The 1,153,433-nt window shown below is 44.2% G+C and overlaps 2 protein-coding genes and 1 pseudogene across 8 annotated transcripts; 1 reads left to right on the top strand and 2 right to left on the bottom strand.

The window, feature by feature from the left end:
• Positions 1-93,451: 93,451 nt before the first annotated feature.
• LOC146789231 (TIP41-like protein) lies at positions 93,452-94,277 on the bottom strand (annotated as a pseudogene).
• A 120,039-nt stretch (positions 94,278-214,316) lies between these two features.
• On the top strand, positions 214,317-812,341 carry CACNB2 (calcium voltage-gated channel auxiliary subunit beta 2). 6 transcript variants are annotated; one of them, XM_085630831.1, is made up of 13 exons: positions 214,317-214,499; positions 537,916-538,035; positions 676,189-676,311; positions 688,044-688,180; positions 710,357-710,433; positions 715,423-715,556; positions 730,076-730,156; positions 732,790-732,848; positions 747,634-747,743; positions 759,517-759,668; positions 762,303-762,398; positions 789,148-789,333; positions 808,271-812,341. In XM_085630831.1, the coding sequence occupies exons 1-13, from the start codon at positions 214,419-214,421 to the stop codon at positions 808,751-808,753; spliced, it is 1,839 nt and encodes a 612-aa protein (XP_085486957.1). In that variant the 5' UTR covers positions 214,317-214,418; the 3' UTR covers positions 808,754-812,341. The 6 variants fall into 6 exon arrangements, with proteins under 6 accessions (XP_085486957.1, XP_085486961.1, XP_085486959.1 ...); XM_085630835.1 differs by lacking the exon at positions 715,423-715,556 and adding an exon at positions 715,702-715,721 and having other exon boundaries at positions 214,318-214,499; XM_085630833.1 differs by lacking the exon at positions 214,317-214,499 and adding an exon at positions 397,089-397,351.
• Positions 812,342-837,548: 25,207 nt separating this feature from the next.
• On the bottom strand, positions 837,549-963,274 carry NSUN6 (NOP2/Sun RNA methyltransferase 6). 2 transcript variants are annotated; one of them, XM_085630829.1, is made up of 11 exons: positions 962,949-963,230; positions 946,746-946,901; positions 932,441-932,520; positions 928,349-928,458; positions 923,170-923,326; positions 903,338-903,419; positions 897,322-897,441; positions 882,848-882,992; positions 864,973-865,121; positions 850,384-850,509; positions 837,549-838,057 (listed from the first exon to the last, which is right to left on the bottom strand). In XM_085630829.1, the coding sequence occupies exons 1-11, from the start codon at positions 963,021-963,023 to the stop codon at positions 837,848-837,850; spliced, it is 1,410 nt and encodes a 469-aa protein (XP_085486955.1). In that variant the 5' UTR covers positions 963,024-963,230; the 3' UTR covers positions 837,549-837,847. The 2 variants fall into 2 exon arrangements, with proteins under 2 accessions (XP_085486955.1, XP_085486956.1); XM_085630830.1 differs by lacking the exon at positions 897,322-897,441 and having other exon boundaries at positions 962,949-963,274.
• Positions 963,275-1,153,433: the final 190,159 nt, after the last annotated feature.

Raw genomic sequence — 1,153,433 nt, 5'->3', positions numbered from 1 at the left:
GCAGTAAGATAATACTTACTCCTCTACTATATTTGTTTAAAAGAGGTTCTCCTTATCCCTTGTTTTTAAATCCTACTACCCGGACCCCTGAATAAAAATCTGTTTTTGGGTACCATGGGGGAACTTTAATTCACTCACACAGCTTTTAGACCCACACGCACAACTGTGGCGTCTCTCCTAAAAGATCTCCGACAAAGAGCCCTCTTGCAGGGTCCGTGGGGGACAGCAGCGTCACCCCCACAAGGAGCACATGCCTGATGATGAAGCATGACACCCGCAAGGGTGCGTGAGGGCACTTTTTCTAATAGGAGAAATTCCCCCACCTACATCGACCACACTTCTAAATCTTTCTCTCAGCAACCCGAACAGGCTGCCTCTTGTCTCTCTCCATTAGGAACATTTACCCCCTAGTGACTACTACGCGATTCTTTGGGAGCACCGGTACTGGACCTCTCTTTCCAACTAGCTCCTGGTCCCCCCCTCTACATTGTGTTGTGGCAAATCTTCAGGCCCTGACGGAGTCCCCATCAACTTCATAAAATGTAATTCGGATCTATGGGCTTCCCTCCTGACTTATGTTTTAATAGCATTACGTCTTCTATCATCCCAAGTTCTTGGGCAAACTCTATTATAGTTCCCCTTTTTAAAAAGGTGATCATACAAAGCCCCATTGCTTTTGTCCAATCTTCTTGCTTATGTAGTAAGGAAAACAAGGGTACCCCAATACTAGAACCTGGGGTGAAGTAATGTTTTTAAAGACAATGATTCCTATGTGGCCAAAATGGTCAAGAAAGACGCAAGAGTTGCATCAGAATTGAGAACACTAGGCCTGAGTCTAGGTAGGCAATTAGTGCCAGAAGGAGCAAGAAAAAGAGTAGCCAGGGACACGTTCCAATCAAAATAACATTTGATATTTATTTTCAATAATATGCAAAAAATGGTTCAGGTGCTCACATAGAAAAGTGACATCAAGCGTGATGTGATAAGTGAGGGTGACTTTAAAATACATATATCGCATTAACAACACACAAGAGAACTCCTCATGAACAAATGATAAAGAATGCATGGGAGTTCTTGTTGTAGGGGATCGACGGTGTTTCGATCTCAGTGACTTGAGATCATCTTCAGGACATAGCATATGTGAGCAAACTGAATAAGGAAGTAATCAGCGCGAGTATTACGATCAGTTCTTAATGTGAATGCAAGGAAGGAGCACTCGATATAACTCCATCCAGTCAATTTTCAAAATATGAGATGCTTGGTTAGCTGGTTAGTCAAAATAGGTGCAACACGGCGGTGTTGACTGCGAAGGATAGTTAGTTTCCTTCCTTGGTTAAATTGCTTTCTGTACCGACCGCTGAAGTTAGTCTGTCTAAGAAGAGTGGGCTGCGTCTCCAGGTTCTAGAACTGGTGCACTGAGTAAATCTCCTTGCTTGACAAACCGGCCAATATTTTTGGTTGAGTTCTCTATAGCAGGATGCAGGATGGGTACCTGAAAAGAATATCCTGGATCCATGTGAATATGGTTTTCGGGCTGGTATTGCCACTGTGGAGCAGTGCCTCAATCTGAACTTGGTAATTGGCAAGTATACAGAAGCTAAACAGTCTCTTCTGTATCTAGGATTAATGGATTTATCGATGGCCTTCGATTGCATAAACCGAAATATGCTCTGGCAACACCTTTACGAAATCGGATTAGATGTGGCTTTAATACATATATTGGCTGCGCTTCCCTCTAACACCTCAGCAAGGGTGTAGTATGGACAAAAAGGCAAACTTTAAGGTATTATTGAGACCCACCATGGAGTTCATCAAGAGTGTATACTTGCTCCCTTTTTATTTATTCTTTATATTAACAACTTAAGTCCCCAGTTGGCAGCCAGTACCGCAGATGTCCCAAAAATAAATGGCACTTTGTATCCCGCACTCTTGTACGCAGAAGATGCAGTCTTAATGGCCTGCACACCTAAAGCCCTGAGAACGCTAATTCACACGTTTGTGTCTTTTGTGTCAAAACTCGATCTTTTAACACATTTTCTAAATTGTTTATAATGACCTGTGGCGCCAAAAGACCTCCAGACATTAGAATTATAATAGGTCCAAATACCTTAAAAAGCACAACATTTTTTTTCGTATCTAGGTATAACCTTTAGCGTGACATGCTCCTGGGCTCTGCACATTTCGCAAAGTAGGGCAAAATTGTCGGGATCAGCGGGTTCACTCCTCAGTTTCCCAAATCCCCTTAATGGATGGCCTTTAACCCGGGTTATAAAATGTATAATGCACAGTGTTCTCTAACAGCCTCTTACAGGGCAGGGGTTTAGGGTACTGCTGATTGTATGGCACTATAGAGGGAGGAAAACAACTTTTGCAGGAGAGCTTTGCCTGTTCCAGGATCCTCTTCACACTTTATATGCCATAGCGAACTAGGTCTTGTTCAATCAGAACCTCTTTGTTGTGGCTTTCCAATTGGCGCAATGAGGAAGCCTCATTGACTGACTGACTGCCTGGCCTGTGATTTGGGCATTTCAATTCCTTGGTTGTCGTATGTGAAAAATGCGTTTGTTAAGGTTTGCCTTTCTCAAGTTTTCTACAACACCGCTTCATGTGCATCTATCAATGAAAGACAGGCGTCTGCATTGCTGCTAGCTCAACTGCATGATACGAGGGTCAAAATTGAGTCACAGAAAGTAACCATTGGAAAGTTTGTCCCTAAGTGTGGAGTCTTCTCCAATTAGCTATGTGTGGAAATCTAGAAGGGCCAGGGAGCGTTCCTTATTATTTAGGTTTCAAGCTGATACAGTGAAGTAGCTACTTTGTTTTCCTCTAGGGTATCAGCTGAATCTAGATGTGATTGCTTGTCTGTGTATTAGTGGGGCTAACCAATCTATGATTCATTTTCTTATTTTTTTTGTTCAAATTCTATGCATTATATACCGAATTTTTCTTGGTTCCATTTCTGAGATTTAGAAATCTGAGACATTGTGCTTTGGCCTACCTCCTTAAATGTCTTTCAGATGAAGAAACTTGTATTGCTGTAACTTGTTTATTACGAGCTGCTGTTCGCTCACGTGGCACCATGGACCGTTTTTAAACGATGTGGCACTGTAACACGTTATGGGTTGTTGTTTTAAATGTAGGGCACTGTGCACTTTCTTTACTTTGCAGGGTTTTTGGGGGATTTTATTGTATGTGGCTTTAATTTTTAACACTTATCAAATAGGAATGCATTTTTCCTGTTTTTATACTTGCATGCTTTTACGGTTGTTTTATCAACCGAATAAACGTTTTTTGAATTTGAATTGAATTGAATGTTCCAGTGACCAGGACGTGCTTCATTACAAGTAGTAAGGGAGAATTAAACACAGGGAAAACCTTATAATAAAACACATTTTTTTTTTTTTGCAAACCTTGCAATTCCTAAAATCATAGGGTTTTTGACCGCAATTTGTTTCCTGATACCTACTAAACCACTTCTGCAACTGCAATTGTGGTCATCAACCACAGAAAAAGTAAAAAAAAAACCTCAAGGTAACTCTGTGACCGTCTTGGAATGGTAGCTTTGCCGTGTTACGTGTTAGTTCATAGATTGTATAGAAATATTACAGTAACTCCTGAAAAGTTATTGCGTGATTTGCATCCGCATCTCAGTTTATCTGTCTCTACGTCCTGATATCAATGTAGTGGTTGCTCTGACACAGTTCTTTTTGAGACTTAGAAGAGTCTCTCACAGGTTGCTTATCCTTAGCTGTCCTGAAATAGTTGTTCTCCGTCAACATTTTTTAATGTAGTTTAAAAAAGGCTAAAAGTTGTGAAATTCTGAATCCAACCTTAAAGAGAGAACCCAACTATGAGCACTTCTGGAGACTCCTAAAAAACGGAACTATTCGAAATAGACTTTATCAAGACTATGCAACTGACGGTATTGAATGAACCGTATATGATAGAGTTCCTGACCTGCTGTTTTACAATCCTAGAATTCAATTTGAACTGTGTATCTTTATGAAGCATCCATGAGGCAATGTGTAGTGCCATAAAACTTACAAATAAATGATCTAGTCCACAATTGTTTTCAACTTGGCACCAGCTTCTGTTGGTGGTAATATGGTCCCCCCTGAGGATTCCTTGTTAGTGTCATGAGCAACCGCCCTAAAAACATAAGGAGCAGTACTGTGAAAGGTATTTTACTGGTGTACTTAAGTTAAAGATGATAGGATCTCTTTAGTCCCATGTCTAACAAGGCTGGGCCCCGCTAAAGTGCCAAGTATGATTGTCCAGAACATAGCTACCAGCTACAGGCTCTCAAAAGCAGCTTAGATATTGCTGCAAAGGGTCAAACCAATCTTGATGGCCAGGCCAGGGAATGAGCCTGACTCATTTTATTCATTTATTTATTTAGTGCTGCTTTAGTATTTGCAATTTGTATTAAAGTGCTTCTCATAGAACTAGAATCATTTCTATTAACATAAGCCAATCTGCATGTCAGGGCAAAAATGAAGGGTTAGCTAAACTCTTGTAACCCTGAATATTGACTCCGAAAATATCAACCTAGCAAAATACTGAGGTGAAAATATTGACTACCACAATATGGTGAATCCTATACTTAAACTTACAAAAACTAAAATATTGATTCCCAACTAGTGTCTTACAAAATATATAAAGCAAAAATATGTCTACTATAACATGATAGAAGACTCTAATACTGAGGTTTAAAACAGACATCAGAATTAAGAAAGAATACAATGTATAATATTAATTGCATGTAATGCAAATTAATTTTACATTTCAAAAATGTATATTACATAATTAAAATTAATGTATTCTATATTTTCCTTCATAACTATTTTTTAAATATAATTAACCAAAAAACAATGTAACTTTTTGTTGTGATTGAACAAAGATGAGACTGGCAGTAATCGTCTTTCGATAGGTTTATTACTCAACAGGGTCCCTGAGATGCTCTGTGGAGCCCAGATAAGAACAAAGGTCTGCCAGAGCACTCTGCACCAGTAAACAACATTCCATCATAGAGAATTCCATGAACTCTTCAAGTCATAACACTTTTTTACATTACAAAATATTTTAATTTCCATAACGTAAATCAATTATAAACACTTTAAAATATTTTATTAGGCATCTATTTAACAATAAAATAAAAAACAATATCTTAACAAATATATGTATTAATGTTGTAGAAATGTATACAAATATAAATGTTTTAATACATGTATTTATTATTAATCAAATATTTTTAAAATATGTAATAAATAATTAAAAAAAAACTATCTAAATAAAAAACAGCAAAACATAAAACAACCTGTAAAACAAAACAGTTAATAAAAAATATACAAAGAATAAAATTTACTTGCGGGTGTTAATGTACTATTCTAAATTCAGTCCAGCTAACACTGGGGCAAGTGCATATATTTGGGTAATCAGATATTCTCTTTTAACTCTCATGCAACTAACATTGGTGAAAGTGATTATATTTGGCTATTTGGGTGGGCAGATTTACAAATCTAAGACCACTCCAATTAAAATTGGGGAAAGTTCATATAGTTGGGGGAGATAGAGATCAGATTCAATATTCTAACACCAATCCAACTAGGTTTGGGGAAGGCGCGTGTTTTTGGAGGGGGGCAGATTTACTATTCAGAGAGTCCAGTCAAACTAACGTTGGAGAAAGTGCATATATTTCTGGTCCAGACCTCATCTCTTTTTGGCGGGTCGCAGGATGGTGAGATTTATGGATTTATGATTATGGGTTCAATACAAGTAACAATGGAAAAAGTGCTAATGTTTATGGGGATCGGATTTAAATTTTTATTTTCAGCCCAGCATACATTTTGGTATGTATATATAATTGATGGAGTTGGGGCATGCTTACTATTATAACGCCTGCACAATAAAAATTGGGCTAGGTGCATCTAATTGGGAGGAGGCATGTTTATTCAAACTTTGGTCCAACGCACATTGGGGTAAGTGTATATATTTAGGTAGGGGGCGTATTTACTATTCTAACCCCAGTTTAGCAAATATAGGGGTAGATGCATATAAATGAAAGGAGGCATTTTTACTAGTCTAACTTCAGTGCAAAACACATTAGGTTAAATACATATAATTGGTATTGCAATTAATAATAAAACTACATTTCAATAAACTTTACTTATTTAAAACATATTTTGAAAACTTTACTTTAAAAGTTAAAAATCTAATACTACATATATTATAAGTAATTCTAAACTATAACACGATTGTTTCACAAATATGTAAACGATTGATAATAATATTTCATGTGGCTTTAATATATTTTGTTAAAAAATCCTTCTAAAATGAAATTAATTGAAAACATTAAAATACTACTAAAATTAAAAAACTGAAATATGTGTCATTCTTAAGGTAATTATGTATTATTTAATAATAAAAGAAAACATTGAATATTTTTCTTTATTTTAATATCCATATTATCAAATATATTTTATAAAAATCTAATGATTTACTATAGCTTTTTTTCATTTTAAACTATATATCTAATCCTGCATCAAACCAAATAACCCTTCAACTAAAGCAATAATGAAAAGTACATATAATCAAAGACTTCAATTAGCCCAGAATGCTGCAGCGCACCTCCTTTTTGCCCTTCCAAAGTTCTGTTCAATCTCTAGTTTTATCCGCAGGCTACATGGGCTCCCAGTGGAGGATAGAATCCTCTTAAAAGCCCTATGTATCTCTCACAAAAATATTACCTGTCATGGTCCCCCCATTCTAGCTAACTTGCTCCGCCCCAATGCTCGTTCTCATGCTTTGGACTCGGCTAAGCTCCATCTAGCCTACGTTCCTCGAGTGAGAAGAGCGAGGGCCCGAGGGCGCTTCTTTTCGGCGAAAGCTCTCTCCCTCTGGAACACTCTGCCTCTATCTATTAGGTGCCTCCAGGATCACTGGACCTTCAGAAGGGCAGGGAAGACCTGTCTATTTTCGGTTTAACTTCTGTCTCATCTGTTGATCTTGTTTTTTTCCGAACTAGTGCAGTGACTCCCCGTGGCTGGGGCAGCCATCCACTTTTCAAATGCTCTAGCATAACATAACATAATTACATATATTCGCAAAAAATATTATTTATGTTACCCTGACAAGATCCTTATGTTTTCCGCTTATGTCTTTTCTGCTTCTACAAGGGACCTCAGTACTTAAGACGTAGACTTCAGCCCTACCACCAGAGCAGATCCCTCAGGTCTAACTCCCAGAGGCTTCTGCATATACCGAGGATCCATAGGGCCATATGAGGTGAGAGGTCCTTCACTTTCCTGACAGCTAAGCTGTGGAATACGTTTCCATCCAGCCTTCGCCTTGTGCCCTTAGAAAAGCTCTTCAGGAAAGGCCTAAAAACCCACCTCTTTAATGCTTAACTCCTTTCAGTACTTTAGGGCCGTCCTGCTGTTAACGATGGGGCGCTCCCTCGGAAATAGCTGCACGCCCTGCGAATGGCTTTTAATTGTACTGTATTGTTATGCATCCCCATTTCATTTAATATATTCATGTATATGAGTACACATTTTTGATTTAGAATTGTGTACTACATATAGGCCCAAATTACAATGTCGGTTGACATCATAGCAGAAACAGACCGCATGTCAAGGAGTTGGTGGTCCCACTTCCACAGTTATGATGCGACCACTTTGACAGCAGTCAGAACGTGTATATTTTCTATTGAGGATTGTGCTGCAGGTTGCAGCGACAGCCTCAATAAAAAAATATACACTTAAAAAAAATCACTGCACTGTATGGCAGGCACCATGCAGTGCCTGTCACTAGGTGCAGGGATGTTTAGGGGGCACCACAGGTGCCCCACAGCAAAGAGCCAGGGGAAAAGGGGGCCCTGCTAGGGGCCCCAAAAGTCACTTTCCTACAGCCTTTCCATGTCGGAAAGGCCGACATGGAAAGGCTGTGGGAAACGTATATCATAATCCTGACGGCGGTGACTGAGCAGGCACCGCCACCATTTGGGGATTATCTGTCCTTCCGACGGGCTCATTGAGCCCTTCAGTGGCAGAGCGAAATTCCCCCGCGGGTTTCCCTGTGACCACCAGTATCGTAATATGGCGGTCGGATGGAAACCTATGATGTCAGATAGCTTTCTGCCCAACATCATAATCAGGCCCTAGGTGTTGATTGCACACCCAATGCAGAATGATATGTAATGTTCGCTTTATAATATTTAATAGGCCATCAATTATGTGTATAGGTGTATTAATGTGATTAATAATATATGATTAAATTTAGTGACTGTACAACTGAATTCAAATGGCAATTGTTGCATTTTATGTCACTCAGTATGTGGCCAGGTCTCTTAAAAATAATAGAAAAGTGTTTTTGAGCCTGATATAGACATGTATTAGACAGAGTGGAATCTTTAGCTTCCTGGGAGTCTGTGAGTTTATGCAAGCTCTGCTGAAAACATCTTCAGCAAAGACCATCAGCTCTAAGGAGCCAGGAGGGCCTTATCAGCTTAGAGTGTGAAGACTGAGAGAGAGAGAGAGACCTTCTCCAGGCACAGGCACTAAGAGCAAGCCTCTTATTTAGCTAAGGTAAGAGAATAGAGGCCAACTAAAGAAGCTCAGAAAGGCGCTTTTGGTGCTAAGCAGCAACGCTGCGGTCTAGATGGGAGGGGTTGATTACCAAAGATCAATTTTAGGTGAAGGAATTATTGAAATACTCTCACAGTGTTACAAGTCTTTTTAACGTTTTGCTTATAGTAGCTTTCATTGTTACAATTGTGTTTATTTTCATAGTTGCACCTATACAAATTTGGGGCTATTCACAAAGCTAACTTACACCTGTGCGTAAATTGCATGTGTAATGTTATGCTTAGGTTTTTGAGTAACTTTACCGCTTTTGGCTATTCACAAAATCTCAGTGTAAAGTTGCTCAGATCTGTAGACTTACACATCTCCAGCCATTGAAACAGGTAGTGGAGCCACATTTATGGTGTAAGTTACTGCTGCCAAAAAGAAACAGTCATAAGTCCAGCACGACATATGGCCAACCTTAGGAAAACCCTCCCATAAAAAATAATTGGGTAGGGTCTTAAATTAAATCCCTGTACAAAATTACATTAAATTAATTGAAATAGTTAAAGGTATAAATGAATATAATTTAATGTTAATATATACATAAAAATAAAATATATATGGGGCGGAGTCAGGCCATGGCGCAAGATGGGTGCTTTCGTGTAGAGCTCAGGCAAGTAGAGGGGGAGTGCTTGACCCAGCTTGCTGATACCATGCAAGACTCTCAATTTTCATTATGTGAAGGACAAGGTTTCCCGGACTCCTGACATTGAAGCAATGAAATAGGCCACAGCAAACAAGTCAGCCCAGAAAACCCCTCCCTACCAGCGAATCACTTGGTTGCTGCCAGAGGGAGGCCAGCTCTAATTCACTACACACATTGGCCCTCTTTCTCTATCCCACGGCCCTGAGGGACTGCCAACAAGGGAGCATTGGAATGATTCATCCATGCCCCCCTACCTACCTCAGAGCCTGGAGCTTTGATTAAAACACAGATGAGCCCTTCCTGTATGTTGGTGCTGGGGGATTGCAGCCACCTCTCTAGTCCTAAACCAGCCCTTCTAGTGCTGTGTTGCGAGACTGTTGACTGGAAAGCAACTGCTGATGGGGCGCCCTTGCCCCTAGGACTCTGAATAAAGGCTTGGTTGGGACCTTCCAATACGAACAGAGAAACAGCAGGAGCTATGCTCCCAGCAAACAGTAACCCATATATCATGGGAAAAGCTCTCTACTCCCTCACATCACTATCTGCCTTCCTGGCTCACATTCACTCACTATCTTAGGGGGTTTTGAAAGCGCCTCAATTTGATGTTGAGTGAGTACCTCTGCCCCCACTACTTCTCCTATCACAAGTGTCTTTTCATGGCATCACCACTATATGTGATTCTGGGTCAGAACACTTCTCTCCATGAATTATGTATATCTTCCTCACTTTCCACCTGGCTTGCTGTGCCATACAAACGGAGCAGCTGCACTTAAGATGACTTGAATGAGACACCATCACGACAATTGGGACATAAAGGCATCTTTGAACCAGGATTATATGGTAAAGTTATGTTCTATAAGACGCCTCTGGCTCTTGCCCATAACCCTTTCTAAAAGTTGGACTGCCACATATGGCATCACCTATTGGGTCACTACCTCTGTGGTAAATTCCTTCTGCCACTGTGGCTTATGGTCTGTCCTCATTTTTAAATGTACACCCCACAGGTATGTTCTGAAATAGTCCGCTGACCAAGCTGCCTCATGCTCAATGACCGAGTTTTTTTTCTCAGTCAGAGTCAGTCAGAGTCAGTGAGCATGAAGCAAAGGCCGCAATCTTCTCTACTCCATTATGGATTTGGGATAGAACAGCACAAACTCCTGATGCACTTTCATCAACAGTATGAACAGAATTCAATGATTTATCAAAAGGTACTAAAATTCCGGCATCACACACATCTTGTTTAATTTTGTCAGAACAAGTTTGTTGATCTGCCTCACTCCACCTGAAAGTAAACCCCTTTCTCAACAAGACTTTCAAATCCTCTGTCTTAGATGCAAAGTTATCCACAAATTTGGCATAGTATTCTATGAGTCCCATAAATGACCTTAGCTCATCTTTGTCTGTGGGTTGTGAAGCTAACTTTATAGCTTTCAAAAGATCCGTTTTCAGTTTCACCCCTTCACCAAAAATAGTGTGGTCCAAAATCTCTATTACTTCACACAAAAACACATGTTTCTCTCTGCACAGAGTAAAACCCACATCCATCACTCTCCTGAGTACCTTTTTCAAAATGTGGTTGTGTTGCTAAATCAAATTGTCATTTTGAAAGAATATAACATTTGTCAAACCCTCAAATATTTGCGACATCTTTCTTTGAAAAATGCTAGCTGCAGAAGACAGTCCAAATGGCATTCTTGTGATATGGAATGTCCCATCCATGGTGATAAAAGCTGTAACATCTCTTGAAATTCTCATGCAATTTAATCTGATTGTAAGCACTTTTCAAGTCTAACTTTGAAAAGTACTTACCACCACTGAGCAAAAGACGCAACTTTAACGTTTGGGAGTAGAAAGTTGTCTGTAATTATATTCTGCTTCACACTGCAAAGGTCCACACAAAACCAGAAGCGTCCATCAGATGTCTTTACTATACCTACTGGTGAAATCCAATTTCGAAGCCTCCACAGGCTCAATTATGGCTTTCTTCACAATTTCACGCAGCATTATACTGAACTCATCTCTCACGACTATAGGAACCTTCTGAACCTGGTGCTTTATTTGTACTGCACCTAGTTTCACTCAGCTCTTGTGCACATACATACCCTTTCAAGACTCCAAACTCCGAAATATTACTTTTACTTCTTCCAAAATCCCTTCAACATTCTTTTCCTTCACAACCATGACCTGTTTTGAAGCCCTCGTATTTACAATAATAATAAGATTGTACTGATGCATCCACCCTAGAATAGGTGGTCCATTGTTAGCCACATATATTTTCCCTTGTGTTTTGCGTCTCTTGAGTTCTATCGATGAAATGAAATACCTCAAAATATCAATTTATTCCCCCCTGATACCCTCCTGGACAAATATCTTTGGGCAGCAAATCAATATGTGGCTATGTCTCGTAGAAAATGTATTTTAGAAGAATGGTGTACTTGAACCAGTGTTAACCATAAGTTCCAATTTAGATTTTCCTATAGAAACCATGCTTTAGGCCTATTTTTCCTCCTCTCTTTACCCTCGTCATCCCCTAAACTCAAAATACGGTCACTGCAGTCTCCACTGTCACAAACAAGCTCACTTCCCTCATCACTTGTTACAGCCACTTTCAACTTTGGCCATTCTTTACACATGCATGCGAAATGGCCCTTGTGTCCGCATCTACTACAACCTTTTCCAATGGCAATAGTATGTCTTGGCCTCACTTCTGTGAAAATTGCTTCCACACCTATTACATCTATTCGTGTTAAACTTTTTACCTTACATTTTTCATGTTTTTTGTTTAAATGTTTGCTACAGCCCCTAACTTACTGCTCATTCTGTCAACCTCTCCAACATCTGAAACTCCATCATTTTCACTTAAACTGGGAGTTGGCCATTTGCTAATCTCCCGCAGACAAAATTCAGACTCTACCAAAACCTTTGTCATGTCAATGGCATCCTTCAGAGTAGGTTTTTTTGCTGCCCATAGACACTCTTTTATTTTTCTACTCTTACACTGCACAACAAGTTGATCCCTTATTATTTCATCCCATGCCACCCAATTGACATTTGACCGACAACTCTCTTCATCAATCAATTTTCCCAAGAGCTTTGGTTGCGTATAAAACTTGTACCTTGCCATCACCACATTACTTTCCTTTGCAAACTCTAATCTCAGCCTCCCTATACACATCGGTAATCCTTACACCAATATCCAGTGCTGGTAGCAAAAATGTAAACATGCTTTGCGCTTCAGGACCTAATGAATTGAAAATAATTGACTTTTTCCTTTCAGAACTAAAGTCTTTACTATCTAAAGCCAACAAATAATTGTCCAACATATCGATCCAGTATGCCCATTGAATGACTTGTTGTCCCTTGATGCTGTCAAAATGGAGGTGGCGCTGTAATAGACACCTGCTCCTTGTTGCCCAAGAATCAGTCAAGTGTCACTAATGCGTATTGCAGGAATGTATACTAAGAAACCTTCACTCCTGATATGATTATAATTTAGGATTAATTTTCGATGATATTATAACTCAGGGTTTTATTATTTTTTTCTTATGATTCCATGTTTCTTTTATTTTACTTTGGAAGCAGTAGCACCCACCTCCACTGTACCATGCACTATACTTGGGGTATGTGCATCACTTTGTACCTCACCAGTTCCTTAATTACACTACCATGCTACATCTCAGAAGCCAAACACCAGTGCATGGTTTACCTTTTTTTTTTTTTTAAAAGATAAACTGGGATGCTGTCACAGTGCCATGTCAAAACTGGTCATGAAGAATGCCCAGAAAGAGAATGAGGTTCCCTTAAGAGGGAAGGTGTGCACACCACAGTATTTACGTGCAGAGAATTCAGCCAAGAAGAGTCACACCACACAGCAGAAGAAACGCGCTGAACAGTCTGGAGCCAGAGAGCGCACTGTAGGAGACGCGCTGGATTAGCGATAAAATGTCTTGTGCCTGATAGCGTGCTGGGTACTACAGTGAGCAGGTGTGCTTGCACATGCCCGTGCTAATCAGCCTCAGTGCCTGCTCATTTGCACACCAGAAAGGTGCTGTAATACAGGCTTGCTACGTTCATCATGTAAGACTCTCCTCACAGCTTTATAATGGCCCTCCATACACTGCAGAACACACGTAAATAGCCTTCCTTAAACACTCCATGAAAAAATATACAGTACCTTATAAAGGGTTGAAACCCAACCCTTAATTGAAGCTGCGATGTCAACACTCACGATCTCCGTCACCTGGCAGGCTGACACCTGTAGGCAGGCAAATCATCACCAAAAACTGTGGTAAATGAAGATAATTCACTCACAGGATGTCTTTAAGCTTTTCTTTATTCAGCCTGCCATGACATGACCTTCCCCTACCAACCTTAACATAAACTGACCTGGAATTCAAATAATGACATTCCAACAGAACCTTGGTTCCAAGGTTCCACTACATTAACATGAATATGACAGTACTCTACTCCTAAAATGAGAGATACTGAAGGATGAAATATCACAGATGATTTTTAATCTCTTTTTTAATGAACCCTTGGGTGAAGATGTCTATCCAAGCAAGTTGTCTAAGTGGGCCAAAGAGGAGCTAATAAACGCCCTATAGGAAGGATTTAAGGCGGATATACCCTATTATGAAGCCTTTAAGGAGGCCATGGAGGAGCTAATAGACACCCTGTATGAAGACTTTCAGGCTAAACTGTCTAACAACGCTTTGATCACGATTCTTCCAAAAACAGTAAGAAATCTACTGCATTGTGAGAGCTATCTTCCGATATCCCTACTCAATGTCAATATAATAGCAGTAATCCTGGTTGCCCGTCTCAAGCAAGTCCTCTGTACCCTGGTTCACCCCTCACAGGTAGGCTTTGTGCCATGGTGAACATCGGGCAACCATTAGGAAATGCTCACACATCTGGTGTGGATTACTAATGTTATAGTGTTTTGGAAAATATTCAAAATGTGCAAATTTCATGCGAAAATTATTTCTCATAATTAGTGTTTTTAATAATGCAAAGAGTTGTAACTGATAAACTAATGAAGTTGCACCTGCAATTAATTACCTAAGTCATTTAGAAGGGTACATATTGAGACAATAGTTATGCCGCATGTTCATGCAATACGTATACTTTTCAAGGACTTCTGCTGAAAGTGTTATTGTGGACATGCAGATTCTATGAGCCATTGTTAGAGGGATGTTTCATTTTGTTTTCATTGTCTCTGGAGGTTGGTTGCTGAGGAAGGAGATGGAAGATTTCTCTTACCTAAAAAAGTGGGTACATGTAAATGAATTTTTTTTAAATATGTGGATGTTTCTGATTTGCCAATGGGAACCTAACCTTGTTCATACTATGCTGAATTTGCAGTAACTATTTTTAGAAAGTATGATTTGCGTATAAAAGTTCTTGAACTTTAGCTGTTCAATCTTAGTTTGACTTTAATCTTAGCTGATCCTTTTGGTGTTCTGTTGGTTTTCCAGCTTCTATTAGAACTGCTGTTACTGGAGACTTTATTTTTCTATGTCCATTTGACTTAGACTTTCTATGAGATTTGCCCTTACTCTTTAAGAGTTTAGCACTTAGTATGATTTCTTGAATTCTGTTAACTATGAACTAATGCATTATATGGTTTTGCATTGCATTTATTTTGTAATTGTGTGGTTTGAGTCTTTATGGCATTTCATGCATATTTTCACAGTACATCATTTAACTTTTTTAATTGAAAATTCACTTTTTACTTTATTTTGGGCCTAGAACTTTCTTTATTTATTTCTGTTTAACTCTGCTAGATTGTGGTATTCTGATGAGGAGTGCAGTCTGTAACTGTTGATCAACTGGAGACAGTGGAGATGAATTACTTAAGTAAATTTCGCAGTGATCAAATATTGGGGATCATATAATTATTATTGTTCGGTTCCCACACATACGACTCACAGGATCAGTCCTTAACCCTATCACTACAGGCATAAAAAGTATTTGATTGTATTGAATGGGAATACATGTTCAATACACATAGGTGACTGGGCCTGAGAGAAAACTTTATTGCTAAATGTAAATGGCTTTTTGAACTGCTCACCGACCAGGTCCACTGTTTGGAGCTTTCTCTCTGACCCATTACTCATTGTCAGAGTAACATGCCAGGGTTGTCCCACTTCTTCATTATTGTTCCTGCTAACATTCTAGCCCCTGGCACCCACTATCCATCAGTCCTCTGGAATTAAGGGAATTTACACCTGGCAGTCCCCTCCAAGATATTACTATATGTGGGTGACATCCTGCTCACTCTCGGTCTTAAATAGCTTCCTCCCAGCACCAATGTTAACCATAGGGGAATTGTCCATATTTTCTGGTCATATAGTTATCCGGGATGAGAGTGAGAAAATGGTCAAGTCATGTGGAACAACAAGAGGTGTCATTGAGGGATATAAATTTCAATGGTAATCCAATAAACTCAAATACCTGGGAGTCTATATCACCAGGGGCCTGGACAATATGATAGCCACTAGCTTAGACCCACTCCTTGCTAACAAACACAGACAGAATATGTGAAGTGCTCCCAGTTACATCTCTCATTATGGGGCAGGCTTTAAGCTATTAAGATAGTGGTAGCCCCTTCGTTCACATATGTACTCGGAATGCTACCCCTACTCAGCCGGAATCCTTTATTATGTCTAAAAGTATCAAGGGCTTCATCTGAGGCACACCGAAACTAAGACTCTGGATTTCAAAATTGTTAGCCCACAGAAAAAGTGGAAGACTTAACCTCCCATACACTGACCACTACTACACAGCTCTGCATTAATCACTACTGGTCTGCATATGGCCTAGAACAAGAGAAACTTGTTTGTGGGTCCTCATAGAACATAACAGTCGTCACAGCTGTCAATTGTTTTACAAAAATAAGACACCCACCACACTGACTTCAAGCCTGATAATACAAACAGTGGTACAATTTAGGACCGCTGCCCTGGCTTATGCCCGACTCCCCAATACAACAATACTTGATGCATTGGGTCCTCTGTATGGGGGCAAAGTCAGCACTTTTAGCTTTCAATCCATCACCTACACTCAAAGCCACTCCTCTTACTCCTCCACACTAAATGGCAACGGACCCTTTTAATTGATAGTGAGGAAAATGAATAGGAACAGGTGTTAGAGAATCTGGACAAAGGGGTGAGGGAGTCCAGAATTAAGTTTTGTCTCTTCAAAACACTGCAATACTGGTGCTAGACACCCAAGAAATGATTGAAGTATATCCCATTCAAACTGTTGGAAATGTGGTCAGACAGGTTACAACACATCTCGCGTCCTCTTTCATTGCCTAGACATCTGTCTAGTCTGGTCCTGGATCTGAATCATTTTAGGCAGATCAGTATATGTAACTATACCTTTAATGAAACAAATGGGTTAATTACATGATCTGACAGACTCACCCACACTCACAAACCACGAACAATGACTATATGCCATTGCAATGAATGTCGACTGTCAAACTATATCTCTTGTGACACTGGTGGTCCTCAAGACACCCCACCCATGAAGAATGGTTCACTGAGATGTATAAGTCTTGTATAAGAGACTTATCTATGACTGCAGGACTCCATACAGACCATCCAACTTATCTGGTCCCCATTTACCAACACTCTGCGTGAAAAGCAGTGAGAGAATAGCCCCTGAATACGCATTATTCAGTATATGGTGAGGGCAATTCTCAAGAACACTCTTTTACCCGCAAGGGGAGACATGGCCCTTCTGCCTCAGCATCCCTTTCCCCCTTCTCTCCCTTTTATACTTGTGGGACTAATAGGACCCATAGCACTTTCGGTAGATGTACACAGACATCCTTACCTTACCTTTCCTCAGAAAAAGGTGATCTGCCTTACCAATGATGACTTCTTCAGGATACCTGAGCCCTAATAATAATATAATATAACACACACCTCAATACACTGAGCCATTGCAACAACTAGTTTGTGGAAACTGTTAGGGAATAACGGTTTAACATGAAGTCATTATATCTCTACGTTTACATGTTAACTTCTTTTTTTGCGCAGTATACTATTGTTATTATTGTTATGTCTTTGGAATATTTTACACTCTGGGTAGTTCTACAAGAACTTGTAACTTCTGGATAGTAGTTATGGCTACTGCCTCCCCTTTTCTTTATATCATTTATAACTAATAAAAGTATAAATAAATACGGGGGAAAAAAATTATATTTTGTTATAAAATATTTAACAACCGTTTATCAATTTCAAAACTAATGTAACATTACATTTGAATACATTTCATAAAATTACTTTAATTAATTGTAAAAATCTATTTATTTGATTCTTAATGCATAATAGAAGGTTTTTTACTTTAGGTGGGCATTTTATTTTTTTAAATAAATATAAAAAGTTAAGGTACATTAATATTTACCATAAATATGTTTACTACCTTTTTTAAAGTTTAATATACTATTTTTACTTTTCCCTGTAATGTATCATACAGAGATCTCTATGTGGTAAGGTATAGGGAAAGGTAGTAAAAATGTATTTAACTAGAAAACAATTGGTAAAAATGTTTGTGCTTGACTAAGAAGGGGATGATGTGTGCTTGACTGGGAAGATGTGACCTGGTATTCATGACATGACACACTTTGCACTGTCTTTAAGTGAAAGAAAGTATATGATTCACATGTTTCTATATTCTTCACAATTAGTTTAAATTTTTAACCAATACACCTTTAAAATGAAATCATGATGCACCTGTCAGTAGACCTACCCGAACACAAGCTCACTGACCACTGAATAGAACCGTCTTTCCAGTCAGAGTTCACAATGTTCATAATATTTTTTTCAATAAGATTTTTTTACAAAAAGTACTTTGTCTCCACTGTAAAAGTATGTAATTTCAGCACCCATAGACAAACTAGTAAAGAAAGCATGCCATATATGCATCACATTCCTCATATCATAAACATTAGTCAGTTGTCCATTTGCGTACTACAACTGGAACATCACAAGAACCATAATCGCATGTGCTTTATGAGGAAAGCGGTGAAATAGTAAGGTCCTCCTGTAATTGTGAGATGGTAGAGTCTACTTTTTACCAATTTCATGTCATGTCATGTGAGTATACTCAATAGGTACAGAAGGTGGGCACGTACGGAAGTGATAGGAAAAAACTGCGTAAGCAGGATAAACTGGGAAATACCTCAACTCTGTGATAAATAATTTTGTAGGACATAGTTTTAAGTTCCATTTGAAAAAAAAAGTGATAAAGAATTGTGGAGGACATAGTTTTAAGTTCCATTTGAAAAAAAAAGTTATGTTGTTTCTAGATGGTGGTAATAGCATAAAAAAGATGTCCGACTGATTGACCATCTTATATTCTGCAAGATTCTATCCGGTGGCTTTGGCTTACCTGTACACTATGATAGGCATCTGCAAAACAAGACGCAATGGATCACATGAAATAATACATTTTGAGACAAACATTATAGATCTAGATGTGTAGTTACCTCTTGGAGCATAATCACAAACACACTACATAGTGTGATGAGCTTTAAAATTCAGATCTAGATTTAGAATGAGATCTTGGTGTCTGGGCATTCTCATAAGTGATAGAGAAAAACATTATTGTGCTGAATGTATAAGAGATATGGAATGTTATGTTGTACCCATAGCAGGAAGGCTGCTGAGAAAGATGTACCTATGGCTTTGTGACATATGAATCAACAATCTAGTTTGAACCTCTAAATAGAAGACAGGATTCATATAAGTCCGGATGCATCTAAGGGCCCAGTATTAAAAACACTGTAAGGCTAGGCCACAAGACTAGAGGCCTAAGAAAGATTAAGATGTTTAGAAATGCAGGTAAAAAGAAGGGACTTTTTTTGAGCCTCAAAGCATCCAAGGTGTATTGTAGTCGAAATGATGCACCGAACAATTAGTAGATCCTAAAGGTAAGGAATAGTGAGCAAGAGCATCTCTGAAAAGGCAGACTGGATTGCAAGATGATTCTAAATATTTAAAAGCTGCATTATAGAAACAGTAGTTAGTGAGTAAAAATAGAACTAGTATTTGGAGCAAATGTACTAGATATTCGAGCATCAGGATCAAGAAAGCAGCAAGCTAAAGTTCTGCTCACACACCACTGTACTCCTACTGCATACTTACAAAATGTTATGTGATTCGTTTTCGTTATTTCAGAGCAGTGATGGAGGAAAAAAGAAAAAGCACATTTCCTTAATATGATCAGGAAAATATGGGTTTAGTAGGAGTGTGTTCCATATTTTCAAGCCCAGCCACAGAAAATCTGCTTGAGGATATATTTCTTCCTTGGAGACTTTGAAATCCCAGGCATAGTACTTCCTTGCTAAGGAAGACATTGGTTGCACCTAAAATGAAGATTGCGTTGGCTAGTTATCCATGGGAAGTTAAATAAATGGCTTATGAGATAAAGGACATTGTTGAAGCCAGATGGATCTGGCTAATATGACTGAAACGAGGAGCTTGCTTATCAATCTAGCAACTGCATCAAAGGAAGGAGAACCTGTTTTTAAAAAAATCTGGCCACACAAAGCTATAAACTTTTTGAATACCTCATGGGGTCAATTGTTATTAAATAGTACAACAATAATTAGTAAAGAGAGAGAGTGGGCTGTGGGTCAGCCATTATTTTCATGTGTTGTTATGCTTTACGATTGCTTGAAAGGTCTGTCCACCTAGTCTATGGAATTTCAGGAAATGGTTACATCGATCCATTTACGTCCGCATTAGGTTTTGGTGATGAGATCAATTAGTCCTTTAATTAGACTACAGGGCTGTATAGTAGGTAATGGGTAATGGGAAAATAGTGATTGTTTGCTGATGAATTTGCTTTGCTGACATGGTGATGTTTTAATTGCTGATTTATGGATTCTTTGTTTAGGATGTGTTTGCAGTTTGGATATCTCAGCCTGTCAAATTGTCATGGTGCTATTGTCTAAGGTCTATGCTTGTGATCATTTGATGTACTTTGTTGTCAAGATAACACATTGTTGGATTTATGACTTTTCTTAATTTAAAGTCATGCAGAAAAACAGACTTTCTTAATGATGCTATGTAGGAAATTGTATTAATAAATGTGTGGCCTGCACTACACAAAGGTCCACAATCCCATTACAGGGAACCGAGCACCCCATTGTTGATAATAACAATAAATTATAATAACACTCAATTTAGTGATTGTCCAGTCAGTACTTTTTCTTTAGAAAAAGGAGAAGAGCACATTTCTTACACATACTACTAAATATTATGCAATAATTTACAAATATGTACATTGGCAGATGGAAAATATCATATATGGCATTGGGTAATCACCTGTGACCCCTTAGATCGGTCACTCAAACAGATCAAATGAGTCTATTGGTTTTGTAAATGTTCAGAAGTAACAAACCACATGTTGATAGCATCATTGTGTACCTAAATGTAATTATCCCAAGTTATAATCCAGCATGAGTGCATCTATTAGTACTGAAAAAACATAGATATTGTGAGCAGAAGTCATTGACATTATTATGGTGAACCAATAAAGCTTTTAGAGTTACTGTACTTTTTATACATTTTTCACCATAAAACTGAAATTATAAATACATCCCCTAGAGAACATCACATTATAACAACATTAAATTGCAGCCATACACTTGCCCGCTAGAGAGCACATCAATACATGTATTGCCTTTAACAACTTTTAGGCCCTTCAGGCCATATTGAATGTAACCATACATATAGCCCCTAAAAGCACATCACTCCCAGCTGCAGAACAAAAGCTCCAGCCTTGGGAGTGCTTGAAATCATAAGGAATATCCACGGTTGGTGAATGTTTTGGAGGCCCCCTAACCTTAGTTGGAAACTCCTGAAATCCATTGAGGGGAAGAGGCTACACTTTCCTGAGTTCATTGTGGTGACCCGGTCATCCTGGCATCCTGGCACCACCAAAATAGGAGAAATGACTGAAATTATGTCAGCAAATTACCAGGTCCGCTCAGCATTATGGGGCACTCTTCCGGGAGAAGTGAATATCATTGTATCAGCTTTCCTGCAAGCCGGGAGAGCAGCAGTTGTGGTTAGCTTTGTGTTTTTTTTAACAGGGGTACCCGGTCCCACCCAGGCACCCTGCACTGAGTTCACATTGGCAGGGGCCCAAGGAGCCTACCCCTGGCAGCCCATACCGGCTTCCTGCCCGGGCAGCAGTGTCCTGTGCTGCCGCAGGAGCCAGCAAGGTATGTCAAACTACCCATTCCTGAAGACAAGTGCTGGAATCCGTGGCAGCCTCTCGCTCCCCCAGACATTAAACAGGCTCCTCATTCATTGTTTTTGGGGATGGGGTTCCAGCCCCTCTGAAGGAGGTGCACCTGGGGGATAAAGAATAAAGGGAGGAAGCCCCATGCAAGTCTCCCCTGAGGCATAAACATAGAGTATATTTGTGCTGATCCCTGGGCACTGGCCCACCGCGGGGATAAAGGAAGACACGGCGAACTCCACACAATCTGTTGCCGGAAAAAGGTCAAAGGTCACAAATTTTAAAATACCATAACTGGATCCCGTTTGGCTGATTTGGATGATCTTAGGCTCATTTTGCTCCTGGGGACAAGCCCTATCCATCAGGGGCAGTTGTAGCAACCCAACCCTCACCTCCAAAGCTGTACGATCCTTAAAGAGCTGGTTCTCCTGGCTGCCTGCGCCAGCTGTCCTCCTGATCTTGCTTTCTCCACACAAAAGTCCAGAGCTTTCTCCCAACTGAGCCTCAATGGTCCTGGGGTCAACTGGGAAGAGTCCTTGGTCCTGAGTGGTGGGTCAAGGGGATCCTCCTTCCAGTTCTCCATGGTGATCCCAGGATCCAGCAGAGAAGTAAAGAAAAATCGACAGGCAAGTGAGCATCCTCCTTGTACAAGAGTTTTTAAAGGGGAAAGGAAGGTTCCAGAAGGAAGCCACCCCTGGCCAATCCTAGGGTGCCAAGTGATCTCTCCACCCATTTCCCAACCCTGCTTCTCAGCATTCCGGAACAGTCCAAAACCGAATCGTGCAGGAGTCATTGGTCACATCAGCTCCTGGGGTCCCAGCTCCACCCCACGCTGACATCAGTGCCAGGGACTTGCACACTAGGGGGCAGATTTACAAGCCCCTTGCGTCCCGTTTACGCCGCTGTTGCGTCACTTTTGTGACACAACGGCGGCATAAAAAATGCGTCACATTTACAACGTGACGCATCTAGGGAGATGTGTCACGTTGTAAAGCCCTATGTGACTTTATACATGCATCAGGTATAATGCATGCAAGGTAGGCGTTCCCACGCAGGTAAGCCTCGTAAAAGTGATGCAGTGAAATCTACAAGATTTCACTGCGTGACTTTTAGGATGCCACTGCATCAAAACCTTACGCCTGCTTGAAGCAGGAGTAAGGAGTGACGCAGTGTATTGGAAATAGGCCACAACACGCATTGCTGGAGTTGCGTCATGCTTGGGACACAACTCCAGCAATGCCTGACTTTAACTGTAAATACGGCGCATCTATGGTGGCGCAAGTGTTTTTCACTCAGGCACAGGGAAACTGACGCATCTATATAGATGCGTCAGTTTCTGGTAAATCTGTCCCTAGAAGTTCAAAGAGCCCTCTGGGTCGGCTCAAGTTGTCAGGGCTCTTTCCTTTGTTCAGTGGGCTTGGGCAGACCCATCCCCCGTGCTGAATGACAGCTAAATGATTGATGCAGATCATTCCTCCCCACCCCTTTCCTCCTCAGGAGCTAGGTGAAGTTCTGTTAATTACTCCCTTTGTGTGGGGCTGCCTTTGTTCTTGCTGCTGTAGATCAAAGTAATTAACTGGACACAGCAGGTTGACAAAAAGCCTGGGCTCTGATCTTGAGCTGATCCAGTGAAAGATGACAACTATGGATGACACATAATGTATACAGATATCATTTTGGAAAATACACAGTTGATTTTCTCACACAGGTTACACTCCAATTCAAGATGTCAGTGGTATGTGTAGACAAAAGGTGAGTGAAACTTTATTCTAAGGCAGTTCAATCCTTATGTGTATAACAGTGTCACTATAGAGAAAACAGTAAATCACACTAACTTCCCCTGTTAGAATACACTAACATTATAATGCCTATCCGAAGTGAATATCTAACCCTGCTGAGTTCCCTTTGAGCCAGGCTACCTGTGTGCAATTACTGGGCTGTGCACCACAGTAGTCTCCCACAAGCAGCCCACACATGTAACAAGCCAAGTGCCTCTCATCCTTGCTGCGTTGCAGCGGCCTTATCTTAAAAGGTGGACACTGGCATTAAACATGTTTGTTTGCCATGTGATTACCGTGGTTGAAGCACATGTAGTAAGTCTCACCAACAGTAAAAAGTCCAAAACTGGGTGATCTATAACGCAAAAAATCTGGGCATACTAATTGGGTGGATCCCAACTGCAGCGTGCAACAAATACAGTGGCCCTTTGTCAAAAGTATCTATGTAATATATTGATGTTTATGCCTTTTAATTTCTGCACTTAAAACACAAACATTCTCCTCATTCCTTTTCAAAACTCTCTTTGAAGGGTAGTTTCCTTATGCCAATGCAGTCTGTTCAGCGAAGGGGCCCTATTCCCAGGTTCCATATTGTTGTATACCAAGATGTTACTTCATTGAATGATTCTGTGGGTCTCACACAAAGTCACTCAATTATTATTATCAAGCACTTTCCCTTAGCAAAGCCAGACCTTTTGGTTTTGCAAAAGATTTCTTCTACATGGGAATTTGAATAAGGAACAGGGGAGAGTCGAGTGTTTTAAATTATTACATATGAGTAGACATGATGACTTCGCCTATTCGAAATTAGGGCTATCTGTAATAAAAGATGACTGTTCAGATATATGTCCAGCTGTGTTGTGTGTTTAGGGCTGACACCCCCCACCCTCCTCGAATATAGCTTTCCTAAAGTCCATTTCCTTTCAATTCTATAGAAAAATAAAAACTAACAAAAACATGCATATCCGACTGCTATTTATTTAGAAATATGTTAAGGCTACTTTAAAAAATGTGGACAAAACCAACATGTTAACCATTCATTTAAATGCATTTAAAGAGGTGTACCCACACCTAGGTATCCACTTCAACAATCATTTATTTTTCTGAACAAGCACGTATGTGCACATTATGCATTGTGCACTTGTTAGTCCATGAACCCCTTTATGATTGTATTTTCAGTATCACGCCCACTGTTTGTCAAAAGCTTGTTTGAGGTATTTAATCTCATTAGGTATCATGTGTAAGTGTGCATTTGTTTATAATAGTAAGGATTTACAAAAATTTGAGTGGTATTCGCAAACCTTTTATAATGCCCTCGAAAATTAAATTCATGTTTATAAAAGTCACAAAATACTTATTTTGTGGGAAATAGGACAGTTAAAGCACTGCAAAGCAGAATAGTGGTCATCCTGTAGAGCCCTGTGGCATGGTTCTCTTTATTGTACCGGAATGCAGCGAACTGGTCGACATAAATACCAAAGGTCAAATGAAGTTTAACAATTTGTTCCAGTTAGAAAGTGCACCCTGCCAAGTTCTCATGATAGTAAGCCTGTAGGTAAAATGAAGGGAATGCTCTCTGAAAGCATATTCATTTGACAGCATTGTATGACCCAGCACCCTAGATGGCATATATTTAAATGTTTTGCCATTTAAGAAAACATTTATTTTTTTCATTATTCATATTATTCTCTTTGGTCACCTTTGTCCAACGCTGAGAGGGGTGAAGAGCGGCCAAAAACGTTGTGTGTGCCGAGAATAAACTCCCTTTATAGAGGGGCAAAAGGAGATTCATTAGAATAATCTTTTGACTAAGCCGCTAGCAGTGTGTGTGGGTCGAGCTTCAGACTTAGGGGGCATTTAGACCTCCCTGAGGCATAACCTACGCTGGCCCATACACAAACCGTTGCCACCGACCTGCCACACCAGAGCTGCCCTGCAGAACAAGTCGGCGTTTTCATATTTTCTCAAAATAAACCTCCAACTCAGGTTTTGTTTTGGGAAAATAAAAAACAAAATGCCCCTGGTATCCTGGGAGTTGTCTTACTGTGAATGGAAGGCACTGCGAATTTCTCACGGTGCACAACTCGAGACAGGAGTGACGGTGAAAGGGATGCCGTAAGAAGGGCCGTTCGGTTTTCCTGGTAGGAAACCCTATGGTGGCAGTACCGTAGGCAGTGTGCTATGGGCCCCAGAGCAAGGAAGCAAATGGGGCCCCTGAGTACGGCTTGAGTTATAAAATGCATCAATAAGCGGGCTTCACTGGCCTCCCCGCAGTGCTTTAAGTGGGCCGGTACTCACCGGTAAAGAGTACTGCCACTTTCTAATTTTCTCCCTTTGAGTACCGGAACTTTTCCTTGGCCAAGGAGAGTACAGGTACTCTTAGGTGGAAGTCAGGTGGGGCAGGCTCGATGGCAATGGGGACTCTGCAGCTGCACAGAAAGTGCTTTGCTCCACTGATGCCGAAAAAGAGAAGGCAGAATGGAGGGAGGGGCTAGTGTACACCCCTGAATGGGGCCGCTGCTCATCAATCCCGCAGCGGCTCATTTGAATCACTTAAGGGCTTTTTAGAGTTTTGGATTCCCTGCGGCCCTCTGTGAATGAAAGTGAAGATTCCAATCAAACCCTACCCAGTCAATCACACTGTAGGTGTGTGTGACTCTGAGCCTATCCCTACCCCACAAATCTAATTTACTTACCGCGTGACACCCAAGATGAATGCACCTCTCAGCACCCTTCAGCAGGTGGTGTTGGCGGGAGTGTATTACAGCTACCCGGCATCAGATTGGGAAGTCGGGCATTTGGACTTTGTCTAAGGGTCTCGTGTGGGCCGGTTTTTGTCAACCGGCCGACAGAGCCCTACTGTCTTGCCTAGCAGGCCACTGTAATGTGGCGCCAGCATCATGCAAGTTTGCAGCAGCGTCTCTAGGCCAGTATTGTTCTGGCCACTGAATTCTTTATCTTGCCCCCTCCCTCCACCCAGAAGCAGTGTTCCACACCCCTGTCGTGCTGTTAAACTGAGGTGAGGCATTGAGAGTGCAGCTGGGTGCAGGTGATGTGGCTGTTGAGCCATCAACACCTCAGCTCCCTTGGAGCAACAGCAGCTCTCTGCTCTTCTTCACTGCTCCGCGTCCAGGCTAGCACCCTGAGGCTATAGTTGGCTGGGAAAGGGGGAGAGGAAGTGAATTGGCCTCACTGAGGGCCTGTTGTTAGCACCTTGGCTCCAGTGTCTTTCATGCCTTGATGGGGGTTTATGTTTGCATAGGCTGTGAGGCATCTTTCCCAGATAGGAAAATTGAGAGGATGTAATGTTAGGGTCAGAGCTGCCGAATGAGGAACTATGGAAATAGGCTTGAGTCCCAGCTTCAGCTCAACATCCTGTGATTCTGGGCAAATGACTTAATTGTCCAAGGCCTAAAATAAAAATGATTTTGATTTTCTGTAATGTATCTGGTGCTCATGTTATCTCTGCCCTTGGGCCTAGTTCACCTTACATAAATAAAAGTACAATACAAAAATAATCTTCTGTTTGCTCATGCTTTCAGAGTCTGCAAAGGCTACAACATAACAATTAGAGAGCAGATTCTTTATACAATAATACAAAAGTTTGTATTTCTTCAACATGACTTTTCTTCCTTTTTTTAGTTTTAACCATCAGTCAAGGGTCATTAAAACAGCTATACACCACATTTTAAACTGCTTTCATCCTATGTTTATTGTTTAAACTGCATATCGATCAGAGGAGAAAGTACCAGCTTTAGGTGATTTTCTTCATTTTCATACCGGCAAGGACATTCGAACACTGGTAATGCCGGTAAAAAAATGGCCAGGTGTCAAACATAGCCAGATCAAGAGTTGTGGCTTTATTTCACCTCGCCCGCCTGGACAAAATGTAGTGCTACTAGTTTTCGCCAATATTTCTGGCTATATGAGCTTTAAAATAATAATTTATCAAACATTAGTCTAAAAATGAGCACACTGTGATTTGTTGTTTCAGGAACAGGCGTGACCCGGGAATGTGGGCCACTTTTTTGTTGGTGCCTTGGCCGAATTGTGATCCCAATCCAACCCTGTCACTACCATATAATAGGCGATTATCATTCAGCTAGGCAGTCCATTGTAGGGCAGGCAGACAGTCCTTCAGCATGCACACTACTCTCTACCCATCCCAGCCCACCTGTGTCCATTTGACAAGTTTCACATCAGTATTACTCTGGTTAAGTAATGTGCACGCTCCAATTGTTCCATTGACTTTTGAAGGTGCAGAGTGCGCTAAAGCAAGAAAACTGGGAATCCACCACATATTTCTCTAACAGAACTTTGGGATGGAGTATTTTAGACAGACTTTAGGTTCGGAGAAAAAACTGATTCTACAGTTGTGGGTTTAATCCTTTTTATTATCAAAAGATTTGAAAATATCAAAAGGTCCCCTAAGGGCAGCGAGTACTCTACCAACAATTAATTAAATTCCCCTGCCCTTAAGATCAGGGTTGAATGTCTTTAGTTTAGTTGTCCATTAAAAAATGAACTCCATCATCTGTTTTGTTTTGTAATCTGTAACCTCGTCTCATGTTTGCATGCCTTTTATTGTGTGCATGAATATGACTTTTTCTGACTTTTGAGAGATTGTTGTGGACAAGGGGTGTCCACCATAGGTTCAGAAGGGCCAGTTCGAGTTCAGGTTTTCTGGCTTTTAACATAAAGTAAATGTGCAAGCTAATTATCTGAATCAAATTGTGTGTAAGTGGTCGTGAATGTGTGGGAGTTTTTTTATGTAATGGGTGAGTATGTGTGTATAAACGTGTTTAGTCTGGGAAGACGAGGTCATAACCACCTAATGGAGTCCAGCCGGGTCTGTGTAAACCAGATGCAGCATAAGTCCATACTACAGGGTTTGCCAGACTGAGCGTGAGAGGCAGATGACCCACAGAACACAAGATAAATATCATCCAGGCATGGGTGAGCAGGCAGTCAACGATTACTGCACGTGAGAAAGCAAGAATCTCGGAGGGTGTTCAAGCATGGATGCTAGGGTTTAACAGACTGTGGTTAAGAACCAGGTTTCCTTGGCACTAAAAAAGAGGTGTTGATTACAAACTCATAGATTTTGAGACGACGAAGGAGATGAGCAAGAAAAGGGAAATGAGTGACTTGAAAAAGAATGGTCTTCAAAATAACGCACACTCTCATGAGACGTACTGACTTTAATCTTTATGACTAGTGTGATTGTGTCCTGGTGTAACCTCCTCACATTCTGTCTTCTTGTTCAAGCACTTCCTCAAACCCTTTTTAAAAAAAAAATGTTGTCTTTACTGAGCCTCTCACACCATAGGTGATCTTGAACAGTTGTGATTATGCATTAAGCGTGGTGTTGTCCTATTTTTGAAAAACTGATGAACTCATACCCCTTAAAGGACTCTCCAGTCTAAGAAAAAATACAATTCCCTTAGCCCAGGCCAGCATCTCTCTAAAAAAAGGTACTATAGAATGTTTGATGATGTCAGACTGTGTTTTGAGATCTAGTGTGACAGTATTCAATGGCTGGCCTCTTTAATTTGTTTGTCAATGAGAGGTATCAAGACACAGAGGTGAGTGTGCCCGTGTTTCATATTGCAGTAAAGCAAAGCTTTAATTACATTTAGTTAAAAGTCTGCCTCTAAGCTCTGCCTCTAGCCCCGCCCACAATTGCCCCTCCTCCATTCACTGCTTAAATTGAGGAGTACCTGCACTTATTTTTTTCCCATTTAAAGCACTGCTCCTCGGACCTCTGAGCCCTGGTGCTGCTGCACCTGCTGCACCAATCGAAGCTACGCCCCGTCTGCCTAAAAGAAGCAGGGAATAAGAAGGGCTGGTAGATGGGGCATCAGCATATTTATGGCGGACACCCTGTTGCTACTGATCTCGAAGTAAGCCCGATTCTCTCATGAAGTGTTAAATACTCTCTTCTTCCGTGGTGGGCGTCACCTGTTTCTTCTGTAATTTTATGTGTAGTTGGTTCTGCTGTTCGTGTCAGTACTCTCAAGTTGCTGTGTTTGAAATACAGTGCTGACGTCACTGCCACATCATCTTCGTCATCATCAAATGTTCTTTATTTGGTTGAAAGAAATAACCATAAAGCAAACATAAAAACAGTTAAAATCCAGAACACCGAATACAGTTCAGTGATATTAATCATCGTGAAAAATGTCTTCATAATTCGTAACCTGCTAGTGAAGGCCAGCATAAGGCAACAGTTTGTACTCCAGGATACTGCGTGACTTGCAGCAGGGGGTCTTGTGCAGCTGACATAAAAAAAAAACAGCAGCTATGCAAATAAACTAAACCCGCACCCGCCCTGTTATAAAGGGCTTCTAATACCAATAGAGTGCTGAATATAGGCTTGAGGGCAGCAATTGCGGATAAAACAGGGCAGGGGTGAGGTGTCTGTAATGTGGTGCTGGTTTAGACGAGCACTAGGACCGCCTCGGATAGGAGGCGTGGAGGGGCGGGACTGAGGAGGGGCAAGGAAATTCCCGGGAAAGGATGTCAGTTAGAGGCAGGCTGTCGACGAAGTAAGTCGCAGGAAATAAAGAGTTAGTGAACCCTCACACGTGTCTGCGTCGTACCTCTGCCGACACTACAACTGGCGACGAGGGTGGGCCACGAAGCGCGTGGTGCATGCCCGGTAGGAGAAGCTGCCTGGACCTGTTACGTGAGCGTGGAGCACTCTGGGCGGCGGTTCGGCGCGAGTCGGGAGCCTACCCCGATCGCGTCCGTGTGTGAGGGCCACGACGCGGGTGTCTACCCCAGTCGCTCATGGACAGCTGCCTGCAGTGACGGCGCGTGTGGAACCTGCAGCCGGCCTGCGTGTGAGCGGCCGCAGTGCCTCCCCTCCGGGTGAGACTCCGCGTGGTGGTCCCGCACGTGGAGAGAAGCACGACGATCTGGGAGCCCACCCCAGTCGCGTGCTGCCCGCTCCGAAGTGGCTGTCGAGTGGAGGGTCGTTGAGGTGCCCCCCCCCTTCGGTGGAGTCGCTGTGTGGAGGTCTGTCCGGAAGAAGAGATAACGATCTGGGTGCCCACCCCAGTCGTGTGCTGCCTGCACTGGGGACTCGTGGTGAGTGCCTTCCCCGAGAGTGACACGTGTGGAGCATTTTGTGGACTGGCTGGAGAGCTGTGGCCTGCGTGTGGAGATCGAGCCTGGAGGGTGTGAGCAAGTGAGGCGGCCATCTTTAAGTCAGGCGCCTGCACCAATCCCCTGCGAGGCTACCCCGGCGGCCATCTTTAAGTCAGGCAAAAGTTGAAACTGGCAATAAGCATTGCCGCATGCAAGTGGCAGCCTAATAACAAAAAAAATAAATGAATAAATAAATAAATCGGTCATTGAAGGGTGTCAATCCGAATCGCTGAGAAGGAAATTGCTGAAAAAGAGTTACTCCCTCGATGAGATCGAAGAGATGACGCGTGTTCATGACCAAGCGGAAGACCATGCCAAAAAAATGGAAGCTGGGAGAGGGGAGAAGCGCGAGCAAGCCTTCAGAATTCAGTCCCACAATGGTCGGAGACGCTCACCGGCGAAACACAGGTCATCAAGAGCCAAGAGGGATCAACAGCCAGTGCGTCGGAGACATCGCAGCTCCAGTCGCAACAACAGACGGAGAGATCGGCATCTCAAGTGCTATTGCTGTGGGTATGATTTTCCTCACACCGATGAGTGTCCCGCCATGGGTCAAGAGTGCCGTAAGTGTGGAGGGGAAAATCACTTTGAAAAGTTCTGTGGAAATCACAGACGAAGCACACCAAGAGATCATGACAGGAATTCTCGATCGGCTGGCACAAGACATCAAGCCAAAGCAGTACGGGATCGCCGGGACTCTTCAACGGGTTAATCTCATTCCAGCTGTCAATCATACAAAAGCCACAGACAAAGGCACACGTCATCTCAAGACTCCAGGTCACTATCGCCCATCTCGCAAGATAGTGACGAGTATGTCTGCATGGTAGCGGATCCGGACCAACTCAGAAAGTACCCCCGACTCCGCATACAAGTAGGAAGACACCAAACGAAGTTCGTCATGGACAGTGGAGCTTCCTTAAACTACATGCCAGTGGCAGAATACCAGCAAATTAAGCCTTGTCCATCACTGCGCCCTACCCATGTAAAAGTATATACATGGATGTCGAGAAAGCCACTCCCATGCTTGGGGAAATTCTCAACGCAGCTTACATACAGAGATCGGACCATTCCCGCGTACATTCACGTCATCGAAGGGCCAGAAGCTGACTGCCTCCTGAGTCTTCCAGCTGCGGAACGACTACACCTGGTGGATATCCTGTATCGCGTGGATGATGAACTTGACGTGACACTGAAATTTCCGAAGTTGTTCACTGGCCTGGGGAAGATGACTCGCTGCCAGATTCGATTACATATCAATGAACAGGTAGCCCCCATAGCCCAACATCACCGACGGATTCCTTCCCACTTGCAACAGGCTGTGGAACGAGAGCTACAAGATCTGCTCGATGCGGACATCATCGAACGGACAGCGGGACCTACACCATGGGTCTCTCCGGTGGTGGTAGTGCCAAAGAAGGGCGAACCTGACAAAGTCAGGTTGTGTGTCGACATGAGGGCGCCCAACACCGCCATTGAGCGAGAGAGACACCCAGGGCCGCACATCAGTGACATGATTGCATCACTTAATGGAGCCACGATATTCTCCAAATTGGATCTAAACAAGGGGTATCATCAACTCGAGTTACACGAAAAATCACGATACATAACAACGTTTTCTACTCACGTCGGCCTTTTCCGGTATAAGCAGCTCAGCTTTGGCGTTTCATCCGCGGCTGAAATCTTTCATGAAGCCATCAGGAGGGTCATTCACCACATTCCCAACACTCTCAACTACAGCGATGACATCCTTGTATATGGGTCCAACACACGCATGACACTGCGTTGGAGCGAGTTTGCCACGCGTTGCTGGAAGCCAATCTCACCTTAAACAAAGCTAAGTGTGAGTTCCACAAATCCACGCTAAAGTTCTTTGGCCATATCTTCTCGCAAGCTGGAATGAGACCGGACCCCGAGAAGGTGGCGGCGCTGAATGACACTCCCAGCCCTCGAGATGTAGGGGACGTTCGGTCCTTTCTAGGAATGGCCAGTTACTGTTCGCGTTACATCCAAAACTACGCGACCATCAGCTACCTCCTGAGGCAGCTCATGAAACAAGGTCATCCATTTCAGTGGTCAGCAGAGTGTGAACGAGCTTTCAAGGACATCAAAACAGCTGTGGATTCTGCCGACAACATGGCATATTTTGATCAAAAGAAGAAAACAGAGATCACGGTGGATGCCAGTCCAGTCGGGCTGGGAGCAATACTCGCTCAATATGAATCAGAGGGTGACCAACGGCATATAATCGCGTACGCGAGCAGCAGTCTGACGGAGGCAGAGAAGGCGTACTCACAACCCGAGAAAGAGAGCTTAGCCGTTGTCTGGGCCTGTGAACACTTTCACATCTTTGTGTATGGCAAGCACTTTACGTTAATTACTGATCACCAAGCCCTCATCACCATCTTTGGCAATCCACGGGCCAAAATGCCCCCCAGAATAGAACGTTGGGGCCTTCGCCTTCAAGAGTACACATATACAATCGTGCACAAGCCGGGAAAAGCGGAGAATCCCGCCGACTACATGTCACGGCACCCCAAGGTAACAACACGGTGTAAATCATCTGTGGCAGAAGAATACATATGCTTTGTGGCAGATCAAGCCCGGCCACCCGCTGTCCCGGTTGACGCCATCATAGATGCTACTCTGGAGGATGCCACGCTGGTGGAAGTGAAGCAACGAATGCAAAACGATGAGTGGAGACATCTGGAAGTTGAGGATCCTACCAGTGCGGTCGACAAAAATGATCTGGCTGCCTTCAAGCACGTGAAAGAGGAACTGTCAGTGGCCCCCAACGGGATATTGCTAAGGGACAATCGACTCGTGATCCCCAGACGTCTATGTCAGGGAGTAGTCAATCTAGCCCATGAAGGCCATCGCGGAATCGTGGCCACCAAGAGAGCTTTGAGAGAAAGAGTGTGGTTCCCGGGTCTCGATCAAATGGTAGAAAGCACGTTGAGAGACTCTCCGCAATGCCAACTAGTCAACAGGCCTGATCCTCCCGCACCCCTACAAATGTCCAGACTATTGGAGGGTGAGTGGCAGCAAGTGGCAGTAGACTTTTTTGGTCCCTTTAAGTCAGGACAGTACATCCTAGCCATAATGGATGAATACTCTCGTTTCCCTATTGCTCACATCATCTCATCCACCCGAGCTTCCAACACGATACCTGTACTGGATGAAGTATTTGCTGCCTGGGGCATCCCCAAAACAGTGAAAACAGACAATGGGCGCCGTTTAATAGTCAGGACTTTGCGGAGTTTGCCAAGCACCTAAACTTCAGACATCGCAAAATCACGCCTCTATGGCCGCAAGCCAACGGGATGATTGAGAGATTCATGTCCACCTTAAAGAAGGCCATTCAACAAGCAGAGGTGGCACGGCAAGACATCCAGACAGTGCTAAATGAAGTCCTACGGGCATACCGGAACACAACTCATTCCACGACGGGGAAATGTCCCACCACGCTAATGCTGGGCCGGCCCGTGCGCACTCGGATACCGATGGTTGATTGGTCTAACAAAGCAGCGTGGCCAGAATCGGACACTGATGACATTGTTCGCAGGGATCAACTCAAAAAGGAGAAAATGAAAACGTTTGCAGACCATCGCAGGTGAGCTGCTCCATCTGGGATTCAGGAAGGTGACTGGGTCTTGGTGAAACAGGAGCAGCAAAGAAAAACTGACTGTCGCTTTAGCGAGACTCCACTGGTGGTTGTCAAACAAAAGGGGACAATGATCACTGCCGAGTCAGATGATAAGAGACTAACCAGGAATGTGACTCACTTTCAGAAATGTAGCCCCAAGGTCAAAGAGTCTCTCGGTATTTCCATCCGAAGGTAAACCAGTCCCCGTGAAACAGAGACTAGTATTCTGACACCAAGAGCAGACTATAATGAAGGCGACAGTGATCATCCTGAAGTCAACAGTCGCCTCCGTCGGCACATCAAGAGGCCGAGTCGCCTGATCGAGGAACTGTAACTATGTTGATGTTATTTGGGTATTCACATAAAGTATCATGATGAGCGTTTGAATTTTGTTAAGAAAGGGGGAGATGTAATGTGGTGCTGGGTTAGACGAGCACTAGGACCGCCTCGGATGGGAGGCGTGGAGGGGCGGGACTGAGGAGGGGCAAGGAAATGCCCAGGAAAGGAAGTCAGTTAGAGGCAGGCTATCGACGAAGTAAGTCGCAGGAAATAAAGAGTTAGTGAACCCTCACACGTGTCTGCGTCGTACCTCCGCCGACACTACAGTGTCTATATTAACAGACCTCAGAAAAGGCAGCAGAAGACGCATCCTCGGACCGATTAACGATTTACCAACATAAAGTGAAAGGTAGACTGGGACGAACCAGGGAGACAAGGGCACGGGCAAGATTGTCAATTGATGCTCAGTATCCTACCATCATCTGGTTTGTAAGTGGAGTTTAACCCTTCACATCTCCCTGTATGAGTGAAATTGGTTGATAGTTTTCGTATCAGCTTCAGGATTGATGAAATGATTACTCTCCAATACATTCTTGTCTCTGTCTTTCTAAATACCGTACAAAGCAGGAGTGTGGGGTGGTTTAGCCTGTTGTGTGCAGTTGAATAGGAAACTGTCTTTGCATGAAGATATCCCAGTATTCAGGACTTCGACGACTGTATTCCATATTTCCTCAGTTATGTCTTCTTCTAAGGAAGCCTTTGCCTCTGGCTCTCTGACCTTAGTAAGGACATATTTTTCTTTTATGCCTTTGCCTTCAAATGTGCGTAATATAACCACTTGAAGGATGCAGTAAAATATTAGTATTAATTCCGTTGCCTTTTCTATGAGCTTACTTTCATCATATATATTAGTTTACATTCTGTACATTACTTCCCAGTTTTTATTTTGACCGGCAGTAGTTTACTCGCCTTTTCCCTTGTTTGTAGTAACTGAAACAAAGTCAGGACAAGGTACGTTATTCCTCTGCTGTTAATGATGAACCCAATTTCTACTTTACATTCTTATCCAAAGCAGCTGTGTTTAAGTGGGTTTTAACAAATATTCATTTGACTTCTCCCTGTTTGGTTTCCCTAGCACAATATTACTCTTTTTTCATTTTCATAGTTACAAGTCTGTGACATTATCTGTTATTTGTGTCAGAAACCTGCTCACAGATGACATTGCTGTGACATTTCTCTTAGTAATGTTTACACTGTTATAAAGGCGTCAGTCTTCCTACACATGCCATGCACGCATGAGATGAATATGTAGTTAATAGCACATTTTTAGGGCTTCCGCTGTCATTGATGCTTCCTGAGTCCCTTTTGCCTGACCTATGATTGGATCAAGTCACCATGTTCTAGTTATCTCCAGTGTTCTACCTGCTTCTGCAAAGATGCTAGACAAATTTCCAAAGAATTCAGTTTTCACTCCTTTAGGAGTGTAGATTGACTTTTTTTTTTAGTAAGTATTTGCCCTGAACAGTCAATTTAAAAAATGCCAAGCAAACCCAATCACTGGCACAAGATATCCTGTAGGTTAGAGTATGACAAACCAATATCAGTACTCCACATTTCTTGTTTGAACTACATTGAAGATGTATCTCTTTGCCATTTTCTCAATAGCTTCTGATCATCTTTCCCACCCAGTGTCTCTCACACTTCTATGCTTCTGTTTTAGTCTGCTGTATTTCCTATCTGGAACTTTTGATGCCAGGTTAGTAAGGCTCTTCTTCCTTTTGATGTTGTGATTCATCTCATTGACAATTGGAAAGATGAAACGTTAGACATTGGTTGTGAATTATTGCTCTCTCTTGCAGCTCGCTATATATGTTCTAAGCATCTATCTATTGCAGCCTAGTTCTTTGTACCTCATTTCTGTGGGTCCAACGTGGGGGGAGGGGGGTGGTGGTGAATATGCTTATTGGATTTAACAATGTAATGCCTTTCTATTTTGATTCGCCTTTCTTATATATGGGTGAATTAGCTTTGAATTAGTCTTTATATGGAAGGCTCCCTGTATCCCTCTGTTCCCTTGCTGCTCAGATTAGTGTGTGTGAGTGTGTGGGGGTGTGTGAAGGTGTATCTGTGTGTGGGGTGCGTGTGTGTGTGTCTGTGTGTGTGCGTGTGTGACAACTACGAATTTTCCCCGTACATTGTCAGTTCTATGCAGCTTTGCTGTATAACATTATTATTCTATTGATTGTATAATACAAACTTGTGCATCTCTCATTTTCATTCTGCACACCTTGTCTCTGTTTCCTCTTCATTAATTCCCCTTATGCCTATACCTTTCCTTCATCCTCTGAATTGGTCCCCTCAATCATAGCTTTTCTAGGTATTTGAGTACTGCAAATTATGTGCTTTATTTATTGCAGTATACTTCTTCCTTGTTTTTTGACATCATATGTACTTGTGGGCTGCCCATTTCTGCTTTCTCAAGCATGTTGTAATGTGTCCAACACTGCAATTTCCTTCAAGAAATTCGTCACAGTTGTCACACTTGCCAGGGTCAGGGAGCTGCATTTCCAGCAGCTTCCTGTGTGCAAGAGCAATGCTGGCTCCCACAGGAGGTTGGGAGCTGGCTGGGATCACATATATATATAAACAAGCATTGGCATAGCCAATAGGTCTCGCTTTTGGGATCTTATAAGTATATTTACTTTTGCTATAATCGCGGCACGTAAAGCGAGGGTGCCGCGATTATAGCAAAAGTAAAGAAATAGAAAAAAACATCTATTTCTTTACTTTTGCTATAATCGCGGCACCCGCACTTTATGTGCCGCGATTATAGCAAAAGTAAACATACTTATAAAGTCCCAAAAGCGAGACCTATTGGCTATGCCAATGCTTTTATACTTTTGCGCAGGGGAGGGGGCCTGCGAGATTCCCTTGCGGGAGCGTGCGACCATATGGCGCCGCGCGCTCCCGCAAGGAAATCGCCAGACGTGCACGCGTTGCCATTGCAAGCAATGCAACGCGTGCACGTTTTTGCCCCCAAAGCTGTTCCGATGGCATTAGGTCTCTCTCCTATGCAGCGCATGCGCACTGCGTAGGCGAGACCTAAAAAGGGTTATACTTACCTGCAAAATACAAAGGGTTATATTTACCTACAAAATACTTATGTTTTCATGATAAAGGCATTCGTGGTTAAGGCATACTTGTGGTAAAGAAATAGTTGTAAAGACTTCTGTTGTAAAGACTCTGTTGTGGTTCCAGTAAAGGCAGGCATTCGTTGTAAATGCCATTGTGGTTCCGTCATACAACCCTCAATTAAGGATGCATTTGGAAGAAACGGTTCCATAACAATGTATCTGTATGAGAGGAGGTATAATGGGTCACACGGGAATAGGCCAAGTTACAACGAATGCAATACATCGCATGACATTACAACAAGGTCTTTACAATGACCGCATTGTTACATCGCATACCATTACAACACAAGTCGTTACAATGACTTGCTGTAGGGGGCAGGCTGGATCTTGGAATAGTATCAGTTACTATTCCAACTCCAGTCTGTGCAACAGTAGGGACGGTGTTGGGTTTTAAATTTAACACCTTCTACCCCCTACAGCAAGTCATTGTAACGATTTGCGTTGTAATGGTTTGCGATGTAACAACATGGTCGTTGTAATGACCGCGTTGTAATGGCATGCGATGTAACGCATGCATTGTAAACTATGTATCCCGTCACACTGTGGCTTCCCTGCATCAGTTGTCCCCTGCTTGTAGGGTAATAGCAAGCATGCCACCAGTTATTACAGTGGTTGCCAACTGCTAAATGATACTTTCAGAGGAAATTTTATCAGGCTGTGAGTTATTCAAACTCAAGGACAAGAGCCCATATCAAGTGTTAACCATGATCCACCTTCTGTCTATTTTCCATTGCGAATTGAGTACATTTGATGATTACATCACCTTTTAATCTGTTATTTTGCATAATAAATGTGAACAGTTTTTGTAACTTTTAATTTAAGGAAACACAAAAACATTTCCCTCACCCTACCCACTCTACCCCTCACCGCCGCTGTCCCCTCCCAACTCCTCTTCTTTTTGTATCCCTCCCCCCTTCCTGTTCTTATATTCTCTGCCTCTTTGCTTCACAGAAAATCATACATGCCAGCTCATTAGCTGGAAGTCATTGTTCACTAGTTTTTGATGAGGGAACTTTGCTATTAAGCGACAGTCATTAGTTTTGCAATCCCGTATCATTGGTGCACCTAGAGACAAGAGAAAAAACCCAGCAGATTTGTATCTTTTCTCTACATAGAAGCTTACTCGGTCCTACTTGCTTTGTAGCAGTCAAGGCTTTCCTCACTCCAGAAAAAAGTGAAAGCATGTTTGCAGATGTTCGAGACCTAGGAGCTTCTTTATGAGAGCCCTGCATCACTTTTGCACCACATAAAGTGATACATGCATGAGGCATGGCTCACATGAAGATTTATGAAGCCGCGCAAAGCCACCCTGTGTGGCTTTGAGTAGCCGCATAAATTATGAGTAAGGCAACGCATCGCAAATCGCTGTGTTGTCTTACTCTGTGCCTGGGAGGCATTACATGGGCATTGCATTGGGTTTTCCCAAGGTACACCCATTTAATTAGAGGTTGCCCTAGAATTTCAAAGTAATGTAAGCCTGGGGAATCGTCAAACCCAAACGCCCCCTAGGAGAGGCATGATGAGGAGAAATATGTTTATTTCTCCTTATTTTTCCCTCTTACCATGTGTGCTGCATTTTGCTTTCTGCAATACACATTGAAAGAGGAAAACGCCTTGTAGGATTGTTTTTGAGCAGGAAGGTGCTCCTCCCTGCACAAAAATAATCCTGAATGCAACGGAGGCACCCTTGTACCATGATGCAAGGATGCCACTGTTGAAGCTAGATTGCCAAAACGGTGCCCATAGAAAGGACAGGAATGCACCGTATTGCTTAAAAACAGTGCATTCCTGTCATTTCACTTTGGCGTAGGGCAGCGCAGCAAGGTGCACTGTCCTACCCCAAAATTTCATAAATGAGACCGTAATTCTATTGAAACTGTGTAATATAAACTGTGTAATACAATTGGATGTCATCTCTCTAATGTGCACCAACATTTTGCAAATCCAATAAGATTTTGTGAACCAACCTATGTTAATAGGTCAGTTCACAAAATCACCATTTGTGTGTGTCCTAATAGAACCTATTTAATTACTAATCATGAGGACCACTGCCTCCTACACAAAAACATTTTTTACATTCACAAATGGTCCTATAGGGACCAGTTCCCATTTGAAACTGTGTTACTACCGGCTGCTCCTCCAGATCCCTTACCGACAATCTGCACTAAACCTGCACTGAGGAGCATTTACTGTCTGCCTATCAGGGAGAGAATCAAATTCAAGGCTATGTGTATCACTCATAAGTCCTTATGGGGGAATGTACCGAAAATCAGTCGATCTATGATCACCCCTTACCGCCCACGCAGAAACCGCCGTTCGGTGTCCCTCTCTCTCGCCATGCTCCCAAAAATAAAGAGAGCTAGATGTGGCGGGCGTTCCTTCTCCTACAACTCTGCTAAGTTATGGAACGTTCTCCCCCCCACATACGGGGGGAGCCCAACTTGCTGCCCTTCCGGAAAATCCTCAAAACCTGTTTTTTTCCAAAACTCCACTTAATCATGGGCCCTCGCTGTCTGTGTCTGACATCAGCGCTGGGATGCCTCAGGGTAGCTATGCGCTCTATAAATGCTTTTTTATTCATTCATTCATTCATTCTTTGAGGAGTCAGCTATCTATACATGGTTTACGACCAAAACGGTGGGAGGGAAGCCTTAATACATGCATTCCGAATCACAATATTATGCCCTTAACACGCTCTTTCCAAGTTGCGCTTTGTATGCATTTCTAGACTCATTTAGCAATTCGGATCGCACTTCGTAAATCACAAAATGGGTTTAGTACACAATAAAAATCAATTTAGGAGTCACAGACCATGTGATTTATAAAATTGCAGGGTTTGCAACTGCTAAATATCTTCGGCTTGTCTGTCCCATAGTTTTTAAGTTTCTCTGAAGGTAGAGTTGGAATTGAGCTCCATATATCCATTCTACATCCCACAGATTTGCGATAATACCTCGGGTTGGTCAGCAGACGGGTGACGCTCTGCTCTGATTTGACCCTGGGCGCAGTGTGATGCCATGTCCTCTGGAGTAATGCAACAATGAAGAATGGAAATATGCGTCGGAGCTCACAACATAATGCAGCAAGGAAAGGATATAGAGGATGTTATCCCATTAAATACATTTATATACCATAGTCTATGGCATTGTTTAGGTAATTTAAAATTTAAGAAGGGATTGAAATTAGAGAGGTTTCTTAATCAAGAAAAATATACAAAATCGGCAAATCCCGATTGCTGTTCTCCAAGCACTCATATTTTGAGTGTAGAAACACATCTCATGTGCACACGTCTCTGAGTACAAGTTTTGTATTCTAAATATCCCTGAAATGTTTTAGAAACATTTTCAGGAACTCAGTTTTCGGTCTGGTCTGCATTTTCAACATGGTAGGTCTAGAAACCCTTCTTCTCAGTAGCAACCAGTCATGATAAACAGAATGTCACTGAATGGAGGTATCCGCCAGCCTCCCATTAGGAGGAACTTTAAGATTAGCGAAAAAACCGACAAAGCCACTCAAAAGCTTTAGGATTTTTCTAGCACAGAGTGTGCTCTTGATTTAATTAGTTTTTTTCAGACAACTGCATTGTAAGAGCGAAATTGCATGAAAAGTAAAATATATAATTTTCACACAAAGCAGGAATTATCCTTTCAGGGCTCTTTGAATAACGTTTGAATCTGTAAGGCGACTGTTTCCTGCTGTTGAACAAAGACCTTTTCAGAATCAATAAATATGAAAATTAATACACCAATCATCAGGTGAAAGGTGACCATTTATCGACTTGAAGCACCAGGACCTGGGCTGCATTCAATCTGCAGTGTCTTTAATAAAGTATTTGGTTGAACTTTTCGAAATATGCAGTAGCTGGTCGTTATAGTGGCAAGTGCGTTAAATCAAAAAATATGTGGTCATTGGCTCTTTACAGCCATGATTTTCATTAGTGTGTTAAGTTACTCGATATGGAAGCTGCAGGACATGGACTTTTGTATCTTAACAGACTCCACAGGCATCTGCATAGAACATAATTCATTTCGATTTTAACAAAATAAATTTAAGTGAACAAGAAAGAGAAAAATCATGTAAAAATGTAAACTATAACACCAGGCCAAGGCAAGTGTTTATAAGCAGTGCTAAGTGATCAACAGGTCACACATTGCTGTGAGGTCCATCCGAATGAGTAATCACACGCTGCACCATCACTTTAATGCACAGACAACGTGGGCAAATTCCCATGCCCCCCTCTAGTACATTGATCAGAAGGGGACAGTCAGAAGTCTATCTTTAAACTTAGTTTGCGTAAATAAACACAATTGTTGTTCATCAGTGCCCCCACCGGCCAACTAAACTAATTTCTGACTGAGAAGACTGTTTTAACCCAGTGAGGATGAAGGTCCGGGTGGTCAGACATGCAGAGTAAACCTCTGTGTGAGCATGCTCAGCAAACAAGGCCAACCAGGGTTTACCCTTTAGAGCAGAAGCGTAGCACAGCAGCAGGACTAGGTGCGCCGCACACGTGGCACCTCTTGTCAGTAGAAGTATCACAGTGTGGTGCGTATCCTGCAGATATAAGAAGACTTAGACTGGCTATTTGTGCCTTAGTAACCAGTTGCCAGCATACTACCCTTTGACTGAGATCGGTCCTTCTGAGATACCTTTGCCTTTGCTCGCTGCTGCCAATGCTCCATGTGACCTAGTGGCCAGATGTATCAAAGGGTTTTACCCATTCTGTGCCTATGGGAAAATGTGTTCATACATATGACCCCTAGTGGCAAGGCTAACAGGCCAGCAGGCTCAGGCAGGCAGGGGGCAGATCAGCTTTAGCTTTTTGCTTTGCATGCCACCGCCTAGTAGGTAAGCACCTGCTTGAGCCACGCTCACGAGTGCCAATCAATCCAAGTGAAATAGTTCATACTTTAGTAATGAGTAGCATTCAGGCCTCGCTTGCTAACCCCACTATGGTCACTCACTCATTTAGAGTGCTTGCTGCAGAAGATAACTCAGCAAACAGTTACTACTCCGGGCAAGGGTGGGATGGCTGCCAAAGTCTGCCACCGCAACAAGCCAGCTGCTTCTGTCCAGTTTTAGCAGTGTCTCACTCCTCCAGACCAGTAGGGGAGTGGAAGAAGGGCGGAGAGAGTCAGCTGCGCGTCCTGGACCCTCCCACTCCCAGTGGGAGGATAGTTCATGCTTCTCGCGGGGTTGGACAGCTGCCACCGGAGCTAGGCCTGGGTGCAGAGTCGCATGGTAATAAAGTATCGAACTCACTGTTTGCTGGGTAGCACTGCTGAGTTCTCTTTAGAACTTGTGTCTTAATCGACCAATTGTGTACCTTCTGGAGAAGGCAGTTTAATTTCAACAGGGGTACCTAATGTTGTGGTCTGTCCTGAAAAGGAGCGCTTATGACAGGGCAGCCCTGAGGCCTAGACTTCTTTCATGCTCGTTGACAATGAATAAAGTAGTGACATGATAGGGACCTGATTACATGCCAATCTGTTTCGTTTCCATATTTTACTTTGGCATAACTAATTTACCTACACTAGAGAAAACAAAGCCCCAGTTCTGGAGTTTTAGGTACCGGCTTCAGATTTATACAAAGTGCCTATTGGTTTCTAATGCCAAGATAGCTGAGTAGGTAAACATAAACTCTTCTGCAGCGATACACACAGCTTCGTGATCAAGTGCCTGCATTAACTTACATTTTCCAAATTTACTTTAACATTTCTGTCCCAGAAAACAATCTTTGTCAAAGCAGGTCTGGTCAAGGCAAGCTGGTGTGATGGCTATTATGATTTTTATTGCAAGCTTATGCCACAATGAGTCGAATATACGAAAGAAAACATGGCATGGCCTAAAAGTGGTATCCATATGTTTATTATTAAAAAAAAATTAGAACATTAACAATCACATATAATTTAAATTTAATAATTTAATTGGACATCACAGAATTTTTATTTGTGCAAAGAAATGATGCAATTCGTTTTAAACTACTTTAACTCGAAGTCTTCATTTTAACACGAAAGGATGAATAAAAAAGAAAAAAAGGAAATAGAAACGTTTTGGCAAACTAAAGTATTGAAATACCAGCCCTGCTCTGAAGTGTATTTCATTTTAGGTGGACATGCACGTGATGAGGAAAAAGGCCATCGCTTCAAGGGAGACAAAGCCAGTGTCTAAAGTGGTCTGACTGTATGTTGTAAGAATGACAGTTGAACAGAGCAATGGATGACTAGGTCTAACCAAAGACCTTCAATTTATACATGTATGCATGTATTATTATTTATGTGTTTTTGATTATGTGAGCAGGGTGAGACAGATAATACTTTATATAAGTCAGACAGTTCGGGCTGGACTGTTCCCATGAGGCACAGGGTCAAGACTGATTTGCATATGGCCATGTCTAAACTGGGGTGGTGTGGTGGGCAAAAGAATGATGGATTTAACCCAGATCTCTTGACTGGGGGAGAATGTCTGCATTGTCAGCATTCCGTCCATCAATTGTTTGTTGTAAGACATAAAAGTAAAGCAGCTTTTATGTGAGACCGGTTTTCATACACATTTTTATGAGTTCTTCAGAGTTTTGCTTGTGTTTAGTCCCCCTACCTTGAGAAGCACACTGTAAAGTTATGGATTATTTTAGTCTGCGAGAGGCATAGCATACCTTGAAATGCAAATGCTTATACAATATGCGGATATATTTGCAAGACGATAGACCCCCCACCACCACCACTATGCTGCATGAGATGCAAGATCAATTCGCATGCATTTGTTGTTGATCGAATCTGAAGTAATTGCCAAAACGGTCTATGTATAAATTGAAGAAAAAATAAGGAAAATTAAAAGGTCAGATCATATTCTCAGGAGAGCACAGGCACAGTGAAAAAAAACTCCTTCTGACTAGCTCTTGCTGGACGTAGACAGGGCCTTGCTTTCTGGGAGGAGGAATGTTTGGCATTTCTCAGTTTGGAGAATAGCCCGGAAACAAATCTCCAAAATCTGCATGCAAGCATCCTAGCTCAAGAAACATGTAGATGCGTTTCAACCCTATGAAGCTCCTCAAAGGGGTCTCATCAGAACGAGGCCTGAACCGTCATCTTCTTCTAATATGCTGGGTATGTGCCAAAGCTGAGGCAAGCAGCCATCAAAGGGGTCACACAGAGTGTCCGCTCATCGTTGATTGCTGCATTATTAGGACATGTGCGCCTGGTGTGGCGGCGGCTTAGCAGGCAAGGGTGGAACGAGTCCACGTCAAAGAAACGATGGCGTCAAAGCTTGGAGCAGGTGGTAAATGTTATAGGGGCTTTTTCTGTGCCTCAGAGGGTGAAGTGTGGTAGGGGGCAGTGTGAGGGAAGCATTCTTTTTGTTCAGCGGTGGAAAGCTTCTTCTACTCCCTCCATGCTCAAGGATGAAGTGAGGTAGGGGGCAGTGTGAGGGAAGCATTCTTTTTGTTCAGTGGTGGAAAGCTTCTTCTACTCCCTCCATGCTCAAGGATGAAGTGTGGTAGGGGGCAGTGTGAGGGAAGCATTCTTTTTGTTCAGCGGTGGAAAGCTTCTTCTACTCCCTCCATGCTCAAGGGTGAAGTGAGGTAGGGGGCAGTGTGAGGGAAGCATTCTTTTTGTTCAGCTGTGGAAAGCTTCTTCTACTCCCTCCATGCTCAAGGATGAAGTGTGGTAGGGGGCAGTGTGAGGGAAGCATTCTTTTTGTTCAGCGGTGGAAAGCTTCTTCTACTCCCTCCATGCTCAAGGATGAAGTGAGGTAGGGGGCAGTGTGAGGGAAGCATTCTTTTTGTTCAGCGGTGGAAAGCTTCTTCTACTCCCTCCATGCTCAAGGATGAAGTGTGGTAGGGGGCAGTGTGAGGGAAGCATTCTTTTTGTTCAGCGGTGGAAAGCTTCTTCTACTCCCTCCATGCTCAAGGATGAAGTGAGGTAGGGGGCAGTGTGAGGGAAGCATTCTTTTTGTTCAGCGGTGGAAAGCTTCTTCTACTCCCTCCATGCTCAAGGATGAAATGTGGTAGGGGGCAGTGTGAGGGAAGCATTATTTTTGTTCAGCGGTGGAAAGCTTCTTCTACTCCCTCCATGCTCAAGGGTGAAGTGAGGTAGGGGGCAGTGTGAGGGAAGCATTCTTTTTGTTCAGCTGTGGAAAGCTTCTTCTACTCCCTCCATGCTCAAGGATGAAGTGTGGTAGGGGGCAGTGTGAGGGAAGCATTCTTTTTGTTCAGCGGTGGAAAGCTTCTTCTACTCGCTCCATGCTCAAGGATGAAGTGTGGTAGGGGGCAGTGTGAGGGAAGCATTCTTTTTGTTCAGCTGTGGAAAGCTTCTTCTACTCCCTCCATGCTCAAGGATGAAGTGTGGTAGGGGGCAGTGTGAGGGAAGCATTCTTTTTGTTCAGCTGTGGAAAGCTTCTTTTACTCCCTCCGTGCTCAAGGATGAAGTGTGGTAGGGGGCAGTGTGAGGGAAGCATTCTTTTTGTTCAGCGGTGGAAAGCTTCTTCTACTCCCTCCATGCTCAAGGATGAAGTGAGGTAGGGGGCAGTGTGAGGGAAGCATTCTTTTTGTTCAGCGGTGGAAAGCTTCTTCTACTCCCTCCATGCTCAAGGATGAAGTGTGGTAGGGGGCAGTGTGAGGGAAGCATTCTTTTTGTTCAGCGGTGGAAAGCTTCTTCTACTCCCTCCATGCTCAAGGATGAAGTGAGGTAGGGGGCAGTGTGAGGGAAGCATTCTTTTTGTTCAGCGGTGGAAAGCTTCTTCTACTCCCTCCATGCTCAAGGATGAAATGTGGTAGGGGGCAGTGTGAGGGAAGCATTATTTTTGTTCAGCGGTGGAAAGCTTCTTCTACTCCCTCCATGCTCAAGGGTGAAGTGAGGTAGGGGGCAGTGTGAGGGAAGCATTCTTTTTGTTCAGCTGTGGAAAGCTTCTTCTACTCCCTCCATGCTCAAGGATGAAGTGTGGTAGGGGGCAGTGTGAGGGAAGCATTCTTTTTGTTCAGCGGTGGAAAGCTTCTTCTACTCGCTCCATGCTCAAGGATGAAGTGAGGTAGGGGGCAGTGTGAGGGAAGCATTCTTTTTGTTCAGCTGTGGAAAGCTTCTTCTACTCCCTCCATGCTCAAGGATGAAGTGTGGTAGGGGGCAGCGTGAGGGAAGCATTCTTTTTGTTCAGCTGTGGAAAGCTTCTTCTACTCCCTCCATGCTCAAGGATGAAGTGTGGTAGGGGGCAGCGTGAGGGATGCATTCTTTTTGTTCAGCTGTGGAAAGCTTCTTCTACTCCCTCCATGCTCAAGGATGAAGTGTGGTAGGGGGCAGTGTGAGGGAAGCATTCTTTTTGTTCAGCTGTGGAAAGCTTCTTCTACTCCCTCCATGCTCAAGGATGAAGTGTGGTAGGGGGCAGTGTGAGGGAAGCATTCTTTTTGTTCAGCGGTGGAAAGCTTCTTCTACTCCCTCCATGCTCAAGGATGAAGTGTGGTAGGGGGCAGTGTGAGGGAAGCATTCTTTTTGTTCAGCTGTGGAAAGCTTCTTCTACTCCTTCCATGCTCAAGGATGAAGTGTAGTAGGGGGCAGTGTGAGGGAAGCATTCTTTTTGTTCAGCTGTGGAAAGCTTCTTCTACTCCCTCCATGCTCAAGGATGAAGTGTGGTAGGGGGCAGTGTGAGGGAAGCATTCTTTTTGTTCAGCGGTGGAAAGCTTCTTCTACTCCCTCCATGCTCAAGGATGAAGTGTGGTAGGGGGCAGTGTGAGGGAAGCATTCTTTTTGTTCAGCTGTGGAAAGCTTCTTCTACTCTCTCCATGCTCAAGGATGAAGTGTGGTAGGGGGCAGTGTGAGGGAAGCATTCTTTTTGTTCAGTTGTGGAAAGCTTCTTCTACTCCCTCCATGCTCAAGGATGAAGTGTGGTAGGGGGCAGTGTGAGGGAAGCATTCTTTTTGTTCAGCGGTGGAAAGCTTCTTCTACTCCCTCCATGCTCAAGGATGAAGTGTGGTAGGGGGCAGTGTGAGGGAAGCATTCTTTTTGTTCAGCTGTGGAAAGCTTCTTCTACTCCCTCCATGCTCAAGGATGAAGTGTGGTAGGGGGCAGTGTGAGGGAAGCATTCTTTTTGTTCAGCTGTGGAAAGCTTCTTCTACTCCCTCCATGCTCAATGATGAAGTGTGGTAGGGGGCAGTGTGAGGGAAGCATTCTTTTTGTTCAGCTGTGGAAAGCTTCTTCTACTCCCTCCATGCTCAAGGATGAAGTGTGGTAGGGGGCAGTGTGAGGGAAGCATTCTTTTTGTTCAGCGGTGGAAAGCTTCTTCTACTCCCTCCATGCTCAAGGATGAAGTGTGGTAGGGGGCAGTGTGAGGGAAGCATTCTTTTTGTTCAGCTGTGGAAAGCTTCTTCTACTCCCTCCATGCTCAAGGATGAAGTGTGGTAGGGGGCAGTGTGAGGGAAGCATTCTTTTTGTTCAGCTGTGGAAAGCTTCTTTTACTCCCTCCGTGCTCAAGGATGAAGTGTGGTAGGGGGCAGTGTGAGGGAAGCATTCTTTTTGTTCAGCTGTGGAAAGCTTCTTCTACTCCCTCCATGCTCAAGGATGCAAGCGGACAGGGGAGGCCACAGCAGCTGCCTGCAACCCTCGCAGTGCCTCAAATAGCTCCAGGTCTGATGCCTCCGGGTCCATGATTATCAGATTATCAGGTTTTTGGACCCAACAATTTCAGCCCCAGGGACTCCTGAGGACACTGCTCTGGGCAATTCGTCATGGGGTTGTAAATGAGGTCCAGTGATTTTTGCAAATATTGCAATTATTGCGATGTTTGTCTTTTTGTGATTGTTAAATTATTTAATTATATGAACTTGTCTTTCAGTGTCGTCCCTTTCTATAATTGTCTGTTGGTTTATCTTCATGCAAAAGTGTGAAAGTGAACACACTGCAGTTCGTTCAGTAGCTTTTGGAACGCTCAATAATGTAGGCAGCCAATAGGGAAGTTGATTGGAACGTAAACTTAGATAATCAACAGGTGTTATTGTACAAATAGGCAAATCTCATAATATCCGCTTCTGCTTTTTTTCATTTGGACGCAGAAGGTAGATGCAACCGTTGCCATGGAAACCAGACATTTTCTCCTTAAATTATCTCCTGTTGATGTTGCCATGGTGTTTTAAGAACTGCAGTTGAGAAGCATGAATAAAGAGCTGTCTTTTACATTCCTTATCCCAGATGCTCAAAAAAAATCTTGATTGTGGGTTACCTAGATATGTGATATTAGTAATAATAATACTTGCAAGGACTGACTATATAGCTGCTAAATCCCAGGCATTTTACATTTTCGGTGAATATCTCATTTATTTCCCCCTTTTAACAACGTTTTAAGGACCCTTAATGACAAAGGGCCCCTACAGTTCAGATCTAGTGATCATTAGCAGGATTCTTGCTGTACCTAAATTTGTCTCTTTTCTCTAACCTCTCTGGAAGGTAGGACCCATTACTGGTATCCCAGACCCTGGCAGGTGGCAGAATTAGTATAGTTTTTGAGGTGGAGCGGCTGCATCAGAGAGTGATGCCTAGTTACATATTCGTGTAAATTAATTCTAATTAGCCTCAGGTAAATAAAGCCTCTATCCTTAATTGTGTAATCTCTGTGATTACTGCGCCAGTAAGTTTGTATGACGTACAACACATTTCGTTGCAACGCATGCCTTTACCGCGCATGCGTTACAATGCGAATGCCATTACCACACATAACCTTTACCATGAATATGCCTTTACCACGCTTACCTTTACAGCGAATTTCGTTGTAAAAGCATGAATGTTGAAGGCACATTCGTGGTAAAGGTTTTACCTGACCCCTGCCCTGAGTCCTAAAACTGGTCCCTTGCGCCCCCCACTTAAAAAAAAATACCCCTCCTCTGCCCTGAGCCCTAGAAGCAGCCCCTGCGCAACCTCCTGTGTCAGCCCCCAGTACCTCTAAAAACGACCCCTCCCCTGAGCCCTAAATGCGGACCCCAGAGCGACTCCCCCTAAAAAAATTAAATTAACCACACCCCAGCCCAAAACTTGTAAATCCATAGCCCCTTGCCCAAAGCCCAATCCCCCTTACCTCTCCACGACGTCACCTCCACTCCAGCTCTTCTGAGGCGCGGTGCACGTCCTTTCTCTGTTTCCTCTAACGACGCCGCTAGCCTTCACCACACTTACCACACATACACCTTTACCCTACATACCTTTACAATTAAATACATTGTAGAGGCATGCATGGTAAAGGCTGTGCGTGGTTACTTTGCACATCCTTACCACATATACACCTTTACCATACATACCTTTACAACCTAATTAGTTGGTTGTAAAGGCATGCGTGGTAAAGTCTATGCGTGGTAAAAGTGCATGCATTGTAACACATGCATGGTAAAGTCTATGCGTGAAAACAGTGCAGCATGCATTGTAACACATGCATGGTAAAGTCTATGCGTGGAAACAGTGCATGCATTGTAACACATGCATGGTAAAGGCTATGCGTGAAAACAGTGCATGTATTGTAACACATGCATGGTAAAGGCTATGCATGGAAACAGTGCATGCATTGTAACACATGCATGGTAAAGTCTATGCGTGGAAGCAGTTCAGCATGTATTGTAACACATGGATGGTAAAGTCAATGTGTGGAAACAGTGCATGCATCGTAACACATGCATGGTAAAGTCTATGCGTGGAAACAGTGCAGCATGTATTGTAACACATGCATGGTAAAGTCAATGTGTGGAAACAGTCCATGCATTGTAACACATGCATGGTAAAGGCTATGCGTGGAAACAGTGTATGCATTGTAACACATGCATGGTCAAGGCTATGTGTGGAAACAGCCGCGTTGTAATGGCTGTTCCCCCGCTAGTAATGATTACAGACTTCAGAACAAGGTTCCATGGAAGGTTAAGTGCAATCAACTTCATTGTACCTGTGTTAGGGTTGCCCTTATATGAACCTGCGTTGGATGATCTTTTGATATTAACGGTAAAGGGAACGTGAAAGAAGCCTGAGGCTCTCAAAGACAACCCATCCAGATTTTATGACATTTTGTGTTTCGTTGACTCCCAGCTCCTTCTGAAGGAAATAAACAGCATTTCCCAATGAAGCAGGCCACTGGAGAATGTACTGGCATGGTCCCACATAGGTGCCAGCCCTCACAGTGCCAGGCGTGCTCTACTAGTGAAAGGGAAACTCTGGCCCAACCTGATTGGTTTAGGAATTGAACATATAGAAGGCACTGCGCACTAGCTAGCAGTGGGCTGCTGCTTAACAACCTAGGACTTCATATAAGCTGAAGACCCATTGCAGTATTTGAAAGACTTGTAAAAACGCAGAGCTGTGTATACACTGCTGTTGTACTTCCTAAATATGGAAGCCTTTTTCATAAAGGCTTTGTTAGAAACAGGGTCTCTAGTTGGCAGGGGTATGTTATCCTAGTCCAAGTAGGGACCACCGGTTCCAACAAGGTAGGTCCAAAAGCACCCAGGACCACCCTCTGGTAGCTTGGCGCAAAGCGGTAAGGCCTAACTCAAGAGGCAATGTGTAAAGTATTGGTGTAACACCCACACACCCACCACAACACAGTGAAACACCACAAATAGACACTACACCAGTTATTTATTAAAATCTTTGGCTTTGCCCAGATGTGGTTCCCATGCACATTGTGTCACTGGAACCAAGCTGTACCCGACTGATGAGCCTATAACTGGGGTGAATCCAGTTCTGAGTTGCTTGTGTTCTGGTTCAGGGAGGAACTGGCTTGGACATTTGGGCTGGGCTGTTCCTATTGAAGCAGGATCAATACTCATTTGCATATAGCTGGGTTCAAACTGAGGTGGCATGGTGGGCAAAATAACGATGGATTGGGATGCAGCTTGAGTGATTACCAGTGGCTGAGATTAATTCAAGCATTTCATCCGTCACTGTTTTATATTCTTATTATGTCACCCTAAGTGGGACGGGTATGCCCAGGCATGGGCCCCGTGCACACTGTGTCACTGGAACCAAGCTGTACCTGGCTGATAATCCCATAACTAACGAGAAACCGGTCCTGGGTTGCTTGTGTTACGGTTCAGGGAGCACCTGGCTTGGCAGATTGGGCTGGATGGTTCCTATTGGGACAGGGTCAAGACTGATTTGCGTTTAGCTGGATCCAAGCTAAGGTGGCATGGTGTGCAAAATAAAGATGGATTGGGATGCGGTCCCGAGTGATTACAAATGGTTGAGATTAATACAAGCATTCCCTTCCATTTAGCACTGTTTTTTATACTTAGATGGATTTTCTATCAAAAAGCCTTGACAGGAGGGCAGTCCACCACAGGACTGATAAGTCACAGTGGCAGTAGCCACGCTCTGTTTAGGACTGAGCTATCATCACTAATTTTTCTCTCTCTGGAAAATCGAAAAATGATCCTGAGGTGCATATTTCTTTTGCTTTTCAGCCACAAATTCCCACTTCGAAGTGTGACAAGTCTGTAAAGCAAAAAGAGCCTTGGCAAACACAACAAGAAAAAAATGGGGGTGACGTGGCGAGAAAAACAATAATAGATTAAACCCAGATCTGTCACTGGGGTGAGTGTTCGAAAAGTTTCAACACTCCAGCCATCATTTTGTTTTGTGAGGTTGCTATGTGCGCCCTAAATGGCTAAAGGTATGCCCAGACGTGGGTCCCTTGCTTGCTGGGCCACTGGATTCAAGCTAGCCTGGCTGATGAGGGGTGATACCTAGGAATGTTTTTTTCCAGTCCAGGGAGGACCAGGCTTAGCAGTTTGGGCTAGACTGTTCCCATGGGGAGCAGGGCAAGACTGATTTACATATGGCTGGGTCCAAACTATGGTGGCGTGCAAGCAAAAAAATAATTGATTAAATCCAGATCTGTGACTGGGGGTGAGTGTTTGAAAAGTTTCGACACTCCGTCCATCATTTTATTTTGTGATGTTGGCTGAAAAAACAGGTCATCCCCCTTGGCATTCAACTGTGGGGGAATTGCATCTTCCACATGGTGGATGCACACTCATCACAGAAATCCTAGGAAGGCACGTTGGGATCTCTACATATAGCGGGCGCTCCTCCACTGATGGGCTGGGTGATGGCCGCTCCCAACCTGCTAAACTGGCAGGCAACCCAGCTAAAAGTAAATGAGCAACTTTGTCTGATGGCCCTGCTGAAACTTTACTGGCTTACCCTGCTGCTTTTAATCTTGCCTGCAATTATGTCTTCTGCCAGCTCAAGGCCTCCAAGGTCATCAATACAGAGTGCCAAGTAGCCCTTTCCCTCACAAGAGACTGGAGAACAATTGTTCAGAGATTATGTGGCCTGACAGTTTGGACTGGACTGTTACTGTTGGACAAGGACCAAAGTTCATTTGAATATGGTTGCTCCCTGTCTGGAGATTCAAAGTGCGCAAACAAAATGGTGGTCTGAAATGAGCCCAAACAATTTCCATTGACAAAGAGTTCTGTAAGCATTTTACCATCACCAATTGTTATGACGTCAGAGGAGAACTACCCAAAAACATCTGCAAACGTGTGTGTACGATTTCTGTTTGGACTCATAGAATGTTTGGTGAACTAGTCTTCAAACAAAGAATACTGCAGCTCTCTGTGTGATCTGCATTCATTGGACCGGTCCATAAAATACAAATCCTTTTCTGTTTGTAGTCCTGTCTGATTTCTTGTTAACATGGCAAGAAAATGTATTCCATTGCAGCTTCAGGATGTGCCATATGTTTTGTGAGATGTCCTACCAAATCAGAACTGCAGCAACTTGGTACCACTTTGTGGGAAATGCCAACTCAACCCTTTTGTGATTGCAAGCTACATTTGTTAGATCACCTCCTGCTTATGCTGGACCACAGACATAAACATGTGATATCATTAGGTATCCCCAAACTTCATCATTAGAAATGAATCATATGGATGGAAATACTCTTTAGCTGGGAATGATATGATTTCCTGCTTAGTGGATGTTTTATTACATGTACAAAGATCAATGGTATTACTCAAAAAAAGGCTCTAGCGAAGCTGACATTAATGTTATAAGGCAAAACTGCACAAAAAGCGTAAAATACCGAATGCACTGCACATTACATTATAGATGAAATTGCAAATGATATTTTCAATGACATGACACAGAAGATCACATTTCCCAAAAACATTTTTGCAGTATCTGAGCAGATAGGATGGGGGAGTTTTTCTGTTTGCATACAGGAAGTGGTATTGTGGTTTTCGTACATCACATGTGGACCTGCATCAGTAATAAGTACTCCCTAATGAAGGTTCAAACCACAGTTAGATTTTAACGGAACCCTCATGTGGCTTATGTGTTTGGTCCTTTGTGATCAGTCTACTCTACACGAATATTCCAAACAATATATATATGTTTGTATGTATATAGTATTTCTATAGCATGATCCTAGCCAAAAGGCAGTGGAGTGCTGTACTGGGTCAAGGACAAGCAAAGAGTCAACTAGTGATAGGAGAAGTTGCTGAGCTGTGGCAGGTATAGGCACTGTGATGTTGTGTTCTTTAAAAAGGTGCAGCTTGAAGTCCTTCCTAAATTGGGGCAATTTTGTGGTGGTCCTGATGTGGACGGGATGCTGTTCCTGATCCTGGATGCATAGATGGAAAATACCTGCTGCCTTGTGTTTTTCTTTTTTAACACTTCTTAGTCTGCAGTCTGATGGTGTCCTGGCTGTGGGTGTGATGAGAACCACCAGAGATGGTGAGCTTGCCTGCAAGATAAGGGGGACTGTTGGTTAAGATAACTTTGTAAATGATGCAGCTGGTTTTGAAGATGGTGTGGGCCAGCAAGGGGGGGGGGGGCAATAGAGTTGCATTAGGATGGGGTGAGGTGATCATATTTCTTCAGGCCCTGGATGACACATGCTCTAATGTGTAGGATGCCCTTAAGGGGTGTCAGTGGGGAGCTAGTCAGGCTATATAGCAGTGCAGTACCACCATCAGGATGTGACAGTATAAGGGCTTGAATAGCAGTTTTGAAGTCACCTTCTGAAAGAAACGGTTTAACTTCCTGATACCAGGCCATCTTTGTGTTTACCAATGAGGTTGGTGTCCAGGGTAATCCAAGTGCCTTGGCATTTGATGGAAGTTGGAGTTCTAAGCCATCATGGTTCATGTCATTGAGCCAAGTTTGTAATACTTCTTGTTTCTTATCTTATTCATGGCAAATAACAGGAATTCTGTCTTGGTTGGATTGAGTTGCAGGTAGGTGCTTAACATCCAGGTATGAATGATGTGCAAGCAGTGTTTGAGGCATGGGATGTCTGAAACTGAGGACATTTCAAGTAGAGCTGACTGTGTTTCAACTGAAATAGTGTACAATGGTTGATGAGGAACTGTGTTTGAGAACAGACGTTTTCAGAGAACTCAAAACATTTTGTCCATTCATCTCTCAGTTTGAACAATTGGAAAACAATACCAAAAAACTGAAAACAAGAAATTCACAATTCGCAATTTGTGAGTCACCAATTGGTATGTACAATAGTGTCGGCGACACTGATTGTGATTCCCAATGGGGTCGCAACTTGCATTCCTCATACATATTTATGAGGCACTCGCAATTTGCGACCCCATTGGGAATGGCTGGCCCTCCCAGGTATGGTGGCCTGCTGGGACGCATTGTTACCTTGCTCCTGTGCTATCATTTTGTTCCAAATGCCAGCATAATTACACAATGTGCAGTAATTGTGTAATTTGGGGAATTTCATGTAACAAGCACAATTCCCAAAATTACATCAGAATAATTTAAATTTCAGTCCAGCCTAATTTTATTCTTTGCACTACCAAGTGATTCCAGAATTTACCCACTCTTGACTATTTTCTTGCCTATGTCCGCCTCCTATTGCAGCACTTCTTTCTTCCTTTACTGTAAATATTCCCAGAACCTCTAAATCGAAGATGGCTGAACCCGTCTTCCCTCTGTTGGAACTCCAGGCAGATGCCTAGCCACACCCCCTATTTAGATGATCTCCACCAGAACTGGTTCTCTCTCTTTTTAGGGTTGGAGCCAAGTGTTCCAGGAGGTCTCTGGGAATAAATGGGAGTAGATGCTGTCATCCCATTTGAGATCAGCAACTCAAAGGAAAAAGTGCTAAGGCTGTCCTTTTGTGTGCCAGCTGTCATACACCCTTCAAGGTTGGCTAATCACTTCTAGATTGCCAGTTGTTGACACAATTTCTGCCTTCTTGGGTCCACAAGTCAGACTAGTGTCCTCCGGCCGACGGAATCATCAACTCCAACAAGGAATGGGTAGTTGGTTCTGGTGTTGGGATGTATGACAGAATGGTTTTTAAGCTGGTTCTGCCTCAAGCATCTCAAAATTCATTTTTAGGTTGAAGCTTGCAAGACAGAGCAGCTGTCAGGTTCAAAAGACTTATTAGGGGCATATTGATAGCTGACATGGAAAGTAATTCTGCCCATTCATTTCCACCGGCTTTTTGTTTTGTCACTCTTATTTTCTTGCTTTCTATTCAATGGTGTTATTTGTTTTAGCCCATCCATCTAGTCTTTTTATTTCTTGTGGAGAATAGTCTGTTTACCATCTCCCTGATTGGTACCTTTTAGCCTTCCACAAGTGTCTGCTTTTAAGGAACTTTTTTCTTTTTCTAAAAGCACTTCGTAAGAGTGCACATGTTACCTCCTTCTAGCAACACGTTTTTTTCAAAATATTATGAAACTTCTACTTTCAACAACTTTTTCCTTTGAGATGCTCTCAGTGCATTTATAATTTTATACACATTTGTCCTTCCAATTGCTCTCCCGTGCATTAATATTTTACACCATTTCTTCTATGGACTTTCCTATATTCTACATGTGCATTTCATGTCTTACCATTAACACTATCATAATTTTAAAAACTAAACCCACGCTTTTCTTAAGTATTCCATGACACTGCATGTGTTTTTATCATTCAGTGTGTTCAAATGAAATGAAATCAAATAAACTTTACTCGGTTTCATGGAAATAAAACCATAAAAGTTGCAAAACATCCAAATGACATCAAAATATATGATTCCATGAAATAACAAGCCTAACAAACATGATTAAAATACATAGCACAGCCTCCCATAACAATCTCTGACAATAAAGGGCAAAGTTCAAAGTCAAATAGTATCCCCCTTTAATCTACACTTCCCCGTAAAATTATCCTGACCCTCTGAAACATTTATCTCATCAGTGTGGACTAAAATCTTCATCCTAGGCAGCTATTATTCAAGAAAAGCCCTGGTCTTTACTGTGGATTTCAGATAGCCAACAATCAAAAAAAAAGTACAATCATCCTTCAGCAGTTGGAGGTACAGTGGAGCTGGACGAGCCTGATTAAAATTCATCTTCTTTAAAAAAGGGACTAGAAAGTACTTCCTGGGTACCTCATAAAATTTACAAAAAAACATAAAATGTAGTAAATCCTGCGGAGACTCTCCGTCGCAGCCACAGGGTGCTAACAACTGGCCTCTACTGCTCCCTCTGGGCATGGCAAGCAGGAGGTGAAAAAGATCCAGGCGAAACCTGGTCAATAGAAACCGCTCATACGTGGATAACAACCCTAGAAGATAAGGCTCAGCTGATGGAATTGTCTTTAACATTAACATTCAGTGTGTTTACCCACTTCTCTAAGCACATTTCTTTTCTTATGTTTATGAAAATTTCATTTTCCACAACACTGTCCTTTGAGCCAATCTTAAATATGCTTTTGCTTTTATTCAGCTGCTACCTTCAAGCTGCTCCTGAACGTTAACTGCATGTTGCACTCTTTTTCTTCATTCACTTCCAACGTCTACGCGTTGTTCCATTTACTTCCTTCCTTGTGCCCTCCGTGTTGCTTGCCAACACCTGCGCCTTCCATGTTACTGTCCACTGTGCACCCCCGTATTGCTGACCCTCTATCTTGCTTCTTACTCACTCGCTGATTTTGCTGTCTGTTTTGCTTCCCCATTTTGCCTGCTAGCGTTCTTTCCCCCACATACCTACATTACTTTTTTTGAATTAACACAACACAGATCGATAAACAAAAAGAAAAAAAGAATGCTTACATCATTTTGTTGGTGTGTGCATGCGTGATGCGTGTGCCTACAAAATGGCGCAGCTAGCCAAGTAAGTTTTTTTTCCCTGCTCTACGGTGCTGGGTAGCATGGCTAAAACCATTGTCAGCGACAATAGTTTTGCAAAGTGAGACCTATTTGCTTTGCCTATGCTTGTTTACAATGGTATGTTTCCTATTAGTCTTTAGAAAAATTGCATAAGAATTGTAGAAAATACAACAACGATCTTCACAGGCTACTATAATGTCACATGTATGTAGAGATAAGCGAGACCGATTGTCATTGAAAATGCTTGTTTATATTTAAGGTCACCTGCCTTGTGGGCTGACAAAGCACCTTTTTGGGGAGACATATTAATATATAGAAATAGATTTCAGTTATCTTAAATGGCTAGGGACTTTTATTTAGGTGTTACTGCAGTGCATTTAAACTGCAGCCCAATCCGAACTAAATGGTTTCTGAAAACCATATATTTTCGTCATGTATTTGTTCAGTGTAAATACGCACTGCAGCCCACATATGACATTTAGCCCCCATGGTTTTGGTGCACTTTCAGCACCCTTTGTTTTGGCCTTACAAGGAAGTTAAATAGACCAATTGGGTAAAATCAACGTTACCAATATCATTGCAGGGCTGGAGCGAGTGCAGAGTGGTGCTGAACTGCAGTGTCACAGTGTGCAGAGTCCCAACTCCAGCAAAAATATGGTCCAGACAAAGAGAAAAACAATCCGGGGTGACCCTGTAGAAAGGGCAATCTTCCTACGGATCTGTATTAACATTCCCTTCAAGTGAGGAGTCCAACCAAGGAAAGAACTAATTAGGAACTAATTGGCTTTACGCCTGTCATCTATGTCATGTTGCCATTTAATCACACTAATAAACTAACAAAACCTTTCCAATTGATTAAAGAGTGACATCAAAACTGGCAATATAATTTTCAGGGAATAAAACGCATCCTCTGTGAAATAATCAATAGGAGTATAGGACACAGAAAGAGAAATAAAAAGCCTAAACACCCCAAAAATACCCCAAATTGTGAACATTTTGCAATGTACCTGACGTAACATGATATTGCGCTGTCTATGGATATGTAAAAAAATTGAATCTGCCCTCTATAAAAATGCAATACCACACCCTGTAGAAGTAACACATATTTTCCAGAGTAATTTTGCTGCATCAAATTAACAAAGTTACATCTTCTGATTGCCCACACTGTATCCAGGGAAGAAGGATTTTTAGCCGCATTTACTGTAGTTTTCCCTTACATTCATGTCACTTTGTCCTGCCAGCTCAAGGTTTAGAATGGTATTTATGTTTGGCAAGATGCAGAGGTCGCTCTTGACATGGTAATCATTGATATAACCTGCCAGGGAAGCATGTTGGGAAAAAGTCTTCCAAGATCTTTCTTGAATTGATATGGTGTACCTTCAGCCTCCCATTGGGAGCTCATCTTACCCCATCTTTCCTGGTCTGCTGCTTCCTCTCGCTGTAATCATTCTGCTCTTTTCTTCCTTCCAAATGCCTGCAGGTAAGGGAAACAAGCACACTGAGAAAATATGAAAAAGTAAGGGGCATGTCATCAAGGGCTGAAGATATAATTATCGATGCTTTAGCGTCTGTTTTCGGGCGAAAAGCGGCGATAATTATATTGCATTATTTGCAAGGACACGCTAGCGTGTGTTTCTTTGTTTCAGCTCCCGTTTTGTTCACGCCTCGCTTTGCATCTCTAATGAGATGCAAAGGAGGCGTGCCTAACAAAACACCATGGGAAAATATCGCTACCCCAGCTTCGTGATATCATCAACGAGGGGTAGCGATATTTTAAATCCCATTAACTATGCCTTAACGCAGGAATTTAACGTCTGTTAAATTACTGACTAAGGCATAGCTAACATGGGAGGTGGATTATGGTGATACGACCACAGGGTCGTATCACCAAGGCTATCTCCGTTTTGGGTGCAACATCGCTGGTTTTCCAGCGATGTTGGCCCATTTCCCTGGAATATTATCGCCCTGGAGTAACGCGTTGTTAATAACGCGTTACCAGGGCGATAAATTCCTGCGATAGACGGCGATAAATAAACAAGCGCTAAGCGTGCTTTGCGTTTATTTATCGCCGTCCTAGTAAATATGCCCCTAAGTTCTGCAAGCAGTTCCACACCTGGCAGACGGCCTTTCTAAAGATACGTGTGCTAAAACCATGTTGCAGTCAGGAGAGTTCTGAATAAACAGATTGGATCACTCCCAAAAGTCATCCTCAAAAGGAGGATCAGCAATGCTGGAGGCAAAAATGTTTGATGCGGGTGCATCCCCTACTGCGGTGAATGGCAATAAGGAAGCATGTATTAGTGCCTGAACCCAAAATGGCGCTCTTTGTGGTCTGCACCGAGAAGGTCCAATAGTCCAAATATCTCTTCCCAAGCAAACTAAAAGCTCCCGCTGACTCCTTGCAGGGCTTGAAATCATGGAGAAGTCTGGCACTAAACGAGGCTCAAAAGCGCTCCTCACTGAAGTCTATGTCATATAGTGCACCATCACAAATGATAACATAATGTGGTACCAGGTGCTAAATGCAAAGAAGGAATTCATATCCAACAAGGTGGGAATCTCCAGCGAGACGACTGAGGTATTTTGACTTGAGTCGTCATGTGGGAGTTTATTGCTGTCTTTTGCTGTATTATTTTGGCTTGCTGGGGAATTCAGTTTTGTGTTTCTTGAATATCCATATCATATAGAGAAGTAGCGAGAAAACATAGTTGAAGACACACGGAATACAATAAATTGAAGAGGCAATGTTATAAAAAAAATGACATGTCAAGTTAAGTTGCAGTGCAACTATCTAGAATGCGAACATTAAGTAGTTGATTTTTTCAAAGTCAATACAAATTAGGTAAAGTGTATAATTAAATATACATTTATTCATATCATTGTCGCCAAACACTTTTCTAGTATTCGATTTATAAAAAATAAAGAAATAGTTACAAATCTGAATATATCCATCCCAACAGAGCATGATACGTTCATGATGTGACACGTGGTTATCACAGAGACATTTCTTGTAACCTCCTGCGTCACCTCAGTCCGAGAAACGTAAGCGGATGTCCCTACATCACTCTCTTGGTGAATGAGGCCTGTAGGGAAATAGCTCTGAAAAGTCTTACCCAAGAGTCCAACCCAGGAACCTCTCATGGGAAGTCGCTAAAATATTATTCATGCTTACTCTGATTTCTAAAAAAGGAAATCTTTTTATAGCTTTGTAGATTACTCATGTTTACTTTTTCCGAGTGCTCGTCTGAGGTTTCCCAGTCTCTTCTTAATAGCTTGAAATGCTTGCACAAACATTGGCTGAGAAGGTTCCTGCTGCTTTTATTTTTACATAAATGCACTGATGTTACCTTTCAGGGGCAGATTAAGTGTTTCAGAGTCTATTTTGTAATTATGACAGGCATTCGCAGTTTCACAAATAAACTGTGATAGAAGCATTGAAAAAGGAAGTGTGTTCTACATTGGGCATATCTCATTCACTCCACAGCAAGGAAGGGAGTTATGTTATGCTAAATAATTTATAAAGCGCCTGGTTATTTCAGACCGAAGTGTCCCTACGCTAAGAATTCATTTTCAGGTACAACTCATTTATTTATTTTATTTATTTATTCGAAAAGTTTTATATAGCGAGATCATCAGAGGGTATCAGAGCGCTGTACAAAGGAGCAGTAGCGATAAGGAGGTGATAGCTTAAAATACAACAACATAAAGGAACAAGCACCAATACTAAAGAAGAGCAACCCACCTTGTGGTACATATAAAGTAACAAAAGAGCAACCAATCTAATGGAGCCTGCAGTGTGACAAAAATTGCAACGCTGAATGAGAGATCAAAGATGTCAATAAGAAATAAAAGTTAGCTATGGTGACTTCGCTACTTTTGTTGTAAGTGATTATTCAGGAGTAACCATTTGACTTGTTTTTTGAATGAGGAGGTCGAGGAGTTAGATCTGATCTTGGCAGGAAGAGCATTCCGTGTTCTTTGTGCAAGACCAGAGAAAGCACGGACCAGAGAAAACCCATGCAGACGCCCAAGACAAGAAGCCATTACGGGAGTGGTTGAGATGCTGCGCTTAGGACCGGTTGCCCAGGGTTCTGGTTTGCACATGACCAAACTTTTCTGTGGTTCTGGGTGAGCAGTAAGGACATAGAACTCGGTAGAATCATCAATAAGGAAGATGACAGCAATGATCTGCCAAAGGGTCCTTTTTAGGTCTCGCGCCTAGCGTTGCACTGGGCAGCAGTGTCCGCGCAGCGAGAGTCCTTTTGTCCGGGGTTCAGAAATGGACCCTGGAATCGTACACGCTTGTGCGTGTGTTTTTTGTTTTGTCTTCTATTATTGGGCTTTTAGTGGCTGTATTTTTTAGACAGAGCACGCAATAGGCCAAAGGCGGGCACATCGCTCCGAACACGGCCTATTGGTGTCTGTAACGCGCACTAAAGCCTATCTGGTTTCAGTTAGCGCAATAATTGAAAGCATATGGCTGTCTGTGGCACGCGCGAGCGCACCATTGGCGGCTGTCTCTGCTTCCAAACGTGATTGCTTTCGGTTTCGCGATCGCTTTACTTGTGGCTTTGCTTTCAGTTTTGCGATCACTTTACTTGTGGCTTACAGTTTGTTGCTTAATTGGGAGGAATGCGTGGCTAATCTTTACGCGGTTACAAGGTAAAATAAATGAAGGCAGTTACAAGGCAAAGTAAATGAAAATGCACGGCAAATATTTACTTCGTTACAAGGTAAAATAAATGAAGGCGGTTACAAGGTAAAAAAATGAAAAATGTGCGGAAAATATTTACGCGGTCACAAGGTAAACAATGCGTGCCTAATAATTGCACTATACTTCTCTTTTTCTAATGCCACGTCAGGCACCCTGAAATAATTGACTGTATCTGCTTAACTACAAAACAAGGACTCATTGGGGCTAAGTCATACTTTCTGACTGGACTGAAAACGTGTGATTTTGGATAGAGTTCTTTCTCTTTCCGTTACCCGATTCCCTTAATCTAAAATGGTGCCTGCTAACAAATAGAGTTATAGACATATAGACAGAAATACACAGAGCTAGACCTAGGTACAGGAAAACAGACGTACGCACATATAGAAAAGGAGATTTACAAGCAAAAAGATATACATAAACAGAGGCACATACACAAAGCTAGAAACTGAGACAGATAGACAAAGAGGAACAGAGGTAGAGATAAAGACAGAAACTTATAAACACTAAAAGACACATATAGAGTTTGATACATGTACGCAAATCCAGTGTAAACATAGGTAGACACATATAGCAGAGCATGATGGACACAGAGGAGCATATACAAAGACAGAGACACACAGATAGACTGAGAGAGAGATAGAAACGCACAAACTAAGAGAAAGATGAATACACTTTGAGAGAAGAAACAGACAGTAATATAAATACAACTTGTGGCTTTGCTTTCTGTTTTGCAATCACTTTATTTGTGGCTTTGCGGCTGCAATACAGTTTGTTGCTTAATTGGGAGGAATGCATGGCTAATCTTTACGCGGTTACAAGGTAAAATAGCGGTTACAAGGCAAAGTAAATGAAAATGCGTGGCAAATATTTACTTCATTACAAGGTAAAATAAATGAAGGCGGTTACAAGGTAAAAAAAATAAAAACGCGCTGCAAATATTTTCGCGGTTACAAGGTAAACAATGCGTGCCTAATAATTGCTCTATACTTCTCTTTTTCTAATGTCGCGTCAGTCTTACTGAAATAATTGACTGTATCTGCTTAGCTACAAAACAAGGACTGGTTGGGGCTAAGTCATACTTTCTGACTGGACTGAAAACGTGTGATTTTGGATAGAGTTTGTCTCTTTCCGTTACCCTATTCCCTTAAGTTGTGTGTGGTTGTGTGTGTGTGTGTGTGTGGTTGCGTGGGTGGCTGTGTGTGTGTGGTTGTGTGTGTGGTTGTGTGTGTGGTTGTGTGTGTGTGCTTGTGGTTGTGTGTATGGTTGTGTGTGTGGTTGTGTGTGAGTGTGGTTGGGTGGTTGTGTGTGTGGTTGTGTGTGTGTTGTGGTTGTGTGTGTGCGTGGTTGTGTGTGTGGGTATGTGGTTGTGTGTGTGTGTAGTTGTGGGTGTGTGTGTGGTTGTGTGTGGTTGTGTGTGGTTGTGGTTGTGTGTGTGGTTGTGGTTGTGTGTGTGTGGTTGTGTGTGCAGTTGTGTGTGGTTGTGTGTGTGCGTGGTTGTGTGTGTGTGTGGTTATGTGTGTGTGGTTTTGTGTGTGGTTTTGTGTGTGGTTGTGTGTGTGGTTGTGGGTGTGGTTGTGGGTGTGGTTGTGTGTGTTTGGTTGTGTGCTTGGGTGTGGTTGTGTGATTACACATCACATAATTACACTGTATTCAATACAACATAAATACACTCCACATACCACTCAGTACTACATAATTGCACATCACATAATTACTCTCTACTTAATGCAAGATAAATACACTCCACACAATACTACTCTGTGCCACATAATAACACAACACATAATTACACTGTACTCAATGCAACATAAATACACACCTTTCACTCAAGTTCGTTCTATATAAAAAAAACAACAACAAAAACAATTGCAATGAAATAGGTCTCACATTACTGAATCTTTGAGCTGCTATTGGTGTTGTATTATTATTAGCAATGCCAACAGCTCCAACTTTAATAATACGGGACCTATTGCATTGAAAATGCTTGTTTGTTATACCACCACTAACGATAACACCAACACATTATCTGATTTATATACAGCCCTGCCAAGAAGCATGCATCAAGAGTTAGACTAATGCATATCAGTGAGGTGTTCCTCATCACCGCACTGAAATACAATGCCACGCACTATAATAGCGCCTCCTCTGCTGTCATCCTGGAGCACTGCTAGAGTAATGCAGTATACAAGCTGCAGTGGCAGCACGCTGCTCCTGGCAGGCTTGGGGGCCCTGGCTGAGCTCAGCCTGCACAGTGCTATAATTTAACACTGTTAGAACTGGGGGTCTCTAGTTGGCTGAGGTAGGTACCTTAGTCCAAATAGGGACCCTTGCTTCTAAGTCAGGGAAAGGTAGGGCACCTTCTCAGATAGCCCCTGCTCACCCCCTCCGTAGCTTGGCACGAGCAGCCAGGCTTATCTCCAAGCGAAATGTGTTAAGTATTTGCAACCACGCTCTCAGTAACCCAGTGATAAAACCACAAATGGACTCCACACGAGTTTCATAAAAAAACAATTATATGTTTATTAAAAAAAAGATATACGTTGAGACCACACGATAAAAATCCAACATACGCGTTATTATAATATTTCCCGTTGCAGGTTATTAGGCCAGCATGCCGTTGTAGGTTCTAGCAGTACTAATGAGCAATTCTCGAAGATCCAATGCAGTCCTAATGCAATGCTATGCAGTTCGTAATGCAAGAATCAGGCACTTCGTAATGTAAAAAGAATGCAGTTCGTAATGCAAGAATCAGGCAGTTTGTAATGCCAAAATACTGCAATTCGTAATGCAGCAATCAGGCAATTCGTAATACAAATATAATGCAATTCGTAATGCAACAATCACGCATTTTGTAATGCAAAAATAATGCAATTCGTAGTGCAACAATCAGGCAGTTCGTAATGCCAAAATAATGCAATTCGTAATGCAACAATCAGGCAGTTTGTAATGCCAAAAAAATGTAGTCCGGCACCAATCGTGGTGCTCTGGACCGTCTCTATGCCACTCTTACTGACTCGCGGTCAGCTACTGCCAAAATATGCCCCCAGCACTGTTATGATGGAAAACAAAGTGCAGCTCCACACTCCAGCTCCGGTACTGCCACTCCTCGGCAGGTACGGGCCGTGATGCAGACTTGAGCGGAGGCTCGCGCTGCAAAGATGGGAAGGGCCGAGAGCGTTTCTGTCGTAGCCCGCACCCCGCCCCAGGCGGCAGCACACGCACTCTCGCTGAGCGTTACCTGGGGAGTACGATCTCACTCTCCTCTCCTCGCGGCTTGGGCCTCCGATGCGACTTTGTTGATCTTGGGCAGTGGAACTCGGACCCCCGACATTAATGGTTCGAGGTCTTTCCTTGGCAAAGGCAGGCTTGGTCCGGGTGCGGTGAATCCCCACAGCTCCTCTGGGGATGCCAGGTTTGGCCGATGGCAATGACGATCGCAGCACTTCTGGACACGCTGTCGATCGAAACAGAGAACAAGAACAAGACTGCTCCGGGACACACAGTCATGGGGCAATTTCTCACGAAGGTCTCAGGCTGCAACAGGGCACACGCACACAGCGTCGCTGAGACTCACTTGAACTCCAGGTGCACACGATCACAGAGCAATCCTCATGAAGGTCTAAAGCTGCACGAAGCACATGCACACAGCATCGCTGAGACTCACTTGGACTCCGGGTGCACACGATCACAGGGCAATACTCACGAAGGTCTCAGGCTGCACGAAGCACACGCACACAGCGTCGCTGAGACTCACTTGAACTCCGGGTGCACACGATCATGGGGCAGTTCTTATGAAGGTCTCAGGCTGCAAAAAGCACACGCACACAGCGTCGCTGAGAAACACTTGGACTCCGGATGCACACGATCACAGGACAGTTCTTACGAAGGTCTCAGGCTGCACGAAGCACACGCAAACAGCGTCGCTGAGACACACTTGGAAACTTTTATGTTCCTGAGTTTCCGCAACAGGGAGCCAACTCTCCTCTAGCCCTTGGAGACACGTTACTTTGGGACACAGCACACAGCAAAGTCCTTTTAAGCAGGGGGACACAGCACACAGCAAAGTCCCTTAGCCTCTCCTTAGTTAAATTAGCAAACTGCAGGCCAGCCCCAGAACACACAGCAAGGGTCAGTCCTTCTCTTCAGTCTCTTCAGCTGCTGTTCCTTGGCAGAGATTCCTCTTGACCACAAAGTAGTTTCAATCCTTTTCAGTCTTGATCAGTCCAAAGTCCAGGGGTTTCAGCTCTCATAGTTATACCCGTAAATGTCTTTGAAGTCTTTGTGTTCAGTGGGGGTCTGGGTCCTCAATCACTCAACAGGAGATGGAGCCATTGTTTTATGGCAGCAGCCCAGGCCTCTTCACTCCTCCCCCTACACTCCAGATGCAGGTCAGCCCGTTGCTGTCTCACCTCCTCCCCTGAGTCAAGACATTTCCCAGATCCTATCACATGCAAATCTAGACAGTCAATCCACAACCAGGCAGAGACACACAGAATTGTTAGAACAAAGAAACCAGCCGCTTCTAAAAGTGTGGTTTCTAAACACACAATTCAAAAACCACCTTCACAAAAAGATGTGTTATTAAATTGTGAGTTCAGGCACACTAAACTTCACCTCTTCATCTTAAGCCTTTGGCAAGATACGCTGGAAGCATATTACACAGCCTCCCCATTTCTGTCCTATGGGCAAGATGGCCTTGCAACAGTGAAAAACGAATTTGGCAGTTTTTCACTGTCAGGACATGGTACACACCTTAGTACATGTCCTACCTTTCACATACACTGCATCCTGCCCAGGGGGGTACCTTGGGCCTACCATAGGAGTGTCTGATGTGCATAAAACGGGAAGGGGAAGGCCTGGCAAGTGGGTGCACTTGTCAGGACAACAAGGCAGTTTAACAAACTCCGAGCAGGCACTGCAGTGGAAGGCCAGAGTTCTCTCTTTAGGGCTACTTGTGTTGGTGGCACAATTAGTTTTGCAGGCCCACTAGTAGCATTTGCATTACTAACCCTGGCATACATAGTGCACTTTACTAGGGACTTTACTAGTAAGGCAAACATACCAATCATGGACAACCAATTACCATTACACTTTACACAGGGAGCACTTGCACTTTGACACTGATCAGCAGTGGCAAAGTACCCAAAGCATCTAAGCTGGCAACACCATGTCAGAAAAAAGGTCTACGGGAAGGCAAAAGGTTTAGGGAACTTTAGCCAAAAAGGGCCAAGTCCAATAAACACTATGCACCCAACACCGGTGCAGCATTAGCAATCATGCCACGATGATCAGAGTCAGTGCCCAATGGCAATGTGAGCTGTTTGTGAGACACACTAAATAGGCGGGTCAGTCCTCTCCTACTGTCTTCTGCAGTGGGAATGGGCATGCAGTGGCAGTTTTCATAAAGGTTTGTCTGCTGCTGCACAGTGTAGCTGCTGGGCAAATGGCAGTGCATCCCACCACTTGCACTGCAGGCGGTAGTATGATCCTGCGATGGACCCGACCCCACCACCTTGTTGTGAACCACCTGCTGGCCGCACTGTGGCAATCATGAAGAGCTACAGGAGCTCGGCTCAGTACGCACTTGTCTTCTTTACTTTCTAGGTAATAGGGTGCGTACGCCATACTTGATGGTTCAGGCGGCTAGTTATGTTATGTTATGTTATCTGGTGTTTTATTGAGTGCTCAGCTACTCAAGCAGAGTGTCCCGGCGCTATCAGACCCATAACCGCAGAGCTCCGGCAAGATAGAAGAGACTTATTGGCCGAACAGCCATGTTTTGAGCTTCTTTCTGAATGACAGTAAGCTCTCGCTCTTTCTTAAGGACAGTGGGAGGGCATTCCAGGCCCGGGGTGCAAGATATTTAAAAGACCGCCCACCGATCCGGGCACGCCTAATTGCTGGGACCGTGGTCAGAGACGATGACGCCGAACGCAAGGCTCTGGAAGGCAGATGAAAGCCAATTCTCTTCCTCAAATAGAGGGCACCAGTGCCATGAAGGGCCTTAAACGCCAAAGTGAGAGCCTTGAATTCAATGCGTTTCTGAATTGGCAACCAATGAAGGGACTCCAGTAGTCCCGTAGCATGGGAACGATGGCCGAGGCCAAAGATAGCCCGAGCGGCCGAGTTCTGCACCACCTGCAAGCGTGAGAGAAGGAACTTCGGAAGACCCAGGTAAAGGATGTTGGCATAATCCAACCTTGATCCTATCATAGCCTGCACCTTGATTTTCCTATGGGCAATAGATAGGAAAGGAAGGAATTTCCTTAGCATTTTCAATAACCCAAAGCACTGACCGACCAGGCTCATAATCTGTGGTTTAAGAGTAAGACAATTGTCCATCTTAACACCAAGATTCCTAGCCACCGAGGCCACTGCGGAAGGAGGAAACATGTCCGCCAGCCACCAGGACTTCCAACAGGGGTTCGGAGGACAACCGAAGAAGAGAACCTCGGATTTATCAGAGTTACATTTCAACTGGTTACATTGAAACCAGGCAAAAACCGCACCCAGACAGCTTTTAATGCGGACACCGTTAAAGTCCATGTTTTTTCCACATGTGAAAAGAAGCTGAGTATCATTAGCATATGAGACAATCTGGGCGCCAAAAGACTCAACCAGTGCCGCCAAAGGGGACATATATATGTTGAAAAGAGTGGGGCTTAATATCGACCCTTGTGGTACTCCCACCTCCAGGGGCGGCACTGCCGCCGAGTACGGAGGAGCCCAGACTGTCTGTTGCCGATTGGCAAGAAAGGACTTAAACCATCTGAACACCGTTCCCCCCACGCCAATCTCCGCGAGTCTGGCCAATAGGCGATCGTGTGGAACGGTGTCAAACGCCGCCGAAAGATCAAGCAACACCAGCAGTGCCTTCCCATCGGTGTCTTGGACCTCCTTGATGGCCTCCACCACCTCCAACAGTGCCGTTTCCGTGCTCATATTCGCGTGGAAACCGGATTGGGAATAGTGCAAGACACCGTGTGACTCAACAAAATGTGAGAGAACGGACTGTACATGCTTTTCTGCCACCTTAGCCAGGGCCGGGAGCAAAGAGATAGGCCGGTAATTAGCATGGATGGCAGGGTCCAGAGAGGATTTCTTCAGAAGAGGAAGGACCATTGCCATTTTCCAGGCAAGCGGCACTATCCCTGTCTCCAGTGAGCGGTTTAAGATTGGATTAACCATAGGGTTAATAATATGAGCCACTTTGGCGAGAAACTTAGTGGGGCAGGGGTCCAGCGGAGAGCCAGATCTCATTTTAGAAAGAAATTCCAGTGAGACTTGAGGCTCAATAGGTGGAAAACTCGTCAAACTGGGCTGTCCCGAGTCAGACACAACGGCAAGGGGTTCAGGATAAGACACTCCCACAAGCCCACCAGATGCAAAAGTTGCCTGGATGCTTTTGATCTTGTTGGCAAAAAAACTTGCCAGTTGCGAAACCCAGGGTTCCGAGAAGGAGCACTTCTGCGTGACGGAGGCAGGAGATGTGAATTCCTTCACAATCATAAAGATTTCTTTGCTGGTGTTGGTGGCCTCCTCAATCCTTTGAGCAAAGTAGGCTTTCTTGGCCAGATAGATTTCCTTGTGATAGGCCTTGGTGCAACACCTATAGGCCTCCCTCAATGGTTCCAGATAGTTTGCTCGCCATGTTCTTTCGGCCTTCTTACAGAGCCTTCGACTGGTATTGAGTGCAGGCGTGAACCATGGGGCAGACGCTCGCGTAGATTTCTTATAAGTCCGCCTAGGCGGAGCCAAATCCCCCAAACACTGCATGAGCCAAGTTTGAAAGCGGACTAGGACTATAATATACAGTATCCCTCTAGACCTAAATTGCTTTAATTTTTTTGGGGTTTACATGGAAAAAGATCACCACTTATGCACGTGTATTTTGTCTGATTTGTTTATTTTTTAATTTATTTTACTTTTTTTATAAACTTTCATTCATACATTGTTCTTTTGTCTGCATAAAATTCATTTCTTGTTGCAAAAACCAAGCTATGCACAATTAATTATTATTTCGCTATACATGCACAAACCTATTTTCATAATGTATACAAGTATAGCCAGTTTTTACAAGTGTTTTGGAATGAGAAAGCAAAAGGTTATACAAAAATTGAAAAAAGGTTTTATCAAAAACATACAAGTCTTAACTTTTATTTAAGACAAATCCCCACACCAGTCACACCTCTGGGCATACTACATACATATCACTTTCACACATATCTTTCATACCACACCCCAGAAAGAGAAGCACCAACGTTCTCGATACTAGTCAGGCGAGGGTGGACTATTCAGCCCTCTGACATAGGGATGGATACTGGGGTGTATCACTCAAACTGGTCAAACTGGTCGACGCACGTTTCGGTGGCTTAATATTCTTTAATTGCCACCTTCCTCAGGACCTGTTGCTGTGGGTATTTTATCGCGGGCAGCGATGGGGGAAACTTGTTTTCTGTTCTATGTTAATATGTAGATGGCAATGCTCATATTCAATAGTAGTTGGTCGTACGACTACTTATTTGTAGTCCTGATTTGGCTGGTGCTCTTGGTCGGACTTAGTCTTGATCTTTAGTTCTAACACTTGAGGACATCATACGGCAGGTATTCCGAAACCTTTCCCAGGGGAGCACACTAGGAGTCAGCCTTCATATATTCCTAGTGCACCTAATAGTTCTACACGTATCCTGTTGGCTTTTCCTTACAACATCTTCTTAAATCTTTTTTCTTCCTTCGCAAATCACAGCTTTGTTAGTTTGCTGTGTGAAAGTTCTCAGAACTCTTCTTATTGGATCCCCTGTCGTTTGTAGCGTGTAATCACCCGTCAGGATGTCCAGCGTGAACCGGCTCCGATAAACAGCGGACCACCTCTAAGTCACCCGTCGACGAGCAGGGGTGAGTTAGCAGATATTGATCAATCATTTCCGGTGTTACACGATGGAGTGCACGTGACATCAGGGGTTGACCCCCATTGCCTCTCATAGTCACAGTGGTTTTAAACTGGATATTAAAGGTCACCAGCAGGTGGTCAGACCATAACACGGGAAAGGGGGGCGCCACTGTAGTAGGCGAAGTAGAAAAAATCTGATCAAATATATGCCCTTTATTGTGAGTAGGGGACACTACGTAGGGTAACAGGCCCAGAGGAGTAGTAATGTCTAAGAATTTGATGGTATCTGCAGCATCCACTGTATCAAAGTGAATGTTAAAGTCGCCCAGGAGAATGAAGTGCTTAAATTGTACACTCATTGCCGAAATCACTAGGTCCAACTCCTCGTTGAATGATCCAATAGGACCAGGGGGTCTGTAAACCAACAAACCCGCGCAAGATTGAGCGGGTGAAAGTGTCAGACAAAAGCCCAATGCTTCTGCCCCACGAATGTCTTCTGTAGGTACGATGGAACACTCAAAGTGTCTATCTATCACCATAGCTACACCCCCTCCTTTAGCAATGCGCCGGTCTTTTCTTAGCATAAAGTAGTTAGAGGGCAGGGCATTCGCTACATCTGGGCTTGATGCTTCGCCAAACCACGTTTCCGTCAGGAAAAGGCAGGCAGGATTAGAATCAGATAGGAAGTTAAACAGATCCTGAGCATATTTGCTTGCAGACCGAGTGTTTAAAAGGGCGCCGCTGAAAAAACGTTCAGAAGGACTCCGCCCCGCCGTCGGAGTGACGTGGTGCCCAGACTCCGCGGGGCCAGTCTCTGTCCACCCTTCCATTAATGACCATCCACAACCAGTGCAGAGGAAATTACCCCGAAATGAGTGGTCATGGATACTGCAGCCTCTATTCATAAACGGTCTTAAGGCCAAGAGCTGTACAGCAGAGTAACCTTTGATTCCTCCATGGTACTGTATCCCGAGATTGCCGACACGTCCGCATCCGTCCGCATCCGGGACGCTGACGGGCGCAGACGGGCTTTCCTTAGGCGCTCCTTTGGCGCGGGAAAGGCACATCCGCTGCTCGCGTCCGCTGCGCAGAGCCATCCCCATCTAACTTTATACTTCCCGCCCGTGAGGCAGAAAGCCTAGTCCGCCGACTAGCAGGCCTGCCTCACCTAAGATGGCCGCCGTAGCAGTGCGTCTATCCCTCCTCTCCAAATCGGCTGAGAGGGGTGCGCCCAGAAGCACGGCAAGAGGGAGGCAGGGGAAGAGAAGCACGGCCCTACGAGTAGCAGCGAGGTACACAACTGCCCCCCAAAAGGTGAGAAGCCGAGTCCCCCACACAATAGAGTGAAAAAGTACAGCGAGAGATCTCCCGGCTTTCCGCCTCAGGAGAGAAGAGCAATGCGCAATTACCAACAATGGCACAGTACAATACAATTTAAAAAACTATTTAAAAAAACGGCGCGCAAAATAGTGCAAAAATACAATTTATAGAAAAAGCTCTGTGAATATAACTCACTCCATCAGGCATCCGCCACGGGAGTCTCATTAGAATAGGTCTGACCAGAGCCCAGAAAGGAAGCTAACTTTATACTTCCCGCCCGTGAGACAGCAAGCCTAGTCCGCCGACTAGCAGGCCTGCCTCACCTAAGATGGCCGCCGTACCAGTGCGTCTATCCCTCCGCTCCAAATCGGCTGAGAGGGGTGCGCCCAGAAGCACGGCAAGAGGGAGGCAGGGGAAGAGAAGCACGGCCCTACGAGTAGCAGCGAGGTACACAACTGCCCCCCAAAAGGTGAGAAGCCGAGTCCCCCACACAATAGAGTGAAAAAGTACAGCGAGAGATCTCCCGGCTTTCCGCCTCAGGAGAGAAGAGCAATGCGCAATTACCAACAATGGCACAGTACAATACAATTAAAAAAATTATTTTAAAAAACGGCGCGCAAAATAGTGCAAAAATACAATTTATACAAAAAGCTCCGTGAATATAACTCACTCTGTCAGGCATCCGCCACGAGAGTCTCATTAGAATAGGTCTGGTCAAGGCTTTCATCTCCTACCCTGCCATTCCACGTGAGCCTCAGTGGTTAAAGTGGGGCTCTGTACATGGGGCGCAGTACAGCAGGATATCAATGCCCATGATGCCGCCACTTAATAGTTCCAATCACATGGCTGAGCACTTTAGGGGCCCACCTGCTGCTGCATCAGGTGCCAAGCATCAAGTTTTAGCCAGTCCTTCCTGTCTCTTCTAAATGGCACAGGCAGGCCAAGACACGCGTATTCTCAAGACAGGTCATCATCAACTGCCTGGCACCAGTGCAGAGGCACCAGATTTAAGTTCCGAGCACAGTGTCAGGTGAGTGCTCTAATGAAAGTATTTTATTCCTCATATAATGATTATCATGATAGTGAAAATATGGTCTACAAGTCGGGAAATATTTAACTGCTTTACTAAATATTTTATAGTATTGTATCATTATTTTATCATGTGGATAGTAATTTGCTTCCTATTAGGTGCCTGAGAGAGAGAGAGCTTGCATATGGAAGCTTGACCTGGTCCTGGCTCATGAAGAGGTGGCCGGTTGCTATGGAAACTGGCCTGGACTCGGCTAAGTTGTTTGCTGTGTTTCTGGTTACAATAACACAGAGCTTTCTCTGGGTCACGCCAGCACGTGCCTCAGGTGCCATCAGATCCGCCACTTTAATCCTCCTGCAGTGTAACAGCCTCACCGCCCTCTGAATTTAGAGACAGTCCAGACTTCACTCTTATAAGCACTCAGTCCAGTGCAGAGGAATCGAAACAGAACATCTTTCTAGGTAACATTTTTTTGACAATTCGATATGGCACAAACTCAAATCGAAGGTATCAGAAATCCCAAGTTGGCTGTGCTGCTGCGGATTTTTAAAAGTGTTGCCAGCCAGTAGCAGCAGCAATGGATCGCCGTAGAGGCCAAAGCAAGGCTGGCCAAGCCAGGCCTGGCCTCTCTCATGCAGTATTCAGCAATGCAGAGCACTGCCTGGCCACCCCCAGCTCCTCCCCGCCAAATGAAGACACTGTAGGTAAATTAGGAATGGAGTTAAAATGGACTGGGATAGGCCAGTAGGGATGCCACCTCTCCCAGAGAATCATGTTTTAAGATTAAGTTGCCCAAACATGGTAATCAGCATTCATTTTTAACACTGCTTTTCTGCCTTTGTTTATGTTACTATATCCCTCACTGATCATTAAAGCAGTACTGGAACACATTTTAAAGTACTTTACTCTCATGTTTGCTATTGTAGATATGCACTAATAAGAGGAAACAATACAGTCTTTCAGTGATTTTCCTAATTCTTGTGCCAACGGGGACATTAAAATACTTACTAGTCTGGTTAGTGATAAATGGCCTGGTAGCAACCCCATTGGCTGGGTCTGGTTGAAGTACCTGGGGTTAGAATGGCTTGAACTGAATGGGCCAAATGGCTATTTTCAGTGTTTAAGTGCACTGGGCGGGGCTGACTAGTTCACGTTGGGAATGGAGCTACTAGAGGTGACTGCCTGGTCAGGACCAGGCTGGCTCGGATGAGTGTAATGGGGCTAGAATGGACTTGACTGAGCCACACTGGTTCTGGTGGAAGCAACTGGTGCTAAGATAGTTTCAATTGGCTGGGCTAGCTCTGAGGGATGTAAACAGGGTTAGAGTGCATTGGCATTAAGATGTGTATAGGGTTTAAAGACCATCTCTAGGGCTGGCTGCTTCTGATGCTCTTAATGGAGTTAGGAAGTCCTGGATTGGGTTATGCTACTTCTCATGGGCGTTGATGGTGTTAGAATGGACCATATATTCTGGCTAGTGCTCAAAATGTCATACTTTGTGATACTTCGCATTTTATATATACTTCATTGCTTAGTGTTAATGGCAAGTAAGTGTCACTCAATGAGTCACACATAAGGTAGTAGAGTGTCACTCACGAGTACACTGAAAATATGGAAATGCCACATATAAGCAATCTGAAAACTTGTTACCTATGCTTATGAGTATGTGACTTGTGGGTCAGTCAACAAACTGCTGAACCAGCGACAGAACGGAGTGAGGCTGCACTCCCACAACATCAAGAATGGCTCAGTATGGTGGCTGGCACACTGACTGGTTACACATTTGTTTAACAATATGATCAGGTTACAAGGGCACTAGGTTATTGCCCTTCCATTTCTGGTGTTTTGCTGCAATTTTAAGATCTTCTAAGAGTTTCTTATTTCTTAAATGGGTAAAGTTCCTGATATTTATATATGCTTCCCTCATCTTCATTGCTTAATTTTGCTTGCGACTTTAATGATGGCCGGTCAGCTGTATCTACAGTGGCGGCTCGCAGTGGGAGTGCTGCGTGGCGGTGGGGCGGGGGAGGGGCAGGGTGAGGGGGTAGTGGAATCGGACATACTATGTCTATGAGTAAAGTAAGTAAATAAATAAATAAAACTATTTACCTTGCGCTCACTGCATCGCCGAGTTGGCGTATGTCCGACTCCACTACCCCCACCCTGCCCCTCCACCGCCCCGCAGCACTCCCACTGCGAGCCGCCACTGTGTATCTAAGGCATCCCGTCTTGACTTCCAAATTATGCCTAAAGATGTCACTTATGGCAGAAGAGGCAGTGGTTTGGCGATTATCATCAAAGTCTGCATATTGATGATCCTACGTACAGCCCCACCGCAAACATTGAATGCCCCAGGTGGCTCTGTCACCTAGCCTCATTTTCACCTTGACAGTACTATATCATATGCTTAGATCATGGGTTTTTGTTAATCCTTTCTAGAATTATTTTCGCTCATTACCTTGAACAGGAGTAAAGTTATCACTATAGTGACAATTAAGCAATTTAAATGTCTAAATTTCCAGTCTTGGATAAACAAATCCGCTAACACTTTAGGCCACATTTTGAACACAGTTTTTTCTAACTGCAATGAAGTTGCAAAGTGTTAGAAATGGGAGTTCTGGTTAGCTAGGGTATGCCCATTAGCCAGGAAGAAACCACAACTCTAGTCAGGGCAAGGGAGTTACAAACTGATGATGACCCCTGCTCACCCCCTTGGTAGCTAGGCAGAGCAGTCAGGCTTATCCCAGAAGCAATGGGTAAAGGCCAAGGGTTTGCGCAACACACTCACACAGCAGCGACCCACTAGGCACACCACAAAAGAAACTCCACACAAGGTTATATAAAAATAGCCTTTGTATTATCCAAAAAACACATTAGAACACCATCACATATATACACTGTGCCACCAGGCACTTGTCATAACTTTACAGGGATTACGTAAATCATTAGGTCAATCGGGCCACTGTCATAAACAGAACAGTTAAGTACCAGTAGCTACTGGTAGGAGTACACTTAGCATATGCAGAACATAATTAGCAGTGCACTATAGTAAACACTTGCAGTGTGTACATATTATCAACACATCCCCTCACTGTACAGGTGGTGCCACCCTGGCAATGTAAACATAATCACATGAGGGCATAACACATCACAGTATGGCACATAAAGCACCCCAAACAATGCAAATTATCTCTTTAGGCAATAATCCCATAGGTCGCTGTGGCTAAATCACGCCACTGCGTAGGCAGACCCAGCTTCTCTCCAAGTGAAGCAACCTCTGCATCTTTTGGGAATGCAGGCCCCCCACCATCAGGGAATGGGGAGTGCAGTACCCCCCTGCACTCCTGTTAGGGGCAATCCCGGTAATTCCCCCACATCTGCAAATGGCACCAAGTACAGCTGCTGGTGACCAGGTTATGGAATCCCCAAAGAAATACCCCCACGATACCTCAACGCTTCATGGGCCTAGGAGAGTTCACGGTCAGTCCAGCCACTGCGATGCACGGGAGCCACGCGGATTCCTACCTTTCGTCAGCTCCCTTCTCACCTTGGTGGCTGCCATCTCGTCAGGCAGCTCAGGTGTAGGCCTCAAGCCCCTCTACCAAGCCTCGCCCCCGGGGACTCCTCCTTTCGCCAGGGCACGCAGGGTCCGGAGCTCTCAATGAACTCCCAACATTACTAACTGCTGTAGGCACGCTTCTGGCTCCGCCCCTCACGAGACAGAGCTCTTCTCTTCCTGGCTGCCTAGTCGCTACGGCAACATGCGGGGGCCACGCTGACTCGGATTCCCACCGCCACACAGCAAGGGAAGCAGCGGGGGTGTGGTCTCAGCCCGGAACTCTGGAACCAGCAGCAGCGCTTGCTGGAAAGAGAGGAAGAGGGCGGTGGGCTTCCACGCAGTAGAGGCTCTATTTCGGGGCCACAGCCATCTCTGCCCACAGCAGGCAGGAGAAAAGCGCTTACCACGCGCTTAGCACACCGAGCAAGACATGCACCTCCAGTATGAATCCAGTGCTCGCCCCGCGCTGGGTTGCCAACTTGGCTGTGAGTGCCCTCACTCCTCGTTCTGATCACGCTGCTGACGGACTCATAGAAGAAAGAGTCCCACGACAGAGATGCTTAAGGTGGCACTTCTCCAGGTCCCCTCTTTAGAGCACTGGATACACATGCACAAGAACAGCAGGCAGGCAGGTCAGCATGCAGGAACCCTTAGCAGAGGGCAGTCCCTTCAGCCACCCAGCAGGCAGCAGCTTGGTCCCAAACTGCGGGTCCTCCTGGCACACAGCAGTCCATGCTGTGTCTTCTCTTCAGTTCCTCCAGTGGTTCAAGAAGTTCAAAATCATGGGGTTACAGACCCAATATGTATAGTCCATAAAGTCTTTGTCCTTCCCTGATACAAGGGCCTGGACCTAGTCCAAACCTGTTCTGGGGTCACTTAAAAATACCTTTACAGTGCACACCACTCCCCATTGTACGTGTAAGCCCTGGCCACAGACACACCCACAGGGGGGCGGAGCCATCATTGTGGAAGGCAGGCACAGCCCTATTCAGGTGCAGGTGCTACTCCTCCCACCATTCCAAATGCAGACCAGTCCTATTCAGCCTAGCGCTGATTCATCCAGACTCTCTGGAGCCACTGTACCTCCCCAGCCGCTGTCACTCCAAGGCCAGACAGTAAATACACAACAGGCAGGCACAAAGACACATAACACACAGACATGCCTACTTCTAAACTGTTATTTCTAAAATAGTGATAATACATCCGCGAACACCAATAAGCAGCATTTATCACCACTATTCCAAACATACCAAACTTGTCACGCTAACCCCTCGCATGTCAGGATTTACCACTGAAGCACATATCAGGGAATCGCCAATGCATCCCTATAAGAGGGCAGCCTCACAGCGGTGAGAAACCAAAATGGCTGTTTGTCACTACAAGGACATGCCGCACAGTTAAGGCGCATGTCCTACCTTTTACCTACACCGCACCCTGCCCATAGGGCTAGCTAGGGCCTACCTTGGCAGTGACTGATATTTAGTAAAAGGGGAGTCACAGACGTGGCAATCACTTTATGTGCCACATCTCAGCAGCAGTAAACTGTGCGCACAGGCCCTGCAGTAGCCGAGGCCTGAGACAGATTTGAAAGTCTACTTTGGTGGGTGGCGCAAGCACCAATTACATTTAATTTACTGGCCCTGGGTATATGTGATACCACTGTACAAGGGACTGACAGGTAAATTAAATATACCACGTTTACCATAGAGAGCACATGCCCTTTAGCACTGGTCAGCAGTGATAATGTGCCCAGAGTACTAAAACAACAGGTCAGAAAAAATACAGGAGGAAGGCAACACAAAGGAATCAAAAGGTTATAATAATAACATACTTCTGCTTTGACAACAAATCCAATGTGAATACTGAATATAGAAATGTTGCAAACACAAGGAAATGATGGACGGAGTGCTGAAACTTTTCAAACACTCAGCCCCAGTCACAGATCTGGGTTGAATCCATCATCATTCTTTAGGTCACTTTGCTACCCCAGTACAGACACAGCTATATGCAAATCAGTCTTGACCCTGTGCCTCATGGGAACAGTCCAGCCTGAACTGCCAAGCCATGTCTTCCCTGGACCGGAAACAAGCATCCTGGGACTGGTTTCGGGCTAATAGCCCTGATCAGCCAGGATAGCTTGAATCCACTGGCAAAGTGAGCAAGGGATCCACGTCTGGGCATACCCTGCCAACTTAGGGCGAACAAAGCAAACTCAAGGAAATGATGGATGGAGTGCTGAAACTTTTCAAACAGTCACCCCCAGTCACAGATCTGGGTTGAATCCATCATCATTCTGTAGCTCACTTTGCCACCCCAGTTCAGAAACAGCTATATGCAAATCAGTCTTGGCCCTGTGCCTCATGGGAACAGTCCAGCCCGAACTGCCAAGCCATGTCTTCCCTGGACCGGAAACAAGCATCCTGGGACCGGTTTCAGGCTAACAGCCCTCATCAGTCAGGCTAGCTTGAATCCAGTGGCATAGAAATGTTGACAATAAGATATTTGTAAAGACAACTGCCATTGATGCTAGAACTAGTACTTCCCAATCAGGTAGTTTAACCCTATTATCTTGACAGGATAGTTGCGGTGATTTATAAGATTAACCCAGTGCTCTCAGGTGTTACAGTAAAACTACATGCCGAAAAGTCATTCAGATCGGTGCATTTTTTCCTCTTTGAAGTACTAAACAGTTTGGGATTTTGCCGAGTACATAGAGAGTGTGATCTTCCTGCTACTGATCCAATCACAATCATACGCACCTTTGATTTCACAATACAGCTCATCACTTCCACTAGAGGCAATAGGCAGGATTATTCCATCTGCTTTCAGCAATGGCAATAGAGCCACTGGTGTGACCTTTGCACAAGAAGTATTGTGGAAGTGTTGTCTATAATTGTCTCCAGAGAACTGTGATTAGTTTAGATGTTGTTAACCCCTTGTGTGCTCATGATGGGCTTCTGCGGAGGACGGCCGGGGGCCGTTCGAACTCCGCCCACTCAAAAAAACACCTGCACAGCGTGAAAAATCGTGCAGCGCGGAAAGGGTTAATATTGTGCTCTATGGCCGCCACAGAGGTATATTTACATCCACTCATTGAACAGTGAGCACTGTGGTGTGAATGTCAGCTGCAGTAAGTCTGAGGCATTTGATTAATGGATGCAGTTTCTGAGATTGATGATGGGTTGGTTTGCAATGTTGTCTGAATCTGGCCAAATACCTGAGGATCTCAATTAATAGATGCAATGATGCTACGATACCCCTAAACTATGCCTGAAAATTATAATTCAGGGTTAATTAAATGTTACTTTCTGCAAGAGCTTTTGATCCAGATCTCAATGAAACTGATCTAGGCTTCATTCCCTGCTAGAGATAAACGAAAACCATGATTCTGTATGATTGAGGGCTGTTCCTTATTTGGTATAAAACCACTGGTCTAGCGCTCCAGCGCAGAGTACAAAATCCCTCCTTCCGTCACGGACCAAAAGATCTCACATACACACACTATCCATACATTCGCTGGTGGGGCCCATAACACCAACATTCACTCACCATCAGTCCGTGTGGGAGGCAATTATCTTTCTAAGCGCTGGAAAATGAGAGGGAAAATACCACTTCTTCCCTAATGAGCGACAAATCTACACAACCTTCTGATACTCATTAGGCCCTAAACTTCACCTTTAGTATTCCTCTCATAAAACGGGACGGATCAGTTAGTTATTGGTTTAAGTGAATTTCTAATTCTCTAATTAACCTTTTCATTAACACATTTCAATGAATAAACAACCCAACTCATTTCTGTAGATATTCAAATTCAAATTTATATTAATATTGCAAATTAAATCATTCATTTGATCAAGTTGCCATTCATATTTACCTATTCTGGCTAAATGTCGTCCTCTATGTCAAATCTGGCAGTCTCGCAAATCTATGCCCATCAATTTTGTAGGTTCAGTTCATCAGGAGTTTGGGCATTAATTCAGTCCATCAAAGATTCAGGCTAACAGCTGTCCTGCAGTGTCACCGTCCTCTCCGTCAGCAGAACGTCAGGAAATCGAGAAAGGCCAGAAACGAACCCGCTACTACCTCTCTATTCTACCATAATTTATAAAAAGGGTCTTCAAATGTTCTGATTGGTCCATTGAAATCGTCTGACAGGATTCTCATCAAAATAAAGTCTCTGATGTCATTGAACTTGAATTATCCGGTTTTTAGTAGCACATTATTGTTCTTTCAGAAAAGCTGGCTTGCATCCCAGAGCAACCTTGAAGGGTACATGTTCTTCTGGGGTCAGGACGAGGCCACTGTGTATCTGTTGTCAGCGCAGGCGCACTTCCCCCAAAGCCTTGTTCAGCGTTGGCAGTTGGGTTAGGCACCAAAGGCAGCCATCTGTCGATAGGCCAAAATGGTCAACTTAAGCAAAGAAACACAAAAACGTACTTAATACATGGAAATGACTAATTAAATGTTATTCCCTCGCTAATACCCATATGTGTATGTATTTATCTAGCAAAAAGCGACACTCAGTGCGGTTTATACTTACTAAATAATGCACGAATTACAATTACATCACAAAAGCGACATATATCATGCAATATTCTGATTGTCTATCATTAATATGTGTACAGGGTTTAGTTTACGTAATTAATTAAGCCATGGAGATTCAAATCCCACGTGTAATTCGTATATTAGTAAGGTTGGTAAATATTTTCCACATCACTCAAATCCATTAGTTCGATTATAATTAATTAATTAATCTAATTAATAAAACAACATGCAAAATGGGGTGGGTATGCATTTTTAAGCATTACCCGCTCCAGCAGTGACAATATGCATCTGTTTGATTATCTCTTGTATCCAAGCAACCCCACATTTTAATTGAAAAAGCCTTGGCCTTGCCAGCTTCCATGAACTCTGTCTTATGGTTCCAAAATAATAGAAAGGCAAAGATAGTAACGCTTGAGTAACGGCAGTAAACACTTGCTAAGCTGTCTTATATAGAGGTACCATTCTCCCAACTCATTCCTACAGAGGCCCTCAGATTACTGGGACCATGCAGTCAAGTGGGCATGTTACACACTTGTAGGTCTTTAAAGTGTCTTACATAGTTTGTGCAGTCATCACCCTCCTCCCCCTGGTATTCAAGCCATCTGGTGTCCTCCACTTGTGCCGCATCATGTGGGATGGGTAGTGAGGAGTTTAGAGGAAGATGAGAGAAGGAGCAGGGCATGACCCAAGTGGATAAACAGCAGCTACATATAATAAAGTCAGTATGACTTTGTTTTAAATATATGCTTTTTCACTTAATGTAGGTTTATCAGTTCTACTGAACCACGCATCAGCTCCACAAATCTCATCCAAGCATACTTAATAAACGTACCTTGAGTAGAGCGCAGTCTGAAGATTTTTTCCCTTAGTCATGGATATGCCATCTGGTACAGGCATACTGGCTGGACATGTTTTTTAGGGGAGATGATTTGATGTAATTTCCAAGGCCTTCTCTAAGTGGTCCAGGAGACTCCATAACCTCATTATATTTTTAGCCAATTGGTGTGTTGCTATCTCCTGGGGAAAAGGTAAACCTCCACGTATGGTTGCATGGCTAAAATACATTTACTATTACAATGGAAGTGATGACTCCCACTGGAACCTGATTTCATGGAAGTTGATTCATCAAAATGTCTGGGGTAGCCGAAGTGACATCACATGCCATGTGACCCCCGACTGATGTTACAGTAAGATACATCACACAAACTATGACCTGGTGACATTGTCTGCCCTTTGACCCACCCCAATGATGTCACAGGAAGCGACATCGCAAGGCATTTGACCTGATGACATCACACAAAGTGACATCACATGTCCTTTGGACCCCATGAAATCAAAGGAAGCAACATTGCATTAAATTTTTCTTGGTGCTATAATAGGAAGTGATGCATCTAATTTTTGGTTACTCACATCACACACAGAGGCTGGAAAATACTCTACAGAAACAAAAGAAGTATCCTATAAACAGACATACTTCAAATCCTGTTGAAAATGCAGCTACATACACATTGTCTCAGGTCGTATCTTCAGATATAGAATTAAGATAATGTAGCATTGATTAAGAACCTATCAAATAGTGTACAACAATGGAAATATGTCAGTCAATTTGAAATCAGCCATTATCAATATCAAATAACTTATGAAATGGAAAGATTGATTGCCTATATTATTCAAAACAAGTTCACTTTATCATTTGTTTTAGAAACTGGGCATACCATGATTAAATGTTAGTCTTGGAACGTAGAGAACAGTGCTATTTAATGCAGGTCAAGTTTTCCCAGAAACCCTAATTTCCATGACATTGTATACATACTTCTAAACCTGTGGAGCCATTGAACCTTTCCAGGTTTACTACAATTAATTTATTTTACAGAAAACATGCACAACACTGGTACAGTACTTGTGTGGATCAATAATATGCTTATTCTGCATTAGCTATCTTACCAGAGACAAACATCTTATCTAACAGCCAGAATGCCCAAGGGAATGAAACATTGCTTTGCAAATGCAGATGTTACAGTGCGCATTTAAAAATGACTCCATTAATCACTGCTCCTAAAGCAAAAGTTTCCACAATTTCCAAATCCATCACACACACATACAGAGACAATGAATTATGTGTGTGTAAATCAGTGTATAGAAAATGTTACACAAGGCAAAGTAGACTACAAGGTGTAGGATTCACATGCCATCCATACTGCTAGCTAGTTTCTAAGAGTGCATAGTCTGGAGAAGTGCAAACCCAGGATTCAGAACATGGCACAGTGGTTAGGGTTGACTTTAATAATAAGAATGTATTTCTACCCAAACAAAACTTTCTTAGCAACATCAGGATGGTAAGACTGGGAAGAAACATAACTTTCTAACCTGTAATATGCATCTTGCATGTAGCTCTTAGATGGCAGTTCATGGATCACTGTGCTAGATTGCGAATGTAAATTATGAGCTACACAGTAACAACAATCTGTGACAAAAGCAGTAACTCACTGAGCTATCCACATAAAATATTGTTCTTTGCTACGCATGGTACATGCACTTTGCAGCAGGCATATTAACCCTCTGTGCTACCTTAGATAAGTGAAAATTGCCACTAGACAAAACTCCCATCTATCTCCAGCAGGTACATTAATAAATCACCAAAGTTAACTTTACACTTTAATTGTTGCCCGAAAACTGCTGAATATACAAGAAACTTTGCATTGCTTTCAAAACTGCTGCACTGCTACAAAAACGGCCCCCACTAACAAAACGTGACCCCCACCCTTCCAGGGAAACACCCCCATCACCTGCTGCCCAGGACGGCCATTCTGGCCTTAGTGGTGTGCAAAACAGACAATGCCTTGTTGGCCAGTCCACCAGCACTCACTGACCAGTGTGTGCATGTTGTGGCTTCACAGATGCAGTATTTGACATAAAACAATGGCAATTAATGTGTTATTCAGATTACCTTAACGACAACTAGACTGCTAGAAGGGTTGAAGCTGAAATGTGTGCTCTTCAGCAACCATTTCTGAAGTTTTGCAGGGCATTTGAAAATCTTGTATCATCTCCAAAACCAGATATTCTTGTCTTAATTTACTTGCTGGTAGAGGTTTGCCCAGGTCCTTCAGCTCACAGGAGTCAAAATGACTGGAACCACCAGAAGGGGAGTCGGAGAGTCAAGACTCTAGTCGAGTCGATGTGATGACTCAGTCAGTCTCACTCTCACACAACCTCACCTACCCATGGCCTGCCCGAGGTCCAACCGTCTGACTCAGTCAGAGTGACAATTAAGTGAAGCAAGTCACTCACCGCCCACTCCTGAACTTGCTTTGATTCTAGTCAGTCACTCTATAGTCTTGACACCCAGCACCCACGCAGCAGGCATGAGTCTAACTCCACTCCGACTCCAAGGCTGTGATGCATCAATGCGGCTTTTACTGCTACGTGGAGGTTGACCAATAATTTTTGCCAGGGCTATCATTGGTATTGGTTTCACGCTAACAAATTGAAGGCCTTGGGACCTGGTCGGCGGTCCCAAACACAGTGATACACATACCGCACCAGGCACCATATCCTCAGCTAGGGTAGGGGGAAGAAGGTGCGAGCTTGCACTTACACACACATGCTGCTCGCTGCAGCACGTGCAGTTAGTCTCTGTCCAATCATTCCCAGCCATGCTGTGCGCGCTTTGTGCTCTTTCACTCAGCGTCCTGGCCCAGGACCCAGCAGATATATACAATATATCAAATCAAGGACTGTGCCTGCCAGCCCGGCCCTGGGTCACCATAGCAACAAGCAAGATGAGTTCTTTACCCCACACAGGCCCAGCTTGCAGGCCATCATGATTTCTCTGCAGGCATAGCTTCAGTACAGCAGTGCAATCAGGTGCGGATCACACTGGGGCTGATTATTTGCCACTGGAGCTTGCCAAGGCCAGGGGTCGCAAGCGATCTGACAAGGGTCTCAATGGGTGGCTTAGGGGTCTAACCTCTAATTGAAGTCCATGCCTGATTTCCGCTACTTTCAGGAACAATGATATCTAGGTATACTGAATATACTACATTTCAAACTGCAGAGATACAGATGCGTTCTTTGCGTGCTTGGGGGCTTTAGAATTTTTTCATCTGAATAAAACACTTAACAGATTGACCTGTTGCTGAAGCAGTGAGTTTCAATTAAATATAGGTTTATGAGAGAATAAAATCACCTGATGTGGGAGAAATCCCGGTTGTTAGGTCGATATACCTTTGAGTTTGAATGAGATTAACCAGGAGCTGTACAACACAAAATATCTTCACAATCGAAATATTATTTCAGTCAATGATGAGAGTTTTTTATTAGTTAAATGCTTTTATTAATCAGTCTTTTAGTATTTCATCTTTATTACAATCAGCAGTATAAGTTCCTCGAATTATTTAATCAAAGCCATTATATGCATTTAGCATGTTCCATAAAGGAAAAAATCCCTATTCAAACACGGGGAAGAAAGGTGTTCGTCAGAATCCATGAAGAGTTCTTAAATAGAATGAGAAAGTGCGTTAAATCAAATATCAAAAGCAGAACTTCTCATAAAGAGAGGGTCGACACCTATGTAGCGTCGTAGATAAAAGATCTGTGGTGTGGCTGGGAAAATGGGAATCTAAGAACTGATTGTGAAATCCTCTCTTAAGAAAGATAGCAGGAAACAGGCAGGTAAATAGTAGTAAGTTTAATCCATAGAAAAGGATCCCATCCATCCAGAAGCTGGGACAAACGATCTCTGAACCAGTTTACATATGAACTTTACACATAGAGTTCTGTGAGTTCTGTGACATCACAGATGACACAGCTAACACTCTTAACCTATCAACCAATAGAAAACTGAGAGATTAAAAGAGTATGTCATGATCTTGACATACTACACACCTCCCTTCGTTACACAAAATTAAATTACAATTGAAACACTTGACAATGCAAAACATATCCATGCATGCGCTCTGCCGACTACGCCAGTGTGAAATCCTCTCTTAAGAAAGATAGCAGGAAACAGGCAGGTAAATAGTAGTAAGTTTAATCCATAGAAAAGGATCCCATCCATCCAGAAGCTGGGACAAACGATCTCTGAACCAGTTTACATATGAACTTTACACATAGAGTTCTGTGAGTTCTGTGACATCACAGATGACACAGCTAACACTCTTAACCTATCAACCAATAGAAAACTGAGAGATTAAAAGAGTATGTCATGATCTTGACATACTACACTGATCCTACTCTAGGAACATGCAATAATATAGACATCACATGTTATCAATGTTTCCATTCACAGAGTCTTCTTTCCTCAGCCAGTCAATCATCCTTCGATGCTCTTCATTGGAATAAGACCGCTCCTCGCCTTCTCATCAGGCACACAATAGTTACAAACTTATCAACTATGTTCAGTTTAAACTTTTTGGCAGTTATTCTTATAGTCAAACTACTTCCCCATGAGGAAGCTTCATCTCTATCATTCTAAACTATATTTTAATAAAAACATTTAACAATGATCATTCTGTAAGTAGAAACATTAGCTGAATTTACATGAATATGTTATGTTATGTTATGTTATGTTAATTTATTTCTTCTATAGCGCTCGGCTACTCCCAGGAGCATCCCGGCGCTTTGCTGAAGAACATTGGCAGACACAACAGAACACAACCACAAAGAGGAGACAGAAAAAAGACCAGATTATCTGAAAAAAATAAAGTTTATTTAGTGAAAAGCCACGTTTTAAGCTCCTTTCTAAAGGCGAGGAGACTGGGAGCCTGTTTAAGAGAAAATGGTAATTGATTCCACTCCTTCGGGACTAGGTAGCGGAAGGAGCGACCACCCATCCTTGTGCGCCTAATGACCGGGACTGTCATTTTGGATAGCGAGGATGATCTCAAGGCTCTGCCCGGTACATATCGGGAGAGACGTTTCCTTAAGTACTTAGGGCCAGAGCCTTGTAGAGCCTTAAAGGCAAGAGTCAGGCACTTAAAGAGAATTCTTTTAGCGATCGGCAGCCAGTGTAAAGCATTCAATAGGGCCGTAGCGCCAGCTCTTCTCGGGAGCCCGTAGATAGCACGGGCTGCCGAATTCTGGACCACTTGCAGACGGGTCAAAAGATATTTTGGTAGACCCAAAAAAGCGCGTTTGCGTAATCCAATCGCGATCCGATCAAAGCCTGAACAATAGTCTTCCTATGCTGAAAAGACAAAAGAGGAAGGAACTTTCTCAGCATCCGTAAGATGCCAAAACATTTACCTGAAAGGCACTAAACATGTGGCCCAAAGGACAATTCACTGTCCACGATCACTCCCAGGTTTTTAGCCTTAAGGGACACACTGTCAGGTGGAAACAAATCTTGAGGCCACCAGGCTTTCCAGTCTGGCTCAGAGGTGCAACCAAAAAAGAGCAGCTCCGACTTGTCGGGATTGCACTTTAACCCATTACACCTAAACCACTCAAAGACCGCCCCCAGACAATCCTTGATCTGTACGCCATCGAAGGTCCCGCCCCTGTCACAAGTGAAAAGGAGCTGGGTATCATCGGCGTAAGATATGATCTGGGCGCCAAAAGACTCCGCGACTGCCGCCAGAGGGGCCATAAAGATGTTAAATAGCATGGGGCTAAGGATGGAACCCTGTGGTACCCCTACCTCTAGTGGAGCCATATCCGCGGAGAAAGGGGGCGCCCAGATCATTTGTCGGCGGCCGCCTAAAAAGGATTTAAGCCAACTCCACACCGTCCCCCGAATGCCGCACTCCCAGAGTCTTACAAGGAGGCGATCATGAGGGACTGTGTCGAAGGCCGCCGATAGATCTAACATTACCAGCATGGCCATTCCTCCAGAGTCGAGTACTTCCCTGATGGCATCCGTGACCTCTAAGAGGGCAGACTCTGTGCTAAAATTAGCACGGAACCCAGATTGCGTGTCATGCAGCAAATCGTGCTCCTCGATGAAATTAGAAATCGTCCGATGTGCAAATTTCTCGGCCACTTTTGCCAGAGCAGGGAGAAGGGAGATGGGCCTATAGTTGGCATGGATGAGGGGGTCCAAGGTGGGCTTCTTGATCAATGGCAGGATCAGAGCATGTTTCCACGCTTGTGGGACTACTCCCGTTAGCAATGAAGAATTCAAGAGTGGATTCAGCAGGGCATTCAAAGCAGGTGCCACTTTCCCCAGATGTTTAGCTGGGCACGGATCAAGTGGAGAGCCTGATTTCAAGCCTGACAAAAGCTCCAAAGAGGTGTCAAGGCAAAGGTGTGGAAAAAGTGAAAGAGAAGGGCCTAAACTCTCCCTAAATACAGGGGGGGATGAAGGACCCGCGGCCAACTGAGAGCTAGAGTGGAGAAGGGAGGCTTGAATAGCTGTAATTTTGCTGGTAAAGAAAGTTGCAAGCTGTTTTATCCATTCTTCAGAATGAGTATGAGATACAGTACAGATAGCAGGGGACGTAAAATCCAAAACTACTTTAAAGATTTCCTTGCAGCCATTTTCGGCCTCATCAATTAGTCGCTCAAAATAAGCTTTTTTTTCCTTCCAAATTGACTGATGATAAGCTTTAGTTATTGCTCGGAATTTCGCTTTCTCAGTCAAGTCGTAGGCCCGTCGCCAAACTCTCTCCGCCCTTTTACAGCCCTGCCACTGCTCCCTTAACTGAGAGGTGAACCAAGGGGCCGACGCTCTACGTTCACCTTGTTTAAGCTTAGTTTCGGGAATTAAGGTCTGGAGTCTGGCTGTCAGCCAATTCTGAAAGAGACTAAGGTTCTCTTCCAAAGTACCCAAAAGAGGACATGGAAAGATAGCAAGGGCCTCAGATAGCATTTCCGCCGAAAGTAGATGGAAAGGGCGCGAGGTTCGCATGGTCTCTCTAGATTCTCTCACCCGAATAAGAGCAGTGGCAGGTACCGAGAAAGAGACCAAAATATGATCCGACCACAGTACAGGTTGTATAGATTTAATCACAATAACTTTTGTAGAAAAGATCTGGTCAAGAATATGGCCTTTATTGTGCGTCGGCTTCAGTAGAAACGGAGATAGTCCTAATGTAATTGTAATGTCACTTAATTTTATTGCATCGGGGTCCTCTACAATATCCATATGGACATTGAGGTCCCCAAGAAGAATACAGTGCTCTGATCTAAGACAAGGGACAGAGAGAGCGACTTGTAGTTCATCAAAAAAAGACCCTACCGACCCCGGGGCTCTATACAAGAGGATCCCGGTACAAGCCTGGAGGGGGGAGAGCTGAAGGGTGAAGCCCAAGGCTTCGCATCCCTGAATATTTTCAACTGGAAAGGTTGAGCAGGGAATGTTTTTATTAACCACAAGAGCAACCCCTCCCCCTCTGCCAGATATTCTGTCCCTCCTGAAGATGTTATATTCCGGAGGGATGGCATTGGCTAAGTCAGGTACAGAGCAATCACTCAGCCATGTCTCAGTAAGAAATAGGCAAGATATATCGGAATTATGTAATAAATTCCAAATATCAAGAGAGTGACCGATCACGGATCTAGTATTGAGAAGAAGGCATTGGTACGGGGGCGGAATATTGTCCGGCGCAGTTCTGATAATACTTGGAAGCCGCCACCCACAAGTAAGACAGCCTTTCCGAAAAGCACGGCTGCCCGGAAATGAAGGATGACATTGGCCACTAGGGGGGCGTAGGGCAAGTAAATCGGCCGTACTGTAACCTAACATATCCGTGACATAACACAGGCGTATTACCTGCAAATACAGCTATAGACACCTCTCCGTCCTGCCCCGAACACTCCAGAGACGCGGACGAGCGCAGACGGGCAGGACTCAGGCACGACTCCGGCGCAGGGAGGCGCACACCACTGCGCGTCACTGCTGCGCGTGCAGAAGGCTGGTTTAAATACACCGTCGGAGCCTGCACTGCCCGCCTACTCCCCCAAAATGGCGCCCAACATACACTTGGCAGTTCCCAAACCAAGATGGCTGTAAAGATCTCCCACACTTCCTAATGACGTGATCCGCCAAAGAGCGGTGTTAATGCAAGATTTTTATAGTGCAGGTAAGCGGGTTCAAAATGTGAATAAAATCAGGGAATAACAAAGAATATCAAATCAAATAGAGTACAAAAGGATTCGTATTTTAAAATAGCGCTAACGCGTTCAAATCTGCAACAGGTATTGGTTCTGTCAGCTAATCAGCTGACGCGTGCAGCTGCCCGGTTTAAATACACCGTCGGAGCCTGCACTGCCCGCCTACTCCCCCAAAATGGCACCCAACATACACTTGTCAGTTCCCAAACCAAGATGGCTGTAAAGATCTCCCACACTTCCTAATGACGTGATCCGCCAAAGAGCGGTGTTAATGCAAGATTTTTATAGTGCAGGTAAGCGGGTTCAAAATGTGAATAAAATCAGGGAATAACAAAGAATATCAAATCAAATAGAGTACAAAAGGATTCGTATTTTAAAATAGCGCTAACGCTAACGCGTTCAAATCTGCAACAGGTATTGGTTCTGTCAGCTAAACAACTTTTTTTTTTTTTTTTTTGCAGAGCTTTATATAGCGCGAACATGACCCGAATCCAATCAGGTATCAGAGCGCTTTACATAGCACCAGTTACATTACATGAGGACACACATTCCGTTATTTTTTGTGGTTTTTTTTGGTTAGGCACGGGGAAATTAAGTGATTTGCCCAGAATCACAGGATGTTTTTTAGCGTTGTTACCGAGATTCAAACCCGGTTTCCCCCAGGTCCAGGGTCGCGCGCCTAGCCGTTAGGCCAACTTCTCTCCTCTCCCAAGCCGTTAGGCCAACTTTGTATTCATTAAAAGAACACATGCCCATAGGAAGGTCAGAGAAATAACATTTTCTACTGTGCACTTTCAGCATCTTCAGTCGGGTCAATATGTCAAAGGAACATATTACTGCATCGGTTATTTAACCCTAGCACTGTCAAGTAGAACTGCATAGTATATTTTCTGCATTTTAAACACACTTTTTTATTCTTGTTTATGTCTATTCGTAATTTCTACACATTACTATAGCTACATTTTTGTCTTAATATTGTTAAACACACCTCCACTGTAAAAGTCAGAAGAGTTCTATGCCTAGAAATATGTGATACACAGCTAGTTTGTTTCTACCCCAATGCATAAGTTGTGTTTTTGCCCCTTCAACTACTCTTCTTTTAAATTCCCCATGTACAAATGACATTGTTAAGACTCTATGGTTCTCTCTCTGACTATGTAACATCCAACAGAGTGTATGTATGGTTAAGATTTTTTCTCGAGAAAATGGCAAATAGTTAAAAAGACAAAGCAACGAAGAAAGTGCAAATGTCTATAAAAATGATTCTGCACCACTGGTTTCGTCTTTAGATTATCATGGCTTTAATTACACACGGGTTATCTTTGACCCCAAATATTAATATCGCAAACACCACCATGATTGCAGACGTTTTTACCATGATGCTGCTGTCAGGTTCCAATAAGGGGCACCTACATCAGTAGGCATAATAGCCAGAAAAGAAATTCACAAAAGTCCCTGATTTCGACTTCGTGCACAGCTACTTGACTTTCAAAAACACCAACTCTGCATATGTGAGGGGGATCTGTGTAGTTATGCATGGCAGCACAGTATGCAAATCATCTTTGAGAACCTTGGATGGAAGTACCTGAATCAACACATGGTAAACCCGATGCTTAATTTGAGCCGGTAGTTGCCGGTGGGGCCCACTGGCCCTTATTTGATCTCATCACAGTTTCTCAGAGAACAAGAGAGAGAAAAACACAAAAGATGGAAAGAAGGAGGAAGAGAAGGTTTAAGGAAAAGGGAGTGTCTGGTGGTGGACTAAAAATGCATGTGTGTCAATAAGGTCTATATAGGCAGGCCATCATGCAACTAGGATTCATTTCTTTTGCTGAAAACACTGGTGGCAGAAGAGCTGCAAAAGAACACTACTTAATTTTCAGAATCTTATGTACAACACAATAGAAAGAACATAACTGGCTTCAAGAAGCTACTGTTGGATTGGAAGAAAGTAAGCACAGACACTAGTCTTGTATTAATTCCATTGGATTTGTCGAGATTGGTACTGTGCCAGACACATCAAGGTATACAATGAAGGCATTAATCTTAAGGCAATAAGATACTGTGCAACACAGAATATCATGCATCACGAACCAGACTCTTAGTAGCATGCCTCAACTTATATCTTACCATCTCAAACAATAACCCATACTGCTTTAAAACACTTGGGCAGCCTTCGACTGGATATTTATTTTCAGGCACAACATTGGTTAAAATACAACGTTAAGGTATAAAAAGCAAAATGACAGAAAACAATCATTTTTTCCAAGCAGTGTGGGAAAGTGTACCTCTCGTCAGTGCTTTTAGACAGAGCTTAGACTCCGTTTCTACAAAACATTACCTAAAAGGGAGACAGGCAGATTCTCAAGACTGAATGAAAATTGTTTACACTTTTTGGTAGGAGAAAAGTTACTGCCTTTGTTCTTAAAAAAATGATTTAATATGCTTTATACTGCTTACCAGGTAGAGCTCCACTCAAGAAACATTTATGCCCACACTAAATATTTACAGTTTCTGCAGAAAGACTAAAGAAATCTTTCTACTAGAAGCTTTTAAGATCACTTTGCATTGGGCTAAAATAGACAGCTGTGAAATCCACCGCGATATGTCCGTGGCACAGGTTACTTGAGAATGAGTCATGATGGTCAAACCCCTACAGACCAGAACATCAGCCCTGCTGTGGGTGAGTGCTCGAGCTTCCCAGCAAAGCATCTGGTTTTGAATCTAAAAGCTGTGAAAATTCCGGTTTTACACAAACAGTCTTTCAAGTGGGTAAAATTTGGGCGATCTCATTGGGCTCCGTGAACAACGGAGTTGCACGTTACTCAAGCTGCTTACTTTGCTTTCTTTAGATGTATATTCTCTTAGCATGAAGTTCTTTTCAGTATCATAGTATAAACGTGTGTCATTCATCCTGATGAGTACACCATCGACACGGAGAAAGAATCTTAAGAGCAAGAAAAGGCTGGAGGGCATTACACGAATCTTCAGACTGAGACTAGGAACTCCATGATCGCGGAGCTCATCTTCAAGCAGAAGAACTTCTTTCAAAAATATAATCTGCACTCTAGATTTTAATCTTTCACTATGCGTTATGTTGTAGGGACAACGCTGAACGTTACTGTATCCCCCAGTAACGTTCCCTTGTAGTCTGCGGGGTATGTCCAGTCGTAGGGTTCCACAATTTCTTTGGAGTGCACCGATTCGGACCTACTTTCCTGCCACTCTTCGGCACAAGCCACTTTTAACATACCCCGATTCTTGTTGACACATTTAAGTGCATCTATGGCATTGAACTCAATTCCCAAACCGTATCCGTGTTTAAGTCCTAAGTTGTTGTCCCCAAACATCTTCTCAGGAAGGCAGGGCATGTACATTTCCTCGGCCAGCTTTTCAACATCAGCTGGTTTAATTGTGTGTGTCTTCGCTGCGGTCACTTTCCAGGGTCCAAAGATGAAATCCTGCTTGCTGCTCTTAAAACCGTGGGTCATCATGTCTAACTGAAAGTATCGCGTGCTACTTGCACAGGTTAATAAAGTGCTGAAAAAAATGGCTTTAAGAAAGCATGTTCTGACAGTAAAGAAAAACTATATTATTCGAGGATGATAACATCCAATCAACACTAACCCTCCCTGGCCTAAACAAAAGTGTGATACATCGCTACAATCGGGATGGAGTCAACTATGATATACTCTAAATTAGAACATTAGAATGTTGAGCACTCCATTTCAGACAACAGAGTTCCAAGGGCTTGTACGGTCCAGTAGAAACCCTCAGAACAACATTTTAATGTAGTTTTTCTTTCACAGAAGCTTCTGTGAACAAAGGCCTTGCGGGGCCTGAGGGGATTTAAATCCCCTCGGGCACCGAGAGGCCTTAGTTTTTACCAATTAGAACATTCTTCCCTCTGGGGCGGAATGTTCTAATAGTCCTAGAGCCCTCCTAGTGGGCTCTACCGGCCATTAAAGGCCCGCTTCCATGTTAAAGGCCCTCGCCTTTGGCCTTTAACACTGGAGCGGGCCTTTATTGGCTGGTAGAGCCTGCTAGGTTGGGCTCTAAGGCTATATTACATTGGGTCCCTTTCTACTCCCTCCAAATATGTACAGACTCGTGTAAACCTTCGAGTTACTCCAACCCTTTTTGCGTAGGCCCCTTCAATTTTCCTTGTGCAAGTCATTTTATTGTACCATTGTACATATGTAGGTACTCTGGTTGTCCTCCAATTCAACAGAACCAAGGACGTGCTAGTAAGGAGGCTATTGCAATAAAAACTTCCCCCACTTTTTTTACTTTTAAAACATTTTGACTCAGTTTAGAGAAGCCAAAGAGCGCCTCGGCAGCCTCTGGCTCTCATTGGATCTGCAGGCCATTACTAAGAGCCCCAAATATTGTATCCCACAACTGGGTCAACATTGAGCAGGTGAAAAAAGTTAGGCCCCAGTCACTTGCTCCTAATTGCTGGCAGCAAAAACATTTGCCTTCCAAGTCTGGAAACATTTTGTGGAGGGCATTCGAAGTATAATAAGCCATCCAGCGTGACAAGAATGACATTCGCTTAAATTTGGCAGCCCTTTAAGACTTGTTGCCAAGTTGTGAGATCATCTGCCACTCAGCCTCAGAAAAGAAGCATTGTGATGTCTCGCAGATTTTAACCCAAACATTTTTTATTAAGTGACTTTCAACTTGATTCCGCAGAAGTCTCCACCAATTGCCGACCCCTCTTAACTTTGCTCTAAAGAGAGAAACCGTTAGTGGTGATGAGCCTGCACTAGCCACAAGACAACATTTCTTCACTAGATGCGTTATCTGCAAATATCCCACAAAAGATCCCGTACAAATATGACCGCACAGAGGTTGGATTTCCTGCCAGGTAATGCATCTCCCTCCCTCCAAAAAATGACCTGATTCTCTGAAGCCAACATTATTCCAAATCTTAAATGACTGGACTGGATATGTAGCCCCACAACTTTACATTCCCTGAGCTGCAGATATTCATATCCAGAAGCCATAGCATGCATGGAATATAGAGACTGAAGTCGCATGCGTAATTCTTATAGTTTTTACCTAGTTTTCATTTTGGGAGTTTTGCTGTCTTTATAAAGACCGGGAGCTGGGACCCTGCTTACTTTACCATTTTCTCAAAAAAAGAAGCAATCTAAGGATGCCCGGATGTCAATTATGCGAACAAGTATATGTATAAGAGAGGCATCCTAATATGTTCGGATCTGGGGCAGAGCCAGTCCCCCCTGAGTAATTTCCATTTGGAGTAATGGATGTTTAACCCTGGGTGCCCTTTTTGTTCTAAATATATTGCCAAAATAGTGTTTCAAGTTCTTTAAAATATGTGGTATTTACTTTTATCAGGATGTTGGTAAAAAGAAAAATTAATAGGGGTAAAACTTATATTTTAATAAGAGAAACCCAACCAATTAAGGTGAGAGGCAGAAGTGACGATCCATCAAAGAAATCTCTAATTTGAATTATACAGCTCTGCATAAGAATTAGTTACGTATACTCCGAGGTACCAAAGTGGATTTTTGGATAGAGCATGAAGTGGAAGAGGAGCGGGAAGGTGTTAAACATCAAAACTTTTGTTTTCATAGTAATTTAATACTCTCCAATTGATTGAAATTGAGCAAACTCAGCAAACATTGTTCTTAGATTGTGTTCTAGCGGCTTTAGGTATAGAATCATATTGTCCAGAAACAGCTTTGATTTGGTCATACCCTCTATAGGGTCTTCTATAACTACATTTGCCCTAATCCTGGCTGCCAATGGTTCAATAAACAAGTAAATAAAACAAGTAATAAAGGACAGCCCTGCCTAGCTCTGCAATTTATATCTATGATTTTGGCTAAGTTAGAAAACCTGAGCTCCTTGATATATATTTTGTAGCATGTTAGTAATTGAGTTAGAAAATCCCAGCTTATTAAAGCCATAGAAAAGGGTCTCCCAATTGATATGGTTCAAAGCTTTCTCAGCGTCTACCATCATTATAAATGCAGGTATCTGATTGACATTGAGGATATCTAATGCATGAATTAAACAAGCATTGTCATAGCCAATAGGTCTCACTTTTGGGACCTTATAAGTATTTAGTTATGCAGCACGATATCCTTGGTGCAACAACATCAACTGTTGCATGGCTAAACACTTATAAGGTCCCAAAGGTGAGACCTATTGGCTATGCCAATGCTTGTTTATATGTAGGCACAGTGCAGGCCCGATTAATTGTCTTCTTATCTATGTACTGTGACCTGTTATCTTGGTATAACCCAAATCAGCATCCAATACTAGACATACCTTAACGCTGCTGCATTTCAGAAGATTTCTTATAAACAACATAATAAGCTAAAATCTCAGCTTTGGCAAGTTGTCAGTAAAACAGATGCAAATGTACAATTTTATTTCCCATTGACCATTAGGTTGTTGGCTACAACCCTTTTTGTGTTTTAGTTTGCAACTATTTAACTTCTTGACCTTTGTGAGGCATCAAACGTTGTATTAATGTACAATCCTTCATGTGTTTTAATTTTATTTCAATTCATTCGAAGCAGGGGCCGCAAGTTAAATATGTGCAAAAAGTGACAAATGTAATTCTGCAACCTATTCCTGTTGTAGTAAGGGTTACAAATGAAAACACGTTTTAATATGCGTTAGCTGATTCTAGTACAGCTGTAAACATTTCTACACATAAAAAATATATAGGAAATCACAGTTCAAGGGACTTCTAATAAATCCAGTCTTTTTTGCTCTGACGACAGTTTTCCCTTTCCCTCATTATCTGTTGCAATGGGGGGTGCTATAGTTAAAATCAAGAGCGTTCTTGACTTTTTTTCTTTCCAGTCATCCTGACTGCCACAAATAAACCCTTGTTTGTTTTGTTTGCAAGCAGCTTGTTAAAATGCATCTTAAACCTGAGCCTCAGTGCTTCTTTTTGAAGTCTAATGAATCCCAGCCCTTCTGTCCCACTGCACCCCCTGATGCCTACATTCAACCCCCAGTAATCTGACACACCCCTCAAGCAGACCCTTTCTCCTTGGCATGTCACATGCTCCCCATCCCCTGCACCCCTCCAAGCCGCTGGAAGTAAGCTCCTGGGCCGCGTGCCTCATCTCTGCCCCTCCTATTCCCACTCCTCTTGCCGGTGGCCAACTGACAAGTTCTGGGGAGGGGGCAAGAGGGGGAGTGATGAGGAGCAGGCCCATGTACAAAACACGTGCTTGCAGAGTCAGGGATTCTTTTTTCTTGTGACATTTTTGTGGGTTTCTTCAGGGCTGTGTGGCCAGGAGAGAGCAGAACACGTTTTCCTCCTCAAACTTTCCACGGGCTCTTTTGCAGGCTTCCCCGGGAAAGATAGCAGGGGAGGGAGAGGGGAGGAGAGCCCAGGACGGCAGACCATGCCTTGCAGGGAGTGAATGGCTCTGACATTCCGCAGGTTGCGTATCAGCCATCTGCTGAGCGAGAGCCGATGAAAACAGAAATGTAGGGACGCGCCTTCTAATAAAAGCGGCAAGGAAACATGAGCCAAAACAGATGGCGCCTGTGTGCCGCTGCTGGCTCCAGAGAGCAAAACGCTCTGGGAGTAAACATTTTCCAAAAAGCTGGGACGTCCACACGCCTTTGGCCAATTGCGTGCTAAAGCCAGACGCAAAGGCCAAAAGCGTCTGAGCACCAAATGCACGAGCTTCTACAAAAGCTGAAGTGATTCCAAGAGGCCACTTTCCTAGCACAGCGCATGTGCGCTGCACTAGGCTCGACCTAAAAAGCAGTATTAGATGACATTTGCCGACCTGCTAGAAAACCAGTCTAGTCATTATGAATAACCTTCTGGGCATTGGGCGTAATTCAATTGGCCCAGATTTTCATTAAAATTTTATATCAGAATTTAGTAAACTGATTGGTCTGTAAGAATTTACATCTCTGGGATTCTTCCCTTGTTTAACAAAGCTAACTAGAGGTGGATTCCTTAAAAATGTATGGAACCTCACCACCTGCTTTTACAAAATGAAATAGCTCTACTAAAAAGGTATGAACTCTTTTTGGAACTCTTTGTAGAACTCAGTTGGAAGGCAGTCGTTTCCGCAGGCCTTGCCAGATGGCATTGAAGCTAAAGCCTGCCAGATTTCTAATACACTGATATCAGCTACTAATTCCTCTGCCTGAAAACATCTGCAGTAAATACATTTTAAAGAACTACTGGCATATTGCTTCCCTCGAAGCTGTATATATAGTTGCGTAGAGGTTATTATAGAGCTCAAAAAATAAAATTGCTATTCTTTCCTTTTCAGAGACCAAAACCCCTGTTTCTGGTTCCTTAATTTCCGTAACTAATGCAGCCTCCTGCTTCACCCATATTGACCAGGCCAAAAATGCATCCATCACCTGATTTTCTTTATACATCCGTAGGTGAAACGTCCGCAAATGATTATCAATTATAAAAAAATCCCTTGGCTCTTGTTGGGTTACAGCCAAATATCGGTCAATCAAAATACGATCTCCCAAGGAACTAGTCCTTGCCTGCACGGCAGTGTCAACTGCTAGTTGAAGTAAGGCAATGATCTGGCCACAGATTGATGCTTTGAAAGGCCCCCGGACTGCAAAAGGTGTTGCAGTGCCCTTATTACCCTGAAAAAATTCTTTAATCCAATTTTTCGTATTTAACAGCCACTTTTGATTAGAGAGCAAGAGGCGGTCCATCTGCCTCCAACTGGACCTGTCCCTTCGCCTAGATTCTATTTCTATCTTTACACTAATCAGTTAATGATCTGAAAAAGAATTAGCCCATATTTGAGAGTCGAGACACCTAAGAGAGCGAGACATAAGGAAATATTCCATACGAGAGGCAGACTGGAATTGTCGAGAATAGAAAGTGTATTGAGACATGGCCAGGTGAGCTCTGCGCCATGGGTCAATCAACTAATGATCTTGTATCAATACATCTAGTACTTTTTAAGTAATTGGGTTCATCAGTGTTTTTTGTTTCATTCGAAGTGTCTCGTGCTAGGTCCTGATTGTAGTTAAAATACCCCCAAAAAATGATGGCGCCAACAGCTACGCTAGCCAACTCATTAATCTTAGAGATAGACCTCGGGTCATCCACAACCAGTGCTTAATAGTTCACAAAACTGAATAAATAACCATTTACCCCCAACTGTCATACAAATCCACCTACCTTTGTGGTCGCTCTGAACTTGTGTGACCTCCCATTCTATTCCCTGTCCCAGATAGATAGCGACGCCCCTTATGGCCAGTCCGGAGGAAGCAAAGTATTCCTTCAAATAATATTTATGAATGAAAAGCTCAGGGGTATTTTTCTTTAAGTGAGTTTCTTGAAGAAAAAGAATTTGCGGTGAAAGAGAGGTTAGCAATCTAATTAGACCGCCGCACTACTGCTTATTGGATACGCCATTAACATTTACCAATATATTACGTATTTCAAGCCACATCTCCCCAAATATGTTGCCTTGAGTTAAAACTTCGAATCTGAAAAAATTCTCTCACTATTGCATTCTTATCAATGTTTCTGCTCTTTTTTTGATGACTGTGCTTCCCACCACCAACACTAACCCCTCACTTCTCCTCCCACCCCTGGGAGAAGGGGTATTGCCCACAATACCCCTCTCCAGCCTCCCTAGAATGGCGCCTACATGGACGCCTGTGCTGGGTGCCATTATAGTGTACCCGTGGTGAGAATCCTAACAACCTCTCCCATCGCCCTAACAGATCATTATACTTGATTTCTCTTTTCTTTTTACTGTCTAATTAGAAATTCTTTGCAGTAATTCTTGGACTTCTTCGAGATTGGTAAACATGAGAAGCTTCCCTTTCACTAAAACCCTAAGTATAGACTGTTGCGCTATTGCTGCCTGTGCACCTTGAGCCTTAATTAAGTATAAAAGCATAACAAATACCTTTTGACGACGTGCAGCTGGGGTGCCGACATATCACAGAAAATTCGACAGCAAGGTACTTTATTAGTAAAAAATTGTTTCTTCTGGATAACCTTAGATAGCATCTGTTCTTTGATGCGATTATCTGCAAAGTTCACCAAGTTTGTGCTTGGCAATTCTGAGTTCGGATATGGATGGGCCAGCACCCTGTGTGCTCGAGTAATTGACAAATCCTCGGAGACTTCCAGTAAACCAGTGTTTTTAATGAATGTCTCGACTCGACCCATTGCATCGTTTTGGTCCCTTCACAGCCTTCTGGTACTCCTACTAATAGAAGGTTGGAATGTCTCGAGTGGTTTTCCAAATTTGTCGATCTTTGTCTCCATCGATGATTTCTCTTTCCGCACTAGATCCACTTGCTGCTGCATTCTATTGATCTGATCCTCGACCTGCAAAATCCTGGACTCTGCCGCCTGCATTCTGGCCGGAAAGCATGCCACTGCTTCCTCAATTTTCGCTAGAGGATGATGCAGAGAAGCTATCTCAGTTGCTTATGTTATGTTCAGTTCTCCTATTTTGTCCAGGAGGAGTTTTTACATAGTTTTTATATCCCGTTGTACAGCTGTCTTGCCCCCTTGACGCATCTCGACTGATCTTCCTAAATCAGCCTGGCTTTGTTCTTGTGGAGCGACATCCTTGCTTATGAGGTGACAGCTGCATATTGATGAGTGTATTTTGTTGTGAAGGACCTTGATGGGTATCAGTTTCTTTCGAAAGGGCCACCTGATCTGAGCTGGGAGTGAATAACTTAAGTCCTGAGAATAACCCTGGTTGCGTGTTAATGGAAGTCCCCAGCAGCCTGGCTGTAGTAGTTTTAGGTTTGAGGAACAGTGCATACTCTTCAATTGTTATTAAAGAAGAACTGGCTTCCTTTTTCTCTTCTGCAGTAAGTTCGCTTGGTTCCGCCTCTTTATCATCCCCAGCCCTCTTATTCGCGCTAGTGTGGTTTGAGGATGCGTCCTGTAAAACAGGATTCGACTCCAGTCCTTCTAGGTTTCCTTGGTCCGCCTGCTGAGTGTTCTCCATATCTGGCCAATTAATTCCAGTCTCGATTCCACGGTCCAAAATATCTTCTTCTGAACTTAACGGGCTTGATACTGTAGCAGACCTACGCATTGATTTTAGACTGCAGTCTGCCTTTTCTGCTGCAGATGCAGGTTTTACTTGGGCAAAGTGTGCTTTTGTTTTGAGGCAGCAGTATCCATATTCATCATCATGCTGGAAATTTTTAAATGCTTTCCCATTGTGTTAGGTTGGAGCAGTCACTCTCATTATCTTTAGAGTAGATTTGGCAGGGGGATCCATCCAGCGACCCACTCCCAAGGTGCCTTTCTGGGACAAACCATTGGGAGGGTGCCTGTAGTGAAACCTGGTGATCCCCAGGACGCTGATTAGGGGTTCCGTGTCCCTCTCAGTAATATCCTAGAATGAGTTATACCAACACCCCTAGACTATGTAGTGAGCCGCCCCCAGAGTAATAGACACAGCAAGCCCAGACTGTAGATATAAAGCTCATTTCATAGAGAGCACAGGAGACCAACAGATGCCAAAAACTTGTGTGGGGGTGCTCTGATAACTATCAAGGGCTTACCGCTTTTGGCTTGTGATTCAAAGTCCGAAGAAACACAGCGTCCTCCACAATTTTTTTCCCCTTTTTTAGGTCAAGCCTAGTGCAGCACGCATGCGTTGCTCTAGGAGATGACCTTTTGGAATCGGTCAGCTTATTTCAAGCGCTCGTGCTTGTGGTGGCATCCACCTTGCGGGAGCGTGCAGCAGCGCACAGGGGACATCTGTTTCCAATTAGCGTGGCCGCGCACGCGTCTACTCGCTCCCGCAATTGGATGCCGTCACAAGCATGAGTGCTTGAAAAGAGCTGACCGATTCCAAAAGGTCACTCGTGCTTCTGTTAGCTTTGCTGCTAGAGAAGAGCGCTTTCAGAGGACGTCTTCAGAAAACCTTTCTTCAGGATCGGCGCCCTGCTTTGAAGAATCACTTGTGGTGCTTGAAGCTGTGACCATTCTTTTTTGAACTGTTGGGTCTTTGTTCTCGGTCGGGCAGGGAGGCTGAGTAATTTTCAGTTCAGTGACGCAATTTTAGGAGATAAGGAATGTCGAGCACACCCAGTCTACCTCTTTACTGCTTGCTGTAGCAACAACACAGGGTTATGCTAGCTCCATGCCCGTACTCTACTGCTACATAACTGTCCTCTGAAGCTTTTCTACATTTTGTATTTACATTTTCCCTCTCTCTATCACTCTTGCTGGATTGCAGTGAATGTATTGGCACCCTTTTTGTGAAGCACTTCTCAAGTTAATATTTTATTTTCGGTGTACTGCGTAGTTAAGAAAATCTCTAATTCCACTAACGTTCTTCATCCAAGCCCCTCTATTGAAAAGGTGACCTTGTTTTTGAATGGTTGTCCGCTGCATGCCATTTGCATTACTGACGCCTCTCCTTGGTTCTCAAAGAGCTGCTCCCAGCAGAAGGTCGAGTGCTGCGCTGTCACATGGGCGCGCTGGAGAAACTGCAAATGTTCTGGAATATTTCGCTTTAAAAACGCCATCACCCCACTTTGTTTCTTTCATACACGCTCCTCCTCCATGTCGGTTTGACATGTTGATGCTGCGTAACTGCTGTACACGAAACTCAGAACTTTTTGCATGAATGTTTGAAAACAGGAATTTGTTGAAATAAATTTAAAGTGGTGGGCACTCCGGAAGTGGTGGCAGCAGCCTGTCTAATCCAAAGGGTCCTGTTTAGATATTGCCTACAGACTGCTTTAGCCAAGGAAGAAGCCAGACAATTCAAATATCCCCCACTCTGAACCAAGGCTGTTATGGCATTAAGCAAACGAAACAAGTCATTACGATCCTCCCCAGAAGAGCTCTCTTGTCATCCATCCAAGCATCTATCCGTTCATCCACCTGCTGATATCCACAATTTCATCTTTACATTCTGCTCTCATTAATTCTTTAATCTATAATTCAGTTTTTCACCATTCCGTCCTTCTGCCCATCCATATTCACACCTATGCATCCATCTCCAAACCTATCCATCCATCAATCTATCCAGCCATCCATCCTTTCAATCATCCTTCTCTTCGTCCACCCTTTCACTCATGCATCCTTTCAGTCATCTATCCTTTGTCATCCATCCTTGTACTCAATCTAGCCATTTTTCCTTTCACTCTTTCATCACCCATTCTTTCACTCAGCCATTCATTCATCCATCCTTTTGCTCTTCCTTCCACCCAATCACTCAACCATCCATCCACCCTTTCACTCATCAATCCTTTTTCATTCATCCATCCACCCTTTCATTCATCCATTAATCCATCCATCCTCCCTTTCACTCACCAACCAGTTTCTCATCCATCCGTTCCTCCAATTATCCTTTCACTCATCCATCCTTTCCCTCATCCATCCTTCCATCCACCCACACTTTCAATCCATCTGTCCATCCTCCCTTTCACTCACCCACTAAGGATAGAATGTTCTAAACTAAACAAGCATTGGCATAGCCAATAGGTCTCACCTTTGGGATCTTATATGTGTTTAGCCATGCAACAGTTGATGTTGTTGCACCAAGGATATTGTACAGCATAACTAAATACTTATAAGCTTCCAAATGCGAGACCTACTGGCTATGCCAATGCTTGTTTAGAGCATCCTGCAGGAGTAAGGACAGTCCCGATGTCCCCGCAGTAATTCACTATGCCTATCCGCGGAGCAGCCATGAGGATCCAAAGCAGCCAAGGCTCAGCCGGCGCACCTCCGGGCAGCCACACCCCGCAGCAACGGGAGTCATAAGAGGTCGATTGGTCTGGGTCAGCAAGACCTACCCTGCAAAGCAGCCCCTGCCGTTGCAGCGCGTCCTGACGCGTCGAAGTGTCCCTCGGTGGCTCAAGCGCTGGCAGCAGCTGCAGCATCAAATTCCATGCACCTGGAAGAGGAAATCTCTGCTCAGAGAGTATGAGGCAGGGAGGGTGGCCAGGTCACTCAGCGGCAGCGCATGTGGGATTGCCTGCCGCTTCCCCATGTGCTCTCATGTTCTCAATGCCATGATTCGTTCCCTCAATTGAAGCATTGATATGCACTGCTAAAAAGAGACCATGCATTAGGAGCTACAATGACACAGCTTCATATCGCTTTGTCTTTTAAAAATAAATCCACATTTTGAAAAGCTCCTACCTTCCAATTACATTTCCGATTTTTGTATACATTTACTTATGAGTTAAAGAAATATTTCATAGTTTGCGCATTAGTTGATGTATGCTTGCTTCTCTAGTTGTATGTATTTCTTACAGATTCAAATTGTAGCAATTGATTAGGGGCGGGCCCCAGCTTCCACTAGTGATCACTGGAGGTCCACAAACGTCAGAAGGGGGGGAATCACTGATGCAAAGCATTAACCCCACTAAAAACCACCATCTGCAAAGCTCCATCCAGGCTGATAGTGGACGAAGAAAACGATGGAAATCTTCAAACTTCCACATATTATATATCACGCATGCAATATGCAACCCCCATTCTTGTCTTCAAATCACTTGTCAGTGAAACTGTGTCAACAGTTTAAATACTCACAAAAGTAGGGGTCAAGCGATATGGTTACAACAAATGCAAACCTGTTTTCTTTTTTGTTTGCAAACTTAAATATTTGCATCAAATAACGCATGAGCACAGTCAAAAGCGTGGGCAGTTTCAAAGCCAAAACGTATTTTGATCTTATCCACTCAAAAAATAGACCACTGCCTAGAAAACAAAAGGGAAGACAAAACAAAAACTTCAAACACAATAAATCGTCGCTGATGTAAAGAGAAGGACTAAACATGATTTGCTTTTGTTGGAAAGTATTTTTCCAGAGCAATGCACAGAATAGAGCAAGGATGCGTTGCTACCCTTGAGCATAACAAGCCTTGGTAGCGTCGACAGGGCTGGCCTTGGTAAGCTGGTAAGCTGATGGGGAGGTTACTTTTATTTCTCAATGCAAGAATATGCCGCAAACAGAAAAAAAGAAAGATGCACGTATCTACCCCCGAAGGACAAATGTTTCCAATAAAAAAATAATGAAAAGGTAATTTAATTGTAATGGGCCATTACAGGTGCTTTTAAGAGGGAAAGATGATGTAAACTGATACACAAACCCGTTTGACCTTTAATGAACATCACCAGACAATATGAATATTATTTGTATAAAGAAAAGGTTCTAGTGGGTTTAAATTGCTGTAACCCAAAGACGTACTTTAAACACAAGAGTATTACTTTAAACATAAAAAAGTATAAAGAATGAAAAGATAAAAGCAGTACTGTAGTAAAATATTGCCCAATATACCTTGAACTGAAGTGTCCCTCTTTTTATTCAGATGTACACACGTGAGCAGGCAAATGCGATGACTCTTGGGTTCAAGAGAGCTCATGCCATGACCCATGCTGTATGTTGTGGGGCGTGGACACAAAACGTGGATGACAGTTCAGTAGTTCAATACATTAAGCGGGCTTCCTGAAAGCCTCTGTATGTGTGCGTGTATATATGTACCTATGTATTACTAGTAATATTTTTTATATACTGGATTTGGTGAGACAGCTAAAGCTGTTTCTAAACCAGACCTATAAATGATATAGTCCTCAATAACAGCTCAGTTTAAAATGAATTTGGTTTCATGTCATAATAGGAACAGCATTTCTTATATTTCATACTTCAGTTCAGTGAGTTATATGCATGAATGCTTTGACACACCCAGCTGGGATGAAAATGCATAAAGTTGTGTCCAAGGCAAGTGCTTTCATACTCATATGTAGTTTTGTCAAGCTATCACATCACCCTTAGAACTTGACATGTGGGGGTCATTAGATACAAATTATTAAATGCAGGGCACTAGAGCGCCACTAAAACTACACCTACACCCTCCTGTGAATGTGTCCTTTGATACTAGCGGTGAGCAGTTACAGGTGGTATTAATTATTCTTTGTTGTATAAATCCATCCGGTGCAACAGATGTTTTTTCTGCATTTGCATTTGCAGCGGCCAAGCAACTTGCATTGGTGGCAAATATTTTCAAGTAGTGGGAATTTGAACATCAGGAGTAAAATGGGGTGTGGATTGTATTGCTCGATATATTTCCCCCTTATTTAATGAGTGCTAATCTACTGATGATATTGATTCATTAAAATTAATAGAACCTATGAAAGCAACGTCTCTTTCTCAAATGCACTTTGCTGTTGATCTTGTTGTTCGTGCGGACGCAAACATATTGTAATGCTATTCTGCCATCTAGTGGCACAAACATCAAACAGTGCTCTTATTATTATTATAGCTACAGATACCTGAATCGATGTTTTAATTTCAAGACAATTGTGCAAGCCCAATTGAACCTCTCATGATCAGAGGAAGGATAGATTATCATTTAAGACAGTCGCGATGGCTGAACATGTGTACTTTGTGAATTGATATATTTTAGTTTCAGGTGAGGCAAAGGAATGGGTTTCCGCCAGCACAGAAAGTAGGGATTTCTAGAGCGTTTTGACCACTTTCGTTTCTCTTAATATTCCATCTAGTTAATGTTATGTGAGCTGAAATCGTGCATTCACCATGTTTCCAAGCCTTTCTTTACTTACTTTATTTCGGTCAATGGCTATAAAAGTAATACAATTAGCAAATTAAAAAAGCAGATACAATGTCATCTAAAACCTGTGCGGATGCCATGCATATATTTTTCTCAAAAGGGACCACAATGGCTTTGAAACTAAGCCTGGGCGGAGTACACGGAGTTCCGCTACGCGGAGCCCCGCAAAGTGCAAAAAAACCACAGCTGAGTGCGTTAGATAAATTCAGTTTCCGGTGATTTGCAGAGCCTGGTGCTAGTCCGCACTGTTCAATCATCGCGGATTGAACCATGCACAGCGCAAGCGGGCGCTGCTTCCTTTCTGCCGCTCGAGTAGATTTTTACTCGAGCGGCAACTTTCTCAACACGAACAGACGGCTTCTCAATGCGAGCGGTCGGGAGGTTGATTTTGCATGCTCGCCAACTTGATGTTGACAATCGCTAATGAGGAAGAATCTCACCTGGAGGTGGATTTAACTCTCTCGCGCTCGCCAACTTGACGTTGACGAAAAAGAAAGCGAGGAAATAAACTCAGCTCCGCAACACGAAGCAGAGTTTTTCTGAACTCCAAAAGCTCGGCGTAATGCAGAATTCAGAAAACTCCGCAAACACCACGAGCGGAGCGGAGTTCACCACCCAGACTTAATAGGGACACGAAGACAAGTACACAAGTACTGACCATAGACAAAAACCTAATATGGTCCATCGTGCCTAGGGTACTGATTATACATATCGATATGTAACATTATATATGTGTTAAAAAAACAAACCAGAAGCAGCAAACCCCAGGAAAAAAATACATTTCTAGGTATGCAAATACTGCATTTTATATATAGGGCATATATATATATATTTTTTTCAATGAAAAACAGAGGTGGTATAAATATAAAGAAAAACTAAGGTTACTCTCTATACCCTGTCATTAATGACATCCTAAAAAAGGGGCAAGTGCTCCAAATACATTATAAAAATAAAATCAGATGTTCTAAAAACAATAAAGACATAGTTTACAGTAAAAAAAGAAAATCACAATAAGGGTTGGCAACGGCTGTAGTAAAGGTAAAAGGACCAATTTTTGATTAATTGGCAATATGCTTTCCAGATATTTGGCAATTAAAAAGACAATGACCAGTGACTTGTGCGCTCCAATAATGCTAAATAATCCTAACTCTACCCTATATTGGGTTACACCTAAAAACGGCACAAGGGAACAATCCAATGCCTACGTTGCTTATAATACCTTGGACAAAAAAAGAGGAGATGGCTGTCTGTCTCTTCAGCACTTCCACATGCAAGATGTATTTTACTACCTTCCTGATTACAATTCCATCTGGCAGTAAAGGTAGCAAGAGGTAGTGTACCTAACCTGAGCCTTATTTAAAGAGCATTTGTGAATGGGGTTGGGGGTCGATATCATTAAAATAATTTTCAAAGTACGCGGTCAGCTTGAATACTATAAAACAACCAGTCATTTGGCCCAAACCTACCTGTTTGAAAAATGTAGCCTCCTCAAGCTCACAATAAATGACCTTCAGTTTCTTTGCTACGAGGATGTAATAGTTTCAGGGGACACCAATATTCATGTAACTTAATAGAGTACAAGGCCTACTTTATATAATCCAACCAGGGTGTCAGAACTCTTCCCTGTGCTCTGTATAAAACATCTCTAAGCTTCACCCTGGAGTCTGCAAACTCAGGGGTGGACCACATCCAAAGCCACTACAGGATAGGTTTCAGATGTGCTAGGGGGACAACAGGCGGATGACCTAGGTTATGCTTAAAGATCAGTGGCGTACCTTGGTGCAGTTTAAGGGCTGCTCTTAGAAATGTATTCTTAGCTACCTCCAAAGGTTTTTAATTGACATGGCCCCAAAGTTATGCCCCATACATAGCGGAAGCTACAGTTTTTTTTTTCCAAACCTCAAGGAGGGGGAGATTGGGTGGAACACGGTCTTGTTTGCAAAATCCTGGATGGCTGCCACCCTATGTTTTAATATAAGGGTACTTTTGGTGACTTGAGGAGTCCAAGTATTTGCACTAGTGAGGCGATTGGCAAGATAATCAAAATCTAGTACTTTCTCCAACTCCTCCCCTTCCAGATTTAGTGATCCTCTGAAGGCTCCATGAGGATGGATGGCCATGAATGTTGTCATTTTGTCATTTCTCTGACTTACTTTTATAGGTGGAAATGTAATATTGTTCCAGTGAAGTAAAACAATGTTTATGGTCATAAGTGTTGATTGCTATCTTTTCACTCAAGTCATGTTGTAGATAGATGGTTGTTAAATAAAACTTATCATCTGTTTTTTTTTTTAAACCAGTTTATATTTAATACCCAAATCACATCCCTTCTGGACATGGGTTATCCACCATTCCCTAAATCCAGAATAACCCCTGAAGAGATGTCCAGAGGGCGGCAGTTAGGCCCCACAGGGTTAGAGAAAACCTCTCTTTGGAAATAATGAGGGTAAGCTGTGTGTCCCATATGAATGCAAATTAAATGGGCCTGAGACAGACCAAGCTATATTTGCCCGCCCATGCACTCCCTAGTCAATGCTACCCTTCTCAACTAGTTATTCTCTTGCGTGTTTTATTTACAGTGATCCTGGGAACATTTTATTGCATGAGCAAAGTATCCCGTAGAACCCATTTACTGGGCAACCTAACACCCACAGAGTGTTCTGGGTTTCCATTGTTGTCCTAGTTTTCCTCGCACTCTGGCAGCATTTCCTTGCGAGTGCAAGATGACATTGGATCTGCTGTTTTCTTGTAGATTAACTGTAAAACCCTTGCCTTTGTGACTTTGAAAATGGACTGTGGCTATCGTACAAGCATCTAAAGTCCAACCTTTCACATGAAACCCCATATGAAGAGAACTTTATGACCTTTTGAGAGCAGTGGTGGCTGGTGAGTTTGAAAGTGGCATAATACTTGACAAAGGTTTATCCTATTTTTTAAACTTTGTCTTGGGTGTTCCCTAACTGTTAAGAATTACCTCCAGTGATGATGCCAGTATTTTTCCATTGACCCTCCCTTGTGCCAACATACAATATGCAGTGCCAAAATCTTGCCATTGTTTCTACCCTTAAACAATGGGTGACCCATATGTCAGAAATTACCACTCGCGTGTCAGAGCTATCATTTTATCATGGTTTGCTTCTTCCAAACTGATCCCCAGTCCCAAAACCATGACTACTCTTCCTGGGGCTAAGAATTACCTCCAAGATACCAGAACCAGCATTTTGCCACGGATACCCTGTATTATTGCCAGGATTTCACGGGCAGCATTTTGCCATGGGTGCCCTCCCTTTTCCCAAGAATTACCTCCAATGTGTTAGCACCAGCATTTTGCCCCACGTGCCCCATGCCAAGAGTTATCGCTCCAGTATGTCAGCAGCAGCATTTTTCTCTATGGCTGCCCCTATGCAAGAATTACTTCCAGTATGTCAGAGCCTGAAATTGGCTAAATCCACAACAAAGAAGGGATGAGAGATTGCGCCTTCCCTCGTTCTCCCGTCAAACCTATATAACTCACTAAACGAGAAGAACCTCTACTATGGGGTAATGAAAAACTAGAATAAATTCCCCATTTTCCAAGTGGGCCGGCTGGTCCCACATGGGATAGAAAGACAAAAAGATAAAATGACCCTGGAAGGGGGCTGGAAATTATAGTGTTGGAGTTACCTGCGGAGGTAAAGATCCGGTTTGGGAATCCCAAAGTGTTGTAAGTACTGCCCTCACCCACTCAATGAGTGGCATTCTTCATCATAGGGCAGCTATGACAGCCTGACGCAGACCAACATCCAGGGGGGAGAACAAGGAAAAATACAAAATATAGAAAAGCAAGAATTTTAAAGGTAGGAATCCCTATTGCCGAGAAAAATCTAAAACTGTCTAAGTGGATATCCAAGACCTTTATTATGGATCCCACTTGGCAGGATGAAAAAGAAAATTAATACGAGTATATGGGAAAAGTAAAGTCACCATTACCCTGTCTGCTGTATCACTATGTTTCTGCCGTAGATTGCCACCCGGTAGGGTCGATGGCTTTCGTCAGGATACAGAACCCTAGAAAAAGTCCAAGTAATGTTCCCTCCTAGTCTAATCACCAGCTGGTAGGGGACCAATTGGTGGCAATATTTGCCCTTTTTGTAGACACACATCATCTGCATACCCGAGTTTCATCAATGATGATCCTAACTCGGGGACAGAGTGGTAACACCGTCCTATAGTCACACTTACATCAAGGTACGGGTGTTTCCAAATTGGCCACTCTGCTCCCTCTGAACTGGCCTGAAATCTGCTGTAAATGCTATCCCTTGTGCCAAGACCTTTTGCCTAAATGCCCAGCAGCAGCATGTTACAGTGAGTGCCCCCATAAGCGAAGAATTATCTCAAGTATGCCAAGACCCGCTACAAACTCCCTGTCACAAAACATGATAACAAACACACTCATACTCACTCACTCACACTCACCCACTTTCATGCATACTCACTCCCTCATTCCCTCTTTCATTACCTCTCTTCAACTTCACTCACTCTAATTCACTCAGAATATATCACTCATTCTGACTCATACTCACTGCCACTCATACACAAATGTACTCACATGGTCTCACTTATTGGTCCTCGCTCTCCCTCACATACATACTTACACAAACTCACCCTTTAAAACTCACAGATTTTCACCCAACTCCTAATTTTCAGGCACTCTGCATCAATAAATAAGATTCAGTATGCATGGGTCTCTAGGCCCTGGTGCAGCTTCACCTGCTGCAATGATTGCTACACCCCAACTCACTTCCACTCCTTCTCACAATCTCCTATCACTTCTTCTAACCCACACTCCTTTACACACTTCCTCGCATACACTTTCACTCACTCACTGATTCTTACCCACTCTCATTCTGACTGACAATCTCAAACACACATTCACTCTCACTCAATCACATTTACGCACATTCACAATCACTCACAAACACACATTCACACATGCACAGAGACGCAACTGTGTTTTTTAATTACCTTGCTTGCTTTGCTGGCAACCCAGAAGGTCCATGGGTGCACCAGAACAGGAACGTGGCGCTGGATATTGGTACCAACCTCATTGATGCACTGATATGTGCCTTGACAGCCTCCTATTAGACGATGTACTATGCTGCCTGAGGCACGCATAGCATGTCAGCTAAATAAAATGGATTGCATCTGTGTGAGGAGATCATAGTTGTATTTTGCCCCGTAGACAGTGCTGTGACTTTAAACAGTACTATGTATATGGATCATTCCTCAGCACCCTTAGGCCTCCTCTTGTGCCTGTCATCAGGAGCCTGAAGACAAGGCCGAGAGGGCTGTTCTGTGCACTGACAGCGTTCATGAAAACACAAAAGTCACATTTTCGAAAAATGTGCAGGTATGGACAGAGGCAAGGAACAGGAGGTGGTGGCTTACAGGAGGCAGGCCTGCACACTGAAGCCACTGTTAAGGAACCAACCTGTTGGATAGCAGTCATAGTATTCACAATATGTATGGGAAGTTTGCAACACTACTTCTCAAACATCACAAGCCCCTAGAATAAATTGAGGTAGAACTTTTAATTTAGCTTGTGCTACTGCTTGAAATGAACATTGCAGACTGGCTGTCAGTGAATTCTGGGGATACATTCAGTGGCTTAGCAAGAGTACAGTGGGTCCTAATTAAAGCACAAAAATAGGGGCTGCTTCCTCCTTGTTGCACAGTGAAAAGCAGCCATAATTGGAGTGCTTTTGGTTCTTCATACATTATTTTATATTAATAAATATTTGTAAAATGCAACATCTAAGGAAACAGTCTCTTGGTGCTAAGGATGGATAATACTAAGAAAGGGAGAATGAAATACACTAAAAGAAGAGAATGGTTTTTAATTTTTTCCTGAAAGAAATGTTAGAAGAGATGCTTGGGGTATTTCAGAAAGCTTTACCGCCTTAGCTGGATTTTTTGAAGGAGGGTTGTAGTAGCATTCTAGATGAAGAGGATCACAGGGAGTGTGTTAGAATATTTTTACACACTTTCGTTTTTAGGAATTTTGGTGTGTCTCCTTATAAATATTTATGAAGTAAATTGAAGACTTTAAAGGATATTCTGCCTTGAGTAGGCAACCAATGCAGTTGAGCAATAAGAGAGGGGGCTGATGAAAAGCATGACGGAAGGATGACAAGCCAGGCAGCTTGATTTTGAAGAAGATATTTAGAGATCCCAAAATATAAAGAGTTACTGTAATCAAGTCTTCAATGACTGTTGCATATAAATATTTCCTGCTTTCTAAGGAGAGTAAATGCATGATGGGTCTTAAACTCAGAAGGTGCAGCAGGGTACAACCAAGGAGATTTGGATATTCATCGCCAGCTTCCAGTCTAACTTCATACCAAGGCTCTTGACGCAGGTTTTAGAAGCAGGAAAAACGTCAAAGGGATGAGGTCCGAAGGAAGGCCACCAAAGCAAAGATCCAAGTCCTAATACTGCAATCAGTAAGGGCAGTTAACGTGATGGAAACTCCTGTTACGACGTAATATTAGTTGGTTATCATCAGCATAAGTATAGAACCTACGGCCATTGAAACAGCTGTATGAAGAAATATTGGGAACAAAAATATTGTGATACACAAATATTGCAACAAAAATATTGGGAAGAAAATGATAGATTTCACATACTTTGTATATCTTTTCTTATAAAATACAAAAATATTGAAAACCAAATATCGTGACCAGAAGAATATCATCAAGGAATAGGTAAGCATATAGGTGTGTGTGTGTGTGTGTGTGTGTGTGCACATCTAATCACATACACACGCACACTGGGTAGTTACAGTTAGGTCAGTGTTTACATAGGAAATGTGTCTTTTATGTTGCTACCAGCTTTGGCACCATCTGATGAATTGTCATAAATCTTTCTAGAAAGGTGCTCTTCTTTTACCTAGTTTGTGCATGGAAAGTTTTGTGGTGATCCGTCAAGGATGGGACGGGATAAAGGAGGAGAACCAAAACACAAAATCCCCTAGGCATTTTCAAAAGACTTCTTTAAGAAGCACTACTGCAAAAACTACTAAACGGAATTATACCAAAGTTGGCAGGAAGCTAGATCCTGATCCGCGGATTGTGCTTTTTGGGATTCAGTAGTTTTTGAAAACTTAAGGTACAAAAATATTTGTATATCTGGACAGTTGGGTCAGAAGGAGCCCCGCAAGAGACTCACGAGAGCATCAATTAAAAAATAGAGCGTTCTGATTGGTCCAGAGAGAATTTTTTCCTTTATGCCATTTCATTCCAGCTGGATTAAGACTCGCGTTAAAGCAAGAGCTCTGATTGTATGCCAGCAACATGAGAAAAATGTTGCTGGCAGCCATTACAGGACTCTGGGACTTGGTCCCCTGTCCTGAAGTAAAAAAAATAATATTAATGTAAGGGGGTAGGGTAGGGGTACCCTACCCCCCTAGGCCCTGTGGAGGGGAACCAGAGAGACTACCCCCTCCCACCACCACCCTCCAGCAATCCCATGGGACTCCTGTGGAATTGCCACAAAATATATATGGGGGGCGTGAGTAGGGCTCCCACCTGAGCCCATTTTAGACTCCATCCCCAGGGATGCAATGTATTAATTTAAGGGAGGAAGGCACACGTCCCCAATTCTTTTTAAATGCAGTAGGTCCTGGGAGATGTGGTAAGAAAGTATTGGAATGTGGAGGGGTTAGATTTACTATTCCCACTCCAATCTAATCAACAGTAGGTAAAGTGTTGTACTTTGAAAGGGTTCAATTTACTATTTACACTCCAATCTGAGCAACAGTAATGGAAGGGTTTGACTTTGGGTAATTCAAATTTACTATTCCCACTTCAAAGTATGCAAAAGCAGGGAAAGTGTTGGACTTTGGAGAGATTAGATTGACTATTTCCACTACACTGTCAGCAAAAGTAGTGAAAGTGGTGGACTTTGTGGTGGTCACATTTGCTATTTCAACTCCTAAATGTTTTTACATAAAAATAGCTAAATATAGAAGAAAAAAGAAACATTTAAAACAATGTGTTCATTAAATATAAATCAAATTCAATGTGGATCTAAAAGTACCATTTTTATATTACAAATAAATTCAAATATATATATATAGTAAAAATCATAAATATTTACAATAAATGCAGTTCCCTCCCAACTAAAACAACACCAACAAACAATTGAAATTAAATTAATAAAATATAATGAAAACATTAGTAATATTAAACTATTAAATATAATTATTACAATTAAAACAATTAATAAACATAAAATTAATATAAACAATTTTATATTTAAATGAACTGATCCACCAATTAGCAATGAATTAAAAAGCAATGCCTACTTATAATACCAGTCAAGTGATTTACACAATTAATTATCATTGAATAAATTAAATTATATTACAAAATGAATTCCAAGTTAAAAATCATAATTTACATTTTGAAACACTTCTCACCCAAATCCCCCACAACCCCAACAACCCGCTACTAAATTAAAAATGTCTAATATCATTTTTTTTTTAAATCCTTTGTAAAAATTACAAACTATGTTTACAAAAATGTAAATACAAATATTGATATAATATAAATACCTTATAATGATAGAATAACTAATATGTATCAAATTAATTAAAGCACAATATTTTATACAACTATATTAAATCAAATAATACTAAATACGACAATATATGTAATTCTTACTTTCGATATTCTGTCTTATGATATTTTTGAGCTGATAATATTTTTGATAATATAATTTTGTCTCACAATACTTTTTTCACAATATTTAGGTGGAATACCTTCGGAAATAATCAGTTCAATGACTGGATGCATTTATATATCCCAAAAAAGGGAAACAAAGGACCCTGAGGAACACTAGTACTTATTGGTTTGAAATCAGATGAAAAAGTGCCCAAGAACTCTTTGAGATCTTTTTTTTTTTTTTTTTTAAATGAAAACCAGGCAAGAATGGCACCATTAATCCAAAGCTCCTTAATCTTGGAAAAAAATGGTATTCTCCACAGTATCACAATCTGCAGATTAGTCTTAAAAATGCAGGAAGTAGCTTTACTGCCATCAGTACCCTTCAAAGATCATCTAGGACTGACACTAGGGCAGATGCGTTGCTTTTATTTGGGCAGAAGCTGACCTGTGAATTTGTGAGTAAATAGTTTACCTCCAGAAAAATGGGCGATTTTCAAGCCATAACACTTTCCAAAATGGTGTCAGTGGAAGGCAACATGGTAATGAGTTGGGAGTTGTATGGCAGTCCAGGATCAAAACTATATATTTTTAAGAATAGGCCTAGCCACACCTTATTTTAGTTTGATAGGAACTATACATCAGTTTAAAAAGATGTTAACAATTTGGCATAAGGGTTCATTGATGACCGGCTTTTCAAGATGCATAAAACAAAGTGGATTTGGATCAGAATGGATGTCTTATGTATACTTCATAATCAATGAGGGTATGTAATTGGTGCTGAATTGAAAACAGTATTCAAAAAGAATGTAGGCAAATCCTTCTTTGTAAGCTATTTTATCAGTGATAGAGAATGGATTTAATTGCATAGATGAATTTTAGTGAGGGAACAAAGGAAGTGCAAGAGCATTAGAAAGTGTTTAACAATACTTATTCTGTTGCTTTAATAATTGGAAAGTATAGTATTAATCTCATGTTTATAAGCAACTAACTTGCTTTCATGTTGATATTTACATTCTTCTGCAAACTATGAATGTTCCACCTGCCTAACTTTCAATCTAAATTCCTTCAAAGCATGAATAAACCAAGGGAAGGATGGTTTTCCCCTTATACAACCTTTAAAGGAGCTAATTGTTCTACTATGGAAGGGATCCATTAAAGTGGATCGAATAACTGGACGCTGGGCAGTTAAAAGTGGGGGGAGGTGGGTTGTTAGACCTGACAGCCTTAGGGTGATACTTCCCAAAACGTTTTGCCTTCACTCCTCCTTTTAGGTAGAATTAGTTTTTATTCGACTTAGGACTCTGTACACTTTACCTTTGCTAACCAGCACAAAAGTGTTAGTGTTCAATCCTTTACACATGGTAAACTTTGCTTATACCAAATTGGTACACTTAATGTACTTATAAGTCCATAGTAAAGTTGTACTAGATGTACCCTGGGCCTGTAAACTAAATGCTACTATTGGGCCTGAAGCACTTATTGTGCTACACACATTACATAGGCAGCCCTTTTCAATCATGTCTGAGGCCTGCAATTCCATCCTGTGTGCTGTTTTAAACAGCCATTTTGACCAGGCAAAATAAACCTTTTGCCAGGCCTAAACTTCTCTTTTAATAAATATAAGGCACCCCTAGAATAGGACTTAAACAGCCCTCCGGGCAGGGGGGAGTGTATTTAAAAAGTTAGAGTTGTACTTTTAAGTGTTACATGTCCTGGTAGTGAAAAACACTTGAATACATTTTTTACTACTACAAGGACTACCTCTCCTGTAAGATAACATTTGTTTACCTTATTACATTTAATAAGTAACAACTTTGTTTGGGAACAGGTAGAAATGTCATGTTTGCACTCAAATTGATTATAATTAAAAAACCCTCGTTGATGTTATCTTCGGAGTTTAGTCATAATTCTGAAAATGTCACTTTTAGAAAGTTGGCATTTTCTTGTCCTAACCATTTGGTGCCTGTATCCTAGATCACATTCCTAGGTGGGGTTGGCAATTCAACTTTTGTATTCTTCTCAGATAGTGGCACAAAGTGGCACCAGGTATTGGCTGGGGAGAAGCAGAGCTATGCACAGCCCACTTGCATTGCAAAAGAGCTGCCTCAGCACATTCACTAAGGAATTCACACTAGCTTTTTTGTCACCACAGACCTCCTGGGACCAGAGCAGGGAAGAAATAAATTCCATACCCATCTGTTGGGGGAAAATGGCAGAAGTTTCATCCACTTCAAAGCTGGCACAAGTTATAAAAAGAGGACCCCCTGATCCATCTTGAGTAGACTCCGGGACCTGTGAATACTATAGAAGTAGAATTGCCCAGTTGCCAGAGGACTTCCCTGATGCTTGAGGCCAGCCCTTCATCCCAGGCAGAGTGACTCCAAGGGTAAGGTGTCTGACCTCCTTCTGAGCTACATAGATACAACAAGCTCCAGAGGCCCCTCTCCAACTGCCCAGCTGATCAGCTGCACTGGACCTGCTTGACCTGCAAGTGTATATGACAGATCGTTGCTGGCCTCTGCTTGAATGAGTCTCTGATCCCCAAGAGGCTCCTCCCTAGATCCTGGGCTCTTGACTGATATCAGAGTGCACTCCTCTGAAGACAAAGGAGAAATCATGAAGTTTTGAGCTCTTCACGTCCGTGAACAGGCCCATTTGCTCAAAGATCTCTCCACCCATGACGACAACCAACGTGAAGCTCCTTCAATGACTGTTTACGATGCCTGACCGTATCTTCATGCTCCAGTGATGACCATCTGAAACATTCAGTCTGCTTTTTCGCCAAGTGTACGACCATCTGGAATGCTCTCCCCACTCCTTACTACATCCTCCATCGCGAACTGAACTCTTCGTGCTGGACTTTGAGAAGGTAACTTTTTCAGCTGGACTAGTCTGGTCCCTATATTCGAACCGTGCTCCATCGCGGTCAGCCTGAACTTGTCAATTTTTCCTGGTATAGCATGACCAGATAACCGCGATTGACTCTTTGTGCTTTTGGCCGCCATACTTATGTAATTCTTTGAAATTGCATATCTGTGGGTCTACTTATTGGATTTTTGTAATTTCCGTCTTATTTATTAAATTTTACTCTAGTTTCCTAAATTGTTGAGGAATTTTTCCTGTGTTGTGTTTTCTCTTTATTACTGTTTCTGTCCTCATAAATACTTTACACATTGTCTCTAAGTTAAACCTGACTTATTTTATGCCAAACTACCAGAAGGTTAAGCACAGGTCAATTTAGTGACTTTTGTGGTTTACCCTAACAGGGACTGTGGTTGTTTCCTGAGAAGGGTTTTCACCTCCTCAATCAAAAACACAATTTCTCACTGGAGTCAAAAGCTTTATTAAGTTGGCCTAAATCCACTTTCTGCTAAGGTCTAAAAAAAATTGTGTAATTTTTTGTCTTACAAACAATTTTAAGTTGGTAGGAAATTAGGTGCTGGTCTATCCAAATGCAAAAGGACCAATTAATGGACAGAATGCAGAACAATGTCATACATTCACTCCAGTATAGAGATCTGGGCCTAAATCCTTCGTTTTTTTGCTCACCAGCCATATGCAAATCAAATATGACCCTGCGCCCAATAGGAACAGTCCAAATCCTAGGCAGAACAGGGATGGAGTCAATCACGTTAAGGAAGCAGCATCAAGTGTAACTAAAGGGAGGCTGGCAATATGTGTAGGGACATCATATATCATCTAAGCAAGGCCACAGCCCAGCATGTGCTAATAGTCGCATTGTATTGGCTTGCTCTTTATTTGCAAAAAAAGTTAACATTACCAAGTATTGAACAATGACCGCCGCTACAAACAAAAGACAAAAAAAAGTCGCAAAATACTGCGGGTTACTTTAGTTTAAGAACAAAATAACCTAAATATTAAGACGAGTAGTTCGTTTTCACTGTAACTTTGCACTCATTTTCTTTTCTTTCATTTGAAATAAGAATTGTTATGTAAAAATGTCGGAGTGCATCGGAGTATCTCTGTTCTCTGGGCATGTGCAATTTGTACAATGGCTATTTTTAAGCCGCAAGAGAAGTGCTGGCAAAATATGGGGCCTTTAAGTTTAGACCTTTGCTTACTTGGGGTATTGTCTTCTAAAACTATTGTGTAGACAAGAGCTCATGTGAAAATTTACCAAAAATGGAATCATAGGCTGAAACAACAGCCTACTTCTCATATGGAAGAAGAAAAGAACGTGACGTTAGGGACATGAAATGGTTTGTTGACTGCCCTTCTGGAGTTTCAGGGTTGTGCAGTAGTTTAAACTTGTGACTGACGCTGTCCCACCCCAAATGGCCTGCTAGAGGTGTGTATTGCGTGCCATTGACTCTGTCCCAGTTGCCTGTCAATCATACTTGGACCAGATATTGTTCCATTTCTATTGATTTTTCAGAGGTCCAATTGGGATGGCTTACTCTCTCCTAGCTCTGCTGGTCTTTCTTGTATGTGTCTAATGTGGGGCTGAGTGCAACAACCTACAAGCCCTTCAGAGGTACACATGGCATGTAGTTGCCTTTGTTCGCCCACACTGTCTGTAAAATGTTAAGGTGGCATGTGACTTACTCTGTTTCTACCATACTGGCTTGTCACAATATAACTATTCTGCCACTGTCTGTTACTACACCCTATATGCCGACCAAAGGTGTACCTTGCCTATGGCTGACATCTCTTCACTCCTACCAGCCGTTCATGATTGTGATGTCTTATGATTGACTCTCCCCATCCCGACTGACCTTCCAGAGGCTTTCTTGACATGTGAAGGACTTTGTCCTATCCTTACCACTCTGTTAGGTCTGCATCTGGTATGTGACTAACTCTGCTCCAGCCCTACTGCCCTGTCACTGTTGTGTTTAACATGTGACTGAACACCCTGACCCTTTTGATCTATGTAGAGGCTTATGTACATATGCCTGCTGATGCCATAGTCATTCGTGCTTGTCAGAATTGCTCCTAACATGTGACTGCCTCGGCTTCATCTTATTGTCCTCCCGCAGGAACTGACATGTTGGGAATTCTCTCCCTGAACCAGACGCAGTCTCCCACCCTTTAGGTTTTGCCTCATGATCTCCATTCTAATTTGTAAAGTTAACCACATAAAGGCCTATGTACAATCACTACCATGAAATGTACCTTCCACAATTCTGAAAGTGGCTGAGCGTTCTCTGAGTTTGTTGCAAATAGAATCAAATTTCAGACATTACAGGACAAATACGGGGGTGTTGGCAAAGCACTTGTGTGTGATTTACACATGTAAGTTTACTTTTACACCTTCTGCTATTCACAAAATCCAAGTGTAAAGTTGCTCAAACGTGTAGACCTACACATCTCCACCCTCTGAAAAAGAGGGTTGGGTCAAATTTCCAAGTGTAAGTTACTACTGCCCAAAAAATAAAAAAAACAATAGTAAGTCCAGTAGTGCACATGGCCAACCACTGATTCTACAACACCCTCTCATAGAAAATGATGTTCAATTCAATCAAATTATTTAAAATAATTTAGTAACTTTGTCAACGTTTAATAAATCTTTTTTTTCCCTATACAATACCATACAGAGATCCCTGGCCCAAATGTGGAGTCTCCCTGTGATATAGTATAGGAAAAACTGAAAAAGGTTTTTGGGGAAAAAAAACTGCCCCAGTACTAAGTAGTATACTTGCATGTGTGAGGAGCTCCCCATAGAAAAGGTAGGAGAGGTGGAGATTTACACTTGTAGGTTTGCTAGTAACAGTTTATTTATTTATTTTTATATAGCGGGAACTCGACCCGAAGGTGTCAGAGCGCTTTACATGAGCACCAGTTGCATTACAGACGGACACATTCATTTTGTTAGGCTCGGGGAGATTGAGTCTGTCGCCCAGAATCAACGGATGAGCGTCCTTGCCGAGACTCAAACCCTGTACCCCAGCTTCGAGGTCGACCCTCTAAGCATTAGGCCACATCCTCTCTCCGTGGCACTTTAGTAGTACTCCTGTATTTCTACTAAAAGTGCTACCAGTGCAGTATGTGAACAGGTCTCATTGTGCTTTTGTCTGATCGAAGTAGATTCCGGAAAATGATTTCTCAACAAGGCAAACAAAAGGCCTCTGAGCCATAGAAGCATTCGGATGTTGATTGCAGAGGGACGCATCTCATTTCTGCAGCAAAGAAAGGAATTGTGCAATGCTAAAGCTCAGAGCATCATGAATAAAACTTTCAATCCAAAAATGGCTAATGAGTGTGATGAATGATACATCAAGCAGCGGGTGGGATCAATTCCGTTCAGTGTGCGGATTGCCAGAGCTGTACAGGCAGATGATGCTGTTCCTGCCAGCCCTCTGCTGTCCCTAAAAACTGAAGCTCCATGCTCGCTGACAAAGAACATTTTATTCCAAAGACAATTTCTTGCTGTGCCTGAGCTCCAACAAAGTTCAGCTACGGATTTAGCCCGCTTTCTGTGATGAATCACAGGTTAACTTCGGTAGCTTGGCTCGAACAGCAAGGCCTTCTTCAGCTAAATTCGTAAATATGTTTATAACAACGGGTCAAAGAACAGTATAGATGAAATATAAAGGACTGTTCAAAATAAGTTAGATTGAAAGACACATATTTAACGAAACAAGTAAAATGATACATTAGGGAGAGAGATCAAAGGGAGATGGCAAAGGCCTATTGTAAAAATATCGAAAAATACCCAGAGTGCAAATTGTTCCAAAAATATTCTGCATTAATCTAGAGGTCGAATTGAGTGGGAAGTCTAGTTAAATCCAAGTGGTTCCAATCGCGCTGTCTCACCTGTCAGAGTTAGTATCAAGATCACGTGAAGCAAGGGCTGAGTCAAAGAGGCGACGGTGTCAAACCCCTGGATTGAAAGCGCTGAGTCAAAGAGGCGACGGTGTCAAACCCATGGATTGAAAGCGCTGAGTCAAAGAGGCGACCGTGTCAAACCCCTGGATTGAAAGCGCTGAGTCAAAGAGGCGACGGTGTCAAACCCCTGGATTGAAAGCGCTGAGTCAAAGAGGCGACGGTGTCAAACCCCTGGATTGAAAGCGCTGAGTCAAAGAGGCGACGGTGTCAAACCCCTGGATTGAAAGCGCTGAGTCAAAGAGGCGACGGTGTCAAACCCCTGGATTGAAAGCGCTGAGTCAAAGAGGCGACGGTGTCAAACCCCTGGATTGAAAGCGCTGAGTCAAAGAGGCGACGGTGTCAAACCCCTGGATTGAAAGCGCTGAGTCAAAGAGGCGACGGTGTCAAACCCCTGGATTGAAAGCGCTGAGTCAAAGAGGCGACGGTGTCAAACCCCTGGATTGAAAGCACTGAGTCAAAGAAGCGACGGTGTCAAACCCCTGGATTGAAAGCGCTGAGTCAAAGAGGCGACGGTGTCAAACCCCTGGATTGAAAGCGCTGAGTCAAAGAGGCAACGGTGTCAAACCCCTGGATTGAAAGCGCTGAGTCAAAGAGGCAACGGTGTCAAACCCCTGGATTGAAAGCGCTGAGTCAAAGAGGCAACGGTGTCAAACCCCTGGATTGAAAGCTCTGAGTCAAAGAGGCGACGGTGTCAAACCCCTGGATTGAAAGCGCTGAGTCAAAGAAGCGACGGTGTCAAACCCCTGGATTGAAAGCGCTGAGTCAAAGAGGCGACGGTGTCAAACCCCTGGATTGAAAGCGCTGAGTCAAAGAGGCAACAGTGTCAAACCCCTGGATTGAAAGCGCTGAGTCAAAGAGGCAACGGTGTCAAACCCCTGGATTGAACGCACTGAGTCAAAGAGGCGACGGTGTCAAACCCCTGGATTGAAAGTGCTGAGTCAAAGAGGCGACGGTGTCAAACCCCTGGATTGAACGCACTGAGTCAAAGAGGCGACGGTGTCAAACCCCTGGATTGAAAGTGCTGAGTCTCTTGGGGGGAAATGTGACAAACGCCAGGTGAGGTTGTCGAGTCCCCCGCTAAAAGGGTTTCAATATGTTGCACTACTGGCAAAGAGATGTCAAAGGTGGGATACATCAGTGAGCAGCAGCTGGGTGAGGCATCATTGACCTCAGGCACAGGTGGCTCAAAAATCATGGGGCTACAGCTGATACTCTGCGGACCTTCTGACCGGCTGTAGGTAAATCCTTGTATTTGTAGGTTCACTGGTTGTGCCTCACATATCTACCACTTTCTATTTCACTGTGACAGCGTGCAAAGTATGGCAGTCATTCCCCACCCACGCCGAGAAACAGAGGCCAAAGCGCCTGCCCAGCTGACAGCCGTGAACAGACCACGACAGGGTAGAACCATCGTTCGCTCTCATCACCGGAGGACCTACTCCATAAAGCTGCACAACTTCTCTCCCATTCATCCCTCCCTCCTTCATTCCTTCCTGTACAGGGTAGTGAGCACCAGCATAGCCTGACCTGCCCCTCAGAGACTATTAATGCCCAGTAAGCAACTAACTCAGCTCAGCAGCAGTCCCAGCTAAAGCCGGCTGTCTTTAAGATTGTGGCCTGCCGCCCGCCTGGACGTGGACGGGTTGGACAACTGCTCGTGCCAATCACCACTTCGGAATTCTGTATGGTGTGCAAGGAATGGCTGGGGTTCCCACAAGCTCCAATCCTACTTACTTTAGACATTGGCAGTACCACCCACTCTAATACCACTCCCAAAATATGTTCTGCGCTGTGACTGGATGTTATACGACCCAAAAGTGCTAATATTGCAGACAAATGACTTCTCTTTAAAAAAGATAAGCAGATACGGATGACGGTCATGAACCTAAATTCACAGAGGGTTCGCATAAGTAGCTGACAGGTGATCACAATATGCATAGTTTAGACTCTAAAGGTACATCGTTCGGCTCAAGTATTCCTTCGTAGGGCCCGATTCACAGAACTAACTTAAGACAAAATCCTAAACTTACTACCATTTTGGTATTCACAGAAGGCACTTACTCATTTTGGTATTCACATAAGGCACTTACTCATTTCTCAAGGTTTGGATTTTTCTCAGTTTAGGAGTAGTAAAGTTAGGACTCTTAACTTTAGGACTCCTAAATGCCTTCTGTGAATACTGAAAGTCTTAAAGTTAGGATTTTTCTCAGTTTAGGAGTCCTAAAGATAGGACTCCTAACTTCTGTGAATACCGAAATGAGTAAGTGCCTCTGTGAATACCGAAATGAGTAAGTGCCTCTGTGAATACCAAAATAAGTAAGTGCCTTCTGTGAATACCAAAATGGTAGTAAGTTTAGGATTTTGTCGTAAGTTAGTTCTATGAATCGGGCCCGCAGTGTTTGGAAGTGATCAGACGGGGAGCCCTTGGGCGGTCTGCTGGATGTCTCTCACACATCGCTGTACTCTGAGAGCATGATCTGCGAAGAGGTGCCTGCGTTTGTTTACAAGGTGACCTTAAACCAGCAGGAGACCTGTTCTCCTTTAATGCAGCCGCCTTTCGTGGCTCACCAGATTTAGGGAGAAATTATAATAGTTTGCAAGGAGAGGACCAGGGGACATTTTTTTAGGATTACAGGTGAAAGGTCGATACCTTTCACTAAAATATCAGCTCCTAGCAACATTCAGTCTCCCTGTTGCTAGGTAGACGGTCAGTAGCTTTCTTGTGCTAAGAGTGAGGATAGAGAGGGGCTGTGCTGTGCAGTCTAGCAGAGTTTTGTATCCTACTGGTGAATCAACACTAAATACATGGAACTCCTCCTGTGGGCTCACTGATGTTGAACCCACCGGGGGAAAACACGGGTTCGGCTAGATGGTTTAAACAACGGGCAATATGGCATATCTGTTTGCACAGTAGAATGACTTTCTTCGGTTTATACAAAAATGTATTAGAGAGAAATGTGTGTCTTTGCAGACCGTTAGCATAGATACATATTACAAATGAGTTTCCTTATTTTTGTAGGAATTGTTTGAAAGCGTATTTTCGTGGTTCCATGCAAATATCTTGTGTTCTGAGTTATTGGATATGTTTGAGAGCGTATCATAAGTCTGTTCTTGAAACATTTATTTTTAAGTTATGCACTGCTTAGCAGTGTGTCTTTCACTGGGAAGGCAATAGTTACCTTTCACTGCTCACTACTAAGCTTATGCATGGTGATTTGCTGTGACAGAAGAGTAAGGCCTGTCTTTGCCTTAAAGATGTGCAGCCGGGAGTTGCAGGCCTGCCAACTTGAAAATAACATTCACCAAATGAGAAGTGGGACGTTGCTTGATAGGGCGGGGCTTTATGCCAAGAAGTGCCCCAGAGACCCATCTGGCGCTGTCCCCTGCCACCATCAACCTCCTTCCCCCTCCAAAACAAGCATTAGAAAAGGTAATAGTTTGGTGTTGGCTATCAACATTTTGTCTTTACCAGTGCTTTTTTTGTCACAGGTTGTGCAAAATTGTTGTTGTTGGGGAAGTTGGTGGGCCCTCGTCAATCTCAAAAAAGACTTTAGCTAAAAGCAAAAAGCACATATTAAAATAAGGGTGGTCCCTGACGCAAGTGATCAGCTTGGTGTGTGGGTTTGCTCCTTGTAAGGGACAGTATGCCATGATGTACAGTGAAGTTAACCAGTGGCTGAAGTGAGCTGACCCACGGTGCCATGCTGTATGCTGTAGTGGGCAGAAGAACCATGTGAATGGCAATACTAGAGCAACAGATATACAAAGCTGGCTGAAAGTCCATATAAGTATGCATATTATCCATATTTTAATGGAATCAAAGGCCAATAGCATGGCCTTTTCAGTGATTACGTTTGTGTAGGTGGAGGCATGACCATGAATATGAATAGATGATTGTCACGAATGCATGCATACATCCACCAATGTAACCATTCATTCATGCACTTGGCCATACGCTCATTTATTCATCCATTCTTGTAACCATTCGTTCTCTCATTAACCAACTCGCTTATCTATTAGCCCAAATTTGACAATCCATGAACGAGCATTTTTACTTGTGGAAATAGCCTTGCTTTACTAAGAGAATTGTATCACATTCTTCTACTGACCTTTCCCAAAAATATATTTTCAAATGTTTTTCCTAAGCCTGCTTTCCTCCTGTCTCGTACCAAGGCCTCCGACTCGAATAATGTTTCCCTACTACAAAATGTTGGCATTGTGAATGCACTTATTGCTTTTGGAATTAGCTTGTCTCCTCAACGGCCCTCGAATAGCCTTCCTTTAAGGCACACTTGCTTACAGGATTCAACTGCCCTTGATAGGGCCTTAATATTTTTGATATATGTGTTTTCAAACTGCTTGTCAGCGGGCTGAAGACCTACACCGGGGAGCAGTTTAGTAATAAAAAAAATAAGAAAAAGGATGTTCAGATTAATGTTCAGGTCAGAGTTGTGGTGTTTTTAGCTGGTTTGAAAATGATAAAGTAAGTCTCCCATACAAGCACTTGATTTAGGTTTGTGTATTTCACATATCATTGGGTAATGGATTCATGGCCAAGTGAGGTATATGTTTATTGATGATGATTCTAGGCCCTATCCTCAGTGGTCCTGAATGGGCCATATCTAAAGTGTCTGCCCAGAATGCAAGCAGTAAAAGTGGGAAAACGGGATAGGCTACATCAGTGTAACGTACATGGGTTCCCCCTGTGTTCTTGATCCACTCACTGCCGCGCCCCGCGGGGTGGGGAGACAGATAGGTGGTACAGGAGTCATATTTGCCTTCTTGAATATCTTAGAGTCCGGCGACATGCTTGGGAGGGTGGTTGGGGTGGGGGGTTTCTGTTGGGGGAGTTTTGGAAGTGAGAGGGGTGGGAGGGGGTAAGGGGTTCTTCTTATTGCGCCACACCACTCGACTGGATCATGCATGCAGACGGACTGCGCTGTATCACGGACGCCTTGTGGGACGATGGGTGAGACTCTGTAGTCAGATTGTTATGGGGTCCGTTGTATTTCATGCTGGTTTCCTCCATTGCGCATTCAGTGGGCAGCGAGATTGAATGTATATGGTCATGAAAATCAATAAAAGTCTGTTTAAAAAAAAAAAATCAGTGTAACGTACATGGGACCATTCTTTTTATCTGATTCAGAAATTAATTTTGCAATACGGAAAGTAGTTCTTAAGTAGTACTACTTGCTACAGAATGCAATTCACAAACCTTCAGGTGGAAATCTGCACCTCCACATTTCCCATCTCTTTTGTGGAGAGATCCTCATACATCTGAGTTTGCTACTTATTCGTAAATGTGGGAGAGACCGCTATGAGTGGCTGGATAATTGGGAATTCTTCCCTACTAAATGGAAAGGGTTTAGGGATGGACAGAATCCCACCTAGAAAAGAACAAAGACTGAGACCTACCTGCTTTCCAATCTGCGCGAGGTGCATTGCCGCTCAGCCTGACTTTATTGTAGCTCCCGCTACATTATTTTCTGCAACAGCAAATCCTGTTCAGTGGTTCCTCTCAGAAGGTGTGTCTGGTTCGTGGAGCCCTCGCCGACTACAATGTGCAGCTTCATCTTGCTGTAGGGTTTTGACTTCCAAAAAAGTGACTAGGTTTGAGTGTAGAAATCTTCAACGTGACCATGTCCAGCGCCAACCCGAGGATATTGCCTCCCCTCCTCGGACACAAACGGCTGCCTTGCTTCATGAACTTTACTTTTTCATCAACTTTTTCTCCAAATTTCATCTAAGACCAAAGGTAAGGTGAGACCGGGTGCAATCCACTCTGTGTAGCCAAACTGCACTCCATCAGGTTCAACCTTAACTTCTGACTTTGCCCCGGTCTCGCACAACCAGATTCCTGTGGTTGGTGCTTTGACCTTTCAGTAAGTATTTTTTGTCAAAAATTGAAATTCATAGCTCCGGTTCTACTTGTTTAATATATTAGTTTATGTCTGTTTATTTATTTAAATTATTTTTATTTTTCTAAATAGGTGTAGGATTTTTCTTGTATTGTGTTTTCACTTTATTATTGTTTGACTGCACAAATACCTTATTTCTACCAAATTTAAGTTACCTCACTTCCCTTTTGCTTACATTGAAGATGGAGCTGATCAATTCGAATGACCTCAGCAAGGCAGAGCTGCAGAAGCTTTGCAATCACAGCCTTTGAGGAAGTCAAAAGGATGCAATACACCAAAGAGGATCAGGAGGAAGATGACCCAGCAAAGGTTGAAGGAAGAGGGTGAGGAGGTGCGCTTGGTCGCAGACCCTGAGCTGCAGCACCCTGAGAAGAAGGAGTACAACTTGTTCTCAGGAATGAAGCCCCTGCCAGGGCAGGAAGCAGTGTGGCCTCCCAAAATCTGGAGAGTTCAGGCTGCAGCTGACCATATTGTAACTTGACACAGCCAAGGAGGAGGCTGCTGCGAAGAGGGCCCAAGAGAAAACAAGGTTGGCCCTAAAGGAGAAAATTTCTGAGGCAGAGAGAGCCTAGGCTGAATGGAAGTTGGTCTTGGCTTATGACTTGAGTCTTAAGAAGGTGGAGCTTAAATCAAGATAGGAAGCAGAGTTCAGCAGCAACCCAGTGTTCCATTGAGAGGTGAAAGTCTGCATACCCCAAGGCCTGCTGCCAAGCTATGTGGTGGGGGGTGAAATAGATAAATGTTTTTCTGCTATGTGATAGCCCTCAGAATGCACAGGGTACCAGAAAGAGGATTGGGTGGGGCAAACCGGTGGAAACACAAGGCCACAATGGGGAGAGATACCCTTCTTACACTAGAGGTTGGGAATCAAATGAGGTATGCCCCTATAAAGGCCATTTTATGCACCAAGTGTGGGCTTGCCCCATAGAAATACCACATAAAGTACAGGGAAAGCCAGAAGTTGACAAACCAATCTTAGGTGAATTTCTTAGACGACTCCAGCAAGGCACCTAGTGGTTAGGTTATGGGCAATAAAGTAAATCATTTTAATGCACTTGCTGTACAGAGTAGTTCCAACACCTGATTGATTGTAAGCTAACTGACCCCCCAGTAGCATGCGAAGGATGTTGACCACTGAATTAGTACCAGAGCATCGATGAAGTTACCTGGGAGTGATCCCAAGATGGATGGTTTAAGCCCCCCCCCCCCGAAGAGTGATGGGCAGGTCAGGAGTGACACAGACAAGTCCCAGAACAAGGTAGTTAGGAAAGGGTTCCCAAGCTCCCTCTGAGAAACAGGGAGGAGGTGCTGGTGGGCGGGAGCCCAGTGCGCTCAGTTCCAGTCGCAGTGCTTTGATTGTTCTGAGTTAGGACACAAGCAGGAGAACTTTGTCTTAAGAATCCACCCACTGGTGGGATCTTTAAGAGGGTCGCCAATATGGCCTCCAGGGGAAGTAGCCCCCAGGGGCAGGTGGTAGAACATGCCATAGTCACCCTTTGCTGGAAGGTGGACTCAGAGGGTAGACGTACGGTTACTGAGAGTGGATGCCATCACTTCTACCAGGTAATAGTGATTGGGATCCCTATCACCATCCTGAGAGACACTGGTCCAGCCAGCCCATGGTAGTGGAAGGATTGGTTTCCCCAGAGCAGTACACTGGACAGGTATGTAGGGTAACCCGACTCCAGTGGTAGGACTTTTTCTGCCCCATGGCTCTGGTATCCATGGAATGTGCTGGGGAGGAGACCCAGAGGAGGGTCATAGTTAGTCCCCAGATACCCATTAACTGCATTCTGTGAAATAAGTTTCCACCAGTGTTAGAAGCGCTCGGAATACATTTTTCCACAATGAAATAGCAGTACATCCGTTATAGCCCAAAACTTTAGTCGGGCCCCATCGTAGATACTGCACAAAAATTGTGTTCAGGAGGTTTATCATACTGGATTATTAACATTTTGTCACTTAGAAATAGAAATAGTTAAACATTCAGTGAATTTCTCTGAGAAAACAATTATTCAAAATGAGAATCTTGCTTTGAAAAGATTGTAATTAGTAGAAAGGAAGCATAATTTATATTTGAGAAATCCCGATTTAGAGTTTAGCAGACAGGCTGCTTCTTCTCAACTCTACAGGGCACTTTGTCCACAAAACCCTCAGTATGCCTGCCTCATTTAGAGACAGACCGACCTCAAGATTTCCCTCGATGGAGACCCTGTTGTCTCCGACAATGAAAACTTTCCTCCAACAGCCCGACTCAATAGGGGCTATAAGAGGAAGGACATCACACCACCAACCCTATTTAGGCTGAACAGTGTAATGGATTTTTTGCTTATCCATCACCATCAGGAAAAAGCAGGTGGTCAGGGGAAGAAAAAACAAAATTACCCCCACACCGAGGAAGGAAGCTCCCAGGAAATAGGGTTAAATCGTTTTTTGTTTTTCTAAAACACACTCTCACTTTGGGAATTTGTTTCAGAAAAACACATCTTTTGAAAAGTTAACCCCTTCGGTGCTCATGACGGAATGGTTCCGTCATGACCCACGGTTGAGCTGTGCTCATGACGGAACCATTCCGTCATGACCACGCCCGCGCAAGATTCCGTCAGCACAGCGGCGGAATCTGCGCAGCATCGAAGGGGTTAAGATGGTCAAGCAAAACATTTATTATGAAAGTACATTGAATTTAAGAAGGTTATATTATTTAAGATGTGATGGAGTTAAAATGTGCTGGAGTTAACATTGATATTAAGGATGTAATGCAAAACTTCATAAAAGACTTAATGGTTGGATCTTTGCATTCAAGTTTAATGCTAGCCTTAAATGTGAGACACAATTGTGCCTTGAAAACAAACAAAAAACACCCTGATGTGTAGGGAGTTTTCTCCCTACAAATTGGGCTGGTGTGCTAGTTCTATACCTGGGATCACCATGCCTGACAAGGGAAACTGAGGGTCAAACATCACTGTGCTCCGAAGACCTCATGATGGACGGGCATTCAGGTTAAAGTTTACGTGAGCGAAGTCAGCTGAGGTTGTGCTGGTGTAAATTAATAGTGAGTTTCGTGGCGTGGGCAAACTGCTGATTTACAGTGATGTTCCCACTCGACTAAACTCTAGATACCCTCCGCTCCTGGTTCCCAATTGTAATGTTTTGAATACATTTATAAAATGATGCAATTTATTTTTATATACACAACAACAAATCCACCAATCTACTACAAGATGTTTCTGTATTGTACATTATTCAAATGAACACAATTATTTCCAAAGAAACTGGGTGTGATGGCAGGTGAAAATCTGGTTTTTCAACTCCCTGGAGGAGGCTCAAAACTGGCTGGATGGTTGGAGAATGATTGGGGGAGTGGGTCCCCGAACTTGTCATGTAAGACAACAGTCTTTTGTGGGCACTCCAGTAAAGACACAAGACTCAGCGGGATAACTGCAACGATATCACCAGCCAAGGAGTGGGACTTTGCCTGGGCTGTGGTAACACTTTTCTTCTCATTAATGGGGTGGTTGGTGGGTTGGCACATTGCCGGGATCCACAGCCTCCTTTAATTTGTAACATGTTTTGAGGTGACAGCCACTCGGCACAGCTGAGGGTGGGCAGTTTTAGGTCCCTCATGCAGGGAGGCAGGGTGGGGGGATAAAGTTGGGGTTTATGTTGACTTGCTTATTTTTTTTTGATTTGTCAGTATTATGGTGATGCTATCCCACTGACAAGGTGCCAGCATACACCGAGTGCTCTATTGTTTTTTCCATTGCTCGCCCTAACAGTTGGGGGGGGGGGTGGCTCCCACCCACACATATGGTCCACAATGGAGGTCGAAACAAGGTTACTGATACCACTACCGCTGATAGCACAGCCCAACATTATGTGGGGAGCCTTTATTCACTCTGACTTCCCAATAACTACCTATGGCTGCCACCTTTCTGACTCCTAGCTTCAAGATCTTCTCCTGTAATGTTAATGGGCTAAGAGTTAAAATTAAGAGAGGTGTAGTACCGCAATACCTAAAGAGTCACTCACCTGACGTAGTTCGCTTACTGGAGACACACAAGGAAACACACATCACAGCCTGGATAGGAGGGGCTATAAAATGGTTGCCCATGTGGGGTACAAGGCCGGCTCTAGAGGGAGAGGCATCCTACTGCGAAGATCACTCCCATTCACAGTACAGAATGTCTGGCCTGACTCCCACAGGAGATATGTAGCGCTTACAGAGCAATGGGTGGGTACCAACTTCAACATCATCTCACTCTATATACCCCCAAGAGTTCTCGACGCAGCATTCTCTTACCTTAGTGCTCCTCCCCTCAGACTTCATGAGGGAGGCCTGTTGTAGAGAGGGGGAATTTTAGCACTGCCCTCTGCCATGTCAATGATCGCTGGCCTCCTTGCAAATCCAACAGGCTCGTCGCCTCTAGCTGACTTCCTGTTGGTGATCGGCCTTGTCAATGCAGGCTCTGTCTTCAGTTCCCCAGAACAAGAGCAAACATACCTTTTGGGGGTCCATGGGAGCCTTTTGTGTATCAATTATATCAATTATACTCTTACATAGCTCAATACCTTTCACATATTAGTGAGGTTCACTACCTTGCCAGTGGCATCTCTGAGTGTGTGCCACTTGGCAGAGAGATATGGACTGGTGTATGTAGACGGAGAGGGTAGAGCAAGTGGGCTAAAATATGGGGGAAATGGAACACGTTCCTGGGAGACTTATGTGCTCCTACATCTGCCATAAACAGTGATGGTCAGGCCAACGACACCTGGACATTATTACTAATTTGTGACTGTGTGGGGGGGAAGGAAGGGAATGGGGGGTAACCTAGTTGGATGGGATTTCACCACTAAATGCTTATGCTTTATCATTGCACAGCAAGCTGCTGATTGCCACCACGTTTTTCTTTGTTTTTTATGCAATAAAATAGATATTTAAAAAAAAATGAAAACATTTTAACCAATATGTCACATAAAATAAAACATGATTGAGATGGGACATAGATTCATAGAATTAGACAATAAACACATGAATACTATGAATAACAGGTGAATGGTCATAAAGCAGTCTGAGATGTTTTCATTCAAAAGTTGGAATGCTGCTTGTGTGAATCCGGGTGTAACAGATATCTCTACACAAAGGATATTTTTACTGGTGAAATGTTGAATTCTGCTTCTTATAACTTTGCTTTTATATAATTGGGGGGGAATTTAGTTGTATTGAAATTCATGGGGGATGTAAATAACTGTTTACCTTGAATCTGTTTGAATTTGTGCTGCTGAGACAACAACACACGTTGTCCTCGTGTGGTGGACGCTCTGTTTGTGCATTTTAGGTCCCGCATAGCGTTGCAGCGCAACGCAGCGGTCTCACTTTGCGAGACATGCAGTATACACTATTGTGGGGGGAAGCTCCTCCCACTTTCCGGCCATATTTTTGATTGGGTTGACTCATAAATGCTGCCTTTTGATTTGTTTTCGACTTCTTAGTCCCTCCTCCTGACGGCCATGTTGTCATTTATATCCTTCCCTGGCTATTGGCCCCTTAACTCCAAAACTATTTTTGCCCTGTGTTCCCCCACCCCCTCCCGCATTCCATGACTTTTTGGCCACCCCTCAGCCCCCCTCACTGCCCTTCGTGCCTTCCTGGACCCCCACCCTCCCGTTTCCAATGCAATAGGACTCAAGTAAATACGAGTCCTATTGCATTAAGAAATGCTTGTTTGTTGTGGGATTGGCTGGCTGATTGCACTCTTTTTTGATGTCGCGCTGCTGACGGCTTTTTTTTGCCTGACTCTATAACACATGTGCAATACACGCAGGAAGAATAAAAAATTAGCTAGCATTCGCGCCAAGAATTTTCAATTCTATTAAGGACACGGAGGCGAGGATTATGCTATCTCCTTCTTTACTGCGTAAATCACAGCAGCCAGTAAAACATACAATTTAGTAAAACAAACTACATTGTCCATGGTACTTTGCGTCAGCCACGCCTCCTTAGCCCTCCATAAGAGCCCTGGTTACTGTCCCAGCATCCTCTTTCTTTGCTCGAACTGTATAGATGTCCACTAAATCTATAATACTCCACGAACATCCTCCAACATGGAAGTTAACAGGAAACCAAATTCCACCGAAAGGCTTCAACTTGAAGACATCTCTTATTCAGACTTCTTGTCTGCACCTAGGAAGAACCAAACATGAATAACCCGTAATTTCTGCATGGTACCATAATTCAGTACAATATCAACGGGTGGGTAAGCATGAACAATCATATTGTAACATAGCCGGGTGGGATAATCCTCGCCTCTGTGTCCTTAATAGAATTGAAAATTTTTGGCGCGAATGCTATCTAATTTTTGATTCTATTACAGGACCGGAGGCTTCGGATTATGCTAGTTTAACGCTTATTAAAAACAACAGAGGTTATATCTCTCACCGGCTTGTAATAAAATTGCTTGAAAGTTGATTCTGATGACCAATCAGCACAACGCATAATGACCTGAATGCTAGAACCCAACATAATTGATTTTGCTGCCATGGCACCACGCACAGAATGTGCACCAAACATTTGGATATCAACGCCAGCTTCCTTCATGATATAACAAAGCCATCTGGCTATGGTTGCAGCAGACACTGGTTTAAAAGGTTTTTGCAAAGCAATCAAAAGTTGAGTAGAACCCTCAGGCCTCAATGATCGAGTACAATCCTCATAAGTTTTCAAGCATTGGACAACACACAATTTCTCATTGCTAGGAAAAGCATTATACTCTATATGTCTGGAAAGTGTCTTGGTACGGCCTGTAATAGGAAAAGAAACTCCTTCCGGAGTAAATACTCTACCTCTAATTTCCAGTGCCCGCACATCCGATGAACGTCTACAAGCTGACAAACAGAGAAGCATTGCCAAATTTGCAAACAACTGTTTTCTTGATAACAAAGTATTCACCGGCCAACTATTGACATGGACCCCAAATTTCCAGCAGCCATTGAAATACGCTCGACAGTAACTTCCAATCGCTATAATCCCTGAGGTGTCTGAAATTCCAGTCCGCTATGAGGTTGGACTGCCCCGGAATATATTCCGCTATTACAGTTATCTGGCGACTCAGGAAGTAATGCCAGAAATCCTTGGCAATCTCCACCAACAGGGATGATCTCGTTCCTCCCAACTTGTTTATGTATCTCACTGCCGATACGTTGTCCATCCGTAGAAGGATGCAACAGGAGGTCTGCTTGGGGGAATCGCAAAGGAACCCGCTAGGAGTTCCAGGCAATTTATGTGTAGAGATAGTCCTGGTAAGACCATCTTCTGCCTGTGGAAATATCGCCGCAACGCGCTCCCCAACCCCAACTACTGGCGTCAGACTCGATAACCACCTCGGAAAGGGAGCCGAAAATGGCTCTTCCGTTCCACGCTTCCACGTGGCCCAGCCACCATTGTATCTCGTCCCTCACTTCCTGTGAAAGGGGAACCAGGTCTGTGTAAGCCAGACCCTTCTGTAGGTGTTGGATTTTGAGTCTCTGTAAAGCTCTGTAATGTAGTGGTCCCGGGAAAATCGTTTGGATGGACGATGCCAATAACCCCACTACTCTGGCAATGACCCTGAGAGAAACCACCTGTTTGCCTAGCATTGCCACTATTTCTCTCTGCAATTGGGCCTTCTGGGAGTCTATCACAAAACCCAGAAACTTGGTCGTCCGTGACGGTATCAGAGCCGATTTGACATGGTTGATTACAAACCCCAGACTCAGCAAGAGAGAGAACGTCATTTGAAGGTGCTGTGAAACCAGTGCTGGACTGTGGGCCATGATTAGGAGATCGTCCAGGTAGATAATCATGCGCACCCCTTGCTCCCGCAAATGTGCAACCACCGGCTTCATCACCTTGGTGAAACACCAAGTAGCTGAGGAAAGCCCGAAAGGAAGGGCCAAATACTCGAACCACCGACCTTTCCATTGAAATTGCAGGAAGCAGCGGTGTGGAGGAAAAATGGGAATGGACAGGTAGGCATCCTTGAGATCTAATCTGACCAGCCAATCCCCTGGTTTCAACAGATCCTCCAAAAGGTGGATCCCTTCCATTTTGAAATGTTTGTAAATGAGGTAATGGTTGAATTCCCTCAAATTCAGGACCAGTCTGTGGCCACCGCCCTTCTTCTGGACCAGAAAAATATTGCTGCAAAAACCGTGAGGCTTGTTGTTGCATAAAGCTATTGCGTGTTTTTGCAGCAAATTCTTCTATTTCTTTGTCAATAAAATTGCATTCTTGTTGGGAAAAATGGAGAGGTTTCGGAAACGTCTCCTGACAGGGTGGTTGTAAAATTCCAATTGGAATCCTTGAACCGTCTGAATTACCCACGCATCCTGGGTAAGGTTGCGCCAATTGTGTAGAAAAAATTGAGTGCGACCCCCCAACGGTAAAAGAGACAAATTTGGCACACTCACCTGCTGAACTCTGTGCTTGGAAGCCTGCTCTGTTGTCACCTCCGTGGAATCTGCGCTTGTTGAATCGGCGACGAGTGGGATAGAAGGTTCCCCCTCTAGTAGAATCCCATTCACCTCTTCCGCGACCATAGTCACCTCTGGGGGGACCTTGATTGGAGAAACGGCCTGACGAGCATCCCCTGCCTCGTCTGGCCCTGTTGAAAAGGCCTTTGCGTAAATACTCATTTTATTCCTGATTGAGCTTTATCAAGGGATGTAAAAGTCCCCACGTACTTTGACACATCATTCACGAAACGGTCTCCAAACAGGTTGCCCTCTGCCAGAGGCCCGGGTTCAGCGGCTGCCAGATCGGTCAGATTAGTGTCCATACGCATAAGTAAGGTCTTATGCCGCTCTGTCGATATGGCACAGTTGGCATTGCCCAGCAGGCAAATGACCCTCTGTGTCCACCCTGCGAGGATGTCCGGATCCACCGCAGTCGCTGTTTCTTAGGCCACTAAGGCCATTTCCAGTATTTTTGCGAGGGGTCCAACAACGTCAAGGAGCTTGTCTTGACACCCTCTCCAGGCTCGATCTATCCCTTTTTTGGGATCTCTGGCGAATTTCTTTAAGAACGTAAGCAAACTTACGTCAATCTCAGGAGTCTCTGCGACCTTATCAGGTAGATCTGGCCGAGGGCATTCCGACCTAAGCCGGTTCCGGACTTCCTTATCAAACCCTTTACGAATATTCTCATGCAAGTACTCAATGACTTCGGGTGCCGGAGCCCAGTCAGTAGATCTAGGATGTACTATTTCACTAGGATTGAAGGTGAAAGGGGTATTAGTTGGAGTCTACGAAGGGGAAGAAGCCACTTTCTTGGCCTTCTTCCTGGGAGGGGTCTCATCGTCTGTTGTGGTATTATCAGTATCGGTATTCGTGGTATCGGTGTCCACATAGACTTTTTGCTTACTCTTTGCCTTGCCCCCAGTGGAGTACTCGTGGTCACCAACCAATGGTGGGGGAAGCGAATCCAGGGCCGTAGCATGCGGCCAGCAGCGCACTTTGACTACCTCAGTATCCGGACGCACATTGCGCTTGTCTTTAGTGAAACCGTGCCGCTTGGCAAAACTCTCAAGCTGCTTGGTGATTGGTTTCAATGCAGCTGCCAATGCTTGTTGTACAGTAGTGGGTACTGTCGTCTCCAGGGCCCTGTTCACAGAGGATTGGACAGAGGCGTCCAGAGCCTCTAATATATTATCTTCAAGGACAGTCTCCTGGTGTCCCTCATAATAGACATCCTCCTCATAGCGCACCCACTCATCCATGATAGTACAATAGTGGGGCAATTTAATCAAAGTCACACCAACTGCCAGAGATATATATGTATATAGGTTGGAGGAGTAAAGGGGGGGCAGCCCACGTGCACACAAGTTGTTTCCTGTACCAAGCCCCCTCAGCAAAGCTGTATTCAGTTATTATTGCAGCCTATAAAGGCGTTGGAGCCGAAATAAAGTTATATAGGAGCGTGTGCTCACTCCTTCAGGGCGACTACTATTACAGCCAGTCAGGCGTCCTTCCTGTCGTCCGTGTTGCAGCGAAATGCGCTCAAAAAACAAAAATCGGACCGATCCCGGCGTGTGCAGCCCAACACGAGCCCAAAACAAGCCCAAATGTAGCCCAATTGGCTCGCGTGATCTGCACACGTCGGCCGGAAACCACCCAGCTCCTGCGGCACGTATAGGCGATGAGGGGAGCCCAGGCACTGGTGCCAGAGGCGCTACGACCAAAAACGGTCTTTGTTCACCACACCGCGGTGTGGTACATCGCACCGAGAGGCGCGCCAGTAACGAGCAAGCTAGCAAGCTGGGAAGCAGAGCAGAGCTCCCTCATGCGGCGCGAAGCGCCCTGTCAAACCCTGGCTAAAACAACAACTGTGAGTAAATCCCCTCTAAATTAACAGATAAATGCACATATAATCAATATCATAAAGCCAAGCGCAGCGCGCTTCATCAAACTAGGACAAACCAAGAAGGCAACGTTCAAAGTAATCTGAGGGGTACTTATCTCTTGCTGTGAGCAGCAAAGAAAGAGGATGCTGGGACAGTAACCAGGGCTCTTATGGAGGGCTAAGGAGGTGTGGCTGACGCAAAGTACCATGGACAATGTAGTTTGTTTTACTAAATTGTATGTTTTACTGGCTGCTGTGATTTACGCAGTAAAGAAGGAGATAGCATAATCCGAAGCCTCCGGTCCTGTAATAGAATCGGCGATGCCCACGCAATACTATCCCTGCATTCCCATACCCAGCGCAACGCGTGTCTTTGGCATTGCTATGTTGTGCCTTGCACTTTATAGTGCCCCGGGGGCACAAGCAGGGACCGACTACAGTGCTCCTGTACAAGCACATAGTCTACGGTCCCCCCGGGGCACAAGCAGGAATCCACTCAGGTGTGCCTTTCTTGTTAAAACTGGAACGCGAAAAAAGTGAGCTCGGCAGATGTGTACACCAGTAAGGTTTACTAGAATGGGTTAAGCACTCCAGTTTACCGATATCTGCCTCGTGAACTTCTCTCCCCTCCGTTGCTTTATTATTAGCCAATAAAGATGGTTGTTTTCCAGTGACCTGGACTTCAGTCTAACCCTTAATGGTAGTGCGGCTTCCTGCCTTCGCCTCGCGCACCTGAGCTGCTAGCTGCAGTTGTTCTCGAAACTTTAAAATGACCGCTATAGGGGTGCAGCAGGTAGGCATATGTTTGCATGTCTATAAACAACCGCAATGGAGCGCACACCGCTAGCTCCTCCTCGGGGTCCTCTGACATACTTGGGGGACGGAGAGGGGCGACTGACCCACGTTATTTAATCCATTTTTGTGCAAATGGCCAATTTCCACTAATTCGTCTTGTTTTAAAGTGTTGCAGTTTAAATGTGAAAGTTTCACATATAAAACGGGCTGTGTCCCATTTGAGAAAAGTTGTTTTTTAGGCAATATTGAGTAAATCGGCCTTTTCTTTATTGATTTTTATGTAAATATAAGATTCATTTTGTTTAAAATTTACAGATTGTTTGTTTATTTGGCCTGACAATGCGAGGGGTTTTATTATCTTTATTCGGTTTTAGGGGATGGGATCCAAGGGCCGTCCAAATGGGTGGACTTGAGTAGATCTATGTACACATTAAGCATTTATTTCACGGTCCTTCCTGATCTTGACTGGATGTTTTCAACTTTGTATTTGTTTACTGCACTTCTGTTTGCTTATTGAAGCAAACACTAGTCTAACCACACTTAAACAGTTCTGAAACGTACAACCTGCTTTTCTTCAGCAAAATTCAACACACGGGTTTATATTTGAATGCTTATTTGAGGTCGCGCGTCAGTTGTTTTGGTGTGGGATTAAATGCTGAAAAACAAGTCAGTTAACGCCTAGCGGCTCCTACGTAATCGCAGCATCGATGTGATTACTCACAAAACACGTGATTTTTCAAATATGGAATAACAAAATGCTTTCCCAAAAGCCTAGTAGGTAGTTATTGTTTTTGTCACATTTTAAACCATAAACATCTAGGCGTAGTTCATGCGTATTTGTAAATCCGAAGGAGAGCAATTCTAGCTGTCTCATGGCATACCGTTTCGTGATTAAAATAGAAGAGGGTATGAAAACAATTCAAAGGCATGTATTGTTGTGACTTGCAAACCATTGCCTAATATACAGTTGTTCATTGGTAGGTGAGTGCAACACTTTTTCTCATTGGTGGATCAGTGCAGACCATACATTAATTTGAGTGTGCGCGACTTTTGCCCAGAATGTGCATTAGCTGACCAAAATTTGTAGTGTGTCAACTCCATTTTACTCCATACCGTAATGCTTTGTAAATTTCAGCTCCTAGACCTCAGTGTGATCATAGGAAACCTTGCCCGCTGAGCCCAGTTCTATCTCTGTGTAGCTTTTGTGTTGGTTTTATGTTTGCAGCCACATGGGTGATAATGTCTTTCCTCTTAATAGCCCTGCACCTAAAAAGGAATGTATACAACTTGCCTTTTTTGAGAAATGTGTGACTCGCAGGCAAAAAGACATCATTTACAACGCCAAAAGAACGCTTACAAATGCGAGACCCATTGCATTGCAAATGCTTGTTTTCCTTGCGATTTACTGGCGCTCTGCACTTTACTTCCCCTCCTTTTCCGAGAGGAGAAAGGCCTGTTCTTGAGCCACCATTTTGGGGCTGCAGCGTTCTAGTGGTTGGCAGGCTCCAGTACTTAATGAGCCTGCCAACGTGGACGCGCACAGTGGGCGCACCACCAGCACGTCAAAGGCAAGTAAGTCTGCTCCCGTCCCTGTCCGGAACTAGGCCAGCGCCAGCCACGCTGCCCTATCTCCCCCAGGTCCTGGAATGACAATAGACCTTTTAAACATATTTAACACAGGAGTGAAATGTGAATGCGGTAAAATTAGAGGGTCACTAACAAGTCTCAAATGCAGAAAGGAACTAAACTTCACAGAAATCAGATCCAAAATATTGATTGGTACATCACTGAAAAAACAGTTAGGGGGGGGCTCATCAAGTCATATTCTCTGTGCAAACACGCGTTAGACATCAAAGAAATGATTGTCGAGTTACAATTCGACTTCCTTTTTATTACTGAAACATGGCTCAAGGAATGGTGCAATCTTGACATTGCACTAGCAGTCCCCTATAAATACACTATCTGTAGACAAGACAGAAACGACACTAGAAGAGGGGGAGTGGCTATTATTTTCCATGATTGCTTCCAATGTATAACCTTTGAGCTTGCCAACCTGAAAGGGACAGAAAGTCTGGGTTTTTGTTTTAAACTGAATGGCTTTACCTCCTTTACGGGTGCTCTGATTTACTGCCCGCCTGGCACTAGCCTGGAATTTTGTAAAAATCTAGGAGAAACATTAGGCCACCTCACACTCCAGTACTCTAATTTTACACTTTTAGGGGACTTTAATTTCCATTTAGAGTGCAGGAATGAACCAGGACTAGTCAACGTCTTAGAAATTCTAGAAACCCTTGGAATTCATCTGTTGGTCCTAGCACCCACACATCAGGCTGGTCACACCCTTGACGGAGTCTGCTCTAATTTTACTTTGCTAACTTAACTCTCCAGTTCCCCAAATCTGGTCGGACCACATGCTAATCCCCTTCAATATTAATACCTCAGCCGCAAATCTTTCTCCCAATCAAACATCGGTCCAGCCACCAAGTCGCAATTGGGCTAGGATGGTAACAAACACTGAATTGCCACACCAGGCAAGCACATCCTTCCCCATGCTGTCGGGAAACACCCTAAATGACGCCAAACTCTTCCACACATGGATCACCTTGACAAGTAATGAGCTAGCTTCCTTAAAACAAAAAACATAACAAAAAAATAAAACTCCAGCACCCTGGACCACGCCTATATTAGCAGAGCTCCACCTCCAATGCAAACAACTGGAATGAAGGAGGAGAAGAGCCGACTCCTTAGAAGAACTCAGCCTCTTTAAAAGAAGTAGAAAAAAATCCCACCTTCATATTAAGTTAGCAAAAGAAGAGTATTTCACAAAAAAGATCCTAGATGCACAACAGGATCAGCAAACCATTTTCACAATAGTAAAGTCCTTCACCCACCCAAAAATGTTAGTCAAGGAAATTCCCACATCACAGACGCTATGCGATCAGATCTCTATCTTCTTTGAGCAAAAAATTCTCTCCATCCAAAAAGAAGTTTCCACTCCACCCACACAGGACCCAGGTTCAGAGCCTGATTCTACTTATAAAGGTCCACTCCACCAGGTCTTTGAGAAAATCTCACTTGACCAGTCATATCAAGCCATTATGGCTTGTAAAACTGGCTCTTCCTGCAATGCATGCCCCCCGTGGTAATCGAGATCATCAACCCCGTAATTAACAATATAGTTAATTCATCCCTGGCCACAGCAACAGTACCAGCAGAATGGAAACTGGCAATCGTCAAACCCCTTCAGAAAAAACAGACCATGGACCCATCCACGCTTTCCAACCTTCCCCCGATTTCTTTACAACCTATTCTAAGCAAAATCACAGACAGACTGGTCTATAGACAGCTAAACAACTTTCTTGAGAATGCCAAGATTTTACATCCCCGCCAATCAGGATTTCGCCCTAAGGATTCAACTGAATCAGCACTACTGGAAATAGCGGAAACTCTGAAATGCACCCTGGATAAACGGAAAAATTCAGTACTGATCTTATTGGACTTGTCAGTCGCATTCAATACTATTTCACATGACAAACTCCTAACCCGGATAAAAAATTGTGGCATATCTTGCACCGCGTTCGCCTGGATAAAATCCTTTCTTACAAATCGCAGATAAGCGTTGGCTCTAGGACCATTTCACTCAACTGAATGCTCCATCACTTCAGGCATCCCACAGGGCTCATCCCTTAGCCCTCTTTTGTACAATGTTTTCATGGCCCGCTTATCTTGATAATATCCTGTTTTAACATCGCAACAACATCTTATGCGGATGACACAATTGATCCTGTCCTTAGATAAAGACGATAATAAAGCAGAGTTTACCTTTAAATTTGCCTCAAAGAGGTTCTCAGTTGGATGAAGGACAATTATCTTAAATGCAATACTGATAAAACTGAGATCTTGCTAATAGGGGAGGACAATCCCTTTAAGCCAATCCGTTGGTGGCCAGAAGACGCTCCGTCCCCTGCTAACACAGTGGAACTGGCTAAGAACCTGGGGGTAAAATTTGATACTTCTCTTTCATTTTGACCTCAATCTCTCGCAGTTGTTTCGATGTGCTTTAACCTTATTAAAACTCTTAACAAGCTCTTTGACTACATTCCCTTCTCTGCGAGGAAGACAGTGGCGGTAGCTCTCAGCTCATCCATATTAGACTACTACAACAGCCTACTTGCAGAAGCCAATAAACAAGTATTAAAAAACTACAGATAGTACAACATGCAGCAGCACGGCTAGTGCTAAAACTGCCTTGGCAGCCCTGAAAACCTTACATTGGCTGCCCTTTCATAAAAGGATCCTGTTTAAGGTACTATTAATTACTTTCAGAGCTTTCTCAGGACCAAAATACCTATCAGCCAGATTCTCCTCTTACACCACTGTCAGGGCTCTTAGATCTTCCTCAGCCAACTTCCTTAAGACCTCTACCTACAGGTTCAAAAGAAAAAAGGAGGTAAAACGCTGGCAGTCCTAGGAACCCGTGCATTGAACCTCATGCCAATTCAACTGAGGCTAACAGAATCAGAAACACACTTTAGAAAAGCCCTGAAGACCTGGATCTTTGGGTCCACCTATGCATTCTGCCTCTCACTAATTTAACTAAGACACATCATGTCTTTCCTATGTCTTCCTGTTTCTTCTTTACCTTCTCCGCCAGGATGCTCCCTCCAGAGTGACAGTTGCGCTTTACATATAATTAAATCAAATCAAGACAAAATTGAGTTGTCTTTGGTCAACTGATGCTCTAAAATGTCCAATGGCGGGGCGTGGTCAAGATGGCGGCGAGATAGGACGTGGATTCCTGTCCCTCCGGCGCCGCCCGCCAAAAGCTTTTTAATATCGCTTACCTCGGAGGCCATCCACGGGCCCATGCAGGCGGGGAGACATTCGCAGGCGATCCTCTGCCTGTGACTTGCTTCTGTTTGGCAGCAGTCTCCTGTGTGTGGCGTTCTGCCTCGTTGCTGGAGCGTGGCCTATCGAGCCTAGAGCGGCACGCAGCCCAGCCAGGATTTCAACTGCGGCCGGCTTTGGGAGCTGCCCAGCGTCTGGGAGTGGCAGCACGAGTCATGGCAGCGCCCTTCTACGCAGAGCCCGGGCAAAGGGAGGAGCCGAGCCTGCTGGTGAGGTCGCGGTGTTGTGGAGACCGGCCCGGCACCATTTTGGGGCTCCCCTGCTGAGGCCTGGTGTAGTGGCGGGAGTGTCCTGCTGATCTGCGGGGCTCGGTCCGGACAGTGCAGCGAGGTTTTCCGGGCCCGGCCCATCATCCAAGACTTGTGCACGGACCCTGGTGTGCCTGAGGCCGGTAGTGGTGCAGTGTCCCAGCACTGCTGCTGGCCGGAGGGATCAGCGACGACCCATGAGGTGAGGAGCAGGGGGGCCTGAATTGTGAGGGGCGGCCTGGTGGGAGCGCCCCTGGTCCGCGGATTGACGGACGGCGCAAGTGGAGGGCCGAGCCTGCCCCACTCCCTGCGGGCAGTAGCGAAAGCGGAGCACCCCCGGTGAGGCATTTCAGCTGCGTTTGGGGTATTGGAGGGCCGTGACGTGCCCTTTTGCTTGCTGGGCATACTGACACCTGGGGGGATGATCTACCCTCACCCCCGCCTGGAGGACTGTCTGCGCATCGGCTGGGTTGATAGCGCTTTGAGGTACGGCGGCAGTGCTTGACATTCCTGAGGGCCCATGTGGTGTTTAGCCCTAGTGCCCCCCCCTTGCGTGCTGATAGTGTGCCTCCCCAAGCAGCGCTTTGAGGGCCTCCATTCTGCATGGTGGGACAGGAGCGTCTTGAGGTCCGGTGCAGTGTACGCCCTGCTGGGACCCTTGACAGGAGGCAGCGCTGAGGGAGATTTTGCAGCGCGAGGGGCCGACAGTGGTCCAGATCGGTCCGCAAGTCGGCTGACGGCGCGGGTCGGGGCGGAGTCCCGCTGGTGGTGGTAGCCTGGAGGAGGCGGCGGCGGCAGCCTTGACGGAGGCCCAAGGGGGCTGCTCCACCGCTGGGTACTAGGGAGGCGGCCAGACCTGAGAAGCCCCTCGGCGCTGAGAGCTCAACATGGCGACGGCTAGGGCCCACAGGGAGAAGTCGCTGAAGGAGCTCCTCCAGAAACAGAATGGCACATTGCCCTCTCAAAGTGGGAAGAGCGCTGAGCAATTGGAAGGCGGTGATGCTCCAGCGACCAAAGCGTTTATGGTGGAACTTTTCACAGCTATCAAGGAGGACATTCAGGAGCTCAGATCCCAATTAGCTGCCGATCTCAAAGAGTTTAGATGCGATGTGGAAGACATCGGCGAGAGGGTTAAGGAGCATGATGTCGGCAGAGAAGAAGATCTCCATTACCTGCAACCGGAGCTGCTGCGCCTCCGTGACCAGAACCTTGACCTTCAGGCCCAAGCGGAGGATCTGGAGAACCGTTTCAGATGGAACAACGTGCGGCTCAGGGCCGTCCCATGGAAGTCAGAAGGTGACGAGCTTCAGGCATACATGAGCGCCTTGTTTCAACAGATCCTCGGGGCGGAAGAGGACTCAGCCATCCAAATGGACCGGGTTTATCGGGTGGGCCTTCCTCGCGGTAACAAAGCCCCCCCTCCCGATGTCCTTGTGTGTGTTGACGACTTTCAAACAAAGGAAGGTATCCTCCGGAGGGCCCGAGAGCAGCAACCCGTGCAGTTACGCGGTCATCGCCCAGCTCTTTTTCAGGACCTAGCGGTTTCCACTCTCAAAAAGCGCAGGGCGTTTAAACCTGTCACCAATTACCTGCGGGACAAGAGCATTCCTTACTCCTGGGGTCACCCGTTCTGCCTGATATTCAAACACCAGCGGAAGCTCTTACAGCTTAGATCACTTGAGGAGGCGCTGAAGACCTTGGATATTGACGCTACCCCATCTGCGGACGGAGTGGACCGACCGGATCCCCGGTGTCACCCCCATACTTCAGAGTGGCGGCGGGTCGGCAAGATTTCACCAATCCCGAAGCCTGACCAGGCTGCAAGCATCCAGGAGAGGGAGGCGGTCCTCGCCTCGCTGTCGCAGGTTACGGATCAACCCGTCACTCCATGACATTCCTTGCTGATGGCTTCCAAGGATACTTAATGCTGGTCGCCTGAGGGGCGGAATGGACCCCTCGACTTGGATTGTTGCCTTTCTCCCGGTGGCGCAGAGGGTGAGAGAGACCTATCCTGCTGAGTGGATGGAATTCCCACCACGTCCCCCTGAACGTGGACTATTGGGGCATACTTTAGTCATGTTTATGGCCTCGGCTTTGGTTATGTTCTTCCTGTTACACTCTGACAGACTTTTGTCATGTTCTTTCACTACTTTCTTTTTCATTTGTTGGGTTTGGGTGGGTTTTCTCCTCGGTGAGCTCTTTTACTGCTGTTGCACCCGCTGCTTGCGCGCTTGGGCCCTCATTTCCCTTCCTCTTCCAGCACCCGGCGCGTGCCCCTGCTTCGCTTCCTGGCGTTCCACTTTTCCCTCTTGATCTTATAATTGTCAACCTCAACGCCCGGGGCCTTAACAACCCAGTTAAGCGGAGAGCAGTTCTGGCCTTACTGGAACACTCGGGGGCGACGTATGCCTTATTCAGGAGACTCACCTCTTGCAAGCAGACACCCTCCGTATGAGGCATGGCCACTTTCCATACCAATTTTGTTCCTCGGCCTTTAGTAAGAAGGGAGGAGTAGCCATCCTAGTGGCCAAACATTTCAGGGGGACGGTAGTGGGGACTGTTTCTGAAATCAAGGGGCGCCTTCTTGCACTGCAACTACGGGTAGGGCCTACATCTTGCACTGTGGCTTCCATCTATTCCCCTAATGACCGCCCAAGAAGTTTTTGTTAGATGCTTGCGCCGCAGTACTGCACTCCCCAGGCCATGCGGTTGTCATTGGGGGCGACCTCAACCTTGTGATGAATGGGGACCTAGACCGCTCTGGCTCGCGTATAAGTAGTACCGGCGCTCTAACTGCAACGGGTGGGGAATGGCTGTGGGAGGTTGGGATGAAGGACGCCTGGCGCTGCTTGCTCCCAAATGAGATCGACTACTCCTACTTCTCTGCCGCCCATAAAACATATGCTCGCCATGACCACTTCCTAGTCACCCCAGCTGCATGGGCCCTAGTCACAGACTCCACGATTGAAGCAAGGTCCCTCTCTGATCACGTGCATATTACCTTAGCATTGCGTTTCCCCCCTGTGGCATCCTCCCCTGCCTTGCGCTGGTGCCTGCGTGATTCCATGCTCCGTTCCCCGGGTGTGGTTATGGATATCAGGTGGTGTCTTACGGACTACATAGCTAATAACGAGGGTGTAGGTGTCCCGCTTTCCTCAGTGTGGGAAGCGCTGAAACTGGTAGTGCGCGGCGCCCTCATCGTTAAAGCTGCATATGACAACAAAACTAGACGGGCGAAGCGTGCGGAACTTGAAGCAGTCGTCCTGGAATTGGAGGCAATACATAAGAGGACGGGTGCACATCGCATCTGGCGGCAGCTGGAGAAAGCGCACCTCCAATTACGTCGGGTGGACCTTGATCGAGCTGAGCTCGCTGTGATTCGCCTCAAACACAAATATTTTGTTGGTTCCAACAAAGGGGGCCGCCTGTTGGCACACTGCCTCCGTAGCCAACAGGAAGTGCATGCGGTGAAAGCGGATAGGGATGAGGCCGGTTGTCTCTCCACGGACGACGCTCAGATAGTCTCGTCCTTCCATTCCTTCTATCGTACATTGTATGAGGCTGATCCCTCCTTGAGTTCTGACCCTTTCGAGTATCTGGGCGAGGCGGCGATAACGCCTTTACCTGAGGCTGAGGCCATGGCTATGGACTCGCCTGTACGCGTCGAGGAAGTCATCTCCACCATCTCTAGGTTGAAGTTGCATAAGGCACCAGGGCCAGATGGCTTTGGCGCTCTTTTTTACAAAACTTTGTGTGCTGAACTCGCCCCCCCTGCTCACTTACCTTTTTAACTCATTTTCGGACTCGGGATCCGTCGCCCCCTCCATGCTACAAGCGAATATTTCCGTTATTCTCAAACCGGGCAAAGACCCGGAATCCTGCAGCTCTTACCGGCTGATTTCCTTGCTGAATATCGACGCCAAGCTGTTCTCTAATGTCTTAGCGCACCGACTAAATCACCATATGCCGGGCTTGGTTGACCCGGACCAGTCCGGCTTTATCCCGGGGCGGCAATGTGGAGATAATACTAAACACCTTTGTCACCTGATTGACAAGGTCCAACGCTCTAAAGAAGAAGCCCTGTTCTTGGCAATTGACGCGGAAAAGGCCTTCAATCGCGTGCATTGGCCATATCTCTTTGCCGCCCTAGAACGTTTCGGATTGGGGCCCCGATTTCGAAGCTGTATAATGCGTATATACAACGCCCCACAAGCCGCGGGGAGAGTCAACGGTATGCTCTCTGAGTACTTTGAAGTAGGGCGGGGGACGAGACAGGGGTGCCCCCTGTCCCCCCTGCTTTTCGCATTATATATGGAGCCCCTGGCCCAGCGTCTCCGGTACAACCCTGTTGCACGGGGAATTCCTTTTGGTCGGGATCACCATCTCATTAGTCTGTACGCTGATGACATTATTTTTACAATCGCTCATCCCCTAACCACACTGCCAGCTATTATGCAGGACCTGCAGACGTTCAGTCGTTTTTCAGGCTTTAAAATTAACATGCAAAAATCCCTGGTTCTCAACGTCACTGTCAGCCAACACATTGGGGTGGCCCTTCGGGCTTGTTTCCCTTTTGAGTGGGTGTCTGCGGGACTTCCCTACCTGGGCCTGACCCTCCACAAGAGTCTGTCGAAAATGGAAGGGGGTGAATTGCTCAAGTCTGCTCTACCGAATCCGCGCGGATCTTCAACGGTGGCGTCGCCTGCCCCTGACATGGTTCGGACGGTTAGCCGCGATTAAAATGAATGTTCTGCCGCGCCTGCTCTTCCTGTTCCAGACCCTGCCATTGTTACCCCCGCTGACTGTCCTTTGTCAAATACAGAAGGCGATTGAGGGCTTTGTTTGGGGCCCGATCTCCCAGCGACTGGCATGCACCCAACTTGACAGGGTGAATAAGCATGGAGGTTTAGCTCTCCCTAATATTATCCGATACTATCTTGCATCCCTCATCCGCTATCTCGTCGAATGGAACCGTCCCTTGAGGGAGCAATACTGGGTCTTCATGGACCAAACCGTGGCTGGCCACCATATTTGGCGCGACGTCTGGCTGCCGTGGTCAGCATGCGTTTGGGAGCTTTACTCCTTTCTGGTCACACGATCCACGATGCTAGCATGGGACAGAGTCTCAAGGAGAGCGGACTTGACCTCTTTCCCCTCTCCCCTGACTCCGCTTTTCTCGAACCCTGCTTTTCCACCAGGGATGAGCAGTAAGGCGGCGACACGTTGGGTCACGGAAGGTTGTAAATGCATAGGCCATTTATACGATATTAAGGGCCTCATCCCCTTCAAGGAATTACAGAAAGACTACAACCTGCCTGACTCAGACATTTATTTGCACTCCCAGATGACCCAAGACGCGTCCCCTAACTCATCGGCCCATGAAACCATTTGAGAAGTTGTTACTAACTAAGAAGGATGATAAGAGCCTTATCTCTGATCTCTACTCCTTCCTTAACGCTGCAACCCTGAGGGCGCGTACCGCCGGCCAGAAGCACTGGGAAGTGGAGCTGGGGCGCACATTGTCACACAAAGAATGGGAAGACATTTTCTACCGTGCGCACCACTTAACATACTCCTCCAGCCACACAAGACAGCTTTTAAAATCGCTACTTACTACACACCTGAACGGCTTTCCAGGTGGCAGTCCCAGTGCATGGGCCTCTGCTGGCACGGGTGCGGGAATCCCGGGTCGCTGGTTCACTTACTCTGGCACTGCCCCAAACTGACACGGTACTGGGAACGCATCTTGGATGACATTGACTCAGTTTTTAACACATCCATACCCCGGCTCCCGCATACACGCTACTAGGCCTTCCTAATGCGCTTATATTCCCCCTGCGCTCACTTAGGGGGCGGCAGATGGCCTTGGCTATGAACACTGCGCACAGAGTGATCTTAGCATGGTAGAAAACCGATAAAGTCCCCGACCACACACATTGGCTCCATCAACTGTGGAATTTGTTGGCGATGGAGAGACTCTCCATGGTTGCGATGGGGAAGGACAATGATTATCCTAAACTCTGGGCGCCTTTCTTGACTCTTCTCTCCGTGGAATTCCGCGAATTGACATGCCCGCAATATCTCCGCCTCCTGAAGTTGATACTCGACACCACTGCACTCGCCACATAAGATAAGGTCCTGTCAGTTTCAATCCCTTCCCAGTAGGAGAAGGCCCTCCTCCAGCACAGTCACTCAGGGATTACTGCATGTGCAACTCCTTATATCAACGCTCACTGTGGGGAAGGGGTGGAGGGAGGTTGTTTTTTTTGTTGTGTTTTTTTGTGGGGTTCCCTTGGTTCTTGTTGTTCCTCAGTTTATTGTCTTAAATATGGAGCACATCTCGGAGCCTACGACCGTAGTGGGCCCCTCTCCCAAGGACTAGGCTTTCCATATCCAGCCTGTTCGCCTACCTGCCCCAGTCTCGCGTCACAGTTCACATCCCAGCGTTCTCCTTTTTCAGACGCGGCCGGCCTGACTGGGTTGTAGGCAGCTTGCTGTGTTCAATAGGCTATATCCGCACTGCTGTTGGTTTAGTGTCACTATTCTGTTCTATCTATTACGCACCACGCCGGCCCACTGGGTTGTAGGCTTTTGGTGGTTGTATCCTTGCTGTTGCTCCTCAATACAAACAGATTTAATACTAAAATGTCCAATGGCTACAACAGCGGCCCAAAAACCACATGTATCTAGCCAGAAGTGTCCCTATCACCAATAGCTTAAAATGCTAGCCCATGTTCTTTTAGACCTGCAAACTTCCAACATGTGCTCACCTTTCATGCAGCTCCAATTTCAACAATTTCACTTATGTCCAAACACCCAATACCACACAGCCCACCCAGGGAGAAAATACTCGAACTTGTGTTCATCAGTGCCCTACCATCCCCTTTCAGTGCCAGAGAATACACTAACACATCACCATTAAGCTCACTCTGTCATTACTTGACTCCTTTCATTACAGTCAAGGTGCCCAGTTGAGCCCCGGCCTACAATGCTGTCCTTTTCAGGAATGTAAATGCTTGGTGTGGCTCATCTCAGAGTGATAGGGAAATCCATGGTTTGCCCATTTTGTGTGCCATTCTATCTAGAGCATGCCCCGTGATATTTTCTGTACTCTTTACTGCTGATAGATGTGGAAAACATGGCCATCAGTGGCGTAACATAGGCTCCCGTAGCCCCTGCACTGCAGGGAGCCTCCGAGCTCCAGGGCCCCCCTCAGCACAGTACCCTGGACTGAGACCTCTTGACTGAGTCCAGAGGGGGGCCCATCCCAGCACTTTGCAGGGGGGCCCCCTCAAATTTCATTACACCACTGGTGCCCATGTTAACTCATGCAGAAGAGAGGAGAAGCAAGACAGAGACCTAGACTTGTGTAAACAGAGGATCATGTGAACCTCCTCTTTAACTATATATTTTAATTGGTTGGATATTTGCCAGGCAAAAGGGTGGTTCCATGAGCTTGAGCTTTAAAAATCTTCTCATTCAGTTATGCACTGAATCACACTCTCACTCATTCACTCACATTCTACATTTGTATAATGATTCTAGCCACAAAGGTTTCCAACACAGTTGTTCAAGGTCTCTAGTAATAATGCTGCAATTTTTTCCCCAGTCAAAGTACTGTGATTAGGCCTTTATACCCAAATCCTATTGGGTTTATACCAAAGATACAGCACTGTATCTATAAAGAGAGAAATAAGCTCACTCTGGATAATAAAACCAAGCCAATCCACAGGCCCATGAATAACCCCCATTCTGACACACATTAACAGAATACCACATGACAGGAATACCATATCTTAATGGATGCATACATAATAAAAAATAAACTAAGAGAAAGATGAAAACAAGATTTGTGAAACCATGACCTCCAACATCTAGCTTAAATTACAGATCCCATTTCCTGAGACCTAGCTTTTTGTTTTTACCCAATTTGAGACGGGCTTGCAAATGTGCATGCATACACATTTGTTGCAGGCAAAATAAATTAGTTTGGGAGGGAGGGAGACAGACCAGACTCAACGCCATTTTGTGTGTGGAAAAGCCACTTTATTGAAACTGGTGCACATTACAATAACATGACTGTCAACTGCCTTACAAAACAAATCTCGCTATACATCCGATAACTGACACCTGATCCCACCCCTACGATCCCCTCAACATGCCCCCACCCTGCCATTCACATATTACCAATGTTGCAGGAATTCTGCGCAAACACAAAACTATGCGTAGGATTATGGGACCTTAGTATATAGGAACTGAGTCATCCTACCACCTTAGTACCCATGAGCCAGTACCGGCTAGCTGAAGTGTCTCACTTGCTCTCTTACTCAGAGAAACAAGTGCTTAGACACCTCAGAACACAACACTCCCGACTCTCAGGAATCGCGGTTGCAAGACACACCTTTTCGCAGGCACTCTTGCACTTGTCCACAATAAGATCTGACAGAGACGTGTACAAGTTTAAAATATTTATTTTAACTAACGTTCTCTAATATGCAGTATATGTGCCACAACAAGCAGGAAAATGCATAACACCAATATGGTAAGCATAGCAATTAATACGAGAGTATTTGGGTATCTATCCTCCTTTGAGACCCCTTTGTGTGAGATTTATTTAAGTACAGCCATTCGGTCTGTGGGTCAACCTTTTAATTTAATTTTCTTTCTGCATATTAGTTGACACCCTAGTGTAGATCCCACCCTGTTTATAAGCCAACCATGACTGACAACACAGGCCTAGCATTTGACGAAGAGATGGTACAGGCCATTTTACAGACACCAAGCATTTTAGACACGCACATTTCCCAAACATTATCACAATCTGAGGATTGGACTAAACTGACGAATTTGAAGAAACAACATTTTAGAACAGCCCTACATGAGGCCATACTCACTGACAATCTGAGAGCCAATATTGCTCCACAAGGCCTGATTGTTGCCAATGCCCCTAAACTTTTCCTGGACAATAAACCTTTTAAAATCAATTGGTCAAACATTGCCTGGAGATGCACGAGAGATTGGCTGATCTTATTGATTAATACTGCCAAAGAAACAGCAGATCCCCTTATAATAGAGGTTCAATCTCTTGAGAATCAACTGAAAAGCTTGAGACGGATCACGGCTTACAAGAAGTTGGAGGATATTACCAAGACATTGAATGAGACCAAAGATGCTCTTCTCAAGTATAAAGTGAATAAACTTAAAAAAGATCTTGATAGGATCTCCCAAGATAAGGTTTATCCCTATACATCGGACAACTATTCTACACAACCACCCAAGACATACAATCGTAGAAGGACCAAAGGATGGCACCGTAATACAGATGAGTGGACATCGAATTCAGAGGAGTGGAGCAACACTGACGAATCAGGCTCCAGTGTTTCGATCACCTCTTACCGAACTAGAACTTGGCCTCCAAGAGGACAAGGCAATTACACACCACCACCCCAACATGCTACCTAGTGGCCACCCCAACCTTGGGGTTTCCCATCCTACCCATTTTAACCTATGCCATTCAGTTGACCAAGCTATCAGACTTTTTTTGGGCATGACTGGGGACAGAGAGGTCAAAGAATAGGCAACAAGAACCATTCCCAAGAGACCCAACAAGGACAACAGAGACCTCACGTACAATGAGATCCGTCCCTGGAACAATGGATAACCAGGAGTATGACGAGTGCGTCAACAAGCGGAGCGACGACTTAGTAGTTAACTTTAGCAGTAGACCCCTGACTGACCTGTAAATGAAGGTTTTGGAACAGGGGTTGGGTTTTGTGCCCACCTACTTGGGAGATGATTTTAAGACACATCAAGAACTAGCCCAATTTTTTAGAAGGTACCGTTATCCATTTTCTTTGATGAACAGAACAAAATTACACTAGCTACCCCTTCTAACACTGGCTTAAAAAAGAAGTCTAAATTCCTGCCTTCATTATAACAGGTACCATCTGAGGTGGCGACCTTTGAAAAGGCTGTTTTGAACGATTTTTCAAAATGGAAGGGCCAAACTAGAAGACCCTTCTTCAATCTGACAAAAGAAGAGGAACTGTGTTTAAACAGATTAGGATCTGATCCGACCATTGTACTGAAGCCTGCTGATAAGGGTTGGGCCACTCTGATTTTGGACACCTTTACTTACTGCAATGAGTGCCTCCGACAACTAAGCTATACTAAATATTACAGACCCATCCGACGTGATCCGACTCAAAGACTACAAAAGGAGATCAATGCATTGGTACAGCGGCGGAAATAATCGTGATGGATCACCAAAGGCAAAGCTGATTTTCTCATTCAAACACATCCGAGAATATCAGCTTTTTACATCTTACCTAAGATCCATAAAACCCAGAGACTTCCACCGGGGAGGCCAATTGTCTCCGGCATTGGCTCTGTTTTAGAACCCTTTTCCCAATTTGTCAATTGGTTCCTCAGACCACTGGTGGCTGAGATGCCCTCATATTTGCTTAACACAAAACACTTCTTGTCCTTTCTGACCACCGTTCAGTTTAATCCGGTAAAACACTTTTTGGTTTCGTAGGATGTGGAAGTATTATACACAAACATTCAGCAAGAGGATACTCTATGAACTGTTGAACACCTGCTTCAACAACATCCATGGGATGATTTAACCCCTACATCGTGTGTCATGGATTGTGCTTCTTTTTCCATGAAAGAGAATTTTTTCTCCTTTGAAGACCAACTGTATTGGCAAGTAGCCGAGACATCCATAGGCAGTACCTGTGCCCCCAGCATGGCCAACCTATTTATACACTGGTTCGAAAGTACCCACATATACCCCATGGACAACCCTTTCCAGACTAACTTAAAGCTGTGGAAGAGATACATTGACGATATCTTGGTCATCTGGGAGGGTGACCAAGCGCCTTTTGGAGGCTTTCTCACAATGGATGAACACCTTGAATACCCATTTGAAGTTCCCTTGTGAGTACAGCAAGAAACAACTCCCATTTCTTGACCTCAATCTATACCCCAAAGAGGGAAGCATTTATACAGAACTGTACCAAAACCCAATGGCTCGTAACTCATTGCTGAGTTACTCTAGTTTCCATCCACCAGCACTTCATGATAACCTGCCAGTTGGCCAGTTCTTACGTTTGAGGAGGAACTGCATGGAAATGATCAAGTTTAAAGAACAGGCCAAAAATTTGGGGGAGGATTTGCTGGCACGACAGCACCCGAAAGATCTTGTTCAGAGAGCCTCCAAACGGGCACGGATCAGCAATCGTTAGGCATTATTGGAAACCTATTCCAAGCCGAAGCTGGATAGATTGGTATGCGTTAGCACGTTTAGCCATCTAACTGAGACCGTTAAAAGAGCAGTTAATAAGAACTGGCACATTTTGAATAAGGGTGACAAACACTGTGAAAAACACTCTTTGCCCTAAAATGCAGTGGCAATCTAGGCAACATACTAGTCCATACAAGACCACGCCATCCTCGCACGTCTGACACTCCACACACATTATGGACGGGGGAACCCGTCAAGGGCCATTTCCCATGTGGCTCCTGTGTTGCCTGCCATACGTACAAAAGAGCTAGATTTGGGCTTTGAGACCCCATGAGTCCTATATACCTGATCAGATGTCCTTTTGACATGGTATATGTGGGTATGACTACCGGGAAGGTCAAAACGAGGATTATTGAACATAGAAGTTCAGTAAAATGTAGGAAAACCAATACTAAACTCACTAGACACTTCCTGGAGGCTGGCCATACCGAGGACAACATTACGTGTGTGCTCCTAGACAAATCCCCCAACTGTAGGGAGATGGGCCCACTAGATAGAGTCCTGTTCCAGAGGGAACAGCGCTAGGTGTTTAGACTGGGCAACCATTGTAGGTGTCTGAATAATGACATTCCCAGGTGCACATTATAAGACATGAGCCCAGATGATACACCTGTTCAGCCCAGAATTAATAATCAATGCTAACCAACACATGTGCCAGCACCCTAAACATGTATGTATTTATAATACACGAACAAAGTCTGGTTCTTAGACTGTATTCAATAAGCTTTTTTCATCATTTTTGCTCACTAGTTTGAAGTAGGCATTAGTAAGTAATAAGCGCTAGCGAACATATTGTTTGCCTACTTTATGGGTTATCACCTCACATTTTTACATATTTATACAATATCAACTATGTCTGGTCCATAGATTATATTCTATAAACTTTTATTCATATAGCGCCAACTAACTTGAAGTAGATATAAGTCCCTACTACCTCCGTGCTTGCTTTTACTAAGCAACGGAAATTAGACGCTGGGGTACTAGTTTTCAATCGGAATCAGGATGGGAACTATGATTCCCAGGTACCCCCCGCTTCTGTTTCGGGTTCTGGAGCAAAGGGCTAAAGAGCTGTGCGTGAACACTTGCGCCAGACTTCTCCCGTTGCGTTCACGGTACACAACAAGTAAGGTGAGCGGTGCATGTAACATTGATACAGTTGCTTTTTGGTGGAATTAGTTAGTTAGTCGAAGTGTTTAGGTCCATTAGTTCAGGATGGGTTAGGTTTCTCAGCGTCGTGCAGTGTTTATGCACTGACTCGCTTCTAATAGCTGTCTGCAGCGCGGTAGCGCTATTACTAGGTGCCACACGCAACCGAGACACAAGTGGCAAAGTTGGAGATCGGTGCATTATAGTTTACATGATCTGCTCCCTCTCTTCGTGGGTTCTGTTTTTTGCATAAGTAGGTATAGTAACAGCCACTGGAAGCGCAATTTGGCTGATAGCACTTAGGGAGCATAGCTACCTTCGCAAGCTTGTTTCAGTTAACATACAGTCCTGAAGTCAATGGGATGATGTATATGGAGATGTGCTCTAGAGGCTGTGAGTTGATACCACAGAGCTATAGTAGTATGGCACATCAATGGACCACCAGACCTGGCCATTTACTCATTACACATGCTTACATGGTCCGCTTCAGAATGTTTTATTGAGGGGGCCCGAATGTGTTATTCGTGGGCGGACGTAACAAGGGAACATGTCAGGTTCTATGCATCGTACAAGAGCTTTGAGGTATGGGTAGCGGCAAACGACAAGTTGGAGGGGCTGATATGTCCTGATGCTGTCTATACCTTGAGTTTTGATAAACACATAATTTTTTGTGTATTTATCCAGAGTTCTACTTATAAAGAGAGCCTGTTGACGGTCGAGTCATATTTTGCGTACATAATTACGGTAAGGCTGAGAGACACGTTTTATGAGCACATAATACACATGTTTGCAGTGGTCGTGGCAGACACTGGTGTTGCACACTGATTCTGAGGCACCAATATCAACTTCTATTACATTTGTGTTTTTGTGTATTTTCAACAGTGCCACCTGAAGATACTGGAGCTACAAGTACAGCTGGTCAGCTTACTGTATGGTCTAAATATATTATTTTGATTGTTATTACCGAAGTTTGCACACACAATACATAGCGGAGTGACTTACATCCCTGGTCCTGATGAATGCCTTAAACTTTACAGTCATACATGGCAGAAACATGTTGACCATAAGATAGCACAGCAAAACCAAAGGGGATGATGGACGGAGTGTTGAACATTGCAAGCACTCCCCCCCCCCCCCCCGAACCCCCCCCCCCAGTCAACTGATCTGGGTTTAATCCATCATCATTATTTAGCTCACTCCGCCACCCCAGTTCAGACATGGCTATATGCAAATCAGTCTGACCCTGTGCCTCACGGGAACAGTCCAGCCCGAACTGCCAAGCCATGTCTTCCTTGGACTGGAAACAAGCATCCTGGGACCAGTTTCTGGCTAATCAGCCGTCATTAGCCAGGCTAGCTTGAATCCAGTGGCAAAGTGAGCAAGGAACCCACATCTGGGCATCCCCTGCCAACTTAGGGCGAACAAAGCAGAAACATGTTGACCATAAGATAGCGCAGCAAAACCAAAGGGGATGATGGACGGACTGTTGAACATTGCAAGCACTCACCCCCAGTCAACTGATCTGGGTTTAATCCATCATCATTCTTTAGCTCACTCCGGACCATAAGATAAGGTTATATCTATATCCCAATTCCACTATGTTTCTCCCTCTATCCATTGGGGCATCTGAATAAAGCTTGCTCGCCACTAATGAGATAGCTTTAACCCACTTTTTCTTAGCACTCTGCCCCTCACTCTGCCCTTTTAAGTAGCAGTACTATTTGTGCTATAGAACATCCCTGCTCATTTTCTACGGGAAAGTCGTAACCCACACTGGGAACCCTGCGGTACCAGTGTGCGGAGGGGACCCTATGATGAAGCATGTCACCCTCGAGTGAGTGAGGGTTCTCGTCCGAACACGATCCGTGCCCCCATTACGTATGTATTTTTCAAGTTTCTACCCCGTACATAGTGTGAGTTTGGGAAGCATAGCAATTAGTCCATGGATCATGAAAGGAGCTGTCATTATAAAAAGGTGGTGTAGCCTAATCTCCCTCCCCTTGTAAAGAAGGAGAATGATTATATATTAGAAGATCTCTGGGCGTTATCTGCAGACCCTGTACCTCAGTCTATAGATAATAGATCCACAACATAGGTGCTGTCTTGCTCTTCTCCCTGGAAAGGTCCCTATCCAAGTGTGTGCTACCAATTTGTTTATTCCAATAAGACCAACATACGTATTCCCAAACAACAGCTGCATCGGTATGTTTTGTCTAGGTGCTAGGGCCTGACCAGAACAGACTAACAAGGGGCATTGTTATTTGACCTTGCTCACAATGTTCAGACTAAATCCCAGGAACCTGCAGAGTGTGAACACAGCAATGAGTTCTCATGTGAAAACAGCAAAAGAGGCAGTTGTAAAATAAACATAGGTAGGAACGTGTGCAAAGCAGAGGACAATCTGCAGAGTGTTCATACTAACTTAGAGAAGACGACAATGTCCGCATGGGCCATGTGACACCAACATTACAATGCATTGCAATTAAAATATATAATTCTATTAAACCTACATCCTATGCCTGCTTTTCTGAAACTGTAAATAACCAAACGTCTACAACTGAACCTTAAACTACCTGCCTACCCTTTCCCTGCCCATGTTCCCAACTTTTAACGCCAACCAAACTTCTGCCAACCCCTGGCAAACTTTGCAAACCCCCACCAAGCAACTGTTCCAAATAACTATACAATTTACCCTTTGCACACTTGTCCCAATGAAAGCCAACCGTAAAAAACAAAACAGTCTCTAAATAATACACCATGAATTCAATTAAAATTAGGGTCAGGAGGAAGGGGAAGACTATTCTCAGCTATACTGCCCTGCTCCCAGTTACCAGGTCACCAAACCTAAAATGGTGGCTGGGAGCCCAAAGCACCCTACCCGTATAGCCCTTGGGCTACAATTCGGCTGCACCTGAGCAGCCCAATACTTCAAAATGGTGGGCCTCCAGCCTGCTTCAAACCTCCCAATCTGCCCGGGGGGCAGACCTCACTCCGGACCGCTGCCCCCCAAGCTCCCCTGCTATAATTTGAACAAACTCATTCACATCTGGCCTTCATGGATGCATGTGCATCCACTATGGCAATCTATGAATGGACATGTTCAGATTTTACAAATGCATTCAAAGATGGCCCCCATGAATGTGCATGCATCCAATGCGGCCATATAAGAATTAGGTTTTTTTTAATAATACAAATCCATTCAAAGATGGCTGCCATTGGTGTGCTGACATCCATGGCAGCCATCTTTGAATACATTTCTATTCTTTTAACAACACTCATTGCAAGACGGCCACTGATGTGCGGATGCACATGTAAAAAACTAAATTATTGGCAAAGCCAAAAGGTTTCACTGACAGGAGCTATTGGCTTTGCCATGTTTTTCTTTTTTGTGCACCCTGACTTCTCATCTGGACAAAACCTTCAGCTTCAGATCATTTGAGATACAAGTTCACAGTGGGTACATGTTTTGCTACACCATGTCTTTTAGTTTCTTCGGTCTCTTTGATTAGTTGGAATAAACAGCATAATGGGTCTTCCTTGTGCTTCAGCTCGTACACGAGAAATGCCACTAGGATCAAAGCTGTGGAATCCCAAATGAGGCTGCAGGGCGGATTTTAGACGGACATCTGTGCCCTCACGTGCATCTTTAGCAGGCTCTACTCTAATGTATTCTACCTATTACCTGTGCTTGTATTTGTTGTTATGGTAATTGGGTTTTGACCAAGCATAATATTTGTCTTGAAATGCTGTAAAATAGAGCTTTTCCATCACGCGCTTAACAGAAGAGAAGTTTTAATTACTAATGACACAAAGATGCACAATGGTCCCTCATAGTTTTACCTTTCACTCTTGCACTTCACTTCTCGTTTACTGATTTGGCAGCTGTGCTTTCTGGGTTTGAAGGTGTGGTCTAGTGACTGTCTAAACCTGAGTTCCTTGTTGACGTGCAGTAAAATCTTGTAGTCAAGAAGACTCCTGAATTTGACAGGTTATTACCACCTGCCCAGGTAGGGACTACCAGAAAAGCTGATCGTTTTACTTAAAATGGTTATGTTTATGAGTCAGCACAATATTCTGTGGGGCTTATTTATGAGCCCTTTGCACCGCCGTTGCGTCACATTTGGTGATGCTGTGTTGGCGTAAAGAATGTGCCACATTGCACCATATTTACAAAGTGACGCATCTAGGCCGGTGCGTCACTTTGTATAGCCCTGCACTACATCATACCTGCCTCAGGTATAATGTATGCAGGGTGGGCGTTCCCTCGCAAAAAAGGCTCATAGAAGTGTTGCGGTAAAATCTATGAGATTTCACTGCGACACTTCTAGGACGCCACTGCATCAAATCCTTACGCCTGCCTCACAGCAGGCGTAAGACTGATGCAGGCCCATTGAAAGGACACTGTTGGAGTTGCGTCTGCTTTTAGACACACCCCAGCAATGTGTCCCTTTTGCGCCTACAGATATGTCAGGAATACTGACGTATCTGTAAATCCTTGTCACATGGAGCTTCGTACAGTAAGTATGGTGCATCCATGGTGCCGCAAGGAGGGTGCACTGAAAAGTTTTGCATCGCTGTTATCACTCAACAATGTAACACTTTTCATAAATTAGGTCCTGTATTTCTCTAATTAATAACATTGTGACTTTGCTTTAATATACATTCATTCCAGGATTTTAGTAGCTTGTTGAGGCAGCTACATTTACCTGGTGTATGATGTACCACTTCCTATCAAAATAAAGACTCACAAGAAATGGCAAAACATGCAGAGAGGGTAGCTAAAATTCTTGTTTTAAAAAAGTAGAGGACTATGGACAGTTATAGAGCTGTACAATACTAGGTCCTTCATTATCCAATAGGAAGAGTTCTTCATTGGACCATTGGGCCGGTAACATGAGTTACTCCAAAGCGAGATTGCATGCAAACAGGGGAGTAAAGCAGATCCCTGCAGCCCTCGGGGTGTTTGTGTGAGTGTGGGGCAGGGGTGGCGCAGGAGGGGGGGGGGGTTTGTTGGCGTCCTTCCAGAGGCCCAATTCAACATACGTCCTATGAATGTCTGTAGGATGTGGGGATCTCAGGAGCCCTTCCCCAAGTTCTGCAAATGTCCAGTTATTTTGTGTTACTCCACCCCATGCAACACATTAAAACCACCATATTGAGAATTTCTCCATTCACATTTTGCCAGGTTTTACCTGGCAAAATATGAATTACGAAAGTCATAGGAATGGGGAGAAAATTTAGAAATCGAGAGCAGAAACACCAATCTCTACAATTATTCCCCAATTCTTAGTTGAAAACAGGTGGCTAATATCTATTGAAAGAAATACCACACCCTGGGGTATCATATTTCCCTGGGTAAGAATTATTCCACTCGTTACAGGCACACTCATAAAGAGTCATGTCTGAGTCTCCGGAGGGGACAGGGGTGAACCAATTACCTTATATGCAGTAAGCTGGAGAAGGCACGATAAGATGTCACTTTGCCTAGGGGCGCCTGGGGGCATCTGCTAGGGCGTCGATTTTTTCAGAGCCTAAAGGTGAACTTGCATTTTTGCTGCCTTCTTAGGGCGCCTTGAGCTCATCTATTTTCATGTACGTGGCCCCGTTACCATTCTCTGTTGATGGGAATGCAAGGTGAGGGGTATTATTGTTTTTGTAGCAGAAAGAAAAAGAAAAGAGAAGTGGGAAGCACAACACGGGAAAAGGGTATTATTGATAGGGAGCATAAATAACTGCAAAATCTGCAAAACCAAATGAAATTGAGAGGATATTTATAAAAATGTCACAAGAACGACTGGTGAAATCACTGTAATCACATGTGAATTAAGCATGGTTCGAGAAGGGATTTCATTTTTTTACAGTTTAATAGCACAACATAGCGCCTTCTGCATTCTGTAGTCGCAGAAGGCACTGGGAGCTGTGCTTCAATCAATCATCCATGGAGCCGAGACCCTTGGAGTTGTCTATATTCACGTGCCATGTGTCCTTCGTCATTCACGTTAGTAAACAGCAGAACTGGAGGAAAGAAACCTGCGCGACTGCAGCAGCAAAGCGAGTCAGGTAGGAAGGCCACCGACACCGCTGCATACAAATGCAAGCAGACGCGCGAGACAAAGCGCTGCCACCGAGAGGCGGGTCGGGTCGCCACTGCCAGTCCAGGGAGCCCAGACCAAGTGCACGTCTGGACCGTCACCTCCCAAGCTGCCAGGACCAAGGGCGAAATAGATGACATGGATTCACCAGGGAACCCTGGATGTTGGTGCTGATTTCTGCATTGTAAGGAGAGCTGACGGGGGAGCAACGGGACCAGCAGCCGAGCTAGCAACACCAGCAACAGGGGATTCTGAAACATGCCCTGCGGCTCAGTGACGCGCAAGGAATCTGGAATTGAAACGCTTGATCATCCTTTCTTATTCCCCAGAGGCTCGGATGGGTGTTTTTAAAGGGCTTTTTTTGCAATGCCCAGTTCAGTATCTGCATTGATGGTTACACTGATCAGAAGCTGCCACGTTTATTCTGTTGGAACATCTTGGATACTTTAGCACGATAATTCCCAGAAGAGGGGTTTGGGTGACACAATCCCAGAGAGGAAGCAGAGGACATTTTTCTGCTTCTGGAGTAAGGTGAAATATATAGGACATCCGAGCCTAGCATGCAGTTGCATCTGGTGCCCACCATGGGACAACGCGCAAGGAGTGGCGGACGCTAGTACCACAGTGATGGCATGTCAGACCGGATCTTAATGAAGACAGATGCACATGCCCATCCCGTCCTGCTGCCCTCTTCATGCAGTGCTGTGGGCTGGGCCACCGCCGAGGAGTACGAGTTTCATATGTAAGTCCATGGTTGAAATTCATGCCCACCTCCACCTGTGCGCAGTGAGGCGGCGTGGCGTTTCATCGCTGAGGGATGAATTTGCTTGGACCCCTCCAGGCTCTGTGTAGGAAAAGGTGGCAGCATAATACAGAGTAATAAGGTGTTTTAGAGGCAAAAGGCACGAAATAAAAACAGTTTCCTACTTTTAAGGTGAAGGGTTATTATAGTGACCTTAAGACAAAGGCACTATATAGCATCGTTGTGTGTGCAATCAAATTGATCAAAATCATTATTTATTCAGTGTTTTCCTGGCCTGTGCAGTAATATTTTGAATAACGGATGGTTAGTTTGCTGTTGACAATGATGAGATTCATAAAAATGTATTCAGGGGCATTTGCATTCAGAATCAATAAGAATGCCATTCCTTCTTCTTGAATGAGTCACATCTGGTTAGCACAATGCTTACAATGTGCACAATACTTTGCTATTTTGCATTGTATGAAGACACTTTTTATTACGTTTACTTTTGAGCATACAAGGTGGCACAAGTGCTAGTTTGAATGAACATCAGTAATTGTCAAAGGCATTAGTAAATATGGTATTTTACAATTTACCAGACCTAAAGAACGTTTCATATGTCAAGTGTTGGCATTGTTCTGGCTGCAGAGGTTTGTTACTGGGCTACGGCTCAAGCTTTGGAACATTTTGTTATTATTTAGTCACTACCCCTTGCCTTACCATTCAGTCGAATGATACAGCCATGGTTGCCCTGTGTGCTGCAGAAATACTTTACACGTTGCCTCTAAGTTAGGCATGACTGCTTTTGTGCCAAGCTACCACAGGGGTAAGCACAGGTTTATTTAGAGACTTTTGTGGTTCACGCTTACAGGGATTGTGCTATTTGAGTGGGGCTTTCACCACCCTCCACTAATAACACCATTTCTTATAACCTATGTCTCAGTATTCGTTTGCAGCCATCTTTGTTGAGGCCCAAAGTTAATGCATGATTCTGCTCGTTGTAGCGTGCCACGTCTGTCTATTCGCATTCCATCGCTTGGATCTAGCTTCAGTTCCCCAACAGAGCCACCTAATGTTGCAGCAATTCTTCACACTTGTGAAGAGTAGGAGTTTTATGTTGACATTGTTCAGACTTTCACCTGTTGTTGAATGTAAAAGCAGTTGAGTTTGAGGTGCTGTTCTCCCAAATGTAAAAAATATCGCAGACATCAAAAGTGTGGTCCCAGCATGCAGCGTCTGAAAAGTCTACACAATTCATAGTTCTGTGGCAGACTTATTTTTACATTTCTTTGGTCCCCTTTAGGCAAACACACATTTGTATTGGCTCTGATTAGGTCACGTCTCTTTGACCTTCAGCACAGACTTATCCCACAGTTCAGAGCCAAGCCAATTTAATCGCTTCTGCTCTTTCTTATTTTTCACTGTTTGCAATTTTTGCATTATACTAGCTGGGGCACAACCATATGCAGGAAATGCATGTTTTTTCAGGCTAGGTGCACTTATCACATCAGGTGACACACTAAGCCCATTTCCATGCCACAGCCACTTTGTCAGTTTCTTCCACTATGCCCATTTCCATGCCACAGCCACTTTGTCAGTTTCTTCTACTATCCACTTTGCGATATTTACTTATTGCCAGCTTAAGCACTTCCCACACGCCGAAAAAGGAACATTTTCAGGACAGTTGCAATTCATGGCCCCTCACTTTGTGAACCTTGATAAGTGTGTTATGTTGTGGCCTATCACAGTTTCCAGCCACTGACAAAATAGATTGCATTTGCAAAAATCGAAAGATTTTCTTTCTCATGGATCTTGGAAGATTGCCTTTTTTCAGTAAAGAATACGTTTTAACAAAATGTGTTGACATGTTCTAATGGCGGGTCACATTTGGTGAAGGTGTTTTGAAAGCGGTGCAAGGGTTTTCAGGGTTTTTGGCAGTTATAGCACTCCCCATATGCAGAAAAAGTGTTGAGGCCGCCATTTGCAGTGATATGACATCACCAGAAGGGGCCGCCTAAAACATAAGGTGCCTTATGAAAACACTTTCTTACTGTCGTCACATTGTACTGTGCACCACCATAAAATGAAAAAATGTAATTCCTGGATTTATTATTTCTCTACAGATATGTCTTTGGGAAATCCACCAGGATCGGCGGTACCGCAACGCTGCAATCACCAAATATGTTCCTCTTGCTCTTATTTACACAATCGGGCTTGCCTGCATCTGTTCAAACAGTGGTATCTCAACACTTCTGGCACCCATTGACATATTTCTGTGCCCCTGCTCATTGTTTCCCAGCTGACAATAATAATTATCACTATTTCAATATAACAATATTTAAATAGCATCTCCCTGTTTAGCAAGTCTCCAATACTTTAACATGTTTACCCAAAAAGATGAAAAGAATGAGGAAATAGAAAGTGAACTATGAGGGAGAGACAGAGTGAGAGAGAGACCTTTTTTTTAGGCCTCGCCTGACCCAGCGCATGCGCTGGTTTGGCGAGACTTATTGAGAGGGCTCCAAAAAGTGCTACCAGGCCAGCCTGGAGCTACAGTGCATGTGCGCGGGCGCGCGCGCCGCGCTTTACCGCAATTACTTTCACTTTAGCGGCCGCACAGCCGCTTTGATGTTTGATCGTGATAGCGATCACTTTTACTTTCGCGGCTTTGGGGCTGCACGGCCGCTTTGCATAGCCAATAGGTCTCGCTTTTAGGACCTTATAAGTATTTAGTTATGCAACTGTTGCATGGCTAAACACTTATAAGGTCCCAAAGGCGAGACCTATTGGCTATGCCAATGCTTGTTTTACTTTTAATGTGTTTGGTCCAGGTTCTCCATAAAATGAACACCGAAGTTGTAACCCCCTGGCTGTCCTTGTCATGAGGACAGCCTCCTCTGCATAAAGGAGGACCCGCAGGCTACGCTTACCCACCTGTGGGCAATCGGCTTTTGCATCCAATGTTGACCTTCTCCAGAGAGTTAATATATAGGATAAAAAAGGAAGGAGGCCAGGATACACCCCTGACGCACCCCTCTCCTGATGTCAAACTTTTGGTTTGCTTAGTGGTCATTAAAACAAAGTGATGCAAATATCAATGTTTCATATACAGTTTCACATCAGTTTCTATTCCTGATCCCCAGCACCTTATATTGTTTTGTCGTGGTATTCCCATATTTGTTCCATGGATATTGTTCTGCTATATTTGTCGACAAGTTTCTGCCCATCGATCACTTCAAGGATGCATCAAAACTAGCTTGCTATGAAGTGGATAAGACACCTGTGTGGTCATATATTCATGTGCTAGTTCAAAAGTGTAATTTTAGTATTGTGCATCTTCCTATAATTTATGGCGTTTTTGTTGTCTCAAGCATTTATTCCATACCTGTTCAGGGCTACTTCAGCACTCCGTTAATTTGCTGTAATCTTAGTTGTTTTCAGTTGCTGTAGGAATGCCCGAGATCTTGCTAATATATTTACAATACATTTATTTGTATTTTTTACTTTCTTTCAAATCAAATCAAATATCTTTATTCGGTTATAATAGACAATAACCATAAAAGCACAATAAAATTCATAATTAGAAATAGTTTCTGTGCCACCAGAGTACATAATTACGGGTCACATTATAATAGATTTCCGAAAGTTAAAAACATTTTTTAAAAACACAATTACAGATGCAATACCAAATTCATTTTCTAAAAATTGCAGTACTAAAAATGCAGGTCAGCATTGTCTCAGACCGAGGTTCTTTAAAACAGGAATAATCCATCTCTTTCTTGGTGTAACATAATATTTACAAAAAAATATGATATGGATAGTTGATTGTACTGAGACGTCGTCACACGGGCACTTACACAGATCTCTAGACCAATCGTTTACTGGGGGAAAGCTTAGAGATCCATATAATATATTCAATCTAAAACGTGTCAACAAGAAACGGTCAAAATCGCCATCTATTAAAAATATATACAGCTGTATTGTTGGAGTCAGCATAGTTAAATGATGGGCTTTTACCATACACTTTCTCATTTCATTAGTGGCTCTGATTTCCCCCAAAAGACACATACAACTGGCTTTAAGATCTTTTCTGGGCACACTGCTCATAGAAAGAGGCTCAGTAAAATATTCCAGGTGTCCTAATTTTAAAAGAAACAGTTTCACATATTCCAACCATCTTATATGTTTGTCACCATCAGACCCTAGCACATCTGCCAATATATAACGATTACAACCAGTTTCATCTGATGTCCAGATTCTATGCCAAAGGAGGACAGGCTGAATCTTAATTGTGTCCTCCAGATATGGCATACCCATTTCCAAGTGACAGATATAGTTTGAAGTGCTTTCTGGTAGGGCCAGGAGAAATTCTTTGTACCTTAGATGCTGTTGAGTACTTCCATAATTTATTGCTGTAGTAAACTCCACCACAGTTGGGCTTCTCATGCCGGAGTCCTAAAATTTATTCTTTCAGTGACCTTGACTTTTCTGAGGGCTGTCTTGCTCCCTTACCCAGTTTCTCTCTCTGTTACCTTGATCTGTAGGGTCTCACTTATGTATTGGTTAAAACATTCTTACCTTTTAGTAGCAATATCTTATTCATGCTGAGCTTCACATTACACCATTTTTATGATATGGTTTCTGATTTGGAAAACTATTAGGTGTCACGTAGCGTTGTGTTCTCAAAGACGCTAAAGTACTCATTATTTTATAACCAGTTTTCTAACAAAAATATGTTGTGTTACTTTGACAACCTGGTGTAGGTTTTAGGTCAAGTAGTGTCCTCTACTAGTGTTTGTGTTTTTGTTTAATTAAGGACTCTTGGCATTGTACTTACCCCACCAGCAATGAATGGTGACGCAACATTACTGGAAAAGAAGGGAAAATATATATTTTTCTCTCGTAGTTATAGGTTCAGCTGAAAAATTACATTTTTTTGAATGGAGCTCTGAAAAACAACTGAACTCTTCCACAGTATACTGCTCGAGTCAAGTAAAGCAATATTCTAGAGGTTTATTTGAAGTAGTTAAAAAAATAGAAAATTAAATACTAAGGGGCATATTATCAAGAAACGGCGTTAAAATTATCGCCGCTTTAGCGGCAGAAAAGTGCAGCTAAAGCGGCGATAATGGGCTTGACAATATGCCCGTGAGAATTTCCATAGAAGCCCAGGTTCTGGTGTCAACATGGGCTTCTATTGGAATTCTCTGCGGCATATTATCAAGCCCATTATCGCTGCATTAGCGGCAGTTTTCTGCTGCTAAATCGGCGATACTTTTAACGCCGTGCTTGATAATATGCCCCTCAGTCAATATAATTGGGTAGACAAGTTATTTTAAGACCAATTTGTTGGTGATATTTGTGCCAAGAGACTATTATTACTAATGATCAATTTAAAAAGCTAAGTTACAAGGCACATTCGGGTCCACGGGGGGGTGGCGACCAGGTCTGGAATGGCCATAGCGGGCACCGGGCAATACCCCGGTGGGCTGCATGGGTGGGGGCAGTTTTGGGCCCCTGGGGCTGTTTTTGTACAGGGCCGTTTTTGCAGCATAACCTCTTTCTCAAACCTGAAAGAGAATACCATACCAAACATTTATAGAGTGCTCGGCTACCACCAACGGCGGTGTCCCATGCTAAATGGTCAGATAGGGGGAAGAGGGACGAGCTAGGGCAAGTCAAACAGCCATGTTTTCAATGCCTTCCTAAAAGTGGATTCTGATTCTGCTTTACGCAGGTGATTAGGCACAGCATTCCAAAGAGCGGCTGTTCTTACTGCGAAGGCTCGCCCGCCAATCCTGGCTTTAGAAAAGCGAGGGGTGTGGAGAAGCATCTGAGAGTTAGATCGCAGGGTACTGTTCTGATGGTATTTCTGAAGTCTCTGTTTCAGGTATCCTGGACCTCTATCTCTTGTGGCTCTAAAGGCAAGAGACAGTGCCTTAAATTCGATTCTCCTTTTTACTGGGAGCCAGTGAAGGCTACGCAAATGAGGGGAAATGTGGTGTCGGAGGGGTACATTTCTGATGAACCTTGCTGTGGCGTTCTGGACTGTCTGTAGCCTATGGGTAAGATAAGCAGGAAGACCCAGGTACAAGCTGTTAGCATAGTCCAGCTGAGATCTAATAAGGGCATGGTCTATTGTGGCCCAACTGTCCAATGGCAGCAGATGGAGAAATCTTCGCAGGGTTTTGAGTTTCCAAAAACATGCTCTGGAAACTTGACTGATCTGGGCCTTGGCCGAATTTGAAGCGTAAATTTCCAACTGAGGTGACAGGGATGGGAAGGGGATTCCGCTGCATCAGCCACCAGAGATCTGCCGGTGGGGGTGATGGTTGATTAAAAAATATCACCTCTGTTTTGTCAGCGTTTAATTTCAGGCAATTATCCGTCATCCAGGAGGCGATCTTGGTTAGGTCATGCCTGAAGCTGTCAAACGCAGCCTTTGCAGTGTCTTTAAAAGAAAACACAAGCTGCATGGCATCAATGTATGATATTATTCTCACTCCACAGTGCACAGAACACACATTTCACATTTTATTCTGAGGCGCACTCCTCCTCATCTTGCCTAGACTATATTTTCCTTGTCAAGACAGAAACGCATAGAATTCTACACACACAAATCCTACCGCGGAGTATTTCTGATCATTCTCCCATAATGCTTAGTTTAGGAGTGGCTCCACGCCGGCCCCCACTGCGGTGGAGCCTTTCGGCATGGCCCATTAGGGACTCTGAGCTTACCTCACACATAGGGGATGTGATAGAACAATACTTCACACGTAAAGGGGACACTGGAGTCCCCTGATGTTTTATAGGAGGTTCTCCTGGTGACCGTTAGGGGGGAAATTATCAGCTACCTGACTGCAAAAAATTGCAAGAAGCACTACGCGATACATGGCCCGGAAATACAAATTCAACAGCTGGGGGGACAATACACTGATGATCCCAATTCAGAGCTGTGCAGTGCTATTGACCTGGCCAAGGAATAGCTGCACAGCTTCTTCTTGATGAAGCCAAGGCAATCTGGCTGGCCTCGCAATTGCACCTCTAACAGTGGGGCAACAAAGCTAACGAACTTCTGCACTATCTAATATCTCACATCATGGCCTGTAGCCTATTTGACCAGCTCAATGGGACAAAAAATTACCGGGGACACAGACATTGCCCACCATTTTATACAATATTATTCAGGAGTGTATGCTTGCAGTTACACATAATCTGAATCAGTGATATATAATTTTACTACCAGGTTACCACTTTGGACACTTTCCGAAACTGAAACTCACTCACTTGAGAAAGACCTAACTAGTGGAGAGCTTGTCACGGCTCCAGATTGGTATCACACCGTGAACCATAGGGTATCCTAGCAAATTCTTTAAACTATATTCACATAAGCTCAGTGAGTCCCTGGAAGAAGTTATCAGAGATGCATCTTAAATGCGGTACAATCCTGCCTAATTTCCATGGGGTCAAAATAGTAATAATCCCAAAACCAGGGAATCCCCTGGACCTATGCTCTTCCTACCGACCCATTTCCCTTCTGAATATTGAAGTCAAGATAATGCCCAAACCGCTGGTCATAATTGTTCCCTCTTTGATACACCCAGATCAGGCAGACTTTATGCCTCAGTGAGCCACACGCCACAATATTAGATGATTAAAAAATACCATAGCCCTAACTGGCAGGTACACCAACAACTGTCTGATATTGGGAGGGCGTTTGATTCCGTCAGCTGGACCTTTTTGTTCACTCTCTTAAGATGGCTCAACTTAGGCCCAAAGTTGATCACATATACTAAGCTCTGTATACCGACCTGACAGCACATGTTAAGGTGGAAGCAGCGGCTTACAGGCTGTTCCCCATCAAAGGGGATATGAGGCAGGGGAACCCATTCTCCCCTCTGCTGTTTGCCATAGCCATGAACCCTTGGCGGATTGGCTCCGAATTGAAGCGCAAGTGGTGGGGTTCAAATGGCGCCTCTCAGACAGTATTGCCTTGCATGCGGATGATGCAGCAATTTTCTTGAAAACCCCAAAATTTCAGGACCAAGTGCACATCAGATACTTAGGGTTTTTGGAGAAACGTTAGGCCTTACAATTAACCTTAGCAAATCTACCATTTTACTGGTTTCTCCTCCCGCGCATAACCCTCGATGGGCACAAGATATACCGGTGGCATCCCAGGGATTGAAATACCTGAGAGCATTTGTCACTCCTGATACGGTGCTCGCTTGGGCAATGAACTTTCAGCCACTGCTAGGGGTGTTAGCTGTCGTCATCAAGAAATAGTCTACACTCCTGCTGTCTCTGATGGGGAGATATGTCATTTTTTAAATGGTATCACTCCCTCGCCTTATATATCGCCTACAGGATTATCCTTTCCCTCTGCCTAAATCCTTCTTTCACAAAATCCAGTCCATACTTAGGACCTTCCTGTGGGATCAGAGAATACCCCAAATTGCTCTTGCTAAATGTTGGAAATCAATATACGAGAGGGGGCACAGCCACGGCAGATGTTGAAACATATAACAGTGCTTCTCACGTGATGATCATCAATGAGTGGTGGTATGGCACCCAAGTAGACCCTGCCAACACCTCTGAGAAATGGGCACTCCATGGCACATATTTACAACACTTGTATTATATTGTATTGTATTTTATATTTGTAAAGCGCACAGTGACCAAAATGGTATCCTAGCGCTAGCTAGACCAGTAAGTGAAGGCCTAAACAGGGTAAGTCTTAGAAATTTAGCCTGACTATTAGTGAGGGAACAGCCAGGTTTTCAGAGACTTTCTGAAATTCAGCATGTCAGTTTGAGACCTTAGTGCGTCTGGCAGCTTATTCCATAGCTGAGCTGCTTTCACGGTGAAGGCACGTCCTCCTTGTCGGACTTTGTAAAATCTTTAGTCTTGTACATAGTTACAATGTAGCTGATCGGAGGGTTCTGCCAGGGCTATATTTTCTTAGTCTGGCTTGTAAAGGTTTTAGTCATTTATTATGTAGTGCCTTGTTAACGATACAGAGTGATTTAAATATAATCCTCTGTTTGATAGGCAGCCAGTGAAGATCTCTAAGGGCATTTGAGGCAAAAGAGTGTTGGGATCTGTTCAGTGTTAGTTTCGCTGTGACTATCTGGATGCGTTACAGTTTCTTTAATAGAAGGCTGGGAGCTCCTAATAAGAGGGCAATACAGTAGTCCAACCTACTTAATATGAAACCTCTAGAGATCAGGGATCTAGCTGGAACATCAAGCAGTGGGTACAGTTTCCTGAGGGCACAAATCAGTGCGAAGCAAGTCCCAGCAATCCCATTCACTAGCTTTTCCATAGAGAGGCCCTCATCTAGAACTACCCCCAGATTCCGTACCGCAGTTGAATTGCCCAACGGAGTTTCCGTGGGTAAAGGCCAAATATTTGGGGTAAGGATGTAGGGATTTTGCTGACAGGACAGTAAAGGAGCTCCGTTTTACTTCCGTTCAGCTTGGGTGAGTTTGCAGGCATCCAGTTAGATATATCCACAATACAGGCATGAAAGTTGTAAGGAGAGTCAGCCTGATCTTCATTTAATGATAAACTCAACTGGGTGTTATCTGCACAGTTGATAAACTTCATCTTGTGGGACTCAATAAGGGAGATTAAATGTTTGATATAAATATTGAATAAAATTGGGCTAAGCGAGAAGCCCTGGGGGACGCCACTTGGAGTCGTTCTGAAATTAGAAAGAAATGGGGACATAGATACAGCCTGACAGTGGTCAGTCAGATAGGATTTTAGCCAGTTTAACATCGGGCCAACACCCACTGACACAATTCAGGACAGAAGAGTGCGGTGGTTAACCATGTCAAACGCGGCTGACAAATTGAGAAGGACCAGTACTACTGGATGTCCGTTTTCAGTTATCCTGCATATATCGTCAGTAGCGCAGATCAGTGCAGTCTCGGTTCCGTGACCAGGACGAAAGCCAATTTACTCTTCTTCCAGCCACAAGTGATCCTCTAGCTATTGAGACAAGATTGTACTGACATGACCCTCTAAAATTTGTATTGGGAAGGGTAGAAGGGAGATTGGTCTAAAATTAGCGAGGACTAATGGGTCAGCCGAGGCTTTTTTCAACAGCGGCTTAACTATAGCCCTTTTCCATCAGTCAGGCACTGTCTCAGTTCCAAGGGAGTGATTACAAAGTTGTAAGAGAGGGTCTGACAGTTCATCTTTCCATTTTGTCCATTGCTTTGGTGGTAGGGGATCAGAGGTGATCCTGACTTAACGGATCTATACAGTATTTTAATTGCCTCAACAGAGATATGGTCCAGCCTGGTCAGATACACCAAAGTGAAATCCAAAAGGTGTGGCATGGCAGCTTGAGGAGGACTATTGATGTTAGGGGTAATTGTATTTAATTCACTGGGTTTGTTAATGCCTTCTAAGACTATTTTCATCTTGCTTTCAAAGAATTCAGACAGGTCGTCACATAGTTTCTGCGACGGTGTATTATCTTGCTTGAAGCTGGAGGGATTAGGGAATTCATTGAGTATTTCAAAAGTCTTTTTTGCTCTATTGGAGGCCGCGGTGAACAGCTCACAATAATAGTTAGTTTTATCTTTTTTTATCTTATTTTGATAGTCATTTAATGCAGATTTTAGACAGAGCTTGTCTTTGTTAGGTAATGGTGCCTCCATTTCCTTTCTAATTGCCAGCAATTTAGTTTGGCTTCTATCAGAGTAGCATCGTACCAGGGGCAGATAAATGTTTACGGGGCTTCTGAATAGTCAGGGGTGTCATTTCATCTAGTGTTTTAGGATCTCTTTTTCGAACTTTTGATAACTCTCTTATTATATGGGGGAAAGGTCTCACGTGTACTCTCACCAGCCATGATGATGGTCCTCCAGCCATGGTAAATGGCCTTAAAGTTCATGGGATCAGGCGGGAGTCTCCCAGTCCCAATAGCTCTGTGGGCAGGCAACATGCTTCCCCAGGTGGCAGCCTTGGAGGGGTTCCATGACTGGGATACTTTTAGGATTTCCACACTAGGTGACCTGATGGTCAGCACAATACTTAAAGCATACCACACACTACAAAGCGATTATGCCCTACATCACAGCCAATTTTATCGATACCTGCAACTACGACAGTCCCTCATGCACTATATTGCTGACGTGGAAGACCTTCCAGAATTTAACGCCTTCAGACTAAACTGCTTCTGGAGGAACTATGCAACCAGAAAATATCCCAAATCTATTGTTCCTTGATCTGCAACAGACTGGACACTTTTGCAGTGTTAAGAGCTGCTTGGGAACTGAGCTTATGTGGCACTGTTATTGTGTTGTTACTTCATGTAAGACTCAATAAAATGTGTCATAAAAAGGTTACAAGGCACAGAAAGAGTAGTAAGGTAATTTATGGAGGGTTATTTTCTATAGAAATTACTATTTCACCATGCAATAGGAAATCAACTGAAGCCTCATTAACCATAATGGGATGGAACACATTTAAAACTGTTAGGAATGTAAATATTATTCAATGTAAGGTACTAGATTTGGACTTATGTTATGACTTTGGTATGTTATTAATTGGTAACGTTTTTTTCAAATAAATGTAGATTCTTTTAATGAGTTAATGAATCAAAATATGGTGTTTGACATTAGAATGTGGTATATGACATTTCCAGCATTGACTGCTTTCAAGTATACCAAACTCTCTCAAAAAATACCTTCTTCATCAGAGCTATTTTAAGTCTGATATTTATATTATAAACATGCGCTAGATAAAAGGTTGAATCTGGGTCAGAACACAGTTCAATTATTTTTAATTGTCAGAAAGCTGAAATCTCATACTCAGGATCCAATGGAAGCTTTGCATTCTTCCATTTCTCACCATCTCCACTAATGACTTCACATAACAAGCATATGAGGGCCGGCACTAAAACTTGGAAAGAGGAACGGGATAAGAGTAAAAATAGAGACAATAGACACAAGCACTCTGACCCATCACTTCTGCTGGACACTAGTATGAGCAGGCAGAGGTGTGCATCAATAAGCAATAAGGTATATCTTAGTAACCTGCTTTGGAGCTCATTCATCTAACTGCAGCATTGATATGATGTACCTTAGCTGAATCTCTGTGTAACTAACTTTCTCTGTGTTCTGACTTGAAACTTATTATTACTGAAAGTAATAGAGATGAGTACTTCGGATATATGTTCAGCGTTTCTTCTCCCTATAGTAAGATAACCACATTAAGCTTCATAACTATGCACTCTTTCTTGAAAATGAGCTTAGTTTAATTTGATTAATTGTACAACAATAACATTCATTAGGACTCATTCATTAATATGCTATAGTTCCTATCTTGGCAATTCAGATATTTCTTACTTAAAAAATCTTAATGGGATACGGAATATTTTTCCTTTTCCATCACCGGATTAAACTCCAAGTTTAAATGCATTCTTTACAGTGGAGGCTCGCACAGGTAAATGCTGTGGGGTGGTGAGGCGGGTAGGGGGCAGGGCAGGGTGGGAGGGTAGTGGAGTTTGACACGTGATGGGAAAGGTGAAAGTAAATAAATAAAACCACTTACCATGCGCTCGCCGCATCGCCTACTCGGCAATGCGGCAAGCGCAAGGTGAATGGTTTTATTTATTTCTTTAGTTTCATCTTTGCCTTTGTATGTCGAACTCCATTACATCCCCACCCCGCCCAGCCCATGCCCCGCCTCACTGTCCCACAGCGTCACCTGTGCAAGCCGCCACTGATTCTTTACAGTCCTTAGTAACATTCATAGCTATATAGAAATATCTTAGTAACCTGCTGTGAAAGTCATGCATCTAACTGAAACAGTGAAAGGAATTTATGGCAACATTAGATCTGTGTACTAATTTTAAGAAATCATTTCTAATGTCATGTGGGACTAAGAAGTATTTTAACCTTTCTATTGTATCTAACTCTACCAGATTGTCTAGCACCAGCACTTTTCCGTATCTGGGCCAGGTCTTTGCATCTAACGGTTTGTGGAATGATCACATTGCCCATTGCAATAGGAAATTTATTAATTCTATTAATACAATTCTCAGGCTACCCAAACCCAAAAACATAGAGGTAGTGCCTGCTATTGTCAAAATTTACAGACAACAATGCATTCCAACCGTTACGTACGGTGCAGAGGTATGGGGGAACACTGCCAGCTCACCTATCCAACGAGAAGAGAACAGGTTTTGTCGCAAAATATTGGGTGCCCCATTTTCCTCATCTACATATGCTTGTCACGGCGAGCTTCACTTATCCTATATAGAGGATTTTATTAAGGCACGCCCGACATTATTCTGGCTTAGGATTTGGAAAAACCCGGCCGCACAACTGACTAGGGAAATTATCCTGGATTGTTTAAAATGTGACAGAGGGCTGGTCATATCATGGTTGGCCGGAGTCCACAAAAGCTTAATTAGCCTGAATTTGGAACATCTTTTTATAAACCCTTTAGCCCACAACCCCCCAAGCATTAAAACTGTGGAAAAACTACTCTATGCATCGTATAAAGAAACTAGGCTAGCAGCTGAACGTAATAAAACCTCCGTTGCTAGATATATGCGAATAGAGCATGTATCCACAGTAATGCCTACATATCTCTTAAAACCTGTTGGCTGTTGGGAACGGGGTCTATTCTTCAGGCTAAGGACCGACACCATGAAATACTTACTGTCTTTTCCAACTGGCTATTCTCTGAACCTTGATCACACCCCCTGTCCATGTACCCACAATCTGAAACAATCAATGTTACATTTCTCATTCTTTTGTTCCTTCTATTTACCGCTCACGAAAAAATTTCTGATTCCGTACTTTAAATCCCGATGCGTAACTGATTATAAAATAGCCTATGAATTGATGCTTGCAATTGATAATGATGAATTATGTTTCCGAGTTGGATCCTTTTTAAAAATGGCTGTACGTTTTCGTAATTCTATGATTTCGGACTAATTTCTTCTATGTCCAACTGTAAATAATGTTTTTTAACTGCACTTTTATGGATACGTTGTTTTTATCCGAATAAAGTTCATATTGATTGATTGATTGATTGAAAGGATATAATCTGTGCAACAAGCTCTCTCTTTTTCTGACATGAAACTTATTATTACAGAAAGTGAAACATTCAGAAGATGAGTACTTGAGATGTATGTCCAACAACATGTCTCCCTGTTATATGATGAACCCCTCAAGCTTAATATCTATGGACTGTCTTTTGAAATTAAACCTAGTTTCTATTTGGCACTTTGGGCCTTATTACGACCTCCGGTTGGTGGTCCTGACCGCAGTATAACCAAGAAACCGCACATGGTGTAGTCTCAAGGTGCCTGCCACACAGTGCAGGGATTAACAGAGGGCACCATAGGTGCCCCATTGGCCCCCAAACGGAGGCCGCAGTGAGAAGGGGGCCCTGGTAGTGGCCCTCAAAACTTTGCATGTCGGAAAGCCAGACATGGAAAGCGTGTCAGAAATCAACATCGTAATCCCGATGGCGGAAACGCCATCCATAGGGATTATAGTGAGGCCTCCGACTGGCCGTTGGGCTCCTTGAGCCCGTCGGGCTCCTTGAGCCCGTCAGAATACAGTCGGTTTCACTTTCGACCGCCTGCCTTGTAAGGCGGCAGTCGAAATTGAAACCCACTATGTGACTCGGAAAGCTTCCGACCTGCAGTGGTAATGAGTCCCTATGTGTCACAGAAAATGTAATTAGCAGAAAACAATATTCTGTGATTCCTATTTTAGCAATTTCCATATTCCTTTCTTAAAAAATATTAAACCTTTTTTGAAAAGTCATATGCATATCTTGTGTAACATTGTCTTATAACAAGAATTCTACCAGTTCTGTCACAGGATTAAAACATGCATTTATACATTTAAATTCACTCCAAACATTCCTTAGTAACTTTTAAAATGAAGTGTATAAAAATTATTCAAAGTGGGTCTCTTAATACGACTTGACTATCTTTGTGTTCCCAAATCTGCTCCATCAAACTCCAAAACAAAGCAACTGTTCTATCAAGTTACACTGTCCATTTCCAACAGGAGCTAGGATATTTTACATACTTCACCAAACCCACAGTCAGCCAAAATACTATTGTGAAGGTATCCAGGAGGCCAGAGGAAATGGGGATGAGATAAGTGAAAGAAACACAGACATCAGATATTATCACATGCCTACTTGCACACCTGAACCTAATCTGCACTACAACAGCATTAATGTCTACAAAGCAAAGGAGAGATTTAGTATAACTAATTTTAACACTCATGTTTTAATATGAAGTGTTGCCAATGATATACCTTGTGACATTCTTTGTATTTGTATTCACTATTACAGTTTTAAACTTGATTTTGAGCTCAAAGACAATTAAGATTTGACATAGTAACTGAATAAACACCAGGTGTACATTAAGTGTGTTTACCAATGAGACCTACCATCAACATTAGGAAATATATTTTTGTGCATTGATTGCATACAATATGAAAAGTTGATAACTGTACCACGAAAGCATTTGTTAGGATTGCATGTGTAATTATTAACCATGATCATATATGTATTCACTATTTGTGATAACAGGAAACCATGAAAAAATACTTCTGTGCTAATATACTTCCATTAGAGTAACTCACACTGCTGATTTCTTGTGCAGTAAACAGAGCCAAAGAGTTCATAATACTATGGATGTCACTTGTGAAACAAAAAATTAATACAGAACATATCATTCCTATGGACAACTCCTTTAGAATCATATTCATACTATAAAGTTTATAATCTTGCAGAACTTCTCTCTTTAAAACAAAGAAGTGCTATGAAGTTTATGGATCCAAATGGTCGAGTCCTTCCAAAACAAAAAAGCCTGCTTGACTTTGTAATCCCTATGTATGACTCCTTGTGAAACAAACAAGTGCAAGTCAGTCCTTTAAAAGATATTTCTCTGGGTCTCAAATGTCTTTATCAACTTCATGGAAGACCAGATAACAGGATTCCAATAACAATAGCAAGCTGCCACAGTGTGTGTCATGATTGCCTAGCAAGGACACTGTGAACCACTAGGAACTTATACTCTATGCTTAAAGATGGCTACCAACTTCAGCAAATCTCAGAAAAGTCCTACAGGCCCAAGGGAAATGTAGTCCTTCTTGTCTTTAATCAGGTGTTTCATCAAATGTGTCCTTCTAAAACATGAGGCTTCTGTTAAGACAGCACCCAAACTCTGTGCATCCTTGCATCACCCTCTGCTCCTGAAGATGTGCAAGCTTATTAGCCTTGGAGTAGCCATCACACTGAACCACTGCGCAATGGTAAGCATGTCCAACTCTGCATCATGGCACATTCTTTTCAAATGAAAATCCAGAATTGTCGTAACAAGGTCCAAGCTGCAGCAACTTCGTATAACATTTGCCTAGCAAGGACACAGTGAAACATGAGGAATGTTATACCCGATAATCCAAGATGGCTGCTGACATCTCCATACACCTTTAGAGCATGCAACTGTTGAGAAATGTTATTCACCCCCATGCCATTGTGTGGTGTGTTCACCTCAAACATGAAGCCTCACATTAGACACCGCCGACAATCTGTGAAGACCACTAGTCTTCCTCCACTGAGATAGACTCAGTAGTCTCAGATTTGGAGTATCGTTCTATTTTCTTTTACTACATCATTAAGTTGAATAATAGTCAATTTTATTTATGCATTCCAGTATTCATCTGCCTCTTGCAAAACTATTTTTTTTATTGTCCAAAATTGGAGCCTATAGCAATGTTAGTTGTTTTCAATTACATGCTTAAATGAAGTTTTAGCAAAGGTCAGGGTAGGTATATTTAGATAGCAGAATTTTCTACTATCTAAAAAAAAAATATTGCAAATTAACATTATTTATTGAATGTTTTTCAATCTCATTCCAATTATGAATCTTAGATGAGATATTGTCTATGGTGGTTAAAGGTAAAGCTCAAATGATACCATTATAAATTTGGAAAACATTCCCCCTTTCCTAAAAGTGATTTTAGGTTTGTTTTTGGAAATTTAAGTTCAACATTTGGCGCCCAAATGCATTTTTTCTATATACTTTCAAGTATTAAATAAATGTTTGTTTTTTCAGCTGGACATATTTTTTAAAACATGTGCACAATCTTTGGTAACATATTCTTTTTTTTGTTGCCTAAATACTCAAATGTATTTGTGGCATCCAGTAGCAGAAATTTGTTATATTATCTGATCTTTGGGGAAGCTCTGTATATCTGGTTAAAATGTTTCTGTTGTCTTTTGCTGTTATTTCCTTTGGAATGAAAACTTCTCATACCCTTCTCTGTGTACAGTTTTAAGAGATAGACATCATCATAGTTTTTAGCCAATGGATTTGGTCATCCAAAGGAGCGTGCAAATATTTATTATTAACTGAAACACACAAGGAGTGTATGATTTGGTGATGATAAGATCAATAAAATATTGCTAGAAATATAAGAGATGTATATATGTGTTTGTTTATTTTAAAGTATTTTGTAGTTTAACTGTATATAGTAGATGTCATCAAAGGTTTGAATGGCAAGTAAAATAGTAAAAAGAATAACGGATACCCATTTCTGGGTTATTTACTCCGCATTTACCAAATATATTATATAGTGCTATTGATTCCTCATAGAGAGCCACCACACTGCTACAGAACACTCAATAGAAATTAATTATTTCTAGGTTTTGAAATAAATAGTGCCTATATATTTGCAAAAGCATTATCAGCATCTACATCTAAGGATAAATGATGGTTTATTTAATTATGGATAAACACACACCATCTCTGATCTTTCCATATTTGGAAAAATAAAATGTAAAAAGTACATAATAGTGCAGAGTGAGCCTTCCCTGGCTGATGGTTCCATGTTTGGGGACCCCAAGTAGACCTATCTTGGCATTAGAATAGATATCTAAAAACATATATTTTTATGATGTGATGTGTGAATCATCAGCTAGGCTTGCAAATGGTACTCTCTTCATGGGTCCTACTGACCCTCCTGGGTTTTAAAGATTTGTGAACCATGCAAAAAATAATTTTCAAAAGAATGTGATGCACTGGAACTAGTCTTGGCCAACCCTTTGGCCGTGGACAGCAGGGGTTGGCTCAGGGCAGTGGTTTCAGGGACTGAGCATTGCCGAGGGCCTGAGCAGTGGGGATTGTCCACATGCAAATGATTGGGTGCAGTGCCTGGCCAAAGTCTACCTACATGGTTTTAAATTCTGAAGGAATATATCATACAAAACACAGAAATGCACTGGAAACTGCAGTTAAAGTGAAATTATGGCTAGGATTAGTTATCACATTATGTGGTTAAAAACTATGAAAACTATTTAAAAATACCCACAGTTAACCATTGAAACCCACAAGCCATGGTTAGCTCAACAATCCATATTTCGCACAACAGCCATACAACTATAGTAGCACATCAAATTCAATGAAAGCCTCAAGGGGAGGTATTGAGGTCACGGACACCAATTGAGTGAGAAATGATGGAGTAATTTCTGACCACTATATCAGTAAAAAAGGACATCATTTTGAACTTGTCATGGGACACAACATTACATCACCTCAGAAATATACAAAATAACATTCCAACATGGATGCCCAACACTATTGACTTAACTATCACTTGTGATCTAATCCAATAAACTCTGGCAAAGCCAATAGCTTTGATCAATAGGCAGAGGTGGATGGAGGGATGTGAACAGCCTCTCATGGAAACAGAGTGAGGGAAGGGACAGGGAAGGGAAGAGTCAGAAACAGAGCAGCAGCAGTGCTTGATGTTGACAAATGGAGTAGACAGTGGGAGAGAGAGAGTGTTGCAGAGGCCGTGAGTGTGGATAAGAAATATAGAGATACTGAGGAAGCCTTTTGAGGTGGGTCTGGAGAAAGAGAGAATAGGGGGAGAATACATCCACTCCAATCAAGTGCCAAAGCTCAAATGGCAAAGAACATGCAGAAAGATAAATAGATGCCTGATATAATTAGTGAAAGGATGCATTAAACCAATAAAAAAGCACAGTAAAACTTAAATGCGCCAGGGAGAGGACAAACATAAGAATAGGGAAGAAAGCCACTAAATCAGGGGCAGGGAACTGAAATAAACAAAAGGTCACCCAATCACAAGCAAGAGGCAGACCCAAAGCCCTCTCTTAGTATTTCTTACAGTGCTGTTGGTGACAGACACCTAAAGCGTTCCGCAACAAGACTGAAACAATTCCATCAATACATTGTTGTATCAAACTCAATACATTGAACTGGGAAAATTTACTGAAAATACCTTGAATATTAGCCTGGTGTCAGTGGGTCAGACAGTGTTAATCTAAGGCCCTTTCATCAAAAAGGGTCACATGGAATTCAAATGAAAAAATGTATCTGCACTTTGGCAGTGACAAAGAGGAATTGCAGTAAAATTGCTAATAGCTGATTAAAAGATACAATGAAAAAATGGCCAAAATATCCTGGCAGAAGACACCTCGATAACTAGAGGGGGTCACTGATTTCCTGGACATCTAGTGAAGGCTCTCCTAAATGACATCAAATCGTATGTACACTAGTTCAGGCTTTCCTTGATTTCACTCATATATACTGCTATAGTTGGTCACAGAACATGGTGATTAGGAGCACTTGCACATCTTGTAGTTTGTTAATGTAATGTGGTAGGGTTTATTGGGACAGGTCATGACAGATTCTCTGTTGTGGCCTGACGCAGACAGTTTCCACAACAGATACTTCCAGTTTCAAAGTATGGAGTGGGGGGAAGTCTTAGTGATAGGTATTCTTTTCTATTCAGACACAAATGCAATGTTCTGTGATATTGCCATTATTATGTTTACTTTTGATTATGCTTTCTTTTCAAGGCCCACCTGTTCCTCATGCCCTCATCTGCCCTACATATAGACATAACAACGTGACTCTGGCATGAGTGCCCCACTGCAGAAAAGTTCTGTGGATCACCTCCAAATAATGCCCTGGAACGTGAATGGCCTTCTAAATAGTGTAAAGAGAGGGGCGGTCCTAAAGCTACAAGAAACGCACCTAGTCGGAACAAAACTCCCATTGCTGGCATAGATGCATGGATAGACAGGGGGGCAGTAACACAGCAGTGACTGGGTCGCTATATGGGGAAACTCTTAGATTATTAAGTATATCCGCTCCTCCTTCCCTGGGATATTCTTTTATTGGAGTCTTTAAGGTGAGCTACCAGATGGTCTACTGGTGCTGGGTGGTGATTGGAATGGTGTGGTGGTCCCAGCAGTAGATAGATGGCACCCACAAGGATCATTACCGGTGACAGGGCATATGCCCCTCTCCAACTTTATAGCCGCTCTGGGTCGTACAGATTTATGGCGAGCCCACCACCCTGCGCCGAGGGGCTAGACTTTCTTTTCAGCGACCCATGGCTCATATTCCCATCTAGACTATTTCTTAGTCTCCCATAATTATCTACCCAGAGTGACGGATGATACAGTACTTCTAAGGGGCCTCTCGGATCACTACCCGGTGGCCTTGGGCTTTTGGGTGGGCCCCAGTGCCAAACATTTCATTGGTGGTTCTCACCTTGGCACCTCCAGAACCATGACTACAGCAAATATATGGAAGATTCTCTGGATGGTTATGTTGCATGTTATGAAGGTTCATTTACATCTCCCCTGACACTGTGGGTGTCCATGAAGCCCAAACTTCACCGGGTGTACATTAGCTATTGTACTGGCATAAATTGAGACATATATTAGACCTGGAGACTGAGATCTCTGACCTGGACATGGGAGGGGGGATCACCAACAGGACAGCAAACATGCATGTAGGCAGCTGGTCCTGGTACAGCAACAATACCACCAAGTGCTGATTGGATGAAGCACGGTTGACATTGCAGGTATCTAAAAGCCGTATTTACCAGTGGGGGCGACAATTCAAGTCAGAAGCTCCATAGACTATGCCAGTGTATCCCCAAGACACATCCCTATCTTCTAATTAATATTGACTCAGGCATGCTACTTACAGTCCCAAGAGAAGCGGTATGTGGCTTTACCTCTCATTTTAAAGAAGTTTATACCAAGCGAGAACTGGTGTCGACCACACAAATCGAGGAGTTTGTGTGGGCTCTTCCGCTCCAAATTCTTTTGCCTGAGGCCAGTGAGGCACTAGACACAACACTTACAAAAGAGGAACTTGCCTCGCCCGTCATGGACATGAACCCAGGCAAAGCTCTCAGACCCAACGGATTCCCCTGCAAATTTCTCAAAACCTAAATGAATAAACTCCAAGATCATCTCCAGGAGGCAATTTTGACCACCTCGGATGTGGTAGTGATGCCGCCAGATTGGCGACATGCGCAAATAGTAGTGGTCCCCAAACTGGGCCACCCAGTGGATGATGTCACCTCATACCATCCTATTTACTTACTGAAGCCTGGGGTAAGGATATTGGCAAAGGCATTAGCGAATAGACTCATCACATTCACACCATATCTGGTTCACTCGGATCAGTCCAGCTGCATGCTCCATTGTGCAACTTGCAACAACTGCCACGTATGCAATGAGATTGCTATTGCCGATAGGTTACAGGGGCCAGAGATAATTTTTCTAGCCAATATAGACAAGGCATTTGACTCTGTCAGCTGGGAGTACCTATTAATTCTTCGCCGATGTCTCAATTGTGGCCCGGGGTTTACTTCATATATCCAATTGTTGTACACAGACCTGGCTGCATCAGTCAACGTGGCCAGAGCCCGTTCAGACCTCTTCCGCACACAGCAGGGAACACAGCAGGGTGTCCCCTATCTACCCCTCTGTTCGCTCTTGTAATAGAGCCACTAGTAGTATTTGTAAGGATGGATGCACAGGTACAGGGATTTGAATGGGGGAACGGATTATCAGATTGAATTGTCCTATATGCTGATGATGTTCTCTTTTTCTTTAGGTCGCCGAACACGCAGGTCCCAGACTGCTACTGATCATGCATATATTTGGAGAATCCTCAGGCCTATACATCAATACATCAAAGTCTACGGTCTATGCAGTGGGCCCCGGGCCCCATGAACTGCAGTGGGCATCAGGTCTATGACTCGCCACCAACGGGTTTAAATACTTGGGTGTGTTTCTGTCCACGATGCGAGGGTAGCTTGCAATGCCATTATTGAGCCGGTACTCGCCCACCTCAAAAAGGTTATTAAAATTTGGTTGGTGCTCCAGCTGTCCATCCTAGGGCGGTCAGCGATCTTTAAAATAGTCTCCCTCCCAAATTTCTCTATCAATTACAGAATTTCCCATGTGACATCCCAATACTCTGGTTTCATACGTTGAATTCTGTCCTTTCTACCTTTCTGTGGGATGGAGATTCCCCTCGCATTTCTCTCGCCAAATGTTTCCTGTCCACCTACTGTGGGGGCATTGCAGCAGCAGAATCTTATTATCTAGCAGCTCATTTCCTGATTATAAATGACTGGTGGTATGATACACAAGGTGACCCGGCATATGTACTAGACAAATGGGCAATGGGTACTACATCACTAGTAGGATATCTATACAGCAGTAAAAGAAATACTGATCTCCCCCCGGTGAAACACACTGTCCTTAAATCTTGGCATTCAACACTTTGCCATATGAACTGGGGAGCAGATTGACGGAACAGACACCACTATGACAGGGAAACCGGCTCTTGCATGTAGCTGAATTATCAGGATTCTAAAAGTGGGATCTCATAGGAATCTCCACTCTAGGGGATGTCATGCAAGGCACGTTTCTTAAATCCTTCCAAGATCTCCAAAGAGATTTCCATCTCCATCACAGCCAATTCTACAGATATCTTCAGCTCTGACATGTGTTGACCCCTTACATAAATTCTCTATCGGACCTCCTTGAATGTAATCCCCTTGAGGGTAAAATCTTCATGGGGGACCTAGCAGACCATAAAATCACAAAACAACTACCAGACACTCATATCTAACCAACCAGACCGGTTTGCTACCCTTCGTGCGGCCTAAAGATTTGAGGATCCCCACAAGCGGCGGCAATTGCAGCCAGGCTTTGTCTGATTCAATCAGCGGCAGCCAGCACAGGTAAATGTGGTGGGGAGGGGGCGGGGCGGGAGAGGGGTAAGTCAACTGACGACGGAATAGCTATCATTAAATAAATAAATAATGCCTATTCCCTCATCTGTTGACTTCCCCACTGCCGTGCCCTGCCGCCGCCCCACCACCTCACCGTGCTTACCTGTGCCGGCCACCACTGGATTCAATTCAAAAACATACACTGATTATATCTCACAAGTCAACATCTCTGGTGTATGGAAATGATCTCTTCCCCGAACTGCCTCCTTAGTAATGTGGACAAAGGTACTTTCATTCACACTCTATGGAGTTGGCCGATGCTAGACAGATTTTGGCAGGAGGTGTTCACATACCTACGTGAAGTCCTGTCCTGGCAGATCCCACAAAATCCACGGCTGGCCCTTCTCCATCTTACGGAAAATGTGGGCGGGAAGAGTGATAAATTGTCCGTACTCTGCATGGTCCTGACGCTGGCCAAACGAGATATTGCCAGAGAATGGAAAGTATTGCCCCCCCATCGCTGATGGTGTGGAAGAAAGTCATGGATTTTTGCACGGGCTGGAAATAGCAGTGTTTGAGGCAAGGGGCTGCCCCTAAAACACTCAAAAATATGGCAGAGATGGGCAACGTACAGGGAAATCGAGCTGCCACTGGTGCGTCCGATATGCAACTGAAGAGATGACGAAATAAAAATCTTCCATGGCAGGGAGACGACCATATTGGGATGAGCGCACTGGTCAAGTGTTATGCAAAAACAGATTCAATCAATCAATCAATCAGGGATTTGTAGAGCGCACTACTCACATGTGAGGGCCTCAAGGTGCTGGGAGAGGCAGGGGGGCTTCAGGCAGCTCTGGTCATCCAATGAGCCACGTCTTGAGGCTCTTCCTGAATGCTTGCAGTGTGGGGCTTAGTCAGATGCTGAGTGGGAGTCTGTTCCGGGTCTTGCCTGTGATGTAGGAGAACGATCTGCCTCCTGTTGTGGGGGATTTCAGCAAAGGCTAGGTCAGTGGAGCGGAGGATCTCTTGGGGGCGTAGAACATGATACTTTCCATGAGGTATTTGGGTCCCGTGTTATGGAGGGTTTTGTAAGTGTGTGTGAGCAGCTTGAAGGTCACTATTATTTCGACGGGGAGCCAGTGGAGGTTTCATAGGTGCTGGGTGATGTGGTCTTGTCATGGGATGCTGAGGACGAGTCTGGCTACAGCGTTCTGTATGGTCTGGAGTTTGTGGAGTAGAGATTTGTTGATTCCGGCATAGAGGGCGTTCCCGTAGTCCAGCCTGCTGGTGAGGAGTGTGCAGGTGATGGTTTTCCTGGATTTGGGGGGATCTATTTGAAGGTCTTGCGGAGTGTACGGAGGGTGTTAAAGCATGTGGAGGAAACGGCTCTGTTGGTTCATGGTGAGGGAGGAGTCGAGTATGATGCAGAGGTTGTGTGTGTGGTCTGTGGGTGTGGGAGGATTTTCTCCGAGTTGAACTTCAGGCAGCTGCTGCTCATCCAGGATGCGACGTCCTTCATTCCTTCCTGGAAATTGTGCCTGGTGATGTTGGGTTCCTTGGTGAGGGAGAGGAAGAGCTGGGTGTCGTCGGCATAGGATACAATGCTGACCCCATGTTTTCTGACGATGCTTGATCTTATATCATTCTGTGTCAAAGATTTGGGGTTGGGCTTAAAAATCTTTATTTTTCTCTCATTTGTTTATCTTTATGGTAACTAATTTATTAGTCCACTAAATATTTTTATGCACAGGTATTTTGTTAATCCTGCCATGTTGGCCATGTTGATCTTCTCATCTGCTAACTAATATAATATATTAAAAATAGCCAAAATAAAGATAAAAACATTCTTTTCATGAGAGATCCACTTACCAAGCAATGCCTTTGGTATAAAATTAGCTTAAAACATAATATGGTGAGGCAGCATTGACAAGGGAAAGCTTAGATAGAGATTCCTAATGAAATGTATTCTCCTTTTCAGTCCCATTGGAAGGGCCATTATCATTGCAGTTATTTATGACAACATTAAAGCAATTTAAGACATTGAATGCCACATGTCCTAATAGATGACCAACAATATTTTGTAGTAAGTCATCAAGGCTGGGCTTTCTTGTTGACAGCTCTGTTTTGCAACCTGCCCCCCCTACAGTCCATTCAATTCTTTTTTTAATTACCATTGAAATACCCATGAAAGCAGACACGTGTGACTCTGTTGGAGGCATAAGCATCATTTATTAGAAAGCTGCATCTTGAGCATTTAATGCTGTGGGTGGAAGAATAATAACAGTATGGTTGGGATATTGCTAGTACATGGGGTAATTCCCAAAGTGAAAGGTAACCTATATATATATGTCACATAGTTCATTTGATGGCGTTTAACTAAAATGACATGAAAACGCTCTCTTGCAAAGACACATTTACACACTGTCCTTAATAACAGATCTTCAACTGGCACATGTTTTACAGTTACATTAGACCATGATGAGCATATTTTTTCTAGTATTAACACATTTAATGGCCTAAAAGAGAGCTATCTATTAATGTAATTCTTGTATTGGTCATATATGTCAAAGTTAGCTGAGACTCCAAGCTTAGTGACCTATTATCCATCACAGATTGATGGCACTACTATCAACTCAGGCATAAATGAATGATCTAGTTATCACTAATTCTACGCTCATAATTCTACAGAAGTTAGCCACTAAACTAGGGGAAATTAATAAATTGCATTTTATAGTGGCTTCATGCAAAAAAAATTAAACAATGACGTTTGGTTAAAAAAAGGTTATGGTCTTTGGTGGTTGGGTCAGATAAGTATAGGTCGTTCTGTTACATGTGTATGGGAGTTAGTATTGCTAAGTGTTTGAATTGATAATTTCACTTATGGCCCCCGAGAAAATGATTAGAATATTAGGAGTGGGATATTTTTATAGCGTACATTTCAGCAGAGGTTTCTTCGCACTAGGGGACAATAGAGGAAAAGGACAACTTTATATTTACAAATTAAACAGACATGCTTTAAGAGATTTTCTAAGCTTAATCAATGCAGGTTGACTACAAAGGTTAAGCCCCAGTGTGTTCCTGGTTTCAGCTGCCAAAGGTCTTTAACCCAATGTTGCTATACACACATTGGGCAGTTGCCAAAATATTGTTTGGTTGGATCTTAATTATCTGGTAGTTTTATTTCAGGTGAATTTCCTGCCAAAAAGTAAGGGGTGTTGTTGTAAACTGCTTTGTATATAATGAACATTGCTTTGATTGGGATCCTCTTATGAACCAGTAGACAGGGAAGCTGTTTCGAAGTGAGTGTATACAACTTGCATTTCTTTACCCCACATATAAGATGTGTGGCTTCAGTTTGTATTAATTGCAGCAGGGCAGTAGCGGCTCCTGGAGGGAGTGCTGCGGGTCGGTGGGGCAGGGTGGGGGGGGGGGGCAGGGTGGCGAGGTAGTAAACTCCGGCATACAGCCGAACAGAGGTAAGTAAAGAAATAAATAAATAAAACAAATTACATTGCGCACGCTGCAATGCCAAATGGCGTGAAATGTTTACGTTTGGACTTAGACTCTGAAATGCAACCCAAAAATCTTCAGCGAGTCGAGGCAGAGATCTGTAGCCAAAGACAGTTCCATGAAGTTGGATACCCTTATGGCAAAAGACCACTGAAATGGATTTGCTGCTGTGGAGAACAACGTAGCGGGATGAGCCACTAAGTCAATCCAACCGGCGATGCAAATCAAGTCAGTACGCTTTACCACTGGGGAAAAAAGTGAAAGGAAATAGGATTAGCTTAAAAGGAGATTATTTTTAAATGTGTATAAGCTTCAAGCTTGAATATTTGTTCCCGCTGGTCAGCAACCCCCGTATGTATTACTAATACAACTACAAACTGAGAGGAGTGTTGGTGTGTAAATATTGACTAGTTGAATATTGGAATTTACTTTGTAACTGATTTATTGTCTTTATTTTCAATGTTCAGTGTTTAAACAAGAAGTGTTTTCCAAATCAGTGTTCCAAAAATCTAATGAAATGATTTTTCTTGAAACAAGTCAAAATAACTAACATAATAAATTATGAACACCGAGACATCCTTGAGCTTGGTCGCAGCCTGTTGAAGTAAAAAACAGCATCATAAACTGTTAGCTAGATAATTTGTTCTGTTTCATTTATCGGCCCATTCTGGCAGTGTGAATTAGGGCCAACCCCTCTTTGTAGTAAACTTTATAAAAGTAGCATTTTCAAAATTGTGATCAAAACCCCGACATGATCATTAAATAGGGCTCTTTACCACAATTGCAAAGACAGCAAACATGACATAACTATCTACTCACAATTGGAATTACAGCTTAATAAATGTAATAAGGGATCCTCTCTGTTAACCTATGGGAGAGGAAGGCGTCACAGTAATGAAAAATGAATTTAGGTGTTTTTCACAACCAGTGATAAGTACAGGCCCCAGCTAGGCCCGCAAGTACAAAGGGTCCGCCCTTCTGTGTACGAAGTACTAGAAGGAAGTTGGCACGGAAACTGCAAATACAAAGACAAAGTTTATTAACCTTCAAAGGTGGTTCTACAACCTACGCAACACTCTACAGTATTCCACAGAGTAGCACACAGAACTTGTGCACATGGTCCCCTTTTATACACAATAGGGGGGCTCGTAAGTAGGCGGATACAACATGAAGCAAGATTTATGGTCTTATATGGACATGTTCAGTGCATAATCAATACATGGGTGGAGTTAACGTTTCCTGAGACCCGTAAAAACACATTCGAGCAGAGCCTAATTAGTGACAGATGTGGTCAGTTCTGAACATGCACCAAACGCACAAAGGAGTTATTTATAGACTGTTGCTAGGCAGATCTCGGGAGTGACTAATGAAGAGGTAAGACTCTTCTCGTGCAGAGCACGTGGTTTCGTGGCCATACAATATGGCGGATGGCTAAGCAAAATGGAGTCTGAACATTAGTCAATATAAAGCAGAAAACGTAATTCAGACATGAAGAGCACATGTCTTCAGTGAATGCTTAATCATATCACTGTTTTATTTACAACAGACGACCCTTTCAGCATTTGCTGAAGACATTCGGCTTGCTAGGATAATCAAGATAATCATCATTTATATCGATTCTCATCATCTCAGTTATTTCTTTGTTTATGCTCTTTTGATAGGTGGCATCAGCAACAGCTTTCTTATTGGGGATACAGAATGGAACACATAGAGAACATATCATAGGACCACATTGAATACACATACAACATGTGAACAAAATTGCTACAATAATACATAGACCAGTAAGAACTTTCCATCCCCATGTAGTAATTAAGGTCCAAAACCATCCAGAAAAGGTCCAAGTGCCATTTTCTGTATGAATGTCAGCAGCAATTTCATGCAATTTATTAATAGCTTTATAAACTGATGGTGTGTGATCAGGGATGAACACACAACAACTACTTCCTATAATTCTACATGCTCCACCTCTATCTGCTAACATAACATCTAATACCATACGATTCTGTAATGTAACAATTCTAGTGATCTGCAATTCTTCCGTAATGTTCCCGAGAGCAGCAGCAGTTTGATTCCTCACAGCCTCTACAACCCTAGTTAATCGTCGAACCTTCCTACTATTCAGGGCAGCTCCAACAAAGAAAAACAGTCCTAGATTAAAATCAATATACTGTTGCAAACTGGTATCCGTCTGGTCAACGTCATCAACAGATAGAGTGCGTTTATACCTATTTACGGTTACGTTGTTTAATAACTTCAAGTCTTTATGATAAGACGCTGGTGCTAAGAATACAGGGGGTAATAAAAATGCCACATAACATACCCCGGACCATCCGGCAGGCAAACGATAGTAACCTTTATTACCACACACAAAATAGGTATTGTGGGAGGCCAGAAATGTATTGTTATTTAATCCATCTATATTTAGTACAACAATGCAATCACTGACACCAACAGGAATATGACCAACGCTTTGGATACACATGTCCGCTTGGGCTTGTGCCACTGAAATTACAAATTTCTCGTTCCCATTAGTCTCTCTAGTATTCGTAAAGATGTAGGGAATTGATTCATTGTCTGGTCGATATTCTTCCCATTCCCATATTGTTCCATTGGCTTGTGGGTAGCCTTCTTTATCCTGATGACACTCTTTGTTAAGTCTGAAGAGTAATCGTCCCACTGTAGGTTTTCGTGTGGCAAAAAGCAAAGTGTACCATGCTCTACAAGAGCCATTATGGGAGAAAGGGAGAGGTATAAATGGTGTTCCCCCTTTCTTCTGATGGGCTGGCATCATACCACATATCCAACAGTTTGTAGCATTTGTAGCAACGTGGGTATGATGCAGCATCTGGATGAAAGTATTATTCAGATAGGACTGGCGATGCTTCAATTCTTGTTATGGAAGGGTGTAGAAGTAGTGCTCCTCAGGCACTGGAGTAGACACAACAAGCAACTCACGGGCAGGAATTACATCCTCAACAAACCACGTGGTTGTAGCAGCAATTGCCATAGCAACAATGAAACCTATCGCACAAAAAATTTTCTTCTTCTCCATTTTCAAACAAATGTCAATATCTTCCCGAAACTAAAAAGGTTGTCAGAACTCTTCCCCCTAGGCAGCGGTTGATTTCTTCACCATCGGGCCAAGACGGGTGTCGCTACACTAATGCAGGGCTGATCCCCCCCCCCCTTGCCTCATCGGCTCTCCGTTTCACTAACCCAGGGGCTGCTCTGACAACGTATTCCGATACTCAAAAATTCACTTCCTCGGTCTGAGGTGATATCTTCTTACTCCAGGGGTCGCTTGGTCCGGGAAGAGCTCCTCAGTGTCGTCCGGTTCCACAGCACGGCCTTTCTTCGCAGTCAGGATTTCTCGATGGTCGGTCAATACAGCAGGCTCCACCAATCCGGGTGGCACTCTACGACAATGTATAGAGTGGATCCAATTTTTGCGGTTGGAGACCCGGACAGCCGTTCTCGTTTCAAGCAAGACCTGCTCGGGACCGCACCACCTCGGCTCTAGACTGCTCGTCCTCTCAAACGATTTCACCTAAACAAAATCTCCGGGCCGGAGATCATGCCCTTCACCTGTGGACCGGTCAGGGAGCGCTTCTCGAACCTGTTGATGAATAGAGACCAACTTATCGGTTAACTGTGCCAGATAATCACTCATCATTACACAGGGTACATCATACACTGACTTTGGTTTCGGTGGGCCCCAAATGTTCATCGGACGTCCAAACACGATCTCATATGGCGTGAGACCGGTTCGAGAATGCGGCACTGACCTGATTGACAATAATGCCAGAGGTAAAGCATCCGGCCAAGTCAGAGAAGTGGAAGCTTGTATTTTCGCTATCTTAAGCTTCAGAGTGCCGTTGTACTTCTCAACCAATCCCGCAGACTGAGGGTGAAACATTGCGTGGAATTTCTGTGTGATTCCCAATCCTTTCAGGACATACTTGATAACGTCTGCTATAAAATGAGGTCCGTTATCACTCCACAACAATCTACAAACACCATATCGAGGGAAGAACTCCTTCAATAACACCTTGGCTGTAGTAATTGCAGTATTGTCTTTCGTAGGGTATGCCTCAATCCATTTGCTGAAGGCGCAAACCACTACTAGGACATACTTCAGATTATTACAGCGTTCAAGCTGAATATAATCCATTTGCAAAACTTCAAAAGGTGCAGTGGGTGTTGCAAATCCTCCTGCTGGAGTTCGTGTCCCTTTCCCTGGATTGTACTTTAGGCTAATCGTACAAGTCTGCACCACTCTCTTTGCCGTGCTTGCAATCTCTGGATGCTTCCAAACTCGTGTGAGCAATTTTACAATTGCGGAAGCTCCAACATGAGCTAGCCCATGTGCCATCTGAACCATAGGTTGTACAAAAGCTATGGGTAACTTCCATTTATCCATCTGCTTATTTCTCCAACAACCTTCATTGTCCAATTCTCCGTCATTAGACCATTGCTCCCGTTCTTTATCGGAAGCTGTCCTCTGTATCTCTAACACTTCTCTCCTAGCATCGTGCCATCTTGCTGCCTGCGACTTCACAACATACATTGCAGTGGAGTCAGGCTGCATCGCAGTGTCTCGTGCTACTCGATCTGCCAGAGCATTCCCTTCTCCCACTTTATCTATCACCTTTTTGTGTGCATTGCATTTAACTATGGCAATCTTCTTTGGGTATGTTAATGCAGTCAAGAGGTTGTGAACTAACTCGTTAGAAACCCTCTCTCCTTCCAGAGTAGGCCAAAGTCGTGCGCTACCCCGAAGGCATAGCGGCTATCTGAATAGACATTCACACACAATCCTGCACTAAGCTCACATGCTCGTGTTAATGCTATCAGTTCCGCTGCTTGAGCTGATTTCTATGGTATGTGTGCTGTCTCCACTACTGTTTGTAACGTGGTGATTGCATACGCCGCTGAAGTCGTACCATCTGGTAGCTTCAGGCACGACCCATCCACCCACAGTTCTCCATCTACATCTGTAAAGGGCGTATCCTGGAGATCAATACGACCCTTTGTCTGTTCCTCAGTTACAAAGATGCAATTGTGTGCTTCTTGTGCCTCAGGCTGAGTCTCCAGAAATGGCAACAATGTGGCTGGGTTTAGTGTTGCGCATCTCTTCAATGTAATATGAGGAGCCAACAGCGTCAGCTCATATCCTGTTAGACGAGCACTAGTTAAGTGCTGCGTCTTTGTCTGATTCAACAGGGCATCAACAGCATGGGGGACCAGCACCAATAACTTATGAGATAACACAATTCCTTCGCTTTGGCGTATTGCCACAGCTGTCGCCGCAACCGAGCGAAAACAACCAGGCAACGCTCGGGCAACAGGATCAAGTACTGCCGAGAAATATGCACAAGGGCGCTGCTTGTCGCCGTGCATCTGCACTAAAACTGATAACGCACATCCATCTCTTTCATGCACATACAATGTAAAGGGCTTCGTATAATCAGGGGTGCCTAACACTGGTGCTGAACAAAGGGCTTGTCGTAATTGTTGAAAAGCATTTCCACACTCGTCTGACCAGGGAAGGGGAATTGGAGTGTCTTTCGTCAAAAGTGCCAACAGCGGTTTAACCCCTTCAGTGCCACGCCCTTTCCCCCTCCTGTGCCGGGCGTTGCACTAGTGGGTGGGGTTCATGACGAGATAGTCTCGTCATGGGCACAGCGCAACCGTGCTCCATGACGAGACTATCTCGTCATGGGCACTGAAGAGGTTAACTATGTGTGAAAAACCTAGTATCCATTGCCTACAAAAAGAAGTGAGGCCCAAAAATGCACGCACGTCCTTCTGCGTGGAGGGTACTGGCGTGTCCAAAATTGCTTGAATGCGATCTAATGTGAGTGCACGCCCCTCCTTAGACAAAAGGTGACCTAGGTAGGTTACATTTGGTCTGCAGAATTGTAATTTTTTCTTCGATACTTTGTGATTGTGCGATGCCAAAAAGGAAAGCAAGGATAACGTGCACTTCTCACATTGCTCAGGAGTATCGGCCGCCAACAAGATGTCATCGACATATTGTATGAGGGCCACCCCTTCAGGTAAAACAAAGGAATCCAACTGTTGTTTCAATGCTTGACTGTAAATGCTAGGACTTTCTGGGTAGCCTTGAGGAACTCTACAAAATCGATATGAACGATTATTCAAAGTGAAGCCGAAAAGGTATCGGCTATCAGGATGAATAGGAATCGAAAAGAAAGCATTTTTCAAATCAATAACAGAGAACGTGGTCGCCGTTGGCGGGACCAAAGTAAGCAATGTCGTGATGTCAAAAACCACTGGGTATTGAGGTATCACTATCTTATTCACCTCCCTCAAATCAATAATAAAACGATAAATCCTAGTATCAGTGTCTTTCTTCAAAATCGGAAGGATAGGACTATTGCAGACATTGTATGGAACTTCCTCCACTACCCCCACCTTAATGAGATCCTGCACTATCTGTGTGAGTGCCTCCTCCCCCTCCTGCGAAATGCAATATTGAGGTAGGCGTGGTAACACAGCTCCCTCCTTTACCCTAATGTGTACCGGGGGATAACCATCTGTCCCACATCAGTATCCGAGGTGGCCCACAGAGTGCGGGGTAGAGAAGCCAATGCGGTATCCTCTGCAACCACACACATCCTTCCTGTCATTGGATAGTTATCGTTTAAAATCACACGCACTCCTTCAGGGGAGCAACGGATTGTGGCTCTGAAATGTTTGAGCATATCCAGACCCACAATGTTATCAGGCATGTTCGGGGAAAGCAAAAACGGACAGGGTGTAGAAAACTTATTAACATGAAATGCAAGGGGTTGTGATAATGGGCTAAGTGAAGGTGTGCCATCGAACCCTATCGATGTAACCGTTAAGCCAGACAGGGGAGCCCTCGGAACCAATTGTTTGGACAGAGCGCTACGAGTAGCTCCTGTATCAACCAGAAACCGATCAGTAGAACCCAAAACATGTGCTGTAACATAAGGACCCCTCTGATCTACTGGCACTTCAACTGATTCCTCCCCCCATCCTACGCAATCCTATGCATGTTGTGAATCGTGATACCCAGAGTGTTCATAATCGGACATTTGATACTGGTTTCGTCGATCAAACACATTAGGCCCATCACGTGGCCGCATATTAGAATCAAATCGAGCACGATCAGTTAAATGTCCTCTAGGGCCTGAAAAACCTCCTCTACCTCTCATTGGCCCCTGGCCACGCCCCTGGCGCTGTGCATGTAATACCGGACAATCCCTGGCCCAATGACCCAACTGTTTGCAATACGCACATTGATCCTTAGTTACATCTGGGCGACCAAAAGGGGGACCATAAAATCCTCTTCCGCCTCTCTCAGCACCCCGGCGAGGCGGACCATACACTTGCACTAACATCACCTTTGTTTTTAAATCTTTTGACTTTTTCTCTTCGTTACCCTTCGCTTCTTGTTCCTGACGCTCGTAATACTGAGCCATCGTCAGGAGGGATGCCGGAGACGATGTTGTCCAAGAGCTTTCACTCGCTTTTAATCGAGCTGCTACTCCTGGCAATAAATTCGACACATATTTATCAACAAAAAGATGTCGACCCGTATCATCCGTAAGTGACTGACCGCTAAAATCATGAAATGTTTCCTCAAATCGCGTAAAGAAATCAGAAACGGATTCATCAACCTTCTGTTTGCATGAGGCTAACATATTCCAATCAATCTTTTTAGGGGGGATAATCGTTTTTAACTTAGTCAAAATAGCAGCTGGGAGATCTAAAATAATCTGAGGCGGCTTTTGCGCGGGTTTTCTTTCTCTATCCTCATCTTCTATGTCAGACCATTTCGCCTTAAAAACAGCTTGATCATCTACTTTCCGTACGGATCTCCACATATCCGGTGGTAAAATAAGCCCAAAGAACAAATCTATATCTGCTAGGGTCATAGTACAAGAATTTAAAGCCCCCTCAACTTCCTCATAAAAGGCGGCAGGATTCTTTCGGGGATCGGGTAGTGCTTTCTTCAATGCCATAACATCAGCCCCATGCCAAGGAGTATAAACCCAATTGTACACAAAATATCCTCTAGCATCGGGGGAAGACATATCCGAACTAGTTCCCGCTCCCTTAGGAGGAACGTACAGAGGCGCTGCCTCTCGCATCAGCTTAGCATGCACTAATTCAATCTTATCTGAATGAATGATAGACTGCTTTCCGCCTGCATGTGGATTCGATTGCTCCTCCTCCTCTTTCTTTTGGTGCGCTTGTTCTTTGAGTTGAAACATCGCGTCCCATAACGCAAACAGCCGTCGAACCGCATCGGGTACCTTAGAGGGAGAAAGGACACCGTTACGTAATGCTTTAGAATCTGATACTATATCATCAGGCTCAAAAACATCGGAGTATTTCCGAAAAGCAGTAACCACTTCATCAGAAAAAGTTTCAGCAAAGTATAACTTTTCCCTATCCTGCCATCCTTCCAAAGACGACAATAATTCAGCGAGAGATAGTTTATTTTTAAGCGCACGAAAAGAAACTTTCCGAAGCTCACCCATGCGATCAGTTGATAACATGGACCGCGTGTCTACCTTCTCCTTGAGTAATCCAGGATCCTTGACTCCCGGAGCGGACGGGCCAACATAAGGTGGCGGAGAACGATCTAATAGAGAAAAATATCTTCAAGATTAGTAAGGACAGGATAAAGAGGCTGCCGAACAGCATATTGACCCGATATTTGCAACCTGTGCTCTTTCTCCTGTTTTTCCGCCAGTTCTTTTTCCTCACGCTTTTTCGCTTCCTGTGCTTTCACATGGTCATTTTTCCGTTGTTCTTTTTCAATCAGTGCTTTTTCACGTTTCTCGCGCTCACGCACTTCTTTCACCCACAATCGTATACATTCAAACATGTCTTGTCTTGCACGCCGCTTACATATACACTGTTTCACATACTCAATCTTACGCATATCAAACGATCCATACAAAGGCCATCGCAACTCAGGATCCTTCTTGGTATATTTCCTCCACAATGTGCTGTACATTATAGGGGAAAGACCGTGCTTCACGTACATGTCCCTATTAGGAGTCCCCTCTGGGGGGGCTGGTTCAGATTCCTCAAGACTTAACCGGTTTCCAAAACAGCAGCACCACTTACGGAGGGCGCTCAAAGCAGGCATGTTCAAGAATAGTGCAAAATATGCAATATTATCCAAAGATGGCACTTAAACGTTGCGCCGTTCAAATTCAAACAACCCTGGAGAAATATCTCCACATTACCTGCCTATATGTGTTGCAACGCATATATTTTCACATTACTTATTTCAAAATATGACCGGTCATCACAAATCAAATCAAATAGCCAATCCTTGCCAACCCAGGCTTCAAAAGCTCGCAGCAAGTACCGTACAACGGTTCTTACCAATCAAGAGCGTCCAGATTCCAACTGCCAAGTTCCAAATTCGCCCAAACGGCTATTGCACGGCAAAAACCGACAGAAGGGGTCTCAGTCGAGGACCGGCGCCACCCAGATGGTCAGCTCGGAAGGGAAGGAAGAAAGCCTCGGGAAGCCAGGACTAAAGACGCCGCTGGCAGTGATCACGTCCCCGGCAAGGTTCCACTCCTTCGTCACGACCAGTCCTTCGAGCATCCGAGTCGCCGATGAGCCCCACGTGACGGGCGCCAATTGATGAGTACAGGCCCCAGCTAGGCCCGCAAGTACAAAGGGTTCGCCCTTCTGTGACGAAGTACTAGAAGGAAGTTGGCACGGAAACTGCAAATACAAAGACAAAGTTTATTAACCTTCAAAGGTGGTTCTACAACCTACGCAACACTCTACAGTATTCCACAGAGTAGCACACAGAACTTGTGCACATGGTCCCCTTTTATACACAATAGGGGGGCTCGTAAGTAGGCGGATACAACATGAAGCAAGATTTATGGTCTTATATGGACATGTTCAGTGCATAATCAATACATGGGTGGAGTTAACGTTTCCTGAGACCCGTGAAAACACATTCGAGCAGAGCCTAATTAGTGACAGATGTGGTCAGTTCTGAACATGCACCAAACGCACAAAGGAGTTATTTATAGACTGTTGCTAGGCAGATCTCGGGAGTGACTAATGAAGAGGTAAGACTCTTCTCGTGCAGAGCACGTGGTTTCGTGGCCATACAAGATGGCGGATGGCTAAGCAAAATGGAGTCTGAACATTAGTCAATATAAAGCAGAAAACGTAATTCAGACATGAAGAGCACATGTCTTCAGTGAATGCTTAATCATATCGCTGTTTTATTTACAACACCAGGACTCGTAAAACTTAAAAGTACATGTCCAACCTTTTTATTACACAGCACCCTGCCCTATGGGCTGCCTAAGGCCTCTCTTAGGGGTGACTTAAATTTAATAAAGGGTGTGTTTACCGAGAGCGTAAGCAGCACCGGATTATGATCTGAAGTAATCTTGGAGAAGACTTCCATTTCCGCGCCTTGAAATAGCCTTGACAAAGCAAAAATAATATCAATTTTGGAGTAGTGCTTGTGGAGAAGGAGTAAAAATTGTCAGGATTCCTGCCACAGCTCGCCACTCTTGACTATCACAATATACCGGTATGGCTCATACTATTCCTCCCAACAGTTATGAATAAGCAAACATCTTGTACCCAGACTTTTGACCATATTACATGATGTTGGTAATATCTAGCTGCAGCTCTTGTTCGCCTGTTTGTTTGAAAAGTCTAATAGCTTTAACAAATGGTTTACCATGCATATGCAAGGTCAGGTTTCAGGCGCCACGAAAACATCCAGAAAATCTACCAGAATAAGCAACCGGCATAGATGACCTCAACGTGAGCCTTCTGGAAGACAGCCCTCATCAAATTAATCATCTGCACCTGTTCCTTGCTATAAGCAATTAAAAAGCGACCTTTGTGAACATTCTGAAGCACCTTCTAGAAGGCAGCCTCATCAAGTTAATTTTCTGCACCTGTTCCTTGTTCGAATTAGAATATGACCTTTATGAACGTTCTAAAGCTGTCTTATTTAAAGACCATCCACAATCCTCCCATCCGCTTAGCCTCTTCACTTTCCACTTACCTGTTTCCCGGCTTCCAGGACTCTGCCTTGTCAGCTCCCTTGTTCCTTCCACTTTGACCTCACCGCAAAGGACGTCTTGCATCAGTGTCGTACCTGCATGGAAAAACAAGAAGAAAAGGAGAGACACATTAGCAGATTTGATTTTGCTATGCGCTGAGCTCAGCTGCAATATTGTGCTTACAGACAAGGTAACCAAAGTTTTTGTTCAACTTGCATTCTGTTGGCAGGGCTCTGCCTGAAAGCACTTGGGTGCAGCTAAACCCGTCCAAATTAGCTTGTGAGTTTGATGCTGGAATCATACTCACTACAGTTTAGAAACTTTGATGAAGGAACCTCTAAACACTATCTAAAAACAACTGACAACAAAACTAAAGATGACATATCTGCCGGTACCATTCATCAGACTGGTGTGAATGCCTGCTGCAGTGCTGCAGTTGAGTAGGCCAGCCACAGCATCTTTTTGACTCCACACTCTCTCGATCCAAACGCTGTTCCCCCTGGGATTTGCCACCAGAGCAGTATCTTCTCTGTAAACTGAGGGAAAGTCTTGAGAGGATTCGGAAACTAGTGTTGCTGCCCCATTGAAATCACTTGGGATCCAGGTAGGTGGCTAATGAAAAAAAGAATACCTTGCTCAACAGGAGTAGAGAGGACTTCATATGTCAACCAAACCATGCAGTCAAGCAATTTCTAAAATAGATGCCCTTGCTTTGGGCATGCTAGGGTGAGCAGAGTGATTAGTGGTATCTATCCTATAATCCATTACACAATTAAAATCACCCATTATTATTAGATCCCTCACACAATCTGACAGCTTGAAGCCTAGCTGGTCAAAGATCTGTGTTAGAGCCATATACTATGCAAATAACATATTCTGCCCATTAATGAGGAGCTGAGCAATTGCCCACCTCGCCCTAGAATCAGTAACAGTTTTAAGGACCATACGCTTAGCATGCTTGGCAGACAATATAGCAACACCACAAATTGATACAGACTGGGAAGTGCTTATGATAAAAGTATTGCGAAGCTGTTTTATTCGTAAGAAGTCATTATACGCTAAATGAGATTCCGTTTTGAATGTCAAATTCTGTTACGGCTTTGCTGCACTTTGTGAGGGACGCCATGAAGGCATTCATTTGTGGGGTGTAGGAAGGTAGGATCTACTTTCATGGCCACCCCCACTTTTTGCTGGTGTCATTATGTTTTCTGACTAGTCTGACTGGGATTCTGCTAATCAGGACCCCAGTCTCTGTGCTTCTTCCCTAAATTGGACCTGGTGAGTACTTAGGTACACCCCAGATTGGCTACCTATGTACCTTTGTAAGTCCCTAATATATGGTACTAAGGTACCCAGTGCAGAGGTACACCAGGGGTCCCCCATGGGCTGAAGCATGTATCATGCCACCCATGGGAGAACACTCAAATTGTGACTACAGGCCTGCCATTTCAGTCTGTGTAAGCTGGTGCTCGCACCACTTATGACAGATATACGTTTCCTTGTAACTGAGGTCACTGCATTTAAAACCTATAAGTCACCCCTAAGGCAGGCCTTTCAATCTTGATGGCAGGGTACTCGGTTATAAGTGTGAGGGTGCACCTGCATGAGCAGGACACCCCTACAATCCTCAGAATCCCTTCTCCCGGATTGAAAGTGCATCAGCCATTACGATACATAGAGTGCCCATGTGTCGATACACGATCAATCAATCAATAAATCAGGGATTTATAGAGCGCACTACTCTCCCGTAAGGGTCTCAAGGCGCTGTCGGGGGGTTCGGGGTTCACGATGGCTAATTCTAAACTGACTGTAACGAACCCTGTCATGTTTGGTATCAAACATATTGGAATCATACCCCAACACCATAAACGGTGTTGGAGGTATGATTCCATGCACTGTAAAGCTCCTCCGGGAGGCCCTCAGTGCTCCCAGTACAAGTCTTCTATACCCGGACAGCACACAATGGCTGCAGGCGACCAGAGACACGTTTCTGCCCTCCTGCTGCTGAGCTAAGCTCATGCAGGGTAAGACAGGACAATAGGTCTCCTCTCACAGGCAAGCATATGTGAATTTGAATTGGCTATATCTAAAGCTGGAGACCCCAATGTTCTTAAACGCTTTCAAAGAATCTGGCCTACTCTAACTGATTTTGAATACTTTTGTTCTTTAAGTGGCTACCTTGTTCCCATCCCTAATGTCTTTTGATTTATTTTCTCTTTTTCTATGGCATTTTTTGTTGCTCTTATGACATTGCATTGTCTTTGTATACTTTTGATTTTTGGTAGTAAGTTTGTAATGCTACTTTTGTGATCATGACTGACTCTAAATAGAAGAGAGAGAACGATTTACAAGAGATTTATTATGGTACCCTTTGCTAAACAGTAATACTAATTTTAACTCTAAACCCCACCAATTTCTTTCACACCACTGAATTCTGATAAATTCTTCACTTCGGATGGGATAGGAGTGGTTTTGAAATATGATTATTTATCAACCTCACTGCCATGCACCCACTTGCATGGGCGAGTGTGGTATGATGAGATTCTCTTTTTGAACAAATTAACAAGACGATAAATGAGGCAGTATCAACCATGTGAATAAAAACGTAACACAAATGTATTTGCTTGAGCGCCTAAAAGGAAAAAATAAGCCAACAACCATCTATAATAAATAGACCCCTTTTAAAGTAAAGTAAATGGGACAGTGTGAGTAAGTGGTTTATTAGTTGGAATGTGTTGGTGCCCACCTTAAGAAATTAAGTCATTATCATGATAGGTCCTTATTTCACGTTTGGTAAGATTCAGGTACTTATATTGCACCAGATAAATAAAAATACCCTGGCATGCTTTATGCATCAGGCGCAACAAATAGCACCTATTATGAGTTTCTGGAGAAATAATATGTAGATTTTTGTGTTAATGGTATGGTAAATACATACATTTCTCCTCTGTTGAACTAGCAGGTTTGAACTGCTGAAATGTAACAAATGCGGGAAATATCACAAAACTCGTGATTGTCACCCTGCATGAACAAGGGTGTACACAGGTCAGGGCTTGAATGGTTAGTTACCACTTTCTTCGAACATGAAATGTTAGCCGGTAACAACCCATCAAGGCAGTGTGGCCTCGATAGCATCGCAGCAACATGATGTAGATTTATTTTCTTAATCTCGCTTCCTTTATTTGCACTAGTCTCTGCAGTGAGTTGTCAAAGTAGCAAGTGGTACATCGACGTTTTGACTTTTCACAGCACTTCACCATGCGCCGCAGATGCCACTGTGCTCAGCAAGGTACACTTTATCTTAGACTTCAAAACCAATTTAAGGGAGAACCGTGCCAGTTTCATGCTTGCAATGCAGTGAAGCCGGCAAGATTTGAGAAACTGCTCCTTTGAGCGCCTCTCTATGTGGATGCTGGGGAAGGTGATCTATTGTTTTGTACATTTTTGCTCAAACATTCATCTTAATGGCTTGTGCTTTTGTTTGGAGTACAACACAAGTGGAGAGAGATGTTCACCACCTGCTGAATCCTAGGGTGCTGATGATGATGTTGGAGGTTCAAAATTATAGCGAGTAATGGAAACTTCAGGAGTAATAAACTCTTCTTTGCTTTGAAATCTGGGCAAGTTAGGTTTTTTGTACTGCTTGAATTAACATTGCAACAGCAAAATCATTCTACTTAGAAAGGTGATGGCATTGTCCCCAAGTGGGCTTTCTTGACAGTAATTGCTGGTTAAGGAGAGACTATCTCAAATTGGTTCAGATTTTACAGCTATTATTACATCTATGCATAAGTATGATTTTAGCTTATAATGGAACTTTTATCTTATTAATATTTTAATAAGGAAAATTTGTATTTTAAATTTGTATTGCTTGATTGTCGAAACTTTTATGGCTGTGTGCCGAATAAAGTTAATTTGACTTGACTTGACTACAGAGCTATTGATCCCATTAACGTGGTGCACTGGTCTTGATCCGTCTTGCAGAAAACACAAAGAGATGCAATAAGTATTCTGTAGTTGTAGGGTAGACCTGATGAGCCTTCCCAGATACAAATATCTTACATGGAAAGAAGCTACTAAATTATGAATTCTGATAAAATAGAGGGTGTCTTTTCATAAAAGGAACTACAGAAGAATATATGTTCTCAAGCAAATTGCATCAGAATTTAAAAATAGCTATAACAAATTAATTTCAAATTACATTTTAGACAATACAAATATATAACGTTATTACATAGCAAAGCCATTTATTTCCTCATGGAAGTAATAACTGGGCAAAATACTTCTAATAGACCCTCTGCATAGATGAGTAGAAACAAGTCCTACTGTTTTCAGTAACCCCTAAACAGATGCAGACTGATGATGTTACTTCTTGTAACCTGTCCGCCTTTTTGTGCCAAACAGGTGCTTCCCCCACCCCAGTATTTACTTTTGTACCCTAACTAACTCATTTTCTTGATTTATAACCACTCATATATGTAATATGCTTGATAACTTTATTTAATATACATTTTTAACAATGTCTGTTTAACGTAAATACATTTACTGAAAAGGTAATGCGCACTCTCACATACAAAATAGTACTGAAAAAATGTTTTAGGAATGCGTAAAATGTAATCTCCACCTCCATTTTGACTGTGACATAAGCATATCTTTATCTAAACATGTTTTGTTATAGTTCCTTGCTTTGTTTTTCCAACCGTCTCTACAGATGCATTCTTTTGGTATGTGTTTATAATAAATAATAAGAACTATGATGAAAGTGTTTTTGTTATAAGACATGGTATATTACTATGATACTACCCACATTTTAAAACAAATCAGAACATAAAACTGTTGGAAAGTGGGTTTTAGTAGTGGCAAATGTATATCTACCACTGGTAATAAGGCCACTAACACAATATAGGGCTTAGTACCGGTCTTAGGAAATTATTCCCATGCTCAACCCTTGGAAGCTTGGCTGCGAGTAGGCAGGCTTAACTTCAAAGACAGGTATGTAAACCATTTAAAAACACCAATTCAGTAAATAATTAAGACCCATCTCAAAATACAAATCCAACCCCAATTTATTAAAATATGAAATACTTTTATCTTTAAAATGACACCAAAACGAAAAAAATCCAATGTAGGGAACCGGAGATATGATTTTGAAAAATCTCGAACTATATAGCACATAGAATCCTATAGCACTGGTCACGCTAGACCGGGTCAAAGTCAAAGTTTCAGGCTAACCGCGAGGGAGCCCTGTGCGGTTACCACTAGCAGTAGGTCTCCGTCAAAGTTTTTACCTTCTGACTTAAAAACCTTTTGGGAACTTCTTCCTGAAGTTCCTCAATGGGTCCCAAAGTGTCCAAAACTTGCTCCAAGGGTCTGGAGGCTCCAAGATGCTTGAAATGTTGGGACTCCAGTTTCCACAATCCACTTTGACATAACCCTTACAAATCCACTGGTAGTACTCCAGGCTGAGGATTCTTGGTGGTGATGTTCCAGGTGAGCTCTATTAACCTGTAGCTTGCAGGGAGTCCACTCTTTAGTCCTTTTGAAGCAAGTTAGGTCCACACTGCTGTAGTTCAGGTTGTGCAGCAGGCGTAATCTTCAGAGTGCAGGGCCTGTTTGGTGCCAATCAAACTCCTCAGCATGGACCCTTCTACTCTCTTAAGATTAAGCAGCAGATCTGAGAGGGTCTGCTCCTCATACATACTTAAGCCAAGTTCTCTGGGTCAAGCAGGAGGGCACTCCTGTTCAATGAGGTGCAGGGCAACATCCCAGGGTATGACCACATCCTCCAAAGTGTGGCAATGTTTTCTCCCAGAGAGCACAATTTCTTCAAAATTCACGATGGCTGATTTTCCAGCAGGGAGAGAAGAGCTGGCTAAACACACTACCACGATGGCTAATTTCCATAGTCTCCCCCCCTTGCATCTGCTCTTTCCTTCCTTAATCCTGGCATCTGGTTGGGTTCAAAGAGGAGAATTGTAAATGAAACTGGTGTCTTCTGCCTGTCTCCTCCTTCCATTGAAGTATATTGTTTATGACCCCTCTCACCTGCTCTGGCATTTCCATGTAGCAGAACCCTGCCCTCCCAGAAGGGCCGGCTAGATCCAGTGGCTAATTATCACCTCATCAAAGGAGCCTGGCTAATCCACTTAACACAGGAAGGCTGAATTTTGGCTTACAGACAAAGTCTTATAACTTCTTGTCTGTACACTGTAGGAGAAATTCAACAATACCATGTTGTTGGATTTATCAATACCATTATAGGAAGTCTTTGAATGGCATTTTCATGAATCCCCTAGCGGAAATTACTAGTTAATAACTTTTTGCCATGTTAACCTATGTGGCAGGGTATTTGCAAAGGAAACCCGCTTCAAACATACATTTGAATCACCAGTAATAAGAGGCAGCTAAAAAGTTGGTTTAATCATGACTGCACTCGGGCTAAGCAAGAATGAAATAAAGCCCTACACACAACACCTAGAGATAGGATAGAAATCAGGTGATGTAGACTAATATATAATTAGTCCTTAAAAAGAAGGAAAAAGGAGGTACAGGAGCAGGCTTGGTCTAATTTGAACCAGGTAGCAGAGACAAGGGATTCCACTTTATGTTGGAAGGTGATAAACTCACCAATGTGGAAATAAGAACAAGATCCAAAAATTCAATCAGTTATTGCTCCAAGTGATTGGCTTGCACACTTCAGTGGAATATTTAACGCATCCCCTTATAATATAGGAGATTCAGCCCCTATGGTCCCTATACCCCTACAACAGATCAGGCTAGATGAGGTAATATTGACAATTAACAATGTGAAATGTGTTAAGGCTCCAGGACCCGATGGGGTGCTGGCTGATGCATACAAAAATATACGCAGCTGTAGGCACCCATATTAACTCAGGTATGCAACGCAGCTGCTATAGGCTGCATACGGCTCCGTACCTAACACCTGGACTGATAGTATAATTGTCCCCATATTTAAAAAAGGGCATAGGGGGGATGCAAGATGCTACCGTCCCAAATCCCTTCTAGATTCATCAGTAAAGATCATAGAGGGAATAGTACTCGGGAGATTGGAGGCATGGGCTACTGACAATAACATCTTGACAGAATCTGAATAAGGCTTTAGGGGGGAGATGTTGACAGTACAACAGTGTATAAATATGAATGTAATCATTGATAAATACACGTTGGCCAAGGAAGAACATATCCATTTTTGCTCCTAGAAAGCCATAGAAGCTTTGGGGCAGGAAAATGGCATCTTTCTAAAAGTTATAAAAATTGTACTCTAAAATTTCACTTTACAATTGAAGAGGATTTTAAATTACAATTAATTTGAGTCTAAACATGACATGTCCCCATAAAACGTGAGCACATATTAAATGTTATAATGTAACCCATTGTTATCCTGTGGGAGAGATAGACGTTACAGTAGTCAAAAATTAATTTAGGAGTGTTGCACTACTAGGACATGTAAAACTTAAAAACACTTGTCCCACTTTTTAAATACAATGCAATCAACCATGTGGGCTATTTTAAGGCCTACTTTAAAGGTGACTTATATGTATTAAAAAAAGGAAAGTTCAGGCCTGGCAAAAGGTTTATTTTGCTAGGCTGAATTGGCAGTTTAAAACTGCAGTACAGTCTACAATGGCAGGCCTGAGACAGGTTTTAAATGGCTACCATAGTGGGTGACACAGTGAGTGCTGAGGACCCACTAATAGCACTTAATTTACATGCCCTGGGTATGTGTGGTAGCATATACTAAGGACTTATAAGTAAATTAAAGTCACCAATTAAGCGTATGTAAATTTTACCATGTTTTAGGGAGAGAGCACAAGCACTTTAGCTGTGGTTAGCAGCGGTAAAGTGCACAAAGTCCTAATGCCAATAGAAAGGAATTCAGAAAAACCGGAGTGAAGGCAAACGGTTTGGGGGTGACACCACAGACAAAGCCCAGTCCAACATGACCCCTTCCAGCAAAAAGCCTGGGTACATTTATCAATTCTTTGATGGGCTTCCATTCTAAGAAGATAGAACTTGGACAGTGGGCCCCTTCTTAAGGGCATTCATCAGTTTTATGCCCCTCTGAGCTCAGTGGGTTTCCTCTGTCAACCCTCTCTCCGGAGCCACTGGATTGACTCATAGGAAACCCTTCTCCTCACTTGTGGACCCCTTCTATGAAGTACCTAAACTTAATTTGTTCACAAATGCATCCCAGTAGACTGCCAGTACCACCATGGCCAACAAAGTGTTGTGGCCCACTCCTTTCCTTGGATCAGGCTTTTGTCCCCAACCCAAGGGAATCTCTGCCCATATGGACAGCAACTACCAGAGGCCACTGACAGCTGTCAGTGTCAAGAGCCAGGCCCTGAGCCATCCAATGCTAGGTGGATGCTTCCAGTGGGGGCCTGGGGTCGGCCTCGCTTCCAGCTTCAGGCCTGACAAGGAATTCCCTTACTGGTCTTGAGGGTTATTTGACTCTGCGGTTTCTCAGAGTGGGGGTAGCAGCCCGGGGTGACAGGCACCCTACTAACCCTCTCTCTCCCACCACACCAGGTATGGTAGCTTGAGACTGGTTCTCCAGCCCAGAGTTAATACCCTAAGGCTAAACAGGGGTCGGGGTGAGCCTTTCCAGAACTTCTCCCTCCATCTGGGCCCCGTACCCACTGTTTGGGTGTAGTATCCCAGAAACCTGAGCTTAAAGGGTGCCCTGGGAAGCATCCTTTCCAGCTCTTTCTACACCGGTGACAACTCATTTCCCGGGATGCAGACAATAGGCATCTGGGAACTGGTTATGACCCTTCTCCGGGTCCCCTCCTCACCCCACTCCATGGACACCAGGGCCATAGGGTGGAAGAAGTCCAGCCCATGGGCCTGAGTTACCCTACACACCTGTCCTGTGTACAGATGTGCATAAACCAGTCTTTCCACTACCATGGTCTGGCTGGCACCAGTATCCTTCGGAGCACTGTCAGGGATCCCATTTACTGTGACCTGGTGGAAGTGATGACTCTCACCCTCAGGGATCACAAGCTCACACTCTCAGTCTATCTCCCAACTAAGGAAGATTAGGCATAGTCTACCACCTTCCCTGTGGCTACTTCCCCCTAAGGTTGCATTTGCCACCCCTGTAGAGTCCCAACAGTGGGTCATTTCTTAGGACAGACAGAGTCCCCCTGCTCGTATCCTAACTGGGACCACTCAAAGCAAAGGGGTTGGAAATGGGGCGGCCAAAGTGCACAGAGTCCTAATGCCAACAAAAATGAATTTAAAAAGCAGGAGGGTGAATAGAAAACGTTTGGGGGTTACCCCACAGAGAGGGTCAAGTACTACAGGCGATGACAGTGTTGGCTTTTAAAAAAATATATTTTATTGTTTTTTTTATAATCATATAGCATATTGGTATTGGCAGGAACAATGACAGATTTTGCGACATATTTAGCAGAGTAGCACAGTTTTCTAAAATATAAGCAGTAAAAACTCAGTAGTGATCCACATATATTACAGAACATCAGTGTCATGTGTTATTAAAAACCAGAATAAGAGAAAAGCAACAAAAAAAACCTGTAACATAGCTACCCACCCACCCCCAACGTTGGTGTAGTGTAAGTTGTCTGCTCCCATCAGTAGTCATGAGAGGCAACATACAACATCTAAAATGGATAATAAGAGAACGTCAAGAGGCAGGGACCCAGAGAGAGCGCTGTTTACTCTTACCACTTATTGTTTTTATCTGGTGTTGCCTAGTGCCTGATGTGCTTTGATTGGGATCACCATGTAAGCTCAGTTGAAGCCCTTTTACTCCTCTTTTGGTTTCCAAGAACTTGTCCAACACGTTTGTGATATGGTTTGACCTCTTAATTGACAAGTTTCTCCTTTAAATCCCAGGTGGGTTTATTTCCTTCAGGTCGGTCTCGCCTTGAGCCTGTCAGTTGGTCCCTCTACATTCTGTGGTTTCTCTTTCCTGGTCTCCATACATTTGTGGAGTCTTTTCCTGGTGGGGCTTTCTTCTTCCCTCCACGGATACTGTAGCATACCCACGTTAGCTTGGCACTTTGTGCGTGGTCAGTTGATGAGTCCGTTTGTCTTATCTGATTCCTTCAAGTGGGTTTTCCAGCATTTCTCAGTGGGTTGTGTGTGTCCGGTATGTGGCATGGTTGGGTTAGTATGCTTTAATAGTCTTGAAGACTTCTGTCTGGAAGCTGATCAGCCTGTCTGCCCTGTTGCTAGTGTTTGACTCCTGCTTTTGTTGGATCAGGGAATTTGGTGGTCTCCAAGTAGTTGGCTGATATACCTGCAACCTCTCTTTCTCACCACATCTCGTCTGCTCCAGCAGAGTTTCTTTTGGTAGCATCTTCTGTTCCCTGGCAGTTTTGTGTGGGTAGATATGGATCAGATCATGAACTTTTAATGTAATTACCATTCCTTGTCCCAGTACTTATGTCCCTCCCTCTCTTCCTGTTGTCAAAGCGTATATCCCTAGTGCTTGGGAATGTCAGGAATTTCTGAGGGCAGGCTCCTCTCAAGATAGGAGGGGCCTGATGAGGTTGGAAGAGGAAGTGGAAGGAAGGGAAGGAGGATATTTTGATTTAGCTAAGTCACTTGTTGTCTGGGGGGTTTTAGGCTCACCTCACTAAAGCAAGTACTGGAGCAAAGAAGGGAAAATGGAGTAATGAAGATTACCAATAAGTAATGGGTGCATTATATAGTAGTGTGTGTCTCTTGACACATGGGCCACTTTATACAGTGAGTTGTGCACTAAATTAGGGCCAGTGGTGCTTTCATTCACAAAAAATATATCCGCATAGAGCTAATACATTCTGATCCAGATTAACAAAAAACTAATGCAATACAGCGCAGCAACGAAAAATGCTGCTCTACACTGAGCTGCGTTGTGTGAAAGAGAGAGACTACAACCGCGGCATATACACTAACATATGGTGCCGATTTGCGTTGGATGGGAAATTCCATCATAAGGCTTTGGTGCAAAGCGATAGGAAATGTGGGCCTCTGTGTCTTGTCCATGAAGTTTGCAGTCAGCACAATTCCGAGGTTGCATACAATATCAGAGAGCAGAGCAGCAAATTCCACGAACAGTCAGTATTTGAGAATTGTAGGATTAATTATGGCCTCATTTCCAGCAGAAATGCAGCATTGCATTATTAAAAGCCTATTATAGCTTGTCAATCAACTTTATGCTCATAGGCTAAATTTCCTTCCATGTGCATACTTTTTTTGTCTGTTAGTGTTACTTGTTTTTAGGCTTACATTTATTTTTCATGTGTAGCAGAGGAAACGCAAAACATTGCATTGTTTTGTGTTTTTTTTTCATCATCGTTGCATAAACCTTTCCATTAAAATGGTCTGTTCCAAGTGCCGTAATCCCGTCAGAAAAAAATCTGGTTGTTTTTTTTTCAGATGGTACTGGCCCGCCCGCCGCGGCCCTCATGTATAATCCGATTTCAATCAACTTGCACTAATCACTAGTGATAGTTGCAAAATCTAGCCTGGATCCTTTCTAGTAATCTAGATTGACAGGAAGTAAGAGTAAAGGGACAGGAGGCCAGAGAAACAAAGGGAGACAGGCGAGCGAGAGGAGTTCAGTCTTTGCTCACGCTCCGGGGCTCGCGCTCTGTCTCTCGCGCACTCTCGCAGGCGAACGCCATTGGTTGTTAGGATACCAGGCTCTAATTGTGGAGTCGCATCAACAACAGGTGCAGCGGGAGTCTCTGAGGCAGCAGTGAGGGAAGGTAGCAGCGTGCACACACCCTCTACCTGTGTGCCTGCATTATTCATTGGCCTTATATGAGACGCCTTGAAGCTTCTAACAGAGACAGCCCTGCGAGCCGGCCTTTCTGCAGGGCAGCAAGCTGGTCACATTCAGCCGCCAGCCAACCTAACTCCAAGGACCTCTGAATTGCTACTGTATTTGCTCCCAGTATTTATGTCTTAATTCTCTCATAAGCTCTGCCCTCAAAGCTTTTATTAAAGCCGGGCGAGTAATCAGGTTCCGCGGTTCTGCAGCAGAGGGGGTTGACGCACTGGTGACATCAGGCATCCATATTTCATTTTGGATTTTGCTTTTTTCGAGCAGAGGCGACTGGATTTTGGTGGCTCTGTTAAATCAACTTATTCAGTTTTTGGCGCCTAAAACTACAGGTTTATTTATTTATATATTTTTAAAAGATGGAACCCTGTTAAGGATGCAGATGACGTTTCCCCCTGCAACTTGGGCTGCCGCTAACTATGACTGTGCGAGTCGGAAAAAGGAACTGTACATTTTTGGGTAACGAAGGCATCTGGACCAGCCCCCCATCTGATTTTCCATGCTGGTGGGGCCGCTGTTAATCCTCTCAGCACTGCATGTTGCCATGCTCAAAGCACCCAAGGGTAAAAATGTGTCTTGGGTAAGTAATGCAACTTTACCACACTCTCCTACAAATTATATTGTCAGAAATCAAATATGCATCTGCCACAAAGAATAGACACTTTTGAGCTACATAAAACGTAAAACAAATGTCATATTTGAATTAACATTTTTAGTAGTTTTTTTCTTGAAATGTCATACCATATATTTAATTAATTATGCTTTCTTTCAGAGAGTTATTAGTGCCTAAATTTCATCGTGATTCGTGTTTTCCTCTGACATTATTTTATTACATTTTAACGCACACATTAAGATGCAAGACGTCATTACTGTTTCTGTTCGTATTTGCTCTGTTTTAGATCCGTGAGTGCAAATATAATAAATTCAGATCTGTAGCGTACAAGGATGCTGACTCAGAAAGCTAGAGACATACATCTCTAAAATACAGCATGCACGCTGTGTGACTGGCAGTGTCCATAGTGTGATACTCTGTGGTCTGGCACATACATTATTGTTCTGTACACGCCTAAAAAGTGGAAAAGTGTATTGGATTTATGTGCATATCGATTTTTTTTAATCCAACATTAAGTGCACTGCGTTTGATGTTGCGCGTGTCTAGGGTTTGGAAAGGTGTGTCAGCTGTAAAGCTAGGTGCAAGGAAGTGTATTGCTACATATTAGCGAATATCCGTATTGGCCCTATACACAGAGATGTTGGGCCTGATGTGCTAAGAGACAGGGCGCCAAAAACAGTGATGTGGTGCGATGTTTAGAGAAGGGATACTTGCTAATAATGCCACTTCACGAAACGGATCGGGGGTATTTGACAGTGTTTCTTTGAAAACAGAAAAATGCTGCCGCCAGAGGAAATCTATACAGAGGGCCCCTTTATTACACATTCTCCAGCTCATCTCCCTCAAGTTTTAGGGGGGGGGGGTGCTGCAGCAACCCCTGCATCCCCAGTGGTGTAGTTAGACCTATTGCCGCCGGCGGCGAACCCTGAGTTTGCTGCCCGGTGCAGGTCAGAGCAGGGGTTTGGGGGTGGCAGCTGACAGACGGCTTGTTCTGGGGGGATGGTAGTCGACAGATGACTTGCTCACCCCCTTTTGCCCCCCAGCTGCGCCACTGTGCATCCCCACTTGCAGTGCCACTGGCAAAAGGTGGTTGCAATTAACGCACCAACTTTTTATGACTTATCTCTGATTTTAAAATGTGGCCTTTTGGACCAATAGGTCACATCCCAAAATCTCCAGTCAAAAGGGGGGTGGGGAGGGGGGGGTAGGGGTTGCAGAGCGACTTACATAATGAATATTAATTAGGTAGGTCGCTCCTTACGACCCCATGGAATGTCTTTAAACACATGGTGTGTGGCCTGCAAGGAACAGCAGACCATCAGAATGCCTAAACAGTTTTTTGTAACCAGCATCTGGTCCTTGAAGGAACAGGTACTGCTTCAAAAAAATATTTCCTATTTAATAAAAGATTGGGAGGAGTAGGCACTGGTCCCTTGAACCATTAGCTGCCCCCGATGTACCCACAACAACATATACATGGGGGATGGGAACACGTTCCCCATTGTGAATCAGCTACTACCTCTTTCCGAACTGATTAATGGTTTGCAACCACAATTGCAAACTATTTATGCACACTATTGCAACTCACAAATAAGAGGTGGGGTCCTTTCATGCCCCCTCCAAATTGCAATTTTGAAAGGATTGCAAAACCCATATTCTGAGATGGAAAGACTTTTCCGTAAGTGCTGTGTCTCAAATAGAATGTGTGCATGCACAAAATGGGATACACGTTCACAAAGACATCTTGCCCCACACAAATTTTGCTATCCGGAACTGTGCGTCATATTTTTTTTATATCCACCATAAGCGAAAATGTGTTCTAGGGCGAATCTGCTTTTTAAGATGTCCACTTCTGCATTCAGTCAGTGTACATAAATAGAACACACAACAAGAGTTATCTCACAAATTATACATACCACTTTGAAATTACTAGCCCACACAGTGAGTCACAGGTCAATTTGTTCATGGCTATTTTGGTTTGGTGACAAACACCAATCATATTGGTTCTAAAGAGACACTATTCTGCTTGGCCACTCTTTGAACCAATAAGAAAAGTTTCTTATGTTAAGAATACTATGATTGGCTTCTGGAATCTAATCAGCAAATATGTCCTATCTCACATCTCCCAGAACTTATATTTTAGTGGTCCAGAAAAGCACAGGCAGCCACAACATAAACTGTTTTCGGAGTTAGAATATGGAGTGTTCCCAGGTGCCTAGGATGACTACAGAGAAGATTTTGGTCTTTTTAGCAAAGTAAATTCTGCTCTGCAGGTGCAGATTAGATCCGCACCTAACATACCACCCCTTGCCCTACAGTGTCCTGAACCGTTGCAATGCTGGCAGAGGACATACCTTTGCCCTGTATGCATTGCAGGTTCCACAGTACACCATATGTTGTATGTCGTATTTCCATAACTTTTTATGGGTAAAAGGAATGTAGGCATTGATATGTTTGGGCCCTGCAGGGCCTGTACATGTCAGCGTACGCTCTTGGGAGGCATGATCGTGGGGTATGAGCTCCTGAAATCACAAGCCTTCGTCGCCATGGCTATGTGGCTCCTTGGAGCCAGTGCATCACAGAGCAGGGAACCTGCCGCTTCTGTTCTGTTCATGAAGAACTAAAGAATCAGGCAAAAACTGCGAGAACAGCATCTGTACATCTCGCATGGCCCTCATCGTGCCCGTCAGTTCGGATTGTGAAGCTTAAGAACTGTGAGTCTTCACTTAACAAGCATTTGCAATGCAATAGGTCTTGCATTTATGAGAGTTTGAGCTCACACTCTCAGCGCGGGGACACGCCGTTGTGCGTCACCATTGCGCTCTACAAGACCCATTATTATTATTATTAAATGACAATGCCTTTTATTTAAGTGTTGTTTTGAAAACAGAGAAGTAAAAGGCATTGTCATTTACAATGCCAATAGCTTAAATTCTCGCAAATGCAAGACCTATTGTATTTGAAATGCATACTATAATTTTTTTTAAAGCATTAGAAGAGAGCGTGTGTTGCAGGCAGGACAACGCTATTTCAGAAAATAGTGCTCGGAGGCTGTAATTAAAGCCTACCAAGCAACAACACACGTAACAAGAGGTGTCGCCATGGGAGATTACAAAATGAGACAAGGCAGTACTAAGGAGGGACTACTAAGCCTTTTGACCAATGAACATCCACAGTTCACAGTGGACAATCACACAAGCCAATGAAAAATGTGGGTGGAGAGTGGGCAGTGCTTCGAGTCCCTACCTCAATACAGCATGCCTTGCAGAGCAGCGCATGCACTGCCCAGGCTGGACCTAAAAAGGGCATTTGAAAATGCGCGCCTATCATTTCTAGAACTGGGCCCACAGTTACTACTATATGGAAAACCTAACTTGTGTTTCACTAGATATCAACTCCACTAACACACTTTTGGACATACCCACTTTTGTCACCTAAGTCTGCATTCCCATGAAAGTAACGTATCCAACTTGTTTACAGAAAGCACATGCAAGTCCCACGCATGTGCATAGAGTACACATCTGGTACATTATTTGTACAAGATCATTGCAACTTTTTCCAGATGCATGTATAACCCATACCTGGGAACAAACTGTGAAAAGTCCTAATATATTTTAGTGAATAGCATGTGACTGAAACGCCATAGTTCCTCTAAAAGTGCGTTTGTGTGAACAATTAAACATAATAGAAGGGTGATAATGGTTACATACATTTTGCATAACCGGTTTCTATGTACTTACATAATAATATGTCAAATAATATGGTCCAAATACAGGAACAAAAATACGGAAGGCAGCATATGAAACTGAAGTACCCTGCTTTAAAGGCAGTCACAATTACAGACAAGTAAGAATGTGGAGCCATTGGAAGTGAACGAGCAGAGTCAGTTTAACAAAACAAGAAAACATGGGGACATTTACCACAAAAGCAATTTGTAGAATTATTCCATCACAGAACAGTAAGGTAGACATGCAGAGAACACCTGTCTGACGTGTCTAACTGGGCCATCAAGGTAAGATGAGCAAGCTAACCCCTAACACAGAGGAAACACTAGACTGTCAGTTAGAGCAGCCTCATATAACCACGAACGAGTCATTCTGTACCTGGCAGTCCGGTGTGATTAGGAGAGGATTGAATGTCATGGGCTGCAAATCAAAACACAGGGGAACAGAGACCTTCATGAGAGAAGGTGCCAATAAATATCACTGCATTGTGTTTTTTAAAGAATGCCATGTGCCTACATTTCTGCAGTAAATACTGTGATGAGTACCATTAAATGGAACAATATTAACACCTGATATTTACAGAGGTGGAAGTATGCTATGAAAAGCAATATCGATGGTATTGTTATTATTATTGTATTTATATATATTATATGTCTATTCCAATAGTGTTTGGCGTATTTCGACCAATAAGAGCGTACGCACTCTGAATCTGATGTTTCATATCATAATGATCCCAAACACAACGTGTTTCAGCTGTGACTCAGCCTTGATCACATCTATCTATCTATTTATCTATCTATCTGTCTCTGTCTGTCTGTCTGTCTGTATCTATCCATATATATTTTCTGCTCTGCATATGTATGTATATATTGATAGACAGACAGACAGACAGATAGATAGATAGATAGATAGATAGATAGATAGATAGATAGATAGATAGATAGATTTTTTCCCCACACATACATATGCAGAGCAGACAAAAATGCAAATTCTACTGGATAAATTACCTTACCATTGATGGTGATGCCACCACACAGCATCTAGAACCTGTTCCAATATACAGCACAGAAGATCATTAGATGATCCGAACTCATTAGCTACAACCCAGTGCAATAGAAATCAGTTGCATCTGGTAACTTGCAATTTGCAGTCAGTAGAAAAGGGGAAAACCAACAGGGGTGTCTAAAGAGTGTGTCCATGTGGACAGACTACTGGACCATACAGAATACTGTATGTGGGAAGAGGATTGTCATCAGTTGTGGGATGAGGTTGCCTGCAGGAGCAGAATTAAGTCCACAGGCGCATGTTACGAGAAATGTAGCATTTACTTAAAAAATATATATTATTTTTTTTCCTTCGCATACATTTTTTTTTGCCTTAAGAAGAAATCCATTCCCCTGTATTAAATACATTAGAAGAGCAGTAATTTGGGAAGGTCACTGCAGTTGTTTACAGTGCCTAATTTGTAAAACAATAAGTGCCAGGTCCACAGTTGTGCTTAGAAAGCCACTGCCGGCGCTGTGGTCCACCACATACCTTTGTCATCCACCACCATACACTCGCAGCCCTGTATCCTACTCTTCCAGGTTCCTTTTCACTCTTGCTTTCCCCCTTTGCACTGTTTTATTCCCGTCCTTCTGTCCCTCTTTCTTTTGTCCTGTTGTTTTTTCTCTCTTGCTCTGCGTGAAAGTTTCACTCAATCAATTAGTATTTGTTGAGCGCGCTAATCACCCCAAGGGGTATCCAGGCTCTGCGTAGGGAGGGGCTACTCGAACAGGCAGATCTTGAGGCCACTCAACAACGAACTCTAACAAGGAACAATAAGTGTTGGTTGTGCATGACTACTAATGAAGGCGTAGGTGTGCACTGTGTTTTTTCACTCTATAGTCCCACTTTTTCCAGCGCTTACCAGACCAACAACTGTGGATAGAACTGCCATGTTAAGTATATTCTGCAGGTTCATACGTAATTCTGTTACATAACTTGCAACATAACCTGCTTCAGTGCATCCGGATCTAGGTTTTCAACAGAAATAGTCCACTTTTTGAGCACACAAGTGAGACTTATATAAGGAAAATATTTGTACACCATCACCAGATTTCTTGTGGAGGATGTCTTCCCTTTGATTCAATCAAGAAATACTAGAATGTGAATGTGTACAATGAAATCGAACTTCTGCTAAGACATGTTCCTTGCCCTGGTGGTTTAACTAGGGGCGTGCAAAGTTGAGTGACTAGGAACTTCACATTAAAAAAGAAAACAAATTGCGAGGTTTCAAAGTGCAAACCATAGAAAAGGAGGGTGGTTGGTCGTTGTTAGGGTTGGTAAACGGTTCCCGCTGCAATCAAAGACCCATGTAGAGCAGTATCTGGGCTGCCGGACCCAATCCCAGCACTCCAGGCAAAATCCCTCATCCCACCCTTTTCATTGCCCCTGCCTAAGGCTGCCTCCTGCCACCAAAACTATTCCCTTCCAAAGCACGCCATGTTTCTCTGCCATGGTATGTGTTTTGTCCGCCATGTTTCTCCGCCATGGTACCTGTTTCGTCCTATCCTATTCTCGCCTCACAAATCTGTGCAAACTTAGAGCTTGATGCAACTGCCTTAGGATTTCCCAGGACAGGGTGTCCAAACACTGAAGCGTCCTGCACCAGGAAATTCTGTCCTGCAGCGAGTCGACCGGTATTACAGCGGGCGAGGGCGGGTTGGCTTCAGGGGATGGGGAGGGAAAAAAGGGAGAAGAAAGACTAAACGAGAAAGACAAAAGAGAGAGGAGAAAGGGGGCAGGGATCTAGGGCTGCCTTTTGTTCCCAGTCGACCCTGTTCACAAGCTTCAACCACCAGACCCTAAATATAACCTTGGTGTCACATTTACCCACAATGAGTGAGATACAAAATAATCCATGGAGCCGTGGGGAATGGTCCTACGTGAATGGGTAACAAACTGGAGATGTTCCGTCATTCACATTCACTTTCGATCTCTCTCTCGCTCTTTCTCTCTCACACACACATGTACGCGCACACACATGCCCACGCACACACTCACACATACACAAACACATGGTTATGCGATGAGTTGTTTTCTTCCATATTAGCCCAGCCCAAATGTCCAAGAAAGATGGGTTTTGATGTTTTTTTTATAGACTTAATCACACATTGTGTGCTACAATGACACAGTTTAAAATCTCGGGAGTCCGCCCAGACCATATTAAAAAGAAGACTTTACAAATCTATCCAGTCAGTGCACAAACGACCAGCCTGTTCGGTTTGTATACTGAAAGGTAGTAAGTGGAATTTGTGTCTTGCATTTGCTCATTAAATTCAGTGCGTGCGTTTCTGGGAGGATGAACATCCTGGCTTGGGAGCAGGACCGGAGCTTCTAGAAGTCTAGGGTAGGCTGTATCATGGTGTCACATAGGGCAACACGAAACTACGGGAAAAAGCCGGAACACATTTACTTTTTAGTTTATATTGAGCTCTCCAGGAGGCAAATTTCTAAGTTGCATGGAGCTGAATGGACTTCCTGCTCGGGAGAACCTCATTCAGGGGCACATTTATCATAAATTTGCACTGCAACAAATTCTCACAAAGTTACACTAAAAGTGTTGTAAAGTTTTGACAGGGTATTTAATTTCCAGCACAAAGCATCTTTTGCACTGGAAAAGTTTCTGCGCAAATATCAAATGTATTTTGTAAAACAAAATTCTGTGGTTAATAGTGAATTCAGATGTTTCTACTTGATAATGGGAATTTGTAAGATTCAAGTAGTACTTCATGGTCTTCATGAGTCAAACCTGCCTTGCATGAATATGACCTGTGGGATCGGGTTAGCTGATGGCGGACTTCACTTTCAGGGCTTATAATGCACAGTGTCCCAACATTCCTGTTGTCTTCTCTACTCTCTGTAGCTTCTCAGGCACTTACTGCATGCCAAGCTGGGGTATGCGGGTAGGCCCTGAACCTATGGATGCTCATCTAGGACAATGAATAGAAATATTGTTAGTTTAATAATATAGCCCTGGCATGTGTGATGTGTGTTGGAGCCAGCCGGGTGGAGTATATTTAGCCCATGTTTCTGTCTTTTCCATCTACATGTGCTTGACCTTGCTGTGTAGGTGTACCTATGGCAATAAGCTTACTTGTGTTATTATAATTGTATTTTTTATTGTTGATTTGCAGCTCTTTTACCAGAAGTACTTAACATAATAACATAGTGAATTAAGAGCTGATATTAAACAGTTTGATGACTTACAAAAATATGATAGAAAGTTGAGTAGTGAGACTCATGCACGACAATACGTGTGACAAACTCACATACGTAGTGCACATGCCTACAGTAACAAGCTGTGAATCAAAGGTGTAGTAAAATCACGAGCAAATGTGGGTGGTGGTGGTCAGCTGACCATATTTACAATACACTGGATATGCACATCTCACTGATATGTGTGCCACGCCTGGGATGGAGCGGTGGAGAGATATGACCGGTTTTGGAAACTATTTTCTTGAAGCAGGATTTCATTCCTCTGCCGCCATGGCTTTATGTGGATGGACGTTCTATTTGATGACATATGCATGAGTTAAGGATGTTTGAGGAGCTTTACCTGAACCGTCATAGCAACAGCTATCCGAGTGTTACTTAACTTTTTCTAGATCATGATGTGCAGAGGCGCCATTTTTTATTTAATTTTTGGGTGGGAGCGATGTTTGGCTGTTCAATTTTATTGATTATCTCATGACGTCACTGCTGCTTTCCAGTCATGCACAAACATTCCTCAAATCATTCACTGAGTAGTTATTGAATACTTCTCTGGTGTATTGTAGTCATTTATATGCAGCTCTCGGTGATGGACAAACAAGATATCTGTGCGCAGAGTTTCAGAGATTGAAAGCACGCCTCATACGCTTCAAGGACAACAGCTATTCAAAAGGCGAGAGATTAATTGACATTAAACCAAGGGTCAAGTGCAGTGCTGCTATATCTTCATAACAGGCAGCGTAGTTGGGGGGAGCAAAATAGTTCAACTATTTCCTTAGAATATGAACTTGCAAATTCAAGATGTTAAACTCAACAGAAGATTACAGGACAGGGGCGCAGCATTTGGTGGATTACAACACAGATGTCAAATGTAGCTCAGTCCCTGTGCTGGTTGTTCAGCCACTAACACTGGCCATTCTGGCAGTAAACTCATACACGTAATTGGAAAATAAATCCCAAATACTGCCAAGCTTACTATCGAAAATCCTGTCGAGGCCTTCAACCCTTACTGTAATAAGAGTTGCTTATGTTTAATGAAACTCAATATAATATGGGAGAGGCTCCAATCGAATTGGTGTGGGATGCATATAAAGCCTACCTGAGGGGGAGATTGCGGAGTTTAGTGGTCTCCTCGAATAGAAGTGAGAGGCAGGAGATGAACCAGTTAGATAGTTGAGATGGAGGGTGCGTGGGATTCAGTAACAATGGAGGAGAGGCATAGATAAAAGGCTGAACATATACTCTACCAATGGTGAGCAGAATTTAGGGCAAGGATGGAAGATAAGGAAAAGCGGCAGTGGGAAGTGAGTAAAGTAAACAATTTTGAGATGGAGAAAGGTGTGGGAAGTTAATTGCTTGGAAGGCTACAAAAGATAGAAGTAGGAATTACATCAAAGGGGTACTGGATGGTAGAACAAAATCACTATAAGAGGACAACCAAGGGATCAAAGAAGCAGTTGTGAATTTTTTCCAAGAGTTATATTTAGAAACGTCCACCCTAGACTTAGTACAAGTGGGAGATTGGTTGGAGGCTAAGGGGCTGAGTTCACGCTCTCTGGAGTAGCAGACTTTTTAAAACTAGTAAGTAAGTGGGTCAGAAGTATTAAGGGCAATTAAAAAAATATAGAGAGGGAAAGCAGCTTGTACAGATAGGATCCCAAATTAAATTTATACTATATTGAATGACAATGTGAACCCGTTCTGGTTAACTTTGTTTCACTCAGTACTGATGGGGGCTCTCTATTGACACTATCCTGGAGGGAACCATCTCCCTGATTTTAAAGCCAGGCAAAAACCCTTGTGAATGTCAGTTGTACCACTCCATTTCACTATAAAACTGGGACTATAAGGTTTTACAATCATTTTACCGCTCGACTGAGCAAAGTGATGTGTAGTGTGGTACACCAAGGCCAGAAGGGGTTTTTACTGGGAAAGTATTTGAGAGAACTAACGCACAGTTTGATTGGCACCATCAATATAGCGACTGCACACTCCCTTCTTTTGTGTATTCTCACTTTAGATACAGCCTAAGCCTTTGACCGGGTCAACTGAGACTATCTCATGTTAGTACTTGAACATCTGGGGTTTGGAGTAGCATTCTGTAAGGTATTATAGAAGATCTATAGCACCGCCACGGTGAGGATACTGATGAATGGGTCTCAATCTACAGTGGTTAAAATTATGAGATGGTCCAGGCAGAGGACAAAAACAAGATTCATTGTGCCATCGATCGAGCTGACCAATCCAACCATGTTACCTCTGGCAGAACCTTTCAGTGCTTCCACTGACTGCCCAAAGGGACTCAGATTCATAGTGGCCTGCAATGTTTTCTAGCCATTCTCACACCTTCGGTGACATAAATTAGTCCTTAGCGTGGCTCACATTTACACTGTTTCCCCATGCCTTTCAAAACACCTATACAGCGTGTCCTTACAAGCTCTAAATCAACCCAATTTGCACATGCAGGCCACATTTTTAGCTATCTAATGCACTAATGTGAGGCACTTTTATTTTAGTGCCTGGGCCTATTTTCTGTTCCAGTCTGACCCTGGCAGTACAAGAGACCCCTGGATGAGAGAATACCTTGGACCTTCATTATGGAGTGCTGCATCCTGCATGCTCACACTCAAAGCACGCTGAATTGCTCCGTAGCAGTCTCCACAACCACACAACACACCAGAGTGTTCTCTGGCACTGCTCACATTCAAGGGGTCCTGCTGTGTGCTCAGTGGCAATGCTTCCTCATGTTCCAGTGCCATCTGTTAGCATTCTACAATGCCACCCCTTATCAATCAATCAGTATTTGTAGAGCACGCTAATCACCCTGAGGGGTATCCAGGGGCTGCGTGGGGAGGGGTTACTCAAACAACCAGGGCTTGAGGCCACTCCTGAATTCGGCGAGGGAGGTACAGGTTCGTAGGTGGATGGGGAGGTCGTTCCATGCGTTGGGAGAAGGAGCATCCTCTGGCTTGAGTACGATGGATGCAGGGGACGGTGGCGAGGGCCAGGGAGGCCGACCTCAGGTGTCGGGTGGGCTGGTGTAGTAGGCAGTAGGCATAAGGGCAGTAGTACCTAGTCAGGCACCTCTTGGCAGGACCCTACTTTTCTCTCCCTGAGAGGCCATTGTCATGCACCCCTTGGTGGCACTCTACCATGCCGCCCCATTGGCAGAGCTCTACAGCCCCTCTGTTGGCAATGTTCCCTCTAGGTGTGCCATCTGGTAGTGTACTGTGGCTGAGAGTCCTCCAGCAGGCAAGTGTCTGCAAAGAGATTTGGTCCCAAGATGCTCACTTTTGGCAGTGGTCCTGCAGTAGTATCTTCAAGTAGGAGCCTCTCTATGCTGCCTTCTGGCAGTAGCTCAGTGGTATTCATTTCTGTCAGTGGCTCTGCAGTATTGCGCTTAGTGAAGTTCTTCCTCCTGATGCTTTCCTTTTAAGTGTGCACCTCTGCACTCCACCGTATCTCGTTTCATCTACAGAGCTTCCTCTGGTGTGGCTCTCCATGACAATGCTCCTTCTGGCAGTACACAGCATTAGTCCTTCTGGCTCTGAGCCCTGTCAGTGCCATCTTTTGGTACTGAAGCTTCTGATACCGACTGACTGATGCTCGTCCTGATAATGCTCCCACCTGAAATCTTCCCTCTTCTTGCCCTAGAGGTCTTCTGGTGAAGGTCCTCACCATCTGAGTCTTCTCACTGACAGCCCTCCATCTCATAGTGCTCTGTAGTTCTCCCGTTAGTCGCAAGGCTTCCTCTTGGCAGGCCCGCTTCCACCAACACCTCATTCCAGGGCTCTCCTCATTCTTCTTACACATAACCCCTGATGTACAAGTTAGCTCTAAGATGATGCCATGAACCAACCCACAGCAGAAATCCCATGCATGGAATCGTAGTTTCAATGCACCTGCTGCCGGCTGCAGCTAAGCCCTGGATAGCTCTGATCGCCAGTTTCTTTGGATGCATTGAAAGAAACTAGCACTCCCCCAGCCACCACGGTGTGATGTGACTTCACTTTATTGCATATGGAATCCGAATGTCAAGACAGAAGAACAAAACGATACGAGATCACCTCTTTCACCAGAAATGTAAATGGTCATTAGCTTCGAAGACTTCTGCTGTGGTGGTCAACTGGTCTGTGCAAGGTTCTGCTAAGCCCTGCACTGCTGTCAGTGCAGCGTTTTCCTTGTGGCCTCTTGGCTTCATGTATGCGCGCATCATTCAGTTTTTTTGCATTTTTATAAAGCTCAGACTCGACCAGAGGTACTGGAGCACTTTACATGAGCACCAGTTACATGACACAAGGACACATTCATGTTTTTTTAGGCATAGGTAGATTAAGTGATTTGTCTTGAACCACAGGATTTTGCTTCGACGCCGAGACTCGAACCTGGTTCCTAGTTCCAAAATGGGCATCTCTGGACATTAGGCCACATCCTCTGCCATGAGGGAAACTGGTGTAAGAGCATAATAATTTCACATATTCACACAAGCAGCTGTCTGTCACTGCAATGTTGTACTTGGTTGTCTAGTGCTCATTTACGAAGTGTAACTCAGGTGCTGGTTTGTAGTGGACAATATGGTGGAGTGGGTTATATGCATCATTTTGGACGGTGCCCTCTTGCTTGGAGGTGCTGCATTTTGTTATAGGTTGGGATTTTGCCTTTTCCATGTGAAGCCTGCAGTGTTCGTGTGTGCAGCTTTACCTGAGACTGCGTGCTTCTGCCGAGCTGCTATGTTTGGGATTATGTTCCTCCTGATGAATTGTAGGGTGCTCTCCCATGCACTGATTTTTGGGGTTTTTGTGCAGAGTTTTATATAGTCTTAACAGGACCCGAAGGTCTTGGGGCGCTTTACATGAGCACCAGTTATATTACACAAGAATACTTTGATTTTTTTTCCCCTTATTTTTTAGGCACCAGGAGATTAACTGACTTGCATAGAATCACAGGATGTTGAGCGATGCCGATGCTCAAACATGGGTCATTAGGTCCATACTCGGCAGCTCTGGCGGTAACGCCACATCCTCTCCTCATGCCCTGCTTACTCAAGTCGTCTCCTTCAGTGGTCGGTCGATGCTGTCTCAGCTGCCTTAGAGCTGTACGACGCTCTCCAGTGCCGTATTCCCCGCGTCATCTTAAACTTCTTTGGCTGACCTTAAATGTGCATGTTGTGGAGTGGAACAATTAGCTGTATGCTTGTCGGAGTGGGTGGAGAGGTTTCCGTATTTGCTGTCTGCAAGGTCTATGTTGATCATTAGTGTGGTATGTAAAATGTAGTCTCCGTGGAGATGCAGAACGCAGCACTCCATACATAACAGGGTCGGACTGGGGCAGAAACCAGGCACAGGCACCAAAATAAAAGTGGCCTCCATAAGTGAATTAGATAACTAAAAAAGTGGCCCATCTTTGCAATTTGAGCTAGTTTTGACCTTGTAAAGACTCTCTAAATAAGTATTTTGAAAGGTATGGAAGACTGCATGGATTTGAGCTTGCTATAGGCAATGTTTCTTATATTATCAGGGAATTTAACAGTAAAACCCAGCCCAGCAGACCATAAAGCAGGCCCACAAACATCCAAACCTGCCAGACCAACCCTTATGGCTAAAATGTGAATGACCCTCCTAAACAAGCAATGGCTGGAAGGGGCCGACTCATTTGTATAACAGAATATTATAAAAAGAAAGTTTAACATAAATATCTTGCTTTAAGTATCGCTCACAAGCATATTGTCCCATTGGGTGCAGCTTTTCTTTCACTAACTCCAGTGAGGCGATATTTCTGCAAACAATATTTAGAAGACAATATTTCTGCCCTAAGATATTCTGAGTGATATTTAGGTGGTACTGCACTAACCCACTGCACCCCCTTTGTATTTTTTGTGCATCTGAGAGCTCTGAGAGACTGGCAAAGCTCTTTTCAAAAACGTAGATCAACAAAACCAACTTTACATTTAAGTTTACTTATCATTTTGTGACTGGCTGAAGTGACCTCTACCACTGATAATACCACAACACCAACTACATTTCCCAACTGTATCCACATGAAGACAAGACTCAGAACAACCAATAAGTTGGCGAGAATGCAGACATTAACACAAAAAAACAAAATGTCAAATGCATCACTGGATGACCATAGCTGCCTGCGGTTGAATGGCATAAAAACTTACTGGCACATGCATCAAAAATGTCATTTGCGATTCCTTATTAGCGAAAAATAAGGATTCGCTAATAAGGAATCGCAAAAGCCTATGCATGTAGGAATCGCTAAAAAAATAGTGATTCCTACAAATTCCTTAATTGCGACTCACAAATTGCGAGTTGCAATTAAGGAATGAATGGGAATTGCATGCGCAATTTGCGAGTACCCATTAGATACTCGCCAATTGCGCATGCAATTTCAAGGATGCAAGGGTGCCAAAAGGACACCCTGTTGCACCCCTGAAATTGTAATGCTAACCCATGTTGCACACACACAAGGGCATGTGTGTGACTTTGAAAAATGCTCTTTTTGTGCATTTTTCTAAGTTTTCGCTAATTACCATCAGTTATAATTTTACGGTAATTAGCGGACCCTAATAGCGAAATCTTGCATTGCATTCAAGGCATCACAATTTGCGATTCCTTAAATGCAATCGCAATTTGCGATTTTTGCATGTGGGATGATGCATCCCAAATGCAAACATACCGTTCGCAAAGGGGCAGATTCTGAGAATCTGCCTGTTTGCGACCGTTTTTTTCCTTGATGCATGTGGGCCTAAGACATTTCTGATGCCCTTACCCAAACAAAATCACACAACCATCCCATTGCACCATTAAGTGAGAGTGGCATTTATTTACGAATTAACAAAAAGTTGATAAATATTTTATCATATATAGTATTTATTATCTATATATATGAAACTTTTTGATATTAACTTAAATGTATATTTAGTATTAAAGAGTCAAAATAAATGTATTTATTTTAACATTATTTACTGTGGGATTCAATATTAAGTCCCTGTCTCTATGGGGAGCTGTTGCAGTATCGATGGATATGTGGTGCTGTACTCACTCCTGGTCTGAACTGCAGTACAATTACTACTGTTTTGGGTCCTTTTGGCTGCAATAATTTTAGAAGCGCGGTCTGTCAACAGCAGTGGGTTTACTCTTTTGTGGGTGGGTGTATGTCCCTCTCCAAAATACTCCTTAGTACTCTGTACACCCCTCCCATTTAGTAGTAAGCATTCCCTTGATTTTATTAGTAAGTATTCCCTCCCACATTTAATACCAAGAACGGAGAGCTGGAGATCTCCACTGGTAGGTGTGTGAATTGCACTTTGTAGGAAGTAGTACTATTATAGTACTACTTTATGTGCTACAAAATTAAGCTTGTGAATCCAGCTTTTAATATAGCCATATAGCCCGCCGTAGCGGGCTATACCGGCTATTAAAGGCCCGAGCCGAAGGCGAGGGACTTTAACAAAGCAGAGGGACTTTAAAAGCCGGTATAGCCCTGCTACGAAGGGCTATAAGGCTATTAGAACCTTCTGCCACTAGAGGGAAGAATGTTCTAACAAAGCCTTCAGGGAGTGCGAGGGGATTGAAATCCCCCTCAGGCTCCCTGAAGCCTTTGTTCACAGCCAAAGCTGTGAACAAAGACACATTGGAATGTTGGAGCTCCGGGCTTATACCAGCCATTATAAGCCCGGAGCACTCCATTGTTTTCAATGGAGCTTCCAACATTCCAATGTTCTAATATAGCCTTATAGCCCGCAGTTACCGGCTATTAAAGGCCCGATGCATCGTTAAAGGCCCGAAGCTGTAAGGCTATTAGAACATTGTACCACTAGAGGGCAGAATGTTCTGACAAATAAAACAAAGCCTTCAGGGAGCACGAGGGGATTCAAATCCCCTCAGGCTCCCTGAAGCCTTTGTTCACAGCCATAGCTGTGAACAAAGAAACATTGGAATGTTGGAGCTCCGGGCTTATACCAGCCATTATAAGCCCGTAGCACTCCATTGTTTTCAATGGAGCTTCCAACATTCCAATGTTCTAATATTTTATCCAGCATGCATGCAGATGTTTGAGAGGTGAGAGCGAGAAAGAATCGCCATTGCCACATGCTGGCGAATTTGTTGTACAGAAGACAAGAACATTCACAGAAACCATCTCTCGCTCTCTCGTCCATGAACTGCTGCTTTACACTCTGGAACATGTTGGCCCTGCACCTCTTTTGAGATGGAACAGGCATTTGTTTAATACATGTTTTGAAGGGGCACCCCTCTCTTCATGCCACTATAGCTGTAGACAAAGATAAGGAGTTTTTCCCAAGGAATGTTTTTGTTGGGTTCTTGATTGTAAATTATCTAGCAATCTAAATCCAATATGATTGAACTGTTTTCATTCAAAGCTGTGTGTGAATATTGATTAAGATGCTGTCAAGCTACACTAATCATTACATACACTAAATCCTTTACATTTGCCTCTCTTAGCTACTCGATGAGTAGCTGAAGTGGGGGAAAACATACAGTATCTAGAACTGAACCGATTTCTGTCACTCCAGTTGCTCTCAACTGTTCCTAATATCATCCATTATATGGAGCACTAACCAGCTGCACCTGGTAATGCCGTGATAACGTGCAGTTTAACCATATATCAAGCATGGGTTATATCACGCAGTTTTATATTACATAAAAAAATGTGGCTAACCGTTTCCTCAGTTTCTTATTTCATAATTGCATAATTGGGAAGACATATATCAAAAAATGATGTGCAGAATGCTTACTTCACTCTGAGCCAGTGATTACTACGGCCTAAATTCCAGTCAATCGGTTTCTACCCACTGTGCCAGTACAGACAAGGGGTAATAACAAGTGAATCAATCATACTTCTGCTTCCATATGAAGAGTAAAGTCCAGGCTGCTAGGTGACATTCCATCTGAAGAGGAATGCAAGCAATCATAGACCATGTCAGTCTTTCGGACAACATCAGTGAGGCCTCTAACATAGGAGCTGCATGATCCATGTCTGGCAATTTAGACAAACATGTGTCTGCCTAATGCCAATAGATAATGGGTTGAATCTTTAAATTAATTTCAGCAACTGGTGGTTTCTGTGGGATGCATTCCATTCCAATACATTTTGATCAGTGTGCCACTATAAGACAAGCAATAACCAAATGTAAATCAGCTACAGGCCTGCTACCAGAGGAACAATTCACACCAAACTCCTAGGCTACATCCCTCCCAGTGCAAGTGGCACCAGGGATGTTTTGCTGTTATAGTGAGATGCAAAGTTAACCCTGTGGTACAGTACATGATTGTAATTATTGGGTAATGTGCACAGCAAGCAGGTATTGCGCCACATTTCGTGTGTACCGCACTGCATACCATTTTATACAGGAGTGACGCATTAACAAGTTGTGTTTCTATTTTTTTTCTTTAAGGAAGTGAAAAAGGGCAAACTAATGTTTTACTCTTTCCAAATGTGAAACTTGACGCAAATGGGCTGACTGGTGAAGTTTTTGTCTGTTAGTATGGCAGATGTGCATTATTTGCCACATTCTTGGTGGAAATTCCCCCTGCATTTTGCCGTAGCTGCCTTAGGGTTAGAGATGTTTTCACCAATGTTGCTATCTTTGCCAGGAGAGGAACTAATTTGCTTGTGGAAACTCTGGTTGAAATACTGCCAATGCAAGAAAGAGATGGTGAAGCTTTTGCCACCTACTGTGGACACAGGAAATGTACACCCAGTGTTGGGATACATTGTAAGTACCTACATATCTAATCTGCCTAGGTGAGAGGCAAGACTTCCGAGGGGCATGTCCAGTTGGAAAAGTCCACCACAATTTCCGTGGCCGTCATTTTTCTGATGGAATGGCCCCTTCATCATAGTGGATCCACTGGTGCGGCCGGAGAAGACTTCACCACAGGGACACCATTCATTAAGCAAAATCTAAATAGAGCAGTTGGTAAATGGAAATGCAGATGGCGATTCTGCTACTCTTTGTTAAATCACGGATTCGCTCCTTAAAGAAGTCCCATAATTCTGAAACTGAATCAGTGTGTCCTAATATCATATCACATAAACAATCAATCAATCAATCAATCAATCAGTGACACTTATAGAGCGCGCTACATACCCGTAGGGTCTCAAGGCGCTGGGGAGGGGTGGTGCCGCTACTGCTCGAACAGCCAGGTCTTCAGCTTCTTCCTGAAGGAGAGGTGGTCTTGGGTCAGGCGCAGGTCGGACGGGAGGGAGTTCCAGGTCTTGGCGGCCAGGTAGGAGAAGGATCTTCCTCCTGTAGTCGCTCTTCGGATGCGGGGGACAGCGGCGAGGGCGTGGTTAGCTGATCGGAGGTGGCGTTTGGGAGCGTAGAAGTTGACTCGGCTGTTGAGGTAGCTCGGGCCTTGGTCGTGTAGGGCTTTGTGTGCGTGGGTGAGGAGGCGGAATGTGATTCTCTTGTTGACGGGGAGCCAGTGAAGGCCTCTCAGATGTCCGGAGATGTGGCTGGATCGTGGGATGTCGAGGATGAGTCTGGCTGAGGCGTTTTGGATCCGCTGGAGTCTCTTCTGGAGCTTGGCGGTGGTCCCGGCGTAGAGGGCGTTGCCGTAGTCCAGTCGGCTGGTGACGAGGGCCTGGGTGACGGTCTTCCTGGTCTCTGTGGGGATCCACCAGAAGATCTTCCGTAGCATGCGTAGGATGTTGAAGCACGCCGAGGAGACGCTGTTGACTTGTCTGGTCATGGAGAGGGAGGAGTCCAGGATGAAGCCCAGGTTTCGTGCATGGTCAGTTGGTTTGGGTGCGGTGCCCAGGGCGGGGGGCCACCAGGAGTCGTCCCAGGCGGAGGGTGAAGGGCCCAGGATGAGGACTTCCGTCTTGTCCGAGTTCAGTTTCAGGCGGCTGGTCGTCATCCACTCGGCTACCTCTTTCATCCCTTCGTGCAGGTTGGCTCTGGCGGCGGCGGGGTCGTTGGTCAGGGAGAGGATCAGCTGTGTGTCGTCGGCGTAGGAGATGATGCTGAGGTGGTGTTTGCGTACGATGGCCGCGAGGGGGCTCATGTAGACGTTGAAGAGGGTGGGGCTCAGGGATGATCCTTGGGGGACGCCGCAGATGACTTCGGAGGCCTCTGACTTGTACGGTGGTAGGCGGACTCGCTGTGTTCTTCCGTTGAGGAAGGAGATGATCCATTCCAGCGCCTTGTCCTGGATTCCGATGTTGCTGAGGCGCCGTATTAGGGTGCGGTGGCAGACCGTGTCGAATGCCGCGGAGAGGTCTAGGAGGATGAGGGCCGCTGTTTCTCCGTTGTCCATCAGGGCTCGGATGTCATCTGTGGCGGCGATGAGGGCGGTCTCGGTGCTGTGTTTGGCTCGGAAGCCGGACTGTGAGGGGTCGAGGGATCCGTTCGTCTCGAGGAAGGCGGCCATCTGCTTGTTGACGGTCTTCTCGATGACTTTGGCTGGAAACGGGAGAAGCGAGATGGGGCGGTAGTTCTTGAGGTCGGTGGGGTCCGCTGTTGGTTTCTTGAGTAGAGCGCTGAGTTCGGCGTGTTTCCAGCTTTCAGGGAAGATGGCGGTGTCGAAGGATGTGTTGATGATGTCTCTCAGGTGGGGTGCGATGACAGCGTCGGCCTTGTTGAAGACGTGGTGAGGGCAGGGGTCGGTTGGTGATCCGGAGTGGATGGAGTTCATCGTGCGGATGGTGTCTTCTGTGCTGATCGGGGTCCAGGCGTGGAGGGTGGTGGTGGGGGGGGGTGGCTGGTCGGCCGTGGTGTGCGTTGGTTGGTTGTTGAAACTGCTGTGTATGTCCGTGATCTTGTTGTGGAAGTATGAGGCGAGGGAGTTGCAGAGGTCTTGTGATGGGGTGATGTCGTTGTTTCCTGCGCTGGGGTTGGAGAGCTCTTTCACGATGTTGAAGAGTTCCTTGCTGTTGTGTGCGTTGTTGTCCAGCCGGAAACATATGTATAGTAATAAGTAGTATTAAGTTAGATTACTATATATTGCCCAGTGCAAAATGGTCATATAATGTGTTCCAGGGATGAACCATTATTTTTTAATGCCTTCTAAAGCGGAGAGGAGTTGGCCTAACGGCTAGGGCGGTCAACTTTGACTGTTGGAAACCAGGTTTGAGTCTCGGCAATGACGCTGAACATCCTGTGATTCTGGGCAAATCACTTAATCTTCCGGTGCCTAACAAAAATGAATGTGTCCTCATGTAACGCAACTGGTGCTATGTAAAGCGCTCTGATACCCAATACCTTCGGGTCAAGTTTGCGCTATATAAAACGCCGTAAAAAGAAAATACAAGCCACAAAATACTGCAATATTAAATTGTTCCCCCTCTTTCAATGACCAAACTTTCAATAAGATGGTTCTTGCCTTCTGAGTAACTTCTTCTTAGCATCATTATATGTATAACTGCCAGGTGTTTGGTTTACCCGTTCACAGTTGCGGATTACCAAATAGGCAAAGAAGGCACCAGCCTATGGGCCCTGCAACAACGGGTCAAAATAATATTGATTTGATCTTGAAAGAAAATTACAATCAAGCTTTCTTAAATTGTTTCCAATTAATGTTTGTTCAATAACATTAATAAATGTTAATGTTTCGTTTTGTGTAATAAAATTGGTTTATTAAAATTGTTTGTTGATAAAATTAAAAACATATTAGAAGATAATTTGCGAGGGGGCCCCTGAAATTTTGACTGCCTAGGGGCCTCCACAGAGTTTAATCCAGCACTGCCAATTCACCATGGTAGGATGTATTTGTACTACTGTTTCACAAACAGAAATGTGTGCACACATAAGCTGCTTCCAGGTATTCCAATATACTTTAAAAACTGCCATTTTTCATGATACTTTTTAACAATTAACAATTTTTTAAAATAGGGAAATAAGATTATGAAGATTCAATTTGGAAGAAAAATGTCTCTGCATTGATATCTTTGAAGAAAACATATTGAAAAGTACCATAATAAAACCACATGACAATACATTCTACCCCAATTGTAAACCGACCCGTTACCTTAAAACTATACTTCTCTTTAATCCAAACTACAACTCTATCCTAATTCTAACCATAGCTCTCAATCTAAATCCATCCTTTCCCATAACATTAAATGTGACCCTAAGCACAAACCTAACTGTAAACTCAAGCTCTGCACTTAACAGTATGCTGCCCTAATTTAACACAATCATGACACATACGCTAACCCAAAACATAACCATAACAACAGCCCTAAACCAAGTGATACAGATAGCTAAAATTCAACATGATGTTAAAAATGTACATTTAGGGGCCTTTTATTAGCAATATACTGTTTATGGGCTGTATGGGTGTTCACAAGGTTATCCTGTTAACCAATACTTACAGGTGGCATACACTTCTTGTAAAAGCCGATTGTAGGATTGACTGAATGTTGAGGCTCGAAGTGAAGTGGAATTCTATCTTTATTAGTAACATTTATTGAATTGTATTAGCTTTATTCCTGTTCTTGTGATCTTATTTATTGACCATATAGACACAGGTGACTAATGTCATGATTCACAGTAGGGTAGCAATGCAAAGTTCTCACATTTCAGGAGTAAGTGCTAAATCAAGAGGGTAATTCCATGAGTTGGATTTTCTTCCCATACTAATTAATGTATTAATAAATGGCAAACACACTTTATTTCATGAAATTAGCACACCAATAAACAGAAAGGGGGATAATCATTAATACCGAAAATGGTAAATAAGCTTTTTGTACTGCTATAAGCTAAACTAAAACTAAAACTGATTATATCCTGGCATGGCTAGATACGTTTTTCTTAAACATTAAGTTCAATCCATTGAAGAGAAATTGCGACATCATCTGAAAAGTCTGCTCCTTCAATCTGCAGCTTGGCATTCTGGAGTTACCAGGGGGCATATGTATCAAAAACCGTATTTGCGATTCTCAAATAGCGATTTTTTGAGAATCGCTATTTGAGAATTGCAAAACGGGATGTATTTAAGAATTTGCACATATTTTGCGAATTCTTAATATTCCTTAATTGCGATTAGCAAATTGCGATATCGCGATTAAGGAATACCTTCCCATTCATTCCTAAGGGCCAGGAGGCCCATAGGAATGAATGGGAAGTAATTCTCAAATTGCGAATTGCAATTTGCTAATCGCAATTTGAGAATAATTTCAAAGGTGCAAGGGTGTCATGATGACACCCTGATGCACCCCTGAAATGAACATGTGTGCGCATATGGCGCACATACATGCCCTAAAGGCATATATGTGCGCCACATGGCACTTTGAAAAATGCCAAAATTTGCATTTTTCAAAGAAATCGCAAATTACCACCAACTTGAAGTTGGTGGTAATTTGCGATTTCTTAAATGCTTACGCAAAATTAAGGAATCGCAAAATTAGCGATTCCTTAATAATGCGATGCGAAAATGTCACATACATCGCGTTTTGCGATTTTGTATTCGCAAACGCTGTTTTTTTGCGATTCACAGCGTTTACGAATACAAAATCGTTTGATACATATGCCCCCAGATGCTGAGAATTTTCGCCTAATCTATTCTTGACATTCTGTGTCTTCGGCGTGTCTTCAGTGTGTATTCAGTGCATCAGTCACTTTTCAGGGCATTCTAGAAACCATTCCTGAGTCTCTTAAGGATTTGCCAGAGGAAATAGCCCAGACAAATCCCGCATCACATTATCCTCTGAACGTTCTCTCTGTGGCCCCGATTCCAAAAAAGATGGAGTTGGGAGTGGTATTAAGCAGAACTGTTGAGATCTGATAGGTCATTGAGGTATTTACCAGCTGCTGTAAATACTTCTTATTCTACGTTGTGATCCTGAGAATGAGGTATAATTTGAGGAATCATTGTTTCTCACCCTAGTATATGCATGTTTTGCCTATTTGCTGAGCATTTTCGCCAATAAGCTTAGCCACATTTTACCTGGCTAAATCTGTCAGCATGTGCGTGATAAGTATCGCTCAAATCAAAACTCCGATTCTTGACAAAAATCTAGTTTTTTGCAGGGATCAGAATTTATCATTGTCGTAATAATCGGAGCCCCCCTGAAGGTTTTACATAAAGACCCTGATTATGAGTGGGTCGGGAAAGGGTGTCGTCACTGACACCTCAGGACGTGGTATTTATAAAGTGTGGTAAACACCCCTTAGTTAGAGTTTTCCTTAGAAAATTTGGGATTCAGTGCAGCATTTAGGGCGTTTGCTTCCACTTTTGTATGGATCTGAAGATACTGCATGTTTTTCACCTGTTAAATGTTTGCAGGTTTGCCCTGTTGAAATTCCCCAGTTCTTGGAATCCCAATCCCTGCAGAAGCATTTGTTTGAGCTGACATTGGGTTCCACCACCCCACATAATCGGGGTCAAAGACTTTGACAAGGTCGAGGAGCTCTGGCAGTCACAGAGTTCCTAGTAAACCATTTCTGCATGTTTGATGAAGGTAGAAAAGAGCTTGCTTTTTGTCACTGCTGAACCTTTGTAATCTCTTCAGCTCACCGTTTTGTGTGTGTGGCCAGCCTGCACAGTGCCGCTTGGCCAAACGTAGCCACGTGCGATCATCATCAGCAACCAGGTAACGCCAGCAGCCAGAGCCCAGATTACTTTAATAAGAAATATGCAGAAAACATAACTCCCATTGCTTGGTTAAAATAACATTAGTTGGCAATAAATATGATACTAACTTTATTGTGATTTTGGAAATACTGAAGGGTGATTAGGCTGTTTTGTCAATTTATTGCAACAGTCTTCCAAAGTTATCTTCAGCCATTTTATCATAGTATTTTACTAAGAAATACTTTACTAGGATGTTTCCTGGTTTTGTCGTCGGATGGGGACATGCACGCCCCTTGAGAGTTCTGGTATGTTCCCACAGCAAGGCTGAGGATCCCATCTTGCTGTGTGTGGGTCTGAAGGACACGCTTCTCTTTATGGTTACCTAACGTCTGGCATGTCCATGAGAATGAGAGAGTTCTTAGTCCAAGTTCATAGGGGCTTATTCATGAGCCCTTGCGTCACTTTTGCTCCGCCTGTGCATCACTTTTTGTGACGCACCAGCGGCGTAAAAAGTGAGCCTTGTTGCACCATATTGACAAAGTGATACATCTAGATAGATGCGTCACTTTGTAAACCCCTGCGTCACATTATACCTGCGCCAGGTATAATGTATGCAGGGGGGTGTTCTGACGCAAGAAAGGGTCATAGAAGTGATGCTGTGAAATCTATAAGATTTCACTGCGCCACTTCTAGGACGCAAATGCGTCAATATCTTACGCCTGCCATGGCAGGCGTAAAACTGATGCAGGCACATTTGACATGGGGCTTGCCCATGTGTCATGACCCATTGTGGAGTTGCGACACTTTTGTGACACACTCCAGCAATGCGTCATTTTTGCGCCTACAGATACGTCAGCACGAAACCTAGTATCAGATGGGACTAAAAACGAATGTTCCTGTGTAAAATGCAAAGCACAAATCTTAGTTTTGTGACTATTTCTTGTGAGTGTCCTAGGGCTTGATGACACGTTGTTGCCTGACATAGGAAAGAGCAGAAACGAAAGTATACTTGTAAATACCATTATCTGTCTGTCTGTCTGTCTGTCTGTCTGTCTGTCTGGAGCACATAAAAGCCTCTGAGCAACAAGTGGATCTTTTTTGTTTAATATTGTTTTGTGTTTCTAAGGAGGAGGGCTGTCTTTTTTTCCTGTTCCCCCGCCCCTGTCATTTTCCCTTTATCACTAAAGTGGTGTTTCGTTATCCACTTCCCATCCTCCCCCTTCACTACTGTTAGGCTCCATTCTGATCACCTACTCTTTCATCCAGGCACAGGCAGGAGTCATTAGCTTTGCATTTCCCCTGTCGATTCCCATCAATTTTAGTTTAAAGAGGACATTCTAGAAGCTGTATCTATGAGGGCTCTGCAGTGGGATTTCAGGCTACAACGTTTTGTATGGTTGCTCACGAGGCTTGTTAGTTTTTCAACTTTGTTGAAGATTTGAACATTAGGTTGGTGAAGAAGAAAAAGTAAGCATTGTCAAAGCCAATCAGTCTCACTTTGCTAATTGTGTTTGGAAAAACACACACATTTCCTTGGAATGCTTAAAGAAAAAGAAAAAATAGCCCCCTGATAGTAAGCAGCACAAACATAATCGAATCCAATAAGATATATTGTAAAACTGGTATACTCAGTAAAGGGACACAGGTAAAAAGACAAAGGACAGCCACCAAATAAGAAGCAAGGAAAGGAATTAACAAGAAAGATAGCCAATGATCAGCGATGGAGTGACGCAAAGTCCAGTGTAGTTATCAGTCCTGAACACAGTAGGGCTTTCAACAACAGACAGATGAAGATGTCTGCATTGGAGACCGAAAATGTGAAACACATTTGGTGCTCTATGCATGTGATACACATTCTGCAAATAAATCAAGCATTTGTAAATAGGCATATTGACATGATGGAAACTACGAAAAAGCAGGTTACCTGCCCTCACACATACACTTCAACTCAACAGGACAAATCGCACCCATGAACATGAGTGAGTAACAACCTATTTCAACGGGGAGCATACATTTAAGTAATGCATGAGGACGCTCAAAATTATCTAAGTTATGCAGGGATAATCCGCATATGTATTGTGTAATTCACTCAACCACAGGATGTGAGGAGATGAGAAGGGTTAGAATTCCAACCCTTACGACAAAGGAGTATGGAGAGTGTCAAAGAAGTGATCAAAGGCAAACATAAGGTAGTTTTGCAACTGTCCAGATAGTTGTAGAGCTGAGTCATTATCCCTTTGGACAGCACCCATTTTCTATGGCATTGCTTATCTAGTGGTAACTGCCTAACTGAGTAACTCTATGAGTTAGTGCGTGGGCATCAGGCAACATAGCCCAGAGAGATGTTGTCCACGCTGTCTGTCCAAGCTGTGCTTTCACTGCTCATGCTGGAACTCTCACAGTTACCTAGTAAGTGTATATATCAGCGGCGGCTCCTCTGCAGTGGCGGAGGTGCATCAACCCACTGGCTCAGAGCCAGCAGCTGAAAAATAAAATTATATTTTATTATCGTTTTATTTTTTTAGCTGCTGGCTAAGCCAGCATGTTTAGAGAGGGGGGTGCAGGGCCATGGCAGATGGGGTGGAGTGATGTGCATGATAAGTGTGCATGTCGGTTTGGCTGGCTGAAACAGACATTTGCAGTTAGGATACTCCAACCCAGCTGTATTGCACAGCCATGTTGGAGAAACAGCACAGACTCCTTGCGCCTGAGCAAGCGTTAAACCGGCCTGCTCAGGCTAGTTCCCCGACACTGCTCTCATGCTTGGTAATAGCATGAGAGCAGCGTGGGGATTCTATGGGGAGTCTCTGATGCTGTCCGAGTGACTGCTAGGAGCAGGAAGCAGAGGAGCGTGAGGCGGGCATCAGCATCAGGTAAGTTGTATTTATTTATTATTACCCTCCTCCCCTGGGCTCACCCCTGCTCTCCCATGCTCCCTCCACCTGCCCCACCACCGTATATTTGTGTCGGCCAACACTGGTGTATATGACTTCCGTATGCGCCTTGGGCATTGTGATTTTGTATAAATCGTGCATCAGGCCCTTCTGCACCTTGTACGCATGTAGAATAGGGTCATGCTGTGAACCATATATTCCAAGGGCATTTACAAACGTTTTAAATCAACTTGCAAAAGTTCGGTAAAATGCAACATAAACCTAAACGGGCCTCTGGAGTGAGAAGTGAAAAGTGATGTGAGCTGCATCAATGAGTCCAATGGAAGCTAATCCACTAAAGTCCACTAAAAGCAAATGAATGAATGAATGAATGAAAGCAAATCGGAAAAAGAATCAGCAGGATAGATTTGGTTAAGATTTTATACTGAAAACGTATTTATTCATTCTCTATACATCGAATATATCAAACTATGGATTACATCATTACTTTAGAAAATTATGTATAAAAAATTATTATTATGAAGGCATCGTTGCAGTGCAGTCAAGTAAGCAACTAACAATGAGCAACACTTGAGGCTTGTATAACTCTTCTTAGCCACCACGGCAGAGCTTTGAGCTGTGTTTGACTGTCCCTGGCAAATACATTGGAGTTTTGAAGGGTTTTTACTTGTCATGTTTGGGATCGTGTCTACGACCCAAGTCATTGATTGACATCCCGCACCTCTCGGTAGCTCCAGATAGGCAAACTGTCCGCTTATGCTGGGTGGTAGCATTTGATGCTATGCTCTTGGCATGTATTTGAGTCTGTTGAATTCCCCCGGGTCCGCTCAGAGATATATACGTAGTCAGCGGCGTCACTAGGGTTGGTGTCACCCAGTGCGGTAACTCATGGTGTCACCCTCTCACAACTTACCCCATGATGGACCTCCTCCGAGTCCACCAATGCCAAATAACGGGACCATACGTGGGCAGTGGGCTGATGAAAACGGCGGGTCCGGGAGCCACGTGAGTGACGTTTCAAACGTCGTCGACGTCTGGACGGCGACGTCGTATAGCTAATTGGACAATAATCTTGGCCGGCGGCCGGGTAACGGGTTCCTCCTGATTTATAAAGCGATTTAAAGCAGAGGCTCAGCAGCGGCGTCACTAGGGTTGAGGCAAAACAAAACTATAGCACGTTTTTGTGTTTATAACTAACAGACCAGAGATATTTTTATACATTTCTGTCGCTGGGCTGAAACAATGCATAAGAATAATTTCATAGAGTGACATAGAATCAAAGACAGACAGTAATATTTTGCATTTTGGTGTCACGGTGTCACCCCATGTGATGGTGTCACCCGGTGCCGTCCGCACACCCCGCTAGTGATGCCATTGTACGTAGTAGAGTGGAATGCTTACCTACGCTGTCTTGTGGTTCTCTGCTGTGACCCAAGACATTCTCCCACAAGCTGCCATTAAAATTTCCATTATAAAATATGGCATTCTCTGTATTTTTAAAGTGACGACGTAGCAACTTTTTATATTGTGGGGGTTTGATCCATTGTGATATGCTATGGTGCTCTTTACACATTGTCCTGAAGAGGCCTGAAAGTATAAGGCCGTAGCGCATCGATCACCTATATCCAGGATTTTCGCCATTCAAAGAATTTAAAGAACGGTTGACCTCGAAGCTGGGGAACCGGGTTCGAGTCTTGGCAAAGATACTCAACATCCTGTGAGTCTGGGCAAATCACTTCATCTCCCGTGCCTAACAAAAATGAATGTGTCCTCATGTAACGAAACTGGCACTCATGTAAAGCGCTCAGATACCCGATGTCTCAGGTCTAGTTTGCGCTATATAAGACTCTAAAAAAATAAAAAAAACAGTTCTGCACTTAAAAATTGGCTTACATATTAAAGCACAGCCCTTGTTTGCCGTGGACTGAATATTTGTGAGCATTTTTAAGGATTAAATCAGTTCTTTTTGGTATTGCCGAGTATTTTGAATTGTAGTAACTTGTTACATAAACGCATCCAACTTCTGATACACAGGCCTAAATGTACAAGGGAGTAGCAGGTGGGAACCATCACAGCTTTAAATACAGATAGCACTGCTCAGTTGTAATTAGTATACATTTGCTGATTGTGTTCGAGCCTGCTTGAGATCCCGAAGAAAATCAACAAAGAAAGAAATACATGTTTTTAGACCTCATTTCACACCTGTTCCAAAATCTTCTCCCCCAGCGGTTGCACACACGGACCCGGGCAGAGATACATAACTAAGATGCGTCATATTGAAATGAAAACCAGACGGAATTAAGCTGTGAGACGAGGGGAGGGAGTGCTGGCTTGCAATCTCCCCGACTGCGCTGCAGAAGTGAGAGCAGTTTAAAAATAGAAACAATACTGGGAATTGCACTGTAAGCCCTAAGGAAGGTTTACCAGGCATTACCGAGTAAGGGGATTGCCCCACTCGTGAAAAAAGAGGAGTGGGAAAGCGTGTGTGATCCTATCGATGATAAATGAATTTAAGGTATGTAAAGACATTTATAGGTGGAAAAAAACATTCCTCGGTGTTTATTCGTATGGGATAATGCCGGTGGCGTCTGCAGCGGAGATTCACAACACAGCAGAGTTTTAAGTGGGCCGGGTCCCGCCGGTGCTGAGCACCGGCAGTTCTAAAAAGCAGGTCCCTGTCGGGCTCTTCATTTTTGGCATCACCCTCCGAGTGAAATAAAGTCTTAACTCTGCAGTAGTACCCCCCTTCACTACCTTTGGGGTATCTTCGAACAGACTCGTTAAAGTTCTTTCACAGTCTCATCATTTCAGAACTAAAGAACGGTCATGTTATATTCAACGAAGAGTTGTTGCTTATGCAACTAACAACCATTGACCAAGCCAATAGTCCTGGCTTGTTGTAGGTGTAGTGTTGCTTGTATTATGTATCTGGATGCAATGACAGAAGCAGCAAAATACCAGTCGGGCGGCACACTATGCTAAGCATAGCTTTTAAGACACTCCCTTAATTACATTGGCCACGCCCCCTCGAGAGACCCTCTCGTTTTTAGGTCTCGCCTGAGCCAGCACTTTAGCGCTGCTCTGGCGAGAGCTATAGAAAACGGGAATTTGGAAGTGCAAACGAGTGCTTTTCAGGCCCCCAACTACAGTGCATGTGCGCCGGGCGCGCGCACCATTTGGCTGCCTGCATGTACATTTCGCGGGCCCTTTGATGTTCTCAGTGAGCCGCGCGGCCACTGCGAACATCAAAGCGGCCGCGAAATGATTACTTTCACTTTAGCGGCCGCACAAGTGAAACATACCCTCTAATTCTTCTTTGAGCCACACCTAACCAACCCTGTCATCCTTACAATCTAACGTTCGCACCTACTTGGCAGACAAGGGAACATTAGCACCCCATCTCTACCTCACGTACATGTTTTTTTAACTAAGGCCATGTGCTATACTTTTGTGATTTAAAATAGGGTTCCCTTTTTTAAAAACTATTTCAGTACTTATATGCACTTTATACTGTAGTATAATCCTACACACTTCACGGCTTATTAATATGCATCCAGGCGAAATTAATTATTGTTTACATTGCTTCGCCGCGCAAAACAAAAGGAGCGTTTTGAATCCTCCTTTACCAGCATTGCAAGTCTTATCACATCAGCCTGCGTTACACATAATTGGCACCATCCCACGCATGCTACAGTTTCTAAGAGCAGCCTCTGGTGTTCCTGGTGTGCATCTCTTCTCTGTTCACTGTCAGTGCACATCGCTTGCAGTTCACTTTAGTGCGCTTTCTTTATGTACACTTTTTAGTGTAGTCTAAACATACACACTTCAAGGCCTCCTAAAATGCACACTGCCGCCGTTATTTATTTAATCCCTTACTTTTTCGCACGCCTTCTCTGGACATGGAACTTTTAAAACATCAACTTGCATAATATGTGTTACACATAATTGGCACCATCGCAGGCATGCTACAATTTATATGGACAGACTCTCATGTTTCTTAATGTGCATCTTTTCAGTGTTGACTATAAGTGCACTTCACGTGCGGGACACTTAATGTGCTTCCTATATGTACACTTTTTAGTGGAGTCTAAACTTACGCACTCTCTCAAAAAAGAGAGTTTCCCAGGGACCAGAAAGGACTGGGTGTCAGATATTTATCAAAAAAGATTCCTTTCTGTGTATTACTCTTTTAGTTGGTGACCATGAGGCCTACACATTTAGATCAATAACCTTTGATTTTTGACTGTGACACTGGACAAATATTATTACTCCAGACTAGAATATACTTTTTGTTACTCTCAAAATTTATTTTTCATAGGAAAACACGTATATTCAATAAAATCATATTTTAAAATTGCATTCAATATATACTCTGATTGGGTGCTCTGGTACAATCTTATATATGCTATCTAACAATTCCGTATTACGGTATCTATCTCAGAGTCACACACAGTTCAAATCATGTACTTTCAAAATTGCAAATTAAATACTACTCAAATACATTTCATATGCTTTAAAAAGTCCCACTGTCGACGCGTTTCGGTGCATAGGTTACAATAGTAGCACCTTCCTCAGGACGGACGAGAATTTAAAACCAAAGTTTTGTTCTTCTTTCTAAAAAAGAGAATGCATATAATTAATACCATTTCCCTATGGAGAGTTGATTCTAGTTCTGGGCTATGCTGTTAGTGTCACTATTACATGTTGTCTGCCCTTACTTTAAGTGTAGGGGTTGAAGTCCTTCTGTGGGTGTTCAGGACGACTTTATCACCTCTCAACTTTTGTGATTTTAGACCACTTGCATCATAGTCAGTGGAGTCATAGAATTCTACAAAAAGAGCATGGAGTTATTTCACCATACTTTTTGAGCCTATTAGCCTATTCTCATGCTGTTAAGCAAAACACTTACTTTTAAAAAGTCACGTTGACACATGTTCAATGGTGTCTTAAAGCAGATACGTCTTTCGATATGCTCCGCCTGTATTCAGTTGTTTAGCTGTGCCTGTAAGGTACATAGATAATGCTATATACTTCAAATAATGATGTCATGGCACTGGTGTTTATTCTCAACAAATACATCCATATACCTACCAATAGGTTTTTCGCCTAATGTTTAAGTTCAGGCTGTCCTTCCCTGCACCTTTTCAAGTGGTGTCCTGATACCTGTACCGGAATAACATGACGTTCAATTTAAGTGTACAGTTATCTATAGATCATGGCTTTAGACATCTACCTATCTCCTACTCCTTCTAAATTAGAAAGGGGTTCAGTACATACCAGTTAGAGCCTGCAATATCTTGTGGCAGCCTGAATCTTGACAATGCTATCTTCTTTTCTTTAAGCGCTGTCAGCCACACTGTAGGTTTTCTTGGGGGTGTTTTTACTTTTGCTCCCAACCTGTGTATTAAAAGTCATATTGGAGGAGGTTTTATTTAGATCCTCGCATAGAAGAATCTTCTTATCGCATTCCCCAGATTTTGCCAAATTTGCTAATTACAAGTATGTCCTCTACTCTCATTGTCACTTATGCTGTTTTAAAGCAGTGCTGAGGTGTACTTTAATATTTCTTTATCACAGGTAACTAACAGAAACCGTGCCCTGTTCACTTTGCAGTGCTACAGCGTTAAAAGCGATTGTCACAAGCAGCCCCTCCCTAGAGCACTTGCTTAATGACCCTCCCTAGAGCACTTGCTTAATGCAAGCTGCTAGACTATGGTCTTCAGAAAAGGAGTACCACAACTTTCCCCCTTTCCTAGGATTTCATTCTTGGAATCCTGCATAGGAGAAAAGATTCTCTCCCTCACTCTACATACATTCGAGTGCCCAATGCTTACTCAAGTCTTCTATCCATCTAGTTTGCAACAAAGCGGTCCTTACCTTTAAAAATCGGCGAGCCTGCTTGTCACAACGTCCTGCTTCCACCGCAACTGGTGAATGCAGTCGTTTGTGCAGGCTTTAAATACCCCTAGGCATACTTAATTGGATGCCTATTACCTGCCAAATTGGTATTTAACATTCAATTAAGGTAGCCGTCTATCGGCGCCATTTTAGTAGTTTTTTGCATCAATCCTTTAAGGACTACAGGTCCATGGGTTCAATCCCGGGTCCTCCTGTTTGCCGAATTTTAAGCTGGTGACTATTATTATTTCTAATTTATTTATAACACTGTCCCCTTTTCTTTTAATATTGTAAACTTCCTCCTGGGCACACCGGTTTGTTCAGACCGAGTTTCGATCGTTTTCGGCCGCCATTTTCGTAGTTTTTAAGTCTTATTTGCGAACTACAGAACCAGAAAGCGATTGTCACAAGCAGCCCCTCCCTAGAGCACTTGCTTAATGACCCTCCCTAGAGCACTTGCTTAATGCAAGCTGATAGACTATGGTCTTCAGAAAAGGAGTACCACAACTTTCCCCCTTTCCTAGGATTTCATTCTTGGAATCCTGCATAGGAGAAAAGATTCTCTCCCTCACTCTACATACATTTGAGTGCCCAATGCTTACTCAAGTCTTCTATCCATCTAGTTTGCACCAAAGCGGTCCTTACCTTTAAAAATCGGCGAGCCTGCTTGTCACAACGTCCTGCTTCCACCGCAACTGGTGAATGCAGTCGTTTGTGCAGGCTTTAAATACCCCTAGGCATACTTAATTGGATGCCTATTACCTGCCAAATTGGTATTTAACATTCAATTAAGGTAGCCGTCTATCGGCGCCATTTTAGTAGTTTTTTGCATCAATCCTTTAAGGACTACAGGTCCATGGGTTCAATCCCGGGTCCTCCTGTTTGCCGAATTTTAAGCTGGTGACTATTATTATTTCTAATTTATTTATAACACTGTCCCCTTTTCTTTTAATATTGTAAACTTCCTCCTGGGCACACCGGTTTGTTCAGACCGAGTTTCGATCGTTTTCGGCCGCCATTTTTGTAGTTTTTAAGTCTTATTTGCGAACTACAGAACCACGGGTTCGATCCCCGGTCCCCCTGGTTACTGATTTTCGAATTTATCCATATTTGCCGAATTTTCAGCTGGTGACTTGTATTATTTCTAATTTATTTATAACAATATCCCATCTTATTTTGATATTGTAAACTTCCTCCTGGGCACACCGGTTTGTTCAGACCGAATTTCGATCATTTTCGGCCGCCATTTTTGTAGTTTTTTTAGTCTAGTTTGCGAACTACAGAACCACGGGTTCAATCCCCGGTCCCCCTGGTTGTTGATTTTCGAATTTATCCAGGTTAATATTTCTACCTTGCTGGTTACAAGTTCACATTAAATTCACGCCATTTTTGCAGTTCGCTATGCTGCATTGTTAAGGAACTACACGGTCACTGAATTGGTCCCCAGCCCTATATTTCACAGAATTTGAGTATTAGTCTCTCCAATTACACAAGATACTGTTTAATTGATTTGCAACTGGCATCTTGGTATTATGCCATAGTTCTCTTTGTGCACAGAAGTACTAGGATGCAATGCTCATTAACTGCCTCATTCTGTGCTCAACTGTTTCTCCTCTACTCGGCTGGTGGTTCCATGGTCACATATTTCAATAAACCTGTAGGGCATGCCAATTTTCACACATTTCTTATTGTGAGGTGTGTCCCCTTATCCCACCCTATGGTCGTAGGTCAAAACAATTTATACTCCACAACAAATGTCATACGGTTCACTATTGCTATTCACCATATACTACATTTCATATCATTTGTGTATTCTTCTATACAACAAGAAAAAAAACAGTTACCGTAAAATGAATGGGTATAAAGTTCAACCTTGCTATTGGACATCTTCTACACTGCATGTCTGCTTTATTCAGTTATAAAAATAAAATAGAACAGTCACCGTGTTACATTGGGTATACCTGCATTGTGCTTTTTGTTAACAATGTCCAATACAACATGATTCTTTTGCATAGTCTTTACAGAAAATACTTGCATTATAGCTACAATGCCATCCTAAATACATAATACCATTTTCATTGCCTATACTTGCTTATTTCTCCCCATTGGGGCCAGCCTTAATTTGGGTCGTGTTAATCCTGATATTTATTAGGGAGATGATTACAGACTTTCATATTACTATCCTGTATTTCTTGGATGTGGTGGGGCAGAAATCTGCAGCACTATCTAATCATTCTGTCCCATTCCTCTCGACCGTTAAGTCCTAGATAATAAGATTTAAATTTGGACATATAAAACTGTTCTCTCTGTTTACGTTTTTTTTTTAACCCCTTCGCTGCTAGGCCTTTTCCCCTCCTGTGCTAAGCCCTTTTTGGGCTATTTGAGGTAGTGCGCGCTTAGGCCCCTGTAACTTTTTGACCACATTAGGTATCCACGCCAAATTTGCGTCCTTTTCTTCCAACATCTTGGGGATTCTAAAGGTACCCAGGGTTTGTGGATTCTCCTAGAGGGGTCACAGAAATTAGTCAAAATACAGCAATTTTTTTTTTTTTTTGTGAAAAATGTGAAAAACGGGCTGCAAATGAAAGCTTCTGGGTTTTTCTCTGCAAATGGTATCAAAAAAGGGTTTGTGGGGCTGAAATCACAATTTCTCCAGCTTTTAGGGAATGACAGACTTTTGTTAGAAAACCAACATTTTTTACACAGTTTTGGCATTTTTCTGGGACATACCCTATTTTTGCTATTTTTTGTGCTTTCAACCTCCTTCCAGTTAACGGTAGAAAAGGGTAACAAAACAATAATGGATCCTGGAAAGCTATACATTTTTGAAAAGTAGACAACATTCTGAATTCAGCAAGGGGTCATTTGCGTAGATCCATCAAGGTTTCTTTATAGAAATTTACAGGCAAATATATGAGAAATTAAAAATTTGTTGAAAAAAGCAGCCTCTTGAGTCAACGTTTTTACCTGTAACTTCTTCGAATTATGACATCTCTTTGAAAGCAATGTACCGTTACATCCGGTAGACCTTCCTGGTTGTGTGGACATATAGGACTTGTAGGTTCATCAAGAGCCCAACGAACCCAGAGTAGAAAAATGAGCAGCATTTTGTAATGTTTTTTTTTTTTGGTCCGGGTATATAGCAATTATTGTGGGAAAATGTATACTTGGAAAAATCGGTATGAAAGTCACCTATGTATTTCTGAAATGGGAACAAATTACAGAGTTCAGAAACAGTGCATATTTGCACATTTTCGAAATTGGGAATACTCATATTTGCATGACAATTATTGGTCATTTTTCAAAATGACTTTTTTTTTACACAATGTCTTTCATTTGGAAGGGAGAAATGCATCAAAAATCAACAGGTAATAACAGTAGCTTTACAAATTTGAACTACCCAAAGTCTCCCGAGAAAAATGGTACCTCACTTGTGTGGGTAGGCATAGTGCCCACGACAGGAAGTGGCTCAAAACCTAAGGTGAACACACCACATTTTCACACTGAAAATTTACACTTTTTTTGCAAAGAGTCTAGCTGTAGTTTTTGAACCCTAGCCCTGCCGGCACCTAGGGAAACCTAGCAAACCTATACATTTTTGAAAACTAGACACCCAGGGGAATCCAGGATGGGGTGACTTGACTGCCTCCCACCATGGTCTGTTACCCAGAATCCCTTGCAAACGTAAAAAATTGAAAAAAAAACCACATTTTCCCCACATTTCTGTGATGCAAAGTTCTGGAATCTGCGTGGATCCACAAATTTCCACCCACCCCGCGTTCCCCAAAGTCCTACGAGAAAAATGGTACCTCACTTGTGCGGGTCGGCCTAGTGCCCGCGACAGGAAACGGCGCAAAACGCAACGTGGTTTTGGAGTGAAAAATGACCCTTTTTTTGGCAAAGTGACTAGCTGTAGATTTTGTACCCTAGCCCTGCCGGCACCTAGGGAAACCTAGCAAACCTATACATTTCTGAAAACTAGACACCCAGGGGAATCCAGGATGGGGTGACTTGACTGCCTCCCACCATGGTCTGTTACCCAGAATCCCTTGCAAACGTAAAAAATTGAAAAAAAAACCACATTTTCCCCACATTTCTGTGATGCAAAGTTCTGGAATCTGCGTGGATCCACAAATTTCCACCCACCCCGCGTTCCCCAAAGTCCTACGAGAAAAATGGTACCTCACTTGTGCGGGTCGGCCTAGTGCCCGCGACAGGAAACGGCGCAAAACGCAACGTGGTTTTGGAGTGAAAAATGACCCTTTTTTTGGCAAAGTGACTAGCTGTAGATTTTGTACCCTAGCCCTGCCGGCACCTAGGGAAACCTAGCAAACCTATACATTTCTGAAAACTAGACACCCAGGGGAATCCAGGATGGGGTGACTTGACTGCCTCCCACCATGGTCTGTTACCCAGAATCCCTTGCAAACGTAAAAAATTGAAAAAAAAACCACATTTTCCCCACATTTCTGTGATGCAAAGTTCTGGAATCTGCGTGGATCCACAAATTTCCACCCACCCCGCGTTCCCCAAAGTCCTACGAGAAAAATGGTACCTCACTTGTGCGGGTCGGCCTAGTGCCCGCGACAGGAAACGGCGCAAAACGCAACGTGGTTTTGGAGTGAAAAATGACCCTTTTTTTGGCAAAGTGACTAGCTGTAGATTTTGTACCCTAGCCCTGCCGGCACCTAGGGAAACCTAGCAAACCTATACATTTCTGAAAACTAGACACCCAGGGGAATCCAGGATGGGGTGACTTGACTGCCTCCCACCATGGTCTGTTACCCAGAATCCCTTGCAAACGTAAAAAATTGACAAAAAAAACACATTTTCCCCACATTTCTGTGATGGAAAGTTCTGGAATCTGCGTGGATCCACAAATTTCCACCCACCCCGCGTTCCCCAAAGTCCTACGAGAAAAATGGTACCTCACTTGTGCGGGTCGGCCTAGTGCCCGCGACAGGAAACGGCGCAAAACGCAACATGGTTTTGGAGTGAAAAATGACCCTTTTTTTGGCAAAGTGACTAGCTGTAGATTTTGTACCCTAGCCCTGCCGGCACCTAGGGAAACCTAGCAAACCTATACATTTCTGAAAACTAGACACCCAGGGGAATCCAGGATGGGGTGACTTGACTGCCTCCCACCATGGTCTGTTACCCAGAATCCCTTGCAAACGTAAAAAATTGACAAAAAAAACACATTTTCCCCACATTTCTGTGATGGAAAGTTCTGGAATCTGTGTGGATCCACAAATTTCCACCCACCCCGCGTTCCCCAAAGTCCTACGAGAAAAATGGTACCTCACTTGTGCGGGTCGGCCTAGTGCCCGCGACAGGAAACGGCGCAAAACGCAACATGGTTTTGGAGTGAAAAATGACCCTTTTTTTGGCAAAGTGACTAGCTGTAGATTTTGTACCCTAGCCCTGCCGGCACCTAGGGAAACCTAGCAAACCTATACATTTCTGAAAACTAGACACCCAGGGGAATCCAGGATGGGGTGACTTGACTGCCTCCCACCATGGTCTGTTACCCAGAATCCCTTGCAAACGTAAAAAATTGACAAAAAAAACACATTTTCCCCACATTTCTGTGATGGAAAGTTCTGGAATCTGCGTGGATCCACAAATTTCCACCCACCCCGCGTTCCCCAAAGTCCTACGAGAAAAATGGTACCTCACTTGTGCGGGTCGGCCTAGTGCCCGCGACAGGAAACGGCGCAAAACGCAACGTGGTTTTGGAGTGAAAAATGACCCTTTTTTTGGCAAAGTGACTAGCTGTAGATTTTGTACCCTAGCCCTGCCGGCACCTAGGGAAACCTAGCAAACCTATACATTTCTGAAAACTAGACACCCAGGGGAATCCAGGATGGGGTGACTTGACTGCCTCCCACCATGGTCTGTTACCCAGAATCCCTTGCAAACGTAAAAAATTGACAAAAAAAACACATTTTCCCCACATTTCTGTGATGGAAAGTTCTGGAATCTGCGTGGATCCACAAATTTCCACCCACCCCGCGTTCCCCAAAGTCCTACGAGAAAAATGGTACCTCACTTGTGCGGGTCGGCCTAGTGCCCGCGACAGGAAACGGCGCAAAACGCAACGTGGTTTTGGAGTGAAAAATGACCCTTTTTTTGGCAAAGTGACTAGCTGTAGATTTTGTACCCTAGCCCTGCCGGCACCTAGGGAAACCTAGCAAACCTATACATTTCTGAAAACTAGACACCCAGGGGAATCCAGGATGGGGTGACTTGACTGCCTCCCACCATGGTCTGTTACCCAGAATCCCTTGCAAACGTAAAAAATTGACAAAAAAAACACATTTTCCCCACATTTCTGTGATGGAAAGTTCTGGAATCTGCGTGGATCCACAAATTTCCACCCACCCCGCGTTCCCCAAAGTCCTACGAGAAAAATGGTACCTCACTTGTGCGGGTCGGCCTAGTGCCCGCGACAGGAAACGGCGCAAAACGCAACATGGTTTTGGAGTGAAAAATGACCCTTTTTTTGGCAAAGTGACTAGCTGTAGATTTTGTACCCTAGCCCTGCCGGCACCTAGGGAAACCTAGCAAACCTATACATTTCTGAAAACTAGACACCCAGGGGAATCCAGGATGGGGTGACTTGACTGCCTCCCACCATGGTCTGTTACCCAGAATCCCTTGCAAACATAAAAAATTGACAAAAAAAACACATTTTCCCCACATTTCTGTGATGGAAAGTTCTGGAATCTGCGTGGATCCACAAATTTCCACCCACCCCGCGTTCCCCAAAGTCCTACGAGAAAAATGGTACCTCACTTGTGCGGGTCGGCCTAGTGCCCGCGACAGGAAACGGCGCAAAACGCAACATGGTTTTGGAGTGAAAAATGACCCTTTTTTTGGCAAAGTGACTAGCTGTAGATTTTGTACCCTAGCCCTGCCGGCACCTAGGGAAACCTAGCAAACCTATACATTTCTGAAAACTAGACACCCAGGGGAATCCAGGATGGGGTGACTTGACTGCCTCCCACCATGGTCTGTTACCCAGAATCCCTTGCAAACGTAAAAAATTGACAAAAAAAACACATTTTCCCCACATTTCTGTGATGGAAAGTTCTGGAATCTGCGTGGATCCACAAATTTCCACCCACCCCGCGTTCCCCAAAGTCCTACGAGAAAAATGGTACCTCACTTGTGCGGGTCGGCCTAGTGCCCGCGACAGGAAACGGCGCAAAACGCAACGTGGTTTTGGAGTGAAAAATGACCCTTTTTTTGGCAAAGTGACTAGCTGTAGATTTTGTACCCTAGCCCTGCCGGCACCTAGGGAAACCTAGCAAACCTATACATTTCTGAAAACTAGACACCCAGGGGAATCCAGGATGGGGTGACTTGACTGCCTCCCACCATGGTCTGTTACCCAGAATCCCTTGCAAACGTAAAAAATTGACAAAAAAAACACATTTTCCCCACATTTCTGTGATGGAAAGTTCTGGAATCTGCGTGGATCCACAAATTTCCACCCACCCCGCGTTCCCCAAAGTCCTACGAGAAAAATGGTACCTCACTTGTGCGGGTCGGCCTAGTGCCCGCGACAGGAAACGGCGCAAAACGCAACGTGGTTTTGGAGTGAAAAATGACCCTTTTTTTGGCAAAGTGACTAGCTGTAGATTTTGTACCCTAGCCCTGCCGGCACCTAGGGAAACCTAGCAAACCTATACATTTCTGAAAACTAGACACCCAGGGGAATCCAGGATGGGGTGACTTGACTGCCTCCCACCATGGTCTGTTACCCAGAATCCCTTGCAAACGTAAAAAATTGACAAAAAAAACACATTTTCCCCACATTTCTGTGATGGAAAGTTCTGGAATCTGCGTGGATCCACAAATTTCCACCCACCCCGCGTTCCCCAAAGTCCTACGAGAAAAATGGTACCTCACTTGTGCGGGTCGGCCTAGTGCCCGCGACAGGAAACGGCGCAAAACGCAACGTGGTTTTGGAGTGAAAAATGACCCTTTTTTTGGCAAAGTGACTAGCTGTAGATTTTGTACCCTAGCCCTGCCGGCACCTAGGGAAACCTAGCAAACCTATACATTTCTGAAAACTAGACACCCAGGGGAATCCAGGATGGGGTGACTTGACTGCCTCCCACCATGGTCTGTTACCCAGAATCCCTTGCAAACGTAAAAAATTGACAAAAAAAACACATTTTCCCCACATTTCTGTGATGGAAAGTTCTGGAATCTGCGTGGATCCACAAATTTCCACCCACCCCGCGTTCCCCAAAGTCCTACGAGAAAAATGGTACCTCACTTGTGCGGGTCGGCCTAGTGCCCGCGACAGGAAACGGCGCAAAACGCAACGTGGTTTTGGAGTGAAAAATGACCCTTTTTTTTGGCAAAGTGACTAGCTGTAGATTTTGTACCCTAGCCCTGCCGGCACCTAGGGAAACCTAGCAAACCTATACATTTCTGAAAACTAGACACCCAGGGGAATCCAGGATGGGGTGACTTGACTGCCTCCCACCATGGTCTGTTACCCAGAATCCCTTGCAAACGTAAAAAATTGACAAAAAAAACACATTTTCCCCACATTTCTGTGATGGAAAGTTCTGGAATCTGCGTGGATCCACAAATTTCCACCCACCCCGCGTTCCCCAAAGTCCTACGAGAAAAATGGTACCTCACTTGTGCGGGTCGGCCTAGTGCCCGCGACAGGAAACGGCGCAAAACGCAACGTGGTTTTGGAGTGAAAAATGACCCTTTTTTTGGCAAAGTGACTAGCTGTAGATTTTGTACCCTAGCCCTGCCGGCACCTAGGGAAACCTACCAAACCTATACATTTCTGAAAACTAGACACCCGGCGGTTTCCAGGGAGGTATGGCTTGCGTGGATCCCCCAACGTTTCCTTACCCAGAATCCCCTGCAAACCTCAATTTTTGCTCAAAAAATCACTTTTTTAACACATTTTGGGGTGGGAAAGTAGTGGCATCACCGGGCTCACACAAATTTACCACCACCCAGCGTTCCCCCAGGTCTCCCGGTAAAAATGGTGCCTCACTTGTGTGGGAGGCCCAAGTACCCGCGGCAGGCAAGGGCCCCAAAGGTAGTGAGGCCACCTCAAGATGGCCTATCGCCAAACCACCTGGTTTTGCAAGGGGGGTCACTTTGGTTTTTGGCCCGGTGCGCGGCGGCCATCTAGGGAAACCTACCAAACCCAGGCATTTTTGAAAACTAGACACCCGGCGGCTTCCAGGGAGGTATGGCTTGCGTGGATCCCCCAACGTTTCCTTACCCAGAATCCCCTGCAAACCTCAATTTTTGCTCAAAAAATCACTTTTTTCACACATTTTGGGGTGGGAAAGTAGTGGCATCACCGGGCTCACACAAATTTACCACCACCCAGCGTTCCCCCAGGTCTCCCGGTAAAAATGGTGCCTCACTTGTGTGGGAGGCCCAAGTACCCGCGGCAGGCAAGGGCCCCAAACGTAGTGAGGCCACCTCAAGATGGCCTATCGCCAAACCACCTGGTTTTGCAAGGGGGGTCACTTTGGTTTTTGGCCCGGTGTGCGGCGGCCATCTAGGGAAACCTACCAAACCCAGGCATTTTTGAAAACTAGACACCCGGCGGCTTCCAGGGAGGTATGGCTTGCGTGGATCCCCCAACGTTTCCTTACCCAGAATCCCCTGCAAACCTCAATTTTTGCTCAAAAAATCACTTTTTTCACACATTTTGGGGTGGGAAAGTAGTGGCATCACCGGGCTCACACAAATTTACCACCACCCAGCGTTCCCCCAGGTCTCCCGGTAAAAATGGTGCCTCACTTGTGTGGGAGGCCCAAGTACCCGCGGCAGGCAAGGGCCCCAAACGTAGTGAGGCCACCTCAAGATGGCCTATCGCCAAACCACCTGGTTTTGCAAGGGGGGTCACTTTGGTTTTTGGCCCGGTGCGCGGCGGCCATCTAGGGAAACCTACCAAACCCAGGCATTTTTGAAAACTAGACACCCGGCGGCTTCCAGGGAGGTATGGCTTGCGTGGATCCCCCAACGTTTCCTTACCCAGAATCCCCTGCAAACCTCAATTTTTGCTCAAAAAATCACTTTTTTCACACATTTTGGGGTGGGAAAGTAGTGGCATCACCGGGCTCACACAAATTTACCACCACCCAGCGTTCCCCCAGGTCTCCCGGTAAAAATGGTGCCTCACTTGTGTGGGAGGCCCAAGTACCCGCGGCAGGCAAGGGCCCCAAACGTAGTGAGGCGACCTTTGGGATAGGCAATGTTGATGTTGCCTCACTACGTTTGGGGCCCTTGCCTGCCGCGGGTACTTGGGCCTCCCACACAAGTGAGGCACCATTTTTACCGGGAGACCTGGGGGAACGCTGGGTGGTGGTAAATTTGTGTGAGCCCGGTGATGCCACTACTTTCCCACCCCAAAATGTGTGAAAAAAGTGATTTTTTGAGCAAAAATTGAGGTTTGCAGGGGATTCTGGGTAAGGAAACGTTGGGGGATCCACGCAAGCCATACCTCCCTGGAAGCCGCCGGGTGTCTAGTTTTCAAAAATGCCTGGGTTTGGTAGGTTTCCCTAGATGGCCGCCGCGCACCGGGCCAAAAACCAAAGTGACCCCCCTTGCAAAACCAGGTGGTTTGGCGATAGGCCATCTTGAGGTGGCCTCACTACGTTTGGGGCCCTTGCCTGCCGCGGGTACTTGGGCCTCCCACACAAGTGAGGCACCATTTTTACCGGGAGACCTGGGGGAACGCTGGGTGGTGGTAAATTTGTGTGAGCCCGGTGATGCCACTACTTTCCCACCCCAAAATGTGTGAAAAAAGTGATTTTTTGAGCAAAAATTGAGGTTTGCAGGGGATTCTGGGTAAGGAAACGTTGGGGGATCCACGCAAGCCATACCTCCCTGGAAGCCGCCGGGTGTCTAGTTTTCAAAAATGCCTGGGTTTTGTAGGTTTCCCTAGATGGCCGCCGCGCACCGGGCCAAAAACCAAAGTGACCCCCCTTGCAAAACCAGGTGGTTTGGCGATAGGCCATCTTGAGGTGGCCTCACTACGTTTGGGGCCCTTGCCTGCCGCGGGTACTTGGGCCTCCCACACAAGTGAGGCACCATTTTTACCGGGAGACCTGGGGGAACGCTGGGTGGTGGTAAATTTGTGTGAGCCCGGTGATGCCACTACTTTCCCACCCCAAAATGTGTGAAAAAAGTGATTTTTTGAGCAAAAATTGAGGTTTGCAGGGGATTCTGGGTAAGGAAACGTTGGGGGATCCACGCAAGCCATACCTCCCTGGAAGCCGCCGGGTGTCTAGTTTTCAAAAATGCCTGGGTTTGGTAGGTTTCCCTAGATGGCCGCCGCGCACCGGGCCAAAAACCAAAGTGACCCCCCTTGCAAAACCAGGTGGTTTGGCGATAGGCCATCTTGAGGTGGCCTCACTACGTTTGGGGCCCTTGCCTGCCGCGGGTACTTGGGCCTCCCACACAAGTGAGGCACCATTTTTACCGGGAGACCTGGGGGAACGCTGGGTGGTGGTAAATTTGTGTGAGCCCGGTGATGCCACTACTTTCCCACCCCAAAATGTGTGAAAAAAGTGATTTTTTGAGCAAAAATTGAGGTTTGCAGGGGATTCTGGGTAAGGAAACGTTGGGGGATCCACGCAAGCCATACCTCCCTGGAAGCCGCCGGGTGTCTAGTTTTCAAAAATGCCTGGGTTTGGTAGGTTTCCCTAGATGGCCGCCGCGCACCGGGCCAAAAACCAAAGTGACCCCCCTTGCAAAACCAGGTGGTTTGGCGATAGGCCATCTTGAGGTGGCCTCACTACGTTTGGGGCCCTTGCCTGCCGCGGGTACTTGGGCCTCCCACACAAGTGAGGCACCATTTTTACCGGGAGACCTGGGGGAACGCTGGGTGGTGGTAAATTTGTGTGAGCCCGGTGATGCCACTACTTTCCCACCCCAAAATGTGTGAAAAAAGTGATTTTTTGAGCAAAAATTGAGGTTTGCAGGGGATTCTGGGTAAGGAAACGTTGGGGGATCCACGCAAGCCATACCTCCCTGGAAGCCGCCGGGTGTCTAGTTTTCAAAAATGCCTGGGTTTGGTAGGTTTCCCTAGATGGCCGCCGCGCACCGGGCCAAAAACCAAAGTGACCCCCCTTGCAAAACCAGGTGGTTTGGCGATAGGCCATCTTGAGGTGGCCTCACTACCTTTGGGGCCCTTGCCTGCCGCGGGTACTTGGGCCTCCCACACAAGTGAGGCACCATTTTTACCGGGAGACCTGGGGGAACGCTGGGTGGTGGTAAATTTGTGTGAGCCCGGTGATGCCACTACTTTCCCACCCCAAAATGTGTGAAAAAAGTGATTTTTTGAGCAAAAATTGAGGTTTGCAGGGGATTCTGGGTAAGGAAACGTTGGGGGATCCACGCAAGCCATACCTCCCTGGAAGCCGCCGGGTGTCTAGTTTTCAAAAATGCCTGGGTTTGGTAGGTTTCCCTAGATGGCCGCCGCGCACCGGGCCAAAAACCAAAGTGACCCCCCTTGCAAAACCAGGTGGTTTGGCGATAGGCCATCTTGAGGTGGCCTCACTACCTTTGGGGCCCTTGCCTGCCGCGGGTACTTGGGCCTCCCACACAAGTGAGGCACCATTTTTACCGGGAGACCTGGGGGAACGCTGGGTGGTGGTAAATTTGTGTGAGCCTGGTGATGCCACTACTTTCCCACCCCAAAATGTGTGAAAAAAGTGATTTTTTGGGCAAAAATTGAGGTTTGCAGGGGATTCTGGGTAAGGAAACGTTGGGGGATCCACGCAAGCCATACCTCCCTGGAAGCCGCCGGGTGTCTAGTTTTCAAAAATGCCTGGGTTTGGTAGGTTTCCCTAGATGGCCGCCGAGCCCTGGGCAAAAAACAAAAGTAACCCCCCTTGCATAACCAGATTACCTATTGTTACTACAGCGTGAGAATTTAGGAATAATACTGCAAAGAAAATGTGGCAGACAATTTGAGGTTTACAGGACAATGGGGATAAAAAATATTTTTCAAATCACTAGAGAGACATCACCATGAACTCCCAAAGGTTTTCGACAATATCTACAGTTGGTGGGTTATTCTTACATGGAAAGTGTACCTTGGCAGAGAAACAAAAAAAAAAGATTCCTGCACAACCATCTATTCCTCAAACACACACACATACTGGTTGGATTTGGCACGAGGGCAAGTCATGGTTCAGTGTATTAAATTTTATTAACAAGAGATTTCACAAATATGAAATGCACTGTCAATAATTAAATTCACAAAAATCCAAACCAATGACTTGCAGCTCGTGAGCTGTAAAGCCACGTCAAGGCACCAACCGCTTTACAGGCCATTCACACACCTTTCATACGTGATACAAACAAGACCATTCGCACCACCAGGTACAAAAGCAACACAGTACAAAAATCACCAAAAAGGGACAAGGTACACCCTGCTTCAAAAAAACAAATATTACTGCACAGTCATCTAACCCGCAAGCACACGCACATACTGGTTGGATTTGGCACGAGGGTGAGTGATGGTTCAGTAGATAAAATTGTATTACCAAGTGATTTCACAAAAAATGAAATGCACTGGTAATAATTGAAAGGGCAAGAAACTGAACCATTGACTCACAGCTCGTGAGCTGTAAAGCCACGACAAGGCACCAACCTCTTTACAGGCCATTCATACACCTTTCATACGTGTGAGACATACAAAACCATTCACACCGCCAGCCGCGGGCCCATCACATAACAAAACTCACACCGGCACACAGCGCCATTCAAGGGCCCATCACTTTCACACGCCCACAATCCAGACACAGCAACTACACAGGCAGAAGGATTGCGTGGAGTGGCACTCAGCTAGCAGTGTGTGTAGTGACCAGCAGAAAATCACTACTCACACACAGCCAGCCAAGCACCGGTCGACACACACCGCTAGCCAAACGCCAGTCCACGCACACCGCTAGCCAAGCGCCAGTCCAGGCACACCACCATCCAATCGCCAGTCCAGGCACACCGGCAGCCAATCGCCAATCCACCTACACCGCCAGCCAAGCTCCAGTCCACGGACACCACCAGACAAGCACCATTCCACACACACCGCCAGCCAAGCTCCAGTCCACACACACCACCAGACAAGCTCCAGTCCACGGACACCACCAGCCAAGCTCCAGTCCACGGACACCACCAGCCAAACACCAGTCCGCACACACCACCAGTCCACACACACTGCCAGCCAAGAACCAGTCCACGCACAGCGCCAGCCAAGCACCATTCCACGCACACCACCAGCCAAGCACCATTCCACGCACACCGCCAGCCAAGCACCATTCCACGCACACCACCAGCCACGCACACCACCAGCCACGCACCAGTCCACGCACACCGCCAGTCCATGCACACCGCCAGTCCACGCACACCGTCAGCCAAGCACCATTCCACGCACACCACCAACCAAGTGCCAGTCCACACACACCAACAGCCAAGCGCAAGCCTACACACACCGCCATCACATTTTGGATTTTTTTAGAAAAAAATAAAAACACAAACAAATCGCAAATAGATACAAATTTTCTAACAGAAAATCAGCAACTAAATACATTGCACTAACACCAACCTTGAAACAGAATCAAATTATCCAAAGAATACAGACCAGCCAGTTCACTTTACCACTCAAGAATCCTCCCAAAAATTTTTTCGCGTGTGGTACGCTCTAAAACAAGCAGAGAGACACAGTGCAGGATGAGAGGGACAATCGGGGCAGTACATACGACACTCCTTCCGCGTACCTCTTCGCCAACAGACTCTACATCTCCTACTGGGAAAATCTTTTGCGGGTGTGGGAGGAATGTGATCTGGAAAGTGGCGTTCTTTCAATCTAGCAACATCCTCCACCAGTCCAACTCTAGGAACACTTGCCTGTTCCACTACAACAAGGCTGCCTATTACAGACTCCTGAAACTTAACAAAAGTCATCGTTGACTCAGGGCAAGAATCCTGGAACACAACAAAAGCATTAAACATTGCCAAGTGGAAAAGATGGATAGCCAACTTCTTGTACCAAATGTAAGCCTTACGAAGAGCAGTGTAAGGTTCCAACCTCTGATCTACTCTGTCAACACCACCCATGTACCTATTATAGTCTAAAACACATACAGGTTTGCGCGCTTCAGCGACCTGACCCCAAACAGTCACAGGTGCAGTGCTTTCATCATGGATGGAAGTCAGCATGTAGACATCTCTCCTGTCTGTAAACTTCACAGCAAGAAGCTCCTGGCAACGCAACGCACTGCACTGTCCCCGCACAAGCTTTTGACAAACAAGTTCTTTCGGAAAACCTTTACGGTTACAGCGGACTGTGCCACAAGCAAAAGTGTCCACTTTGGCCAATTCCCTGAACAACCGTACACCAGTGTAGAAGTTATCTACATATAAATGGTGGCCTTTGTTAAAAAATCCTCTTCCAAGTTCCCAAACAATTTTCTCAGTCACTCCAAAAGTGGACGGACAACCAGGGAGGTTAAACCTAGATTCCTTACCGGTGTACACCCTGAAATTAGAGACATATCCAGTCCTACTGTCACACAGCATATACAGCTTTATTCCATAGCGTGCCCTCTTACTAGGAATGTATTGCCTAAAAACCAAGCGGCCCTTGAACAACACCAAAGACTCATCCACTGCAATTTCTCTACCAGGGGCATAAATCTCAGAAAATCGATCAACAAAGTGATCAAGGACAGGCCTAATCTTAAAAAGACGGTCACAATCAGGGTGATCTCGTGGCAACGCTAAACCATTATCTACAAAGTGCATCATCCGAAGCAGAAGCAAATACCTGTCACGACTCATGACTGCCGGAAAAATAGACGTTGCCATCAAGGGACTGCTAGACCAATATGAAGCCAATGATGGCTTCCTTAGCAAGCCCATCAAAAAAGTTAAACCCAAGAACTTCTTCATCTCTTCGACATTTGTGGGAGTCCACCGGGTAGCTCTAGAGTGTGGCTTAAGACTGGCACTGTTGTCCCTCAAAAACTGTTCGGCATACAAATTAGTCTGCTCAACAATCTCTGCCAAAAACACATCGTCCATAAACAACTGAAAAAAATTTACAGGCAAAAAGTTCTCGGTATTCACTCTAGACCCTGGAACACCAGTAAACTCAGGAAATTCCGGCTGCACCATGCCAGGGGCAACCCAGAGGTCATCACTTTCAACGGGAAGACTTGCAGCCCCAGCCTGCAGCCCAGATGTCTCTTGCCGCACTACACCAACGGAAAGGCTTGCAGCCCCAGCCTGCAGCCCAGATGCCTCTTGCCGCACTACACCAACGGGAAGCCTTGCAGTCCCAGCCTGCAGCCCAGATGTCTCTTGCCGCACTACACCAACGGGAAGCCTTGCAGGCGCAGGCTGCAGCCCAGATGCCTCTTGCCGCACTATCGGCACATCAGTCTCCTCCTCTAACACAGGCACTTCATCCGCGCTAAGAGTATCTTCATCATCCGATGACCCCATACGGAGAGAAAACTCACTGCCAGAATCGTCCCCTGCCCCCTCTCCCTCAGAAGCAGAGTCAGTCTCTGACCCAATATCAGAGGAAGACTCAAACAGCAAACCAACAACCTGCTGAGCAGTCATCCTGCGGCTAGCCATTATACCTACTAAGATGGAAGACTGCACAAACAAGTCAACAACAACCAACAATGTGCAAACCAAGTAAGTAAAGAAATGTGTACCTTATATCAATAAGATCAATGTACTCAAAAACTATACAATCCAAAATCAAAAGAGACAGCTACACTCACCAGAAACAAACTCTGCAGTGACACAGCAAAGACCAACGATATCAAACTAGAAAGAAGAAAAAAAAACAAATTACTCACAAGACAACAAAATACACATCATGCACCAATGCAAAAAGTTTTTTGAAACTCAAAAACCAAACATACTGCTATTATTACACCATTTGCAAAAAAAAACAGGCAGAGAAATCAAACACATTTGCATTGTACAAAAAAACAGTCTCTTACCAAACTACACAAACAGCAAAACCACCAGAACCAAAATGTCACCGTGAACAGAAGAAAAGCCTTCACCTAGAACAAAAAAGTAAACAAAAAAAACATTACAATTGGAAATCACAAAACATATAACAATAAACATTATAACATGCCATGTCACTACCCAAATGGTCAATCGGTTTGTGTGCCAGGTCAGGCAGAAAACAGCAGGAAAAAAAAGGCTATTCAGTCCCGGGGCAGGTGACCCAAATACATATAACAAATTGCACCCTGGAAGCGAGGGGTCACTTCTATTTCTAATTGAACTAATTCCCTGGTGTCTAGTGGGCTTTTCTGCCTCCAATGGGAGCAGAAACGGCAAAAAAATAAAACCGATCTGCCCACAGAGGGGGCAGAAAAGTCTTCAAAACATTTAGGGGCCCAAGGAAGCGACCCTTGCCCAAGGGGTCGCTTCCTACAATAATATTTATATCCCTGGTGTCTAGTGGGCTTTTCTGCCCCCCCCCCAAAGAGCAGAAACGGACAGAAAGACGACCAATCTGCCCCCAGGGGGGGGCAGAAAAGTATTCTAAAAAATTAGGCCGCAAAGGAAGCGACCCTTGCCCAAGGGGTCGCTTCCTACATAAAGAAAAAGACATCCCTGGTGTCTAGTGGGCTTTTCTGCCCCCCCTGGGGGCAGAAACGGGCAGAAAGACGACCGATCTGCCCCCAGGGGGGGCAGAAAAGTCTCCTAATCACTTTACCACCCTAGGAAGCGACCCTTGCCCAAGGGGTCGCTTCCTACATAACGAAATAGACATCCCTGGTGTCTAGTGGGCTTTTCTGCCCCCCCTAGGGGGAGAAACGGGCAGAAAGAAGACCGATCTGCCCCCAGGGGGGGGCAGAAAAGACTTCAAATTATTTGGCCCCCAAAGGAAGCGACCCTTGCCTAAGGGGTCGCTTCCTACATAGCATAACCAATATCCCTGGTGTCTAGTGGGCTTTTCTGCCCCCCCCGGGGGCAGAAACGCGCAGAAAGCGGACCGATCTGCCCCCAGGGGGGGCAGAAAAGACTTCAACAAAATTTGCCCCCAAGGAAGCGACCCTTGCCCAAGGGGTCGCTTCCTACATAGTAGGAACAGCATCCCTGGTGACTAGTGGGCTTTTCTGCCCCCCCCGGGGGCAGAAACGCGCAGAAAGCGGGCCGATCTGCCCCCAGGGGGGGCAGAAAAGACTTTGCAAAATTTTCGTCCCCAAGGAAGCGACCCTTGCCTAAGGGGTCGCTTCCCAAATCCAAATAAACAAATCCCTGGTGTCTAGTGGGGCATCCCTACTCCACGATCGCGACGCTGTGCGCGATCGTGGAGCAGGAATGCCCTGTATTGAGACATCGGGGGAGAGGAAATACTCTTTCCTCTCCCCCGATGCCTCAATACAAAAGAAATCACCCCCGCGGCCCCCACCGGACAACGGAACCTACCTCTTGCTGCCTTGGACGCGCTGGAAGAAATGGATTCCAGCGCGTCCAACGCTTCCTGATGACGCCGGCGCGCGCTGTGCGCGCTGACGTCATCAGAAAGCGTGGGGGGGCTCGGGGGGGGTCGGGGGTGGCAGCGGAAGCTCTTCCGCTGCCACCCCCGTAAAGGGGGGCAAGATCGAGGCAAAAGGGGGGGAGCGCCAGCGCTTCCCCCGGGGGCTGTCCTCATGACGGAACGGTTCCGTCATGAGCACAGCCCAACCGATGCTCATGACGGAACCGTTCCGTCATGAGCATCGAAGGGGTTAAATCTCCTCCCCTTACTAAAATCTTGATCTTTTCTAAAATGAACCACATGATGTCATCCATATTGTGGTTTTCAGATGTCCAATGTTCAACCAAAGGAGCATTCTTTCTTTGGTTTCTTATTGCGGATCGATGCTCCGTGAGCCGTAGACGCATTTCACGTCCGGTTTCTCCAATGTAACATTTGTTACAAGGACACAGCAATAGGTACACTACATTAGATGTGCGACAATTAACATGTTCGTTCATCCAATGAGTTATACCGTTGATTTCCAGTTTGTCGGTCTTAATGATGCTCTTACAGTGTGAGCAAGACCCACATGGCAGGTTTCCCCTAATAGGAGTATTATTTGCAATATTCCTTAGTCCCCCACTCTTTGGTTCTTTAAAGGTATGCACTAAATGATTCCTGATGGTCTTGTTCCTCCTGTATGCATATGTTGGTTTAGCCATTGGTTTCACTCCTACCTTATTCAATATGCCCCAGTTCTTGTTAATCAGGTTTTTTACCTTATTACTAAAGCCGTTGTAGTCTGATACCATTATAATTCCATCATTACGATCATTCGTTTTTGTCGATGTCTCAAACAGACTATCACGGTTATAGTACTTGGCGCGCTTATATGCTTGTTTTATTAAGCACTTAGGGTATCCTCTCTGTGCAAGCTTAACTCTAAGGATGGCTGCGTGTTTTTCATAACTGGATCTATCGCTGCAGTTACGCCTGATCCGTAAGAATTGGCTGAAAGGTATCCCATCTTTCTGGCATTTAGGATGGTAGCTGGTATGGTGAAGCAGGGTGTTACGGTCTGTGGGTTTTACGAACAATTCTACATTGAGGACTCCTTCTTTTTCATGGATCCTGATGTCTAGGAAGTCTACTGCTGATTGACTTTTATTTGAGGTAAACTTAAGATTTGGATCCCCACAATTGATCCATTCAAGGAAGGTGTCTAAATCCCTTTCTGGACCGTCCCAAATGAAGAAAATGTCGTCTATGAATCTAGACCAGCACTTTACATTCTCAAAAAAGGGACACATTTCGTTGTAGATATGTTGGGTCTCAAATCTCCCAACATACAGGCATGCCAGGCTGGGAGCACATGTGGCTCCCATACTGGTGCCCTTGATCTGGCAGTAGTGATCTTGCTTGAATAAGAAGATGTTGTTTTTTAGAATTATATCAATGCATTCTATGATGAAGGTGTTTTGTGAAGTAAGATCCCCTGCCTCATTTCCCAAAATGTCCTCCATCATAAACTTACGCACTTCACAGCCTACTTACCTGCGCACTGCCGCCCTTATTTATTTATTACATCGATTTTCCGTACAGAACAAACAAAGCTTTTGAAAGTTAATTTTTCCGGACATGCAAGCCTTATCGCACCCACCTGCAAAACATGTTTTACGCAAAACTCATCAACCCAGGCGCGCTGCAATGTTTGTGGGCTGTCTCTGGTGCTCTCACTGTGCATTTCTCTACGGTTAACTATAAGTGCACCTCCACTGCAGTTCACTTCAGTGCGCTTCCTGTATGTGCACTTTTTAGTATAATACAATCCTACGCACTACATACTCCTAATATACAAACTAGCTTTCGAGCTGTGCCTGTACATGCTGCTACCATAGCTTGTATAAGCGCCAGCCTTCAACATGTTGCGGATTAAACATCCAAGTGGTGCCTTCCCTTATTTAGACATTTTGGCAAAGCAGCTACTTTAACCGCACTGGTGGCTTCTTTTATTTCTGAGGCCCATCTTCTTTCTTACAGTTCGCTAGGCTGCAGTGTAAGCTCGTACAGTTAGTGTTAATTTCTTTATATACAGGAATAGAATACTGCATGCACTTAAAATAGTGACTACACTTACAGGCTCATATACATCATTGTTTCGCACACACGCTACTTTGAAGAGCACTTTGCATTACTTTTTAATTTGCGCACTAAATGTCACTGCGCTTGCAAGTGTGAGATCGATATCACTGTAGATATAGGTGTGATATCACTATTACTGCAGATGTAAGTGTGGAATATCTATTATAGCAAATATTGATGTGAGATTGCCATCACTGCAGATATTGGTGTGAGATCACTATTGTTGCAGATATAGGCCTAACATCACTATCACTGCAAATATAGGTGTCAAATCACAACAAGCATTGGCATAGCCAATAGGTCTCGCCTTTGGGACCTTATAAGTGTTTAGCCATGCAAAAGTTGCATAACTAAATACTTAAAAGGTCCCAAAAGCGAGACCTACTGGCTATGCCAATGCTTGTTTTTTATCTCACTTAAGGCCATGCATGCAGCACAGCAATTACAACACTCTTCCAAGCAATCACTCCCTCATGGTGTAGCACGCACCCGCACGATAACGTGCTTCAGCGCCCCACAGTGCTATGTAAAGCGCTATGTAAATACAGTTACAATAAAATGCAAAGTACAGAGTACAGAGTAAACAGACTACAAATATGCTGGGGTTTCAACTGTACCATTTACGAAAGCTCTTAGAATGGAATTTTTTAAAGAGTCTGCAGCCTTTTTTTCAGGGCCAAGTTTATTTATTTGTAAGCGGTTTTGCTTAGCGCGGAAAAGACCCAAGGCGGAAGAGCGCTTTACATACCAAATGTTGCGTGCAATCTGATATAAATATATATTCCAATACCTAATTTAAGATATTATGGCATAATAAAGTAGAATATAGAAGGAAAATAATCATATACGGAATTATAAAGGCTGAACAGAATATGGAGTTTGAATATTCCATAATAGAATACAAATTATGGCATTGAAAGGAATCGGCGGTGCCTTCTCAAATAAAGCACCGTTCGTTTATTCAAGTATTATAATTCCCAATATGTGTGATGATAGAAACGTCGAAAGGGGAAACTACAGCAAAGGAGGAGCAGAGGTTAAAGTATTAATTATATTAATATTAAGATTTAATTTCTAAAGGTCAGTTTGATCCAGCGACTGGGTGTCCTGGAGCTAAGTTGGCTGAGAAAAAACTAGAGATGAAATGTGCTGCGAGAGTGCCAAAAACATCAGGAAGACAGAAGAGCACTGAATTCTTCCTTTCTTAAGGGATGATTATGCACGGATCTGACATGGATAAGAAGGGCATTCAAGGATTCGAGAACAGCACATGAGCAAGGCTCGGCCGTCCATCACAGGACGACGAAAGCTCGCGATAGTGTGAAGGCTGGGCTTCCATGACCCTGAGGTCCAGCTGAGAAGTACCGTAAGAAGTGCTTTGAAGAAACAAGGGGCCTTAGTAATAGAAGGAAATGCAGTGGCGGGTCCTCCACAATGGTGGAGGAGCATCGCCTCACTGCCTAGCTCAGAGACAGAAAATGTAAAATAAAACAATGGTCTTGCATCCTTATTTTGCATTTGATGGCTCTTAGCCAGCGGTGTTGGGAGGGGCGGGGCCTAGGCATGGGAGGGGGGAGGATGAGTGCTAAGTGCATTCCACTCCCTAAGTGCGCATATGTGTTTTGGCCGGCCGTCTCAGGCTGACCAAAGCACACATGCGCACTTAGGTTTTCTCCAGCCCAGCTGCATTGAGCAGCCGGGCTAGAGAAACCCCACAGACTCCCGGGTCAGAGCAGTGCATGTTTCCTGCCTGTTCAGACCACTCCCCACACTGCTCTGCAGCACGGGATTGGCTGGGAGTCTGAGTGTCAGGGGCTGCTGGGACCCAGGAAGAGGAGAGTCGGCCGGCAGCCAAAGTTATGTTTTGTTTTTAAAAAAAAATTATTTCAACCCCCCATCCCACACGACCCCACCCGCCTCACCACCCTATGTTTATGGCAGCCGCCGCTGCTATTATGTCATAAGGCCTTGAGAATGGCTCTTGCTTCCAGTAGGAGTCAGTAAAGAGACACACGAGGAGAAGTGTGCACATCTGTTGAGTTCTATCGTCTAGCTGCAGAGTTTTGTACGAACAGAACTGCAAGTCCAGATACTTGTTCAGCAGTTTACTTTAAGGTTGGCGGCGTAAGGTTTCTACCTACTTTTTTTGAATTTGTCTGGGTACCACTGTAGACAAAGGAACAAATGACACTACCACCTCCTTTCTCATCCTCGTCATAGTCCTGCTTCTAAAATGATGACTTCACACCACTTTCTGCTTTCCCCTTTAGATTTTTTCCAAAAATTGAAGTTAAGAAAAGATATACGGGATCTTGTATTGTGCAAGGTTTCTATTTAGAAAGTTTATATTGAGAATGGTGAACCGGGCAGGAACTTTGGTATAAAAAAAAATACCTTTGGCCACTCTGGCTCAAAACATACTAAAACTAATACAGAAAAAAAACACAAAGACCGACACAATGAAAAGTCTCAAATAACCCTTCACAGGCAATCTATACGCCCAACAATAAGGAACAAATATTTTAAAACACATGTGGGACCTGTTTGGCATAGGTGCTAATCTGTCAGTCTTGTAGGGGAAGTAATCGAGATTTAGCAGGGAGCGGTGAAGAACGAAGAGTGGGTTAAAAGCGAATAGCATTGTTTTAGATGATGGTGATTTGAAGAGCATCATATAGTGAAAGGAGCACAGTATGTTCTATTACTTCACCCAAACACCTCACAAGTAATCTCATTTTTTATAGTTTTGCTTCCGGTTGGACATAATTGTTTTAACACTAGGCATGGAAAGAGTATCCAGTCGAAGAACATCCTAATTGATGGCATCAGACTAAGTCACAAAAGTATATCAAAGAGTGAATGCTTGGGTTAATCTCAGCCACTGATCCACAAGTAATTACTCGGGGCCACATCCTAATCCATCGTTATTTTGCACACCATGCGACCTCCATTTGGACCCAGCCATATGCAAATCAGTCTTGACTCTGCTTCAATAGAAACAGCCCAGCCTAAACTGCCAGGCCAGATCCTTCTCGAACGGAAACTGTATTTAGTGGCGTAGCGAGGGGGGGGGGGCAGTCCGCCCCTGGTGGGATGAGTTTTGGGGGCGGGGCCTCCTCCTCTTACCTGCAGGAATCAGCAGCACCCCCCCCTTCTCACATGCGGCCACTGAGCAGCAAACTGAGGGACTGCCACAGGTGGCAGAATGGCTAGTTACGCCACTGACTGAATTGTTTATGTTCCGGTTCAGGGAGGACCTTGTTTTGCAGTTTGGGCTGGACTATTCCCATTGGAGCAGGGTCAAGGCTGATTTGCATATGGCTGGGTCAAACTGAGTTTGCATGGTGGACGAATAACCCCCATGCATTGTAGTAAGACACCTGTTTCCAAAATAGATTGGCTCTGGTAATGAACTGTCAGCATTGTCTCTCACCAGACCTCTAACCTCTGCCAAATGTGTTTTGATCTCTCATTTAAAATATTATATGCAATAAGAACCCTTTTTGCAGCTTTTCTTTGCCAGCATTTTTTGGATTCATCATGCCTGCACTGAAGCAATGGTGCTGGAATAATTTTCAGAGCGGGGGAGAGTGGAAACCGTGTAGTATGTAGCCTTTGGTGCATTTTGATGTTGCATCAGACACGTAGTTTTACTGATAAGCCTATATATAGTTCACACACACTAATATGTGGAAATCGGATTTTAGCAAGTATTTATAATTTGGGAATCACACAAGTAAGTTGCCTAGTTTTTTTGGTCCTATTAAATTCTTTGTTTCCATCATACTTTAGAGTTACATAAAACAGTGAGCATCTTTTGTGCTTTCCTTGCTGTTGATATATTTTGAAATAGTTTACAGTTTATTTACAGGTATTTAAATAATGTTGAGTGTTAGAAAACATTGCCACCTGGCAGTCTTTTCATTTAAACTCCCTGTACCTCAGCAAGATTGTCACAGAGTTCACCTTACAAAGTTCTTTCATTTTGCAGTGAAAGAAAGAAAGAAAGAAAGAAAAGAAAACACAAATATTCAATTTGCTAGAAAATATTGCCTGGCATTTGACCTCTGTCTTTGAAGGCAGAGCAAATGTAAAAAGATAAAAACATAATGGAAAGGCCTCTTTATTGCTCGTTCACTTTCTGAACTCCAGCATGATTACTTTGGGGTGCTACAGCATCTCTCGCACCCCTTCTTCTAGCGCCTATGAACTGAAGAGATGACAGGGTGAAGTAAAACGATTGAAGTATCCTTAATTTGCTTTATGGGCACCCTCATTCACAATTCTGTATGCGAAAATGTGCCTCTTGGTATTTCGTAACAGAATGACTTGTTCTGTCAGCACTTGTTCTATCTATATTGCCTATATAAAGAGGGTTCCATGTAATATTAAAGCCATTAGTTAAACACCCGATAATCAATGCCTCAGTAACATTAAAATACCTTCAAAACAGGTAAAAATATCCCACTAATATATTAGGCCTCTCACAAATCTGATGAACTAACTAACTATTTACCCATCACCTACTGGATAGAAAAAGTCAAAGAACAAGCATATAATCACTAGATATCAGACCTTGTTGCAGCACAGACTGCCGCCTCCCAAGTTGTAGACATATAAACAAAAGACAATTGGCCCACAAGGGATAGATTGTATTTAATCTTTCCACATCAATAGTCTAATAGTTGGTAAACACAGGATCGATGCAGGCTACCGGCTGAGCACGACGTAGCCACCCCCCCCTCCTTCTTCCGATGCCATATCTCGGCAGCTGACGCCGGATGCCTGCAGAGGCTGGGACCAGCTGAGCTCCACGAAGCGGACGCGCACGAACCCGCCAGCGGGAGCCGGGAACAGGAGCGGAGCAGCAAGAGCGCCAGTGTGCCTTTCCCTCGCCGTTGGGGTCCCGTTCCTGAATAATCCAGTGCAATGTGCCTACACTGCTGTTGTGGGTCTTTACGTTGCTGATACCATATCAGCTCCATATTGACCTAGAGTGGTTCAACGGGTGGCCTTCATGTTTCATGCTTGTGCTCCTTTGAGTTGCAGGGAGTGACTGCCTGTGGGGGAATTAGACTCACCTCAGGACTACGGCCCTCAGGCAATCAGGCAGAGAAAGGAGATTTGAAGTTTGTACAGCTTTTTCTTCCTCTATGTCATTGGGACCGCCTGGTTTCTCTCCAAGAGTGGGTAAGTGCATGTGTTTTTCTTACCCGCCGGTGTAGGGGGGTTCCCTATGCCACTTGGTTGAGGGTTGCTGGGGGGTCCCAGGTATTAATTTTGGCTACCTTGTTACGGGATCTGCTTGACAACTGCATTATGCGAAATCTCACCAAAGGCACTAAAGGTACTGTAGCAAACCTGGGTCAAAGGGTGAAAAAACAAGTTGGCCAGGATGCTGACCATGCTGCGGCTCTTAGGAAAGATCTGGATTTGAACACTGAAAACGCTGAGATGGCTGGTTCTGAGTTTGCCAAACAAGACCACCTTGAAGGTGCTTCTGCGGACCGGGATTCCAGCATTAGCTCTTTCTCTATTGCCTCTTCTAGGGCAGGTACCTCCACTTTATCCGATCTGGCCAAGTTAAAGACAGCGACGGTGGTCGATTCAGTTGGGGAAACCAAGGACCTCAAAAAGTATCCTTTTTTTTTTCAAAGCCAAACCTGCTTTATCGTCTGCGTAGCCGGAGGGGACAGGGAATGTGCTCCCTCTAGTCGACAACCCTATGGATCTTAGTAAAGATGGGAGTCCTAGGGATCCTAGGAATGGCAGCCACTCTCCTTCTCAATCCCATTCTTTGCCCTAGCCTTCTTCTGGGGGGAGCTCATCTGAACTATCTACTCCCGTGGACGCCGGCTTGACCATCCCGGTTAAGTCTATATCCTCTGACCTACAGGCTTCGCAGTTTGAAGCTAGGCCAGAATTGACCCAGGATAACTCCTCCCAGGATAACAGACTCTTCTCTATGCAATGGGACGCCAAGAGCCTCCTTAACTTGATTCTGGGGGAGATTTGAGATCTGAAAGCCTCCCAATTTGCTGAAATCTCTATAATCCACGCCCGTCTAACCAAAATTGAAGAAAACATGGCTAAGGGCCCAGCACGTCTTCTTGAGGCAGAGACTAGGATTTCACAATTGGAGGACCAAGTTTCAAGTATGAATAATAAAGTTGCCACCTTTCAGAGCCAAAAACAGCATTGGAGTTCAAACTGGAGGTATTAGAGAATCATTGTAGACGCTCCAAACTCCGCATTCTTGGTATTCCGGAGGGCCTAAAGGGCCAGCAGACTCTACAATGGGTTGATTTGTTTATTTAAAAAAATATCCTCCTGGAATTTAATGGTGATCTGACTCTTATGCGAGCCCATCGGGTGCCAGCACATATTCCTTCCAATGCTAAATTTCAACAGACAATCCTGTTTAATTTTGGGTATTTCAGGGTCAAGGAACAATTAACCAAGGCCATAAAGCAGCGACAGTTTACCTCGTCGGATGTTCCACTTTGTCGCATCTTCCCGGACATGTCGGCTTCCGCAGCCAAATGGCAGAAAGAGTTCGTTAAAATGCTACATCTGTTTAAGGAACAGGGGGCGCAGGCAATGATTGCCCAACAGAGCAAGTTAAGAGTACATGTCAAAGGCAGATTTCATGTATTTTGTAATGTTCCGGAAGCGCAGGAATTACTGCAACAAATTTCTTTGGATAAGTCATAATGGCCTGTAGACTCCAAAATGTTAATATAATGTCAAAGTGTTAATGTAATGAGTTTACAAATGTTTTCAATCACTTGTTTTGGCCTCTTATCCTGATGTTCTTCCTTTTCAAGCATATCTTCTTAGGCAGTTTCTTTTCTATTGCCTTTTGTTTTTTCTCTACTTTCTCTTTCTCTTTTCTTTTTTCTGCTTTTTCTTCTTTTGAAGGGGGTGGGGGTAGGTAGACTGGTAGCATTTGGCACCAAGTCATAGTGCCAGTTAAGGGGGGGGGGGATAGCCTGTCAGGTGTGAGCAGGGATGGTGCTCTGCACATGGTGGCTTTGGGAGGATGGTGAGGTCACGGGGGTGGAAAAGGGAGCATGGGGAAAAAAGAAATCAATTTTTTAAATCCAGAATCATGCATTCATTATTACTCATAGGCTTAGAATGGGGCTATTGACTGATACCGTCGTTTTCTAGAATACTTTTGTCTATGTTGCTAGGCTGTCCGGATAATGTCCTGCCGTCTGCTAATGGATAAAAAGGAAATTTTGAAAGTGGTTTCCATCAATGTCAATGGCCTCAACAATAAGAAGAAAATGCGGGCCATTGAGGCAGAGATTAAGACAGAAAATCCAGTGGCCATTTTAATACAAGAGACTCATATACCGGCGAGGAAACTAGTAGACTTTCCAATATTTAGGTCCTGGGCAGCTTATAGGGGCTTCTCTTCCTCTTCGGTGTCCCATCAGGGTACAGCTATCTTCCTTAGCAAAAAACTTCAGGCTGAGGTAGTTAATTTTGTAAGCGATCAGAGCGAAAGGTGGTGCTGGGCCACCTGCAATCTTGGGAATAGACTTTTAACTTTTGCCAGCATATATGCCCCAGTTGAGGATAACCCTATGCCATACGAAGAGTTTTTTCAATCTTTAATTCGAATACCTGGTGCATTGATCATAGGGGGAGATTTTAATTTCTTAATGAACGCTAAAATAAACTCCTCAGCTATATCCAAAAGACAGCTAAAACCAAAAACTTTAAAAGTTTTACAAAACTGTGGCAAGACCTTGGACATATCTGATCCATGGAGGGCAGTATTTCCAACTAAGATCGCCTATACTTGTTTTTCGTGTATATGTCGCATTTCCTCACGCATCGATTGTTTCCTCATTTCTAGGAGACTGGTCTTTAGCCAGCAGAGAATCCTTCCGAATGGATTTTCGGATCATGCGATGGTCATTATGGAGTTAGAGCTGGGCAAATATATTATGACTCATAAAAGATGGATGTTAAATAGGCAATATCTATCAGAAGAGAGCTGGGTGCTTGAGTTTCTTGAGCGAAATCATGGCCCGGCTCCACCATACGTGGTCTGGGACTTGCTTAAAGCTTATGTCCGGGGACTAGCCATCGTAAAAGATGCCAACAATGCAAGGAAAGTTAAAGAAGAAAAGCAAATTTTAGAGCAGAAAGTGCAAAGGTCTTTTGATATCTTTCTCGGTAGTCCCTCTGCTTTTAACCAACGGCAATTTGATCAGGCTAAACAAGATCTTAGTGAAAAATATTATGTTAAAAGTGAATCCTTTTATCAACACCATAGGCAAAAGGTCTATGAACAGAGTAATTATACCCGGACGTTTCTCGCCTGGCAAGCCAGGAAGCAGGCAGTAACCAATCAGATAAGCGCACTGAGATGTCCTATAAGCGGTATCTGTTCTGATGACCCGGGAGTCATAGGGGATATAATGTCACAACATTATAGGAATATATATGGCTGACAACAGCCCATTGACAGGACCTCTCTAGGAGAGTTCCTTCAGAGATATGAATTGTCTGTACTTTCAGATGCCGATTAAATGAGTATGGCGAGTCTTTTACAAAAGAAGAATTGGGGGATGTTATTAAAAAACTCCAGAATGGTACAGCCTGTGGCCAGGACGGCCTCCCGGCTGAATTTTTAAAAACCTTTTTGAGCACCATTTCTGAATATCTTTTGCTGATTGCTAACTCAATTTTAGAGGGTGGTTTAATACCATTTTCTTTTAGAAAAGGGGATATAGTTAGCTTTTTGAAAAAAGGAAAGGATTGTGAAGACCCGAATTCTTATCCTCCCATCACGCTTTTAAACTCTGACTATAAAATTATTACTAAATTGTTAGCTGATTGATCTAATGGAATTGCCTCGCACTTGATCCATCCTGACCAAAATGGTTTTATCGCAGGGAGGCAGCTCGGGACCAATACACACTATCTCACTGAAGCACTGGATTATTTTGAGACTCTGAAGATACCAGCTCTGGTCCTCTTATTAGATGCCGAGAAGGCTTTTAACCTAGTTGTTTGGGAGACCTTATTTTTTATCCTGTCAAATTTCGGCATACCTCCCAAAATCACTGGGCTGATTCAGAAACTGGACTTGAATGTAGAAGCCAACATTATCATCAATGCCTCGGAGGTTGGCCAAGTCAGTGTTAAACGGGGGACTAGACAAGGCTGCCCACTGTCTCCGGTGTTATTCGCCTTTTTTTATCGAACCTTTGGAGATAGCCATTCGGAATAGTTTGGATATCTGTCCTCCTCTACCAACTATGGCAAAATTGAAATTATACGCCGATGATATCATGCTCATAATAAAGCCTGAGAAGGAGGTGCAAGCAAAAGCTTTTGAGATTTTTAAACAATTTGAGTTGCTTGGCGGTTATAAAATCAATAAAAAAAACCAGAAATAATACAGTGTAACTGTGAGCCTACAGATTTACATCCTGATATTCTTCCTTGCTTAAATACAAAATCGAAAAAATATCTGGGTGTTAATTTTACGGCTCGAATTTCTGAAATATATGATTTAAATTTTGTCCCACTTCTGCGAAAAGTTCAGGACTTATTCTGTCAATGGAATTCTCTTCCATTAACCATTTTGGGCAGGGTCGCATTGATTAAAATGTCTGTTCTTCTGCTATTTAATTTCTTATGTTCAACGATTCCCTATGTCTTAACGGCCTCTTTCTTTGCTAAATTAGAGTCTATGTTTACATCTTTTCTCTGGGGCAAGGAGTTCCCCCAAATTGCACTTAGCACTTTATATGAGGAGCTGGAAAATGGTGGATTAGCTCTCCCTAACTTTATGGATTATTATTCTGCATATTTTGCATAATATATGTCAAGGTTTAAGCCGGAATTACAAACAGGTTTATTTACTAATTATTTTATGAACCTAATTTGTAACGAGAATCAGAGTCACTGCCCACTAACAATCGTAAAATCTCCTAAATTAGTACGTTATAAGTGTATGCAGTGGTTTTTCTATAAACGTCAGGCTTTTATAGAAGATATTCAATCCCTGTGATTAACTCCTCAACTCCGTTATCTGGCCTCATTTCACTATCTGGGATTAGAGATTCGTCAGCAATTATACAAAAATGGGTTAAGGCTGGCTTTGGGAAAATCTCCGTTTTCCTAAGGAATAATAGATGGCTTAATATAGTTGAAATGTCTTATTTAATTCTAAATGATTTCCTTCTCCTTCGGTCATATAACATTTTTAGTACATTTTTTAGTAAACTCGATTTGATTCAGATAATTGTACGGAAATGCTTAGTATATGAATTACTAGATGAGCCCAAAGTTAAGAAACAAGGGAAATGGAAAAAAGTGTTCAGCCTCCATTAAGGGTAAGGATCTTGTTGAGAAAGTAATAACCAAAATGGGGAAAACATGAGGAGATGGAAATCACAGCGAGTATGTGGTTAGTAGTCAATAATCTCAACTTTTGCACGTTAAGGGGCGCCAATTGGCGAAGGACGTTATTTTTTAGCAAATGGCTACTTTATAGAACCCCACTTTTTTGATCTAAAGTTTATTCCAACCATTCTGGGCAGTGCCATTGTTGCCTAAACCATCCTTCAGCCAATTGGAAACATATCATATCACAATGCCCCTTGATCTAGAGTTTCTGGAATGACATTTTTTGCTATCTTGAAGCCGAATGCTTAATTACAATAGATTTGAATATTTGGCTGATGGTGTTTGGCTATGACCCAGATATTCATCTTTCTGACAAGGTGATCAAATATTATATATCGCAATGGCAGTCGCTAGATCATTTTTGCTTCAGAGATGGCGATCAGATCTTATAACACCTAAAAATGAATGGGTCCAGAAAATGAAGCAGGTTAAAAAAAAAGCGAACAAGCCTATGCACAGCGAATTGGGGGGACTAAAAAGTCTGAGATGGTTTGGGCAGCCTTTTTCGATTAAGATCTTAAAATTGAGCCTATATCTCAGGAGGTATTTTCAGCATGTTCGAATCCTATTTATAGTAATATTAGCATTTATTTTACTATACGACACTCTAGGTTTTATTGCTACATAGCTGTATTGATTGATATAGGATCAAATGCTATTCTGGATATACTTGCTGATTTCTCTGCATATGCTTTAAGGTACCTAAGGTTCAATCAATTGTTTAGTCTGTGTTAATATTGTTAGTGGATGATGTTCCAAAATATTACGTGTTTCATCTGTCGAACGCTGGCTTAAATGCATATATTGTCTTTCTTTTATTGATTTTAGGATCTACTGTTATCAGGCCTACTGGTGTTGTTTAATGATTTTGTATTATTCGCCACGTTTAATGAATTATATGGATGTATGTATGGATAAAAAGTTTCTTTTTATATGGATCTAAATAAAAAATAGAAAAAAAATAGTCTAATAGTTACTATTGGACTACTTAACTTACTTCACCTATAGGTTTTAATAGTCATACAAAACAATTACTCAAGATAACTGTCAGGATTTATTTTATTTTATTTTCTCTTGTTACCAAAAATGGTGTCAATATCAAAATCATTTATTGATTACAAAAGTTATTCAAGAATTACAAAAAGCATACACACTTTCCTCATATATTCTTCTTACAAAGAACACCCTTTTTAATGCTGGGTCCGTCTTATAGGCTGTCCACATGTATATACAATCAACAATGCAGTCTAATATCCAAAACCTATATAATGCAGTACTTAAACTGGTGTTTCTTGTATCAATGTTCCTTTACATTTCTTGTGTCCACCTTTATAAAAAAGAAGACATTTTGACCTAATAGACTCTGGAAGATGGTAGGTAAAGATTCCCTACTATAATCATCCGGTTGTCCTATACGAAACACGGGCACAGTAATAGTCCTGTCTCTTGTTGGCAAGGGCACAGGTGTTAAAGAAACCTGGACGAAGTCTCTCGATCATTCGTCTATGGAGATGGACACTTACTCTCCAATGACACTCCCTTTACCTTTACTAGATGTGTCTCCAACTGAGTGTGATAAATCAGCGGTGGCATAAAACCCTGTTATTCTTCAAATAATTAATGGCGTCAAGACTGCACTCTACTTTCAGCATGCAAAGTTGATTGATGTCTCTTCATTCTGCATGACCTCTGATAAGTCTTTGAGAATTTTTGCTGCCAGGCCATCATCACCATCCTCTCATTAAATCAATATTCAAATGGTTATTTTCCTATCTTTATGATTTCTCACAGTACAACAGATGAACATAGACAATTCCAACATTTTGCCAGTGACTAGCAGATTTTCTCATAACTCCATCTTCTTTCCAGTCACCTTTACTCAGTACCTGGAGCCCCTCAGAGACCTCTTATCCAACTATTTGATCAAGATGTATAAGTTTGCTGAGGACACCTACCCAAGCTCCCCATGAATCACCAAAACATAGATGGTAAATGCCTAACTGAAGTAAAATCCTACCAATACAGGCCTCATTGACATTTTCAGTGCCTACTAAGCAAATCTACTAAGGTCCTGGACCACCATTTGTATTAATACCAGTCACACTTAGAGCATCACATTAAGATAAAATTGGACGGCAACTGAACCAGCGTTTTTGAGCCTACATTTACTATGTCTACTTACTCTTGGTCCTCCAATTGACCTTTCTTGTTGCACAGAGGGGAGAGAGAGTTAGTATTTAATGCCAGTGAAACCCATTTGGCTGCCCAGTGAAGACCAGGAATCAGTAGCCAAGTTTAAGAATGTTTATTACAAATTAGTAATCAAATTCCAATAGATCACTCTCAAGACCATACTATAAAGATACAAATTACAACTGGAAATCCAAGCCTCCTAAAGAAATTGAGGGGGACTAATATTAAACAGACAAGCAATTCAGTTACTGCAATGTAGAATATTAGCATTAGAATGTGGCGCTCAGAAAACAATCTTAAATTCGCTAAACTAGTAATCCTAACCTTCCAAGCACAGTCCAAACCAAGGAATGGTTAAATTATCTAAAGAATGTCAAAAATCAAAGAGTTAAATGTAGGGAATGGGGACAAGTCAAAGAAACTTAAGTAGAACGAGGGTTTGCATCTGAATAGCTCAGTCAAGAGTTTACAGTAGGTCACTTATAAGTGTTAAACTAAGCCACACGTAGGACAGGATTCAAAGGGAACATAGAAATCTAAACCTCTTAAAGTACATTCAAGTGGTAGTTGGGAACCATGAAAGAGATCTGCAAGGAGGCCAAGGATAGTTCTGCATAGAGCCTGTAAAACAGGGGGCTCACCAAAGAAGTCCAGCAGAAGTCCGGAAAGGATCAGTTGAGTTAGTCTCCTCAAAGAGGAAAATGTCATCTTTTCTTCTCCAACAGGTCTGTCGGTATATTATAATTAGGGCTCCTGGTTTTATGGTATTTATTATTTTAACATTTCCATCTGTATTTACCCATATTTATTTTTGGCCATTTTATCTGTATTTATCTATATTCATTTAGTGATTTGCGGATAAATGAAGTTGTAAAATTGTACATTTCCATATCTATTTAACTGATAGACACGCAGTCATACTTTGATGTCTGTCGTGTTTTAGCTGTTTGTGCTGCCAAATATTATATAACAATACATCCACTGGTAAATATTAGCATTATACCACAAATGTATGTTGACATATATAATTATTTACAGAAATTTAATCCTGTTTTTAAACTTCCAATGCTGTCCATCTGCTCAGCTGTTGGGCTATAATTCATGAAAGACAGCATGGAGAGTCACTTAAAAGAAGCCCAGTTTTCTGCATTTATCCACTTTTAAAAATAAATGCATACAGAAAATATATTGCTTTCTGTCTGTATCTATCTGTAAAAATCTGTAAAAACTGAAAAACCGGGAGCCTTAATTATAATCCATAAAGTCCATAGATGACACCCCTATGGTCACGCCATCATAAAGTGTCCATTCCCTTTGTTCCATTTTCCATGTTGCAGACTGCAACATCTTGTAGGTAACAAGGACCCCCTGATATAATAGAAATAAAATTCCTAGGACAGGGCAATACACAATAAAAAATAACTGGATACGTCTAGAAATCTGATATAGTTTCTTAAATATATTGGTTGCCTCTAACCTTCCGGCAGCCACCCTAACGCCGGTAACATGTCGGACCGACGCTTCCAACTCAAGGGATAGACACCAAAAGGAAAAATAACCTATTTTTATCAGAAACCCACCATCTATGCGGATTGACATACTGGGTTTCAATCCTCGTGATTTATAAATTATAAATCAGATTCTTATCATGCCACAGAGTGCTGCCCAATATATTTAAGAAACTATATCAGATTTCTAGAAGTGTCCAGTGTCACTACATCCTATTTGCATTTGAAAATAAAAGAAAAGGTTTTAAACTATATCTGATCATTAAACAGAACATACTGCTCCTTGGCATACTAATTCTATGGCCACAGGACATAAAGATTTGTGGCTTTTCCTGACGAAGGCGTACTTTACGCCGAAACGCGCATTGAAGATTAAGTATTCTGCCACGAGATTGTCTCTTTTAATAATTGTTATTTAATGAGAACTTTTTAGAAATGAAGAAGAAGGGTTGATATGCGCACTATCGTTGTTGTTCGTTGTACCTCATTCTTTTAATAATTGAAGAACTTTCTACAGTATTGGAAGACCTCTCCAAAGACATTTCACAAATCAAAACAGAATTGACAGACATGATGAATGCTGAAGATTTTGCCAAGATGTTAAATGACATCAATACACAACTAGATAAATATACACTCGAAATCAATGAGAGAAAGATCCGTAAATCTAAACGTGACACAATAGATTACAAGCTAGGAGAAGTGTACACATGGGCTGAGGTCTTTGCTAAACGAAGACAAAACCGGCCTCCCGGTCACAACACTGAAACTGACACTTCCTCATCAGAGAGTGACACCAGATCCAGATCATCCAACCAGTCCACAAGCAGACACAGCGTGGCTACAGTCAGTACAGACCTAATACAAACTCCCAGTGTTTCTTTTTTAGAGGACACCGGAGACAAAGACGACCCCGGAGGAGCCAAAGAAAAAGAAAAAGACAAAGATCAGCCAGAACTGAAGATGCCTCTGACAACCAGCAAACGACAGAAAGGGGGAAAGAGGACCTAGATGAGAACAATCTTGTAATTAACATTTCTTCTTACACATTAAGCCCTATGGAAATCAAAACCCTCCAGAAGGGAACATCTTTTGTACCTACGTGTCACACCAACTCCCTCGAACTAGAAATCAGTCTATTCAAATTGATGCACAACTTACGTCTACGCAATTTTTTTTAAAACATCGTAGAAACTCAGGAACCCAAGGAAATAGCCATTCTGAAAGGTTTAAAGCCCCGAAGCACTTTTTTGGCCCCTGTAAGCCACAAAAGTTTTGACACATTTGAAACATTAGTGAAACAAGATTTACAGACTTTCAATTTTGTCAAGAAATCTAAACACCGCAACCTTACGGTCAAAGAATTGAACATTCTCACTCAAATTGCCAACAATTCCACCATAACATGCCAAAACGCTGATAAAGGAGGAGCATTAGTTATAATGGATACTGACTTCTACAACAGGTACTCAACCATGTGTCTGATATTAAAACATACATGAAGCTGGACAACAATCCCACAGAACAATTTTTATCTATTCTACAACAGATTCTGAAAAAAGCACTTGATGAAGCTGTGATCTCTGTAAAAGCATACACATTTCTTCTGAATAGCAATCCAAGATCTCCTTCTCTTTATATGCTTCCTAAAGTACATAAGAACATGGATAATCCACCGTTTCGTCCCATCGTTTCTACCAGAGGAAGTCTCCATGAACCGGTTGGAAAGCTTCTTGACAGACACCTACAACCGTTTGTATTAAAAATGAATACTTATGTCAAAGACACCACAGACTTCATCACCAAAATTAACACCATCACTTTGGATGAAAACAATGAATACTGGTTATGTACGGTTGACGTGACAGAGCTATACACCTCTATTCCACACGATCTGGGCATCGCCGCCATTTAAAACACTCTGCTGCAATCGGATTTGGATCCTCACCTTCAAATATTTCTGATGGAATTACTGTGTTTTACACTCTATCACAGTTACTTCAAATGGGAAGATTAATGGTACCTTCAGCTCACTGGTACTTCCATGGGCAATTGTGCCACACCGGCATACGCGAACATCTTCATGGAGAAATTTGAGAATGATCACATCTTGAATGAGAATATTTGGAAAGAACATGTTATTTCATTTCTCAGGTACATTGATGACATTTTTTTCATATGGAAAGGAACACAAAGAGAACTTATGTTGGCTCTCAACTCCTTGAACTCCATCAACGAAAGGATACAATTCACATTTGAGGTTCATCCACACACCATGACATTCCTAGATGTCAAGATCAGCCGTATCTATAATAAACTTGAAACCACCATCCACATAAAAAAAACGACCATAACAATCTCCTACATTTCAACAGTTTTCATCAACTATCTCTCAAAAAGCATTTACCCTACTCACAACTGTTACGAGTAAAGTGGATAGTTTCACGACCTGATACCTGTTCTGAACAAATTGAAATCATGATAAAAAAGTTTGCTAAACGTGGTTATCCACAACAGGTTTTAGACCAAGCCAAACAACGCTGCACCATGAAGTCTCGTACAGACCTATTATCTAAAACTGTTAAACCTACCAGCCAACGAACTGTGGTAGTTTCCAAATTTTCCACAATGAGCAACCGCTTCAAAAAAACCATTTTACGACACTGGTCCATCTTAGCCCTGAAACCGGATTTCAAGGGTCTATTCACAGAAAAACCCATATTTGCATTCAAAAGAGACAAGAACTTGAAAGAAATACTTACTCAGCCCATCAACCAGACACCCCCCATCATATACAAAGGGACCAGACCTTGCTACAACTGTAGCAACTGCAACAATATCATCACTGGAACCTACATCAACCACCCCATGAAAGGCACTAAGATTAATCTCAAAGTCAACGCAACGTGTAAAACCTCCAATGTAGTCTACCTCCTCAAATGCCCGTGTGGGTTCGTCTATGTTGGGAAAACAGAAAGGAGAGTCAAGACAAGAATCCTAGAACATAAAAGCACTATTCGAACAAAAAACACTAAGGTGCCGATCACGATCCGGCAAAAACCGGGTACGAACCGTCGGACGGAGCATATTCTCCGTCCGACGCGTACCCGGTCGTCAAAATATACAAACATGGAATTACGATTCGCACGGGTACACCATTACCGTACGAATCGTAAAAAAGACCGACCGAACAAAAAACACCTACCAATGCGATCCGGGAAAGCGCCGACCTGACGTCGGGACGCACGCAGCCAGCCATTCACGACCCAGGAATCACGATTCGCACCGACGTCACCCCGCACGGTGAATATTTTGCGGCAGCCAAAAACTGCCGGGAAATCAGGACGACGCGAACAAGGACCACCAGTACGCGACGGACAGACGGCGACGCGAACAAGGAGGACCAGTACGTGACGGACACACAGGACGACGCCACCAAGGAGGACCCGTACGCGACAGGACGACGCGATCAAGGAGGACCCGTACGCGACAGGACGACGCGAGCAAGGAGTACCAGTACGCGACGGACAGACATGGACCCGAACCTACGAGTCATCCCTGCCCTCATAGCAGTACACCTCCTCTACAGGTTACGACGCAGACGCCGCAGAAGGTCAGAATAACTAAGGGAGGGGGGAAAGTGGGGTGGGGTGGGGGTGGCACGACCAGGGCAGGCCACAAAACAACCACATGAGTGACACACTACACATGGCCTGGACATACCTGACTCCCATGCCCTGGTCACCACGAGGGGGTGGGGAGGTGTCCTGATAAGCCAGCGACCGCCACAACGGAAGTCCGTCACCACGCGAACCGGCAACACAACCAGACAGGTACGTCCCGTACCCACGCCTGAAGAGCGTGGGTACGAGTCGGACCACGCCCACACACGTCACCCCAACAATGGCGGGACGGATCGCACCCACGTGGCAAAGGCCTGGGTACGGGCCGCACAAACATCACATAGCGTGGGGACGGATATGTACGGACCCTACCCCCACCCCGTATGCAAGGAGCGTACCCCCCAGCCCAACAGTGCAAGTACGACCCGTACCCCCACCCGCGGACGTACGGAGCGTACCCCCAGCCCAACAGTGTAAGTACGACCCGTACCCCCACCCGCGTATGCATGGAGCGTACCCCCCATGCCAACAGTGTAAGTACGACTCGAACCCCCACCCACGAATGCAAGGAGCGTACCCCCCTGCCCAACAGTGTAAGTACGACCCGTACCCACACCCGCGGACGTACGGAGCGTACCCCCAGCCCAACAGTGTAAGTACGACCCGTACCCCCACCCGCGGACGCACGGAGCGTACCCCCAGCCCAACAGTGTAAGTACGACCCGTACCCCCACCCGCGGACGTACGGAGCGTACCCCCAGCCCAACAGTGTAAGTACGACCCGTACCCCCACCCGCGGATGCACGGAGCGTACCCCCAGCCCAACAGTGTAAGTACGACCCGTACCCCCACCCGCGGACGCACGGAGCGTACCCCCAGCCCAACAGTGTAAGTACGACCCGTACCCCCACCCGCGGACGCACGGAGCGTACCCCCAGCCCAACAGTGTAAGTACGACCCGTACCCCCACCCGCGGACGCACGGAGCGTACCCCCAGCCCAACAGTGTAAGTACGACCCGTACCCCCACCCGCGGACGTACGGAGCGTACCCCCAGCCCAACAGTGTAAGTACGACCCGTACCCCCACCCGCGGACGCACGGAGCGTACCCCCAGCCCAACAGTGTAAGTACGACCCGTACCCCCACCCGCGGACGCACGGAGCGTACCCCCAGCCCAACAGTGTAAGTACGACCCGTACCCCCACCCGCGGACGCACGGAGCGTACCCCCAGCCCAACAGTGTAAGTACGACCCGTACCCCCACCCGCGGACGCACGGAGCGTACCCCCAGCCCAACAGTGTAAGTACGACCCGTACCCCCACCCGCGGACGTACGGAGCGTACCCCCACCACACCAGTGTCAGTAGACTCGTACCCTCACCTCTAATGCAGTGTGCGTAACCCCACCGTGTATGTGCCAAGCGCACATATCCAGAAATCGGAGGTGTGTGTGCAGAGTCCACCCAGCAGTGCCCTGAGACAGGAGGGGTGGGTGCCCATCACTCCCAGCAGTGCCCAGAGACAGGAGGGGTGTGTGCAGAGTCCTCCCAGCAGTGCCCTGAGACAGGAGGGGTGGGTGTGGAGTCCTCCCAGCAGTGCCCTGAGACAGGAGGGGTGGGTGCAGAGTCCTCCCAGCAGTGCCCTGACACAGGAGGGGTGGGTGCAGAGTCCTCCCAGCAGTGCCCAGACACAGGAGGGGTGGGTGTGGAGTCCTCCCAGCAGTGCCCTGAGACAGGAGGGGTGGGTGCAGAGTCCTCCCAGCAGTGCCCTGACACAGGAGGGGTGGGTGCAGAGACCTCCCAGCAGTGCCCTGAGACAGGAGGGGTGGGTGGTGAGTCCTCCCAGCAGTGCCCAGAGACAGGAGGGGTGGGTGCAGAGTCCTACCAGCAGTGTCCAGACCCAGGAGGGGTGGGTGCAGAGTCCTCCCAGCAGTGCCCAGAGACAGGAGGGGTGTGTGCAGAGTCCTCCCAGCAGTGTCCAGACCCAGGAGGGGTGGGTGCAGAGACCTCCCAGCAGTGCCCTGAGACAGGAGGGGTGGGTGGTGAGTCCTCCCAGCAGTGCCCAGAGACAGGAGGGGTGGGTGCAGAGTCCTCCCAGCAGTGTCCAGACCCAGGAGGGGTGGGTGGTGAGTCCTCCCAGCAGTGCCCAGAGACAGGAGGGGTGTGTGCAGAGTCCTCCCAGCAGTGCCCTGAGACAGGAGGGGTGGGTGTGGAGTCCTCCCAGCAGTGCCCTGAGACAGGAGGGGTGGGTGCCCATCACTCCCAGCAGTGCCCAGAGACAGGAGGGGTGGGTGCAGAGTCCTCCCAGCAGTGCCCAGACACAGGAGGGGTGGGTGTGGAGTCCTCCCAGCAGTGCCCTGAGACAGGAGGGGTGGGTGCAGAGTCCTCCCAGCAGTGCCCTGACACAGGAGGGGTGGGTGCAGAGACCTCCCAGCAGTGCCCTGAGACAGGAGGGGTGGGTGGTGAGTCCTCCCAGCAGTGCCCTGAGACAGGAGGGGTGGGTGCAGAGTCCTCCCAGCAGTGCCCTGAGACAGGAGGGGTGTGTGCAGAGTCCTCCCAGCAGTGTCCAGACCCAGGAGGGGTGGGTGCAGAGTCCTCCCAGCAGTGCCCTGAGACAGGAGGGGTGGGTGCAGAGTCCTCCCAGCAGTGCCCTGAGACAGGAGGGGTGTGTGCAGAGTCCTCCCAGCAGTGTCCAGACCCAGGAGGGGTGGGTGCAGAGTCCTCCCAGCAGTGCCCAGAGACAGGAGGGGTGGGTGCAGAGTCCTCCCAGCAGTGCCCAGACACAGGAGGGGTGGGTGTGGAGTCCTCCCAGCAGTGCCCTGAGACAGGAGGGGTGGGTGCAGAGTCCTCCCAGCAGTGCCCTGACACAGGAGGGGTGGGTGCAGAGACCTCCCAGCAGTGCCCTGAGACAGGAGGGGTGGGTGGTGAGTCCTCCCAGCAGTGCCCTGAGACAGGAGGGGTGGGTGCAGAGTCCTCCCAGCAGTGCCCTGAGACAGGAGGGGTGTGTGCAGAGTCCTCCCAGCAGTGTCCAGACCCAGGAGGGGTGGGTGCAGAGTCCTCCCAGCAGTGCCCAGAGACAGGAGGGGTGTGTGCAGAGTCCTCCCAGCAGTGTCCAGACCCAGGAGGGGTGTGTGCAGAGTCCTCCCAGCAGTGTCCAGACCCAGGAGGGGTGGGTGCAGAGTCCTCCCAGCAGTGTCCACACCCAGGAGGGGTGTAACACATGTGTGTGATGCCACAATTACCCACATCCATACTGCCTACAAGGGAACATGTCCCCATGAACTCATGTCAACTGACTCCACACACAAGTACAGTGATCACCAAGGATGCCACGATTGTTGCAGGTGGAGACATGGCCATGCATGCATGGCCAAAGTAGAAGGGCTCCGTCACACACACAGCTCATGTAGACACAGCTCTGCGCTAAACATTGGGAACACCCTGCAGGGAAGAAACTGGGTACACAGAGGAAGGAATACACCCTGGGACAATTGAACCATGCAGTAACTGCTGACATGACCTAAGGAAGTTAGCCAACACCTTGTGATGGCACACAGATCCTAGGGTGGCCCCAAAGAGCAGAACACTACTACAAATCCCACACACCCAAAGCCTTAAACACCAACCAAAACAATGTAGCAGCCCCACCAACACCAATACCACCATAGCAGGAGTGTGATAATGAAAAAAAAAATAAGCTTTAATCAGCATGAGCACAATGTCCGTGGATCAACGGCAGTTCAAAGTCAACAAAGGCCATAGGGCAGTCAATTATTCCCAGCTGCATGGGGGACACAGTGGGATGTGTGTCCCCTACCTTGCCTGCACAGTCAAATGCCATCGTCTTCCATACTGGTGAGGGCATCAGGGGGGGGGGAAGCAACAGGCACCGCAGGGACATCAGGGCAAAGGGGCGGCGTTGTGGGTGCAGGGATGGAGGACTCAACCACAGGGGGTGTGTCATGGCCAAAGGCGGAGGCCAGGATGGCACTACACACCTTAGCAAGGTCCTCCAGGGAGTCCCCTGCACCCGAAGTGACCTCAGGCCCCAAGGAGGGGGGGGGTTCAGAGGGATGGGTTGCAGCGCCACCGGGGGAGGGTGGAGACAGGGGGGGAGACTCAACCACCCTGACCGAGGACTTCCTTGACCGCTTGCGTGGTGGCGTAACTGTGGGGCTCAGGGACAGAGCGGCCATGAAGGAGTCCTTGGGGGAGATGTGGCCAGGAGAGCTGAGGGGAGGGGATTTGGAGGGAGTGGATTGTGTGGAATGCGGACTCCCACTCTGGCTGCGTGTCACACGTTTGCCCCCCGACCCAGTGGGTGTGCCTATCTCACCCTGTGTGTGCGTGTCAGGAGGAGTGCGGTGGACCTTCCCTGCTGGTGTGGTGCCTGTGTCTGTTGTGGTGGGTGCATGCCGACGTCTGGGTGTACGTGGGACAGGCATGGAAGTGGGAAGTGTGGATGGGGCAGGGGTAGGTGGGGGGAGGTCGCGCTGCAGGAGACCCACTGCTGCAGTCAGTGTGGAGTCTAGGGACCTCAGCAAGTTGCGTTGGTCAGCCTGCAAAGAATGAATGCCCTCCAAGAATGCCTCGATGTTGGTGAGGGTTTTCCCGTGGGAATGGAGGACATTCAGGATCGCAGCCTGACCAACCTGCATTTGCCGCTGGATGTCCATAGACTCAGCATTGGCGGCAGCAGTGGAGACAGGGGCAGGGGGTGCGGTGCCTGGCAGGAAGGAGACATGCGGTGACCGGGCACGCTGGGAAGGGACACGAGCAAGTGGGAGGCGGTTGGTGGGAACTGAGGGGGCGGTGGCAGGTGTTGTTCCACTGTCAGCTGCTGGTGCAGCCTCCGCCAACCCTGAGACATCCTCCTCGGACCTGTCAGCTTCGTAGTCTGATGTGCCAGTCGACAGGTCCTCGGCCACACTATCCTCCGCCTCTGTCCCACTCGATGTGCCAGCCCCGATGTCACGGCTGCCACTGGTGCTCGGTCCCTCCGCCTGGTCCGTGTCCATGTCTCCCTCTGTGTCCCCCGACGATGCTGTGGGCAGGGTGGAGAGACAGAAATTAATCAGACACCTGTACACATCTGTCACATGAGTCCAATCTACATAGTCAACATTGCATAGCCTGAAGAGGCAGATCCCTAACATCTGCAAAACAAGGTACCGATGTAGGGCATGAAACACAGTTGGTTGAGCCACCATGCCACTGAAATACCATGGAGAGCATGAGACAATAGCTGATGACAGGAAACGGAGTCTGACATAGCACCCAGGCCCTGGGGACAATCCTGCACTGCCTCTGCACCACACAGCGTTTGTGAAAATACCTATGACCAGGGACAATATCCATGAACTTGAGACACATGCTGCATAGGTAATGCTGCAAACATGCCCAACATAACTCGGTCACTGCACCTTGCGTGTGTGTCCAGTAACATCACACACTGTCCAGACCCAGCAATTAGGAATCAGGATTTGACACATAGGCATTGCCCGCCCCAAGCAACCCCCACACGATGCTAATTGCTGAGACACAGGTGGCACCAACATCTCATAGTCTGGGTGATAAACACAGTGGCAGGCAAAAGGCAAGATTGGACGCAAAACAGCAAAGGTGCGCCTGTACAAATAATGAGGTACCAGTGCCCATCCTCAGATGAGTATAACAAGACACACAGGCACTGGCAACTGTGAGTATGAAGAGGGACAATCAGGTCAGGCTGCACAGTGGACACCTGTACATAATAGCACGTCTATATACATGGTGACAGGGGACAATGGCACAGAGCACAACCTACGCTGTAGACAGTGAGAGTGTCCACGTTGATGATGACACAAACAACACTGAGGATAAGGTGCCCCAGGGGACAGTATTGGGCACGCAACTACATGCTACTGAATGGCTGAATGGGAATGACTGCTACACACGTCACCATCCCTGCACTATGCGTAGCGCACACTCATGCACATCATGTCACAGGCCACTACATAGGACATGCGCGCTGTAAGGCATGACACATGAGAGACCAACTCCCATGTCTGGAGCCAGCATCAGTGCCAACTGACATGGAACCCACATGCAGTGAACTTGACAGTTCACAGGCAAGGTCCCACAACCTGTTACCCACCACCACCACCCATGATGCTACAGTCATTGTTCTCGTGGACAAAGCGCCAGCCTACATTACCTTGTGAAGGAGTGACTACACACAGACCAGGGAACACATTGCAAGGAGGGGAAGGGTGGCAGGGGCGCAGCGCTACACTTGGGCAAACTGGATGGGCACAGCACCTTTAAACCCTGCCAGTGAATTAATGCCACTGTGCCCTTACAAATGCCGGTGACACACAACAAACGCACATGTACCTACCCCCTTCCGCCTGCTGCATCGCCTGTAAGCGCCTCTCCAGGTCTGGAAAGACCACCGGCAGCACACGCCTGTGGAGGTGGGTCAGACGGCGGCGGCCGCGGTTCTTGTGGCTCTCAGGTGAGTCCCCCAGCAGGAGCCGTGCAATCCTCCGCGTCCAGCACCGGATATCCTGCCAGCGTTTCCTCACCTGGGACAGGCTCCGCCTCCGACCATCCACACGCCTCACGGCACTGACGGCGGTCAGCCAGATCTGCTCCTTGGCAGAGGCGCCTACCTGTGAGGAAGTACAAGTGACACCACATCAATACACCAGCCACATGTCACAGAGAGACATATGTGAACATAATAGCTGGTTACTACATGGCATGTAATGCAGCCAACGCATTGCACCTCTGTCATAGGGACATCATCCTCTGGTGAGGGAAAAGGCAGTACGTGCCATAGTGGGTACTCAGGTGGAATGATGGCAATGTCACAATCAATGATCAAGGCTCACACTGTGCATCACACCCACCCCTCCTGTCTCAGGGCACTGCTGGGAGGACTCCACACCCACCCCTCCTGTCTCAGGGCACTGCTGTTAGTGATAGGTCCCCACCCCTCCTGTCTCAGGGCACTGCTGGGAGGACTCCACACCCACCCCTCCTGTCTCAGGGCACTGCTGGAAGGACTCCACACCCACCCCTCCTGTCTCAGGGCACTGCTGTGAGTTATAGGCCCCCACCCCTCCTGTCTCAGGGCACTGCTGGGTGGACTCTGCACACACACCTCCTGTCTCAGGGCACTGCTGGGAGGACTCTGCACACACCCCTCCTGTCTCAGGGCACTGCTGGGAGACATCAGGCACCCCCCCCCTGGTACCCCCCCGACAGTACATGGCATGTGTGTCACACCGGGTCACAATGCCTGAAGACACAGTCACAACATAGGGACAGTCTGTGGCAGTGGCCTATGCACTCACCTGATACCCTGGTCGCCCATACAGCATGGGGTACTGTGGGAGGATCACATCCAGCAGAGCCATGTTCTCCTCCAGGGTGAATGGCTGTGTCCTCTCCACAGCCCTTGACATGGTTCCAGGGAATCAGTAGCAGCAGCTTGGTCGACAAATGCAAAGATGTGCAGGCAAGTAATCCCTCATGGGACCTGGCTGCCTTATATGTGGCCTTCTGCCCAGTCTCATGCACAGGAGTACAGAGTGATTGGTCACTCACATTTGCATCCTATGTTTCCACCAATCCCTTCAAACCTAGCAGTCTGTGGGTTCTCTATCGGTTTCATTCTCCTGCATGATGTCAGCCCCACAAACACATTGCAACAAAGTAGAAGAATTCCAACTGACTTCTGCTGTGCACCTTCCAGAACAAAATCGAAATTTGAACCTGGTCGCCATGACAACCAGCATGCATGTAGGCCTTAATACTTGTCCCCTATGTAATTAGGAGAATCACACACAGGTACGGTGCGTTTCCGGGCCCTAGGGCACCCCAAATGCATGGCAACGGCCCGTACATGCATGCCTACGTTCAAAATCACTATGGGTCTGCACGCGTATGCGTACACGTAGTGGTACGGACCATACAAATGCCTGTACGCTCACTATCACTATGGGTCTGCACGCGTATGCGTACTCGTTGTGGTACGGACCGTACAAATGCCTGTACGCTCACTATCACTATGGTTCTGCACGTGTATGCGTACACGTAGTGGTACGGACCGTACAAATGCCTGTACGCTCACTATCACTATGGGTCTGCACGCGTATGCGTACTCGTTGTGGTACGGACCGTACAAATGCCTGTACGCTCACTATCACTATGGGTCTGTGTACCCGTAGTGATAGTGAGCGTACATGCGAGTGTACGGTCCGTACCACTACGTGTACGCATACGCGTGCAGACCCATAGTGATAGTGAGCGTAGATGCGAGTGTACGGTCCGTACCACTACGTGTACGCATACGCGTGCAGAACCATAGTGATAGTGAGCGTACAGGCATTTGTACGGTCCGTACCACAACGAGTACGCATACGCGTGCAGACCCATAGTGAGAGGGCCGTACACTCGCATGTACGCTCACTATCACTATGGGTCTGCACGCGTATGCGTACTCGTTGTGGTACGGACCGTACAAATGCCTGTACGCTCGCCATCACGATGGGTACACATACGGCAGCACTCCCACAGTGATTGGGGAACATACACAGGCCCTCTTAGCAGCAGTACGCCGGTTTGTACACATCACTGTGGTGATAGTCGACACACAGGTAGGAATAGGGCGGACATACTTGTCCATGGATGGACATACTTGTCCAGGAATGGACATCAAGGCATCGTCTGTGCATTACTACATGTGTGGGGCACAGGTGTGACAGGCTGTGATGTGGAACATGCCTCCTGAGTGGAGGAGGCACCAGATGTATGATGAGATGTGTACAGGTGTACTGTGTGAGGGTGCAATGTGTGCCAGGCATGCCCTTGACTCCTTTGACATGTGTGCATGTCGTACTGCGCACTTGGGGTGAGCGTCACTGGCATGGCACGGACACCAACACACGGAAGTGTCCCATGATGGCCGGTACAGGGGTCATGAAACCTGACTTGTCACTACCCACAGTGCACAATGTGACTATGTCATTTATGTGTCCGGGATTTACATCAGGTTGATGTTGTAGCACCCTCAAAAGCTGCAGCCGTTGCAGCAACCAACATGTGTCTGTGTGTAGATTATCATTGCACACTGTTCCGCACACCATGCCACATGTGGTATCTGATGTGAGGTGCACATGTATGCATGGGACACGGAGTAGCGTGACAAGGCCATGTCAGCATCCTCACAAGGAATGTGTGGTGAGTCATGACATGTGCACCTTCATGGCAAGGTGTGTGGGCAGGCCTAGTGTAATGTCATGTGACCTGTGGCTCCGGTGTTCCGCTACCAGTCTCTACAATCGGCATCCTACTTCTGCTGATGTGTGGGTGTATGTCACTTCTGTCTTGCGTCGGGCTGTTCACTTGCACTGGGACACAGCTATTCCCATGGCGTGGCATGGGGAGGTTCTCAATCACCGTGTGTGGCTGGGTCTTGGAAGGAGTGTCACCTTGCATCCATACGTGTCCTGGGCATGTAGCACATGCCTGACTCCCTATGTGGCATGTGTGTATTGGCAGATTTACATGTGCTCAGTAGACATGCGTTGTTCTCGTAGTGCACTCACTCTTCCTTGTCACTTCCAAATTACTGCAGAGCGCCTCCTGTTGCCCGAAGAATTCCAGACTTGGCCACCATGCAGGAGAATGACAGGATCCGGCTCTACCGCTTCACCCAACCGTTGATTCTGGAGCTGACGGCGAGACTGGCACCACACCTGCAACCGCAGCACAGGTATCCTACGGCACTGACACCCCAGCTGAAGGTAATGGCTGCCCTACATTTCCTTGCCACGGGTACCTTCCAATATACCATAGCTCATGTTGGTGGCATGTCCCAGAGCATGTTCAGCGGTGTGCTGCATGATTTCTTGGAGGCCATGTTGATTCACCTGGATGACTTCATCAAGTTCCCAACCCCTGAACAGATGACTGAGGTCAAACGTGGTTTCTATGCCCTGGGAGGGATGCCCCATGTCATTGGGTCCATAGATGGGACACATGTAGGTTTGGTACCACCACACGCACGGGAGGTGGCGTACCGCAATCGGAAGCACTACCACTCCATCAATGCCCTTGTGGTGTGTCTGTCCAACATGGTGATTTCACATGTCTGTGCTCGTTTTCCAGGATCAGCACACGATGCCTACATCATGAGGCGTAGCGGGATGCCTGATATGATGATGCAGCTGCGCAACGAACGTGCATGTGTTGTTGGTGGGTACAGTCTGTCTGTCCTGTATTCTGTTTGGCCGAGCAGCACTACCGCTTCGCCTGTTCTAACGATATCCATGTGCTTTCCATTTAGGGGACGCTGGCTATCCCAACATGCCTTGGCTGCTGACACCTCTCCGCAACCCCATCACGCCGGCCCAGCTCCGCTACAACACCGCCCATGGCCGGACAAGGCGAGTGATAGAGAGGACGTTTGGCATGCTGAAGAGCCGATTCCGGTGCCTCCACAAGACCGGCGGCGCACTCCCATATGCCCCGGCGAAGGTCTGCAAGATCTTCATGGTCTGCTGCATGCTGCACAACATGGCAGTTGAAAGAGCTGTGCCCCTCATCCTGGATCAAGATGACGAGGACCATCCACCCGTGGAGGACGAAGGGCTTGGCAATGGGGCTAGTGATGTGGAGGATGTGGAGCCGCAAGAGGACATCCGGACTCGGCTCATACGCGACTTCTTTGCTTAGTGGTGAGTACCAGGGTCTGAGTGTGCACGCATTGGTCCCCGTGTGGCATGCGTTGTGATGTGTGTCTCCACCTGCATGTATGGCACGTGGGTCAGAGGTGTGTGTGGGTGTGTCACTGGAGTGATGGTGGCAGTGATGGTAGTATTTCCCCAGACATAATTGTGACCTAGCATGTTGTCATACATACATGTGTCGAGTACATGCACATGCAAGTGGCTGTGCTTCTTGTGGCTGACTTCTTGTGTGTCTCTCTTCCCCAGGTACCTGCGCATGCCGTTTGCTGGTTGCATTGTTGTGGCACTGCTATTCCTCATGGACATGGCATCGTGGGCTGACTCAGCGTTACAGGCACGGACACGTTTGGAAGTCTCCATGGGGTAAGGGATGCATCTGGGGTGTATTGGGTGTGGCAGTTGTTCACGATGTGTGCACACTGCCCCGGTCGGGGTTTGGGTCCTCTGCAGACATGTGGCATCCCCATGGGACACGACATGCAGCTGGGTACACCTGAATAGATGGGCTGCCTGGTTGTCAGTCATCAGTGATGGGATGGTGGATTGTGATGAAGGCATCAATGTGTGTGACACTGCCCTCGGACACATACGGTTAACATTGTCTTGACATGGCGTGGGACTTCCACATCAGCGGATGTATGGTGTATGGCAGGCTCTCCGTGAGCAGCTGTGGGTATTTAGCTATTATCCGACACTTGTGTGCCAGTTCCATGGCTATCACGCATTTGTGCTGCAGAAGGGGGGTGCCAGTGTTGGAGCCACATGTTACTCCACATGATGTGTTCATGTGTACTTCAAGTTGCCTCTGCAATCCCAAACACATGACTATTAAAGGTGTCCCTATGCCTCCAAGGTGCCTCTTCTCAGTCAATGCTGGTGTGTTGGCACGGTGCATCCTGCATGTCTGGCATGGTATTCCCTGATTGTGGCTATGTGTCAATGTGTCGAGTGGCAAGATGCAAGCTGTGTGTGTGTGCTGAGACTGTGTAATGGGCATGATGTCCATGACTGTGTGGGTATTGTGACATGTGCCATCCCCATGCATCCAACGTTGTCCATGACCCCATTCTCTGCATCCACCGGACTCAAGCTTGCAGGACATGGTTCTGCCACCTGTCTACACGTACCTGGGTGCCCCCCAGGACACGGGCCAGGATCCCTGACCTCTGCGCATGACTGTTGCTGTACTCAATGTGTCTGTCAGCACGGTTGTTCGGCCACCCCCTCAGCTGGTTCTGACCATCACGGGTGTGTATGGTGCTCCATGTCTGTCTTGCCTAGAAAACTGTGACCCATGTGTCCTGTGCCAGACTCAGGCCCCAGGGTGTGGATGGTTGAAGTGAACAGATGACTCAGGCATGTTTAGACTGTACAAGACACATGTTAGGTAATAATGCTACCAGCAGGCATCTACTCTTAATAGTGTGATTTATTATTGGGGGGGGGGGCCAAGTGAGGGCCTTTCCGGGATTAGGGAATCCAAAGTTCAGTAGGGGAGTTGGTGTCCTTGCCATTGGAAATCCTCAGAGTCCATGCCACAGTCTTTGTCAACATTGGTCAGCCAGTGACCAGCAGGGCCATGTGGCAGAGAATGTCTCTTGATGCTGTGATGCTGTTGCTCCAGTGGGCCAGGTGCCAGGCCAGGTGTCCTGGGAGATGGTGATGTAGCAGCCACCCTCACGGTCCTTTCCGTGGACGACCCGGCTTCCTGCGGGGAACCTCAGCAGCAGGCCGTGACGACGTCTGGGATGCTCCGTCGGATGTTTCCTCCTCCTCCTCATGATCCCTCCCTGTGGGTGGTGATGTTCTCCGCCTTCTGGCACAGGGAGGGTCGGCCATGGTGTCGGCCATCCGACGGAGTTCAGCGTGAATCCCCTGGGACGCCGTCACTTGCTCAGCCTGTCTGTCCTCCATCCTCCGTTGGTGTAGCTGTAGACAGGCTATTAGCTCCGCATGTTGCTGGGCCTGCTGGACCTTGATCCCCTCGAGGACGGACACAACCTGGGCCATGCCCGTGGTGTCCTGCCGGTATGAGTCCAGGATGTTACGGACATGGGAAAATACCGGATCCCCAGCCAACTGGTCAGGCTCGCGCCTCCGCCGCTCTCCACTCCCACCACCCCTGCCCACTTGCGCCTGGCCTGCACTTGTGGGCACATGGGGTCTCCGGGACCCCTGAGGGGTGGCATTGGCGTTGTCGCCTGCCTCCTCCTGGGTGCCCGGGACACCGTGTCCCTCCTGGCGAGCCTGGCTGCATTGTGGTGTTGGGGCAGGGATCCTGGGTGTCTCCTGGGATGTGGCAGGAGTGGGGGTGGTGGTTGGCACGGTTGTACCTGACGCAGGTGCTGCAGGTGGTTGGACACCAGAGGGGCCAGGTCGGTCGGGGTCGTCCGCAGAGTGGTGAGAGTGGTCGCTGCCGGTGGGATCGGTCTCCTGCAGATCCGGGTCCTGTGAGTGTTCCCCCCCAGTGTTGGGGGGTGCAGCACGACGTTGACCTGTGTGTGAGAGAGACAATGTTACTTTTGATCCATGCAACATCCATGTTTCATCCGTTACAAAGTTGGCACATTTCCTCTTGGAATTAGGATCTGTCTTGCATTCCACTCACAGTGCACTTGTGCATGTGTGTGTCCCTTGGGCACCAATTTGGCCCCTTTAACTATGTGTGGCACAGTCTTACTTGCTGCGTCAAGTGTGACTGCAGTCAGCAGTGGAGTGTGCATGTGTGCCGAGCTATGCGTTTGCGCCTTCCTTGTAGCACTGTACATGTGCACATGGAGTGGATCCACACACTCATATGATGCAGGTGGCTGTCCTTGTGCTCGTGTACAGGTTGTAACATGGCCCTGTGTTTTGCCATGATGAAGAGGGGGGGTTCTGGCACTGGGCACCCTTGTCTACATGCACGCAGTCCACCTGCTGACGAGCAGACATTCCCACACACCAAAGGACTGATTTGCTCTCCCTGTGTCTCCCTCCTTCTCTGTCCCCCTCTCCCTCCCTCTCTGTCCCCCTCTCCCTCCCTCTGTGTCCCCCTCTCCCTCCCTCTGTGTCCCCCTCTCCCTCCCTCTGTGTCCCCCTCTCCCTCCCTCTGTGTCCCCCTCTCCCTCCCTCTGTGTGTCAGCCTCCTCCCTCTGTCCATCTTCCTGTGTCTCCCTCCCTCTGTGTCCCCCTCTCCCTCCCTCTGTGTGTCAGCCTCCTCCCTCTGTCCATCTTCCTGTGTCTCCCTCCCTCTGTGTCCCCCTCTCCCTCCCTCTGTGTGTCAGCCTCCTCCCTCTGTCCATCTTCCTTTGTCTCCCTCCCTCTCTGTCCCCCTCTCCCTCCCTCTCTGTCCCCCTCTCCCTCCCTCTCTGTCCCCCTCTCCCTCCCTCTGTGTGTCAGCCTCCTCCCTCTGTCCATCTTCCTGTGTCCCCCTCCCTCTCTGTCCCCCTCTCCCTCCCTCTCTGTCCCCCTCTCCCTCCCTCTGTGTGTCAGCCTCCTCCCTCTGTCCATCTTCCTGTGTCTCCCTCCCTCTCAGTCCCCCTCTCCCTCCCTCTGTGTCCCCCTCTCCCTCCCTCCGTGTGTCACCCTCTGTCACCTTGGCCCAGCTTCCTGGGCACACACTGTTAGCAGATCTTTGAGTGGCCCTTGGCCTGTTGATGTGAGTTTGTTTCTGATCTCCAGGCACCCATTTTGTCTGCTGTGTGTCTGTGCGCTGCTGCTGTGGTGGTGTGTGCTGCCACTCTTTCACACTGTTGGCTGTTCATTAGCTGCTGGCATGTGCAAAACAGTGCCTTCACCCCCATGTGTTGATGCAAGGCATCCGCCATTTGCTGGCAAGTCATTCCTGTGTTGGGACACAGTGTTTGTCTGGCTGTGACCTAGGCCATATGGGCAGAGGGCATTGTTGTCTGCTTTGGAGTCGCACTATGTGATTCTTGGTGCCCACACTCCCGCCATCCGGGTTACCGTGTCATGTGTTGTTGTCTTCTGTGGCCTGTGACTTGACATTGTCCAGCTGGGTGCATGGGGCATGGTGGCAGCAGTGGCATGTGCCTGCTCATGGAGTGTGGTTGAGTAATGCGATGGCTTGTGGTGTTTGCGTGCCTGTTATTAATTTTGGTTGTGGTTGCAGTTCCCCCCATGTGAGGTGCGTTGTTTGTGTACTCACCCGGGTCTCGGAGTCCTTCTACTCCTTCAACTGCCTCCACCGGCAGTATGGCCATCACCCTCTCCTCCCAGGGATGGTACTGTACGGGTCTGCGGGAGGGCCCTCCTCCGGTGGCGTTGGCCTGGTCGTGTTCCTCCTGTCTCTTGGCTCTGACCCTCCTCCGCAGATCGTACCACCTGTTCTGGCAATCCTGCTTGGTCCTCCTGGTGTCCGCAACAGCATTCACAGCATCGACGATGGTCTGCCACATGGCTGTTTTGGCTGCCTGGCTGGTGCTTCTGACCAATGTTCCAAAGATCTGTGGCTCGACTCTGAGGATTTGATCAACAAGGACCTCCAACTCTCGGTGACTGAACTTTGGATTCTTGGTAGTGGGCATGGTGAGGGGTGTGGGTGGGGATGGTGTGGGTGTGGGGGGTGTGTGGATGTTGGGGGGGGTGTGGATGGTTGTGTGTGTGTGTGAATGTGATGAGAGGGTGTTTGTGAGGGTGGTCGTGTGAAGGTGTGCAAGTGTAAGATGTGGTGTCGCTTGTAGTCTGGTTCTGTGGTGTCTGGCAGCAGTGGGTCTGTTGCAAAGGCTCATGGTTTGTGTGTGTGGGCCCTTTTTATTGGTCCATGGGTGGGTGTGGCAGTGTTTGAATTTTGGGTGGGTGTGTTATAAGGAGTGGTGGTGTATTGGGCCTCTGTTTGTTTTTGACAGTTGCAGGTCAGTGATTGTGTTATTTTAGTGGTTGTTGGCCATGTTTAGTGGCTGTGTGCCTTTCGAATGGTGTATTGTTGAGTTGTTTTGTTTTGTCCTTGTTGTGTACGTGCGTTTTGAGCGTGTGTACGGTGTGTACATGGGCCATTTGGTTGTACGATTTGGTCCTTGTGTGTGGCTTTGTACGACTCGTACATGCGGTTGTGATGTTGGGGCATGGGGTGCGCTCCGTACTTAGGAGGTTGTGTTGGGGGTGCGCCAGGAACGTACTGGGGTGGGGGTACGACTGGAACGTACTGGGGTGTACATAGACGGTGGTACGACACGTACAGGGGTGGGGGGGTGTACATAGACGGTGGTACGACACGTACTGGGGTGGGGGTACGACTGGAACGTACTGGGGTGTACATGGACGGTGGTACGACACGTACAGGGGTGGGGGGGTGTACATTGACGGTGGTACGACACGTACAGGGGTGGGGGGGTGTACATAGACGGTGGTACGACACGTACAGGGGTGGGGGGGTTTACATTGACGGTGGTACGACACGTACAGGGGTGGGGGGGTGTACATTGACGGTGGTACGACACGTACAGGGGTGGGGGGGTGTACATTGACGGTGGTACGACACGTACTGGGGTGGGGGTACGACTGGAACGTACTGGGGTGTACATGGACGGTGGTACGACACGTACAGGGGTGGGGGGGTGTACATTGACGGTGGTACGACACGTACAGGGGTGGGGGGGTGTACATAGACGGTGGTACGACACGTACAGGGGTGGGGGGGTTTACATTGACGGTGGTACGACACGTACAGGGGTGGGGGGGTTTACATTGACGGTGGTACGACACGTACAGGGGTGGGGGGGTGTACATTGACGGTGGTACGACACGTACAGGGGTGGGGGGGTGTACATTGACGGTGGTACGACACGTACAGGGGTGGGGGGGTTTATATTGACGGTGGTACGACACGTACAGGGGTGGGGGGGTTTACATGGACGGTGGTACGACACGTACAGGGTTGGGGGGGTTTACATTGACGGTGGTACGACACGTACTGGGGTGGGGGTACGACTGGAACGTACTGGGGTGTACATAGACGGGTGGGGGTATACATATACGGGGGGTACGTGTCGGACGTACGGGGGCTGGGGGGAGTGTTGGGCGCGTATGCGGGCACATGTCTCCATGGTTGCTATTGGTGTTCGGTGCGGACGGTGTTTTTTCCATACGGTTGTAGGCTCGGACGCACGGGATGGATCGTGATTCCTCGGTCGGACTTGGATTTTTACGTTTGTAAGGTAAATCGTCCGAGGACGTGTCGGACACATTTTCCGACCCGAGGACGTGTGGGGAATGATTCCCGGTGCGGGTCGTATGGACTTTTTACCATGCGAATCGTGATTGCCAGTTCGTACGGCATTTGTACGATTCGTACGGTAAAAAGACCCGATACGAGTCGCACGGGGGAATTTTTTACCGGATCGTGATCGGCACCTAAATCTGTGATTGCAGCACATTTCGCTGAACATTACCACAATGTTAGTCAATTAAAATTCATGGTCCTGGAGACTATCACAACAACCGAAGGAAGAGATGTTCACAATCTTCTACTCTAAAGGGAAAATCACTGGATCAAGTTCCTGAATTCCATGAGGCCTCATGGACTGAACGATCGCATGGAATTTCTATGCTATCTATAATTATCTTGTTTCTATAATCACCTTTGAGAGCTTTCTGTCATTTTAATTTTTTCCCATTTTCACACCATTTTGCACACTTTTTCATTCTTACATCATTTAATTCTTCATTTTATTTTTATATTTCACACACATTTTTCATCCTTTTTTCCCCTACACAGCATTTGTCCATTGTATGTTTATGCGTTCACTCCTACAACTGTCTCTGTTCTATATACTCCTTTGGGGAGTTTTTTGTCTTCGTTTTATTCTCAACTCCTCATTGTTACTTTGACTTCTATTCTCAAAAAACTATGGTTTTTAATTTTCAATTTTTCTTTTTACACTACATTCACCTGTGCATTCAGTTCATCGTTTACCCTCATTATCACCACACAAGCACGTTCTGTATACCTTTTTGGGGAGCTTTTTGTCTCCTCTCAATTTATTTTATTCTCAACTCTGTATCTTCACTCTCATTTCTATTTTAAAACGGTGGTATTTCACGTTTTCTTTTTACACCACATTCACCTGTTCATTCAGTTCACCGTGTACTTTCATCATGACCACATAAGCATGTTTACCCTTTTTACACTATTGTCATACTGTTCATAATCTTGAGAACTGTTTTGATTGATTTTTTTTATCTGTAATACGCTTCATTTTTCAGCTTTTTATCTTCCACCACTTTTTCTGCACATATTTTTAATTTTTTCATTTATGCATGCTGACTGTCACTGAAGCATTTTATTTATTTGTATTCATTTTATAATACCCACTACTTTGTATATCGTCTTCTATTGCACCGTCTTAACATGGCGCCCACCGTCTTTTCTACACCGTCTTTTCTGCACGAGTCTTCTTTCTTGCTGGGCCAATTAAATGAGGACGCTTTCCGCCCGCGTTTCACAACATGGTGAACCGGGAAAGCATTTATTGCACGTTGTTCAACGTGAGTTCTCTATTTTTCTTGATTACATTTGCTAATTTGCAACGTTGGTGTGTTTTTTTCTTAAACTCTACTAATTTTCACTGGGTGTGATTCCTAGGATTTGTTCAGCTTCAATAACCCCCGTTTTCATCTACCGAGGTTATCTAACAACACACAGTTATCTTTTTGATATCACCTTTGTAGTTCACCGATTTCGACATTATCGCACCGCGTATATCACGCAGTTTATTCCTTATACATACTTTCTATCTATGAGATCGCAGTGTCTGCTGTTATCTCATAGTTACAAGATTGGTTTCTTTTTGTCTGGCTTGGTTCTTCTTCTCCCCGTTTGGGGATTCATACACCTTTGACACCTCACTGTCCTCTGCCTAACTGCATAGCTCTTCATGGTGAATAACAGCATCAGCTTTCTTTTACACACGCTTTTCATACGGATGCACATCGCACGTATATCGTGTATGACACTTTGGTTTCTTAGGTTTGCTTACTATAATGAAACAATTGGCATATGTTGTAGTTTTTTGGGTTCCCTCCTGATTCCTTGCTTCAAACGTTTTTGTAGATATGTCCCCTGATGAAGGTCCAGGACGGACCGAAATGCATTGGGCAAGGTTCACTTTAATGACGGATTGACGTTTGACAATTCATGGATTAATATTTTGTGATATGATTAAAATATCAACTGATCAACAGTCAAAATATTGTTTCTGACTATGTTTCATCGGTTGCAATCTATGACGTACTGACCATTGAACTATTAAACCCATCTGGGTCTCACGCTGTGCACAGGGGGACGTCTCCTATTACAGGAGACGCTGGATCTCATAACTTTTTAGAAATAACAAAGAAATTGTATGTTCATATGTAATACAATGGTTTTTATTGTGTTGCGCAACATTGGATATTGACATGTAAAGAATACACTTTTATATTTTTTTAATTACTTGTTGTTACATTTAGTTACTTTAACTAGAGACACTAAATAAGAAATGTTATACATAATTATTGCCTAGGAAGTTATTTTTCATTGTGTTGCAGACTGCAACATCCACAGAAAGTCCCACACTAGACATGGGAACAACATCCTTTTCTCACACCCAAATCCATAAAGTTTAGTACTCTCATTTACCTTCTGGTTTCCCATGTACTTTTGTCAAGGTCTGTTTCTCAGGTTATGTATCTATCTCTAGAACAGAAATGAATCTATTCTAATCTAACAATGCTCCTGCAAGGGGGCCACAGTAGCAGAAACAGGAATACAGTATTTTGTGAAATACAGCATGGTAAAATACAGGCCTAATCTATAAAGTCAAGTTAACCATTAAATTCTATGGTGCACATTTATTTATTTATTTATCGAGTTTTGTATAGCGCAAACTTGACCCGAAGGCATCAAAGTGCTTTACAGAGTTAGCACAGCAGCAATTACATGAGTTACATAAAAAGCCAATAACAGTACATAGTAACAGTATAAAAAGGGTTATACAATAGACTGCAGGATATGTGAATGATATAGCAGGAGTTACACAAGTTACATAATAAGCAAAAAACAGTACATAGTACTAGTGTAAAAAGAAGTATACAATAGACAGTAGGATATGTGAATGATATAGCAGCAATCACACGAGTTACATATAAAGAGTAAATGGAAATACATAGTAACCATATGGAAAGACAGTAGGATGTGCAAACGCAATAGTTCTGAGGTAGTTATGGTAGGGAGTTGCAAAGGTGGGGAGAGTAGAGTCACAGTATTTCCTGAAGGCAGTGGTACTCCAATTTAGATGAAGGGTGTGGGTTAGGAGCATCAGGCCAATCAGATCGCATAGAAATACATAGTAACTGTACAAAAAAAGTAGGATGTACAAATGCAATAGAACTGAGGTAGTTCTGGCAGGGAGTTGCGAAGGCAGGGAGAGTAGAGTCACAATTTTTTTCCCAAGATAGAGGTAGTTTAGAAGAAGTTTAAATTTCCTCTTGAAATGAGGGAATGAGTGATTGTCACATTAATCCTGAGGTAACAAATTCCAGATTCTGGTACCATTCCCGAAGAAGAAGGTGCACGATTCTTCTTTCTTGAATTTGGACAGAATCAGGAGTAGACTGTTGGAGCTTCAAAGAGGTCTCTTTTGACTGGCTTTTGATAGTTTGTTTGCGAGGTAAACATTTGTTTCTGTGTAGAGAGCTTTGTGGGTTATGCAAGCAGTTTTTAATATACATCTTGCCTAGATTGATAGTTGAGTTTCCTAAGACTGGGAGTGATGTGGTCGAAGCAAGTCTCCTCCGACAGTAGTTTGTACACTGCATGGAGTATAGCTTTCGAAGGGGCTACGTGTGTTTTTGAGGCACCCGTGAGCATTGCGTTACCATAGTCCAGTTTGGAGAGGATGTAGCCTTGTACCACAATCTTTAGGTCTTCATTGGGGATGAAGGGTTTGATTTTTTTAAGGAGTTTCAATGTGTAGAAGGCACTTTTTGCTGAGGCATTAATATGCTCTTTCATGGTCAGGTTTTTGTGATCCCCAGAAAGTTTACAGAATTGGAGATGGATCATTTGCAGTTTAATGCAGTGAGATTGTCTAGCCAAATATCAAAGGCAAAGGACTTTTCTTTTAGTTGAATGATCAGGAGTTCTGTTTTGCTGGGGTTAAGCGTAAAATGTTTGTCAGCGAGCCAGGATTGAACTGTGGAGAGAGTGCTGTTTAGGTGCTGGATATCTTTAATTGATGAGATTTTAATGTAGATGTGGGTGTCATCTGCATAGAGATAATAGGCAATTTGGGCTTGCTTTAGGATCATTGCAAGGTGTGATATATAGTGGTTGAATAGGGCAGAAGACAGGATTGACCCTTGAGGAACTCCTTGAGAGGCTGGTATTGCTTTGGAGGTGGAGTTGTTTAATTTGATAAAGTGTGAGCATTCGTTCAGGAAGGAAGAAAACCACAGAAGGACAGTTCCATTGATACCTGCACGTTGTGAGAGGGTGTTTAGGAGGATGTCATGATTGACAGTATCAAAGGCAGCTGAGTAGTCTAGGTGGACTAGGAGGCAGGCCTGGCCTTTGTCCAGGGATCTGTGTATATTGTCTGTGATGTTCAGTATTATAGTCTCTGTGCTGCAGCCTTTCCTGAACCCAGATTGCAAGGGTGTTGTGCAGGTTTTATTTTTCAATGTGGTTGTTGAGTTGTGCCAACCCACATTTTTCAATGATTTTGGCCCAGAGAAGGAGGTTAGTTATAGGTCTGTACTTGTTAAGGTCGTTCCTGTCAACATCTATTTTTTTGATGATGGGGTGACCTGGCCGAGTTTGAGGGAGGCCGGTAGGGAGCCGCTCAATAAGAAGGAGTTGATGATTTTGGTCCATATAGGAGAGATGATGTGACTGAGATTTTTTACAAGCGCTGAAGGGAGGAGGTCATAAATGTGCGATGTTGGCTTCATGCAAGCAACTAGTTTGAGAACTTTTTCTTCAGGGATATAATTGAATTCAGTCTAAGTCGCATCATTTTTCAATTGCAAGGGGTTAAGGTTGGTGCTCTGGATTGCTGATAGGGGGAGTTTGAGGAGACAGCCATTAGTAGGAGGTATGGCCTTGGGTGGACCCTCCTTGCCAGGGGGGTGTATCCATGGTGTACGGTATGGAGGTGGATGGGTGAAGAGAGTGTTTGATGTTCGTTATTTTTTTTTTAGAAGTATGCTGCAAACTCTTTGCAGCACTTCGTAGAGTCATTGATTGATTGTTGAGGGAACAAGTAGTTTGCTGTTTAATGATGATGAAAAGGTCTTTAGGTCTGTACTAGTCGAGTTGGGCTCAGAAGAAGGAGGATTTTTCTGTGAAGGTGTGTTTTTTGTATTTTAGGCGTTCAGCTCAGAGGAGCGAGAGACTGGTTAGCAAGGGTTGTTGTCTCCAGTTTCTTTGGGCCAATACGAGTTGTCACCTCTCATTGTTGAGGTCTTTATTAAACAATGATCTGGAAGGGATACTGTTGCATGCATTAAGCTTTAATTCTGTGTATTTCTCTTTAAGTATGGATCCTAGGTCGCATGCTTCTGCAGGTGACATGTTATGCTTTCAAGGAGGTTCTAGATTCTGAGTAGAGCTTCACTGAAAGATAGGCAGTTAAGGAGTCATTCAACTGGAATTGGGAACAGCATAAGATGTATTGAATATGCTGCAAAATAAAGGATTCATCTACACCATATGCTATTTGGATTATCATCATTTTAATATTGGCGACGAGGATGGGAGGTAGATGGTGACTTCATTTTCAAGTCAGGGAAGTGCATTCCTCCAGAGAGTATGTATGAAATGATCTTATGCATTGCGCATAAAACTCATCCTGGTATATCCTCAATGAAGCGTTTAATTAGAGGGCATTTTTGGTGGCCAGGTATTGACAAATTTATTGATAGAATGGTCAGGGAATGCCCTGAGTGTGTCTCGAGCGAAAAAATGCTTAAGGTCCACATTCCACCTGTTAAGCTTGTCAAATGGCCTTCTGAACCATGGAAAAAAATTGCATTCGATATTTCAGGTACTTTCCACATACTTCCCGAAACTTCACGGTATGCTTTGGTGATACTTGATTACCACTCTAAGTGGCCTGAGGTAAAGTTTGTTCCAAAAGCCACCACCAATGCTGTTATTAATTTTTTCTAAGACATCTTTGCCAAAGAGGGTTGCCAATCATTTTTGGTCACTGATAATGGTGTTCAACTGACTTCGTTAGAAATGTCTGAATTTTTAAAAGAGTGCAGTATTATCCACAGGTTTACCTCATTGTATGAACCACATGAGAATGGTCAAGTGGAACGTTTTATTCGAGTCCTGAAGGGTTTTGTCACTGAAGCAGTAAAATATGGTGTAAACTGGATAAGTGCGTTAAGGGAACGTTTATGGACCTATAGAATTACACCACACACTACAACTGAGGTTAGCCCCTTTAAGCTTTTTAAAGGAAGAGATCCTGTTTCAAAAGTGTTACCGTGGTGGTTGAGAGAAAAGTCTCATTATTTTGTTTCTAAAGGAGAAGATGTGAGGGAGATTGCCAAACGTGTAGAGACCAAACAGTTCAGAACCAAAATGTGGTATGACAATAAATGGAAAACAAGGTCCCATGATTTTCAAATAGGGAATTGGGCAAAAATACTAAAACCTGGTCTAATTTGTAAAGGTGGTAATAAGTTTAGCAATCCTGTCCAAGTTAAAAGAGTCTTTGAGATTAGTGTTATGACACAAGATGGAAAAGTATGGAATGTAAGAAAGTTGGCTAAATGTTCTAAATACGATTCTACAAGGAAATGGTCATCTGAGATGAATACCAAACACAATGATGGTGATTCATTTGCTCATAGAATTAAAGACGTTAAGCGTATTATTAATGCACCTAAAAGATATGCAAATTTCATGTAATTATATTTTGCTTTTTCTTTTTAGGTTATTTTATGTTGTTTCAATTTCCTTGTTAAATAAGGGAGATATGTTGCATGCATTACGCTTTAATTCTGTGTATTTCTCTTTAAGTATGGATCCTAGGTCGCATGCTTCTGCAGGTGACATGTTATGCTTTCAATGAGGTTCTAGATTCTGAGTGGAGCTTCACTGAAAGATAGGCTGTTAAGGAGTCATTTAACTGGAATTGGGAACAGCATAAGATGTATTGAATATGCTGCCAAATAAAGGATTCATCTACACCATATGCTATTTGGATTATCATCATTTTAATAGATACTCCTTGATTTCTTGAGTTCAGAGGGGAGACTATGTCAAGTAGTTCTGCCATTTTTGTTTTGTAGTAGACGGTGAGATCATAGACGGAGGTAAGCTTGAGTGGAGGTAGAATTTGGGAACTGACAAATGGTTCTAAGACACCCTGGGGGATTCAATGTGTGTTCCTCAGCCAATGCTTAGGATGGATTTTTTGGGGGGAGGCCTTAGGTTGGATGGCATTGAAATCGAAAAGGATTAGGTGGTGGTCAGTCCAGTCTGAAAAAAGGATGGAGTGAAGGGATAAGGTGTTATGCTTAAAAATGATTGCATCAAGGGTAGAGCCCTTGTTGTGAGTTTGTTTATTGCAGTGTTTGTTGGGTGAGACCATTCGCTTCCAGGATGGTGGATAAGGCTTGTACTGTTGGACCAGTGTAATTATTCAGTTTCAGGTTTAGGTCACCTAGCATAATGTTTGTGCTGCCTTGTAGGGAGGTTTGCAATATTAGGTCAGTTAAGACTTCAAGGAATTGTGAGTTTTACCCTGGGGGGAGGATAGATGACATGAAATGTGATGGGGTTGGGGCCTTTAGATGGAGAGCTGAGTTCCTAAATATTCGAAGGTGGGGTCTTTGATCATGCACACAGGAGTTCAGCAAAGATCATTTTTGTGTATGATGGCTAATCCACCATCCCTGTGATCCTTGTGGTCCCAGCGAGCACACATTAACATAAACAAATATAAACTCTTTAACACATTTAGTTCATATTGCATAAGACATTCTGTAAATAATCAAATTACTCAAAGTTAAGTATGACTGAGAACTATGTTTGAGTGTACATACATGTAACATTAGTGTCTAATTTGCAAGTGATTATACATTATACAGACAATATAGCACACATTTAAGAAATTCAGGTTTCTCCATCAGTGACAGTTCATTATTTATTAAATGAGGATGGTTTATATAATACAAGCTTAATTAAAACATCTTAATTTGCATGGTTAAACACTTACTTATAAGTAGATTCTCTAATTCTACAATAAATGCATTTTTTTTTAGTTCAAAATGTTTTATTGAATTTTCATAATAATGAACATATACAGACAATAGAGAAAAAAAAATGTCCATAAGCGAAAATACCTATATGAAATAAGAGATTTTCAAAAGCAATAATAAATTACAATAGGTAAAGATGTATAAATAATCAATTAAATGAGGGAAGATAAACGAAAAAGGAAGGGAAGGGAGGGAGCCATGAATAATTACAATGTCAACTATTAGAAAATAGAGCTACGTTCATCATATAAGAATTTAAGTATAATGATTGTAAAACGACATATCAAATATAAATATACAATTATAGAGATAAATATACATCTAGAGGTAATCAAAAAGAGCGAAACAAATTAGAGTTATGAGTAATCCCATTCAGGGATAATTGAGCACCTCTTCTTGTAAAAATGACCCATGACCACCAAGCATGAACTGATAATGACGAAATATCCTTCCAGCAAAAAGTAATGGATTTTAAAGCGGCTGATATTAAGAAATTAAACAGTTTACCTTCTAATTCAGTTAAGTTATGCAAAAGACCAACAGATTTACATATTAACATTTTGTAAGAAATAACATCATGGATATGAAATATTTTTTGTACAATATCCCAAACATCAGACCAAAATTTAAAAATTAATGGACAATCAAAAAGCATATGTTGTAATGATCCAGGAAGTAATTTACAATGCCAACAAATGTCGTCTGGCAGCAGTTTAGCACGAAATAAACGTACTGGTATCCATAAACAATTGAATAAAATATAAGAATTGGTTTGGTAAAGCGAAACAGGCAGCCAGCCTGAAATACTATTAAGCCAAATAATCTTCCAAGTATCGTTGGACAAAGAGAGTGAAAGCTCAGCATTCCAAAATGTTGAAATTATATTTAAATTGTTTCCTATAGAATTAGATAATTTTTTATATAAAATAGAAACAGTATGTGATGACGTAGAGATAGTTCGAATATATATTGCTAAATCTGCTTTAACATTGAAAGGAATACCATGAGGGAAGGAATCTAAAATTGAATTACATAAAAACTCAAATTTAATAAAATCCGATTGAGGTAAACTAAATTTCGTTTGTAAAGCTTCAAAAGAAATAAAAACATTGTCGAAATAAATATCTTTAAGATAAAAGATACCAGCTTTAATCCATGAATTCCAAAAATTAACATTTCTATTCAGTTTAATAACATTACTATACCATATTGACAAATCTTCAGTATAGACCATAGGGGATAGAAAATTTGAATCCAGGTCATTAAAAATGAGTTTAGTGGATTTGATAATAACCGATTTTTGCAAATATGTTGACATGTTAGACATTGTTAGCAAGGTGGTCAATGGAAAAGGATCCACAAGAGAATGCTCTATATGAAGCCAAGTAGGATGGTTATTTAAAGAGGAAGGAGTAAACCATATGGAACTTTGTTTCAGTATAAATGCTTTGTGATAGAGAAAAAAGTCAGGCAAGCCAAATCCAGCATTGCATTTGGATATTTTTAAATTTTTTATAACCAATACGAGTTGATTTATTGTTCCAGAGAAATTTGGAGAGAAGTCTATCAATATCTTTATAGAATTGTAATGGAAATTGAATAGGAATCATAGCAAGTGTATAAAAAAATTTAGGAGCAATAGTCATTTTAATGGAGTCCATTCTACCCCACCAAGAGAGGTGAAGTGAAGACCATTTAGACATTTTATCTTTGATATAATTCAGAATAAAGTTACTATTTAATGTTAATGTTGCTTTTATGGAGGACGAAAATAAAATCCCAAGATATTTTAATTTATCTTTTTGCCAAATAATATCGGTCATGGGTAACATATCAGGAGTACAAAAGATGTTTAAGGGGAAAAATTCAGTTTTATTAATGTTAAGTTTATAACCAGAAACCATGGAGTATTTTGCAATAATTTCTAATAAGGAAGGCATTGAGGATATAGGATCACTAATAAATAACAGCACATCATCAGCATAAGCTAAGGTTTTGATATTAACATCCTTAATCTTAATACCTTTAATATTAACACATTTTCTTATATGAGTAAGGAAAGGTTCAATTTCAATGAGAAATAAAAGTGGAGAGAGGGGACATCCTTGTCTTGTGCCTCTAAAAAGGGAAAGCTGACTAGACACTTGGCCATTGATAAATAAACGAGCAGTAGGTGCATAATACAGAGCAGAAATCATGCGAATAAACGAAGTACCAAAATTAAATCATAATAAGGTTTGAAATAAAAATTGCCAATGGATTTTATCGAAAGCTTTCTCTGCATCCAAAGCCAAAATTCCTGCGGGAGAAATTAAAGTGGAACTCTGTTCAATAACGTATAAGAAGGTTCTTGTGTTATTTGTAGAGTATCTATTCTTCATAAAACCGGATTGATCAAGGTGTATAATAGAATCTAATACAGGGGCAATCTAGATGCAAGTATTTTAGCATACAATTTACAGTCTTGATTAATTAAAGAAATAGGACGATAATTTGAAACAAGAGAGGGGTCTTTATCTGGTTTGGGAAGTACAATAATTAAAGCATCAGTAAAAGAACCTGAGATAGTTCCTGAAGAACCAAAAAAAGTAAAAAGTTGAAATAAATAAGGCAGGAGCTGGGACTGGAACTCTTTATAAAACTCAGCTGGGATACCATCTGGGCCAGGGGACTTATTTTTTTAATGAATTTAATGGCAGTTAAAATTTCATCGGTAGTAATGAGCAAATCTAGCCCAAGCCTATCTGATTGTGAAATTTTGGGCAAATCACATGTATTTAAAAAAGAGTCCAGTAAGGAGGGATCAAGAATATCAGGCTTATTATATAAAGTAGAGTAAAAATCAATTTTTTTTTTAACAATATCATTATGAGATATTGCAATTTTACCATTAGGGCCATGAATTGAGGTAATTTGCGTTCTATCTTTTTTTCTACGTAAATAATTAGCTAAAAGTTTCCCAGATCTGTTGCCATTAAAATGGAATTTAGCCTTAGAAGTAGAAATTTGGATGCCAGCTCTTGTACTAAGGATTGAGTTATCGAAGTTTTTGTAACTTGACTTTGAATTGGGGATCATTTGACAGAATAAAAAGCCTTTCAAATTTCGCAATTTGTTTTTCCAAACTTCTGATATGTGCATTGAATGTTTTATTTTCGTAGGCCATAATAGAAATAGTTACACCCCTAATGTAAGCTTTAAAGGCGTCCCATCTATTGACCATAGAAGTGGATCCTTCAGGGTTGAGTAAAAAATATTCTTGAATGGCATTTAAGATTTTAGGCTTATTATGTTCATTAAGAACAATTCCAGTATTCATACGCCATCTAGTTTGGTTTGTAAAAGCTGAAGTTAAATTCAGAACAAAAGAGATCAAGGCATGATCTGAGATGTCAATATTACCAATCTTAGGAGTCTTTACAGATTGGACTAGTTGTGTGGAGATTAAGAAACAATCAATTCTAGAATGCGAATTATGTGGATTAGAGAAAATTCGGAAAATTAGGAAAATGCAAACGCCAAATGTCAACTAACTTGGTGGTATGAATAAAAGATTTAAAAGCATGAAAAACCTTAGTAGGGCGAAATTTAGTACTAGATATTCTATTCAATAATGGGTCAGCAATAACATTAAAGTCACCTCCAACAATTAAAGGAACTTTACCAAACTTTAGAACCTCAGTCGTAATATTAGACCAAAAAAGAGGGTCATCTGCAGTAGGACCATAAACATTGAGTAAAAATATGACTGAATCATGAATTTTAATTTTAGCTATAATATATCTTCCATCCGCATCCGAAATTTTACGTAAGACTTGGCAATGCAATTTTTTTGCAATGAAAATAGCCACACCATTTTTTTTACCAATAGCAGGTGATGAAACAATGGTATCTACCCATTTCTTCTTCATATAATTTAAGATTTTGTCATCTATATGAGTCTCTTGAACAAAACAAATATCTGCCTTACAACTACCTAAATAATCTAAAATTTTTGTATGTTTAACTGGATGACGTAAACCTTTAACATTTAGTGAAACAACTTTAATATTGTGGATATTAGCCATAATGAAGAGAGAAAGAATAAAAAATCAAGAAGAGAAGAAAAAGAACAATAATAAGAGAAAATAGTAGCTCCAGAACTAGTAAAAGGACAGGAAAAAATTAAAAGAAGGAAAGAACGACAAACAGGGTACAAAAATATCAAGGATGAAACGCACATACGCTTTACAAGTATGACCAAGCCGCTGATGCCCAATGTAGTAATAAACCATTAATCTGTCAGAAAATACGTAAATTAGCTATAATCAAGTATTAGAGTCATGAGTATCCATGGAATGCTGTAAACGCTGATCCAAAAACTGACGCAAGTCATCAGGACGCCGAAAAGATTTTGAAAGGTTGTCCTTCCAGATGCGCATTGTTGAAGGGTCAAAAAGACCATATTTGAACCCAAGACATCGCAGTTGAGGACGAAGAGCAGTAAATTCCTTGCGAATTGAGACTGTTTCCTTAGCAAAGTCTTGATGAATAAAAATGTTATTCCCATTGACCATCAAGGAAGGAATCTCTCGTGCTGCTTTTCGAATCAAATGATGATGCCTGAGGACTTTGAAAATCATTTGACGAGGTTTGGTATGTTGAGGATTGCGATGTGAAGGAATTCTATGGGCCTTGTCAATCTCAAATTTTTCTGGAAATTTAATTTGTAGAAGGCCAGGAATCGGATTTTCCAAATACAATCTGCAGTTTCCACCCTCCACATCCTCTGGTAAATTAAAAATGCGTAAGTTGTATTGTCTGTTACGATTTTCCATATCTGGAAGTCGGGTAGACAAAGGTGATATTTTCGCTACAAGTGGAGTGAAAGTCTCAAGCTTAGCCTTATTATCTTGTATTTTAATTGCATTATCAGAGATTTTCATTGACATACTCGCCATTTCCTTTCGAACATTTTTAATCTCTGAGGCAATAGAATCTGTGTTGACACGAAGTGCTTGAATTTCCTAAAAAATTAAGGATAATGAACGTTCTGCTGACTCTACCGCCTTTGATTTAATTGGCGGAGGTGAAACCTGCTGCTTCTTTTTAGGATGAATATTTTTATTATCCATGTTGTTTTAATATCAAAAGTAGAATAGTAATAATAAAAATAAAAAAAATAAAGAAATTGCAAAAATAATAGCAAAAAAGCAAGAAAATGAAAGAAAAAATACTGCAGCAGTGAGAAAATCCTTATTAGAGCTGGTGCAGCAGCTATAATGGGCTATGGGAGTGGCTAGGCCCAAGCCAGGCCCTTTCCTGAAGGATTGCTCCGCCCCTGACAGACAAAGCTGGGAATACCTGGAGGTAGAGCTCGAAGCAGAGGCTGGATACCGAGAAACGCCTCCAACACCGTCCAAATCCCCAAGAAAATCACAGCATTCCACAGGTATGGACCCTACAAGCCAAGCGACCTCATTTGCGCCGCAAAATTGACAAGAATCGTAGTTTTTTAACGAAAAACGGGCAACAAAGTGCCGGAGCTCGCTATGCAGCGGCCACCTTGTTTCGCGCGCTCGCGCGTCTCCAATAAATGCATTTTTTAATAGTAATGTTGAACGTAACTTTTTTCAGCAATCATTGAATCAAGTAAGAAAAGTGCCTGGTGCATATTCATGTCACATTTTGCGGACTCTTTCTGCATATTTTGTGACATGTAAAGAGTGGGCAGTTTTGAGCAGCACCAGAACCATTGCTGATTAGTATATGATTGCTTCCCATGTGAAGTGGCTAAGTGAGAAAAAACTGATGGAATAGAATGTAGCCCATGTGATTGCCAGTGGCAGAGGCTTTTACAAGCCTTCCAACCAATAACATTTGCTGTTTTAATATGATGCCCTAAGTCTGATGAATATGCCCTGACATAAGTACTGGGCTTTCTATGCTATGGGATCTAAGCTGCATGTCACTGATCATGCTCAAGTAGTCTGAAACTGGTATGGGGCTTTGTGTTGTCCCATTCAGAGGGGATGTGACCTAGCAGTTCAGGCTGAACTATTCAAACCAAAGCAGGGCCAAGAATTAATTGCATATGGATGCTCCCTGTCTAGAACGGTGCAATGGGCAAAAGAACAATGGAAGGGAATATGGTTCAAGTGGCTCACAGTTGCTAAGACTTTGGCAAGCATTCCACTCATCCTCTTTTATTGTTTTAACAAATGTGACCGTTCACATCAGGCTGGGTCTATTGCACCTTCAGTTGAAGAACTTTTAATGGATACCTCACTTCAATGATTATCTAAGGATCAACCTAACCTAATTCCTTCAGCTACTAAGGGCTCCCTTTTCTCTCCTTACACTATATGTACAATTGCAAATTGTCTCACCTCACAGATCTTACATCCTGATGCCTCGTTGAAAAGTACTCTATTGATCTCAGCTATGTCTGAATTATAGAATTGCCTACAAGTAAGTAGGTAGTAATTGTGAAGCAGCTGAAGGGTATATGAAATACCCTAAGTGATTGGCAGTGCGAGTATTTATAACTCCAGTAATATGAGTGGTTTGCTTGTAATGCTAATGCCAGCATAATGACTGATGCATTTGTTGTCACTAAGATCATACTAAATAAAGACATGCATGTGACTACTAATCGCAGGAGGTAGGCTTGGAATCTTTTTAGCCCTTTTGGAGTTGTCCATCTGCCTTCACAACATCTTCTGGATTCATCTGTCTTCCTCTAATAACTCACTAAACATCAGTTAAGCCCTTACATAGGCTACAAACACCTATTATCCAGTTGTGGGCAACTGATCAGCCACATACTAATATTTTTTTTTTAACACAAATGTGAGCCAGAGGATTTTGCTCTGATCATTTTGGGTTTCTTATTTACCTCCTTTTGGAAATGAGGACACTGAGAAACATTCCTCCCTTAACCCATGCCAGCAGGGTCTATCCCAAGGTCTCCTAAGAGAATGTTGCCTCAGCCCTGATTAACATCAAAACCACGTCAGTGGTCTTCTTTGATAATGCCTTGACAGAATGACTGGATTCTGCAGGCACTGGATTTGGAGGCCACCTGTCTTGGTATAAAGAAAGACTACAAAAGGAGGAACACACCTGAAAGCATAAAAAAGAAAGGACAATCAATATCATATTTTGAGGCCCTAAAACCGATTAAGATGACTTTCTCCAAATAGTTTGCAAGTAGAATTATGCACACCTGTGGGAGCTCCCCGTCCACAAACAAGCACAATTCAAACTCCTCAACCAAACTTTCAATTCAAACTCCTCACCCACACTTTCAAGGCGCTAAAAAACACTATCCCAGGATACCTCAACAATCCCATCTCATTTCACAAATCTTCCAGGCACCTCCACTCATCCAGACTCATACTTGCTAACATCCCACACGTACAGAAAACCAGATCAAGCTTTCTCCTACATCACTCCAAAAGTGTGGAAGGACCTGACACTACACATGCGAGCCTCCTCCTCATTTCTTGCATCCGCAAGAACCTGAAGACCTGGCTTTTTAAATGGTCCCACTAGGCCATAGGTTTGGCCAGACTCACACCAGCTCGGCGCTAGGATAGCCTCCTGGGTGATAGTGCACTCTACAATTCTGCATAACTTAGCATAACCATCACCAAGTCTGTGAAAGAAAATGTCAAAACTTTGAAAGACTCTATAACACTCCAGTGTGGTGCATTCACCATTATATCCCCCGAAAATTTCAGCTCAGAGAAATGTTATCACACTAAAATACCACATGATGGTTCTTTTTTCCTTTTTTTTTGAATTCTTAATAACCGATCAGGTTGGCATTTGGACGATCATTTTATTGTGCTTCTGTTGTATGTGCACTGTTTTGATATCCTGTATAACCAAAACTACAATAAAATCTTTTAAAGAAAGAAATAAAAAAATAAAAAAAACATACTAAAATACCAAAGCTTAATTTCCTCTAAACATTACATCACTTGCGAATTTCTCCAAAGATTCTGCGCCAAATTTCTATCATGAATCTGTTTCACTCCCTTACCAAGCAATTACTTATTTTTTTATGATCTCACATTTGACCTCTATGCAGATGTATTTGATTAACTTTGCGTCTACTTCAAATTATTATGCTGTAATATACATCTAGACTTATTCATGTCTGTAATACCAATTTATCGTCTGTGATTGTTCCCCAAATTTGAAAACTCGCTCCTAAAAAACAGAATGCTGAACCTGAAATCCTGGTACATTAGAGTCAGATCCATTTCCTTTCTTTTGCTTCAACATAATCAAACACCCTGTCAATCACCAACTGCCTCTGTTTTCAGGGTGAAAATGAGACTAGCTGTTAGAAAGCTGGTTTCTGGTTAGCAGAGGTATGCAACACGTCAAACAGTAAAACAGTGAAACACCACACAAAATGAATCAATAAATAGAGCTTAAATTAATAAATAAAACAAGAACAAAACGACAAAATCTAATAAGTAGAACTTGAGATATGACGTTTTTAAGAATAAACTGTAAAATAGTACTGAAAAGCAATAAGCGCCTATTTGGGATATCTGGTCCCGCTGAACCGGTACAAAGTCAAAAGTTAAGGCAGACCGCAATAGAGCCCTGGCCGGATATAGGGACCCACTTCATCCTGGTTTGCGCCGAGGTCACAGAAGATGGGGGTGCAGCTGAGGCAATGTGTCAGTTACGATCATGCAACAGAGGGAGATGCATCGGTTTTCCCCACGGAAGGGCAGAGATGTGTCCGGTCTGAGGGTGGTGGGCTGATCCCAAATGTGATGCATCAGTTCTGCTCTTGTAGCAGGGATCCATCGACTCCGTAGGCAATGTACCGGGTCCGCCTCAGGCAATGATGAGGATGCGCTGGTTCTGATCCACGCAAAGTCGAATATGCACCAGTTCTGATCCCCACAATGGCAAAGACGTGCCAGTTCCGATGAAGATGCATGGGTTGGCTGAAGAAACCCTTAGGCCTCACTTCCAATCCAAGAGTTCCAGACTGGGGTGACATCACTTGGCACGGCAGTCTCACAGATGGCAGAGCCCAGGTGCAGATGCAGATAAGTTGGAAGTCTTTTATGTCCGGGAGACTTCAATCAGGAGGCAAGCCATCGGAGTCACTTTGGTTTCAAGTGATGCAGCTCCAGTCCTTTTCACCCAAGCAGGCAGGAGTGCAGCACAGCAAGGCAGGAGTTCAGCAGAGTGGCGGTCCTTCAGCAGCATAGCAGCTCTTCTTCACAGGTCCAGACATATATTGAGTTGGTGGTGTAAGAGGTCTAGTACTTATACCCAGTTGTGCCTTTGAAGTGGGTGGGGGAGACTCAAAGATAGGTGTTTGAAGTGTAGAGGTCCTCCCTTCCTGCCCTTCATCCATCCTCACTACAGGGGGACATGCAGCCCTTTGTGTGTGGACAGGACACAACCTTTTCAGGTGTAAGTGTGAGGCTGTGTCCAGCTCCTCCCTCCCATTCTGCCCTGGATGGCCCATCAGGATGTAGATAGCCCATCAGTCACACCTAAGCACCCTTTGTGTGTGGCTTTTTAGAAAAAATGCACAAAGTCCAGCTGTCCCACACTACAGACGTATATTCAGAGACAGGCAACAGGCACAGAATGGCTAAAGTTAGAAAATGCCAACTTTCTAAAAGTGGCATTTTCAGACTTGCAACTTAGAAATCCAACTTCAACATAAGTTTTGATTTTAAATTATGAGTCCTGAGACACCAAATTTGAAAAATATTTCTCACAATTGGGAATTATACTTAAAAGACGTAATAAGGTCTTTCGGTGTTATCCTTTGGGAGTGTTAAGCCTTGCAGTAGTGAAAAACGAATTTGGGAGTTTTTCACTAAAGTTACATGTCCTGCGTTTTAATTGCATTGCACCCTGCCCTCTGGGTTACCCAGGACCTACCTTAGGAGTGACTTATACAATACAATAGTATTTATAAAGCGCAAGCTGCTTTCGAGGAAGTGTCCCGGCGCTAGAAGCAGGGTAGGTTATTAAAATGATTATATGTATACAAAGGAAAGGTTTAGGCCTGGCAATAGGTTCATCTTGCCAGGTCGAAATGGCAGTGTAAACTGCACATAGAGCCTGAGCCGTGGTTAGTCGGCTACTTAAGTGAGTGAAACAATGAGGCCCAATAGTAGCATTACATTTACAGGCCCCGGGCACATGTAGTGCACTTTGATACGGAATAATAAGTAAATTAAATATGCCAATTGGGGATGAACCAATATTTCCATGTTTAGGGGAGAGAGCACAAGCACTTTAGCACTGGTTAGCATTGGTAAAGTGCACAGAGTCCTAAAGCCATTAAAAATGAGGTCAGAAAGATGGAAGAAGTAGGCAAAAAGTTGGAGGAAGACCACCCTAAGGCTGTTAGGTCTCACACTAGCTTATTGACTTCTTTGGTTGATTTGGTACTTTCTGGTCACAGCAACAGAAAGATACATTTAAGGAAAGTTGACATAATTACATCTTCAAGAATGTCAAGGTGTGGAGGCCATGACCTGGCAGAGCCTATGATCCATGCTCCCATCCCACAAAGGGAGAATACTTCTTGAAGATCAGTGCAACTGATTATTTGTTTCTGAGCAACAGAACGTGTCTTTGAGTGCTTTTGTTTCTGACAACTAAAGGCAATGCTTACTGGGTCACTGCTGAAAACTGCTTAGCATTACATTTCTTACAAATGTGCCCCTGCTGTGGCAGTGAAAGCAGTGGAACGGTGCAGAAGGGAACTTAAAATGTGGTGCAGAATCTGTTGTGGGTGGCCGGAGACCACCCACAACAGGTTCTGTTGTGGGTGGTCTCTGTTGTGGGTGGGACTGAAACAACCTCATGAGATGGCAGACTGTCCACACCATCTTAAATGACCTCTTATAGCAATTCATGGCCTGACTGAGAGCTTGGTGGACTGATACTAAGTCACAAACATGACAGATATATCGCCACAGCATTTAATACACTTCGAGCAAGGCAGATGGGATATTTGTAACATTTGTGTTTGTTAGATGACTTAAATGTTCTAGTCAGATCAGATAACTCCGAAGGAACTGAAACATGGTAGATGTCAAGTCTGTCTCTGTCTCTTTTCAAAAAGTATATAGGGTATTGCAGTACTTTGTGAACATTCCACAATTTGGACATGCAAGGTATTATTGAAGTCTTTCACACTCAGCTATGCTGTTTTCAAAATCCCCACACTGATTCTGATATCAATTTGTTCCCTTCTGAGTTATAAATGATCTGGTAAATTTGAATGTCTGACTCCTGCATTAAGTGTGACTTACTCCTCAATTGCGAGGACTGATTCACAAATCCTATTCTGAGTTCTTGAGTTGTTTTGTCTTATTCAAGACCTATGTGTGACTTTCTCATAATTTTCCTTGGGTAAGCTATGTGAATCAGGTCCATAAGCATGCATTAATTTCTTGAATCTGGAAATATAGGACAGTTTCACACCTAAGACAAGAACAAAATACAACTACTCACAAAGAATTTCTGTGTAAATTGAGCCGTTGGGAGGATTTTCCACGTAGAATGCTGCTGTAGTGATATAATGAGGAGTAAATGTGCCCTCTCCCACTTTATGCCATTGAAATTGTTGATGTACTGTACTGGGGGATGTGTTTACACTGTAATCAGGGTAATTAATAACTGTTTTGCTACAGTTTTCATTGTCCACTAGGTATCATACAATAAATTGCCTTGTACTATAAGTTGTAAGGGAAATTGTATAATGGTTGATTTCTTACAAGGATGCTATATTCACACTATTCAGTCAGTGTTCGCTTCATTTCTATACGTTTCAGTGATTTTCAGTTGGAACCCTAAAAACACCATTACCTTAGTTTGCCAGCGATTAAGGAAGAGTGAGAGGACAATAAAATGGGGTTTGTTGGCTTTCCCCCAGATGTGATATGTGGTGGAACAGTGCAGGGACGGGGGGTAGTTCAGGTAAAAGATACTTTGTAGGACTTGGTGAAAATAGCATAGATTGAACAGAAGAGACTCTGAGACAAGGTAGTGAGAGGAAAAGGGACCTACTGGAATTAGCAGAACGAGACAGGGTGAAGTAAATGTGGAATGGTGATAGGACACCCATGGTAACATCTGGAGAGCAGAGATGGAATGTAGGGGGCAGGGACCTCATGTGAGGCATGGACTGAAGTGGATAAGAGAAAGAAACAGAGTGGGAATGGAGAGAGCCTTCAAACAGGAACTGGGGAAAGACTAAGACCAAAACACCTAATGGGGTGATTTACCAGATCAGCTGAGGCTGGAGGCCAGGGAGGCAACTTGATTTCAGATGGGAATGTGACAGAGACTCAGACTAAGAAAGTGATTATGAGTTGGTAGGTTAAAGGAATTCACATAGGAAGTGTATCCACAACATGCAGAGTCATGTGACAAGGCTCCTGATACATTTGGAAGAGTAAGCTTCACAGTTGTATGTGTTTTCATGATTTAATCTATAATGTGCTAATACATATTAGATATTTTGAGAAATGGTTGAGGTCTAAAGTAATGTCACAAGTTTAGAGGGCAGAAAAACATACAGCTGAACATCAGCCCCTTTCATGGCGTTGCTTACATGTTGCATTGATGGCATTGCACAAAGTCAAGAAACTTAACCCACCTTCATGGATGTTGATGCCAATTACAACGGACTGTAGATAAAAAGCCTTGTTCCCGATTGATGACATTGTATCGGATGTTATATTTAATGGCTCAGTAGAATTTTCTATAAAGTATATTGAAATTGGCGAGAGAGATATCTAGTGCTCCTAAAGGCTGGTTAATGCCCACATGTGATTGTAAGCTCCTTTTGGCTGGTTCTTGTGTTTAACTCATTTAGGCTGTTTTAAAATGCAAAGGTATTTGAAATAGCACAGTCAAATACGTTGCTGCCCTGAGCTGAGTTGAGTGTAACTTTCCAGAGGTAATCACCTTTTACTCTCTGATTAAGACTATAAAGATATAAGGCCTGATTCGCAAACTGCATTTTTAGTAGCGTTACAAGCATAGTAGTACTAATTTCTACACAATGCAATTCACAGAACTACATGTGGAGATTTCTGCCTCCACATCTCCTACATTTTCTTTAGGGCGATCTCCACACATGTAAGGTTTATACTAAATGTGGAAGGGACCTTGGGTAGTGGTAGGAAAATGGTGAATAGCTACTACAAAATGGGAGGGAGTTTGGCGAAAATTAAGAAAGTCCTTAAGGAGGGACAGGCTACTACAAACACCCACCACAAAATAGTATGTTCATGCTATCGACAAACTGCACTTCTTCAGCCGTAAAGGGGACAACTGATTCGAAAATGTACTCCAGTAGAAGCCCAAATCATGTCCACCCACATGTACTGCAGCACACTCTTGCACAAAATAAAAGAGGCAGGGACTTAAAATACACCTCATAAGAAATAATGTTCAACAAATACAATTATTTTGACGTTTAAAATATATATAGTGTGTGTGTGTACGTGTGTGTAAAAATATTACTAAATTATTTTATTATTTTAAAATGCAATAAAAGACTCAATTTAAATAAAAATTATATCAAACTTTTAAACATTTGTTAAAAAATAAAAATAATTGAAAATATTTCTACACGTATCACATAGCAAACTTTAATATTTATTAAATAAAAATATAAATGTCACTGTGGAAGGGAATTTTAATTATTTGTTAAGAAATACTATTTATAAATTAAATACTTTAATAGAATATTTTAATAGATGTAGTTTTATAATAAATATTTTACAATATTTTATTTTACAATATTTGTGATATTGTGGTGAGAATAATAAGCTTTAATATTTTGTCTTATAATTCCCTATATAGAGACCTATGCCACAGTGTCTGAGATCTCTACCACATTTGTAAAGTTACTAGACACAACTCTACACTTGTAAATCCTGCTGTAGGAGGCTCCACCAGGGGGTGAAGATGTACCTTTAGAGTACGCAAGGAATCTGGAAGGCCTCAATCATACTGCAGGCCGCGGGCTTGCAGTTTTAGGCCTTTCGATCAGCTTAATTCGGAGGCTTTAGCTAGTTCACTTAGCCAACATCCTATTCCGTTTAGTGGAAACTTAGAGAGTGATGCACACCCTCTAGAAAGCTGGCTCCAGGATCGTTCTATGGAACTGGCCCCTCCCAAAACTCGAGCAGCAAAATCGTGTAGAGCCTCAGCCCCATGGTTTACAGAGGCCCTAAGAAAGAGCAAAAGCACCAGCGCAAGTGTCTTGAGAGAATATGGAAGAGCAAAAGCACCAGCGCAAGTGTCTTGAGAGAATATGGAGGAAGAACTTTAACCCAGTGAATAAAACTGCATACAAATTGACCCTGAAGGCTGTGGGGAGAAAAAGAATTTCCTGTCTATGAAAATTGAACAAGCCGGGAACAGAAGTAAGGAACTTTTTGAAACTTGGAAAATACTTCTCCTCCCCTAATGCAATGCATAGCCCATTCACCCCCTCTAATGAATGGACAAATCATATTGCTTAATACTTTTACAATAAAATTAAAACCATCCAAGACTTGTTGGGGAACTACCTCAAGCCAGGGATGGTAACACACGTTTGTCCCCCCCTGTTACTTCCAACTCAGGTGGGCCCTTCTGCAGTCCCCCCCCCCCCCATTTCGTTAGCTAAATCACTTAAGATAATGAAAGCATTGAAATCCGGCTCCCCCTCGGACCCTTGCCCTGCGAAAGTATTGGCGTCCATTGACGAGGTGATCAACCCAGCAGTCAATCTGGTTTTGAGCCTCTCCCTGTCCAAGGGATTGATGCCTGATAGCTGGAAATACTGAAAAATTCTCCGCTTCTAAAGAAACCTTTAGCAGATCCTTCTGTAGCCAGTAATTACAGGCCAATATCGCTGCTGCCTTTCCTCTCCAAGACTCTGGAGAAATATGTAAATGTTGTTCTCACAATTTCGTAGAGGCCAATCATGTATTACACCCGAGCCAGTCAGGGTTTAGAGCCAATTTTAGTACAGAGATGGCCGTAATGGAAGTTTCGGAAATATTAAAATGACCCTTGACAGAGGAGGCAAAGCGGTACTAATTCTATTGGACCTCTCCGCGGCCTTTGATACCGTGCCCAATGATTTACTCCTGCACAGACTCCAGGACTGCGGCATTGGTGGCATGGTCCTTTGGTGGTTCACCTCCTTTTTGGGAAGCCAGCAGCAAACAGTATGATCTCCTCCTTTTTCGGCCCTTATCCCCCCTATGAAAGTAGGAGTTCCACAGGGCTCTGTTTTGAGCCCAACTCTGTTTAGCGTGTATATGGCTCCCCTTGGGCTTCTGGCAGAGGAATAGGGTGCGAAAGTAATACCCTATGCCGATGACACGCAGCTGTTATTCGCATGCGAGAAGGATGATGCGCTGAGAGGAAGTGAGATAAATGCTTGCCTGGCGAAGGTGTTCGCTTGGTTCAGGCAAAATCAATTGCTATGCAATTCAGAAGTCAGAAATTATTTTTTGGGGCCATAACCCAGGCGAAGGATTGGCCTCAGAATATGTCCCCTCCAGCAAGTCCACTAACCACCGTGAGAAACCTTGGGATGAAACTGGACGCGGACATGTCTATGAAGTCCCAGGTCCAAACAGTGGCCGGCACGTGCTTTGGGTTACTGAAAATGCTGAGGAACTTCCTCCCTTTACTCCCAGTCTCACATAGGAAAACAGTGGTCTAGGCCCAGACTATCTATTGGGCCGCCTGCAGGTGGTACAAAATGCGGCGGGTAGAGCCATAATTATGGTTGGCCCCAGGGCACACATGTCCCCTCACCTGAAGTCCCTGCACTGGCTCCCGGTGCGAAAGAGGATAAACTTCAAGGCCCTAGTACTGGCCTTCAAGGCTTTCCATAACATAGGGTCGCCTTACATTAGGAATAGAATTCAGCACTATGCTCCACTCAGAACCTTGAGGTCCTCGACCCAGTGGCTGTCGACTATTCCAAAGTTCTCTTGCTCTCGCATGGCGGGGTCGCTCCTTCCAGGTGATGGCTTCTCAGCTATGGAATAGCCTGTTGTCCTACCTAAGACAGGCGCACAATCTCCTTAGTTTCAGGAGAAATCTAAAAACTGACTTTTCCAACATTAGAAGAGGTCAACCTGCCACTGTCTGCACCGCTCTGTTAAGGGGTCTTTCCAGCACCTGGACACTCTCTGGAGTAGCCGCGCTTTACAAATGGCCAGTAACATAACATAACATACGTCTACACTTAGGAGTACACTTGGAAATGGTGACCAGCAAACAAGTGTAGATTTACACTGTGTCCAGTAGTAGATTTACACAGGAATAAATCTACAGCTGTAAATTTACCTTTGTAAATCAGACCCCTAGACCTTAACATAGATTCACTATTGTTTTCTATTTCAAATGGTGATTTTGTCGTGGTGATTCATGTGTGGTAATGGTGTGTCTTAATACAGTGTTTGCTTAGTAAAATATGTTTGTCCTCCATTTTAAAATGAAGTAAGTTTTGTGTATTTGTATCCCTGTTCTTGATGATAATCCTGTCTATTAAAATTTATACTATATGATTATATCATTATAAAATAATCTGGAAAAAGAAAAGTCATGGGGAAGGCATGTAAATTGCTCTGAGATGTCTGTGTATGTTTGTATTAACTGTATAGATGTTTTGACCCAGATATGAGGAGATCTTCACGTCTTTGGTGTGATAGATTCTCCCTTCTTCATTGTCCCAAACCAGGGCCCAACCACCTGCTCTAGATTTTATGGCCCCTTATATTTTATTATTGCAGGGGCAAAACACTCTGCTTCTCTGTATGTAGTGGTGAGCAAATCCTTTATCAATCAAGGATTCTTGTAGGATAATCATTTCATGTCAGATCACACCCTGCAGTGATTCTCTCCACTCATTTTAGCAACAACAGTTGCAATTGTTCAGCAGAGTGGGCTGATTTTCACATACATAGCAGCCTTTGAGGAATCAAAACCCAAATGTTATAACGTATTTCAGTAGCGTAGCTATGCCATTTCTTCTTACAGGTGGGTAGTGGTGTTACAATTTGATTAGAGGTTTGGTTTTATACAGGTATTATTAAAGGGCTTTTGATGGCAACATAGTAGAAGATATGGTTACATTTAACTTGCCATTTGAAATAACCTTTCTGATTTTTTTAAGAACGTTGGAGCCATTGATGTTCAATATTACCATAGGCCATTGATAATCATAACTGCCAGAGGCTATTAAAGTTTAATATAGCCAGGGCCATTGAAGTTTAATATAGCTAGGGAACACTGACATTTAACTCTGTCAGGGGCCATAGAATTTCCAATACTACCAGGGGCTATTGATATTCAACAATGCCAGGAGCCTGCCCCCTTTCCCCCTTATTGTTTGCTCTTATTCTGGAACCCTTGGCTTGTGTGATTAGAGACCGCCCAGGACTGGGTGGTTTTATGGATGACTCCCAGCTGTTGAGTGAAGAACGCATATCTTTATATGTAGATGATATTCTGTTGTACGTTACGAATCCGGCAGAGACACTTCCGCGAATCTTACAGATCATCGAGGACTATGGGTGTCATACGGGATACAGAATCAATTGGACCAAGTCTACCTTATACCCAGTGGGGGGATTGGTAGAGCCCCAGAGATACCCGAGTTGTTTGCGTTGGTCGACAGAGGGCTTTACTTATCTTGGCCTTTACATTACTACGGACGTGGCAATTAGCCTAGCGCGTAATATTAGGCGAGTGTTCCTTAGTTTTCAGGCAAACGTTAAGAGGTGGAGGAAACTCCCCCTAACCCTAATGGGAAGAGCCACCATGTATAAAATGGTTACTCTCCCTCAACTGCTCTATGTGTTGCAGAACACTTATATTAAAATCTCTGACACAATATTCAAAGACTTTGACAATGAAGTGCATTTACTCATATGGGGTGGGGCTCATCACGTATTGCACTCCAAACACTACAGAGAAATCCATATAATGGAGGCCTGGCCCTCCCGGATATAAGGGCCTACTATAGGGCTTCCCACTTAGTTGCTATCAATGAATAGATCCATGCACCAGGAGACCACCCGGCATATAGATTGGAAAGGTTACAATTTAGAAACCGTACATATCTTCATTATATTTATGGAGGCAAGGGAGGTAGTCGATTGCTCCAGGCAACCCAAAGGACGCTTGAGGCATGGAAATGTGCGGAGAGACAGATGGGGTGGGATCGCAAATGAACTAGGGAGACTCCTTTGTGGGAGGGGACACGGCTACCTGAGATAGGGAAACTGAGAGGTTTTAGACACTGGGACTTAATTGGCATATCTAAATTAGGAGGTGTCCTGGAACATGGTGTGCTGGCTCCCTTCGACACACTCCAAGCTAGATACCAGCTCCATGATACAAAGGCATATGCATATCTCCGCCTAAAACATGCATGGGCTGCGGAGAGGTTGGATAAGGCAACACTACCGGAGTATGCCCCATTAGAAGGCCGACTCCTCCAGGAGGAGATCCCAAATAAAGCTATTTCATTCACCTATAAAACCCTACTTAATAATATGCCTGATAAATTGGTTCCACTCCGAGCGAGCTGGAAAAAAAACACTGGTGTCCTGGAGGACATAGATTGGGAGGCCGCTGTTATGCACCCATGCAAAGTGGCAATTAAATTATGGTTGCGTCTTATCCAATATAAAATTCTACACCGAGTCTATTTTGCTAGAGCAAAACTGCATAAAATAGGGAGAGCTGAAAGCCCGAATTGTCTCAGATGCCGTACAGAAAGTGGCACATTCATACACACCCTTTGGGAATGTATTGAGATCCAGAATTATTGGGGGAGGATTGTGCGAGAGCTAAATTCCATACTAGAAGTCCACATAGACTTGGAACCTCGGTTTCTCTTTTTGGGAATCCCGCCAGACGTGGATATCCCGCGACGTAAACTTGTATTGGCCAATCTGGGGCTAGTGGTGGCAAAAGGGGACATAGCGAAATATTGTGGGGCCCCTGAAATACCAACACTGAAAGAGTGGAGGGCATGTCTTGATTTTTACATGGTTGCGGAACAGATGACGTACAAGGCCAGGGGCTGTCCTTGGAAATTCCGGAAGATATGTGCACCTTGGATCAAGTACTATGGCCTAGAAGTGATAGGGGAGGCGGGGGAAGGGGGATTGCGGTTTGGAGAAGTGGGAAAAGAGCCTTGATTGATGTAATGTTAGTTCCCATTATTTGTACCCATGAACAGTGTAACCATGACCCTTTATTCTTATACGACCAGGTGACTCAGACCCCTCCGTGGATCCAATTGACATGGACATTTTATTTGTACAATTGCCATATACGTCACGGTGCTTTGCCATCAATGGTGCATCATGTATTCAAGCTTTGTTTGGAGTTTGTTTTATTTTTCGAAAATAAAATACAAATATTCATTAAAAAAATGATGTTCAGTAATGCTACTGAAGTTTAATACTGCCAGGCATAATTTATAATTTATTGTTAATATAGTCAGTTGCTAGAGATGTTCATTGCTACCTATGGCCACTAAGGTTCAGTCATATTGGTGTTCAATATTGCACTGAACCATGTATGTGCAAACCTAACAGTTTGCCTTGGGCTGTAAATATTCATTACTGTCTGGTGCCATATATGCTTCTTACACCCAAGGGCTTTTAGAATATGAAGTCTTTGGGTACATTGATACTCATGGCCATATGGTGCTAGTCAGCTCCTGACTGGGGGCAGAAATGCTCCCTGCTCAGCATGATAGAAAAAGAACTCCACACAACATAAAGCAAAATAAACTTTAATTGGAACTGAGAGACCCCTACCATAAACATGCTTAGTAAAAAAATAAAAGCACTGGCAAAGCCAGACAAAGAAACCTGTTTTTTGTTTCTTTAGCAAATAAAGGTCGAAATGCATGGGAGCCTTCATTATAGTCCTGTTATTTTCTACAACACAGAAAGAAATGAATGACTAAAATGAAGGCTCCCTTCTCGCCCGAATTCCTTTGACATGGAAGCAACTTCAGGGCCACTTTGAAGGTCAGGCAGCCTTCAACTGAGATCACCGTTCCTTTCTAAAAAACAAAACCAAATGGTGTTCTTCTCATTTGCCTTTAAATGCCTCCTTTCATTCACTAACAGGCACGGAAATGAAAGAGCATATGGCTCATGTGCTCCCTTCTCCCACCGAGCATCAGGCGCACAGCTGTTTTACAGTTCTTGGATATACAGATTAATGTGGGTGTACCAAGCTGGTGCATTTTTTGAGAAATGTGCTTTATTTAAAAAAATGATGTGCATTATACCAAGTACATTTTGCTGGATCCTCTAATAACTTGCTCTCCAAGATGTATACCTTGCGCAAGTAAGTGGCACAACATACTGACATGAGACTGGTTTGAATAGAAAATGTCTCAGTCGAGGAGAAAATGCCTCAGCGAGGGAGGGATGTTCAACTCAAAGTCTCCAGCGTCAAAAATCACATTGTATTTCACGTTTTGCGAAACTGCAAATATTTTGCACATTTAGCTTGATCCAAAATTCAGGAAGTGCACAATATTACATTGGCTCAACAAACATTTTGCACAAGGCTGGTGTGATTTTACAAAGTCCAGCATTGTGGTTGTGAATGCTTGGAGAACTTTCACAAGCATCGTCTTGTGCTTAGTGATTTTAGCGCTTAGTTCAGCCCTTTCAATTAATCGGCCCCACTTTCATGCTCTTGTTAAAGATCTGTGTTCCCTTTTGTCCTCAACATTCGTGTAGCGCCACTATCCTCTTCAGCTCCGTCTTCAAGGCTCTATGCGGGAGGAAATCCTCTGCGTTGCCTGCAGTTTCTCAGGTTCATCTGGAAGAACCTCGTGCACTGGAAGCTCCGGCTCTTGTGCACTCTGGTGAAACCTGAAACCTCATTGTCTGTGAAAAAGTGCAGTTAACTTTCGATATCCCCTGGAGCATTCTGTCCAGAATATGCAGCATGCCGCACTGTTACGTGTCCGTCACATTCCTCCCACAAGGGCAGGGCGCTGGCAGCTGTTTTTGAATGTTAAGAGGCGATGGCATTTGTGTCTCTTGTTAAATCCATGATTGACATAAGCTGACTAAATAAATCTCCTTACACAGAAGCAATCATATTGAAGTATGCCGGGGTCGGTGGGTGGGCTGCGTGCCTCCCTGGCGGCAGGGCTTCCAGGCGTGTGTGGCTCACTACTGTTCAATGTTGAAGCTGCTTGTGTGGAGCCCTGTTACTTTCTTTAAATGGAGGTCATATAAATCTACTCTGTAAAATACTCCAACAGTACTGAATGAATGAATGATTGAATACAATCTTTATTGCATCATTAATTAAAGCCATTGCAAAATTCAAAATCATGCAGTTTACATTGGAACCAATAAATATATAGATTTTTTTTTAAGTGCATGTATTCATTAAAGTTATATTGCTGCAGATAACATTGAAATCCGAGCTTTTAGAATAAACACACTCTATGGTAGAATACAATGTACATAATTAAAACATAGTCATGGGTTTTCACGACCTAAGGTGAAGTTTGTTCATAAATATGGGCACAGCGCGGCTACTTCCCCGGAGTCCAATGTTTGAATCAATGAAACTGGCGCTACTCCGAACAGCAGTGGCTTCCTGCTCCTCTGCTGCCGGCACTGGTGATACTCCGAACAGCAGTGGCTTCCTGCTCCTCTGCTGCCAGCACTGGTGATACTCCGAACAGCAGTGGCTTCCTGCTCCTCTGCTGCCGGCACTGGCGCTACTCCGGACAGCAGTGGCTTCCTGCTCCTCTGCTGCCGGCACTGGTGATACTCCGAACAGCAGTGGCTTCCTGCTCCTCTGCTGCCAGCACTGGTGATACTCCGAACAGCAGTGGCTTCCTGCTCCTCTGCTGCCGGCACTGGCGCTACTCCGAACAGCAATGGCTTCCTGCTCCTCTGCTGCCGGCACTGGTGATACTCCGAACAGCAATGGCTTCCTGCTCCTCTGCTGCCGGCACTGGCGCTACTCCGGACAGCAGTGGCTTCCTGCTCCTCTGCTGCCGGCACTGGTGATACTCCGAACAGCAGTGGCTTCCTGCTCCTCTGCTGCCGGCACTGGTGATACTCCGAACAGCAGTGGCTTCCTGCTCCTCTGCTGCCGGCACTGGCGCTACTCCGAACAGCAATGGCTTCCTGCTCCTCTGCTGCCGGCACTGGTGATACTCCGAACAGCAATGGCTTCCTGCTCCTCTGCTGCCGGCACTGGCGCTACTCCGGACAGCAGTGGCTTCCTGCTCCTCTGCTGCCGGCACTGGTGATACTCCGAACAGCAGTGGCTTCCTGCTCCTCTGCTGCCAGCACTGGTGATACTCCGAACAGCAGTGGCTTCCTGCTCCTCTGCTGCCGGCACTGGCGCTACTCCGAACAGCAATGGCTTCCTGCTCCTCTGCTGCCGGCACTGGTGATACTCCGAACAGCAATGGCTTCCTGCTCCTCTGCTGCCGGCACTGGCGCTACTCCGGACAGCAGTGGCTTCCTGCTCCTCTGCTGCCGGCACTGGTGATACTCCGAACAGCAGTGGCTTCCTGCTCCTCTGCTGCCGGCACTGGTGATACTCCGGACAGCAGTGGCTTCCTGCTCCTCTGCTGCCGGCACTGGCGCTACTCCGAACAGCAATGGCTTCCTGCTCCTCTGCTGCCGGCACTGGTGATACTCCGAACAGCAATGGCTTCCTGCTCCTCTGCTGCCGGCACTGGCGCTACTCCGGACAGCAGTGGCTTCCTGCTCCTCTGCTGCCGGCACTGGTGATACTCCGAACAGCAGTGGCTTCCTGCTCCTCTGCTGCCAGCACTGGTGATACTCCGAACAGCAGTGGCTTCCTGCTCCTCTGCTGCCGGCACTGGCGCTACTCCGAACAGCAATGGCTTCCTGCTCCTCTGCTGCCGGCACTGGTGATACTCCGAACAGCAATGGCTTCCTGCTCCTCTGCTGCCGGCACTGGCGCTACTCCGGACAGCAGTGGCTTCCTGCTCCTCTGCTGCCGGCACTGGTGATACTCCGAACAGCAGTGGCTTCCTGCTCCTCTGCTGCCGGCACTGGTGATACTCCGGACAGCAGTGGCTTCCTGCTCCTCTGCTGCCGGCACTGGCGCTACTCCGAACAGCAATGGCTTCCTGCTCCTCTGCTGCCGGCACTGGTGATACTCCGAACAGCAATGGCTTCCTGCTCCTCTGCTGCCGGCACTGGCGCTACTCCGGACAGCAGTGGCTTCCTGCTCCTCTGCTGCCGGCACTGGTGATACTCCGAACAGCAGTGGCTTCCTGCTCCTCTGCTGCCAGCACTGGTGATACTCCGAACAGCAGTGGCTTCCTGCTCCTCTGCTGCCGGCACTGGCGCTACTCCGAACAGCAATGGCTTCCTGCTCCTCTGCTGCCGGCACTGGTGATACTCCGAACAGCAATGGCTTCCTGCTCCTCTGCTGCCGGCACTGGCGCTACTCCGGACAGCAGTGGCTTCCTGCTCCTCTGCTGCCGGCACTGGTGATACTCCGAACAGCAGTGGCTTCCTGCTCCTCTGCTGCCAGCACTGGTGATACTCCGAACAGCAGTGGCTTCCTGCTCCTCTGCTGCCGGCACTGGCGCTACTCCGAACAGCAATGGCTTCCTGCTCCTCTGCTGCCGGCACTGGTGATACTCCGAACAGCAATGGCTTCCTGCTCCTCTGCTGCCGGCACTGGCGCTACTCCGGACAGCAGTGGCTTCCTGCTCCTCTGCTGCCGGCACTGGTGATACTCCGAACAGCAGTGGCTTCCTGCTCCTCTGCTGCCGGCACTGGTGATACTCCGGACAGCAGTGGCTTCCTGCTCCTCTGCTGCCGGCACTGGCGCTACTCCGAACAGCAATGGCTTCCTGCTCCTCTGCTGCCGGCACTGGTGATACTCCGAACAGCAATGGCTTCCTGCTCCTCTGCTGCCGGCACTGGCGCTACTCCGGACAGCAGTGGCTTCCTGCTCCTCTGCTGCCGGCACTGGTGATACTCCGAACAGCAGTGGCTTCCTGCTCCTCTGCTGCCGGCACTGGTGATACTCCGGACAGCAGTGGCTTCCTGCTCCTCTGCTGCCGGCACTGGCGCTACTCCGAACAGCAATGGCTTCCTGCTCCTCTGCTGCCGGCACTGGTGATACTCCGAACAGCAATGGCTTCCTGCTCCTCTGCTGCCGGCACTGGCGCTACTCCGGACAGCAGTGGCTTCCTGCTCCTCTGCTGCCGGCACTGGTGATACTCCGAACAGCAGTGGCTTCCTGCTCCTCTGCTGCCAGCACTGGTGATACTCCGAACAGCAGTGGCTTCCTGCTCCTCTGCTGCCGGCACTGGCGCTACTCCGAACAGCAATGGCTTCCTGCTCCTCTGCTGCCGGCACTGGTGATACTCCGAACAGCAATGGCTTCCTGCTCCTCTGCTGCCGGCACTGGCGCTACTCCGGACAGCAGTGGCTTCCTGCTCCTCTGCTGCCGGCACTGGTGATACTCCGAACAGCAGTGGCTTCCTGCTCCTCTGCTGCCGGCACTGGTGATACTCCGGACAGCAGTGGCTTCCTGCTCCTCTGCTGCCGGCACTGGCGCTACTCCGAACAGCAATGGCTTCCTGCTCCTCTGCTGCCGGCACTGGTGATACTCCGAACAGCAATGGCTTCCTGCTCCTCTGCTGCCGGCACTGGCGCTACTCCGGACAGCAGTGGCTTCCTGCTCCTCTGCTGCCGGCACTGGTGATACTCCGAACAGCAGTGGCTTCCTGCTCCTCTGCTGCCAGCACTGGTGATACTCCGAACAGCAGTGGCTTCCTGCTCCTCTGCTGCCGGCACTGGCGCTACTCCGAACAGCAATGGCTTCCTGCTCCTCTGCTGCCGGCACTGGTGATACTCCGAACAGCAATGGCTTCCTGCTCCTCTGCTGCCGGCACTGGCGCTACTCCGGACAGCAGTGGCTTCCTGCTCCTCTGCTGCCGGCACTGGTGATACTCCGAACAGCAGTGGCTTCCTGCTCCTCTGCTGCCAGCACTGGTGATACTCCGAACAGCAGTGGCTTCCTGCGCCTCTGCTGCCGGCACTGGCGCTACTCCGAACAGCAATGGCTTCCTGCTCCTCTGCTGCCGGCACTGGTGATACTCCGAACAGCAATGGCTTCCTGCTCCTCTGCTGCCGGCACTGGCGCTACTCCGGACAGCAGTGGCTTCCTGCTCCTCTGCTGCCGGCACTGGTGATACTCCGAACAGCAGTGGCTTCCTGCTCCTCTGCTGCCGGCACTGGTGATACTCCGGACAGCAGTGGCTTCCTGCTCCTCTGCTGCCGGCACTGGCGCTACTCCGAACAGCAATGGCTTCCTGCTCCTCTGCTGCCGGCACTGGTGATACTCCGAACAGCAATGGCTTCCTGCTCCTCTGCTGCCGGCACTGGCGCTACTCCGGACAGCAGTGGCTTCCTGCTCCTCTGCTGCCGGCACTGGTGATACTCCGAACAGCAGTGGCTTCCTGCTCCTCTGCTGCCGGCACTGGTGATACTCCGGACAGCAGTGGCTTCCTGCTCCTCTGCTGCCGGCACTGGCGCTACTCCGAACAGCAATGGCTTCCTGCTCCTCTGCTGCCGGCACTGGTGATACTCCGAACAGCAGTGGCTTCCTGCTCCTCTGCTGCCGGCACTGGTGATACTCCGGACAGCAGTGGCTTCCTGCTCCTCTGCTGCCGGCACTGGCGCTACTCCGAACAGCAATGGCTTCCTGCTCCTCTGCTGCCGGCACTGGTGATACTCCGAACAGCAATGGCTTCCTGCTCCTCTGCTGCCGGCACTGGCGCTACTCCGGACAGCAGTGGCTTCCTGCTCCTCTGCTGCCGGCACTGGTGATACTCCGAACAGCAGTGGCTTCCTGCTCCTCTGCTGCCGGCACTGGTGATACTCCGGACAGCAGTGGCTTCCTGCTCCTCTGCTGCCGGCACTGGCGCTACTCCGAACAGCAATGGCTTCCTGCTCCTCTGCTGCCGGCACTGGTGATACTCCGAACAGCAGTGGCTTCCTGCTCCTCTGCTGCCGGCACTGGCGCTACTCCGAACAGCAATGGCTTCCTGCTCCTCTGCTGCCGGCACTGGTGATACTCCGAACAGCAGTGGCTTCCTGCTCCTCTGCTGCCGGCACTGGTGATACTCCGGACAGCAGTGGCTTCCTGCTCCTCTGCTGCCGGCACTGGCGCTACTCCGAACAGCAATGGCTTCCTGCTCCTCTGCTGCCGGCACTGGTGATACTCCGAACAGCAGTGGCTTCCTGCTCCTCTGCTGCCGGCACTGGTGATACTCCGAACAGCAATGGCTTCCTGCTCCTCGGCTGCTGAACTAATCGGACAAATATTGTGCTATATGTAACTTACCGGCCAGAACTGTTTGTGTGTTTGTGAGGTGTAAGGGGTCATTCCCTAAAATGTTGTTAAACACTGACAACGTAGACAAATACCATTGGTGTGAGGACCAATCCATGCAGCGTTTAGGTAATTCAGAGCAGGTGTGTGTGTGTGTGGGGGGGGGGGGCGGATAGGGGGGTGACCGAGGGTTTGATATAGGAGAGAGAGACACTAGTGCAAGGGAGAGCTTAACATTCCATTCGTGGTAACGCAGCCAGTCAGCCTTTCAGGTTGATAATATTTTAGTAGATAACAAAGTAAAGGAACTTTCTGCCTCATGGCTATTTTCGCTCAGGGCGCCCACTCTGAATGAACTGCTTCTAAGATAGCTGCACGTAAGACAACACAGGTAGGCAGTTGGCATAAATTCACACATAGGGTCGGCTTAAGCGCTGGTGAGGCCTGGTGCGACAATCTTTGTTGGCGCCATACCTCCATGACCTCCTCCTCGGATTCCATCACTACCACCCTGCAAAGATGCCCCTCATCTCTCCATAGCCCCTCTCTCACATACATGTAATATGCTAAAAAGTGCTTCTAAAGGCTGGTAGCACTAATCCACTCAGCTATCCACATAACATACATATATGTTCTTTGCAGCAGGCATTCTAACCCTCTGCGCTAGTTTATGGCGGCCAAAACTGCCACTCATCAAAACTCCGATCTCTATCTCTCTAGCATGAGCATTACTCTCAAGAGTTTACTTGACATTTTTATTGCTGCCTGAAAGCTGAACGCACAAGCAAAACTTCAGCAGGTGCTTTTAAGTTAGCGCTCAAGGCAGAGCCCGCCCTGAGGTCAGTGCCCCTTCGAGTTCAGCGCCCAGTGCGGCTGCACTGGTTGCATTGCCCTAAAGCCGGCCTTGTGACACACATCACACAATGCGATCCAGTTTGAGAGCTAGTCTTCACACCCATGTCACCAAAGTCTGTAGATTGGACCCTTCTTAGCCACCTCTTATGGTATGTAACTTTTACAAAATTAAATATTATATTTAAAATTCTGAAAGCAAAACAAAATACCCTTTTAAGGAGTCATGTCTGCTTATTTTGATTTTAGGACTAATAGTGACACTATGAAAAAAGCTTTAGAAATTCTTTTAATAGTTTCTAATCATTCCTTTCTGTTATTTAATTCTGTTTCCTCACCATAATAAGATTAATACTCATTAATTTTGTGACGTTTCAAGGATTTTTTTCTATTCAGAGTCTTAGACAAAAATAGAAAAATATATATAAACCAGCTTTCTCTTTGTCGCTCAACTCTCAGTGTGTAATATAAAATGTACCATCTTCATTTAGACTATCAGTCTCTCCTTTAGACGTGACTAACACTTCCAGTCAATGCAGTGTAAGCAACAAGAGGCCAGAGGTACAAAGCCATTGTGTGGTTACCAACCCTGCAATTCGCAAAATCACAGCGACTGCAACAACAAAGTTGATTTTTGCTGTCTACTAAATCCATTCTGCAATTTGGTAAAGCCTTTCCAAATCACTAACTGGGTTTACGGACATGTTCCGATTTGCAATTAGGAAGTGGTATAAAAGGAGCATACTCTCCTGATTGTGACTCGCAATGATATCTGTTGATTGAGTGCGACCACAATTGCTGCTGCGAACCATTGAAAAGCTACTGCCTTCTCGAAGCAGGCAATAACACATTCATAAGTGGGACAATGTCCGCGTTGGACAGTTTCCCCTTTAGGAATTGTTCTGTGTGACTTTGGGGGGGGAGTGAGCAGGGCCGGACTGTGAACACAACCCAGCCCTGGCAATTCTGCTGGACTGGCCTGGAGGGGGGGACGGGGGGCGGGGGGTTCTAGAGAGAAGCAGCACTGCTTCCGCTTTAGCTGCTGCAAAACCGTCCCCCAGTAACGAAACCAGCTCCCACCCTTCCAGCCCACCAGGAAAACTCCTAGTGCCCGCTACGGCCAGCCTGGCCAGTCCGGCCCTGGGAGTGAGGTGGGGCGGTACTAGAGCACGGTGTAGTATAATATCTCTCAAGGCTAGGTACGCTTCATTTAGGCACATTAAACCTTAGTTATTCCTTTTAATGGTGTTCCCTTACCAGACATTGGCATGGAGAACTCATCTGTACGGTTAAGACCGTGGTAATTCATTTATTTTTGGGCAGTTTTGCTCCCCAGAAAATGAACCTTACTTTCTCTCGAGAAAGTTGTAGGCGCACACTCCGTTCCTTTATTGGTGGTCTCATTTGTGGGAATCAAGGTCTAGCTGGGGTGGAGGTAACCATACCCTTAAGTTATTTATTTTATCAGCTCTATTTCTGTGGGAGATGGATGTTTTCTGGCAGGAGGGGCAGCTTGTATGTTTTTCATACCTGTGTTGCTCTTGAACTCCTGTACCTACCGCACCCCTGGACAATTTTTTACCAAGACTGAATCAGATTCTTCAATTCAATTAAATTATGGTGAGGCCAGAGCTCAGTGGTGACTGTGGACGTTTTCTATATTTAAATTAAACAAGCATTGACAAAGCCAGTAGGTTTGGCTTTGGCAGCTAGCCCTTTGGCTTTATCGGTGCTTGTTTTGTTTTGCCATGGTGGTAACAAATGTTATTGCTGCACAGGCTGCTGAGCTCTCAATATGCTAAAAAACGATTTGTTGCTAGCAAAACATTGCCATAGTTGTCCCTGGTATTTAAGGGGACTAGTCTGGGTTTAGAGGTGTTCCCTGTCAAAGGGCAACATTCTGTCACTTTCAGTGAAGTTACCCAATGGCTGAAGTGAGCTGACCCATTGCACGATGCTGAATGCCTAATGGGTGGAAGAAAAATGTGAATGACACGATAACAGGCCAATAGATGAAGAGCACTGGCTGAAAGCCTGTATAAGTATATAATTTAGCTAAAAGTTCTTTGTTAACGCCAGACTTATAAATAGAGACAAAGGAAATATTCTAACAACATTCTGGTAAAGTGGAGCCATGTATTAATATGCAATTTAACCTACAAACAATTTGATACAGTTCAAGAAATAGAAAACCGGTTGGAAGGCGACAAACTTGTTTCTTTTCAACATTGTGGTGTGTTCCTGCAGTGATCAGCGAGCTCCATTCCCTACAAACAGAAAACCTGTATAGTGGCACAGCTGGTACACAAATGGATTCATTGATAAATCCTATATTTTTTGTTATTGATTTCTCTAAAATATACATTTAAAATATATTGGCATAATTTCTCTATGTCTTCAGATTCCGTAATGGGACTGTCTGCAAAATGCAATGCGACCGTTCTCTGCCCCCTTCTAATTGCTCAAGTAGAGCAGCCCTTTGTTGTCAATGTGTGAGGATGTAAACAGAGACTTTGTAAGGCATGGGCAAAGTGGGCTGTGGCCCAGGGCCCCAGCCTGTCATGGGCCCCTCTGATGGAGCCAGCTCTGTTCTGCAAAGGCTTGCCTTGATGACCTTGAATTATTCTTCAATAGATTATTTTAAATACTGTTTCTCTTTCATTTATTTTTGATGTGAGTGATGTGTGAAAATCTTTTACAGACATTTGCAGAGAAATATTGTGTTTATGTTTCATGCAACATCCATAAGTAAAGATTTTTTTAGACCAAAACATGATCTCATATGTAAAAAAATGGGAGGATGTCACAGAGAATATTTGTAGTATTAGTGAGCTATTGTTGTGTTACATGAATTACTTTCCATAAATATTAGATGTAACAACTTAAGAATTTGGACGAACTGTGCAAAGAAGGCATTAAGGAGCTGAAACTGGGTCATAAATTCAAAACTGTTCTGAACAGAGCCCCCCCCCAAAGTACAATCAGCCCCGGGTCCCCAAATCCCTTAAGATGTCCCTGGATGTAAATCACCACTTAAAGGACAAGGTGTAAATATCTGGGGAAATCAAACCTGTCCCACATATGTGAAGACTAGAGTCAAACCTTGCCTCTCTCTGGACAGCCAGGCTCAAAGTCTTTTAGCCAGCTGATACAGAGAAGCAATGCCAACCCAGCAACTCACTCATGCAGGCATTTCTGTGGCTTCATTTTCTGGTAGGCGCGTGGAGGTTCGGATTTGGAGGCTACTAATGAGAATCTTGAGTGATTTTCTCTGTTTTCCCTCCTGTAAAAATAGTATTGTAGGAAACTGGCATGTTGGCTTAGTAAGGGAACCTTTCAATTGGTTACTCCACTGGCATGACGTCACAACAGTTCATATTGAGGGATTCCCTTGCCATTGCCTAAGTGTGAACCACTTCACTAATCTTTTTTTGGAGAACACACACTTTCTGTCTTGCTGCCTGCGAGAGCTTGTTACTTTTCCTCATTTACTGCAGTAGTGAAGATACTTTCTATGGTAGAACTGTTTTCCCGCTATCTCCATCCTAGAGTTTTGGAGTAATGTCAATAGACGTGTTGCTTTAAATCCTAAACCTTTATGCCTCGATATTAAAGAGAAGCTGTAACGAGAGAGGCATCTGAACATGCAGTGAAGCTATGGTTTTAATTAACTGAAACAATAAAAGAATTGATTGATTGATTGTTGCTTTAAATCAAGTGCCCGGAAGACCCTCAGCGGGGTGCTGCATCATAGATTTGCAGCCCTGCCATTGTAGCCACTAGGGGAGGAATTTTCATCAGCTCAATTTAAAAGGTTTCTGCTGCAATCAGTAGGAGTGCTGTGGGCACTGTGAGATGATGTGGGAGCTGGAGGTTTATAATCATCATGCTGCTGCTCTGACACGCACTGTGCAGGATTGTGCCATTTGGCAGAATTACTCAAGAACATACTTGAAGTGTTTATTTTCATCGTTGCAGAGCACAAAATGAAACAACCTTTCACAAAACAGTTTAGATCCATTGATCGTTAATTCTATAACCCTGTGTGGGATTGCCACCGCAAGCGAGTTTCCATAGTTCCACTTCGATATCGCCATGGCTTAAATCACTTGTTCTTCTGTTAAGAGAGGTGTAATACCACCTAGGCCCTTATTCTGAGTCAGCTGGTAATTGAAGGTGGACATAGTGGGCCCAGAGCTACTGAATCCAGCTGGTGTCGCAAGTATATCCGGCGTTTTCAGGCCAGGTATCGAGAATGATATGTTGAACCCAGACTTACAAGGTCCAACATGGCATGTGGATGACGACACCACGCCTGGTTCTGCAGACATTTCGCTCTTGTTTTCATCAGGATTAAAATGGACACAAGACACAGCTGGTTTTCGGATATTGCTAGGACGGTACCCCTCCAAGGGATACTGTGGTACCTGACTCGGAATGAGGCCCTAAGGAGTTTAAGCTGATGTTTTGCCTCATTAGTCAATGCACTGATGTATGCTTGCAAGTCAAGAAACATTGTCCAAAAAGAAGCCGTGGTATTTTTTAATATTCTACAGTAGTGGGCTAGCGGGGTAGTGCAGTTTGGGGGAGAGATCAAAAAGAACTTATTTTTAAATTAAATGAGTTAGATGCGGTCAACCCGCATTTGATGTCCAACAGCACTTGGGCAGCGGTTGCAATGTCTCTAAGGTAGTAAATTTCAAACAGAATTGAGTGTTCACACTGTTAAAAGTTGTACTTGAGGGCGGGGCAAGTGGTTCTCTATGAAAATGTAAGCAGAGCATGTGATAAAAAAGAAACCTTGCAGGACACCTTCTTGCTGCGCTCAGTTACGGGAGAAAGACTATGTATGGTGAGAACTGCTACCATCAGCCGCATATTATCTTTAATAAGAGTTGGGTGATTTACTGTGTCTAAAACTGCCTCGTGGTCTTCAATTGATGAGGGAGGAGTTACCTTTCACTAGAATGCAAAGATCATTATCTGCCACTGGAAGATTTCACCTGCACAGCACTTGCGCTGTGCTTCCAAAATCTCTTGTATTAAAAAATAAATCTTGAAAGGGGCTTGGAGCCCGCCCATTACTTATGATGCAGCGGAAGCGTTTGGGGATTTTTGTCAGCTTATCTATCCACACCTACCACTATATAGTAATTGGAAGCGTAACTCTAATGACGGCCCCATAAGTCATTATCACTCTGTTAGCATTATCAAAGGTCCTCTGATGAATCTTTGGTAGAGCTAAAAGGGACCAAATAATGAAAGACGGAATGCTATTTCTCCACGAGGACCTACAATGAAGAAATATGCTAAACATTAGTCATTATAAACATATCCAAAAAGCTCAGTAACTCAGTAATGAATACAACACTATTCTTTTTTATTGGTTTTCTTGTTAATTTATAATATGAATGGTCAAGCACAAATGCAAGTTAGAATGTCATAATTCGGTTCACAAAATACAGAATAGAGTCACAATAATCATCACAGAACATTTACAAAACATCAGAATTCAGGTATAGAGGAGTGAGAGAGAGAAAACATCAGTGAAACAACGATTCACTTTCAAGATGAAAAACGAATGCACAGCGTGCAATTAGTCTGAAAAGCCAACTCCATGGCCGTTGGAGTATAGCAAGGGCAGCATCACCAGCCGATGATCTGCAAAGTCTCTAGGAAAGTCTTGTAGGAACAGTAGGGTTTGCCAGCCAGAGAATCAGGAATCAGCACGGCATGCAGCATACCACGAATGCAGGACAGGTCACGAATCTTGTGAATGAGCCGAGGAGCATTTTCCCACAGGAATCTTTATAGTATGCTACTTCCTTTCTTTCGATAAAATGTTGTACTCTCTCTCATCGTTAAGCCTCTCTATTGGTTATTTACAATGTTATGATCATCTACTGACAGTGATTTTACTACTATTTTCTAAACACCCTTTGTCTAAATATTGTACAATTTACAAAAGAGTAAAAGGAAATAAACCTGGTTACAAATGTGTACTAAATCTAGCAATGGTTACATTCATCATCTACAACCCTAGCCTAGACAGGAAAGAATTCTAAAAAGAGTTTTAGAAACAGGCTAAATATCTACACTCTCAGAAAGCATTTGCAACATTTTGAAGGACAGGAGCACGGGAAGTACATCCTCAAACATTTCTAAGGCCTACATTATTTTAGCAAAACCGAGAATAATTTCTAAAAGAATAAATTCTAAAATCTATACTACTTTCACGAAGAATAAAAGCAGTTTCCCTTGTCATTTATTTTATGCAGTTTAGGACAACAGAACAACATTCAGTTAGCATTATTCTCATCATATTGACTAAGAAAAATCAAACTATTGTGCATTGTGCACATTTCACGTTTTACACTCTGATATTATTGTTAGTAAACCCGCGCATTTTAGTAAAAAGGAATGTAATGGAGTGGATGTCATTGGGCACATTTTATTTACAAAAATCTTGCTCCATCATTTTCATCTACTTACCGTTGGCTGGCTCCCACGTGGCTCCTACATCACATTACTTACCATTGGCTGGCTCCCACGTGGCTACTTGGTCAGTGTCTCCCCCTCATCTCTGACGGCGTGCCGTGGAGCCTGGACCAAGTACTGCTTCTATTGACTAGTCTCATTCCACTCGCTGCAGCTGCATGCTTCTGGTGGTAAACTGTTTGTATTACTCTCTTCCCCCCTTCACGCACATGAATTACTGAAGTAGCATTCATTCGATAAACACACCATGCACCATTAAAATTGCATTTTTAGGACTTTCTACCCCTGACGAGGCATCCTGAGATGGTCCTGGACTCTCTCATGCAGAGAAATCGGTAACTTTGTTAATTTGCAATGAATAAAAGTGGCTTTTCTTTAATGGTAGCTTGTGGGGGAGGGTGGCTTGGCCAGTGTATTGGTAGGGAGCTGGAGGTTTACTTGGAACAGCGTTCTGTTGTTCTGTAAAATCACTTTGCCAGCATGTAGTTACTGTGTGCTGGCCTTCACTCTGCACTCACCTCATTAATCACTGAGACAGAGCCCATTTCATAAGGCCCTTGCAGCCTTTTCCAGCTCGCTTTCAATATGCAACACTGCAGCAGCCTTATTTCTGTACTATGACTGTACCATGGCTTCTGCCTTACTAAAAACTTCAGTGTTCCACTGGATATCAGGTCAGACCTTTATTTAAAGTTCTTCTCATGCGTGTCTGTTTGAAATAGAACATATGCATGTGTGTATGTTACGTGGGTGTATTTTTTCATTGAACAAGTGTCAAATTTTGTAGATATATAATTTACTTTACTTTCAAGAAAACATCTATTTCGTTCTTACAAATAGTAAAACTCTGCAAGTGAATTGCTTTTGTCTGAACGTAAGCATTATCTGAATACAGGTTTTGTAAGAATTTTGAAGGTGTGATTTAAAAACAAGCAATGGCAAAGCCAATAGTTTTCTCCAATGCGAAATCTATTGGCTTTGTCAATGTTGTTTTACATGTTACTCAACAGTTGAGCTGCTGTACAACATGGATTAAAGTTTAAATTAAAAAAGCACAATGACGCTATAAAAAAAGTCCTATGACTGCTTCATAGCGTTTTTTGTTTTTTTACTTACAGCCATGTTGGACAGCAGATCAACTGCTGTGCAACATGTAAAAAACTTTGGCATGCCCAATAGATTTCACATAGATGAAACGTATTGCCGTTGCCAATGCTTGTTAGAAATGCTTTCTCCAGGTAGCATCCTGATCTGAAACCAGATTGAAGCTTGTCAAGGGGGTATTCTCACCTATGACGATTTTGAGCGGAGCCACTACCCATGACTTTTGCAAGTTATGGTGTTTTCTAGAAGCAATCAGAAATTAATACCTTCAATCGCTGCATGTAGTTTGTTTTAATTATGGGAGAGTTCTGAGTAATTATAGGCAGTTTGGCACTGTGCCTTGTGACATGTGGGTGCTTATTGGGTTCATCCAATATAGTGTAACTAAAGCTCTGATCTCTTGGAGGAGGGTTTAGGACATAGGATCAAAGAAATAAGAGTATAGGATGGTCCTGGTAATGGTGAGGAGTGTTTCTGATTTGGCTCACTACTCTGAAAGATGTCCAAATGATTTTGGGTTTCTGGAGAAAGCTACAGCATCTATGGATCGTCTCATGGGATGTTAGGGAGAGGTCTATGTTTCACCTTGTCTTTGAAGAAATGTATGTGTTCACCTCTTAAGGAGGATGTGAGAAGTAATTTACTACCTTGAAAAAGTTTAGGGTGTGTTGTTGCCTGGTCTTTCATCATTGTCCTAAAGGAACACCTCCCCTGGAAAATGTGATGCTGGTATTTTAATCTCAGATTCCTTGATTTTGATAGAAACATGAGGGAGTGATAGACAGCATGAGATTGCATTGTCCCCAGCACCCAACTCTTCTAGTGTGTCCTGAACTAGGCATCAGACCAGAAGTGCCAGAGCAGCACTAAGGGAGTAGCAGGGCCAGCCTTAGCGCTGGTAGCGCCCAGGGCGACAGTCTTTCTTGGCACCTCCCCCATTTAACTTCCTCCTCGGATTCTGTTACTGCCACCCAGCAAAAGTGCCCCTCATTTATCCATTGATACTCTCTCAAATACATTTGATTTATTTTAAAGCGCGGGTAAAGGCTGGCTTTACTAATCCAATCATGTATCCACATAAAATGCAGATCTGTTTTTTTGCAGCAGGCATATTAACTCTCTGAGCTACTTTATGACGAGTCAAAACTGCCACTAGACAAAACTCTGATCTCTCTCTCTAGAAAAAACATTAATCACAAGTGTTATCATGAAATTTTTGTTGCTGCCTGAAAGCTGGACGTACAAGGAACTCTGCAGCAGGTACTTTTAAATAGTACACTATAGCTAAACACAGCGTCCCTGAGGACAGTGCTCCCCTTCAGGTCGGTGCCCAGTGCAGCCGCACCGGTCGCACTGCCCTAAAGCTGGCACTGGGAATTAGCATCAATGTTCTCCCCTCCTTGTCGCCATGCAGGCTCAGGTACTTTCTGCAAGACTTGAAGGGTAGCAGCCCTATTTACAAAGGAGTATGCTACAATTACACAAACTATACAAAGCCAGAATCCGGACTTCCATGGCCTATATTGTCTAAATAGGGACATAAGATGTATTTATCTGGAAACATAATGGCTGGACATTTGAATCTGATCACTGTTGCTGGGCATAACTTCGATATAGTTTGGAATATAATAGCTGTAACAAGATATATAATCACTATGAATAGGAAATTTATGCCATTACCCAGGCATGCGATTGGTTGTAACTGAGAAGACATTCTTGCTGTGGTACGGGAGTGTGACACGAAAGGATGTCAGAGGTCAATTTATTTTCAAACACACAAAAGGTAAATACCTGTAAAATAACTGTACATATATTTCAAAATATATCCGCAGTTTTTAATGCACGAATGAAGCATATTTTGTTTTGTAATTCTGAAGTGTGATGGAAACAAAGATTTTAATAAGATCAAAAGAAATATTGACACTACTTGGTGATGTGCAAATGGCAAATATTTGCTGAAAAACGATTTACACATATCATTGTTTTTTGTGCTATATAGTAAAACTGCATGTCAGTGCAAAGTTTGTAGTCATTTCAATAGCAAATGTGCAACCTATAAATGATGGTGCACTTTCACACCTTGCTTTAGTAATATATGAGTGATCGCAGGCTTCAAAATGCACCACCGTCTACATACCAGACCCTTACCACTCACAGGACAAATGGGCGTGACTCATTTGCTATACTATTTATTTTTTGTGACGCTTGTAGTTTTCTAGTCTCTACGAGTTCAGTGAAGTAACAATGATGCCAGCACCACCGCCTCGATGTCCAGGCTTTGGTGCAGAGGAGTCCAAAGAAGGAGAATAGGACAAGAAGCTATCAAGGAAAGCCTTTCTGCTGAGTATGCTCTTTGAAGATGCAAAGTGATGCTTTAGTGTGGCAATGACAATAATTGATACAGATGCGCATAAAATGTATTAAGTAAGGATGACTTTGGAAGCTTGATCTGCCTGAGTAGGCAATAACAGATAGATAACGCTGACGTATCAGAAATTTTTGACATTTGTAAGCACTCAACACAAAAACACTTACTGACACTGGCAGCTTCAACAGAGCAGCACTTTATTAGCCAGTGCCTCTGAAACCTATCATTGTTCACACGCAGCACTGCACAGAGCTGCACACAAACAACATTTGCTGAGATGTTTTATGCAAGAGGTAAAACACAGCTCAGAGCCGTATCTTTAAGGTTGTGCTGCTGGTGGTGTTTCCCCTGCACCGGTGCATCAACAGGGCTGCTGCTGCCTTGCGTGATGCACAGCCTTGCACCACAGCACTGAGGTAAGTGTGTGCTGTCTAGCATTGGATTTGTACTGAGAGCCTTCCCTTCCTTCACAGATTCCTAGACAAACAAAGGATTCCATGCCGTGTGTCAGCATCTTGTAAAATTGAGCACATTTCCTCTTGTTTGCACCATCTTCAAGTTGGCCTTAGTTTCTTGTTTTAATTTTAAAGTATTTTATTGAACTTTAAAGTGGATAAAATTAAAGAGCAAGAGCGAGTTGCAATAAGGCCAGCATTGTTTCACATTAACATAGAGTACAGATCTATGGATCTGAATTTTGATAATTTCTGTGTTCCACCTCACAACAGTATGAAATAATGAAGTGAAAGAAGTGTAGGACTAGAATCTAACTCCCAAAGACCAACTTGGTGTAAAATTTACATTTCTCCGAAATGTACCATAGTAATAATTCTACTTAATATAGAAAGATAATAGCTTATGAGAATGAACCACGCAATAAAGGGGAACTTACATAGAAATATACTTCCATTAGTCTCAGGCAGTCCAAAATTATCAGCTACAAAATAGCCGTAGAGGCTTAATTTTTCCAATGTGAAAGTCCATTGTCTCCCATATACAACAGGTTTAGAGTTTCTAGGAAGATTACTGAAGTGAGATATTGTCTGCTCCTCTAATAAAAGTTAACTATTCTTTCCTAACCTGTAAAGAGGCTTTGGTTGTGCACTTCCAACTACACAAAATGATTTTGCATCCCATCATAAGAATTACATCAAGGAGATATCTATCCTGTGTATTAGAGATGTGTGAATTTAAAAGTAAGAAAGGCAGAGGAAGGCATTATCCATTTTTGTCCAGAATCCCTTCAGTATCAGACAATCAAACATCATGTGGTCAAGATCTCTCATTACAATTCCAGCATAGGGGATGTTCATGGAGTTTCATCTTGAATAAATGCTGCAGTATCTAAATGTTCTATGGAGAAAGTGAAACTTCATTTGGGCCAGGGAGGGGTAATATTATATTTTAAAAGGAGAGGTCCAAATTATTGGGCAATTAAATTTAAATTACTTTGTTGTTGTCTCCTTCCCATTTATTTTATGAGTGGTTCAAAAGGTTTGTTTGTTCATGTAGGAGTATATGATATAGTCTGGAAATAGTATATCCATTTCTACATAGCTTAGAAACAAGATCTATAATAGATGGGTTTGAATCACAATTACTGGCCTTAGCTATATCTACATTTAGTCTCAAATTAATAGTTTTCTATAGTCGCATTAGCACTTTAAATTAATGACGCCCACCTGCTTAGAGCAACGGACCTGGTTATGCTGTGTCATGCTGCTTGTTAACCAAGGGAAGTTATTGTTAGTTTAGCTGTTCCTGAAGTATAATTACTTATTTTCATTGTCCTGCAGAACAGCCAACTGTGCAAGCTGCGAATATGTTTGTAATTCACTTTAGCATAGATAACAGGGCAATATGTAACTCTTTTTGCTACTGCCTAATTTTACTGTGAGTGATGACATTCTGATCTTTCTCAAGGAGCAAATCTGCACACAAAGTTCTTCCCTTAAGTGCTAAGGACTACTCTCACAATGTATGCTTTTTGAGACAAAACATAGTTTTTCTTATTCCCAATTAATGTTTTATTGTTGAAGGGCCAGCACCACCCCCAAAAATATGTTTTTAAAACAAGATGTTGAAGCAACAATTCTGGTAGCCAATGCCAGACTTACTGGCTTTGCAAATATTTGTTTATTATGTCAATAGTCAAGGAGTTCGAGATTTTCTAGCAGCACCTTTGAAAGAATGTTTTAAGGTAAAAGATTTTTACATCTGGGTATGTAGATGTTTATATTTCAAAATGGCAATCCTTTTGCATTTTTAAATAGGTACCACTTTACAGCTTCGACTAGCTCGAACTATCACAAATCATGAGCTCACTGACATCATCAAATCAGAAAAATAGTTTACATTTTTTTTTTATTTTTCTTGTTCTACCTGTGATGAATGTATACAGAGCATACGTCCTCCCTTGAGATTACGTAGCCCTTAAATTGCTTATGCGAGTACATCAAGAGGCTATCTGAAGGAAATAGAATCATTATACTTTGGCAACTTGGCACGCCCTGATATTTGAAAAAATTGATTAGCCCGCAAGTACAGTTTCTTCAAAATAAGCATGCACATTTTATTCCTTTGTGATATGGAAGGCATCTGTACTAATGTGACTACATGCACTTTCAGGTTTAGCAAATCCAAAAATCTTTAAGAGGATCAGTGTGTGTCTAGTTTTTGCCAATTGGAATACGTCATACTTTTGGTAAACGAGAAATAGAATGGTCACACCTGAAGTTGTCCACAGCTTTATGGTAAGTTTGGATAAACATGGTGGCAAGATGTAAGAAATTAAAATAATTGTAAGAAATGTATCTTTTGGCCAGATGTACAAAAAAAGTCAGTTTGCGATTTCCTAACTGCAAATTTTTATGATTCAAATTAGGAAATCGCAAAAAGCTATGTACAACAGTGTCTCAGACACTGTTTGTGATTCCCAATGGGTTGCAAATGCACCTGCCTCATTAATATTCATGAGGCAGGTCGCAATTTGCGACCCATTTGGAATGACCAGCATTCACAGGGATGGTGGCCTGCTGGGGTCAGCAGAACACCATGTCTATGACTGCTTTTTAAATAAAGCAGTTTTTTTGTGAAATGCAAACTGTTTTCCTTAAAGGAAAACGGGATGCATAAAAAAAAAAAAAAGAAACACTTTCCTTTCATTTTTTTTAGTGTGGGCAATGGTACGTGGGACCACTGCCTGGTATGAAAAAATGTTGGTGCCACCATTTACAAAGAGAAACGGGTACCTTGTGGACCCCCTCTGGTTTGTGAATGGCTTACCACCAACTTGAAGTTGGTGGTAACTCCGAATGTTTTGCTACAGCATTCCCGGTCGCAAAACATTCCTCTATACCAGTGTGACTCACTATTAGGAAGAGAAGCCCTTAACATGCTCCCTCCTATTAGCAACTTGCAAACCCTATTTTGCGAGTCAGCAATAGGTTACCGACTCGCAAAATAGGATTGGTGCACGCCAAAAATCATGTTTCTGGTCACAAACGTCCCAATGGTCCGTTTGCGAGCGATAAAATGCTTCGTACATCTGGACCTTTGTCTTTTCAGCACAAAGAAAACATTCTCATTGAGATATATACACCATGGGCCTGAAGTTAGAAAATAAAATGAAAATTAAAAGCAGGAATTTACGCGTCTGTCTGAGCGAACTTTTCAGTCTATTTCCTATTCACCATCATCCCTGGTTGTAAACGAGGAAAGCTGCTCCAGCATCAAATATCCTGGTGTATTACTGGACATGTCAGGTGACTTTTTTAAAGGTCTCCTAGTCCCCTGTGTGAAGTTCTCCATAGTATCAAAGTCTACACAGAAGAATTGGAGCCACTGAACAAATGCACACGTTTTTCAACAGGTAATGCATTTCTTCCCATGGATATAGCCCTTTTCCTAAACCTCCACCAAATCTGGCGTTTGTTTGTTGCCCTTCCCATCATTGAAGGGAAGTTACTCCTGCCTTGTTTAAGTGCAAATCTCTGTACATTTCCAGGGTGGAAAGGAGACAGGCAGAAGTGTGAGAATATCCACAAGCATACAGGTTTGTGACTGCTCCGAAGATTCCAAGACACACCATGCCTTAAAATACCCTCTCAAAAATACTTAAGGTGGATTTAATAGTGTGGATACATAGCAGGTCCCTCTTGAGGATAAAACTGCACCCTTAGTGATCCTTACACAACATCACTTCAGGCCCCACCTAAACATAGGGGGTGACCATCCGGCCTCCTGGCCTTAACCTCGGGCCCGTCTTGGGTTTTCCCGCAATGCCCTCTGTCCAAAAGTCAGGGCTCTACTAGTATGCGGCCTTAAAACTGTCCTCCTGGCTGCCGATGCAGCAGAGTACTGGCCCCAGCAAGCCTGTACTAAAATGGGGGCAAGGGTGCAACTCACCCGTGTCTCTCTGAAGACACCAAATGCCCCCCGACGTTGCAGCTGCCCGCAATCTGGCGGCGTAGCTGTGAAAACAAGCAGGCACCAACCATGTGCCTTGTAAGCCTCTCTCATCGGGGTTTCTCCTCTTCGCTTGCAGCTACCCGCGATCTGGCGGTGTAGCTGGAAACATACCCAGGCACCAGCCTGGCTACCGGTGGCCTCCCCACAGCAGCAGGACCATCCCCAATGGCGTCAGCATTCCCCCAGGCAAATGGGACCTGTGGGATCTCCACTTCTTCACGGGAGCCTCGCCAACGGTCAGGCATCCTTCTGCCTGACTTCCGATTTGGCCTCAGCACTCGTTTACGAGCAAAGTTGAAGCCCGCTACTTGGGCTCCAAAAATACAATTGCAAAGCGCCCACCACGCACTGATGCAGATCAGCCCACTCCAGGGGCTCAACACCTAGGACTTCTGTCTGGCTCCAAGCTCAAGTTCAGGGCAATCAGGGCAGAGCACTGAGCTCTCCTAGTAGAGTACTGGGAACACGCAGTCAGGGCGCAGCCAGGCAGGCCAGCACAAGGGACAGAGGGGAAGGTTCCTCCTGGCTTACTTCAGCCCACGCAGTGTCTCCTCTTCAGTCCCAAGTAAGCACACCGTACATGGGGTCACCGCCCCAATATTTATATTGCCAATGTCTTTGTTCTCTCCCTGACACAGGGCTTTGTGCCGGGTCCAAACACGTTGCGGGAGGCACTTAAACGTTTTATTTACAGTGCACAACAACCTCCTTTGTTAGTGTAGGCACTGGCCCCAGACACACCACAGGGGGGCAGAGCCAGCATTCAGTAAGGCAGGCACAGTCCTATTCTGGGCCAGGTGCTGAGCCCACTACTCCAAATGCAGATCCGCCTATTTAGCCTAGCGCTGACTCACCCAACCCCTCTGGAGACACTGCACCTCCCAAGCCCCTGTCACTCCAGAGCCAGACATGCAATACACAACAGGCGGGCACAAAGACACATAGCACACAGAAATGCCTACTTCTAAAACTGACATTTCTAAAATAGTGATAATAAATTTGCAAACACCATTACGCAGCATTTATTACTACTATTCCAAACGTACCAAACTTGACCACGCTACTCCTCTCATGTCAGGAATTACCACTGAAACACATATCAGGGAATCTCCAAAGCATTCCTATGAGAGGGAAGCCTCACAGTAGTGAGAAACCAAAATGGCTGTTTGTCACTACCAGGACAGGCCACACAGTTAAGGCACATGTCCTACCTTTTACCTACAGCGCACCCTGCCCATAGGGCTAGCTAGGGCCTACCTTAGAGTGACTGATATGTAGTAAAAAGGGGAGTCACAGACTCCCACTTTATGTTCCATGTCACTGTGGCAGTAAACTGCGCGCGTAGGCCCTGCAATGGCAGAGGCCTGAGACAGGTTTGAAAGGCTACTTTGGTGTGTGGCGCAAGCAGCGCTGCAAGCCCACAGGTAGCATTTAATTTACTGGCCCCAGGTATATGAGATACCACTTTACAGGGGTCTGATAGGTAAATTAAAAATGCCAAACAAGTGTAGACCAATCTTACCAGGTTTACAATAGAGAGCACATGCACTTTAACACTGAACAGTAGTGATAAAGCGCCCAGAGTCCTAAACCCACCAACACCAGGTCAGAAAAAATACCAGGAGGAAGGCAAAAGATTCAGGGATGACCCTGCAAAAAGGCCAAGTGCAACAGTCTCCTAGTCCCCTGTGTGAAGTTCTTCATAGTTTCAAACTCTACACAGGAGAAATTGAGCCACTAAATAAATGCACACGTTTTTCAACAGGTAATGCATTTGTTTCCCATGGATCTAGCCCTTTTCCTAAACCTCCACCAAATCTGGGGTTGTTTGTTGCCCTTCCCATCATTGAAGGGAAGTTGCTCCTGCCTTGTTTAAGTGCAAATCTCTGTCCAGTTCCAGGGTGGAAAGGAGACAGGCAGTGTGAGAATATCCACAAGCGTACAGGTTTGTGACTGCTCCCAAGATTCCAAGGCACACCATGCCTTAAAATGCCCTCTTAAAAATGCTTACGTGGATTTAATAGTGTGGATATTTCCGCAGGCTTGGCAGAGAAATCCCCACTTAGAAAACCATTTACACCTGCAAGGAATCCGTTTCAGAATTCCTGCAGGTGTAAGCAAGGTTAATTTTGTTGGAAGCTTATGCATACAGCCAAATATGTGCCTTTGTGAATACTCCCCAATGCAGGGATCTCCGCGTAATGTGAATATTACGGCTTCCAAGCCTTTTTGGAAAACTGAATTTTCTTCTAGCTACTCGTAAATCCGGACTCAGTGCCCAACCCTCTGGTACTTGCAGAAAGAAATCTAGGTTTGACCAGTGGAGCTGCTGAAAATATCGGAACATGAAGTACAGATATATAATACGATCTGCCACACATGATGCAGAAACAAGTGCAGAAAACTAAATTGGGAAACTGACATGAGGTCTAGTGAACACTTATGAATGTTAACAACAGCCGCAAACTGTTCAATGTCAAGAATATGTAAGCAGGTAACTGAGTTCCTGCACAAGGGAACTTAAAGATAAACTGATTTCACAGAGTCCGGCGATAACAAAGGAGCAAAAAGGACTGTTGAAACAGAGGAACAGAAACACCATAAACTCCTTCATCCAATGGCTCTGGTAAAAACCCCAAAAAAGCATTTGCTGTAGCTATTAGTCTGGCTCATGAATAAAAGCGCCTTTTGTGTAATTGATAGGTTTAGGCACTCAATAAATCATCAAACATTTTATTTATTTATTTTAAAGGTTTTGTATAGCGCTGGCTAGACCCAGAGGTATCAGAGTGCTTTACAGCAGCAAGAGCAAGGCAAATATCAATGGAACACTGAATACATACAAAATACAATAATGGACGTGAGACACTCTGTCACTCAACTTTGCACTCATGCATTCATTTATCCTTCCACTGACTCATTCTTGAATTCATCCTCTGACACAACTGCAATAAGACACCCAGAAACTCAAAAATCAATGCAAGATAAATTAAAAGAATACAACTAAAAAATGAAAACATTCTGCTGTCTGAACACAGCGGGCATATGCTTGCAACAACAAACCTAAACATTAGTGTGTGTCCTTCTTGCATAGGTATTGTAAATAGTCTATTGTTGATTTATAGTCCCAGCATGGCCACCACGTTTAAAACCACCATATTGGCCACCTTGGAATGGTGAAACAATAATAAATTACGGACAACACCATTCCATAATGGTTTAAAGGATGTGGCTTTGTGGGATTTATTTATTATTTATTTACTTATTTAGTGAGTTTTATGAAGTGTGAGCATGACCCAAATGTATATGAGCACTGTACAGAGAAAAGGCCTTTGCTGTTACACACAAAAAGAAATACATCCTTATTTGAGTAGTACTGCAAAAATGCTGCACCCCATTTACCCCAGTGCATTATGAATACAAAGATAACTTTATCTTTCCATCTGTAAAAGATGAACTTTGCATCAACTTTATCAAGTCTTCACCCGCATACTCTGTTCATGAGTCGTTTGTGATGACACTACTGGTTGTGGTGTGGGAGAGAGTACCATGTGAAGTTGAGGGGTAAATGCACCAAACCAGGGTCTAGTCCTTCATGGAGGAATCTATTTTCAAAGTAGTGGTTGATGGGTTCACCTGAGTGTCCGGTGGGAGTGAGAGTTCCAACTTTTGGGGGCTGAGCCGAAGAAAGCACGGTCTTGGGTCAGTGGTTTCCTGAATTTCACTGGCTCTAGTAGAAGGGAACTCACACTTCTAAGAGAGTGACTACCACCTGATAGGGTTATGTTGTGGGCTAGGTACTCAGGTGTACCTTAGTGCAGGGCTTTCTGAGTCAAGCATGCTACCTTGAGGAGTATCTGTGCTTCAATCAAGAGCCATTGTTGGTACTTGAGTGAGGGTGCGATGTGTAATGTGATCAAAATGCCTCGATCCCATTATCATTCTAGATGCAGCATTGAGGGTTGCCTTTAGTGAATTACAAGTAGAGTTGCCTTTCCGTAATCATGTCTGGGTACGACTAATGATTATACTACTATTTGGAGGTCAGTAGTCAGGATGAATGGTTTCAGCTTCTTTAGGAGTCTAAGTTGGAGGGGTGCACTAGGTGTTGATGCGCTAATGTGGTCAGCATGTTGAGATTTCCGTTGAGTGTTATGTGAGCTTTTGAGTCGGATGTGTTACACAGCAGATAAAATGATCAGCAAGCAAGTGACCTGTTAGTATTGGCTGGACAGCTGTATTATCCTCTTAAGAAAAAAATCAAATAAAAAGAGGAGAAGCAAAGAAATGAAAGGAGAACTATAAAAGGAGAAAGTTAAAACAAAGTTGTGGCCAACCAGCCATCACACTGTAGCATGCTCATTTTCATGTGGATGTACACGTGATCAGAAATTACAGTCATTCACAGGGCAAGAAAGACAATGCCTGATGTTTACTGAACCCTTACCCCATGCAGTACCCTGTCATGGTTGGAAGCAGAGTCTATATGACGCTCAGACCAATAGCAGGGCAGAGCTGACCCAAAGACTCTCTATGCATCTATATGGATATATCTTTCTATTTATGTATTATTTAATTATTATCCTGGCAGACATCTAGGAAGAGATTCTAACAAGAATTTTTACAGTGCAAATCTTCTCCCCTTAGGGTTTATCAGAGGTGGTAACCAATACCAAACTCCTTCCATACAAAGTTAATCTGTGACATTTCATGCAACTAAATATCTGTTTGTTGGCTTTAATACAGAGAAATAACAATCTACCTTAAATCATATCGGCTCTAACATATGCTGTTTATAATCAATATGTCAGGCCCACTGCATTTCTCATAACTTTTCATAATAAGCAGATCTGACCTATGTCATTGGAAATATTTTTTTAGTCATCCCATCAGATCTCCAGACACTATCATTGGATTGTCACCATAACCAAGTGAGACTTTCTCTACTAAGCCTAAGCTATCTCACAAGGTCAAGCAACAGGTATGCGGTCATAAAATTGCAAGTGTATAAAAAATAACAGGTGGCACAGCAAAGTACTATCTCCCTTAAGAGGGATTAAGCTCTTCTGTGTGCCGGACGGCCACAGGCCATCTGACGTCACGGTTGGCATGTGCGTCGGACAGCTTGGGGCCGTCCGATTCACGCACAAGTAGAATTCGCCCGCACGGCGGGGAAATGCGCACCGCATCAACGGGGTTAAGAAGGATTCTTACAGTACAAAACTTCCTTACCCATTGTTTGTCAGAGGGGCTAACCAACACCAAAACCTTTGCCTACTGGGGTAATCCGTGAAATTCCATGTAGCACGCTACCAGTCTACAGGCTTTAGCACAGTATAATAAAAATCAATCCTTACAAGCCAATTGTCTTTAATACATGTTTTTCATATTAAGTAGTATGCCATGCCTACTGGCTTTGTCATAATGTTTCATAATAAACAAATCCAACCTATGAAATTGGCCAAGACTTTTCCCAACGAAACAACGAAGCCTTTATCTTTTACCATTAGCTTTACACCTTACCCAACATCGGCCTATTCCAGTGCATATGAAATGGCAGCTATCATGCATACAGGTATAAAATTACAATTAAGAAAAAGAATACAGCTTGCAAAACAAAATACAACCCCTCTCATTAGGGCCTAACAATAATTATCATAATAAAAAAAAACATGGTTTGTCAGAGTGAGTGGCCAATGACAAAAACATTGCCTACCATTAAAATCTGTGTGATTACATGTAACAAAAAAACCTTTCCATAGCTTGTAAAACAATGTGAAAACCACCAACTCTTGAAGGCTTACTGGCTTTTACAATTGTTTTTCACAGCTATTAAGCTAGACCACTGCCTTTGTCATAACATTTCATAATAAGCAGACCAGACCTATGGCATCAGATAAAACGTTTCTCAGTGCACCAATCAGGCCTATAGCCGGTCACCATAACCAACTCAGGCCTGCGGTTCAGTTTTGAGTATAAGCTTTCCCACACGGCAACCATCAGACACACAGCCATAAAATTGGAAAGGTATTCAAAATTACAGTTGGCTAAGCAAGATACTATCTCTCCTAAGAAGGCCTAATAAGAATTTTCACAGAGCAATCCTTCTATTTCCACAGTTTGCCATACGGGGTAACCAATAACAAAACCATTACCTACTATGGCAATTAGTGGGATTTGATGTAACACAATACCTATCTGTAGGCTTTATTATAAAGTGATACAATGCACACGTCAGTGCCTATTGACTTTAATAAATGCTTTTCACAATAAATGCCTAGTGCCTTTATCATACAGACCAGGTCTTTAGCTATGATCATCAGCTTGGCACCATAACCAACTCTGTCCTTCTGCATCGAGTAGAAGCTTTGCAACAAGCAAGCAAAAAAGTGAAATACAGGCAGGCTTCTTAGTGGAAGCACAACACTTTTGATCACTAAAAGCCTGTGGAACCAACGTGCGGGTGGAGCCCAAGCCACTATCTCAGAAGAACTCTGAAAGATGTTTTTGTTGACCACATAAGATTAGGCAAAATTTGCAGTGCTAAGCCAGAACTAAATCTCCATATAGATTAGTGTAGAACTTGGCATCCCATACTGCTCTCAAACATGAAACTGCACTCTGAGTTCTGAAGTTAATAAAGGGAGGGAGCAAGGACTGCAATCTATTCCTTGTGAGTGCCCTCCTCCAATCTGAGGTGCTGCCAGGGAAAAAAAAACAGTGTCAATGATCTAGTTATCTAGTACATTTAAACAGCAGTACAATGTCCTATGTCTGCCCCTGAAAATTCAAGCTCTGACAGTCTTACTGCTGGTGACTGCAAGAGCTGAATAAATAAACAAAGTAATCACAGCTTCATGGAGGGAAGGCACTTTCTTCTGTGGAAACAGACAACATATGCCTAATAAAAACAGATACTGCTGGCTACCAACATGGGCAGAGCAAAAGTCCCTATCTGTAGTACTTCGGAAAACATTTTTTTTAATTGATTGCAATATGTCTGGCAATAATTGCTCTGTCAAACCACACCTAAGGATGCAAAAACAAGGAATACACTGTAAACGTTTAATATAACCAGGGGCTGTGTTACATACATGCCAATATTTGAGAAGAGATAAGTGGAAGAAAATCCAGACAATGTGATTTCCCCAAATTTGTGTGGGAGAATCCTAAAATAAAGCAATTTACAAAATCATAATAGTTAATTTTAATGGCTACTTAAAAACCTTAATCAGGCAGTACAGATGAGGAAACAGACACTGAAATAAAATTCTAAAATCATCATAAAACATCCATCTTTTGAAAATTCATACATGCATTAGACCAAAATCTGACAGCCACACATTGTACTTTGATGTTATAATTAATCTAGAATTTCTAGCACTGGAAGCAGTCTGCAAATCATAACTCAAAAAATGAGCCACACGAATCATCGTCGTTACTCTAAGATTTCTGAAGCTGTACAGAATATCTGAGGCAATCATGCACATTACAACAAACAAAGCATATATTAATATAGAATTCAAAAATCACCATAAAACATCCACTGACTGGTCTTATACATACAATGGTTGTAAATCTGGCAGCTGTACATTGAGGCAGCTTTATATTCTAATTCATACAGAATCACACAGCGTCTAATACAGTCTGGATATCATGACTCAGAAGAAGGCAAAAGAATAGTCTTTATCATCTACCATGTCTAGACATAAGTTAAACCAAAAAAGGAAACTATTCTCCCTTGTACCCACAATCTACTGACACCGGTCTATTTGGCAGTGGAAGCCTTGCTTCTCTTAAACTCAGCCATTGGGGAAAGGAAACAGTGTAGACCGAGAAAACTGGAAACTAAAATCAGTCAATCAGAATTATAACAATCCACCCTAAAGACGAGGATGGGTCCAAGGGGCAGACTTGAGTGAGGGCAGTTTTAGCCTGCAGACCACTGGGGAAATGACACACTGGCAGAATATTTGGTCCGGCCCTGTATGCCTTTGCAAATCCTTCCCAAAATGTCCAACTCCTTGTTAGTAAAAGTGGAAAGAGGACACCGTCTTTTCTATGTGTACTCATTGTATATGTATATTCTGTGAACATTCCAATTCTATCAACATTTTAGATGTTTTCGGGCAAATTCAGAAACACATACAGGAAAGGTACACGAGTACTAAATGAGTAAAGGTACATGAGTACTAAATGAGTGCTGTTTTACGTATTCCAAAATGCCATTTTGAATAAGCTGCACTATGACCTTCTAAAATAGGGAACTTCTTGCCTTAATTTGTAATCTTGACACATGCTCATCTCATACAACCGAAAGAACAACTGTGCTCTTAGCTCTAAATCTGGTGCACTCTCAGCCAACCCTGGGTCCAATTGGCAGTTACCAATGCTTGGATTTGGAGATTGGTCTGGTGTCTCAGTAGATGCCACAGTCGCAAGACTTCATTCCCTACAGGTCCACTTAGTCTTTTATTTTTGTGAGGTCAGTAAAATGAGTACTATTGGGTTGGGTAACAATCCATGATCACATCAAATGACAATTTAGAAGCAAAAAGTCAGCAGACATTGTATTCTTAGGACTGTAGTTTCAGTTTCCATTGCACACCATCAGGATGTATAAACAGTGATGGTCATAGCTCGGTTGGTATTAGAAGCTCAGTGCGGAATAGTCTCAGAGATTTAAATTGCAGCTGGCTAGTCAAAGCATGTCGGATACTGAAAGATGCAGATACCAGTTGCTGTTGCTCTAGCACAATAAAACAGTGCATTCTGGAAGCTTTACTGCTTTTCTTTTACTACTAAAAACACTGAAAGATTGTTCTGGAGCAAATTACTTTAACTCCCAGCTGTATATGGTCAAATATTGGAGCACAATCCAGGCCTTTGTTACGTATCATGGAAGACACCAGGAGGAAGAGTTGAGAAATCCTTGCCAATCTGAGCCTCTGTCATGACCAATTGGTGTGCAAGTGGGCAAGGGCACATTTACATTGGGGTGATTTCTGTGAAAATACTGTGTGGCCTTTTCCAAGTGCTAAATCCAACGCTTGATCCATATTGCCTCATTATTAACCATTTCCTAGTCTAAATCTGGGTAATGTGTGAAGTATCATTGAGTGTCCCAGAAACCTTTTGGTGTGAGTGAAGAACCAGTGGATTCAACCTTAAATTCAAGGAAAATGCCTCCACTGAGCTTAGGCATTTCTGCCTGGTGGTTCAGTAAACTGCAAGTTGAAAATGACCAACGGGTAGAAAAATGGTTCATGTCATGCTTTATTCGGCCCATCCATAAAGGGAAGCATCCCCGAAAGTTATCCCCTTCTTCTGAGCACTTTGACCCTGTGACTAAATGGACCACCAACCTTGGCATGCTGCAAATTTTACATAATTTAGAAGATGCTTTTGCACTCCAATGAACGTTTGCTAAAGTAGTAAGTTAACACCAGAGAACTCTTTTTAGGTTGCAGCCCACCAGACAGTGCACCTTGTTTATTGTATATTTCCATGAACTCGCTTTCTGTAAATAGGCCTTTAAATTGTGTTCTTATCTTGTCATGTTTGCAGGGAATTCAAAGACAGAGATCAAATGTCAAGCTGTGTCTTCTGAGGAAGCTTTTTTACTTTGCTTTCACTGAATTCAAAGTGAGAGTATTTATGGGAAACAGAAATGCAAATCACTCTCCCCATGGAGCCCGCTCGTGCCCCTCCTATGCTCCAGTTTACGAGGCCGTAACATAACCCTTAAATAGCACATCACGTAACATGCGGATGACAGATTTTTAGTGTTCAATCTCTGTGGCTGTAATTGCACAAGCTGTCCCTAGCAACCATTTGTACTAACAGCCCAAGCCTAAGGATACGCTTGCTTTTAGAAAAAAAGAAACTGCATGCAGGCCTGCACACAGACAAAGACAGACACGCTGTGGTGAGAAATCCGTACATATGCCAGTGAACTTCATGGTAGAGTGTGTCAGCACCAGTGGAAAGAGAGGGTTGTTGTTGTGTGGGAGTGACGGCTGTATGGCAACACATTTCTGGGGAAGATTAATGCGGGGCTTTCATGAAGTAAACCCTCACCAAGCCTCATCTTTGAAGCAACAATAAAAAAAACTCTTGTAAATAGTGGAATAGTTGAGTATATATGCTCAAGTGTGAACACGCCTGCTAGTTTCCCCAGATGGTGGCACGTACCCTCACACCATCATGTTTGACCTAGCTCTTTCCGGCTCTTTCATATACTTGGGGTGTATTTTTTTCAAAGACCCTGTTTTGGCATTTGGCTGACATGCCAGGCCCTGACATACCAGAACTTTTAGATGCAAAACTCCTGAGGTTATTTTCTCGTTGGCTTAGAGCATTAAGAGATCTTTAGCATGACAAGAAGCTGACTGACTCAGACCCAGACCTGATGGACCTTTTTAATGCCTACGTCACTCTTCATTACATTATAACTCGATGAAGGACCCGGTGCTGCCCAGGTTGCTGACTCTACACGTCTCTGTGTGCTGTATAGTTTTATGTTCAAATGCAATTGTTATTTCAATTGAAAATATGTTGTCTGGATTGGCAGTACACTACCACACCATGCATACTCCACTCTACGCCACTCCACACAATGCCACTCCACTCTATGAAACTCTACTCCTCCACACCACACTCCACTTTACACCACCCTATGCCACTTCACACTCGACCACTGTACAACACTATTTAACACTCCACTCTATTCCACTCTGTCCCTTTACTCCACTCTACTCTACTGCACCCTGACACTTTATTCCACTCCACTTCACTCTGCTCCACTCCACTCAATGGCACTCCACTCCATTGCACTCTACTGTACACCACTCCACTCTATGACACTTTACTCAACTATATACCCCTCCACTCTCTCACACTCTACTTTACTACATTCTACTCCACCCTATGCCACTCCACTCTGAAAATGTACTCTACTCTACGACACTCCCCTCTATAGCACTCTACTCCACTTTATGCCACTATACGCCACTCAACTCGACGCCATTTCACTCTAGGCCACACTTTTCACTCTACGCCACACCACACCACTCCACTTCACTCTTCTCTACTCCACTCATCGCCACTCAACTCTAAGACTCTACTCCACTTTATGTCACTCCACTCTACTCTATGCCACTCTACACCCCTCTACACCCGTCCATGCCACTCCAATCCAATTAACTATACTACGCTCCAGGAAACTCTACACCAATAACTTTTAACCATTATGAACAGCAGCCACGCTGGTAGACAACATGGCTAACACACATTGGCAAAGCCAATAGCTCTTGCTTGTTTGGAGATATAATCAACTCTAGATCTCGCAGAAGCCCAAAAGGTAGAGGCCCATTACACTATAATTTGTGTGACCCACAAAAGTCTGACTCGAGGAGTTCAGCACGGATCACCTGGGCTGCGCTTAGACTACAGAATGAGATGCTGTGGGCGATTTACTCACCCTGTTGATTGATTTTTTCAAACACTGCAGCCATGATTCTTCCATGATTAATTTAGCCACGCCGCAGATTCAGTGCGGACCGCTGCCTGAGGGGCTGTAATCCTGACTTCACCCCATCCTAGGTTCCCCCCTCCCCGCTCTTCGTCCTGAGGAGGACCCGCCTGCAGAGGAATAAATTACCCTCTATGCACCAGGGTCGAAACGTCAACACTCTCCCCCAGTGAGCCTGTACCCAGCAACATCCCAGCCATGACCTTTTCACAGATGAATAAACTCTGTGCACCATCAGAAAATAATAAATAGTTGTAAATACATGAGGGACAGGCCTACTTGTAAAACTGGTGCCACTGTGAACCACAACCAGTTTACTAATGAATATTTGAATGTGAAAGTGATTGTTTGGTCTATCTTTTGGATTCCCCTCCTTTATATCTGTCCTACTTCACGAGCACTCTCCCCTTTTTTCACACTCCCTTTGGAGCAACCTTTCTCTATTGAAAACATTGAATATGGTGATCTGTGATAAATATAAAAATAATTGAGAAATAAAACAGAAACCATTTGAGCAATACATTGTGCCCTTGTGCCATTTGAAGATATACTTGCTTGAATTGTGAATGAATTGGTGGTACATTAATGATACAATGTGAATTCTATAGGTACCTGGTATATTTTTACTTAATGAATGCTGCTCAGAACTAAAGTGTAAACTTAAGTAGTCTAGGACCATTGTTTTCTATACCAGAAGGTAGAGGCAACATCCTTTTCAGTTATTGATTTTATTGTCAACACGTATTCTAGAACCCTTATTCTATGCATGTTCCAAGCATCGCTCACCCGTGTGGAGCTGAGCGCTGTTTCCTTTGTTTTAAATTCTGAATGGCATTTTTGCTACCTGTTGCAACTCTACTACCCAGGAGCTACCCAATGGCCAGCTTAAGTGGATTGAATGCATTTCTGACACAGTGAGCAGGACTTTGCATCTGTCTTGGTTGAGGGCATAGTTCACAGTGAACACAAAGTGTCAGCCCCCAAAATTGCTATAATTTTTCTAGCCCAATTCTCATTAATTCCTTCCTCATAGTGAGCACACAAGCGTGCACACATACACACACAAAGACACCCACACACCCACACACACACACACACACCACACTAATTACTGGAGTTAAAATGTTGAAAACATTTATTAAACTAGTTTTTACCCTCACTTCTAACATAACCTATGGAGCTAAACACAAAAAAACACACACTGGATATCTTCACAAAGAACCCAATACATATCACTAACATAAACACGTCAAAAGGCATACTTATTTCCTATTGAATTTCTCATTCCCAGTCCTGGGCTTTCAAGTCATGTAGAAAAGCCTTTCCACTTTCACTACAAGCTTCTTCTATTATGAGCTACATTAGCTCTAGCCCAGGCATTGCCAAAGAACGATAGTGGGTGCTGCGCTTCTCGCCATATACATCACCTTATAGAACATCTACTCTTGCTCCTCCAATCATTTTGAGCTCTAGCACTTCTGGCACTGAAACTGGAACTAAGAGTGCTGCTTTAATGTTTACAAGAGAGAGAGGGGCCCCTGGAACAAAGCATCCCAAAAAGTACAGGTGCATTTCCTAGACTCCCCTTGCCGGCAGGTGGCCCTAGGCCAGGTACCATTATTCAAGGTTTCCTTTCTTATCCAGGATAATATTGAATCCTAGATGACTCACCAGAGAGAAAAGAAACAATCATGATTTCTTTAATCCTCTGCACTACCTGGAGCTACAAAATACTAATAACCTAAGTTCTTGATATTGTGAACACACAGCCCCATTCTACATCAATAGTGCCTTTGAGTGTGTTAAAAGAACGGCAATCTAAGCAGCCTCGACGTCCTCTTCCTGACCAAATTCAAACATGAAAAGCAGTGGTTCATCAACAATGACAATCGATATGTGCCATTAGACTAAGAACAGAGAATCAAAGACTGCTCTGTCTTCAGGCCATTCAGGCATTCGGCGTTCAGGCATTTTCCCACTGACCTGCTGGTGAGAGGGGACTTTTCTGTCTCGGAGGCTGCCATTTTGCAGCCTTAAGCATGCCTGGTTTCAGCTGCGGCTCATTGCGAGTACCTGCACACAACTCTGTGACCTGCTTGCTCTTCTAACTCAAAATTACACCACTTATACATGCTGTGTTTTTAGAAAAACAAGTTACCTATAAAACAATGGCTTGGTTCTATCACACAAATCAACATAAAAACATAAAAAAATTGTCTTACTATACAATCATTATTTATAAAAAGTGAGTAGCTGTCCTTGCATCAGATCGATATCCTCAAAGTGCACTGTGACAGCCTGAGATTTAACAAATGACTGCTTAAAAGTGAAGTGAATGCAGCCCAGCACCTATATAGAACGAAGACACAGCGAAAAAGTACAGTGTTCCAAGATCTTCAGCAAATCCTGAAACAACAATCAATTGTCCTTTTTCAGTAGAGAGCAACACAATCTTTTTGGAGGTGCTGGAATGCACAAAGGCTCCTCAGGTGTCTGTAGCACTCGCTGGGCGCAGGTGCATCAACCAGAGCTCGTCAGCTCATTGGCTCAAAGGAGCCTTTTCAAACTGGAGGAGGGTGGGCGCACACGACCTCACATCCCAGCACTCAATTTGCCCCAATGCATCATAGTAAATGCAGTGCATTTCGGTGACCCGGCTTTAGTTTTTCACCCTTGTTGGTGCAGCCAGTGTTGTGTATCTCTAGACACATGTTTCAGGATAGTTGTCCTTTTTCAGTAGAGAGCAACACAATCTTTTTGGAGGTGCTGGAAATGCTGCACAAAGGCTCCTCAGGTGTCTGTAGCACTCGCTGGGCACAGGTGCATCAACCAGAGCTCGTCAGCTCATTGGCTCAAGGGAGCCTTTTCAAACTGGAGGAGGGTGGGCGCACACGACCTCACATCCCAGCACTCAATTTGCCCCAATGCATCATAGTAAATGCAGTGCATTTCGGTGACCCGGCTTTAGTTTTTCACCCTTGTTGGTGCAGCCACTGCTGTGTATCTCTAGACACATGTTTCAGGATAGTTGTCCTTCTTCACTAGAGAGCAACACAATATTTCTTGAGGGTGCTGGAAATGCTGCCCAAAGTCTTCTCAGGTGTCTGTAGCACTCGCTGTGCACAAGTGCATCAACCAGAGTTCGTCAGCTCATTGGCTCAATATTACTTCACCTCAGTTTTTAGAGCACCCAACAAAGATGTATGAAGATCTAACCTACACAATCTTTTGAGGATATAAGCTTTTACATAAAAGACATCTAAATCTGAATCATCTGCACAGTCTTTCCTTATGGATTTGGGCTACATAGATCTATGTTGAATAACCCTGTCATAAGAGCATCAGATACCTCTCCAGAAAGAGCTTGGAAGAAATCATGGGGCTGATTTAAAGTTTGGCAGAGAAGGTATGACATCGCAATGGTGACCGAGTACCCTCTCGGCTGAACTGTTGGTCCACCAAGCGGTGGGCAGACTAAAAGTATGTTGACGACGGAGCCAACTCTGGCTCTGTAGCCAGAATATTCCTCCGATGGCCTGATGGAGTTAATGCAGCCCAGCAACTAGATAGAACGAAGACACAGCGGGAAAGTACAGTGTTCCAAGATCTTCAGCAAATCCTGAAACAACAATCAATATTAGGAGGAAGGTGGGCACAAACTGCCTCACATCCCAGCACTCAGTTTGCCCCGATGCATCATAGTCAATGCAGCCTATGATAACACTTATTTCAGTGACAGGCTTTAGTTTTTTACCCTTGTTGGTGCAGCCAGTGCTGTTTGTCTCTAGACACATGTTTCAGGATAGTTGCCCTTATTCAGTAGAGAGCAACACAATCTTTTTGGAGGTGCTGGAAATGCTGCCCAAAGTCTTCACAGGTGTCTGCAGCACTCGCTGGGGGCAGGTGCATCAACCAGAGCACATCAGCTCATTGGCTCAAGGGAGCCTTTTCAAACTGGAGGAGGGTGGGCGAACACGGCCTCACATCCCAGCACTCAATATGCCCCAATGCATCATAGTAAATGCAGTGCATTTTGGTGACCCGGCTTTAGTTTTTCACCCTTGTTGGTGCAGCCAGTGCTGTTTGTCTCTAGACACATGTTTCAGGATAGTTGCCCTTATTCAATAGAGAGCAACACAATATTTTCGGGGGTGCTGGAAATGCTGCTCAAATTCTTCTCATGTGTCTGTAGCACTCACTGGGCGCAGGTGCATTAACCAGAGCTCGTCAGCTCATTGGCTCAATATTACTTCACCTATGTTTTTAGAGCACCCAACAAAGATGTATGAAGATCTAACCTACACAATCTTTTGAGGATATCAGCTTTTACAAAAAAGACATCTAAATCTGAATCATCTGCACAGTCTTTCCTTATGGATTTGGGCTTCATAGATCTATGTTGAATAACCCTGTTATAAGAGCATCAGCTACCTCTCCAGAAAGAGCTTGGAAGAAATCATGGGGCTGATTTAAAGTTTTGCAGAGAATGTACTCTGTGGCAATGGTGACAAAGTACCCTCTCTGCTAAACTGTTGGTCCACCAAGCGGTGGGCAGACTGAAAGTATGTTAACGACAGAGCCAACTCTGGCTCTGTCACCAGAATACTCCTCCGACAGCCCAATGGAGTACAGCTCTCTGATGTAAGCCATCTGACTGACCACCCCATTCAGAGTGGGCAGTTTGATAGCTTTTTTTGCAGTCTGTCATTACCAGGTAAAACCTGGTGTTGAGAGGCAGTAAAAAAATGAATAATGACCTCCACTCCATGAAAGAAAGCTCCAAAGCTGCGGAGGTCAAGAGTGTTACTTTTTCCAAACGCATACTCCCGCTTTGGGAGTTTGTTTTGGGAAAAAGTAAAACTTTTGAAAAGTTTCTGCCAATGTTAAAAGTTACACGCAGGCCGGGCAGACAAATCTAAATACAGTCGGCAGTGGCCCCTCTGTATGCAGGGCAATGGCCTCCACCTTCCTGATGGAGTAGCCTATGACCTGCATACACTAAATCAGCCCCCATATTTCTTAGCACTAGAGCTTTAAAAAAGATGCTGATGATAATGAAATAGGACAGATTTACATTAATGGTAGGCTTGCAATAATTGAAGATTAACTAGAATAAAATGATTTGGCCCTGTCTTTCATATCAGTTGTATTCAATATATTGACATATGTTATGCTACTTTATATTTTTATAAAACTGTTGTTTAGGAGGGCCACATGTAGCTGGTAGACGTACTCCTTTATAAGGTCAAGGCCATCTGACTCAGGAGTAATTGCCGCAGTCATCATTCATATCATTGAATTTTCCTGGTTCTCTGAAAAGACAGGCAGATAAAGGGAAGGGCAACAATAGGGGCTGAGACAACATTTTGATTTAGGGAATATGCCCCCAGCTTTGTTGATGGATTAACAGGAAACTAGAAAAATTATAATTGAGTGAAAACTATGGTGGGTTAATGTGGCTTCTTGCTATAGACTCAACTCAGCAATTCCCCAGTTCCCCTTTACCATCATTGTATGGAATAGTCAACACTCTCTGCAAAATACCTAACCCACCTACACGCTGACAATAAACCACTGCAGATTAGTGACTGCTCTTCCAACACAATAATCTTCATAGGAATCATTCTCAATGCATGCAGCAAAGCAAACTAAATCTGATTGTATTTATTCTTTATTACTATTAACATCAATTGCATTATAGCACCTTCCTCTATGTGATGACTAAAAATCCCTTTTTTTCTAAAGTCTGGTTATTTAAGTTTTTCAAAGAGTCACCATTGTGTCAGATACTGGCTACAAACATTCACATTAAAAAGCAAAACATCATGCGTTTTCCTCTCCCAGAACAATGGCCGAGAAAACGTAGATGCAGTACTTGAGATTCTTTTACAACAAATGTACTTTAAAGGAAATACTTCTTTTGGTATGGAACTTTCTGAGTGGCACCTTCATTTATTTTAACTTCCTTCCGCACATTTGTTACAGTAAGCCTAAGCAGTGCTACAGACTTGCTGGCAGTGGAGGCTACTATTAAAGCACATTCCTCAAAGAACTGGGAGTTTTGCCAGCATTCCTGCATTGACATAACACACTGGCGCATTCTCTTTAAATCAAGTACCGCGCACAGGATTAAAGTTGTGTTATATTAATGACATGTATAAGTGAAGGATAATTGCAGTTGTTAGTGAAACAACTTAACGCAATGTTATGTTCTTAGCTGTGTTTTGGTGTAATTGGAATGAATACTTTTTATTGACCCTACATTAAAGAATAGCTGATTGATATCCAATTAAAATGAAAAGTAAATCCATAATAAAAGATAATTATGCAATTACACAAAATTGAAGCAACTTAAAGGTAATTTGCAAAAATGTTTTGGGGACATTTTGTTCCATTCAGTCTTTTGCTCTTTACTGATGGACTCTGATCAGTAATGACAGAAATGTTTTTGAGTACCTCACATTTCTGCCTTTACGAGCAATTTTCTACAAATATAGTAATATTTACTCAATGATTTTTTGTAAATGAAACAACTGTTGCTAAAAAGAGAAATGGGTGGGGTGAGCTCAGACCCAAGTGGAATGTTCAAGGAAAGCATCTTATATAACTATTTGAGAGTGAAACTGCTTAAATACCTACAGTTGCAAATGTTTTCCTTGGAATATTTATTTTGTTATTACCATTTTCCTTTTTTAATTAACATAGCAATTATTTCTGCAGGGTAGTTTTATTTTTGATTGCCCAATTTAAACAAACTAAAAATGGAATATAATAAAAACACATATCATCATGGTTTTGCAGAAAATTATGGATTTACTTGAATGGTTTCTGCCACCATTCTGGTGCTTCAATGGTGTGAAAAGCAAGTATGATCCTCACCAAGAGTGTTGCAGTCATACACACTGTAGGGTAATTATGAGGCAGTAGTGACAAAACATATATAAACATTAGCTTATGAGTTTTGTGAGAATTTGACAGTGTTCACATTTGCTATGAAACACATGCTTGTTCATGTTAGAAAAATTTACTAAATTCACCCAAAACAAAACCCTATCATTAAGGTGAAAAAACAGTGTTAGTACCATTGCCACGGTGAAATACTTCACTCCCGGTACTCCACCTACCACATTTAGATATGTACAGTGGACATCGCTCGAATTTACAGGAGCCACAGTCACGGTGGCTCTACTAAATATACGGCAAGTGTGCCTTGCTGCTCCGTCAACATAAGAGTGCTGCATGACAGGCTTTCATTTTGTTTTATTTTCAAAAAAAGAAATCCGAAAGCGGGATTTTATTTTTGAAATTTAAAAAACAACTGTGACTCTTTCGCCATAGGAGTTTTCTCCCTTGAAATGGGAGTCAGTGAAAAGGTTTTACTTTTACATACTGCCACATTTTACGTGGTAGTTTGTAAAAGGAAAAAACTGGCCCATGTGTACACCCAATCTAAATTGTGTACGTGGATGTTGGAAATGGGATTTCTGGCTGGCCAAGGCTTGCGCCAAAGCTAGGCAGAAACCACCACTCTAGTCAGGGCAAGGGAGTTACACGCCGAAGATGACCCCTGCTCACCCCCTTGGTAGCTTGGCACGAGCAGTCAGGCCTATCCCGGAGGCGATGTGTAAAGCGTTTGCGCAACCCACCCACAGCAAAAAAACCCTAGGCACACCACAAAAGGAACTCCACACAAGGTTATATCAAAAATAGCCTTTGTATTATCATAAACACATTAGAATAGTAATCACACAATATGCAATGCCAACAGGCACTAGGCAGTATTTACAGGGGATTATATACACATGACAGGGCCAATTGGGCGACTGTCAGAACCATCACATGTACACATAATAAATGTAGAACCAGTAATAAATGTAGAACACAACCAGTAACTACTGGCAAAACATTGTACTCAGCATCATATTCTGCAACATAAATCATATTATGCAATCAGCATCACATTAGGCATGAAATACATTTTGCGCCAACCTCGTAAGCATAAACACATTATGCCATAACCTCATAAGTCTCATTAGACAATAACCTCACAAGCATAAATACCTTATGCAAAAGCACATAAATCACATTAGGGCCTGGCACCCTATCCTCCTCACACAGTCCCCCTGGCCAACTGGCCTTCTCAGAGGGCTCAAATGCCCTATGTCCCAAATGTCAGGGCGGCTGCCAATGCAGCAGAATCCACAAGTGCGCAATTGCACTGGGGCAAAGGAGTTTATCTCACCACTCCGGTCTCATTCAAAAATGCCCCCAAAAGAACTGATGGCCTAAACGTTGCTGCTGACGCTAATTGCTGTGCAGATGTGATGTAAAGAAGGCCTGGCACCACTGTGCCCTCTCCTGTCCCACTCAGGGACATCTACACAAATCTGCACAAAATGTTGCAGCTGCCCTCTATTAGGTGGGGCAGCTGGGAACACATAAAGAGCAGGTACTGGCACCTTGGCGCCCTCTGGACCCCCACTGGGGCCCTAGAAGCAAACACAACCATGTTGCAGCTGCCCGCTACGGCAGCGCAGCTGTGACAATATCCATGAAGGGGGGCCCGGCATCACTGTGCCCTCTGGACCCCCACGGGCTCTAAAAACAAATATGCCCATCATTGGGGCGGCCCGCTCTCTTGCAGGACCGCCCAGACCCTAGAACTGGCACAGTGCCTCGATCCGCACAAACTCTGGACCAGGGAGAAGCCTCACTCACCCGAGTAACTTGGAGGCTCCAGCCCTTCTCTTTGCTGGTCATTCGGCGGCCCCAGACACCTACAATGTGCCTCGGTGCGTCCCGCCGTCCTGGGAGCCTCTCTCCTCAGCTCTCTTGACATTGCGGGGCTGTCCCTCACTCATGGGAGCCCCGCATGGCCGCAGGTTTTCACTCCGCCGTGCTCTGCTGGCCGGCTGCTCTGTCATTGGCGGCCTCGGCAGCCTCTTCCTGGGTTGGGCCCGCCCAGAGTCAGGCGGACTCTGCCTGGCTTCTGGGTCGGGTCGATCGGGCTGCGGCGGTAAATTCTCCAAAATGCAGGGTGGGCACCCGTAAATAAAATAAAACACAAGCGGGGTGGGCACCCGCCATATTAAAAGCAGCATAAGCGGGGTGGGCACCCGCAATTTACGAATATCCCTCAAGGGGGTGGGCACCCGCTCGGCGGCAACTCTGGGGGGGAATCCCTTCGCCGGGGATTCGCTCTCTTCGTCATGCAGCGCAGTGCTGCCAAGCCCACGCGTTCCTCTCTCCTTGGGGAAGTTAATAAAATAAAGTGCAGCGCTCACGAGGCGCTAGAAGGCCCAACAAGTCCCTGGAGATCAAGGGAGCAATGTGGGGCTCAGGGAAGCAAGCCCTCATGGCGATTCCTCCTGGGCCCCAGCAGCAGCACGCCCCAGCAAGGTCAGGAACAGCACCAGCGCCGAACAGAACTGAAAACATGAGGTCACAGCCCCTACATTTATACTAAGCCTTCCTTTGTCTGTAGTGCAGGGCATAGGGGAACCAGATGCAACTGGTACAGCGGGGAATTGGAGCACTTTGTTTACCAAGCTACTCTTCCCCTTTGTCAGGTGGGGGCTAGGTGATCAGACACACCACAGGGGGTGGAGCCAGCATTGTCCAGGCTGGGCACAGTCCTATTCAGAATCAGGGGATTACCCCTCCCACTACTCCCAAGTCAGATGTCCCATTCAGCCTAGCACTGACTCACCCTGCCCCTCCTGGAGCCACACACACCTCTCAGCCCCTGTCACTCAAAAGCCAGACATGCAATTCACATCAGGCAGGCAGACACATAGCACACATAAACGCCAACTTCTAAAAGTGGCATTTTTCAAATAGTCATAATACATCTGCGCACACCATCAGGCAGCATTTATTATTACAATTTCATACATACTAAACTCGACCACGCTGCTCCTCCAATCCCAGGAATTATCACTGACACACTTATCAGGGAATCCCCAATGCATCCCTATGGGAGGGCAGGCCAATCTTACCAAAGGTTACACAGAGAGTGCACGCACTTTACACTGGACCACGGTGCTAAAGTGCCCAGAGGCCTAAAACCACCAACACCATGTCAGAGAAAAGGCAAAAGGTTTAGGGATGAACCTACCAAGAAGGGCCAAGTCCAACAGTCGACAAATGGCCAAACGTCTAATGGCCCTCATTCTGTCGGCCTGTTCGAGAGGTGTGTAAGCCATACAGACAGAGTAGTCTCTACCTTCTACATACTGACTGTCCGCCCTTCTATAAATCAGGGGAACAGACCTTCAGGTTGGCGTAAAGGGTAATCCATCACTATTGGTATTTCAACGGAGTGCCCTTTCTGTCAACACCTAAATCAGGCCCCTAGTTTGGTACTACCAAGTGTGGCGAACATTTGGGAACTGGTCAGTGGTCTTTGTGTCGGAGTTCATTTTCCATTGGATATTGTCTCCATCAGTAGGCTTAACATTGCATATTGAAAGAGGTCCAAACCTGAATGTCAGCAAGGATTGATTGTGGATGGAAACTGAAGTCTATGCTTTGTCCTCTTGGTGTTCAGAACAGTATTGAAGCAGCTGCATGAGAACTCCTCTAGATAAGGTGTTTTAAAAATGAATAGGTTTAATGTAGCACGCACAACCTGTCTTACAGGTTCACAACAATGTAAATATCAGTTGCTATAATTACCAAACACTATATTTGTTGTTTCATGGGTCAAGAAAATATGACATAATGGGACCTCAATATTATTGGGATTGTACCATTACCAGAAATAGGCCCTCTTTACTAATACCTCATGATATTTGATGGATATTACCAGGCACATTTGTTTTACGAACATTTCAGACAAACCACTGGCTGCTCAAAATCAGCTACAATCTTCTGACAAAAAAAGCATCCGAGAATGAGGAATAACTTGGCAATATGCAATTAGAATTCACTCCCGCTAACTTCTAATTTCTCAGTAGATTTTTCAGGCTCAAAATCTCAGTATGACAGTGTTTGGTTCACCTAAAGATGCTGTTTGTGCCAACTATGGTATCGCCATGAGGTAGTGTTGAGTTCCAGACCTATTGTAGGGCAACTTTTAATGAGTCCCAGTATGTGGTGAAAAATAGGTTAGAAACCATTGTATTGAATGAGCCAAGTTGAAATGAAAGGGAAAACTGGCCCATTGAACTACCAACATATTTTTCTTTGGGGATCAAGGTCATTTTTACTGACTGTCGCTCGTCTAAGCTGTAAAGATTTTATAAAAACATTTGCAATCCTATGGCAAATAGTTGCACTCCAGTCTCAATATAATTTTAAAGGCTGATATCATGCCAAGAAGACATATCTTTTGAACAGCGTTGTCAAGTATGTCTCCAAGTGTAAGACATCTTGTTTCCTGGGTCCAGCAGGTGTCTGTGGAGGGAGGTCTGCGGAGACTTATTAAGGTAAGACATTAGTGGATGGGATACTGGACTAAAGATCATGGAGAGTATTGTGTCAGACATTTTAGTCCAAAGGCCAAACAGTGGTCACATGAGCAATCACCCTAGCTCACCTATAGCTTTGTCAGGACCAAAACCTAGAAGCTTTAGTTATTCTCACTATGAAGAAGGCTGTTTGATATGGCTCTGTTGTACAAAATAGTTGGTGTGATGACTGTTTGATATGGCTCTGCTGTGTAATAGTTGGTGTGATGACTGGGGCTCCAGAGCAATCAGTGCTTACTGAGCTACAGTTGCTTCAATTGGAGTCGTTCACTGCTGGTGTCCTGAGGCCACAGTACTACGACGAATATGACATTTTACTCTGCACGCATTTGCAATGGGTGCCATTACCCCATGTTTTTTACTCCGCAAAAACGTTTACAACGCAAGGCTTTACAACGCAATCCATTATAATACAATTTACTATTCTAACTCCATCGGGGCGTTGTAATGCGGAATGCGTTGTAATGGTTTGTGGTGTAAAGCCCTGCGTTGTAAAGGTTTTTGTGAAGTGAAACATGCGGGGTAATGACATGCATTGTAACGCATGGAAAGGATGTTTCCCCAGTACTACTGGACACCAAACTGGATAATGAGGTACTGCTCTAGAGCACTTGACACTTTCAGGTAGCGACACAGAGCAATTCAAGGCTTACTCAAGGAGGTGCAGAGGGTTAGACATTCAGAATTCAGTTTACACTGTAATACCAGATAATATGATCAATGCCTAGTCAGTGCTTTAATTTATATCGAAAAGCACTTTAAAACACACTCACAAAATGTATACTACACATAAAACTAAGATACACAGTGAAAACCAGAAGTCTCTACAACCCTCTTGGCCCAAGTTCTGATCCTAATTAGTAATAGAGTGCCTAGACACTAAGCACTATAAAAAAAAAGTAAACATTGCATTGAAAACAACACGCTGCACGGGGTTACTCTTCAAAGCTATAGCCATGGTACCAATACTTGTAATGCAGTGCTAAGAGTTTCAGCGGTTGAAATAAAATCAAATGTTCCTGGTCCACCCATTGTCCCACCATCCAAAGCAACAAAAGTGCCCACCCTTCCTTGACGAGGACATCTCTCTGGTGGTGTCAGGGGTCTGTATAGGGGGGGCTGGTGTCTTGGCACAGTTACTGAAGTCCCACTAGTCCATTAGCCACTGAGCTAGCTGTATTAGGGTAGTGGCTGGCCATGGTACCAGTCCACCCTGATACCTTCAGATGACCCAAAAGAGGTGGAGGCCTATACCACAGAGCCCACTTGTCACAGTCTAGATGTTCTGATAGCGGAGCTTCCACGTGGATGCTGCTACTTGCTACCAGTGCAGCACAAGCAAAGACAAAGCTAGAGACTATGCAAGTTCTGGGACAGGGACCAAGGGTTCAAATGGTAAGTTCTTCAACTGGACACTCTTCCCCCAGCTGCAGATGGTAAATGGAAGCATCCACAGGCTCGCACAGGAGAGGGGTCAGGGATGAAGCAGTCTCACCTTCTATGACAACATGAAGCTTCCTTGTCTCTCTTGATGGTGATGAGCAGCAGGTTTCCTTATCTTACGCAGCTTGTCTGAAGTCTTGTTGTGTTCCAAAGGACAAATTATCCTCCATAAGCCATAAGCCTCAGACAGTATGCTTTCTGTTCCGATGCTCATTTTACAAGCCGCAGTCCAACTCCTTCCATCATACTGGCAAATTTCCTTCACTGGTATTCAGTCACAGAGGCACCTTCTTAAGTTCAAACCCTAGCCCCGGTCTGAAAGTAGAATCCAACCTTTCGACTCTACTCCTGGATCTCCGCTTCTTCGGCGACCCTTCGTGGGTCCCTTGTCAGAAAAGAGAACAGCATTGAACAACTGACTGACCGATGAGACCAGACTTTTATCATTCCCGGAGTGACATGCTAATCCAATTGGAGAATCTGCTATGTTTGCATCCTAGATGCCCCTCCATTCTGGAGGAATATTTCCTTCATCAGTCTGTTATCAGGCTGTGTGAGGAGGGCTCTCCTAGTCTCTTGGTAGCTGTCTGTCCTATCCTCCAGAGAGGAATTTGAAAAAACACCAGATCAGGAGGCCCTGACCATCACCCAGCAGAAAGGGAGGTAGTTGTTCCAGCAGATAAGAGCTAGTGCCTACCCAAACTCACCAAGCTTTCATTAAGAATAGGAAGGGAAACGGGGAGCTGGAATGTCCAATAGAAGGCATAGCAGCTTGCTCACATTAAACACAATGGCTCACCATCCTCACCCAGTGAACCCACTCTCAATACACACATCCCACAGTTTACAGAGGCAAAAAGAACCTGGTATCGGAGACCACACAGATTTTGCTAGGAGAGAGCTGGTAGGCAATCCCTCATCAATGGTCCAGGGGTACAGGTACCTCAGTGTTTAGATTAATTCTGCTACCACTGTCCGTCTACCACAGCCTTGGCAGAGAGGGCAGTGGCCACTCTCTGTAAAAGAGGGGTGCACTGTATATTCCCCCTCCACCTCAGAGCCAAGCTCTAGGATCTCAATCCATGTAAACAAGAAGACCCTCAGTAGATATGCGTGATTGTCACATTTACTGAAGTAGACATCAATAAAACCTACAGCACTCTCAAGTGACTTTCAAGGAGCTCAACATAGGGCAAGGAAGCACGCTCTCCAGAGCCATGCAGAAGACTTCCCGTCCCAACAGTGGGCTTCGGGGATACCTGCAGAGATTGTGAGAGGTGGGGGTAAGAGGGAATATGAAAGGCTTTATATTTGCAAACAAATGTAATACATGTGTTTATTAGAACTGTTTCAGTTCACTTTTTCATTTTGTTTATGTATATGGTTTACATCTAGGAATTTTAAAGGCATTCAAATGAACACTGTGTTTGTTTGTTAATTAGAATGTCTACAGGACAGAGCATGCTGAAGAGAATTTTACTGGGAGAATGTTACCGGTGTCCTGTTAGAAAAAAATACTCGTAAAAGGCAATCTGTTGGAAATAATAGTACCCCTGAAACAGAAGCCATGGTTTAATTAGTACATATATGTGAGAAGTTGGCCTGGCATATGCTGGTCACTAGTTATAGTGGCCACCTTGCACCAGTCCAATTCGACTCTTGGTAGATAGGTTAAAGACAACCTTGATAAAGAAAGCTATCCTAGTGGTAGCTGTGGAGAGCAGCCTTCAGGCTAAGTCTCTGAGGAATGTAAAGCAGCTTGTTTTACCTTATAATCTCTTGAATTACCAAATGAAAAGACACCACACAGGTATATATATCAAATATATATGTATTTATTACTAAATATACTCTACTAATCTCTTTATGAGATTAGAGCCAGGTAAACATTAATAAGATCAACAGTTCTCAATAAATTAAGCACAAAATATGGCTGTAGCCCTAGGGGCGTACCAGACCATATACTAAAATAGTGGTATAACAAACTCGACTTGCAAAAGTAAGAGGCCTAGGGCCGTGGGAATCGCTGGGGCTTCACTGCTGCAGTGTTTACAGGTAAGTAATCAGCCCACAGGAGACGCGTGCAGTGTCTAAACACACACGCGAGTTTCAATGCGTTTCAATGGCAAATGTCGCGGTTTGTATTTTACAGTTCTAGGGCACTTCGGAATGGATAACAAGCAAACAACTTACAGGGTAAGTACTTCGATAGCCAATGCGCACTTGGGCACCGTAATGCCAGAGTTACCTCACCCAGGGAAGCCGGTTGCAGAGGTGTCCTTTGGTGTCGGGTCGCGATGCTGCTTTCAATGGGAATCGTTGAAGTCTTGCTGCTTGTGTCGTCGGGTGAAGTGTCCGTGGAAATCCAACGATGGATTGGAGTTGCAGGCGACCTAGAAATTGAGGGGACAGAGTTCAGAGTCACTTGCCAGTGACCGGTGGCCTTCAGGATAGATGACCACAACTGTCGAGTCTCTTCACGTCACTGATGGTGTTTTGTCTCTTCGCCCACGTGGTCCAGGAGAGATTGAGGAAGACCAGCAGCTGGATTTGGAGGGTCCCACGACGTCTGCAGCTGATGGCAGTGTCAGCACTCAGATCAGAGCCAACAAACCTTGGCAACTGCAAGTCTCGTGTAGAATGAAGATCTTGGATGGTTCAGACCAGCAAGGTCCGATGGACTTACCCAGCAAGGGTAAGTGTGGGCAGGCCCAGAGCAACCAGGCGAACCCTTGGAGCAGATCAGAAAGTCTTTGGGAGGGCTACTAGCCAACGGGCAAGCAACCGCGAAGACGCCTTTGCAGGGAAACTTCAGGAGCAGCCCACGGTCACTCGAGACGAGGTAGGCTGCTGATCTTGGGTTCCAGACCTGCTAGGGACTTGGATATTAAGTGGTCCAAAGCACAAGTTTGTAGTTCGTCGTTCAGGGCTTGCACTCCAAATCAGTGCACGGTTCCCTCATATTGCTGTACCTCGTCACTCGTGGGGTCCAGACGCCACAGCTCCGCTGGGGACTCAAAATGGCCGACGAGAGGTCTTATCTCATAGCTATAGGAGCAAGTGGGTTTTCAGCAATAAGAAGACAACATATTTTGCTTCATAATTTAGGAGCAGAGGGAAGGAAGATTTTTGATAGCTTGCCAGAGGTGGAGGATGAGGAAGAAGATGAAGAGAGGGAAGATGTGTATGATTGTAGCATGAGGAAACTAGAGCTTCAATTTGCTGACAAAATTAATGTGGTTCTCGAAAGACATAAATTTTATGGAAGGGTTCAAGGAAAAAACGAGAAGGTAGGGAACTATGTTGCTAGTTTAAGAGGGATGGCGAACACATGTGAATTTAATGACCTTACAGAATCCTTGATACGTGACCAACTTGTACGCTGTACTAATAACAAGAAGATTAAGGGAAAATTACTTGTGGGAAATCCAGATTTGAAGATGGCAATTGATATTGCTAAAAGTGTTGAGCATACAGCGGAATGCATGAAGGAGATGAACACCACAGGAGATAACAGTGTGAATGAGATAAGTGAAGTGTAACGCCCTGAACGTCTCAGGATCGTTTAACAGACACGACAATGAGGACGCAACCACTTGTGAAGGGTTAGTTCTTTTAATGAAGGCAAATAAAATACAAAGAACAAACAAAAGTTATAGTCACTGGAATCCTCCAGGCTAAGTACGTTACCAGCCCACAGCACGGATGGTCCTAACCGTCCTCTGCATATACGCCGATCCCGGCGTATGCCAACAGAGGGCAGAAATGAAATGGCCGACAATGCCAATCGGTAGGCTGTGAGGGGCACGAAGAGTGTTGGGGAGAATCGAGGAGTCAGGGAAACACCCAGCCGGGGTCTCTACCTGAAGGGAGCAGCCGCTCAACCTCTTCCTCAGACTGCACCGGGACGCGGAGTCACCTCCTGGTGATGCGTCACCGATACCCCAATCACAAGCAAGAAGACTGAACCGAGAGCAGCCGCTCGATCGATCCTGTGGGCTTCCGAGTCTGTAACGCGGCAAACACCTCCTGGTGTGCGTTACAGCTGGCAGTCCCTGTGTCTCTGGTCGGGCTGGGAGTTACGACTCCAACCAGCAAAAGCGCCACTGCGCTTGGACTCAGCCGAGTCAAAAAGCGAAGCTCAATGGTTGACCGGTAGAGCTTCCGGGTCCTTCACAGGTGACGATGGGGCAAGACACGGCCCAGGGAGTAACAACTCGACCTACCTCCGTTCTTGCCTTACTGGAGCACCACTCCGGAACACTGCTCTTCACGAAGCAGGTACGTCGGTGTAAACACAATATCCGACAGCCTTGTACCTCCCGGTTCCTCCCTTTATAGGGCGTGTTTTCCTTGAGTTATGTAACAGCTCTCCTGTTTACATAAGGGCGTGTTTCCCTTGAGTTATGTAACAGCTCTCCTGTTTACATAAGGGCGTGTTTCCCTTGAGTTATGTAACAGCTCTCCTGTTTACATAAGGGCGTGTTTCCCTTGAGTTATGTAACAGCTCTCCTGTTTACATAACCTCTCAACCGCTAAGCATCCTGGGAGATGTAGTCCGTTTTCGCTGGTTACCGTTTTCCTCCCCTCGTATGACAGGAATTCTTGACATGAAGAACTCAGAGAAGTGTGTGCTATAAGGAATATGAAGAAGAAAGAAGGAAAGGAAGTGATTAACAGAGAGAAGATATACAGTGAGAATAGGATGAGATGCTTCAGATGTGGAAGTAGTAGCCATTTAGCTAATAGTATGAATTGTTTGGCAAGAACAGCTACGTGCAGGAATTGCAATCGAAGGGACACTTTGCTAGAGCGTGCAAAGATATGTCGAGTAGAACAGTGAACAGTGTGGAATATGGAGAAGGACATAGAAGGAGTTTTGTGTTACAAGTGAGGGTTTTGGAAGGAAGCAGTGGGAACCATATTGAACTACCAAAGTGTGAAATTGGGCTAGATGGAGAAAAGGTAGAGATGTTTGCAGATTCTTGTTCACCATTCACGTTCATGAACAGTGAGACATTCAGAAAGAAATTTAAGGAGGAAGAAATTAAAATGCACACTCCTGATGTAATACCAGTGGGGTATAATAAGGATCCTATTCCGTTAGATGGTGTAGCCATTATGAAAATAACCTTTAAGAACAGGAGTACAGTGGGAAAAGTGTATATCGCAAGGAAAGGGGCAAATTTGCTTGGGTGGGGTCACCAGAGAGATCTTGGAATGAAGTTGGATCCTAGTGCTGATACACCAGTCATGCTGGTGGAATGGGGTGTGTGTGGAGCAGAAATCTGTGAGGAGTTCCCAGAAATTTTCAATGATCAACTAGGGTGCATGAAGGATTACCATCACAAAATAAAATTGAAGGCAGAAGCTAAGCCAGTAGCCCATAAATGTAGAAATATCCCAATCATGATGAAAGAACCATTGAAAGCAGAACTTGACAGACTTCTAAGTCAAGGGGTCATAGAGCCAGTGGAATGTGCTGAGTGGGTTGCACCCATAGTTATCACAGCTAAAGGGAATACCAACAGCATCAGGTTATGCATTGATTTAAGAGAGTTAAATAAGAACATATGGATTGATAGGCACCCATTACCTAATATTAATGATATGTTAAACCAGGTATGTGGAGCAGAAATTTTTTCGGTAATTGATCTGTCATCAGCTTACCATCAAATAAGACTTCACCCTAATAGTAAGGCACTTACCACGTTCATAACGCCGTTTGGGGCATTCCAATTTTGTAGGATGCCATTTGGCTTAGCCTCAGCGGCGGCGGTTTTCCAAAGGGCAATGCAGAATATCTTGGAAGGGTTGGAGCAAGATTTATGTTTCCAAGATGACCTGTTGGTGTATGGGAAGAATGAGATTGAACACAATGGTAAACTACGGTTGGTACTAAGTAGGTTGAAGGAAGCAGGCCTTACCTTAAAGAAGGAAAAATGCCAGATTGGTGTCCGGTCAGTCACCTATTTAGGACATGTAATTTCACAAGAAGGAATCAAGCCAAAAACTAACCTGGTTGATGCCATTAAATTAGCACCATGTCCTACTAACAAGGAAGAAATCAAGTCCTTCTTGGGGCTCTCAGAATATTATTCATAGTTCATAAAGAACTTTGCAGACACGACTTACCCTTTGAGATGCTTACTTAAGAAAGGTACAAAGTTTGAGTGGGATGGTAAATGTAATGAGGCATTTAAAATGATTAAAAATAGGATATCAGAGGCACCATTCCTTGGATGTTTTGACACTAGCAAACGCACCATCATTACTACTGATGCGAGTTTAAAAGGGGTCGGAGCTACACTCAATCAAGTAAATGAAAGTGGAGAGAAGATAGTGGCATTTGCATCAAGAGCCTTGACTGCAGCTGAATCACGCTACTCAGTAATTGAAAGGGAGGCATTAGCATGCTATTGGGCTATATTGCATTTTAGAACATTTGTGTGGGGCATACCATTTATGGTAAGGACGGATCACAAGCCACTAGTAAGTATTTTTACGTCTAAAAATCTAGGGAGGTCAATGCCTAGGATTTCAAGATGGTTTCTTGGCCTTCAAGGGTACAATTTTGAAGTGGTGTACATACCGGGGGAGAAGAATCAAGCAGCTGATTGCTTGTCTAGGTTACCGCTTGAGAATCAAGAAGGTGAAGAAGAACCTGGAGAAGAAATTGTAGTTCCTGCAGTCTCAGATGGCTTGGAAGAGATTGAATGGGAAGAAGCAGTAGCTAAGGATGAGTTGTTCCCAAGGGTAAAAAAACTTATCCAAGAAGGATGGCCATGCAGTCAAAAAATGTTGGAAAAAGGTGAGGAGGTGTTCTGGGAAGTAAGAAATGAGTTACACATACAAGGCATTAACATATATCGAGGAAACAAACTGGTACCTCCAGAGGGTATGAGAGAGAAAGTATTACATTTGGCACATGAGGGACATTTAGGTTGCAGTAAAACAAAAAGTAAAATTCGACTACACTATTGGTGGCCGAAAATGGACAGCATGGTGGAGAGGGAAGTAAGAGAGTGCATACCTTGTGTAATGAGTGACAAGAGCAAAGTTGTAAGCAAAGGGAAAATCATTGCTGTGGAAGTTCCAACTGCTCCTTGGGTAAAAATAGCCATGGACATTGTTGGCCCACTAAATGTAAATGGTCTAGGAGGTAAATTTATCATCACGTTAGTGGACTACCATTCAAAATGGATAATTGTCAAGGTAGTTGAAAACATCAATACTGAATGTGTAAAGAGTTTCCTACAAGAAGTATTTCGTACTGAAGGGGTACCACAGATTTTGGTCACAGATAATGGGGTCCAGTTTACCTCTGCATGTATGAAAGAGTTCCTGCACAAGTTTTCAGTTGTACATCAACTTACACCGTTATACTGCCCTAGGGCAAATGGGCTGGTAGAGCGCATAAATCGCATGATTAAGGACTGCATACAACTCAATGTTAAAAACGGCAGCAATGTAAGGAAAGCACTCGAGGACATGATTTGGTCTTATCTTATCACCCCTCACTCAGTCACGGGCGTGTCACCATTCAAATCTCTTAAAGGTGGAGAGCCGGGTACTAAGTTAGGCCCATTGTGGCTTGTTGGGGGAAGAAAAGAGGAGGTGAGTAGAAGTAAGATCATGGAAAAGATACATATCAATCAAAAGAAATATGTAGATAAATACAACGAAAGAATACAGAGGCCTACTAGGGTCTTCGAAGTAGGTGATGTGGTAAGTGTAAAACTACCAAATTTTGTAAAGGCTGGGTGTTCTAAATTCTCTGGAAAGAAGGTGGTAAGCAAAGTTTTTAAGAATGTGGTGAAATTAGACGATGGTCAGTATTGGAGTGTTGATAGAATAGTTCATGATAAGAGTGATGATGTAACTCTACATAGAGGCAATATGAGATCTAACAGTAACCACCAGGATACCAACTTTGATCTAAGGATGTGCACAAGAAGGGGGCATTCCAACCCAGGTTGGCAAAAAGACTTTGTTATGTATTGATCTTCTTGTGGTTCCAAAATGTATTGGGGGGAAGATGTGTTGTATTTAGTTCATGTTGGTTTCTTCCACTCACCCCCACCTTTGGAAGACTCGTGGAACGTGGCAAACGTTCTACCCTGCCCTCCCAGGACCGTTACGGATCCGTTGCTCTAACTGCTCGGTGATGGATGTATTGCTATAGATCTGGAATAAATATACTCTTTCAACTTAAGAAGAGCGGACATTCTTTTAATTGACAGATCATTTCAGAATCTTGCAACAAATTTCTATCCTTCTTCTCGAAAAAGGTCCAAGACATTCTGACGGACATTAAAAACTCCCCCTTTAAGCTCCCCTTTAACACTGAGGTGGAGTCACAAGGAAATCGGGCTGAGCTGATCTCTTCTTTTCAGCCCCTGGATTTGGAGACACTGCGAGGCATCGCTACAAAAATTAAATCTGGCTCACCATCAGACCCTTGCCCTCCAAGGATTTTTAAACTTGCCCTCCCAGCAATTGAGGAAAAAATCCTGGCCCTGATGAACCTCTCGCTGGAATCAGGGAAAGTTCCATCTCAGTTCAAAGAAGCTAGAGTCATTCCCCTCCTCAAAAAGTCTGGGGCTGACGTCTCCAATATGAAAAATTTCAGACCTATATCTCAGCTGCCCTTCCTAGCTAAAATACTGGAGCAATACGTTCTCCAAACCCTCTCCAGTTTTATGGAGACCCACAGCCTGCTTGAGGATAGGCAGGCCGGCTTCAGGGCTCATCACAGTACAGAATTGGTGATGTTGTCCGTATTAGATGAAATTAGGATCAAAGCTGATAACAAAAAACCCTGTGTCCTAGTCCTTCTTGACCTGTCGGCAGCGTTCGACACGGTCAATCACTCACAACTCCTGGACAGAATAAGAGACATCGGCATTGGAGGGTCGATCCTCCGCTGGATTGAATCTTTTTTGGCAGATCGCACCCACAAAATTCAGATGGGGGACCTGACGTCAGAGAGGGGATCTATCCCCTGCGGTGTTCCACAGGGTTCGGCACTATCCCCCCTCCTGTTTAACATCTACCTAGGACCCCTGATCAAGAAGCTCGCCACGATGAACTGCCAAGTCTTCAACTATGCGGACGACACACAAATTATTGTCCAAATAGACAACAGCACTCAAGCACACAAAAGGGTAAAAGATATCTTGAGATTTGTGTTCAGGTGGATGACCACTAACTCACTCAAGATCAACCCAGATAAAACAGAGGTGCTAGCTATCACCAATAATAGCAACCCATGGAACTCCCAGTTTTTGCCCGACGAGCTGGGTGCGATCCCCGCACCAGCCGCTATGGTAAAAAGCCTGGGAATTAAAATCGACGCCAATCTCTCCCTGTCAAACCAAATCACCTCCGTCTTCGGGACCTGCGTGAGCTTACTCAGGCGTCTGAGGAGACTCTTCCCCATCCTCTCCTCCTCATCAATGAGAACGGTTGTGACCTCCCTGATCCTGGCTCGGCTCGACTACGGTAACGCACTTTATATTGGTCTGCCAACCTCACTATTGCACAGACTGCAGGTGATTATGAACGATGCAGCCAGGTTGATCTTTAAACTACCCAGAAACACTCGGGCCTCCCCCCTACTTCAACAACTACACTGGTTACCCATCAAGCAGATGGCCAAATTTAAAGGCCTCTGTATTGCACATAAGGCCTTGTTTGAACAAGCCCCCAAATATATCAAGGAACGCTTGACAACATACACCCCATGTCGCACTCTCAGGTCCTCTACAGAGGGTCTATTAAAATGCCCACGCTTCCACTACTCCTCGAAAGGGGGTCGAGCCTTTTCCACTCTCATGCCTCAAATCTGGAACAGACTGCCAGGCGAGTTGCGCTCTGATAGTGGCCTCCTGTCCTTCAGAAGAAAACTAAAAACCCTCTTATTCACGGAAGCCTGGGCCTAATGCCCTTGCTCGCAATACTCCCACACCCTGGTATTTCCGTAGTTCTGTTCTCAGCGCTTAGAGACCTGCTGGTATTAAGCGTTTACAAGCTACAATTAACATTAACATTAACATATTAACTATGATAAATTGAAAGAGGGACTCATTTTTTTCTGTCGTTTCATAGACAACATTTTTTTGATCTGGAAAAGCACAGAGGATGAATTGGCTGAAAACATCAGAATTTTAAATGAACATGACCCCAGAATTCAATTTACTGATACAATCAGGAAAAGTGGTTTAGCATTTTTAGATGTCTGGGTTGACATCATTCAAGATAAAATCTGTACAAGATTATATAAAAAAAAACACTGACCGGAATTATTAATTACTCTTCCAGAGCTCTCATCCCCCCTCCTTGGTCAAAAATGTACCATACTCACAATTCCTCCGTACTAGACGCATTACGTCAGAAGTAAACATCTGCACTGACACTATTTCAACACAAGAAAAAGATGATATCGCAAGAGGATATCCGGCAGTCTTACTTAATGAGCTAAAGACAAGAGCAATGTCTCAGCCGAGAGAAAAATTACTGGATAAACAAACCAAGAGTGCATCCACTAGAATGGTATTTGTATCTAAATACTCCACAGTATACAATCAAATCAAGAGCATAATCAACAAACGATGGGAATTACTTGTAGAAGAGACTAATTTCCATGGGTTATTTCAAGACAAACCGCTGTATGCATTTACACGTGGAAAGAATCTTAAAGAATTATTATCTAAAGGAAAACCCTTAAAAAAAGCAACCAAAGGAAGCACTATAAAATGCCATCATTGCATTCATTGCAATAATGTAATACTGGGAGATACACTAACTCATCCTATGTCAGGTGAAAAAATCAAATTATCACAACTTTTGGATTGTAATTCATCTAATGTGGTTTATACTATAAAATGTCCTTGTGGCCTACTATACGTAGGTAAAACGGAAAGGAAAATGAAGACTCGGCTAACAGAACACAAAAGCACTATCAGGAATACAAATTTAAATTCAAGTGTAGCTACTCACTGGAACACTGAGCGTCATACCATTGCTCAACTCACATTTCAAATTATAGAACAGATACTAAAAATGGAAGGTGTTGACAATTCCAAAAGACTTTTACAAAGAGAAGCATTTTGGATAAAGAGATTAAATACACATCTCCCTACAGGTCTTAATGACAAGTTTGAGATGGCATGTTTCTTATAGAGACATTCTAGAAAAAACTTTATTCATAACACCGTACTAATACACAGAGGTATTATCACACATACGCAAACAAGATCATGTATTTACTCTCATTGAATAGGAATATGGTCATATTCTAATTATTCTCATTTTGTAATATTGAGTATCACCTTTTAGTTGGACTAATTGACATGACTGAGATACTTACAGAATCTTATGACCTCTGATTCATTTTTTAGAATGATCCGCGTAGATAGGGCATGATAAAGCGTGTTGGTGTGTATCACCGTTGTGTGGGATTTTAGCATGTTATATTGATGGAACTGCGAGTTGGTCCTGTTTCGGCGTGATAAAGTTGATACATCATTTGTTTATAGCATAGAACGCATAGAGGCTTTACCCATTTTAAGATGGCGACCGCATTCACGAATAAAACTTAGTCACGCGGGACACAGTCACCTGATTTCTTTAAACGAACGCTGAGAACGTGTTGTTGAACTTGCCACCTACTCGAACACCTTTGTGCCGATATCATCGAATCCCGCTTGGTAAAAACAGCATGGTTAACGGTTTGATAGTTGGTTTATTAGATTATACCATAGGAGGCGGCGTAATTAACGGTGATTCCCATTATTTTAGATAACATCCGTCGATTGCACGCTGGTCATTCAGAAGTAAGGTATGTTTTCGGTTTGTGAAAAGTGCTGGCTTGATTGTTTCTCAGTTAAGGCGCCAAACCAACATGAGATTTAATGTCGTAGGTTACCTGGACTCAGTGGTATTTATATGACGAGATTGGAATTCAGGCATGTTGTAAGTGTGATTTTACTTTGGATTGGTGAGACACATTACACGCTGAGTGTGGTGGAAGTTCAGGAGAGTTTGACTTCTGGGATTTACACTACTGATTGACTCGACTTTGACAGATAGGCTATTGGTTTCAAAGCACACATTTGTGCCACTGGCGTCCACTATATCTGATGTATCATACGCATGTGGATCTGTATTATTCATCTATTTCTTTTGCTGTTAATTAATTTCAAAAATGTAAAACATATATCTTATATGGTTTATGTAGCTGTGCATATTGCTGTATGTGAACATGGATGCTAATATTATGTTTTATTAACAGGTTTGTTTCCCCTGACGAAGGGACTTTTCGTCCCGAAATGCATTGGGCGAAGGGCGAAGGACATCATAATTCTCTTTTATGGATGTTATAATAACAGTGATTGTTTTATAACTGTTACCTACAACCTATGTACCCGTTAAGGTGCGCGCGCACCTCTGTTACCGTCCGTCTGTGCAGTGCGCGTACACCCACAACGTCCCGCGAGTGAATCGCGCCTCTGCTTTAAAAAAAATCGAGCGGCGCGAAAATCACTCCCTTCCTGAATGCGGTGTCGTGTCGGAGTTAAGGTAAGGCGGGGGGGTTGGGGGATTGGGGGCTTGCGGCTGTCGGCACCTGCGGGGCAGATTGTGGGCTTTTAAGTATTCATGTTAATCACAGCCCCTTCACGAGCTGTGATTAACATAAATATTTAACAAAAGCCCACACTCTTCCCCACCAGGCCCGGTTCCAGCCTTGGCCCTCGCAGTGAGGGCTTGAAGGCATGCGCGCAACGGCTTGGGCTAAAGGGATTCAACCCCCTCGTGTGTGTAAGCCCGGGACGAGACAGTTTCCCGGGCGCACAGAGACAGCTTAGAGATTATCGCAGCCGCACCCGAGTATTTAACAGGTCTTTAAAAGACCATGGTAACAAGGCTTTATTTATTGTTTCACCCCTTCATCTCCACATGGCGAAAGGCGATAAATCCTTTCTTTGACAATGGTAACCATTGCCTTTGTCACAGAGACCCTTGTGTTACTTGTTGTTCAGAAGTTACAATCCTAACATAGGACAGTGACCAATGAACTGGCACCAAAGAGCTGCATACAAACATGAATGGTATAGTTAGAACTTGGCTTTTTTTGTTTTGTGATGTAGTTAGAACTTCCGCAGTCTTTCATTATTCTAATGTTGCTAAAATGAGTATGTTCGGGCAGATATACATTTTTATCAGTAAAGATGACCACCATGGAATACTCTTTAAATCCTAAGGTTGCGTTTCCCCAGACCAAACCTCTTAAAATATACTGCTCACCAGTATGGATGACATGTGATTCCTACACCTTGTAATCCTCATTGGCTTATGTGACATTTCCTGTAAACTGATTTCCATACTTGTATGATTCGTTGTCTCTGTATAATGCGTGCGTGGTGTAAAGTACTGACACACACTACACTGATATGAGTAGCGCTATACAACAAATGAAATGCATATGAGAGAGGGGCTAAGTAAAGTTGAGGGGCACTGTTGGAGGGTGGCAGTGAGGGAATCCGAGGAGGATGTCATAAGGGGAGGGGCTATGGGGAGATGAGGAGCACTTGTGGCATGTGGCAGTGAGGGAATCCGAGGAGGAGGTCAATAGAGGGGCAATGGAGGGATGAGTGGCACTGTTGGAAGGTGGTAGTAAAGAGGTTATTGGTGTGGCACCAAAAAATACTTTTGTATCAGCACTAAAGCTGGCCATGTCATGGCCTTTCTGTTTTTGTTTATTTAATTAGTAGTCGGGTCATAAGGGCTACTGTGGAACATACTTTAAAGTGCGTGCTAATTATTTTTACTGCTATATTCAATGTTTTAAGTTTGTAGGCGATTTTACTAATGTTTTTACCGGGAAAGTGGAGTCCTATGGTGCCTGATATGGGGCTGGGGCCCAAGGTCAGCTGTGAGATAAGGTGCACTGGAGAGGAGTAGTGGATAATCAAGCCTGTAAGGGAGTGTGTTGCAGAGTCCGGGGTCAGGCGGAGGTAGCACTGAAGAGGGATTCTCCCTGAAGGCTCGCACAGAGGGAGCCTGTAAGGGAGTGCGCTGCAGAGTCCGGGGTCAGATGGAGGAAGCAATGAAGAGGGATTCTCCCTGAAGGCTCGCACAGAGGGAGCCTGTAAGGGAGTGCGCTGCAGAGTCCGGGGTCAGGTGGAGGTAGTAATGAAGAGGGATTCTCCCTGAAGGCTCACACAGAGGGAGCCCGAGAAGTGTCACTTGCCTGATACTCCTACCTCAGAAACCTCCTCTTCCCAATAAAGGAACATTACATGGCAAAAGCACTTTTTGAGAGTGATAATATTTAGAAAGAGATTTGGAAAAAAGTGTGTTTTACTGGGCCTTGTAAGACCAAGAAGAGATAAAGGAGGGCCCGGAAGCAGGCCTGCCTAGACATGTATGCGACAAATCAAGCCCGCAGTGGCCCACCCAAATGCACCCTTGGCCCACCCAAATAAAAATTCCTGGAGCCGGGCCTGTTCCCCACATGGCGCTTTACAAACAAAAGAGTAGAGCAAGTTTAAAAACCCAGCGTGTACTTTCAGAAAGTACACGCTGTGTTTTTAAAGTTGCTCTTCTCTTTGCAAGCTGCAGCCCCTCTCCCTTGTGGTACCTACAGCATAGCAGGAGGTATGGGGGTCGAAAATCCAGAGCTTGAATTCTAGCTAGTTACTTTGTGGTTTGAGACGTATAGAGGTTGGCTGTTATTTAGGCATCTATTTTAGTATTTGAGGAACTCCCTTGAATCGGCTGCCCTACTGTGCCTTGTTCTGTGTTTTGTTTAAACTTATCTTCAAGTAAAACATGATTGAAGGTTATTCCTCTTGATGCTGATTTTTAAATTTCAGGCTGAATTTTTCTATTTACTGTTCAAAGACACCCTTACGTTCTTACAATAAAAAGCTATATTACTCTTCCGCTCTGGTGGTCTGTCGCAGGTTTTCTGCCATTGCAATGAATGGAAATGCAGCTCTTTGATAGTTAATAGCTTACTGTTCTATGTTAGGATTCAAACTTCTAAACTGCAAGTAACAAAAGGGGCAACATTTCTCCACCCAATGAACAGTGCTCCAGTTAAGAATCTTTAGTAAAATCTTATGATTATACCACCGTTGGGGGCATATTATCAAGAATGGCGTTAAAATTATCGCCGCTTTAGCAGCAGGAAACTGCCGCTAAAGCGGCGATAATGGGCTTGATATTATGCCCTTGAGCATTCCAATAGAAGCCCAGGTTCAAACCAGAACATGGGCTTCTATTGGAATTCTCAAGGGCATATTATCAAGCCCATTATCGCTGCTTTAGCAGCAGTTTCCCTGCCGCTACAGCGGCGATAATTTTAACGCCGTTCTTGATAATATGCCCCTTGGAGTCTTGTGCTTTTCTAAACCTGAAGTGTACTTGCCTGTGTAACCAATTAATGTCATGGATGTTTATCCAATTTGCAAACCGACCTTAAGACCCTTAACATGGCGCTGTATGTGTAAAAATGCACCATATTTTTACTTTTCAAAGTAAACTTTTGGAGTGAAATTTTTGCGCTGCACACGCGCGCGGTCTGGTTCCTGGCGCACATAGCCAAGGTTGCATCGCACAGAGACCCTCCACTGCCGCACACAGAGGAAAAAAATTAGAGAGAACATTGCCTACAACATAAATGTGATATATAATTTTGACGATTACATTGTATCGTATGTTAATTTGGCAATAAATGTTATAGACTTATAAATTGTAAAAATGGATTCAGATATTAATCATTGAAGTATAACAAAACAGCTGTGCATGCTTAAGTCCTGGTTACACATACCTGGCCACATTTTCTGTACAATCATTATAATTTCACATGCTGCTTATTAACTTTTCATTTTTTCAAGGTATTGTTGTGCAGATAATGTTATGGTGCATTAACAATAATACTGTGTATTTCCTTACTTTATTTTGTTTCCAATACGAGTAAAATGCACAGTCATGTGAATATAGACATACGTGACTTCTATGTCTATTGCCTGGCCACTGGTTGCTGTGACAACCGTCTGTGAGTAATGCATAAAATACAGAGAATGAGAATGTACCTGATGTAGTGATCAAGGCGGCACGCCGCCGAAACGCGTCTAGGTCTTTGAAGGATTAAACTTCTTTGTTGTCATCATTTCACGGAGTCAGTGCCTGTCTGTTCGCCGCCGTCAGGATTGGTGTAAAATATATGTCTACTGACTTGCCAACATCTGCCCACAATGAAGTGCACTTCAGTGCCAGGGTTGTTGGAACAGTATTTTACTTTGCCAGTGCTTTCTTCTTTTCACTCATTGTACTTTTTCCATGTACGTTTTATCTATACATTCAGTTTACAGTCAATCAAAATCCTGTGTGTCTTAACTAGGTCTTCAGTTTACAGTAATTCAATGCCAATAGTATATTTCCTTTACACCATCATATTTCCTGTGGCATGCATTAACAGAAAAATAGTTTCTATACCTGTTCTCAGTACACATGCTTGCTGGAAAGCACTATGTTAGAAATGGGGTTTCTGGTTGGCTAGGGTATTCGCCTAAGCCAGGCAGAACCCACCACTGTAGTCAGGGCAAGTAAGGTACACACCAAACATAACCTGTGCTCACCCCCTTGGTAGCTTGGCAAAAGCAGTCAGGGTTATCTCAGAGGCAATGTGTAAAGCTTTTGCGCAACACACTCATATCAGTAACACAATAAATACACCACAAAAGAGACTCCACATCCGATTATATAAAAGTATATCATATATTGTACAAAAACATAAATCAAAATGACATGAATCATGAATACTGCTAAATAGGAGGTTCTCAAACGTCACAATGAGTGCAGTACGTAAACAAAAAGCGTATACGTTGCAAGCATTATGAAAAACATTACTAGGCATGTTAGGCAGTCACAGAAATAGTGCTCGTTATCCGGTCACTGCAAGGTAAAATGACATACTTCCATATCACAGAATGAAATGCAGAAGATTATGAGACCATAACACATGCAGTACTCTATACCACCTTAACGCCTAGGTCACAGCGCATCTGTGCTCCTTTTAGGGGTTATACGGAAGCTAAACCCCAAACGTAGGGTACTGGAACCACTGCGCACCTACAAAAACTATTGTGGTACTTTTGGGATGTCCACGTAGAGCAAGTTGGTAGGGGGGCATCCGTCGAGCAGCAACACACAGCAGATACGAGCCCCCAAGGTATGTGTGCCAACACAGGGGGGATACACACTGCCTCCTTCTGCAGGGTGACCTTGCTGGGTCTCCCTCGTGTGTCAGCATATGGCAGCTGCCAGCTAGCACACGGTACAGTTCCTATACCAAGCACAATCCTTCTCCTGGCTCAATCCAGGCAGTGTAAATACACCCGGTGCACACAGAGCAGTGGGGTCACCCCGCGGGTCCAAGTACCCACAGCGTACCTCGCAGACCTCCACACAGCAGCGCAGTACCTTTCGTGGTTCCCTCTTTGGGTGCCAAAGGTGCAAGTCACATCAAAGAACTCTTCTGGTCTTGGGCATCGTGCCGCTGGAAACAAGGATTTTGGCTAGCTGCCAGTGCGAGAGACCTCCCTCGGTCTTTCTTAACTGCGCTGAGTTAGGAGCCAACCACCGGCTGGGATCACAGCTGCACTGCTTTCTCCCCAACGGCCACAAGTCACAGTACCCAGCAGTGCTGGGCTTCTCAGTGGGGCGGGGCACGACCTCAACTACATGGTCTGACAGCTCAGAGATTACAGCGATGAGTGTGCTTACCATGCGCTGTCACCATATGCACTGGGGAAAAGGGACAGAAAGCGCATAAAACACACTTCTCTTTAGAAAACCCAAATTCCAAATGAAGCGCTAACTACATGCTAGTTGTTGTGATTCGAAATGCCGGACTCAGAGTCCCACGGCCAATTCTAGGCAGTCCCAGGAAATCAACTGTGGGCACCCAAGCAGGGAGGCAGGTAGCAGGCCAGCACACTTGTTTTCCTCACCAAAGTGCCAGTCTCTCTAACCGCCAGGCACATCGGACAGTCAGCACAACAAAGCAAGGTAGTCCAAGTGGCGTTCTTCCTGGCAGCACCGCAGTTCTCTGGTGCAGTATGTAGAGCCAGCAGCATCTGGTTACAAGTCCCATGCAGTGTCTAAAAACATGGGGTCAGAGCCCCTGTACATATTCTCAAAATGTCATGATCTAGGGGAGCTCCAAAAGAACCTTTAGACGTGCACAACACTCCCTTTCAACTCAGCCCTGGCTCCAGATGTACAGCAGGGGGGTAAATCCATCCTTTCTGTGAGGACAGGACACAGCCTATACAAATGTACTTGTGCTCCTCCATCTCTCCCTGCCCAGGAAGACCATCAGTATGCAGATGTAATCCTGTTACACCCAACCAGCCTTGTGTGAAGGCTGTTTGGAAAGTATGCACAAAGCGAAGCTGTCAACCAGGCCCAGACTGGGATTGGAGTCTGGCTGCAAAGCACATAAAGTTATAAGCACAGAGAAATGCCCACTTTCTAATAGTGGCATTTCTACAATAGTGATGAAAAATCCACCTACAGCAGTAAGCAGAGACAAGACATTATCAGTGTTGATGTAGTTAGGGCGAGATTCTGGCTAATACATTTTTGAGTGAGGGACAGCAATGTGATAAGAGATAAATACACAGCATAAACATCAATAAACATCCTTTCCGCCCATGGCGCTATTGGAGCAAGGGCCGTCTCTGTATGCACCAACAGGACAGCGTCATCAGACATGATGGACAAGCCACCCTCTTAAAAATATGACTTTCATCAGGTTATCGCTAGAACAGTCTTCGTGTCTCCTCCCCAAAGAAGCAGACACACACAGGTCCATCTGAAACCGAACTGTCTGACTTTAGCCTAAATTAAAACCTCACTTCTGAGCACACACCAGGGGATGGCGCAAAAGCACTAGAAATGCCCTGCTCTGAAGACTAGATTTGTTCTCCTCACACGAGAACACCTGTCTGTAGCCAAGAAAAAAAATGAAATATTAGAAGAAATTAAAAGCTATCACGCTTTGCCTCACTGAAAAACTGCAAAATCGTGTAGATGGACCACATTGACCAGAATACACTAGAAGGGTTACTGAGTCACCACAAAGCAGTAGTCTGCTGGCAAGTGCCAGTCCTGTTTTGAGTGCAGCCACATGAGGTTGTACATATCTATCACTCTCTCTATACAGACACTCCAGCATTTCATGATTTCGCTATTCACGAAATAAGAGCACAATCAGATGACTAACTCCTTAATACTTGGTATTGTAAACAATAAAATTACGTTTTTCCACAATGTCTATTGTATTGTTGTTTGGATCAACGAAGAAGCGTAGGTGGTGGAGAGGAAGACAAGTGCAGTGCCGAGGAGGAAGAAATGGCAATAGGTAGCCAGGAAGAAGTAGGAGAAAAATGGAGACTTTGTGATGCCAATCGGTGCAAAACAAAGTGCCGCAATATTGCTGCAAAATTAAAAATGTTATCCCACAAAATTTAGATTTGTGTGCCTCAAAATTTGCAAAGCTATGCCGCAATATCCTGGGGTCTGGTTAAATGCCAAATCCATTTGCCAGTCAACTGCGCTTGCAGGCCCTGCGGTGGCAGGCCTGGGACCGGTTTGAAAGGATACTTCTCTGGGTTGCGCAAGCCGCTCTGCAGGCCCACGAGTACCATTTAATTGACATGCCCTGGGTGGATACCACTGTACAAGGGACTTGCATGTAAATGAAATATGCCAAACAGGTGTAGACCAATTATACCATGTTTAAAGGAGAGAACAAATGTGCCTTACCTCTGATTAGCAGCGGAAAAATGCCCAGAGTCCTAAAGCCGACAAAAATAGGGTAAAAAAATTACAGGAGGAAGGCAAAAAAAAGTTTGGGGATAACCCTGTAACTTTTTTACAGCGATATCCCCAAACCTTGTGCGTTCCTCCAGTACACCAGCACTGTTCTATTAAAATTATATGCAAAACTTAATTTGTATTATTTATAAATGTTTATTTCAAGCATTAGTCCGCGTTTCTTAAGTGGCAGCATGTTTTATTTCCCTCTTTTCATTTTTTGACATATGCTTGCAGTAAGTAATAAAAATCAGTTTAACTATCGCACCAGCTAAACAAGGCCAGACCTACCGGCTTTAGCTAATTTTTATTTCTCGTTTGGGTTCCAGAGTAAGCACATTTTCAGTCATCATGAGCTCCATACGTACTTTTTCCTTTCGTATGACTGTCTGCTTAGGGGAGAGAAACACGTGGATGACATGTGCAAGAGCAGAGGTTGGAATCCCTTTGTTATTTAGATTAATGCAGAAAACATCCTTCAGTGGAACGAAAAGGGCAGAGCCGCTCCATGGAAAACGCGCTGTCTAAAAATAACCACCCGTATAGTTATCCTCGAAGTGATAGCAGAGTCCTTGAAAAGCGAAAAGGCTCGCTCGCATTCGAATATAGTGAACCTTCTGGTAGTATAGCTGAAGGAAAGTGCCGGGCTCCCAAGCCTGTCATCAGGCAGCACCCCGGCCCGCTACACGGCCTAATGAAACGTTGTGCCTCTCTGACAAGCGCAGAGGCTGCGCTCCCAGGCTCCTTGACGTCATCACTGGGTATCAGCCACGCCCCCTCTGCTGGTTAATTGATGTTGATGGGCTCACGCTGAGCGGGATCGGATCAACAGATGAGCGCAGTCAGGTCCGGCAGCCGCCAGCGCGCGGTACGCACAGGGTCCCAGGAAGTTCCGACTAGGCCTCAGAAGGCCGCTTTGCCTATGTCACATTTCCCGAGTGGATTTCTTCATGTGAGCCCCGTGCTGCCTGTCCACCCTGCAGCCCGTCTAGCATGCTCGACAGACGACTGATGTCGCCGCAGAACAAGCTGGTCGTTCCTGAGGTGAGTACCGAGCGAGCAGGAGGGCAAACGCCTTTACCCGGATTTTTTAATTCGAACTAAGTTTGACTTTTGGTAATAGGCTCTCCTTATGTAAATGTTCAGCTGCTTTGACATTTACGTTCCGTTATTGCTTGGTTCAGAGTGTTTCTTGTTGGCTGTGCTGCGCCTGCCTGCGCGGGTACGCAGCATTCCTGTCCTGGCTCAAAGCACAGACAGCAGCTAGTTATTTTTAACCCATCTAGCGCCTCCTGAATATATATTCAAAACTGTATCACAGCTTTTGCACTTTGTTGCGTAGGTTAGCTAGCACGTAGTTGTCAAGAATAGCAAATTGTGGGGAAATTGCAAAGATGGTTTAAAAAATACTAGGAGTCTCCGAATGGTTAAAACACAGAGCACACGCCTTTTGAATTTGCAAGATTTTACAAATTCCAAAGTAGAACTCTTGGAAGTTAATCCGTCATTTGAGATATACAGACATGAACAGTTAGGCTAGTGCGTTTTTTAAGGTACTGTGGAAATAATTTTCTCTAGTCTCACTATCAAAGGAAACCAACAGGCAATGCATGCAGACACCGCATTCTCCCATGCTAGCTGACCTTGTGATAGTTTGTACAAAAAGGCATCTTTAGTCCCAGAGCCCTCCCTCACAGAGGGGGCTCATTCGTATTTCTAAGTCTGCTCTGCTCAATTCCATACAAGTCATTGTCCATGACACATATTTCTACCCCTCATCAGGGGTAATAAGTGCTATATAAATACAATTTAAACATATTGTCATCACAGCTCATTGTCTTTCGCCACCTGTTATCATCACAGGATAATGCCCTCACCTCTCCTTGTCCATTAACCTCTATTGCCTTCATTGCCAATCCCACCAGTTTGTTGCCATCACACGCCATTTTCCATTGCCACCTATTATCATCATAGCTCATTGCTATCATGGGTCATTGGCCATCCCAGCTCACTGCATTACAGCTCATTGTTCTTGGCCACCTATTATCATCACAGCTAAATGCATTACAGTTCATTGCCCATACCAGCCTTTGCCATCACAGCTCATCGTCCATCTTCTGCCTATTGCCATCACAGCTCATCGTCCATCTTCTGCCTATTGCCATCACAGCTCATTGTCCATCTTCAGTCTATTGCCATCACGGCTCATCGTCAATCTCCTGCCTATTGCCATCACGGCTCATCGTCAATCTCCTGCCTATTGCCATTACAGCTCATCGTCCATCATCTACCTATTGCCATCACAGCTCATCGTCCATCATCTACCTATTGCCATCACAGCTCATCGTCCATCATCTACCTATTGCCATCACAACTCATCGTCTGCTTATTACCATCACAGCTCATCATCAATCATCTACCTATTGCCATCACAGCTCATTGTCCATCTTCTGCCTATTGCCATCACAGCTCATCGTCCATCTTCTGCCTATTGCCATCACAGCTCATCGTCTGCTTATTACCATCACAGCTCATCATCCATCATCTACCTATTGCCATCACAGCTCATTGTCTACCTATTGCCATCGCAGCTCATCGTCCATCATCTACCTATTGCCATCGCAGCTCATCGTCTACTTATTGCCATCACAGGTCATCGTCCGTCAGTCCCCTATTGTCATCCTTGTTCACTGCCATCCCAGTCCATTGACGTGCTTGGGATTCTTTGCAACAGCTAGACTTTCACCAACTTGTGGCTGGGTCTGAGAAGCCCTCGCCTTTGACGAAGTGAGGGCAACTGCCCATTGCACCTGTATTGTTTTGCATGAGGAACCATGCCAAGGTTTCCTGACCTAAGCAGTGCCTCTGGAACAGTATTCTCAGTCGCTGCTGTGATGTGCAGTAATTGACAATATGAGACCACAAAATGATAGCCTGCCCTTTAACGCCTCAGCAGACTCGATCCCTTGATACCCTCGGTTTCCACCATCTGAGCTACCTTGATCCACATAACCAGCGTTGTTTGTGGTACTGAAACTAACCCTCCAATGACTTGTGGCCTTTCTGGATGTTTTGAAAAATGTATCTCAGTGAAAAAAAGAACAGTGAAAAGGGGCTCCGAAGCCTTGACTCTGTGGTCAGTTGTAGGGTAATTTCCTGGATTTTGGAAGACTGCGTTGTTCCACTGTTTGCAAGTTTTTTTCTCATTGGGTAATAAGATGCCTGCTACACACACGCATGTGACATCCGAGACGCCACAGGCGATAGGCTGAAAGGAGCAGATGGTCTGCCAGATACTGAATACACATGACGACTTCTCTCTCTACACCTCTGGTATCGGTTCCATTTCTCAGAAGGCGCGGCTTAGATTACCTTTGGGAAACCTGCGCGTGGCCACAACCTCTCTCCCCTATTGGAGATCTGGGCAGGTGCACCCGGTGTATGTATCCTATCGAATGTCCTCTTATTAAACTAGGATTCTTCACCTATGAGCCTGTTTACATTAGCACAGAACCAGACCCACCTCGTTTGTGTTCTGTGGCCCGTGCAACTGCTCATGGTGTAAGGAATGTGCCAGGAAACCCTGGACTCATTAAGGAACTGGGCATTTTCACTGAGTAAAGTCCGTAGTGCTTAAACAGCAGAAAACCAAAACACTCGATTTAGTACAGGATCTTTATAGTAACATAAATCAGAATTCCTTAGGAAAAAAAAACATAAGCACTGATTTTTGGAAATGGCTCTCTTTTGAGTTGCCGAAACCTTAAGGTGCATAAACAACACATAATTTCAGAGTGTGTAACAGAAATGTTGCACTAGTGGGCCTGGTACAGAGATGAAATGCTTAGGCATCTAGATAAGATGAGATATACAAAGCATGCATTGAAGAAGGATCTGGGTGAAACCTAACTTTTGCCTTTTGGGCAGTTCAGTGACTGATTTTTGAACAGTAATGATGCTGAATAAACATCTTAACACATGCAACAAGTTTTCCATATACATTCTCCACTTCTTTTTAGGTCTCATCTGAGATACTGCTCATACACTGTTGCTTGTGAGACATTTTGTTATCTCACCAGTAGTGGGCTTAGGTTCTATCCATTGCTTCCCACTGGTTGACTTCATTGTCACTCATTTGCTTGCATCTGATTGTTTTGCACCCCTGCTGCCTTCATGTCCTCTTCTTGTGTTTGATGCCCCCATGGAGCATGGCGAAGTACTTGTATCTTGTTGCTGGAGCAACTTTTTTCTTTTTCTTGAACTCCACACAAGTTCATGTGGTTTTGTTTGTCTACTTGCTCCAAGTCCTTCGAGCACCCCTCCCACTCTCTGTCTTTCTTCCCATCCCCCTTCTATTCATGTTGCCTCACGACCCACAATCCCAAATAAAAAAGAAGTTGTGCTGCTGTTCAAAGTGGCCAAAAGAACATTGACACAGCCAATAGCTCTGGTAGGCGAGACCTTTTTAGCTTTGCCAATATCATGTGATGGTAGCATCAAGTAGGCGAGATTTTTAGCTTTGCCAAAATCATTAGATATGTGGACTTTAAATGAATCATTGACAAGAAGAACAGTGTTAATAATATATTTAGGTCAGTCAGTATCTATCTTGTTCTACATGGCTCCCAGTGAGGGAACAGTTGCGCGAATAGTAGATTGTAAATCTGGTTATTCACTGCTATGACGCAGCAACAATGGGAAACAAATGTTGTTTCCCACTTTTGCGACATCATAAAGGAGTTCCAGTCCATGCTGATAGGGTTTACTTTTTGAATACTTGGAAGAGGAGATTTATGCTGATGCTGGAGTGGAATAATGGTAAGATGCGGCTATTATCTGTTAAGTAGGTTTGGGAGTGATGGCCATAGAGTGGTGGAAGTGAGTGAAAGACACTAGAATGTATGGGAGCTCTTGATGTTGTTACATTTTGCTGAAAATGCTTGGCCAGTTTTTGGCTTTGGTGTGAACAATCAAACTCTGTTGAGACAGACGTATTATGGAAGAACACTTGACATTCGATCGCTGAGGGCAGTAACAGATGCCACCGCCCATGCTGAGGTCTCTGGTCTCACCAAATAACATAGCGCGCAGGCCTAAACAGAGAAATGGTGCTCACTGGCCCTGCTTACACTGTCCCAATGCAGCATCCATAGCATACTGACGCAAGTGTGTTCTGTCCTGCAATTCTGGCACTGTGCAACAACCGACCTGGTCATGAATTTGTATAGGGACGCAGGGTAAGGATCCTCCACAAGGAGCTCACACCCTTTGATAAGACGGTGAGTGTGCACATGTGGGCAGGCATAGGTTAACCGCCCCCGCCACTACTCTAGTAGTTCACTATATTAACACCTATGCTGTAGGGGCCTGCTTTTTAAACTTGTGGATACAGGTTTGAGATCTGAATTGTCCTTTCAGCCTTTCATCTTTCCAAGACCAATAAAATGAGAACCGGTGGTTTTTGTGACAGCGTTATTTGTGCCCAGAAATTAATACAGCCGTGAGCAACACTTCACTTTTCAAAACAAACTGTTATGTCTCTCTGCAGGGGGATTCCACATCACTCTTGCAAGGTAACATGCTTTGCCCATCGAAGTGTTCTGCAATTTCTGATTGTAAATTTCCCATTGTTATTGAGACAGTTTTAGGTCCTCTCTGAGGTGTTAGTTGGAGAAGTTCTCATCACATACATTGATGGTAACTGTCCCTGCCTCATTTACTCTCCCATGTAAACATGAATATTTCGTGAATATAATGGTTCCCTAAGTGTGCTATAGGATTTACTATCACATAGTGGCTGTGCATCGCTTTAACTGCAGCGTGCATTGAGCATACGAATATCAGAACAGATGCGAATCTGCACACTTTATGCACGTCATGCAATTGTCCTTTGTGCCACTAACTTCAGAGAAGTTCAATCATTTCTGTTCATTTTCAAGACAGATGTGTTGTGTACAATATCAGCAGTGTCTTGCCTCCTGATGATTTGGAAATCATATGTTTATGTTTTTTATCCTTGTTATAAGTTGTTGCAGTTTCATCAAGTCATTGCATCAGGAAAGTTGCTTGCCAAGTCGCAAGCCTGCTAATCCTACAGGATCAAACATCTCAAGTGAAAAATGTTGGTAAAATACAAAAATACAAATTGCTATAGTGTGTAAAAGTTTAGAAGGTGATGTGATATTGCATACAATATAAACTAATGGGTCTTCTTCACAAAGTGCAAAGGTTCTTTCAGAAATGTCCTCTCCCTATTGAACGTACTTTTATACAGACAGCACATGAGGTATCTGTTTAGAGACATTCTGTTATCTTACAGTGGGCTTATAGCCCGCCCATTGGTTGACTACGTTGTCACACTCATTTGCTTGCTCTCATTTGTTAGCTGTGTGGGTTTTCCTTCCTCTTCTTGTGTTAGTCCCGCCACTGGAGCATGAACTCATTACTATGTCCTTCCACTGCTTACTTTTTCAAGTGAAACTTTTTCTTTTTGCTTGAGCACTCTATGAGGTGTGCATGTGTTTTCTCACTAACTTGTGTGCTTCTCCTCTACCATGCTTTGTGTTCCTCTATCTCACCCATGTACTTGTCAACCACTCCCCAGTGTTGCCTTGTCACCTGTATGGTTTTTCTCAGCCAGATCTATGTGGCTCTCTTTAGTCCATTTGATCCTACCACACAGGCCCTATGTTACTTCTGCCACCCCTGCTGCTTCCCTCACCCACTTTAAACCACCCACCTTACCCCCAAGTTGTTCTGCCCCATGTCTTCTGTTTTACTTTTGCACCCCATTCATGCCCTGTGTTGCTTACCCCTTGCTGCTTCCCCCTTTAAAAAAATAAAAATAAAAGGTAGCTTTTGTCTTTTTTTCTTTATACTTTATCCAACTCAGACCAGGAACTAAAAAAAAAAGAACAACAAATTTCATTTTGTAGGGGCTCGCATGCGTGGTGCATGTACCTACAAAATGATACAGTCAGCCGTGACAAAAGCTCTTTTGTAAAACCATTCTTTAGCCATGTAGCACTCTATTACGGATGCTATGCTGCATAGGTAAAGCCATTTGCAAAGCCAATGGACCCCTAAGCCAGGAACTATTGGCTTTGCCAATGCTTGTGTGAATTTAGACATTCCCACTAGCATGACTGGAAACCTGCGCCAGCCACAGCTTTAAAGGTGTAGTACTGGAAAAGTCGTTTGCCTTTTCTCAATGCTGGTATTCCCGATATTCAGAACTGAATGAAAAGTGCAAGTGTGCACTAGGCAAAACCAGCGCATATGTGTATTTGTACATGTTTTTTTTTTTTTACAGGGCCATTTTTTTACCCACAGACAAACCTCTCGTCTTCATCTCCAAGAAATATGTGTGTTTCATTCCCTTCCCTGAAATCGATTTACTCCTGGATTTACACCTACCTGGTATCTTTTTATAAATACCTAGCAGTTGTTAATACAGCCATCTTCGTTTACAAATGTTTTTGTGAATTGGGCTCCAAATGTTTCCTTTGTAGTTAGATATAAACTAATAATATATTTTTCTGAAGGACATATAACCTCTGTAACACCCTAAAAATTAGACCCACCTGGCATTACTTTTTGAAGTTCAGTCCTTAATTATCGGATTGCACATGTATTTTGTACAAAAATTATCTTCCTGAATTTTGTAAAGAATTGTAAAAGTGCAATTCTACTGTCAGTAATTTGTGGTGTCTTTTTGGATATGGTAAGCTCATGCGTCACTGACATGCAGCTTATTTCAAGCATTTAAATTACACTTTATGAGGTTTTTACCTCTGGTTTTGATACACCAGCTATCTATCTAAACAGACCTGTTGTTTCCAACATACACACAGTAGTCTTTGTCAACAATTGGCTTTTTGGATTATGCTTTTTTTCTGCCACTGGCTTGAGACTTTATCAATCACATATTGATCCAGTCCAGAGGAGGATATTGCCATTAGCTGTTTGCGTGTTTCTTTCTGCCTCCATTGCAGTGCGCGCTTTGCCATGCACAAGGATCTATTTGATATCTCTCTGCTTCTCCCTCTGCTAGCTTCTCACTGTTAATGAGTTGATAAAACATTCCTGCACAGGCAGGTGCAAATGCACATTTATCCATGCTGTCTACATACATTAGAATATAAAACCCAAGCCTATTGGCTTTGTCAATTCTTGTCTTTAGAAGGAGCCTATTAGGGTGATAAAGGGCGTGTTCATTACTTCAGGCATACCTTGGTACTCATGTAACCATGAAGTGTGGCTTGCTTGGACTGCTGCAATATGGCAGTGTATTTACATTCTTCTTAAAAGATGCGATTATACACGATCATCAGATATAATGTTAGGAGAGAAACAGCCTGTGGATCACTCTGGAGTGGTCAGACCACAGGAACGCACATTCTTCTGTGTGAATAGCTGATCTCTCAGATGGTCTACTGCATTTTACATTTATTTTTCCAGCATAGTTTTTGCATCTTGAACTCTGTCCCTAGGCACAAACGATTTCACAATATGGAGGGCCCACTTCAGAAACGAGGAAGTGAACTTTGAGAATGTAAGATACATTTTTACATTCGTTCTATAAAAATCATAGATAGTAGCACAGCAAGTAATTAAGTCTGACAATCTACTCCTCCTCATCTGTACAGTGCTCAACAACATTTACAGAAAAGCTTCTCATCTACCAATCTCATTTACGCATTGTCACCAAGCACGATTGAGGTTAGCTGAGCTGGTATTGAAAAAGTACATAACTAGTTTCACCTTTTCAATTTTGATTAATGAAGAAATTCAATTTACAACGAAAAAATGGTTAATAAGTGCTCATTTAAATTGTTTTTAAATGGGAATTAGAGGGGCCCGGCATAGATTTGTAGACCAGCTGTAGAAGTTCAGTATTGATATGAGAATCTGCTGGTGATAACAGAAGAAAGAAACGTGACAGAACTATTGCAGGGCACTGGACTGATGGAAGTAAAAGGCATGAATAAGTGTTTTGTTCCCTAATCCGAAACAGACAGCAGAGAAGGAATGGACTGGTGCTTCATTTCTAGGCAGTACAATGAAAATCTGGGCTAGGGATAAGGTGCAGGTGAAAAAGTGCTGTGCGTGCCATCAAACAAGAGATAATAGTGTATGAAAAGTGCACAAAGTAAAGGAATTCTTAGGTTTTGGAGGCCATGCACAGTGCCTCTTCTCCTTGTGCTTGTATGATGGTGGCATCTGGGTGCCATCAGGGTATGTTGTGAAAGTACAGAAGATAATGAAAGGGGTTCCCAGCAGGGAGAGGAGAAATACTTCATTTCTCTGTCTTTTTCTACCCCTCCACAGAGCACCAATGTGGCTTCCAATTCCTCACCATGACTCTCTGTGAAAAGGTCCACTGTAATAGTGTATTGTCAACGCATCTGTCTAGGGAGCCATGTGAAAGGGGGCAGCAGATTGCCCTTCAAGCATCAAATGTTGCCCCATTGCGCTGGGAGTGGCAGGAAAATATCACTTCAAAAGCCTTTGTGCAGGCCTTGTCTTTGACTAATTTTTCGCCTGCGCTGCATGTATACGAATTTACTTAACTGCAGCATATTCAGAAAGAAATAGACGAATTCATATTCGTGGCACTTTCCTTTAGTTTTTTCAGATTTCTAGAAATGCAACTATACAGACTTTTTTTATCACCAGCTAATAAACTATTAGATTGCTTTTGAAAATAAAGCCACTGTTTGACAACAAAGATGCTTCATTTCGGTCTCCAATAATTAACGTTTGTACTAATCGTCCGAATAACAACTGCACAAAAAAGCAATTGAGCACAAGTATCTTTCATAAGCAGGCCCTTCCCACCGCGGACATCCCGAGTACTTTTTATATCTTTTGCTGTGGTCTTAGGATGTGAGACATAATAAGAGCAACCAGTGTACGTGACCCTAAAAAATATTAAATGTCCTTCATGAAATTGCGTTATTTATTACTAAATAAGCTTTCGAAAACAATTTTTGCACAACTCGAAAAGTTGTTTATTCTGTGGAATCACAGATGTCCTTTGATTTTTTTCTAACTCTGATTAGTGACACATAATTGATTAAGACATATATCTTGAGAGGTGGATCAGACTGAATACATCATTTTTGACCCAGGGAGTAATGAATAAGGGGAAAAATAATAAAAACTGATAAGATCTCAAGCAGGGCTGTATATATGGAGGAACTTCTTAACCAGCCCACTGTTTGTTTCTTGGAAGAGCTTACTCGTTTCTGGAACTAATAAGTTCAATATCGGGTAAGCAGCTGCACCGCTGAATAAAATGCCAATAATATGATTAGCGTAGCCTGTTGTAAATTGTAGATAAAAAAAAAATAAAAATTATCACATTGGTTCCCTGTAAAATCTGGATGCTCAGCTTATGATCTGCATAAGAAGGGTGATCTAGGATGGACGGCCTCCTATCTGTGTGAAAGGGAATGTGGCAGCAGTTGAAAATGAGAGATAGGGAAATACCGCCAATATAATGTCAAGCCTCCAGGATCTCATCTTTCAGGTTAAGACCAGTACTGATGAAGAAAGTTTGGCTACCTGAGGTGAGTACAAGAGGACTGCAGAAGCAGAAGCTCCCCAGAGCACAGTCCAAAGGAACAACAACCTAAAGCACAGATCCCTGCAGCGTGCACTTAGCTAGACACCGAGCAGCACCCGGTGCAGAGTGTGCTCCAGAGATCTGGTTCAATAGCACTTCAAAGTATGTATATTGGTTAAATGAAGCGGTAGCACTGTTGCATGTTTCCCAGACATGGCTCAATATCGAAAAATGGTTTAGAGAGGTGATGAGGCTTATGACCGGAGCTGCTGACCATTTAACTGGGGAACCAGGTTCAAATGATGGCCCCAGCTCAGCATCCTGAGATCCTGGGCAAACTGCAGGTGACTTCAGTAAATGTTGGTTGCAGATTCGTGCATAAGTAGTCCTCAAGTGATGGACCAGTCTGTTGAACAAATGCTTTAGCTTCTTGTGATGGCTGTCTGATTGTGCTCATTATACATGTATGATGCCTGACCGCACAGCAATGCAGACCGCAATGATTTGATCTGCGGACCTAGAAAATCTCTACCGCGAAATTAGCATAGGGATCACGTGCACCTGTGCTAGCAATATTTGCAATTAAAAACTTTAGATGCTAAACAATAACAGAGCGTTTTCATTTTAGTTTGATTATTTCAGGCATGGAAAGATGTACACAACAGTACTACAGTAAGAAGCAAAAATGACAATAATACTAAACCACACAGAGCCAACGAAATAAACTACAGTCCATAATACTTTCCATACACAAACTGCAACTGTGAAACAGGCCACCCCAATACTAAAGAAAAGATGCATGCTCCATCTTGTCTAATGCGGAAACTCACCTACGAAGAATAGCATTATATTGGTAAAATAACTACATATTGTTTCCAACAGCCCAGAGGTCCTGTAGTGATTGGTTTGTCAGCAGCATTTGCATGAAACCGTCTTTTGTTTCTAGACACTGCACACAAAAACTATCTGCAAATCCCCTCTACAGTAGCATCTCCAGGAAAAGATACACAATGGCTGCAGAGTTGCAGGAGACAAGATCTTAGTCATATGCTTAATCCTTATAACACGTATAAAGTTATAGTATATTTGATGCACATAATTGCATATCAACCTCAACATGTCATTTTCATGTACCATGACGATTCTTATTCATTAACACACAGAGAACCATATACTCAGTATCCTACATTTAAATTAGCTCTTCTTTAGAATGGACTTCTACTAAAGCTTAACCAGTGTGCTAATATTTGATAAAAGTGTCCCAAATATTTACAGATTTCTGCAAAGTTTTTGAAAAATGCCGTCTGTAAAATCTGATAAAATTGCACTCTGATTCTCCCTCAAGTCAACAACATCGGGAAGCCTGGAGTTATCTCAGACTGATACACATAGTGGGATGCCTGGTGTCCAATCTTCATTGTATATGTCTGAAGTTCACATGCTCCGAATAAAGTGGGTGATTATATTTAAAAGGTTAATTTGTAAGTATCTGTTCTGTGACCAACACCAAATTAAAACCAGGAAATAAAAAGCAATGCCTTTTTTTCTGAATGTATGGAACCCACCAGCTGAATACACCCGAAAGTCCAAAGAGTAATGAAAATCTGAGAGGCCTTGATTATGTCGCATATATACAAATGCAGAAGCCACACTAAGCCCGTTATGGCCTATTCTTACCCCAAATGAAACTGATATGAGAGTTCAGTTTTGCCAACGTTCTTTGGAAATTAACAGAGAACAGCCCTCAACACCGTTTTAGAAGAAGATAGTTTTATTAACAGTAATGCAGCCAGTCAATGAAAGAAGCAAAATAAGTTATTTCTATAAGTATCTGCAAGAAGTGAAATAATAAAAGAAGTGACGACAGTCAGTTTCCTGCTGAACCCAGCAACCAAATACTTGACTGCCTGAAGCATATAAGATGATCTGAAACATGGTAGTAGTTTCATTACAAACATTTTTTGGGGGGAGTTTAGAAAATATCCTGATAAGTTGCCAAATTATGTTGCTTTCTGTATCATGCATTATTCCACCACGTAAGGGATTCAATTTAAAGAGACATAGTCGTGGTACAAAAAAAGAACAAACAAAGGAGACTAAGGGCCTGATTCAGGCTATGGCAGTCTGATGGACCGCTGTAGCCATGGTGGCGGTGCGGGTACTGCCACATCGACAGTCCGACCGCCCTGTTACGAGTTGGGCGGTCGGACCACCATTAGACCACTGCTACTACCAGGGATCTGCGAGCCCTTGCAGTGGTTTGAGGCCCGCAATATGTTGACAGTCCGCTATGGCACCGCCAAGCATATTACGAGCTTCCTCACTGCCACAGTTTTACTGTGGTGGTGAGTTAACTAGGGGAGCCCTACAAGGCCCCTGGTGCTTCACGGCCATGGGGATGCATTCAGTGTGGTGCATGGTGTGCCCCCTGTCTACATGCACTTAACAGTCCATGCCGTTCTGAGACTTGCCTGGGCGTTCCAATTCCGGTGCCCATGGCCGGACTGGCCTTAGCGGGCATCGGGTGTTTTCCCAGTGGGCTGCCAGGGTGGGACCGGTTTTGGCCCCCTCGGGGTCGTTTTTACAGGGCTACAATATCGGCCCCTGTAACAAAATCGGCCGAAACTGGCCGTGGCAAACAACTCGCCGGCACCCCCTGTCCCCTGGGGGGTCCGGGCGAGCACTTTGCCAGGGCTGGTTTTGGTTCCCAGTCCGGCCCTGGCGGTGCCTTTCTAAGGCTCACCACCTGGGATGCCAAAAGCACGCCCGCCAGACCAGGATAAAACTCTATCTGGCAGGTAGTCTCAGTATGGTTTTGGTGGTGTAGCAGCGGGGCGCTTGTGTGGCGGCCAACTGCCACACTGCCCAAAAGGTTGTAATCAGACCCTTAGGATGTTCTTGCTGTGTCTTTCTTGTAGAATAGTAAATAAACCTGTCATTTAGGAATCGAAACGGATGAAGCCAGTTGATGAATCAGAGTTTTCTAAATGCCTAAACATAACCCTCGGGAAGACACCTTTTTTTTCTAAGCCGACCGCATAAAAAACTCCAGTGCCCTCAATCAAAAGCTTTCTTAAAATCCAAGGAGGCAAATGCGAACAGACACGTCTGCCACATAGAAAAGGCAAGCAGTTGTGTAATTATTGTCATTTTAGTTGCTTGCAACTAGGGGTGGGTAAAATATTCGGACCAATTCCAAAACGGGCGAAATTTGTGCTTTTTCCCCAGCAGGTTGCTAGTACGCTGCTCCTTGGACGGGGGGAAAAGACCAAAAAATACAGATTCTTTTAGATATACTGTGAGCGGCCGGGCTCTGTACTTACCTTAATGATAACTACGGTATTAAGCAGGGCCGGACTGGCCGTAGCGGGCACCAGGCGTTTCCCCGGTGGGCCGCTAGGGTGGGGGCCGGTTTTGGGCCCTTGGGTGCCCGTTTTTGTTACCGGGGGCCGGCAATATCGGCCCCCGTAACAAAATCGGCCGAAACCGGCCCTCTCAAACTGCTACGCTGCACCCCCCTCACCTCAGGGGAGGCCGGCCGAGCAGTTTGCCAGGGCCGGTTTGGGTTCCCAGTCCAGTCCTGGTATTAAGGTAAATACATTGCCCGAACCCATGATAACTTTTTGAACTAAAAAAAAACTACAAGCAGTACCAACCAGCCTGCAGGTTTCTCCACACTTTCTCGAAGACGGGCACCATGCACCCGCTGCCTGCCTGAGACATTTGCTTTCAGGCTCGGCCCCGAGCTGGGAGCTGTAATTAACGTAATACCTTTAATATTAGCGCAATTACATTGCTGCGCCGCTGACATTGCTGGACAACACACGTGTTCTCATCCCATGCGTTCCTCACTGGGCAGAACGAGGAGTCCTTGTGGTGCAGGACATTCCGCCAGCCTCCATCTTGTTTGACTAGCCCATGCAAGTGTGAAGCCCGCTGACTCAGGCATAATGGCCTCAAGCTTTGCTTTGCATGGGCATAAACAAATATGGAATTTGCCTTAACTTTTGAACTTAATACTTTTGAACTTAATTCAACTTATAGTCACAACCTGTATAAAGAAAGGATGCGGCCTAACGGCCTGAGCTGCCGACTTTGGAGCTGGGGAACAAGGTTCGAGTCTCGGCTTGGCGTCGGCTCATCATCCTGTGATTCTGGGCAAATCACTAAATCTCCCCGCGCCGACCAAAAATTAATGTGTCCTTGCGTAATGTAACTAGTGCTCGTGTAAAGCGCTCCAATACCTTGCGGTCGAGTTTCCGAAATCTGCACCAAAAATAAAAGCCACGCTGTCCTGCTAAGTACGAGAGTGATATTTGCCAACAAAATGTACACTTTTTAGGATTTTTCACTGTTCTTACAATAATTCAAGCCTCTTCATGCGTCCAGGATTTCAATTTGCACCATTCCTCCACACACCAGCGTTCTCTGAATATCTGTAGTGTCCGTGCATGGACACGTTCTAGTGTTCGAACCCTGTGTAACACACTGTACACCCACCAACCACCGACGTCACTGTGTCGGGTGACACGGTCAATAAAAAGGGCCGAGCGCACGTGCTCGTGGCCATTCCCACTACCCCAACTAGGTGTCTGGTGTCAGTCCTTTCACCCAGCATGAGGGCCTAGCGCCCAACATTACAAATATCGTCTGGTAGCAATATGCTGAGTGATTGCTAAAATATAATATCCGTTCCTAAGGGCAGGCCATGCACACCTGCTGCTTTGATACGTGTTTGTAACTCATTGGCTGAAGCGAAATCATTGACCATGTTATAGGGGCGAGGCACTTGGGCCTTCCGTACAAGTGGCCTTTTAATTCCGATGGGGGCGACAACAGCACTTACTGGCCACAGCGGAATTATGAGATCTCCTGTATTTATTTTCAAACCGAGATTCCAGATGAATGTCGGGTTGGAAATCCGAGAAGGAAAATGGGGAATTGCCAGATAAATTGCACCGGACTGATCAATTCTACGGTAATTCCTCATTTCTGATGTGACCCTCAGGCTCCCACTGGTAAAGCCCTGGATTTTCCCTACCCTTGGAGTTACCAATACTACTGGTAATATTTTCTCTAAGAAAATCTGAACTATTTTCTGGGCCACTTGTATCGAGGGCCTTCCTGTAGTTAAACTGGCATTTACAAGGTTTGTTTTTGGTTTCTTGCACACACATTGTATCGTCTTTGTTATATAGTAGAACTTAATAGATCTTAAAGGCCTCTAAGAGTCCATTTGGTTGTACTCTCCTCTCATCTGTTGGGCCCTGTCCATTGGTTTTTTAGTTAAAAATTCCGGTGTATGACCAGAATGTTGAATCTGATCTCAAGCCTGTGTTATAGGGGCACGCCGATTGCTTTGCCCCGGGCCTTTTCCCTAGCCGTTGAAGCTATTAATTAAACAAAACATCTTAGATTGTAAACAGGGCCACTGGTTTTTGCAGCTGTAGCATTTTGCGCACTGTGCAGTTTCAGCACTTGCTACATAATTCTCCTTTTCTGTCCCACTGTTTTTTTGCAGCTGCAGCATTGTGCGCACTATGCAGTTTTAGCATTTGCCACATAATTCACCTTTTGCCATATTATATATGTATATATAAAACATTTCTAGCTGAAGAAAGAAATTACCAGAACGTGCCACACGTGGCGCAGCGCAGTGCCATACAATTTTTAAAGGTTTCATTGGTCACTTTTTCCTTGCTGATTGCTGCATTCGGGAGTTAATTGATACTGAGGTGAATGGTTTACCTATATACCCCAGTATTCATGTGTGCTGATATGACAAAATAGTCAAAAATTTAGCATTACGCCACATAATTTGCCTCTGATGCATAATTTAGTCTGCCCTGCGAAATAATTGATATCTACATTACAGCATAATTCCAGTGGCAGTGGCTCTGTTGATAGCCTAGCCAAGCATGTCATGTACTAGCCATTCCTCATAATGACCTCCTTGTTCTGTTTTGGAGCTCTGCATTCTTTGTGCCAGCTGGGCGGTCATTTATAAATCTGGTGGGTAAGATGTTAGGGCCTGGGCTAGGGCAGAGGAGCTGGTGCTGATAGAGGAGGACAATCGAGGCATAAGACGTCGCCCAATTTCAGGACCGTGGTCCAAGGTGTTGCGGGAGTGGAATACCAGCGGAGGAGACAGGGGGGAAAGCTCTCCTGATACCACACAGAATGCAGAAACTCTAATGCTCACCCCCAACCTCTCTCACACGGACCCAGCTTAAAGGGGGGAGTCAACCCAATTCAAAATTAACCCACTACCCCAACCAGACATTAATATTAAGGACCCCATACGCATATTGGAGAGTAGCCCTTTACAGAGTGAGGGAAATTATGCTACTAACTAGATAATGGACCTCTAAATGCTTCCGGTGTTCCAAAGATTAACATGTATTTTGTTTTACTACGTTTTACCATAATACAATGAGATATCTATTAGATGACAAGAGTCGAGACTCCCTTACGGCATAATGTAACAAGCATTGGCATAGTCAATAGGTCTCGCCTTTGCGACCTTATAAGTGTTTAGCCATGCAACAGTTGCATAACTAAACACTTATAAGGTCCCAAAAGCGAGACCTATTTGCTATGCCAATGCTTGTTTTAACTGCTGCAATCTATTCAAGCCTCACGGAGAACATCAAAGTTGCCGTGGGGCTGCGAAAGTGAAAGTAATAGCGGTACAGCACGACGCGCGCGCACATGCACTGTAGGTCTAGGCTGGCCTGGTAGCACTTTTTGGACCCCTCACAAAATGTCTCGCCAGACCAGCGCATGCGCTGGGTCAGGCGAGACCTAAAAACTGGGCACGGAATGTTTTCCGGTACTGATATTGCCAGCGAATACAATGTTACGCTATAGGTCACTAACCTGGTGATGTGTAAATCCTACGGAACTACATACCTAGTGGCCTTAAGTAATGCCTAATTGTATATGCAAAGTCTGTAAAAGAAAATGACAATAAAAAGATATTTCAATTTTTTTTTTTTTTTTAATAAATCTAGTGGGTGGAGTAGTCTCAGCTTGATGGACGTAAAGTCCTCCGCTAGGCCAAGGGAGAATACTCTGTCTGCCAGGAAATAAATCGTGCCCTAAGTGTTACATTGAGATCCCCTCACCAGATGATTGGTCCAGAAAGAAGGTATCCCATTGACCACGTGGTCCAAAACTGATAAATGATCTTATAAGGTAGCACACCATTCCTGCTTACTCGGTAGCACAGTGGTTTTCAGTTTTATGCACAAATATATGATTCAGTTCTTCTTCACAAATACCTCTGTGATTTTTTGCCTTTTGCCCCTTTGATACCTCCAATAATGTTTTAAACACACACCTATCCACTCTTTGCTCTCCTTTTGCTACTGTTTTATTGAACCACATGTTCTTGAAATCTCAGTCTTGGAAGCCATGTGATTAAATGTAAGTAAGTCCATTTTTTAGAGTATGCTACTTCTCCACTTCGATCAAATCAGTTTGACAGCACGCATTATTCATTTTTTCAAAAATGTATTGGGCTGCTTTGTATAGGTTATCTTGCTTTTTCCGGGTGTCTTCCGGTCATAAGTTTGGATCTAAAAAAGCAGAAGAGCTTTTGATGAAATAAATGCAAGTGACTGCATTGTACGGTGCGTTTTGCAAAAAAAAAAAAATTACTCAAATGCCACATGGTATATAACTCGCCTAAGGTCCCTGTCCACAAACGGTTAACATGAGTAAATGTGACGTATGAATATAAGCAATCATACGGCATACATGCATTAACTTGTTGGAATTCACTCAGGCAAACCTAGTTAAGCTATGCGTGCAGCTATGCATGCAGAGGTGTCGTCTGTCACTGCAGGATCCATGCATGGTCTCTGTAGCTGTCACGTTTGTAAGTGGCGCTTAGATGAGTTTAGCTGGTGTTCTCATGGCACGTCACTAGCGTTTGTGATGCATTTGCCGCACCAATCAGTACTTTTAACTTACACCTGAATGTACAAGCAAATATGTGGCACCAAAAGTGCAGGCACAAGCGCAGCAATTTCAGATATGTATAGGGTGTTTATAGGAAGAGAAGGCGTTTCATGGAAACTGTGCCCCTTTAGGAAAAAGGGAATTTAAAAAAAAATAAAAGATATTTTTGAATGTCAATAAACGTCCAGCCCTCCACGTGGCTTTACATAAGTTGGTCTATTGAAAACACATGTATGCTGGAAAGGCTTCAAAAATGCCCTTAACGTTTTTGTAAATATGGGAACCAGTCACACATTTCACACGGTAGAAGCATGCACCACCCAGGTTTACAAAATTGTTACTTTCCTTATTAAAATTGTGTTCATTTTGTTTGTGTGGTGCATGCTCTGCAGTTTATAGACATCCTTTAGGGGTCGCCAGGGATCGCAGCTGCAACCCCTGGCCTGCTGCTTGCTGTCCCTGGCACTGCCTTTGCGACCCCTAGCCTCGGAGGCTGCAAAGTCAGTGCCTGGATCACAGGGGCAGCTCTTCCTAATGGACGCTGCTTGGAGCTCCACTTGCCTGGGTTCTGTCAATATTTTAATCATGCAAATAGTGAATACTATTATTCACTATTAGTGTAATAAAAAATAGAGTACATTAGCTGGCATATGATCCTATATGGATGCTAAGGTAAGTAAGAGATTCTGTTAAATATGTTTTATGCATGTGTGTAGGTGAGAGTGCGTTTATGTGCGTGAGTGTTTGAATGTGTTGGTATGTGTAAGCATGTGTGTGTGTGTGTGAGTCAAAGTAAAGGTCAAATGGCGTGCAATTTCCTTTCCACTACCCCAGGGATTTTGGTGAATTCACGTGCATGCTGCAGTTGTGTCCAAACTGTGCTCAAGATGCTGTAGTAATATTACACCAGTGACCATAACAAAAGACATCCGTGCCAGAAATCTGGCCTGCTCAGAATCTACAGTTCCCATTGCCAAATAACATACAGCATCCAGCTTCCATATGGAGTTACACCCTGGCTAGCTCACCCAACGATATTGCAGAATCCACCCAAGTATCTAAAAAAGTACAAGAATGCAATTCACTTAAGTTCCCCAGAATTCCATACTTTCATAAAGGTTTGAGAAAATGTGATCTCACTGGCAGAAATTAGTGGGAGAATACTGCTGGAGGACTTTCACTGCTTTTAACTCTGACCTGCTCACCCCCTTCTTCTATCCACTCTCTTTGATGTGAGTAGAAAATGAAAATAAGAAAACAATCGAGACACTACATTAAGGGACAGATGTAATAATCCCTTTTCACAAACCAAATTGTGCTATTTGCACATACTGTTTTTGAAAAGAGGGAGCCACCAAAAAACAGATAAACTGTCCCCTAACACTAGGTCAGGCTATGCAGATGTTTAATTTCCACCATTTCGTTGCAGTTTTACATTGACAACTCATGTTTGAAGGAGTATGAATTCACTATTCCTGATTCTGTGAATCAGGAATGTGACTGTGTCTGCACAAGAATATTTTCTGTGCACTTGAGTTACGCCTGGGAGCACAATCAACTTTGGGATTCATTCCCTTAACATCAAAAGCATTGTGTTTGGAGAGTACACTTTATCTACTTGGAAAGAACAATTCTCCAGCCTGTGCCAGTATTTATTCTCTCGAAGGTTAACCAAGAAGTACCAGATCAGAAGATGAAATAATGGTGGGAAATGATAATGCATCGCAATTCATACTTAATACTACAATGTTGCGATTATTCCATCTTGATACTGATTAAGTTTTAAGTGATGACTTACCAATGTGATCAGGTAGGCATGAGGATTCAAGCTGTATTTGTAATGTTTGTACCTTAAAAACACAAGACTAAACCTTATCTTGCCTCATCTTCTATTTTGGGCTTTTTAAATCAACCAGCAATACCCTCTGTACTGTACACATGATTCTGCCTAACATAGATGTATGTGGGTTTTCCACTCTTTAACCCTTACGGTGGAATGTGCTCCGCGAGAGCTGGACACATGGAAGTGACGATGGGAGGTACAGGAAGGTGGATTTACTTTTGTGTGTCCTGCCATGCTGCAGTTGTGGCTTTCCAGCACACTAACCCACCCTGCGACTCTTTCTGCGATAAGTTTTGTGTACTTCCAATGAACTTATTCAAGGTGTTGAGAAGAAACTCCATCAACGTCGTCCTGTACTAATTCTTTTGTTAAGACTCCAGATGATGTTTTAGGTGCTGTCATTTGTCAGAAGTCTTAGAGGTGTTGAGCATCAGTGTCCAATATCATTCGTGTACCATTTTTTCATAAAATAAATGCTCATCAAAGCAACAGCTTTTTTATGTGGTCATGATTATAAGGAATATCGTTCTGGCTGTATTGATGGATGTTCATTTTCCACTCACCCTTAAAACCCACCTATATCATCTTTTTCTTCACTTTTTTTTCTCATGATGTCATCATCTAGTGTCCCAACCTTCGGAAGCAAGAGTTGAGAATGAGGTAGCCCAGTTATGAAGATTGGGAAGGATATAATCTGCCATGGGAGGATGTTCTAGTGTCTGGGGGTTTCACGGTTAAGCATCCATCATCTCTTGGGTAGAGGGAGGTGTGGCAAAGAGGAGGCTGATGAGGGGATGTTTTAGGTGAAATCTTGCAAAGCATGTTTTGTGGAAATAAGGATATAGGTCTTTCTAAAGCCTTGTAGGTGAAAGAGGAGGTTTTTTTAAATGTGTTTTTTGTCCCTGTGAGAAGTCAATGGAGCTTTTGAAGTCTAGGATGCACTAGGTATGATCATGCAGGACACACACATTCCTTGCGGCAGCATGGTTTCCTTGTGTACTAGGTACTATTTTGGAGGCTTGAGAAGAAATCGGCGGCTTGGTCATGTTTACACTTGACTACTGGGCACACTACCACATCGTGCATCTTTGGGGCTGTGAGAGATGATCGATCAGTAGTCTGAGCTGAAAAGGATACTTTTATCATTTTACTTATGGTAGATGCATTTCAGGTGCACTCTTTGGTTCTTTCCTGATGCCCTGGAGGTGAATAGATGGCTCTCGAAACAGGGTCTAGTTGGCATTGAATAGAACCATGGGGCATTACTTTGAGGATAACATGAAAACTTCAGCTGTGGCTCATTTGAGTTTAAGGCTGCCATAAAGCTGCTTTTTACCTTCTCTTCACGGAAATTCATACATTTTCAGAGGGTGGGAGCTGTTCTTCCAATCCACGAACATTAAGGTAGAACCTGGTGCTACCTCTAGAAGGGAAAGGTGTCAAGGCTCATGAAGATGTTCATTTTTCAAAAGCAGTGGGGAGATACAGAAACATGAGCTTGGTTGTCACTTTTTTGTCTCCATGAAGAACAAAGTCATCCAAGGCTGCCTATAAGCAGGAAGACATAAGTGCAATGCTTGTGATGTTACAGCCATTGCAGCTGGAAGGAAATCCAACAGAGCCTTCTATTCAATGAGAACCTGGGTATTACAGATAATCAGAAACAGTGGTTTCTGGAATTCACCAAATATACTGCCTTAATAACGTCTAAGTGCAATTACCAGTAGCAATTTAATTCAAACATGTGCATATATATGCAGAAAAAGGGAGTCCAATTGTTGCTGTATACCATGCAATCGCGTTTTTACATGTTATCGTAAGCAACAAACATGCAGCATTCAGAAAGTGCAGATGGGGCAGCGCTGAGGAACGTTATAAAAAAATACAAAATAATCAACATATGATTGTCTCACTCGTAAATGTATTTTGTCCAACAAGCAGTCAATGATTTGCCCTTTAGCATATGTCTATCATAATTCTATGCAGTTTCGACTTTTTAAAGCCAAAGTCATTGGTTGTCATGAGGACTAATGCACTTCTGGTGTAAAGCTGAAAAAAAAGTATCTAGTGAAATGTAACTACAAAGCGCGGCCATCAAGGTCCCAATGGAATAAAATACCACCGTTCATGTTGGTAGTAAAAAGTGAGATCTTTAGTGAGCAATTCGCAGCAGGTTGAAATCCAGCTGTCCATGAAAATCCACCTGCCTACTAAACTGCTGCCAAGTAGCTGTTGATTTTAACTTGCTGCTATCCTATCATAACTTGTGTCTTTTATTTATCTCAGAAGCTTTCGTGAGTGATTCTCATGAGACCATGGTTGGTCCCCTGGCATTCCGTTTGCTTCTGGTGACATCCGGTTCCCTGAATTGAAAGATTTGCATGGATAGTTGGATTTCGTCCCTCTCCGTCCTACTTGTGATTCCTTAATACCGATATTGCCTGCGGTATTCGATTCTATTGGCATCTTGATGGCCACACCATGTCGTTACATCCAATTGGCTACTTTTTGCTCATTTGCACTGGACCATATGTTGGTCTTGATCAGACCCATTGACTTGGGTTTCAAATGGGTCGAAACATCAACAGTTACAGACTGAATCCGCATAGCGTTAAAAAACTCTCAAGCGAAGGGCAAAGCATTAATTGCTTGTTGAGCAGAATTAATTTGCAATGCAGATTATCAGATATATGTGATTATGTGTTTTTTCACAACTTCACCGAGCACTGTGGCATCTGCTCAATCTCAATGTTGCATATATGTACATATATTAATAGCACTTACGGCTCTGTAAGGTGCACCATTACAGGCTGCAAACTTACTGAATCCCATGAACCCCAGTTTAAGAGTATGTGTATTATATATAGCTCTTACAGCAGGCTAGCATTGTCTTTGTAAGGAGAGCTTCAACAGACAGTCCAGGAACTTGTTGTACTCTTCGGACAAGATTTACTAAAGCTTTGTGCCACTGCAAAGTCTACAAAGCAATGCATAGCACTGCTGTTTACTTTCCAGCATAAAAAGTATTTTGTGCTAAAACCAGCAGTTTTTAAGCTCAAATGTCCCTTTGTGCTGCATTTTGTTACTTTACATCCAAGGTTGCATTTCTTAGGTGCACAACTAGCACAGGTTAATGGAAAGACCCTTAAGTTGTGATGCAAAGTTGACTCTACTAAGAGAGCCACAACAGGCTTTGTGTCAATAACTACTCCTCCTTTAACCCCTTGCGTGCTCATGACAGAACCACGCCGTCATGAGCCACGGGCAGCGTGTGCTCATGACGGCGTGGTTCCGTCATGCTGCGGCCGCTCCTCCCACGCGGCACTTATTCCCCGCCTGTGCAGGCGAAATAGAGAGTGGGCGGAGTCGTAACGGAACCACGCCGTCATGAGCACAGCTCGCCCGTGACTCATGACGGTGTGGTTCCGTCACGAGCATGGCGGCGCCGCGCTCACCCCGCACCCCCCAGCGCCGCGGTGGAATTCGCGCCGCAGCGAAGGGGTTAAGCAGGAGTTAACAAGAAGAAATGTTTTCATTTTTCAAAACCCACACATTGTATGTGTGCTGAAGTGCACACCACACATCCAATGTGTGGGATTTTTTGAATGTTTTTTTTAGACCGAGGCACTGGTACTGGACAGGTATGCTTCCAGTACAAATCCTGTGCTAGGCAGGGCACTCTGACCTATGCAAGGCGGTGCTTCACACAAGGCAGCCTTAGTAGAGCACCAGTGGGGTGGAAGACGGCAGCACAGGACAATCTTGGTATGTATGTCTCTGGGCTCTGTGTCCTCCTCGCGCATCGCTGCACACAAATATGGTGGCTGCACTGCGTTGCGTGAAGAATGAGTAAATCTATCCCTTAGTGTAACAAGTATTGCCTGTCACTCTTATAAGTGTGTGTGGCATCACCCTGCCCTCACCCCTCCTCTTTAAGCAGGGTCTCTTGGAGTGCATTACTTAAGGGCTTGGGTCAACAAGCACCGTCCAGTAAACACTGAGCACCCATTGCCTGATATAGGAAATACATCTGGTATAAAACCAGCCCATGGGCCCGGTGTTACCTACCGGGTGTGAACCTGCTTGGCATCACACACGTGCCTCTCCATGCAAGGGTGCACATTCGTCTACTTGTCACTCTTCCTGTTTAACAGTAGGGGAGAGGATATGGTCCGTCGGCTGCGCTGCCGTCTTTGGTGCTGGAAACCAGGGTTCGAGCCTCGAGGTCGCGTCCACATCCTGTGATTCTGGGCAAATCACTTAATCTCCCCGTGCCTGAATGTGTAATGTAAATACTGTGCTATGTAAAGCGCTCCAATACCTTCGGGTCGAGTTCGCGCTATATAAATATGCAAAAACACCAGTTCCAATTCTGACACTGCTCAGAGGGAGACACAATAAAGTCTTTGATTTTTGTTGTTATAACTTGGAAGGTCTGAAGTCTGCCTTCCTTTTATGGCTGGGTTCTAGGGAGCTGGCCCAGCTGTCACCCTTTCCCATCCAGATTAAGGCATATTCTCTCCTAGCGCTTGTATGAAACATCTTTTTTGTTTCTACGACAAAGGCGTCCAAGTCAAGGAAGTCATATTAGCAGCTCAGAAGGGGGTACATCCTTGGGTCAGCCCCGTCAGCTTATCAGTGTTTGTTCTGGGTCTTCTGCCGTGTTTACCCTAACTCCTTAATTAACTGCTGACAGCCTCTGTGGGGTGGCGTTTCATCTCCGTGTGCTGTTATTCTCTCGCTCAGCCACTTAGGGAACCTGCACTGTTATCTTTTTTCCGACCAATAGAATCTAGCACAGCCCACCGACAGCATGGAAATGACAAAAGGAGATGGTCATTGCCTTGTTTGCCTTCACCCGAATGGTTATATTTACGTCCATTTTCAACTCAAAGAAAGAGGAAATAGACTTTTTTGGGTAAATTATAGCGCAGAAAAAGAATTTCATAAACAAGATGCAATGTTGTTTAGTGCAGATTGTAAACCCCCCAAAATTGTGAGACACGCACCCCATCGCCTTTTCTAAATGAGGGCCCGATGACGAGCCTGTTATTGCGGTATCCTTGGGTGGGATACCACCCCAACTCAAAATGAGCGGCCTGGTGGTATACCCTCCTTTTCTAGCCTTTAACCCTGGCCGGTAAAATAAAGTTTTGGCACCAGTACCAGTCAAGACTTTGTACCCCTGCTCCACCCTGGCCTTTTTTCTCTGGCCAAAGTTGAGCATTGAGTGTCTCCTTTCCAGAAAGAACCATTCCCTTCCCTGCCCTGTTCCCCCAACCTGACTCCCTCCCTGCCTTGAGCAGGTGGTAAATGGGAGCATTAAACGCCATGGAACTGGGAACTCATGCTCTCTTGCGTCCCGTTAATCTGGGTGCACAGATATTCACTGTCCCTTGGGGGTTAGCTTGCAATAGGAGCAGTGGTAGTTGTTAGGGAACAGGGGTGATGAGGGGGGTAGAGGGGCTGAGAAATACAAAAGATACAAAAAAAACCAAAAGCTTACCTCTTCTGCTGTCCCTCCTCGTCATCTCTCCGCTTCCCTTCCTGACTCCGAGTTTGGAAGGAGCAGGAAGCACACAGGCTCCTCTAAGCCAATCACAACACTGCTAATGGATTGGTCTGAGTGCTGTGGTTCGGCGCTTAGTGGGGACTGACACTCTGTGCATGTTCTCCACCCAGGATGTGTATTACAGTCCAATGGAGAATAGTGCGCATGACTGTTTGGCCGGCCAAACCGTCATGCGCACTTAAGTGCATGAACCACTCCTACCCCTGTGACACCAGCCCCGTCCTGCCTTACCCAGCCCCGTAGCTGCGACAAATAAAATATAATAACATTTTTACTATCATTTTATATTTCCCTTTTCCACTGCTCTGAGAGCAGTGGGGTGACGCTCCTCCGCCTTAGCAGAGAAGCTGCCTCTAAATAGGAGTCTAAACATGTGCGGAGATACCGGTTGGAAAAAGTAATTGTGGCAGCCTGCAACCTCCGCACCTGTTCGCTCATGACTCATAATTGAGCATAAGTATTAAAGTGCATTTGTGAATTACCTCGTCCATGTGCACAAGATTGCCTGATTTTGTTAATTTTGGCCAATACACGCTGTTTGGGGTACATCGCTTCTCCCTGAAGGCTGGACTCTGTGAGCTGCCCCTGCAACACTACCCACTGCAGGTGACTAATCCCCTTCGGCCTTGTGCATCCTCATTTGACAACAGGGCCTGTCCTATTGCCAGGCCATGATCTCCATGGGTGATCAATTCCCACGGTGCTGTTGCACACAGCCTTCAACCCTGCACAGTGAGGGTTAGTCACAATGCCTAGACTATGGCCAGGTGCTGCACCCAACTCTTTGCGGGCACCCATTCCCCCCACTGCATACAGCCTTCAACCATTTGTAGTGGGGGTTAACCACAGGGCCAGCCCGTAGGTCAGGCTGTGTGCCGATTCCCCTGAAACCAGCCATCTCTGGCTTCTTACAGGATTTGGCCCATTTTCCCCCAGTTTTTTTTTCTTTTACAGTTCACAGTCTACTTTCAATAGCAGTACCATAGATGAGGTCGTCAGTGATGACATCAATGATGTCATTTAAAATGTCTGAGTGATCTCATATGAAAGGTCATAAGCAATGCATGGCAGGGGCACTAGGAATGGTTATTTTACCTGAGCATAACTAGCTTATTTCAGTGGGTTTTGGGTTTATTTTCATAACCCTAGGACCAATCTAGCTGTTTTTTTTGTGTAATGTCACGGTAGTCCCTGTCATGTCTTATAGAGTTGGTGGCACTTGGGTGTTGTATTGAATGCTCTTTATTTATTCCACCGTTAGGTGGCTGAATCCGTGCACTGCAGCTCAGCAACGCCTTTGCCTTTGCTGAAGTAAAGTAACAACTTATAGTACAACTTATAGTGTGGTAACAGGTCAGATTGGACTTTATGATTGCCCACAAGCTCACACATTTGTTGGCATTCTCACATTTTCAACGCCTTGATTTGCCTACACCCAACCTTTTTATGGGGTTTACCACTGCAGATCTATCCGTAATTGTTAAGGAGAAATCTACAGCAGTAATGTAATTTTGCGGTCAGGAATCCTTCCGTAAATTCCTATCCGGTGTAAATGGTGCCATTTATGGCCAAAAATGGCTTTGTGAATTGGGCCACATGAGTATAGAGAATGGCATTAAAAAGAAATGAACAACTGTAATTATGTATCATGTGGTCCTAATTCTTATAGCGGCCCCTATTTAGAAATGGCAGGAAAGTTTGCGGCAGTACCACAGATCTGTATTATCATTGCACCAAGCATGTGTGTCCACCTGTAAATGGACAATACCATGAAGAAACAATGATTCAATGTGTTCTTCATTTTTAAAGCAGTTTCTTTCTGGTACTGATGGGCCTGGATTTCCCATGCTGTGATGTAGTAATACCACTTCACATTAAATCACAGAGGAAGTTCTAAAAGTGTGGTGACTAAAGTGACCTCAAGTGCTATAAAGTTATGAATAATATCTTCAGAGAAAAGGTATTAAAGCAGCATGTGATCTATTAACTGTAATCCAGATGACTATTATTTTTCTTGCATATTGCTGATTTGTTCTCTTCCAGCTTTAATATTTCATGCCAGTTGTGGCAGCTAATTATACTATCAACACAAGTAGTAAAACAAAACTGTACCCTAGTAAATGTTTCTGACAGTATCATGGGGTTCTGGTCTGCCACAGGGCAACAATTGCTATCTAAGCGGATTTTTATTTTTTGTTTCCTTTTATTCTGTAACATAGGATTGCTGCAGTTGTTTCAAATGTGGTGTCCTATTCCTAGAACAGGGCTCCATGAGATGCAAAAGAGGCATTCTCCCTTTAAAGAAGCACTGACCATTTGTCAGTTTGTTTGTACAATAGAGTGAATGTGAAATGAGAAAGAAACACATAAAACTGTGGATTCATATGTATCACCATTGCATTGGGGCACTGTTTGACATTGTTTGGTTTCATGTAGTCTTTCTACAGTGTCAGTTATTTTACTTAAATCTGAACACAAAAGAATTAACAAAGCACTCAAGACTAAGAAACTATATTTCTCTGTACTGCATTGCAAGATCGGTGCACAAACCTTAAGGTATGATAATGGGCTCCTTAAACATCCATGTGAATTCAAGTGTGCTATAGATTGGAAGAGATATGTGGCTACAACTCACATCATCAGATCATGCTGGGACAAATTCCAACCATCCAAGGCCAATGATGTTGCATTTCTAAAATGGGAAGCTGTTGCTGGGTTGTAAGCAGTGTTCATTAGTTGGAACTTCTCTGAACTTGGACTGCATTCATTAATATTACAACAGGCTAAAGTACGTTTGAACCTCTTTATCCAATAAGGATGCTTAGAATGCAGGCACTATCTGATAATTAATCCCTATATTACAAGCAGTCGGATAAAATCTGTAAGAAATTGGGTTACGGTTGAGGGGCACAGTAGAGGAGACGCTTCAGTTCTGCTGAATCCACAGAGGCTGGCAGAGTACCTTAGGCCCACTTCCAAGGGTCCAGGACTGAGGTAGTGCCACTTGACAGGGTAGACGCACGGATGGCAGGGTGCAGGTGCAAAGTTGTTGGAAGCCTGTTGTGTCCTTGAGGTTTCAGATCAGGAGGCCAGCCAACTAGCCCATTGGAGTCAATCTGGGTTCTGGGTTCAAGAGATGCAGGCCCAGTCTTTTTCACCTAGGCAATATAGCATCAGGTCAGCATAGCACAGCAGCAGTCCTTCAGAGCAGCAGCCCAGCAGGGTGACAGTCCTTTCAGCAGCACAGCAGTCCTTATTCATGGCAGAGTATCCACAGGTCCAGAAGTGTACTGAAGAGGTGGTGGCTGAGGGCAATATTTATACCCTGTGCCCTTCCTCTTGAAGAGTCTAGAAAGCTTCTAAAATTCCCTTTGAAGTCCGCAGGCATTCTGCTTCCCTGCCCTGGCTCCAGACTAATTATAAGGGGTAGGCACCCTTTTGTGTGGAGGCATGAGACCGCTTAGTCAAGTGTAAGTAGGGCTAGGCCCAACTCTGCCCTCCCATCCTGCAAGTGTTGACCCATCCACGCACACCTAAGCTCTCTATTGTATGTGGCTGTCTAGAAGGACTACACAAAGCTCAACTTTCAGCTACACCCAGTCATGTGACCAAGGGACAGGCTACAGGCAATAAATGGCTGTGGCACGAAAATGCCAACTTTTGAAAAGTGGCATTTTCTAAATTGTAATTTAAAACCAGACGTTGCCATAGTTAGGATTTTTCATTACAATTCCAAAGACATCAAACAAATCAACGGATTACCTGTTCCCATTTGAAAGTTACATCTTATTAAATGTAACAAGGTAATTCCAATGTTATTGTATGGAAGAGGTAGGCATTAAAGTAGTATAAAACGAAATTACGAGTTTTTCACCACCAGGACATGTAAGACTTAAAAGTATATGTACATCTTTTTTTTAAAAAAAACACTGCACCCTGCCCTATGGGCTGTCCAGGGCCTGCCCTAGAAGTGTTTTATATGTATTTAAAAGGACAGTTTGGGCCTGGGAAAATGTTTATTTCACCAGGTGGAAATTGTAGTTTACAAAAACTGCACACAGTCTACAATACCAGGCCTAAGACCTGTTTAAAGGGGATACTTAAGTGGGTGCACAATCAGTGCTGCAGGCCAATTAGTAGCATTTAATTTACAGACCCAGGTTACATTAAGTACCAGTTTATTAGGGACGTACATGTATATTAAATATGCCAATTTGGTATAAGCCAATTCTACCTTATTTTAAGGTGAGGGCCCGAGCATGTTAACACTGGTTGGCAGTGGTAAAGTGCACAGAGTCCTAAGGCCAGCAGGAAACGTATTCAGCAAAAGCTGCAGGGTAAAGGCAAAACATTTGGGGGTGACGCTGCAGAGAGGGCTATATTCAACATAATCTGAGGAAATTTCAGAGTTCTCCTTACCCCTGAAGGAATGCTGCAGTGAGAACCCCAGTAAGTGAGGCCCCTGCTGTCAACCAGTAGGAGCATTAGCAGAGAGAGGAAGATGCAACATGCTGATGGGATTCCTGGGATAGGCACTAAACTCTTGCAAGCATGGTATAATAACATTAGTACTTAGCAGAGATTATACTGTCCTCAAGATCATTACCATTCAACTAATTCCGGGTTTCTCATCTATGGACCTTAACTTAAGCAGTACCAGTTATCTCCATTGCCATTGTAAAGCTTGGAAAATAGGCCATAACGTGGTACCTCTTCCCTTTGAACAGATGGCAGAAGCCTAGCTTTTGACATTTACAGATGTACGTCACATTGCAATTTATGTTCACCCTCTTTGACAGTAAGTAATTAATCATATTTTACTCAATTAAATGTGCTGGTAGCAGGAATGTTCATAGACAGACATAATAAGCATCGCACAGTCCACACTATATGACTAGCTGTATGACAGTATTTCCTGATGTACCTGCATTTTGAGCTGCAGTACAGTTCACATGTGCAATGACATCTGTAAACTCAGATAAGTATGATATCCTTGAAGAACGGTATTAAAACAACTGCCATCCAAACCACTCCATTCAAAATGATACTTGGTGTCAGATTGATGAAGGTCCGTGAATTCAACTACCTGGGAATGCTGTTATTGCTAGTTATTCTAGTAAACGAGGAAAACCCTAGGATCATAAGAGATCAAGGGTGCTAAAGTGTTTTTAGGCACAAAGGTCCCGTAGCAACAATAAAAAAGTGATCACCATGGATACAACAATAAGTTCCATGAATAGTTTAGATAAACAAAATCGAAATAATTTATTTTCAACACATATGTTCAACCAAAAGGTCTATCTATCTATCTATCTGAATTACAATGTAAATTGACAAAACAGAAAAATATATAAACACGTACAGGCAAACAAAAAATTAAAACAGCAACTAACAATAATATAAAATACAAAGGTCACTTTTTGTGTGGCAGAAAACACTACTGCACCCAAAGAAAAAGTGATTTCACCCATATTATTGATGAGTGTAAGTCGATGGTGTTTCGATCCCACTAGGGATCTGGGATCATCATCAGGGCTAGGGTTGAGTTGCCTGTCCAATTATTAATTATATATTTAACAGAGAAACACCTGTTTTTTAACCAAACTGTAATAGCATACAACAGGTTGCAAGGAAATTGTGCCTGTAATTTTTGAAAAAATCTATGATGACATACGACAAGATACATAAAATTTGTGACTGTGAAAAGGTTCCTTGTTAAGGATTGAAACGCCATCGACTTACATTCTGACCTAAAAACACGTTATCGTGGAATGGGCGCTAAGATCCTCGGGTAAGCCATCTATACGACAGAATTGCGTTTTTACATGTGTACGGTCTCCCCGGTTGCCATCTAGTGAGCTGATGTCTGGGGGTGGGTGTCATCATTTCGGTGGATGCTAGAGATGCTTGAGGGAAAGTTTGGTAATCACTCCTGAACCTATGAAACCATATCCCTTCTGTGACAATTTTCTGTGAGCATGAACTGCTACCATTTAAAAGTAGGTATTCACAGATATTGAATATAAAAGTGAAAAGATGTCTTTTTAAATTGGGACTCCATGCTCTAGCAGGTCTTTAAGGAACCATCTAGTTCAATGCAAACAATCTTGGGCTTCTGTGATGTTGTATTAAGCATGAACCTCGTGTGAGAAATTAGTGTTGCCATGGAACATAATGGTAAAATAGTGACCGATCAAAGGGTCTTGAACAGCTTTCTTATGAAAAATCTTTTGTGGCTAAAATCTAACCTGAATGATTTTGAGGGTTAATTGAAAATACATACTTACTGTTACCACCTATTGACGTATTGAGCTCCTACACAGAAGTATGTCTTTTTATAATTGGTGCCTGATAGGGGAATTTATGGCTTTCAGGTTGGGTCAGTTCAAGTTAGGGTCAATGACAGCCAATTAGAGTGGGGAGTTATACCATTTGCAGAAGCTATGTCACTGAGAGTGTGCTGCCACCAAAATGCCCACGTATGTTATGCTGGCTTGCCTGTTTAATGAATGAATGAAAAAGATTTGTAAAGCGCAACAAATGCCAAAAGGCATCAATGCACTGCTAACAGTTAGTCTTCGGAAGGGAGGGTATGGAATTGCAAGTTGTTTAGACTACTTTCCCCAAAGGGAGTGCCAGGTAGAAGAATTGGATATGGTTAATCAATAGATAGATATTCCTGTATGCAGCGTTTTGTGGCAATGCGCTTGTTAAATGTAAATTAAAGCGTAAATGCAACATTTATGTAAGGTTTTAAACTGTTGCTATTTTGTCTTTTGTTTTTATGTTTTGTATTTAGGCCATAACATAACTCGTTTGTTAATCTAACTTCTATATAAATAAAAAAATATTTAAAAGAACTGAATATCTACTTCTATATTGAGTGCAGGACATTGTTTTTTATTTAATTACATACTTGTGACAAAGAAAATGTGAAAATGAAGAAATACATTTATATTGACATTGTCCTGAATGTCCCATTTGTTGAATTTTCAGTCCTAAAGAAATATTTTGGCATCAAAGTGAAGTAAATCCATAAAACACCACACCCCTGTCTGTAATCCTAACAATAGAGTATCCCTTTCTAGAACCCCAACACTAAATAAAGCTCTCGCCTTCATACTGACCAGCACTCTAATGCCGACCGTGACCTTAAACATAAACAAAAGCACAACCGTAAGTACAACCCTAAAATTAATTATACGGAATGCTGATAGTGAGTCAGCCAATCAGAATGCTGACACTAACTTCTGTTGTTTGCCTGCATTATAAGTTCGGTAGGAGTGTCCAGTAAAGTCTTAAAGTAGACAAAGTTTCCCTCTGTGTCTGCTTGTGTTGGGTGACATTAGATTGGTGGGTGCTTTGAGCCTTATTGCACACATGCTGTTGATTGTTAATAGAAGTTAATTTCCCTTCCATTCCCCTTCCTTTGAGTATGGGCCCTTGCCTTTTGCTGGAGAAACAGCAATGTTTACTGACCTCTGCAGAGGGCATTAACCACAGTTAATGCCTCCATAACCTAAACCTAACTATAGCTTTCCCCTTAACTCTAAACCTATCTGTATCCTTAATTCAAAATGTAACCCTCACCCAAGACCTATACCTTGACAAACATCCCAAATTCTAATTCTGTCCCTAGACCTAACAATAAACCTGCAGTGTTGAAATAATTAATAATGAAAACATGTATACCATTATTTAATGGATGTTGTTCCTTATTACTCAAAAATAATACATCTTCAGGTTGTTTTATTCCTTGATTTTTTTTTTTTTTTTTTAGTATTTGTATAGCAAGGGCCAATTTGCATAGGCAAATGATCGCTTTAAAAGTACCATATTAGAGTATTACACATATTATATATATTTTTTTAAATGTCAAATACTTTATTAAATTTTCACAATAAATAAAATTATAAAATGTTTGGTAAAATGTAAAAACTGGACATTCGACCCAATGTTACATAAGCTCATAACATAAAATATTGCAATATTCCAATAGTTAATATTCCAAACCATATATCAACAAGGAAAAAAGAAGACGATAAAAGAGAGAAGCACACGAAAGGGAAAAGAAAAGAAGAAAGAAAGAAAGATGAGAGAACTAACCTAAAAGAGAAAGTAATCACAAAGAGAGAACCCATGATAAAGCGCTAAAGTGTAAAAGATCTAGAAGGGCTTTGTCAGTATCATTACACGTATCAACCATTAAAACACCAGTAGTTAGTGTGGGAAATTCTCTTTTCAGCTCACATTTGAATAATTAGGAAAGAAAGTCAAATACTTTGTCCCAGAAAGTCAACACTGCCTTACAGCGTAGAAGAAGATGGGCTAAATCACCAGTTTCTGTTTTACAATTCCAGCACAACGGATCATCCCGAAAATGTAGAGAGTGTAATCGAGCTGGTGTCCAAAATGCCCTGTGCAAAAGCCAACATTTAGTTTGAGATAGTACTGGGGATATTTTATTACTTGTTATAGAACTCCACACTTGTGGCCATAGAGATTCAGGTATCGGGGCAGTAGAATGCAAATCCCAAAAAGCTACAAGATTGTTATTGAGTTTGGAAGTTTTGGTACGAAGAAGTTTATAATTATGTGAAACTTGGTGACCTGATTTATTAATCTGTGCCACGAACATTGGTAAGGATGGAGCACGTTATATAGTTTGGCTTTAGTTAGTGCCGCTCCTACTTTAAAAAAATTATAAAATTCGAAGTTGTCTCATTTGTATCTGGTTTGAAGTTCTGCAGTCGTAATTGGGTACGAAGAATGATCTAACTGATAAGGGAAAAAAATACCCTTATTGATCTAAGTATCAAAATGTAGACTTTTCCCTTTATATAATACTCTACAGTTAAGCCATAACAATTCCATTTTAGATACCTTAATACTTAACTCCAGTTTCTTGTCAATCAGCAGTAGGCTAATTTTGTGAAGCTGCCTAGAAGTGAGTAGGGCCAACAGGTTAAGATTATCTAGAATAGTTTTTTCTACTTCCAACCAGACCGGAGTGTAGTGGGCAGGGGGAGAAATCCAATAGGAACCCTGCTTTGCCAAAAAAGCTGATTCATTCCCCCCAAAGATTTGTTAAGTCTCAATTTTTTGATTCCAATGCGAGCCGTCTTGCCTCGCCATAAAAACTTTGTAAGGAGGATATCTAATTTATGGTGAAAGCCCTCTGTCAAGATAAGTGGAAGCATGCTTATAAGATAGTTAACCAAAGGTGTAATCATCATTTTTATGGTTTCTATCCTCCCCCACTATGTGATAAATTTTGGCGACCAGGAATCCAAAAGGTTTGTAATCCTTTCCAATGTTAGCTTCTCTTTGTGATGAAGGGTGTCAATGATATTACAACCAAATTCAATCCCTAATTATTGTATAAACCCTGATTGTCATGCCAGGCCCGAGTAACCTAAAACAGCTTTGGTACAATGCACATTCAAGGGTTTTACTTCCGATTTGTCTTTATTACGTTTATAGCCGGAGTGTAAAGAATATTCTGTAACCGTAGCCATCAGGGCCTTAATTGAAGGACCTGGATTTTCAGTCATTATTAGAATATCATCCTCATAGGCCGCTAGCTTAACCTGAATATCGTTAAAACCCACCCCCTTTATATCTGTATTCATCTTAATATCTTGAATTAAAGGTTCCAATGCCAACAGAAATAAGGACGGAGACGAGGGGCAGCCTTGTCTAGTACCTTGTTGGAGGGTAAAAGACTCTGAAAGAGCCATTGATCGCAATACGCGCTGATGGCACCAAATAAAGGGACATAACCATGTTTATGTATGATTACCCCAAATTAACCATATGCATACATTGTTTTAAAAAGGCCCAAGAGACCCTATCAAAGGCCTTTTCTGCATCCAGTGTAATTGCAATTGCTGGATCTAATTTAATCGCGGCATTTTCTAAAACATGACATATAGCAATCTAGTGTTATCGTTAGACATACGACTTTTAAGGAATCCTACTTGAGAATTGCTTATTAACTGTGGAAGAACAGTATTAAGTCTTGTGGCTAAAATCTTTGCATACATTTTACAGTCAACGTTGATAAGAGCTATTGGCCTATAGTTCTTTGGAAGTAGAGGATCCTTTCTTTCTTTTGGTATAACTATTATGTTAGCTTCTGTCATGGAATCCGTCGTACGCCCTTTATTAGCTATATTATTAAAAACTCTCAACATGGTCAGTTGTAATAGATCTGAAAAAGTTTTATAAAAAGAGGCTGTGAAATCGTCTGGACCCGGGGCCTTATTATTTTTCAAGGTTTTAATCGAATTTGTTACTTCCAACGCACTGATTGGTTTTCCTAGAGCTAGTTTGTCTGTTTCATTCAATTGGGGCAACTTCAGTCTATTCAACTATTGGGTACAATCCTCTAAATTAAGTTGCTGATCATTTTGATATAAATCCTCATAGAAGGATCTAAAGGTGTTTAGAATATCTTTCTGTTTTGTGTGTGTTTGATTATTGCCATCCTTGATGGACGAGATAACATTCTGGTTCTGTTTATGCTTAAGGTATGAAGCAGTATGGAACAAGATGGTCCCAGCACAAATATATCAATAAAAAAAACAGTATATTTACACAATAACCAATAAATCGAAGAAAATGTTTGGAAAAATGTTCAAGTGTTGTTTAATCACACTGAACACCTGTTGCTAGTTTTTAAGATCACAATATACAGAAAACATTCAAAAACATCATAGGTGTGCCCAAATGGGTGGAAAGGGCAGTGAGTTGTGCAAGGTTGTGGGGTAAGTGGCGAATATTATTTACAATTGTTGAACAATCAAATTGTTGGGCATATTATTTAATGCCACACATTTTATACATAGTTCATATCACAGTACACTTAAAGAAAATATCTGCAGCCATGTAAGATAGAAGTCACAGTGCAACATGCGCTGTTGGCAATACTGGCGTCATTGATGTGTCGACGTTGCGACCCCTGTAATTATGTATGTGTTGGTCAGAACCTTACTAATGGGGTCTTCCTCAGGACGAGGGTGCTAGTGGAGGGGAGAGGGCACCGTATCTGCCTGTGTAGGCAGTACTTCAAAGGCGCAAGAAGTCGTCTAAGAAAGTGGGGTACATAACCTCCAATGCGTGCGATGGAGAGAGTGGTAAACACTCATTCAAACAAATGTAACCCCTTGGGTATTTCAATCCCACGCAGTCCAAATCCTGCTGGAGAAGCCGTGATCAGGAGACCAACGTTTTATAGCATAATGACTAAATCAAAATTGTTTCAACTGAGGGAATGAATCCTGGTGTCCCCGCTTCTTCGCACTGAAGAGCTCTTCAGTGCGAAGAAGCGGTGACTGAGAAAAATCCATGTCCTGAGGGGGTGGGCCTTCCAGAAAATTCGATAAGTCTAAAGGGTCCATGAAATAATGGTGATGACCATTGACTATGATTCTAAATTTAGTCGGGCCAACAAAGGAAAACTGGATATTTTTATCTCTTAGCTTGTCTCGTAAGATGAGAAAGCCTTTCCTTGTATCCACAGTAGGTTTAGAGTAGTCCTGTGTAAAAATTATTTTGTGGCCATTTCATATGAGCTGACTAGATTTCCGGGCATAGTTGAGGATGGCTTCAGTGTGTTGAAATCTCAATGGTATACAAATGATAGGGCGGGTTGTTTGCCATGAAGCAGAGTTAAAAGTTGGGATATTGTGTGCCTGATCAAGCTCTAGAGGGTTTGAGAATTTTAAACCAGTGAACTGAGTTATCCAGTCTTCCAAAAATGCGAGGCAAGACCCCGTAGCACAGCGGTGTCAAACACAAGGCCCGCGGGCCGAATCCGGCCCGCCAGACCTCGTCATGTGGCCCGTGTAGCTGCCGCCGGCCGCCAGCCTTCACCGTTTATTCTCGCTTTTATTCTGAAGCCTTCACCTTATTCTCGAAAGCCGCCTCTTCCGCGCATGCGCGGCCGCCTCTTTAGCGCATGCGCGGCCGCCTCTTCAGCGCATTGCGCGCCAGCCTACAAGCCAGGGAACGTCTGGTGTAGCATATCTAGGACCCTCTGGGCCGGGTCTCTCGGACTGCTGGCAATAATGGCCTCATGAGCGATGCTGTCTGGGCCTCTCAGCAGTGTGCTTCTGGCACAGGGGCTCTCTGGACACGCCCACTTTCCACTGCGGCTTCAGCTCGGCCCACCGCGCTGCGCATGTTGCAGAAAGTACCTGGCTGGATCAGAGGTGCCGACGGGGCTGGCCATCCAGTGTAGGCTCCCCTGGCTTCACTCTCATAATCGTGACAAATTGGGACATGAAACACAGGTGAGAACCCAGAACTTCTTGGAAGTCATCACAAGAAATGTGTTTTACATGGTTTAAAAAGGAAATACGGAAGTAATTACTCACTTCCTACGTGTCAAATGGCCTGTTGCCAGTTAATTCTGCTTTATTATTTTGTTGCACTGTTGTGTAGAGAAACAGGCCTCACACTCCGTGCACAACATTTTGCATCTATTGCCAGATCTGAACCGCAAGACTTGACCTCTGATGTCCCACAGGGCTCAGTTTTGAGTCCTTTGTGTTTAACATCTACGTCCGCCCTTTGGCTGATGTAGTGGAAAGCTGCGGCTTGACCCTTGTTTCCTAAGCAGATGATGCACAGATCATCTTTACTTTGTCATCTTCACAGAATCATGCACCTTCTGACCTTAACCTGGGCTTGAAAACGCATTTCCGCGTGGATGAATAAAAACTTGCTCAAGTTCAATTGGGATAAGACGGAAGTCATGATTCTGTGAAGCCACTTCTCTCTCTGGGACTCACAACATTGGCCAGCATCTTTTGGCTTCTCTGACGACTCCTTCGCCAAAGGTAAAAAACCTGGGATTCTGTAGTGTAGGATGAGACACTTTCCATGAAGCCTCAGGTGATCATGGTGACTGCCACTTATTTTTCTGTGCTTAAGTGACTAAGAAAGATAACCTGGATGATAACAGTCTCAGCCCAAAAGAGGGTGATCCAGGCCCTTATTTTATCCAGATTAGACTATGATAATAAATAGTGGACACATAGTCCTACAGATACAACCGGCCCTTTGAGGGTGACCAAACTGCTGATGCGGCCCCTGATGAATTTGAGTTTGACACCCCTGCCGTAGCATCTTCTGATCCTTCCGGAACACCTAGAATTCTAATAGTGCCCCTCCTATTTCTATCTTCAAGCTCAGCTGTTTGTTTTTTAAAGTTGGTTGTAAAATCCCTGAGTGACTTCAGCTCTTTGCAGGACTTAAAAGAAACATCTGCAACATCGCTAATTCTATTTTAGAGTTAATCGTACTCATGTCCGCACGAATGGCAGTTAGCTCTATCTGCATAGTGTCTGTATTCTGTTTGGTGGACTTAGCTAGTTCATGGACTTCTGCATTTTTTTAAAGAATCATGTCCATGGTGCTGTTAATGTCTGCTTTAGCCTTGATGGGAGGGTCAGACGGTGAAGGTTCTCCCATTTTTCTTTTGTACTGAATCCTAGACTCTTTTTCTGCCATTGTGTCCAACTTGTAAAGCAGGAGATACGACCCTATTCAGTTTGGGGATATAAGCCCTAGTACAGATATCAGCGTGAAATATTAATAGTATATCACCTTAGAAAATGCAGCACAGTACACCTGGACAGAAGCAGAGTGTAAACGGCGGGGACAACCTGATGATATTACCGTCTCATGTATCATGCAGCAAAGGGCTCCCCATTTGGCTCAGGCACTGACACTGTAGCTTGTGTATACGCTAGATCTGCATCGTTCAGCATAAACAGAAAAAGTGGGCTACCCCTCGTCAACGTGAGGCTGCCATTTTAAAGTCAGGCATCCCTCATGATGGGGCTTCAAGTATTAGAGAGGTCCCCCCACATCATGCTTCACACAGAGCTTTGCTCTATATCCACATATCCATTTGGCTCAAGCGCTGACTCTGTAGCATGTTGTATGTACGCCAGATCTGCAATCGTTCTGCATAATCAAAAGAAGTAAGCTACCCTCGTCTGTGCGAGGCCGCCATTTTAAGGTCAGGTGTCCCTCGTGATAGAGCATCAAGTACTAGAGCGGTCTCCCCACACACCGCTTCCTATTGAGCTCCGCTCTACATCTGCATATATTTCACACCTGCTCAGCCTGTCCAGCAACTCGCACTCATCGGCGGATCTCCGGTCGCCGAGTCTCATATATCACCACCATTTTTAAGTCCGGCTTCATTCAAAGAAAATCACTGCAAATACAAAACAATTAGTTGAAAAGGTATAAATACCTAAAGGAAAGATGTAACCAGTCATAATCGCAATGACTGATAACACTATTGCTAGGGTCTTAAGAGATCCGAAGAATCGACCATCCCCCCCCCCCCCCCCAACCCTCGCGGTCCGCCATTTTGTGACTCTGTCGAACCAATCTTGGCGAAATTATCTCCACATAGCCTGCTCGAACCAACCCTTTGTGGTTATAGGCGATAGTGTCCTCAAGAGCAGCGCACCATCCTCAATCGATTCCTGGTACTCCGGTGCGGTGACGATCGCGCAGTCTCTGGAAATACCACATTAAGTCTCCGTTTGAGACAGCGAGACGCGATCAGGCAGCCATCGGCTCTGCCTTCCAAGCCATGCCCCCATATCATATGTTTTTTTTTAAAAGTACATATTGAAAGAGAGGAACAGGATACGGGGAGAAACTGTGGCAAGTTTAGTCGTGAGGTGTAGTGTAAGGGGGTGCGTTTTTATAATGTCTTTCTAGAGCGATTTGACAGTGCAGCACTATCTTTTCCACGGTTAATATTATTAAAGGTGTTCCGCTTTTAATATTGTACCAATAGCTATTGGAAGGAAATGGAAAAATAAAGTGTTAGGTTACTGAGACTTAAAGTTTTCAAAATTGTGAAGCCGATTACCAGCAGTGACAAAAATCATAAACTGGTCTTGATCTGACCTTTATATTTTATAGTCAACATTTCTTATAAGCATTTAGTATATTTCTTATACCGGTATAGCTAAACGTTTAGCAAATGCAATTATGGGATATGGTTCTATACCAAAGACCATGTAAATAATTTGCATTGTGCGAAGAAAAACCTAGAATGGATCTCGGAATCATGGGCCAATAGAACAGCGAATATCTCTACTGTATAGGTACTATACCGGTATAAGAAATATACTAAATGCTTATAAGAAACGTTGACTATAAAATATAAAGGTCACGATGCAATTGCCCGACACATTGCGCACAGTTCCTTTTTTTGTATGAATGTAAATAGTTTGTGAAACATTTTTATATACACTACAATTCCCATAATGCCCCATTAAGACAACCATAGGCTTAAAAGTTGTAATCAAAGGAGGACTCACTAACCGTGAGCAAAGCCGTGAGAGGGCTGAAACGCATTGGTTTGAGTGTTATCAGAAGATTAAATTAAGCATACTCTAAGCCTTGATTGCCGCGTCATTTGTATTAAAAAAATTGAAAGTATGGGCCAGGGTCCAGCCCCTACGCAGAGCACTCGCTGGTGCGCGCACTGGATTGGAGGATCACATTGCAGGCAAACAGAAGTGATTCTGTGGCGCCCGATTCACTGTGGAACAACAAGCCGTGAAGGACGAGAAAATCACCCCCTGGTAGAGCATCGCGGGACGGGGTCGGAGGACGCTGTCAAAATGGGAGTCTCCCGCGGAGGTGAGTGGCACTAAGCTGATAAGTGAGCAGGAAATTTAAGCGGCTTTGTTTGTTTTAGCAAAAGAAACCGGGGACCGTAAACAGTATGGCTGGTGATAAAACAAACCGGCAAGGGCAAGGAAGGCTTGATAAGAAGACGCCAAGTGTAAGAGTCTTTAAATAACACTCAAAAGAGTGAGGCTCAGTCAGACATTGACCATAAGATACAAGAACAACATATGCAATAATGGAAGCGCGAGCGGCCAAACGTGCAACGAAAGACGCTTCCATATTTAAACTGACAGCAGAGATACAAAACGCAGGGGCAAGTGCAAGCAATGCAAATGATAATACAACCAGTTTGCTAAAACAACAATTCAATCGTATAGAAAAACTATATAAGAAAGAGGTAAATAAAAGGTGGGAAATAATAGCGTTGGAAAACTACATCGAGGTGAAATGCATTCCCAGAGGCTTACGAATCTTCACGATGCCGACGCATCCGGACACCAAAGTGGAATTGTTAGAAGAGTCTAATCTACAATGTTTCTTAAATATGTTGCGCATGCTTATAAAACATGCGAAAATTGATGTAATTGACATTACAAATAAAGGAAATGGAGGAGAAAATAAAAGAACAGACAAACAAAGAAGAAATGAGTAAATTGCGTAAAGAAATGAATGGTAGACTAGAGAAATATGAGACGGAATTTGGAGAGCGCAAACAAAGGAAATTTAAAAGAGATGAGCAAGATTATTCGCAAAGTAGAATACTAACATTTGCTAAAAGATTTGACATGTTAAAAAAGAATTATCCCACTCAATATTTTAAAGCGCCAATAGAAAGTACAAGCGAGTCGGATATAAATGAAGGGGAAACTCCTAGCGGTGCAAGCGGAACAGTGAAGTCCACTTTTTTAGCAGAAATGCGACTCATGAACCTGGACAAAACATTGACCAGGGGAAGGGGTCGTGGAAGAGCATCCAACCGAGGAAGAGGAGCAAGAAACCACAATCAAACTCAAGAAAAGCAAGAAGAGCAAATCGAAAAAAGACAATACACACTACGAAATCCCAAATAGAAAATCTAATTGTGAATCTGTCAAAACATGTGCTTACAAAAGAAAAAACATCTTTGTTGAATAAAGGACTATCATTTTGTCCAGAGAACCACTATAATTATACACAGGTCAGGATTGATTTATACAAATAAGTTCGTAAATTAAAACTAGTGAAAATCCAAGACACCAGACAAGGCGAAGCTATGGATAAAAAATAGGATACTGAACCAGTAGTGACAATAAATCAAATACCAGACCTTCAGAACATGTTCGACCTCATGTGTAATTTGGGTGATGAAGAGATTACAGAAACACAATTATTGGAACATCTAAATATCGACACTGACAAAATAATTGAGAGTGGATTGAAGAGGAAATCAAAATATTGCCCAGCTCTGTCCCCAGGGAAAAGATTTGACCTATTCTCAGGCGCTATAATAGAAGAACTGGAAAAAATGCCCAAAACTAGAACCACAAAAAAGAGAGAATCTAACCACAAAAGAAAGGGAAGCAATAAGAACACTGATGGAAGATAAGGAACTAACGATAAAACCCGTGGACAAAGGGGGAAATACCTTGTTGATGGATACTGCAGATTATGTAAAAGAGGCATTAAGGCAATTGGATGATCCCACCAATTACTGCAGATTACAAAGCAACCCCATCAACAAATTGACAGTAGACCTAAATCTCTATTTACAGCAATGCTACAACAATAATCTGATCAGTGAAGACGAATTGAAATTTCTTGTAAAAGACTTCCCGGTAACGCCGACAATCTATTTCTTACCAAAGATTCACAAGACATTGCAACATCCACCGGGGAGATCTATTGTCTCCTCATGTGATTCATTATATGAGAATACCTCGCAATATGTGGACAAGTTTTTGGCTCCAATAGCAAAGAACATGAGCTCGTACATTAGAGAAACGGGGGATTTTCTCTGAATCTTAACAGGAATAACATGGAGTGATCAGTACCTTCTAGTTACAATAGATGTAGTATCTCTATACACATCCATCAGGCATGAAGTGGGATTGGAAGCATGTGGATACTTTTTAAAACAACGAAACCTCTCTGAATTGCAACATACCCGTATGCTCCTGAAGATGATTGAGATCTGTCTCACGAACAATATGTTTCTCTTTAACAAACAACTCTATAAACAGAAATGCGGAACAGCCATGGACATCTAATTTTCACCTAATTACGCAAATATCACCATGGGGTGGTGGGAGAGAACAATAGCCTGGAGCTCGGACCATCAAGAAGATCTAGATAGGATCATATTATGGGTCCGTTACATTGACGATTTATTCCTAATATGGAATGGAACCCAACAGAGTTTTAATGAATACTATCTGAAATTGAGCGACAATATCATCGGCATATCGTTCACATGTAATTCAAGCAAGAAAGAAAGACTTCTTTGACACTAAAATATACCTTGAAAAGAACCAAATTCATTCCACGCTCTTCCGGAAGAAAGCTGCTGCTAATAGCATTCTGCATGGAACGAGTTTCCACCCTAAACCATTCATCGCAAGCATCCCCTATGGGGAGTTTATGCGTATGAAGCGTAATTGTTCTAATGAAGATGCAGAGGAAAAAATTCAAGAATCGATGAACAGACTAAGAATGAGCGGATATTATGAAAGAATCCTGAAAAAGTGCAAGAAGAGAATCAATAAGAAACCGAGAGCTGAATCCTTGATACCGAAAAAAAAGGAACTCGATACCGAAAACAAAGGAACTTAGATTTGTAACAACATACGGTAAAGAAAGTATCCAGATAGTCAACTAAATTTAAAAAATATTGGCATCTCATCTCTGGAGACCCGGACATAAGAAAAACACTTGGAGGAAGACCAGTAGTTACCTACAGGAAAACAAAATCTCTCACGGATGCCTTAGTTACAAGCCACTTTCAGAAGAGCGAGCAAACAAATTGGCTAACGATTCAACAGAAAGGATTCAAAAATGTAATCTCTACAAAGCTTGTAAAATTGGTAAAAATATGGGATCAATCATGGAACCAAATGGAAATGCAATCATCATTGATCAAAAAATCTCATGTGTGTCCAAATATGTTATTTACATAATAGAGTGCAATTGTGGGATGAAGTACGTTGGCAGTACAATCTGCATGCTCAAGAAACATATCCTTGAGCACATTCGAGCAGTAAAGAACAGAGACGTGACATATGCAGCGGCTAAACATATGGCATCTTGCCAAAAAGGAGACTGGAAAGCAATGAACTACTATGGAATATATATGATACCTCAGGGAGAAAGTGCGGGGGGGAAAGAATGGAGAAATTACGACAAATGGAGTCACAATTCATTATCAGACTAATAACAAAAACCCCCAGAGGCATCAATAATGATGAGGAACTTTTTGTACAATTGGATTGACTTGATATTGAGGGAAAAAGAAAAGCTGCGTAAAATATAGCAAGCATTGTAGATCTGAATTGATCTGGCATAAGAACTCTGAGATGAGGGCACTATACCAAACTATTGAAATCCTTAATGTAATCATTGTAGACATGTATACCTTAAATAAATAAGATCTTTCAGAAATGAGCATTACATTAATGCAAGGACACAATGTTTAGCGAATGCAATTATGGGATATGGTACTATACCAAAGACCATGTAAATAATTTGCATTGTGCGAAGAAAAACCTAGAAAGGATCTCTGAATCATGGGCCAATAGAATAGCGAATATCTCTACTGTATAGGTACTATACCGGTATAAGAAATATACTAAATGCTTACAAGAAACGTTGACTATAAAATTTAAAGGTCACGATGCAATTGCCTGACACAATTTGCACAATTCTTTTTTCTGTATAAATGTAAAGAGTTTGTGAAACATTTTTATATACACTACAATTCCCATAATGCCCCATTAATGCAACCATGGGCTTAAAAGGTGTACTCAAAGAAAGACTCACTAACCGTGAGCAAAGCCGTGAGAGGGCTGAAACGCGTTGGTTTGAGTGTTATCAGAAGATTAAACTAAGCATACTCTAGGCCTTGAGTACCGCGTCATTTGTATTAAAATATATATATAACACCCAGTGTTAAGCGGTGAAAGTTATCTGCCCTTTCATTTGAGGGACTGCATGATGACATATCCGACTTCTTTACTGTTCCTTGATCTTGCAGGAACCACTCAGCAATATCAAACTGGAGTTATGTGAGTGTTCATGACAAGCCATGACACTTTGCACTTGGTCTGCAACTGAACTATAGCCTCCCAAGTCTCTTTTACTCTTTGGAAGAGAATGGTCAAGCAGTGAAGACCTAGGGAACCATTGTGAATAGAAAGTCCACCCTTTAACCTTAAACATCAGATTGTATGTACAGTTATTGATTAATATTGTATTACATTTATAACGTGCAGTGCTGCAGAAAATATCTAGGTGCGCAAAATGTTTTCCTGGGCTCTACAGTAAGAATAGAAGCCAACCATTATTCCTCATAGAAATTGATGAATCACCAAAATACCACATATGCAGTATGATAGCAAAGGTAGGTACTCATTTATATATGGTTCGCGATCGTTAATTGATCGCAAAAGCTTTGCTGTTTGTAGTTATTTCAGGACAATGAGGATTTCAACACTGCCACCAAAAATACTTTCTAAGCAGGTAGCCATCACTAACTGTTAATGATTCTTAAACCATTACACAAAACACTATATAAATGGTGCAACCTCTGAGGAAAGGAGACCAGACTGTAGTGCAGTAAAATCAAGGGGCCTACCAGTTCACAAAGGTAAATAATATGTGTGTACATTTACTCACTTGCAAATTTACTACTGTACCTATGTATAACTCTTCATTTGGTTTGCTATTTTCAATTTCCCAGTTGAAATTTACACCTCCATATAACCTACCTGCCTCCACCCCCTCAAATCGGGAGGTGGAGTCTCCTACAATAGGATTTATAAGTGTAAATTTACTACAAGTAACTGTACACACGTAGGTTGAGATCTCTCTGTGGAAACAAATAGCAAAAATTATGAAAGTTTATTACTCTTTAAGAAATTATTAATATAGTTTGATGTAAATTGACTATATATTTAACGAAGAAAAAACAAAATAAAATAAAATGTTGCAGCGCATAAACTCCTCAATTAAATGTGTGGTAAATAATAATTATTTTAAATATTACATATGTATTAAATAGGTTATATTAATTTAGTTAATAAAGAATATATTTTAAACAATAAAATCGGACCCACAAGAAAAAAATTTGAACTAGTCATATATTTTGTTAAAAATATGTTAAATTGAAATTATTTTTAAATATAATTATTAAAATAGTTTTTAATTAAATGTTCCATTAACTTTACAAATGAAATTAATAATAATGATGTGGATATATTTTTTAACATTAAAATAATTAGAGTATCCATCCCTGTCATGTGTCAACCAAGTGCATAATTAATATGCAGAAGTCAAGCATGTTCCCTGCTGCTGTTTACTAATTAGGCAATCATCATTGCAATTCAAGCTCTAACCAGGTGACATCTATGTGTTAAATAGTACTTGTTTTAAATATATTACTTTAATGAATACAACATATTATTTAAACACTAACAAACAAATCTCGCCCTCAATAACGTTTGTTTAATTTAAATTACCACAATTTTTAAATAAAAGTTTTAATTAAGTTTTGTAACAAATGTACTATTAACTTTAAACATTTTTAAAATTAAAAGTATAGTGCTCCATCCCTGTCGACTGTCAACCAAATGGATAGTTAATATGTAGCAGTCAAACAGGTGCCCTGCTGCTGTTCATTATTTAGGGAATCATCGGTACAATAAAAGATGTCATCTATAAAATATATGTGTACTTTGTAAATTATCGTTGACTGCATTTTCCTTAGTGTTTGGAAATATGCACGGCTTCTTACCTGATATTCACCGAGACAGGACAGCCAAGGTTTCTTTGAAGTATTTTGGAAAAGTTCAGAACTCAGCCTAGCAAACGGCAGAGACTGATGATGCAGTCGAGGTAAGTGATGAAAAATCGAGCCCAAACATGTGAATATATGAATTATCTAAAAATGTATTCATCAGATACAATAAAAACATTTGAATATTAAAGTGGGAGGATTTATTAGACAAATAATTTTGACCTGTCCTAGAGATTTTATGAATAAGGTCACATAATAAGTGCTTATTTGGGGGCTTTACAGAATAGAAAAGTCCACAAATTCTTATTAATGATCATTAGTATGAACAACAAAACCACGAAAGTGACTAGGTTTGTTAAGTGAACTAGTTTAGGTTGTTCTATTGTGTGTTAAATAGTTATTGCAATACTGTAGACGATTGGAACTGTCCTTGTGGCACTACATGCTGATGTTTAAACATGATTATCATGGAAATTGTGCAATTTCTTGTTTTTCATTTCAGTACAAAACCAATAAAAAATATTTTGTAAATTGACTTGACTTTAGTATATTAATAGAGGTACCAGGTTGAATTATAAAGCAAGGCTGCAAGTAAAAAGGATAGGCCAGCTAAACATAGGGATGCCCCATGGGAAAAAAGTTACCATGGGAGTTTGAAGTACTTTTAATGCAAGTGGGATCTGATCATAGGCAATGCTTGACATGGGTCCTGTGGCCTTTATGAAGCAGCCTAAGATGTAGAAATGTCTGAGTCATAAAAATGTGCTTCCAGAGACTAATACTTTCCTGCAATAGGTTTCCTGAGATTGAATTGAAGGTAATAGCAAAAGTTAGTGAGAAAAATAATGCACTTCCTATTTTTGCAGAGTTCAGATTATGCACTGTGTTGTCTAAATAAATAGTCAGCTACTTTGTGCCTGGCAGTAATACAAATTGAAACTGTGCTTCAAAGGAACCAAGGAGTTTCATGCTATGAATCTGTAGTGAGGGAGCCATACATTCTGGCAGGAATGGAAACTAGCTCTTCAATTCTCTGACCTGAAATAGTCACACGCTTTGGTTTGGAACAGATACAAACATATGGGTTTCTTCTATTGTAATAACTACAAATACCAAAGTTTAGCACTTCACTAATAACATTACCAACATATTGATGCCAAGTGTACTCACCTAACATGTTTTAGGCACTGAATCCTAATGTGTCTGGAAGGCTGAGTTGAAGCACACAACGTGCTGCATTCATCCTAACTTATTGATCATATCAATTTTCTTGTTTGTTTAAATAGCCATTACAATACATGTAATACACTGTTCCAGGAAGAGGAATTCTCCCCACTGTATGGAGGGTTGGTTGCCAAACCTATGTAAAATTTCAAATAATACATGCTAGTGTTTATAATTTTATTCCATTTACTCCCACATCACCTAACTTATTGAGGGCCTGGACAGGTATTTCCCATTATAATTAACCAGGTTTGCTTTTGATATTGGTTTTAGAAAACATTCTACAGTTAAGTGATTTGTTAATTATAGATGTGATCCAAAAATGCTATAGCTAGCGGCGTAGATACATTTGGTGTGAGTATTATGACGTCTTTGCTGACATATTGTTACTTTTTGTCTTCGACCTACAGCACAAGGAAAAGTGCAAACATTAAAGAAATGTTCATTGTGGTCTTGGCATGTTCTACCCTTACAATTAAAGAAGGCCGCTTTCCTTGGATGATTGCCTCTATATACTTAATACAAGAAGGATTAAAAAATGGACATGCGCATGTATTCCTTAGAAGAAGATAAAAAAAATTAAATACAGCTATTCAATACAAAAAGTCTTTGATAATGCAGAGAGTACAGTTAATCTTTGTAAATTATTAGAATATCTCTCTTGGTTACTTTAGCAAGTGAATTCCACTCATTTAATCCCCATGACATTTCGCTTGCGACAACCCAGTTTTAGACCTTTAATGTGAGTGAGTCTCACCAGCCAAGTCTCTTACTGTATATTTTATGGAAATGAACCGGGAGTGCTAATCACCAATATTAGTCTTTTAAGATAAATCATCTGCTGGGCAGCTAGGGTAAGAAGTTCTGAGCTAGTTACAAGTGAACTCATGAGCATGCTCATGGGAATATGTGTATAACTAAGCATGTTAAACTTTCATCTATCTCAGTCTCTGATAGCTGTGCGCAGTAGCCTGTCACAGAAGAAACCCTTCAGGGATTGGTGCTGATCTGGTGTAGAACTTACAATGTGAGTTGGTATTCATAGTTTAGGTCTGTAGTTCTTACTGACAGCCTGTGCGCCTAGTGTATTATAACTTATGGGAGAAACCTGTGCCATACCACAAGTTCAATATACTTAGGCCTAGAGATACCACTCTGATATCAATTTTACTGTAAACATGTACAGTGAGTGCAGAACCACTGTCACTTTTGTGATAACTGTACGCTGTATAGCACTTTAAGAATTGCCATATTTTCCTGGTCAAGTCATAATCAAATGGCAGGCTTTTATCCCCTAATTACTCTGCTTGCTAGAAGGAGAATCATAGGCCTCACCACACATTAGAGTCATTAACAGTGCTTGGCCCAGTTCCTGGAAAAGGAAAGTGTGAGGAGGAAATCTGCATGAGTAAATTAGCTCTTCAAACTCCACCTGGCCGTGGCAAGTCCAAGCCCACACAAACAGCGGTGAAAGGCAAGATCTCTAGAGCCAAACACAGGAGGGGCCCCCTTTTGAGGTTTTGTGGGAAGGGAACATACAGCTATGCCAGTTGATGGCAAGGTTGAGGCTCCCAGGGAAGGTCTTTCTATAGACACCTTGAAGTCCCCAGTTAAAATGTCGCAGAATGCGGTGCAGGATGTTTGGGGCAGGGGTGTAGTAACAATGTGTCACGATTAGATTGGGCAGAGGTCCCGATCTTCTACATATTTCCATCCCCACTTTTTTTTTTAAAACCCTGCCCGAGGGAGAGACACTGGAGAAAACCCTTGACCTGGGAGCAATGACCGTTTAAGACTGCCCTGCTGAAAGGAGAAGCCACCTTACCCCTCCGAGAAGATGAATAAAGGATTTTGACTTTAGCTGGCACCCAGGGCTATGATGGGCCTCTCAAGGACCAGTGGTGCTGTCCCTCTTGTACCTTCTGAGGAACAATAGGGGGAATGGTCCTGCAGTGCGACCTCTGAGGGTTCTCTTGAGGCTTCTGTGGACTGGCCCTTGACTCTGCTAACACACAGGCATCCTGCAAGAAGCAAGGAGGCTGTGGGACCTGATGGGTATGGCAGGGAGGATGTTCTACTTGTTGCCTGTGGAGTAATTGTGGAAAATGCCCCCAAAGCAGGAGACCAGACAAAGGACAATTCTGGTGAAGGAGCAGCAAAAATCAAGCCCCCCTCCGTAGGAAGATCCTGGTGGCTTGAGCTGGCCACCAGGACCAAAATGAAGCAAAATGGATCTACTTTGCCAGAGAAATAGGCCTGCAAACCCCAGGTGGGAAAACGAGTACATAGCTCTCCTCACCATTTCTTTAAAGTTCTCCCAGGAGGGCAAGCCCCAGGTGTGAGCAAAATCCCATCCTTTTATTTTAAATGGAGAGGGGGCATGCATTAGGCCCTATTCAGGGAGAGGTGTGACGCAGTGGCCAGAGCGGCTTCCTCCGGAGCAGGAAGTTCGCGGTTTGATCCTCAGCACCAGCGGCAGCTCAGCATCATATGAATCTGGGTAATAGCTTAATTAATCTCCCTGATGACCTCCAGCGCTTTGAAAACCTTAAGGGGGTGATACGTTTACAAGTAGGAATTATTCTTATACCAGACCCCTTTTATTCCCCGGGACCACATTCCCTGGGCCCAACTCAATGGGAATTGTCCCAGGGGACCTCGATCTCCCCAGTACAGTAGCAGTCAGCAATAAGCACTACAATGCTTTTAATTTAGCTGGTGTCTAGGGGCCTTCAGTTCCCAGGGATCGAAGAGGAGACAATGTTTTCTGCTCCTTCTGTGGAAAGATTGATTTGTTTTTATACTCTCCGGGGACCTATATCTTTGTGCATGGGCTCTGAACCATGAGGATCCCTTATGGCTTGTCCTAATGCTGCAACATAGTAGAAGTAGAAATAAGACTCTGGGATAAATGTTACTCATTAGAATGCTTTATTGACAATGTTGATGTTTGACATTTCAAGGTTTAATATTGGAATGGATGGTATTGAATGTTAGTTCTGTTCCCATTGATTTCAGTGGTGTTGCAATGGGGTATTATAAAATGTTTATGTTTTTACTAATGTGGTGACACTTTGGCAAAGCCATTGGTCCTGCCTTATTGATAATGACACACCATTCTATTGTGATATTATATTTAGTATAGATGCAGGATGGTGATTATGGGTTCTAGTGCTGGCTGATGCTGTCAGCAAAGGTATTTCCATCTTACTGATTGCATATATTTGTAATTAATCTGTAGTGTTTAGCAGTGCATGTGTGATAAAGTTCTTTTCTTCCTTATAGGAAAAAGCACTGACTGAACAATGATTTATTGAGTGTTGCTGTTGAGTACCAGTGATCTAGGGCTACTAGCCACACACCTCTCATGAATAGACTTTGAATTGCTCTCCTTCGCTACCGTGAGAGAGACAAGTACTACAATAGGTTACTTGGTCCCATTAAAGGGGAAGTTAGTTGCACATTTATTACTTGTGAAGGACTCACATTGCAACTAATAACCTACTTTCTTACAGTTACACCATAGACTACACAAATATATGCATTACTCGCAGGTTCTAGGTTTGGATCCAGCAGACTGTTACTTCACTGGGCATGGTAGATTCTCACTACTGGGAGTTTTTTTTATCTTTCACCTTTTTAATCATTGCTGCATCTATGCTCTGGAACTCTCATTTTATCTACGCACAAAATTCCATCTCTCTTTTTTCAGCAACTGTTCAAACCTGTTTTTTAATCGGTTATTGTGTGCAGTGTTTTAAAGAGTTTTAAGTTATGTCTTGATTATAAAGCACCAAGATGCATCAATAAATATGCATACCATATCATAGTAAGTAAGTAAACAAGCTTTGTTCGATTTCAGTACAAGAAAATCATAAAAGCACATCATAAAAATACATTAAAAAGTCAGGTAATTTCCCATGGAAACGAAATTATAATGCAGATCATTAGTTCATCACAATAATATCGACTTCCTACATTTTATCACGCTTTTCAGAAAATTTGTTAAAATCTATATCGTAAATTCATTGTCTAAGAATTGTAAGGTTAAAAACGATGGTTGACATCTTCTAAAAGCAAGCTTCTTTAAAAGTGGCACTAACCATTTTTTCCTTTGTAGATTATAAAATTTACAGAAAAAAAGCTACATGTATTGTCGTTTGCTCGGATGTGTTATCGCAGGGGCATAGTTGCATCACCCTTACCCATTCATTCATATTTGGGAAACTGGTTACACGTTCTTTAATCGCATTATTATATGCCTTCCTCGCCTCTCTTAATGCTGTCGGGTTTCTAGGGATACTATGTGATATTTTTTTCAAAGCGGAGTATGCCTTTGTACACTTTGAGTTGAACCATCCTTTAGGCTTTTTCATGAGATTAGACTTTGATACCCATAGGGCTTCGTTGATCGATCTTGTAATGTGTTGGAAGGCAGTCAGAACTGTTTTGTGTGACGTGGTTTCGTTGAAAATGGCTTCCATAGCTTGGTTACTTTTTGCCACGATTTTCCATGTGGTTTCTAGTGAATCAGCCATCAACCATTTCAAAGCATAACCATTTTTTCTATTTATTTCCATATGTTGGGGGAATGGACAATTTTATGATCATGTTTTGTTTGGGATGTTGATAGCTTCAGGGATATACTCAAGGGATAATGATCACTCAAAATAATGTCATGCGTTTCTAATTGCCTCATCTTTGAGGCTAAATTAGCAGAGAGTAGAATGTAGTCTATTATTATATAACAGCCTATTCCGTTAAAAGTACTTTTAAAGAGCACTGGGTTAAGACTTGGCTCATTTGCCAAACCGCACATCATTTCAGTTAGAACATTCCCATAGTGTGAGTGTGAAAAATGAGATTCACTTTCCCCTTCTTCGTTCGTGATACCACATATATCTATTCCACTTTTAAAACACAGAGCAATATTAAAATCCCCCCAGACAATAAACACATCTCCTTCACCTTCTCTTTGCACAGTTTTCAAAATATTTGACAAGTTTTCTAAAATTCCCCCTATTTGGTCCGTCTGTGCATTTATTATAAAAGTTTACCAATACCACTCTTTGTTTCTTCCCAGTATACAACTCCATTACTTGGTAATATACCTCCTCATATTTCAATACAATTTTCTTAATATTTACCATATTAGAAAGGTAAATAGCTAGTCCCCCTTTGCTCTCCCATGATTTCCTGAAACTGCAGGCGTATGATATGTTCGATATCCTTTCAGATGTGTGGGCTCCTTTAGCCACGTCTCTTGGCGACATATGATGTGAAACCCCGTTATAAAATCAGACCACACCGGATTAGCTATCTTAGTTTGTAGTCCTGCTATATTCCAGTAAATCAGTTTAATAAAATTGTCGTTAACACTTTGTGTTCCTTTAACAAAGTTTACATCTAGCATAGGAGAGATGGGGAAAGTCGCTGATAGTGTAGTCTGATGCGTTCCTACTTTTAAGGCATTGGTCTCTACTCTTTGTGTTTGCTTTTGTACTGCCTTAATTATCTCTGGCACTACTTGTCCGTCTGCTGCCATTGGCAGAGAGGCCGGAGAACGTTTTAGCTCTGTCTTGGGGTTAGGGAACTGTTAATGATTAATTGTCTGGTCGTTCCGGTTGCTACCCTATTATCATTTTCTGTTTGTAATGTGGGTATTTTTATCAGTCAGTCTTGCTCTTCTAGGTTATACAGACTTTCAAACCTATTAACTGTATGAACATTGTACCTCAAGTGACTTTCCACTGGGTGATCCTTATTTTTAATTAAGTTTTCCCAGGTGGTTGGAAGTTTATAGAAATACCCCAATGGCACAACATTTATTTTTTGGGGGCTTGTGAAAGTGCTCCCTAATCGCTCTAAGATTGTTTTCACCAAGTATGTGGAGCCAAAAGATAATACCACACAGTCCCTTGTCAGTGCTTTTTGGGTTTTCCCCACCCATGGCGTTCTTCTGACCATTTTAAATTCTGAGAACAATACTCTATGTAGTCCTGTCCTGGTACGTAGCCAGTGTAGGGATTTATTTCTTAGTCTCCCAAGATTCGCTTTCTTGTGTTAAGAGCTGCAGAACGTTTGTTAAAATTACGGTATATGGGGTTGCGTCAAGGGGAAGATCTAAAAGTCGAGCAGTGTGTTCATTTTTAATCTGTGAATGGTATGTGGAGTGAGAGCTTGAATGGGTGTAATGCATGGGGGTTATGGTTGTTTTCCTCCCCTGCTGATTTTCCCCGTTCCTCCCCTTGGCCATTTTGATTTTGTGCTAAGAGGTCTGTGCCAGTCAGAGTTTTTATACCCCTTATTCCCATCTGGTTATCTTGGCTCGCTAACTTTATATCTTCTCTTACTCTGTTGGCTAGGGTATTGGTGTTAGTTAATATGTTTGGTACTTCCTGTGATCTCGCGCTTGTTGTATTTGGCAGTCTGGGTTTTATAGGGGCCCCACTCTCTCTAATCTCCTGGTCTCTGTATGACAAATTCTTCTCCTGAAGTTTCCCTAGGGCTGCCTCAATATCTTTTAACCTTTCATCCATCTTTCCCAGTTATTCTTTTAGGGTAATTTCCATGTCTTTTATCAAGATGGAGACATCTCTAGAGTCTCTGTGAGGCTCGTTCAGTGCTAGTTGTTTGATATTCTGATCTACTTGCCTAGCTTTTTTTCGCTTTATCACCTTCCTGTGCTGTTTAAAACTTGGAGTTTTGTGTCCAACGTGGTCCCCATGTATAATCCCCTTTCCTTCGTCCGGGTTTCTTTCGCGCTTAGAAGGGAGATGGTATTCTACTTCCTCCTCGTCACTGACCCACACCTGATCGGATATGTTTTGTACGCAGCCATTTGTAATGGGAATAATGGGAGTAAGTGTTATTTCTGTCCCCGTTGTAGCTTGGGTAGTCTCGATTTGGTTTTCTCCTCTGGCTTTCAGCATATCCTCCACTATGCTTATTTGTTTTTCTCTTGCCCCCATCGCACCTGTCAAATAGTTCAATAATGAGGAGCGGGTCCTCGTGGCCTATTTAGGATCCATCTTCCTACACAGCCCTTTACTGGATTCTGCCTTTCTTTTCCCCATACTGGCAAATAGTAAGATATATTAATAGGATCGTTGAAAAATCGTCCAGTAAATATCCTACAGTATTACCAAAGTTTATGATTTTACAAGTCTGCTACGAATAGTTAAATACAAATGTGTAGCAGCTTGGGTACTTAGAAAGTGTCAAAGAAAATGAGAAAGTCCGTCATGGATGCTCGACAGGCAAAGCTAGTACGATATCTGAGTTGGAATGGCCATTTCAAGTACTCACCAAGCAAGCAGGGTATCGAAGCCAAGGGGGGTGGCCCAGCCCGGCCTCCTCCGGCCTCTGACGGGCACGGACGGGCCCAGGCACGTCCACGCGCGTCCTGCTCCACGGGAGCCCCAGCAGGATTTTTAAAGCGCCGGCTGGCGGGAGGCACTCGTTGGCAGGTGCGTGACGGTGCTGTAAGCCGCAAGGGAGGCTGGGAGATGTGGTCCTGGTGTTCTCCTGGAATATGGGGACCCTTTAAAGACCTGGGATTCTCTTTGACCTGATAAAGTTAGACTTATGCTATTGAGAGTGGTTAACGCCAATACACCTGTCCAGCATATTTTTGTATTAATGTTTTGTATTGGTTGATGCTACGAATAACGTGTCCTATCCTGTTGGAAATCTTTGTAAGTGTACAAAGCAGGGCTTTAAGTAGACCCGACAGTATTTAAATGTTGACCTTGGAACGAGTCCCTATCAGGCAATATATTATTGTTCCTAACTTTACAAGAATAAACCCTGATCGAATATGGTTAAAACCATTAAGGTTATCCATGTAAGCTATGTAGTCCCTGTGAACATTTCATTCTTTACTTAATCTTGCTTTTTCAAAGAGTTTGATTTTGACAGGATGTTGTATTTTTAATTTTTCATACAGCTTACGGTTCCCTTTAGGTATCTTTGTGACTTCAGGTTTTGAGAGGGTGCGTAAAATGGGCCACGATTGAGACCTCTGGAGTTGAGACCTAAGGCAGTACAAGTGTCTCATGGCTCCTGGTAGGTCATATAAGTGTTCAGAAACCGCCGCGGCCCGAGCAGGTAAGAGCGGTGGGGCGGTTGAGCTGGGGGGGTGGGGGGAGGGGGCTTGAGTTCGACTGGCGATGACCAGGGAAAAATAATTATTCATTTAATTTTCCCTTGTCATTGTCCATCGAAATCCCCCCCCACCCCCTCCCTGGCCCCACAGTCCTCAACTGCATGGGCTGCTGCTGTTCGCTTCATATGCTCAGAGTGCACTGAGCATTAGTCACTTCTGGCAGTTCTAATTGTGATCAGAGGTTTAGCTTCAGAGGGCTGTTTGGGGGTGTTACACCCCCATAAAAAATGTATTCTGTAGTAAATAGTTGGGAATAAGTGCTTTCAGTTGGGTATGGTGAGATGTCGGTTGGATTTCACCTGGTATTTTCACATACACGCACACAAAAACGCACATGCACTCGCTATAATGTCTCTGTGTTGATTGCCTGGAAAATTGTTGGTTAGTTTAAAACGTTTTGTGTTTTAAGCACTCCTAACACATTCCCCTTTAAGCCCCTCTCATGCCCTGCTTCTCAAAGCATTTTCACAAGATTCTCCAGCATGATTGTTGGGAAATTCGAAGTTTACCCCCTCCCCCCAATCTTACTGACGGGTGGGGAGCATTTCCAACAGTGACTCCGAGTCCCAACAGTCTTGAGGACCTTGGATGTGCGGTCTGTACTGTCTGCATCTGCCAGTTGTTTCTGCAGTGCTTTAAAGCGCATTTGGTGATCTGCCAGCGTGGGGAGCATTTCCAATGGGGACTACGAGTCTCAGGAACCTTGAGAACCTTACAGGCAGGGTCTGTACTGCCGCACCTGCCAGTTGTTTCTGCAGCCAGGGCCAAGGGCTGGCCCGTCCTGCGTCTGTCAGTGTCAGGAAGAGGCAAGGCAAGGGTACCCCCCTTTGCTCCACGGCCCTGTGACTTTGGACATTGGACCAAATGCGGTAAGATTTTTAAATGCTCTTAGGTCCCTTCTGCATTGTTCATCTCCACGCCTGCTGGTTTTCCCCCTGTCCCTGAGTTCTACACCTAGAAGAAAGTTCAGTGGGTGCCTGGGGAAACTCGCATGGGTTCTGGTCATATATTGACTACGTGACTCTCCTGGCCCTATTTCCGTTTTCCTTCAGGCCCCGAGTCAGGATGAAAATATGGTAGCATGTACCCTTACCTAACAGAGTGGTGAGGAGAAAGTGTCTGGCACTCTCAAGGACATCAAGACTTTTTATTCACCTGTGCCCACCTGAAAAGCTTGTCCAACATCTGTTGGAGTAACTGTTACCTTCCTAGAGCTCTTGAAACCAATGAAGCGGACATAGTATGCACAGCGTGCTCAAGATCTAGGACTGCCCTGGGTACAGTGGATTGGGATCGAGCTTTAACCTTTCTCCCTGATTCTAACCTGCAGAGATATTGGACTGTCTCTTTGCAATCATTGCCCTAACCGCTTCTTGCGCCTTTTATGTTAATTGCCTATGTTGATTTTGATTTGTTAACTACCAGATTTACTCTTTTACTGTTTGCTGGTGGGTTGGTAGCTTTTGTGATCTGAGATTTATTTTAGATGGCTAAGCACAACCTTGTGTCTAACCTGGAAGGAGCTGCCACCAATAAAATGGGCACTCTTGACGGATATATCGAAAGGGCGGTGAGTGCATTAGACTAAGAAATCCTTCTTGCTGAGAGACGGCTTTCCCGGTCCGCACCCCACATTGAATGCGAAATTCTTGCCATCGGACAGGAATGTGTGAGCAGAACCCACCCAGAGAAAAGTGCTCAAACCCTGCCTTAATCTGTTCATCGAGTCTTGCTGCTGCAAATGAAGCGGAACAGAGGGCCTACTTTAAAATAAATCTGCTGACTCAATCAGGTCTGAGCCTACAGAGTCCCTTCCTCGTCAGTTTATTCTGGATGTAATGACGTAATTGGTGGCCTGCTTAAGCAGTTTGGAAAGGAGATTGTGGACCTCATTGAATCTAAGTTATCATGGCTATACGACTGCTTGGGGCGAATTGAGGCCAAGTTTAATACCATGGACACTAAACTGAGCCATGAAGTGGTGGAAGGGGGTGAAACTAGCACTTGTGGGAATATGCTCTCTAGACCTGCCTAGGAGCCAAAGCCTCTGATTGAGGGTGGGGGCTTGGTTGCCTCCTTGTTTACTCAGTGATGCACATGTGCCAGGCCCAGTCCTACACTTACCGGCCAGGGTTAAGTCACCCATGTTATGTGATATGCTAGAGGGGGGATAGAGCCCAGTAAAAAATACAACCCACCCTTCTTAAATTCTGGGATTAATCTCTGGGTGGCCCCCAAGATGTGATCTCCCTCCGGCCATGTGCCCTTATGTGATGATTATGGCAACGTCCCAATGCTGCACCCTAAGATGGTTGAAACTACCCTAGAATGTATAAACAAACCAACACATTTGATCAAAGGGAATTTTGGCTTCCAGGGTTGCTTATTCCCCAAGATCATCATGGCGAGTAGTTTGGGATAGATTGGGAAAATGCATAAAGAATTCTAGGGGGATTGTGTCATTGTTACCTTTAGGAACCCTAAGGTGGCCAGGGATCTTATCTGGGCTGCTCAGCAAGCACCTTAACCCCTTCCATGCTCATGACGGAACGGTTCCGTCATGAGCATCGGTTGAGCTGTGCTCATGACGGAACCGTTCCGTCATGGCCCCGCCCGCGCTCGAACCCTTCAGCACCGCGGGGGAATCCGCGCAGCGCTGAAGGGGTTAAGAGTGGCAATATTCCCCTTGTTAGGTCTCGCCTAGTGACGCAGCGCATGTGCTGCACGCCTTGGCGAGACCCATTGTTGTCGGTTTGGTGGGCAAAGGGGGACAGGACATGTGCGCGCCTGGACAGCTGATGTGCACGCGCATCGCACAGTGTCTCTTTTGCTCGTGGACTTGTTGTTTTTAGAGACTGAAGGAAGGTCGAGGCACTGTTATGTGATATTATGTGGGGCACTGACTGACTTTTTCACCACTTTGATATCTAGTGGGTGCTTGTGAGTAGAAACTACACCAAATCCATAACAAGAGGCAGACTGACAGAAAACAGGAATTGTGTGCATGCATCAGGCTTTTCTGCAGGGTTACTGCATCACGCTCGAGTGATACCAAAGTGTGTTTAATAACTATCGAAGCACATCCGCATTTCTTCAGAGAAAATGTGCATGAGGTGTTCCCGTGGCAATGCTGTCTTGACTCTCCAGTGCAACACCGTGCTGGACTATGGATGATTTTGGGGGATTTTGGTTTATATTGTCACCCAAAGTGAACGTTTATTCTTACTTCATTTTGTACTTGCTATAACACAGAACCTGTGTGGAGGCCGACTAGAAAGTGCTGCAGTAATGAGGATCTCGCAGTGCCTCCTGGATAAACTGCCACCATGACTCAGCAGGGGAATCTTCAGGGTGAGACATGCACTCTAAAAACAAGGTGACTCAACAGACAGCTGCTGGCTCTAACTAGAGCATGTGATCTAGTTGTGGTGCCTACATAATATTAACATATGCAAATGAAGATGTCATTGTATCATCAGTACTGAAAGGCAGCCCCCTAGGTGGAGGGCTGAAGTGGCTTACAGATGCCAAGTGGAGATAAACGGGGAGGGGGGATGTCCTATCAGGGGCCCGTTTCCAGGGAGCCTCGCTGCCTTGTAATCCCCAGCTTGGAATGCTGACGAGAAGTGGGAAATTAGACCTGAAGATATGAAAATGGGTCTGTCTGAGCGTTGTGGTAAATATTTAAATTACCTGTACTATTTTTTATGCGGTAAAGTCTAGTAAGAATAACTCAGTCAAAATAAGAGGCAGAATCCGTGGTATTAGAGGTTCTGAAAAGGACTTTATTCCTTACAAAGGAATTATGGTTCGAACCAGGCAATCTTATTCCATCACCACGAAGGTTCAGGAAGGGATAGGCAATACATTATTGACAAGTAACGATATATATATGAAAAGCATTGCATTAAGACAGATGCAGGAGGCGTAACAGCTGATAATACAGATAAGAATACACATACGTAATGAAAATAGGCGTAATAATAGGCGTATACTAGAAACGTCATTTAAAATGATGTCACAAGTGGGTGGATCCATAAGAGAATCCTGCAGTGTCAGCAGAAATATTTGGCAGAGATGCGCGCGCAGCCGCATGACGTGTGATTGACGTGCAACTAGAGGGTGAAGGGGAATTGACATTTAGCTCTACATGTGGAGACAGAAGTCTGGGGGGTCAGGTCAACCTAATCCCAAATCGTATCTAATATCTTTGTTTAAGGAACTGTTTTATCCAAAAGGAAAGGTCTCTCGGACGGAATCTATTCTATACTGACTGTTAGTGCATGTACAAGCGTCTATGTGTCTACATGAGATGCGAGGGGGCAGGAATCTTCCATGGTAACAGGGGCTATGAATTACTTGCATAAAGACAGCGAGGCCGGGCCCTTTGCTCGGTAGCTGGAAGGATGTTTACCTAAACTACTAGACAGGAATGCATTGGATGAGGAGCGGAGCAGATAACTTGAAGGCTGAATACAGTTTTTGGCAGGCAACAGGCCGCGTCAGGCACCGTTAGCCGCGCAGGGAGTAGGACAAAGTTCATGGATACGGATGCAGGTCCAAGCTGGAGCATTTCAGAGGCAGAAGCAGGAAAAGGCTTGATGGCAGAATTCAGGGCCTACTCGCCTGAACTGTAAAACATGAAAGGTGAACCATATAAAGTCGGTGGCCAATCATACTTAGGAATGGAATATTCGACCCATTCATGGCGGATCTGAAAGAGGACATGTTGACGTTGGACGCACATGTATTTGCGTCTTCATAGCTGGAACTGGAGGGAACATACATGTACTTGTAGCATGTACATGGAGCCGTTGGGGTCTAAGATAGGGGACATAACTGATCATAAAATTCATATTTCCTCATTCCCTCCTTGTCCCCTACGGACCCTTCATGAAATATCCATCTTCATCAATCCATCAATCTGTTCATATAGCATCATTTGTTCTTCTTTCTTCTTCCGGGATCTTGAATGAAAATTTGAAGGCTGGATACACGATGTGGCACACAGACCACAAATCGCTGGCCCACATTGTAGACACAAGCAGCAACTGAATAGAATGAGAAAGCCAATACCTAGGAAGGATAGGATCCTCCATCCCCAGGCTGACAACACGCTCCAGAACCAACCGGACCAAGTCCAGGTGCCTGGATTCTGGTGTATCTGGCTTACGATCTTATGAAGTCGAGTTATGGCTTTATATACTGACGGCGCGTTTTCTGGTATGAAAACACAGCAACTTGATCCGATGACCCTACAAGCTCCGCCCCTATCGGCCAGGATGACGTCAAGGACAAGACGATTTTGGAGAACAACAATCCGCATCGCAGACTGCTCCTCTGTTAAGTTGCCTAAGGCGGAAGTAGTTTCATTCACTACTGCTTCAAGGGTTCTAGTTAATCTACGTATCAGCTTACTATTAGTGACTGTACCTATGTAGGGAAAGAAACCTTTATTGAAATCTGTGTATTGCTCCCATGCTGTTTCAGTGTAGTCGACAATCGGGAGATCTCTCTGCTGTCTATTGTGTACTAAATGGGTATTCCTATGGTAATCAGGCGGGGCTAGGAAAACAGGTGGCAGAAGGAATGCAATGTAACAGGTACCATCCCAATCTAGGGGTAGGCGTATGTATGCGGTGTGACCACAGATGAAGTAGGAGTGACGAGAAGCTCTAAATGTAGACTTGCCCTTATCACTGAATTCTATTACAGTGGTACATTTACTATGGCCCATGTGTATTGAACCATTCTTTCTTACACATAATTCGCCTCTAACTGGAAATACTGACATAGCGGGCAAGATTGGTGTAGCTTCGGATTCAACATTCAGGATCATGAAATTAAGTGTAAAGTTACCTAATCCATATACTTCATTTTCTAGATCAGTTCCTGTTCTTTTGGGAAGTCCCTCCTTGTTAGGGTAGCAGACTTTAAGTAAAACTAGGTTCAGGTTTCCCCAAACCCAGTTGTCTTGATAAACTACTGAATTTGAATCTAGGGAATTAATCAAACTAAACCATGCTCCACAGGAGCCATTGTGTGTGAATGGATACGGAAAGAGGGGCAGAACTCCCCTGTATTTCTGATAGGGAGGGAGTCGGCCACATATCCAACAATTTGTAGCATTGCTGGTCTGATGAGAATGATGTAACATACTAATGAATGTATTGTTGCGCAGCGCAAATCTATAGGACAACTCATGCGGGGGTAATTCGCTAAAAGAATGTTCGGCAGTAGCATTGAAAGCACGCTTAGAAATAGGGTAATACATGTGTAATAATATACTGGCAATAATAATCAGAAGACTTAGAGAAAACATAATTAATAATGTCACTATGCAGTGACTACAAAGTGATTTACAGTACGCATGTTTCTTGAGCTGTTTCTGTCTATTTCTCTCTCTATTTCGGTCTAGAGGATACATGTCAGAGACAAATTCAACCGATTCACCTTGGAGAGGACTTAAACAATCAAATTGTCTGACTTGCTAGACCTTAGTTTCAGTTTATAGTTTTCTTTTTCTGGCTTATCAACCAGGGGGAGTTTTGAATCAGTCTGTGAGGGAATGTAGGGCTGAAAATTCAAGTCAGATGATAGTCCATGAAATTTTTTTATATGGCTCGAGTGCAACCACCCTTTGCGTCCCTCAATCTTCACAGCTGTCCTTGTGGTCAATAAGACGAGCTTAGGCGACTGCCAGCGAGGCTCCAGCGGGTTCCTTCTGTCGAAGTTCCTTACAAGCACAAGGTCCCCCGGAACCACGTCATGGGGCTTCACCTCAGTGTTATCGGGAAAAGCTGCAGCTACCTGTGAACGACAAGATTGTAGTGCAGACATCAAGGAAGCCAGGTAATCTGTCAGCATATTACAATCAACATCAGTGATTTTACGAGGTATAGGCGTCCCCCACATATTTGGTGGTCTACCGAAGATCACCTCATACGGGGATAGCCCTGTTCGAGAGTGTGCTACCATTCTCATGTAAAAGAGCGCAACTGGTAAAGCTACTATCCAGTCGACACCTTTTTCTCTACATACTTTGGACAGTCTAATTTTCAGAGTTTGATTATGTCGCTCCACGAGACCTGCTGCCTCGGGATGTCGGACACAGTGGAATTTCCATTGATAGCCTAACAGAAGTGAAACATGTTTCATTAGCTCGGATGAGAATGGCTGGCCATTATCTGAGTACACGACACGGGGCAAACCATACCGTGGGAAGAATTCTCGAACTAACTGTTTGGCAGTAGTCGGGGCAGTGTAATCTGAGACGGGATACGCCTCTGTCCACCGGGAAAGAGCGCATACAACTACGAGGACATATTTGAATCCTCGACATCGTTCCATCTGGATATAATCCATCTGAAGCACTTCAAAAGGGTGATCGGGGGGTTGAAATCCACCCTGTTCTACAGGTACGCCTTTTCCTGGATTGAACTGACAACAAATCATACAGGTACGTACTTTCTGTTTAGCTGCTGCTCGCAAGTGTTTATTGAACCAAATGTGTTGAATACTGTCTAGCATAGCTTTCTCTCCTAGGTGCGCTGGACTATGTATTGTGTTAATGATGACTTGAACCATGGAGTCGGGAAGAAACCATATAGATTTTCCCTTCGTCATCCATCCTTGATCCGTTTGGATCCCTCCTAATTCAGTCCATCTCTTTATTTCTTCTGGTGTAGCATGTGTCTGTATGTCAATTACATCAAGGGCGGGATCCTTAACTGTCATGCAGTGTGTTGGTATTGGAACTATTGTCTTTGTCGTGTCAGTTGTATGAGTCTGATTCTGAGCAGTCTGTTTAGCTGTTCTGTCAGCTAGGTCGTTACCCTGAGAAATAATGTCAGTCACTTTCGTATGGGCTTTGCACTTCATAATCGATATGGCAGTCGGCAGATGTATTGCATCTAACAGAGCTTGAATAAGGGGACCGTGCTGGATGTGGGCACCGTGAGAAGTTAAATAACCTCTCTCTCGCCAAAGCACGCCGAAGTCATGGACGACTCCGAATGCATAACGTGAATCTGTGTATATGTTGACTTTCTTATTTTTGGCTTGAATACAGGCTTGTGTCAGAGCGATGAGCTCTGCTGCTTGAGCTGACAAGGTATCGATACAATTAGTTTCAATAATTTCAGTATCTGTTGTGACTGCATAAGCGGCCACTAACTCTCCTGTATTTGTTCTCATGCATGAACCATCTACATACAATGTCAGGTCTGGATCTGATAATGGAATATCTGTCAAGTCTTGTCTGGGTTTCGTCGTAATAGTAATAACTTCAATACAATCATGTGCCAATGGGTCTGTTCCACTTAATGGCAAAAGTGTGGCAGGATTTAATGTACTACAACGTCTGATTTCTATGTGTGGCTGGAACAATGTCAATTCATAACCCGTCAGTCTCGCTATAGTCAAGTGTTGTGTTTGGGTCCGGTTCAAGAGAACCTCTACTGCGTGTGGTACTTGTACTGTCAATTGATGTCCTAACACTATGGCATCGCTTTGTCTGATTGCTAAAGCTGTTGCTGCGACTGATTTCAGGCACGCAGGAAGAGCCTGAGCTACGGGATCTAATGTACTAGAAAAATAGGCACATGGCTTGTGTGATCCTGCTTGTTCCTGCGTGAGTACTGACAAAGCAGTACCTTCACGTTCTGTAACAAAAAGTGTAAAACGTTTGCTGTAACATGGTGTTGCTAAAACAGGTGCTTGACATAAAGCTTTCTTTAAGCTTTCAAAAGCTTGTGTATGTTCCTGAGTCCAAGGGAGGACAGTCGATGTCGCTGCCTCCTGTGTTGTCAACTGAATGAGTGGTTTTGCTAGAAATGCATATTGAGGGATCCACTGCCTACAGTACGAAGTGAGGCCTATGAATGCCCGTACCTCCTTTTGTGTCTTGGGTGGCGGCATGTTAACAATTAACTGGATACGGTCGGGTGTAAGCTGTCTTCCCCCCTTGGACAGCAAGTGCCCAAGGTACACAACTTGCTGGACACAGAATTGCAGCTTTGAAGGGGACACTTTGTGCCCCTTGTCGGCTAAGAAATGTAAAACCGTCAGTGATGCTTTTTCACATTCAGGTTCGCTTCGGGCGGTGATCAGCAGATCATCGACATATTGAAGCAGGGCAGTGTTAGCTGGCATGTGGATACTGTCAAGTTCTCTTTTCAGTGCTTGGCTATAGATGCTGGGGCTTTCTGTGAATCCTTGAGGTGCGCGTGTGAATTTAAAACTTCGTCCACTTAAACTGAATCCGAACAAATATTGGCTTTCCGGATCGATTGGGACGCTAAAGAAAGCGTTCTTGAGGTCAATTACAGTAAAGAACGTTGCTTCTGAATCTATGGCTGTTAGTAATGAAGAGATATCTGGGACCACGGGGTATTGTGGTACAATGCATTTATTTAATTCTCGCAGATCAATAACTAATCGATATACTGGTGGTGCTTTTGGATCAGTTCGTTTAAGAATCGGAATTATCGGGGAATTACATACATTGGAGTCCGTTTCTACAACCACTCCTTGTGCAATGAGCTCGTCAATGATTTGCAGCAAAGCCACTACAGCATCTGGCGGTAATTTGTATTGTCGCATTCGTGGTAGTACTACTCCTGTTTTGAGTGTGACTCGATATGGTGTAATGTGCATACAACCTACATCAGTGGACCCTTGCGCCCATAAATGTGCAGGTAGATTCTGTAACCGGTGATCCATGTCTCTAGACACGTAGTGACCTTTAAAGTCACGCAAAAATAGTCGTACTCCTTCCGGAGAACAACATATTACAGCTCCTAGAGCCTTCAATGTTTTTATACCTAACAAGTTTTCTGGACATGATTTAGTAAGCAATAGATCTGTAGTCCGTGTTAATGGACCGACTGTGAATGCAAGTGGTTGCGATACTTCGTTAATAGTGGGCTTTCCTGAAAAACCAAGGGAAATATTTTGTGAGCCTGAGAGGGGTGCCCCTGGGACTTCGCTGTGACTGATAGTTGTTCTGCTTGCCCCTGTATCGAGTAGAAACTTTCTGTCTTTCCCTAATACTTGACTCTGTACGTAAGGACCCTCTTGATCTACGGGAACCTCAATAAGGGGTAGGCCAACTTCCCTCTCTAGGCTATTTCATGTGTAGCGCTGATACTCTGGATAGTCATTTTGTGCATACTGGTACATCTGTTGTGTCGTGTTTTGTGTTGCAGCAATAGGCTGTGGCTGTTGCTGTGGTTGTTGTTGTTGTTGTTGTTGTGTTGCGGTCTGTTGTGGAACTGGCATAGGTTGCGCATGCTGAGGTACTTGTTGTTGGATCTGATCCTGTCTAGGCGGACGCGGTCTCTCCTTCGTTATACCCGTAGAGATATTATGTTTCAGAACTGCGCAATCGTGTATATAATGACCTGGCTGTTTACAATAGTTGCATGTCCCTCTAACGGGACCCGCTGAATCATTGGACTGCGTCGTACCCTTTTTATGACCGTCAGCTGGAACTGACTGAGCAACAAGCATTTTCATTTTCGTGTCTTTCATACGTCTTTGTTCATGTTCTTGTTCTTCCCTAATTCTATTGTGATGATATTGTAACATTTGTAACATCTGTGACGGTGTGTTACCTTGCCAAGTACTCTCGAATTTTAATACTCTATTCTTAACTTGGGGCAGGGAATTTTCAACTAATTTTGTCACAAACAGATGTGGATACGACTCACTACTTGCTTTTATGCCACTATTAATACCAAAACATTTTTCAAATCGGGAATAGAAATCACTAGTGTCTTCATCTTGTTTTTGTTTACAGGCTGAAATTGCACCCCAGTCTTCCTTTTTCGTAGTCAGTAAATGTGGTAGTACCTGCACTAATAATCCTGGTAATGCTGTAGTCTTTTCCCCAAGCCCTGAACCTGCAGCTCGGGCCTTTTCTTCGTTTTCTAATGCTGTCCAATCTATCTTTTGGTCTCCCACCTCCCATTCCTTTTCTTTGAGTTTCTCGTAGATACCGGCAGGTAATAAGACTTTTAATATTTTCATAATGTCAGGGTAAGTATACTCTCCCATGAGTAACATGTCTTTTATCTCACGGTGGAAACCTGCTGGGTCCTTGTCATGGCTAGGTACTACTTTCTTCATTTCTAATAATTCAATTTTAGTTATGGGCGTGTACACAAACACGCGTTTAAAAGTATTGTCATCACCTCTGATTGGGTGCACTTCGCGTAAGGGATTCTGTCTGTCTATGTGATACGTTTTTCTTTCCTTGGGGGGAACTGAAACATGTTCTGGTCATACGAAGACAATGTACTGGTGCCGATATTCTAGAATTTCTTTAATTAAATCAGTACCTGAACCTCTCCATTTGTTCGTGAGTAATTCTATCAGTATATCAGGTAGGGGACCAGGATCGGAGTGTTGGCTTCTATATAATATAAGGAGGTGCTGTATCATGTATATACCAGCTAAACGCTGCTCGTCTGGGGTAAGGTTCAAAAACGTGTGTGCTAGCGCATCATCACTGTATTTTTCAGAACGGTCAGCCCATTGTACTGCTGACCTGGCTAATTCTTGTTCATCCATGGAATCGAGCATGTGATACCCCCTTCGGTCTCGGAGTAATTTATCAGCAGCCTGGAATAAGTGTTCAGGGGACTTCGTATTTAGCATAGGGGCTTGAAAATGTCTGTTACATTCTGGACGTATCGGACGTATCGGATCATTAAAGTATCTGGTATTGTTACAAGGTCTTCCCCTACCTACATAAGCTATCGTTTCTAATTGTCCTGTGGGCATTTCTGATTCTTCCTCCTCCTCTCCCTCTGATTCAGTTTTGTCTGCCTCCAATCTGGCTTTATGTATTTGTTCTACTTCTTTGCGGATCTTTCGGCACATAGCTACTATACACGTCTGTTTATCATGTTTTCCCTCTGATATATTCTGACCCCATCTGGTAAGTACTTGCATTTCATCCTGATCTACCTCGGACCTATCTCTGTCTCTGATCAAACAGTTTATGAAGAAGCGTAACAGTAGTCTCTGTATATCCACTTTCTGGTATTCCATGGCTTCGTCGATACTTTCAGGGCCTTGCCCTGTTTGGACAAAGCGATATATATTGTCTAGATGATTAACCATTCCTGGTAGTGTCGTTAAATATAGTGAAGCTCGTCGTATACGTAGTGATGATAGCAGCATTCTGTCAATTTTACCGGGCACTGGATCATATCTACAATCCACAAGATGTTCCTTAAACATGTCGGACGTTGCTATTTGGGGTGTACGTTGGTTTGCTAAATCTCTAAGAGACGATTTACTTCGCGATGGTGGCGTGGCAAAAATTGCTGTCGTACCTCCTGTCGCACCTTCTGAGGTGCTAGGCACGAAAGGATTTGTGGGATGTAAGGTAGAAACTGTGGATGCAGGAAAAGCGGTGGAAACAGATGGACCTATTGGAATGTGCGGAGGAGTTTGTTGTTGCGGAGTTGGGGGCGGATGATCTCGGGGTTGAGCACCATCGACAGGTGGCGTGTGTGGTGGAACATTAACATATTCGGGAGCTACATCGTCTAAATAGGAGGAAAGGAAAATATCTTTTGCGGTCTTGGGATGTACTTTAATCGGGAGTAATGGGGGTGGCAAATCTTTCGGTATTTCCGGGGTGGCCTTAGGTAAACCTTCGGCCAAAAGAGGATACATACCATTCATAAGAGTGTTTCGTTGTCTGTCTACTTGTTCTGTTTTTACTCGGATACCTTCCTCAACTAATACGTTTTCTCGGGCTTTATTTGAGTTCTCCCTACTTTTCTCTTCCTGTCTGAGCGCTTTCTCTGTGCGCCTATGCGATTCTTTACGCCATAATTCAATGGCATCTTTCTGTGACTGTCTGGCTTTCTTTTTCCATAATTCTTCTTCTACTCTCATGATGCAATCTGCATCCCATGTCCCAGCTGCGGGCCACCTCTGACTTTCTGCTAGATCCTTGGTGTAGTCCACCCATAAGTCAAGATATAATACGGCATCTAGGCCATGTTTATGATACATAAAATACCCTGGAGTGTCCCTAGGTGGAATGGGAACAGCTTCTTCGAGTACTCCTTTTCTAGTTTTGATCTGTCTTAATTTTGAAAAGACCGGCATCTTTAAACCTTGCTACTTGATTCTTACTCAAACTGGACTTGAACACAATAAATACAATAAACACAATAATGAACACTCATTCATACCACAATTTTTGAACACAGTAAAACATTTAACATTTAACGAACAATGATAATTAGAAGAAAACTAGTCACTGACATAATACTAATACTAGATAATACTGAATTATATACAAAACATACTAGATATACTGCTAAACAGTACAGATACACTGCTAAAACAGTGCAGACCGGATCTGTGTACCCAAACCCGTCATGACCGGCACAAATTAATGTGCACGTCTAAATGCCTCCCCAGCAACGGTACTCACCGGGTAGCACGGAACGGAAGGCCTCGGAACTGAACTGAACTGAACTGGACCGGACTGGACTCGACTGGACTCGGAACTTCGGAACCTGGTGGGCCTCTGTATACCTCGGATCTTGCTCTCTCAGCTAGGCTCTGGTCGGGATACTTCGCACTTCTCACCGCCTCGTCTGGGTGTTGATCGCAGCCTCAGTCACCCCCGCTTGGCCGGAGGGAGATACAGGAAATCCTGCGGGTACGCGTTTTTGTCCGTCCAGCTGTGGCAGGAGACCGGGCCTGCAACGCACCTCCGGCGCGTGAGATGAGAAAGTGTCCCTGTTCGGGCGCCAAATTATGTGGTAAATATTTAAATTACCTGTACTATTTTTTATGCGGTAAAGTCTAGTAAGAATAACTCAGTCAAAATAAGAGGCAGAATCCGTGGTATTAGAGGTTCTGAAAAGGACTTTATTCCTTACAAAGGAATTATGGTTCGAACCAGGCAATCTTATTCCATCACCACGAAGGTTCAGGAAGGGATAGGCAATACATTATTGACAAGTAACGATATATATATGAAAAGCATTGCATTAAGACAGATGCAGGAGGCGTAACAGCTGATAATACAGATAAGAATACACATACGTAATGAAAATAGGCGTAATAATAGGCGTATACTAGAAACGTCATTTAAAATGATGTCACAAGTGGGTGGATCCATAAGAGAATCCTGCAGTGTCAGCAGATATATTTGGCAGAGATGCGCGCGCAGCCGCATGACGTGTGATTGACGTGCAACTAGAGGGTGAAGGGGAATTGACATTTAGCTCTACATGTGGAGACAGAAGTCTGGGGGGTCAGGTCAACCTAATCCCAAATCGTATCTAATATCTTTGTTTAAGGAACTGTTTTATCCAAAAGGAAAGGTCTCTCGGACGGAATCTATTCTATACTGACTGTTAGTGCATGTACAAGCGTCTATGTGTCTACATGAGATGCGAGGGGGCAGGAATCTTCCATGGTAACAGGGGCTATGAATTACTTGCATAAAGACAGCGAGGCCGGGCCCTTTGCTCGGTAGCTGGAAGGATGTTTACCTAAACTACTAGACAGGAATGCATTGGATGAGGAGCGGAGCAGATAACTTGAAGGCTGAATACAGTTTTTGGCAGGCAACAGGCCGCGTCAGGCACCGTTAGCCGCGCAGGGAGTAGGACAAAGTTCATGGATACGGATGCAGGTCCAAGCTGGAGCATTTCAGAGGCAGAAGCAGGAAAAGGCTTGATGGCAGAATTCAGGGCCTACTCGCCTGAACTGTAAAACATGAAAGGTGAACCATATAAAGTCGGTGGCCAATCATACTTAGGAATGGAATATTCGACCCATTCATGGCGGATCTGAAAGAGGACATGTTGACGTTGGACGCACATGTATTTGCGTCTTCATAGCTGGAACTGGAGGGAACATACATGTACTTGTAGCATGTACATGGAGCCGTTGGGGTCTAAGATAGGGGACATAACTGATCATAAAATTCATATTTCCTCAGCGTCATTAGCTCTGCATGGAGCAAGGGATCCGAGTAGCGGAACCAATGTATCCAATGATTAATGCGGGTTGGGAGGCTCGCCCAACAAACTTCACGATTATTGTAAATGTTTTAAAACCAGGAGGACAAAACTAACCATCAGAGGGGCAGGCTGTTTTTGGTTCTAAGGAAACATAGGGAGTAAAGTCAACAAGGGGAGATATTTTGAAGCTAAGCTACTTTGACAATATCACAGAGAAGTGTGGGGAGGGTAAAACACTTGCCGTCTCTCAGAATAACAGGCTTTGACCCAGTAAAGTTATAGGTGGCCACAAGGTCTCCGCACACTGTGGCCCCAGTGAAGCCCGTGTTTCCAAGCAAATATCTGATCCACTGACCGCGTGGCACCTGTTGCACAACTTTAAGCAGCTGAGGCATATTCTGGAGTCCACATTGGATTCCGGCCTGCCTCATGCACATCCTCAATGCACAGGACGAATGTAGCAACTGCGCTCCATCGTCTCTGCTACATGCCTCCCTCAAGGGTGCTTGGCTGTGTCACTGGTGCAGGACCATCGCTAATGGAAACAAATGAGATAACATTGCATCACCAAAACAAGTAGCTCAAATTAAGGCCATGTTTTAAACTAAAATGGAGGGGAGTGTAAAAACCAATTTTATTATCTGAGATTGAAGATTGTTGTTCTTACTCTCCTCCAGCTGTCAGTCACCGTGGCCTTGCAGACATTTCATTGCCTTTTTTGTTCCTTCTCCCTGGCACTAGGTCACTTCACTGCCTTGTCTGTTCCTTCCCCTTTGCACTCTGTCACTTTTCTTCTTTACTTAGCTGTTTCTGAGAACAGGAGCCAAACAGGTCTAATTTCTGCAAATAAGCCCAGGGCAGGTTCTAGGGGAAAGCAACAATAGGCGGTGAACCATGGTGACACCACTGAGGGGGGCAGGTTAGCCCTACAAGTAGCAAATGTGTACAAATGATCCTGCAAGCCAGGAAGCAAAATAAACTTTACGTATCATGGTAAAACCCTTAGCAGCAACCTCCAGAAAGTAGACTGGCCTAGACTCCAGACTGCGGATGTAGAGACTGCTTGATATGCAACATAAAAGAAAAGAACTTGTAAAGCGTACATTGCGAGCGCGGCACTGGCTCCCTGAGCAGCACCCATTAGAGTCCAACTCGATGTCTTCTTGACAAAGCTTATTCCCACTCTCCAGCAGGACCACTCACTACCCCTCCATGACCAAGCCTAGGTCAGAAGTGCAAAACCCCCCTCTTCTCCCAAATACACCTTCAAGAGTTTTGGAAACGGATACCGGGGATCTAGAAATAGATCTGTGTGACTTCTGCCTGAAAGTTGGTCATCTTTGTTTCAGGGATGCCTTGGAAGTCCATCTCGTCTGTCGGCGTATCTCAGCTGAGACTGTCATTCATCTGAGAGGTCATCTTTACATAATGTTTTACTCCATTTTGTCAATTATGGCTTCAGAATTCTAACATGAACTTCGTCCAGTTGTATTTAATAGCTGCTAAACTGAATAAAGTAGCAAAACGAACATCCTTCCTTGTTATCGCTAAAATGCTGATGACTAGTTTTCATCTAGCAGACATTGATTTCTGTTACCCCAATTCACACAATTGCTTGTTGCAAGGATGCTCTCAAAATGGCAGCTAAGTGGATATCAGTGTCTCCTTTCTTTAAATAAACTCTTCTTTCATGCTTTGTGCATCCCTTGTATGGCAGAGGAAGAGGTTGGACGCAGCACAATGCATACATTACTCTGCATCCTGCCTCTACTGTACATCAGTCCCCTAACGTTCTAGGATGATTGTACATGGGCACTGAACTGGGTGGCATTAGAAACTCATGGCATAAGAAACGAAAGCATATAAGAAACAAGCATTGTTCCAATGACTGAACTTGGAGAACTTTGGAGAGATCTTGCATCCTGACTATGGTCAAGCCATGTTGGTTACATTAATTCTAAGGAGAGCCCTATGTGAAGTACCTTCCATGCCTAGGATCACCCAGGATCTCGCTGCTTTTGCAGTTGGGTTTAGATGATTTTGGTCCAATCATAGTGGCTGCCTTTTCGGGGGCACCCTCATGTTTTACAGACAACTGCTTTTACTCTTTTTTTGGTTTGTGCTTTATAAACCAGTTTTTGTGTTTTTTATCAATGACTGCATGAATGTAATCTATTGTACAAGGAACAGCATTTTCTGTGGTATTTTTAGGAAAGTAAGTTGGTTCCACCCTTCGGTGGTATATCCCATTGCTATGACACTTCAACAATGCAATAAATCAGGGGTGTTCAGTTTTCAAAGTTCCAAGTGCTCACATCATCATATACCCCTTTAAATCACTAGATTATTGAAGTGTTTTTTACTTCTTCCATTGCAGTGCTTTTTTTCAAGAAAACACCCACCGTTATATTAGCTTTTTACATTTGCACAGGTGGCATATTTTCGAAGTGGAGAATCTGGGATCCTTGTTTGACACATCTCTCAGCTCTTGAAAAGGTATGCCAAAGCGGTGAAGAATTACATATGTCGTCCATGCAAAAAAGCGCAAACGTTAACGCCCTTTATTTATGTTACAAATATAACTTCAATGCAGTGCTGTACGAGTGCATCAACAATGACTGTTGCATCCTTGCTTGCACGAGGACAGAAGGCACAGAGACAGGTATGCGCTCTACAGCAAATCTATATTATCAGTGACCTATCTGTTACACGATCTGTTCTTCTACTACTGGCGAAGCTGTCCTCCACCCATGTGCTATCCTCTGCTGGAATAGACCACTCTTCCTGGCACTTCCTGTCCAGGTTCTAATGCAGGATGTGATGTCCAGAATCCTGGAAGTGATCCTGGGAGGACTGTGGCCTGCAGCACCCTAGTGTTCCTATGCCAAGACATGTCACCCCACCTCCCAAAAAATAATACCTCTCTGACATGACATATCCCCCTTTTTTAGGAGGGATGAGACAGCATGCCCCCCACCACGACTCCCAAACACACTTGATGGGAAAGTCCTTCCAGTGTTCTGTAACCAATGGACCTGCAATGGTTGGGCCACCAGCTAAAAGTTTCCGAGCATGGAGCAAGCTGGGCTCTGCTGTCGGAAACCAAGCATTTCCGCTACCTGTAAACGAGGCTGAGGAATATATTGACAATTCTGCACCACACAACATATTTACATTCCACATAATAGCACTCAAAGCCACATAATTATACTACACATAATTATACTATACTCAACACAACGTAAATACACCCCCACATTAATGCATTTTATAACCATAACACATAATTCCAATAAGCATAATTTCGCTCAATGCCACACAGTTCCACTCCACACAATTCAACTCCACACATTTCCAATACACACCATATAATTCCACACCAACCCACAGATTTCAAATACACAACACAATTCCACAACACACCACATACCTCCAATAAACACCACATATTTACACATCGTACACCAAATAAAAACTACAATACAACCCACATAATTCCACTCCGCACCTGCCTTGCAAAGGCTTGTGTTTTTTTTTATAGAAATCAGTCTAAACCTCCCTGCCCCTCTTTTACCTCTCTTTTCTATACCGGTTCTCAATCGTTTTACCCCCTGAATGACCTCTCTGAAAAAGATTGACTCAACCCTAGTAATGTAGTAAGTTTTACCTTTACCCAGGAGACCAGCTATGGCTCAAGTTATCTTGTGCTCCCCCCACCCCAACCCACCCCAAACCTCTCTGACTTCAAGTATTATAACTAATCCCCATAGTAAAGAAATATCCAGGTCACCTTCTCAAGCTACCTCTGAGGCATTACCCGCTGATGTAAATATTTTATCCTAGAACAGCTTAGCCTGCAAAATTGGTTTTGAGGACTGAAAGGCTTACATACACAAGTTTGATATATTTTTCCTTCACAAGATCTGGTCCACTGAGGAAATTTCCATTGATGGGTATTGTACTCATATGAGCTCTGCTGTTCCCTCCCTGTTTGGCAGGGCCAAGGTGGGTCTTTCAACTTGGTTCAAAGTCACCGTTGAGGGTCCGATTACCCCAATTCTATCTGACAGTTTGTTATTCCAGGCATTTTTGTCTAAATGGCCTGGTGGTCTGAGCATCATCTTAATTAACTTCTATAATGGGTACTGTGACGCAGACTTCCTGGTTAATCTTAACGTTTTGTCTGATTTTATCCTTGGTCTTGATGCATATCTTGTTTCCCTGCACACAGGTTTTTAAATCATTTTAGGCGGTGATTTTAATATCGAACTAGGTCAGACTCGTGGAAAATGTGTGCTCTGTCTTTGAGTGCCTTAGTATTGAGGGCAATAGGTGTCCAAGGGACAAAGGGGGGCCAGGCTCTTTTCCAAATTACTAAAATGTTTGATCTCAATGCTGTAGAACTTTATGATCCATCATATGGTACCAAAGCTGCTTTTGAGAGGGAGGAGTGTGCCTCCGTAATAGACTATATTTTTGTCAGCTGTGATTTGACCACAGGGATCACTGAGACTGCCATAAAGGAAAGCCCTTATGGCTATCATAACCACTTAAGCCTCAGTCTACTTTTACCTAGGAGAGGCGTAGTTTTAAAGACCATAACTCTCGACTCGCTAGTTGTTAAGTCCCAGGCACTGCGCTTGGTTTAGAGGAATGTCAATATGAGTGTGCTTCTGAGCAAAATCGTCAGGAGCCACCTTCCTGTTGTACTCTGCTGCTTTGACCAGTCCGATGGATGCAGGGTGGTGTTTTCCCAATTTGTAAATCTAGGCCAAGTGGTGAGGAACCTACTGATTACAATGTAGCCCAATGGGCTAGACGAAAAGAAATCCTGAAAGAATCCTAGGGAAAAGCTGGTGATGGCCTGTAAGTTAAAAAACACTAGCGTTTTCTTGTTTGAGGTGCTAATATTAAATCTGCAGTAATGAAACAAGTGGCCTGTGACTGCTTTAGAGAAAAATAAATTGTAGTTTATCATGTGTGTGTAGCTTAAAAAGTCAAACACTGGTAAAAATTACCAAAATTGAACGCAACAACATACCCTGCTGTTGAAGATAGCATTGTTCAAAACATAGTCAATGTAAAACAAGAAAAGCGCCAAGAATTGTTTAAGTTCAGTATATTTAATTTCATATACTTGAAACAAATCAAAATTAATTTGACAAAAGGAAGATACAAGGTTGCTCTTGTGATCGGTAGGGAAAAGGGGATAGTCCCAGATATTCAGAGTTTATACATTTTTTATGTTTTGGCAATGGACTGGTAAAGAGACCAGTACAAGAAAGGCCTGTCCCAAATAAATTATTTATAACATTGTTTATAGTTTTTGTAAATGCATAAATGCAACATCAAGCGAAGGGAATGTGATCTGATACAGGCCGTTGGTGGGTGGGGCGCGTCGATGTTTCGACTCGGCTTGTGCATAGAGGGTGACTTATACCTCCGCTGCAAGTCTTCTTCAGGACGAAAGGGGGGACGGGGGGCAACCTAATCCTGGTGCCACACAGGCATCTCAGGTATAACACTGGAGGTTGAGTACTCAATGGCTCAGTCCGGGTTTTCCAATTATAGTGAGCTGAAATCCACTTGCGAGGGTCCACCTTGTGAAGTCCTCACCGGTATTTCAAACCGTGAATTAATGGTACCCAGGTCATAAGACATCTGAATTAATCTGTCAAGACCTTGTAAGAAAAGCCGGCGCCGCACGCCTCGAAGAATCCCTTCTGCCAAGTGCACTTGAACTTCTGCCTAGTGCACGTGAACTTGGCAGAAGGGATTCTTCGAGGCGATCCTGCAATTACTGGAATGCATAAATGGAAAGCTCCCTGGCTCCCTAATCATCACAGACCACTTGGCGCCTATCTCTTGCCTGTACTGAGGTCAACCATAGTGGTGTGGGACAGAGTGCTGGAACCCTTTGGCCTTTCAACCCCGTCTCTCCACTAACACCTTTGATAGGCAACCCAGATTTCCTCCCAGCGCGGGATGGGTCTGGGTATCTGAAATGGCAAGAAGCCAACTGTAAAAGGATAGGGGACTTGTTCGATGAGAAAGGGATAATAGACTTTCTTGGATTGATTCCAGGTTTTGGGAACCCCAAGATGCCTATTGGCACTCCGACATTGGGTAACACAACCCATGGTACAACTGCATGCGTGCCTGCCCCTTACTAAATTTGAGCTGTGGTTCATCACACGCTCCTCAGATAAGCGATTGTTGTCCGATATCTACTCCTTTTTTTAATAAACCTAAATTCATATGTATGACCCCAGTGCAGCGTAAATGGGAATCGGAGCTCATACTGGAGTTTTCCCCGAGGGAGTGGCAGGACATAATACACAGGGCCAGAGCCTCATCTTGTAGTACCGCAGGAAAAGAAATGTTCTTAAAGATTGCACATTATTGGTACTATACCCTAGCTAGAACTGCAAAATGGAAACCCGGGGGCAGCGACTTGTGCTGGCGCCACTGGGGGCAGACAGGCACCCTTACACATATCCTCTGGCACTGCCCGAAAATACAGGCCTATTGGAACACAGTCCTGGTAGATTCCATTCACAACACTGAAATACCCAGATTCCCCAGGTACACACTACTGGGATTGCCAAACTGTATCACCTATCCTCTCAGGTCTTGTCGGGGACGAGCCATCACCTTGACACTAGGAGCTGCCAAACAAGCGTTGCTGGCCCGCTGGGGAATGGAAGAGGTCCCAACTAGACTGGCTATATAAGGTATGGGAAAATTGGGAATGGAGAAGCTCACTGCTGGCCTATCCCGTACCTTACCCTGGTTCGACAAAACCTGGGTTACCACCGTTGAATTCCTCTCCTCCGAATTTATGAAGCTTACCTGCCCGAGATACCTACGAGTGCTCCGACTCTCCAACACGCTCTCCCACTCAGAAGAACATTCCCAGTCAGCGGCATAATCCCACCCGTGGCTGCCTATTAGACATGTGTAAGAAGACACCCACACCAAGCACCATAACTCTTCTCTCTTATTACACTTTTGCTTCCTGCTTTTCCTATCACTCTATTCTATATAATCTCTTGATTGTTCCCAACCAGCCATGGGATGTGGGTGGCAGCTAATGATATCCTATGCATCGTTAAAATCAATAAAAAGATTTAAACCATAAAACCTTCATATTGGCTTGTCATCCAAAGCATACTAAGTTGCGGGGAGTTTCGCTCCAAAGACACCCCATTGCCCTTGCACAGGATTTCCCGTATTTAGGTGCTGTCTTTGATGCCAAGGGCAACTGGGGCCCTTGCATTGCCAAAGTTCACCAGAGATTTACTAGCTCAGTTGGATATATTTTCAACTTGCCGACATATTGGCAATAATCCTGTGGCCTCTCTGCTGGAGATTTATAAAAGGAAATGTCTTCCCACCTTATTGTATTGATCAGGTATTTGGGGCTATATCAATCCAAACCTGTTTCAAGGAGAACACAATAGAGTGCTGAGGAGATTACTGGGTGTTCTACCAGCATGCTCAACAATTATCCTGCAACAGGAGCTCCGGGTTGAATATGTTGTAGATCTATTTAAACTGGCCCCCATACACATGTGGTACTCAATATAGACTAATCCGCATGCCTTCCTAAACAGGAAAATCTTTAAAGATTCTTTGTTATGTGATAGAGGTGCAAACATTCTTTGGTTCCTCCACATTAAGACCTTCTTGGTTGACCTGGGTGAGTCGCATCTACTTGTTGAGCCTGAGGACATGACGAAACAAGACATGGCATGGATAAAAATGTATTTTAAATCACATTGCCGCCACTGCAGAGGCCCTTGAGCTTACTAAAAACCTCTGTCAAGAAATATGCCTCGTTTTATTCTAACACTGGTGCGAAAACGTATTTGAAGTGGTTTGATCGCCCTTGGAACAGAATGGTACTCATTCGTTTTGGACTGGGTTTCGTGCACTGGCATCTGGGGTTCCCGTTGGTCCAGTATGCCCCCTCAGACACTATGTTGTGCCCTTGTGATGAATCCTCTCCTCAGAGTCTGCTGCATTTTACTTAATTTTGTCATTTTTATTGTGAGTTTAGCAAACGGTTTTTATTCCGAATTATAGGGGAAAGGGAAATCAGAAGGTCGAAGGAGGCATGGGAATATCTGCAAATGCTGGACACCATATCTAACTGTGTTAATAGATGCTTTGTTTAATGTCCTGTCAACGGGGTGTAGGTCCCACCTGGCATGTGCTGATACTCTTGCTGGGCGACTTGATGGTGACTAAAGATTTGTCCATTAAGCCCTATGTTCGCTATCCGTGATGTTTTTAATGTTATGTATTACTGTTTTATCACTGTGTTTTAAGTTCTGTGTGTACTTTTATGGTTACCTTGCGAACCAGAAATAAAGTATGACTACTAATACTACTACTGGCCAAGCTACGCCCCTGATTGTGATTCTGTGTGAGAGCGAGTGAAGAAGATATAAAACTGTCAAAATGTTGACGGGCTCAAGTAAAAGAATACACAGCGCTTACAGGTGGTTTCAGGTAGGTGGGTGTCCTGTGTGTGGGTGATAGTGAAGTGAGGAAGATGCAAGGATATGCTGTAGAGACTTAAAAGAGAATGCTGTAGAGGAAAGCGAGGAGGTGTCAAATATGCAGATAGAGAATTTCAGAAATATCTGGGGGTGGGTACGGCATACGTTTTTAACATTGTGAGAGACTGCAGACGAAAGTGGTGCGAAGAGAATGTTGGAGTGATTGAGACACTCCAAAGACCACTAAGTCTTCTACAGACCTTAGCAATGTTTAATTCACAGAATATGGCCATTCTCATTTCTGATAATTCACAACAAAATCATTGTTACTCATGTATCTGCTGCTGTTAACCACTGGGAAAGCCAATAGGACTGGCTTCTTTTAAATACATGTCTGTTATTGGGTGACATGCCTGGACGCAATAACAGAAAGCTCACAGAGAGGAACCAAAATACTGATAGGGTGGCATGCTATAGGACTACAGGATTTTAGATTTAAATGTTTTAAGCCACGCCCTTCTTAACATAGGCCACGCCTCTCGGAAGAGGCTTCCTGTTAGAGACTTATTCAGTTCCACTTAAAGCCATGTTACAATTACAAAGCATGAAAGGCTGCCTAGGGCTTTAAGTGGGATGAAAAAACTGGAGGGTCTCTCAAAGGGGCTAGCCAATGTAATTAAGGGTGTGGCTTGAAAACACTTAAACTAAAAAAAACCTGTGCTAAGCATAGTGTGCCGCTCGACTTGTATTTTGCTGTTTCTGTCATTGGATCTACATATATGATACAACAAGTAACATCAAACCTACAACAAGTCAGGACTATTGGCTTTGTCAGTGGTTGTTAGTTGCATTAGATAAATAAGCAGCAACAATGGCTTGTTGTATATAATATTGAAAAGCTTCCACTTCGAGCCCTGATGACACCAGGACAGTGTTGCTGATCCCGAGTGCCAAAAAGAGAAGGGAAATCCAGAGAGAAAATAACTCTCTTTAAAGGATTTCCCTTCCCCTACAACGCTCACCTGGCATGACGCCATGCCGTAACTTCTCCACCAGTGAGAAGAGAGCAGTGTGATCACGCGCACATTGATGTACCTGCTGTCACTGCAGTCCGGGAAAAAAACATGGTCTCGGCAATATTATAGGTAGAGCTATTGGTATTGCTCATTATTTTTTTATCAGTTTTGTATCCCTAATATAATGGCATTGTCATTTCTATTGGCATTAGCTTTTTTTTGCATATGTGATACCTATTGCATTAGCAGAGAGAGAGTGAGGTAGTGAGAGAGAGAGTGAGGTATTGAAATAGAGAGTGAGGTAGTGAGAGAGAGTGAGTTAGATAGAGAGTGAGGTAGAGAGATAAATGCGAGACCTATTGCATTGCAAATGCTTGTTGAATAAGAGCTTGATTGTCACAGTGAGGATGCGACCTCACGTAATCACAATTCAGGTAGATGGTTCACAGAAAATCACTGTCCTTTATTTCGACATTGCATTATACTATTTTATGCATTTTTGCTGATGCTGTTCAGCATTGGCAACAAGCACTGGCAAAGCCAATAGGACGGCTAACCTTTCAGAGTCAAGAAATACAGCTGTACATTACAGTACCATATATGAGAAAATACCTTTAACCAGTAAAGGAAAAAAAAGGAGAAAAACCATATTATTACAGCCATAAAATGTATTTACATTTAAGCATTTCATTAAAATTAGCTATAAAATCAGATTTATGAAAGCAAAAAAATGTGATCAGTATCACATTCCAAATGAAATTTAATGTGCAAAAAAATATTATGGTCAGCACACCTTACATGCTTCGGAATTCGCTACAGGCTCACATATTATGTTGTCTAATATTAAAACCTTTGCTATAGTTATAGGTAGATATGAAATAAAGAACCCCTTGCTGTACATTAAAAGGATACTGTGGGTCACCAAGAGTTCTGTGACCATATTGAGGAATGAGGCCAAAGGCTGAGTTCCTTTATAAGGTCATGGATCTCCGAGATGAGTTGCATTAGCCTTGTAATGTAATGTACAGAAGGGGGGGGGGGGGTTATTCCTTATAATAAGTAGTAGTCACAGCAAAACCCTTCCCACAAACCACCTTTATCTTTGGAGTGGTGCTCTTTAATATAAAAGAGATCAAATGTTTATGAACCTCTAGTGCAAAATTAAACACACAATAAAGCAGTTTGATATTTATTGTGAAAAGATATCAGTATCCGTTTAGAACAAGATTGATTTAAAAAACACTGTAGCTCAGAATACCTAAAAACATGCAGAGATTATATCTTTCCTCTAATTACCTATACCTATACCTATACTATAGAACAAATATACATGTTGCCTTAAATGCTCCATATGACCACAGCTGGAGGAGCACATAACCGGAATGCGATTTGTACTTCATAGTGGGGTATTGTACATGACTCATGGCTACTGGACAGACATCTGGCACACATTGGACAACACCAGTCTTAACCCCTTTGTAGAATCAGTGAAATTGGCCATACACAGATGAAGCCACTTCCCCTTGGAAGATGTGGATGTCTCCAGCTCTATGGCAGCAAAGATATGTACTCTTAGGCCCTGGCGTACCCCAAAACTGCCAACACATCTCGAATGGATGACTAAAATGTTCTAATTGGCAATTTATGAATAAGTATATACAAGATTCAGGGTCAACTCCAGACATTTGAGAATGTCTGGGGATCGTTCATACCCCTCATTGACCCATAGGAAGCAGACACACCTGCAGGTCACCCCTCCAATAAGTGAACTTTCTGATCACCATAAACAGGCACTGGGGTAAACAAAGTGCAGGACAATATCGAAGTAGAGGGGTACAACTCAAGGAAAGGCTCCGTCTAACATCTAAGTCTGAGAGACTTTGGCAAGGGAAAGCAACTCAAATGTCTTTCAAATTGAAGGGTTTTCAGTCATATTTAAAGACAGTGAGTGAGATAGTGGTCCCTCAGCCCGGAGTTGCAGGAGTTGTAAGCTCTAGTGCCACTCCCTGAAAAGGATTGAGCCATGAACCGTTGCTCTTTAAAGGTCCGGGGTGTGGGTGTGTGGGGGAGGGGGGGGGGGCTTGATGCAGTGCAGCTCTAGCATTCCTGATGGCCTACTCCCATCAGATTTCTCCCAGAAACAATTAAAGGTCCATTCTGCAATCCAGCGCTCTTTGCTGGCCTCTGCTGGTGGACTCTTACCTCGCCTTATGGACTCACAGGCCCTAGTCAGATGGAAGACGCGCACTGTCCACTTAAAACGGTTTGTCACCTTTTTTTTCAGTGTTCTAAAATATGGAGTGATAAATAGGTGTCCTTTAATAAACTTGTGTTATTTTCATGCGTGAGCCTTGTGGAATGAACATAAACATGATACATGGCTATTTTCAGTTGGGTCACGTGTGCTCCTCCTAGGGAAGACATATATACACTCTAAACTTCAGATTACAGACAAGGGCCAATTTAAGCCTCGCCTTTTAGTTGTGATATAGAAGACATGCGTTGAGAGAGAGAAGGGGAGAGCACTGGAGAGAGAACAGTCGAGGGCGTCGAGGAAGAGAAAGCAGAAGAGAAACCGACTGAAAGAGAGGTGGGGCGAGTGAGGAAGAGAGACAGCGAAGGAGAGGGGGCGATAAGTGAAATGGGAGACAGAAGGGGAAGTCGGCTACTAAAGAGAGAGAAGTAAGTAGAGGGAGACGTGGCAAAGAGGGTCAACAGGAGGAAAGGAGAGCAACGAGGTGGGGGAAATTAAAACACGAGAGAGGTACGTAGAAGGTAAGAGAATGTACAAAATAGACGCACATCACGCAGAAGAGTGAGAAGTAGGTAGGGAGAGAGAGTGGAGGGAATACAAACTGGAGAATAAAGTTATTGATACTGAGAAAGAGACGCTGGAGAGAGGAGAGAGAGGCGGCGAGTTGCAGAATGCACCTTGAGGTATTTCCAAGAAACATGCCTAACGTCTCAGTATCTCTTGGCTGGATCGCAGAGCAGGGGCTGCGGGTGTGGGGCAGCAGGAAGGGGGCAGGGAGCTGGGCTGCGGGTGTGGGGCTGCAGGGAGGGGGAATTGGTCTCACTCGTTCTCCAAGCGCGGCGGCAGCGTAACAGTTCTGACTCCTTGCCAGCCACTTAGGTTACTTCCAAGCTCACCCATTCCCAGCACATTTCAGCACCGCTCAGCCGCATGACTGACTGCTCTGCAAAGGAAAACAGAGAGCACATGTGGAGAAAATTACCAAGACGGCTGGTAGCCATCGAATCTTTACTCGTTTACCGCCTGACCCTTCGGTGCCATGACTTGGAAGGGCTGCTGGAAACTCTCTGGAACCGTGTTCAAGAAATGAAACATAATAATTAACAAGATGGCTTACCTTACTCGTGCACAACAGCAAGAAGATCCTCACGGCCAGACGATACCTAAAAAATGGCGGATGGAAGCTTCCAAACTTTTTCGGATTCGGGGGCGTGTTCCTGCTGTTCGAAAAAGGGCGTGGCTAAAAAGTGGAAAGAACAGCACGGAACACGCCCCCGAATCTGAAAAAGACGGAGCCTATTTGGAGGGATGGCTCTCTCCTCCAATGGCTGGCCTCCGTTTAGGAAGCCAGCCAATGGAGGAGAAGCAAAAAGAGAGGCGGGCTAAATAGCCACTCTAAGAAACATTAAATCTCCGACTTCCGGTTCTGCCTTCGGCAGACCGGGCGGTCCTCGACCTAAAAACGGACTTCAGTGACAGCAGGCACAAAACAGAGCCCGAAAGAGACCCATTTCGAGGCCCCCTTTAGAAAACTGCCGGTGCTCAGACCCGGTGAGAACCGACCCACTTAAAGCCCTGAGGCTGCCCATTGCTCGCCAGTTAGCAGATTTGTATTCAACACAGTGCTGTGCCTCTGTGTGTGTGTGATGTGTTTAAGCTTGCTCTGACTGGGTTGGACTTGATTTGTAGTTAGGTGTTAGTATCTTAAGTGCTTTGGCACTAACGGGATAGATACAACACTACATAAATACACAGTGAATATGGTTATGGGAAGATTGTGCTCTGTTCCGCTATACATAAAATCTAGGTACTGTTTACTTGATGATAACGCAAACATATGTTCTGTGTCCCAAAAATCTGATAATATATAGCATTTTTTAAAGAAATGTGAGCTGAAAATGCAATCCTTCAATAGGTAGCAGATTCCACCCGAGCACAAAACAGTGCATTTTACAAGCTGGACTTTTCACTGTTAGTTTGCTCAGAAGAAACATTGTTTTCTCACGCAGCACCCGCTCGGTACAACTGTATCTAAATGCTTCGGAGAAATGCGGTCGTGTCTGTAGTAATTGGCTTTACACAGAGGATACCGCCAAGAAAAACACAGTTTGCCGGAAAACAAAGGCCACGGAAGATGTGGCTTTCATCGCCGGGCACTGCCGTCACGAAACCTCGCCTCGTTTACTGGAGTTCTTAGTCATTTTCCCTCCTCTGACTACTGTACTCAAGCAGCCAATAAGAGGCCTGCCTTGTGTCACGCGACGGGCTTCATTTAGCCAGAACCCTGGATGGCTCTCTCGGTACCCTTTCACCTCTTGTGTACTTTACCAGCCTCCCTCCCTGCTTACTGTAAGGGATACAGTCTAATAGAGCAGCTGGCCCCGCTTTTGTTTTCTTTTTTTTTTGTTTTGTGTTTTTTCCCTTTCTTCTGGCTCTTGCAGTTTTAGATGAACATACATGCCAGGCAGTTATTTTCTTCCCCGGCTGACACCGAGAGGTTCTGTTTACCGACTCTGGGATCACGTTTAAGAGCAGAGTGAGCGTGGGAACCAGGCGGCGCGGAGTTTCATCGGCCGGCGAGGCGCTCGGCGGAACTTTCAGCCGCTTGAGCCCTGTTTTGCCGGTAGTTGCCGCTCCTTGTGGACCTGGTCACCACTGGGACATGCGGGCTCTGTAGCATCCACCCTGGAAGTACAAGCATGTACCTTCATGACAGCGAGGACTTCGAAGAGGTAAGTGTCTAGTGACCGAGTTATGTCTCTTATGCTCGACCTCGCCAGACTCCTAAGATTCGTTTTTAAGGTGCTATATTTATACAAGTGCTCTGCAGTCTGCTCTCTAGTCTATTATATATATTTTTAAATAGTAAGGTATGTTTGTTTTAGAAATGAACCCGCACGTTAACTGTATCACAGGGGCTTTTGGAATGACTTAAATACAGTGAAAAACACAAGAGTAAACCTGCTCTTTTTGAGTGCACAAGGCGTGCGTGACATTGTCATATGCACACCCTGTCTGTCGTTTGCGTCTTTGGAACCTTGGCAGTGTTACTTGATGGTTATAGATTTTATCACATTAGGCTACTATGTTCGGTTGTCATATGCTGTGTTATGCTGAGGCATGGCATTGTGCCATTCGTTCTGGGATTTTGTAGCATTTAATGTTATGGTATGGTGTTCTATAGAATATTTTAGGTTTTATGGTATTGTATTTAAATATCACACAATGACTTCTAACGTGCCATAGTATGTAGTTAATGTTGGGGTATGGTTTTGTATCAGGTTTTATTTTTTTGTTGTGCTCCCGTGGTATGTGGTGTGACAGCATCATATGTAGCACTTCTAATGCACCACAAAGCCCTGGGGCATCCGTAGATCCCGTCACTTTCAAACACTGCTCCGCGGGACGCCGACGTTGGTTCTAACGTAGACCGTCATGACGCTGCTGTGCTGTTTCTTGCCAGAGAGTTGTGTGCTGCTGTGCTGTCCCTTGCCAGAGAGTTATGTGCTGTTTCTTGCCAGACCGTTGTATGCTGTTTCTTGTCAGAGTTGTGTGCTGTTGTGCTGCTTCTTACCAGAGAGTTGTGTGCTGCTGTGCTGTTCCTTGCCAGAGAGTTGTGTGCTGCTGTGCTGTTCCTTGCCAGAGAGTTGTGTGCTGCTGTGCTGTCCCTTGCCAGAGAGTTATGTGCTGTTTCTTGCCAGACCGTTGTATGCTGTTTCTTGTCAGAGTTGTGTGCTGTTGTGCTGCTTCTTACCAGAGAGTTGTGTGCTGCTGTGCTGTTCCTTGCCAGAGAGTTGTTTGCTGCTGTGCTATTTCTTGCCTGAGAGTTGTGTGCCACGGTGCTGTTTCTTGCAGGAGAGTTGCATGTTGCTGTGCTGTTTCTTGCCAGCGAGTTGTGTGCCGCTGTGCTGTTCCTCGACATCGAGTTGTGTGCTGCTGTGGTGTTTCTTCACAAAGAGGTATGTGCTGGTGTGCTGTTTCTAGTTGTTTGCTGCTGTGGTGTTTCTTGCCAGCGAGTTGTGTGCTGCTGTGCTGTTCCTTGCCTGAGAGTTGTGGACTGCCGTGCTATTTCTTGCTTGAGAGTTGTGTGCCACGGTGCTGTTTCTTGCAGGAGAGTTGCATGTTGCTGTGCTGTTTCTAGCCAGCGAGTTGTGTGCCGCTGTGCTGTTTCATGCAGGAGAGTTGTGTGCCACTGTGCTGTTCCTTGCCATCGAGTTGTGTGCTGCTGTGGTGTTTCTTCCCAGAGAGGTATGTGCTGGTGTGCTGTTTCTTGCCAGCAAGTTGTTTGCTGCTGTGGTGTTTATTGCCAGTGAGTTGTTTGCTGCTGTTCTGTTTCTTGCCAGCGAATTGTGTGCTGAAGTGCTGTTCCTTGCCAGCGAGTTGTGTACTGAATTGCTGTTTCTTGCCAGCGAGTTGTGTGCGGAAGCGCTGTTCCTTGCCAGCGAGTTGTGTGCTGCTGTGCTATTTCTTGCCAGCGAGTTGTGTGTTGCTGTGCTATTTCTTGCCAGCGAGTTGTGTGTTGCTGTGCTATTTCTTGCCAGCGAGTTGTGTGCTGCTGTGCTATTTCTTGCTACCGAGTTAGTTGTGTGCGGTTTCTTGCCAGAGAGTTGTGTGCTACTGTGCTGTTCATTGCCAGAGAGCTGTGTGCGCATCGCTCTCCCAGTACCCCCGAAGCATAAGCGCAGCGCACACTAGGAACGGCTTCCCTGAAAGCAGCAGATGTTCAAGCAGTGAGGACAGTGACCTGACAGCGAAAACCCATCAGCGCTTCTTACAACACACCGGACGCCCAGCGGCACACGTGATGGAGTCTGTTTTCTCCTAAATTAAGTTTTTGAAAAGTTTCTAAAGTGATACTGTATTGATTCACTCACCGCAGCACACTTTTTTCTTGATTATTTTAATCTGTGCTTTTTTAATTGTTAGTTCATATTTGTCCCCCGCGATAGAAAACTTATATTTAACATATGACATTTTACAGGAGAATGTTCGATAACAGGGAACATTAGCTCCACAAATTTCCTAAACAATGGTGTTGTCCCATGATGAAATGTTAGGCGCGATACAACTTCTGTGTATCCCACCACCATCACCTTCATCCTTTCAGGGATCTGTCTTGGTGAGCACTAATATGCTTGCACCTCTACCGGAAGCAGTGTTTTGTGACACACGCACACACAACACACCAGTTAACACGGAAAGAGCACAGAACAGTGTCCCTATGAATGAACCAGGCAGACACCTCCACATGTTCACACACCTTTGAGCAGGCGATCCTTGTCTTGACAGTGCTGGCTCCGTGAAGCTGTTGACATGCTGTGCTTGGGACCAACTTTAGGAAGCTTGTTATAAAGAAGCATGCGAAGCTAGTGCTTGCTTGGTAATCTTTACGTACTGCACCGGTCTCCAGTTAAAGTTACGTGGTGTTCTATGATTTTATAAAGCGCTCGAATACCAATGAGGTGTCTAGGCGCTTCAGTATAAAAACCACCTAAAGAAACACTGACCTTCGTTTCAGACGCTTAGCATAGAAACACGCTAGTTTCTGTATCTCATACAGACCCATTCCATCCACTGCAGACCTTTTTATCCACAAATGGCAAATCATTCGGCAATCTTTCAAATGGAATCCGAGGACCGCACTTGCGTCTCGGAGAGATGCTGCCGCGTTGGGGTCAGGACGTTGACAGGAAGCTGGCCCATGCCGGAGACGCCAGGAAGGAGCAGGAATACAAGTTAAAAGCCTCGAGGGGCGGGCGGGGAAGAAGGAACAGAAGCATTTTGTCTACCAGAACTCTGGAGGAAGGTGGCAAACAGTCCATTGTCAGAACTCTGTGGCTGGAGCCCGAGTGACCCGCAGAGAGCTCGAAGGACCGTCCAGCAGGCCAGAGACAGCCGCATGTTAAGTGTTGCATTTTAAAGTTCAGATCGGCGGTAGCCAGGTTGCTCAATAGTTTGCAGCAAGTCCCTTTTAGTTGCTTTGCCAGCCTGGTACTGAGCCAGCCTTAAATAACTAAACGCTGACAAATATCCCGTCTCCATTATCTGGGAGGAAAAAACATGGCATATCAGGAGAAGCGGAGGTTAGCTGCTCTACAGTAGGTTGTGCTCAGATGACCGAGGCGCCTTGCGGAATAATGCCTAGATGGAAACAATTTGATTAATACCATCAGATGGAATAGCCCAGCGAGTCCAGAGCCTGCTGCTGAGAATGTGTCTGGAACAATCAGGTCAGAAGAACAACTGTTGGTTGAGTAGACTCTCTCGTTGTTCCTCTGTGGTCCATTAAATGGCAAGATATACATATTATATTTATTAACTTTTCCAAATATATTACAATATATTCAATCTTGTGTTCAGAAGAAAGTCAAGATATGTTTTAGCCAGCGTCCAGTAGGTAGATACATCTGCCCAATAGTGCTGTTGCCTTTTTGTCAGCGTATTAGCTGCTGTCATCGGTCCGATCCTTCATGAGGCAACTGTTATTACCAGATACATCTATACATTAAGGCTGTTAGCATCCTTTGGCATAAACTCATCTGAGTAGATGGCCTATTATTTGTGGCGTGATTGTTGACCCTCGATTCCTCCTCCCAGGGTTACTGAATCCGTAGACATCGGTAAATCCAGGGGAGGAAGGGTAATTGCTCTTTATTACGGGATAATTTGGCATAACATTCAGAAATGTGTGTTTCTATGCCAGGATCCATACCTTCCTCCCATTTTCTGCCATTTTTTTACTTGTAGGCGTCACTTGCATTCAGTCGGCAATATCTTCCATTGAAGCCCTCTGAGCCACAGTGTTCCCTTCACTTTTTGAAATCCTGATAGGTCGGCCTAAGTGACCTGACCTGACCTGGTCAGTGCCGGTCGCTCCACCCACCGCGTGGCCCACCAGCGTGTGCCCAGTCCCCGTTGCCACCGCTAGTAACTTTTGTTTGCTTTGCCTGTATTCTGTGATAGTATTCTGTTCTCTCCGTGCTTGTGCCCCTGACTGTTGCCCCTGATTGTATTCTGCTCTCTCCGTGCCCTTGATTGTACTCTGCTCTCTCCATGCCGTTGTGCCCCTGTTCCCCCCCTGGTTTCACTACTGTGCCTGATTGTAATTCTGTTCTCTCCGTGCTGTTGCCCCTGATTGTATTCTGCTCTCTCCGTGCCCCTGATTGCTTTTGCTCTCTCCGCGTTGTGCCCCCTGTCCACTGCTGTGCCCTTGATTGAATTCCGGTCCTCTCCTCTCCGTGCTCCCGCTGACCCACCCCGCTCCCCGCTCCCTGCCGCTGCTCCCCCGCAGCCCCACCCCCGCTCCTTCAGCCTCTCCTCGCATCGCTCCCCTCGCCACCCCGCTCCCAGCTGCTCCTCCCTCGCTCCGCCCCCCTCCACTCATGGCAGAGTCCGCGCAGCGGGCGTGCCCTATGCGCGCCCAAGGCAAGCCCGTCTGCGCCCGTCTGCGCCTGGACCGCGCCCAGCGCCAGACCCCCTGGCCCCCGCAGATGCCATCCCACCCGCCGGACATAAGCCACCGCCACCCTCAGCATACTCAACACCGGACGCCTCCCCGGATGCCACCAAGGCACCCCAGGACGCACCCACGGACCCTTCACCTGCCAATCCTGCAAATTCACCTGCATCCGTACCCGCAACCCACCCACACCCGCCAAGCCAAGCACCTACAGAAACCACCTGAAGTGCATCCTGCTCAACACCCGCTCCGTCCACAGACACGCCGTGGAACTATGGAACCTGCTCGACACCACATCCCCAGACGTCGCCTTCCTCACGGAGACCTGGATGAACGCCTCCTCATCACCCGACATCGCCATAGCCATCCCGGACGGCTACAAGATCATCCGGAGGGACCGCGCCAACCAGACTGGAGGAGGCATGGCCATCGTCCACAAAAACACCATCCGCATCTCGTTTAACTCCGAAGACACCCTCACAGCCGCCGAACATCTTCACTTCCAGATACACACCGACCCCAAGACCACACTCAGAGGCATCCTCCTCTACAGACCCCCAGGACCCCGCACACAATTCAGCGAAGACATCGCAGACTTCATCAGCCCACATGCCGACTACATCCTCCTAGGGAATCTCAACTTCCACCTGGGGAACAACAACGACAACAACACCACCACCCTACTGGACAACCTCGCTAACCTCGGACTCAAGCAACTACTGAACACCCCCACCCACTACGCCGGACACACGCTTGACCCAGTCTTCACTTCCAGCAAGCACATCTCCTTCAGCCACTCAACCGGACTTCACTGGACAGACCACAGCTGCGTCCACTTCAGTTTCAGAAAGAACACAACTCACCACCTCCCGCAACAGGTTCCCCGCAGGAACTGGAACAAGATCACCACCGACCAGCTCACAGTGTCACTGAACCAAAACCCTCCCGCCACATCAACGGACCCCAACCAAGCAGCCCACAACCTCGCACAATGGATCACCAACTGCGCCAACAACCTCGCACCCCTGAAAACCCATCCCAGCAGGCCCGGAAGCAAGAAAGCCCAGTGGTTCAACGATGACCTCAAGAACTCCAAGAAGAACTGCCGCACCCTCGAGAAAGCCTGGCGAAAGAACCCGACAACATGACCGCCCTCAAGCACGCCACCCGCAAACACCACCAGCTGATCCACACCACCAAGAAGACAGCACTCAAGGAACAATTAGACAACAACGCACACAACAGCAAGGAGCTCTTCAGCATCGTCAAAGAGCTCTCCAACCCCAGCGCCGTAAACTACGACATCACTCCATCACAAGACCTCTGCGACTCACTCGCCACGTTCTTCCACAACAAGATCGCTGACATACACAACAGCTTCGGCGAACAGACCACGCACCCAACCACAGAACCAACGCCCCCCACCACCACCCTCCGCAACTGGACCCCAGTCAACACCGAAGACACCATCCGGACGATGAACACCATCCACTCCGGATCACCAACCGGACCATGCCCTCACCACGTCTTCAACAAGGCCGACTCCGTCATCGCACCCCAACTCCGGGACATCATCAACTGCTCCTTCAACACTGCCACCTTCCCGGAGAGCTGGAAGCACGCCAAACTCACCGCCCTCCTTAAGAAACCATCGGCAGACCCCACCGACCTCAAGAACTACCGCCCCATCTCGCTGCTCCCGTTTCCTACCAAAGTCATCGAGAAGACCGTCAACAGACAGCTGGCCGCCTTCCTCGAGACAAACGGATCCCTTAACCACTCACAGTCCGGCTTCCGAGCCAATCACAGCACCGAGACCGCCCTCATCGCAGCCACGGACGACATCCGAACCCTGCTCGACAACGGGGAAACAGCGGCACTCCTCCTCCTGGACCTCTCCTCAGCGTTCGATACTGTCTGCCACCGCACCCTGGTTCAACGCCTCAGCAACGTCGGAATCCAAGAAAAGGCACTGGAGTGAATCATCTCGTTCCTCGCCGGAAGAACCCAGAGAGTCCGCCTCCCCCCGTTCAGATCGGAGGCCACCAAAGTCATCTGCGGCGTACCACAAGGCTCATCATTCAGCCCCACCCTCTTCAACGTGTACATGAGCCCCCTCGCAGCCATCGCATGCCAACACAGCCTCAACATCATCTCCTGCGCCGACGACACCCAGCTGATCCTCTCCCTCACCAACGACCCCGCCACCGCCAGAACTAACCTTCACGAAGGGATGAAAGAAGTAGCCGAGTGGATGAAGAACAGCCGCCTGAAACTGAACTCAGACAAGACGGAAGTCCTCATCCTTGGATCAACACCATTAGCCTGGGACGACTCCTGGTGGCCCCCGGCCCTAGGCAGCGCACCCAAACCAACGGACCACGCGCGCAACCTGGGCTTCATCCTGGACTCCTCCCTGTCGATGACCAGACAAGTCAACGCCGTCTCGTCTTCATGCTTCAACATCCTACGCATGCTCCGAAAGATCTTCAGATGGATCCCCACCGAAACCAGGAAGACGGTCACCCAGGCACTTGTCACCAGCCGACTAGACTACGGAAACACCCTCTACACCAGAACCACAGCCAAACTGCAGAAAAGACTCCAATGCATCCAGAACGCCTCCGCACGACTCATCCTGGACACCCCCCGCCACAGCCACATCTCCGGACACCTGAGAGACCTGCACTGGCTCCCCGTCAGCAAAAGAATCACGTTCCGCCTCCTCACCCACGCACACAAAGCCCTCCATGACCTAGGCCCCAGGTACCTCAACAACCGCCTGACCTTCTACACTCCCACCCGCCAACTACGATCGACCAACCACGCCCTCGCCGCCGTTCCACGCATCCGAAGAGCCACCATGGGAGGAAGATCCTTCTCCTACCTGGCAGCCAAGACCTGGAATTCCCTCCCCATCCACCTCCGACTCACCCAAGACCACCTCTCCTTCAGGAAGCAACTCAAGACCTGGCTGTTCGAGCAATAGCGGACCCCCTCCCCCTCCCCCCAGCGCCTTGAGACCCTCCGGGTGAGTAGCGCGCTATACAAATTTCTTGACTGATTGATTGATAGTATCTTGAGCTCAGTCTTGCAAACAAAACCTTAATTTAGCCTGGTATACCTACTGAACTAGTTTTGGCCTTTAGTAGGATAGTGATCTTCACAGCCCTCAAACTTCCCTCAGTCAACACTTAAAGATGACTTTAAACTGGTGAAAATACACATTTATCTGTATTCAATTAAGCAATCATGCACTGAAGACATAGAGTTTAGGAGAGGATCCTATAATTATACAGTGTCTAAAGTAATGCAGTTAACACACATTCAAGAACAACTAAAGTGTGTTCTCCAGTGGGATCAAATGTGGCGCAGTGTCCGGTCACAATTACATTTGATTTCATAAGACAGTATCACGGAAATACGTTTTAAACGCTGTATATTTCAAAATAAATAGTGGCATCTGTTTGCACATTGAAAATGCATATGATAGGAAAAAGAAGACCCTAAAGTTAAACAGCGTGTGCGATCCGGTCCTGCCATGTTTGAACGGCCTGGCCTTCCCAGCTAAGGTCCGAGTCCTAGGCTTGCTAGAGAAAGGGAGCATAGGTGAATGAAGTTCCATGCACGGCTGAGGGTAGGATGGTTGGAGGTGTGCAATCTGAAAAGTGAGCATCAGCGGGGTTGGGTCTGGTTTGGATGCTGGGTATGTGGTAGCGGGGTTTTAATATCGTTAATACAGGTATGCCTGCCTCGATCTTTGCAACATGAAATGGAAATAAAAAATATATTGAATCCTAAAAATTATAGGGTACACTCTGGCATGCAGTGTCCGCTCTATTTTTGAGATTTGGGCTTGTCGTTTTATATCATGGAGGATTCCAAGTAAAAACATAATGAGTTTCTAAATGCAGTAAATAGATAACGAAGGTTAAAACAGTCAAAATAACAAAAATGTTTAGTGTTAAGAATATGACCATGAAATGATTGATTGTCGCTGGAGTCAGTGTTTAATTTGTAAGTGTGCTCAGAAGCCCTCGTCGGTACAATTAAATGTCAGTGCACCATATGCAAATCCAACCCGGGTCTTTTTAGGTCTCGCCTGGCGAACGCAGCGCGAAGCGCTGTCGCAGCGAGATCTATTGTTACTGACTTGCCTCGGAAGTGGGACAGGAGATGGGCACGCGCATGGTCTCGGCGGATTTGAGTTGGTGTACGCGCTTTCAGCCACGCGGCGTGCACATCTCCTGTCTCTCTTCCCTCAGCAAGTCAGTATCCAGTTTCACTTTCTTCCTCATTAGTGTCTGTGAACACTCATACATAGGCCCCAGCATTCAGTGACTCACATCAGCGTTTGCTTAGTTGACTGTTTTCGCCACGTTAATTTGCCTCTTGCGTTGCTACATAATTAGCATAGCTCCAAACACATTTTTACTCGTATTTACCCATTTGCGCTCTCCTACTAACACTAATATTTAAATATAGTCTATACTCCCCTGCAACCTAGCACTTAACACATTTTTACTCGTATTTACCCATTTGCGCTCTCCTACTAACACTAATATTTAAATATAGTCTATACTCCCCTGCAACCTAGCACTTACTCTATCTGCAATACATAAACACTACACTACCAACGCGGTTACTACGCCATACCTTTTCTCTTCTTACAACATTCAATCCTTTTACTTTAGCATTCTTACAACTATTTCATCATGCTAGGATTCTACGCTCCTCTTAATGTAATAATCTTTTAAGGTACTTACAGTTAGCAGCATTTAAAATAGCCTCGCTACGAGTTTCCGTGTGCCCATCCAGCTAACGTTTCCATTGTGCCTGTGTATAAACGAAAGCAAAATGCTCCCAGCAGCAATGTGCACGAGCACGCTAGCAAGGTCGTATCACGTGATATTTTTTTTTTCCCAACTAGCATACGTTCAGCATGACGAACAGTTTTAAGATAAATGTTAGTTGTTATTAAAAATACTCTATAAATAAAGATATATTTTATATATTGCTTTTACGATGTTGCTCTTTCAGCAACGCACTAATTATATGCATATTTGAACACATATTGTAAACACGTGTATACGTGTTTAAAGTCTTTACTTAAAAGTGAAAAACCATAACACAAAAGCATTAAACAAGCTTTTACAATGCAAAAATCTCGGCATTGGTAAACTTACAGCTATTACCTTGCTCATAACATTATTTTTGCTTATGTTTTTTTTTTAAATTCATTTTCAAAAACGTACATAGCTATCAACATTACACTGTGCATTAAAAAAATAAATATGTGTAATATTTACCTTATTATTAAAATGTTTTCGGAACACCTACTATTCAACAAAAACTGATTAAAATGCAAAAAAAATAATTAAAAATGCTTACTGTTTTTACACATACTTTGCATAATATTTTTTTTAAAAGGGCTTAACCCCTTCGGTGCTCATGACGGAACGGTTCCGTCATGAGCCACGGTTGAGCTGTGCTCATGACGGAACCGTTCCGTCATGACCACGCCCGCGCAAGAAACCGTCAGCACAGCAGCGGAATTTGCGCAGCATGGAAGGGGTTAAATTACAATGTGTATTAATATAACCAAATAATTATTATTGTTATAACAGAAAATGCATGTTTACCAAATAAATTTAAAAACCTATATTCTTAAGATATGCATTATTAAAACAAAAAATTAGCTGCGCAGCTCACACTGATGCACGCCTCACACTGATGCACGCCTCACACTACTGCACGCCACATACTGCTACACGCCACACACTGCTGCACGCCACACTGCTGCATGCCACTGCACAAAACACACTACTGCATGCCACACACTGCTGCACACCTCACACTACAGCACACCACACAATAATGCACACTCTGCTGCATTACACACTGCTGCACGCCTCACAATGCTGCACCCTTAACTGCTGCACGCCACACACTGCTGCACGCCACACACTGCTGCACGCCACACACTGCTGCACACCTCACACTGCTACACGCATCACACTGCTACACGCCTCACACTGCTGCACAACGCACACTGCTGCACATCGCACAATGCTACACAAAACGCTACTGCACAACACACACTACTGCACACCGCACCCTGATGCACGTCACACACTGCTGCACACTGCTGAAATACTCATTGCTGCATGCTGCACGCTACACACTGCTGCACGCCACACACTGCTGCACGCCACACACTACTACACACCACACAATGTTGCACATCACACACTGCTACACTCCATACACTGCTTTTATGCAAGTTTATGCTACTGACATTGTAAAAGACAATGCCTATTTACAATGCCAATAGCTCAAACTCTATCATTGCGAGACCTATTGCATTGCAAATGCTTGTTTAATCTACTATCAGAGACTTCCTTCCCCCTTATCTCCCTTGTGACGCTTTTTCCTGCTTTTGCTTCCTCCTTCTTTACCCTTTGTTTGTTTTTCCGTATCTTGCTCCTGTGAAATGACTGATATAAAACAAATAGGTGTCTTTCCCCAAAAATGAGTGCCACTGGCTCAAACTAAGCACTGAAATATTTGTAGAGTGAGATAACAAAGGGATTGCAATCCATGTGCTGAATTTAAATAGCAGGTCTCAAATGTTGGCCCCTAAATGACCTCCAGTTATGTATGCAGCCCTCACACACAAAATGGAAGCAAGGTATCCATAGTCTAATAGAGCTGTCAGAAACACAACTCGCACCCTTGGTAAAATTGGGCAGGGGGAAGCTAGTTTGATTAGTTAATGCTATGTGGCCTGCATTCTTGTAACCTTCCCTGAATACATGGTGGCAGTGACCTCGCACACGGTGCTTCAATATGACCAATAACATTGTCTGCTGTTTACTGTGGAGAACCAATCCCAGGCGAAAGTATGCACAGATTCAGGAATCCAAAAACCAAATGCTATCCAATTAGGTTAACTCACCAGCAGAAAAACAGGAGCACATAAAAGGAGTGAAGAAGAATGCCACGAATAGTGATGTCTTCACAGCGCCAGTAATAGCTGCTGGTTATTACTGCCTAGGATTGTGCTTGTAATGCAGTTTTCAGTTAGCATCCTTTCACTCAGGAGATTCCCATTCTCCAAAAACGGTTCTGTTGTTTCTTTCTTCAGCCTGTTCTGCATTATTTATGAACGATTTCGTTTGTTGTGGCCTGGAAGTTCAGTTGTTGGCAAACATTCCTGCTGTGCATCAGAGTCTCTTTTTGTGGCAGAGATAGCATGCAAATAATATAGGTTTGTTTCCTTTCTTCCCCTGTGTCCACAATGTGTTTTATTACCATTTTTGCATAGGGCCGAGCCCCACTGAATTGACTGGACTAGCAGTAACTTTGGCAGTAATATTCGTTCTGCCCTGACCGATTTGAAGGCTTTTCATTGGATACTGAAACAGTTACAAATGAGTATTAGCCCATTTCAAAACCCTACCTGTGCCCTCCGCCCCCTCTTTTGCAAAACTAAGTTTGACTTTCTCAAACTGAGCTTTACTGGAACTATCTTGTCTTCTGTCTCCTTGACTGGTATGTAGGGTTTTCGAACGACTTCTAAACTTTGAAATACCCAATAATTTTATTTTTGATTTTCAAATATCAAAATATCCATAACTACTCAATGTGTGTTCCATTAACACCCTCGAATTGGCAGATGTCCATATCTCATGATCTAAATATGCCAGGGAGCACTTTAACATTTGTAGTGGAAGCTCGTGCATAAACACTTGCAAATGTTGGGATCTTATGAGAGAAACTGATTATTTTGTAGAATACATTTTCATAAAAAAAATTCAGGTGACTAAGATTTGCTAATTTTCCTCACTTTGAATTGTGTCCCAATTTAATGCACAACTGCTTCTATTACTGATCCATTTTGTGAGCGTCCAGATGATTCATTTATGACCGCCATCATAGTTAAGCCAATTTTCCATAATTCACTGTGCCCACAATCAACTCTTTAAGCATTTAAGCACCAAACACCCGTCCGTGCCTGGATGCCGCCAATCATGCTGCCACAAATCGCAGTGAAGGGGAGATTAAACATAGAACTTACTATTCAGGGTTCTTACTTGTCATGACCCGGGCTTGGATAGGACTGAGCACGTTAAGGTCAATCCCTCCTCCTCCACTAGGGGTGTGCTTCACCCCCTGTAGTTATCCCAAATTCTGTGAACAAATTCAAGTGTAAGAGAAGAAGAGGGTAAGGAGAGGGAAAAAGGAAGTCCTACTCCTTTAGGTTGGTTGTTGGATATTCCGGACTGGATGGTTGTCACAGCATCTTTCATCAAGGGGTCTTCAGATCTCCACCTAGGGGAGAGATGGCAAAAAACCAGTGAAGAGACAACACACTAAAGAGATACAAATGTAGTTCTCACAATTTTATTCTAGGTATAGCACTTGGATTTACTCATTGAAGTACTAATATTCTTACCTTTCTACTGGAAGTAGTGTATTGTGCTACACAAACCTCAGCTGACACAGAAAGAGAAGAGAAAAGTGTCTCTGTAAATTTATCATGGTGAGTCCTCAACATACATACTGTATCTAGCCCCCAAGCATACCATGGTCCTGCTCAAGAGCCAGAGTAACATACAGCATCAATATAGCACCAGGAGAGAAGCACCCTGGGAGCAGGCAGCCACAACTAACAAACATAGAATATTGGAAAGTCAGAGGAACAATAAGGATAAAGGAAATGAGTGTAACGAGATGGGGGGGGGGGGAAAAAAAACAACAAGTGTGAGGGAATGAATAGGGCAAGTGTGAAGTGAAGCTCAAGCAAACCGTAAGCAAAGGAGTCATAACCGCCGCTGCTGCCAGACAACTTGCTTCTGCATATGGTAGGTCTTTATAATATCTCTAACTCTACTCATCCAGAGGTGCTACTGTGAGGGCTGGCACTCATGCAGCTGGTGCAGTGGAACTGACTGACCTAATTCTGGAAGTGTTGGCATTGTCTATGTGGGTTTGCATTTTCTATTGTCTTATTTTCCAAGTTTGAAGCCTTCAGGTTTTTTACAGGCTACTCTGTCTGTTTACCTGACTTTTCTTTCCATGTTCCTGCCATAAGAACAATGTCACCAGTCACCATTGCAATTCTTAGGGTCAACAGTGTTTGCCACTCAATTCTCTTGCAAAAAAGTGTCCTCTAATGCCTATTTGAAGCCTCATCTAGACCCCCACTTTAATGCTATCGTATGTAATACTTATTCAGCAGTTAAACACCAAATTGCTTACCTTATCAACCAGCATCCACGTGACCTGTTATTTTTTTTAAAAAACTGTATTTTATGAATTTTTCACTAACAACAAACATACAGTGCATGTTGGCAAATCCAGAAGAGAATCTTCAGCAGACAGGAATTAAAATTGCATGAAGTCCAACCAGATCTAAATTACAGGTATGGAATATCCATATATCCGAGGGTGTCCAAATACAGCATAAAATAGAAACAAGGCATCGAGCTCCAAAACATGCAGCAACATATTAATGCTCACTCGGTCGTCATGAAATCTACAGAGAGAGAGACTTTTCTGGCACCCTTCAATTCTCCATTCCCGAGCCATCCTCTATGGGGTGGTCCCTATCTTCTTGGAATATACCCAGCAGTTGGTCCCACGGTAATATAGCCGTGGATGTCCCATCATCAGTACGTGAGAGGCACATGTGTTTCTCTGCAGCCCCCCACTCCATAAAATCCTTTAACCAACAGGTCAGCAGTGGAGCCCTTGACCCCATCCACCCTCCTCTTCGCCAGGAGTAGGGCCAGTTGAGCCAATCTATGAGGGATCCTACATCCTCTGGGGCGCACCACCACGCCCAATAAACAGGCAAGTGGAGCCAATGGGACACTAACCCAGGGGCCGTCGCTTTGCAAGGTACCACCTGTGCCCAGTAGGACTGAACTAAAGGACATTCCCAGGCTAAGTGCAAAAAGGTGGCACCAACCTTCCCACATCACGAACAGGCAGCATTCCAGGCAGGGTCTATCCTGTTAACGATGTATGGGTGACGTACGTGCGGTGTACGAAGTAGAAATGTAATAGTTTGAAGTGATTATTACAGGATACAGTGCGAACAAGTTTCAACACCATCTCCCAGTCCGCATTGGAGATCAGCACCTCCATGTCGCCCTCCCATGCCCTAAGCGCAGGATACTGCCGCGGTAGCATGCCGTTCCTAAGGGCTTTGTAGAAATGAGTGATGAGGTGGCACCCCTACCCACCCATCCTCTGAGGCCCTCCAGGACCCCCGAGAAACGTGACCTGCTATTTTCAACAAAAACCTGTCTCTCCAATATTATTGCTCCTTTTTTGCATTAGATAGTTCCTCCTAATTGTAAAATCTTTAGAAAGAGCAAGCCTAAAATCTTGAAATAAAATATTTCTTTAAATATTGAAGTCTAAAGTCTTAAATCTAGTTTCCACAAAGGGAACCTCCTAGACTATTTTACAAAAAAAGGATCAAGAATCTCTTCCAGGCCATAACTAATAGGCATACTTCGGGATCCCCAAATCACACTATATACCAGCATGACGTCTAAAGACATTTCATTTTAGCAGTAACTGACATCCTCCTGATTGTGTTTAACTGCTTCTGAAAGCATGGTATTTTCCCAGACCCCTGTAAGGCAGCTACAGTGAGACCTCTGCTAAAGAAATCAGTCCTGGGATGCAGCAAGACGAACCATCTTACCCATCTCATAATGCCCATACATGGGCAAACTACTGGAAAAAGTCATAAGCTTCAGGCCTTAGCAGAATACAGGGTCATATGTATCAACATCTCCATTTGCGATTCTCAAATAGCGATTTTTAAAGAATCGCTATTTGAGAATTGCAAAACGGGATGTATTTAAAAAATCGCAAAACTTTAGCGAGTTCTTAAAATTCCTTAATTGCGATTAGCAAATTGCGAAATCGCAATTAAGGAATACCTTCCCATTCATTTCTATGGGCCAGGAGACCGATAGGAATGAATGGGAAGTAATTCTCAAATTGCGATTCACAGTTTGCTAATCGCAATTTGAGAATAATAAAGGTGCAAGGGTGTCATGATGACACCCTGAAATGAGCATGTGTGTGCATATGGCGCACATACATGCCCTAAGGGCATGTATGTGCACCACGTGGCACTTTGTAAAATTACAAAAAGTGCATTTTTAACAGAAATCGCAAATTACCACCAACTAGAAGTTGGTGGTAATTTGCGATTTCTTAAGGATTAGTCGCAATGCTTTGGTGCGTGGTACATATCATTTAAGAAATCTCAATTTGCGATTTCTTAAATGCTTACGCAAACTCAAGAAATCGCTATATTAGCGATTCCTTAAATTTGCGATGAGGATTTGCCTCATACAGCCCGTGTTGCGAATTTTTAATCGCAAACGCTGTTTTTTGCGAATCGCAGCGTTTGCGATTAAAATTTGGTTCATACATATGCCCCTAAGTGACTTAAAAGGGCTTCAAGCTGGCGTTTGTCTGATCATGGCACTGACTAGGTTGGTTTTAGCAACCCTCATTGGCACACTACCAAAGGAAAAACTGGCATGCCAGTCCTCCTAGACCTACTGGCCGAATTTGATACCATTGACTACAACATCCTTCTTTAGACCCTGGGAGTTGCTGTCTCGCAGAGTCCCGAAGTGGATAAAATCTTTAATTTTAGATGGATCACAAGAGCTCACTCTTCCCTTGTACTAATCGAAGGCAGACAATGTAGACTGTGGGTTCCGGAAGGGTCGATTTTCTAGTCTTTTCTGTTTAATGAATATAAACAAAGAGGGGGACCCAGGAGCCAATAAAGGTCCAGTATCCATGCTCCATATGCCAATATCAAAACCAAAAGGGGGATACTGTTCCTATAGCATGGTGCAAATAGTCACCATTGCATCAAGGTGCAAAAAGTCACCTATTGATTAAAAAGGAAAATTGAAAGAAGAAAAGGAAAAGGGAGAGAAATCCTAGGTGAGAGGGACCCACCAGTGAAGTGAAAGGACACATGTAGTCCTCTGTTGCCCTCACACACCCCAAGGAGTGTCATGCTTCATCATGGTGCTGCATAGCATAAGGGTTCTGCTAGACATCATCCTGTCCCTTGAAGCCCAATCCGTAACCGTGGCTCACACTTGCGTTGCCCACTTTGGCCGCACCTCTTTGCATGATCCAATAGTGAATGCTGTTATTCAGTCACACTTTGACTATGCAAATTGACTTTGCAAATTCAGTCTGCCTTGAAGATCCAGACAACATCTTACATGAACTGCAACCTGCTTTGTGTTTTGTTGTTCTAAAGTGCTAAGATTTATCTGCATTTCTGCGCTCTACAAATACATTATAACCAGGGCTCCCGGTTTTTCGTTTTTACTGATTTTTACAGATCAATACAGACAGGAGAATACAGAAAATAGTGCTCCTTGTGAGTGACTTTCCATGTTGTCTTTTATGACTACCAGGCCAACAGCTGAGCAGATAGAAAGCATGTCGAGTTAAAAAACAGGATCGGATTTCCTTAAATACAGGAACTAGTTAATGTATATTTGTATCTAATGCTATATTTAAATGTCGGTGTAGTGTTTTGGTATATTTGTCTGTTTATTCTGCTAAAACTCGACAGGTACAGTCATGTGGTATTTTCCTGAATTAGAACCAGACAAGGGTGTTACTTGAAGAGAGCCATATATTTTAAATAAAAAAATAAAAACCTAGCATGGGAATGTTGGCAAGGAACTGTAACTATGCAACTACTCTCAACATGACTGGCTTTACTAGCTACCTACCTCTTCTTTTATTTTAATCTAAGGGCTTTGTAACGTGACAATGTTACTCACATGCCTGTCGCTCCACCACCTGAGACACATTCCCCCCCCCCAAACTGTCAGTCTCTGCAATGTAATTTTATTTTTGATGTTTTAGTGCTGTGCACAGAACATGAATACAATCGGCGGGTGGATTTCTTCTGAAAGGCTTGACACATTGGGGCTGTAATGCTCCTTACTGCCCCATTAGGAGTGCTAAGGCACTCTTGTTGAGGTCCTATAATGCTCCTTACTGCCCCATTAGGAGTGCTGAGTCACTCTTGTTGAGGTCCTAAGTCAGATACACCTGCCCGCTGTCCCAGTGTGGTTCATATCCCTCTTTCACAGACTCACTGAATTAAAAAAGCAGGCAGATCACATTGCTTAATGGAAACATTGAACGTATTTTTATTGGCTGAGATAATTTCACTTTTCTACACATAATCACTTGTCATTGGTAAAAAGATTAGAAATCATTTACAGATAAGCCAGCTTGTTTGAAACTGGTACGACAACCACTTTCCAATAGTGAATTAAAGCAGGAGTGTTACAGCTCGGTAACTCCACTACCAATTGCATCTTTTTTGATGGTGGTCATGATGGTAAACATCGTTTACCACAAAAGCGAAACCACGCATGCCATTACAATGCGGTCATTACAACGACCGAGTTGTTACATCGCATACCATTACATTGCAAGTCGGAACAACGACTTGCTGTAGGTGGCAGAAGGTGTTGGATTTAAAATCCAACACCTTCCCTACTGTTACACAGACTGGAGTTGGAATAGTAAATTATACTATTCCAAAATGCAGCACCCCCCCCTACAGCAAGTCGTTGTTCCGACTTGCGTTGTAATGGTATGCGATGTAAGAACGCGGTCGTTGTAACAACCGTGTTGTAATGACATGCATTGTAAACGCATGCGAACTAACGTGGCATATTCGGTCGTGATATTACTACCCCTGTCCACACTGATCATAGAACCAGCAGTAGCCACAATGTCACTCCTTGCAGCTCAACCAGTAGTAGAACAACCTTATAAATAACAATTATTGGCTCCTCAATGATGAGTTGCAGCTGCCAATACCAATAACTGACTTACTATGTTACTGGGCGTAATCCTTATGTAAATCACCACCCTACCATCCATCTGTTACGGCATGTGTAACATGGAGCTCAGAAACAGCAATGCCACTACCACCATAAGCAACATCCTAGAAGCCTCTTGAATGTGATAAACTCTTTCTGTATCTCCCCTGTTGGCTGCGATCACAAACATACTGTTGGGCAATTCGTATCTCTGGCCACTTCTGGGGCATCACAGGCTGATTTGGAAGTTCCTTTGAGTAGGTCATAGAGTACTGAAACCTTTTCATGGTGCAGCATTTTATTTATATCTCCAGGTGTGGTGTCCTCAACCAGAATATTGTGTGTCACTGTTGGATTATTGTATCTTGTTCTGGATGTCTGACCTATTCTATTTTGTCCGGGTCTCTAGTTCACAAATGATACACCCGAGCGGCACATTTCAGCAGCTTTGCATGGCATAATTGAGCACCACCAGATGTAGCACTATGGGTAATAAATGAATGGCATCATGGGGAATAAATAAGCTTCACCAGAAGCATATTTATATAATGCGGAATAGCTGGGCAGTACTGCATTGTAATTGACCATGACAAGGGCCTTAATCAAGGGACGTCGCAGGCATGAGTTACCTGATCACGGACAAACTTTGAGCAGCACTATCCGCATATTTGAAAAGAATCGGCAACATAGTTGAGCTCCACCATGAACACAATTAAGTACTTGCTTGACTATAATTAAATGCATCAGGCCCATAATTCAGCTGCACCACAGGACATAATTGAGTAGGAACAGCGTGATAATTATCATGCCTCAAAGGGTGTTGTAGATCAGCTCCACAGGGCATACAAAAGGAGCCCTAGCAATGTAATCCAGCTGCAAAAGGAGCTTAAGTAAGCTGCTTCGGTCAGAATGAGCTGCCGCATTGGGCATACATTAGGTGCACCAGAGACACAATTGAACCATAACATGGAGAATAAATGGCATGCACCAGGGTCATAAGTGATCTTCACTATGAGGCATATTTGACTTGTACCTCCAGAGGCATACTAGTCCAACCATAATGTGAGCTGCATCAAAAGATGACAGTGAGAGCTGTGTTGGTATATGTGAGCAACTGCCAGACATAATTAAGCATCACTGGGCTATTACTGGAAGCCGTCTGCAATATTTGAGCAGCACAAAGAGGACTGTGTAACTCATCCATGCCTAGGGTGGCATCAGGCTGGCACATGATGGCACATGAGGGTAGTAGAAGTGTTTTTTTTTCTATCTGATTGGGTATTGCTGGGCACAAAGTATGACCGTCACATTAACGTCTGGCAGGGTATTTGAAACTGGTGTTATTACTCCTGGTAAGGTATTTATAAGGGGCTTTTTCATCACTTGTCGACAGTGTTTCAGAAACCTTTTCTCCTGTGGGGCACTTTTTTGCTGCGCTTTGTTTCTCCCTGGCACATAGTTTGATTTTTTTTGTTGAAAATATATCTTTATTGGCATTTTCATTTATACATATCGGTATAGTCATACAAGAGCAGTACTCTTATCCATCAACATGAGTGCCATTATTTGCATACAGGTGCATTAGAGTCATACATGGTGTATGTCGGACTGTACAGCTTTAGTAGAATCTCTTGGTGCTTTTGGCTCAGCTTGAGAAGGAAAAACATCAGTTAGACCTGTTTGGAACTGTACCCGACCCGCATTCCATCACAGTCGACCTAAACTTTGGATTTACCCTGGTCTCAGACGATTAAAAGTAACCTTTTAGAGCTATTGACTTCTAAGCACTGTTTTTCCATTTAATATTTAGAAATTCATATCTTGACTTCTACGGATTGGATGTTTTCCATGTTGGTCTTGTTTTACTCCGATAAATATGATGTATTCATTGTGTTACTGTGTGTGTGTGTGTGTGTTGCACAAATATTTTACACATTGCCTCTTTAGCTAAGCCTGACTGCTCTGTGCCAAGCTACCAGTGGGTGAGCACAGATCATATTTTAGTCTGTATCTTGCTTACCCTGACTAGAGTGCTGGCTTCTGCCTGGCCTGGGTGCATACATCAGTAAACCAAGAATCCCAATTCTAACCGTCATGTTGAGAAATCCCCAGTTTCAGGATTGAAGAGATGTGATATAGGTAACCGGTACTTGCTGGATGCCTTGAAGCTGATGGTGGCACCTGTTGCAGTAGGAATGAACACGGTGGACATTAAGGAACCTATTGGATGCTATAGAGCATATAGGTACTTCTACTGCAGATACTTTAGGTAATGTGTTGTGAAAGATTATTGCAATAAGAGAATCGGTGATACAGAATAGGATTGCTCTTCATACATCCTAACCAGCAAGAAATGAGTGTTCGAACAGAACTGGTACTTTCTGGGAAGAACCTACCACTCCTGTCAGGGTTAGGTAATTACACTCACTGTATAACCTGTGCTCACCTTTGGGTCGCTTGGCACTGAGTGGTCAGGCTTATCAAAGAGGCTGTGTAAAACATTGGCACAGCACTCACACAATAAATACACTGAGCGTTACAAAAGAGACCTTCACACATTATGTATGTAAATAAAGATTTTATTCAACACACACACTAATTAACACAACGTGAACATCATGTATTTCGGAGCATAAATCACACATGGAAATATTGCTAGCAGTACTAGCCCCAACAGTATTAAAATTACATCAGTAATATGCACACTTGAGAAAAATCCCATTTTACCCCAGTGTGATCCGTTGTCAGAACTGGGCTCACCATGGCAAATAACACAATTCAAATCCACACTTTTCTAGGATGCACCCCCAGGTCACAATGATCTCCCTAATTTATGCATATAGGAATCTATAACACTTTTCAGCAGCACTGTGGGCCAAGGCTGCAGGGGTAAAACCAATGTCCAAACAGAGTATTCGTTAGGTAATGAAACAAACAAGTATAACAATACAGCTGCGCGGTGCAATGATTAGATGGCTGTTCTCATGCAGCACACACTCCCACACTCATACAGCACCGTACCACGGTGCAATGGATAACGGCAAGTCCGTATGAAGCACATTAGCACGCACACGCACTCTGCACCATGATGTGGTGAAAATTATATCCGGAAGGTCAGTTGATAATATGAATGCGGACCCCATGGCACAATCCCTCCCACACATCTCAGTTAACCCCCTCACTAAGCTTCCCACAGGTTAGAGTCAAAACCCCCCACCCCTTACTATACCGGTGTAAGGCAGGAGTCGCACTTAATTAGGGGCTCTGGGGCAGGGCCGGACTGGCCGTAGCGGGCACTGGGCATTTCCCCGGTGGGCCGCTAGGGTGGGGGCCGATTTTGGGCCCCTGGGGGCCGTTTTTGTTACAGGGCCGTTTTTGCAGCATTGCTGCAATATCGGCCCCTGTAACAAAATTGTCTGAAACCGGCCCTGGCAAACAGCTCGGCCGCACCCCCATGGCCTGGGGGCTGGCCGAGCACTTTGCCAGGGCCGGTTTTGGTTCCCAGTCCGGCCCTGCTCTGGGGAGAAGGCTTGAGTAACTATTGGGGTAACCAGACAACAGCCAACAGTTGGGAGATTGGCCAACACTTAGAAAGTTCACCCACTTTATGCAGAGCAGAAACAGCTAGAGGCTGTCCCAGTTCAATCAAAAGGTCCCTCAATTCATCTTCTGGCAGCAGCCAAGTTCTGCCAAACACACAGGGGTGACGCAGTCTCTCAACCAGCTTCCGATCTCTCTCGGAAGTGTTCCTCAGCTCAGTCACTTACTCTCACCACACAGGGCCGTTCTGGGTGATAAAACCTGATAACACGAAGTCGTTGGTCTGGGTGAGGAGAGGGCAGTTGATTCACCGCACTGAGGGCAAGGCAGAGCACTCGGTGAATAGGACTGCAACTGTCCCCACACCCCACGGAAAGTGATACGCGACGTCTGGTGCACGTTGATCTGAGTCCCACCAGATAATCAGGTTACAATGAACCATGAGTCGGGTTCTCCATACCTCCCTGGTAATGAGGCACAAGGTCTGGTGGGCAAAGATACGAGTTGCACCAGAGAATCCAGTCACAATGAACCAAAAGTTGGGTTCACCTTACCTCTCTGGAAATGAGGCACAACATCAGGTGCGCCATGATACAAGCCACACCAGACAATCCAGTTCCAATCAATCCAGGGTTGGGTTCCCTGTACCTCCCTGGAAATGAGGCACAACGTCTAATGTGCGATGATATGAGTCACAACTGACAATCCGGTCACAAGCAACCCACATTCAGGTTCACTGTCACTCCCGGGAATGAGGCACAACGACTGGTGCATGATGATAAGAGTGGCACCTGACAATCCGGTCACAGTCAACTCACGGACAGGTTCACTGTACCTCCCTGGAATGAGGCACAACATTTGGTGTGCGATTATATGAGTCGCACCAGACATTCCAGTCCCCCACACACAGTCGCAAGTGTATGTGTTTTCTGCAAGGCCCATTGTAGTTTTCCCTTTGTTGGCCTAACTGCTCATGTTGTAGACCCCATTCTCCTTTGCACATCTTACTATATAAACATGCTCGCTTTTGTGCCACATTGTACTTTCACACAGAACCTGCATATGTTTTCGCGTTCTGTTCTTTTCCTAGGGTTTAGTCTGAGCGCCACAAACAAGGTCAAACACCAGTGTCCCTTGTTATTCTTTCTGACCAGGCACTAGCACCTAGACATAATATAAGAAAGCAGCTGTTTTTTATGTACACACATGTACTGGCAAATAGGTGACTACTTGAACCAAAAATACCCACATGGATCAAGAGTTCGGGGACAAGAGCACGGAGTCTGCTGAGATGTAGAGCATTCATCTGTGTATGCTGAGGTACAGGATCTTCCGATAATTCCAGAGATCTTTCTTATAAACATTTAGTTTTAGTTAAAAGGGGGGGGGGGGAGGGGTAGGTTACTTTAGGTAGGTTTATAAATTGACAGCACTCTTCATGGTATACGGATTGTTAACCATGCTAACAGTATTTTATATTATGCACTTGTTTTTTAAATGAGGCACGTAAACTACATTTTAGAACACAATAGTTTGAATAAATATTCTAAACTTCTTTTGTGTCCGGATGCACCAGATGAAGCAGGTGTTTAAGAGGGCAGCGCTCTCCAGGTGAAACACATAAATGGTGTAGGTCCCTTACAGGAGGTCTTTGATGTCCCTGAGACGTCCACAAAGAACAGGAGGCAAGCTAACAAGTCCTTGGAGAGCACACTTCAGGGTGCTACACAGCAGCAGGTAGTCAGCCCAGGCCAACCACTATTCAGGCAAGGTGCACAGTGCATCCCAATGGCAGTCTCCACATTTTGCACAACAAATTCCTCTGGGAGTGTGCACCACACAGTCCAGGATGTCTGTCCCACAATAATAACATTGTGTGCTCACAAGGTAATTTAGAAGTTGAGAATGGTGCTACAGCAAGGGTTCCATGAGAAATAAGAAACATTGGGGGCTTGTTGTTAAACAGACACACCCTTTACAAGAAGAACAACTGTAGCTTGGGACCAGGTTACCCTTACTTGAACTTAGTCAATAGTATCGCACACCCATATTGTACACATTGACATTCAAATATGGAGAGGATGTGCTGTTGCCATGCTGAAGTAAACTTCCTCACTCCCTGTGCACTTGTAATCGAAACAAAATGTGTAATCAACAATAGCACAGTGCCTCTGACAGTAATACTTGTGTTATAAAGTTTCATCTGGGGGCCTCTGCTGATTGGCTGTGTAATGACCAATTATATTCTGTTGAAAAGTGAAATCATTTGTTTTATCGAGAGCGCTTCATGGAACATAATTATCAGGCCTCCAAATGATCATTTTGTTTCCATTAAATGCTTCATACTTATACCAAAAGTGTCAGAATTTTTCTCATAAGTAGAAGACTGTGTTTTTTTCAACAGCCCCTTTGCGTTCATATCCGTATAAGCAGTTCGAATAACAAAATTGTTCATCTTTTATGATGCACGATTCTGAGGAAAAATGTGTTGACAATAGATTTTCTACTAATATACCTGTCATATCTATGCCAATTGCTTTCTGTCTGAAGCATGAAAAGGTTTTGTAAGCTTTGGGGATGACTCTGCTGTATGAAGCTGAGCATCTAGGCTCCCTAACTGGAGGGATTTATAAGTTCTCTAGTGCATCTGCATATAATACAGAAATAGTCATGGTAGATGTTTCAGCATGTAGTAGCTGTGCAATCTGAGTCGTATGATCATGTATGTTTTTATTAATCAAAGGAAACATTATTCTGTCCAAATCTTAAATGTGTGTAATCGCATTACATTTTTTAGGTCGGGCCGAGGCAGCACATGCGCTGTCTCTTCGAGACATGCTGTATTCAATCTGTTGGCGTCGAGCCCGCCCATTGCCTTTTTATTACTCTTCGATTTTCATTCAAAATGCTTGCTAGTGGTTAATCCTTCCTCTTTGTCAATACTTTTTGTATTTGGTTCCCTCACACAGAGCACCAATTATTAACATTACGTTTCTGTGTTTTATGTGTTACTGTTTGTCCGTCTTTGGTGGTTCAGCTTTGGGGCTAGTCACTTAATCTCCCCATCCCATTCAAATTCTGAGATTAAATGTCAGACGCTTCAGACGCTGTTTTCAAAATTGCCTCTTTGTTTTTGTCGGACTTTAAAGTGCGAGGCTTTTCTCCAAACCCCTCCCACTTCGCTGCCTGTTGCTTTAGCGAGCCTGTGTCACCAGACCTCTAGCAGCTCAACCTTGCAGCACAGTTAAGGGCAAGGCTTCAGCAACTCTGATGCTGGTTTATATAATGTGAATTCAAGCGACATGAAGATGTTGGAGCGCTTTACACAAGTGCCAGTTACATTAATTAAGGGCATGTTAATTTTTTAGTTTTTAGGTGCACGGAGATTAAGTGATGCCGATGCAGTCCAGGTTTATTAATTATTTCCCCTCTACCTGACAAATGAGAGTATTTCTTTGTTGCTGCTATGTCCAGTACTGCTATACCCAGCAGGCAGGGACAGAGGGCGGAGCCGGGGGCTTGCTGATAAACAGATGGTGCAAGCACTGTTTTGAATTGAAAACTCTGGAGAAGGGTGCCTGGTGAATAGAGGCCTGGGGGAGGAGGAATGGGAAGTCTCTGCCATTGGAAAGCACTTCACTGCTTTTTTCATAGGCTGTTCAGTAGTCTAGTGATGAAGTCACACAAAGAATGTCATAGTACTGTTGACTTACATGAAGGCACTTCTCTCTCTGTCTGTGCATTAAAAAGCTATGGAAGGTGTCCATAAATGTTTTCTGAGGTGAGCATGTATTCCTCAATCATACTGCATGACCCAGTGTGTAGTAATTGTATAGCTCTTTAATCCCTGGCGACACAGCACCCAGGAAAATGTGCTGCATGGCTAAACCCGTATAAGGTCCCAAAGGCAAAACCTATTGGCTATGCCAATGCTTGTTTTACCTGCAGCCTGACATGTTAGCCTATCGGATCTATGTTACCTAAGTCCTAGCTGTGCTGTAGGATGCCTCAGCCTGTGACCTCTTTATGTTCTTATGGATAATTTATATGTCTGAGTCACTGCCCATAGAGTGTAAAAACTGAGTAACCTGAAAGGTTTGTTGTCCAGAACCTTAGCCTCCTGAAAGATCTGAGCACCTTTAGTGATAGCTCTGTTTGAAAGCTTTTAACATTATGATTTATTTATCTGGGTTTTTCTGATCTATATAATCTAATGAAAATCTTTGCGGTCAGATAAGTGTTTCTATGAAATACACACTACTAAAATAATAGCTATTCCTCAATGATAGTTCTGCTGTCACAGGTGTGCGCTTGTTATACCTCTGTAACCTAAGAGATAGCCTTTCTGTCAAGTCTCTAAGCATGCACTAGAAGACTAAACCAAGGCATCTTTTTCTATTGCATGCCTGAACCTGTGAGATTGATGTATCATAGTAAATCTCAGCTGTCTCATGTTTGACACTTTGGGATTACAAAAAGAGGTAATGAGACAGTTCATGAAAATAGAACACTGCAGAAAACTCCCAGGGGATCCCAGCTCAGAAATGTGGGGAATGATAAAGGATATTACACAGAAAAGCAAAGATGTGGGTTGTGTAACAGCTAAGGAACTTGAATTCCACAATAAGAAGGGAACGAGGATAGTGTTCTACATATTACCGAATGTCCATAAAAATCGTGAGCATCACTCAGGGTGAACGATAGTGTCAGGCTCTGGGCCTCAATTGGAACCCATTTCTCAATTTAGTGACTGTTTTTTAAACCATTTATTTGTTCGATTAAATCATTACCCAATTGGGAATACACCACTGGTCATTGAGCAAGATATATTGGTAAGTTTTGAGGTAGAGTCACTGTACACAAACATTCCTCAAGAGGAAGCCTAGTCGGGTATGAAGGACATACTGGATACAAGGACGGACATAAAAAATTTCCCTACATTGTTCATCATTGAACTAGCACATATTGCACTCTGATTTTTTTTTTCCATTTGAGGATGATTACTTCCTTCAAACTAAAGGTGTTGCAATGGATTTGCATTTGCTCCTGAATTGGCAAACACTTGTATGACATATTTTGAAGACCAATTCGTTTACAAAGATATTAATCTATTTAAAAATAAGATCACCTCCGGTATAGATACTTGGATGACATATTCCTAATATGGAGGGGATTGGATGAGGAGCTAAATGGATTTTCAGTGTGGAACAACTTTAGATCTTGTAGCCACATGTGTGAAGGACAGGCACAGGATTCATTTTCTTGACCTTGAGGTCTTTCATTAGGAAGTTAGTATTTGTTCCACTCTGCATATCAAACCAACATTTTTCAGTTATCATCCCAGGCCGCTGAAAGAGAACTTGCCTTATAGTCCGTTCTTAAGGATAAGGAGATAGTGCTACAAAAACAGATTATTTTGCCAATACCACAATACAGCGCAATAAACTCATTCATAGGGGAATCCCAGGAAATCGGTGAAACAGGCATTTTAAATGAGCCTTGTTTACCCCTAGAGAAACACTCTTAATCCCCAAGGCTAAGAATGAGGATCAAAAGCTGACCTGCGTTATGACATTATTTCCAATAAGATCCGAAAATCAATCGAGACAAATTGGGCAGCTTTAGAACAAATAGGTCTTCCAGAACCTATGTTTTCATTTAAGAAACAGATTACTTATGGCAGCCCTTTATTAGTTCCAACATCCCAGTTAAGAAGATCATACAGAAAACAAAGTGGTAATAGGGTATTACAACTGTGGTTCCTGATTTGTTTGCCAATTTACAATGAATAATTAAGAAAGTACCATCAGTGGCATTGTGCATACTCAACATGTTTTCTGAAATAGTAATAGTGATAATGTGGTGTATGTAATTACATGTCCATGCCAAAAAATCATAGATAGCGATGACCACACAACTGATAAGAAAGTGGATCATGCAACATCATTCACGGGTTTCAAGTAACGTGGCTTTGGCCCCTTTGGTACCTCATTATATTGACGCAGGCTGCAGGCCCAGTGATCTTTATTGGACAGTAATTGCCAAAGTTAGAATAGACAAAAGAGGTGGCAATGTGGAGGCTACACTACAGCGATTGGAAGCATGATATATGAAACATTTCATCACAGTTAATTTGGGCCTGAATATGGCAGATAAGATGTTTGCATTGATTTTGCCTTGAATTTCTTGAATTATATTTGTTCTTTGTAAGAGCTTTCCGTGTTGATCTTCCGGACGTGACTGATTTATTTTCACCAGAGCGATTAATGAACATTGTCATGGTAAAAACTGGCTTTGGCTCAGTTTGCTAATAGATGATACAAGGGTAAGCCGGGATTTCTCCTGTTATGAGACAGTACAGATCCCCTTTTATATATCATGCTTTCCCCATACAATAAGGATGTAAATAACAATGTATTTGTTACAGATATTTGATTCCACCAAAGTCATAACAGTACCTTGTTAGGAAACACCCGCATATTACAAACTAAGAGGTCTTCTGAGCGTTTGATTAGTTCTGCATGATACATACCTTAGGTGATTGTTCACACTGGGGCGTCCATCTTGACATGGGGTACGTGTTCATAATAGCAGTGTGCACTTCATCTCACTGCTGTTTAAAATGGGTATTAGCACTTTGGTTGCTCGACGCATTAATGGTGCAAGTTCTAGATCGTGGTACCAATAGATTTAAAGGTTGCAACTGGGGTCCCCATAACTTCTATTAAATGCAATTAGTATTTATGGCCTTTTAAAATGATATCATATTTTACACCCTAGGTCAGCATGTTGTCCTGATGAGGCCAATAGGATGTTTTTAAAAGGGCAGTAATGTGTTGACACTACTCAAACAAAGCTCACCTCTGAATAGTGATACAAACCAGAAGCTAGTTAGGGGTTGCATTACAATTTTTAGGACAGATTATGTATCCATGGGATTAACATACAAGTTTCAGTTACATTGAACCAGAATGAACTTTTGAAAATTGGTCGCTATTTATTTGTAAATGCATACAAGGACTTTAAATTTATTAGATTTCACATATTACACTAAGCCTTATGTTTGTTGTTTTGAAATGTTATGTAGTAAAGAAAGCATTGTAAAACGTTAGCCTCTATTCTCAAAACCGAGACTTTAGTATTACAAAAGAAAGGACAAAGGACAAAAAGCTCTCTTACCCATCAAAACAGTAAAATGTATCTGATCATAATGCACTCAACGAGAATTCTGAGCACAGGTACAACCTAACATCCACGGGCTCACCCACTAGTGAATGACCATATGTTAAACCCTCTTCTCCTGCTCAACACCATTCATGTAATATGCCCTTAAAATATGTTTTCTCTGCTGGATGCGCAATACCACCATCATGTCTTTCTGTGACGCTCTCAAAAAAGAAAGTCCACATTCATCTAAAATAATATAACCCCTCAACATATCTGAGTCTTGCATCCAAAACGTCAAACGCTGAAATACTAATGGAGCATACATGTCATGCCTATACCACTGTACAAAAAAGGGAAATTAAAACCATATATATTGTTTACATTAAGGATACCATTTTTTGTTATAGAGACTTCTCTGAATCCTTTAAGTTCTCTAAGACTGTCAAAATGCCTTATGGTAGGAAGTTCATCCTCTCAGCCTCAAATAATCTCATTAAGTATAAAACAGTGATGGATGGAATGCTTGTATTAATCTGAGCCACTGCTAATCACTCCGGCCGCATCCCAATCCATCTTTATTTCGCACACCATGCCACCTCAGTTTGAACCCAGACCCCCTCTATGTCAAACAGCCCATACCTTATCCACCCAAAGCCCTTTACCCACTCTACCTACCATGCTTATCTCCCGACACCCACACACACCAAGCAGAACATCAAGACTTCCTCCGTTCTCAACCCAATCCCTGGGTGGATCATAGAAGGAAGATCAATAAAGCACTCCTCGCCCAGGCCCATAACGTCCTTCAATCACCCTTGTTCTTTACCTGCTTCACCAGACCAGCTACCAACTATATTTCTCCCACTCAATCATCTCAACACAACTCATTCCAAGACAGTCGCACTGTCTTCATCACCGTTATCAGCTATAAACCCCACTCACAATATTCAACACATACATCATTCCAGGATCTACATAACCTTTGCTCCACAAGGCTTCCAAACAACACAGCAAAAACATTTTCTAAACTTCAGTAGTCTGACCTCCCAAACAATAAGACCAATTTCATCACTTCTAATCAGTCATGACATAGGGAAACCCCTCCTTAAACAATCATTAATGTCAGTAAGTCCTAAATCAGCACCCTTACTAAAGAACGTAAACTCTTTGACATCTGTCTTTCCAAGCTCCTATGAGAATTTATCTGCTCTGGTTAACATGTTCAGCTACCAATGACTGCAAATCCAAACATATCGATTCAAGAATGCTTCCTTCTACATGAAACCTGGCAATAACAAAAAATCACACCCCAGGAGAGACACTTCAGAACAATCCATCTAATTTGTCCCTTTTTTCCACATATCCACACATCAGCAATCTCATCCTGCTGTTATCATTTCCAGAGCACATACAATGCTTGAACTTGGACTCCCTTATTGGAAAACATGGAAAAAAGAAGCTTGACACCTTAATACCAGTGGAAATTTAGATCACTCACTCATCCTCCTGCTACTCCAGTCTACAAAAATTACAATCTCACACCAACTAAAAAGAGAAAAGATTTGAACAACTAAAGAAACCTGGACACATCCTCCCTATGATAAGAAATAGTGTACCCACTTCAAAACATCACCCAACACTGGGAGTCCATGATCTTACAAACAAATACATGGAAACCATGATTGAAATACTAGATGAATAGTCCCTTATAACCCTGAATAGACACCAGATCAAAAAGTCTCCCCATCGTTGTCAAAGGAACTTCATGAAGAAGGGAAAATCTTTCAGACTATTGAACGAAAATTGCAATAATGCACAAGCCCTTGTAACCAACTCTGGATTGGAAAAAGTTACTTCAGAACACACATCTTTAAAGCAAATCCTCCTTCATAAATGCGTAAATAGGCCAGGCCAAGGATTCACCAAAATAACCTTTTTACAACTGTAAAATACCTCACTGAGCCGTCTCTAATAATGATCCCCAATGCATCGAATGAGAATTATGAGGCATTCTCAAACGTCTTTGTTTAGAAGATGAAAAAGATTAAGCTGTATCTTGGTTAAATGTCTAAAGATCAGAAAGTCAGGTGGTCCTCATTTAAAGAGGTGACCCTTAATGGTGATTCCATTCTGGTGTAACCTCATCAATTCCTCTTTGGATCATGGAAACAATCAGCCAGTTCTCTTCCATTTCCGGCCAAAGTTTTAAAATGCCACTGAAAAGCCCAACTAAAGCTGATCCTAGAGAAAAATCAGTAATTAAATGATTGACCGTCTGAATCCAGAGTCAATGCAGCATGGAAACCACAGTCCTAAATATAGATGACCACCTCCTCCACATTTAGGGTAAAGGAAACTCATGCATTCTTATCCTGCTCGACCTCTTTGCAGTCTCTGGCGTGGTGAACCATAAATCTCTCCTTGGAATACAAAAGGAAAGACTGGACTTAAGTGAGCCAGTCCTCGAGTGGTTCTCTTCATTTCTGGAAAATCCTAGTCAATGCATCAAAACTGGCAACTTCACATCCAATACAATGGCACTACACCAAGTACTTCCACACAATTCAACACACCTATGCTCTTGAACATCTACACAGAACATCTTGTCTCCATCCTTAAGAGGTATAACATCACTTAACTATTTATTTGCTGAAAATACCCAGCTCCATTTAAACATTTCAGTACCCAAGAGCATCATTCCTTTGTCTCCGTTCCTCAACAAGACCCCATCCTGGATGCCACTTCACCATTTAAATCTAAGCCAAATAAAGACTGAATGTCTCCTCCTTGCTTCCCAAAGTATAACATAACAGTACAACATTGGCACAGAGAGATCATCCCTTAATTGCTATCTAACCTTTGTTGACTCTGAAATCCTTCAGCCTCATCCTAGACAAGTACATGTACTTATAACAGCACACTATAACCTGGCAAAAGGAGCAAATCTCAGCTTAGACCGCTGTGAGGCATCAAACAATTTAACCCAGAGCCTGACTTCAAACATGTTCAAGCCCTAGACCCTTCTAGAATGGCCTAGTCCTTTCTAGAATGGAATGTAATAGCTGATTTGTAATAGGGATCCCCAAAGTACACATAGCTCCTCTCTTTACCTAGCGCCTCCCTTCACACAACCACCATAATAGTCACGAGATCCAGCAAATATGACTATATACGCCTCATTACGATGGCTCTGAAAGGGCTGCTCAGTGAAGCAATAATATACTAAAACTGGCATATATTACCCACAAGAGTTTAGCATTAAGATCAAACAACTGAAATACCTAGCTAAGAAAATTGGACTGTCAAGTGACATCTGAGAATATCTGATATCCTCCCTCTCGAGAATCCACTGTGAAAGTCAAGAACTGTGAATCAGTCATTCTCAGGAAGTGCTCCAAGAACCTGGAACTCGCCCTCCTCCTCGCAGGACAGGATCATCCTAGGATGCATTCAAAAAGTAAATGAAAAATGTGCTATTCAGTCGCCACTTCCAACCAGATCTGACCTGATCCTCAAGAAAATCATTGTTTACATTTGTATCATGCCTTTAAATCGAAAAGAATATGACTGATGATGTGGTTTGAGAGGCAAATAGGTGGTAAAGGCTAGTACTCTGTATAAAAGTAAATACTGCCCACCTTTTTGATTCACATCACCAAACTTCAGTGAACTAATTACTCTCTTCAGCTTAATGTTGAAACTGATTTAATCTGACATATGGCTCAGCTTTTATGTACAGCACTCTGCCACATTTGGTTGGAGAATGCTCTACAAAAAACTACTAAATAAATAAGTAAGCAGCCCATGGTAAGTGCCACTCTTCATTATATCGGAATTTACCACGTGTAGCAAAACCATAGCAAATTTCCTCATATACGCACCTGCCTGACAACAACCTGAACTGTTATTTCTACACACGTAACTAGTTGGTCTGTCATCTTGGACTTGCTCTTTGAAATTCTTCATGTCTTGCCTGGTGAGCCATAACTATCTTCTGGGTATTCTGAATATTAGAAAACATGATTCTTTTGGCAATTTGAATAGATAAGGACCTGGATAAGAATATTACTATCCTCTGGTTTGCTTTCTTTCATGACCAAGTATTCCAGTAAATGTTAATGCATTCATTCTTTAACAAAGGACGTTTTCTTTTTAATAACTATCTGTGTTTATAGGGTACTTGTATATCACAACCTAGCAGAGAAGCAAATGAATACAAAGCAACAGCTTAGAGCCGTTGAACTCAAGTCACATTTTAGAATATTCACAGAGATGTAGGGTCAGCTGCTGTCTAACAAGTGATATGGGGGGAGGTCTCAGAGAGCTGGGAAAGTTTAAAAAAAAAAAACAAAAAAAAAACAACTCCTAAAAACCTGGCTGTTTTAGTCAGTTTTCAATAGTTATATACTTCAGCAGCAGTGCCGATATATTCCTCTGGGGATGATTCACTGTGCTATACCAAGAGAGCATAACATAACATGATATTCTTCTTTGAAGGAAGATGTCTTAAGTTTTTCTCAATTACAGTAGAGAATGAGCTGTCGCGTTCAGTGCCTAATTTGTTCAAAAAAACTATAAGTCCCAGTACCCTCATCAGGAGGCTACTGCAGCTTACACCATCCATTGCCCATGCCAGCGCTGCCAATTACTGTACTGACACAACTACTTACCGTCACACTACTATAAGTGTGGCAATATAAACTCTTTCAGACCCCGAAGCTATACGAATGGCTTTGGTGGCAGGCATTTATCAGTTTTATTGTACATTTAATTAAGAAACTGTTGTACTCATCTCAAAATTAAACAAACAGCGCCACTATGTGTCAGACCGTCATAAATGCCGGTGTTGACAATTAGGTGCCGGTGCCAAGCACCGGAAACCACCAGCTCAAATAGAGCAGTGGTTGTGTTATATAGTGAAGCGACTTAAATCTGTTTTCTTCTTTCCCACATTTCCTCATCTCCAAACTGACAAAGTCTTGGCATACATTCCATTTCTGAATCACTTGCTAGTTCTGTCAATGTTGGAATAAGACGAGTGACAAGTTTTCACTACCTTTTTAAGTGCTCCAGTATTTGGCTCCTTAGGAAATATTTTCTTTTTAAAATTTGACATCCGGATCAGATTATGCTAATGACACATTCTCAACCTTGGCTTTCATTAGGAACATAACACCTTATTTTTAGCAGGCTCAACTCTTCAGTCAGTTACATAACTTTCTGCAGCTCAGAGGTGCAAGTAAATGGTAATAATTTAAACATGCATAATATAGGTATACCAAACAGATGCATCTTTTGAATTTGTACTACTGTGGGTATTATAAAACTTCCATCCCCGAATAGTAACATAAGGACACACTTCTGATATTACACTGTATTTTTTACAGTACTTTGTTAACGGAAATGATGGGAAAGTAAAGGTGAAGAGAGAAAAGCTGAACATTTGTTATATTTCGGCTAGGAGGAGCAATACAATTTAATATAATAACTAGTGCTCACCTGCTTCCCTTCCTGCTATTTTTTAATTTGACTATCTTTCTAAGCTGCTGTTGCCATGAACCTATTAAACTGGTGTTGTAAAAGTAAAACATATCCCCTCTTTGCCGGTTTCAATGTCATTTCAGTTTATATAGAACATTTCACACGATTAGCTGCCTGCCAGGAATTCCGACCAATGGGAACCAACAAGAAGCATCCGGCTGGTGATAGATCTAAAAAAATTCAAATTCCCACACAATGTCTATTTCAGTGGCAAGCATTTTCGCCATTGAAGAGAATGACCATGGACACAATGATAGAAATTTGGCAAATAAAGTTTTATTTGGAAAAACCAGAACAACATATTTTTTACAAGAGAAACCACAAACTATTAAGGAATCTGAGGCAAATAGGAGACAATTTAGTGATTCTGGCAGACAAAGAAGAATCTGTTAATCCCATCATTATTCAAGGGATTTTCGCCAGTGCTGTAAATTGGCAATGCAATCCTTCCAGTAAAGCATACAGTTTTTGCACTTCTAAGCGGGTGTACGAAGGGCTGCTTATAAAAACTGTATGCAAGAAACCAGTGCACAGGAACACATATTTAGTTCCATCTGAGCTGCATAAAACAATCTGTCAGACAATCCAGTACAATCACATATGTTTTAGTAGTGGGGCAAGCGATGGCCAAGTTACTGTGCTCAACGTTTCTCCAAAAAAGACTGAACCAGACACATCGACAGACAATCTGCAAGCACCACTCACAGTAAGAATGTTGCAATACAGAGAATAAGCAGAACTGAGGAATGTGTACCATGGTGGTAACAAAACATCCATAATTGACACACATGAAAAAAATTGCTAAAGAATTACAATTGACATAAAACAGTATCACTAAACCACAATTTAATGCACTCCACAATAATGGAATACATGAAGAAGAGAGACCAGACCTCCATCCTCGCAAGAAGCATGTTTCCACGCCACAATAAAGAAGCATTGGCAAAGCCAGTACATATGGCGTAGACAAACTGATGCAGTGGTCATTTATATTTATGTTTTCTTTTTATTGCACATATATACCACAAAAAGAGACCGGATAAAAGAAAATATGCCATCACTTTTATGGTTGCATTAAAAGAAATGTAATTTTAAAAAAACATTCACGGATGAAGCTTTTTTACTAATGAATTTTAAAACCTTTTTAAACGACAATCCTTTTTGTTGCTCTATTCATTTTATCATTATTTTAGCAGGAAAGTACTACTTAATAACATAAATTTAAACAAGCATTGGCATAGCCAATAGGTCTCTCCTTTGGGACCTTATAAGTGTTTAGCCATGCAACACTTGATGTTGTTGCACCAAGGATATTGTGCTGGATAACTAAACACTTATAAGGTCCCAAAGGCGAGATTTATTGGCTATGCCAATGCTTGTTATTTGACTGCAAGAGCCCATCAGAGGTGGTGAAAAGGGGCAGGTACCGGAGCTGTTGGTGGCACTGACTGAGGGAGGGGGCGTATTTGAGGAATTACAGACTACGTTTTTGAGGCCCATATTAGGCAAGTCCACTCAGTAATCCCATGTCACATATGTAGCACTTTAAACTTGTCCACCCTTTTATGCTAACATCACTTTGCATTCTGGGACTTGTAGGTTTGTAGTTCCCTCTTGTCAGTTTTATATAGCTCGAACATGTCCTAAGAGCTTTGGAGTGCTTTACACGACCATCAGATTACATTGTACGAGGTAGGTTTCATTCTTGTAATCCTATTTTACGTATTTTTTTACAGCGAACAGGGACGCTGTTCAGAAATTGAGAATAAATCCATTTCAACTTAATCCAAGAGCGCTGTTCGTTTATTTGGGAAGGAGTGCATTTGTGTACCTGATGTGCATGGTGAAACTTTATTGACAACAGGATGGCCTCGGACCCTGTGTTGCACCGCCGCTTTTGTGTCCCGGTAATCAGAGGAGGTGGAAAGTTTTATTTATATATATATATATATTCAAACCATTCCTCGCGATGACCTCGGTTTCGAAACGCGTTGGAAGTTGTTTGCCACAACCTGATAAAATAAAGAACGCTTAAAAAGCAAATTGGGGCATGTGTGTTTCCAAAAAAGAACACCCAGCTTGGAGAGCCAACGTACGTAGTGTCAATCTTTATTTTGTGAGGCAGCCTTGCTGAACAAACTTCATACGTACAGCAAATGTCTCGTCAACAAGTCCTTACGCGTAACTCAATATACCAGCATGCACTATGCAAAGTATGCCCACTACGGAACAGAGAATGCTGGGTATAAGAGATGCGGCAACCTGCCTGTCCTCATTGTCGACACCTGTGAGCAAGGGCGCGAGGATGCCCGAAACGCGTAATATATATATATTCGGTGTGGACAGTGCAAAATAGCTTAACAGAATAGGGAAGAGCTGCAGATTTTTTAAACTATGGAACCAGGCTTCCGTCAAAGTATCAGCAATGGGAGTTTCCTGAGGGAGAGGGGTGGAATTTCTGTAGTGTCGGGAGATGCCCCAGAGAAAGCCTGTTTCAAAGTTTTTGGGTCTAAGAGCGTAGTAACTTCGAGTCAGGACTGACATATCCCAGGAGGCAGCACGCAGTCACTTAAAAATGAGAACTATTTCAAGGTGTCACACGCATAGTGACGTCATATCTGCTTCAGGAAAGGCACTGGGAGAGGGATGTGGCATCACGGCCTGCACTGTGTACCTTGGAACTGTGTTCGCAGGTTCTAGTCTCGGCGTCCTGATCCGAGGAAATCATTTAATCTCCCTGTGCCTGAAAAAGAAATGCGTCCCTGTCTAATGTAACTGAAAGTCACGTAAAGCGCTCCAATACCTTTGGTTCGAGTTCGCAGTATATAAAATTGTAAATAATTAAAGTAACGACCTAGAGACACGCATATACGTATATGGTGGAACTGGCAGACAAGGGAGTAAGCGGAGGAGCAGGGTCAGCTGGAGCAACAGCTTTATGTACAGCGCTACGAGACTGTCGACAAAGCAATCAGTGTGCTAGACTAGCTCAAAGTGTGACTGGACCTCGTCCTACACTCATCCCGCCCTCCTTCATGAGCTGTTAGAGGACACCAACGGGGGCGCCCAGCTTTGAGTTTAGTACGTTTCGGGCTCGTAAATGGTGGTTTCTTTCATCGGGGTTCGCATTACAATGTAAATTGGGGGTGGGCGAGGTAAGGGGGGGCTGACGTCATAGGTGCTCCAGAGAGGCACTGGGAGAGGGATTTGGCGTCACGGCCAGCGCTGTCTACTTTGGAACTGTGGTCGCAGGTTCTAGTCTCGGCATCCTGATCCGAGGAAGTCATTTAATCTCCCTGTGCCTGAAAAATAAATGCGTCCTTGTCTAATGTAACTGAAAGTCAGGCAAAGCGCTCCAATACCTTTGGGTCGAGTTTGTGCTATATAAAATTGCAAATCTATAAAGCAAGAGACCTAGAGACATGCATACTCGTATATGGAGGAGCAGGGTCAGCGGGAGTAACCGCTTTATGTACAGTGCTACAAGACTGTCAACAAAGCAATCAGTGTGCTACACTAGTCCACATTGTGACTCAACCTCGTCCTACACTCAAAAAAAGGAGACGGAGAGGGCAGAGAGAGTGTGGCCGGGATGTGTGGGCGAGGAGAGAGAGGGAGATGAGGTAGGGAGCGGGAGGTAAGCCTGCAAGTGGTGCGCAATCGCGCTTGGGAGAGCAGTCTGCTCATTTTCAAGCACTGCACTCGTGGCGCGCCGCTGCTCGCTCCCGCAAGGTGGATGCCGCCACAAGCGTGTGTGCTTGAAAATGAGCAGAGCGACGGCTAAAGGCCCTCCTATGCAGTGCATGCGCGCTGCGTAGGCAAGACCTAAAAATGAGTGTAGGCTAAATAAATAGCCAAACTTTATGATAAGATGATAAGCACACATTTGCCCAGGTTTGCAAATGAAGATAAAGGAACTATTTATAAGCAGATGTGTTCAATGTGAATGACAATTTACCGGACCAGTGAATGAAGCCTCCTGACCAAAAGCGTTCATATGTATGTACATTATGTATGATTATTTGGGAAAAACAATAGTCTGTCGAAAAAGCTGTCAGATGTCTCAAAGGCCAGACCTAAAACAGACAACTTGACTGACTATCTGTGAAATGTAAGTAGATTGTCTTGGGCTCGTGTGAATGATTTCCTGGGAGCCGTTGGTTCCTCCAGATTCTCATGGGACAGACCTACATCTTAGGCTGAGTAGTTGTAGGGAGGGATGAAACATTCTCCCTCCCTACTCTGGTGGGGGTTGAGCTGTGTATAATAAACCTTGGAAGGCCACCCTGAATAGACAACAATCACACTACACCTGGGGCTCTCTCTGATATTTAAGAGAATCTTTGGATTCATAGAAATCAGCAAAGGTATAAAAAAAAACGTTAACCAATCCATCGTCAGGCCAAACAACAAGGAGGTGACTCCTCTAGCCATTGAAAAAGTGAACCAATCACACTTGGTATAGAGAGATGCTGCAAACTTATCTACTGGAGATTAAATCAGAACCTTGAAGATGGGCTTAGGGAGTTCTTGAAGGACCTCCCTCTCATATGACAAGTAAATGTACCTGCTTTAGGACCGTCATCGTTGCATGAGGAGTGGCTGTCTTTACATGTTGGTTTCCAGAATTTCTCTTATTAATTGGATCATTTTAGAGGTGAGTAGAAATGATTTTGGAACACTCACTGAGAACTAATGCATGTCTAGGGTCTTCAGCAGACTACGTATCCCTTCCAGGGCACTATATGAATACGAGAGTTGAATATTTATGACTAGCCCTGTTTCTTCTGTTGATAATGTGAGTATTGTATCATGACCAGGATTTTAATAGAGACCTGTGGGCAGCACTGGGATCAAATGGCTTTGTCCTATACTGATAATGTTGGTTTCTCACCAGAGGTCCTGTGATAATGTTACATTTAACACATGCAGTTGTTGCTCTTCACAGCTTGCTGTATCTGAGCCAAATACTGTATTTTGAACTTTTGTACTAGGAGGATCTGGTTTAGTACATACAATTACTGAATGGGCAAAACACCCCCCTTTTTTGTTTACAGAGGAGCAGTGAGAGTAGAATGCCTGTCCCTTTTCTTGTGGTGGAACTGGCTCAGTTGCTCTTAAGAGTGAGCTTATTTGATCGCCGCAAAGGTTTGAGTGATATCAGCTAATGCGGAGCTGGCTTGGATGGTACAAGCCATGGATGTAGAAGAGCCTAATAATTTCAGATCTCTGAAAAAAAACTCTTGTATCTCTGATTATCTAGATACTGTGGTGGTAGTTTAGTGAAAGCCTTACTCAATGGTGGGAAGTGGGTCTCTTGAAATGGCGTTGTGGAGGGAAGTTGGTCCACAGGGAAGTCAATGTGTCTTTGTGACCTCTGCTGTACTTGGGAAGCTGTTCGTTCTTTTCCAAGGAGTGTCTCCTCTTTGCTTGCTTCTCAAGGTAGATGTGCATCTAGCTCTGGTCATGTGGGGAAAGGACTGCCTAACCTTGAAGTAGAGAAAGGTTTTTTCTGGCTCACATAAAGAAAGAGGAGGTGTGGCCTGTAATGTTTGGATAGTGCACAGCGATATGACTGCGACCATGGCCACCCCTGCACAGCTACTGTTTCTGCTCTGCAGCTTCTTCGAAAGCTGAAGATGAACTTGTGCTGTTCCTGAGTGAAGTTCGGTATAAAGGAAGCATAGTGGTAAAACTCATTCCAAATTTGCAGATTATAGTAGATTTTGCCTTGACCTTCCACAGGGAGAGACCATAAAGCAATCTGCACATTGGTCCATGTGTGATGACATTTCATTATCCTTCAGAAAAGCTACCAGTACCACCAGAGACTGAGAAGGGGCACTCCTGAACATTGCGTATCAGCTACATGCTTCATATCCTATGACTGTGACATGCTGGGAAAACGAATCTTTCTACATTTTGTTAGCTTGCTTGAAATCCTGAGATGTTATGTTATTTTGGAGGGATTCATGACAACCAAGGCACACTGCCCTTCATTTTCTGGTGGATCCATTGATGTTGCAGTGATAAGTATCTCCAACAACTTTACTTAGATAATATTGGCATTATTGTTCCAGACTGGGTGTGCATCCCCGTGGAGCCTGTGTCCCAGCCAGCTGATCAATACCAGGGTCAGTGTCTGTTTTTTAAGATCATGCTATTTGGTGGGGAGGGACCTTGCAGTCAATGTTATCAGGCTACCAGGTGGGGAGAGGCCATTGAGAAATCATTCATCCCTCACTGGCCTGTAGGTACAGCCAGCGGTAGGTCTGGTACCTGGACTAGAGTTGGTGGTGGGGTTGCATAAGGTGGATGGACTGGGGATAAGGACTGATCATCTGGCTTCAGGGTCTGAATCAAAAACTTGGTGTGCTGCACTGAGGAAGCTGGGAGCTGCTTCACTGTGACAAGATAAAGAGGGCTCATGGTCTTTCTGGTTTTTATCCTTATTCTCGGAGCATTGAGAAAGGGGTATGAGAAAAGTATGGCCATAATGGTGGAAACGTCTGCATCTAAAACTACAGAGAGATGTTAAGGTTGTGGCAAATCCTGCAGCAGCTCCTTCCTCATAGAATAAGACTCTTACAGACTGACCATCTTGGAACTCTCAATCCCTGAGACAAGGAAGAATCCACTGGGAACTATGTCCTTCAAAAATGGCCCATTGGTACTCAGTCAGACTCCTGTGAACCCACCGGCTGGTTTAGAAAACTTGCATCAAGTCTTCCTCCTGAAGGAAAACCACTGGTTAGAAATGTTAGTAGTCTTATGTACTGGTTAAAAGAGTGCACTTCCAGCACTAGCAGCAACTCAGCAGGTAGACATCTTGAGGAGATTGCTTGGTGTGATCAGCCTTCTGCTTCTTTTAGTTCCTCTTGTGCTTCATAGTGGACTCTCCGAATGTGTTTCAGCACTAGAAGGGGTCTGCTTCTCTGCTTCTTTTTGTCATTGAGCTCCCTGCTTGCTGACTTCTAAAGATCCACCAGCACAATGTGGGAGCCAGACTCAATTGGGCAGCACAAGCAAGAGCCAGGAAATGGGTCTAGCCCATAACAGTGGATCTGTGACAGACTGACCACAGCAACGGCTGGGGTGGACGAACCAGAACAAATCGTATGAGTCACTGGAAAGTATAGGAACTTGAACCACAAGCCTACTACTCTCAAGGAGGGAGAGAAAATCGACCTGTTAATGAAACCGGCTAGCAAATTGCACCCAGAAGAGGAGACTAGCTAAACCTTTTAGTTGAGTTTTAGGTGTGGGACTCCATGTCGATATATGGAGCTAGACTTTTGTTGATGATGCAATGGAATCCGTGGAGCATTAATACTTGCTTCCAAATGATACTGCACTCGGGGGTGCTTCATGCTCCCTCTGACTCTTCTTCCTGGTGATGAAATCAAACTCTCTTTAGGGATCTGTGCCTCTTATTCTTCATACATGTGGCACAGTTCTAGAGAGACCCTGCTCCAACAGTAGTACATGGATTGCACCAGTTGACCAATTGCTTGGCACTAGATGCTAAGTTATGTCGGTTAGCTACTGCAAATGGTCAATGGCACAGCATGGATGAATTAAGGACAGAGAACTGCTCCATAAACTAACTCAAGCTGGAGGATGAAAAAGATGGATGAAATAAACAGAAATAAAACAGACCAACATGGACCCAATGATAGTGGCAAGGCGCCTATTGAGGAATTCACTGACCATGAGAGAAGCAGGTTCTGATATATTACGAGGGACTCAAATAAGGGAACTGGTGAGGACACAATTATGAATTGGGAAGGCGCTGTGTCTCGGGTAATGTATACAGGAGTAGGTGGTTCTAACATGTAAAGCTCTAATTTCCCAAAGCTATAGTTACAGTTTCTGGTCCTACTTCTAGGTAGCAGAGATATTCACAGATTGAGAATGGGAAAGAGCAAAGCCATAACACAATGTTTTCATTTTTGGGGTTGGGGGTCAGTACTTTGAAATCTAGAAATATATTAAGCAATGGAACTACAAATTATCCAGTAATCAAAATATACTGAATACACAGGAGGAATATTAATGTTTTCCTACCCTCACATGAGTATGGGGTTCAGATGTTTTTATTCTGCTTTATTTAGAATCTGGCTCTTTATCAAGAACTAATGAACATTTGAACAAGTAGTGTCTAAGGTATCTAAGCACTGGCTGCTTTAATATGATGTGACCCAAATCAACTTGGTGCCTGGGGGAGGGGGTCATCATTACTGTCAGTTCGCTTGTAGTGCTCCATTACGAGTTCCCCATAATCTCGCTGGGGAGATGCCTGGGCAGACCTTAACAATACTAGGCATTATCTACCCGTGAGATTAGGGGGTGATAAATTAATTGAAACGTTTGGGGTTACTTGTGATTGTTTTTGCTGCATGTTTTTGAGTATTTTATAGACATTGTAAAAGTATTTTGTTAGGTTGTGATAAAGAATATTTTCAGTCATATCTCCAATGATTATGGTTCTCTTTTATCTCATCTAGCTATAGTTGTATCCTCTTAATGAGCCTGATGTGATGGTGTCAACTTTGAGCAATGTGTTCTATTAGTTGGTGCATGTTTTGCTCAGAGTCGTCTTGGTGCCTGACTGAGTGGAATCTAGAGTAATCAAGGAGTTAGCGGAGATGGGGTTTCAGATTAAAAGCATTAATCATGGGAGTAGCATGGGCCATTTTGGCATTTGTGAAACTTTTTTTAGGTCTGGTTTTAGCCTAGGCCCTTTTGTTTTATTAAAATTATGTATATTAAATGCTTATAGGATTTTCATCTAGACCTCTTCATCCATTGGTCTGTTGCATTATTCAGACATTTCTTCCTTCCACTACAACATACAGCAGATGACAACGGGTCAGTCTACTTCAAATCAATCAAATCAAATATTGCTTTATTTCGACAACAAGTATCATAAAAGCATCAAACAAGCCTTTTAAAAAGTGCTATATACAGATAAAAAGTACCATAAAAAGTCATATCAAGTACATGATATTTGATCAGTCGGGACATAATGACAAATAATTTCATCCTAATAAAATGTTCCAATTTGATGACAACACGAGTTAAAAAATGGTGGTTTAAAAGAGTAAAACCCGATGTACATTACATGAGTGACAATGCATAGATATTAATTCAAGAAATATTTAATCATTCATCTTGTACTATAGTATGTTCTCTATGGGGCTTGTAAAGTGAAGTTAGGTCGCCCTTCGTAAAGCTTTATGCCCGACTATACAGGCGCAACTCAAGAATTTGGCCACTCTGCAAACAAAAAGATTTCTCCCGTCAGATTTTAAGATGCGTAAAGCAGTGCGATGATCGAGAGTACCCAATTGTTTGCAGATTGGTGTTAACCATCTAGACCTTGCCTTTTCCTGCGCCGGATAAGCAAACATTAAATGGCCAATACTCTCCTTTGGCACCCTACAGCAAGGACAATCTGTTTCAGGGGGCACCATTTAGCAGTCAACATGTGGACAGAAAGCAATCAAAGTCTGAATTGGCAATAGAGTGCCCTGTCTCTTGGTATCTGGATTACGTCCAAATATGGTTCAAGGCTTCTAGATTGTATGTGCTGGAAAAATTCTTCTGTTGGCCTTCCCACATTTGGTTTGCTTAGTTTCCTGGCGTCAACCCAGTCCCAATAGATACGTTTGAGCTCGACCTTGCTTAGGGGATTTTGATTGTCCCAGCAATCCTTAAGGCCGAGGGTTATCATTAGTTTCTTGAAATTAGCTATCCACTTAACCCCAGTCTACTTCAGTTATTGGCTAACTTCACTGTCAGTGATAACATACTTCCCTTTAACAAAGAACACATCCGCAGACAAAGTAGTTGCTTTCGGAGCCATGGACTACTATAGCAATATGTGCTTTTTTGAGATGAATAAATATTTTTGTTTTTAGGGATTCATTTTTATACTGGTGAGGACCAGCAGTTCCCACAATATTGCCACTGGAGTGCTCATTTCTCATCAAATGCGATGCATAATTCATTAAGTTTTTCTTTCATCTAAAATGTCTGCTCATGCATGCACATGCATCAGCACACATTGGTACCCATGTTTTGATTTAACATACTCATCAGAAAAACTACTCCAATTAAACAAGAGAAAGGGAGATATTTGAGGGCATGTTTTATCACCGGACGATTTACCTACCACCTGCGAAACATGCAATTTTAAGGTAGGAAATTACATACAACCTACCTTAAGTCCAAAACCTTTAAAAAGTTACACCAAATCCACATAACCCAGCCGTATCTGCCAAACTGCAGGTCCTTGTCAAAACATGGAACCAAGCTTTTCATTTTCTTAGAAGAGAGAAGACCAGATGCCGCGTTTATCACCGAAACTTGGCTCAAAGAGGAGTCCACTCCTGATCCCTTCCGCCTGGATATTATATCGCGAGCTGCAATAGGAAGGTTAGAAGAGGTGGTAGGGTAACCATTATTTTTAACGAAGAAATTATGGACGCCTTCACACTACAAGCCATTACAAGATGTGAGTCTGCAATTTTTACTTGAGCTCTTCCCCCACCTTTATTGTTTTGGGCATTGTGATGTACAGGCCCCCAGGGGCTTGGTCCCAGTTTGCTCAAGCGCTACCAGACAAAGTGGCAGAATGCAGCCTTCAAAAAGCAAATTTCACCCTACTAGGAGATTTAAATTTAACTTTGAAGAAAATGGTTGCAAAACTGCTAAAGTGCTAGACCAAGATTTAGATGCAGTTCAACTAAGGCAAATTATCAAGGCACTAACACACACTCAAGGTCATCTTCTTGACCTTGTGTTTACTAACATTTCCAATCTGGTTACCAAGGTCACAATCCCTATATTATGGTCGTACCACTATATAGTTTCACTCTGTCTCAAAGTCAAAAAAACTGCAATTAAGCAGCCCTTTCCCCCACAAAGGCCCGGGCGACCTTGGTCCAACCTAGATTTCATGGAATGGACGAGCACACTTATTGAATCTGATTCCACTTTAAGTGGTGATACAAAGGAAAAGTTTAACACACTAGAGAGATGGCTACACAATTCATTGAACCTTCTTGTCCCCTACAGACTTCGCATATCTAATCAGTCAAAAGGGAGGGCCTCATGATAAACAACAGAGTGGACTAGATTGAAAAAAGAATCTAAAAAAAAGAGAATGGAGAAAAGCATATGATGATCAAAGACCGGTATAGAATAGCCATAAAAACTGCAAGGTTCCCATAACACAGGCTAGATTTGCACATTTTTAAGGACAAAGTACATAATGCCCCTAACTCCTTCAAATAAATGTTTACGGTAGGAAAAAGCCTTATGAAAGCACGTTCTAGCTCCACAGGTCCCTCCCTCTCCCTCAGAAAAACACTGCAATATGCTTGCTAACTTCTTTCTTAATAAAGCCATCAAAATCCTCGACCTGCTGCCTATAACCATCACTCCTACATAGCCCACCCCCATCCTCCCCACCTCTGTAAAGCCATCGACCGGTCCCAAGTTGACCGCCTTCCCTGCACTCAATGACAAAACCATGGAGTCAAATTTGAAATCAATAAAATCAGGATCTCTGCTCGATCTGGCACCTCGTGACAACCTAGTGAAGGTCAGCAGAGTTCTTCCATGTTAATGGCTATTCTCAATAGTTCCCGGGCAAGTATCATTATTCCCCAGCATGGAAACAAGCAATAGTAAAATCGTCACATCCTACCCTGATTCAGAGGATGAAGGGAGTCTGAATCAATGGGGATGCCATAAAATGGATGGAAGCCTTTCTGGACAATTGAAGCTTCCAGGTATGCGAAGATGCTTTTTTTTCTCAGCCGTCCCCCCCCCTCTAAAGTGTGGTGTTCCACAGGGCTCTTCACTGAGCACCACACTCTTCAATCTCTATGTGCCCCCACTGGCAGAGATCGTTCGTGCACATGGCTTAGCATTTGTGTTGTACGCAGATGACGTCTACCCAACTTAATCATTGTCTAAAAGAGGTCGCAGAATGGATGTCCGCAGGTACCCTGAAACTTAATGGTGAAAAAACAGAAGTAATTGTGGTCGGGAACAATCTCTCAAGGTGGGCAGACTTGTCATGGCCATAACATCTAGAAGAGAGTCCTAAGCCCGCCCAGGCAGTAAAAAGCCTGGGCTTTTGGATCGATGACAAACTTACTATCGAAACACAGGCCCAAAAACTGGTGGATCCTGTTTCAATATTCTGAGAACTCACAGAAAATTCCTACACATGCTTCCACTAGAGCGGTTGTGCAGGGATTAATCAGCTCACGGCTCAATTATGGAAACTCCATTTATATAGGGAGTCTAAAATATGTTATCAAAAGACTTCTAGTAGTACAAAACGCCGCAGCCAGGATCCTTTATAAAATCCCTAAACACCAATCAGCCAGTCTAGCCCTAGCATCTCTGCACTGGTTGCCAGTCCAGAAAATAATTCAATTTAAGGCCCACTGCATCACCCATTTGATCATGCAGGGGAAAGGCCCGTCTATCATCCGCATCTCCCCCTACGTTCCAGGGAGGCCTCTTCAGTCTGGGAAGCACGGGTTGTTGATGGCACTGAAGGTCAGCAGAGTGAGAAGTGGCGGTCATTCCTTTGCACACCTTGCCCAGAAACTGAGTAACGGTCTCCCGGCCATCCTCAGATTTCAGCAGTCAGAAACTAGCTTTAGAAAACTCCTCAGAACTCATTTTCTTCCGCCCAGCACTAACCTAAAGTTAATTAAGGTATTCTGGCTAGTGTTGCTGCTATTAGCGCTGGAAGGCCCGGACTGGGTAGCCACGCACTTTACAAAATCATTAGAATAGAATATAATAATGCATTTTAATTATTAAAAACATTAAAATATGGTCATCTATCCCTATGAGGTCTGCACATTCACCCTTATAGGTAGGCAAAGTGCATACGTTTTCAATTGAATGATTTATTAAAGACTGAGGATACTCTGCCAATGGCAGCGGTCGACCCTCCCTACACTCAATGAATGGCTCCATGAACTGTATCGCATAGCAGGCTACAAGAAAATCACTTATAAACTATCATCAGTCAGATACCTTGGAAACCACATGGGGACCCTTCATGGCAAGTGCGGAAACTTCAATTGACTGACCACCCTGCCTACCGGCAGATAGATAGGGGTACCATTCCGAGAGAAGGGCTGCGTGGCACCATAGACCGAAAGGAGGCTGGTCCACTCCTTGGTGAAGTTACCACCCCTGCAGAAACGTGCATGCTCCCACCCTTCCCTTTGCCCCCTTCCCTTACCCTCCCCGCCCCCCCCCAATTAGCCTTGAAGTGGCTTCCCGAGAGTGTGTGAATGTTGGAGTGAAGACCCTCTCCACAAGGTGAACTCAGCCTTCACATATCAGAAGGCTGGACCCCATTGTTCGCTATTCTATGCAGTTGTACCTTGTTGTCCTTGCTCCTAAAGTGAACGCTGGAGATGCATCCTATTGATTTCTGTGGTATCCATCTGTATTTTTTCCAACGTATGTCCCTAGATGGCTTTCGTATGCCCCTCGATGGCTTTCGTATGCCCCTCGATGGCTTCGTATGCCCCTCGATGGCTTTCGTATGCCCCTCGATGGCTTTCGTATGACCCTCGATGGCTTTCGTATGACCCTCGATGGCTTTCGTATGACCCTCGATGGCTTTTGTATGACCCTCGATGGCTTTCGTATGCCCCTCAATGGCTTTCGTATGCCCCTCAATGGCTTTGTGATCCTCTCACTGGCACGTATTGTTGAAACTTACACAATATGTCAGAGGTGCAACTAGAGCCAAATTTCGGGGGGGTGGGGAGGTCAGGGGGGCTAATAAAAATTTCGGGGGGGGAGGGGGTAATCCTTCCAGCAATAGGCAGAGTGGAGATGTAGGGGCTCTAAGATGGGGTGAAAAAAACAACAAAGCCTCGTTAACAAGTAAATGTTATTTTAAAGACCTGTGAAGTATTCGGGTGCTGCTGCAAGAATAGGGACCCCAGCCCACAGCAGTTCAAAAACTGTGTGTGTGCCCAGGAAACAGTCTCAGTCAGGGCTGACACACATGGGCGTTGGGCACCTGCAATATGTTCACGTTACAAAAAACGTACAGTTTTTTTTTTTTTACTTTAATAAAAAGCATTCAAAAAAGGCCACCCAAGCATTTTTATGGATGCTCGCATCGGCGTGAATCGGTAACCATCTATGGATGTTTTTTCTACATAACTTAATCCCAAAACTATTTCCAGGTGGCTGACTAATTATGCACGTGCATGCGTTTTTATATTGTTTTTTTGTAATAACGTTTTACAGAAAGCATGAAAAACAAGCATTGGCAAAGCAAAAAAGGCTTGAGATCAAAGCCAAACAGACCTATTGGCACAATCAGTGTTTTATTATTGTTTGATTCTGGTCAGTAGTAAATGATGGTGGATGGTACTGCTTTCTGCCACGGGGCATTCTTAAAGCAGAGTGTACATAAAGATTGGTAGCCTTTGATTCATAGTCACAAAGTTGTCAACTACAGAGTTAGTTCGACTGGGTGAAAAAATACAAAAAAAATCTGTCAAATGGTTACAGAAAATGCTACACTGTTTCACCATACAATGACGTCATTCTGACAGCACAGGCATAAGAGTTGTGGATAACAATGTACAAATGTGAACTTACAAATGTTTTACATAATAGATCACACTGTTGTACTCAATAGAACTACATTACTGTTTAGAATAAAAAGTGCAAATGTATGAGATATTGACAATTGTTTCACACATCTTTACACCTCAGTTTGCGCTGCTTTCTTCGCCACTGCCCGCTTGTCCTCCATACTCAATAACCATTGGGCGCCCTCTCCCTCGCTTTTCACCACACCCAGAGGGGTCTCTAAGGCTGGATTGTTGCATCATTCAGAATCAACTCACTGACAGTGTACACCTCTCAGCCCTTGCCCCTCACCCAAAATGGTACCCCAACCTACCCTCTACTGCTGACATAGCCTCACCCCGAAGCAGCATCTTGACATAACTGCCCTACACTGAAAATCCTGTATCCATACACTTTCTCCTGGCACAACCTCCTCCCCTGCTTTGTTTTCCAGCCATGTCGCCTCCCCATGGAATGACCATCTTTTCGCATCTACTCATCCCTTTCTTGTAAATGTATATCCATCTTTCTTTTGTCCACCCCTTGAGCAACCCCTGCCAACAAACAACACACCATAAAAGCAATAAACCATCCATGCTTGGGATCACCGAATATGCCAAGATGCCTCACTTCCAATCTGGATTTCCACATCACTCCATGTGGGCAGCCAGAAATTTAAAATACCCGCCATGTGACAGTGAGTGAGAAGATGAGTGATCCTGACCGTTTCTTTGAAGTATCGTGGGAAATTTTCCTACAAGTAAAGATTCAGAGTATTTGCTGAAAACGTTTCCCAGTCTTTCCTACTTTTGTCTTGCTTTCTGCTCTTCTTTCTTTCATTAATTTGTTCCTTTATTCGATCTTTCTTTTTTCCTTTATTCAGTCTTTCCTTCTGACGTTCCTTCTTTCCGTCATGTTTTTCATTTATTCTTTTCATCATTCTTTCCTAAATTGTATTATTTGTTCTTTTCTTTCTTTCATTCACTTTATATTTCTTCTTTCCATCTTTCTTTCCTTCTATCCATTCTTCTTTCATGCCATCTTTTTCTTACCATCCTTCTGTCTTTCTTTGTATTTTTCTTTCCATCTTTACTTCTCTCTACCCAGTCTTCTTTCAGTATATTGATTCTCTTTTTTTCTTATCTTCCTCCTGTCCTTCTTCCCCCTTATTACTATTATTATTTATTTTTACTTCTCGTTTTTTCTTTTCTTCTTTCTATCTCTCTCTTCTTCTATCTTTCCTTTTACCATCCTTTTTAATTCATCACTTCAGTCTCTTTCCTTCTGTCCATATTTTGTTTTTTCGTTAAATTATTTCATTGTATTTTCCTGCTTTCCTTCTTGGCCTCCTTCCATGGTTCTTATTTCTTTGTTCCTTTCTTCATGATGCCATTTTCCCATTCATCTTTCTATTATGTCTTCTGCTTTCATGCTTTCGTTAAATCTCTCTCCTTTCTGACATTCTTTCCTTCTGCCCATTCTTGTTTAGTTCATTTTTGTATCCTACTTCCTTTCTTTGTATCATTGCACTCTTATAGCTTCCTTTTTTCACATTCCCTTACTCATTTCCTCTGCTCTCATTAATGTTTGTATTTCCCATTGCTATCATATTTTTTCTTTGTCTCTGTCATTTGTTTGACCGCGTTGGCAACCCTTGGCCACCCACCTCATAGCTGTGTTTTAGTATCTTCTTTTCTGTAGTATTGATTAGCTTCTGCTTCTGCCTTGTGACCTGCGGGTTACAGAGCAAAGTTAATAAGTACCATCAAGAACAATGTAATCTGGGGTAAGGGTAAAGTAGTCAAGACACTCAGAATACTAATACCTTCACCATGCCAATCTCATAAACTGCTCTCCTTATTCAGTGTCCACACCATGCTTAGCACCTCACCCCATGTTCCTCCTAATATTCTCCTAGAGTTACCAAGCTTCTGCATACACAGCTACTTCACATAACCACCATCCACTCATCCATAGTCTCTACTGCCTTGCCCTTCCTTTCCTCTTACCCAGCATAACCTTAAATGCCTCCCTACTTCATAACTCTGCCTACTAAACCATCTACCTAAAATGTGATTACCTATGTACCAATCAGTACCTTTCCATTGGCCCACCCACCACCAGATGACTATTGGTGCAAGATCCCAAACTGAATGTCATTTTGACCTACAGCAACAACCACCTCTCCCCTCAAAAGTCCTGCTGCAGGACCCAAAATGCCACACACATACACTGTAACAAAGCACTACACCCGTCTAGCTCACCATATGTCCCTAAATTCTAGGGCAGATGGAACAGAAGTCGAAATAAATATATGTAGAAGACCTCCAAGAGATCAGATGATGGTTCACATAAGGAACACACTCGACACACAACCTTCCACACACACATCTTACTATGTAACCGAGAGGCCCAAGCAACTCTACCTAGGTTTGAAGAAATCTTGCATCCTCCACTGGGTTTACTACTCAAGATCAACACCAACAATATTGTGGTACAAAAATATCGAGGACAGAGTGTCGAGGGGCAGCATATTGAAAGGTAAGCACGTATAGAAAAATATAGATGTACTATTCCTAACTACACATCTCCATACTTATAAGATTTATGTACCACATATATACATATATGTGGACTTAGGTATAGAAAATCTGGATTTATCTGTTGATTGTTTTCAATATTTTCTCCTCGTTCTGTCCCGCTGATACTGTGGATCGATGTTCAGGATGCACACCATCCCACCTTCACATCAGAAAAATCAAAACACACATACTTAAGAAACTCACACTCGTGGGTTAGTCAATAGGTACATATCATCTCACACACAAGTACTAACAACATGCAGACATGGGTTCAGCAGAAAGTCACCTGATCGACTCACCAATCAAACTCGCTGGGACTACCTGCCACGCAGGTAGCTCAAACCTCACCGTCACCAACACAACAGAAGAATGCAAAATGAAAAATGACACGTGTGCCTACTTCAGAACTAACAAGTGCAACTAACACAAGAATAGAGCATGCCAAGACACCAAGCAGTTGGTGAATGCTAAGTTATACAGACCGTTGCCATAACATAATGTTGAATAGAAATTATGTGATTGTGATAGAAGACTATGCACAATTTTGTCTCACATATTATATTATATTATATTATTACATTAGATTCTGCCTCATTGTCATAGCCTTGAATTGCAATGAGGTCCACTCAGTCATTCATCCTTCAGAGGTTGATAAAATATTACCTTTTGAGTTGGGTAATCTTAAACAGCTGCTGAGTCAAGATATTCCTTGGTGTGAAAGTATGCCTTAGAAATATACATTATTCTATGTACAGTTGGTACAGTGTTTCGCTTTTCTGAGGTCGAAACAATTATCGATGAAAATTCCGAAGGGGCTTGGAGTCCTTTATCATGGCGATTTCCCGCCCTAACACCTGATATAAATGGCTGTGTTCACCATGATCCAGCCCTGCACAGTCGCTTCCGCTGGTTCTGTTTTGAAGCTTCTGCCGCGCGGACTTCGCAAGCTGTCATCTGCATTCACATCATTGCCTGGGTGTCCTTGCTAAACACTTGCAGACATATCGCTCACCTGTCACTCCGAGACAAAATGTAGGTTGTGGCTGATTAAATAAATGCATGCACTGCCCGGTGTAATAATGTTGTCTCTTAGCATCTAAAGCTTCACAGAAAACATGTCAAGATTTATTTTTCACAAAATTGCGTTGAGTTGTTTAAGAAATTCTACTCGGAGCGCTTTCTGTGGTTGATGTGTTTTGAAAAAGAGTACTTACATATGGTTTTTGCAGAAAGACGTATATCAATATGGGATGTGATGCCAATTAGCTAGTTTACCAGCTGTTGCATAATTGCCAGGACCTGACTATTTCCAGGCTGTTTACCCTTGAGATGCAAAATGGTGTCTTGACATACACTGACAACAGTGTGACGTCGGCGTGCACGTAGAAGACTGGACGCAGAGCATGCCCAGTAGTGATGCTACATCCTCCCCTTCCACTGAGCTTGATCCCTGGAGAGTCACAATGACCTTTGGACTCGCAAACGTCAATTAAGACTGTTTGCACCGGATTTTTTTTTAAAATGTCCCTCGCTCCAGAATCACCCGCTCTCTGAAAGGGGCAGGGCTGGAATGGAAGCAGCATGCAGATGTTGCCGGAGATGAGTTTTGGACCCAAGTGATGCTTGGGCTGCGCGCGTGCCTTGCACGCGCTCCCCCCCTGCCCGAGCAGCACCGGTGAAGGGGAGACTGGCGGGCGCGTGCGGGCGACTGGGGGAGAGCAGCAGAGAGCCGCCAGCAGCAGAGCATGGCCAGCGCAGGGAGGGCTCTTCCGCCGGGCTCGCGGTGCACATGTGGTGTGAGCAGGACCTGCGCCCGGCGCTGCGTCTGCGGACACTGACCGAGCTGCCTGGCTAATGAAGGCCACTTGGATCCGGATCCTTAAAAGAGCCAAGGGAGGACGGCTGAAGCAGTCCGACATCTGCGTAAAGCACCTTTTTTTATTTCATTCGGCGGGGGGGGGGGGGGGGGGGGAGTTGCTATGACGAAGGATAATGGCTTGTTTGCAATGGATGCAATAGCACCCCCCCCCCCTTTTAATGGCCAGCGAAGATGATGTATAAAAGCTTTCTATACAGTCAATGAAGGGAGGCAAGGTTACGGCACGCGCGCACAGTCTGTGTATTTCCTCAGCATGTCTGTACCAGAATGGGGGTGTCGGCTTTATGAATGATTCTGTGGAAATAGGAGTTTTATTTTAGGGTGGGGGCGGTGTGTGATGACGAAGCGGCGTCTTTGAACTCGGCACAGGTGAGCAGCATTAGCACACAGCGGGCAGCTGGCGTTGCTGCATTCCCCTGGTGCTGTGTTCCAGCTCCCACTTATGCCTCGCAGTCTGATACTTACTGGTGTAACGCCCGAGATCGCCTTTGCTTTCCTCTGTGCAGTGCAGCTTTTACCGAGTCTGATATTAAGAAAAAAAACGCGAGGCCCACGAGAACAAATGCACGTTGTCACGTGCAAGATAACTAGGTTGAGCACCCTTGTACTGTATGAAAATAAAGATCTTCTATGGCACATATTACACATGTGCGTGCCCACCCCACGCACACCCAGTAATGTGTAATTAATATTTCATAATTAGCTTGTTGACTTTGCTCTTTATTTTAGTTTGATGTCAGGAAGGATGCTTTGTAAAAAGTGAATAATGAATAGGTCGTTTGACCATGGACTACAGAGAGAAAGCCTTTCCGATCATCACCTGACCCTCTATCAAGGCAGAAGCAGGGGTTGTGAGCAGTCCTTCCTGCTTAAATGTGTGTGTTGTTTTGCAAAATTGGAATACATGGCTCTTGTGACTGTACCTTGAGTCTCTAGATGAGGCCAAAATGGCTGCAGGGGGGAGTGCAGATTATCACAAGGAATTGTACTTTTCTATATTAAAAAATGTTTACAAATGCAAAGTGGGGAATACTGAGTAAGAGTTTGGCACCGGATGAAGTTGTGTTTTACTCATCCCTTCTGCTGTTTCTTTGTAGGGTTCAGCGGACTCCTACACCAGTCGCCCGTCCGATTCAGATGTGTCTCTGGAGGAAGACCGAGAGGCAGTGCGGAGAGAAGCGGAGAGACAGGCCCAGACACAGCTGGAAAAAGCAAAGGTAAATGAATCCTCGGCCGCCTGCTCGTTTCTGATGCTCGTCCTTGTCTTCCACTCCAGTGTGTCTTTTTCGAATGATTGAAAAAAGATGATGGGACAGAATTGAGATGCTTAACCCTGACCCAGTGGGGCTGCAGTCGAGGCCGGTGTTCAGTGTAATCACTGACTATGCGATCCGTCACATTTAGGTTAATTGTGTGTGAATGTATCTCTTGAGGACACACTGAAAATGAGGCAGGGCTCAGTTCCTCATGGACATGCCCTGGAATAGAATATTTTTATATCTGAAAACATTTTGCCAAGTAGCATCTAGATTTCCAATCTCTGACATGCAGAATAGGGGCCAGGCTATTTAATCTGCTCACTGTATTTAGTATGTGACATCCTTGTCTTCTGTCTTTTCTACATGTTTTGATTAAACTGACATTGTTCATGTTGTTGCTCACTCCATTAGAGTCTGTAGCGTTGCAAAAAGTGCTGAGGTTGACCGTATGTTACACTTTAGTTCATTGGCTACTGAGCGTTCAATGGTTGGTTGATTTTGTTATTGTCTTGCTGTTTGTTATACATCTTACAGGTGAAAGATAACCTTAGGTTGCACAACTCTTCAAATGGTTAATTCAGCTTTTGTTTTATTCTCATAATTACCAAATTTTCCATCAGCCTATTGTGCTGTGGGAGTGACTCCTGTTTATGACATCACGGACGCGATCAAATGTAGAAAGCTGCTTAGAACGTAAGGCTAAGGTCAATAAAGTTTAAGAAAGGCTTTGAGGCTGGATGGTCCCGTAATTTTGGAGGCCGGTGTTGGAAGGAATGTTTGATTTAAAAGGAAAATATAATGCTCAAGAAACAGAGCAGCATCAATACATTTGAGATCATTTTCAGCATATTTTAGGATATAGCTGTGATGGTGTCTTAATGGCCTTTTTTGGTTTTATTACTTCTGTTCACTGATACAAATGGGATTTGTAATTAAAGTAAATGCAAAAAAAAAGAATGAACATTTTCAGGTCTCCTTTTTCCACTTTTCCCTTTGACATATGTTGACATACTGGGTTTCTTATAGAGACAAAGACTGTTAAAAGACCATAGTTTTTATCTTACAAAAAAACTCTTGGCTAGTCTGACTTTTAATCCATAATGGACGTGAATTAAAATGTGCTAGTTCAAGTAGACCCAACTCTATCTATGTATCTTGGGCTCTAATTACTAAATTTGAGCATTTTGGTAAATCACTATTTTGGTTCTGGCTAGCCACTGCTTTACTGTTATTGAACTTGTTGCTAAAATACAAAGCGATGGGGACATTTGTACTTGCCACATAAGAAGCACGGAATAGTGCTTCTGCACCAGGATATGCAAATGTAGTTGTACGTTGGCTGTAACATGGTGCTGTGTAATTCTTGTTATGCAGGTCCCATACCATACCTTGTCACCCTCTCACCTCAGTCTCCAGGTAGCATGACTTGGCACTAGAGCTTGCTGCATTCCCATCACCACAGCAGGTGCCGGAGTAGAGCAAGCTCTGGTGCTTATGGCATTTGCTGGCCCCGGGGGCAGAAGTGTGGCAGGACTTTGTGGCAGACAAGCTGGCTGGACCCAGGTGTGCCTCTACCAGTATTGAACATTCCTTGCTGCTAGGATGCGCCAGCCTTAAGAAGGCCATGTGTCTAAATGTGCATTTATATTTTCGGCTGCAGTACAAAGAGCTATGATGTCAGGGGTTGCAAAGGCCGCAGCACCACATGTGAGAGATTGTGGTACCAAACTGGGCCAGTGGCAGAAGGGAGAGGGGTGTCTTTGTAGTAGCAGACTTTTAAATATTTTCTGACAGCACTGGCAGGTTTAAGATTTAAGAGTGTGTAGCAATGTCATTGTAGCACTTCCTTGGTGATAATAACTGCTGATTTGCAGTTCTGCATATATCTTCGTCCTGTTTTGGTCTTCAGAATATTCATGCACCCAATCACTCCTCATTCATTCATCAGTACATTTAGAAACTGAGCTATTCATCCATTCTTGCACTCAGCCAGACATTGATTAATTCACCCATTGACCCACTTTTGCATTCAGTCACCCACTGTAAGAAATTGGATTATTATTTGGAGCAGGTGACTTCCCCCCCTCAAGGAATAAACGCAGAACTTTTTTTTAGGGTGAGCCATCAAAGTCACTAAATTAACCTAAGCTCCACCCTTTGGTAGCTATGGCACAGAGCAGACAGATTTAATTTAGGGCAATATGTATAGTATTTATGGAGTGCTAAAAAAGTAATAAAGCCAAATTGCAAAACAATAAAAATTCCAAACTCAATTAGAAGAATAAAGTAAAATGTAATAAACGATATAACACCAAAATTTCAAAAATCTAAAAATGGGAACAAGAGATATGAGTTTTTAAAAGTTTAAGTAAAAATAGTGCCAAAAAGCACAAAGCACCAATGTTAGTCAATAGTCGTAGTAGACCACGACCTATATGCAATTTGGCACTGACCGCGATGTAGCGTGGGTAGAGTACATTAACCAGGTTCGTCCTGGTTAAAGATTTTACCTTCTGACTAGTCTTTTAAGTCACTATTCTCCACAGGAGTACATCTTAGGACATCAGGGTAAGCACTTAGAGACCTATGCTTTGTCCAAAATGCAATAATCTTCGGCATAAGTTCCTACATCTGATTTTAAAACCAATGAATTTTACCCAAGTTGGGCCTGCTTTACTGTTTTTACAGCTGTTAAATTCTCCTACTGTTTGCTTTTTCCTTGTACAGTTTCTGTTGGGGGTTTTAAAATATGAATGAGTTTGATTATGATAACTTGCATGTTATTTTTTAATGACATTTGTAATGTTTTTGATGATTTTACTGGTAAAATCGAATGAAGAAATTTTGATGGTGACTCAATGGATGACAGGCAGAGAGGCCAACAGCAGGAACCAGTCTAGGTCCATTTATCACTGATCAGCTCGGTACATAAGGAAAAGGCCTCTTGCAGCTTGTCGTCTCCCTGTAGTCGCACAGGAGGACCGATAGCTGACTCATAGAGCGCAGTTCTTTGTCCAGGGTACAAGAAGGAGCTCCTCTTGGGTGACAGATAGGTCCAGTCCTCTTCTGGTGGTCCAGAAAGTGTTCTGAAATGGGTGCTTGGAGATGCAATATTTATTCCTAGTACGAGTTAGTGGGTGGGGTGACTCCTGGCCCCATGTGCCAGGACATTTGCAAAATGTTAAGTCTTTGGCCACACTAAACTTGGGCACAGGCCACACTAAACTTGGGCACTGGGGATATATGTGGGGAGAGTACTATGGTAATCCTAGTGTCCTCCCACATATAACACTAAAATACATTTTGTAGCAGGTACTGGTCCTACAACAAACCCAGAGACCGACGTCTGGTAGGACAAAAGCAAGGTCCTTCAACAACCAGAAAGTGGGTACACAAAAATTGTCTTGGCTTCCTGTTTTCTCTCTTTCAAGTGTGCCCTGAGTGTTATATGTGAACCCATCAAACATGTCAAACAAAGTTTGAGGCTCAACCAGTATTTGACACTGTAGTGTCAAAAAGGATGCCATGGCCATCCCCGTATAATTTTGGGATATTAAAGGAGTCATCTCTGCCCATGCAGGTTAGCATATTGTTTGCTCCTGGGAGGCAATTCACACCTTTTTCACTACTATTCAAAGCTAATCACTGGCTAGGAGAAGCTGGATAGCCAATGTCAATTAGCCTCCAGAACCTTCAGGCAGGCACATGGTAACTTTCTGAAAGTTACTCTTCCTTAATATTTATCAAAAATTCAATTTCACCATTGGTATGGCGTTTTATTAAGATTAAGTATTAAAGTTAGTTCTTTATCATGTTTATAGCTGGCCCAATTCTTGCTATACATTATTAGTGTTAGACCTCGGATCCCTGGTTGGCTGAGGTAGGTACCTTAGGCCAAGTAGGGACCCGCGTTCCAACGTCAGGGAAAGCAAGTTCACCTTCTTAGATAGCCCTGCTCACCCCCTCGGTAGCTTGGCAAGAGCAGCCAGGCGTATCTTCAAGACAAATCTGTAAAGTATTCGCAACCACGCTCACAATAATCCAATGATGACACCACAAATAGACTCCACACAAGTTTTATAAAACAAGTATAAACTTTATGTAAAAAGATATACGATAAGACCACACGTTATAAAACCAACATATGAGGTTGTGTAATATTTCTCCTGGCCAGTTGTTAGGCCAGCCAGCCCTTGTAAGTTCTGGCGATGTCAAGGAGCACTTCTAAACATTCTCCTGTACTCCTAATATCATGTCATACAGTTTGTAATGCTAGAATCAGGCACTTTTGCAATGTAAAAATACTGTAATGCATAACGTAGCAATCAGACACTCCGCAATGAAAAGAATGCAATGCGTAACGCAACAATCAGGCACTTTGCAAGGTAAAATAATGCAATGCGTGATACAACCATCAGATATGTCATTCTGCAAAAATAAGGCAATGCGTATACACTAATCGGGTAATTCGTTATGAAGGAACAATGCAGTGCGCAATACGCTAATCAGGTAGTTCTTTATGCAGAAACAAGGCAATGCGTCATACGACAATTAGGTAGTTCGTTTTACAGAAATGATGCAATGTGTAATACGTCCGTCAGGTATTCCGTTCTGCAGAAATGGAATACTACGTAGTACACTCAGGCCCCGATCACCGGACCTCAGGCGGTCTCTCCGCCTCTCCTTCTGACCTGCAGTCAGCTTCTCACAGTTGCCCCCAACACAGTACGATGTAATCCCAAAGTGCAGCTTCGCTCTCCAGCCCCTGTACCGCCACTCCCTTGGCAATACCGCCGCAACACGAGCCGAAGCAGAGGCCTAGAGCGTCTCCCTCCGAGCTCGGGACCCGCCCCAGGAGTGGACACACGTTACCTGGGGGGCGCAAACCCACTCTCCTCTCCTCTCCTCGTCCAGAGGCTGGGCCTCCAATGCAGCTTTTATGAAATGGCAACGGCGGCTCAGGCCGACAACTCAGCTCCTCCGGGACTGCCGGTCCGGGCCGCTTCACTTATGAAGATCTCAGGCTGCCACAAAGCACACGCACACAGTGTCGATGAGTCTTCCTTCACTCCGGGTGCAAAATCACTGGGCACTCCACACACAGTTGTCAGGCTGCACGAAGATCATGAGCACAGTGTCGCTGAGACTCTCTTTACTCAGGTGCACACGATAACAAGGCAAATACTCACAAAGGTGTCATGGTGCACAATGCACCCGCACACAGCGTCAGTGAGACTCACTTGGATTCCGGTGCACACGATCACTGGACAATCCTCACAACGGGGTTCAGGCTGTACAAAGCACACGCACACAGTGTCGCTGATCCTTGCTTGGATTCCAGGTGCCCCAGATCACAGGCCGATCTTCCTGAAGGTCTCACAGTGCACAGCGCGCACACTTACAGCGTCGATGAGACTCACTTGGACTCCAGGCGCCCACGATCACAGGGCAGTTCTTACGAGAGTCTCAGACCACAACAGGCACGCTCACACAGCGCCGTTGAGACTTTCCTGGAAACTTTTGTGTTCCTGTTTTTCCAAACAGGGAGCCAGCTCTCCTCAGGCCCTTGGGGATAAGTTACTTCAGGACACAGCACACGGCAAAGTCCTTCAAGCAGGGGGGCACAGCACACAGCAAAGTCCCTTTAGCCTTTCCTTGGTTAAAACAGCAAACTGCAGTCCAGCCCCAGAACACACAGCGTGGCTCAGTCCTATCCTTCAGTCTATTCAGTTGTTTCTTCCTTGGCAAAGGTCCTCTTGACCACAAAGTAGCTCCAGTCTTGTTCACACTTGATTAAGCCATTCTCCAAAGTTCAGGGGCTTCAGCTCGCATAGTTATACCCCTCAATGGCTTTGAAGCTTTTGTGTTTCAGGGGGCATGACCCCTGTTCAAACCAGTTCTGGGTGCCTCCCTGCCAGTGACACCTTTCTTCCTTTGATTAGTGGGGGGTCTGGATTCTCAATCACTCAGCAGGAGATGAGCCAATTGTTTTATAGCAGCAACCAAAGCCTTTTCATCTCTAGGGGCTTCTCCTCCCTGTACACTCCAGATGCAGGTCAACCTGTTGCTGTCACACCTCCTCCCCTGGGTCAAGACATTCCCCAGAACCTATCGCTTTCAAATCCAGACAGTCAATCCACAGCCAGGCAGAGACACTCAGAAATGTTAGAGCACAAAAACTCAGCCACTCCTAAAAGAGTGGCCTCTGAACACACAATGCAAAAACCACCTACATAAAAAGATGTGTTATTACATTGTGAGTTCAAGCATACTAAGCTTCATCTTTCCATCTTAAGCCTTTGGGAAGATAGGCTGGAAAACACATTACACAGCTTTCTTATTCTATCCTATGGGCAAGATGGCCTTTCAACAGTGAAACAACGAAATGGAGATTATTTCACTGTCAGGACATGACACACACCTTAGAACATGTCCTACCTTTCACATGCACTGCACCCTGTCCAGGGGGTACTCTGGAACTACCATAGGGGTGTCTGATGTACATACAAAGGGAAGAGTAAGGTCTGGCAAGTGAATGCACTGGACAGAACAACATGGCAGTTTAACAAACTGCGCTCAGGCCCTGCAATGCAGACCTGAGTTCCCTTTTAAGGCTACTTGTGTGGGTGGCGCAAATAGTGCTGCAGGCCCACTAGTAGCATTTGCATTACCAGCCCTGGCACACATTGTGCACTTTACTAGGGACTTTACTTAGTAAGGCAAACATACCAATCATGGACAACCAATTACCATTACACTTTGTATAGGGAACACTTACACTTTGACACTGTTTAGCAGTGACAAAGTGTCCAAAGCATCTAAGCCAGTCAAAAATAGCAGAGGTAGAGGCAAAAAGTCAGGGGTAATCACGCAAAGAAGTGCCAGGTCTAACAATTAGTATTTTAATATGCACTCTGGTTTTCAACATATGACGGCTAGTCTTGCCACAGAAAGAATAGCTTTTTGGTCCTTGTTATTGTAGCGACCTCATAATCTTAATTTTTACATGTCCCACTTATGACTGCCATGTACCCTACCTTGTGTGAAACAAGGCTTACATGAGGGTGACTTGTTCATATTTAAAAGGGAGTTTTTTTCCCTTTAAAAAATGGCCGTTTTGACAGGTGGAGCTGCAGGTTTAAAAATGCAGTAGTTGGGCTACAATGGTAGTCCTGAAGTCATGTTTGCACTGTCACTGTAGTGGGAACCCCAATAGGTGTTGCAGTCTACAAATGCCATTTAACTTCCAGGCCCTGTACCTTGTACCATATTCCAGGGACCTAAAGTTAGTTATTAGGAATATGCCATTTCAACCATACTTAAAGGAGGAGCACAGGCACTTTACTACCAATTATCAGGGGTGAAGTGCACAAAGTTATAAAGCCAGCAAATTGATATGGTCAAACAAAAGGCTAAAAATCGGGGGTGACCACACAGATAAGGTGGATTCTGACTCACTCGAAGAGTACTACAAGAGTACGTCACATAAAAGGTTTATAAATCTGGCCCTAGCAGTTTGCCTAAAACACTATGGCACAAGAAGACAGTTTATGTCAAGCTAGAATTTCTTTCTACAAAGGGTGCACGTTCATCATGAAAGTGAACAAAAATGTATTCCTCTTATGGCAGACACCAAGAAAAATATTACAGTATTGAAGTTAAAATATTAATTACACTAAAATTGCGAGTTGTTGTAGGTTTGACCAGCTGTGCTTCGTATGACTGGCTGGTAACTGTAGAAAGCTAATTAAGATGGCTAGTGGCAAGCGATACTGCTGCAGTAGCTGGAGAAACTGTGGTCACTACTGGATTCAAACGGACTACAGACTCTCTGAGGTAATCCCCAAAACAACACTGGTGTCTTGCTGCCCTTGATATGCTTGAAAAGCTTCTATCGGCAACTCCCTAACTCTCTTCTGGATCACTTGACCCAGGCCTGACATAGAGGTGCCTGTCAGCTGATGGCACTTCCATATTGGAACAAGCATTTGTCAGTAAAATTGCTCTCCCTCCCTCGCAGCTCCACCATTAAGTGAGGCTTCACCCCAAGCCCCTGTACTCTTGAGTGTTGGTGTTTGAGGCCCTCCTCCACCCGCAGGTTTCACCTGCGCCTCATCCCTGGTGGTCCAGTGGACCTCTGTCTCCATTCTCTTGCTCCGCTTTTTCTCTCCTTTTTCAGTCGTTTTTTCCCTCACTTCTGTCTCCCCCCCCCCCTTCACTTTCCTTCTGGGTCGTTCCTCCGTTTTTCACTCGTTTTTTACCCTCAGCTCAATCTCCCCCTTTAACTCTCCTGTGTCCTCTGTGTCTTTCCTCCAATCTTTCTTGCACTTTTACTGCCTTATTTGTACTTTTCTCTCTCTTTTTTTTGCTGCCTTTTTCCTTTAACCTTTTTCAGCCTGTTTTTCCCTGCCGCTGCTGCCCCCGTGGCCCCTCCCCCCCCAGCACAACCAGTGCGTCCGGCCCAATCCAGCTCCCCTCCCGCTCCCGCCTCCCAGCTGTCCAGCCCTCCCGACCCCTTCTTAATGGCGGCCACTACGTGGTCGCACAGCAGCCGTACCGCCGTTGTGCCAAAGGCGAGCTCGTCTGCGCCAGTCCGCGACCCAACTGCGACCAGTGCCAGCAACCCTGGATTTCTGCACCCCCAATGCTATGACCCAGCGGCACTCCATGCTCTCAACCCTGGCCTCAACAACAACTGCAAGCTAGCGTCACCAGCTGACACCCACGGACCCTTCAGCTGTCACCGCTGCCGGCACACCTGCAGCACCGCCAAGACCACTGACCCAGCGCAATCCGCCCGCAACCACGCAACCAAACCGAAGACCCTGCAATGCATCCTCCTCAACGTCCGATCCCTCCACAAACACGCCACTGAAACCTGGGACCTCCTCAACAGCACTACCTCGGACGTAGCATTCTTTACCGAAACCTGGACCAACACCACCTCGGGACCGGACATCACCATCACCATTGCCATTCCCCAAGGATACAAGATCTCCAGGAAGGACCGCCCCACCCGCCCGGGAGGAGGAATCGCCATCATCCACAAATCCATCCTCCGCCTAAGCACACTCCCCGACGAGCCCACAGACCTGATGGAACACCTTCACTTCAAGATACTGGCCAGCCCTACCTCCACCCTCCGAGGAACCCTCATCTACCGACCCCCCTGGACCCCGCGGACTTTTCGCCAACTCCATCGCGGACATCATCTCCCCGCATGCCATTGCGTCCACCAACTACACCCTACTGGGAGACCTCAACTTCCACCTCGACAACCAACTGGACCCCAGTACGACATCCCTCCTGGACAACCTCCACAACATTGGACTCCACCAGATCGTGACCGAACCCACTCAGCAGGACACACCCTCGATCCCCTCTTCACAACAGGAAACTCGATCACCTTCAGCCACACCACGAACTTACCATCGATGCGTCCACTTCACCTTCAGAACACCCACCATCCACAGACACCAGCACCTGCTCCCACAAAGAAACTGGAACAGAATCACCGACGACCAGCTAACCTCATCACTCAGAAACTCCACCCTAACCGTCGCGGAAAACGACGATGCCAACACCGCAGCCCAAACCATGCACGGATGGATATCCGACAGCGCCAACACCATAGCCCCCCTCAAGAAAAACAACACCCACGCCAAGAAAGCTAGATGGTTCACCACCGAACTTCAAGTCCAGACGCACTTGCCGCCGCCTCAAAGGCCTGGAGGAACACCAAATCCACAGAAGCCCACAACAACTTTAGAGCCGCCATCAACACCCACCACCAACTCATCTGAAAAACGAGGAAAAAAGCGATTGAAGACAGAATCTCCACTCATGAACACAACAGCAAATAACTCTTAACCATCATCAAGGAGTTCGCCCAACCGACCAGCGAGTCCATCGACATCCCTCCCTCACAAGACCTCTGCGACAAACTCAGCACATTTTTCCACCACAAAATCAAGAGCATCTACGACAACTTTGACGAAGACAACCAACACACTGAACCCCACCAACCACCCAACACCCTGAAGCCAGCGATTGACAACTAGACAGCCCTCACCACCAAAGACACACTGAAGATGATGAAGTCAATCCACTCTGGGGCCCCCATGGATCTCTGCCCCCACCACATTTTCAACAGAACTGCCGACAACATCGCACCCATGCTCTGCCACACCATCAACCGCTCCCTGGCAACCGCCGCGTTCCCTGACGACTGGAACCAGGTTGAGATCAACACCCTCCTGAAGAAACCCTTGGCAGACCCCACTGACCTAAAAAACAACAGACCCATCTCCCTGCTCCCGTTCCCAGCGAAAGTAATCGAGAAAGCCATCAACAGCCAACTCGCCACATTCATTGAAGAGCACAACATCCTCGACTCCTCCCAATCCGGCTTCAGAAAAAAACACAGTATGGAAACCGCCCTCCTCGCCACAACAGACGACATCCGTACCTTACTGGACAAAGGAGAAACAGCAGCCCTCATCCTCCTCGACTCTCAGCGGCGTTCGACACAGTCTCTCACCGCACCCTAATACGCAGACTCCATGACGCAGGTCTCCAAGACAAGGCCCTCGACTGGATCTGCTCCTTCCTCTCTGGCAGAACGCAGCAGTTCAGACTCCCCCCTTTCTTCTCGGACCCTACACCTACCACCTGTGGAGTTCCCCAGGGGTCCTCCCTCAGCCCGAGGCTCTTCAACGTCTACATGGCTCTGCTCGCCCCCATCGCCAGAACTTATGGACTCAACATTGTGTCATACGCAGACGACACCCAACTCATCCTCAGCCTATCCAACAAACCCAACACCGCCAGACACAACTTTCAAGAAGGCATGGAAGCCATCACCAAATGGATGAAAAACAGCTGCCTACAACTAAACACCAACAAAACTGATGTACTCATCATGGGCCCAAACCCAGATTCCTGGAACGACCCCTGGTGGCCCCCCGCCATCGGAAGCCCGCCCACCCCCACGGACCATGCACGCAACCTGGGAATCGTCCTGGACTCAGAGCTCAAAATGGACCTCCAGATCAGCTCGGTCTCGTCCTCCTGCTTCCATGCCCTCCGCCTCCTACGTAAGACGTTCAAATGGATCCCCCTTGAATACAAAGACCGTCACTCACGCCCTGGTCACCAGCAGGCTCGACTACGGCAACGCACTCTATGCTGGAATAAACAATAACCTCACCCACAAGCTGCAGAACATCCAAAATGCTGCCGCAAGACTGGTTTTCAACCTGCCAAGAGACTGCCACATCTCCCAGCACATGCGCACACTCCACTGGCTCCCCATCGAAGGTAGAGTCACCTTCAAGATGCTAACCCACGCTCACAAGGCCCTCCACGACAACGAACCAGCATACCTGAATAGCCAACTCAAATTCCACGCACCCCAAAGGACCCTATGATCAGCCCAGCTCTCCCACGCCGTGGTCCCCCGCACCAGAAAGACCAGATCGGGAGGCCGCTCCTAATTCTTCCACGCGGCCAGAGCCTGGAATGGCCTTCCGCTTGTGGTAAATAATTTAATTACTGGGACTTAATTTGATACGGAAACATAATAAAAATAGCTCAGTAAATAAGAGGCAGGATCCGTGGTATTAGAGGTTCGGAATGGGCTTTATTCCAATACTGATTCGAATCAGGGATTTCAGGTTCCATCACCACGAAGGTTCAGGAAGTGAAGGCAATACATTATTGACAGGTAACAATATATATATGAAAAGCATTTACATTAAGACAGATGCAGGAGGCGTAACAGCTGATAATACAGATAAGAATACACATACGTAATGAAAAGAGGCGTAATAGGGCGTAACAGAGAAACGTCATTGGTTGTGATGTCACAAATGGGTGGATCTATGAGATAATTTCGCAGTATCAGCAGAAATACTTGGCAGAGATGCGCGCGCAGCAGTATGACGTGTGATTGACGTGCAACTAGGGGGTGAAGGGGACTTGATATTTAGCTCTACATATGGCGACAGAAGTCTGGAGGGTCAAGTCAACCTGATCCCAAATCATATCTAACATCCTATGTTTAAAGAACTATGTTATCCAAAAGAGAGGTCTCTTAGAGTAGAATCTTATTCTATACTGACTATACTGACGGTTAGTGCGTGTACAAGCGTCTAAGTGTCTACACCAGATGCGAGGGCGGAATCTTCCATAGTAACAGGGCTATGAATTACTTGTATGAAGACAGAGAAGTCGGGCCTTTGCTTGGTAGCTGGAAGAATGTTTACTTAAGCTACTAGACAGGAATGCATTGGGCAGGGAGCGGAGCAGATAATTTTCGAAGGTGAAATACAGTTCTTGGCAGGCAGCAAGCTGATGTCAGGCTTCGTGAGCCGCGCAGAGAATGAGACAAAGTTCATGGTCACAGATGCAGGCTCGGACTGGAGCTTCAGAGACAGAAAGCAAGAGAAGCTTGATGACAGAATCAGGGCCTACTTGCCTGGACTGTAAAATGGCATAAGTGAACCATATAAAGGCGGTGGCCTTTCGTACTTAGGAATGGAATATCCGGCCCATTCATGGCGGATCAACAGAGGACATGTTAACGGTGGACGCACATGTATTTGCGTCTTCATAACTGGAACTAGAGGGAACATACATGTACTTGTAACATGCACATAGAACCGTTGGGGTCCAAGATAGGGGACATAACTGACCAGAAAAATCCATATTTCCACATTCCCTCCTTGTCCCCTACTTGCCCGTCAAGAGATATCAATCTTCATTAATCCATTGATCTGTTCATATAGCATCATTTGTTCTTCTTTCTTCTTCCGGGATCTTGAATGAAAATCTTGATGTGGAATGCACGATGTGGCACACAGACCACAAATCGCTGGTCCACATTGCAGGCATAAGCAGCAACTGAATAATATGAGAAGGCCAATACCTAGGAAGGATAGAACTCTCCATCCCCAGGCTGATATCACGCTCCAAAACCAACCGGACCAAGTCCAGGTGCCTGGATTCTGGTGTATCTGGCTTACAATCTTATGAAGGCGTGTTATGGCCTTATATACAGATGGCGAATTTTCTGGTATGAATATGCAACAGCTTGATCCGATGACCCTACAAGCTCCACCCCTATCGGCCAGGATGACGTCAAGGACAAGACGATTTTGAAGCACAACAATCCGCATAGCAGACTGCTCTTCTGTTAAATTGCCTAAGGCGGAAATAGTTTCGTTCACTACTGCTTCAAGGGTTCTGGTTAATCTACGTATCAGCTTACTATTGGTAACAGTACCTATATAGGGAAAGAGACCTTTATTGAAATCTGTGTATTTTTCCCATGCCGTTTCAGTGTAGTCGACTATCGGGAGATCTCTCCTTACTCTATTATTTACTAAATTAATATTTCTGTGATAATCAGGAGGAGCTAGGAAAACAGGTGGCAAAAGGAATCCAATGTAGCAAGTACCATCCCAATCTAGAGGCAAACGTACATATGCCGTCTGACCACATATAAAATAGGAATGGCGGGAAGCTCTAAATGTAGACTTGCCTTGATCACTAAATTCTACTACAGTGGTGCATCTACTATGGCCCATATGTATGGAACCATTCTTTCTTACACATAATTCACCTTTTACTGGAAATATTGACATAGCGGGCAAAATTGGAGTAGCTTCGGATTCGACATTTAGGATCATAAGATTAAGCGTAAAATTACCTAATCCATATACTTCATTTTCTAGATCAGTTCCTGTTCTTTTGGGAAGTCCCTCCTTGTTAGGATAGCAGACCTTAAGTAAAACTAAATTCAAATTTCCCCATACCCAGTTATCTTGATAAACTGCAGAATTCGAATCCAGGGAATTGATTAAGCTAAACCATGCTCCACAGGAGCCGTTGTGTGTGAACGGGTATGGAAAAAGAGGTAAAATTCCTATATCATTCTGATAGGGAGGGAGTCGGCCACATATCCAACAATTTGTAGCATTGCTAACCTGATGGGAATGATGTAACATACTAATAAAAGTGTTATTGCGCAGCGCAAATCTGTATGACAATTCAAGCAGAGGTAATTCACTAAAAGAATGTTCAGCAGTAACATTGTAAACATGTCTAGAAATAGGATAATATATGTGCAACAATATACTTGCAGTAATTATTAAAAGACTTGAGAAAAACAAAATTAATAACGTCACTATGCAATGACTACGCAGTGATTTACAGTACGCCTGTCGTTTCAACATTTTTCGGGTGTTTTCTCTATTCAGGTCCAAGGGATACATGTCAGAGACAATTCAACCGCTTCACCTTGGAGAGGACTTAAACAATCAAATTGCTCGACTGATTGGGCCTGAGCTTTAATTTATAAAATTCGGAGTCACTTTTTTCCACAAAAGGAAGTTTTGAGTCAATGGGTGAAGACACACAAGGTGTGGTATTCACATCTGATTTCAGTCCATGAAATTTCTTGATATGACTTGAATGAATCCATCCTTTTCTGCCTTCGATCTTCACGGCTGTTCTTGTTGTGAGCAACACCAGCTGAGGTGACCTCCACCTAGGTTCCAGCTGCGTCTTTCGATCAAAGTTCCTCACGAGGACTAAGTCTCCCGGAACCACGTCATGGGGTTTCACCTCAGTGTTGTCAGGAAAAGCTGCAGCTACCTGTGAACGACAAGATTGTAGTGCAGACATCAAGGAAGCCAAGTAATCTGTCAGCATGTTACAGTCAATATCAGTTATTTTGCGTGGTATAGGCGTCCCCCACATATTTGGTGGTCTGCCGAAGATCACTTCATACGGGGATAGCCCTGTTCGAGAGTGTGCTACCATTCTTGTGTAAAAGAGTGCAACTGGTAGTGCTACTACCCAGTCGACACCTTTCTCCCTGCATATTTTGGACAATCTAATTTTCAGGGTCTGATTATGTCTTTCTACGAGACCTGCTGCCTCAGGGTGTCGGACACAGTGGAATTTCCACTGATAGCCTAACAAAAGTGAAACGTGTTTCATTAATTCGGATGAGAACGGCTGGCCGTTATCTGAGTGAACAACACGTGGTAACCGTATCGTGGGAAGAATTCTCGAACCAACTGTTTGGCAGTAGTCGGGGCAGTGTAATCTGAAACCGGGTATGCCTCCGTCCAACGGGAAAGAGCACAAACAACTACGAGAACATATTTGAATCCTCTGCATCGTTCCATCTGGATATAATCCATCTGGAGGACTTCAAAAGGGTGATCAGGAGGATGAAATCCACCCTGTTCTACGGGAACGCTTTTTCCTGGGTTGAACTGGCAACAGATCAGACGGGTACGAACCTTTTGTATGGCTGCAGCTCGTAAATGCTTGTTGAACCAAATATGTTGAATGCTGTCTAGCATAGCTTTCTCTCCTAGATGCGCTGGACTATGGATAGTGTTAATAATGACTTGGACCATTGAATCAGGAAGGAACCACACAGACTTTTCCTTCATCAACCATCCTTGATCCGTTTGGATCCCTCCTAATTCCGTCCATTTCTTTATTTCTTCTGGTGTAGCATGTGTCTGTATATCAATTACGTCAAGAGTAGGATCTTTAACCGTCATACAATGTGTTGGCGTCTGGACTATTGTCTTTGTCATCTCGGATGTTTGAGTTTGAGCAGTCTGTTTAGCTGTTCTATCAGCTAGATCATTGCCTTGAGAAATGATATCAGTAACTTTCGTATGTGCTTTGCATTTCATAATCGATATTGCAATGGGTAAATGTATTGCATCTAATAAGGCATGAATGAGGGGTCCGTGCTGAATGTGGGCACCGTGAGAAGTTAAATAACCTCTCTCTCGCCACAGCACGCCGAAGTCATGTACGACTCCGAATGCATAACGTGAATCAGTGTATATGTTGACTTTTTTATTTGTGGCTCGAATACAGGCTTGTGTCAGAGCGACGAGCTCTGCTGCTTGAGCTGACAAGGTATTAATACGATTTGTTTCAACGACTTCAGTGTCTGTTGTGACTGCATACGCGGCCACTAGCTCTCCTGTACTTGTTCTTATACATGAACCATCTACATACAACGTCAGGTCTGGGTCTGACAATGGGACGTCTGTCAAGTCTTGTCTGGGTTTCGTCGTGATTGTAATAACATCAATACAGTCATGGGCTAGTGGGTCTGTTCCATTTACAGGTAAAAGTGTGGCAGGATTCAATGTGTTACAACGTCTGATTTCTATATGTGGCTGAAACAGTGTTAGTTCATACCCTGTAAGTCTTGCTATAGTCAAATGTTGTGTTTGCGTTCGATTCACAAGAACCTCCACTGCATGTGGTACTTGTACTGTCAATGGATGTCCTAACACTATGGCATCGCTTTGTCTGATTGCTAAAGCTGTCGCTGCCACTGATTTTAGGCACGCAGGCAGAGCCTGAGCTACGGGATCTAATGTACTAGAAAAATAAGCACATGGTTTGTGTGCTCCTGCTTGTTCCTGTGTGAGTACTGACAAGGCAGTACCTTCGCGTTCTGTAACAAAGAGTGTAAACTGTTTTCTGTAACATGGCGTTGCTAAAACAGGTGCTTGACATAAAGCTTTCTTTAGGCTTTCAAAAGCTTGTGTATGTTCCTGAGTCCAAGGGAGAACAGTCGATGTGGCTGCCTCCTGTGTTGTCAACTGAATGAGTGGTTTTGCTAAAAATGCATACTGAGGGATCCACTGTCTACAATATGAAGTGAGGCCTATGAAAGCCCGCACCTCCTTTTGTGTCTTGGGTATTGGCATGTTAGCTATTAACTGAATGCGGTCTGGTGTAAGCTGCCTTCCGGAGAACAACATATTATAGCTCCTAGAGCCTTCAGTGTTTTTATTCCTAACAGGTTTTCTGGACATGATTTAGTAAGCAATAAATCTGTAGTTCGGGTCAAAGGTCCTATCGTAAGTGGAAGAGGTTGTGACACTTCATTAACAATAGGTTTTCCTGAAAAACCAAGGGAAATATTCTGTGAGCCTGAGAGGGGTGCCCCTGGAACTTCACTACGTTTTATTGTTGTTCGACTTGCCCCTGTATCGAGTAAAAATTTTCTGTCTTGGCCTAATAATTCACTATGTACATAAGGTCCTTCTTGATCTACAGGGATCTCGATAAGGGGTAAGTCAACTTCCCTCTCTAGGCTGGTTCATGCATATCGTTGATAATCAGGATAGTCATACTGTGCGGTCTGGTACAGTTGTCGTGTCGTGGTTTGCGTGGCAGCAACAGGCAGCGCTGGTGCAGCTGGCACAAACTGTATAGTCTGTTGTGGAGCTGGCATGGACTGTGCATGCTGCAAGGCTCCTTGTTCATTCTGATCCTGTCTAAGTGGCCGTGGTCTTTCTTTTGTAATGCCCGTGGCGATATTACGCTTCAGGACTGGACAATCGTGTACATGATGACCTAGTTGTTTACAATAGTTGCATGTCCCTTTTACAGGTCCCGCTAAATCGCCAGAATGTGTCGTACCCTTTTTATGTCCTTCAACTGGAACTGTCTGGGAGACTAGCATTTTCATTTTCGTGTCTTTCATGCGTCTTTGTTCATGATCTTGTTCCTCTCTAATTCTATTGTGATGATACTGTAACATTTGTAACATTTGTGATGGAGTGTTACCTTGCCAGGTACTCTCGAATTTTAATACTCTATTCTTCACTTGGGGCAAGGAATTTTCAACTAATTTTGTCACAAACAGATGTGGGTATGATTCGCTACTTGCTTTTATACCACTATTTATACCAAAACATTTTTCAAATCGTGCATAGAAATCACTAGTGTCTTCATCTTGCTTTTGTTTACAGGCTGAAATTGCACCCCAGTCTTCCTTTTTCGTGGTTAATAAACGTGGCAGTACCTGTACTAGTAGACCTGGTAGTGCTTTAGTTTTGTCCCCAAGCCCCGAACCTGGACCTCGGGCCTTTTCTTCTGCTTCTAATGCTGTCCAATCTATCTTTTGGTCTCCTACCTCCCACTCTTTTTCCTTGAGTTTTTCATAAATGCCAGCAGGCATCAATACCTTTAATATTGTCATAATGTCGGGATAGGTATACTCTCCCATGAGTAACATGTCTTTAATTTCTCGGTGGAAACCCGCTGGGTCTTTGTCATGACTGGGTACCACTTTCTTCATTTCCAACAATTCTATTTTCGATATGGGCGTATACACATATACACGTTTAAACTCATTGTCCTCGCCCTTTATTGGGTGCACTTCTCGTAAGGGATTCTGTCTGTCCATGTAATACATGGTTCTTTCCTTGATGGGCAGTGAGACATGTTCTGGGCATATAAAAAGAATGTACTGCTTTCTTGATTCTAGTATTTCTTTAATTAGCTTAGTACCTGAACCTCTCCATCTATTCGTGAGTAATTCAGTCAATATATCAGGTAAGGGACCAGGATCTGAATGTTGGCTTTTATATAGTATAAGAAGTTGTTGAATCATATAAATCCCAGCTAAACGCTGTTCATCTGGGGTGAGATTCAAAAATGTGAGAGCTACTGTGTCATCACTATACTTCCCGGGACTGTCAACCCAATGGACAGCTGACCTGGCTAGTTCTTGTTCATCCATAGAATCGAGAAAATGATAACCCCTTCGTTCTCGGAGTAATTTATCTGCTGCTTGGAATGAATGCTCGTTAGACCTTATATTTATTATTGGTGTTTGAAATTTCCTGTTATTTTCTAGACACATCGGACGTATCGGATCAGTAAGACATCTAGTACTATTACAAGATCTTCCTCTACCTACATAGGCTATAGTTTCTGACTGTCCTGTGGGCAGTCCTGATGCTTCTTCCTCGCTTTGTTCGAACTGGTCTACCGCTAATCTTTCTTCGTGTAGGCATTCTATTTCTTTACGGATCTTTCGGCACATGGCTATTATACAGTTTTGCTTATCATGTCTCCCTTCGGATATATTCTGGCTCCATCTGGTAAGAATCTGCATTGCTTCCGGGTCTACCCCCGGTCGGTCTTGATTTCTGATCACACAATTTATGAGGAAACGCAACAGTTCCCCCTGTATTTCCACTTTCTGGTATTCCATAGCTCTGTTAATACATTCAGAATCTCGCCCGGTTTGGACAAAATGATATATATTATCTAGATGTGCAGTCATTCCTGGTAATTTCCCTAAATACACTGCGGCTCGTCTGATACGTAATGATGCTAGGGTCATTTCGTCCTCTTTTCCGGGCACAGGGTCATATCTACAATCTATAAGAAGTTCCTTAAGCGTACGGGCATTTATGAGTTTGGGGGTACGTGAATGTGCTGACTCTTGAAAAGTAAGTTTATTTATTCTAGGTGGCGTAGAAAAGATATTGGTAGCACCTCCGGTAGCCCCATCTGGGGTATCGGGTGTGAAAGGATTCGTTGAACGTGATACAGCAACTATAGGCGTGGATACAGCTATAGAAGTAGCTGTAGGAACAGATGCAGAAACAGATGTGCTTGCCGGAACTTGTGTCAGAACTTGTTGCTGTAACGATACGGGTACTGGATCTTGGCGTTGAACCTCCCTGGCAGGCGGTCTATGTGGGGCGGGATGAGCATACTCGGGAGCTGCGTCATCTAAATATGAGGAAAGAAAAACATCTTCTGCGGTTCTAGGATGCCCCTTAGGATGCACCTTTATTGGAAATAATGGGGTTGGCAAGTCTTTTGGTATCCCTGGAGTAGCCTTAGGTAATCCTTCAGCCAGAAGGGGATACATACCATTCATAAGGGCATTTCTTTGTCTGTCTACTTGTTCTGATTTCACTCGTGCACCTTCTTTAATTAATAGATTTTCTCGGACTTCATTAGAATTCTCTTTACTCTTCTCTTCCTGTCTACGTGCTTTTTCTGTTCGTCTATGTGATTCTTTACGCCATAATTCAATGGCGTCTTTCTGTGATTGTCTAGCTTTCTTTTTCCATAATTCTTCCTCTACTTTCACGATGCACTCTGCATCCCAGGTCCCCGCTGCGGGCCACCTCTGACTTTCTGGTAATTCCTTAGTGTAGTCTACCCATAGATCAAGAAATAATATGGCGTCTAGGCCATGTTTATGATACATGAAGTACCCTGGAGTGTCCCTAGGAGGAATGGGAACAGCTTCTTCGAGTACCCCTTTTCTAGTTGTGATCGGTCTTAGTTTCGAAAAGAGCGGCATATTGAGAACTGATCTGATACTTGATCTTGAACAAACTTAATACAGTAATCACAATAATGAACAGTCATTCATACCACAATATGCAGAACGTACTATAAACATTTAACATTTAACATTTTAACTGAGCAACAATGATGATGACGATCTAAGGAAAACTTAATCATTAAACATGATACTCGACTTGAACTGAATTATTCTGAATTTATATACTTGATATACTAGATACACTGCTAAACAGTACAGATACACTGCTGAAACAGTGCAGACCGGATTTGTGTACCCAAACCCGTCTGGACCGGCACAACTTATGTGCACGCCAGAACGCCTCCCCAGTAATGGTACTCACCGGGTAGCTCGGAAACGGAAGGCCTCAGAAACTGGACTGAACTTGAACCGGACTGGACTCGACTCGAACGCTTCGGACACTGGACTCGACTTGGGACTTCGGAAACTGGTGGGCCTCTGTATACCTCGGATCTTGCTCTCTCAGCTAGGCTCTGGTCGGGATACTTCGCACTTCTCACCGCCTCGTCTGGGTGTTGATCGCAGCCTCAGTCGCCCCCGCTTGACCGGAGGGAGACACAGGAAATCCTGCTGGTACGCGTTATTGTCCGTCCAGCTGTGGCAGGAGACCGGGCCTGCAACGCACCGCCGGCGCGTGAGATGAGAAAGTGTCCCTGTTCGGGCGCCATTCATGTGGTAAATAATTTAATTACCGGGACTTAATTTGATACGGAAACATAATAAAAATAGCTCAGTAAATAAGAGGCAGGATCCGTGGTATTAGAGGTTCGGAATGGGCTTTATTCCAATACTGATTCGAATCAGGGATTTCAGGTTCCATCACCACGAAGGTTCAGGAAGTGAAGGCAATACATTATTGACAGGTAACAATATATATATGAAAAGCATTTACATTAAGACAGATGCAGGAGGCGTAACAGCTGATAATACAGATAAGAATACACATACGTAATGAAAAGAGGCGTAATAGGGCGTAACAGAGAAACGTCATTGGTTGTGATGTCACAAATGGGTGGATCTATGAGATAATTTCGCAGTATCAGCAGAAATACTTGGCAGAGATGCGCTCGCAGCAGTATGACGTGTGATTGACGTGCAACTAGGGGGTGAAGGGGACTTGATATTTAGCTCTACATATGGCGACAGAAGTCTGGAGGGTCAAGTCAACCTGATCCCAAATCATATCTAACATCCTATGTTTAAAGAACTATGTTATCCAAAAGAGAGGTCTCTTAGAGTAGAATCTTATTCTATACTGACTATACTGACGGTTAGTGCGTGTACAAGCGTCTAAGTGTCTACACCAGATGCGAGGGCGGAATCATCCATAGTAACAGGGCTATGAATTACTTGTATGAAGACAGAGAAGTCGGGCCTTTGCTTGGTAGCTGGAAGAATGTTTACTTAAGCTACTAGACAGGAATGCATTGGGCAGGGAGCGGAGCAGATAATTTTCGAAGGTGAAATACAGTTCTTGGCAGGCAGCAAGCTGATGTCAGGCTTCGTGAGCCGCGCAGAGAATGAGACAAAGTTCATGGTCACAGATGCAGGCTCGGACTGGAGCTTCAGAGACAGAAAGCAAGAGAAGCTTGATGACAGAATCAGGGCCTACTTGCCTGGACTGTAAAATGGCATAAGTGAACCATATAAAGGCGGTGGCCTTTCGTACTTAGGAATGGAATATCCGGCCCATTCATGGCGGATCAACAGAGGACATGTTAACGGTGGACGCACATGTATTTGCGTCTTCATAACTGGAACTAGAGGGAACATACATGTACTTGTAACATGCACATAGAACCGTTGGGGTCCAAGATAGGGGACATAACTGACCAGAAAAATCCATATTTCCACACGCTCCACCTCAGACAGATAACATTGCTCCCCATCTTTACAAGAAACCTCAAAATCTGGCTCTTCAAAAGACCCCCTCCTTGATGGACTGGAACCTGCGACCCCCCCCCGCCCCACACCCCATAGTGCCTTGAGACCCTTACGGGTGAGTAGTCGCGCTTAACAAACCACTGATTTGATTTGATTTTGTAATGCAATAGGTATCGCATTTGCGAGAGTTTGGGCTTTTGGCATTGTAAATCACAATGCCTTTGATTTGTGTTTTGAAAGTCTGCAAGCGGGTGGTGCATAAACACGCACTTTGTACTTACAGTCCTTGCTTTCAAAAAGCAAGGCTGGCAATATGAAGCGCAGTTACTGCCAGCCTTCCTTCTCGTTCGCAACAACATAAGTGCATTTAACACACCCCTTGCAGGTTTTCAAAACAAAGAAATGAAAATCATTGTCATTTACAATGACAATAGCTCATACTTTTGCGAAAGTGATACCTATTGCACTGCAAACGAAACTCTCGTAAATGTGAGACCTACTGCGTTGCAAATGCTTGTTTGTAAAAGTGCCCATGCTGCACTTTCGCCTCAATAGAGGCCCGATTACTTTCTTAAATAACTGTAAAAGCATGTACATAAGAAACACAACCTTCTACCATGGTGATAGCTGTTGAAATTGAAATAAGATTTATTGTGCACAACTTATGCTCAGGACAGAGCGGGAAGCGAAAAGCAGCTTCATAAGAGCCTCAAAGCGCACAACAATTAACTCCGTCCTTTGCAAACGTGGCTCCGCCTCACCGAGTCAGCTGTCATAATTTACATCCCAGGAGGACAACAGCCTTCCATTTTTCGACAGAGAAAGCACACATTAATTCCCATTGCTGCACAGAGTGATAAGCCTTACACATTTTTTCAAAACACATGCCTCCAGCAATGGAACCCAATACCATGCATTTACATGATGCCATTTCGGCCGCACGCCGCCCCAAAAGAATTACCTCCCTGTCAGTCCACTTCACAATTGAGCACTGGCTGTTTAAGTTTGGCTCCACGTGTGTCAGCCGGGGGAGTGCCTCAACAACATTTGGCTACATCATAGCAGTACTCGCAGAGCTGCGAGCACCTCTTAGCCCCTGCATGCTGGGAGCAGCGTGCACTGCTCTCACAGCGACTGCAGCTCGTGGATCATGTGCATTGTAGCAGCGCTCCATGTGGCATCTAAGGAGGCGCTATAATGTTTGACCATGCATTTCAGTGCGGTGATGCGCACCACCACACTGAAATGCATTGGACTAATGCGTGCGTGCTATTTCGCAGAGCTGCAGGCTCTTATTTTTTATTTAGGAAAATTACAATGTTGTGCACACGTTCAACGAGGCTCCTCCCTAGTTACACTAATGAAAAACTTTGCTCACACAGAGGGGTCGAGTTATAAACCATTGTAAACAACGAAGCCATAGTTGTTGTTTATGCAGCAAACAACCACTGTCAAAGCCAATCGTCCTGGCTTGTTGTAGATGTAATGTCACTTGTTGTATAATCTATCTGGATGCAATGACAAAGACAGTAAAATACCAGGCGGGCGGCACACTAGGCTAAGCACAGGTTTATAGCTTGGGTGCTCGACATGCCAGCGCGCAGCGTTTTCATCGAATGCATCTGAGGACAGGTCCAGGCATACATATGGAGCTAAAGTACATAGACCCCAATTAGACAATCCCAATATAAGCAGACCTTAATTGGTGCGACATGCCCCCTAGTTTGGTGGTGAAACAGAGCCACAATTAAGCTGAAGAGCACCCCCCCCCCCTCCCTTGTAGCCTTGGCACTGGTGCCACTGCACGGCCTGCACTACTGTTAGTAGTTTTGACCTTGCACTTTGCCTTAGTTAGAACAGAAATGTGAAGAGCCAGCTCAGAGTAAATGCAAACAAGCACCAGCCAAGAGCTACCCCCGCCCCCACACACACGAACACACACACGCAATATGAAAAGAAGGGCAGGTACCCATACCAAGACAATAAATGTTAAAAACCAAACCAATTGGTGGTCAGACTCAATCAAGCAGACCATAAAATCCATATCCTCTACTCCTGTCTAAACGACATCTCAAACTGGATGGATGACTCCCAGTTTAGGCTTAACTGAGGTAAAACAGAGATTATGATTTTAGGCAACACTCTCAGCTTCAATCCCAACTCGATGTGGCCCACTCGCATGGGTCCAGCCCCAGTCCCGAAAGCAGAAATTAGGAGCCTTGGTGTATGGCTGGACCAGGACCTGAGTCTAAGGACCCAAGCCAGGAAAATAGCAGCTCTCTGCAATGGCCTACTTAGAATGGCCCGAAAGGTCCAGCCTCTCCTTCCCTTTGAGGTCAGGAAAGTACTGGTCCAATCATTAATACTCTCGAGACTGGACTATGGGAACGCCCTGTACTTGGGCGCCCCCATCTCCGCAGTTACAAAACTCCAATCAGTACAAAACAGTTCCGCAAGACTCTTGATGGGAACCTCCAATAGACTATCAGCTAAACCGGCCCTTCGTTCCCTTCACTGGCTTCCGGTTCAGGAACGGATTAGGTTCAAGGCCTTGTGCTTAGTTCATAATTCAATGCAGGGTCTTGGCCTACCTATGCTCTCCACCTTGATTCGCCCAGATAAAGCCAAGCTTCGATCTGACAATTTGTGCCTAGCAGAGATCCCTAGGATAAAAAGGTCCAAAAGAGGTGGTAGGCTCTTTTCTTACAATGCCTCCAAACTCTGGAGTTCCTTGCCTCTTAACCTTCGCACATTCCCTAACCAGCTGGCTTTCCGTAAGCAATTAAAGACCATGCTCTTCCCTTAACCCTCTTTGTTCCCCGTGTCAGTTATTAGCGCTGGGATGCTTCCGGGTAGCCATGCGCTCTATAAATGTCCTTCCATTCCATTCCTTCCACATGATAAACTTGTCTATGACGAGCATTAACACCTTGTGCGTCAACAATACAGAAAATGATTGTGAAAGTCAACAGTGAACAGCGGAGAAATGAAACCTATTGCTCGTCGAGAGAAAGGCAGGTGCTGGGGGGAATGAACCACACATAAAAAGACACCCTCCCTCACACTGCATCCAGTGCTTTGCCTGCTGCGACCGGATCTACACCGTCCCTCTACTGAGGTAAGTCGTGCCTCCTGCCTGGGCCGCTAGGCACCGTCCTTCAGCACTCTTGTCTGCCACCGAAGATGCTTCTTCCCTGAGTGACCTGCCTCGAGCCAGGCTACGTCACATAGCGGTACTGTGTTCAAAGCGTATGTTTCTAATGATGTTCATAGGAGGTGTTTTGTTTGCCTGGAGGGTGAAAATAAGGGAAAACTGAACACGCCGATGGCCCTGGAGTGCCCTCCCCTCCCCTCTAAAAGGGCAGCCCCAAGCATACAATACCTGCGGAATCCTTCTTTCCCAAAATAACGTTCATTTCATCCGGAGCTCTGAGGCCGCTGTGTCACCATTAAGGCTATATCAGAAATAAACGCTGATTGCAGTTGCTGTGGTAACAAGATGGAAGAGACGTCGTGAACAACAGACGCCATGCGCGTGCACATCATCGCGTGTCTGCCGCTTGTTTATATATGCATCGTGCTTTCACCTTAAGTGAAAGCGCGATGCAAAAATAAACGAGTGTCTGGAAGAGACGCCAAAGCCGTGCGCACGCTAAATCTCCAGTCCGGGTGGGCGGGGCCTAAGGGAGACAGGGCGGACACAAACCTCGCTTCCAAAGAAGCGGGACACAAAACTAACGACTATAGTTCTCGCCAAGGCGGAGCAGCGCATGTGCTGCAACTTAGGCGAGACCTAAAAATGCCTCTTCTGTTTTGGTGAAGTGTAGAGAAGCATTTATCAGATTCTTGGGTTCATCTGGCCCTTGTCTGGGAACATTTTGCATCCTTTAATTGAATCTGGGACTCTGGGGAATACACTAGTTAGCAGCTACTCTGCAGTAGAACAGAGGCATGCAATGAACTACTACTTTGGGAATTGTTAGCTACACATTTTCCCAAGGTGCCTCCGACCATGCCGCTGACAGAAACCAACCAGAATGCATGTATGAGGAAAGAGCTATTTCTGTGTTGATAGTCTTCTCAGAGATACCAAGAGAAGTACAGCGGGTCTGAGCAAAGACTGCAACACTTTATCCCTGCAATGGTAATCAAAAGAAGACTCCGCACCATGCTCACTTAAGGCAGACTGCAGAGTCTGGCTTGGTAATAGAGTTAGAGGAGAAACAGTACTTGGTTTTTCCCCAGCTCTTTCCTCGGAATAGCACTTTTTTGGGGGGCGGGGGTGTGGGGAGTGGAGGGGGGGTCCTAATTGCCAGAGGTTTTGCTTAGAGTATGTTTGACTTACTGTTGTAGATCTCCTCGCTTACTCCTGAATTTCATTACTCGACCCACAAATATTTAGCAGTGAGTAGCTGTGACTATTTTTGTAGCCATGATTTGCTAATCAATTCCAGGAGTAATATAGGGGTACTCCTGACTTGTTCCTGGACTTCAGGTATAAGCCAGGCACACTACAAAAGGGAGTAACAACCAAACCTTTGTGAATCTAGTCCATAGAGTACATGTGTGTGCTCTTAAACATGCAGACATACGAGCACACACTCTCATTCTTTTTCTCTCTTTCTCCTATCATCTGTCTCCCTTAAAGCAGTCATGTCACACATATTCGCAGAAAAACATTTGTGAATCGGGTCCAGAGCCAATAAGTCTTGATGAGTGAGCAGTGGCAGCCGGCACGGATCTGGGGTGGAAGGACGGGGGAGAGGGGGTAAGGATGTGTAAAAAAAGAAAAACATACTTCTGTCCGTGCCGCTCTCTCCTCTGCGTCCGCTGAACAGGAAGCTGCTAGGCTCCCCTAAGCCAATCACAACGCTGCAATGCAGCATTGTAATTGGTCTGAGCGGTGTAGTTCAGAGCTCAGACGGGGACTGGGGGCCTGGGCATGTTCTCAACCCAGGCTGTAATGCAGCCTGGGTGGAGAACATGCTAAGTGCGCATGACTGCTTGGCTGGCTTGGCTGCCAAAGCGTCAGGCACACTTCAGTGTGCCCACCACTCCTCCCCTGCCCTGCTCTTAGAGCAGAGCAGCCCCGCCCCGCTCCCATGCTGCCACAGTAGGAACAAATAAAATGATAATAACATCAAGTTATTATAATTGTATTTTTCCTTTCTTTCACTGCTGCAAAGCAGTGGGGCAACACTCCTCCGCCTTAGCGGAGGAGCTGCCACAGTGAGTGAGATCAGTAATCGGGGGTAACGTTATGTATCATAGCCCTTTCCCACATACAAAAAGCTTGCATCAGCCGGGCACACCGATTGTCCTTCCACAGTCCAGACAGTCTATTCGCAGATGATGACATAATCAGGAAGGTAGAGGTGAACAATAATGCTCTTATAGGCAGAGCTATACTGCTGCGTCTGCCTAATCCTCAGCCTAAAGAACATATCATAACCTTTGAAGCATAAACAACACATACTTGTGCGAGTCAATGAACCTGGCAGGCTCGGGGAAGGAAGTGGAGTTAAACACTGGCTCAAAGCCATCTGAGAAATGCAAGGCTGGCTCATCACTCACTGCTGACATGTCACTTAGAGACGTGTACATCCATGTGAATGTTGCTATGGGAATTTGCCTTGGTGAATGCTGACTTGAAAGCAAGGACAGGTCGTATGAAATATTTATGCCCTCCAGCACAGCTGCCACACACAGAACCTGTGAGCACACCATGGCTGTGTTTCTGTACTCCGCCTCAAAATGGTGTTTAGGAGTGAGCCGGCAGGGGAATGGACCAGATCTGACAAGGCTTCCAACTGGGAGACAACCTGAAAGCCGCAGGGCCACGCCGCATCACCAAAGCTGACAAAAGAGAGGCTCTGTGTTGGAAAGATGTTGGAATTTCCACAGTATTGAATGCATCTCTGAATACAGCTCAAAGCTAAGCTAAGATGCTTAACCAATGTCTATACCACATACAAGGGTTTTCAGTTCTTGATCTGTTACTAGGAATACAGGTCAAATGTATTTCTGAATTTAGATTGTGTTGTGGAAGCTGTCTTGTCATCGCTTATCTTATCCTGGTTTTATATTCGGCTTTCATGCAATCTCATTAGCTATTCTGTTGAATGGATATTTTTTTTTATTTTCATAAATATAGATTTTTCCCCCAACCCATTCAAATTAAGCTGAAGTGGTGAAGGATATACTACCATGTAATATTTTTATCGCAAATAAATAATCTATTGTGTGTTTTATAATATCACTGCTGTACATATGCTCCAAACTTTATTAGTACTACTACAAATAATAACAGCGTTAATATTAAAAACAACAATAATTTGATAAAAAACAGCAGCAGCTACAACAACAATATTAACAATTAGATAGCGCTTAATATAATATTTTTATCATTCTTAAGTGCTGTAAAAAACAGGCATAACTCGTGCCTAGCTGAATCGTGTTAAACATGGGCATCCATACTGAGAAAGAAAAGCGAACAAAAAAAAATTTGAAAGACAAAAACGACAAGTGACAGCATAGACAAAGGGTAAAAATAAATGACTACTAAGTCCTCATTACCTGTAACACTCAACATTTTAATTACGCTGGCGGAATTTGCTGAATTAAAAAATTCTTGTTACAAGATATTCTCCAAATTCCTCAATTTCGCATTACATGATCTCGCATAACTTTTTTTTTTTTACCCAAGCCTGCACCTTGCATAAAAATGCCCTGCAATACATGAGCCAGGAGATTATTTTGCACAGTAAATATCCAGAAGAGTAACATTTTTTGTTCAAACCATTCTCCTTCTGGTATCTGCAAGACTTTTCAATCCGAAGTGCTCACTTGGGTACAAAAAAAAGTGATGCAAGATACTGGCGAACCACATTTCAAAACAGAAGGGTACTTTCGTGACATTTTGATGCAATTTTGTGAGAAAAAATTTGATCATTTCCCACTCCCTTAATTAAAACTACTGTGGTGGACTTGAATTTTTTATTCTGGATAATATCCCCTCACCTCAATCCTGCAATTACATGTGAATGAGACCGGGACTAGGAATAATTACAGATCTGATTTTACCGGGTCCTTTCCCACATATATTCTACCCCATTCTCCCCTCACATTTACCGGGTCCTTTCCCACATATATTCTACCCCATTCTCCCCTCACATTTACCACCGGCTTGGCCCAAGTAGTAAATGGGAGTGGGAGAATCTGTGGATCAGGCTGATTGGGCGGGAGTTGGGAGGCTGTGGACAAGGATGATTGGGCGGGAGTTAGGAGGATGCGGACAGGGCACAGCAGAGGAGCATTAAGCTGGCGAGAGCCGTTGCAGTTTTGCCCGTGGTGCAGTAGAAGGGGCCTGGGCTAGGCACTGGAGTTGTGTGCAGCCCCAGCAGCCCCAGGTCAGATCTTTGGTGGCCTGCGGAACTGAACCCCCCCGCCCAGTACCGGCAACTTCTGCCAGAAATCTGGGATTTAAATTCGATGCCAATTTGTCAGGCAAATCCCAGATAGGCCAGGTTTCTGCCGCTTGTTTTTGGAAGCTAAAAGCCCTGAGAAGATTCCTGAAGCTAATGCCAATCAGCTGTAGAAAGTCTGCGGTCCATGCATTGGTCATCTCCCAGCTGGACTATGCGAACAGTCTGTATCTTGGTATGCCAGAGTATCTTGTCAGAAAGCTGCAGGTTATACAAAATGCGACAGCAAGACTTATGTGATGGCGAAAAGGGACATTCCTAATATCTCCACATCTCCGGAGCCTTCACTGGCTACCTGTAAAAAGACGCATTGAATTTAAGGCACTAACCTTGGCCTTTAGAGCATCCCGAGGCTCGGGCCCATCATACCTTAAGAAAAGACTCCAGAAATACCACCAAACTAGGGCACTTCGCTCTAATCATCAGGAGCTACTGGTAATCCCTCATTTTAAGAAATCTAGGATTGGTGGCAGGGCCTTCTCGGTAAGAACAGCCATTTTATGGAACTCTATACCAGAATATCTGCGGAAATCCTCATCTGAACGGGTTTTCAGGAAAACCCTAAAAACATGGCTGTTCGACCGGATTTAGTACTTTTCAGCGCCCTAACGACCTTTCTGCACTTCTGCAAGTGCCGGGACACCTCCGTTGGAGGTAGCTGCGCGCTCTACAAATGACAGTAATAATAATAGGTGGTCTTCTGGTGTCTCTGAACCCAGGGTTTCCAAGTCTGGTGTTGGCAAATCCGGTATTTCGGGGCCCCACACACTGTCAAATTTGGAACGGCCCGTGAGGGATCCCTCTCTGCGTCACTCGTAATAACGGCATTAATGTTAAAGTTCAGCTATCAAACAGAATTTCAAACATACCAAAGTTCTCAATTATGTTTTTAATGATGTGCTATTAGTTTTTGTGCGATTGGAAAACAAAATCAAGTGTATATGTAAAAAGTTCAGTAAAAGTGATCCTGTTGTGCATTCTTGTTTCAGATTTATTTACTCACATGGGTGAACAGATTTTAGTGGATGAGCAAAATATTGAGATGTGTTATAGAAGGTGTGCAAGACGTCAAGCGGAAACACACCCGCGGAAGCCCGAACATAAACAGGAGATTTGTCATTTGATGAGGCAGTGCCATTAATACTCTGGGAACCTACCAGGTGGGGATCTACGAGGTTAGGGTCACAGCAGAAGGTTAGAGTTGCTGCAGGCAACAAGTAGGCTACATTGGTGGAGGTGGATTCCCTGTATCGTGTCCCTGTATCATCATATAGTTGAGATCTATCCAGTGCTTATATGTGGCAGATGTGTGAGATAGGTATTAATGTGCTGGTCTACTTCTTGTCTACGGAACATACAGTTCTCATGCTGATATCTCTGAGGGGATCGGTTTTACAAACCTTCCTCACACATGTCAGGTCTGCTCATGTGGAATGTATAACTCTAAACACAAATTTATGATACGTATAAAGATGTGTAAATGTTTTCATGCGAAGATGTCAGTTGTTAGTGTGAATTTTCTGCTGAGTGTGCAGAATTTATTTAGTGTTCTAAGATACCATGAGAGGGTTTTCTAAGTGGGTTGCCTTGGGAGACAATCAAGACAAATGTGTACAGCACCGAAAAAGCATCAGTTTGTGGATATTCACATATATGTTCATTCCTTTCACACACTTTTACACTATTTCGAAATGATGCATGGAAACATTTTTTTCGTCTGAACTAGAAACCGCTCTAGTTGTTTTGCCCCTCATATTCTCTAAAAAGACGTAATAAAGCACATACTCCTATACTCACATATATAAAATAACTTTTAAAAGCCTTTCTGCAGCCATTGATCTGTTCATGTGTGATTCCCATTTTGATTTCTCTCACCAAAACATACAGCATGGGGCTTAATTCAGCCCTCTACATCCATTGGCTGTCTCGCTCTGTGACTGGAAACATTTGCTTGATCACATCTGCACAGCCGCCTAAAACGAATGCGCTCCACTTTCAGGACTAGAATGCCTGGACTGGTAGGGCACTCCTTTCTGTACTACGTATGCATGCTAAGTATTTTTGCATTTGCATAGTTTTGCAGAATAAATACTTTAAAATCTTTGCATACTTCCCTTGTCAAAGCCAGACCTGTTAGCTTTGTCAGTGCTTGTTCAAACGGTGGAGGAAAAGGATACTTGTCACATAAAATTTTGTTTAACTTGAAATAAATACATTGTATATTCTTTCATTTGCCATGATGGTATGCCCAAATATTTTATACAGTGCAGATGTTGGGCATACAAAGAACAGGAAAACATGCGTACCCCAAAGAAACCAAAATCACAGCTTTTCCTAGAGTAGCATCAGGATTCTGTGAAGAGGATCTGGTGTCAGAAATATTGCAAATAAATAGTTACATGTCTGCATTGTTTATTTGTAGCTTTTATGCAAATCCGGCCCTGTGACAACGCAATGATGCACCTAGGTGCAATTAGATTTTCTTCTCTAATATTAGCAATGAACTTATGAAAACTCAGTGAAAACCAAACAATACAGAGACGTTCCAACAGCAAATCTGGCTTAAAACTTGATATCGCAGTTCGAGTATCTTCATAAAAGTCAGCCTGCAATACATACTTTAGCTATTTCCCAGCTAATTTAGCAAAACAGTTTTGGTCCATTCTGTAACACTGTTTTATTTTTACAAAGAAAGTAAATCGACACAATATGTCTGAGCCTAGAATACTGACAGTGCATGACTAGATTGTATTATAGTAAGCGATGTAATGTAGTACATGTAAATCCATAGTTTTATCAGGAAAGAAAGGAATGTTTTATCAGGAAAGAAAGGAATGTTTTATCAGGAAAGAAAGGAAGGATTAAGCCATCGGGGTAGAAGGACGTTAGACACCCAGAGGGTAGGGTTACAGAATGTTTGGACATTTAGAAGGGTGAAGTAAGATCTTGGGCATACACAGAGGGAAGGTACTATTTTTTTTTGTTACGGAATTGGGATCCAGACACTAGGAGATGAACATTGCTGTAGAAAGTGGATCGAGTGAGAATTTTCAAGTACTGAATGGACGAATTACAAATCGTCAGAAAAATATAAGTGACTTATTCAAAGTATATGCAACTCCTACTCTCATTTGTAACTTTGTCAGGTTTTTCTAATTCACATACGTTACCCTGATGTAAGTGAATTACATCCCATATAAAATGCTCATACAAATGAATGCGATCCAAGAAAACACCCTATTTGGCCAAGGGCCTGCATCCTGCATGGCTCTTAGTGTTTGTCTGCTGTTAAACCACACGTGTCCAAACGTATTCTGGAGTGGTGTGCTTTGTTGCATAGATATCGGCTCACTACATTTCCACCTCGCTCGAAAGTTTGGAATCTAGTCCCCCGGAGGCACTGCAGTTCAGCTAACATCGGCAGAGTATGTAATATAGGTTGCTGCATGAGGCTTGTAAGTTGTCATACAGACCATTCACTTGCAGTTTAGAGTAGAATGTTCAAAAGAGGCACCTATGTAAGCAGGGTGTCCATGATTGCTAATTGCTTGCTATTTAGTCCTGTGATAGTTGGGAGCAAGCAGGACATTTGAAGAAGCACCGTTCGGTCAAGCAGGGGCGTCCCAGAATGTGGGCAAGGGAGATGGAAGCGTGAATGTTCTGTTGAGTAAGGCATGTTGCAGTGGTGTGACCTGTTACACTGTAAAGGAAACCCCAAAGACCAGTAAGGTATGGAAAAGAGAGAAGTGTGAGTGTTTTACTAGGTTTATTTAACATATGGGTCATGCTTTGCAATACTTTATGTGATGGAACCAGATATACACCATGGAATTAAGAGAGTGGTGTGAATCGGGGACAGACCTGGCAAGGGCATAGATTGGGGGAATATATTAGAACTTTACAAGATGACACCACAAATATAGAGCTAGAAAAGTGAGGGTGAAGATTATCAAGTGAAGGAGAGAAGAGATGGAGCATGGTGCTGCAAGAGTTTGGAAGACTTAGGAGGTGAGACATCAAAGAAAGAGTAAAACAAGTAGGGAAGGTGCAGAGAAAATAAAGGGAAGGGTGGAGAGATGATTGAAGATCTGAGGGAGGTGAGACAAAAGAAAGTAGGGTTCAAGGTAAGATACATCTGAGAGAGAAAGTGATGGAAAAGGCAATGCTGCAGGAGGGAGATTGTAAAATGTTGGAGGGTGTAGATAGGAGAAGGCCAAGTGGAAGTGACCTGTGGGAGAGAGTAGAATGAGGTGAGGGCAGGGGGTAGCGGTAAATGGGAGAGGCCATGTGGTGTATTAAAGGTCTAGAGGGAAGTATAGAGATTATTGCATGGGAAACGGAGGGGGTGGAGTGAGTGGGGGAGAAGAGATGGGCACAGAAAGGAGTGGGTGAAGGGGGAGTGTGTGTGTAGCGGTGGTGACCATGGGGAGGAGTGCAAGAAGAATGGTAGATGTAGGGGAAAACGGTTAAAAAGTGAACTCCAGGATTGTTCCGTCAGATTAGCCCGTTTAAATCCTTAATTTACACCGGATTCAAACCAGTGCATCGTACATGGATTAATAGAAATAAATCGCGTATATCTGATTTTGAAGATTAGGTGCTAAGGACTGTAGCTGGCTGAATCTTCTGCAGCACAGTGCAATAATCTAACACACTCTTATAGAAAAATGTAATTCTCCAAGGAGGTTGGCATATGACTCGTTGAAGTGATTGGCTTTGACATGTACCATACATAATGTAAACTGCTGAATTTGATTTAGCTGTGTTCGTATGTAGTTAAGTGCATGCAATGCATCCTCCAACCACCAACATTTGGTTTGCCTGAAGTCGTTTTTTTTATTTTGCTAAAAATATGCCATGCATTTGTTACATCTCTGGGGCAACATAGCCTTATGGGGTGGACAAGAACGGCGTTTAATTACCCGTTCTTGGATTTATGGGCCCAAACAGCAGGGAAGAATCCTTAAATAAGGATCGATCAAAGACGATTAACAGCCATTACTACCCTGCAACTAAGGACAATAAAGCTATTAACTCCCTGACATTATTAGTAGCTAAAGTCAATACGACTATTCTCAGACTGAAGTCGACTCCACTGTGACGCTGTAGCACCGTGGCATTGTTTAATGGCACCATCCTCCAGGTGTCAAATTAGGACAGGTATGAGAGAGGCCCCCGTGAGATGCAGATAGCGTAACTGGGTGCTCAGTTCTCACGTATGAATCTTTGGTCCCCTGCATCCGAGACAATCTAAAACAAAGTACCTGCAGAGAATAGCCAGTTGAGACATATAAAGAAAAGTACCTGCAGAGAATAGGCAGTTGAGCGTTGAGGTCAGTTTTTTAGGCACTTAATGTAAACATGGGATCACCCGTCCAGACACTATAAATAGAACTGTTCTTTCCAGAAGAAAAACAGCCAAGTAGAGGAGTTTATTTTTGTATAATGTCAAAACTAATTTCTACTACAGGTGTCATCATATCTTCACAGGTCTATTCCGAACAGGAATGTGATTCCTGTCTTCATCCTCTCACAGAAGTTGGTCATATTAGACGTACTAATTGAATACAAATGATGAATACACACTGTAGCTGACACGCGCGGACCATTTGTTATGTTTGGGATGCAAGGGTGTAACATCAGGTATGGATGCTTGATGGCGGTATGAGGGTGGCAAATATCACAAGGTGTCTCCTTGACTCTAGATCTCTGGGCTGTAGCAGTGTTAACCTATGATGAAAAAAAGTAACGCAGTTCTGCTGAAATAGGCTAATTAACCTCATATATAATAATGGTTAATTACTGGCTTCAGTATTCTCCAAACATTTATGTTTACTTGCAGTGTTACCTTCACAGCATGACTAGTCCGCTCGTAAAGTTTGATGGTATTGAATTGTATCATTATAATTTATCGTCCAAGTCTAACAATGTTAATGTGTTAGATTGTCTCAGATGTATCTGAAGAAGAGAGGGCCACTTACCCATAATACGATGCATCCTTTAATTTTTCAGTGCTATGTCCTTTGTTTACTCCATGTGCTTATTAACACACTCACTGCCATTTTTATCACCTTTTATTCGAACCTGCTATTTTTGTGTTGCTAATGTATGCCATATAAAACATATTTATTTTACATTTCATTTGCGGTTGTGTATAGTGCCAAACATGGAGAAATGCTCTTTTGAATGTGTGAATAAAGAGGACATGAAAAAAGATATCTTGCCAAGTTTACATTAATTCCACATATATTCTAGTAGATTTGACATTGGAACAATTGTCAACACTCATAGAGGCAGCATGGATAGACTGGGCATGACGTCATTTACCTATCGATAGACTATAATTTCTAATACATTTATTTGTTCAAGAGACTTTTTTAGCATCAGTACAGGCCGCCTCATTGGTGCTTCAACCTCGTTTAATGGCCGTACATTTGAAAGAGTTAATAATCACTCACTGGTCTCTCCAGTTTCAGTGCATCTCATGACAATTGTTTACTCTGTTGCTCTCTTAATTCTTAGATGTATCATGTACAATTTGCGTAGATCATGCAAAAGTTGTATCTTATTCTGGACGTGCAGATGCTGAATTGGTTAGTAGTTGTGCATTAAGTGTGCATTCAATACTCTACAGTAAATTTCTCTAAAGCTGTTTATTGTTGGTACTGGCTGTCTTCAGAGTTTGTGCGTGCCTTCCTCATTCAGGACGAGGTGCAAGGGCTAGAAGGTAGGCTTCAGATGCGTTGTAGGAGTTCCTGCCAGTTACTCGTGTGTGTGTCTTTTGAATGGAGTGCCAGAATTGAGTTATGTGGGGGCGGCTCCACATCATGTGGTAGAAGTCTGCCGATCCATCATAGCATCGGGGGCAGCTGACTGTATTGGTGGTTTGTATTTTGTTAATCAAATGTGGAGACATACATGCCCTAAAGTGTCTTATAGTAATGTATTTGTGACAGCCTTCCATTTTGAGAATCTTTCCTTGGGTATTCTGGTAGAGAGGCACATTCTTTATCTCTGAGCAGGTGCCCCGGGTCTCTTTCCCAGCAGAGTTTGAGGATCTTTAATGGGAGGGAACATAGCGGCAAGACTGATCAATAAGCCATGTGACGAGGTGATGCTCTGTGCCTATAGTGAGTAGTGTCTGCATGTGTTGGTGTTTCCGAGCTGGTGATGCACCATAGAATTTGTATTTGGGCTAGAAGTGTTCTATGGGTCAGGAACTTGCTTGCTAAGGTGCTAGTAGATCCTGAAAGTGCCTCAAAGGGAATTCATGCTTTGTTGTCATACAGATCTCCAGTTGTGGTAAGTTCATCCTGTTCCAATCTGGTCTTTGTTGGTCTGCTCAGTATTGGTATTAGCAAAGCTATCCATGTCAGTGGGATATTGTGGTGATTAGGTGGGAGTGTCTGTGACGTGATGGAGAAGTTGCCAATGACAATGTTGTGCAACGTACGGCATGCAGGGCAAGTCATTTCATGGCTTAGAGGGTTGGAGAACCTAATGGGTCAGTGAACCAGCTTGCTGGATGTCTTGTTAGCACCTAGTTTCCCTAGGTACAGTTGTGCTAGCCACCATGATAACAATTGGGATTGCTCCACTAAGTAGTATAGCTCAAAATCGGGTACTCCACGTCCCTCTGGTCAGGTTGTCGCTTCAGTGTAGATAGGAACACCCGTGGGCATCCCTCATTCCATATCAGTTCTGGAAGGAGATCATTGATGGTCCTAAAATGTTTAGTCAGAATGTATGGCAGAGCGGTTTAAAAGTAAAGAAGCTGGCAGAGGATCACCATTTGTGCCAGCACAATCCTACCTGCTGTTGGTTAGGGCAGAGATCGCCAAAATGAAACCTAAGGTCGGAGGAAATGGGTTGCCCGGCCAGTATTACTGTCGGTGATGTCAGCAGCAGTGTGGTAGAATCCTACCCGTAGGTGTTTAAAAGTGATCTCCTCCCATTTGGGTAAGGTTGTCATGGTGCCATTCCATTCCAGGTCGTATAGGGTAAACACTGGTTTCGTCCCAGTTGACTTTCAAGCCAGATAGTCTGCCAACGAGTTCAAGCTCGCCAGTAATTCCGACTATTCAAGCATTTGCGTCCCATACAAAAAGAGAAGATTGGCCGTACATAGTGAAATTATTTCAGTTGTTTTGTTATTTGGAATACCCCTGTGGCCATCTACTTTGCAGAGTTGAGTTGCTAACGGTTCTATTGATAAGGCAAAGAAGAGGGGGTAGATCGAGTATTCCTGTCTGATTCCCCTGCTGGATAGGTATCGCCCTTATATTATTTGGCCTATCTGCACTCTTGCGGTGAGGAGGCTGTTAAGAGAGATGAGCCATTTGTGAAAGAACGTGCAAATGTCCCATGTGGCTCAAACTTATATGGAGGAATTGCCATCTGAGGGAATCAAATGGTTTTTCCATATCATCTAATATTACCTCTGAATTGGACCTTTGCAGTGGGACAGCCATGTTTACTCTAAACAACCTCCTGATGTTTAGGGCTGTATTTTGGCCTGGTATGAAGCCGCTCCGGTCTGTGTGAACTAGGCAGGTCACATGGAGCAGTAGTCTTATGGCTAGGATTTTTCCCAGGTAATTTATAATCCACTTATAGGATTGAGAAGGGGCGGTACGATGAGAGTTCTTCCAATGGTCTGCCTGGTTTCAAGAGGACTGTCATTAAAGCCTTGTGTGTGGTGGGCAGGAGCTGAACTGTGTAAATGGCTCATTGTAAGGATTAGTCAGTGTGGGAGTTAATTGATCTGCATATGTGAGGTAGCAGCCCATTTCCCAAGGGGTTTTTCTTCTTGCTAATAAGGATATGACATCTTTGACCTCTTGAGGTGAGACTGGTGCGACCTACGTCTGCACGATCAGACTTCGGCAGTGTAGGTAGGGGGGTTGTTTTTAAATGGGTATATAGTGCTGTCTTTAATTCAGTGTCTGTGCAGGTGTATAATTGCTTATAATACTTCAGAAATGCTGCATGTATGGAAGTTTGTATTTGTTGGAGGGACCCCTCCGTGTCGAGTATTTTAGTCAAATTGTTACCTTATTTATTTAGGTTAATCAGCCATGTGAATAATCTGCCAGTGCTGTCACCCTCATGTAATTTATTCATATGCCCTGCGTAATCTAAGCAGCATTGTCATTCCTCAAGTGTAGCATGCTCTTCACTGGCTTCGAGGAGGGCAGGTAGTTGTGTCGTGTTGGCAGTGTAATGCTTCTCCAACTCTCAAACGTGGTTATTGAGGGCATCAAAGCATTGCATGATGTTTCCATGCTCCTCAAGGTTTATATGCAGTGGCTTCCTATGATCATTTGAAGGTCTCCCAAACTGTTGAAGAGGAGTCAGTGGATCCCGTGTTCACTGTGAGGTATTGTTCCATGCTTTCCCCTTATGTGATTCACGTACGGCAGGGTCATGCAATGATCAGCTCTGGAGTTTCCACGTTGGGTTTAGGGTGCTATTGCGCCCCCATTTGATTTGCAGCAGTAGAGGATTGTGATCAGAGAGGGTGTGTCAGACATATTCTGCTGCATTCATCTCTGGTAACAAACTGGGTTGCATGAGGAAGCGGTCCAGGTGCACATGTATATTGTGGACTGTGGAATAATGGGAGTATTTCTTGGGAATCCATGAGAGTCCAGTGGTGGCAGCAGTTTCTCAGTGCCTTAGCAGTAATGCGTGTAGGGGTGTTAGGTAAGATGGATGGGATATGTCAAGGTGTGTCTAATACTGCATTTGTCTCCTCCTATTATGATTGTGTTATCCAGCCAGGGGGTCAACAGGGTGGGAAGCGAAGAATAAAATTCTAGCTGTCCCGTGTTTGGGGCATATACACTGCCCAGCAGTAGGGGGGTTCTGCCATGAAGCCTGCCTGAAACTATGACATAGCTCCCATTAGCATTCGTGTGTTGTGTGCAGAATTCAAACAGGAACCCAGAGCCAAGCCATATGAGTGCTCCTTGTGCATAATAGGAGTACCCTGTGGCTATACAGCATCCCTGCCATTAGTTTTGTAGTTTTTGCCCCCAGACCAGACCTTATCAGGAGGGTTTCTTGAAGCATTGCGTTATGATGTACTGTTCTCCGCGGATAGTATATAGTAAAGGTGGACATACCCCTGAAATTCCAGGTCAGGAAGTTATACTTGTTCATCCCCATTATTCAGCTGTTAGTCGAGGCAGTGACACATCACACTTGAGCCATCTGCCTACCCCTCCAAGGCTAGGACCTCAACTTTCCCCACCTGAAAAAGAAAAACCAACAGTTATTGTAAAACATTGTAGAGGCTTTCCACGGCCGGAATCCATGCTGAAGTCTAGGCATTTGGCGGTGAGTAGATTTGTCATAAAGGTGTGGTGGAAAGAAATTTGTTCTATCTAGAGTTTTCCCAGCCAGCCCGTGCTCCCAGCTAGAGGGCCTGGGGTTGGTAATGCCATGACTACAGAGCTGTGTCATGTCATAATACAGACCGCAGTAGGTGTGGTTGCCCACTGACCTGCAGTAAAGTTGGCCACGTCATATCTGTTAATTGCTGCATTGACAAGAGATTTTGTTTCCCTGTTAGAGTTCATCTGAGGTTTGTAGGCTCACTATGAGGAGTGTCATATTCTTGTAGACATTGGCATGCTTCGTGGGAGTGCTGAGGGGGGTCAAAGCGGTCCACTGTCAAGACATGGTGGAATGATGCAGCTGTTGCACTGGCCGCCTGTTGGTGCTGCAGTGCCTTTGAAGGAGTGGGTGTTTTTGGCCATGTGGGTCATCCTTGATATCAGTGTCTGGACCGTGTGCTAGGTCTGATTGGCTTAGTTTGTGAATTATCGTTTCCCTTAGGCGGGTTCAACTTCTCGTAGCACTCCACCCAATCCCATGCCTCTTTAAGTGTTCAAAAAGAAAGTTTGCTGTTTGTTTATAATTTTTAATCTGGCAGGGAATAATAGTGCATAGCATAAGTTCATCTCCCTTAGTTTGTGTATGACCCCCAGCGAAGCTAGCTCTGTGCTGTTGTACCATGATGGTATAGTCCAGGAATATCATTAAGTTTGCTGCTCCAACAAGAAAGTTTTGTTCTTGGTGTGAGCATTGAATAATGATGTCCCTGTACCTGTAATTGAGGAGTTTAGCCACTGTCTGGGGGTGGCACCGGGTGGGGGGGGGGGGGGTGAGAGAGTTGTTTGGCCGAGACACCATGGGCTCTCTCAGATGTGAACCAGGGCCTGCAGGGTGACTGTAATAGCCAATGCTCAATGTATTGTATAGAGTCCTCCCCTCTGTCCCGTTGGGCAGTCCTACTATGCCGACATTTTCTTATCTGGCTCATCCTTCAACGTCCTCTGCACATTCTTCAAGGAATCAGACTTTGGAGTTGAGTTCCGTCAGCTGTTGTTGCAGGCTTGACATCTGAGGTCGCAGTTTTTGGAGAGCAATCTTGACGGTGCAAATTTTGGCAGATGGCTTTTGTTGATCCTCTCAGAGGAGACCAAGGCTGACTGCCACTCTGTCCACTTTTGCCCCAAGTGTGTTTTTGGTGTTCACAACCACAGCAAGGATCATCTGCCATGTTTGCAGGGGTGAGGCCGTGGGTTCCTCCCCAGACTGTGTGACATACAGTCCTCATGTGGGTGCACTAGTATTTGAGGTAGGGTCCAATGGCGTCCTTGGTCGCACATTGGCACAATTGTGTTTTATCTTCAGGAAGGCCTCTAACCCTCTGCACCCTGCATCTGGGGGTACAACAGTTTGATTGCTGCCTCTGATTGTGTAGGCGTGTGTGATCAGTGCCTGAATTGGATTGCCAAAGTGTAGGCTTCAGGTGCCCATTCCTCTATGGCAATATTTGTAGCCCAGTCCTTCAAGAGCATCCCACTACCCATGAGCCTACGCCCCAAAGTTGTACGGTATGTGCATCAAAGGACCCTGAGATGTGGGGGTGAGTGCCACCCCCAGGCAACCACTGTTTTGCTCGCAGCCGTTGAATTATTATGGTATGGGTGAGTGGTTAGGGTCCCTTTATCGGCTGCCCATTGAGGTTGAGCTGCAATGGGCACAAAGGTGCAAGAGCCTGCAGGCAGTGCCAATCTGTCTAGAATGAGAGAGCCACAAGACTCCACTCACCTCTGTGTTGCAATGCCTGCCCCAAATCCCTTCGGTGCCTCCATCCCCAGGCTGTGCAGGTCATGTGGATGAAGTGTGCAGTTCATTTTGTATGGCCGGCAAGGGGGTCTGGGTGCAAGGAGGAGGCACATCACAGATCCTCAATCGCCGCCCACTCAGTGCAGTCGCTACCCACTCTGGTGGAGCAGCATGGGCTGTAGTGTGAGGATTCAGGTGCAACGGGTGAGCCCTGTAGTTGTGTTGTCCTCATCCCCTTTGTCCACATCCGGTTCAGGGTTCAGGCAGCTAGCTCCATGACCAGGTGGGAGAAAGGTGCAAGACTGGTTTGCACGCGCAAGTTCTGGGCACTAAGGAAGGACAGCTTCTCAGGCCCGGACGCCATTTGTATACTGGGGCTGTTGCCTGTCTGTGCTTGTCCTCGATAATATGGCTTGTCACATGGCGTCTCAACAGTCAACTGGGATTGCAGTGCTCTCGGTCATGGGAACGATGTACTTCACTGGCTCTTTGATGATTTTAGGTGCCAGATGAGGCTACTGGGTCCCAGTCTGGCACAAGAGCTCAGTAAGCCACGTCCACCATGTTACGTGACTAGGCGACACTCCACAGCTATTTGTTGATTCATAAGGGTGGGGAAGGCCGACATCCTCAATTACAGATGCCGATTACTTTGATCCCATGATACTCGTGTATTTTAATTCCTTGTAACGCAGTGAGGAATTTAGAGCTCTTAAATGATGAAACCATGCCAGTTTTCTCCATAGCTCAGTACCATCTCTAAATCTTTCAACACTAACTGTATATCTGGTCAGGAGCTCTACCCATTGCATCAGAAATAAATCATGCCACGTCTGCATGGGGTATCATATATTTTTATCTACATGGGGACTCCCCAGCAAATACTGACTCTGCTGCAGTGTCTATGCCAATCTACAGCTCATATAACCAGGAACACCATTATAGTGAACAATTTCCCTGACTTTGTGCCACTTACATTCACATTGTGCATAAATCCCTTTAAGACTGGCCACCCTTTTACACCACAATGCTTCCATAATATGCCTTGGGATATAATATGCATTCCGCAGACCTGTGTGTGGAAAAGATTAGACGTTACTGACAAACTAGAACAGGTGGTCAGTCCTTCAGATTTCAGGCATGGCTGCTGTGGAATGTGCTACCTTGACACTTTCCACTAGCACAACAACCACCTATTTATTTTTGCAGGCAGTGATTAGATATATATTCATTCTTCGGTCAGTGCTTCAATTCAGCACCAGTATAAATAATCCATGGGTATGTGACTTGGAGGACCTGGATATGGGTTGCCTGTATGGTAATTAGTTCAAAATGTCCTGACACCCAGTAAATATTCAGTGTCACTGCAGTGGTGGGGTCTTAGATTGGTGTATGTTCTGCATAGGCCTCCAGGTCCTGATATAAAAGACTAGGTTGCATTGCTCTGTGTATATCCTAGCTCCTTTATTAAATGGGGTTGTTTTAGATATTTTCACAAATCTGTAATAAACTAGTTGGGTTTGCTAAGTAGGAGTTAGTTTGTTCCGGAATGGGTTCTAAGGGCTTGATTACGAGTGGGTCGGTGTATTCCGACCCTTGGGTAAACCCCTGTTGATGCACCATTCAAAGTTACGAGTTGGAAGGTATTTAACGTATCCGATAATTATCAGATGTATTAAATACCTCAATCTTCATTACATTTCAGCAGGTCAAGCCTGCCAAAATTTAACAGGGAAAATATGTACGGAATTTGCAGTATCATTTTGATTTTGATGCTTTAAACACCAAAATCTGCATGTTATTCCCCATGAAACGCATAATAGTTTCTATTTATCACACTCGATAAATAATGCACTTCGTGATATTTTTACTTATCAGGTGCAATAAATATCACCTATACTCTTAAATAGGCCCTATATTTCTTGAGATTGTCAACCCAAGTTTCCCTTGTCTCATTTTGCCAAAGTCTACTAGCATTTCATGTATCTAACTTTTAGTATTTTGTATTCTGTTCCTTGGTCCTTAGACTTCCAGTCTTGAACCCAACAAAGATACCAGTGGGATAGCCGAAAGATTGCATATTGAAACTGTCGATAGACTTAGTTTCAGAACATATATGGTACCATTGTATCTTTGTTACAACATATTTTTACTGCATCTTCCTTTCCATATCTAGTTGGACAGATGATCTCGATACAGGTACACAGGTAAACATTAAACTGTAGTCCAGGCCAGAAATACTTTTTGCATGGTCAGGGTGATAGTTATGAATTTGGAAGCTGCAAAAAGGTTAGTGGGTGTCCTCTTTATTTGGTAAATAGCCCCTCTACTCTTCTTTTGTTCTCAGTTGTTTGATACAGCTGTTTTGAATAGTAGGGGGTTTTAAAACATGTACAGTCTTAACATCCATTTCCCCAAAACATATCAGGTTGAGGGACCACTTCCCAGAGTTTTTATGTAACTGATTCTCCTGTTTCAACATGGATAGCTCCATTCCTTATCAAGACACATCTGTTGTTACTCCATAAGATAAAGGCTTATATTAAGGAGTCTTAGATACTCTGATGGACTCGTACTTTCCGCAGCCTGAAGTCTTGTTCTACCTAGTGTACCTAGTGCAAAGCATACCCCACAATACCTTGAGTAACAGTTCTTGTACCAGCACTGTGTTGAACTAGCCTACTATTCTATTTAGTGAGTAAAAACTGTTATTCATCCCCAGTAGTGATTTTACCACTTCACTCATGTCTCTGTCCTGAAATTGACGGCAGGTATTGGCTATTTCAGAATCAGCAAGAACACCTTCCTCAGAACTACAGACGGTCAAGAAGCCAAGGGATCACACAGCTGCTGTGCAGCATAATGCCTTCCCAGTGTTAACATTGTAAATGGCATGCATGATGCCTGCCTAGCTTCAACCAGCTGTATAACCTGAAGATTCACTTGTTGAAACTAGCTTAAACGCCCTATGCACCTCTTGGGCCACTCTGAATCTTATAGTCCAAACCATAAGACATTTTTAGGTTGAGCCTAGTGCAGCACGCATGCGCCGCCTCTATGGGAGGCTTCTTGTGGCCCTTCTATTTGCCAGACTTTCCCAGTTCCTTGCTTATCTGTGCCCCACTTACTGTGTACAGCCACACAGGAACCAGACTGGTTGCACTTGGGTCACTGGAAAACACGCAGCCGAGCGCATGCTGATCTGGTGAGAGGCACATTTTTCTCAGTTTTCTTGAAGTAGCGCAGCCATGGGTTAACTCTGCGGGTGAATGCATCTGCTGTAGAAACCTGTATGGACCAACAGGTCACAGCTTTGTATGCGGCAGGACCGGCAGGTATTTTCATCCTTCCAGGTTGATACTGGGGACCAGCGAATGTGGTAGTAAGTCTGTTCACTGAGTTACAGCTGTGCATGACTGTGACAGCAAGTGTAGTTAGCATACAGTGACTGCACCCGGCAGACACTGGGTAGAGGGGGTGAGACGTGGGTCTGTGTCTACCCTCCATGTCTATTACTGTGTAAAGTAGCAGACTTGTTCTGAGCTTCACCTCATACGAGCTTCGGCTTGAACGATTCGTTTAATTGCACATGGTCTGCGTCAGTGTTAATGTTTTGCTCGGTTTCACCCAAAGGTGTGCGTTTTTGATATTCCAGGTTGCACTTCTTCTCTCGGTTCCCTCAGAACTTTGCAGGACTTTTAAAGACCTGTGAAATGCTCGTGTGCAGCTGTGTGTGTGCCCGGGAAGCTGTCTCAACCGGGCTGACACACACAACGGGGCGGGGGGGGGGGGGGCTGAAGCCCTTTCAGCCCAATGGGCGCTGTGCACCTGCCAGAGACCGACCGACCTGTCTCGCCTGCAGTAGATGACGTCACGGACATCTGTACTCTAGACTGTGCCAAAGACAGCTCGCACACACAGTACATCATGTAACGGACAGCTGTACTCCAGACTGGGCCAAAGACCGCTCACTCTCTCTCTCAGTACATCATGGACAGCTACACTCTAGACTGCACCAGAGACCGCTCTCTCTCTCTCTCTCTCTCTCTCTCTCTCTCTCTCTCTCTCTCTCTCTCTCTCTCTATCTATCTCACTGTACATCACGTCACGGACAACTGTACTCTAGACTGTACCAGAGATAGCTCTCTCAGTACATCCTGGACAGCTGCACTCTAGACTGCACTTTCAAGAGTAAGCCAGGATTTTGCGCGCATGTCTCAACACTTATAAGGCCCCAAAGGCGAGACCTATTGGCTATGCCAATGCTCGTTTAAAAACACAATGTTCATGACTTTGTAATATCAACTATGCATGGAACAATTTTTGATATTAGAATTTATCAAAGCACTTTCTAGAATTCTACCTCCATTGAGACCAAATTTTGTTTTTAGAGATTATGTGCAGGCTTTAAAAAAGGCCATATTAAGTCTCTTCTACATCTGATGTAACTTTTTCATTGGTATGACAGGACGTTATTGTAATTACCAAAAATTATACCTGGGAACTAAATATTATTCTTTTGTCACTTAAAGGTGTGATCTCCGCCTGGTTGTACAGATGCAGCTGTTCAGTAAACTCAGATGTCTAGGCGCTGAAGCCCCACTTGATAGATAAACAGCCTTGATGCATCTCTGTAGCTATTCTTTTTCATATGATAGAACCACATGAGCAGTAAGAAATATTGTAACTTGAGTTTAAATCTAAGGGCTTAAGAAAAGGTTTGAGTTAATAGTAGTAGAACTTAAAACTCTTGTTATGAATCAGGTTCTTTTCTCTATTATGATGTGTAGAAGAATGTACACAGCCACCAGTTATTAGGAAGTTGGTAGGGATTTAAATGTGCCCCAAACCAACCCTTCCTTCAAATCAAGCAATGGCCACGCAACATATCCAAAGAACAATGACTCGTCGAAGTCCACCTTCCTCTCGTTTTGGTACCAAAGTGATGACAAAGCTTTTTCTTTTGAGGTGGTAGGCAGAACTAAATATTCATTTTTAAAAGGTAAGAAATAAAATACACACTATTTGGAGAGATAAATTAAGTAGAAGGAAACATTTGATAAAACCAATGTCTAAAAATATAACAAAGACCTAACCAAAATCTGTTAATATATTAATGTGTTCTGCATCTCTGCTTTAGAGGTGTTGATTATGAGCGAAAATAGATCCGTCAAGTGTCTCGTAGAGGGGAAGCAGACTTTTAGATTTGCATTTGGAAATGAGATATGAAACACGGTAAAGAGAAATAAAAATGTGTGTATGTTTCGCTGAGTGGTGTTAGGAGAAGCCAAAGAAGGTGCTATTGGTATTGGAGGAGACAGTGCAGGAAGAGGAAAACAGAGGGCAGATGACGAGGCTTGAGGGAAGCATCTCAGTGGAGGCTGATGTCTCATATCTCTGTCCCTGCATGTGGGACTCCATGGATGCTGGTATTATTAGTCACCTCAGACCAAATAATGGTGGTCCATGCCCTCATTCAGTACATTCTAAAAGGCTTTTGGAGGTAAATATAGTGTTGATGATGTCTGTGTAGTAAGACTGATTCCCGGTTTCCTGCGTATAATTATAATCAATGCAATGTCATTTGGACTATAATTGTTCTATAAAAAGGCCAGTTTGACAGTGATTGATTAGAGTGAATGAACATGGTAAGCATGTGGAACAGGCAGTGTGTCCTGTGGCTAGTAGCAGGCCACATGGAGCTGAGAAAGATGATTTTCTGTCAAGCCAAAATTAAATTCAACAAATGAAGCAGTATTTATTAGCTTTAGCATGGTAGTTTACTATTCTAATTTATGTTCATTCTCAAATAAATATCAGATAAAGGGACTCAAATACAAATGTAGATTGGTGTGAGATACATTTTTTGAGTTGCATTGCTGTTCGTGGGTTGTACACATCACTCTAGAAGCACATGACCGATTCACATGCCACGGAAGCTGTGAAACGTCCTCCGTCCTAGTGCACGGACTCGCAGTGCAGTATTCAGAGGAGGGCTGCACTGACATGCCACTCATCAGATGCAGTCTGTACTCAGTTTGTCAGGCATACTCCTGGTCTTGACTAGTTACATTTAATCCCCTAGTATGTGTCGGAAATCGGAATGGGCCTCGAAGAAAGACTCCGCCTTCCCCATTCACCTCAGAGCATTGTTGGACTATCTGCTGTAGCCCAAGGTCTAGCTCTGTGTCTTTCGCAAAGAATAAGCACAAGCTTAAACTTTAATGAAGAATCTTACAGGTAAAGGTGAAAAGGGATTGTTCTCAACTCATAAAATCACCAATTAAAAACTCCCTTTCCACATGGTTTATACTCAGTAGAACCATATGCCAGCCCCCCCTGCCTCCCCCTCCCCCCCCGAGGAGAGAATTGAGCCCGGGCAGGACTCAAGCACAGCCAGGAGAAGGATTCGAAGGACCGGCCCCCCTATAAGCCTGTCTAGATTTGTATATCAGAATGATGGAACATTGGGAATGGAGACCTGTGCGATGCCTAAGATGATGAAATCAACACTTGACGACACCCACTCAGGCAATGCAGTAGCAGAGTTGGAGCTTATGTCAGAAACATGTGTCCACCTCAAAGGAAATAACATATTGGGTAGAGCAGGGAGATAGTACTGGGATAATACAAGTGTATGAGGGACCGGGTTGAGAACCTTGTTGGACCCTTTTTTGAGTACATAATAATTTGTTGTGTTGCTTATTAGGCTTATTGCCTCTGGTGCAATGGGAATATGGAGTCATGATGCAGGACGACTGAGGAGGAACGGCTTCTGCGCTTGCAGTTGCAGTGCCCAGCATTGGACTGGGGTTGGCTGTGCCGGGACTGTGATTCCGGAAGATTTGCTACACAGTGACAGCATAGTACTCGTACAGAATTCAGCAAAGTTGCACATTGAATTTTAGAACATCATAGGGGAAAGGAGGTTGTTGGCTAGGATCCAGTTTTTTAACAGTGTCCAGGGGCGGTTCCTCCATTTGAGCGGAGGAGAGTCTCCCCACAAGCCCCAGAGCTGAAAAATAAATGGTAAATGACCATTTTATTTTTCAGCAGCCCATCCTGAACAGTGTCAGGACGGGGCAGGACGAGTGGCAGCAGCAGGGAGCTGTGTGCTTTAAAATGCGCATGTCTGTTTGGCGGCCGTCTTGGGACAGCTGGGTTAGAGGAAGCACAGGCTTCCAGTGCTCTTAGAAGTGCTGGGAGAGCCTGCTCTATCCAGTCCAGGTGCTGCTTTCATGCTGTGAAAGCAGCTCCAGGTTTGGGTTGTTTCCTGCATCCGTAGCTTCCTGGAAGACCTCTGAGGTAGGAGGACGTCACACTGCTGAGGTAAGCATATTTCATTTTTTGTGCCTTACCGCCCTTGGTACAAGCCAGCCACCACTGACTGAGTCTCAGCATTATGTGAAGGAACCTTTTGTTTAGTTATCAAGAGTGCTTGCCTTGGGTAGGTAAGCTTCTACCACCTGCGGATGACATGTTGCCATATAGTACTAAGAGATGACAGGGAACATTGTAAAGACCTTAGCATTGAATGTGAGGGTGTCCTGGTGGGTATGTTCAGACATATAGTGTACATTCCTACCTCAGACATCCTAGAATAGAGCTACTATGCACATGTCAGATTGGCTTTCCTTTGGGTGGCTCCTGGAGGTACGTTTTCAGTACTGTTACTCTAAGGTAGATACATCCTGGTCTATGAACTACTAGACCTTAAGGAAGTGCCCATAAACGTATATACCCTGGAGGACTATAAAACATTATTTTCAACACTGTTAAATATGAGTACATTATACTTGCATGGCTTTAGATGCTGTGTAGCGTAGTGTGACTGCAAGAGACATGAGGGGTTCCCCTTACATTATGGTACACAGCATGCTGAAACCAAGGTAAGGTGATTAGGGATATATGATTGTTGATGGGGAAGGAGCAAATTAGTATATCAAACGGGATATCTGAACCGAAATTGAGTTAACCTTAAAGTTAAAAATTTAGATGTGCAGTGTGTGTGAAAGCAACCCTGGCATTGGTCAGCATACAGTAATAATGGAAGAATGAGAACATGAAATACAATACAGAACATATAGCTGGTCAGTCATGCTGTGCCAACAGGGGGAAGGATACTCCGTAGATAAGCAGCTGAATTGCACAGTTATATGGTTATTCAAAATTCTTGAAAGAGTTCAGTGAAAAGTAATAAAGTTTATATTACATGGCTACTTAAACATGTATCAGATGTCTCGGAGACGGTAACTAACGATTGTCTGTACCGTGCTTTGAAATGTTCACTTTAGATATAAAACTACATCACGAGCATAAAATAACCAAGGGACATTCTAACTTATTTTTTTATCCGAAAACTCTATTGTTACAATTCCATTAGATGTTGTGTTAACTGGCAATGGCCAGACCAGCCCATGGCACTGCTTATTATTGTGATATAGAATAAATATTTGGCTCATAATTTTTTTGTCATAATACCGTTGTCCCAAAAATACATGTTTTTTGGAGCAACTGCACTAATGAGCTGAAATGTAAACATTTCGTACTACAGTGCAAAGGTCGAATTCCACGTTATTACAGCAGTACTGAGAAATTGGCATGAGAAAAAGACTGTTTTGTGTCTCGGACTAAGAGTTTCAAATACTTAAGACAGGAAAATAAATCGAGTTGTCCCACACCCTCTTTATTGTAATTTTAACTTATTGCACTAATTTAACCCTTACATCCTATTTTTGGTTAAATACTATTTTGTAAAACAAATAGGAAAACAAGTAATGGTCTAACCTATGCATACAGCTGATCCCCAGTGTGTGGTATTCTGTGCATTACTATTGTTGAAGCAGAGGAGTGGCATTGTGACCCCCACTCGAGACTTTCCCACACTGGGGTATGGTAATACATACCACAGTACACTCTGCATGTATGCTATTTGTCGATATACATATATTTCAGAGCATACAATTAGGGCAGTGGTGCTTCCGTACAGATATATCTGCACGGATGGATGTGTCTTCACAGTTCCTCAGTGCAGCTCTTTTTCATTTTTGCATGACTAGAGGAGCCTGAAGAGAGCTCCAGGCATCAGCTGCCAGAGCTTCTGAGGTAAAAGAGGGTCACATTCAGAGTTGCTCTGATTTCCCCAACCTTAAAAATATCAGAGGCACCCACCTGGACCCATGGACCTCGAAAGTAAAGAAGGTTGCAAACCACATGACCTGTGGAAATTGCCCCACCCTAAATAAGGCAGGCTGGCCATCACAATAACATGATAACCATGTAGTGAGTGAGCTATCAGGTCATATGTATACACCAGCAGAAACTCCTCCGGCATAAAACAAGTACTTATTTGACTCAAAAAAGATTGGGGGAACTGCAAGTTTGGCTGGGCACGAACACTGCTGATTCGCTGCAGTGCTTCCTCTCTACCAAACTACATGCGCGCCCAACTAATTGGTGGAAAAAAAGCTTCCTTAACCATGGTTAAGGTGTGCTTCGACATGAGCTTCTTATCCACTAACACCTAAAAATCTTTCCTAGATTTTTGTATTTGGATGCTTTGTAGAAGAAAAGAAGGTAAAAACTTGTCTAAAATGTTTGAAACAGACACCAATTCTATGGAGGTAAACCGAGTGTGAATGTGGTCTGGAAAACATTAAGCCTTATCCACTTCTATTTTATCCAACACATTATTAGGTGACAGGAAAGAAGCAGCAGATATTCAGAGGTCTCTGCGCCAACCATGAAGTATGTTTGTGTGTCCCTAGCATTTGACTGCTCTTAGAAGATTGAATCTAAAAGCCAATTTGCAAATGGGCCTTTCTGGACCATTTGATAATGCAGCTGGCTCGGGGAAAAGGTTTCTTCTGGTGACTATGTAGTGTGCATAAGGGTAAAAATAGCATGTACCTCTTGAGCACTACTTACCCTGTGTGCAGCAAATAATTTGTGTCTATTATGAGGACCAACCTCCAGAGACCCTCATTTAATTGGGGCATACTGTTTTAGTACACATTCTTACCTTCAGACAATTATGAAAGGATCCTGTAGTATCTTGTAAATAAAAGAACGCTGGAACTCTTTTGGTTCCCACTGTACATTGTAGGCCTGTGACGTAAGCTTGGAGAGATGAGTAGAAGGCAGGTAGAATTTTGAGTTTTGACTTGCATGCAGCAGAATAATGACATGTAGAATTACTCTGTCTGTGGCATGGTTATTGGTGAGTACCTAGGGCTGGCAGGAAACTACAACTGGCAACACGATAGGGGATACAAAGCCTGTGCACTGAAAGCACTCTTCCAGAGAGTTTGCCATGGACCAGCAAATTGCTCGTGTATGCCACGTGTGCCGCAGTCGAAGTGCAGACTCGATGCTGGCACCGGTGGAGTCTCAGCGCAATGCCAGACCTGTATAAACACTTCAAGATAAAGAAAGCAACAATGAAAGTCTGCATGTCACTGGCCAGGAACTGAATGATACAGCAGTAAAAAAAGGTACTGCACCATAACGCACATTAATCTCATACATTATATGAAGTAAGAACGCTAAAGGCGGATGCAATCAGGTTATGAAAGCAGTGCACAGCCATAGTTCAGTACAAGTCAAACAGAAATTAATGTGTTATGAACCAGAGATTAACCAGGTGTTTGTGAAGAAGCATTTAAGCACAACACAGACCAAATATCTTAACGTTATCTGCTTTCATGGTTTAGTGGAATACAAGGTTCATCTACTTACCGAAACCACTAACGACTCATCGTGTAACGAGGTGCTTTGGAGAGGTCCCAGAAAGAGTATCGGGGTTGTGCGTGCCAAGCTGTCCCCAGACAAAGTGACCCACCACCAAAGCCACCACGTAAAGGGCCCAGAACAACTTCACAGATTCGCATCAGTAGAGAGCTCCGATGGAGAGCCAGGTAGAGATCCAAGCTCCAAAAGTCATTGAGGGTGACCCTGAAGCTAGCACATGACGAGATGCTAGAGAAGCTCTGTCTGATCAAGTTCCACAAGAAGCACCTGAGACACCACTACTGTTCGCCGATGTATATACGGCTGCTGCATTCTTAAAACCGCCGACTGCATTTGATACTGTCAAAAAACACAATATTGGCAATAGATGGGGTGCATTGAAAGAGGCTTTTGAAACTTTCATCGATGCAATAGATGAAAATGATGAAAAAAGAATATGAAAATTCTGAGAAACATGGCTTGTGAAAGAGTGAAAAGTCATGAAAAAGATACCGCAAGAAGGTGAAATGATGTATGATCAACTCAAAACAGCCTTGAATTTCAAATTTAATCCAGTATAAATGTGGATTTTGAAAGCTACATATTCACACAGGAACACCACAGACCAGGTGAAACCATTGATGAGTTTGTTGAGAGACTGGATGTTCTGGTGTAACACTGTAAATTTACTGAATTAAATGATGAGGAAGCTACACTCCTCCGAGTAATCGATGGATGTCTGTCGGCTTCCTTTCGACGGTGAATGCTTAAAGAAACTCTGAGCTTACAAGTCCTCAAGGATGCTCGTGCTGAAGAATGTGCTGATTGTCAAGTGACTGACGGAGACGGAAGGCACTGATAGTGGGTCAGTCATGAACATGAAAAGTAAGCCAAGATACAGGGCTGAAAGGCACAATACGATGTCTTCACGGAAAAAGAAAATGTGTTACAGATGTGGACTGTCATTTCCACACCATTAGACAGACATGCATCGGCTGTGGTAAAGCAAACTATTTTGTGAAGACTTGCAAGGCGAAGAGAAGAGTTAGTGAAGGCAAAATGACTAAGCGGTCACACCAACTGAGGCAAATCGACACCAAACGAAGCCAATCATTGTCTAAATCATCGACAAAGAGTTTCTCGGAATCAGTTTCCAGTGAAAGTGACAATGCCAATTGTGCAGTGTTAATGTTTACTTCAAAAGGGACTGATCGAATGTGAGGAAAAATCCAACGTGAAGAAAAATTGACTTGAAAAAGCACCACAAAAATTCAAACATTGACCGAAGATCACTCTACAGATAAACAGGTGTTCGATACCATTCACAATTGATAGCGGTGCATCGATAACAATCGTGCCTGAGGTAGCGGTATCAAGAATTATCTCTGTTACCACAAGTTTCGAAGTCAAAGATTAAAGTATACACACAGGCTGCCTCAACACCCTTAAAGAGTCCAGGTTTGTATGTAGCCACAATAAAGCATAAGAAAACTGTGGTACATGCACCTATTCATTTACTTCAAGGAACAGCTTCAAGTGCCAGTCTGCTGAGTTTCATCACTGCTGCTCATATTGGACTGATATCAGTGAACTACAATATGAATGCTCATCATGAAATTGTAAGTCCATTTCCTTCATTATTTCATGTGTTAGAAAAACTCCGAACAATGAAAGTAAAGTTACAGCAACATTGGGATGTTCATAATGTTGCTCAAAGGCACAGGTGAGTTGCATTTCACTTGCAAGAAGCTGTTGAAAAGGAACTTAATTTGTTGCTTAAACATGACATCATTGAACACTCTACTGGTCCGACACTATAGATTTTTCCCATTGTAATAGTTCCTAAAAGAGAGAGCGAAGGAGCTGCACACATGTGCGTTGCCATGCGTGCAGCCAACAAGGCAATTGAGCAAGAGACACATCCAGGTCCTGATACTGCTGATGTTATAACTCAATTGAATGGTGCGAAGTTCTTCTCTCAGCTGGACCTGAATAAAGGATATCACCAATTGGAGCTTGAAGAAAAATCCCGTTACATTGCAACCTTTTCTGCACATATTGGTTTGTTTTGCTACAAGCCATTGAGTTTTGGTATATCCCCTGCTGTCATTCTACGTATCATACAGCCAGTAGTAAATGCATTTAACTATAGAGATTACATATTGGTTTTTGGAGCTACACAGAAAGAGCATGACAAAGCTCTCACGCAAGTATGTCATTTTCTGAATGATTCAGGCTTATCTCTGAATGCTGACAAATGTGAATTCCACAAGAAAAGCTTGACATTATTTGGCCATGTCTTTTCTGATGGGTGTATGAAACCTGATCCAGCTAAAGTACAAGCATTGTCCACTGAAAATCCCCCACAAGACAATTCTATGTTACGATCATTTCTTGGAATGGGCAGTTACTTTTCTAGATCCATACAAGACTTTTCTATGGTTGGTACAATGTTACGAGAACTAACAAAAAATAATCTGTCTTTTAATTGGTAATGAGAATGTGAGAAGAGCTCCCAAAAGATCAAGCAAGCTATTAAGAGTGTCACTGAAATGGCCTACTCTGACCCTAAACTTCATACAGAAGTTGTAGTTGACACTAGCCCTGTCAGTTTAGGTGCAGTCATTACACAGCACAGCGGACAGCTTAACGCCTGCAAACATATCATGGCATACACCAGTAAAAACCAGTCACAAACAGAACTTGCTTACTCGCAACCTGAAAACGAAAGGTTGCCACTGGTTTAGGTTTGCAAATATTTCCATGTGTTTCTGTATGGAAAGCCCTTCATAGTAGAGACTGATCATCAAGCACTGTTGATGATATTTGGCAATCCCAAAGCCAAAATGCCTCCTAGAATTGAATGTCTGGGTTTGAGGTTACAAGAATACAATTACAAAATTCGTCATCGTCCAGGGAAAGATCAATATCCTACTGATTATTTTTCAAGAGTGCCATGACAATGACCTGGTACCCCATCTAAGATGGCGGAGGCTTACATCAATTTTATTGTGAAGTCTAGCACACCATCTGCCATTTCTTTACAACAAATTGTCACCGCCATAAACCAAGATAGTGACATGTTAAAATTAAAAGACATTATTGCTCATCAATCATGGAACCAACACTCTAGACACCTCACTAATGACAGTGAGTATTTAAAGTTTAAAAATCTAAGAGATTAACTTTCAGTGACTCAAGAAGGACTCATTCTGCGAGGTACACGATTTGTTATTCCCGAGAGTCTCTGACAACAAGTGGTTGACGTCGTCCATGAGGGACATTGAGGAATAGTTGCCACTAAAATAGCTCTGTGATAAAGTCTGATTTCCGTATCACGAAGAAGGGGTAGAAAAAGAGTTGACGACTTGTCACATATGCTACTGTAATTTGTCTTAAGTTATTCAGCACCCTTTGAACATGTCAGACGTGCCACATCATGCTTTGGAGAAAATTGCTATTGATTTCTTTGGTCCTCTTGAGAATGGACATCATCTTCTATTATTGAAGAATACTCCTGTTTCCATTGGTAGAAGATCTCTCATCCACTAAACATGAAAAGGTTATTCAAAAATTAGATGACATCGTTGCGACATGGGGTGTACGTACCTAAAATCTTCAAATCGGACAACAGTCCACCTTTTAATAGTGAAGAATTCAAAGACCTTCTAAATCACCTCAATATAAAGCATAAAAAACACACTCCTATTTAGCCCCAGGCCAGTGGTCTGGGAGAACGATTCATTAGTACTCTAAAGAAAGTATTTCATCATGTTGCACTGGAGAAGCTTGACATCGAAGTTGTTTTGAACACTACTGTTCGTGCTTACTGTTTGACCCCTCACTCAAAGACAGGGAAAAGCACCGCAACTCTGATGTTTGGAAAAACCATGATGACCAAGCTTCCCCAATAGACCAACCTCAGGTCCAAGAACGAGGAAGACATTCATGCTACAGACTTTGGTTGCAAACATAAGATGAAAATATATGCTGACAGATGACGTCATATAAAAGATGTCACCTTTACAAGAGGAGATTGAGTGCTTGTCAGACAACACAGGAAAATAAAGTCTGATGTTCCTTTTGATGCTGAAGCCCTAAAGGACACATGACTGTCGAGTATCCTGGATAGTCCCTTACCAGAGATTCTGATAATTTTTTACTTATAGCCCATTACTCACCAAATCTCGATGTCTATGTAGACGCTGGGTCCCGACAGACTGTTGATGACTCTGTGTCTGCTGGTAATGCCACCTCACCTGTGCAGATCACTGACACTTCAACTGCCAGTTCCTGGTTACCAGTGACCCGATCAGTATGTGTAATGCAGGCGCCACAACACTTAATTGAAGAATTGTAATTGCCTGTATAGCTATGATTATCTGTGTATTTATTCATGTATTTATTTATTTACTTATTTATCTATTTTGAAAAGTTGTAACTTTTAGTTCAACAAAGCGGGAGATGTAGGGTCTTGTAAATAAAAGAATGCTGGAACTCTTTTCGTTCCTACTGTACACCGTAGTTTGGTGACGTAAGCGTTGGAGAGATAAGTTGAAGGCAGGCTTAGAATGTTGCGGTCTGACTTGCACGCAGCGGAATAGAGACGTGTAAATTTACTTTCCATCTGTGGTGTGGTTCTTGTTGAATGCCTGGGGCTGGCAGGATGCTACAGATCCCACCACTTGGTGTGTGCTGTGAACTTTAGCAAACCTGCTATGCATAGGTTTTTAAGAATTTGAAACATTTCTGTTTGTTGGAGCCAGCTTCAAGAATGGGTTAGTTTGGGGCTTTACATAAAAAAAACAATGGATATGTGCACTGTAATACCACAGTAACGCCCCCCCCCCCCTTAACTTAAAGTGACACAAGTAGAGCAAAGCACTTTTTTTTACTAAAAAGGGACTTTCCAGTGTTGTGTTATGTGTGTTTGTAAAGCGCACTGTCACCCGTTAAATACCTTTTTGCACTAGGAAATAAATACCAATGCACTGTTTGTTGCCGCTTTGTGTGACTTTGCATCACTTTGTGGCAGCACAAAGTGTTAGTAAATATGGGCTTTAGTGCATGCCTTATTCACCTAATATGACAGTATAAACTACAACCAAACAACCATCGAGCACAGAATTACCATTGCCGTTTGGTGTTAAACCAGATCATCCATAAACTCTCATCCAGGGGGCAAAATAAAATAAAATGAAATGGGTTACAATTTCCCTGGTATTTTAATCTTGTGTGGGAGAGATGATGGTCACATTTACCCTGCTACACTACCACCTTCGTTCTTAGTCAGACTTGGCCTAGGTGAAATTGCACGTGTAAACATTTCATCTTCAGATTCCAGATTTTTGCTACATATTCCTTCTAAATCCAACCAGGGTTGTAAAGAAAGTATGCTAGGCAAAACACTACCAGCAGCTTGGACTGCAACCTTCTCTGGGCTACATTATTTAAAGGCTTCTTTCATTTTCAGTATATCAGACTTTTTTTATTGGGTCATTGAAATATTATATGAATGGCATTTCAAAATATATAGCCAGTCGTGTTTGTGGCTCAGCCAAGATCACCCAGGGAAAATGTTGCAAATTTCTAACTGCATTTAAAAAAAGCTTTTAAAAACCTCTGTCTCGTTACCCCACAACCTATGCCTAAAATACAAGTGATGCCACACAATCGTCAATTCAGGTGAGCAACTAGCGTTAGGCTACACCACTACCGTCGTATATCCGTTCTAGTAGGCAGTAGTAGCAGCATAGCGAGATTTTTGCCTCACATCTTTATTCTTTAGCAACAGCACGTCTGTCGCCTTCTTTTTATATGGTTGGCAGGAGTTAGCAGCAGTTAGTAAGATATTGCAGAGTAGTCAGACTCTCCAGAAAATTTAATTGTGTATAATAGCGGGTGTCTTGTATAGAACGCTTTTTCTTAAGCAAAGCTATGTGCGCTGTTTAGGTAGGACAAACAATTGGCAGAAATAGAGGTTCCTTTATCCTTTGTTGACCAGTAGGCTCAATCGAATTTAGCAGTTACCAACATAGGAGCTAATATTGTCAGAAATTCAACAGTCATACAGCTGCATAGCACGCTCATTCTTAGCAGCTGACTCTGTGTGATAAACCAGGTACCTTGGCGGTCTCTCCCTAGTGTTAGTAGAGGACCAGTGGATGTTTACAGATGACCATTGTCTCCTTACACCTATTGCCCACAGGTATGCCCACTGAGGGAACGTTTGGGATACTCTCTCTCCTCTCTGGTGTAAGCGTCTAAGTCCACATCACAGCCAATTACATTCTATCGCTGGTTTAAAGACTCCGCATACAGACACCTCTTTCTTTATATTTGGATTGATGCGAGTACAAGCTACATTTGGCCTACAGCAATAGACATATAGGAACATCACACTATACTTAGCAAACCCTGTTCTTTGTTCTTCTTTATAGGAAAACTGTGCAAACTTGTGCTAATATATCCAAGAGACTTTGAATATAGGCACACATATCTGTGCCATAGGATAAGGTTTAAACTATTTTCCAACACCCTGATTAACTTCATCTGGGATACATTTCCCTTACAAATAATATATTTTTTGTTTGATCTTACCCAATAGCATCGCTAGTGGACTATGGCCACAGCAAAATAGGTATTATTGCCTCAAGCTCCATTTATTTGCATCCTCATCGTGTCTGGATTTGATTACTTTCAAGAACTATTTTGTAAGTTGAGTACTCAATTGCATTGCATGTAGGGACACACCTTAGGATACATGTATGTACAGCACATTGACACTTGTATATATCCTCACTACTTCATTATTCATCTTCTTTTATCATTTTAACAGTGGGCTATTGGGGTCATGAACAATTTTATTCTGTTTTTTATTTATATCATGTATAACCTTTCTCAGTGAGTAGGAAAGGCCTTATAGACCTCAGATTCTGCAAATTGAGTTTCACAGACATTTAGAACACATCAGAACAATCACTGGGTATGTGGTCTAAAATCTTTAATCTTTGCAATTTCCTCTTTCTTTTTCCTGTCATGATGCGGTCCAATGAATTGTGTATAAACAAATCCTGTTTTTGTATGGGTTATTAAAAATAAATTGCTTATGTCCCGTAGACACCCCTTTTTCAAAGTTTGTGTGGAAACTATGCCATTTGGGAAAGGTCCTGAAGAAGGTGGTTTACATCATGTTTCAAACCCACGGAAACGCGTGTCGACCTCATCTGACCCGACCTTGTTGTACATGGTCATCTAAAATTGGCTCTGGAGATTTTTTACATCTGTGTCTTATTTTTACACCCTGACGTGTATGTGTTTCGAGTGATTGTGAACATTTGTGTTGAATGAATGAGTATGGTTGCTAATGGTATAGCGTGGCTCTTGTCTCAGGGGTTTTGCAATTTTTTGTAAGCACTTTTTAAAAAGAAATATAGAGATAATTTGTGTAAAAAAAATTTTTTGTTTTAAATTTTGCATGATGTCTCAAATGATATATTGAGTATGGGAAAAAAAGTGACCAGAATTTACAAATAAATGATAAAATAAATAATCAGATTTGTTTTCTATTATGGTGTAGTTGTATTTGTGATTTTGTATATACCCATACCAGATACAATCTGTTTTGTAATGCAATATAGGTGAAAGGGGAGCTTTTTCTGTTCAGCATCCGCTTATCCCCAGCTTGACCCTCACATATACAAATGGTCAGCCCAAAGGAAATACCAACATGTGCAGGAACTTACCTGGTGCCAATATAACTGTGACCGTGTCTGACCTCCAGAGATTGTTTCACCGGTGCCCTACCAGACTTTCTGTTAGTGAGCACACAGCCTGCTACTTGCACCTGCATACAGCCTGCCTTCACTACGTGGGAGATCCAAAAACGAACTTTGCAGATCTCACTTTCAAGTAGTGTAAAGCTGTTTTCGCTTGCTTAAGCCTGAATTTAGGTAATGTAAATCTAAAGTTAATTTCCTCTTCCCTCACTCCATTGTTTTAGACTTTTTCAAAATTCATTTTTCTATCTTCATCTTGCAATAACCCAATATGGCAGCCAAATGTTGGAATCGTCTGCAGATATCAGCACTGGGACAACCTTTCCTCTACCAACCCCCTTAGATGTCCCATGCCACCGCTCAAGGACAGTTGTAAGGTCACTAATTTACAAATCACAACGTAGTTGTGCCAATACACACGCTTGACTCCTCGACAGACTGAAAATGCCTGCATTAACTGCTTATTTGGTTAATTTCCTATCCTCTAATGCAGAGGTCTTCAAACTGGGGGGCGGGCCCCCCTAGGGGGGCCTCAAGTGATCCCAGGGGGGGGCGCCAGGCTCTGGCCAGAAGAAACATTATGCTTAGTTTTCAGCCCAAAAAAATGAACGGCAGTAAGCACGTCTGTAATGGGCCCTCAGTAACATACCTCATCAGTTAAATCCTGGCTGGGAGAAGGCATCAAGAGGGGAGGGACTCCAAATTTTCTCTGAAACCCCCACTACCATTTCGAATAATCACACTGTGGATACTATTACACATTAGTAAGGCCTGCCTCACCAGAATAGTATGTTTGGAAATCCTGAATTTGTTTGCATTTCTAAAACAGTGACAGAACTTAGCTGCAATGTTTAAATAAGTCTAGAAATATTTAAACATTGCCAGTTAAATAGAATCATTGTGAAAATGTTGAGGAGGGGCCCGATTTTATTTTTATTTTTTTTAAATATATATATATATTTTTTTTTAATAAAAAAAAAAATCTACACTGGGGGGTGGGGGGGGGGGCGCGGAATGGAAAAGTTTGAAGACCACTGCTCTAATGGTTATCGGTAGAAAAAGCGGTAGGAGACGGGGCCAATGATTCTTTCAAATCTATACAAGCCTAACGAGGGCATGCCAGCCCTTGATCATTTGAGTCCAATGCTTGCTTGAAGTCAATATTGGCTTTATATGAATGTGGCGTCTTCAACCGTATATATTTTGAGCAGATGGTAAAATGATATAAAGCATCAAATATGAATCTACTCTACCGATGATCTCTGAAGTGCACTTGGGCCTCAGTAAGAATGCTCTCACATCAACCCTTTTGCAAACTATAGTAAGGTGATGATTGACATAGAAACAGGAGTGGGCATTCAACAAGGATATTGCAGTCTAACTGGTTGAGTCATGTATGTTCCCTTTCTTGAATTGGCACTGCCCTATCTCCGAAAGAAGGAACAAGAACGCACTATCCTGCCCTCTGAAAGTAGGAAGAGGACTTCCCTTATAGAAAAATGTAGTAAACCAAAGTTCAGGACTACTGAATATCAAAGTGATGAAATCCTACATTCAGACATGATTTCTCACCCCACCCCTTTGCATTTAAAAGGTTTCAGAGTTTGGCATAGAGCAGGACCTAATTTGAGCTGGTGGTTTCTGGTGCTCGTCACCAACAGTCAATTGTCAACACCGGTACTTATGACAGTCTGGCACATGGTGGCACTGTTTGTCTAATTTAGAGATGAGTACAACAACAATTGTTAATTAATTCAATACACATTAAAAATACTAATACCTGCTGCTCAAGCCATTCTGTTGTGAGCAGATGAGTTTCAACTTCTGTTGTAACTAGGGGGCACCAAGTTCAACACACCCACTTTGAAAGAGTAATCCTGTTTGGTGATTTCTGAACTTTCTAAGCGCTAAAATACTACTAGAATTACAAAATAAATGAAATTCATATAAAGTACTACAACTTCCATAATGAGCCGCTGACACAAGGTAAAGCGCTATAATATATTTTATAACTTGGGAATGTTGAGATCTCCATTGAAGACTATAGAGTGGCTAAGGGCCAATAGTTGGTGGTACATATACCAGAAATCTAATGTTATCTCCGTTAGCAGAGTTGGGCAAGCCGCTGACCGCTCAAGCCGCGCTTGAAGCAGATTCCTGGCACTGGAACAGATGAGGTCTTCTTGGATCCTCGAGACCAAAACAAGCCGAGCTTGCATGTGGCTTCTGCCTTCCTGCACTCTCTAACCTCACGCACCAAGAATTAAAGTCAAATCATTAACTTTTGATGGTAAATCGGAGACATAAAAAGATGCCCACAGGGTGTTGGCAAATATTTTATTTCACCTGGCCTTCTTTTTCATCATTATCACACATGAGAGCACTTTAAATTTAAACTTTAGAATGTGCGCTATACCTTTTTGTGTTTGGGTTAGCCCTACAAATTTGCTCCCTGTATAGTAAGAATCTAGATCGGGGTGCACATGACAACTGACTTGCCTCTTAGCTCATTAATTAACTTGCCGTCAGAGTGAGAGGGGGTTGTAAAGTTTGTAAGTCTATTTTTAAAATGTATCATTTTTAATAAATACCCGTCAATGTGGTTATATAATCTGATGTACCAGGGTGAAACACTTTCTTTTGTTGAATAAATATTCATTCTATCAATAAAGGGTGAACAATTCAAGTGTGCTACACTTTATATTACGCTTTTTAACATTTAATTTGAGCTCAGTGTGCAAAAAAGAACTTCCCAATGTTAGAATAAACCATCATGTATCATAACTTCACATAATATTAAATTGTACTGTAGAATGTATATCAAAGGACTTTACAGAAAAAAAAACTTCTGCAACTATTCATAGAATCGCTCCGGCTTATGCCAGCTGGTAAGGGTCAGAAACCAAACCACTTTGAAAAGTAAAGCCCTAGAAATGTACAACTTAGAAAATGGCATCCACGCGCTTGTGTAATAGGACAAAAGGTTGCATTAAACAATTGTAATTTCTCTCATATAGGAGAAAAGAAGGGCGGTTGAAAGAGCATGGGAAAGAACCTAATAATAGGCCAGTCGAGATGAAGGGCATCAGACGGCAGCCAAACGCACTGGTGAGGAAGAGGAGAAACTAGTCCAGTGGGTTCAGGGGCGTAGAGCGAGATTATGAAACGGGAGGGCGGCCATCATCCTTCGAGAGCCACAATCGGGAACCATGAAGCGGAGAAGACGAGCGCGAGGGGTTGGGTGAAGTGCGCGGTCCTTTGTGGATGACTGGAGCGCGCTCACCTGTCACGCGCCGTGATGAAGACGGAGCGGGTGTGAGGGCCGCGCGGCAAGGGCACGGAGGAGGGGGGCGTCCGCGTGAAAGTGACGAACAGTCTGACGCCCGAGAGAGCATTTATAAAAGTGTTTGCTCAGCAGAATGACTGGTTTAATAGCTCAGGAGTAGGGGTGGGCGGAATTTGCGGAATTAACCTTCGCAAATTATCGCGAGAATGTTTAAAATTATCGCAAACAAGCAGAAATATCGCGAAGATGCGGAAGTTTTTTTCCGGCATGTTCGCGCGATTTTCTGCATGGTTGCGGGTCGCCAACTTACCCATGTGGCTGCTTGCGGGCGCGGCCATCTTGTTTTGAGTTGTTCTCGCGGTGCATGATCGCGAGAAGAAAGACGTGATCGCGCGACGCATGACGTCACTGCGGGCGCGAACTGTCGCGAGACAGCGCAAATGGCTAAAAACAATACAACATCTCATGGAGAACGCGACCGGATCAAGAAAACTTGTCGGCGAACGCAGGGATTCAGGTAAGGCGATCGCGCGCGCGCGAGAATGTATCATTTTACAGCGCGAGCAAGAAACAAATTATCGCCAAGCTGCGGAAACCGGAATTTTTGACATTTTCGCGCTCTCCGCGGAACGCAAAAATGTCAAAATATCGCAATTTCCGCGAACGGAACGAAATTTTTGCCCAGGCCTACTCAGGAGCCAGAGTTCTGCGGAAAATAATAGTGAGCAGAGCAGCATGTCCGTGAAGACCTCCAGAAGGCCGCGTTACAAACACACGGCCTGTGTGTTTTTTTAGGGACCACCTGCGAGATTATTTCAATGAATTAGTGAACGTAAGAGAATGAGAAAAGTTACTAAATGCAAAAACAGATTATGGGATTGATTACGACTGCTTCACTAAAAACCCTGGTATTCCCCACAGCCGGAATTACCGATAACAGGGAGGGGGACGTGAGGGCGGTGACTGCAGAGTTAGGAGGATTATGGGGAAGGCCTTGAGGAACCCATTGAAATAACCTGCAAAAGCCTCATTTCCCCCACCTTATCAGCAGGGACTCCACTTGATTTTAGCTGGGGAATCTCCACGTGAAACACCACTGTTGTGCCATAAATAACAGGGAGGACGCTGGTTGATGGTAGTAACAGCTTGTAGGTTTATTTGACTAAATACAACATGTATGTTCCGTTTTAGGGCCCACGAGGAGCGGCGATGTAAGCTCGCCGCCAACGCCCTCCTTCGAGTGTCTCCGCCCCCCTCCGCGTCACGGAGCCGCCCGTCCCGATTGGACGGGGCGTCACGTGACACAGAGGGAACGAGACACTAGAACGTACAACATCTCCCCTTCAACAATATAAACAGCAAAACATTAATCATGTCATGACAAAGTCTTCAAAGCGCTTGGGCGCCCTAACAAATCTGGTAGGCCTCCTAGGAGTCACAAACCGAGGTTGCCCCTCGGCGCATGGCGTGCTACTATATCTGGTACCCTCCTGGACACCCTGGTTGCCTTCGCACTCTCGCACAGATTTCGTTCCACCACGCCCACCGGCACCACTTGTCTCAATTCGCACCTCCTCGTGACATGCTGATTCTCCTTTGCTAGCTCTATCAACAAGCGGGGTGTGCAACCAACCATTATCCGCCCGTTCACTCCTGCTCACAACCTCGTACTCTTGCCACTCAGGTACACTATCGTCATTCCTGGGCCCACTCGCACGGCCTCCATTCATAATGATGTTTTCCTGGCCTGCTTTGAGCTTGACGATGTCATCTTTGCTTCTCCATCCTCCACTTTCCAAACACACTGCCCCTTTCCTAACCTCCCGCACACGTACAGGAGTTTGAAAGACTGACTCCCCCTTCATCACCTTATGCGGCTTCTTTACTAGCACCCAATCTCCCTGTTCCACATCCTTTGCTTTGGCTCTATTCACGGTATCAGCGTACCTTTTTGCACACTCTTGTTTAGCCATGATTCGCTCCCTGACTCTCAGCGTCTTCTCTTGTACACCCTCAGTGTCTTCCCGTACATCATACCACTCGTTGTATTTGGGGGTAAGCTCACTGGTGCACCGTCTCCCCCTCATCAAATAGAAAGGCGTGTGGCCTGTAACGGCATTTGGAGTGTTATGGTAGGTGTGCACCTTGTCCGCGAGAAACAGCTTTACATCCAAATTGGACGCAAGTGCTAGCTGAATTCCCTCCTTGAGGAACCTGTTCATTCTCTCCACCTGCCCATTGCTCTTCGGGCTGTACAATGGGGTCTTCTCCTGCTTGATCCCCGAGTGGGCGAGAAAATCCATCATCTTCTTGGATACCAGCTGGGTGCCGTTATCGGATACCATGACCTTCGGTTGCCCTTCTTGAGCGAAGAGTTTTCGTAGCACTTGAATCACCCGGTCCGTGGTAACCTCTCGGACGAACTTGTACTGTATCCACTTGGAGTAATAGTCGGTGATCACGATGAGAAATCTGCAGTCCTCCGGCAGCAGCGAGAACGGACCCGCGAAGTCGATGGCAATCTTGCTCCATGGGCCCGCCGGAATCTCCACCCTCTGCAGCTCCCCTCTGCTGGTCTTCCAATGCTTGTCCGCCTTCAGACACTGCTCGCACCTGTCTATGAAGTCGCAGACGTCGCTGGTCATCCCCGGCCACCAGTAGTACATTTTCAATAGATTCTTGGTCGCAGTGCCGCCAGGGTGACCTTTGTGGGCAATCCTTATCAGTTTGCCTCTGAGACCTTCCGGAGGGACGAACAGCTCATGCCGTTTCAAGAAGCCATTCTCGAGGGTGAGTTCCGCACTCACTTGCTGGAAGCTCCGGAGGGAACCGTGTAGATTCCGGACAGGAGGCCAATAGGATGTCGTGTGGCCCATCACGGTGCGGAGAACCACGTCCTTCTCCTGAGAAGCGAGCCACTCCTCTTCAGATATGGAACCTTCGCACATCGTTGTGGCATCCACCAGAGCCACCACACACTCCGTATCGTCAAGGGACCCACCATCGTCCCCTGTCACGGGCAAGCGGGACAGGCAATCCGCTCTGCAGTTGAGGCCACCCTTGATGTGCCTGATCGTGAAGTGGTATTCCTGCAGCTTGGACAGTAGGCGCAGCAGCCGCGAACTGGCCTTCTCATTACCACGGCCCTCGCCGGCCATCATGTAGATCAGGGGTTTGTGATCCGTGACGATTTCGAACACCTTGCCCCACAAGTAGTTCTTCAGTTTCTCCACCGCCCAGACACAGGCGAGCGTCTCGCGCTCAATGGTGCTGTAGTGCTTCTCGGCATCGCTCAAAGAGCGGGATATGAAGGCGATGGTATTCTCCTTCTGCCCGTGGAACTGACAGAAAACCGCCCCAATGCCCTTTGCACTTGCATCGACCGTGACCACATTCCGCAAGTCCTTGTTGTAAGGCTGCAGCACCGGAGCCTCTGCGATACCCCTCTTGACGGCCTCGAACGCCGCGTCCTGCTCCGCTGCCCACGCGTACTTGACATTCTTCCTCAACAAGGCCCTCAGTGGCTCCACCGTGGTCGCGTACCCTTGCAGGAACTTCGAATAGTACTCACTGAGCCCCAGGAAAGACCGCAGTGCGTCCTTGTCGCCAGGGCATGGAGCTTCTCTGATCGCCTTCACCAGGTCTTCTTTGGGAGCAATCCCATCCGGGGTCAAGACATGCCCCAAGTATTCGATCTTGGACTCCATAAATTTGCATTTGTCCTTGGAGACTGTCATCCCCTTCTCACGCAAAACCTCCAACACCTTGCCCAACACCACCAGGTGCTCTGCTTCGTCCTTAGTGTGAATCAAGATATCGTCCTGGAACACTTCAACCCCCTCCATGTCACAGAACAACAGATCCATCAACTTTTGGAACACCCCCGAAGCAGAGGCGAGTCCGAAAGGCAGCCGGACATACCTATACGCCCCAAACGGAGTGACAAACGTGGTCAGCTTCTTAGAGCCTTCGGTGAGGCAGACCTGGTGGTACGCGGACTTCAGATCAATCAGGGTAAAGAGGCGGGACCCGGACGTCGACGCCAAAATGTCCTGAATGTTGGGCAGCGGGTGACAATTGACCAGGATGTTGTTATTGAGGGAACGCAGGTCCACGCATAGACGGATGTCTCCAGATCTTTTCTTCTTCGATACGACGATCGCGGGCACCCATTCCGAAGCACCGGCACCTTCAATCACCCCTTCATTCTCCAACTTGTCCAGCACAGACTTGAGTTCCGCCCTGACAGATAGGGGCACAGTCCTGACCTTGTGCTTGATTGGCATCGCCCCCTCCTTCAGCTGTATGTCGTGCACAAAGCCTTTCACACATCCTACTTCATTTGCGAAGACCGAGATGAATTTTGCAAGAACTCCGGACAACCCACCCGGTTCATCGTCCGCCTGAATAGAATTGACCCAGTCAGCTCTGAGGACTATGGGATCCGCTGCCCCCGGGATTAGCATCACTCCCAACTTTGCCAGATCCTTCCATCCCACAAGGCTTCTCCCTTTCTCGGCCACGTAAATCTTGGTATTGATGGCCCTCCCTTTGAAAGTGAGGGTATCGGGAAAGTACCCTTTCATCACTATATCCTGCTCCCCAAACGCTTTCGGGTTTACATCCGTCACACGCAATTGCACATCGTGCCACATCGCATCAAACGTAGTGTCCGAAATCAGGGTAATAGGGGAACCTGAATCAGCAGTGAACGGAAGCTCAACAGAGCCAATCATTACGGAGCCTATGGGCCCCTTCACTCGCCCATCCTCAGCATCAATAGAGAGCACTATATCCCCAAGCGCCTAGAGATCACCTTCGCTCACAGAACTCACTTTCACACTGCTAGCTGGCTTCCTGGTCTTGCATACAGCAGCAAAGTGGCCCACCCTCTTGCACTTAGTACATTTCCTGCCCAACGCAGGGCAAGCCTTACTGTCCGCCAAGTGATCTAGCGCTCCGCACCTGAAGCAAGCGAGCGGCTTCCTACCCGCCCCCTTATCATTCGCCCCTCTGTCAGGAGGCTTCTGGGCGGATTTTCTCCTGTCCTGCACATAAAACACATTGGCAGCGTGGCTAGTCTTGGCAAGTTCCTCTGCGGATACCAGGGATCTCTCGATGGCCTTCGCAATGGCCACCACCTCCTGAAGCGTAGGATCGCGGCATGTCAGTAATCGTTCCTGCACTTTCTTGGAGTGGCAGTAGAACACCACCTGGTCTCTGATGTAAGTGTCCGTCATGCCCGCAAATTCAGTCTTGGGCCAGAACGCGCAAGCAGGCAATGTATTCCTCAATAGACTCCCCCTCTTCCTGCTTCCTAAGCGCGAACTTGTGGCGCCCCACCATGATGTTAGTCTCTTCAGCATACTGCAGCTCCAACCTCCTCACCGCCTCCTGGTACGCGTTGAGCTGAGTGGTAACACCAGGCGGATTCACGAACACAGGCAAACTGTCGAAGACCTCTTGCCCAGCCTTCCCCAGCAGTCCGAACAGCAGCGCCTTCTTCCGCTCCGCCGAGTACACCGTGCCATCAATGGAAACAATATAGTTCTCGAAAGCCCTCAACCAGCTTTTCCACTTCATGCATGGCTTGCCGGGAACCTCCAAGAAGAGAGGCGGGACACAGATGTTGCCTCCGTGCGCCATTTTGAGCACGCCCGGCACACGTAGCGCGGTCGGCAGGCTCCCCCACGCAGCGGCAGGACCCCAAGCCTTGACAGGACGTGAGCACGAGGAACGGGAATCAAGCAAGGCGCAGACACCGCCAGGCGAGACCCCACGGCAACAGAAAGTACCTGGCACTCAGGGCCGAAGACAGCAGCAACAGGCAGAAGCACGAGGCAAGGAGGCAGGCGAGGCAGGCAGCAAAGCAGGCACTCGATGCAGCAGGGACGGACTTCAGCAGCAGACGCCCACGTGGGAGGACTCCGCTTCAATCAGCAAGGACAGCAGGGCATGGAGAGACACTCGTGGGCCCAGCTTCCAGAACCCTCGTCGCCATTTGTTGTGCCATAAATAACAGGGAGGACGCTGGTTGATGGTAGTAACAGCTTGTAGGTTTATTTGACTAAATACATGTATGTTCCGTTTTAGGGCCCACGAGGAGCGGCGATGTAAGCTCGCCACCAACGCCCTCCTTCGAGTGTCTCCGCCCCCCCTCCGCGTCACGGAGCCGCCCGTCCCGATTGGACGGGGCGTCACGTGACACAGAGGGAACGAGACACTAGAACGTACAACAACCACAGATCCGCGGAGTTACCCCTGACTTCTTCTTTACGATAGTGCCAATATCTCCTATTACAGCCCCTTTTAGAACTAAAAGGTAACCTGTATTTCGTTTCACCTCTCTCTGCAGAACTCTCTACTTGTTGTCCCTTTTGTAACATGTACCGATGTCGGAGGAAGTAGAGAGGCACAATATAAAGAAGTGAAATAAATAAATCCATAATAAATAAATATTAATATTGTAGAATCAGTGTTACTGAAAGAGTGCTTTGATAGGAGGAAGGGTGCTGAAAAAACAGTATCTAGTGGAGACTCATGATAAAGAAACGCCAGGTTACAAAACATAGCATTGAAGGTGAGAGAGAAAACCAGATTTGCTTGAACATAATTACAGATTCCAGGAGAGGAATATTGAAGAAAATTCAGCAGTATGGAATTTAACACGGAATGATTGGCAGAAGCCGTGAAATACAGATTCCAAATGAAAATAAAATGCATAATTAAAAAAAAAAAATATATATATATATATATATATATATATATATATATATATATATATATATATATATATATATATATATATATATATATATATATATATATATATATTTTAAGAGCAGTGTCTGGACTAACATGAACACTTAAGGGGTAAAACAGGCCTGGTCCATTGTGGACAATGAAGGCAAACACATAAAAACAAACCACCGGAAACAGCTGGTGAGGAAGTATGAAGACAATAAAAATAAGAATAAAGTCCGCACTAATCTAGACTGGTTGTAATAAACCTTTAAAAGTTAATTTTTGAGGAAAACTGCATAGTTTAATGAATTTATACGGAAATAAAGTGTGCAGAAAGACCATCTATGATGGGTAGAGCTGTGTTTCCAAATCCAGCACTGTAAAATGTAGACATTGAAATATTTTACATGAACAAAATAGTAGACATCCTACTGTTTCAGCTTTGATTGTTTATATCTGACAACGGGAACTGTGTCTATTCAGTAGCTAATGCACCATTATATATTTTTGGGGGAAAATATAAGGCGCCACTATTAATAATGTACATATTGTTTTCTAGCACTTAAGCAGGACCATACTACATTTCCGGAAAAATCAGTGCCTTTTCCATTGGCTGGAAAACCAACAGCGTGAGCAAGTGCAGTGTATTTTTAACTTCCGCAATATGGCTGTGGTTTTACCACATAATTACTTTTGTTTTGTAAGTGTCTTTTGTTACACTGCCTTGTTGGAAGGACAATGCACTTCGAGCAGTTGCTTTAAATGGAAACCCATGTTTCACTGCAGGAACAGGATCGCGTTAGCTATCCCTGCAGGCATGCTTAAGATAAGAGATCTGAAAGTGCAATGTTTTTTTTTTTAAGTTGGACATCATAAGTAACCAACAGGGTGGCGTGCAGCATTTAAAGAACACATAAATAGGCTGCAAGGATTTTTGCAGCCTAGACGAATGCCCCCTCACAGATCCGTAAATCTGTTTTATTTTGGTGATGGTATTCTAATGCTTTTGAGGATATTTATGAGTGGATAGTTTTTTTTAAAGTCTTGCCTAAAGACAGGTGTATCTGTTTCCTTTTGAAGACCTGTTGTATCTCATACATTAAAATATAGACATGTAGCGGGCACTGGGCCAGGCTTCTGCTCTTGATTGGACAGTTTTCTTGTCTATCTTATTTCCCTGCCTCTTATTCAAAGGCTTTCCCCGCTATTCTTTCTTTGTACAAACTCTGGAGCATTTCTCTTTTACCATCTTATAAATGGGTGACTTGTGGCCTTTTACTGCTTACATTTAGGGGACTATTTCTTTCTTTTTCATTTAGCTCTCTAGATGAGTGCATATGTGCATACTGTGGTCTTGTTACATTTTTGTAATATAGGAATTGAGTTGTCTTCCTCATTTTCAGCCTTTATTTGTTCGTGAACAGTTAGGTTAATAAGGCTATCTACTAATTCAATTATTGAGGGGCTGATTACAATTTGCAGGACAGACTACTCTGCAAAAAAACATGATGGAGATCCTGTCCGCCTTATTACAAGTGCATTAGATCATGTGGCACTGGATGGATGGGATGTCCCACACATTTGTGACAGTGATCTATCCGTCAAACTTTAAATCCGGCCCTACCCTTCTTTTTTTTACATTCATTTGGGTATTTTAACTAACCATCAAAAAGTATTGTGTTGATTTGTTTGTGAGTCCCTCTTAATGGTTTGTCTTTACAATTACATATGTAAGGTAATTATGTCAGAGCCCAAGAGAGACCTTTCACTGAACCTTTGATTGATCCACAATGAGGCAACAGATTACAAACTACAGATTACAAACTACTTTTGCAACTTGATGCATTATTTGCTGGAATGGGTGTTTTGGAACTGGATGATCACAGTATTTACATTGTCCATCACACACAACAGAACTGAAGTGTTACTTGTAAAAATAAATATGTGCATGGCCCCAAGGTTTTTCCAGGCGGCGGTGTGGCCAAAGACCAAGTCTTCATAGACTTGATTCCACCTCACTCCTCTTTCTTTCAACACCCTACATTTCCTGTCCGTCCCACTCTTACAGGTTGTTTTCAATCCTGGTTTTCTCATATTTTCACTCTCAGTCTGATGAAGAAAAATAAACCCCGAACACGCAAAATGAGTTGTTGTGTGCATGGATACCAGCCGATGGCACAAATTAACCACTAGCGCAGATGTAGATGAACAGTATTTATGTTGCTGACGTTTGTAATGTGCCAGTAAGCAAGAAACTTATTTTAGTCTGCCCGTTTACTAATACGCAATACTGTTTTTGTTGTTGTTCACCAACTGTTTACCGAGAGAGTGTACTGCAATTTTCCCTTAAATGAATGTTGAAATAAGAAACACACAAGTATGTGGTGTTTACAGTCAACACGCATATTGCACGCGGTAACAGTTGCTTAAGTGCAGCAGAACGCGTGTCATAATTATACGAAGTAGGTTCTCAGTTTACGCTGTCTGGGGAGGTTAACTTTGAGTTCATCTGCTTTAAGTTTCAAACGTGGAAGGATTTACCAAGAATCCAATTTCCTTTTTGAATGGACCACGCTATCTGCAGTTGAATACGTTTATTTGACTAGACGGATTTCCTTTGCAATATTTATCAGCTATGCAGAACATTACTGCAGGACTCACTGAACAAATGGTTTAAAGCTCCTACAGGCCAGAATATAACTCAAGAAGCAACATTTTATAAAAGGAACCCACTTTTTGTCCTAACATAAAAAAATCCCAATAAAGGAGGACATTTCTTCAGCATTCACAATCCATGAATAGCAAGCTTGTCTATGACATTAGTGAAAGCCTGGCACTTTCTATACTGTGGGCAGGGCCAGACTAGCCATTCGACCCATATGGCATTTTCCCAGTAGGCAGAAGGGCGTCAGGTTTCGTTTAGAGTTGAATGGACTGCAGTGGCCCAAACATGAACGCCCCTATTTCGCCATTCTAATATCCGCATGTTGCAGTGTGGGGATGGTTAATATTTTTGCCAGGGATAATTTGATTTCCAGTCTGGCCCCGATTACATATAAAAGCACCTTTAGAGTATTAAAGTCAAACTTAATTTATGACCAGAAGAACTTCTATAATAGCTAGTACTTAGGGGGTTATTTGATTTTAATTAATTTCAGAAAAGGTAGGGTTACTTTTTGCTTTTTTAGTAAAATGTAATGCTAACTATACAGTTTACAAACATTCAAAAACGTATAAAGCTTTATTTATTATAAAGCATACCATGCATAACCTTTCTAGAGACACCGTGTTTTAATCTATGCACTGATAGTAGGACAGCAATTGATGCACACATTGGAAAGTTCTTCGTTGGAGGTTCCAATAGTGCTCTGCATAGTGTCTGCACTTGTGTATGGGGGGAGAGAAAGAGTTGACCTGGATTTTTGTATTTGAATTAGGTTGGGTCAACACTATTCTATTCACAGGTTTTTGTTGAGCGCATGGCTACCTGAGACTAGCTTCCCAGTGCTAAAAGCCTTAAGTTGAGTAGTGAGCGTTCAAGCAAACCGATGAGTTTTAAGATGCTTTCTGACACTTAGCAGATTGTCATTTAGTCCAAGACTGATGGGTAAAGAGTTCCATAGTTTAGGGGCGAAGTAAGAAAATTAGCGGCCTGTGTCCCTGCTCTCTTAATTATGGACACCGCGGGAAGACCTAGCTTGTTTGAGCTAAGACCTCTGTTGGTTTGTTAGGCGTTGATGTGGTGATGAAGGATGCACAGGCCTGCTTTATATCTTGCGCGATGTGCAATGCACAGTGTTCTCAATTGGATCTGGATGCTTATTGTCCGCCTGTGAAGCGTAGTGAGAGCTGGGCACGCCGATTGTGATTTCAGAATGCCTAGTAGTATTCAAGCAGCGGCGTACTGATGTTGTGTTCTGTTGTGACATTTTCCGTATGCCTAAGTAAGTTTCATTCCATTGAAATAAAATGTCCGTCTTTAGGGATAAAGAATAGCCAGAAGGGATAGGATGCAATGAAGAAAATGGGAGAGGCTTTTCCAAATGAAAATCCAAACTAGAAAGAGAATGCCAGCATAGAGAAGTCTATTTAAATGGTGGTGTGGTCAGAAGAAGCACAGAACAGGATTTAAAGAGATTGCCCAGCACATATGTGGGAAGGTACTTCTAAATAGCAGTGGGGGCTCGTCTTAAACAGGGTGATGACTGATGCATAAGACTTCAAAGGCAAAGTGGTCCTTTAAAAAGGGTTGTATGACGGAACCACGCATGCGATTATAACGCATGCCTTAACAACGCTGTCTTTACTACGACTGCGTCTTTACCACGCATGCCTTTACAGCGGATTTTGTGGTTATCGTATGATTGGTAAGGGCATATGCATGGTAAAGTATTTATTTTAGCCCCCTCGAACCCTAAAACCAGTCCCCCAGCCCAGCAAATGACTCACCCAAAAAACTACCCAAACCCCTCGCCCTGACCCTATAACTCCGCACTAAAAAGTACCCCCAATGAGCCCTGAAACCGTTGCACAGCCCTAAACTTTGCCTGACCCACCCCATACCCTCCTCACCCTGAGCCCTAATACCTGGCCCCAACTTTAAAAACTACCTGACCCCAGTCCTAAAAACACCCCAGCCTCCCGCCTTGAGCCCTAAAACTGATCCCCGGCCCTAAAAACTACCCTACCACCCCTACTCCAAGTCCTAAAACCCAGCCCTACTTACCAAGCTGCGTCCCAATCCTTCCTGTCCCTTCCATTCTCCCCGCCCATCCGCTCTGAATCTAGAGTGCTGACTGCCTTTACTACGCATATTGTAAAGGCATATGTGTGGTAAAGGCAAGCGTGGTAACGGAACGCGTGGATCCATCCGCATTGTAAATGCTGTTTCCCTTTAAAAAGAGACAGTGAATAGCCATAAGTATATGACAAGTTTGGCAGAACTGAATGGTGCCCAAATCTAGAGGGGTGGGTTGTTTTTTTCGGAGTTGAAGATGATTGCTCAAAAATTGAGAATGCTCAGATAAACACTTTTATAATAATCAAACTTTGATCCACAGACAGTGGCAAAGATAGATGGTTGCCACACATGATGAGAAAGGGAATAACCTTCCTCAAGTAATGACGTTCAAAGTATGAGATGTATACTATTGCTAATAATTTATGTGCCAGGTATATCTCAGATTGAAGGTGGGTTCTGTGGTTCTGGACCGTTTTCACTGGCATAGGATTTCAGCTAGTAATAGTCCTGCTGATGGGAGCCGTGGACACCTACCACCATCACCTTTGCTTTGTCTGCATTAAGCTTGAACCAAAGACTGTCTAGACACTCCCAGACCTGCATCATACATTAGTGGAAGACCAATAGCTACAGCAGATCTCCATCGTGACTAATAATGAGCTGGGGTTTTTCAGCTTATGTGTAGAAACCAAGCCCTTTGGAGTAGAAAAGTCTTGCCAGTGGCTCTAAAAAATGTGAGTTTATATGAAGGACCTCTGGCAGACTTCGTATTCCAGAGGAGAATGGGTAGAAGAGAAAGACATGAGAGACTGACTCAAAATGTCTGGGAAGCAACAAACTAAGATAGGAGAGCACAGAGTTGGTCATCCCTGCAACTTCTAGCTCTTCCAGAAGGATGGAGTGGTCTTCACTGTCACTGATAGAGCAAGAAGAGTCGGAGTCACTTACATTGCTATTGTCCTCCTCCATTCTTGGGTCATCATAGGCAGCAAGGAAGTCTGACCCACTAGTTTGCATTGGGGAAAGCCAGACTGGCAGGGTCTAAGGCACTGGAAACTTCAAGAACACTAAAGAGACGTTTTGCAATAGAGCCCTCAAGGATTACGGGGACCACTGCAAAAAACAAACTTTTCTTTTTGAATGCAGATTAATTTCCTTTGAGTAAAACGGGTTGCATTAAAAAAAAAAAGTTGATAGTATATAAATCCGATCACAGACATGGTCGGTTGACCTATCCATATCTATGTCCGTTCACAACATTCTTCTCTATTCACAAAAAGTCGGTGCATAGTTTGCTACTACTTATTGTGAATGGAAATTTCGTGCATCAACCTCGTAGTTACAAATAATATTTTAGTAGCAGGGGATTACAAAATAAAATGTCTACAATTTAGGAGTGTAGGATGTGCATGAAAAGGGATATAAAAGGATGCAGAAGAATAGAATGTGGATTGTCAACAGTCGGCATTTGAGAAACAAATCACCAGAATAAACGTAGGTAAAATAAAAACAGGCATTTACAAATGGCACAATAGTGAGCAATAGAGGATTAAGTAAATTTAAGGATAATGATACGTATCTGGCACCGTGAAGGTTCACATAAATGGAGATGAATGTTTTGTATTTTAGCAGAAAGGAGCCGGAAGGATAATGGAATGATTAGAGTAAGGAACAGGTTTTTGAAATTATGACGTTGGGATGTACCACTGTATGTAGAGTATAAGAAGTCATTCTCAGGTTGCTGCTTCTGCAGATAAGCCTGTTATAACTAGAGTCAAGACAACTGCCACTTTTGTGTGTAGGCATGATAACTCCACATCCAATGGGAAAAAACACCCTCACTATTCAGATCTTTTCCCGGCTACGCCTAATAGGTAATGAGCGCCTTCACTCTCCTCATTTAAATTAACCAAATGCCCATTCCTCAGAACCTACTAGTCATGGAACAACTGTACCTGCCTGTCTAAGGCATATCTTCTTGCCGAACCCTTTATAAGCAACTGTGGTTGTTGCTCTGCGTTGCACCAAAACTCAATAAAGCTGCCCCACTGTATTCTTCTGCTTTCCAGGCCTCTGTGTTGTCCTTTTTAGGTCTGACTTCACAGTGCAACTGTCACTAAACTATAAGTAGTCACCTGAAAAAGACCTTTATGAAGCAGTGATGGTAAAGGGGCTTTGGCTCCGTCAAAGAAGGTTCTCTACAAGTTTATGCTTGAGCAGTATGTGTGTAATTCCACTTAAAAAGACAGCTTGTATTGCACTTTGCCGTGTTTAAAAGCTTATGCCCAATATGGAAGGCTTGAGTTGGTTATGGTGACAAACCAATGAAAAGGCTGTGGTTATGATTGCTTCTATGGGAGAAGTTAAGTCCAATGCCATAGGACTGATCGGTTTATAATGAAACGTTAGGACAAATGCAGTAAGCCTGTAAGGGTGGAATGTTATAGCACTGTTATAGCCTGTGGCGAGCTATTGTGTTACATTGAATCTGAGAGATTACCACAATAGGCAGGGGTTTTGATGTTGGTTCCCCCACCACAAACCCTTGGGGTATGAAATGTGCTCTATAATAAGTCTTCTAGGCCCTTTTAGAAGGAGTTGTGTATTGGTTTGACATTTGAACTTTTGTACAAAATTTCAATTGTATGACATATGCCTAATGGTTGCCTTGTGGGAAAGCTTATTTTCAATGTAGTAGGCCTGAGTTGGTTATGGTGCCATTCTAATGATAAAGGCTATATACCCGATTTGTTTATTGAGAAATGTTATTAAAAAAGCCATAGGTCTAATATGTGTAGTATGAAAAGTTACAACAAATGCAGTAGGCTGACTTCTGTATTGTAAAAAGAAAATGCTGTACCCAATAGGCCTTTAAGCTTGGATTGTTATAACTGTGTTAGGGCTTGTCAACAAATATTTTGTTGTATACGGTCTCGTAGATTTCCAAGTGTACAAGGGGTTTGCTGTTGTTTATGGCCTCTCATAAACCCTAGGGTCACAATATTTGCATTGTGATAATCCTTGCTTGGTAAACCCTGTCTAGAATGGTTGCATATTTCTTTGTACATATTTGTGCTTTTATCTATCAGTGTGTGTATTAAAGTAGCTTTAGCTGTTTACCACTCTCTATTGTAATCATGAAAATTCATACAAAGAAGCATATATATATATTAGATGGGCTTTGAATCCGCGTTATTCAGCCATTGGTCTGCTTAAGTGTAATTTACATTCTGTTTCTGCTTATAACCGCCTATAGCAAGGGGCAATCGGTCAGCAAACTTCAGTCGCTGGCTCTATTGCTGTGTGAATTACTTTACTTCGCCTGACCACATGTGCACATCTGTCTGAAAACGAATGTGCTTCAGTACCAGGCTGGTGGCCAAGTTCTTTAGTTTTCCATGTTTATGTTGTACAGATCCTGTTGAAAGTGCCCATTCTGCAGAGTCACCTCATAGTTTTTCCTTTTTGCTGAACCCTATTTTTGCTGACGATAGAACTCTGTGCACCTTATCTCTCATAACCAGTGGTAAGGTGCTTGTGCTCAACCTTTCAACACAAAAAAAAATCGGTATACTCCTGATAGGTGCATTTAATTTACTCATATGAGCCTAGTATATGGTACCAAGTGTACCCAGGCGTGTCAATTAAATACTATCAGTTGACTGCAGCACTCATTGTGCCATCCAGTGCAAGGGAATTGTAAACCATGTCTTCGGGCTTACAATTGTAGCATGGCTGTGCAGGTCTAAAACTGCAAATTCAACCTGTCAAAATAACCCCTTCTGACAGGTCTAAGCCTTCCTTTTACAAAAGTAAAAAGTTACCCTTAAGTAAGACTTATTTCCCATAAGGCAGAGTGCATGGTGTTTTAAAGTAAAAATTGAATAAATAACATATCCTTACAGTGAAAAAGCCCCCAAAGTTATTTTTACTGTAGCAGGGTTAGCTGTTTTAGAGGAAAGCATTTTGATACATGATTAAGTTTTATAAATGCTATCTCCACCTTGAAAACAGATGTATATCTAATGTTTTGGCTTTTTGAATACATCATTACAAGCCCAATTCACTGATGAAATCAGATTTGTAATAAATATGTTGGAAAGATGCCTTTAAAAAAATATCCTTTGCCTTGCTGGAAGTTCCTAGAAGCTAAATCTTATTTTTTTTTCTCCATCCTCTGCCAACCAGTAATTAGCATTTCAATACACATCAATGAGGTGTGAATTGCACCCAGAACAAAGACGAAAGCCTTGAGCATGGGGAAGTGTTGTTGTGCCCTTAAAAGGATGGCCTGTGGGCGGGCCTAAGGACTTTATTACCCTCAAAGAGGCCTATCCTGTCACAACCAGATCTAGGTGACACCCAGGCCTTTATCCTTCTTTGGTTCCCACCTCCACCAGTTAGACTGACGTCCGTCACAGTGGGCCTCTTGTTGGCATCACAGAGTCGGGTCCTACTGGAATGTCAAGAGCTGATTGACAGGTTTGCCGAGCTTACACTTGTGGAGCATTTGAATGTAGGGAAACAGAATAGCAAAACAAAGTGTGTGTATCCTCTGTCTGGTTACTGAAGGCTCAGCTTTCCTCTACCAGACGTCTGTCTCTGAGTTTGATGGAGGCAGAGGGACTGCCTAAAACCTGTTTTTAATATTAGATATGGGAGGTCAATAAGATTACTATTGTAAATGTTCTGCACCCTCTCCCCCCTCCAGGCCTTAGATCCCAAGTTTAGAATGGCTAAGGAATTCAGTCAACTTGAAAATTACCATTGGTTAGGGTGTCCCAAAGGGACATTCCCACCCTCTTGCTCATGCTAGGCATAAATATGGCATCTCCAGGCACCCACTTCAGCATACTCCTATCATGTGAAAGATCAGAAGAGCACTGGACCTGCTGTCTGAGACATGAGAAGAGCCTTGGGGCCCATTCTCCCTGTCCTAAGGATAAAGAAGTTGATACCTGGAGTTATACGACTGACCTCCTGTTGAAATTACAGGGACATAACAAGGTACAAGAGGCCTTTTTCTACAACTGCCCGACTAACCAGTGGCAATTGTACCTTGACTCGATCTCTGCCTGCAGCCCTGTAAGTCTCTAAGTGCCTCCCCTAAGGTCCCAGGGGGCTTTAGAAGTGTACTTCTGTGGTGAATTATGATTTAAAGGACTAAAGTCAGAAAGTAAAATCTTTGATTAGGGACAAGCCTTAGAGTACCCAACCACGCTCCGTCACTGTCAGTGTTGACTTGTGCCTAGGTCCTGTTCTACCACAACCATTGGCACTTTGTGCTATTTTTATTTAAAAGTTTACAAATCCATATCTCTGGTTCCTCTTATCAGATTTTTGCCATTTTGGTGTCATTTTCTATCTTACATTTTTCTAATGTTTGGATTTTTATTGTTTTGCATTTCAACATTATTACAGTTTTACTACAGCCTAAATACTTTACATAATGACTTAAGTTAAGGCTATTTGCGCAGTGCCATAGCTAGGGTGTTGAGCTCAGATTGATTTAGTGACTTTGAGGGATCAACCTGACAAGGATTGTGATTATTGCTTGAGGTGTGTTCTTAACCCCTTCAACTAATAAGCCAGTTTCTTACAGGGCCCCTTTCATTTACTTGCATCTCCTTTTGACTCATTTCATCTTCAGTGTGCTAGAGCGACATCCTGCATGGCCACTACTTCTAGACCAACTAGCAATCTTGGAATGGGATTTATCATAGTGTAGTATTGTTTTACTTTTCCAAGATGGCCTCCATCTTTACAAGCAACTTCAGTACAATAATGACAACCTGTGCACATTACTTTTCTGTAATGGTCTCCCTGTGTGATGTTTACTAAATGGTATAGTTTATCATTGTTTTACAGTTCCAAGATGGCCCACAGGTTGCGTTTTAACATGGTGGCCATGATGGAACTTTAAAACACTGATACACTATGCACGATACAATTCCACAATGACTACCAGCTCTTGTGTTTCATTGCTTAGTTATTGTTGATTGCGAGCCCATGCCTAACACATTTATGTATTTTTGCTTTTTTTCGAACTTTGTTCTTTTACATTTATTTCAAATACACGATGAGTTGGTGCATGTGTTTTATTTTAAATGGGTAAGTGTGTTCACAATAGAATGAGGCAAGGGATGGATGAATGGATGCATGAGTGCAAGGATGAGTGATCGATCCCAGGTACTTTGAGTTATTGAGTGCCTTAACTCACCAGTGACTGAATAGTCACTTTGAGCTATAGGCCCAGAATTGAGCATTCCCATAGCTTGTTAAATCTGAAAAAACAAAAGTTAAAATAGAGTTATACATAAATAAGGTAGTTGGATTTACAATTACTACATTACTGACTTAGAAAGTCACTGAAAAAACAAAGTTTAAGGTGGAGTTATACTAATAATAAAAGAAAGCGAACGTTTAGGAAATAAAAAGAAATACTGAAATTCACCTCTACTAAACTGACATAAGTATGCTCCGTGTTGTTGATTACCCCCACCCACCCTCAGTTGTTCTCTGTGTTGGTCCCTCCCCCCACTCACCTTCTGTTGTGCTCCCTGTTGCTTACCCCACCCACCCTCCAGTCCACTCATCTTTCCATCCTATGTTGTTGCTTGCCCCGTGGTCCCACGTTGTTTTGTGCCTGCCCCTTTTCCACATTGTTTCTTGCTTGTCCACCCATCCCATATTGTTTATTGCTTTCTCTATCTCTTGTTATCTATTGCCTCATCCCCCTCTGCTTGTTGCTTGCCCCTCCATCTCAAGTTGCGTGTTGCTTGCCTTCTCATCCCACTTTGTATAATGCTTGCCCTGTCCAGCTCCATGTTGTTGCTTGACCCCCACTAACCCTCCTGCCCGACTCTGTGTTGTTGCTTGACACTCTTTCACCCTTCCATCCAACTCCATGTTAGTGTTGCTAGGCCCCCACTACCTTCCTGTTCCTTGACGCCACTCTCCCATCCCGCTCAATGTTGTTGTTGCTTTTCCCCCACTATACCTCTCATCGGCTCCATTGTCTTTTCTTTACACTCTCCCAACATTCATACATAAAATGTAATTTCAGATTAAATTATCGTTCATTTACCGAAATGGATGATCTCTCAGAAGTTGAGCTCTGCTCATATCACTTCCTTGTAAACAATGGGCCTCAAACTCAAGCAAAGAACCCTGAAGGTCAGTGTGCCACTGCGTAGATGTGTATGTGATTTGCAGTCACAGAAAACAGGAGCATGAACCATTTGACTTCAGAGAAAGCACTACACATTTGGAGCCACTGTTACTCCACGTTTTGCACTGGGATATGTCTTGTGTGAATAGTTATTTTTAGCACCTAAAAAGTGTGTGTTACCGGCTTTAGCTACTTGGGTGGTGCAAGTCAAACGTGTCGGGCTCAGTGTTGGAGAAATCACCAGAGTGCAGTATTTAAAGTACTCCAACTCCAGAAGAACTGTTTCATCTTCTTTATTAGGTATTCATGGAAAGAGATCCCAGCCACAGCAAACAACAACCAGCTCCCAGCTTTTGCCCTAAATTCTCCCTCTTAGAGCCCCCATGCATTCTAGTGATGATGTGCTGGATACAGCCCAGTGCATCATCACATGGCAACAGAACCTTATCAGGTCATATATCCAGACACCACATCACCTCCCTCGTTTTACATATTAACAAAACACAGAAAACAAAATATATTTATACCCAAAGATTGAATTGCCAAATGAAACTAAGAAATAAATGAAGTAAACATAGGCCTAAACTCAAAGGAAAGGCAGAAGAGACATGACATCACCGGAGAATTGAACCAAGTTGGACATAGTCCTGTAGGCGAGTCAGTTCTCCTTTTCACACATTGTGTTCTGTACTTGAGATCCCCAATTGCATCTTTGTCCTTTGAAGGGAAAGCGTCACACACTGAAGAGCCATACTTAGCCACCCTGCAGAGATTCAAAATGTTATTATCCTCAGTCTTTACCACATTTTTAAACACTTTTTTCATTCTGATGGGTTGACTGAACTTCAACACTCTACCATTCTATCTGGAAGATTTTATTTTATTCCAGTCTCCCACTCATACAAAAGTTTCAGTTACAGCTTTCTTTTTCTCATGGAGTACTTTGGAATTCAATTTATTTTCTTTCTCTCTCTCCACTCTCCTATCTCTCCTGCATTCATGTCTACCGCCCTCCTTTTCTCCTTCACCCAAGTAGGAGCAGTTTCACAAGTGGGCACTCTTCCTCTGAACAAACTAAAAGGTGACACTCCCATGGCAGAATAAGGTGTTAGATGATAGTCTTACTTTTTTTTTCATTCCTTCTTTCCAATTCACACCACTCACCAAAGACTGTGGCAAGCTTTTTTTCAATACTTTAATAAAGCGTCCACTACTCCGTTGGATTCGGGATGATAAAGTGCAGTTTTCTTATACTTAATATCTCTCATGCTCAAATGATCTTCAGCGACCCCAGAGGTAAGTTGCACTCCTTAGTTAGTATGGTAGCCTTAAAGCATTCTCTCTCAATCAGCCCCTCAAGCAAAGAAATAACCTCCTTCGACTCAGTAGAGTTCGCCACCTTAATTTCTGGCCACCGAGAGTACATATTCACGCATACCAGGACACACCCATCACATGACTTGACTCTAAAAAGGCTCAGGAATATCCAAGGCAATATCATTCCATGGTCCTGTAGCATGTTCCCTTATTACCATGGGCTGAGTTCTGCATTTCAATACTTTGTCATGCTGCATGCATTCAACACAGTCTCTTACATCTCTCTCTACCATTAAATCCATCGCCGGCCACTAATAACTTTCTCTGATTCTCTCTTTGGTCTTTGAGATGCCCATGTGGCTGGCACGGGCACTCCTTACCAGTCTTCCTCTCAACTTCAGAGGATGCACCTACTTGCTTTCCCTCAACAACACTCCATTAACTACTGTTAACTCATCTCATACCTGCCAATAAGCTAGCATGTCTCCTTCACACTTGCTCATCCTGACAACTTTCTGTAAAATCTCATCCTCTTGGAGTTCCTTCATCCATTCTTCTTCCTGTGCAACTTCTCCTGTGACTACACAGATGTATATCTCCTCGTCAAACTCAAAAATAAATGCTCTACTTGAATGAAATCATCAGCCTCTGATTCCAAACACAATCTTGACAATCTGCTTGTAAATTGCCAGAACCAGGCACATGAGATCTCAAAGTCCTGAAGTGCCACTACCTACCTGCGACTGTGGCTCGAGATAGGATCAATGCCTTTCTTCATGAAAACCGCTTTAAGCAGATTATGATCAGTTTTTACCTCAAATTTGCGTCCCCACAGAAACTTCGTAAGCCTTCTTACAGCCCAGAAGACTCCTAAAACCTCCTTCTCTGTGACTGAGTAATTGTATTCAGCATCCGTTGAGCCACATGATACGAACAAAATGGCCCACACTTTCCACCAGACCTCTGTAACATCACAGCCCCTAACCCTTTGGAGCTGGGATCAGTCATGTCAATGGTGTCCTCATTAGTGTCAAAACTGCCAAATTCTGAGGAATTCTCCAAACTGACATCACATCAGTAAACTCCCTTTCGCATTGATTAAACCACACAAATTCCTTTCCCTTTTTGAGAAGTGACCTCTTACAAACCGTTCTTTCAGCAAACTTGGGGACGAACGTCTAATACTCTGCCAAGTCTAAAGATTTCACCACATCCTCTTTACTCTTTGTAGATGGTAGATTCATAATGGAATCAACCAGCCCAGTCTAATTCCCAGCCTGGTGATCAAATAACCCAAGTATTATATTTCTGGAGCATTGAACCTAAACTTCTCCAATTTAAGCGTCAAACCTCCCTTCTGCAGCCTTTTCAGTTCTTCTTGTAACCTTCTGTAATGCTCAGCTGCATTCGATCCAACCACCAACACATTGTCCTGATATACTTTCATGCCTTCCACACCCTGCAGTAGCCTTTCCATTACTCCTGAATGACAGATGCTGCCGAGATGAGTCCAAATGCCATTCTTAACAAATTTAAAGTTCCAAAGGGAGGTAATTAAATCCTGTGATCTCACATTCAACTTTATCTGGTGATATGCTGAACTTAGATCAAGCGACGAAAAATGCTTAGCCCCATTGATAGAGCTCAGCATCTTGCTAACATTGGGAAGGGTATAGTGGTTAACAACCACTGCTTTATTGAGCTCCCTCAAGTTTATACACAACCTAGGCTTCCAATTGGCCTTGCATGCCGCAACCACTGGTGCAAGCCATTCTGAGAACTCCACTTCATGAATAATGCTGTTGTTAATCAACGTATCCAATTTTTTCTTCATGCCTTCTTTTACTGCCAAAGGAACACTCCTAACCTTCACAATTTTGGGTTCTGCCTTGGCTTTGAATATGATCCTATGCACATAATTCTTGAGAAAACCCAACTCAATTTTTTAAAACATCCGGAAACTTGTTGAACATCTCACCACACTCCTCCGAAACATGCCTGACCATCTGTATTTTGTCTTTCACACAATGCAGGGTTCACATTAGGATCAAGATACACATACAAGTTGCTCTGATGTAACCAGCTAATCCAGGATTCTCCATTTACTGAAACATAAGTCTTAACTAGAATCATTCTATCCTTTAAATTCGATTGTACCCCAAAAGTACCCTGCTAACTTGATTGGTTCGCTAGCATGGCCCCTGGATTTAATATCCAGTTTAAGAAGTTTCACACTACTCTTAAGCTTCTGCTAATAAAATACTTTCAGTATCAAGGTTTTCTTTGCCCCAGAGTGAAAAACGTTTAGGAAGATTCCCCATTTACTTGCACAACTTCCAATGGGCCATCTGACTCCTCAACCTTGGTTTGAAGAACTACAGCCTCTTCTACCACATCACCATAATCGCAATCAATTTCTCTCACTTTCCTTAAATTACATTTGCAATATTTTATGAAGTGTCCCTTTCTCCCACAATTTCTGCATACAGCTTTCCTCCCAGGGCAGTCCTTGTTGTTTGCCATGTGACCACCATTGTCACAGCAGAAATTTCCCCACAAAAAGTTCTGACAGTTTTGCTACGTTCATCTGCTTTGTCTTGAGTTGTGTTTCTCATGTTGGACTTCTCACCTACTGACTTTTCCCGCACAATCTTAACAGAAATGTTGTCATTTTACTTGTTAGTGATGACTCATCCCTATGAATAATTTCCACACAAGCCTTCGAGTGTTCATGAGTTTTAGCTATTGTCAAGACTTCATGCAGAAATTAATGATCTTTCTTGCCACGTGGTTTCTTTGGCCTTTTCCAACATGCACCCTTAAACCTCTTTGTTAAAACTTCCAATCACACATGTGGAGGCTAATCTGCGTGACTCAGTGATATATTGCTCTACAGTCTCTCCATTACGTTGCATTCTCTTTCCAAAGTGATAGGGCTCAAGGACTGTACTATGCTTGGGAAGATAATGCAAGTCAATATTTCTTAAACAAATCTCATATTCATTCAAATCAGTGACTTCATCACCTGACAACTCCGAAAGATGCTCAAAAACATCTTTCTCTTCAAGACCCAGACAGTAAAACAATAAAGAGGTCCTCCTTTAAGCGCTCAAGGAAGCCCCACACACCTTTGCGTAGTGAGCTAATACTTTCTTCTACTTAATCCACTGAATGGGAGGTTCCCCAGGTGATGCCAGAAAAAGTTAAATTGTGGTATAGTGACATTCTACATGACAACAGTACTCTGACAAAAGTTACTTGCAAAGACAAATACACCCTATGGGTGCCCGTGTAAATGGTATGGTTTAAAGAAGGTCAAAGACAGACCCAACTCAACACCAGCTGCACATTTAATACCAGCATGCCAATACTGTACTTGTTAGCCCAAATGACTTTGTACACACAACAAGCAACATTTATAGGCTCATAACCTTAATTTGTAAGAGTGCCCCTAACCAGGTTACTAAAGCCAGACCCCAAATTGCCCACAGCCTCTTTCTGTCATACAATTATGGCTTTTAAGGAAGAAATGTCACCTTGTGTGCTTGATTGTTAATAAGGACTGATGAGAAGAATTGGTGTGCATGTCACCGAGGCACGCGTCGAGCCCAGAAGAATACTTCACCACCCCTTACAAACGTGGTGCATAGTTATCACCAGGGATTTCAGAAGAACAGGTGTGCGTGTCACTGAGACACGCATCAGGCTGGAGTGACACAAGATCTCCAAACAAGCAGAAGACCAATCAAAAGGTGTGCATGTCACCGAGACGCACGTTGAGCCGAAAATTAAACTTCACTGCACCTTGCAAACGTGGTGTGCATTTAACACAAAGGATTTCACAATAACAGGTGTGTGTGTCTCAGAGACGCGCCCAACACTGAATCTCGGCTTGGCTGAATATGCACTGCCGTGCAAGGTAATAAGGCCAAATTTCAAGATGGCCTCCTCACATACAGCAGGCAGGCAGGGTCAGGCGAGACGAAGGAGCGCCACACAGTGGGGAAGCATGCAGTCTTCATAGAGTCAGGTGAGCACTGGAGATTGGGCTTGTGTCCCCATGCGATGTATGCGGTCGAAATACATGTGCCAGCAACCGCCTGAGACACGAGCCCGCTCGAGCGAGGTGCATTTTTACCAAGAGATAAAAGATAAAACAGTACCTTACCACTGTAAGTCCCATATTGAATTCCCTCCACTAGTGCATACACACACTATACTGGTGCTGCGTTGGGGTCCTCTGGCCTCATCTGTTCCTTTTGTTCATGAAGTTGCATTTTCAGCACAAGAGATGTCAGCTTCACCTCACGCTTAGGTCACTTAAAAGTACCAAAACTCCAGAAGAACTGTTTCAACGCCTTTATTAGGTATACAGAGGCCACCGCAAAAGACGCTCAGCTCCCAGCTTTCATTCTCTATTGCTGCTCGTAGAACCCCCACATATTCCAGTGATGATGTGCCGGATATAGGCCAGCACATCATCGCAGGGCAACAGAACCTTATCAAGTCACAGATCCAGATACCACATGCGCAAGTACAAATCATTTTCATCCAAACACAGATTTATCTTCACAGCTGGGCACCTGGGTTTTCAAATTTTGATTTACAAAACGTATAATTATTTTGTGGACTTCGTGGGTTTTCTATTGTATGTGGTTACACTTCGATATTTATATTGGAGACAGGGCGGTAAAGAATCTGGTGATTAACAATTGTCATTTACAAAGACTCCAAATGAGAAATTGCTATATGCAAAGCCACTGTGATGTGTTCATGTGCATGTTAATTCGATGGAAATAAAATGTTAGGTAATGTTCTCAAATCAGAAGCATACAACATACATTCCAATCTGCATCCCGCCCTTCGTGTGGGGTGGTGGTCCTCCAGGGTGTGCCAGCCTCTGCATCTCCACCCGGCACTGCACCCCTCCCCAGAGTTCACAGCGCTGGAATTCACAGCTTTGTAAACATGAACTACTGTGTCACAAAAATAGAATGAACCTTAAAACAGCGACTTACAGTAGGAGTCCACTTTTCCACGCATTTATTTGCTTTTCATTGAAGGCTAGAGTCACTGTTACAATAACTTGTCGGTTCACATAATTGCTTGGTGCTTACAGCCAAAATGGGTGTACTGTCTGCACATATTTGGTGTTTGTCCCCCCCCCCCCCCCCACCATCCAGCTCTGTGTTTTGTTCCTTGACCCTATCCAACACTCCCATCCCCGCTCTGTGTTGTTAGTTCTTGACCCCCCAAACTTCCTGTCCCTCGTTATTGCTTGACCCCCCCCCTCCCAGCATACAGTCCCTCGGTGTTGCTTGACCCACTCCCAACCTCCCGCCCCTCATTAATGTTACTTGAATCCCTCCCACCTTCAGTTTCCTTGTTGTTTTTTCCACTTCACCACCCTCCCATCCCTTGTTATTGGTTTCACTTCCCTCCCTCTCACCTTCCTGTCCCTTGTTGTAGCTGCTTGACCCTCTCCAACCCTTACCTCGTTGTTGTTGTTTGACCCCCACCCACCATCCCATTCCTCTGCCATCCTGCTTTGTAGTTGCTTGACCTCCTCCCAACACCCATACCTTGTTATTGTTTCTTGACCACCCACACCCCTCCCTGTTGCATGACCCCTTACCACCGTCGAGTCCTGTTGCCTCCCGCACACCAGCCACATCATAGCACTTTTTTTCAAAACTTTCAGCCATGCTGCTGCACAACATTACTAACAGACATTGAGAAATACAATAGCGCTTGTTGGCAAGACCTATTGGTTTTGCCAATGCTCGTTTAAAAAAATATTTTCATGACTTTCTCTTTGTTCGACACATTTATGTTGTACTTTTAAGTCTTATCTTACAATTAAAATATTGTCTCAATGTTGAATAAAAAGGAGGAATGAATGGTTAAGACAAAATTGTGTAAGTTTATAGAAAACCAGTTTCAGACATATCAGGGTTCCTCTGACCCGAACAGCCCTACAACATCTGCAGGTGTATTTACCACCACAGTCCATTGTCACAAAAAAATAGGAGACGTGTACTACCAACAAACATTAGAATGCAGACTACTGCAGATGATGCGGTACAGTCTGGATCAGGAAATCACTCCGTACTGATGATAAAAATAACATGTTGCCATGGAGCTTTCTGCAGTAAAGGGAAAGGCTGAAACAGGCTAGACTGTCACGCCCATAGAATAGCATCAGCACTGTCAGCATGAGCACCATGGACAACACACCTCTGATCTCCCGACCTAGGAATTGAAGTTAAGGAGTCCTGACTCCACCTGAGTATTATTGAAAGAAAATTGAACATTAACAGGGCCACCATTCTTCCCTGCATTATTAATTTTGCTTATTTTAAGAGTTTAATGAGTTGTCTGTAAATTTAAAAATATTAACTCCTATTTGCAATTGTCATTAATTACATCATTAATTTTCATTCTAACACACTCCTCTCTGCAGCCGCGTTATGTCCCTGGTCAGACCGTTTTCCTAAAGGTCATTTAATCTGGAATATAAAAAAGCAAATGAACTGCAAAATAATTTTTCTTGCTATTGATGTTGGGAAAGGTTGTTAAGTTACCATTGGTTACCCTGGTGTAAAAGAAGGCCCACAGATAAAACAAAACTCAATATTCCCTCATGCTTGCAATGCTTCTATTGAAAGTTTTAATGTCGATTGACCTAATGGAATTAGCAAAGGCCTTTACAAGGCAGCCCTAAGCACGTGGGCCATTTCCCTGCAAGCTGAACAACGCTTGCCTTAACCCCTTCTGTGAGTCGGATGGCCAGGGGCCGTGCGATTCACCAGTGCTCATGTGCGTCGGACGGCCCCCTGCCGTCCTCGCACATGGCACAGGGAATCCCTCTGGTGCGGGCACCAGAGGGATTCCCTTTACCCCTCAACAGCCATTTCCCTGAAATGACGATCAGCGCGCATGTCGCGCTGACGTCATTTCAGTGTAACCGAAATGGAAATGAGCCAATAGGCTCATTTCAGTTTCGCTTTCTATGTGCTCAGGGGTCTATCTAAGCCCCCTGAGTACATAGAAAGTCAGGAGAGGTGTTGTTGGAAAGGGGAGAATCTCCCCTTTGGAATGGTACCCCTCCCTAGTGGATCCCTGCTTGGGGATCACCCCAGGAAGGTGATCCCTAGGCAGGGATCCACCCACTAGGCACCAGGAAGTGGGGAGCGGCCCCTTGGGAAAGGGCCTTTGCTCCCTCCATAATTTTTGGGGCAAGTTCAGGCTTTCTGCCCACCCCCCGCCCCCCCCGGGTTTTTTCTAGGTTTCCCTGGGTGCCGGCAGAGCTAGGGTTCAAAATTTACAGCTAGGTACGTTGCAAAAAAGGGTCTGTTTTCACTGTGAAAATTTGGTGTGTCCACATTGCGCTTTGGGCCGTTTTCTGTTGCGGGCACTATGCCTACCCACACAGGTGAGGTACCATTTTTCTCGGAAGACTTTGGGAATGCGGGGTGGGTGGAATTTTGTGGATCCACGCAGATTCCAGAACTTTCCACCACAGCTATGTGAGGGAAATGTGTGTTTTTTTGGACAAATGTTGAGGTTTGCAAGGGATTCTGGGTAACAGAACCTGGTGAGAGCCAGACAAGTCACCCCATCCTGGATTCTGACCTATAATTCACATGCTGGTATGGGTACCCACAATTTTGGAGATGTGCAAATAGCTACTGTTTCTTACCTCTATATTTTGTTCCCATTTCAGAAATACATAGGTGACTTTCATACCGATTTTTCCCTGTTTATATTTTTCCAAATGAATTGCTATATACCCGGTACACAATTAAAAACCATGGCAAGATACTGCTCAGTTATTGGATCTGAGTTCCTCGGGTTCTTGGTGAACGTACAAGTCCTATATATCCCCACAACCAGAAGGGTCCAGCGGATGTAATGGTATATTGCTTTCAAACTTCAGTCATACTTAGTAGAAGTTACAGGTGAAAACGTTGGCACAAATGGCTGTTTTTTTAAAACTCATTTTCAATTTATTTCTATTTTTGACTGTTAGTTTCCAAATGAGAAACTTGAAGGATCTACACAAATGACCCCTTGCTGAATTCAAAATCTTGCCTACTTTTCAGAAAATTATAGCTTTCCAGGATACATCATTGTTTTCATACCCATTTTTACCATTAACTGGAAGGAGGTTGAAAGCACAAAAAAAAGCAAAAATAGGCTATGTCCCAGAAGAATATCAAAACTGTGTAACAAACTTTGGTTTTCTGACAAAAGTCTGCTTGTCCCTGAAAGCTGGGAAGATGGTGATTTTAGCACCACAACCCCGATGTTGATGCCATTTGCAGGGAAAAAAACAGACGCTTTCATCAGTAGCCCTTTATTCCAATTTTTCCCCAAAATAAACACATTTTAGCTGTATTTTGGCTAATTTTTGGGTCCCCTCCGGCGGAATCAACAAACCCTGGGTACCTTTTAAAATCCCCACGTTGGAAGAAAAGAACGCAAATTTGACGTGGATACCTTATGTGGTCAAAAAGTTACAGGGGCCCAAGCGTGAACGACCCCAAATAGCCAAAAAAAGGCTTAGCACGGGGGTGGAAACCTAGCAGCGAAGGGGTTAACCACGTATATGTATCATTTTTAAGGGCATGTATGTGTGGAGAATTGTGCTCCCACTTGCATGATGATGCATGAACACACATGCTTCACCACATATGCGCATGACTACAAAAAAACATGAGCAGTAGCCATACCATCACAACTTATTTTCTTTGTTTTTGGCCAATGCTGCGTCATTGGAAAACAGCACAGGCAAAGTCAATAGTTGCATAAAAGCGAGAACTATTGGCTATGCCACTGCTTGTTTAAAAAAATACAACTGTTTGAGGGTACCTCACAAGACTTGTCCACCCATCTTATATTGAGTACTAGATTTTAGGATGTGATGCAAAAAGAACAGAGCTCGAGGTAGCCATCCTGTACTGCTCATACTGCACATACTACTAACTTTCTATGTGTTTATTCCACCTCTTATTTTAGGAATACTTTAACTTGCCTTGATTTGACCTGCAGAAGCACTTTGCACTCTACCAATGCCTGCTAATATCGCATACTCCCAGAGGCGTGCAAAGCTGACATAAAAGAGCTTTACCTCCTAAACATTAATTAGAACAGTGTCTCTTTGGGCGTTGGAATATATGGAACATCAGTACAGTATGCTTTGATACACCTATTAGTAAGGAAGCAAAGGAGAATCTCTTATTGCAATGGGTGGTTTTGGTAGTACATGTTACTGACTAGTGGCACAGGTGCATGTAGGCAGCTGCTGGGCAGGATACAGCCCTAGCCGGTGTGTGATTTGTCAGCGTGAAGGCATTATCAGATGTAGTTCAATTCTACAGCAGACAGACTTGCTCTAAGACAAGTGTCTGAAAAGAGACACCAGTGTATATGAAAGTACAAATGATCAGAGTCTTATCCGAGAACCCAACTTTCAGTAGCTGGGTGCATAACTACAGGGGTTATTGACTTAACATGTGCACAGATAAACCTGGCACATAGCAACATAAAGCATTGCGTTGATTTACTAACTGCTGTAAGAGCCCAGAAACACTGCAAAATTGTGCGAGAACCTGTAGAACCCTTAGAAAATCTAGGCTTTCTTTATGTTGAGGACATTTGCAATTTATTTTACATGGTGATAGGAACAACACTGTAGGTATATAAAGTAATGATAGAATATCTTGCTTTTATAGAGGCGCTTGCTACTACAGAGTCGGCTGTTTCATAGAACTGAGGAAATTAGGTGCTTGTGTCACCAAAAAGAATGGTACACAGTGTATTTCCAACCACTGTCTGCATTGTTTAAGGCATAATTTAGGGTCAAATGAAGAATACTGTGCAGTGTTTGGTGGGCTAGATGGTAACACGGCCACTTGAAAGACAATGGTTCTTTTGACATTTTTTGCATTGTTAATTTGAAGTTACTTTTAACTGTTTTCCTTGCTCCCCAAATTTTTTTTATTTCCTTTCTGTGCAATTACTATTTGATTGTATAAATGTTACACTTTATCATCATCAACAGCGGCTCCTTGTGATGTCTGTATAGTTGCTCCTGATGCTTATAACTTTTTTTTTTTTTTGCTCGTACTTTTTTTTTAATTCTGACTTTACAGTGTTTAAATATGTTTAGTAATTTTCAATGTATTTTGTACTTTTTAGCTATTTGGACACTCTCTGATGTGGAGTTTACATTTTATCAATACTGTAATAAATAAAAGAAATCCCCTCTACTGCACCTTATAAGGATTTGACAAATCACCCAGGAGTTCTGTGATCATACAGAAAACATGGAACTAGGCCAATTTGTTTTATAAGGTCACACAGAACCTCAAATTGACTACCAATATCCTTGTTTAGTGCAGGAGAGGGAATTTTATTCCTTAGAGTCAGGGTCACGGGAATTATGCAGCAGTAGAGGACAATGTATGTGGGAACGTTGACAATATTATGCAGCCGGAAAAGGCAAATTGCGCAGCCTATTGTAAAAGTAAGTGCAGCATACTATTTCATTGTTTTGTCATTTTACCCATTGGTACTGAGTGGGCTACGTTGTGTCTTATTAGTACAGGTTTAACACTTCAATACAGCAATCAACAAATACATTGTGACTAATTGACCTTTGCAAACATTCTGCCACTTCATGGACATAAGGTGGGGCACTCTTCTAGTAGCTCTTCATCCATTTGAGCTAGAAACAATTTTTCTGTGAGATTGTCAGTTATGTAGTAGTTGGTGAATTTTGTGGGATATCCGGTAAATCCATAATTATGTGTAAAATGCTGGTCCAGATTAAGTGCATGGACGTTCTTTCCCAGAACTCTTATAGCATGATTTGTTTTTTGCTTTTTCATATAAAAGCAATAGTATGGATTTTTGAAATGTATATTGAGTGCTGAGAATGTACTTTGAAAATAAACTTCCCTTCATGCAGCTGGTAAATATTGGCAAAACCACATCTTAGTGTATAATACAGTGTATAATACAGACGTGATGAATCCCTTAGGAACATACTTAGTCCTAGTTACCCAAGGGAGATTCAGAGGGACAATCGGCTTACACAACGCACTAGAGGCTTCTATGGGTGCGGACACTGTGCAGCCTGTAAATGGGCGTGTAAGAAAAAGACCTATTTTGATGGACAAGGAAACAGGACTTATGATACAAAGACTAACATCAACTGCCTCACGAAGTATGTTGTATATATCATAGAATTTAAATGCAAGAGAAAATATGTGGGCAGCACTACAAGAACACTGAGAGAGAGAATAAATGAACATATACGAGCTGTCAAACAAGAGGATGTGAGGTATCCTATTTCAGCACATATTGCACAATGTCCTGCCCAACTTGCCCATAAATCCTTTGAGTATTTTGGCATTGAACAAACATTACCTCACCCCAGAGGTGGCAACAGAGAACTAGCCCTGCGAAAGAGAGAAGCGCTTTGGATACTCAGACGTCGTAGCACTGATATAGGGCTTAACATTGACCAGGAATTACACTATTTCTTGGGTAAATAGCGGTAACGGAGTAGCCACACTCCATGTAAGTTTACATGAATGATGTCTGCCACCGAATACATGTAAACATATCTGAATGCACTGTGAATGTATCGCTTACTTTATATTCCTTTAGACACAACACAGTGTTTGTGTTCTTGGTTTTTCTTAAAGCTTACTGCTTAGTATTTAAATTATGGTTTTTGGCAAAAGAAATCCGTTTTAAAAAAAATCTGTTTTTATTTTCTGTATTTTTTCCATTCAAAAACTCGGGAGAGAGGGAGCATCTATATATGTTACTACGTATTCATTCTAGATCCTTTAATTTTATCTTATATTGTTACCACACACATACTTCTGGCATGCACTTATGAGGCTACAGATACAAGCAGCCTTTGGCAGATCACTCTAATTCTTTTGCATGCCCCGCTTTCTCACTATAAGCTTTGCAAGAATAAGTATAATAGACACTTATCTGTCTCGCGTCACATAAATTACACACAAGATGGGCGCCAGATTTCTCCTTTACACGTTAGTCCTTCTTCCACTTTAGTGATTTGGCCCCCTAGCTATGACGTATTGCTAGGGGAGGGCTTTCTACATAAGCGCCGGTAAGGAAGTAGTACTCTGTGTACCGTACTCGTTTATACACAGAGATTGCCTGGGATCCTCGATTTTTGGATTCTTGAACTAAAGGTAAGCGAGATATCCGGAGTTGCTTGCTTGCTGTTAGTAGGCTTAATGCTGGGCTAAATGTTACACGTTATTAACAACAGTTTGTTGACTGAGGCACTGACATAGATACTGGTAACTAGGATTTGGATTTCAATCTCCCTGTTCCTACGTAACAATTAACGCTGCCCTTACGGTATAGTTATTTGTGGCCATTCCCGCGGCTATCGCTTGTGGGTTAAATCTTATTTATCTGATAACTCTGTAACCGACAATAGTGTTGATGTGTTTATGCATGCTAATCGTTTTTAATATTTTTTTGAGAGACTTTTTGCCCATTATCATTTTACGGGCTCATGCATATATAGTTTTCTATGTTCTTAGAAATAGGACGGGATATCCAAACGCTACAGTCAGCAAGCGGTATTTCCGGGATTGCTCACTTTCTGTAGACATAATGCATGTTTTATGTTACTAGTTGGGGACGACCGTTTTGGGAACTTAGGCACTAACATTTGACACTGCTAGCCAGGGATTTGACTATGATTTCCTGGTTCCCCCTGAACGATATACGCTCTCTTAATGTTGTAATTCTTTGGCCATTCTTGCTTAAATCGCTTTTGAGTTAATCTGCTATATCTGCTAACGTTGCAACCGACACTAGCTTTGGTGTGTTTGAATACGCGCTCACCAGATAGATTGTGAGTTCCTTTGCCTATTATTACGTTAGGAGCTCATGCTTATTTAGTCTTGTGCTTTTAGAAAGAGGATGTGACTTCTACTCGTGATTATTATTCAGCATTTGATATCCTCTTTCCTAGATTTCACTTCGTACTACTACTTGCCAATTTGGACCATTTGACCTTTTACAATCCGGTTTTGGAAAATATAGAATCCCTTGTGGGACGGAATTAAAACCACAAATTATGTAGGTATTTGACCTTTCCTCAGAATCCATCTGTTGAATTTTTGGCTTCTCTTCCTTCTTTACTTATTATTGTTTCCTCTTATATACTCTCTTTACAGAAATTTTATTCTGAAAGGACAGAGATATTTATTGTTGACACCCTTCTCACTAGTCTGACACTCCGGGTCACGTAGGGTGTTGTCTTGCACTTTGCTCATTTCGACCGTTGCATAGTAACATGACTAAGTCTGTAGCAATAACAATTCACACCGTTCAGGGTTTTCATTTTACACTTTGATGCCGTTTCCTCTCACAGGTTTCGCCCACTTTAGCAATCCAGATTGAATTATCTCAGTTTGGGTGATGAATTCACATTCTCCACTTCGTTACGTGTAAACACATTTTTTTGATTCTCTCTTCACTTAGTCTCCTTCTCTACTCATGGTTTTTGGTCCCCTTTGGGATAATCCTTAATCATTTTGTATTTAATTTATTGGCATCTTGTGCATGCTGGCCTCTCATATGTAATCACGTGTTATGTCAAACCATTTTTAGATTGGTTCTCCTGTTTCTGTAAGGAGATACATTAGTTTGGTTTGTTTTGTACATTACAGCCTTGAAAAAGTCGCTGGATATTGTCCCTTTGGCGACGAAACACGTGTCGGCTGTGTTTGTCCGAAGAAGTCTTTCAGTCTGAAGACATACAAGAATAAAAAACAAGAAAAAATCTCCATATGTTTGAAGATATTTTATGCTTAATGCTATGCACTAATTTTTATCTGAAATTTATTGTTTGACGTGTGCTGGGGATTTGTCAAAAGTATAATGCAAGTTGCTTTCAAACATGGCTGCAGATCAGAACATTTTCTAATACGTAGAGTGCCCTTCTTTGGCGTAATAAAATCCGGTAGTGCATACATTAAAATTGCAATAAATGTTTTCTTGTCTACCTCAGGCATTTCTATTTCGGGAAACAAGAATTCAGAAACAAGCATTTGCAAAAACAATAGGTGTAGGTTTTTTGTTAAAGGAAATGTTTGGTAATAGTTGAGTGTCTATGTATGTTGTAGACCAACTGTCCTAGAACGAAAATCCCATAATAAAGCAACATTTTGCGCTATATTAAAACTGAAGATGTGGCTACAGCCTCTATCCTGAACATAGTGCATTAGGAGAGGAAAATTGTGCCATTGAAACACAGACGCTGAGGGTAGTGCCTCTCTCCTGAACACAGTGCATTAGGAGAGGTAAGTTATTGCCTCATAGAAGAATCTTATTAAAAGAAGTCAAAAGATGAAGTTTGCACTGTCAGTGGTAGTACATGGAAATCTATTGTATAGTAGATACTTTTGTTTTATTCTGGCCCCATCTCTGAGAATGTGTTATATCAATGGAAGTAATTTTGGATGTCCAAAATTTGGTACCCAAACCCAGTAAATATAATAATGTGATAAAGTACTATGGGCAAGATGCTGGAGATTAGATCAGGTTTGAGTTCTTGCTATTGCTCTTTATCTGGTACTAATACTACTGCAGACATGTTGACTTTATGTTCAGCGCTGTGCGCCCCAAGTGTTTTTTGTACTTTGAGAATATTTAACAGAAAGATAACTTTAAAAAAGCAGTTTGTGGCCGAGCAGTGAATGGCTGCTAAAAAAAAAGGAGAAATTGGATGCAAGTAAAAATGGCAGGTGAGATGCAAGGCCTCCACCCCTCTTACTTCTCTACTTCTCTACATGAAAGCTCAAGGCTGAAAGCCTGCACTCTTTCTCTGTAATTCATAATGTACTTTTTTGAAGAACTGATGACATGAGGTCTTCCAGACAATTAAAGCTGTCAATGGAGATCACTATCCCTCTCTTTGTTTAAACAGCTATTTTAGTTTTTGGCTCCGGCAAACATATTGTTTCCACATTACTAAACTATAATATCCTTTTACAGTTCAGTAGCTAAACCATTTTCTTATTATAGGTGACTGTTGATGTCAAAATTCGACAAAAATAAAAAACAGTGAAAGGTGTTTTCCACGTAAATGCAAGATCCTATCGTAAGGCAAATTTTAAAAAGTACATGGAAGGCTTCATGTAAGTGTCATAAGCATCATGAATTGGAGGAATGGTTTTCCTTAAATCTCTGCCACATAGGACTGTCAAAGGTAGAATTTTAAAAATACAAACAATTGTTTTCTGTGAGGACATCATTGCATAGGGCCACGTTGTGTTCTGGCATGCAGAAAGGGCCTACTGGGTAGCCTGATATGAACGCTTTTAATTTTCACTATTTCACTTGCCTTGTAAGGACTGAAACCAGAAGCAGCACATTTGAGACCATGTGGAATGTACTATTTCCAGTCTGGTGTGCTAAACTAAACATGGTCTGCCATGGGTAATACTTCTATCAATTACTAATGTTACGAGCGATGAGTTCCATTTCTGTGTGTACTACTTACTTGTCTACCTTCTCATTTGGAAGTACTCCACTTTCCTTAAGAGGCGGGAGCTGCACATTGTCTTCTTCAAGAAAGTAACCAGATTAGTCCTGATGGGTCCATAGAAAGGGGCTAGATATCCTTATTGTAGCACAAGGTAGTAGACTTGTGGTTCTCATAACTACAGGGTAGTACACCAAGTTCTATAATGAGTTCTTATCACTAATTAAACTAAATATCTCCACATCTTTTATTGAAGCTTATGTCTGTAAAGATAGTTCTTTTGATGCGTACCACCAAATCGAATCCTAAGGTCAGTGGCATTTTGTATCCATTTCTAGATTGTTTAGATGTCAGGCAAGTCTGGGCACCACTTCTTAAAATTGCCTGTTTCAATTTGATCTTTCATTATTAATATTTCTTTTCTCTCATTTGTATTTAAAATATAAAGTATTTTATTTGATCATTTAATCCAACAAACCTTTGTTGTGTTACTCTGGTTGATTCACCACATACTTGATGTTTTCATGGTTTTAAAATAAATTTATATTCCATTTGTGTCCATGGAGGAAATAAGTATGTTGACACCCAGACCCTACAAATTTGGAAACTCTAGACTCTTCATCATGGGACATAGATGATTATACACAGCTATCAAACTAGGAAAACATGAGTGTCAGTATTTTTTTTAAATGCAAAACTTTCTACTGGGACTTGTAAATCAAGTGGAAGATTTGCTTTATCTTTAGAAAGCAATTGTAAATAACTCGAGGGCATGTTTCCAAAAATCTGATTTCAAGCATTTTCATAGTGGAAAAAGGCAAACTACACCAGTTAGGTTGCTGATTCTTTTTAGTGGTACAGATGTTTCAGATGCAGTGTTGTGAAGAACATTCCTACCAGCTGGCAATGTTTTCCTAGCCTTTTTACTTTTTTTTTATAGTACCGAAATGACTATGTGTGGAAAAGTAAGTGTGAGATTTTTATCTCCAAAAGGAATTGGCATGTGCTGTGATATTAAAACGACTCACAGCCTCCATTGGCAAATGTTGGCATCCATCAAAGTCTGGCTTGATATTCTAGATTCTCCAAGGAGCAGCTGAGCTGCTACTCAGAACTGCATATCTAATATGAGCATCGCTAGGCACTGGAGAAATGCAAAGCGCTTAGAAAATTAAATTCTCTTGTTTCAAAATAAAGAATGTGTGGCATCTCTCAATACTTTTAAGAAAAAAGGAATCATTTGACATTAAGGTATTGGCCAATAAATGACTGAACATTATTTCCTGTTTCTTTGTAGCTTCATAACAGTCTTGACCTGGTTTGAAGCCCATCCACATATGAAGGTTCCTGCTTACTTTTTTATCCCTGGATTCTTTTGATTTGCTGACTTGGAACACTAATCTTCTCAAATGTAACCATTCATCCATCACTTGTTTAAAAACAGACATAGGCGGATTTTGAATTTCTCACCTAAACTTTCTTCCAGGCATTTGATTACTACCCCATTATTTTGTTTTGTGAAATGTATCTAGACTCAAACGCCAGACCTTCCAAATGGGATGGATGCTTAGAATAACTTGTTGTATGTGCCTTCATATCCTGGTGCAGCCACAATAGAAATGAAAAATTATAACCTGATGAGAATAGGAAAGGTTTGAAAGACTATACTAGAGAAATGAACATTATAATGAGTTACATGAGGGCCTCAGGTGAGATTGTGTAAGAGAGAGACATGATAATGAAAATGAGTCGTAGAGAGAAGGAAGAGAATTTATAAATGTATTTGTGAGGTTTTATGACTCCCAGGCCAGGGATTGCTAGTTCTGTGCAGAGAAAATAAATCCTAACATCTAGTGGATCTAGTCCTCAGAGGCTGGGCAGGTGACATGTCCACACAAGGATAGACATATGTAATATGCATAAAACCAGGCGTAAAGAGCAGAAGAAACAATGTGGGAGGTTGGACCACAATACCATGCTATCAGGTAGAGCCATTAAACTAAAAAAGAGGTGTTACTAGGAAGCTAACCTCAGTTGTGCATTAGGGTCACATGTCAGAATAGATGAGAAAGAGGGAGTGAGAGACCTTAAGATAGGGGTCAACAACAGCTCCTGAGAGATGGTGTAAATCAGAGTGTCCAGTAGAAACAGAGGAAAGGGACCAGAGAGAGTAATTGTAAAGTAAATGCCCATGGTGAGAGAGACTGAAAATGCACAAGGGAAAGAGAGCTAGAAAGAGAGAGATCAACAAAGGGTGAAAGAGCCAGAGAGAGAGTCGCAGTGAGAGAAATATTGACAGTGAGCCACAGCGAGGGTTAATGTGATAGCAATGGAGAAAGAAAGACGCGAGATACAAACGAGAAAGAGAGAGAAGGGGAGGTAAGGTGAATGCAACCTTGTGATAGGAGTAGTAAATCAGAGTCCCAGAAAAGGGCCCTGCGAGAGAGCAGTGGTGAAAAAAGAGCCAGGTTAGGAAATGATAAGTGCCCCAGAAACAGAGAGAGTGAGAGACCGAGTCACTGAGAGAGAAAGAAAGAGACGGAGAGAAAGAGCCACAAAGAGATAGTGGCAGTGTGCAAAAGATTGGAGGAGATCTTAATAGAGCGAGCAAAAGAGTGCTATAAAGAAAGAAAGAGCTACAGAAAAGGTAAGAGAGAGTAACAAAGAAAGTGATAGAGTGGAGAGCCAGAGAGAGTGAAAGCAGCTCACCGATATATAATGGGTAAAGGTCATAGAAAGAGAGTGAAAAACGACTGGGAGATGAAGAGGCAGAGCAAGACGTCATTTTTTGCACACTTCTCATTTGATTGGCAAGCACCTGCACTGCTACCACTGTGTAGACTGGATGACAGAGTACTTTGTGAGTTGTGAATGCAATGACAGTTGGGTGCGTGGGTTGATTTGTTGTCAGGATTTGGGACTAGTGAAAGGTTAAGGATGAATCCTTCGCACTGCCTGAAAGAGTCAAGTGTTCACGCAGCCTAACAGTGGCTACGTCCACCACCAATGCAATCTTCTGTCACTGCACTTAAGTCCACTTCTAGCTTCTCACATGTCCTCTTGTTTTATTATCCTCTGGTCAATGAGTCTTATGCTGCGCACAAATGACCGCTCCCCACGTTGTCCATCGCATCAGCTTCTCACACTGCCTACAGTGCACTTTCCTCAAACTGCCCACCTTAGTCATCCTCACAGGGCCCCAATGCTAAATTCATATTGTGTCCACAAATGCATGGTCCATGCAGTGAATAGAATTGAAATAGAATTGTAATAGACAAATCTTGATTAGTCCATTACATCATGTTTCACCTCTTATGCAGCAGTAATTCCATTTTACTGAAGAACTCCTACACTTTTTAACCTTATCCACTGAAAATGGCTTTGTTATAATTATGCTTGTGTTATTATTGATAAAATTGATGGCAATGTTTGATACACTTGTACATAAGAACGAAATAGCATCACACTTAGCAAATTCGCCTGTCATTAACTCTCCATCAACCCGTCCCCAGAAATATGTGGTCAGGCAGGCTCTGTGACCTAGGCCTGAGGTTACTGATTGACAAGCCACAGGTGGTGTGGCACGTAGTAGGCAGACAAACACGCAAATAGGAAACTCTGGTCTATACCCCATTTAAGCGCAGCGACACCACAATGGTCCAGGAAGATTGGCCCCAATAAAGTACAATGGATGTGCGCATTCCCAAAACACCATAAAGTCAGATGCCAAATGATGTTCGGAACACACAGCCAATCTAGATACAGCACACACAGTGATCACACCCCCCTCATTCCGGACATGTAGACATATTACCCACTGGCACCCATTATGTCCATGGAAGATCAAGGCCCACCGGAATTTATCAGTGGCTTTATTTATTACTCCACGGACATGGTCCACATTCTTTCAATAAAAAAGGATTGATGAAAGTACTTTATGATAACCAAAGAAGTGTATAAAACCCTGTTCAGATTGATTTGTTCTTTGAGTCAGTCCTCAGACCTGCATCTGTAACTGTGCTCCCGGCCGAAGTGTTTAATTAAACCAACTGTTCCTGTTTTGCTAAACGGCTCTAGTCTTTTGTTTTTTCAAGGTTAATTCACATTTGAGCAACACTAGATTCTGTTTATTGGTGCTGTAATGTATCGTGGCTATGTAGTGGCAGTAAATATTTCAAAAATATTTTTAACAGCACATTGCCCAAGGCAGGATTATTTCCGTAGGTCACTGTGATTTCCATCATTTTTTCATTTTCCACACCTCTGACCAGCTGGCAACACAGCTCTTTTGTTTGAGTAGAGCACAGGAAGAGCTGGGGTTCAACAGGATGCAGTAAGTGATGCTGTAATATTTTGTTAATATCAGTGTACAAAACCCACAGAGGGAACTTAGCAAATGATGGATGCCCAATGCTGTGTGATTCTGTTTACAGTTCTTCTTGGAACAGGTGAGACCCTGGGCTGTTCTCTGAGGGTTGGTAGGCTGAAGTCTTAGTGGAACTGGTGTATCGTGACTTGCGGTCTGCTGGCCAGACATTTAGAGTTTTGGAGAATAGGGAGAGTTTTTAGATGTGGTACAGTGGCTGGTCAGTTGCATGTTGTGGGAACATATCTGTTCTGGTTTGTGATTGGAGGAAGTGTATGTAATGATGTCCCTGCTGAAATGAGATGTGAATGTAGAGCCGTAAATTAACAGACTTTTTGCCAGGTTTACTTCTACTTTTTGCCCTCATTTTGACTACTCAGTACTAGTATTAGGGCTTTGAAATGCTCTGAGCCCTATTAAATCTGATTCACTACATTTGCTCTGACCCTCAAAATGGTGTATGTTTAATTGGCTTGTCCCCTGTTGACAGAGCCCAGCTTACTTGTACGTCCCTAGTATATGGTACCAGGGGTACCTAGGGTCTGTAAGTTGGGGCATCTCTCCGGAACTGCAACACTAGTTGTGCCACCATGAGTCCTGCCACTGCAGACTGGAAGGGCAGTTTTAAACTGTGAATTCGACTTTGCCATCTAAAGTAATGGCAAAGCCCAAACCTCTCTTTTTAGGTCTCTCAGACCCAGTGCTGGAGCGCGCAAGCGCTTCTCACTTTGCGAGGCTTATTGTCATCGATACAATTTCAGAAGGGGACTTGAAGCCCCGCCCCTTCTTCCCATTGGCTTGTGTCATAGTTCAGGCTAAACGCTGGCTTTCTATTGTGAAGGAGGCTTTTTAGTGCCCGTCTTCTTTTGGCCCGCCCACCCGGACTGGATTTTTCACATGCGGCGTACACTGTCTCCTTTATTAGTGGGTACGCACTCTTTTGTGTTCATTCTGCGCTTCACGGGCCGCCATGTAAGGCGATATAGCACAGCGCTTGTTTTTTGTTTTTATTAGGTGATGCTTTTATTATTTATTTATTTATTTCCTTTTTTTTTTTTTACTTTGGCGGCACACGTGCTTTACCTTCATCCATATAATGCTAAAGCGGGAGTGCCGCAATTGTTGAAAAAGTAAACAAACAGATGTTTTTCTATTTGATGAGTTTTGCTGCAATCGCGGCACCCGCACTTTACTTTAACATGGATAAAGGTAAAGTGCGGGTGCTGCAATTGTTGAAAAACTAAACAAATAGAAAAAAATCTATTTCTTTACTTTTTCAACAATCTCGGCACCCGCGCTTAACTAAAGTAAAGCGCGGGTGCCGCGATTGTTGAAAAAGTAAAGAAATAGATGTGTTTGTATTTGTTTACTTTTGATACAATCGTGGCACACGCGCTTTACTTTAACATGGATGAAGGTAAAGCGCGGGTGCCGCGATTGTTGAAAAACTAAACAAATAGACAAAAATCTATTTCTTTACTTTTGCCGCAATCGCGGCACCCGCGCTTTACCTTTAATCATGTTAAAATAAAGCGCGGGGTCCCGCGATTGTAGCAAAACTAAACAAATAGAACAAAAAAGACTGGCCCGCCATTTTTTTTCAATTTGGTTACTCTTGTTTTTTAAGACGCCAGTGTCTAATAGGTGCTTGACTGTGACTCCAGTGCAGCTATTTCATAGGGTATACTTGCAGCCAATCACACGCTGTCCTGCAAGCTTACGCCTGCTGCAGCCAATCAGTAGAACACACAACCATCCAATTGCATCAGTCGGGGCTTTAGGGAATAGTCATGAGCTCGTCCTCTCCTGCAAACCCTAATCCCTCCTCCTGTTTTTAGAAGGCAGAGATTTGACACGTTCTCTCTCTCTCTCTCTTTAGTCTTTATTATTATTATTATTTTTAACTCGTGCAGCGTCTTGTTGGATGCCCACGACTGATCCTAAAGTAGAGAAAGGCATTAATACAAGAAGCTAAAATCAGCTTTGCATAGCTTACTGCTGTGGTCTTTTTATTCCAAAAGAGTTAAGAAACTCCCACCAGGGTGCAGAAACTGGTTGGTGTGTGACAAGCCAAGCCAGCGATGAGGTGTACGAATCCAGTGATTAAGGAGGAGTCTCGAAGATAGCCGAAGACCAGGTGATGAAAAACACAGAGTGGATTGGATTTACATCGGAAACGTTCGGCTCAATTCGTTGGCGGATATCCTGAACTGAATGGGATGCCAAATATATCGGAAACGTTTGGTTTACTTCGGAGAAGTTCGCGCACTGGCTTCGTATGGTTCCTCTGGGTTGCCGTCTCTTTCCAACGTATTGTCCGCAGGACGTAGGGTACCAATCGGGAAAGGAAAAAACACCAGCAGAGATAGATGGGTGAGCGTTGATAGGGTACCTGGGGCCAAAGCGAGGGCCAGGGGACAAAGAGATGCTTGTATTCATGGAGGAGTGCGGGGAGAAAAGCGGGAGGGGAAGATTGTAAACCCATTAATCAAAATGCCCTTTCAAAAATGTGTGAGTGTATGGAGGGGTCATGAGATGTATTAACAGGAGTGTTGAGAGAGGGGGCTCTGGGATTAGAGGTTTGGGGTGAGACTAGCAGAGATACCCGAGAGTGGAGAAGTGATTCCTGAAAGAAGGGGCACGCGACACCCTTGGAGTTAGGGATACCAACCCAAGGGACCTTAGCTGGTAGAGTATGATTGTACAGTGTTTGAGACCACAGGCGGGGAGGGTAGAGATTGGCCAGGTTATAAGTGTGCCGTGGGCAGCATCAGAGAGGCAGAGTCGAAAACTGTCAAGGGGCAATAGGAGAGGCCACGGAAGGTTCAGTGTGGGAGATCATGTGGGAAGTGAGGCCACGGGTCACGGTTGGTAGGTGGGACAGACAGGAACGTGAAAAGTATACGAGCTCAGGGGTGAGATTAGACGGGGATGTCACTGACGAAGGAATGGAAGGAGGCCTAATGCTGCTCTCTTCACTTTCCTTCCTTCTGCCTCACACTACTCTCCTCCTCACTCTCCTTTCATGTCCCTCATGTTACTCTTCTCCTCCTCTCTCCTTCTTTATGCCTCATGCTACTCTCCTCCTCACTTTCCTTCATTGTCCCTCATGCTGTTCTTCTCCTCCTAACTCTATGCTTCATACTGCTACACATCTAACAATTACAATCCAAACCACATAATTCCAGAACACATCACATACATACACTCAATAACACATGGCTAAAATACAATACCATTAGCAAAGCCAAACGCTCTAACTTAAACAAATGCGAGACCTATTGCATTTCCAATGCTTGTTAATATATATGTCGCCCCTAATGTAGACCTAACAGACCCTAAGGGAGGGTGCTGTGTGTGTAATAGGGGAACATGTAGTTTTACATGTTCCAGCAGTAACAACCCTAAATTGTGGTTTTTACTGTGGAATGGCTAGTAGCCCTTTTGGCAAGTACCACAGTGCAGGCTGACATCTCTACTAACTTCTAAATGGGACTACAAAAGTTGGTACTGTAAGATATCAAAAGAGACAGTGCATTAATACTGATTTAATGGTTACATTGAATTTAAAGTCATTGATGGGCAATGTGCAACTTTAGAGGTTGCCACTTTAGTTACCTGTTTACTGTTATACACAATGTCTGTCCTGCAGCTCCTGGGGAGACTTGCTAACAATTCTCAGGAAAGGAGACAATAGAGGCTGCACTGGTAGAGGTGTTAACTTCCCTCCTGCAGAAAGCCACACTGGTGTTGGCTCAAAAGCCTTGAAAGGAGAAATCACCTTTGAAGGGGTAATACTTGGGAGACGGGCTGCTTCGTTGTCTAGGTAGACAGGCAGGCACTCAGGATGGGGAAGGGGAAACCAGTTTTCAAAATGGTTTCTAGGGGACTTGTATCACACTTGGTAGCCACAGCTCTGGGTTGGGCTAGGAAGCTCTGGGCGCCACAAGAGGGGTTCTGCCATATTTGCGCAATAGTGCATCTTGGGATAGCCAGATGCCATACTTCACAGGAAATAGATATCAGGAGGAAGGGAACTTGGTAGCCCATTGGCTACCAACCTCATCCTGCCCTGAGGGCAATTCCTGGACATCAAATGGCACACCTGGCACCGCAAACTCAGATCTTGACTGGACTGGAAGAAGGACTGCCCTGCTGCACTGTGGAACCGGCAAAGAGAGGCTGCACTGGAATTGGTTGAACCTGGTGGCTAGCAAAGGAGAAGGAATGAGTCTGCTGTGTCCTGCTCGATGAGAAGTTGTCTCAGGAATCCAGCAGAAGCAAGAGGCTCCAAGGGACAATTGGCTGACCTCATGTTTGCAGCACAGGGCAACAACAGCTGAAGAAGCCTGCTGGGGTGAGTTAGTAGCGCACACCTTCAAGCAGCACCGGAGACCAGGACCCCACCCTTAAAGTTGCACCGAGTTTGCTAAGCCTAGGAGAGTCATCAGAGTGCACCTTCGTCGCCCAGATGGCGAGGTACCGTCTGAGGAAGGATTCTGCTGTGACCACGATACCAGTTGTCAGTAAGCCCAGTGGGGCCTGAACTTCGGCCAGGACAAAGAGAACTTTGAGGGACCTTGACTCCTGTGGGCAGAACTGCCTCGGCAATCCCATGGGCGGAGGAGTAGCCACAGGAAGCCCGCCATCGACCCCATTGCATCTTCACCATCCTTGGACATCTTCAGCATCCTGTATCCTTTTCATTTAGACCATTTCCATGGTAACCTACAACCAAGCATAAACGTGCCTGGAGCTCACTAAGTCTTTTACCAACTTTAGAGGTAATTGTGTCTGTGGAATGTGCTGGTGCCCCTGACCTGCTTCCTGTCAGCGTTGGTCGCCCAAAGTACCTCTAACCGACCGCAATACTACTAGGCAAACGTTCTTGCTCATAAAGTTTTTATGTGTCAAATTTGTTTAATTTTCCAGTGCTTGCGGTTGAGTAAAAAGTGCATATTTACTTTCCCTTGTAAAATCCATATCTCTGGAACCCTCTGGTGGATGTATCATTTTCATTGTGGTGATTAAAAATACCTGAAATCTAGTCTATTTTCATGAAATGGTGTCGAATTTCTTGACACTCGTGTTTTGTTGTATGGTGTTTTGGTGCTGTTTACGTGCTTTACACCGGTTTCTTTGTGTAAGCCATGCTGCTCAGTGCCAGAGCTACCCAGGGTAGAGCTAAAGCTTTGACAAAGGAAAACTACTGGTCCTAAAGGGGTTGGTAAGTGTATTACACAGTGATGTCGCACAACCACACTATATATCAATCTATATTTGGGGCCTAAAACGTTTTCCAAAATGTCAAATCCAAAAGATGTGGGCAGCTAAAAAGTATGTTAATGCTCGCGTTTCCTCTTTAAACCCCATAAAAAATGTCATACTATCGCCAACTCTTATTTTATTGAAAAAACTTTGTGTATTTCCTGAAGTATCGCCCTTTTTGCCAGCTTTTCCTCTTTTACTTCAGTAGAACATTTTTGACAGTAAAAGATCTCTCGGCGCATGATATTTTTAAATCTGCAGCTGCAGGTTTACCCTCTTACAGGCGTGCAGATTGAAAATAGCTGAAATTAAGAAACATTTTAAATAACACACATGCAGTAAGCACAGGTTTCCACAAATGCGCCAGAAACGTTTTAAGAAATCCCAATTCTGTCTATGCAATCGCACAGAGTCTACTATTGTGAATTCGGAAATGCCATCAACATTGGTACAATTGTACTTCTGTTAGTCTCCATGGCCAAATTATTTTTTCTGTGGCGAAGTGCTTACCACATAATTATGATGGTATTCCCTTTCCATTCCCGCCCTGGAAAAGGATTTGGCCATGGATGCTATTGACAGGATGTTACCCCTCCTGTGTCCAGGGTGGAAATGGGTTGGAATGATGTTTGTGATTATCGATAAACGCCTGGAAATCTCCACCTGGAAGCCCAACCCAATGTGTAATATTGCACCATCTTGGGGTAATATCAGGCGGTTGTTTAGATTTATGAGTGAAAGAAGTTAGTTCACCTTTATGTGAACTATTGCTCTCACAACTACATTTATTTGCCCATGTAAGCTGAACTTACTTGTGCAAATGGTTTGTGAATCGGGTCCTATGTATTTATTGTTGGTCTGGTTTCAACATACTTTGCTGGTCCCCTCTTTTCTCTTCAGTATCAGCAGAAGTGTGGCTCAATGGTCAGAGCAAAAAAATGGTAGAACAAAAAATGAATAAAGTCAAAATTGAAACTATATTATAGCCAATGTCCAGCCGGGCATGGCAACTTTAATAAGTAGAGGTTGTTAACAGTGATCCAGAGAATGTAAGTAGAGTCTTAGTGGGACACAAGCCTGTATCCTAGGACTTACATATCATGTTGACAACAAATAGTAGAACACATTCAGGCAATTACAATGATGTTTCTTTTTAGAGATAATGAGTAGCGAAACATCTGGTATTCATATCGCCACCTTCACAATGTATTATATATAGAAATATTTAAAGTGTAGGGTGGACAACAGAGTCGACGGCGTTTCGATCCTTATCAGAGGGATTCAGGATCATCATCAGGACTGTTTAGTTAAATTGCCCATATTTAGATTGCCTCGTGTTGCCAATGGAGGCAACGAAGCAGGCGCCGAGTCTTGGTCTGACAACGGTGCGTAAATTAAATGGTAGGAACAATGCCTACGGACAACCACTTCCGGAGTGGAGGACACGGTAAAATAAATCTTAATGTAATAGAAGAGATGGGTTCCGTGGCCATGCAGGGGACAGCGCGTTCGGACGATGCCGGATCAACCTGGTTGATCCGGCACTTTAAATATTTCTATATATAATACATTGTGAAGGTGGCGATATGAATACCAGATGTTTCGCTACTCATTATCTCTAAAAAGAAACATCATTGTAATTGCCTGAATGTGTTCTACTATTTGTTGTCAACATGATATGTAAGTCCTAGGATACAGGCTTGTGTCCCACTAAGACTCTACTTACATTCTCTGGATCACTGTTAACAACCTCTACTTATTAAAGTTGCCATGCCCGGCTGGACATTGGCTATAATATAGTGTCAATTTTGACTATATTCATTTTTTGTTCTACCATTTTTTTGCTTTCAGGGGCCACTGTTTCCTGTAATACGTATCTACCCAAGGTCCCTGTCCAATTCCTTTGGGTGCCCTTGTCCCCCCTTTTTACTCAATGGTCAGAGCGGCAGACCTCGATGCAGAGCACTCGTCCGGGACCAGGGTTCGATTCCCGTCGCGGCAGGGTCTCGGGCTCTAAATTCCGTAGACCGGATATTCTCGCCTCAGTGCCATTCTAATCATGGGTCCCACGCTGCAACTCTGGGCAATAGCTTGCTTAATCTCCACAACGGCCCCAACAGCGCTGGGATGCCTGGCCTCACCATGGGGGTGCCCAGGAGTGGACACCTCGGTGATCGGCGCTATATAAATACCTATACATACATTTACATTTCAACATTCGTTTAGCACAGACGGTTCAGGACTGGGTCAGCTGACCAGTTCTCTGCTTCTGCTGGAGCGCTCACTCGGACTGCGGAAGCACCATTGAGAGGGACAGCCTCTTCCATGTCTCTGCACTGTTTGACTTGTGTACCCTAGTTTAGAACATCACTTCCTCTTAAACAAGCTAAAAAAGCGAAAAGAAAACAGTATTTTCACTGTGCACGAACTTATGCCTTTGCAAACTTGATGGAACACATAAAGAAACAGTCTCCAAGGCAGAAGGGTCATTGGCTCGTGACATTGTGCAGTGACCTTGAATTCCCCGTGGATTCCCTGTCTTTTCAGATGGCAGCCTTCGCTTGCTTTAGTGAGTGCTTCCAAAATAAGCAGACTTTATTTTAGAAAAGGGTTGCAAGAAGTTTCTTACCGCCCCCGAAGTTGTTTCCAAAGGTCCCTTCTAATTCCCAAAGCGTCTGGTTTGTGAAAACTCACCTTCCTGGCGCATCGCGAGCGGCAGAGGAGTATTGGCGGATGGCATTAAAGCATGATGAAAACAGATCCTGCTCGTATGAGAACGCCTCGTGTGCGTCACCAGAGCTATTTCTGGCCTGGCCGCTGTCTGAGCTGAATGTAAACTGGCATTGGACAAGTATGTATTCAAATGTAATTTCCAAGGATGAGAAAGGACAGGTTTCGGCTCAGTGTGCACATAGAAAAACACAAGCAGTCGCCCTAGCATCGCAGTGTGTCTTATGGGAACGAGCATCTGCACGGGTCGTTTGCTTGCTCTCCTCCTAGACATGTGGTTACATTTGATGTAGTGACTGCATTTTGCAATATACTTTTCCTTTGAAAATGCTCAGTTGACTCACGTTTTTTGACACATTTGGTGCCTGTTTCACAAAGTCATTTTTGACCGTAGACTCATTTTTATCGATGAGAATTTCGCCATTTACACCTGTCAGAAATTCGCTGGATTCTTGCCGAGCATAACTGGTTTAACTACTGCAGGTTTCCCCGCCACGAGGACGAAGAAATCAGCCTTAGAAAACCCCATCACTTGGTCAGGAGTTTTAGATTTTTACTAACTTTGAAAGTTTGTAAACATACACAGTCTTGTATGAATGTTTGTATGTGTGTATGTTTGTATGTATGTATGTGGAATTTCTATCGCACAAACCTAGCCAAAAGGCAGCAGAGCGCTGTACCTTGTCAAAGGCAGGTCAGCGAGTAATGGGGGAGGTAGCCGCGTTGTGGACTGTTGATGCCTGGTGATGCAGTGTTCTTTAAAGTGACGTTTCTTCAACCCTTTCCTAAATTGGAGCAGCACAGAGCTGTCCTGATGGATTCTGGGTGCATACATTAAAAGGCCTGCTGTCTTGCTTTTTCTTTTTTACACTTCTTAGTCTGCAAGCTGATGGTGCCCTGCCTGTGGGTGTGTGTAGAACCCCCAGAGTTGGTGAGGTTGTCTGCAAGACAAGCGGGGTGCTGGTTGTGATGGCTTTGTAAATGATGCAGCTGGTTTTGAAGATGATGCGGTCTGGCAAGGGGAGCCATTGAAGATCCATCAGTATGGGCGGTGATGCGAACATACGTCTTGAGGCCCTGATTGAGACATGCTGAGGTTTGTAGGATGCCCCTAAGGGATACCAGTGTAGGGCATTACTACCATCCTGATGTGAGAGTACAAGGGCTTGAACAGCAGTTCTGAAGTCGCTTAAACCTCTGTGCTCAATAGGGTGTGCAGATTACAAAAAAAGCAATGAATCAGATTTAAACAATTTGCATTGCTCTTTTAAGCCACGTACATAGGATCTAAAAGAAATAATGAAGTGCATAAGGCAACAGCAACCTTCATTGGTACCTCCTGGGTGCAAGGCTACAATTCATTTGGAGACATAGGGTATCATCATGAGTTCAGTGAATAGGTAGTCAAGCCACTAGGGCATAGCCGGCCCAGCCTGTGTAAACGCCTAAATGGCTTGCCTGCCAATCCTAAGAGTTCATCTCCACTGTAGTGGGGAATATCTACAGAAAAACATGCTATGGGCATGATGGAAGGACTTTATGTAAAAATGCAATGTGGGATTGGCTGCTGTGTCATAGTAGCCTACTGGGCATTTTTTTTCATTTTTTCAGAAAGAAATCCCTAAATCAGCGTTTGTTTCTGAAAAAGCAAATTTGCTTCTGTGAAGTGGAGTGGTGTGGCGTTTCCTTCCTGTGTATTGAGTACATTTCTGCTTTTTCACAGCAGTCACAAATATGACAAATCTGCATGAGAATGCCTACCTGAATATGACCGCCTCCCCAACACTGAAACCAGAGACATCTTAAGGTTTTTGGGGGCCCTGGGCCAAACTTATTTTGGGGGCCCCTGTTCCAAACATATTTTAATTTATTATCCGATTTTAACACTTTCACACCCTCTTTGACCAGGTTATTGACAGTGCACAGACACACTCATCCAAATTCTAAACTCTTTTCATCTTATATTCAGGGATAGTGACGTGTTTTCAATGTTGTAACACAGCAGCAGATCACTAATGTTACTGCTAATAAACTATATGACTCCCTCCCATTTCTCATATGTGAGGTCCTGTTTTGATCTAAAAGAAACTTTTTTATGGATGTTGCATGAAATTCAAACACAACATTTCGCTGCAAAATTTCTGTAATAGACTCACACACATCACTCACATTAAACATAAATTAAAAGTAAACGGTATTTAAACAATTTGTTTAAGAATCATTCCAGGTCATCAGGGCAAGAGTCTCTGCAGAACAGAGTTGGCTCTATTAGGGGCCCCCTGAAAGGATGGAGCCCTGGGCCAGAACCCACTTTGCCCATGCCTTAAAACGTCTCTGACTGAAACACCAGTGGCCAAGGAGTGGATGGTGTTATGGAGGGTCACCTACAAAAGACTTCTGATGGCCGAGCTAGCTCCGGCTCGGTCATTGGAAAGTAAGTAATTCCCAATCTCTAAATGCGGCAGGGGAACAGCAGGATTGGTAGACAGTACACATGTTGGATTTTGACAGATGCCAATAATGAAGTGTGTATTGGTGCACCTTTTTGATTCTGAGTTTATAAATAAATTATTCAGCTCGTGGGTGCTACTGAAGGGTATCTCCCTCTGATCCCCAGGGCGTGTGTAAATAATAAACAAAATGCATCTTCCTACCAGGGAGATGTCCCCTTCATGCACCACTGGAGGTCCATAGTGGCAGGACAACTCAAGTTCATGTACGCATATAATAGCGTGTATTTATCCCAAGGAAGTTCAAGCACACAAAGTTTTGTCCTTAAGGTAAATCAGAGCAGGATTTATTTATTCATCCTGTGTTTTCTCATTTTAGACAATGTATTCATAATCATGTCTCCTGTTTTCCTGATATAACATATTTCTTTAATCCATAACCCAATGCATTTCGGGCTGGGTTAGTCCTTCTTCAGGGGAAAGTTCAATTCTGTGAAAGCAAAATTAAAAGCAAAGTCGAACAACTGGCAGCAACAGCCTGAAGCGCAATGCGCTACAACAAATATGTACATACTACGATGTGCAGCATCCTGAAACAAAACTTGTGATCATCGTGAAAGTGGAACCCGTGCTGGGGGTCATTAGTACCAATAATTAACCATCTCCCATTAGTGCGAATAAACAGACGCAAACAAACTTATATTGTGTATCAATCTTAACCCTGTGCACAAAACAAATATAAATCTTTTTTGGGGGTATGTGGCAACAACTCAAAATGGTGAGAGTAGAGAAAACCGCTTTGTGCGTGTGCACGGGAAATACTAAAGTGCTGGTATCTGGAAACGACGGTGTTAGTGTGGTAAATAATTTAATTACCGGGACTTAATTTGATACAGAAACATAATAAAAATAGCTCCGTAAATAAGAGGCAGAATCCGTGGTATTAGAGGTTCGGAATGGGCTTTATCCCAATGGACGATTCGAATCGGTTGCTCCAAGTTCCATCACCACGAGGGTTCAGGAAGTGAAGTACATACTTTATTGATAATTAATCACTTTTATACAATAGGCATTACAGTGAAGCAAATGCAAGAGGCGTAACAATTGATAGTGTGGATAAAATATACATACGTAGCAAAAATAGGCGTAACTGGGTGTGATTAAAGAACGTCATCAGATGTGATGTCATAATAGGGTGGTTCCATGAAAGAATTTCGCAATGTCAGCAGAAATACTTGGCAGAAATGCGCGCGCAGCAGCATGACGTGTAATTGACGTGCAACTAGGGGGTGAAGGGGACTTGACATTTAGCTCTACATGTGGCGACAGAAGTCTGGAGGGTCAAGTCAACCTAATCCCAAATCATATCTAACATCCTATGTTTAAAGAACTATGTTATCCAAAAGAGAGGTCTCTTAGAGTAGAATCTTATTCTATACTGACTATACTGACTGTTGGTGCGTGTACAAGCGTCTAAGTGTCTACACTAGATGCGAGGGCGGAAATCTTCCATAATAATAGGGCTATGAATTACTTGCATAAAGACAGAGAAGCCGGGCCTTTGCTCGGTAGCTGGAAGAATGTTTACTTAAACTACTAGACAGGAATGCATTGGGCAGGGAACGAAGCAGATAATTTCGAAGGTGAAATACAGTTTTTGGCAGGCAACAGGCTGATGTCAGGCTTCGTGGGCCGCGCAGGGAATGAGACAAAGTTCATGGTCACAGATGCAGGCTCAGACTGGAGCTTTCAGAGGCAGAAGGCAAGAAAAGCTTGATGACAGAATCAGGGCCTACTTGCCTGGACTGTAAAATGGCATAAGTGAACCATATAAAGCCGGTGGCCTTTCATACTTAGGAGTGGAATATCCGGCCTATTCATGGCGGATCTGAAAGAGGACATGTTGACGGTGGACGCACATGTGTTTGCGTCTTCATAACTGGAACTGGAGGGAACATACATGTACTTGTGATTCATACATGGAACCGTTGGGGTCCAAGATAGGGGACATAACTGATCAGAAAAATCCATATTTCCACATTAGCCAAAAAACGGTATACGCGAAGGTAAAACAATTACATGCGGTTATGGTCGTACCTCTTCCGAGTGCTGTTAAGGAGTATCTCGAAGATTAAGGGTCCAAACGGTGAAGTCGGATGTGTTTGTTTGAAGGCAATTAATAAGCGGAAGTCAATGCATGTAAATAGTAAAGATAGAAAAGAGACTTGTGTATACTTTAGGTGCCCATCTCCCCGAGGTCGCAAAATCGAAGAGAAATCAGAACCTGTCCATGAAATAAAAGAACATCTTAATCAACTTAGTCAATTATCCCAACATCAAATGCACAGTTACTGATAAAGGTGGAGCGTTAGTGATAAAGTGTCAAATCACATATCTATGATGACAACACGTACATTAAATTACTTTCCAACCCCACAAATTAATTTTCTAGGATTTTGAAGATCATCCTGGACACAGCCCTACACAATGGGCCCATCATTGAGAAAGATAAGATATTTACTTCAAAAGAACCTTAGAACACCAAGATTCAATATGACCCCAAAAAATCATAAAAACATGAGAAACACCTTTTAGGCCTATAGTTTCCACCAGAGGGTCTCTACACGAACCGATTGGCAAATACATAGATAGACATCTGCAACCGATTGTTCAAAATATGACAACATACATTAAGGACACAACAGATTTTTTGAACAAACTGAATACAATACAATACAATGGGAGGCACTGCAAGATGTGTGGCTTTGTACTATTGATGTCAAGGCTCTTTATACATCCATACCACATGATATGGGATTAGAGGCACTGGAATTTTTCATAGCACGCACAGATTGGAACAATGAATTGAAAGTTTTCCTAATGGAATTAACGAATTTCACATTATACCACAGTTATTTCACCTGGGAGAATTACTTTTTCTTACAGCTCACTAGAACATCTATGGGCAATTGTGCAGCTCCCAGCTACGCTAATCTGTTCATGCACAAATATGAAAGAGAACATAGATTAACTAACAACATATGGCATGACAACGTGCTATTTTTTTGTCCGGTACATTGATGATATTTTCCTATTATGGAAAGGCACCGAATCTGAATTGACACAAGCCATCGATCAACTCAATCAACGCATACAATTCACACATGAAGTGAGCAGGAAGTCAGTTAATTACCATGATGTCAACATCTCCATAGAATCGAACACACTAATCACCAACATATACAGGAGAAATACTGACAGGAATAACCTACTACACTTCAATAGTTTCCTCCAACAACCCTTGAAGCATCATTTACCATATTCTCAACTATTGCGTGTGAAGAGGATCGTATCCCAACCGGAAAATCTAGAAACAAATGTTGCTACTATTGTGAAACGATTTGAGGAAAGGCAATGTCCCAAAGAAATCTTGACAGAAGCATTACAGAGAACAAGTTTTAAAACTCGAGAAGAACTTCTTCACCAAACCACACGTCCCAAAACAAGTGATCGAATGGTAATGGTGTCGAAATATTCAAGTTCTAGTGCTGCTCTAAAAAAACTGATTGGAAAGTACTGGCCTATGGTAGAGTCGGAACCTGATTTCAACGGTATTTTCATCAATAAACCTCTTTTTGCGTATGAAAGGAGGAAAAATATCAGAGCGATCTTATCAACAACTCCTCCAAGCAAAACACATGAAAGACACAAAGGCACAGTGCCGTGCAACAATTGTAATAATTGCAATAACATAATCCCAGGCAATCTGATAACCCATCCCAGAAAAGGACAGAATATCAAATTACGTACATCAGCTACATGTGACAGCATGAACATAATATATATGGTAAAATGTCCGTGTGCCCTAGTATATATAGGGAAAACACAACGGAAAATAAAAGTACGTATAAATGAACATAAGTCCAACATGTGGACATGCAACCAGACGTCCTGTGTGGCCACGCATTTTCAAGCTAATCACCATAACGTTAATCAACTACGTTTCTTGGTATTAGAAAATGTTTCACCCAGAGAAGGCTGTGATTTTAACAAGTTGCTCCTTCGTAGAGAACTCTTTTGGATTAAACAATTGGACTCGCTACAGCCACATGGTCTTAATGACTGGTTAGAATATAGTTGCTTTTTGTAGATACCATGGAGTATATTGCAGTGTACATTTGCCCTTGATTGTTATTTATTTTCTTGTGTTATCGTTTAGTTTCACCATTCTAATATGTCGGTGTCCAGCCGCGCACCTAATGTATACACGAGTCTCTTTTCTATCTTTACTATTTAGGTGCATTGACTTCCGCATATTAATTCTCTTCAAACTAACACGTCCGACTTCACCGTTTGGACCCTTAACCTTCGAGATACACCTTAACAGCACTCGGTAGAGGTACGACCATAACCGCATGTAATTGTTTTACCTTCGCGTGTACCGTTTTTTGACTAACACCGTCGTTTCCAGATACCCGCACTTTAGTATTTCCCGTGCACACGAACGAAGCTGTTTGCTCTACTTTCACCATTTTTTTTTTTTTTAAACTGTGTTTATTCGTCAACGTACACATATGATGCCGGCCCCTGTATCCCAGAGGTATCGGCCCAAGCAATGAACAATCATGCCATTGACATTTTAATCAGAATAGGATAATTGAAATGCATTTCAGATGAAAGCAACACCCCCAAAACTCGCCCCCCCCCACCCTTCCAACTCCCACCCCCGGACCACACCATACAATGTTCAGCTATCAGTAAGGCATATACGCGTAGGTCTGACAGGTCAGTTCCCCGTCCATACGTGCACCCCCCTACCCGGGGGCGATTAGGCGAGTCCCTCCTCCAGCTCTTCCGGGGCTGGCTCCAGGGGAAGACCCCTATAATTTGCCCACCTCTTCCAGATCTTATAATGTTTGCGAGGGCACCCTCTAGCAACTACTTTCACCATTTTGAGTTGTTGCCACATACCCAAAACATTTTTTTATATTCGTGCACAGGGTTAAGATATAAGTGTGTTTGCGTCGGTTTATTCGCACTAATGGGAGATGGTTAATTAGTGGTACTAATGACCCCCAGCACGGGTTCCAATTTCACGATGATCACGAGTTTTGTTTCAGCATGCCGCACATAGTAGTATGTATATATTTGTTGTAGCGCATTGCGCTTCAGACTGTTGCTACCAGTTGTTCGACTTTGCTTTTAATTTTGCTATCACAGAATTGAACTTCCCCCTGATGAAGGGCTAACCCAGCCCGAAATGCATTGGGTTATGGATTAAAGAAATATGTTATATCAGCAAAACAGGAGACATGATTATGAATGCATTGTCTAAAATGAGAAAACACAGGATGATGAAATACATCCTGCTCTGATTTACCTTAAGGACAAAACTTTGTGTGCTTGAACTTCCTTGGGATAAATACACGCTATTATATGCGTACATGAACTTGAGTTGTCCTGCCACTATGGACCTCCAGTGGTGCATGAAGGGGACATCTCCCTGGTAGGAAGATGCATTTTGTTTATTTTGACAGATGCCCCATTACTGCCAACCCTAAATGAGACTGTAAGTATAAAACATTAGCCTCAGCAAGAATCAAGAGCAATGTTACCACATGTTTTTCCACATTGCTTCTTTGATTTAGAAGAGGCTAATGAATGCAGTGCAAAGTCCAGGGGCAGTAATCAATTGCATTATGAATGTAAATATAGTGAATAACGGGGAGCAGCATGATTGCTACAGTAAATATCTATTATTTCTCTGTGATTTCTAGCACTGTGTTGATGTGCAGTAACTCGAATAAGAGACATTACCCCTCTTTCATCTTACTGGCAATTTCTTAATGAGTATTTAATTTGCGTTTTGTTGTGGCATTGCCACAGTTTCCTAGTTTGGTGCTAATGCTAGCAGAGTGATGTAAGACAGACCATTACAGCACAGCATTAAATGAGTTTGTCATTGTTCTCAAATATGCACTGTTCAGTTTAGAGCTGTTTTATGGTGCTAAAAAGCCACTCCGTTATCTCTGAATCCCTGCTGTGAAACCAAAATGCTGTAATATTTTCTACATTAACATTATGTGCGTGTATTGTGTTCTTTCTAACACTGAAACACCATTCCCTGAACACATTCTTGTTTGTAGTACTCTCGCAAATCCTTAGCAGCCATAATCTGCTGTGATCTTATTTATACTCAGCTAGTAGCACACAAATAGCTCTAGTGAAGAAAGTCTCGGCATGTAATAATGATTTGGGCTCATTCTCTTTAGCTACATTAATGCAGGCATTAACTCAGGGTTTCAGATCTATTTATATCCTACCCTTAAATAGCTGCCTTGCTACCTCTTAAGCATATCATTATCTGCACAAGGTTATGTGGCAGAAGTGATGTATAAAGGGCTCTTGAATTTTCAATATCCTGCAAACTATCCAGAAGAACACTGCTTAATGCCTCATTTGGGGGTAAACATTTCGGGGGCTATTCACAAAGGTGAGCTTAGACATTAGTAAATCTACATTTGAAAGTTTACTCTTACTCTTTTGAGCAACTTTGCTACTTTTGGCTATTCGCCATTTATATGTGTAATTAATAAGTGTAAACGTTCATACTCCCAGCCCCTCAATTCAGGGGGTGGAGCATAATTTACAAGTGTAAAACTACTGCTGGTAAGTTTTCACATGTAAGTGGTGGTCTCCACCACAGGGCTCATATCTGCCTGCGGCACCTGTAGAGACATGTTTAAATGTTTATTAAACTTAAAAATAAACTAGGAAAAATATTTTCATGTTTAATATTGATCTAAATTATTTAAAAATATTTATTTAAAATGTAGAACAAAATAAGAAATTCTAGAGGATTCATAACATCATTTTAAATTACATATTTTTTATTATTTGAATACATTAAATGAAATATAAAAATATTCTTACGATATAAAGAAGTCTCAACTAAATTTAGAAATGTATGCTTACTTGTGTAGTAACAATTATTTAAATGTATTAATAGAATTAATTCAAATAATGTAATTTTTTTTTAAACGATACAATTACATTAATGTTTACATTCTAAAAGGTTTACTACCATATTTTAAAGTAAATTAATATTTAAGTATATATAAATATATAATTTCAAAAATGAAATTACATGTTATAATTTTATGATTATATACATAATTTAGTTTGACAGTCCCTCTTGGCTTTTATTTTAAACCAGAGGCAGGGGAATAAACCTCCAACACAATGAGTTATCTCAAATATTTTATATTGCAGGAACATTTTCATAAGTAATGTTTTGGTAAAGTACTGTGTGTGCGTGTTTGTGTTTTATTATATTACCTACTGGCGGTCGCCAGTAGGTAGTTATAGTTAGGACCTAGTTACCATAGGAAAATGGCAACATTCTATTCCCAATAACTTTGGCGCCGATTGATGAATCTTCGCGAAATGTTCAAAACAAATTCTTTGTTGAGATCCGCTCCTATGTTGAAAGTTTGGGGGTGATTCGTCAAGGGGGGGCCGAGAAAAATGGGGGTCCCAAAATGTGTTTTCTCCATGTTAATTTGCATAGGAAACTTTAGACAAGGCTACAGGTCGAACGGTTGAACGGAGTTACCTCAAATTTGGCATGGAGAAGGGTCTTGGTCTAGAAAGCACACTTTTGTTTATTTGGTGTAAATTCGTTCAGTAGTTTTTGAGAAATATTGAAATTTACAGATATCGATGATTGGGAATTCTGCCATCTGATTGGCTGAGGCGTTACGAGCACGAGCTTGTTGCCGATTGGCTGCGAGCGGTTGCAACAAGGAAGTGCTGGCCGACATTTTGTGATTCTGTTGAAGCGAGTAAGGTGAAAAAAGGGGGAAAAAAGTGGGAAATAGGAGGGTAGGAGCACTGTAACCTCTGTGGGGTGTTTAGGGTGTGCTATAGAGGGGGTGCAAAGCGAAGTATTTACCCTTACCGGTGTGTAAGTGGTGGGCTATGGAAATTAAGTGAGGTATTGGGTAGAGTCTATTGCGGGTAAGGTGAGCTGGTGCGGGACTCTGGGATTAAAGCGTGAGCCCAAATTGTGTGTCTTATGCTGTGAAGTCATGTGCCGTGGCCGCTGCACTACAGTTGTGGAAGTAGTGTCCGGATGTGTTTAAAACTACTAGGACGAACTACTGACCCGTACTGGTATGAAAGTCCTGGGGTACGGAATATATGTGAGGTATTGTCTAGAGTCTTGTGTTGCTAAGCTGAGCTGCTGCCGGAGTCTGGGATTAAAGCGTGAGCCCAAACTGTGTGTCATATGCTGTGAAGTCATGTGCTCTGGCCGCTGTGCCACCTCTGTGCAAGTAGTGTCAGCATGTAGTTATAAGTACTTGGATGAACTTTTGTTTAGAACATTGTAGCTTGTGTATGGTGCTTGGGTGGTGTTGTATAGGGAGTGCGAAGGTAAATCAATATGGTATTTGGAGAACGCAAACTACTCACCCCTATGGGTGAGTAGAGCTGGGGATCAAAACGAGAGTTCTGTGCTGCAAAGTGCGATGGTCTGGCCGCTGTGCCACAGCTGTGTCGAGAATACATTTTGGCGAAGGTGCAGGAGTTGGTGTTATATGGCCCTAAAATAGGGGGCCTAAGTTGTAAGTTATAGGGTGGCTCTAAAAAGAGCCCTTGTGTTCATTAGTTGGAGCTACATATAAGTACGGATGCACAGCTTCAAGTTATTCAGGAAAACTCGATTTCCCTGATCTGTCAAGTGTACTCCATCACTTTTTCATATATCCACCATATTAAAACGTATGTTGTTGTTGTATATGGACCCTATTTTGTGGTCTCTGAGGTATGCAGAGACAGCTTTGTTGACTTTTTTCCCGAGATTTTTCAATCTGAGGACAAAATTGTTTGGACCATTTCCACTTCTGTCTTTGGCATATATTGGAATATACAAAGACAGTTTGAGGCAAAAGTAACATCAATTGTCCAAAGGTGTCTTTCATAAGAATTTCCAAATCTACCCCAGTCAATGCGCCTGGGTCATTTCCACCACAGTGCACAATCATGAGGTCAGGGTGTTGGAGATGCAAACAGGTTTTAACCAAAGGCAACAATTGGTGCCACTTCAATCCTCTCTGTCCAAACCATTTAATGTCCACATTTTGTAAATCTAGGTCTAAGTCAATAAGTCTCTGTTCTGCATACCTCGTGCACTGGAAAACATAGCTATGTCCTACGATCCACACTAGCATTTTGAAGGTATGGCTGGAAGGTATGGAAAGATGTCTGTAGCTCATGCAGTTCCTTCGTAGAATACAAGATATGTTTAAAGATGGGGAACTAGTTTCTTTTCGCATACAAAACGGTACTTGATTGGGAGATGAAAAGCATTGTTTTTTAAAAGTAGGGTGCACATTAGTTTTGAGGAAAAGTATGTTTGTGATTGGTTAAGAAAAACCAGTTTGCACGTACATATTATAGGATAAAATTTGCTCCACTCAACCACACCTGTTACTTGCATTTGGAAGGCACTGTTCGAACTTAAAACAATCGTGAACTTTTAACCTGCACGTGCCGTTAAATGTTCAAGAAAATGTTGCAAAAAAATATCGTTAGGTTTAAAAAATTGATGAACTTTTAACCTCCACCTGTTGTAGAATGTTCTAGAAAGTGTGTTGATAGAATACATTGCATTTCTGACTTCGATGTGTGCTTGAATATTTAAAAAACTATTTATATGGAAAAGTAGAAAGACCGTAATAGAGAGAATTTTTGAAAGCTAAAAGAATCAAGCAACTATTGTAATTTGTTCGTGATTACCTACTGGCGGTCGCCAGTAAGTAGTTATCACTGTTAACAGTCTGAAAGTGCGGTGTTGCTCAGAGTGGCATGGTGGTGATATGATATGGTGCTACACTCTGGTATGAAACGAGAGTCTAAACCGTGAGGTCTTTGCTGTAAAGTAATGTGGTCTGGTGTTTGTAGCATACATGTGCAAGTAGTGTTAGTAGGCATTTATACCATACAGGGAGTGGGAAGTGAACTACTGACCGCTACTGTGTGTTGATAGTATACCGGAAGCAGGAAGCGAAATAGTTACGCCTACCGGTGTGAAGACTTGGGGATGAAACCGAGCTGATTGCTGTAAAGTGATGGGCTCTGGGCGATGTAGGATACTAGCCGCTGTAGTAGAAGTGTGTAAGTAGTGTTAGTATGCGTTTATAGTGTATATAGGTTTGGGAAGCGAACTACTCATCCCTACTGGTGTGAAGACCCGGGGATTAAACAATGAGCCTAATTTGTGAGCTCATTGCTGTAAAGTGATTGATCTGGGCACTGTAGCATACTTGTGGAAGAAGTGTTAGTTTACGTTTATACAATATAGGGAGTGGGAAGCGAAAGTCTTACCCCTACCGGTGTCAAGACTAGTGGATGAAACTATGAGCTCATAGCTGTAAAGTCATGTGCTCTGTGTAGTATTCCATTGTAAGTCATAGTAGAATGTTAGTATGTAAATCTACTAGAATCTAAGGGGCATATTATCAAGGAACAGCGTTAAAATTGCCACTTTAGCGGCAGGAAACTGCCGCTAAAACGGTGATAATGGGCTTGATATTATGCCCTAGAGAATTCCAATAGAAGCCCATGCTAACACGAGAACATGGGCTTCTATTGGAATTCTCTACGGCATATTATCAAGCCCATTATCGCTGTTTTAGCAGCAGTTTCCTGCCGCTAAAGCGGCGATAATTTTAACGCCGTTCCTTGATAATATGGCCCTTGGTATGTAATGTTAGAATGTAGGGCTGTCATGAGGGGAACCTTTGCGTAGTTTGTACACGGTGCTGGATTAGACGGTTGCTTTGCTCTCTGCTTGTCAGGGCCATCAAACCAAGAGTACTTAGGAAATCATCAGTCAGGGTTAGGATATTACAAAATAATGTCCTGAAGAAGAAGCGCTGTCCTTTTAGTTCATACAGAGATCAAACAATTCCCAAGATGGCTGCCGAGATAGGATCGTCAGAACAGCAGGTTAGCGCTCTAGCAGCGCTTGACAATCACGATGTTACAGGTGCGCAGCCGTTACAACGGCGCACTTCACCAAGTTCCTGAGGAGATTAGGTCGTTCTTCAGAGACGCGTCGCGAAGTTAGTCAGGGTATTTTTCGTCGCGTTCTAAGCACTTGCGAGATTCAGAGCTGAATCCTGAGAGAAGAAGTTATCGAGCAATGGAAGTTTCCAAGTAAGACTGTTCTATTTATTTAGCACGTTATTTGCTGTGGAAGAAAAGAAGTACTATTTAGTTTTTGGTTCCAGTTTCCTTCAGTATTTCATCTCGTGCAACAGAATATTTGAAAGACAGATATCCTAGAAAAGCGCAGCTCCGGCACTGGAAAGTAATAGCGCTAAGAAAATTAAACACTTAAGAAGCATAGTTTGGGCAGTGAGTTCTGGGTAGACAAGGAGTATTCCAGGTTGAAAGAGAGTTACGAGTTTAGCATTGAGTAGTTAGAGTGGCTAGACTCTCACAGTAGATATGAGGAAGGAAGATTACTTCACAGTAATACAAGAGAGAGAGAGATAGGAGCACCATAGATACAGATGTAGGTAGACATTCAGAGCAACGAATGAACTTGCCTTCAAACAGAATCCAGTTGAAGAGCGCAACCAGGGTCTTGAGGGTAAGGAGCCCCACCTCCCCTAGAAGAAGAATACAAGAGCTTAGAAAGGCAGTGGGGGAAGTCAGAATTACAGTAACAATGTTCCATATTTAGTTGCAGCGACTACTAAGAAACTACAAGATAGCAACCAAAAGAAAGAAGAGGAGCATTGGTCACAAAAGGATAGGGTAGGTACTCTGAGGGAGAATACATAGTACACACGTAAAAACAAATAGAGAAAAGAAGTACAAGGAGTATAATAATCCTTTTCTTTTTTAGAGAAGACAACACCTATCCTGTCCCTCAAGAAAATAGATGGGCGAATAACCGAAGAACCGAGAAGGTAGAAAAGTGACTGTCTCTTCTCTGTCCAATTCCCCTTTCCCCCTCCAGAGTTCCTCGGTGTCATCGCATACTAAGGGCGTTGAGCACTGGGAAGGCTGGGAGTGGCATTGGGAACTTTCGACATTCTGCTCCTGAGCGAGAAGAATAAGGCATCCTGACAGAGTGAAGTGCCCACGTAATTGTTCGCACCGGAGCAGAATGGCGGAAGGATTAGACCTAAAAAAGTTAGGAGATATCCTGGAAGGTATCCAGAGGGAGTTGGGTTTAGTGAGAGAAGAGAATAGGGAGTTGAAGAAAGAAACTACAGATTTAACATTAAAGATGAATAGTATAGTGTCTGGTTCTAGATTTTCCGCATATCCAGAAGAGAGTTCCAGAGATGCACCAGACTCCCAACCAAAGTTCACAACACAAGTCATACACTCCCTGTCCCCTGTAATACCTCTGGCGCCCCCTGAGTGTTTCAGTGGAGACCCCCAAAAGGCGCAGGTGTTTTTGACACAATGTACGTTACACTTTATGTGTCGTCCAGCACTTTTCCCCGATGCGCAGTCTCGTGTGGCCTTTAGCCTGTCTTATTTAAGTGGAGACGCAGCGTCATGGTCTATGCCCTTGGTGACCAGCAATGCTCCGATCTTATATGATTTAGATGAATTTAAAAAAGAATTCCTCCGAATCTTTGACAGAAGAAGAGTCTCCCAGGCAACAGATAACTAATTATTGGAAATAAAACAAGGCAATCGAGATTTGGTGGCATATTTAGCTCAGTTCAACAAATTGGTGGTGGAGACAGATTGGCCGGAGAACAAGAGAGCAGCAGTGTTCTACCGTGGGTTGAGAGACGAATTAAAGGATGCATTAGCACAAGTACCAAACAGGCCTACAGAGATTTCGGCACTAATAGACCTAGTCTTAGAAATCGATTTTCGCCAGAGTGAGAGAAGAGGAGAGAGAAAACGAGATTATCGCCCCAGTGTGGCCAGATTTGATCGTATGAGAACGTGTATAGACTACAGAGCAATAAATCGGATAACTATTAAGAATCGATATCCATTGCCATTAATCTCTGTGCTGTTGGACCAGGTGAAGGAAGCTAAGATCTACACCAAACTAGACTTACGAGGGGCGTATCATCTAGTCCGAATTCGTGAAGGAGATGAATGGAAAACAGCATTCAGAACCAAGCACAGGCTTTTTGAATATCAAGTAATGCCCTATGGCTTGTGTAACGCCCCAGCCGCCTTCCAGCATTTCATAAATGATGTGTTAAAAGAATTCATTGATCGAAACGCCATCGTGTACATTGATGACATTCTAATCTACTCGAACTCCGTAGAAGAACACACAGAGCATGCGAAGAAGATCTTGCAGAAACTACGGGAAAACAGTTTGTTTGTTAAATTGGAGAAATGCGCCTTCAGTGTTTACTCGGTGGAGTTTTTGGGGTTTGTGCTAGCACCAAGTGAAGTGACCATGGATGAGAACAAGATTAAGGCAGTGTTGGAATGGGAGTCTCCTAAAAATGTAAAGGATGTGCAGAGCTTCATCGGATTTGCAAATTTCTATAGGAGATTCATTCCAAACTTTTCTCAGAAATTGATTCCAATGACTAGATTACTCAAGAAGGGAGTTCATTTTGAATGGACCTCGGAAGCAGAAGAATCATTTAATCAGCTAAAAAAAGACTTCACCACGGAACCAATATTACTTCATCCAAATCCATCAGAGCCATTTTTTGTGGAAACTGATGCCTCCAATTGGGCATTGGGAGGTGTGTTGTCGCAAAGACACAAAAGCACCGGACAACTGCATCCAGTAGCTTATCGTTCTAGGAAATTAACAGCAGCGGAAGCCAACTACACAATTACTGAGAAAGAGCTGTTAGCTATCAAGGATGCGTTCAAGGAATGGAGGCATTACCTGATGGTGGCAAGACATATTGTGACCGTTTATACTGACCATCGAAATCTAAAATTTCTGAAGTCAGCCAGAACTTTAACCCCCAGACAATTACGTTGGTCCTTATACTTCGCGGATTATGATTTTGTCATTACCTACCGTCCTGGTTCACAAAATGGTAAGGCCGATGCCTTGTCCCGAAGAGGAACAGGAGAGTTTTCAGAAGAAGTCAAGGTACAGACCATCCTACCAGCAGAAAAGATCATTGGGGCAGTTTTGAGTGAGTCGCCAGAAGAACAAGATCAGGTATCAATGACTATGGTAGAAATGGAGAGTTGGGTCGCAGAAGATCCAGAGCGAGAGATACGAGGAGGTTTGCCATATCATCATGGAGCACTTTACCTGCCTACACGCGAAATGCAGCAGAAAGCCTTGAAGGAAAGTCATGATGACATATTGGCTGGGCATAAGGGCATTGCAAAGACTGAAGACTTGGTGAGACGGCGTTTTTGGTGGCCCGGCATCACAAAAGATGTGAGACAGTATGTAACCACTTGTGAGACTTGCGCTAGGGGAAAGTCGGAGAGGCATGCGCCTAAAGGGTTACTGCACCCCTTGCCAACCCCCCCTCACCCATGGCACACAATAACTTTAGATCTCATAGTTGATTTACCATCCAGTAAAGGGTATGACACAATTTTGGTGTGTGTAGACGCATTTACTAAGATGGCTCACTTCATACCCCTAAAAGGGGTTCCCACATCCGCAACCTTGGCACTGGCTTTTAGTCAGAACATAGTTCTGGCCCATGGTATCCCTAAGGTGTTGATATCAGAAAGAGGTTCCCAATTTTTATCCCACTTCTGGAGAGCCTTTACACAAAAGTTGAGTATTGATACTAGGTATACCACCAGCTACCACCCAGAAACCGATGGCCAAACCGAGCGAACCAATCAGGAACTAGAGCAGTACCTAAGGTTGTGTATGTTAGACCAAGAAGGTGATTGGCCGGATTATTTGTGGGCAGCAGAGTTTGCACATAACAATGCAAAAAATATGTCTACCGGTTACTCACCTTTCTATTTGAACACGGGTAGGCATCCCCATCAATCTCTAAGCTTTCAAGATGTAGACTTGCCTGCGGTAACTGATTTGGTAGAACATCTAACACGAGTACATAAATCAGCCACAGACAATTTAACCAAAGCAAAGGCCAGTTATAAATTCTATGCAGATAGGAAAAGAAGAAAGGAACCAGATTTACAGGCAGGGGATAAGGTTTGGTTAAACACGAAGAACCTTAGACTCAAGGGAGTAAGGAAGTTTCAGCCTAGATTTGTAGGCCCTTATTTGATTGAGAAGAAGCTAAGTTCGGTCAATTATCAGCTTCAATTGCCTAAAGGCTTACGGGTTCACCCCGTGTTTCATGTCTCTTTATTAAAAAAGGTTTCAAATGCCTTGAGTAAAAAGACCCCCAAAACCCATCCAAACTGAGCAGGGAGAGGAATTTGAGGTACATCAGGTATTAGATGCTAAGGTACGAAAAGGACAATTGTATTATTTGCTGGATTGGAAGAACTATGGGCCTGAGGAAAGATCCTGGGAGCCATCCTCTAATGTTCATGCACCTCATTTGATTAAGGAGTTTCATAGAAGATTTCCAAATAAACCCAAGCTGGGAGGAAGCTCTTTGAGAGGGGGTACTGTCAGGGCCATCAAACCAAGAGTACTTACGAAATAATGTCCTGAAGAAGAAGCGCTGTCCTTTTAGTTCATACAGAGATCAAACGATTCCCAAGATGGCTGCCGAGATAGGATCGTCAGAACAGCAGGTTAGCGCTCTAGCAGCGCTTGACAATCACGATGTTACAGGTGGGCAGCCATTACAACGGCGCACTTCACCAAGTTCCTGAGGAGATTAGGTCGTGCTTCAGAAACGCGTCGCGAAGTTAGTCAGGGTATTTTTCGTCGCGTTCTAAGCACTTGCGAGATTCAGAGCTGAATCCTGAGAGAAGAAGTTATCGAGCAATGGAAGTTTCCAAGTAAGACTGTTCTATTTATTTAGCACGTTATTTGCTGTGGAAGAAAAGAAGTACTACTTAGTTTTTGGTTCCAGTTTCCTTCAGTATTTCATCTCGTGCAACATAATATTTGAAAGACAGATATCCTAGAAAAGCGCAGCTCCGGCACTGGAAAATAATAGCGCTAAGAAAATTAAACACTTAAGAAGCATAGTTTGGGCAGTGAGTTCTGGGTAGACAATGAGTATTCCAGGTTGAAAGAGAGTTACGAGTTTAGCATTGAGTAGTTAGAGTGGCTAGACTCTCACAGTAGATACGAGGAAGGAAGATTATTTCACAGTAATACGAGAGAGAGAGAGATGTGAGCACCATAGATACAGATGTAGGTAGACATTCAGAGCAACGAATGAACTTGCCTTCAAACAGAATCCAGTTGAAGAGCGCAACCAGGGTCTTGAGGGTAAGGAGCCCCACCTCCCCTAGAAGAAGAATACAAGAGCTTAGAAAGGCAGTGGGGGAAGTCAGAATTACAGTAACAATGTTCCATATTTAGTTGCAGCGACTACTAAGAAACTACAAGATAGCAACCAAAAGAAAGAAGAGGAGCATTGGTCACAAAAGGATAGGGTAGGTACTCTGAGGGAGAATACATAGTACACACGTAAAAACAAATAGAGAAAAGAAGTACAAGGAGTATAATAATCCTTTTCTTTTTTAGAGAAGACAACACCTATCCTGTCCCTCAAAATAGATGGGCGAATAACCGAAGAACCGAGAAGGTAGAAAAGTGACTGTCTCTTCTCTGTCCAATTCCCCTTTCCCCCTCCAGAGTTCCTCGGTGTCATCGCATACTAAGGGCGTTGAGCACTGGGAAGGCTGGGAGTGGCATTGGGAACTTTCGACATTCTGCTCCTGAGCGAGAAGAATAAGGCATCCTGACACTGCTCCTGTTGGTGGTTGTTTCAGATGTCTTGTTTTCTTGTAATAAATCTACTTATTGGATTCACTGCTGTCTGCCTCTTCACTACATAAATTTGGCGACGAGTGGGAGAAGGCAAAAATAAGGCACCACTCAATAATTCAAAATTGCTTGTGTTGTGCTGAAGACCCGTTTTGTTCGTGTAGCTGTTTCTACTCATGCCAGGGTCGTCGGCTCATTGAACTATGTCATCCGACTTCTGGTAGGATTTATATTTTTAGATTTTGCACTTCCTCTGCTTCTTCACTACATTCTGGTCGCTGAACTACACGTGTGTAAGTAGTGTTAGTATGTATTTATACTAACAAATGCATCATGGTAGTAGGGAGGGCGACCTCTCTGGCGCAGCTCATACAATGTCCCGGGGTGTGCATTCGCTGGACATTTGTGTTTGCTATTAGAGGTTGGTGCGTGGCTTCCACCCTGTGATAGCAAATACTTGTTCGACTACTTGAAGCGAGAGGAGGAAAACCTTGTATCAATGTAATACAGGGGATGCGGATGGTAAAAATGGAGAGAAAAGAACAAAAAAAAAAAAGCCGGGTCTCACCTGTTTTTTTTAAATGAGGCCCCTGGTGGGTGGGTAATGTTCCGTGGCCAATCCAAATATTATATTGCGGGGTCTCTGTAGGACTGGGGATCTTAATGTCACATGTAAATTAGGTGCGGAAGGGCACAGAGACGTTTTGCAGCCTAGGGGAGCGCCACCTTCCCAGGTATGTTTACTAATTGTTGGGGGGGTTCGAGGCCAACTGAAGTCTGGGGATCGCCACACTCCGGGTCTTTATTTAAATATGCAGGGTGGGCCTCAGCAGTTCCTGAAGCCTCGGTGGTCCTAGGCAGTGCCTTATTTGTTCTGTAATCACATGGGCAGTACTTATGGTGTTATAAAGTGATACACTCAAAGAACTCTTGCAGTTGTACAATTACCCAGGCTTCATTTGTCTAATAGTCAGTTAGATTATGTTTGGTAGGTGCACACTAATATTAAATAATGTTGTCCTTAAAATCTCCTATAAACAGATGATTTTCACAATGAACAATAGGCAAGTGTCGTCAGTAAAAGAAGACCTATACACTCAGTTATTTATTTGAAAAAATAAGTAACCTTTATTAAAATAGAAATAAATAGAAATGTAACTTTAATAGAACAGTATAATAAAAACGTGGGTTGGACTCCAGTGGAAGCAGCGTAGGAAACCTGCAAGACAAAAATGAAACATAAGTATGTGTGCTATGTGGAAGAGGTAAAGAAAGGTAGTCCGAATGAAAGGACCATAGTGAGAATGGAAGGGAGGGGGACTGGGTGGAAGGGAGAAGAGCAGGGAGAGTCAAAAGAAGAGAGGGAGGAGGAGACAGAGCGTTGGACTATTGCACCCAGCCCTTGGTGTTTACCCTCCTTCACCTGTTTGTCTAGGACGCTGGGGTCTGCGAGAAAGAGTGTGGTTCAGCAAGTCCTTAAAATTAAATACATGAGGCCAGAGATTGTGGGCCATATTGTGAAGGAAGGGCGATAACATTATCGCCACTTTATCGGCATGAAACTGCCGCTAAATCGGCGATAAGGGGTTGATAATTTGCCCTTGTGAATTTCCTTAGAAGCCCAGGTTCTGGTGTGAACCTTGGCTTCTATGGAAATTTACAAGGGCATATTATCAACCCCTTATTGTCGCTTTAGCAGCAGTTTCCTGTCGCTAAAGTGGTGATAACGTTATCGCCGTTGTTTGATAATATAGTCCTACATTATTAGCTACGGGAAAATCGCTTGCATGCACCTGTGCACCCAAGGTGCTGCACCCCAACTCCTTCCCCCGCACTGTGCTCAGTTGTAGGTCTTGCACACTGAGGCTTCACTGCTCACCTGCCACCACTGGTGTGTCCCACGACGTGTTGGTGCAAGCTCCTAGTCCGAGGTATGTTTGTACGCTAGACCAGGTCTCCGGTCGGGGACAGTGTCTTGATACCACGATGGAAGGTGTCAGAATGCCAGGTCATCATTGTGGGGTCAGCTCCCGCCCGCCCTTCTTGTGGCAATCAGTGGAATGTCTGAAAAGGGAGAAATAATTTAATGGTGGGAACGTCTGGAGGTAAATGAAGGTTTATTTCAAGCTTGATAGAAAATAGGAGTTGAGTGCATCCTTAGTTTTTGAAGTACGATCTACCAGCTGTTAGTGGTAATCGTGGTACAAAGAGGAGTTGGAGTGCACGAGAATACACAAGGTTAAATAATATGTTACGCCAACGTTCACATACAAAGGAACATAGCGCATGCTAGAAGCATAATGTGAGCATGTAATGCAGTGGCGGGAGCCTGTGTGCATGTACACTTAGTAAGGAGCTCACTGCAGTGTCCTAAAAGCCAACGCCACGTGTCTGTAGGGCAGCACTGCCCGCTGACTCAGGCCTACAGTACGATCCAGCAGGTCCTTAAAATTAGACCGATGTGACTGAATGAGGTCAGAGATTACATCATTACGCACAGCAACATCGCTTTTTCGCACGTGCGCACTCAGGGTGATGCACCCCACCCCACCTGCAGAACCGCCCTCAACAGGTGTCTGTAAAGCAGCGCTGCCCATAGGTTCAGGCCTACCTTATGGTATAGCAGGTCTTTAAAATGACAGAGTTGTGACTGAATGAGGTCAAAGATCACATAAGACATGGCAATATCGCTTATTCGCACGTGCGCAGTCTGGCTGATGCATCCCATCCCTCCCACAGCACCGCGCTGAAGATGTGTCTGTAGGGCAGCGCTGCCTGCTGGCTCAGGCCTACAGTACAGTCCAGCAGGTCTTTAAAATGAGACAGAGATGGGACTGAATGAGGTCAAAGATCACATCATAACACATGGCAATATCGTTTGTTCGGACCTGCGCAGCTAGGCTGAAGCACCCCACCCCTCTTGCCGCAGTGCGCTCAATTGGAGGCCCTGTGCACCCAGGCCGCTCTGCTTACCTGCTGTCATTGTTGTGTGGGGAAACACTACGGGCAGCAGTGCTCAAAATTCAGATGGAGTGTTGATTGCAGGAGAGTGTACACCTCATGGATCCCTTTTGTAGACGACGGGCAGTAGAGCCCGTGTTGATTGCCAGGATGGGGTATACCTCATGGATCCATTTTTTTTAATTGCGTATTGTGATATGCGAGGTGGGTGCGGCAAATCATTTGAGGTAGTGTGGAAAAAGAGGGATGTGTGGCGTCATAGTTATCCTATTTATACGTACGCAAAGTGGGCTGGGCTTGCGTACACCAGGCCAGCGCAGGGGTGTGAATAATTATTCCGGGGACTTGGGCGTTGTTCAGTTCCTGCCTGGCCTGGAGGTGTACTTATGTGTGTTTCTTTTGTAGTTTTGACCTTGCAGAGTGTGCAATTTAGATTAGTGTAGCATGTGTCGGGAGGGTGGAAACTATCGTTAATGAGATGGCATGTGATCTAGGATGTGCAATCTGACCGTGGCTGATGATGCTCCTTAGAGCCAGCAATACCCAGGCCGAGAGGCAGCACAATAATGTGCAGACACACACACCAGTTGCATCGTGTAACACATTTGTTTTTTGATGGAACGTTTGAGATGCATGGCAATCACACTTGGAAGGCTAATGTACATAGCATGAATATTGATCAAGATGATCGTTGCATGGTGTGTGTAGTATAAGATATGTGTATACAGGAAAACACTTTTCAAAAAAGCTTTCTAAGCAGAAGAGGTGTCTCTCATCAAACGCTGTAGAGAGAATGAGTAAAATGGGTGGGGTCGTACAACTGTTACAATAGGAAATGTTATGAACCAATCAAATGCTTTTTTTTAAGGTCACATGGCAATCTTGCACAGAGCGCGCAAGGAGGCTGCACCCGACGCGATTGTGACAAAACATATTTATCATAATATAAGTTTATTGCAGTTAGAAATATATAAATGTTTAAAATAATTTAGATTTTCGCGTGCTCTCATATACTGTTCAAAGTTATTTAGATATACTTTTGAGACTACCCGGCGCGATACTATAAGTCTGTGACGTAACACAGGGCCTGGCAGCGTGTACTCGTCGAATACGCAACGCGCAGCAGGCGCGACCCCATACGTACATGATGTAACGCGTGGCTTGGTACTGCGTACCCGTCGGATACCAAAGTAGTACATGGGGTGACTTCATGCGTATATGATGTTACGCGGGACGCAGTGCCACGAACTTGTCGGATACGAAATGCGCATCATTTATGAGTTTAGCAATATGGCATATAGGATTCATGTGGTGATGGCGCTTGGTACGCTACCGGTTTGGGAGTGCAGTTTTCTCCCCCCCCAAAAATATTTTAAAAAATTGTGAAGATCTAAAACATTACATGATTTTTAAAGTTAAAAACAAGAAGTATAATAGAGTTCCAAAATATTTCAAAATATAATAGAAAAAATATAGGTTTTATAAACATTAAAATATGAAATTAACATTTAAAAAACCTTCGAAATTCTCTGAAAAAAACCATAGGTTTTACAGACATTATAGTTAGGAATTAGCATTTAAAAAACCTTAGAAATTCACCAAAAAAACATAGCTTTCAGGGACGTTATAGTTAGTTGAACATTTGACTCATATAAAACCAGAGAAATTCGCCTGTTATAGTCAGTTGAGCTAACTATAACTTGCGCGCCCTTTCAGGCATCTTGCTTCCCGGTGCATTCAGCGTACCAGCCCGACTGCCTCTTCTCTTAGTTGATCTCCAGAAGCACACTTTTCTCACAAGGCGCTCCAACCCCTAGGGGAATCTCCCCTTCTTCCCTTCACGTCACTTCGAGACGTACCTTGCACCCATAGAAGCCCTGAAGAGTCACGGGACACTTCCTTTGTGTGACGACACACGTGTCGGCTGTTTTTTTTCTGTGTTGTTGCATCATTAAATACTTTCGAACAAATATACTGGTGTCAACCACTAAAATACAATACAAGACATTTCTACGAGTGTTTTATCCTCATAACGTGTGCCCAGGACTTTGTTCTCATTTACTGGGGTGGGTTTCATGACTCACACATCCACGGGGGTTACAGGGTATTTCCCCCAACCTGGCAGCACCCTCCACATTGCATACAGTATGCATACCAGCCTGAGCGCCAACCTTCCTGATAGATTAAAAACCCTACTGCGAGATAGTACTTAGAGGTAAAGGTAGGCCTGGTGTCCGATTCCTTTGTGTGTGCTGCCGTCAGGGTCCCTTGAAGTGTAATCATGGCAGGGCACAAATCCTCCCCCTCCGTCCTGTCGGGAAGACCCTCTCGCTCCACACCTGGGTCTCTGTTTTATGTCTGGAAGCAATACACAAAGCACCACAGGAGAGTCGTTCATAGTCATCTGACGCTGGACACCGGCAGAAGGACACATTTTGCTTAGGGCACAAAAATGCCAACTTCCTAAAAGTGCAACAACAACAAGGTGATCAATAGAATGCTTGAATTAATCTCAGCCACTGGCAGACGCTCAGCACTGCATCTCAATCCATTGTTTTTCTCCCGCCACGCAAATTCAGTTTGGACCCAGCCATATGCTAATCAGTTTAGACCCTGCTCCAATAGGAACAGTCTGGCCCAAATAGTCAGGCCAGGTCCTCCATGAACCGGAAAATGAGCAACCCAGGACTGGTTTCGCCCTTGTTATGCCTCATCAGCCGGACTGCACTGTTCCTATTGGTGCAGGATCAAGACTGATTTGCATATAGCTGGGTCCAACTTTCATCGTAATATTACACAGTTTCGCAATATTTGTTTTAACAGTCTTAAGAAAAATGAAAGGCTACATCATGCATGCTTCACATGCATAAGGACTGTGAGAAATGCAGTCCTGGTATATTGCTGATTAAATCACACAACTGTTATTTTGTAAACTTTAAAATTATGAAATGCTTTGTTGTTCATGCCAGCATTCAAAACTGTGACACAGATCTCTGCAGCAAGTTGTTTGTTATACTGAGAAATCTTACTGCAAAAGTTTATAACAATGGGATAAGCACTACTTATCACCTGAGCTTCCCCTATTCCGGCACTTTTCTCCCTTGTTGTAACCTAAAGAACTTCCCTTTGGGATTCATGATTTGGGAGGAGAGATTAGGACCGCTTCAGGCAGCAGAAAAATTTGGAAAGTTCCACAAATCGTCTAAAATATCCTTTGAAGGTTTGCGGATGCACATAGACCACTTTTTAGAAGTATCAAGCATGTAAGCGATGCCACCAACGCTCTCCGAATGCATTTCCAATGGTCTCATGCATGATATTTCAGGGACATCTCGTAAGATATCAGAGTATATCAACTGATGACCATTTATTACCATTGACATCATCAATGACATCACTAATTTAAATTGTAAATGTCAAGTACTGTTTTTAGCAGCTATAAAACTTTGCATAAATAGTGAAGCAAGACTGTTGAAGGTATGTGGGCTAGGATTTATAGATGAGAGCAATTATTGTAATATCCTTAATCATGTGAGTGGTAAGTTGATATCTGAGGTCATAAGTGATGTTGTCAATTATGGCCGTCTTCTCTGCAAAGAGCCAATAAGAACTGCTGCCCTTCGAGTCACTTGCAATACATTTGCTGAAATATAATAATTGCAGAAGGAAGACGTGCATTAGTACTTTCTATATACAGATTTCCTCGCAGCATACTTTTAGACAGCTATTCTGCATTTACATTTTTATGAAACGAATGCGGGAAAAAACTGTGTGTTTGTGACTTGTGTTGTTAGTAATAATGGCAATGGTGGTACGAGATGTACCCCTTGTGGGAAATTGTAGGGTGTTTCTCACCCCACCCGCCCACCCACGCACTTTTGTACCCACCATTTGCTGATTCCAGTTCAGGCCGTTTAATTTATCATTTTTACTGCTTTCAGCTCTGTTATTAAGAAAATATTTGAAGTGAAGCATACATTTTTGGGATCGCCCCAATAAACGTTGACCCCATTGACTAATGAGTTTGATGCTTTAATAGATTTGTGCAAGTTTGTGGAATGAGATCAAAGTTTTTGGTAATTCAATACGTGATATTCCCATGGACTAATAGCCTAAACCATACTCAGTCACAATATTCACTTCTGTAATACAATTTAAATGGGCAGAGAAGATGGCAGTCATGTTCAACAATCAGCATCATTGCTTCTGGCTAAAAGCACCATCCTGCGTTCTTTATTGTAATACAATAGATCCTGTAAAATAGGTTCTTGTGCAGCAAAGGAGGTGGTTGTGTCGCAGAATTGTTGAAATATTTTCCTTTACTTCTACTGTAGCATATGATGTTTAGTAAAGTATGTGATGTTTAAACATCACGTGCAAAAAGTGATGTGTCTGGCAAGAAAAAGTACATAGAAATCAAACTAAATGGACTTCTTTTTCTTCTTTAGGTTAAACCTGTTGCATTTGCCGTTCGAACTAATGTCGGCTACAGCGCTGCTCATGATGATGATGTCCCTGTACCAGGGTTGGCGATTTCGTTCGAAGCTAAAGATTTTCTCCATGTCAAAGAAGTAAGAAAAACAACCTTCCTATGCTTTGCTATGAAAACTGTATTGCTTTAGTTAGCTATAAAGTTCTTATAGGGCTTGTCTCTTGATTTGCGTCAGCTTAACGTATCTAATTTTTAACTTTGATAATTTAGAGCCGATATATTACTACATTGCGCTGACTGAATTCAACTTTCACAAAAGAATATGATAACATGATTTGAGTAGGGGGCTAAGTCATAGAAACAAATGATGTAACTCAGATGGCTCTCACTTGGGACTCCCAAAGTGCATGAACAAACCTAAAAAGTCTTGGTTAGGAATTTAAATGAGAACCTTTTAGGAGTCTCTGTACTAGCTTGGGAATGACCTCTACATTTTTTATCCTTTCCCCATAGGCTCTTCTATTTTGATTACACATAGGACACAATATTTATAGGAATATAGCCAAGTGATGCACCATGACATTAGTGTTTAAAGCTTCCATCTTCACCCTATTTACACTTCGCTGAACAAAATTGAAGCGAGCCAGGTTCTCCATCAAATATTTTGCCTGGTTTTTGGGGGAGTAGGGCAAGACTGAGTCGGGGTAGGGACATTTAAATCTTTGAATGCTACACTGCAAACACTGCAATCAATGCAAAAGATTATAAATGCCTAACACAGACCGCAAAAACAAAAGTTGGCCGAACTAGGCATGACTACACACCTTCTTGGGCAGTGCACAGTGGGGACAGAAAGTAGGATGTGATTTTTTTTTTTTTTGTCCACAACCTTAAGATAGCATCTATTCTTACCATACATCAGTTGATGGTGACGCTATATATATGATCTCAAAAGTAATGTCATTGATGATGTCATTTGAAATCATATCTGTGATGAAGTGTGGTAATGATGTGCATACGGCATGTGGATTGATTATGGTTTGCACGCCTATCGTAACTCGTGAATGTCCTTCTTTTTTAAATTTTGAATTGTAATCTTAATGTTGCTGAGTTTTATTTTTAAAAGGTATTACAAAAATCCAGGTAATGCAAATTGATCAATGTGATGGCAACAGCTGTGCGGGGTACTCCAACGTGAATAGCACAATCCTTATGAGCAATGTTCCCTAGAATGATTTTTGTCTGTGTGCGGCAGTGAAGGGTCTCTGTGGCCTACTTGCACTGAAGACACACAACAAATTACGCTGAAATAGAGTGCAGTGCCAACTAACTTAAACAAATAGTTGTTTCAAAATTAGTGCAAATTGGTGCATTTTGATTCAGTGTTGCATGTTGGAGTGGAAAATTAAGAGACAGTTGTAATATAATCATATCATAGACTAACATGGTTACATCACACCCGATTGATTGCATGCCTAATGTACTCCAGTAGTACCCGCACCCCACAGATAGAGAAATGAGAGGACTAAAACGTTTGTACGTTTATGAAAATTTACTTGGACAGCGTGATGTCGATAGGGACCTCCTGAAAGAGACAGCATGTATAGTAAGATATATGTGCAAACAAGCAGAAAGTGTATATTCACATTTTTTGAGAAACAAGTGTGAGTTTATTTTTGAAAAAAAGTCTTTCCACACCTAAATTTCCCATGTGTTATATCTTTCAAATACCTGTGCAAAATACATTTATAACTAAATGTTATAATCCACTTTAGAACATTGTGCAACGTTGCTCTTTTATTTGTAGTGGTGAATTCTAACCATGGTTAGTCCGCATCCACATATAATCTGTTGTCATATTAACATTAGGGTATAAGAACATAAATTGTAATAACGTGTAAGTGAAGTGCTAGATATTTAATTTTCTTAATGTAATCAAAGAATTAACGTAGTAGGTGTACGTGTTTAGATGAATCATATACATGTGAAGTGTATTCATGACTAATTAACTTTTCATATAAAAGCTCATATAATGTGTGTATATTAATGACTCATATATGCTTGTATTGTAGATGTGTGCACTGTTCTTATGTTAGCCAAATTTGATAGGCCTAACTTTTGTTTCTCCCTGTTCGCTCTTAAATTGAAACTGTTAATTAGGGTTTATGTGTCTGTGCAATATATATTTTTTCTTTTCCTTTTTACGTCTCTGTTGAAGGTGCAAGAATTTGTTCACGTTGTTTCAGGAGTTAGACATAGGAAGGAGAGGATGTCTTTGAACAGGCAGAGCTGTTAATGAAGGAGGATGTCTTCCATGTCTGGAAAGGCCTGGGAACCAAGGTCATCGAGCAAAAGTTTGGATGTATTGTTACTTCATGGAAAGTTGCCTATTAGGCAGTGCTCAACTGGACCAGGCAGTCAAGTGATGTAATTGGGGGCATGATTTTTGACTTTTGTAGGGATAGTGCCCAGGAGACTTCTGCCTTACCTGGAGAGGGGAGAGCATCTCAGAACGAGCTCTGTAGCTTACGCTACTCTGCACATTCAATGTTTGTAAGCTTCTTAGGGAGTCTTCACGTGCTGACACCTTTTTGGGAGCTTGCTTGGGGAATGCGAAGTAGGGAAGTCAGGATATAAGTAGAGCAGGGACAGATACTTCTCTTGCTTATTACCCACCAATGAAGAAGGCTCTGGATGTAGTTTGTATAATCATTTGTGTCTTGATTTTGGAATTGGTTATTCTGTGCATGTTGCACCGCTTACATTTTATTAGTAGGTTTGGTTTTGTATTAGTGCCCATGTATCTTTACACTCTCGTTTTAAGGTGTTTATATGTCCAACTGTTCTTGGCTTTATAATAAATATACTAAAATTCGGATTAGGAGTCTATGTTCCTTTGGGGTCATGGGAAATGGTAAAGTCTAATTGTCTCATGATTTCCCTCCCCTCCACACTTGCAAAGTAGACAACCAAGACCATCAGTCAGGGGTTTCAAAGTAAGTCTAGAATGTGGAGCCCGGCTCCATCAACATCATACATGGAAACATTTGGGAATACAGTGGAGAGAACAAAAGTGGAAGAAGTGAATTTCCATATTTCATTGCATGAAGTGTAGGATTGACTGGGCACATGATAGCTAAGTAAAAGCTGTTTTCAAAGCTGTTGTTTGCCTTAAAAATTGGGAGTCTCTAGCCTAAATCAGGAGGGTGTACTTGTCTGCAAAACACTGACAAGATTTCAGAATTTATAGAACGTAATCTTAGTCTAAAAAGCAAGTCTTAATGGTTTTGAAAGGTGTGGGTACATACCAAGGAATTTAAAGAGTAGTAACTATTGAAATGACAGAGTAGTAAGTAGTGTTGCCTGCTTTGTTGCATAAGTTCCTTGATATTCTGGGACACAAAGCAAGCATCTTTAGAAATGAGCTGAAACCATATAGTTCTGGTAAAAGTTCAAAGCGGACAGCACTTCAGAGTTGCGTATGAAACCAGTGCTTCTAATGTTTGCCTCTCGCCTTTCTCTCTTAGCTCTTTTATCTCTTCCTCATTTTTTTGCATTCACCTTACACTTTCTTCCACCTCGTATCTTGAGCTGCAGTCTGTTCCTTTCTTTGGTTGCTTTTGTTGTTTTTCGATTTCTTATCTCCTGTTGTTCTCATCCTCTGTCACTTCTGACGAACTCCTTGTCTGTCCCCAGTGCTTAATTTGTAAAAGAATAAATAGAGGTGCCCAGAGGTCTGCTCAAAAGCCTGCGGCCAGTACAATTAAATGCCAGTGGACCGAATAACAAGGCTACATAGTCTTAAATGCACCTCATGCCTCTTTAATCTACTACCATAGACTCCCTGCCCCAGCCCATTTATGCTGCTCACTATCTCACTAAATCGGCTGCTCTTACCCAGCTCTGAGCTGAGTATCTCTGAACCTTGATCAGGGTCCCAGCGGAGCACTATCACCCTATGTGAAATTGAGTGGCTCAGCTTCTGTGGACCATCAGGGCCGGCTTTAGGGTAGTGCGACATGTGCGGCCGCACAGGGCGCTGACCCGTGAAGGTGGCGCTAACCTCAGGGGGGCCGCTGTTTTTATCAATAACTTTTATGATTGGAGAGGATGGGCACTTTTTCCTGGTGGTAGTGAGAATCTGAGCAGGCGGTCATGGGGTGTAAGGGCGCCAAACAGGATTGTTGCACCGGGCACCACCAGCACTAAAGCCGGCCCTGTGGACCATGCACAGCATTGTCATGTTTGTAGAGCTAGGGCAGAGGACTTTGAGCACATGTGTAGACCATTCACATACCAGCATGGAAAAAATCACAACAGCGACAAATAGAATAAAATACAAATAAATGCTTACAGTTGTAGAGACAGAGACAATATCACCACTACAGTGCCAGGGCACGGGGAGCTCTATGCACCCTGATATCCTACCAGCTTCGCAAAAATAACTGAGAGGTTATTTGACAGTTAAGTCTGAACACTAGCCCCAAAGTGGTCGTTTAACCATGTTTCAGTGACTGCCAAGACCTGAAATGTATTATCAGGCAGCATTGAATGAACATCGTAGAGTGTGCCATAGCAGGCCGTATACTGATGTGAGTAAATGCAGAACGTTTAAGCCTGACTTAGGCTATGCTATCATGTTTTCTCTAGCCTGTTTGTGGATCATCATGACCATTATGGTAAAGTTCAAATGGTAAGATTAGATGGATTTTATCATCCTCCTGTGTCCTGTAGAGGGAAGATGGGAAGAAAACACCACGAAGAGATAAAATACCAGGTTAAAAGAATCCGCAATTCTCAAGCAGAAATAAAATAATCAGCAAAGCCACGTCTCTTTAAGTGCCTTAAAGCTATATCTAGGAGTGGGCCAAATTCACATCGTTTTCTTTCTGCAAATTTACACGAAATGCGAACCTGTTGCATAGCACCATATTGTAGGATAAAATGTGTCTGTGCATCAATATGTAATGTAAAGTAAAATACATTTCTATAGCGCACTACCACCCTACGGGTATCTTGGTGCTGGGAGAATAACTTGCATGCTTGATCAGTCACCCTAAAAAGAAAAAACAGGAACTTGGTTAGAGAGAGAGGGGGAGAACCAGACGAGATCAGGAGAGGGATCAGTGACATTACATCTGTGTATTATGTCTCCCTGGGAATAACCATGTCTTCAGTTTTTTCCTAAATTGGATTACATTCTCACTCTGCCTAATGTTGGATGGAAGCTCATTCAACAGTCGTGAGGCCACTGAGCTAAAAGCTCTTCCTCCAGTCCTAGCGCTTTTAAATCTTGGGATGTTGACCAGATTTGCTGTTGACGAGCGGAGGTTTCTTTTAGGGGTATACCATGTAAATATTCTCTGCAGTGGGCTAGGGCCCAGGCCATGTGCTGCCGTAAAGACAATGCAGAGAGATTTAAAATAAATCCTCTGCTGTATCGGTAGCCAATGAAGGTCTCTTAGCGCTAGGAATGCAGAAGATCTGCGCTGCCGATTTAAGGCCAGCTTTGCTGCTATTATTTGGATTCTTTGCAACTTCAGTATCATGTAGTTAGGAGCTCCAAGACACAAAGAGTTGCAATTGTCCAGTCTGCTCAAGATAACACTCCTCACCACTTGTATTCTGGCAGAGACTGGTAATAATGGGAGAATCTTACGTAGAGCTCTAATCAAGGAGAAACAAGTGCCGACTGTTTTGTTAACTTGTGAGTCCAATTGGAGATTATCGATCAGCACCCCCAGATTGCGTACTGTTTTAGTTGGAGTTAACATGCAATCCGTAGGGGTAAGCCGGAAATCAGCAGGAAGGGGACGGGCTATTCTGCTTGTGGTGCAGAAGACAACTTCTGTTTTGTCTCCGTTAAATTGGAGAAAGTTATTTCTAAGCCAGTTTGTAGTGCTTTCCATGCACTGATGAAATATATACATGGAAATTCTTTTATCTCCTTCCAGAGAGAACATAAGCTGTGTATCATCAGCATAGTTGACCAGTTCCACTCCAAAGGATTTAATGATTGGAATGAGTGGGTGCAGGTAGATGTTGAATAAAATCGGATTGATAGCAGATCCCTGCGGGATGCCATGAAGAACATCTGTCTTTAATGATGTAAAAGGTTGGATGCTCACTGCTTGCGTCCTGTCCACTAAATAGGACTGAAGGCATTTTAATGCTTGACCTTTAACTCCAATATTGGGACAGAGACTTGCTCACTATTCGCTCAAGGATTTTTACTGGATAAGGTAGTAAGGAGATAAGTCTATTATTAGACATATCAGAGGGGTCAAGTGTTGGTTTCTTGAGTAGCGGGGTCACTACTGCCTGTTTCCAGCATTCTGGGACCTCTCCTTCCTGTAGCGATTGGCAGCATATCTGATGCAACCGGGGGAAAAGTTCTGCCTTAAATTCCTTCCACAACCTCTGAGGGAGGGGATCCAGTGGCGACCATGAGGAAACGGTCAGCACTATATTATTAAATGTTTCCTCCAGAGGCAATTGGAACCACTCCAAAGTAGGCTGATGGTTACCATCTAGGCTCTCAATCTGTGTCTCCAGCACAGTTGGCCCCAATAAATCATTCTCCGCCTTTGTGGGTGCATTGTTATCACTGTCGCCAAAATTAAGGCCGTTGATCATTTTGTTAATCTTTTCATTAAAATAGGTCTCCAAGTCGTCACATAGCTTTTGTGAGGCTACAATCTTATTAATCATGCAAACTGACTTAGAAAGATCCTTTACTATATTAAAAATTGTTCTAGCCTTATTCGATGATTGCTAGATGGTAGTTGCAAAGTATTCAGCCTTAGATCTGGCAATTGCCTCCTTATACTAATGCAATTGAGTTTCGTACGTTTTTTAAAAATCTTTTTCAGCATATATCCGCCTCCATTTTCTTTCAGCCAATTTGCATTCCTTCTGCTGTAACCTCAGCTCCTCGCTGTACCAAGGGGCGGAAGGTTTATCTCTATTTTTCAGCCTCTTTACTGGGATTCTTTAATCTAGGGTTTCACTAATCTCAGCGCTGAGAGTTAGATAATTTTCTCCCACTGAATTTTTTGAGTCAAATAAATGTTCCTCTGCAAGTAGTGGGGTTTGTTTGTTTTTTAATAGTTTAAGCCATTCCCTACCCTGCCGAAAATTCCCATGACAAGTCCCCTTCTTAACCCCTTCGCTGCGGCGCGAATTCTGCCGCAGCGCTGGCGGGGTTGACGGCGCCGCTGTGCTCATGACAGAACCACGCCGTCATGAGTCACGGGTGAGCTGTGCTCATGATGGCGTGGTTCTGTCATGACTCCACCCACTGCGCTAATCGCCCGCACAGGCGGGGAATTAGCGCCGCGTGGGAGGAGCGGCCGCCAACGGCCGCAGCATGACGGAACCACTCCGTCATGAGCACAGCGCACCCGTGGCTCATGACGGAGTGGTTCCGTCATGAGCGGGGAAGGGGTTAATTGCCTAGGTAGCACTAATATAAAATGGACTAAAGAATGGTCAGTCCAGCATAATGGTAGTACTTCTACCACTCTGGTTTCCATAGGGTTGGCAAATATTAAATCCAGGATGTAGCCTCTTTTATGTGTGGATTCTAGCTCTAGTTGTTGCATATTAAGACTTTCACACGCTTGTGCTAGATCTCTCAGGGCTGAATTCACGTCCCCCTTGTCCCAGAGATTAAAATCGCCTAATAAAATCAGCCTAGAGTGAGCAAGTGACATATTGTATAACAAATCAATCAGTGCCTGACAATGAGAGCTCTGTCCTGTGGGTGGTCTGTAGTACACAATGCCTGTGAGTATCTGTCCCTTATCCTCCTTGAGGGAGAATCCCAGAAGTTCTGCACCCTCAACCTCATCCATTTGAAGTGGAGTGAAATTCCATTTTTCTTTAAAAATTACTCCAACTCCCCCCCACCCCCCCCCCCCTCCCATGCATTCAGGGTTTATGGAAGGCTTTATATCCTGAGGGACAAGCTAGCCCTAGTTCCACTGTAGAGTCACTCCGAGTCCATGTTTCCGTGATAAACAGAACGTCAAAGTCATAGCTTTCCAACATAATAAAAATCTCTTGATAGTGCTTAACTAGGGATCTGGCATTTTACTAACCCACGTTTTAGGCTGTCTGAATGTAGCCCTATTGGAGGTGTGATTTACATTCCCCCATTTATTTGCCACAGAACCCATAGTATCTCGCTTACCTATATGAATAAGTTGTTCCCTTGAATAGGAAGTTCTAGTATTGCTGGGTAGATGGTATTTCTCACCGGCAGCGTAGCTGGCGCTGTGCGCGGTCGGTGCAATATTTGTTGTGAGGACACATTTTGAGCCGCTTGCGTTTTGGCTATTCACATTTTTCCTCTGCACACATTGTATATTTTTGCTGCAAACAGTGCATAATTACGTGATGTGGCATGATGCATAATTTCAGAAAGTTTGCGTTATAAGTATAATGCAAAATTCCCCAAATTACGCAAATTATGGTGGCGTAATTTTAATTTCATCAGTGCCTAGGTATATCCCCCCTAGAACATGATTGGTTGGTAGATAGAAATTGAAAGCTACTTACTGGCGGTAGTAACCACTCTCTCAGGGGTAGCAGTTTCTACTTCTGGCTACCTGCTGTTGAAATAAATGCTCCCATTATCATCTTTGCCATTTTGCGCTGTTCTTAAATTCTGACCTCAGTATCCCATGACTGTGAATTAGGCAAATCGTGCTGCTTTGGGGTGGAAGTGATGACACTTTTAAAAACCGCCTCCCAAGTGCATGATTCTAAGATAATAATGGAGAGCTAGTGCATCCTCAGGGACTTTAGACGTAAGTCAAAGACTATGTTTTAAAACTATGCGAATGGAGGTTCTCTGTCTACAGCACTCTTGAGTAAATATAATACAGTGCTCAAAAACTGGAAGAGTTCAAGCTTTAATTCTGAATCCAGATGAATAAGAAAATATTGCAGTGAAGTCTCTCAGTGGCAGCATGCGCGCTTCCAGTGAGGTCCTGAGCGCTGGGTAAACTCAAGTTGCGCACGCATGCGCGCTGCCTAAAGGGGGCACAGCTCATGAGACCCTCCAGTGGTTCAGTAACAGAGAGGGAGCAGTACATTATTGGTGGTTTCTTATTCCAGGGTTCCAGATTTATTTGAGATGATTGAAAGACAACAAAAGATATGGGTATAGGATCTCATACAACTATTTCAACCCTAGATGATCATTGAACTGATGATATGCTTTGGGAGCTGGAATGTTCTATCAGTATGCATGAGTTGAGAAACATTCAGCGAGACATGAAAGTTCTGTCATTCTTCAGAATATTTGAAAGGCAATGATGGTTAGTGAAACTATCAAATCCAGTGCACTATGTATGTACAGCCAAAGATTAGGGACCCCACAGACTGTATACCATGAGGTAAGGCGGGTACCAATCCTTATGAGACTGAAATGGATGAGAGGCAGATCCTGAAGTTAGAAGGTTTCTGATACACCCATGTGTCCAGGGATTTTGGGTAACATTCATTGAATCATAATATTGAATGGATATATTGGGTTACAGTAAGCATTTCTGTTACTGCGTTGGGTCAGACCTATGGGGACACCTGTATCAAAAATCCATTTAGCGTTCGTTAAATAGCGAATTTTCGTTAATCTCTATTTAAGGAATGCAAAGTAGTATGTAAGAAAATAGCGGTTACCTAAAAGTGATACCTAAAGATTGTCAATCGCGATTAGGTAATCGCTATTAGTTGATACTGTTCCATTTGTTTTTACGGGCCTAAAGGCCAATAGGTGCGAATGGCTTTGCATTACCTAATTTGCGATTACCTAATTGGTAATCACAAATTAGGTAATGCAAACCCAAGGGTACCCGGGGCCTAAGCCCCCCTGAAGCACCCCAAACAAAAAATGTGCACATGTAAATCGCACACATGCCATAGGGACATGTGTGCTCTACATGGCGCTTTGAAAAATGCATTTTTGTTCATTTTTCAAAAATTGCACATGGTTATCTTCGACTTGGAGTCGATAGTAATAGCATTTCCTAAATGCACTGTTTGTATTTAGAAAGTACTTGGTACATGTGCTTACAGAATCGCAAATAGTTATTCTCTATTTGCATTCACAATAATAGATCGCAAAAAATTGTGATTACCTAAAATTGCGACTACAAAGCCTTTCATGCATCTTGAAAGGCTATTTTGCATTCATAAACTGTCGAATTTAGCGATTCGCACCATTTGAGAATGCCAAATGGTTTTATAAATGTGGCGCATGAGCTCCTATATTATTACAATCACAGATGTCTAACAATGACAGAGTACTAATGAGTGCAGTGAATCTACGAGAAATGTGAAGTAAAATATCACATATGTTTATGGATTTAAAAAATGCAGTATTAGATCTCCCAGAGCTCTGGTTCCTGTGTTTTTTTTATTATAAAGGAGATACTCATAAGCCCAAATGATAATGTAGAGTGGTGTTTATTCAAGAAATAGGTCTTTGAAATATTCAAAACGTCATGTGTTAAAAAGGATTTTCACATATATTATATTAATTAAATACTTTAATTAGTAAATTAATTTCATATTTCCCTATACTAATTCCCAACTAATCCTGTTTGAGTTCCGGAGTAGCATGCTACCCCCGAAAAGTGATTCAACACCTCATCAGGGATAACAAACGTTAAAGAAATGCAAACCCTTCCCTCCTCTATCCCTCCACTATCCTTTTTCAATCCAAAGAACAAACCCACATGATCACCGCTGAAATTAATTTCATATCTCCCTATACTAATTCACCACTAATCCTCTTTGGGTCCCAGAGTAGCATGCTACATGCCAAAAAAGCACTTTGATATTTCGTCAGGGCTAGTAAGTGCTATATAAATGCAAGTACAGTACAATATATGTGCACATAAGTATGTTTTTAAAATATCATTTTATCTCTGTTGTACAATGCATGTCAAAATACGGTTGCTTATTACAGTAGTTATTTAATATAAAATCTCGGTCACCTCGTATATACTGGTAATAAATAATTTACTCATCCACTAGAAATGTATTGCTTCACATAGGGCCAGATGTAGGTGACTAAATACCGGTCGGTAACGGCGAAATTCTGTAAATTTCAGCATTACAGACCGGTATTTAGCCATGTGCGATGTAGGTAAGGAATCTGTAAATAAGGAATCGGTAAATACCGATTTCCTTATTGCTCTTGCATTTAAGGAATCGGTAATACAGATTCCTTAAATGCAATGTAGGAAGCACTGAAAACAGTGCACCTCAGCCTTAAGGAATCGCTATTTACCACCAACTTCAAGTTGGTGGTAAGTAGCGATTTCCTTACAAAAAGCAATTTTTTAATGTGGCACACATCCATGCCCTTAGGGCATGTATGTGCGCCACATGTGCACACATGCACATTTCAGGGGTGCAACAGGGTGTCCTTTGGACATCCTGGCACCCTTGAAATACCTCCCGCTATTTCCGATTCGGTAATACAGAATCGGTAATAGTGAATGTCTTCACATTCATTCCTATGGGCCTCCAAGCCCATAGAAATGAATGGGTAGGTATTCCTTATTACCGGATCTCAATTACCGATTCGGTAATAAGGAATATTAAGGATTCAGTATTTTTTTACAGAATCTTAACCTACATAGGAAATACCGATTTCTTAATACCGAATCGGTAAAATTCGGTATTAAGGAATCGGTATTTCACATTTACCTACATCTGGCCCATAATGTTTTATTTCACATTAACATGACTTTTTTGTGTAAAATTTAAACTGAAAAGCAATCAGATAAAATAGCATTCAGAAACTTGTAAAAACTTTTTCAGTAGGTTTTATATTTTGTGTTTTGCCTCCTGCAGAAATTTAATAATGACTGGTGGATAGGCCGATTGGTGAAAGAAGGCTGTGAAATAGGATTCATTCCAAGTCCAGTCAAACTAGAAAATATGAGGTTACAACATGAACAGAAGACAAAACAAGGAAAGTTCTACTCAAGGTAAGGCATGAGTGAATGAGAGCTCCTATGTAAAATGTTGAAGAACATGCCCACACCACTGTGCCATAGAATAAGGATGTTCAGCAATAAAAGGCAAAAAGTCACACATCTTCTATTAACTTGAATCCGCACCATTGAATATACTCTCAATGTAAATGAAACCACAGGAAGTGTTTGAACACGGTACCGATATTTTTCTGTTATATTTATTATTATTATTATTTCATTATTATGGACGGTGTTTTATAAAACGAGTTCAACGCACTCGGCCAATAGTAGGCTTTACATATAACCATTGTATCACTGCTATAAAGATCAAACAAAAACGAAGATGCATGAAAAAAACATTCATTGGCAAAATCACCATGTGTCCTTTGTTATTATTCAAATTGCCTTCAGTGATATGCCCATCCATATAACCCCAAACACACCAACCATTGCCTGCCATTTAACAATCACTTTCACATATGTTTTTAGGTCTCGCCTAGCGAATGCAGCGCATGCGCGTTGCATCGCCTTGGCGAGACTATTGTTGTCGGTTTGGCGCGCGAAGGGAGACAAACTATGTGCACGCACGGACAGGCGATGTGCACGTGCATGGTGCCTCCTCTCTGCCTCACACGCTCCCACCGCGCGCTTGTTTTCACACTGACACAGCTTTCCCGCCCCTGAACTTTACTTTTACAAATCATTGTTTTAAGTGTGACAATTGATTGCATTCAAGCACAGAACTGATGATATCAATTTATCGAGATTCACGCTTGTCTCGAGTTCGTTACATGTATATCCACAGACATCCGATATGGAAAAACCCGTCTCTATGTAAAAATCTTGAATGAACGGGCTTCAGAAAGTAGCGACCAAAGGCCTTAAACTGGCAACGAGGCGTCCTTATGATGTAGCCATATGGTTAACGCCAAATGTACTCCTTGAAAAAGGAATTCCCTGCTGCAAGGTGATGTAGGGAAATTACTTTCGTGCAGTCGGCGTGGTGGTGCGCACTTTCATATCTGGGTGGTAATTGTTTTGCTGGTCTGTATGTTCAGCTGTCATTGATTAGTTCGAAAAACGTTTCCAGAACGCCCTCCAGATACCTGCATAAACTACTCCTCCACAGACCTGTCATCTCACACAATGCCACCTGTGCATGTGGTTTAGGCGCTCATCACACGGCCGCCATGTAAATAGCGATTTTCACACGGTGAACCATAAGGTGAGCTGGGAATCATTCCACATGGGTTTTCAGCGCGTGGCGATGGCTATGCGCCATAGGAATACATGTAGGCGTATAAAACTGCCCCAGAAAAGGAAAGCCGCTCCAGAGCGCTTGTTTTTGCAGCAAGTCGAAGTATTGTATTTTATTTCTGTTATAAGCCCAGACCTATCAGGGTTCTCAGGACCGTGGGCGAGTAGCAGTGAGTAGCTCTCCAAGGCCAGGTTTTCCCTCCGCATTTTAATAAAATAAACACCCAGCCGCCAAGTTTCCAAAGTCAATACCTGATAAGCTGCTCCTGAACAGTTTTTTTTCCTTTGAATTCTGGGACTTGTAGTCCTGGTTTTTATAATGGGATAAACAAGACTCAAAATAAAAGAATAAAAATTCTGTTTGTAGCGTCCTGTTGACAGGATGAAGAGCAGCGTGCTGAGCGACTATCCAGCTACAGTGTGGTGTTTGTAAGACAACATTCTGTAGGTGGTTGTCTGAATTGAGCATGTCTGAGGGGCTACGTTCCCCTCCTACTGGCACAGCCCATTTTATTTAGCAGACATACTGTGCATGCCTTGGGCAGCACAAAATATCAGCTAAAATGTGGCTGTCTGGGCATATCAGTGCATCCCTGAACCCAATGAGAAACCACACAGGGCAGCAGGGGCAGGATCCCCAGCACTGCCCCGGCTTCTTATAGGGCTGTGCTTCCTGTCCTTTCACGAACCTTGGAAAGTTATTGAGGTGGGTCTACCCCTTTTCAAACCTAGCCTTGCTGCTCTGTCTAGGTCTTCGTTGGGTGTCATGGCTTGATGGTTCCAATTTCCAGTGCAAGATTCTTCCTCTTCTGCTGCCTTGGGGTCCCTGAGGTACCCGAAAAAGAGGCAAGGTAAATAAAAAAAGACATTTCTGGGCATGTGTTTGGATCTCAGTGCGTTTCTTTGTGTGCTTCTAAGTATGAGACCTATTGAATTTCAGTATGTTTGTGTATGAGTGACAGTGATAGGAAGTGAGTATGGGTGAGAATGAGGGAGTTAGGGGTGTGAGTGGAAGAGAGAGAACATGAGTAGGAGTGAGTACAAGTGTGTTTGTTTGCATGTTGTATGATTGTGAAACTAGCCACTGGTCGTGGCATACTTGGTATAATTCTGTTCTCATGGTGCACCCAAGGTAACATGATACCGCTGGCAAATTGAAGATAATTCGTGGCATAAGCAATGGCACTCATGGCACAAAACAGGCCTTGACATACTAGAAGTAATTCTTGGTATAGCAACCCATGTGGAAACATTCTGGTGATTGCATTCTGGAGGCATGGGGGCACTCGAGGCAAAATGCTGGATCTGGGGCATTGGAGGCAATTCTTGGCATTAGGGGGCACCCAAGACAAAATGCAGACACTGAAATACTCGAGGTTTTACTTGACCAGAGGACATCTATGACATCATTCTTGTGCTGGTATATTGGAGTTAATTGTTTGCCTCAGAGGGGACAGCCATGGTGCTGAGGGTCAGGTTGGAGGAATAAAAACCTTGATAAAATGCTGCCTCTGAAATACTGGAGGTAATTTTTTGACATACAAGCCAACTATGGTATGTGGGCAGTGTCAATGTATGGGAATATTATATGTAATTATTGCCGTACGGGGATGCTCATAACAAAATGCTGCCATTGGCACAGAGAAGTCGATTCTTAACATATTGGGAACTCTCAAGACAAAATTTGGGAGCTGAACTCTTGGCAAGTGTTACCCCCACCACTTTCAAAGATCAGCAGCCGCAACTGAAATTCGGAGTTGTGTTTATTTTACTTTTAAACCCCTTTAGGGACTTTCCCTAAATTCTAGCGCAACACAGCACAGCAATCAAAGCCTCACTTCACTGCATGGTGCTAGAGAAAGAGAGCATCCCAGAGCCAGAGCTACTAAAATATGGCCCGGCTTCCTCTTTTTCCTCCAGCACTAGAACAAAATGTGGCTTCCTAGCGCCATGCACCATAGTGTAAAGGTGAGCGTGTCATGTCTTGCATAGATTTTGCATCAGTAGGGTACCCTTCCAGAACAAAATTCTAAGCCTAGACACATTTTAAACAATTTTAACACTTTGAATGTATGCTGTATAGTGGTAGCAGGTATGCACTGTTTGAACAATTAGCAGAAATTAAAAGTTTGGCAACACTTTCTGCTGCTTTGCTTCACATCTTGTGACTTTGCAGTAGTGCAGAATGTTGACAAATCTAGCCCCTCAAAAGCAAAAAAAAAAAATCGGTGGCCCGGCTCTGCACTGAGGCAGCGCAACACTTAATGATGCAACCCCAGGTCTCCTATCAAAAACCTACAGTAGTCCAATATGTTTACATTTAATGTGGATTCATAAAATGAATGCACTGCTAAATATTTAAATCACAATCTAGCATTTACTAATGTGAATGCATGTTATGCGCTTCTGTATGAAACTTAAAAGGACAATTAGGGGAGAGGATGTGGTCCGTCGGCTGCGCTGCCGCCTCTGGTGCAGGAAACCAGGGTTCGAGCCTCGGGGTCGCGTCCACATCCTGTGATTCTGGGCAAATCACTTAATCTCCCCGTTCCTGAATGTATAATGTAAATACGGTGCTATGTAAAGCGCTCCAATACCTTTGGGTCGAGTTCGCGCTATATAAATATGCAAAAAAAAAAAAAAAATTCTGAAGGGCCTGCATGGTGAAAATGTGATTTAAACCCCCCAAATCTTATCCGTGGAGATGAAATAATCCATCATTATTGCCCTCTACTGGACAAAGTTCAGAACAAAATTTGAGAAGTAATCAAAGACTATAAACGAGCACCATTGAGCCGGGCCTGTCTGCACAGCCGATTTATGAAATGTTATAATGCTCTAAGTGGGCACGGGAATGCCGGAGCAGGTCCGGGAGAAAGCCAAAAAAAATATACTTTGACCATGACCATTGGGCACTTTATTTCTGTTACGTACCAGCTGGAGCAGAAAAACACACACTTTCCTCCTGCCTGTTGTATGCTAGTGCTGCAACACAAAGTCACCAGGAGTCGCGTTTGTGACACTGGGACTGAATGGCAGGTGGCTACTGTTGTTTTCCATTGGCAACTCGGGCCCTAAAGTGTTACTACCGAATAACTAATGTAATTCATCTCAATTCTAAACTCACCTTTTCAGATGTTTTTATTGCCTTTGGCCCAGGATAAAGGCGCTATTTAAACTGTTAAATTAAATATAGTGCTGATTTTGATGATGCTTTCTGCAGTGAGACCCGACGTACAAATATGTCAAATACAGAATGTTATTTGAAGAGACGTTTGTGAGGCTTCTCAAGCCACACCCGTTTTAGGGCTCCTTCACCTTATTTTATCCCACTCATTGCAATGTGTTAGAGGGTGGTTCTGACCATCTGAGCCGCCCGGATTTGTTTTGCTTTTTGAACACCTATTTGTTGTGCTTTTACTGTGGGAGAGCCTCATAAGTTGGGAGTCACCCACAGTGAACTCATGTTGAAAGGGACTGGTGTCCCCCTGGTGCTTGTAGGCCGCTGCGCTGCCGCCAGAGTAAGGGGCACCGGGCTGGTTACATGCAAACGTGTGTACATGCGTGTGCACAAGTGTAAGGGCTGCACAGGGACGATTCCTGGCGTGCACAGCCTAGGAGCAGCTACAAATTGAATGGTGTGGCAGGTCTTATGCAGAACTGGGTGGTGACATGGAATAGGATTTCTACAATGGGAAGAAACATTTGAGGGAAAGTCAGTTTGCTTTACTGTTTTTATTCCATTATTCTCCTATGAGGATGGGGAGCACATGGGCTAGTTTTACTTTCCTAGGGCCTACAAATTCCAGACATGCACTAAGGTCCATTGTAACATATGTGAGAGGAAGTATTCTGCAGAGTCTAAAGCCATATTTGTACTGCTTTTGGGTCATCCAGACATGTCATATTTCTATAAGTCAGCTCATAACCAGGGTCTGGCTGGGGCGGACCCTGCCAGTCTGAATTAATGACCTTCCTCCCCAAGCTGTAGCATCCGAGGCCCAGCCCAGCACGACAAGCATTCCAAGGGTGAAGGACTCCACTCGAAGAAGAGAAGATGGGTGGAGCTACAGGTTCACCCATCAGCAGCTGACACCTGGTGCCAGGCACCAAGCTGCTCTGGAGAGAAGTCAGCGAGGGGGAAAGGGGCTCTCCGAGACCCATGTGGTATGTGACCCCTGGACGACGCCATTTTCAACAAACCCAGAGGCCTGGGCAGGAAGGAGTGAGCAGAGGCAGAGAAATTATGTGTCGCTGTTTGATAGGGCAGACAGAGACTTCCTACCAGCTCCCCATTTCTTTAAAAGAGTTTGCACAGGAAGAGGAGCTCTCTCTGGGGTGTTGTCCTCTGAGGACGACTGGTGCTGGAGCCTGGCACCATGGGTGGCTGGAAGGAAGAACCTCCAGAGTGGCCCAGGACCCTGACTTGCCCCACAAGGGGAGACCAGGACCAGGACCAGTGAGCAGAAGCCTGGGCCTTTGTGCAAGGAGAAGAGAGGCCCAGGAGAAGAGCCAGGTGAGAGGCTGGCACAGGGAGCCAGTGAAGACCGCTCCCTGCCGAATTCACCCTCCTGGAGACCAAGAGGGTGAAGTAAAGTGTTCCCAGTGGCTGGGGAGTGCCACCAGGAGCAAGAAAAGGTCAAAATGATGAAAATCGGCCGCCTGGGGGCCGAGATACGCCCCCCAGGAGGTAGGCAATCTTTGACCTCTGAGAAGACCGACGACTAAGTGTGTGGGGGCTCTGCCGCCGGTCTCCATAGTGCCCCTGGGGTGGGTCAGGGCCCAGGGGCTGCCTCCGGAAGAAGTCAAGCTGAAGAGCGCCGTCGCGCTCACCGTGAATATGCCCAAAAGGGGTGCCTGGAGCCCACCCTGGCAACCGGCGATGGTGCTGAAGAGGAGGGGGCGCGCCGTCACGCAATCCCCCTTGCCGGCGAAGCCAAGTTGGTGAGCGCCGTCGTGCTCCCTGTGAAGATTCCCTGGGTCCTGGGATCCCAACTCCGGGCACCAACGCACCACAGCTAAGCCGGGGAGCGCCGTCGCGCTCCCTGTGAAGGTGATCCTGTGGGGTCCCTGGACCCCATCCCCAGGCCCCCGAAGTGAAGGAGAGATGGGGGAGTGCCATCGCACTCTCCCGCGGTAGCAGGAAGGCGGGGGGAGTGCTGTCGCGCTCCCCCTAAGACCCGCTGGAGCGGGGAAGCGGCCTCGCGTTTGCCCGCTGGAGCGGGCAGACCAGAACAGGAGGGCCTTCTCTCGTGGCAGCACGCAAAGGTGCTGGGCAGTCGGGAAGCTGGCGGGTGAGGCCCTCCCCCCCCCCCCCCCCCTCCCCAGAAGGCCAGACGGGGCACCTTTGTGGGAATGGGCCCCTGAAGGAGGAAAGAGGTGCCAGGGGCCCGGGTGGGACCGGGCCCTCGAAAAACAAGAGGAGCAGTCAGGGGTGGGCTCCCCGTGCTGCCTAGCTCACCTTCAGGCAAGGGGTCTGGGTGGGACCGGGCCCCCCAACAATGGGCAAATGCGGCGTGAGGCCGCCAGCATGGTCAGCGCGGCTCTTCCCGAGCGGCGGGGGAGCCGCTACTACGATATGCACGGTGCCGGAGCACCTCGCCCCATAATGCTTTGCAGGCCCGAGCCGGCCTGCAGGAAAACACCTGTTTTTCTGCATGTGGTAGCCCCAGGAGGATGGGGTCACCACAACATGTGTGCCAAGGTGGTGGGGGAGCTGCAGGAGCAACGCAGTCTCCCCCAGCATGAAGATTTTAAGTCCCTCCCTCAGTCTCATGGGGACTTAAAAGAAACAACCCCTCAAGGGCTCAGCCAGCAATCCGCTCTCTCCTGGGCTGGCACTTATGTTCTACAGCTGGGGGGTAACTTAAAGATTACCTCAATGTGTGTAAGGCTGTGCTGGGGATGTCTGGAGAAGGGCATCCCCTGAAGGTAAAGAGGTGCAAACTGCATGAGAAGTGCATTTACCAGTGTTATTTCTTTTAGAGGGACTGTTAAGTCACCCGTGTAATGCAAAGTATCTGTGTAAGGTGGAGTCATAAGCAAAGTAGGGTTATGTTGCCAGACATTCCTGCTAGGGTGTCTGGCTGTAAATGCTTAATCCTGTGACTTTACCTGTGATGCCTTTTAGAGGCTGTGATTGCAATGCATTCCAACTGTTATCAGCTATGAGAAGTACCTCATTTAAAGTGATGCCCTAACATGTATTCTTGCTACTGCGTTAGGGAAAGAACAACCCCGACTGTTAGCCACTAAGATGTAGAGGTGTATACTGTATGGTCAGTATAAGATGCTCAGTTAGGGGTTATGTGTCCCCAGGGCAGGTGTAGCTATTTTTAATCCTTGTTGAGATGATGGGGTGGGTCACCACTGGGATGGTGCCAGCTGGTAAGGCCCTCGCTCCAGGTTGTGTCAACCCACTGTATTAGGGGGCAAGATGATGTGCATACAAGGGGGTGGTGGTACTAGACCCCACCCCCCTGCGGGAAGGGTGGATATATTATGCAATGTCACAAAGTAATTCCAACAGCTTATGTATATTTGTAAATTGGTGCATAGTATTAAGTAGTGTGTGTATTTAATAAATGTACCCTTACTTTTATAAAGCAAGGTACAGACTGGACAATCCATTGAGTGTTATTTCTGCACACCTGTAATGGCGATTACTAGCCCACCTCACTTGAGTAAGCTTAGACTGCTCTGCAACGCTACCATCTGAGAGTCAAGGCTACAATAGGGTGTTTGGTTCCCAGTGAAGGACAAACGAGACATGTTACTTGTGCAGGCCTCACAGATACTGCCTCGTTTTCCAACAATATGAGTATATTAAAGTATGCCAATCCAGACATAAGACTAAATGTCAGTAAAATAAATATTTATGGGGAAAGGTCAGCGAAGGAAGGAAGGAAAAAGACAGCAGAGTCTTATCTTTAAAGCATATCTCATCCATGAGTCACCACCAGCACCTGACCGGATAAGGGGACTCTTATCACCTTTGGTCTTTTCAAGGTCGTTGCAGTGGCCTGCTGCCAGCAGTATGACGTACAAACGTTTATGAGCATCACTGTGAGACGAGTTAGTGGTTCGTCCTCTTTCACATGGGAGCAGGAGAGCTCAAAAAATAGGCCCCGATTCACTAAAGTAGTTGGAAATATACTTGAGTAGCTTTCCTCAATACCTGTACAATATTTATACATGTGCAACTGTAATTAAAACATGCTATTGCCCCCCCCCCAAAAAGCTGATTTGTTCCTCCATAGGACAAATATATCCAATCCACTACCAGCGTCGGATTGGTAACGCAGGCACTCGGGCAATGCCCGAGGGGCCGGTGTCCAGTTCCAGCAGTAGACTGCCTTTTTGAGCAGTCTGGGGGGGGGGGGGGCGATTTGGCGGTTTCTGCATTGTTCGGATGCCGCCAGCGGCCCACTGGTTGCCTGAGTGGCCTCAATTACCTCCCTTTCTCTTGCTGGGGCCGGCCCATTTACATATGCACATTGAGCAGGGGCAGGGGGCCGGAGCATAACGGGCCTCACTTGTATTCAGGTGTGTTTCACCAGTGCAAGCTAATCCGATCCTTCCCCCCCCCCCCTTTTTTTTTTATAAAAGTGTTTTGCAAAGGCAATATGCAAATGTGGGCCACTTATTTTTTTATCGTGCCCGGGCCGTTTTTTATTCCCAATCCAACCCTATCCGCTACCACTAGTGAAGCAGGTGCAGTGGCATTAGGGATTAGCTAAATGAAGAGCCCACTAGACCCTAATAATGCCTGTTTTTACTAACTAAAGTGGAGCAAGGGGGTAATTTCATTGTTGGCATTAGAAATGTGGTACCCCGGCTACACCAATGGCCGTGGAAAAAAGTCTTCCGCTGTGCCCCCACCAATATTTGGAGTGTCCCCTCCCTGCTACATCCCAGGACAGAGATGCACACCTGCCCTTTACCGCAAATCTCTGACTACGTCTAGGATGGCAAATTGCCCTGTAAATATTTGTGAATAGTCACAGACTTTGTGGTTGTTCACTTACTTATCAAGGCGTCGCTGTCTTGGAAAGCCAACTACCTGCCCCGACGTGCAGCTATGCTCATAAGTCATATTAGACATGGTTTATAATTTGTGTGAAGTGTCTTGTAGCCCAAAGGCCCTATCTCGAGGATTGTGTAAAAGGACACAGTGCTACAGAGTCCCTGCACTGGCTTTCTCATCTTGAACTGAAGAGGGGTCTCTGCCCGCAAGTTACTCGGCCTCCTGTCATTTTCAGGCTGCAGGCAGCACTGTCGTCTTCTTCCTCAGTCGAGAAGGACATTCCATTCCTCGCCAGAGGACAAAGCCACACATTCTGCTTCTGTAAATGTGGCCACTGGATAAGACCCAGGGGCCTGCTTATATCCAGTGCAGTAGCAGGCGAAATCTTGAACAACTGACAACTCGGATACAAAGTTGTCTCCAAAAATGTTGTGCGCCAGTCATTTCAGTGTAATTTTATTTCAGGAGGAACACCTCTCCATAACAACAAGCTGCGCAGGAGATGTCACTCCCGGATGTGTATTGGAATCCAGATGATCTCATGTCAATCTAGAGCCAATGCTGGGCTGTCGCATCCATAGCATAACACGGTTTGGACAGTCAGTGCATTTCTTTGTAATATAACAACAAACACTCCAGATATAGTGGATAATCGATCTCATTATTGTGCTGTACAAATAATTGCGGAATGAATTAGGATATTAAATTAATTCTGCAATTGGATTAATAACAAATTTCCAAGTAGGTTGTGCCCATACGAAAGATTATTTCCACATCCAAATGTAGAACGTCAGCCAACTTGTGTTTCGACCTACATTGCTCTTGCACCCAGGCTTTTTTAAGACTGTAAAGATGCCATATTTACATCGTCACAAAAATAATATCAGCATGTGCATAATAAGTCAGGGAAACCTCTCTAACAAGATCTCAAAAGACTGAAAAAATACTAAATGTTTACCTTTTTATGATGTGAAACTCTCTAACGTTATCAACATGGTATATGACTAAAATTGTATTATATCCATGAAATCATGAATTGAAATCTCTAATGCAGTCTGTAATCATTTGGCCAACACACTAATGGGATATTATATCAATGATAAAGTGATTATTTGCTTTGATCCTATACTATACGGGTCAAAGGTCTACCATGACCACAGCATATGAACACTCCTAAGAAAGTTCACATTGCCCTTCGCATTGAAACTGGTTTATTTCTTTTTGTAAGGCTTCAGGTGAATCCTGGACCATTCAATGAATTTGAATACCTATCTGAAAAAACACAATTGAATTTACAATAAGTTCTAAAGAGGACGAATTTACCTCTGTAGCTTCCAGTTTTATATAGCTTTCTTGTTCAGGTTTATTAAAATTATCTACACGTAGTGCAGGGAAATGCACTTGGTGTCAATTTCACATTGCGAATGGTGCTGCAGCCAGCAGCACCGTCCGCAATGTGAAATACCCGGGATGCGCCCGCCATACTGGTGGGCACATCGTAATTGCAGTGGTGGGACCACCGCATGCATGGTGCGCAGTCCCAAGCACCGCAGTGATGGCGGCCGGACTCCGGTCTGCCCGCCATCGTAAACGGCCCTTTAATTCTGTAACTACCACAAATGTGTCATCTTCCACAATTAAAAAGATTCTTTAGTGACCACTCTTCTTAAACTCCCCACCCTAGAGCAAGACAAATGTGCCAACTATCCACCAGTAAGCATATTCTAAATAATCTCCAGCTTTCTGGAACTAGTAGTACGCTTACAACTGCATCAGCACCTCGACCAAGAACATATTCTAGATATTTCACAATCCGGACTCCACCCTGCAAACAATAGAATTTGCTGTGTTAACAATCTCTAATTGCATCCACAAACCGCTTCAAAGGGGGAACAGCAACCTACTTATCCTTCTGAATTGACATTGGCAAATCATGCCCTGTGTGTACAAATTCTGATGCAGAGGCCACAGTAAAAAGTCAAAGAATAAGATGGGAGGAGATGTTTCCTTATGCTTAGATTTGACAACTTTGGAACTAGGGAACAAGGTTCAAATCCCAGCCTGGACGCAAAATCCTTTGTTCCTTAATCCCCCTTAGCCTAAATAAAATGTGTAATGTCTGGTTCTCATGTAAAGATATCCAGTGCTTTTAGTCCAAGGTTGCGCTATATAAAACTGCAAAACAAAAAAGGTGGCAAGCATATGTTATCTCATGTCTTTCCAACTACTCATTCAGTGTCTCATTAGAAGAAGCAGCTCCGCTGTCCCTGGTACCTGTGGCATGCCTCAGCCTTTTCCCACCATTCTCTTCAATCTCTACATGAGACCTATGTGAAGTAAATTACAAACATTAACAGTAGGATATAATCCATCAGTCTCTAAACTTTTCTGTAGTGAGAGGTACTTCTGATCAAGAAAATTATTGTGAGCAACTGAAGACTAAGCAACTTGTACATTGTTACCAGACACCCTCTCGCCCAGCTACATTGACTTTAAGCCTAATGTCCATAGAACCATATTGCCCGGGGGCATCTTGGCGCTAGCTGATAGAGGAGGTAACCCAGAACTATATAAATAGAAATGACCAAGAGCAGACTGTAGGTTAAAAAGCCTTGATTTCAGACCTTTCTTAAAGGCGAGTATTCCAAAGCTTGGATGTACTGGAAAACCTTTTGTCATATGTGACACCGTTACATTTTAATACAAACATATAACCATTTTTTTAAATTGGGAGATATTTTAATTGCAGAACACTTTCTGCAAAAATATTCATGCTATGGAACATTTTCTGCACTTTCAATTTCTCCCTCTTAAAATAATGGCTGTATTTTGTCAGCTGTAAATATGGCACCGTGTCTGCCAGCCATTGGGAGCAAGATGCCTGCTGTTTGTAAAGGAGACTCTTTGAAATAGGAGAATATGGAACTGAATAGTTGACTTAATGTTTGTGGATTCCATAAAAAATTATAATTTAAATGTAATCCCATTTCCAGGTTTCACATTTACAAATAACAGGCATCTTGCTCCCAGTGGCCTTTAGACAAGATGCCATATTTATAACCGATAAATACAGCCATTTGTTTAAATGAGCTGAATTTAAGGTGAAGAAACATGCTTCATGTAACATTAAGAAGTAATTAGCTTAATTGAAAATTAAGAAAAACTTTGACTTAATGTTTCATAGAAATATTTTTCTTCACTTTAACTTTCTACCATTTAAAAAATGAGGAATGCATTTTTCAGTTATAAATATGGCATAGTATCTACTGGCTACTGGGAGCAAGAGGCCTGCTGTTTGTAAATGTGACACTTCAAAATGGGAGAAAATTAAAATAGAGTTATGTTAATCATTAAGGTAACCTTTCATTTGACTTTTTTACCATTTAAAAGCATTCAGAAACATGAGTTTGTTCTCACACTCCCATATTTAGTTTACAAGGACCTACTTAAGAGTTAAATACCTCGGTGCTTCTGTTCTTCACCTCTGTTCCCTGGGTCATAAATTTGACTCCATGATTGCTCATTATCAGGCCCTACTATCTATGGTGTGAAGATAATGTAAAATAAGCACAGCCTTCCCTTAACTTTAAAAAGAAAATGTGACCCTGTGCTTATTTAAAAATGAACTTAAGGCTGTGAGCTACTCTGAAGGTGTCAACCCGCTACTGGTACAATCAAATGGTTAGAGACACCTCCAATCCATACAAGGATTTTACCAGATATATGTGGTTCTGTGTAGAGGTGGGCGGAATTTGCGAAATTAACTTTCGCAAATTATCGCGAAAATGTTTAAAATTATCGCAAACAAGCGGAAATATCGCGAAGATGCTGAAGTTTTTTTCCCGCATGTTCGCGAGATTTTCTGCATGGTTGCGGGTCTCCAACTTACTCATGTGGTTGCCTGCGGGCGCGGCCATCTTGTTTTGAGTTGTCTCGCGGTGCATGATCGCGAGAAGAAAGACGTGATCGCGCGACGCATGACGTCACTGCGGGCGCGAACTGTCGCGAGACAGCGCAAATGGCTAAAAACAATACAACATCTCATGGAGAACGCGACCGGATCAAGAAAACTTGTCGGCGAACGCAGGGATTCAGGTAAGGCGATCGCACGCGAGTATGTATTATTTTACAGCGCGAGCAAGAAACAAATTATCGCCAAGCTGCGGAAACCGGAAATTTTGACATTTTCGTGCTCTCCGCGGAACGCGAAAATGTCAAATTATCGCAATTTCCGCGAACGGAACGAAATTTTCGCCCAGGCCTAGTTCTGTGAAGGGAAGCTGTTAAGAACATACTAATTGCAATACCATTCTTTGTGAGAAGAACAGAGTCCTCACAGTGGTGACACTCAAACCCTCAAGAATGTACAAACCTCATGAAGCTAAAGAGCTGAGAACACTAAAGAGCACCAGGTCATTTCTGCCACAGAATCAGGCGGCACAGTCTCTTTGACCTCGTAGGCAAAACATAATTCTCCCAAATCCTGAATTTCATACCACAATCACCTCCCTTGTCTCTGTTCTCAGACACAGGGAAACAACTCCTCATATTTCAAAACCTCAAAATGCTAGACTGGATACAAGTAAACCAAGATACAATCTCTAAGCACTTGCCAGTATGCATAAAGCCTTCTGGGAATGGGGACAGTAATGCACATCTCTCACAAATATTTACTGTGCACCTTTCAGCCCTTCATGAGACATGTATCTTGTACTGCCAGATCCCACTAAGCCACAATGAAAAACGATATTTCATGATAGGAAAACACATTCTTCTTTATTTCATCACATACAACTAAAGAAAACCCAAACTTTAACTTTTGTATTTTCTGACCCACAAGAAATGTAATCGTACAATGCACATGGGCTTAAGCTCTCTGTCATTGTTTTTAAGACTTTAGTGAGTTGGCACCCCACCTAATCTAAAAATAATTGTGTCTATACATGTAAAATAGCATATATTAATTCCAAGCCTAGCGATAATAGTTACCCTCTTGAGGAAGGAATACAAATTGTCCTTTAATGGGTGAGGGCTAATCTCTGGAGGTTAGCTCACTTCTGCTCTGGGGAACAGGTGTGCTCTCTCTGCAAATGTCTTTATCAATGCATAATTGAAGCTAGGGAGAAGCCAGTCTCATGGTCCCTAAATATTTGGCCTTCTTGTGGAGAAATAGCCTTTGATGTTGAAAGATGAGTTGTGTGTCAATGCCTAATTTTGCTCGTGATTGGAAACAAACAATATGGCTGATCTTGCTTGATTCACTGGAACTTAACACCAGAAGCCGAAGAGTGCACTCTCGGTGCTCAGCCAACTTTTAGTTTCTTTTTCATGATCACCTACTTGTAAGTAGCCATGCTCTCTATTAACTAAGACACATACTCCAAACAGGGAAGTAAGTACCAGTACCAATCCTCCTTGAGAGCATGTACCCAAACTGGTAAAGACTTCTGACTGCACAGTCCAAACAACATGAAACATTCCAACGCACACTCATCTAAACATATACTTGAAAACACAACACTGCTGATGACCTATATTAAACAAACAGAGGACAGACTCTGGTGAACTCAGATGAAACTGTGAGGAGAGAAGCTGCAATAAAACTCTGATAACGAAAGTAGAATGCGGTGAAATCTGTATGCCTATTCAATGCTTAGCCCCTGGCATAACCACATATATGTACAGTGAATAATAATTTCCTAGGCAATCACATGGAAATGAATATCACAGTAAATGTATTTATACAAAACAAAAAACAAAAATAATCTAATAAGAACCAGTGTACCATTTAATAGTTGTAATTAAGCTTTTTTCTTTATTATAAAGAGGAGCTGGTATTTTGTTTAAAAAAACGTTTAGGTAATACACAATTACACATTTAAAAAGAAATACATTTTTTCAAAATGTTTCCTAAGTTGTGAAGATCATACACTGTATAATTTGGATATAATAACAAGGAAAATGAGTAAAATGCAAGTACAGACAAAACAATACAAATCAACAATTCATAAAATAAAATGCGGCAGTGGATCGTCTTCGACTCGCGTTTCGGCGCACTGGCGCCTTCGTCAGGAAAGCCACACAATTTTCCTGAAAATAAGAGGTACACTGGCTTTATAATGGCATTGCTTTGATCTTGTAATGACAAATTTAGCAATAAAATCAGCTCTTCCAAGAGTGACAGTACCAAACTTCAACTATATCTAGAAGTGGTAAAGTGAGAAAGAATGAGAAAATGAATAGATAGTGACCTTGTACAATGGGCTTTATATTGTACAAAAATTTGACAAATATAGACCCTGCATATAAAAGTAGGGGAAAAGTGATATATGCACTGTGAAAATTGAAGAAATCAGATAATTCAAGAAAGACAGGAAACTCCCAAAAAAAGATATTATGACCCTATTGTGAAAAAGGAAAGCTGCAAACCAAGATTTAAAGGCTAGAAACATAAAATAAGTAATACAAAGATTTACTCGTAATTGAGGATTAAACGATAATGTTTTACAAGGGATTCTATTAAAATTGTGACTATTCACTAGAAAAAAGAAAACAAAGGAAACAAGCATTTGCAATGCATTAGGTCTCGCATTTACGCGAGTTTGAGCTATTGGCATTGTAAATGACAATGCCAATAGGCATTGTTATTTGCAATGTCAATAGCTCAAACTCGCGTAAATGCGAGACCTAATGCATTGCAAATGCTTGTTGGTTTGGCTTGTCAGCACAGCTGTCTGCCAGTCCTATTAGTGCCACTTCTTTCAAACATACAAACAGTGCACTATGGCTCCGCCCAAAGGACCAAGGATGTCTCTCTCCTCTCTGAGTGGTTGTTTGGTGTTTTCCAGCCTCCTATGGAGTGCTTGCATTCAATGCACGTTGGAATATTGCACATCTCAGAAGTGCACTAAATCGACACACATTAAATTCTTTGCCATGCATGCATTGTATAAAGGAATTTTTTTTTAATTTGATTTCTCACTTTTGTAATATTTGAGTTTGGATTAGCTCTTTTCCAGCAGGAGAGCGCCATACACTGATAAACATGCATTGGCAAATCCAATAAGTCTGACTTTAAGGTGCCAACACAGTCGTATGGAAAGGATGTTTACATACTTTAGCACATTGAAGCCAGAGTCCTTGGCTCTGCTAATGCTTGCTATTAAATGACTGACTTAGAGGCCCACACTAAAAGCCTGGGCCTCCTCAGATGTGACAAATCTCACACACAAATCTTTAGAGCACCCACGTGTTTATTGGGGTTACTATAGGCGGCCCTTCCAAGGGCTGGAAGGAACTGGGGACTTGGGCGCCTCCCTTATCAGGGCCGGACTTTCAAAAGAGTCACACTAGGATGTGAAACCGGAAGAGGTAACCAGAGAGGAGGGGGAGGGGGGGAGGGAGGCAAGGATGACGCGCCAAGGATCGAAAGGCATATGTCTAACAATGTGTCGTCCCGTCCCCCCCCCCCCCAAACACCCGCATGGAAATGTGGATAACATGGGGTGGAGGAAAAGTAAAGAAGGAAGAATACGGGGAGAATAAAGGAGGAAAGGCGAGAGGAATGAAGGAAATGGAGGGAAGGATGAATATTGAAGGGGAGAAAATGAAGGAGAGAGATAAGGAAGGAGGGGGATATAACGGGGAGCGAAGGCGGGACAAGGAGCAAGAGAAGAGAGGGGAGGGAGTAATAAAGGAAAATAGACACGGGGACAAAGAAAAGGAGAATAGGTGGAGAACAGACGATTGGGAAGAGGAGGAATGGAGGGGGAAGAGAGAAAGGGGAGATAAAGAAAATGGCAGAAGGATGAGAAATGGGAGGGGGAACTGGAGGAACAGGAAGGAATAAATGAAAGGCGAGGAAGGGGTGAACGCTGCACAGAGAGGAAAGACAGGAGGAGACACGAGGGAGAGGAAAGGAAGCAGCAGGGGCGTAAGAAGGAAAGGCTCTACGGACTTTGTGAGTGGGAAAGAAAAGAAGTGAGGAGAAGGGAAGGACGGGCGTGAGGAGGAACAAGAAAGACGAAAGTGAAAGTAGAAAATGAAGATGGTAAAGAACAAGGGTGAAAAGAAGAAAGGTGGGAAGGAAGCGGAGGGAATGTTGGGGAGAAGGAGGGACTAACGGCAAAGGCATGAAAAGCTATGAAGAGGGAATGGGAAAGATAATGTGCAAGATGGTGGCGGAATACACTAGGCGCCAGGGAGGACGGTCACATATAGGATTATAGCAGGAGAACTCAGTGGCGTAGCAGTAGCTGGGAGGGGGGGCACTCTTTTTGGGGGCAGAGGAGGTGAGCAAGTCGTTTCTGTGAACTACCACCGTACCCCCAGAACAAGTCGCCCGTAGCCCCCTGCCCTGGAACAAGTCGCCCCCACCTGCTCTTACCTGCACCAGACTGCAAGCTCGGGGGTGCCGCGGGTGGCAGGAGGTCTGGTTACGTCACTTGGAGAACAATGAATATCAGGAGGTTATTCATGGACAGGCTGTGAGTGACATCAAATGGCCGAGAGTAAAGCTTGCGCTGTCTATGACGTCACTTAGAACCACGAGCTGAATAACACCCCCATTATTCACAGTTGCTATCTGTAATTTTATTTTGTATATTGAAGCTAACGAGGAGGGAGTAGGAGGGGGGAGTGGGGGCGGGCACAGTGGTGCGGGCCGCAGTTGTAAAAGGCAGGGAGAGGGTGAGATTGAGAAAGGGAAAGATAGGGATCAAAGGAAACAAGGACGACACCTAGCTAGACAATAACAAGCAAGAAGGGGGTGGCAAATGGTGTGCACTTTGATGTCCTCAGTGGCCACGCGGCTCACTGAGGACATCAAAGCGGCCGTGAAAGTGATCAGGCAGTGCTTTTCAGGCTGCCAAATGGTGCGCGCGCCCGGCGCACATGCACTGTATTTGGAGGCCTGAAAAGCCACTGTTTGCACTTCCAAAACTCGCTTACTATAAGTCTCGCCAGAGCAGCGCTAAAGCGCTGGCTCAGACGAGACCTAAAAAGGGTAAATACTAGTGGTAATTAACGGTTGATGAATTCATAGACATGAAGTCTACAAATAATTACCTTATAGTTAGTGTAATTATATGTCGATCATCCTTGGCATATTCGACTTTATAAAAGGAACCGATGAGGCAGCGAGAAAGACCAATAGTGTCTAAAAGATATACAATTATATATGAGTAGCTTGAATGATACTGATTATATGTACTTCTCCAATGTTATGTTTAATTCGTAAAAGTTAAACTGATAGACTTAGGCGGTTTTACCTTCCTAACTACAATTGGATATGATATGGATTCGTATTTTACTTTTTCTTGGACTGATAAAAAAAGGGAAGTTTGTTCTTCTCTTCAAATTAGGTCTGTAAATGATGAAATAGAAAGGACATGATTTCAGTATCGGAATTATTAATGTTAACTAATATGAAGAAAATTTACAAGAGCTTTCAACCACATATATGTAGCAGTACAAATCTGCCGCCGCATGCGGAATCAGCCCAAGATCTCTCTGGTGCTATCGAATACATATTAACACTTCTGTGTAGTCTGCTTGACATTTAGTGGCAGATTCCATTAAGCATTGACGAGTATGGAAGTTTTGATACCGGAGTACTCTTTTCAGTACTCTTACATGCTTTTGAGAAGTAGCCCTGAAGTGTCCAACTCCCTGTGATTAACAATGCAAAGAGGGCACAGTGCTTTCAGTTTGTACTAACTTATATCACCATTCCCTGAACATTCCAGTTTTGTTCCTATTTAGATGTTGTGTCGTCAGTTCACACAGGCATGTAAAAACAAGTATATATGGTAAAGTAGTACTACTGTACCTACTACAAAATGTGTTTGTGGATATGCTCCAATGTGTTTGGCCTCTATAGTATAGCATTGTAGTACAGCCCTTGCCTGCCCATTGAGGGAATGATTCCTCTGACATTGTTGCATGGGGGTGAAGTGTCATGTTGCAGGCCAGTTCTTTTAGCATCGTGGTAAGTAACACTGATGGTCAACTTCCACACGCATTTAATTCTTGGCCTCCCTGAAATGATGAGGTGTAGGTCACTCTACAGGTCAGTCTCCATGCCTGTCCAGTCTGCCTTCTCCCTCGAAGAATCTCCTGTACTTGGTGAATAGATATGTCAGTCTGCATGGAACTCTATTCTTTGCCCTTAGTAAATATGGTTAAACCATTCTGCACTTAACAAGTTCAGAGAAAACTATTCACTCCGGCCCACCCTTTTTAGTTAATTTTTTCAAAATATTTGTATTTTATTTTGTAAACAAACTACTCGCATCCACATCAATACAAACATTAGTGCAGAGGAGTTGCAGCATAATTTAAGCATTTACAAATTTCACAAACAGGTACATCGAGACAACCAGATACATAGCCGCAGTCATACAGGTGCAGGCAATTCTGAATCTAGGGCCACTAAACCTGGAGTGGTGGAGTCTCCCTTCCATCAACTCCAAATCATAATTCTTTATCCAGGGACCCCAGACCTTATTAAGCTTCCTCGGACACTGTCTAGTCTTGTAGGTGACCTTCTCAGCCGCCATGTATAGATCCATTTCAGCCCTTCACTCTCGAAGAGATGGGACTTTGGGGTCCACCAATTTTTGGCCATGTCTCTCTTTTCCACCACCAGGCCAATGTTACAGAAAAGAAGCTTGGTACGTGGTACATCCATGTCTTTGGTATACCCAGGAGAACATATAGGCTCTACCAGAAAGGACGCTTCCATGATCTTTCCTAATTCTGCCAGTACTGCGTGGCAATATTGTTATACAGGAAACCAATCCAAAAGTGTATGCAGGAAAGATCCCCTATCTTCCCTACAACACAGGCATTCGGGGGGGAGTACGCTCGATCAAAGTAGATCCAGTGTAGAATCTTAAATTGTATGAGCCTCAGCCGTGATTTGATCGCCACTACTCTTGGGTGCATTAAGGCTGCCTCCCAATCCGTATCATCCAAGTCTCCCAGTCGTTTTCCCACTTAGCCCTCAATTTCATAAGGCAGTCAGGCATGTTATTATTTATCGTTTTATAGGTATAGAAGATCGCCTATTCTTCTAGCTCACCCTTGAGGAGCCTACCCCTCCTGTGATGCAGATTCGGGTAGTTTCTGAGCGTCCAGACCTTCTGCTTTCCATGTGTGTCTAAGCTGCATGTATTTAAAATACTGCGTGTCACTGAGTTGGTAATCACACTGAAGGGAGCTGGTGGGCATAAAACCGCCATCCTCCAGGAGAGCACCAAATCTAGATATCCCTATGAGGCCCCAGGCCCCAAATCCTCTCAACTTTCCTATTTCCTAAGCCTCACTTCCATTCACAACAGGGTCTCTTGGGTCCTTCTAGTCGCCCATCCCATACCTTTCCCCAGTTTGGACCAAGCCTCAAGTGTCACCTGGGTTGCCGGGAATGGAAGTCTCGCTCGTTTCCCCCGTAAAGATAATGTAAATATAATCTGGTTTGGAACTGGGTTCTTTCTAGTGCATATGTGGGATGGTCTCCAATCACTTATCCCCAATCGTTAATAATAATGTAGTGAGCTGCCCAGTAGTAGGGTTGGAGGTCTGTTAGGGCGATACCGCCATTGTACTGATTGAGCTGTAGTGTCCTTTCAGCATTACCCTTGGGAGCCCATCATTCTATAACTGTTTTACATACCTCCTCTTCTATTCTAGCGAAAATCTCATCTGGGAAGCTAGGATAGTTGTTTTGGAGAACTTATTGAAACAAATTTGGTGGTTTAAACATGGCTGCCCTGCCCATTAATGTTAGCTGTAGTGCCTTCCACATGGAATTCCGCTAGCACCCTCTGAAGGTTCCGTTCTAAACTACGCGCTTTGTCTGGGATAATATAAACCCCTCTTAATTTTAGCATACATTGCACTTTTAGAACCACGTTTTTTCCTTTTGCATGAAGGAGTGAAGTAAATTACACTGTATGTAAACTGCTTCCACTATACATTGGGGTAATTTCATTTAGCTCGTAGAAGTCATGAAGGAAAATTCCTGCACATAAGCAATGTGTTTGTGAAGCTGTAAATTTTCAGCAGTGTGCTTGGTATTATCGCCTATATTTTAAAACACGTGTGCATTATCACGGCCGGACTGGCATTATAGCCCACCGGGCATCTCGCCTGTGGATTGGGGTCTTTGGAGGCCGGTTCTTTAAGTCCCTGAGTCACTGCTGGCACCTCTGCCACTTTGTTCCAGCAGGCACAGGGTGGACGTAAGCAAAGAGAGAAACGAGAGAGGATGGCGAGAAATCGAAGATAGACAGACAAGGAGGCCGATTTAAAAAAGGATAATAGAATGCGAGAGAGTGGGGAAGAAGTGATTGGGGCTGTTTGGAATATATGTGCCAGGGCTGGCTTTGGTTCCCTATGCTGTCCTACGCATTGTAATGATTTAATTATTGTTATCCTGTCAATCGATTTTTTTTTTTTGCAATGAAACAAAATCCTTCTAGCCCTATATGCACCATGGGATTTCCTAGTTTAATATGCGTAATTTCATGAATATAATGCAAAATTATGTGTGCTATGCCCATACCACGTGACCTCTATCTCACATGAACACTGAACGCTCGTGCATAGCTTGTGTTTCAAAGTCACACGAGACACCAGTGCGAGACTTGCTTGAGCAGAAGGTGTCTTGCAGCACATATCAGTTCCACAGTTCCTGCCAGACATTTCCTGCTCATGTGTGAAAGAGTAAGAACTAAAAAAAAATGTGTATTAGCACAACCCTATAATTGGAATGTATGCAGATTATGTTTGCCGAATACACATACATCATTATTTCACAGGTAGCGTTGTTGCTTGCATTAGTTCTTGCCTTAAGAAAGAGTTTACATCAGCTGATAACATAGCTTTCTATTTCTTTCCTTTAGTAAATCTGGAGCAAACTCGTCTTCTAGTTTGGGAGATATTGTGCCTAGTTCGAGAAGATCCACTCCTCCAACATCTGGTAAGGATCTGCCTGTCCCAGCTTTATGCCTGAATGTGTTTTGGGGGAATGGGCCGGATCTATTCTGTTTCATTTTGCAATCCAGGGCAGCTGTCAGATTTGCTGCTCTCCGTTTGCCCAAGTGGGAAACCACAGTGCAGGGTCGGATCTACCATGATTTGCAAGCTGCTGGTGTTATCACGTCCACTAGTGTACAAACGTCTGCCTTGCTCGCCGGGCAGCCTTGCTCCATAGTGCACAGGCGAGTGTGCGATTTCTAAGGTAGGATTTGTACTAGAGGCATACATACTCTTACAGCATACATTTCTATGCCTAGAAAAACGCAGAGGAATTCCGTGCATTGGATGTGGACTATGCAGTGCAGCACACATGCAATAAGTACACATATTTCTGTTTATCATTTGTTTTACAGAAGTATCAGTTGTTGATACAGCACCTGATGTGGCTATTGTCGTAGATTGTGCTTTATGTGTATTTGCGCTGATCCGCCCCAGTAATGCCCCCTTGACGCAAATCAATGCAAAGCTGTATAAAGGGGCCTGCGTGCTGAGAAAAGGGCACCTTTCCAGTGCAAAACTCCTTTTGCTCTAAATAGTAAATACCATTGTTTGAACTTAAATCATTGTGTGTTACTTTGCTCCTACGCAGAGCCTTAGTAAATCCTCTCCTATTTCTCTCATGGAGGTGAGTACAAGCTCGTCTGATGAGAACCTCAACTTGCACATGTGCTTGGAAGCTGTGTACTGCTTTCTCCTACAAAAAAGCTTTTCAAAATGGAAATTGAATTAATCTGAAAATCAGCGGAATCTGCACTTTGCCATTAGTAGTTGTCACTTTACTCAGGTGCCTTAAAACTAGGATTACATTTTCTTGAAATGTGTCGAATCGAATTTCTCAACTCCCCGTCAAAGTCTCCGCAGGGAGCGAGTTTACATCGCCCCTCGGTTGCTCGTGGCATCAGTTCCACTTATGTAAATACGTGCACAAATTTCAACCTAGACAGAGTACAGGGTCATATTTAAACACTACAACATTTAAATGGAGTGAAAATGTGCCAATTCCTTGTTGCATCGGAGAAACACGAGACCTCAGTGACATCCATTCTGTCCAGGTGCCCCCTGTCTCATCACCAGTTTCCCCCTCTTTTTCTCCTATGGGGTGGTGTTGCAGAAGTAGCATCCCTTTGCTCATCACAACACAGTCCGACTCTTCAAACATGGAATCCATTTATAAGGTCTGGTTTGACTGTTCAGCTGTCTGCAAGACCTAGTGTTACCAGTTGTTTGAAACATTCATTTAGGTAGCTTTGGTTCCACCTAGTGGAGCGTTATTCCATTACCTCATGCAATAAGCTATTTGCTGCATCTTTCTGCCTTCTAGGAAGTGCTTTAATAGGATTGCACAAGGGGCCATGTTACATTCTGTGAAGTACACTCAGACATCACGCTGTTTATCGTATTCATGCTCATACCTCATAAAAGAATTATATACAACTAGGAATCCTTTTTGCTACTTTTTTCATAACATTGGCAAAGGCTGTTAGGTGTTTTGGCAGAGTTTTAAGTGATAAATAGATATGTGCTCAAGGCATGTAAACAGCATTTGTGAATGCATCTGTTTACATTGGCTGGCAGTGGCTATTACTACTTGTGACATTTCCCGGTGATCTGAAGGAATTTTTCTACCTCGCAGTAATTCCCAGATTGCATTTAAACCCGCTCTTTCCTCCAAAATAGCAGCAGGACATATTTTCAAACCAGTTATGGGAAGTGTTGATGGTGGAGCACTTCTTGAGCAAGTCACCGAATGGTTTTTTTAAACATACATTTTCTCAATCAACATCTGACATTGGCCTTCTTCATAAAACCTCCATCTCAACCAGCGCCTCGTGTTATCCAAGAATGGCAACATTTGTTTTCAGCAGAAGGTACCATCTTACTCAATAATTTGTTGCAATATATGTTGTGGTGCTCTGAGTAGTACATGCATGAGACACAGAGGGCACCATTTACAAAGCAATTTGTGCTGGTAATGTAGTTTTATGACTCTAAATAACACGATACACAACTTCTTGCCACTCGCAAAATATGACTTCCAGTAAAGTGTGCATTAACTGCTGTGCAATGTTATCCCACAAAAATGTAGCATTACTCAGGAGTACTGTGTTGTACATTGGTTGCATACCATAACTGGCACATTTCAGGGCTTTTAGGAGGCTGCATTCACTGACTGTAACAAACTTTTAACTGTGTTATTTTCAGTACATTTCCTTTCTTGTGATGCTATTCATTCATCTGCCATGAATCCATTCAGCACTGTGCACGGACTTTGGCTACATGTAGTGGGGGTTACCTGCCCTTCAGCCCCGCCCAGCACTGGTCACTGTTATTGGTCATGCGCAGTGGCGTTTTAAGCCGGATCAGCAGCCTGTGCATCCTACCGGAGTTGTTCATTCTTTTTTGTAAAATCACGATTTCTATGAAAATCACAATATTTTGACAACATTGTGTTTTTTCCAAATACTAATTGGCAGTTGTGTGATGGCAATTTTCATGAAAATCCCAAGTTGAACAAAAACATTTTCCTAGTTGTTTGCCCTCATTTTCACATTCTTGAGGGACCACAGGGCTCTCCTGGGGTCAGGCAACTCGCAATTTGTGCCCCCAATTTTGCTGTGTAATTATGTTCTCCACTAAACAAAAACCCTACTTTTTTGGAAACTCATGATTTTCAAGATGTCAGGGAAAAATAATATTCCTTTCATCAGCCATTCACATTTGTCAAAAAATCGAAATTGTGATATAAACAGCCAAGGTACACAGACCTATAAACCCTTTCATATCCACCCTGCAAACTTTTTTACAGGGGAACAACTCAAAACCTGTCGAACATATGTAGTCCAAACTATCAAAAGCACTGTTTTTGAATGAAATTCTATTTTCATTTCATATTTGGTCAGAAGCTTTTCATTTAGCTGCGAGCAAAATCTCTTATGTGAGCTTAAAGGGGAAAACACATCTTTTTTTTTTTTTCTCGCCCACCCCAAAGTATCCCCCCGCCCCCACATCACTCCCAGGCCTTTTTTCCCTTGCATGGAACTGCATGAACGTTTGCATGCCAGACCCAACTGACTACACCAAGTGAGTTTCAAAGTTGGTGAAAATCAATGGAAAGTGCTGCTGAACCATAACTACACTGTGGTGACCGCCACTGTTTAATATGCATGTGTATTTGTGTGTGTGTGTACGGGTGCTACAGGAGTACGCATTTACATTCTTACTTGCCTTGGCAAATCAGCTCTTAAATGTCCAACTCCCTATTATTAAAAGTGTAAAGTATGCAGTCATTTTTGTTTGTACTCAATCTATATGAATACTCCCCGAATATTCATATTTAATCCCGTTTTATATGTGTCGCGACCAATTCACAAAGGTATGTAAGCATACATAAAAGAATATAACAGGAGTACTACTTTATATTCCCCAAATGCCTTTGTGAATAGGCCACATTGTCTTTATAAACAACCAGCCCCCTTCCCCCTCCAGCCTACAGCTCCCACTACACACTGCCCAGTAATCCTACAATATGGACCTATATCACCATTGAGACATTCTAGTGACATCATAAACCACAAGGCCAAAGGACAGTTGTCTTGGAAATTTCACTGGAACCTCGCAAGGACACTATAGGAGGCTATTTCACAAGTCTCTGGTTAGGTTTTTCTAATATTACATGTATATTTTGGTGAAGTTAGCATGCAGACAGTGCTTCTTTCAAACATGGAAATGCTTTCACTTTACTGCTTGATGATCTTTTCATTATGTAGTTAAGAATAGAATGTTTCAGGCAAAGCAGGCTTTGCTTTCTTAAAAACAAACCTTTCCTGGCTATAGCAATCGAGATTTTTGAAGCTACTTCCAGATAGGCAGCATTAAATATTGGCCCCATTGCAATTAGAATTGTAGGCTTTTCCTGCAAGGTTCCCCCAACAGAGGGCATGAATGCAATGTGAATGTTCTGATGTTGTTATTTCTTTCATGGAGGGGTAACTAATTAAGCAATGTGAAGCTGAGCCAGGACAAATCCAGGAAAAATTGAAAACATTTCACTGGTCCCTGTGCAATATGGTCTTCATGGTTCTGCATTCTGTGATGTAAAAGTGCCTAAACCCGTAGCGAGTCGTCTACATTACTTGCCGAAGATCACACTGACAATATCTGTTTTATGCACAAATTGCCAACATTTTTTTAGATATTGTGAAAATATCATTATTAGTTCCCTTTATGCCAGGGAGGGTTTACAGAAATAAAATGATTAATGCTGTGTGCAGGGCCACTGGAATTATGTGACAGTGAAGGACCAAATTATGCGGCAAGGTTGACTAAGTCGTGTGGCAAAAAGCCAAATTATGCAGCTTATTGTGGCACATTTTCTGGCAGGTTTATTCCAGTATTTTACCTTTTTTTAACTCAATAATACTTTCTGGGTCCAAACTCAATCGAATTAGTAACAGTTTAACATCTAAATAGAGCAACCAGTCATTGAACGAATACCAGTGTGTGTGCCCCAGTGCCGCAGCCTGAGTTGTTCTTACTTAATAACTTACCATCCGTTTAAGCTTGAAATATTTTTGTTGAAATCTACCAATCATGTAGCAGATGTTAGATTATATGAAGTTATTGCAGCTGCGATATCGCATAATTCCAGCGGCCCTGGCTGTGTCATACAAACAAACCCATGCATATCTTTCCTGAAGGCGATCGAGGTAAATTCGAATTCTTTTGTTGTTATGCTGTGTATAGGTTTCAACTTCCCATGTTACAGGTTTAATATTTCCTCTAGCAGTTTTGCATCATGATCCATTCCTGTGTCTGATATTTTATACTTTTATATCCCTGTTGCTGCGATGTTCTCTTTATTTCTAGCTCCCTGTGTTGTGTCTGCCCCTCCTCTCCTCACCTTGTAATTGTGAATTATTTGTCTGTATAGCTTTAGACTTAGATGCCGCCGGCTTAGATGCAGAAGAAAATGACATGCCGGCAAACCATCGCTCCCCCAAAGCTTGTGCAAACAATGTAACGTCGCCCCTCTCCAAAGAGAAACGAATGCCCTTCTTTAAGAAGGTAACCGCAGCTTCCGCCGTGCCACCTGTCCACCTGCTGACGTGCACCGCACCCCCCTGCGCCACCTGTTAAGTGTCTGTGTCCTTTGGCAAGTCAATAACATGCATGCTTTGTTATTCTTTGTTTCTCTTCCATGCTGCTGTAGCTAAGCAGAAACAGAAATCGGTAAGTTTACATGGAGGAGGCTTGTGTTTATGCGGCTGTTGGCATCATTAGCACGTGGCACCCTTTGTTTATACAATTCTTGCAGCCATTTCTGGAATGTGAGGACAGATCTCGAATTGTTAATGCTGAAACCAAGAGTTTCGATGGGTTGGACTCTAAAATATCAGGACAGTTTATCTGCGGTTTGATGGAGTGTACATTCCTATACACAGTTACTTTTGTCAGACACTGACTAGCCATACCTTAAATGCACTTCAGTGCAAGGATGCCGTGCATGCTTCTCCATCCATGCTTCCTATTGATGTGTATTACAGATATTGACATTAAAACGTTCAGCTTCTCATTTAGTTTCACCAGCTGTAGTGACGATGATAGCGGTACTCAGAAGGGAGTTGAACAACTAACATAGACAGTAGTTAATCTTAAAACATATGTGGCAGTACCGTGGCAGTCCAAATATGTCCATGTTGCCTGGCTAGCACATCTGAATGCCTTGTATGTCAAATAGTGCCATGGTATAATCATAAATGAGGACAGCAGGAGTGGTGCTCGTTTCATAAACAAAAAAGTGATGGGTGGAATGCTTGAAATGAACTCAGGCCTGGTAGTTGGAGCCGTGTTCCAGCCCATCCTTGTTTGCCCAATGAGACCCAGACCAGACGTGGCCCCGTGCTCGCTGTGCATTGAAATCAACTTTAAACTCACTGATGCGGCCTAAACAGGCCAACATTGGTCTGGGGATGCTTGTGGTTCCATCTGGAGGGAGCCTGGTCTGGGAGGTCAGGGTGGACTCTTTCAGATGGGGAAGGACCAAGGCTGATTTGCATAAGGCTGGTGTGTCTCCGGTGGGTGAAACCCGGTGGCCTGGAATGTGGCTCCAGTAATTATCATTAGCTGAGATTTCAAGCATTCTGCTGATCACTTTGTGTTTTCCTCAACTAGTATTTTATTTACTAGATACACATTTCTTAAGGGTGCAACACTTCTTAAAGCCTATGAAATATTATGTACATATGAATATTAATGGGACATGCACAACATAAATATTCAAATGTATATAATGTGGCATAATGGATGAGTGATCCAGCACACATGAAATAACAGGCCCCTGGACACAGTTTACTTGACTAGCAGGTGCAGGTACATTCGAATTTAGATCACCGTGACAACGTATTATAGTGATGCTGATATCCGCTCTCTTTTACATTGCAAAATATATTTATAACGTTCACACAATCAGCCATATAGTCTACCGATCAAGATTCTACTCCAATATTACATTAATACTTAATAACTAAGAATAGTGATATAGGCTCTACAATACTTGTGTATAATAGCGCATAAATTGAACGGGAGAGGACCTATCAGTGACTCCCTGGCATTAAGACACACCATGACCTCATTTCCAATTTCCCTTTACTTGGGAGGTAGAAAAACACCCAGTAAACACCGCTGGGTGCACCACTCACAAGGTGCGATAATAACTCCACAATTCACAACTCTGACTGGGATGACGCAATAATACAGCATTTTCCACAGGTTCTTAGCTGCCAAACTCAAATTAATATTATACTTCTGTGCATAAATTCCACAAGGCTTTAATTGGCAAAATGCGTGTGTAGAAATCACGCCAAATTTGTGCGATAGACGTAACCCCAATTTGGGCGTCAACTCACATTAGCACCTCCCTCGGGATTAATGCTGGATTTAGCATGAATATTTAGAAGAAACAAGGTCCCATTCAAAAATAGATACAATTTTAAATATCACAATTTTCCAATCAAAAATTGGATTTAATGTTTTATTCAGAAGATAAATTAAAGATTTAATACAGTTGCTAAGAACAAGTATGCACGTGGTGAAATAAGTGAGCAGCCCGTGAGTAGTAAAGGAAATCAGCCGATTTCCTAACCGCAGGCAAGTGACTTAAAAAGTGACTTTTGGTGTATCTGAAATAAAGATTATTTAAAGTCACAATTGAGAAACATCTCATACTCTGAATAGAAAATTCCAGTGTAACATCAAGAGATTAGAGATGTAGGTCGACGACGTTTCGATCCCCAATTTGATGGTGGGATCTCTTCAGGACTAACAAGGTAATGGAATGCCTGGGAAAGTGAGCCTGGGTGGGTAAGGAAGAGGGGAGAAAAAAGGGGAGTTAAAATAGCGGGAAAAGGAAATGTAAAGGAGTTGTGGGTAATAGCATAGTGTGGTGCATTGAAGCATAAACTTATGCCGGGGGGGGGAGAGCAGTGTATATCTAAAGGATAATAGTAAGAGGGATTGAAGGTGAGGGAATTTACCGGAGTGGGGGTGTGAGTGACGGAAATAACCGAAGGTAGGGATAACCAGAAGGGGCGTAGGATGAGGTGGTGCCATGAGAAGAAGGGAGGAGGAAAAGGAAGATGAACTTAATATACAGGGGACAGCTGAAAGGCAAATAAATGCAGGAGCCGTACTAGGCACGTTGTTCAAATGCAGGAGACAATGCAAATCATTGCGCACGTTGCTCGATAGCAGTTCTGGAGAGGTGAGGGGTACTGCTGTGTTAGATAGGGAGAAGGGTGGGAGAATAAGGAGTGAGGGAGTGTCACTGTGTCTTTCTGGTGCCAGGGGAGGGGAGGGGAGGGTGATAATTACCTGGAGGGTTGATGCTCCAAGCGCTCCTGGATGAGCCTGTGCGGGGGGCACAGTCGTAAAGGAACGAGCGGTGGTTGTTCTAATGGCGGGAAAAGGGGAGGGAAACGGTAAGGAGTTGCCGAGAATGGCGAATAGTAAAACCAGAGCGGTGGCCGGTAGTGATATAGGATCGTAATTACCTGGTATTGGAACAAGGTCAGTATGGACTCTTCCTGGTGCGGCAAAACCGGCAATAATTATCCGCGTGTAAGTGAAACTTCATACCGGAAGGAATTAGAGGCAGCCCATGATGGCGGATCTAGGGGTAGGAATAATTAGAATGGTTGCTGCTGAGGCGGACAGGAACGAAGGGTGACAGGGAACCAGTGACCGTAAGTGAGGTGATTGTATTACCTGAATGGAGATCGGCTCAGTCTGCACAATCTTCGTTGCGAGGACGATACTCGAATGGGGGTTCCGGGTCTGCAGCGAGTGACGGACCGGAAGGGGCAGTCATAAAGAAGTCTCCTATGTAGGAGGTGGGGGCGTGTCCTGAATGTGGATAATGTGAAAAGGGAGAAAGGACACGGAAGGGGAGCAGTGTCATGTGGATACAGAGAGAAAAGAGGAGAAGGTGCAGTGCACCAGAGAGAGGGTCACGGCGAGCAGTGATAAGATAAATTAAAAAATAGGAGAAATAAGCAGGAGGGACCAGGAGAAGTAGGGAAAGGTAATAAGGGGAGGAAGGACGATGAATCAGTAAATAAGATATGGGGTGGGTGAAAAGGGGGAAGGAAAGGCACTGATGGCAAGAGAGTGAAGTGTTGGGGTGGGGGGTAGAATGCAGTGAGTGCGGGAAAGGGGGAGGAGGGGGAACGGTGGGGGGGGCGGGGTTTGGATTAGAATTAGAATAAAGGGGATATATGGTTGAAAGGGGGGGGGGGGGGAAAGGGGGTAGTTGTTGGTTTCGTTGGCTTGGGATTAAAGTCAGTCACAGTAGGTGTACAGATAATTCATACAATGATAATATTACAGAAGATTGGACCAGTCCTCCAGGCGGTTGAGCCCGGTGTGTAAACTGTCAGTACGAATTATCCATTTAAGTTCTTCTTTATCCAGAATAGCAGCAATGTTAGTGTTCCTTATGGGTTGATGTATTACGTTAATGACTTGCCATTTGATGTCGTCCTCTGTGTGGTTCAGGGTGATGAAGTGGTCCACAAGTGGCGCATTTGGTGTTTTACAGCGTATACGACTTCTGTGCTGGCAAATCCGGATCCTGATTTTTTGGGTTGTTTGTCCAACATAAATCAAATCACAAGGGCAGGTAATTGCATATATCACATTGGCAGTGTTACAATTTGAGAAATGTGAAAGAGTGACATCAGTATTACCATGCACAAATTTTTTCGTGTCTTTAGTGAAGTTACACACACTACAGTTCCCGCACTTAAAATGGCCTAATAGTGGTGGTAGACCCCAGGCACCTCTGAGGGATTGGTCCTTAGTTTTGGTGGGGAGTGCGGCCCTGACAAGATGGTCTTTTATGTTTTTGCTTTTTTTGAAAGCGAAAAGAGGGCGTTCAAACTTCAAACTGCCGGCATTAATTGTAGGCCAGTGTTTAAGAATACTCTTCCTAACTGAGTTAGAGATAGGTGAAAAAGTGGTCACACAGACTATCCTATCGTCCCTTCTTTTTTCTTTGGGACTAAGTAGGGTTTCCCTTGGGCAGTACCATGCCCTTTTGAGGGCTTTTTTCACAAGTTTACGTGGGTAGCCTCTGTTGGTCAATTTTTTGGAAAGGGTGGAGGCCTCCGCAAAATAGTCTTTCTTAAAATAACAGTTGCGGCGTATCCTAAGGAATTGTGAGTAGGGAAGGGAGTCTCGTAAGGCTCTGGGATGATGGCTGTTGTAGGATAGTAGGGTGTTCTTTTCTGTGGGTTTGCGATAAAGTGTGGTATAAAGACCGCCATTGTAAGCTATAATGGATAGGTCAAGAAAGGCAATCTCATTTCTGCTATTATTTGCAGTGAATTTGAGGCCATTGCAGTGTGAGTCGAGCCAATCCTTAAATTGAGATAGGTTCTCTTCACTGTTGTTCCAGATCAGGAAAATATCGTCGATGTACCGCTTCCATTCTAGAATGGAATTTCTGAAGGGATTCATGGGAGATAGTATGCAGTGTGTTTCAAGCCAATCCATATAAAGTATGGCAAAATTTGGAGCAAAAACGGCCCCCATACTGGTACCCTTCACTTGTTGATAGTAGTTACCATCGAATAAGAAAAAATTCCTAGTCAAACAAATTTTGAGGAGTTTTATGATAAACGAGGTAGGGACAGCGTGGGGTTGGGGTCTGGAGTTGAGGGTAATGCCAATTATGTCAATGCCTTCCTCTTGAGGGATGTTTGTATATAAAGATTCCACATCAAGGGTGCATAGTAGATGGTTAAGAGGGTCAAAGGGGAGTTCTTCTACAAGATTCACCATAGCCATGGTGTCCTTGATATAGCAAGATGTTTGGGGTACAAAGTCCCTAATGAAAAAATCAATGTAATTCCCAAGGGGTTCAAGTATGGAACCGCACCCAGAGACGATAGGTCGTCCCGGGGGGGTGGTGGCGTTTTTATGAATCTTCGGTAGGGTGTAAATAACCGGTGTACGTGGAGATTTCGTATTAAGGTACAGATATTCCTTTTTACTCAGGTAGCCTTGATGAATGCCCTCCTCTGTAGCATCGAGGATCAGTTTTTGTATCTCACTGGTGGGATCACAGGGAAGTTTTAGATAGTGTTCAGGTATAGATAGTTGCCTTAGAATCTCTTGTTTGTATATATCTATATCTTGGAGAACAATCCCTCCACCCTTATCAGCAGGCTTGATAATTAACTTGTCCATATGTTTGAGTTCTTGTAAAGCAGACTTCTCTTGAATTGTGAGGTTGTATGGAATAAATCTGCGTGTGTGTTCAAGCTCTGAGATTTCCTTAAGAATAAGTTTTTCGAAGGTGACTATCTCAGCTGGAATACTGTTGTTGGGTGGGGCGAAAGTTGAAGGAGGGCGGAATGTCGTGAAAGCAGTGGAAGGAATATGGGGAGTATCTTGAAAGAATGCTTGTAGGCGTATTTTCCTAAAGAACCGTAGCAGTTCGATCTGTAGTTGTAGGAAGTCTGGTCTAGTGGTAGGGACGAATGAAAGACCTTTGCTTAGTACCGTAATTTCATTCTCCGAGAGTTGGTGATTGGAAAGGTTAAAAATAGGAATGGCTTCTGGGGCAGGCATGGTGGTACTAGGTACGTTGTTGTGGTGAGGCCTGGTGTTAGTAATATGGGCGAAATTGTGGGCAGATTGAGATAGCTGAGGGTTTACCACTGGTAATATCTCTGGCGTGTCTGCCTGTCCCCTGGAGTACTGTACCAACGAGGTGGACGTGATCTTCCGCGGGTTGGTTGGCGGCCCTGTTCTTGGCCTAAAAAATGTGTATTTCCTCTACCTCTGGATGTGCTTGGGTCCTCAGTGGAGTCTGAGTTCTCAGATGAATCGGCCGATGTATCTGAAAAGCTGACTATATTCTGTTGCTTGTTAAATCTTCCCCAGGGGCGCTGTATTCTTGGGCCCAGGTATGCTCTATTTGTGTAGAAGTCTACAACTAGATAGGGGTATGTTCTCTCTATCTTATAGTTCTTCACGTCTCGTTTGACTTTGGTGATTTTTTTATTTTGTTCAATTCTGTGGAATTCTGTCAAGGTTTTCTCAACTTTATCTAGGAGTGATTTTGTGTCTGGGATACTACTGTTTTCTTTAATTTGTTTTTCAATGTCTTTGATTTCCAACTCTAGTTTCTTGGCTTCTTCATTGGCTATGTCAATGCCAAGCACCATCCAGTGCCTTGAGCAGGTTGTACCAATGTGACTAAATCCTGTCAGATTTTTTTTAATTTCAGTGAAGACCCCTGGTATGTTGCGTACTTGTAGGCCTACTGGTATTGTGTCTGACTTCAGGTATTCGGTTAGCATTCGAACCATAAGTTGTAACCTTATAAATTTTTTGGTCAATTTTTCTAGTTGATCAAAGATAGTGATAGTTGAGAGCAACTAGAAAAATTGACCAAAAAATTTATAAGGTTACAACTTATGGTTCGAATGCTAACCGAATACCTGAAGTCAGACACAATACCAGTAGGCCTACAAGTACGCAACATACCAGGGGTCTTCACTGAAATTAAAAAAAATCTGACAGGATTTAGTCACATTGGTACAACCTGCTCAAGGCACTGGATGGTGCTTGGCATTGACATAGCCAATGAAGAAGCCAAGAAACTAGAGTTGGAAATCAAAGACATTGAAAAACAAATTAAAGAAAACAGTAGTATCCCAGACACAAAATCACTCCTAGATAAAGTTGAGAAAACCTTGACAGAATTCCACAGAATTGAACAAAATAAAAAAATCACCAAAGTCAAACGAGACGTGAAGAACTATAAGATAGAGAGAACATACCCCTATCTAGTTGTAGACTTCTACACAAATAGAGCATACCTGGGCCCAAGAATACAGCGCCCCTGGGGAAGATTTAACAAGCAACAGAATATAGTCAGCTTTTCAGATACATCGGCCGATTCATCTGAGAACTCAGACTCCACTGAGGACCCAAGCACATCCAGAGGTAGAGGAAATACACATTTTTTAGGCCAAGAACAGGGCCGCCAACCAACCCGCGGAAGATCACGTCCACCTCGTTGGTACAGTACTCCAGGGGACAGGCAGACACGCCAGAGATATTACCAGTGGTAAACCCTCAGCTATCTCAATCTGCCCACAATTTCGCCCATATTACTAACACCAGGCCTCACCACAACAACGTACCTAGTACCACCATGCCTGCCCCAGAAGCCATTCCTATTTTTAACCTTTCCAATCACCAACTCTCGGAGAATGAAATTACGGTACTAAGCAAAGGTCTTTCATTCGTCCCTACCACTAGACCAGACTTCCTACAACTACAGATCGAACTGCTACGGTTCTTTAGGAAAATACGCCTACAAGCATTCTTTCAAGATACTCCCCATATTCCTTCCACTGCTTTCACGACATTCCGCCCTCCTTCAACTTTCGCCCCACCCAACAACAGTATTCCAGCTGAGATAGTCACCTTCGAAAAACTTATTCTTAAGGAAATCTCAGAGCTTGAACACACACGCAGATTTATTCCATACAACCTCACAATTCAAGAGAAGTCTGCTTTACAAGAACTCAAACATATGGACAAGTTAATTATCAAGCCTGCTGATAAGGGTGGAGGGATTGTTCTCCAAGATATAGATATATACAAACAAGAGATTCTAAGGCAACTATCTATACCTGAACACTATCTAAAACTTCCCTGTGATCCCACCAGTGAGATACAAAAACTGATCCTCGATGCTACAGAGGAGGGCATTCATCAAGGCTACCTGAGTAAAAAGGAATATCTGTACCTTAATACGAAATCTCCACGTACACCGGTTATTTACACCCTACCGAAGATTCATAAAAACGCCACCACCCCCCCGGGACGACCTATCGTCTCTGGGTGCGGTTCCATACTTGAACCCCTTGGGAATTACATTGATTTTTTCATTAGGGACTTTGTACCCCAAACATCTTGCTATATCAAGGACACCATGGCTATGGTGAATCTTGTAGAAGAACTCCCCTTTGACCCTCTTAACCATCTACTATGCACCCTTGATGTGGAATCTTTATATACAAACATCCCTCAAGAGGAAGGCATTGACATAATTGGCATTACCCTCAACTCCAGACCCCAACCCCACGCTGTCCCTACCTCGTTTATCATAAAACTCCTCAAAATTTGTTTGACTAGGAATTTTTTCTTATTCGATGGTAACTACTATCAACAAGTGAAGGGTACCAGTATGGGGGCCGTTTTTGCTCCAAATTTTGCCATACTTTATATGGATTGGCTTGAAACACACTGCATACTATCTCCCATGAATCCCTTCAGAAATTCCATTCTAGAATGGAAGCGGTACATCGACGATATTTTCCTGATCTGGAACAACAGTGAAGAGAACCTATCTCAATTTAAGGATTGGCTCGACTCACACTGCAATGGCCTCAAATTCACTGCAAATAATAGCAGAAATGAGATTGCCTTTCTTGACCTATCCATTATAGCTTACAATGGCGGTCTTTATACCACACTTTATCGCAAACCCACAGAAAAGAACACCCTACTATCCTACAACAGCCATCATCCCAGAGCCTTACGAGACTCCCTTCCCTACTCACAATTCCTTAGGATACGCCGCAACTGTTATTTTAAGAAAGACTATTTTGCGGAGGCCTCCACCCTTTCCAAAAAATTGACCAACAGAGGCTACCCACGTAAACTTGTGAAAAAAGCCCTCAAAAGGGCATGGTACTGCCCAAGGGAAACCCTACTTAGTCCCAAAGAAAAAAGAAGGGACGATAGGATAGTCTGTGTGACCACTTTTTCACCTATCTCTAACTCAGTTAGGAAGAGTATTCTTAAACACTGGCCTACAATTAATGCCGGCAGTTTGAAGTTTGAACGCCCTCTTTTCGCTTTCAAAAAAAGCAAAAACATAAAAGACCATCTTGTCAGGGCCGCACTCCCCACCAAAACTAAGGACCAATCCCTCAGAGGTGCCTGGGGTCTACCACCACTATTAGGCCATTTTAAGTGCGGGAACTGTAGTGTGTGTAACTTCACTAAAGACACGAAAAAATTTGTGCATGGTAATACTGATGTCACTCTTTCACATTTCTCAAATTGTAACACTGCCAATGTGATATATGCAATTACCTGCCCTTGTGATTTGATTTATGTTGGACAAACAACCCAAAAAATCAGGATCCGGATTTGCCAGCACAGAAGTCGTATACGCTGTAAAACACCAAATGCGCCACTTGTGGACCACTTCATCACCCTGAACCACACAGAGGACGACATCAAATGGCAAGTCATTAACGTAATACATCAACCCATAAGGAACACTAACATTGCTGCTATTCTGGATAAAGAAGAACTTAAATGGATAATTCGTACTGACAGTTTACACACCGGGCTCAACCGCCTGGAGGACTGGTCCAATCTTCTGTAATATTATCATTGTATGAATTATCTGTACACCTACTGTGACTGACTTTAATCCCAAGCCAACGAAACCAACAACTACCCCCTTTCCCCCCCCCCCCCCCCTTTCAACCATATATCCCCTTTATTCTAATTCTAATCCAAACCCCGCCCCCCCCACCGTTCCCCCTCCTCCCCCTTTCCCGCACTCACTGCATTCTACCCCCCACCCCAACACTTCACTCTCTTGCCATCAGTGCCTTTCCTTCCCCCTTTTCACCCACCCCATATCTTATTTACTGATTCATCGTCCTTCCTCCCCTTATTACCTTTCCCTACTTCTCCTGGTCCCTCCTGCTTATTTCTCCTATTTTTTAATTTATCTTATCACTGCTCGCCGTGACCCTCTCTCTGGTGCACTGCACCTTCTCCTCTTTTCTCTCTGTATCCACATGACACTGCTCCCCTTCCGTGTCCTTTCTCCCTTTTCACATTATCCACATTCAGGACACGCCCCCACCTCCTACATAGGAGACTTCTTTATGACTGCCCCTTCCGGTCCGTCACTCGCTGCAGACCCGGAACCCCCATTCGAGTATCGTCCTCGCAACGAAGATTGTGCAGACTGAGCCGATCTCCATTCAGGTAATACAATCACCTCACTTACGGTCACTGGTTCCCTGTCACCCTTCGTTCCTGTCCGCCTCAGCAGCAACCATTCTAATTATTCCTACCCCTAGATCCGCCATCATGGGCTGCCTCTAATTCCTTCCGGTATGAAGTTTCACTTACACGCGGATAATTATTGCCGGTTTTGCCGCACCAGGAAGAGTCCATACTGACCTTGTTCCAATACCAGGTAATTACGATCCTATATCACTACCGGCCACCGCTCTGGTTTTACTATTCGCCATTCTCGGCAACTCCTTACCGTTTCCCTCCCCTTTTCCCGCCATTAGAACAACCACCGCTCGTTCCTTTACGACTGTGCCCCCCGCACAGGCTCATCCAGGAGCGCTTGGAGCATCAACCCTCCAGGTAATTATCACCCTCCCCTCCCCTCCCCTGGCACCAGAAAGACACAGTGACACTCCCTCACTCCTTATTCTCCCACCCTTCTCCCTATCTAACACAGCAGTACCCCTCACCTCTCCAGAACTGCTATCGAGCAACGTGCGCAATGATTTGCATTGTCTCCTGCATTTGAACAACGTGCCTAGTACGGCTCCTGCATTTATTTGCCTTTCAGCTGTCCCCTGTATATTAAGTTCATCTTCCTTTTCCTCCTCCCTTCTTCTCATGGCACCACCTCATCCTACGCCCCTTCTGGTTATCCCTACCTTCGGTTATTTCCGTCACTCACACCCCCACTCCGGTAAATTCCCTCACCTTCAATCCCTCTTACTATTATCCTTTAGATATACACTGCTCTCCCCCCCCGGCATAAGTTTATGCTTCAATGCACCACACTATGCTATTACCCACAACTCCTTTACATTTCCTTTTCCCGCTATTTTAACTCCCCTTTTTTCTCCCCTCTTCCTTACCCACCCAGGCTCACTTTCCCAGGCATTCCATTACCTTGTTAGTCCTGAAGAGATCCCACCATCAAATTGGGGATCGAAACGTCGTCGACCTACATCTCTAATCTCTTGATGTTACACTGGAATTTTCTATTCAGAGTATGAGATGTTTCTCAATTGTGACTTTAAATAATCTTTATTTCAGATACACCAAAAGTCACTTTTTAAGTCACTTGCCTGCGGTTAGGAAATCGGCTGATTTCCTTTACTACTCACGGGCTGCTCACTTATTTCACCACGTGCATACTTGTTCTTAGCAACTGTATTAAATCTTTAATTTATCTTCTGAATAAAACATTAAATCCAATTTTTGATTGGAAAATTGTGATATTTAAAATTGTATCTATTTTTGAATGGGACCTTGTTTCTTCTAAATAACCGTGTACCCTTGGTCCCGTCTGATCAATAGGGTTTCCTTGTTTATATTTTTTGGATTTAGCATGAAGACCTCTTGGTGAGATCCACGGTCACCTTCAACTTGTGTCTTAAACGTTTCCTTCCTGAAATACAGAAACTACGGGCAGCTCTTGCAGACCTGCTCGCTAAGGAACAATAACCTCATCTATCAAGTAACACCTCTATCTGTCTTAGGGTCTCTTCTACACTGTTGATCAATGGATTGAGCCCAGTTCAGTGTCAGGCAACTATGACTAAGCAGCTCATGTATCAGGATCTGAAGTCTGCTTTGAACCCCCTGCAATGGAATGTTTAATAGTGATGCAAATAACATTTGTGTACAAGCCATCGACATGCATCATCATTTCCAATGTCGACCTTTAAAATATTAGCAGCTATGTCCTTTCACTGTATAAACAGTGAGTTTGCTTCACATGCTAATGATGTCTTGGCCAATGGTTTTTTAAACAATGTATTGCGTAAGATTAAGTAGTAGCCCAGCGCAGGGGCTGACACGCACTTCTTTGAGTGGTCTAGGATGCTTTTGTTTGCTTCTTGTGCCATTTTGAGCTATCATTATACTCGTATGTCTTGCATCTATGTGTCCCACTTTGTTTTTGTTGTATTTGTTGTCTTTGTTGTGAGTAGGCCTGGGAAAGCAATTAACGTCGACATGAATGTTGTTATTGGCAGCATTTGGTGGGGTTAAGTTTGCATTTGATCGAAAAGTAAATATTAATATTTACACACTTTTTAATTATTCATGACATATTGTTTTGTAGCTATTATATATAGTAATGCATGTTTTGATGAGAAATGTGTGTACAAAATAGAAATACTAAGTAATCAATTTAGCTTTTTGCAGTGGGGTAATTTAGCTACAGAAGAGATTTGCAATTGCTTGAAAATTTTAGGTTTGCATCCATCCCATCTGGGGCATGTAAATCCTCATCCTTATGCAGTCAATCAATTTAGTAAGAGTAGGATCATAATTCATGTTAACAGCTCCTAGAGACAAATTAGTATGTAGAGCGTGCTATGAAGGTGCACTTATTATTTTAGATACTGCAAAGCGTAGCGTAGCCGGTGTATTGCGCTACCCATCTAGTGCACAGCATCTTAAAGGCATCAGCAGTGGTGCTGCATTAAATATTTCCCAGGTGCTGTCCTTGAGAGCCCATAGCAGAGCTGCCAGATTGTTGGTAGAAGCATTAAATGTGTTCCCAGCGTCGGGCATATAACATCAAAATGCCCCTTCTCCTATAGCCAACATTGTACATTGCTCTACATACCGCTTTAGGGTTAGCCGAGTAAACCTGCTCTCTGGAGGCATTTCGCTGGGCATGGAGTAGGTTTAATGTATGTCCCGTCAAACTATAAGTGCTTCTAATGAGGGAATACAGATAGGCAGGCACAGGATTCCCAAAATACATGTAATATGATTTCAACACGTTGATGGCAGATGTCTTGCAATATTTGAACAGCAAAAAGGAACTGAATAGCATACTCTTTGAGACTGATTGTCTGCGTTGGGCCAAATTCGGAATTTGAAAGTTTCCTTTAACAAGAGAACAATGTATTGGACCTTTCTGCAGTCATAGCTGATCCTGCTGGGGACCACGTTTTGCTCTTTAATATTTCACCATGAGGTGGCAGAGGTCTCCCTCTGGCAATCATTGAACTGAAAAGGAGAATTCATTATTTCCATGGCAGGTGAGAGAGTGCCATTAAAACATATCCAGGGGGATCTGCCAAGAGATCCTTACCATTGTACAGCAGAAGAATCTTCAGAAAGATGCACATGGGTGGGATGGGTTGGGACATTCAACAAACACAATCGGCCATTTTATAATGACCCCTCCTTGGCTTTGACAACCATACTTTGAAAGGGAGAGCAGGGTCAGACCATGTTAAAGATTCATTAATGAGTCCTGATCCCACAAAGCTTTTTCATGTAACCTATGCATGAAAAAGCCATACATTTCTGGATGCAGATTAGTGATTTACAAATGCAAAAGTATCACAGGTTTGAACATAGAATTGTCCTCTGCAAATTGTTAGAATGGTATTTGATAATTTGAGTCTCCTAATCCTGTGATACAGTATCTCCACAATGTGAGAATTCAGGACTATGGGAACTAAGTATACGCAGAAAATGTATTTGTATCGCACATATTTAATCATAATTTCTGAAGCTTCTAAGAAACCTATCCTTTAAGCCCTTAATATAAAACAGCTAATATGCTGCTGGGAAACTCCTGAGCGTCACAAGGTTTCCAGTTTAAAGGTAAAACAGTCTTGCAGTGAAAAAGGGATTTAGAGTTTGCAGTTCTCTAAACTGTAACTAATCAAAGTTTTAATGGCATATTAAAGAAGAAACTCCATAATTTACTGTAGCACACATTGTTACTTGTTACATAGGTAGTAAATATTGACAAGTCTTCACTGTTTTTCAAAATCTTAGACCATGCTAAAATATTTATCAGGTAATAATCGGACATCATTTAAGCTTCTTAACATATTTAGAGACAAAAATAAGTTAAATTTTTTTCTAGTTCGTGTTCTTTTATTAAAATAAAAGAATGAGACGAACTGCTTAGAAAAAGATACTTATACATTTGTGCATACATCTGATTGTAATTTCTCTTTGAACAGACAGAGCATGTCCCTCCCTATGATGTAGTGCCTTCAATGCGACCTGTAGTCCTCGTGGGGCCTTCCTTGAAGGGATATGAGGTAAGCTAATACGTGATGATAAAGGTATCTGCACAAACTACCACCTATCTGAATATTGTGACGTACTGTACCAAGGAATGTATAATCAAAAACTGGTGCAATGTTATGCATTTGCAAACAAGCTCACTTCAAAAAACACATGATCCAGCAGCCATGTGGAAAAAAATTGAAAAAAGAAAAACTAACACTAAGGGCCTAATTACGATGTCGGTTGGTAAGCCTACCATGACTTACCAACAGTCATGGTAGGTTTACATTCCGACCGACGAATTACAATGTCAGCAGTCGGAGTGTAAACCGACCAGTCAATCCAACTCTGTTTCGATGGGCTCAAGGAGCCCGTTGGCCAGTGGGAAACTACTCATAATCCTTCAAGGACGGTGTTTCTGCCGTCGGGATTATGATGTTGGTTTCCAACAGCGTTTCCACACCAGCATTTCTGACATGGAAAGCTTGTCAGAAAGGAAATTTTGGGGCCCCTAGCAGGGCCCCCATCCCTCTGTGGCATACAGTCATGGCCCTGGAGGGCACCAATGGTGCCCACCTAAATATGCCTGCACCATGTTGCAGGAACCATAGGGGGCCTGCCACACAGTGCATGCATTTACACAAACTCCTATTTCTCAATGGGAGCTTGTGCTGCGGGCGGTTTCTGCCCGCCGGTCAAGCTCCCATAGAGAAATAAGAGTTTGCAACTGCGCCATGTGCGATGGCATTATAATGAGGTGTGCGAAACCGTCAACCTATGGTTGGTCGGTTCTCACACAGGAACACTGTCGGTCGGAGGCAACTCCGACCAACATCATAATTAGGCCCTACATTTTTAAAGTTAAGGGTGATTTCTTCTCTCTTAGCAGTCTTTTTCCGACGGCTATACATGCTATTGACCTGGCAGTAGCTAGGAGCCACCCCCAAGCTTAGAAAGAAAGTTCTAGTGGGAACTGAATGAAAACTTATTGTAAGTCAGGATATCATATACAATAAACCTGTTTGACAGAAAAGTCTTGTCCTAAATATCACATACAAAAATGTTTGCCTTTTGGTATAGAATTTCTGTTATTAACCCTAATGGGCAATATTTTTGTACATTTTATATTTATATCCGAGGATATTCTCACAACACACTTGAGTTTTACTATCACTATAAGAATGTTCTAATACAAAGTAGACCTCTCAGTAGCCTGCAAGATCAGCTATAGCAACTCAAGGTAGAGATTCAGTTGTCCATACGAATGCTTTACTTATCATATGTGACTTGGAAGCTGATGCCTGCTATAATGGACAAGGCAGTCTTGATGTATGACACACATTCAACCAAGATTAGTGTGGGTCGCAAATGTAATGGTCTTCTAAGCTTGGTTTGAAGTGAATGTTGAAAATGTTTGTCCTTTTTTGCTGTCATGAGTTTACCATGAACCGAGCTATACAAAATGTGTGATTGCTCACCTCTTATATAAAAAAAATCCTTCAAAATACCAATGATGCCTTTTTAGAAGTGAATCCGGAGTCTGTTATGATATGCAGTCAGTAAAATGTTGCCTTTGTCATTATCTCCATGATGAACCTGTAATGACTGAGCTTTATGGCAGTGTTTTTGTTACTTGAACTCTTACACAGATATTGTTTGACTTGATATGCTGCAAATAGAAAGTTTTCATAAACACCAGTTGATTATTGAGGTCAAAGACTTCAGTCTAAGATGATAAGCAGCCAATCAAGTCAAAAAATTTCACAAATGTTTTTGCGTTGGCACACAGCTCTGAATTGTATTAGAAACCAATTCACATTAAATGACATGTTGAAAAATGGCAGTGCCAGACATTTATTTTGATTTTTTTTTTTAACTTAACTGATGTACGACAAAAAGCTAGTTATTATTTTGTTTACTTTAAGTCCCTTCATGCCCCATTAATCAATTTTCTCTGTGCATTTAAATGTAAATGTAAACAGATATTTAAAATGTAGCCGTCTTAGAGGCATTTCCATGCATGTTTAGATATTTATATAAAACACGTGTTCCTTCAGTGACAGCACAACCTCTTCCTTTTAATACTTAAGGATGTCTGACTCGTGTCTCCTGTTATTAGAAGCCCCTCACGTGGCTTTGTGTGAGACTGCACCATTTTCGTTTTTTGTTTTCCAATTTTCTTTTCAGAAGGTGATCTACAGAACAGACAGTCTTAAGCTAGGAAAGATGGTTCTAATAGGTAAACAGGGTTGTCTTGGCTTAAATCAGTCTTAAGACTATCATTTCTGGCATAAGCTAATAAAAAAAATGGTTTTCAGTATGAGAATCTTTGACAATCCAGCCCCTGCTCCCAGACCTATGACTGTCTCAAGGGACAGATAAGCTTTAGAAATTCAGGCCTATAATATTTACATATGGCGTCTTCAATATATCATGCTATGGAAACACATATTTTTATGAATGTTATTCCTGGTTCACATACAAGGCAACTCAAAGGCAATAGATGCACAGTTGGGTAGTGGTGGTCTACTTAAATGTAATGAGATGAGCACTTTGTAGGATAACATAACTGGTTCAATGTTAAGCTTTGAAATGTATGCCAGCATTAACGTTTCTCAGTCCTGTGTATATTCTTATAAATGTCCTGTTTTTTTATTCTCTTTAGGTAACCGATATGATGCAGAAAGCTTTGTTTGATTTTTTGAAACATAGATTTGAGGGGCGGTAAGTATACTTTAATTCACATATTCCGATTTATTCCTGGAATGCATTACTTCCTGATCACTGTTAACATTTTTATATATTATTCAGTAAGAAGGGGGTTTCTAAAACACATGTTCTATCACATTCCAACATAGCTAGCCTCTAGTTCTATGTATATGTTAGCAAAGAGATGATCATTAGAGTGTGTACGAAGCTAAACATAAAAAAATAGCAATTTAAGATATGCGTGCACGATTATTAGCACAATTATTAGTACCAATGTGTTTTATATTTATATTCTCATTTGTTTACTATGTGTTGAATATATTTCATATACAATACATCATAGTGTGTACTGGAAAAACAAATAGTTAATGGTAAATCGTTTATTGTGTGATTAAAATCTATACTTTTGTGTATGCAACAGTCAAGCATATTCTAAAATGTAGGTTTGTAACCTATAGTAATTCATTATACTGACCAGAACAATCACTTTGATTTCACCCAACAAGGCAATATTGTGCACCTTGGTACGTAAGGCGGCATGAAGGCGGTTTGTTTGGTACCTTGAGAGACAGTCGTACATGTCACGATGTTTGAAAATAGTGCCTGTGTTCTGCCACACTTTTTACCTCTTCTATATTTACCTTAGCGAGTGGAGGGCTGCAATGAAAACTGGGGTTGAGTACCAGGAAGCTGGTGGAGACATGTGGCAGGAGGGAAAAGAATGGAGGAAGAGGGGAATGGGAATTGGCTTTGGTATTTCTGAGAATGTAAGGAATAAGGAAGGAAAAACTAGATAGCATCTGTGGCATTTTCATGAAATTGGTCACCTGTTTTGTAAACACATATGTGCAACCACAACTACATAACCGTGTTTGATATTTAACGTGTGCAACCACTACATGCACTACTGAGTGACCCTTGGTTACTGTTCTGAAAGTATGTGGATGATTCATAAATTGTAATACCCTTGATGGGTAAGTTGTAATAGGACCAACTCATGGTGAATTCAATAAAATAACGCTTTCTGGAATAGAGTTTGAGAAATTGGTGTAAACCTGAAAAAAAATTCAGATTACAGGATCCGATCACATATGATGAAGATGAAAGAAGCACACCAATCATTTAGGATTGATGGTAAAAGCAATTCTCTTTACGGACACAGTAAAGAACTTTGGGTCTTTGTTTGTGTCATGCATGACCATGAAGTAGCAAGCCAATACAAGCATTACAGCCGTCTATTATCACATCAAGCCGCTCTCTAGGGTCCCAAACTTTAGCTGATCCAACAGGTGGCAGTACTAGCAGTAGAAAATGCGGCTCTCTGAGGCCAGGTTTCTACCACAGGAGCACTTGCAATGATTGTCCAACCAGAAGAGAGTGAAGTTTAACATTATGAATATAACACACAAGGCAATTTATGCAATTTATGCTTATGGTTTAGTAAAGATATCATCGCAATGCACCACTCTAGTCCTCATCTTAGCTCTTGTAATAACTACTTTCAGCACATGGATAGTTGAATGCGGGATTGTGGAAGAGCATCTCCAGCACAAGCGAGTGTGATGTAGAGAAAACTGCCAGACAACATTGCATTCTGTAACCCAGATGTCTTCTGTCTAGGGTTGTCCTGTTATTGCATTTAAGCGCTATATAAGAAACCAATGATGATGTGGCCAAGTTTGATTGCCATTTTCTCAGTACAGTGACAGTGAGTTAATGACATTAGGAGACATGATGCCCTCCTCCCAAGAGCTGAGATCAGCTTTATTTATTCCAGACATTTGCAGCCCAACCTATCCATGAGTCCAGCTAGGAGCAGTGTAAATGTGACCATGGGACCCAAAGCTCACATCAGTTTAATACGGGGGTACTCAATCTATGAGATGTTAAAATTTATTAATACATGACAAAAGTCTCAGGGAATCGCCCTGGAACAGTGCAGGTGTGGCACATAGAGGCACAGCTCTTAGAATGTTACATCTGATATATCTAGTCTGTGGAGTTAATTCAGGGAAGCTTAGGCATGACCCAGTAGGTTATAACTGATTTTATCATACGTTCAATTGGATACACCCAGGAGCAGCATAAGTGAAGCCATGTGAGGGGCAACATCCCAAAGATCTAACCAACTGAATCCAAACAAAATATGAAGCAATGATGAAGGTGTGATCAACAGTTATGGGATGCAGAATGGTACGAGTGGATCACTGTACGTAGACAACATGCTGTTGTTCTTTGCCCAACCAGAGACATTGATCCCTTGGCTTCAGCATTCAAAATATTTGGTACATACTCAGGGTACCACATAACTGGGTAATGTCCCATCTGTTCCAACTATCTAGCGGAACTCAGACCATTCCACGAAACTTCAAAGTGAAAATCTCTGAGGAGGGATTCCGCTATCTAGAGATTGACGTCACTAGAAAAGTGGAGACGTTTTTGGAAGAGAATTTATACACACTCCTAGATAAGTTCAAAATAGGCATTAAGCACTGGCAGGCTTTGCCCCTGTCATTGATAGGTTGAGCAGGCATGTGTAAAATAATAAAAATTCCAAAGTTGTGGTCCGTGCTGCAAAATACCCTTTTAGAAAGGGGGTTTCTGGTTGGCTAGGGTATGCACCTAAGCCACGCAGAACCCACCACTCTAGTCAGGGTAAGGGAGTTGCACACCCAAGATAACCCCTGCTCAGGCTTTTCTCAGAGGCAATGTGAAAAGCATTTGCACAACACACACACCAGTGACACATCGCACACCACAAAAAGACTCCACACAAGGTTATATCAAAAATATCCTTTGTATTGTACATAAAAACACTTTTGACCATAAATCAATTTGGAGCATGTAAAGCACATTGGACAACATCACACAAATCACTGCGCCACTAGGTGCTTGTCAAAAATATGCATATAAATCACATAAGACCGTAATTACATGAATTACTGTGCCACGAGGCACTGGTCATAAGAATGCTTAAACGATACACCATCATCCCTTTGCCATAAGGCAATAGTCATAATTCATGTAAGGCAATACCTGTAAGTTGCACACGTCATGCCAAAAATATGAAGACATCAGTCCTGCATAGTAGGCAGTTCCTGCACATAACACTTGGGGCCCTGGCCAGAAAAAGGCCTACATAACATTAGGGACTGAAAATTCAGTAGTTAGATACAGCGCAGATCACCATATTTCATTGTACATGAAAAACCATATAATACCATAAATGCATAGGGTGCAGCGTCCCTGCACTCCTACTACTCTTGCTATGGTTCTTCGCTTCCCCCATGTGGGCGCAGAAGCATCTGCTCCTTTCCTACATGGAATATTGTAATCCCAGAAGTTTCCCTGAAACCAGCTCGCAGTGGGGACCACCGTGGAGGATTTACTTCGATGTGCCAGAGCTTGAATACTTGCCCCCAGGTAGGTGTGGTAAAGTTGGTAGACACACTCACCCGGTGACCTCCTTGGCGAAATGGTCGAGGGCAGCCTGCGACGGAAGGCTGATGGGCCGCTACCCCGCATACTGCCTTCGGTGCGACTGCTCTGGGGCCAAGCGGTACCTACATCGAGGGTTCCTTTCCCCGCTTGGCTTACTGGCTTCGATGTTCCCAACAAGGGGTATATGTCAGCAGGATGTAGATGGCGGCTTCCCCAGGTGACTTGGTGACTCTCCTGGCCCCGGGGAAGCTCTGTGTAGGAAGACTGGCGGGCCTCGGCAGTGGAGCCCACTTCTTGGCTGTTTGTAGGGTGGAAGCCCTGCTCTGGTAATCTGAGGGCAGTGCTAGCTGCCCTGGTGGCTCTCTCATTGCTACAGCAACCGGCTGGGGGCAGCGGTCCAGTTCCTTGCACTGCTGCGGCTCCCGGATACGGCACTCTGCGCCTGCCGCTTTGGAAATGGAGGCCCACGCCTAGGGCTCTGACTACAATAACTCAAAAGTGCTCACCATGCTCTTTTACAGCGCGTCTCCATGGGTACACACACACACCGGCTGCCAGATGGGAGGAGGAGAGCACATCCTAAACCAGCTCTCCCCTCCTGCTTCTCCATTCAAAAGGTGCTCTCTAACAACGCTCTCAAGTAGATTTCAACAAAATAAAGCGCTCATCACACGCAAATTAATTCCTTCAGGACTTCCTCAGCTGGGGATCACATATCCAGCGCTTCTACAGGCTTCTAATTGGAAGAAAAAACAAGGTGACGAACAGACCAGTCCCTCTGTAAGTCTTTTGTATCCCTGAGACGTTTAACAGGAGGCCAGCACACACAAGCCCTTGGAGATTCTTCACAAGCAGGATACCACAGCAGGGTAAAAGAGTCAGTCCTTTCCCTCCACCATAGACAGAAGCAGCAACTGCATGCCAACTCCCCACCGCAAAGGGGAAGTACTCTCCTAACGGCTCTTCAACTCTTCTTCTAGGTAGGTTCCTCTTGTTCCTTGAAGTAATCTAAAGGTCTACTGTTTTAGGTCTAATACTTCTACCCCAAAATGCCTTTCTTCTATTTTTGTCACAGGGCCTCTGAACCCAGTTCAAACCGGTTGCCCTCACTGGTGTAGTATGACCACATGGGGCGGAGAAAGCATTCTGCAAAAGGAGACACAGCCTATTCAGGTGTAATCACAACTCCTCCCACCACTCTAAATGCAGACTAGGTCTATTCAGGTATGCGATGAGTCACCCAGGCCAGGCAGGGCACACCTCAACCCCCCCAGTGACTGTCTAGAGTGAATGCACATCTCCGCTCCTGGCATTCACACACCAGATGCTGAATACATAAATCGTCAGAGGCACACAGAATGGTGAAATAAAAAAATGCCCACTTTCTAAAAGTGGCATTTTCAAACACAGAATTTAAAAACCACCTTCACCAAAAGGTGCGTTAATAAATTCTGATCTCAGAGAGTTCAAATTGCATTTTTCCATCTTATCCCCATCGCAAGTTACACATGTAAAATTGTTACAGTACAACCCCAATGATAATTCTATCGGACAGATAGCCTTTCAGCAGTGAAAAATGAAATACACAGAATTTCACTATCGGGACATGTCACACACACACTAGTACATGTCCTACCTTTCACATACACTGCACACTGCCCATGGGGGCATCTTGGACTTAGCCTAGGGGTGCCTTACATGTAAGGGAAGGTTTGGGCCTGGCCAGTGGGTGCACTTGCTAGGACAACATGGCCCTTACAAACTGCGCGTGCAGTAGGACTGAGACACATTCACAGGGCTACTTATGTGGGTTGCACAGCTAGGGACTTACCAGTAAATCAAATATGCCAATCATGGATAACCAATCATTGTCACAATTTATACCGAGAGCATATGCACTTTAGCACTGATTGCCAACAAAATCAGGGTCAGAAAAATAGGAGGCAAAAGCCAAAAAGTTTGGGGATTAACCTGTCAATAGTGTGAGGTCTAACACACCCCATATCCGATACCAGAGGAATTTATTTGTCAAATGGACACTACAGTTGGAGAGTTGCTGTGGAATGGGCGCACACCAAGCATAGCCTTGTCAAAATTTACCAGGGGAGCATATGACGAGGGATTGGCACTATCTGACATTAAAATATATTACTGGGCCTCGCAACTTGTCAGTGTAAATGAATGTGCAGTTTCTCTGCTGTGTGAAACAGTGTTACAAATAGACAGACATGCAATAGGGGGCAGAGGTTTTGCAGCATGAATCCTTTTCTGGATTCACATGCTGTGCATTTTTCGGCCATCTAGTAGCTGGGTCTGGTATTGTCCTTTTTTTCTTTCTTTTTTGGGCTTTGTAGACCACCATTTGGTGGTTTGCCCGTCCCCTGTGGGATGTCAGATGGTGCCCCGAATCTTCCTGTGCATAGTCGCTATCTTCAGATTATTTTTTTCACCATTGGGTGTGGATGCAACAGAGGAGCTGCATATGGTTGTTCGAAAATTAGAGTTTTGGGGAAGAAAATCGAACGATTTGCCGAAGACCGCAAAAAGAGATGATGAGAGAGAAGTGGACCCTTCTTGCTTGCTTGCGACGGAGGTCCTCGCCGGTACCAGCCACGTGGTCAAAGAATGAGGGCAGGTAGGAGACATCGAAAATATCTCCTTTAAAATCTGCGCCAGCTGCCACCACAAATTTGCACAAAGAGAGACCCCCACGAGAACTGCAACCTCTGTCTCCCAAAGGACCATTGAGGCAAGGACTACGAGGCCTGTGCTGCGTTCATACCAATGACCCCTAAAGTACGCCAATGACGGAGACTGGAACACTACACCACCATGTCCAGCGTTCAGAGGACGATGGTTCTACCAAAGGATATCGTCCTTTCTAGCAACAATAACAACAACGTCGAGGAAGCCGAGACAGTTAATGCTAAAGGATCAGATGTCGAAGCATACACGACCGACGCCGAGAAGAAACGGGTACAGGGATAATAGAACAGCACAGATATGCTGAAACACATCAACTACATGGAGATGAAAACAGTTTTCCTAACCTTGAAGGCATTCCAAACACACATCACCGGTCAACTGTACTGATACAAACAGACAACATAACAACAATGTTTTATCTCAACAAATTTGAGGAACAAAATAATTCACACTGATCAAGCTAGTACAAGAGATATAGCAATGGGCAACACCAAGAAAGATCACACTGCAAACAGTACACATACCAGGAAACGAATACATAGAGGTGGCCAGACTAAGCAGACAAGAAAGGAGCTCCCAAGAATGGGAACTAAAGCAACAGACACTAGAAAAAATATTGAGAGACTTGGAGAGACCAGAAATAAACCGATTTGCAACAGCAATAAACACAAAATGCCAATATTTCACCTCCAGTTTTCAACACCACCAATCAGAGGGGAATGCCCTGTCAAACTGGTCAGTGAGATTTCCTTATGCCTTTCCTCCAATTCCCCTAATACTGAAGTACTAGAGAAAGCCAGACAGCCATAGAATCACAATGGACAGACAAACTTGTTACTCGGACCTACTAGAGATGTCCAGGGGAGAAATGATAACCGAGGAGAACAGGATTTGCTAACAATGCAGGAGAGGAGAGTCTTCTACCTTGAGCAATGAAAACTCTAGCCTAGCAGCATGGCTCCTGAATATTTAGAATTGGACTCCTCCAACTGATGCCCAGAATGCCCAGAGCAATGGAAATCCTTAAGGAAGCAAGAAAGACTACTACATAAAAATGCTGTGCAAAATGGAAAAGATACTTTCACTGGTGCACACACAGGAAACTGTGTTAAAGTATCTCACTCATCTGCTAGATACCGGGCTACCCTATTCATCCTTAAAGGTACACCTGACAGCAATAGTAGCCTACACCAGGGGCACGTCATGTAACCGCTTCTTCAGGTCCCCAATGGTGAAGAGATTCCTAGTAGGAGGTAAAATAATTGCTTCACCAAGATCACTTCCAGCACCATTGTGGTTAATGACAAAGCCATTTGAATCTATCTATGCACAGAACGGATCTAAAATCACTAACGCTCAGGACAGTATTTCTAATCACAATCACATAGCTACGAAGAGTAAGCAAACTACAGGCACTAACAATACAGGAACCAAATTATACAGCTTCAAGATTTCTTCAAAGAACATAAAACATGGACAGAGAGAGCCATACACATGTTGGATGTAAAAAGGGCTTTAATGTACTATCTTGAAAAAACTGAAAGGTTTTGTATTGGAAACAAGTTTGTCTCCTTTGCCAAGGCAACTAAGGGCTCCCCAGTGACCAAGGGGAAAATCTCAAGATGGAATGTATAAACAACACAGACTGGCTTTCTAAAGCAGGGATGACACTGCCCACATACCCAAGAACCAACTCAACACTGTTGTTCCTAGCAAAAAATTATTGATAGATGCAATCAGACCAACAGCAACATGCCCATCACCACACACCTTTGCAAAACATTATTGTGTGGACATCCAAATTAACAAAATAGTACAGGTGGGACAAAAAGTACTACAACACCTGTTTGGTAACACTTTCTCATTTGATTCCAATGAATCCATGAGGTGATACTGCTACTTAATCTAATGCACAGCATGTGAATCCAGAAAAAGATTCATGCTGCAAAATGAAATGGTTACTTACCAGTAATAGTGGTTTTGCAGGTTGAAGAGTTTTCTGGATTCGCATGGGACTAACCCACCTCCCCGGAAATGGGAGATAACATAAACTGGTGGGAAAGATACAGGAACAAAGAGGAAGCATACCCATAAAGAAAAAAAAAGAATCTGAAGATTGTGACTATGCACAGTAACATTGGGTATACCAACAAATGGTAGTCGACATCACCCTCTCTCCCCCCCTCCCCCTCCCCCCCCCCAAAAAGGACAATCACAACATGTGATTCCAGAAAACAATTCAAGCTGCAAAACTACTCCTACTGGTGAGTAACCATTTTGTTACCTGGCCGTACCGTATAGTAATAGACCCTACATGAAGTTGCCAAGACATGCCCTCACTGCAGTGAGGGTTTGTAGACCGGCAACTAGAAATCTGAAATGGGACAGTAAACTGTCATTACATACTTTGCTCTGGAATAGCAATGCCTTTAGAGAGGCAGGTCCCCTGGAGAAATTTGCCATATGGGACTTGGTAGACATTGCCACGTTAGGGGACGTCTGCAGCAAAGATGGACTGATGTCCCTGCCCAAACTTATGAGGGAACTCCAACTGGCATATACAAAAGTCTCCAATACCTGAAACTCAGACACAAGCTATAAGCACACACACCTAAAGGCACGATAATTGAGGAGGCCTCACCACTGGAAGACAGGGTGCTGTGTGAACCTTTGCCAAAAAATTAAATTACTTTGATACACCTCCACAGATGGAATGTCTAAACTAATGTATGACCGGGAGAGAGATTTGGGCCTGCTGGAGCACAGGGAGTGGGAGGAGGCTCTCATGGCCTCCAGGGAAGTGGCAATTAGAGCAAGGTTTCAATTGATACAACTAAGAATAGCGCATCCCTCATGCTACACCAGGAATACGCTGTACAAGATGGGACATGCCAAAATGGACAGTTATGTTAGGGGATGTGGTGAAGTGGGAGATTTCATCAATATTGTTTGGATTTGTGCTCAGCTACAACGGTGCTGGGATTTACAGAAAGCCACAAGGAAATTAATAAGGCGAGAGGTTAAAACACTGGTTCTTAACATCTGGGATGATTTAAACTTGCCAAAACACTTAAAAACAATTGGCGATGGGGCGATTCAATATAGCAAAGAGAAACATGGTGCAGTGGTAAGAAGCAAGTACCCCTCCCGGTGTAAACTTATTGAAAGAAGACATTGAGTGGTGTATGCTTGCAGAGAAACAGGACTGTAAAGGAAGGGAAACCCCACAAAGTTGGAAAAGATCTGGGAACCATAGCAGCAATACCGGAATGCAACTGTAAGCCTATAAGAAGGGGGGGGGGGGTAATTGGTACTATTTGGGCTGGACATGAGCGGCAGAGGGGAAGGGGAGCGAAAACAGGATGTATGAGAAGCTGGGTGAAATGGACTCTGAGGTTGGGATATTTCACATCTTGCCAAATTTCAAGATGAACATGGTATTGTGTGGGTTTGTTGCTGCAAAGTTAAAGAAACTTAAAAAAAAGGTTGTGGATATTGTTCTCCAATTGTCATTGGCACATTGGATATAGAACAGAGGTGAGGTGGAAACAGAGGATTCCGAGGGCGGAATAAGGGGGGGCTAGTTGGCTAAAATGTAGCATGAGAGCAAAGGAGATTAAAGAGGAGCACAAATACTTGTTGTGGAAATTTTCAGTAAAGGGTCAACTTTCTAAAAGTGCCATTTTCAAAATTTTAATTTAAAGTTTGACCTCACCATGACAGAGGATTTTTTTATTACAATTCGAGAGACACCATACATGAACGGTTACCTGTTCCCATTTGGAAATTACAGCTAAATATAGGTAATAAGGTAGCTCCAATGTTATCTAATGGGGCAAGCAGTCCATGCAGTAGTAAAAACAACTTTAGGAGTTTTTCACTACCAGGACATGTAAAACTAAAGTACATGTCCCACTTTGTAAATACACTACACATTGCCCTCTGGGCTGACCATGGCCTACCCCAGGGCTGACTTACATGTATTAAAAAGCAAGATTTTATTAGCAAAAGGTTTATTTTTCCAGGTTGATGTGAAAGTTTAAAAACGGCACACACTGGCTGTAATGGCAGACCTGATACATGTTTAGAGGGCACAATCAGTGCAGCAGGCCTACTTGTAGCATTTCATTTACAGGACCGGAGCATAGGTAGTGCCACTTTGCTAGGGACTCGCAAGTAAATTAAATATGGCAATTGGGTATAAGCCAATTCTACAATCTTTTAAGGAGAGAGCACAAGCACTTTAGAACCGGTTAGCAGGGGTAAGGTGTGTAGAGTTCTAAACAATATCAGCAAAACAAGAGGCTTGAAGGCAAAACGGTGTGGGGGGGGGGGCATGCCAAGTATGCCAGGTCTAATAATTTACTGTAGAAATTAATCTGCCAAAACACCCAGGATACTCATTCAGCAAAGCTGCAGCTCAAGTCTAAAACTGTGACAGAGTGCACAGCAAAGGAAAAAGCTCCAGGAACCAAGAAAAATCTAGGAGGAAAAGCAACACCAGATATTCTTTACAGTAGGAATTCAGAGGGGGTGGTTATAAATTGAGTGAATCCAAAGGGGATGATGGACGGAGTGTTGAACATTGCAAGCACTCACCCCCAGTCAACTGATCTGGGTTTAATCCATCATCATTCTTTAGCTCACTCCGCCATCCCAGTTCAGACATGGCCATGGCCAAGAATGATGATGGATTAAACCCAGATCAGTTGACTGGGGGTGAGTGTTTGATTTGCTCAAAAGCTCCGTCCATCATCCCCTTTGGTATAATTTGAGTGACCCTGAAAAAATCGGAAAGCCAGATGCATATCAGTATACTTCTACCCATTCTTCCCAGGACTCTGGAGACAGTAGACGTTCAGAATAAGATGGAAATAGCAGACAATCTGAGTGTCATATAAAAGACAAGTATACAAGATAGAAGAGCGAGAAAGGACAATTGTGATATTTAGCGTAAAGAAGGAAGAGAAATGTTCGATAGAAAAGTAATTGTAAGATGAAGAAAGTTGCTGGTTTGCCAAAAAAGATGCATGCCACAGAGAATGTGAGTACATCTGCATAATGGGACATGGACAGAAGCCTTCTGGACAGTGCAGCGCAAGTAACTATAGTTCGCGTGATTATCAACGCGTATGTTTACAAGTCCAGGTGATAAATGCATTCAGATACAAACACGTATAGAGTTTGCAGTGTAGAAATGCACATAGAGAGTGATATATCGCGCAATAAAAGCAGCATTCTGATCATATTTACCGGACGCCTATAACATTATTTTAGTTAATGAGTATTGGCCTCCACTCTTTATAAGAGATAAACCTCATGCAGAGGGGTAATACTTGAAGCATTTCCTCCTTGGTGTCTGAGGATTTCAGGTGATAAATATGCTTATGATTGGGCTTTGAAGCAAGCTCTGGTGTTGTTTAGAAATCAAGGGGGGCGGAATAGCGATTCTGTGCTACATATGAACCACAGGTATAGGGTCAATATATATTAATACCAGAGGGAAACGTGTGATATAAAGGCTATCCTGGATCACAGTACTAGAGTATGATAGTGCATTGCCAATTGACCATGTACACTTTTCTATTTTCTGATGTTGAAATAGGACAAGATAAATACAGTTGTACTGGACTGTACAAATTAGAACTTGCATACATGCACACATGCGGTGCCACACATTCACAATACTGGACTGATGACTAATTTATTTGGGAAAACTACTTTGGTAATGCTTTCTGTAGCCAAAGGAAAGTGTGTGAATTGCAATATTTAACTGTCTTTACATGTTGGTGGTCTTTTGATTATGGTTATACAAGGCTCCCACAGGAGTATAGCAATAGCCCTGGGTTATTTGCAGCTAGAATAAATGAGATTGTACAAGATAATTTTAAAGTGCTGTAAATCGATGACAAATATATTACTGATGATTTAAAGTAGCATCTAGAAAATGTGGATAGAATAGTGACCTTTTTAACTCGATACAGATATAAAGTAAATTTTCACAAATTAAAGATTATATCGTTATCATACACATTTTAGGATATGTATTCTGTGAAGGCAAAGGATTAGCACCAGATTTCTACTGTGTGTACAAGGTTAAAATGGGGATCTACCACATTAGCGCCTGAATCGATTCAGAGATTCAAAGGGGAAATAGGTAAAGGCTAACAATTTTAGGGAAAGGTGCCTGCTCTATATGACATGCTACCTTGGTCCACATACAGCATGCAATGGCCAATAAAAGTGAAGGAATGCTTGCTAAAAAAAAAATTTAAGTGCATGGGCAAACCATACCCGCTTAAACGATCCCCAATCTCAATAAGTGGGAAACAGATAGCCATGACTTTACTTAAGGCTGTTCAGAGCATACTGGAACTATGAGGAACGAACATCGTTCCCACGCTTCATGACTGGATGAGCCGCCTTTGGACAACCATGGCAATGGAAAAGTTGAAGATGGTTACCCAGCAATCCATCCCGGCCTATGACGTCACCTGGGACCCCATCATACGCATCCTACCTTGGGATTTCCGAGAAGTAACGTGCCCCAAATATATAAAAGAATTGTGTCTTATCCCGAGTGGATGGATGTCTCCTTTCTCCACATAAGTAGCACATCCCAACCAACTTAAAACCTAGATTACTTCTCCATGCTATTCCCAACATAGGAACACTACTACACCCATGTACAGCATCGTGGTGGACGTGTTAAAGGTTAATTGTTGATAACGTGGTCCTGCCAATGACTTCTGATAAACTGCTTAACCTCTCCAGCCTTTGGGTTGTAGGTGATGGTATATGTTAAGACCATTAATTAATTTAAAAAAGTCAAACCAAACAATTACTAGCACCTGCTTTGGCTGCAAAGACAGAGGTGCAAACCTGTAAGGTTGCTGCTGTGATGCAATCTAAAATGATTATCGATGCAGATATGGTGACAACACAGACAACAATGTGAGGGGAAAAGCCCCCTGAAGGTCTCCCTTTAATTATTTCTATAGCCTCTCCAAAGATAATGTTCATGGTTTTTGTATACACCAGTGATAGAGGATAGACATATTCCTAATGAAAAATGTAGATTATATCTTATCAAAGAGGCTCGTCATAGTTTAGCGTTGGCTTATGCTTTTATTAGTGCTACAACATCAATGCTACAACAAAGACAATTAGTGGCCAAATGTATTGGGAAATGCTATAGGATGCATATAGCAATATAACATTTGTCACCAGTTGAAACCCACTCCTGCTATAAGATTAGTGCCTATTTTTCTAATGATATCCAATATTCCATTTGGTGTCATGTACCTCGACCACATTCCCCTATTGCCAAGTGCAACTCATTACAAATATATATTAATGGTAGTTGATCTATGAGCTTGCTTTATGTGGGTTTGGCCCCAAAAACAAAAATATCACTGAGTGGTAGTAAAAGACTTGCTGTGCCTAGTTGCAATGGGATAAGTTCATACATGTAATTTAGAAAATAACTCAACATTTGCCACTAAGGCATTTACTGATGCTATGTCTACTTTAGAAGTACCTCTGTTATTCTTGCACCCCCTCCATCCAGAACCAAACACAATTGATGAGCCAGCCAATAAGACGCTTAAAAAGCCTTGACTGCTAGGGTATTCAATACAGAATTGTTGTGGTATAACCTATATAAGGTACAGTGGGCACTCAGTTTGCGTATAGGTGTACTGAATGGCGGCACACCATATGAAATACTTTTCAGGATACTTGCTTTACATAGGGTTCTCTTGAATGCAGAGTCACTGATTGATTCATCTGATCTCACATGTGCATCTATTGCAGAGCATCAAAGATTTGCAAGAGAAATTTTCAAATAAGACTTATCTGCCACTGCCACTGAAATATAGTTGCTTTCGATGGGTAGCTCCCAAAAGTGGGAGAACTAGTCCAGGAACAGATTCTTGAGAAAGTGCCATGTGGATTGTCCTCTAGATCACGGTTTTTGGCATAGAAGGTACTCTCACCATAATTTGCTACCACTTCCTAGAGCAAAGAAGAGCCGGAAGGTGTTGATTGACCTCTCAAAAAAAAGGATCATGTGGCTGGTTTATACATATATTATAGGCAAGCTGTACCATCGTTGGCTGTCACAATTGAGTCCTGGTTCTGGTAAAAATAAATCTTATGTTTAAAATATGTGGTAAAATACTTCAAGAGAAAAACATTAATTGCCACTTTGATTTATGCAGCCATACGACAAAGTAGGGCTGACTCAGCAAGAGAAGCTGCTGAGAGATAATAAGGGAAACAGAAAGGGAAATAAGGCAGACCACTTTTCAAGTCTTAAACGGTGGATTTAAAACTCAATCTCAACATGTTTGTACTATCTCTTCTATTACTTCTTCTGCTCCAACCATACACAAGGCAGGAGTTATTTACAGCAGGGGCAAGCTCAAATGAACGCACTAATAGAATTGAATTGAGCATTTTAAACGCTTAAATCTCGCAAAGTACCCTAGTCCCCTATAAACAGGACTTCTCTCCTTCTGCCTTAAACTCTCACTAAATGATAGCCATGTAGTACTGCCATAGTTTGGAATACAGAGTGGTCACTTTTTTTTTAAATAATTTACATTATACAGAGTTTTACGTGAAATGCTTTCTCTTTGTTTTCCAATAGGATATCGATTACACGGGTTACAGCGGACATCTCACTTGCCAAACGTTCAGTATTAAACAATCCTAGTAAACATGCAATAATAGAAAGATCTAACACAAGGTCAAGTTTAGGTAAGTACCTGAAATATCTATTAATTGAGGTTTACAAAATATAATTTTGAAGAATTTTCTGTAGATACCTGGTAGTACAATATTACGTGCCCAGTTTTCTTCTTTTGTACTTGCATTCTTTTTTAAAGAAAGAAACGAGTTTGTTATTATATCTTTGTTAAAAACTACATGGTTTCAGCAATAACTCTAAAGCAGGTTTAGAATTAACTGATCATTCTTCATATTGACCACCTCTTTAATAGACTGGTCAGTGTAATAAATATACATGCCCGCGAGTTATGCATTGATGTCAATCAAAGTCTCTAATCATTGGGCTGTCTTTGACTTTTAATGAACTGCTTCAAGTTATTTCTCCTCACTTACATCATGAACAAAGAGTATATTATTTTTTTACGTCGGAAATGAATCAGACGAATCAATGCTTTACATCCGTGCTTTGTTGTGAACATTTGTGTTTTCTTAAGAATGCTAAGGGCTGTTTCGGCCTTACTGTACTGAAAACAGCATGTTGGGCAGTAAGTAGAAAAAAGTGTGTAGCATATGGACAAGATTAGTTATGACCTATATGTATCCTGCTGAACTGTGTAATGAATGCCATTATACAATAATTACAGTGCAACAGGGAAAAACATTCCACATGGCTTAGGTTCTCCTTAATGAGAAAGGAGTATCGCAAGAATGTAGACTTGCCTCATTTCTATTTTATATATTGGTATATGCAGTTATATACATGCCCAGTTAGATGTGATTAAGGTACTCCAATGCTCTACTTCATGACAGATGGGGCTTATGATAAAAAATGTCCTTTAAAATGAAAGCTGTATCACACTGAACTTGGGACCAATTGAAATGATGGAGGTTTTAAACTACCTGGGTATTAGAATTTACTCACATTTAATGTTGGCTTCACAAACATACACATTCAATCAATCAATCAGTGACACTTATAAAGCGCGCTACATACCCGTAGGGTCTCAAGGCGCTGGGGAGGGGGGGTGCCGCTACTGCTCGAACAGCCAGGTCTTCAGCTTCTTCCTGAAGGAGAGGTGGTCTTGGGTCAGGCGCAGGTCGGACGGGAGGGAGTTCCAGGTCTTGGCGGCCAGGTAGGAGAAGGACCTTCCTCCTGTAGTCGCTCTTCGGATGCGGGGGACGGCGGCGAGGGCGTGGTTGGCTGATCGGAGGTGGCGTTTGGGAGCGTAGAAGTTGACTCGGCTGTTGAGGTAGCTCGGGCCTTGGTCGTGTAGGGCTTTGTGTGCGTGGGTGAGGAGGCGGAAGGTGATTCTCTTGTTGATGGGGAGCCAGTGAAGGTCTCTCAGATGACCGGAGATGTGGCTGGATCGTGGGATGTCGAGGATGAGTCTGGCTGAGGCGTTTTGGATCCGCTGGAGTCTCTCCTGGAGCTTGGCGTCATCCTAAAATGGGAGGGTGGTCTGTAGCACTGCGTTCAACGTTTGTAATGTTGACGCCTTGGAAATTGAAACTCCCAGTCTGTCACAAAGCGATCAGTAGGAAAATGCATCTTTTGTGTGGGTTCTTCATCATTTTGGTTAAGTATCTGGCATTCACAGATCTGTGGGCAGTAAGACTGTGCTGATTACATTTCATTATATGTGACCCTCTCACTACATGTGCCCTGCTTTTAAAGCATAACAACTGATTGGAATGTACCAGTGGTCATAGTTGGCTTTTAGATAAGTCCATGTTAAAACAAGCAAAAACGTACAAGTTGCAAGAAAGTGTGGGTTGCAAAGTGGTTCTGTCATCACATGCAAGATAATAAAACCCAGGGGAACAGGATTGATAAAGAGCTGTGTGGCATATCCGACCTCCGTGTTAGCATGTCAGACTAAACCATTTAAACATGTTAAGGCCAGCATGTGTAATTAATAGGTCAACTTTATAGTGCAACCTGAAGCTCAAAAGGCTCAATTGCATATTCATCAGAAGTGATGCATGTCATTTATTTCAATGGCCATGTTTCAGTAGTAACCTAAATTTCCCGGTTCACTAATAATGGGAGCACCAAAGTGCTGTTAAGATGTAGACCATAGGAGCATTTTCCTGACCGCGATGATCTGTTTTTAAAAATTCTGTTCAAAGCTATTGAGAGGACCATATTTGAATTTTTACTCTTGTAACATTTTACTAATCAGTGGAAATCTAAGCCCAGAGCCCTATAAAAAGGTTTAGAACACTTGCATAGTTATTAATTTGTCTGGACACAGTTGCGTTTTGCTTAAAGGTCCCTGCCATGGGCCCCCAAACCTATACTTAGCAGGGGTTGTGAGTGGATAAGTGAAGTTGTGCATGACTGTCCAACACTAAGGCAGACAACATTTTGTTACTATTGTTCAGGCAGTGTTGGGCCTTTCAAGACCGCTTTCCCTTACAGATATAGTCACCTGACTCAAAGGGTGACCAGTTTGATGGAGTTTCTCATGAAGGGGAGAATGCTGTGTCTGATCAAAATTGGTGATCCCAGGTGCAGACCTAGGGAGCCTGTACACGGCAGCTGACCTGAACTGCTCTTCTGCCATTTGGGAAAAGATGATTCCTGGGGTAGCTTACCTCAAAAAAAATGTGGAATATGCTGAAAAATAGAGGCAGGACAGTGTGGAAATTCTGCAGTAATTCAGTGGTTAGCCTTATGAATCAGGACTCCAGCAATTGGGTAATCAGAATTCTTCTGGATCCTGACAATTACCAGAAAAGACTGCATGAGACATGTTTTTGAACCATTTGAACAACTGAGGGGCATCTGCTTCCACTTCAATTGTCAGAGCTAAAAGAAATCCTAAACAGTCCTGGAAGCTGAAGTTCACAGGGAGAATAGGACTAAAGGTCCTGAAATAAGAAACATCAGTGTCAGGTGGGTCTTGGCAGTGGCTGGTTCCCAGGCTGAACAAAATGGTTGAAAAGACTGTCTCTCATTCTGCCATCTATGGATCTGTACTGAAAGGTTAGGAACTGTGGGATCCAGCATGCGAAAGATATTCATCTTTTTGTGAAGTAGGGACTTTGAAATTCTTCACCCACAGAAGTAATGGGACACTGTATGAGGGCTTCCCGACACCCCACACTCAGCTCACCAATCTCACTCTAGCAAACATCACAACATCCCCTCAACTTATCATAAAATCGAATCCACATCATAACTCACATACATACATCCCACCTCCGCTCCTTCCCTTTCCTCTCACAATCATTAGCACCTGCTGTACAGTCATTTATCAATTATTGCTGGCCTAATCTCCGTCAACAACCAAGCTATTCTCTGCCGTACTACAACTATTGCCTTTGACAAACACGTACCAGACAATTATAATTTCAACCACAACTACTCCCACACAAAACTAGTGCAACTTTGCTTTTATATATGTAAACACCATCCAGAAAATGCTTTGTTTTACCATCCTTTCTTTCCTTTTTTCAAATCATGTCTTCTAGACTAACTGTTTAGATGAATTGAGTTTTACATAGCCTTTTGCACGAAAGTCCATCTCTTCAAAAGCAATATTTCACCCAAATATAATTTACCTTCGTAACTTCAACCTCCCAGCGGACCACAACATTAAAGGCATGTAAGATTAATTTCTCGTTACTTTCAACTCACTCAAAATGACATACCAGGTCTCCATTCTTACTCATTCTAAGGGTAAAAACCTTAGCCTGGTTAACTCTGTCTTTTTGTGTTTTTCAAGTACTGACTGCTTCCTCTAGAATGGCAACCTTTCATGTTTAACCTCCAAGGGGCCCACCTAATGGGGGCAACCAAAGCTATCTGTATTAACAACAGAATCATTTAAGAATTTCTTGTTCAAGACACTCATAGGAACTTGTAATTTCCTTCCCTTCTACCCACTACACTGACCCTGGCACACATCTATAAATAATGAATGATTGCATTTAGACGTATATGTTCCATTACATGTGAAAAAAGGCAGACCAAAGCACTGTGCACAATAGTACCCCTAGGAACTGAATGCCTGCAAAGTCGCATCAGCAAACTTGAAAAATCCAAATCCCTAGGAATCCTTGTCACACTGAAAACAGCACACATGACATACAAATAATCTTTGCAACTACCAAAGCTACGTTATTACCCAGATACCATCCTTAAGGCTTAAGTGAAAACAATCCATTACTAATAGCAGTCAAACACAGTTGTAACCCTCTTCCACTAATACCTATTTTGCATTCAGAGCAGAAATCCTCTGATATCAAATAATACTTTATGATAATCAAAATAATCAGACACAATACTAACAGTCACCTCATCAAATGTAAACCTCACATGCCCCATCTCTACATAATTTCTCACCTTCCCCATAACTATTAAAAGTACAATCTCCAATAAGAATCCTGCATTCACTAAAATTGACTGCCCCTGATGATGACCTTATTCTCATCAAATCCTTACTTCCTGAGACTCCGCCATATATCCTGAATATTTACTCATCTCCTCTCATGTCCTTCAAGGCTAATGATATCCACCCTCTTACTAAATAACCACCTTGATCCAGGTGAGATCTGCTGCTACTGCCCAATTGCAGGCATTTTCTTCCACTGAAAATGAGACTCAATTAACCTTTGATATTATTGACTGCCTGGAATCACTTATGAGTCCCGCATCATTCATGGACATCTACAATTCTGTTTTAAATGGGTTCATTGCAAACATTTCCAATAGAAAACAATTTGTGCTGTTGGAATCCTCCAAATGTCCATCAATTATTGCTCCCACGTAGTTCAAATCCTACCTGGAGTTGTTGGGAATACCCCATAGCCAACATGACATTGTCTTCTATCAATTCACTGATGACACCCCATTTTATATTTGCGTGTAGTGTTAAAGACATTCATAAACTCACATACTATCTGAAATTTATTGATACCTAGATGACTGCAGTTTGTGAAATGTAGCCCGGCAAAGACCGGGTCTGCTAGAGAAATAACTGATCCTTCCTCTCAGCTTGGAGTGGCTCAACAATATTTCTTTTTCCCCTTCTCATTTTATTCTACCAAATCATTGGCCTTCTTCACTGAATTATCTCTTTCCTTAAAAGATTACATCAAGAATAGCCACAGAGGCAGCTTGGTTCTAAGGTTCATTGGTGTACAAAATGAAGACCCTTCTCCCACCTGTGACCTTCCTATCCACAATCCAGTCCCCCTTTCTGTCACAAATTGAAGGGTCTAATGCTCTTACTGATGACCTCCTAGAGGCATCACTGACACCAATTAGCAGTTTATTCATGCAGTGGCCCGATTAATAATCAATTGAAGAAAGTGTAAGTATTTTATCTATGTTCACATCTTCCTAACTGGTATCCCATCCCTTTTCTTATTCGCTCTGATATGTATTGCTTTCATCTTAATTCCAGACTTCTCCCATCATGTTGGATATGTGTTGCTATGTCTAGCACTCCACCCCTTCACAAGATTAGAATCGTCCTTTATGAATACCCCCTAAGAAAAATAAATAAATAAAATGAGGGAAGTCATTAGTACTGAGCTAACAAGGGTAAGACAAGTACTTCTACAGTAACCTTCTTTTCCAAATGCATTTAACTTTGTAGAGGACAAATAGTAACAAGGATTGGCATAGCCAATAGGTCTCGCTTTTGGGACCTTATAAGTATTTAATTATGCAGCACAATATCCTTGGTGCAACAACATCAACTGTTGCATGGCTAAACACTTATAAGGTCCCAAAGGCGAAACCTATTGGCTATCCAGATTCTGCTGTTCACTCCATGGCAGCTCTGCTACATAAGGATCAGCTTTATTGATGAAGGTCACAAACTTTGCCCTTTCAGTCAGTGAAGTACCACTTATTTTTGAGAGTCGAGAAAATACGGGCCGATCTTGGGCACAAGGATTTGCCGGGAGCCATAGGGTCTGCAGACACAGGGCCATCGGGGCGTTCAGCTTGGACTGTTTTGTCATTTTTTCTTAGTGTTATTTTTGTAGGCAAGAAGAAATCTCATAACGCAGGGCTCTGTTTTGTGCCCTGGCACAGGCGGTCTGTGCAGTGACCGCAGGCACATCGATGTACACTGCTCACTTCTCACTAGTGGAGCAGTTACTGCATGACATCATGCTAGGTAAGCGTTGTAGGGAAGGGAAATCCTTTAAAGAGAGTCATTTTATCTCTGGATTTCCCTTCTCTTTTTGAAACTCAGGAGCAGCAACATTGTCGTGGTGTCACCAGGGCTTTAAGTGGAAGCTTTTTCAACATTATATACAAGCAATAGTTGCTGCTAATGTATCTTATGCAACTAACAACCATTGACAAAGCCAATAGTCCTAACTTGTTGTAGGTATGATGTTACTTGTTGTATCGTATATCTGGATTCAATGCATGACACAGCAAAATAGAAGTCTGGCGGCACACTATGCTAAGCCCAGGTTTTTTATTTTAAGTATTTTTAAGCCACGCCCTTAATTACATTGGCCAGGCCCCTTTGAGAGACCCTCCAGTTTTTTCATCCCCTTAAAGCCAGAACGGTATTTCAAGTCAAATGTGCATGTTCACTGTCCCTCTCCCTCAAACCGGGACATTTATTAGTTTTAATTAAAACTGCCAGGACAGACCACGAAAAACCAGTAATGTCCGTGGAAATCCGGGACTTCTACTCACCCAATCCTGGCGACAACTTCACGGAAGGCGTAGCTAAGCCCTCTCTCTACAATTACAGTTACCTGCCGCCAGGACCCCTCTTCCTTCCTCGACCAAGCAAGCAATCTTTTATGTCCGATCCCTTGCACCTAGTGAAAACATCTTATCCCCAAAAAATTCTACGCACGCTACCCCGTCTGCCATTCCCTCGGGCCACCTATAGCTGGCTTGACCCCTGTCTGTACCCCACGCATGAGCACACGTCCTTTCTGCTGTTCCCAGTCTCACAACATTCCACATTCTCCACCTAATATAAGGCACTCGCAGTCCTTACTCTGTGATATTTATCAGAAACTGAATGGCCGGTGGCTTGAGACGGCCTTTTTACGCCATTAAGAAAACTTAAGGGATAGCTTACCTGGAAGGAATTAGGATAACAACAATAAACCCTGGCAGGAATACACGCGCTCAATCTCGATAATTCGTTCCGGTGCGGCAAATCTGATTGGCTGCTTCAGATCAATTACAAAGAACCTGACTGGCTGTGACCGCAGCAAAACAATCGCCATCTTTGAATGGTCAAATGCCAGAACATTTATAATGAAAAGTGGACCCAGGAATGAAGTGGTGTCGATCTATGCAACATTAATATACAGGATAAAATATGAAGTTAAAATGCACCATTTGTGGACTGAACTGATTTACACAGTGTGTTGTACTGTTTTTGTCCACTGCACCGCGGGCAGTTTGTACTCTCGGCTCGAAGTACATACTGGCAAATGTTAATGAGTATGGGGGTTCTCAAGGCACTACGGTATCCGTGAAGCTTTCCTGCCGGGGGTGGTAGAAAAGGGACTATAGGCACTCGTTCTCTCCTCCCGTAGGAGAAGGTGTTGCAGCCCCATTCAATAGTGAAGTCAAGGTACGGCTGCCCTCCCTGACCACCCGTGACAGCCGGTGTGATCCTGGACAAGTATCTCTGTCCCTGCGCTTCAGTTTACTGAGATGTGAGGGGAACAAAGCAGATTAGGATGAGGAGCACGTGTGGAATAGGCCAGACCTTGGTGTATATGAAGTGGGCGCCGCGCTCTCCAATAAAGTAAACCAGTGAGCCCTTTAATCACCCGTCGGCACGTCTCTAGAAACAAGTGGGAGGGGCGGGGGGACTGCACCGAGAGCACACACAGCGATTCCCTTGCAGACGCGAGCCTTGGGCACCATCTGTTTGGAAGTTAATTACAAACCGATGTTGCTAAAGCTTGCTCTGCAAGGGAATCGCCAAACGTGCACGCGTTGCCATTGAAAGGAATGCAATGCGTGCACGTTTGTGGCACAAAAACCGAATCGATTTCTAAAGGTCTCCTCCTATGCAGCACATGCGCGCTGCGTAGGCGAGACCTAAAAAGCTGACTAAAAGCGAATTATTCACCTGCATATTGGAAAGATCAGATGGTTAGATTACATTAATGATGAATCTTGACATCAAGGAAGCACGGCATGCACTGAGTATTTATTTTGCAATACATCTAAATCCGATGCCAGCAGACCCTCACCCTAAAACTAGGATTGTCCTCTATGTACCTATAGTAATCAGTACGACAAGATATGACATTATTAAAAGTCCGGTTTGCATTATGATGAAATCAGGCCTGCTGGGTTTAGCCACACATTTAATGCAAAATCCATTACCAATATCCTATGATTTTACCAAGCAAAATTAAATGTGTTACTTTCACTATCGAGGAGCGATGTCTATTAGGTTTGTCATACTTTTCATGATAGACAGTAGGCATTTGGCAATCATCATTACGTTAATGATAAACACCCACCTATGGGTTTTAACAAGACTTCATAATATTTCCAATTCACAATAAATCAGCCAATCCTATTGGCATTCATAGCATTTTAACAAAAAAAGAACCAGAAACATTTTAGTCCAAATGCATATTTCTTCTTTACACTATGTTGCCAAGCAACCAATTAGCACCCAAAATAAACTTCCAGGTAAACTTAAAAGCTTTGCCCAGGAAATGACGTGCTGAAAACCCCAACTTTTGGACGAAGACAGATTCATCACCCTTAGAGGCTGCACTTTCTGTCCCTTGTCGGGGCCTGCCTCTGCTCGCCAAGCAACCCTTCAAAACTTAAGAGAAGCTATTCGGGTGCTCCTAATCCTCAGGGAGCACCATTACACTCACCAAAGGAGTGCCCATTCTCCCGAGCCAGTTTCTTCCAAACCCTGATGCATCCATGGTCTGCCTGAAAAATATGTACTTTTCGTTTCGTTTTTACTTTGATGTGCCTGCTGAGTTAACAAGTTTACTTTATCCTACACGCTCTTCCCTGTTCCCTCAGCTGTCCTTCCCTGTGCAGTGGTTTACAATGGAATTGGATGATTCTGTAACATAGGAGTTGCCTTCCCAGTCCATTGATGCCACATCACAACTCCTCGCCTAACTGGCACATCCATGAATCAGTCCACTGTCTTTCCAACCCCTTAGCACAACCTTCTTGGAAAAAATCCAGCATAGCGGCTTAGAGCAGAACAGTAGGACATCTTCTTCAACCAAGATTTGCAGACTGAGACTTGTTTAGTCTCTGTATCATTTGCAACAGTTTCACCTATGAGCAGATGCAAGAAGGAGACAGACAGACTTTCCCACTCAGCATGCACTAAAGTGCACATGAACATGTGTCATTTTGAATCTGTTGAGAGACCCTTATGCCAGAGGTACACAGTAGATTACATTTTTTAAATTCCTTTGTGAGGCTTACTCACAGAAGACGTAAAAAAAAGCCAGATGTTAAAAAATAAAAAAACTTGGAAGTGGCGACTCACAGGAATAAAGCCACTTTCCGACACATGCCCCTACGATTTTCCAACCTATGATTACTGGGGAACACAAAAAAGTGATAGGTGGAATAAATCCCAGCCATTGGAAATTTCTTTAAGCTGCATTCATTCCATTGATCTTTTCCCACCATGCCACCTCAGACAAGAACCAGCCATCTGCAGATCTGTCTTCATTCTGCTCCAATTCGAACAGTTCAGCCCGAAACTGCCAGGCTAGGCTCCCACTGACAGGAGGTAAAGCAATACCAGTTTCTGCCTGATTGTGCATCTTCATTTGGGTGTAGCATGAGTACTATCTCACTGTGACCCCAGGGCCAATGTCTAGGCATAACTGTTGCATATAGGGTGTCGCACTGAGGTACACAAGAGTGCCACTGGTAACTTCTCTGGACCGTATTCCAGTGTATCGTTCCAATGGCCTTAGGATCCATGTGTTCTGGTTCAGAATGTACCAGGGTTGGAAGTTTCTGAGGGACTGTTCCTCAGTGCTTAATTTGTAAAACAATAAGTGCCAGGGCCCTCTTCAGGAAACCACCGCAGCTTGCACCACACATTGCCACTGACAGCGCTAACATTGACAGTACTTGCAGAACTACTAACCATCACACTCCTACAAGTGTGACAATTCTAACGTTTGATGCCCCAAAACTATAAGAATGGTGGCCGGTATTTCTTGTTTTTAATGTATATTGAATTCATAAACAACAGTTGTTCTGCTCATCTTCCAATTACACACAGTGCCACCATGTGGCAGGTGTCATAAGTGCTGGTGTTGGCCGGTGCCGAGCACCAGAAACCACTGGCTCAAATAAAGCACTGCTGTTCCTGTTGGAGCAGGACTAAGGCTAATTTGCATATGGTTGGATTTACTCTGAGGTGGCATGGTAAGCAAAAAACAAAATGATAGACTGGGATGCAGCCCCAAGTACTTTTCCAGTGGTTTAGCTTAATTCAAGCATTCACTTCCTCAGTTCTTTTTTAATTCTCTATTCTAATCAGTGATTCAGATTTTTTTATTTGGTCCCTGATATAGTGTACATGTAGCTTGACAAAGCTTTGATTTGCTTTACAGAGACCTTATTATTGTAAGAGGGTCATTCCTTTCTATATGGAAGGTATTCACCATAATCTTGACCTATATATATATATTTTTTTATGTTTTATTGATTTTATTAATTTTTACATTCTTATCACTAGTCATCAATACATTTCGCTGCAACATAAAGCAACAATATCATCTGCTTTTCTTGTATTGCCAAAGGATATATCTGCACACGTATTGGGCCGATAGGCATGGTGACTGAGCAGGAATCCTCTGTTGTCTTTGATTGGCCATGCCTTACGTATACAGTCCAACAGCTGCTCTGCTTGTGATTCGTGTGGCGAACAACCTGTTGAAGCTAGTTACGTTGCAGTGTGCATGGTGTGCCAGTCATTCAACAGTAACTGGGGGTAGGGAGCGGAACTTGGAGCTTTGCTGGAGTGAAGTTGTGTATCTGCAGCTGTTGGCATGTGCAAGTGCCGCTCGGTGCACCCCTGCTCGCGCAGTGGGTATGTGTGTTGAAAGGTCAGTGGTCATACAGGGAAAACCGGCCTGGTGTCTGTGTGTAGTTTGTGGGTGGTGGGCGCCTGCGCATGTCTACCCAGTCGAGTCAGGTAGTTGCGTGGGCTGACTTAGCTGGTCTGCGTGTAGCTGAAACGCAGCCAGGATTGTGTCCCAGTACGTAGAAATAGGTATTTTCCTGAGGCCTATGACTTCCTCTCTATGTATTGCTACACTTTCGGCTCTAGCCCATGTGAGTACAGAGCGTCTCCAAGCATGCGCTTTGTGATCAGTCGCTTTGCCGCAATACCCAGGTCAAGGAATCTAGAAGTAACTTTAGTATTACGTGTTCTACGAAACGTGTGTAGCAAGTAAATGGGCCACATAATCTTGACCTATAATAGTAGTGTTTATGGACCAGTTTAAAAACAGGATGTGATGGCAGGGAGGGGTAGCACTTGGGAGAAACATGTAATTTTTTTATTTTTTACATCAACCATATTTATGCGTTTTACATAATTAAGTACTATACCGTTATGGAGATATGAATGGTTTTACCCAGAATCACATACATTTTGACAAAGTGCCAAAGTGAATTGTCAAGGTTGGAGAAACTGTATTGTGGGCATCTAAGGGCTTGATGTTTTGATTCTGGATATTATAAAGTCTCTGCGTATGATAGCTCTATCATTCAAATTACTCAATTTTGTATTAAGGAACAAACATACAAATTTTCCTTTGTTTTACTTTACAGCTGAAGTTCAGAGTGAAATTGAGCGGATCTTTGAATTAGCACGAACATTGCAGTTGGTAGTACTTGATGCTGACACCATAAATCATCCAACACAACTTAGTAAAACTTCTCTGGCTCCCATCATAGTATATGTAAAGATTTCCTCACCAAAGGTAAATATTATACTTTATGGAACTCAGTTTATTTGTGAGTATATTCTTGTTTGGGTTGTTTCAGAAAGGTGACTCTGCTCTTTCTACATCATGGCAAGAACTTGCCACTCAAACACTTCATGAACTAATAGCATGTCTTTTCTTTTACCATCAATACATTTTCAAATCATCGCTGCCTGCCTTTCAGTTTACAATTCAAACCTGAGAAGATTACTTGTTTGTAGACCATATTCAAGTGTTTTCTACTGGGGGTAAAGGTATAAGAAATTAAGGGAGATTGCGATTTCCTAAAATAATTGTAAGATGGATCATTAAAGTCTAAGATTCAGCAAAATGAGCCCAATTCTGAAAAATAAATTCCATCCGTTTACAACTGGATTACATTTTTTACACCTGTCAGGAATTCAGAAAGAGATTCCAACAGGTGTAAAACCATTCATATTTGGAAAGCTCCACCACCAGTGTGTAGTTCTCCACACCCGTAAATCCCACTTAAGGGGTGGGGAAATAGACATTCAAAGGCCTAGTTAGCCTTAGAAGTTAGTGAACTCCCACAAACCTGTATCTTTGTGGGTGTTCACAAAACTCCTCTCATTTCCCCTTTACACCTTTGAAACAGATGCCAAGGGCTGGTGTTAATCCTTTACGGGATGGAAATGGGAATGGATAATTCCCAGACTCAGTAGGAGTGTAAGGGAAGGGGTTTCTCTGCGGGGAAATATGTTTTCCCTGTGGAGAAAATTAATAGGCTTGATTCACAAAGACAATTTGAAAAAATGCAGGGGTAGATCTCCACCTCTGCCTGTATGTAATTTTCCAACTGTCTTGAATTCCTAAACATTACAAAGTGTAAGCCTAGAAAGCTGCACCGGACCACATTTCCCGGCTTACTCTTAGGGCCTGACAGTCATGTTACTTTCCATCCAATGTTCTATATACCTGTTCAGAGTTTTCCATAGCTCCGAACTCCATACCTGGGAAATGGGATTCCCTGTGCAATGCCCTTTCTAATCTTTGGGGAAAATATTTGTAAGGTAAAGGCATACTGGCCTTAGTCCAAGAGAATTGCCTTCTAGGTTTTTGGGTGGGTGAAAAAGACTCACTGCAATGCCCTGATCACAAGTCCCTGGAGTCACTTAAATATGACTATCGTATGGGACTATGCCCCACCCAGGTTCCATGGAGAAGTGATTTTAAAATGAGGTTATTAGTAAACTAAAACCCCTGGAAATTATGTGATAGGTGGGAATTTTATTAGGTACTGGCAGAGACATGTCGCCTGTGCGTGGTAAACCCCGGGCACTCATTATGGGGCCGACAAGGTTTGCAAGCACAATGTGTCTGAAGAAAGCATGGCAGAAGGCATGCTCCACTGATACGCAGTACACCTCTCTTTGAGGGGCTCATTGTTTTTTCTCAAGATTGGACTGTTTCTTTGACACGAGTTGTGACAATGTCATTAGTGTAGCTGGTTAGGGGGATATCTTATTAATCTGTTTGATTTTCACTGTAGGCGAATGTGACAATAATGGAGACATATAGAAGTTGAATGCATATAAATTCTGAGTGCCCAACATCACGAGGGAACCGAAGGAGGACTCCTTCCTATGACATTTCAGCTTGAAAACAGCTGTACGATTTGCAGTGTCTTCCGTGCTAGAGCTTTCAAGTTGCTCACTGAAGGGTGGCTTTGGCAAAGAGGCATTCCACCCTGTCATTGCAATGCGAAATCAAATGTTTAATTGCGTTCAAACTTCATTAGCAAAGCATTTAATGATTACTGACTGCTAAGCAGAGTCGGAAACAATCACAAAACTAAAGCTATTGAGAATAATCAGCTTCCAGTATCTAAGGAATACTGGAAGTATTGGGTCATGGTAGGGGAGGAGACTGCAGTTCCATGTGCCACTGCATGTTCACTACATGTCCCTTTCCCTGTCAGTTATGTTGTCATTGTGACTCAGATCGCAATGTTTGCACAATGCAAAAATATGTTAATGAGGTAGGGCCTGAACCAATTATTGCCAATGTCCACTTTGTTATGTACTGGAATGGTATATCCATTGCATTGCAAATATTTAACAGGGTCCCTGAGGAAACGCACGACTGTTAAGCTGCTGATAGAGCTGGTCAAGTTGAAGGTATACTTTTTTGCTTTAATGTAAGTTATATATATATAAAGTTTGTTGAACAATAGAAATCAAGGGCACTCGTGTAGTTTCATTTAGGTCATTTGTATCAAAGAATTGAAGCATGAGCAGGCCTTTTTTGCCACCCATACAGCTGTTGATTGCAATGTTGTTGGGCTGCAGAAAAGTGCATGTGGAGGCCCTGGAAAAATCTTTGTCTTCTACTGTTCTGTTATTCTCTCATGTGTAAGTTTAGTGGTGTAAATTCTCAAATTAAAACAATGTTAGTCTTCACTGCTATACTAATTGACATAAAAACCTTGCAAAATAGGATTCCTCTTAAAAGCTGCTAAAGCAATTGTCACTTGTATTTCAACAGTGTATTCATATTTTATTTTCACTAATATGATGTCACTGCACTCGACTATATATCTACTTTACATTTGCAGTTTTTCCTTTTTTATTATTTTCTATTATTTATTTGTGTATGTGTATTTTTCAATAGGTTTTACAGAGGCTCATAAAATCCAGAGGAAAATCTCAAGCAAAACACCTCAATGTTCAGATGGTGGCAGCTGACAAACTGGCTCAGTGTCCTCCGGTGAGCGATGTTGCTGTACACTGCCGAGTCGATGTGGAAATCAACTGCATGTTTGACTGTTGTAGCTGTCACAACCTGTCCGTGTTTCTCCATGTATTATCTAAAGCATCAAATGGGAAGGATTGAGTAAAACCCCTCCTTTCAAAAACAGTCTGTTAAAATGTCTGTTTTTCATATGTTTTCTTACAATAATCAAAATTGCTACTCCAAAGACAATCATTTCTAAGAACATGCAATTGGAATACATTTTTGAAATGCACATTTTCCAGCAGTAGATTTGTAAAATCTGGGATGTCTATAAATACATGTACACTTTCATGTATGTGGTGAGGTTCTAATACGCAAAGCTGGGCTTTTTTTTTTTACATTTCTTTGTTTCGTTTGCTAATGGAGATTTAATTATCCCATTTAGATTGTTGACTTCTGACTAATTTAACTAGTTAATGGAAATCCCTTCCTCTTTTCCTCACTGGATGTGCCTTTTCATTTGCCCTTAATATAAATTTCCTACATCCACTTTGGCCCCATTCCTTCAGAAATATTTTGTTGTCTGAGGTCTTTGCCATGTTGCTGATGTTTGTTCCATCTATCTTAATTGGTTAAGCACCTCAGTCCAACTCAGTGAACATCTCCGAGGGACACCTTCGAAATTCTTTAACAATAAATGCTTCTTGTATTCACCAAAGATCTACTTTCATGAGGAATTGGCCCATTGGATCCCTCCTCTATGTATGATCCAACCAACTTATAGTCTGCTTTCTCTGTCAACTAAAACCTATCACTCAGTTCAGAGGAGCTAAACCCTGGTCATCTAAGATGCCTTTCCCTAATTGTACAAGAAACATGGTCTTCCAAAGAGGGTTATCCAAGCTAGATATGAGTTCATTCCTGCAAGATTTTATTATAATTTGTATTACACTATCTTGACAATATTATGGAAACAGACTTAATAAATGCAGAAGAGAACAAAAAGAAAAACTCAGATATTTATGCTGTAAAACTATCAAACACAAGTCACAATCCAAATAAATGTGGACTAATTTTATTTAAATAAGAGAAAATAATGTGGTTCCTTGAATGTACAAGTAATATATTTTTCATTGGCACACTACATTGTAGAAATGCTTCATAAATATCAAGAGAAGGATCAACTGTGTATGAATCATGTACTGCCTTAAAACACATTTGTATGCCATTGATTGATTTGAGCAATGTACATATCAATGTAGAAAAATTAGGTCACTTATCTTTAGTAGAACATCTACTCCTACATTACAGTGCTTATCTTTTTGGTATTTCTTGTTCATTTTTTCACATTCTACCATCAGTGGGTGAAATTTTCTAATAGCTTTGTATATCTTCTGCCTCAGGCTAGATCAGTTATTAAAGTCCCTCTTCTTAGGCCCTCACCTCTGGCCTACAAATCAGGCTATGGGCTTTTAGCAATTGTTGTGGCCCTCATCAGTAGGCTGCTGTGCTGAATTCTTAAATGAGGAAAGAAATACAACATAATCAGAATTAGAACAAGCATTGCCAAAGCCAGTAGATTTGATGTCTTTGGTGAATGCAGATGAATAGAGAGGCGAGGGAGTGCATGAGTGCATACATGGAAGGTTTGATTAATGAGTGGATGAGCCATGGATGGATGGCTGAATTATTTGGTGATTACATAAGTGGATGAAGTGTGGAAAGGCCATGTCTGGGAAGCACGGTGGAAGAATGGACAGTGCATATTGCGGGAAGTGAATTGGTGAGTGTTTAAATGACTGTAGTATTTTACTGCAATTTTGTTATAAGAATCTGTAGAGAAGCAAATCACTGGACAAGAACGTAACTCCTCTAAAGACTGGATCCCAGTTCAAAGTGACAATATATTTTCCGCTTCACAGAGGCACCCAAGATCTTTGGTTTCAAAGTATCTTTCACAGGACCCCATCAATGTCAATAGTTAGAGTATTCCAGTGTAGTTGATGTGAAAGGACAAGATTAGTATAGGAAATAATCAATAGAAATGTAGTTTTGACCTTGACATCAGTGTAAGAGAAGATACTTGACAATTTACGACTTGAGTGGAATATGTTCAGCCATGCATAAGTCTTTGCTTCCAGCCAGTTATGCCCTATGTAAATGTGAACATCAAAAATACAGATAACCACACGGATAGATGGGGTAACCATTATTTCTAAAGAGTAAGGCTTAGGCTGGACATGAAGCTTCTGCAGCTTTTATTTTCTCTGCTTTACGTCTCGGAAGAGGAACCCCATGGCCTGAGGACAACAGAAAAACAAAGAACCAAAAATTCTGTGACAAATACTTTTAAAAGTAACCCAAAAAATCTGGGCTCCAAACATTGCTGCTGCCAAAGGAACCCATAGATTGTGTGCCTGCTGGCCATGTGGTCACGTATGGCTGATGTATCTTTCCAGAGCCAGGAGAAAGCAGTTGCATCTCTACTGAAGGAGAATCAGTTATCAGTGACAAAAGAAATAGGTGATAGCATGTTTGACAATGCAAGTATGGGGAGGCTGCTATTTCATCAGAGATTGCTCACGAGATTGCTCACGAGATTGGACATAAATTATCCAGCCTGGAAATATGAAACAAGCACAGCTCCCCTTGAAAATAAGCAAGAGACAATTTTAGCCTTCCAAACATAATAGAAGTCTTCAAAAGATCTACGTCCTTAACTGTGCCAATGGAAAACTCCTATAGTCAGTAGCAAAAACAGACTTTTGCCTGCTGTCCATGTAGTTTTAACTGATGTGTGTTTATTAATGGAAAAACGAAATCTGAGAAACCACATTGGAGGAAACAAAATCTTGGGAAACTAAATTTAATAAAAGACATTTTTTATTTAAATTCAAGCAAATGGAAAAGGATCCATTTTATAGGAAAGATAATTTTAGGGAAAATCCAAAATTACCAATCAATCAATCTTTATTCGATCACTAAAAGAATGATCATAAAAGATACCGTGCAAACAGATAAAAATACCATGAATCGCATTAAAAACAAAAATACAAAAGCCATCAGGAGGTTGAGACCATTGCATCAGCAAAATACAAATACATTAATGGTCATGGAAACAAAGATCTCAGAAAACATAGACCATTAGATAGACATATAGCAAATTTATAGATCAATTTAATGCATGCTATGTACAATTATTCAAAAACTATCATAAAATCATCAAAAGCCTCATATCATAAATAAACAAATACATAATACTTTACAAAATACTCAACAAAAGGAAGGGGGAAATATCAACCAGTCATTAAGTTGCATTTGGGTATAGCTGATTTCAGGAAACATCCAACGTGAAAACAGACCAAGCGATTCACCAGCAAGCACATGCAAAATAAAGCAGGCTTATACTGGAGAAATCCATATAACTTAAGAACAGGTTTTAAAACTTTTTAGTTTGAAATCCATAATATTTATGAAAAAAGATAAAATGGCCCAAAGGTTGTACCTAGGTCTCGTAGCACAGGCACACTAAGTTGAAAGCTTTATCGTACTGGCCCAAAGGGAAACAGAGCAGCTGTGTAATTGTTCCCAGATGAAATTTGGCTAAAAGAGCTTTTTCATAGAGGCTTGAAACCCAGGTCAAGGTGAAGTTTGGACCATGACATAGTCACTCAACAAAGGTTTCTTCAGTTCTTCTTCTTCCCTAGATGTCACCATATGGTTAGCAAATAATGTTTTAACTTTGGAAATGTCAGCATTGGTCAAATAATGAGGAGAAGTAAACAATTTATTCCAACCTATGGCTTTAGAAGTAGATTGCACATATTTAAGCCAGGGAATGGTAATGCCCTTCTCACAACTCATACAGTCTAAGATGATTTCCCGATTAAGGATTGTATGACTCTTAGATCAAACAGAGACTCAGAGCATTAAAAGTGCAACCTTGATTAACTCTGATACATAGTTCAATTCCAGTTCCTTGTGTAAAAAGGTGCAGTGTCAAGGGGGGTTGGGTGGGTGGGGAGGAGGCCTAGTAAACACCAGAAAAATCTGTTGTTATACACCTGAAACTTAGAGGTAGCCCGATACCCCAAAATTCTAGAGCCATATGATAAAACAGGTAGAGAGGTCCGCATATATACCTCTAAAAACGGCTTAATAGTCTTATTGCCTACTCGTTTAGCAACATAAGAAAAGGCCCCCACAGAATAATTAGAACGCAAACAACGGTTCGCTATACAAGGGAGCCAGAAACTTTCGGAGTCAAACGGAATTCCAAGATAGGGAAAGTATGTGACTACCTCAAATACGCTTACATTTAATCCAGAATGAATCGGTTTTAACAGGCTTTGGGCTACATATCCTACATTTAGTTTTTTAAATGTTTAAATCCAAATCTAGATTGTCCATAAGGTCAACAAAGCTGTTAATTAGAGCCCTCAAACTGTTAGGTGTACATGATAACAACACACCACCATCTGCAAAGAGCAGAGCTGCTACAAAGGTGAACTTCATCTTTGGTAGGCCCTTCCTTCAAGTCTGTAGGGTGGCATTTGATCCAAATATAAAGGAGAAACAAGATGGGTGCCAAGACGTAGCCCTGGCAAACACCACGCTGTAGTTTGAAAGTCTCCTCCTGGCCCATACCTTATGGTAGCATTCACCCTACAGTGCAAAGCCGCAAAGAGACTATCAAATTCTCATTTAGCCCTAACTCCAGCAGATTTGCCCATAATTTGCTGTGATTCACTCTGTGAAAGGCGGTGGAGCTCCTCATCGTGCCAGTTGGGCGCCTATTTCTGGTGTTCCCTCTCCCTGCGGTGCGGGACACATGTGGGATGCAGAGTGAGCCCATCCGTGACTGGGCTGGGCCCTGTCTTTTGGCACCTTGACTTTCTGATTGGGGATAGAGTTGGATCGCTGTCTGCTATGACCCTATGGATTTAAGTTGCTCTTGCCTCTTTTAACTCGGTTGTGATTGGTCATTTTCGCATACCAGTTACGCCCAAGACTGCGGCCCTAGCATTGTGGGTTCCATGTTCCTTCGTTATGGGAAAAAGGAAGGACCTTGGGCCCAAACACCATGACCATAGATACTTTCCTGGCTAGAGCTTTGGGTGTTACTACCAAGCAATAAATCAATCAGGGGGTTGTTAAGCGTGTCTACTCACCCGTGAGGGTCTCATGGTGCTAGGGGGGTGGGGCCTGCTGATCCCTCTGGGTGTGGAGGATCATTCGAAGAGCCAGGTCTTGAGGTCCTTTTTGAATTGGCGCAGATTGCCTGAGGTGGAGGGGCAGGGTGTTCCGGGTATTGGTAGGGAGTTAGGAGAATGAACTTCCCATGGTTCTGGTCTTGTGGTTCCTGAGAATGGAGGCTAGGGCTCGTTGGGTGGAACGGAGTTGTCTGTGGGGTAAGTGGAATGCGAGGTGGTGGTTCAGGTATGCTGGTCCTACATTGTGGAGAGCTTTTTAGGCATGTGTGAGGAGCTTGAAGGTGATTCTCTTGTTGTCCGGGAGCCTGTGGCGGGGGATGTCGAGGACCAGTCTGGCAGAAGCGTTTTGAATATTCTGTAGGTTCTTGAGCTGTTTCTGGGTGACACCAGCATAGAGTGCATTGCTGTAGTAGAGTCTGCTTGTGATCAGTGCATGGGTGACAGTCTTTCTGGATTGTGTGGGATCCATGTGAATGTGTTTCAAAGCAGGCGGAGTGTGTAGAAGCAGGCTGAGGAAACTACGTTGATTTGGCAAATCATTGTGAGCGATGAGTCCAGTATTATGCCATGGTTGCCGGCTTGGTCAATAGGGGTGGGAGGGGGTCCCAGAGTGGCTGGCCACCAGGAGTCGTCCCAGGCTGAAGTAGTGGGACCCGGGATGAGTACGTCGGAGTTGTCTGAGTTGAGCTTGAGGCAGCTGCCTTTCATCCAGGTGGTAAAAACCTTCATTCTGCAGTGAAAGTTGGTTCTGGTGGTTGTGAGTTTGTTGGTGAAAGAAAATTGACATAGCAGAAAGACTTTTGTCCTTAGATCTTCTTGGCTATGCCACCATTTTTACTCCCACAAATTGTTGAAACTGTGATTTTGGGGTCACCTGCAGAGCCTCTGGTCCCAGAGGAGGCACTGCGTAATGTTTCTGCCCTCGGCTCTTCTTTGGATTCCCTGGATCAGCAGATGATTCCCTGCACCCCAGCTGCTAAACGCAAGCGAAAGGCCAGGCATGTAGCTTCTAGAGCCAATAACACATGCAACAACATCCCTGGTACCACGGCTACCCTAGCCATTTCTCTCCCAGCTGCCTTTGATGAACCCGCTTGGATGCCCTTGCTCAAAAGAATGATTCCTGCCTTTAACGAATACCTTGAGCCATTAATGGAGAAACTGGATCCAAAATTGTATTAAACTTGAGTGGAGTTTAGAAGTTGTGAGATGATTTGGGAAACCGCGTTTACAATGCTGCCAACACATCGCGTTCCTTTTACAACGCGGTTGTTACAACGACAGCGTTGTTAGAACGCGATACCTTTACATCGCAAGTCATTCGATCAACTCGCTGTAGGGGGCGCTCTAACTTAAGGAATAGTAGAATTTACTATTCCTTTTTTTTTTGGGAATTCATATTTAACTTTATTGGTCAGTCACAGAACAAAAAACAGGGTGCATATCATTTTGTCATTCACAAACACAAGAATACAAATCAAAAAGACATTCTTCTGTTACATTAAATACAATTACAAATAAGTAAATAAATACATACAGGTGGATAAATGGACTGAACACTTGTATAAATATCATATCAAATCATGTCAAGTTTCAACAATAGTTGCAAAAATCCTTTTAATCCCACTGAAGGCAAGACCAAAGCCGTCCAAATTTAACCGATGATCTCAATCCCCTTGCTTTTGCCAATGCTAATTCCATTTCGTAGACCCCCCTCAGTAACAACCAGAACTCAGTAATAGTAGGGCTGGATTTTTCTATCCATACCCTAGCAATAGTCAGACAAGCACATGCCATAAAAATTGGCACAAAAGAATTTGAAACATTACCGGTATCCAATAGTAGCCCTAGTAAGATTTCCTTCTCAGATAAGGACGTTGCTTTACCAGTTAACTTACTCAATTCCTGGGCAATCCTGCACCAAAATTCAGCAAGCTTAGGGCATGTCACGAACATATGTCGTAAATCTGCAGCGAATTCGTTACATCTGGGGCAGTAACATTTAATAGAATTACTTGAGATGGCCCATTTAGAAATCAAATTTGGAGTATAGTACAGCATAAAAAGAATTCGATGATGTTGTAATTTTAAATTAATTGAAGTGACAGAAGAACTTATTCTACCAATTGAGTCTGAAACTTCATCGGGAGTCACCTCTATATCAAACAAAGTATTCAATTTGGCTGTAATCTGAAACATATCATCGTCAAGTTCATCCATAAAGCAGCCATAAGCTCTCCCTATAAGACCGCGATCACCTTTCTTAAAAATTACACGGAGAACTTCTGTTGTTAAAGGGAGCGCCAACAATCCTTTCTCTTGCATAAAAAAATTTCTGATTTGTAGATATTTGAAAAAAGAAATATGCGTGAGCCCATATTCCATAAGCAGTGACTGAAAAGACTTAAATCCGTATTCATCATAAAGCTGCCCCAACTTTATAATTCCCTGTTGTTGCCAAATGTGCGTGACTGAGTCCGAAAAGATATCAGGGAGCTTCGGATTACCCCAGAGATAAGTGAATTTGTGCCAATCAGGAAGATTACACTTTTTACATATGTCTTGCCAAATAAGGTGAATATGTTGAATAGTCTTAAATCTGACTCTTTTGTAGTAGTTGGGATCTGACATAGACTGTAGCAAGAAGCCAGTATTTGGACCATGTGCCAACTGATACGATACCCAAAATTCCCTTCCCTCAGGTCCCTTTATTAAAGACTGAATTCGGCTAATGAAGGCGGCCCAAAAGTAAGATCTGAAGTCAGGTAATTTGAAACCTCCCTGCTTAAAGGATAGTTTAATGTATCTAAGCGCCCGTCTTGCTCTTCGATAGTTCCAGATAAAACTTCCAATAACGCTATCTATGCGCTTAAAAAAAAACCACTGGAATTCTGAGGGGAATGGCACGAAAGAAGTAAAGGAATTTAGGCAATATATTCATCTTTACTATATTGCACCTCCCAATAATAGTCACCGGAAGCTTTTGCCACCTACGCAGGTCATTAGTGACCTTTTTCAAGAGCGGTGTATAGTTTAGGTCAAATATGTCATCGATACAGGCGCTGAGGCACACCCCTAGATACATAGCCGAGGTTGTAATACCTAATGAAGGTGTGGCAAGTATCGGTGTGAAATTTAAAATGGACTGTGTCTTATTCAAATTCAGTTTATATCCAGAAAAGGACTCAAATCGCTGCGCTTCATGAGTTAGTTCTGAAATAGTTTCTACTGGCCTAGTGGAAAAGACAGCAATATCGTCCGCGTACGCGGTGACTTTCAAGGAAATACCATTAAAGACAACTGGTGAAATGGACATATTATGAAGCAAATGTTTAATAAAGGGCTCGATATATAAGGCGAATAATAGGGGAGAGAGCGGACACCCTTGCCGTGTACCGCGAGCAATACTGAACACAGACGAGGTGAAACCGTTATACTTAATCATAGCAGTGGGTTTGTAATATAGTTTCTTAATAGCCGAGATAAACCTCCGACCGAGGCCAAAGGAGCCCATCGTACACCACAAGGAGCCCCAGGACACCCAGTCGAAGGCCTTCTCGGCATCTAACATAATCATCCCAATCTGCTGCTCCAATTGATTTGCAACATCGATTACGGCTATAGCAGTGTTAATGTGCGCTACAGTGTCCCTACCAGGTATGAAACCGTGTTGCTCTTCAGACACTAAATAATGCATCATAGGAGCAAGGCGGGATGCTAAAAGTTTAGAAAATATTTTGGCATCTGAATTAATTAGAGATATTGGTCTGTATGAGCCGAGATTGTCCGGAGGCTTATCTTTTTTGGGAAATACAACAATATTTGTCTTATTCCAAGAAGGGGGGGAATCCCCACCCATAAGTATCCCATTAGTCAGATCTAGCAAAATTGGGGCTAGGAGATCCTTAAATGTTTTGTAGAATTCGAGTCGTAAAGTATCCTCCCCAACTGCCTTACCCATGGGCAGTGCCCCGATTCCAGATTGAGCTCTGCCAGATCAGCATTTTTTTCCAAACTTGAAATCTGAGAAGAATCCAATAAAGGCAGATCACTCTCTTGTGTATAAGTAGTAGCTAGCTGTATATTAAAACTCGTCGCTTCTCCATACAAGTCCTATAGAATAAGCAGAACTGTTCCACAATCTCCTGCGGTTTTGAAAAGGCATTACCATTTACCCCAATAACTTTTTTTATATATACCTTAACTTTATGATCTGCTAACTGATGAGCCAATATTCGTCCAACCCGTTCGCCATACTCATACTGCCGGTTTCTATACTTAATATAATTAGTTGCCACTTTATCTTTAAGCCTTCTCCCAAGCTTTGCTCTCATCTCCATGACCTGTAAATATATACGATGTTCTTCCGCATTTTTTAGAGCTATGTATTGAGCATGAAGCTGTTCTAGCTCCATATATTTCTTATGTTCGCTGTCCATTAGATTAAAATGAAACCGATTTTGTTTAATTAAATATTGGAGTGTAATCCCCCTTACATATGCCTTCAGACAATCCCAAACAAGTGCTAACGAAGTAGAATGTAAATTATTAGCAATGTATTCCTTAAGGGCGTCTTGCATAAATGTAATAAAATTTGAATTATTAAGAAGATGCTTAGGAAATGAGAAGTCTCTTCTTAACGCCCTCATCATTACCCAACACTAACATTAACATAATGGGGTTATGATCCGAAGTGATCTTGGGGCAAACTACCATACTAGATTTCTCCAACATAATATACTTAACGAAAATCATATCTATACGTGAATAATGTTTGTGCGGGTGAGAAAAGTAAGTAAAACCTGGCTGTGTAGGATGTAGCACTCTCCAAGCATCCTCTAGTTGGTGCAAGTAAAGCAGATCTTGAATTGCTGTCCTCGCCCGATTCATTCTATTTCTAACTTTAATATTTGTAGTATCGATTTTCTTATCCAAAATACAGTTTAGATCGCCCATCACTATAAGATCCCCAGACCAATCTAATAATTCCGAACTGAGAAGAGTAAAGATATCAGGGGAATCATTATTCGGACCGTATACTGTACAAATTGTCATATTATGTTTGGACACAGATATCTGAACTATCAGCCATCTTCCATTAGGGTCAGCCATAGTCCGTAAGATTTTGACCACAAAATGCTTAGCTTTCAGCAGTGCTACCCCCGAATAGATACCGCCTGTGATGTACAAATAATTAAATCGTAGCCCAGTTGTTTAAGAAAGTTTCTATCCTTAAAAGCCACATGCGTTTCCACAAGGCCAATGATATCTGGCTTAAAAACCTTCAACTCTTCAGCAACCAACCTTCTTTTATTAGCTTGATTCAGTCCACATACATTCCAACTCATAATTTTACATTTATTACTTGACATAAAGTAGGTTTTTATTATTTCTAGGATTTATAGATCCATCTGTAAATAGACTGACATAATGAATTTGCAACCGACATTTTTTTACTTTACCCGATATGCCGTGACCCTTTAACCCCCCTTCACCCCACCCAAAAGCAACTCCCACCCAGTATCCATGGAAAGGAATCAACCCCCTAAACTAAGCTGTCCAAATGACAGCAAAAAGAGAGCACATCTCCCCCACTCCCCCAACTGAGACCCCCCACTCCCACCAGCCCCCAACCAGTCCGAAAAAATAGAATGTCATCCCACCGAAAAAACTCTAAATCATTAAATTGTAATGATAGAATAGTAATATCATCAAGGAAGAATAAAGGAGACATTAAACATAACTCAGTTCTTTACTACGGACTGCCATTTATGAAGAATTTTTTTTGCATCCTGCTCATTAAAAAAAAAAATTAATATGACCATCTTTAATAACTTTCAAGCGGGCAGGTTCCTGTAAAATAATCTGAGAACATATAGCTTTAAGGGGGTCCATAAGTTGCCTTAGAAGCCAACGCCTCTCCATAGTGGGTTTTGAGAGATCAGAACGAACAAATATAGACAAAGAACCCACTTTGACAGGAGCTGTCAGGCGAGCCTTGAAAAAAATGGCCTGCCGTAGCAAAAAATTGCCAAGAATGACCAATATAGGCCTTGCAAAATTTCTTTTAGATTGGGTGTCCCGTGGAAGAAAAAGTGGCAGCCTGTGTGCTCTTTGTACTTGAGTGTCCATGTCCCAATCCTCTAAATCTGGAAATGCTTTTTGGAGAAGACCAACAATGTACGCTCGTGGATCAGCCCCTTCGCTGCCTTCCGGGATCCCAAAAATCCTCAAATTCATGCGCCTCTGACGATTTTCAAGGTCTTCCAGCTTTTGTTGGACACTAGTCAGCTGCGATTCATGTATGCTCACCTGCTTCATAGAAAGAGAGTTATCCTCTTCTACTGCAGCCACCCTATCTTGAAGGTCAGAGACCTCTACAATCAAATGAGAAACTTTAGTGGTGACCTCGGCCAGTGACTTTTTGATTTCGAGACTGTCAGCCCTGACTTGTTGATAATGTTGTTGTGCTTCTAATCTTTGAATCTTAAGAGCTTGCATGATCCCGGACAGAGATGGTTCCTCTTCAGAGGTTTTATCCTGAGGACAACCTTCAAGACATTTCTCCCCCCCGATAGCTCCTGCACCCCCTGGATCTGATAAGTCACTTGATGAGAAAGAATAAACTGGGTCTTGATTTGACCAATAGCAGCTGTTGTAATTTCAGCTTCAAGTCCTATCTCCCGTGATACAGTCTGAGGACTATCCACTGCTGCCGCACTGACACAAGGTAGGTTGTCTGTTTCTGTGACTAACAGTCTATTAGGAGTATCAGAAGGGAGGACGCCTGAAGCAGAATCAATATGTTCATTTAAAGTAGTGGTTATAGTTGTGGTTGTAGTAAGAGGAAGAGGAGCAGGTATTCCTGAATTAGAAAGCCTAGAGACGATTGATCTGACTTCCCCCTTTGTAGAAACCCATTTCCGAAGAGGGATCAGCTCCAGATCTGATTTTGCAGTATTAACTGCCCCTTTCAGCCGTTCCATTGTCTCTGATAAATGAGCCTTAGTGTTAGCTCCACTCATATCCCCTCGTCCTCTGCCGCCTTTTCCAGCCCTGCCATGTTTGTGAGTTTTCCCTTTCTGGGTCCTCCAATTCTCAGTAATACTATCAGTAGTGCCATGACCTGACTGCTGAGTATCAGAGTGTTGATTAGAGCTAGGGGGCGTCTTGCCCAATTGCTTAGTAAAACGTTTCTTTGCATTCTCCTTTCCATTAGCAGGATTAGCGGGATTATCACTGACCCCAATTGAGTCTGCATCGAATGGAGACCCTGGGCTCACAATAGTAGAGTCGAGACAAGACTGCCGCTGAGTGGAAACACTAGCCTGTAGTGACGCAGTAGAAGTAAACAGATCTCCACAGGCTACATTAGAAAGAGGTAGCACTATGTCTTCTCGGTTATGATTATAACCTTCAATGTATAACTGCTCAGATTGAGTTTGCGGAGCCAAATCAGCCATAATGGAGGTTTCTTTAACATAGGGAGGACTGTTATTACTCACATTAATATTCTCAGCAGTAGAGGAGATGAATGTTTTAGTTAGTTCCACTGCTTCGCCCCACCCCTCATTCACAGCGGCGTTAAGCACATCAGCCATTTGATCAGTAGGGGCGACTGAATCCGATCCGCAGGAGCGTAAAAGTGCAGATACTTTGCCGGAACGAATTAGTTTTAACATGGGCTTCCCCAACTGGGGATTGAGAGTTACAGCCTCCCTTTGCACTTCATCAATAACACAAGCCGCTTCAAGCGTACCCCCGCAGTTTAAATAATCTGACCTGACCACCTCTGATCCTCCTGCCCGGTCGGATTCACCTGTTGCTACCTTCGCTGTGAGCCCCGTCCGTCCTCCGCGGGTCGTTCGTGGGGGCGCCACTGTTATCTGGTACCAATGTCCAACTCCCCGACTGCCAGACAATCTTTTACAGGAGCTGTGGCACACCTCTCGTGTATATGCTCCACCGTTTAGTACGACAAAGGAGCGTCGGGGGGGAGAGCAGCGGTGATGTTATTCGTGATGTTCCCAGCGTATACCAGCTCGCTGCGCGGATCCCCAGCACCGCACAGCTGATCTCAGTTACCCGGCACATCGAAAGCGGCAGCAAATGCAGACGGCTGAGGGCGGCTGAAGAACGATATCAATTAAACAAAGTCCATTCTCGTTAGCAATCCTTTTGTACGATTCTCCCTTATCTTTTTCACAGCGTTCCTCACGGAAAATCTCCAATCTTCAGTCGAACAGTAGCGGAGGCAAGCGGGAGTCAATGGTGGCAGCCATCAGTCAGGAGTGGGCGGAGATGCTATAATTTACTATTCCAACACCTTCCCTACTGTTGCGCACGCTGGAGTTGGAATAGTAAATTATACTATTCCTAAATCCAGCGCTCGATCTAATGACTTGCTGTTGGAAATGGGATTTCTGGTTGACTAGGGCTTGCGCCTAAGCCAGGCAGAAATCACCACTCTAGTCAGGGCAAGGGAGTTACACGCTGAATATAACCCCTGCTCACTCCCATGGTAGCTTGGCACGAGCAGTCAGGCTTATCCCAGAGGCAATGTGTAGAGCGTTTTGCGCAACACACACACACAACAGCAACACACTAGGCACACCACAAAAGAAACTCCACACAAGGTTATATAAAAAAAATAGCCTTTTTATTATCATAAACACATTAGATCAGGCTCCTTCTGGGGCCAAAACAAGCAATACTCAAGTGGAGCCCCAATCACCGGGGCTCTTCTTCCGCTGTCCTCTGGCTCCTCCGGTCTAGTGAGCCCACGAGGCTCTGGCTGGCTCTAGACTGCACGCGGGGTTCTCCTCACCACACAGGAGCCCAGCCTCGACTCAGGTGCAGTGCTGCCTGTCTTCCGCTGTCCTCTGGCTCCTCCGGTATAGTGAACCCACGAGGCTCTGGCTGGCTCTAGACTGCACGCGGGGCTCTCCTCACTACACAGGAGCCCAGCCTCGACTCGGGTGCAGTGCTGCCTGTCTGCCGCTGTCCTCTGGCTCCTCCGGTATAGTGAGCCCACGAGGCTCTGGCTGGCTCTAGACTGCACGCGGGGCTCTCCTCACCACACGGGAGCCCAGCCTTAACTCGGGTGAAGTGCTGCGTGTCTTCTGCTGTCCGCGCTACCAGCTCTCTTCCACCAGTAGCAGGTTGGAACGTGCCAGGCTCCGATGCTCGGGGAAACACATGGGGCTTCCTCCGGTGCACAGGGGCCCCACCTTCCGCAGGTCCGGCTTCCTCTTCGGCTGCAATTGGCCAGCCAGCAGATTAAGTCCACCCACAACCAGGCAAGATGCCTGTCTTCCAGGCCTCGGCGGTGCCTTCTCGGCTGTGAAATGCTGGGTTTAAAATAAAGACAATTGCGGGGTTTGCTCCCGCCATCCTAAATAAGCACACAGGCAGGGTGGGCACCCGCTACAAAAGCGGCAATGCTGGGTGAGCACCTGCTTTTCAATAAATGCATGAGAGCAGGGTGGATTCCTGCTCCGATCGGCAAAATGCGGGGGAATCCCCATGTCTGGATTCCCTCTAAATAGGTTGCAACTCCACACTGCAAAGCCCTAGCACTCCCCCCGTCCTGGGAGAGAGATTTTAGTGCACACAGGGCACTCAGGTCCAAAGTTCCAGGGGGCAAATGCTGGGCCCAGGCAGGCCAGCACACAGGGCCCTCCAGCAGGTGCCTCGTGGCGGTTCCTCCTGGGTTCCAGCAGCAGCAAGTTGCCTGGAAACCCAAAAGCACAACACTTTCATGTGGTCACATCCCCAATATTTATATTACATTTCTTTTGTCTGCCCTGGCACAGGGCTTGGGGGAACCAGTCTTAACTGGTTCTGGAGAGTGTGGAACACTTTGTGTACAGTGCTCACACCCTCCTTTGCGAGATGGGGGCTTTGCCATCAGACACACCACAGGGGGGCGGAGCTAGCATTCACATAGGCAGGCACAGGCCTATTCAGGGTCAGGGGACTACTCCAAATGCAGATGTCCTATTCAGCCTAGCGCTGAGTCACTCTGCCCCTCCTGGAGCCACACACACCTTACCAGCCCCTACCACTCCAAAGCCAGACATGCAATCCACATCAGGCAGGCAGACACATAGCACACGGAAATGCCAACTTCTAGAAATGGCAGTTCTAAAATAGTGATAATAAATCTGCGCCCACCATTGCGCAGCATTTATTATTACTCTTCCAACCATACCAAACTTGACAACGCTGCTCCTCTCATTTCAGGAATTACCACTGGAACACTTATCAGGGAATCCCAAATGCATTCCTATGGGAGGGCAGCCTCGCAGTAGTGAGAAACCTGTCACACATTTAAGGTACATGTCCTACCTTTTACCTACAATGCACCCTGCCCATAGGGCTAGCTAGGACTTATCTTAGGAGTGACTGGCATGCAGTAAAAGGAGGGTCACAGACATGGCACACACTTTAGGTGTCACGTCACAGCGGCAGTAACAGGACTTCCAATGGCAGAGGCCTGGAATAGGTTTGAAAGGCTACTTTGGTGGGTGGCTCAATCAGCGCTGCAAGCCCACCAGTAGCATTTAATTTATCAGCCCTGGGTATATGAGATACCACTTTACAAGGGACTGACAGGTAAATTAAATATGCCAAACGGATGTAGACCAATTTTACCATGTTTACCACAGAGAGTACATGCACTTTACACTGAACAGCAGTGCTGAAGAGCCCAGAGTCCTAAAACCACCAACACCATGTCAGAAAAAAGGCAAGAAGAAAGGCAAAAAGTTTAGAGATGACCCTCCAAAAAGGGCCAAGTCCAACACTTGCAATGTAAAGGTATCGCTTTCTAACAACGCGATTGTTGAAACAACCACGTTGTAATAGAACGCGATGTAATAGCATGCATAGTAACATGCTATATTCAATGATTTGGTTTCAGGGATGGAGGATGTTTAGAGTTGAAGGGGGTTTCTAGGGGTTGGGAATGAGTGGAGTTCAGACTTCCAACAGATTTTTAGGCTTCAGGGATGGGAGGAGTTTAGGGCTGGTAAGGGTTTTCATAGTTAAGGGATGGTTAGATTTAGGAGTGGTTAAGAGTTCTAGGGGTCAGGGATGGTTGGAGATTATGGGCAGAAAGAGTTTAGGGTTCAGAACTGGGTGGATGTTAGGGTGGTGAAAGGTTTTAAGGGTTCAGAGATGGGAGGAGTTTACGGGTGGTGAAGTATTTTTAGGTGTCAGGGATGGGTGACATTTGAGAGTGGTAAGCTTTTTTTATTAGTTTAGGTATGGTGAGGGTTTTTAGGTTTCAAGGATGGGCAGGATTTAGGGGAAGGGAGGGGTTTTAGGGTTCAGGGAAGGGGGAGTTTAGGGATCAGGGATTGGGTAGTTTAGATGTATTGTGGGTTTTATAGGATACAGGGATGAGTGAGGTTTGGGGGTTGAAAGAGGTTTTAGGGGTCAGATATGGGTGGTGTTTAGGAGTGGTGAGGTTTTTTGGTAGTTTAGGTATGGTAAGTGTTTTTAGGGTTCTGAAATGGGTGTAGGATGCAGTTGGGCAATGTTTCATTATCCAAAACTGGACAGCTGTACCTTGGTGCCTATGAATCACTGTGTGTATATGATTGTATTTTAATAGAATTCAAGTATACATCATTGTGCTGTAGCACTACATGCAGCACGGATACATGACACATTGTACTTTGAAAATGATTAGTTATTGAACACTTGGTATGAGGGAAAGGAAGATATGATCTTAGTGAAAAAACTTGAAACGTTATTTAGTACCAGTTATAATGAACTGTTTTCACTAAAATTAGCTGAATGAATGGCTTCATCAGATTGGCAAATCTAAATTCATGAATCCAACTTGATGGATGCCTTTCATGTTGAAAACTCTTTGGCTACATTTATTATGCCTGACTGGAGGTAAATCCTCCCAGGCAGACTTTTTGGATTTTTTTTATCCACTGCCCTTCATCCCTAGCCTCTTTATTCTTCCTCACACCTCTGCAACCCCTCTTCTCTGCATTATGTTCCATGTGTTCTTAGTCTACTGAGTCTCGTGTTTTCTTCCCATTCTTTCTGATACACATCTTGCTCTGGGATTATTTTCTCACACTTCTCCTTATCTTTTTCTTCCTGTTTCCCTATATCCTCTTTCCATTTCACCTTCCTTGCTGATATATCTACATATATATATATATATATATATATATATATATATATATATATATATATATATATATATATATATATATATATATATATATATATATATATATATATATATATATATATATATATATATATATATATATATATATATATATATATATATATACCCAAACTGCACAAGGATATGAACAAACCTCCAGGGCGCCCTATAATTTCGGCGTGTGATGGTCTCCTAGAGAACATGTCTAGATATATTGACTTTTTTTTGCAAGATTTTGTGAAAAGTCTAAAATCATATGTACAGGACACAAGTGACTTTCTAAGGAAAATGCAAAATATTGGGTGGAAATCCTCTTATTTAATGATTGCACTAGATGTGTCCTCGCTGTACACTTGCATTAGGAACAATGATGGTATCAAAGCTGTAGAATACTTTTTGATGAATAGGCCAATGGACTTCCTGCATCACAACAAAATGCTGTTGAAAATGCTTGTATTTTGCCTTGAAAACAACCTGTTTCTTTTTAATGGTTTAATGTACCAGCAGATACAGGGAGTTGCTATGGGGGCCAGCTTCTCTCCCAGCTATGCCTGTTTGTTTATGGGTTGGTGGGAGGAGCTGGTCCTCATGCAACAGCATGAACAAGTATTTAATGAGAAGGTAATCTCCTGGCTCCGCTATATAGACGATCTTTTTATAGTGTGGGACGGCGATGTTGAAAGTGCTACTGCTTTTATTTTAAAGTTGAATGATAATGCACTAAATTTAAATTTTACTTCAAATATCAGCAAAGACAAAGTCACATTCCTAGATGTAGAAATAAAGATAATTAACAATAGGTTATCCACTACCCTCTTCAGGAAACCGACTGCAGGGAATACATTACTGCACGCCTCTAGCGCCGATCCTCCACACCTGATTAAGAGCATCCCCTATGGGGAGATGCTCCGTATCAGACGGATATGTAGTGAGGAAGAGGAATGCAATATAAAGCAGAGGGAGAGCAAGGTCAGATTCCTTAACAGGGGATACAGCTCTGAAATTATTGAATCTGCCATCACCAAATCTAGGTCTTTGGCTAGACATGACCTATTAAAACAGAAAGAGGGTCAGTCAGACCCAAACAGAGTGCAGGAGCCTATCCGGTTAATCTTAGGATTTTCTCGTCAGGAAAAACAAATAAAAAATATTGTGAGAAAAAGCTGGCCTATAGTGAAAGACGACCCAATAATTGGAGAACTATTATCTAGCAGTCCCTCAGTCGCTTTCAGAAAGACTAACAGTATGGGTATGGCTTTAGTCAGAAGCAACTTGGAGATGGCAAACAAGAGCTCCTGGCTATCGATGAGAAAGGGATTCTTTAAGTGTACATCTTGCAAAGCGTGTAAATATGCAATCAATACCAAAAATTATGTTACAGCATTTGGTTCAAAATCAGATGATATTCGGCACTTCCTTACATGCAAAACAGAGTTTGCTGTTTATGTGCTTACCTGTAGCTGTAATTTAAGATATGTAGGAAGCACAAGATTGCCAGTACATAAAAGAATCCTTCAGCATTTAAGAGCAATTTGCAATAATGATGAAAGCTACCCAGTAGCCAGACATTTTAAAAGTAAACACAATAGTGACGCTAAATTTTTGCAGTATTATGTTATTGATACAGTTATCCCACAAAAGAGAGGAGGCGATAGGGAATCCAAATTAAGGAGGTTAGAAACAACATATATCCTACAATTGGATTCCAAACACCCCATGGGACTCAATAACAGCGAAGATCTTTATACATTTTTTAAATATATAAAAATATAGTGCCTTTACACAATAACTTTCAATTGACAACAAGTCTATAGTTGTCCAGCCACTATAAGATAGCTCAATGTATTTAAATAGGAATTTCTTCCTTCTCTTTATATATTTCTATACCTCCTTCAAAAGGGTGCATGAATTCGTTTTTCACCACTGCAAAAGGTTTTAGGAAAAGATATATTAAGCAAATATTTTAAGGATGATATTTATATATTTATTTGTATATATATAGTGTTTTAGGTCTGATTTTAGAAATTGGTGATAGAGAGTATATTTATTACTTCTATTAATTGATATACAATTTCTGATGTGGTCCGCCTATAATAATCTATTCAAGTATTTATTTTTGGTCATCCTGAGCTTCTTTGCACTTTATAAATGTCCTTGCGTTTTGCACTCTACTCCGACCCAAGCGGAGAACTGACATTGTCATAATAGGTTTGGAGTAGTTTAATTGTGATTAGAATTGGTCACTTGCTAGCATCCGTTGAATGGATTGGTTGAAATTGATATATGTTTAATTGCACTTTAAAATAATTATGTATAGTTATATGATTAGCACTTTTTATTTTATCAATTCTTTTCTGGACATGATATAAAGCGGATTCATTTTGCATTTATGCAGATATTATGAAGTTGAGATACCTCTGTATATGTATATATTTATATATATATAAAAAACAGCAAGATATGATGTTTACATTATGTAGATATTGTTAAGAAGACGGTATCTTACTTCTATTGTGAAATATTTCTTTCATGTCCATGAATTTATTCATTAGCACTTGCACTTTAAATAGAGCGGTCATCAGCCATAGAGTTGTCATGTGATCAAGGGCGGGATCGCCCGAAACGCGTAATGGCGGATAATGGCTAAATAAACTCTGCACAAAAACTATTGGGACTGCGCTCGTTTGTTTCGAACAAAGAAAGTGAAGGCGAGTTGGAGTGGATATATATATATATATATATATATATATATATATATATATATATATTTGATTCACGCTTTATTTCGACAGAAATGTTATAAAAGCTCTGAATAAAAATACATTGTTTACCTTTAACAAGGGAATACAAATACGCAGTATACATAAAGAAATAATACAATTAAGTAATCGGGTGAGCTTGTGGTGCAATAATATATATATATATATCGTATTCAAGATATTAAAAAACAAACGCTATAACAGATGCACAATTTAGTTTGTCAAATACATATCTACAGTTAGAACAGAATAAAAACAGTCAGTACTTCATCTTGTTAGTGAAGCATTAGTATACTAAATTATAAAATTATGCCTGGCATAGCAGCAAGAGTTTGACAAATAAAGTGCTTGTGCATGAGAATACAAATTAATTTGGTGTTGTATCATGAGGTTATCACTATCCTAATTTCGATTAAAACTATACCAATCTTAAAGGAGCTTTCCACCTTATGAGCCATGCTTGTCCCAAGAACTTTGCTACACAGCATGCGAAGAACGGCCTAGAGACGGACCGGAGTCTGAGCAGTGCTGTATGATGGTCCTGTGTGCCCAATTGCTGGCAAAGCAGTTTCAGCCAATTGGTCCGTGATGTTTTATATGCCGGGCAAGCAAACAATAAGTGGGCAATACTTTCTGTCGGGGCATTACAGCATGGGTAGTTTTTCCCGTTACTTGTGTACCACTTTGCTGTCACCTCTCGGACGGGAAGAGTTGCAAACCTAAAATGTATGTCCAACATTCTATCTCTCGGTACCTGTATTGTATCAAGGAAGTGCTCGAAATATCAAATTTCCCAATATAAACGTTTAAGTTTTTCTCTCTCTGGGGATTGCTGGCCGGCCTAATAGGCTCAGAGTCCTATGGCTGTCAACGGTTTTTTAATGTCAGCGATCCAGCCTATTTTGCAGCCGGTATCTTGGCGGATAATCTCGGTAAGGGTTTCAGCATAAGAAGAAAGCTCGGGGTCAGCCTAATGCGAGCCCAAAAAAGTAAAGGGTGTAGCCTAGCTACGTCACCTATTGACCGCCTGCCCATATCCAACAGTAGAGGGGTGAGGGGAACATATTTGGGTGCCATAATCAGGTCTCTTAAAAAATGTATGCTCCGATCTGCAGAGCTCATCGAGTTTGTGGAAACCCCAAACTTCTGCTCCGTAAAGAGCAGAGCTATAACTGCTTTAGCGTCATATACTTGGAGCGCCAGAGCTACGGGCCTAGTATGTGAAAGGTGGTGTTCTTTCCCTATTGCTCCAGCCACTTGCTTGTGTCCCAGCAGCATCTTTGCTAGGTGGTGTCTCCAGGACATTTTATCGGCGAGTCTTACACCTAGGTAGTCAAAGGTGTCCACCTTTTCAAGGGGTACCCCACCCAGCAGAGGGCTGTTCCTGTATGACCTATGGCAGTTAAAAGCCATGAATTTGGTTTTCAAATTATTTATAACCAGTCCCTGAGTGTCACAGAAGATTTGAAATTTGTCGATAAGGCATAACCCCACTGGGGTATTTGATATCAGCAGGGTGTCGTCCGCAAACAACAAGGTCGGTATCTTGTTGCCCCCCAGGGTGGGCGAGTCTGTGGGTTCCTCCAGGAGGAAATCAACTACCCCGTTCACATATAGGGAGAACAAAGTTGGTGCCAGAACACAGCCATGTCAGACTCCTCTGTTGACAGGGATGCACTCTGTTAATTGTCCCTGCTCCCCCCACCTAACCTGGGCAAAATTCCCCTAGTGGAGCCGAATCAGTAATTTAAGGATGAAGGGGGGGATACCCATTTCACCAAGCGTCATCCACAGCCTGGATCTGGGGACTAGGTCAAAGGCAGTCTTCAGGTCGATGAATGCAAGGTAAAGACTGCCCTTGCCTAGCACCACTACCTTCCAATAAATGAGAAAGTGTCTAAACACTTGATCCAATGACCCAGTCTTTGATCCGGCCTGGTACTGGGAGAGGATAGCTTCGTCCTCAGACCATGACTGTATCCAATGCAGAAGCATCCGGCCGAGGACCTTCCGCATAGCATCAATCACACTGATTGGTCTGCAATTGAAAGGGTCATCCCTGGTTCCTTTTTTGTGAATGGGGACCACTTGGTCGGCCTTCCATGATGCCGGGACTAGTGCTCCATTGGCTATTGCATTTGCTAATAATGAATTGTAGTGTGCCCAGTGGCGGGGATTGGCCAAGAATAGATCACTGGGAAAGTCATCGAGACCTGATGCTTTGAAGGGGACGATTTTGTTTATTGCAGCTTCTGCCTCCTGTAAGGAGAAACACTCCTCTTCTGCCATAGGCCCATTTAGCCTATCTAGTTCCCCTTCTACACTGGCTTCTGTTGTTGAGTAGAGCCCTTTGAAATGGTCATGCCAAGTCTGACCAGTAATATAATTTGGGGGTGAGCATGCACCTGTCTTACTTCCCAAGGTGATCAGTTTCCAAAACCTGTTGGTATCTTTGGATGAACATGCGTCTTGAGTTGTTCCCAAAGTGATTCATCCCATTTTGTAGTATGCATTGATTTGGGTGACAATATACGTGTGGGCCTTGGGCACATCCTCTAGTCTTGTTACTCTATGGGCAGCGGCGTGAAGCTTAGCTGTGCCTACATCTAGCTTGTGTTTGATGCCAGCAATCTTTACATCACTCAGAGCTACCTTGTTCCATTTCAGAAACTTTTTACAGTTTGATGGAACTATATCCCTGGTAACTGTCGGGGGTTGATTGCTCGGCTGGTAGTAGGGTGCCTCCCACAAGGGCTTCAAGGTTAGACACAAGGGATTGTGGTCGCTCTCTATGGCCGAACCCACTATCATGTCGATCATATTCCCCCACAATTACATCAAGGAGGATGTAGTCGATCCGAGATGGACAGCTGGCTCTATTATAGGTGTTAACACCTTACTTATCAGATTGTGACCTGCCATTGCCTGCCCTTAGCCCATACGTCATAGTAATGGTAATAAGTTGGAGTACCTGTTGTGTCCATCTTTTAACTAAGGGAAGGTCAAGTTGCAGTACTGCCCATTGACTGTCTTGATCTTCTATTCCTGTTAGATCTTCTATGGCCAGGGGTTCATAAGTACAATTGAAGTCTCCTGCGACTACCACTCTTGCATGACGTGAACAATTAGCCAAGCATTCGTCTAATGCCGAGATGGTAGCTGAGGGCCTACCTCCTTTTGTACCTCTCACACAGACATTAAGAAGTTCAATCATGGGCCCACCCCTAGGCCACCTGATGCTTAACCATAGGATATCTGGGCTTGAGCTTGTTTGGAGAGTGATTCAACAATCGAGGGCGATACTTAGCCAAACAATCAAACCCCCGGACGGGCGCCCTCTTGAACTAGCCCGGCTCTGAGAACTGTCCCTGATGTGGTTGAAGAGGTTACAGGGAGTCAGAGTGACAGGGGAACTAGCTATGTCGTTGGGGTAGATGCTACGTTAGATAAATCCGAGTAGTGGGACGCCGAGTCCTGTAGTCAGTCATTGTCCTCGAGCAAGGAGGTGCCTGCCAGAAATGATAATGGCTCCGAGACTGGTGTCCTACCTTGCTCGTGTGTAGGAGAATGTCTAAATTGGATAGAGGAGCCATCAGGGGCGCAAGTACGAAATTCTAGAGCAAGGAGGTTTTCCGCCACCTCCGTTCCCTTTAAAGTAATCTCGATGTTATCCAATTGATGGGTTGGAGAGGAACACCTCCGTACTCTAAAGATATCATGTCTGATTACCGATCGGCAACCCCTAGCATGACGAATCCAAAGGGTCACTTTGTTAATCAAGAAGTCTTCACTCGCATATATGCTCTTAATGTTAATTTTCAGGACATTGGTCATGTAGATTTTTTTGGATTGCAATGAGTTTAGTAATAGCTGGAGTAACTAAAGGATGCGGCTGATCACGGATTCCGTGGATAAGGGGTTGGGCTTGCTGTGGCTGTGCGGCCCTGTAACTATTTACAGGGTACTGCGGGCTGCCAGCCTCTTTAGCTTATCTTGGTTGGTGGTGTCAAAACTATTCCTTCTCCCTACTGGGGAATCGGGAATCGTTTGAAGCATGTTTACTGGTGGAAGTGACAGTAGTGGGTAGATGCTGTGGATTAGGGCTGTGGGAGATGCAGCCTTTGCTAGGGAATGCTGGTTCTTGTGGCGTCAAGTCATTGTCAATAATGTGAATAGTGACTATGTGTAGGGATGTCATGCTGGGTGCAAGACGGGTCCCCCTTCAGTAATGTTTTGACTATGGTGGTGAGACCTTCTATCATAGTTTTCATTGCACCAATCTCCGCTCTAAGTGCGTTTATGATAGAATGGGTATCCAAGGGCTCTATTTTGTGTTCTATGCTAGTCGTCGCAGTATCGCGCGCTGGCCCAGGAGATGATGACACGGGCACGTTATCACGTTATCAAGGTGTTCATCGCTAAGATCCTGCAGAGATAAAAATCTATTTGCGCAATAAATTTCAGGTTCTAGTTGGAAAGCGCTTATGCCAGTTCCGGCAGTGGAGGTGGTGGAGGATTGAGATGTAACCTGGGTAGTCGGTCCTAACTTTTTAATTTCTATACATGCTCTTTATGGGGGTTATTTCTGGAACATTATTGGAATGACAGGGGGGCAGTTTGATCTTGGGCTTGGAGGAGGTCTATCAGCTAGATCACCTGAGGTTAGGGGCGCGGTCTGGAGGAAACAGAACCAACAAGTCAACGGGGTAGTCCCATGTGATGGCCAAATGTTGGCAGCAAACGAAGAGAAGAATGGACCAAGACACACAGTACCTCACGATGCGGTGCTCGATGTCCAGCACTATCCTGAATGCAAATATAAGGGGGGGGGTGGCCCTGCCCTGCCTCTTCCTGGCAATGACGGGCCCGCCCGTGGACCAGCCACGCCCACGCGCGTCCCGCACTGCAGGAAGCCTGTTGCAGCTTTATGGCGCCTCCAGGCATGCAGGAACAGCGTCGGTGGTGTCGGTGGCGGCTCGCCAGCCCCTAAGGACTCTGGGGCAGGTAGTTTCCCCCCGCTCCTGTCCCGGCAGAACTATGTATATATATATATCTTCACCTGAATTTATGCTCACCAGCTTGGTCATGTCAATTTACTAGGTTGGATTTTCAAGATAACGGCCCTGCACATGAATGTCTTTACACTGGGCTTATTAAGTTATGTATGGCTCTGGTAGAGAGCTGCTAGCATGAAAAACTTGATTCAAATCCAGTAACTCACTGCTATGATGTAGCAACAGTTGTTAACAAAAAAGCTGTTACCCACTGTTGCTACAACATAAAGGCATTTCAAGCTGCTCTGGCTGGGATCTCTTATAGCTTGTCAGAGCAGCACTGGAGACCGTGGAGTGCAGCTTCTTGAGGAGAAGGCACAGAGGGGTGAGGGTTGGTAGCAGGAGACCATGTATTTTCTTTTTACAGTTTTGACATGGAAGAGAGGCTATGTTAATTATGGCTCACACATAACTCCTCTGCCCATGTGTAGCAGTTGAAAGCAAGTGCAAATGATTTTGTAGGACATACATAACCTAAAATTATAGATAGGTGAGATGTGAATTACGTTAAAGTAAATACGTTTTTCACCTCAGGGTTCTGAGTGATATTATAGACAACTCTACCTTCACTCTCGTTGTCTGTGTAATATCACTCAGAACGCCTCGGTAAAACCATCTATAATGTTATATACACATCAGCTTCTGTCTAAAAGCTTCTACGTTATGTAAGAAAATGTGCAGGTTTAGGAATTAGTCTGATGGAGAGCAGAAAAAATATATTTAATTCAAAAGATGGTCAGTAAAGTCACTCTCCTCCTAATTCCCAAATTTCACTGTTTACCAATCCAATATTACCACAGGCAGCAGTAAGAATCCCACATAATCAATATGTCATCAGCACCTTATTGCCTGGTGGGTAGGCATCAAGGTAATTCTAGAGACTAGCACTGCCTTTATGTCTCCAAGGGGCAGCTCTACCAAGTTACTTCTACGGTTCAAAGATGTCTGCAGGGAATTGAGTACAGAGCGGCAGCTTGAAATAGAGTGTTGCATGTTAGCTTGGCCCTGGGAAAGAACTGTCAAGCTTTTGTCACCTTGTACCCCTCTCAAACCAACAAGCATGAAGGCATTATACTGCAAAAACCAACTCCCAGCCCAGGGTGACAGCAGCCATGGAGCTCACCTCTTACTTGGATAAATGTCCATATCAGGCTGCATACAGACTGCAAGATCCACAGATTTGGACCACTAACCCGCAGGTACTACAATAATGTACCACGTAAACTGAACTTGAGCAGGACAATCTCCTACAAAGAGACAGAAGTGGAACATCTACGCACTATCATCAGATTAAGGTTATATTAAATTGGCCCAGTTGCAGCAGCTGAATAGCTCACCTGTAGGGCTTTAGCAAGTCTATGGATGTGTATAATAGATGTAACAAAATTACGTAGCTTGTTTTTTGTCCTTAAAGCAGTTTGTTTAAACACAGTCCACAACAAAACAATCTAAAATGACTTACTGAGTTCTTATTTTATAGAATCCTGTTGTTTATCAGGATGCCAGTATTTTGTAATCAGCATGATGCATTTTATTGTAAAATGTCTTCCGTAACAGGAAATGTTCGATGTTATTCTGGATGAAAACCAGCTGGAAGATGCATGTGAACATCTTGCAGACTATATGGAAGCATACTGGAAGTCGACCCATCCTCCCAGCAGCAACCCTTCTAATCCACATCATCCAAATATGATTGCAACAGCAACGATTCCTAGCATTTCTGCTCCAGCTACCAATTTACAGGTGCTTGTTTTATTTATTTTCTAATTATTCTGCATATTTGAATATTTTAAATATCTTGCAGGTAAGGCTGTTTGCGTACCAATTGTGAGTGCAAACAATCAGAGAACATATGGTTTGCTTTGAATAATTTTGATGTGGATGAAATCTTAGCTGTAAAATTTAGATTTCTGCTATATAGGCCATTCTGTTTTGAAGGGGTGAACAATATCACAAAACTAACTTAATTATCCTACCCTTGAATCTGCTTCCATATCACTATATGTGTGATATTGTAAGTATTGTGGAGCCTGACCTGCTATTACAGCTATAATTTACACATTTGTTTTCTTTAAATAGTCACAGCTGGACTAGGCCCTAGCATCAATCCTCTATTAAATAAACTATTATACATTTGAATACATTTAGCAATGCCTTGCAAATATTTAGTTTTGTGATATAGAACAATGTTGCACTACATTAGGCCCACTCTTTTATAAGATTCTTATAGCACTGTTTAACTAATAACATTCAGGTCTTTCACTCCAATTATTTTTCTGTCCACCTCAGAAAAGACTATGGGCCTTATGTAGGTGGGCTTGCATTTACCACTTCATAAATACCGAATCATACCGAATCGGTATTTATGAAGTGGTAAATGCAATGTAGGTAATGAGTCGGTAAATATTACCGATTCGGAAAAATTCGGTAATTACCGAATCGGTATTTACCGATTCGGTAATGAGGCATACCTTCCCATTAATGGGAAGGTATGCCTCATTACCGAATCGGTAAATACCGATTCGGTAATGGGGGAGCACATGCAAGGGTGGCAGGGTGTCACATTGACACCCTGTTGCACCCCTGATTCGGCCATGTGTGCACATGTGGCGCACATACATGCCCTAAGGGCATGTATGTCTGCCACATTGCACACTTAAACGTGCACAATCATGCTTTTTGTCACCTATTCATCATTTACCACCAACCTTTAGTTGGTGGTAAATAACGAATCCCCACACCCACCACACACTCCCCCTACATCTCATTTCATGATTCGGTATTTACCGATTCGGTAAATACCGAATCATGAAATTCTCCCCCCTACATCTCATAAGCCAAAATACCGGTCGGTAACGGTATAATTACCGAAAATCGGCCGTTACCGACCGGTATTTGGCTTCCTACATGAGGCCCTGAATGAGGAAACATAATTATGTATTATTTTGTACTTTTGTTCTTAATTTTATGTGTTGAAATGGCTTTGCTTTACCTTTGTTCTTTGACTTAAATCCAACCTTTCATTCAGACCTCTAGTCAGAAGTGAGCAGAGCATATTCTGAAAGCATGATAATCCAGTTTTTTCCTTCAAAGTGAGACATATTCCTTAGGTGGTTTTAAACAACCAGTGATCAAAATATGTTTAGGTTACAAATACATTATGAAAATGCCCTAATTTCCCCCATTTCACTTTTCCATGCGATTGAAAAAAATCTGGAGGTACTTTGGTGTTCTTTCTGTCACACCCTACTAACTTTGAACTAGTCTATTGCAGCCACATGACAAATCTCTAGGAATGTTTTGAATAAAGTGATGGTTTGCCAGATCACTGGAGGCTATGACCTCTGCTCCATTGGCAGGGCACTGCCCACCAGATTTTGATTCCTCTGCCAGCTTGGAGGGTTCTCTATGTCTTCATTAGAGCCACAGCTACAGAGGCTTTATTGATGTGAGGGAGGTGTGCTTTTGCATGGTACACAGAGCGAAGGTGTCTGGTGTGTTGATAGAAGTTGAGGCAGTGGTTGAGGTAAGCTGCATCAGTGTTGTGGAGAGCTGGGGTAGCATCACCAGAGTCCAGATGCTGGTTTCAAAGTGGTTGGAGGCTTTTCTGTCTCTGATTCTTTGATCAGGAGGCATACCAACTAGCCCTTGGAGTCACTCTGGTGTTCCTGGGTTCAAGATGCAGGTCCAGTCCGTTGTTGTCAAGCATCAGGACAGCAGCAGGGGTGTAGTTTGGGGGTGGGTGTTTGGGGTGTTACACCCACCAAATAAATGTATTCTGTAGTAACTATTTGGGTACAGATGATTTACGTCTAGTATGGTGAGATGTGTGTCAGATTTTACTTGGGATTTTTACATACACCTGCAGACAAAAACACATACTCAACTCTGTTTTAAAGGTCCTAAAAAATGCTTATTTTACTAAATATTGAGCTATAAGTACCCCTCGCAATCCGCACTCCTCTGCCTCCCTACTTATCCTTAAGTCTACCTCCTGCCCTGCTCCTCAAAAAAATGTATTTTAGCCAGCGTGTTGGGAAATCTTTAGCTCACAGCCCCAGTATTGATTTACTTAGTTTACTCTGTTCCGTCTTATGTCGGAGTCCACTACCTCCCCCACCCTGCCCACCCCACCCCACTGCATTGCAGCACTCCCTCGGCGAGCCGCCACTGCACAGCCCATCAATCCTACTGACCAAGCTACTCCCCTGGCCAGCAGAGAAGTAGTCCTTCATGCAAAGAAGCACAGTAGTCCTTCTGAGTCTTCCATAGGTCCAGAGTTGTACTGAAGAGTTGGGTATGAGGGTCCATTGTTTATACCTGGTGCCCACTTTGAAGTAGGAAAAGGTTCTGGAAGCTTCCACTCAAAAAGGTACTTGGAATTCTCTGCCTCCGTTCCCTGTCCCCAGCTTGTCTGGTATCACAAAAGACTAGTGTCAAACCCTTTTCTGAGTGAGCCTTTGTGATGTGCAAGTGTGGTCGGTGAAGCTCCGCCCCCCTCATCAAGTCAGGGATGGCCCATCCTGCCAACACCTATTCCCCCATTGTCTCGCTGTCTAGGAGGAAGACACAAAGAACAATTGCCAGCTACACCAAAACATGTGCCCCAGGATACAGGCTGCAGGCACCAAATGGTTGGGACACGAAATTAACTTTCTAAAAGTGTAATTTCTAGAATGTACAATCCAACTTTACCATTAAACAGGGTCTTAAATTATAACTATTTAAACATCAAACTCAATATTCCGACCTGCTCCCAATTTAAAGTTATCAATTATTAAATGTAATCAGTTAACACACTGTTATCCCATGCACTAGTGAAAAATACATTTAAGAGTTTTTTTCACTACCAGGACATGTAAAAGTAAAAAGTGCATGTCCAACTTTGTAAATACACTTCACCCTCTCCTATGGACTATTTAAGGCCTGTCCTCGGGATGATATACAATAAAAATAGGTTTAGGCTGAGTAAAAGGTTTATTTTGCAAGGTCGAAATGGCAGTGTAAAACTGTACCTACAGGCTGCAATGATAGGCCTGAGATATATTTAAAGGACTAGTAACATTTAATTTACAGGTCTGGGGTACATGTAGTACCACTTCTCTAGGTACTTACAAGTACATTTAATGTGCTTTTTGGGTGTGTGCTAATTTCACCATGTTTTGAGGAGAGTGTGCAAGCATTTTAGCCTGGTTCGCAATGGTAAAAAGTGCACAGTTTCCGAAGGCAAACAAAAATGAGATCGGCAAAAATGGAGGAGTATGGAAAAAAGTTTGGGGGAAGTCCCTCTAAGGCTGACAGGTCTACCACTGGTATTATGGAAAGGGAGTGCCACTCTTGTGGCTCCACCAGAATCCCGCCAATTATCAGCCACTAATCTATAATCATTAGATTTGTATCAACCTGCTACTGTGGCCAAGGGAGTCAATCATCAGCGTTCATGCTTTACATAATTCTCCAAGTGCTCAAATGTTATTGAGTTGAGCTAATTCGATGCTTGTTCATTATCTGTTTTTACTACTGTAATATCTCTACGCTATCACAAATGCCCCAAAGAGTGTAGAACTAGGCCACAATATTGTGTAAGTATCTGCAGAGTTGGTACTTGTGAAAAGAAACCATGAAAGCACATCACTGGCTCCCAGTTGTCCCAAGATCAAAATCTTATATGCTTCATGTGAAAAGCCTACCAGAGCAAAGGCCTTGTAAATCTACACAAACTGGACCCTCTACACTCCGGCCAGGAACCCTTTCAATTCATTTCCCAACAAACCTTTAAGCCAATAAGAATGCAGGATGTGCCATTCAATGGCCAGGGTCCCACACTATGGATCACCTTGAAAAGGCTGATGAGGGGAGAAATTAGCAACATTTGTTTCAAATGGATTTCAAGATGAAAATTATGTGGACTGGTCTTCAAAGGACAGTAATCAAGGAAAGTCAGATGGTGGTCCTTCATCAATTTCGTTTTATATAACTGTCCTACTTTTTCATACTCTGACAAGCTTTGAATGATCTATTGCTCTGCAGCGGCTGAAAAGTAGATTTTGGTTAATTGATAAGACTCCAAATAAATAACTAATGAGTCATTTGAGGTTGAAACACTGGCAAATAACATATTTATTTCTTCTCTGTCAGACCTGACCATGAGATATTGCCAGGGTAATTGGAATTGCATGATTATCCAGCTGTGGAGCTTTGTAGAAAAAATATGGATTAGCTTTTTTTACCACATAAATCACAGAATGCTGTATAATGTGCAGATTTTCAAAAATATGATTCTAACTCAAACAGATCAAAATGTCCTAAGAAGCGAAGGAGGAGGAATGTTAATGTATTGCACTCTCAAGGCTATGGGGCATATTATCAAGAAACGACGTTACAATTATCTCCGCTTTAGCGGCAGAAAACGGCCTCCAATGCAGCGATAATGGGCTAGATAATATGCAGCAGAGAATTCCAAAAGAAGCCCATGTTCTGGTGTCAACATGGACTTCTATTGGAATTCTTCAGGGCATATTATTTATCAAGCCCATTATCGCCGCTTTAGCAGCAGTTTTCTGCCACTAAAGCGGCGATAATTGTAACGCTGTGCTTGATAATATGCCCCATTGTACTCTAAAAGAAATAGGTGCTTCCATTGGCCATCTATTTTGAGCACAAGGAAAACCTAAGACTGAAGACCAATTTTTAAAATAAAAATAGGATGCGTAAAATAAAATAGATACTCACTGTATTACATGGAGGTGTACTTGTAAGCATGTTTTCTGCTGAATGCAACAATACGCATAATGTCACAGAACTTGCTTTCCCTTGCCATATACTTGACAGTCCTGATGGCTAATTTTCTTCTACATTTCGGCATGATCCAATGGCCATGCACATAGCTAAGTGTTACCATAAGTGATGCTAACTATTCTTCAAACCTGAGTCATCATTATTTGGTAAACATATAAAAAACAATTAGGCAAACAGTGAGCGGCCTGTGTGACTCTTTGGCTGAAGGTGCGCTGCAGAAACTTTCGTTGAAACTGAAGGGTATTGCTTGCATTAGATTTGAGTTTTGAGAGTGAAGGGCTATCTTCCTGCGAAATGCATTGCTTTGTTTTTCATTTTTTTAGGTAAAACAAAGATAACTCTTTTATAGACCATCCAAGGTCACGTGTTTCCTGTCAAGGGTATACATGGGGGTGCCCTGGCGCACGCACACAAAGAACAGTGAAGGAGCCCACTCTCCTTTTTTGGGGTGTTGGTGTACCTGCTGCTGTTACAGCCAGGGAATGGGTGGGCACTGTTTTGTGCAGTCCTGGGACACTGACTGTGGGTGGGCCCAGACCCTCTACCAAGGTTACTAAGCATGGCCTCTTCTTTAGTAGTGCTGATGCAGAGAGGAATGATGCCGATCAGTGCCTACAGTTCTGATGAAATGTCACTAATTGGAAGACAATATATGTGATCCTTGCTACGCCCAGCAATTTCATATCCACCGTACCTGGCATGCAATTGCATGGAGGGGCATTTATAGAGAAGGCCTGCCATTTGGATGGCTTTGTATGCTCTTAACAGTCTAGTGCACTATGTTGTTCTGCCCATCACCTCTCCATTATGATGAGGAGAGGATGCATTGAGGTGGCTTTACTCAACCTTAATAAATGAGTAATCCGTAGAAAGAACAGTGTCAGTGCCCATGTGTTTTATGGGACCCAGAGCGAAAGTAAATTCCAAACGTTGATTGTAGAACATTGTGCTTGGACTGTAAACCTGACCCAAAAGGAAGCATGGATGGCTTTCGCTGCAAGAGGCCATAAACAGAAGACTGCTGATAAGGTTTCTATGCTCTTATTCCTGAAAGTTCAGTATAGGGTTATAAGAATATTTTTCACAGTATTTAGAAACCGCTCCCATTCACTCAGGATGGTCAGCGCAGATGAGAACTTTCTGACCTTAGAAAGGGTTTGGCTTCCTTCTTTCTGAAAAGCTTGCCCATTACGGCTTAGGTCCGCTTTGTCTCTATCATCAACAATACACATTTTTCATATGGAATGGTATTTGCTTATGGGTGGAATACCTCTGTAGCTGGAGTGAGTGCGTTTTAACACTATTTTGCTCTGTCTTTGGGGCGTGGCCAAGCCAGTCAAGATGGTGGATGTGTCAGCCTAGAGCTCTACAAGCTATCTTGACAATCGGTGCACATCTGTGCAGGCGGGGCAGTGTAAAGCCATGGAAAGCTGCTGAGGTACTTGCTGACCCGAGCCCCCTGCCGGCCAGGACCTGAAAGTCGAGAGCTTCATGGAGGCAGAGACCACCAATCTGAGCGCACTGGGCCATCTTCAAAATGGCAGTGCCCGGCCCCTGCTGGACTTTGTAGTGTAGAGGGCGATGGGGCGCCAGCTTCCTGCCCACTGGTCTGGATCCCTCTGGTGGAGTGCCTGTACTGATGGGCTGACCTTGCCATGTTGTGGCCTCCTGGCCCTCGACTGCCTGCTGTGGTGGCTGGGGCTGCCTCGCTGACCAACTGATCACCCCACCCACCCCTAGCCAGGGGTACCCCGCCCTGCACATTCTGGTCTTCAGTGTGTTTGATGGCAGCTGTCACCTCTAGAGGGAGAGCATTCGGAAGCGAGGGGTCACTGGAGGTCCCCACGAGAAACCTGCCGAGAGCCCAGCTGTGGGCCCACTACTTTGCCATCTGGGTCGAGGTGTGGGGAAAGGTTGCTGACATGAGCGGTGAGGGAGCACATCTGCCTCAGCTTTCCTACAGAGCTCCTCACACCTGTTAAAACTGCAGCCTTGTCTCACGTCACCATGCTGGACCCCCTCTTCCCCCACCTGATCTGATTTAGGTGCTGCGACTATCGGGGGAGAGGCACTGCAGCATCATCCCTCAGACTGGGGCCTTGCTCTGGGGCCTGCTCCCCGCTCCTGACTTGATGCAAGGTGACTGCCTTGATTGGGCAGGTGCTACCCGGCAGATCGAAGGCCTCGAGTCTCCTCCCTTCTCTGATCCGGCATCACAGTCTAGGTTAAGAGGGGTAGCATAACCTTGCCTGATTACTCACTGGCAGACGGAGGAGAGTTGCCAACAATGCTGCGGGCGGTGAGTGAGCGTGGCCCTCACAGCCTGCATGCCACCCTCATCACGCTTGCCTATGGTCGATGCGACCTACACTCCTTTGTCCCACACTGCTAAGCTGGACTCCCCCTCTCTATGCCCATGCTGAGCTGAGGGCTGCGACCGCTGAGATCGAGGCACTTCGACAGTGGACTGGGGCCTTGGTGTGTGACCTGCCCTCACTCTCGACAACCGGTGTCGCAATCGAGGCATGAGGGTGACACAAACTTACCTGGTACCCTGCCAGTGGGTGGTGAGGCATTGTCGATGAATGGGGGGCTTGTACCCCGGACCTCTACCCCCACGGGCCCTGAGTTGGTGTTGCGCTCATGAAGCGGGCATGGAGTCCCCTCACCTGCTGGGCCTCGCACATAGACTAACTCTGAGCTGCTAAGTGGTACATCTCTGTGGAAGGACTGAGCCTTATGGTCTCACACCATTGGTTGGCCCCCCTCCCTACCCGCCTCTGCCTATGTTATGTTATGTTGATTAATTTGTAAAGCGCAACGGTTACCCTGGGGTGTCCTGGCACTGGTTACCTTTCCTACTGGCCTTGACCAAGAAGAGTCAGACTAATTAGTGGAGCCGTTCTAGTGAGTAAACAACCAAGTCTTTAGTGCCCTTCTGAAAGACAACAGATCCGGCGCATTTCTAAGCTGAGCCGGAAGATCATTCCATGCCTTGGCTGCGCCGAATACAAATCTTCAGCCTTTCCAGGAGACCTTTTTTATATTCGGGACCGTCCCCATTTTAGCACCAGAGGAGCTTAGATTTCTTGTGGGTGTGTACCACTTTGATTGATTCTGTAGATATTCAGGACCAATCCCATGAAGTGCTTTAAAAACGGTGCTCAACGCTCTAAAAAGTACCCTCTTCCTGACTGGGAGCCAGTGCAACTTCTGAATTTCCTTAGAAATAGCCGCAAACTTAGGGACACCAGTAAGTAATCCGGCGGCTGCATTTTGAAGCCTTTGTAATTTGTTCAGGAAACGTTCCTGGATATTTAGGTAGAGGCTGTTACAGTAGTCGAGCTTTGATAGCACCAGGGCCGAGACAACTGTTTTCTGACTCCCTACTGGCAGGAAAGGCAGAATGTTTTTCACTGTCCGCAAGAAAAAAAGCTGTAGAGGAAGACACTGAATTAATTTGGGCCCCCAGATTCAACTTATCATCTATAATAACTCCCACATTTTTTACTTTTTGAACCGGGGCCAGGAGTTTCCCCATAGTAACAGGCCACCAATTTGCATTCCAAAAATTGGGGATATTTCCAAAAATGATCACCTCTGTTTTATCAGAGTTCAGCTTCAAGCAGTTTTATGCCATCCAACGACTCACTGCCATCATGCATTCATGAAAGCAGTTTTCCATGTTCCCCTCCAAACCTGGCCGCAAAGATACCACAATTTGGGTATCATCGGCATAGGATGTCAGATCGAAACCCAAGGTCTTAATAATGGGGGCCAGGGAGGAAACGTAGACATTAAACAGGGTCGGGCTCAAAGAAGATCCCTGAGGAACCCCACAGGGCAACACAAACGGCCTTGAACAGTGCTCACCCATGGCGACCAATTGGGATCTATCAGCAAGGAAGGATTTTATAAGATTCCAGGCCTTGCCCTGAAGTCCGCATGCCCTTAACTGTTCCATCAAAAGCTCATGGTGGACCGTGTCAAAAGCCGCGGACAGATCTAATAGTATCAGGGCGGCCCTTCCACCCAGATCAACAACCTTTCTGATCTCATCCATGGTCTTCAAAAGGGCTGACTCCGTGCTATGACCACTCCTGAAGCCATATTGGGTTTCATCCAGCGCCTGGGTTCTATGAAGGAAAGCCCCCAGTTGAATATTTAATGCCTTTTCTATCATTTAGCTGGTAGCGGGAGCCTGGATATTGGGCGAAAATTTGAGGGGTTAGCCGGGTCTAAATTGTGCTTTTTTAAAAGGGGTAAAATTGACGCCTTTTTCCAAAGCCTAGGAAAACAACCGGTATCAATCATAGAATTAAAAACTGGGGTAAGTGCCATACTAAGTGGTTCTGCTACAGATTTAGCAATAGCCACCGGACAGGGGTCATAAGGTGATCCAGATCTAGCCGTTTCCAGAAGACAGCGTACTTGATCTGGACGCAAGTATTCGAATTTCTCGAGGACTACCATAGAGGCGTTATTCCACCCCACCTCATCCTCGTCCCGGTCACTCCCCAATGCCATAGGTCCATTTAAAGCCGAAAAGATCACTTCAACTTTATTCAAGAAAAAAGTGGCGATCTTTTCACAGAGTTCCTGGCTGGGCAGTAGTGGGACCAGACGCAGAGAGGAGAGATCAAGAACAGTTTTAAATAAAACTTTAGCTGAATCTTTTGCGAGCTCGATTTTGTTCACAAAGAATTTTTGTTTGGTAGCAAACAAAAGTTGTTTATAGTTTGCTAGTCCTTTCCTATAAGCCAGCTTGTCTGCTTCCTTGTATTCTCTCCTCCAAGAACGTTCTAGACGTTTACACATAAGTTTACCCTGTTTCAGTTCATCTGAAAACCAGTGGGCAGACGGTGTCAATCTCTTGGGTATAATGCTCCTAACTGGTGCTAACTTATTACAAGCGTCTTCTACCCACTTAGTATATGTGATCGCCCTTTCCTCTGCTCCTAGACTTAAGTGAGCAGCCGAGGCCGTAAGGAGTTCCTGAAGCGCTCCATTATCCATTCTATTCCAGGATCGGATCTCAATCCGTTTCTTGACCTTTGCCCCCCCCTGGGAGATGTCCCTTACTAGTTAAATCAAACAGGATGGCCGAATGATCTGTCCAGACCAAGGGCATAACTCCTATAACCTGTAGACCAGGGAGATTTGTAATGATGCCGTCTTACGTATGTCCAGCCAAGTGACTTGGACCGGTGACCTGTTGAGTGAGGTCAACACTATTCATGATATCTAAAAGAGTAGCTGTGTCTGGGTTCAAAAGCGCCTCCAGATGATAATTAAAATCTCCCAAAATAGTATAAAACTTCTGACAAATGCTGTCTTCCAGCAGATGTCCAATAGCAGTGACAAAAGCCTGTTTGTTGTTCGGAGGTCTATATATTAAGATACCTTTAAAGGTATGATGACTGGATGTATTAAAATTGAAGGCCAACGCCTCGCAACCTACATTGGATATCGGGTGGAATACTGCTTTGAATGAGTTAGGATATATTAGTGCCAGCCCTCCCCCTTTTTTTCCACCACCCCTATTCAGAGACTGGCAGACAAAACCTGGCGGAGTTGCTTTTAGCAGATCAGGCCCCGAGGATTCATCAGTCCAGGATTCTGTAATAAAAGTCAGTTGATTATCATTATCCTCAATTGTGCACATTCCGTGCTATGCTTGACCAAGGATCTAGCATTTATCAACATGCATTTACAGGCCAAGGCGTTATGGCGCCCGGGCCTGGACTCCCTCCATTTGTAGGGTGCTAAGTATAATATTTCTGGTAGTAGAATTTTACAAAAAGAACATTTTACTGTCTTGAGAGCTTGCCCTGTATTAAAAGACAGCCGGTCACAGTTAGAATCTCTTCCCCTCCCATTTAATCCCAGTAAGACTGATCTTGAATAAATCATCCAGGAGGGAAAGCCTACGAATGGTGGTGCAGGGGTCGTGGCATTTGGCACGGGCCAGGCGTGGAGGAGGGCAGACGGGCTTGCCTTTGGCGTGCCGCCGGCGTGATTGCGCCATTTCGCTCTAAATATAGCGTGGGGAAGCCAGTCACTAGACCGCTCCCCTCGCTACTACCAAGATGGCGGTCGCGCAAGGTTTTGTGTCCCCAGTCAGGTAAGCCTCCAATTCAGGGGTTTTAATGACTAAAAATAATCAAAAAGACCAATACGTCGTTCAGATAAGTAAAACTTTTAAAATAGTTCCCTAAAATTTCGCCAAATGATCAGTGGAAAAACGAGGCGAAAATCAGTGCAAAAGATCTAAAATAGTTAAAAATATACCGTAAACTCAAGGGTCACTTCTATCTCCCGGCTCAAGCCTCAGGAGAGGTAACGGCCTACAGCGAGAAGAGACTTACCACTGGCTCCCTATGGCAGTTGATTCCTGTCCTCTCCTCCTCCATATGCCACAACTGTGGCATGTGGAGGGGGAGTGTCCCTGACGGGCAGCTGGATGCCACTGCCTCTGCACCCGAACACCGCCTTTATGATTGTCTAATTGACCCTTGCCTCTCACCAGGGGTGGCCCCCTGCGGATCGGTGGGGCGTAGTCTACCGTCACTCCCAAGTGGTCGTGAAGCAATGCCCCTTCCTACCTAAGAGGCACTCTTTCTCCGAACTGATCGTCTGATGTGCCTGGAGGCAGGAGCGTAAAAGTGCCCATAGCACTATGGAAACTTCGACAGGGAGACCACAGCTAACACTAAGCATAACCCCCCCCCCCCCCCCCCCCCCCCCCCCCACTACTCACACCGGGTCCCAGGCACCTGCCCAAAAAGTAAATCTCCTCTGACATCGGGTGCCCCACGGGGGGAGGAGGACACCATGGCTGCCCTTACTATGTCTGAGAAATTGCATAAAGTGCTGGCTGCAATAGAACACTCTAGGGTCACCATGGAGAACACATTTGGAGCCCTAGCCACAGACCTTAAGCTTCTCAGGGATGACCACAAAAAGATTGCAGGTTGGGATGGTGAGAAATCCCATTCAGCTCTTTGGCTGCTTGCAAGCAACCACCATGGAGCCCTTTGTGACCTCCAGAGTCGCTTAGCACAACTGGAGAACCGTGTGGCTGATTTGGAGGGTAGGTCCTAGAGGAGCAATATTTGTATACTGAGTCTGCCAGAGGGAGCGGAGGGATCAGACTCCATAGCTTATTACCCTTCTTTTCACTCTTCTTCTCCATCGAGGGGGCACATCGTGGTCTGGTGCGTCGCCCGCCTCCAGGCTGCCATCCCTGACCATTACTGGCAAAATTCTTGCATGTCAAGGACCGAGACGCGGTACTTCATGCTGCCAGACAGAGTGGGCCCCTCTGAGTAGAAGACAAGCATGTCATGATGTTACTCGACTACACTCTGGCCGTGCAGCACCAGCGCTCATCTTTCACAGAAGTCACGACGCCTCTGGCAGATGGGAATGCAATACTCGCTGTTGTTTCCAGCGCGCCTCAAGATAATATTCGGAGGCACCACCTCCTTCTTTACTGACCCAACTTGGGCGTCTGACTGGATTGACCATTGTTTGAATGGACCAAAGTTCTCAGAGGCTGGTCGCATCCTGCGGACTTGCGGACCCTGGAATAGGCATCAGAGGAGGAAGGGGGCCCCATCCCGCTCCAGGTCCCTGTCCCGATGCCCCACGTCTGCCTCCCCGTATTTGGAGCAAATCATTGCCTAACACCGGATTCGGACCCTACCTTTGCGGCTTCTGATGAGAGGTGCCCCCACGTTTTTACTTCTGAGGAAGATCATACCGACTCGGGTGCCTCCCGGGCTGAATCACTGAGGCCACTCATTGTGATACCCCAAACAGCTGATACCCTCATTTAAAAGCCCCCATAAGCAGCTTCCTACCTCTCTTTCACAACAGAGAGTACCATGATTTCAGAAGCAGAGTAGCACTGGTCCTGTACGCTTCACTGCCCCCAGCTCCCCCACCTTCTTAACTCTATTGAATCCATATGGGCCACACACAACGCTTGCTCTGGGAGCACAATCGGCTCCTCCCCTTGATACATTAAAGAACCTGCGCCATGCTTTTTTTGGATGGACTGTTAGTTGCAGTAAGTCACCAGTGTTGGGAATATGTCCCTCCCCAGTTATTTCCTTACTTCCTTGCTAGTATGGCTACGACCTGGTGCCCCCTTTCAGGAAACCAGCAGGATAGTTGACACTGAGGGGCGATATGCATTACTCGAAGGACTTCTAGAAGGTCAGTCGGGGCTTATAGGAAGCATCTACATGCCCAATACCGAGCAGGGGTAATTCTGGGACACCTTGTCGGGCGTCATGGCCCAATTCACAGGCTCGCCATGAGTATTAGGGGGAGATTATAATTGTGGACTTGACCTATGCCTGGACAGGTCCCACCCTCCCATTCCTCGCTCCCCACCCTACGTGTAGACTGAGCGCTTCCGTGCCTGGGTACAGCACTGGTCGCCTGCAGATTCCTGGAGAACCCAGTGCCCCACAACTAAACTATACTTATTCCATTCTATCCCGCATAATCTCTAAGTGCGTCTTGACCGCTTCTTGAGCACGCCCTCCATAGTCCCCCTAGTTCGGTGTGCGGACTACCTAGGACGGATCCTGTCAGACCATGACGAGCCCCTCGTAGCCCTTCAATGGCGGCCACCCCGCCCGCTGTCCCTGCTTAGCGGCTGCCATGCAACTGTCTTAAAGACCCAGTGTTTCCGCATGAGCAGAAGGCACATGTTTGAAACTACTTTTCTAACCATTCCCACACGGCATCCACCAGAATGCTGGAATGGAACGCTTTTAAGGTAGTCACCAGGTGGACACGTTTCCGTCCGATAGTAGGGTTCCGACGTACGCTCGAATGAGACATGCATGTGGCGGAGCACCAGCTTGCTACCCTCAGCAAGGCAGCAGACGCCAACCCAGCACTTGTGGCTCAACTGGCAGAGTCACAAACTGCTCATGAGGCACTACTAGCAGACCTCCGATGGTAGAACTTCAAAGCGCATGCTGTCAGGGTGCATCGAGAAGGGAAGAGGCTGGGAGTTCTCCTAGCATGGCCTATTCGCCAGGACTCTGACGCTCGCCCTATAACTGCAGTGACCACTCCCTCCAATGTCATGGTCCATGCCCAAACTGATATTCTGCAGACCTTCTACGACACCTATGCTGAGGTCTATAGGGCCCGCTGCATGAATCTTTGTGGTTTATAAACCAGTTCCTCGACACTCTTACTCTGCACCAGATTCCCTCTCAGATGAAGGCCTCCATGGACGCAGAGATCACATTGGCTGATGTGAAACTGGTTATCCTAGACCTAACCTGTAATAAAACCCTGGAAATAGACGGCTTGCCGTTGGAATACTATAAGGCTTTTTACAACCTGCTAGCACCCTGGCTGGCGGAAATGTACAGAGCGATGCTACGAGATGGCGTTCGCTCTGTGAGTCCCTTCTAGTCTCGATTCCGAAGCCAGTCAGAGATCCCACCCTGCTGGCCTCCTATAGACCAATTGCTCTCCTGGCGGGGGACTACAAGGTCCTTGGAAAAATCTCGGCAGATCGCTACACCTTCCTACTTTCATGCACCCGGACCAAAATGGCTTTGTACCTGGTAGGAGCATGTCTCAGAACATCCGCTGTCTGTTCCACATTCAGGAAAGGGTTAAGGGCCTTTTCCCCCGTGCTGCCTGACTGATCCTGGTTTAGGAGAAGGTGTTCGATACCCTGTCCTGGCCTTACCTGCTCACGGTTCTTCGTCGCTTGGGAGTGGGACCCAACTCTTAGCCTACACCAAGCTACTGTACTCGAAACCCACTTCGCTGGTACGCGTAGGTAGTCACAACTGGCACCCTTCCCTGTGACTCGGGGCATGTGTCAAGGGTGCCTGCTCTCTCCCCTGCTCTTTCCCTGGTGATGAAACCCCTGGCAGTGCATCTACGGGGGGAAGGAAGAGAATGGGGCATCCCCCTGATGGAAGTGACTCAGTGTGTCCATGTACGCAGATTACCTACTTCTTTATCTACGGGGCATTGCAGTCGACCTTGGAGCCAGGTTTTCGGACTTCGCAAATGCAGCCAGGCTGCAAGTTAATTGGGCAAAATCGTTGTCTACCCTCTCAGCACTGACCTCCCTCCGCGGGAGGTGCGTATTGGCGACACCAGTCTCGCCTGGCACGAGTGAGCGCCACGCTATCTCGGAGTCTGCCTGTACCATACCCCCCAGGATCTCTGAGGGTAACCACTGCAGAACGTTGGCAGGCATATGCCCATTGGTGGGCTTCTGGAGACCTCCTACCCTGGCTCCTATTGGAAAAATTGCATTGCCAAACATGGTCATCCTTCCTTGCCTCCTCTACTATTTCACGAATCTTCTGGTCATCCCTCCTCGCTCCTTTTTCAGGGAGCTGGCCGGCGGTAAGTTGTTTTGGTCAAGCTGCAGCTGTGGGTGAACCAGGGGTGCCTGGGAACCCCATCATTTGATGCATACTTCCTGGCAGCGCAGCTCCAGTGGGTATCTCGCTGGGCCGTGGGGCAGTACTCGGGGGAGACCAGCTCTGACAGTGGACCTTTGCCGCTGCCGGCAACCCTCCATTTGCTCCTACCGGGAGCCTGGCCTGCCTCAACCTATTTCATACAAGTAACCACAGCGAAGGCCTGTATGCTCCGCATTCATCATCTGTCTCGATGAGCCCGAATAAACACTCCGCTGCTGTTGCTAGCGAGCCTGCCATGAGGTGGGAATTATTACACCACCCAGGAGTTACAGATCTGGACGGACCACTCGCTTCTGGAGATGGCTTCCTTATTCTACGAGGGTCAGCTACTTCACTTCGACCGACTGGTGGTGGAGGGCGGGCTCCCCCAGGGGCAGTTCCTGCTCCATAGGCGAATCCTACTTGACAGTCGACGCCTCTGGGACCTGACTGGAGGAGAGCCAGCATCTTATTACCTGGATATACAAGGCCATTTGGGAACTGACCCTGCCTTGCATGCTCAGCTGCGTCATAAATGGGAAGAGGAATTTGAGAAGCCACTACATGACCAGGAGTGGGAGCGCACCCTAGAATTCCAGAAGAGGGTGTCCTGCAACTCCTGTTTCAAAAATATCCAATTCTTTATATTGCACCGGGCATACTTCACGCCGGCGCAGCTTAAGTGCTAGTACCCAGAATCACAGTTTACTTGCCCCCGCTGCCAGACCCCTATCACAGCCTTTTATCACATGTTCTGGGCTTGCCCGGTCCTGCAGCAGTACTGGAACACTATTTACCCCGCACTGCATGAGGTCACAGAGCTCCCCGATATTTCTTCCTGGGAAGCCTGTTAGTTGGGAATATTCAAACGACGAAAACACTAGTAGGTCCAATTGTGTTTCGTAGCGCTAGCCCTTCTACTGGCCAAGTACGGCATCACAATGCACTGGCATGCACCTGAGGGACCCCTATTGGATAGGGGTGGTACATAAGTGGGGCACTGTAGAAGAAGACGCGCTTTGATATGAGGAGGTGCGCAAAGTCCGTCGCCGCCCCATTTTCCCTGAATGGGTCATGCTACTCCTGCGCTTCCACCAAATTGTTAATCATGACACTGCACCCCGGCAGCGACAAGGTCCCTCTGTGGCATCTCTCTGAATGGTGCTCTCAGAGGCCGCAGACATCCTGCCTTCCTGAGACCACCCTCACTATGCGCGAATGCCCCGCAGCTGGAACACCCCTGCGGACTCACCAGGTGCTTCCCCTGCCTAGGCCTGCTGCACCGGCCACTCACTGCACACAGCTACACACCCTCCCACTCCTTCTCCACCAGCCACGAAGCCTGGTTTGGTGCCTTACGTTAGTATCTAGTTCTTCCTCTAACATTATTCCTTTGGATGCACACAGCAGTAGACACAATTACTCTGGGAGCGGTTCACCCCCTAAGGTGCTCCATAGATATTTGTGAATTCGATTGTACGCTCATTGCACGCAATGTTGTCTCAACATCAGACATGTAACCAGCTTGTTATGTCTTCACTTCTGATTTGTGTGCATATGTAATTCCTCTCTCATTACTTGAAACCCAATTAAAACGGTTTAACAAAAAAAAAGCTTGCACTGCCTTTCCAGCACCAGCATAGTAGCCCAAGGAGATTTGATGTGGCCCAGGAAAGTAGAAGTGCACGTGTCAACCTCACAGTTCTCGGAGACCCCAAATGTGTCATCATGAAATCGAAATGCAGCTTTCTCAAATTCTGGAAGGACAGGCAGGAATGGCATCCACTCTAGGAAAAAGCTAAATGTACCCAAAAGGACAATACTTGACTTAATGATCATTCACAGACCTATCACTTAACCCATGCACTGTATGTGGAACTAATTAACACTAGGCATTTCCATGAGCTTGTAGAAAGTCTGTTCTGTATGACCAGATGTCCAAAGGGTTTTAGCATTTGCAAACCTTCTCATTGGATAAATCGGAGGGTTTGTAAAAGCTGGAACCCTATTTGAAATGTATTAGGGGGCCCATTTAATGATACGAAAAGGTTTTCTGAATCATTAAATGGGTTTAGTAAACCATAATGAATCTGTATTTAGAAGGGGTGGGTGTAGGGTGTCCCTTCCAAATACTAATTCCTCATGGTATGTATTAATGTTCTGTGACATCCATTTGCAAAATATTAATATTTTACCAATACTTCAAAGGATGTGGTAATCTATGTGTAAACCGGACGGGGTACCCAATCGACTACTTCCCCTTTGGGAATGTTAAAAAAAAAAAAAAATTATAATAATAATTTTTTAGGAGTAGGCAGGGCTCCATACGACACATTCTACTCCTGAAAAAATATTGTTAAACAGTTCATTTTGTTTTCCATCAAGGTAACCGAGTTGCATTAAAAAAATGCTGGCTTCATTTAAAAGGAATCACAGATATGGCGGTCTGCTGACCCCTACCATGTGATGGCAGCGAATGGTAATAGCCTGGAATTTATGACCTACCTCCTTACTGTTCATGAGGTAGGTTGAATTGCGACCCACTACAATTCAGTATTTTGTTAACTGACCTATTAGTAGTACATAGTTCATTTGCAAAATACAAATGCATTTGGTAAAACTCTTTACCGTATCCATTCTTAGAATTCTTGGCCCTTGATTCCTTATGACAAATATTCCCATGTAAAAAGAGTACTCGCCCTTTCAGGGGACAAGCATACCTTTTAGGTTCCCACATTTTCCAACTGCATCACCAGTTGGATATCATAGCTACGACTATTGGCAATGCCTCGTACTAGTATTACCAGGTAGGAAGCTCTGAAAGGGTTTACCAACCCATAAATGGCGCATGCCACAGTGAGTTAGATATTCACGGCTGCCGTGAGTGGGTGATCAGCAGGTCACGAGTTTCAATCCCAGCCAAGTCTACTCAGCCTTTCATTCTTCTGAGGTTGATAGATTATCATTAGTTTGGGTAAGGGTAACTCATGGTATTTACAGTGCTTTGACAGGGCAAGCACTGTTCAATGGCTGAAGTTATTACTGTTGAGGGGTTGGTATGGGTCCTTTAACTCGGATTATATTGCTCAAAGTTAAAATCCTTTTAAATGATTCACACAGTAATCCTGTTGAAAAATGCTTTACCGCAGTCCATTTCTGTTCTGTTGCTTAGCTGTTCTCAGTAAGTGTGTGTATGTATGTATTCAAATATAAATAGCATATAGATATAGATAAATATATATATATCAAAATGCTATTTATAGCATATACATATATATACGTGTGTGTGTGTGTATGTATATATATATATATATATACACACCCATATACACACATGTACATATGTATTTATTCTATTTATATTTGAGTCTTTAAAGTTGAAGTAACACTAATGTACTGTGAATTTCCCATCTAAACAGGGATCCCAAGGAGGAGATCAGAAGAATGATCATGCAACGCTAGAACGAACCGCCTCCCAGGAAGAGGATACACATCCTGAGCCTACAAAGAGGTCCCAGCATCGCTCTTCCTCCTCAGCGCAGCACCACAATCATCGGAGTGGCATTACCAGAGGCCTGTCCAGGCAAGAAACATTTGACTCTGATACAGAAGACAACAGAGACTCGGTGTACCTAGAGGCAAAGGAGGATCAAGGTGACCACCATGAATCCCACAGGGAACACAATCACAGAGAAGAGACACAGGGCACCAGTGATCGCAGGCATAAGGAATCACGGCATAGGTCAAAGGACCAAGACCGAGAGCAGGACCACAACGAGAGCAACAAACAACGCAGTCGCCATAAATCTAGGGACCGGAATTGTGACAGGGACGGAGATGTGGTTTCCAAAAAGCGTAACGATGCTGGAGAATTGAGCAAGGAGGTTTATATCCGCCAGTAACTCTCTGCCTCTGATGTTTCCAATTTAAGGAAGTCTTGTACACAAATACGCCCCATCACAAATGTTTAAGTTCAGTGTTGGAAAACATGATATCCTTCAGTGAGCTGTTATGTATTGCTATAGCTGGCATAGCAATAACCATAATAGCAAACACCTACTGTGTACTGGTTTTGTTCCTCATCTGTGTTTCAGTTATATACTGGCATGGTACACCTGCAGATCTGGTTGTGTACTGTGCTTCATTGAGCTGTTTTGGTAGCTGCCATTTGAACAATATCTGTTGCCATCAAGGTGTTGTCAGTGTTTTGAGAACAAAATATAATCCATGTCAACTAACTTCCAGTGTATTCAGCAAGTCAGGGTCTGCGCACACAAAGAAATACTAGGTTATTTTGACTTTTAATGATCATGTACCTGATGTAAAGATTCATTGAAGGACTACTACCTGCTTCGTATACCTCTAGTTGAATAGGTTTGGGGACAGAATTCATTTTTGCCTTACAAACAAGGGATTTACATGTCAGAACCTATTTTTATGTACTGGTACTGTGTACTGTATAAAGAGTTTGTAAATGTTATCACAACACACACGTTCTTGCGACTGTGTCTGACCACACTGTTTTCGTAGCCTAATGCAAAGCCAGAAGATTTACGTGAAACTCTGGTGAAGGCTTAGATGGTATTTGGGATATATGTAGCAAATATTACATTAGTTTCATTTTACACAGATAAAAGCCAGTGAATCTCTATAAAACAGTTCTTATAATACAAAACTAAAAACACCTGCATCAAGCTAAGCTAAGGAACAGAGACACCCCACCCCCTGCTTCTCGTCATCGTACTGCTGGAAACCAAGTCAACTGAAAGAAACCAGGTGCTCCCGGTGAGAACTTGTTCAGCATGTGGCTTGGCCTGGCACTAAGGAAACATTTTAATCGCCCTTTCAAAACATGTAGGCAGTGCTTAATTTGAGCCGGTGGTTTCCGGTGCTCATCACCTGCACTTAATTGTCAACACCTGCACTTATGCTAACTGCCACATGGTGGCGCTGTTTGTATAATTAAGAGATGAGGAGAATAGCAATTGTTTATTAATTCAGTATACATTAAAAACAACTAATACCTGCCACCCAAGCCATTTTTAGAGCTTTGGGGGCCTGGAAAAGTCTGAAGTGTCACACTTGTAGCAGTGTGATGGTTATTAGTTGTGTAGTTACTGTCATTGGTAACACTGCCTGTGGCAAAGGGTGGTGCACGCTGTGAAGGCCTCCTGATGAGGGCTCTGGCACTTATTTTTTTGGGACAAAGTAAGCACTACATGTAGCCTTACTTCAATCACACACGTGGAGAGCCGATTTCCCCGGTACTACTCTTGCTACCACTAACCTCAGCGGCAGCAGTAGAAAGTAACCGGGGATGTTTACATGGAGTAGTTTACACTCTTGGGCCTCCCATGCCCTCTGAGCAGCAAATAGGAATGTATTGAACACCTACTGGTGAGAGAAACGTTTACCTCATTTATGTGAAAGGAGGCGCAGTGTCACTTCTGCATGTCCTGGCATTTTGTCAGTCAACATCCATTACTGCACATTTTAAAACATACACTTATTTTTAGACCCCAGCCATATCGTTTTTATTAAACCTTTTTATGTCTTTCTTAATGAGGGATACGAATGGTTATTTTGATATGGTATCTAGACATAGGGCAACTTAACAAAGCATTAGAAATGCTCAAATCCAACTTGCTTCTGAAAGTTGTGCTTTACACATGGGTACTTTCAAGTGGTACCTATGTGCACATAAATCAAGGAATCAGGCCTGGATTTACTAAGAGTTGTGTGCCATTGCTCCCATAGGCCAGGTAAATACATGGTATTGTTTTGCGTCTATGCAACGCTTTTGACCTATGGGTGTTCCTAGAGAGTGTCAGACGAGCGATTAGGGGCATGTTACGGTGCATTTACCCCATTTATGTGTTCACCGTCAGTAAAACATAAATGTTGAGGAGCAGGTGGCAGGAAATCATGGGAACATGCATTTGAATTAACAGTTTTAATGTGGGGTGCAGGAAGGACAGACATTTGAAATACAAATATGTTTTCTTGAAATAGTAAAAAGTAATCAAATGTAAATTTTCCAAAGAGCCCTTACCCTACGAACATGCCACTTCCATATTTCATGCAATACACAATCAAGTCAATTCTTTATTCGGCTTATAACATCATAAGAAAGTGCACAGGACAAAAACCATAAATGTAAAGTTATTGCATCACAGCAGTTACATTTTCATCAGATACATTAGATACTACTTAAAGTGAAAGGTGCAAAAAAATACGTGATTAACAAGCAACAAACATGTCTCCACTGGAAGAATTGGATCCATAAAGTGGCTCATGCATAAAAGGGAGGAGCAGATAAATAACACTAAAAAAACTAGGTAAATAAAATGGGCCAGACAACATGCAAACAAACTGAAAGCGGAATACTTAGTAGGACACAAGCTATACACACATGCAATGTTTGAAAACAATGCACATACACAAATAAAATACTGTTAGGCATACGTTTTTCTGCAACTTGGGACTTAGAGTAGACAACTCTGCTCAAATGACATGCTTGATCAGAATCGTGACAGTAATCCTTTGTGAATCGGTAAGCATTCCAGCCATGCCAAGAGAATCCTGTATTACTAAACATTCCTGCCAAGGTAATGAATTAAGTGTATAAAGTGAGTATGTCAAAACACTACTTTCGGTCAAAAAGAGGGCACATTGTAAGGTGTTTCTGCATGATGTGCAGTGAAGTTCAGGGGTAGGCCTCCCCCATCCTAATTCATACTCGCTCTATACCAAAGGGATTACAGTAGAGTGCTAAAAGTCATGCAACAGATCCCAGGAATCCAAATGTGCCCCCTAGGAGCCAGGTAGGGGGTTGCTGCTTATACGTTAACATACCAGATTCTGTGACACTAAATCAAGATTGATAATATTGCCCTACGATAATTCTGCTTACAGTACATTGCCTCCCACTGCATCACCTAGACTTTCCTCACGATGTAGTAGCTACGTCGATCTACTGGAAAACATATCGTAAAATTACACATTCCTTACTGTGGGGTATACCGCATACAGTGGAGAGACAGGGTTCTCATTAGTTTCAGGGCCCTTATAAAGCCAGAATTCACCCAAAGATTATAACAAAAAGGTATTTATTTACACCTGCTACCTATATAACAAAAGATGGGTGGTAGAAGTATATATGGTAAGATTTCAGTGATATCTTCTGGCAAAGCAATATATAGTATGAATTCCAGACACTAAGCACTTTACACCAACACATTCACTACTGATTTTAAAGTTATGAGTGATATGACTTTGAGCACTAGTTGTATGCTTCCATTGCAGGGTTCAAAACATTGCATTTATTTTAACACTCTGGTCATATTTTTTTTACAAGCGGTGTTAAAGAATATATTTGTTGGAATCTATATATGTACATATGTGAAATGTATCTTTTATTCCTGTCTCAGATTTGTAAGCATTTGTACATATGTCATCACTGCCTTTGTAGATAAATTATGGTAACTAGACCTGTTGCACTGGTACACTGATTTATTTTTTTCATGTTTACTACAAATGGGGGTCGGTCATGTCCATTTTGGCCTCAGTTTACATCATATTAGAGGAGGTTTGTAAGGCTCTGCGATGTCACCTTCCTTCCACTTCAGAGCACGTCACAGGTGACTCATTCTCCACAGGATGTTCACAAAGATGAGCAGACCGTGCTGGTCCTGATGCAAGGAAACGTCAGTTTTGGTGTGTTTATCGATGGCTTGGAAGAGTATGACGATTGCCAAAACTGCCCATTGCTAGCAGAGGTCTGAATGTCAGTGGCTGAGATTCTGCTTTGCCTTCTTCAATTGCAGAAGGCTAGTCTGTCTCCTAGTAGTCACTGCAGGGGTGTGGGGGAGTAGTTAGCATGGATTTAGCATGCAATATTTCATGGATTGGTGAGAGAGGTCTATCATAAGTTGATCTTCATTTAATTTTAGTTATTCAAATGAATGAATGACGAACTTATAAAGCGCAAACAAATGCCCAAAGGTGTCAATGTGCTGAAACGGTACCACGGTCAGAGGTATGGAAGTGTTAACCCTCTAAGAAAATTAAAGGGCAAAGAGCCACGTCTGTAACGATTTACTGAAGAGAAGGTGTTATTTGAGACAGGAGATCGATGTAGGGAGGGTGTTCCAGAGTTTACATGCAGAAGGTCTTGCTGAATAATATTGTGTTCATACATTTTCTGAATGGCAGCTACTTTGGCTGTTCCCTGCATCTCCTCAGCAGCTTATTCTGCAGCTGTCTTCTTCTCAACTGCCAGCCACAATTACTGAAGAGCAAATGGCACCTTTGTCTCTTTCAGAGACAGGTCTGGCTTCTTTTTCTCTGCAGCCATGGCAGCCGCTGCCTTTTATTTAGGGCAACCAATTAGACTTTCAAGTCCCTCTTAGTCTTCTTGTTCTCATGTGCCAATCTACGAGCCTACGGGTTTGATGGAGACCTACTGTGAGAGGATATGCTGCTCCCAGCTCTGGAAAAGGTAAGCAAAAATGCTGTTTGAGGGAGATCATCCCTCTGTTCTGCTGCCTCTTCAACCTCATCATCAATCATTCTCCTGAAGAGATGACCTGTCCTTGACATGCCTCTTCAGGGTGCTGAGAACATTCCCGTAATCCTCCATCTTGCATTTATAACTCTACCTCTGCCCTTTAAACCCATATTTCTCTTTGCTCTCTTTGTGTTCCCATACAACCTTTGGGGCATATGTACAAGTAACATGTTGTGTCGTGTAGTTCCTACTAATCTGTAGGCTCTGCGTATTTGTTGGACAACATAAACTAGGGGCTCGGTGTCTAGACTGATTCTAGACAACCCAGCAGGATATGTCAGCCGATAGACCAGCTAGCTCACAGTGCCACCGTAAGCCCCCCTAACCTACCAGGGAGTGAATGGTTTCTGGCAACCACTTAACAAGACAACCCTGACCCCTCAGGGATCGTGAGACAGTACAGAACCTTTCGCTCAGTCACTCGTACTCAATTATTCTCATAAAAGTATACAGAGAATACACAGTGGGAAGTTTTCAATAAGTTTATTGAACCAATGTTATTCGTGTATAAAATACATGTGCTGCAATGATTAATAGACAGAAGCAGGTAAATGTGATTAAAAGCACTAAAAGTGTAAACAGCAGATCTAGTTCTACCAAGGTGTATATATGCAGGCATATAAAACAAGGAAGTAATGGCGCATACTCCTACGATGCGAACCCTACTCATAAGTGTACCTAGAGTGTGTGTAGGTGTAAAGCCAAGAATCCCCCCAAGGGACAATCCAACCCCATTACCTGATGGGAGAGAATGAAGGACGCCGTCTTGGTCACACACTGGAAACCCCTCACAAGATGTCAGACTGCTGCGTGGTGAAGTCTCTGGGAACAAATGAGGGTGTGGCTCTAATCAGCAAGGCTGAGCCCAATAAACTAGGAGAACAATGAAATGCCAGTGCTGATAAAGTTTTCGAAATGTCAATTCAATTCTATATGGAAGATAAGACCAAACAACCTTGGAAGTACTACTTAATAGTATTTATTTCATGAATTTTTTAGCTATTTTTTGTTAAACATACTTTTGTAGGTACAAAAATCAGAAGCCGTCAACAATTTGTGATACATGAACAATAAAACATTGCAGACAAACAAAGACATTTTTTTCTAAACCTGGAAATCCTTTTTAGTGGCAGGTTAGAACCCCAATGTACTGACACAAGGACAGGCATAGAACTAATAACAAACCCTCATACACCACTCCTCAGACACACCCACAAACAATCAGACACATTTTCCTTCGGTAACCTATTTGTAGATCTTCTTTTGATATTACCAGAAGGTTGAACAAAAACTGGTAGGATTTTTTTGACAAAATTATCTAAAGGTGCATGACCAACAATGTAAACCAATACATCATAGAGAACAGAGTTTTTAGTGAATTCGAATGCACCAAACTTTGTGTTAATGACACCAGTAATTGTTGACGCAAAACAACAGGTCGACGCGTTTCGAACCCCTTCTCCTTGGAAAGGGAGGGGTTCTCCTCAGGACCAAGACTCCGGGTAGCTGAGTGACTCACACCTTTTCAAACTTGGCCAAAACTATGGCGAAAATGTACGCTTTAGGGCTTGATAGATTTCTTTTTGAAGAAATTGACGAGTCCCATGTTTTAATTGAAGCCGGGGAACTCTTAGTTTTCTTCTTTTTTAGACTCGTCTAGTACGAATTTCTATGCGTAAGGACGGCGGCGTCGAGTCTTGTACACGACGGTGAGCGCTTGAAGCGTTCACTGTCGTATACAAGACTCGACGCCGCCGTCCTTACGACTAAATCCAACATTGTCTTGTATGCAAATATGTGCAAATGTTCATTGCGAAATGTTATTGTGAGGACAATGTAAGAATTTAGCTGCTTCGCTATATGGACCTAACCTGGTAATATAACAGTCAGCGTGCTGCGCTGTGCCAAATTTGTCAGTGCCGTGCTCCGACAGTTCCAAAACGCAGGGACACGTCAAATGTACATGAATATGACGCACCCCTGCGTTTTCCCTAGCGTTGGCGCTAAAATTGGCTGCCTAGCGCCAATGCAGCCACTCTTGCACCATAGTGCAAGGGTACCTGGTTGTTTATGTGCAAGAAGGGGTCCCTTCCTGCACATAAACAATCTATAATGTCGATTTGTTACTTCTATGTGTGCTGCATTTTGCAGCACACATAGAAGTAGCAAATCGTCATTATTTAAGGATTGTTTATGTGCAGGACGTAACACCTTCCTGCACATAATCAATCATTAATGGAGTTTTGCTCTTTCTATGGTTCTAAGAATGCACCACACATAGAAAAAGCAAGAACGAGGAGAAATAAAAGTATTTCTCGTTTCGCCATTCTAATGCCTGCTGTTGCATGGCATTAGTTTTTGACCCTGGCTCAGACTTACAGATCCTTGTAAATCTGTGGGCATCAAAAACCAGTGGGTGTTGCGGTGGAACACGCATAGCAACACTCATTGCACGCCCCTTGCACGCAGATACCTGCGTGAAAGTGTACCATATTTACAAAGCAGTGTTCAGCCACAAAAAGTGGCTTAGTGCCACTTTGTAAATATGGAGCAGGGCATAGCGCCACAGATGCATCTTTAGTGACGTTCCGGTGGTACAATGCCCTTGTAAATATGCCCCTATATGTTTTTTGGCTCATTTAGGATTATATATTGGTGCAGGGTTTGCACCAATATATAATCCTAAATGAGCCAAAAAACATATAGGGGCATATTGCAACCTGAATACGTAATGAATAATGAGATATTTTCATATTTTTCACAAATGTGCTCGATATTTTGTTGCATTTCTCAAATGTACACAGATAAATCCCAGAACATCATCCAAGCAAATGTTGCCTTGAACATCTGGAGTCCGTTAGTAAAAATAATATGTATGGGTTACCTTAGGAAATGTAGTCTGAGCAACGAGCTATGTAATATTAGCAGAGATTGCTAAATCGTGGCAGTATCACTATTTATGGAGCACAGTTAATTTATGACAGTTTCAAACTCACGACTATATGTCAAGCATAAAACCTATATATTTTCAAATTCCCTATGATGCTAGAACTTTCCTACGGTAAACACTTGGAAAGAATGTATTTTATGTGAAGACTGGATTGTTTAAGATAGATGAACCACAGAAAACAGTGCATAAGAGTAGAAGATGAAGACCAGTCAGTAGCTTTCTGAATGAACTCCTCTCCGGACCAAAACAATTTAGAAGCTATCGCTCTTCTGTAAGAAATGAGCCCCAAAAGTCGAACATCATCTTCAGCGTCAGACGAAACCCATTTGACCCACCTGACCAAAGTGGTAGAAGAAACAAGAGAATGGAGTTTAAGGAATGACATAAGGAGTTGTGCAGAGTTCATAGTTCATATTCCGTAAAGTAAATAACTGTGTATCCTTTTTGATGATTGGAAAAAGCAGGGTAGTTCACACAGTAAGAAAACGTCTAAGTCCTCCTAGAGTGGAAGAAACGACTCCGACACTCTTAAAAGATACTAAACACAATTACATAATATCATTGTCAGTTTAGATGATAAGACTTTCAAGGTAAGAAATTGGTTATCCAGCCAATAATTAAACTGTTTCAGGACCATATTCTGAGCCTGGGCCATAAATTCCGTTTCGCTCACGGAATTTGGGTAATTTCGCATTCCGTAGAGAACGAGGAATTGCCAAAAATTCTGCGATCCCGTCTTTGCGGAATTTTTTGCTTGTTTGCGCTTTCAAAATGCGTGTTCGCGAGATATTTCCCCCGAGCACGGAAACAGCGTTCGCGTACAGGAAAAAAGCATCGTCAACGGGCGGGACAAGCAATTCCGCGTGTTTGCGGAACTCTGCGTGCTTGCGGAGATTCTTTACAGTTTCGCGGAGCTTTGTGTATTCACATCCCATAATGCAGTATATTTGGCACAAGGAGGAACACTCATCATTATACATTTAAGGAATCTGTAGATCAACTGGTATTCCCCAAGTTTTCCTGTGATATAACAATGGTTGTGGGTAATGGCTAACCTACGAGTATCTAAAGTTTTGATTTTCCTACAGCCCCGACATTCTCGATGAATTTACAAGTCTCTAATAAAAGGCCCTGGACAGACCAGAATGGCCTGATATTTTCCAAGGCATGAGTTGGAGATTGCCTGAAAGAAAGAGATGTAAGAACTAATACAAGAGATTTGGAGTAAGTGTCTGAAGTTGGGAAGAAGTGTTCTATCAATCATTATTTGCAAGAGATCAAGAAAACATATTTGCAAAGGCCAGAAAGGAGTAACTATCACTAATTGGTTCAATTCTTTTATGGCTTTTGAGAGTGTAAGAATATGGTTTATTATTTGGGGTGGAGTGATGTCCACCAAAAGTACTAAAGGCACTATCTTGATAGGTCTAGTTAAAGGTTTCAGTATTTTAAATCTTAGGTCAGCCTCTGGCAACTATGGGACAGAGAAGACAGGCTTTAAGAGAAAATGTGTAAAGCATTTAGGAGTACCAAAAATGTTAAAAAGTCAAAAACACAACACAATAAAAATCGCACTCAAATTTATGAAAATAGAGTAAACATTTATAAACAAAATCACACCAAATCCTAAAAATCTGATAAGGGGAATCCGTATTAACTTTTATAGATGTAAGGAACAATAACGCCAAATGGCACGAAGGAACAATGGTAGTTAATGGTCGCGTTAGCCCAGGACCTAGGTGCAATTTCAGGCCAATTGCAATGGAGATTGTGTTGGATACACCAACATGCTTCAACCTAGTCTGAGGTTTTACTTTGGGACTTTGTTTTCTGGAAGCCAAATCCTTCAGTAGGGCAAGCCAGCGCTCTGTGTCTGAGGAAGTATTCACATAGTCAGAAAGGCATCAGGGCGAGGTACCGCTATTGGTTTTGTCTGGAAAAGCTCAAGCGGAGAAATTCAAGTTTCATGCCCAGGGAAGTACTCGCCCCGTTCGGCTACTTCTGGCGCCTTCGCCCAGTCAAGATGTTTACCTTTCAATTTAGGACCAAATTTACTCATCTTTATTTAACGCAAGGCAGCACAGCAAGGTAAGTTGCTGCACTGCATTGGGGAGAAAGGGAAATAGCAGAAATGTGCCATTTGTATTAGGTCGAGCATGCAAGACCTCTTCTATATACTTTAGTAACTTCTCTTATGGGCTTAAAGTCATTGCATTTGTTTGTTTCAGTGTCCTTTAAAAATCCTTGCTTGCTAGTGGTCTGTCCTCCCTCTTTGTCCCTCCTTTTTGATTTTCTTTCATCCCAGAGAGCAAGGACTAAGTACTGTATAATTATGCTTTGGTTTTTGATGTATTCTTTGGGGGGCTATTTTTTTTATTTCTTTCCTGCCCGTTGTACACTGTGGGTGTGTGTTCAGCTTCAGCACTTGTATTTGATTCCTGTTTATTAATGTTAAGTCCTCAAATGCGACAATAGGAGGGAGGTACATTCCAAGAGCCAAACATAGCCCACAACTCGGAGGGTTATGACCTCCTAAATAGAGCCTCATTCAAATATTTAATGTAAGGTTGCGGGAGTGAAAAGAGGACAACGAAGCAGGTAAGGTGAAGCCCCTTTATTTGCGTCCAGCTCAGCAGTCTCCCCGGCAGCAACTGCCGTCCCAGTCCGTTCCACGTTCTCTGCACGGAACCTTCATTCCAGGTTCCGCGCAAGGAACGTGGTCGGCACACCCAACACACCCCCCTCCCTACACAAACAAAACAACAACCCTCCTAAAATACAATAAACACAACCCCACCTAATCAAAATCTAACATAGTCCTGTAACCTGACGGGGGATGATCTAGTTCTGGCAGGGAGAAATTTTGTTCTCACGAGACCTTGTTGAGGAGCAATATTGCTCTTAGCTGTGCAACCCCTAGAAATATTAATACTAGGAACTGGAGTTGTACCATGAGTGTTGATACCAAATTTGTTTTTCACAAACTCAACTTTTGGCTTAGGCACAACTGAAACAGCAGACTTATTCCAAAGCTTACCATTTTCCAGAACAACCACATGATCTTTCACCTTGCTCACCTTAACAGGAGCAGAAAACCGGGAAAAACCTTTACGAACGAGCACTGGTTTCTTGATCCTTACCCAGTCTCCTTGACACACTGAAGACTGCTTGGGACAGTTAGATCCATACCTGGCCTGAGTAGCAGCTCTGACATCAGCTACCATCCCAAGTTTTTGTGAATCTATCACTTTCCTTAACATCCAATCTTTGTTAAGTTTGGAACCCGCAACTTTACCTCTCAACAAGGAAAATGGATACATTCCAGTACTGTAGTGTGGAGTAGTTCTCATCGCCCATAGCATGTCCGAAATCACTAACTTCCAATCAAGGCCATTTATGGAAGCCAACTGTAACTGCTCTTTGATAACACGATTAAAACGCTCAACTAACCCATTACTACGTGGATGGTAAAGAGAGGTGAGTATATGTTGGATACCATGTTTCTTCAGGAAATCTTGCATTTCAGCAGACACCAACTGGGTACCGTTGTCAGTTACTAGTTCCTCCGGAAATCCCTCACGAAGAAAAACCTCCATAAAAAATTTGATAATGACACCAGAGTTGATTCCGTCCACAAACCTGACTTCTGGCCACTTGGACATGTAATCAATTAAAACTAGTACATACTTGGGAGAACTCCCTAAACCACTGAATGTACCAGCCATATCAAAAGCCAATTTGCACCAAGGTGATTCTTTGACAGGAATAGGACTGACAGAAGATGGACAAGTTACCTGAGTTTTGTCACTCAATACACACGCACCACAATCTTTAACACAATGTTCGATGGACCTGTCAACACCCGGCCACCAAAAATCTTCCCTCACTCTCCGCTTCATTGCCCGAATACCCAAATGACCTTCATGGGCTAAATCTAAAACCTTACTTCGTAATGACAAGGGAACGACCAGTAAACCACCCCTGCGCAAAATTCCATCCACCAGAGACAGCTCATCACCAACTCTCAAATAAGGAATTAATTCTGAAGAAATAGTAGTGCTGTTGGGCCAACCTAGGGTTACAAAATCTATCACCCTACTGAGCTCGACGTCCTCAGAAATGGCCAGTTTCCAATCAACTTCAGACAAAGCAGCTCCCGTATCGGCTATAGTGCTGACTGCACACACCATTTCCAAATGATCATTTTCAGATTCCACAACATTGTCAGAAAGAGGCAACCTTGACAAACAATCAGCCACATGATTCTTTACCCCAGCAACATATTCCAAACGATAATTGAACTCGTTGAGTCTGTACTGCCATTTAGCAATACAAGTGTTGCTCTACCCCCACCTTTGGTGGTAAAAAAGATCCACCAAAGGTTTGTGGTCGGTCCTGAGAACAAAATCATTGCCCCACAGGAAGTTTCGAAAATACTGTACACCCCACCATAGCGCCAAGGCTTCCTTTTCAATGGTAGAATAGGTTCCTTTGGCACCACGGAGTGTTCTGGAAGCAAAAGCAATAATCTCTTCCCTCTTGTCCGATCTTTTTTGCATTAAAACGGCACCAAGTCCAACATTACTGGCGTCCGTGGCGACAATGCACTAATCATTGATGTTAAGTAGTTTAAGTGGCTGTGCTTGTACAATTGCTTCTTTCAGCAACTTGAAATCAGACGCACATTGATCAGACCACACATATCTCACATTTTTCTTAAGGAGACCACGCAGACATACAGTCCTATCAGAAAAATTAGCAACAAATTTTGCGTAGTACTCCACTAGCCCCAGAAAAGAACGAAGTTGATCCCTGTTCTTAGGTTCAGGAGCATTTTGAATAGCATCTAGTAATTTCATTTTAGGTTCAACTTCTCTAGCAGAGATATGGTGACCAAGGTAATCTACCCCTTCTTGCAAAAATCTGCATTTGTCTTTTCTTCGTGTCAAACCACTAGACTTAACAATTTCTAGTACGTGTTTAACTCTGGCATTGTGCTCCTGAACGGTCTTTCCGTGAACAAGAATGTCGTCCTGAAAGAACACCACTCCCGCAGTGCTCTTGAACAGATTTCCCATGAGACGTTGGAACACTGCGGAAGCTGATGCCAAACCAAACGGCATACGCAAATAGCGGAAAGCTCCATCAGGAGTCACAAATGACGTGAGATGTCTCGAGTCTTTGCACAGTTCGATCTGAAGGTAAGCAGAAGATATGTCAAGGGAAGAAAAATACCTAGCACCCTCTAAAGTAGACAACATCTCATTGATGTTCGGTAGGGGTTGACGATCCACCCATATACAGGCATTTAGATCACGCAAGTCCACACACATCCTAAGAGACTTATCAGCTTTGCGCGCTAAAACAATAGGTGACAACCACTCAGACCCCTCTATGGGTTCAATCACTCCCAACGCACATAACCGTTCCAACTCTTGTCTCAACTCACTGCGCATACTGAGCGGTACTTTTCGCCCTTGTGCGTTACAGCCCTAGCACCTTCTTTAAGAACAATGCGGTGCTGAAATCCTTTAAGTTTGCATAACTTTCCATTAAAAACTTCAGGATAATTCCGAATCCACTCATCCTCATCACACAAATCAGTCGTGATATTCTGCACAGGAGCAACATCAGGAAGACTGGAATAATATTGTTTAGCTTCCCGTTTGGATAAAACCATGTCCGCATGATTGGGATCAAGAATGATTCCTAGTTCACCTTGTTCATGCCATCCTAACAAGTTTGCACCTTCTTTCACGATGAATACAGTACCATAAATACAATCACCCTTGAATTCTAAGGTCCCCTTAAATTTGCCTACTACTTCTACTCTTTTGCCACCATAAGCAAAAATCCTTATGCTTGAGTGAGCTACAGGAATGTCACCCAAACTTTTGAAATCCTTGACATTGATGAGAGTAAAAGGGGAACCAGAATCAGCAAGAAATATAACGCCCTTCCCGTTCACACTTATGGTGCACACAGGGTTTTTCCTTCTTTGACTCTCTGCAATGGAAGCTATTTCTACAACCCCCTCTTCTTGTATAGGTGATGAAGATAGCATTAATAATTCATAACTTTCACTATCCTCATACTGGTGCTCACTGTCCTCTTCTATGGCCCTTACAGTACGTGGGGGTACCTTGTGGGCTAGAGTTCCTTTGTACATGCGTGCCAAATGTCCCTTCTTCCCACATTTGAAGCAAGTCTGGTTTACAGCAAAACAAAACTTGAAATTTCCCAAATGAGAGGTGCTGCCACAACGATAACATGAAGGATGTTGTCCTTCAGCTCTCGTTTTCGGGCAATTAGGCACAGATGGTACGCGGGAAACATTAATGTTGGTGCCCCTGATTGATTTGATGGGAGCTTTTGTAGTAACCAGCTTGACCTCAGATAAGGATGTGGTATCGGATGTTGATACAGGAGTATTTAACTCCTTCATACAGAGTCTGAGAGATAAAAGTTTCTGTTGAACCTTCTTATCGCATGTGCGTTCAATCAGCTGATTGCGAATTATTTCATCACGAAATTCCCTATAGTTACACTTGACAGCCAAAATTCTGAGAGCAGCAACAAAGTCATCTATAGATTCACCAGGCATCTGTGCACGCTGCAAAAATTTGTGTCGCTCCAAGACTACGTTGCGCTTAGGATTAAATCTTTTGTCAAGAGTTTTTATTAGCGAAGCATAATCATCTACGACTAGTGAATCGCCATCTTCCCCTCCACTGGTGTACATCCAAACTGACTCCAGAGATAGAGTCTGCAAAATCGACCTGGCCTCAGCACCTACATTGTACAGGAGTAATGCTTTCTTTTTTTAGACGTAAAGGTGTCGCCATCGATTGCCTCAAGATAAGCTTCAAATGTGTCCTTCCACTGTTGCCATAGCATAGGAGGAGGACCAGGTGACTGTAAAAATGGGGGTGGAGCAACAATGTTATCCATTGTTAAACTTGCGTGGGTGAGTTGCTGCCAGTTAAGATAACCACTGTTCAACAATTGCAAATACTATTGTTCAACACAAATTGCTATCTTCCTCCAATTCAACTGAATAATAATCGGGAGCGCTTGAGATGGCTGTGCGGTGAAATCCTCAATTGAAACGCTTGCTCAGGACGCGCTTGAGATGGCTGTGCGGTGAAATCCTCAATTGAAACGCTTGCTCAGGACGCGTACAGTTGCCAGGGTAACAGTAAACAATGAAGCGGACGCACACGCGATTGCGCTCACGCTGACACCGCGCGTCAACACACGCGCCGAAGCAACAACCGGAACTCAAGCGTTACAGGAGGAAACGACGAGAAATATACAACAGACTTCTCACCGAGTGAAGATCGGTATGAGGAGGAACAACAGGAAAGGATCCGGGTCCACGGACTTCTGGGCTTATCGCAGCACACTCATTTCTCGTCCGCTGTGAATACCGCTCCAAGCAGGAAATACGGCAGAGACACAGGATCCGCAGGAAGGGAAACTGGACGCTGGACCAGCCCGTCGCCAGTGAAAAGAGGACAACAAAGCAGGTAAGGTGAAGCCTCTTTATTTGCGTCCAGCTCAGCAGTCTCCCGGCAGCAACTGCCGTCCCAGTCCGTTCCACGTTCTCTGCACGGAATCTTCATTCCAGGTTCCGCGCAAGGAACGTGGTCGGCACATCCAACAGGGAGTCACTGCTCAACTCTTCCTATGTTGAGGTTTGTCTTTAATCCTTGGACCTCTAGAGATCATTAACCAGCCTTGTGATATTGTCTCCCTTTCCACCAAAAATACTAACTTGATGAAGGAGAGAGGAAGGGTTCCCATATCTCAACCCTCTTTACTGAACCATTTATACGATCTATCCTGCCAATACACTTCACTGAGTTAACCCAATTCGTGCAGGTAGATAGAAAGTTGGATATCAATTTATTACAGATTTCCCTGCATGCAATTATTAGAATAAAGAGTAAGTGGGAATATGATTTCACCAGTTTTCCTTTTAGCCCTTTACCTTCTAGAATTCCAAAAAATAATCAGTCAAGCTTACCTCTATTTCTCTTTTCATTACTTCTGGTAAAATATTAACCACGTTTAGCCAGAAGAGTTGGATACCTGGACACTTGCAAAGTAAATGGACATTTTCTGCATTCTCAAGGGCTAATTTTGGGCAATACCTCCTTCTGCCATCCCAGTTTCGAGAGCTTTGAAGGAGAACAGTAGGCCTTGTACATGGTAAACAAACGGGTCTGCTTTCCAAATCTCCTATGGCATTGTAGGTGGGGCATCTTCAGCTTGTACCAATATCCAGTACCATTTAGATACCTCTATTATCTGTGTCTGACTACTTTGTAATTCCTCCTCCCATTCTGTTCTTTCCCCTGTTTTAGATTGTTCCTGGAACCAACTCACTATTTGATGAAACGCAAATCTAGAGAGCCTATTGTTTGTAAGCCTTGCTAGAAACTCACATGAGTTCAAGGTACCCTCCTCAAACAACGGACCCCATCTAATATTTCCGCATCTATAAGTGGGATAGCATATACATCTTGTAGACACTGGGGTTCTGGAAGACTTCCATATTGGAGCCATGTCACTGTTGTATGGGATTCCCAGGATCCTTCTGATTTGGATCAATAGTTTGCATGCTGCACTTACCACTCTAAATCTAATCTTTTTAAAATATTTAGGGCAACCAAATTTAAAGAGAAAATAACAGCCTTCATCGGGGAGATATTTTGTTAGTGTACATTAACATGGTGATACCTGTTGATAGCTGTTTGTCAGTAGAAGCCTAATATTCTTCAGTTGGACAGCCCAACAGTATAACTGAAAGTCTGTGAATGCTATGCATCCATCTGTTTTATTTTTGCATATTTTGTTCCAGGAAATTCTCACACTTTTGTTAGCCAAGATTAAGCTACTCAGTTTCCCCTTTAGCTTTCTAAACCACTCTGCCTTGAAGTGTAAGGGTAATGCATTGAAAAGAAAAGAACATTTTGGAAGGATCATCATTTTAATTAGGTTTGTTTCCCCTAAAATAGAAATGGGGAGGTAGGCCCACAGATGCAGGAGTTTCTTGGTTTCTAACATAAGTCTATTAATGTTTATTTGTGCCATGCTATCCAGATCTTTCACCACGCTTACTCCTAGATACCCGATTTCTTTTTTTTCTAATGGATTATCAGTGACACCATTCAAGATCATAATTTCCATTTTTTTCCTAATTTACTAGATAACCTGAAACTCTCCCAAAGTAATTTAAAATATTTACAATTATGGTAAAAGAGCCCTTTAAGTCTTGTGTATAAATCATCAGGTCATCCACGTAGAGGGTCTCTTTTTTAACCCAAGCGTGTTATTGGAAAGGTATGATCTTCTGTTCACTCCTGATCCTTCTAGCGAGTGGTTCAATGTATAAATTGAACAATAAGGGAGATAGTCGACATCCTTGATGAGTGCATCTTCCTATTTGAAATTGTGGTGTGAGAGAACCATTGACTAATATCCTGGTAGTCAGTTTTTTGTAAATGGTTCAAATTCCCTTAAGGAAAGTGTCACCTAAACCGCTTTGCTTGATGACTGCGTATAGAAATGGCCAACTCACTCTATCAAAGGCCTTAGCGGCATCAACAGTTATGATGGGGAGAGGGGAGTTTATTTCTATAGCCACGTCTATCGCACTCACCAATCATGAGTCAGTTCGTAAAGTTGTCTATTTTTCTTGGAGCCTTTTTGATTTTCATGAACAAGCCCGCCAATCACTTTATCTAGTCATTTAGCTAATATTTGTGTGTAAATCTTGAAATCATTGTTAAGTAAAGATTTGGGTCTACATGATTCACACCTTTTTAAGGTTTTTATTAGGCTTTAACATTTTTGTTAATGTAGCTTCATTAAATGATGGTGGGCCGGGGAGGTCATCTACGTATATTACATTTATTAGACTTGTCAAAACAGGAGTAAGTTCATTTTTCAAAACCTTATATAGCTCATTTGGTATACAGTCGGCCTGGTACCTTCCCCCTTTTTTTTTTTAGCCCTCTGACAATTTTGTATACTTCTGGTGTACTCATTTCTTGATTAAGATACTGCTGTTTATTCTGATCTAATATAGGAAGAGTATACTCCTTTAACCAATTATCTATTTGTTCTTCTGTAGCTGGCGAATCATTAGTATATAGATCTTGAAAGAAGTTAAAAAAGGCCCTCCCAATGTCATAGTCTTCCAGACAGTATTAACTGGTTTTATTAATTTCTATTGCTTTGATTATAGTTCTGGCATTGTCTACCCTTGCCTTCCAAGCCAGTAGCTTGCCACAGCCCTTGCCATATTCATAGTGTTCTGACTTGCTAGCATTCCACTTTTGTGCACCACTCCTTCCAGATATTCTGTTAAGGATCCCTTAGCCTCTGTAATCTGATTTTGTAATTTTATTTTTCCAGGGGTCGTTACAGCTAGTCAGTTCCTTATGAATTTCTCCACTTTTCCACTCTAACTCCTTCACTTTGTTATTGTTCTCTTTCCTTCGAAGTACTGCACCTCTGAATAACAGCTTTATAAGCATCCCATAAAATGGGTATGGGGGCAGATTCATTATTTAATTCAAAGTATTCTACTGTGTTTTGTTTAAAAAAACCTGTATAATCTCCTGCTCCCCTAGTGACCTGTCAAGAGTCCATCTAGAAGGGGTTGGGGTACTATTGAGGAAAAGCTTCAGTATTGCCGCGGAGTAGTCTGAAAGATGTTCTGGTTGGTGAAAAACCCACTTCTACTTATTCCCCACCTTTACATCTATCAGAAAGAAATCTATTCGAGAGGGGTGGCCATATTTCTTGTGCAACATCAGGTGGTGGATACACTCCACTATCTTAGGGGTACTAACCTTTGGTCTAGTAGAAGGCTGGATCTAACAATACACTAAAATCGCCGCCTAATACTATATAGCTCCAAGGATCAGCCAACTGGTGGTAGAGCTCCCTGAGCTGGGTTAGATTGTCTATATTTGGGCCATAGTAACCTACAAATGAATAACCTGTGCTGTGTATTTTGGCTTTGGCAAGGTCATCTATCCCTGCCGTAAGATTTTCAAAACTTGCTTGTGCAGAGTTTATTTAGTAGAATAGCCACCCCTTTTACATTACATGTTTGATTGGAACAGGCAAATTGTTTTATCTTCTTTTGTCCCTTTTTAATTTTTCCCCATACCTCTTCATGTAAATGTATTTCCTGCTGCATTATGATATCATGATTAGACCGTTTAAAAAATTCTAAAATCTTCCTCCTCCTACTGGGTGCCCTCAGACCATTTATGTTCCAAGTTAAAACCCTTAAGCTATGGATTTTGTTTGATTCCACCATTGTGTTCCTAGTACGTCTGTCATGATGATCTTCCAGCACTTTTTAAAACCCTTGTTGCAAGTGAGGACTTTTAATTTTCAGATTTTCTCCCTCATGCTCCCCACTTTGCTGTGTGTGACACCCCCCTCCAAGCTTGTCCCCACTCTACCCTCTCTGTAACCAAATAGGGTAGTTCATCATACCCATGGAGTCTCTCCGGTTTACATATTGTTTGCAGAGTGTTGCATTTTCATCTGATTTATTAGACTCTCAACCTCAGGAGGCTCTTTGAATGCTGTATATCTTATTGTTCCACATTACTCTTAATGTGGCTGGGAATTTCAGTTGTGCGTGTTTTTAATTCCTGGAGCTATTTTCCTAGCTCCCATTGCCGGTTCAGGTCTGCCTTAGCAATGTCTGATCTAATGTGAAAAGACCATTCATCTTTTTTAAATCTGCTTCTTTCAAAGCGTCTGAGAAAATCAGCTTCTTTAAAGAATAAGTGCAGAAATTAATTGGGTTTGTCTATTGAGGGTTCTTCGCAAGGGATCCCGATGCACCCTCTGTATATCCTGGTCAAGGTCCATGGAGCTGTACTGTTAGTCTCAACTTCCTCACGTAATATTCCTAAGGAGGCTTCCATGGTGCATAATCTCTCGGTAAGACCTGTCATTTTAACCTCACATTCCCCCTGCATTTTTTTGTAAACCATGTTTATTGCGTCAATTGTCAAATACAATGCAGAGGTCTGTAACCCAGAGGCTAACTGCTACATATTACAATACGAATATTGCTTTGACATTTAATATATGCATTTTACATAAGTGAAGTAGTAAATAGACAAAACTCCCCCCTGTCCTTGCACCACACATTAAGCAGCATATACCCGCCCGCCCATAGATGACAAATCCCGCTGGACCTTTTAGATCCCTGAACCACAGACCCAATTAACCCAGAACAGCAGCATCTCCCGCGGAAAGGGACTCCAGGTGGAGGCCTCTATAATCCGCCCACCTCTTCCAGATCTTAAAATGCTTTTTGCGGACACCCTCGAGCTTCAAAAATAGGAGCCTCCAGACCCATATTAAAATCAAGACCGTTTTTCCATGCTGACAATGAAGGCGGGGTCCCTGCCTTCCACTTCCGTGCAAGTCTCGTTTGGCTAGCGTAAATCCCAATAGCATCAGGTGGCACTTATAAATATTTCCCCCCACCTCCTCTATTATATGCAGCAGCACCAATTTAGGTGAGGAGGGGAGCTTCCACCCCAAAACTTCAGCAAGGCAGGCCAGTACCCCCTGCCAGAACCTCACAAGCACCGTACACTGCCAAATCATGTGAAACAGGGTGCCATCTTCCTGACCACAACGCAAACAATGCGGGGACACTACCAAACCCGCCCTCCACAGCCTAACGCGAGTATAATAAATCCGGTGTAGATAATTGAATTGGATCAGCCGGAGGCACATTGCTATTGCCACCCCCGTGGGGAAGCCACTGCTTCCGTCCAGTCGTCTCCTTCCAGAGGACCAAGGTCTTCCTCCCATGTCTCTCTAAGTTTATCTAGTGTAGTGGGCAGTTCGTCAATAGGGACTGGTAAATCTTGGACATTTTATGGTCCTGTAGGTCACCCATAAACAGCTTAGGTTCGAAGGGACTGAAATCAGGGAGGGACTCCAAGTCTGTAACACTGGGAAGGACAGCATGCCTAAACTGCAGGTATTTGTAAAATTGTATTTTTGGCATCTAAAATTCATGCTGGAGATCCTGGAAAGACTTTAGAACCGTGCCTCGCATTACGTCTCCCAGGGTAGAGATCCCAATGTCATCCCAGTCTCGGAAACCCGCCAAACTGACCAGTTGCAGCAACCTACCATTAGACCCAAAGGGAAGTCTCCTTTATCAGCCTGCCCCACCACCCCATCCTTCGCAGGGCCTGCCTCCACACCCGAGGTACCACCCTCGTAGCGGAGGGCAGGGCCCTACGTATGGGAGCTGAATATAAAATAGTGTGTAGAGTGTTGGACCCCATGTGCCTCCGCTCCACCGCAACTCAGATCTATCTCCATACCACCAGTCATTCAATATCAGTAGTTGCAAGGCTGTATAGTAGGAATGGACATCCGAAGCAGCCAACCCACCACAATAGGTGGACTGAAAACATGTCCGTAGTGCTACTCTAGGTGCCCTCCCCACCCACAATAACTGCCCTAGAGCTGAGTTAACCTGGCGAAACCACGAGGAGGAGATGGGGAAGGAATAATTCTGTAGTTGGTAGAGCAGTTGCGGCAGCGAGACCATCTTGAAGATGGCCGACTGACCAGGGAGAGAAAGGGCAAATGGGACCAGGCACTCAACTCGTCGTGCACACGCGCCCAAACCGGTACAATGTCACATTCCCAGGACCCCCCCCCCCCCCCCCCGACGAGTCAGACAAGAAAACCCCCAGATACTTTATGCCTACCGCGGTGACCTGCACCACAGAGGCCCAAGCACCCAGTTCCACCTGTTGCCCAAGTGTCCACAGAACGGATTTACTCGGGTTCAAGAACAAATCAGACGTCTCCCCAAAGCCCCCTGCATTTTAGCTTGGTTACTCTCGGATATTGCAAATTTGGTCTTAATCTCCTCCATAAGTGTACGTAGTAAGAACCCTGTATCTACCTGATCTGTAGCACTTGGTGTTTTGTCCCCCTCTTCACAAGGTCTTTCCATATTGTCTACAGCAAAATCCTGTGAGAAAACTTTTTGAAGCCGATTTGAGAGGGCAAGGTCTGACTCTTCCCCTGGGGATGACCGAGCTAAGCTACACTGTTCCATGTTGTGGGTATTTGTTGGTGTAATGGGGTTACAGTTGCTTAAAATCAGGCTGTTTTTCAATGTCCCGCACTTTAAAGTAGGTTCTATGGGATGGTGTGATTTTGACTCTTCCCCCTAGGGTAGCCCATGTATTTCTGGTATCTTTTTGCTTACCAGCCTGGTTCAGTGCTTGAGCCGGGGTAGTAAGAAAAACACCCTGCTCTGGGTCACTAAATTCCCTCCCCTTATTCTGTAACAGGTCTGGACCTAGATGAATGTTCATTAATATCAACCTGTTTTACCTCTAGGACTTGTAGTCAGTTTCCGTAAGCCCTGTTGAATCCAGCCTATCTTCTTCCCAGCAGTCTTCCTAGTAGTGCCGGGGAGCTTATTGTTGTATAGTTTTGGCCCGAGCCCGGTTGCTCGTTTAGGGCTCATACTTCGTGTCTTGGGAGCATAGAGAAGCGCTGAACTTGTGCAGAGTACTGGAGTATGCAGTCGCCAGATTGTACTGATGCTGCCTGCTGTGCCCAGAAACTGATCCGGGCTGAGGCATGCCGATCTTGGAGCAGCTGCAAGGCAGCCAGCGACCACGTGGCCCACGCATCACTGGCCGTAAAGAGCAATGAGAAGGGAGACAGACCTCAAAACCTGGGCCGCCAATGCCGACCCATAACACCACCAAAATAAGCCTGACAATAGGGTAAAGGAAACCGCTTCGGCCTCTCGAGGTAAGAGGGTTTCGTTTCTGCTGAGCTAGTTAAGTGCCAGAGAGCTCCCGGCTGGCATGCTACCTGGCCACTATGTGATCGCCCCCCCCCCCCCCCCCCGAAATGGGGAGTTAATGAAAACTCACTTTCTCTTTGTCTTATTGTAAATGTACAGGGGAGCACCTGTTTCAAGATGGTAGAAGCCACCTGCCAACAGGCAGGTTTGTCTTAAGCTCATTATTACTATTTAGATGAGCTCTCTACCCATCTGACATCATATTTTCTCCCCTTTTGTAACAGGAACCTGCTTGTTTGGTAGGGTCATTCGAATGAATACGAGAAACCTACCTTTGCATCTCCAAGTCAGAAGTAGTAGTGCTAAAGCAACATTTTTATCAGCCAACTGTTCCCGTCCTCTCCATGATAGCTAATCCTGCATAAGTTGTCAGCAGTCCACACATATTGGTTCTTCTTAGGCTCACAGCCAAAGTTGTTAACTCTCCCAGCTTGTTGAGACCGCAGTTGCGGAGGTCATACAGAGGGGCCAGCCTGGCCCGCAGGTAAAGAGTGCAGGTGCGCTCTCTTTGTTCTTGATCTTTTTCGTGACTAAACTAAAGGTTCTTAGCTTTCCCTAGAGAAAAGGTTGATAATGTTAAACCCAGCACTAACCAAGACTAATCTGGTGCTGGAACATTTTAGCATGTCATTGAACATTGGGTATTGAAGAACTAAGACGACTCATTGTTCAGTTTCTAGTTCAGACCATTTAAGGACACAATATTTCACAGAATAGAAAGTGAACTGTTGGATCTGCATTTAAGACTCAACATAACCTAAGAAAAATTCTTTAGCAATAGGTCAAAGATTTTAGGAACATAGAAGATAAAACTAAAAGAGATAGTGAAACTGGCACACAAAGAACAAGAGTTGTGGTATGTTGTTGATTTCTTTATTACACACAACTATTCTGAATATGATATGTTTTAGGGAGAATGAGAGGGAACTGTTAGTCTCAAGTTTTAGCAAGATGTTTTCTTCTCACAGTTGAACCAACTTAACATTGAAATCTTGCCATTTTGCGTTATTTTGGTTTTTGAACAGATCTATGATTTGGGTGCCTGCCTCTTGAAAATGTTTTGCCAGTGTTTCTTCCTTTAGTTCCCATTCATGGGATGTGTTTGCTTGACATCTTAGTCTGTCTGCTTTGATCTTTCGACGGCCTGGTAGGAATATCACCACCAGGGTTGTGGCTCTTTGAATTACCCATATCCATATGTCCTGTGCTAGATGCAATAAATGGAAAGATCCTTTCCCCCCATTTGTTGATATAGAACATGCTGTCTGCCTGGATAAACACTGTCTTTCCTTTTAAGTGCGCCAGGGAGAACTTCAACACTAGAAACATGGTCTTGAGTTCCAACAGGTTTATGTGTTCACCACCTCCCTTAGGCTCGAGAGACCCCTGATCTTTAGGTTGCCATGTGTGTTCCCAAACCTGCGTGGGAAGTGTCTGTAGTGGTGGAAACCAGCTTTTCTGATTCTGTATCCTTCCTGTGAGAACCAGTCAATTCTCAACTCTCTATGGATTGTGATCATCAGTGGTTCAGCTACAACTGGATTGGCCACAAGTGTGGTGAGTGTAGGATGCATGATACCATCAAACCATTTATTTTCATTGCTCTCCTTGCTTTCAGAGACTGGCCCTTTAGGTACAGGAGAGCTTGATCTGTTAGTTTCGGGGCTGGATGACTTTCCAGGTTTATAGAGAACCCTAGTTTGTGCAGTGTCTGGGTCAGCATTTCTATGTGCTCTTGACATTTGTGCTTTGAGTTTGCATTTACTTGCCAGGCGTCCATGTCTTCTGAGATGTGAGGCTTATGCCGCTAGGCACTTTGTTTTAATATCCTTGGTGTGGATTTTATGCCAAAGAGTAGCACTTTGAACATGACGTGTACTTTGTCTAGGATTCATCTGAGATACTATCTGATCCTAATTTATTGAGATGTGTAAGTACTTTAGATCTATTTTGGTCCTGTAGCCTGATTAGCTTAAACGTAGGATGATTGCTTGCACAGATGTCGTTCCGAAGCGTTGGACCGGTTTAGGTATCTGTGGTCTACAATTGGTCTTCATGTCAGAACTTGATTTGACACTAGAAAATATGATGAGTAGATGCCTTTTCCTGCAGCCTTTTGTGATGCTTGTTCCATGGCTTATTTTCTGGCGTGCGCTTTCACCTCCTGATGTGGTTGTATGAGCTCCTCCTTTGTAGGAGGCCTTTTCTTTGGTAGTAGCGGGGAGGCCAGATGGTGAGTTCTATACAGCAGCCCTGTTTTATTATAGTCAGTATACATTTGCTTGAGGTGAATGTCCTGCCCCACCACTCCTGGAGGAATTTCCCTGTTCTTCCACCCCACAGGTGCTAGGGGTGCAGTCCAAGTGAATCACCTGCTTGTCGGACTCTCCCTCTAGCTCTCCTGCGAAAGGGCTGTTGTGCCAGACACTGCCCTTGTCAGCGTTCTGTCTGTGTTTTAGCTGACTGAGCGATCCCTGTTGCTGAGTTGCAGTGTTGTGCTGCAGCCTTCTCTGGTTGTTGGCCTTCTATAGGGCATGCTTTCCTGCTTCAAGGACCCACGGAACAGCAATGCTCCAATTTCCTTCGCTGTTTCATTGTCCTTTATCTGCTGCAGTACTTCATCCACTGCAAGGCCGAATAGGGCATTGCATGAGATCGGCATGTTTATGGAAGAAGTTTGCATCTCCATCTTGAACCTCATTAGTCTCAACCAGGCGTGCCTCCGGAGAATTGTCCTGGTAAACATTTGCCGGCTGGCTGTGTCTGCTACTCCAAGGGCTGATTAGAGACAGAAGTTGGCAATGTTTTTGCCATCTTGTATCACTATCCAGGCCCCCTTCTTGTAGACCTCAGGGAGATGTTTCATGAGGACCTCTATCTCGTCCAGAGCTGGCGCCATAGCCATTGAGGAGAGTGTTGCAGTTCGCCATCTTCCACAGTGTTGCTGTTTCTCTTGCTTTCTTTCTTCCCACCAGGTACATCCTCTTGATCTACGTCTGGTGGTGACTCCTCTGATGTGCAGGAATTGCCTTTCTTTCTTGCTGTTGCTATCATGATGAAGTATGCTGCCACATTTTCCTTGATGTAGGTTGGGTCATGCAAGGGGAGCTTGTATGTTTTTTCGACGGCCTTCTTTATTTGGTCAAGGATGCTCAGCAGCATTGGAGGGTACAATTTCCTTGTTTGCAATGGTATCAGCATTTCGAGCAGCGAACCGGAATCCTCTTGTTCCTCCTCTATTTGCACTCCGTAGGTGTCACACTCCCTCCTAATAAGTGCATTGTACATGGAGAAGTCATCCAGTGAAGAGGGCCTCAAGGTGTAACTGTTGACATCTTCCTTGGGTGAATTGGAGTGAAGTTCTTTCCACATGTCCTCCTGATGTTCCTGTCCCACGAGAATAGTTGAGTCTTTGTCCTTATAACCAAAGTTCTGCTCTTACTTGCGGGGCTACAGCATCTGGGAGGTTTGATCTCCAGTTATTCATCTTCTCTCTCTTTCGGCTCCCAGGGTTTTGATGGTATGTGAAACCCCTTTCGGGACTCATCAGTCCTTTTTCATCTGCAGGAGTGCTGTCAACGCTGACAAGTGCCCGAATGCGATACATGTTTTTACTCCATAGGAGAAGATTGCTGGTCCAGAAAATGCATCGTGTCCATTTCTGAAAAATGTAAAAATTGATAACTCGAAACGTACTTACCCATTTGTGCCTCTGCAATTCCTTTGGAGTTTGCCTAGACTCTCTGCACGGTGTAACTTCTTTTGGTGCACTATATAGAGAGCCAACTTCCTACAGGCCTTCACTCCTTATTCTTCACCCTCTCTTGCGTGCCTGTCAGTGTTGGAGTGTTCGAAGGCCTGCCCTATCATTATTCCTTGTGCGTTTCACTGTTTTTACTATCCTTAGACTGTTTTAATGTCAAGGCAATCTTAAAGGGTTTTGAGCCCAAGCCTTTAAGATGCTTTGTTATCTTTTGCCACTTCCTACGTTCAGATTGCTTTACAACTTTCCACACGGCCTTCATTGTTTTGACATCAATGACATTTTCCTTGACATCATACAATCCTTCCTGTGCCAGTTCACTGCCCTCTATGCTTTCCTTTTCCATGTCGCTGGACAGACCCAACTCATTCAGGAAAGGTTGCTTTTTCCATACATGGGCCATGGCGTTGTGTCCTAGGCATTATCTCCGCCGCACCCAGAGCGATTTGTGCTGAAGTTTTGTGTATGCCTTGGCACTATGGACCTTTGGAAGGCTAAGATTTCAAAACTCATACGGATCCTTCTGTGCACACTGCTTGTGGCAGGTTTGTGGGAGCAGAATTTAAAGGGGGTATATACACATGCGCTCTTATTCTCATTATGGGAAGGTGACTTGAATGCACAAGGGGATTTACACCACCTTACAACTTATTATTTTGATACATCACTGGATATGGTGCTTATCAGACATTTCTTTATTTTTGGTGCTACAATAGGATTCCACTAATAACCCAACCCTTATGAAGTCCGCAAGGACGAAACGCATTGGCTGGGCTGAGGTGGTATTGTTACAATGAATATAGCTTCAATAAAGTGGATTGAAACTTACTCACAGGACTCCTGATGAATATGATTGGATATGTAATCCTCAAGATTTATTGATAGAATATATCTTTCAAAAGTGTTATATTGCTGTAAATAGACCAAAATTGATTATATAATTATATGCTCCTTGCCATTTGTGCCGATTCTGAATTTTCTGTGACCTCATAACAATGGGATCACGATAGAGCATTTGCAAAATACATTATAACACTATTATACACAAGTGTCTCATTCAATGGCCCACATTGCTGGTGCTCAACTAATGAAAGGGGGTATACTCCATCTCCCCTGCTGCCTAACCCTCGTGCATTCTCCAGCCACGTGTTCCTGGTCTGACAGGTCCCCGCCGGTACTGAGACGGGTCCGCATCTCGACTGTTGTCATCGCTTGTGGCCTCTGGCGTTAAACAGTTGTGGATCCAGAAAAGGATTCATGCTGCACAACATCAATGTTCAGCCACCATGCACATAGACCTGTCCAGTGATAGGCATGGCCAGCTCTGACATACCAAGTAAGGTGCAGAAACCCTCCACATTCCCAGTAATATCGCCCACATGTCCAGCATATCCTGTCATCTGGAATTTGATCACTACCAGTGAATATCCGTCTCTTTCTCATTGGCTGTCTTCAAGAAAAAGCTGACAACTAACCAGTTTGGCTAGAATGTTTTAAGATCAGCGCCAGGACACCCAGCCCGATAGAATGCTGCCATTCAGTAATACGTATAGCCTGTCTACACATGCCCAGGTAATCACAACAAAAGCTGTAATGAAATCCTCCATATGTACAGCAACTGCAAAAAACGACAACCCCATTCCCATTAACAGCTGATGACAGCCTCCACAGGTCCAACAACAAATCTGTTTCCCTCACTCTAATTTCCTCTCTTTCTCCCACTTGCTGTTTGTCCCTGAAATTCTCCTTTTCCTGCTTTACCTCTCTCTCTAGCAGCCTTATTTCCTTGTCCTCCTCTCACTCGTTCTTTACCTGTTTCTTGCTCTCTACATGTCTTCCTCATTGCCCGCGTGCTGTAGCTGTGTGTTGGTTTTTCTTCTCTCTACATTGTTCTTGCATGCCCCTTAGAATGGACGTTTGAAATTAAGTAGCAGGTGCCAGATTCCGCTCGGGGGGGAGGGGGTTGAGCTGGGCCAAAAAGCCCTGCCAGACTTGCTCCTGTGCGGACTGTGGAATGGAGTCCCATTCATCGTCATCATCTGCTGGGAGTGTCACTATCATAGCAGGCCACCGCTAAGCTCCACAAACAGTAGGCTGCAAGTGGCCCAATCCTGTTAAACGAGCAGCAGTGCTTACCATCCCCAAACCACACGGCATCGCACACAGATATGTCCCACTGGTGGTGCTGTATAAAGTAGAAGGAATTTGATAAAAAATTGAAAAAGACGCCATAATTGCAAGCTGTGCTTTCTGTTGGTGGCGAGTTCAGATAACTCAGTACGAGAAAGACTGTGGCAGCAGATGCCAGGACAGTGGAAACATATTTGTACGCAGACCTCATCAGCATTAAGAAAGTAAAATCACATTTTTGCTGCTTGAGAGGATTACTTAAAAAAATAATTGCAAGAATAACTTTTCTAGAATTATGCAAAAGTAAAACACTGAAGCATGAAATGTGTGTTAAATGTGAAGAAAGTGCGAAGGAACGTTTAAATGAAATGGAGCAAGAACGCAGTCACATGTTTATTTCCGGGCTCTGAAACCAAGGGCTAAATTATTGTTTTATTTATGTGCTCTGCAAAACGGCGAGTTTCATCAACCAAGACCCCACACCTGCATCATGATGTTCCTTAACCTGTGGTCTCTTGATACAAGTTAAACAACTGGCAGACTGTCTGCTGCTATGACAACCGTGTCGCTGTTCTGTTGTCTTGACAACTCCACGGCAGCAATTACGGCTGCTTGAAAGATTCCGAACTTCCTTCAGAGAGGTGACAATTTTAATCTTGCAAAAGAACGACGACAGTCCTCACCTTTTTATGAATTTGGCAATAAAAAATCCTATACTGTCCCTATTCACTAAGCAATCCAAGTCCTCTGTGACTGTGGTGGAAGAACTGAGAGAATGGCTGCCCGCTTCCTGTAAAGATGCGCCTGATGGGTGAAACCTCTGTAGCAGCTGCAACTGGTCATCTGACAATCCAGCCCCTTTCATGCCTTCTCCTCCGATGTGTGGCTCCTGTCCAGAACAGAAGAGCACAGAACATGGTTGGTAAAGACCGCAAAAAAAAAAAAAACAGCATGAAACTTGATCAGGGTTACATGATGTCTAAATTTAGAACCACCCGACACTGCAATGTCACACAAGTCTGTTTATTTCTTATGGGCAACTTGAACATTTTCTCACACAATCAGCTAAAAACTGGAGCACATGCTATGATCATCTTCAGAATTGACTTAGACAACGCAATCCTAGCCGGGGGCCTCCACTGGCCGCCATGTACCCAGTTTTTCATGAGCCAGCAAGACTAGTCATTGAAACAAAGACATTTGGTCCACAACACCTCAAGTTGCACCCATCAGCCAGAATACAATTCCAAGTACGATCTCTCAGCTCCAAAGCCATAGGTCAGAGTCCGCCACCTGCTCGAACATCCTCAGACGATGGAGGACTCAGAATTTCGAGAAGAAAGAATTGTCTTTTACTAAAACGTTTCAGATGCAACACAAAAAGGGCACAAAATAGAACTTTCACAGCAGCAGCAACAAGCTTATGGACCTCTCCAAAAACAAATCTAAGACAACAGCCGGACCTACTTCACTTCCAAGACAGCTTGAAAACTCTCCTTTTCACTAAACAGTTAAATGTAACACTTCGTTAATTCTGGTCTGCTGAAAAGCTGCTTATCTCGCCCCCTTATACTCCTCACCTCCATTCCTATTCCCAAATTCTATCCTCTGGTATGCCATTGTTAGACCATAACAATATTTTCTCTGCTTAGTTGTTAAAGAGTAAAGTAATGAACTGGTAGCAGCTGCAATAAATAAAACTGTAAAATAAAATGAGTCTTAGATTTCAATATTTATACCAAAAAGTATAATTAAGGCTGCAAGTCTTTTTTTGTATGAGCCATCACAGTGGATTGTGAATCTATACAGTAGACATGAGAATCAATGACTTAAACCTTGAATGATATGGACGTGACTTCCCCCTCATACCGTGAAGCCCATCTGGGACATCACAACCCACTGGACAAGGAGGTCACATCCAAGCAAACAGTGATGCTCATACCATATGGATTTCACTATGATGAGTCTTAAGGTAAAACATTTACCTGCACCCTAAAGCTTATTTTATGACAATCAGAGCATGGAAGCACCTGGGAGTGGTGATCTATCAGCAAAATAAACCACTCCTGTGAGCAGGTCAAACACAGAAAGGGAGGAAGGAAAAAATAGGAGCAAGACAAGAGACCGAGACAAAAGCCATCCAATCCTGAGCAAGGACTGGCTCTGTCCGTGCATCAGGCTCCCACTGTCCCATGACCCCAGCTGAGGGCAGACTTGGGGGAATGGGGGGGGTTGTTATACCCAATCGGCCCAATTTGGGAAGGGGTGGGGAGAATAAAACCCTGCTTTGGGCCAAGGGAAAGATGTTTTTTTTAAAAGGAATAGAGTGGAGCCGGCACATCCTGCATCAGGGTTACCGTACCACCCCAAGTCCCAGACAGTCTTTAAGGATTAGGGTGTGCACCCCCAATCTACCCATCTGAACAACTCAACAGGAGCAGAAGGCCTACTAGACAACAGGGAGGAAATAAATGGGGCCAATATTTGCTGACCCCCAACACCCCTGGGCCAAGACATAAGGGTAGTCAGTCATTCTCTTTATTAGAACGGCCCAGTTTGAAAAGATGCAGTTCAAGGATATGCACTGCCGGTCTCATGTAACCACACTTCAAACATCAATATAGTCTTGAAAAAAAGAAAATAGCGGTTCCAACCCAATCCTCTATATAGAAAGTAATATCTAATTCATTTTTACAACAATTCAAATAATTGGATGGATAAGTGGTCCAAATTGTATTACCAGAACTTTGGTCACCCCCACTAGAACTTAGAGAAGTTGCTTAATAGAAGTCATCAGGAAATGCTACAAATCCTGAAAACATACAGGGCAGAGTGTGGCCAAACACACTTAGCCTCATAATGCAGTGTTTACTAATCCGCTGAAGAAGTCACTTCCTACTCCATTGAGGAATGTATCCGATACAAGCAATGCCTACAAGCTTAAAACATCCTTTTTTGTGCTAAATTACATTACCCCAGCACTTCCATCACTGTAACTGATGACTGTTCTGGTCAGCTGTTCTCGGTGGTTGAATAAAGACATCCTACAGTCCTCTAGCTGTAAAAGAAATTACTATCACCTGACTTTTGTCATGAGGTGGCAAAGTTTAGAACTTCTAAATTTCCAATAAAATCTTTACTATCAGAGTCCCAAACAGCATTTGTCATGCTGTCCATTGTAGATTACCACATACTTTCTGGCTACAGGTGGTCTTTTTTATGTGCAACCTCCCTGCAGGAGGTAACAGAACAGTGCACAAAGTGAAGTTGGGTGTCTCCAGATCACATCTCTCTAGTGCCAAACTTTTAGTTGCTGAAACATGTGAAGATGTTTTATATCACTGACAATTTTAATTGCTCCCTGACCATGGGGTCTCGCCCCCACAAAGATGGGCATGATGAACCCCCATCTAAGAAAGAAAACACTAAATATTGCAATTACTGTCCCACCACTCTCTTCCCATTCCTACGCAAATACCTGGAAATAAATGTTGCCAGGCAGCTCTCATCCTACCAGAAGCACTCGAAACTCCTGGATTCTGGGCAGCAGTGGTTTTTTCCAGTATGATGTATGGAGACTGTGTTGGCTGTGGCAATGGATGTTTTGTTTTAAACATACTTGATGAGGGGGTGTGATCCTGCTGGTTTTCTCACGTGCTTGACATAGTATATCACATTGTCCTAGCAACCACGCTTAAGCAGGTCATTACTGTGGGTGTGGTTGCCGGTGTCTTTTCTCCCTGGAGGAGAACACTGACAATCTTCAATGTTACCACCTTTTTGGTCAGCCACCTGTAAAATCATAATCCTAAATTATTATGTATTTCAATGGTATCTTTTTTATATATATATATATATATATATATAAATCTGCATATCAATGCGTGATCCAATATATTTTATAATAAAATATAGGTGTTGCTTATTGATCTGAAGTGTCCTTTAGCTCTAGTTATGCTTATTTATTTATAAAGTTTTGTATAGCGTGAACATGACCCTAGTGGGTATCAGAGCGCTTTACATGGGGGAAAGGTACGGTATAGTTGAACAACTAACATGGTCACCTATATGAAAGTAAAATGCCTTGAGAATACATAAATTACTTCACTTGTTCTCAAAGGTAGTCAGCAAAGGGAATGTCAGGCATCTTAAAAGAGTCACAGGTATGGTTCCAATCAATAAACACAGAGGTGATAGCTTAGGGTAAAAACTTGTTCATCAGAAATGCGTCTTTTTTTAAGGAAGCGGTAGATGAAATTAGGCAAACATCCGGTGGCAGAGAGTACCATATCTTAGATGCTTGGTTAGTTCCATGGCTCTAGTAGGCCCAGAAGCCATTTTATTTAGGGAAGTACATTTGCACATTTCTGCAATGTGTAACATTGTTTTCAGTGTTGGCAACTACAAGCAGGATTTAAATAATGAACTCACTATTGTATTTATTAATGATACCTTCTTCTAAACTATGTCTTGCACTTCCTCCAGGAGAAGATCCTGTACTACATTTCTTCTATTTTAGCATTCGTCTCCAACTTACCCTTTTCTAGTGAGAGCTCTACTCAGTTCAAATCACAATTGTCTTATGATTATTTGCTGTGCTGCTTCCTGTTTTTGTATTAAACAGTCACTAGAATGGAGGGCCTCCCTAGGTGTTGTGTTCTTGCAGTACATTTTATGGTCACTATGGGATCCTTACTTTCTCTAATACTGTTCAAAAGAATGCATGATACCTCTAGCACTATTCATTAGAACTAATGGGTGCTCTGCTATGAATTATGAAGATGGCACCAAGCTGGTTGTGCATCGTGATTAAAATGGTCCATAATCTCTTTCCAACCTCCAAGAAAGTCTTTGTGCCATTCAAAATGGGTGAGTGTAAATTTCTTAAAACTGAATGGCAGCAAATCCAAGCTGCTACTTATTGGTAAAAAGAGACATCTGCCAGCATTTCAAGTGGACTCCTTTACATCCTCTGTAAGGTTAGATCCACTGGTATTTTACTGGAGGATCTCTTTTTCAAGATTTTCAAGATGAAGGTCAATGGGGTCTGCTTTTATACTCCGTATTAGCTGGGAAAATCATATCTAAATTGAGATCTAAATTTAGGCATGCCAAAGTCATCTCGACGGCGGACTCTTGTAGAAAGCCTCTTGTAGCTACATTTACCCTGGCCTTCCTGAAAGCACCAACGTCAAATTCCAGCAAATTCAAAACTTTGCCATCAGGAAAGGGCCAATTTGAGAAAAATGTGTGTCCCTAGCAAGATACTGGCTTCCAGGGAAATAGCATGTACATTTTAAGGCTGACAACTATGTAAATAACTTGATATGCCTTTCTGAACGGAAAATTTGGTAAACCTTCTTCCGGAAGATCCTTTCTCCGCCTTACTTTTATATGCCCTTCGAGTGAGGATAGCTTGTTCTGGGGTAAGGTCAATCAGACATGTAGCAGTTACGTTATGGAACAACTTACACTTTAAACTAAGCAAAACTCAGAACCCTTCATCTTTTATAATTTTCCACAGATTTCAGTTTTGTGAACTGATTCCATGACTGATTTTGTTGCCTTCTGCTTGAATTTTTATCAGCTACCATTCTATTTTGAAGTCATGATGGTCTCCAAGGGAACATGTGGATTGTGAATTAAAAAAAAACACTCTTAGTGGGAATGACTAAGTTTGGCTGACCTGCAAATGTATACCATCTAATTAAAAAGGTAAAAGGCCAGCTAAAACGTTAAGCAGACAGTTGATCTAGTCCAGCAGAACTAAACTAGGAGGCTTTATATGACATGGGTTTGTAGAATCTGTTCTTACCAATGCTATTATAGATGCATTTTCTACCAGAGGGACAAGGCATTTCCATACTCAAGCAATTTGAATATTTCTTGGGCAGGTCATCACCAAAGTCCACCGAACTTAGGCTGCAAAATGATCAGGTTTTCTGGCTAGTGGTAAAAACAGCAACCAGCAGTAACCCATTGGGAGAATTAGTTCTCAATTACTGGTTTCTAATAACTCTTGAAGACCTGCTTTCAGTCATCCACCAATGGAGAAAATGTAATTATTTTCCTGTAGGCTGTATGATTCTAGCAGCTTTCTGGCACATTCAGTACTTAGATGATGGGCCCTGACAGCTGACTGTGGACATCACTACAGACCTGAGACTCCACTGAACATGAGTCAGTCAGGCAGTCTTTATTTGCCCCAGTGCAAAGTCCTCTGTCAGGCAGAGATGATTCAGGGAGGCATCAAGATAGCTCTCGATTTTGCTCCTCATGAGATTCTTCCCTCTCCTTAAGGGATAAGGTGTACACGGCCATATTGGCCATGCCTAAGGGCGAGGTTAAAACAGAATTGAAATATGCTTTTGAAGATGTCCCTGATGTGTCCCACATGCAGGTTTACATTTCAGTGAGCCAATCAAAATCCTGCAAGATTTCACTTTTCATCAACAAAACCTCATGAGCCATATTCTATTTATACGAAGATCGTAGAGATCTAACTTGCGGAGCAAGCATTATCTCTGAACGATAAACCAAATGATGTGCAGAACAAATTTGACAGGAACCCCCCTCAATCCACAACATCCAGCAGTCTCCTATTACACGCAGATATCAGTGGCTAATATGCATCTTTCTGTCGTGTCCCTGGAGAGACCAGAAATGTCTACTTGTGCTGATGGAATTCTATTGACATCAACAAAAAGTCCTGATCCCTGCCGTTCTCTTACACATTTAGTGTTTTCTTTCCCTCAATCTGAGTTTTGCCTTTAAACTTTATTTAAGCATCGACTATAAAAATGTATACAACTTGATCCTTTCCTAACTTCACTTTTGATTATGAGAAACAAATAATTTTTTACATATGCAGGTTCAACATTCAAGGTATTTTAATGTCTGCTATCAATGGTTAATTGACGTTTCATCAGTAGCGGAGCTCAGAGAAGCTGAAATCCTTTCAGTCCCAAGCTATATTCTACCCATCATCATTATCCAAATACAGGTAAAACCATACAGGGGTCTGGTACAATCCTACAGCCAGATTACGGTGTAGTTGGCTGGCAAAATGTTATTCTTCCACTATCAAGCTTAATGACTAGTCAAGGTTTCAGACCAGTTTTGACAAGAGCAGCACTAGGAGAGGTGTAAATATTATTTTAGAGAACATGTAGGGCTGAGGCCGGTGTAGCAGACCCCACACCACAGGGTGGTCAAAAACTAGACTATCCAAAGCGAAACGTTAATGGGAAAGATGGGATTTCTTACATTACGCTGTTCCACACTACTAAGTGCCATGGAGATGCAATTTTTAGCAGAGTCGTAAGCAGCAATCAGGGACTTTGAACAACAAGGTGATGTAAAAATGAGAGGGGAAGGGATCATTCTGCATTGTGTACATCGGTGTGATGGCGCTCTTCTTGATGGTTCCAGATAACGAGACGGTCTTTACTGATAGAGAAGAAGATGTGTTTCCAATTCCTTTCTAAAATAGAAAAGTGATGCAGCAAGCCTGGTGTAAGAGGGAATTTTCTTTGAACTGGTTTCTTAATATTTTGTGTATACTTCTAGTCTGATGATACTGTGGCTTTCCGTATTCAATCAATCAATCAAGGAATTTGTAAAGCGCACTACTTACCTGTGACGGTCTCAAGGCGCTGAAGGGAGGGGGGAAACCGCTACTGCTCGAAGAGCCAGGTCTTGAGATGTCTTCTGAAGGTGAGCAGGTCCTGGGTCTGCCGTAGGTAGGTGGGGAGGGTGTTCCAGGTCTTGGCGGCGAGGAAGGAGAATGATCTGCCGCCGGTGGTCTTTCGTTGGATGCGGGGGACGGCCGCAAGGGCGAGGTTTGCTGAGCGGAGCTGGCGGGTGGGGGTGTAGAAGTTGAGTCTGTCGTTCAGGTAGGCTGGTCCGGTGTTGTGGAGTGCTTTGTGTGCGTGGGTGAGGAGTTTGAAGGTGATCCTCTTGTCGACGGGGAGCAAGTGCAGGTCTTCCAGGTGGGGGGTGATGTGGCTGCGTCGGGGTACGTCGAGGATCAGACGTGCGGAGGTGTTTTGGATGCGTTGTAGTCGATGCAGGTGTTTGGCTGGGATTCCTGCGTAGAGTGCGTTGCCATAGTCCAGCCTGCTGCTGACGAGGGCCTGTGTAACAGTTCTCCTTGTTTCAGACGGGATCCACTTGTAGATCCTGCGGAGCATGCGGAGGGTTTTGTAGCAGGAGGAGGAGACGGCGTTGTTGTGCTTCGACATGGAGAAGGAAGAGTCGAGGACGAATCAGAGGTTGCGTGCGCGGTCGGTAGGTGTGGGTGCCGTTCCCAGCGTTGTAGGCCACCACGAGTTGTCCCAGGCCGAGGGGGTGGATCCGAGGATGAGGACCTCCGTCTTGTCCGAGTTAAGTTTCAGACGGCTGCTCTGCATCCATTCGGCGACGGCCTTCATTCCCTCGTGGAGGTTCGTTTTGGCGGTGTGCTGGTCCTTGGTGAGGGAGAGGATGAGCTGGGTGTCGTCGGTGTAGGAGATGATGTTGAGGTTGTGCTGACGGGCTACTTGTGCGAGGGGGGCCATGTAGATGTTGAACAGTGTCGGGCTGAGTGATGATCCCTGGGGTACGCCGCAGATGATGTTGGTGGCTTCGGATAGGAAGGGTGGGAGTCGGACTCTCTGGGTTCTGCCGAAGAGGAAGGATGTGGTCCAGCTGAGGGCTTTCTCATGGATCCCGGCTTCTTGCAGGCGTGTTTTTAGGGTGCGATGGCAGACCGTGTCGACGGCGGCCGAAAGGTCCAGGAGGATGAGGGCTGAAGTTTCGCCGTTGTCGAGTTGTCGCCGGATGTCATCTGTGGCGGCGATGAGGGCTGTTTCAGTGCTGTGGTTTCGTCTGAACCCGGACTGGGACGGGTCCAGGATGTTGTTGTCTTCGAGGTGGCGGGTTAGTTGCACGTTGACTATTTTCTCGATGACCTTCGTCGGGAACGGGAGGAGGGAGATGGGTCGGAAGTTCTTGAGGTTCTTGGGGTCCGCCTTGGGCTTCTTGAGGAGGGCGTTGATTTTGGCGTGCTTCCAGCTGTCCGGGAATGTGGCTGTCTCGAAGGATGCGTTGATGAGCTTCCGTAGTTGGGGTGCGATGGTTGCGTCGGCTTTGTTGAACACGTGGTGAGGGCAAGGATCTGACAGTGATCCAGAGTGGATGGAGTTCATGACTTTGCGTGTTTCTTCATCGTTGACGTTGGTCCAGGAGGTCAGGTGGTTGGTCCAGGTGGTGTTCGTGGGGGAGGAGTCTGGAGGAGTTGGGTTGATCGGGATGTTGAAGCTGTTGTGGATGTCTGCTATCTTCTGGTGGAAGCAGGTTGCCAGAGCGTTGCACAGTTCTTGTGAAGGCGGGACGTCGTTGGGGTTGGAGAGTTCCTTCACGATGCTGAAGAGCTCTTTGCTACTGTGTGCGTTGTTGTCCAGTCTGTTTTTGAAAGAGGATCTTTTGGCCATTCTGATGAGGTGGTGGTGTCTACGAGTGGCGTCCTTGTGGGCTGCGTGGCTGTCAGGTGTGCGATCGTGGAGCCATTTCTTCTCCAGTTTCCGGCAGGTGCGTTTGGAGGTCTGTAGCTCGTCGGTGAACCAGGTGGCTTTCTTGCTGGTGTGGTTGATGGGGGTTTCCTGAGTGGTGCGAGGGTGTTCGCGCAGTCTTCAATCCACTGTCTGAGGTTGCAGGCTGCTGTGTCTAGGTTAGTGGAGGCCGCAGGTTGGTTCTGGGCGAGGGTGGAGGTCAGTTGGTCTTTGGTGACTTTGCTCCAGCAGCAACGTGGGAGTTGTTGGGTGCGGTGGTGCGTGGTTGGCTTCTTGATGGTGAAGTGAATGCAGCAGTGGTCGGTCCAGTGGAGTTCGGTGGTGTGGTCGAAGGCGACGTGGGTGCCTGTGGAGAAGATGCAGTCCAGCGTGTCGCCGGCGGTGTGGGTGGGTGTGGTAACGAGCTGTCTGGGGCCGAGGTTTGCCAGGTTGTCAATCAGGGTGGTAGAGTTGGCATTGTTGTTGTTCTCGAGGTGGAAGTTCAGGTCCCCGAGGAGGATGTAGTCCATGGAGGCGAGTGCATGGGTGCTGGCGAGGTCGGCGATGGAGTCGCTGAACGGCACCCTGGGTCCCGGGGGTCTGTTGATGAGCGTTCCTCTGAGGGTGGTGTTTGGGTCGGTGTGGATTTGGAAGTGCAGGTGTTCGGCGGTCTTGAGGGTGTCCTCTGCGTGGGTGGAGACCTTGAGGGTGGACTTGTGGACGATGGCTATTCCTCCTCTGATTCCATTGGTGCGGTCTCTGCGGGTGATCTTGTAGCCGTCAGGGATGGCTATTGCGATGTCGGGTGCCGAGGAGTCGTTCCACCAGGTCTCGGTCAGGAAGGCCACGTCGGGGGCAGCGGTGTCGAGCAGGTCCCAGAGCTCGATGGCATGTCTGCGTGCGGAGCGGGTGTTGAGGAGTATGCAGCGGAGGTGGTTGGGTCTGGTCTTTGGAGTTTTGATGGCTCTGTCGCAGGTGAAGCTGCAGCTGCGGCAGGAGAAATGTTCGTGGGTGCGCTTTGGGGTGGCCTGGAAGCAGCTGTGGTTTCGGCCGGTATTGAGTGCATGGAGGGTGGTGGCGTCGTAGCAGTGTCTGGCGTAGTGGCGTTCGTGGGGTCCAGGGGTTCTGGCGCTGGGCGCGGGTCCGGCGCAGACGGGCTTGCCTCCGGTGCGCCAGCGGCGCGACCGCGCAGCGGCCTGCATTATGAGGGGGGACGAGGGAGGAGCAGCTGGGAGCGGGACAAATCGGGACACAGGGGGGCGGGGCCGCAGGGGAGGCAGCGGCGGTAAACGCGGGGCGGCGGGAGGGGGGTGTGGAGGAACAAGCGGACGGGTACAGTTAGCAACAGTAACAACAAAAAGGAATAAAAACGAGAACAAGTGGAAGAAACTAAAAAAAACGCACGGAGCACAAACAGACACACAGTCAGGGGCAGACAAGGATACTTACAAGCCCACCACTGGGCCACCAGGGATGAGGCGCAGGCGGGAGCCTGCGGGTGGAGGAGGGCCTCAAACTCACGCCAGTAGCGGGGCAATGGACACGACACTAGCAGGGTGAGCTAGCGCGGTGGGGGAGCGGCCTGACCTGAAATCAGGGTCTAGGGTCGCTCTTGTGTCATGATTCTTTGATATTGAGTTTCTGAGCCAGAAAGGGTTGAGTATTGGTTCTTATTACCTAACAGGTGATTCAGTAGGGTTTGAAGCTGATGCTAGTTGGTCGTTGTCTTTAAAGGTAGTTGTCTTTAAAGCTTCTGCAAAGTCGGGGCGAAATGATGATATGTCAATCGGCTTTTGAAGAGTGTCAAGTGGCAGAAAACATGACACTAGTCATTAGGTGGGTATTGGAGATGCTTGCAGAGATATGGTTTATTTTTTCAGATGAATGATGGTCGTTATAAGGCAGTCTGTGTATTCTTGGTGATGTGGACCTTGGGGGACAGGTCCTTGATAAAGCCTAGCGATTTTGCTTTGGTGCTAGTTGGATAGAGAAACTTCCTATTATAATGACAGTGATTGATCTGGACTTGCTTGGCCAGGTTAATGAGGAGAATGAATTCTTGGTAGGATTCAGTTGAAGACAGACACTGCATAGGCAAGTCTGGATAAATTAAGTAGGCCTTGACGTAGATGAAGTCAATGATCAACTCAGCTTTTGGCATAATTGGAGACACAAATATACGCAGGGTCATATATGGGGTAACTGTTCTCGGACCTAGATTTGTTTGCACTTGCCTTACTGGCAAGGAGTATGACTTCTTTCTTGATGTGGCTCGCTTTTATATGGGCACCAGATGTAAACCCATACAAGGATGAGGCATGGTCTGTGTCGCTTATGGCTGGTTCTAAAGATTTTTAGGTGTAGTTATATTGCATCTGTGTGTTGGTACATTTTTATGCCACAAATGTTCAGGAGTTGTCACAGAGACTCAATGCATAATCTGAAGATTTAAGGATACAGAAAGAATCCTTAGTGGGTACAGCACTTATCATTGCAACTAATGGGCTGTGGAGCTTTCCACCTAGACATGTTGATGCTTGCTGCTAGCAGGCAAATTATTATACCACTCTGTTGACAATGTGCACTGAGAGGAAATTCAACAGTGACTGACAATTGCTGAAGGCTTGAGACTAATATAAAAAGAGGCATGTGTTGCTGTTGCCCTTGACGATGACGCAGAGAAAATAACTTGTGTGAACAAGACATTCACTATATTGAAAATGGATGTAAGAGATTTTTAGAAGAAGAACGACACTACTCTAGATGGAAGGAAGATTTATCCAAAGGTTTTGGCTTTCAACAATTCAGCACATTAGACACATCAAAGTGCAGAGCATTGAGTGTATTTATTTTGCCATGTTGTGTGATGATCCATGAGGGATAGTGGTTGTCCGTTTCGTTCTACTGATACACTGCATGATTTAGATGTCTCAGTCATGACTTGATTCATGTTACATTTGCTGGAGGAGTGAGATGGGGGAAAGTTTGGTGAAAAGTAGATCTAACGGTCTAAGTCATTGGAGTGAGCTTTGTATGTGCTGATGAGTTTTCCACACAATTAGTGTGAAGTTTTGTTCGAGTTAAGATTTTAGTCATTTGTTTCGCTCATTGGACTATGGCTTACTAGCTTTCAGTCAGTTCCTGAGGGTACGATAGAACGGAGGGATTGGGTTAAATGGGGCTCAGTTTCAAGGGCATTTGGGTCTCAATGTTCTGTAATATTGCTTTCTAAAAGTGACTATGTACTGGGAATTTTCTTGCTCTCTTTCTGGCACCTCTTGGTAAATACCAGTTACCTCTCGCTGTGGGTGCCTTATGTAACGAAGATATCATATTGTCTCCTACTAAATATTACAATTTAACACACTGGTGCATACAAACATATTTTGGCTTCCTAAATACTAACTTGCTTATCTTCCAAAACCCAACTGAAAATTCCCAGCAGTAGACTAGGTGCCACCAAATTGCAAAAACATGACAAGGCATTTCTAACAAGAATCCATTTCAAATTTACATCCCTGTGTAAAACACTCTCCCCTAAAAAGCAGTAATTACAACTTATTAGGAGACCAACAACTATGTTAATCCTTCAGAAGGTTTTTCAAAAGGTGAACTCTAAAATTCTCTAAAAGCAACTGGGTTAAACAAGCTGTAGAGGTACCATCATTCTACCCCCTGTTCTCACCTGCGACTGAAGTTGAAGGCATGGAAAATTAGAAAGGGCCCAGGCAACTTGGTCCTCATTTTCAGCAAGTGTTATAGTGCATGTGCTGTACACCAGTGTACCACCTGGCTTCAACAACTTCACTGCCTAAAAGAAGAAACTGTTGTAAATGTACAATAACATACTTTAAAACACGATACCACTTCAATTTCCTTTTTAATAATCATATATATGCAAAATGCAATCTAAACTAGAACCGAATAAATTAATTTTGACAAATGCTAAAATTGTTAATAGCTTGGACCAAGCATAAGACACCAATGTATAAAAACACAGTGACTGAAAAGCTAAATATTTGTCAGTCATAAATAGTAGTAATTATCTGCATATGTGCTCAGTAACAGCTTATCATTGTTAACTTGTAGGACACAACTGTATTAAAAAACAGGGACTGAAAATCTCAGAACAGCCCACATGAATAAAATGTTATTTCTACACACAGTTATCAATCTTATCTTGTTTCCTTTGAACTATTCAATATGACACAATTGGAGATCCTGAAAGTCATCTCTTAATGGAGCAATCTTAGATTATTTCTTGAACAGATTACAGATCAGGGCTGGCAGAGAAAGGTTAATGTGATTATGAGGAATGCAGCATGTTTACAGAAACAACACTACAGTTAAGTAAATTACTTCTCTTGTATTTGACCTTTATTTAGTTATGTTGCCCTCTAGAACACACTACGCAGCAATCTAGTCCAACGGATCAAAGTAAGATGCTGTGAAATGCTGCTTGGACAATCTGCAAATCATGCAACTGGATCAGACTGGTTGAGGCTGTGGCAAAACGTTCTAGAGAAAGTGTGGACATGGGCGTGTGTTAGCTTAATTTGTGTCATCCCTGATAGACGTTCACATCTGAGCATGAGATGATATCACACCGGGGTAAGGCAGGCATATTTGCGATCAATGTTCTAATGATACCTTCCTATGGCATCTTGCTACTTGTGACATTGGTAATTCTGAGTGCGATGTTTGGTGCGTGCTCGAGCATTGGATTTTATTTTCCAGGAACTTGTCGGATTCCATTCCAATGCCCATGGGGCAAGCAGTGGAAACTGGGCCTCAACCAAAGGGGGTAGAATCATATGCCTCGGATGTCGTGGGGGTCGATCCTACTATGGATCAGCAAACTGGGGCAATTACAACCCCTTCCACACTGGGCTCTGAGTTATAGCTATGGCAAGAAGTCACAAGGTTCTCAGAGGTGCTTGAGCTTAGAGGTCAACAGTCACACAGCAGTGCAGTAAATGAAATGTCCAACCAAGTGCTTGAATTTCAAGAAAGAAAAGTACTTTAATGCACACTACAACAGAATACCACACACTAATATCATCAGAACACAATTTACTATCCTAGGCAGGGCTGCGCCGCTATCCTCTAGGTCATCCTTGTCCATCCTTTTAGTCTAGGAGGAAACCTTCGATATATGGTATAAGCGTGATTATGGCTCAGGTGTAAATTTCCCCTCGAACATGGTTTAGCTCAGTCTTTCACAGTTCAACTGAAAAACCGGGATTTAATCCCAGCGGCGCAGGGGACACGCCCGAAGTCTTCGGGTTCACCTGTCTTAGAGTACAGAGACACGGGATTCTTCTGCTGACATCAAAGATCAAATTTATTAGCTGCAGCCAGTAACAGAGGTCCTAGAAGTACAACACGGTGTATGTTCTCAGGAGACTGCTCAACATAATAGAGCGGAGCATCGTCTTTTATGCCAAAAACCACGTTCCTGGCTAGCATCAATTACTCACAATTTTGACCAATCAGAGGATGATATTTACAGAGGCATCACATAACGACAAACCCACTTTCAGTTATCCAACCCATCGCCAATGACAAGGCATAAATCCAGCATTCTTGCTCGAACAGGCCGGACGGGCCCATCATAAAAGACCTCAACCCAAATCAATAATTAGGCCATAAGGCCATAAAAGGAAGGAGCAGAAACAGATGAGAAGCAAGATAGAGAGGTGTGTGCGTGTGCCATAGAATCAATAATGTCCTGCTCTTTGATCTCCATCTGCTTAACAAGGTACTGGCTCAACAAGTTTAGCCTCGGGCAACAGGGTCAGTTGACTCAGGTCAAACAGGAGTCAACACGAATTCAAGCTAAGGTGTATGCGTCCCTAGAGGCTCGCTATTCCACAGTCATCCTGCAGTCATTAGCCTATGTGAGGGCAACCACAAAATGGCGGTTATGCACAAAATGGAACCCAAGGGTGCAGACTAGATCGTCAAATATACAGTGAATCCATCGGTGTAGCATGACGAAAATGCTCACGCATACCGCACTTGTCAGTCGCGGTTCGCTGATAGCAACATCATCACGATACGACAACCTTCATTGAATGGGTTCAGAATTCACGGAACCACACAATGTTTACACTTTCTTTCCACAAGCAGTGGATTAGTCCTCCAGGCAGCCACTTGGCTTCCCTCTCAGAGCACTGATATTTCTGTTTTTGGGAGGTGGTGTGCTACAGACAACGTAGACTAGAATCTCTGCCCGGCAGACACGCATGCACTGCTTTTGCTTTGGCACAGGGCCTAGTGATCATCTGCAGTTGTTGAGAAGACGGGAGCAACGGTCCCACATAAAGGTTTGATTAAGGCATGAACCTGAATTCATGAACGTATGAAGGGACACCTATGTAGCCGCCTGACAAATGTCCAGGATAGGAACTCCATGTGCTAATACAGTTGTTGACTCCACCTGATTGGAGGCAGGATCTAATGAATCTCGCTGCTGGCAGTTGTCAACCATCTCCCGATGACGCTGAACCTCCTGTCGTCTTTAGGGTTCACAATCAATGTGCAGATGGCACACCTGACTCCCTTCCCTAAGCTCCTCTTCAATGGATCAATTCAGGACATGGTTTAGTTGTGTGCCTTTCCAAAGGGAAAGAGAGTCCAAGACATTCAGGATATGGTTCTAATCTTTCAGCATTGGTCCTGGATGTCAGGGAGTTCGACTCTGAGACAGCTGGGACTGATTCCCTTCTGAATCCTGCTGGTTGAACATGCCAGGTGGCATATGCAGGTTCTGGCAGCAGGATTGGAAGTCTTGGTGGGCCCAACATTAAGGGGACATCTCCAACCACATTCGGTGGTGAGTCAGCAGCAGACCCCTCTCCCTTCCCCACCCAAAGCGGACAGTGGTGACCAGTGCATCGCTTCTGGGTTGGAATGGCCATCTGGGGAAGGTGGAGAGCAGAGGCGTCTGGTCTCCAACGGAGGCCTGGCTCCATATCAACATTGTGGAGCTGAGGGCCATCCGTTTGACATTGAAAGCCAAACACCAAAGTTTGGAGCAACGCTACAGTCAACACTGAGGGGAGCGCAAATTGTGGACTGCAAGTACCATGATGCAAAGGAACAAACGTTTCTGGGATGTGATGTAGTGTCTGCCCACACCCTTTTCTCTGTCCAAACTGATTTTCATGACCTCCTCTACCATTTATCTCACGTTCCTGATATTCCTTTTTGTAAAAATTGCAATCCAGGCCATTGATTACACTTCATTCAGCCCAAGCCGGAGATTACGCCTCGGATGCGGACATTAATATAAGACTCGTAAATGACCTCTGTGAATACTAAAAGTCGTAAAGTTAGAGTTTGCCTCAGATTGACTTTGCAAATCAGGCCGAATGTGTTTTTGTTATACAACAATAAAGACTGTTCTAAGATTATTTTGCCTGAGTTTTGTTCTTTAGGGATGGCACTAAAATATTGTTTCTTCTTCCTTTTGTTTCTTCCAGATTTGTGTGCTTGGATTAATGGTGTATGGTTTAGAAACGTGGTTTAGGTCTGATCTAATTATTTTGCATACTGTAGAGAACCTGTAACAATAAAATTCATGCTTGATCTTCTGGAAGTGTTTAATGCATTCTCTAACTGATGGAATGCCGGCTTATAAGAATTGTGGCTAATAAGTACTATTACATTTACCCACAGAGACAGAATAGTAAAACCCCTTGATCATCAGCTGCCTTTTCTAAGTCAGTATTATTAGCAGGTCAACTGCCAAACAACCCAGGCTTTAAATATTCAATGCAAGGTGTAGTGACAGGTACCTGTAAAAAGAGTGTTGTTGCTATGAACAGTGGGATAGTGGTGAAAGCATAACAAGACTTTCCACACAGCCCAAACATTCATAGCTGCAAGTTTTCGCATTGCTATGTGATATACCTTCAGCTATTCCTGGCAGTAAGGAAACCCCCACAGTTTGTTTTTTTGTTGCGCTGCGCCCTCAACCCAACCAGTTTTCTTTCTTCTCATTTGCAGGATTTAGTATATCCTAACAGAGTAGGAATAAAACATCCCTGAGCCCTCCCTCTCAGAGAGGGAGTCGTAGCCCTTGGCGGGGCTCGGCTTTCCCGTAAAGAGGAGAATCCCAGATGATGAAGCATGCAACCTATGGTGGGTGAGGGATTTTGTCCTAACAAAGGGATTCCCCCACAATCACCTTGAGACAATCTTTAGTGTCTCTTTCTTGTTTAGTTTGGTATTCTAGACCTGAGGATTTTTTGTGTTTGCTATTAACTGTTTGGGGACCTAATCCTTGCCTGTCTTAAAACTTCCCTTGGACCCCCCTCCCTCTTCTGCGTAAAGCAACACTGGTTTATATCCAATTGGCATATTTAATTTGCTTCTAAGTCCTTAGTAAAGTGGCACTACTGGTACCCAGGGCTTGTAAATTAAATACTACTAGTGGGCCTACAGCACTGGTTGTGCACCCTACTTTAAGTAACACTCTAAACATGTCTCAGGCTTGCCATTCCAGAGCCTGTGTGTGCAGTTTTAAACTGCCATTTCGACCTGGCAAAGTGAAAACCTTTGTTAGGCCCAAAACTTTCCTTTTTAATGCATAGAACTCACCCCTAGGCCCTGCACAACCCAGAGGGCAGGGTGATACATATTTAAAAAGTTGGACATGGACTATTACGTTTTACATGTCCTGCTAGTGAAAAACTCAAATTAATTTTTCACTACTGCAAGGCCTACCTCTCCCATAGTAGGATAACACTGGAGTTACCTTATTACATTTTAGAAGTGTAATTTCCAAATAGGAACAGGTGACCCATTCATGGTGTCTCTGGAATCGCAATTTAACATCCTAACTTATGATGAACTCAGATTTTAAATTACAATTCTAAAAATGCCACTTTTAGAAATTTGTCATTCTTTTTCCATTTGGTGCCTGCACTACACCAGGGTCACATGACTGGGTGTGGTGACAGTTCGGCTTTGTGTATTCCTCATAGACAGCCACACAAAATGGGGAACTTGGGTGTGACTGGATGGGCCAACACTGGCAGGATGGGAGGGAGGAGCTGGGCCCAGCCCTACTCACACTTTTATCGGTTGTGTCCTGTACCCACACTAAGGGCTGCATACCTGCTGTAGTTAGTCTAGAGGCAGGACCACGAAGGTACTTCAAAGGCCTCTAGAAGCTTCTCCCCACTTCAAAGGCACAACTGGCTATAAATACTGGGCGTCCGACACCACCACTTCAGTGCACGTCTGGACCTGTGGATACACTGCCAGGAAGGACTGCTGTGCTCCTGAAAGGACTGGCACTCAACTGAAGTGCTGCTCTGAAGGTACTGCTGCCCGGCTGTGCTGACCTGCTGCCTTCTTGCCTGGGTGAGAAGGACTGAACCTGCATCTCCATCGTACACAAGAACACCATCCGCATCTTGACCAACTCCGACGAAACCTTCACTGCCGCCGAACACCTCCACTTCCAGATACACACTGACCCCAAGACCACCCTCAGAGGCACCCTCATCTACAGACCCCCTGGACCACGCACACAATTCAGCGAAGACTTCGCAGACTTCATCAGCCCGCACGCCCTTCCCTCCGTGGACTACATCCTCCTAGGGGACCTCAACTTCCACCTGGAAAACAACAATGACAGAAACGCCACCACCCTTCTGGACAACCTCGCCAACCTTGGACTCAAGCAACTGGTGAACACCCCCACCCACTACGCCGGCCACACGCTTGACCCAGTCTTCTCATCCAGCAAGCACATATCCTTCAGCCACTCCACCGGACTCCACTGGACTGACCACAGCTGCGTCCACTTCAGCTTCAGAAGAACTACGAACCACCACCACCCGCAACAGGTTCCTCGCCGGAGCAAGATCACCGCCGAGCAGCTCACCGCCTCCCTAAGCCAGAACCCTCCCACCAGCACAACGGACCCCAACGAAGCCGCCAGCAACCTCACCAAGTGGCTGACCGCCTGCGCCGATGACCTCGCACCCCTAAAGAACCCTCCCAGCAGACCCGGCAGCAAGAAAACCCCCTGGTTCACCGACAAACTCAAGGACTCCACGAAGAACTGCCGCACCCTCGAGAAAGCCTGGCGGCTCGACCAGACCACAGACAACAGGACCGCCCTCAAGCACGCCACCCGCAAACACCATCAGCTGATCCACGCCACCAAGAAAACAGCACTCAAAGAACGACTGGACAACAACGCCCACGACAGCAAGGAACTCTTCAGCATCATCAAAGAGTTCTCCAACCCCAGCGCCGGAAACAACGACATCACTCCCTCACAAGACCTCTGCAACTCACTTGCCTCGTTCTTCCACCGCAAGATCGCCGACATACACAACAGCTTCAACGCACAGCCCACGCACCCTACCACCGAACCGACGCCCGCCACCACCACCCTCGGCAACTGGACCCCGATCAGCACCGAAGACACCACCCACACGATGAACACCATCCACTCCGGATCCCCCACCGACCCCTGCCCCCACCACGTCTTCAACATGGCCGACGCCATCATCGCACCCCACCTCCGGGACATCATCAACACCTCCTTCCACACCGCCACCTTCCCGGAAAGCTGGAAGCACACCGCGCTTAGCGCCCTCCTGAAGAAACCAACAGCGGACCCCACTGACCTCAAGAACTACCGTCCCATCTCGCTTCTTCCTTTTCCTGCCAAAGTCATCGAGAAGACCGTCAACAGACAGCTCGCCGCCTTCCTCGAGACGAACGGATCCCTCGACCCCTCGCAGTCCGGGTTCCGGGCCAACCACAGCACCGAGACCGCCCTGATCGCAGCAACCGACGACATCAGATCCCTGATCGACAACGGGGAAACAGCGGCCCTCATCCTCCTGGACCTCTCTGCTGTGTTCGACACTGTCTGCCACCGCACCCTAGTGCAGCGCCTCAGCAACATCGGAATCCAAGAGAAGGCACTGGAGTGGATCATCTTGTTCCTCGCCGGAAGAACCCAGAGAGTCCGCCTCCCCCCGTTCAGATCCGAGGCCACCGAAGTCATCTGTGGCGTACCACAAGGATCATCACTCAGCCCAACCCTCTTCAACGTCTACATGAGCCCCCTCGCAGCCATCGCACGCCAACACAACCTCAACATCATCTCCTACGCCGACGACACCCAACTGATCCTCTCCCTCACCAACGACCCCGCTACCGCCAGAGCCAGCCTACAGGAAGGGATGAAAGACGTCGCCGAGTGGATGATGAACAGCCGCCTGAAACTGAACTCAGACAAGACGGAAGTCCTCATCCTGGGATCATCCCCCTCCGCCTGGGACGATTCCTGGTGGCCCCCTGCCCTGGGCACCACTCCCAAACCAACGGACCACGCGCGCAACCTGGGCTTCATCCTGGACTCCTCCCTCTCGATGACCAGACAAGTCAACGCCGTCTCCTCATCATGCTCCAACACCCTGCGCATGCTCCGCAAGATCTTCAGATGGATCCCCACAGAAACCAAGAAGACCGTTACCCAGGCACTCGTCACCAGCCGACTGGACTACGGGAACACCCTCTACGCCGGAACCACAGCCAAACTTCAAAAAAGACTCCAACGCATCCAGAAAGCCTCCCCCGACAAAACCACATCACCGGACACCTGAGAGACCTGCACTGGCTCCCCGTCAGCAAGATAATCACGTTCAGACTCCTCACCCACGCACACAAGGCTCTCCATGACCTGGGCCCCAAGTACCTCAACGACCGCATGACCTTCTACACGCCCACCCGCCAGCTACGATCAACCAGCCACGTCCTCGCCACCGTACCACGCATCCGCAGAGCCACCGCCGGAGGAAGATCCTTCTCCTACCTGGCAGCCAAGACTTGGAACTCCCTCCCCATCCACCTTCGGCTAACCCAAGACAATCTCTCCTTCAGGAAGCAGCTCAAGACCTGGCTGTTCGAGCAGTAATGTACCCCTCCCCCCCCCCCCCCCAGCGCCTTGAGACCCTTCCGGGTGAGAAGCGCGCTTTACAAATGTTGTGATTGATTGATTGATCTCTTGAACCTAGAACCCATTAGATTCCAAGTGCTAGTTGGCTGGCCTCTTTATCTAAAGTTTCAAGGATGTAAAGGTTTCCAACAACCTTGCATCTGCACCTTGCTATCTGTGACTCTACCCTGCCAAGGGGTGCCACCCCTGTCCTGGTCCCTTGGAAATGGGCTTAAGTTGCTCTGCCAGCCTCTGTGGATCCAGCGGAACCAACACATCACCCTGACTGCATGTCGCATCTTCTACGCCGGATTTCCCATCACAAGCCCCGTCGAAGAGGTCCTCTACAAAGACGCAGGCCCTTGCATAGTAGCCTCATAGCATCTTGGACCCGAACAAATGCATCGTTTTGGCTGCGCAATGCATCTTCAATGCGAATAATCACAACACTCCAAAAACCAGGATTTAAGGTACTTTGTTCAGCAAGCCTAACTGGGTTCCTGTGGTCAGAATGCACTCCATCACAGTCAGCCTGAATTTGAGACTTTGTCGTTGTCCAGAGCAACTGGATAACCACAGTCAGCCCTTTGCGCGTTTTGGCACTATCTCCACTAAAAAATTTAAAATTGAATAGCTGTTTCTACTAATTGGATTTTTGTCGTTTTGTTCTTGTTATTTTTATTAAATAAAGTTTTATATTTCTAACTTGCTGCAGGATTGTTTTTGTGTGACGTTTTTCACTTTAATTCTGTTTGAAGTGTTTCACATGACACTTTATACATGGCCTCTAAGTTAAGCCGGAGTGCTCTGTGCCAAGCTACCAGAGGGTTAAACCCAGGTTAATTTAGGGTTGACAATGATTCTGGCTGCTGCTTGACCAGGACCCAGTCAACAACCCAGTTTCTCACAAGCACCAAAACAAGTGAGGAAGAAAGTGACATGACACTCAAGAAATCATACACCAATTTATAAATCTAGGCTATATTTTATATAAATTTACACACCAGAACGAAAAAGACACACAGAAGTTTTCCAGAGATATAGATTTTACAAGAATTAATAAATTAACACATTTTCACTCAACCGCAAATAAGCCTTAGCAAATTAAACAAATTCGACACTTAGAAACTTTTCAAGGAAAACTTGGGTAGTGTCAATGTGGTCGGGTAGAAATACTTTGTGCGACCAATTCCAGCAGGGAGCTAGTCAGGAGGACCAGCAAGGTCCTTAGAAACAGTTACCTCCACAGAAAAGCAGTCCTCAAGCATTTCCAGGCACTTGATCCAAGTTGCAATAGATTTCTATGGAGGGGTCCTGATGCACGGGATGAAAAAAGCTAAAGATGCTCTCAGGATGCTGTGGATGTGACAAGGTCAAAGGGGTCTTCCTGCAGGTGCTCCTCAGTCTACAAAAATAGTGCAGAACTCCTGGCTGCTGGGTCGACGCCCCACAACATCTTCTCTGGTCAGGCCAAAGCCCAGTTGCCCCTGGACAGTCACTCGAAGTTGCAGTCACAGGCCAATCATTCCTCGTCATCCGAGGGTCCCAGCGATTGTCCGACAGCACTCCTGGACACAGCGAACTCGGGTGCAACACTGTACATTGGATCTTGGTCTTTGGTGCTACACAGCAGTGGTTGAAGTGATTTGAAGTCTTTGGGCTGTCCCTGTCCAGCAAGCAGGAGGCCAGCTAGCTGGCCCTGGTAGTCTCTTGGCTTTGCTTGGTTCTGGAAACAGCTTCGTCTTGAGCAGGACACGGAAGGCACAGTCCCTTCCTTCACAAACCACCAGGTGTAGCAGGTGCAGCAGTCTTTTATGCAGCCTCTCTTTGCTGGTCTCTTGGTGCTTCCTTTGGTCCTTTTAGTCGTAGAGGTCTGAGGTCTTGGTGCCAGAGTTGCCCCTTTAATGCTTGGGAAATGCCCTCAGGGCAGGATGTGGTCAGTTGCCAATGGGCTACCAGGTTCCCTCCTACCTGGTGACCACTTCTTGTGGAGTGTGGCAGTGGCATCTGGCTATGCCAGGATGCACGATTCTGCCAAGTCCCAAGATGGTAAGACCCCTCCTGTCAGTGTTCAGACCTCACTGGCCCACCCCTGGGGTGTGGCTACCTCAGGTCTACATGCCCAAGGGGAAACCCGTTTGGCAACTGGTTTTCCCTCTCTGCTCCCCTTGCCAGCCTGTCTGCATAAACAATGGGGCTTCCCTCCTCCCTAGTGTGACACATCAGCCCTTCATAGGCGGCTTCTCCTTTGTAGACTGCCTTTTGGGGCTAACACCCAAGTGGCTTTCTGCAGGAGGGAGGTAACACCTCCATGGTCTGCAATTCATCATTTTTCCTCCTTCCTGAGAGTTTTTGGCATCTCTTTCCAGGAGGGCAGAAAGCTGTCTCGTGGGACAGGATCCATGTGTGCCTGAGAGGCACAGGAGTATTAAAGGTAGCAAGGTGGTGTCACATGGTCAGAATAGGCGCGATAAGTAACACCACCATTAACATGCTCAACTTTCTGAAGTTGCCTTCTCTTTTACACACAATGACTTTTCGACATACATTTGCATGCCTAACAATGCAGGAGAACATTCTCTGAATCAGCATTGCTTACATTTCCATTTTGTAGGCATACTATCATGACACCTTGAACATTAAGTACAAGGCATAAAGATCACTGCGCAAATGTCATGGTTATTGTTCGGTAGGCGACAAAGCTATCAAACAATTGTGGCCTGACTGGGGTTTCGACATGGCCAAATGGGTGCTGTTTATTATATATACACAGAAACACTTCCTTGTTTAAGACAGAGGAGCACTCAGCTGACACTGTGAGGTCACTGCATGCTGTAATTCCAGGTCAGCTGATTTCTGTGTACCAACACAATGGATGTCCAGCTCTACACCAAGCCGGAAAGCCTGATGACACTTTCCTGCAGGTAATGGGGAGTTAGATCACCCGGCAGGGATTTGACTGATCACCCACCCTAGACAAGACTAGATTAGGGAGCACTAGGTAGGAGTACACTATACACAGTATTCATATGCCAGCATATATTCACTGCATATATACACCCTCCCCCTAGTTCCTTGAGACGCTCCAGGGTTAGTAGTCGCACTTTACAAGCCACTTGATTGACTGTTTTAGCACAATGGTGGAATTGTCCATCTTTTACACTATTCTTATAATGCTAATTACACTAATTTGTTTCATTCTACTCATTATCACAGCACACTTATTTTATACAAGAGTCACAATGCTTCAATAAATATTAAAAATGCCTTGCTGACTATTTCTTGTGTATTTCTTTTGGTATGCATGAGAGTCCAAACGAACAGGTACTAGATCTGTTACCACGATTTCCTTAGTGGATCAGGGTTGTTATGTTATAAGGTTGAACACACATTTGTTACCCTGTAAGGTTAGGGGTGCAGATGGTTCATGGTGGGCTAGCAGGACTATAGGCCAACATATCCTGAGGATGTGCACGGAATCAGTCTGGCACAATCCTGACGTCTATGTTGTCCAACAAACGCGCAGCGTTACTGGAGAGGTACAAGCCATACAACATGGCGCCGCCAACTTTCTAGGTTGGGCTCTTATTTCATGGATTGCCTGGGAGGATTCTTTTGTATACCCAAAAGACCCCTATTCATGTACTAACAGGCGATGTCCTTGGTGTTAGGGAACATATCCTTCTCAGCTAAGTAAGTAAACCTCATGTATTGGCTGTAGGTAGTTCAAAGGAGAACGTTTCAAAGGATAAGCCATAGTGCTACCCTCTCTGAATTCCACATATTCTTATGGCTGACCCAGCAGCACATTAACATAACTGAGAACTGCAGATATAAGGTTACTCAGAAGCTGCTATAACATGATCGCACACTTACAGGTGGGGATGTTACCTTCGTGCTTTAGGCTCGACAAGCATTTAGGATTGAGAGAGTCTATTCATGGTTTATATTCCCAGCAGCAGACGACTGAACAAAGTTGTTTCACATCTACACTACAGCTGACGTTCCAAATAACTATACAGCTTACAAAGCACTAGAGATACCATTAAAGAACACAGAAATTGGTTTGTAGGAGCACTACCACACATTACAGAAGAAGTTAGACTAGGTGCCCTTAGCAATGAGGGAGCAACATGGCCAGTCTTAGCCGGATACACAGTACACCCAAAAGTAGCTAATATGACAGCAGCACCGTTACGAAGACTATATGCGGGTCTAGTTCACATATATGGATGTCTGACCCAGTTTGTCATGCGCACAATGACAGTCAATCCTGTGAGGACTGCTCAAGCTGCACATCACAATTGTCAACACCAGGAATTAGTCCATAGACTATCAATGCTGTCATGGGTAAAATTCCCATCAGACAGGAGAAGATTGCATTCTGGATTGCACAAAAAACAAGTCCGCTTGAAGCAGTGTTTCCCCATATGGGACCCCAGGAAAAACATGGAATTCTTACCATATGCTTGCCAATGGGGATGGCTCTCCCTGTGGAAGACTGCGTCACTTGGGGAACAGTCTTTCCTGCAGTATATACCAGAACTCATGAAACACCCTCATTAGCTGTTTTGTCAGAGGTGCTTAAAAAGATCCAAAATGAGTATGGGGAAGCCTCTGCCTACCATTTGGGGATGAAACTGATTGGCAATTTTGCCACAGTGTCCGCCATTATGTTCAGTAACATTAAAGGAGAAGCAACAGAGTTGGCTATACACAAGCAAGTCAATAATTTTGCTCCGGGACAAAAGGATTGCGAATTAGCAAAAATTATCGAAGAAACGTAAGCAACAGTGGGTTGAGATAATTTGAAGGCCAGACCTAGTAAACCTCAAATTATGAGTAATTCTGAAAAGGGGGACTCATTTTACTTGGGGGACCTCCAGGGTGGCACAACCAGTGCTGTAATCGCTGGGGTGCCCCTCTAACTTACATACCCTGTGTACCAGGGACCATATATTAGGGACTTACAAGTAAGCTAGCCATTTCCAAGTGGGTTCAGCCAAATCATCATACTTAAGGGACAGGGCACAGGAACGGATTATCTGATTAGCAGGCCTCAGTGCACTCTAAGAGTTGAAAAACCATCAGGATCCGTCAAAATACCTGAGGGTGACCATACAAAAAGAGGCTTTTTACTTACACTGACTGTTTACCCAACTTAAATTTACTGCTGGGGGTTTTTGAGCATATACTTATAATGCGAACTTAAAGTGAAAGATTTCTCATGGTGACACTTGGCAGCTATGAATGTCCGCACAACAGCTGAACCACCTTCATGCAGTCAAGCAAACAGAGCAGAAACGCAGTGGCAAGTATGCTTATGGCATATCATTTCAGGTGCCTTAGAGCGCACGGCTACAAAATAGCCTGGTATAATTCAAGAGGTTTCACAAGATAATATGCTGTTGTCTAGGTTGGCCAACCCTATGAGGTCATAATGCAGAGTAAGGAGTAGATGGCCATGCCCTGGAATTTGTTTATTAAACCATTTGAATATAGCACTCTAACTTTTTAAATCCATCGATAGTCCAGTAAGAAATCGTACTGACAGAGTGAGCGCAAGAGGTAATAAGTCCATTCAACCAATTTGATTACACTACTGCATTACTTTTGTACTTACTGCATTGTTTTATAAACACTGGAAAAACACAGTTTTTGTCTATTTTGGAGGTTAGGCAAGAGAATAGACACTATTTTGAAAAGGTCTGAAAAACACTGAGAATACACATCACTGAAATTCACCAAAAATATAAACAGGACATCCTATCTATGTGCTAAACCCACAATAAGAACAGTAGCCCACTGCCTGAAAGTGAGGGGGAGCTTAGTGTATATCTCCAGGCCACAGAACACACACAGGCTTCATTCTTGTCAAGGGTCCGGTCTAGTACTCTGTGAGCACACTCGATTAATGTGCAAGGGCCCTAAATCAAAAACCAGTGTAACCGGTACATGAAGTCGAAAACTCAGGGCAGGTGAACATGACTGTATAGCATGCAAGGGACGTTACCATCCAAACAGAACATATTATGTATGGTATGTCAAAGAACAGCAGCTTGCAGATTACTTGTCAGATAATTTTCCTAAAACATCTATGTCTAAGATGTTTTGGGGCTCCACCATAAACAAACTTTATCATATTCATCATCCTATTCATCCTCTATAACTAATTGCAGACTATGAGGACTATAATTTATTTGCACATTGCTCAAAACGTTCCCCTCTGATAAGAAGCAAGAGAGTTGGTGAATAGCACATTTTATCCTGGTAATTGATTTTATTTGACAAAATACATACCACAGTAAAAAGTTTGCGCTGCAACGGTGGATATGATGTAACTTCCCTTAGTGTCCATGCACAAGCCATGTTTGGTCTTTGTCCTAGACCACTGCAAGGAGCATCGAGAAGAATTCGATCAAAAGATTCTGGTGGGAATGGGGGTGCCCCTAAACAGATTGTGGGTAAATTATTCCAAAATGAATTTACAACCTATCATAGTATTTTAACAGTATTACTAAAGAGTCACTTAAAAATATTCAACTATAGTAAGTTGTCAAATGTCCTATTTTTGTTTTACTGAAAAGCAAATAGTTTGTATATTCCACTACTGGAATAACTGGTGCCATCTTTAAAGTAAATGGCATGCAAGAGCTGTCCTTTAGTTTGTTCCTATACACACCACATGAATAAAACAGGAGGCTCTTAGACAAACACATGAAGTAATGTACTTCTAGTACAGCCATAATATACATATGACGCCCTGGTGTTCAAAGAGCATGCATTTTTGCTAAATACTGAAGAAACCTACAAATGAAAACTTCCGGTGTCAACTCTTGCATATCTCTGAGGGATGGCTTACAGATCCATATTAAACCGACCATCTTGGTAGCCTCCACCTCAGCAAATGCGTTAAAGAATAGTTTTTGGCCAAGAGCACAATTACTTTTATAATCCAAATTATTTAATTACGTTTTTCTAATAATAACATGGCATATACTAAATGAAAACACAAGGGCATAGACATTACATAAAGAGAAATATGGTATATGCTAGTCTTACTGTTACTATTTAACAATACACTGATAGTCCACACTCCCACAAGACATCTACTTCCGATTGCCTTTATTCACAAAGCAGCAATTACATATCTGTAAAGATGATGCCCGAAGCAGTGCTGGTGTATCATGCAAGGAGAAATTCACAAATGTAAATCCTTATAGGCACATGAGTCATATGCTGAACCTCAACATACAATAAAGTAATGTTTAAATAAACCTCTGCCATTGTTGATCGCTTGGGCCGAATTCCAGTGCATTTCACTATGCCACTATAAATAGAGAAACGTTAAAAGCAAAGCAGTCTGGTCCAGCTCCTGGAGGAACCATCCAGTCTGGACTGCCAGGTAGGTTCTCCTCCAGAGGAAAATAGCCAAGCCCAGACCGGTTTCAGCCTTACTGGGTTTCATTGGTGCATCTTAATTCCTAAACTCTACACAGCAACTGTGTAAAGCTTAAGTATGGACTAAGGGATTGGCAGTAACAGGTTGAGGTGGGGCCTCTAAATATCTTCACCATGCAATTGATTAGTAAACACTGAAAAACAAAACTTGGCTCCACATGCTTTGCTTTACTTTGCTTAAAGTACTTCCAAGCTCATGGTGAGATGTTCCAAACATTCAACACTTTTCCAGAACGAAAATCATCTCTTTGGTGTCACCAAGCATTCCTCAATGAGCGGTGCTGATCAGTGCTTGTTTAAAGGGTTTTAAAGTTGATCATCTGCACTGACATTTGCAGTTCTGTCTTTTGATGGTTAGGAGACGTATAGGGCAACTATGCGTAGGCTCGAGCACAGCAAAAATGTTAAAACCAAATTGAGTTCATATTGGGGTATAATGAAGTGTGTTGCAAGAAATGTGTTGAAGTCTGATGTAAAGAAGGTACATGCAGGAAGGATGTAGTTAAAGATGTTTTATTTCAGATAGTTACATGTAGATAGTTCCAGTCCAGCAGGTAGTTGAGTACTGTAGAGCAGCCCCACCAGGAGCAGCCTGCTTGCTGCTCAGCCCATTCTCAACTGTCACTCCAAACCTCTCAGGCACCCAACATTCCAATCGCATCATCACTCTAACATTCCGAGCAGGGCACACACAAACATGTTGGCTGAGCAGGGGGAGTAAAGGGCATGACAAGAACATGAGTAGGATACTACATATCCCCCTTTCTTATAACACGGAAGCAATAGTCCTATACCAGAAAGAGATGTAACAATAAGAACCCAGGAAGGAAAGAGCTTCCAGGAAACAAGTGACAAAAGGTGATTTGAACAGGGAGCGCTGATCCGGAAACCGCACGAAAGTCGATATGGCCGAAAGATAACCTTAAAATGTGCCCAAAGCAAAGCCTTGCCGAGCTAACGATGAAACAAACAATAACATTTCTGACAAGGGTGCAGAGAGAGGATCATCATGTTTGGTAGTGTACCAGGCCACAAACCTGTTCCTATGGCAGACATTTAAAGGTTTAGTTGAGGGATGCCTGCCTGCCACAATGACTTTGTAGGCTTCTGCAGTAAGGTCTATGACTGTCATCTGCTGCCATTCAATCTGCATGCATGAAGGCAGAGCGTGAGCAGGCTCAGGTGCAGGTCCCTGCTATTGCACCTTCTCTGCGGTGGCGCACTGATCTAACCAAGGTTCTCCCCAGGCACTGAAGAGACCTTGCACCACCTCTGGATGGAGACACCATTCATGATCTGCAAGGCATCAACGGCTGAGTTCATCCACTGTGACATTCAAAGCCCACCAGATGTTTTATGAACAGGCGTAAGTACTCATGTTCCAGCCTGTCCAGAGAGTATCATGGCCTCTTGACATTGGATGTATGACCCCACAGCGCCCCGCGTATTGCAATACCACATGGCAGTGGTGTCTATGAAAACTTGAATCAACACTGCTTTGATGGAAGGAAGAAAGGCTTTTATTGCCAGTCAAATCGCTCTGAACTTCGACAGGTTTATGTAGAGGTGAGAGTCTGCCAGAGACCAACGTCCTATGATCGCCACCTCTGCCAGATGGCTGTCTCGACCCAGGAGTGACGTATCTGTCACCATAGTCCGATCTGGGTGGGGAAGGGAGAGCAGCCTACCGCTGACCAAATTGCAGTTCTTCAGTTGCTGCTGCAGATCTTTTACAGCTCCTGACGATATCTGGACCAGGTCTGAGAGATTCCCCTGATGCTGTGCCCACTAGGACTTCAGGTCCCACTGCAGAGCATGCATATGTGAGTGGGCATGTTGTACTAGCAGGATGCAGGTAGCCCAGCAGCTTCAGAGTCAGTCTCACTGAAATCCACAATTGAGGCTGAAACATTGGAATCATAGCCTTAATATATTGGACTCTCCACTCCAGAGGATAGGCCTGAAACGGCACTGTGCTCAAAATAGCTCCAATGACAGGGAGAGTCTAAGAAAGAGTCAAGTGTGACTTCGGCACTTTGATTGTGAACCCCAGCAAATGCCGGAGGTCCGCCGTAGAATGGAGGGGGTTGACAACTGCCTGGGGCAGTCCTGCCTTCAACAGCCAGTCATTGAGGTAGGGGATGACTGGAACCCCTGACTTCTGCAATGGATTGCAACCATCGCCATCACGTTTGTGAACACCTCAGAGGTGCTAGTAAGACCAAAGGGAAGCACAGCAAACTGAAAGTGCTCATGGCCCAATGTGAACTGCAGGCAGTGTCTGGGGGTCAGCAGGCTGGATATATGGAAATAAGCATCCTACAAGTCCAACGCTACCATCCAGTTTCCAGCTCCAAGGCAGACAGGGCCTGAGCCAATGTGAGCATCTTAAACTTCTCTTTTTTCAGGAAGTAGTTGCCAGTGTGCAGCTTTAGTATAGGGGGTAGGCCTCCATTCTTCTTTGGCACCAGAAAGTAGCGGAAACTGCAAACGCAACCTACTTAGAATGCCTGGATCCTCTTTGGCAAATAGAGACTGCACTTCCTGCCGCAGCAGGGAGAGGTAGTCCTCCATCTGCCGGTCAGAGAATGGTGCCATCGACATCAGGGTTTCAGTGAAAAGGAGAGTGTAGTCCCGCGGAACTATTTGACGCGCCCATTTGTACAAGGTTACAGGCTGCCATTGTGGCAGGTGGTGCCGGATCCTGCCACTGACCAGTTTCTCAGGATGGAGAGAGGGGTTTGGTGGCTGCTGCTACCTGTGAGTTGGCAGACTGGGCAGGTCTCTGGCCTTGGGTCCCTTGGGGCTTGTGGGAACCACGCTGATGGACACAAAAGGATTGGGGAGCCTGTTGGCTGTGTGGGCTGGACAGGAATGGACACAGTTGGTAAACTCTGAAAGGGGCGAAAGACAGAGTGGGGCTGACTCAGGGCCATGGAGAGTTCTAGTGACTAAGCAGTGTCCCTGCTGTCCTTAAAGTGTTTGACTCGGCCTTATCACCAAACATGCAAGTGCTATCGAAGTGCATGTCCATAAGAGATGCCTGGACAAACCCTGAAAAGCCAGTAGACTTACAACCAGGCGTGGCGACAGAGGGCCACTGATGAAACAACTGCTCTACATACTGAGTCAGTTGTATGCAGTCTGCAGCAGATAATTACATTTGCAGTACCCCTTCCATCGGTGATAGCCTGGGACAAAATGGCTGGGGCCTCCTCCAAGACCATGGGCTGGTCTTGGGTCGGTATTCCCACAAAGTTTGAGAGTCTGTCGCACAAGAGGCACACAGTGTTTACTGACCACAGTGCAAGGCTGGTAGAAGAGAAGATCCTTTTGCCAAAGGTATTCAGCCTCTTGAATTCCCTATCCGGTGGTGTGTTAGGGAAGGTATGCTTCAAACAATGGATATAGCCTGCACACCTTCGTAGTCTATGGCATAAAGTTGCTATGTGGTTAAACAAATTGTATCTATTGTGTGCTACCTTGCAACCTGACCTGGTCCTGTCAGGAAGCTAACTCCAAAATGATGTGTACAAACTGTCACATACTTCAAGGTGCACCACGTTTGCAACCATTGCCATGCTTAACCTTATAGATGACAAAATGTACGTGTTGCCAAAAATCCAAACCCAGCGTGCCACCACTTCACATACTGTCACCCATGTAAAAGGATGCATGCCAATATGCTCAAGACGCCTCTAAAACAGAATCAAATCCTACCGGTCAATATGCTCAAGACGCCTCTAAAACAGAATCAAATCCTACCGGTCATCACGTAACCTCACAATTTCAGCAGTGAGAACGTCCCTGGTGATGGAATAGCATATTTTGTTCATGAACCTCTTATTTTACTGTATGTTTGAATATGTGTATTATTGGTTTTTTGTAGAGTTCCCCTGACAAAGGGATTTCTCGAAATGCATTGGGAGCATGGCATTGGAGACTCTGTTATTTGCTTCATTGTACATTCTATTCAATGTGAAGAATGTAATATGAACATTTTATATGACACAAGAAATGTTGAAGATCAATGGTTTACATAGCTGTCATCGTAGTTGATAATTATTTGCGCATTCAAACAATAAGATATATCGCAATAAATTAAAAATGAAGAATCATTTGAAAAAGGTTTTGTTCAATTGCATCTTACTGGCATGAGTAGTGCACCTTGAAGTATGTGACAAAGTTTGTACACATCATTTTAGTGTTAGGAAATGTGCCAGGATTGACTTTGGATCTGGAGGCATGGATGAATAGGCTCTCCGGGGTAGGGTGCTGGGCGAGAGTGGATGGATTCCCAGGAGCGGGGCAGTGGTGGTGGCAATTGTCCTGTGCATAGGAGCGCCTATACAGGGTTCGGCCGATGCCCAGAGTAGGACATCTGTGAGGGTTTCATTAAAAAGAAGAACAGGATCTGTGGGGGCAACTCCTGGCTAAAGCACCTCTGTTAAGATGTTTGTTGTGACCTCCACCAATGGCAGAGTAAGTGGCCCCTCAGCCATCATCCTCACCACCATGGCAAATGAAGCCAATTCCTCCATAGCCACACTAGGAGGAGAGACTAGGCCACTGTCTGGGGAGGTGTCCAGTCCACTGCCATCTGCCAGTTCCTCATACTAGCTTTCCTCGGGCTCTTCCAAGAAGTCTGGATAACCATTAGGATTCTCATATCCACACCTTTTGTATTCCCTACAGGGCCTATCGGTTTGGGGTCAGGGGTGCCAACAGCCCCGGGAATGGTGGCACTGGGACGGGCTCCAGAGGTGGTTGAGGCCACACAACAAGAGCAGATCCGAATCCAGAAACAGATCCAAAATGCCTGACTGGCTCGGAGGGCAAACTCGCTGGGGAGAATTTAGTGGGGGCACCTGCCAAACCTGTAGGATCCAACTGCGCTCCAGAGGGGTTGGCCCTCCTAAATAGGAGCGACATGGTGTTAGAAATGGGGGTCTCTAGTTGGCAAAGCTAGGCACCTTTGTCCACATAGGGACCCTTGCTTCTAGTCAGGGTATGGGGGATACACACTCTAGATAACCCCTCCTCACCCCCTTGGAAGCTTGGCACAAGCATACAGGCTTATCCCAAAGACAATGTGTAAAGTATTTTTACCAACACTCACAGTAACACAGTGATAACTCCACAAATGGACACCACATTGGTTTAGAAAAATAAACTATCTTTATCTAAACTAAACAAGACCAAAACCACAAAAATTCAACATACAGGTATTAAGAAAAATGACTTTCAAAAGGTGTTAGCAACTGAGTCCATAGAAAACTATGGATGTGTGATTTCTTGCAAAGTACCTGTTGTTGCAACAAAATTTACCAAGCCAAACAGCCGCAGGAATGGGAAGCGTCAAAAAACAAAGATGCGTCAATTACTGAGACCTTCGTGGATGCAATGTAACAGTTCAGCTGGACACAGGAGAGCGGTGTGTCAGGTCCGGTCTGTAGGGGGAAGCGATGTGTCGATTCTGAGACGACTCCGATCCACGGGTGATGCGTTGGGGGAAACGTGCCACACAGGGACGACAACTGGAAATCCAAAATGCGTTGGCAAACGATGCAGCGGTGTCGAGCGGCGCTGCATCGATTTCTTCTGCCGCGATCCCTCGATGCATCGATTCCTGCAGCGGCAACAGGCGCTGGGTCGGTTTCAGCAGCGGCACGGCGCTGCAGGGAGATTCTTCTCCTGCCGCGTTCCCTCGATGCATCCATTCTCGCAGCGGCGCCAAGCGCTGCGTCGGTTTCAGCAGCGGCGCTGCAGGGAGATTCTTCTCGCACCACGGCGTTGCATCAGAAAAACTGTTGCGTTACGTTCCAGCTCCCAGCAGCAGAAACAACCTCCAGAGGCCCCACACAGTCACAGGCACTCCTGGCAGGTCAGAACTCACAGCAAGGAAGTTCAGGGGAGCTAGGGGTCAAGTCTTTGTTCTCCTGAGACTTCAAAACAGGAGGCAAGCTCTACTCAAGCCCTTGGAGACTTTCCTCAAGCAGGGGACACAGCACACAGCAAAGTCCTTTTCCTTTTTTTGGCAGAAAAAAGCAACTGCAGCCCAACCCCAGACACACAGCAAGGGCAGTACTGCTCCTCTGTTTCTCCAGCTCTTCTCCTTGGCAAAGGTTCCTCTCGATTCCAGAAATGGTCTAATGTTCAGAGGTTTTAGGTCTAATACTTATACCCCAAAATGTCTTTGTTCTCTTTGTGCAAGTGTCTCTGAGCCCAGTCCAAACCAGTTCTGTCCTCTCTGGTGCAGCTGCCTGGCAGCAGGTGGAGACAACATTGTGTAAGGCTGACAGGCCCTATTCAGGTGCAAGGGAAATCTCCTCCCACCACTCTAAATGCAGACCGGGCGTATTCCGGTGCTTGTGAGAACTCCTCCCCCCTACTCTGAATGCAGTCCAGGTCTATTCAGCCCAGTCCTGACTCATTCAGGAAAGGCATTACACACATCAACCCCCCCGCCCCACACCCCGGTGGCTGTCTGAGAGAATGCACCTCCCCAGCCCCTGTCACTCCAAAACCAAGTCAATACACAAACAGGCAGAGGCACACAGAATGGTTAAACAAGAAAATGCCTACTTTCTAAAAGTCGCATTTTCAAACACACAATTTAAAAACCATCTTTAGTAAAATATGTTATTAAATTCTGAGTTCTGAGAGCCTAAACCTAAGTTTTTCCAAGATATGCTTGTGAAATGTTCCAAAGTATTTCCCAAACCGTCCTATGGGGCAAAATAGCCCTTCAATAATGAAAAACAAAATTGGCAGTATTTCAATATCAGGACATGTTACACACATCAGTACTTGTCCTACCTTGTACATACACTGCATCAGAAAGTTGGGGGGGGGGGGGGGGCGGTAAGCCCAGGTGCCTGGCACCTTTTGTCCACTCTCCCTCCTGCAAAGTCAGGAATGGCATCCTTGCACTACTAACCCACCAGCCCAGAGTCTTTACCCGGAGGGTGGACATGGGACGGGGGAGGGGCTCTCTCACACCCGGTTCTCCTTCCTGGGGTTCTGCACCCTCCCACATGGAGCAGTACCCGCCTTCCAGAATTGTCAGGGCACCTGAGGCAGGTGCCCTGTACAATTTGCCCACCAGTTCAGGAGTGCTATCCTGCAACTGGTACACCAGCCCAGAGTTTGTACCCTGAGGCTGGACACAGGACTGGGGTGGGCTCTCCCACACCCGGTCCTCCTCCTTGGGGCTCTGCACCCTTCCACCTGGAGCGGTACCCCCAGAAGGCAAACTGGTAAGAGCACTGTTAAACGTTGCCCCTTCCTCCAGGTCAGGTGGGATACCCTGAACCTGGTCCTCCAACCCAGGATCTGTACCCATAGGCCGGACCTGTGCCTGGCAACCCAATACTTCCGGGGGAGTCCGCCCCCCCCACCCCCCCTAAAGGGAAACACACTCCCCTGGAGTTGTGTAAGAGTTTACCTGGCGCAGGCCTCCCGCCTCCTGTCCACCTGACAGAGCAGGAAGACCCCCCAGGCCAGAACTGCCCTCACCAGAGTCAGCCCTGGGGTGCTCTGACCTCAGAGCTGGCAACTCCTGACCCACTGGTCCGTCCACTGAGGACTGCATCCCCCTCACCCTTTTCTCTGAACTCATGCACCCTCCCAAATGGAGAGGTTCTGCCTGACACCACAACTGGTGGGTTGCTGGTTACAGCAGTCTCCCCCCAGCTCAACTGAAACCTTAGAATCCCCCTCCGGGAATGGCCTCTCGGTACACACTAGGCCCCCCCCTCCTGGTATTACCTCATGGAACCAACCAGGCCTTGAGACTGGGTTTTGGGCACCTTGGGACATAGCGCACTCCCATTCCCTCTTTTCTGAGACAGGACATGGGACTCTACACCCTACCCACTACTCTGGGACCTATCTGGGTTATCAAAACCCTCCCCCACCGCACTTGGTTGGAGAAAACCTGAGCCACCTCCTTCAGGGTCACTACCAAAAACTTCTTCAGACCCTCTGGAATCCACCAAAAGGTCTACCTCCAGTGCAATTTCCCTGGGGTCAGATAATTCACACTCCACCGGCTGTTGGCATAGCTCTGGAAAAAGGGACTTAAAATATGCTCTCCAACAATTGAATCACACAGCCCCACACAAGTTTGACCAAGCTACTCTTTGCCTCACCATCCAGTGCCTCACACAAGTACCTCACATCACCCTGCTGAGACTGGCAAAACAGAGTCTGTCTTTTTCTGTCACTCAACCCACACTTTTCTGGGCCGTCTCTATACTCACATACCAAGGCTTCTACCATGGGGGAACCCCTCTCCCTGCACCTTTCATCTAGAGTCAGTAGAGTGTCCCTCCCACCACTAGAAATATGAACCCCTGTGCCAGTTCCCCAATATACCTTAGAGACACTGTCCCCCACTGGAGCTACCTCATAACCCTGAACCCCTTGGTGTATGTCAACCCCCTCCTTCAAGTCAGGCGCCTCATCTCTGGGTGTGTGTACTACTCTCTCAGCACTAGACACTACATTTTTGCTGCCACCATCTGAGCTGGACTCCACCTCCAGACCAGCCAAGCTCACTACATGAGCTGAACACTTTTCCATTTTCTTGGCTAAGATACTCATGGCTTCAAGCCTCTCGAGCTCTATATCAATCTCTCATTCTTAATTCATGTGCCAAAAGCAACTTCCTTTCTTCCAAGGCACAAGCGTTCTTGCTCTCCTCTGCCTTTAGTCTCAGGTAAGGGGGGGCGTAGTGGGCGTAGTGGGGCTACGTGAAGCAGCACGTAGTGTGCCCAAATCTACGCACACTACGCGCTTCGCGTAGCCCCACTACGCGCCACCCACCCACCCTACTTTTAAAAGATAAAATGAATTTGTAATAAAGCAAATTAAAGGCACTTACCTGACGCGCGGCGTCTCCCGGGGCTCCCTCTTCCTGTTTTTCAATTTTCCTGACAAATGCGCATGCGCGGACGCCCGCGCATGCGCATTTGTCAGGAAAATTGAAAAACAGGAAGAGGGAGCCCCGGGAGACGCCGCGCGTCAGGTAAGTGCCTAATTTGCTTTATTACAAATTTATTTTACCTTTTAAAAGTACGGCGGGCGGGAGGCGGGTGGTGGGCGGCAGGCAGCTACGCTTCGCCCACGTAGTGTACGTAGGCGCTGCCTGCTTCGCCTACTTCGAAAACTGCGAAGCAGGCAGCGCTACGTACACTACGTGGGCGAAGCGTAGTGTCGCGCCCAGGGTTAGTCTCAGGACCTCCAATTCATGATGCCTGCCCTTTGCCTTTCCTCCAAATCTTCTGGAGAAAAATTCCTGGATGAATGATTGTGGTCAGCCCTAGAGGCTGCTCTTCCAACAGGCCAAGCATGGGATCTGAAGCGGACTTCTGGCACACCCCCATCCACATATTCGGTCTCCCCAGCTTCTCTGGCCTCTCACCAGGCCCGTAAGGCCTCTGTAGCTCTTCTTTACTAGAGATGCTCCTCATGGGACATCCAACGCTCCTGCAGAACTGTTTGAGGTGCTCTACATTGTAACTACTTAACATTTCAATGTCAAACTCCAATTCTGCAGCCTCACCTGCTAGTTTACTACTCAGAGACATGGTGCGTGGATACTCATGGGTCAGATCAAAAATGAAAAAAAGTTTGTGGTTGCGTAGTGGTCTGCACTAAACTAGTGATCTACACCAATCACAGTGGGTCAAGTACAAATACAAGTTCAAATCCTCACCGCTGACCACCTATGTTAGAAATGGGGGTCTCTAGCTGGCAGGGGTAGGCACCGTTGTCCAAATAGTGACCCTTGCTTCTAGTCAGGGTAAGGGGGATACACACTCTAGATAACCCCTGCTCACCGTTTGGTAGCTTGCGACGCACAGGCTTATCCCAAAGGCAATGTGTAAAGTATTTGTACCAACACTCACAGTAACACAGTGATAACACCACAAATGGACACCACACCGGTTTAGAAAAAGAAAGTATCTTTATCTAAACGAAACAAGGCCAAAACCACAAAAATCCAACATACAGGTATTAAGAAAAATGACTTTCTGAAGGTTTTAGCAACTGAGTCCATAGAAAACTATGGATGCGTGATTTCTTGCAAAGTACCTGTTGTTGCGACAAAATTCACCAAGCCAAATAGCCGCAGCGATGGGAAGCGTAGAAAAACAAAGAGATGCGTTGATTCCTGAGACCGTCGTGGATGCGATGCAACAGTTCTGCTGAACACAGGGGAGCAGTGCGTCGGGTCTGGTCTGTAGGGGGGGGAAGCGATGCGTCGATTCTGAAACAACTCCGATCCGAGGGTGATGCATCGGGGAAAATTTGCTGCACAGGGAAGATGCGTGGAAGCCCAAGATGCGTTGGCGAACAATGCAGCGGCGTCAAGCGGCGCTGCGTTGATTTCTCCAGCCGCGACAGGCGTTGCGTCAGTTTCAGCAGTGGCATGGCGCTGCAGAGATATTCTTCCTGCACCACGGCGTTGCATCAGAAAAACTGTTGCAAGAAGAGCGATGCATGGATTTTCTTGTTATTGCATTGATATCCAGCTCCCAGCAGCAGAAACAACCTCCAGAGGCCCCACACAGTCACAGGCACTCCTGGTAGGTCAGAACTCCCAGCAAGGAAGTTCAGAGGAGCGGAGGGTGAAGTCTTTGTTCTCCTGAGGTTTCAAAACAGGAGGCAAGCTCTACTTAAGCCCTTGGAGACTTTCCTCAAACAGGGGACACAGCAAAGTCCTTCTCCTTTCCTTGGCAGAAAGAGCAACTGCAGGACAACCCCAGACACACAGCAAGGGCAGTACTTCTCCTCAGTTTCTCCAGCTCTTAGATCTAATACTTATACCCCAAAATGTTCTCTTTGCGCAAGGGTCTCTGGGGCATATATATCAAGCCCTTTTCCCGTTCGCAACCGGGCCGATTCTCAGAACCAGCCAGTTTGCGAACGGGAAAAGGACTTTTGGGATGTATCATCCCTGAAGGCCCTCGCAAAATAGGGAATCGCAACATCTGCGATTCCGTATTTTCAAAATGCATTTAAGGAATCGCAAATTGCGATTCCTTAAAAGCAATTCTGGAAGCACCCAAGATTTTGGCTTAAGAAATCGCAAATTACCACCAACGTCAAGTTGGTGACATTTTGGAATTTCTTTGAAAAATGCACTTTTTTGCATTTGTCAAAGTGCCATGTGGCGCGCATACATGCCCTGAGGGCATGTATGTGCGCCACATGTGCACACATACATATTTCAGAGGCGCAACAGGGTGTCCTTTTGACACCCTTGCACCCTTGAAATTACATTCGCAATTTGCGCATACCTAATGTTTACTGGCAAACTGCGAATGTCTTCCCATTCATTCCTATAGGTCTCTAGGCCCATAGGAATGAATGGGAAGGTATTCCTTAATTGCGATTCGCAATTTGCGAGTCGCAAATTAAGGAATATGTAGGAATCACAATTAATATTGCGATTCCTACATACATTGCATTTTGCGAGTCCTTAATAGCGATTCGCAAACAATCGCTGTTAAGGACTCACAAAAAGGACTTTTCATGCAAATGCCCCTCTGAGTCCAGTCCAAACCAGTTCTGTCCTCTCTGGTGCAGCTGCACGGCAGGAGGTGGAGACAGCATTGTGTAAGGCAGACAGGGCCTTTCAGGTACAAGGGAAATCTCCTCCCACCACTCTAAATGCAGACCGGGCCTATAAAGGTGCTAGTGCGAACTCCTACCCCTACTCTGAATGCAGCCCAGGTCTATTCAGCCCAGTCCTGACTCATCCAGGAAGGGCAGGACACACATCATCCCCCCCCCCCCCCGGTGGCTGTCTGAGAGAATGCACCTCCCCAGCCCCTGTCACTCCCAAACCAGACAGACAATACACAAACAGGCAGAGGCACACACAATGGTTAAACAAGAAAATACCTACTTTCTAAAAGTGGCATTTTCAAACACGCAAATTAAAAACCCTCTTTAGTAAAAGATGTGTTATTAAATTCTGAGTTCAGAGAGCCTAAACTTTATTTATCCATCTTATCCCTATGGGAAGATATGCTTGTAAAATGTTACAAAGCATTCCCCATTCTGTCCTAAGGGGCAAGATAGCCTTTCAATAATGAAAAACGAAATTGGCAGTGTTTCAATATCAGGACATGTTACACACATCAGTACATGTATTATCTTTCTTAGACTCAGCCTCCGTAGCTGGTGCATGGGAGCGGGGCCTGGATTTGTGGTATTCTTTCCGTGCCTGGTCTAAAGATTTGGATTGGCATGGCAAAGTTAAAGAGCAATTTCAACAACTTGGACTTTTTGTGAGAATTACCCGACGACTGGGAGTATGATCATGACATTTGGGTATGGCTCAGCGTGGGCACAGGACCTTCTTTGCGACTGGGAGCTATAGCATTGCAGAGTTGACGTCGGGAAACCAAGAGCTTCATGGAGTGCGCCTGAACCGCCTTAGCGTTCACCACTCATCAGTTGGGGTAGTCCTTGGAGTCATGGCTGGATACAGGCACCAGAGGCAAATCAGGTGGGGGTCTGTCAAAGACATCTAACTGACTGTGACATGATCTGCAGGGTTTAAACCCCAAATGTCTTTTAGGGGACATCCCTTTTACACACTGGGAGATTAAGCGCGAAACAATTTCATCTAAAGTTTGAAAAAAGTAGTGCTAAAAAATGGACTGAGGTAGCTGTTTCTAGATCTGCGCTGACGGTATAGAAAGAAAAGAACTGATGTCAGCACGCTGAGGTGGCGCCTATATAGGCACCGTGCACGTCACTTTCAGTGGGGATGACGCTGAGCCGAATAAAGCTACATACCGGCACACAGAGGTACTTCTCAGGATTTTACGGATCCAGTCTAACACCTGGGGAATATTCTAAGGAAAGGAATCTTCGGCTAGATGTCTCTATTAGATATGTGTTCTTGCATCTTTTAAACTGGATTGTCAGTTGCCTGCCTCCAAATATGAAGCAAAAGTACAAAGATAGGGCTTTCAGTTTATTGAAACTAGTACCTGTGCCCTAGGACTACTTCAATTACAACATGTGCATACCTTAATAAGGAAGAAAGCTTACAGTCATTAATATAATGGGTGGTGGAGTTGATTATTATGAAGCAGATTTCAGTGAGGGCACTCACCAGCATTCCCTCTTCCAGCTAATGCCATTGGTTTGTACTCTCGCCTGTCTCTTCACCCTGAAGGTGTACGGTTTGATTTGCACATCTACTAAGTCGAGGAGCCTTCTCCTCCTGTACAGAACTCAGGTGCTACCTTCAGTGGTTATCGCTGGCATTCTATACGTACCAACCAGCATGTGTTGTGATAGACTGACTGCCTCGAGTCTCACGCTAAATATCTGTGTAGATCCTTGAGCTTCATGCAATATTTGTTGTTGCTGAAAGAAATTACATTCTGAACAGCGTGTTCTTATAAACATGCAGAAAGTGCTCCAACCATGTGTTTGGAACATTTATCAACATTTTCAGTTAAAATATTTACTAGAAGGGAGATTTGGACCTGCAGCCTCCATCAAAAACACTTCTAAAAGGAAACATTTTGCAATATGCAGCGACACCATTTAAAGTTAATTGATGGCTTGATTCCAACTGTGACAAAGGCCAAGAAACAAGGAAAGGAGACCTCACCGTGGAATATATCCTTTCTGCAGAGACAAGCATGACTCAACACAAGCAGAGCTAGTAAATATACTGTCTAGAGTTGGAAACTACAAAAAGTGAACAGAGACCCTCATACTTGATCAAAACTGTTATAATTATTGTATATTGTCTCTCCAAGGTTCCCCCATCTCAAATTATATAAGCTGTTTATCTAGGTACAAGTTTCAAACATAAATGACCATGTCATTGTTCACTGCAATGTGATAATTAGGTCTGCTTGCACATATGCACGTTTTTCCGAATGGATTGAGTTTTCTTTCCTGATCAGTGATTACATGCATTCTGAAATTCATGGTCTATGAATGCCGGCATCAAGTATCAAGTGAGGGCCATTGGGGTTTGTTAGACCTGGCGTGGTTTCCCCTGACTTTTGGCCTCTACCTCCTGTAATTTTGACACTGTGCTGGATTCTGTTTTCGATGGTTTAGATGCTTTGAGCACTTTGCCACTGCTGATCAGTGTCAAAGTGCAAGTGCTCCCTGTGTGAATTGATATTGTGATTGGCTATCCATGACTGGCATATTTGTATTACCAGTAGGTCCCTAGTAAAGGAAATCTTGTTGTTCAATTATTACAAGCTACCACAAAAGATCACTGCCTAACCACACGAAAAAAATAAGGTGCTGAGTCCCGGTGTCAGAGCTCCTCGAGCTCTTAGAGTGAACACGAAGGGGCACATTCATCAATGTAAGGAATTGTGATTTCTTAATAGCAATTATTAAGGAATCGCTATTAAGGACTCGCAATTCCTTATGCATGCCGGAATCGCCCAAAAAAATGCTATTCCTACACATTCCCTAATAGTGAATCGCAATTTAATGCTTTCCCATTCATTCCTGCGGCCCTAGAGGCCCATAGGAATGAATGGGAATGCTTTCGCAATTTGCAATTACCAAATAGGTAATCGCAAATTGCGAATGCAATTTCAAGGGTGCCAGGGGGCCAAAAGGCCAGCCTGATGCACCCCCAAAATTGGCATGTTTGCACATGTGGCACACACACACACACACGCCTTAAGGGCATGCGTGTGCACCACATGGCACTTAGAAAAATACTATTTTGTGCATTTTTCGAAGGAACTGCAAATAACATCAACTTCAAATTGATGGTAATTTGATATTCTGTAATGCAAAGTCGCATTCTGAGAATGCTTTTTGCATTTCATTTAGGGAATTGCAAATTGCGATTCCCTAACTGCATTCGCAAAATAGGTAATCACAAATTTTGCAATTACCGATTTTGCAAATGGCTTTGGGCTTGATGCATCCCAAAAGGCTAATTTCTGGTCACAAAGGGGCAGATTCTGCGAAATCGGCCCGTTTGCGACCAGTAATTATCTAGATGCATGTGCCCCATAGCTACTAAACTAACAAAGTCCTGGACTTCAGTTGTCCTAGCAATGACAATGATTGATTTCTTCAGGTGCTACTATAGATTTCTTGGTCAACATTTAATCAGTTAAACATATGGCTTAGGGTCCTGCTTTATAAGTAACTTCCAAAGTGATCCATGCTTGGTCGTAAAATCTTGATGTTCTCACAACTAGATGGACTAGCATTACAAATAGAAGTTGGCACTTCCAACTCCAGCCAAAAAACACAACCCCAATCACCAAATAGCATGCATACATAGTAGTTACAAATGATCCACCCAACCATTTTTGCAGGTAAGCCTGTATTATCACGAATATCTTCGTAGCCTTTATTTCGATACACAGTCGGTCACTTTTACAGTAAAAGGTGTCAAAGGTCACAAGTATTTTCCGTTTATATTAATCCCACATAAAATGTGTATTGGAATCTGAAATTTCAATTAGAGTTGGCTTCTTACCATAAATGGGGTATCTACCTGAAATTGTATCAAAAACACACAACGCTGAGCATCCTGGTATCTCTTGGAACCTGGGTATTTATGTTTTACACTGAACACTGGTAATCTCGGAAGAAGCGCAAAGCCTATGCTTCCTAGACAACAGTAGAATGCAATCCGGTTAGTGAGCCCGAAATCCAGTTGTTTAGTGGTTGTACAAATATCTATATATACAGATATTACCAGAAGTAGGTGCTCTAAACAAACATTTTCATACAACTTTATTGAGGTCTCTAAGCCTTCTAAATAAAATGTGCTATTGTTATTACAATTAATGATACTCAACCTGAGTTAGCTTTGTAGGAATTAGAGCCTGTTATCTTCTGGCCACAGCAGAAATCAGTGGCATACATTTGATTCACTGAGCTGTCATTCTAGCGAATAGTTTATAACATTGGAATTGCAAGTAAAATGATAATCAGGTGAATGAAAGCAAAAACTGATAGAAAATGCTTTTAGGGCCTTACGTTCAAAGCTGGTTTGAGGTCGCAAAGGCTCTGATTTGTTAATGAATCGTAAAATACGTTTGTGACTACATACCGAATCGCAAATTGTAAGGAGCGTGTTTAGGACATTCCAATTTCAATTGGTATGTATCAACGGTTAATCATTGATAGGTTACCAACAACTCAAAGGAGGTTGGGACCCATTCCCCTTTGTGATTGTTGTAAAAACATGTTTAGGAGTAGGCAGTAGTCTATGGGAGTTTTAGCAACTTTTCTTTCTATATTAAACAAAAAAAATCAACTCATCCTGTTTTCCTTTAAGCAAACCAGGCTGCATTAAAAAAACGCAAACAAACAAAAAAACAGTTAGCTTTATTTAAAGGCATGCACAGACATATTGGACTGCTCACCCCAGCAGGCCACCATCCCTACGATAGCAGTTATTGTTAATGAGTTGCAATTTACGACTAGCCTCATGAATATTAGCGAGAAAGGTCAAATTGAGACCGACAACCAATTCGAATTTTGTAAATCAAAATATTTGAATAGATGTTGGTTTGTAAAAAAACAATGCATTTGTTAAGTCAGTGAGCAAACTGCAACCACTTTTACTGAATGCTTAGTACAAACATAACGCCCCAATATATCTGATTTTATCACTGTATCTGAGACATGTGTCCCAAGGAGCATTTCCCACCAAGAAAGGCATTTACATTACCTGCAGAGTCACTCAAATTCTCTGATGCAAGTGCCTTCGTCCCATTGTAGCAGAATGCTTTAATTGATTTTAATTTTAATATTGCAGCATTGTGCTTAATTTTGTCGACTTTGTTTGCAATCTTATCCATGGCAATTATTTCTCCCTGGAAATATAAAGATATAGCACAGTTAAATGTATTCCCCAACTTCTGTAAATGACACGTATGTTTCCAATGACGGCATCAGGATAGTTGCAAAATTTAATTTAAATGAGAGTTCTAATTTATGCTAGCTTTCTATGAAACACAAACGAAGCGCAAGAGAGTCATAAAAAAATAAAAACAAACACATAGCATCAAATAAAAGTAGCAAGTATCAGAATACATCATAAAAATATCCTCTGTACATATCTGGAGAAGAAAGGTGTCATTAAAAATGAGAATAGAATTTTTTTTATAGTTTTTCAAGCTGCATAGGTATTATTATTACCCTATTTAATGCTAAAACTTTTACGGATCATAGAATTAGGCAAGGTTTATAATGTCTTGCTGGGATTTGAACTCTGACTTCCTGATTACAGCAGATGGTGCCGAGCCATCTTGGTAGATAAAACTGATACAAGTCACAAAACAGGCTTTGGGCGAGCAAAGATGCCTCATCTTTAATGCTGGGAACCCACGCATTGGATTTGCTAAAGGCTTGTTCCCCCAGATGGCAGTAAGGGATCATGTACGTGCAGAGCAGCCATCTTGTAGTAGTTCCACTTCTGGCCCTACTTTGGTTCTCCCTTGGTTGCTTGTATGAGCAGCTTTGGGCTTCCTTAGCTTCGCACAGCTACACATAACACATTTGCTTTTGTGACATATTATTTTTGAAATATGCTGTGTATATTATTTGTTATTTAGTGACTTTTCTTGGGATACAGCCTGAACATTTCATACAAGGTCAAACAACACCGTGTACTGTTTTCTTGTGCGTGGTCAGCAACATTTCATAACACTTTTAGACACAACTAAGTAGCACAGCTGCAGTTTCTAACACAACAGTTCTTATCATATTCTTATCATATAAACTGCGTCCAAGCCACTTAGAGAGAAGAAGGGAGAATTCCGGCAGAGAGATCAGTCTTGGAAAGGAGGCAGCAAGCGGCCTTGCGTAAACTGACTTTACACATATGATGCGGATAACCTAACAACACACACCAGGCATGGAGTCTGGTGCTAATCCCAGAGATCACTAATATATCACTGTGTTCACATAGTGAGGGCAGGCTCAGCTAAATATATTAGTTGTCATGGTCGGGTTGTACATGGTTTTCAGCCTGCTAGTAATGTTGATGACTTTGCTTAGTTGTATCTGTTTACTAATCGCAGAACACCTGCTTCAAAATAGACTATATTAGTTTCAATCAATATATTGAAAACTTCCTTTGGGTCTTTCTTCTGTTTACTATGGACACGCATGAGACAGAACGAAAGGTGATAATCTGTTTTAACGGTTCCCTTGGGGACTAGAGGTTCATATTCTAGGTTTGCCAAAATCACCTGTTACTCTGGAAAGGTTAGGAGTGCAGGTGAGGCACTGTGAGCTAGTCGGATGTGGGCCTACAGGTACTGATGTGGTAGAGAGACTCAGTCCCTACATTCTGTTGTGTTGTTCTCCCAAGGCACAGTTCTGTTTCCAAACAGAAACCCTGCAACAATCTTGCAATGATGGTTTACAAAGCTTGAGAAAAATCACAACAAGGTGGCTGCTGTACATGTACGCACATGCTCAGCACCCATCTAGAAATGACTTTTTAAGCTTTATGAACAACCATTAAAAGATGGCTGAATCGCATGCAATAGAATGCTTAGTGGTCACCTGTAATTATCAACCTTCAAGGATGGACAACGCTACTGGCTTTGGCAATGCTTGTGATATAAATCAATAAGCACTGGAAAACTCAAAAGTACGAGAAGTGGCAGTGAGTAACTCTGGCACTACATCATTCTCTGGTGGGGATGCTTGGGGAGGAAGGGAAGCAGGAACAGCGAGAGGGAACAAGGGAGAGGTTACAATAGGGGGCTACTTAAAGTCTCACTTTATCACAAAAGCCAAAGTAAAGTAAAGGCAAAGTCACGGAAGCTGGCACAAAATGCCATGGCTTTAAGGAAAGCCCACACACCCAAAAGCAATATTTTAACAAGCACTGAAAAAGCTAATAGATGTACGTCAATGCTTGTTTTTATGTTTTGTCATGGTTTCTGTAACACTTGATTGCTACAGAACTAAACAAAAAAAATTGTCTTGAAGCAAAAACATTTGTTTTGTCTCAAAAACAGATATTGCCACAGTAAACCCTGACAATTAAGGGGACTATTTTGTGTGTGCATTTGCTCCTAGTGAAAGGGCAGAATGACATTACTCACAGTGAATTTAGCCAATGGCTGAAGTGGGATGACATACTGCCCATTGCTATGTACTGTAGTGGGTGAAAGAAAAATGTGAGATATCATAATAGACCTATTAACTTAAGCAATGCTTGCTATTTACTATCTCGGCATCTCTCATTGTAATCATACTGGACTGTAAATATTATGCTATTGTACCCTTCACTCTTGTGTAGATTTCCTTTGCCACCTTGGACTGGATTACTGTGTAAGAACTTCGTTGGTCAACTAAGGCGCTCTGACTTTCTTAAGACCACATTCACGGTGTAGAAAAATTGAACTAAATTAAAAATAAAATTTGAGAATCATAATGTTTAAATGTAGAAATCCAGTAGAACACCCATACAATTAGCTAAACATACCATAGATACGAGTTATCAAATGACACCGGGTCAGCAAACATGCAAACCCATGTACCAGAACAAGGAAAACATAACCAAAGTTTTAAGGCAGCTATTAGTATTATGCCTAGGGATTTCTTTTTTTTTTATTGAGCGATGTTATAATAATAGAAAGATAGAAAATCTCATAGCAAAATTAAAAGCTTCCAATTTTCTATTCAAAACGCACAATCATATGTCATTAGCTTGATATAAAGTAATGCACAAGCAGCAACTGATCCACTTTAAGCATCATAATGAAATCATAATAAAACAAATTAAGCTGAATAAGGATACACAAAAAATATGAAGCACAGAAAAGATACACTAAAAATGAAATCTGATTAACAAATCCCATTTCTCAGAGTTCGAAATCAGTAAATGTTGCACTTGGAACTTAAGTATTTCGAAGTAACCATTCACCTTATACCATTGGAGCAATGTAGATGCAATGAAACCACTGGCTCCATAGGAAGGAGTGTGTGTACAGGCTTAAACCCTTGTTTCATTGACACATGGATATAGTCAACCAAGAGGAAGAAATCAAGGATCAGTAGACGATCAGAAATGTAAGATGGAGTCCAAGTCAATTAAAACCGGATTCAGTTATTAAAAACAATATCCAAGAGAAAAGAAATTTCTAATAACAATAAGGCTATTACCAGAGGACCATCACTCCAATATGCTTTGTAAAATTATCCTCATCTGTGACATTCGGTAGCAGGAAAACTTCACACTTGGATTCAGCCTTGTTAGGTAGGTTCAGTCCTCTGACCAAAGCTATCGATGTACTGGAATGTATTACATATGTAAGTTCATCCAAGTGCTGTGCTGATGATATTCAATGAATGGGAGATATACCTGTAAAGGTTGGTTGAGCACTCCTCGTTACATTTAAGTTTCTCTGGGAAGAACTGGAGTGGAGAGGGAGCAATGTCTTTAGTTCAACTTGGGGGTGGCCTCCCGTCTAGTTCTATGTTGAGATGCTGAATTGGAATTTTTCCGAGACAGAGTCGAAACCCTGATTCTATGGTCCTGATTTCTCATTATTAGAATTGTTAACAAGTTCTTATTCTTGATTTCTTTCAAGTGTGGATGAAGCCTACAGAGAAATTGGCAATCAATGTTTCGAGTCTATTTCCATGAGACACCCGTCACCAGAACTCACCCTACCTCTCTTACTAAGGAGCTGGAGTACAGGGTAATCCCTTACAGAGCTGATTTCTTAGAGAAAGTCTGGAGCCGAAGAGTCTCGAGAAGCCATCAACTCCTGCCCAGAGCCTGGGATTAACTGGATTTGGTACTATCAGGTGCTTCTGAAATGGACAACCACCACATTGACATGGCACAGGGTAATAAAATTGCAACTCAATTCTACGGGAGTTGCCGCCCATTGGTAAAGTAGGTAAAGAGATGGCCTACATGCTGCAGGGAATGGGCACTAAACAGCAAAAGTCTAGCCAATCTGGTCTTGAGATTTTTGAAAACTGCTGGGAACTTTGCTGACTTTTGGGAATATTATCACAGAGCATGTAATGAACTCCAAATTGATTCAGTTTGTTTCTAACGATGCTGGCACAAATGGAGAAGCATAAAACCGGATTGGTGGGAATTAAAACAGACTAAATGAACTAATAAACTAAACAGCAATGAAGAAAGTGTGGAGAAGAAATCAATATATGCAAATGGATACCACACAGTACTCACTTTAGCCATCTAATTTTCATCTGTTCGGCTGGTGGGCTAATTTACAATATCTTACAGTGTGAGACATCTCCTAAATCCTTGCGCCTGTGCAAAATGTCACTCCTTTGTATAAAAAAAAAAAACGATTCACAAAGCTATTTGTGGACCTAAGCTCTATATGTACTAGGCAAATACATACATTTTCAAGAACATTTTACCATTTCTCCATCCCAAAATCAGGATAAGTGGGTTTTTCCATTGCAAATGTAGGATTGTGGTAAGTTGTGTAGCTATTCCTGGGGAGGTGCCTCGTGCAAAAGATATGAGAATATCCATAATTTATGTGTGTGTGTTTATTTACTTAGATGTTGCAAGTAGATTCGTCATCCTAGGAACACTTGAACATTGATACATGGTTTCTCCACTGCAAAAACATATTCCATTTGTCGAACAAAAAATGTAAATAAAAGTAGTAATGCACATAATGTCAAATTAAAAAATGGGAATTCATCCATCTGGTGTAAATTTAAGATGCAAACATGTTGCATAAGAATGAGAGCAGCGCTAGAAAACTAAAGCGGAGCAAGCCCGGTTCTTGTTCAACAAGGTATGTCTTGACACTGCTGGGCCCATATCATGCCACATTACTACCGCTAGTCATCCCCCCCCCCCTTTTCTTTCTCTGACAACACAGATTGGATTCATTCCCCCGGTACTTGGAACCACTACAGTACCACCTTGTCCTCCGTCGAATCGACATACCCATTAACACCATGCCGACTCCTATGCATTGATTGGGTAAATTACTGTGTACCAGCCTTCTCACCACATTACGGCCCTCTCAGAGCACTCATATACTCATGGCACCTTACTCTGACCCCCGTGTTTCCTCTCCCCCACCCTTTTTTTTTCCTTCCTTTCCAGGATTAATCACGCGCTGACTTGACACTGCGCTTCTTCTCCCCTACTCTAACCCTTGACCCCGTCTTGCCTGGACTTCTTGATCTACCCTATGCTATGTTCAGGTAATTGTTCACTGCCTGAACCTGTTCCCTTATCCTTCTTCGGGCCACTTTTCCTCCACTGACTGCACTTCTCTCCCTTCCCCTTTACAGCACTCTTAAAATATTTTTGACCATTGTCTTGATGATGGCCTGGAATCAATCAGGCTGAAACGCCGTTGACCCCCCAGCAAAGAACTTTGGCATTGCTGTGGTCAATTTATTAATTGTTTAAGAACCTACACTGTATATAATAATTTTTTGTCTCTTTGACCACATCGTTACCTTATTATTTTCGCCGTTCACGCTGTTCTTCTCCCTTGTGTCACTGCGCCGTTCACTATCACTAGCACGCCCAGTGCTCACTTGAGTGTTATGGCCACTTGTACCTTGACTTGTACTGTAGTGCTGTAATAACTACTTACAAATACAATTCTTCTTACAAATACAATTCTTCTCAAAATTCCCCTGTGGTCTCCCTTTCTTCGCCTCGACCAAAAACACAGTCTTTGGAGTCATTATAAGTAGTGGATAGCTGTGCATATGTTCAAATGGAGTGCGCATGAGGAAAATGAGAAAACGTTAAGATACAACTGTGGTATCACTAAGGTTTTGAAAGGAAACAAATAAGTCAAACCTTTTAGAAACCTTTTTCTAAACAGGTGAATTGAATAAAGGTGGCTGGTCCAGTAAATGTAAGAAGGCCAAAAGGGCAGACAAGTAACATTTAATGGTGCTCACTGCAACTCCTTGCTGGGTTAGAGATAAAAATAAAAATAAATGCATTTGACAAACTGACCTGCAATAGGTTGATATTGCGGGTCTCACACCAGGCTACACACTTGTCTTGTAAGTGCCAGGAGTCGACAGACTTTGTAGAAGAACGCCTGTTAGCTAGGATGACAACTTCAGGAGAATCGAAAGTAGTCAACAACCACCGCTTAGTCACCACACATGGAGGTGCACATTGCACAGGCCTGGTTGCAGAACCCTGCTCTGCAGCAAGAGATCCGACCAAACTGATAGCCTAATCACATGAGCAAGTGCTCATGCCGAGAAGTTCCGGGTAACCAAGAACAAGGCTAAAACATCAGGATTGGAGCCCAAATGTCCTAAATTAGTTGTGTTTGAAGCAAGGCCCGCAAACTGCATTGTATCCAGGATGGCTTCAAATAATTGGAGCCACTGTGAAGGAGTCAGCTGCAACATTTGGCCCGATGACAGTGAACCACAACAATGTGAGGAGGTTCACCGTAGTCTGGAGGTGGTCTACGACTGACAGAGGTGAGCCCGCCTTCAACAGCCCGCCATCAAGGTAGGGGAAAACTGGAACCCCCAACCTCTGACTGTGAGTTGCAACCATCACTCTTGTGAACAACCGGAGGGCACTGGTGAGGCCGAAACAGAGCAAGGCAAACAGAAAATGTTCTATGGCCACCTTGAACCACAAGAAGAGGTTGTGGGTCTGCACTATGGGTACATGAAAGCAGATCCAAAGCCCCCATCAAGTCTCCTGAATTCAGGGGAGACAGATCCTGGCCCAGAGTGAACATCTTAAATGAGTCCTTCCGCAGGAAGAAGATGAGCAGTCTAAGATCTAAAATAGGACAAAGGCCTCTGTCTTTTTTCAGCACTAGGTAATAGCAGAAGTAACATCCAGTTCCTGTGGGCGGTAGTGTGCCAATAAGGGCAAACTAACGTGGCTTGCTGGCAGATGCTGGAGGGGTGGGGCACTGGGAAGTTCACGGTCTCTGAGGGCTTAGAGGATGTCCGCTGGGTCCTCAACTCCAAAATAACTGTTGTGCCCGTTTGCTGGGGCATTTGGCCTTAGTACTGCCTGTAGGCCAAACCCCTGGCAAGGTGTTGAAAGGGGCAATACTGTTGGGGATAATGCCTCCTGGTTGTAGAGAGGGCCAAGGAGAGTGCTATGAGTGCTTTCTTTTGAAGCACTCCAAGGTGGAATTGGTCATCTCGCCAAACAGGCAATGCAGTCAAAAGACATTAAGTGACACCTGAATGGCACCAGATAAGCCCATGGATCTCATCTACATGTGGCGCTAGTGCACCCGATAGTCCGGACTACCCAGCCAGTAGTGTCCAGTCCTGATGACATTTTGCTGCATCCTGGACATCCTGAGAAATATGCACCAGTTTGGCAGGGAATTAGTCTGGGACTACTGGCAAAATCTTGGCAACTATTTCCCATGATGTATGGTAATACCTAGTCAGCAAGCAGCTGGCACTGATCGATCAAAGGGCCAGACTGGCCCAGGAGAACATCTGTTTTCCGAATGTCTCAATTCTTTTCGGCTCCTTATCAGGGGAATTGTGATCAACTCTACCGGTAAATGGCTGAACTACCAGGCTTTCAGGTGTAGGGTGCGGTGTCAGGAAAGCAGGATTATCACGGGCAGTCCTGTAGCTTGCGGCCACATGTCTATTCACAGGTGGGTAAGAGCAAGGCTTAGCTCAGGTACCCATTAGAGTGTCAGTCAGGGATTCGATGAAAGTTAACAAGGGCTAGGATAAAGCCTGCCTGGGTTGCAAAATTTCCATAAAGATGCTGTTTTTACCCCAAGAGCAGGTATTCGTAAGTCGAGGACTTCAGCTGTGCATCTGGTGACCACAGCAAAAAAAGGTTGTCTCTTCAGTTGAGGGACCAGGCGGAGAACCCAACCCACTATCGGTGGGGGAAGTAACCAACCCACTGGCCTCTTGGAGGTCCTTGTAGATATTATCATCAAAGTGTGGGGGTAATTCATTCCCATCTTCACCAAAAGCTGGTTCACTTTGGTCAGCATCTGATCCAAAATGTTGGTGGAGCTCAGGAAGGCGGCTCCTAGGTAAAGGCAATGTTTTGTTGAATAAGGTAGGACAAGGTGTGATGTAACTGTTCCAAGACACAATCTCAATTACAGTCGGGAGAAAGTTAGTTAGGAGTCAGACAAGACAATAGGAACAGTGTCCTCCTCCAACATTGGTGCCATTGGGACAGGGGTCAACGTGGCAGAAACCGTCTTGGATCTTGGTGGCGGATTTGAAATTGGCCCAGAGTCAAAGCTGAACCAGAAATAGCTCACGAGGAACAGATGGCATTGAGGAAGGATCTGTTTGTGGTAATCCGACTGGAGGCCTTCACGGATCTGTGGGGCCACAGGGATTCAGAAGGGTGCTAAAGAGTCTAAGGCAAATGCTACTTACCAGGATGAATCTGTTCATGGCATGTAGAGCTGCAGACGTACACACTGTGCATAGATAGCCATCTGGTGTTGGGCCCGGATGTTTGCAGTTGTTTTTCCTCTTGGAAAGTCTTTGGAAGTCACGAGGTATGTGACTCCTCCTTTGGATCGCATTGCGCATGGGCTTCGGCTCCATCCTCAGATTGTTTTTCGCCTGCAGGGAAATGATGGAGCGTAGTAATAAACAGTGAAGATGCCCATGTGTGTTGTATCTAAATAAGGTAAACTGGAACAGATAAAGGTAGCCGGGGATGCGGGTGGGCATGTGTAGATCTGCAGCTCTACATGCCAAGAACAGATGCATACTGGTATGTAGCATTTGCCGTTCGAGGCATATGAGCTGCAGATTACACACTGTGCATAGATTGTATAGCAGTACCCATCCTTAGTGGCGACCACCAATATCTGTTGCAGTGGTTTGAAACAATGTTTTGAGTACAGCCTGGCCCACACTAGCTTGTTGCTTAGCCTGCACATCTACACAATAGTGTTTAGTGAAAGTGTGCGGTGTTGACCATGTAGCTGCTTTGCAGATATCTAAGGGGATGTTCCCCAAGAATGCCATGGAAGCTCCTATCTTACCTGTAGAGTGGGCTTTAGGGGGAACAGATAGCGTTCGTTTTGCTTTGTGGTAGCAAATCTGAATGCATTTGACAATCCACCTAGCTATCCCAGATTTGGAGATGGGGTTGCCTTTATGTGGTGGTGAGAAGGAAACAAACAGTTGTTTGGTCTCTCGATGTAGTAGAGTAAGGTAAGGCTCGTTTGACATCTAATGTGTGGAGAGCTCTTTCTGCAACGGTTTGTGGTTGCGAGCAGAATACAGGTAGTTCCACAGATTGGTTTAGGTGAAAGGGAGAAATGACTTTAGGGAGGAATTTTGGATTAGTACAGAGAACAACCTTGTTATGGTGCATTTGCAGAAAGGGTTCTTGAATAGTGAGTGCTTGTATCTCACTGACCCTTGTGAGGGAAGTGATGGCTACAAGGAAAGCAGTTTTCCATGTTAGGAATTGAAGTTCACATTTGTGTAGAGGTTCAAAGGGTGGCCCCATTAGTCTAGTGAGAACGATGTTTAGGTTCCACACAGGTGAGGGTGGCAATCTGGGGGGAATTATTCTTTTGAGGCCTTCCATGAAGGCTTTTATGGCAGGTACTCGAAAGAGTGATAGACGTTGCCTGTTTTGTAGGTAAGCTGCTACGGCTGCAAGGTGCAGTCATCGCATTGCCTTTGGACAATGGGTGTGGAGATCTGGCGGCGAAGCTGGGGCATTTTGCGTTTTCGTGGGTGGCGAAGAGGTCTATCTGTGGATGCCCCCACATCTGAAAGTACGGGTGAAGAACTTGTGGATGGAGTTCCCACTCTTGGATTTGTTGTGTTTGTCTGCTGAGCAGATCTGCTATAGTGTTCTGGACTCCTGGGACATGTTGGGCTAGGAGGAAGATTTTTTGGGGTATGGCCCATCTCCATATGCTCTGTGCTAGCTGAAAGAGCTGCGGAGAGTGTGTGCCACCTTGTTTTTGTATATAGTACATGGCGGTCATGTTGTCCGTGCGGACTAAGATGGCCTTGCCTGAGACATGTGTTTGAAAGGCTTTTAGGGCTAAGAATATGGCTAGTAACGCCAGATGGTTGATGTGGAGTAACTTTTGTTGAGGTGTCCACCTGCCCTGCATGGTGTGATGTAGTAGGTGAGCTCCCCAGCCGGAGAGCGATGCGTCCGCTGTCAGTACTATCTGAGGAACCAGTTCCAGGAACGGTCGCCCTTTGGAAAGGTTTTTGGTGGTCCACCACTGCAGCCAGCGATGGGCACGATCGTCTACCAACACCAGATCTGTCAATTGACCCTGGGCCTGGTTCCATTGGCACGCTAAGAACTCTTGGAGAGGACGCATCTGGAGTCTTGCGTGAGGTACTATGAATATGCAAGAGGTCATCATTCCTATAAATTGCAAGAATACTCGAGCTGGAAGAGAGTGTTCCGGTTGAAATTTGGGACGTAGAGCCTGAATGCTTGCTACCCTGGCAGGACTGGGATAGGCTAGCGCTTTTGAGGTGTCTATGGTGACACCGAGGTATTGTTTTATGTGGGACAGTTGCAGATGGGACTTTGTGTGGTTTACTGTGAAGCCCAGTTCGTGAAGTAGTTGGATAGTGGAGTGAGTGTGTTGTACACACTGGTTGTATGAGTTAGCTTTTATAAGCCAGTTGTCTAGGTATGGGAAGACGTGGATGTGTTGTCTTCGCAGGTGTGCTGCCACTACCGCTAGGCACTTGGTAAACACCTCTGGTGCTGTGGTGACTCCGAATGGGAGCACTTTGAATTGATAGTGTTGACCGTCCACTACAAATCTGAGAAACTTTCTGTGAGCTTTGTGAACGGGAATGTGGAAATAGGCGTCCTTGAGGTCTAAGGTGGCCAGGAAGTCATTTTGGGAGAGCAGTGGAAGTACCTGCTGGAGTGTAACCATGTGGAAATGGTCTGAGTGTATATAGTGATTGAGGGGTCTGAGGTCTAGGATGGGCCTTAGTGTCTCGTCCCTTTTTGGTATGAGAAAATATAGGGAGTAAACTCCCATATTTTTTTGGTTGGTAGGGACTAGTTCTATCGCACTCTTTTGTAGGAGTGAGATCACCTCTTGTTTTAGTAGTGCTAAATGTTCGTGTGACATTGGGTGGTGTTTGGGTGGAATGTTTGGGGGGGTAGATGTTAGTTCGAGGCAGTAGCCGGACCGAATTCTTTGCGTTACCCATTTGTCTGAGGTGATGGTAGTCCAGACAGGTCGGGAATTGTGGAGTCTGCCCCCGACCGGAGTGGGATGGTTTGGGGGGAGCTGAGGGAAGTCATTGGGAAGGAGTGGAGGCAGAGCGGGAGGTGTTTGTCTTGCCTCTGCCTTTATTATTGTTGCCTCTGTAGCCGCCTCTTTAGTAACCCCTTGTAAAGGTGGATTGGGTGGGGGCTTTATAGGAAGTGGAAGCGGTATCAGAGGAGTAGCCTCTGGATGTGCTTCGAAAGGAAGAGCGGCGAAAAGAGCACCTGGGAGGGTGTGATTGTAAGGCTCCCATAGACTTCGCCGTATCCGTGTCTTTCTTCATTTTTTCCAGGGCCTCATCTACTTTTGGGCCGAACAGATGTTCCTGGTCAAAAGGGTGGTTCAGAATGGAAGCTTGCACCTCTGGTTTGAAACCTGAAATCCTTAGCCAGGCATGGCGACGGAGGAGGACGCTTGTGTTAATTGCCCTAGAGGCAGTGTCAGCTGCATCTAGGGCACAGCGGATGGAGGTGTTGGTGATGGTTTTTCCCTCCTGAATTAACTCATTGGCTCTATTTTTATATTTGTGAGGGAGGTGTTGCATTATGGCTTCTAGTTCGTCATAATGTGCCTTGTCATATCTTGCCAGAAGCGCTTGTGTATTTGCGATGCGTCATATGTTGGCAGCCTGGGAGGCAGTGCGCTTGCCTGATGCGCCCAAGAGTTTTGACTCTTTATCAGGTGGCGGTGCCTCGTCTGATGCTTGGGAGTTTGCTCTTTTTCGTGCTGTAGACACTACTAGGGAATCTAGTGGTGCTGGCCCTCTGATGTAGGCGGGATCTGTAGGGGCGGCTTTATATTTTTTGTCTATGCGAGGGTTAATGACCTTGGCTCTGACTGGATCTTTAAAGACCTCCGGCGCGTGCTTGATGACTCCTTTGAGCATGGGCAGGATGGAGGTGGCCCTGTGTGTCGTGTCGAACGTATCAAGGAGGAAGTCCTCCTCCACGGGGTCGGTATGGAGATCTACACCGTGGTAGTGTGCAGCCCTTTGGAGTAGATGGTTGAACCCCAATGAGTCTTCTGGTGGCGATGGTCTTGAAGGGTAGAGATCATCCTGCGGGACGTTAGGAATGTCAGGAAAGTTATAATCATCCCATGGGTCTGGGGAGCCTGTAGGAGTGGGGTCCCCTGTAGGTTGGTCATGGGGCTCATCCCCTATGTCTTCATAGACATCATTGTCGTCATTCGGAGAGGGTGTGGGGGAATGATGAGGTGGGGAGGAGGAGGAGGGGGTGGAGAAGGGGTGAGGGTATTCTCAAAGGGGAGGTAGCAAAGTCTTTCCTCTTTGAAGGTGGAGCTGGGGCAGGCTTGTCCAGCTGTCTCTTTTTGATGCTGAGCATCAAATGGCCAGTTTTAGGATCCTTGATCGGTGTTTTTTGCAATGGATCAGGTGTAAAAAGTTCTTCAGAGAGTGGTCTGTCCGTAGGCGCCGAAGGCATCGGGCCGTAGGTTTTTTTGTTTTAGAGTCTGCACTAGTCCGCTGTTTTGAACTATGCGGCTTTGAAAGGGCTGGTTGGTTACTCGGCTCCGAGATGGTTTTCGGCTTCGAGATATGGGTGTCGGTGGCCTTGTGTTTTTTGCTCGGTTCCAAGGACGGTCTCAGTACCGAGGAGCTGGTGCTGTTTTTCGGCGCCGAGTGCTTCGGTATGGAGCTGGGTGCCGAGGAGCAGGCCATTTTCTTTTTCGGCGTCGTGAGGAGGAGTGTTTCTCGGCACCGATGTTGGGCTGGCTCGAGCCCGAGCCGCCGGAAGGCTTACTAGGCTTCTTTACCGGCCCCGAAGGTCCGGTGTGGGAAGCAATTTTCTTGGTCGTGCCTAGGCTTGGAGGCGAAGGTGTGTCCGAAGCCTTTTTGGATGCCATGGAGGGTGTGGGGGTGGATTTCGGTACTCACGACCCTCTGTGCCGGAGTGATGTCCTCCACATCTGAATCGTCGGCTTCGGAGGCGCTGACGAGGCCCTCGTCGGTGTGTTGTTTTTCTGGAGCGTCGAAGTTGTCGTCTGGGATCGCCGCCGAGTAGTGTGCCATAGTTCTTCGTGCCCTTCGGTCTCGAATAGTTTTCTTGGACCGGAAGGATTTGCACGCCGGACAGTCTCGAGCCTCGTGTTCAGGGGAGAGGCAGAGATTGCATACTTCGTGGAGATCGGTGTGGGGGAATTTGGACCCACATCGAGGGCACTTCTTGAAGGGAGTCCTTTCTATTAGCCAGCACCGGAGCTTGGGTAGGCCCGAAGGCCGTCGTTGACGACTGGAATCGAAGGTCTTGATCGATGAGAGCCGCGTCGAGTGTGGAGATCGCCATCGAAAACAATACCGCGAACAGGGGGGAGCATTGCTCGTCGATTGGAGAACTGGAAACTGTTCAAAAACGGAGCGTGAAGATCACATCCGAGCCCGATGGCGGAAAAAAACAATCTGAGGATGGAGTCGAAGCCCATGCGCAATATGATCCAAAGGAGGAGTCACATACCTCGTGACTTCCAAAGACTTTCCAAGAGAAAAACAACTGCAACATCCGGGCCCAACACCAGATGACGATCTATGCACAGTGTGTAATCTGCAGCTCATATGCCTCGAACATAAAGTTTCATATGACAAAATAGGGTAGCCCTAATCGATTTTAATTATAGATCCCTCTCCTGAGCCTAAGAGCTCCCTTGACGATCAAGGTTGAGCCGCCTGGATACTGTCTGTATCCAGACGAAGATTTCATAATGAAGTATGCTACTAAAAACTGAATAGTATGTGAAAAACCTTAAGGGTTGTCCAAACGGGTCAAGGATGATCAAAAGAAACGGTCCTATTTCAGTGTGTTCTCTCTTCTGTGATAAGCATACAATTTTACGATAGACATAGTCTTCTGTTATTAAGCTGAACTCCTATCATTGTTTCACACACACACAACAGAAAACCACATGCCAAGCCACTGCCTGATCCTACCTGATCATCCATTAATGTTGCAATATGCGTGGTCTTTCCTCCAGGGGCAGCACACATGTCTAGTACTCTATCCCCAGGTTGAGGATTTAAAACATGACTCACGACAACAGAGGGCAAGTTCTGGCTTAGAGAATTTCAGAAAAGAAAAATGCAGTTAGGATTCACATTGTCACGAGTGTGCAGAGAGTTCATTTAAAGTCTAACAGACCACAAGAGCTACTGTGAACAAAACATGAATGATTTTAAATACTGTAGGGCAAAGTAAGTATGCTAGTTCTAAAAAAAACTTCAACAATTTTAAGTCTGAAAAGTTTTATTAAAAAGGCCAGGAAAAACGTTTCGTAGGGAAAAGTAATTATTTTCAGAATACCATTTGAAATAAAAGTTTTCATGGTAGAAATCTCATGCAAATTCTTAGCTTTGAAGGATATTTTGGAAGCAGGCATACTTTTATAACCATTTTAAAAATCAAATTGTATAGAGATTTGCAAAGATTTGTCACGTTTTCAAAACTTTGCAGGTACCTATATCAAAATGCAGCAATTTATTAGTTTCACTGAATAAATGCAGACATTTAGAATTTCCAGATTCCATTGAATTAGTTAAGCATTTAATGGATTACAAATAAAGGTTGTTAAATCAGACCTTTACGTGCCAGTACTGCACATGCATCCATGCATAATAGGTAGCCGTTCCCACCTATTCATCTTGTGTGTGTAACCTCACCAGTCTCCTCCTTAATGAAGAGAACTAAATCTTTGAGTGTATTAGTGGGGGAGGCTGAGGGGAAGTAAGAGATGTCACAATGTGCAAGGATGGTCTCCTTAGCCAACCGGCATACGTTTTTCACAAGAATATGGCTGGAGAATGTCACTGAAGCTTCTTTGGCTTTAATGAAATGTTCTGAAACTTGCTGAAGGTTCTCCATGTATAGTGAAGCAATGAATGCTACTAAAATAATGTATTTTTGCCTTAGCACCACTTTGCTGGCAACAGAAACTGCACAAAATATTGACAGCCATAATGCAACGCAAACCTGATGTCCAAGATTTGTAGTTTTTTGTTCAGTTAGGATCGCACATAGATGTTGAAGCATGCCAGGAGGAGGATCTATTTGTTCATATGGAATGCTGAAAAATTCTCTGAGACAAGGATTAGGTGAGTCCTTCATAGCCACGAGTTCCAAATGGACAACTGAAAATGGTCAGAAGGACCTGGTGTACATTCACTCATTAAGGCCACCAAAAAAGTCTGAGTTACTTGTGATCAGCAATGAACAAGGTTATGCATCAGTCTGACAACAAAGACCAGTTAAGGTCTGAAGAAAGCAGGGGTGACTATTTAAAGAAAAGATGTGAATCGGGTCCTTGAGGTGTCTTCTGACAACTTCATACACTGTGAAGAATGAATTCTAAAGCTTGATCAGATAGGTTCCAATGAACAATATATAACTCTCTCGGATGTCAAGCTGTCGATACAAGCCAGATAACAATGGAAACAACATCCCCTAAGCAAGTCTGCAGATTTACCTCTTGGCAGTTTCCCGGGATTATATCTCCGATATTTGCTCCTGCTTTACTTGCTGGTAGAATACTTCTTAGCAACTCCCAGGATGTCCGGGTTCTCCGATGAAAGACCAGCGTGGGCAAAGGCTAGTCTCTAAGGAGTCATCCCCTTCAATTTGAAAAGTGCCTACCGCTGGGGACTCAGAGTGTATTAGGTATGAAAACGGGAGTATTTTCAGAATTCATAAGCTGATGTTGCAGAAAAATTACAATTTCCAAAAAATATTTTAAATTGACAATTGAGTGGCAAATCATGTGAAGTTAGGAAGACTTATTACTAATATCATTACCTAGATTCCAGGGGTTATTGCTGCTATGGGTGTTATGCATTACCCATGTAGAGGCATTTCAAATTGACAAATACTTTTTTACATTACTGCTGCAACACTGCCTGATGCACCAAGGCGATCAATGCTAGTAAGAGTATGCTATCCTCACACGGCCCCCGAAATCGCACCTCGCTCCCCTCAAATCAGTATTAAACATGACAGCCAGGTTCATAACAGATATTAAACAGTATGATCACATCACACCTGCACTCAAGACCCTCAACTGGCTTCCTATAGAAGGAAGATGCAATTACAAGACTACCTTTATCACCCACAAAGCCATTCACTCACACACCCCTGACTATTTAGATAAACTCACTAAATCAGGAAGAACCAGATCATTGAGAAGCTCCAACACACTTCTTCTTGTCCCTCCCAAACGAAAAAAGAAATCTACCCATGCTCGTTCTTTCTCAGGTAACGCTCCCAGCATATGGAACTCTCTCCCAAGGGACTTACGATGCAACCCCTCCTTCACTGGCTTCAAAAGAGATCTAAAACACCACCTACTCAACATATACTGGAACACTTGAACAATTCTTGAACTCGGTTCCATCAGTCTCTCTTTGACCCGTTAAACAGCTAGCTGTTTACTACTGTTTGCCTCTTTTGCCTTGAAGTTTGTTCTCTTGCTTGACTCATAATTCACAAATTGCCCATAAGCAGTAACCGCCCTCAGGGCCGAGCTGCTGTCTGTGTACATATTGTATTCCACCCACATTGCCTAATATTTCTATGTGTATTTATTGTTGTTTGTACCTGAGACTAAGATTGTTGCGCGTCATTTACAAAGTGACTGGATTACTGCCTGGCTCTTGATTCTGTGAAACACTCCGATACCCCCGGGTCTAGCTGGCGCTACATAACCTGTATAAATACATAAATAAATAAATAAATTTGTGCATATGGAGCCCACTAGTGTAATTTTGTCTGATGTGGTCTCTATTTCAACACTAATAATATTAGTAGTTGGGAGTGTAATCCTCATGTCACAAAGCTGGGACCCAGAATGGAAGAACCAGGGCATGTTTAGAATGTTCACCCCACCAGATGAAGCTGTAGAGAATGCATGTGGCACCTAGCATGGAGCGCCTTCTTGAAAACAAAAGGGCATAGTCTTCTTGAGTCATTACTCTCTATGAATGAAAAAAGGCCCAAGCCAGCAGAATTACCCAATAAAATGGATAGTCCTTAAAGGCACAGAGTAGGATTCAGAGTAGTTCATTGAGAACTCAAGATTGAATATGGTAATGGATATCAGAGCAAGATTCCAACAACTTTTCTCAGTGCTTAGTGTTGCACAGAAAAATTCCGAACAGAAATGTAGCAAGATAATTTCAACATCTATGGCTGCTGGAAAACAAAGATGTACATCCCTCAATCACAAATCTGTTTAGTCGGTTGTCTCTCTTAATAAGTGTTGGACTTGGCCCTATTTGCAGGGTCATCCCAGAACTTTTTGCCTTCCTCCTATATTTTTTCTGACCTCTTTTTGCTGGTTTTATGACTCTGACCACTTTACCACCGCTGATCAGTGCTAAAGTATATATGCTCTCCCTATTGTAAATTGATATATGGATTAGTGACTCCATGATTGGCTGGTTTGGTTTACCTGTCAGACCCTAGCACAGTGCACTGAGTGTGCCCAGGGCTTGTAAACCAAATGCTGCTGGTGGGCGTGCAGCACTGGTTGTGCCACCCACAGAAGCAGCCGGTAAGAGTGTGTTTAAGGCTTGCCATTGCAGAGCCTGTGTGCAGTCTGGTACTGCCATGCTGACTGGGCAAGTGCACCCACTTGCCAGTCACTAAACCTTCTCTTTTCTGCATATTAGTCACCCCTATGGTAGGCCCAAGCGCAGGGTGCACTGTAAGTATAAGGTAGGACAAATGCCCTGGTGTGTGCGAAATGTCATAATAGTGAATTACAGCCATTTTCGTTTTTCACTATTGCAAGGCTACCTGTTCCCCATAGGCCAGAATGGGCAGTTTGATTATTACATCTTATAATCCTAACTGACTCAGGGACCATGGTAGAAATACGAGTTTAGTATGCCTGAACTCAGAATGATAAAATACATCTTTTAGTGAAGCTGGTTTTAACATTCTGTGTTTGAAAATACCACTTTTAGACAGTAGGTATTTTCTTGTCTTATCATCCAAACCTGCCTCTGCTAGGCTGTGTATTACTTGTCTGGAGTTTGAGTGTCAGGGGCTGGCGAATTCCCGGGGGACTGGGGAATTCCCGGAGACAGGGTGAGTCAGCACAGGGCTGAATAGAGAGATCTCCATGTAGATGGGTGGGAGGAGTTTCACCTGGGACCTGAATAGGGCTGTGCTTTCCCTCCACAATGCTGGCTCCACCTCCTGTGGTGCGTCTGATGTCCCTGCCCTGCACTCTGAAAGGTAAGAAGGAGTCATGTAAACAAAGTGCTCCAGGACTGATCAGAACTGGTTTGGACTAGGCAAAGGCCTCTCTGCCATCGGAGAACAAAGAGAAACTTGGTATCAATATTGGGAACCAAACCCAAGAACTTTAGATCACTTTGGGAAACAAGAAGAAACCTTTGCTAAGGAGTGGAACCAGAAGAAACGGAGGAGAGACTATCCCTAAGCTGAATGCTGCTTGGGGGATTGGCCTGCAGTGGTTGCCTGACTGCCAAAGAAAGGAGTAAGGAGTTTGTGTGCATTTTCATTCAACTTGTGTAAGGATCTCCAAGGGCTTGGAAAAGAGCTTGCCTCCTGCTGAAGTCTCAGGGCCAACAGACTTCAACCCCCAGCTCCCCAGAGTTCTTTGGAAGTGCATGCTGCAGTTTTGGGCCTTCTGAGGGACTGCTTGTCGCAAGGAGCTGGAAGCACGACTCACGGAGAAGAAGCGTGTCGCTGTCACAGCCACTGCCGTTGCATCTCTGAACAAGGGTGTCGCCGCTGGAGCTGTCGCATTGCACAGCATCACGAGAAGCGTCCCGCAACACCCAAGAAGCGTGTCGCCGTCGCAGCATCTCTGAACAAGGGTGTGGCCGCTGGAGCTGTCGCATTGCACCGTATCACGAGAAAATTCTGGCAACAAAGATGCAGTGTGTCGCCGTCACAGCCGCTGCATCTCTGAACAAGGATGTAGCCACTGTAGCTGTCGCATTGCACCACATCAAGAAAAGCGCCTCGCATCCACAGAGAAGCGTGCCGCCGTCGGAGCTACAGTCGTCACATCACTGAACAAGGGTGTCGCCGCTGCAACTGTCGCATCGAGCGGAAGCGTCTCGCATCGTTGGAGAAGAGTGTCGCCGCCACCGCCTCTGTCGTCTCATCACTGGACAAGGGTGTCGCCGCTGCAGCTGATGCATCGAGCCGAGACATCTCGCAAAATCGGAGAAGCGTGTCGCATCAACAAGAAGGCGCCATCTTTGTTTCTTTGCACCAGATCTTCAACGCATCACCGCCTTTGTGTGTAAGGACCTACCGCATCACCTTCCCGGCAACACTTTCGTTGCCCTGCGTGTCGCATCTTAAGGTACATTGACTCAAAGTGTCATCATTTAAGTTCTAAAGAGAACTAAGCTAAATTCTATCATTTTAAAGTAACAGCATTGTGGATTTTTGTCGTTTATGGCCTTGTGTTAAATCTATATAAAGAATACTTATTTTTTATATAAAACCTGTGTGGTGTCCATCTGTAGTGTTGTCACTTGATTACTGTATGTGTTCACAAATGCATTACACACTGCCTCTGAGATAAGCCTGTCTGCTCGTGCCAAGCTACCAAGGGGGTGAGCAGGGGTTATTTTAGAAGTGTACCCCCTTACCCTGACTAGAGGCAAGGGTCCCTATTTGTCACCAGTACCTACCTGTGCCAACTAGAGACCTCCAAATCTAACAATAAGCTTCTATAAAAATCACAGTTGCTACACTAAAATTGTGCAAACCGCTGTTATCCAGTTAATATTGGGACCTTTTACCTTCTCACTTAAGTCCTAGTACCAATTTAAAGGCTTTCTTTAGGCCCTTAGATTTCAGACGGCAAAAATTAATGGAGAGATTTTGAGCCATTTATTACATTTAAAATGTTTCATTTTCCTGCAAAATTACTTCCTTCTGTACATGTTGAAGTAGAAGTGGAATGATTACCTGTAGAAACAAATAGGATGAAAGTAGATTGTCGAATGATGGACTGAGGTACACTGGTTCTATCATTCTTACGCCTATACCTCTGAAAAACAAAAATCTCATTAGAAAAAAGTGACAAAAAGATGAATGCAGCAGTTCTGAAAACAAAGCAGAGAAATCCCATTAGCCAAACAAAAAATCATAGGCAAAACATTTATTCTATATGTCCCAAACCTGCAAGGTTAAAATCACACTGTTTAACAAAGACATAAAAAAGCTGTGCAAGTTAGAAGGCATGCAATATGTGAGACCACCAATGGGCCACCGACTTATGGTATTATCTGCTTTTTTTCTGACGGTGACGTTTTTCTGCTTATATTTCATATATTCATTTTGTTGAGTGCATATTTTCAGTTATGAACACATTTTGCCTTACGTAGTAGTAGTAAACCTTTATTTTGGCCCAAAGACCATAAAAGTGCAATCTAAAAACAAGTGTACATTCTTAGCAGCAGTTAAAAGGGCGAGTTATGGCTACACAATCAGATACGACTATGTGCGCATATAAAGTGCATTTGTGTACCGAATCAATTGACAAATGTACATTCTTAACACATAAAAGGACAAGCAACAGCCACACATTCAGATACCACAAAATGCGCGTATACATATATTAGTGTCGTGCATCAATTAACATTCAAGCATAATGCAAGGAAATAAGCAATCATGACACAGTATAATACCCATAAAGTAGTAGTAGCAAATGAAGTGCATAAAGAGGAAGCACATAAACTTAAAACACTGAGCTAATGCAAAATGACATTCATACTGGTATAGGATTTTAACGGAGGTACTATGTCACGACTGGAAGAGCTATAGAGTGTATAATACAAGCCGCAAACAGGTTATCTACTGGTTGGGAAACCTACAGTCCTAGAGGGGTTAGAAATAAGAATCCTATAGGCAGTCATAAACCTGTCTTGGCCTAGTTTAAGGCATAGGGGGTGAATCAATTTGCATCTAGGGCCAGTGTAAGAAGGACCGAAAAAACAAAAAGTGGGCAGAGTCCTTAATGTTATACCCACACAGATTACATTCTTGCATTGAAAGGGAACGTGCAGACCACTTGCTAGTGAAATCCCAGAGAGGTAGGATACCAAAATGGAATTTAATACATAAACTTTTTGCAAGAGCGGTGGTAATCTCATCGAGGAAATCTTCAAATTTGGGGAATGGTTTGTATGACAAGATCTGAATAGATAAAGACCCGAGATTGGTGAACTGTTGGCACTGACCAACTAAAAAATCCCTATAGTGTTTTTTTAAAAATAGCCTTAGAATTTAGATTGATACACTCAGGAGAGCTGTAAAACAATAAATTCCTAGTTTTGTGAGCCGTTACTGTAGGTACTGAAAGATGTTCAGCGCGCTTGTAGGACGTATTGATGGTTAAGGGTAAAGAAGGGGCAGACTGGGACAATTTAAGCAGTGATTTGAGGAACTTTAACTCCTTCACCTTTAATGGGTTAAGGTTGGTACTTACTTCCCCATAGCTTGGCACTTTAAAGTGCTGCTGTTTGGGTTTTGGCCCTGTATACCTTTAAAGTTGGGGAAATAGCCTACTGTTGGATGGCTTTGTGCATTTTTAGGATACCTGCCAAGGTGGGAGAGATAATCAGACTGCTTTTGAGAATTTAAGGCGACCAGGAGAGGGAGTTTACAATCCTTACCCCTAGATAATCAAAAGTTTGCACCAGCTGCAGAGGAGTATTGCCTAGGGCGAATTCTCACTTTCAATTTTTATGGTGTCTGAGGCCATAAGTTTGGTCTTTTGGGTGTATATTTCAAACCCTCTAGAAAGACAAAAGGCAATGTTCCTGAAAGTGAGGGTACATTTCGGCAAGCAGATCGGGATTATTTGCTATGGATGGCCACTTAATGCCCTTTCTATTTTTGGAAACAGAAGGCATATATCGGGGCTGAATTTGTGAAGCAGATAAGTTGCAACGGCAGTCATCTGATTGAATATGCTACTTACCAGTATGCATCTGTTCTTGGCATGTAGGGCTGCTGACATTCATATCTGTGCATAGATCGCCGCCTAGTGTTGGGTCCGGATGATTGCACATTGTTGTCCTGGAAGAGTCTTCGAAGTATCACGAGATAGGTGGCTCCTCCCCTGGACTACAGTGCGCATGGGCATCCTCTCCATCCTTAGATTGTTTTTCGCCATTGTGGCAGTGATGGAGTAGATACAGTAAGTGATGACCATGCTATACAGTAATTCTGAGTGCTGCAGCCGCTAAAGGCGCCGGGGAGGAGGGTGGGCGATATGAATGTCAGCAGCCCTACATGCCAAGAACAGATGCATACTGGTAAGTAGCATATTCAGTTCGAGGCATGTGGGCTGCTGAATTCATATCTGTGAATAGAATACATAGCAGGACCTCCATTAGCGGCGGCTACCCGTGCCAGCTGCAGCAGTCTGAAAAAGAGTTTTGAGAACAGCCTGTCCTACACCTGCCTGCTGTTTTGAGTGTACATCTACACAGTAGTGTTTGGTAAATGTATGTATAGTGGACCATGTGGCTGCTCTACATATTTGCTGTAAAGGAATGTTTCCTAGGAAAGCCATGGACGCCCCCAACTTTCGTGTTGAGTGGGCTCGTGGGGGAATCGTTAATGTGCGTTTAGCTTTTTGATAGCAAATTTGAATACATTTAACGATCCATCTGGCTATCCCTGCTTTGGAAATGGCGTTGCCCTTGTGTTGTGGAGAAAATGCAACGAAAAGTTTTTTGTTTTCCTAAAGTCCTTAGTTCTGTCTATATAGTACATGAGGGCCCTCTTTACATCTAGTGTATGGAGCATTCTCTCTGCGACATTTTGTGGATTTTGAAAGAAAACAGGCAGTTCAATAGTTTGATTCATGTGGAACTGCGATATCACTGTGGGCATGAATTTGGGGTTGGTACGTAGTACAACCCTGTTTGCCTGAACCTGTATGAATGGCTCTTGAATGGTTAGTGCCTGGAGTTCACCAACTCTTCTTAAGAAAGCTACTTTCCAGGTGAGGAATTGAATCTCACATGAATGGAGAGGTTCAAAGGGTGGACCCATTAATCTGGTGAGGACCAAATTGAGGTTCCACACCGGTGCCGGTGGGTGTCTTGGGGGAATTACTCGTTCGAGTCCCTCCAAGAAGGCTTTGATGGCAGGCACTCTGAATAAAGAGAGGTGCTGCCTGTTTTGAAGATATGCCGCTATCGCGGTTAAATGGATACGTATTGAGTTGTATGCCAGATTGCATCGGTATAGGTGTAAGAGGTAACAGATGATGTTTTGAATGGATGCGTCCAGCGGGTTAATGTCATTGTTGTTGCAGTAAATGACAAACCTCTTCCATTTAGCCGCATAGCAAGCTCTGGTCGTGGGTCTCCTGGCTTCTTTGATGATATCCATACAGTCAGGTGGCAGGTTTAGGTAGCCAAACTCTAAGACCTTAGGAGCCAGATTGCCAGGTTCAGCTGTTGCGGATCTGGGTGCTGAATTTCGCCATGGTTCTGCGTTAAAAGTGCGGGTTTGATCCGCAGCCTTTGATGCGGCACCACGGAAAGTTCTAGAAAGGTGGTGTACCATGGTTGGCGCGCCCATGTGGGAGCAACTAGGATGAGTGTTAGTGAGTGTTGTCGCAGTTTGCGTGCCACTAGCGGTATCAATGGCGCTGGGGGAAAAGCGTACGCAAATCTGCCGGACCAGTTCATCCATATCGCATTGCCCTGTGACTGCGGATGTGGGAACCTGGCGGCAAAGCTTTGGCATTTTGCGTTTTCGTTTGTGGCGAATAGGTCTATCTCTGGATGACCCCACTGTTGGAAGTACGGTTGGAGTACTGACGGATGTAGCTCCCACTCGTGCATCTGGTGGCTGTGTCTGCTGAGCAGATACGCCATCTGGTTGTCTTTGCCCGGGAGGTGTTCCGCCATGAGGAACATGTTCCTCTGAATGGCCCGCTACCACATGCTCTGAGCCAGATCAGACAACTGTGGAAAGTGTGTTCCTCCCTGCTTCTGTATGTAGTACATGGCAGTCATGTTGTCCGTCCGGATCAACACGACTTTGTTGCACAAGTGTACTTTGAACGCCTTCATGGCTAGGAAGATTGCCATCAGTTCCAGAACTTTGATGTGCATCTTCTTTTGTTGCGTTGTCCATAGTCCCTGCACTGTGTAAGCGAGTACATGAGCTCCCCAACTCTGGAGAGAGGCGTCCGCCGTCAGTATTATTTGTGGAACAGGCTCTTGGAACGGTCGGCCCTTGCAAAGGTTTTGTGGATTCCACCAATGCAGAGAGTTGTATGCCCGACCGCTCACCAACACTAGGTCTTTTAATTGTCCGTGAGCCTGATTCCATTGACGTGCTAAGCACTCCTGAAGCGGGCGCATATGTAGTCTCGCGTGCGGGACTATGAAAATGCAGGAGGCCATCATGCCTATCAACTGCATGAACACTCGCGCAGGAAGGGAGTGTTGAGGTTTGAACTTGGAGATCAGCAGTTGCATGCTGTTGATCCTCACTAAATTTGGCTGAGCTGTGGCTGCCAGAGTGTTTACGGTCGCGCCCAGGTAATGTCGTACGTGTGCGGGTTGGAGATGTGATTTTGGGTAATTTAGTGAGAATCCCAGACTGTGAAGAAGGTGAATGGTGAGGGACATGTGGCTGGCACATTGCTGGGCTGACTTTGCCTGAACAAGCCAGTCGTCCAGGTAAGGGAAGACGTGAATGTGTTGCCTCCGTAGATGTGCAGCCACTGTTGCTAGGCACTTGGTAAAGACCCTGGGTGCTGTTGTTACTCCGAAGGGGAGAACTTTGAACTGATAGTGATGCCCCTGAATAGTGAACCTGAGATATTTCCTGTGTGATGGGTGTATGGGTATGTGGAAATACGCATCTTTCAAGTCCAGTGTGGCTAGGAAGTCCTCCTGACTGAGTAGCGGCAGAACCTGCTGTAGGGTGAGCATATGGAAATGCTCTGAGAGAATGTAGTGGTTGAGGGGTCTCAGGTCTAGTATAGGTCTGAGCGAACCATCCTTTTTTGGGATTAAGAAGTACAGAGAGTACACCCCTGTCCCCTGTTGGTTGACGGGCACGACCTCTATTGCACCTTTTTGCAGCATACTTAGCACTTCCTGCTGCAATAATGCCAAGTGCTCTACGGACATAGGACGGTGCTTTGGCGGTATGTTGGGTGGAGTGGACGTTAATTCGAGCCAGTAACCGTGCTGGATAATGTCTCTGACCCACCTGTCTGTGGTGATGGTTTTCCAGGCTGACAGGAACTGTTGGAGTCTCCCCCCGACAGGTGTTATGTGGTCGGGGGGGCAGGAAGAGGGCGTCACTGTTTGTTTTTGGGGGAGGACCTGGTGTTGCCGTACCCACGTCCTCTGCCTTTGGTGCTGGAGCCACGATATCCACCTCTGGTGGTTTTATCATAGTTACTTTGTGTGCCCCCTTTAGTGTACTGCTGCTGTGACCCCTGTCCTCTAGCTGCTCCTCTATTCCCGGGGCGACGAAAGGAGCCATTACGAAACTGCTGCGTCTGCAGAGCCCCCATGGATTTCGCAGTGTCAGTGTATTTTTTAATTTTCTCGAGGGTAGTGTCAACTTCAGGGCCGAATAAATAGTCTGGATTGACCGGTTGATTTAAGATATTGTTCTGAATCTCAGGCTTGAAGCCTGAGATTCTCAACCATGCATGCCTCCTTAACATGACGCTTGTGTTGATTGCCCTTGCCGCAGTGTCGGCTGCATCCAGTGCGCACTTGATGGATGCATTGGTAAGGAGTTGTCCCTCTCTGATAAGGAGCTCCGCCGCCTCTTTATATTCATCTGGCAAATGTTGTAGCAGTGATTCTAGTGTGTCGTAGTGGGACCTATCATAACGGGCCAGGAGTGCCTGTGTGTTGGCAATGCGCCAGATGTTTGCTGCTTGCGCTGCAATCCGTTTGCCTGATGACTCCAGCACTTTGGACTCCTTATCTGGGGGAGGAGTTGTTTGTGAGTGGGCTCTTTTGCGAGCATTAGCAACAACCATGGAGTCTAAAGGTAACTGACCCCTAATGTACATAGGGTCTCCGGGTGCAGGCTTGTATTTCTTTTCGATCCTGGGGTTCAGCACCCGTGCCCTGGTTGTTTCTTTAAAAATGTATTTTGCAAGATTTAGAACTCCTTTTAACATGGGCAGAGTTTTGACAGTTTTTTCAGAAGAGGCGAAAGTGTCCACCAAGAAGTCTTCTTCGACAGTGTCAGAATGGAGTTCTACTCCATGATTGGCAGCAGCCCGTTCTATAAGGGCATTAAAGGCAGCAGTGTCCTCTGTGGGAGATGTCTTTATGTTATAAAGCTGCGTGTCATGGGTATCTGGTGCGGTACCCTGGTCGGTGGGGTCATCCCATGCCTGATCTGGGTCTTGCAGGTGATCATCAGGATCGATATCCCCAGGGTAGGTGGTATCATCCCCTACATAGTCCTCTCCTGCGTCTGCCTCTGAAGGCGTAGGAGAAAAGGACGGTGGATCCTGATGGAAGGGTTGAAAGTGTTCATGAAGCACTGGCTCTGATCCTGCCGGCAATTTATGTTTGAGAGGAATTTTGTAGGAGTCTAATCCGCTCTCTGGCGTGATTTTCCGCTTGAGGAGCATCAACCTACCAGTGTTGGCGTCGATAAATTGTGGCTGGGAAGGCTCGAAATCCGTTTGTCCAGTGGCTGGGGACTGTGTTTGTCGGACACGTGCCCGAATCTCGAACAGTTTCGGCGCCGTGGGCGGCGGCAACCCTCACGTGATGTTGGCCGGCGCCGAGTGTGATTTCGCAGCCTTGTGCGTGTCGGGACCCGACGTAGAGTGGGGGGCTGCCCGGTCTCTGATGCGTTGCAACGATGCCGAGACCTGTTGCACGGTGAACGCAAAGGGCTCCTTGGAACCGATCGGCACCTTGGAGGTAGGCGTCGAAGCGGCATCCGACTTCTTTGCAGTCATGGGGTCATCGAGCCGAAGGGAGGTATCGACGCTCGTCGGAGTCGATGACTTGGCAGGCGCCGCCGTCTTCGACGTCGACACATACGGGGTGGCCACCTTGACTTTGGTGGTTTGGGCAGTAGTCTTCGGTGCCATAGGCCGAGGCGCCTTGTGGGGACCGAGGGACTTCTTTTTGGGCTCGGCACCCGTATCCGCTGCGGTGAGCTCGGCACCGAAATCCCTTTTTGCGCGGTCAGAGCCGATGACCTTTGCCGGCGTCGAAGGAGTGGAGGGCTTCGAGGCCTTCGAGCCGATCACAACCAGTTTCACTTTCGGTTTCGATGGAACTGGTGCGATGGATGGTTTCGGTTTCGCTGAAGGGAATCCAGTCGTCTTCGATAATAGTGGCTCTTGTGAAATGTTCGAGGCCGGGCCTGGAGGCGGGGCCGAAGAACCGTGAGATTGATCTTGGGTAAGGCCCGAAGGCGATCCCTCGACCTGAGCCTCATGACGACTTATTTGTTCGGCCTCCGTATCGACGGGTTGGCCTAGCTCTTCGCTGGAGCTATCTTCCTCGGCTCCAAGGGTCTCATCGTAGTCTCCTACCTCTTCGACGACTTCTTCCACATCGTCGTCTTCCGATTGTGAGTCGTGTTCGGAAGCGGGGCTGAAGTCTACGTCTTCCACGCTCTCGGCGCCCTCTTCTTCGGTGCTAAAGATGTTGGCCGGGGCAGGCGCCGATTGCTGCGCCTCCAATCTCGCTGCCCGTCGATTCCGGAGAGTCTTCTTCGAGCGGAACCGGGCACAGGCCATACATTTCGACTCATCGTGATCCGGTGAGAGACATTTGTTGCATACCGGGTGGACGTCGATGTGTGGGTATTTCGTGTGGCATAAAGGACATCTTTTGAAGGGAGTCCACGATTCCATCGTCGATCGAAGTTCGATTTTCGGACCAAGCGGATCCGAAAGCTTGAAGAAGGTGCTAAAGCACTAAAGAAACTAGTCGATACCGAACGGGAACAGTACCGACGATAACTAAAGGCCTTTTGGCCTTAAACTGAATTTTCCTAACTTGAGCTAAGATAAGCACATCCGAACCCAATGGCGGAAAAAAACAATCTAAGGATGGAGAGGATGCCCATGCGCACTGTAGTCCAGGGGAGGAGCCACCTATCTCGTGATACTTCGAAGACTCTTCCAGGACAACAATGTGCAATCATCCGGACCCAACACTAGGCGACGATCTATGCACAGATATGAATTCAGCAGCCCACATGCCTCGAACAAGATTATTTCTAGGATGTTTTGGTCACTATGATCTCTATCAAGGATCATGAAATCCCGTAAGTTACTCCTAAATCGGGTATCCATGACACAATAGTCGATGCGTGACTTCTTAAGACCCCATTTAAACGTAAAAGCTCTTAATTTGTCGGACTCAGTTCTCCTGTTACAAGCCCGGAGACCAAAGGTGAGTGTTAATGAAGCAAGCTGTAGAGTTGCAGCAGACCAGACTTTTTAAGAGCCTGCCTCCAGTGATGGGATACCAAGCACTTCATCTTGACTTTGGGTAAGGGTTGTAACAAGCTCTATGGGTTCGTAGGTGGTGTTAAAATCGCCTACAAGGATCGTGAGCTCAGAGCTAGGACAGGAGCACAGAAGATTTTCCACAATAGCTAAGTCTGGGACCCTTTCTTTTCAGGGACCAAGCAGCTATAGATATTCAAGATGTTAATAGAACTTCCTTTACTGTTGCTAAGGCTTTTTTTTTTTAAAGGGGTACTGGCAAATGAGTGTTCAGGAAGGATAACCATCAACAATTGAAGACTGGGAGGAGAGTAATGAGTTAGAATAAGGTACTGGATGTACAAAGAATCTTTCAGCCTTGCACCTTATAATGGCTGCCCGCACTTACAAAGCCCTGCAAATGGGGCCCAGAGTTTGTAGGGGTATCTCTGTTCATGCAGAGGTACCCACACACTTAGAACCATGCACCCTGCACTTGGACTGAAGGGCCTACCTTAGGAGTGACTTAAAGGTTAAAAGTGTAATAATCGGGATATAAGGGAAACCGTATATTTATATCCAAAGTGAAAGGTGCAAGAACGATTTCACGCAGACTGCAATGGCAGCTCTACAGACACAGTTTGCCTGGGCTCCCATGGGTGGCATAATACATGCTGCAGCCCATGGGAGTCCCCTGGTGTGCCAATGCCCTAGGTACCTCAGATATACTAGGGACTCATAATGTTACCCCAGTATGTCAATTTTGGGTTGAACAAAGTACTTACCACAGACTTTAGAGGAAAGAGCACTGTCACTGGGTTCCTGGTTAGGAGGATCCCAGTGAACTACAGTCACAACACACTGAAACCAGCCAAAAGGTGGGGGTATCAATGCCATAAAAGATCCTACTTTCCTACAAATACTCTATGATGTGGGTAAAACGTGATGTGAATCCATTTATGCTTTCGTATAGAAAGTCTAAAAAGAAGTAGGTTATCTGGATGTACTTAAGATATCGGATAAAGTGCCACTGACAAATCAACACTCCTTTCTCAAGCATTAAATCACTCTACAAATTGCAGCCTCCTGATATTGCTCCATGTCTCACATTTTAGCATCCAACTCCCCTGTGCAACCCAAACACTAGATGATGTTAGACGTATTCTAACTGCACACTTGGGGGTGTGGGAGCATTAGGCATTGAATGGTTGATTGATTATGGTGATTTAGGGAAGAAAACAGATCTTCACACTGTCTGACATATCTATAGGAAGGTAGATACAATATTTAGAGGAAGTGATGTTCGCCTAACTACCAAATAGGTCTTTTTTGATAAAGCACACAACTAGTGTTGCAACGAGAACCTTTCAATGAATCAACTTATTTAGTTATTGGTATCAGCAGTACTTGGCTGGCTGGCTTGTAATTGAGACTGGCTTTATTCTATGAGATGGGCTTTATGAACAGGTACGATATATGGGTTTTTAATCTTTTGGCCTGGTTTTCCCTTCTGTCTTTGCCCCATGGCAAGGTCTTCTAAGCACCCTTGGGGGAGTGGAACTAACAATCATTTATCTCCCCTGACACATCACCGGCACCATGGTATGGCTTTGCAGTCCATATTTCATCACCAATATGTAAGTACTGTTGCGTAGAATGCTTGAGCTAGTGAAAGCTGAGGTCCAACACAATCACTTCAACACGCTAGTAGTGGTGTCCTAGCTGTTGCCTGAGTCGCTCATGCATGAGAGTGGGAAGACAGATGCATAGATGTCTTCACCTCAGATACACTCAGATGTGTGAAGGAGACAGGTTGCTCCCAAGCCGTGATCTTCTGTTTAACACTGCATGCTTTGTGTAATGTTGCTAGAGTGACGTCTTCACCAATTCAAAGCATTTTCCAGTAAGCTGTTCAACAAGTGGGAAGTACAGATGAAAGCTCACTCAATGGTTCTCAAGCATTTTACCTAGAATGTTTCTAGGGCCATGAAGCACTGCATCATGATCGTTGTAATTTAAGATAGTGGCACCATGGGCTTTGGGTTAGTATTGTGTTGTGGAGATAAGGGCAGCATCAGGGTGTGGGAGAGATGCACCCGTTCCATAATAAATACATTGTAAAGCCCAGTATGTGTCAGAAATTTGCACACCAGTGACTCCACCTGAGGCTTCAAGAAGACGTCAAAAAACTAAAATTGCAGCATGTGGTATGTTCCTCCTGAGCTTTCAGGGACTCCAAAGTTGGCACCTGCCCTACACAGCTCCAATGAACCATTTTCTACCCAACATCCCATCCGCTCACAAATCTAGTAATGTCTGCAGGACATCCAGCTTCACAGAAACATGGTCAACCTTTGCCAAGGTTCCCTGCTCATACTCTTCATTACTGACAGGGAACAGGGCACAAATGGCGCTGGACATCTATGGGTCGAACTTGACCCTGTGCCAGGGAGACTACCATCTCAGACCGATTTGCTGGCATGTCAGCAGCACCTAGAAAACATGAAAATTCATCAAATGCCTTCTGTTCACAATTAGATTTTCTCATCTCGTTGGATCTCGGTGGGTGCACTGTCTCCCGAACTAAACAGCAGAAGCTCCACAGGACGTTGGACTAAAAAATTTGCTAAATGTTCAAGTTAATGGCAATCAGGGTCAGGTACTCCACACAGTTTTATCTAAATGCAAGCAGTGTGATGTGGTCAGTCCTTCAGCATACCCTTAATCTGAAAGACATTTTTTTTAATTATTTTTCTTTTAAATCAAGCCTATGCTTGTGTCCTTTACAAATCAGAATATATTGTTCAATTTTCAACTTTTTCCCAACTGCTAGCAGACACACGACCCCTGTAGGGTATCGTTTTTAATAGAGTTAAGTGAAGGATCCCAGGATGGTAAGGCAGTTTTCTACAGCACAAATTTTATTTTTAGTAGTAAGTGAAGATCTGAGAAAGACTTATAAAATGCAGGCTACCACGGTTTCTATTTTTTGTTTGTTAAAAATTAAAACTCACTAGAGACTAAAATGATTTTCAGGTGCCTCTACAAAGAAAGCTTAAAAGCAACTTGTGATGAGGAGACGTGGCCTGTACTGAAGGCATCACTGGAAATATCTTCATGGTGGCCTTTCGCCTTGATTTGTGTTTGGGTTTTTCCTCCTGAAGTGATCTCCAAATAGAAATCATTTAGTTGGGCAAACGAGCCAGATTCTGGTGCCATTTTTTCGACTGTGCATGGGGATGCTTCTAACTAAGCCCCAATGGATGTGCTCTGACCACTGAAACATGTTGAAATTGCCTATACTCCGGCTAGGCATATTTGACTTAGCTATAAGTCTCCAGAACAGTGTTTACCAAACTGTGTTGTGAACCCTCTGGTGAGTGATGAGCCGATATTTGGTGTGTCACAAAAGTCAAAGCAAAAAAAAAAAAAATGAAAAGAAAAAAAAGACGCATTTCAATTCTGCATTTATCTGGTCAAATTTGCTGCTCCTCAAGGACAGAGGTCAAATGTCAGGCTATGTCTTCGGACAAATTCATGCTTTTCTTCAACCCATGGATTGGTGTTTACATGCTCCTATCATTTTCCAGTCAGAAAAAGTGTGAAAGGAAAGGCTGTAGGATGTCACTTTTTAGTAACGCACAACAAAATGCCCATACTTGTAAATGAACTGTACACATTCAGCAGCTACAAAATTTAAAATTAAGCACATTTTTGGTAATTCTGAAGGGTGATGGAAACAAAGATTTTAATGAGATCAAAACAAATCAAGACACAAGGCTCCCCATAAGCACGAGAAAAACAGTCACGCAAGCCCTAAGCACCAGCCAACTGGACTACGGCAACGCACTGTACGCAGGAACCATCACAAACGCATTTGAAGGCTCCAGACAATACAGAACTCAGTGGCCAGATTGAGCCTCAACCTGCCCAAATGGACCCATATCACCCAATACCTGAGGAACCTTCCCTGGCTCACTTTTGCAAAGTCATCCTATGCCAGGGGACTGTAAGGTACATTAGGGCGCTAAGAACAGATGGGGCCACTGGCAACAAATGGCAATCCTGCCCAAGTCTTCAAAGCCGCTCCTGCCTTTTTTTTGCATCCATACTTACCCCGCTATACAATCATTCATTCTTCACAGCAATTTTACCAAAATCCTGGAAAGGCTCGGTCTTATTTCCAATGCACAAGAAGGGATACCATTCGAACCCTACTAATTATAGGCTCATAGCCCTGCTCAACATTGAAGCTAAGGTTTATGCCTGCCTATTATTAAGGGACCTAGAGGCTTGGGCGGACAAGAATGGTATCCTCCCGTCTTTTCAGACTGGCTTCAGGGCAAATAGTTTCACCATGGACAACATCTTAGCGCTCTCTTACCTCTCGAAGCAAGCCGTATTGAGTAATAAGCTGCCCCTGTTTTGCTGCTTCATAGACTACTCCACGGCCTTCAACAGTCAATCAAAGACGGTTATGGGTAAAACTCGAATCTTGAGGGATCCCGGAAACCCTGCTAAAAGCAATAAAAGCCCTCTACGAGGGGACATGGGTCCGGGTCAAACTAAGTCCAACAATCGTAACATCAAGAATCGAAACTAACACCGGGCAGGGATGTATTTTGGCCCCCCTACTATTCATCCTGTACACGGCAGACTTGGGACCAGCCTTGAAAGACGCCAGCCTAGTACCACCGAGATTGGGGATGTTGGCCCTGGGAACTCTCCAGTATGCGGACGATACAGTGGTCATGGACCACACTAGGCTGGGGCTCCAAAGAGTATTAAATAGTCTTGCAGTATACAACAAGGACAATAGCCTACAGATCAATGAGAGCAAGACCAAGATAGTAATCTTTGGTAAATACCCTCACAAAAAACAAGCAACATGGTGTTTGGGTGAGCACCGAATCAGGACAGATACATCCTACAGTTACTTGGGGGTATGGGTGGCGGAGAGGGCCACAGCAGCTAAACACATAAAGGAGTTAACACCGATAATTAACAAAATAATTCTGTCTCTCAGACATCTAAGCCATCGCCTAGTAAGTCCATCTATATAACCCATGCTGACTGTACTTAGGACAAAACTAATTCCAGCAATCACTTACGGTCACTTAGCCTTCCCAGGAGCACTTGAGAAAGTCATCAATGCGGTCCAGATAAAAACGTACAAGACCGTGCTACAAGCTCCCTGACAAGCAAGGAACACCAGGCTAAGGCTGGACATAGGACTGAACAGACCGGACTTGGCACTACAGGGGGACCTAATAAAATATTACATCAGAGTACTGAAAGCCCCTGAAAACAATCTTAAATATTTCCTAAAATTCATTTTCAGGGCAGAGGGTTCCCCATGGCACTCCCAAGTTGGATCAAGCAATAGACCAACTGAAAATCGAGGCAAAGAGCATGCCCCTTCACGAAATTCCTTATTCTGCCTGGGCCAAAGCTGTGAAGCACCAAGTCCAGACGATCTCGTCTGAACTGGATCGTTCATCACTCCGGTACAACTCCCTCACACTGGCCCTGGATAAGTCATATACTCATGGGAAAGCTCAACAACATTTGCGAGACTCACTCTCAGCCCAAGCAAGAAAGAAAATTCTGTACTTGCGCCTCACGGCCCTCAAGATTTCGGATTTTAACCAAAAATGGGCACGTACAGACAGCATCATCTCCTGCAGGTTATGCAATTACCACAGAGAATCCGGGCTACATCTCTTATGTTGCTGCTCAAAGCTGGCCAGCGATCATCATTTGCTGCGCCCGGCCCTAAGGGACATGGGCCTCAGAACTTGCAGTGAGGCCTCGGACTGGTGCTTTTCAGAAACCACAACTTGCTTACTTGCCAGAGTTGGCAAGTTTACCCATCAAATTAGAAATGCACTTGATTCCCATCAAAAGGCCACAGATTCAGGGTCCCTGTCATTCTTTTAATGAAAATCATCTGGTGCCCTAACCCTGTTAGTCGTCACCTAACCCAGGGGTTTTTCGCATGGTCACTGGAATCATAAATTGAACATGGGGCCCACCAGGGGGCACGCTAAGAACTTTTATTAATGACAATTAACATCACGGAGGGAATGACCCTGTTGGATTTTTATATAACCATTGATCCCTACAGGAGTAAAAATGTGAAAGGGTGGTGACCCAATATTTTAACTCTTTTTTTAAATTGAAGTTTTAAATGGACATAAAGCAGTAAACAGAGCCCATGTAGCCATGGTGCTATTTTAAAGCTGGATACCGGGTTGTTCCTGGGGGAAGGGTGGTTGGGAGGTGGGCGCTGTTCATGTGTTTTATACTGTAAAGATTTTAAGTAATCGCACAGGTAATAAAATAATTTACTTACTTAGTTACCCTGGGCATCCCCATTTTTTGCTAAATGGTACTGGTGGTAACAGACTCTGACTGACCCTGGGCTCTGCCGAACCAGGGCTATGCTGAAAACACTTAAAAAAGAGAGAAAACATCTACACACAGTAGGGTACACTATGGGTAAGGGTACCCCCATGATTTGCATGTCCTCCCCTTTGAGGCAGGGGGGATTAAAACCACCTTTAAGTCCCTAGTATAAAATAGGACATGGGGGTTTAGAGGCGAGCATCCTTTATGCACTTGCATGTGTGCACTGCCGAGAGCCTGAGGTCATTTTAGAAGTAGTCCTGTGTTGCAAAACTGCTTCTAAATGCAAATTGTGCCCAAACTCGACTTTGGTGCTAGGGGCACAAATATATAAACTACAGTATTGTGGCATACTAGGTAACCCAGGGACTCCCCTAGGTGTCCCAGGGGTGGGATGGCGGGGTCATGTACCTATAAGGAGGACCATTATAAAACTGCTTTTACATGCCTCGGGATAGAGATATTGCACATTTCACTTCCCTCATTGTTGTAAAGTGATTCCCAAAATCGACTTTTGGGCTAGGAGAACTGTGGAGTGAGGATCTACATTATTTTTGTATATTCAGGACCCCTAAAGTCTCCCCTAGGTGTCCCAGGGGTTGGGGGGGGACAGGTAGTTATAGACAGGGCCCTTGTAAAACAGTTTTATAGGACCTGTTGTTGGAGAAATAGGCCATTTCATTTTTCCCGCTGTATATCCCCAGCCACATAGGTTAACATTGCAGTAGTTCATGAATTCATAAATACCCCAAGGGACACCAAAAAATATCATTCAAGGACTTAGGAAAATGGTATTGATAAATTCAACAATATAACGTTGTTGAATTTATGCTAAAATGTACAGATCATAAGTTATAAGACTTTGTCTGTAAGCCAAAATTCAGCCTCCCAGAGGTCTGCCCTAATTGAACAGAGTTAAGTGGATTAACCAGGCTGCTTTGATGAAGTGATAAGTGGCGCCTAGTGAGAAAGGCTATCTCTTGTAAGAGGACCTTGCTCTGCAAGAATGTCAAAGGAGGCGGATGGGTCGTAAAGCATCAGCATCAAAGGTAGAAGGGGAGAGGCAGATACAGCCAGGTCCATTTATCCCCTTCCACTCTGAACCCAGTCAGATGTTAGGCATAATGAAGGAATTTACAGATGTAGGAGGGAGGAAAGCTATGGAAATAAGCCATCCTGTAGGTTGGTTTAGTTAGCTCTTGCTTCTCTGCTGAGACTTCAGCCATATTGAATTTGGAAGACTAGTGTATTCTGGGAGACCACTGAGCCACACTTTGGAGGAAATGGTCAAACTCCGGGGTGTTGCCCTGCACCTCATTGGACAGGAGAGCCTTCCTGCTTGGCCCCAGAGAACACTGAATAAGCCTCTTGGATCTTCTGCTCGAAACAAGAGAAGAAGAAGGATCCATGCTGGAAGTTTGATCTGCACCAACCAGGCCCTGCACTCTGACTGACTGTGCATGCTACACAATCTGGAACTACAGCAGTGTGGACCTAACTTGGTTCAAGAGGAACAAAGAGTGGACTCCCTGCAAGCTAAAGGTTAACAGAGCACACCTGGACCATCACCACCAAGAATCCCCAGCCTGGAGTACGTCCAGTGGATTTGTAAGGGTTTTGTCCAAGTGAATTGTGGGAACTGAAGTCCCAAACTGTTATTGACCATCTTGGAAATTCCAGACCCTTGGATTGTGTTTTGGACACTATGGACACCCAAAAACAACTTCAGGAAGACGTTCCAGAGATTTGGAGCAACTTTGGAAAAAAGCTTAGTAAGTGGACCTGGCCAGCCAAGCCGGCGACCCTCAACCGTGAACCGGCCTGTCTTCCAGGTTCATCCCGCTGAAAACCTCTGGAGGTCCGATTTCCAGAGTTTGACCGGGAGCTCGTCGAAAGCCAAGCCGGCGATCACTCACTGAACCCTGACTGGTGAAAAGCACTGAGGGACCCCAGGAGAAAAAGCTCCGTAACGTTTCTAAATCCGAAAGTAAAAGACTTAACCGGCTCCAACTACAAGCGCCAAGCCGCTCACCTACAACTGTGATCCCTGGTTCGTTCCACTGGAAGGCTGACAGTCCAACTTCCATAGTTTGACCGGGAGCTCGTCGAAAAGAAAGCCAGGGAGCCCTCACTGAACCCGTACTGGTGGAGAGCATCGAGGAACCCCGGCAGAAAAAACTCCAGGAACGTTCCTAAGTTAGAAGGTAAAAACTGCGACAGGTGTCAATTGTGAGGGGTAGCCACGCAGGGCTCCATCGCTGTTGGTCTGAAACTTGGACTTTGTCTCAGTCTAGCACGACCAGATGTCCCAATTGGCACTATAGGCTTCTATCTACTATATAGTGCTAAATGTTTGAAAATTCATATCTCTGGTTCACTATATTAGATTTTTTTCCGCTTTGGTGTCATTTTAAAGATAAAAATATTTATTATTCTCATAAATTGGTGTTGGGTTTTTATTGTGTGCTGTGTCTTAATTATTTACTAAATTTCGTTTTTAAATGCTTTACCTACTGGTCTCTGAAGTTTAGCCTGCCACTCGCAGCCAAGCTACTAAAGGTTAAGCATGGGAATAATTTTCTGAGACCTATTTTGTAAGCCTTAGACTGTGTTAGTGGCCTTATTACCAGTGGTAGATGCATGTTTACCACTACTATTAATCCACTTTCCAACACTCCCCGTCTAGAAAATATGTCAATTCAAGTTACTGACACACACCTACAAAGCCCTCCACGACCAAAGACCAGCATACATGAACCAATGCCTGAACTTTCATCAACCATCCAGAAACCTTCATTCGCCTCTCTCGCACAGACACTGTGCATCCATCATAGCCACAGCAGAGGCACTCTTTCTCCCACCTCACGGCCAAGTCCTGGAACATCCTCCCTCACCACCTATGAACATCACCCTCGCTGACGGACTTCAGGAAGAGACTCAAGATCTGACTTTTTGATTAAACCCAACAAGCCAGCACCTGGATACACTCAAGGGAGATAAGCCACGCTCTACAAGTACTGATTGGTTTGATTGACTTTACTGGGTGGTACACAAATGATAAATATTAACTCAAACCCAATTTCCACACACTATCATTTGTGTGTAATATCGTTTCATCAGTAAAACAAGGTTAGCGGCCATTTCAATGGAAAATGTGCTGTTTGTAAATGACAGTGCACTACCACACAATGCTTTAATTAAATTAAAAATAATGCCTCATGTTTGTTAAAGCTAGTGGGGTCACCAACAGCCGCAGCCCTTGCAGGTAAGAGCAGTGGGGCCCGGTGGTGGTGGGAATTTCGATGGACGATAAGGGAAAATTAAATAAATAATTAATTTTCCCTCATCATCGTCCGTCGGAATACACCCCCCCCCCCCCCACCAGGCCCCACCGATCTTACCTGCACGTGCTGCGGCTGGTCACCGAAGTTTGTCGTTCTAAAAATTGGGTTGTGATTCTAAGAGGTTTAGGAACCACTGCCCTGCTATATGGTAGGGAAAAGGCTATGGTAGCAGGATTCAGCTCCAGTACCAGGAATAGCACTCCACCATTCCAATGCCATGGTGCCTGCCCCAGCCAGGGGAGTGCATAGGCTGTAGACAGATTTACATTCCATGGCCTCTATTACATTTTGCCTCCATGGAAGTCAAATTGGAGGGTAACGTTTTTCGAGTTGCCTAAGAGGGAGGGGAGAGGGTGTTTGTGCCAGTGGATTAGCGGGAGTCAGCCCATGCGCTCAGCGGGGCTCCCACCTTTTCTAGCCAGTGCTGTGGATTCCTGCTTACGGTTCAAAGATGATTCCGGAATAGGAATTCTTTCAGAAAAGCCGCCATCATTAGCAAGCAAGAATCTCGTTTCAAATTCTGCCTCTACTGTATATTTATGTTTCCTGCCAGCAGGGTCCCGACTTGTAAAGCTGTAACTGTGCTGCACTACATGATTTTTGGTGCCAGCTGCATCAGTTCCCCAGTTCTGGATTGATGGCTTCAGTGCACCAGGGGCATGAGGACATCATTCCAACATGGGACAGCCCTTGACTTGTGCCGGCTACTAGTCAGGGCAGATGAACATATTGAAGACATTACTGGTGCAAGCACGAAAAACATAGTGACAATGACCTCTGTTACAATAGGTTCAAAAGAGGACATCTACATCATTTAGTTAGGTTTCTATCATATTCGACTAGAACACTAAAAAATCTTTAAAAGTCTGCACTAATAATGTGTATCTTCTTCAAACCTTAATCCTTTCTTTTAGCTCCATATGAAATGCGTATGAGTGCTCTCTGTGTAGTGCTAATGTAGCTAGCTATATGTTTTCTTCGTTATATACTCTTCAAGTGAAGAATGAGGTGAGTTAAATGCTGGAAAAATTGAGGGTTGAAGAAGGAAACAAAAATGTGGTCACATGACCTGGGCTTGATACAGCAGTCCATAGACACAGGACTGTTGTAGGGAGTAGGGGGCACTAGCTATGAAAGACTATGGAGAATGCTAAATGTTGGAAAACACATTTGATTTGAAAAGGACAGTACCAATGGTCCATTTATGTATTTATTTATAAAGTTTATATAGCGCGAACTTGATCCCGAGGGATATCAGAGCGCTTTACAATATGAGGTAACGGAAGGTAACAGTTCAGTACATGAGTCAAATGGGAACACAGAAAATGAATCAACTAGGGTGCTCATAACATGGCCGGTTACAACCCCTGGGGTCAACAAAGGATGGGCTAGTCCATGTTGTTTTATTGCTTATGGATCATTTGTTATTACGCTTTAGTTGAGAATATCTTAAATTTAGATCGAAGGTGAATAGGCCTGTTCATTAAAAAACAACCAAATTAATTTGCTATGAAAAAACCAGGGATAAAAAGATGACGTAATTCATGTGCCATCTTAAACATACCTACTGTACTTACTTTAATGGGCTGCTCGGATTGAAGATGTCCTTCCTGCTTAGCTCAGAAACTCCGTTTCCAATGAACACCTCGCAGCTATCAAGAAACTCAAGGGCGCCCCGTTTACACTTCCCTTCAATATCGGAGTACACGGATACCACATCACCAGCTTTCATCCCTTAGGTAAAAGAAGAGACAAAGTCATCAGTTTAACTATCGTACAAACAGTTTACAGTGAGTGCAACTCCCATAGCCCAACCAGAGATGGGAGCTGTCCAGATCAACAGACTTCACTCATATGATCACTCCTGCATTAGTGCAGCGAAATCTAACCCAGGAAAATAATTTTAAAAAAAATGCAAAACAAGAATCAGAATAGATCTTATTTTGAGATCAGAAACGAACAAAACTGCTACTGTTCCACTGGCTTTTAGAGAATTATACAATGAAAAATCTTTAAGAGGATATGCCATCCCGCTACTCCCTTACGAGAAATTGTAGTTCCAGTCATGTAATGACAAACTAGTGGGCAAAGCTCAGCCTCTCAAATATTGAGGCAGGTTCGGACTGACTACTGTCTTCAAATTTTGGGGCACATATGGCATACAAGCAAGGATAACCAGGCCAGCCATCAGCATGGCATGGCCAGACAATCTGCAGTAATTTCTCCCATTTGAAGACTGCAACATAACATCAATAAATTGCATCAAGTATTAAACATTCATTAATCTCTGGAAAACCAATCCATTAAATATCCAATTTCCTTCACAGAAGACAAAAACACAACGACCCCATCACAGAATTCACACCCAAACAACCACACAAAAGACTTCACAGGAAAAACAAGTCAGACACAAACGACTTAAGCAATACAGAGACATGTTAACGTCTCAATAAACTTATGAGAAGCCCCCAAAAATACACATAACTTGGTCCAAATAACTCAGGGCAAGATGTATAACCATTGGCATTAGCGACTCGCAAATTGCGAAAAATTGCGAGTCGCAATTTGAAAGTCGCTAATGCCAATGTACAACAGTGTCAGAGACACTGTTTGCAATCCCAATGGGGTCGCAAATTGTATGCCTCATCAATATTCATGAGGCACTCGTAATTTGCGACCCCATTGGGGATGGCTGGCCCTCCCAGGTATGGTGGCCTGCTGAGCTCCGCAGACCTCCATGTCTGGGACTGATTTTCAAAAAAGCGTTTTTTTTTTTGTTTTTTTTTTTAAATGCCACCTGTTTTCCTTAAAGGAAAAGGGGATGCATTTAAAAAACAGAAAACAAACGTTTTCGTTTCATTTTTTAAGGGCAGGTAGTTTGTTGCGCCAAGAGGCTGCAGTCCTCCTGCTGGTTGCTGATCAGAAGGCAGGCGCAGGGACGCATAGTTGCAGTTGCTGGCTAGGCACAGTGGTGCAGTGTACTGAAGATCAGCCCCCAGTGCATGTGTCGCAAAGGCCCTCGGCGGGGCTCTGCTGCAATGTCCCTTCCAGCATCCATATGTGCAGGTCCTGCTCACATGCTGGTGCAGCCGAAACAGTCTCTTAGTTCATCTAGGCAGGCAGAGGTGGCTGTGCTGAGTCTACCATGAAGACCAGTCACGCACAGCGAGATGGCCACGAGCTAGTGCAGCTCCGCTGGACATTGCAGCAGAGCGGGGCTCTGCTGCAATGTCCCTTACAGCATCCATATGTGCAGGTCCTGCGCACATGCTGGTGCAGCCGAAACAGTCTCTTAGATCATCAAGGCAGGCAGAGGTGGCTGTGCTGAGTCTACCATGAAGACCGGTCGCGCGCAGTGAGATGGCCGCGAGCTAGTGCACCTCCGCTGGTCCGGAACAAAAATCCGGTAATTAAGACCGCAGCTGGCAGCTTCAATTATGCCATTTCTATGGAAAAGGCATTGGAACACCGGCGCTATCGACCGACAGCAAAATGAACTAAGTGATGAGCCTGTAAATGTTTAAAACCGACTTTGCAGCCAAGGAGATCTGAACTCACCCCGCAAACCAAGCTGGTGTCTACCTCAGCGCTCTGAACGAGCAACGATCTCTATCAACACTGATCGGCCATCGGCTCCCCTACTGTGCGTGCTCGATGAACGGGTGAGTGCAGCACTCTTCAGCGCCTACGGACATCCAGCAACCTGGTCCTGCCTCATTTTATGACCCGCATTGGTTACACACGGTGGCGAGTATACCGTGAAAGAAAATGGCGGCGCCGCGACGCATATATCTTTATTGAGACACCGCGCCGAGCCACAATATAGGCGATCGCAACAGCGTTGAGGGGTGGGCTGCAGGATACACAAACAGAGACACAATACTCTGCATCTCTGATGTTGCCGAAGTTCGAGGTGAGAGGTCCCCCCTACCCCCCTGCGTGAGGCAAAATGGCAGCTTCCACCACGCTGTCCACCGTAATGGGAGATGTGTCCAGAGTCCGACCCTTCCCTCCCTGTAAAGCCCCGTCGCACTCTGCACACTCTCGATATGGAAAAAGGGTCCAAGGATGCCTGACCCCAATATGGCCGACAATGATGACTTTTTTCCCCCTTGCTGAAAACTTCTTTATTCGACCTTCCGAAGACAGGTCATAAAAGATACAGATAAACTTACAATCTCATAAAAACAGGAAGTTGATTGCGACTAACTTTTACTTACTCAACCCTTCCAGGACTGTGCCTGACCTTAAGAGGACGTCTGGAATTCTTTCGGACCATAGCTCCCCCCCTGACCCCAAGATGACTGCCACAGTTTTCCCTACCACCGGACTCCGAACAGACCTTGATCACATCCCCTATCGGTCTATATGGTAGACCCAGTTCCTTCTCTGGCTTGTTTTTTACTCCCTCCCCCACCTCATTCTTTTACCTCTATCCTCATAGCCTATGTATCTATCCAAAACTGTTTTCCCCGAACGTTGAGACCTGAGCAACATGGCTGATGCCCGGTGGAGTTGCTAGACAACTAATGAGGATAGGCCCTGGTTTCCCCCTCGACCGCCACCTACCCAGCCGGACATTGGACATAGTTCTTCCTCGTCTCCCTGCTATGGCTCCTTCCTCCCCTCCTTTCCTACAAATTCTCTCAACCTTGTTGTTTGTTTACTGTACCTTATTACGCTTTTGTAACTGATGTAATTTGTAATGCAATGTTCCTCTGTTATAGTGCTCTGATACCTCCGGGTCTAGCCAGCGCTACATAATCCTTTTTGATGTACCTTGTAATGAAACGATCCCCTGGTTAAGCGCTCTGATACCTCTGGGTCTCGACAGCGCTATGTAACCTTCTCAAATCAAATAAACTAAAAAACAGGTTTTCCTGAACGTTGAGACCTGAGCAACATGGCTGATGTCCGGTGGAGCTGCTAGACAGCTAATGAGGAGATTGACCCTGGTTTCCCCCTTGACCGTCACCCACCCAGCTGGACAATGGGCACAGTTCCTCCTCGTCTCCCCGCTATTACTCCTTCTTCCCCTCCCTCCTACGAATTCTTGAAACATTGTTTATGTGTACTGTACCTTACTATGCTCCTGTATCTGATGTAACTTTTAACGCAACAATCATAAATGTAAAGCACTCCGATACCCTCTTGGGTCAAGTTTGCGCTATATAAAACTTTATAAATAAATAAATAAGACTCACACTGCATCTTCAATGTGGTCCGGGCAGCCCAGAAGGGTGTCTACCTGGCCCTGTGGTTAGGCCGAGGGCGCAGTCGCTGCATGTGCTGTTACGGAGGTGAGTTTGTGCACTCCTCACATAGCTCCAAGGAATGGGAACCCTCAATTCCATCATCATATCTTGTGCAGGAGCCCTGTCGATTGTGAGGGAGCAGTGTAGGGCCGGCGTTGGTGCAGCACTCCAGCAGAGAGCAGTCATTGTGGTTCTTACCTCTTTCTCCGACACCCTGGGCTTTGGTCCTCTTTGCTTGCTGTGATAGATTTTTAATCTTCTTGAGGGTATATATTAGAACATAGTTGAAGGAGCTTCCTTGCATCGAAAAAGAATGTAGGGACAGATGGACTGCCCTCTGTTCAAACACACCAATGTGGTATTCTTGTCCCCCCCACCCCACACCCATCTCCTTCATTTAATGCTTTTTCTGCTGTGACTTTTTATCCTCTCCCTCTTCACATACTTCTCTTGTTTCCCATGGTACATCTTTACCTTGTCCCTCGATTTGGATCCACTCTACATCCCCTTGTTGACTTTCCGCCTTCCCACTTTGCATGAACACCACCACACATTTTCATCCTCCCCTCCTTCTAGTCCCCTCTCCTATTTGTTTGTCTTCTTTTCCCAGTTTTCTGCTCTCTTCCCTTACCCACTCCTCCACCCAAAGCCTTGGCAAGATTAAAGCCCATATTACTCAAAGCTGCACCCTCGAGTGCTTGGGCACAGGTGAAGAGGAGCAGTCCTCTTGACAAACGCATGTTCTATTTCCATGTTCCTCGGAGGAGTGAAAATGGAGAACACAGCTGAAACTGAATCAACTGCCTGCTTTAGAATAGCCGGAAAGCGTGGAGAGAAGATCAGGAGCTGGGGGAAGAAGGAGGAAAACGACAAAGTCTAATAGGAGAACAAAACAATGTACTATGGACACAGTAAGATGAGAGCCTTTACTTACTTGAGTCTATAACAATAAGGACTGTGCTGTGAAGTACACACTCTCGATCTGTACAACCACCTCACCAAAGCTCTTAAAGGAAATTGCCTCAGAGTATCTGACATGGTACAGTAGTTGATTTACTGTACTTGGATCAAAGAAGGATTCCTTAGCAGTGGAAACATCAGGCCAGGACTACTTATGTGCCACAGGGAGGGCTTATAATATAGTGAACCAGAGGGGAGAAAAAATATGTAGGCTCTGCTCCATCATCACCTCATGCGCCACGTCGATTTAATCTCCTTCTACAACCTTTCTTTTGATGCAACTAAAACACGCATTGATACCTTGATAATCTCTTGACAGGAATACTGCAAGAGACTCACTCCTCCAGGGTCACCCTCTCTGCTCTTTCATTCACTTCCCCAACAATACCAACTGCATCCTTTTTCACCTTCCCCCAAGCTAAAGAGACACCTACCCCCTCCCAACACCTACATAGCCGGTGTATACATGATTATAGATGGGTGCATCAACTATAATGTACATAGAAATCATATGTAAACTTGTGTCATCATAGAAACTTACATTTGGAGGCTGCCACAATCCCTGGGACATATACATGGGCTCCTCTTAGCACCGCATTCCCACACTGGGCTCCAACAATAACCTGCAAAGGATGCTGTTCTAAGGTCCTCCTGAAATTAGAAACCCAGGCGAGAAATTCAATATCAGTCGAAGCCACAGGGATGATCAACATTCTGCAGAACCAAATGCAACTTTAGCCACACCAAGGAAAAGCACTCAGGGTTAATGGAATTTTTGTCCAATTGTCTAAAATCAACAAAAAAATGCATAGCAGCCTTTTTTAATTGATGTGGGTGTTTACTATATTTACTAACATTTTCTTTAAGGCAACAAATTCATAAGCAATGAGCAATCTTATTGCAAACAAGTGTGTGTTGTGTGCAATAGACCGACATTTCACACAAATACTCTAAATAACAATTACATAAAAATAATCTCAGCCAACTTGAAAATGGTGTTGACTACAGTGGTCAGACTGTACCACTGTGTTAGATACCACTGTGTGGAATCCTATACAGGGCTGCTGGATATGCATGAACATCCAGAGGTAAGTGATGTGCATACAACACTGGTACTGTTAAAGAAAAGTGGAGTGCGGTCAACATCCACAATGGAATGTGCAATTGTACTAGCAGGCACGAGCAAATACCTTTGAAGCCAGTATGACAGAATTCTGGGATTGCACAAAGGCAGAGGTATCTTACCCGCCACCTAGAATCATGGCAAAAGGCAAATGAACTGTCCTTAATTTAGAAAGCACACTTTCGTCAGTCACTAGATGTGTATGATTTTTCTTTTAATCAGCATCCTTCTATAGGTAACAATTATGGTGGGTTACAGAGGAGTATATCAATTGGGTTGGCCTATAAATATACAGAGGATTTAGGAATTATTTACAAGTCATTTTTTATACATTGATTGGCCTCTTATAAAGGCTTTATCTATGTATTATGAATTTAGACGAGGGTATTCTAAAAGTGAGACTAGCTACAAAGCAACAGTGGGCTCTACAAGAGCAGAGGAAGCAAAGGTATGATTTTCTCTCTTCCATTGTGATCAGGATTAGGGATGGCTGTTTACTTGCTTTATCATTCGAGATATAAAAAATACAAATATTAAAAAGGATGAAGGGCTGCAAAAATCAAAGATGCGCACATCACATTTGTGGATGTCCACTTCCTTTCTTAATTGTATACAGAGTAGGCTCGCCCGTGTATTATGCATGGGAGAAAGAACACATAAGTGTACTATGTAAGGTTACTGCATTTCACTGGTGTGTTTCGTTGTTATCCAGAGGTAGAAAGTGGAGTACCAAGGGCAAATGTAATAATATTTTTACATACAACGAGAGTTTTTGATTATTATGAAGGCTCGCAGTTTTTACTGATTATTGCAGATAAATACAGACAGAAAAGCATCTATCTTCCTGTCTGAATTTATTTTGAAATACAAAATACACAGAAAATGAGTTTTCTTCTGCACAATTCTCACTACAGTCAATCAAGCAAGCTATAGCAATAGCTGTGCAGACTGACTGATAGGGGAGTTAATTAAAGAACAAATATTTCCTAATGACCCTTAAATAGATACAGCAGCACAGCCGTTTATGCTGCTCTATAATGCAAATGACTTCAGATGACTATATTGTACTGTAATGGCGAAAACTAACTGGACATTCAAACAGGAGTAAATATTTGTTGGTTAATAAAAACGTGGAAATATATCCACTGCAGCTTCACTTTTTACAATAATCTAAAAATCATTATGAATAAATAAAAACGGCAATAAATAAATAAATATGCATACAGAAGGAAATGTCAAAAAAATAAATACATAAAACCGAGAGCCTCAAGTATAATGGGTGGATTTAGGCGGGCATCGTGAATCCTGGAAAAAACACTGAACGAGAGCCAGGGACTAGAGAGGGTGCTTCAGCCAGGGTGCTGGTATAAAGTGCTCATGTTTCCCTTAACCATGTAAGAGTAGTTAACCCAGTTCGTTTTTAATGGTATTCTGGTACTTGTAGTCCTGATATTATACAGTGTTAAAACAGGACCACAAGTCCCAGAATGCACAGAAAAACAAAAAAAAAAGGAACTGATGAGCGGCTCCCAAGGAGTCCTGCACAACTTGAGAAGGCTGGTGGTGCCAGTAGTGCTCCATTTCAGGCCCTCTGCACCCTGTGACATGCACACAGACTCAACATGAGGAAGTGCGAGTTTTTCTATGCAAGCCGCATTTCCTGCTCTCGGTCACACCGTTTGAAGAGGGTGTTGGAAGCACAAGAGGCCTTGCAATAGCTTCGGCCTGTTCCCGCAGGCTTTCTGTGACACCTGGACAGGGAGTGGTTGTGAAAATGCGCCCCACACAGTTCAAGGCCTGTGTCCCACTGCTCCCGGTGCCCGGCAGCATGAAGTACAAACTTGTAATAATGCGCAGGGACTAAGAGCAGCACGTGACAGGCAAGGGATGAGAGCAGCGCGTGACAGGTCTTACGAACGGATATTCAGCCTTCGTCGTCCTTTCTCCTTCCAGGAATATAGGGGGGGGGGGGGGGCAGTGAGCATAGACTGCTGATGGAGCTCTATGTCAGAGTCTAACCTTCTGGAGACTTCGCAAGACCTGGCTCTTCAGAACAGTAGCAGCGTCCCCCACCCACCAGCGCCTTGAGACCCTCATGGGTATGTAGTGCGCTTTATAAATACTATGATTGATTGATTGATTGATTCTTTCTCTGTCAGCCTCAGTTCAAGAGGTCAGTCTGAGGCAGCACTAGTCACTTGTAATAATTGCACAGGACTAGTGATGCATTTTTAGGTCTGCGGTATCTTTTGCTCTTGGCTGTTTGGTGCGTCGTTCTGCTTGAGGAACTATCAATAGTGCAAGGAATCATCACACATTACATTCTTTGTCATACATGACACCGCTGCAGCATGTTTCATAATGAGCTCCACATTCACTGATGAACACTGAAGAATCCTTATGGGAGCGGATTTCAGTCCTAAGGAACAACCCACTCTAGCAGGCAGGTGGGGGCCGCTGATGGTGTGGTGAACTTGGACCTACCAAAACGTTAATTGGCTATTCAGGGGTTGCTTCCATTTGCAGACTGCTATAATTAACGCTGTTAGGACATACCACTTACATGGGTTGTGGGCTGGAATGTACAGTGAAGGAAACACAGAAAGAAAATAATTAAACTAGAGGAAAACACAGAAAAATGATGGGCATGTGAGAAGGATAAGGAAAGTAGAGGTAAGAAAAAAGATGGGTAAATACATAGGGGAAAAGAATGGACGGTGGAAGGGAAAAAGTAACAGGAAGGATAAAAGAATGACTCGATAGTGAAAGCATGGATAGTTGAAAGCAAGCTGGATGTAAGTGGGAAAAGCGTTTCGCCAGGTGAAAAGGTGAATAGATGGAAGGACAGAAGAATGGACAGATGGGAAACGGTGAATGAGAGGATATATGTATGAAAGGATGAATGGACGGGGGGATGAAAAAGGTTGGATGGGGCAGAGGGTGGGCTGATAGAAATGTGAAGAGATCACAGGGGGAAAGCACTGATGGATGGAAGCAGGGACGGGCTTGCTCGCTTTCCGCGCTCGGTAAAATTAGATTAGACGAGTGTTTGAAGTGGGCTGGGATTTTTATTTCCTGACTAGTGCGCTTTGTAGCTTTAATTTACAGACACGAGCATGCACAAATGTTGCATAGTTTCACACGTTAAAGCCAGACGCATTGAAATTGGCAATGCTTGTTCTTGTGATAACTGAGTCAAGTAGAAACATGCTTGTAACTGGGAAAGAACCACAACGTTTTGATAGGGAGATTATCCCCCCTGCATTAAAGTTGGTAATGCTTACCATCGGAATCGTTACAATATATAAAGACTTGCTTCAACGTGTTTGCAGGCAGAGTGTGTAATGAGTTTTAGCTTTAAGGCACTTTTTGGGGGGTCAGGTTCTGAAAGTAACCATCAAGCCACATAGTTTGTGAAATCTTTCCCGGCATCCCTTAGATAATTTCAATACGTTCAGAAAAAGTAAATACCGCTGAATGTTAATTATAACAAACTGTAAAGATACAAACCTTGGACCAATGACTGGGACTAGCAAAACATCCGGGATAACGGTGTGCCGAAGGACTGGAACAGTAAGGCCTCTAAATTGCTGTAGAAAAAAAAAAGTGTAAATCAGCAAAGACAAGTAGACGCGGAGCGCCTCCAAGGGCCGCGAAGCTTTGCAGTGAAATCCGCTGTACCAGAAGACAGGCTCTCCGGCTTAAACATCAATAAACCTGCTGGAGGGAACAAAACGGGGATCATAGTGTGAGGGGGAACAAAACCGAAAACAACTGTGAATAAGGAGCAATCTTCGACAGATCGTCGGTGGGTGAAGATGAAGTTTTAAACCAGACAAAAAAGGAAAAGTTACATGCAACAGCTGAGCGAGCTGAACGGCTTACTATAAAGACAGTACCTGCCTGACAGCAAAAGTTCACATTAAAACTCGTGCATCACTATTGGTCAGAAAAGGTAAGTGCTAACGTAATTAATCATTTGGGAAACGAGAAAAAACACCCAACATAAAATATAAAATGTACTCGCACAGTAGACATACATTCAGAAAACGGAAAAATGTTTAAAAAATAAACAAACAAAAAACAATGTCTGTGACTGGGAACATGGATCAGTAATCACAAATAATGAAGCTTTTGCGCATTTGAACACAAAAAGCAGATCACAACCACGCACACTTCAACACTTAAACACAAATTTAAAAAAAAGCATCTGAAAAAGGATACTTTAAGATATGCAGAAATCCACCAATCCAAGGGGATGGGGCCTCACTGACAACACTTGCACTACACCAGTCAAAAGCTGCGCCACATCAAGCAACCAACCACATTTAAAAAAACCAGCTGCAGGCACAATTACTTTTCTACCAAGTCGGCCTGTGTATTTGTTGCACGGCCCTCACCCTGAGGAGCAACCACTTGAGGAGGAGAAGGAGACACACACACACAGATGCTGTTTCCCTCTGTACCCATGGGGCCAAAGCTGCCATCTCACATGCAGGCAATTCCTGGAGCTTGCACCAGGTATTGGGGTGCATTACCGGTTGAGTTCCACAGTTAATGACCATGCAATAGTCACTGCAAAAGGAGGTCATTTCTTGATTTCCCTGAGTACTAGGAACCATCAACATCAACATGGAACTCCAGCCAACCAAGCAGAGATCACATTATGACAACTGTCACTGCTGGCGTACCATCAATGTGCAAACTCTGTTTCACACACAAGTGTGCTGCCCTCCCTGGTGCAACAGATGACAGCTCCATCTTTCGTCAGTCATCAACTGCTAACCAGCTTTTTGACAGGGATTACGGTGACATATGGTTTCAACGTGCGCATAGCAAACGCACACCTGGACTGCAGAATTAGAAATTGAGAAAATAAACCACCCTTAAACTTCACAACCATGTCTTTCGTTGGAGGAGATGGTCCATAATGCCTCTTCATCTCCTCACCCACCTGACCTACTTCAACAAAGGTAGAAGATAGCACACACAAACTGACCCAGAGGTCTCACAGAGCACACACTAACTGCCATCCTCAATCTGTGCTTCAACTGCAGCTTTTAACTGGGCGGGATCTGGGGAGGGGAGGGTTCTAATTCATTGTGCACACTCATTCTTCCCTGATGTGTGTGGCACAATATTGCATTACTATTGTGCAAAGACATAGGTCTACACCAAGCACTACAGCTCCATCCAGGTTGCCGAGTTAGTCTAGTACCCATTGGTCACGGTCTGCGCTTACTCAACCAACTTCACCTGAGCCCCATGTCTCATTACTGTATCACTGTGGTAAAAGAGTGTTGAGACCATGATGACAGGTGGACCTTATCTTTGTCCACGCTGAACATCCTGAGGCAGCTATACATGGCAATGTAAACACAAAATGCAAATGAGTCATGTCACAAACACAATAGCCTCCATATGCCACAATATTCCTGTGGCATATGGAGGTCATGTCTCACCTCCACATGCCACAGGAATCAGGAGGCATGACACAATCAGAAAAATTAAAACTCCATCAGATGTACACCTAAATGACTGCAGCAGAAACAACTTGTTCAGGCTACATCAGAAGACCGTGGAAGAGAAATGGCAACCCAAAATAGTGTATGAATAAACAAAGATTATTATCCCAGATGCGCTGGAAAGCAAAGAAGTCTCTCTGATGGTTTGGAGACTTTTCTAACATTGCTACTGAAATTAACAAGAGGTTTTAGATTTTGGATTTTTAAATTAGAAATGTTTGAGGAGGATATACGCTCTTGCTTCTGGTGATGTGCAATAATATGTTCCAATGAGGTAATCACACAGGAGGCACCGTTCCGTGGTGAGTGTGGTCAAAAGACAACCTACACACACAATAGGGTCAGAGGTGGGAAGCATGACATCCTTCGGGGTGTGTGAGGTCAACAAGAGACAACTTATGCCTCTCCCCACCTCAAGTACCAAGTCTCGGACCTAACTTCTCCCTTTTCTTCCCACCCCTGACCCTATTGTGTGTGTAGGTTGTCTTTTGACCACACTCACCACGGAACGGTGCCTCCTGTGTGATTACCTCATTGACTTTTTGGAGCATAGGCACTGGACCATTAACTAGCTCCTGGTCCCCCTCTCTCCATTATATTTCAATAATATGTTCCATCACAATGAAAATACCAATGGCTAAGGGGAAATGGCACTCTTAGATTGCAATTGGCATTCATTCTTAATATGCAAGGTTATGGCTGGCATAAATGAATACAGTTATTAAATATTTGAATATGCCGTCTCATTTTATTGGTGTCATTTTACCTTCTAAAAAGTGTAATGAAGCAGCTGATACTATGTGGGGCATGGAAGATCATGAGCATTAATGGTTTATGGAACGGTGCTTTGTATGATGCTGCTGTCTGTTACAATGTAAGGACTAAAGTTGTCCTGAGTGGAAATGTGGGCGAAGTACCTTGTCTATGTTTTTCTTTAAAAAAAAATTATGGTTGTGGGACTTATTTGCCTCCCTGCCACCTACCACAAAAAACACACATGCTGCTAGTGCTTAACATACAGTAATCGTCGTAAACAGATTGGCTCCTGGAGAAAGCAGAAAAGTTCAGTAATGGTAGGAAGTAGCAGTGTTTATTAGTTTTTGTTCTAAAGAGTGGTTAGGCCTGACATCCCTGTATTCCCCAAACTTTTATCCTTCACTCCTCCTGTCTTGCTGATTTAATTTGTTTGTATTAGGACCCTGTGCACATTAGCACTGCTAGCCAGAGCTAAAGTGCTTCTGCCCACTCCTTCAAACATGGTAAACGTAGACTATATCCAATTGCCACATTTCATTTACTCTTAAGCCACTAGTAAAGGGTACCTGTATCCAGGGCCAGTAAATTAAATGCTACAAGTGGACCTGCAGCACTCACTGTGCCACTCACTAAAGTAGCCTTTTAAAGCTTACCTCAGGCATGCCACTGCAGCCTGTAGTGCGTTTTTAAACTGCCATTTCAACCTGGCAAAATAAACCTTTTGCCAGGCCTAACGCTTTCTTTTGAAAACATATACGTTGCTCCTAAGATAGACCCTAAAGGCACAGTGCACTGTTTAAAAAGTAGGGCATGTGTGCCCAAGTTTTACATGCTCTAAAATAGTGAAAAGCTCCTAGTCTTTTTTCACTGTTGTAAGGCCTATCTCTATGATTGACTAACACTGAATTACCTTATTACACCTAATAAGTTATAACTTTGGTTTAGGAGCAGATATATATATATGCTGTATACACTCAAATTAATTGTAATTTAAAATCCTCTTGAATGGTAAAGTCTGACTTTAAGTTACAATTCTGAAAATGGCACTTTTAGAAAGTTCAAAATTAAATGATAGAATGCACACCATCATTCTTTACCATGTTCATGATTGCTCTAGGAATGACAAATAATCTTCAGCATGCAGACTGGGTTTGTGCTCTGCCCCACTGGCACCTGCATATAAATCCAAGCAAAGAAAAGAGCAATGTATGCCCCTTTCTCAATCGCACAGCAACATCCTTCGATACCCACAGATTCCATTTTTAATTTGGTCATCCATTTTCTTTAATTTTTCACCATGTTTCCAACAAATGTTTAATCATAACTTTATCCATCCACATGCCTGGCACCATGTTTTCCCATTGCTTCAAATGCTCAAGATATGCCTGCCCAACCCATTTTCTCAAGGACGTGGGGAATACATCATTCATCTTGAAGAATCATATTGGCATAAACCCAATGCATTTCGGGCATCTTCTAATGTCCCTCACTTGTAATACAGCAGCAGGGAGAGGCCATGTAATAATAATTTCAAGAGTTGAGGGTGAACCATACACCTTTAAGTTTTTCCTGATCTTGTGTATAAGAAATATGCACCAATTAATTTGACCAAGGCTGGTGTAGTTATGCCTGTGATTGGGGTGCTGTAACTTGTTTATATGGATTTGTATGTGTCTCATACTACACTGAGAACTCTTAGGCACTAATTGTATATCAGTCGCACTGTTTTTGTCTGTGCCATGGTGTAGCTTTATACAGGTGCGCCCGAAGCAGAGCATCTGATTACACAAAAATGAGGTGGTGCTCTGAGTATAGATGTGAACTCTGAAAGTTGATGCCTGCACTGAGGACAGTGAATAAGTCAAACAGCCTGACCTTCATAAAAGGCAGACTGGCCTTTGTTTGAAAAGGTGACACAGTTTTATAAAATATCAATTGTCGAAGGGACAAAACGCTTCAGAATTCTAATCTGTAAATAAAAACAACAAAAAAATCAATTGTTTTATTTGGTTCCAAGCGACGAGGTAACACATATGGCAGCGTTCTCATTATATCAGAGCTGTGATATTACCATCTCCAATTATAGGAGTGCTCTTATACGGTCAGGTTGTAGTTTCTATAAAAGTTTTCATTACGCAACCTCACCGATTATAGCGGGGGGCTCTATTTAATATCTTCAGATTTTTAGTATTTACAAGCCTTGCATATGCAGAAGTTCAGTTTCTAAATAGGCTCTGTTTAGGAACGTTTTCTGTTAACAGAAAGGTTAACAATATGCCAGCATGTTCCTTATGTTAGAATTCTGAAGAGTTCAGGTTGCATCTTTGCTCTAAATATACCACTGTCTTTACTTACTGCTGAAGAAGCATCTTGTGATTGTCACTTGGAAATTTACTTTTAAGCATTTACTCGATTGTTTCTCAAATGTTAGTGTAATAAACAGTTAACTTGCAGTCCTGTGCCTTGGTTACGAACCTTGGATCAAAAGCCGGCCCACCAGCCTTATAATATCTACTTGACCACGTTGTACACTTCTTGAGAAGATCACCTCATCTCACTCACTCGCAGTTCTTTTGTTTCAAATAATTGTGAGCATACACCAAGCACTATATATATGTATATTTTACTGAGCATTTACATTTTGCTAATAGTAAACGGAAATGTCTTTCCAGAGTCAAAATGTTATGGCCTATATAAGCATTTGGCCAGCATACAGGGAATCTGATTTTGCACTCATAAAAGGATTTACTCGCAAGCGGATTTTTATGTCAATAAACCTACTCGCAGGGGCTTGAAGAAGGCCAGAAGTGGAAGATTCAGGGCTAGAATGGCATGTCACACCAACAAACTTACATGTCGCTGCGGAGGGAATTCCGCCGCAGCGCTGGGGGGTGCGGGGGGGCAGCGCGGTGGCGCTGTGCTCATGACGGAGCCGCTCCGTCATGAGCCACGGTTGAGCTGTGCTCATGACGGAACGGTTCCGTCATGACTCCGCCCATTTGCGTTGTCCCCCCGCACAGGCGGGGAAACAGCGCCGCGTAGGCGGAGCGGCCGCCAACGGCCGTGACATGACGGAACCGTTCCGTCATGAGCACACGGCAACCGTGGTTCATGACGGAGCGGCTCCGTCATGAGCGTGCAAGGGGTTAATGGTATTCTCCAAATCCTCTATAACCCTTTCTCACTCTGGGAAAGGTCTGAAATATACCCCTAAAATGGGCAGCTGTATAACTTTTACCAGGATTGGTAGGGCCCTCCCAAAAAACATAGGGTTGTAGAGAAAGGAGTTTATCAATGGGCAAGATAAACGTGAATTTGCACTTGCACGGCAGAATTCTTTAGAAACTTTATGCATTTATTTTTGCACCAGAAGAAACACAAGTAAGGATCCTGGCCTGGCAGTTCGGGCTGGACTGTTCCCATTGGGCGCAGAGTCAAGACTGATTTCCATATGGCTGGGTTCAAACTGGAATAGCATGGTGAGAAAAAAAAACCGATAGATTTAGGCCCAGCTCTCTGTAATGGGGTGCATGTATGACACTGTTATACATTCTGTCCATCGATTGTCCTTTTTGCATTTGTCAACCTGAGTGGGACAGGTATGCCCGGACGTGGATACCGTGCTCTCCATGCCACTGGAGTCAAGCTATCCTGGCTGATGAGGGGTGAAACTCCAAAAACGGTCCTCGGATTCTTGTTTACAGTCCAGGGAGGACCTGCCCTGGCAGTTCGGGCTGGACTGTTCCCATTAAGCGCAAGGTCAAGACTGATTTGCATATGGCTGGGATCAAACTGGAATTTTATGGTGAGCAAAAAAAACGATGGACTTAGGCCCAGATCTCTGTACTGGGGTGAATGTATGACATTGTTCTGCATTCTGTCCATCAATTTTTTTTTTGCATTTTGTTTTCCACCAACGCAAATAGAATGCACAGAAGTTTGTTAGAAGTACGCCTGTAACTGTTGTAGTTTTTCAGGCCTACTTCTGTACACTATTGTGAATTCCTGAAAAGGCACTCTTAATGTGCACCACTACTATGTGGCACTCAGTCAGTGTGCCTCATGACAGCTTCTTTGCATACGCACCCAGATACAAAGGTAAAGTGCTCTCTCATTTGCTTAGGGTGCAAGCCCATAAAAATTAGGGACTACCCATTGAAATCAGGCTGGTGCAAAATGTGTGCAGGAGCTCTCCGATTATATAACAGTCGCACAAGCATCTGAGGCACCTTCTATAAACCAAAGTACCCCTGGTGTACAAGAAGTGGGATCAAATGCCAGTTGCACCCCAGGCACATTCGCTAGTATGCCCGTTGGTGCTATGAGCCACTATGCTTTCCTATTGCAATATGATAAAAAAAGAAAACAAGCAGCTGGTCCTACCCAAAGAGAGGCTCTTCGTGCCTACACTGGATATAAAGGACAATGACCACATCGGTAATATAAATATATCTTATTTTGACTTCCAAAACATTTTCAGTGACATGCAGAACACGTCCATCCTTTCTCAGTCTATTGGGAGCTTACAATAAATGTAGTAAATGCGGACACGAAGATTTGGACTATCATAAGCGTGCAACCTCTAGAACACACCACTGAAGTGAAGCAAGAAAATATACATAAAAACATGTTTTGAAAAAGTGTTTAATTTTGTATTCCTCACTTCAAATGTGTGTTAATGTGCTCATAAAATTATACAAACAAATTCTTATTTTACCCATTTCACACTTTATATCTCACTACTTTTCTACAAAAAACAGGCCGATAGGCTCATCAAAGCTAACACTACTATGTTTGTCTAACCAAAAGCACAAAAATAATGCAATTAGTAACTTATTTGTTTTGTTATGGTCTATGAAGACAAATATGTTGGTTCAAAACATAGTTGCTTAGATACCTAAGGGTCTCAAGGCGCTGGGTGCCGTCGGGGAGATTAAGTGAGCTATTGCCCACAGTAACATGAAGCTGAGGGGAAACAGTCTTTGCAACGCTATTTTTACATCGCAGTGTCTTCACCACGCATTTGTTATCCTGCATGTGTTTAGCATGTATAGGCAGGCCTAAAAAAAATCATAAAAATGGTACTAGACCTACAGGTCCAGTGACTTAAATAATCTACTCGACCTATTTGTAATGCTCCTGACCCATAAACGGATTTCAAATGATGTGATCGTGGGCAAATAATTGAATTCATTGAGCCGCCATTTTCTTCAATAGCACCTTCAAAATTGCGAGTTCAGCATGTCTGCAGTACAAAAAACTCTTTTGCGTGATTTAATAGACTAAACCTTTGCTCCATATACAATGCAAATCTATTCACATTAAGGATACACATGACCTTTGACTTGCCTCTTAGTTCATTAACATCATTGTCATCAGGGTGGGGGCAGGAATGTTTCTCAAATCATGATTTAAAAACACATAACTAAAGCATGAAGTGGTAGCACACTCATTTGTAATCAGCAGATTAGGACGTAGTGCAATATACAGTTAAAGAACCTTAGATGAGTGTGCTAGTAAACATACATATTATAACCACGATCGGATCCCAATGGATAAGAAGTGTATAGATAAACCCAAGAGAGACCCACCACTACCTAAGCTTTACACTACATACAGTAATTGAACAGCACATGATAAAAAACAGTTTGCGCAAATAAAAACACATATCGTAGACAAATAAAACACACATATATAAAATTGTAAATTAGGCAGCATTAAAATACATCTAAAAAACACAGGGTGAGAGGATCGGGGAGTCCAGGCCTACACCCCGTCCTCAACCGGCTGCCCTGTCGATTACCCTGTGTGAAGCCACTAGGTCCATAAACAACTACACACAGTATTATCAATAAAAAATTACAATTCATCACTAGTCTTAATTGTTAAAACATAGGAAAGGTTTAAAAATAGATTAAGAAGGTTAAAAAAGGAAAATACATGCACTATGGGCTTTTTATCAGTGTGGTGCCGAGTTTACCAGCCCCCTATGGGTATGCCACATTGAGTTTAAAAAACGGGATACAGCAAAAACAATGGGTGGGTGTCATATTTTAGGACTCTAAACGCCGCCACACCGTGCATAAACCCTAAATTCCTACAGAGTGGGATGAGCCAGCGCTGTCTGTAACTGGTTTATAGAATTGACAGAAAAAGAAAACATGGAGCTCTGACTCATAGACGCGATTGCAGGCGGGGCACCCGAGGGGAGTGGCTTTTAACCATTTGCTGGTAAAAGCACGAAGCGGCAGGGTCCCTATTCTAAATTGGATGTATAGTTTCCTTGCCTAGGTGGGTTAAATGCCATCCAGAAAGGACTCGGTCTGATACTCGTCTTTAATTCTTCGGAAATCAGCTGTCTGGTGTCCTATGACCGAGTCCCCCTGGACATCTGCTAATTTGAGCAAACTGTACGCTTTTACCAATTCTGAACGTGATGTTACCGGACACGTTTCCTCAGGGTTGCTCCATATGCTAGGTTTACCCAATCTACAGCAGAAGTCCTTAATATACATAAGCCAAGGTATTTTTCCCAGACCTGGGAGACTCAATAACTCCTTTAGCTCTGTCTGATAGACTGCTAGTTCCGGGGTCACCCACAGTCTGCGCCAGAATGTTAGTGGCTTAAGTCCAATCCCGTCCGCTATCGTCTGATTCCTAGGTCCAGGCATAGGGTGATAAAGGGTGTAACATCGATCAAACTTATCGGCCTGTAGTTGGTAGGCAGAAAGGGTGAGCCCTTTTTAAATACTGGAAACATTTCTGCCCCAGCCCAAGATTCCGGGATCGCCATACCGCTCATATTAGCAGTAAAGACTGCCCATAAGTAGGGACCCCATATTTTTGGTTCTGACCGGAATAGATCCCCCCGTAGCTTGTCCAGTCCCGGGGCTTTTCCAAGAGGGAGCTTTCTTTTGGCGTTTAGAACTTCTGTCAGGGTAATCCCGAGGAACTCATCATAAATGGTCCCAGAGAGTATTAATGATGTTCCACCCTTTGGGGATGCGACATCCTCTATGGTGCATAGAGCCTGAAAATGGGTATTCCATGCAGCCGCTGCAATATTCAGCTCTAAGGCTGGTTTCCCTTCACAACTGCATGTACACACTATTGACCAGAACGCCTTCACGTCCTTATTAGTTAGGGCAGTTTTAAGGGCCTCCAATCTTTCTAATTCCCAACTCTTCTTTGGTTATTGGATGTTATCTCGGTAGAGCACCCTCATTTGTTTAATTAATTGCCTGTCCTTAAGTTTGATGGCTTCTAACACGGCTCATTTGGCTTTTCGGAAGGTATCAGGTTTGTTCCGCCCCCTTTTTTGCCTTAGCGGATACCCTGGGACAAATTATGTCGGTCAGATTGGATGTCAGTTCGGCCTGCAATGCCGCTATTCTATCGATGTTGTGGAGAATGCCCATTGTCATGGCAGCCTCCCCCATGTATAATAAAGACAAAATGGTTAAAGAATACAGTGAGGCGAGCTTGTGGGGTGACTGCTCGATTGTCCCCCACCTTATTCTTCTTCTATTATTAGAAAGTTTTAAAGTACTAGCTACAGGGGTGCCACTGATCGTAGGATTAATAAAGTGCGGCAGCTCCAATTCCATGGTCAAGGCATTGTGATCGCTGTCCTGTTGCGGCAAAACAGCGAAGTCAACAACCCTTTGCTGTAGCCTGGTCTCCACTAGAATATAGTCCACCAGGGAGGATTGACCTGTTCTGTTAAAAGTTACCTTCCCTGGTCTGTCTGATTTGGTACGGCCATTAAACGCTCTTACTGAGTTAATCAGAGTTAATCTGGAGTGCCAGCGGGGTCCAACCTTAATCGGTGAGATATGAGGGTCAGGGATTAGCCAATAGAGATCCTCCTCATGGGGGATTGTATCAATTGGGTCAGCGAGGGGCTCAAATTGGCAATTAAAATCACCCCCAATGACCAGCCTTATATTTGTGGGGACTGAATCAATGAAGGTGTTCAATTGGTCGAGGGTCGGGGATTCGCGACCAAGACATACAGGAGTAGAGGTTGATAAAGGCTATTTTCAAGCTGGAGGGAAAAGTGAGCACAGTGCACTGGATGTCGTTGGAAAAGGGATTCAACTGTTCGGCCGTACAACCCAGATGTGTGGCAACCTAGGTAGATAAACCCCCTGATGGTCTGCCTCTTCCCCCCGAAGTAGCGGGTACATTAAATGTGGTATACGCCATCCTTGCGTTGTCTTCCCTCGCCTACGTTTCCTGAAACATGCACACTTCATATTTTTCCACAAAAAGTCCCCATTCTGGGCAGTGTAGTTTGTTTTTTGGACCGGCAATGTTCCAGGATAATACCCTCAACGTATTTTCTGGGTTACAGTTGTCAAAAAGGGCATTGATCATATAAGTGTTAGGGAGTTGGGGGGCCTCCAGCTGGTACAGGGGAGGAGCTTCGGATACTTACACCGGGGCACCTCCCCTAAATTTACTGGTGATTATGGGGGGGGAGGAGATGTAGCAGGTGGAGGACCTAGCAACTCTACTCTCGTCCCACTTGCACCATTATTCACCAGTTGCGTTTCATTTTGCATATCCAGTATGTCCACCCCAACCCCCTAGCAAGTGGTCTGGTTCGGCTGGGCTCTGTTGTACTCCCCTAAGTCCCTTCCAGGTCCCGAGCACCTGGGCCCAGAGGCTAGACCCCCAATCGTAAGTCAATCCACCTTTACAAGGGCCTCAAACCTATTCGCTACTGGAAGGTTATATAACAGGGGTCTGGGGGATGGACCCACAGTATGATGTTCCAATGGCCATTTAGCTTGGTATTACTGTTGTAAGCCCTAGACTGGCTGTGACAGTGGGAGTAGAAGAAATCCAATCAATAGGCCCTAACCCTTGTATATGGTTCCTGGGGGCAAGGATTCTGGCTTGCTAGAGTGCGGACCGCCAACTCTACGAACCATTAGAATCTCCCCAGCCCCATCATAACTGAACTGCCTGTACCTGGTCATCCAGAAAAGGCATTTGTTCCTGAGGTCCAATTGCATTTCCCTCTGTCCGTTGTACATTTCTGGTACTCCTGTCAGTACGATGACAAACGGAAGTGATGCTGCGGGTAAATATATTGTGGGGAGAATCACTGCTTCAGGCCTCCTCACTGCACCCTCCTCAAGGCCCACCCCGTCTCTACTTTCCCTAGGCCCTGTTTGAGTGGGGCTATTTTTATTCAAACCCCTCATCTGGGATACAGGATTGTTATTACCATCGTCGTCGTTAAAACGCCTGGGGTCGGTGACAATCCATGGGACTTGGGCCTGTTGGTTGCCTGGCCTTTCTGAAGGGGTCAGAGTCGATTTGACTGCCTGTTTGCTATGATGATCTACCTTACTGGGACCCAGTGTCAAGTTGGGGACTGCATCCCCCGAGGCATTGTGCTATTCTGGAGGATTTGGGCCTGCACTATCTGTCTGGGAGCTGCAGTCTTTCCCTCTCCCTAGAGCCTGTAAATTATTAATACTAGTGTTGGTGTGACCTTTGAGTCCCGTTAGAGTCACTTTATCTCTGCAATCTAGTACCTATGCAAGTTCTTCCTTCACAATGGCTCTCAGTTGGCTCTGTAGGCCCAAGGTGGACAGCCAGCATCTGTCCGAGGGTTGGTGTGGAGTCCTGCTGTACTCTCTACGTTGACTAGCTCGTCGGCACTGGGATTTGGCTCAACATTTTTCTTTCTAGTCCCGCTAGCTAGTTTACATACAAGTTACCCCCAAGATAGGCCTTAGACAACCCAAGGGCAGGGAGCAGTGTATATAAAAAGTTGGACATGTACAAGTTTTACATGTCCGGGTAGCGAAAAACCCTCACATTTGTTTTCACTACTGCACGGCTTATCCCTCCATAGGATAACATTGGAGTTGACATTACATTTTAGAAGTTTAATTTCCAAATGGGAATCGATAACTGGTTCATATATGGAGCCTCTGGAATCCAAATTTAAAACCCTAACTTAGGATTTCAAATTACAATTCTGAAAATATCACTTTTAGAAAGCTGACTTTTTTTTACTCAACCTTTTGGCGCCTACAGCCAGTCTCTGGTCACATGAGTGGGTGTAGTTGGCAATTGGGCTTTGTGTATTCCTCCTAGACAGCAACACACAATGGGAGCTTAGGTGTGACTGGATGGGCCATCACTGGCAGGATAGGGGGGAGCTGGGCCCAGCCTCACTAACACCTGGATATGCTATGTCCTGTCCCTACACAGAGAGCTGAATGCCCCTGCATTTTCACTTCAGCCAGCTTTGAGCCAGGGCAGGGGAGGCAGAGAATTCCATGCACTTCAAAGACATTGTCTAGAAGAGTCTTCCACCTTCCAGAAACAGGGCACCTGTGTATAAAAGAAGGATTTCAGACCCCACCACGTCAGTACACTTCTGGTCCTGTGGATACTCTTCCAGTAAGGACTGATGTGCTACTACAAGGACGGCCAGTCTGCTGGACTGCTACTCTGAAGAAGCTGATGCAATGCTGAGCTGACCTGCTGCTCTTTTGCTTGGGGAGGAAGAACTGGACCTAGAACCCATCTTGAACCCAGGACCCAAGAGTGACTCAAAGGGCTAGTCTGCTAGCCTCCTGATCTGAGCCGCTGGGACATAACAGGATCCCAACAGCTCTTGGACATCTCTTCAACAAGTTCCTGACCCCACTCCCCAAGAGGTGCCCCTCAGGTCTTGGACCCTTGGTGTGGCTCAGCAGGCTCCTAATTCAAGCTTTTGGGCTCTTTGCGACTGTGAACGGGCCTGTGTGCACCGGAACCGCGCTGCATACATCTAAAATCAGCGCGACCCGCCGCCACCCAGTCTCTTCGCACAGCAGCATCAACCGCCATCGTGAAGCACCATCCTGCCTATCCATGACACCCAGCCTGCCCCACTCACCACACCGATCACTGTCCGCGATGATCTTGTTGCTCCTTGCGGCCCCCCTCCAAGGAGAACGGGACTCTTGGCCCAAAACTTGAGAAGGTAAACCTTCAGCTGGACTAATCCAAGACTGTATCAGGCTTACGCTCCATTGTGGTTGGCTTGAACGTTTGACTTTGGCCTGGTCCAGCGCGACCAGATAGCTACAGTTGGCACTTTACGCCTTTAGGCACTATACTACAGGTATTCTTTAAAAAATAATAACTTCAGTTCTACAAAGTGGATGTTTGTCAGTTTGGTCTGGTTTTATTTTTTAAATTAAGCTCTTTGTTCTAACCTGGTGTGGGATTCTTTTTGTGTGGTGTTTTCACTGATTTATTGTTTGAAGTGTTGCACAGATATTTTACACATTCACTCTAAGTTAAGCCTGACTCTTCTGTGCCAAGCTAGCAGGGGGTTGAGCACAGGTTACTTTGGGGTTGGCTTGTTTCTTACCCTGACTAGGATTGTGGTTTCTGCTCGACTGGTGCTCACACCCCAGTCATCAGGTAAACCAATTTCTAACAATATCCTTGAATTAACATACATCCTGACTGAGCGGATCAGCGTGACAAGATCAGAAAAGATGCAACATACAAACCTTTACAATTTCATCATTCAACATCTGCTTCACATGTTCCACTGAAACCAAACGTGTGTTCACACGAACAGTAGTGAATGCTGGAGGATGTGACAAATGAAGCAGTAGGTCATCAAATCTTCTTTCTGCTTCTATTGCTCCAATTGCAGTCACTAGCTAAAATTGAAAAAATAGATATGTAAGAAATGTTCACAAAACGTATCTTAAAATTACATAATCCCACTAGGCGAACAAGATCAGTGGAGTTTATTGCCAAGCGGAAAAAAAAGGTCAACTTTTTTTTAAATCACACAAGGCAGAGGTATTCAAAGCACTATCAACCACATGGACAATTAACGGGATCTGCCTTCATAAAGGTCAACTAGAAAATATAGGAACATGTGACAATAAATATTTAAAAATGAAAAAGTCACTTATGTTTGCATACTGAATGAAATACTAAAAACATATATAATTACGTTTTAAATTTTTTTCTTTTCTCCCCCTAAAAGTTAGACTTACTGTTCTCTTCAGTTAACCCTCAACTTTATAGTAGGATCCACATTTGTCCATCATGTTTTCTAACCGGATTCAAAATGACGTATCATTACTTTTCGAATATTCAGCCATATCAAAGCAGTGGGAAAATAAAGGTGGAGCAGGATTTCTATGTTCCTACCTTAAATGGCAGGCATATTGAAAGTGCTAATCATTCAAAACATCACAGCATATACTGGTTGTGGTCGCTATTGGCAAATATGTTTTTTTCACAGCCAAAATGCTTACTGACCCAAGCCTTTCTGTCAGCAGATCTGGAGCTGCAGACTGCATTCATGAGTAGCAAAGAACAGCAGGCATGCAACTGAGATGTTCAGAGACAAATGGCAAGCATAGAATACTTGCAATGGAAAGAAAACAGTCTCCATTTTGGACAGTGGAATACAAGCATTAATGATGTGAAACCCACAACATTGATTAGCATTATGTGAATGAACTCAAGAGCGACACCCTTCCTCTAACACATTTTATTTTTACCTGGACATGTTTTGGGGAAAAAATGAGTGTAACGTTTTTCTTACATTAACCTTTGAATAAAATGCAAAGTGAAAGATTATTATTAATAAAGTGATGTATCCGTGGGTGTCTTTAAAGCTGGAAATAGAGGTATAGGGTAATTTACAGACGGGAATGAGACATACCTCAATAAAGAGCAGTAACTGACAAACTAAAAAGTCCAAAATAAAGTTTCATATTTTTCATTACTATGTCGCCCTGAAGATCTTGGTAGATCAACAAAGTGGTCAGTTAAAGAATCAAGTACAAGATACCAGGCAGCAATGTTGGGAAAACAGAACATTGCATAATGGACAAGATTCTTAATGGCTCTGGTAACCATGGTTAGCGTTAATAGCATTCTTTCGTGTGTGTTTGAGAACATGCCTTCTCAGCTTCCCTCAGACTGCAAAAAGAACATTTTTCTCATTAATATGTTAGTCACTCGTAGGTGGGGGAGCACGTCTTCTGTGCCTTCCATTTTATTGATCAAGGTAAGATATTGTGCACTTGTAGACCACCATCTCTCACAGTTGAAAATGTCTATAAATCATAAAACAGTGCTGTCAGGGATGTGGCTCAATGACTAACAAGTTGTACAATTTAGTGTTAGAGCTTTTCAAAATAGCATGTTGTCCTACAGGAGGTAAAAATTGCTTAAAGGCAGGAAGCCATGTTTTCCACCGCACTGCCAAGTTACAGTCATTAAAGGCCCACAGAAAGCCCTTCTGTGTGTGGTGTACCTGATTGTTGGACTTGGCCCTTTTTGCAGGGTCATCCCTGAACTTTTTGCCTTCCTCCTATATTTTATCTGACCTGTTGTTGGCTGTTTTATGACTCTGGGCACTTTACCACTGCTGATCATTGCTAAAGTGCATATGCTCTCCCTATGGTGAATTGATGTATGAATTAGTGATTCCATGTTTGGTTTACCTGTCAGACCCTAGTACAGTGCACCAGGAGTGCCCAGGGCTGGTAATCCAAATGCAGCTGGTGGGCTTGCAGCACTGGTTGTGCCACCCACAGAAGCAGCCTGTAAAAGCGTGTCTAAGGCTTGCCATTGCAGAGCCTGTGTGCATTCTGGTACTGCCATGCTGACTGGGCAAGTGCACCCACTTGCCAGTCCCTAAACATTCCCTTTTCTTCATATCAGGCACCCCTATGGTAGGCCCAAGGGCAGGGTGCATTGTAAGTATAAGATAGGACATGCCCTGGTGTGTGTGGCATGTCCTAATAGTGAATTACAACCATTTTCGTTTTCCACTATTGCAAGGCTACCTGTTCCCCATAGGCCAGAATGGGCAGTTTTATTATTACATCTTATAATCCTAACTGACTCAGGGAACATGGCAGAAATTCGAGTTTTGTATGCCTGAACTCAGAAAGATAAAATACATCTTTTAGTGAAGTTGGTTTTAACGTTCTGTGTTTGAAAATACCACTTTTAGAAAGTAGGTATTTTCTTGTCAAACCATCCAAACCTGCCTCTGCTAGGTTGTGTATTCTTTGTCTGGAGTTTGAGTGACGGGGGCTGGGGAATTCCAGGGGGCTGGGAAATTCCAGGAGACAGGGTGAGTCAGCACAGGGCTGAATAGAGAGATCTGCATCTAGATGGGTGGGAGGAGTTGCACCTGGGACCTGAATAGGGCTGTGCCTTCCCTCCACAATGCTGGCTCCACCTCCTGTGGTGCGTCTGATGTCTCTGCCCTGCACTGTGAAAGGAAAGGAGGAGTCATGTCAACAAAGTGCTCCAGGACTGATCAGAACTGGTTTGGACTAGGCAAAGGCCTCTCTGCCTTCAGAGAGCAAAGAGAAACTGTGTATAAAAAGGGGACCCAGACCCCAGAACTTTAGATCACTTTGGGAAACAAGAAGAAACCTTTGCTGAGGAGTGGATCCAGAAGAAACTGAGGAGAGACTATCCCTAAGCTGAACTGCTGCTTGCGGGATTGGCCTGCAGTGGTTGCCTGACTGCCAAAGAAAGGAGAAAGGACTTTGTGTGTACTTATATTCAACTTGTGATCTCCAAGGGCTTGGAAAAGAGCTTGCCTCCTGCTGAAGTCTCAGGGCCAACAGACTTCACCCACCAGCTCCCCAAGAGTTATTTTGAAGTGCCTGCAGTTGTGCTGGACTTTTTGAGGACTTGCGACTCAAGAACAAGAAGCGCGTCGCCGAACTGCCGCTTCACAACACGAAGCGCCTCGCATCGCGGGAGAGGAGGATCGATGTCGCATCAGACGCCGCCGCATCACCGGGAAGCGTGTCGCAGAAGAATCGTTGAGTCATCTCAGGTCCACCGAAGCGCCTCGCCGGAGTAGAGGATCGACGTTGCATCACGCGACGTTGCATCAGGTGTCGCCGCGTGTCCAGGAAGCGTGTCGCAGGGCCTGTCGCGTCTCATCGCCGGAAAAGAGGAGAGATGTCGCATCGGACGCCGCCGCATCACCGGGAAGAGTGTCGCGGGACCTGTCGCGGCTTGCATCATTGGGGAAGCAACTCGTATCACCAGGGGAGAAGATCGACGTTGCATCAGATGCCGCCGCATCGCTGGGAACCATGTCGCAGGGCCTGTCGCGGCTCGCATCGTGAGGAAACATCTCGCATCACCGGAGAAGAGGATCAACGTCGCATCAGGCGCCGCCGCATCACCGGGAAGCATGTCGCATCAAGAAGGAAGCGCCATCTTGGTTTCTTTGCACCGGATCTTCAAAGCATCACCGTCCTTGCAACACTTTTGTTGCCCTGCGTGTCGCACCTTAAGGTATATTGAACTCTGAATTTCGCATTTACCATCCTAAGAGAAGTAAGCTCAATTCTACCATTTTAAAGTAACCGTATTGTGGGTTTGTGGTCTTGTGATAAGTCTATATAAAGAATACTTATTTTTTATATAAAACTTGTGTGGTGTCCATCTGTAGTGTTGTCACTTGATTACTGTACGTGTTCACAAATGCTTTACACACTGCCTCTGAGATAAGCCTGTCTGCTCGTGCCAAGCTTCCAAGGGGGTGAGCAGGGGTTAGTTTAGGAGTGTGTACCCCCTTACCCTGACTAGACGCAAGGGCCCCTATTTGGCACAGGTACCTACCTATGCCAACTAGAGACCCTCAAATCTAACACTCATCCTTTTACTGTAAGTTTATAACAGAAAATGCCCAGGGATACTTCAACTTGGCCCTCCAATGTATCTGATAGGCCCAAGTTATTGTTTTATTCACGGGCGGTCGGGAACTAGGCATGGTGTTATATCACTAAAATTAATTTCTTATCAAACCAAAACCTTGCCGTTGCAGTCCACTAGAAGCCACACTCCGCAGAATCAAAAGCTTTTTCTTTATCAAAAATGATATGTGAGAGTAGGACATCCTCTTCGCTTGCAATCAAAGATTAAAAGAATCAACTGTTTGAAAGTAGTTCAGAAATCAGAGGTACGATTTATTAATACAATCTTTTTCAGAATACTTCAGACAAATTAAACATCAGTTTCACTAAAGACTACATGTCGGTATTTCAAACGGGGATCAGGGGCTGACTAAGATTTAGGGGAAAAACATCTGTATCTTAAACATAAGGGCATAGCTAATCTTGTTAAAGAGCGACACCTTTATCGCCATTAGATATTGTTACCAAATGCTGATGACCATATATGATACAACTACACCCTTAAAAACTGACTGCAATGTGGACGAAATATCCTACCCAGATGTAGACCAGATATTTCCTTTATGTCCCAAACTTTCAGAAAGCGAGTATAAATCACATTTTGAATTAGGCCAGAGGCACATTTCAGCCCTTGGTGTGTTTATTCACTGGGATAAAGAGTACTTCCCACGCCTGAGCATTTACAGTGAAGCAAACCGAAAGCTGATGTTTAACTAATGGCAACTATGACTTTTCACATAAATGTGCTTTTGCACCTAAATGTGATTTGTGCCCCTAACAGCGTTTCCACACTGCTGCTGGTGTTGCCACTAGTGTGATCTTTCACATTAAATTGACTCTGCACATAAGACACTTTCCTTCAAAATGTCAAATAATAACAATGCTTATTTTGCTCCACGTTAAAATGTTGCACCTTAAAGGTGCTGTCAAGCAAATAGGATGCCATACTAATGCACAACTCTTACCCCAAATGTGACATCTTACTACATAATTTGTATTCCTGCACCGAGTGATTGTGCATCTAAACACGATTTATTTTACTCCTTAGGCTAAGGGTGACCTGGTGACCCTTGATTTGCTACGCCAATCTCGTTTTTTCGCCATGTCTCGACAAACGTCACTATACATTTTTCTAACATGTTCCTGTTTTTAAAGTCGGTTGAATCATCACTGTGGAAGGCACTTTTGCATGTGTTCCAGTGGAGGATCAATTAGCAGCCTCTAATAGAAAGAATTTTAGTAAACACAATGATACAGTGTGAAAACGTTGCACGGCATTCTCTCAGTGCTTTATTGTCTGTGTTCACCATGCTGGTGAGCACTATCCCTTAAGTCATTTGGTGTCCCTCGGTTGATGCAAAACTGCAGTCTAATTTTATGTTTGCAGAATATCCCTCTTTTCGGTTTTCCAAATCTAGTCAATCTACCCACTTTTGGAGTTCTGGTGCCAACCTTTGGGATTAAACTCATAACTCCGAAACAAAAAGCACAGAATGCACAGGGTACTGTAATGTCCTGCGGGACACATTCTGGTGTTCCACAGGAAGCTGTAACCTCAGCCACTCCCTCGAGGGCTGGCCACACTGCACCCCCACACCCATCCGTCACGGGTGCCACGAGTGACATGGCCCCGTCAATAAAAGGGCCCGGGTGCACGTGCTCGTGGCCAGTTACAGTCCATAACTACCCTGTGTCTGTGTCAGTCATTTGCCATCATGCGGGCCTGAGGTCTGACACTACACTGGCGACGAGGCGGGTTCAACCTTGTGTGCCCGCTGCCAGGCGCTTCGTTATTCCTCATGGGGAGGAACTACGACCAGAATGTCATGTCCCCACTGCCCTGAGGCCCGGGCTTGGCACCGTCTTGGAGTGACCAACTAGCTGTCCTTCACCGCCTCTCTGATTCCGGTGGGAAAAGAGAAGAAGCGCGACCTCCCAGCACCAGGGTAGGCGACGTGCCCGGTGCCCCTCAACCGCAACCCTGGTATCTCTCCCAGGTACAGGTGCAGCCCAAACGTCGATCGGCTGGGGAAACATCGCGGATCATCGACCGCATGGATAGGACCCCGGGTCGGCTCTGAAAGCACCCACGTAGGATGGAAGAGTGGATCACCCCACGACACCGCGGCGGAGTGCAAGGCGGAGTGCAAGCCGTAGTGACGCCCACCGCTGGAGAATGCCTGAGGACACCAACGCATGACAGCAGCCACAGTGCCAAAGGTACGGCGGAAATCGCCCCGCAAGAGAACGGTGCAGCGCTGCACAGAATGGCCACAGGAGTGAGGGAGGGGGCGAGAGGGGAAGGAACGGCGCAGAAGACCGGTTCATGCCCCCTCACCTGCTCGGGCATTTAAAGACCATCTCACCCGGTACTTTGCTGCACAGACAGAAGCCGTAGCGGAATCGCTGTCTTATGAGTCATCGCCCCAAGCAGCAACAGGACAGCCAGAAACGGCCTAGTAAGTGCTCCTGCCTCCACCATAGGCGGCCCATGACTGTGGAAGCCAGCATATCTTCGGCAACACGCCAGCGATAACTAAAGACTGGTACGGCGGTGGAGAAGCGTGCGCAGCGCCACCTGCTGGTCCCGCACCGCATCGGCAAGCCGGCCAAAAGAGAGAGCTGCATGAAAAGCGACTTTGCCCAGAACCAAGCCGTTTCACCGCATCAGCCCTCCAGCCGTCACCCCCAAGCACCGAGAAGCACCAAAGAGAAGCGACCTGCCTGGCCATCTTGATTTGCACCATGCAGCACAGCGAGGCAAGGCAAGGCAGCCCCACCCGATAGGAGCCTCAAGACCAATAAGGTGCAGTCCATGATGAGCTAAGAACACGTCAGCTGCCTCAGGCTCGGACACAGACCCAGCACCAACCTCAGCAGCAAAGGAAGATACAAGCACGTCCGCCCTCCCAGACAGCTTGCAAGTCGAGCTCCTGAGTGACAGAGGAGCAGGCGCTGGAAGAGGAGGGGCCAGCAGTGCCCTGTGTTGGGAGGGTCAGCAGCCCCACGAGACTGCTGTCCAGAAGCTGCTGGCCGATAGCCCGGTGCACAGCACGCACCCTGTGAACCTTCTAGCAGGCAGAAGTGAAGCAGCTGAGGCCCTGGTGAGGGCCAAGAAACCTCAAAGCTACCTCTACTTTGAGAGCTACCTCAGTCAATCACCAACGTGGATGCACAGTCATGCCAGACATCAGGAGACGCACGAGATTACTCAAGTGTGACCTCACCAAGTGGGCAGAGTTAATACAATGAGCACCAAAGAGAGACTGCTAGCTCGCAGAGAGCTCGCATGAAGCCCAAACGCGCGCCGCCAAGTAAAGTCCAGCCAGAACAGGGTGACCAGAAGTCCAAAGCAGCACAGCCTGAACCTGCAGCACGCATGGCGAGCCACCGCGACGACCACAGCGCCACGTGGTAGCTCCCCAGACGCTACGCTCTCAGGGACGGACCGTCTGCCTGGCCAGAGTAACTAGCCGACTGTACCCTACAACCATCAACCCAAACAGCACCATAGACTGGAAGAGAAGCCCTGGCGCTCCACTACCCGGCCAGAAGTGGCAGGATCAGCAAAATGAGACTGAGACAGGATCCTAGCAGGAGGATCTGCACCGGTGCATCCAAAGAGCGGTCCAGCACACTAACTGTCCACCGTGACCGACGGCTGTAGACCTACGACGAACGAAGCTGCACTGTACCCCACGGACCAGCCGCACCTGGACACCGCCCAGCATCCTGCTAACCAACCGTCAACAGCAGATCCCAGACTGCACACCGCCGTCACCAGGAAGACTGCTAGCTCACGCCCAGTAGCGCAGACGGATTGCGCCAGGCACAGCAAGACGTGACTTCAGAGAAGAATGCTCAGAGTGGCCCTCTGCACCCTGCAAGTGAGAACAGCCAAGATGCCTGTGAAGAAAGCAAAATCTCCAGGTGGATGCCACACTCAAGCCCCAAAGTGGCCCCAAGCCACACCAGCGAAAACCAGCATCATATAAGCAAAAGCACAGCCTGCAACCTCTGCAAGGTATGTGGAGAGACTGACAAACCCCGCAAAGAGCTGCAAGAAACTTGGAGCTACACACAGACAGCCACCACCGCTAGCAAGAAGTGGATGACCAGCCAAGACAGCAACGTCTCCAGGGAACTGCCCACAGCAACAGCGCAAGGAAAACTAGTGCAGAGCACGCCCCACACGTGGCTGCCCAACGCCACTACCGGTGAAGAGGTCGCATCACCCACCCATGCTGGTGAACAGGCACAACCGCCAACCACACCACAGGCACCCCAAGTGCCCGAAGAAAGCGTCCAAAAACGAGACAGAGCACGCAAAGCCAGAAGCGTGCAGAAAGCCGTGCCAGAGAACCCGACTGCACAGACCGAACCCCGGAGACACCTCCACAAGGAAGCACTGCTGAACGCAAGTAGGAGAGCACCCACATCTCCACCGCCCCAGCGAAGCCCCGCTGTGGGCCGAAGACCACACAGTGTCCTCCCTCACACTGCCTCAAGACAGAGTCGGCCGTGACACATGACAGGCAAGAGAGGAGTCGCACACTCCACGTGGCAAGCCGCCCCAGCTACTTGCGCTTCAACAACCTGCGACCGGACGTCACGTCGCCCTGCAAGCAAGGAGCGCGCCGGAGCGAAGGCAGAAGCCGGCACCACGACAGCGCTGTCTCGAGGTCCAAGCGCAACGCCCTCAAAGAAAGAAGAGAGTGACAGCCCTGTCACCACGAAAATCGGAGGAACACAGGTGGGCTGAATAGACCAACAAAAGGGAGAAGACCGTGGACTCACCCAGCAAGCCAAGAGCACACCCTGACATACCAGACAGCCACCAAGGCGGACCGACGTCCCTGGATACAGCTCCATGGGTGAACCGAACGTAAGCCGCAACAGGGGCAAACCGCATCTCATCCCTACGCTTCCCCAGGCGACCGTCCATTCCCAAGCGTCGGCAGTCTAAGTCAAGGTGCATCCCTGCTCCTGTCCGCAGATGCCACGTGTGAAGATCAGCACTGAGTGTCCGTCCTCACACCGCCTCAGGATGGAGTCGGCAGTGGCCCCAAGCCAGGCAAGAGAGGATCCCCACACTCTACGTGTCAAGCCGCCACAGACACTCCACCTCAGCAAGACGTAGGCCCATGGCTGCCAAGTTCCTCCTGACATCCAACTCTCCCCGCAAGTCACCACCACCTGGCTGGCAACCGTCATCATGGCAGCCAACAGCACCTGCATCAAACACCACTACCAGTGCACAAGTGGACTGGAGTCCTACACCGGTGCCACACACGTCGACCAAAAGAAATCAGAAGCCACCTGGGAACCTGGCCTACACCAGAACCGCGGCAGCGTGTGCAAGTCTTGACCAAGACTCCTCCACCCGTGAGGGTTGTGCGTGCGACCAAGTAACCGCTTCTCAGCGGTCCTGCAGCTGCCCCCAGACGGCACACAAGCAGCCCCCAGTGCAGCCCTCCTACAGTCCCGCAGCAACTCCGATGACGGGCCTCCCCAGGCGGGAGAGCGAGAAGAGACAGTGCCCCACCGACAGGTTACCGGTCACAGCCAAGCAGTTCGACAGGGACAGTCGGTCCCGCAACACCTCTGAATTCTCACTATAGACTCCATCCACGGTCATGACGCAACCCACTGTACAGAACTGAAAGAACTTACCACAGACCATCACCGATGTCAGCAAGGTGGGAGCCATGCAAGATCGTATGACATGTCATCATCAGTGAACTGACGGTATGCAGTGGATGTCTCCAGGCCAGCGGTCGTGTCCTGAACTCCTCAGGTTAAACTACGGGTGCCCGCCGAGAAGGTCCTGCTGCAGGTCAAGTTACCAGCTCCTGTCTGACGTCGTCCTGTCACTTGACTCAGAAGACTGATGGACCCTGTGGTTTTCAGATAACTGTTTGTTTTGTCCCCACAGGTTGGACTAACGTTTTGTTTGTTGCTCACTAAAGAAGGGGAGGAATGTAATGTCCTGCGGGACACATTCTAGTGTTCCACAGGAAGCTGTAACCTCAGCCACTCCTTCGAGAGCTGGCCACACTGCACCCCCACACCCATCCATCACGGGTGCCACGAGTGACGTGGCCCCATCAATAAAAGGGCCCGGGTGCACGTGCTCGTGGCCGGTTACAGTCCATTACTACCCTGTGTCTGCGTCAGTCATTTGGGGGAAGTGGCCTAGTGTGGCTATAACTAGGACTGCAATGTGCACTGCTGTAAAGTTGTTTCAATCATTTAATTCATTTCACATACAATTCACAGTGATCATATACAATTTTTTTATGTGAGTTTCTATGATTCCACAATATACATCATCATTCAATATGTGTACACTTGTACATAATTGTTAAACAAAAATAGCAAATCAAATAACATTACAAGCACCCAATGCATTTCGGGACATTCGTGGTCCCTTCATCAGGGGTAAACTGTAGGAAGAAAAGGAGAAGATATCAAAATCTTGCACGTTGCGTGATCAATAGATAATAGTTTAAACTTAAAGTAAGGTATACGATACCTTTTTTAATATTTGGTTGGAAATTCGCAAGTTCGCGTGTTCATTTTCTAAAAAGATAGTGTGAAAGTAGAAGTTGAGGAGAACTGATCTCTCTAATTATTTGTTATTCAATTCAAAGTGCATTAAAAACCCAAATTCATACCTGGTCTTTATGTGTGGTTCTGTGTGTTTCATGATGCGGCAAAATTGAAGGGTCTGCGGAAATAACAACTGAGTTTTAACCATACTGTGTGGAAAGTAACGATGGTAAACGCTGTGTTTAAAGCGAAGCTCACCTTAATTAAAAAAGTGCAAATGGCAATGAAACCGTTTGGCATAGGGAGAACCAAGACCGGAGTTAGTGTGGACCGAAGACCGTGAAGTATCTGAAATAAAAGGATAAAACCTTACGCTTCAGCTGAGGATAAAGATTGAAGCCCGTATCAAAAATTGGGGCAGATGGGGAGATTTGCTTACCGAGTCGGAAAAGAAGAGTAACGATGTATGCTTCCACGAATGCTCTCGACCGCGGTTTACTGGCTGGTCAGTTTCAAAGAAGTTTAACGTCGCGCCGTGGGCGTAGACACAGAAAAAAGACTCGATTTCTGCCGACAGTGAGGCGGAAGTACGAAATCCTGATAAGTGTTTTACAAAGTAAACAACGTAAATAATTTGCAATTATAAACCTGGGTAAAATATTTAGAACGTGTGAATATTCCAAGTGATTCCCTGGAATAAAAGAATTGTTGAACATAACGAGCTAATCTAGTGTGAGGAGAACCCTCTCAATAAAGTTATGTGAAAAAAAATCAAAGAAAAAATCCTCATTCAGAGAAAATAAACAAAGTGAGATTGGTGAGTGTTGTTCTTAGCTATTATGTCTGATAAGTGAGTTCTGACCTGTTGTAGAGAGTTTATACACATGATTACGACGTCTCAGGACGAAACACATCGCGTGGTCGAGTTTTGACTTTATTTAGTTGCTCTGTGAGTAGATTCTCAGGATACCCTCTGTCTGTGTAATTCTTTATCTGTTGTAACCATGTAGATTCGCATGCCGTATCTGTAGAAGAAATTCTTTTAGTTCTCAGGAATTGGGAAACTGGTAAATTCCGAATCAACGAAGGAGGATGAAAGCTACTAAAAAGTAGAGCATTATTTCTGTCTGTTGGTTTTTTGTACACACTCGTGTGTATTTCACCCTGTTGAATGTCTATCCAGACATCAAGAAATGAGATTGATTTGCGGCTTATGGTATAGGTGAATTGTACTCGAGGATCTATCAAGTTGAGTGTCCGTATGTTGTTGATGAGTGCTGGTTCTGACTGATTCCAAATGAGGAAGATGTCATCGATAAAGCGTTTAAAGAATATAAGGCCTTCTTTCCATGTGAGATCCTTGAGGATGTAGTCATGTTCAAACTTTGCCATGTACGGGTTAGCGTATACAGGTGCTCCCGGAAAGCCCATGGATGTGCCGTTTAGTTGTATGTAGAACTGTTCGTCCCAACAGAAATAGCTGTTTTGCAGGCAAAACTCTAGTAATTGTAAGATAAAATATTTGGGTATTTGTGTGTTTTCCTGTTGCAGTAGAGCCCATTCGACTGCTTCAATTCCGTTCGCATGTGGTATCGAGGTGTATAATGCTACCACATCTATGGTGCATAAGATCCAATTTTCTGTGTTTAGGTGTTTAATCATTTGTATGTTTCTCAGGAAGTCCGTGGTGTCTTCAATGTATGTTTCCCAATTTTGAACAAATGACTGCAGAAAAGTATCAATATACTGGCCAGGTTTTTCAAATATGGAGTCGCATCCAGAGACGATGGGTCTGAAGGGAGGATCCATCAAATTTTTATGAATCTTTGGTAGTAAATAGATTTTTGGTCTCCGTGGGAAGTCAGTCTTAAGATATTTTTTGGTAGATGAATCAATCCAATTAAGCTCTTCCGCTTTCTCTAACATGAGATTGAGATTTTTAGAAATTTCCTTTGTGGGATCTTTATCCAATTTTCCGTAAGTTTCTTCATTCATGATGTGTTCAAGAACTTTCCTTTGGTAGTGTTCGGAGTTCATGATTACTAGTCCTCCTCCTTTATCCGCTTTCGATATCATGATTGTTGAATTTCTGGCTAGTCTGGTTAAAACGCTTTTTTCAGCCCTACTCAAGTTTTTTGTTTTGTTGGAATATTGAATCTTTTTCAAATCTTGTTGTACCAATAATTCAAATGTGTCCAGAGTTTTGTGAGACACTGGAGCAACAAAAGTGCTCTTAGGTTTGAAGGTTGGAAGTGTTAACTCTGTAGTCGAGTCGTCAGTTGAATCTTGGGGGCAGATGTTAGTAAAAAAAATTCGCAGTCTCAGTATTCTCATGAATTTATAAAGTGCTACTTCTGTCTCCAGTTCTGTGCTGTTGTAGGTGCTCACAAAGGACATTCCTTTGTTGAGTACATTTTCTTCAAATGGTGTCAGTTTGAGAGAAGAGATATTTATTATGAGGTTTTCGTTTGACTTCTCAGTCCCTTTTTGCTTTTTTCTCTGTCCTTTTCCTCTCCTTGTTTGTCGGTGCCGCTGGTTGTTTTGGTTTGACTCTTGTCTGGTGGTCTCCCTTGTTCTCTGCTGGAGTCCAAAAAAGAAGAGGAACCAGAGGTACTAGGTGTTGCGGTTGATGAACTTTCTTCTGGTGGTTTTGTGGTAGCCTTCGAGCTAGTGGTAGTTTTAAGGGATGCTCTCTGAGTGTCAATGTCTGAATCAGACACTACGCTTTCCTCTGAGGATGCTTGGGTAGTTTTTTTGGTAGTAAACCTACGTTGTGCGTATACTTCGGCCCAAGTGTAAGCTTCATTCAGCTTATAGTCAATTGTATCTCTTTTAAATTTTCTCAGTTTTGTTTCTTGTAGCTCTTTACCATATTTGTCTAGTTTTAAATTGAGACTTTCTAAAAATTGTCCCCATGGTTCAACTTCCATTCTTGTAGATAATTCAGTTTTTAGCGTGTTTATTTCTTCTATATGTCGGCAAAACCGAGAGAAAAATGAAAACTCGATTAACAGAACACAAAAGCAAAATACGCACTAAAAGCACGACTTCTAGCATAGCGACACATTGGGAGGAATCACGACACCAAATCGCCCAAATGAAATTCCAAATCATCGAAGAAGTACCAAAGCACACAGATCGTGACAACTCAAAGTATTTACTACAAAGAGAAGCATTTTGGATCAAGAAACTTAAAACCCTTACTCCTCATGGACTCAATGATAAATTTGAGATGGCTTGCTTTCTCTAGATAAACACCAACATTTGATACTCGTACTCCACCTCGGGATCCCAACTCATTTTGAAATTACCCCCATTCAAAACGCATTCGACCCATACTCATCCCACACTTGATATCCCACACACATGTATTCTCAGATCGAAAGTCCACGGATATGATACTATAGGATAAGATCCAATTTGTTTTATGATGTTTTGTATCTACACGTTGACATGAAAACGTATTATGTGTTTCGTCCTGAGACGTCGTAATCATGTGTATAAACTCTCTAACAACAGGTCAGAACTCACTTATCAGACATAATAGCTAAGAACAACACTCACCAATCTCACTTTGTTTAATTTCTCTGAATGAGGATTTTTTCTTTGATTTTTTTTCACATAACTTTATTGAGAGGGTTCTCCTCACACTAGATTAGCTCGTTATGTTCAACAATTCTTTTATTCCAGGGAATCACTTGGAATATTCACACGTTCTAAATATTTTACCCAGGTTTATAATTGCAAATTATTTACGTTGTTTACTTTGTAAAACACTTATCAGGATTTCGTACTTCCGCCTCACTGTCGGCAGAAATCGAGTCTTTTTTCTGTGTCTACGCCCACGGCGCGACGTTAAACTTCTTTGAAACTGACCAGCCAGTAAACCGCGGTCGAGAGCGTTCGTGGAAGCATACATCGTTACTCTTCTTTTCCGACTCGGTAAGCAAATCTCCCCATCTGCCCCAATTTTTGATACGGGCTTCAATCTTTATCCTCAGCTGAAGCGTAAGGTTTTATCCTTTTATTTCAGATACTTCACGGTCTTCGGTCCACACTAACTCCGGTCTTGGTTCTCCCTATGCCAAACGGTTTCATTGCCATTTGCACTTTTTTAATTAAGGTGAGCTTCGCTTTAAACACAGCGTTTACCATCGTTACTTTCCACACAGTATGGTTAAAACTCAGTTGTTATTTCCGCAGACCCTTCAATTTTGCCGCATCATGAAACACACAGAACCACACATAAAGACCAGGTATGAATTTGGGTTTTTAATGCACTTTGAATTGAATAACAAATAATTAGAGAGATCAGTTCTCCTCAACTTCTACTTTCACACTATCTTTTTAGAAAATGAACACGCGAACTTGCGAATTTCCAACCAAATATTAAAAAAGGTATCGTATACCTTACTTTAAGTTTAAACTATTATCTATTGATCACGCAACGTGCAAGATTTTGATATCTTCTCCTTTTCTTCCTACAGTTTACCCCTGATGAAGGGACCACGAATGTCCCGAAATGCATTGGGTGCTTGTAATGTTATTTGATTTGCTATTTTTGTTTAACAATTATGTACAAGTGTACACATATTGAATGATGATGTATATTGTGGAATCATAGAAACTCACATCAAAAAAATTGTATATGATCACTGTGAATTGTATGTGAAATTAATTAAATGATTGAAACAACTTTACAGCAGTGCACATTGCAGTCCTAGTTATATCCACACTAGGCCACTTCCCCCATTCATTCCACGTGCCATGCAAGCATATGGCAATGTTGCACGCTTACCGCTAAAAATTAGCTCTATAATCTAAAAACGAGTGCGCTCACCACCCATTTCTGCGTCAGTCATTTGCCATCATGCGGGCCTGAGGCCCGACACTACAGGTACCATAGTTGCAAACATTTGAAAAAAAAAATCCCAGGATATTTTTCAGCACACGGCTGCAGCAGATAGAAAGTTCTTTGCGAACCTGTGTGTAATCAAGAGGAACCGTTTCTGCAACAATATAACCCGGGACAGTCTCCAACTTACCAGGAATGTCCCTGCAAAAACGGGACAGTTCGCAACTATTCGGTTAAATAGCCTAGATGTTGCATATGTTGAAAAATGTAAGACAAATCTATTGGCTTTATCAATGCTTGTTTCCGAGGTTGGAAGGCTTCTGGAAGGGTACTGATTACTGAGCAGTTCTTCCAAGCAGGGTGGTGGAGGGATACTACACTGCTTTACAAGGCTGTTTGATAAATAAAAGGCATTAGGTGTATAACGATAAAACAACAAGAAACAACTGCGTACTGTGCAAAGCATAGGAAGCCCGAAGCAGTACGATTCACCTGAAGCGTGATGCACTCACCAGTAGAAAACGCTGCAAACACAGCATAGGTTTCGAAACAAGTACGCAGAGGTATTAAAAGTCATAGTTAAGAGTCAGAGAAGTACATACCTCGTGATTTTTAAATACATTTCTTAGATAGCCTTCCACTTCTCCCATGAACTTGGCTTTAGGGAAGAAAGACATGATTTCGCTCCGGATTCCTTATCATTGAGACAAACGCGGATTAATGACGACACTAGAAGCATGCCTTCCTAAGAAATCCGTTAACGCTGAAGAAATGCCCACACGGTACCTGGCATGGGGTAAAACGACCCATAACATTGTAGTTAAAAAGAAACCGTAGACGGAAACGTGTGATTAAACATCCCTGGCTTTACGACAGTCTAGTCTATGGAAAATAAGCTCCGCCCATCGGGTGCCAACAGACTGAAGCAGCAGAAGCCAGATCTTACCGAGCGCGCTCGTGTTACACATGAGCATGAGCAGCCTTTTCAATGTTATGCAGCCTTTTCAATGGTATTTAAATTAATTTACATACACTGCTGTTTGCACATGCTCGGAACTGCTGTTCCTTAGCATTTGAAGACATGACAATGCCTACGTTTCATTATATTTTAGACACTGTTGAAACTTTGAGAGAATCATTTCACGGCCACATCAAAATAAGACACCACAGAGATGCTTTATATTGTTATTTATTTACGTGGTTTGATTTATATGGTTGACAACTGGCCGCTTTTACCTATATTAACACTGTGTTCTAGCCCATGCAAAAAAACTTGCAAAATCATCTAAATCGGTTATTTTTTCCTTTATCTGTATGTACTTAAACAATAATTCTAATAAGAAAGCACTTTGAAATGTTTTCTAGAGTTACCATAATGATCACTGACTGATAATTAAAATAACCAAAGAGAACGGCCATGTTAAAAATTAATACAGGCCATTTTACCTAAAGTTCTAAGTATCATGCATGCATGTCCGAGTGTAAACCAGTTTCTCATAATCTTTACCAAGTGCACGCCAACAGCTGGGACCCAGAGCAGTTTAGTCCTTACACAGACTTTGGTACTCTCTGATTGGACCTCTCTATTTCTAGTCCATCTCACATCAATAATAGAAGTTGGGACATTCTAAGTGGGGAAGGACAGACACACGTCAAGATTTCAAGGAGTTAATTGAAAGAATTACTAAGCAAACTAAATGAAATTATTCATAGGCATGGTTTGCAATAAAGAATACAGAGAACTCAGTAAAGTTCCTTGCAAAATCCAGCATAGATTAGTTTTACAAAGTGGGAACTGTGGTTCCAGGTTACAGAGGAAAGGTGCATACTTTTATAGGACTTCAGACAAAGGATTTCATACATTACTAAGTTTGTAAATGGGTCTAAGGATATGCACCAATGAGAAACAAGCAAGAGGAAACATTTTTCTACAGAATATATTTGAGGATTCTCTCATGATACTAAATATTGAGTTCAGTTGCTCTCACAGTTTATTCAATCACAATAATTGACACATTGCAAAAAAGATAGCCTGGGACAGTTGGGGTGATAACGCCGGATTCTTATCTTACCTCTCTTACCACTCTTAAGAATCCTCAGCTGGGGAGGGACGGCTTTAAATACCTGGGTATCCACATTACTCCAGATCCCACTGACTTCTATGTGCGAAATCTCAGGCCCCCCGCGGGAGATTTAAAGACGATGTAAAGCATTGGCATACACTACCCCTTACCCTCCTGGGCCGTGCAGCCCTATTCAAAATCATGGCTCTCCCGAGATTCCTATACGCCCAGCAAAATACACCGACCCCGGTCCCTGATTCCTTCTTTAAGGCATTGAGGCGGAGGTGGGACTGCTCCTCTGGGGTGGAAAACCCCCCGCATAGCTTAGTCCAAACTTATCAGGAGCTGGTACGATGGAGGAATAGCCTTGCCTAGTATACAACAGTACTACTGGGCCTCACAACTTATTATAGTTAACCAATGGCTTCATGCCCCTTGGGACGAGCCAGCTCTCCGGCTCTACCGGCATGCTCTTGGGACTGGGGGACCTCTAGGGGCGCTTTATCACAAGAACAAAAAAGACGCATGGGTGGGTCCCACCGCACATACAATACGCACATGGTTCATAGCGCAACGAGCGCTCGGATGGGAGGGAGTCATGACACAACTTACACCATTGTGGGATACACCATATCTTGGTACACTCCGCAACAGCAAGGGGTTTGCTCAATGGGACTTGATTGGTATCTCCGGAGTTGGGGACCTGTGGAAACAGGGAGGGGTAGTGGCTTTTGCTCAACTACAGACGACATATCAAATGGCGGACACAGAATTATTCCGTTACACACAAATTAAGCATGCACTTACAAGGGCAATACCTAGAGACACGGTTCTTCCCAAATCGTCCCCCCTTGAGGACCGTCTCCTTACAGACCAACTCACTAAGAGGGCCATTTCCCTCACCTATCGTAAACTTATTAATAATCAAAAAGACCCCACACTAGCCCTGTGGGACAAATGGCGGGCAGACCTTGGAGATATAGATGAACAGGACTGGCAGGAAGCACTAGTGTCCCCGAGGGAGGTGGCGATCCCGTCCCGGCTACGGTTGGTGCAACTGAAGGTCTTACACAGGACATACTACACTAGGGCCATGCTCCACAAGATCGGTCGAGCTGCAACACCTCTCTGTCTGCGGGGCTGTGGGGCAAGGGGCACATTCTACTATACATTCTGGGAATGCCCACACATAACACTCTACTGGGAGGAGGTGATGGACACAATTACGCAGGTGTGTGGTTTTCCGGTTCCACCCGAACCAAAACGATGCCTCCTCAATATATGGGAACCAACTGACCTAAACCACGCAGCACAAGACTGGGCGACTCTGGGGATCATGTTGGCAAAACGCAATATTGCACAACACTGGGGTGTACCGGCAGCCCCCCAGCAGAGACGATGGTGTCAAGACATGGATAGCTCAATGGTGGCCGAAAAAGCAGTTTTTATACACAGAGGGTGTCCCAAAAAGTGGGAACGGGTATGGGGTAGGTGGAATTAATTTCGTGGCAACATCTGTGCCCCTCCAGCACCAGACTCGGATCCTGACCTGAGCGATTACCCGATAAGTCCAGTAAGGGGGCATAACAGTGGCCGGGATTGACGTTCCGGAAGTTTTCTCTTGCTACATCCTAATATGTAAATTACGACACTTTGTGGCATTGCTTTACCTGTGGTGGACTAATACGACAAATGCACTACCTAATTTACCAAGCTCTTTTCTGTACTGTATTATTTTATTAAGTACAATAAAACGTTTAAAAAAAAAAAGAATCCTCGGCCGACTGGACCTTTTTATCTGCTGTGAAGTGTAAAGGGGAGAAAACCAAATCATTCAAATCAAACCAATAAACTAATCAATTCCGACGCTGAAGAATCACTAACTCCAAGTTAAGGTTTAGGGGATTTATTACAAAGCCAAAAATAACTGAATTTACAAGCACCTCATGACAAGGTTAAGAAAGTACATGGGCACTAATACAAAGTTTAATCCCCGCAACAACCTAATTCGATGAAGCATAAAAAGAATGAGAAACTCTAAAAACATCAAACAAAAGATAACTGCTCCAACATCTAAATCAGTCTTCATGGGTACCTACAAGGAAATGGATTAATCTGCCCCTACTCTGCCACTAAGGTGGCATCCCTACTTAATCTCTACTTAACATCTCTCAACGAATCAGGAAAAGGTGTCAGCGCGTGAAGTCTTCCTAAGAAGTACACTCACTTTGCAAGGGTCAACATCCAAAGCTACTGCTTCCTCTCTAAGTTTCCTTCCTCTGTATTGATCTCTTCCTTCTACCCTCTAACGGCTCTCTACTCCATCTACCCTCATCTGAGTCTTCTCTGCTGCTCATCCCTCAGGGCACTGTCCCTAATACAAAATGCACAACATGGAGGACACGCCTCCGTAACACCTCTTCTGGCTGAACACCTCCTGAAGGTAAATTTCCACTAAAACCTGTATCTCATCCAGTAGCAGTTGAGACGTCCTTGGGTCCCAGGCTCCTTCAGCACCGAAAGTATCGGCTCCTCATTTTCTGCATTCCTGGAGACACTTGTATCAACTCTCCTCCATACCTAACTCCTAAAACAAAGGGTTAGTCTTAGCTAACGAGGACCGTGTCATTGCACCTGCTATAGATGCATGTGAAACTAAAATCTTTCCTTGCGTATGAAATTCGCTGACTACTTCCAAATGAGAGCCTTCCCAAGGAAGGTATACTTCGGCCTGCACAATTCATCTAACATAAGGAACACGAGTAGGCCTTTCATAGCAAAACATAGACATTCATTAGGCCTCTATACATAAAGAACTACACACATTAATAAACGTTGCATCTGTAAGCACTATATTTCATTACATTCAATATATAGGTAATCATTCCTACACGTGTAGACTTTAATATGGTGCACGTTTATCTAATGCATTACGTTACACATGAATTAATTCGTTAGGCACTTTGCAGTAGGCAGTTACATTTAAAGGTCATTTTACTCTTCCGACTAACACAAATTACATTACTCTCACATTGTTCATTGTTACGTTTACATTTCTAATGATCATTTGTTAATATAACACAAGAGTATACGTGGGTGTGGACTATGCGTGATTATAATGCACCTCTACAATTTTCAGAACTCATGGCGCTCTATCATGGGTGTCCTTGGTTAGGTACAGTGTGGTGAGAAGGCTCTGGAAACGCTCTCCGTCTCCTAGTGTGAAGCTTGCCCTTTGTTAGGTTAGAGCTGAGAAATAATAAAACAACAGCGATCATGTGATGTGGTGTAACGTCAGTTCAAGATGGAAGACAGTACACCTTTGGTTATGATAGGGTAAGTTCAATTTCAGGCATTTTTCAAGGCATAAAAGATGAAACAATGTTCACAGGGACAGTTACAGAATCTTTACACATGAACAAATGTCAGGAATGTTTTCTGGTAGAGGTGGTAACTCTAAGATAGCTGAAATGTAAGCATGTGAACATTGAAACAAAATCGCTCTCAAGTTTCCCCAATTCCACGCTCTAGCAGTTTATCGCCAATGCCTCCTTGGTCTCTCTGCTGAGCTCACACATAAATGGTTGCATATGTACCAATTGTAATTGTGGGAAAGTGAGAGATATGCGGATGTAAGATATCACAAAGATGTGCGGGGAAAAAGGGTATAAGTGTCTAACAAAGTGAAAGACTGCAGAAAGGGTGAACAGGAATGTCTGAGGAACAGCCTCTTCATTACACCTTAATAATTTTAATTGAGTCTCATTTTCAGAATTGAAACATTTTCAATTGTAATTATTTTCACAGAAAGTATTGTTATTTATGTATTTAATACAGCTAACAAGCACTTGCAATGCCAATAGGTTTGGCTTGTTTTAAGTGTAAGTCTTAATTGTTGTGCAACATGTCTAGATGCATTAACTTAAACTCACAGAGAGACACCCAAAAAAAACAAAAAGATGCTGTGGGATTCACAGTATTTTAGTTTACACGTTTAAGCCATGTTATTAATCACATAGGCAGTGCCTCTTGGAAAACATTTCTACTTCCACAATTTTGACCATGCCCCTTTAGGAGACCACCCACCCCTACATATTTTTATGCTACTTCAGACATTGCCTATTTATTTCAGTATCTTTACATTCTGCCACTTGTATCCCTGTCAAGCACCAGATTTCAAAGAAAACCCTGGGCTGTATAAGCTACTCACACGTGGAATCAGAAAACTCGGTATAGCCACTGGCACCTGGTCTAAACAAACTGTAAAGTAGCAGATGGTGGTAATATATTGTTACTGTTACTTTTGGCGAGGTTATTTCATTTTCTCATTAAAGCATTGTTGCTGCGGCTCTATGTTTTAAAAAGGTGCTGCGGCTCTATGTTTTAAAAAGTCCTGTTTTTTTTCTAATCATGAGCATGTTGCATTCTGAGATATGTATTTATACCTTTTATATTTGATTTTACCAGGAATGCCTGAACGTGTCACACATGACTTGGATCGCTTGACAGCTTTTTAAAAAAAAGATAAGCCCTTTAAAAATAGCTGCATGCTATTACAAGTTCTGCATGCATGATAGTCAAAGGGAACACTTAAAATGAAGAGTTACAAACCAAGCATTGGTAAAGGTAATTGGTCTCGCTTCTGGCAAAGCCATGAGAGGGGAGGGGAGAGACCGAGCAAATACACAATGGGGAAAAGAAGAAAAGAGGAAACAGAGAGAGGAAAAGAGCTCAAAGGGTGAAAAGTGTAGGACATGAGGTAGCCCTGGTTGGCAACAATAAAAATGTCAGGAGTGATCAGTGGGAGGCAGCAACAAGAGCGAGGGCATCCAGGAGCAATAAAGAACTACACCTAGCGGGAGAGAGTGGTAGGAGTGGGAGGTAGCTACAAGATGAGGACTCATGAGGGGAAAGAGGAAGGGGCAGGATATGCCCAAATAGCATTAAATCCGGAGCAGGGAACTGAAATCGACAAGAAAGCCTTTGAATTGTGAGCCTGGGACAACCCCAATGCTCACTCTCAATGAAGTTTTGATAAGAGGGTGTCTATGACCGTCAGCTAAAGTCTGTGGCAAGATCACAAGTCAATGGCAACTTCAAATGACACGGAGTTATACCTGCATGCTGATCAGTGTACTCAAATGCATACGATATGTAAAGATTGGAGGCTGTCTCTGACATACAAATAACTGATATAATTGCATTGTAGGAAGATGGACCAAACTCAAGCATGCTTTAGGAAAACGTTTAACTAACTAACCAGATAAACTGATCTATTAACAGATTGCTCCCTTTCCGATGAGACTACACATACATCACAGACCCAATTAATAGAGTAAAAGGGCACATTTATTAGGACAGGTCTGCAATTTAGCTGAAAACAAACAATACAGGAAATCAAACCCATCTTCAGTAGTACAATTAAAACTCCCAACCTCACCCCTACCTTAAGCCTACCCAAATTGACAGTAGTCCCCTAAACTCCCTCTTATCCCAAAATATCCTTTCCCCATCCTCCATCTCACAGCCATTCCTTGCTACACCAACTTTGCTCATACAAACGTCAAACATCTCAAACAATTTCCACCTTAACATGCCCAAAATCCCCAAACCTCTGACCTAGACCCTCACCTGTGCTCTGCCCCACACCTCCCAATGGGTGGATATGCCTGCATATGATTGAACAGCCCCTCCCCAAACCACAGCCAGCCAAACAGTATCATTCAATTTCAGTTTAAATTGTTCTGGTTGTTGAAAGGGATACTATGAAAGTGATGGGCAATTGACTTCACTAGTTGTCCATGGGCAGTCTGATTTGCCTGCTTCACAGTTTTTTCAGGGCTATAAAGAATTCAAGGAACAGTTACTCAGCATTAGCTTCCTTGGATGACATTACAATTGTAGATGAACCAACAGAGTATTGTCAAAATTTACTCATCTTGCAATTTGGACTGATGCATGCTTGCACTCCCCTCTGATACACTGCATTAGGTTGGTTAGAAGTAGACCCGGGGTAAGCGGAATTGATAAGAGAGTGAAAAAGAGCGACTGAATATTTTCATTCAGCTGGGCACGGTCTTTACTGTTGGAGCATTGATATCTAAAGACATTAACATTTTATTAATTTTATCCATCTGGATTCAGGAGCTTATTCCTAATATTGTTTATGATATACATTTTAATAATCTTTGCATTTCTTTATATTTCTCTATATCAGAGGTCTTCAAACTTTTTGATGCTGAGACCCCCTTGGCAAATCTTTTTGGGCATAAGGACCCCCTTCTGACAAAAGTTTCTAGAAAATGGTACTCCTCATCATCAACATCTATCAACAGCCAGAAATCCCCCTGTTAGACCTGGCCTCTTTTGGCATGTTTCCCCTGTTTATTTCCTTTCTGACCTCCTAGTTTTGACTCTGTTTTTGCTGGTTTAGTGTCTCTGCGCACTTTCTCACTGCTGTTCAGTGTTAAAGTGCAAGTGCTCCTATGGTAAATTGTATTATGGATTGGCGTTTCCATGATTGGCATGTTTGACGTTCTAGTAAGTCTTAGTAAAGTGCACTGAGGGTGCCAGGTCCTGTAAATCAAATGCTGCTAGTGGGTCTGCAGTACTGATTGTGCCACTCACCCAAGCAGCCCTGTAAAGGGTTATCAGACATGCCCCTGCAGTGTCTGCGTGCAGTTTGTAACTGCCATGTAGACCTGGCAAGTGTACCCACTCAAAGCACATTTCGGTAAGAACATTAAATGAAAGCCCAAACCCGCTTTATGGTACTGCGACTTGCTTTCACTTGTTTTCTTTTTTGCCAGTGATATTTTAGAGCTTTGTGCAAACTGCACTAACGGTTTCCACTCATAAGTACTACCAGTATTTTTTTGCTGGTAATAACTGTGAGGGAATCGCATATTTTTGTTTTTTAAATAGCACGCACAAAAACAGTATTGTTTGAACTTGCACCAGGACAGTGTGCCTGAAGGATGCAGTACCCGCACCAGTAACTGAAAGATGACGATAGGCTGAAAGGAGTAGAAGCAATGCTCTAGTTCTGCCCTCCAGGAAAGCAGCAAAGAAACAAGCAATTAAGAAAATTTCAGTGAAGAAACCATTGAGCAGGAAACAGAAGAAAATCCTGCAGAAGATTTTGGAGCAGAAAAAGAAGAAGCCTGAGCTACGTAAACACTTTTATTGTGCGAAGACCATCAATGGCAGGATGCTCAGATGCTCTCATTGGAGTGAAGCGATGGCTTAAATTGAATGAAGAAGCAGCTCTGAGCATTTCGGGAACAGCTGTAGTTTACCACGAGGTACAGAGGCTCAGGCAAGCTTGTGTAATGTGGCTGTATTCCACATTTTGTCATCTAGTGCCCCTCCCTTCTGTCCACAATACATCACATTTGTGGCCATTTGGCTCTATGGTTTATGCAGGAATTAAAAGAAACAAGTAAAATGCATAAGAGATGAGAAAATAAAAACAGCTGATCTTTCCTACTAAAAAGATGTATGTGAAATAGTTACGAATCTGTTAAAATATGAGCGTCAATCCTCAATTCATACAGAACTTATACTGGTGCTGTTCACTGGAGGGTTCACACTCTGCTTATACAATTGTTGGCCTTGTTGCTGAGACGGCGAATAAAACGCTATTTAGGTGCCGATTCGGATCCTGGAGAAACCGGGTACGAACCGTCGGTCGGAGCGTTTTCTCCGTCCGACTCGTACCCGGGAAATAAACATTACAAACATGGAAGTACGATTCCCACGGAAACACCATATCCGTACGAATCGTAAAAAACACCGACCGACGAAAATATACATTCCAATGTGATCCGGGAATGCTCCGACGTGACGTCGGGACGCAATCAGGCTGCGGTTCACGAACCAGGAAGTACGATCCGCACCGACGTCACCCCGCATGGATTATATTTTCCGGCTGCCAAAAACTGCCGGGAAATCAGGACGACGCGCACAAGGAGCACCTGTACGCGACGGACAGCCATGGACCCGAACCTACGTGTCATCCCAGCCCTCATAGCAGTCCACCTGCTCTACAGGCACTGACACAGACGCCGCAGAAGGTCAGAATAACACCCAGGGGCAAAGGGGGGGGGGGGCAGGGGCAGGACACATAACCCCCACACAAGTCACAAATTACACATGCCCTGGACATACCTGACCTGCAGGACCTGGTCACCTCGAGGGGGTGGGGGCGTGTCCAGCAACGCAAGCGTCCGCCACAACGGAAGTGGATGTTGACGCGAACCGGCAACACAACAATACTGGTACGTACCGTACCCACGCCTAAAGAGCGTGGGTACGGGCCGTACCACGCCCACCACTATGTCACCCCAACAATGGCGGTACGGCCCGTACCCACGTACTAAAGGCCTGGGGACGGGCCGTACCAGCATTGTTGGGGTGATGTAGGGGTACGCGTGGTACGACCCGTACCCACGCTCTGAAGGGCTGGGTACGGTGCGTACCCCTACGGCACCCCATTGGGGGTCTGCACCGTACCCAGGCCCTCAGAGCGTTGTTACGGGTCGTACCACGCGTACCCCTACATCACCCTAACAATGCTGGTACGGCCCGTACCCAGGCCATTAGAACGTGGGTACGGGCCGTACCGCCATTGTTGGGGTGACGTAGTGGTGGCCGTGGTACGGCCCGTACCCACGCTCTCCAGGCCTGGGTACGGTACGTACCCAGGCCTGCAAATCGTGGGCACGGGAATGTACGGAGCGTACCCCCACCCGTGTATGAATGGAGCGTACCCACACCCACCAGTGTATGTACGGAGCGTACCCACACCCGTGTATGAATGGAGCATACCCACACCCGTGTATGAATGGAGGGTACCCACACCCCACCAGTGTATGTACGGAGCGTACCCACACCCATGTATGAATGGAGCGTACCCACACCCGTGTATGAATGGAGCGTACCCCCACCCGTGTATGAATGGAGCGTACCCACACCCCACCAGTGTATGTACGGAGCGTACCCACACCCGTGTATGAATGGAGCGTACCCACACCCGTGTATGAATGGAGCGTACCCACACCCCACCAGTGTATGTACGGAGCGTACCCACACCCGTGTATGAATAGAGCGTACCCACACCCGTGTATGAATGGAGCGTACCCCCACCCGTGTATGAATGGAGCGTACCCACACCCCACCAGTGTATGTACGGAGCGTACCCACACCCGTGTATGAATGGAGCGTACCCACACCCGTGTTTGAATGGAGCGTACCCACACCCCTCCAGTGTATGTACGGAGCGTACCCACACCCGTGTATGAATGGAGCATACCCACACCCGTCTATGAATGGAGCGTACCCACCCCCCACCTGTGTATGTACGGAGCGTACCCACACCCCTGTATGAATGGAGCGTACCCACACCCGTGTATGAATGGAGCGTACCCCCACCCGTGTATGAATGGAGCGTACCCACACCTGTGTATGTCCTGACCGTACATGCCCAGACACAGGAGGGGTGTGTGCAGAGTCCTCCCAGCAGTGCCCAGACACAGGAGGGGTGGGTGCAGAGTCCTCCCAGCAGTGCCCAGACGCAGGAGGGGTGGGTGCAGAGTCCTCCCAGCAGTGCCCAGACGCAGGAGGGGTGGGTGCAGAGTCCTCCCAGCAGTGCCCAGATACAGGAGGGGTGTGTGCCTATCACTCCCAGCAGTGCCCAGACGCAGGAGGGGTGTGTGCCTATCACTCCCAGCAGTGCCCAGATGCAGGAGGGGTGGGTGCAGAGTCCTCCCAGCAGTGTCCAGACACAGGAGGGGTGTGTGCCTATCACTCCCAGCAGTGGCCAGACGCAGGAGGGGTGTGTGCCTATCACTCCCAGCAGTGCCCAGACATAGGAGGGGTGTGTGCAGAGTCCTCCCAGCAGTGCCCAGACACAGGAGGGGTGGGTGCAGAGTCCTCCCAGCAGTGCCCAGACACAGGAGGGGTGTGTGCAGAGTCCTCCCAGCAGTGCCCAGACACAGGAGGGGTGTGTGCAGAGTCCTCCCAGCAGTGCCCAGACGCAGGAGGGGGTGGGTGCAGAGTCCTCCCAGCAGTGCCCAGACGCAGGAGGGATGGGTGCAGAGTCCTCCCAGCAGTGCCCAGACACAGGAGGGGTGGGTGCAGAGTCCTCCCAGCAGGTCCCAGACATAGGAGGGGTGTGTGCAGAGTCCTCTCAGCAGTGCCCAGACACAGGAGGGGTGTGTGCCTATCAATCCCAGCAGTGCCCAGACGCAGGAGGTGTGGGTGCCTATCACTCCCAGCAGTGCCCAGACGCAGGAGGGGTGGGTGCAGAGTCCTCCCAGCAGTGCCCAGACACAGGAGGGGTGGGTGCAGAGTCCTCCCAGCAGTGCCCAGACGCAGGAGGGGTGGGTGCAGAGTCCTCCCAGCAGTGCCCAGATGCAGGAGGGGTGGGTGCAGAGTCCTCCCAGCAGTGCCCAGACGCAGGAGGGGTGTGTGCCTATCACTCCCAGCAGTGCCCAGACGCAGGAGGGGTGGGTGCAGAGTCCTCCCAGCAGTGCCCAGACACAGGAGGGGTGGGTGCAGAGTCCTCCCAGAAGTGCCCAGACACAGGAGGGGTGTGTGCAGAGTCCTCCCAGCAGGTCCAAGACGTAGGAGGGGTGTGTGCAGAGTCCTCCCAGCAGTGCCCAGACACAGGAGGGGTGTGTGCAGAGTCCTCCCAGCAGTGCCCAGACACAGGAGGGGTGTGTGCAGAGTCCTCCCAGCAGTGCCCAGACACAGGAGGGGTGTGTGCCTATCACTCCCAGCAGTGCCCAGACGCAGGAGGGGTGGGTGCAGAGTCCTCCCAGCAGTTCCCAGACACAGGAGGGGTGGGTGCAGAGTCCTCCCATCAGTGCCCAGACGCAGGAGGGGTGGGTGCAGAGTCCTCCCAGCAGTGCCCAGACACAGGAGGGGTGTGTGCCTATCACTCCCAGCAGTGCCCAGACGCAGGAGGGGTGGGTGCAGAGTCCTCCCAGCTGTGCCCAGACACAGGAGGGGTGGGTGCAGAGTCCTCCCAGCAGGTCCCAGACATAGGAGGGGTGTGTGCAGAGTCCTCCCAGCAGTGCCCAGACACAGGAGGGGTGTTTGCCTATCACTCCCAGCAGTGCCCAGACGCAGGAGGGTTGGGTGCAGAGTCCTCCCAGCAGTGCCCAGACACAGGAGGGGTGGGTGCAGAGTCCTCCCAGCAGGTCCCAGACATAGGAGGGGTGTGTGCAGAGTCCTCCCAGCAGTGCCCAGACACAGGAGGGGTGTGTGCCTATCACTCCCAGCAGTGCCCAGACGCAGGAGGGGTGGGTGCCTATCACTCCCAGCAGTGCCCAGACGCAGGAGGGGTGGGTGCAGAGTCCTCCCAGCAGTGCCCAGACACAGGAGGGCTGGGTGCAGAGTCCTCCCAGCAGTGCCCAGACGCAGGAGGGGTGTGTGCAGAGTCCTCCCAGCAGTGCCCAGACACAGGAGGGGTGTGTGCCTATCACTCCCAGCAGTGCCCAGACGCAGGAGGGGTGGGTGCAGAGTCCTCCCAGCAGTGCCCAGACACAGGAGGGGTGGGTGCAGAGTCCTCCTAGCAGGTCCCAGACATAGGAGGGGTGTGTGCAGAGTCCTCCCAGCAGTGCCCAGACACAGGAGGGGTGTGTGCCTATCACTCCCAGCAGTGCCCAGACGCAGGAGGGGTGGATGCCTATCACTCCCAGCAGTGCCCAGACGCAGGAGGGGTGGGTGCAGAGTCCTCCCAGCAGTGCCCAGACGCAGGAGGGGTGGGTGCAGAGTCCTCCCAGCAGTGCCCAGACGCAAGAGGGGTGGGTGCAGAGTCCTCCCAGCAGTGCCCAGACGCAGGAGGGGTGGGTGCAGAGTCCTCCCAGCAGTGCCCAGATGCAGGAGGGGTGGGTGCAGAGTCCTCCCAGCAGTGCCCAGACGCAAGAGGGGTGGGTGCAGAGTCCTCCCAGCAGTGCCCAGACACAGGAGGGGTGGGTGCAGAGTCCTCCCAGCAGTGCCCATGGAAAGAAAGGGGTTGAGTACACACAGATACAATGGCCACAATTGTCAGGCAGGTGCTCAAAGACCCAGAAGAACACGAAACACATGTATGCGAGGCTGGGAGTACACACATGCATAGTGCGGAAAAGGGAACATGTACACATGAAGTCTTGCCAATATACTCCAGTCACAAGTACAGTGACCCCCAAGGATGACACAAATGATGCAGGTGGAGACCTTGGCCAGCATGCATGGCCAAAGTTGAAGGGGTCCGTCACACACCCAGCAAATGTAGACACAGCACTGCACAAATGTCTTCACAACACCCTGCAGGGAAGATGTCAGTGTCCACAGAGGAAGGTACACACCTTGGGACAATGTCACCATGCAGTAACAGCTAACATGAGCAAAGTTTGATAGCAAATACCGTGTGATGGCACACAGATAACAGGGTCCACCCCACGAACAGCACACTACAACATATCCCAGACACCTAACACATTATCGCCACCACAAATCATGGAGCAGCACCACCAACAGCAATGCCAGAAAAGCAGTAGTGTGCCAAGGAAAATAAAATAGCTTTATTCAGCAATGTTCTAAAATGAATTGTATGAAGAGTTCCATATGCACAAGGCTCATAGGGCAGTCCATAGTTCCAATCCAGGTGGGGGACACATTGGGATGCGTGTCCCCTAGCTTGCCTGCACAGTTCAGACTACCTTGTCATCCACAGGGGGGGGCATCATGTGGGGGGGAAGGACCAGGCACCGCAGGGACAGGAGGGGCAAGGGTAAGTGTTGTGGGTGCAGGGATGGACGACTCCAACACAGGGGGTGGGGCAGCGCCAAAGGTGGATTCGAGCACGGTGCTGCACACTACTGCCAGGTCGCCCAGCGTCTCCCCTGCACCCGAAGGAACCACAGGCCCCAAGGAGGGGGGGGGGCGCAGGGATGGGTCGCAGCGCTACCGGGGGAGGTTGTGGACAGGGGGGGGGCTCAACCACCCTGACCGGGGACTCCTTTGACCGCTTGCGGGGTGGTGTCACCTTGGGGCTCAGGGACAGAGCGGCCATGAAGGAGTCTTTGGTGGAATCCTGGCCAGGAGAGCTGAGGGGAGTGGATTTGGAGGGTGGTGGTCGTGAGGAATGTGGACTCCCACTCTGGCTGCGTGTTTTCCGTTTCCCCCCCGACCCAGTGGGTGTGCCTACTTCACCCTGTGTGTGCGTGCCAGGAGGTGTGCGCTTTGCCTTCCCTGGTGGTGTGGTGCCTGTGTCTGGTGGTGTGCGTGCATGGGGACGTCTGGGTGTGCTTTGGACAGGCATGGGAGTGGGAAGTGTGGATGGTTCAGGGGTAGGGGGGGGACGTAGCGCTGCAGGAGACCCACTGCTGCAGTCAGTGTCGAGTCTATGGACCTCAGCAAGTTACGTTGGTCAGACTGCGCAGCTGAAATGCCATCAATGTATGCCTCCATCTGGTTGAGCACTCGGCTGTGGCCATGGAGGACATTAAGCATCGCAGTCTGACCAACCTGCAACTGCCGCAGGATGTCCACAGACTCGGCATTGGTGGCAGCAGTGGAGACAGGGGCAGGGGGTGCGGTGCCTGGCAAGAAGGAGACACGGGGTGACCTAGCACACGGGAAGGGCCACGAGCAAGTGGGAGGCCGGTGATAGGAATGGAGGGGCGGGTAGTGATGGAGTGCTGCTGTCAGCTGTGGGAGCAGCCTCCGCCCCCTCGGAGTGCTCAGCCTCGGACCCGTCTGCGTCATAGTCGGTGGTGGTTTGACTGGACAGGTCCTCCGCTGCACTCCCGTCGGCCTCCGTGTCACTCGATGTGCCAGCCAACTAAGCACTGCTGGCACTGGTGCTCGCTCCCTCCTCACGGTCCGTGCCAGTCTCTCCCTCGTAGTCCCCCGACGATGCTGTGGGCAAGGTGAAGAGACAGGAGAAATCAGACACCTGTATACATATGTCACATGATGCAACTCTACATAGGTCACAGTGCATAGCCTGAAAAGCAACAAGAGTAACATCTACAATACAAGGTACATATGTAGTCCCTGCAACACACAGTTTGTTGACCCACCATGCCACAGTTAAAATATGGAGAGCATGACACAATAGCAAATAACTTGATATCAAATTGTACAGAGGAGCCAGGCTCTGGGGACAATCTAGCACAGCATCAGCGACACACAGCGTAGCCAAGAAAGGGATGAGCAGGAACCATGTCTATCAACTCTTGGGACATGCTGCGAAGGTAATACTGAAAACCATGGCCAACATGACTGGGGCACTGCACCTTGAGTGTTTGGCCACACAAACATCACACACTGGCCAGACCGAGCAAGGAGACTTCAGGTTTGGACATGTAGGCCTTGCCCGCACCAACCCCCCCTACCTGAGGCAATGTGATTGAGACAGAGGAAGTACTTACACCTCTTAGTCTGGGATGAAAACACATGGCCTGCAATTAATCCTGATCGCACACAAACTACCCCTGGTGCGCCTGTCCACATATATCACTGACAAACAACCATCATCAGATAGTTGTACCAAGACACACAGGCACTGGCCCCTGTGAGTATGCACCAGCTAAATTAGGTCACCCTGTACAGTGGACACATGTAGCACAGTATACGTGAATACAAATGATGCCAGGGTACTATGCCACAGGGCCCAAACTATGCTGAAGACACAGAGAATGTCCACATTGTCTGATGACACACATGATATCTAGGAAAAGGTGCCCCAGGGGACTGTAGTGGCCACACTACTCCATGGCCCTGGATGGATATGACTGGAACACAAGCCAACATCCCTGCACTATGCATATCTCACACTCAAGCACATCATGTCAGAGGGCACAACATTCGACATGCAAGCAGTAAGGCAGTACACATGAAACACACACTCCCATGTCGGGACTAAGCATCAGTGCCAACTAACATGGACCTCACAATGACAGAACTGGCCAGGGCACAGGCAACGTGCAAAAACCTGTTACACACCACCCCCACACATGATGCTGCAAGCATTGGGCACTTGGAGTAACTGCCAGCCTAGATGACCTTGTGCAAGAGTGACTACACACAGACCAGGGAACACATGGCAAGGAGGGGAAGGGAGGAAGAACAGCACCGCTTTACTTTGGGGAACAGGATATGCACTGCACATTTAAACCCTGGCAGTGTATCCATGCAACTGCGCACTTCCAAAAGCTGGTGACACACAACAAACACACATGTACCTACCCCCTTCCTGCTGCTGCTTCTCCAGTAAGCGCCTGTCCAAGTCGGGGAAGACCACCGCCAGCACACGCTTCTGGATGTGGGTCAGACGCCGGCGCCCGCGGTTTTTCTGGCTCACAGGTGAGTCCCCCAGCAGGACCCGTGCGATCCTCCGCGTCCAGCACCAGATGTCCTGCCAGCGTTTCCTCACCTGGGCTAGGCGCCGCTTCCGACCATCCGTCCTCCTCACGGCACTGACGGCTTGCTTCCAGATCTCCCCCTTGGCACAGACGCCTACCTGTGAGGATGCAAAAGTGACAATACATCAATCCACCTTATCAATGATACAGAGACACACATATTACAAATTATGCATGTTTGAACTGGCCATAGTATGCAGCCAACTCATTGCACCTTTGCCATAGTGACATCATCCTCCTGGGAATGGGCGAATGCAGTAGGTGCCATTGAAAGTACACAGGTGGCATGAGGGGTGCAACACAATCAATGATGCAGGCTCACACTGTGCATCCCAAGCTACAACAGGAATCTGAACAGTACCCCTAAGCAGTCACATGCCCCAGCCCACTTACGCTACCTCAGCAGAGTACACAGACACACACAGGCACTGAACTATCACCTGGCATAGGCAACTGCCGCTACAAACCTCACTCTGCACATGTGCCACTAGACTGGGGGTGTCACAGATGTGGGGCTGTCTCAGCACGGCAGACATCCAGCACAGCTCCCTGCTCACATCAGATGGGCAGGGTGTATCCATCCCACATGCAGCTGGGGTGCAACACTCCACATATGCACACACCCACATGACAGGGGACTCACACACACACACCAATGTCCAGGGGACGACCACATCATTTGGACACTCTCACCACAGGTACACTGAACAGACACACATCAGTGGGTCCTGGCACCTGTCACCCTGGGGGGAGCACAGACTCACATCAGGACTGTAGAAACAACATTTCCAGGAGGATTAGGCAGTCCGAAAGCGGCATGCACCATGCAGTGATCGTCACAGTAAGCACCATGCTAGTGCGTTGTGCACACAGGAACTACAGCATGCTCTGCATGGGAGACATGAGCCCTGCCCCCCCCCCTGGGAACCACTATGAAGAACCCTGCATGTCTGTCACAATGCCAGAAGTCACAGTCACAAAAAGGGGCACAGTTTAAGCTAGTGGAGTCTGCACTCACCTGCTCCCCTGGTCGACCATACAGCATGGTGTACTGTGGGAGGATCACATCCACCAACGCCATATTCTCCTCAATGGTGAATGGCTGGGCCCTCTCCACAGACCTGGACATGGTGCCAGAGGAATCACAAGCAGCAGCAGTGTTGTGGAATGCAAGGATGTGCAGGCAAGTGCTCTCTCAAGGGACCTGGCTGCCTTATATCTTCCTTGCTGGCCTGTTTCATTTACAGGAGTACAGAGTGATTGGCTCAGTCACATTTGCATCCTACGTGTCATCCAATCATTTTAAAACTACCCCAGTGACAGGCTTTGCATGGTCTTAAAATTGAGCATGATGTAATGTCAACAACCACATTGCAACAAAGTACATTGTCTCCAACCGACTTCTGCTGGCCACATGATGCAAAATTCAAACCTCAAACTCGGTCTCCATGACAACCAGCATGCATTTAGGCCCCTATACTTGTCCCTCATGTGTCCCCTATGTCAATCCTATGTCACAACACAGGTACGGTGCGTTCCACAGCCCTAGGGCACCCCAAATGCATGGCAACGGACCGTACACGCGTGCTTACGGTCCCCATCACTATGGTGGTGCTGGCGTATGCGTACGCCATAGTGATAGGGACCGACTCTACACGCGCGTGTGTACGGTCCGGACTACTATGGCGTACACGTACGCGAGCACCACCATAGTGATAGGGACCCTACACACACGTGTACGGTCCGTATCACTATGGCGTACGCATACGCCAGCACCACCATAGTGATAGGGACCGTACACATGCGTGTGTACGGTCCCTATCACTATGGGGGTGCTCGCGTACGTGTACGCCATAGTAGTCCGGACCGTACACACGCGTGTGTACGGTCCCTATCACTATGGGGGTGCTCGCGTACGTGTACGCCATAGTAGTCCGGACCGTACACACGCGTGTGTACGGTCCCTATCACTATGGGTGTGCTCGCGTACGCCATAGTAGTCCGGACCGTACACACGCGTGTACGGTCCCTATCACTATGGCGTACGCATACGCCAGCACCAACATAGTGATAGGGACCCTACACACGCGTGTATGGTCCGTATCACTATGGCGTACGCATACGCCAGCACCAACATAGTGATAGGGACCCCATACACGCCCTCGGAGCGTATGTACGGTGGGATTCACACCTGACAGTGGTGACAGGCGGCACACAGGAATGAATTGAGCTGTCATACATGGCCAAGGCTGGACATCAAGGCATTGTCAGTGAAGTACTACATGTGTCGGGCACAGGTGGGTCAGGCTGTGATGTGGCACCATACTCCTGAGGTGTGAAGCAAATTACACTATGATGAGCTGTGTACACATGTCACGTGTGATGGTGCCCTATGTGCCACACATCCCCTTCACTCCTTTGACATGTGTGCATGTAGTACTGACTTGGTGGGCCATGCGTCACTGGCATGGCACAGTCACCGACACCCGCAAATGTCCCCTGATGCCAGGTACACAGAATGTTACCTCTGACAAGTGAATGCCCGCGTTGCACGCTGTAGCTATGTCATGTGTGTGTCATGTGTTCCCATAGGTTTGCTGTAGGTGTTTGGTCAAATTCATCTGCAGTTGCTGCAACCAACATGTGTCTGTGTGTAGATGAGCATGGCACGCTGTTACGCACACCAGCACACATGTCTAATCCGACGTTAGGTGTGTATGTATGCATCGACACGGAGTTCCAAAACAAGGACATATCTGCATACTCTCAATGTATGTGTGATCAGTCTTGACATGTAATCCTTCATGGCAAGGTGTGTGGTCTGTCCTTATTCTATGACATGTGACCTGTGCCTCTAGTGTTCCGCAACCTGTCTGTACAATAAACATCCTTCTTCTGCACATATTTGGATGTCTGTAACTCCTGTAATGCGTCTGCCTGCTCACTTACACTGGCCCACAGCTAGTTTCATGGCATGGCATGTTGAGGGTGAGAATCAACGTTTGTAGCTGGCTCTTGGTAGGAGTGTCACATGCCTGGCATACGTGTCCAGGGCATATTGCACAGACCTGACTCTGTATGTAGCATATGTGTATTGCCTGTTGAGCATGTGCTCTGTACATTGACATCGGTGGTGTACTGTACTCACTCTTCATTGTCCCTTCTAATTCACTGCAGGGCTCCGCCTCTCCTTCGACCAATTCCGGACTTGGCTGACATGCGGGAAAATGACTGTATACGCCGCTACCGCTTCCCCCAACGCTTGATTGAGGACCTGACGACACGGCTGGCACCACACCTCCAACCGCTACACAGGTATCCTACTGCACTGACACCCAAGATGAAGGTGATGGCAGCCCTACATTTCTTGGCCACGGGTACCTTTCACCATACCATTGCCCATGTCGGTGGCGTGTCCCAAACCATGTTCAGCCGTGTTCTGCATGATTTTTTAGAGGCCTTGTTGGAGCACCTGGATGAGTTCATTAAATTCCCAACTCCTGAGCAGTTGACAGCTGTCAAGCGTGAGTTCTATGCCCTGGGAGGGATGCCCCATGTCATTGGGTCCATAGATGGAACACATGTGGCTTTGGTACCACCACAGGCACAGGAGGTAGCCTTCCGTAACCGCAAGCATTACCACTCCATTAATGCCCTTGCGGTGTGTCTTGCCAACATGGTGATTTCACATGTCTGTGCTCGTTTTCCAGGATCAGCACACGATGCGTACATCATGAGGCGTAGCAGGGTGCCTGAAATGATGGTGCAGCTGCGCAACGAACGAGCATGTATTGTTGGTGGGTTTGCTTTGGCAGTCCTGTATTTAACTTCATCTTCCTGTCTTACTGATTCTCCTGACCCACTGTTGTCCATGATGTTTCCATGTAGGGGACGCTGGCTATCCCAACATGCCATGGCTGATCACGCCTCTCAGCACCCCCAGCACAGCTTGTTAAATGGTAGCGGCAGTTTCAGTTGATAACCTTTCAAGTATTTGCCCGGCGGTAATCGCCTCTCATACCACTCGATAATTTACCAATAAAAGAGGCAGGCGCCGGAGACTGGAAGGCAGGAAACAAAGTTTTATTCCGTCGGAGCAGAACACATCAGATCAGACAGCAAGGTATCGTCACGAGGTGCTCTAACTGCATCTCTGAGACCTGGTCTCTTATACACTGGTTTATTGCTTTATTATACATAGTACATTCTTGAGATTCCCTTGATGCCTGAAAGAACATCCCCTGAAGCCCCGGCTCAGATCCGATCCCACACATGGTTACAGTAGAGGTTCCCACCCTACCCGCAGTGGGAGATGGCTATCGCGCAGCAGGGAATTCCGCTAATTCCCGGGGGTGTGTGCAACCGGCCGGGTCTCAGGGGGTAGGGGCTTTGATCTACTGTAATCCCTTTGATGTGGGGTGTTTCCCTTACAGTAGGGGCAATAAACTGCATCCGCAGGGCTAGGTGATGGCCTGGGACCAGTTCAGACAATGGGGCGCAGGGGAAGGGGGTTATCAAAGGAGAGGCATGACCATGTATGGGTTGTCGGTCGGAAGTGGTTCCGTAGCAGGGTCGCGCAGAAGGAGAGGGTTTATGGCCTGTATGAGAGAGCGGGGGTGGCCGGCGCGCGGGGGATGCTCGCAGCGCCGGGGGAAAGCGCTGGCAATCGAGAGTGAGCGGGGAGAGAGAGTGGGGTGCCTAAAATGGCGACCGTGCATTTGCTATGCGTGGCGCTGGGGAGAGGCAAGATGGCGCAGATAATGTTCAGTTTGCAAGCTAAATTTCCACAGTCCTCCCTTTTAACATATCTCGCCAGCTTGTCCGGCCAATATTCACCTTTGTTAGCCTTTCAGTTACAGTATCGTCAATGTTCGTCATACATTTAAAGATTCAGAGTCTTTAGGGTAGGCAGGAGTAATCTGACACATTTGTACATTGTCTCATACAGTTTGATAAAGTAGGCGAGGAGGAAGTACATTCAAAGTTGCAGTATAGTCGTGTACATGGCTGGTGTTGTATGAATGTTACTATACAAAGTTACATTTTCTTAACTTCTCAGTGTACAGTCGGAAGTGATTGATGCAACATCATGAAGAAGATAGTTAATATAATAAGGTGGTTGGGAGAGGATTTTCAACTTTGACATGGGTCCTTCTTTCCAGTGTCCTTGTTTTATAAAGAGCTATCACTGGTAAGCTCTCACTGTTGTTCTTCTTTCGTTGGCACTGTTGAGCACCGGCGGTGGAGCTAAGGTCCAGCTCAAATCCGATTTCTCACGTGGCAGGGTGTGACCACTCACTGTTCTTTGATCACAGTCCTGTTCCTTAACACAGTTCACCACAGGTACTTTGAGACAGGGTGCCGGCCTTTTGTTCCTCGGTAGTAGGTCAAAGTCATAGTCCAAAAGAGGAAGAGAGAATGGGGTGGCGTGGGATCGGATCAAAAATGCGGACCAAGGAGAGCAGAATCTTTCAGCACTGGGCCCATCAATCGGGCCCGACGGGTTGAGACTTCAGGCACGCTGGTCAGTGGGCAGGGGCCTCGATGTAGCCCTTCGCGCTTATCGTTCTGATAATGGTGTCTCGTCTCACACCCCTTTTGCTTCGTCGCTTCCCCCTTGGTCGATGTCATAGATGCTTTATGATCCGCAGCCAGACTGTGCGTCACGTCCGACCCCTCTCTTCCGATGGCTGCAGGTTATCCTTGAATAGGTTATAAGAAACGAAAGTCTTAGGGATTTTGGCAGGGAAGACATTTACATACTTCATTGTCTCTCCCAACCACTGAGTAGTTGCGGAAATGCTCTTATCTGTTACTATATGATTGGTGTCTATTAACTCTGATGTTAAGGTGCGTGTTACTAATCTATTAATTACTGCTGTGGTGCAGGGTTCTGTGGGTGTCCCTGTCCATCGTCTGGCCTTCTAGGTGTCAGTTTCTGCGCCCTATAATACAAGGTTAGGTAATACCCATAAGTGCAAGGTGCTACGGTCATGCGTTCACGAGTATCCTATTCATACAGTAGGTGACCCTTTATCAGTTTAAAACAGGGCCATCAGCTGTTTCGTTCGGGATACTCTGAGACGGCTAGTATAGGGCTGGAGTTATCTTTGGGAGAACAGGGTGCTTTAGACATTCTATTTCGGGCTAATTGGTCAGGGGTAATTCTGGGCGGTGGAGATGGTGTCCCTTAAGAACAAAAACCACTGACATATAGTCCCCGTGTTGAGGGTCAGATTGGGAGACATCAGTCGTCTTACCTGTCCTTTCCTTCTCAGCCGATTAGGCTTAATGTTTGTAAAAAGGAGAGGTAGTAACGTGGTAAAGTATGGTCGTTTTTGTTTCTGTCAATTTGTTCGAACACCACTGTGTTCAGGCCAATTATACACTTACCAAAGGGGTGTATGTCGTTAATTTATTCAAGAAGAAAAGAGGGCAAGAAAGAGCCTTTTGCGAGGGAGGGGGAGAGAGAGTGAGAGAGAGAGAGAGAGAGAGAGAGAGAGAGAGAGAGAGAGAGAGAGAGAGAGACGTGTGCATCAAGTAGGCTATTTTGGCATACATACGACACAAAACGAGAGAGAGAGAGAGATGGGTAAGATAATAGGCCACTTGGTGCACACACAACATGGAGTAGCATGGGTCTGTTCCATGTAAGAAAACACAAGCGGGGAAAAGACATAAATTCGGTGATCACGTACACACAAATGCCGGATAGGGTGTGACAGTACATGCATCAAGACGGAGACTCAGGGCTGCGTCGAGCACGGGGACCTCTCCTTTCCTGTCCTCTATTCCTATGCATGCTGCGTACCTTTAGTATTTTGTAGTTCATCTTATGGGTTGTCTGACCCTTTATTCTCCTCCCTTTGATCGGTGGACGCGCACTTCAATCATACAATGACGCTCTCTTCAAGTGATCCGAACATGAAATGCATACACATTCATATCGTATAATCGTAGTACACACGCACAATCATATCATACAGTTTTTCATGTTCCCAATGGTGGTCTGTAATTTTACGCACTATCTCACAACGTTTGTCTATGTTTTCCCTGACATTGAACTTGGTGCGGTCCATGTCCACTCCACTCTTCAGTCGGAACTTCGTCGTGACCTATAGAGGGGAAAATAAGAGGGGAGGGGAGGTGCAGTATTCAAAATACCCCAGCACGCGCAGACACAAAAAGTTCTACCTACCATGTACCAGGCTAGCCGCAGGGGTGGGTAATACCACGGACCTATTATTCTTTAGTTCGAGGCAAAGATGCTCTAGTTCATTCATCTCCTAAATTCGGGTTCCCTGGTCGTGCATGTATTTCTCAATTGGTCGTGTATTATGGTGCAGGATACCATACCTTGCGTGCGACATATACCTTAAGTTATAGGTCATTATTGATTTGACAATTCTTGGAAAAAGGGGGGGGGGCAGGCGTGATGGGTACAAATTCCGTTAAACAAAAATATTTTAGGCAAATTGAGTCCGTATTATCTGTATGCTTTCGCTTAGGAGTGACAATCTTTTATTTAAAAGAGAAACCTTCAACAACCCAGATGATTAGTCATGACACTGATTCCATAATTCCTTTTTAAGAAGCCCTTTATTTAAAACAATGTCAGTGTAGAAATACGGGCCTACAGCCGCTATAGGCCGGCCACGGTGCGAGAGGCGTCGAGCAACATGAGCAACACTAGATTAACATAAAAATCGGTTCCCCCCCCCTCTCCCCCACCATCATGTGTGAAAGCATCGCATACATATATTTATATCTCTTTTTAACACAAATGTCACGTGGCTGGAACGCCACAAGGAGTTGTAGGCCACTCCTACATCAGCGCCATCTTGGGGCGGGGTCGGGCCAGTGCACAGTCTAAGTCTTTCCATGAATTAGCTGTTGAACCAGAATTCCTTTCGGTAGTTCGAGAACTTTCGTTAGCGTCAACTTTGCGTCAGCATGGGGTCACTGCAACCTTGTAGCAATGCCACGGTTTGTTCTTAGGGCGGGGCAGCAGGCGGGTTCTTCCGCCGACGCTCTACTGTCTCACTGCACCAAGCGGAGGCAAGGTGGCTGCCGCCCGGGGGCAAAAAGAGCAATGGTGGTGGTTTTGTCCTTACCGGAAGTCCGCAGGAGTCGAATGTCAAATGACTCCAACCAATTCTGCAAGGCTGAGGGGAGCGTTCTGTCAAGGGTAGGGCCCATGCCCTAGCAAACAAGCTTTCGAGTCCAGAATAGTCTCACGGTGGGCCAGGCCTGGAACCGGAGGGGTCAACCGCCGGAGTTCAAGGGCAGCAGTAGCAGCAGCTCTTCGGTACAGTCACCGGAGAGGAGCCAGCAGCAGTAACAGCGGCAGTTCGGATGGTACTGCCACCGGGGTGATTCCAGTAGCAGTGACGACAGCAGTTTGGATGGTATCACCACCGGGGTGGGTCCCCGATTACCTTGCTGCGGGGGCCCACTCCTCACGTCGGGTGCTAGCGGCAGTCCTGGTGAACCCGGTGCTTGGGTGGTTGCCTGGCGGCCGCGTGCAGGGGTGCCGGCTCAGCCGAACGGCGAATGAAGTGGCAGGGCGCAACTCAGCTGGCTGACGTGTGAAAGATGCGGTTGGGGAGCCCTCATCTGCTGGCGAGCCTCCACCTGGGGAGGTGGGGGAGGCCCGTCCGCGTCGCCTCCCCCCGCCAGGGCACCCTCCGTTATTGAAGGAAGAAGTGACTGGGAAGATCCGCACAGCGTGCCAGGGTGAAATTCAGCAGGCCGATGAAAAAGATGGCTGGGTGCAGCTTAGCTGGCCGGCGAGTTAAAGACGGTTGGGTGCAGCTTAGCTGGTCGGCGAATTAAAGACGGTTGGGTGCAGCTTAGCTGGCCGGTGAGTCAAAGACGGTTGGGGTGCCCGGCGAGCCTCCACCTGGGGAGGTGGGGGAGGCCCGTCCGCGTCGCTTCCCCCCGCCAGGGCACCAGCCCTCATTAAAGAAAGAAGAAGAGAAAGCGGAAAGGCCCGCACAGCGTGGCGGGCTCCGCCTTGGTGTTGCCAGAACTTCGGCGCTTCGTATAGCCTCCGGCCTATTCGCACAATCGCCCGCCACTGATGTCAATGGATTTTTGCATGGCTTTTATAGCCCAAAGTCAACTAAGAGGGACCGCCCAAAACAGGCCAATGTTGCAATTTCGAGGAAGGAGAGGCGAGGACGGTGTCACGTGGACGTTAAGGCTTTGGGATGGAGGTTGCAGCAGACTGTCATGTAAATAGTTGTTTTAAAACGTGTTTTAACCTGTTTACCCTGTTGGTGTGTTTGTTATATCCTATAAGTTATTAAAATGTTATAACTACATTACTTCGTTGGAGTGTTTGTACATATTTGTAGTCTGATGACGAGCACAAGGAGGTTACTGTGCAATCGGAAAAATAACATAGCCCAATTGTGCGCGATCTAGCCCTAGTTTGGTGACGTCGATGGTGGGTGTCAGCAGGCTTCCGTTTGTGCGGGATTTTGTCATGCTTATTGGGCGGGGTGGGCAGTAGGGCAGACATGTTTAGGTAGCGAGAGTAATGGAGTCGGGCTACCTCGCGGTCGTCTCGACCGTGAGCTTGACTCCTTCCCTTGGTTTCATATGTCCCACAAAGGGCTAACTCCTAGCGTTATTTTAGTTTTTGTAAGGTCAAAAAGGATCCTACCAGTGCCTTTACTATCTTGTCGATTCCTGTTCGTTCATCCTTAGTTAATCGATTCATTCTGGTGGACTCTTTCTTTCCTATCTCATGGTCGTCTAGCGTTGTAGTCGACGTTGGGTTCGGCACAAGAGGCTCAGCCGGCGCGGAGGCCGTGAGGGCCGAGGCCCCTGTACTGCTTTCGCTTGTGTTCGGGGGTTGTGGGTGTTGCACTATTGATTGGGAGGGTGCATACGGAGGGGGCATGTAAATGATTGGGGGACCTAACAGTAACTCGTCATTCGTTCGCTGCTTGGAGGACAACTCAGGGTAGAGCAAAGAAGGGGTCCTAACAGCGTACTGGCCTGAGGTTTCGGGCTCCTGTCTTAGTTTAGTTTCCCTTCTCTCCTTTATGTCTTCTTCTAACTTTCTAGCGGCAAGGTGAGCTGCCTTTCGTAATTCCTTTTCTGCTTTTACTTCTTCCCTCTTTTTCCGTTGCGTCGCTTCTTTGCGCCACATGCAGATACTGTCAAGCATAGTAGGCGTCGTCTTATTGCTACGCAGAGCTATTTCTAGCGCCTCTATCTTATGGTCGTCGAAGGATCCCATCAGTGGCCACTGACTCTCGGGGTCCTTCTTTGTATATTTATGCCATAGCTTGGTATAAGCTACGGCGACTAGTCCATATTTAGTGAACATGTCCTTATTAGGGGTGCCCTCCAGTGGAGCCGGATGGTTCACCTCTAATAAGCGGTCCGGGCAGAACCAACTACCAATCAGTGGGGAGAAGATAGGCATGACGGGTTTCAACGGGGACAAAAGTCAGCACTACCTATCTTTTCACTGCTTGCAAAGACTAGACAGAATATCTCTATTCTTCGTTATTTGCAAGCAGAGAATACCTCCAAAGAACCAATATCGAACAACTAGTGTTCGGACAATCAATCAATCAATCAATCAATGGGAGATAAAGATAGGCATGACGGATTTCAACGGGGACAAAAGTCAGCATTACCTACCCTTCACTATTTGCAAAGACTAGACAGAATATTCCTATTCTACGTTATTTGCAAACAGAGAATATCTCAAAAAGCACTATTCTCCAAAACAATCAATGTTCGGACAATCAATCAATGGGGAGATAAAGATAGGCACGACGGGTTTCAACGGGGACAAAAGTCTGCGTTACCTACCCTTCACTATCTGCAAAGGGAGAGAGAGAGAGTATTTCTACTCCTCCCCGTTTGTAGACAGCGAATATCTCAAAGAGAACAATCAATGAGCACAATCAATGAGCAATACTAGTATTTCCAGAGCATCAAACAATCAATCAATTATTTCTCAATTTGTCGTGTATCACGACCTTACCCGGACCGCGTGGACAGTTTCTCGTCTTCCGCCTCCAGCGCCCGATCGTCCTCTACTCTCCGTATTTGCCGCGGCACTCCTGATGGTTCCCAGTCAGGACCGTAGATCACTCGAGAGAGGTCTGCTCGGAACCAGTGAAGTTCGGATGATCGGCTGCCAGACGAGGGTCTATTGGGCAGGAGCTCTCCCGATCGTTGCAGTCGTTCACTCTGTCGTCGGGACCTCTCCCACTGGATCCACGTGTCGCTGATGGGCCCCACGTTTGGGACGCCAATTGTTAAATGGTAGCGGCAGTTTCAGTTGATAACCTTTCAAGTATTTGCCCGGCGGTAATCGCCTCTCATACCACTCGATAATTTACCAATAAAAGAGGCAGGCGCCGGAGACTGGAAGGCAGGAAACAAAGTTTTATTCCGTCGGAGCAGAACACATCAGATCAGACAGCAAGGTATCGTCACGAGGTGCTCTAACTGCATCTCTGAGACCTGGTCTCTTATACACTGGTTTATTGCTTTATTATACATAGTACATTCTTGAGATTCCCTTGATGCCTGAAAGAACATCCCCTGAAGCCCCGGCTCAGATCCGATCCCACACATGGTTACAGTAGAGGTTCCCACCCTACCCGCAGTGGGAGATGGCTATCGCGCAGCAGGGAATTCCGCTAATTCCCGGGGGTGTGTGCAACCGGCCGGGTCTCAGGGGGTAGGGGCTTTGATCTACTGTAATCCCTTTGATGTGGGGTGTTTCCCTTACAGTAGGGGCAATAAACTGCATCCGCAGGGCTAGGTGATGGCCTGGGACCAGTTCAGACAATGGGGCGCAGGGGAAGGGGGTTATCAAAGGAGAGGCATGACCATGTATGGGTTGTCGGTCGGAAGTGGTTCCGTAGCAGGGTCGCGCAGAAGGAGAGGGTTTATGGCCTGTATGAGAGAGCGGGGGTGGCTGGCGCGCGGGGGATGCTCGCAGCGCCGGGGGAAAGCGCTGGCAATCGAGAGTGAGCGGGGAGAGAGAGTGGGGTGCCTAAAATGGCGACCGTGCATTTGCTATGCGTGGCGCTGGGGAGAGGCAAGATGGCGCAGATAATGTTCAGTTTGCAAGCTAAATTTCCACAAGCTGCCGATCACCGCTACAACAACGCCCATGGGCGGACCAGGCGAGTGATAGAGAGGACGTTTGGCCTCCTGAAGAGCCGATTCCGTTGCCTCCACAAGACCGGTGGCGCACTCCCATATGCACCGGTGAAGGTCTGCAAGATATTCCTTGTGTGCTGCATGCTGCACAACATGGCAGTGGAGAAAGCTGTGCCACTCATCCTGGATCCAGATGAGCAGGACCATCCACCCGTGGAGGATGAAGGGCTTGGTCATGACGCAAGTGATATGGAGGAGGAGGAGGTGGTGGAGGACATGCGGAGTCGGCTCATACGCGACTTCTTTGCTTAGTGGTGAGTTCCAGTGTCTGAGTGTGCACGCATTGGGCTGTGTGTGGCAAGTGTTGCAATGTGTTTGTCCATCTGCATGTCTTCCAAGTGAGTCAGATGTGTGTTTGGATGTGTCACTCGAGTGATGGTGCAATAGAAGAATGTTTTTCCAGAGTAATCATTGTCACCTAGCATGTTGACAACCTAATACGTGTCGAGTACATGCACATGCATGCGGATGTGCTTCTTTTGGCTGACTTCTGGTGTGTCTCCCATCCACAGGTACTTGCGCATGCTGTCTGCTGGTGGCATAGTTGTGCTCCTGCTATTCCTCATGAACACAGCAACATGTGCTGAATCAGCGTTACATGCACGGACAAGTTTGAAAATCGCCTTCGGGTAAGGGATGCAGCACGGCTTTTTGGGAGTGGTATTTGTTTTGAATGTGTGTGCACTGCTCCTGTTCATGTTTGGATACTTTACATACATGTAGAATCACCATGGGGCACATGACATGGAGCAGAATTCACCTGAATTGATGGTCAGACTTGGTGACAGTCATCTGTAATGGGATTGTGGATTGTGATGGAGCCATCAATGTGTGTATCACTGCCCTCGGAAACATACGGGTTGCACCGGGTTGACATGGTGTGTGTAATCCCCATTAGGGGCTCAATGGTGTATAGCAGCCTCTCCGTGAGCAGCAGGGGGTGTTTAGCTGTAACCCGTCACTTGTGTGCCAGTGCTATGGATTTCCAGCATCTGTGGTGGTAAGGGGGGTGCCAGTGTTGGTCCCACGTGTTCATCCCCATGACCTGTGTATGTGTTGACAGAGTTGCATTAGCATTCCGACACACATGAGTAATAAAGGTGTCCCTCTGCCTCCAAGGTGCCTCATCTCTGTCAATGGTGGTCTGTTGCCACTGTGCATGCGGCATGTCTGGCATTGTTCTCAGAGATGGTGCATATGAGTCTATGTGTAGAGTAGCAAGATGCAAGCTGTTTGTCAGGGATTAGATTCTGTCTTGTGCATGATGTCCATGGCTGTGTAGGTATTGTGGCATGTCAGTCTCCAGGACGGCCACTGTGCTGCATGTGAATCCATTGTGTGTGTGTGTGCCATGTTGAACCAGACATTCCTTCCTTGACATACACCTTTTGCATAGTTCCTTCCTGAGATCCTTGTCTTTGTGTGCTACTTGTGGCATTGTTTCCTTGACATGGCGCATGCTGCTGCAGGCCCTGCAGCAAGGGCGCCCAGTGTCCATGCAAGGGTGCCCTTGCTGCAGGGCCTGCAGCAGCATGCGCCATGTCAAGGAAACAATGCCACAAGTAGCACACAAAGACAAGGATCTCAGGAAGGAACTATGCAAAAGGTGTATGTCAAGGAAGGAATGTCTGGTTCAACATGGCACACACACACACAATGGATTCACATGCAGCACAGTGGCCGTCATGGAGACTGTTCATCATGGATTGCTTGCTGACATGTGCTATGCTTATCAGCAGCATCTGTGCCTCATGCGGCAGCACACTCTGCATTATGCACAAGATCCCCAGTTCCCTCCACCTCAAGGCAAGAGGGAGACCATCCCCCAGGTCAACTACGACATCCGTGTCTAATCCTACCCTGCACTCTACGGACAGGTGCGTTAGAAATCCCATGATACTTGTCCACATCCTCTGCTACTACATCCGGCGACCAGGCCACATCAACGTCAAACAGAGATGGGGGGAGTGGATCACTGCCAGCTGCAGGATGACCTTCTCAATCCACGCACACACTCAGGATGCAGCCCACAACCACAACACAACCTTGTGGCACTGTGATCCAACACCCAATTGTGCCATCTCCATGCATCCAACCTTGGCTGGCCCACCATTCTCCACATCCACCTGACTCAAGCATGCAGGACATGGTTCTGCCACGTGTCTACACATACCTGGGACTCCCACCCCAGGACACTCCACATGATCCCTGACCTCTGCGCATGACTGTTGCTCTTCTAAATAGGTCTGTGGGCACAGTTGTGCGGGCACCCCCTCAGCTGGTTGGGCCCATCACGGGTGAGTATGGTGCTCCATGTCTGTCTTGGATGGTACATTGTGACCCATGTGTGTCCTGTGCCAGACTCAGACCCCAGGGTATGGATGTTTGGAGTTACTTCAGAAATCAGGCATGGTTTGACTTTACACCACACACATGTAGTGGAATAATGCAAAATGACGGCATCATCTTGTGATTGTGATGATTTTTATTTGTGCTGGGGTACGTGTTTGGGGGGGTGACAAGAGGTGCTTGGCGGGAGTGTAGAATCCAAAGTTCACAGGGGGAGTTGGTGTCCTTGCCATTGAAAGTCATCAGAGTCTGTGCCACAGTCTTTGTCAACATTGGTCAGACAGTGACCAGCAAGGCCATGTGGCAGAGAATGTCCTTAGCTGCTGTGCTGCTGTTGGGCCAGAGGGCCAGGTGCCAGGCCAGGTGACCTGGGAGATGGTGATGTTCCGCTGACTCTCACGGTCTTTTTCGTGGACGACCCACCTTCCTGCGGGGACCCTCAGAAGCAGGCCTTGACGATGCCAGGGACACTCCGTCAGATGAATCCTCCTCCTCCTCCCTCCCTGTTTCTGGTGCTGCTCTACGCCTGGTGGCACAGGGAGGGTTTGCCAGGCTTTGGGTGATCTGACGGAGTGATTGGCTCACGTCCCTGTGCTCCGCCAGGAGCTCATCCAGTCTTGCCTCCATCCTGGCATGATGCTCGACCTGCATGGTCTTCATCTCATTGAGGGTCCCCACTACCTGGTCGATGCCTCTGGAGTCACGCCGGTATGCGTCCAGGATGTTTCTGACGTGTGACATAGCCGGGACCTGAGCCAACTGGGCAGGTTCGCGCCTCCGCCGTCCTCCACTCCCACCACCCCTGCCCACTTGCGCCTGGCCTGCCGTTGTGGGCACATCGGGTCTCCGGGACCCCTGAGGGATGGCATTTGCGGTGTCGCCTGCCTCCTCCTGGGTGCCCGGAGAACCTTGTCCCTCCTGGACAGACTGGCTGCGTTGTTGTGTGCGGGCAGGGCTCCTGGGTGTCTCCTGGGATGTGGCAGGAATGGGGGTGGTGGTTGGCACAGTTGTACCTGACGCAGGTGCTGCAGGTGGTTGGACACCAGAGGGACCAGGTTGGTCTGGGTCATCCACGGAGTGGTGAGAGTCGTCGCTGCCGGTGGGGTCCTCTTCACGCAGAGCCTGGTCCTGTGAGTCTTCCCCCCAGTGTTGGGGGGAGATCGACTACGTTGACCTGTGTGTGAGAGAGACAGTGTTAATTGTGTTACATGCGACATCATGTTTCATTCAGTTTTGATTTGGCACAGTTCCTCTGGGTGGTTGGATTTGGCTAGCATTCCTCTCACAGTGCACTTGTGCATGGGTATTTCCCTTGGCCACAGGTTTCGACACTTTACCTATGTGTGACACAATCTTAGTTGATGCATCTTTTATGAACGCAGTCAGCAGTGTAGTGAGCGGGCATAGCAAGCCATGCAGAGCCGCCTTACGTGTTGCACTGTACGTGGCCAAATGTTGTATTTTCCATGCTATTTGAGAATGCAGGTAGGTAACTTAACAATTTGAGACAGGGTTCTGACAAACACAGTGGGTGGGTATACTGGGTGTAAGGTTCTGTTTGTACTCGTGCACAGATTGACACATGGCCTAGTGTTCATCAAAGGTTGCAGGGGGGGTTCACGCACTGCGAAACCTTGTCTACATGCACACAGCCCACCTGCTGATGAGCGGACATGGCCACACCACCCAAGGGTGATTTGGTCTCCCTCTGTCTCCCTTTCTCCCTCCCTCTGTCAGCCTCCTCCCTCTGTCCGTCTCCCTTTCTCCCTCCCTCTGTCAGCCTCCTCCCTCTGTCCGTCTCCCTTTCTCCCTCCCTCTATCAGCCTCCTCCCTCTGTCCGTCTCCCTTTCTCCCTCCCTCTGTCAGCCTCCTCCCTCTGTCCGTCTCCCTTTCTCCCTCCCTCCCTCTATCAGCCTCCTCCCTCTGTCCGTCTCCCTCTATCTCCCTTTCTCCCTCCCTCTGTCAGCCTCCTCCCTCTGTCCGTCTGCCTCTATATCCCTTTCTCCCTCCCTCTGTCAGCCTCCTCCCTCTGTCCGTCTCCCTTTCTCCCTCCCTCTGTCAGCCTCCTCCCTCTGTCCGTCTCCCTTTCTCCCTCCCTCTGTCAGCCTCCTCCCTCCCTCTGTCTGTCTCCCTGTGTCCACCTCTGTCTCTGTCCCTCTCTCTGCCCCTCTCCCTCCCTCTGTGTGTCACCCTCTGTCACCTCAGCCCAGCTTCCTGGGCACACACAGTTTGCAGGTCTTTCAAAGGCCATTGGCTTGTTCATGTGGGTTTGTTTCTTCTCTGCCGGCACCCATTGGGCGGAGTGTCTGAGTCTGTGCTGCTGCAGTGGCGGTGTGTGCTGACACTCTTTCAGTGTGCTGCGTCTTCATTAGCTGCTGTTAAGTGCAAATTGTGCCTTCATACCCATGTCGTCCTGCAACACGGCCACCATTAGCAGGCAAAACAGTACTGTGTGGGGACACAATGTTTGTATGGCTGTGCCCTGAGCCATATGGGCTGAGGGCATTGTTGTGTGCTTCAGAGTTGCTCTAAGTTAGTTTTGAGGCCCACCCTCCCGGCATCGGGGACATCCTGTCTTGTGTTGGTGTTTTGTGTGGCCTGTGACTTGGCATGGCCTTGATGGGGCATGGGGCATGGAGGCGCTAGTGGCACGTGTGTGTTTTTGGAGTGTGGTTGTGTCCGGTGCTGGCTTTGGGGGGGTTGCGTGCATGATTGGTATTTGGGTTGTATATGGCATTACCCCCATGTGAGGTGAGTTGTTTGTGTACTCACCAGGCTCTCGGACTCCTTCTAGTCTGTCTACTCCCAACGGCGGCAGCGTGGCCATCACCTTCTCCTCCCAGGGATGGTAGTGTACCGGTCTGCGGGCCGGCCCTCCTCCAGTGATGTTGGCCTGGTTGTGCTCGTCCGTCATTTTGCGGCGGACCGTCCTCCGCAGATCGTACCACCTGGCTTGGCACTCATGCCTGGTCTTTCTGGTGGCCCCAACAGCATTCACGGAATTGACTATCCTCTGCCACATTTCTGATTTTTCTGATATGCTGGTCCGTCTGACCAATGTTCCAAAGAGCTGTGGCTCGACTCTGATGATTTCGTCGACAAGGACCTCCAGCTCGACCTTTGTGAACTTTGGATTCTTGTTGGTGGGCATGGTGTGGGGTGTGGGTGTGGATGGTTGTGGGGGTGTGGGTGTGGATGGTTGTGGGTGTGTGGGTGTGGTTGTGCAGGTGTGTGTGTGTGAATGTGATGAGGGTGTGTTTGTGATGGTGGTTGTGTGAAGGAGTGCCAGTGTAAGGTGTATTGATGGTTGAAGTATGGTGCCGTGCGTTGTCTCTGGGGTCTGGCAGCAGTGGATCTGTTGCAAAGGATCATGGTTTGTGTGTGTTGGGCCTTTTTATTGGTCCATTTGTGGGTGTGGCTGTGTTTGAACTTTGGGTGGGTGTGTTATAAGGAGTGGTAGTGGTTTGGGCCTCTGTTTAGCTGTTTGTCAGTTGCAGGTCAGTGTATAGGATGTATTTGGCCTTGTTGGAAATGTTTTGTGGTATTGTGTGCCTTGAATTGACTCTCCTTGTGTTTTTTTGGTTTGTCCTGGTTCAGTAGGAGTGTTTTTTGCGTCTGTACGGTGCGTACATGGGCCATGTGGTTGTACAGTGCTGTCCTTTGCTATGGCTCAGTACGACTCGTACATGCCCGATGTTGGGTGAGGGTGCTGGTGTGTGGGCCTGGGGTAGGGTGCGTACGAACACAGGCAGGGTGTTGGTCCGCACAGTCCATCGGTGGTGGTGTTTCGCACCGTACATACAGGGGGGCTGGGTGTAGGGTCCGTACATACACGGGTGGGGAGTGGGTACGCTCCATGCATACACGGGTGGGGGTACGGTCCGTACATACACGGGTGGGTGTACGGTCCGTACATACACTGGTGGGGTGGGGGGTACGGTCTGTACATACACGGGTGGGGAGTTGGTACGCTCCATGCATACACGGGTGGGGGTACGGTCCGTACATACAGGGGGGGCTGGGGGTACGGTCCGTACATACACGGGTGGGGAGTAGGTACGCTCCATGCATACACGGGTGGGGGAACGGTCCGTACATACAGGGGGGGCTGGGGGTATGGTCCGTACATACACGGGTGGGGAGTTGGTACGCTCCATGCATACACAGGTGGGGGTACGGTCCGTACATACACGGGTGGGGAGTTGGTACGCTCCATGCATGCACGGGTGGGGGTACGGTCCGTACATACACTGGTGGGGTGGGGGGTACGGTCCATACATACACTGGTGGGGTGTTGGTACGCTCCATTCATACACGGGTGGGGGTACGGTCCGTACATACACGGGTGGGGAGTTGGTACGCTCCATGCATACACGGGTGGGGTTACGGTCCGTACATAGACGGGTGAGGAGTTGGTTCGCTCCATGCATACACGGGTGGGGGTACGGTCCATACATACACTGGTGGGGTGGGGGTACGGTCCGTACATACACGGGTGGGGAGTTGGTACGCTCCATGCATACACGGGTGGGGGTACGGTCCGTACATACACTGGTGGGGTGGGGGTACGGTCCGTACATACACTGGTGGGGTGTTGGTACGCTCCATTCACACACGGGTGGGGGTACGGTCCGTACATACACTGGTGGGGTGGGGGTACGGTCCGTACGTACACGGGTGGGGAGTTGGTACGCTCCATGCATACACGGGTGGGGGTACGGTCAGTACATACACTGGTGGGGTGGGGGGTACGGTCCGTACATACACTGGTGGGGTGTTGGTACGCTCCATTCATACACGGGTGGGGGTACGGTCCGTACATACACGGGTGGGGAGTTGGTACGCTCCATGCATACACGGGTCAGGGTACGGTCCGTACATACACTGGTGGGGTGGGGGGTACGGTCCGTACATACACTGGTGGGGTGTTGGTACGCTCCATTCATACACGGGTGGGGGTACGGTCCGTACATACACGGGTGGGGAGTTGGTACGCTCCATGCATACACGGGTGGGGGTACGGTCCGTACATACACGGGTGGGGAGTTGGTACGCTCCATGCATACAGGGGTGGGGGTACGCTCCATGCATACACTGGTGGGGGTTCAGCGCGTACATCCGCGACCGGGGGGCGTTTTGCGCGTACATGCGGGGTCTGTGGTGGGGTGTTCGGCGCGTATGCGGGCACGTGTCTCCATGGTTTCTATAGGAGTTCGGTCCGTACGGTGTTTTTTCCATACAGTTGTAAAATCGAAAGGACGGGAGTGACCGTACTTGCGCGGTCGGACTTCATTTTTCCGATTTGTACGGTGAATCGTCCGGGGATGTGTCGGACACAATTTCCGACCCGAGGACGTGTGGGGAAATGTTCCCGATGTGATTCGTATGGAGTTTTTCCCATGCGAATCGTACTTGGCAGTTTGTACGCTACTTGTACGATTCGGACGGAAAAAAGTCCAGAATCAATTCGGACGGGGGAAATTTTTCCAGGATCGGAATCGGCCCCCAAGTGTTCATTTGTATTAGAGCATGAATTACAAGACCAGCGAGTAATAGTGAGACCACCCAACAATTCTCCATCAGTTGGCAAGTAACGGGCCTTTCTAGAATGGTAACACTCCGATCTCGGGTGCCCACCTATCGGGCCACCCATAGTTTAGTCTGGTAAAGACGGTGCTTGCGTGCAGCAACAAAAAATATCAAAAATGTATGTTCTCGCGGAACTTAACTATGGATCGATAATTATTTTTCATATCATATTTTAAAACATAAATGTTCCTCTAAGGCACAATGCGGATGCTATCTGTAGCCTCGAAAGTCCATAGGCCCTGAGAAGTGGAAGGTGATTGGTGAGGGCAAGTTGTGCTAAGACATACTGTATGGAGACATCTGTCCTACTAGTACTAGTTTGGGTTTGTGTGCATGGTTTTGGGGAGCATGGACCAATCTGGCGGCCTAGTGGACTACCCTAAGGTCACTGGTTCGAGGCTTTGAGGTTCCACTCAGTCTTCATTCACTCGAGGCCGATAAAACAAGCCGTGGTGACATTCATTAACTTTGAAAGCGCCTAGAGGCTCCCTCAGAGATGAACTGTATGACAGATATTTCTGTTCTGGGTGTGCGCTGAAGTTTGATAGGTACAGTTTGCACAATTCAAGTGCTTCTTGCAGTAGAAGAGAATTGCTTAACAGGCACACAGTTCTCTTGGGCTCGCATCCAGTATATAATGTATTTGTTAAAAAACATTTTGTAATTTAAATACAGGGAAAGTGGTATTACCTCATCAAGGAATGTGGTAATACCACTGTCTGCACAAGTCCTGCGTGCCTTTCGGCACACGCCAAAAACTAGTGCTAACTCTACACCTTTAAATAAAAAAAACAAGCAAGTTCTTTCTCATATAAATAAGCTTCCGGTAATAGTTATGTTATGTTATGTTCTGTTATTTATATTTATAAAGCGAACAGATGCCACAGCCAAGCGGCGTCCCGGCGCTATAAAAGAACGAGCAACATAACACCAAGCACATAGTAACCAACCACGACCATTAAGCCAAAGGAAACAAAAATGTTTTCACAGCCTTTCTGAAAGGCAGCAACTCAGAAATAGAACGAATACTAACAGGCAGTGTGTTCCAAAGGCTGGCTGCCAAGACACCAAATGAACGGCCGCCCACTCTGGCTTTTTTAAAACGGGGAACCTTAGCCAGAAATTGACCCGTTGATCGTAATGCTCTAGCAGGGATGTAATAAGAAATGGTCTGAGCTAAAATAGGAGGAGAGGCAAACTTCAAAATTTTGAAAACCAGGCACAATGCTTTAAACTTTATCCTCTGCCTAACGGGCAACCAATGAAGATCAGAAATGGAGCGCCTAACTGAACAAAACTTAGGCAGACCAACCAACATTCTGGCAGCCGCATTTTGCACACGCTGAAGGCGTGTAAGCTCCGCTTGGTTGGTGCCCAATAAAAGTGCACTGGCATAATCTAATCTAGAAAGAATCATAGCCTGGACTATGAGTTGCCTAGCATTCTGGCAGCCGCATTTTGCACACGCTGAAGGCGTGTAAGCTCCGCTTGGTTGGTGCTCAATAAAAGTGCACTGGCATAATCTAATCTAGAAAGAATCATAGCCTGGACTATGAGTTGCCTAGTAGAGGCATCAAAAAATTTAAAAATGGGCCTAAGACTCTGAAGGACACCAAAACAGGTACCCGCAATTTTTTTTGTATGAGGGGTAAATGATAAATTGGCATCAAGCCAAACCCCAAGATTCTTCACCTGGGTCAACGGGATAGGGGCTTGGCCAAGCTCTGATGGCCACCAATCGTCTCCCCAAAGGTGAGCTTCTTTGCCCAATACCAAGACTTCAGTTTTAGTAGCATTAAGTTGGAGACGGTTATCCGTCATCCAGCTTGCCACCTCCTTAAGGGCTCTCTGAAAATTAGAGGCATCCAACGCAGTATTCCCATTTAGTGCGACCGCTAATTGGGTGTCATCAGCGTATGACACCATAGTTAGGCCCCATTTATTGGCAACCCCCATCAGTGGTCGCACATACAGGTTGAAAAGGGTCGGACTAAGTGCCGAACCCTGCGGGACTCCTTGGGAGATGTGGCGAGGAGTAGACTCATAGGGAGGTGTGAACACTTTAAAAGTACGCTCAGCCAAAAATGAACGAAACCAGTCTAAAGCAGTACCCTCCACTCCGGCTTCTCTTAATCTCTGAAGCAAAATCGGGTGGGAAACAGTGTCGAAAGCGGCACTAAGATCCAAAAGGATCAGTGCCGCCGTCTGTCCAGAGTCTAACATCCTCCGTAGGTGCTCAACCATAGCCAACAGAGCTGTCTCTGTGCTATGGCCTGCTCTAAAGCCGTTCTGGGAAGGGTGAAGTATGCCTGTTTTTAGAAGATGACCAGATAGAATATTATTAGCATGAGCCTCAGCAATCTTAGAAATCCATGGAAGTAAAGAAATGGGCCGGTAATGTTCTGGTTTTGTTGGGTCTAAAGTAGACTTTTTCAGTATCGGCATAACCATAGCTTGCTTCCATTTTATGGGTACCGTCCCAGAAATAAAAGATAGCCTGATAAGATTGTGAAGAAGCGGGAGACAGGTCTCAGCAGATTCCCTAAATTGTGCAGGTCTCAAAGGGTCCACCGGAGAACCCGATTTAACTTTCACAACTAAGGAATCAAACTCTTCCTGGGATGGCACAGGAAGCACTAACAATGGACTAGAGATTGCATGCATAGATTCTACATTGTTAGTGGATGTAGTAGAAGAGGGAAAAGATCTGTAAATCGCATCCACTTTTTCCACAAAAAAACATTACATTACAAAACCGTGTTACCGCTACCAGCCTGACCTACTGAGGGCCTTACACAGATGTTGAGCGTGTGCTCAGCTGCCATATTGGTGATGTTTACCAAATGTGGTCTGTGGCTTGTCCCTACTGGTGCCAAGCATGGTGTGTGCTACTGGCCATAAATGATAAATGTAGTAGGTCTACCATTTGTGCAATGTCAAACTGTATATATCCACATCTATAAGCTCAATTTGGATTCCGTTGTGCACTGATGTTGCCCGTTAAAACGATGGCACCAGTAGTGTCGCATGGATGCCATTGGTCACGGTGTAATCAAGCACAAGCATTTGCAATGCAATAGGTTTCGTAATTGTGAGACTTTGAGCTATTGGCAATATAAATGACAATGCCTTTTATTTATTATCTGTTAAAAAAACATGCAATAATAAAAGGCATTGTCAGTTACAATACCAGTAGGTCAAAGTTTCAAAAATGCGAGACATATTGCATTGCAAATGCTTGTGTATGCTTGCATTACACACAGGGTAAGATAGAATGCTGCAAAACGTGCAAATAGTTTTACGATAAAATGGTGCTTTCAAAATGTAGATTTAAAAAATACCAGAGTGTATATAATGCATTTTTTATTTTACATAACTCCCTTCAATACCACTTTAGGGGCAATAAGGGCTGTGTAAATGCAGTTAAAATTAAAATCAAGAACTTCTCAGCCCAGTTGTTAACTCTTTGCTCTTCTATTAAAAGAAAACAAATCTTTGTTATCACAAACCACCAGAACTGCTCCCAAGCATCCTTTACACTTGCAGTTTAACTGAAAAGGCACATTTGCCTTTCATTCAGGCAAGCAGCTGGTAACAATCTAAATTAGCCAGCTGTCTTTTTGCAGGGACAAATGAAGCTGGGGAATTTGCGACCCCCTTCCTAGGAATCCACGACTCCTCTGGGGGTCCCGCCCCACAGATTGAAGACCTCTGCTCGATATGGTAACATAGAGAAATATATGACTCTGTATGCTCTGATTAAACTGTGTGCCCTCCCAAAGCTGAAACAATTATAATCCTTATAATATACAACCAAAGAGTACCTTGAATTATTATGCGTTTCCTACGTTCAGTGTTCTACGAATACGCTTTTTAATTTGAATTATATTTATGATAGGCTTATAAACTTCAACACAATAGATGCACATTAGTATTAAAGAGTTTACCTAAAACAAGCAAATGACTTTCCCATGTTATGTCGATACCTTAATGCCATATGTGCCTCGAAAGAAAAGGTTATCAAAGTCTGTGCAAGATCCTTTTCACTTCTCTCATGGGAACAACCAAGTATGCAGAAGTTCACCAAGTGTAGACTCCTGAAAATAATGTACGATTACATTTTTAAAAAAAAACTTTATTTATCATTTTGTCACAAAGCCAACATCATATGCAGTAGTGTACACAGTCATCATCAGAAGTTAATAACAAGGCGAGTACAATCGTATATATGTATGTATCGGATCTTGACACCGGAAAGGTCCAGGACAGCATCAATACAGTGGTTATTACATTGCAGTTCATACAATTAGCGGGGTGCAACACCTTATCATAATATGGAATTTACAAAGCCGAGAGCACAGTACACAACTACTATCTATATGGCAGAAAAAAAACCTCTCAAGGAGGGCCGATAAGCAGACAGTGCAGTGGTTAGATTATGGGTAGATCTCAGCTACCCCACTCCAGCGGGGACTATGCCTTGCTCTAGCTGTGAGGTGGAGTCATGCTGTCAAGATGCAAGGTATGCTCTGAAAGGACCCCATATGTCTCTGGGACATGGTGAAGAGGGTACTGTGGTGGAATACACCTCGCTGTTCGTGTTGCAAGAAGCCAAGCTACCCAACCAACTCTGAACTGTAGGAACTGTCTTGCGGCCCCAGTGTATAGCCACCTCCCGCTTGGCCAGCAAAAAACTAAGGGTCCCAAATTTCCGAACCTTCTTGGGAAAGTTCGCAACGTATCCCAGGAGTGCAATTTTGGGTATAGGGGCGAATGATAAGTTAATCATTTCTCCCAATGTCTTGTGTATCGCCTCCGAATATAGTTGCAAGTGAGGGCATGTCCACGCTAGATGAGCGAAGTCAGCCTGAGGGGCTGCGCGTTTGCGGCAGAAGTGATGTCTGGATGGGTCTAGTTTGAGGACTTTAGCCGGTGTGATGTCTATTCTGTGTAGGAACTTAAAGTGTAGTAATTTGTGTCGGCTGTTGAGGGAAACATCTTTCGTGGCTGCACAGCAGGCAGCCCATTGATCATCTGTTATTGGGTCATCACTGACGGGAATGAGCTTCGCGCCTGCTTTGTACAGTTTGGAGATAAGGTGGACACCCAGCTCACTCTCAATAACCAAAGTTAAAGGGGCAAACGATTCTGGTTCGAGGGGAAAACCAGGGATTGTGGCGCGCATAGCGGACTGCATCTGACCCAGCACGAACCTGTCCATAAATGTAGCGTTAGGGAAGAGGGCGTCGTCACTCACCGTAAAGGCATGGCCCTCCGGGAACATGTCCCCAATTTTGTAATAGTAAATTCAGCTTAGGTGCACTGCACTACCTGCTCACCTGTGATTGGTAGCCAGCGGGTGTTGGGGAGTGGTAAGGCTGTTGAGTACAGAGTTGTCTTGTTTATGACCCCCTGAAGCTTCTCCCAGACCCAGTTAGTCTTAGAAACTGTCTGAATGTCATGAGGGCCTCTGGGGAGGCCTTTGGGTAGGATTGTGGACAATTGCTCAGGGAGGACCAGGTTGGATTCTGGGCGAAGGAAGGGGATCCTGGCATCTGGGTGAAACCAAGCATGGGCATAGCTGTGAAACCTTAAAATCTGAATCTCTCGTTTTCTAATTTAGCTGTGCTTCATTCATGCTCACCTTTGGCCCGTTTTCAGCCTGACTCTATCCTTGACACCACACTGGCATAAACATTAGGTCACAAATCTAAGTTGAGACATTGTAGGCTGCGTAAACATGCAAAGTCAGCACAAAGGAACAGCTGATGTCTACACTGTGGGTTTTGTGTGTATTTTAAACAGTGATAAAGCAATAGACAAAGTTTTGTTCAGATAAGCCTATCTTGTTATGCAGCTTCAAGACGCGACAGTTACACAAGGCACCGAGGTTGTTGATTCTTACCGATGGTCTCATTTGTGTGTTCTTCCCAAAGCTCTATTTACCTCTGGGCATTCCTAGTCTGTGATTTTCCCTATATACACCCATGTACCCATTGTTTAGTGTGTTCTATCCTTGGGTATCTTGATGGTACTTGTTGGATGGAAACCCATTCATGAATGATTGAATAAACTATCCATGGTTTGACTTTGCTCTCCTGTCGATTCCTCCTTACTTGATAAGAACCCGTGGCGAAGTGGTGATCCCTGCACCAGCAGGTTATTAATTAATCTGCTCCACAAATTGGCGCTCAAACGTGGGTCCCCATCAAGCGCTTGCAGTCGGACCAGGGCAGGAGATCAGGTCGGTAAGACGAACTTCGCTGAGGAAGCGCCCCACCTGATGAGATTAGTGTTGCTCGTGGTCCAAGGTGATTTTTCTGCTCTCCAACTCTGATCTTCCTGGTGGCTGCTAGCCTTGACCGGGGCCTTCGGTTGGTGATTGTCTTTGGATCAGGGAGGATCGACAGGTGGGAGGCAAAGACTACGCATGAGGTAAATCTGTATTGAACCGGTTCATTTGTTCATTTGGTTTGGATCTGTTTGATCTTTGCTTGACTTGGTATTTGTCTTGACTTGGTAATTGATTGGTAATCTGTTTGGAATTTGGTAATCCGTTCGGAATCTGTTTTGAATTTTGAAACCTAGGTTCTGTTTGGTATTTAGAGATCTAAGATTTGTTTTGAGACTTGCTATTTGTTTTGACTAACATTTTTTCTTACAGGTAATGTGAGAATATTTTTTATTTCTCTCTGTTTATAAGTTTTTTTTAAATCTTATATAACATGCCTGTGTTTAGTACCCTTTGGGAGTTTTGTTGTTGCTGCTGCGATAAGCAGAGCATTTTGGAAGCAAGTCAGCCGGCGCCACCAGAAGGTACGCCAAATTTTGAGATGTACATCAAATATGGTATTTGTCCCATCATGTTAATACATTGTGGAACAAATACACAAAAGGGGATCCCCAGCTGAGATGGCCATTAGAGGGAACTATGGACCCTCACAAACTCGAGTACTTAGAGAATCAATTGTTTTTAAAGAAAGTTAGGCCAGCTATGTTTGACAGTTTGCGTATGTGGAGAAAAGAAGTGAGGGAGCGGCAGCTCAAGGTAGAGAAGGTACAAAGGAAACAGGAAAGGAAGACAGAGTATCAGAAGTATAAGGAATTGAAGGATAAGGAAGTTCAGGAGAAAAAGGAATGTTTAGATAGAGAGCATAGATTATTAATATCTAAAGAATATATAGTTAGACCAACAGTAGCAGTAGAGGTCCACCAAGAAGATGTGGACTCAGATATTGATGGATTGTTAATAGAACGACCCCGCCCCCACATGTACCCTTAACACCTCTTCCCCCTGGACCCCTAAATATTCCTCCCCTTGTACCCACGGCCCCCCTCCTTTGCCCGCGGTTGTCCAGCTCCCTATTTTCCAACCAGTATCAGTACATTCTTTAGCCCCTCCAACCCAGGCCACTGCACCCCCACCCCAAGCCTCTGCGCCTCCACCTCAGGCCACTGCATTTGAAATGACAAATGATTCTGTGGTTACTGTATCTGTCCTGGCCCCTCGAGTTCTTCGCTCTACTGTACCTCAGTTTCGTCAGGATGCGATAAGGTTGATGGTATTAAATTGGTTAAGTGATATAGAAATGGAAGTAGAAGAAATGATAGATCAGATTCAGGATTTCTCTGAGGGTGAACTTCTTTGGCTTATAAGTAAACTTTCTCATCAAATTATGGTTCAATGGGAGATGACTACAGGGCGAAATAACCCAGATGATGTTATAGCAATTAATAGACAGTGTCAGATAGGGGCCTTCCCTGTAAAAGGAATTAACACTGCCATAGCAACGATAATTGGATACCGTAATGAGCTCTCTCCCTCTCCCTGAATAAGACCTATGAGGGAAGCTGCGCCACAGTTCATTCCTGGAAGAGGGAATGCAGACGATGATGACCCAAATAGTGCTAATGCTAGAGCCCATTTTTTGTACAATTGGATATATACGCCCTGGAAAAGGACAGATGTACTCACTTTAAAAGCCTCTTTACCTGATATACGGAAAAAGCCTAGGGGATTTTATGAAGCTGTACAGGCAGCCATTGATTCTTGTATCATGACCTTAGCAGATATTGATATGTTTTTTGGTATGATCCTATCACCTGATATGTGGCAACTTACCCGGAAACAGGATCATGCTGTTGATTTGGGAGGAGATTGGACTGCCATCTTAGCAGCTGATAGGGATAGAAAACCTGGTCAGAAACCTAGTCAGCTTATACTGGCTCTGCCTGGTAACATACTTACTTACATAAAAACGATAGTGCCAGCCAGAAATATAGATTGGGCACTCCTTACTGCTAGTAAACAAAAACAGTGAGAGGCCGTCCCTGATTTCATTACTCGCTTTGAGGAAGTGTTCCATGATTTTAGTGGACAAAATACAGCTACACCTACAGGTGCACATTTATTTGTAGATAGATTTGTGGGAAATTTACTTCCTGAGATATCAGTTCGCTTAAAGAACTCTGAAAGCACATGGGCTTCAGTGACTCTAAAAGCTATGTTAGATATGGCTCAGTATTATCAGAATCAGGTTACCACTGAGCAAGAACGAAAAGAAGGAAAATTAAAAGAATTGAAAACTAAGGTGATGATGGTTCAGGCCTATGGATCCCAAGGTCGAGGCCGTGGCCAAAATTATGGTCCGAATTATAGACAAATGCCTCCAGTAGGGCCACCGCGTAGACAAACTCCACTGGGACTGGATCAATGTGCTTATTGCAAAGAGAAGGGACATTGGCGTTCTGAATGCCCTGTTTTAGCTGCTGGTGGGAGAGGAAGGGGACAAGTGACTAGTAATCGAGGTACTTCAGCTCCCCAACAACAGTCACAGCAGGTTCAAGCTCCAGAGAGGAATAGGTCAGGAAATTATTTTTATCAGCGAAAAATTCAATATTCTATGGAGGATTGGGAATCAGAGGAAACTGTGGGAACACATTTTGCCTAGGACAGTATAGGACAAGGAGGACCAGTTGAGATACCTGTAGATCAGTCAGGGCCCTATATAACAGCCACCATACTTGAGCAGGATCAGAAATATTTAGTGGATACAGGGGCAACACGTAGTGCGATATCTCAGAAACTGGTCCCTGCGACACCCTTGTCTGGCCAAGTGATCACATCGATAGGGTTTGATGAAACACCAACTCCTAGCCCTGTGTCCCAAAAACTACCTTTGCAGGTTGAGAATGTTATCACTACAGCCCCCTTATTAATTCCCACACATGCTCCAGATAATCTGATGGGTCTTGATCTTTTGAAATATTTCCATGCTACTATACATTGTAACCCATCTGGAGTACGTGTCATTTTTGGGGAAAAGGCATTACCTAAACAATATAATTTTTCTTTATGTCCGGACCTTGATTCTGTCCCTTCATGTGTTTGGGCTACTACTGATACAGATGTGGGAAGAATGGATATTTCCCCAGTACATATACAGGTTCGAGAGGATGCTTCCTTACCAAGGGTCCCGCAATATAAAATATCAAAAGAAGGTGAAGATGCATTGATGTCTGTTATTGATGATATGATACGTACAGGAGTTGTTGAGGAAGTTTCCTCTAATGTATGCAATAGCCACATTTTCCCCATTCTAAAACGGGGCGATGGAACAGGGTATAAGATTTACAGATTTGTGATTGACTTGAGAGAAGTCAATAAAATAGTTATCCCTCAATATACTGTTGTCTCAGATATTACAACTTTGTTGACATTAATTCCATCTTCAGCTACTGTATTCTGTGTCATTGACCTTAAGACTGCCTTCCTCTCTATTCCTATACATCAAGAGAGCCGATATCTTTTTGGATTTTCATTACGGGGCCGCTCATTCAGATTTTGTAGGGCTCCACAAGGCTATACAGAAAGCCCTAGCATTTACAGTCAAGCACTTAAGCAACAGTTGGATGAACTTCTTTTGCAACCAGAAGTAACACTGGTGCAATATGTGGATGACATTTTGCTAGCCGCAGACACAGTTGAGCATTGTAAAGAAGCCACGCTCTCTCTATTGCATCATCTTGCTGTCAAGGGACATAAGGTCTCTAAGAGTAAGTTACAATATTGTCAATCTGAGGTCACTTATTTAGGTCACCTCTTGTCTAAGGAAGGTCGCACGCTGACTAAAGACAGGATTCAAACTATCCTAAAAATTTCTATTCCAAGTACCCAAAAAGAAGTTTGGGCACTTATTGGTATTACTTCCTACTGTAGACAGTGGATTCCAAATTTCTCCCTTATTATCAAGCCTCTTTTGTCCCTTGTTACCAAAGACACTCCCTCTCCTCTACCATGGACATCTGAATGTCAGGAAGCATATCAGCAGGTCCGTGCATCCCTTTGTTCTGCTCTAGTGTTAGGCGCTCCAGATTATGCAAAACCTTTCATACTATATGTACACGAGAGAGAAGGATGTGCATTGTCAGTTTTGGCACAACCATATGGTAATAAGCATCGTCCCTGTGCTTATTTTTCAGCTGTATTAAAACTGTTGTTTTTGTATCAGCTGTATTAGACCCAGTGGCCAGAGGACTCCCAGGTTGTCTCAGAGCGGTTGCTGCCACAGCGATTTCTATACGCCAATCTGAGGGGATAGTGTTGAGCAACAAGCTTATGGTTATGGTACCCCATTCGGTATATGCACTTCTGAATCAGACTAAAACCCAGCATTTGACTAGCGCTAGACTTACAGGCTACGAACTTACACTTTTGGCACCTTACATCACACTTAAGAGATGTTTAACATTGAACCCAGCTACATTGCTACCTTTGCCAGCTGAGCAGGCGCATGATTTGCATGATTGCATTTTCCTAACAGAAGAACAGACTAAGGGAAGAATAGATCTAAAGGATACACCTTTGTTAGACCCTGAGGGAGAACTATGGGTGGATGGCTCTTGTTTAAGATTACCTGATGGGACCACCTCTGCATCCTATGCCATTACCACTTTACACACTGTGGTAGAGACAGCCCGTATCCCACAAAAATCTGCCCAAGCAGCTGAACTCATTGCGCTTTTGAGGGCTTGTGAACTTAGTGAAGGATTAAGAGTGAATATTTATACACAATATCAACAAGGAGGAGGGACTCGGAGCTATTGAAAAAGGTCCTGAACCATAGCTCCTAAAAGTTATACATTTATCCAATGGATGGTTACAGTTCCTATAATAAGAGAAAAGTGACAGCCAGCAGATAAGCTGTGGATAGAAGGGAATGTCTCCAAAGGTAGGGTGAGTGTGCAGAGTGAGGAGAGAATACTCCTAGTGGTAGTACTGTGTGCCCTCACACACCCTCGCGGATGTATAGCATCATCATTGGGCACGGTTGCTCCTCGTGGGGGTGGCGCTGCAGTCCCTCACGGGCCCTTGGTTAGGGGCTCTCTGGTGGAGTTCTTTTAAGGAGTTGCCGCATTTGTGAGTGAGGGTATGTGGGTAAAGAAGTGCTAGTGAGTGTAGGATTAAAAATGAAACAGGGAACTAAAATATTTTAATCATGAGTCCCCTGGTCCAAACTAAAAATATTCGGGGATGGAGATGCACTGTAGTGCTGTTCAGAGAGGGGAATCTAGACCAAATAAAAGTCCCACTTCTCTCGACCCGATTGGTGTGTTAACAAAGGTGATTTAATGGAAAGGTCAACATGTTTCGCGCTATAAATTGGTCCCTAATGGATCCCAAAGCGCTTCGTCAGGACCGGGAAAGTGTGTTAGAGAGTGGGTTTCGGGTAAAGACTGCCCATAATTCTGCTCATTACCTAGGTCTGGTATGCTTGACAGTTAGTGTCCAGAATCAGTTATTATACTTCAATCCTGTTCACAGCCTAAAAGGAAGACAAAAAAAGGGGGGGAGGAGACAAAAAGAAGGGGGAGAGAAAAAAAAGGGGGGTAATAACTTAATAAAGATATATATTCTATATATCTCACATAGACGGAGACACTGGTGCACACTATGTGCTGTGATGCCTCATGCATGAGGAGGACGTCAACCGTTGTTGTGTCTAAAGGGATCATGTAAAGATGATCAATCAAGGAACTGGGATGGTGCCCACCGAGGTTGGGTTAACACGGTGATGATCATGGGCTCTCTGGGCCCCAAAACTGACCAGAGTCCAGGTGTAGGACTCATAACGGAAGCAGAGGCAGAGGAATAGATCTCAAAGGAGGAGGCCCAGTTCCTTCTGAACAAAAATCCACGCACACCATACTTCTACTGCCTCCCTAAAATTCATAAGGGAATTACCCCCCCACCAGGCAGACCCATTGTGTCCGGGATCGATTCCCTGTTAGAACCCTTGAGCAAATTTTGTGATGTGTTCCTACGCCCCCTAGTGATGAAAACACCGACATATCTGAGAGACACCACAGAGGTACTAAACCTCATTGAACAATTTGAGACACCAGAATCTATCACTCTTCTAGTCACGCTATACGTGGAATCATTGTACACCAACATTCCCCAAGAAGCTACACTGATGGTCCTGGATAAGGCCCTACGCAACATCGACCCATGGCCATCGACTACCCCCATCACTTTCATTTGTGACTGTGCGACGATAGCCTTAAAAGAAAACTACTTTGCCTTTGAGAACAATCTGTATCACCAAATACAGGGCACGAGCATGGGGAGCACCTTTGCGCCGAGTCTGGCATGCCTATACATGGCCAACTTTGAAGAAGAGCACATCCCAACAGAGACCAACCCATATACCAATAACATCTTGCTATGGCGTAGGTACATAGATGACATCATCATCTTCTGGCAAGGGGATGAAGAAACGTGCCGGACGTTCTTCAGTTGGATAAATACTCTTAATCCATACTTACAATTTGTGGGCACACTGTCATCTGAATCAATCCCATTCCTTGACCTGCTGATATCCTTAAAAGAAGGGTGCCTGATGACCACCAACTATAAGAAGCCCACGGATAGGAACAGCCTCCTCCTATTTCAAAGTCACCATCCGAAATCTCTGAGAAACAATTTACCGGTGGGACAATTCCTCCGCCTACGCCGTAATTGCAATACCATCAAAGAATTTGAGAAGGAGGCGGACTCCTTAACAGAAAATCTGATAAGGAGAGAATATCCAAAGAAAATTGTGAAGCAGGCACGCAAAAGAGCAAGAAATAATCACAGAGGGGCTCTACTAGAAATTAAAGAGAAAAGCACCACAGACATATTAACATGTGTAACATCCTTCACCCCTAACTCGAACAAAGTCCAGAGGATAATCAAGAAACATTGGAAGATCCTTGAGATGGGGGATTTCCAACCAGGACCAAAACCTCTCTTCGCTTTTAAGAGAACACAAAATCTGAGGGACATTTTAGTGCACACACGTCCCAAGAACATCACAAAAACGCAACCAACATTATGGAACCTTCCGCCGGTTATGGGTCATTACCCATGCGGGTCCTGCACAGCTTGCCCACTGACAAGCAGTACCAAGGAACTTGATTTAGGGTTACCTAGACCATGGAAACAGTTACGCCACACCAACTGCAACACAAAAAATTGTGTGTATATGATCACCTGCCCCTGCGGTTCTCGATACATTGGAATGACCACAAGAACAATTAAAACACGAATTGGGGAACATAAAAGTACAATCCGGTGCAAGCGCACAGCGACAAGACTACAAAGCCATTTCTTGGAAATGAATCACTCCCCCGACAGCTTACGATGGACCATAATTGAATCCAATCCACATTGGTCACCATCCACACTGTTTAGACAGGAACAACGATGGGTGTTCAAACTGCAAAGCAATAAAAGGGGACTCAATGAAGATATTCCCTGGATTGAACTTTCCAGATAATTACACACCATGAGGTGGCTTTATAGTAGAATTCCCTTTCGTGAGCAGAGAGTTCTGTACCCAGAACAGAAGTTACATCAACTGCTCAGACCTCCACATGTGTGTCAGAGATACCAGTCATCTACTATATGTCCAATTCTGTATATACATTTTAACAATCTATTGAAAGAAGGTCGAGGTTGCTAAGGATCCCTAGTTATACTAACTATGTTTTTCTTACAGCCTTGGCGCTATCTCCTAGATGGACTACCTCACCCTTATCCCTGCCTATATCATGTAAATCGGATGTATCAAATAACCATCTTTCCAACCCTTAGGCAAGTGACATCATCACATTTTTGTTTATCCTGTTGTAAATGCTGTGACCGGAACTCCGATTAGACGGCATGAAACAGCAATGTTGACCACATTGACACATAGACATCACGTCACTTGAGATGCATACCTGACGCCACAGTAGATATATCCCCTGTGAGGATTTCTCTGTATTTTTAAACATTGGTCCAGTGTCCGTCCCCCCACCGCGGACCTATTCTTATGTACCATGTTATTCCTTGTGTATAAGACTATGTACTGTTATCAGTACACAACGACCATGACACTAACGATAATGAAGAGATTCACTTTTTTTCGTAGCATCCTCTTTGACTATTAACTCAGTCCCCTGCCCGTGATCACTCTCTCTCTCTCCCCCCTCCTTCGTGGCCACGGGCACACCACCCTTATTATTCCGATAGACCTTCGGTTTGTTCTCGTTCCCTTTACTCCGCTCTAAGATGGCCGCGAGAGCAACACATCAATCCGGCTACTACCGCCCTAGACTTCCGGTCGCATCGACATCACGTCATTACAGAGGGCCCACTGCATCGTCGTTTACACTATTTAACGAGTCCGCAGCCGCACTAACCGTGTAACCGGCAGTGCAACCGCACGGGTAGGTTTCCCCCGTGGCGTAAGGAGCATAGACATGTAAGTACCTCCTTTTTCTCGCTTTTTTCTCGCTTTTTTCTCCCCTCTAACTGAGGAGCCGCCAGCAATTTCCCTTTCACCTCTGACTGTTACCGCAGAGCTATCTCGCATTTATTTTTCAGCCTTACTCCGCGGCATTGCTGACGGAGCCCATCACCAAGGAGGAGAGGGTAGGCTGGCGATTCACATATGTAGCTTTGTTCACCGCATTGATATTTTATCATGCTGCAGACTGTTTATATATCGAGATATGCGCACGGGGTTATCCACGAGTCACCGCATCACCACGGTTTTCTCGAGGTTTGATCACTATTACACTCCGTGCCACCCCGTTTTATTCAGTCACTCACTCCTTTATTTTCCTTGCCAGCACGAGGCATGATCAGCACAGCATCCTCACAACCGATACCGCATAAGGAAGCTCATTCAAGTCACTTCCCAGAGCAGTCACTATTGAGGCAACAACGACCTGTCTCACATCCTGTATACCACCTACACCTGGACTCTGGTCAGTTTTGGGGCCCAGAGAGCCCATGATCATCACCGTGTTAACCCAACCTCGGTGGGCACCATCCCAGTTCCTTGATTGATCATCTTTACATGATCCCTTTAGACACAACAACGGTTGACGTCCTCCTCATGCATGAGGCATCACAGCACATAGTGTGCACCAGTGTCTCCGTCTATGTGAGATATATAGAATATATATCTTTATTAAGTTATTACCCCCCCTTTTTTTCTCTCCCCCTTCTTTTTGTCTCCTCCCCCCCCTTTTTTTGTCTCCCTTTTAGGCTGTGAACAGGATTGAAGTATAATAACTGATTCTGGACACTAACTGTCAAGCATACCAGACCTAGGTAATGAGTAGGATTATGGGACGTCTTTACCCGAAACCCACTCTCTAACACACTTTCCCGGTCCTGACGAAGCACTTTGGGATCCATTAGGGACCAATTTATAGCGCGAAACATGTTGACCTTTCCATTAAATCACCTTTGTTAACACACCAATCGGGTCGAGAGAAGTGGGACTTTTATTTGGTCTAGATTCCCCTCTCTGAACAGCACTACAGTGCATCTCCATCCCCGAATATTTTTAGTTTGGACCAGGGGACTCATGATTAAAATATTTTAGTTCCCTGTTTCATTTTTAATCCTACACTCACTAGCACTTCTTTACCCACATACCCTCACTCACAAATGCGGCAACTCCTTAAAAGAACTCCACCAGAGAGCCCCTAACCAAGGGCCCGTGAGGGACTGCAGTGCCACCCCCACGAGGAGCAACCGTGCCCAATGATGATGCTATACATCCGCGAGGGTGTGTGAGGGCACACAGTACTACCACTAGGAGTATTCTCTCCTCACTCTGCACACTCACCCTACCTTTGGAGACATTCCCTTCTATCCACAGCTTATCTGCTGGCTGTCACTTTTCTCTTATTATAGGAACTGTAACCATCCATTGGATAAATGAATATTTATACAGACAGTCAGTATGCATTTGGTGTGGTACACAATTTTGGCAAGCTCTGGAAGGAACGGGGATTCCTAAACTCCCATGGCTCTAAAATACAACATGGTGAATTGATAAACAGTCTTCTTACTGCTTTGACATTGCCAAAGAGTATAGCCATTATCAAATGTAGTGCCCACAAGAAAGTTACAGACAGAGTGGGACAAGGAAATGATTTTGTTGACGAAGTTGCACGAGAAACTGCAAGTGCACTCGCAAGTAAGATGTATGTACTACGATCCCAAGCTAAAAGATCGGAAAACATGTATACAGAGATTAAGGACATACAGCAGTCAGCCACTGAACAGGAAAGGGCAGAATGGCAAAAGGAAGGAGAATTAGATGATGAGGGATGTTGGCGGTCAAAAGACATGTTAAAATGGAAATTACCCTATGCCTATGTATTTCCTTTTGTGACTATGGCTCATGGACCTGCTCACGTTAGTGCCAAAAACATCATTTCCCAATTGAATCCTGTCTGGGATAGTCCACTCATCCGGACAACGGCTGAGCATTTGATTAAATATTGCATAATCTGCTTACAGCACAAGCCTGGGAAGGGAGTATCAACCCCTACTGGTGGATTTTCTCCACCTCAGGTTCCCTTTGAAGCACTCCAAATGGATTATATTCAACTAGAACGCTGCAACAATTTAAAATACATACTAGTTGTGGTTTGTTCCTTCAGTAAGTGGGTGGAAGACTATCCCACCAAAGATAACACAGCCTTGACAACAGCTAAAGTTCTATTAAAAGAGTTCTTCCCCCGTTTTGGGATTTGTAGAATTTTATGGAGCGACAATGGCCCCCACTTCACTGGCCAGATAATCGAATACCTAATGAAGGGTTTGGTGGTAAAACAGAAGTTTCATGCTGCTAATTATCCCCAGGCAGCGGGTTTAGTAGAAAGATACAATGCCACCCTGAAACTCAAAGTGGCAAAAATTAAAGCAACAACGGGCCTTAAATGGCCCGATGCTTTGCAACTCACTTTGCTATCTGTTCGTTCCATCACACACAGTAAGATTGGACTTTCTCCCTACGAGATAGTCTTTGGTAGACCTATGAATGTATGGGGACCCCCAAGACCAAATATGATTAAAGAAATACAGTACCCTGTTTTGAGCGAGTATCTTAGAAACTTGACTGAAAAATTGTTTCTGATTCATCAGCAGGTGCTTGAAGCTATTCCAGACAAATCAGAGGGTTCGGCTCATGGTCTCCAACCCGGTGATTTCGTGCTTCTCAAGAACTTCCAGCGTTCTAAGAATCTGGAACCTCGTTGGAAGAACATCGAGCAAGTGCTGCTGGCAACCCGAACTGCTGTCCGTGTCACCAACAGACGTCAATGGATACATGGATCCCACTGCAAACGAATTGCAGCAACTGTTCTCCAGCCAGAAAGCAGAAGTGATCTAAAGGACATCTTGCAGACTCAGAAAGGCGTTGCTCCTCTGAACGAAGATACCCTGTTCCCAGATCAAACTGTGCCATTGGCACCAAGGTACGATTTAGGACCAAGGAAGGGAAGGAGCAGATAGAGATACCGGAGGACCGATTTCAATTAGTGGAACAGTTCGGCTGTGACACGGTAGGATCACAGAATCGGCTGAACTAGGTTCAGAGGGGGTTGTGATACGTATTCAGTGTTGCCTGGATCTCTCTCCGACCTGTGGTGTATCGATACCGAGAAGGAGACATGCAGAGACTGGGATCCAAGTTGCAGTTGCAAAACAAAGACAAGTCTCTGTGTATGTTGACTCTGATCATACTCTTGATAATCTTGGCAGCAGTTTTTTGGACAATGGAGAAAGTGATTCCGGCCCGAACCCTATTACCCGCTACTACTCCTGTCCCCACAGAACATGTGTACTATACCCTTCTCTATCACGAACAAAAGCACCGCATATCCTATCTCAATAACACTTTCATACAGATGTTGCATCATACTCACAACGCTATGAACACCACCAACTGTTGGGTGTGCGGAATGATGCTAGCTCACCAGAAAAAGGGAGGAATGCCTTTCATTCCCTTGCCATTTTCACATAATGGCTCCTGCAGAGCCTGGTTTGCACTGTTGTGGGCCTCTGATATTGCTAACATTACTGACTATGATGTAGGAGGACTCAATGCAATACTGAACAGAGTGTGTTACCCCGATGAAGAAGGAGATCCCCAAGCCAAAGGAACTGTATGGAAATGGGGGAATATCGCAGAGGGAATTCCTCCACCAGATATGTTTTCCCCAACACCCGAACAGCCAAGGGTAATGGACCTCCTATTATCGCTGTAACCAGAACCCAAGCAGAACTTTGTGTGAGCAGTATTGGCCGTATTCCTGTGGGAAAAAGTGACTGTACAACAGTACTAAACATTACTGGAGAAAATAACAGTAGTTTTTTGTCTTCACATAATACCTACTTTATCTGTGGAAACAAGGGATACTATCATTTTCCAATTGGTTGGTTTGGCATCTGTTTCGTGTCTTTCTTATTTCCCCCTGTGTTTTTAGCACCTGCCTCTTATCACAAAGACTTGAAATTATTTAATGAAATCTCTTTAAATAGGTTCAAACGGACCATAAATAGTGATGAAGTAGATCAGACCGATACAGCCTTGCAGCAATATGTAGATTTTAATTTGGGACTCTTTTTCTTCGTTGGTGCAGCCCTAAACAGTAGAAAGATAAGACGCCTAACCCAAGTAGTAGCAGCAGTAACTAATCAGACAGCAATGGCTCTAGGAAACATTACTGAAGAACTCCAGATTACAAGAATTGTAACTCTTCAAAATAGAATGGTGCTCGATGTAGTGCTCGCTGATCGTGGTGGAGCATGCCACATCATAGGGAGTAGCTGTTGCCTGTTCATTCCTGACCACGCCCCTTCTGTCTATGACGCCATTTCTAAATTACACAAAATAGCTGCAGAAATACACCAAGACCAAGGGACATGGTCCGGGTCTGAATGATTAAAGGGACTTATCTCCACTTGGGGTTGGAAATTGTTAATGGGAATAGCAACCATAGGGGCATCTTTTTTCACTTGTTGTTGCTGCATTTAATGTGCCCCCACAATATGTATAGCCTGTATAGCCATTTGTAATAGTATTAAACCTTCCCCAGTCAATGTTCATGAATTAAATAGAGAAATGATTATGCACACCGAAATTCATGAACTAATGAATGTTAATGTACATGATTATTATATGTACTTTCTAGAATGTATTCAGCACAGCTGAAAAGGAAGGACTGTGAAACCTTAAAATCTGAATCTCTCGTTTTCTAATTTAGCTGTGCTTCATTCATGCTCACCTTTGACCCGTTTTCAGCCTGACTCTATCCTTGACACCACACTTGCATAAACATTAGGTCACAAATCTAAGTTGAGACATTGTAGGCTGCGTAAACATGCAAAGTCAGCACAAAAGAACAGCTGATGTCTACACTGTGGGTTTTGTGTGTATTTTAAACAATGATAAAGCCTTAGACAAAGTTTGTTCAGATAAGCCTATCTTGTTATGCAGCTTCAAGACGCGACAGTTACACAAGGCACCAAGGTTGTTGATTCTTACCGATGGTCTCATTTGTGTGTTCTTCCCAAAGCTCTATTTACCTCTGGGCGTTCCTAGTCTGTGATTTTCCTAGTGTGTTCTATCCTTGGGTATCTTGATGGTACTTGTTGGATGGAAAGCCATTCATGAATGATTGAATAAACTATCCATGGTTTGACTTTGCTCTCCTGTCGATTACTCCTTACTTGATAAGAACCCGTGGCGAAGTGGTGATCCCTGCACCAGCAGGTTATTAATTAATCTGCTCCACATAGCTGCACTTGCTACTTAACAATACAAATGGAGATACGGCACCCCGTACCCGCCTCTGTCCTAAGGAAGAGTTAGCACTTGCCAACGAACTCGGGCTCGTTTGCCACCCCACACCAGACGTATCAAGTGTGACCTAAGCATTGTGAAAAAACTGTTAGGAAGGGGAATGGGAATATTATTGAAAAGATATAAAAATTTGGGGAGGACCACCATCTTGATTATGGCAACCCTGCCTGCAATAGACAGTGGTAACTTCAGCCATCTGTCAATTTGCGTCTCAAGGGTGTTGATTGCTTGTCCATAATTGAGGCGAATGATCTGCTCCTTGTCTAAGTGGATGTGGATGCCCAAATATTTAATGGAATCGACGCACCATTCCAGTGAGAATTCACACTCCCAGGGTGTTGTGCTAGATGTTAAGGGGAAGATCACGGACTTACACCAGTTGATGCCGAGGCCAGAGTGTTGACCGAAGTGGAGTATCTCTCATATGAGGGGTTCTAGATTGACCTGTGGCTCCCTAACATAGAGGATGGTATCGTCTGCATAGAGTGAGACAAGGAGGGGACCTGGGTTGAATTGCAGGCTTCTCTGTAAGTGTTTTTCTTGAAAGTGTCTGATTAAGGGGTCCATGGCAAGGATAAACAGTAAAGGCGACAACGGGCAGCCCTGGCATGTGCCGCGAGATAGTGAGAAGGGCCAGGAGAGCGTGCCATTCAACCGGAGGCGTGCCATTGGAAGGCGATAAAGTAACGCTGTGGTAGCCATGAAGCCCATAGGCATCCCCATACGGCGCATGACCGACACGAAACAGGGCCACTCTAAGGAATCAAAAGCCTTTTCTGTGTCAAGCAGAATTGCGGCTGCTGGCACTTCCGGATTTATTCTGTGTAGAACGGAAAAAAGAGTTTTGAGGTTTCGCGATGTGGAACGGTGTGGGACAGAACCAGATGGAGCAGGCGAGATAATGAATTCCATTAATTGAGACAGCCGCCCGGCGATAATCTTTGCGAGGATTTTATAGTCTAAATTAAATAACGACAGTGGCCTATAGGAGCCACAAGACTGCTGGTCTTTGCCAGGTTTGGGGAGAAGGATTATGACCGCCTCATGAAGAGTGGGGGGCAGTACTTGTTTCCCAAGGGCCTTCGAGTATACCTCGATCAGTTGCGGCGCCAATAAATCCTTGTAGGCCTTGGAAAAGTCGCCCGTGAACCCATCCAGACTGGGGGCGGAGGACGACAGGAGAGTGTCAATAGCCCCAAGGACATCGTTTTCGGAGATGGGTTCCGCAAAGAAACCCTGCATGTTCTTATCTAGCTATACTAAGGCAATCTCAGACAGGTAGGATTTTTGGGCGGTGTTTTCCCTCCCTATTTTGGAGGTATATAAAGTTTCGAAGTAGTACAGAAATGCGTCGCGAATGTCCGATGTGTCGGAAAGCAACAGGTCTGAGGATGACCACAAGTCGGTGATGTAGGCTTTGCTGTATGGGGGTCAGAGCATTTGTGCCAGTACCCGCCCTGGCCTCTCGCATTCCCCATATTGTTTGGCGGTGTGGTATTTACCCACAAAAAAGATCTCCCTGTCCGCAGTGTCCCTATAGTCTGTGAGAAGGGCCACGCGCTGCTTTTCAGTGTCTGGGTTGCATGTTTGTGTCTGGGTGGTGTCCAAGGTAGCTAACTCGCACTCTAAGTGGGACAGTGTGGTGCGCAGGTCGCGGAGCACCACTCCATGTTTAGCAATACATACACCCCTTATGTATGCCTTAAATCCCTCCCAAAGAACACCATTGTGTCTACGAAACGGGTGTTTATAGCAAAGTAGTCTTCGATTGCCTCCCGTATTTCATTTTGAAACAGGTCTTCCTCAAGGGCTTGGCCCGGTGTTCTGCTTGGGTTTTCGGAACCCGCTCAGCAGAGCCTCTCTAACCCAAACCAGAACGTTACCCCCTCCCTAGGGCCTATTTACACCTAAATAACCACATATATGTACCACCTAAGGACAGGGAATTCCTACTATATATACCAAGACCTACAAGTCACAGCCTCGCGGTCCCAAATGGACCCAGGACTTCCTGCCCAGACGGCAGCCACAGACTTCCTGCCCAGACGGCAGTCACAGCCTCGCGGTCCCAAATGGACCCAGGACTTCCTGCCCAGACGGCAGCCACAGCCTCGCGGTCCCAAATGGACCCAGGACTTCCTGCCCAGACGGCAGCCACAGACTTCCTGCCCAGACGGCAGTCACAGCCTCGCGGTCCCAAATGGACCCAGGACTTCCTGCCCAGACGGCAGCCTTAGCACGAGTTCATCCTATAATTACCACGACATCAGTGTTACTATATATCAGATCACACAAAGACAGCTAGTTGAGCACAACTTGTTCCCCAGTTCGAAGGGCTCCTTTCTCCCTTATTCAGTTACCACCTACCTGATCAGGATTAACATCTGTTCATGTTAAGTCACAGCTGACTAGAAGAATAGGTTACCCTCTTACACAAGAACACGTAGCACATATTGCTTTACTACAAACTGAATACTTTATTTAGTTATTACATGCACACTCACGGAACATAATACGTGTCACATAGCCTGCAAAGAAAAGTGAAAGATTAAGTTGTACACTCTAATAGTAAGGGGTTGACATCACCTTGGTCGTATGTAGCCTGCACTCAATGGTCATCTAGGTTCCCTTCTCGTCTGCGCCTCGGCTTCGCCTGGAAGTCACACCTCCGCAATCACGGGTTTACTCCCGTCTCCCTCTCCGAGTCACTGGGACCTCTTCCTCATCGGCTACTCTCTTCTCTTTGGAATATCTATCTCTCGGTTTTTCTCCACCTCCAAGTTTGTCATCTGTCTTCCCTGGAATAAGTAGCAGCTTTACTACTAACGGCCAGGTGCCGCCCATGGACAAGAAGCAAGTACCAGTATCTGCCTCAAACTTTTACTAATATAGACGTGCATTTCCTCATGGAAAATTCCAGCCCGTAACCTGCCGCCCACCAAATTCTTGTACCTCCCCGTGCCAAGGACACGTTCCCAGCCGGCCGGCCTGATGTAGTGTCTTCGGCATGAAGAAAAATACAATCCTTCGATAAGGGCCGGCCTGAACCGGTTCTCTCCAAGCGAATAACACCTCCTAACTAAAACACTGCCTATGACCTAGAAACATCCCGAGCTGCCAGAGCAGGAGGAAAGATGGAGTCTCTCCCGTTTAAGGCCTTCCAGGCCTGAATTCAGCACGGCTCCATGAAATACCCTCACTACAGAACAGATTACCCCTAATGCTAACGAATCTATCCCCTAGGATATATATATGCAAACCCTGATCTATGGGGAAGAACACAGGATCATGTCGAAGTGCCTAATAAATAGGCTCTATACACTACTCTAACCCTTAGACTTGAATGGAAAGAGACTGAAGTCACCTAAATCACCCTTCAACACAATAAGACCGGAAAGATCGAGCAGTACATTTCACCCTTGACTTCAGTCTATTATACATTCATTAAATGGAGCTAACATCTGTGGAAGAATAATATGAAACAAAGCTAACTGATCTATGTCTAGTACCAAGTGTGCAGAATTGAAATAATGAAGGAATACACTGAATAAAGCAACAGATAGAAATCAAAACAGCAACAGCAATCAAAATACCACCTAATATTTGGCGTAGCGCGTGTATATCAGGTAACCAATTAAAGAGCCAGTCAAACCAGCCTTGGTCAATGTGTTTTCTAACTTCTTCTGTTAAGTCACGCAACTTGTCGATGTGAGCACGAATGGATTGTGTATGGTCAGACAAGTTAAAACAACAGAGACCTTCGAAGTCCGAGCAATCATGTCCATGTTTAAGCAAAAGATAATCAATGGCTGCTCTATTTTGCAAAATGGCCCTACGTTCACCCTGGGCGTCTAATAGCATGTCAGACAAAATTGTAGAAGTATGATTAATAGATTTCACCATCCAGCAGGCCATTTTCCCAATAGATTTGGCATTATAAACCGCCAAAGCAGGAACACCAATAATTGAAACAGCTAAGCTAAGGTATTCAGACTTGGAATATAAATGCAAAGATGGGTCACAATCCTCCTGTAACATTACAGTATCTCGAAGCACACGAGAGTTGGCATTCGGGTGCGATGCAAACATCAACAAACTGAGTCTCGTAATGGCACAAGGGCCTCCGGAAATGTTTGCAGGGACAAATGGCCAGGAAGTATTACCACATGAGAAAAGCCATCCGGCAGGTAGTAACATCGCGCGATAGTGACTGGGGGTAACTACCAAACTATTACAAGTCATATTGTTCTGAACTGAAACACATGTGGTCGGTGTCCTTTGAAAGCACAAAGTCCGTTCGTGAGCGGTAAATGAAGTGGCGCCTTTTAGTTTGAGGCGTAGACATTCAGAGATCGCACTAGGATTACACGTAAGAAAGAAGCACAAATCACCTTGTGTGATATTATAAGTAAGTATTTGGGACTGGATGGGGGTTTGCTCGTTCGGCAATTCAATACATAGGGGGCAATATACATGGGTAGCAAAATCACCCAGGAGAATATTGGGACGGGCCTTCGAGACATTAAAAATATGAATTAAAGTTTCCAATGAGGCGGGGACAGCAACCAGGCAGGTCGCCAGAATGTCATGGACAGATCTCATCGGTGTCAAACAGAAGTGAGGGGCGTCAGTCACCCTTTTGGCAAGTGCAGTCCAAAAGTTCGATGATGAATCCCATGCAGCGAAGGAACGCAACACTCGGGTTCCCAGTTCATCCCGGGTTGATAGGATCCCTCCTTTCTCGTCGTACCAGTCCGAAAACAGTCCGGCTCCGACACATCCTGCAGCAACAATCCAAAGAATGATCTGAAAGAGAACCAAATACAGGCATTAATCATTCTCGTAAATAACATTTATCAGCCGGGACCGCTTCCCAGCTATCTTTCCCTGGTCTCATAACCAAAATGGTATTATCCTGACCGGTGGCAATGACCTCTGCTTGTTCAGGGGGATTCTTAGGCGACTGCACCCAAACTCTGGCCCCAGGATTATCCGTGGAGCCAAAACCTTTCTGGCCACGTACAGTTAGCAACGTTGGAGCAGTGCCTTTCATTAATACACCACTGAAAACAGGCATTATGAGTAATTGAGCCACTCGGTCAGTGTGATGTATCAGTAAGTCAATCTCACTGCTATTCAGCAGGAGCACCTTAATCTCTCCCTGATAATCACTGTCGATAATTCCTCCAAGCACCTGAATGCCTTTTACAGCCAGCCCCGATCTAGGGGCGATCAATCCGAAATTTCCAGGTGGTATCTGAACACCAACACCTGTCTCTATGATGACTCGATCTCTACTTTTTATAACAATGTCATCCATAGCATGCAAGTCTAAACCTGCCGACCCTGGGGTCGCTCTACATGGAGCCAAAGCTCCGGGAGTAATTTCCCAATACATCACGGTTTCTCTGATTTCATTAGGCATAGCCTCAGCATTCGGGGGAAACAAACGCATGAGTGGAGATTCAGCATTTAAAAAAGGACGATTGTTCAAAATCAATAGTGCTTGGGGCAAAAAGTCTCGCCAATTTTTATACTTGTCATCCGTTAACTTACGCAGCTGGTCCTTTAGCAGGCCATTCAATCTCTCCACCAGGCCCGAGGCCTGTGGGTAGTAGGGGATATGGAATATCCATTCAATATTGTTTTCCGCACAGAACTCCTGTACCAATCTTCCACGAAAATGGGATGCATTATCAGATTGAATTTGGAATGGCACACCATAGTACATCATAATTAATTCTAATGTTTTAATGGTATTCAATTGGGTAGCTTGCTTACAGGGAAGGGCTACCAGCAGGCCACTGTATGTATCAACAATAGTGCAAACATATTGACAATTCCTACTCATGGGAAGTGGACCAATGTAATCGATCTGCCAAATTTGAGCGGGCAATTTGCCGCGATGTAAATGACCTTTAACAATTTGGGGCACCTTACGCCGTCTGATATGCTGGCAAACGGGGCAGTGTAAAATAACATTTTTGATTAAATCTAAGGGAATATAAATTCCTCGATCAGCAGCCCACCTGCTAGTGGCCTTCTCTCCAAAATGTCCTGCCTTCTGGTGTGCCCATTTCGCCAATCCCGCAATATCAGAATCTTGCCTGTCCACCACTGCCTCAGCAATTTTAGACTTCTCATCTGCAATGTTATGAAAAAATTTGTCAAGAGAATCTATCGGGGTGTGAGCGTCCACATGGAAGATTGTAACAGTACTCTGTGGGAGCATCTCCCAAATTTCTTGCCATAACTCTTTTCCCCATAATTCTTTGGAATGTAACTTCCAATTATGGGAATGCCAAGTTGGCAACCAAACAGCCAGTCCATTGGCAGTAGACCAAGAATCAGTGAAAATATGACATGTACCAGGTAACTCTTGTTTCAAAACTTGGTAAACAGCGTAAAGCTCGGCAAATTGGCTGCTTTTACCTTCACCAGTTGTGCTCAACAATTTCTGTGTGATCGGATTATAGGACACCGCCTTCCAGTGCCGTGTCATCCCTATAAACCTCGCTGAACCATCAGTGAACCAAACATGGTTTCTTTCCGCTGCGGACAAATCATCAAAAGGCTTACCCCACTTGACAGGAGACTCCTGTGCTAAAGGTACGGAACATTCACTCTCAGTCTCAGTCGATGGCGCTCGCGCCACCTGCTCATGTAAAGAAGCAATTCCTTTCGGGCCCACACGTGCCCTGTCTTGTATGTACCATTTCCATTTAATCACACTCGCCTCTTGAGCGTGTCCAATTCGGTGAGTTTTCGGCGAACTCAGGACCCACTGCATGATAGGAATTTCCGGACGCAGAACTATATCATGTTCCAAAGTCAATTGCTCGGTATCCACCAGAGCCCAATAACAAGCAAGTAACTGTTTCTCAAAGGGTGTGTAATGCTCACCAGCATCAGGTAACTTTTTGGTCCAAAAACCTAACGGTACTTTACTCCTGCCTTGTTTCTGCCACAAACTCCAATTTGCATAAAGGCCCTGTACAGACACATTCAAATCCACGTCACCATCACGTACAGGCCATAAATCCAGAGCATGTTGAATTGCCTCTTTTGCCAGACTAAACGCATCTTGCTGTGGTTTATCCTATTCAAATGCATTCTTTTTACGCGTGACCCGGTACAAGGGGGCCAATATTTGACTCAAATGAGGAATATGCTGGCGCCAAAAGCCAAACAGACCAATGAAGCTCTGGGCTTCTTTCCTATTTCTAGGAACTGCAAAATCAAGAATCTTCTGTTTAACCTGAGGGATCACTTCACGGTGCCCTTCATGCCAATTAATACCCAAAAATTTTACAGCCTGGGACGGACCTTGCAATTTATCTGGGTTGATTTCCCAACCTTTCTCACGCAGGCACTCAATAACTCTGTCTAATTGGGTCTGAACTTCCTCTTGTGTTTCGCCTTGGATCAAAACATCATCAATATAATGACATATCTGAATTTGGGGATGAACCGGTACCTCAGCCAAATGCTCTGCCACCAGCCGGTGACATATCGTAGGACTATGCACATAGCCCTGGGGAAGACTTCTAAACGTCATCTGACGCCCGTTCCACGTAAAACTGAATTGTTCCTGACACTCTGGGGCAATCGGAATTGAAAAGAAAGCATTAGCAATATCAATGGACGCGTACCATGTACCTGGATGCTTTTGGATTCTCTCAATAAGTGTAATAACATCCGGTACTGCAACAGTCAAAGAGGGTGTGTGCTTGTTCAATTCTCGATAATCAACGGTCATGCGCCAAGAGTTATCACTCTTACGCACCGGCCAAACAGGATTATTCCAAGCAGAAGTAACTGGGGTTATGACTCCTGCATCCACTAACTCCTGAATAGTGGTACTAATCTCCTCATGACCACCTGGAATACGATACTGCTTCTGACAAACCACTTTTGTCGCATGGGGAACTTGTATGGGGGGCATTCTTAAACGACCAACCCGTATAGGTCTGGACGATATATAATGCGTTGTTCCAAATTGGTAACATCCGTCATCTAGATGCAAAGTCATTCCTCTCAAAATATCAATCCCAATTATGAATTCTAGAAGTGGCACTACTAGTACAGAATACTCTTTTCTAGGAATTCTACCTATTCTCATTTCAAGCAAAGTTTGAACTGCAGGGGTTTCTTTTCCACCTAATCCGGTAATAGTAAAAGGCTGACCTGTAAACTTCTTTGATTTTCCATGAATAAGAGTGGCCTCCGCTCCTGTATCTACCAATGCTCGGGCCCTTTGGATATTACGATGTCTCCAATAAATATCAATATCTACATAGGGTCTATTATCTCTGTGAGCCCATCTGTGTACCGGAGCTTGACCTATTTCCTAGTCATTCTTACTGCATTCTGTGTACCAGGATAGATCAGGATAAAGACTCTCACGTTTCTTAGGTATCGGTACCTCCTGTTCATATCCATTCCCAGTACGGAACGGATTCGTATCTTCTGCATTGTACTGCGGGTTACGATCGACCAAACTGTGACGATCCTCTCTCCTCCTCAACTCAGGGGATTGATCCCTATCATCTCTACGTCTGCTGTAAACATAGTCAGTTCTCCCCCTTTCTCTTTCCCCCTCTCTCTCCCTGTCTCTCTCTCGACGGGGGGACACATCACGTGCAGAACGTCGATCATCACGACGAACAGAGCGCCCACGGCGGTCGTCATCACCGCTACCGTCAGAACCACCACGATCACATTCAGTCGTCCGAACACGTCGGGCACCCTCCTTTCGATCCAAGCCACGTTTGCGAAACAACTCCCACAAACGAGCGGTAGTCTCACCATCAATATCCTCCCTCCGCACACCATCAGCCAGAAGACCAGAAAAAATATCACGTCTAGTAAGTTTATTTTCACCAGGAGTACGAGTGTCAGGCCGGGACTGCCGTTCAGGTTTAAACCACTCACCCAACTCACCGAGTTGGCGCACCGATTCCAAAACTGTAGATAATACGTTACCAGTCTGATTAATCAATAAAGTCATCATGACCTGCTTATAAGCAACAGGGGAAGATCGAATGATACGGTTCCGCACAGAAGATGTCAATGAACCATCAAGCAACCTGTCAGCAGTACCCAGAAAAATTGCCGTTTTCATCACCTCCTCTTTGAGACGTTGAGCAGCATCACGCAAAGTATACCACGGCTTGTCATTCACAGGCCAGTCAGATTCAGTAGGATATTTTAGATTACAACCCTCAGTCGCCAATTGGAGTAAAGAAATCTGACCAACACCATTATAGTTACGAAAATGATCCTGCACAGTAGAATCCAAACTCAAGGAACAGAACTTTAAACAATCGCCAGTATCCAACATAATACCAGCAGCGCCCAGTTCATAAAGGCGCACCATCCATGTGAGCAAGGACTCACCAGCTCGCTGCCGAAATCGCTGCAAAATATCATTAATTTCCTGCTGAGTAAAGTCTTCTAAACAGTCCAAAGAAATACCCTGCGGAGCATTGGGAGACTGCTGCAACTTCCGACGGAAAACTGGATGCGCAGAAACCGCGGGACGAGCATCACAAGGAGCCCGATCAGTACTCGTAGAGGGACAATCAGTGTAAGAAGCATTGATCCCACTCGAAGAACGAGCGTAATCACGGGGTGCACCATCAAAGGTGCGAGAAGCAGACTTACAATCATGGCGGGAGCGAGAAGACTCGCGCTTGGCAGACTCCTCACCCGAGGAACAAGAATCCGTCGAGTTCCAGATATTACCATCCCATTCATCAGGATTCCAATCCAGCCCAGCTGTCGCCACGACCAGACGCACCTTTCGCGTCGAAACCCGACCGCGCCTGTTCTTGTATTTATAACGAGCAATTCGCACAGCCGCCCGTTCGGCAATAGTTTGGTAAGTCTCAAGTTTATCAGCAAGCAACTTATTTTGACACCGCAACAAAGTATGAGAATTCTGAATCTCAACAAAGTGCGCTTCCACATCTTTAAGAGATATCTGTAACTTCAACAATCTCTCATGCAGAATCCTGTATGCAGACAAAAGAATCCAACCTCTGCGCCCCAAAATGGAAATCTCCTCACCCTTCGATACGGGTGCCTTCTGCAAACAAGCAATCACATCAGCCGGCTCTGCCAGCTCCAAAGAAGAATTCCAATTCTCACTCAAACCAGTGGAATCAGCCCACTCACGGGCCAAGGCTTCATAAGGCGTTGAATCCCATCCGGGAATATCAACGGGCAACTTAAAAGTAGATTTAGACCTTCTAGAAAACATCGTGAAAAAGGAAAAAGAAGAAAAGAAGAGAAAGAAAAGAAGGAAGAAAAATAAAAACTATACACACAAATATACAAAAATAAAATGCAAACAAAACCACGCACGCGCCGAAAGCAAACACAAGACAACCACAACGCACACAGGTTTCGTAAACGGTTCGTGACGCCAAATGTTCTGCTTGGGTTTTCGGAACCCGCTCAGCAGAGCCTCTCTAACCCAAACCAGAACGTTACCCCCTCCCTAGGGCCTATTTACACCTAAATAACCACATATATGTACCACCTAAGGACAGGGAATTCCTACTATATATACCAAGACCTACAAGTCACAGCCTCGCGGTCCCAAATGGACCCAGGACTTCCTGCCCAGACGGCAGCCACAGACTTCCTGCCCAGACGGCAGTCACAGCCTCGCGGTCCCAAATGGACCCAGGACTTCCTGCCCAGACGGCAGCCACAGCTTCGCGGTCCCAAATGGACCCAGGACTTCCTGCCCAGACGGCAGCCACAGACTTCCTGCCCAGACGGCAGTCACAGCCTCGCGGTCCCAAATGGACCCAGGACTTCCTGCCCAGACGGCAGCCACAGCCTCGCGGTCCCAAACGGACCCAGGACTTCCTGCCCAGACGGCAGCCACAGCCTCGCGGTCCCAAACGGACCCAGGACTTCCTGCCCAGACGGCAGCCACAGCCTCGCGGTCCCAAACGGACCCAGGACTTCCTGCCCAGACGGCAGCTTTAGACAAGTCACAGCCTCGCGGTCCCAAACGGACCCAGGACTTCCTGCCCAGACGGCAGCCACAGACTTCCTGCCCAGACGGCAGTCACAGCCTCGCGGTCCCAAATGGACCCAGGACTTCCTGCCCAGACGGCAGCCTTAGCACGAGTTCATCCTATAATTACCACGACATCAGTGTTACTATATATCAGATCACACAAAGACAGCTAGTTGAGCACAACTTGTTCCCCAGTTCGAAGGGCTCCTTTCTCCCTTATTCAGTTACCACCTACCTGATCAGGATTAACATCTGTTCATGTTAAGTCACAGCTGACTAGAAGAATAGGTTACCCTCTTACACAAGAACACGTAGCACATATTGCTTTACTACAAACTGAATACTTTATTTAGTTATTACATGCACACTCACGGAACATAATACGTGTCACATAGCCTGCAAAGAAAAGTGAAAGATTAAGTTGTACACTCTAATAGTAAGGGGTTGACATCACCTTGGTCGTATGTAGCCTGCACTCAATGGTCATCTAGGTTCCCTTCTCGTCTGCGCCTCGGCTTCGCCTGGAAGTCACACCTCCGCAATCACGGGTTTACTCCCGTCTCCCTCTCCGAGTCACTGGGACCTCTTCCTCATCGGCTACTCTCTTCTCTTTGGAATATCTATCTCTCGGTTTTTCTCCACCTCCAAGTTTGTCATCTGTCTTCCCTGGAATAAGTAGCAGCTTTACTACTAACGGCCAGGTGCCGCCCATGGACAAGAAGCAAGTACCAGTATCTGCCTCAAACTTTTACTAATATAGACGTGCATTTCCTCATGGAAAATTCCAGCCCGTAACCTGCCGCCCACCAAATTCTTGTACCTCCCCGTGCCAAGGACACGTTCCCAGCCGGCCGGCCTGATGTAGTGTCTTCGGCATGAAGAAAAATACAATCCTTCGATAAGGGCCGGCCTGAACCGGTTCTCTCCAAGCGAATAACACCTCCTAACTAAAACACTGCCTATGACCTAGAAACATCCCGAGCTGCCAGAGCAGGAGGAAAGATGGAGTCTCTCCCGTTTAAGGCCTACCAGGCCTGAATTCAGCACGGCTCCATGAAATACCCTCACTACAGAACAGATTACCCCTAATGCTAACGAATCTATCCCCTAGGATATATATATGCAAACCCTGATCTATGGGGAAGAACACAGGATCATGTCGAAGTGCCTAATAAATAGGCTCTATACACTACTCTAACCCTTAGACTTGAATGGAAAGAGACTGAAGTCACCTAAATCACCCTTCAACACAATAAGACCGGAAAGATCGAGCAGTACACCCGGAAAGTGTCATTGTCTCTCAAATCCCTCTGGACGGGGACCTTGAGAAGCAACAACACAGGAGAATGGTCAGAGTACGTCTGCGGGAGAGTCCTTATTGAGTGATACCAACTGGAGATGCATGGGGATAGCAACCAATAATCGATTCTGGTCCAGATATTGTGGTGGCCTGCATAATGAGTGAATTCCATGGGGGCGGGAGTGCGTGCGCGCCATATGTCTAGTAGAGGTATTTGCTCACAGAGGGAAAGGAGAGCACGTTGTGCCTGGGGTTTGGAATCAGAGGAGGTGGAGGTGCTATCTAGGGTCAGGTCAAGGACGAAATTGAGGTCCCCTCCTATTAAAAAAAACAAGGGGCCCAGTTTCATGAGCTTAATGAGCAAGGAGTAAAAAAAATCAGGAGAGTCGGTATTTGGGCCGTATACGCACACCAGTGCCACCCCGTGTCCCATCAATGTCCCTACAACAATGGTATATCTGCCCTCGCCGTCGTTAACCACGGTGCGGAGGCTGAAAGGGACCCGCTTGCGTATCAAAATGGCTGTGCCCCTGGCGTAGTTGCTAAAATTGGCAAAATATCTGTGTACACCCCAACTGGAAGCAAAGTGAGCGGAATCCGATGTGGGCAAGTGTGTCTCCTGTAGGAAGGCAATGTCAACTTTATGTCGCAGCATATAATGCCGTTTCTTGCGTGTTGTCGTTAAGGCCACGAACATTCCATGACATCAAGGACAATTCCGAGGGTCCTCCGATACTACCTAGCTGGGCCATTTAAGGGTCTGAACAAGTACGATGAACGCATATCACAGCAATGAAATGTGGACCTTGACTGTGACCAGACACATAAGCAACCAAACGTGACCAGATAATAGCGATTGTCCCCCCCTCCCACCACCCAGCCTCACCACCCAACAAGTAAGGCACAACCAAAAATTTCAAATATACCAAAAGTACCAATCGACTTAACAAGAAAATGCAAAAACCCCAAAAAGGTAGGTCCATAAACTCAAAAATATAACCATGGTGTACACCAATGGGGGGTGGCAACGCCACATCTGCCAACCAGCTGTAAAGAGCGTGGGGTGATGAAGTGTGATATCCCAAAGTTTTCACGGACCAGTGGTGGAAAAAGCAGCAGGGTGAAATCAGCCAGAGCCAGTCCCAGAGAAAAGTTCTATACTGGCATCCGAGCCGCTGTGTGGCGGGGAGGGCCTTAACCATTCGCAACTTTCGAGACATTTTGCTTGTGCGTGCGGCAGAACTCCTGTACCTCCATGGGCCTCTCAAAGATGCGGGCCCTGTCATTGATGTCCACTAGCAGTCTTGTGGGATATAGCATGCCGTACTTTAGGCCAAAGTTTCGGAGTGTGGCCTTGACTCTGTTGTACTTGCGGCGGGCCTCCTGGACCATGATGGTGTAGTCCGGGTAGAGTGACAACTTAGAGCCCTGCCACATAGTATCGCCTCGTTCACGAGCAAGGCGCAGCACAGTGTCCCGGTCTCTAAAGTTCATTACTCGTGCAATGATGGGCCTTGGAGGGCAGCCCGGGTTGGGCCAAGGGCCCAGAGTGTGGTGGGCCCGCTCTACCACGAAGCCAGCTGTGAAGGAGTCTCTCCCGAACATGTTTGCCAGCAGTGTCTCGACAAAGACGTCCATGCTGCCAGTGGCGGAGGACTCCGGCACACCCAAAATGCGTATGTTGTTCCGCCGACTACGCGCCTCAAGGTCTTCATTTTTGGTTGCCACCTCTTTGAGAATGTGTTCTACATGTTCAAGCCTCTTAAGGGATTGCGCTGTGCCGTCCTCGATGTCAGATATGCGGGCCTCTGTGACGTCAAGGCAACGATCATGCACCTGGATTTTGGCACCTAGGTCAGCGAGATTTTTGTCTAGGGCATCGAACCTGCCATCAAGGGCCTTGAATCCCGCTCTCATCTTTCGCAGCAGTGAGCTGACCTAACCCATGGAATCGTCCGGATGCTCCGCTTCCTGTCCTCCCTCCGCCATACTCGTACCGCTCTCCGGGGCCATCTCAGCAAGTTTCTCGAATGTAAGCGTTTTCTGTTTCGGGTCTTTGCGGCACATGCCACACTCCAACACACGAGGTAAGTAGCGAGAGGGTGGACCAAAGCGTGGCCGCATATAGGACAGGGACCAGAAAGCGCACCCGGTAGAGCAGTTTCAAGACAGGAGGGGGCCAAGCTCAACGTCGCACTCGAAGGGCGGCACCACAGGCAGGATGCCAAGGAAAATCCTTCAGATGAAGGGAGCAGTGAGAGAACAGAGGGCCACTGCGCAGGTGATGGCCCAGAAGGAGAAGCGAGACTGGCGCCAATGGAGAGAGTGGCAGTAGTGGGGTTCAAACTGGAGTGAGCAGTGCGGCTGCAGGAGGTGGGAAGGTGGCGCTCATGGTAAGTCTGGGCCCACTTGTAGAAGGTTGCAAGTAGCACAAAGCACTGGGTGTGCGGGAGGAGGCCGCAGAAGAGAGAGGTCCTGGCGTGTGGATCTTAACCGCCCTGAAGGCGCGAGTGAGGCAGCTGCGTAGTGGACTGGCCACATGAGCAGCAGGGGAGGGGGTAGGGCTACCGGACGCGAGCTATGGTGTGGCCCAAGCCGATCAATCGCCATGAGCTCGCCAGTGACCTGAAGGCCATAACCGAAGGACACCCACGGGCCCTATCCCCATGGAGCTCAGAGAACTAAGGAGGGGCTCACCTCTCAGAGCGCTGCCAGGCAAACGGGCCGCTGTGCGACCCTGGTGTAGATCAAGCACAGGGAGGGCAATAAGTCAATAAGCCCCACACCCGGCGCATTCACCTGTCTCTCCGCCTCCCCATCGTGGCAGAATGTAGATGCAGGGCTCGCGTTCAGCTTATGATCGCCAGGTGAAGCAGGCAGTCACCGCCACCATTACGTAGCTCGGGCTCATCCCGTCCAGCGCCGGAGATCTTGGGCTTGGCAGCTCCGTTCCTCAGGCGGAAGAGTTCCCTGTGTGAAGGAACCGCTCACTGATTTAGCGGTGATGAGCTCATGGCGGTCTGCCCTGATTTCACAAAGGATATAGCGACGGAGCTGGAAAGACCGGCGGAGCTTCAATGCCACACGGCCATCTTGGTCTGCGGCTTGGACACGCCCCTACGATTGCAAATTATAAACCCTTAAACACAAAGATTGTCCTAGAATACTTCTGTGTATCCAGTTCAGTCTTTTGTTAACTGTCAAGGAAAAATAATCTGCAAAGTTTTATGATTTTGACAAGGTCCCAGCTGCAGCAATTATGTTTCTTGGTTGCCCAACAAGGACACTCTGGACTACAAGGAACTTACCCTCTATGGGCCAGATTACGAGTTGACTGCCCTGCCACCGCACCGCCAAACCCATGTGACAACTGCCCGCTGTCTAATTACTTTTTTAGTCATTTGCAGGCAATTTCTTTGGCGTTCCCATGGTGGTGCCTGTAGGGCGCCCTTTCTTTCCTCACTGCCACTGTTTTCATGGAGGAAAGTCATAATATGCTTGGCAGGACCGCAGCAGTCCCACCAAGCATATTGATGCCTCTTGACTGTCTCGCCACTGCCAGAGAATGGCGGTTCCCTGGCGGAGTCGGCGGTTCCAGGGAAGCACGACCACCAATGTCGTAATGTGGAGGTCGGAAGACTTCCAAAACCGCCCCACCATGAGTCTGGAGGTCCGAGGACCACCAGACTCATAATTAGGTCCTAAGAGTTCACGATGGAACCCACTCATAGTCTTCCTTTTCTTCACTCATGTGGCCCGTGCAACTTGTTCATCAGATACGCAACGCTCCTTTCCAGGCAGTGCTCACACTCTATGCATACTGCCAGCCTCTCCTGCTTTTGAAGCTGCGTACATTCTCGCAGTTCAGAGTAACAAGGTGTCTTTTTCAGTAGCAATTTCAATGATGTACACATCAAATTATGAGAAGGCAGGAATTAACTATTGCAAGGTTTTCTACTGCAGTTTTATTGAAAGGAGAATTGTATGTGCCCTGCAGCGATCTATAATAAATTCTGAATTAGTCAGGAATGCTGGAACAATTTTCAATGCATGGTGCTGTCCAGCCTATTACTTCACTGGCCAAAGTAATAGGGTTTTAAGCATTTAGGGCGTTACTGAATAAGAAGGTTTAGAAATAGGCTAAAGCGTTAAGTGGAAGAATGGTGACTTCTACCCTGTTGTTGTCACTCACTCCAATGTTTTGAAAGAATGGTATGCAGTGATGATTCTAATTTCCCACAAAACGTATGTGTGATGTAGTGTGGAATGCTCATTTATACAGAACACATTTGCTACTGGATTAGCATCATGATGTTGAGGAATCTATAAAAACAACATCTAGAAATCCAACTCAGAGTCACATTGAATTAGGAATCACTGCATAAACGCTTTCCTAAGATTCCGACATGGTAGTCTTTTTAACAGATTGATCTTAAATCAATTCATCCAAACATTGTGGGCCTCATTTATGAGTTTTTGCCGTAGGGCAGGCCTTCCTGCGGTGCTGCCCTACGGCAAAACAAAAAGGCAGGAATGCACCGTGTCTGCCAGATACGGCACATTTGTCCTTTTCCCCTGTGCTGGCGCACAATGGGCTGCCATGCGCCACAAAAATTCAGCAGTTATAGGTACCTGAGCTCACTATAACTTACGCCCCAGCAATGCACTGCTTTTGACCTCACATTTTACATCACTCATGACATAGTCAGTGATATCACTGATGGCATCACTGATGGCATCTCAAATGACATCACTGATGACATCATCCACTGATTGTGAGTGTTTTCTGAAAAGGTTTATGGGTGTTAAAGATATATGGTAAGATACTACAAATCTTGTGTACTACTAATGACTGATACTATTCGTAACACTTATTATGTGAGTGACTGTGTGTATCCATGTGTGAGTAGCCGTCTAAGTGGCTCTATCGGTGTGTGAGTGGTGGTATCAGTGAGTTAGTGGCTGTATTGGTGTGTGAGTGGCTGTGTGGGTGTGTGAGTGGCTGTGTGTGAGTGAGTGGCTGTGTGGGTGAGTGAGTGGGTGCATCAGTGGTATATGGGTCAGTGAGTGGGTTTGTGAGAGGCTGTATAGGTGAGTGATGGGGTGTTTAAGTGGCTGTATGGGTGACTGAGTGGGTGCATAAGTGTTGTGTGGGTGAGTGAGTGGGTGTGTGAGTGAGTGATTGTATGGGTAAGTGAGTAAATGTGAGAGAGGCTGTATGGGTGAGTGTGTGCTTGTGTCAGTGATTGAGTACATGTGTTAGTATATGCATGAGTTAGTGAGTGGGTGTGTGAGTAACTGTAAAGGTGAGTGAGTGGCGTTATGGGTGACAGAAATAGTGTGTGAGTGGCTGCATGGGTGAGTGGGTCGGTGCATGAGTGGCTGTATCAGTGAGTTAGTGGTTGTGTGAGTGGCTGTATCAGTGAGTGGGTGTGAGTTGCTCTATGGGTCAGTGAGCGAGTGTGTGTTTGCTTCTATGGGTCTGTGCATGGGTATGTGAGTGGTTGTGTGGGAGTGGAAATGAGTGTATGAGTCATTCTGTGAGGGTGTGAGTGGGTATTTCAGTGGTTCCATGGATGATATCATCAGTGATGTCATTTGAGATGTCATGAGTGATGTCATGAGTGATATCACTGACGATGTCATGAGTGATGTAATATGTGAGGTCATAAGCAGTGCATTGCGGGGGCATAAGTTATAGGTAGCTCAGGTAGCTATAACCGCTGAATTCCTATGGTTTTATACTAGGGAAATCTGAACCTAACTTTAACGTCCCTATAGCCTTTGTTTTTTTCAGTGAATTTCTATTGCTTTTTAAATTCTATTTCCTAACTATAACGTCCCTGTAACCTTTGTTTTTTCCAGTGAATTTCTAAGGTTTTTAAATTCTATTTCCTAACAATAATGTCCCTATAACCTTTGTTTTTGTCAATGAATTTCTAAATTAAAAAAAAAATTATTTCCTAACTGTAACGTGTAAACTTTGAGAACGGGTTTGTGAGGGGCTGTATAGGTTGGTAAGTGGGTGTATGAGTGGCTGTACAGGTCTGTAAGTGGGCATGTGACTGCTTTTGTGGGTCTATGACTGGGTCTGTGAGTGGCACTAAGGGTCTGTGAGTGGGTGTGTGAGTGACTGTGTGGGTCAATGAGTGGGTGTGTGAGTACCTGTGTGTGTCTATGAGTAGGTGTGTGAGTGGTGCTATGGGTCTGTGAGTGGATGGGTGAGTGCCTGTGTGGGTTTGTGAGTTGAAGTACTGGGAATTTAAAGCCCAGCGGTGCAGGGGAACACACCCTAAGACTTCGGGTTCTTCCTGTTTCAGACCTACAGAAACACAGAGTCTTCTGGGTGAAGTCAAAGATCGATTTATTGGCTGCAGACCAATTACAGGTATCCGAGAAGTACAACACAATGTATGTTCTCAGGAGACTGCTTAACATTACATAAACGGGCTTCTCCTTAAATACAAAATATCATGCTTCAGGCACACATTCCTTGTTTTACGACATGGTCATCTTCATGTATCCATTACAAACGAAAAGGCAGAGTCATGATGACCATCCCACATTCCAGTTAAGCCAGCCCACAATTATTTACCCAGCGAGGCTCAGATCCCACATCAGATATCAATAGGCCCCAATAAACACGGGCATCTCCTGTTTGGAAAACAAGCCATAAAGCAGGAAGAGTCAGGTGTGAAAGAGATTAGCCGGAGGCTCGTGTGGGATGAAAAGGCTTTATGGTGTGTCGAACTCTGATGCTAATCGCAGGTGGCCGTAGGACGGGGAGCTCGTGAGACCGGACTGACCTGGGGCAGCGGAGCCAAGCTGCACAGGTCAAAGAGAAGTCAAACAGAAAGTACATGTGTTCTAAAGGCCCGTACTTGTTCGTAATGTGTAGCCTATGTGAGGGCAACCATAAGATGGCCACCGCTCTAAGATGGAACCCACGAAGTTAATGTGAAATCGTATATAAAGTGCATTCATCGCTAAAACGTTATACAAAGCACTTGTACATACCGTATTGACCATTCGCGGTTCGCTAATACCGGGATAGACAGGGGTAGGGCCCTGTCTCCTACGCGGTCCCAAATTTCAAAGTACCACAGACCCTCCTTTTGCCCTTACATAGGCAATAACTATACTCACATCAGTCCGAGTCTAGGTCAATATTCACGAAGTCATGGAGATGTTGCTGTAGCATCATCCTATTACTTAGCTCGTCCCTTGATACAGGTTTCCTTACACATAATGTAGCACAAAGGCCACATATCGCAGGAGCACACTGTATGCACAGACAGAGCAGGAAAAGAATGGCTAAGATCATTCCAATGACCATCAGAATCTTCCAAACCCAGGCAGATATCAGTTCCCAGAACCACCCCAGCAGTGACCAATCTCCTTTATCCACGTGTATGGATTCAGATATTTTATGCAGTTTGGAGATGGCTTGATAAACTGTTGGAGCGTTATCTGGTATGTAAATGCAACAACTAGATTGGATAACCTTACATACCCCACCGCGGTCTGCAAGTATGACGTCTAGAACCATACGGTTCTGCAAAGTCATGAGGCGATCCGCTTGGAGCTCAGCTGTCAAATTACCAAGGGCACCAGCCGTAACATTAACAGTGGATTCAACCACACGAGTCAGTTGTCTCAGGTTCCTACTGTTGACCATAGGTCCCCAAAACGGCAGGAAACCCAAAAAGAAGTCTCCCGCTTCCTGACCGGCAGTATCATCCTTACTAATCACGCCTCTCACAAATCTGGTCTTGTGATAGTCAGAGGCAGCAGTAAATGTCGGCGGTAGCAAATTTGCAATATAACATGTGCCCGAGAAATCAGGGGGCAACCATGTATATGCTCGGTCATTGCAGACAAAATATGTACCCTTGGCAGCCAAAAACGCAGAGGAAAACTGTGATGGAAAAGTGTACGTTTCAGTACAGTCACTTTTTCCCAGTTGAGCTCTTGGATTCTGGCCATTACCTTGTAAACAGAACCGACCTATGTGGGGTACGACCCAGATTGGGGATGAAATTTTTCGCTGTCTTTCACTCAGACTAATACTATACCCCGTCGCGTTCCACCCTACATAAGCTCTCAATTCATCCTTGGGTATAGATGAGCATGCGTCGATATCTCTGCTCATATCGGCAACTCCTTTCATTAAAGCTTTATTATTGGTGCTAGGTCTGATGGAACGCGGTTGTCGCGGGGTGTAGGTATCTAATGCAAAGAGAAACATGGTCTGGAATGCCCATGACGATCCATTGTAACTAAACGGCAGCACCAGATATGGAATACCCTTATTAATGGTGTGTGGCATTAAACCACACACCCAGCAATTGGTTGTATTCATGACTAGTTGGTGCTGGTGCAGGAGCTGAATAAACGAGTTGTTTACAAACTCTGATCGTCTAGCTTGTTCGTGTTCAGGCAAAGGGTGGAAAGAGTGTGAGGAGACAGTAGGAGGAGGTATAGGCTGTACAGTGGGTGCAAAGGGCTCTTGAGAGGAGAAGAATACAAATCCTACAGTAAACACTATCATACTACATAGTATAAACAAACATAAAAATACAAAACGTTTGCTCTTCATTATTTTACATATTTTTGCTTTAAAGTTCATTTCCTCAGCGGGTCTCTCCATCTTGAAAAACTCCATCCTCTAATCGTGCCGCTCGCGGCGGGCTAGTATCTTCTGCTAAGGAGTACGCCTGTCGGTCCAGGGAACGCCCTAGACCAACCAGAACCGTTGACCTAACGTCGTCGGCCTGTACCCCAAAGTCTTGGCACCGCGACCCTGCGGCTGAACCCGGATGGTGGTTCGAAAAACAAAAATCACGAAAAGTCCTTCAGATGGGAGAGCTATGATATCAAAAACAAAAAGGTAAGGGAATATTTATTTGTCCATAGGCCTTGGTCTCAAGTTGTAGCGGAAACGGCCAGGTACTGTCTGATCTTGAAACAAGAGTTCAGGCTCTGTGGTGTCCAATCGAATTGACGGTGGCACAGCTTCTTGCAAAATATCGTCACTTTCTTGTGCTGAAGTTGTGCCTCTCACGCGTGCATCACTAAATGGTACAAAACGAGGTACAGTGTCTGTTTCAGAATCGGCGATACCCTCCTGGACCCACTGGTCATATGGTAGAGGCAAAGGGATCCTCTTGATGTGGGCGCCGTGAATCCAATTCTTTTTCCCCTTTACTCGAACCGCTGACCTTGTCGACAGAAGTACGAGGTGAGGGCCAATCCAACGGGGCTCATCATTGCTCTTTCGCTGGAAGTTCTTTACAAGAACCCACGTGCCAGGGTCGATAGGGTGCCCTGGAGCTTCAGAGGCCTGGGGGAGAGTATCATGCACCTGTTGGTGTAAAACACGCAATTTAGCCGTCAATTCATACAAATAATCAAGCAGTACTGGATGTTCGATTTCGCTGAATTTTGTCGGTCTTGGCACACCCCATACATTGGCCGGGCGGCCAAAAATTATTTCATATGGACTGAGTCCCACTCGTGAGTGCACAGTCATTCTGGTGGACAGGAGTGCTAGAGGCAGAGCGTCAGGCCATTTAAGACCGGAGCTCGCCTGGATTTTGGCCAGCTTGAGTTTTAGAGTGCCATTGTAGCACTCTACTAACCCAGCTGATTGGGGGTGATTTGCAGCGTGAAACTTTTGCTTGATCCCTAGCCCCTCACACACATTCTTCATCACTCGACCCACAAATTCACTCCCATTATCACTCCACACCATTCTTGGCATTCCAAACCTAGGGAAGAATTCCTTTACAAGGGCTTTGGCTGTGGATAAAGCAGTGTTGTCTTTTAGGGGATATGCTTCTATCCATTTTGAAAAAGCGCAAACAACAACCAATACGTATTTCAGGTTGTTGCACCTTTCCATGTGGATAAAATCTAGCTGCAAAACTTCAAATGGATATGATGGAGGTGCAAAATGACCAGCTGGAGTTGGGGTTCCTCTACCAGGGTTGTATTTCAAACATACCATACAATTCTTGACCACATTCTCAGCACACTTGGGAATTCCAACATTCTGCCATACTGGAGCCAACAACTTACAGATTCCTTTCATACTGATATGTGCCATTCCATGTGCCATAGTAACCACTGGAAGCACATATGCATCAGGTAACAACCATCGCCGATGTTCTGACAAATCAACCCAACAACCATTCTCATCCAATTTACCCGTACTTTCTCTCCACTTGCTCAACTCTTTCTCTGTGGCTTCAGCTTGAAGGGACTTCACACTCTCTATCGTGTTTTCACACATTCCAACATCACCAACCCATCTTGCAGGGCCTGCAACATACATTCGAGTCTTCACATCTTTTGCTGTTTCTTTCGCGATTTCATCAGCAAACGCATTACCACGACCAACATCATTAGTGATTTTCTTGTGCGCACAGCATTTCATATTCGCAACTTGTAACGGTAGGGTCAGTGACTCAAGGAGATCATTCACCAACTTGCCATTCTGGATCTTAGCTCTATGTGAAGTCAGGAACCCACGTTCTTTCCACAATCGCCCAAAACTATGAGCCACGCTAAAGGCGTACTGGCTATCAGTATATATGTTCACTTTCATTCCTTCAGACAACACGCATGCTCTTGTAAGGGCAATTAATTCTGCTGCTTGAGCCGAATTATGTGGCACTCGTGCTGTTTCAACAATTGTATGCAAAGTCGTGATAGCATATACAGCAGTCGTATCACCATTCGGAAGCTTGAAGCACGAACCATCCACCCATAAGGTACCATCACACTCGGTCAGGGGTGTATCTTTAAGATCCACTCTTCCTTTCGTCTCTTCTTCTGTTCTGAACAGACAATCATGTTGTTCAATCTCATCTAGGTCTGCTGGAATCGGCAATAATGTAGCTGGATTCAACGTGTTGCATCTCTTTATGTGTATATGATTTGCTAACAGTGTTAATTCATATCCTGACAATCGTGCACTAGTTAAGTGCTATGTCTTGGTCCTGTTTAACAATGTGTCCACAGCATGTGGAACCATAACAATCAATGTATTATCCATCACTAGTCCAGCAGACTGTCGAATAGACATAGCTGCTGCGGCTGTAGCTCTCAGACAACTTGGCAATGCCCTCGCTACCGGGTCCAAGGTCGACGAAAAATATGCGCATGGACGCGGTCTGTCGCCAAAAGGCTGTGTTAACACTGATAATGCGCAACCATTCTTTTCGTGAACATACAATGTAAAAGGCTTACTGTAGTCAGGGGTACCCAACACAGGAGCTGAACACAATGCATCACGTAATTCCCAAAAACTTTTCTGACACTCTTCAGACCATGGAATAGGATTCGGTGTGTCTTTACATGTTAATGCTAACGAAGGTTTTGCCAGCAAAGAAAAATTCGGTATCCAGTGCCTACAGTATGAAGTAATGCCTAAGAAAGCACGCACTTCTCTCTGTGTTCTTGGCACACTTAATTGTGCAATAGCTTGAATTCTTTCTGGGGTCAGTTTCCTTCCCTCCTTCGATAAGAGATGACCTAAGTAGGTCACCTCTTGTCGACAATATTGCATCTTTGAGAGAGACACTTTGTGATGAAAGGCAGACAAATGACGCAACAATGACAATGTAGCTTTTTTGCAAATCTCTTCAGTATCCGCGGCGATTAGCAAATCGTCCACATACTGAATGAAGGTAGCACCACTAGGTAAAACAAGTGCATCAAGCTGCGCTTTTAAAGCTTGACTGTATATTGATGGACTTTCACAGTAGCCCTGTGGAGCGCATTTAAAGCGAAAGCTTCGACCTCCTAAACTGAAGCCAAAAATGTCTCTGCTCTCCTCTGCAATTGGGATGCTAAAGAAAGCATTCTTTAAATCGATCACTGAGAACCATGCAGCGGAGGCTGGAATCATGGTTAACAAGGCAGTTATATCAGGGACAACTGGAAACTGTGGCACAACAATCTTATTTACCTCTCTAAGATCAATCACAAATCTGTAAACAAGTGGCTGTGAAGGGTCCGTTCGTTTTAAGACAGGTAAAGCAGGACTATTGCAAACGTTGCCTCTTGTCTCTTCAATTACACCCTTTTTAATCAAATCGCTAACAATGGCTAACAACGCTTTCTGACCTTCATTGGAGATCTTGTACTGGGAAATACGTGGCAATCTGACATTGGCCTTTAAAGTGACCACGTATGGCGGTATTTCCAAGAGACCCACATCATTGGGACCAGTAGCCCAAAGGACATCCGGAAGGGATGACAATTCAGGTGGCATTGCATTCTTAGACAAATACATCGGGGAAATCACTTTCTTACCTAATGTAAGTTGTACTCCTGAGGGAGAACAATATAGCGTCGCATGCAATCTTTTTAGCAAATCTAACCCTAGCAGATTTTCACCACATCCTGTCGTTAGGATGAGGGGTGCTTTTAGCTAACAAGGTCCAACAGAGAGTGGCATAGGACTAGAAATCGGGTTCCTAACTGGGGCGCCAGAAAAACCTACTGAAATATTCATTTCGCCAGACAAAGGCGCGCCAGGGAGTTTTGAATGCATTATTGAACTCTTTGCAGCACCAGTGTCCAGCAGAAAGGGCTCAGTCACACCCGCTGTAGTTACTTTAACATATGGTCCACTCTGGTCCACTGGCACTGAAACAACTCCCTCTCTCTGTCTACGGCTGTCCTAGTAATCATTACCTTCCACATTGTCGTCTTCTGCATAATAATCATTATTGTAGTACTGAGCTGTATTACCAGTCACGTTGGCTTGCTGATCAAAGCTATTTATGGTATTTTGAGGCGGAGGAGGACGCACGTTCTGGGGAACATTTCCACGCCCTCTACCTCTAGGAGCTTATTGACCACCTCTGCCTCTTGCGCCATACGCATTATTAGTACGCTGCATTAATTTAGGGCAACTATACTTAAAGTGACCTTCCACTCTGCAATATGAGCATTGATTGGGACCTACAGGGATACGTGGTTGATAATACCCATTCATTTGCTGATTACTCTGAAATTGTTGGGGTTGCTGATAGATACCTTGCGTTTGCCTATAATTATTCTGTCCTCCACGTGGCGGATAAGCCTGCTGCAAGAGGACCTTTGTTTTCAGTTCTTTCGTTTTCTTATCTGTTCTATCCTTCTCGTCTTTATCTCTATTTTCATAATACTGTGCAGTAGCCAGTATTTGCGCCGAAGAGGAAACAGCCCAAGAGCTTTCTGAATCTTTTAATTTCTTACACAACTCGGGAAGTAGATTCTGCACAAATTTATCAACAAATAACCGTTGGCCACCTTCAGTACTCATGTCTTGACCACTGTGGTCGATAAACGTTTCTTCAAACCTTGTAAAGAAATCGGACACTGTCTCATCTTTCTTCTGTTTGCATGCGGACAGTTTATCCCAATTTACACGCATCGCGGGCATTAAAGTTTTCATGTATGCAATAATTCTACCAGGGAGGTCTGCTACTAAAGGGTCAGGCTTCGCACCACCAACTTGGCCAGCGTCTGCAGCAATGATATTAGCCCATGTGCCCCCTAGTTCTGCAGCATGATCCGTATTACGGATGGATCCCCATAAAGGCTGTGGAACAACATTCCCGAACAACATGTCTATGTCGGCCAGATTCATGATGCATGATTCTGCAGTTTGGGATAACTCCTTATAATATCCTGTAGGGTTTTTACGGGGGTCAGGCAATGTCTGCTTAAGCGCTAACACCTCAGATCGTTTCCATGGGACATGTACCCAAACACGCTGAAAATGTGCTAAGACAGGTGGAGCAGCATTCGGATCAGCAGGTCTCCAAACTGGGGGAACCTCACGCATCAGATATTGGCGCGCTTTTACCTTTTTCCCCACAGGGAATTCCTGTTCAAACAATGATTGCTGGCAATCGCCATTTCTGAAGGACAGTAAAATCGCAACTGCTTTATCTACATCGGGACCCACGATTATACCTTTCTCGAAATCAAATCGTACGCTACACAATTCCTGCGGGATTGTGCTTGAACCATGATCTTCCAATTCCTCACAGAGGCATTCACACATTTTGTCAAAGACATATCTCTGTTTTGGGGCATCCCATTGGTCGAAAACGTTAACAACTGATTCTACGTTATAGAGTGAAGGGAAACCAATCCACCTACGTGCCAGATTATCCAACACCTCTTTCTCGTCAGGACCAGGCAGCTGACTGCGCAATTGCTTACGTTGCAAACCAGGTGTTCTTAGATGACCCAAAGAGAGGCGACATTAAACTAGTAATTACATTAGCCAGTCGTTGTCGCGCTGAAGGAGACGTTGAGGCGAAAACGGGGGGATAGACAGAGGGAAGAAAAACGGATTCAGATACAGGTACCGAGGTAGTGCAAGAAGGAGCGCCAGGGGAGGCAGCTGATGTGCTAGGCAAAGTCGCAGGAAGTGTGGGGGCAACAGGTAACACAACTGGCGGCCCTTGAGAGGGCTGCACTGCAGGGATAGGAGCCAGCTGAGGAGGAGCTGGCGGCTGTGGGAAGGCTTGCGGCATATTTACTGGAGGCTGCACATTTCCAAGCTGTGGAGGCGCTGTGGCCTTTTGCGCATACGGGGGTGGCGAACTTAGCAAATGGGACATTAGGGAATCTTTCTCTTTCTCTTTTGTTTCATCTTGCACAAGGGGTGACAAAACAGGGTAAAATTTATCGATCCCTAGTTTGCGCTGTCTATGTAGCTGTTCATTCATTTGTTCCTCCTCATTATCTTTAAATTGCACAGCTGCTTGCATCATTGACATACCTCTTTCTCTCTTATTCCTTTTCGCTAGCTTAATTTCCTTCTGTTTGGCTTCCTTTCGCCATAGGCGGAAAGAATCAAACATCGCCAGCCGGGCTTTCTTTTTAAACAATTTAACTTCCAAATTATCTAAGATATCTGTATCGAAACTACCATTTTGGGGCCATTTTAAAACACCGTCCTTTCTGGTGTATCGGATCCATACTTCATTATATGCAATGGGGCCCACGCCATGTTTTACATAAAGCTCATAAGTTGGAGTTCCAATTGGAGGAACCGGACATGAATCCTCTAACTGGAAATCCCTTCCACAACCCAAACAAAACAATCTTCCAAATACACTAGAACCAGGCATCTTCGCTCACTAGTCTAGTTTCGAACTTCAAAGGATTATCGATTACGATAGTCTTGTGAATACACGAGTCCTCTGGCTTTGACACTTGCAAACTCCAACTCAAAATGATCCCGAAGGATACCAAACAAACTGGGAGACGCTCCACTTATACTTAACTGAATATCGATGATCGATGGCGTCACCAGAAGACTCTCTTGATTGTTTCGCACTACAAAAATCGTCAAGGGTCCAAAACAGGGAGATTATTCAGGGCAGCAGTCCTTCGTAGCCGTCGGGACGCGGAGAACCTCGCAGAAAAGACTTTCGGACCACGTCGACATGCAGGGGTCGATGAAGTGGCGGCCTTCCTCCGGAATTTCCACACGAAGCTCCTCACGAACCTCTGGCTTGGACTGGTACCACTGAAATCGTCCCGAGTTGGGCGCCAACTGAAGTACTGGGAATTTAAAGCCCAGCGGTGCAGGGGAACACACCCTAAGACTTTGGGTTCTTCCTGTTTCAGACCTACAGAAACACAGAGTCTTCTGGGTGAAGTCAAAGATCGATTTATTGGCTGCAGACCAATTACAGGTATCCGAGAAGTACAACACAATGTATGTTCTCAGGAGACTGCTTAACATTACATAAACGGGCTTCTCCTTAAATACAAAATATCATGCTTCAGGCACACATTCCTTGTTTTACGACATGGTCATCTTCATGTATCCATTACAAACGAAAAGGCAGAGTCATGATGACCATCCCACATTCCAGTTAAGCCAGCCCACAATTATTTACCCAGCGAGGCTCAGATCCCACATCAGATATCAATAGGCCCCAATAAACACGGGCATCTCCTGTTTGGAAAACAAGCCATAAAGCAGGAAGAGTCAGGTGTGAAAGAGATTAGCCGGAGGCTCGTGTGGGATGAAAAGGCTTTATGGTGTGTCGAACTCTGATGCTAATCGCAGGTGGCCGTAGGACGGGGGAGCTCGTGAGACCGGACTGACCTGGGGCAGCGGAGCCAAGCTGCACAGGTCAAAGAGAAGTCAAACAGAAAGTACATGTGTTCTAAAGGCCCGTACTTGTTCGTAATGTGTAGCCTATGTGAGGGCAACCATAAGATGGCCACCGCTCTAAGATGGAACCCACGAAGTTAATGTGAAATCGTATATAAAGTGCATTCATCGCTAAAACGTTATACAAAGCACTTGTACATACCGTATTGACCATTCGCGGTTCGCTAATACCGGGATAGACAGGGGTAGGGCCCTGTCTCCTACGCGGTCCCAAATTTCAAAGTACCACAGAGTGGGTGTATAAGTGCTTGTGTGGGTCTGTGAGTGGGTGTTTGAGTGCCTCTGTGCTTCTGTGACTGGGTCTGTGAGTAGCGCTATGGGTCTGTGAGTGGGTGTGTGATTAGCTGTATGGGTCTGTGGATGGGTATGTGACTTCCTGTGTGTGTCTGTGAGTGAGTGTGGTAGTAGCACTATGGGTCTGTTAGTGGGTGTGTGAGTGCCTGTGTGGGTCTATGAGTGGGTATATGAGAGCCTGTGTGGTTCTGTGAGTGTGTTTGTGAGTGATGCTATGAGTCAGTGAGTGGGTGTGTGAGTGACTGTGTTGGTCTGAGTGGGTGCATGAGTGCCTATGTGTGCCTGTGAGTGCGTGTGTGATTAGCGCTGTGGAGTTTGGGCATTTGCATACTTAGTGTATTTAAAAGGGAGAAACATGGAGATGAGAAGAAAGAAACCACTGATCACAGTCACTACAGATCAGATTGCGCTCCATTGGATCAACAATGCATTCACCTCCAGTAAGGCTCTCAGATTGTTTTTCAACGTGGAATACAAGAAGAAACACAATTGTTTGCCTTCACCTAGCCCAAGAAGTTATGAATGTTTGTGCTTTACTGAAGTGGAGCTTCAACTGGGGCACCTGCTATGTTTATATTTGTAAGTGCTTCCCGTTGAAGTTTAATTTCTGTGAAATGCGCACCAGGGCTAGACTGGAACCTCATTTTCTCCCAGAAGAGTCCCCAGTTTTGCCAAACATGTCTACCCAACTGGAGTACTTTCATCTGGTTAATTTGTAAGTGGTACATCATTGGGTAATAGTCTCATGCATATTCTGCACTACAGCTGTGTAAAGGACCACTGGGTAATATCTCCAGTGACCTTGTGTGGAAGTAATTTCGATAATGTGATTGTTCCTCAAGTTTCTTCATCTATAAATGTATGATAATGTGAATCTTCGTCAAGAGACGATGACGAGAGTACAAAGAGGTGAATTTACACCCACCAAACTGGGGTACTTCCTCTTCACTGAATGTAGTAAGTTTCTTCTTTATTTGGTGGAGATGTCCTCGTATTGCTCTGCATCAATAACACGTCACCAACATCGGCTGGAGACAGGCTCAGGGGCCTTTTGTTAAACTGTCCATCAACGTGGGAAACGGCGGGAAGACCTCTGCATACTACTAAGTAAAATGGGGGGCATAACCCCCTCCACAGCCCGATTCCACCCCGCGGACCCCACCCCCCAGGGCCCAGCCACATCTTTCTGGGTGCTCTGTTCCGACCCAGGGAATCCGGTGTGCATGTTAGGGTCCGCGATACCAACGGCTCCCCGCCCCCTGCGGGAGCCAGCATTGCTGTTGCACACAGGGAGCAGCTGGAAACACAGCTCCCTGCATGTGGGAGCAATACTTTTATCTCTTTCCCTGCCCGCATGACAGCGAAGTGGGAAAGAGATGAAAACTCCACTTCTAGCAAGTGAGGTGGTTTGACAGCTCCTGCTTGCTGGAAGTGGAGTGTTTCCTCTTTCTTGTTAGGAGCTTTCAGCTCCCATCAAGAAAAATCGAACAGCTATCTCCCGAGGGCGGGCACGTTGGGAGATAGCAAGAGCCGGCCCTGTGGGGTGGTGGTCCCCAGGGCAATATATGGCTCTGCACAAGCCGGGCCCATGGAGGTGGTGGTCCCCAGGGCCATGTATGGCCCTAAAGGGGGGGCTGAGTGGTCCCCTCTATGTTTAAATTTGGGATTTTGCCCTGGGGAGGTGGTGGTCCCCGGGGTGCCACGTGTACCCACCCCAGGGAGGTGATGGTACCAAGGGCTTCTAAAAGTCCTAGGAGGGGGGTCTGTGCGGCCCCCTCCTTTTTAAAAAAGCTCCAGGGAGGTGGTGGTCCCTGGGGCATAAAACTGCTCTTCAAGGGGGGGCCACGTGCGCCTCCTCCATTAATTTTATAAAGTATGCATGCCCCTGGGATCTGGCCCATGAAAGGGCTTCTTTAAATCAAGCGCAGGAGACCGCACATGTTTTTAAAAAAAATTTGCTGCGGATTTCCAACTCCGTTGCAATTTCACAGAAGAACATTTTAAAAGTGCTTTTTGCCCTGGTAGGTTTCCAGGGTGACACAAGGACCAGAGCTAGGAGGTCAGGGCATTCCTACCCTGTCCCCTGTCCCCTTTAAATTTTTTAATTTTTTATTTTCCAGGAATGGTAGCACCTAGTAACTCTTCTATGTTCATGAAATGGACAACATCTGTGGCAAGGATTTAAAAGAAATGAACATCCAAGGTATTTGTAGTTGACAAAGGCTGACAGTGCAGCTGAAACGCGTCCTAGTTTTTACGAGCGCTGCCTTTGAAATAAATGGAATGATACCAGAGTTTTGAGTGCAGTCCGTTTTTGGAAGAGAAGTGGTCTTTGCATCTTAGGAGGCTGCACTCCGGAATCCCACAGTACCCAGTTTGTGCACTGTTATGAACTGGAATGCCCCCCATATTCCATGATAACAGCTAAAAATGGATGGGCTGAAAGCATTGAAATGTGTTTGACGCTGGGAGCTTAAGTGCTACCCTTGGCGGGGACTTAAACTCTGCAGGAAACCCATGACTACTTTTACATGGAAGAGTTCGGAGCCAGGCACTGCGACAGGCATTTGCCTAACAGTGATTCTCTGGAGCCCCTGTTTACTATGTGGCAACGCGAGTATTTGAAAGTTCTTACTCCAGCAGTATAATGGAGAAACCAGGTGAGCATCTACAGCTGATACTTCGTGGATTTAGCAAAAATAAATTTCTACATTTTTATCTTGATTGAAAGTGGCAGAGAGAAAGTGGGAACAGTTTCTCAATACTTACCGATAAAGATGAACTTTCATGGGTACATACTGTCAGTTCGTGGGTGTGAACAAATAACATTGCACTCTCACAGTTGCCATGGAGAATGGGCTGTTACTTTTAAAAGGTCACGAACATGACGTTATTATTTTTTGCTGGAACTTAAAAGTGTATGTGTTTAGTAAAAATGCACACAGGCGTTGGTTCAAATTAACTTTATTGAGAGACAGTGAAGACAAACGAAATGGTAACACATAGTAACTCTTCTATGCTAATGAAATGGACAACACCTTTGGCAAGGATTTAATAGAAATAAACATCCAAGGCATTTGTAGTTGACAAAGGCTGACAATGCAGCCGAAACACGTCCTAGTTCTTACAAGCACTGCCTTTGAAATAAATGGATGGAATGATACCAGAGTTTTGAGTGCTGGTCCGTTTTTGGAAGAGAAGTGATCCTTTGTGTGTGTGTGTGTGTGTATATATATATATATATATATATATATATATATATATATATATATATATATATATATATGGCGGTCGCCAGTAGGTAGTTATAGTTAGGACCTAGTTTCCTTAGGAAAAGCGTTGTTTGTTTTCCCAATAACTTTGGCGCCACTTGACAAATCTTCGCGTAAGTTTCAAAACATATGGCCTGGTCAGCTCCTATCTTGAAAGTTTTGGGGTGATTCGGTAAGGGGGGGCTGAGAAAAAAGGGGGGTCCCAAACGTGTTTTCTCCATGTTAATTCCCATAGGAAACTTTAGTCACGGTTACAGCCGAAAATGCTGAACGGAATTACACCAAATTTGGCAAAAAGATAGCCCTTGGTTCAGAAAGTGAACTTTTTTTTTTAATGGTGTAAATCCGTTCAGTAGTTGCTGAGAAAATCAAAAAATAAAAGTTTCAATATCTATGGCCGCTGTGCATTCGCGAACCCTCCCGACCACGAGCTTCATTCTAATTGGCTGTCAACACTCCAAACCAGGAAGTGTTGGCATCATCTTGTGCCTTGGTAACTGAGGCACAAGAAAACAGAAAAACAAATCCAAAAAACAAGAAAAGGGGACAGGGTAAAAACACCCTGAAACCTGAAATTGAAAAAGTTCTTTGAAATGAACCCTGTGCCGAATAAAGTTGCTGTGCATATTCCTACTGACTCCCTATTTGTGAATTTTAGTATTCAAGATGCACGTAACACTCAACTCCTATTATCTATAGCTGACACGGAAGAAACCCCGCAACGCATGGAACAACTATTACAGGAGTTAGATATCCAAACTGATTACTCACTTACTAGTGGGCTCCGATCCAAATCCAAGTGGACACCCGCATTAACAAGTGACAACTCAATCGACACATTTTACAAACTAGTGCAGACAGACCTCAACAAATTTGAAGATAAGAGAAAGCTTAAGAAAGTAAGATATTCTGATAACTTGTTAAAAGAGGAACGGTTGGCCCTTAAAGAATTAACATCTAATAAGAATGTAATAATCAGAGAAGCGGACAAAGGAGGCAACGTAGTGGTCATGAACAAACAGGACTACAATGCTGAAATACTCACACAACTCAACGATACAACATGTTATGAACCTGTCTGTCACAACCCAATATGTCCTCTAACAATACTAATCAACAAGAACCTTACTGAGTGGTATAATAATAGCCTGATCACTTTAGAGGAAATGACATATCTGAAAGTATTCCGACCAAACTACCCATGTATATACACACTTCCAAAGGTGCACAAACATCTTGCCTTTCCCCCGGGCAGACCCATAGTCGCAGGAATTGGGGGTCCCACTGAGAGATTAGCGGAATACGTAGATTTATTTTTGTCACCACTAGTTAAAAACTTACCATCGTACATCAGGGACACGAAACACATTGTAAACATCCTGTCAGACTTAAGATGGGAGGAGGGTATGATCTTGGTCACGATGGATGTGGTGTCCTTATACACCAGCATTGAGTTGGATCTAGGCATCAAAGCCATAGAAACTATTTTGTGCAGAAGAGATGCATCTCAATGGAAGCACACGGAGATGCTGATTGACATGATGCCCATCATCCTTAATAACAATGTTTTTCTTTTTAACACTCAATGGTATAGACAAAAGAAAGGAGTAGCAATGGGATCTAAATTTTCACCCAGCTTCGCTAATCTGTTCATGGGCAAATTGGAAGAAGATTGGTTATGGGGACCCGGAGGTGGCAGTTTTCAGGATTCTATACTATACTGGGGACGCTACATTGACGATTGCTTGATGATATGGACAGGTACCCCGGATAGTTTAATGGAATTCTTTGCATATCTCAACTCTAACACCTTACACATGCGGTTCACACTTGAGTGGAGTTTCACATGCATCACATTTTTGGACATTGAGATCTTAATTAAGAATGGCATGCTACATACAAAACTCTACAGGAAAGACACAGCGTGTAACGCAATCTTACACGCAACTAGTGCACATCCACCGCACCAAATTAATGCTATTCCCTTCGGGGAATTTACAAGGGCTAGACGCAATTGCAGTATAGACACAGATTTCGAAGTATGCCTACACAACATGAAAACCAGATTCACTCAAAGAGGCTATACTAGATCCACTATTCAGAGAGCAGAGAATAGAATCAGGAATACAGACAGAATAAGCACCATCATAGACAAGGAGAAGAAACCAATGGATACAGTGGTCAGATTAATTACAAACTTCGATGACTTTAGCAAGGCTTTGTCTAAAAGCATGCTCAAACACTGGCATATTCTCACCAACGACTCTTCTTTAGCCAAATTTATTTGTAGGTCACCACAGATCACGTACCGAAGGGGCAAGACACTCCGTACCCACCTCAGCCCTAGTTACACACATAATGAAACCCCAAACACATGGTTGACATCACGGTCGAAGGGGTTTTATAAATGTGGGAGTTGTGGAACATGTAGATATGCGGATGACAAAAAGAAGGTGTTTAAAGGCCCTAATAAATCTTTTGACATCAGAGTCAATATAAATTGCAACACCAAATATGTGGTCTATATTTTAGAATGTTCATGTGGTGGAAAATATGTAGGGAGTACTATAAGATGTCTTAAAGAGAGAATTGGAGAACATGTACAGGCTTTGAAACAAAGAGATCCGAAATACCCAATGGCAACACATATTTGGGAGTGTCCAACACAAGATCACAACAAAAGGTTTAAATTCTATGGTATAGACACCTGCAAAGAAAACCCCAGAGGGGGGAATAGAGAGCTGAATCTGAGAAAGCTCGAAGCGTTTTGGATCATGCGCTTACGTACACATGACCTAGGTTTCAATAGTGACAATGAGATGCACTATTTTCTTGGGGATTAATAATGACACGTACACATGACTCCAATTTTTTCATCTGATTCTTCATGATATGAAAAAGTATCCAAACTACCACATATCAACAGAAATGTAAAATGTGTGTTAAATGGAGATATATGCTTTTATTGCACACAAGTATAATTTATCTTATGCCTGCATTGTTATACCACATCATGTATCCATGCTTCCATGCGAGACTACACATTGTATGCATTGTATGAATCCCATATGAGAGGTGATAATGACATATCGTAACTTATTCTGCAGGTAAATATTACCCTCCGAAAAATTGTGATTCAAACTTGTGAATAGTTTTCTAAACACCATTTTGTGATATGTGACGTTTCACTCCTGAACTGTCTATTCATGAATATAAGGTATTGTGGGCAGACACAAAGTGTTTTACAAGTTACAAAGATTTCGTTCACATATATGTGTGGTGGATAGGCATACTGTGCTTTGCCATTTTTTGTTTCGCTTTTCCCTCATATGTTTCGTAAATATGTTATGGTTTTTTACCAGTTTCCTGTCAACCTTCTGCATATTCTATTTCAAACTTTTCTTAATATATTTTTTCCTTTGTGTTTGATTTGTCTTGACAAATACCGAAAACGGATACACTACACTCCACGCATGCGCGCTTCTAATTAGGTCACAAACCACACGGTCTAGTGGTGTTTTGCTTCTATACACACCCGGAAGCCACTATAAATATCTCACTTCCGAGCATGCGCACCACGCACAGACGGAACCAGACGCGAGGAAATACAGACCGTGATACATCGATGCCCAAGAGCTATATATCGTGGGTTTTCTCTCTTCATGGGCTCCCGTACTAGCGTTAACACTAATACATAGATATATTTTCTCACAGATTAGAACTAGTCCGACTACGACCGACTTATTAGGACATCATACACCTCTTTGGATATTGTTCTCACCGTCTACCTCGGAATCAATCGACTATAGGACCCGCTGGGTCGGAATTATAACCAGGTTTAAGGTGAGCCCGGTTGTTTGCTCTACACTTTCCTTTACATGTCTCTACCAACTAATTAATGAGAGATATTTTCTAGTTTTGGATTATAATATATATCCCGTTTGGTTCTTCGGTGCTTTCTGCAGGTCTGATGTGTCTGAAATACATAGAGAAGGTAGGGGTTTTCACTAACCTCCTACAGGTTCACTTTCACGCATGTTTTTTGAAAATGGTGTTCTAGAGGGTAGATCAAATCCGTCTCAGAGGTACACCCACGCACTGCTTTTGCCGTTCATGCACAATCGTCTTTGAACAGTGCATGAAAATAGTTGAACACAACCACAACACTGCATCTGTTCGACCACTTATAAAGTTAATACGAGGTACTTATTATTTGCGCATGTCTTTTGAATGACACTTTTTCTTTTCTCTTTTGTCAAGATTTTTCAAAAAACATATCGAGAGTTCTTATGACACTATCCCAATGATTGGGCCGTTCGGGATACACTCTTTTTGTATATAGCGATTTTCCTATGCAAATACATTTAATGATGGTTGCATGTCCCACCGTGTTTTCAGTTTCACTAAGGATTACATGTGATCTTGGGATTGACAATACTGTACGTATCTGTGATATGCATTCAATATATGTTCTTTTCTCCAGCCCTGAAGAAGTCAGGGGCGACTTGGCCCCGTGACGAAACACGTGTTGGCTGGCTATCGATACAAACCCATCATAAACAGAAGGATTAAACAGAAAATCAGAACATTGTGATCCTTTAATGTCTTCCGTTATATTATTGAATCAACTGTAAACTAATTGCTATTACGCATGCCATACAGACTTTTACGTGTGCACAGTGTTGTTTTGCTAATCACAGGGGTACCCGAACGCATAGTGTTCCCTAGTGTATGTAGGTGTTTTCACTGTATTCTAAGTGTCTTTTAGCATAGCACTGGCTCTAGGCCTGGTTAATCAGAGTCAGTTACCACCAGTACTCGTCTGAAAAAGTTGTGGGCACAGGATGATTTTGCAACAAGGCCTCTTTCTGCTCCTCTGTTGGTTCCTTTTGCACATGTCTTGCTTCTTCCTGCACTTTTCTTCGTCTTTGTGGACTTCTGTTGCTTCTTTCTGCATTTCTTTTGCTTCTTTCTGTGCGTTTCCTCTTCTTTCTTCATATGTCCTGCCTCTGTAGCCATAGTTAGCATTTAAAAAACCTTAGAAATTCACTTACAAAACCATAGGTTTCAGGCACGTTATAGTTAGGTATTCACGTCCTCCTTCATGTCGGAAAGTTTTCGCGAGTGACAAGCCCCGAGCATAGCAAGGGTGGGGCTTAAGTACCCTAGTCAGGTGCTCTGACCAGCTCTCCCTCAGGATTATGGGAGATGTAGTTCCATGTCTACTCACTCAGACAGTGTTGTATGTTCCTATTCTGTGTGCCTATCTCCGCCTAGCCATGACAGTACCCCCTCCTATCGTCCGTCGCCTCGACGGACCACTGGGTTTGGCGGGGTAACATGTATGAAATTGCCTCAGAAGGCCAGGGCAACGTAAATTGGCCATGGGTTCCCATGACCGGTCCTCAGGTCGGTAACCCTTCCAGTCTACTAGATAGTGCATTCGACCCTTAACGTACTTGGAATCCAAGATACTCTGTACTTCATACTCCTCATCCCCATCAATATCGACAGCTTGTGGTCTGACAGGTAAATGGGTGCCCTGAAGGCAGGGTTTCAAAAGGGACACATGGAACACTGGGTGAATTCGCCAAGCAGAAGGATGTATAAGTTTCATAGCAGCAGGATTCGCCACCATTTCTATGGGATATGGACCTACAAATTTAGGCTGCAACCTATTGATTCCCCTGAACTTAAGGTGTTTAGTGTTAAGCCACACCCGAGCTCCTATTTTATAAGAGGGTTCAGGTGTTCTCTTCTTATCTGCCTGTCGTTTGTTCCGTGTTTGTGCTTCTTCTAAGTGTGTTTTGGCAGTGTCTAAGACTAATTTGAGGTGTGCATGGTGTTCTTGGAGAGACGGAAGATAGGAAGACACAGGATGTTCAAAGGGTAACATATTGGGATGAAAGCCATGGAGACAGTAGAAGGGGGAACATCCCAATGAAGTATGATCAGCGTTGTTGTAGGCGAACTCTGCCGTCCACAAGAGCTTGCTCCATTCGTCTTCTTGTAACAACGTGAAGCATCGAAGATATTGCTCTGTTGTCTGGTTTAATCTTTCTGTTTTGCCATCCGTTTGCGGATGGTAGCTTGTAGATAGTCGAGCGTCAATCTTCATGATCTCACATAGTGCTTTCCAGAATCTTTCTGTAATGATTACGGAAGGGATTCCATGTAGCCTGATTATGTGTTGCAAGAAGACAGTGGCCAATTCTGCTGATGTGGGCAGTTTGTTCAGTGCTATGAAGTGTCCCATTTTAGTTAGATGATCTACAACCACCAAGATGGTATCACAACCGGAGCTAGGAGGCATTTAGACTATGAAGTCCATAGACACTGTGTGCCAGGGAGCCGGTGGTGTGGGAATTGGTCTGAGTAAGCCACTGGGTCTTTGATGTTGTGCCATAGATTGTGTGCATACAGATCAATCTGATATATATTTTTCTGTGTCTTTTCGGAGCGACTCCCACCAAAAGTATTGAGTCATAGTTTGTAATGTTTTTTGGATTCCCATGTGACCACCCAATGTTGTATCGTGGATCCAGTGTAGGACTTGTTGCTGTAAAGGACCTTCAGGGACGTATATTCTGTCATCATGGAACATCAACTCCTCTTTCACGCATCGATGTAAGGCTTCCTTCATTACCCATGTCTTTTTATCGAGACCTGTGGTTTGTTTCTTTACTTCGTTTAGGAAGTCATGGGTGGCAATTAAGGCTACAGTTTCTGTAGGAAAGGCAGCCTTCTGTAGAATGATGGGAGGCTCTTCTACTGTATCGATGTCTTCTGTAGGGGTAGGTTGCGGTCTGGAAAGTGCATCAGCCTTTCCGTTTTGGGGGCCTGGTCTGTACTTAATTACAAAGTCGAAATCCGCAAAAAACAACGACCATCGTAGTTGTCTAGGCGTCAGCGCTCGAGCACTCTTTAAAAACAGCAGGTTTGGATGATATGTGCAAATTTCTACTGTGTGTCTGACCTCCAGTAGATGGTGTCTCCATTCCTCACCTGCGCGTTTAATGGCCAACATCTCTATATCGGTAATACTGTAATTCACCTCACAACTGGATAACTTCTTTGAGAAGAAGGCAACAGGATGTAATTGACCAGTGTCAGGGTGCCGCTTGGAGAGGATTCCTCCTAGGGCGTAGTATGAGGCGTCTGTCTTGAGGATGAACGGTTGAAAGGCGTCAGGATGTCTCAGTATGGGAGCACTGGTAAAATGAAGCTTTAATGTTTGGAAGGCATCCTCAGCTGCTGCAGTCCATTTAGAGGTAGCTCCGTTCCGGAGAAGGAGTGTCAAAGGTTGAATGATGCTGGAGAAGTTCTTTATAAATCTCCTATAAAAGTTTTCACACCCCAAAAAACTCTGTAGGGCCTTCACACATGATGGGGATTCCCATTCAATGATAGCCTTTGTCTTCTTTCTATCCATGCACAATCCATTGGGTCCAATGATATATCCCAAGAACTCGACTTCCTGGGTGTGAAAAAAGCATTTCTCAAGTTTTGCGTACAGTGAATACTGCTGTAGCCTTTCCAGCACTGCCGCCACATGAGGGATGTGTTCTTCCAGAGAAGTTGAGAACACAAGGATATCGTCTATATAAACAATACATGACACGTCCAGTAATCCTCTGAACACTTCATCCATGAAAAATTGGAATGCGGCAGGGGAGTTACAGAGCCCAAAAGGCATCACTTGATATTCATAGAGTCCGAATTTGGTTCTGAAAGCCGTCTTCCATTCATCTCCCTGCCGCACTCTTACCAAATGATACGCCCCACGGAGGTCTAGCTTAGTAAAAACAGTAGCACCCTTTAATTGATCCAACAGGATGGGAATTAAAGGCAGGGGGTATCTGTTTTTCTTGGTGACACGATTGATTGCCCTTTAATCAATACATGCCTTTAGGCCTCCTTCACGTTTTGGAATAAAAAAAGAGGCAAGGATGCCGGGGAAGATGATGGAAGGATGAAGCCATTAGCCAATAGCTTTTCCAAGTATTGCTGTAAATAAGTTGTTTCTGCTTCTGTGAGGGCATAAATACGGCTACACGGGATGCTGGCTCCTGATTCTAGCTCAATAACGCAATCATATGCCCTATGTGGAGGCAGTTTGCTGGCTTCTTGTTCACTGAACACCGTATGGTATTTCTGGTATTCCTTGGGCAATGTGGTAATACATCCCACGCTTTGTGTAAGACAACTGTTGGCGAGTAATTCCGCAGGATTCGCTCTTTTAGGATCCTCTCGGATTCTCTCCTGATTACAATGTTCCTTGCAATATGAAGAATTCAACGTAACGGTTCGTGCGGACCATTGCACATAAGGATCATGTAGAGTAAGCCATGGCATGCCCTATAAGAGAGTGAAATTGGGGGCGTCTATCAAGTCGAATTGAATGAACTCACAATGGTTTGTGCCCACTTGCATTTGAATCTACTGAGTATGATACCGTACTGGACCGGACGTCATTTCCGTGCCGTCTACGGCTTTTACCATTTCTGGGATCTTCTTCTTTACACAAGGCATCCCTATTTCTTGGGCATAGCTTTGGTCCATAAAGTTGCCTGTAGCCCCTGAGTCTAATAAGGCGTGTACTAACACCACTCCTGATTCAGGTATATCCAATGTTACACATACATTCATATGTGCCACTGCGTTTTGGACTGTATTCACCACAGCAGGACAGACCTCCTCCTCCTGTTGCCTCAAACAAGGGGTTTGGGACTTGTTTGGGCATTCTAGTTTTCCGAATGTTCAAGCATATAATCCACCACTGGAGCTTTCTGAACTCCTTTGAACTCTTTGTAGGTGGTTTTGGTTTTTGCCTTGCAATCTTTAATAAAGTGCCCAGGTTTCCCACAATATATGCATAGCCGTTGTTTCCTCCTACACTCTCTTTCCTCTTGGTTTAGTGGCCCTCTTATGTCACTAATCTGCATGGGTTCGGTTCCATCCGAAGCGGGAGAGGGTCCTTCAATTATTGCTCTTGAACGTGGGGTTAAGTATCTAGTTTCGATACGATGTTTATCTCCTCTCCTTTCTTGTAATCTATGGTTTAATTGCACTGTGAGATCAATGAGTTCGTCACAAGTGGTTGGCATGTGCACTACCTGTGCCATAAAATCTTTTAACTCGCTTCACAATCCCTGGTAGTACAGTGAGGTTCTTTTCTCCATAGGCCAGTCGGTTTCGGCTATGAGTCTATTGAAGGTGGTTATGTAGGACAGCAAGTCCTGATTACCTTGTTTGAGTGTGAGTAATTCCCTGTCCAAGGAGAGTAAGTGTGCCTTCCTATCGAATAGTTTGCGCATTTCATCACAAAAGGAGTCGAAGTTACGCAAGGCAGGGTCGTCTCTTTCTATGAGGGGAAAAGACCAGCTAGCTGCATTATCCCCAAGATAAGACATTAAAAAAGCGGTTTTGGTCTGGTCATTAGGAAACACTGTCGGTTTACACATGAAGTGTAATTTGCACTGTCCTAGAAATATACCAAATTTCTTTGGGTCCCCAAAGAATCTTTCTGGAGGAGCTAAGGGTAACTGTGCGGGCTGTATGACCTGTATGGTGGAAGGACCCGTGCTCCCTCCCATGGCTTGTGTCGATTGCCCTGCTCCTGTGTCATGAGATACCGGTGGAGGAAGTGTCCAATTCCTAATGTATGAAGCCCCCCGTGTATCAGTGGGGCTGGAGCAAGACAACCCAGCAACTTCGCGCCTCATGGTGCTCATTTCATTACGTAATTCTAGGTTTTCACCCCTGAAGGCATCCACCTCCATTCTTAGGGCGGTCAATGTTTCCAACACTGATGTAAGTACAGTGTTGGTGTCCATCATTCAGGCTGCAGGTATCCGTGGGCTTGTCACTCAGAGATAGGTACCACTAACCTTTTCAGCCGGATACAGCGGGAACGATGGTGATGCTAATTATTCCATTCCCCTAGATGGAAATACCCATGAGTAATATGTGACACTGCAAGGATAATACCACCACAGGGGAAAGGGAAAAAAGGGACAAAAGAAACAATAAGGTTGCAGCTACTAGGCATAAATAAGGGATGTTGTCAGATGCTGTGGACCTCACTCTCCTGCACTCCACCCCATAAACCCTGTAAGTGAAACACAAAACACACATAAGATCACTCTTCCCTATGCATAGAACCCGCAGAAAAACCCTTATGTGTAGGGTACTCACTTAATAAACAGCTGTGCTTCTCCCAAGGTATAACAGGCACAAAAGAGAAAAATAAAGAAAAGTATAGAACAAACAGTCATAGTCTACAGAGAATGAGGTACTTATCTGACTGAAGATAATCCTCTTAGTGTTGGTAGTCACACAATCCTTCTGGTTGGTTTGCTTCTCCAGGTAGTTTCAAATATAGATTACTCTGGGCACTCCTAAGCATTTGCGCTTACCAATGCTTGTTGAGTAGGATCTTTAAGTAACAATTAATGAAGCGTTACCTAGCGCTTGATTCCTTTCACTCCGGAGGCAAAAATGTATGGCATTCAAGAAACCGGCGCTTCCGCGTTCTCCATAGCGGAAAGCCGGTACATGTAGAATACAAAAATCAAGGGCGCTTCCTCAGCGCGAAGGGATGTTTGTTCCCGGTGTGCAATCCAGCGTGGCTCCAATGCTGATACGCTGAATAAACAAAAAGATTCTACCGGGTCTAGCGTGTGAGACGGTACTCGGACAAAACGTTTTCTTTCTCTGGCGCTCTATGGTAGAGCGCGAATGGTACGTGCTAAACCAGGAAGTGAGCAGGCATGAAAGGCTGGGATTTGGATACCGTGGTGAGGCATAAGAGACGCCGAGCAGAAAAGCGGTTTCCAATAATCAAGTACGGGCAAGGCAGGAAGGCAGCCGTCCTCAGGCAGGCGCTGCCAGAACTCCACAAAACAACAGACAGTACGATGCGGTCAGGTATTCACGTCCTCCTTCATGTCGGAAAGTTTTCGTGAGTGACAAGCCCCGAGCATAGCAAGGGTGGGTCTTAAGTACCCTAGTCAGGTGGTCTGACCAGCTCTCTCTCAGGATTATGGGAGATGTAGTTCCATGTCTACTCACTCAGACAGTGTTGTATGTTCCTATTCTGTGTGCCTATCTCCGCCTAGCCATGACAGTACCCCCTCCTATCGTCTGACGCCTCGACGGACCACTGGGTTTGGCGGGGTAATGTGTATGAAAACGCCTCAGAAGACCAGGGCAACGTAAATTGGCCATAGGTTCCCATGACCGGTCCTCAGGTCTGTAACCCTTCCAGTCTACTAGAGAGTGCACTCAACCCTTATAGTACTTGTAATCCAAGATACTCTGTACTTCATACTCCTCATCCCCATCAATATCGACAGCTTGTGGTCTGACAGGTAAATGGGTGCCCTGAAGGCAGGCTTTCAAAAGGGATACATGGAACACTGGGTGAATTCGCCAAGCAGAAGGATGTATAAGTTTCATAGCATCAGGATTCACCACCTTTTATATGGGATATGGACCTACAAATTTAGGCTGCAACCTATTGTTTCCCCTGAACTTAAGGTGTTTAGTGTTAAGCCACACCCGAGCTCCTATTTTATAAGAGGGTTCAGGTGTTCTCTTCTTATCTGCCTGTCGTTTGTCCCGTGTTTGTGCTTCTTCTAAGTGTGTTTTGGCAGTGTCTAAGACTAATTTGAGGTGTGCATGGTGTTCTTGGATAGACGGAAGATTGGAAGACACAGGATGTTCAAAGGGTAACATATTGAGATGAAAGCCATGGAGACAGTAGAAGGGGGAACATCCCAATGAAGTATGATCAGCGTTGTTGTAGGCGAACTCTGCCGTCCACAAGAGCTTGCTCCATTTGTCTTCCTGTAACAACGTGAAGCATCTAAGATATTGCTTTAACGTCTGGTTTAATCTTTCTGTTTTGCCATCCATTTGCGGATGGTAGCTTGTAGATAGTCGAGCGTCAATCTTCATGATCTCACATAGTGCTTTCCAGAATCTGTCTGTAATGATTACGGAAGGGATTCCATGTAGCCTGATTATGTGTTGCAAGAAGACAGTGGCCAATTCTGCTGATGTGGGCAGTTTGTTCAGTGCAATGAAGTGTCCCATTTTAGTTAGATGATCTACAAGGGTGGGGCTTAAGTACCCTAGTCAGGTGCTCTGACCAGCTCTCCCTCGGGATTATGGGAGATGTAGTTCCATCTCTACTCACTCAGACAGTGTTGTATGTTCCTATTCTGTGTGCCTATCTCTGCCTAACCATGACAGTTGGTGTTTTCACTGTCTTCTAAGTGTCTTTTACCATAGCACTGGCTCTAGGACTGGTTAGTCAGAGTCAGTTACCACCAGTACCCGTCTGAAAAAGTTGTGGGCACAGGATGATTTTGCAACAAGGCCTCTTTCTGCTCCTCTGTTGGTTCTTTCTGCACGTCTTGCTTCTTCCTGCCCTTTTCTTCGTCTTTGTGGACTTCTGTTGCCTCTTTCTGCATTTCTTTTGCTTCTTTCTATGCGTTTTTTCTTCTTTCTTCAGATGTCCTACCTCTGTAGGCATAGTTAGATACTAGCATTTGAAAAACCTTAGAAATTCACTGAAAAAAACAATTTTAGAACCACAAAGGATGCCAGAGAAAGTGGTTCCAGTGAAAAAATCTACTGAAATAACAGCTGAAGATTTGAATGAATGGATGAGAGTTCTTCAAAGGAGGGATAAAGATTCACAGGCAATTGATGTGGCCAGGTTACGCATAGAATTAGAGGAGCTTGTTGTAGGGACAGTTCCTACAGACATTCTAAAAAATCATCTTGATGGAGAATTGTTATTCATGTGTAAAAACATTACCTGGAGAGCTAAAAATACGCATGATAGGTTAAGAGCAATAGCGAGTGAGCAAGGAGTTGACATTGATAAGGTGAAAGCATTGCAGAGGTCTTACTGGATGGATTTTACAGACAAGGATATTGAAAATTTGAATGGTAATGGTAGAACAGGACAGATTAAAGAGATGATCGCCTTATTGCGAAAATGGGGTGACGTAGAAAAATGGAAGGATAGGTGGTACAAGAAAAGGGAAGAATCAGTGGACAGGACTTATTCAGCATTTCCTGTGAGAGGAAAAGAGAAAACAGTGGATGCTTATCCTATGAGAGAAATACCTGGAGGAGGATATGTACATGTTCCATGGACCAGACAGGATATTTTATCATTTACGAATGATTTCCCTCGACTGAGAGAAAAGCCCGTCGAGTGGTATAGGCAGGTAGACAGGTTTGTGAAATTGTCAAAAGTGCTGTGGATTGACCTGAATAGTCTGTTTGATATAATTGTTCCAGCAGATTTGTGGGCTGAGTGTAAAATAGTTGTAAGTTGGCCTACTGAGGAATATCCAAGAGATCAGAGAACAGGAGCACCAGATCCAGAGGTAATGAGAAAGTATGATCAGGTGATTGTATACCTGAAAAGTAAAGTACCTCCAAAAGAGACAGACTGGGTTAAGATAGATCGAACACATCAGGAAGCGAAAGAATCAGTTCATGCTTTTTATGAGAGGCTGATACTGGCTTTTAAACAATTCAGTGGGGATGAGCACCTGGGTGACAAGGATTTGAGTCATTTTGTATACAGATTTGTATATGGCCTGAGACCTGAGATTAGTGAGAGAATTCGTGAGCATACAGTGGACTGGCAGAGTAAGAAAATAGATGAGATTCTGAGACATGCAAAGTACTTCAGTGATGAAATTGAAGCAAAACAGAGAAAGCTGAAAGAGAAAGCAATGTGGGCACAAGTGAAGGTTGCGGAGAGACAAGAAGCACAGTTGGTGGAACAGGCAAACAATTCAGGGAATAGGCCCAGATATGCAGGGAAAGGAAAGGGGAATCTGGAGGAAGCAAAGAAGAAGTTCCCTTGTCACAACTGTGGCCAACTGGGACATTGGAGATCTGAATGTACCAATCCACCATTAGTGAATACCAAGAGTAAACCCTTAAATCAACAGGTGCAGAACGAGGGGAATAATCAACAGCAGCAACAACAGAAGGTTGTGAGACAGCAGAGCCAAGAGCCAAAACCGCCCTTGCCGCAGAGTAGAGGGTCACAAAAGTACAATCAGGATTCGGGATTCTACAATGAGGAGCAGGTAAACAAACCAAGGCGTTCTAACCAGGTACAACAGTATTTGTTAAAGAATGAAGGGAGTGAGTCTGAAGGTGATTATTGACGGTGCCGAGGAGAGGAGGAAGAGTGCATACTTGGTGCAACTCTAGAAATAGACCAGGCAGGACCATTTGTAGATGGGAAAATAAATGAAGAAAGTGTTACTTTTTTAGTAGACACAGGTGCGACAAGATCAACTGTCAGGTCAGCAGATATTAGAAATCTTCCTCTCTCGGATGAAGCAATCCAAGTAGTTGGTGTAGCTAATACACAAATCAAGACACGTCTTACTGAACCAGTAAGGGTAAGAATAGGGAAATTTTCGGACATGCACAGATTTGTGGTCTGTGACACTAGTCCAGTGAACTTGTTAGGCAGGGATCTGCTATGTAAAATGAATTGTACAATTTTTTGTACTCCGGATGGAATAGCTTTTGAAACACAAGATGAAGATGTTTTGTACCGAATGACTCTAGATAATAGAGAAAATGAGATGGTTGGTACATATGCTGTGTTTAATCCAGAGGATTTGCCTCAAGAGCTGAGAGACACAGTGAAAAAGACAGTTTGGGATTTTACTGGAGAGGATGTGGGATTGATGAATAATGTAGATCCTGTGAAAATTTCAGTGAAAGAGGGAATTACTTATCCTAATATTCCTCAGTACAAAATGACACCAGAAATAATTGAAGGAATAACTCCTATAATTGAGAAAATGATTCAGCAAGGAGTTTTGAGAGAATTACTGAGTAGCCCGTGCAATTCACCGATAATGGGGCTAAAGAAACCTAATGGGAAGTTCAGGATTGTACAGGATTTGAGAAAAGTTAACAAAATTGTGGTGGCATGTTGTCCTATTGTGCCAAATCTGTCAGTGATTTTGTATCAGATTCCACATGATGCTGAGTGGTACACAGTGATTGATTTGTGTCATGCTTTCTTTTCAATTCCATTGCATCATGACAGCCAGCCGATTTTTGCATTTAGGTTTGGCCAGCGTATTTTAGCATGGTGTCGAATCCCACAGGGGTACACAGAGAGTCCTTCGATATTCAATCAGTTATTGAAAAAGTCATTGGAGAGTTTGATCATGCCTGAAAACTCAGTACTAGTGCAATATATTGATGACCTACTCGTGGCATCAAAGACACGTGAAGCTTGTGAAGTAGATACCATAGCTTTACTGAATCATCTGGCAGATGGAGGGTTAAAGGTATCTCCAGCCAAATTGCAATTTTGCAAGAAAGAGGTGCATTATCTTGGACACAATATTGAAAAGGGTCTGAGAAAAGTGACTGATGACAGGATCAGAATTATCAGAGAAATGAAAGCCCCAAAGACCCAGAGAGAAGTGAGGATGTTTCTGGGGATGGTGGGTTATTGTCGTCAGTGGATAATTAATTTCTCCCTGATAGCAAAGCCACTGATTAAGCTGACAAAAAGTGAGATGAAAGACCCATTGGAACTAGATGGAGAACAAATGGCAGCATTTGAGGAGTTGAAGAGCAGAATGTGTGAAGCCCCTGCTTTAGGTATGCCAGACTATAAAAAAGAGTTTGAGTTGTACTGCAGTGAGAGAAATGGATGTGCACTTTCAGTGTTAATTCAGAAACATGGATTACTGAGAAGGCCCATTGCGTACTTCTCATCGACACTTGACCCTGTAGCTGTGGGTTTACCAGGTTGTCTGAAATCTGTAGCTGCAACATGTAAAAGTCTGGAACAGAGTGAGGGAATCATAATGGGATATCCTGTAAGGGTATTTGTACCTCATAATGTGGCAATTCTTTTGACAAGAAGCAGAACTCAGTATATGTCACATAGTCGGCTGACTAAATATGAGAAAGTCATTTTGGGAGCATCAAATGTGACTCTTGAGAGATGTGTGAATGTGAATCCAGCAACATTATTGCCAGATAATGAAGGTGTGGGTATAAAGACAGAAGATGATCACAATTGTTTGGATGTGCTGGATTACTGTACAAAACCGAGACCAGACATAAGAGATCTTCCATTGCCTGAGAGTGATCATGTGCTGTTTGTGGATGGATCATGCCTGAGAAATGATGATGGAGTGCTGAGTGCAGCATATGCAGTGTGCAAGGTTTCAGAAGTTATGGAAGCATCGCCATTGAAAGGAGTGAAATCTGCACAAGTTGCTGAATTGGTGGCATTGACGAAAGCTTGCGAAATTGGGAAAGATCTGAGAGTGACTGTAATGACTGATAGTCAGTATGGATTTGGAGTTGTGCATGATTTTGGCCAGCTTTGGCTACAGAGAGGTTTCTTGACGTCGAGTGGGACTCCAATAAAGAATGCTGAGGTGATTGGAAAATTGCTTGAGGCGATACAGCTGCCTAAGGAATTAGCAGTTGTAAAATGTGCTGCTCATGGACAAGGAGATGATTTTGTGACAATTGGAAACCGATTTGCGAACGACATTGCACAGTATTGTGCTAAAAATAATCACTCGATTAATAGGGAACGAGAAGGGGAAATGTCTTTTTGTTCTGTGATGTTTACTAATGTCCTAGAAACGTGGGATGAGGTGAAACAGTTGCAGGATGAGGCAGGAAAGGAAGAAAAGAAAGACTGGATCAAGGCAGGTTGTGCCCCAAGAGAAACAGATCATGTCTGGATCTATAGAGATGGTAGACCAGACATGCCAAATTCTATGTTGTCAGCAATGGCAAGGATGTATCATGGCCAGGGACATTTGGGAAGGGATGCGATGATCAGGTCTTTTAAACAGACTTGGTACAATGCAAAGTTCAGGATGATTGCAGAAAGCATTTGTCAAAGATGTTTGATTTGCCAGCAATTTAACACTGGGAAAAAGACAGTGGTGAGTCTAGGAACAATAGGCAGAGAAGGTGGTCCTTTTACCAGAATGCAGATTGATTTCATTGAAATGCCACAAGTGAACAGATTGAGGTATGTTCTAGTGGTAGTCTGTTTGTTCTCGAGATGGGTGGAGGCCTATCCGACTAGGAGAAATGATGGAATAACAGTGGCAAAGTTACTGTTAAGAGAGTTGATTCCTAGGTACGGGTTTCCAGTAACGATTGAGTCTGATAGAGGTGGACACTTCTATAATGAGCTCATGAGTTTGATTTGTGAAGCATTGAGCATACAGCAGAAGCTACATTGTGCTTACAGACCAGAGGCTTCTGGTGTTGTGGAGCAGATAAATGGCACAATCAAGAACAGGATTGGTAAGATGTGTTTAGCCACTGGAATGAAATGGCCTGATGTCTTGCCTCTAGTACTAATGACTATTAGATCTACTCCAGATAGAACTACTGGTTTGAGTCCACATGAGATTTTGATGGGACGTGCAATGCGTCATGCATTTGTACCTGTCAATAAGTTGATGACAATAACTGATGACATGATTCTGGATTACTGTAAAGGCCTGGCTGACGCAGTTCATTCTGTGTTTCACCAGGTTGGAGAAGACGCTACTACACTTGAGAAGAAGCAAGCTCATGATCTGAGTCCAGGGGACTGGGTGAGGATTAAAGTGCACAGAAGAAGAAATTGCTTGGTTCCAAGGTGGGGAAGGCCAAGACAAGTCATTCTGACTACGACAACTGCAGTGAAGTGTGCTGGTGTGAAAAACTGGGTACATGCAAGTCATACTCTGCGAGTTCCAAACCCAAAAGATGGGAGTATTTTGAAGAGTCAGATTCCAGTGATGATGAAGAAACAGAACCAGTGACAAGGAATCGGAATTTTGAAAGAGCTGAAGGAGAAAGAGAGTCAGGTGATTCTTTCTTTCCAGGAGAAGCTTCAAGAGAAACATTGAGAGTTTCAAAAGGGAGATCAGATTCTGTGAGAGAGCCTGAAGTTCCAATAAGCAGTGAAGAAGAAAGAAGAGAAAAGAGCAGTTCCACAGAGACTACTCCTGAATCAGATGAGGAGGTTGAAAATCCACTTGAGATTACACTTGAAGAAGTAGGGTCAGAAGAAGATAGAGAGGGACAGATTGCGGAAGACCCCCGAGGAGGTGTAGGGAATATTCCTGATGAGCTAGGTGAAGGGACAAGTAAACAGCAAGAAGATTGCGTGTCGGAGACCCGAGGAGGGAAAGAAATAGGGAAGTCTCAAACAGTGGTGATAAAGAGTGTGGAGCGAAAGAAAACTACTGCTGAAGAACAAGAGGCATTTGAAACAGAATCGGATGAAAGTGAGAATGAAAAATCAGAAGGCCGAGTTCTGAGAAAGAGAACTTGGATTGGAGAAAGAAATAATAAAGAAACAAGACCAAAAAAGGTTGTAAGAGGAGATCTTTGGCCTAACAACAGAGTAAAGAGGCTGAGATACAGACTGATAAGAGCAAATACATCGAAAGCTGAACAAGTAAATGAGGTGTCGAGTCAAAATGAAGTGAAGAAAAAGGAGCAAAAGAAGTCAAAAGAACCCGAGGAGATAAAGAGAATTAGAAGACCCAACCAAAAGTACAGATCACCGGAATGGTCTTATGTGGCACTGTCTGAAGGAGAAGAAGAAGAAACAGTGAATCGAGACAATCCGGAGGGGATCTTGAGAAAAGTGGTTGAGGAAAAGGAAAAATCTGTTGGAATCTTAAAAGTTATCCTGACTGACATTGGAGAAGAGTCGGATGCACAGGATGTTGTTGATGATCTGATACAATTTGATATTGCTGAAGAAGAAGTGAAAAGTGATGAATATCCAAATTGAGTGAACTGAAGAAATCACTTGGAGAAAAGTGAAAAGGAGAAAGTCTGAAATTCAGCTGTCTGAAGTAATCCAGAAATAAAGAATAGCAGTAGTGGAGTAGTAATAGCAGTAGTGGAGTAGTAGAGGCTAAGTCAAAAGACACGGTCAAAGTAGTAAAATGGCTAACATAGAAAATAATTAGAGTAGATGTGCCTTTATGAAAAGATGGTGTAAAATGTGCTGTTGCTGTACTGGATTAATAATGCTAATATGGGGTGTTTTAGCTTTATTAGTTACATTTAGAGTTACAATAGGTACATTTGAGATACATACTGAGAATGAGACTAATGTAGAGAAGAATTCACAGAAAGTAGTCCCAACTAGAATTAGTAATACTTACATGCATAAAGATAGGTCAATAAATGATTTTTCTAGTAATGTTTTTTCAAAGTTGTTATATGAATATGTGAAGACAATGGAAGTAAGGGATTGCTACGTATGTATGCAGTTACCTGCATCCGTTTCAGAGGGTGTTACGTATCACCATTTACCAGCTACGTATGGAATTTCATGTAGTGTGTTGAGTAGTGTTTTCTATTTGTTAGGGAAAATAGATTATGTGATGTCTAACAGAGATAATATTTTTGGGCAATTGTCTATGAACAAAAGGCTGAATCCAGCTAAAGAAGCTAACATTTTTGGTGAGATTTTTATTGAGAAAGAAGAATTAACATTAGATTACATTTTTAAGAATAATTTAACTTGCAGCTTGAAAGAAGAGGAGAAGGCTTTTCTAAACATGGTAGAGGAAAGGAGAATGAGCATGCATGAAAAGGCAGGGAAATACAAAGTGAGTGAGACAATTTGGGACATTGAGATGGGGAAAGAATTGAGAAATGGGGCTAGTCCAACGTTAGCTCTAGATGCACCACAGAAGGGTAAACTATGCATTACAAGGAAGAAATCCCAATATGATACATATTTTGTTGGGACTAGTGAGTGTCATGATACATACTTCATTGCGACAGGATGGGGTTTCAAGGGAGGAGAGGATCCAGTTTTCCCAGGAGTGTATTATGTTTGTGGGAACAAGGCTTATTACAGGTTGCCTGACCATTGGTATGGTACGTGTTATGTGGGCCTGGTCTTTCCAAAGATCTTTCATATAGATAGAATAGAAGATGTAGAACATGTTAATTTACTAACACGTTTTAAGAGAGAGACTTGGTCAGAAATAGTGGGTGATATCTTTGGAGCTTTAATTCCAGCAGTGGGAATTTCTTTAAATGCATATGGAATTCGGAAATTGTCAACAGTGGTGGATCGCTTATCGACAAGTACCGCTGGAGGGTTTCTTTTGGTAAATACGGAGATGATTGCCGTACGTGCCATGTCTATGCAAAATCGACTTGCCCTTGATATTTTATTGGCCAAGGAGGGTGGGGTTTGTGGAATGCTGAAAGTTCAATATTGTTGTACTTACATTCCTGATGAAAGCAAAGACCTGAAGGTCTATATCAAAAATATTACTGATTTGCATGAAGAATTAGTACCACTGGAAGCTGAAAGTATCTGGACCAAAATAGCTAATAAGATAGTTGCTGTTAAGAGTTTTATTGCAAAAATAGGTAGTACTATTATAGGTAAGATATTGTTTCCTTTGACCTGTGTAATTGTTGCTTTATTAATACTAAGATTGGGGTGTTTGTGTTGTAAAAACAGGGGAGGGAAAAAGAAATTAATCAAAAGAAATATTGAAAAGAGAAATAAGAGGTCAAAAAGAGATCCACAAGAAATAGAATTAGAAGAATTGAGGGAGAGTGTTTACTTGGAGACGAAGAGGGATGATGAAAGGGAGTCTGGTGTGTAGTGTTGTGAAAAAGAAAAAGACATTTCCAATTTCTCCTAAAATGGGACTAAATTTGACTAAATTTTTTTTTTGGGTTGTTTATTTGGTGATAATATCACCAAAGGGGGGATTGCTGGAGCAGAGTTTTCAGTTGAAAATTTATCGGGTTTTTAAGCTCCGGTTTTGTCTATATGTGTTGTCTTTAAAAAAAAAAACGAATTCGTAATTAGTAATTATTTGTTTTGTGTGAAAATTCTAATTAACCAACATGATTAACAAGAGAAATTACACGTGGGAATGCATACATGTTGCTTAATAATAATGTGCAGGTTTTATTAAATGAATGTTGCTAGGTGCTGTTTGTTTTAAAGCACAAAACGCTTTTGAAATAACGTGTACTAATGCTTAAATATGTTGCAGATGGCTAGTTAATTACATACACATAAGGGTATTAGTGGGAATTAACACTGTTTAATCATTGCGATGATGTAGTAACGTTGTTTGTATTTCTTTCGATTAAGATGGTTCGTTTTGGCCTAAGAGAAAATGGCTGCCGTTTACAGCCTGTACTCGAGTGATCGAATTTTGATGAGAGGGCCTTGCTGAACATGGTCGAGAGTCACCTGACCACAGCCTTCGTCTGGTTTAAAAGTTTTCCGTGAGGACAGCAGCTCTGGGCGTAAGTCCAAGTGCCTTGGACAAGGATAAGGCCACAATGAACAATGACAATGCTGCGGTGGCTCTGCTAGAGATATCAAGGAAGAGTGCTTCGAAAGAAACATTTGTAAACTCGAGTTTCCTTCTTCCGTCTTTTTATTTTTGTGATTTTTCTGAGCGGAGATTTTCCAAATGTAACGATGCTACATCCTTTCCTGCTCGCTCTGCTCAGCGGCTCAACGGAAATTCAGAACATTTTATGTTACTATTATTTTGTAATTTTTATTATAAATATACTAGACTAGCGAGGGTCCGTGGTCATTGCATTTGGGATTCTTGAGGCCACTTCTTCCCAAACTTGCGTTGGTGAGGATTGATGCTGTGAGGACGGCGACTTGGGAGACTTCTACTAAGAGACCTGTCCTGACCCATTTATGACATTTAGCTAGAATAGGTAACTATGAGAATAATGATTTTATTTTGATTACCTTTTCATTTGAACTAATTTTAGATAAAGTACCATAATTTTAAATGCAGTGTTGGTGGTTATTTCTTGTCAATTATTGAGTACTCTATTGTGATTATTGTTGTTTAAATCATGACTCAAGACAGTGTCAATTTGGTCTCATTGACCTCGTTGTAGATGCAGGGTGTTTAGGAGGTTTTCTCTCCCATGGTTGGTACTGATAGAGTAATCTGAGTGTATGTTAGTGAAATGGGCCCAAGCGTATGGTGAGTGTATGAGCGTGTATCTGTGAAATTACTCTATCCATGGAAGTAGGGAGAATTTATATGCCCTGATCTGGAACAAGTGCACCAACGCTTTTTGCATGGAGGTGACTACACATTGACGTAAATATGTGAGAAGTCCTGATATCAGCCGTCGACATTTTTCATTGGGAACATTTCTCTGGATTATCACAAGTGTGCTAGCATTGTGGCACTGTCTCTGTGATACCACAACATACTGCAGTCCGCCACCAACTTCCCACGGACATCGATTGTGGCACTGACTGAAGCACTGTCCCGCAACATACTGCAACTTGCCCAGACTCTCTTCTGACACAGTTTGTGGCAACTGTAGCACAGTCCTACTATGTGCTGCAACGTGTTGCTGGCTAGCTACTAACATCATTTGTGGTATTATATATTGGATTTATAAATACTGGGGAGAAGCTCTTATTACTGTACAGTTCTTTGTGAGTGTACACCTGACGATGTACCTATAACTGGTATTAGCATGGGCTCAGTTATGAGTTTAAAGAATTTGATATCAATCTAGTTCATATTCTGATATTAGTTTACTAACAATTTTTTTTGCATTGGTTGGTACATGTCTGACAGTGAACCATTGCAACTGTGGGAATGCTGTAAATACTTCCAATCTATTTATTTCTTACATATTTATTTCTTACTGTTGTAACTGATTACTATGTCATTGCATAATGTTTCCCTGCCTCCTGTATTTTTGTCTGAAAAAGGAGACCGTACGCTGCCTTGGAAAAGGTGAAAAAATGTATATGACTCGTACTCGGTGGCAGTGGGAGGTGAAAGGTTCTCGGCAGGCAGAAAATAAGCGGTTCTTTTTGATAACATGGGGATGGAGGGGTGCTGATTGACATGATGCCCATCATCCTTAATAACAATGTTTTTCTTTTTAACTCTCAATGGTATAGACAAAAGAAAGGAGTAGCAATGGGATCTAAATTTTCACCCAGCTTCGCTAATCTGTTCATGGGCAAATTGGAAGAAGATTGGTTATGGGGACCCGGAGGTGGCAGTTTTCAGGATTCTATACTATACTGGGGACGCTACATTGACGATTGCTTGATGATATGGACAGGTACCCCGGATAGTTTAATGGAATTCTTTGCATATCTCAACTCTAACACCTTACACATGCGGTTCACACTTGAGTGGAGTTTCACATGCATCACATTTTTGGACATTGAGATCTTAATTAAGAATGGCATGCTACATACAAAACTCTACAGGAAAGACACAGCGTGTAACGCAATCTTACACGCAACTAGTGCACATCCACCGCACCAAATTAATGCTATTCCCTTCGGGGAATTTACAAGGGCTAGTCGCAATTGCAGTATAGACACAGATTTCGAAGTATGCCTACACAACATGAAAACCAGATTCACTCAAAGAGGCTATACTAGATCCACTATTCAGAGAGCAGAGAATAGAATCAGGAATACAGACAGAATAAGCACCATCATAGACAAGGAGAAGAAACCAATGGATACAGTGGTCAGATTAATTACAAACTTCGATGACTTTAGCAAGGCTTTGTCTAAAAGCATGCACAAACACTGGCATATTCTCACCAACGACTCTTCTTTAGCCAAATTTATTTGTAGGTCACCACAGATCACGTACCGAAGGGGCAAGACACTCCGTACCCGCCTCAGCCCTAGTTACACACATAATGAAACCCCAAACACATGGTTGACATCACGGTCGAAGGGGTTTTATAAATGTGGGAGTTGTGGAACATGTAGATATGCGGATGACAAAAAGAAGGTGTTTAAAGGCCCTAATAAATCTTTTGACATCAGAGTCAATATAAATTGCAACACCAAATATGTGGTCTATATTTTAGAATGTTCATGTGGTGGAAAATATGTAGGGAGTACTATAAGATGTCTTAAAGAGAGAATTGGAGAACATGTACAGGCTTTGAAACAAAGAGATCCGAAATACCCTATGGCAACACATATTTGGGAGTGTCCAACACAAGATCACAACAAAAGGTTTAAATTCTATGGTATAGACACCTGCAAAGAAAACCCCAGAGGGGGGAATAGAGAGCTGAATCTGAGAAAGCTCGAAGCGTTTTGGATCATGCGCTTACGTACACATGACCTAGGTTTCAATAGTGACAATGAGATGCACTATTTTCTTGGGGATTAATAATGACACGTACAGATGACTCCAATTTTTTCATCTGATTCTTCATGATATGAAAAAGTATCCAAACTACCACATATCAACAGAAATGTAAAATGTGTGTTAAATGGAGATATATGCTTTTATTGCACACAAGTATAATTTATCTTATGCCTGCATTGTTATACCACATCATGTATCCATGCTTCCATGCGAGACTACACATTGTATGCATTGTATGAATCCCATATGAGAGGTGATAATGACATATCGTAACTTATTCTGCAGGTAAATATTACCCTCCGAAAAATTGTGATTCAAACTTGTGAATAGTTTTCTAAACACCATTTTGTGATATGTGACGTTTCACTCCTGAACTGTCTATTCATGAATATAAGGTATTGTGGGCAGACACAAAGTGTTTTACAAGTTACAAAGATTTCGTTCACATATATGTGTGGTGGATAGGCATACTGTGCTTTGCCATTTTTTGTTTCGCTTTTCCCTCATATGTTTCGTAAATATGTTATGGTTTTTTACCAGTTTCCTGTCAACCTTCTGCATATTCTATTTCAAACTTTTCTTAATATATTTTTTCCTTTGTGTTTGATTTGTCTTGACAAATACCGAAAACGGATACACTACACTCCACGCATGCGCGCTTCTAATTAGGTCACAAACCACACGGTCTAGTGGTGTTTTGCTTCTATACACACCCGGAAGCCACTATAAATATCTCACTTCCGAGCATGCGCACCACGCACAGACGGAACCAGACGCGAGGAAATACAGACCGTGATACATCGATGTACTCGTCGAGAGGTATGATTACAATATCCATGCCCAAGAGCTATATATCGTGGGTTTTCTCTCTTCATGGGCTCCCGTACTAGCGTTAACACTAATACATAGATATATTTTCTCACAGATTAGAACTAGTCCGACTACGACCGACTTATTAGGACATCATACACCTCTTTGGATATTGTTCTCACCGTCTACCTCGGAATCAATCGACTATAGGACCCGCTGGGTCGGAATTATAACCAGGTTTAAGGTGAGCCCGGTTGTTTGCTCTACACTTTCCTTTACATGTCTCTACCAACTAATTAATGAGAGATATTTTCTAGTTTTGGATTATAATATATATCCCGTTTGGTTCTTCGGTGCTTTCTGCAGGTCTGATGTGTCTGAAATACATAGAGAAGGTAGGGGTTTTCACTAACCTCCTACACGTTCACTTTCACGCATGTTTTTTGACAATGGTGTTCTAGAGGGTAGATCAAATCCGTCTCAGAGGCACACCCACGCACTGCTTTTGCCGTTCATGCACAATCGTCTTTGAACAGTGCATGAAAATAGTTGAACACAACCACAACACTGCATCTGTTCGACCACTTATAAAGTTAATACGAGGTACTTATTATTTGCGCATGTCTTTTGAATGACACTTTTTCTTTTCTCTTTTGTCAAGATTTTTCAAAAAACATATCGAGAGTTCTTATGACACTATCCCAATGATTGGGCCGTTCGGGATACACTCTTTTTGTATATAGCGATTTTCCTATGCAAATACATTTAATGATGGTTGCATGTCCCACCGTGTTTTCAGTTTCACTAAGGATTACATGTGATCTTGGGATTGACAATACTGTACGTATCTGTGATATGCATTCCATATATGTTCTGTTCTCCAGCCCTGAAGAAGTCAGGGGCGACTTGGCCCCGTGACGAAACACGTGTTGGCTGGCTATCGATACAAACCCATCATAAACAGAAGGATTAAACAGAAAATCAGAACATTGTGATCCTTTAATGTCTTCCGTTATATTATTGAATCAACTGTAAACTAATTGCTATTACGCATGCCATACAGACTTTTACGTGTGCACAGTGTTGTTTTGCTAATCACAGGGGTACCCGAACGCATAGTGTTCCCTAGTGTATGTAGGTGTTTTCACTGTATTCTAAGTGTCTTTTAGCATAGCACTGGCTCTAGGCCTGGTTAATCAGAGTCAGTTACCACCAGTACTCGTCTGAAAAAGTTGTGGGCACAGGATGATTTTGCAACAAGGCCTCTTTCTGCTCCTCTGTTGGTTCCTTTTGCACATGTCTTGCTTCTTCCTGCACTTTTCTTCGTCTTTGTGGACTTCTGTTGCTTCTTTCTGCATTTCTTTTGCTTCTTTCTGTGCGTTTCCTCTTCTTTCTTCATATGTCCTGCCTCTGTAGCCATAGTTAGCATTTAAAAAACCTTAGAAATTCACTTACAAAACCATAGGTTTCAGGCACGTTATAGTTAGGTATTCACGTCCTCCTTCATGTCGGAAAGTTTTCGCGAGTGACAAGCCCCGAGCATAGCAAGGGTGGGGCTTAAGTACCCTAGTCAGGTGCTCTGACCAGCTCTCCCTCAGGATTATGGGAGATGTAGTTCCATGTCTACTCACTCAGACAGTGTTGTATGTTCCTATTCTGTGTGCCTATCTCCGCCTAGCCATGACAGTACCCCCTCCTATCGTCCGTCGCCTCGACGGACCACTGGGTTTGGCGGGGTAACGTGTATGAAATTGCGTCAGAAGGCCAGGGCAACGTAAATTGGCCATGGGTTCCCATGACCGGTCCTCAGGTCGGTAACCCTTCCAGTCTACTAGATAGTGCATTCGACCCTTAACGTACTTGGAATCCAAGATACTCTGTACTTCATACTCCTCATCCCCATCAATATCGACAGCTTGTGGTCTGACAGGTAAATGGGTGCCCTGAAGGCAGGGTTTCAAAAGGGACACATGGAACACTGGGTGAATTCGCCAAGCAGAAGGATGTATAAGTTTCATAGCAGCAGGATTCGCCACCATTTCTATGGGATATGGACCTACAAATTTAGGCTGCAACCTATTGATTCCCCTGAACTTAAGGTGTTTAGTGTTAAGCCACACCCGAGCTCCTATTTTATAAGAGGGTTCAGGTGTTCTCTTCTTATCTGCCTGTCGTTTGTTCCGTGTTTGTGCTTCTTCTAAGTGTGTTTTGGCAGTGTCTAAGACTAATTTGAGGTGTGCATGGTGTTCTTGGAGAGACGGAAGATAGGAAGACACAGGATGTTCAAAGGGTAACATATTGGGATGAAAGCCATGGAGATAGTAGAAGGGGGAACATCCCAATGAAGTATGATCAGCGTTGTTGTAGGCGAACTCTGCCGTCCACAAGAGCTTGCTCCATTCGTCTTCTTGTAACAACGTGAAGCATCGAAGATATTGCTCTGTTGTCTGGTTTAATCTTTCTGTTTTGCCATCCGTTTGCGGATGGTAGCTTGTAGATAGTCGAGCGTCAATCTTCATGATCTCACATAGTGCTTTCCAGAATCTTTCTGTAATGATTACGGAAGGGATTCCATGTAGCCTGATTATGTGTTGCAAGAAGACAGTGGCCAATTCTGCTGATGTGGGCAGTTTGTTCAGTGCTATGAAGTGTCCCATTTTAGTTAGATGATCTACAACCACCAAGATGGTATCACAACCGGAGCTAGGAGGCATTTAGACTATGAAGTCCATAGACACTGTGTGCCAGGGAGCCGGTGGTGTGGGAATTGGTCTGAGTAAGCCACTGGGTCTTTGATGTTGTGCCATAGATTGTGTGCATACAGATCAATCTGATATATATTTTTCTGTGTCTTTTCGGAGCGACTCCCACCAAAAGTATTGAGTCATAGTTTGTAATGTTTTTTGGATTCCCATGTGACCACCCAATGTTGTATCGTGGATCCAGTGTAGGACTTGTTGCTGTAAAGGACCTTCAGGGACGTATATTCTGTCATCATGGAACATCAACTCCTCTTTCACGCATCGATGTAAGGCTTCCTTCATTACCCATGTCTTTTTATCGAGACCTGTGGTTTGTTTCTTTACTTCGTTTAGGAAGTCATGGGTGGCAATTAAGGCTACAGTTTCTGTAGGAAAGGCAGCCTTCTGTAGAATGATGGGATGCTCTTCTACTGTATCGATGTCTTCTGTAGGGGTAGGTTGCGGTCTGGAAAGTGCATCAGCCTTTCCGTTTTGGGGGCCTGGTCTGTACTTAATTACAAAGTCGAAATCCGCAAAAAACAACGACCATCGTAGTTGTCTAGGCGTCAGAGCTCGAGCACTCTTTAAAAACAGCAGGTTTGGATGATATGTGCAAATTTCTACTGTGTGTCTGACCTCCAGTAGATGGTGTCTCCATTCCTCACCTGCGCGTTTAATGGCCAACATCTCTATATCGGTAATACTGTAATTCACCTCACAACTGGATAACTTCTTTGAGAAGAAGGCAACAGGATGTAATTGACCAGTGTCAGGGTGCCGCTTGGAGAGGATTCCTCCTAGGGCGTAGTATGAGGCGTCTGTCTTGAGGATGAACGGTTGAAAGGCGTCAGGATGTCTCAGTATGGGAGCACTGGTAAAATGAAGCTTTAATGTTTGGAAGGCATCCTCAGCTGCTGCAGTCCATTTAGAGGTAGCTCCGTTCCGGAGAAGGAGTGTCAAAGGTTGAATGATGCTGGAGAAGTTCTTTATAAATCTCCTATAAAAGTTTTCACACCCCAAAAAACTCTGTAGGGCCTTCACACATGATGGGGATTCCCATTCAATGATAGCCTTTGTCTTCTTTCTATCCATGCACAATCCATTGGGTCCAATGATATATCCCAAGAACTCGACTTCCTGGGTGTGAAAAAAGCATTTCTCAAGTTTTGCGTACAGTGAATACTGCTGTAGCCTTTCCAGCACTGCCGTCACATGAGGGATGTGTTCTTCCAGAGAAGTTGAGAACACAAGGATATCGTCTATATAAACAATACATGACACGTCCAGTAATCCTCTGAACACTTCATCCATGAAAAATTGGAATGCGGCAGGGGAGTTACAGAGCCCAAAAGGCATCACTTGATATTCATAGAGTCCGAATTTGGTTCTGAAAGCCGTCTTCCATTCATCTCCCTGCCGCACTCTTACCAAATGATACGCCCCACGGAGGTCTAGCTTAGTAAAAACAGTAGCACCCTTTAATTGATCCAACAGGATGGGAATTAAAGGCAGGGGGTATCTGTTTTTCTTGGTGACACGATTGATTGCCCTTTAATCAATACATGCCTTTAGGCCTCCTTCACGTTTTGGAATAAAAAAAGAGGCAAGGATGCCGGGGAAGATGATGGAAGGATGAAGCCATTAGCCAATAGCTTTTCCAAGTATTGCTGTAAATAAGTTGTTTCTGCTTCTGTGAGGGCATAAATACGGCTACACGGGATGCTGGCTCCTGATTCTAGCTCAATAACGCAATCATATGCCCTATGTGGAGGCAGTTTGCTGGCTTCTTGTTCACTGAACACCGTATGGTATTTCTGGTATTCCTTGGGCAATGTGTTAATACATCCCACGCTTTGTGTAAGACAACTGTTGGCGAGTAATTCCGCAGGATTCGCTCTTTTAGGATCCTCTCGGATTCTCTCCTGATTACAATATTCCTTGCAATATGAAGAATTCAACGTAACGGTTCGTGCGGACCATTGCACATAAGGATCATGTAGAGTAAGCCATGGCATGCCCTATAAGAGAGTGAAATTGGGGGCGTCTATCAAGTCGAATTGAATGAACTCACAATGGTTTGTGCCCACTTGCATTTGAATCTACTGAGTATGATACCGTACTGGACCGGACGTCATTTCCGTGCCGTCTACGGCTTTTACCATTTCTGGGATCTTCTTCTTTACACAAGGCATCCCTATTTCTTGGGCATAGCTTTGGTCCATAAAGTTGCCTGTAGCCCCTGAGTCTAATAAGGCGTGTACTAACACCACTCCTGATTCAGGTATATCCAATGTTACACATACATTCATATGTGCCACTGCGTTTTGGACTGTATTCACCACAGCAGGACAGACCTCCTCCTCCTGTTGCCTCAAACAAGGGGTTTGGGACTTGTTTGGGCATTCTAGTTTTCCGAATGTTCAAGCATATAATCCACCACTGGAGCTTTCTGAACTCCTTTGAACTCTTTGTAGGTGGTTTTGGTTTTTGCCTTGCAATCTTTAATAAAGTGCCCAGGTTTCCCACAATATATGCATAGCCGTTGTTTCCTCCTACACTCTCTTTCCTCTTGGTTTAGTGGCCCTCTTATGTCACTAATCTGCATGGGTTCGGTTCCATCCGAAGCGGGAGAGGGTCCTTCAATTATTGCTCTTGAACGTGGGGTTAAGTATCTAGTTTCGATACGATGTTTATCTCCTCTCCTTTCTTGTAATCTATGGTTTAATTGCACTGTGAGATCAATGAGTTCGTCACAAGTGGTTGGCATGTGCACTACCTGTGCCATAAAATCTTTTAACTCGCTTCACAATCCCTGGTAGTACAGTGAGGTTCTTTTCTCCATAGGCCAGTCGGTTTCGGCTATGAGTCTATTGAAGGTGGTTATGTAGGACAGCAAGTCCTGATTACCTTGTTTGAGTGTGAGTAATTCCCTGTCCAAGGAGAGTAAGTGTGCCTTCCTATCGAATAGTTTGCGCATTTCATCACAAAAGGAGTCGAAGTTACGCAAGGCAGGGTCGTCTCTTTCTATGAGGGGAAAAGACCAGCTAGCTGCATTATCCCCAAGATAAGACATTAAAAAAGCGGTTTTGGTCTGGTCATTAGGAAACACTGTCGGTTTACACATGAAGTGTAATTTGCACTGTCCTAGAAATATACCAAATTTCTTTGGGTCCCCAAAGAATCTTTCTGGAGGAGCTAAGGGTAACTGTGCGGGCTGTATGACCTGTATGGTGGAAGGACCCGTGCTCCCTCCCATGGCTTGTGTCGATTGCCCTGCTCCTGTGTCATGAGATACCGGTGGAGGAAGTGTCCAATTCCTAATGTATGAAGCCCCCCGTGTATCAGTGGGGCTGGAGCAAGACAACCCAGCAACTTCGCGCCTCATGGTGCTCATTTCATTACGTAATTCTAGGTTTTCACCCCTGAAGGCATCCACCTCCATTCTTAGGGCGGTCAATGTTTCCAACACTGATGTAAGTACAGTGTTGGTGTCCATCATTCAGGCTGCAGGTATCCGTGGGCTTGTCACTCAGAGATAGGTACCACTAACCTTTTCAGCCGGATACAGCGGGAACGATGGTGATGCTAATTATTCCATTCCCCTAGATGGAAATACCCATGAGTAATATGTGACACTGCAAGGATAATACCACCACAGGGGAAAGGGAAAAAAGGGACAAAAGAAACAATAAGGTTGCAGCTACTAGGCATAAATAAGGGATGTTGTCAGATGCTGTGGACCTCACTCTCCTGCACTCCACCCCATAAACCCTGTAAGTGAAACACAAAACACACATAAGATCACTCTTCCCTATGCATAGAACCCGCAGAAAAACCCTTATGTGTAGGGTACTCACTTAATAAACAGCTGTGCTTCTCCCAAGGTATAACAGGCACAAAAGAGAAAAATAAAGAAAAGTATAGAACAAACAGTCATAGTCTACAGAGAATGAGGTACTTATCTGACTGAAGATAATCCTCTTAGTGTTGGTAGTCACACAATCCTTCTGGTTGGTTTGCTTCTCCAGGTAGTTTCAAATATAGATTACTCTGGGCACTCCTAAGCATTTGCGCTTACCAATGCTTGTTGAGTAGGGTCTTTAAGTAACAATTAATGAAGCGTTACCTAGCGCTTGATTCCTTTCACTCCGGAGGCAAAAATGTATGGCATTCAAGAAACCGGCGCTTCCGCGTTCTCCATAGCGGAAAGCCGGTACATGTAGAATACAAAAATCAAGGGCGCTTCCTCAGCGCGAAGGGATGTTTGTTCCCGGCGTGCAATCCAGCGTGGCTCCAATGCTGATACGCTGAATAAACAAAAAGATTCTACCGGGTCTAGCGTGTGAGACGGTACTCGGACAAAACGTTTTCTTTCTCTGGCGCTCTATGGTAGAGCGCGAATGGTACGTGCTAAACCAGGAAGTGAGCAGGCATGAAAGGCTGGGACTTGGATACCGTGGTGAGGCATAAGAGACGCCGAGCAGAAAAGCGGTTTCCAATAATCAAGTACGGGCAAGGCAGGAAGGCAGCCGTCCTCAGGCAGGCGCTGCCAGAACTCCACAAAACAACAGACAGTACGATGCGGTCAGGTATTCACGTCCTCCTTCATGTCGGAAAGTTTTCGTGAGTGACAAGCCCCGAGCATAGCAAGGGTGGGTCTTAAGTACCCTAGTCAGGTGGTCTGACCAGCTCTCTCTCAGGATTATGGGAGATGTAGTTCCATGTCTACTCACTCAGACAGTGTTGTATGTTCCTATTCTGTGTGCCTATCTCCGCCTAGCCATGACAGTACCCCCTCCTATCGTCTGACGCCTCGACGGACCACTGGGTTTGGCGGGGTAATGTGTATGAAAACGCCTCAGAAGACCAGGGCAACGTAAATTGGCCATAGGTTCCCATGACCGGTCCTCAGGTCTGTAACCCTTCCAGTCTACTAGAGAGTGCACTCAACCCTTATAGTACTTGTAATCCAAGATACTCTGTACTTCATACTCCTCATCCCCATCAATATCGACAGCTTGTGGTCTGACAGGTAAATGGGTGCCCTGAAGGCAGGCTTTCAAAAGGGATACATGGAACACTGGGTGAATTCGCCAAGCAGAAGGATGTATAAGTTTCATAGCATCAGGATTCACCACCTTTTATATGGGATATGGACCTACAAATTTAGGCTGCAACCTATTGTTTCCCCTGAACTTAAGGTGTTTAGTGTTAAGCCACACCCGAGCTCCTATTTTATAAGAGGGTTCAGGTGTTCTCTTCTTATCTGCCTGTCGTTTGTCCCGTGTTTGTGCTTCTTCTAAGTGTGTTTTGCCAGTGTCTAAGACTAATTTGAGGTGTTCATGGTGTTCTTGGATAGACGGAAGATTGGAAGACACAGGATGTTCAAAGGGTAACATATTGAGATGAAAGCCATGGAGACAGTAGAAGGGGGAGCATCCCAATGAAGTATGATCAGCGTTGTTGTAGGCGAACTCTGCCGTCCACAAGAGCTTGCTCCATTTGTCTTCCTGTAACAACGTGAAGCATCTAAGATATTGCTTTAACGTCTGGTTTAATCTTTCTGTTTTGCCATCCATTTGCGGATGGTAGCTTGTAGATAGTCGAGCGTCAATCTTCATGATCTCACATAGTGCTTTCCAGAATCTGTCTGTAATGATTACGGAAGGGATTCCATGTAGCCTGATTATGTGTTGCAAGAAGACAGTGGCCAATTCTGCTGATGTGGGCAGTTTGTTCAGTGCAATGAAGTGTCCCATTTTAGTTAGATGATCTACAAGGGTGGGGCTTAAGTACCCTAGTCAGGTGCTCTGACCAGCTCTCCCTCGGGATTATGGGAGATGTAGTTCCATCTCTACTCACTCAGACAGTGTTGTATGTTCCTATTCTGTGTGCCTATCTCTGCCTAACCATGACAGTTGGTGTTTTCACTGTCTTCTAAGTGTCTTTTACCATAGCACTGGCTCTAGGACTGGTTAGTCAGAGTCAGTTACCACCAGTACCCGTCTGAAAAAGTTGTGGGCACAGGATGATTTTGCAACAAGGCCTCTTTCTGCTCCTCTGTTGGTTCTTTCCGCACGTCTTGCTTCTTCCTGCCCTTTTCTTCGTCTTTGTGGACTTCTGTTGCCTCTTTCTGCATTTCTTTTGCTTCTTTCTATGCGTTTTTTCTTCTTTCTTCAGATGTCCTACCTCTGTAGGCATAGTTAGATACTAGCATTTGAAAAACCTTAGAAATTCACTGAAAAAACCAATTTTAGAACCACAAAGGATGCCAGAGAAAGTGGTTCCAGTGAAAAAATTTACTGAAATAACAGCTGAAGATTTGAATGAATGGATGAGAGTTCTTCAAAGGAGGGATAAAGATTCACAGGCAATTGATGTGGCCAGGTTACGCATAGAATTAGAGGAGCTTGTTGTAGGGACAGTTCCTACAGACATTCTAAAAAATCATCTTGATGGAGAATTGTTATTCATGTGTAAAAACATTACCTGGAGAGCTAAAAATACGCATGATAGGTTAAGAGCAATAGCGAGTGAGCAAGGAGTTGACATTGATAAGGTGAAAGCATTGCAGAGGTCTTACTGGATGGATTTTACAGACAAGGATATTGAAAATTTGAATGGTAATGGTAGAACAGGACAGATTAAAGAGATGATCGCCTTATTGCGAAAATGGGGTGACGTAGAAAAATGGAAGGATAGGTGGTACAAGAAAAGGGAAGAATCAGTGGACAGGACTTATTCAGCATTTCCTGTGAGAGGAAAAGAGAAAACAGTGGATGCTTATCCTATGAGAGAAATACCTGGAGGAGGATATGTACATGTTCCATGGACCAGACAGGATATTTTATATTTACGAATGATTTCCCTCGACTGAGAGAAAAGCCCGTCGAGTGGTATAGGCAGGTAGACAGGTTTGTGAAATTGTCAAAAGTGCTGTGGATTGACCTGAATAGTCTGTTTGATATAATTGTTCCAGCAGATTTGTGGGCTGAGTGTAAAATAGTTGTAAGTTGGCCTACTGAGGAATATCCAAGAGATCAGAGAACAGGAGCACCAGATCCAGAGGTAATGAGAAAGTATGATCAGGTGATTGTATACCTGAAAAGTAAAGTACCTCCAAAGGAGACAGACTGGGTTAAGATAGATCGAACACATCAGGAAGCGAAAGAATCAGTTCATGCTTTTTATGAGAGGCTGATACTGGCTTTTAAACAATTCAGTGGGGATGAGCACCTGGGTGACAAGGATTTGAGTCATTTTGTATACAGATTTGTATATGGCCTGAGACCTGAGATTAGTGAGAGAATTCGTGAGCATACAGTGGACTGGCACAGTAAGAAAATAGATGAGATTCTGAGACATGCAAAGTACTTCAGTGATGAAATTGAAGCAAAACAGAGAAAGCTGAAAGAGAAAGCAATGTGGGCACAAGTGAAGGTTGCGGAGAGACAAGAAGCACAGTTGGTGGAACAGGCAAACAATTCAGGGAATAGGCCCAGATATGCAGGGAAAGGAAAGGGGAATCTGGAGGAAGCAAAGAAGAAGTTCCCTTGTCACAACTGTGGCCAACTGGGACATTGGAGATCTGAATGTACCAATCCACCATTAGTGAATAACAAGAGTAAACCCTTAAATCAACAGGTGCAGAACGAGGGGAATAATCAACAGCAGCAACAACAGAAGGTTGTGAGACAGCAGAGCCAAGAGCCAAAACCGCCCTTGCCGCAGAGTAGAGGGTCACAAAAGTACAATCAGGATTCGGGATTCTACAATGAGGAGCAGGTAAACAAACCAAGGCGTTCTAACCAGGTACAACAGTATTTGTTAAAGAATGAAGGGAGTGAGTCTGAAGGTGATTATTGACGGTGCCGAGGAGAGGAGGAAGAGTGCATACTTGGTGCAACTCTAGAAATAGACCAGGCAGGACCATTTGTAGATGGGAAAATAAATGAAGAAAGTGTTACTTTTTTAGTAGTCACAGGTGCGACAAGATCAACTGTCAGGTCAGCAGATATTAGAAATCTTCCTCTCTCGGATGAAGCAATCCAAGTAGTTGGTGTAGCTAATACACAAATCAAGACACGTCTTACTGAACCAGTAAGGGTAAGAATAGGGAAATTTTCGGACATGCACAGATTTGTGGTCTGTGACACTAGTCCAGTGAACTTGTTAGGCAGGGATCTGCTATGTAAAATGAATTGTACAATTTTTTGTACTCCGGATGGAATAGCTTTTGAAACACAAGATGAAGATGTTTTGTACCGAATGACTCTAGATAATAGAGAAAATGAGATGGTTGGTACATATGCTGTGTTTAATCCAGAGGATTTGCCTCAAGAGCTGAGAGACACAGTGAAAAAGACAGTTTGGGATTTTACTGGAGAGGATGTGGGATTGATGAATAATGTAGATCCTGGGAAAATTTCAGTGAAAGAGGGAATTACTTATCCTAATATTCCTCAGTACAAAATGACACCAGAAATAATTGAAGGAATAACTCCTATAATTGAGAAAATGATTCAGCAAGGAGTTTTGAGAGAATTACTGAGTAGCCCGTGCAATTCACCGATAATGGGGCTAATGAAACCTAATGGGAAGTTCAGGATTGTACAGGATTTGAGAAAAGTTAACAAAATTGTGGTGGCATGTTGTCCTATTGTGCCAAATCCGTCAGTGATTTTGTATCAGATTCCACATGATGCTGAGTGGTACACAGTGATTGATTTGTGTCATGCTTTCTTTTCAATTCCATTGCATCATGACAGCCAGCCGATTTTTGCATTTAGGTTTGGCCAGCGTATTTTAGCATGGTGTCGAATCCCACAGGCGTACACAGAGAGTCCTTCGATATTCAATCAGTTATTGAAAAAGTCATTGGAGAGTTTGATCATGCCTGAAAACTCAGTACTAGTGCAATATATTGATGACCTACTCGTGGCATCAAAGACACGTGAAGCTTGTGAAGTAGATACCATAGCTTTACTGAATCATCTGGCAGATGGAGGGTTAAAGGTATCTCCAGCCAAATTGCAATTTTGCAAGAAAGAGGTGCATTATCTTGGACACAATATTGAAAAGGGTCTGAGAAAAGTGACTGATGACAGGATCAGAATTATCAGAGAAATGAAAGCCCCAAAGACCCAGAGAGAAGTGAGGATGTTTCTGGGGATGGTGGGTTATTGTCGTCAGTGGATAATTAATTTCTCCCTGATAGCAAAGCCACTGATTAAGCTGACAAAAAGTGAGATGAAAGACCCATTGGAACTAGATGGAGAACAAATGGCAGCATTTGAGGAGTTGAAGAGCAGAATGTGTGAAGCCCCTGCTTTAGGTATGCCAGACTATGAAAAAGAGTTTGAGTTGTACTGCAGTGAGAGAAATGGATGTGCACTTTCAGTGTTAATTCAGAAACATGGATTACTGAGAAGGCCCATTGCGTACTTCTCATCGACACTTGACCCTGTAGCTGTGGGTTTACCAGGTTGTCTGAAATCTGTAGCTGCAACATGTAAAAGTCTGGAACAGAGTGAGGGAATCATAATGGGATATCCTGTAAGGGTATTTGTACCTCATAATGTGGCAATTCTTTTGACAAGAAGCAGAACTCAGTATATGTCACATAGTCGGCTGACTAAATATGAGAAAGTCATTTTGGGAGCATCAAATGTGACTCTTGAGAGATGTGTGAATGTGAATCCAGCAACATTATTGCCAGATAATGAAGGTGTGGGTATAAAGACAGAAGATGATCACAATTGTTTGGATGTGCTGGATTACTGTACAAAACCGAGACCAGACATAAGAGATCTTCCATTGCCTGAGAGTGATCATGTGCTGTTTGTGGATGGATCATGCCTGAGAAATGATGATGGAGTGCTGAGTGCAGCATATGCAGTGTGCAAGGTTTCAGAAGTTATGGAAGCATCGCCATTGAAAGGAGTGAAATCTGCACAAGTTGCTGAATTGGTGGCATTGACGAAAGCTTGCGAAATTGGGAAAGATCTGAGAGTGACTGTAATGACTGATAGTCAGTATGGATTTGGAGTTGTGCATGATTTTGGCCAGCTTTGGCTACAGAGAGGTTTCTTGACGTCGAGTGGGACTCCAATAAAGAATGCTGAGGTGATTGGAAAATTGCTTGAGGCGATACAGCTGCCTAAGGAATTAGCAGTTGTAAAATGTGCTGCTCATGGACAAGGAGATGATTTTGTGACAATTGGAAACCGATTTGCGAACGACATTGCACAGTATTGTGCTAAAAATAATCACTCGATTAATAGGGAACGAGAAGGGGAAATGTCTTTTTGTTCTGTGATGTTTACTAATGTCCTAGAAACGTGGGATGAGGTGAAACAGTTGCAGGATGAGGCAGGAAAGGAAGAAAAGAAAGACTGGATCAAGGCAGGTTGTGCCCCAAGAGAAACAGATCATGTCTGGATCTATAGAGATGGTAGACCAGACATGCCAAATTCTATGTTGTCAGCAATGGCAAGGATGTATCATGGCCAGGGACATTTGGGAAGGGATGCGATGATCAGGTCTTTTAAACAGACTTGGTACAATGCAAAGTTCAGGATGATTGCAGAAAGCATTTGTCAAAGATGTTTGATTTGCCAGCAATTTAACACTGGGAAAAAGACAGTGGTGAGTCTAGGAACAATAGGCAGAGAAGGTGGTCCTTTTACCAGAATGCAGATTGATTTCATTGAAATGCCACAAGTGAACAGATTGAGGTATGTTCTAGTGGTAGTCTGTTTGTTCTCGAGATGGGTGGAGGCCTATCCGACTAGGAGAAATGATGGAATAACAGTGGCAAAGTTACTGTTAAGAGAGTTGATTCCTAGGTACGGGTTTCCAGTAACGATTGAGTCTGATAGAGGTGGACACTTCTATAATGAGCTCATGAGTTTGATTTGTGAAGCATTGAGCATACAGCAGAAGCTACATTGTGCTTACAGACCAGAGGCTTCTGGTGTTGTGGAGCAGATAAATGGCACAATCAAGAACAGGATTGGTAAGATGTGTTTAGCCACTGGAATGAAATGGCCTGATGTCTTGCCTCTAGTACTAATGACTATTAGATCTACTCCAGATAGAACTACTGGTTTGAGTCCACATGAGATTTTGATGGGACGTGCAATGCGTCATGCATTTGTACCTGTCAATAAGTTGATGACAATAACTGATGACATGATTCTGGATTACTGTAAAGGCCTGGCTGACGCAGTTCATTCTGTGTTTCACCAGGTTGGAGAAGACGCTACTACACTTGAGAAGAAGCAAGCTCATGATCTGAGTCCAGGGGACTGGGTGAGGATTAAAGTGCACAGAAGAAGAAATTGCTTGGTTCCAAGGTGGGGAAGGCCAAGACAAGTCATTCTGACTACGACAACTGCAGTGAAGTGTGCTGGTGTGAAAAACTGGGTACATGCAAGTCATACTCTGAGAGTTCCAAACCCAAAAGATGGGAGTATTTTGAAGAGTCAGATTCCAGTGATGATGAAGAAACAGAACCAGTGACAAGGAATCGGAATTTTGAAAGAGCTGAAGGAGAAAGAGAATCAGGTGATTCTTTCTTTCCAGGAGAAGCTTCAAGAGAAACATTGAGAGTTTCAAAAGGGAGATCAGATTCTGTGAGAGAGCCTGAAGTTCCAATAAGCAGTGAAGAAGAAAGAAGAGAAAAGAGCAGTTCCACAGAGACTACTCCTGAATCAGATGAGGAGGTTGAAAATCCACTTGAGATTACACTTGAAGAAGTAGGGTCAGAAGAAGATAGAGAGGGACAGATTGCGGAAGACCCCCGAGGAGGTGTAGGGAATATTCCTGATGAGCTAGGTGAAGGGACAAGTAAACATCAAGAAGATTGCGTGTCGGAGACCCGAGGAGGGAAAGAAATAGGGAAGTCTCAAACAGTGGTGATAAAGAGTGTGGAGCGAAAGAAAACTGCTGAAGAACAAGAGGCATTTGAAACAGAATCGGATGAAAGTGAGAATGAAAAATCAGAAGGCCGAGTTCTGAGAAAGAGAACTTGGATTGGAGAAAGAAATAATAAAGAAACAAGACCAAAAAAGGTTGTAAGAGGAGATCTTTGGCCTAACAACAGAGTAAAGAGGCTGAGATACAGACTGATAAGAGCAAATACATCGAAAGCTGAACAAGTAAATGAGGTGTCGAGTCAAAATGAAGTGAAGAAAAAGGAGCAAAAGAAGTCAAAAGAACCCGAGGAGATAAAGAGAATTAGAAGACCCAACCAAAAGTACAGATCACCGGAATGGTCTTATGTGGCACTGTCTGAAGGAGAAGAAGAAGAAACAGTGAATCGAGACAATCCGGAGGGGATCTTGAGAAAAGTGGTTGAGGAAAAGGAAAAATCTGTTGGAATCTTAAAAGTTATCCTGACTGACATTGGAGAAGAGTCGGATGCACAGGATGTTGTTGATGATCTGATACAATTTGATATTGCTGAAGAAGAAGTGAAAAGTGATGAATATCCAAATTGAGTGAACTGAAGAAATCACTTGGAGAAAAGTGAAAAGGAGAAAGTCTGAAATTCAGCTGTCTGAAGTAATCCAGAAATAAAGAATAGCAGTAGTGGAGTAGTAATAGCAGTAGTGGAGTAGTAGAGGCTAAGTCAAAAGACACGGTCAAAGTAGTAAAATGGCTAACATAGAAAATAATTAGAGTAGATGTGCCTTTATGAAAAGATGGTGTAAAATGTGCTGTTGCTGTACTGGATTAATAATGCTAATATGGGGTGTTTTAGCTTTATTAGTTACATTTAGAGTTACAATAGGTACATTTGAGATACATACTGAGAATGAGACTAATGTAGAGAAGAATTCACAGAAAGTAGTCCCAACTAGAATTAGTAATACTTACATGCATAAAGATAGGTCAATAAATGATTTTTCTAGTAATGTTTTTTCAAAGTTGTTATATGAATATGTGAAGACAATGGAAGTAAGGGATTGCTACGTATGTATGCAGTTACCTGCATCCGTTTCAGAGGGTGTTACTTATCACCATTTACCAGCTACGTATGGAATTTCATGTAGTGTGTTGAGTAGTGTTTTCTATTTGTTAGGGAAAATAGATTATGTGATGTCTAACAGAGATAATATTTTTGGGCAATTGTCTATGAACAAAAGGCTGAATCCAGCTAAAGAAGCTAACATTTTTGGTGAGATTTTTATTGAGAAAGAAGAATTAACATTAGATTACATTTTTAAGAATAATTTAACTTGCAGCTTGAAAGAAGAGGAGAAGGCTTTTCTAAACATGGTAGAGGAAAGGAGAATGAGCATGCATGAAAAGGCAGGGAAATACAAAGTGAGTGAGACAATTTGGGACATTGAGATGGGGAAAGAATTGAGAAATGGGGCTAGTCCAACGTTAGCTCTAGATGCAGCACAGAAGGGTAAACTATGCATTACAAGGAAGAAATCCCAATATGATACATATTTTGTTGGGACTAGTGAGTGTCATGATACATACTTCATTGCGACAGGATGGGGTTTCAAGGGAGGAGAGGATCCAGTTTTCCCAGGAGTGTATTATGTTTGTGGGAACAAGGCTTATTACAGGTTGCCTGACCATTGGTATGGTACGTGTTATGTGGGCCTGGTCTTTCCAAAGATCTTTCATATAGATAGAATAGAAGATGTAGAACATGTTAATTTACTAACACGTTTTAAGAGAGAGACTTGGTCAGAAATAGTGGGTGATATCTTTGGAGCTTTAATTCCAGCAGTGGGAATTTCTTTAAATGCATATGGAATTCGGAAATTGTCAACAGTGGTGGATCGCTTATCGACAAGTACCGCTGGAGGGTTTCTTTTGGTAAATACGGAGATGATTGCCGTACGTGCCATGTCTATGCAAAATCGACTTGCCCTTGATATTTTATTGGCCAAGGAGGGTGGGGTTTGTGGAATGCTGAAAGTTCAACATTGTTGTACTTACATTCCTGATGAAAGCAAAGACCTGAAGGTCTATATCAAAAATATTACTGATTTGCATGAAGAATTAGTACCACTGGAAGCTGAAAGTATCTGGACCAAAATAGCTAATAAGATAGTTGCTGTTAAGAGTTTTATTGCAAAAATAGGTAGTACTATTATAGGTAAGATATTGTTTCCTTTGACCTGTGTAATTGTTGCTTTATTAATACTAAGATTGGGGTGTTTGTGTTGTAAAAACAGGGGAGGGAAAAAGAAATTAATCAAAAGAAATATTGAAAAGAGAAATAAGAGGTCAAAAAGAGATCCACAAGAAATAGAATTAGAAGAATTGAGGGAGAGTGTTTACTTGGAGACGAAGAGGGATGATGAAAGGGAGTCTGGTGTGTAGTGTTGTGAAAAAGAAAAAGACATTTCCAATTTCTCCTAAAATGGGACTAAATTTGACTAAATTTTTTTTTTGGGTTGTTTATTTGGTGATAATATCACCAAAGGGGGGATTGCTGGAGCAGAGTTTTCAGTTGAAAATTTATCGGGTTTTTAAGCTCCGGTTTTGTCTATATGTGTTGTCTTTAAAAAAAAAAACGAATTCGTAATTAGTAATTATTTGTTTTGTGTGAAAATTCTAATTAACCAACATGATTAACAAGAGAAATTACACGTGGGAATGCATACATGTTGCTTAATAATAATGTGCAGGTTTTAATAAATGAATGTTGCTAGGTGCTGTTTGTTTTAAAGCACAAAACGCTTTTGAAATAACGTGTACTAATGCTTAAATATGTTGCAGATGGCTAGTTAATTACATACACATAAGGGTATTAGTGGGAATTAACACTGTTTAATCATTGCGATGATGTAGTAACGTTGTTTGTATTTCTTTCGATTAAGATGGTTCGTTTTGGCCTAAGAGAAAATGGCTGCCGTTTACAGCCTGTACTCGAGTGATCGAATTTTGATGAGAGGGCCTTGCTGAACATGGTCGAGAGTCACCTGACCACAGCCTTCGTCTGGTTTAAAAGTTTTCCGGGAGGACAGCAGCTCTGGGCGTAAGTCCAAGTGCCTTGGACAAGGATAAGGCCACAATGAACAATGACAATGCTGCGGTGGCTCTGCTAGAGATATCAAGGAAGAGTGCTTCGAAAGAAACATTTGTAAACTCGAGTTTCCTTCTTCCGTCTTTTTATTTTTGTGATTTTTCTGAGCGGAGATTTTCCAAATGTAGCGATGCTACATCCTTTCCTGCTCGCTCTGCTCAGCGGCTCAACGGAAATTCAGAACATTTTATGTTACTATTATATTGTAATTTTTATTATAAATATACTAGACTAGCGAGGGTCCGTGGTCATTGCATTTGGGATTCTTGAGGCCACTTCTTCCCAAACTTGCGTTGGTGAGGATTGATGCTGTGAGGACGGCGACTTGGGAGACTTCTACTAAGAGACCTGTCCTGACCCATTTATGACATTTAGCTAGAATAGGTAACTATGAGAATAATGATTTTATTTTGATTACCTTTTCATTTGAACTAATTTTAGATAAAGTACCATAATTTTAAATGCAGTGTTAGTGGTTATTTCTTGTCAATTATTGAGTACTCTATTGTGATTATTGTTGTTTAAATCATGACTCAAGACAGTGTCAATTTGGTCTCATTGACCTCGTTGTAGATGCAGGGTGTTTAGGAGGTTTTCTCTCCCATGGTTGGTACTGATAGAGTAATCTGAGTGTATGTTAGTGAAATGGGCCCAAGCGTATGGTGAGTGTATGAGCGTGTATCTGTGAAATTACTCTATCCATGGAAGTAGGGAGAATTTATATGCCCTGATCTGGAACAAGTGCACCAACGCTTTTTGCATGGAGGTGACTACACATTGACGTAAATATGTGAGAAGTCCTGAAATCAGCCGTCGACATTTTTCATTGGGAACATTTCTCTGGATTATCACAAGTGTGCTAGCATTGTGGCACTGTCTCTGTGATACCACAACATACTGCAGTCCGCCACCAACTTCCCACGGACATCGATTGTGGCACTGACTGAAGCACTGTCCCGCAACATACTGCAACTTGCCCAGACTCTCTTCTGACACAGTTTGTGGCAACTGTAGCACAGTCCTACTATGTGCTGCAACGTGTTGCTGGCTAGCTACTAACATCATTTGTGGTATTATATATTGGATTTATAAATACTGGGGAGAAGCTCTTATTACTGTACAGTTCTTTGTGAGTGTACACCTGACGATGTACCTATAACTGGTATTAGCATGGGCTCAGTTATGAGTTTAAAGAATTTGATATCAATCTAGTTCATATTCTGATATTAGTTTACTAACAATTTTTTTTGCATTGGTTGGTACATGTCTGACAGTGAACCATTGCAACTGTGGGAATGCTGTAAATACTTCCAATCTATTTATTTCTTACATATTTATTTCTTACTGTTGTAACTGATTACTATGTCATTGCATAATGTTTCCCTGCCTCCTGTATTTTTGTCTGAAAAAGGAGACCGTACGCTGCCTTGGAAAAGGTGAAAAAATGTATATGACTCGTACTCGGTGGCAGTGGGAGGTGAAAGGTTCTCGGCAGGCAGAAAATAAGCAGTTCTTTTTGATAACATGGGGATGGAGGGGTGGAATATTTATAAACAGCCTAGAAATTTTGCCTGTTGGTAATGAGGAAGGTGATATTGGATATGTTTATGAAATGTCAGTACTGATGCTGGATGATTAATCTAATGTTGGAACATCATAAGATTTGTATGCGCACACAATGCAAACAATAGAATATGTGGAACGATGTGGCATGTTTGAGAATTCTTGCTCCCACCTGCGAGTTTGATTCCTTGATTGATTTGTTTATTCGAGATCAGCTGGTGCAATTTCCCAACAATGTGAGGGTACAGGTAAAACGTTTGTTGGACTATTTTGAACTCTGTGAGGCGTTATAGAATACACCAGTTAATGGGTGAAAAAAATGAGGGAAACACCGCCGTCTTCTATGTGTAAGGCATGAGCTCTAGAGTCAGCTAACAAGGAACCTGTCCAGATTGATTTGGTGGCCAGAGCCAATTCGGAAGAGAAACTTGTGACTGGTGTGTCTGATCATAAATGTGCAAGACTGAAATGTTATCATTGTGGCAATTCTGGCCATGCTGCCAACAGTGCCAGGTGTTACTCTGAGAACTCTGTTTGCAGAAAATGTGGAAAGTGAGGCCATTATGCCAGGGTGTGTAAGAGTGAGAAAGGATATGACAAAGGGGTAGATTTCATTTCAGAAGAATTGAGTGTGGTCCCAAATGTGAAGGTAGGTACAGACGAAGTGGACATTGATCCCATCACTCTAGATGACAGAGGAACGTGGTACTGGCTGACTCAGGGTCACCTTACACCATGGTGGGGGATAAGAATTGGGACAAGGTGTTTGGAGATCAGCACATATCCCTCATGCCACCTGACATTAACCCTGTATGTTATGGTAGTAGTAGAATTGATGTCCTAGGCTACACAGTTATGAAGATAAAGTTTTACAACAAGGACACTCTGGGAAAGGTTTACATGGTCAAGCATTGTGACAATCTTTTAGGTTGGCTTCACTAGAGGGAGATGGATATCATGCTGAACCCAATTGGGTTGCAGCAAGTCATTACGTTGTTATGAGGACACAAGGACATATTTTCACAATTTCCCAGGGTATTCAATGGGAAGCTAGGGAATCTAAAGAACTTCGAGCATAACATTATACTGAAGTATAATGCCACACCCTGTGTTCATAGAGTGAGGAAAGTGCCCAATCTGACGTCGGAACCTATGAGAGAGGAGATTACCAGACTAATATCGGAAGGAGTTTTTGAGGAAATAGAGTCCTCTGAGTGGTTGGCTCCGGTGGTATTAGCTCCTAAGGATGGGGGCAAATGCATCAGGATGTGTGTGAACCTCAGAGCGCTAAGCAGACATATCTGGGTTCATCGCCAGCCACTTCCCTACATTTTGGAGTCCTTGACGAAGCTTGGTGGTGCCACTGTGTTTAGTGGGTTAGACCTATTGTCTGCATATCACCAAGTGACACTGCATGATAGTTCCCAGCATCTCATCTCGTTCGTTACCCTTTTGGGCGCAAATCAATTAATCAGAATGCCATTTGGGCTGGCATCAGCAGCCACTTGCTTCCAAAGGTTGATTAAGAAAGTGTTGGAGGGGGTGAGCAATTTACTAGTTTTTCCAGGATGACATATTGATCCATGGTAAGAGTATGTAGGAACATGATACCACGTTGAAGGTTGTTCTGAGGAAACTGTCTCAGGCAGGACTCACGTTGAAGAGTGAGAAGTGCAAGTTCCGAGTGACGTCGGTATCATATTTTGGTCACACAATAACAGTGGACTGGGTTAAGCCCATGGTTGAATTGGCTGATGCTATTCTGGATGTACCTGCTCCTCTTGATAAAGGTCAAGTGAGGTATTTTCTTGGGATGGCATAGTTCTACTCCAAGTTTGTCCAAAACGTTTCCAGTGTTGCTCAACCTATTAGATCCATACTCAGGAGGAGGAGCAGGTTTGACTGGACTGAAGAGTACGACATTTAGATGTAAAAAAAACAACAACATTGTAACAACTGATACGAGTCTCAGAGGTTTTGTAGCGGTATTGTCACAAGTCAGTGGTGGAGTGGAGTGTGTTGTTGCCTTCGCCTCGCGCTCTCTTAAAAGTGCTGAAGAACGGTACTCTGTGGTAGAGAGAGAGGCTTTGCCATGTGACTGGGCCATAAAACATGTCATATTCTACCTTTGGGGTCTTCCGTTTGTGGTGGACACAGATCACAGCTCATTGGTACAACTACTTGCCACAAGGAAGGATGATGATGCTACCCCAGAATTAAGGTGGGTGTGAGTGACTTTAATTTCTGTGTGGAATACATTTCTGGTTCCAGGAATAGAGTTGAAGATTGTTTGTCCAGACTTCCTATTTGTGAGGGAACCAGGGAACCAGTGAGGGAATCAGTGATCAAGATTTTCTTGAGCCTTATTATGTGAGTTGGGTGTGAGAAGCCCGTTCAGAATGAGGAATTGTGTGAAGCAGGAGAGAGTGACACTGTAGCCCAGTGTCTCAGGGAGTTCATTGTCAAGGGACGGCCAGTTTACAGATCTGTTCCAGAGAATTTATTAGGTTACTGGAATTTCAGGGAAGAGTTGAACTGGACTGGAATTAAAGGGTATTCCTCTTGTGAAACTGAGAGAGAAGGTGGTGAATTTAACACATGAGGGGCACTTGGGGAGGAGCATTACCAAGTCTTAGCTTAGAGAGTTGTATTGGTGGCCAGGCCTTAACCGACAGGTTGAGGAGGTAGTAAAGTATTGTGATTTATGTGCAAATAATAATAGCAGCAAGTCTGCTGTCAATGCACCTTTGTCGTCATTTGCAGTTCCTGGTGAAACTTGGAAGAAGCTTGGGCTGGATTTTGCTGTGCATTTCCATTTGTTACCTGAAAATGAGAGATATGTGATACTCCTGGTGGATTATATGTCCACATGGGTAGTCACTAAGTGTGTGAAAGCGTTAGATACTAGAGTGTTGATTGAGTTTTTATAGAGTTTTCAAGAGAAGGTATCCCCAGTTGTATTGTAACTGATAATGGGGTTCAATTAACGTCACAAGAAATGCAGGAGTTTGTAAATGATTTTTCCATTGTACATCATAGGACTGTACTTTATTCGCCACAGGCTTGGTTAAATCATGTGTGCTGAGGGCCTTGATGTCAAGTTGCCATTAAATCAGACCCCAGAGGAATTGTGGTGGGTGCATCGCAATGCTTCCAACTTGATTACTTCCAAGTCTCCCTTCTTTTAGATGAGAGGTAGAGTAGGAAACACCAAAGTTAAACATGCCTGGATGAATGGGGGGCTTCATGATGCTGGAAGATTGTTACAGGCAGATGATTTTAAAAAGTGCAAGGACCAAAGTGTTGTTTTGAAGAAGGCTTACCAGAGTAAATATTACGAAAGATAAAACCAGAAGAAGTGGGTGACTGCTGGTTGACCTGGTACTGGTGAAAAGACCAGGATTTGTCCAGAAAGAGAAGTCAAGATTTATGGATCCTTTTGTCACCAAGAAAGTGAAGAGGAATGTTGTAGAGCTGGAGAATGGTGATGTGTGGAGCATGTACAGATTGGTTAAATGGAGCAAACCGGGACACTGTATTTCAGTGGAGGAGAGTTGTAATCCACTATTCTCTGGAAGCAAGGGATGGCAGGGTCTAGTTAGATGTGAGACAGTGTGAGATGGGGAAACCTTGATAGGTTGTTAAGTTCTATTGTAAAAGTATGGGTTAGGTTAAAATTAATAGGATATCACATGTTCTGTTTATTTTCACCTATTACAATTGTGTTGTTACTTTATTCATAAATTGCTTTATGCATAGATCAGTTATAATGTCAGAGCATTGTCATTTTATGTATTTTGTGTTTATTATTTTAGGGGGTCTAGAATTGTGTTTGTTGTTGTATTATATGATGTAAGGAAGATGTGTTATTATCGTATGAGTAGATATGTAAAGAATGTTAGACAACAATTTTAAAAGGGAACATCTAATCAAGAATGCAAGGAGTGTTAGAACTCTGAGGGCGGCAGTTGCTGGAGGACATCACAAAGGGAGGTTTGCTCTGAATGGCTGGTGTATCGCTTAGCTATTAAAGCTACTTTTATCTCATCGTTGGATTTCTGAGCAATCTTTTATATTAACACCCTGGCTCTAATGGGTTGCGTTCTGCAGGAAAGTGGATTTACTGGCCCCTTGCGGCAGCAAGATCCTCTCTTGCTGGTGGTGGCATCTTGCACAGCCCCTCGCTAACAGCCCGCACTCCCCAGCCCAATAGCCTCCTGAGGGGGATATTCTCAAGAACGTGCGATAATCATCACCAAAATAGGTCAACGCAACTTTTCATATCGCCATCTATCGCGGGAAAATAACTCTGTGTTAACGTTGTATTCTCAACACGGCAGTAACATGCGATAGTTTCCCGATAACGCGTCAAATGTCCGCGATAAAATTACCGACACGGCGATAAAAATCGAAACTTGAACGTGAAAAAAGTTGGGATGGGCCAAACTGCGATAAAAAATTCAGCGATAAGCAGCGCCAGGCCTGCAAGTCCCACAAGTCAGGCGGGAAAAATCACTATAAAAGCGGCAACAAAAAACACAAACAAAAACAAACGACTGCGAAGCACCATGGAGGTAGCCGGAGCAAGTAGAGAGGACAACCAGAACCCCACAGAAGACCAGCCTGGGATCTTGGGTTCAGGGAAGGGCAAGGAGAAGAAGAGGAACCCGCGTTTCAGTCCGCAGGAAAACCAGATCCTCATTACGGAGGTGATAGAACACCACCACCAACTGTTCATCACCTCCACTGTGTCATTGGCAACTAGAAATACAATATGGCAGTCCATCTTGGCCAAGGTGAATGCAGTTGGAGTGAAGACAAGGGAAGTGGACGACTGCAAGAAGCGCTGGACTGGTGTGAAGCGCAAAACCAAGCAGAAACTCGCAGCCAACCAGAAAGCAGCAATGCAGACTGGAGGTGGGAGTCCAGCGACACACCAGGAGCTGGATGAGATGGAGGAAATGGTGTCCTGAGTCATCATTGGGGAGACGGTGGCAGGAGTTGGGGGTCCGGACACTGCACAACATGGCCTGAGCCAACAGCAACAGGGTGAGTAACGACCAGGGACTGGGGTGACGGGGGGAGATGGGCACAATGGCACACATGCACAACTAAGTATAGCACATCTGTGGATAAACCATGCCCAAGAGTCACAACTCCGACCAAGATCCCAATTTACCCAAGTCTGCAACATCACAGCACTGTATAAGCCCAGAAGTGAAAGGCACAACCCCTGAAATGGATAAGGGCCAGCCAAATCAGAGCTGAAGGGGCAACTCACCCACAATGCAGCACACAGACATAAGAATCAGAACACCTCAACATTGACAACAATGTGGTACAAACTGCAACACTTTCACAACAGAACAGAGGACACAACTGCTGCCGCTTGTGTGTAGAAAATGGCCATTCGCATTTGGCACAGCAGGAAACTGTGAGATGATAATGTACAAGTAAAACCTCACATCCCTGATGGTGTAGATATGTCAACTGTCCTGCATCAAATAGGCATCTCCTCACAAACAGTCACAATGTACATTGTCATGCAGTCCGTTAGTAAACTTGTACATTGCGTGAACATACTTGTGAACACAATGTCAATGTTCATCTCCCCTTCACATTGCAGAGGGACAATCAACACCTCCTGCAGACCTCCCCAACATCGACACCGACGCCCTCCAACAGCCCATGGACAGCTTCGGCACCCCCCCTCCAAGAGCAGGGCAGCCCAGCTGTATCGAGGAGACCCCCACCCTCTGCACAGATCACACAGCTAGAAGCACCCACCACCACGGCTGTCTCCCAGGATCGCCACGACCAACACATAGCATTTCAACGCCATGTGTTAGGGTGCCAGGAGAAGATGGCTGATCAGCTGCGGGCGGGGTTCAACCTCATGGCAGCCCAATTAGATACCATACGTGGGTGTCTAAGTCCCATCAGGGACCACTTACAGTCCCTAACGGACACCCATTGTCTGCTCCATGCTCACCCACAATCCACGGCTGACATCGCTGGAGTCATGACTCTGAGCCAATAACAATTGTCTAGTCAGAGTGGCTCCAGCGATGTCAGCCGGGAGTTGGGACACATAAGGAGAATGATGGAGAGCTTGGAGCGGATGCAGGCGGAAAGAATGTTTGCCATGGCTGCACACCAGCGAGATGTAGCTGTGATCTTACATGCCCTGCTGATACCTCATCATGGCATTGCCGCCACAAGGCCTGACGCGGATGAATGCTGCTGCTACTACTCCATCCACATTTCCGCCCCCTGAAGTGTCAGTGCCACACAGTGCGGCAGACATTCCACCTCCGGCCCCTGATGTGTCACTCAGGGATGCAGACCAAACACCACCACCCACATGTGAGGCACCTGACACATCTCAGGACGAAGATGATGATGAATCTGGCTGTGTGGTAAGAATAAAGTGGTAGCATTCATCTCCGCCACATGACCTGTTTCATCCTGGTACTGTCCTCTGCATAATGCCCTGGAATAAAACCTTCCACTGTCCCCCGATACACTCAGCGACACTCACCTTGGACCTCGACATGGACTGCCATATTTTGTTAGGTTACCAATGACTCAGCAATCACACTGCTGACTGAAGTCTCCCACTTCTGATGAACTTGTCAATCCCTAAAGGACTCTGGCTGGCCCTACACAGGGCAACAATGTAAAGTGGGGTTTGCATGGCCTTGTACTGGTCCAGCTTCAGCACTCCACTGAATGTGAATAAAACATTCTAATTCACACAGATGTGTCATGGCTATGATCAATCAAGTAGGAAGGTATAGATGAATGTAGGGACAGTGATTCTACAAAAAGGTACTCCCTGGGTAATGCAATCAATGCGCATGTAAGGCTATGACCCAGATAGGCAGTGAGATACACATTGTCATTCAAATCACCACTCATCACAGTTGAATACAAGTGAATGTGCGAAGACCTCATTAGCATATGTGTGTCAGTACCGGCAAGATAAGTGCCACAACATGCAGACCAATGCAGCACTATGTCAGAATGAGGAATGTTGCCAAGTGCCGCTGTCCACTCCGGAGGAGTGCCTCACCTTTCACAGGTGTGTGTTAACCCGTGTTGTTGTTCGCTCATGTAGTCGGAGTCCAGGCGAATGCAGCCATGTCCACTGTTGTCGTGGGATTTGGGACCAGATCTCCAAGATGCAACAAGGTGCTGGGACATGTGCAATGGGTTCCAATCTGTTGTGGTGCAGGTACGTAGTTACTCGTCCATGAAAGCAATTGCAGCTTCGTAGGCTATCATTTCCAACATGAGGTCGTTGTCGACTTCATCAAACAGGACGGGGAGGCGATCCATTAGCGGGTCCTGACAGATGCCCCTTTCCCCAATTAGCACTACAGCCCAATAATGGAGCGGTTCAATGTGGTCACTGAACACGAGGAGTTGTGCAATCTCCCAGGTCCAGCTGCCAGCATGTATACCAAGTATCAAGGCATCCCATAAACGGGTATCACGGTGACACTCCTGGAGCGGGTCCAACAGGGGGCGCACACACATGTCAAGATCCAGTTCAGCTACTGTCCCGTTGGATAGGCAGACATCCATGGACCACTTGAATATGCACGATCGACAATGCAACACAGGCTGAATGCAGGTGACGTGTGCAAGGCGGAAGCTTAGCCGGTAACTGATCCGCAGCACTGCCAATGGCAGTGCCCCCAGTAAATGCAGCATACGTGCACGGTACCGGTCCACGTGACAGGGGTTTTGCATGTGTCCGGGACGCTCTGCCATTGCGTTAGTGGCTCTGGTTAAAGCGGCACTGTTCTGACCTGCGCCAGCTCTGTGGATGAAATGCCACAGTTCGGATCAATGAGTTGTTTTAGTGTTCAACAGTTGTACGCCTGGGATGGCGTGGGAGTAAGTGTGAAGGCCATTCCATGCAAGATAACTTTGGGCAAGGACTTCAGTGTGTGGGGTGTGTATATGTTGGTATTTCGTCTGGCTGTGCGTAGTGTGAGAGTCGTCATCAGCTGCTATAGTATCTGTCAGGGGGTGCCGGGCACATGCAATTCCGAGGTCGGTGGTGCATGATGTGCTTTCGCCTGATAGTTCAGACAGAGGAGCTTTCATCCCTAATGTTAGTTTGTCATCTGCTTGCATCCAGGAAATGTGATGTGGCATGTAGGTGGTGGGATGTGTGCGACTTTGGGATTTATGTTTGACATGGCTTGCATGTGGCAAATGAGCGGCATTACTGTGTGTTACGTTGCCTCACAGCTGCTCCTCCCTCTCCCCAAGCCAATTTACTTGCGTGCGCTGCGCGGTTGCATCACTTGCACTCCTACAGCACACCATTCTCATGCCTGTCTGCGCATGTCCACAAGCCTGACAACGACACTGTGATGTTGGCCGTTGAAGGTGGGCGGCCACTTGAGTGTAGGCCTATGGTAAGGATAGGGCGGACGCAGATGTAGAGTTCATGCCTGGCTGAACTCGCGCTACGAATAAGGCTAGGCATTTGGCTCATGCTGCGGCAATACAGATACACACAACAATTGGCATGTATGAGCCAAGACCCCGCACGGTCTTGCGCTCCTTCATTTCTCCGTTCATGCGAGCCCACCCTCCGGGTGCATGCTACATTTCAGCATTGTCCATTGCGGTCCAAGTGGCGCCGACACTACATCAGACACACACACATTAGTTACTTCCTTGTCCAGGTTAGAACTGAACCACACCCAGAGCCCCTGGCAAATTCTTCACACCCCTAAGCTGGACTTGCATACGCCGGCCCAGCCAACTCCGCTTACGCTAACAGGGGGGAAGACAAAGCTACATGTCCAAGGTCTTACTCACTGCCTGAAGTGACATGGGTGCGTCCGCTGTTCACAGCACAATGTAATGTGGTAGGGCCCGGGGCCATCATGCATACATAATGACCACACGGACACACTTAGATAGATAGTGTAGCTGGGTATGGCCATGTGCGCCTGGCCCCTTTTTATACCAGGGTCACATGTCCAGTGACGCCTGTGCTTGATGGGTGTGGGGTGAGTGTAAGCCAGCCCTCAGGGAGTGGTTGGTGCTGGCAACAACTAGAACAGTGATCATCGGATCACACACACAAATTCAATCATAAAGGGTCCATGACTTGTGGTGCACTGAGTTGGTGGCACCGGATGCACTGCGGCCGGCACGGGCCTACCGCCACGTGGCGATGACTTGAGCTGCACTGAGGTAGGGGCACCAGATCTGGAATCACACACAAAGAATTCAATCGTAAAGGGTCCATGACTTGTGGTGCACTGAGTAAGTCGCACCGGATGCACTGCGGCCAGCACGGTCCTACCGCCACGTGGCGATGACTTGAGCTGCACTGAGGTAGGGGCACCAGAGCTGAGCGTGCTCATGTGAAGAAATTGTTAATGATTGTGTCCCTTTGGGATTGTCCTGCTGCAGCTGCAGTGGGGTGTGGTACACCTGCCTCATCTTTATCATCATCGTCCCAGGTCTTCCCCACTGCCTGAGGTGACGTTGTTGCGTCAGCTGTCCACAGCACAAAACTCAATCATAAAGGGTCCATGAGTTGTGGTGCACTGAGTTAGTGGCACCTGAAGACCTGAGCAGGGTATCAAGCTGATGTTGGCATCCAAGACAGGTGGGAGCAACTTTGATAGGCTGGCTGTAAAACTCGTCCCACTCTGGCAGTTGTTGGTTGGAGGTGGTCCTGACGGTGGTGGCGTGTGCGCAGCCAGCGATGATGGCGTGTCCATGCAGGTCATGATTGATATGTGTTGATATGTGTGAGCCCTGCTGACTGCAGTGTAGGCCGGAGGCAGCAGTCAGCAAGGGCCCACAGCCACGTGGCGTTGACTTGAGCTGCACAGAGTTAGTGGCACCTGAAGAGCTTAGCAGGTGCGCAGCCTGCAGTGATGCGTCGTCCGGGCGGGCTGCACTGGAAGCAACGTCTGTTGCCTACTGGACTTTGCCATAAATAAATTAAAACTCGATTTGAATTGGGGGACCTGCTGACCGCAGTGTAGGCCGTAGGCAGTAGTCAGCACACACATAACTCTGTGGTGCTGTGCCGCTGGGTGCACTGGGGGCTTGTGTCACAGGAGCCAGCGATCAGCTGAGGAAGCTGGTGGTCACGGCGGCGGACTCGTGGAAGGGTTAGGGGCGCCACCCTGGCAGATGCGTTGGCCATCCTGGAAGTGAACCACGCCCAGAGCCCTGGCCTATTTATTCACATTCCTACGCTGGACTTGCATACGCCGGAACAGCCCACTCCGCATATGCTTACAGGGGGGGGACAAAGCTACATGACCGAGGTCTTCCCCACTGCCTGAGGTAACATGGTTGCGTCCACTGTCCACAACACTACAAACACCAGCAGTATATGTCCACATGGACATGTCTGTGCTCTGCATACTGAAGTCTGTCCAGCACATCACTGCCCCACTTGGCATTGTGTACATTCTTATTCATGGGTGACTTGCCTCCTTCACACATACTTGGTTCCCACCTCTCCCCACATTCTGCAATTGTGTGGCTGAAGGGCCATGCCGTTTTCGGAAGGTCATTTGTCTTGGAGGGGGTACCGGGGGGGGGTTTGGGTTGGTCGCGGTGGGTATTGTGGCCCTCTTGGGTCTCAGGGCTGCATGATCAGTAGCTCCATGACATGTGTTGGTCTTCAGATGTGGCTCTGTGCTGGGCTCCCTTTCATGCTGCAGATTGTCGTCCTGCTTAACACCAGTAAGAGGCAGGTGTTAAATCCCTGCTGCTACCGCGCCTTATCGCCTGTTTTTGGATCACATCGCAGATCTGGCTGGTTGTTGAGAATAGCGTGTAGTAGTGTTTGCGTGTGTTTTTGCACGGGAACACCTACTCTGCATATCATTAGAGTTATTTATCGCTCTCATCCGTGGCGATGTTTTTTGCGGCAGCTATCGCTGGAAAACTGGCGATATCGGCACTTTGCACCAGCTTGAGAATAGGGCGAAAAATCTATCGCCACTTTTGCGGAGCTAAAGTGCCGATATATCGGCGATAAGTCCTTGAGAATATGCCCCATAGTGTCTTGCAGAGTACCTGTAGGGGATAGTGGATTCCAAGTCTTTCTCCCAATTTGTCCTTAAGGAACATAAAGAGGCCCTGGTGAGTCCCATCCTAGCCCTGGGGGTCAGCTGGAATCAAAGTCCTTAGTCCATCTTTGCAGGGCATCAGGTGACTACTTTTTCCAGCTATGTATCCTTTCTGCCATTGTCTTCTCAACTGTCTCTCTCATGTGCAGGGACTTTTATGCGGGGACGGAAAGTTCTAGATGCCAGGTTTCTCTGGCTAAATCTGGGATGCCACATCGTCCTTCCTCCCATGTCCTAACCCTCCTGCACTTCATTCTGGGACAATCCAACATGGCGGCTTCAATTTTCTTTTCTCTGTAAAGAGCTCCTCTGTGGGCCTCAGCTCTGTCCTTAGCTGATATCACTGTCTGATCCCTTCCCACCCAAACTACTGTGTTGGCTAGATGTCTGGGCTTCCAACTTTGTTCTCGCAGGACAAAGGGTTGTCTCTGCCCAGGTGCAGGGTTACAAGCTACTTGTCAGATGTAGATTTCCCCCATACCGCTTTCCTTTCCCAGGAACTGGGTCAATCACATGCTTGCTCTTTTTGTTTGGGGATGCCTTTGTTCTCTCTGCTGGGGAGAAGTGTTATTAATTTGGCCCAGTAGAGGGGCCAAAAGCCTGGAAGCTGAATGTGAGCTGAGTCACAGAAATATTATAATTCCTGAAGTCGCATAAGATGTAGATATAGTTTGTTTGATACTGCAAATTCAAAGTTGATGTGCATGTATTACCTCGGTGTGATACCTTAATGGATCCTCTAGGCCTCAGTGGAGCAAAACAGTACTTTAGGGCAAATTTTGCCTATATATATATAAAAAAGTGAAAGCACTCGAAATGTTCCAGTAAGCCTACAGATCTGCACTGTGAATGCCCACTCATAATGTAAGACCTACCCCCTGTCAGCACAAACCCTTGCAGAGTCCCTTCCGTGACAGGCTACCTGTGCGCAGATACGGGCTTTGCATGTCTGAGGTCTCAAGTGCACATCCTGCACATGTGCGCGCATGCATGTGTACATGTATTCACATATAACCAGCCCAAGTGCCCCTTATCCTAGCTGTGCAGCAGCAGCTTTATTTTAGAAGGCAGACTTTAGCGGTTAACTCGCTCAGTCCAATTACTATGAATTTACAGTGAGTGAGACTCAGGTAGTGAGACTCATTAATCGAAAAAAAAGTAAAATAAACACGCTGTCATAAGTAAAAAATCCTCGTGGACTAAGTGTGCGGAACACATTTGCTATATATTGTATATGTTAGATATAAAAAAAATACCGTTCCTCAGATCACTAGAAATATGCAGACATATTCTGTCTTTCCTTCACCCACCTAAAGCATAGAAACAAATGTTTACATAAATATCTTCTTTCTGCTTATAACTACTCTTCTAGAAAAAACAGCAGAAAACGTTTTTCTTTTTTAAAGTGCAGCTATAATTATGCTCAGTGACCTGCCTTTACCTGGCCTCTGGCTCTGGGAGGGCAGGCTGTGTCATTCAGAACTCAACTCTAATAATTTGTTACTGTTGAGGGGTTACATCGTTTCTTTATTAAAGGCATTTAGAGACCTCACAAGTCACCTGTTATAAGAAATTAGAGAAGGGATTTTATACAGGGATTGCAGGTTCCCATGTGTTATATGTATAATGAGCTTATTAATACTAAAGTTAATTTATGTTCAGTAACATCGTTCTTAAATATCTGCATTGGTGCAAAATATGTTAATAAATGCGGGTTATCAATATTCATTGTGGAAAGAATTGTGACAATATTCTGTGCTTTCCATACCAACCTTGCTTGTTTCTTTTTTGGCTAACATAGTAATGTCCTGCAGGTGGCATCAAAGGATTTCTAGTACAAGAGATACAAACTTTTTTTCTTGTTTCTGTTAATTAGAGCTCTAGCAGTGCTAAACATAATCTAATTTTTAAATTCTGATCCCTTGCACAGGCTATGCTAGTTTATTCACCATTGTTTTTAAGGTAAGAGAATTACTGGAGAATTTATATATCATTTATCATCTATGCTGCAACATCCTACCACAAGAGTCAAGGTTTTGCAGATGCTCATAGAGGAAGCTGATAAATGTCACCATGTTGATCATGTACCTCATGCTTTGTTAGTTAATGCGTCTCACAGTTTTGTTTCCACTTGCAACAGCATTAATGGATCTTGAAACTGATGCTGTAGCCATTTGCAGTTGTGCATTGTACCATCTGGTGGGCCTAATAGTTAAGTTTCCACCTGTGGAACCAGGAGAACTGAATTCTAGCCCTGCCAGTTGGGAGAGCCCTAGTAATCCATTAAACTCAAAAGTGACAGCTGGATCTATACTGATTGTTACAAAGTGACCCCTTTTTGGGTGGTCACTCACAGTTTTTCATTTCTCTGAGACTAACCTGCTAGTAATCCTGAACTCTAACACTAGGACACTGGTATCCACTGCTCGTTGCATGAACTATGACCTCTAAACATGCCAAAGTTGGCTTAAAACCTGATTGGCACATTTTCCTTTACTATAAGGCCAAAGTATATGGTGCAGAAGTTCACCCATTGTATGGAAAGGTAAGTGCCCCATGTGGACTGCAGCACCTATTGTGACATCCATTACAGTGGCAATGAAAACATGGCTTCAGTAAACCTGATTTTAAATATTCAATAAGTGAGCCATAACACACACCTTTCTGCCTAGAAGGTATGGTGCATACTATGTAAGGGTGGAACATGTATGGCATTATAAATGGCATCTTTCCACAGTGACTAGGCCCAAAATGACATTGTAACTAGTCAGGCTGTAGCTGGAACATAGGAAAGGTCAAGATCATGCTTTAGCTGGCACCAGGAAAAGTATAGAGTATACAGTGCAACAGTTATATTTGACCAGTGCAAGTTACAGACTCTATTTAAAGACTTATTTTTATTGTTAATAAAAATCCAATCCAATGGTAGTTGGATTTTTATCAAACATCTGTGGTATGTACCTTTTAGCAAGTTACATTTGCCCTGCCTGAATCATTTGTCAGCTGCACTTGAAAGGGAGAGAATAGGATGCCAGGACAATCCTTGTGTATTCTTTTGCTGTAGGATAGTCTTTGTCTTACCAGACTTCTGCTCCTAGTTTGGTGTGGGTACAGCACCTCCTTCAAACTGAATTTCAGTGTTAGATGTGGGAGGTCACTGGGAATTACCATACTGCAGTCCCCTACACACCACAACCCTAAGAGCCCAAGTTTATTGTGGCTGAAGTCTTTTGCCATCTTGAAAATGCCCTGGCATACAGAATTTGGGGCCTGTTTACAGTAAAGCAATTAGGAACTACTGAAAAACCGGGTAATGTTGCCCCCATTAAAGTTGACCTCATTGGTTAGGAATTTCCCATGAGTCACCCCAGGTCACTAGCTGGTGTCCAGCATAAAATATGGCATCCTCAGGAACTCTCTTCAGAACACTTACTGAACCTGCAGAAGAACAGAAGAGGGCCTGATCTGCTGTCTGTGAATTGTTTGGAGCTCTGAAGGACTTGACCTGCTCCCCCATGTACCCAAGACAAAGAAGATGACTCCAAGGGTCAGTTGGCTCACTCCCTGTGTGGTTAAAGAGACACAAAAAGCTGCAGAAGACATTTTCCCTGTAATTCCAAGTTGATCTTTGGCAACTGGGATTTGGTTTGGACTTTGCTGGTGGCCTCTGCTTGGCACAATGAGGTCTAGGGTCCTTTGGCCTCCTATAACTTCTTGGAAACCAGGAAAAGGTTTGAAAAAATGTGCTCAAGAGCCAAAGAGACCTACGGCAAAAACTACTCGACAGACAGTTCTATGGAGTTGAATTGAATTTCATCCCCCTGAAAGGGTCCTGCATCTCTGAAGAATGACAAAGTCCCTGTCTGTTTTGGGACTTAGAAACTTTTTCAAGCAAAAACCTCAAAGGTTCCAGAGCCTCAATGTGGCCAACTTGCGGCAGGTATCTGACCAGCACCCCGATGGCGGTAGCTACAATTTCAGATTTGTCCCATGGGAGACAACCTTTTCTTTAAAAAGATGGCAAAGTCCATTTTGGATTAGGTCTTCAAATCATGCCTTGGGTCTTGGTCAACCAAATGTATAGACTCTCTCTGGCACTTTGTACTCTTTGGCACTATTAGCATTCTTCTCTAAAAATTAATATCGCTGGTTCCCCATACTGGGTTTTACTCATGTTGGTCTTATTTTACTCATCATGTTTTTCTCTTTATTTTAAAAGTGTTTATGGAATTTTATTGTGCATTGTGTGAATTCCTTTACTGTGCATGCACTGCTTATATACGTTGCATATTGTCTTTGATTTAATCCTGACTGCTTTTTGTTACATTACCAGAGTGTTAACAATTGGCTTTCTGGTTGGCAGAGGTATGCGCCCTGTCCAAGCAGGAACCACAATCCTAGTCAGGGTAAGTCAGAAACACCCCATGAATTAACCTGTTTTCACCCTCTGACAGTTTGGTACAAAGCAGGCAGGCGTAATTTAAGCAGCAATGTGAAAAGAATTTGTGCAACACTTCAAACGGTAACACAGTGAAAACACCACAAAAAGACTTCACATCAGTTTCGAAAAATAGATTGTGATTTTATAAATAAAACAAGACCAAAAGTAAAAAAATCCAATCAGTCGAATCAAGAAATGAATTTTTAAAGATTAAAAATAAAAAATAGCGCTTAGAAGCAATAAACTCCTAAGCGGTTAACTGGTCATGATGGACCAGGGCAAAGTCAAGAATTCAGGCCAACCACGATAGAGTGCAGGCCGGATACAGGAGCCACGCAAGGCCTGCTAAACATAAGGTCGTAACATCGAGGTGCGAGGTGCAACTTAAAGATGAGTTGGTATGGATCCAGCCATTGAGATGATGGGTCGATTTTCTACATGTAACAATGGCCATACGCTGGTTCTCAACGGGAAGCTCCGGTTCCGAGATGCGTTGGTTTCTCTGTGCAGTTGAGGGGATGTGTCGATTTTCTCTCACTGCGACGGCAATGTGGTGGTTCCGATGCGTCAGTTTTGATGGCGATGCGCTGGTTCCAAGAGCGATGTGCCGGTTCCGTTCCTGCAGCAGTGGTATCGATTCTTCTTCATGCATCAGAAGATGCGTTACTTCATCTGCAGAGAGTACCTGTATCTGCTTCCTTTGGACCAGGAGCAGGGAGTAACACTTTGAAATCTATGAATGTTAAAACAAGAGGCAAGCCAGCACCCTTGGAGATCACTCTGGGTTCAAGTAAGTTAGTCTAGTTCTTCCTCAGCAGGGCAGAGGATATCAGGCAGCAGGATAGAACAGCAGAAAAACAATTCTTCCAGAGCAGCAGTCCAGCTGAGTGGCAGTCCTTGTAGCAGCACAGCAGTTCTTCCTCCTGGCAGAGTTCTTCACAGGTCCAATAGTGACTTATACCTAGTTGGATCTTTGAAGTGGAGGTGACTTCAAAGAGGGGCTTTGAAGTGCACAGAGGGCCTCCCTCCCAGCTCTGTCTCCAGCCCCACTACAGAGGGGTATACGGGGGGGATAGGACACTGCATATTCAGGTGTAGGTATCAGCCCCTCCCTCCCATCCTGCCCAGGATGGCCTATCAGAATTGTGATGGTCACTCAGTCACACCTAGCCTTCCTTTGTGTGTGGCTGTCTAGAGAGAATGCATAACGTCCTGCTTTCACCCACCCCAGACATGTATTGGAGACAGGCTGCAGGCACACAAAGCTAGGAGCAGAGAAATGCAATCTTTTAAAAAGTATTATATAAACAACAAAGGCAACCCTACTCATAGAGAACCACAGCATATAACATTATCATAGAAACAACTGCCATTTCTAAAATAGTAATGATAAATTCAACTTTGTCAGCAAAAAGGATTTATCATTACCATTCCAATGATATGATATATGACAGAGCTACTCCTTCTCAATCAGGATTTACAGCCTATTCATGTAATAAGGAATTCCCAATGTTAACCTATGAGAGGGTAGACCTTGCAGTAGTGAAATAATTAATTTGTGTTTCTTTCACTACCAGGACATGCAAACCTAACAATACATGTCCTACCTTTTAATTATACAACACCCTGCTCTATAGGCTACCCAGGGCCTACCTTAGGGGTGACGTATATGTAATAATAGGGGAGTTTAAGGCTTGGTAAGGGGTTTTAAATGGCAAGTCAACATGGCAGTGTAAAGACTCTGCAGTGGCAGGCCTGAGACATGTTTAAAGTGCTACTTGTATGGGTGGCACAATCAGTGCTGCAGGCCTTCTAGTAGTATTTAATTTACAGACCCTGGTGACATGTAGTGCACTCTGCTAGGGACCTATAGATACATTAAATATGCTAATTGTAGATAAGTCAATAAAACCATGTTTAGGGGAGAAGCACAGGCACTTTAGCACTGCTTAGCAGTGTTAATTTGCTCAGAGTCAACAAAAAGAATATAGCAAAGTTAGAGGCAAGCAGGCAAAAGGTTTGGGGGAAGACCACTCTAAGGCTGTCATGTCTAACACAGGGATTGAGCACAGTTTAATTTAGTTTAATTTATATGAAATCTAGCAGGGGGTGGCCTTATCTTTTGGGATGATCATTGTCCTCTCTGTTTAATAATCCACTTGTCAACATGGATATATGTAGTGTCCCAACTCCTTACTGATGTTCATGCATCTTCTGGACCTCACCTATTCCAGTCAAAGCCCTGTGTAGGAAGGTGGAATCTGACTACACAGTTGCCCCCTCTTTTTTTCTGTTGTTTTGATGGTTTTTGACTAGTCTGGCTGGGATCCTGCTATCCAGGACCCCAGCCTATCTGCTTACTCCCTTAAACGACATGGTGTGAGCATTAGGTGCACTAGTGATTGGATACTCTGGTGCCTTATGAGTCCCTAGTATATGGTACCTTGGGTACCAAGGGCATAGGTACTTCACAGGCCTACCAGGGGCTGAACCATGTATTATGCCACCCCTGGGAAGCAGACTAAATCTGAAACCACAGGCCTGCTACTGCAGCCTGGGTGAGGTAGTGTTAGCACTCCTCACTGAGATATAGGTTCACTATATCTCACCTGCACACACATTTAAACCTATCAGTCACCCCTAAGGCAGGCCCTATCAATCCTGAGGGCAGGGTGCTTGGCTTCCATGTGAGGGGGTGCCTCTGCCTGAGCAGGGCCCCTCTGCAGCTCTCAGAGTCTATTCTCTGGGGCTGTTTGTGAATGCGGTCAAACCATATACTCTTAAGTGCATTATAACCTCGCGGTTAATGCTAACTTTGGAATGGCTGCATCAAAAATTGTCGTGTTTGGTGTCAAACGCTTTGGAATCATACCCCCACACCAGTAACTGGTGTGGGAGTATGATCCCACCCTTCTAGAGGGATAGACATGTACCTACTGTGGAAACACGGTAGAATCCTGAAGAGCCCTGACATCACAAAATGGATGCCACCAGTCACAGATACTGGGCTGCCCTCCTGCTGATGACCGAAACTCGCAGTGGAGGAGGCCCAACAATAGGCATCCTGTCACAGGGAGGTGTGGCCACCTTCCAGACAGGGTTTAGTGGATTGGGGCTGGGTGGGTGCACTCCTAGAGTGCTTTGAAGTCCTGCACTGGGGGAGCAGTAGGCTCCTCTGTGCATACACCAGTTCAAACCGGCTCAGGGGCTACCTGCCCCTGCTCTGGCATGAAACTGGACAAAGGGAAGTGGGTGTAGCCACCCAATCCCCTGACCCTCCCATAGGTGGGGTCATAGAGCTAGTCCCTCCCTTCCTTCTAGTATAAGTTAGGGAACCCTTGCCATTGCAAACTAGATATCCCTGGACGATGCTCTGAAGAAGTATCCTGGACCATCGACATTCCACTACCTCTTGAAGACTGAAGAATCTCCCTTGGAGTCAAGGAGTACTCCCCTGCTTGACAGGCACTAAACTTTGCAATCAACGGTCGCAAACTTTCCCGCTCCTGCCGGAGTTCGAAGTCCCTGCATCCTAAGAAGAGGATTTCCTGACTTCTCCAAGGCCATCGTGAGTCCCCAGAGACGCTGAGGCAAGTGGACCCCACGAGTGACGAGGAACCGCCATCCCTGGGTACCGTGCACTATTTTCAAGTGCAATCTCTTCACAACGTTCTACGAACTTTTGCTTTGGGCCACGTGTGGTCCAAGCCTCCAGCAGGATTTCCACCAAAGATCAGAGGTCTACCCCATCCTGAGTGACCGTGGGCCCCTGTTGAGTGAATCCTCCTGAGGCGTCTTCATGATCCCTTGCCGGTTGGCTTGTGGGTCCCCAGAAGACTTTTCTACAAAACCAAAGGGCTCCCCTGGTTGCTCCAGGCCTGCCCTGACTTACCCTTGCTGGGTGAGTCCCTCAGACCTTGCTGGTCTGCACCGCTGACTTTTTACTCTTTACACAAGACTTGCTGTTACCAAGGCTTGTTGGCTCCAATCTGGTCGCTGACATGGCAGTAAGCTGCAGTTTTTGTGGGACACACCAAATCCAGCTCCTGGTTGTCATCGACACCTCCTGGACCTCGTGGCTGAAGAGTCAAGACACCCATGATCACCTGAAATCACCCGACGACTGTGGGCATCCAGCTTTCTTGCCCCGGGTCACTGCCAAGTGACTTTAAACACTGTCCCCTCTGCTTTCAGGTCTTCCTTCTTCTGAATCCAGGCTTGGATTTCACCGGACACTTCTCCTGTCTTCACAAGCAGCAAGTCTTCATTGGCTCACAAGAAAATGATTTAAAAATGTTTAAGAATGCACAAAATGTTTAATTGTCTTGTGTTACATGCAACACAGCTAAATCTACCTTTAATGCTGAACAACTTACAGGAACATTTTGCTTCTGTGTTGCCCTTCATCTAAACAAAGTAATCTTCTCTGATAAATACACAAAGTTGTATTCTTCTCTACCCATTTCAAGCTTATCTACCCAACAATCCCACACACAACCTCTAGTGCTGGACTTCTCATTTTTGGATCCCTCCTTTGACTCTTTTTACAAACTGACAGTCAACAATCCACTGATTGGGGGAACATTGATATATTTTAGGGAGACCATCGTATGAAAAAGGGCTTGTTGTGAAGATCAGAATCATAATGCTTGATACTTGGATGTATCTGTCACGTGGTAAAACATTTTTATCATTTTTGTGTATTGGCCCAATTATGAACCTGTTTGTAAATATAGTATAGTAGCTGATACTGTAATAACATTGTTACCAGTCATTACTCTCTCATCCCTTCCTCATCCTAGTCCTTAAATCATGAGGTGTGTCTACACCATCGAGACTTGCACCCGCTGCCTGCCAAAATGTAAAATTCTTCCTCTCCTGGTGTGCCTGTAAATGGTCACCCCTACCCAGAATCCTCCTCATCTTTTGTTTCTCTGCTTTGGGACACAGTCACTCTGTGCTACATCTCTCTGGATGGTCGTTGCTGCTTACCTTGGGAACATGTTTGAGTTTGTTCTGCTTGCTGTGGATTGTTTTGCCTGACTTTTGCCAACTTCTGAGGCCATTGCTTAGATTGCTTTCTGGTGTAAATTGGTTTTGTGTGTATCCACACCTTAATGCTGTGCTTACTTGGGGCTGTGCAGTGCTGGCTGATGTGTTAACACCATGCTGGGCTTGGTGGGGTTGTGACTGCTTTTATGCATGTTGCTGTGAGCTCTCTGTGCAATTATTTCCTTTGTGTTCCCTGGATAGAGGTGTTGGGTGTGGGCCTTCCCCTGCCTGTACTCCATGTGGGGTTTAGGGCCAGGGTGCACTTGATTGCTGTCACTGGAAAACAGATGAGTGCCCCTCCTTTTGCTGTATGGGGAGTGGGCGGGGTACAGTCTTTCCACTATACTCCCTGCCGGGTTTGGGGTTGTTTGGGTATTGTCTTGTTTTCCTGTCCTTTCTCTTTTTCAGCTATGGCATTCCTGCAAAGTTTGTCTGTGGTGTGTAGTTTGTTTTGGTGTTTAGCCTGCCCTTCCCTGGCTCCCTGATGTTACTTTGAGCATCCAGCATTAGAAGCAGATCCCGGTTACCCAGGTTAGTGGGACTAGGTGTGGTCCTTCCTTTGTGTCTCCTCCTGCTGGACTTGGAACCATGATGTATGTATCTGCTTAGAGGACTCCCCTCGCTGGAGGCCAGGATAGTGCCCTCACCATTTTTTCTTCCCAGGTTTCGGGTGAACTTGGAATTCTCACTCTACTCCCTGCTGGGCTTTGGGCTTGTGGGATGTTGCCTGTCTCATTGCCTCCTGTTGGCTGTTGTTTTCCACATCCACTCTGCTTGGCTCGTTGTGTACTGGGTGGTGATCTTATGATGTTTGGCCTGCTCTTCACCTCTTTCTAATGGGCCGGTGTAAGAATCGTTCTCATTGGCAACACTGTGGGCCTCTTAATGGCTATCTATTCTGTCCTAAGACTGGCGGGGCTGGGCCTGGGCAGTCTGTAGTGATGAAGGTCCACACAAGAGGTAGTATTTCAAGACGCTTTATTCCATGAAGATAACATGTAGTAAGGTATAGGACATCATGTAGTTATGAAGTAGACCAGAGCCCCACCAGGAGCTGCCTGTCAGCTGCTCAGCCCATGACCAACTGTCGCTCAGTCTCTCTCAGTCCCAACATTCCGAGGCATCATCAGACTCCAACATTCTAATGAGTCAGAGCACAGGCACTGGCAGAGCAGGGCTGGTAAAACACCTTACATTATAACATGCAGGATACTACATATCCCCTTTCGTTCTAACAGAAGCATTAAACCAATAAGTGAATACAAATAGCGAGAGAGAACTAAAGAAGAGATAACAAGGAAGAACAGCAGAGGAACAGAAACAACATCAAGGAAAGTAGTAAGCAAAGCAGCGCGAAGAGACAGGTGGAAGAAAACGAGGAGGAAGAAGAAGAAGAGGAAGGGAAGAGTTAAGCGAAGCCCGACAGAGATAACCCAGACTCATAGACATAGAAAAGGTGAGAGGAAAAAACAATTAACCAGAAGATGGAAACAACCAGGGGGAGTAGGACACAGACGCACCAAAGACTTACCCCCGAACGCACCCACTGGCCAGGCAGGCAGGAAGGGAAGAAAGAACAAGGCACGATGGAAAACGGACACCAGCCTCCACACAGACACAGGGAAGAGGGAGTTACGGATTTCCTCCTAAACAGGGAAGGAAAAGAATGAAAGTGCGAACAAGGGAAGACTGGAGACAAAAGACGACAACAATGAGTATAGATCCAGAAACCAAGGATGGCAATAAGAATGACACCACAAGGAAAACTAGACGAATAAGAAAACGGAGAAGAGGCAAAGTAGATACATACTGTATAACTATAGCTTACCCCCATTTTCAATATACAATAACAACACGATGTGAGAGTAACATTGCTTTCTTAAAAACAGCAAAATTACATAATGTAAAAAGACAATTTCAGTCACTGGGAATAAAACCCATGACCGCCCTCTACTCCTGTGCAGGAGTGTGAGGAGCTATGTAAACGGGACTGAACCCATATGACGCCCTTTGGAGGGAGACTGTGTAAATGTAAATGGGTAAAAGACCCATAAAATGTTGCCCTGTGTAAGGGTACTACGTAAATGTAAGATGGGAATGTGACCCATAAGACGCCCTATGTAGGGAGACTAAGTAAATGTAAATGGGTAAAAGACCCATAAAATTGTGCCCTGTGTAAGGGTACTATGTAAATGTAAGATGGGACTGTAACCCATAACACGTGCCCTGTGTAAGGGTGAAAACCGTAATTTACCTATGTAGGCAAAATTATGTAGGGAAATGGGGCTAGTACCCATTCCCAGGTAAGAGTATATGGGCAAATGGGGCTAGTACCCATTCCCATCCCTATGTAGGGTAAAAATAATGTGAACATGCAAATCGAACCATCCCAAATGTATGTGGGCAAATGGGGCGAAACCCATTCCCACCCCTATGTAGGGAAATATCTATTGACTCACGTAAAACATGTAGCTGGGACCACGAATGCCATAAGTCATGTACGTACCCACAGTACCTGAATGCAAACTGAAGCAATGCAGGATACTACACAGTCCCCTATAGGCTCTATGTTAGGCTTGAAGATGGGGTGTTCCTGCCTTGTGTGCAGCACTGCGGCCATTTCACTGTTGGACAGGTGAGTGACTCTTCCATTTTGTCCTGGGGTTGGGGGATGGTGTTGGTCTAATCTTTGTTCAAAGTTCAAAGTTCATTTATTTGTTTCGAGGGTTAAAAACCATCATGAAAATACATAATAATCATAATATGTAATCACAAAAAGAACATTCACAAAAAGAACATTCTGAGCAACGTCACAATTGTTAAAAAGTAGACAGAGAGAAAGTTTATCCAAATAAAAAAGTTAGGTTTTTGTAAAAGATAAAAACCTGTGAGCAACAGTGAAACAAGACCCCGTATTATAATAATGTTTCCCGTACCTCCCTAACCCACCCTTCATCATTCCCTTGTGTTTCTCAATTTAAAAGCAATTTTGAGGAAACTTATAACAGCGAATAAGGTTCGCGTTTCAGCGGCTCTTTGCAAGAACAATAAGGCAGGTTTAGCATGGATAATATTTGAGACCTTTAAGACATCTACTAAAAATCTTTTGCGTGGTGTTTTATAAAAAGGACACAATAATACAAAATGAAGGGTGTCCTGCGGAGACCTATTGTCGCAGCCGCAGGCACCCTTCTGCTCAATTGTTTGAGTAAAACCTGATGGATAAGCTAAAATATGATGCAACAAATTGAGCCTAAAACGAGTCATTAAAAACCTCTCGTGGTGACTGTACAATAAAAAGAGGTATGGTTCCATGCCAGCTTGATTAGAGACAAGGGAGTGGGCAACTGCCGAGGATTTAGCTAAATCCAACTCCTTCCTCCTGCCATTAAATTTGTCCAACAATGAGCTTTGAACATAGTGTCTGGAGTATATGTCCACCCTGGAGGGGTCCAGGAATAGCATTTGTTCATCAATATCCCCCAGAGTGTCTTTAACATATTTCAGCCATGGGATTTGAAGACATTTCTCTTTCGACAAACAATCCTGGATGATCTGTCTGGATAGTCCTGCATTTGGATTTGCCCAAATTTTGAGCCAGGCCAGTATAGGTCTCAGTCTGATAATGTCAGCAATATATGTGATTCCCAGCTCTTCATGAGTAATTGCTGCAGTGATGCTCGGCGGAAGTTTTAACAGTTTTTTAAAAAAATTTGTCTTCCTCACTTTGAATTAGTTGTGCCTCTCTGCAGCCCCACACTTCTGCTCCATAGATGGTCTTGGAAATACTAACTGATCTATACAAAGTCATCACCTGTTCTGGTGACCAACGACCCATTCGACGTGCAAAGCTCAGTATTGCCCCATTAGCTGACACTAGTCTCCTTGCCCTCTCCTCCATCAGCGGGACAAAGTTTAACTTATCATCAAATAGAAGGCCCAGGTATGGGAATGTTTTAACAGTGTCCAGGACCTGATCCCCCAGTTTGAATACAAATTTCTTTCGTGGTTTCTTCCCCGCTATCATAATAAATGATTTTTTCATGTTGACGGAGAGATCCAAATTCCTCATGAAATCCGCGAAACCCTTGATTAAAAGTTGCAGACCAACAGCTGTTCGGGCTAGGAGCACCGCGTCATCGGCATACAATAGCACTGGCAGATGACGCGTGCCCACCTTAGGACAGTCAGTTCCCAGTGCAACGAGGTCATTCTCCAGGCCATTTATGTAGAGGGAGAACAAGAATGGCGCCAGGATACACCCCTGTCTCACCCCGCCCGAGCACGGGAAGGGATCTGTGCTCACCCCCCCCCGCACTGTAGCGGACCTTGGCAGTGGTTTTCCAATGTAGCTCCCTTAAAATGTTAATGAGATCCGGGTCAATGCCTAGGTGAGACATAAGTATCCAGAGTTTGGCTCTGTTGACATTGTCAAAAGCTGCTGCTAAGTCCATAAACCCCATATACATGGTGCCTTCAGACGTCTTGGTATACTTAGCAGTGATCAGGTATAGGTTAAGGCATTGGTCGGTGGTTGACCTGCCTGTTCTGAACCCATACTGGGTGTCCACCAGGGTGTTATTGGTGTCAGTCCAATCTATTAGTCGATTGAGGAGTGCCCTTCCTAATACCTTGGCGGAGACGTCAATGAGCGAGATTGGTCGATAACACTGCGGGCTGTCCCTACAGCCTTTTTTGTAAATAGGGACAATCACCGCAGTGGACCATGATCTCGGCAGACCCGTTTTAATTGCTGCATTCAAAACTCTTGTTACCATTGGAACCCATAGCTCAGTGTTGCTAAGAAAAAGATCCGGGGGGGTCCCGTCCGGGCCCGGGGCTTTGTTGCGTGTTAGGCCTAAAATTGCTTTGCGAACTTCATCCAAAGATAGTTCAAATTTATCTGCCCTTGGTCCCCTCCATATTCCATCACCAGTGTCCATCTCCTGTTGATTATACAGGGATTTGAAATGAGCAATCCAGTCTTCTGGTAAGATGTTAGAGCTGATGACTGGAGAGTTTGAGTCGTGGAAGCAAGGTCTATTTATAATTTTCCAGAACTGGGCATAGTCTTTATTCTCACCAGCCTCCCTAAGGTCTGCCCATACTTCTTTTTGAAGGGTCCCTTTCCTGATCTTTAATTGATTTTTGTAGTTTTTCCTGCAGCGAGCAATTTCTACCTTGTCCCTTGGGGTTTTTTTCAGGCTCAGTTTTAGATCTCTTAGTGCTTTGGAACAGATAGAATCAAACCATCTTGGCGAAGATGACTGCATTGCGGGCTTCTTGGTTGTTAGGAGTCTCTTGATTATTTTAGTCAAGTTCTCAAACGCCTCAACTACTCCTTTGTCCTCTGAGGTGTGTTCTAAACAGGTCTCTATGTGGGCTTTCCCTTCATCCACTAATTTGACATAAAATTCCTGGGGGTTGATCACTGACCACCTTAAGCGTCTTCCTTGGTCTACTGGTTGAATTTCAGATTGATGAATCAACCCTGGGTCTTTTTTAGTTAAATCATTCCCTTTGAGTTCTATTATAATGGGATTATGATCACTGTGGGGGCTCCACTCTGTCCAGGTATTTAAGATCTGATCTCTTGCGCTAGTTGAGATCATTATGTAATCTATTATAGACCCCCCCCCTCTGCCCTTAAATGTTGGTGTTAGGGATTCGCCTACATTGAGAGCAGCTAGGTCCATGACATGACTGAGGGCAAAGTCTTCTAATAACTTCATCAGAGTTGTTCCCTCTTTGCAATGAGAAAAGTGGGGGCCCTTTTCTAACGGGCAAGCTGACCAGTCAGGGGTTGGAGGGAGTAATTTGGGGCATAAATGACAATTAAAATCACCCATTAACAGAACAGTTGGTTCTGGCCCCTTCGTCCTTTGCTCTAGTTCCTCATTTAGTCTGCTTTCCAGCTCCGCTAATATTGGAAATTTCCCTTCCACTGGGCCGGAGTTATAAAAGTTTACTAACAGTAGACTCTCCGCCTTGTGGAGAAGTCTAACTGTTTGTATGTTGTCTGAGGAACAATCTGGGTAAGACCAGGTACCTTTCAGGTCTAAGTCCACATAGACTACTAGGCCTCCTTTTGCCCTACCCGAGTTTGTTCCTTGTGCGGGTCTGAAAAAACACTTGTAGCCCTCCAATTGACATGGGCCTGAATCCTTTGCCCAAGTTTCTTGGAGTGCTATGACATGGGAGGATTTTATAAATTCTACCCATTCCTTACTTTTAAATTTGACTTCCAACCCTGCAATATTCCAAGAAAGGATGGACAAACCCTCCATCTTGTCCTTGCCTTTTGCTGTGGGAGTCAAAGTAAAACTGTCCTCCCCAGCTATAGGTAGATCGAAATTGGATGAATTGGTTCCCCTCTGCCTCCGTGGTAAGTCCAATCTCCCAGATTGGGTACTTTCCTCAGTCCCACCTGTGCCCCATAAGTCTAAGCCAGAGCAACCACTGGTAGCCAGGCTTACTACGCTAGTGATTTCTGTGGGTGTGAGTCAATCAATATCTTCTAATGATTGAAATGGGGCAAATCTATTTGTCCATTGTGCGCGATCTCTGGGGGGATAGGGCTGTTCAGGGCGGCTTGCTAGTCTTGGTCTGTGTGGGCGCTGCGCTCTAACCCGCGTCCACCCTCCCTCGTCACCCCCATAATTATTATTATTATTCCTGGATCTAGGGTAAAAATACCCGAGTGGGAGTGCACAAATGGTACTTGTTTGGTTCCTATTGGAGTTCTTCAGAATGTACTCAGCCAGACTAGTGTCCGTGAAGTGTGCAACTATGCAATCACCTCTAATGTCTTTATTCCTTCCCCCAATCCAGCTTGCCCTTCTTACACTTGCTATCTCTCCTCTCTCCCCCATGCTTAAGGGTCTATGGATGTTCAGCCACTTGGAGATTTTGGTGAGCAGTTGATAATGGGTTTCTCTCTCATTAGGCCTAATTTCCGGGACCCCTGCAAAAATAACTACAAAAGGACACTCCTCGGGGGGGAGATCTATGTGTGGAGCATTGTTGTTATAAAAGGGATCAGGGTCTGTATAACAATTATTATAATTCCCTTCCCTCTGGGTACAATCGTCCTGTCTCCATTGCATTAAAGGTTGAGGGATCGGTTTCTCTCTTTGTGTATTACTTGCACCTTGATTGTATCTTCCTCTGGAGTTATCGTTAGTACCCCCTTTAGGGTTTTGGGCAATTTTGGGGGCCTCATGAACCTGGACTATTTCTTGATGGGAGTGACTGACACAATTGTTATTTTGTGCTCTCTTTGAGTCTGCCTTATCATTTGTGGTTACCTCAGTTGAATGGGGTGGAGCAAGTGGAGTTTTTGTAAGTGTGTGCTCTAGGGCTTTAGATAGTTTGGTGAGCTCACACATTATTTTATCCACCTTACTTATAATAGGCTTTAATTGTGTCGTGATGAAAGATTCTAGCTGTATTTTCAAATCCAAAACTACCGTGTCAATCCACCCTGGTGGTGCGGATTCTACTTGAGAGTCATTTGCTGCTATTGTGTGCTCTTGGGTGCATGATAGAGAATTGTCTCTTGGTAGTTCTTTCCGCTGTCTCTGATGTCCCTTAATTCTCCCCAATCGCTTCCTTTTTTTCCTACTGGGCATGTCATTAAGCTCAGAGGTTTCTAAGCCTACGGTTTGTGCACAGGGGACGTCCTCTATATCATTGATTGTTTGGGATACACTGCCCTGAGTATTTGGGCTATCTACTATTACGACATCTCTGTAGGGTGTTTGAATGATGGCGTTAAGGTTAGGAGAGGAGGATAAACTCCTTTCCATGCGTTCAATTTCGCCAGTTACTTTCTTTAGCATTAAGTCGATTGCAGTTGGTTTCTTCCCATTTGCAAGGGCGCCCTCCTTCGTAGTTTCCCCCCGAGTTGGTTTAGGGGTGGATTTTTTGTTTGATTTATTCCCAGCAGAGCGAGTGTTGGGATGAGTGGACATAATTCCCCTGATGTCAAGGGTAAAACTGCTGTTTTTCAAAGGGATTCAGTACCCTGTCCAACTTCCCTGCGCAAACAGGTAGTACAATACCTGGGACTATTCACCAATGCAAGCGCTGGGGCCAAGGGGGGATGCCCGTCCCGTCCCTCGTCGTCCCCGGACGGCCAGAGACGGCCCGCCCTCTGCCCGGGCTCCGCCCGGCGACGCCCGCGCGCGTCCCGCGACGCGGGGGGAACCTCTGCTGAAGTAGCGCCTCCGGGCGCGCTCTCCGGCGGATGTGGGCGGGTCACTGGAGGGCTGCTGGGGACTGTAGTCCTCCTCCACAGCGGCCTCGGTGTAGTGGGAGGCGGCGAGGGAGACTACCTTTGACTCTCTGTCCCCCAGCCCAGGAGCCAGGTAAGAACTGTTGCGTGGCGCTGTGTTTGCTGCTCAGGCTACGATCCCCCCGCTCCACCGGGGGAACCTCTGCTGAAGTAGCGCCTCTGGGCGCGCTTTCCGGCGGATGTGGGCGGGTCACTGGAGGGCTGCTGGGGACTGTAGTCCTCCTCCACAGCGGCCTCGGTGTAGTGGGAGGCGGCGAGGGAGACTACCTTTGACTCTCTGTCCCCCAGCCCAGGAGCCAGGTGGCGCTGTGTTTGCTGCTCAGGCTACGATCCCCCCGCTCCACCGGGGGAACCTCTGCTGAAGTAGCGCCTCCGGGCGCGCTTTCCGGCGGATGTGGGCGGGTCACTGGAGGGCTGCTGGGGACTGTAGTCCTCCTCCACAGCGGCCTCGGTGTAGTGGGAGGCGGCGAGGGAGACTACCTTTGACTCTCTGTCCCCCAGCCCAGGAGCCAGGTAAGAACTGTTGCGTGGCGCTGTGTTTGCTGCTCAGGCTACGATCCCCCCGCTCCACCGGGGGAACCTCTGCTGAAGTAGCGCCTCCGGGCGCGCTTTCCGGCGGATGTGGGCGGGTCACTGGAGGGCTGCTGGGGACTGTAGTCCTCCTCCACAGCGGCCTCGGTGTAGTGGAAGGCGGCGAGGGAGACTACCTTTGACTCTCTGTCCCCCAGCCCAGGAGCCAGGTAAGAACTGTTGCGTGGCGCTGTGTTTGCTGCTCAGGCTACGATCTTTGTCGAGTAAAAATCACCTTGTATAAATATGCGCTTTTATCTGCTCTCACCGGGAGCTTCTCCGGGAGTTTACTGCTCCTCTCGAGCCGTTACAGTCCCCCTTCCCGTAGCTCTCCCTTCAGCAATACTGCCGCCGCCGCCGACGACCACAGCTGAAACGCCCACACACTGGAACGCTGAAATGCTCACAGCTGGGGCTCTCGGGCTGGCTCTGTTAGGTGCGTGCGTGCGTGTTGTCAGATGCCCTGCAAAATGTTGGCAAATATTCTCATTTTAATCATCAGCAGGAGCGCTATTTGAGAAAGGGCGGCTCCAGGTGCGGAACATATGTTTATGGACAATCCTGCGTTTCGTTTGATGTGAAGGAGAATCAAATAATTTGCCAAAATAGTGTTCACCTTCCAGGCTGCACCTGCCGGTCTCTCCTCCCAATTTCGAGTGCCCCTTGAACTGAAGCTTCCCCCTGGTAATTCCTTCTAGACACGCGGGCTCCCTGGCTGTCTCCTACACGTCTGGTACGTGACCACTCAACGCTGACCTCCTAGTCTAATCTTTGTGCTCCCTGGTGAGCTTGAGGCTTGTGGGATGTGGGCCTCCCTGTTCGTGGCTCTGTGACTCCTTAATAGGCTTGTTGAGGGCAATGTGGACTGGTTCTGATGTTTGTCCTGCCCTTCACTGGCATCTCATCTTAGGGCTTAAATTTGCCTGCTAATTATTTGCTGCTGGAGCCTCCTTTAGTAGTAGACAGGTGTGTGCCACTCCGTTTATTTTTGCTGGGGTGTGGTCTGGTCTTGTTCTTCTATTCTCCCTGCTGGGTTTGGGGCGTAAGAGATGTGTTCCCTGTACCCCTATCTCATGTCTGCCTCTGTGCCCCTGCATCTTTGCTGGGCTTGTTGGGCCTCTGTGGGTCTCTGTGGTGCTAGCTCTATTGGTTTGCCTGTTTGGTATTCATAGGCTCAAGTTTCTTACTCTCCTTTCTTTTTATTGTTCATATGGTTTGGTGTTTGTCTTGGAGCTGTTTCATGTGCCTTGCCAGGTCTGGTCTTGCTGCTATGTGTCTGTTCATAATTAGCCTTATGTTTATGAAATGGGGTTTTGCCTCTCTACTTCATCCTGATGCCAAGCCCACCTCTTTTTGTTTGATGTGAGGTTGTTAGTGGGCTGACTCAGATACCATGTTTAGTTTGGGCATCCTCTTCATGTGCTGTGATTTTGCCCTTTTGCTTCTGTTGAGTCCAGACTATTCTTTTGAGTAGGACCCCGCTTTTCAATTTTCTTTTGTATGTGCTGGGCATTTGGCTGTTCAATTTGCTTTATGTGATTGCATGACATGGCCAAGGAGCTGAGTACTTGTGTCCTCATATGTTAAGATGTACTGAGTTTCTTTCTTCAAGCGTCTCCACTTGCACAATCTTGAGCAGAGTTGCTATATGGCTTTGCATCCTAAATCTGCTTGGGGTCGCTGTTCCCTTCTCTGCTATACTGCTTTCTTGCTTGTGCTTTGACTCACCCACCCTATTTTGGGTTTACGGCTTGGGGCTATTGTCAGCCCCAATCCTCCTGCTTACTGTGTGGCGGCTGTGAAAGGGATTGGATTTTTCCTCAAAGCTGGCACCTCTGCCTCCATTTGCTTGGGCCCCTAGTGATACTTGGTATATTATGGATGTGCTCCTTTTGCTCCCTCTTGGCTTTTGAGCTTGGGATTACTTTCCATGTGTTCCTTGGTACAATGTCTAGCCCCTCTGCCTTTCTTTTGTGTTGCTTTCTCATTGGTGGGGGAGTTGAGGCACTGTGGCCTTCCCAGTTTGTCTTTGACTCTACTGGTGGAGCTCATGTTTTTTGTGGACTTTGCTTGGTAGGTCTAGTTTTTTTGGTTTGAGCAGCGCCCTCAGGGCAGCACATCCATCATGCTTATTTGACATGTGTTTTGGTTGTGGGCTGCCTCGTGTGCTTCTTGCTGGTGCTTTATCTTACGTGCAGCTGGGGTACTTTAATCCCATTGAGGTGATCCCCTCTCCCTGATGGGCTGGCTGACATTAGGGGTGGGGAACATTTTTTCTTTTGGAGTTTATCCTCTTGCTCTCTCTGGAGTGTTTGCCGACATTGTGTTCACCTTGGCAGGTGTTTTGCTAAGAAGCACTCCCAGACCTCAACACCACTCTTGAGGTTTTGTAGCCTTCTTGTGTGACTCTAACTGTGTTACAGGTCATTGTTTTGGTCCTGGATGTGAAAATTGTGTTGTGTCTCTCTCCTTGCACTCTGCAAGCCTGTGGTTGGGTGTCCTTGATTATGACTGCTTGTATTTTTTCTCTGTTGGATGCTTGCTCCCATTGTGTATTGTGCCCTTGCCTGCTGGTCTTGGAGTTTGGGACATTGGCTCTTTGAGCGCACTTACTGGTTTGCATTTTTTGCTGGCCTCCCTTTTTCTCCCATTGCTGTTTGCCTCTGTTAGTTGTATTTTTTAGGTGTATTATTAAAGTGCACTATTACCCGTGAGGGTAACCTAGTGCTGTGAAAGTGTGTGAGGGTGAAGAGCCATGTCTTCAGTTTCTTGCAGAATTTAAGAAGAAGAGGTCATTCCATGCTTTGGGGTGAAGTAAGAAAAGGCACACCCACTGGTTCTGCTTTTGTCCCATAGTGGGGCATACTTTCTGAAAATGACCAATTCTGTCTTATCTGTGTTCAGCATAGGACAGCTTGACTTCATCCTGGTGGCCACTTTGGACAATCAGGTGGTGAATTTGATCGTTGTTTTGGGTGTTTTGACTAAGAGGGATAGTATGAGCTGCTTGCCATCGATGTAGGATAGGATGATTTCTTGGGTGCAGATGAAGTCAGCCAGTGGGGTCATGTAGATGCTGGAGTGGCTGAAGTTCAGGGAAGAACCTGGGGGTACTCCATAGATGAGTTTTGTGGCCTCTGAAGAGTAATGTGCTAGGTTGAGTGTCTGAGATCTTCCAGTAAGAAATGAGCAGATCCACCAGAGGGCAGGTCCCTGAATGCCAGCCTAATGTAGTCTTCTGACGGCGGGACACTGTATCAAATGCTGTCAAGAGGTCTAGTAAGATTAGGGCTGCATTTTCTCCTTTGTCTAGGATCATACTATTGTCGTCTGTTGCTGTGATTAGAGCTGTCTCTGTGCTGAGGTCGGCTTGAATATCTGAATGCATGGCATTAAGATGGTGGGTGAGAAGGTAGTCTATGAGGCATCTGTTAAATAACATTTTCAGGACTATGGCTGGGTATGGTAGGAGGGAGATTGGCTGGTAGTGAGCTTGCATGGGCCTGCTGAGGGCTTCTGTAGTAAGGCACTGATAGCTGTGTGCTTCCAGACGTCTGGGAAAGGGTCTGTGTTGATGGAAGAGTTGAGGATGAGTGTGAGGGCCTCACTGATGGGGGTGAATCTGTTGTTTGGAGGGATGATGGGGGCATTTGTCCGATGGGCCCCCGAAGAGGATGGAATTCATGGCTGTGGCTTTCTCTTCTGTTACAATGTGTTCTAGGTAGTTAAGGTACATTCATAAGTAGAGATTGGTAAACTGGCTGCTCAGTCGATGGGGTCTGGTTGGGGGTCTCAGTTGTCGTATATGGGTAAGTCTTTTGATGAAGAAGTGAGAGAGGTCATTGCATAGTTCTTGGCATGGGGTGATGTTGCTGGTGGTGGCTGCAGGTGTGGTGAAATCTGTGATGATGGAGAAGCTTTCTATGCTGCTGTTTGGGCTAATGTGGCTTGCTAGGACTGTCTATCTGGTTTTCTGGATTTTCTCGTGGTCATGCCTTAACATGGATTTGGAAGGCGCCCTTGTCTGCGGTTTCTTGGCTTGCTCCTCTTCTGTGTTTCAGTGGCATTTGAGTACATCCAAATACCAGCTGGCCTGAGTTCATGTCCTTGCAGTTTTGCTTTGCTTGAGAGGGGCCAGGGTATCGGCGCAGACAGGTGATCCAGCTTTTGAAGTTCTTGATGCCTCCTACTAGGTTGGTGGTGGGCTCAGGTTAGTTCTTTCTCTGATATGTTCTTCCAGCAGTGGCGATCCAGGCTTGTGGTAGGTGGTCTTCTGTGGTGCTGGGTGTTGCTGTACAGAAGGCTCCAGATTTCTGTGGCATGTTTGTTGAGTGAACGGGTGTTGAGGAGCATGCATGAGAGTGAGGAGTTAGGTGTGGGCGGAGGCTGATTGAGTGTGCCTGAGCGAGTGGGATGCTGGGTGCTTTTGGTGATGTTATGGTAGTTGTTGGTGTGAGGGTGGAGGCAAAGCATCAGGACGTGCTGATGAAGGCTCCGTCTGCTATGTGGTGTGGTGTAATGCAGCAGCAGCACAGTTTGTGGCAGCTAGGGTTGAGTGCCAGTAGGAGTTCAGTGGTGTAAGGGTGACTAGGAGGAGGGCCAGGATTGCTGGGGCTAGGCACTGTCCAGGGCTTGACAAGCTTTGATCGGCTTGCCTTTGGTGAGCCATCAGCATTCCAGTGGCACACTCTGCATGCCCGAGCTGCGGCTGCTTTTAAGTCGGTTTAGGGAGGGGGTTGGGGAGCAGATGTGGTGGCCCGGTAGGCGGGGCTCTGGGGGCGTGGGAGGCCGGAGGTGGACGAGTGGGAAAATGGGTAAGGAGTGCTGGGAGAGGGGGCACAGGAAACCGAGCAAAAGACAGAAAAACAAACAAATTGGCACATAGAGCATAAATTAGAAAAACAAAACAGATGGGCAGAACAGTGAGTATAGAAAACAATGAGAAGAGGCACAAAGAAAATGGTTTTGAAACAGATAGAAACAGGCACAGATGATGGGTCAGAAGAAAGGAAAAAAGGCACAGAAATTCGGTGCGAATAGAGAGCAAGGCACAAAGAATGTTATGTTAAAAAAAAATTATGTTAAATAATTCTTATAAAGCGCACGTTCACCGATTGGTTTCATGGTGCTGTTCTAAGAGGTGCTGAGACGCTGTTGAATTACTCGTATGCTTGTCTAAACAGCCAAGTCTTGAGGAGTTTCCTTAAGCTCAGGAGGTCGGTGCAGGATCTAATTTCGGAGGGAAGGGAATTCTAGTATCTGGGTGCCAGTATTGCAAACCTACAGCCAACCTGACGCTTCAGTTTGAAGGAGGGTATTATCAGGAGGGGCATATGACCAGAGCTCAGGTTACGCAAGGGTATGTGCCCTTTGAATAAGGCTATCAATGAATTTGGGGCTCAAGGATTTAAAAATAAGGCAGCCTACCTTAAAGGTGCATCGCTGTAGGATGGGAAGCCAGCGCAGCTTCCTCATGAGAGGGGTGACACGTTGCCACCTGTGTTGCTGAAAGATCCGTCTAGCCGCCTGGTTCTGCACCAGTTATAATCGATTGGTTAAATATAGTGGGATACCAAAGTATAGAGAGTTGGCACACTCTATATTAGACATGACCATGGCTAGAACAACCTGTATCAGTGCTTCCAGAGTGAGAAATCTGCTGATTTTTCTTATCTTCCTTAACTGGAAGAAGCAAGTTGAAATTACTGAACCAATTTGAGTCTTCATTGTAAGGTCACTATTAATTGTTACCCCAAGACTTTTGGCAGAGGGAGATGGGGTGGGGGAGGACACCAGTTCTGTTGGCCAAAAGTGTGAGCTCCAGGGATTATGGGTGCCCCCTGTTAGGACCAGTTCAGTCTTGTCTAGGTTGAGTTTTAGATGGTTTCTGTCCATCCAGTGGCAGATGTACAGCATAGTATTCTAAAATTCGAGGACTGACTCTGAAGAGTTGTCGATGGTGAACATTAGTTGATGGTCATCTGCATAGTTAAAGGTGCACACCTTTCTCTCTCTCAAGGACCGGCTCAATGGGAAGAGGTAGAGGTTAAACAGATGAGGGGATAGTGAAGAGCCCTGCGGGACTCCACATGTGGTCCTTATCTTTGGTGCCGTGAACTGGGCTATGTGGACCAACTGGGAGCAGTGTTCCAGGAATGAACTAATCCAGCTGAGAGCCGATCCCTGGATACCTGCATCCCTGACACGGTAGACCAAGATGTCATGGTCGACCGTGTCAAATGCTGCAGAGATATTCAGCAGTACCAAAGCCTGCGGGGAGCCTCTGTCTGCCTTCTCCCAGGGAGAGTATATCACTGTCAATATCACAGCCTCTGTTGAGTGTGCAGGGCAGAACCCTGCTTGGTGAGGGTCTAGATATTCGGACTGTTTAATGAAAGCGGAGAGGCATTTAGCCACGTGAGCTTCCAATACCTTGGACAAGTATGGAAGCAAGGAGATTGGATGATAATTCATCAGAATCTGGGGATCAGCCCCTGGTGTCTTCAAGAGGGGGACAACAATTGCCTATTTAAAGGCCCTTGGGACACAACACTAAGATAGTGACTCATTCAAGAGGGAGAGGGCTGGCCTAGGGAGGGCAGTGAAAGCTTCCTTTAAAATGTGAGGCGGCAGCAGTCCCTGGGTGATCCAGATTTTACCTTGGCAATAGGTCCAGGAATACCTGACTACTTATTGCCGGAATTGTTTGAGAGAGCAAGGGTTTATCAGTGTTATAGGAAATACCTCAGGGGTGGAGCATATGGGAATGCTAGATTTAATTGTGGTGATCTTATCAATGAAAAAGATATTCAAGGAGTTGCGTAGTGTTTGAGAGGGCGTAGGTTTTATTGTGACTCTGTCAGGGTTGGACAGTTCGTTAACGATAGAGAAGATTTCCTTAGATCTATTGTTGGAAGTCAAAACATTTTAAGAGAAATAAGTGGCTTTGGAGTTCAAAATAGCTTTTTTGTAATCTCTCATAGCAGCTAAGTAGATCCGTTTTGCCTCAGGCGAGTAACTACGTCTCCACTTCCTTTCAGATTGGTGAAGGGCTAGTTTTTGAGCTTTTAGATCAGTGGAGAACCATCACTGTGCTTCGTAGCACCGGGCTAGATTTATTTTTTTAAAGGGTGCATGTTTATTACTAGCTGCTAATAGCCAAACTGTGAGATTTTCCTCCCTGAGATTGATGGATGATTGATTGGTCAGGCTGTGTTGGCCAGTGTGTCGTGGAAAAGATTTTTATTAATGCCATTCCAGCTCCTTGCCATCCCCCCTCCAATAGTGGGTATTTTGGCCGTAGTAATATTATTGATGGTGAACTTTATAAAATAGTGGTGAGACTATGTGCAGGGAGAAACCGACAATGCGGACACGACAAGATTGGCTGTCCATACCTGTTCAAGTGTGTGCCCTTTGATATGTCTGGCAGAGGATACCTGCTGATTGAAGTTTAACCCAGTGAGTAGATCGCTTAGCTCAGCGGAATAGGGCCCACCCAGTGTGTCATTTGCCCAGTAGTTAAAATCAGCGATCAGCAGGATTTTAGCGTGGTTGGTTATTAGGTGGGCTACCTGTTCGCCCAGGGATTGGGGAAACAGGGGCATGCTCTGGGGGGACCTGTAAAGTAATACACAAATTAGGGGGGCCGAGTCCGATTCCAGTTTAATTACAAGATTGTCCACTGAAGTTAGACATAACGGACTTAGTGCGGTAAATTTTAGGTCATGTCATATAATGGTGGCTACTCCTCCACCCACTTTTCCCGGTGGGCGATTCGCTTGGAGGATGTAATAGTCCTTAGGCAGTGCGGCAAAGATATCAGGGGTGGATTCCTGTGAGAGCCAGGTTTCTGTTAGCAAGAGGATGTCTGGACGCTCTGAATCCAGAAAGAGAAGTATGTCCAGTTTAGGTTTTGCCAGTGAACGAGTAGGTAGAGGATAGATCGCGCCGAAGGTCTGTGACTATTCAGTGTCTGGATGTGTACTGTATTGTGGGGCAGGTGTGCAAGTTCAGGGAAGGAGGCTCTGGTTACCATAATCCCATTCTTGATCAAACTAAGGCCAGTGGAGGGATTAAGTGGGTATTTACCAGTATGAAGCTGTTTGAGTTCCAGCGATGAGTATGCTATGACTTGGGCATAGTGACTGGCCCCTGGCCCCGGACATCGGCGGATGGGCGCAGTCGGGCTTGCCTTTGGTGCACCACCAGCGTGTCCGCTGCGTGTATCTACTGCGCTCCCGCGCTGCAGCCGGCATTAAATGGCTGGTTGCAGCCTTGGCTCCTCCCCCCGCCCTCAGTGATGGGTCGCCCCTGATGGGCGTCAAACCAGGAAGTAGCTCGGGAACTCGAGTCGGCAACCGCAACGAGCAGACTCACGGATTTAGGAGGTAAGAGTTTAAAAGCACATCAAATTCACAACAGAGTAATCTTTAAAATGAATTCCACAGGGCAGCGGCACAATCTTAAAGAATGTGTCAGAAATAGAGAAAAGCACAAGGAACGGGTCAGAAATGGAGAGAATGTCACAAGGAAAACATGTGAAAAACAGAGAAAAAAAGGCATGCAAAATATATAAAAAACTGTGGAAAGGGCAAAAAAGGGCACTAAAATGAGTGACAAACAGTAGAGAGAAATGTGCAGACAAGGGCGAACCTGAGCAGAGAAAGAGAGAGAGAGAGAAATAGACAAAGGCAGATAGAGATACAGAGAGGAGCAAGGCGGGTGTCAGGAGGTAGGGCCCAAAAGGGACAAGGACCATATGTGATCCTGCCTCTGGTAAGCAAATAAGCCAGCTTCGTTTGCCTACTGGTGACTCCCTGTCTCCTTGTTCCTCCTCTTTCTTAGGTCTTTCTACTCTTGGTGTAACACTGCTCACAACTATCTCATTCAAACAATAGGGACACAGGCAATCTGTGATATTTTCAGGTTTTGCACACTTTGTCTACCTAAATCTACTTAATAGTTATAGTGGCCTTCTTATTTTCACAAACAACACGCAGGGCTGGGCTGATCCCTTAAATGCCGTGCTTGTGGTACTAGTTTAAGTAAAAATTCCCTACGGAGAAAACTTCATGCTTGTTTCTTTTCCATTCCCTGACAGTTTTTCAATCAATTAATCTGTATGATAATGGAAATTGACGGTGTGTATTCAAGATGAAAATGTGTGTTTTCAGAACTCATGAGCTGACATTTTAAGAAAAGTGTTTCAATTTCAGAAATATATTTAAAGCTGATACTTGAGTAATAAATCATGTGACATTGGGCATACGTGCTATTAATACCATAACCTTGCAGCCAGTGGGTTATGTATTACAGAGGAAGAGGCATTTGAAATTGGCAAAACCTTTGTTACAGTACTGCTGGGAACCCTGCATGATGTTCTGAGATAATCACTGTTGTAAGCTCTTTGTACTGCCACAGACTATGTAAGTTATGATCATGACCGACTGTTTCTTTTTTTCTGTTTTTTTCTTTTCTTTTCTCTTTTGTATGTCACTTTTTGGGAAAATGCCAATAAAAAAATAAATAAAAAAATCACTGTTGTAATCTTGCATATGGTGGTTACCAATGTAATCTTGTCTGGTGCGGTCAGCTTTGCAGTTCTAATAATATTAGTGGCTCGGGTGATTTTCATTGTATATAAGTAGCTCTTGGTACTGAAAAGGTTGGATACCCCTGGTCCACACCAATGTTGATGATATCTTACATTTTGACTCCCTTGTTCCATACCTCAAGGACACCAAAACATATGTCACCCTACAGCCAGTTCCACCTAAGCTAACACCCTTCATCCAGTTTCCTTGCCTCCATAATGCTCCATGCCATTCTTTCCTGTACTACAGAGATGACCCCATGATCTGTTCGTCAGAGAGATAAAAAACCCCACCAACCCTTATCTTAAACTCTATACCACCATTTCTTTAATTGGTATAGATGGTCAAAAAATGAGATTCCAGAGCATTCATATAGCACCAATCAATCATGCTACCTGATCTCCGAACCGTACCTGCTTAAAACATGTTTAAGCCAAAAGTAAGATAAATATTATGAAGTGTAGACAAGACAAAACTCTTTTTTGCGACCAAATAGTAGCCAATTAGAAAAGGCAAGAATAAGATCAAATAAGAGAAGAAGAATAACCAATCATAACCACATTTTTAGAATAAAATAAAAAAGGGGGGAAAAGAATAGGAAAGAGCTTATGTCATAGAGCCATGAGAAAGAACATCATAGGTAGGCAGCACCTTGTTACTCCCAAAGTTGATCAGTCCAGATCCGATTGAATTTGAGCCAAGATCGCGGCCCTCTAGGTTTGGCCAAAGCAAGTTCCATCTCGTAGACCTGTCTGAGTAAAACCCCAAATTAATTAACACTAGGACTGGCAGTATCTACCCAGACTCTAGCAATACATAAGCAAGCACATTCGATAACAATTGTTGCCAGCAGACTCTGGCCACCAGCAGCCTCACTTCTAATCCCTAGAAAGTCTTCTCTCACGGTAAGCTGAAAGTTTGGGCAGAGAAATAAACTGAGAATACTGGAGACCCCGCTCCAAAACCCGTCAAGCTTTGGACAATCAATGAACATGTGCCTGAGGTCTGCAGCATATAGATGGCATTTCGGGCAGAAGGATTTTTATGAATTTCAAAAGGCCCACCTAGATATGACCTCTGGTGTGTAGTACAACATATATACTACCCGATGCTGTTGCAACTTTAAATTGACCAATGTTACCCCTTGGTCCAACACTTCCATGCACTCCTGAATGTCCTCTACCGCTATTTCAGCCCTTAGTTTAGCCGTGATCAGTGAACAATCATCATTAACGAGAGCCAGAAGTCGATAGCCCCTCGACCAGTACATGTAAATATTGCAACCAATATTTCCGGCGGTTTGACATTGTTAATATCTATTTGTCACGTGTAGAAAAATCCCTAACCTGTAAGTATTTAAAAACGTTTTTTGAAAGAGACCAAACTTGTCTTTGAGTGCGGCAAAAGAACGAAACCTCCGTCCATCATAAAGTTGACCCAGTCGGGTGATACCCTTACATTGCCAGTCTTTCCCAATGCAGTCCTGGAATATGCTGGGCAGCGTAGGATTACCCCATAGCACCGTGTATTGATGCAACGCCGTAAGAGAGTATTGCTTACATATGTCTAGCCAGATCCGAGTTATGTCTTTGATTACCTTAAACTTTACCTGTTTAAAGTAGTTAGGATCAGAAGTTTTATACAGCATAAACCCTACCGATGGGCGTCAGGCGAGCTGATAACATTGCAATGTTGGGCCAGCATCCAACCCACAGAGCAAGCCTTGGAGCCGACCAATGAAAGAAGCTCAAAAGTAGAGCTGGAAGTCTGGGAGCTTGAAACCCCCATGTGCATATGTTAATTTCATAAACTTGAGAGCCCGCCGGGCACACCTATATGCGCAGATGAAGCTACCTATGAAACTATTTAATTTATTAAAGAAAGACGAAGGGACCCGCAATGGTGTAGAGCGAAATGAATATAGAAATTTGGGGAGGATATTCATTCTTATAACGTTACACCGCCCATAAATGCTTAGCGGGAGCCAATGCCAACTATGACATTTAGCCAACACAGTTTTCAAGAGGGAGTCGTAGTTTAGTGTTACAATATCATCGACCTGACTACTGAGACATACCCCAGGATCATTTGCGGTCCAGGTGACCCCTAATGCTGGAGGCAAGGCTTCAGATTGCAAGTTGACAATTGTCTGAGTTTTGGCTAGATTCAACTTGTAGCCTGAAAATGAGCCGAATAACTCAGCCTCTTGCATAATATGTATAATAGCTTTGCGGGGATTGGCAGAGAAGACCGCGATATCGTTGGCATACACCGTGACCTTGAGTACCATACCATTGAGACATACGGGGGAGATCCCTCCATTGAGCAACAGATGCCATATATCTGGCTCAATGTAAAGGAGAAACGTCAGAGGTGACAATGGGCATTCCTGCCGTGTCCCCCGTTGTACATCAAGGATAGCAGATGTCAAGCCATTCAATTTGATTGTGGCAACCGGCTTCTTATACAACTTCTGTACAGCAGCGATGAACCTGGAGCCAAAGCCGAATGACATCATGGTGAGCCATAAGGCCTCCCAGGCCACTCTATCAAACGCCTTTTCCACGTCAAGCATAACGATGCCCATCTGTATATTAAGTTTGCGCGAGACATCGACAGCAGCTATGGCAGTGCCAATATGGACCGTTGTATCTCTTCCAGGAACGAAGCCATGCTGTTGCACTGATACAAGCTTGTGGATGAGATTTGCTAAGCGGGAAGCCAACATTTTAGAGAACGTTTTGGCATCCGCATTAATTAAGAGCTTCTATTGTCAATCGGCTTCCCGTTTTTAGGGGAGACCACAATATTAGTTACACTCCATGAGTCTGGCGCGTTACCCCTATTGGTGATATCAGAACTCAGCTGCGTGTAGACAGGAGCCAGTACATCCTGAAAGACCTTATAAAATTTGAGCGGGATGGCATCTTCACCAGCCACTTTGCCAGAGGGTAAGGACTTGATAGCTTCTTCGATCTCAGTCAACGTAATGTCTTTCTGTAGTTCTTCATCTTCCAGAGAGTCCAAGTGGGGCAAATGGCTTGCCTGCAGATATTCATAACAGGTATGTTGGCAAAATGAGGGGGCAAATTAATATAAATTAGCATAATACAGCCTGAATTGCTCCACTATGTCCTGTGGCAGAGTGAAGGACAGGCCACCCTCCCCTCTAACAGATTTAACATTGGTCCTAACCTTTTGGCTGGCAATCAGAAGGGCCAACACCCGCCCCACCCTCTCCCCGTATTCGTATTGCAGAGTCTTGTGCCTATGATAATTTGATGCGATCTTATCCGCTAACCCTGTATTGATTTTTGATCTAATTTTTAACATCTGAAGATAAATTAGCTGAGACCCGGGATTCCTAACAGTGATTGCCCCAGCGTGCTGATGCACTAAATTTAAGTGCTGGCACCGAGCCTGTTCAACCACCTCTCCATACCGTCGGCTTTGGACCAGGATAAAATACATGGTCTCCCCCGACAAACGCTTTCATACAATCCAATACACTTGAAATGTTAGCTGTGCCAATCTTTATTCAGATACTCCTTCAAAGCCCTTCTAATATATGCCATGTCTTCAGGGTTGCTGAGTAAGTGTCTAGGGAATGAGAAAGCCCGTTTTTTTTTCTAGCTCCAAGTTTTGTCTGTAGAGTCAGCATGACAGGGTTGTGATCCGATATAATCTTAGGGCAGACCTCCTGCGTGTGTGAGTACAAAGTATAACTTGGCAGGGTTGGAGACAGTACCTGGCAAGCATCGCCAAGTTGATGAATATGCAAGAACTTACGCAGTGCCGCTCTGGTCTTGGCCATTCTTACCAGTGTCTTGGTATTAGTAGTGTCAATTTGACTGTCCATAATGCAGTTAAAATCACCCAGGATTATCAAATCCCCATTCCAACCTAGTAATTCAGCACTTAAATAATCAAAGATATCGGGCAGTCTGAGTTGGGACCGTATATGGCACAGATCGTAGCAGTGCAACCTGCTATCTGCAGCTGAACGATAGCCCATCTCTCCCTCCTGTCTGACAATGTACGCATTACAGTGGCCGCTAGAGTCCTTAATTTCAATATAGCAACTCCCCGAATAGAGACTGTCTGCGATGTACATACTAGTGTGTCACAGCCAAGTTGTTCCAACAACAACCTGTCTTTGTATGCTAAATGGGACTCAGTTAGGCCTAATAGATGTGGTTTCAGGATACGAAGTTCTTCCCTGATTAGGCGCCGTTTGCGAGATTGTTTCAACCCTGTGATGTTCCAGCACATAAGTTATATATCAGACATTTGATAGTTTTAATTTCTCTGACTTCTGACGTCTTAGTTTTAACATCTACACTTCTAACTGTTAAATGGCTATTTAACCCCCCACATCACCCCTCCCCCTGCCCCACCCTCATCACCCAGTGAAAAGTCAATATCCATTACCTGAACCCTCCCCCGTCACAGAGGGAGCCCCCCCCAAAGCCTACTGAAAGGAATCATCCCACCCCGAGCTGTCGCTGACTGACAGGTGACGAAAGTGAGAGCCATCCAGCATCGGTTACTTTCGGAACTGGTGATCATTGACCCAATGTGGTAATTAGTGCTCAAACTACTCCTGCAATACAATTAGCTCAGCAGCAGGAGCAGTCTCACCCTCCGCTAAGCATCATTAATGATAATAATGACGATAACAATACTAACACTGGCACACTCCATAATTTGGACCCCAACCCCCAAGTTTGTATGCCCTCAGGCTGGGATAGTTCAATGCCACCATCCTTATTCAGCTGCAATGGTGGGCCAGTGTTACCGGACGGCTCTATGCTTGCTCACCTCGATCTGGCCCTCCAGGTTGTGCTGGGCGGTGTCTTGTCGGGAGCATCGATACAGCCAGCAAACTTGGTCGGTTGTGCTGGGGGTGAAGGGCACGATGGTGAAATCAAGGTTACTGAAGTCTCTGTTGCATGTATGCCAGCGGCGGTGGAGCTGAAGTACCTACGGGGAAAAGGTCCTAAAACCATCAGAGGGGCCAAAGGTGGCAAGGGCGCAAAAGTTTGTGGTGGGCTAAACCTCTCCCTACTACTACTGTGGGGCGACTTAAAGACCATGCTTCAAGCAATGCGAAGTCTGTCTCTGGCTTTAGTCCTCTTTGAAGTGGGTGGCATCAAACTAGAGGTCAAAGCCATTGTCTTAATGCTCTCTAACACTGGCAGGGCCGTCTCTAATGCACTGGCGGGGCTGCAGTTGCCGTGGGCAGTGACTTACATCTATCTTCTCCCTCTGGTATAGTCCCTATGGTCCCTATGGCGTCACCATTGGTCCTCAGTCAACAGTGTAGCTCCGAGGGGGACAGGGGCGGAGAACAGGCTTAGACCAGGACAACATCTGCCCCCACGCCAGTAGCAAGAAATGACACCATGACAAGGCCTGTAATTGATCACACTGAGCATTCCGATTGGACATACCTTCCTTTTCTACAATTCTGCAGGCGTTTTCTCTTCAGAGGGCCGAGACTCAGGAATACTACACTCAGGCAAAGGTAGACAGCCAAGATATCAAAGTAGCTCTTACCGAAGTTACTAGTAAGGTCGCCTCTTTGTCCACAGAGGTTACTGAACTACAAGAACGTGTGGCAGTAGTTGAAGAAGCTAACTCTCACACCGCAAGCGTTTCTAAAGCATGCGAATTTCAGGTGGCTTTTCTACAATCTAACGTGGAGGATCTCGAAAACCCTCAATGGTGGCACAACCTACGAGTCTTCAGCATACCGGAGGGGAGAGAAGGCTCAGATCCACTGGCGTATATTGTTAATCTGTTTCAACAAGCATTTCCTGAACTATCAGACAGGTACATGGACTCACAAGTTCAACAGGTACACCGTATACCTTTTACTATCCCACAAGGAAATCATGGCAATCCTCCACGACCAATATACACTAAAGCGTGTACTCTACTCCTGTCAAATTGGACACTATTACTATGTTCATGCGCTCGTATCTGTGTAAGTCCACAATGGACCGACGATGGAGGATGCTGCAGTTAATTGACCCTCTTAAATCGGTGTGTTCGCAAGTTTATCTACAGGAGCCAGCATGCTTGAAGATTATAAGAAACGGACGCTCACACTTTTTCAGTGCGGCACAGGAGGCCAGACAGGCTCTGTCGAAATGGCAGGCTGAAGCCGCAAGTTGAGACGTATTAAGCGCCCAGATACAGAAATATATAAATTGAGCATGATGTGCCTGGCTGCTCTTTTGCTTTCTCTTATCCTCCCCCTTCGCTTCTCCAGTCCCCCCCCTTTTTTTCTTGTCTCTTTTCTAGATTTAGAACTTATAAACTCCGTTAGGGGTGGGCGAGGTGGGTGGGGGAGGGGGAATGCCCATTAATGTGCATCAAACATGGTTTTTCTATGAAACAGCCCAAGCTCTTTTCTTCTGTTTGAGGTACGATGGGAGGGTGTGGGGCCACTGGGTCATGTGGGGGCTGGGTGGACATCCACCAGAACTTACCTTTTTTATAAAATAAAACATTAGATTGATTTTATAACCCAAGATTATCAACCGTAATAGGAAATTGAGCAGTCTACTTTGAGTTACACTTTTTTATCTCTTTTCTGCCTCACCTCCCCATTGGAACTTACTTGCAAGAACTCTGTTTTTTTGACCCTCCAACCACCAGCTGATACAATAGATTTCCTATTCACAGCATGTTTCTATCACCTTCTAAATCAAATAAATGTATTCAGGATCTAAAACACTTATGCTATAAATAACCAAGTCCCACCATGGAAAGGAATACTTTCTCTGATCACCCCTACCTCAACCACGGTAATGGGCTTGTAAATAATTAGAAACCACCTTATTTTCCCAACATGGATTTCCTGACATCTGCACAGCACCTATGAGGATCTATCCCACCTCACATAGCTGCGCAAATGCACTCCTTGCCAGGGCTCCCTCTAACCTCCTCACGAGCTATGACACTGCCCTGTCTCAATTATCTAAATAACCAGATAGCATCAACTTAACCTTCTCGGCCCAAGATGAAGGATCAATGCAAGAATTACATCCATATAAATAACCACGTATTTGCCTATTCTAAGATACAAAAACACACCACCACACTAACCTGCCTACTTCACAGCTGCAGGTGCTCATCATAAAGTGCTGTCACATTCAAAAGTACCTCTCAGTCGCGACATTATGACATTTCAATGTCCATCTTGGATATTTGTCTCTTCTGAAACGACACAATTTTTCACTTTCATAGAGCTGAAGAATGAATGGTGAAGTAGCCAGAAAGCACAGAAATACACCCAAATGACACAATTCAATATTGAAATGTCACCAACCTTCCAGTGTTTTATGGATGATGTTAAAACATCTCCATCTCATGCCATCAAAAAATGATCTATAATCAGCCAGAGAGAATTGTTATTTTAACTAAAAGTATAATATGTGACAAGGTCAAAATCAATTCCTCTGACATCTTCCTCGGACTCTTTAATATACACTGGGGTGATGATACAGACAGCTCACACCCTCATCTTACATCATTTTAGAATGATAAGAATCTTATTCAGCACTGTGCTAAGCCTACTCATATTAAAGGCTCAAACCTCAATCTCATCATTTCTAATTAGGTTTCATCCTAATTGAAAGCTACTCAGCTGTAGACAGGCCTAATCACCATCTTATTCTCCTATCTAACAGCTTTATATAAACTATATGACTGGTCATGGAAACGTGACAAACTGTTGAGTTGTGCTATGAAGTGCTTTTCCTACAAATGGGGACAGACACTGTTCCACTGGAAATCCTGTTCCACTACTTTATGGATTTTAACCTATGTAACTCATGATAAAACTCAGTCTTAACTAAACTCATCAACAACATGGTTCCCGTAAAGAAAAGAAAAACAACCCAGTACTTCTACCAGTTGGTTTACCTCAATGAACATGGCCTGCATATGGCAAAAAAGCTCTACCTCACTTATTCTAACCAATCTGTGCCAGAAGTACTTATGAGAAGCATATATTCACTGAAAAATACCTAATTCATGAGATTGCGATGTGACTCACTCAGAAATATTGTTTTTGTTATTGTTAATTTATATTTACATAGCGCCAAATCACCACAGGTCTCTAGGCGCACAATGGACCCTAAACTTGGAACTTATCATGCTTCCCAAAACTTCACCTCCCCAGATGAGCCTATCTGAACGCCTGAGTAAACAGGAAGGTCTTAAGACCCTTCCTAAATGGAAGTAAGGAAGTTTCCCTACGCAGGTTATCTGGGAGCTTAGTCCAAAGCTGAGGAATCACAACTGAAAAGGCACGCCCCCCAGAGTATTTTTATCAAAGCGTGGGCATGCCAGCAGGCTTATCTCAGCCGATCGGAGACTTCGTCCTGGCACATATTTCTTCAAACGATCTTTGATGTAATCAGGTGCTGCTCCATGGAGGGCCTTATGTGCAATGCACAACCCCTTGAACTTGACCCTCTGCCTTATTGGGAGCCAGTGCAATTGTTGTAACAAGGGTGTTGCATGTGCTCTTCTCTGGAGTTTCAAAATCAGCCGTGCTGCGTCATTCATTACCACCTGAAGTCTTCCCAGAAGCTTGTCAGGTAGCCCTAAATATACTGCATTACCGTAGTTCAGGCGCAACACAATTAAGGCCAACACCACAATACACACAATAATGCTTGAAATCACCAAATAGACCACACCTCATACACCTATTAATCAGTTTGTGTGAGGAGTCTGAACATTTGTCTCTAAACAGAAAACATATGACACAATGTTCTCTCCCAGATACACCTTTGGCTATTTTAAAGAAGTCTGTTAAGATTTAAAGGAAATTTACAAAGCACATCCAATAGTTGAAACAGTATTTCCTCTTAATACGTTCAGATAGAACAGAGACCCTATCCACAGAAGCTGCGCAGTTCTGTCTCTGCTTTCCAACTGCCCTTCTTACAATTCCATTCCCGACATTCCAGGGATGATGTGCTGGTTACACATAACACATCATCACATGGCTACAGAACACTTGGGTTGCACTTGGTTTCTGTGACTTCAGTCCCTCTCTCATTTCACCTGACAAACAAATGAGCAAAAGAAACCTATATACAAATGAAATCATAACACACAAATGACTTCATACATAATCTTGCATAGGCTTCCTCCTCTCAAGTTATGGCCTAACAATCTGACCCTCTGAATGATTTCCACCCAAGGAGACAGCACATCCTCCTCCCACCAGAGAATACGTTGCCACTCTTTCACTGCATTCTTAAATACCTGTATTACTCTAAATGGTTGACTAAACTTAGAAGTCTTTCCACCATCTTTTCTTCCGACAAGACTGAAGACCTCATTCTGGGCCCAAACCCCTCTGCCTGGGATGACTCCTAGTGACCCCCAGCATTCGGGACCCCCCCCCCCCACGCACCATGCACAAAACCTCGGCATCATCCTGGACTCCTCGCTCTCAATGAACCGCCAGATCGATGCCGTCTTTTACTCCTGCTTTCACACGCTCTGCCTGCTCCGAAAGATCTTCAAGTGGATCCCCACCAAGACAAGGAAAACAGTCACCCACACACTCATCAGCAGCAGACTCAACTACGGCAGTGCACTCAATGTGGGCACCTCGAAAAAAACTCCAAAAGAAGCTGCAAAACATCCAAAACTCCCCCGCCAGGCTCATCCTGAACACCCCTCTCTGCAGCCACATCACCTACCTCCTGAGAGACCTCCACTAACTCTAAGTCAACAAAAGGATTACCTACAAACTCCTCACGTACACCAACACAGCTCTCCACACGCCAGAGTTGCAAATCTCAACCACTGCCTCTCCGTCTACACCCCCACTAGACATCTCCGCTCTGCCCATCTGGCCCTGGCCACCATCCTATGGCTCCACAGGACCACCACTGGAGGAAGGTCCTTCACTGCAGGGACCTGGAACTCCCTTCCTCTGCATCACAGGAAATCACCATCTCTGCCTCAATTCAGGAAGGAAATCAAGACCTTACTCTTCAACTGAGCAGCAGGCCCCCCCAGCACCTTGAGACCCTTACGGGTGAGTAGTCACTCGCTACAAAACCCTAATTGATTGATTGATTGAATCTTGGAGATTTGATTTTAATCCAATCCCCAACATGCACCACAGTCTCTTTGACTGTTTTGCTCTTGTCATACAGTTCCTTCCCTCACAACATTTTTTTTCCTTCCTGGACTCTCTATCCTTCCGCTCTGCCAACTTGATCATCTGCCTCCTTGCTTTTTTCATTCACCCATCCAGGGACAGTTCATTATTAGGAACTCTTCCTCTAAACAACTGAAAAGGTGATACTCCTGTGCTTGAATGCGATGTAAGACGATATTCTCTTACTTTTCTCCTTATACCATCATCCCATTTTATTCCACACACCAAAGATTACAGTAAACTTTCCTTCAAAATGTAAATGAAGCGTTCCATAACCCCATTCGTTTCAGGGTTTTGGAGTGCTGCTTTCTTGTGCTTAACCCCTCTCATTTAAAAACAATTGTTCTATCATCTCTGAGGTAAGTTGAACCCCCTTATCTGTGAGAATGGTGAATGGAAAACCTTCTCTTTAAGACTAGTCTTCTGAAAAACAAATGACATCTTTAGATTCCACAGAGTTCACTACTTTAACTTCCGGGCAGTGTGTGTACATATCTATGTACACAAGAATGTACCTATCACAAATCTTCATTCTCACAGGCCCAAGAATGTCTAATGCAATATCCATCCACGACTTGCGTCCTATTCTATTAGGGTGACAACCCTGTGGTCTTCGCCCGAGGAGACCTGCTCCTTTACTTAAAAAAAAAACCCTGCAGCTTATTATCAAAGAATACAATCTATCCCAACTCCTTCAGAGTACTAATACCTGCTCCCTGACACACAGGTTTCTAAACGTTAAACTGCAATACAAGTTGGAACCAGAGCTCGATAACATCCAACCATTCCTTGCTAAGAAATAGTTTCTGCAATTTAGACATGGGGTGCTTTCCCTTAGAGCATTTACAAACAAATGGAAGGGAAGCATCAAGTTGGACTGCCCAGGGTGTAGGTCAACCGAAGAGTCAGATCTTCATGTCCTTCTCTTCTGTCCGGCTTATAGAAGGCCAAGGTCCAAATGGGTGCTCCAGTTGTGTAAAAACCTGGGAATTAGAGATTATACCGAGGCCTACACGCTATTAAAACATGAGACCCACCCATTATTTGTCTTTGCAGTTTCTAGATTTTTGCTTGCGATGTGGCACATGCGTAGAGCCATCATCGTGATCCAGAGCTCCGTAACCAGTTAAGATTACCTATTAAATGTGTTTGCTGCTATTTTACAACTGTATTCTTTCCCATGAGTGAATCGGTAAACGCCACCTACCCATTTTTAGCTTTTTTAATTGTTTTTATTGGACTTTTAACTCTATTTATTGCAACAGTCTTATATGATTTTAACATGTGTATATTTGCCCTGTTTTTGAGTAGAGTTCTTGTCCTTCTTTTTTGTGATGTCCTTGCCTCCAGTCTTTGAATGAATTTTAAAATCCTTGCACTTTTTGTATCTTTGCAGTTTTGCCAAAATGGTACACATAATCTTTTTCATATTAGTGTGTAATTGAAGCTTGGCGTTTTATGTATACCTTCTGTTTGTGCTTTTATGGCTTACTGCCGAAATAAAGTTTATCTGATCTGGATCTGATCTGATCTTATTCTATTAAAGTCATAGGCTGAGTCCTGCATTTTAATACTTTGTCACTTTGCACACACTCAACACAATTCCTTACTTATCTTTCCACCATCAAGTCTATTGGTGGCACCAGTATCCTTTCCAAATTCTTTCCTATGCTTTACATAGGCCGATATGGCTTTCATGGGGCTATCAATCAGTTTTTTCCTCAACTTTTGTGCTGGTACTAATTTGCTGTCTCTTAGTAACAGCCCATCCGTTACTGCCAATTCATTTCTCACTTGACAAAACCCAGAAACATCAGTGTCGCACTTGTTTTTGTTCACCCAACCACTTCATCATATTAATGACCTTCTGTATACACTCATCTTCTTGAAGTTCTTCTTTCCGCTGATCTTCTTGCATAACCCCTTAAGTAATCAAACAGACATTCACTTTCCCATCAAACATTCATCTGAGAGATAATCATCTCTTTCCTGCACCCAACACATACTTGAGTAGCCATCTGCTTGTAAGTTGCTCACCTTAGGCGCATCGGACAATTCAAACTGAAACTCCTGAAGTGCAACTACCCACTTAGTAAAGCAAACTTGTCTATACCTTTCTTTGAAAAAAATCTCTTTGAAAGGCTTGTGATTGGTATTGATTTGAAATATACGCCCCAAAAGAACTTCATAAGTTTCCTTACTGCCCAGAATATCCCTGGGGCCTCTTTCTCAATAACTGAATAATTGGTTTCAACTCTCCCCAAACCTCTTCTCAAACTAAGTGACACAAAAAAATGGTTCTAAACACCCCTCCTGATCTTTGCATTAAGACGGTGTGAGAAAGTGCCATCTTTCTTACATGGTATGCCCCCACATTTTGCTAAATTGCTGAATGTACTTTTACTGAGTGTACCCTGGACGCCTGCCAATCAGGGGCCCAGGGCCTATGTTCCTTCCTTAAACCACACAAACTCCAAATTGACAAACCCTGGCCACATGTCAGCCCCTAGTAAATGGTACCCTAGGTACCCAGGGCCTTGTGACCAGGGAAGGCCTCTAAGGGCCGCAGCACTCATTGTGCCACCCTTAGAGGCCCTGTACCCTTACACACACACACTGCCTTTGCAGGCTGGGTGTCTGGGTGCAGGACAAAATGAAGAGTCGACATGACACACATCTCTGTGTGCCATGCCCATCACCTACACTGCCATGGCATATATCAGCCACCCCTCTGGCTGGGTGCCTTATGCCCATGGTGTGGGCACAGGAGCAGGAGCCCTGTGCCCCTACAGTACCCCGGTCCATTCCTGGGCACTGTAAGTGCAGTGCTGCCATTTAAGAGTCCATGGTGCTGAGAGCTCGTCAAACACGAGCTCCACAGCACCATAGTGGCAACACTGAAGACTGAGAAGTTTGGTATCAAACTTCTCAGCACATTAAACCCGCACTGATGCCAGTGTGGGATTTAATGTACCAAGCACCCCAGAGGGCATCTTAGAGATGCCCCCTTACAACTAACCTACAATCCACGTCTGCTCTGAGGCTGCCCAGGCTGCCACACAGCAGACATGTTTCTGGAAACCTGGGTGGGAGAGCCCCTGCTCTCCCGGGCCTGCAACAATGCACATCCTGGGTGAGGTGAGAAATCTCCTCCCCCAGGATGAGCAAAGGGAAGCTTCAAAGGCCTGCCGCCTCTTGGAGTTTCCCCAGGTCACTGCAACCCCCCACTCTGGCGGGAAGCTTGGCCAGAAACCCCATACAAGGACAGGGGATGTGCCAGCCTGCCCACCCCAGCCCTCAGGTGGGGGAGGCGAGGTGAAGCACATCTCCGGGCTCTCGCCATCTTGAAGATGGGAGGCCCTACCCTATCAGGATTAGGCTACTGCCCCCCTCCCACAGGAGAGAGGCAGGATAGGGGGTGTACCCAACCCAGGACAAGGACCCATTGGACCCTGGCCTCACCTACCTGTAACGCCCCTAAATCTAGTATTTAGGGGCACCCTGAACCTTCCTTCCCCAGATTCCAGATCCAAAAACTACAAGAAGAGCAAGAAGAACAAAGACCTGCCCTGCAGCTGCTAAAAAGAGGAGAAGACACCAACTGCTTTGGCCCCAGCCCTACCGGCCTGTCGACTCTCGAACCTGCACCAGCGCGGCATCTCTCGTGGCCAGCAACCTCACCAACCCCGGAGGACCTAGCTACCTTTTGGCTCTAAGCCCCTGGGACTGCCATGAGTAGAGGCTCTACTACGAAACCTATTTCTAACCCCTGGCAGCAGCCCGGAACCGCGAACCCAGCACACTCTGCACCAGCCAAGCCTGGCCAGTGCCGGAGTGAACAAAGACCCTGAGGACGACCCCACGGCGACTGTGACCCCGAGTCCGGCACCCAAGGACCCCCCTCGACACTCCGGAAGAAGCCTGCAGCCTCAGAACCAGGTGCCCCCCCCCAACCGCGATCAACAGAGGGTAAGATGTCCTGACACCAAAAGGCACCCCTGCACGCGGCGCCCTGCGGCCCCCTGTGCCCAATCCCGGGGTACCCACCTAACCTACAACTACCCAACTTACCTCTCGAAGTGGTGGTGGCACCTGAAGCATCCTCGTCCCCGAGCTTGCAGCCTTTTTCCTAACCGGAGCATTCCCATTGATTTCCATTGAGCGCCCGACGGCTCAAAAGCACCCTGCACCCAGCCGCCCGAGTGGCCCTGGCAGTGCGATCTCTACACTAGCCTACTTCCCCACTTGCCCTGAGTGAGTGACCAGGAGCCCAGCTCCCACAGCCGCGTGGCCTGCTGGTCAGCAGCCACCAAACCAGGCCCCCCTATTCCTCATAGGCTAACATTGGGCCTAACTCTCTCTGCACCCGGCTGCCCTAGAGCCGCTGAGGGTGAACTAACTACGCCTATCTGACCTTGGGGGACCCCTGAGTCTATGCCCAGAACCTCATCTTTGCCAGTCGAGAACTTACCTGAAAACCGCTAACTCTATTTTCTACATAGGGTAACATTGACTGGCTTTTTCTTGAAATTTCGTCTGTGTACTTTTCAAATCTTCAAATATTCACTAAAAATCAGGCGAGCGACACAAACGCAAAAACTCACCTGTTCTCAGGTGGGCTCACAGGGCTGGATCTAGGTGCTCAGCTCTGGCTCGGAAGAATACTCGCAGCTATACTTACAGGTAACCCAATTTTCTCCCATAGGAAACCATTGACTGCTTTTCTGTGAAATTTCTTCTACGTGTCGATTTCTGCAATCTTGAAATATTCTTTTAAAATCGTACAATTTCTGCAAACGTAATTACTTACCTGTTTTTGATAAAGACCCCAGTATTGAGTCTAGGTACCCAATCCTGGATTACAAAAGTAACGATAAAGTACTCTACCTGCAATTTGAATTTCTTGCCATAGAGATCCATTGAATGTTTTCTTTGAAATATTTTCTAAGTGTCAACTTTTGAAATAGCTAAATATTATTTAAAAATCATTACAGTAATTAAGTCGACTTTCACCACTTGATTCTGAATACTGTCCCAGGGCTGAATCTAGGATCCAGACCTGGAATTCCAAAAGTAATCTAAAAAGTAATCTGTTACAAATAACCTGAATTTACCATTGAGCTCAATGCATTGTTGTGTTTAGGAAATAGGATTGTTTATTGCAACCAACTGCGACTGTTTACAAAAATCAATTGCTTATTGCAAAAGTATTTATATTCAACTTCTCATCTTAAGAAAGTATATTTTAATTCCACTTGTTGGTTCTAAAATAAAACAAGCATATATTTTTTTATATAAACCATTGGCCTAGAGTTCAGTTATTGAGTGTGTGAAACCTTTTGCTGACTGAGTGTGCACAACAAATGCTTTACACTGTCCTCTGGTACTGCCTTACTGCTCGACCAAGCTACCACTTTAGAGAGTAAGGTCATACCTAACTTTAACCTCTATCAGCCCCTGGGGGACTGTGGACTCTGTACACCCTGTACCTATTAGGGAACAGTATATACAGAGCCACTTTCTCACAGACGGCTCCTAGACCTTTGGAGCTGGTGTCAGTCATGACAATAGTCTCATCCTTAGAGTCAAAGTTTCCAAGATCCATATCATTTACCAAATTAGACTTCACATCATCAAATTCTTTCTGGCATGTCCTACACCAGGCTTCTTGGCCTTCTTTAGAAGCAATCTCATGCATTCAGTCCTCTCCTCCCCCGCCTGAAATTGCCTCTGCTTCAATACAAGTCAACAGGGGAAATACATTCTCATTATTATTTTTTAAATCTCCCTCTTTCCCCTTCTAAAATGTTGGCAAGTGTGCAAATGTGTGCCATGGGGGATAACACAGACTCTTTATTGACAACTTGCACTCTTGCAAACCTATCATCATGGAAGGAACTTTTTGCCTTCACCCCCTCCTGTTTACTGAATTTGTTTTTGTTGACCGTAGGGCTCTGTGCACTTTACCAACGCTAACTAGTGCTAAATTGCTTGTTCTTTCTCCCTAAAACATGGTAATATCAGCATAAACCTGATTGCTACATTTAATTTACTTGTAAACCCCTAATAAAGTGGTACTACAGATACCCAGCGCCTGTACACTAAATGCTACTAGTGGGCCTACAGCACTCCTTGTGCCACCGACTAAAGTAGCTTTTAAAACATGTCCCAGGCCTGCCACTGCAGTCAGTAATGATGTTTTAAACTGCCAATTCGACCTGGCAAAATAAGCCTTTTGCCAGGCCTAAAGCTTCCTTTTTAAAACGTATATATGACTCACTCCTAAGGTAGGCCCTAACCAGCCGATAGAGCAGGGTGCATTGTATTTAAAAAGTGGGACATGTGCGTTTAAGTATTACATGTCATGGTAGTGAAAAACTCCTAAATTCTTTTTTCACTTCTGCAAGTCCTATTTCTCCCATTGGATAATAATGGGTTATATTATTACATTTAATAAATGCTAACTTTGGATTGGGAACGGATCGGAATATCAAGTTTGGAAACAAATGAATTCTACTTTAAAACCCACATTAATGGTTAAGTTGGATTTTAAGAAACAATTCTGAAAATGCTACTTTTAGAAAGTTGGTATTTTTTGCCGAACCATTTGGTGCCCACAGCCTGTGCCATCGATCACATGAATGTGAATAGCTTGGCAATAGGCCTTTGTGTATTCCTACCAGACAGTGAGACAAAGGGGGACTAGATCTCAGCAGGATGGGTAATCCTGCCAGGATGGGGGGGCGGAACTGTTCCCTGCTCCACTTACATTTCAAAGGGCTGCCCTTGGCTCATTCAAAAGTAACTTGACACCAGCCTATTGTCTCCCCTGACCACTTGGAGCCTGGCGAGGGAAAGAAGGAAATTTCAGAACCAGATGTGGGTGTGGGCTATATGTTTCCCCCACATCAAAGGCTGGCAGCAGGTATAAATATTGGACCCCAGTCCAACTCTCCAGTACACCCCTGGACCTGTGGACTACAGAAGATGGACTGCCTTGTTCCCAGAGGACTGCCGTTTTGCTTGAGGCCTTCCTTGTTCTTCAGAAGACTACCCTGCTGCTACTCAAGGGCTTCCCTGCTTCATGAGGCCTGTCTTGTTCTCCAGAGGATTGCCCTGCACCTTGAGGCCTGCCCTGTTCTCTGTGAAGGACTGCTGGACCTGCTCCCGTCATCCCAGGCTAACTTGAATGACCCCAGGCTTCAGTTGTCTGACCTCCAGTTCTGAGTTACAGGAGGACAACAAGCTCCAGATCCCACTCTGCACCTGCCCAGCTGACCTGCTGGAACTGGGCCTGCAACTGGACCTGCCTGTGCCTTGCTGGCCTAGAATGAGTATAATCACAAAAGGACTCCACTAGATATGTGGAGGAGGGAACAAGAGGCGTGGGGTTCTAGGAGCTAGCAGCCTCCAATCTTAAATGTTTACCACAAAAGAGCTGCTCCTAGTGTGATAACCCAA

This window comes from Triturus cristatus, chromosome 10 (genome assembly GCF_964204655.1).
Source record: "Triturus cristatus chromosome 10, aTriCri1.1, whole genome shotgun sequence".
Classification (NCBI taxonomy): domain Eukaryota; kingdom Metazoa; phylum Chordata; class Amphibia; order Caudata; family Salamandridae; genus Triturus; species Triturus cristatus.
This window is presented reverse-complemented; position numbering and strand designations above follow the sequence as displayed.

Coding starts and splice junctions, on each gene's coding strand:
- CACNB2 (XM_085630831.1), top strand. CDS start 214,419: ATGCTGGTGGGGCCGCTGTTAATCCTCTCAGCACTGCATGTTGCCATG. Junction 710,434..715,422: donor ATCCACTCCTCCAACATCTG/GTAAGGATCTGC, acceptor TTGTCTGTATAG/CTTTAGACTTAGATGCCGCC. Junction 759,669..762,302: donor TAAAGATTTCCTCACCAAAG/GTAAATATTATA, acceptor ATTTTTCAATAG/GTTTTACAGAGGCTCATAAA.
- NSUN6 (XM_085630829.1), bottom strand. CDS start 963,023: ATGTCTTTCTTCCCTAAAGCCAAGTTCATGGGAGAAGTGGAAGGCTAT. Junction 928,459..932,440: donor GTCCCAGTCATTGGTCCAAG/GTTTGTATCTTT, acceptor TTCTAATTTCAG/GAGGACCTTAGAACAGCATC. Junction 897,442..903,337: donor CATCCTATTTGTTTCTACAG/GTAATCATTCCA, acceptor TCTCTAAGCCAG/AACTTGCCCTCTGTTGTCGT.